The 1,084,188-nt window shown below is 44.4% G+C and overlaps 2 protein-coding genes and 1 long non-coding RNA gene across 3 annotated transcripts; 1 reads left to right on the top strand and 2 right to left on the bottom strand.

The window, feature by feature from the left end:
* Nucleotides 1-2,142: 2,142 nt before the first annotated feature.
* On the bottom strand, nucleotides 2,143-89,251 carry ADPGK (ADP dependent glucokinase). The gene is made up of 7 exons (XM_030190367.1): nucleotides 88,848-89,251; nucleotides 80,039-80,264; nucleotides 60,471-60,533; nucleotides 59,507-59,627; nucleotides 33,320-33,516; nucleotides 26,099-26,197; nucleotides 2,143-2,609 (listed from the first exon to the last, which is right to left on the bottom strand). The coding sequence occupies exons 1-7, from the start codon at nucleotides 89,057-89,059 to the stop codon at nucleotides 2,346-2,348; spliced, it is 1,182 nt and encodes a 393-aa protein (XP_030046227.1). The 5' UTR covers nucleotides 89,060-89,251; the 3' UTR covers nucleotides 2,143-2,345.
* Nucleotides 89,252-309,199: 219,948 nt separating this feature from the next.
* NEO1 (neogenin 1) lies at nucleotides 309,200-1,049,704 on the top strand. Its single transcript, XM_030191504.1, is given in 29 exon segments — nucleotides 309,200-309,802; nucleotides 521,990-522,307; nucleotides 584,114-584,389; nucleotides 614,854-615,007; nucleotides 644,833-644,969; nucleotides 784,519-784,673; nucleotides 796,593-796,713; nucleotides 897,792-897,948; nucleotides 901,611-901,765; nucleotides 916,939-917,087; nucleotides 933,022-933,160; nucleotides 935,199-935,248; nucleotides 944,624-944,768; nucleotides 952,653-952,763; nucleotides 953,451-953,645; nucleotides 957,684-957,779; nucleotides 958,731-958,954; nucleotides 964,740-964,878; nucleotides 976,659-976,766; nucleotides 993,156-993,341; nucleotides 1,023,796-1,023,888; nucleotides 1,026,400-1,026,459; nucleotides 1,028,077-1,028,224; nucleotides 1,029,185-1,029,417; nucleotides 1,030,463-1,030,555; nucleotides 1,037,113-1,037,271; nucleotides 1,038,552-1,038,809; nucleotides 1,043,076-1,043,212; nucleotides 1,048,241-1,049,704. Coding segments are annotated over 29 exon segments (4,395 nt in total). The 5' UTR covers nucleotides 309,200-309,687; the 3' UTR covers nucleotides 1,048,325-1,049,704.
* Nucleotides 653,038-665,604, bottom strand: LOC115457905. The gene is made up of 3 exons (XR_003940013.1): nucleotides 665,594-665,604; nucleotides 658,351-658,355; nucleotides 653,038-653,155 (listed from the first exon to the last, which is right to left on the bottom strand). It is a non-coding gene; the product is annotated as an uncharacterized LOC115457905 (long non-coding RNA).
* Nucleotides 1,049,705-1,084,188: the final 34,484 nt, after the last annotated feature.

Here is a 1,084,188-nt window from a genome sequence, read left to right as displayed (position 1 = left end):
TTTTCATAAGAAGAAAAGAGTAGCCATACTGGGTCAGACCAATGATCCATCAAGCCCAGTATCCTGTTTCCAACAGTGGCCAATCCAGGTAACAAGTACCTGGCAGAAACCCAAATCACAGCAACTTTCATGTTACCAATCTCAGGGCAAAAAGTTGCTTTCCCATGTCTGTCTCAATAACTGACTATGGAGAAAATGTGGCAGCGGCAGCAGTGATTCCCATAGGCTGCCTTGCCACCAATCCCGGCCACGTCTCTCTACTTGAATGTGGACGGCCTGCCTCTCGACAATTTCCTCTTTGCTTGGAGGCGGGCCACAGTAGAGAGACGTGGCCGGTATTGGTGGCAAGGCAGCCTATGGGAATTGCTGCTGCCGCCACCTTTTAAAAAACAAGAAAAGGTAAATTCGGGGAAGGGGGTTGGGAACAGAAGGAAAGGTGGGGGGGGGGGGGCGATGCTGCCTCAGTTGGCCTAAGGGTAGGGCCGCCACCGAATTCAAGTATTTGATATAACAGGAAGAGGTATTCAAATACAAAAACATTGATTTTTTTTTATTACCCTCTAAAAATTTCTCATCAACTACAAAATAAATACTAAATTCATAATATAAATACCTAAAGCCCTAGCTAGGAAGCCCCATTTTGCATAGGACAGCCAGATAAAGATGTTCAAAATTCCAAGAATTTTATAAAAGGCTCTGCCGAACCCAGAGCCTTCTATTAGGTACATTTTAATTCCGCATTAAAAGACCGACTCAACCTCGGTGGCTAAAGCAACAAGGCAAAGCTGAAACTAACCAGCACTTCATGGTCTACTAGTGCCTTTTCTGCATGAAACCTAACAGACTTACAGTTTTTTCTTATGACTGTAGCTACCCACGCTCCATCTCATTTTATTTTTAAGTATATCTTAAAGATATGCTCATATTTGACTAGCTTCTTGTAACAGGTTTATATATTGCTAATCATCTCTACAGCATCTGAATTAGCTGCAGTTCTGCTATAAAATGTAGCAGCTGCATGTACAAGATTTGCAAACTACGCCACCTTGTGATGTTCAAATTACATTAGCAGTTCCCCATGTCTTGGTGCAACCCTGATCAGAACAGCATCACCAAGTAATTCATATGGACAAGCAGCAGATAGAGTCCACTCATTTATGGGGTACGAGCCAACAGCATGTACAAGAGGTAAGGGGAGCCAGTTGTGGAAAGGCAGCTGCTCCAGGATGTGAAAGAAAAAGAAGGGAGGGAATGTATAAACTGGAAACTCTTCAGCACCACAATTTGCAATTAATGCTCAGTGAGTCTTATGCTTTCAAACCCTACACAGTATGCAGCAACTATTTTCCAGTCTGGGGTTAAGTGAAGGAATGATTACTTATTTAGCATTAAAGGCGTTAAGTGCTCTATTTCTGTGCAGTTTTTCATTTTAAGCTAAATTAATCAGTGCACTGAGTGGCAGGCAGGATGTATCAGGCATTAATGCAAATGCTTACAGCATCTAGCTGAAGGCATTTTTTTTTTAAAATAAAAGCAGAGAAATACGTTATTCATCCCAGTGACAGCAGCTCTTGATAAGGAGTAAGGAGGCTTCAGGATATCATAACATGAGGTATTCATGTGCACAGAGGTGATCTAATTAAACAGTAATTTGGGTTAAGGTGGGAACAGGCAGAGGTTTGATCAGTACTTCCTCCTCCTACTGGTCAGCTGCCACAGATGAAACTGGAGAGAAAAATCAGCAGAACATGATGCCTAAATGACCAGAGAAAGAATTCCAAAGTTCTTACCTGTGCCATTCTGCTTACTCGACTGTGTTAAATCTATCATATTATCTTTGGCCTATGTACTGAAAGATTCAATACCCTAGTTCCCTGCTTTCCAAAATCCTGCTAAGACCATTGAGTTTCCTCCAAGAAACTGCTACGCTCCATATTTATACTTTTTCCACTAAAAGACTGATCTGTTATATAAAAAGCTGCTACCCTCAGGTTTCCACTTCCACTGTGTGCACATGGCTGCTCCCAAGGGAAGAACAGCTGGTCTCCGCTTTCATGCCTTACTGTCCTGTCACCTCGGTATACAGAAGTGCTTGTGCAGAGATAGCATCACCAAGGCCCACCGTCCGGATCGGATCTTTACATATTAAGACAGGAGTGAAATGGAATGAAACATCTCCTCTGTGCCAGATGACCACTGGCTCAGAAGCAGTGAAAGAAATTTTTGAAGATTCCTCTTCTGAGAGTCACAAACTCTAAGGGTGCTTCAGAAAGACTTGGTCATGTTGATAATTTCGGTGGCACAGGCCTGAGTGCTTGCCACCTGAGCACCAGCAGCCAAGGCTGCTACTTGGTTTCCCCCAGAGCCATCCACAGTCGCCAATATATGGTAGGCCAGCGTGTGGAAGGAATGCGCGTGAGACCTGATCCTTTGCCCTCCTTGGTCATTCCATGCTCCTTCAGGATCCAGTAGATGATATCGCTGACCATGCCTACGTCTGGAACTCCATTCCACGAGGCCAGGTAAGAGTGTGGGCCAGAGGCCGACTGGGAGATAAACAGCAGCTCCTGCTCATTCAGCCCAATGGAGTTCAACAGCGGGAACACCTGCTGACAAAACAGAAGATGAAATAGCGCTACTCAGTGTAAAAAGATCACACAGGCCAAAGCAGCTCTATCTAATGTCCCTCTTCATTCACATAGAAACATCCTTATATTTAGTGCCGGATTCAGTAAATGGTGCTGGGAAAATTCTGCTTCGTTCTAAAAGGGAACTCAAGGCAGAGTGCTCTTTACAGAATTGCACTTAATGGGAATTCTCGTGCCCAAAACTTACACCATGTGAAATCCGATGTAAATCCTGGCACCCAAGTTGTGCGCAGACCCTTGGAATTCTCCAACACTGTGTGCATCTTTTGTGAATGTCCCGACCCGCCTGTGTCCCTCCCATGGCCACACACCCCTCCCCCTTCTGGGTTTGTGTGCGAGAGGATTTGAGCACAGATCTTTATAGAATCGCATGCAACCAGATCCGCACGCAAATCCAAATTAGTACCAACTGTCAGTTGATTATTAATGGCTCATTACCTAATTTATCTGCATGTGGATCTCAGGATCCGCCCAAATTTGGGCACCATTTATAGAATCCAGGGGTTAAAGTTCAAGTTACCTTGGGACTAGATAACAAGCTCAGTGTTTTGTATAGAGGAACTGGCAATCTACACTAGTAAATCAGAGATTCTGAGCACTTCAATTCAAGTATCTGGAGCAGAGGCTGGGGAAAAATATGTGACAAAATAAGGGGTCCTTTTACAAAGGCGCGCTGAAAAATGACTTGCGGTAGTGTAGGTGCAGGTTTTGGGTGCACGCCGATCCATTTTTTTTAGTACGCCTGTAAAAAAGGCCCTTTTTTGGCCTAAAATGGACGTGCAGCAAAATCAAAATTGCCACACATCCATTTTGGATCTGAGACCTTACCGCCAGCCACTGACCTAGCGGTAAAGAATCCGGGCAGTAATGACCTACGTGCGTCAAATGCCACTTGGCATGCATCCGTTACGCGTGCCCAAAAATAAAAAATATTTTTCAGATGCACGTATCGGACACCGCCAGAAATGAAAATACTAAAAGAGCCACGCTGTAGTCGGGCGGTAACTCCATTTTGGCACACACTGGGTGCACGTAGACGCTTACACGGCTTAGTAAAAGGGCCCGTAACTCAAGTGAAGATAGCGGGAGTGCTTCACCATCAAAAACTCAGGAAGCATTAGATATACACTGAAAATGTAAGAAAACATATGACACTGTTCAATCCAAATACTGCTGCAGATAATATACCCCTTTCCCAGTTATTGCTGTATGTAGAGTAATTGTACTTAAGACGTTCTACAGCAGGTAGTAGGGGAGTATCTCTACCTGAACTTTTATTCTATATTAATTGTTATAAATTAGAAATGTATGTGGGTCATGAATTTGATATGTCACCTTTCTGTGGTAAAGCCAGTGTGACTTACTGTATGTATTCGAATATAAACTGAGAATTTTTTTGCCAAAAGAAAGGTCAAAAATTGTCTCATTTTTTTTTTTTACTCAAGCCACCATGGTGTCCAGTCTTCCCGCGGCTGATGTTGTGAAAAGGAGGAGCAGAGTCCTCAGGTCAGCAATCCTCCTGGACCACCGAATCCAGGGTGGTAACTCTCTCGGCTGATGGTGCTGATAGCATCACGTCAGCCAGTGAGGGAGGGGGGGGGGCCCTTAAGCATTTCTGCGTGCTCAAGGCCTACCGGATTCCCACTGGAGGAAGGTAAGGGGAAAAATGCTGGACACCATGGAGGAAGAGGTGGGGGGGAGGGAGCAATGTGGCACACCATAGGAGAGGGGAGAAGAGGAAGGAGAGAAACACTTGAATATAAACCCCCAGTTTATATTCAAGTTAACAGTTTTCCTTTTTTTTTTGGGAGGGGGGAGTAAACTTCTCAGTTTATACTTGGATAGGTTTAAATTGGAGTATATATGGTACATATTACATACAATTACTTTCTCTGTTCCTAGAGGGCTCAAAATCTAAGGGTTTTTTTTGTACCTGGGGCAATGGGAGGTTAAGTGACTTGCCCAGGGTCATAAGGAGCTGCAGTGGGAACCGAACCTGGTTCTCAGCCCACTGCATTAACCATTAGGCTACTCCTCCACCTTATAGAATAGCAATTTAATTCATCTTGTAGAAAAACAGCAAGCAATGAGACCTACATGGCTGAATGAAGATACCAGAAGTTATATATAAGGGAGACTGGGAGAGAGAATGATTAGAACAGGGCTTCCCAAACCTAGCACATGTAAATTTATCTAATTCATAGTCAATATGGAAATCCTAAGAATCTGAGTGGCTGTGGAGCTCCCAAGATAGGTGTAAGAAGCCCCGAATTAGAGTAAAAGGCTGGGAACCAAGAGATCACAATTTCAATCACATTTCTGTCACTCACACTCACTGTGACCTTCCACAAATCACTGTGTGTCACTGTCTCGAGAACTCACTTAGATTTTCACCCCTCTCTGGGGTGCAAGTTTGTACTTCTATGTAATTTGTTGTATGCAAATACACAGACCCCCACCCATACACCATTATTTGGTGGCACATCACCTATGTGCAACCCTAGAAAACCTTACACCATGGGTCAATGTTTTTGGCAGCACCAAACAAACCCCACACATTCTCAAGAGATATAAGTACATAAGTACATAAGTAGTGCCATACTGGGAAAGACCAAAGGTCCATCTAGCCCAGCATGGCCAATCCAGGTCAAGGGCACCTGGCACGCTCCCCAAACGTAAAAACATTCCAGACAAGTTATACCTAAAAATGCGGAATTTTTCCAAGTCCATTTAATAGCGGTCTATGGACTTGTCCTTTAGGAATCTATCTAACCCCTTTTTAAACTCCGTCAAGCTAACCGCCCGTACCACGTTCTCCGGCAACGAATTCCAGAGTCTAATTACACGTTGGGTGAAGAAAAATTTTCTCCGATTCGTTTTAAATTTACCACACTGTAGCTTCAACTCATGCCCTCTAGTCCTAGTATTTTTGGATAGCGTGAACAGTCGCTTCACATCCACCCGTCCATTCCACTCATTATTTTATACACTTCTATCATATCTCCCCTCAGCCGTCTCTTCTCCAAGCTGAAAAGCCCTAGCCTTCTCAGCCTCTCTTCATAGGAAAGTCGTCCCATCCCCACTATCATTTTCGTCGCCCTTCGCTGTACCTTTTCCAATTCTACTATATCTTTTTTGAGATACGGAGACCAGTACTGAACACAATACTCCAGGTGCGGTCGCACCATGGAGCGATACAACGGCATTATAACATCCGCACACCTGGACTCCATACCCTTCCTAATAACACCCAACATTCTATTCGCTTTCCTAGCCGCAGCAGCACACTGAGCAGAAGGTTCAGCGTATCATCGACGACGACACCCAGATCCCTTTCTTGATCCGTAACTCCTAACGCGGAACCTTGCAAGACGTAGCTATAATTCGGGTTCCTCTTACCCACATGCATCACTTTGCACTTGTCAACATTGAACTTCATCTGCCACTTGCACGCCCATTCTCCCAGTCTCGCAAGGTCCTCCTGTAATCGTTCACATTCCTCCTGCGACTGACGACCCTGAATAATTTGTGTCATCGGCGAATTTAATTACCTCACTAGTTATTCCCATCTCTAGGTCATTTATAAATACATTAAAAAGCAACGGACCCAGCACAGACCCCTGCGGGACCCCACTAACTACCCTCCTCCACTGAGAATACTGGCCACGCAATCCTACTCTCTGCTTCCTATCTTTCAACCAGTTTCTTAATCCATAATAATACCCTACCTCCGATTCCATGACTCTGCAATTTCTTCAGGAGTCTTTCGTGCGGCACTTTGTCAAACGCCTTCTGAAAATCCAGATATACAATATCAACCGGCTCCCCATTGTCCACGTTTGCTTACCCCCTCAAAAAAATGCATTAGATTGGTGAGGCAAGACTTCCCTTCACTAAATCCGTGCTGACTTTGTCTCATCAGTCCATGTGTTTGTATATGCTCTGCAATTTTATTCTTAATAATAGCCTCCACCATCTTGCCCGGCACCGACGTCAGACTCACCGGTCTATAATTTCCCGGATCTCCTCTGGAACCCTTCTTAAAAATCGGAGTAACATTGGCTACCCTCCAGTCTTCCGGTACTACACTCGATTTTAGGGACAGATGTTCTTGTGCCTAGGGAAAGAACCTCCTCTAACAAGTCTGCCTCCAGCCGCTGCCCACTTAGCATAACTGACACCACTGTGAGCGTTTTCTAAATGAGTTAACACTGCAGCCCAGTCAGAGTGCCATGCTGGGAAAATACCAGATGCTGCCAACCTCTGGCCTACATGTTTATAATCTGAAGTCTGGAGTCATGCACAGCTTCTCCCGGAGCCTAATTATGACAGCTACTGATTATACATTTAGGTATATTAAAAGCAAGCAGCCGGCAAAAGAATCGGTTGGACCACTAGATGAACGAGGGGTAAAAGGAACTATCAGAGAAGACAAAGCCGTAGCGGAGAGATTAAATGAATTCTTTGCTTCGGTCTTCACCGAGGAAGATTTGGGAGTGATATTGGTGCCAGAAATGATATTCGACTCGGAGAAACTGAATGAAATCTCTATAAACCTTGAGGATGTAATGGGGCAATTTGACAAATTGAAGAGTACCAAATCTCCTGGGCTAGATGGTATTCATCCCAGAGTACTGATAGAACTGAAAAATGAACTGGCGGAACTATTGTTAGTAATACATAAATTATCTTTAAAAATCAAGCATGGTACCGGAAGATTGGAGGGTAGCCCATGTAATGCTGATATTTTAAAAAGGTTCCAGAGGGGATCCGGGAAATTATAGATCAGTGAGCCTGACGTCAGTGCCGGGCAAAATCGTAGAGACTATTATTAAGAACAAAATTACAGAGCATATTCAAAAGCATGGATTAATGAGACAAAGCCAGCATAGATTTAATGAAGGGAAATCTTGCCTCACCAATCTATTGGTGAGGCTAGAAATGTAAGAATGGCTAGAAATGTAAGAAGGGGAGACAAAAACTTCTTCAGGTATATTAGTGAAAAGAGAAAGACTAAAAACGGAATTGTGAGACTAAAAGATACAACAAAACGCTATGTAGAAAATGATGAAGAAAAAGCCAATTTGCTAAATAGATACTTTTGCTCTGTTTTCACAGAAGAAAATCCAGGAGAAGGACCGCTAGGGACTGGCAAAAGTACACCTGAGAATGGAGTGGATAGAGCACCGTTCACAGACGAGAGTGTGTATCAACAACTTGGAAAGCTAAAGGTGGACAAAGCCATGGGACCGGACGGGATCCACCCCAGGATATTGAGGGAGCTCAGAGAGGTTCTGGCGGGTCCTCTTAAAGATTTGTTTAATAAATCCTTGGAGACGGGAGAGGTTTCCGAGGGACTGGAGAACGGCGGAGGTGGTCCCTCTTCACAAAAGTGGTGATAGGGACGAGGCTGGAAACTACAGGCCGGTAAGCCTCACTTCGGTTATTGGTAAAGTAATGGAAGCGATGCTGAAGGAAAGGATAGTGAATTTCCTGGAAGCAAATAAGTTGCAAGATCCGAGACAACATGGTTTCACCAAAGGGAAATCGTGCCAAACGAATCTCATTGAATTCTTTGACTGGGTGACGGGAGAATTAAATTATGGACGTAATCTATTTAGATTTCAGCAAAGCTTTCGACACGGTTCCCCACAGGAGGCTCTTGAATAAACTAGATGGGCTGAAGATAGGACCCGAAGTGGTGAACTGGATTAGGAACTGGTTGACGGGCAGACGCCAGAGGGTGGTGGTGAATGGAGTTTGCTCGGAGGAGGGAAAGGTGAGTAGTGGAGTGCCTCCGGGATCGGTGCTGGGGCCGATTCTGTTCAATATATTTGTGAGTGACATTGCCGAAGGGTTACGAGGTAAAGTTTGCCTTTTTGCGGATGACACCAAGATTTGCAACAGAGTGGACACCCGGAGGAGTGGAAAACATGAAAAAAGATCTGAAGAAGCTAGAAGAATGGTCTAACGTTTGGCAATTAAAATTCAATGCGAAGAAATGCAAAGTGATGCACTTAGGGAGTAGAAATCCAAGGGAGACGTATGTGTTAGGCGGGGAGAGTCTGATTGGCACGGACGGGGAGAGGGATCTTGGGGTGATAGTATCCGAGGACCTGAAGGCGACAAAACAGTGTGACAAGGCGGTGGCCGTAGCTAGAAGATTGCTAGGCTGTATAGGGAGAGGTGTGACCAGCAGAAGAAGGGAGGTTTTAATGCCCCTGTATAAGACGTTGGTGAGGCCCCACCTGGAGTACTGTGTTCAGTTTTGGAGGCCGTACCTTGCGAAGGATGTCAAAAAAATGGAAGCGGTGCAAAGAAAAGCTACGAGGATGGTATGGGATTTGCGTTCCAAAACGTATGGAGAGAGACTTGCTGACCTGAACATGTATACCCTGGAGGAAAGGAGGAACAGGGGTGATATGATACAGACGTTCAAATATTTGAAAGGTATTAATCCGCAAACGAATCTTTTCCGGAGATGGGAAGGCGGTAGAACGAGAGGACATGAAATGAGATTGAAGGGGGGCAGACTCAGGAAAGATGTCAGGAAATATTTTTTCACGGAGAGGGTGGTGGATGCTTGGAATGCCCTCCCGCGGGAGGTGGTGGCGATGAAAACGGAATTCAAACATGCGTGGGATGTGCATAAAGGAATCCTGTGCAGAAGGAATGGATCCTCAGAAGCTTAGCTACAATTGGGTGGCAGAGCAGGTGGGGGGGAAGAGGGGTTGGTGGTTGGGAGGCGAGGATAGGGGAGGGCAGACTTATACGGTCTGTGCCAGAGCCGGTGAAGGAAGGCGGGACAGGTGGTTGGGAGGCAGGAAAAACTGCTGGGCAGACTTATACGGTCTGTGCCCTGAGAAAGACAGGTACAAATCAAGGTAAGGTATACACATGAGTTTATCTTGGGCAGACTGGATGGACCGTGCAGGTCTTTTTCTGCCGTCATCTACTATGTTACTATGTTACTATTACATTTCTTTGAAGGCGTGAACAAACATGTGAATAAAGGCGAGGTTGATATTGTGTATCTGGATTTTCAAAAGGCGTTTGACAAAGTACCTCATGAAAGACTACAGAGGAAATTGGAGAGTCATGGGATAGGAGGTAGTGTCCTATTGTGGATTAAAAACTGGTTAAAGAATAGAAAACAGAGAGTAGGGTTAAATGGTCAGTATTCTCAATGGAGAAGGGTAGATAGTGGGGTTCCTCAGGGGTCTGTGCTGGGATCGCTGCTTTTTAACATATTAATAAATAATTTAGAGAGGGGAGTAACTAGTGAGGTAATTAAATTTGCAGACGACACAGATGACGTTACAATCTATATTCCCTTCAAACATGACTTAACAGAAATAACCAATGAAATCAATGACGGCCTAAATATCATGGACTCCTGGGCAAACTCATTCCAACTGAAACTTAACACTGAAAAAACACACTGCATCATCCTCTAATCTCAACATAACAAGTACAAACCCACAACCATAAACACCCCAGGACACACCCTTCCTACCACAGACAGCCTAAAAATACTCGGAGTCACTATCGACCGCAACCTTACCCTTGAGAGCCAAGTAAACTCCGTAATAAAGAAAATGTTCTACTCAATATAGAAACTTAAACGATTAAAGCCTTACTTCCCGAGAGAAATTTTTCGAAACCTAATACAATCAATGGTCCTAAGTCATGCACATTACCGTAACGGAATCTACGCAGGATGCAAATATCAACTCACAAAAAAACTCCAGACCGCCCAAAACACAGCAGCCAGGCTGATATTTGGTAAAACACGTTTCGAAAGTGCCAAACCCCTCAGAGAAAAGCTGCACTGGCTCCCAATCAAAGAAAGGATCACCTTCAAAATCTGCACCCTGGTCCACAAAATTATCTACGGTGTAGTCCCAGGATACATGATAGACCTCATAGATCTATCAACCAGAAACAGAATCCGATCATCACAATCATACCTAAACCTACACTACCCTAATTGCAAAGGACTTAAATACAAAACAACTTACGCATCCTACTTCTCCTACATGTGCACAACTATGGAATGCACTCCCAAAAGCTGTGAAAACAATTCATCACCATTTAAACTTCAGGAAATCTCTAAAAGCCAACCTCTTCAAAAGGCTTACCCCACCGACCCACCGTAAATCCCCAAACCCAGCAAAACAGCATAACCAATGATCTTACTGGACAATATAATCTACATTCCCTTCGACCCTCCTGCTACCTGATACACACCTACCTCATCACACCACAATACAACCCGTATTTGTTATCAACCGAATTGGCGAATGCCATTACGGTACCATGTAAGCCACATTGAGCCTGCAAATAGGTGGGAAAATGTGGGGTACAAATGTGACAAATAAATAAATATTCAAAGTTGTTAAATCGCGAGAGAATTGTGAAAAATTAAAGAGGACCTTACAAGACTGGGCGTCTAAATGACAGATGACATTTAATGTGAGCAAGTGCAAAGTGATGCACGTGGGAAAGAGGAACCAGAACTACAATGCAAGGTTCCACATTAGGAGTCACTGACCAAGAAAGGGATCTCGGCGTCGTTGTTGATGATATGTTGAAATGCTCTGCTCAGGGTGCTGCAGCGGCTAAGAAAGCAAATAGAATGTTAGATATTATCAGGAAAGGAATGGAAAACAAAAATGAGGATGCTATAATGCCTTTGTATCAGTCCATGGTGCAACTGCACCTCAAATATTGTGTTCAATTCTGGTCGCCGCATTTCAAAAAAGATATAGTGGAATTAGAAAAGGTACAGAGAAGGGCAACGAAAATGATAAAGGGGATGGAATGACTTCCCTGTGAGGAAAGGCTGAAGCGTTTAGGGCTCTTCATTTTGGAGAAGAGATGGCTGAGGGGAGATAAAATAGAGGTCTATAAAATAATGAGTGGAGTGGAACGGGTAGACGTGAATTGTTTGTTTACTGTTTCCAAAAATACTAGGACTAGGGGGCATGCGATGAAGCTACAAAGTAGTAACTTTAATACGAATCGGAGAAACATTTTCTTCACTCAATGTGCAATTAAACTCTGGAATTCGTTGCCAGAGAATGTGGTAAAGGCAGTTAGCTTAGCGGGGTTTAAAAAAGGTCTGGACAGCTTCCTAAAAATAAAGTCCATAGACCATTATTAAATTAACTTGGGAAAATCCACTGCTTATTTCTGGGATAAGCATCAAAAATGTATTGAGCTTTTCTGGGATCCTGCCAGGTATTTGTGACCTGGATTGGCCACAGTTGGAAACAGGATACTGGGCTTGATGGACCTTTGGTCTGTCTCAGTGTGGCAATACTTATGTGCTTATACTGAGGGCAAAGAAAACCACCCCAAAGGGGTGGAGGTACACTGGTTCCTACGTAAAAGGTTGCAGAAGCAAGAAGTAGGAAAGGTAGGCTCTGCTAAAAACCGGAGGAGACGTCTATAAAGAAACAATTCTTTATTGCAAGCGAAGTGACGACGACTCAACACAGCTGTGTTTCGGTGCTAGCTCACGCCTTCTTCAGGAGTCTAAAACATAAGATTTATAAAAACACAAAAACAAATAATCAAAATATGCCTAATACCATAGATAGAAAAACATATCTTTGTAACAAAAATGTATAGGAATTAAAAACATATATATCAAAACATCAACAGAAATAATAATTTTTATATATAAACAAATCAATATTAATTTATCCACAAATGTATAAAATAACAGCATATGGACATATGATAAAAATATATTATATGCAACCGATATACATGAATAACTATAAAACTCAATTAAAAAAGTATATATATGTATATCTGTGTTACATAAATTGACTAATACAATTCATAGGATAAAAAATGATGTAAAATAAAAGTTGTGAATAAAATATTATTTGTATAACATACAATGGTGTTGTACAGAAGCATAAAAACACAAATTGGTCAGAAAAATGTAATAACTATATATTGCACAATAATAACTACATATGAACACATAAGAGGACCTAGCCAAATTAAAAGAAGAAAAAAAGGAAAAAGGGAGAAAAAAAAACACTATATATATATATGTTATATAACCAAAATAATAAACCATATTTAAAACAAATTGTCAAATAGATATTATACACAAAAAAGAAAAGAAAACAAAGGTTAAGAAATAATACAGTATGTTCCAATAAATCTACTAACCTTATGATGTATAGCTGATTATGTAAAGTCGATAGTTTGTTACAAAAAAACTTTCAAATAAGGTATAAACTTCCTACAAATCACTTCAGGCACAGGCAGCTCCTTGTCACTCTGGGCAAGTCACTTAACCCTCCATTGCCCCATGTAAGCCGCATTGAGCCTGCCGTGAGAGGGAAAGCGCGGGGTACAAATGTAACAAAACAAAAAAAATTTTAAAAAAAAAACACAAGGCTGACTTATTATAAAGAGTAAATTTCCTAAATAGCAAGAGCACCCCTTTCCTTCATTGAAGCTATTGCTACACTACAGTGCTCTTCTCTGTTCTGACAATGGTAAGCTTTTTCATTTATTTATTATTTATTTGTGGCATTTATACCCCGCTCTTTCCCGCTTGATAGCAGGTTCAGTGCGGCTTACAAAGTATGATACATAATACAGGTATGGAAACAATGTATCACAGAGATGACATAATTACATAGAGTGGGTTCAGTGCGGCTTACAAAGTATGGTACAAAGTATCACAGAGATGATACAAAGTATGGACCAAAGTGTCGCAAAGATGACATAATTACATAGACTGGAACAATAATAAGAGATGTAGGGAAGGGATTGGAGTGTGGGTAATACTAATGGTGTGGAATTATGAGTGGAATTATGTTTGAGAATTAGGATGGGTCATTTGGGTAGGCTTGTTTGAAGAGGTAAGTCTTCAGCAGTTTTCGGAAGGGTAGGTGTTCAGTGGTTTTTCGGATGTGTCGAGGTATGGCGTTCCACAGTTGGCTGCCTATGACAGAGAAGTTGGATGCGTAGTAGGTTCTGTATTTGAGGCCTTTGAGTTAGGAAGATGAAGATTGAGATATGTTCTAGATGTTCTGGTCCAGTTCCTGGCTGGAAGATCGATCAGGTTGGACATGTAGCTTGGAGATTCGCCATTGAGGATCTTGTGGATCATTGTGTGGGCTTTGAACTTTATACGTTCCTTGATTGGGAGCCAGTGAAGTTTTTCACGAAGTGGTGTTGCGCTTTCGAATCGTGATTTGCTAAAAATGAGTCTAGCTGCTGTGTTTTGGGCAGTTTGGAGTTTTTTCATGATTTGGGCTTGGCATCCAATGAAGATGCTGTTGCAGTAGTCGGCATGGGTGAGCACTGTGGATTGTACTAGATTTCGGAAAGTTTTCAGTGGAAGGTATGGCTTCACTCTTTTCAGTACCCACATCATGTTGAACATCTTCTTCGTCGTGGCTTTTGCATGAGTTTCTAAAGTTAGGTGTTTGTTCTGATGTTACTCCTAGGATTTTTAGATTGTCAGATATTGGGACTGTAACGTCGGGGGTGATCAGGGTGGTTGGGAGCTGAGTAGCGTGTTGTGATGAAAGGATTAGGCATTGAGTTTTTTTTCTTTATTCAGTTTCATCTTGAAAGCGTTGGCCCAGGATGCTAGGGTGTTCATGGCAGTGATTGTTTTCTCCGAGCTTTCTGTAAGAGTGGATTTGAAAGGGATGAATATTGTGACATCACCAGCATAGATGAAGGGATTTAGGCCAAATTTGGATAGGGATTTGTCCAGAGGAATCATCATGAGGTTGAAGAGGTTCGGGGATAGGGGTGAGCCTTGGGGGACTCCGCATTTTGATTATTCAAGAATCTTCTTAGGGGACTTTTTACTTCACTTTTTTATTTTACTTCACTTTTTTTACATATATATGATATATTTAGACCAGTTTTTTTTTTTTTTAGAACATGGTCCAATATAGGTGTCTATTTTTTGTCTCTTCTCTGGTTTTAGTTGATAACACAGCACAACAAAAAAACAATTTTTGTGTGCTACTGGACAAAAAACAGTTGTCCTAAACTAAATTCAGTGTGCGTATTCCAAATCCGAAGTCAGAATTCTTGTAACACGTCAGGAAATTTTGTTATGCATAAGTTTGTCCAAATGAATTAAGCACTTGGAAAGCATTGAATAATTTTTTACAGAATGAGTTTTACTCTAACAATTACCTGATCTACATCAAAGTTTTCGTAGTAAACAGTATATGAAAATGTAATGGAATAACAACATTTCAAAAAAGTCTCGTATTCCAGTTTAAAAGTCTTACTTCAGCAAGGTCCAGTACTGTTAAAAGTGCTTCAGGCATCTACTTTTGCGTTTGTGACCGGTCATATTTTCCCGTTGCAAAAACCAGCAGTAGTCCCCCATCATGCTGGGATTCCAGCGGCCTTGATATCTGTTCTCCATTGTAGAAATGTCTTTATGTAACCTCTCTCTATGTTTGTCACATACTTGTCCCAAATTGGGTGGGAAAAAGTCAAGATAGGAATGTAAGAAATGCATTTTCAATGACATTCGGCAGCCAAGTTGTTCATATGCTTTAAGCATGTTATCTACTAGTTCAGCATAGTTTTCAGCTCGTCTGTTCCCAAGGAAGTTCTGCACTACTAGCACAAATGCATCCCAAGCATTAATATTATAAGTGAATAGGCTTTGCATGTATAACTTAAAATCTAGACGTGTCAGGCAAATTCGGAGTTCATATTTGGAATCGGCGGGTTCAATTTAGTATAAATCACATGTTTTTCTCTCAGTAGCAAAATCATTGTTGCGTTGTGAATAGTTCTTATTTTTTTGCCTGTTCCTTCATTTCATATCTACAACTCCATTTTAAACATACGATAGATATAATTTTCTTTACACATTTACACTCTTTACCTTAACCTCTGTATTGAATACAAACTATATACATCTGTGGTTAGTACCTTTATAGTGATTCAATTTGACATTCACTCTATAGTAGAGACAACGTTTTCATGTATAAAAAAAATATATGGTGGGTACATATATATACACTAGTATATATATGGAGGATGGAGTGGCCTAGTGGTTAGGATGGTGGACTTTGGTCCTGGGGAACTGAGTTCAATTCCCACGTCAGACACAGACATCTCCTTGTGACTCTGGGCAAGTCACTTAACCCTCCATTGCCCCAGATACAAATAAGTACTTGTATACAATATGTAAGCCGCATTGAGCCTGCCATGAGTGGGAAAGCGCAGGGTACAAATGTAACAAAAAAAAAAGGCCCGTTTCTATTTTAAAGGAAACGGGTGCTAGCAAGGTTTTCCTCGGAGTGTGTATGTTTGAGAGTGTGTGTGTGAGAGTGACTGGTGAGAGAGAGTGAATGTGCGAGTGTGTGTGTGACAGAGAGTGAGAGAGACTGGGTGCGAGTGTGTGTGTGAGAATGAGATTATGTGCCAGGGTCCCCCCCCCTCCCTCCCAGTTGCAGGGGGTCCCCCCTCCCTCCCTTTTTCCCTGTTGCAGGTTGCCTCCTCCCTTTTTCCCAGTTTCAGGGTCCCCCCTTCCTCTCTCCCTCCCACCCCAGTTGCAGGGTCGGTCGCCCTCCCTCCCTCCCAGTTGCAGGGTCTGTCTGTCTCCCCCCTCCTTTTGTCCTCCACGTTTTAAGGCACAGTCTATCCAGTTGAAACAGCTTTAGACTTGTTTCAGATGGAACAACAATTTAAAAACGACAATGTGAAGCAGCAGCTCCTAGGTTTGATTGTTTTTGAGTGTATACCAATGACGGCTGCGTATGGGAGTGGAAACAGAGATTAACCAATGGGCTTCCCTGCTTACCATAGGCTTGCTTTGCTCACTTCCACTCCTGTCTATTAAAAGTCCTGCAGCATCTCATAGGTTTGCTTGCTTTGTGACTTCACCTGAGGCGCAGCCAATCAGTGGGATTCATGACGTCAGTTTGATCTACAGCACCTAGCAGACCACGGTTCCAGGCAGCCTCAGAATGTTGGAGGTGAGAATTATTATATAGGATACATTTTAGATACAGAGGACCTGTTGGATTGTATTTTATACATTTTTTATTTCACGTGCACTTGCTATTTAGGAAATTTACTCTTTATAATAAGTCAGCCTTGTGTTTTATTTGTAGGAAGTTTATACCTTATATGAAAGTTTTTTTTGTAACAAACTATCGACTTTACACAATCAGCTGTACATCATAAGGTTAGTAGATTTATTGGAACATTGTATTTCTTAACCTTTGTTTTCTTTTCTTTTTTGTGTATAATATCTATTTGACAATTTGTTTTAAATATGTTTTATTATTTTGGCTATATAGCACTATATATATATTGTTTTTTTCTCTCCCTTTTTTTCTTCTTTTAATTTGGATAGGTCCTCTTATGTGTTCATATGTAGTTATTATTGTGCAATATATAGTTACTACATTTTTCTGACCAATTTATGTTTTTTATGCTTGTATACACCACCATTGTATCTTATACAAATAATATTTTATTCACAACTTTTATTTTACATCATTTTTTATCCTATGAATTGTTGTGTCAATTTATGTAACACATATATACATATATATACTTTTTTAATTATGAGTTTTATAGTTATTCATGTATATCCGTTGCATATAATATATTTGTATTATCATATGTCCATATGCTATCATTTTATACATTTATTTGTGGATAAATTAATATTGATTTGTTTGTTTATATATAAAAAAAAATTATTATTTCGGTTGATGTTTTGATATATATGTTTTTAATTCCTATACATTTTTATTACAGAGATATGTTTCTCTATCTATGGTATTAGGCATACTTTATTTGTTTTTGTGTTTTTATAAATCTTATGTTTTAGACTCCTGAAGAAGGCGCGAGCTAGCACCGAAACACAGCTGTGTTGAGTCGTCGTCACTTTGCTTGCAATAAAGAATTGTTTCTTTATAGACGTCTCCTCCGGTTTTTAGAAAAGTTTACCTTTCCTACTTCTTGCTTATACTGAGGGCCCATTTCAGACTGAAGACTTTTCCCTATGTAAAAAAAAAAAAATGGACTGTTCAGCCTCTAAAACACCCAGCCATTCTAGTTTTCAGGATATCCACACTGAATATGCGTGAGATAAATTTGAATGGACTACCATACCTCTACTCTATGCAAATCTATCTCATGCATATTCATTGTGGATATCCTGAAAACCCAACTGGCTGGGTGTGTTCCAAGGACTGGGTTGAGAAACCCTTCATTAGAAAGAGAAATCATACAAATTTATATATTTGTACCTACCATACATGCACCTCATTCTACCACAATATCACTTTGTATTCATTCATACCATGTATTTGTTCAGACCGGAATTGGCTAACGCTGTTAACGGTTATATGTAAGCCACATTGAGCCTGCAAAAAGGTGGGAAAATGTGGGATACAAATGTAACAAATAATAAATAATAATTCTAGCTCTCTTATCTACCCCTAGGACTATAGAGTGTCTATATAACTCTATGTCAAGGGGACAAACTGAGCAGTCCTGTTTGTCTTACAGAAGAAAAGCATGGTTTCTCACCTGTGACAGAAGCTCTTCAGACAGCAGAACTGATCAGGCATGCAAGTGGGTGACATGATTGCACATCACTGGGATGGAACAGCTCTCGCAGAGCTCAGAATTTAGTATAACATTCTGAGCATGTGCAGTTCCATAGCTCCAGAAAAAATGCAACTCTTGGGAGGTGGGAGGGATTGTGTGCCTCATCAATCCTCTTGTCTATGGAAAACATCCATTACAGACGACATACAATGCTTTTTCTGCTGACAAGCAGGATTGTATCAAACAAAAAAATGGGTGGCTCTCAAGTTCAGGGCTGTGCTCAGTTTACCTATAATTTATCCATTGTCCAGGAGCAGACAGTTATAAAGAAGAATGTAAGAGCTGCCGATGTTACAAAAACAGGTCGGTCAGCACAGCTGAATCAATTGAAGGCACTGTCTGACTGTGGACTGGTCCAAGCAGTAATGTAAAGTGAAGATCTGAATCGAGGATCAAATTGCTGCATTAAATACGGTGTCCAGCAAAGCAGATTTCAAGAGAAATTTACAGGTTAGAAAAGTACTAATTGTTTTTTTTTTTTATAAACAGAATGGATGCAAGAAGTTAGCAACTTTCCTAAAGTTCATCATTTGCTTTTTGGATTTCTGCCAATCTTTTAGCCACACCATCTGTATTGTCTTATATTCCGCCAAAACCGATATACTCAAATCACCCCTCTCCTCAAATCACTTCATTGGCTTCCGATCAGATATCGCATACAATTCAAGCTCCTCCTCCTTACCTACAAATGCACTCAGTCTGCGGCTCCTAACTACCTCTCCACCCTCATCTCCCCCTATGTTCCCGCCCGCAACCTCCGCTCACAGGACAAAGCCCTTCTCTCAGTACCCTTCTCCACCACTGCCAACTCCAGGCTCCGCTCATTCTGCCTTGCCTCACCCTATGCCTGGAACAATCTTCCTTTACCCATACGCCATGCCCCCTCCCTACCCATCTTCAAATCTCTGCTTAAAACTCACCTCTTCAATGCTGCCTTCGGCGCCTAACCGCTCGAGAAATATAAAATGCCCCAATCTATCCACCCTATCAGATTAACTGTTCACTCGTCCTCTAGATTGTTCACTTGTCTTTAGATTGTAAGCTCTTTGAGCAGGGACTGTCCTTCTATGTTTAAATTGTATAGCGCTGCGTAACCCTAGTAGCGCTTTAGAAATGTTAGTAGTAGTAGTATTGCTTGTCTGAATCCACTCATCATGCAGCTTTCTTTTCTAAAGCTCCCCCTCTTAGGAGCTCCCTAGCAGGAATATCTAAAGGAATCTTTTTTTGAAAAATTCAAGGATGGGCGTTTCTAAAATTACCCCGGGCGTTATGCATGTACTTTTAAGCTACTCACATCTAGATGTACTTAGGGGAGGAATATGGGCAGCACACAATTGTTTTTGTAATTTATGTACATTGTTATTAAAACAGCAGGCATAAATGTCTACCGTTTCAATCTGGGCACAATTTATACTACTTTGTCCCTAGTGTTTTACAAAAGACATCTATGTATTTTAAAATAGGCCCAAACACACAATATTATCCTGTTAAAAGTCCAGAAAATGAAGAAACTTTTCACTTGGACTTTTTTTTAGTTTAGGAAGCAGTTTCCTTATCAACGTGAAAAGGTACGACTGTGAAGGGTAAGTCTTCACCTAGTAGTCAGTTTATTTCCTTTTTGTAAGTTTTTTTTTTGTCTCTTTTTTTCTTTACAGTACTGGGTCTCCCTTATATTTTGTACACTTCAATGGCACTTGTCATCTGATATTTCCCAAATAATATATTTCAGATTGGTTATGTTGTGCTGTTTCCTGTACAAGATTTTCCTGGATTTAGACTTGAATACAAATGTTTTTAAAAAGTGACTGCTTTTGGTTAGAACTTAGGATGACCTTATACTGTAGAACTATTCTGTAATAATGAAATTGAGTACGTGGTTCACAGGTGAGGAGTGAATCTCACTTATTTTACTACCTAAACTAGCCGCTAACAAGAAAAAAAAAATGACATGCTTGACTAAGGGGAGAGGAACAGGTTTAGAACCCTGAGATCTAATATGGAATGCAATCCCCTCTGTCATTTTGGTAATTGGGAAGTACCTCGATCCGAAGTCCCGATTCTCTTCCTGAACAGGATCTATTGCAGGATATGTGTGACTTCCTTCTGCTGAGCATGGGCATGAGACATCTGGACCCAAGTCAAAGGCCAATCTGATGGTGATGTGACAGCCTATTTTCATAACAGATCACCTCGGTTGTGGGTGTTTGATTTCTAGTGCTGAAGAATTGAACCTGACCACCTACAGACAGGGCCAGATAAAGTACGCTGGGTAGGGAGGTGGAGTACTGGCTGTGACTGAATGCTAGGCTTGTAATTACCAAATAAAGGGAACTGTAGGGGTATTTCCCTGTATCTCACCTTTGTTAGGCCTGAGGCCTGGTTAGGCCATGAACCATCTTTCCAAAAAACATGGATTCTTCATTTCTTCCTGGCACAGCTGTGCTTCCTGTCTTCATCAAGGACATGGTGTTTACTTGAATTTGCTCTCCGCTTTATCACCCCCAGGAAGCTGCTGAGGGGAGAGCTTTACAGGCACACAGGGCCTTCAGTATCTTGTATGGAGGAGCATTATGCACTGCAAGAAATGAATGAGGTAATGCTTGTTATTTACCTCAGTGGTGAGACTACTACTGATAAGGTGATTTTTCTGGAAGCCCAATGCCTCTCATTGTGACGACCATATGTAACCTGCTGGACAGAGGTATACGGTCCCCGACTGGTCCCCGGGGAGCCGGAGGACAGTGCCGATGCTGGACTGAGAGAGGAGTTGGCCTAGGAAAGCAGAAGAGAAGATGATCTGATGGTGTATCAATCTCTCAGAGGAGAGAGAGTGAATTGCCAGAACACCTGTGGACTGTATCTCTCTGTGCTGAGTTCAGCCCAAGGAAAGATACAAAAGCTGATTTACAGCTTCCCATAGACGGAGTATCCAGCTACTTTCCAAAGCAAGGACACATGAGACTATACCTGCTTGAGCCCTGAAGAGGAGTCAATTCACCACCCCCAACCGGACGCTGAAGCTACAGACTGCAAGGGTGAGAGAAGGGGATTTTCCTTTATGGTTCAGGGTTAATTAGTTTTTGGTCTTTGCTAGCAGATAGGTTATTGTTCAGGCACATGGTCATTAGCCTAATAAAGCTGCTGAGTTAGTCATTTCTTCCAGGATAGTATTATAGTGGTATAATCACATATACATTCATATATCTATTCTGTGTAATCATCAGTATTTTGGTGCTCAGTATATTTTTGTATCTTGCTTGCCATAATTGCTTTTTTATATATAAATTTCCACACTGGCATCATTCCTTCATTGGGGATAGCCTGGCTCGGGCCTAAGGGCCATTTAGGTGCTTTCATACCTTTAACCATATGAGTCCAGAGTAATTGCTATCTGACTGATCTGTTATACTAACAGTGCCTATAGAACAAAGCTTCTGCAGTAATAAAACCTTCTTTTGATATGCGCTTGTTCAACCAGAGGATAAAGTAGATGGTGGAAGCATAGATAAGAGATGCTTTAATGCAGAATAGTGGTCCTTTATGGTGTATACCAGGAGTAGGCAACGCCGGTCCTCGAGAGCCGCAGGCAGGTCAGGTTTTCAGGATATCCACAATGAATATGCATGAACTTGATTTGCATACACTGCCTCCATGGTATGCAAATCTATCTCCTGCATATTCATTGTGGATATCCTGAAAACCTGACCTGCCTGCGGCTCTCGAGGACTGGAGTTGCCTACCCCAGGTGTATACCATCTCTTCTATATTATCACTGAAATGGGAATTGACAGCATAGGAAGCATCTGCTAATCATGTGAAGATCTTCATATAGGCCAAACACACAGCCAAACAAGATATATGGCAGCAATAGCAGAAGTTGAGATCCTAGATGATGTACTGAATATATATCAGATGATTTATTTTATTTTTATTTATATTTTGCTCACACCTTTTTCAGTAGTAGCTCAAGGTGAGTTACATTCAGATACACTGGATATTTCTCTGTCCCAGGAGGGCTCACAATCTAAGTTTGTACCCGAGGCAATGGAGGGTTAAGTGACTTGCCCAATATCACAAGGAGCAGCAATGGGATTTGAACCGGCCACCTCTAGATTGCAAGACCAGTGTTCTAACCACTAGGCCACTCCTCCACTCTGAACATATATAATGGGTTTCACACATCTGCTTGGGCCAGGATAGCAACTAGCATAGACTGAGAAAATATGAGAAATTTTGCATCCAGTGCAAAATGGTATGAATATTGAAACAGGTTGATGGGCTGCAACTCAAACATATAACATTGTGCCCTAGAATAAGTGATCCAATAGCCTAGGATCTTCACCAGGTGGCACATTAGAAAATTTATTGCATTTTCTGTTTGTTTTTTTTTACCACTTAAAGAACAATAATGTTGGAATTCATTAAAACTAGGTGCTGGTTGAACTTTATACTAAATCCATCTTTACAGATGCAGGATGAAGGATAGTGGGGATTGTCATTTGTGAAGTTGCAGGAGTCCATGGATCAGGATGACCACAGTGGCTTTTTGGGTATTCATGAAATTTAAGAAGCCAAACATCTTCACAGGATTCTAATTTCTGCTGTAAGAGGAATCCATGATCTTGACATGCACTGAACAAGTCTCAGGCAAGAGATGTCCTCCTAGATTCATTACATGCAGGAGAAGGGTCAGAGGATCTGGGTAATCTTCCAAGGCACTATGTGAAAGCTACGAACAGCAACGTAGTGAATGGCCCCCTGTGGTTTGGAGCATGAGATAGCAAACAAATTATTGCATCTTCTGATGTAATGAGTGTCCCTCTGCAAAGGAATAAAGGTAGGGAATTGGAAAGGCATTAGGAAACACCTCCGATATTACATCTAAGACTGTTCCTTTCAGTAGCCTTTGACATATTCATTAAACATCTTTTGGAGGAAGGATTGAAGCAGCAAAGCAAACAAATAACTCACTGGCTACTGTAATCAAAACCAGGGTAGACACCATTAGAGGCTGGCCTATTGCTAGGATGGAGTCAGTCCAGAGGGCAGCAGGGACAAAGATTTCAATATGTATAATTTGGAAGAAAGGTGGGAGAGAAGAGATAGGATAAAGGCATTTAAATCCTCTATGGCATAAATGTACAGGAGGCAGGCCTCTTTCAACAAAGAAAATTCTGGAATGAGGGTACATCAGATGAAGGTGAGAAGGTGAAAAGGAATACTCAGGAGTAATCTAAGGAAATATGCCTTGACAAAAAAGGTGTTAGATGCTTGGAACGGGCTCCTGATGGAGAAGAAGACTGTATCTGAATTCAAGCAAGCATGGGACAAGCACGGAGGATCAAGAGACAGCGGACGGTACGAACGGGCAGACAGGATAGGCCATACAGTCTTTACCTGCTGTCATTTTCTATGTTTCTACTGCATTGGAGATATCCATGCACTAACAGGAAAGCAAGATGAAATGTATGCAGAGTCTGTGCTGTTGGTATGCAGACAGATACTTGCGCTAGAACAGCCTTTGCACAATCTGCACTGGTGTGAAGAACTGGCCTGTTTGTACTAAGAGGTAAATCAGATGTCTGTACTGATGGAGTGAGCAGAGGCGTATCTGAAGTTCGGCGGTAGGGGGGGGGCCAGAGCCAGAGTGCAGCGACGTCAGACTCCGAAACTGGATTCAGCAGCTTTGAACAGCACGGAGGACGATCGAAGATGAACTTAAATGACATCAGCTCAGCTGGCAGGGGTTGGGGTCCCCCGCCAGCCGAAGGAATATTTTTAAAGTCAGCGGCAGGAGGAAGCGGACCTCGGCTGGCAGGGTTTGGGGTCCCCCGCCAACAAAGGTAGCCCATGGCGACGGCGGGGGAGGGTTGACGGCGGTAGGGGGGTTCAGGGCAAAATCTGCGGGGGCCTAGGCCCCCGTGGCCCCACGCAGATACGCCCCTGGGAGTGAGGCAAAGTTGAGCACTGCTGTCTGGTCAGAGTCTGATGGTGCAGACACAGCAGAGGATGGCTGTACAGGTCTGTACTCTAGAGTAGCGCTTTGACCCTGAACAGTGCTTAGGTGCCTCTGCTTCTCTATCGCTTTTAATGGGACTTTCAAGGATGTTTCGACATCAAAATCTGTGCAAGTATGCAGAACACAGCGGCATTTAGAGTTGGAAGTTTCCAAGGATGGTTGTACCGATTCGGACGGGGTCTGGCCCTGCTACTTTACAGCTAGACTCTGAAAATCACTGCACAGGAAGTTAGAGGCAACAACCGCAGAGAAGGATCTACTAGAACGTGCAGAGTAAGCTGATCTCTGAGCAGATGGTATTTTATCCTTCCTTCTGGGCAAGCAGAAGCCTCTTATCTGCCTCCCAATGACTGCAAAGGTAGTTCAAGTAGCCCTTCTGGTATCATTCGGGACATTCTGGAGCAATGCTTGCAGTCTGCCCAATTATGACCTGAGCCCAGAGAAATCAAACATCAGTTCTGGATCAATCACTCTGAAGGCAGGGACTGATCCCAAACTTGTTTTTCTTTAAATGTTCCAGACAAACATAATGAAACAATAAAATAAGAGAAAATAAATATGACAACAACAACAAAAAACAAAAAGACACAGGAGAAGGCAAAAAAAAAAAAAAAAAACCTCCAATTCGTGAGAGCTTTGTTTTCAAGTACTTTTGACAGAGTGGAAAACACAAAACTGTGGAGCTTATAAAAGACTGCTGTGTGCAGGAAGGGCCACATATGCCCAGATCGTTACACTAAGGGGCCCTTTTACTAAGCCGCGTAAGCGTCTACGCGCGCCCGTGCACCAAAATGGAGCTACTGCCCAGCTACTGCATGGCTCTTGTGGTAATTTCATTTTTGGCGTGCGTCCGAAAAGTAATTTTTATTTTCGGACACACATATTGGACACGCGCCAAGTGTCATTTGATGAGCGTAGGTCATCACCGCCCGGGTTCCGCGTGAGACTTTACCACCAGGTCAATGGCTGGCGGTATGGTCTCAGACTCAAAATGCAAGCGTGGCAATTTTCATTTTGCCGCATGTCTATTTTCGGCAAAAGTTTTAAAAGGCATTTTTTACAAGTACACAGAAAAATGAGTCTGCAAGCGCCCAAAACACGCCTCTACACTACCACAGGCCATTATTTCAGGGCGCCTTTGTAAAAGGGCCCCTAAGTTCTGAAATCTAGGACAATTTTTCTGTCTCAGCACCTGATGACATCATCCACTTGTGTGCCTGACTCAAACCTGCTCATCAACAAAATCACAACTAACACTGGTTCAGACTACAACCCTTGACATAGCGGTATATCAAATAATGTTAACCTGAACCTGACACAATTATATGCACCCTATATCTGTTTAATATTTGATGATAAAAAAAAATAATGGGTTTGAATACTCACATGCATGCCAGTATCCAAAAATTAGGAGAAACTAATACACAAAACTCTAAAAGATATACTGGGACATTTCTACAGCCATTCAGAAAAAGAGAGCCTTGCCTCGGAAACAGGGAGACCCAAGTCGTACAGAATCATAACTGTCTAAAGCAGTTGTTCTCAACCCAGTCCTCTAGACACACCAAGCCAGTCAGGTTTTCAGGATATCCACAATGAATATGCACAAGAGAGATCTGCATGTAGTGGTTTCACTGCATGCAAATCTCTCATGCATATTCATTGTGGACATCCTGAAAACCTGACTGGCTTGGTGTGTCCTGAGAACTGGGTTGAGAACACCTGGTCTAAGGTGAAAGGAGAGAGAAAACAAGAGATACTGCAGAATGGTCATCATTACCTGATACATAATATTTCTCATGAGGTCGTGGTCTACCATACTGGCGAGTTCCAAGTGAACAGGGATGTCAATGGGAATATCAGAGAGAGAAATCACTGCCTAAAAGGATAAAAAAATATTAAGAAATGGCCAACAGCTGCAGAAAGATTTTCTGAAATACAGGCATGTCAGCTGTTTGCTTCCTCTTCACTTTACTCAGGCAGATATGTTGGTCTTCTGTGACTGATTTGAATTTTGCCTGACCACCTCTGGGAAAAAGCAACTCAAGCCACCAGAAACAAAAAATGAGGTTTTTAATTCTGTTAGAGCAATGTGTAATACAACAGTTGAAACCCCATCCCTCCCCCACTTTTATGTGAAAAAAATAAAGTTACAGAAGTTCAAACATGTAACTTTTGCAGATTGCTTATGGGCATCCATGACTTGAAAAATTGGCCAGTTCTGGATCCCCTACTTTAGTCACCTTTTCCCAAAGATGGTCGCATATCCCCTTGACATAGCATTCATGAAACATGGCTCACATCAGGGAGTTCACTTACTGGCAGGTCCTTCAATTATTGGATACAACGGTTATCTATTTTAATAACCTTTGGATTCCTGTTTTGGCATAAGTTTCTTATTATAAATAGCTGATATTTTTATATAGATCAGTAAATAATGTAACAGGAGTGCTATAATTTAATATGCACATTTTATAGATTTATATACATGTGAATTTTATGTATTTATTATTTATCCATTCTTTTATGATGTCCTAGATTGGTATCTCATTATTATTATTTTTTTATTTCAAATAATTTTTACTATAATGATCAGAACAAGAACAAAGCAGCAATTCAAAAACATATCAAGCAAATAACAGTGCAAATGTATACAAACATTATCTAAAAAGGCTGTAATATATAACGAGTAATTAGTTCTATATATAGGAACCAACCGTAAGAGACAAAGGGAAAGAACTAGGAACAAACAGAAGAAATATATTTTAGGTGTAGAAGAAGCATATTGTAGGTGGAGTAATCAGGACATCAGGAAGGGAAGCATAATCCACAAAACAGATTTAAATGCCACTTTTTTGGAAGACCCAGATTTTTCTTCACAAATAAAGACTGCCATTACTGAATTTTTCACTATTATCCCTTCAGACACTTATTGGTTCAACCTACAGGATACATTTAAGGCATATATTAGAGGGATAATTATACCGTATTCCTCATCCATTAATTAAAAAAAAATACATAGAGAAATTTCTGACTAGGAAACAAAAATTAAAGCATTGGAGACCTGTCATCAATCAGATCCATCAAATAAGCACGTTCTAACTGAACTAAATAAAGTTAGGTTCAATTATAATCAGTTACTTAGTAAAAGAGCTAACAACTCAATATTCTTACAGCAAGCTCAGTATCACTCTAAGAACAACAGGTGCCGCCATTTATTAGCCAACTATTTAAAACTGTGCGCTGAAAAGAAACAAATTACTACTATTAAGGATGCTTGCTCGCATGACAACTAACCCCATAGAACTAGCAGAATGCTTTAGAGCTTTCTATACTGATCTATATTCTTCAGAATGTATTACTCCAGTCATGGATAACTAAGATGGAGTTATCCATGACGAATCACCCCACCCTAGATGAACAACACAATAGCCACCTCACTCAAGACTATTTCAGCCCATGAAATTGGCCAAATCCTGAGAAGTATAGTTAAAAAGAAAGCTCCTGGCCCTGGCGTTTTGTCAGGTGAGTTCTAGCTGGCCTTTTAAGATGAATTAATCCCAATTCTTGAGTCTTTTTTCAATTTCATGATACATGAGAAACTTTTATTGAGGCCATCATTACAGTATTCTCTAAACCAGGTAAAGACCCACTACTAATACAGAACTACAGACCCCTTTTCCTAATAAATATTGATACTAAAATATATGCAGTAAAATAAAATTACAGTTTATACTACATAAAATTATACTACCTGACCAAACAGGCTTTATGCATAGGAAATATTCATATGACAATACGAGGCTATTCTCCAATATTCTTTTACACTCTCAATCAGCATCCCATCTCACCATGGCTATCGGACTGAAAAAGCATTTGATGGGGTGGAATGGCCTTACCTGTTTCAGGCTTTACAATGGTACGGTGTTGCCCCAGAATTTATAAATCTGGTTAAACTACTTTATACCATTCTTACCAATAGAATTCAAATTAACAATATCATATTGACCCTTTCCATCCAACAAGAGGTACCCAGGCAAGGTTGCCCTCCATCCCCATTACTCTTTAATTCAACTCTGGAACCTTGCCTTCATGCTATTAGATTCTCATACACTATAGAACATGTATTGTTGGGCCCAATCAAACCCAAACTATCTGCTTACACGGATGATATACTCCTACATACTTTGCCTTCTTCAATTTCAGCCATATTGGATTTAATTAACCAATATTCTGCCATTTCTGGTTTTAAGTTAAATGCTTCAAATTCAGATATACTACCAATACCGACACTGTTTTGCAATGGTTTCAGTCCTTTCTGCACAATCTGACCTTCATGGTAGTTACATCATCTTCCGAATCAGTTGTCAATTGCTTGCACTGTGGAGTTCCATAGGGCTCTATTCTTTCTCCTCTATTGTTTAATCTGTTTTTTAGTCCACTGGCGCTTCTCATTCAGGAATGTACTGTTTCTTTCCATATCAATGCAGATGACATTCTCCATCATACCAACCCAGTTAATCTAGACATTCAACCACTGCAAGATATTTATCTAAGATCATTCCATGGCTAGCTAGAAACCGGTTAGTGTTGAACCCAGACAAAACTGTAGCCTGCTTATTAACAGGAAATTTATCACATAACCTGCAACTTTAAGGTACAATGACAACTCGTTGATTCTTTTCTAGTGTCTCGGAATTCTTTTTGACTCTCAGTTCTCTTTCAGCTTGCAGGTCTCGGTTCTCTGTAGATCAGGGCTTTTTAACCCTAAATCAATTGCGTTCTGTACGCAATCTTTTTCAACACCACTCCTTTCATTCCCTTCTATTTGCTCTCTTTATGTCCAGACTTGACTATTGCAATATTGTTTATGCTGGTATTTTGTACTTTCTTCTAAAGAAATTACAAACTTTACAAAACTGTGCCATCCATCTTCTTTGCCATTCTGGTCATGTTGCACATGTGACACCTTTGCTTAAATTGGTTACTAGTTGAGTACAGGATCAAGATTAAGATTTAGCTTTTAACTTTCAAGGCCTGCTGTTTAGGGACCTCTCCCTATTTACATTCACTGACAATACCATATACTCCCCTATGTACACTTCAATCCATTAATGATCATCGCACGGTACTGCTCAGCCCTCATGCGGCTCATTACGAGTTCATGTAACACTGCTTTCTTTTTTATAGCTCCCATACTCTGGAATTCATTACCTCTGATAATCTGAGGGGAACTTTCCATTAAACATTTTAAAGTGGAAATCAAGATGTAGTTTGTACTAGGCTGCGCAATTTGGTTTGCTATTCGCTAAAACACTTATGAATTTTATCAAATATTACAGAAGAAAATTAAACAGGAATTAGAGAGAATTAAAAGTCTTTTTTAATTACTCACCCACCATCACAGAATCAGACATCAGTTTCAAGTTATAACAAACTTACAAAATCTAACATCAGTATCTCTGGTAATTATAAGTAATTAGACTAATTAGATAAAGAAGCGAGAAAGGAGGAAGAAAGTTTGTTCCTCATACAAAGGTCACAGAACAGAGAGAAAGCAGAGAATGAAAGAAAGATTCACAGTTATAGAGAATTAGTTTCTATCGGGGTGGGGGGGAAGAGTACCCCCCCCCCCTGGAAATAGGCTTTGGCAGGGATATGAAACTCTCCTGCCATCCGGACTATTTCAGAGTTTCTTTGTCTGCAGTGTGGTTTTATAGGCTGTGGTGAGCATCCATCTCTCCTCTACCCTGGACCAATCATAGGTGCTGCACATGGCCGGAGACTTGTAATTGGGAGTTTTATATGTGCTGGAAGCTTGCAATTGGTCCTTGCCATTCCTCTTCTCAGTGAATTAGTTTTGTAACAGGATATACCAGGTATCTGAGTTGCCTTAGCAACATGAGACCCCATCAGAGCATGAGACCAGCCAGAAATTCCTTCATGTGGCTGATAGGAAAAAGAGAGATGGGGGATGGGAAACAGTGCAGTATACCTGAAATAAAACTTTATAGGACAGGTTGCTTCAGTGGGCATATCCAGGCTGAGTTGGTTTGATGCTAGAGTGTGCTGTTCACCTGCTCCTACTGTGTGTTAAAGCTCTCTCTTTTGTGGAGACGTTATTATGATACCTTTCCTATTGACCACTGTAATTCTCTCTTGCTGACAAACAACTGTACACCGCTTTGTCCTGCTTTGCCAGTTAAAGGTGGTACAGTACATTTGAAATAAGTAAATAATTAGGTCAGCAACTAAACTTCTCGCCTTTTTCAAGAACTTCACAGGTCTAAAAGTTGGTCCTATTGCACTGGTTACCATTGCAAGCCAGAACTGAATTTTACCCGAGTTATTTACAAGATTTTGTAATGCTATATATTCCTTCTAGATGCCTCCGTTCAGAAAATATTACACTGGTGAAATGTACTAAGACACAATGTAGGTTGCGGACCACAGAACAAAGCTCATTAGTGGGTAAGGGGGTTGAACAATGGAATCATCTTCCAATTTTTATTAGAAATATTAAGAATTATATGTTATTCTGTCATAATTTGAAAACTTGGCTATTCAGGAAATATTTGATTGGAAATGCCTGATACTGCTGGTATCATTGTTTTTGCTTACAGTGAAGGAGCCAAGATACAGCCAACTATAATTACACTTTGGTGTATTTTCTAGCTTAAATCACAGCACCCTGTGAATTGCAATCCTGCATTTAACAGATAAAATTACTCAGTCCTTACATTTTGTTGATTTAGATGACATTTAAAAAATGTTTATTAGCCACAATTTATATAAAATTTGACCGAGGATTTTGGAGACTATAAGAAGTGTTCATATAATTAAGGAAATATATTTAGACCTGTGATGTTCTTGAACACGGCATAAAACGTAGTTGCCGACTATTATAAACCAAAGTCCTTTTTCCTCTCCCCCTATTATTTAGGCATGGGAAGTGAACCAAGCAATTTTGTAAAGGGTTCTCTGAGCGAAGCAGCTTTACAGAATACACTTAGCATGGATCAGAATGGTACCTAACGCTGGGCACCACTTAATGAATCTGGCCCTTAGTGTATTGTGAGTATGCTGAGCACTCTCCACGTTATTTCAAATAAATTTATATTAGGCTATGTACTGTGCTCTTGGGTTTTTTTGAGGGTCAAGCCCATTAATATATATATATATATATATATATATATATACACACACACACATTATATATGTGTGTGTATATATCTATATCTATTTCCACACCGTTTTTGACACAGAACTCGGTATAAATACTCTTGAAATTGCTTTTCTTGTCCTGCTATTCTAAATGTTCTGCCAGCTTTTGTGTTACTGAAGGATATGCAACACTAAATAGTCATGTCTTAAGTTGCATGAGTAAGGTGGGAGAGTTCACATACAGCCACACTAATCTTCAACATTGAAAAACATCTTTTACCCAATGGTCTGGATGCAGCTTCACTATATGCAGCTTGATCAGTCACCAGATGGGAAGGGATATGAGAAGAGCAGGCTTTGTAGTCAGCTATGACAGACCTGGATCAGTGATGCAGACGTTCAAGCCTCAAGTGCTACAAACAGGTCAGTTTTATAGGATATCCCTAGTGAATAACAAAATATGGGTAACAATTTCAATATAGTTGTAACATCAGATATATTAAAAATATTACCACAACTATAACCAGTTGCAAAACTTTTTATTCAAATTTATACAAAAGTATTTAAAAATTATCCAAACACTTAATAATATTGTGATAATGCTGTTGCCCTACTCATGTACACACATATACCTAAGCTGTTAAAAAAACCAAAATGGCCTCTATGACGTAACAATAATGGCCCACAGCCCCTCATACAGAAAACAATTGAAAGTCACAATAATAGATGGTATACTTATCTCAAAAGTCCTTCCAACAGTCAACAGGGTCCACACTATTCACCACTACAACAACCACAGTTTCATTATATATCCAAAGGATGAAAAACAGTCAACATTGCACCCAAGTGGTAAGACATTGGCAAAACCATGAAGAAATCGTAAAAGAATCCAAGTACTAAATAGAAAAGGGTGCCATGGCGTCCTAATAAGCTGTAACCAGGATAATATCCACTCCTAGAGGCAATGTTTCCATTTGACTGCTCTATTCCTTCAAAGTTCACCGAACCCAACACAATCTGTGTTTCGCTCTTCAAGCATCGACAGGGGTCAGGTATCTAAATACACATAACACAGTCACTACTGAATTCCCCTATCCTCATACAATACAAAAATCCCAAACCATAATATAACTAATCAAACCAAACCTTATAATAACTCACAGGCAAGCCGGCAGTTGGGAACTCATCATCAAGCTCAACGCTGTACTTGGATTCTTTTACAAATGGCTTTGCCAGTGTCTCACCAATTGGATGCAATGATGACTCATTGACTGTTTTTTATCCTTTGGATATATAATGACACTGTGGTTGTCGTAATGGTGAATAGTGTGGACCCAGTTGAAGAGACTATTGCAAGGACTTTTGAGATGTATACCATCTATTATCATGACTTTCAATTTTTTGCTGTATGGGGGGGTGTGGGCCATTATTGTTATGTCATAGAGGCCATTTTGTTTTTTAACAGCTTAGGTATATGTGTGTACATGAGTAGCGCAACAACATTATCGCAATATTATTAAGTGTTTGGATAATTTTTTAAATACTTATGTATAAATTTTAATAAAAAATTTTGCAATTGGTTATAACTGTGGTAATATTTTGAATATAATGAATATCCATGAGAGATCTGCATGGATACTATCTTCCACTGCATGCACATCTCTCTCATGCATACTCAATACGGTAGCACTTGAGGCCTGAACTTCTTCATCCTTGATCTAGATGATTGCTGATTAAATTCTGTCTGCAATAGGGTGGAAATCTTTCAGAAAATGTCTAGGTTGTTTCAATGAGAAGATAAATGTTGCCTCTTACATGTGCTATATGGAGCACTTACTTCTCTAAGCCGCTTCTCACGCATTTCCTGGCTCTGGCCCTCCATCATGTGCAGCCCAGAGAGGACCACAAGATCTGGCTGGAAGTTCTCCAGGCTGGACACGAACATTTCTAGCATGTTCATGACTCCATTGGACTTATCATGGGAGAAGATAAAGCGGTTTGCTGTATGAGCATGAACTGCTCCCCAGTTCTCACCTGGCAACAAGGAAAATATAAAAGGTAATGTAAACAGTAGCATAATGCAAAGAAATTACATGGAAATACTTTTAAAACAAATAGGAGGAAATATTTTTTCACACAAAGAATAGTTAAGCTCTGGAACTCATTGCCGGAGGATGTGGTAACAGTGGTTTGCATATCTGGGTTTTAAAAAGATCCTGGAGGAAAAGTCCATAGTCTGTTATTGAGATAGACGTGGGGGAAGCCACTGCTTACCCTGGGATTGGTAGCATTGAATGTTGCTACTATCTGGGTTTCTGCCGGGTATTGCAAGCTGGATTGGCCACTGTTGGAAGCAGGATACTGGGCTATATGGACCATTGGTCTGACCCAGTATAGCTATTCTTATGTTAAGAATGTACAAGCTACACACCAAATTATGGACACATCATTAAATATAAAGTAAAAGTCTGTCTGAAGGCTCAGCATTTTGAATGGTGCTACCCACTACTTTGAATCATTGATAGTCACAAGTGAATTCCCTGTCTTTCTAGAGAATAGACCAGAATATGTCCCCATTGCAAGTGATTGTGTATGTGCCGCTTTCATTCAGCATCCAAAGCAATGCCACTGAACAACCCTGCTGCATCAGGAACAGCAGAAAGGGACTGTAAAAAGGAAAACAGAAACATCAAAAGGTAGACCTCGAGGGCCAAAAACCAGTTGGGTTTTCAGGATTTCCCCAATGAATATGCATGAGATCTATTTGTATGCACTGTCTCCACTGTATGCAAATAGATCTCATGCATATTCACTGGGGAAATCCTGAAAACCCGACCTCGTGAGGGCCGAGGTTGGACACCCCTGAGGTAGACTGTGGATGATCAATTTAATGAATTGGCAATAATAAGACACCAGAATAAAGGCCAAAAACTCTCCAAACATCTGCATTTTTTAGCTGTATTTTATTCAAGTGATAGTGCCTCTGGGTACAACCTGTCTGTAGACATAGATCTGCACTTGTGCAAACAAATCTGTGTTTGGCAGCCTGGAGAACTTATGTATCACAAGGAATGGAGGAGTAGCTTAATGGTTAGTGCAGTGGGCTCAGAACCTGAGGAACTGCGTAAAGTTATGATGTATTTTCACCATAACCAGTGAATCATCCTTCCAACATTGTTTCTCAGGCCACATGTCCAAGTAGGTGAATGTGCCTTGCACAACACAGATTAAAAAAGAGCCTCAGCCTTCTATATGCATAGATTACTAAAGGGTTTTAGTCTGCTCCAACTTGATTTCATCTGGTGCCAACAGCCCAAGGACAAATTATTTATTTTCATCTCTTTTGCTCATACCAGGCAGGCTCGACTATGGAAAAGGCATATTCTGGTTCATCATGTCAGAACCATGGCATCACTGGTGATCCACCTGCAGGCCAGCCCCCATTGAAGAGATCTACAAGGATGTAACATGGACTTCTGTCCACATGTTCACATCCTAATACTGTTTGGAGAAAGATTCCCGACACAATGGTAAGTTTGCTTAATCTGTTCTGCAGAACCTCTTAAGGTTAAGAATCTAATTCCATTTGGATTATTTCCAAGTCAACTTTGTAAGAAAAAAAAAAGTTAGAAAAAACCAACCTATTGTGAACAAAAACATGGGTTTTGATGTCCACTAGCATTTTATTCCCCTTGTTTGATAAACCAAATCTATAGCTAGGTATCCCCATGTGAGAGCTGAATATTCTCTATGTCCCTGGAGACAGCAAAGTTGCTTACATGTAACTGATGTTCTCTAAAAACAGCCGCATACACACCCTCACAAAACCCTCCAACCTACTTTAGGATCTGATTTATCTTAGTAATAAATATATACAGAGTTGAAGGAAATATTAGTTCTGCCCTGATAATTTTCTTTCCTTTAGTCCCAAGAGATCAATCCAGAGACTAGCGGGTTATACCTATCCACCAGCAGGTGGAGATAGAGAACAAAGTACTCTGCCATAAGGATCCAGTGCAGCACCCTTCCCTTTCAGTATTCATGATAAGGAAGTACGGCAAATCAGAAGAGAGAGAAACATCCTGCCTCTAACAAGAGCCACTATGAAACAAAAACCTGGAACTGGAAGAAGCCAACAAGTGCACATACTCACTCCCACACACAACTGGAAAATGGTCCAATGGCAATAAAGCCAACACTAGCAACGAGCTGTTGCCTAGTCTTCTGAATTTTGTTTTGTTTTTCTTTTTTGTACATCAGCATCTGCAAACAACCAAAATCCCTGAGCCTATGCATGGCCCAGAAAACAGACACATAGACAGAAAAGCAAAGGGAAGGCCTTTGGATTGATCTCTTGGGACTAAACGAAAGAAAATTATTAGGCAAGACCTAATTTCTCCTTCCATTATGTCCCAGAGATCAATCCAGAGACTTGTGGGACGTAAAAAAGCAGTCGTCAAGTAGGGTGGGAAACAGCAATCCTTGCAGCTAGGACCAAAGCATGAAGGTTGTGTCGCCCCTGGCCAAGTCATCCAAATGATAATGTCTCAAACGTGTGCGGCAGAGACCAAATCACCAATCTACAGATCTCAATCGTAATGGCCTGCGATTCTGCAAATGAAGAAGCCTGCACCCTGGTGGAATACTCTTTGAAGCCCAAAGGTGGTGATCTCCCTGCCGAAAGATAAGTCGAAGAAATGGCCTCCTTAAGCAATGGTTGCGTTCACAGCTTCCTCCCTCTGCTTGCGACCAGCAAAAGGGACAAAAAGGTGGTCCGAATGCTTGATGTCACTGGTGACCTCCAGATATTTGATCAAAATCCTGAAGATATCCAAGCAGCAGAGACAGCAATACTCAGTTGGATAGTCTGCCCTGCTAAAAGCAGAAAGTGTAATCACCAACGCCACCTTGGGCAAAAAAATAAGGCATGGGTCAGATTGAAACCCCTGCCTCAGAAAAGCAGAGAAATGTATCATGGCATGACACTGCCTGTAACTCAGAGTCCCTCCTGGCTGAAGTAATGCCCACTAGAAAAACCGTCTTGATTGCAAGATCCTTCACAGTGAGATTGTCAAGAGGTTTGAAGGTGTTTTCTGTAATGCCTGGAATACCAGGTTGAGACTACAGGCCAGCAAACATTTAACTCCTCGCAGGAAATGGACAACAACCAGAAGTGCTGCCAGGGAGGACCCTGAGCGCCTTCAAAAACATGCCAAGGTCCCCACCTGAACCTTCAGTGAGCTCAAAAAAAAAAGGCCCATTTGAAGCCCCTCCTGCACAAAGGTAAGAATATGCAACAGAGAGGCCCCAAAATGGAGAGAGATTCGTGGGGAACACCATACTCAAAGATCCTTCAAATTCTAGCATAAGCCACTGAAGTTGATCTCTTCCTGGCCTGGAGCGTAGTGATCACATCATCTCAATAACCCCTCTCTCTCAATCATGATTGTTCAGGAACCATGCTGTAAGACCAAAGGGGGAGGGATCCTCCATTTGGACAGGACCCTGCACTAAGAGACCCCACTGAGATAGAAGGCGGATAGAGCCGTTGATCTGCAAACCACATCCTCCAGGGCCAATCCAGCGTCACCAGAATCACCGGACCCTGGTGATAAGCAATCCTCCTGAGGACCTGGCTGATCATCGGCCATGGAGGAAAGACAGTGGAACAACTCCGCCGGCCAAGGCTGAAGCAGGGCATTTAAGGCCTCGGAACTGAATTCCCTCTGTCTGCTAAAGAATCTGGGAGCTTTGGCATTGCTGCTTGTGGCTATCCAGGACAGGAGCTCCTTCATGCAGACATGATCAGCTGAAACACCTCTGTAGAGAGCTCCCATTCCCTGGATCCAAGAGATTCCTGCTGAGGTAATCTGCACATTCTGCATGTCCGTTATGCTTGCTGCCGAGAGCAAGGAAAGATGGATTTCTGCCCACTGACAGAGGAAATGCACTGCCTGGGCCAGAGTAACACTTTTCATGCCCCCCTACCGATTGACATAGGGTCATCGTAGTCACACAGTCGGACAGGATCCAAACAGTTTTTGCCCTCTAAGAGGGCTGAGAACAACTTTAACGCCATCCTGATGGCTCTCAACTCCAAGCGGTTTATTGACCAAGCTGCCGCCATCCAGGACCACAGCCCTTGTGCTGTCTGGCCCAGTGTGTTCCCCATCTGGAGAGACTGGTGTCCGTTGTCACCGCTACCCAGACTGGAGCTGCTAGAGAGGCTCCATCACCTCACTGGGGCAGTGCATGGCAGCCGTAGAAGATAGTTGGTGGACAATGAGGACCAACAGAATGAGCAGAGCCAACTGACATGGGTGCATGTGGAACTGTGCCCAAGGAAGAATGTCCAGAGTAAAAGAAATGGTGCTTATGATCTGCATGTAAACCCATGCCTGAGGGGGCAGAGAGCAGAAGCAGCCTGGACACTTGGGAAACAAAATCTTCACCTTTCTTCAGGAGAAACACACTCCCAGTCGGGGTGTCGAAAAAGATGTCAACATACTGCTAAACTTATTTTTCATATGAAAAAGTTTGATAGAGCAACTCTGGCCTTGATTTCTTTACACTAGCTTCCAGTGCAAGCTCAAAATTATTTCAAGCTTGCCTGTTTTGTGTTTTAAATGTTTAATGGTTTGTCCCCAGTTTGTCTGTTAAATTTGATTGCTTTACCTCTGATAAGATCTTCTAAATCCAGAGATCCTTTTCTCCTTTTATTTGTAGGTAGTAGACTTAAGAAAACTTTAGAGAATTCTTTTAGCTTTCAGGCTGTACAATTTTGGCTCATCTGTAGTGTTACGGGCAACCTGTTCTTATAGTTCTTTTAGAAATAAAACTAAAAATGTTCCTATTTAAGAAATTTTATGCTTAATTTTTCTGTAATGTTTTATTTATTTATTTATTTATTTGGATTTTGCTCACACCTTTTTGAGTAGTAGCTCAAGGTGAGTTACATTCAGATACACTGGGAAGTTTTAATATTAACCGCTTCGAACCACTATCTGGTGGGAGTTGGTGGTATACAAACAACATATCACTGGGCAGACTGGATGGACTCGTTCAGGTCTTTATCTACCGTCATTTACTATGTTATCATCATCAAGGTGTCAAACAGTTCTTGGAAAGGTTGATCACCCAACTGAGCGACTGAAGTAGAACAACCACCTTGGCTGTTCCATATCAGCCAATCGTCCAAATAGGGGTGGACCCAAATACTTTCCTGATGCAAAAGGCCACCGCCGCCACCATGGACTTGGAGAAGGTCCTCAGAGATGTTGCAAGCCGAAAAGGCACCATCCAAAATTGGTAACGCTGCCCGAGCATGGAGAAACGAAGAAAGCGCTGATGCGGTGGTCAAATTGAAATGTGGAAATATGCCTCCTTGAGGTCCAGAGAGGTCAGAAATTCTCCAGGCCACACAATCACGACGACAGACGCATGTGTAATTGTCGGACCCTGAGGACACTGTTTATGCGTTTAAGATCGAGCACTGAATGGAAGGCTCCGCCCTTTTTGGGGACAACGAAAGATCAAACAGCAACCATGGCCCCTTTCTGCAGGAGGAACAGGCTGCACTGCCCCAAATGAAGAAGGTCCCGTAATGTGCCTCTGACCACCCGAATCTTGGCAGGAGCCTTGCATGGGGAGGCCAAAAAAAAAAAATCTGTGAATAGACAAGAAAACTCCAGCTTGTACCAGTCTCAGACCACCTCTAAGATCCACTGGTCTGAAGTGACTCTGGCCTATTCCTCAAGGAACAAGGAAAGATCCTCCGATGAGGATCCCTGAAGTGGATGAAGAGGGGCATCTGTCACTTCGAAAGGGCTGCTGGTTCTGTTGGAAGCAAGACTTCTGATAGGAAAAGGACATCCCAGACCTGTAACAACACGCATCCCTGAATCTGGAATGAGACTGTGGATAAAGGAAAGGGGCCTTAGACTTATCCTCAGGCAGACACTGGCCCTCAGAGCCCCACAAATCCTTCACTATCTTCTCCAGATCCTCCCCAAAAATCAGCTTTCCCCTGAAAAGGGAGGCGAGCAAGCCTGGATTTAGAGGCTGTGTCCACAGCCCAATGATGGAGCCAAAGCCAATGCCTCGCCGTGACTGCCAAAGACATTTCCTTGGACAAGACCCTAAGCAAATCATACAATAAATTTTCCAGATAGACCAAACCAGCTTCTAGGGATGGCAGGGATTGAACCAGATCTCAGCCATCATTGTCTTCTGTACCAAACTCAGAAAGCGCTAGCAACATTTGATCAATACACTGTAGCCTACAAACATAATGCTACCACATCAAAGGAGAGCTTAAGACAGGACTCCAGCTTGCAATCCTGGATGTCTTTTATAGCCATGCCACCCTTGACCAGGAGAGTAGTCTTCTTGGTCACAAACTTGACCAAAGAGGCCACCTTAGGTAAACGCAAGGACTCCAACTCCTGCGCAGGGAGAGGCTACAACCAAGCCATGGCTCTAGCCACCCTCAAACCCGAGTCAAGGGAGTCCCACTGCATGGAGACAGGCACCCTCATCGCAGCATGGATATGAAAGGTCCTAGGTAGTTTCTTAGTGCCAGACATCACAGGGTGCAAAGTAGCTTTCCAGCTAAAGGGCTCAGAAGAAGAAATGTTAAGCACCTCCAATACCTGAGAAATGAGGGATGGCAATTCCTCCTTCCAGAACAGCAAAGCCACTATGGGGTCATCCCCCTCTTCAGGAGAATTTTGCCTTCCCCCAAGGGGTCAAACATCAAATGGCAGGAAGCCACCAAAATAGGGGTATCAGAGTCATGGTCCCAAGCTAAGGACACTTCATCAAGCGCCCTGTGTGTGTCCAAAACATGCCCTTTTTGGCTGCTAATCCGTTAACCACCCCCCCCCCCCCCCAAAGGGGCAGAAGGTGGCTAGGAGGACAAAGGCCACTTCATCAGAAATGTCTGATGCATCAACAGGATAAACTCTGGAAAAAACAGTGTCCAAAGAAACCTGTCCCAGATAACCGCCATCTGGCATAGCCAGGCAACCCAAGCTGCCCAGAGGGCAAGAAACTGCCAACTAAGAGGAGCTGTACCCGGAATCTCCTTAAGCACTGAGTGCCGATGCCTCAAAGATGGCTGCCATGGGCAGGTACTGTGGAGCCCACCAAAACTTCCTCTTGTAGCCCAGCCAAACTCTACGCTGCAATCACAGTTGACCTGTTCAGCAAAGGGCCACTGAAGGAGAATCCCATGGACGCTGCACATAGGTCCAACGCTGCTCACCAGCCCCCACACTGGGAGCAGTGCTTTACTACCTCAGATGGGGCTGTCATGGGGAATAGCAAAAGAAAAAATGCAGAGACTTGCACGAGGCTCCCAGGATGCTGTTGTCAGCAGAGGCAGAGCTGCAAGAGTACTGGTGCAAGAAGGGCTGCGTCTCTCAATTACTGGCACCTATCAGAATCCTTCAGTCCTTTTTATGGTTCTTGAAAGAGGCAGGAGTTTTTTTGTTTGTTTTTTTATTCCCAAAGAAGGAATGACAGACCTATAGAAAAAGGGACAACAGGCAGCAATGATGGGAGGGGAACAGAAAGGGCCCTGGCACCACCAGGTGTACCCCAGCCACACGTACGGGTAGCAGACAACACCCCCAGTTCAACTGGTCCTGCTGGACAGGCCAGGAGCAAGCACCAGACAGAGCTTCACAGGCTATGTCCATCCACCTGCTGAGATATCTATCTCCACCTGCTGGTAGATGGGTATAACCCACAAATCTCTGGACTGGGGTGTAATGGAAGAAGCCCTGCACATACATACTAGAAAGTTCTGGGACCTTTATGTACATTTTCTCCAGCCCAGGCTCTGTCCAGCATCACCCATGTGCAAGGGGCTGATATCCTGCTGCTCTCAGAGAACATCTGTTATAGATAAGCAATTTTGCTTTGCAGGGTGCTGGTCATCAATCCATTTCAATTACAAGTCAGACAGCAGTTTAAGTGCTGTTTTATATTTTTGAAAGGAGAACAGCAAGAGTTAATGATCAGCTCAAAGTAGGAAATTCTTTAAAATAGCTCAAACATAAAACAGAAGGTTCATACTTCTTCCAAAAAAAAAACTAAACTAAAGGAAATATAATAGAGGAGACCCAAGAATAAGACCACATGAAGGAGGAATAACAGCCAGTTTCCAATTTAAAGAATGCAGACAGTAAACACTCTTGCTTTCATGTCTCCCTCACCTCATGTGCTCAGTGACGTGACTCTAGTAGCTGTCTGGTTAAGGATGGGTCACTGTTTAGACTTGGGAATTGTGTTTTATAAGCAGGTCCAGTCACACCCAGACCAACAATTCAGCATGACAGCAGTGTTGTGCAGAAGCTTTGAAAGGCTAATAAAATATCTACTCAGCAATAAAATAAAGAGACAGAATAAAACAGAAGGATCTTAATTCAGTTACCAGTAAAACAAATACCTAAAAGACTTCTCGCTGATAAAGATGCTTTCTAGATCATTGTTAAGACAGCTCAGGCAGATACAAACATCCTGACTACACTGTTCTCATCCTGAAAACATATTACATAATAAAGCCTGTGCTGAATTTACAATGCCTTTGTACTTTTTCTGTACCACATCATAGTTTTTTGCCCAGGGGAGTGGCACCCAGCCAATTTCCCACACTGTGTTACAATACTGGAATAAAACAAAGAACAAACAATACAAAACCCGAGACTCACCCCCTACCCCCCTACTTGCTGTCAGCAAAATGATAGCATATAGCCTATATTATGTAACATGCAATTGCCACTATAAGAACCTCACCGCTTATGTTCTTTGGTAATGTAGCAAGGACAAATGACAATTCAGTTCAGATGCCAAATCCACCTGTCTGATCCTTAGAAAGTCACAATATCCCACTATTTAAATACACCAGGCCTGTCCATGTTCTGTCTGATGGCTGCAAACAGGCAATATTTTTTGGATATCCTTAATTAATATGCATGGGACCAGTGGCGTAGCCAGACTGCCAATTTTGGATGGGCCTGAACCTAAAGTGGGTGGGCACAAATTTTTCTCTCTACCCCCCTCCCCCAGCAACCTTTAGTCACACTAATCAGATGCATTTGTCACACAAGGGTAAAGTGCTGCTTTTCAGTGCATCAGGTTTCAGAAAATAAATTTAATAGCCTAACATCCTTTTCAATGAGCTTTCAGAGGCCAAAACCTCCTGCCTCAGGTCAGTATAATGCTGTTATGGTATCCTCTCCTGACCTAAGGAAGGAAGTATTGGTCTCTGAAACTTTATTAACACAGGTACCATATTACTGTATCCTAAATTTAAAATAAAGTTATTTTCTTTACCTTTGTTGTATGGCCATTTACTTTTTCTCATTGTGTTGCTCCCAGTCTCTAGATTCTGCTTTCCTTCATTTTCGCTTAACTCTTCTGCTGGGGTTTCCTGGCCACTTGTCATTTTTCTCTCCTTTTTCTTTGCTTTCTTCAATATTTTTCTGCCTCTCTCTCTCTCTCTGTTCAGATTTAATTCATTCTTACTATCCATTCTTTAATTTCCTTCTTTTTAATTCATATACCTATGGCTTTTCATCTTTTTCTCACCCTTGTTCTCCCCATGCCCTTTCCTCTTATTCTCCAGTCTTTCACTACTCCCCTTTTCCATCCAGCAGCTCCCCTCTTTCTCTCCCCTTCCATCCAGTGTCTCCTCTTTCTTTCTTTCTCCCTCCCTACCCTTCCATCCTGTGTCTTCCCATCCTTCCACCCATCTCCCTCTCTCCTGATCCTTCTATCTAATGTCTCTCTCCCCCCTCCTTCTATCCAGTGTCTCTCTAGCTCTCTATCCTTTTCTGTTCAGTGTCCCTTCTCGCTCCACATCCTTCCAGTCTCTTCCCTTTCTCTCTGCATCCTTTCATCCATCTCCCCTCTTTCTCTCCCCATCCTTCCATCCAATGTCTTTCTCTCCCTATCCTTCCATCTGTTTTCCCTCTTTCTCTCCCCATCCTTCAATCCGTCTACCCCCTCTCCCGATTCTTCTATTCAGTGTCTCTCTCTCTCTACCCTTTTACATTCATCATTTCCCCCCTTTTTCTCCCCATCCTTCAATGTGTCTTCTGTTTCTCTCCCTACCCTTCCTTCCAGCTTCTTCCCTCTTTCTGATCTCTGCCAGGATCACCCCCTTTCTCCCCATCCTTATGACCAGTAGCTTCTCTCTTTCTCCAGCCCTTCTCCATCTCCCCTCCTTCTCACCCCACTCTCTTTATCTCCTGCCTCCTGCTCCATCTCCCCTCCTTCTCTCCCGAGTCCCCACTCTCTCTCTCTTACTTCCTGCCTCCCGCTCCTCCCTCCAATCTTCGTTTCTTGGCCACTGCTGCAAGTAGCCGCTACAAAAAGAAAAAGAGCTAAACAAAGCAAAAACGTTTTTAAAAACTAAGAGGGCCGAGTGAGTGCGCATACTGGGAGTGAATGAGTAAATTATGTTTCAACTGTTTTTATTGATGATTCAACATTATAAACATTTTAACATTGCCAGTATATCTATCATTGGGCATTGTAAGTAATACAGCATATTAACTTGCATACATCAATAAATTCCATCATCAATATTGTTATGAATCTTCCCCCTGTCCCCGTACCTACCCTCCCAAATATGCTCATTAACAGCCAAATATTTAAGGGGGGTATTTGTTAAATATACATCACAGCCATCTTATACATGCCCCCCCTCCTTTCCCCCCTTCCTATCCTCCCCCCCACCCTCTCCCCTCCTATTGTTCATTAATAGCTACGTTGTACGTATGGGTTCATGTGTGCGTACCATTATTCTATGGGATTATCAAAGCGTATTGAGTATAAGACTCCGGCCTCTCTGCGATAATATATCCAACATAGGCCCCCAAACTTTAAGGAAACATTTTTTCCCACGACATGATCCTTTTGCCTCTCTTGCTTCCCATGTCATTAGAAGATGCACCTGGTTTCGCCAATGCCAGTATTCTGGGGGTTTATCCGAAGTCCAGCATTGCAAAATACACTTTTTTGCCACCAAACATAACTTACGATTTAACAATATTTCATCTGCCATAAGGCCACGGAATGCCCCTGGGCAATCCAATAGTAATTGCAGCGAGGTGCCCACTATAGTACGCGAAGAGATTGAATTCAGAAATGCCACTATCTTTTTCCAAAAAAATTTTATTTTTGTACACTCCCAGAATGCGTGATAGAACGAGTTTTCCTCCAGTGTGCATTTCATACAGGTTGGTGTGTTAATCCCTCCCACTCTATAAAACTGGCGTTGTGTGAAATATGCTCTGTGTGTTATTCTAAATGCACATTCTCTATAATTTGCACCATTAATCAGTTTAGGGATGTTCCGAATGTAAGCTGCTATGTCCCAACTAGTTAAATCTACTTTGGTATCTGCTTCCCACCTGCGGCGAAGCAGTGCCCAATCTCTATCGGGCCCCAAAGTCCACAGTTGTTTTTGAAGCTGCGAAATTGTGGGGGCTTCCTCTGATATTTCATCATAAAACTGTTTAATTTTTTCCCCCAATTGAAACTTAAGCCCTTCTGCATCAAGTGTTTGTATATAGTGTTTTATCTGACCATACCCAAATACATCCTCCCATTTTTCAACATCAGCGGGTATTAATTGACTTAAAGGCTTAATTTTCTCTTCTAAATCTATTATTGTTTTTAGACATGTGAGCCCTCTCCTTGCCCACCTCCGAAAAACCTGGTTTTCCAATCCTGGTATATTCGATTGTCCCCCCAGTTTTGCCCCCAGGTATTTCCATGCCTCTTGTAAAGGAGTCAGTAGTATACTACCCTTAAATTTCTTTGGCACCGAGGTATTATTGAGATGCAGCAAGGTCACTATATTATAGGGACTAAAGTATATTTTTTCTAATTCTAGTGGGGTGTGTGTGTTTGCAGAAAAAATCCAGTCTCTCACCAACCGCAGTAGACTTGCCAGATTATAGTATTGTAGATTAGGCAATCCCAATCCACTCTGCTGCCAAGTCCCCAGCAGCAACTGCAACTTCAGTTTAGCCTTTCTCTTTGCCCAACAGAACTGTCCTACCATTCTATAGAAACGCTTGATGTCTTTCTGTAATAATCTCAATGGCAGAACTTGTAATACGTATAGCCATCTGGGTAATATTACCATTCGTATGAGACAAACTCGGCCTATCAGTGGCTCCGGTAACATCCTCCAGACTGCCAGCTGCTGTTCTGTTTGACTGAACAATCTATTGACATTTAGGCTGTATATATCTTCTGTCTGAGAAGCAAGCAAAATTCCTAGGTACCTAAAAGAACCCTCTACCCATCTCAGCGGGAATTCTCCTCTCCAAAGAGATTTGGTATTAACTGGGATCGCCAGGGCTTCTGACTTATCCAAATTTAATTTGAATCCTGAATAATCTCCAAATTCCTTAATTATTTCTAAAAGGTCTGCAAGTGATGTCTTTGGGCTAGTAAGTGCTACCAGCAAATCATCCGCAAATGCTGCAATTTTAAATTTCATCAATCCAATCTCCACTCCTCTAATGGTTCTTATTGAAATTATGTCTCGTATCAAAGGGTCTAAATATAATGCAAACAGTAACGGGGAGAGTGGACATCCCTGGCGTGTCCCTCTCGTGATCTCAAAATTTGCCGATAGTATTCCATTTACCATGACCCTTGCTCTAGGTGTGTTATATAGTGCTTTAATTGCTTGTACAAACCATCCCGAAAACCCATATCTACCTAAAACTGAAAATAAAAAAGGCCATTCCACACGATCAAATGCCTTTTCGGCATCAAAACTGACCAATAAAGCACTTTCTGCGGTCCCTTTAAGATGTTCCAAAGATAGTAATATACTTCGCAAGTTCTTAGTGACAGAGCGACCCTGCACAAACCCCACCTGTGCTTCATGTATCAAGCTGGGTAGTACCGTCCCTAATCTCTTAGCTAATATTTTTGCAAGTAATTTGACTTCACAGTTCAGTAGAGAAATAGGTCTGTAAGAGGATACTTGCTGCACATCGCGTTTAGGCTTTGGCAGCACTATAATTTGAGCCAAATTAAGATTTTCCGGTAGTTTCCCCTTCACCACCCATTCATTAAATACCTCAGCTAATATGGGAACTATGTTGTCTCCCAGCAATTTATAAAATTCAGATTTTAATCCATCAGGTCCTGGTGCCTTTCCCAATTTACTTTGGGCAATTGCCCAAACAATTTCATCACAACTTATGGGTTCGTTCAATTGTTGTAGTTCTGTCTGTCTCAGCAAAGGGGTGTCAATATTTTGCAAATAAAGATCATTCTGTAAACCCTGACTCTCCCCAGCACTATATAGCTGTTGATAATAATCCTGAAAAATTTTATTGATTTCTTTATCCTTGTTTAATAGCTTTCCGTCCTTGCCTTTAATAGCACCTATATGTCTTGATGTTGATTGTGGTGCAATCAGTTTAGCCAGGAATTTACCACTTTTGTTCCCATGCTTGTAAAGTTGGAAACGATAATAATTTTGGGACTTTATTGCCCTCTCATGCAGCATTGCATTTATCTCTGTTTGGACTGAGATTATTTCTCTATGTACCCTTGGAGCCGGGTTATGTCCATATTGAGTATTCAAACGTAAAAGTTGTTTTTCCAATCTCAATAATTCTCTATCACGTTGTTTTTTGTAATTGCTAACATAGCTGATAATCTCCCCTCGGATGACTGCCTTTGCTGCCTCCCAATAAGTGGGCGCCTCTAGTACTGATCCTTCATTAAAGTGTTTGTACTCCTCCCATTTAGCTATTAAATATTCTCTAAATTTCCCGCTTTTATAAAGGTAACTAGGAAATGACCAATTTCCCCCTCCTTGGGAGTTGTTGTCCCCCAATTGCCAAGTCATCCAAACTGTGGCATGATCTGAAATCACACAAGGACCTATTTCCACTTCATTTATATTGGTAAAAATCTTGCGTGACACTAACAGGTAATCAATTCTAGAATGGGTTTGATGAGCCCTTGATTGGTGCGTATATTCTCTCTCTGTTGGATGTAACGTGCGCCACACATCTAAAAGGTCTAGTGTACTGCACATGTCAGGTAAACCTCTAGTGTTCCTTTCCCCTCGTGTCACTGATGGATGGGATTTATCAATTTGTGGATTCCATGGCATATTAAAGTCCCCACCCATTATCACCGGTAGGGCCTCCATGTTGGCAATGGTTGTAGTTACTTTTTTGTAGAATTTAAGGTCTAATGTATTTGGGGCGTACACACTACCTAATATTATTTGTTTTCTGGCAATAGTAACCTTACAAAACACAAAGCGACCCGTTGTATCTTTATGTTGATTATGAATTTGGGTCACCACCCCTTTCCTAATAAGGATGGCCACACCCCCCTTATTGCCCACCGCTGGGGAAGCAATGCAGTCTCCCACCCACCATTTAACCAACTTTGCATGTTCTTCATCAGATAAATGGGTTTCCTGCAGTATCGCTATGTCCACCCTTAGTCTTTGCAGATGCTGTAAGATTTTGGATCTTTTAATAGGGGAGTGTATACCACCTATATTCCAAGTGACAATTTTAATCATCTTGCATAGTATAAGTTCACATTATCCTTAATTGACAAATCTATACTTAAATTCATGAGAAGCCATCCCAGCCTATGGCTCCCCATCATTTCACACGTTAGCTGTTCTCTTGGCCTGATGTTAATGTATTTTATGGTACACCGTGTCTTTTCTTCCACTTCATTGACATGTTTAACCCTCCGCATCAATTCTCTCCGCTGCCAATTCCCCACCAATCCATCCCCCCCCTCCCAGATCCCTCCCTCTTCCTCCCCGTCTCCCTTTACCATATGCTTCCTTATATGAAGCCGTCACTTTTTAACGCTAACCCACCTTCTCCCCTTATTGCTGTAAGTTCTCAGTTCTTCTAGAACCTTCTTATTTCGTCTTTTACATTTTAACATTTCCCAACCTTTAAACTTCTAAGTATAATCCCCTTCTTAAACTCCTCCCCTTTATGTTGAGCATAACCATCATAACAGTATTATCATAGAGAATTAAATACCAACAAAACAATTAGCAGTTCTACCACCATCTGTTCCAGAGTCTCTCACTGGTGTCTTCCCCTTAAGAGTTCTCCTGCTTCAAGTTTGTTGATATAAAAAATCTCATCCAGAGCTAAATTTTGCCCAGCCTCACAGCTGCAGTTCTTTTTGGGCTCACGCAGGTTCTGTGTCCTCAGAAACAGCCTTGTCCGAGTGCTCTAGCTGCGCAACAAAATCTTTTGCCTCCCTTTCAGATGTGAATGAACGCAATTTGCCCTTATGTGTTATTTTCAATGTAGCCGGATATTGTAGGCTAAAACGAATCTTCAAATCAAATAATTTTGAACATATGGGAGAAAACGCTTTTCTCTTGGCTGCAATACCTGCTGAGTAGTCTTGAAAGCAGAGTATTTTTGCTTTTTCATAAGTCAGAGAGTTATTCGATCTTGCTGCCTGCAATATATATTGCTTGTGCATAAAGTTGAGAACTCTGCAGATAATTACTCGTGGCTTAACAGCGTTCAGTTGGCGAACTCCCAGCCGGTGTGCACGTTCAATTCTTAAGGGTCCAAGCTCTGCTGGAAATTCAATACTTTTGGTCAGCCATTGTTCTAGTATCCTCTCCAACTGTCTTCCCCCGAGCGCTTCAGGTAAGCCAACAAAGCGGATGTTATTCCGTCTGGAACGGTTTTCCAGGTCTTCAATTTTAAATTCCAGGTCAGATATCTTGTTCTGCAAATTTTTTTGAGAGTCTTCCACTCCCGTCAGTCTGTTTTCCACCTCACTGACTGTAGTTTGGAACGCTATGCATTCCTTGGTCAAATCCTCTATTTTCGTGTTCAGCTTTTCCAGCTTAGTATCCAACTTTTGGTCAAGTGGAATCAGCTGACGATCTAATAGATCTTCCATCACCCCCGTTAATTCGGAGGTGATCTCAGCCACCCACGCCGAAGACACCGATGGGTTTGTCTCGGGGAAGGCCGTCGCCATTTTGTCTTCGGCCGTCTTTCCCCTCTGTCTTTCTTTTTGGCCTGCTTTCGTCGCCATGTCTAATTTTTCTCTCGTTCTGTTTGGCCAGATTGTTGCCCTGGGTCCTTTTCTAGCGAGTATTGCAAGTTAGAAGGGTTTGATTCTCCTTCAGATACGGGGATTATCAGGCAGGCTCCGGAGAGAGATTCACCTGCAACCTCTCTTCACCATAGCTTCACGTGACTCGTGAATGAGTAAATTAATGGAGAGATGACAAGTGAGTCAGTAGACACTAGGGATTTGATTTACAGAGGGTGGCTGAGTAAGTGAATGGGGAATTATGAGTGGATGGGTGGGCTAAAAGTGGCAAGAAGACTGAGTGAATGGATGGGAATTCTAAGTGACAGAGAGATGAGTGAGTTAATGGATAGGATTGAATGACAGGGGATTGGGTGAGTATAGGAAAAGCTGAATGTACTGGACAGTGTGAGTGAATATGGGGAGAGTAGTGATTCAACATTGCTAGAGGGAGGGTTTGAGTGTTTGGTGAGATTTGTTATCCCCTCTTCCCTTTCTTCCTCTAGACAGCGCTCCCAGTCTCTCCTCTTGATCAACAGGCAGCCTATACTCCCCCATGGCCATATTGCTCACATCTTCTAGACTATTCTGGGCTCTCTTCTTGTTAATTCTGCAAGCATGGACCCAGCCTGTCCTCTCTCCTGGATGTTTTGCTGTTGCCGCCGAATCCTTATACGCTCAGCTACTGCTTGTCACAGTATTTTCCCAGGAGCCCAGCAATTCGATAAATCCACGGAGCTCACACTTTTGCTGTTGCCTGCAGTGCAGCTATTTTTTTCCCCCCAAGAGTCTCAGTCTGATGATGGCGACGAGCCGTTTGCTTCCCCCTCAGCTCGTCCAGCAGCGATTCCGGTCGCAGGCTCAGCTTTGGCTCACACACGCTGCTTGCCCGCTGCCGCTCAATCTCCTTGCAGCTCCAAAGCGGCAGCGCGAACCCGGAAGTCTCTGGCTTCGGGGTTCACGCTGCCGCTTAGGAGCTGCAAGGAGATTGTTGAGCGGCAGCGGGCAGGCAGCGTGTGCGAGCCGAAGCTGAGCCTGCGACCGGAATCGCTTCTCGGTGGGCCTGCAAGGAGGGTGAGGGAAGATGGGGTGAACCGTGAAAGCTGCTGCACGCCACGGGGAAGGGAGCCACCGGAATTGCTCTGCTGCTGGGCGGGCCTGACCCCAAATTGGGTGGGCCCAGGCCCACCCGGGCCCACCCGTGGCTACGCCCCTGCATGGGACAGATCTGCAGAACATGGAGGTAGTGAGCATGGAACTCTCATGCACATTCATTAGGGATATTCTGAAAATGTGGCCTGTTTGCAACCCCCCAGGACTGAAGTCAGACAAGCCTGGAATACAAGACTCTGCAAAAAAAAAAAAAAAAGTGCTTATAGTTAAGTTATTTCATCTATAGGGCAGTGGTTTCCAAACTAAAGTCCATGACCCCAAATGAGGATGCAAAATCATCTGGGGTCCTGAGCACATCAACAAATGGTGGAAACTAAAAACTAAGTATACATATAAATTAACACATACCAAGAGAATCAGCACCATCATCCAAAGGCCTACGTGCACCCAAACAAGTCTGCAGACTCAGCAGGCCGAGCCTAATACACAGATCTACAGAGGGTGGGTCTCTGGATTGTTCTCTTGGAACTAAAGGAAAGAAAAATATCAGGTAAGAATTACATACCAGAGATCAATCCAGAGACTTGCGGAACATTAAAAAAACAGTCCTCAAGTAGGGTGGGATATGGCAACCCCCGCCACCAGGACCAAAGCACTGAAGGCTGTGTCCCCCTGCCAAAGACAACTAGCTGGTAATGCCTCAGGAACATCTACGCTAAAGACCAAGTCACAGATCTACAGATGTTATGAATAGAAATAGCCTGGGTTTCTGCAAAGAAAGTAGCCTGCGCCCTTGTGGAATGGGCCTTCACACCCAGAGGTGGGATTTTCCCCCGTCAAAATGTAAGCTAAGGAAATGGCATCCTTAAGCTATCAAGCGATGGTCACCTTCTTATGACTAGCAAAGGACAAAAAGATGGTCCGAACGCCTGAAGTCATTGGTTACCTCCAGGTACTTAACCAAAATCCTAGAACATCCAGCAAAGAGAACTATACCCTGCTGAATAGTCTTTCCTGCAGAAGGCAGGAAGCAAAATCGGTGATTCAGATGGAAAGCAAACACCATCTTGGGCAGGAACGAAGGAAATGGCTGGATAGAAATGCCCACTTCTGAGAAGTGAATAAATGGGTCCCAACATGACAAGAGCCTGCAATTCTGAGACTCTCCTGGTCAAAGTAATGGCTACCAGGAAAACTGTCTTGAGAGTGAGATCCTTCAAGGTGATCTTATCGAGAGGCTCAAAAGGAGGCCTCTGGAAGGCCTGGAGGACTAAGCTGAGGTTCCAGGAAGGACAAACCGCCCGCCTGGGAGGCTGAAAATGGTTAACACCATGAAGGGCCACATCCGGATTAGCTGTCAGGGACGACCCCTGAATGTGGCCCCGAAAACACGATAGAGCTGCCACCTGGATGTACAGCGAGCTGCATGAGACCTTTCCTAAGGCCTTCCTGCAGAAAGGCGAGAATATGCTACAGGCATGCTTGAAACGGAGAAACATTTGCAAAGGAACACCAAGACTCGAAGGTCCTCCAAAATCTAACATAAGCCACTGAAGTCGACCTCTTCTTGGCCTGCAGCAGCGTAGTGACAACATTCTCCAGATAACATTTCTTCCTCAATCACAACCATTCAAGAGCCATGCCATAAGACCAAAGGGGGAGGAATCCTCCATTTGGATGAGACCCTGCGACAAAAGATGCCTCTGGGACAGAAGCTAGATAGGGCTGTCGATCTATAGCCGGGCTATGTCTGCATACCACAGCCTCCAGGGCCAAAATTGAAATGATAAACACATATCTACACATTTTATATGAATACCATTTTGTTGTTTATCTTTCATGATTTGTTGTTTATCTTTTATGATTCATTGTCTATCATTTCTTTTTTTTTTTTTTAATTTATAGAAGTCTTTATTAAATGTACTTTGATACAAGACAATGTATAAACATCGTGGAATACATCAAGAAGAAAAACAAAAATCTCAGTACAAAACTGAACAATGACCATACTGCGTATCAAGTCAACCGCAAATCCCCAGATAACTTCAACTTTTTCAGGTTTATTCACAAGCGACCCCCCCCCCCCAGCTAACCCCCACCCCACCCTACTACCCCCCCCCTCGACTCCTCCCTCCCCCCCTACCCTCCTCAATTACTCCCTCCTGTCGTTCGGTCCAGCACCACTCTCCCCCACACAACATTCAGGAATGGCATCCATATCCTCTCCCACCTAAGCAAGGTCCTGCATTTAACTGCTGTCAACCTCTCCATTTCACACATGTAACGGAGCTTGGTAAGCCAGCGTACCAGCGATGGTACTAGGGGTGACTTCCAACACTGCGCCAAGTTCACTCTGGCCGCCTGCAGGGCCCCCCTTACCAGCAGCCATTCATGCCCTTTAAGGCCCTCTGGTCGCTGCCCCAGTAGGAAGACTAAAGGATGCCACCGCACAGGTCTGTCCAGCCACGCCTGCACCGCCTTCCAGTAAGCTTTTGCCTTTGGACATGTCCACCATATGTGCCCCATAGTACCCACAACACCACATGTCCTCCAACAACCATCGGGAACCTGCACAAACATATGATGTAAACACGCCGGAGTGAGGTACCACCGGAAGAACACTTTAACTGCATTCTCTTTCACATACACTGACCTCGCAGAGCTTAAAATCCCCTTTTCCAGCTGCAGCCATTTTTCATCAGCTAAAGTGAAATCTAATTCCTGCTCCCACCGTCGCCTATGTGAAAGTGAAGGCTTTTGGTGAGCTACCAAGGACGCGTATAAAAAGGTGATCATACCCCGTGTACTATGAAGCTTCACACACACCTCCTCCATTGGATGTGTCATTTCTATTTTTTATTCATATATAACTTTAACATATTGTGATGTTTGTTTTTATGATAATTGTTTTTATTATATTTTTACTGAATGCATTTTTAAATGTTATTGTTATTCCAAGTGATTTTTAGACTCCTGAGGCAGGCACAGCAAGCGCCTTAACATGGCACTGTGTTGAGTCTATGAGTTTGAATAAATTCTGTGTATGATTACTTCAGCTCACTCGTGGCTTTGGAGGTGTCATTCTTCTGTACTATTCCTGTGACTGTTTCTTAGAAAGGCTGACCACCAAACTGAGGAAATGAAGCAGGCTGACCACTCTGGCTGTTGCCTGGACACTCCCCTATTTGGACGATGCTCTGATCAACCAATTGTCCAGAGAGGGATGAACCCGAATCCCTCGTGACATAGAAAGGCTGCAACTACCACCATGACCTTGGAGAAGGTCTGAGGAGCTGTTGCCAACCCAAACGGAATCACCTGCAACTGATAATGCTCCCACAACACAGAGAAAAGAAAAAAAGCACTGATGCGGAGGCCAAATTGGAATGTGGAAATATGCCTCCTTGAGATCTAGAAAGGTTAAACTCCCCAGGCTGAACCAACACAATAACAGACTGCAAGTTCTCTATATGAAAGCGCCTGACCTTCTGGGCTGTGTTTATGTGCTTGAGGTCGAGCACTGGATGGAAGGCCCCACCCTTCTTGGGAACCAAATAGATGGAATATCAGTTCAGACCCCTGTCTGCACTGCCCCCAAACGAAGGAGGTCTAGCAATAGTTTATTTTAAATTTGCTATACTGCTAAAGATAACTAGCAGGTCTCAGTGGTTTACAATAAGCAAAATATAAAAAGATTGAAAGAGAAAAGAACTACAATTTGGATAGGAAAGATAACACATCCTAGCAAAAGTCAAACTTACTACTTTATAGAACAGGAGGAAATAAAAAGCAAACAAAATCAACAAGCCAGAGCAATAACATACAGCCAGAGTCCATTCTCAAGGGAACATAGTTTCAAAGGCTTCTGCAAAAGCCAAGCCTTTAGCGCAGGCTTAAAAGCCTTAAAGGAAGATTCTACATGAATATGAAGGGGGAGCGAGTTCCAAAAAGAGAGAGCAGCAAAAAAGAAAGCATCTTGGTGGGAGCCTTACACGGGGAAGCCAAGAAAAATAATCTGCGAGTGGATGGGCTAATTCCAAATCCCGGACCACTTCTAAGACCCACTGTCTGAACAGATTCTGACCCATTCTTCAAGGAATAAGAAGAGAGGTCCTCTGATGAGGACCCCCGAGCAGCCGGGGCCACTCTAGCACTGGAAGGCAAGGGACGCCTGTCCCCACAAAAGGGCTGCTTCTTCTGCTGAAAGCCAGATCTTTGATAGGAACTAGACTTCCCAGGCCTGTAGCACCTTGCATCCCTAAATCTAGAATGAGACTGAGTGGAATTGAAAGGGACCTTACACCTATCCTCAGGCAGCCGCCGGCCCTTAGAGTCTCCCAGATTCTTAACAATCTTCTCCAAGTCCTCTCCAAATAGGAGCTTGCCATGAAAGGGGAGGTGCCAAGCCTAGATTTGGAGGTTGCGTCTGCTGCCCAGTGCCAGAGCCAAAGCCAACACCTTGCTGTTAACTGCCAAGCACACATCCTTGGCCAAGGCTCTCAGAAGATCATACAAGTCTGCCTGATAGACCAAACCGGCTTCCAGGGAAGGCAGGGACTGGATGAGATCCTCCACTGTGGATGCTTCCTGTACCCAACTCAAGCATGCGCAGGGCAACGTATAAACCACAAACTGTGGCCTGCAAACACAAGGCAGCCACCTCAAAGAAGAGTTTGAGATGATTCTAGTCTGCGATCTTGGACATCCTTGAGAACTATTGCCCCAGGTATAATAAATATAACTTAGATTGTGAGCCCATTAGGGACAGTGCCAAGTACCTGCAATAGTGTCAGGTTCTCAGGTTCAGAGCCCACGGGACTGGGCTCTGGAGCAAACGTGAGCCCCTGGACTGCTGACGAGGAGCGACAGCAGCAGGCAAAACCCACCAACCAACACTGGGTAAACACACCGGCAGGGACTGCAGGCACTGCCCAGCGAACCGGAACACATGGACTGGAATCCCCCGGACTGGAGGACACAGGACTGGAACACTGGACTGCAATCCCCCGGACTGGAACACACACCGGACCGGAACACACTGGACTGGAGCACACCAGACTGGAACACACACCGGACCGGAACACACTGGACTGGAGCACACTGGACTGGTCCCCCAGACTGGAGGACACAGGACTGGAGCACACTGGACTGGTCCACACAGCTTCACCTGCACTTAGCTACTAAGCCCCCCAGAAGTTGAGCTCCTGGGTTCGAGTAGCCGACAGGACTTACTGGATACCGGATGACATAGGGACCAGGACTGGAAACAGAAGTGCTCCTAACCCTAAACTGATCTACGTGCTCCCAAGCCCTAAACCAGCAGGAGTGTTCCTAACAGTAAACTGACAAAAGGACTTCCTAAGCCCTATACTAAACATGAGCTCCTAATCCCTGCTCAAGAAAGGGACTTCCTAAGCCCTAAACTAACAGAGCAGGGAACTAAACACAAAGCTAACACAGGTGCTACTAAGCACCAAGCTACAAGCAGAGTTTTACACTAATAAGCTAAACACAGAACTAACCAGCTACCTAAGCACTGCTCTAGCAAGCTAGATACAACTAACAAGGTGCTTCCTAAGCACTACTCTGGCAAGCAACCAGAAGAGCTCCTAGCACTAAAAGGGAAGACAGGGGAGCCATAAGGAAAAAGCAGTGAAGCTAACACATAAGCCAAAAGTGCTTCTAAAGCAGCAAACACCAACAGCAAAGACTGCAATGCTCCCAATAGCACAAACACCAGAAGTACTTCTAACAGCAAACTCTGCAGTGTTCCTAACACCAAACCCTGAAGTACTTCTATCAGCAACAGAGCTTCCAAAGCCCTACCCACAGCAATGCTTCCAAAACCCAAGAGGGAACAGCAGGGGAACCAAAAGGGAAAAGCAGGAAAGCTAAACACACAGTCACCAGTGCACACTGCACTAACACTAACCTGGCCCTTAGCAAAAGCAAGCAGGGAAACTAGACACAAGGTCAGAAGTGCACACTGCACCACCCTACCTAAAGCAAACACCACTGTTGCAAAGGCCCTGAAGGAAACAACACCACTTCCTTATCAAGGCCCTCCCTGATGATGTCACACTCCCTAGACCTAGGCAAAAGCACACTGACCCAGAGAGGCCCAACCCACACCAATGCAAAACCGTGAAATACTTGAAGCCAGTACACCCAAAGAGAGTTAGGGCAACTCAGGCAACACACAGCTGTAGTAAAGTAAAACAATTAACCCCATGCTGCTGGAAGCTGCCAGCACAGAGAGACAGAGCCAGCTCAGAAAGGACAGAGAAAAGAAACAGAAGCCAGCTAAGAAGCTGACCCCCAGGAAAGAGGTAAGTTTGAGAGGGGTTCAGACCCCAATCATAACAAATAGAAATTGTAAACCACATAGTCGCTTCAGGGATCACTTGCTGTATATCAAGTGCTGAAAATAAAATTAAAAAACAGTACTGTTCTCAACTGGAAGCGTAGTCTTCTTGGTCACAGCTGTGACCAAAGAGTCAGAGCCGCCGAGAGACTGGGCCGGGCCCGGGACAAGGCCGCCCCTGGGTCCCCAGCCCCCACTGCCGCCCCCCCCCCCCGAGGGGGCCCGGCGCCACAGTCCCACCCGCCTCTGCCACCGGGCCCCTTCCACCCGACCCCCCGCCAGCAGAAGTGCTGTCTTCTGAGACTCCAGCGTGCGCGGCCCACACAGACGCGCTCCTCTCAGCTGATCTTCGCTGTACTCTGCAGGGCTTCGGTGCGTCTGACGTCCTGCACGTGCAGGACGTCTGACACATCGAAGCCCTGCAGAGTACAGCGAAGATCAGCTGAGAGGAGCACGTCTGTGTGGACCGCGCACGCCGGAGTCAGAAGACAGCACTTCTGCTGGCGGGGGTTCGGGTGGAAAGGGCCCGGTGGCGGGTGGGACTGCGGCGCTGGGCCCCCCTTTGAGGCCCGGGACCCGGGAACTTTGTCCCCCCTGTCCCCCCCCTCTCGGCGGCCCTGCAAACAGTCCACCTTAAGGACTAACTCCTGTGCTGGGAGGGGACAAAGCCAAACCATAGCTCTAGCCCTAGCCAGGGGAGTCCCACTTCGCAGCGATAAGCACCAGCATTGCCATAAGAATTTGAAAGGTTTTAGGAGTCTTCTTAGTGCCCAACATCAGAGGATGAGAAGTAGGCTCTGAACCAATGGGTTCAGGAGATGAAATGTTAAGCTCCTTTAGCACTTCAGAAATGAGTGATGGCAGTTCGCCACTGGGGGTTTATCTCCCTCTTCAGGAGGCAGCTCACCTTCCTCCAGATAGAAGACATGAGCCCCCCCCCCCCCCCCCCCCCCAGAGCAGCATCAGAGTCATAGTCCAATGGTAAGGAGATCTCCTCAACCTCCCTATGAGCCTCCAAATGTGCCCTTTTTGGCTGCTGATCAGAACCACCCCCCCTGGGGGAGCAGGAAAGAGCTGGAAGGACAAAGGCCACTTCAACAAGAATGCTCGAGGAATCAACAGCACAAACTCAACTCTGGAGAAAATGGAGTCTCCAAAGAAGCCTGTCCCAAACCTCCCCCAACCTGCAAATCCAGCTCACCTAAGCTGAGACCCAGACACTGTCACCTGAGAGGATTCCTACACAGAGTCCCCCACAGCACCACGTTTGTGCTTCAAATATGGCCGCTGTGGATGTGCAGTCTGAGGTAAAGACTGCCAGAACATCCTCCCACAGCCCTGATGAGCTTGGGAGCAGCCTTTGCAGCTGAATCACCCAGCAGGGGACTGTTGGAGGAAGCGCAATTACATGTTGCTCAGAGGCCCAACGCTGCTCACCAGCTCCCACACCGGAAGCAGAACTTTACTGTTTCCGCCAGGGCTGCCATGCCGAAGAACCCACAAAAAGCAGTGACTTACAGTACAGAAGGTTAACACCATTGTCTGTAGATGCACTGCCTCAGAGGAGTTGGCACAAAGAAGTAGCTCCTCACCAGAGCCTTGCTGGTTTCCTTTTTCACTGGCCCAAGGCTTTTCTTTCCCCCCCCCCCCCCCCCCAAGAGGTAGGAGATCTTTCAGCCCAATATGAATGAATACCAGCCCAAATGACAAAAGAGGAATTAAATGGCAGCAATGGGGGGGAAGGAAAGGGATCTGGCACCACCAAATTTACTCAAGTGCTTCCACTTACAATGTACACATTGAGTTCCAGAAGGAGCTGCTCTGTGACCCCAAGTCAAGGACTATGGCTGCAATGGGAGGGAGAGAAGGTTTAAGATGTAACCTGCTCAGAAATGGAATAGATGGATGGGGGCATATAAATGTTTAAGAAAAAATAAATGGGGAGAAAACCTAGATAACTACAAATAAAGGCTTACAGTACCACAGACTAGCAGGAGGTTTCAGTTTGGCTAGAAGCCAAAGGAGCAGGAGAAAATCATTGGGCCAGAAACAAAAAAAAGTTGAAAAGTAACATTATAAAATGCAACAAATGGAGTGTTTCCCCCTCCTGTACACCCACATGATCCAGCAGCAAGGTGTGTGAACAGGCAGGAGAAAGATGTAGGAGACCTACTCTTTGACCTCCCCCCTCCCCCTCTCCCCATTCCCTCTTTTTTCTACCCCTCTCAGCTCTTCCTCTCCTATCCACCTCAAACCCCCACCTCCAGCTTATCTTCTGCCTTTGTACACTTTCGCTGGATCCTCTTCAAGTGCCAGGGCCTAGTTTCCCTACCACTCTTTCTCCACCATCGCATAAAAGGACAAGTTCCTTCTGGTTTGTCATTAAAAAACTGAGAGGATTCTACACTGCAGCTGGAAAGATATCCGGTGCAACCAAGCTGGTAGTACCTGCTTTAAATTCCAGGATAAGATGGAATTCATCTACTTCCTGCAGTGATGCTGGGGGGACAGCAATACGTTCATCAAGAAGCTCATGGAGTTTAGGACCAATTGGGCCACAAAGGAGAACCTGGCAACAAAGCATAGAAAGATCTTTAGACAAAGGCCACAAAATCCCATCACATACTAAATGACACAAGATTTCACCACTAGAGGTGTGTATGGGGATAGGGACAACAGGAAACCTGTGGGAATACATGATGTTGGTAATAAAACAGTTAATAATGTGGGAATGGGGACCAAATTATGTCCCTGTGCACACCCCAGTTTGGAAACTTAGATAGATAGATAGATAGATAGATAGATAGATAGATAGATAGATAGATAGATAGATAGATAGATAGATAGATAGATAGATTTTTAAATGGTGAAAGAGCGGTTAATGTTAATAATATGTTTTCTTGCATATTTAAAAAAGTAATGCCTATTATTTTGTGTTAAATTTTAACAAGTTATAGGACACGTTTTATGTTTCATTTAAATTTACAAGGTCTTTTAAGTGTGGGTTGGGTACAGGGATGGGAACGATAACTGGGGGGATGATGAGGGGACAGTAGCAGGGATGGAAAAGAATTGATTGGGGAGGGGTGGGAATGGGGACCAGATTACATCCATTTGCACACCTCTAGCTACCACTCACAGTACTAACTGCTGAATATGCAAAGCTCTCCACTGGTGGGGTGGCAAAGCTCTGGCTGTATTGGTACCAAGCCACTGCTCCATTCCTTCAAGCCTGCTCCAATACCCTGGTCAGTGGCTTGGCAGAGTGACACATGCCTGGCTGTGTCACCGAGTGTTAACAACTATCTATCCATCTAGGTATTCATTTAGATTTTGCTCACACCTTTTCAGTAGCAGCTCAAGGTGAGCTACATTCAGGTACATTTCAGAGTCAAGTATTTTTGATGCTTACTGTCAGATTGGGATTTGATGCCAGTTTCTGTCCTATCAGAGCAGCATTTCCTCCCACATAGTGCTGTAGAACAAAAAACACAGAAAAAAATATACATTACCCAACAAAGCAAGAAAAGAATAATAATACACTATATGAAGGTAAAGACTTTCTGTAGAGAACTGACAGTATAACTCCCAGTGGCATATGGGAACTGTGCCCTGCCCCAGTGAGTAGATAAAAGACTTGATCTCTGAACTCTATTAGCCTCTTCCTAACTTGGAGAAGAGACAGTTGAGGGGAAGATATGATAGACGGCAGAGTGGTGTAGAAGGATAAAAGTGAATCACTTTTTACTCTTTCAAAAAGTACAAAGACTAGAGGATATTCAATGAAGTTACATGGTAATACTTTTAAAACAAACAGGAGGAAATATTTTTTTCACCTAAGAAATAGATAAGCTCTGGAACTTGTTGCCAGAGAATGTGGTTACAGCCATTAGCATATCAGAGTTAAAAAAAAAAAAGATTAAAAAAAACATCCTTAGTAAAGGCAGGTAGTAGAACCAGTTTGAGTCAAAGGGCAAGTTTAACCCCTTTATCCCTGGCTGACACAAAAAGGAGAAACTCCCAGTTGACAGGAATTGTGGAACACTGTAAAAGACTGATAATACCATATATACTCGACTATAAGTTGAGATTTTTGCCCCCCCCCCCCCCCAAAAGAGCCCAAAAATTGGGGTCTCAACTTATAGTCAAATCACAAGACATTTTCTGTGCTTCCCCCTCCCCAGCAATGACCGACACTTCTCTCTCTCTCTTTCCTACCCCCTCTCTTCTCTGTGACTGTCACTTCTCTTACATGGTAAATGACGGCAGATAAAGACCTGTACGGTCCATCCAGTCTGCCCAACAAGATAAACTTATTTTACATGGTATGTGATACTTTATATGTATACCCAAGTTTGATTTGTCCTTGCCTTTCTCAGGGCACAGACCACAGAAATCTGCCCAGTACTGTTCTTGTACTAAGTTCTGAAGCTAACATTGAAGCCCCTTAAAATTTACACTCCAGCCCATCCCTATCTATTCAGTCACAATCAGGGCGTAGACTGTAGAAGTCTGCCCAGCTCCTGTTTTGTTTCCAATTACAAGCGTCGCCACCCAATCTCCGTTAAGATTCCACGGAGCCATTCCTTCTAAACAGGACTCCTTTATGTTTATCCCATGCATGTTTGAATTCCATTACCGCTTTCATCTCCACCCCCTCCCGCGGGAGGGCATTCCACATATCCACTACCCTCTCTGTGAAAAAATACTTCCTGACATTAGTCCTGAGTCTGCCCCCCTTCAACCTCAATTCATGACCTCTAGTTCTACCGCTTTCCCATCTCCGGAAAAAGTTCGTTTGCAGATTAATATCTTTCAAATATTTGAACTTCTGTATCATATCACCCCTGTTTCTACTTTCCTCCAAGGTATACATGTTCAGGTCAGTAAGTCTCTCCTTGTACGGTTTGCAATGCAAATCCCATACCATTTTCATAGCTTTTCTTTGCACTGCTTACAATCTGTTTACATCTTTAGCAAGATATGGCCTCCAAAACTGAACACAATACTCCAAGTGGGGCCTCACCAATGACTTTTAGAGGGGCATCAACACCTCCTTTCTTCTGCTGGTTATGCCCCTTTCTACACAGCCTAGCATCCTTCTGGCCACGGCCATCGTCTTCTCACATTGTTTCTTCACCTTCAGATCCTCCGACACCAACACCCCAAGGTCTCTCTCTTGAGTCGAGCTTACTAATCTCTCCCCTCCTATCCGGTATCTCTCTTTTGGGTTTCCGCACCCCAAGTGCATCACTCTACACTTCTTGGCATTGAAGTTTAACTTATCCAAAGTTATAAGAAACCATAAAAATAGAAGTAAAAGAGAAGAAATACAATTTTTTTTTTACATTTAAAAAACACAAACAAAAAATCTTATAGTTGAAATAATATATTGTGGAGCGAGGAAGTGACGTCAGCAGCGCGAATGGCTGCTTGAAAAGGGAGCTCCTCAGCAACTTGACGAGGCAACAGCAAACGAGCGGCACTAACGATCCGTTCCCCAGCGAAATTATAAAAAAACGAGGGGGGAATACGAGGTGAAAGCCCAGATGGCGTCGGGGACGGCCAAATCGGCTGACTTGCAAGCCTACGGCTTCAAACGCAGGGAGCCGAAATCGGGCCTCCTGCAAGATGGCGAGAGCACGCGCCTGACTGGAACGCAACAAGGGAGCCCAGAAGTAGCAGAAATAATGGGAGGCGACGTGGAGAACATACCTCAGCAGGAAGTTTGGGCAAAACTCTGCACGTGGTTCCAGGAGATACGAACGGACTTAAAAGATTTAAAAGAGGTGCGTCAAGATATAGCAGCCCTTGGGGCGGAACTTAGAGGAGAGATGGTGGAGCTGGGCAACCGAGTAGCGGAGGTGGAGTCGGGCCTAGAGGAAAACGTGGAGGCAGTCCAGGCGCTGGAACAGCGGGTGCGAGGTCAGAGTGAAGACACTCAATTTCTGCTGGACAAGGTAGAGGACCTCGAAAATAGAAGTAGGCGTTCCAATATCCGGATTCGCGGCGTCCCAGAGCTCCCGGAGTATATGAACTGTGAGCAGGTAGTTCAGCGTATAGCGGCTCAGCTGTTATCGAAGGTGGAGGATCCACGTGCCCCAACTGATATCATAATTGAGAGGGCACATAGAGCGCTGGGAGGACGGAATAAGAATGCACCTAAGGATATAGTGGCCTGCTTCAAGGACTATAAAACTAAAGAAGAAATAATGAAGAAGGCGAGAGAAGCAGAGCCTGTGGAATGGGACAGCTATCCCATAGAGCTGTATCACGATCTGTCGTCCACCACGCTCAAAAGACGGAGCGAACTGAGACCGCTGACTGCTCAACTTAGAGATGAAGGGATCCGATATAAATGGCAGCATCCTTTTGCCCTGTTGTTCTATAAGGACGGTAAGCAATGCAGAGTGGTGTCGTTGGAAGAGGCCCAAGCATATATGGCGCAAGAAGAACCAGTTGCAGAAAGCGAGCGTTCCCAGGTGGCTGAGCGCCCAAGGAAAGGCAGGCCGAAATGGCAGCGAGTTACACAAGGCAAGGGAAGACTGCGCAGGCAAATTTCGGAGAAGAAACTGACACAGTCTGCAGACAAGGGATGAAACTGGATTGAGCTGCCGTGAGAAGCGGATGCAATCGAGTGCTGAGTATACTTTGCATGTAGGACAAGAAGCTGTATGTCGTTAGGTTAAGACTGATAGCTAGTTGCTGAAGGATGGACGTGACTTCCTCTTTATGGACATGCCATGTATGGGGAACAGGGTATGTCATGATTGGATGAGGGGGAAGGTAGGGTGGGGGTTGGAGGGAGGGTTGGGGGGGGAAAGGGCACTGAGGGGGAAGTTGATTAGCGTGATAAAAATGGATAGCTATGACTGTATGCACATGTGTAACACTTAATGTGAGAGGTCTTAACACCCCCCCAGAAACGTAGGCAGGTTTTTAGGGAAGCCATACGTTTAAAAGCGGATGTGCTGTTTATTCAAGAAACTCACCTAAAGCGCAATCATGCACATTTGATGCGTCATAGACGATACCCCATAGTGCATGGAGCATCCAACTTAGATAATAAGAAAACAAAGGGGGTGCTTATAGCCCTTTCAGGTTCTCTTCCATGGGAGGTCCATAAAGTACTAAAGGATAAAGCGGGCAGATACGTGATAGTGGTGGTATCCCTGTACAACACGTATTACACTATGGTATGTGCATATGCACCCAACGAGGGACAGGGTTTATTCCTGGAGGAGCTAGAGGGGCTTTTACAAAGATCTGCCAAGGGCCATCTGCTTGTGGGAGGAGATTTAAATCTAACATTGGACCCCTTGGTGGATAACTCGGGGGGAACAGTAACATATGCAAAAAGGGAGCGAGAAGCGATGAAGGGATGGATGGCACGGTGGGGGCTGTTAGACCTCTGGAGAGAGACTCACGGGTCAGAAAGGAATTACACTTACTTCTCCCCCAAGTACAACACATACTCTAGGATAGATTATTGGCTGGGGGATGGTCTGATACGGGAAAAAATGTTGGAGGTGGTTATTGAGCCTAGAACCTGGTCTGACCATTCCCCGGTGGTGCTGACTATGAAGATAAGTGAAGGGGGTAAACAGCGGAGGCAATGGCGTCTGAATGAGGCGATTCTCTTAGACCCGCAGAATATTTCTGTAATTGAAAAACACATTGTGGAGTATCTCCAGTTTAATGATTCGGGAGAGGTGCATCCGGTGAGCCTATGGGAGGGATTTAAAGCAGTTTTACGGGGACAATTAATAGCTCTTAAGGCACATTTGGACAGGACGAGGACAGAGCGGGAATCATCCCTTAGGGCGGAGTTGGCTGAAATGGAGAGATCGCATAAAGCAGACCCGAATGATAGTGTGAAGGCAGGAGAACTACATAATCTTAGAGCCCAACTTAATGACATACAAATGGCAGAGATCGCGATGCAACTACAACAAACACAACAAGAACATTTTGAATTTGGGAATAGAGCCAGTAGGTTGCTCGCGTTAAAGCTTAAAAAGCAGGCCCAACGGAATGCCATCTCGAGCATAAAGAATGAGTCGGGGGAACAATATACCCAAACAGAGAAAATAAAGGAAGTGTTCTGGGAATTTTATACACGACTATATCAGTCGGAACGGGTGGTAGTGTCAGAGGAAGTAGCCCATTATCTGCAGGGGATGGACTTTCCAGGGGCGTCTAGGGGGGAGCTGGAGGAGCTATCGAACCCTGTGACCTTAGAGGATATTGAGAAGGCAATCGCTGACCTCCCAAATAATAAAGCCCCGGGTCCAGACGGATTCCCCACTCGGTTCTATAAACTATTCTCCAAGTGGATAGCGCCCCTATTGATGAGGGTAATTGCCTCCTTTGATGAAGCCCAGGAACTTCCGAGCTCCTGGAGAATGGCAGAGATAGTCGTGATATTAAAGCCGGGGAAAGATCCATTGCAGTGTGGGTCGTATCGACCGATATCACTATTAAATACAGATTATAAGATTTTCACCAAAATCTTGGCCAAGAGGCTGCAGGGGTTGATGCCCTTCTTGGTTCACGAGGATCAGGCGGGCTTTATCGCCGGACGTCAGACTTTCGACAACACTCGATGCCTATTACACATTATTCAACAAGTTAGGGACGAGGAAGTACCGGTACTTCTGCTCTCGGTCGACGCAGAGAAGGCGTTTGACCGAGTGGAATGGCCCTTTCTGTTCGCAGTATTAAGGAAGATAGGGATAGGAGGCAAGTTTCTACAGTGGCTCCGACTATTGTATACTAAGCCAATGGCAGCGATCAAGATTAATGGCTCACTTTCTAAACCTTTGGACCTGGGTAGGGGCACAAGGCAGGGATGTGCGATCTCTCCATTACTATTTGCACTCTCAATCGAACCATTGGCCAAGAGAATTCGTGAGCAAAGGGACATAAAAGGGGTGGTAAGGGGTAAACGAGAGCATAAAATTATGCTCTTTGCAGATGATATCTTGTTGACCTTAGCGCATCCTCGACAGTCTCTAAAGCGAGTAATAGAAGTTATGACACAGTATGGGCAATTGTCTGGATTCAAAATAAATATCAATAAATCAGAAATACTTAACCTTACAACACCAGTACAGGAGGCCCAGATATTACAGAGGATGTACCCCTTTAAGTGGGCTGAGAAATCTATTCAGTACCTAGGCATTCAGGTAACTGATAGGATAGAGACTATGTTCCAGGGGAATTACCCTAGAAAGCTGAAGGAGCTGTTTGAAGAATTAGACAGATGGGAAGGCATGACATTGTCATGGATGGGGAGAGTGCATGCCATAAAAATGATGCTATTGCCCAAGTTATTATATCTATTTTTGGCTCTCCCAATACCGATCCCGCGCTCCTTTTTTCAACAGCTGAATAGGAAAATGTTTGCATACATATGGCGTAAGAGGCCTCCGAGGGTGCGCAGGTCGATGATGTTTCAAACACCGTCTAGGGGAGGTATGGGAGTCCCAAATTTCCTCCTCTATTATCAAGCAGCACAGTTGCGGGTCTTGGCCAATTGGTACCCGGAAAATAACAAAAAGTGGTTTCACTGGGAGAGAGCATGGCTAGCCACGCGATATCTGGGAAATATACTCTGGTCCCCGGAGAGTGAGATAAGAGCGGTAATACGCAGAGTCCCGGTAGGCCTAAATCATTTACTGACAACCTGGCTCCAGATGAGAAGGAGGGTGTTCCCGGATAGAAAGTATTTCTTACAAATGGCTATCTGTAGAGCCCCAGGGTTCCCATTGGGAGAGTCTGAGAAAGCCTATCAGGACTGGGCACGCAAAGGGCTTTATAGGCTGGGGCAGGTGTGGGAACAGGGGTCGATAAAAGAGTTTGCTGAGCTGCAGGAAGAGTATGGCCTAGAGGAGCGCGACCTGGTGTTCTACCACTGTCTAAGGAACTTCCTACGCAGGCGTGCAGGGGAGGAATTGGATCTGGTGGAAACAGGATTAGAGAGAGCAATTAGAGAGGGAGGGGGGAAAGGAAGTGTAACTAGAATATACAGGGCCCTGCTCTTGCTTGTGACCCTGCAGGATTACTATGTTCATAGGTGGGAGCAGGAGCTGCATAGGACCTTCCCCTCAGGTGACTGGATGCATATTTTTAGATCTTTGTTGAAACCCTCAATCGCACAACCACTAATTGAAAATGGGTACAAAATTTTCTACTGGTGGTACTACACGCCGGTAAGGCTTAAACGGATATACCCGAGTATGTCAGCGGAATGTTGGCGAGAGTGTGGGTCACAAGGGTCATTTATGCATATATGGTGGGATTGTCCAAAGGTGAGAGAGTATTGGGCACGGGTGCTGCACATGGTTTATACGATCCTGAAGGTGCAATATCCAGGGCGAGTTGAATACTGCCTGTTACACCTTAGACCCCCGGGAGTGAAGGCCCACTTGCACAAATTGGCAGTGCAATACTTTGTAGCAGCAAAAATTGTAATAGCTCGGGCCTGGAAACAGAAAAACATACCATCATTACAGCTGATAACTCGAAAGGTGGATTTCATATATCAGATGTCAAAATTAACAGCTATGAGAAGGGGGCAGGTGGCATTGTTTACAAAAATCTGGCAACCATATGAGCTTATGAGGGAAGAGCTACTATCTTCCCCGTAGTGCCGGAGGGAGGGGGGAGGGTGGGTAGGGGATACATCTTTGAGCGACTAAAACAATGTTCAGTTAAGCTTTGGAAAGTTGTATGATGCGATATGGTTATGATTTGTTTTATATTTAAAATTTTCAATAAAAATATCGTTAAAAAAAAAAAAAAAGAAATAATATATTGTGCTCAGTTTTTTTGGTATAATACAACAAGACCCGAAGACTCGAGATATGTACTTTCACCATACCACCATCATTGCACACCCTACTTGCTTATACAAGTTTATAAAAAAACTAGCATGTCTTTTGAAAGCAATGTTTTAGTACAAGACTAGTAAAAAAAGCCCGTTTCCGAAACCAATGAAACGGGCGCTAGCATGTGGCTTTTTTTGTGTGTGTGTGTGTATGTGTCACAGAGTTATTGTGTGTGTGTGTGTGTGACAGTGTGTGAGGGTGCGGTGAGGGGGGTCTTTCTGTTGGTGAAATGTAAATGTGGTTGTAGGGGGGTCAGCCTTTGCTGAGTGTTTTTTTTTTTTCAGGTTTTTTTTTTTGTGTTGTGCTGAGGCAGCAGTGTTGTTTTAGATGGGCGGAAGGTTGAGGAGCACGTTCTTTGTCTGTTGGTATTTTTTGGCCGTTTCAGGGCTGCTGTAGGGGAATGCTGGAAGAGAAATGTGCTGTTGGAAGCAGCGCCATCTTTTTCCATTCGGCTGGGGTTCTGGGCATCCTGGAGGTAGGTGACGGCATGCCTGAGGACAGGGATGGTTGTTTTAAGTTGGTGAAAGGGAGAAGAGCACGGTCTCAGGCCGTCGGGGGGTGATCCGATATGTTTGGTCCATTTCAGGCCGGCTGCAGGGGAATGCTGGAACATTTATGCGCTGCAGGAATCAGCGCCGTCTTTTTCCGGGTGCTTGGGGAATCCCCGAGGTGGGAGACAGCTTGCCTGAGGCTGGGGATGGTTGGGCACGTCCTTGGCCGCTTCTGCAAAAGAGGAAGGGGGTGGGGAGTTACCTGCAGCCGCCTGAGAAACCATGTATTCTTTGTTTGTTTTTTTTTATTATTTTGCATTTCTGTTGAAGAAAGAGTGGATGCCTTTCGAATGATGGAGGTGGTGCGTCGGTGTGCGGTTGTTTCGTTAGTTTGGCAGCCAGTCTCCAGCGATTCCTAAGCAGGGAAGGAGTAGGGAAACACGCTCCGCGTGTTTCCCTACTCCTTCCCCTTCCTTGGTCACTGTTTGCTGCTGGCTGGGTCGCGGGTAATCCTTCCAGCTGGGCCGCAGCTTGTCCTGTTCGTCCACGTCCCAGATGGTGACGGGCACGTTGTTTTCCAGCTCCTCTGACTCCATGTCAAGCGATCCCAAATATAGTCTGTGCTATAGGCCCTCTGGCACTCTTCTGTACAGGCATTAGGCATTTAAAAATTTCTTCCCCCCCCCCCCCCCGGTCTATTTTTGCACATACCCACAGCAGGAATATTCTTCTCTCGTTCAGCGGTGGTTCTGTGCTCTCCGTGCTGCACAGATAATGAGCCATTCTGCTGGGGAATGCTCCTCCCTTATTGTCACATAGTTTCCTCTGATTGGTCCGTCTTACGTTGCCTAGTGTTGCCTGGGAACGGTGTTGTGATGGTCCTTTGTGTTTCAGAATGTTGAGGGTGTTTTTTCTGATTGGTCCGTCATGCGAGGGCGGAGCAGAGAGACATGGTCAGTGTTGTGGCTTCACCACCATGAATCCATGAACCCTTCAGGGAGTGACTTCAGAACGTTGTCTTCAGAACGTTGAGGGTGAGTTTTATTATAGTAGATAAGAAAAGCTGCTTATCTTACACAAGGAGGAGGACAAGATGGATTCCCAATCTTCTGGTGAACCAATGTCGGGGGTGGTGCGAGTCCAAATGCGGGTCAATGTAATACTTTTTTTTAATCTCAATCACCCCTTGCACCCGTGTTTCTTGATCTTCACGATATTGACCCTTCATCTCTATCCTCCCATGTTTCAAACCTCCTCTCTACTGTGGCACTATCCACGTCTCTCAACGAGGCTGTTTCTTCTTACAACAATACTCTATCCTCTGCCTTAGACACTCTTGCACCTTTGATGACCCACCCTGTAAGGCGTACAAAACCCCAACCTTGGCTGACTTCTAATATCCGCTACCTACGTTCCTGTACCCGCTCCGCCGAACGCCTCTGGCGGAAATCTCGAGCCCTTGCTGATTTCTTACACTTTAAGTTCATGCTGACCTCCTTCCAATCTGCTCTTTTACGTGCCAAACAGGATTATTATATCCAACTGACCTACTCTCTTGGCTCTAATCCTCGACTTCTCTTCACCACATTGAACTCTCTCCTCAAGGTGCCCCTCCCCCAACTCCCCCTTCATTATCTCCTCAGACCCTTGCTGAATTCTTTCACAACAAGGTTCAAAAGATAAACCTTGCTTTCTCTACCTCACCACCTCTCCCTCCACTAGTCCGTTCCCCTCTCTCTCCTTCCCCTCATTCCCTTTCCTCCTTTCCTGAAGTTACTATTGAGGAAACTACACTTCTCCTTTCTTCCTCAAAATGTACCACCTGTTCCTCTGATCCCATTCCCACCCACCTCCTTAATGCCATCTCTCCTGCTCTTATTCCTTTTATCTGTCACATTCTCAACCTCTCACTTTCCACTGCTACTGTCCCTGCTGCCTTTAAACATGCTGTGGTCACACCTCTCCTTAAGAAGCCTTCACTCGACCCTACTTGTCCCTCTAATTACCGACCCATCTCCCTCCTTCCTTTTCTCTCCAAATTACTTGAGCGTGCTGTTCACCGCCGCTGCCTTGATTTTCTCTCCTCACATGCTATTCTTGACCCACTACAATCTGGTTTTCGCCCTCTCCACTCAACCGAAACTGCGCTTACTAAAGTCTCCAATGACCTATTACTGGCTAAATCCAGAGGTCAATATTCCATCCTCATTCTTCTTGATCTTTCCGCTGCTTTTGACACTGTCGATCACAGCATACTTCTCGATACCCTGTCCTCACTTGGATTCCAGGGCTCTGTCCTTTCCTGGTTCTCTTCCTACCTCTCCCTCCGCACCTTTAGTGTTCACTCTGGTGGATCCTCTTCTACTTCTATCCCTCTGCCTGTCGGCGTACCTCAGGGTTCTGTTCTTGGTCCCCTCCTCTTTTCTATCTACACTTCTTCCCTTGGTTCATTAATCTCATCCCATGGCTTTTCCTACCATCTCTATGCTGATGACTCCCAAATCTACCTTTCTACCCCTGATATCTCACTTTGCATCCAAACCAAAGTTTCCGCGTGCTTGTCTGACATTGCTGTCTGGATGTCTCAACGCCACCTGAAATTAAATATGACCAAAACAGAGCTTCTCATTTTCCCCCCCCAAACACACCTCCCCGCTCCCCCCATTTTCTATTTCTGTTGATGGCTCTCTCATTCTCCCAGTCTCCTCAGCTCGAAACTTTGGGGTCATCTTTGACTCTTCTCTCTCCTTCTCTGCTCATATCCAGCAGATTGCCAAGACCTGTCGTTTCTTTCTTTACAGCATCCGTAAAATCCGCCCCTTTCTTTCCGAGCACTCTACCAAAACCCTCATCCACACCCTTGTCACCTCTCGTTTAGACTACTGCAATCTGCTTCTTGCTGGCCTCCCACTTAGTCACCTCTCCCCTCTCCAGTCGGTTCAAAACTCTGCTGCTCGTCTCATCTTCCGCCAGGGTCGCTTTACTCATACTACCCCTCTCCTCAAGACCCTTCACTGGCTCCCTATCCGTTTTCGCATCCTGTTCAAACTTCTTCTACTAACCTATAAATGTATTCACTCTGCTGCTCCCCAGTATCTCTCCACACTCGTCCTTCCCTACACCCCTTCCCGTGCACTCCGCTCCATGGATAAATCCTTCTTATCTGTTCCCTTCTCCACTATTGCCAACTCCAGACTTCGCGCCTTCTGTCTCGCTGCACCCTACGCCTGGAATAAACTTCCTGAGCCCCTACGTCTTGCCCCATCCTTGGCCACCTTTAAATCTAGACTGAAAGCCCACCTCTTTAACATTGCTTTTGACTCGTAACCACTTGTAACCACTCGCCTCCACCTACCCTCCTCTCTTCCTTCCCGTTCACATTAATTGATTTGATTTGCTTACTTTATTTATTTTTTGTCTATTAGATTGTAAGCTCTTTGAGCAGGGACTGTCTTTCTTCTATGTTTGTGCAGCGCTGCGTACGCCTTGTAGCGCTATAGAAATGCTAAATAGTAGTAATAGTAATCTACATACTGTTCCTAGTTCCCCCTACATGGGTCATATTTCACCAAAGCTGGCGTCCTCAGGGGAACTGAACTACAAAACAAAAAGTAAAAAACAAAAATTAAAATCTCACAAAAAAACTCATGCTCTCTGTTAATAATCTTATCATATGCAAAGAGAGCAAAAACCATCCCACATAATATCAAGAAATTTTTAAGCAAATTTGTTTTATGAATATAACTTACAGTTCGGTGACTCATAGGAAGGAGCTCCCTCCTACCAGGGTTAAAGCCTGTGAAAAAATGCCCACACATGCACAGTATTTTATAGGCCATCAGCTGACTTGCAGACACGGGAAAACTCAAAGAAGAGATTGCCATTCTGTTTCCCTATTCAGGCCACTAGTGGCCACTGTGTCCCATCTGAAGATCAGCTTGTGTTCCCTTTTCAGCAAGACACAGGATACATCACCACCTTGAGGCATAACAACTTGAATAAGCACTACGAATTTTACATCCTGGACAGTATGCTGGGCTTGTATCCAGTGGTCCACAAGGGGGGCCTCACGTTTGTTGTTCCTCAGATTACTCAAATGTTCACCAATCCTTTGTTTTACCCGTCTATTGGTCTGCCCAATGTACCATTTGGCACATGGGCATAAAATCCCATAAAGAACTTGGGAAGAATTACAGTCTGTAGAACTTATGAGGAAAAAAGGTTTACCTGTCTTAGGATTGGATACCTTTGTGGTATGCCACACATATTGACAGTATACACATTGACCACACCCCTTGTGACTCTTCTCTCCATGTGTAGGTATGTTACACGGAGTGTTTTTAGTAGATGAAAAAAATCTCCCCCAGGTTGCGATCCCTGCTGTAGGCAAATAAGGGTGCTCGGTCAAAACCATGAACTGATAGTATTGATAAATGTTTGTTGATGAATTTTCTGATCTTCCTAGTTTGACGGGAAAAAGGCAACATGCAAGTCAGTCTGTCTGTATTGTTTGAAGTGTTTGACGAAGGGTGCAGCAACCAGTGACGATCAGCATTCATAGCTCTTTTGTACGCTTTCTTAATGATCTTATTCGGATAGGCTCGAGACTTGAACCTATCACTTAAATCTATGGCTGACATTCTGAAACTTTCTTGAGATGCAGATAGTTTTTTTAGCCGTAGAAATTGTCTCACAGGAATCCCATTCTTGGCTGTCATAGGGTGAAAACTATGATAATGGAGTAGTGTATTAGAATCCGTGGGTTTTCAGAACACTTGCATATTAAATCTTCCAATCTCTAGAATAATAGAAATATTGTCACGTCTGTGGCCGTGACCACCCTCAGCCTTACCTTCTTTCTGGGGGTCAGCAATTCTGCTGGCTTCTGTCTGTCTTTGTGTTAGTCTTGTCTCTGGCTCTGTGTGCTGATTACTTCACTAGACCTCACCTGTGTGGGCTATGCCTCTCTAGGGAGCCAGCATCTAAGATGGCTGCCACCGGCTCTATGCCAGCTTCCAAGATGGCTCCTGCTTGTCTTTCCTGTGAGCTCACTTCCTATGTGTGTCAAGCCTCTCTTTGGGGTCAAGGTACTTCCTGCTTCTGTCCTGCTGCTGGTGACCTCATCAGTGAGAGCCTTCATAAGGAAGTGCTGTGCTGGCATTCTGGGCCTTTGCATTGATAAGTGTTATGCTCTTAGGCCAGGCCAGGTCAGGTTAGTAAGTGTCTGCTGCACTACTGCTTAGCCTCTCTCTGGGTTCCAGCCCAGTTTCTTTCTGTGTCTGGGTCTCTGTTGTCCTTCCGTGGGGGGTTTCCCTGCCACTGTCTGTCTGTGGACTGCGGGTCCTTCCTGGCTTACCCTGTGTTTGGGGTGAAGCCTCTGTTCCTGGCTTACCCTGTGTTGGGGTGAAGCCTCTGTCCCTGGCTTGCCCTGGGTTGCGGTGAAGCCTCTGTCCCTGGCTTTCTCTGTCTGTTCTCCTGTCTGCCCAAAGACCCTTGGCCTGTTATTCCTGGTTACTATGTTTGCTCTACTGCCAGCCCAAGACCCTTGGCCTGTTTTCCTGGTTTGCTCTCTTTACCCTGAACCCTGCCTTGCCTAGCCTGTGTGCCTTCCCTGCTTGTATATCCTGAGGGTATATCCTGAATCCTGTATCTGTCTGGCTAGTGTGTTTTCCTGGGTGATTTCCTGTATCCTGTCTCCACCTAGCTAGAGGGTGTACCCTGTGGGTATTCCCAGATCCCCATTCTGTCTAGTGTGTTGCTGCCCTAGTCCTTGCTCCTGCTAGCTTCTGTACGCCTTGTGTTCCTTGGTCTGTCTTCTGGGTCTTGCTAGTGGCTGTGCAGCAGCACACTGTCTGAGTCTAGTTCCGTGCCCTGTCGCCCTCGTGTATCCCAGACCCAGGGTGGGTCCTCTGGATCTTCAGTTCCTGCCTTATCCTGCAAGTCCTGCCGGCCACCTGCACTTCGGAGCTCAACTCCGGAAGAACGGTGGCTAGGTGCAGGTGAAGCTGTTTCTATCTCATCTGTTCTAGTTGCCTGCCTTGTACTACTCCAGTCCAGAGTTCCAGTACTGCTCTTCTGTGTTTCCAGTCCCGAGGTGGTCTTGCCTACCGCTGCCGCGCCTCGGCAGTGGCCCAAGGGCTCACGAACTCCAGTCCTGCCTCGAGGACCTGACAGAATGCCAAGGCCCTCGAGAACGCGACAAATATCCAGATAATGCTGGGATTGACCACCCATTAGAGATTCAAACCCAATGTGTTCACCAACAGAATCTAAATATTAAAAGAAATTGTTGAAGTAGATCATCACTTCCACGCCATATGAAAATCACATCATCAATGAAACGTAGCTAGACATGGAGAGAAGGGTCACAAGGGGTGTGGTCAATGCGTATACTGTCAATATGTGTGGCATACCACAAAGGTATCCAATCCTAAGATAGGTAAACCTTTTTTCCTCAGAAGTTCTACAGACTGTAATTCTTCCCAAGTTCTTTATGGGATTTTATACCCATGTGCCAAATGGTACATTGGGCAGACCAATAGACGGGTAAAACAAAGGATTGGTGAACATTTGAGTAATCTGAGGAACAACAAACGTGAGGCCCCCCTTGTGGACCACTGGATACAAGCCCAGCATACTGTCCAGGATGTAAAATTCGTAGTGGTTATTCAAGATGTTATGCCTCAAGGTGGTGACGTATCCTGTGTCTTGCTGAAAAGGGAACAAGAGCTGATCTTCAGATGAGACACAGTGGCCACTAGTGGCCTGAATAGGGAAACAGAATGGCAATCTCTTCTTTGAGTTTTCCCACGTCTGCAAGTCAGCTGATGGCCTATAAAATACTGTGCATGTGTGGGCATTTTTTTCACAGGCTTTAACCCTGGTAGGAGGGAGCTCCTTCCTATGAGTCACCGAATTGTAAGCTATATTCATAAAACAAATTTGCTTAAAAATTTCTTGATATTATGTGAGATGATTTTTGCTCTCACTGCATATGATAAGAATATTAGCAGAGTGAGCATGAGGTTTTTTGTGAGATTTTTAATTTTTATTTTTTACTTTTTGTTTTGTAGTTCAGTTCCCCTGAGGACGCCAGCTTTGACGAAACATGGCCCATGTAGGGAACAGTCTGTAGATCAAGAAACACGGGTGCAATGGGAGATTGAGATTTTAAAAAAAAAGTATTACATTGACCCGCATTTGGAATCGCACCACCCCCGACATTGATTCACCAGAAGATTGGGAATCCATCTTGTCCTCCTCCTTGTTTAAGATAAGCAGCTTTTCTTATCTTGTACTAAAACATTGCTTTCAAAAGACATGCTAGTTTTTTTTACATCTTGTATAAACAAGAATAGGGAGTGGAGGTAGGGTGTGCAATGATGGTGGTATGGTGAAAGTACATATTTCGAGTCTTCAGGTCTTGTTGTATTATACCAAAAAACTGAGTACAATATATTATTTAAACTATAAGATTTTTTGTGTTTTTTAAATGTTTAAAAAAAAAAATTTTCTTCTTTTTTACTTCTATTTTTATGGTTTCTGATAACTTTGGATAAATTCACTGATTGGGAAGCCGAGATTATAGTTGAAGCCCAGAATACTTAGTGAATTAAATTTTAACTGCCAGACTCTCGACCATTCTTCTAACGTTCAGAGATCCCTTCTCATCGTTTCTATTCCCTCCAGGGTATCCACTCTATTGGCTATTTTCGTGTCATCCGCAAAAAGGCACACCTTTCCTTTCAACCCTTCAGCAATATCTCCCACAAATATACTAAACAGAATAGGCCCCAGCACTGACCCCTGAGGAACTCCACTGCTCACCTTCCTTTCCTCGGAGCGGATGCCATTTACCACCACCCTCTGCCACCTGTCGGTCAACCAGTTTCTTATCCAGTTCACCACTTTCAGCTTATTCATGAGTCTTCTGTGAGGGACTGTATCAAAGGCTTTGCTGAAGTCCAAGTAGATTACATCTAGCACACGGCCTTCATCCAGTTCTTTCAAAGAAGTCAATAAGATTCGTTTGGCAGGATTTTCCTTTGGTAAAGCCATGTTGCCTCGGGTCCTGTAACCTGTCGGTTTCTAGAAAGTTAACTATCCTTTCTTTCAGCAGCAACTCCATTATTTTTCCTACCACCGACCTGAGACTTACCCGGTCTGTAGTTTCCCACTTCTTCCCTGTCTCCACTATTGTGAAGAGGGACCACATCCGCTCATCTCCAATCTCACGGAACCTCTCCCGTCTCTAAAGATCTATTAAATAAATCTTTAAGAGGTCCCGCCAGGACCTCTCTGAGCTCCTTCAGTATCCTGGGATGTATCCCATCCGGCCCCATAGCTTTGTTCACCTTCAGATTCTCCAGCTGTTTATAAACTCTTTCTTCCGTAAACAGCACAGTATCCACTCCATTCCCAGACGTTCCCTCGGCAGCCAACCGCGGTCCTTCTCCGGGATTTTCCTCCATGAACACAGAAGAGAAATAATTGTTTCGCATGTTCGCTTTATCTTCATCACTCTCCACATAGCCATTATCTTTCAGTCTCGCAATTCCATTTCTATCTCTTCTCCCTTCTCCACTATATCTGAAAAAGTCTTGTCACCTCTCTTTACATCTTTAGTCATTTTTTCTTCCGCTCGCGCTTTCGCTAGCCGTATTTCCCTCTTCACTTCTCTCTCTCTTCTTCCCCTCCACCCCAGAGTGACCAACACTTCTCTCTCACTTTATGTACCCCCTCCCTGACTGGCATTGTACTGCTCCTTCCTGGCTGCTGCTACTGCTGCCGCCACTGACATAAAAGAAAACGCAAGATAGGGTAGTGTGGGGCCTTAAGCACCTGTGTATGCTCAAGGCCTCCTGGTTCCCACCCTCTCAGATTTTTTCTTTGTGTCAGCAGTGCCAGTAGCAGCAGCCAGGATGGAGCAGTAAAACGCTGGTTACTGCAGCGGGCAGGAGGCAGAAAGCGAGAGAGAAGTGTCAGTCACCACAGGGAGGTAGGAGAGGGACAGAAACAGTACCTGCAGGCAGGTGGGTGTATTGGCGGAGAAAGCAAAAATGCTGCACACCAAGGGGGAAAGGGACAAATGCAGGACACTACAGGAGAGGAAAGATTACCAGCATACCATACTTGAATATAACCCCCCCCCCAACCCAGCTATACTCGAGTTACCAGTCCCCCCACCATTTTAGGGGGAACACTGAACTTGGCTTATGCTCAGATAGCCTTATATTCGAGTATATATAATAATACCTTATAACAAAGAAAACAATGAAAAACAAACTTGTGTGGTATCTTAGCAGTTGGCAAGGAAGAGGAAGTTCTAACTAGATGGCAAAATAAGTACAATGCATAGAAAAACCTGCACTTCAACATATGACTGAAAGCTCATGATGCCCTAAGCCAGAACTGATTCAGCTGAAAGCCACAACAGCAATGAGGAAATTGTTCATCCAAAAAAAAAATTAAATAAAAGGATAAAGCAGGGACTACAGATGTACGTTACTGTGCAAAGCAGCTGGGCTCCTTTTTCTCTAGCAAGCTGGGCCAAATAATAGAAGTTTCACCCTCATACTGATGTGACAGGTGAGTGCTATACAGAAGCGTGATTCCTAGCAGCAAGCAGCCACTAAATATTTCAACCCAACCAGAGGCTTCATTTCCAAGTCTTATCCAGCAATGCTGAGAGAAACAATTAAACTAGGAAAAATGTTTTCTCACTGTGAGGCACAAATGACAGTACACAAGTGTTTTTAGGGTACTCTGTTGGTGGGAGTGCTCTGCCATGTGAGATGGGCATTCTGTTCCCGAGTCTGGCTTCAGTTCATCGGGTCACCTCCAGTGGAAGCACTGCTCAAAAGCCCTAGTGACTGAGAGGGAGATGAGTCCCATGCCACCTACAACAGCAGAACCTAATGGCTTGACACAGGTTGCACAAAGAGATGCCAGGTGGGGGGGCCTGAACCCAGAGTGGGGGGAGGAGGACATTTTGCCCCACCTCCCCACACTGCAACCCCAAATACCTGGACTAGCGAAGGGTCCCCAATCCCCATCAGCAGAAGCCTTCCTCCAGCACCGTTTGCTGCCATACTCTGCCTGCCCTGCTTCCCCCATGCGCATGGGTGAGGTGGGGGGGGGGGGGGAAGCAGGGCAGGCAGCATGGCAGTGACCAGTGCTGGAAAAAGGCTTCTGCTGGCGGGGCTTGGGGACCCCCGTCAGCCAAACCAGTAGACGTTGAGGGGCCTGAATCTAGCCCCCCTCCCCCCATGGCTATGCCACAGGTCTGTGGGCTGTCGAAGCACTGCCACTGGGATGGAAAGGGTTAAAAACGGAACTGGCCACAGGGTGCTGTAATCTAACAGAGGCCAGTTCTGACTAAACCAGAAGAGCAAGGAAGAGGAAATGACAGGACCAAAATGTATTTTTTTTTAAATTTGAATAAAATCTTTCATTCCATCATGTGAATTACCGCCACCACAAATCCAGGAATTGCTTCAACATTTATGGAGGTAGCAAATGACATAGAGGATAAACGGCCTGCATATATTCTGCTGAAAAAGGTTCAGCTAGATGTATTCATACCTGCCTCACTCAGGCATTTCTTAGCTCTATTTCTGAACCCCAAAAAGTAGCGAGATCAACACAACACTCCCAAGACACCGTGGGTACGAGTAATAAAATGTTTAATTACATGAAAATTAAAAAAAGACTCGACACGGAGCCATGATTCGGCGAAAAACGCCTGCTTAAGGAGTCTGTTTGTTGTGTAAACCAATGAATGGAACACCATAAATTAGTCAAATCAAGCTTTTAAAAAGGATAATGACAGATGAATGAGGTGTCTTGGGAGTGTCAAGTTGATCTCGCTACTTTTTTTGCTGTTCTTTTATTTTTATCCATGTAGCAGATCCTGTTTCTCCACTCTTTGTTGGTTTTTGTTTTCTGTATCTGAACCCTTACGAGAAAAACTACACTGGCTCCCACTCAAAGAACGCATCACGTTTAAACTCTGTACTTTAGTCCATAAAATCATCCATGGTGACGCCCCAGCCTACATGTCAGACCTAATAGAACTTCCACCCAGGAACGCAAAAAAATCTTCTCGCACTTTCCTCAACCTTCACCCACCAAATTGCAAAGGCCTGAAATACAAATTAATGCACGCATCTACCTTCTCCTATATGAGCACGCAGCTCTGGAACACGTTGCCACGCAACTTGAGAACTGTCTACGAACTGACAAACTTCCGCAAACAACTGAAAACCTATCTCTTCGACAAGATATACAACAAAGAGCAACACATGTAACTATATAACCTCTGACTTATCCAGAAATGTTTTATACTATCTTTTGCTTTATTACTATCAGTTAATCCAAAACTCTCTGTTATAATAAATGTATGTTCCCCTCTATTTCCCATATCCACGATGAATTATAAGCCACATTGAGCCCGCAAAAAGGTGGGATACAAATGCAATAAATAAAATAAAATAAAACCCAACACAACCAGCCTGCAAGCAATAACAAACTCCTCAAACCCTTCTTGCTACCAGTACTGCCCATGGCACCAATGAGAATCGCTACCGTCATCTTACCTCAGCGCCTGGGTACTGTGAAGCTGCTTTTGCAATCTGCTGGAAGATGTGCTTCTCACTGAAAAAGCGTTCGGCAGCTGCCCCCCTCTCCATGAAGTGCACAAAGGTCTCCATCAGATCCTGTTCAGAATGGAGGACCTTATGATCCTTCCCCTGGGCAGGAGCAAGGCCCAGGGCCTGCAGCAGCTGTACACCAGAGACAACCACATCCACGCAGGCGTTCACTCTGAAAAAGAAAGGCAACCTGTGGAATTCCAAGGAATGTTCAAGCGAAAGTAAAAAAAAAAAAAAAAACTATACAAAGCTTGTTTTTTGCATATCAAGTATGAGCAATTTTAATAACCTTTGGGATACATCATCCCGAATAAGTTTGCAATAAAGCCTACGCTCAAACTGGCCACCTAACCTAAACAACACCACTTCATTGCCTGATTCTTCAACTGTCACGATGTTTTGCTCGGTGCAAACTGATTTGACCCTGCCGCTTCCTGACTGGTAATCAGTTGAGTTCATTTCTCACAATTTCTTCAAAACACATTCTATGCTTACTCTTTTGCAAGGGTTTCCAAAAAAAGAGGTGCATCAGTCTGAGACCCACAACCTTTCTCCAGATACATATTTTTAATAAGGATCAGATCCTCCTGACTGAAAACCATAGTAACTGTTTATGTTTAAAGAAAAATGACATCTGCATGTATCACGATGAATCGCTAGGTGGTGGAGACATTGTTTAGGTGAAGTAGCCGGCATGGGTACAGGCTTATTGTAAATTTATTCAGGATGATACATCCCCCAGACTTTTAAAAAAACTGGTTGGGGAGAATTCTCAAGGTCAACATCAAGAAGGGGATGGCATGAATCTCACATCTTTTCTGGAATCTTCACTAGAAATGATTACTCAGAGACTTTCCTTTCAACACTTAGACATGCAGTTCCTGGGATCTAAAGTTAGAATATTTCCTGATCTTTCCAGAGAAACGCAGAAAAGGTGTAAGACCTTTCTGAGTTTGCACCCAAGGACTTTGGCCCTGGGCGCTAATTTTGTACTTAAATTTCCTTGCACATGTTGTGTATTATTTCAATCTAAACAATTTCAATTCTTTAATCCGAAGCAACTGGAAGAATTTTTGTTAGCTAGAGAGGAGGTAAAAATCACTGCTTAAGCCACATGAGCGCACTGTAAGATAGGCTGGAGTGAGTCTGCTGGGTTGCTTTAATTTAGTTTTCTAATTTTTTGTTTTATTTCTTATCATCTTGGATCCAAATTACTTAAATAGTGGACGAAGTTAATATAATTTTCAAATTGTCAATGTTCTTAATGTTGACACATATTGTTACTTGCATGATTGTGATTTCTCTATTTCTGTATTATTTCTCTATTGAGTTGTAATAATATATAAATAAATATATAAAGGATGATATATCTCAAATTGTATTGAAATTGGTCAAATTTTGACAGAGTGTATAAAGCATACAGTAAGCCCTATAAATCTGAACCAGAAGCTTAATGCCATGTGCACACATGCTGCTTGATTTATCTTTCTGGAGGCCTTTATATTTGCTCCCTGTAATTTAGTCCATCGATACTTCAATTAGCTTAGGTGGTGACTGTACAGAGGCAGTACTATAGGTGCCTCATGCATTTCAGGTTAAGAACATAAGCTTTGCCATACTGGGACAGACCAAAGGTCCATCAAACCCAGTATCCTGTTTCCACAGTGGACGATCCAGGTCACAAGTACCTACCAACATCCCAGAACAGTAAAAACAGATTTCATGCTGTTCATCCTAGAAATAAACAGTGGATCTTCCCTAATCCATCTTAATAATAGCTTATGGACTTTTCTTTTAAAAAATTATCCAAACCTTTTTTAAACCCTGCTAAGCTAACTGCTTTTACCATTCTCTGGCAATGAATTCCAGAGTTTAATTACACTTTGAATAAAGAAATATTTTCTCTCATTTGTTTTAACATTTACTACTTAGTAGCTTCATTGCATGCCTCCCAGTCCTAGTATTTTTGGAAAGAGTAAACAAGCAATTCACATCTACCCATTCCACTCCACTCAGTATTTTATGGACCTCTATATCTCTCTTCCAAGCTGAACAGCCCTAGCAGCTTTAGCCTTTCCTCATAGGGAAATTGTCCCATCCCCTTTATCATTTTTGTCACCTTTCTCTATACCTTTTCTAATTCTGCTATATCTTGTTTGAGATGTGGCGATCAGAATTGCATACAGTATTCAAGGTGCGGTCGTACCATGAAGCAATACAAAGGCATTATAACATTCTCATTATCAGTGTACACTCTTTCAACTTAGGAGGAGGTATAACTGTATAGTCCGTTCTTGTTATTTGCACATTTGGAATTCACCATTATTTTATATTTACAGCAGCATTTATATCCCACATTTTCCAAACATGTTTGGGTCAATGTGGCTTGCAGTTTTAGTTAGTACAGGTAGAGAATTAGATTTTAAGGGGATGTAGAAATAAGAGAATTATATTTTAACAGAGTTTTAGTTTAAGCGAAATGCATTTTTAGAGACTAGATGGTGTGTAGAGGATCGAAAGAAAGTTCTTAGTTAGGGGACGAGGGGGCAAATGGTTTTCTTAGTGAGAGTTAGTACATAAGCATTGCCATACTGGGACAGACCGAAGGTCCATCAAGCCCAGCATCCTGTTTCCAACAGTGGCGAATCCAGGTCACAAGTACCTGGCAATAACCAAAAAAAGTACAAAACATTTTATGCTGCTTATCCTAGAAATAAGCAGTGGATTTTCCCCAAGTCCATTTTAATAATGGTCTATGGACTTTTCCTTTAGGAAGCCATCCAAATCTGGCTGGGTGTAACCACTGCCCTAGATGATAAATTTGGCTCACTGAGTGGAAGGAAAGTACCTTTTGGCAGAATCGGTGGAAGTCATGCATTTTTATGTTTTCTTCCCAGTAAGTGAAATGACACCTCATGTTTGACCATGCTGTTTCCATCCTTTTCATTCGTACAGAAATTAACACATAACTATCCCTGCTTTGCAGGTCAAAATAATGCCAAGGGTGAAGGAGGGAGAAGAGCTACTGGCTATTGTAGTGTGACTGGCGGGAATCCCCAGGGTCCCACAAGCCAGAAAAAAGGAGCAGGAGAGGATAGTGAAGAGATCAGCACAGGGAACTAGAGGTGGGAAGAAACAGTGGAAAAGGGTACAAAAGGAGTGCAAGAACATGAGGACAAGGGAAAGTGAATGGCTAAGGGAGAGAAGTGGGCAAAGGAGGGATGGAGAAGTGTTGATGAAGACCGCTCAAGGAAATTGTGCACTCCCTAAGTATTCCTTTCTAATTTTGTTTTGTTCATTTTCCTCTGGATTACAACAGAGCTTTTGAACAATAAGTAGGACTCTGCAGACCTCTGTTCCTCTTTCAACCTAACCATAACCAAGATTCCAGATTCCATAAGGAGTAGAGTGGTAGTAGATAATGAGGACAGTCTGCTTACCAGAGTGTGTTCATCTGCCCATAGGCACCAACATTTCAAAATGGATCTGGATGCCAAACAGAATACAAAATTACCCCTCCCTGAATACAAATGAAGAAGCGTGCTCAATACTGGGGTGCTCAGTATTTAATGACACACATGTGCGTCTCTCTACGTTTGGAGGGAGTGGCTTAACACCTTACAATTGAATATGAAATCAGAATTCAGTTTAACTTAAAAAAATGTTTCTTTAAATTTGCTTTGGGGGAACAAAATGAGTTCTAATGTCCCAGATATTCCAAAAGCATCACAAGCTGTGGATGTGTTTCTAATTTTCAACAGTTATAGGATAAATCAAGCAGAGTGCACAGGTTTAAAGTCAAGCACTGTGACCAAGAAAACAAGCAAAGATGCTTTCCAGGTCTCCTGTTCCTAAAGCCAGGATACTGAATAGCAGTTTTACATTATTTGATGAACTATTTTAAAATAATTGGAAAACATTTTCATGACATAGCAAGAAAATGCATTAACAGGGTATCAAAGAACAGTTTCAGCATCAAGTCCACATCTGAAGAGTGACTGGCTTACTGAATTCCCCACCTTGAGATAGTTTGCAGGTTTTGCCTTATACAGGCAACATTGATAGTAACATAGTAGATGACTGCAGAAAAAGACCTGCATGGTCCATCCAGTCTGCCCAACAAGATAAATTCATATGTGTATACCTTACCTTGATTTGTACCTGTCTTTTTCAGGGCACAGACCGTATAAATCTGCCCAACACTATCCCATCCTCCCAACCACCAGTCCCGCCTCCCATCACCGGCTCTGGCATAGACCGTATAAGTCTGCCCTCCACTATCCTCACCTCCCAACCACCAACCCCTCTTCCCCCCACCTGCTCCGCCACCCAATTTTGGCTAAGCTTCTGAGGATCCATTCCTTCTGCACAGGATTCCTTTATGTATATCCCACGCATGTTTGAATTCCATTACCGTTTTCATCTCCACCACCTCCTGAGGAAGGGCATTCCAAGCATCCACCACCTTCTCTATGAAAAAATACTTCCTGACATCTTTCCTGAGTCCGCCCCCCTTCAATCTCATTTCATGTCCTCTCGTTCTACTGCCTACCCATTTCCGGAAAAGATTTGTTTGCGGATTAATACCTTTCAAATATTTGAACGTCTGTATCATATCACCCCTGTTTCTCCTTTCCTCCAGAGTATACATGTTTAGTTCAGCAAGTCTTTCCTCATACGTCTTGTAACGCAAATCCCATACCATTCTCGTAGCTTTTCTTTGCACCGCTTCAATTCCTTTTACATCCTTAACAAGATACGGCCTCCAAATCTGAACACAATACTCCAGGTGGGGCCTCACCAACAACTTGTACAGGGGCATCAACACTTCCTTTCTTCTGCTGATCACACCTCTCTCTATACAGCCTAGCAACCTTCTCGCTACGGCCACCGCCTTATCACACTGTTTTGTCGCCTTCAGATCCTTGGATACTATCACCCCAAGATCCCTCTCCCCCTCAGTACCTATCAAAAATTCATCATCGTCAAAGAAAAACAGAAAATAACATTAGTGCAACAATAACCTGTCCTGCATTAACTAGAACAGAATTTGAAAAAGCTGTTTTGGTGTGTCCCGAGCGCCCAAAACATGTACATGGGAACCACACAGCTAGCCAGGGGCAGGAGGGAAGAGGACAAGAATAAATGCCATTGAAGGATGCCAAACCTGCTAACAGCTATTACCTCGGGTAACCTGAGTATCAGGTCTGGCCAGACCCATACACTCTTTTTTCTCTCCTTCCTCCAAACAGAATTCCACTACCGCCTCTCCTCCCTCCAAGTTTCTAGCCCTCCTAACCTCTGATGCAGTTACTATTGCCTTCAGGCTCTCTGCCTCTTTGTCAACTACCGGTTGTGGTAACTGATTTGTGTAACTGATTTCTGGCACATCCTCTATCCAACCCATGAAAGCTGAGGCTGCTTTCTCTTTCTGGCTGCAAAGACAACACTTCCTTCCTTCTTATATCCACAACCAACAGTGTTTTTGCTTTATAATCCAAAATCACCAATTCCCAAATGCACACTTGTACCCCTAACTAAAAGCCTGTTTCAACACTAGCGGGGAAGAGGGCATTAAGGCCTCCCTCCAATTATGTGCAGAATTATACAAGTGAATAGTTTTTTTTTTAAGTTTAATTATTTGCCTTTCCAACTGAAGCTCAAGGCAAGTTATACCTGAGGTAAAATAGACATTTACAGAGAGCTTACAGTTTGAGTCAGAGAATGATGTGTCATAAGTTGCAAGGAGAATTAGTGAAGGAGGATATGAACTCTGACCCCCCCCTCCTCCAGCCACACTGAACTTGAAATTGTACTGGAAAATGTGGGTTATAAATGTCATATATAAATAAATAAATAAAAACAAACTAGGCTATTCCTCCACACATGCATACTGAACTGCTTCACTTGAAAAGGAAAATGCAGGTACCTCAGAACCCCACACAAAATGTAATACAGTAATGGGCAAAGATCAAACACTGCAACAGTACTAGCCAACACTTAATAATTTAGTCCAGGTCAGGATCATTTCTATACGTCAGAGCACATCCAGTACAGGAACTAGCTAGGATTTAGAGGGTGGGTGTGTTTGTGATTTTCTTATTCATCTCTAAACACACCTGAGCTCTGTTTGCAAAGTCCTCAGAAAACAAGACCTAGCAGTGTACATAAAGAGGTAATCACCCAAGGAACACCGCTTCTCAAAGTCATCCACAATAAAGAAAACAATTATTCAGACATAATGAACCAAGAATCTACATAACGGACCCCCCCCCCCCCCCCCCCCCAACATTCAGAAATTGCATAACGTGCACTTCACTACAAACACAAAAAGTTAATAGCTATAAAATTACAAAAACAGTACCTTGTCAATATAATCTAACTAGCCGTAACTGGTAAAATATTTGCAGCAGCATGCATATCTCTTCTCCCTTCGCCTTCACATCTCAGGTCTCTCACCAGCCTTCCAACAATACCTGCCTTGTGGAGTGCATTAAATGGAGGCGCTGAATCCCCTGGTAGCCACATAAACTGAGAACAACCAAGACTAGAAGATGTTTTAGGTCTGCAAATTAAAAAAAGGAGTAGTAGCCTAACAGTGCAATGAGCAAATTGCTCATTGCACTATTAGGCTACTACTCCTTTTTTTAATTTGCAGACCTAAAACATCTTCTAGTCTTGGTGGTTCTCAGTATATGTGGATGTGAAGACGAAGGGAGAAGAGATATGCATGCTGCTGCAAATATTTTACCAGTTACGGCTAGTTAGATTATATTGACAAGGTACTGTTTTTGTAATTTTATAGCTATTAACTTTTTGTGTTTGTAGTGAAGTGCACGTTATGCAATTTCTGAATGTTAACACTCCACTTGCCCCAGGGACAAAAATTAGGGCCCTAATGGTTAGTGCAGCAGGCTTTGATGCTGGTGACCTGGGTTCGATTGCCACTGCAGCTTCTTGTGACTTTGGGCAAGTCACTTAACCCTCCATTGCCTCAGGTACAAAAACTTACGATTGTGAGCCCTCTAGGGACAGAGAAAGTACCTGCTTATAATGTGTACAGTGCTGTGTACATCTAGTAGTGCTACAGAAACTATTAGTAATATTACTAAGCCGTGCTATCCACGTAGATGCCCATAATTCTAGTAAACAGGGCCTTTAGACTGTGAGCACTATAAACACAGAGAAAGGACCTGTATGTAATATGTAAACCACTTTGGTTGTACCACAAGTATATCAAGAATCTAATTAAAAAAAAAAAATAGCCTAGTGTCCAGATACATAAACTGAAACTGCAAACCACTATGTACAAGAACAACCCGGAACATAGCAAAGTTCACTGGCATAGACAATGAGGTTGTCTCTTTTATCACTCTTTCTAAGCATGTACTACATTTGAACACACAGGACCAGTTCTGAGGGTACTAGTGGGTGCGGAGCACCCCTAATATTGAGCAAGCTCCTGTTTCCAGAGAGAGCTCATTTGTATTGCATTTGGCACCCCCCCCCCCCCCCAATTATTTTGAAATTTTGGCAACTATGGTGGAATGCATGACATCTAACAGAAACTATATCAGTTCTAAACTACTGAGTTATTCTTTGAGTTTTTAGGCAGAGTCCTGACTTGTGAACTTGTACCAAGCAGTGGCGTACCAAGGGGGGGGGGGGCGGTCCGCGCGCCGGTCAGCATCGTTCATTTCCATGCTCCCTCTGCCCCGGAACAGGAACCTGGGGGGAGGGGGTTCGCGCTGCACGGGGGGGGGGAGGGGGGGAGACGCTGCACCCGGGGGGGCGGGGCGCATCGGCGATCCGCCCCCCGGGTGTCAGCGCCCCTTGGAACGCCACTGGTACCAAGAGTTGATTAAAGACATGGTAACTGGCCCTTAATGCTAAATATAAAAGAAAGACTCCAAGAACAATTCAAACGGATGGCAACACATCCTAACTGTGCATCTCAACCATATTCACCAAACATAGTTAATTAGCAAATGTATTTTCACATAGTACCGAGTGTCCCTGCTTTACCTGTGGATATACAGGCTTCTCAAATCCACCCTCATTCACCATTATATAAGATCTCTCACATAAGCTCTTTAAATGTTAACTAACAAAGCAAAAATGTGTGCCGTGCTAGCAATAAAAGATGGAAAGTGAAATTATCCTGATTCCTTGTGCATGAGAAACTCGCAAAAAAAAAAAGGGTACAAGCCACCAGTCTCATGAGCTCACACTAGACCTAAATTAAGAAACACTGGAGCCCTTTTACTAAGGTGCACCGAAAAATGGCCTGCGCTGGTGCATGTTTTGGATGTATGCGGGTCCATTTTTCAATGCGAATGCAAAAAAGGATGTGCGGCAAAATTAAAATCTGCTGCTCACTGACTTAGCGGTAAGGTCTCACGAGTTAATTAGGTGGTAATCGTCAGCACGCATATATTGCCAATTACCACTACGTAAAAGCCATGCAGTAGAAAATTTCTACCACGTTTTGGACATGTGTCAAAAATGAAATTACCGCCTGGGGCACACAGTAGTCAGGCAGTCGTTCCAATTTGACGTAGGCGCCTACGCGCCTTAGTAAAAGGGCCCCACTATTCGAAATCTCGAACCGGCTTCTGCTGCTGTGGATCGGTTGCTTTCATGGTTTAACCCTCAGCACCCTAGCTTTAACGCTGTACTGTAAAACCTCCTCCAGCCAGGATAGCAGTCAATAACCACGTCTGAGAAATCATACCTTGTCCCTATGACTACTTACCCAACAGCAACTTTACGCCACTGTCTGGATGGGGCAACAATGACAGCATCCCATGTGGAAGCCAGGACCTGCTCGATGGAAGGCGCCCCCTGGAGGTGGTGCAGAGAGGCAGACAAGAACCCTAATGCTGATTCGGGTAACTCCGGGCCCTGGTAAACAAGAAACCCCACCGACAGTGCACAGAGAGCCACGCAGAGCGCCCTGTACCACATGACAGGGGTAGAAAGATTAGGGAGGAGATATTAATAAAATGCAAGAATACAACTTAAAATTTATAAAAAGAAAGCAAGCAAGCCTTGCTGTTTCTACTGCAAGATAATTTCTCGCTGCCTTTTCACATGAGTCAACAAAGTAGCCGAGCACAGAGTAACAATGAAGCGTTACGACAGAAAAATGCAGCAATCCTCTTCAGGCTTTCCACGGCACAGATAAAACGAAACCCGGCACGCAGCCCGCGCGTGACCACTCAAACACCATCCCACTTCCGACGTTTACGTAAGACGAGACCTACAACGCACAGTGAGTGACTTGAGAACCATCCGAGACCAAGGAGGTTAGATGAGAGATTGAGAACAGGAGCCGGCATGACGTCAAAAACCTAAAGCCAATTTGGGTTAATCTCGCTTTCCCATCCTCCACGCAGCCGTCATCCGCATTCACCCATAACAAAGCAAGCAAACCTGTGGGCTTTTCTATCCACGTTGCCGTTCTTTATTGTTGGTAGTATTTTTATTTGATCATCTCACTTATATTTTCAAACATGCCTTCTGCAGCATAGGCTGTACTACACAGAGGAAGTCTGTTAGAGCAGTAATTAGTTCTACATTGAAAATCATTGTGTCATTTGGAGGTGCTGGTTATAGGTACTTTCTATTCGAGCAGAAATGTTTCACCTAGTAAAGGGCCACCAAAACAGACATTATGTTATCACAATCAGGTGCTTAACAATAAGACTTGCTATTTATAAGTACAATTTAAAAAAGAACATTCATTAGGTTGAAACTTGGGAGCATTTAACATCTTTTTTTTTTCCTGTGCCTACAAAAGATGGCATGTGGAAAGTGCTTCTTTTGTTCTGTGGAACACAGCGGTATATTATAAAAATGCACTTGCCTTTTTTATTACTACTATTTCATAGCAGAGTTTAAAAAAGGTTTGGACGGCTTCCTAAAGGAAAAGTCCTTAGACCATTATTACATTGGACTTGGGGAAAATCCATTATTTCTGGGATAAGCAGTATAAATTTAGTACTTTTGGGGGATCTTGCCAGGTATTTGTGGCCTGGATTGGCCACTGTTGGAAACAGACCTAACGAGCCATGTGAACTTCATGCTACAAAACGGACTTTTCCCAAAAGAAAAAGGAAAAATCTTACTCACCCCAGTTCCTAAAGATACAAAGAAAAGCACGAGTGAAATAACCAACTACAGGCCAGTAGCATCCATACCACTAATAACCAAAATAACCGAAGGAATGGTAACCAAACAACTCACAAACTATCTAAACAAACACTCAATACTGTATGACGCCCAATCAGGATTCCGGTCAAATCATAGCACAGAAACAGTATTAGTCACCCTTATGACTAGATTTAAACAAATAATTGCAACTGGCAACAATATACTCCTCCTGCAATTTGACATGTCAAGTGCCTTCGATATGGTTGACCACGGAATCCTATTACACATACTCGAATACTTTGGCATTGGAGGAAATGTCCTGAATTGGTTCGAATGGTTCCTAACCCAACGTTCGTATCAAGTCACATCAAATTCGACCACGTCTAAGGCATGGACACCTGAATGTGGAGTACCACAAGGATCATCTCTCTCACCAACCATTTTCAACCTAATGATGATCCCTCTGGCAAAACTCCTATCAAACCATAACCTCAACCCATATATATACGCTGATGATGTGACAAATACATCCCCTTCAAACAAGACATTAACGAAATCTTCAATGAAATCAATCAAAGCCTACACATCATGAACACATGGGCAGATGCATTTCGTCTGAAATTAAACGCAGAAAAAACTCAATGCCTGATACTCACCTCCCAATACAACACAAAAGAATTCACAGCTATAAACACACCAAACCTGAACCTTCAAATCTCAGAAACGCTAAAAATCCTTGGAATCACTATTGACCGCCACCTAACGCTCGAAACTCACGCTAACATAGGGTTACCATATGGCTCCAGAAAAAGGAGGACGGATTGAGCCAGCCGGGTTTTACTTCCATTGCTTTCCATTGAAAGCAATGGAAGTAAAAACCCGGCTGGCTTAATTACTTCCATTGAAAGCAATGGAAGTAAAACCCGGCTGGCTCAATCCGTCCTCCTTTTTCTGGAGCCATATGGTAACCCTACGCTAACAACACAACTAAAAAGATGTTTTACAGCATGTGGAAACTGAAAAGGATAAGACCATACTTCCCAAGATCCGTCTTTCGCAGCCTAGTGCAATCCCTCGTGCTCAGCCATCTGGATTACTGCAACTCGCTATACGCAGATTGCAAAGAACAAACACTGAGGAAACGTCAAACAGCCCAGAACACGGCAGCCAGACTCATCTTTGGAAAGCCAAAATATGAAAGTGCAAAACCATTACAAGAGAAACTGCACTGGCTTCCACTCAAGGAACGCGTCACTTTTAAAGTATGTACATTAGTCCACAAAATCATTCACGGCGAAGCCCCAGCCTACATGTCTGAGTTAATAGACTTACCACCCAGAAACGCCAAAAGATCATCCCGAACCTTCCTTAACCTCCACTTCCCCAATTGCAAGGGCTTGAAATACAAAGCGCTACACGCGTCAACCTTTTCTCACATGAGCACGCAGTTTTGGAATACACTGCCGCGCAACTTAAGAACAATCAACGAGCAAGCTTCCTTCCGCAGACTATTGAAGACCCATCTTTTTGAAAAAATTTACAGAAAGAACCAAAACACATAAAGCCCACACTTGCTGTTCACTAATGCATCATACATTCACCTCTGAACTCTCATTCCCGTATTATCACATCATTCATACCTTTACTCACAGAAAGATATATACCATATGTCTTCATGCCTTTTTATCGCTCTCTAAGCTCCCATTGTTTCCTTCCAAAGTTTCAATGTTTGTGTTCCATTGTTACATTCCTTAACGACACCTCAATTGTTTCGCATAACTCTGCACAATGTAATCCATAACCAATCTGTAACAAATTGTATATCCAACATCTAACCCATATTGTAAGCCACACTGAACCCGCAAAAAGGTGGGAAAATGTGGGATACAAATGCAATAAAATAAATAAATAAAATAAATAAACAGGATGCTGGGCTTGATGGACCTTTGGTCTGTCCCAGTATGGTAATACTTTTGTACTTATGTACTTATGAATAATGAGGGAAGAGCTTCCTTCATGCAGAAGTTCTGTCCAGAGTGTCAGTCTAAAAGTGCCAACATTGTCCAGTTCAGCACACTATTAACCTTCAAGTTCATACAACATTAATTATGTTCAGTGGAAAATAAATCTGTTGGCTCAGGCTGCTTGCTATGTGAATATTCAATCACTGTTTCATTATTACATATTAAGGGCATTTGTTTTAATTAATTTATCTAATCCTTACATGATTTTGCTTTTTAAACCCAAAGGTTTCCTATGATAGCATTGTGCTTATTTGAATTAGTTTTTCTGTACAAGTTTTGCTTGATTTGTCTTTATTTGAAATAAAAAAATTTAAAACATATCTTGGCAACAAGGGGCAAGGCTAGGTGGTGGAAGGGGTGGGGCTAGATAGAGACTGGGGGCCCCACCGAACTGGTCTGCACAGGGCCCTGCTAAGGTGCTGTGGGCCCTAGACATATGGGTGTAATCCCTGTCTGTGTAGTGTAGTAATCTCCAGGGTTCCACCAAGTCTAAAGAAGTGCAAAGATAGTTGATGCCCTTTGTTGGTCCCCACACATGTTAAGGGGGAAGAACGATCCATCTGAGGATTTGCTACCTGGTTGAAATCACCAGCCATGTAAAGATGGATAGTCATATCTGTCAGGGCCATTTTAACCAATTTTTGAAAAAGACATCTTCATTAATAGTAGGAGCATAGACCACAAGGAGATGAAATGCACGCTCCTGAGTCATAATTTTTAGTAAAAGGAATCTACCATATGTGTCTTTTGTAACCAAGGAGGCCTGGCAATGCAAACCTTTATGGATCAACTCCACCATCCCACCACGCCTACGTTTGGTGGAAGAATAGAAGGTCTCTCCCACTCAACCCTTACTCAATTTCCAGAGTTCCTGGTCCATCAAGCAGGTCTCTTGGAGACAAGCAATACCCACCTTGCACAATTTCAAATGAGTTAGAATTTTAGTCTGCTTGACAGGAGAGGACACACCAGAAATATTCCATGATACAATCCTGGTGGAGCCTATATGCATAGAAAGATGTCACTGTGGAACAAGTATGCAAGACCAATAAAGTCTACTGTCAGTTCCAAGCACTCAGCTTCACCCAGAACATGGAGAGAATAATCCAGCCATACACCATATGTCTAGGCGCTTAAGAGAAACAGATCATTCCATACAGACAAGAGAGGGACCTTCAAAGCTTTTTTGACAGAGACATACCACCTTTCTCGTAAAACGAACAAATATTCCATCTCCCCAAACCTGCATAGACCAATTCTAAAAAAAGACCAAACAATGTTAGAATAACCTTCCACACCCACTCCCTCCTACCCTTCCCACATTTTGTAGGCCTTGCGTGACACCCTTCATGTTGTGGAGAGAGTCAAGCCATCATGCTAGCTGAGGTTCTCCCCCCCCCCCCCCCCCCCCCCCATACTGCAGATTAGATAAATGGATGCAGAATATACACTCCTAAAGGGACACAAATTCACATGGAAGGTTGTAATAAAATGTTATTACGTAAGCTTCATGTGATCCATCATAGTCTATGAAACCACCCTTAAAGACTCACATAGAGTTGTATTTTTCAAAGCATTTAGACTTACAAAGTTCCATAGGTTTCTGTGTAACTTTGTAAGTCTGAGTGCTTTGAAAATGAGTCTAGGCAATGTAATATCTTCAGTCTGTAGAAATTAAACACAGCTGAAGAGAAAAAAAAGAAAAAAATATGATAAAGCTCACACTGGATATGTGGCTACATCATCTGGAGAAGAATATGTCACCCACCAGCCATCTCTAAAGATTCTTGTATGGCCAGGTACTGAAGTGTAAAGTGATATTTATGTGCAAAGAGTTTTGAGCATACCGTGCCAAAGGTTTAACGCTTCTTTGTAAGATCCACAGAATAGTCTTGACTTGTGGCAGCCCTTGTATGCTCCGAGTAAATCCGCTTTTGGACTGTATGAGTGGAACTTAGCCACTATGATGCGCGGCCTGGTATCTCCCATACACGATGGGCCCGTTCCAATCTAATCGGTAAAGTAAGCCCACCTCAGGCAAGTTTCCAATGTCTCGTGGAGAGACTGGTTGGGGACAGTAGGAACCCACCAAATCCTATGTTGTCACTCTGCAACCTGTTTTTTTGTTGCTGAATTGCAAGAAGTTTTGCCGTGCGTTTCAACTCTCCTGCCTGTGTCTCCGTCATATCTTCAATATCGGACATGCAACATTTATGTTCTCCAGTTCGCCAAGATATATTAGGAGTTAAGAAAGATTGGTGATTTGCTCCAAAAGCTGTTGAAACCACAGGTCTAGTGCATGCACTACTGCCTCAGTAATTTCCATAATCATTGCTGTAGAGCAGGGGATAATTCCACCATCTTGCTGCTACTCTGTCGATGCAAGCCTCTCTCTTTGCACTGCTGCTTTTGTGCCATCAAGGAGCTGCATCAGGTTATCAGTGGCGTAGCCAAGGGTGGACCCAGGCCACCCACTTTGGGCTCAGGCCTACCCAGTAGCAGCACACCTATGATGTGGCTGGCAGGGATCCCCAAGCCCCACCAGCCAAAAACTCCCAACAACTGTGCCCCCTGCATACCTTATAAATACCAGATCTTCGCCTGCAGCGAGCAGCGACTGATACATACTGTTCGCACCGGCCCCACAGGCTTCACTCTGATATATTCCCGCTTATGCGGAAACAGGAAGTTGCATCAGAGGGAAGGCTGTGGGGGCCAACATGAGCAGTGTGTATTTGCTGCTGCTCGCTGCAAATTTGCTACTTAAAAGGTATGCGGGGGAGGGGGGATGTTTGAGAGACCATATGCATGCAGGCAAGAGAGGGAGAGACTTTCAATCACGTGTGGGACAGGGCAGAGTTCTGCCCATACATGTTGGGTCCAGGTCCACCTAAAATTGGGTGTCTGGCTACACCCCTGGGTTACATACTTGTCCAAAAGGTGCCAGAAGCTATTAGTGTCCAGGTAGTGTTAAATAGATGGTCCCGGGATGCAGATAAAAATGATTTATTGGGGGATCCCAGAGTAGCCTCCGCACACACACCCGGGAGCTGCTACAGCATCACGTGATCTCATTATTTTGACATACAACAATTTGTCCCTGAAACATGCCCAAAACAGAAAAATCCATTTGTGCATCTTAAATGTAAACTTTGACAAAACAGATGAAATGAAGATGTGATTCCATGTACCCCAATGAACGGAGAGTTTAATTTTACTTCCATTTAATTTCAATATATTCCATCTTTATAAAACCAGGCTTCCCAAGGCAGATTACAACAACAATTAAGATTAACCCATCAGGAAACAAGATATCCTGACTGAAATTTGGCCATGTGTTACTACTGTATTCTATAGAACAGTGTAGAAAAATGAGCACATAATACAGAAAGTTTATTACTGCTGTTTCTATCAGCTACAATAAGTTTTTGTGCTGTTTTGGTGATTTTCAAGTGTATTTCATGATATATATCTGCATATGGGAAGCTTACAAATAAAAAAGCTGACAAATTAAAAAGAAACCCACACATAGGTAGTCATAAGCGTTTACTATCTTTATTGTCATTGTAAGCAAAAATAAAGGCATACAGTGCTGCACTGAAATCAACAATACATTACAAATAACAGAGCAAGCTCTGGAGCACTGACAAACATGCCTTGAATATAACCCTCCCACCCTTCACAGACTCCTTGAAAACTCCCCCAACTCCCCTTACATCTCCCCCCCCCCCCCCCCCCCCCAATTTCCTCCTAACAAAAAGAATGCAAAACAAAACCTCCTTGTATGAACCGCACAAGTTTGCTATTGTTTTCAATAGTGTTAGTGAATGTTTTGGAAAAACCAATATGGCAGCAAGCTTCGCCCACTAGCTTCAGCCTGTATAATGAGCTAGATAGGCTCATGCCATCTCCTGTTAATCCAACCTCCTTGCCTGACACAGCTTAGCAAACAGAAGACTGGATCCATTGCAGATGCATGTGAGCCTTCACGTCATTTCTGTAGAGATTTCCAGCTACTGTATCATAAATACAAACGTCTGTAAAACGCTGCTAGAATTGAAAATGAATCAGCACAGCGAACAGGGGTGTAGGAATATATCATTTATCACATTTTGCTTTATTAGAATGATATTTGTTAAGCAATATGACATATAACCTTTATTTTGCTACCTCGCCTCACTATAATGTTGCCAGGCTATTCCACTGATCTCCTTAGAGAAAGTAGAACCCTCCAACCAAAAACAATCTTTGCTTTAAAAAAACCTTTAGCAGGCATCCAAAGAGAGAGGAAAGGGAAGGCAAAGCAGATGTCAAATTAGCTGTAAAGCGCATAGACAGCAAGGCTGGTAATTAATACTGTGTTAGGGTGCTACCACGGAGGAGATAGGACTACCTTGAAACAGGATCAAAAATATACACATTTAACAGCACTGAAATTCAAATAACAGAGATATAATATGATGTTAGCATAAAACTAATGAAATATCTAATAAGCACACAATTAGAACATTCAAATAGCATTGCTATGATTCAAATGCTTTTCTACAATACTGCTTACCATATAGCTGAGGGGCCAAATGCATGGTACAGAGTCAATTGGGATAAATAAGTGGGTGGCTAAATCAGGATATAAGGAACTGGTCTAAATTACAGTTGGGCTCATTTTCAAAAGAAAAAAAAACATCAAAAAAGTGCATTTGGACATTTTTCTCACAAAAACATCCAAATCAGCATTTTCAAAACCTATTTTTAGACGTTTTTCTCTGAAGTCCACCAGAAGTGTGTCCAAATATCAAGAGAGAGTGTCAGGGGCCAGTGGCGTAGCTAGGTGGGGCACAGGGGGAGCAGTCGCTCCCCCAAACAGATTTTTAGAAGAGATGGCGCCTAAGTGCCAAATGCCTGCAGTGCCAATGGCTTTCTCTGCCTCCTCCCCCCTACCGTGCGAGTCTTACACCTACTTCGAGTCCTGTCTCTTCTGCCCGCTCGTGTGGTCGCTCGTTATTAAAGCCCTGAGGCGTTCTCCCTCCGACACCGGCGATTCACATAGCCAGCCTTCCCTCAGATGCGTCCCACCTCTGCGGAAGACAGGAAGTTGCATTGAGGAGGTGGGACGTGCCTGAGGAGAGGCCCTGACACTGGCAGAAGGCTGGTTATGTGAATCGCTGGTGTTGGAGGGAGAACGCCTCAGGGCTTTAAAAATGAGCGACCACTTGGATGGGCGAGAGCAGGCGGAAGAGACAGGACTCGGATTAGGTGCAAGACTCGCACCGGAGGGCAGTGAAAATCAGCACAGACGTAACATGTAGAGGGGGGAGGGGGCGGCTGTAGAAGGGAGAAAGCTGCCTAAGAAGGTTTAATAGACAGGAGTGGGACTCAGCCTATCTAGTCTGTTGTAAGCAGGCCAGGGAAGCCAGTTTGGTTAATCTGTTTCTACTTCCCCGCGCAGTTGTCACTGCCGTTCACTCGAAACAAAGCAAGCAAACTTATGAGCTACTGCATCCAACTTGTCATTTTTTATTGTTGATCCATCTGTAACAAGTTTCAGTTGGGTAGGCAGTGCCTTAAAAACTGGAGGAGAAAAATAAATAACAATTGAATATCACTAAAACAGCTTTAAAAATTAGTATAGCCGGTAGAAACCGCAGTTATAAACTATAGGTTGAGCTCATTTTCTTCACTGTTCACTGATAGGGACACAACTAGAAAGGGGGGTAAGGAGAAAGGGACACAGAGAGGGCACTACTGGAATGGGGAAGAGGAGATATGGACACAATGAGGCACTACTGGAAGGGGGGAATGGGAATATGGGGAGAAAGAGGTAATGCTGGAAAAAGGGGGAAGATGGGGACACAGGGCAATGTGTCAGGGCTCTCACCCAGTCTCTGAAATTGTGAGCCCTTGGGCTACTGCCAAGGAGTGGCAGCGGCAGGCAAATCACCCAAGCAGAAAGCAGTGCTGAACATAATAGGCAGGAACCACAGAATATAACTAGAAGAGGCTTTAATAGTAGACAGTAACAATATCCAGTAGCACAGCAAAGTCAAAGAGCAGGCAGCAAACACGGGTAATCCATAAACTAACCAGAGTCTTTTAGGCAGGCAGAAAGCAAAATCAAAGTCCAGGTCCAGGCAAAGGGTCAAACACACAGGAAACTTGCAGAGCAGGAACTCCAACGAACCAACAGGAACTCAGGATGACCTTTGATACCAAGGCAAGCAAGGCTCACAGAAGCTAATAAGCCCCTCAGCAGCTGACCCACAGCTGCAGTAAATCACCAGCCAAGTAAGGGTGCTGTTCCAGAACAAACCAGCAGAGCAAGTCTGGCAACCTGGAAAATCTGGACCAGACTCACTGAAGTCTGGAACATGGAAGACAGCAGAAAACTGTCCATAGCAGCCACCAGTTCTGGCCACCAGAGGGCAAGGAGAGCACCCACATGGAAAACAGTCACAAACGTGACACAATGTTAGAAAAAGGGAGAGATGGAGAAACCAGGAGGGCAGATATTAGAAAGGGGGGAGATAAGGAGACCAGGTAGGCTTGTGCTGAAAAAGGGAGGAGATGGGGACACAGAAATGGCAGATGCTGAACTTGGGGGTAGGATAGGGACAAGGGACACAGAAGGGAGATACTAGACAGGACAAATAGTGGTGCAGAGGAAAGAAGGCTGGTGCACTTCACGACAGAAGAAATGTCAGATGGGCAAGAGACCCTGTAAAGGCAGAAGAAACGGAGAAAAACAGAAAAGAGACAGTGGGGCCAAAGCAAATGAGAAAATAAATTATTCAAACAGTAGAAAAAGGTATTTTATTTTGAATTTGATTTTAGGAATATGACAGTATTTAAAAATGCACATCTCTGATGTCTTCAAAATAGCCATCCTGCAGGGGTCCGAGTGCACAGCTTTTGATGGGTAGAATCAGGGACTGCAAATCCCACATGAATTTGGGATGTCAGTTCACACTAGGACTGGTTGAAAAATCTCCCTTCTGGAGTTCGATCACTTGGCAGCTCTATGCACAGCAATTTCATAGTGGGGACATAAAACGATGTAGAGAAGGGGACACTGCCAACAGATGTAGAGAAGGAAAGGAAGAAGACAAGAGGCGAGAGAAGAAATGGAAAGGCCAACCTGGAAAATAATTTGTATGGCTGACTCGTGGAACATGGAAAAAAAGACTAGGACCAGCCAAATTCCTAGACAACAAAGGTAGAAGAAAATTATTTTTATTTAATACTTTGTAAGGACTGAGATGTACCTGCTTTGTAAAAGGTACATTTTTTTCTATTTTTATTTTGCAAAGTACAGGAGAAATGCATTTCTGTTTCTTTTTTTACCAGTATTGCACTGTTTATAGAGTCTGGCTTCCTTGGGCAGAGAGGAGGGGGGTCTCTATTTCAATTTTTGTTGGTTTTTTTTGTTGTTGTTGCTCTCTATTCTGTATTAGATTGGTAGCATGGAATGTTGTCACAATTTGGGTTTCCTGCCAGGTGCTTGTGACCTGGGTTGGCCACTGTTGGAAACAGGATACTGGGCTAGATGGACCATTGGTCTGACCCAGTATGGCTACTCTTATGTTATATAGATGAGGGTCTGTCCATGTTCTGCATGTGTGACTGAGGTGAAGGATTCTGCTAGCATGTAGTGTCTGTGTAACAGTGCAGCTTGTTCCAACAGTGCTGCGTAACCCTAGTAGCGCTTTAGAAATGTTAAGTAGTAGTAGTAGTAGTTTCCCAATAGTAGGTATATTGGTGCTCCAGAGCCCAGTGTAATATATATGGTACTGTCTTTTCTTAGGTAGGTTAGGGCTGTTATGGTGTGGTGAGTTTTGTGTTCTAGGGCAGTGCTTCCCAAATTGGTTCTAGAATACCACCTTGCCAGTCAGGTTTTCAGGCTATCCACAATAAATATGCATGACATTGATTTGCATATACTGCCTCCATTACATGCAAATCTTTTTCATGCAGATTCATTGTGGATAGTCTGAAAACCTGAATGGCAAGAGGGTGCTCCAGGACCACCTAGGGAAACACTTCTCTTGGTCCCACTGTAATATTTATAGCACTGCCTTTTAATATGTAGGTTACGGCTGTTATGGTGTGGTAAGTTTTCAGTATAGGTTTTGGGTGTCTTTTTGCAGGGGTTTGTGTTATTTCACAAAGTGTCTTGCCCTATTTGAATGTAGGCTGTGGGGCAAGGGCCACCTTTGGTGCCCTTTGTCACCCAAAATAAAAATGCTCAAGACTAGTGTTCTTCACATCCTGTAGAGTCACCTCACAAACAAAAGCCCATTTGATTTAAACAAGGTGTCTAGCAGTGGAAGGAATGTGTGTGCTATTCCTGAGGTGATGGTCACGATTTGAATATTTTTACTTTGTAGTTAAGAAGACAGGTTGCCTGCTCTGGCCAGTCCAGGGACCTCTTCTGCATCCTGTCTCCTTATGTAACTTACTGTTTCCTTGTAGGCAGGATGAAACGGAGACAGCCTGCATAAATCTGTGCCTGCTACAGCCCCTGAACAACAACACAGACACTGTTGTCTAGCTGATACCAACTGGCGCCTATTTTATAAAAGTCTGCTCCCCCTGAGATCAAAACCTGGCTACGCCTCTGCCAGGGGCGTGTTTAGGGTGGAACTTGGGCGTTCCTAAGACTTAGACGTTTTTCAGCCATAATGGAACAAAACAAAACCGTCCAGGACTAAAACTTAGACGTTTTGAGCTAGACCTGTTTTTATAATGAATAAAGCACAAAAAGGTGCCCTAAATAACCAGATGACCACTGAAGGGAAACGTCTAAATCATGATTTTCGAAAAGGCAAAATTGGGACGTTTTTCACTGAGTTCATCCAAATAGCAAGGGGGTATGTTTTGGGCGGAACTTGAGCAAGCTTACAATCTGGACGTTTTTCTGCAATAATAGAGCAGGAAAAAAGGTCTACATCAGAAAAGATGTATGTTTTCGTCTAGACCTGTTTCAATCACAACTAAGTCAGAAAAAATGTGCCCTATCTGACCAGTAGGCCACTGGAGTGATGAAGGTATGATCCCCCAGTGGTCAGTGACCCCCCTTCCCACATCCCCAGAGTGACAGTAGATCAGTGGCGTAGCTAGGGGGGGGCGCAGGGGGGAGCAGTTGCTCCCCTAAATGGATTTCTAAAAAAAATGGCGCCTATGCGCATGCGTTGCAGTGCTGCCTTCCTGCTTGATGAGATGCGGACTGTGGTGCCACAACTAACAGGATGTGATGGATCTCATTCTTGTCGTCGCCTGCCAGACGCCCCTGCTTTAAACAGCACCAAGTCTGTCCATCCGAGACCAAGAACAGACTGCACCGCACAGCTACAGGAAGGGAGCTGGCTAAATAACTGGCCGCTGCAGCGCTGCTGTGTGCATGGACAACCCGCGCTCTCTCTTGACGACGTTCTCCTCATCTCCTCTCCGTGTCTCCAAGCAGGACTATGGGGGCGGAGCCAGGCCAAGAGGGTCCTCCTCAGCAGGGGCGTAGCCAGACAACAGATTTTGGGTGGGCCTAGGCAAGAATTGGGTGGGCACCAAGTGTTCTCCCCCCCACTCCCCCCACAAAAAAAAAAATCTCAGCTGGTGGGAAAACGCTTCTTTCCACCTTGACAGCAGGAATGCACTGAAAACTGAGCATGCGCAGGTGCCGGTGTCGTGGAGAGTAGCGTTTTTGTTACCATCAGGGGGCAATCTTCAGCTGGCGGAGTTTGGGATTCCCACCAATTACCACTAAACATGTGCTACTGTTGGGTGGGCCTGAGCCATAAATGGGCGGGCCCTGACCCACCCAAGCCCACCTGTGGCTACACCACTGCTCCTCAGGCATGGCCACGGCACCAGGCTGTGATGTGGTGGTGTAGGCTGCAGCCATCTGTTCAGCATTTTGACTTGGAGCTGTGGCTTCAGCTGTGTGAGCTGAGCTCTTCTCTGACTGCTGCTGGCTATGGTGGGGTAAGGGACTGCATGCGCTGTGCTGGTTGGCTGACTGTGTGTATGGGGCAGGGATGGAAATTGGAAGGGTTCCACCTCTGTAGCACTAGCTGTTTCGTCTAATATCTCAGTCCGGGGGGGGGGGGGGGGTTACATAAGGCAATCAATTTACAGTCTTAATCTTCTTTGCCTATGCGGCAGGAAAATGGGGAGTGGGGGAGGAGAGAGAGAGGCACACACATACTCATACGTACACCCTTCTTCTGCCTATAAAATAAAAAAGGGAAGGGGTGGACTGGAGAGAGAAACACACTCACAACCTTCTTTTTCTTCCCCAGCCCATTAAAAATAAATAAATAAATAAAGGGGAGAGGGGGTGAGGGAGGTACACACACAGCCTTTTTTTTTCAGCCCATCAAATACAAAAAAAAAAAGAAAGGGGAGGGGTGGTGAGGCACACACACACACACTTCTTCAGCCCATAAAATAAATTTAAAAAGGGGACATGCTGTAAATACAATACACTGTGGGGGGGGGGGGGGGGGGGGGGTGCAAAGCAAAACAAGAGGGGTCATCATGGGAAGAAAGAGGGAGATTTCAGAGGTGGGGAGGGAAGCTTGGGAGACCCAGAGAGGGGGGCAGGGAAGCAAGGGGAGATGTCCAAGGAGGTTAAAGAAAACAGGAGATGGGGTGTTCCTATCTAGTCCATTATACGGACTTTAGTTCACTCAAAACAATAGCAAATGCTAAAGCAATAGCAAAAGATTATTTAAAAAAATAAATGCATGGTCTAAAGCTGTTCCAGTTGGATAGGCAGTGCCTTAAAAGGTGCAGGACAAAAGATTTTTTTTTCTTTTTTACTTACATGATAGCTTTTTAATTTATTTAAAAGCTTCCCATATGTAGATATAAATATCATGAAATAAAAATTGAACATCACTAGAACAGCTTAAAAAGTATTATAGCTGGTACAAACTGCAGTTATAATCTCAGTATTTTGTGCTCATTTTTCTATACTGTTCTATACTATACAAATGGCAAAATTTCAGTGAGAACATCCTGTTTCTTGATCTTAACTGTTCATCTTAACTGTTGCTGTAATCTGCCTGTAGGAAGCCTCCAGCCCCAACTGATAATGTTGCAGGTTTGCTGTATAGTTTGAGTAGCATATTTGCAGGTTTTTGTGATGCTTCACACAGTACAGTATCTGGCAGTGGAGGGGTTTTGTGTTGCTGTTACTGAGGGAAAGGATATCCAAATTGTACCAAGGATAGTGAAAAGAAAACTAGGCAAAAGGGAAAATGGGAGGGGAGAGCAAGGCAATCGAAATACCAAGAGATGGGCATAGCTCTCAGTAAAGAGCATAAATCCTTTGAATATTGAGCTCATAATTGGTGCTTTATATGCTGGGTTTTCTGCATTTAGAATCAGAGCCTAGGTACATTCCCCTTGGAAGATGTGCTAATCCCAGTGAGACTCCAAAGCAGCCACCAGTGTCCCCTAGGCTTGGGGCGCATTAGCAGTGCCTTGTCTTTTCCAAGAATGTCTAGTTGCACCTTCTCTGCTGTGGGATGCTATAGCCGGCCTATCCTTCTGGCACCTATTTTACAAAAGTTTGCTCCCCCAGACGTCAAAAACCTAGCTACGCCTCTGCAGTAGATACCAGGCTGTATGACAGCTCCTGATATTATGACCATTCCTAAGAAAGCAGCAAGTGGATGACCATTGCAGTGGACAGTGAACAACGGGACCCAGGGTCAATTCCCACTTTAACTCTTTCATTTCAGTAAAAATATGTGAGCCCTCCTGGAACATAGAAATACCTCTTGTACCTAAATATATAAGTGACCTGCAAGCCTGAGGGCTATTATGGTGGTAGACCTTTAGGTACAATGGGTTTTCTCTGTTCATGGACAGCTCACAATATAATATGAAGGGGTTTAGGTGGGATTTGTACCTTGGACCCTTTATGTGAAGTCCACTGCACTGACCACTAGGCTGCCCTATCTGCACTACTGGGATGTCTGTGTGGCCACTTCATTAGGGATGCTGGAAGACATCCTTATGGCTTGTTTTTCTGTTTTTACGAGGGACATTTTTTTTTTTCAAAAATGATACTTATAGATGAACTTGTTGAGCATGAAAACATCTAGCTCAAAACCATAATCAAACCAGAAGTTTAGGCATTTTTCTGGTTTGATTTTTGGCTGTGTGCTAGATGTTGGATTGAGACAGTTTTGCTAAAACATCTCAATTCAGATTTAGACGTCATATCAAAAATGCCCCTCTTCGTGTGCAATGATTACATTATGATTTAAATTAATGGGATTTAGGCCATTAAAGAGGTGACACAGAAAATTCCTTTCAATAATTTGGAATAAAAATTTGGAACAAAATTTAGTATCAGATTAGGTCTATCAAATCTTGTTTATTATTCAGAAAACAGCTGAAAACTTTATTATTTTCAGAGATTAATATGGTTTAAGTTGTAAGTTCTAATTGAGATGCTTCTTGTCTTGTAATCCTCAGTGAGTCCATTTGGAGATATGGCAGAATATAAGTTATGAATAGAAGATCTGTTGATCTGTACTACTCCCTCCTTTTCTGTATGAGCACACTCTATAAATGTCATATTTATAAATATAAGTTGGGATAGTGGGTTTTGCATGTTTGTGTATTGCTTGGTTTTCCCCCTATCAATGTTTGTTTTCCTGTATGTATTTTTGGGGTACTCCACAATTTTATGCATGCATATTGACAGACAGTTTTATAAGTGCCTGTTTTTGTATGTAAAACACTGTTCTGTGTGCAAAAAAGGGTAATAAAATTACTCTCCTCACATCCTTTTATATTTCAGCTCAGCACCTCAGCTACTTGTCCGTTTCAGCTTTGGTTTGTTCACAAAAGGCTTGAAACAGAGGAACACAGTGTTTTTCTGTGTCTCATTTACTTTTCAGTGATACTGAACACTGCAGAGGGGCAAGTTTTTCTGATTTTGGAAGAAAATGAAAGATTAATCTTCTGTAAATCATGATTTTTTTAAAAATTGCTCCTAGGATATAAATCACTTTGGATTTCATGTTGGGAAGGGGGAGGAGGCAGCATATAAGCTTGGCTCTTCACTCATGCCTTAAATGGAAGAAGTAACTAATTTGCTAGACACACACACACAAGGTGTGATGCCGGCTGCACATATTGGAGCAGGACATGCTTATCCATTCCTACCCTAACTGAGATAATATTTAATCACCTCTCTGACTTCATGTGCAATTTTCTTTAAATTCTATCTTATCTATCTTTATGTTTCATCTTTGCTTACACCTTATGCTATTAAAATGTTTTATTGTGTATTGTGTTGACTATGAGGGGAATTTTCGAAAGGTTGTCCAAGTATGAATAAGGACGCCGTCACGAAGTCGGTCAAAATCAGGTAGGTATAATCGAAAAATAGTATGGACGTCCTTAGACATTCCATTATCGCAGTGCAAAACGCCCAAATCAGGGACACCCAAAGTATAGTAAAAAGGACACCCATCTTCCAGAACCGTGAAAGGACGTCCCTAAAACATTCACTGTACTTGCCAATTTGTCATATCAACATCCTTCACCGGTTCTACGAGAAAGACATCCTTATTACTATAATTTGGACTTCTCTGTTGTACCTGGTTGTTCCGCCTGTAAGAGGGACGTCCTTCTGCAGTTCTGTGAGAAACACATCCTTGTTACTGTACTTTACACTTATGAATGTTCCTTATATTTCCCGTACCTGGTTGTCCATGCGTCATGGTCGTCCATGTGCCGACCCATCATATATGGGGCAGGACGTCCACGTGCTGACTCGTCCATATATGGGATGGTCATCCATATATGGAACTGTGCATGTAAGGACGTCCATCACGCATGGGCGTCCATATAAGGCAATGCACATTTTCCAACGGTTATTCACTGAGAAACATGGCGCTTCGTAGAGAACCCAACTTTAGCTTGGCGGAGAGTCTGCTCCTGGTGCAGCTTTGCCTGAGGCACCGGCGCAGGCTCTTCATGCACCACCACCACCTGCCCCCTAGGACTGTGTCCATTAGAACATAGACACAGATACGAGAAAGGCTGGAAAGGTAAGTGCTTTTTTTCCACACACACCCCCCCCCCCCCCACCTACTGTTCCTGGGCTATCAGGTCCCCCTCCTGTAGCACCACATTTAAGAGCTCCCTCAGCAATATAAGCACTAACTGTAGTCTGCATTAAAGGGTAATCAGTGATATGTGCACATGCACATTCATTAATAGAATCTGTGTACTAGAAAGGAAAAATATTCCCACATCCCTACAATACTGCACACAAACGATACTCTCTGTCCTCATGTCCACCTCAATGATATCACCTGTACCAATGTAATGTCCCCCCCCCCCAAATCAGTGTTGTGTGTCTCTACAATTTGGCTGCCAAATTAATTTGTGTTGTGAAAGCAAGAAGGGCCATCCCCTGACTCCTGGTGTACAAACTTGTATCATGCAGACATTTTGGAATTCAGAGGGACCTGGAGTCCCTGAGACGCTGGTTCCAGCATATATGGCGGGACAGCCCCAATCTTGTTAGGAGCGTGCGACGGCACCTCAGGGCTCAAAGTAAGTATTGTAAACAGGGCATCTGTACTCATTTGTAAATGTATTTATTTAATAATGCAAATGTTGTGTAAAATATCAGTTTCCATGTGGCTAATAGACAACTAGTAAGTCATAACACCTCTGTCCCAGATCAAGGCCTGAGGTTGCAGCTACCCTCCCCATGAGTGTGGCTGTAACTTCCAACTAACCTCCTCTGAGATGAATGAGATGACATGCCTCACTTCTGTATCCCCCTTTCTGGGGTGGATACTGTTTCATGGTATTCTTGCCTGATGTCCTGCTCTTAGTGGATGTCATAGCATGATTTGAAAGTAACATAAAGAAATAGTGCTTCCACCCCCTCCTCCTCCCCCTCCCAAAAAAATGGTCATTCTACCATAGTCACAACTCAAAATGCTAACATGCTGCTGAGGAATGAGTGTTCCCTGCCAACACATCTTATAGTGTACTCCTTTTTCAAACCAACTTCCAGGGTTCCCTGTCATGTCATCTCATGCATCTCACACCCCATGTGTCTAGCCCAGGGCTCACCACTGACCCCATCTTTCCCCATTCCTGCCTCATGCCAGCCAGCCAGCTCCTGCACTATGCAATCCATGTTGAATGTGCTGATCTCAAGGACAATCCTTTTACATACACAGGGCACCAGCAGCAGGAGGAGGAGGCAGGATTGCCTTTCTCCAGTGGTGGAGGAGGAGCAGGAGGAGGAGGAGGCAGGCCTGCCTGCAGCAGTGGTGAAGGAGGAGCAGGAGGAGGCAGGACTACCTGCAGCGGTGGTGGACCAGGAGGAGGAGGACCCCTGGAATGACATGCCTCCCCTTGAGGAGGAGGGCCCAACAGCCTTCTCCACACCATCCCCATCACCAGCCCCAGCACTGCGCCTCCTGCAGCAACTGGTGAATAGCCAAAACCAGTTGCTGCAGGAGGTGTCAGCAATGAGGCTGGAGGTGTCGGCAATGCAGCAGGCTAACGAGCAGCACTTCAGGGCGCAGAGGATGCTCCTGGTGCTGCTCGTTAGCCTGCTGCACAACGCCATGCAGGGAGGGGGACGTGGCCTCTCTTAAAAGACTTTGTGGGGGGGGGGGGGGATTTGTAAATAATTATATTTTTTTCGTTTAGTTAAATACACAATTTAATATTTTTCATATAACAGGGTGTATGTCTCTACTTTGTACACTACATATTATCAAATGCTGGGGTTGAAGTGAGAGGAGTCAGTAATCTGGGTTGCATGACAGGTGAACTGTGACAGAGAAACTTTGGTACATATGTGTCATAAGTGTGGCCATACAGAAGGCCACCTGTTCCTTCCAAACTGCATGGCTGTATGGTAGGGGGGCGGGGGGGGGGGGGGGGGGGGGGGGAGGCTGGGTGGGCATTTCTGTTGAGGAACAGAAATGCCCATCCAGCCTCCCTCCCTCCTTATCATAGAGCCCCACAGCACAGATTTGTGTAAATAATAGGTATGTTGTCTAGCACTAGTGATCTGCCGAGTAGAAACTTGCAGATAACCATAGGTAGTGCATAGACGATGTTTGCTCTCTGATCACCAGACACCCTTACCCACAACCAAACCAAATTGGTGAGGGCGAGGAAGGAGCTACAAACAGCTGGTTCATCTTTTCACATTGAATGTATCAGCAATGGTATATAGTGCTGAGGAGAAAAGGGAAAACAACAGTAAAAGCATTAGATGGATGTTTACTTCATCACAATTGCAATATAATACATCAGATACAGAAGGGCACAGGCTAGGGGAATTATATAGGCACCGGGCTGTAGCCACCTGCAGGTAATTTAGAATAGGAACTGTAACCAGAACCCTTCTCCCTCGCCATGAATTAAGGGTTCAAGGCCGTGGTAGGCACGCACCTGTGGCCACCTTGAAAATGGTTTGCAGGATAGAATTTAGTAATGTTGTGTGAAAATGATGAGACTACTGTGATGATGATGAAGCTCCCACCTCAGGATCCCAGGTCCCTCTTTCACTCAGGGTGAGCTGGTTCTCAGTATGCAGATTTATGCAAATTAATCTACCACCCTTTTCTACTCAGGGTGACCTGCTTCTCAAAAAGCAAACATAGTCAGGTTTCACCCATCAGGCTATTTTCATACACAACTTTATTCCAGCCTCTGGGGCACACTTCTTTTAGCTTAAAACACTTGCACAAGCTACAAGCTTCAACAGTTCTTCCAGCTTAACCATTTCATTTCTTTATACTCAGTGCAATCATCCCTTTCAAACATTTCTTCTTGCACAGTTCAATATCCATAGATTTCTTCCCCCTCAGCCCTCTCACACAGGCCTTTGGGCTCAGTACTAACTCAGTCCCCGGACATACAGTCCCCGGACACACAGTCCCTCTTCACTGTTCTAGACACACAGGCTTTTCCTCTGGGACACACAGTACCTCTTCACTGTTCTAGACACACAGGCTTTTCAGCTGGGACACACAGTACCTCTTTGAACCCATAGTTCTTCTACCTGGCACTCTAGGACCTTCTTCCCCCAGCCAGCTTCCTTCTTGGGAACACCCAGTTCTACCACCAGTCCAAAGGGCACAGCCAGTACTTCTCATGGGGATTCCTCTTTGCTTTAGTCTCCAGCTCTCTTTTCCAGCTGCCAGCTCTCCTCCCTCCCTTCACCACTCAGGAGGAGTATAAGTAGTTAATAGCCAAACAGGCCCCAGCCCATAACCTGCTGCACCTGTTTCCATCCCCAGGACTCTCCCCGGTCCTAACGACCTCCAGCTATCCTCCAGGACTCGCCCCGGTCCTAGCGACCTCCAGCTATCCTCCAGGACTCGCCCCGGTCCTAGCGACCTCCAGCTATACCTCCCCTTTCTGGCTCCCTTCAGCTACTCACCCAGCCCTTTTCCCTGGACATTTTAGGGGAACTACGCCCCCTAGGGGCCTAACCAGGGTAGGACAGCCTCTTCCTTCTTACATACCCCCACCCTTAAGATAATTGCTGCTCAACCTCAGCAACTCTGTAAGCCTTTTCCACTGAGGAGCAGCAATTCTTCCATGAGGGCATACACTTTTCCAGGCTCATCCCTGTTCTATCCCTGGGTCTCACCAACCCCCATCTAGGCTCCTCATCCCCCTCTTAGCACATCCCATGGCCCCGGGCCCCTCCCATTCACCAGGCCCGAGGGGTTTCCGCTGCAGCGGGCCCTTCTTTACCCTCTTCTCCTGCAGCCCCCTCCCGCCTCTTGGCCCACCCGACGCTACCATGAGCCCTCCGAGGGAGGGGTCACCTAGCCCGCCTAGGTCCTTTATCTTTCTCTTAGCACCTCACATGGCTTGGCCCATCCCCCCCATTCCCGGGGACCTGAGGTGCCTAACCGCAGCAGGTCCTGTCTGACCCTCCAACTGCAGCCACCTTCTACCGCCTGGGGCTTCCGACCTCACCACGATCCCTCCGAGAAAGGGGTCACCTGACGACTCTTCTCTTAGCACCACACATGGCCCGGGCCCCTCCCTCTCACTAGAGTGCCCTCCGCTACCATGCTCCCCCAGGCTGGGCCCCTGCAGTAGGTCCCTTTTGACCCTCCCCTTGCAAGTCCCAAAACCTGGTTCTTAATGTTCCTCTTTAATAGATCCTCTCCAGCGGTAATTGGCTCCGGTGAGTGCTCTGGACTTCTCTTCTCTGGCTTGAACTTTTCTCCAGCTTCTCCGGCCTCCATCCTTCCTGGCCGTCCGATGGTGCAGCCTGCAATCACACAAAACAAAATCCAAGTGTGGCCTGTTTTCTCTCCTGGCCCCCTCACTTGTGCTGCACCTCCCTGTGTGTCTGCCTCCCCCTCCTGGGAAGGGGTTTGTGGCCTCCTCCATCCCCTACAGCCACTCCCAAGCCTCCAGTTCTCACTTACGTATCCACTTTCACCTCCCCCCTAAATACCCTTTACCTGGGGTAGGGGAGCAAAGCGCTTTTGCTAGTGTTGGCCCCCTCGACGGGCTTCTGGAACCACAGCCTCTGGAACCTCCAGGTACACCTCCATCTCACGCCGACCCCTCATCTGGTCTGATCGGGAATCCAACTGCTCCCACGTGGATGTTCAATACAGATCCCACTCCTGACACCAACTGTGAAAATGATGAGGCTACTGTGATGATGATGAAGCTCCCACCTCAGGATCCCAGGTCCCTCTTTCACTCAGGGTGAGCTGGTTCTCAGTATGCAGATTTATGCAAATTAATCTACCACCCTTTTCTGCTCAGGGTGACCTGCTTCTCAAAAAGCAAACATAGTCAGGTTTCACCCATCAGGCTATTTTCATACACAACTTTATTCCAGCCTCTGGGGCACACTTCTTTTAGCTTAAAACACTTGCACAAGCTACAAGCTTCAACAGTTCTTCCAGCTTAACCATTTCATTTCTTTATACTCAGTGCAATCTTCCCTTTCAAACATTTCTTCTTGCACAGTTCAATATCCATAGATTTCTTCCCCCTCAGCCCTCTCACACAGGCCTTTGGGCTCAGTACTAACTCAGTCCCCGGACACACAGTCCCTCTTCACTGTTCTAGACACACAGGCTTTTCCTCTGGGACACACAGTACCTCTTCACTGTTCTAGACACACAGGCTTTTCAGCTGGGACACACAGTACCTCTTTGAACCCATAGTTCTTCTACCTGGCACTCTAGGACCTTCTTCCCCCAGCCAGCTTCCTTCTTGGGAACACCCAGTTCTACCACCAGTCCAAAGGGCACAGCCAGTACTTCTCATGGGGATTCCTCTTTGCTTTAGTCTCCAGCTCTCTTTTCCAGCTGCCAGCTCTCCTCCCTCCCTTCACCACTCAGGAGGAGTATAAGTAGTTAATAGCCAAACAGGCCCCAGCCCATAACCTGCTGCACCTGTTTCCATCCCCAGGACTCTCCCCGGTCCTAACGACCTCCAGCTATCCTTCAGGACTCGCCCCGGTCCTAGCGACCTCCAGCTATCCTCCAGGACTCGCCCTAGTCCTAGCGACCTCCAGCTATACCTCCCCTTTCTGGCTCCCTTCAGCTACTCACCCAGCCCTTTTCCCTGGACATTTTAGGGGAACTACGCCCCTAGGGGCCTAACCAGGGTAGGACAGCCTCTTCCTTCTTACAGTTGTTGTTCCATAACGATGGAGGGTTGTAGGACTGTGTTGAATAATGTGGAAAAGACATTCAGTGCATATATGCTCCCCCCCTCCCCACCCCCAGCAACCATGAGAATGGGTGGGCACTTCATAAAGGGGACTGGGGTTCACCACATAAAGAAGGATGGAACCTAGCAGGGAGACACATGAGGTGCAAAGCGGGAGAAAAACTACCAGCTGTGGATACCCGTGAACCTGGTGAAAATAGAGGTAAGATTTGAATGCAGAGAACATACAGAGAATGGGGAGCCTTTGACCAAGAGGGATGCAGACATCCATTCTCAGGGCCTCTTCCCCTCCCCCACCCCACAGGCAGCCACAATTGAGTGTGTCCAATAGAGAACAAGACATCTCTACAATGAATTGGGTAGAAACAATCATGGCTCTTAGAGTCCAGTGTATTACAGTCCACTGCTGTCTCTTGCAATCCTCTTGACCAGCTGTCCTGCAAGACGCAAGAAGTGTTTCTTTAGCACCTACATAGCAGAAAGGGAAGAGGTGGCTGAGAGGTATGAGCTTACCTTGAACTTGTGATGCAAGAATCTGTTGGCTCCAAGGGACCAGAGACTGCCTGCTTCAACAAAGTAGAGAGAGAATGGGGGGGGGGGGGAGCACATCACACACAGCAAGGAGGTCCTGGAGGGTACAGAATGGACAGTTGGTCAGATGTAGAAAATGCAGAGTATATGCTAAGCTACCAGCTAACACCCAGTCTGAAACTTTTGGAAAGGAAAGGTACAAAGCCCACACACCAGTTATCTTTCAAGAATTGGCAAAAAAAATCCCCCCCCCCCCCCAAAAAAAAAAACAGGTGTACAAAAACATACAGTGGCAAAAACAAGGTTTACTATAACTGAAGCTAAAACGCTTTGAAATACCACACCATAATCTAAAGAAAAACCTTTAAAGTGCAAGCACAGAGAAAGCCGTTTTAAAGAGGCGCCAATAAAGGGAATGCAAACTTCCAAATGGGAAGAGCAGCTGGAGACGTTTATCATTATCACCCATAATCGAAATGAGGATGCCCAAATCGTCAGAGCAGCTGGGAACGTTTAGGGATTTTGTCAATAATCGAAATTAGGACGCCCATCTCAGGGACGCCCATCGCGTTCTTACATGGGCATCCCTGGGAGAGTATTTAAGCGCCCTTCTTTGTACTTTTGTTTCTTTGCATCGCATTGGTACAATGGCGCCAAAGCAACCACCCACTCACAAGGGTAATCTCTTTGCTCCCACGGGCCAGAGGCTGGCTGCTACAACGAAGTAGAGAGAATGGGAGGTAGTAAGGGACCAGGTCAACGCGGTCTTCCTCTGTGGCAGGGATGTGGAAGACTGCAAACAGAAGTGGTGCCGGCTGAGGCATGATGTCAGGAGGAAGACTGGTGCCAATCCCCCAGCAGATGACACCACTAACTTGACCCCCATTGAGCACATCATTCATGGGTTCTTGCCCCAGAAGGGGATCCACAGCATTTGGTCCCTTGACACATCAGCACAGCCTGAGGTCTCAGGTAGATTGACCATTAGGAAGCTGGGGTAACTGTTGTGCTGCACTACACTCTGTTTTATACAAGTGGGGGACAGTGTGGTGCTCCTCAGTAGGGGAAGGGGTGAGAACACCACATGCAATACAAATCACTATTCATTACAGACCATGACACAGGGAGTAGCAGGGGGGAGGGGGGAGGATTTCCAGCAATGTGTGTGTAGGTTACCACTGTTTCACAGCTTTGGGGGCCTTCCCCATCACCAAACTCTGCATATCTCCTTCCCACACCTCTGTGCTGTAGCCACTGTGTCCTCTGCACTCCTTCCACCGTTCTATGTCTACCCATCTGCCTGTGTGGCTCTCTTGCACATCAGTCTCTGTAGTACACTGCGCTCCTTGTCTCCAGCTCTGTACCATGTACAATGTGGCTTGCCTATCAATCCCATTCCTCACCATCTCTTTGCTGGGTCTTTGCCTGTGGGGCAATGTATATGAATGCTGAAAAACAAAAGTGGGTTATTTTGACCAACACACTTCCTCCCCTTTTGCTATGCAGGTGATGACAGCCAGTCAGAGGAAGAAGCTGGCCCTAATGGCCAACAGCCTCAGCACACAGAGCAGCAAACCAGTGGGCCTGCACAAGAAAGCACACAGGACCATGGGGTGGAACCACAGGACCCAGCAGCAGCGCTGGCTCTCTCTCCACCACCTGCAGACTTTGCCGATGGTGGCACTGAAGAAGAAGAAGAAGATGCAGAAGGGGGGGGGGGGCACCTCCTCAGCAGAGGCCATCCAGCTAGAGGAGGCAGCTACTGCGCCTCGCCACACAATTGCTGGGCCTGAATGTGCACATGGAAGAGTACCGGCGCCAGAAATTGGAGCTGCAACGGGAAGCGCTCCAGGTGCAATGGGAAGCAGTACAGGCCCAACGTGAAGTGGTATAGCAACTCCAACGGCTAGAGCACAGCATCGAGGGCCTACCCCTGAAAGCATCTAGTACAGCCCTGATGCAGCAACAAGTGGTGTCTACTTCCACCACTACAGAGCAACCACCCGCTAAGAAGAGGAGCTTGAGATCCTCAGTCTCCCTAGCCACTGGTCCAGCAGCCACCACACCAGCTCCCCTTCTGGGTCCTGTGCCCAGGTTGCAGGGCAAGCCACAGACGCAAGGTGGCCGGTCTTCCACAGGGCAGCCGAGGCAGCAGGATGCCTTGTGTACACAGAGGAGGACAGTGGAAGCTCATCAGAGGAGGACTCTCAACAGAGTTCCCCTGCAGCACCAGCTGCAAAGGAACACGGTGGGAGGGATAGGAGGAGACGGGGACGGGGCCTGGGGAGGGGGCGGGGAAAGTGATGGGACATGCTGGGGGGTGGGGGTGAGAGTTGGAGGGAGGGGAATATGCACAGAGCGGGTGATGGTGCTGGGAGGGGGGATGGTGGTGGTGGTGTGTAAATACTATGTCATAGAAATAAATGTCAACTTACTCTCACACAAAACTTGTCTCGATCAGTCTTTGCCTGGCTCTGACCCCCAGCTGGTGTGCACTCTGCTCTGCTCTGTGGGCGGGAGGTGGAAGGGGCTTCTCATCCTGACCTGTTCATCTGGGGCCTGCTGCTGTGGTGGCTGTGGCTTTTCTGGGAGGGCCTGTCCTCTGCGCATTGCCAAATTATGTAGCATGCAGCGGCCAGGAATATCTTTGCCACCTTTTGGGGGTTGTACAGGAGCTCCCCTCCAGAATGGTCCAGACATTGGAACCTGTTCTTATGTTGTCCGAAGGTGTGCTTGATGATGCCACGGGTGGTCCAATGTCTACTGTTGTAGTTCTCCTCTGACCCTGTTTGGGGGTGCACTATGGGGGTCATGAGCCAACTCCGCTGTTGGTAACCTCTGTCACCTTTGGGGAGAAGCAGGATGAGAAAGATGAGTGTGTATTGTTTGGAGTGGGTACCTTGTGGAGGTGGGGTGGGGGGGGGGGAATAGTGGGTTGTGGAATGAGCTGGAGGGAGACAGTGCTGAGGGTTGCCCGGTGGAGGAGGTATAGTTTGGGCAGATCCATGCTGCACTTACCTAGGAGCCATCCGCCGGTGATCTCCCCTCGGTCAAACCTACGGAAGATTCCTGAGTGCTGCAATATGTAGGCGTCATGGGTGGAACCTGGGTATCGGGCACACATGTCTAGAATCTCCCCCTGGGCATCACACACAACTTGCATATTGAGTGAGTGGAATGCTTTCCTGTTCCTATATGTGGCCTCTCGTGCCCGGGGGGGGGGGGGGGGGGCTGAGTGCGACATGTGTGCAGTCAATGGCACCTATGACCGAGGGGAAGCAAGCTACGGCGTAGAAGTCAGCCATGTTGTTCTGCAGGGCCTGGGGGGTGGTGGGGAAGGTGATGTACTCAGAGGTGTGGGTAAGGAAGGCATCAAGGAATGGGGTGAGGCAGTTAGAAATGGAAGGCTGGGTGAGACCCATGTTCACAGATAGGGCAGACTGGAAACTCCCAGTGGCCAGAAAAGATAGAGAGGCAGTGATCTTTAGGTGCACAGGGATGGGGTTGTTCCTACGGGTCCTGGGCTGCAGGAGGGGTTTGAGCTGGTCACAAAGGTGCTGAATGGCAGCCCTATCAAAGCGGTACCTAGTGAGACACTGCAGGTCAGTGAGGTCTAGGAAACTGCTACGGGTCCTGAAAACTCTGGGGTGTGAGTACCTCCTGCGGTGCCTCCCCTCTTCCTCCAACATGTAAGCCACCTGTGCTTTTAGTGCCTCCATTTCCCCACACTGCAGGTGTAATGCAGTGTCATCAGTGCTCACCTCTCCCTACCAACTTGGAGAAACACAGCAGCAACAAACAGAAGCTGACACTCAGGGCCGTGCCTAGGGTCTCTGGCGCCCCCCTGCAGACTATCAGTTGGCACCCCCCCCCCCTGCCACACTGACAGGAATTGTCAGCAATATTCTTAGAAACAAATTGCTATACATTGCAAAATAAGATAGCAGATGTAAATTCTCAAAGTGGACATATTCCAAACGCTAAAATGAAAATAAAATGATTTTTTTCTACCTTTGTTGTCTGGTGACTTTCTTTTTCCGATCATGCTGGCCCAGTATCTGAGTCTGCTGCTATCTGTCCTCTTAACTCCATTTCCAGGGCTTCCTTTCCATTTATTTCTTTACTTTCCTGCTTTCTTCTTCATTTCTTACTCTATATCCATTTCCAGCAATTTCTTCTCTCTCCCTGGGTCCTGTCCTCCCATGTGCCTTTTGTGTCGCTTTTTGGATTTTTTAAAATTATTTTATTAGTTTTAACAAGCCTTTCATCTTGTATTTAGAAACACAGAGTTAAGAAAACATTTGAACATAAGATTTCCAAAATCATTAACTTAATCGTAATTATCCTCTTCCTTAGACCTCAATAACTGGGGGGGGCGTTTCTTATAGATAAGGAGATCATTTAAGAAATATATTAAAAAATTTAAGACAAACTCAATTTCACAATCTTAATTGTTAATCAGTTGTTACATTATTCGCTGGAATTACACTGGAGAGCCTTTTTTGATCCAAGAAACTTTTAAGCTGGTCAGGCTCAAAAAAACATATTTCACATTTAAATATTTAACTATGCATTTACAAGGGTATGATAACAAAAAAGAAGCTCCAATTGCCCTGGTTTCCTCTCCAAGCACTAGAAATAACTTCCTCCTTTCTTGGGTCATCTTAGTTACATCCGGATAAATCCAGACCCTAGACCCACAAAAGTTTTTCATAGAATTTTTAAAGTATTGTTTCAGTATTGCATTGAGATCTTGTTCAAAAACTAATGATATTAATAAGGTTTGTCGCTGGGTTATCTCTGAGAAACACTGTTCCAAAAACGCCGAAATGTCTTGTAAATCCTGTTCGTTGCCTTGAGAAATGGTCTGAGCTCCGACATGTTTCGTTTCCCCCTCTTTATTTTTAGGCATAGGAATATAATAAATTTTATTGACTGGAGGTATAAGAGACGGGGAATACTGCAAATTCTCAGTCAGATACTTTCGAAAAGTTCCATCGGGCTCATGCCAGTTATTACAGGAAAACTTAATATCCTTAAATTCAAACGTTTATTAAAATTTTCCATTTGTTCAATCTTCCTCAGTATCATCATTTTATCTTTGATCAATGCTGTATTAACCGATTTCAATGTCACAACTTCTGATTGAATCAAGTCAATTCTAGTTGTAGTGTCAGTTTTTAAATTTTCCATAGTTTCAGTTAAGGCATTAACTTTACTTACAAGTGATGAGCCACCTTATAATTGAAAGAGAAAAACGCCTAGATTTCGACCCAAATCGGGAGATAGACTTTTATCTCACAAAAACGAATAAATCGGTATAATGGAAAGCCGATTTTGGACGTTTTCAACTGCACTCCATCACGGAAGCGTACAAAGTTGACGGGGGCTTGTCGGAGGCGTGGCAAAGGTGGAACTGGGGCGTGGTTATCGGCCGAGGAGAGATGGGTGCCTTTCGCCGATAATGGAAAAAAAGTATGCGTTTGTAGCTAGAATTTAGGGCACTTTTCCTGGACCCCGTTTTTTCACGAATAAGGCCCCAAAAAGTGCCCTAAATGACCAGATTACCACCAGAGGGAATCGGGGATGACCTCCCCTGACTCCCCCAGTGGTCACTAACCCCCTCCCACCACAAAACATGATGTATCACAACTTTTTATTTTCACCCTCAAATGTCATACCCACCTCCCTGGCAGCAGTATGCAGGTCCCTGGAGCAGTTGTTAGGGGGTGCAGTGGACTTCAGGCAGGTGGACCCAGGCCCACCCCCCCCCCCCCCACCTGTTACAATTGTGCTGCTTAATGCTTAGTCATCCAACCCCCCCAAACCCACTGTACCCACATGTAGGTGCCCCCCTTCACACCTTAGGGCTATAGTAATGGTGTAGACTTGTGGGCAGTGGGTTTTGAGGGGGATTTGGGGGGCTCAACACACAAGGGAAGGGTGCTATGCACCTGGGAGCTCTTTTACCTTTTTGTTTGTTTTTGTAAAAGTGCCCCCTAGGGTGCCCGGTTGGTGTCCTGGCATGTGAGGGGGACCAGTGCACTGCGAATCCTGGCCCCTCCCACGAACAAATGCCTTGGATTTATTCGTTTTTGAGCTGGGCGCTTTCATTTTCCATTATCGCTGAAAAACAAAAACACCCAGCTCACAAATTGTCGAATAAAACATGGACGTCTATTTTTTTCGAAAATACGGTTCGGTCCGCCCCTTCACAGACCCGTTCTCGGAGATAAACACCCATGGAGATAGACGTTTTCGTTCAATTATGCCCCTCGAGGTCTCCTGGGCTGTATGTGCATCCGTTTTAGTTAAGTCTTGAATGGCTCTCCAGATCAACTGCAGTATGACCACCTGGGGAGCTTGTAGCTCCAAGAATGATTCCTCTGCTCTCATCGGGGTGGGGAGCTGCCATGTACAGGTCCGTCACTCTCGTCTTCCGAGGTAATCGGATCTGAACCCCTCTCCCTAAGGCGAGCTGGACAAGGTGGGTAATTAACCTCCGGTGGCGATAAAGATGTTTCTATTTCCAAGTAGGCCGACGCTCCTTCGTCGGCTCTCACAGCGGTCTGCTGCACACCGGTTACTTGTGTGAAATTTGTTGTGAAACGGTCAAGCGTTGTCTGGATTGGCGAAGAGGTAGGAACCGATGTCTGTAGGTTCTCTACCGCTCCTTTTCTCTTAGTATGAGGCATTTTTAGGAAATAAGTAAGAAAGAAAAATCTTAAATCCAGCGGAGCTCGAGCGTTCACACACAAAGTAGAGTCGCCATCTTGGAAACGCCCTCTGTGTCGCTTTTTGGACGCCCTTCTCTTTCGAAAATGAGCCTGATTGTAATGTAGCATACTCTACCATACCTTCTATTGTTATTAGAATATTTTTATTTGCTGTAATTGTCTATTGCCTCTGTTTGACTTATCCTCGCTATACACCACTTTGAGTGAATTCCTTGAAAAAAGCAGTAAATAAATCCTAATAGTTTAAGGGCTCTGTTTACTAAGCCATGCTGTAAGTGTTCTAGAGTTTTTAGCACGTGTGCTAATTGTTAGCGTGCTGAGGGGCCCTTTTACTAAGCCGCTTAAATGCCTACGCACACCCAACGTGCATCAGTTCTGAGTTACCGCCCAGCTACCACGTGGTCCTTGCAGTAATTTCATTTTTGGTGCACGTCCACTATGCGCACCCAAAAAATATTTTGATTTTCTGGCACGCGTCAGCTACACGCATCAAGTGGCATTTGATGCATGTATGTCATTACCGCCCAGTTACTGTGTGAGACTTTACCGTTAGGTCAGTAGTTGGTGGTAAGGTCACAGACCCAAAATGGATATGCAGCAATTTTAATTTTGCCTCACGTCCATTTTCGGCAAAAATTTTAAAAAGGCATTTTTTACAGGTGTGCTAAAAAATGATTCTGCAGGCACCTAAAACAGGTGTCTACACTACCGCAGGCCATTTTTCAGTGCATCCTAGTAAAAGGACCCCTAAATAAATAAATAAATAAATAAGAACAAAAATAAAGAATACAAAACAAAATTACCAAAATCCATAAAAATAACCCTCGACATAGTGAATTTCCGTAAATTATTGAAAACCTATTTATTTAAGAACGCATACAATAATAACTCATCCTAAATGCCAATTAACAAAAAGTACCTATACAAAATGTATTCTTTATGTCTTAATTGTTTATGTTAAATTATCTTGATTTGTAGTTTAATATTCCTAATTGTTCAAGTGAATCTTTTACGAATGAAGTTTAACCTAATACCTCTCAGTTCTTATCTTAAGACGAACTTTCCTTCTGTAACCTAATCCACTCTGTCTCCTTTACCTCAACTATTGTATTTCTCTTCTCCGGAACTGGTAATCACCACTTACGGAACTATGTAAGCCACATTGAGCCTGCAAATAGGAGGGAAAATGTGGGATACAAATGTAATAAATAAATAAATAAAATATATGGTGCATTTTGTAGTACAGAAGGGCTACACTAGAGGGCACTGTGCACTCTTTGTGATTCAGCACAGGAAAAAAAAATGTGTTCGTTGACATTATACATGACATATGGCTTGGAAATTTTGTACTTTTTACATTTGTAACTCAAGAGAGCAGAACATATGGTGAAATTTTTTGTTTTAACTGCTGCAACCATTATAGCAGCACTCCCTGTTAGCAGATTTTTTTTTTAAAGCTAGCACAGACTCTTAGCGGGCTATCAATTAACACTGTGGGCTTGGTTCAGCACAATTTCTTGTTCTAGGATCTGGATGAGAAAAAAAAACCCTTAATGAACAAGCACTGCATTTCTTTTATTTTACATAAAGCGAATTTTCAACCTTGGAGCTATTCAGAAGAGAAAAACAGAACCCAGAGCTGTGCTTTGATCTCTTCCCTTGCTGATGGCTCTGTTGACATCAGAGGGAAAAGGCCTGCCACAAATCTGCCGTAGTTTACAGCAGGCAGCTTTTGATTGGTCATCTGTTCACTGTACACCAGGAATCAGAAATAGATGCTGCCTGCACTTTATAGCAAGCAGAATTCCTTTTGAAGCTCTTACTCAGAATAAAGTACTTAAAACCAGTGGACATTGGTGGGGATACAGAATACACAATGACTACAGTCTGTAAGCTGTTTTCTGACATGGTACAGCTGGAATTGGAGGTCATTGAGACAGACAAAAAAAAGTAACTTTTTTTTTTTTTTAAAGGAAGCTATTTTTGCCTCCACAGAGCATAACATATTGTGATGGTACTGGACTTCCACAGGGAAGCATTTCTGACTGTTGAATGACTACATGAAATGGCAAGCCAGTGATCATTTAGGCCTTGGCATGCCCCTCCAGCCCTTCATTGACCAGTTATGAGGGAGAGATATCCTGCTCCTAATGTTGAGTTTCACGGAAGGCCCTCTTTCTGCTGACATGAAACAAGAGGTATCTATAAACAGTACCTAGGTATTCATATATTATGTTCCTCTGTGTTCTTCTACAGGAGGAAAAAGTCTCAACAGACTCCTCAAACCTAGCTCTAAGGCTATTTAATTCATAGGAGTTCTATCTGTCATCACTGGCTTTAAAAACCTCCTTTCCTTTATTGTTTATATCAATATGTCAATCCGGAATCACTTATCTTTATTTGGACTCCTAGTTGCTCATTCCAACGCTCAGTCTTTTTTGCCAAGGCCGACTCTGCTCCAGGTTTCGGAACTTTTCCACTTCCTGCTTCAGGGTCCGATAGAACGGACAGAGTATGAGATAGTTGCTACAGCACGCCAGGACCGCGGACCCTGAAGCAGGAAGTGGAAAAGTTCCGAAACCTGGACCAGAGTCTGTTGAGGCTTTTTCCTCCTGTAGAAGAACACACAGGAACATAATATATGAATACCGAGGTACTGTTTATAGATACATGAAACAAGAGGTGTCAGGCCTGATTGTCTGATTGACTTCATTGCTTTAGGGTCCTATATTGTATAGGAGCTGTGCAGACATACCCCAATCCTGACAGAGCTCCCTTCTTGGGCTCTGGTTGCCCTCCAGTAGGTTCACTGCTGACTCTGGAAATCTACCAGAATAAGATATTCCTCAAAACCCACATCACTACATTATGATACAGCCCAACCAAACCTAGGATCTCCGGTTTGTGCCAAAACTGAATCTGAAACTGATATTGACCACTCAGTTTAGGCAGAAACTGCCCCCCACTCCATTCTCCCCCTGACTGGTGGCACCATCCCCTTGCGATCACTAACTTGCACCCCCCCCTTCTTGCCCAACCATTCTTAGGCCCTCCCCAGGCCTACCTTAGTAAAGCACTGGTGGTCTGGTGGTCTAGTGGCCTCTACAGTGGCAGGAACAAAACCTACTTGTCCCTGCCCTGTGCTGCTGCTCCCTTGAAGTGGCCTTGGTAATCTAGTGGCTTCTTTGGGGGCAGGAACAGACCTCACTTGTTCCTGCCCTATGTGCTGCTCCAATCCAAATGGCAGCTGAGACTATTCGAGCCAGTCTTGTGAGACTGCTGTGGGAAGTCCTGGCAGCCATTTTCTGATTGGAACCAGGACTGGCAGAGGACTCGCTCCTGTCCGTGTTGGTTGTAATCACAAAATGGCTGCCAGGACTTCCAGGGGAAGTCTCAGCAGCCATTTTGCAATTGGAACCAACAGAGGCAGGGGCGAGTCCTCTGCACATACTGGTTCCAGTCGGAAAATGGCTGCCGTGCCCTTACACGGGCAGTCTTACATGGCTGCCATGGGAGGTCTCGGGAGCCATTTGGATTGGAGAAGTACATGGGACAGGAATAAATGGGGTCCATTCATGCCCTTGAAATGGCCACTAGACCACCAGAGCCAATTCGAGGGAGCAGCGGTATGGGGCAGAAATGAGTAGTGTTCAGTCCTGCCTCTAAAGAGGCCACTAGATCACCAGGGCTTCACTAATTTAGGCCTGGAGAAGGCCTATGGGTAGTCAGGCAAGAAGGGATGAGGGGAGGTTTAGGTTGGTTTTGGTGCCAAAACCAAAACTGAACTTTGGTGAGTCTCTGGGGGTAATTTTATAATTGTCCACACTGGTGAAGAGTAGGAATATACTTTTCATTGCATAGACTTTATTTTTTTTATTACATTTGTACCCCATGCTTTCCCACTCATGGCAGGCTCAATGTGGCTTACGTGGAACAATGGAGGGTTAAGTGACTTGCCCAGAGTCACAAGGAGCTGCCTGTGCCTGAAGTGGGAATTGAACTCAGTTCTCCAGGACCAAAGTCCACCACCCTAACCACTAGGCCACTCCTCCACTCTAACATTTACATTTACAGATATTTCACAGTAAAAGTACAAAAATTATTCCAGGCAAAATACCTGTACACAGTTACACAGTAATACCTGCTAATTTGTGCAGATATCTTTTCTGGTAGAAATAGGCATATATGTTTGAAAATTCCAAAATAAGCATTTACAGGGCAGTTCTCTAACTCAAGAAAACTGGCTCTTAAGCACGTAATTGCACTATGCACTATTGAAGTGCCTTAGAATGTAACTGCAAGGGGGGGCATACACATGTGTAACTTACAGAATAATTTACACACTTTTATGCCTGTCATTGACTTGACATAAATGGTCAGCCCAAATATAGGCATTGCCTTTCTGTCAGTAATAACGGCATCTTGTCACACAGATGCTGGCACAGAATTGGTGTTCAGCGTGTGGCATCAGCACACCTAACAGCTGGCATCAAGTTATGGAAGTGCCTCCATAGTTCCAGAGCCTACCCCATCCCCACCTCTGCCTATGATGGGTCAAGTTCTATATGAAATAGCACAGGGATCAATTCTCTAAAGGGTGCCCAAATCTGGTGCTAAAATGGAAGGCATTGAGAGCAAATTCTATATCAGAATCTGGGTGTCCAGATTCTATTACAGAATAGAACGTAAGTTAGCATTTGTGTATTGAACATTTTGTCGTTAACACTTACACCATGTAAAGGGCAGGTGTCAACGTTAGCTCGTAAATGCTTCCTTTGAGCATTGTTATTATTATTATTAGCATTTGTATAGCGCTACCAGACGCACGCAGCGCTGAACACCTGACATAGAGAGACAGTCCCTACTCAAAAAAGCTTACAATCTAAATAATACAGACAGACAAGACAATTAAGGGCGAGGGAAGTACTGGGTGAGAAGGAACAAGGGGTGGGGGAGGCAAATGATTAGTGGCTAGGAGTCAAAAGCAGCAGTGAAAAGGTGGGTTTTCAGCATAGATTTGAAGACAGGTAGAGATGGAGCTAGACGTACAGGCTCAGGAAGTTTATTCCAGGCATAAGGTGCTGCGAGAGAAAAGGAATGAAGCCTGGAGGTAGCAGTGGAGGAGAAGGGGGACAACAAGAAAGATTTGTCCAGCGAGCAGAGGTCACAGGAAGGAATGTAGGGAGAGATGAGAGTGGAGAGGTAATGAAACTAAATAACATTCTATAAGTTATGTACACAAAGTGTGGGACCTGCCCATGCTTTGCTCCCTTGTGTGCCCCCTTGCGGTTGTGTGCTAAGGTTTTTAGAATACCACTTAGCGCCCAACCGCACTTTGCATGTGAATGTTAAATTTATAAGTACTAATATTCCATATTCTTAGTGCACAAATGGTGCTTATATTTAGGCATTTACTTAATTGGCAAGGAACGGCTCCTGGCTGGTTAAATAGTGTTTAAGCACCTAACTGCAGATATTCAGCGGGAGATAACCGGTTATCTCCTGCTAAATATCACAGTTAGTGGCTATATTGCACAACATAACCGGTTAGGCATGGATATTCAGTGCCAAACCAGCTATGTTGAGCAGTCAAGATAGGCTGCTTAAACAGAAGGCCTATCTGACGCAGCCATGGCTCTGACATTATGAGCCATGACATGGCCCTCCAGAGTCAGCCCAGCTTGGGCATAAGCGAAGGAAATGCAATCTGCTAGCCAATTGGAGATGGTGCGTTTACCGATGGCGACTCCCCTCCTATTGGGATCAAAAGCAACAAACAACTGGGTGGACTGTCTGAAGGGCTTCGTCTGCTCCATGTAAAAGGCCAGTGCTCTCTTGCAGTCCAAGGTGTGCAAGCTGCTTTTGCCAGGATGGGCGTTGAGGACGGAGAAAAAATGTTGGCAAGACAATCGACTGGTTCAGATGGAACTCCGATACCACCTTCGGCAAGAACTTAGGGTGCATGCGGAGGACTACTCTGTTGTGGTGGGGTATCCCTAGCATCCAGGCTCACTCAAAACAACAATTGTTGGTCAATTGGGCCTCGCAACGGCGAGGACATAAGACAGATTAACCTGAAACTATATACAAACTAGCTGAGAGTGCAGCCTGGAACAGAACAAAATGGGCCTGGGGGGTGGAGTTGGATTCTATACCCCAAACAGATTCTGCAACACCGGCTGCCCAAACTGATTGTGGCATCGGGTATCTTGCTCAAGGCAGTAATGAGATGTGAATGTTTGGACTGAAGACCACATCGTAGCTTTGCAAATCTCTTCAATAGAGGCTGATTTTAAGTGATCCATCGACGCAGCCATGGCTCTGACATTATGAGTCATAACATGGCCCTCCAGAGCAGTGGCATAGGAAGGGGGGGTGGGGGGGGCGGTCCGCCCCGGGTGCACGCCGCTGGGGGGTGTCAGCTCCACGCTGGTGCACTGCCCTCTCTGCCCCAGAACAGGTTACTTCCTGTTCCGGGACAGAGAGAGCAGTGAACAAGCGCAGAGCCGACACCCCCCAGCAACGTGCAGTCGGGGCGGATTGGCCCTCCCGCCCGCCCCTCGCCGCAGGTATGCACTCCGGGGGGGGGGGTGCGCTCCAGCGGGAGGAGTGTGCATTGTGCTGCACCCAGGGGGGTGTGCAGCGGCGACCCGCCCCGGGTGTCAGCTCCCCTCGCTACGGCTCTGCTCCAGAGTCAGCCCAGCTTGGGCATAAGCGAAGGAAATGCAATCTGCTAGCCAATTGGAGATGGTGTGTAGTGCTGAATATTGGCATAGCTGGTTAACTATTTAGCAACCAAAATAAATCCAGATATTCAATGCCAGTCTCCAGAAATGGCCCAGCATTGAATATCCGGGGTCAGCACCGATCACGCTGAATATCAACCCCTAAGATGATAATATGAATGGGTATGTGCGTATTGTTACCTGTATATAGGACATATATTGCGATTTTATAAAAGGCCTTTTCTGCAGATAAAGCACTGTTTTACCCTTGGAAGTGGCTTTGAAAGTTGTCCTCTTTGTGCAAGTTTACTTCCCACTTGCCCATGTAAATTCAGAATTTCAATTTTGTTTCCTCCTTCTGCTGTAGCAGTATGGATAACCTTTACACTGATGCAGATAGTGTTGGAAATTCTCTTTTCCTTCATACCTCAAATTTGTCTCCCTCTCCTGTCCTTTCTTCCCAAGGATCACAGGGGTGGTGCAATCTACTGTGGGGGCACACGGTCTGGATTTAGTCAAGCTATGCTGCTAAGGACAGTTCCAACTTTCAAGGAAGAGGATCTCAGATCATGCAATCATTCTTGGATTACTGTTTCTAAGAGTAGGGAATATCTTTGTAATATAATGTGCTGTTACTCAACCCATATACAAACTTGGTGAATGACACACAAATAAGCAATGTATTCATACCCACGCAGTCGCCAAGTTGCCAGATATGCTTAAGCAACATGCCATTTCACTTTATAAACATTAAAATAAATACATTTTACCCACAGTTGTCCCAAAAGGCCACTACCGCAGTGAGATTATTATACTAAAGTGAAATGGCATGTTTGGCAATGTCAGCCAAATACAATCATCGCAGATTGCATAAAGCAGGGTACAAACAAAGTCAGCAACAACCAGGTCTTAATAAGTTTCTCCAAAGCACAAAAAAATTACCTTCTCACTACTTCCTCTAAGCTGAGCGGGTGTGTGTGAGTCCTGCAGTGCTTGCCTGTCCCTCACTATTGAAAATGTAATAGTGAAACAGCACCCCCTCCTGGCAGGACTGTAGGTGAAGGACTCCCACTCAGCTTTTCAAGTTGCCTGCAAACACCTCCACTTTATCTTTTCCCACATGAGCAGCACTGACAGCTTTCTAGATGGACAGATTCACAGTTACAGTCAGAAATCCCCCCCCCCCCCCCACACACACAGTAAAACATTATACTAGTGCAGAACTATAGACCACAGACCTTCCAATATGGGGTTGTTCTCCAGAAATATCAAACATCTTCAGACAGCTGTATTATAGGAACATTTAGTATATAAAGTTGTCATTAGGCAGATACACAATCAGGCTCATTTTCGAAAGAGAAGGATGCCCATCTTTCAACACAAATCAGAAGATGGACGTCCTTCTCACAGGGTCGTCCAAATCGGTATAATCGAAAGCTGACTTTGGACGTCCCCAACTGCTTTCCGTCGCATTAGGCTACTTTGACATAGTGGATGAACTGGTCTCAGCTATTCAGGGCCAGATGCAAAGATTACAACTGCAGGAAAATTTATGGCAAGGCTAGGGGTAGAATCTCACTGAGCTGCCAGCTAGGAGTCCCACACTTCCAACAGAACCACACCTACCACTGCTCAAAACATTTGGGGCACAACAAGAAAAATTTGTGACCATTTGCACCACTTTCAGTTTATATGGATGGTATCTAAATTACAACCTCAAACATACCATCAGCTGCATCACACTAAAACAGTTCTTACTAGAAATAAAGTTATTTCTTCTTTGTGAGGAGGTAGTTAAACAGTTAGATTTTGAAGAAATAGATCCTACTGAAATATTCTCTAACTGGCAATCTTCAATTAGCAGTGTTCTGGAAGACATTGCTCTTTTGAAGGAAAAAAACTGTGAGTCTTAGAAAATCAGCCCCTTGGTATAAAACTTTACTAGATTTAAAGAGAGAATGTCGTTGTTTAGAGCAGGTTTGGCTCAAGTCTGGCAACTCTGAACTGAAATTATCTTGGAGAGCACAGTTTACTCTTTATAAGTCAGAGTTAGAAATGGAAAGAAATCCTACTATGCTACTCAGATTCTGACCTCTCCCTTATATTCAAAGACACTTTTTCAAACAGTTCCTAAGTTGTCATCTTCACCATCTGAGGGAAGGGAAATTATATTAAACTTGCCAACTGCTCAGACATTGGCAAATTTATTTTCATCTAAAATTGAGAAAATTAGGTCAAAACTGTTAGGTAATGAGATCATTGGCAACATTCCTGATAAAGACCTGACTGAGCCCCTAGATAATATTCCTGCTGTCAGACTCTGGTCCAGGTTTGATGATGTTTCTTTTTCATTGGTTCAATCACAAATATGTAAAAGTAGTGAAATCTTCTTCATCTCTCGACAGCTATCCTGCTGTTTTCTTGAAAGATATCCCCCTTTGATTATCCACTGGATCACTTTCAGGCTTATTTTCAAAAGAGAAGGGCGCCCATCTTTCGACACAAATCGGGAGATGGGTGTCCTTCTCTCAGGGTCTCCCAAATCGGCATAATCGAAAGCCGATTTTGGGCGTCCCCAACTGCTTTCTGTCACGGGGATGACCAAAATTCACGGGGGGGAGGGGGGTGTCGGCACTGTAGCAAAGGCGGGACTGGGGCGTGATGAAGAGATGGGTGTCCTCGGCCGATAATGGAAAAAAGAAGGGCGTCCCTGAAGAGCACTTGGCTGACTTTACTTGTTCCATTGTTTTTCACGATCAAGCCTCAAAAAAGTGCCCAAACTGACCAGATGACCACCGGAGGGAATCGGGGATGACCTCCCCTGATTCCCCCAGTCACTAACCCCTTCCCACCCTCAAAAAACAACTTTAAAAACTTTTTTTGCCAGCCTCAAATGTCATACTCAGGTCCATCGCAGCAGTATGCAGGTCCCTGAGGCAGCTTTAGTGGGTACAGTGCACCTCAGGCAGGTGGACCTAGGCCCATCCCCCCTACCTGTTATACTTGTGGTGGTAAATGATGAGCCCTCCAAAACCCACCACAAACCCACTGTACCCACATCTAGGTGCCCCCCTTCACCCATAAGGGCTATGGTAGTGGTGTACAGTTGTGGGGAGCTCAGCACACAGGGAGCTATGCACTTGGGACCAATTTGTGAAGACCACTGCAGTGCCCCCTAGGGTGCCCGGTTGGTGTCCTGGCATGTGAGGGGGACCAGTTCACTATGAATGCTGGCTCCTCCCATGACCAAATGACTTGGATTTGGTCGTTTTTGAGATGGGCATCCTTGGTTTCCATTATGGGTGAAAACCGGGGACGACCATCTCTAAGATCGCCCATCTCGACATTTAGGTCGACCATCTCTAAAGTTGACCTAAATGTTGAGATTTGGGCGTCCCCGACCTTATTATTGAAACGAAAGATGGACGCCCATCTTGTTTCTATAATACGGGTTTCCCCACCCCTTTGCGGCGCCGTCCTTACAGATGGGTGCCCTTAGAGATGGTCATCCCCGTTCGATTATGCCCTTCCACGTTGATTAATGCTTTTCTTCGTTTGGGAAGTTATCCAGTCGATATGGGTCAGATCCTACTAACTCGGCTCCCATTCTAAAGTCAAATGGGTTGGATCTGGTACTATCCTTTAGCTTTAGACCTATTACAAGTATTTCTTTTCTTTCTAACCTGATGGACTCATTGGTTGGACTGCAGCTTTCTCAATACATAGATAATCATCTCTGTTTACATTGCTCTCAGTTTGGTTTTAGGACCTTGCATAATGTGGAGGGGCATAATCGAACATCGCCGGCGAAATAGGTCGCCGGTGATCTATTTTGGCGGCGGCGCAACAGCTGGCTGGAACCGTATTTTCGAAAAAGATGGCCGGCCATCTTTTTTTCGATAATACGATTTAGGCCGGCCAAATGCCAGAGTTCACCGGGTTTGAGATCACTGGATTTGTTTTTCAGCGAGAATGGAAAAAAATGCCGGCCATCTCAAACCCGGCGAAATCCAAGGCATTTGGTCATGGGAGGAGCCAGCATTTGTAGTGCACTGGTCCCCCTAACATGCCAGGACACCAACCGGGTACCCTAGGGGGCACTTCTAAAAATTAAAAAAATATATACAAATAGCTCCCAGGTCCATAGCTCCCTTACCTTGGGTGCTGAGCCCCCCAAATCCCCCCAAAACCCACTCCCCACAACTCTGCACCATTACCATAGCCCTTATGGGTGAAGGGGGGGCACCTACATGTGGGTACAGTGGGTTTTGGGGGGGTTTGTAGGGCTCAACACTTAGCACCACAAGTGTAACAGGTGGGGGGGGGGGGGGATGGACCTGGGTCTGCCTGCCTGAAGTGCACTGCACCCATTAAAAACTGCTCCAGGGACCTGCATACTGCTGTCAGGGAGCTGGGTATGACATATGAGGCTGGCAAAAAAAGATTTTTATTTTTTTAGTGTGGGAGGGGGTTGGTGACCACTGGGGGAGTATGGGGAGGTCATCCCCCATTCCCTCCAGTGGTCAACTGGTCAATTGGGGCACCTTTTTGATGCTTGCTCGTGAAAATTAAAGGACCAAGTAAACCCGGCGAAATACTGCTTAATGCCGCTTTTTTTTCCATTATCCGCGAAAGCCGGCCATCTGGTAGCCACGCCCATGTCCTCCCATGTCCCGCCTTCACTTCGCCGCTGACACACCCCCTTGCACTTTCACTGGCGCGGCGATGGGAAAGCGGCAATGGTGTCAAAAACGCCGCTTTCGATTATACCGATTTCGCCGCTTTTGCGAAATCGCCGGCCATCTCCCGATTTATGTCGGAAGATGGCCAGCGATCACTTTCGAAAATAAGCCTGATAGAGTCATTGATTTTGGTTTTGGTAACCAAGATTCAGAAAGTTTTGAGTTTGGGTAAACAGATGGTGTTATTATAGTTTGACATATCCGGTGCCTTTGATTCAGTGGATCATGCTAAATTTCTTCTAAAACTAAGAGACATATTTTCAAAGCCTAAGTCTAAGTTACATGGAGAGGCATTTTCAATATGACATCTAAGTCGGAGTTTGGACGTTTTGAGCTAAACGTCCCAAATCTGAATAGCAAATGTAACCATTTTTTAAAAAAGAAAAATGTCTATCTTTTTTTTTTCAAAAATTCCATTTTGAACAAGGTTTTGTGCTTTGTGCATTTATCTTTTAAGCCATTTTCAGGAAAAAAATGCACAAGTTAAAAACGCACAAAATCAAGCCATTGGGATGTAGGAGAAGCTAGCACTTTTAGTTACCCAGACATCCCAGGAGAGCAATGGGACACCCTAGGGGGCACTACTTTGGACTTCATATAAATGCTCCATGGTACACATCTCACCACTGTTTCCTTATCTTGTTTGCTAAGCCCTCCAAAACCCACTATCCTCAACTGTACAGCACTCAACTGTACAGCACTACAATAGCCCTTATGGGTGAAGGGGGGCACTATATGTGGGTACAGTGGGATTTTAGTAAATTTTGGAGGGCTCACAGTTTCCATCAGAAGTGTAACAGGTAGGAGGAGATATTGACCTAGGTCCACCTGTCTACAGTACTTTATAAGTAAGTGCTTTGAAAATGAGCCCCTAAGTGAATTAGGTCTGGAGGGTTCAGTACTCAGTTAGTATAATGGATTCTTGGACCATTGTAGTTATAAGTGCTGAAAAATTATGTTTGTTCCAATATTTGGAAACCTGTATGTGGCATTCCACAGCGGTCACCTCTCTCTCCTATATTGTTTAATCTTTTTATGTTCAATTTAAGAACTATCTCTTTGTCTGTTGAGCAGAAGTAAGGAGGAGGTTGGAAATTGTAGACCTTTCAGTCTGACCTCAGTGATGAGCAAATTTATGGAAATGCTTCTAAAGCAGAGGATTGTGAGGTTTCTCAAATCAAATGGACTGCAGGACCCGAGGCAGCATGGCTTCACTAGCGGTAGATCATGTCAGACAAATCTGATTGATTTCTTTGACTGGGCGACCAAACAGTTGGACTCAGGGTGGGGGGTGGGGGGGCAAGCTAGATGTGGTGTACTTGGATTTTAGCAAAGCCTTTGGCACGGTTCTGCACAGGCGACTAATAAATAAACTGAGTGCCCTTGGTATGGAACCTAAAGTGACTGACTGGGTTAAAAACTGGTTAAATGGAAGGAGACAAAGGGTAGTGGTAAATGGAGCTTGCTCTGAGGAAAGGGATGTTATCAGTGGTGTACCGCAGGGGTTGGTCCTTGGGCTAGCTCTCTTTAACATCTTTGTGAATGACATTGTGGAAGGGCTGTATGGTAAGGTTTGTCTCTTTAAATTGCGAATGATATCAAACTCAATAATAGAGTGGACACTCTAGAGGATGTGGATAGCATTAGGAAGGATCTAGTGAAGCTTGAAGAATGGTCCGATAATTGGCAACTAAGATTTAATGCTAAGAAATGCAGCACTCAAGAAAAAGATCTAGGTGTCGTTTTAGATAATACGCTGAAATCTTCTGTTCAGTGTGCAGCAGCAGCCAAAAAAAGCAAACAGGATGCTAGGAATTATTAGGAAAGGGTATAATGCCTTTGTATCACTCCATGGTGCGTCCGCACCTTGAGTATTGCATTCAGTTCTGGTTGTCATATATCAAAAAAGATATAGTGGAATTAGAAAAGGTTCAAAGAAGAGTGCCCAAAATGATAAAGAGGATGGAACTCCTCTCGTATGAGGAAAGGCTAAAGAGGTTAGGGATCTTCAGCTTGGAAAAGAGAGATGGATGAGGTGAGATATGATTGAAGCTCTACAAAATCCTGAATGGTGTAGAACGAGTAGAAGTAAATCGATTTTTTACTCGTTCAAAAGTACAAAGACTAGGGGACACTAGAGGAAGTTACATGGAAATACTTTTAAAACAAATATGAGGAAATATTTTTTTTACTCAACGAATGGTTAAGTTCTGGAACTCTTTGCCGGAGGATGTGGTAACAGCGGTTAGCGTATCTAGGTTTAAAAAAGGTTTGGACAAATTCCTGGAGGAAAGGTCCATAGTCTGCTATTGAGACAGACATGGGAAGTAACTGCTTGCCCTGGGATTTGTAGAATGTTGCCATGGTTTGGGTTTCTGCCAGGTACTTGTGACCTGGCTTGGCTACTGTTTGGAAAACAGGATACTGGGCTAGATGGACCATTGGTCTGACCCAGTATGGTTACTCTTATGTTCCTATGTTCTAAAGTCCAAGGATTTAGAATGGGAAGACAGATGCCTTTGGAGGAGATGAAGAAGATACTGGGAGTAAAAGTAAACCTGCCTGTATATTGCAAAACTTTCCAACATCAATATAAGTTTTAACAAATGGAACCTCACGAGTCCAGGTGATTTATTGGACTCCTCATCATAGGTTCCCCACCTACCCCCGAAAACAACCTCAGTGTAAAAAACTCCAACGTGGAGAAAAAGCACTGTGGCAAAAAAACAGAGGATATTATATCGTGGAAAATTCATAGCTAAAGAATCTGCAACACAACTTGGAGAGGTTGATAAACATCAATTTTAGAAAATATGGGTGCACCACATGAATGAGGAGAAAAACTAAAAGTACTTAGCTTGACTCCTGGAACAACACCAATTAATCCATTTACTTGTGATCAACACTGGTGGTGTAAGAAAATTCCCTTTTCCCCCTGAAGCAGGATCAAACAGGGGATCCCCCTGTCGGGGTATTTAAGATGAATGGCCACTCATGAGGACTACAGCTGTGAAAGTCAAATGTACTTGAATTGGAGTAAATGGATTAACATGCTGCTCGCCTGCAGGACTCCCTCCTCTTCCAGCAGTGCTGCCTTGAAAAATGGCAGCACCCAGCCCTGGGATGCACGGGGCGGGGCTTCACACCATATAAGGATGCATTCGGTAGGGCTGGGCACTGCCATTTTTGAGGCACGCTGCTAGAAGAGGAGGGAGTCCACTTCCCCTACCAACAAAGGTAGGGGGTGGGGAAGAGTGCTGCTAGACCACCAGGTGGGCGGGGGTTGATTTATGGCCCACTGGGCCACCAGGGCTCTACTTGGGGGGATGCTAGGAGGGGTTTCTCCATTATATGGTGTGAAGCCCCACCCAGCGCATTTCAGGATGCACTGGACAGAGCTGGGCACTGCGATTTTCAAGGCAACGCTGTTGGAAGACGAGGGTGTCCACCTCCCTCCTCCATCAAAGGTTACATTCAGAGCCCGTGAGCGTGTTGTTTCACGTGCTTGGGGGCTCTGATCATGGGGCAGAAGCAAACATAGGTGCTAGTATGGCACTAATAGCCTCTAGCACAAGCGTTTGCTTCTGATCATCAGCCCATCAGTGCACATCATACCAGTACCTAAAGTTTGGTGACCTTTTGAGAATTTACCCCTATATATACTTATTTGGGATGAAATCACAGCAGTTACCTAGGGGTCCATAATAAATAATTATCCCAAGGTAGAGTCGGTAAGAGAAGTACCCTACAAATTGCACAAAAATCACTAGATGGGACATTTTAGAAAAAGGAAAACAAAATTAGTGAAAAGAGGCTTTTGGTAGTTGGAATGAGCAAGAGCATTAGGGAATGTGTGAAGTAGGATGAAACAGCAAGAGCTAAACCACAAAAGATATTAGGCCCAATGTAATGAAAATAGACCATGGAAAATAATTTATGTAGATTTCATTGCGGAGTTACTAACATTCCAGGAAAATCCACAGTTTTGATAAGTGGATGTCTTTACTGAACAGTCACTTCATTCTCCCTACAGGACTCCCTCAATCAACCACCACTCACTACCCAACTATTCATGTATGTAAAGCTGAGACTACACAGACCATCCACGAGATTATTTCAGATAAGGTATTTTAATCTGTATCAAAATTCTGGAAGGAGATAATATCTCAACTAAAGATCCAGATCCAGACAAATGGACAAACAAAGGATAAATCAGATCATAGAGCAGTATTTATATTGCTTTTGTAAATTAGATAATTTACCTGAACTTGTCCCTCCTTGGAATCTGTATACAACAATTCAATCATTATACCACATTTTTTTGTAAACTATGGGTTTCAGATAGAGAATTTCAGGTTCCTAGATCATGCATCTAAAAGAGATTCAAACACAAATTCAGCAAATCTTAACAGAAGCCGAAAGAAAACAGAAGTGTTGGGTGGATCTGAATGAAAGGTGTCACTAACAGAGTAGGTGACTAGCTTTGGAGTTCCGCACATCATTTGAAAACGTCAAGGTCTTCAGGATATTTTTTGTTCAGGAGACAAATAAATCATGTGATCTTGAAACTCAATCTACTATACCTTGGATATATTGAATACATTCAGTAGTCTACATGTCATTTTGAAGCCTTATGACCAAAAGTTATTCCTAGGTCAAAGAACTCCAGTGCAACTTCCAACAGAGATACAGAGTTCAAAAATAGTTTGAAGTTGTAATTTGAAGTCGGAAAGATATTGGAAACACTGTTTGAAAGGTAGATCTAATAAAGCAGTTCCACCAAGAATTCCCATAAAGACCAGGTTGACTTCAAGAATGAGTCTCAAGTAAAAAGGGGTGGGGGTGGGGGTGGGAGAAGTGCTCCAAAGGACTGTTAGAATGCCACCAAAGAACAAAGGGGCCGATATTCAGGCCACGGGAGTTAAACTGGCTAACTCCCATGATCTGCACTAAGCTTGGATATTCAATGCCAGGCCATTTCCAGTGATCGGTATTGAATATCCAAGTTATTTTGGCCAGTTTGAATAAAACTAGCTAAGTTGATATTCAGACTTAGCCAGTTATCCTCAAACTGGCCAAAGATATTCTGTTGTCAAATATGGCCGTTAAACCCACTTAAAAAATCGGCAGATAGCCAGTTATACCATGTGATATAACCAGCTATCCACTACCTGCTAACTAGGGATATACAGCTGGGGATAGCCACTTATCCCCCCCCCCCTGAATATCTGCAGATAGCCAGTTAAGCGCTATTTAACCAGTTATCAGTTATTCTGACCAGTTAAATAACGCTGAATATCAGGCAGAATGTCTCAAATTTTCCAGTCTAAATTATTGATTTGAGTTCTGGTTCATTGTTGCCATTTTCTTGTTTGTGTCAGGCTTGGAAGGTTCATGCATCCATTCATATATTCAAGTCTCCATGTATTGTTAAGCAGTACAAATGTCTCTAGTGAAACAGATGGCAAAATGTGCCTGGATCTGTGATGATGGCTGTCATTCCACGTGTAATGAGATATACACACAACTAAATTGGCTCTTGAGCCAATTAGAGCCAATAATTGGGTGCTAACAATCATATTATTGGTGTTAATTGGCAACAGTTTGGATTTGCACACGTCTTGCTATGTGCTATTTTGTAAAGATCCACCAACAAATCTTTTAGCACGCAATTCAAAAGGGGGAATGGACATGGGAGGGATATGGGCAGGTCAGGGGCATTCATGTGCACAGTACTACAGAATACTGGGGATCCTTGCCTAACTTATGTGCCAGGATTTACACCAGGTTTCAATTGGTTTGGCAGGGAACTCGGCTCCAAGCGCTATTCTATAAGCAGTGAGCAACTCAGAGTGTTTATAGAATTATTCTCCAAATTTTCTGAATCTAGTCCACAATCAGGTTTATTTTTGAAAGAGAAGGGCACCCATCTTCAGACACAAATCGGGAGATCGGCGTCCTTCTCTCAGGGTCGCCCAAATCGGCATAATCGAAAGACGATTTTGGGCACCCTGAACTGCTTTCCATCGTGGGGATGACCAAAGTTCACGGGGGCTTTGGCAGCATAGTGAAGGCGGGACTGGGGCATGCCTAATACATGGGCATCCTTGGCCGATAATGGAAAAAAGAAGGCCGTCCCTGATGAGCACTTGGCTGACTTTACTTGGTCCATTTTTATCTTGAGACCAAGCCTCAAAAAGGTGCCCGAATTGACCAGATGACCACCGGAGGGAATCAGGGATGACCTCCCCTTACTCCCCCAGTAGTCACCAATCCCCTCCCACCCTAAAAAAAACCTTAAAAGTTTTTTCCAGCCTCTATGCCAGCCTCAAATGTTATACCCAGCTCCATGACAGCAGTATGCAGGTCCATGAAGTAGTTTTAGTGGGTGCAGTGCACTTCAGGCAGGCAGACCCAGGTTCATCCCCCCCCCCTACCTGTTACACTTGTGGTGGTAAATGTGAGCCCTTCAAATCCCACCAGAAACCAACTATACCCACATGTAGGTGCCCCCTTTCACCCCTTAGGGCTATGGTAGTGGTGTACAGTTGTGGGGAGTGGGTTTTTTTGCGGGGGGAGGTTGGGGGGCTCAGCACCCAAGGTAAGGGAGCTATGCACCTGGGAGCAATTTGTGAAGTCCACTGCAGTGCCTCCTATGGTGCCCGGTTGGTGTCCTGGCATATGAGGGGGACCAGTGCACTACGAATGCTGGCTCCTCCCATGACCAAATGGCTTGGATTTGGTCGTTTCTGAGATGGGCGTCCTCGGTTTCCATTATTGCCGAAAATCGGGGACGACCATCTCTATGGTCAACCTAAATGTGGAGATTTGGGCGTCCCCAACCGTATTATTGAAACAAAAGATGGCTGCCCATCTTGTTTCTATAATATGGGTTTCCCCACCCCTTTGCAGGGACGTCCTGCGAGGACGGCCCCATGAAAACCTGGGTGCTCCGTTCGATTATGCCCCCAAATGTCTACATTAGTGCATTCTGTTAGTAAATGATAAGTAGTAGTCGTAGTAGTAAATGAACCCCCCGCCCCCCAGTTTTCTGACCGTCTCATAAACAGTTTGTCTTGAACAAGACTTTCCTGTGAAAAATCTTTGCAAAAAGTCCCCCATCCTCTTCCTGCTTTTAATATTCTGCTGATTGTCACCATGGCAGCCTTGAGGTTTCTTCTATCCAAAGAAAATGCTAACTGCTAACTTTTAGAACAAGCTCATACACACTCACATAATATACCTATTAATAACGCTACTTTCAAAAGAGAAAATGAACACCAGCATGAGGTGTCATGGAAACACCGATCATGGTGATTCTTTCTGCAATAACCTTCTTTTCACTGCTAGACTGCATTTGAAAGAAAAGTTTGTTGCTTAAGTTTTTTTGGGTCAAGATTCAAACACCAGCCACAGCATTTAAATCTATTTCATATATTCAGTGCTGCTGTCCATACAATGAATGGTGCTGAATATATGTCGACATTGGAGACTTTCACTGGCTCTATGGATGATGCTAATATTAAGTCTTCCATTTATACAAACCCATAAACATCAAGAAAAGGATGCCAAAAAGAAAAATTATTATACATAACACAAGTTAATAACATCCAAAACTCCACATCACAGAGAAAAGAGAAACCTATTAAAGGAAACCATTTCAAAAATAATAAAAAAGGAGAATAATGTCTCCAGCCACATCTCCAACTCATCATGCTGACTCCATTTTGACCCTTGATCAACTTTCTGATTCTTTATGAAAGAATCAAATTGTAAAGGATCAAAGAATACATATCTGTGATCACTATCTGCACCCTTACCAAAAGAAATTGTATGATGTGATACCCACCAGTGAGCCTTCTCAGGAGTAGCCCCGTGCTCTGGAATTTACTCCCAGAAGGGCTTTATGTAACTCAAGAATATCTCTACTTCAGGAAGCACACATAGGGTGACTGACTATACACTTATTCTGCAGCTGGACTAACTTGCTACACACACTGTAACTTAGATAAGTTCCTTATTTCTTGCTTAACTATACCACAAACTTGCCTTGAGTGTAGCTAGCCCAGTGGCGTACCAAAGGCGGGGCGGTGGGGGCGGTCCACCCCGGATGTAAGCATAAAGGGGGGGGGTGCTCCACTCCCACCCCATCCTGCTTTTTATTCATGCTGCTGGCGCCACAGTCCCTAGTCTCTACCTGCTTACCCTCAGCTCCCTCGACAGCCCCCTTCTCTCTGCCACCCGGCCCCCTGCAATGCATTTTAAAAACATCTGAATCAGCAGCGCAGTGCCAGCGTGCAGCATCTTGTGTCCACCTGTGAAAGAAGCAGATTGCCTCGGGCCTTCCCTCACTGTGTCTCACCTTCGTGGAAATAGGAAGTTACATCAGAGGAGGGAGGGACACAGTGAAGACCTGAGGTGATCTGCTTCTTTCACAGGTGGACGTGAAGCACTGCACACTGGCACTGAGCTGCCAATTCAGATGTTTTTAAAACGCTTTGCAGGGGGCCGGGTGGCAGAGATAAGGGGGCTGTCGAGGGAGCTGAGGGTAGACAAGTGGGGACTGGGTCGGGGGGGGGGGGGGCTCAGATGGGAGAAGGTGGCTGGAGCTGGATTTGGGGCCATGCCTGGGGCAGGGGCAAGAGGGAGAATGGGGCCATGCATGGGGCAGGGGCAGGTGGGAGAATGGGTCTGGGGCTGGAAAGGGGGGCAGATGAGAGAATGGGCTTAAAAGGGGGGCCATAATGCAAGGCAGGTGGATGAAGGGGAAGGGGACTGGAACTGGGGCTGAAAGGAGGGTAGGTGGGATAAGGGGGCTAGTTCTGGAACTTGGGGCTGAAAAGGGGCAGGGGCCAAAACTGTGGGGACTGGGGTCTGAAAAGGGGACGGAGAAAGTGGTTGGGCTGAAGCTCAGGGATTGGTGCAAAAAAAGGGCTGGGACTGAAACTAAGCTGAAGCTGGGGGCTGGTGGGATAATGGGGCTGGAACTGGGGGCTGAAAAGGGGGACAGGTGGGAGAAGTGGGCTGAGGCTGGAACGGGGGAGTGGTGGGATAATGGGGCTGGAACTGGGGTCTGAAGAGGGGGACAGGTGGGAGAAGTAGGCTGGGGCTGGAACTAGGGGCAGGTGGGATAATGGAGCTGGAACTGGGGGCTAAATAGAGTGGGCAGAGAGAGAGAAAGAGAGGACAGATCCTGGATGGAAGGGAGAGAGAGGAAAGGTAGACCCTGGATGGATGGGAGAGAGAGGGCAAATGGTGCATGGAAGGGGCAGAGAGAAAGGGCAGTCTGTGGATGGAAGGGCGAGAAAGGGTAGAACGTGGATGGAAGGGAGAGAGAGAGAGCAAACAGTGGTTGGAAGGGGGGGGGAGAGAGAGAGGGCATACAAGGGCAGATGGTGGATGGAAGGGGCAGAGATAGAGGGCAGACGCTAGATGGAAGGGAGAGGGAGGGCAGATAGTGGGCAGAAGGAGAGAGAGGGCAGACAGTGGATGGAGGGGACAAGAGAGAGAGGGCAGATACTGGATGGTAGGGGCAGGGAGAGAGGAGACAGACACTGGATGGCAGGAAGAGAGAGAAGGCAGATGCTGGATGGAAGGGAGTGAGTGAAGAGAAGATGAGGAAAGCAGAAACCAGAGACAACAAACTGTAAATAAATAAAAAAATTCTTTTTTTGCTTTAGGATAAAGTAGTATTGTAGCTGTGTTAATAAATGTTTATAAACAGAACATGGAAATAAGGTAATCTTTTTATTGGACTAATTTTAATACATTTTGACTAATTTTCGAAGAACAAAACCCCCACCTCAGGTCAGGATAGGATACTGTAACAACAGTATACTGTAATGACCTGAGGAAGGAGGTTTTGGCCTCTGAAAACTATCCTGCTTATAATCAAAAGAGAAAAACGCCTATATTGCGACCCAAATCGGGAGATGGGCGTCTTTCTCCCGTGGGCGCCCAAATCGGTATAATCAAAAGCTGATTTTGGGCATTTCCAACTGCAATCCGTTGTGGAAACGGGTAAAGTTGACGGGGGCATGTCAGAGGCGTGGTGAAGGCGGGACTGGGGTGTGGTTATCGGCCGAGGAGAGATGGGTGTCTTTAGCTGATAATCGAAAAAAAAGGCGTTTTTACCGTGATTTTGGGTCACTTTTTGTGGACCCTTTTTTTTCACGAACAAGTCCCAAAAAAGTGCCGCAACTGACCAGATGACCACTGGAGGGAATCAGGGATGACTTCCCCAGACTCCCCCAGTGGTCACTAACCCCCTCCCACCAAAAAAAACCCCACTTTAAAAACTTTTTTTCCAGCCTCTATGCCAGCCTCAAATGCCGTACCCACCTCCATGACAGCAGAATGTGTTCTATCCTGTGACAGCCTTTCCCTGGTTCTGATGTGGCTCTCAGGTGAGTGTGACACCTTTTCTGTTATGCGCACTGCAGAGTCACATCAGCAATGCATTGTGGTGTGTGTAGGGTATTGGGCTCCGTGATTCCACTAGCTTGTGGCAAATGCTCACGATGTTGGTAGTTGGTAGGCTCTACTCCCATGGTGCTTTTCCCCCTGCTTACTGGGTCAGAGTGTGCCCTGTTTTGTTTCCGGTAGTCCATGAGGTAGTGGCCATTTTTAGATCCCTTTCAGGTGTTAGCCACATTACAGAACTTAGTTCTTATCTTATGAAAGAGGGCATTGTACACCATTCGGCCAGCTCGGACCTACTGCTAATCTCAGTACCAGGGAGACTCGTTGCCAGTGGGGCACAACCTCTGATCTGCAGTTAACTGTGAGTAAGCGTGCTTATTCCAATAAAGGACGTTTTCGGAGAGATTAGTCTTCAGGTGTCAACTGGTATGCCAATGTTATATAGCAGCAACAAGTCCTAGAGGCCTGCGGTATACAGGTCCCTGGAACACTTTTAGTGGGTACCGCAGGGCACTTCAGCCAGGTGGACCCAGGCCCATCCCCCCTACCTGTAACACTTGTGCTGGTAAATGGGAGGTCTCCAAAACCCAATGTACCCACATGTAGGTGCCCCCTTCACCCCTAAGAGCTATGGTAGTGTTGTACATTTGTGGGTAGTGGGTTTTGGGGGAGGGGGTTGGGGGCTCAGCACCCGTGGTAAGGGAGCTATGCATGTGGGAGCGTTTTCTGAAGTCCACCACATTGACCTCTAGGGTGCCCAGTTGGTGTCCTGGTATGTCAGGGGGGCGAGTGTACTACGAATCCTGGTCACTCCCACGACCAAATGGCTCGGATTAGGACGTTTTTGAACTGGGCGTTTTTAGTTTCCATTATAGCTAAAAAAACCAAATGCCCAGCTCAAAAACGTCCATTTTTCTGAAAATACGGTCTGTCCTGCCTCTTCACGTATCCGTTTTCGGACATAGACGTCCATGGAGATAGGCGTTCGCGTTCGATTATGCCCCTCTATATGTATTAGTCCAATAAAGTGGTATTACTTTATTTTCTATATTTGTTTTATTTCTATTTGTTAATTTGTAAAGTGGTGAAATTTACATCTGCTATCTTTATATTTTCACAGTACTAGGGGACATTTTCTGTTTCTGTGTTGTTGCATTGTATGCAGAATTTGGCTTCTTGGGGGGTTCAGTTTAATTTTTGTCTAAACAAAAAGTTTATGATTACTCATTCTATAGTGGATTAGAGTGTATCTGTCTGTGAAAAAGACATGGCTTTCAGTTGGCATTGACTGTACAGGATCGACGATCTTCATTTTACAATAGGTGAATTGATGTTCTAGTGCTCACTGCAGTGTTGAAGATGCTTCCTTTTCCTAGGTACACCCTTATGTGACTCGTAGAAATTACTGCTTATGGTATAGTAAAATTGCTTTATAGGTCCTGAGTGTTTTGTATTCTTGGTATGCCTAGTACTGGATGTTGGAGGGGGGTGTTAAAAAATGACCGGCCCCGGGTATCAAATATCCTAGGTATGCCAATGAGCTAGTCATCAAATTATCCCAACTGACTCTACCACGCATCTTGTTCCCATCATATATCTGCTCTTGGTCCCTCATTATATTGTAAGCTGTACTGTAGAAAATCTTTAGCATCATATCTGTGTTAGTTGAATGTTCTAATGCATGTTTATTAGGTGTATCATTAGTATTATGCTAACATTGTATTATATCTCTGGTATTTGAATTCCAGTGCTGTTAAATGTGTATATTTTTATACTGTTTCACAGTAGTTCTATTATTAGGTTTCAATTTGTTTTCTTCATTTATTGTATTTATGTTACAGTAAATGAGGAAAACTGTAAATTGAAACCTAATAATAGAACTACTGTGAAACAGTATAAAAATATACACATTTAACAGCACTGGAATTCATGTTTATTCTTGGTTATTTTATGTTTATTCTTGGTTATTTTACTATTGTTATGCTGTTAACAAAATTGTTAAACTGTACCAGCTGTACACTGCTTTGGGTGAATCTCTTCATAAAGGTGGTTAATAAATCCCAATAAATAAATAAATAAATATCTCTTACCCTGAAACTCCACCAAGCATATAACTATGTGATTTAAGTTAGACCAGCCTTTTTGCTGACCTAAATTTATCCACATATGTATACAGACAGCAGCTGAATATTGCCAACTATCCATGGAGTTAGGTGGAACAGCCACCCTGCTGAAAATTGGCAGATAGGAAAACTTGTATGCATAATTCTATCCTTAGAATGTAACGTTGCACATGCAAGTTATAGAATAGTGCCAGTTACATACAGGTATGTAACACCATAATTAGATAATTAGGTACTAATTGGTATTAACAGCCCATTATTGGCTATAGTTGGTACTAATTGACACTAATTAGCAGTTATGAACTTAATTGCCCATAGTAGAGATTCTACAAATTGGGTGCACAAAATCCATAGGGGTGGATATTCAGCCAGTAGTAGTGAGCTTTTTTTTTACCGCTGCCAGTGTTATTCCCAGATATTCAATGCTGGGTCATGTCCAGGTACCAGAACTAAATATCCAGGTTTACAGGGTTGACTATCTCTTATGCGGTTAAGTATAACCTTAAACCTTGTTTATTTTGTTCAGCATTTACCAGGTGATCTGGGCTTCTATATAGGCATGATCTGCTTTCCAGTCAGGGTCTGTTGGCCCACAGCAGAATTATTATTATTATTATTTACATTATTGTTTTATATTGTTGCTTTTTAGTATTTTAGTATGGTCTGTACTTTCTATTTGTACTATTTTAGTATATGTAACTGCTTTGATGGTCTGTTTGTTTATATTATTGTTTTATGTTGTTGCTTTTTAGTATGGTCTGTACCTTTTCTATTTGTACTGTTTTAGTTTATGTAACCAATCTGATGGTCTGACCCTAAGTGGATAATCAAATAAATATATGAACCTTGAAGTGCGATATTAAGCACTTAATCGCTTAAGCAACCCAGCATAAAGATAGGACTGACTCTTATGCGGTTCCATTTAATCACTAAACTGAAGCAGTTAAGTGCTGAATATTGCAATTAACTGCATAAGTGCCGACTCCACCACTGGGCTGCCCACAAAACAACTAGCTTTGAGTTTAGCAGTCTGTTGTGATACTTAGTGATACTAACCAGTTAAGAGCTACTGAATATCAGCACATAGCAACACACAAGCGATTTAACTGGCCAGAAGTCATTTCTGTCCAGTTAAAGCACTTGGAATATTGACCCCAATGTGTGCAACTTCAATGGGGTGTGGTCCTGGGAGGGGCGTGGATGGGTCAGGGGCGTGCCTAGCACTTACATACACAGGTTCAAATCCTATCAGTTACTACCGAATTTACAGCAGTTAGGCACAAGCATTGTCGCCTTTTGAGAAGTACCCCCATAATGGCTGCTGCTCTACAGATAAGTGCTTTTAATATCGACCTGTTTTTAGTTATGAATCTCAGTACCTTGATCTGCAGTGTATACCTCTGACAATCAGAAAACACACTTTATGGGTACGATTCATTGTAAAAGGGTTGTCAAGGACGGCTTAAGGTCAATTACTCTCCTCTTTCATACAAATACCTGTCCTGCTCAGCTCTGTACTTGCAACCATAATTCAAACAGCAAACAAAGGAAACTGACAATTCTATAACATGACAGCTACACTATGGTCTCTCGCACTCTTTAAACTCTCCCTTACTGCTGCTCAAGTGACTAAGGAAGAATGGCAGCTTGAAAGAGGAACCCTACCTAATACTAGCAAGTCATAGCATCACTTTGGAGTCTGCAACAATGGCACATCCACACCTCCCCACCTTATGAGCTCCTGAAACACCATGACCTCTCCTCACCCTCAGTGGCTTCTACCCTCAAGGAGGACTCTGTTCTGAAGTCTTTAACAGCGCACGTTTAGGACTGATAAAGAGCGCTAAACCCAACTGACTTAAATTAGTTCCAAAAGCTATCACCATGAAGTGGCTCACATGGATTTGCTTAGCCCTTTTCAGCATGTCGGGCAGCAACCTACCAGATAATTTAGTGCCTAATCCTATCCCATAATCTATAATCCATCTAGAAAACACTGTACTAAGAAGCACCCTAACTGTAATGTCAAATACCTGATAGACAATGCCAATATATACCATCAGAACACTACTATGGTTTCAGACCAGAACCAATGGCTAACATTTGACAGCCTAAAAAACTCATTACCTTTTGAAATTACCCAAACAAATCTCCCCTTTGGAACACAAGTCTCAACTCACTCCTGTCCCTGCCATTTATATCAACACCGGGTCTGTGGGGAACAAGGCTCTCTTACTCAGGGATCTGCTAGAATCTTCAGATATGGGCTTTCTGTTTATCTCAGAAACATGGCTCACAGAAGCTGATAGTTTGATATTGCCACACATCTATCCACCCAGTTATGGTATTCTTCACTCTCCAAGACAGGGTAAAAAAGACAGCGGACTCGCTCTTATATTTAAGAGTTTTTTCCATATATATTTAGTTAGTTCTGGGGTTTTCTCTGACCTGGAATAGATGCTGTGCAAATTCTGCAATGATTCAAAAGAGACAAATCAAATCACCCTACTCCTCATTTACCATCCTCCGGGAGCTTGGTCCAAGGCAGAACCTCAACTTGTACTTACTCTGCCATGTCCCAATTTTCTAAGATTATCTTGCTGGGAGACTTAAACCTACTCTTGGAAAATGATGCATATACCAATGTCCACAACTTCAAATCATTCCTGAAGGATTGTGAACTAATTACATTCCCCGAGAGTGTAACTCATGAAAAAGTCCATACGTTAGACTTCATGACTTTCTGTCCTAATAGCTTGATCAGTTCATTCAAATGGAAACCAGTACCATGGTCTGACCACTTCCAACTGGATTTCACCATTGATATCTGTATGTCAAGTTTAACCAGACACAAGTCCTCCAAACTCATCTCCACCAGAGGTAAAATCAACCAGGTCACTTTTTGGTCTGAGCTAACAGATTCCCTCATTACCTCACCTCCTACACATTGTTAGATCAAATCTCACTGGGATACCAAGGTGAAAGCCATACTAGACAAAATTGCCCCATTTACCACTAAAAAAGTTATGATGTCCAGAAATTCACCTAAAAAGGGAATGTCGATGCCTTGAAAAGCAATGGAGAAAGAATAAAGATACTACTGATAAATCCAAATTGAAGTCAGACTTCTAACACTACAAAAAGAAGGTAGCTGATTCAAGACATCAGTACTTTTACAGCCTAATAGGTCAAGATGATATTGACAACAAAAAACATTTCTCCTTAGTTAAAAAACTAGCTTCCACTAATGATGATGAATATTCACAGAAAATATGTCCCACCACTCAAGACCTAGCTGATCATTTCACCAATATGATCCTCCAAATTAGGTATGAACTATCTAAAGCTACTCCAACAGAGGAAAATATTCCAACCTGTAGTTCAGCCTCAATCGCTGAAGATCCTACAATCCAAGGACTCAAAACTGACCAAAACTGGGAATCTTTTCAACCACTAACAGTTGAGAATATAAGATCACTGCTGTTGAAATGCTCCCGAGCCAACTGCTCCCTGGAACAATGCCCAAAATACCTACTCAAATCCATTCCTATGGAAGCAGTAAACTGGTTACTCGATGATCTCAATGAGCTGTTAAAACTGGCTGCGTTCCTCCTGATATGGGCAAAATTGTTCTCACTCCGCTGTTCAAGGGATATAGGCTAGATGTAGCATTGCCTGCAAACTACCATCCAGTGGCAAGCATACCCGTTTTTACTAAAGTATTAGAAACCTACATCAGTAAACAACTCTCTTTATATCTTGAAAATTTTCCATATTATACTGGTCACAATTTGGCTTCAGATCATCACATAGTACGGAATCATTGCTGCTAGATCTAACTTTATATGCAAAGGCGACCAAGTAATTCTTCTTCAATTCTATATATCGGCAGTGTTTGATGTGGTTGATCACACATTGCTACTCGAACACCTGAACCAAAAAGGAATAACAGGGACTGTGATCAAATGGTTCAGTTAATTCCTTTCAAATCGAAGCTATTCTGTCAAGCAAAACAACCAACTTTCCAACTACTGATCTCCTAACTGCGGGGTCCCACAGGGGTCTCCCCTCTCACCTCACCTGTTCAATCTCTTTATGTCATCCCTTGCCTCAATACACCTGGGTCTTAATAAACTACTATTATTGTATGCAGATGACATCCTGCTTCTCTTACCAGTGACAGCATCAAACAAAGGTACAACTCAGTCTGTAGTGAATAGCATGACTGCTGTTAGCACCTGGGCTCTGACCAATAAACTGAAATGGAATGTGCAAAGAACCAAGGTCCTGTGGTTCCAAAATCAGGGAGTTGAGGTCCCATCATCAATATCTTTGTCCAATGGTGAAAGCTTTACAGTGGAGCCTGAAACCAGAGTACTAGGGACCTTGCTTCATTCTTCAGTCAACTTCTCTTCCCATGTTAACCAGCTATGGAAGAAAATACTATTCAAAATGAGACCGCTACATCTAGTCAGATCATTCTTCGACCAAAATGTCTTTGCACTACTAGTCCAAATGTTAGTCTTACCTCACTTGGATTACTGTAACATTCTACTTCTTGGTATTGTGTCAAAAAAACTGCAAATCATACAGAATACAGCTTGTAGACTAATATACAGATTGAATAGCTATACTAGTGTTTCAACTCATCTTAACAAACTGCTCTGGCTTCCTATAGCAGAAAGAATCAGTTTCAAAGCTGCTTGTTTAGTTTTTCAAATCTTACCGGGTTTCACCTCTGAACTGCTGACTAAGACCAGTTCGCTACATTTGGTCCAGTCTAATAGAACAACTAATGCTAGTGCCACCATTTCAAAAGACAATTCGAAATCAGAAGGTTTTCAGCTATTCCCTGTACTTGGATTTAAAATATGGAACTCTCTACCTTTTGCCATCAGAACAGAAAACAGCTACCTTAGCTTCAGGAAGAGGCTAAATTCCTTTCTGTTCCCAAAGACTGCTTCATAACAATCCATTGACTTCTACCTGCTAGTATCATCCATTATCCTTTCCTATAATGTCTTTGGTCTCATGCATTACACCAATGGTCTCTAATTGTTCTCATAACTCACGCTAACATTATCGGCTTTTGTCTCAACTAGAATGTAAACCGCACTGAACCCTGGAAAGGGGATATTAGCAGTATACAAGAATTGATTTGATTTGACTTTAGCTGATATTTAGACATTTTGCTTGGATCTCATTCTGCCAGCCAGAGGTGTGAAGTGAACACAGTCTGTGGAGCCTCAGCTTTCTCTTTGTTTCTCCCACTGGTATGCTGATATGAATGTGTGGAGTGGAAGGAGGAGAAAGGCTTTCATAAACATCGTGTGTTTTGCAGCAGCAGGTATTCATTTGGAATTTGATTCACAGTACTTGAAATAAAAGCTCAGAAGCTCTTAAGCAGCTCCTTTGTGTACACAGATTTTATCCCTTATTCATATAAATAATGTCAATAATGGTAGATGTTCCACAATTGCTATCTTGTTTTCCTCTGTTTAGTGATTTCTTTTGTGCATAAGACCTACGTTCCTTTTCTTGTATTGAACCACCATAAAAACTTTCCAAAGATGCTATTATATGTGATCTCTTAAGACCACAGGAATTCGTTCTTCAAATGTCACATTCTACTACTATTACTACTACTACAACTACTACTACTACTTATTCCATAGTACATAACACCTCTGTTGAGAAACAGAGCGAGTGCTACCCACTTCTTTGAACATCGTGAAATAATCATGAGAAAGTTTTCAGTAAACTTTAAAAAAAAATTACAGATGAAAGTGGCTAAATTTTGCCCCTACTAATATATAGGGGTCCATATTCAGCCTGAGAGGCTTATTAGCAACTTCCATCTGCGGGCTGATTTCACTCAGATATTCAATGCTGGGGCATGCACATCTCCTGGCATTGAATATCCAGGTATATGTGCCGACCCAGAAGTTAGCTGTACACCAGACGATACTCAGACTGGTGCCCAGTTAACTCAGAGCATAAAGTTAAGACTGAATATCACCACTAACCCCCAGATTCTATATAGTGCAACTTAAGTTGCGTACACACAAATCTGGTCGTATTCTGCATTTGCGCTTGCAACTTAATTATCTTAACAAGCCAATCAGCGCTGATAATTGCACTTAACAAGCAATTATTGACACTAATTGGCATTAATTAGAATTTTAACTAAGTGTATTCTATACAGTGATCAGCGTAAATTCTAAGGTGTGGATCTGAAAAAGGGGTGTGGCCACAGGAGGGGCATGGGCGGGTCATGGGTGTTCCTTGAATTTACATGCAGTGTTACAGAATATGCCTGTTCTAATGTAGGTGTCGGCATTTACACCAGTTTTCATTGGCATAAATGGCCGCAACTAAATATAGTAGCAGAAAATGGGCACTGGGCATATTCTATAAACCGCAACTAACTTTAGGTATAGTTTATAGAATATGCCTAGGCGTATATAGGCATGATATATAGAATCTAGCCTAACTGGCTAAGTTGACAATCCATCCATGCTCTGCCCCAGCCCACCCTTAACTTAGCCAGTTAGGGGATGGGTGATTAATGGTGATATTCAACAGCACTACCCAGTTAAGTTCCACTGAATGTCAGTGACCAGCTAGTTAGCTCAGGGGGATTTAACCGGGCAGGAGCCTCAGTGCTCAACCTCAGAATATAATTCACCCTCTATTGTTAGTAAGTGTTTGTGCTTCACTGGCTCTGGTAGCAATGTGTGGCTTCAGCAGCAACCCAATCCTTGCTAGCAATGAATTCAAAGAGGGACTGGTCATTAAAAATGTGTTTCCCTTCTAGGAATACATGAGAGGAGATGTCGTGATTTGATAATATAATGTGAGAGGTACAACCTCTTAGTATTTGTCGGATTTTTTTCTTTTCCAGGAGAGATGAAGCCTGTACTCTGTGGCACTGGATCATGAAATACCAAAGAGATCCAGGGACAAAGGAAAAAGAGGCCTGTCTTTAGTTTCCCTTTTCTCCCATCCTGAGGAATGGCTGTGGCTCAAGGTCAGACATGTTGGCTCCCTGAACAGTAGTCCCTGGCCAGAAGGCCTGACTACTTCAGAAAACCTTCCATGGAAGGGTCAGGATTCAAGACTGGAGTCCCTGGATCCAAAGGAGAGCATTCTGAGGGCCAAGGTGGTGAAAAGATAGAAGAGGGAGGGAAACGTATATTTTGAGGAGATAGATTTTTGTGCTTTTGGAGTCTGTCTCCTACAGATCTCCAGAGGTTCGGTAAACCAGAAGAACAAAAGAGGAGGAAGCACTGAGTTAAAGGAGAAGCAGAGAATTACAGATGAAAAGAGTAATTGGATCCTTTGCACCAGCAGTCCAAAAAGCCTGAAATAAGATGTCTTCAGCATCTGTCTCAGCTGTAAATTTCATTGATTGTCTTCTACTCTACCTTTGAGAAGAGTCATGATTTTCATTCTCTACTGCTTCATCTGTCTTGTACTTTTACTTCCTTTTACCTTTTTTTAATGAGTCATACTCTGACTAGAAAGTGGAGTTCTTTGGATGTGACTTGAGAGATTCAGTTTGCTGAGTGACTGAGAACTGGACACATACCATGGCACAGTGTTCACTGATCAACAAGCCCAGAAGGTAAGAAGAGTCTTTCCCTTCTTCTACACAGTCCTCTGGACACAATTTAAAGAGAAGAATCAGGAAGGCCTCACATACATATCAAATTTTTATGGAGTTGGTATCAAGTGAATGTGGTACACTCATAACATGAAATGTGGAGGTGCATTTTTGATATGACATCTTAGTCAGACTTTGGACACTTTGCACTAATTGTCCAAAATCCAAATAGGAAATATGGCCATTTTTCAAAACTGCAAAACGTCTATCCTTTTTCCCCAATATACTGTTTGTAACAAGGTTTTGTGCTCTATGCATTTATCTTTCAAACTATTTTTGAACAAAAAAAAGTACAAGTGAAAAACATATAAAATTAAGCCATTAGGATGTAGGAGGAGCCAGCATTTTTAGCAGGCTGGTTCCCCAGACATCCCACAAGAGCAATGGAGCAGCATAGGTGGCACTGCGGTGGACTTAATATAAATGCTCCCAACTACACATCTCACTGTTGCTCCCTTATCTTGTCTGCTGAGCCCTCCAAAAACCCACTACTCCTAATTGTACACCACTACAATAGTCCTTATGGGTGAGGGGGGCACTTATATGTGGGTACAGTGGGGTTCTGGTGAGTGTTGGAGGGCTCACTGTTTCCACCACAAGTGTAACTAGTAGGAGGAGGTATGGGCCTGAGTCCACCTGTCTACAGTGGACTACACCCACCACTTCACTACTCCAGGGACTTGCATGCTGCTCTAATGGACCTAGCTATAACATCTGAGGCTGTCATAGAAGCTGGTAAGTATTATTTTTATTCACATTTTTTGGGGGGGTGGGAGAGGGTCAATGACTACTGGGGGAGTAAGGGGGGCCATCCCTTATTCCCTCCAGTAGTCATTTAGGGCACCTTTTTGTGCCTTATTCATTCTAAAAACAGGTCTAAATCAAAGCATTTAGATTTTCACCCTAGATATATACCTCAATCTTTAAAAACTTTTTGTTATTCCAAAAAGTGTCAGTTACTGTATGTTTTAAACCAGATGCCTCTACAAATAAATCATCTATGAAATTCAAATATGGATTTCTCAAAAACCTGTTTTTAAAAATTGTCTATGAAAAATGGTGATATGCTATTGTCCAATAAAGCTGTTAAACTTTTATTAATGCATGAACTGTAAAGAATCACTGATAGCTTTAACCACTGAAAAATTCTGTCTAGTCCATTTGTATTAATGCTGTCTGTTTGGCAATGTTTCAGAGTTTTGTTTGCCTCAGAGTTAATGTCATCAGGAATTTGTCCTACATCATATTTCACCCCATAACAGTTTGTTTTTCTTTCACATCTTCTTCAAGTCAAATGAATGAAATCTGCAGACTGTTCAAAATGAACTCTTCAAACCTCCATAGGCTCTTCCCCCACATATCCAAGATCCATTAGTACAAGAATGTAATTCATAATTCCTGCAATCAAAGTAGGCTGGCTTTTTAAGTTGAATTTCTGACTCCTCCCCTATATATTGATGGACCAGTGAGATTGGAGTTTACAATACACAGACTTTTCACATTGAATTTCTCATGTTCTACTATGCTCCTCCTTTACATGTTTTAGCTTACCAAGTGGTGTATTTTTGTATCCTAAATTAAATAATGCTTACCTCTAAATGTAAACCTCAAAGTGCTACTGTGCAGCGGTGGCCAAAAAAGCAAACAAGATGCTAGGAATTATTAGGAAAGGGATGGTAAATAAGACCAAGAATACTATAATGCCTCTGTATCGCTCCGTGATGTGACCTCACCTTGAGAATTGTGTTCAGTTCTGGTCACCGTATGTCAAAAAAGATATAGTGAAATTAGAAAAGGTTCAAAGAAGAGCAACCAAAATGATAAAGGGGTTGCAACTCTTCTCATATGAGGAAAGGCTAAAGAAGCTAGGGCTCTTCCGTTCAGCTTGGAAAAGAGACGGATGAGGGTAAATACTATTGAGGTCTACAAAATTCTGAGTGGTGTAGAATGAGTAGAAGTGATTCAATTTTTTACTCTTTCAAAACGTGCAAAGATTAAGGGACACCTCAAAATCCTTGCTAATTCCTTCAAACAAAAAGGCTACAACTCCAAAATAATCTCCAAGAACATTGCTTCTTCCATTGAAATACCTAGAGAAAACCTACTGCAGTGCAAAGAGAAGAAAGCCACAGACAGAATCCCTCTTGTAGTGACATACAATCCAGAGCTACAAATATTGAAAAGACACATAAAAGATCTGCAGCCACTATTCCAGGAGGATGAATTACTGAAAAAGACATTCTCAGTCAGCCCCATCAGTGCTGGCCTTCTGACAGCTACCTAATTTGAACCAGAAATTAGTGAAAAGCAAACTCCCAATACAAGCTCAAAAAGAAGAGAATGGCACACATCCCTGCAATATGCCTAGCTGCAAACTGTGCCAACACATCTCACAGAATCCTATAATCACTCACAGGGGAAAAATATTCCGCATAAAGGGATCATTTACATGCTTATCCTCAAATGTAAATACCATCTCCCAACTTTGGCTGTGGGAATCGTCTCTTAAGCATTACTCTATAAAGGATGCTCAACCTTTATTGAACAGCGCTTAACAATGATTTTTTCTGGCACTGATTTTTGAGGGTCATTTGTAGAATTTCATTTTGTGTTCAGGAATGCATGCTTTTTTTTAAATATCATTTTTATTAACAAACCATCACATACGTAACATTTTACAGTGCTTTGCTGTCTGTTCACGCTTTCCAAAAATACTAGGACTAGGGGGCATGCGATGAAACTACAGTGTAGTAAATTTAAAACAAATCGGAGAAAATTTTTCTTCACCCAACGTGTAATTAAACTCTGGAATTCGTTGCCGGAGAACGTGGTGAAGGCGGTTAGCTTAGCAGAGTTTAAAAAGGGGTTGGACGGATTCCTAAAGGACAAGTCCATAAACCGCTACTAAACGGACTTGGAAAAATCCAAAATTCCAGGAATAATATGTATAGAATGTTTGTACGTTTGGGAAGCTTGCCAGGTGCCCTTGGCCTGGATTGGCTGCTGTCGTGGACAGGATGCTGGGCTCGATGGACCCTTGGTCTTTTCCCAGTATGGCATTACTTATGTACTTATGTACTTATGTATGTAACATTTTACAGTGCTTTGCTTGTACACATTCTCATTCCAGGATTGTTACATTCTGATCATATAAACCAATAACTTTTATATTTTCTCCCCTCCTTCACACCCCCTCCCCCCTCCTCCCCCAGCTTCCCTTCCTCCCTCTCCCGTACCCCCCCTTCCCTCCCATCCCTCTCTACCTCTTCCCTTCAGGAATTCAGCACTCTACGTCTTGCCACTGATGTCCATGAGTCCCTATATGGGGACCATATTTTACAATATCTGTCCGCTTTTTCTGATGCTAAGTCCGCCACACTTTTCCGCTCCAATGAGCACATTTGAATCATTAGTGAGCGCCAGTGGCTGACTGTGGGGCATTCTGGCGACAACCACAACTGCAGAATTGCTTTTTCCCCATCATCTTGCTCTTTGCAGGAAGGCCTTTGCTCCCACAGGTGCCTGTCCCTGGATGGAGAATATATTGAACAGTTGTTTTGGGGAGTGGTGCCATTTAATTTGCCACATCGATGATACGTGTTCTGTTACTTTGCTCCAGAATCTGTGTATTTTAGGGCATGTCCAAAACATATGGCCCAAGTGTGCGTTTGCCATCTCACATTTTGGGCAGGAGTCTGTCTCTCTCAGCGTGGCTCGGTGGGCTTTGTGTGGTGATATGTAGAGGCGAAGAATAAATTTATATTGTGTTTCCCGCCAGCTTACATTCTCAGTTAATTTGTAAATCCTCTTAAGGCAAGTTTCCATCTGTTCTTGGGTGACGTGTATTCCCAATTCAGTGCTCCATTGTTGTGCCACTTTGGTATAGTCCTCCTGTTCGGAATAATCTCGTAGGTGGGCATGAAAGTATGCCAATGGTATTCGGGATTGTGCGTCCAATCCAAGCATGTCATTGTAAGTTTCCCATGTGTCCTGACTCAATACAGTTCTCGGCATCGAGTGTACGTAGTGCTTTAGTTGGAGATATGCAAAGGTGTCCCTTTTCTACAGTTTAAACTCAGTACATAGTTCTGGGCAGGACTTTATCATTCCCTGTTCATTTACAACATGGTACACATAGCACACCCCTCTCGCTGCCCACTCCCGGAATGTTCTGGATGTGCTTCCCGGTGGGAACTCTGGGTTACCCTGGATGGGCAGCAAGGGAAGATCAATTTGTTTAGGGCATAATATTTGCATAACCATCTCCATGACTGTCTCAGTGGCTGGAATATGGGGGACCCTGGGCCTAACCGCATCGCCCGCCCTGCAGGTGCGTGGAGCCAACTCGCAAAGTGCCCTCCCCTAAACCATTGTATTTCTGACGGAGTGTTGGAAAAATATTGGGTGGTTCTGAACTAATCAGAGAGAAGGCGCATATTGCTTGCTACCGAAAGCAGACGCAAATTTAGCAGCTAAGATGTGAGAGTGAGAGACGTAGCTACAGATAGCTCCGTATCTTTTGAGATTAGTAGTTTTATACGGAGACAGTTTGAAGTCGGTACCTGCAGAGTCTGTATTAAGACTCCGTTGCTCAAATAAAGTTCTGTTTTCCAGAACATTCTGTACAGTAAGGTTTAAAAAGACAAGAAAATACACATATGGTGTAAAGACTCCTGATGCAGGCCAGTTGGGCCGAAACACAGCTGTGTCGAGTCATATCACCTTTTAATAAAATTCAACGTTTTCCAAAAAATGTTTTTGTATTTGAAGTGTCGTCTTTTTTTTTTTTTTTGTCACCTTTGCTGTTGTTGTTTAACTGTTTGTTTTTTTTGCGAAGATCAGTTTCTTCTGTTTTGTTGGATGGCAAATTTAGCAGCCCCAGCCCCCCTTTGTCTCGGGGAAGCATTGCTCTTTTTATTGTCATGCGAGCTCGCTTTCCCTGCCATAAAAATTTGCTAAGTTGCTTTTGCAGCCATCTCTCGTCCCTGGCTCGTAGGTACAGTGTAGTAAATTTAAAACAAATCGGAGAAAATATTTCTTCACCCAACGTGTAATTAAACTCTGGAATTCATTGCCGGAAAATGTGGTGAAGGCGGTTAGCTTAGCAGAGTTTAAAAAGGGGTTGGACGGTTTCCTAAAGGACAAGTCCATAAACCGCTACTAAATGGACTTGGAAAAATCCAAAATCCCAGGAATAACATGTATAGAATGTTTGTACGTTTGGGAAGCTTGCCAGGTGCCCTTGGCCTGGATTGGCCGCTGTCGTGGACAAGATGCTGGGCTCGATGGACCCTTGGTCTTTTCCCAGTATGGCATTACTTATGTACTTATGTACTTATGGTATATGTAGACCCAGGCCGGGAACAGGATCATGTTATATAATGCCACCCTCCCCATCAACGATATGGGAAGGGCCTGCCAGTTACTTAATGTCGTTCCCATTTTATCTTTCAAATGTTTCATGTTAAGAGGGTACAGGGTATCTAGATCTATTGGGATTCTTACCCCTAAGTATGTCATTTCCTCCTGCGCCCATTGTAAGGGAAATGGTCCTTGCCACTCTGCCCGCATCTCCACCCTTGATGGGAGAGCCATCGACTTTCGGGAGTTCAGAGTGAATCCTGAGTGGAACCCAAACTTATCTATGACTTCTAGCAGTCTGGGTAGGGAATCTTGTGGCCGGGTCAGTGTCAAGAATAAGTCATCAGCAAAGGCCAAGGTCGTCACCGTTTGGGCTGGTAACTGCACCCCCACAATCTCCGGGTCCGCTTCAATTGTGCGTAGCAGCGGTTCTAGATATAGCAAGAATAGCAAGGGTGAGAGTGGGCAGCCTTGTCTCGTGCCCGATTTTACCTCCAACACCGGGGACTTCACGCCATTCACCAACAGCCTGGCGGTTGGCATTGTATAGAGGGCTTTAACTGCCTTTAAAAACCAATCTTCTATGCCCACATAGTCTAGCACTTGATATAGGTAGTCCCATCTCACATTATCAAATGCTTTTTCAGCATCCAGGCTGGTTAACAGTAGTAGTGTCTTTGTTAATTTGCACTGTGCTATGGCGAGTAGTACTTTACGCACATTTAACACTGACTGTCTGCCCCGTACAAACCCCACTTGGTGTTCTCCTATCAGGGTCTGCATATACGGTGCCAAACGGTCTGCCAGCACTCTGGCTAGTATTTTCAAATCTACATTGATAAGCGAGATTGGTCTGTAGGACTGTATCCTGTCTTCCGGTTTGCTCGGTTTGGGGATCAAAGTTATCCAGGCCTCATTTTCTCCTACTGTAAAGTGGGCTCTCTGGATCACTGCCTCGTAATATTCAATTAGTGGTGCACTAAACTGGATCGGTAGTAGTTTATAGTACTCAGCCAAAAACCCATCTGGGCCTGGTGCGGAGCCCAATGGAAGGGATTTGAGCACCTGCTGGATTTATCAGGCCTGCAGTGGTCTGGAAAGTGCCTCTCGGGCCACTGTGGGTAGCTTGGGGAGTCCTGCATCCTCTATATAATCTTTGGCTAGCGTCTTCTCTTATTCTCCTCCCCCTGCGTACATTTTTGTGAAGTACGAGTGGAATGCCTCTACTATCCCCTCGGGGCTGCTCACCCTGACCCCCGCTGGGGAGACTATTGATGTTATCAGTTTTCTCTGCGTTTGTGAGCGGGCCACCCGAGCCAGCAATTTCCCTGTCTTATTCCCAAAACGTCGAAAGTGCAGTCCTCGAGCTAACAATCGTTTTTGGGTTTGTTCATGAATCAGAGAATTTAATGCCACCGTGGTGGCTGTCATGGCTTCGCGGTGCTCTCTGGTTGGGTTTTGCAACAATTTACTTTTTGCCAGCTTCAGTGCCTTTTCTAGGTTTATGATTCCTTCTGAGATTCGTTTTTCCCTGGCACTCATGTATGTTATGATTCCCCCCCCCCCCCCACATTACCGCTTTCGAGGCTTCCCAAAGGACTGTGTAGGAGATTCACAAGAGACAGCGTTGGTATCCATGTAATACTCCCACTGTTCCTTGATATATTTACCAAACTACTCCTCTCTATATAGATATGACGGGAATTTCCAGGAATAACCCTGCTCGCCCCGTCCCTCCTATATCAAGTCTGTCCAGATCAGCGAGTGGTCTGATATCTCCAATGGGCCAACCTCTGCTCTCTCTACTCTGAAAAATATTGCCTGGTCTATCAGAATCTAGTCCAGGCGAAACCAGGTCTGGTGTACTTTTGACTGATGGGTATAATCTTTGGTGGTGGGGTGCAATAGGCGCCATGGGTCTACCAGGGTCTACCATGGGTCTACCATGGGTCTACCATGGGTCTACCATGGGTCTACCATGGGTCTACACAGTGATGGCAGGCTGCCACTGACCCCCTTTCAATGTCCCTCCCCCGTCCTATCCATCTGGGCGTCCATGATGTTATTAAAGTCCCCTGTCCACACCCAGGGTGCATCTGTGTGTTGCGTTCCCAGCGCTATCAACTTTTGAAAGAAGGAAGGTGTGGGGGAGTTGGGCCCATATACATTGCACAGATAGAGAGTTTGGCCATGGATAGTCAACTTGAGCAAGAGGACCCTCCCCTCTGCATCTTTATATATCAATTTTGCTGAACACGGGAGGCCTTTTTTGATCAAAATTGCTACCCCACTGTGTTTGGCTCCCGCGGATGCATAGTGGCACTCTCCCACCCATTGTTGTTTCAATTTTTCATGCTCCCCATCTGTCAGTATAGTTTCTTGGATACATGCTATATCAGCTTTGTGATGTTTAAGTTGCCCTAGTATCTTTGTCCTCTTTATTGGGGACGTTATACCTGATACATTCCAGGAGGTTATGCGAATAGTAGGCTTATGTGTTTAAGTTTCCATTTGTCACTAAACAATTATTTCCTTTCTTGTGAGACCCCGGGAGCCCAGCCCTTCTCCCCGAAGGTCTTTGACACTTTACTCGCCCTATGTCGGTCAAGTGTTTCCACCGTCTCTGTTACACTATCCTATCCTGACCTGAGGAAGGGGGTTTTGTTCTCTGAAAGTTAAGTCAAAATGTATTAAAATTAGTCCAATAAAAAGAGTACCTTATTTACCTGTTCTATTTATAAACATTAACACAGCTACAATACTATATCCTAAAGCAAAATAATAAAAATATATATTTACAGTTTGTTGTCTCTGGTTTCTGCTTTCCTCATCTTCTTTTCACTGTCTTCCTTTCATCCAGCATCTGTCTTCGCTCTCTCTCTCTGCCATCCAGTGTCTGCCCTCTCTCTCTGCCCCTTCCATCCACTGTCTGCCCTCTCTCTCCCTTCCATCCACATCTGCCCTCTATTTCTGCCCCTTCCATCCACCATCTGCCCCAGTCTGCCATTTTTCTCTCCCCCTTCCATCAACATCTGCCCTCTCTCTCTCTCTCTCTCTCTCTCTCTCTCTCTCCCTCCCTTTCATCCACATCCGCCCTCTATCTCTGCCCCTTCCATCCACCATTTGCCCCAGTCTGCCCTCTTTCTCTCTCCCCCTTCCACCCACCATCTGCCCTTTCTCTCTGCCCCTTCAATCCGTCTGCCCTCCCTCTCCCATTCATCTAGGGTCTGCCCTCCCTCACGCTCCCCCCTTCCATCTAGGGTCTGTCCCCACCCTCCCCAATCCCCTTCCCCCCTCTGGGCACCCATCTGGGCTCCCCCACCCTCCCCAATCCCCTTCTCCCCTCTGGGCACCCATCTGGGCTCCCCCACCCTCCCCAATCCCCTTCGGGCACCCATCTGGGCTCCCCAATCCCCTTTTCCCCTCTGGGCACCCAACTGGGCTCCCCCACCCTCCTCAATCCCCTTTGGGCACCCATCTGGGTCTCCCATCCTCCCCAATCCCCTTCGGGCACCCATCTGGGCTCCCCCACCCTCCCCAATCCCTTTCGCCCCTCTGGGCACCCATCTGGGCTCCCCCACCCTCCCCAATCCCCTTCGGGCACCCATCTGGGCTCCCCCACCCTCCCCAATCCCCTTCTTCCCTCTGGGCACCCATCTGGGCTCCCTCCCCCACCCTCCCCAATCCCCTTCTCCCCTTTGAGCACCCCTCTGAGTCCCCCCTCCCACCCGACCCAACACACCTACCAGCTCCGTTCTCCTGCTCCCACCCTGTCCTGCCTTAAAAAATTTTTTTTCGAAGCGCCGGAGTGGCAGGCAGCGCCTCGCTTCTGCCCTGCTAGTAAAAAGCTCCTCGACGTCGTCGTCGGGCCTTCCCACATTGAGTCCCGCCCGCCCTCGCGGTAATAGGAAATTACCTCAGAGGAGGGCGGGACTCAATGTGGGAAGGCCCGACGACGACGTCCAGGAGCTTTTTACTAGTAGGGCAGACGCGAGGCGCTGCCTGCCACTCCTGCGCTTCAAAAAAAAATGTTTAAGCCAGGACAGGGTGGGAGCAGCGGGAGCGGAGCACTCCCCCACCCGCTGAAACCCGGGGCGGACCGCCCCCACCGCCCCGCTCTTGCTACGCCACTGTGACTGGGCCAGTGTTTCCAGGTGCTCAAGTTTTTCATTTTGGGCTGGATCGTGTTCTCTGCCTCCGCGACTCTGATTTCCAGCTCTCCTGCACGGCAGTGTAATTCCGCCGTGCTCTGTGCGATGCCCGCTATTTGGTCCGATAGTTGCTGGAATCTAGGGTCCAGTGCGGTGACCACTGCCTCCGTTAGCTCCGTCATGAACTCCGCAGAAGTTGTTCGGGGCGGCGGGCTGGGCGCCATTTTGTCCTCGCTGGACTTGCTGCGATCCGCGCCCTTATGTGGCGTTTTCACCGACATTCTTGTCACGGGGCTGATAAGTACTTGTCCATTCAATTCCGCACTCTCTAAGCCCGTTTTCCACTGCAGAAAGTGTTAGATCAAGGTTTTAAGTGCACCAGAGCGGGTCGGGTTCCCGCAGCGAGCCAACTTGCGACCGCTCACGCTCACGGCATCACGTGACCAGGAAAGGAATGCATGCTTATAAGTTGTGCAGGGTATATATGCATAAAGTATACATTACTAACATATAGCATATACAGTGCAATCCACTTAAGTGCAAGAGTCTGGGACCAAAGAAATACATGCAGTTAACCGGAGCGTGCACTTAACCGTTGTGACCAAAGAAGCTTGACATCTGATAAACATATGTACAGTACTGTTTATTATTATATGTACAGTATACAGTCTCCGTTAACTGACGTTAGGCTTACTTGAAGTAATCAGTTATAGTCCTCTGTACACTATTGGGTCTGTGAGTTCCATAGACTACGTCTGCCAGACGGTAAAAACTGTCATAGCACTGACATCCAGTGGCCTCCAGATAGGCCCGCACGGTGTTGAGACTCTCCAGCATTCTTGCAAAAGTGACAGGAGGTTGATGAATTTCGTCAGTATGTGCCTCGCTGCTCATTTCATCATCTGTTTCATCATCAGCCGTTGTTGCCTGCGTATAGGCACATATCTCCACATCAGTGCTGTCGTCAGCTGTTTGTAGATCATAATCAACAGCTACGTAGCGATGAAACTCCTCTTCAGTAACACCGGCTGGGATGTCAATAACCTGTTCAACTGACGTGTTTGCAACAGCTGCATCTATTTCGTCCCTCTCCACATCCTTAACAAAGCTTGCCCCCTTGAAGCAGTTCACAGTGGTTGCCTGTGTAACATGATTCCAGGCTTCTTTCTGCATATGTAGGGAATCCAACAGTGATAGAGTACGAACCAGTTCAACAGCATCCATAACGCTCATCAGATGACGTAGCACAAGAGCCCGATAATGTTGTTTGAAATTGGTTATTATGCCCTGATCCATAGGTTGGCTCAGAGAGGTAATGTTTGGTGACAGGAAGACCACCTTGACGTTAGACAGCTTGACATCATCCCTGTGTGCAGCACAATTATCACAAAGCAGCAAAATCTGACGCTTTTGTGCCCGCATTCTAGTATCTAACTTCTTTAGCGACTGCTTCCAAATTTCCCCAGTCATCCATGAATTTGCGTTAGCCTCGTATGACACAGGAAGTCGCTTAACTTTCTTGAAGCAATGGAGCTGTTTGCTTTTTCCAATGACAAGGGGTTCCAACTTCTCACTCCCATCCATATTGCAGCAAAGGAGGATCGTCAGTTGGTCCTTCGACGTTTTACCTCCAGTAGTTTCTGCATGTTTGCATGCAAGTGTTCCATCAGGAATCGCTCGCCAGTAGAGACCGTTTTCGTCGGCATTGAAAATGTCACGAGATGCAAACTCGTTCAAGATGGTAGGAAGAACTGAAACAACCCAATTTTCAGCACCAAAGTCATCAGTGTCTTGTTTCTCACCATGCTGTTTCTTGAATTTTATGTTCCTCTCCTTCCATCTTTCCAACCATCCAACAGTGGCTTTGAATTCAATCAGTCCAAGACTTTCAGCTAGCTGGTTAGCTTTCTCCATAATCAGTGGACCACTGACAGGAAACTGTTTGCTCCTGACTCGAGAAAACCACCGAAGAAGAGCATCTTCTACCTCCTCAGCTTTTCACGCCCTTATACGTTTCCTGTGTGGATTTGTATTGTTTTGCCAGTCTTCCAGAAGCTGATCTTTCTGCTTCAAGACACGTGAAATTTTTACTGGGATTGACACCAAGGAAATGGAAGGCTGGGGGAAGGAGTGAGATGAGGAATGGGACAGCTAGTGGGTGAGAGAAGGAGATGGAAATTAATAGGTAGCTGAAAAGTAAAAAGGAGAAGAATGAGAAAGGGTGAAATTTGAGTGAACAGAGAGGCAATAAAGAAACAAAAGAGAGAGGAAAAAGCTAAAAAGGAAATATCAATATGTCAAAGGTAGGTGTAGTGAAGGAACGGAGTAAGACAGGAGAGAGGAGAAAAGACAAATGGACAGCAGCCGCTTGAAGGACAATTAGCAGAAGACAGACAGGAAAAGAGATACTGGAACCAACATAATGGAAAAGTAAAATGTCCAGACAACAAAAGTACAAAAAAGCATTTTATTTTGACTCTATTAAATGTAGTATGTTAGCTTTGGGAAATGTGCATAGTGCATATATGTTTTTTGTTTCTCCAGTGTTGCAGTACATGGCAAGTTTAAGTTCTTGGGGTTCCCAGTTCTATTTTTGTGAGCCCTTGTTTTGTATTTCGTGAGGATCCGTTGGTATGATAGTAATGGCAGGTGGGGAGATTAGAGGGCAGGCAGGGATCGGGAGGGCCCCCTCTTTTATTTTCTGACCTGGGCCCCAGCATGTCTAACTCCAGTTCTGATCCTTGCTATAGCTGGAGGGGATATCCAAACATGGCCAGCTGAGGACCTCCTTCAAAGGCAGTCAGAATTCCCTTCTACCAAGCTATAAAGAGTGCAGCACCATCCTTGAGTCATTGACAACTACGCATGCGTAGGGTGCCGACATCGGTGGCTCAGGAATGTTGCTGCTGCCTGCCAAACTTGGTAAAATGGAATTCTGGCCACCTTCAGAGGAAGTCTTCTGCCAGTAGAGCTTGGGGATCCTCATGAGCTAAAGTACTTATATTTTGAGTTGTGAGGTGCTGGGGGAGAGGTGAAATGTGGGGGTGACGTGGGAGTAGGGCAGGGGCAGAAAAAATGTTGTGCCCATCCAATTTGGGCTCAGGCCCACCCAAAATTGGCTGTCTGGCTACGCCACTGGCGTGCCCAGAAACGTTTTCCTCCAGATTCTGTATAGGTCGCCCAAAGTTAATCACTCTGGGGTCCTTTTACTAAGCTCAACTAATAGGGGGGCTGCGCTAGCATTAGCGTGTGATTTTTTGATGCATGCTGAGACCCCCTTTTACCACAGTGGGTAAAAGGACATCTTTTTTCTCCAAAAGAAATGGCCATTCAGTAAGTGAACCACTTGTTGCACGGCCATTATGGGGGGAGCACTTACTGCCACTCACTGAGGTGGCAGTAAGGGCTCCCAAGCTAACCCAGCAGTAACCGGGCAGTATGTGGCGCTGCCCTATTACTGCTGGGTAAGCACTGGTGCTACAAAATTGAAAATATTTGTGTAGTGTTGGAAATGATGTGTGCTGGGGGTGGGAACTACCACCGTGCTCCTGCAGTAGCCTGGTGGTAGTTCCGGATTGGCGGGTGGCTAGCTTGTTGCTGTGCGCCAACCCTTTAGTAAAAGGGCACGTCTATTTTGGGCACAATCCACATGCAAAGTAATTGGCTGTATTGGCATTAACAATGGATGTTAACAAGTATTGGCAGTAATTGGGAGTTACACACAGATCTGCCCTAACTCACTATTCTTTTTTATTTTAACTGTTTTTATTAACAGGAGAGGAGCATGACATAACATAAAGATGCATCAAAATAACCACATCTCTTTTCAACCCGTACAGATACAACGGTAGATCATGAAACCGTGAGATACTAAACGTCTATAGCATGTTCTAAACTGACTATCCAGCTTATTTTCGAAAGAGAAAGACGCCGGGTGTCTTTCGCCGGGGAGGGTCCTCGCTGCATCGGAGGGGCGCTGCACCCGGGGGGGCGGGGCGCCGCCCCGGGTGTCCGCCCCCCTAGGAACGCCACTGCCATCTGGTTTTCATAAGTAATCCGCACTCGCGCAGGGTATTGAAAAGCAAACTTAATACCCCTGGCAAATAGCTGGGAGCAGTAGAGAGCCAAGGCTTCTTGAAGAGCTCTGGCAGTTTGGCCATAATTGCATAATTGTCACGGTTGTGACTGTATCCCATACCTACACTCACCTCACCTCCTGGTGACCAGGCCCCTATGGCTGCTGTGGACTATCTTCTTCCTGTTTTCCAAACATGTTCCAGAGTTCATTCCAGTCCTATTCTGATGTTCCAGCATTCCAGACTTGCTTTGAGGTTCCTGCAGTCAAGCCTTACTTTGGTGCTCTTGCAACCAAGCCTCACCCTGGTGTTCCTGCTGCCAAGCCTCGCTGTGGTGTTCTTGCAGCCAAGCCATGCTGTGGTGTTTTTGCTGCCAAGCTTCACTCTTGCTAGTGACTGCATCTGTAATTGCCTTTATTAAACAAACCTGGGAACTTTCAGGCTTGCCTTTGCAACAGAGGTCTTCAGATGAGTTTTCGTCTGTGTGTGTTTGTTGCAGTTCCAGCCCTGCTGGTTCTTATCTTGCCAGTCTTCAACTTCTACTCCAACCCTACTTGTTCCAGCCCTGCAAGCCTTCAGCTTCAATTCTAATCCTGCTTGTGTCTGCCCTGTTTGTCTTCAGCTTCAGTTCCTCCACTGTTTGTTCCAACCCCTGTCTGCTTTCAGCTTCCATTCCAGCCAAGCCTGTTTGAGAATCCTGAATCCTGTTTGAGAATCCAGTTCCAGCCAAACCCTTTCCAGCATCCGGTTCCAGCCAAGCCAAGTCCATTCCAGAATCCGGTTCCAGCCAAGCCAAGCCCATTCCAGAATCCGGTTGTTCTAGTCCTGCTTATTCCAGCCCTACTCATCTACCGCTTCAGTTCCCATCCTTCTAGTTCCGGTCCTGCTTGTAGCAGCCTGTCTGTGTTCAGCCTCGCTTCCTGTTTGGGTGGTTCACCTGCTGCTGCTGGTCACTGGCAGTGGCCCAAGGGCTCACTACTCCGGACTCTATGACAGTGTGTGACAATAATTTAGATACTTGACAATAACTAGCCTCGATTTTCCAGAGTCCTCTTGCCTCACCCCCACATGGTGGACCCATTCCACAAGTACTGGACCAACCTCTGACTCGAGCCCCAAGGACCGTGGCAGCCATTTTTCGGTAAGATCTTTCAAGTCATTCTCTGCCACGCTTTCAGGGATTCCTATGATACGAATGTTGTTTCTGTGGCTTCAATTTTCTTGGTCTGTAAGTAGCTGGACTTGGGCCTCCAGGGCTCTGATACAGTTTTCCGCTGTGTTCACGAGGTCCTGTTGGGCGCAGATGTGCTCCTCAGCATGCTGAATACGTACCGCATGTCCCGCCACGCTGTCTTTGATTTCTTCCAGCCCCGCATACAGTTTGGCTAGCTTGTTGTCGAGCAATTGTGAGAGATTTTTCATGGAAACTTGCACATTATCCTCCATCAAGGTTTAGGGCACTGGCGCCAGTTGGTTAGGTGGGGATGGCGCCGCCATCTTTTTCTGAGCTATACTTCCTTTCTCCTGCCCGGGCTGCGGAGTTTTCACCATCATCCCACCTAGGCTTTCCAAGGTCCTCAATTGCCACCTCCGACCACAGTAGATTTTGGCCAACGCTGTGTGATCATTTTTCGAGGGATTCTTGCGGGGGAGACACCAGAAAAGCAGATGCAGGGGCGAAGGGGAGAGGAGCCGCACCATTAGATGTCCGCTCAGGCTGACACCATCACGTGACCCCCCCCCCCCCCCCCAACTCACTATTCTATAACTCATGTGCCTACATTTCATGGTGTGCAACTCCAAAGTGGGCATGGCAAAGGGAAAGGCCTGGGCGGGTCAGAGGCATTCCTAGAATTTAGGTGTGGTATTATAGAAACCTGCTTTTCCATGCCTAAATGTCATTAGTTGGCTATGATAAAAACTTAATGTGCAGGGACCTTAAAGCATATCAAAAATTATTCCCAGCATCCTACGCAACTCAACATATCTTTAACTGTTTTGCAAGCATATCATTTAAATAATATGGATCTTCAGATATAACAACACAGCTGCTGCAGAATCAACTTGTCTTAAGCAGCCGAGTGTGAATCGGCATTGATCCAAAATTGCAGTAACATTGCAGTAAAAATAAAGCTACTTAGCTCCAAGCTTCAAAAACAGTCAGAACCTCTGCCGACATGGCCAGGCTTTGTTTTTCTTTGTTAGGAAAGAGGTTCAATTTATTTCTTCTCACTCCACACTAAACATCAAAGATGTTCTTTGATGTTTAGTGTGGAGTGAGAAGAAATAAATTGAAAATAAAATCATTTTGGATCAATGACAATTCACACTCGGCTGCTTAAGATAAGTTGATTCTGCAGCACCTGTGTTGTTATATCTAAAGATCTGTATTATTTAAATGATACGTTTGCAAAGCAGTTAAAGATATGTTGAGTTGTGTAAGATGCTGGGATTAGTTGGATATGAGCACTTACATCAAACTTTGACAGGCACAAATGCTCACACCCAAAATCTGCGCTAAGCTAGTATTCTATAAAGGCTGTTCCACGCAGAACACCCTTCACAGAATACTAGCTTGGTACGGATCATCCCGGCACCTAATTTTGGGTGCATTTATTGAATCTACCCCTTTTTGAAAAGTGCTGAAAACAGGGCCACAAACATCAGTTCTTGGTCAGTCAGGATGCCTAGTTAAGTATGGACCGGTATGCACTGTCCCAGGAATCTATATAGGTCACGCAGGGAAGAGGTGTGTGCAAATGAGTCAATTAGGTGCTAACAATCAATTATTGAAGTTAATTGGCACCCATTTGGATTTGTGCGTGCATCTACCCTGGTCATTATTATATATCATGTGTACCTAAATTTCATGGGGCGTGGTAATGGGAGGGGCATGGGTGGGTCAAGAGCATTCCAAGAAATTAGGCGCAATGTTATAGAATTCTTGGGTTTCTACAACTAATTGCCATCAGTTGAGCACGGAGTGCGAGGATTTACACCAGGTTTCAGCAGGTGTAAGTCCTCACGCCTGAAGATGGGCACAGGAATCTATTTCCTGAATCTGACCCTGTGTGTACTTTTAGGCATGGCTTAATTTTATAATAACTCATTTACATATGAAAATGGTTTATAAAATTATCGTAAAAAGAACTTTAAAAACATTATTTGATGAATCTTCAGAATTACAGAATTTTCAGCGTGGCAGAGAATGACTTGAAAGATCTTACTGAAAAATGGCTGTTCATATAGAATTTGTAAAAGTGGGTAAAAAGATGTTTCTTATCTGTCTCACTGTAAACTGCCAGGGAAGAGTCATTCACACATTCACATGTCAGAAAAAAACAAGGAACCAGGGCAGGAAACGAGTGGAGGAGTGGCCTAGTAGTTAGGGTGGTGGACTTTGGTCCTGGGGAACTGTGGAACTGAGTTCGATTCCCACTTCAGGCACAGGCAGCTCCTTGTGACTCTGGGCAAGTCACTTAACCCTCCATTGCCCCATGTAAACTGCATTGAGCCTGCCATGAGTGGGAAAGCACAGGGTACAAATGTAACAAAACAAACATGGGCAAGCTCATATAAAGTGAGGGAGAGATAGGCAGGAGGGAGGAGTTAAGAGAGCAAGGTACAACAGTAATCAATCCTAGTGACTACAGTTTAGGATGGGACAAAGACCAGGGTTAAAAGCCAAGCCTTTAGTCCAGATTTAAAGTTCTTAAATGAAAGTTCAGCATGGAGTTTTAAAGGGAGAGAATTCAAAAAGATGGTGCAGCAAAAAAGCAGGGCTGGAATCTGGTTGATTCTAATTGAGCAAGTTTAGGGTGTAGTGGACCAGAGGTAAAATGCAGAAAGCCATGACTCTAGCCAGCTTCAAGAACAAAAAAATAAATTAATTGATTCTATTTATATAGTTGAATAAATAGATCTGATCTGTATTTTATGAGAAATGGTTGTGTTCTAATATACAATTAATCCATGTATTAAGTAGAGCTAGTCTGTGATTTTTTAAAAGGAATAATAAATATTATAGTCTTTAAGGATGAATTCTATATTTTAAAACAAATTAATACAAGCCAGCATCCAAGTATCAGTGTTTTCAACAGAGTATTTGTATTTGAACCAACCAAGCAATCACATAAAGAATTTATACAGTAAATAATAATTCCGTACAAGAGCATTGCTCTCACAGACCATTTCAGAAGGAAAATGAAACTTGCATTCTTTTTTTTTTCTGATGGGATCTTGTGGCATGCTTTATTTGGCATTAGTCTAAAAGAGCTCAATGTCTTAATCCACAAGTTCCCACACTTACATTGAATGAGAGCGCATTGTTCCATTTTTCTTAAAGGCACAATCACACTGCTGCTGCTTAGAGCCACTGAATATTCTTACAAACCTTCTTGGCACTATCTGATAGTGCTGAAATGGAGCGAGGGTGGAGTGTAAGCTTACCATCTGACTCTGGATATTCAGTGAAATGCTGCTGCTATCTATATAACTATGTGGATAAAGTTACAACAGGAAAATGGCTGTTCTAACTCAAACCATAGAGCAAGTATATTGCCACTATCCACAGAGCTATCAGTGGTCACCACTGAATACATATATTCAGCACGACTTGCTTTCCAGATAGTAATAATAATAATATCTAGACTTATATCCTGCCCACACCTCTCAGTTTTAGGTGGGTTACATTAGACAGAGCCAGAATAATCCTCTGGGAAAAGCAAAGGCTGATCTCCAAAAATTACAAATCATTCTGCAAAACAAACTTCTGAAATAAGTAATGTCTTAACTTTTCTTCTGAATGACAAATAGGACTGGGAAGGAAGAAAGATTCCTATAAAATCTTTCCAGTATCTAGCAGCCTAAAATGCCAAGGTCTTCTCAAATACCTTTAGTCTCTTCTTACCCTTAAAGGAGGGGAAGGTAAAAAGATTAGCATTATTATTAATATCAATATAATACTTATTAACCGCTAGTAACTAACTTGTTAGTCTCACTCACACACAAGGATTGACTCAGGCTGCACATACTGTAGTGGGACATGTTTATCCACTCCTACCCTAGCTGAGATAATATTTAACCATCTCTCTGACCTCATGTGCAACTTTCTTCAAATCAGTCACCTTACTTTCTAACTCTTCCTACTTTCTTACCCATCTATATGTTACAACTTTGCCTTACCCTTCACTACCAATTATAATGTTCTATTACGTATTGTGTTGACATTGCAAGTAGAATACCATGCCATACTTCGTATTGTTAGTTGAATATTTTTACTGCTGTAATTGCCTATTGCTCATGTTTGATCTATTCTTACTTACATAGTAACATAGTAACATAGTAGATGACGGCAGAAAAAGACCTGCACGGTCCATCCAGTCTGCCCAACAAGACAACTCATATGTGCTACTTTTTGTGTATACCCTACTTTGATTTGTACCTATGCTCTTCAGGGCACAGACTGTATAAGTCTGCCCAGCACTATCCCCGCCTCCCAACCACCGGCTCTGGCACAGACCGTATAAGTCTGCCCAGCACTATCCCTGCCTCCCAACCTCCAGTCCCGCCTCCCACCACCGGCTCTGGCACAGACCGTATAAGTCTGCCCAGCACTATCCCTGCCTCCCAACCTCCAGTCCCGCCTCCCACCACTGGCTCTGCAACAGACCGTATAAGTCTGCCCCGCACTATCTCCGCCTCCCAACCTCCAGCCCCGCCTCCCACTACCGGCTCTGCTATCCAATCTCGGTTAAGCTCCTGTACACCGCCTTGCATGAATTCCTTCAAAAAGGCGGTAAATAAATCCTAATAAATAAATTAAATAAATAAATAATGGGTTGCGGGGTCCTTTTGCTAAGCTGTGGGAAAAAGGACCCTGCAGTAGTGGCGGGGGCCATTTTTCTCACTTGCCAGGGCCCTTTTTACCACAATCGGTAAAATGCCCCAAAAAATGGCCACATGGTAAGATCATCCCTACAGCGTGGCCATGTGGCAGGGAGCACTTACCGCTACCAAGGGCTCCTGTGGTAAACCCGGTGGTAACCGGGTAGTGCGCGGTGATGCCTGCTTACCGCCGGCTTAGCGCCGTGCTACAGAAACAAATTTCCAGAGCACCAGAAATAGTGCACGCTCCAGCTGGATTTACCGCCGGTGGCCGTGTTGGGCCAGCGGTAGTTCCAGATTAGTGAGCGGTAAGTCTGCGTTGGGCTTACCACCGCTTTGTAAAAGACCCCCTCAATAAGATGTACAAAAGACTAGATATTATACAAAAGGAAATGCAAGAATACATTAAAATACATAATTAAAATACCTAAACCATTACATGTCATAAAGTACAAAAATAAAAATATTAAAAGCAAATCAAAAAGAGAAAAAAAACTATCATAAGTATTACTTATCAAATAGAAATTCTCCTAGCCCTAGAAGAAACTGCGCAATGAAAATGAGAGTAGAAATATTTTGGTGCAAAGCCATGTAGTACTTTTAGAGAAAACAGGCCAATTTAAAGAGGACCCTAGCTTCAATCGGTAACCAGTGATAGTGGCCCTGAATATACAGTATAGATTTACATTTCAATGTTCTATAATGCTGGTCTCTTATTAAATAATTAAAGGACATTTTCATGATCTTACCATAAGAATATAAGAGAAGCCATACTGGGTCAGACCAATGGTCCATCTTGCCCAGTATCATGTTTTCCAAACAGTGGCCAAGCCGGGTCACAAGTACCTTGCAGAAACCTAAATTGTGGCAACACTCCATACTACAAATCCCAGGGCAAGCAGTTGCTTCCCATGTCTGTCTCAATAGCAGACCATGGACTTTTCCTCCAGGAATCTGTCCAAACCTTTTTTAAACCTAGATACACTAACCACTGTTACCACATCCTCCAGCAAAGAGTTCCAGAGTTTAACTATTCGTTGAGTGAAAAAATATTTCCTCCTATTTGTTTTAAAAGTATTTCCATGTAACTTCCTTGAGTGTCCCCTAGTCTTTGTACTTTTGGAACGAGCAAACAATCGATTTACTTCTACTTGTTCTACACCACTCAAGATTTTGTAGACCTCAATCTTTGCTCTTAAAAACAACACCCTCTGGCTGCAAGTCTTCCACCTGAACTTTTCAAGGGTAATTTTAGAAGAGGGTGCCTAGGCTATGTAGGCACTTAGGCACACAGGAGGGAATTCTATATACAACACCAAAAGCTAGATGCCAAAAAGTTCAGCACTGAGCCCCTATTCTATAAAGGGCACCTGACCTTTACAGAATGCCAGCATAGCGTGTAAATTGCGCCTAACTTTGGGTGCCAGACTTACACCTGATAGAAATAGGTGCAAGTTCAGCATCCAAAGTTACATGCTGACCAGCATTATTTTATAACCTGGCATCTAACTTTTAAGAATGCCCATGGCCCACCTATGCCCCTCCCACAGGCATGTCCCCTTTTGGGTTGTGCACAGGAAAAGTTAGGCACCAAGTTGCCAGAGAAAGTGGTAAAGGCGGTTAGCTTAGCGGGGTTTAAAAAGGGTCTGGACAACTTCCTAAAGGAAAAGTCCATACACCATTATTATTTATTTTTGTTAAATTTGTGCCCTGCGCTTTCCCACTCATGGCAGGCTTAATGCAGCTTACATGGGGCAATGGACGGTTAAGTGACTTGCCCAGAGTCACAAGGAGCTGCCTGTGCTTGAAGTGGGAATTGAACTCAGTTCCTCAGGACCAAAGTCCACCACCCTTACCACTAGGCCACTCCTCCACTGCTTAGTTCTGGGATAAGCATCATAAAATGTATTGAACTTTTCTGGGATCTTGCCAGGTATTTGTGACCTGGATTGGCCACTGTTGGAAACAGGATACTGGACTTGATGGACCTTTGGTCTGTCCCAGTGTGGCAATACTTATGTACTTATGTAAGTTGCAGAATAGTGCACAGGGCAGATTACACTCTATTCTTGTATTCTGCTAATATCCAATGAGTTCAAAGCGGATCATAAATAAGAAAAACTAGATAAACACCCAGAACCATATAAAAACATTTTTACAACATCTGCAAATAGAATCCAGGGGCATTTTCAAAAGAAACATCTAAGTCAGAATTTGGACGTTTTACAAAGACGTCCAAATTCCAGAGCGGGAAGGAGGTCATTTTCGAAAAAGATGGACGTCCATCTTTTGTGTTCGAAAATACCATGGACATCCTGCGATTTGGACGTTTTGCGATTTGGACATCTTTGATTTTTGGCCATTTTCGGAAAAAAGACATCCAAGTCTAAAACGTCCAAAGGCAAGCCATTGGGATGTGGGAGAAGCCAGCATTTTTCATAGATTGGTCACCCTGACATGCCAGGACAGCAATCAGGCACCCTAGGGGGCACTGCAGTGGACTTCATAAAATGCTCCCAGGTACACAGCTCCCTTACCTTGTGTGCTGAGCCCCCCCAAAACCCACTACCCTCAACTGTACACCACTACCATAGCCCTTACGGATGAAGGGGGCAGCTATATGTGGGTACAGTGGGTTTCTGGTGGGTTTTGGAGGGCTCACAGTTTCCTGCACAAGTGTAACAGGTAGTGGGGGGATGGGCCTGGGTTCACCTGTCTGAAGTGTACTAAACTACTCCAGGGACCTGCATGCTGCTATCATGGACCTGAGTATGACATCCATCTGAGGCTGGCAAGTAATGTTCTTCAACACAGTTTTTTGGGGTGGGAGGGGGTTAGTGACCACTGGGGGAGTAAGGGGAAGTCATCCCTGATTCCCTCCAGTGATTTGGTCATTTGGGGCACCTTTTTGTGCCTTATTCGTAAGAAAAATAGGTCTAGCTCAAAACGTCCAAGTTTTAGTGCTGGACATTTTTGCTTTGTTCCATTATGGCTCAAAGATGTCCAAGTCTTAGGAATGCCCAAGTCCCATCTTGAACACGCCCCCGATACACCCCCTTGAGATTTGGACGTTCTTCCGACGGACTTCTGAAAAAGACGTCCAAAATGCGGTTTCGATTATACCGATTTGGATGTTTCTGTGAGATGGATGTCCAAATGCCAATTTATGTCACTTTTTGGACGTCCATCTCTTTTGAAAATGAGCTTGATAGTCACAAAAAAAGAGTAGTTTTTATCGTTTTCCTAAATACATAAAATTATACTCTGTTCTTAAATTCTCTGATAGTACATTCTAAGCAAAGAAAAGAGGGAATTACAAATTTCTTTGATCTTTTCCTTTAGGATCTGGAAAACATAGTTGGTTCAAAGATCATAAAGAATGTTTGCAGAAGACACATGAAAAATCAAGTAAATGAATCATAAAGATAGGAGCTATTCCTTGTCGAATCTTGAAAATCATGCAGTATAACTTAAACAATACTCTGGCCTCTACAGGCAACCAATGAAGCTGAACATACAAAGGAGTCATTCTGTCAGATTTCCTACTTGAGTAAATCAGTCTCACTGCAGCATTCTGCACAGTCTTAAGTTTTATTTAATAGGGCCTTTGTTTAATAAAAAGATATAAAAATAAACAGGGCCTTTGCATATATCCTGCATACATTATGTCGCAGTTATCTAATTTAGATAAAATCAGGGCCTTCAAAATCAATCTTGTCACAAACCTGGAGTGTTACGTGCGGAGCCAGACTCACACGCCCATGACGCTGTTGATTCTTTTCCTCCAGGGCGCCTACAACAGTCTGGGTGCGTATCGACCTTTATTCCTGATTGTTACCTGCCTAGACCTCTGTTTGAACCTGTGGTTCCTGCTTGGTGACCGCCTGGATCTTGGCTGAGACCTGACTCTATCTGTGGTGGCTGTCTGCCTCGCTCTCTTGCTGCCTAGTCTGGTCCCCTTCCTGGTAGTTCTGCTGCCCAGATCCTCCAGAAGTCATGCCGGCCACCTGCACTCAGAGGCTTAACCTCTGGGGAATGGCGGCTATCGCAGGTGAAGCACTGGACTTTCTGACTGCCTATGCTAGAACTGATCCCACGCCTTTGGGCCTGGAACTTCTGCTCTAGGATCAGCACAAGGGCTCACAACTGGTGGCTGTGCCTAGGTCGCTCACGACATCCCGTGACAGACCATGACAAATCTAAAGTGCTCTTGTGTCAAAAATTTTCTAATTTTCTAATTTATCTAAGTTTTCTCATTGTCCAGAAACAATTAAGTAGCCAATTGGTGCCCATTACCTCATTAAGTTGCGCATGGATCATGGGTTCATGAGCAAATTCCGGTGCCCAACTTTGGGCAAACCATATAGAATCTGGGGCAGGGGCGTAGCCACGGATGGACCTGGATGGGCCCAGGCCCAGCCACTTTCCCTCCAGGCCCGCCCATCCAACATCCTTAGCTTGCTGTCACTGCCTTTTCTTCCGCGGATCAAGGTATGGCCATCCGGGAGGCAGCGTTCAGCGTAGCCTATGTGCCTGCCCTGAAATAATTCTTCTCCCCAGGCTCCGCTGCATTCTCTTTTTTGCCCGATGTGCAGCGCTGCCATTCACACAGGTAACTCCGCTCCCCCCTACCGCAACCTTCTGGCCCTACGTAAACAGGAAGTGCATCAGAGAGGGCTGGATGGACGCGGCAAAGGGGAGCGGAGCTGACTGTGTGAATGGCAGCGCTGCGCGACAGGTGAAAAACAGAATGCAGGGACCGAGGCAGCAGAGCCTGGGGAGAAGAAGAATTTCAGGGCAGGTAGGCAGGCAACTCTGAATGCTGCCTCCCGGACGCCATACCCAGAGCCGCAGGAGAAAAGGCAGCGACAGCGAGCAAAGGATGTTGGATGGGCGGGCCTGGAGGGCAGAACTAAAGTAAATGCTTGACCTTTGGAGGTAGGACGGGGGGGGGGGGGCTGGAGGGAAGGGATAGTTTTGCCCGAGTCGGACTTGTGGGAGGAAGGGGATTGGAGGGAAGGGAGAGAGCTACTGGATGTGGGAGGAAGAGGAGGGAGCTGCTGGACATGGCAGGGAGAGGCGGAAGGGGCTGGAGGAAAGGGAGAGAGGTGCTGGACATGGGAGGAAGAGGAGGAAGGGGTTGGAGAGCTGCTGGACAAGGGAGGAAGAGGAAGAAGGGACTGGAGGGAAGGGAGAGAGCTGCTGGACATGGGAGGAAGAGGAGGAGGGGACTGGATGGAAGGGAGAGAGCTGCTGGATGTGGGAGGAGGAGGAGGGAGCTAGAGAGAAAGAGCTGCTGGATGTGGGAGGAAGAGGAGGAGGGCATCTGGATGGAAGGGAGAGAGCTGCTGGACGTGGGAGGAAGAGGGGGAGGAGAACTGGAGGGAAGGGAGAACTGCTGGTACAGCACAAGGAGGGAGGGAAGGGAAACACAGATACCAGACCAAGGAGATGAAGGAAAAGGGAACAAATACTAAACCTACAGCATGAGGGAGGAAGGGAGGGCGGGGTGGGTGGATAGGCAGGCAGACAGGGAATCAAGCAACCAAACCAGATGCTGGAAAGGGGAGGGAGTGAGAGGGAGAGATGGGGTAGGGTCAGAGAGGGTAGAGATATAATGGCACTGGGGACAAAGAGAGGGGAGAAGCTGGACAGAGAAATATAGGGACACAAAGAAAGGGAGATACTAAACATGGAGGAAGATAGAGGTACAGAGATGGAAGAAGATGGATAGTGGACATGGAGAGAGAGTAGAAATATCAAATGGACATGAGACCTTGGTGAGTGAGTTAAGAGAAGACAGAAGGATGTAGAAACCAGAGCCTGGGACCAACATGACGTGGAAAAACAAAAATGAGCAGACAATAAAAGGTAGAAAAAAGAATTTTATTTTTCTATTTTGTGACTAGAATATGTCAGATTTGAAATGTACATCCTGCCAGAACTGGTGTTAGAATATGGCTGGGGCCCAAGGCAGATATTTAGGAGGAGACCCCAAAGCTTACTAACAGGCTGCACCTTCTTCAGCTTCCAGCTGGCCTGGGGGGGTTCTCTCTGGCTAGGGGGCCAAATGCAGTTGCCCTAGTTGTACCTCCCCTAACACTGTCTCTTGCATGTGCTATCATATTTTGCACAGGATAGGAGAAAATGTATCTCTTTGTATTTCTCTGTACTGTGCTAAATGGAAAGTCTGGCCTCTTGGGATTTTGATTTAATTTGTTTATAGTTTGTGGTAACTTATTCTGTATTTGTTTTTTGTGTTCTGTGTGTGTGACCAAAGTATTCTGTTAGCATCAATTTTCTATGTAGTATTCTATAGTACTTTGGCTTGCTCAGTTTTCTTGATGTATTGATATTTTAGGGCCCCACTGTAATATTTAGGGCATATTTGGGGGAAGCATATGTGTGTTAGAGGACCGCAGCTCAGTGGAGGAAGAAGAGTGCACCCTCTTATATTTTCCCTACCTCTCAATGTGGCATGCAGCCACTGAGGCCAGCACTGCTACTCCCATTGAAGTTATTGGGAGTGGGGTAGGTGTGCGGTAGGAGTTGGGGCATGGGCAGGGCATATCAGGTGGCAGATGTTTCTCTAGTGCCCATCCATCCAACCTGTTGGCCCACCTAAAAATTGCCTTCTGGCTACGCCACTGATCTGGGGGATACAGTATGTTGTGTCTACTTTATGAAGGCAATGTGTGTACTTATGTGTCTTCATAAAATTACCCTAGCAGAAGGAAGCACATGAATTTGCATCTGCTCTGAGGCCCCCTATTTGTTCATATAATTCTGGACATAACAATGTCTATGTCCAAAATTATACATTAAAATACACAGCACTTACCTACTGGTTCCATAAACTTGCTCGCTCAAATTTCCCACTACTGCACATAAGGTCAGTTGCTCACATAACGTATTTATTTATTTAAAATATTTATAGCCCACCTATTAACTAGGCGGGTTACAAGAAAAACAAACACAGTAATATGACAAAATCACATACAAAAAACATAATCAGCATATAACTCTTTCATCTTCATAAAATACAGAAACACTGAGTTAAACCCCTAAATATGCTTGTGCAAACAAGAGTGCCTTAAGTTGTTTCTTAAAAATGTCAAACTTCTGTAGCAGAAGAAGACTGAACAGTAAATCATTCCACCCACTGGGACCAGCATAAGATAATGCTGTCTTAGCTACAACAGAGGAACGCAAGCACTTAAGGAACAATCATTTAAGTGCTTGTAAGTACAACCATTGTAATACCTTCCTAAAATATTCTGGAACTGAATCATGCAAAGTCTTTAAAACCAGTGATAACAACTTAAAACGAACTCTATATACAATTGGTAACCAGTGAAGAGCTTTTACTGCACCTGTAACAGACTCAAAACATCCTAAACCAAAAACCATGCTGAACCACCCGCAGTGCATGAATTCTGGCCCCTGTAATGCCCAATAAAAGGCTATTACAGTAATCTAACTTTGTAAGCACTAAACTCCGAAATGCAATCTGAAAATGCTACTTTGGCAATGATGGTTTTAACTTACTCAGGAAAAAAACATGCTTGTACCAGTTTCGAGATCTGACTGTTAATTGGAGCTAACAGCCAATTATTGGCTATAATTGACCTTAATTGGCACTAATTAGCAGTCACACACATAACTCCCCTTAGTCACTATTCTATAAGTTGCACGCTGAAATTCCACAGCGCTCAACTTCAAGAAGGGCATGGGCCTAGGAGAGGCATGGGCGGGTCGAGGCCACTGAGCTGGCGTAAGTGTTCGTACCTAAAGTTAGGTGTGTAAATGCAGACTGTCAGCCGCTCCTCTCGGCCGCGTAATTGTCTCTCTCCCTTATCCGTGCTGTCTGCTTCCGACTCCACACTCGTCCGTGCAGTTCGCTCTCACTGCCACACAGTTCCGCTAGCAAGGCGGGGCAACACAGTTCAGCTTGCCAGTCTTTTAAACAAAGTTCAGCTAGTCAGGCTTTAAACACAGCCCAGCTTAGCCAGGCTTTCTCTCCAAAGTTCAGCTAGCCCAGCTTTCAAACACAGTTCTGCTAGCCGGGCTTCAAACACAGTTCGACTAGCCAGGCTTTCCAACAAAGTTCAGCTAGTCAGGCTTTAAACACAGTTCTGCTAGCCGGGCTTCAAACACAGTTCGACTAGCCAGGCTTTCCAACAAAGTTCAGCTAGTCAGGCTTTAAACACAGTTCTGCTAGCCAGGCTTCCAACACAGTTTGGCTAGCCAGGCTTTCTCCCACTGCCCTCTTCAGCAAGGCCTCAAAACAGTTCAACTTAGCTAAGCTTTAAACACAGCCCAGCTTAGCCAGACTTTCTCTCCAAAGTTCAGCTAGCCCAGCTTTCAAACACCGCCCTCTTCAGCAAGGCCTCAAACAGTTCAGCTTAGCTAGGCTTTTTACACAGCACAGCTTAGCCAGGCTTTAAAGATCCACCACCCTCATTTGTCAACACTTTGAGGCAGATGCACTAAAGCTAAATGAGCCTTTAATGACCCTCCAACGAGGAAAATTTGATCCGTTGCATGCATCAAAGGGCTTTTACCGAGGAAGCCAGCAGCTAACGAAAACGGAATGGAGATGAGCAATTAGTGTGAAAACCCCATTGAAACGACATGCACTAACCTTTTCCGATTGCCTTTACGCAGGAAAAAGGCAGGAAATCTAACGAGAGGTCTGGACCTCTCGTTAGGACAGCTCTGTGCCAGGAAAAATCATTAAGTGAAAAAATAAACAAACTTTGAGCCAATCCTAGCGCATTAGCAGAGCTAAAAGCGCTGTGATTGGTCCAAAGGACGTCAGAAAACACATCAAATAAAAAAAATTAAAAAAGGATCGGGAGGGGGCAAGGGCGCTCATCAGGAGCGTCCTGTATGGACGGCCTTGCCCCTCCCCTGCTGCTCCCCACTTTCCGCCGCTCCCCCCCCCCCGAAAAAGCAAAATGCTAGCTGCCCCGGTCCCCCTCCCTTCCTGTTCCTGTGTGCTGCAGAGCTACCTCCGCCTCCCGTCATTCTTTCGCCCCGTGCCCCGCCCCCGCTGCCCCCCCTGAGGTCGACTACGCCGCTCCCCCCCTCCACCGAGACCCCCCTCCCTATTAACGACCCGAGCAGCGCCTCTCACCTCTTTCAGAAGCGCTACACGGGCAGGAAGATCTATTGTGTTGGTTGTAGAGCCTCCATGACGTCTCTTCTTCCCTGGCCTAGGCCCCGCCTCCTTCTGACGTAAGTAACCTACGTCAGAAGGAGGCGGGGCCTGGGCCAGGGAAGAAGAGACGTCATGGAGACTCTACAACCAACACAATAGATCTTCCTGCCCGTGCAGCGCTTCTGAAAGAGGTGAGAGGCGCTGCTCGGGTCGTTAATAGGGAGGGGGGTCTCGGTGGAGGGGGGGAGCGGTGTAGTCGACCTCAGGGGGGGCAGCGGGGGCAGGGCACGGTGCGAAAGAATGACGGGAGGCGGAGTTAGCTCTGCAGAACACAGGAACAGGAAGGGATGGGGACCGGGGCAGCCAGCTAGCATTTTGCTTTTTCGGGGGGGGGGGGGGGAGCGGCGGAAAGTGGGGAGCAGCGGGGGGGGGGGGCAAGGTCGTCCATACAGGACGCTCCTGATGAGCGCTCTTGCCCCCTCCCGATCCTTTGTTTTTGGATTTTGCTGACCGGGTAGCCACGTGTATGTGTTGTGGCTTTTTTTTTTGTTTGTTTTTACGTTTGCAGCATGCGCAGAGCAGCCAGCAAAACGCTTGGCTGCTCTGCGCATGATTTAGGGGCCGATTACCGATGTGTATTGTGATTCTTTGATACATTGTACGTTTGAATACCGATCTGAGCATGTGTGACTTTTTTTTTTTGGTGCATTCTTCGTTTTTTAAAAATCGTTAGGGACTTTAATGATTTAGATTTTTTTATGTTTGGTTGCTGCATCTGCCTCTTTACCTCTTGACATCCACCCGCACCTCAGCTGATTCCATCTCCCAATCAGCCCCCTCTCCTTTCCTCTCCTGCAGCTCAGGTACTCGTTTGTCCTCCTCTCTCCTATTCTTCCAGTCAGTCTGAAATCTGTGTTCTCTACGCTCCTGCCTCCTCCCCTCCCGCAATGCATTCTGGGATATGTAGTTTTTCCACTCTGGCTTTTCTCTCTTCCCCCCTGCATTCTGGGCTCTGTGGCTTCTCTGATTCTCACAAGACTTATTTTAGTTTTCTCTAACGGCAGTTAAGCACACAGCTGCCATTACAGAATTCACATTTAGAGAAAAAGTTCTATAAAATTAAGGGCAGGTAACAATTGGCGCTGAATGGTATTCTATAACGAGCGCTTTGGGATCAGTGTCCTTTATAGAACAGTCCCTCCCTACCCATCTTCAAATCCTTGCTCAAAGCCCACCTCTTCAATGTTGCTTTCGGCACCTAACCTTTATACCTTTCAGGAAATCTAGACTGCCCCTATTTGACTGACTGTACATTTGTCCTTTAGATTGTAAGCTCCTTTGAGCAGGGACTGTCCTTCTATGTTAAATTGTACAGCGCTGCGTAACCCTAGTAGCGCTTTAGAAATGTCAAGTAGTAGTAACAGTCAAAGCACTGTGATCCGTGCTCAACTTTGGACATGAGGCATTACACCAACTGAAACCAGATGTAATTCCTGGTGCACAAGTCGGCTGTGGATCTCTCAAATTCTATAACGCTGTATTCCTCTTAAGGGAATGCCCAGACTCACCCATGCCCCACCCATGGCCATACCCCCTTTGCAGATCCATGCAGAAACACTTAGGTGCTATTCTATAAATCGGCATGTGTGTTTTCACACAGATCTGTTGTTTCTGCTCTGTTTCGGCACCATGCTTCATCAGAATGCTTTTCTGCACCGAAAATTCAGCGGGGAAATAGCGCCTAACATTCTGCGCCATATCTAAAATTTCCCGTTAGTGTGCATTATCCTGGCACCTAAATTTCAGCGACCTTTTGAGAACTTACCCCTTAATATGTTCAGTGCTGGTTCAAAAAGCATAAGTGCCTTTCAGTATTGACCTGTGCATAAATCATATAATGAAACAGAATAAAATACAAAGCAAACATTATCAAAAAGAAAGCGAAAGAATGAAGATTCAGGCGAAGGGGCCTAACTACCTCTTATACAGAATAACAGTTAAGAGATAGACAGGATGAACCTACCCATCAGACTTCTGATCACTCAGGGGCCCTTTTATTAAAGGGTTGGTGCGTGGCAACAGGCTTGCGTGCACCGATCCAGAACTACCACCGGGCAAGTAGTTCCTACCCCCAGCATGCAACATTTTCAGCACTACAAAAGTATTCCTATTTTTGTAGCGCTGGTGCTTACCTGGTGATAATCAGGCAGCGCTGCCTGCTGCCCAGTTACCAACAAGTTAGCATAGGAGCCCTTACCGTCACCGCATTGGGTCATAGTAAGTGCTCTTCCCCAAAATGGCTGCACGGCAAGTGGTTCACTTAGTGCACGGCCATTTCTTTTCCCAAAGACAGCTTTTTACCTGCTGTGGTAAAAGGAGGCCTCGGCGTGCATCAAAAACACACGCTGATGCTAGCACAGGTCCCCTTTTACCACTTAGTGAAAGGACCCTTCAGTTTTCCAAAGTCTGTGAAGAAAAAACCACGTCTTAAGGCCCACATTCAATTTCAAATAAGAGAATTCAGTTCTTAGTCCAAATGGGAAAGTGTTTTATACATGTATATCACCAACAACCATATAAGCGCCTAGTTGAGCATCTGTGGAGAGTAATTTCATAACCAGGCACCTTGATTGCACAGGAATACAAAGATGTGAAACTGGGTCTTGTGCCTGACTTCCTTCATTCACAGTTTCTAATGCATAGGATGGTGTCATTGTTCCCCATCAAACTGGAGACCCTGGTGCACTGATCCATCTGTATCAGCCCAGCATGGGCTGGCTTCTGTAAATGGTGCTGCAAATTAGGCAACGGGAAAAATCTACCCTCAGCACTGTTCTATAAAGGACCCTCCGGGATGAGCACCCTTTATGAAATAACGCCTAGAGTGGATTTGCATGCTCAACTTTGGTCACAAAGACTTACTCCAGCTAAAACCTGTTTAAATCCTGGCATGCAGGTTTGGCACGGATCCCCGATATTCTATAACACTACTCCTAAATTTTGTGAACACCTCTGACCCGCCATGCCCCTTCCATGGCCACACCCCATTTTGAGTTGCTCATGAGCCAGTTTAGGCATGCAGTGTTACAGAATAGCACGCTGCTTGATCTGTGCACAAGTCATAATTAATGCCAGTTAAGTGCTTGCTAACTCCATTGATTAAATGATTACAGCTCATTAATTATTTTGTACGTGGATCTAGGATCCGTGGTGACCTATATAGAATGCAGAGGCCCATGTCCAGTACAGAGGAAATATTTTGAGATTCATAGCCATTCTCAGTTGTACTGAGCATTACGAGCAGAGAATGAGATGACCTTGAAACCAGACAGTACTGTCTGGTCTAAATGTACAGCATGGAAGCCATAGATATAGATGTAGCTTCCAGGGCAAAGTGACTTATCATTGCAGTGGCTTGTTATAGGTAGGGGCAATGGTTATAGGTAATGTCTCTAAATGGGTTAGTTCTGTGCATACAACCAAAGGGCAGCAGCAAAATAATTACAGCCACTCTCAAATTTGTTGCAAGGCTAGTCACAATGGGCGAGATAGTCCGACCATGGGAGTTACCCGGGTTCCCTCCCATGGTCAGTACTGAGCCCAGATATTCAATGCCGGGCCGTTTCCAATGACCAGCATTGAATATCTGGTTTATTTTTGGCCAGTTTAAGCATAATCGGCCAATTCGATATTTAGCACTGGCCAAATAAGTTTAAAACAGCCAAAGATATACCTGCTATTTTGGCGGCCTAATTTGTCCACCAAACTTAGCAGGTGATGCGCTGAATATTAGTGGATAGCTGATTATATCATGAGATATAATCGGTTTTCCATTAAGCACTAAGCAGCAATATTCAGCAGGAGACAACAGGCGCTCTCCCGCTGAATATTGCTGGGATAGCCGGTTAAGTGCATTCCTGGCCAGTTAAATGGTTTTAAATATCAGGCAGAATGTGTCATGCACTACCACTGCATAGACGAAAAAAAAAAAAGCCTCAGACTTAAGTGACAGCACATCGGAATAAAATTCTTAAAGTTGTCATAAGCACAATCATCAGCATTAAAAAACTCCAATCCTACACAAATAGTGTAGATAGAACAGCACACAAAAACATATTGGGCATGCGCTTAATGGTTGAAAAGAAACAGTCACTTATCTGCAAATGTCCACATATAATAAATTCCTCCAAAGATGCTTTCTACAACAGTTAACACCAACTGCATTACACATCCGCTTCTTCCCAACAAAAGATCTTTGTTTTGACGGCCATTCTGGCTGCTTCAGGGGAGCATGACATCAACCAGTGCACCCTTTTTTTTGTCTTTGCAGTGGTAGTAGTGAGCGGTATACATTTGTGACTAGTTTTGGCAACAAGTTTTAAAGTGGCTGTGCTATAATTAGTTCTGCGCATGCCATAACAGGAATGAACCTCCCACCTATGCCAGGCAATGCTGGAGATGTTTTCAGTCTCTCAGATTTACCAACACTAACATAAGAACCACAATGATGTAGCAAATATTTTGGACACAAAGTAAAGGTTTCCAAAATTTTCAGTTTTCTCTTTTCAGTTGTGTGTCCAGAACTGTAAAATGATCATTGCATTTTGTCCACAGAAATTAAATTATACACTTAGTGATCTTTTTTTGTATTCTACCCACAGTTTTGTGGGCTAATTCATAGTTAAATGGAATTATAATTATCCTTATTTAATAGAATTATAATTATGCAATTTAATGCACAATAACAAACATATTATACTCGACACACTTATTAATTCTGTGCTTTATTATTGAAGTAGACTCAGTTCCCACTGGTGGTTACTTTTGCTGGGTTCTAGTATTCATGTGAAAATGTATTTATTTATTTATATGTGTTTTAATTTATAGAATGACACCAGCTGGCAAACTATCTTGCATTGTTTTTGTGCCAAGCATTTCCGGAAACAGTGCTGATAAGCTGCAGATTCGTGCATCCTACAGGAAGAGGTTATCTTTCAGCTACCTGTGGATCAAATGTTACAGGTTTTCCCCTTCCCTGCCTCTTCATTTCCTTTTTCCATTTTCTAGTGACACAAAAATGTTGCTGTTCAGTAATTACACCCAGGTTGGCATACAATTAACTAACTACAAAACAGCGACAAAGACAGTGAGCCCCAGGTTGTCTGAATGGACTGAATCAAAGATATAGCTGATAACATTAAAAAACATAATGGCCAGTGACCTGTTCTGGTTATGTGATTCTGGGTTACAGAACACCTTTTAACTTGTTTGACTCCCTGGAGAGCAAAAAGCAAGTTAATGCGTCATGTAGGCTTGAGGAAATGTCTATATATTTAGATTTAGTTACACAAGACACAACCCTGGCGACTCTGTAGCTGTATTGTAATGATTGCTCTCCCTGGGTGTGTGACTTCAATTACAGAAAGTACTCTTAATAACATGCAACCCACTAAGCCTGGAGTGCTGTACTGAAAGTTTTAAACCAACAGAGAAAATGAAACAGAGATCTCTAGGACATTTCCAAATCTCATGTTATCAAATCTTTTGAAATTGTGATTTGACTGAAAAAATAACCCCCAAATAAAGGGACATATATTCAGTGGCATTTATCTAGGTAGGAGCAGCCACTACTCAAACAGGTGCTTGTTCACAATGGCAAGTCACTGATTTTCAGCAGCACTATCCAGATGACATTGGGATGGTTTGGAAATGGAGCTGGAACGTGCTCAGATACCAATACTGAATATTTGCCATACCCGGAGAAGAACTGGCGGGTGGCTAATACCTGGAGAAGTACTGGCAGGTGGCTTATACCCAGAGAAGTACTGGCGGGTGGCTTATACCCAGAGAAGTACTGGCGGGTGGCTTATACTCGGAGAAGTATTGGCGGGTGGCTTATACCCAGAGAAGTACTGGCAGGTGGCTTATACCTGGAGAAGTACTGGCGGGTGGCTTATACCCGGAGAAGTACTGGCAGATGGCTTATACCCAGATAAGTACTAGTAGGTGGATTATACCTGGAGAAGTACTGGCAGGTGGTTTATACCTGGAGAAGTACTGGTGGGTGGCTCATACCTAGAGAAGTACTGGTGGGTGGCTTATACTTAGAGAAGTACTGGGCCGGACTTGAGAGATGGCCAGCCATCTCCCAATTTGTGTCAGAAGATGGCCGCCCTTCTCTTTCGAAAATAAGCAGGACAGAATAATTTAATTCTGTGTTAGGGGCATTATCAATGCCTGCTTAAGTTTTGCAATGAGTAACAATATAAATGATTTCATGCATACATTTTTACAGTTTCAAACCATTGTCAGTGGTCCAATATGAAAGTCTAGTACAGGTACAGGAGGCGAGTCTCTTTCATTTGAAAAGAAGCTCTGGAATGAGAAGGTAGAAGATAAAGGTGAAAGGAAACACTTCTTCATGGAAAGAGTGGTGAATACATGGAACAGTGTTCCAGTGGAGATGGTGAAATCGAACACTGTATCTGAATTCAAGAGAGCTTGAGACAAGTACATAGGATCTCTAATGACCTGATAATCAGAAGCAAACGTGGGCACCAGAGGCCTCTAGCGTCGTACTATCTCCCGCATTTGCTTCCACCCAATCAGAGCCAGTGAGCACATGTAACAACACGCTTGCCAGCTCTGAATGCAATGAGCATGCAAATGCATTCTAAACAGGGCATTATCTATCCTCCCCAATGCTCAGCGAGCAGTGCACCAAACATTGGTGCTATTCCCACATCAAACCCTATGCCAGCTCAGACCTGGTGTTAGGGTTTGTGGAGCATTGGGGAGGAATGGGGAGCCCTTTCCAGCATGCATTTGCATGATTGCAGAGCCCCCAACACCCCCTCTCACAAGCATCACAAGTCCCCACATCCACCCTTGGGAACAGCGACACAGGGGCCTGGAGGTCCAACACCTCCTGACACAAGAACCAAGGGGACTGGAGATCCGGTAGATCTCCAGCCCCCTATACCCTCCAACACCCAAAATAGAAGCCCTGGTGGTCCAAGTGGGCTGCCACCTTAACCCCCATGCTCCCTGTTGGTCTAGCGGAACCCTCCCCCTTCCCCATACCTTTTGATTGGGAAGCCCTGCCCAGTGTATCCCAGGATGCACTGGGTAGGGCAGGGGCACCACCATTTTGAAGGCAGCGTTGCATGAGGAGGGAGTGTGCTACTCCCTCCTCCATCTAAAAGTACAGGGGGAGGGCTCCGCTAGACCACCAGGGAGCATGGGCGTGAGGTGGCAGCCCACTTGAGCCACCAGGGCTTCTATTTTGGGTGTTGGGGGTATAGGGGGCTGAAGATCTACTGGATCTCCAGTCCCCTGGGCCCTTGTATCGGGGGGGGGGGGTGGACCTCCAGCCCCCCGTGTCGCTGTTCCCAAGGGCGGGTGTGGAGACTTGCAGTGATTGTGGGGGGTGTTGGGGACTCTGCAATCATGCAAATGCATGCTGGACAGGGCTCCCCATTCCTCCCCAATGCTGCCACCTGGGGCGGATCGCTGCTGTGCCCCCCCCCCTGGTGCATCATCCCCTGTAATAAAAGTGAATTTTAAAGATTGTTTTTCAACTCTGTCTTGACCGACCAGTGCACTCAGGGTCTGTATTGTTGATTAGAAGTAATTCTGTTTAAAAATTATTGTTTAACTTTGATTGTGTGAAAATACGTTGGAATGCAGAAGATAAGACACAGCTCTAATTAATTTGGTATGTGAAGAGGAGGAAGGTGCTTGTTTTCAGAGTTCAGCCTGGCCACCTGGACTTGGAAAACATGTGACCACATTCCCACAGTACCTAAACAGAGAAGCATTCTGTAATTTCCCTTAGGTCTGAACATGAGTTCTAAGCTTAATAAAAAGGGGGCCTTGTTGCAGCAGAGCTTTGGGGCTCATCTGTGGGTAGACGTACCGCGCAGAGGACTTGTTCCTGGTCAAAGAAGCTCCTGGCTCTCGCTGTGAACCGGGCCCCCCCCCAGCTGATGTTAAGAGCCTGGATGATGTAAGGACCAGTGATGTTGTATGTATAGTGTATTATTGCTTCTTTTCCTGGTCTAAGAACTCTTAGCATTGCCTAGATGTAGAGACCAGTGATGTAATGATTGTTTATATAGCTAATCATTGTGTGTATTTAGCTAACCGTTGTATATATCTTAATCATTGTAGATTTTAGCACCTCTAATAAAGGTCTCATTTACCTAATACGAATCCAAAAGAATCCACAGTAATTATTGAGTAGTCTGTGTCAGTGAAGCAGGCTGTAAATCCATAGCAGTACATCCTCCCAGTGAATCACCGCCCTGTGAATCACAACATTCCCCGACACATCATCTCCACCCCCCCAAGCGTATCGTTCTTACCTCCTGGTGGTGCAGGGAGCAGTCACTTGGCTGTCGGCTCCGCTGGTTCCTTGCCCCGAAACAGGAAGTAACATAAGAGGGAGCAGGGAACCGGTGAAGCCGACAGCCATGCGGCTGCTCCCTGCACCTCCTTGCAGCATGCTCCCGGGGTGGACTGCCCCCACTGCCCTGCCCTTGGTAAGCCACTGATCCACACTGATTTCAGCGTGGATCTCTAGGTGCACTATATAGAATTTGGGGGTTAGCATCTAACTTTAGATGGAAGGATTTACACCAAGTAAACCCTGGTGTAAATCCCTGCATCTAAATTAGGCATGAATCTGCGCAACTAAAAATGCATGCGTACATTTCAATTGCAACCAATTAGTGCTGATAATTGATTTTTAGCACCCAGTTATCAACACTAATTGGCTCATTATTCAATTAAATTGCATACTCAATTTTAAGCACCATTTATAGAATTTCAGGGTCAGTGTGCACTTATCTTAATAAGGGTGCATTGTTTAAACATAACATGTCCCTGGCCCCTCACTAAGAAAAGTAGCACTATTAGCACACAGTGCGCACTTTTCTTAAAGATGGCGCATTATATTTGCACATAGTGCACACTTTCGTTAAAGAGAGCACATTATATTTGCACATTGTGTGCACTTTTCTTAAAGACAGCGAAGTATATTTGCACGTAGTGCACACTTTTCTTAAAAAGAGCACATTATTTTTGCACGTAGTGAGAACTTTCCTTAAAGAGAGAGCATTATATTTGCACATACTGCCAACTTTTCTTAGAGGGTGCGTTATATTTGCACATAGTGCACTTTTCTTAAAGAGGGTGCATTATATTTGCACGTAGCACGTACTTTTCTTAAAAGAGTGCATTATATTTGCAAGTAGTGAGCACTTTTCTTAAAGAGGGTACATTAAGAAAAGTGCACACTATCAGGCTTATTTTCGAAAGAGAAGGGCGCCCATATTCTGACACAAATCAGGAGATGGGCGTCCTTTTCCCAAAGTCGCCCAAATCGGCATTATCGAAAGTCGATTTTGGGCGTCCTCAACTGCTTTCTGTCGCAGGGACGACCAAAGTTCATGGGGGCGTGTCAGAAGCATAGAGAAGGCAGGACTGGGGCGTGTTTAACACATGGGCGTCCTCGGCCGATAATGGAAAAAAGAAGGGTGTCCCTGTCGAGCACTTGGCCGACTTTACTTGGTCCGTTTTTTCTTGCAACCAAACCTCAAAAAGGTGCCCAACAGGCTTATTTTTGAAAGTGATCATCGGGCATCTTCCGACATAAATCGGGAGATGGCTGGCGATCTCTCAAAAGCGGCGAAATCGGTATAATCAAAAGCTGCTTTTTTGACACCATCGCCACTTTCCTGTCGCCAAGCTGGCGAAAGTTCAAGGGGGCGTGTCAGCGGCGTAGTGAAGGCGGGACATGGGCGGGCATGGGCATGGCTACCAGATGGCCGTTTTTCACAGATAATGGAAAAACAAAGCGGCGTTAATCAGTATTTCGCCGGGTTTACTTGGTCCTTTTATTTTCACGACCAAGCCTCAAAAAGGTGCCCCAACTCACCAGATGACCACCGGAGGGAATGGGGGATGACCTCCCCATACTCCCCCAGTGGTCACCAACCCCCTCCCACACAAAAAAAATAAAAATCTTTTTTTGCCAGCCTGTATGCCAGCCTCAAATGTCATACCCAGCTCCCTGACAGCAGTATGCAAGTCCCTGGAGCAGTTTTTAATGGGGTGCAGTGCACTTCAGGCAGGCAGACCCAGGTCCATCCCTCCCCTACCTGTTACACTTGTGGTGCTAAGTGTTGACCCAGGTCAAACCCCCCCCCCCAAACTCACTGTACCCACATGTAGGTGCCTCCCTTCACCCATAAGGGCTATGGTAATGGTGTAAAGTTGTGGGGAGTGGGTTTGGGGAGGATTTGGGGGGGCTCAGCACCCAAGGTGAGGGAGCTATGCACCTGGGAGCTATTTGTGTATTTTTTTAAATTTTTTAGAAGTGCCTCCTAGGGTGCCTGGTTGGTGTCCTGGCATGTGAGGGGGACCAGTGCACTACAGATGCTGGCTCCTCCCATGACCAAATGCCTTGGATTTCGCCGGGTTTGAGATGGCTGGCATTTTTTTTCCATTATCGCTGAAAAACAAAACCGGCGATCTCAAACCCAGCGAACTCTGGCATTTGGCCGGGCCAAACCGTATTATCGAAAGAAAAGATGGCCGGCCATCTTTTTCGATAATACGGTTACGACCAGCTGTTGCGTCGCTGCCAAAATAGACCACTGGAGATCTATTTTGCCTGCGCCGTTCGATTATGCCCCTCCAAACTGACTAGATGACCACCGGAGGGAATCGGGGATGACCTCCCCTTACTCCCACAGTGGTCACTAACCCCACTCCCTCCCACCCTTAAAAAAAAAAATTTAAAAAATATTTTTTGCCAGCCTCAAATGTCATACCCAGCTCCCTGACAAGTACGCAGGTCCCTGGAGCAGTTTTACTGGGTGCAGTGCACTTCAGGCAGGCGGACCTAGGCCCATCCCCCCTCCTACTTGTTACACTTGTGGTGGTAAATGTGAGCCCTTCAAAATCCACCATAAACCCACTGTACCCACATGTAGGTGTCCCCCTTCACCCCTTAGGGAATTGGTAGTTGTGTACAGATGTGGATAGTGGGTTTTGGGGGGCTCAGCACCCAAGGTAAGGGAGCTATGCACCTGGGAGCAATTTATGAAGTCCACTGCAGTGCCCCCTAGGGTGCCCGGTTGGTGTCCTGGCATGTGAGGGGGACCAGTGCACTACAAATGCTGGCTCCTCCCATGACCAAATGGCTTGGGTTTGGTCGTTTCTGAGATGGGTGTCCTCAGTTTCCATTATCGCTGAAAACTGGGGATGACCATCTCTAAGGACAACCATCTCTAAGGTCAACCTAAATGTTAAGATTTGGGTGTCCCTGACCGTAGTAGTAGTAGTATCGAAACGAAAGATGGACACCCATCTTGTTTCGATAATACAGGTTACCCCGCCCCTTCCCGAGGACATCCTGCGAGGATACCCTCAGGAAAACTTGGGCGCCCCGTTCGATTATGCCCCTCCACGTACAAATATAATGCTCCCTCTTTAAGAAAAGTGCTCACTACTTGCAAATATATTGTGCTTTAAGAAATGTGCACACTATGTGCAAATATAAAGAGAAAGTATTATATAGTGAGCACTTTTCTTAAAAAGGATGCATTATATTTGCACGTAGTGTGCACATTTCTTAAGAAAGTGCATTATATTTTCACATAGTGCACACTTTTCTTAATGAGGGATGCATTATTTGTATATTGTGGACATTTCTTTTAAAGAGGGGCATTATTTGCATATAGTGCTCACTTTTCTTAATGAGGGTGCATTATTTGCACATAGTGTACACCTTTTTGCTGAGGGGCTTGCATGTGAGAACTAGTATGCATGTGTGAACCATCATGCATGCATACCTTCTCAGAAAAGATGCACACCATGTGCAAATAGAGTGCCCTCTAAGAAAATTGCACACTTTGTGTGCATGGTGTGCCCTCTTATTGGTGAATGATAGTCATTTGAAATGATTGCCCATCTCTGGTTGGTGCCTGATGTTCTCTCTCTGGCCTTGTTCAAATTCAGCATCTTTCATGTGCTTTAAAATTGTAATCCTTGGTTCTTCGGATCATAGCCTTGTTGGTTATATCCATTTTCTTAATAAATGCAAGCACAGGAGCTAACTTTTTCAAAATCACTGGAGGTGCTCAACCCAATGGAAATTAGCTCTCTCTGGACACACTCAAGGAGTTTGCTCAGTATTGGGAGTGGTCAAGCACCCACAGAGCTGGCTCCCATGAATGCAAGTTCTAAAGTCTTTTAGGGGGTCTTTTACTAAAGATGAGCCATTTTATTCCTATGGGCCCTGCTGCAGATAACTCAAGCTAATCCTTAGTAAAAGTCCCCCTTCATTAGTAGTAACATAGTAAATGATGGAAGATAAAAACCTGTGTGGTCCATCCAGTTTGCCCAGCAAGGTGGCCAGAGTTGTAGCTGCTACTCTATACAGGTTACAGTCCTCTATGCTCTGTTTAAAAGTGTGCAGATGGTTTAAATTTTGCTCCGATTCCATCCTCTTTCTATAAACTGTAGGGTTTCTCTGTGTTTATCCCAAGAGTTTTTGAATTCCATTACTGTTTTTGTCCCACCACCTCCATGGGAGGGTATTCAGGCATCCACTATCCCCTCAGAAGAAAAGTATTTCCTTTATTTGTCTTGTCTGTCTTGACTAGATTAATTCTTCATAGCAGGGACTGACTCATCTCTTATTTGTATCTGCACACCACTCACGTACATTTATTAGCACAGTAGAACTGAAATTAAGAGGAGTAGCTTTATCAAGTTAAAATCCTTCTACAGGAGGTGCACTCATACAGTCATGACAGAACCAGTGGTTCAGGACAGGATAAAAATGCATCAGTCAAAAAGATACTACATGAGTATATGTGTATGTGCTGACAAGATCACGCATCATGTACAGGCATTCCTGGGTCAGAGTTTGGGCAGAGCAGGAGTGGAGTTGCCACATTTATACATAGATGTCAGAATACAGGGAGCCACAGGTGCCATGGCATCCCCAAAAACAGCAAAATGCAGCCATCGCTCATGGCCAGAAGTTATATGTTTACAGCCATCTGCTGATTGCCATGTGTACTCTTCTGGCGCCCTTCTTTCTGTGAATACGGATCAAAGCACTGCCACCAGCTCCTCACCCCCCTTCTTCAAACTTACTGCTTACCTACGCAATCTGTTCTGTTGCACAGCCATACTGCTATCTACTGCAGTTTTTCACTGCCGAGACCCCCCACTTCTGCTGCAGCTGCTGCCCGAGGATATAGCCAGGAGAGAGCATTGGTGGAGATGGCTAGAAAAGGAGCATGGGGGAGTGGGGGGGGGGGGGGGGGGGAAGCCTGCAGAAGGAAGGAGAGAATATAAATGGCAGTTAATTAAAAGTTACTCTACCTACAGTGCGCTTTGTGTAACTTAATTTCATGATTAGTATTGTGTTGTTAATAAGTTAGATTGTATAGAATATAAGTGAAGAATGAATTAGTTGTACTATCTTCGGCACAGAACTGGGGCAGGGTCTGGGGTGGAGATGGGGTAGTGTTGGGAGCAAAGCTTAGGGCCTCCCGAACAAAAAGCTGTTCCACTACCTTTGTGTACACACATTTCATAAAATACATGGGTACATACATAAATCTTAGGAGTAGATGTAAATTTGTACATGAGCCTATTTTATAAAGGCATATAAGCATCTATTGTGCTTTTATGTTTGAAGCTGTTTTTATTTTGCAAAAGCAGTATAGCACAAAGAGAAATAATGTCAGCATCTGCCATCTGTACATAACCAAACAATAGTAACTCCTTCACCCCATCCTTCCCCCACCCAAAAAAAATCAATTTGAATGCCCAGGATTCATTCTAGAGTGTATTGGTAATTTAAAAGCCTACCCAGTGCTGAGTGAGTCAAGGTGAGTCATAAAAGGTTCCCACATTTCTTGAAATGATTGACCCTTCACAGTGGTCAGATCAGTGACTTGAAGACACTCCATGCATAATTGTCGATCATATAACTGCGCCATCTCTGTACAGAGGGTGAGTCTGCTTGCAACCAAAAATATAAAATAGTCTTGACTCCAAACAGTATTGAGCGAGAGTAAAATCTCTTGAAACCTCTCAGCACCAGACCACTAATTACATAGAGGTCCTTTTACTAAGGTGTGCTGAAAAATGGCCTGCGGTAGTGTAGGCGTGTGTTTTGGCTGTACGCAGGATCATTTTTCAGCACATCTGTAAAAAATGCCTTTTTGGGGGGGAGGGGTCAAAAATGTACGAGCGGCAAAATGAAAATTGGCACGCATCCATTTGGATCTGAGACCTTACTGCCAGCCATTGACTTAGTGGTAAAGTCTCACGCATTAACTGGGTTGTAACAGTCAATGCACATCAAAATGCCGATTACCACCCGTGCACCAGAAAATAAAACTATTTTCTGACACGTGTATTGGATGCACGTCAAAAAATGAAATTACCGCCAGGCCACGCAGTAGCAGAATTGACGCATGTTGGGCACACACAGGCACTTACACAGCTTAGTGAAAGGATCCCATGGTGTCCAAAAAAATGAGAGGATCCATCGTCAGTGTATATTTCCACGAGGTCAAAAGATATACATGGAGTGCCTTCCAAAAGAAGTGTACTTGGGCACACCTCCAAAACATATGGCCCAAGGTCGCATTGTGATGGGCACACTTTGGGCAATGTCCCCGATTCTGCAAACCAGCTTTACGAGCTCTATGAGGTGAGATAAACAATCATAATGCAAATTTATACAAAGTTTCTCTATGAAACATGTTCTCCACCATCTTATACAAGTGTTCCACAAAATTCTGTAGCACTTGTGAAGAAGGGGAATTACTAGGCCCCGTGTCCATGTAGCTGCCAAATTAGTATAATCCAGGGCTTTTTTTGAGGGGGTGCTTGGGGGTACTGAGTACCGGCACCTTTTCCATTGTCTGCTAAAATTGACCCATGGTCCCCAAGTTTTAATGAATGAGCTCAGGCTCTACACAACAATTCTGCCTTGTCATAGATTCTGTGACTGGTTGCAGAGGGGGGCCTGACTGTTGTGGGGTGGGTCCCTCAGTGATCACCCCACCCCTGAAAGGTGGCCTGGCATTTGAGTACCGGCACCTTTTTTGCTAGAAAAAACGCACTGGTATAATCTATGTCCGAGTCAGTACCTAACAGATATCTATGATGAAAAGTTAAAGGCACACTCTGTTGGGACCCCAGGGTAAGTGCCTCAGCCAAAGTCTCTTGCACATCCTCTGTAAGACCAGTCCAGAGTAATGTGGATACATAATCTATTGTGCCTTTATAGTATAGTCACAAAATAGGTCCCTTTTGTGACATTCTCTACAGGCACCTATTATAAAATCAAGCTCAATAGGAAAAATGTGGAGTTACAGTGGGGGGTAGGGAGGTGGGGGCAAAATGTGCCTCCCCACTTTGGGCTCCAGCCCTCCCCCCCCCCCCCCCCAATTTTTATAGTATGGCTGAGAGGCGGTCCGGGGAGGCGGCAGTGACAGTCTGGGGGACCTACCCCAGGACTGGCTCAGTCTCCCCAGATAGTCCCACACAAGCTATTTAAATGGTCAGAAGTCTCTCCTGGCCATTTAAATTATACTTTGAATATCAACCCCACCTGTCTTAACTTTATGTGGTGATTTAACTGGGTACCAGTTTGAATATCAGCTGGTGCCCAGTTAACTTCCAGGTCGTGGTAAGCCACACTGAGCCCGCAAATAGGTGGGAAAATGTGGGATACAAATGCAATAAATAAATAATAAATAATAATACCTGGATATTCAGTGCTGGGAGCCACACATGTCCTGGCATTTATTATCCAGGGTTAATTCAACTGCATCTGGAAGCGGCTTGCCAGTCGCTTATTTTATACATTATTTATTTACTGTACTTGATATACTGCAATAGGTCAAAAACAGACATCTATATATTTTTTTGCATATAATACATTAAAAATCAAAGAATCAAAGAAGAGAGAAAGAGATGAAAAAGACAAACGAAACCTGGGCGAGTGGGAGGTTTAAGTAGCGGGCTGAATATTGGGCCCATATATGTCATTTACAGATATCAAAAGGTATAACAAACTCTTGAAAGCTACGGAAGGGAACAGATTTACTACTACTACTACTTATCACTTCTATAGCGCTACAAGGCATATGCAGCGCTGTACACCATACATGAAAAAACGGTCCCTGCTCAAAGAGCTCACAATCTAAATAGGACAGGCAAACAGACAGAACAATTAGAGGTAAGGGAATTAAAGAAGAAGGGATAAAAGGGTACAGGGCAAGTGAGTAGTGGTTAGGAATCAAAAGCAGTGTTAAAGAGATGGGCTTTTAGCCTGGATTTGAAAACAGCCAAACGTTTTCAGACGGGGCCAGACGTACAGGCTCGGGAAGTCTATTCCAGGCATGAGGTGCAGTGAGATAAAAGGAATGGAGTCTGGGATTAGCAGTAGAGGAGAAGGGGACAGACAAGAGAGATTTATCCACAGAACGGAGTACCTGGGGGGGGGGGCGTAGGGAGAGACAAGAGTGGAGAGGTACTGGGGAGCGGTAGAGTGAATGCACTTATAGGTCAGTAAGAGAAGTTTGAATTGAATGCGGAAATGGATAGGGAGCCAGTGAAGTGACTTGAGGAGAGGGCTAAGGTGGAAAATGAGTTGCGCAGCAGAGTTTTGGACTGATTGAAGAGGAGAGAGCTGGCTAAGTGGGAGGCCGGTGTGAAGCAGGTTGCAATAATCTAGGCGAGAGGTGATAAGAGTGTGGATAAGGGTTCTGGCAGAGTGCTCAGAGAGGAAGAGACGGATTTTGTTGATGTTATACAGAAAGAAACGACAGGTTTTGGCAATCTGCTGAATGTGAGCAGAGAAGGAGAGAGAGGAGTCGAAGATGAACCCAAGGTTATGAGCTGATGAGACAGGGAGAATGAGTATGCCATCCACCGAAATAGAGAAAGGGGGGAGAGGAGAGGTAGGTTTAGGGGGAAAGATGAGAAGCTCGGTTTTGGCCATGTTAAGTTTCAGATGACGTTGAGACATCCAGGCAGCGATATCAGATAGGCAGGCTGATACATTGGTCTGGATGCTGGTTGAGATTTCGGGGGTAGAGAGGTAGATCTGGAAGTCATCAGCGTAGAGATGGTATTGAAAGCCATTGGCTGATATCAGAGAGCCAAGGGAAGAAGTGTAGATGGAGAACAGGAGAGGACCAAGAACAGAACCCTGAGGTACACCAATTGGTAGTGGGATAAAAGTGGAAGAGGATCCACCAGAGTGTACACTAAAGGTGCAAAGCGAGAGGTAGGAGGAGAACCAGGAAAGAACAGAGCCCTGGAATCCAAATGAAGACACCGTATCAAGGAGTAAGCTGTGATCAACAGTGTCAAAAGCGGCGGATAGATCAAGAAGGATGAGGATAGAATAGAGACCTTTGGATTTGGCCAGTAACAGATCGTTGGAAATCTTCGTAAGTGCAGTTTCAGTTGAATGAAGAGGTCGAAAGCCAGATTGGAGTGGGTCAAGAACAGCTTGAGATGAAAGAAAGTCAAGACAGCGGCGGTGAATGGCACATTCAAGTATCTTGGAGAGGAAGGGGAGGAGGGAGATGGGTCGATAGTTGGAAGGACAGGTAGGGTCAAGTGAAGGCTTCTTAAGGAGTGGTGTGACAACGGCATGTTTGAAGGCATCAGGAATGGTCGCAGTGGAAAGTGAAAGATTTGAGGATATGACAGATAAAAGGGGTGAGAGTATGAGAGATGGTGGTAAGAAGGTGGGTAGGAATGGGATCAGAGGAACAGGTAGTTCGTTTTGAGGAAAGAAGATGTGTTGTTTCCTCATCAGTGATTTCGGGAAAGAGGAAAAGGACGGAGGGGTTGGGGAGTTAGGGGAACGGACAAGGGGAGAGAAATGTGGGGGTGGCTTGATTGAGAATTTGAGGTTTATCTTCTGGAGAGATAGTGAGGGGGGAGTTGGAGATGACCTGCCCATGCCACACCCATGGCCCAAAAAGAACATCCCTTCCTGCCTTAGAAGTCATACTAAAAGGCATTAAGGACTAGATTCTATATATCATGCCTAAAAAATCGGTTCTGAAAATAATACGGCTAGGCATACTCTATAAAGTACGTCTTTTATAGAATATGCCTAAATTTTGGAATGGTTTATAGAATACGCTGAGTACCCGTCTGTGCAACTAAATTTAGTCGTGGGCAATTACACTAAGTATTCTATAACAATACGCACGGATTTTAGAAATGTCCATGACCTGCCCATGCCACCCCCATGGCCCATGCCCTGTTTTCAACTGTGTGACTTAAAATTTATGTACATCACGTTATAGAATACACTTAGACAGTTGTGTGTGTAAATTCGAATGCCAATTACTGTCAATAATTGCTTGTTAATTGGCAATTATCAGCGCTGATTGACTTGTTAACTAATTAAGTTACAAGCGTAAATCCAGAATATGACTAGATTTGCGCATGCAACTTAAGTCGTGCTATATAGAATCCAGGGGTAAGCCCTTAACACGGCATTAGCATGGAAAAAGAGGCTACAGCAAAATGTGTGAAAGTGTTTTGCAGTATGTTGCCTGTTTTCACGTGCTAAGCATGCATTAACTGTTTAACAATATTTTTGTAGAGGCATTCTGATTAGCGCACACTAACCAGATAATGCAGACTTAATGTGGGAACACTTAGCATCTTCTAAATAGAGAGAAGTGCTCCTGCATTCATTTTTTCCAGGTCTCACTTACTAATGGCAACATTACTATTTGAACTGTAAAAAAATTAATCCCCCCTTTTACAAAGCCACGCTAGCAGCTGCCACACGGTAATGCCCCTTTGTAAAAGGGTGTGTGTAAAAGCCCTAAAAAGTGCCACATTAAATCTGGGTTTAGCGCATTGAAAAGTCCCACATTAGAACATGTTAAACCCAGATTTCAGCACACTTGAGGAAAACAGTCCTTTACTTTGTAAGTTCTCTGGGGACACAGAAAGTGCCTAGTGTACCTGAATGTAACTCATCTTAAGCTACTACTGAAAAAATAATAGTAAAGCTGCACTAGTTATCTATAGGATATAAGCCCCAGTCTATTCTGTTGTATTTCTCAATCTGAGAGTCAGAACTTATTTCGGGTTCCAATAAAGTTTGTTTTGCACAGAGCCCAAATTGACGTCCCATGCTTTATTTGTGCTGCTCCACTCCCGCTCACTAGGGGTAGCCACTAATTTTCAGCTGCTTTAAACAGGTAACGCTGTTGAAAATCATTAGTAACCAAATAGTGTCAGATGATCCAGGGCAGAGCTAAGAAGTGGCATAGCCAGACCTACTATTTTGGGAGGGCCCAGAGTTAACTTGGTTGGTCCCTGCTGATGATACCCTCCCCCCATGGCTCAGAATCTCCCCTGCTCTTCCTAACCCCCCTAGATATATAAAGTACAAAGTTGTTTTTTTTTAACCTTCCTCTCCACCCCAGTATCCAACATCTCTTCCTCTCTTCCCACCCCCTCTGCCCCTAGTCCTCAACATACCTGTATTTCTCTCCTCCCCCGCCCACTGACCAGCAACTCTCTCTCTCTCTCTCTGAACCCCCCTCCTTTGTTCCTTTGAAGCATCATTTGCAGCAGCTGCAATTCATATTCACTGCCTGTGCTGACCCTGCAGGCTTTTTTTTGCCATGTCCCGCTCTCACTGATGTCACTTCCTGTTTCCTCACTGGCAGGATGCAGCAGAGGGAAGCCTGAAGTAGGGTTACCATATTTTGTCCTCTGAAAAAGAGGACACATGTTGCGCCCCCTGCCCCGCCCCTGCCCCACCCACACCCCGCCCCTTTCACATCCTGGCCCCACCCTTTCTCGCTCTCACCCCGCCCCGTCACATATTCCCCTCCCCCGGCGGCGGACCTATCCTAGCCTCCCCTCCCCTCCCCTTCCCTTACTTACTATCTACTGCCCTGGTGGTCTAGTGACCTCTTAGGGGCAGGAAAGAGCCCCCTCTTTCCTGCCTGGAGCGCTGCCCTTGCCCTGCATCTTGTTGCTGTGACGGTCTCGGTATTGAAAATGGCCGCCGAGAGTTGAAGTCTCGCGAGGCCGCTTCAACTCTCAGTGGCCATTTTGAATCCCGAGACCACCACACAGCAACAAGATGCAGGGCAAGGGCAGCGCTCCAGGCAGGAAAGAGGGGACTCTTTCCTGTCCCGAAAAGGTCACTAGACCACCAGGGCAGTAGATAGTAAGTAAGGGAAGGGGAGGGGAGGCTTGCCCCTATCGTATTGTCTACTCACTTGTCCTTTAGATTGTAAGCTCTTTGAGCAGGGCCTGTCCTTTTATGTTAAATTGTACAGCGCTGCGTAACCCTAGTAGCGCTTTAGAAATGTTAAGTAGTAGTAGTAGTAGTAGTAGGATAGGTCCGCCGCCCACCCACCCGTTTGTGCAGAAATCCGGACAAACGGGTGGACTGGCAAAACCCGCCCAGACGCCCAGACATGTCCTCAAAAAGAGGACTTGTCCGGGTAAATCCAGACGTATGGTAACCCTAGCCTGAAGGGCTGTCACAGGCAGTGAATACGAATCGCTGCTGCTGCCAGTAACACCTCAGAGGTACACAGTGGAGGGACAAGGGGGGGGGGGGGTTCAGAGAGAAGGGCAGATGCCGGGCAGCCAGAGAAGGAAAGGAAGAGAGGGGAGTAAGGCATTGATGCTGGATGGGCCTAGCCAAGAATGAGCAGGCCTGTGCCCACCCAGTCCCACCCGTAGCTTCTCCACTGGAGCCAGGCAGAACTGGAAGTCATCTGGGTATCACCAATATTCCTAACTTATCCAGGTGGATTTCCAGGTATCGGCACTAAATAATGGCGGTACACAGAACTTTCTTCAGGGACTTATACCCAGATATTCAGCATTAGTGTCTATGTACAGCCCAATGCTGAATATCTGTGTATAAATTTAAGGGTCAATATTCAAAGGATTTATGCTCCTAACTTTCAGAGTTATGCACATAAATTGGCCTCTTTGAAAATTTACCAGGTCTGAGTGCACAAATTTTTACTCAGAATTTCATTAAACTCTTAAATTTAGGAGCATAAAAAGTGGGTAGTATTAAGGACGGGGAAAAGAAGTTAGGAGCTTTGCACTGATTTTAAGCATTAGGCTCATAAGTCTAGGCAAATGAATGGCAGGACTAAATTTATGAGCATAACTTTTAAGCTCCTAAATTAAGATGAATTTTCAGCTGAAGTTACAGTCCTACATTTGGCTGGAAATAGACACAAATTTAGGATGATAACTTAGAAGCATAAATGTAGGAGCTCAGCATTTTATGAATATGGAACCCATTAATGCTGCAGTGTTTGAAGTCAGTGCTAACCATGACCCCCTTTTACTAAGGCGCACTCACATTTTTAGCGCGCACTAAAATTGGGCGCATGCTAAACGTTAGAGACACCAATGCATTCCTATGGGCGTCTCTAACGTTTAGCACGTGACAAAAACATAAGCGTGCCTTAGTAAAAGACCCCCCCATTTGTTTAAATATCTGATGGGAATGTTATTGAACAAGCCTTTGCAGAGTGCTTTAGATTACAATTTTTTATTATATGATTGTCTTTATTTTATTTATTAGGATTTATTTACTGCCGTTCTGAAATTCACACAAGGCTATGTACAGCAAGAAAAAGCAAGACATGGGCAATAGACAGTTACAGCAGTAAAAATATTCAAATGACCTTTTATAGATTCTACAAAGGGTGCCAAAAATATGGTCACCAAGTCCCAATTCTGTACTGGCAATTGTGCATGAAATTGCCATCATTTTATTTATTTATTGGATTTGGTTTGATGTGGAGGGGCATAATCGAATGGGGCGCCCAAGTTTTCATGAAGGTGTCCTCGCAGGATGGCCCCGTAAAGGGGTGGGGCAACCTGTATTATCGAAACAAGATGGACGTCCATATTTCATTTCGATAATACGGTCAGGGACGCCCAAATCATGAAATTTTGGTTGACCTTAGAGATGGTCGTCCTCAGGTCGTTTTTGAGATGGTTGTCCCCGTTTTTCAGCGATAATGGAAACCAAGGACGCCCATCTCAAAAACGACCAAATCCAAGCCATTTGGTCGTGGGAGGAGCCAGCATTCGTAGTGCACTGGTCCCCCTCACTTGACAGGACATCAACCAGGCATCCTAGGGGGCATTGCAGTGGACTTCAGAAAAAGGTCCCAGGTGCATAGCTCACTTACCTTGTGTGCTGAGCCCCCCAACCCCCCCCCAAAAAAAAACCACTCCCCATAACTGTACACCACTACCATAGCCCTTAGGGATGAAGGGGGGCACCTACATGTGGGTACAGTGGGTTTGTGGTGGGTTTTGGAGGCCTCACATTTACCACAACAAATGTGTAAGGTGGGGGGGGGGGGGTGGGCCTGGGTCCACCTGCCTGAAGTGCACTGCACCCACTAAAACTGCTCCAGGTACCTGCATACTGCTGCAATGGACCTGAGTATGACATTTGAGGCTGGCAAAAAAGTATTTTTAAAGATTTGTTTTGAGGGTGGGAGGGGGTTAGTGACCACTGGGGGAGTAAGGGGAGGTGATCCCCGATTCCCTCCAGTGGTCATCTGGTCAGTTCGGGCAACTTTTTGAGGCTTGGTCATGAAAAAAATGGACCAAGTAAAGTCAGCCAAGTGCTCATCAGGGACGCTCTTCTTTTTTCCATTATCGGTCGAGGACGCCCATCTCCTAAGCACGCCCCAGTCCCACCTTCGCTACACTGCTGACATGCCCTCGTGAACTTTGGTCATCCCCGTGATGGAAAGCAGTTGAGGGCGTCCAAAATCGGCTTTCGATTATGCCGATTTGGGCGACCTTGCGAGAAGGACGCCCATCTCCCGATTTGTGTAGAATAGGGTGTAGGTTGGCATATGTAATCCTAACTTTAGGTGCAAGCATGTAGGCCATGTCAAAGGCTGGTGTAAAAACTGCTACCTAAAGTTGCTAGTTGCTCATGTAAGTCATAGTATTCTGTAACTTAAGTGTGCAAGACATGCCTCTGACCCAGCCAAGGGCATGCCCCCTTTGTAGTTGCATGCTACAGCATTTAGGTGCTATGGGCCAGATTCTATATAAGGCACCTAAAAAATCCACACACTGAACATTTCAGGCAAAGCGTATTCTATAAGCACCACCTAGATTTAGACACGGTATATAGAATACACTTAGTTGATATCCCAGCGCTTAAAACTAGGCGCCTCTATTTACACCAACAAAAATGTGGCATAAATCCTTGCACGTAGATTTATACATACTGGACCATATTCTATAACTATGTGTGTAAATTTTGGAACGCCTACGAAATGCCCATTTCCCTGCCTATAACCTCACCCCTTTTTAACTATAAGCATTAAAGCTTAGGCACAGTTCATTACAGAATACGCTTAGTGAGTTGTGCGTGTAAATTCTAATTATTACCAATTAATACCCATTTTTGCTTGTTAGGTGCTATTATCAATGCTGATTAGCTTGTTAAGCCAATTAAGTTACACGTGTTGTTGTGCAATACGCTTACATTTCAACGCAGAATGCTAGATGCACTATATAGAATCTGGCAGTAAGGGGCCGATATTCAGACCACAGGAGTTAGATGGGCTGCCTCTCGTGGTCAATGCTGAGCCCAAATATTCAATGCCAGGCCATTTCTAATGATCAACACTGAATATCAGGTTTATTTGTCCGGTTTCAACTTAACCAGCCAAGTCAATATTGCATGATATAACCGGCTATCTGCCAATAGTGCATTGCTGCTATTTGACACTTCAATTTGGCCACCAAACTTAGCCAGCAATGCACTATTAGCAGATAGCCAGTTATATCATGCAATATAGCCGGTTCTCCACTAAGCGCTGGCTGCAAATATTCAGCGGGAGGTAACCAGCGATCTCCCACTGAATATTTGTAGATAATCAGTTACGTGCTATTTAACTGGCTAAGAGTCATTCCTGGACGGTTAAACAGTGTTGAATATCGGGCGGAATGTTTATAGCATAGCGCCTATGTGCAGTTATATGTGTAACTACAAATTAGTGCTAATTAGCACCAATTAATGCCACTTAAGGGCTATTATTGGTACTTAATTGTTAAATTAGACATCAAGTTAGTCACGCAACTGGCACTATTCTATAACTTACATGATCAAATTTGTACACTAGCCGGAAATTTGGCCACCCAACTTTAAAGAATCTGGGGACAATGTTAACACAATACTCATTAAAACATTGTAATGGACAGCATAGGATGGAAGCAGAGGTGGAACATATAGACAGATCGAGTAAATAAGTATCTTCCATGGAAAAGTTGCACGTGGCGTTGGAAAAGATGTAAGACAATAAGCTCGGGAAAGGATAAGCAAGTCCTGCTATAGTATATGCAATTGGTGTTAGTCCTTCTGAGAGTGACTAGCTAGTTAGTTGCATCTTCCATTAAAAGCTTGGAGAAGACCCAAGCTTTTGCTTGCTTCTGGAAGTAGAGATAGTCTTGCATTAAGCGAAGCCTTTCTGAGAGTGCATTCCAGAGTGTGGGGTGTACTCCAGAGAAAGTTCATTGATGAGTGTCACATAGCATGATTTCCTTTGGAGAGGATGCGCTTAAGAATAACCCTTTGGAGGACCTAAGGGACCTTGGAGGTGTGAAGAGGGAGATCCTGTTCTTCCCATTTCCTTTAAAGGCCTTGAAAATCAGGCATGGAGTTTTAAAATTAGCTTTATATTGTACTGTTTTTGTAGAAATGGTGTGATGTGGCCATGTCACTTATAACTTTCTATCTGTCTTGCTGCAGTATTCCGTAACCTCCGCTCTCAGGACAAATCACTCCTTTCTGTACCCTTCTCCACCACCGCTAACTCCAGACAACGCCCCTTCTGCCTCGCATCACCTTATGCCTGGAACAGACTTCCTGAGCCCATACGCCATGCGCCCTCCCTGCCCATTTTCAAGTCCTTACTCAAGGCCCATCTCTTCTCCCTTGCTTTTGGCGCCTAACCACCTTCCCATTCCTGATACCTACACTGACTACATAGTTTTTACCTTTAGATTGTAAGCTCTCTAGAGCAGGGACTGTCCTTCCCCATGTTTAAACTTGTACAGCGCTGCATAACCCTGGCAGCGCTATAGAAATGCTAAGTAGTAGTAGTAATAGTATTCTGAATCAATTGGTGTTGATGCAAACCCTTTGTAGTCACACTCATGTAGAGTACATTACAGTAATCCAGCCTTGATGTTATCATGGGATGAACCACTGTGACAAGAGTTGCCTTCTCAATGTATGGAAGGAAACAGTAAAGTTGCTGCAGAAGTAGAGGCAGCTCCTAAAGGTTGCTTGGATTTGGGGGATTATCGTACGTGTTGAGACTACCTATGCACCAAGGTTCCTGACTGGATTTAATGGGAAGTTGTAGCTCTCAAAGGAGATTTTGATGTCAGATGTTTTGTTGTTGTTGTTGGATTATATTTGATATACTGCTTTACGTTTTCAGAACAAAGCAGTTTACAATCTAACAAATTATATAAAACAAATGACTGCTTGTGTTAGAGACCCACAGGAGCTCAGTTTTACTTGAGTTCAGGCAAAGTTTGTTGTTTTTCGCCCATTCTTGAACTGCTGTTAAATAAATAGTACTTTATTCAGGGCTGTAGGTAAATCTGGTTCAACAGATATGAGTTATTGTGTATCATTTGCTTAGATGTAGAGCCGAGTATCCATCAACAAAATAAGCTCAGGTAGTGGCATGAGGTAGATATTTGTGGTGTTTTGTACTGTTAATGTATAACTTTGATAAGTTATGCTTTATGATATGTGGTATATAAGTGTTTAATAAATAAATAAATCACAGACTAAAACCAGACCTATTCCTCTATGGCACTCAGCCCACAGTCAATCTGGTTTTTCACTTGAATTCCTGCAGTGACGGTTTCAAACCCTCTCTCAGTGATGACTGTCAATAAATTACACAGAAATATTACCAAAGGGCAGTAGATATGAATACATTATTTTTCACAAGGGCTGATTTATTATTGGTTTTTCTGCGCCTATGGGCAAAACCTTTATACTTCAAGACCTATTGGAGCAGAGAAAAGGGAAAAGTAAACAGGAAAGAATTATGTAAAGCAGACCAAAGGCAAGATGTAACTGGATATAGAATGGATGGCTAGTATGGAATTTAGTATAAGGATGAGAAGTGACTGAATATGGGTACATTTTGTGCCTGTCTTTTTCTTTCTGTATGCAGTGTATATTTGGAGTATGATACTGTGAAGTAGCAGAGAGACACACACAGTTCACTCGGTATCTGTCAATTTCTATGACCTGCCAAAGAACAAGAGGTGTGGGGGGGGGGGGGGGGGGGGGAGGGGGATGTGAGCTGCCTCCTGCCTTCAACCTATAATTAATCTTTTCTTATTTCAGGCTGAAAGCAGGGCCAGGATTGATATGGAAATATAGCAGTGTCTCTCCTATTACCATCTGCAGGAGTGAATGTAAAGCAGGAGAGCGGGACACGGGAGGGCACAGATTAGAATGATGAGCATGCAGTCAGAGCTCTCACCACCACCATGGGGACCACAGGCTGCTTGATTAAATCTGTCTCCATGCTGCTTCTGTATGCTGTGGCCAGGCTGCTGCCTGCATGTAAGGGGAAACATTAGCAGCTAATCTGTTAAAGGAGGAGGGTTTAGCCAGCAGGATGCTGGTTAATGTACTGTGTGGTTCTCTCCAAAGGGTTTGGTTTGCTCGAATTTATAACTTTGCTGGAGGGATTTGTGATCTGTACCTCTTTGTCAGTGAGCTGTACCAGCAGCAGGGTTGGGGATCTGATATTTTTGCTTGCTACAACTAGATATCACTCCTAAAGTCGCTGGTGAGATTGAAAGAAAATCAGAGTTCCATTAAGGCATTAAGGTGGAACCTTTCTAAATTATCTGTCACCTATCTCTCTACAATAATCCAGGAGAAAGTGAAGGAAAATGCTGTGCATTCATAGCTATGAGAATGTGCATCCTAACCTCAAATATGCTTTCAGCAGTTTTCCCTAGTGTCTAATTACATCATCATGCCTACATATAGCATTTTCATTTGAAAGCCTGTCCAATTTGATGCTATTTAGTGTTGAAGCCATGACATCCTCACACTACACTTCAACCTTCAGGCCCTCTCCCCCCACCTTCACCTCTTGGTAAAGCAGACAGTGAAGCTCTGTCTTTTACAGAGTGCGCTTGCCCATGAGGTGGCATTGAAAGACACAGCAGCTGAAATTTAACTGCTGTAGCTGGGTTACCACATATAGGCTTTCACATAGAAAAAGAGTGTGTTCTATACATATAGCAGGGAAATATACATTTAGGAGACTACAGAAAAGTGATAAACAGGGAAGAATTCCTGTCAGACACAGAACTGAGCAGCGTAGGGTTAATTATCCTCCATCCTTCCAGTCACAATAGTCTACTTATATGTATATGCATAGCTCACATACACACTAATATCTAACACTGCAGAAACATTTGATAATTGAGAGAAGTGTGTTTTAATGCTCAGAGCCAGATTACCAATTTATTGAGCGTTAAGCCCCTCATTAAAGAACATAAGAACATAAGTATTACCGTACTGGGACAGACCGAAGGTCCATCAAGCCCAGCATCCTGTTTCCAACAGTGGCCAATCCAGGTTACAAGTACCTGGCAAGATCCACATTTTATGCTGCTTATCCTAGAAATAAGAAGTGAATTTATCCCAAGTCCATTTTAATAATGGCTTATGGACTTTTCATTTAGGAAGCTAGCCAAACCTTTTTTAAACCCCACTAAGCTAACAGCTTTTACCACATTCTCTGGCAACAAATTCCAGAGTTTAATTACACGTTGAGTGAAGAAATACATTTACTACTTTGTAGCTTCATTGCGTGTCCCCTAGTCCTAGTATTTTTGGAAAAAGTAAACAAGCAATTCACATCTACCCGTTCACAACTCCACTCATTATTTATAGACCTCTATCATACCTCCCCTCAGCCGTCTTTTCTCCAAGCTGAAGAGCCCTAGCCGCTTTAGCCTTTCCTCATAGGGAAGTCATCCCATCCCCTTTATCATTTTCATTGCCCTTCTCTGTACCTTTTCTAATTCACTATACCTTTTTTGAGATGCAGTGACCAGAATTGCACACAATATTCGAGGTGTGGTCGCACCATGGAGCAATACAAAGGCATTAGAACATCCTCATTTTTGTTTTCCATTCCTTTCCATATAATACCTAACATTCTACTTGCTTTCTTTGCCGTCGCTGCACACTGAGCAGAGGTTTTCAATGTATCATCAAAGATGATGCCTAGCTCCCTTTCTTGGTCGGTGACTTCTAATGTGGAACCTTGCATTACGTAGCTATAGTTCAGGTTCCTCTTTCCCACATGCATCACTTTGCACTTGCTCACATTAAACATCATCTGCCATTTGGATGCCCAATCTCCCAGTTTTGTAAGGTCCTCTTGTAATTTTTCACAATCCTCTTGTGATTTAACAACTTTGAATAACTTTGTGTCGTCAGCAAATTTAATTACCTCACTAGTTACTCCCATCTCTAGATCATTTATAAATATATTAAAAAGCAGCAGTCCCAGCACAGATCCCAGCAAAACCACACTATCTACCCTTCTCCATTGAGAATACTGACCATTTAACCCTACTCTCTGTTTTCTATCTTTTAACCAGTTTTTAATCCACAATAGTACAATACTTCCTATTCCATGACTCTCCAATTTCCTCTGGAGTCTTTTATGAGGTACTTTGTCAAACGCCTTCTGAAAATCCAGATACACAATATCAACCGATTCACCTTTATTCACGTTTGTTCACCCCTTCAAAGAAATGTAATAAATTGGTGAGGCAAGATTTCCCTTCACTAAATCCATGTTGGCTTTGTCTCATTAATCCATGCTTTTGAATGTACTCTGTAATTTTGTTCTTTAAAATAGTCTATACCGTTTTGCTCAGCACCGACGTCAGGCTCACCGGTTTATAATTATCTAGATCACCTCTGGAACCTTTTTTAAAAATCGGCGTTACATTGGCCACCCTCCAATCACTCGGCGTGATGTCCAATTTAGGCGTAGATATTTATGATTGTATTCTATAATAGGTGTTGTGCTTTCCGAACCTATTATAGAATACTCGCATAAATATCCACACCAAATGTTGGGCGTGTGCCAAATGTTTTCCACATCATATATAGAATTCACCCCTAAATGTCTAATTTGGACATTTCATCTTACTGTAAATATTCAGTGGTGTTTGAATGTATGATTTGAAACTATCTAAATTAGACATGTCAAATTCTCTGTTTTCTGTGTGGCTAAATACTGACCTCAGAATCTGTAGTATGTTTGTGATATTCCCATTTTCTTTCAGTTATCACATCTGGCGATTTTTCATTCCTTCTTTGAAGAATAATTTTACCCCCTAATGGATGGACAGAAACACACATACTCTTTTCATATACTTGCTTCCCAGTGCTGGAAAGCAAAACATGTAGATGACAGCAGAAAATAATCAATTCACTCCTCCAGTCCATCCAGTTATCCCTGTCAGCATTGCAAGAATGTATTCCAGTTGCCAGCCACAGACAACCACTTGCAAGATATTTCCCCTTATCCAGGATGATTTTTGTCTTCTTCTTCATTCCACACACAAGTTCCCTGACTTATTTTATATGCAGAATCCCTCTATTCCCATGTCTATTTATAAAGATGGTTAATAATCTAAATAGCTAGCAATACCAGCTCAGCCATTGCCCCAGCATCTTGGCAGGCTGCCAGACAGGCCCATTATGTGAACTCCTACATTACAAATAGGTCTTTTAGCTATTACTATGTTTAATCCAAAGAGAAGTTGAAATTTGAGGGTGATCAGAGCACATTCTGATATCATCATCAGGCATGTTTAAAGAAGTAATCATAACCATTAGAAGCAGCTTAGTGGTTAGAGCGCCAGGCTGACAATCAAGGAAGCCCAGATCAAATCCCACTGCTGCTCCTTGTGATGTTGGATAAGTCACTTAACCCTTCATTGCCTTGGGTACAAACTTAGGGGTTGCTATTTGGCATGTTTTAAGCAAGCAGGAGAGGTTCCTGCCTATTTAAACCAGGCAGAGCAGGCTGGTTGCCAATATTCAGCGGTACTTAACTGACTCTGATCATTGTGGCACTGCCCAGGTAGTGCAGGGGAAGTCTGATGATGGAGTCAGGGAGGAGCTAGCAGTTATACAGGCATTGGCTATACTCAAGCCCTGATGCTCAAAAGTAAACACAAATTTGAAACATTTTCCCAGCAACTGCATCCTAAATCATATCAAATTACGTGTCACCATTCTTCAAAATTATCATTTATAGAAGGATCTTCAGATTATCACAGCACAGATACTGCATTCCAACAATTTCTTGTGCAGTACTGTGTAATCCTTATTGATCCTGAATTTTTAATTTATTTTATATAAATATTTTGCAATCTCATATCAAAAAATCAAAAGCTTAGAAAAAACTGGAACCTCTCCCGGCATGGCCAAGTTTCGATTTCTTCTTCAGAGTAGAGGTCCAAAAATGTTCCATATGACCTCTCATTTAGCATAAGGGAAGTAGATGTGGGCATTAGAAGGCCATTAGCACCATGCTAGCGCCTGCATTTACTTGCGCAGAATATTTAGAGGGGTATAGTGCAGGAAACAATGAGTGCACCAGGCACTAGCGCAGATAGCATGCAAATATAATCAAGCTCATGTAAATGAGGTCCTTTTGTATTCTTTCCCAATGCTCAGAAAAGAGTGCCTGAAACAAAGCTGCCTTACCACTGCAAAAAATAACACCAGGTTGGAACAGGCATTAGAGTGTTGGAAGAGAGAATTTCCCATGATTCCCGTGCTTCTCTCGTGATTCTTTCTGCAAAATCTGCTGGTTTTGATTGCTTTTGGAAGCAGAAGGAAGCTGTGCAAGCCCTTAAGTGCTAGTTATGAGAAACAGCAGACCCAAGCAAATGCATACATTTAGGGTTACCATATGTCTGGATTTACCCGGACATGTCTTCTTTTTGAGGACATGTCCGGGCAACCGGGCGGGTTTTGCCAATCTGCCCATTTGTCCGGATTTCTGGACAAACGGGCATGCTGGCGGGCGGGCCGTATCCGGCGGGCAGGCAGATTGCTAGCCTCCCCTCCCCTTAGTTACTACTGCCCTGGTGGTCTAGTGACCTCTTCCGCCTTCGGGGCAAGAAAGAGCCCCCTCTTTCCTGCCCGGAGCGCTGCTCTGCATGCATCCTTCCTGTTGGTGATCTCGGCGCTGATTCAAAATGGCCGCCGAGAGTTGACGTGACCTCGCAAGACGTCAACTCTTGGCGGCCATTTTGAATCGGCGCCGAGATCACCAACAGGAAGGATGCATGCAGGGCAGCGCTCCGGCCAGGAAAGAGGGGGTTCTTTCCTGCCCCGAAGAGGTCACTAGACCACCAGGGCAGTAGTAAGGTAAGGGGAGGGGGGTGATGGGGTGTGTGACAGGGGGGAGGGGAAAATGTGACAGGGGGCAGAGCGAGGGCGTGAAAGGGGGCGGGTGGGGTGTGAAAGGGGCGGGGTGGGTGTGTGGTGGGGGAGGGGCATGTGTCCTCCTTTTTGGGGGACAAAATATGGTAACCCTACATACATTGACATCTGTTTCCTGTGTCTAATTATAAGCGTCCAAGCTAAAAATAAATTAAAAACACATATTTAGGCTGCAGAAAACAGACGCCAATATGTGTTCATGTTCAGGTTTTACCAGGTGCCGAACCTACCCCAGGAACTTTTCTGTGCATGCACCAGCACAATCCTCCCGCCGTACTTCCTAATGCTCAATGCTATGAGCCCGTCGATATTTATATCTCACTAGCATTGATCATTAGGGCATTGTTCTTCTGCATTGTTCTGGCAATATTTTAAGGCACTATTCAGAACAGTGTCAGAGTTTTGAGCATCGCGGCCTCAGTGCCTTTTGAGCAGTCCTATCTATATCCGCTTAGCTATGCAGGTGCTGGCACTGAATATTGGCTGGCACCTGCATAAATTATGGGCCACTGGCTGACCCTAGAAATTCAATGCCAGTGAAATTTGCTGTTACCGTGGCTTAATGTGAGACTTTACCACACAGTAGCAAATTTAATGTGGCAACTACTGGGGATGTTCCTAGCATTTTCCATTACAGGTATTCCAATAAATTTGAAGCTACCACATGGTACTTTGCTGTAGGCAGGGCCGTGCCAACACAGTAAGCGGGGTAAGCACCGCAGTAGGGTGCCGACCTCTGGAGGGTGCCGTCACGGTGCTTACCCTAGCCGCTTACCCCAGCTCCGCGCCGCCCTGGGGGCTTTAAATCTGTTATCTAAATTTATCTCCGATGTCGCAGCAGCTGAGCAGCATCAGTGAAAGCGCTGCTGACGTCTTCAGCCTTCCCTTCATGCTCGTTCGTTCCCTCAGTGTCCCTCCCTCGCAAGGAAATGATGTCAGAAGAAGGCGGGACACTGAGGGAACGAATGAGCGTGAAGGGAAGGCTGGAGGTAAATTTAAATGAAAGATGGACATGGATGAGAGGTCCCAGGGAGAGGAGAAATTGCTGGAAATGGAGGGGAGGGGAGAGAGGAGAATTGCTGGATATGGATAGAGGAGGGAAGGGCAGAGAGGGACAAGGATGGACATGGATGGGAGGTCAGGGCCCAGGGAGAGAAGAAATTGCTGGAAATGGAGGGGAGGGGAGCGAGGAGAATTGCTGGATATGGATGGAGGAGGGAAGGGCAGAGAGGGACAAGGATGGACATGAATGGGAGGGCAGGGCCCAGGGAGAGAGGAGAAATTGCTGGAAATGGAGGGGAGGGGGAGAGGAGAATTGCTGGATATGGATGAAGGGGAGAGAAGGGAAGACAGAGGAAGGAGATGCACATGGATGGAGGGGAAGGGAGAGAGAAGAAATGCTGGGCATGGATGGAGGGGAGGGAAGAGAGAGGAAGGAGATGAGATGAGGGAAAAGGAAGAGAGGAGAAAAACTGCACATGGATGGAGAAAATAGGCAGAAGCTGGATCCACTGGACAGTCAAGTCTGCGGAGGACCCAGCTTTTACTTATGGATATAAAGCAAGAAATGAAGAAAGGAGGAAAGTAAAGAAATAAATGGAAAGGAAGCCCTGGAAACGGAGTTAAGAGGACAGATAGCAGCAGAATCAGATACTGGGCCAGTATGATCAGAAAAAGAAAGTCACCAGACAACAAAGGTAGAAAAAATCATTTTATTTTCATTTTAGTGTTTGTAATATGTCCACTTTGAGAATTTACATCTGCTATCTTATTTTGCAATGTATAGCAATTTGTTTCTAAGAATATTGCTGACAATTCCTGTCAGTGTGGCAAGTGGTGAGCGATCATTTTCACAGTTAAAAATCATAAAAAATTACTACTACTACTACTACTATTTAACATTTCTAAAGCGCTACTAGGGTTATGCAGCGCTGTACAGTTTAACATAGAAGGACAGTCCCTGCTCAAAGAGCTTACAATCTAAAGGACAAGTGTACAGTCAATCAAGAAGGGGCAGTCAAATTGGGGCAGTCTAGATTTCCTGAAAGGTATAAAGGTTAGGTGCCGAAGGCAACATTGAAGAGGTGGGCTTTGAGCAAGGATTTGAAGATGGGTAGGGAGGGGGCTTGGCATAAGGGCTCAGGAAGTTTATTCCAGGCATAGGGTGAGGCGAGGCAGAATGGGCGGAGCCTGGAGTTGGCGGTGGTGGAGAAGGGTACTGAGAGGAGGAATTTGTCCTGTGAGCGGAGGTTTCGGGCGGGAACGTAAGGGGAGATGAGGGTAGAGAGGTAGTGAGGGGCTGCAGACTGAGTGCATTTGTAGGTGAGAAGGAGAAGCTTGAACTGTATGCGGTATCTGATCGGAAGCCAGTGAAGTGACCTGAGGAGAGGGGTGATATGAGCATATCGGTTCAGGTGGAATATAAGACGTGCAGCAGAGTTCTAAACTGATTGAAGGGGGGATAGATGGTTAAGTGGGAGGCCAGTGAGGAGTAGGTTGTAGTAGTCAAGGCGAGAGGTAATGAGAGCATGGGTGAGAGTACGGGTGGTGTGCTTAGAGAGGAAAGGGCGAATTTTGCTGATGTTAAAGAGGAAGAAGCAACAGGTCTCAGCTGTCTGTTGGATGTGCACAGAGAAGGAAAGGGAGGAGTCGAAGATGACTACGAGGTTGTGGGCGGATGAGACGGGGAGGATGAGAGTGTTATCAACTGAAATCGAGAGTGGTGGAAGAGGAGAAGTGGGTTTTGGTGGAAAGACGATAAGCTCGGTCTTGGCCATGTTCAGTTTTAGGTGGCGGTTGGACATCCATGCAACAATGTCGGATAAACAGGCCGATACTTTGGCCTGGGTCTCCGTGGTGATGTCTGGTGTGGAGAGATACAGCTGGGTGTCATCAGCATAAAGATGATACTGGAAACCATGAGATGAGATCAGAGAGCCAAGGGAAGAGGTGTAGATTGAAAAAAGAAGGGGTCCAAGGACAGATCCCTGGGGAACTCCAACAGAGAGCGGGATGGGGTGGAGGAAGATCCATGAGAGTGTACTCTGAAGGTGCGGTGGGAGAGATAGGAGGAGAGGACGAAGCCCTGGAACCCAAATGAGGACAGTGTGGCAAGAAGTAAATCATGATTGACAGTGTCAAAAGCGTCGGATAGATCGAGCAAGATGAGGATGGAGTAGTGGCCTCTGGATTTGGCAAGGAACAGGTCATTACAGACTTTAGAGAGTGCTGTTTCTGTCGAGTGTAGAGGGCGAAAACCAGATTGAAGCAGATCGAGGATGGTCTGAGAGGAGAGAAAATCAAGGCAGCGGCTGTGAATGTCGTGCTCAAGTATTTTGGAGAGGAAGGGTAGGAGGGAAATGGGGCGGTAGTTGGAGGGACAGGTAGGGTCAAGTGATGGTTTTTTGAGGAGAGATGTGACCACGGCGTGCTTGAAGGTGTTAGGGACGGTTGCAGTGGAGAGAGAGAGGTTGAGGATATGACAGATAGAGGGGGTGACAATATGAGAGATGGTGTTAAGTAAGTTGGTGGGGATGGGATCAGAGGAACAAGTGGTGCATTTCGAGGAGGAAAGAAGGCGGGCGGTTTCCTTCTCAGTGATATCAGGAAAGGAGGAGAGAGGCCAGGGTTGGTTGGTTGAGGGGGAGGGTTGAAGGGTGAAGAGGAGGAGGTGGCTTGGTAGTGAACTCAAGGTTGATCTTTTGCACTTTGTCGCTGAAGTAGTCAGACAATGATTGAGGAGAGAGTGAGGGGGGTGGGAGCGGAGGGTACTTTGAGGAGGGAGCTAAGGGTGGCGAAGAGACGACGAGGGTTGGAGCTGAGGGAGTTGGTCAATTGGGTGTAGTACTACTACTACTTAACATTTCTAGAGCAGTCCTGTTTGGCAAGGAATAGGGAGGACTGGAAGGAGGATAGCACGAATTTGTAATGAAGGAAATCTGAATAGGCGTGAGTTTTTCTCCAGAGGCGTTCAGCAGATCGGGCGCAGGAGCGAAGGTGATGGATGCAAGGGGTCAACCAGGGCTGGGGATTAGTACACCTTGAGGGACGGGGATGGATGGTGCAAGGGTGTCCAGAGCGGAGGAGAGAGTGGCATTGTAAGCGGAGACAGCCTTGTCGACAGACTCGGAGGACATGATGGAGGGGAGGAGACCAGAAATACTAGAGGATAAGCTGGGAGGGTCAATAGCCTGGAGATTTCTGGAAGTAGTGGTTAATGTTGGGCGGGGCTGAGGGGGGGTGAAGAAGTGTGAAGGTGATCAGGTGATGATCAGAGAGAAAAATTATTTGCAATCAAGTATTTCGCAAGAAAGGCTTGTAAGCCTTGCCATGATTGCTATTGAGAATGATATATGTGCCCAGTTAGATATCAAAGATTTAATTACTAATGTCGTGAACATGAAAGCACAAAAAGCTAAGTGGTTGTAAACCCTCTATTTGTTCAGCAATCCCACAAAGATGCACTCCATCTTTCAGTTCCTTTGCATCTTGTGCCACACGGGGGGGGGGGGGGGGGGGCACGCCAACTGCTAGTCTGCAGGGGGGCACCAGAGACCCTAGGCACGGCCCTGGCTGTAGGGTACTTTAGGACATAATAAGTGGTCCCTTACTAACTGGAAAGGTGCCAATTAGAGTATGGTATTTGCAGCACACTAACCAGAAAATGCCTTCAATGGCCATTCTCTGCTCAGGATACACCCCTAACACAAAAAGGACTTAGGTCCCCTTTTACAAAGGCATGCTAGTGTTTTTAGTGCACGCTAAAAATAAGCGTGCACTAAATGCTAGAGATGCCCACACTAATGATTAGCACAAACTAAAAATGCTAGCATGCCTTTGTAAAAGACCCCCTTAATACATGATTTACCATGCAGTAACTGCAAAATACTGCAAAACCCCCCAAACAAATTATTATACTACATCATCCTTATTTATTCTTATATATATATATATATATATTTTTTTTTTTTTTAAAGCCAGTATATGTGTAATAGCTGATGATCTTATGGATGACTGGAAAATAAAAAAATAAAGATTAAAAACGTGATTTTAATTTTCATATTCAATCCATCAAATGTTTTATCGCATATCAATGACTTTGATTTTATCAATAACTTAGAGGACCAGCTCTTGAAGCAGCATTTTGGTGAAACATTGCCCATGTTGGTGACGGATCCCTCAACTACAGCTAAGTTATTGATAAAATCAAAGTCATTGATATGCAATAAAACACTTGAAGGACTGAATATGGAATTAAAATCATGTTTTTTATATATATATATATATATATATATATATATAAGAATAAGGATGATGCAATATAATAATTTATATGGACCAGTGAAGATTGAGGTGATCACGAGGCTTCAGGAACTCAGTGAAATGAGTCCCCACTAAGATCCGATATAGAATAAATGATTATAATTGTGCTCTAAGAGAACAGTAAGTTGATAGAGCACTGGGATTATTTAATGGATTCAAATTAATGAGGATAAATAATGAGGATCTGAACAAAGCAAACTATCCAGATAAATGATAGAACCTGCACTGTGGCTGAATGATTTTTGATGCTGTATTCATATTATCGCTAGTGGACCAAGGATACAATTTCTGAGGCAGGCAATTTGCCAAAATATGGGCCATGTCAGGTACAGGTTCTCAAACTTCATCACCATATCTACTTGTGGCTGACTGCACTTCCTGTGTCTTATTACTATCAGGATAGCATCAATGCAGCCTGTAATAATGTTCTGTGGCATTATCCAGACAACAGCACTGAAAATTGCTGACTAGCTCTGGTCAGCTGCACTTACCAGCTGCTGCTATCTAGATAAGTTCAAATTTTCTAGATACACTACTTTTGAGTAGCATTTCTGGGCTGTGAACAAGGATCATACAAGTTAAATTGATAGGGAGAAAGAAAAAGAGATGCTATTTGATACAGTATAAGGGAGATAATGATGGACTTCTGGCGGGGCTCATGGCAAACTGAAGTAGCTCCGCAGAGCTTCCTCCTTCATCTTGCCCCCGGAAGCCCCCTGACTTCAGTGGAAAACATCCAGCACTTTAAAACTCACCTGAGAGCTAGGGCTGGAGATTCAGGGCTTTGGGACCCTACTCGTGGGTCAATGAGAGAGTGCTACAGGTAACTCAATGACTGCACCAGTGCCTGAGTTGAAAGAAGACTGTGTGGGGCACAGTGGTGAGTAGGGGTACAGGTGCAGCACAGGCAGCAGTGGAGCGGTCGGCCTGGATGAGGGCTAGGGACTGCAGGAGCTGAGTCCGGAGAGGAGCAGCTGGCGTGTTGCGATAAGAAGCGGCAGAAGCATATCTTAGGTGGTGCTGAGGAGGCTAGTTCCAGTCTGGACTGCATGGTGCCCTGGTGGGTGGAGCACTCGACCTCAGATTCTGCCACAGGACTGAATGCAGTTGGTGGCTGTGGAAAGCTGCACCAGATCAGATGCCTCTTGAGAGGGGCTTTGGGGCCCAATAAGCCAGGGGGCCCCTGGGACACAGCAGGGGTAGCACCCATTGGCTGGAGATCATGGCGGCTAGCCGATGAGTGGGTGGCTATCTTGGGCTCTGTGCTGAAGTAATATGTATGCAGCAAAAGCAGGATCCTCGAGAAAGGGCCCTAGTAGTCCAGGTAAGTCTCTGTCTCCTGCTTCCTTGATTGTGGGTCATAGAGGTGATAGTTCCAGTTCCAAGACACCAGAGGTGATAAGGGACCTGGTGCTCAAAGCCTACAGCCTGTCACTCTGTTGTGACCCGCTCCTGAACTTCTTCCTTCTGCTCTGCTCTGGCTGGTCTCTCTGGGCGCCCCTTTCCTGGCCTCTCAGTATAAGTCCTGTCAGCCGCCCGCACCTGGGGGCTCAACCCTCGGGGAAAGGCGATCACCACAGATGAACTTCAGGGTTGCTCGGCCGCCAAACAGAACCTGGGTTCGTGTCTTTTTCACACCCGGCAGCACACTGCTCGGCACAGGAACTCACCATATCTGACAGCTTCTGATTTTAATGAGTTAGTCTCTTCTTCAGGTGGTGTCTCATGTATTACATCTTTTTGCTGGGCCTATCATAACCTACAAAGAATGCAGTTTTGGTCAGGATCAATATAGCTATTAGACTATAAAGCAAGCCTTATCTGATTATGTTTACAAGAGAAACTGCAGTGTGTATGGATCCCTCTAGGAGGCAATATGGTACAGGGCAAAGGGTTTCTTCCTTCTGCTCAGGTAATCTGCATTTCCCACTGCTCCTGGACTGAAACCTTCTTCCCATTCTTCATGACACTTGTTTACTTCTGGCCCCTCACTCTTTCTTCCCAGTTGCAGCATCTTTGAAGACTCTTGACTGACTGAGAATATATAATTCAGACGAGCTTTGACAGAGCCGACTAGTCCCCTGGTGTAGCAGCGTGAGAGAACACGGCCAAGATGTGTTTCAGCCAGCTTAATTGTTAGCATCTTCGACCCCCATTCAACCCCACCCATCCCCTACCTTCACAAATGAAATGGTTTACTATCTGAGGGTTTGCCTAGCAGGAAAGTGCTGAATAAATAAATCAATATCTGAGGGAATCCATAGGGATGAAGAGAGACTTTGCAAGACTATGATAAAAACCATTCCATTAATGCTGCAGTTACTGCACTTCCCACTGCCTCTGATGGAGGACACAGAGGAGATTGCAACACCGGTTCAGGGTCTGTGCTGTGTATTTAAACTCTCTGATGGATTTACTGGAATTAATTGATTCCAGGTTATCTTAATTGCAAAAGATGTGTCAGTAGAAAAGAAAGCAATGAAATCAACAATCTTAGCAAATCACTTCTTACCAACACAGCAGGAAGTGAGACTAAACAAGAAACTAAACAGAAGATACAAATTCCACTGAAATGTAGATGGAAAGCGATGACCACAAATGCTCGCAGTCTAAGCAATAATGTTTATGACCTTCAAGCCATGATGTTGGAGGCAGGCTTAGATGTTGTTGCAATCACGGAGACATGGCTCAATGGTTCCCATGAATCAAAGGTGCCCCGTATCAGGGCTGCCGAGAGGGGGGAACAGGGAGAACAAAATTCCCGGCCCGGTGCCGCAGTCCCACCCGCCCGCATTCAGTGGGAGACTCCCGTTTTGGCGGGTCATCTCCTGCTGTATTCCACTGCCGCTGCTTCTGTTGAGCAGCAGCAGGAAAGTGCCGCGCTGAGCCAGAGCCGGAGCTGGAGCTGCTGCTTCTCTCCACAGCCGGCATAAAAACAAAAAGAAGCACAGGGCCGAAGCAGCCTTCAGGCATGTGCTGTCGGCTCTGCTGTCCTCTGCCCCCGCTGACGTCAATTTCCTGTTCCGGGGGCAGAGGACCGTGTTACGCTCTGCTACACTTCTCCAGGATGGGTTGGTTTCTGTTTCCTAACCTAGCAGCCGTCATCCGGGTTGGATCATGGACAGCAGCCATCTTGGCTAGCTCAGGAGGGGGCAGCCATCTTGGAGTAACGAGGTCAGGAAGGAAGCCCATATTTGGATGTAGGCACCTCTGCTGATGGGGGCAGCCATTTTGGAACAGCTGCTCATGGTTGAGCCTAATTCCTGCTATATTTAAAGCCCTGTTTCCAGTCCTTCCATGCTTTGGCTTCTATTCGCTTAGAGGTTGTGGTCTTCATCTGTTCCAGTGTTTTCCTGTGTTCCTGACCTTGGATTGTTTACTGACCACACGTTGTGTTGTTGCCTGCCCAGACTTTCGGATTGCTCTCTGTTTTGCTGCTTCACTGACTCTTTGCTCCTGGACTGTGTCTGCCTGCCTGCCAGCCTGGTCAGCGGTTGTGCAACCCCGCCGGTTCCAGAAGTCCTGGTGGCCGCCTGCACCTGGGGGCTCAACTCCCAGGGAACGGTGGTCGCTCCCCAGGTGAAGCTAGGGGTTGTCTGGCTGCCTGATCGAGTGCGGTGCCACTTCATCTTCGCCGTGCTCAGTCGGGGCACAAGGGCTCCCATTCACCAGCTGAAGCCATGAGCTCGCCAGACAGGTCTGAGCTGTCTCACCTGGCTCAGGTTCTCCACCAGCAGCAGGAGCAGCTAACCCGCCTGTCCAGTACCTTGCAGGAGGTCTGCAGTCAGCTACCAGGGCTCCAGCGGCAAGCAGCCGCGGTTCTTCCAGTCCCGAGAGCGGAGACTTCTGCCGCACGTCTGCGACTTCCAGAGCCACCTCGCTTTGACGGTACTCCCACAGCTTGCCGGGGGTTCCTGAACCAGTGTCAGATCCTGTTTGAGCTGCAACAGGAGGCTTTCCCATCTGACAAAATAAAGGTGACCTACATCATCTCCCTGCTTTCCGGTGCCGCGCTGGCTTGGGCGTCCCCGCTATGGGAACAGCGGAGTCCGGTTCTGGCAAACCTGGAGGAGTTCTTGCGGCAGTTCCGGATGGTATTCGACGTTCCTGGCCGACCTTCTTCTGCCTCTGGGGAGCTGCTGCGGATCCAGCAGGGCTCTGGGTCGGTCAGGGCATATGCTGTCTGGTTCCGTACCTTGGCTGCGGAACTCAGGTGGAACCAGGAGGCCTTAACGGCCATTTTTTGGCAGGGGCTGGACGGCCAGATAAAAGATGAATTGGCCGGCCGAGAGATTCCCGCTACTTTGGACGCCCTTATTGCACTCTGCACTAGAATCGATATCTGGTTCCAGGAGCGAGCCCAGCAGAGGGTCATGCAGCTGGCAGCGCAGGGATCCAGAGGCCTTCCCCATCGCCCCGAGACGCCCCGGTCCTTCGAAGAGGGTTCGGAAGGAACCAAGGAGGAACCCATGGTATTGGGGCGGCATCGCCTGTCCAAGAAGGAGAGGGCCCATCGTCTCCAGAACCGGTTATGCCTATACTGTGGGCAGGCCGGACACTTCACGGGCTCCTGTCCAAACAAGCCTGGGAGATCGGGAAACGCTCCGGCCCGAGCCCTATGAAGGGGGTGGCTCTGGGCCGGCTGTCTGCCCTTCCAGACAACTTGCTCTCTTGTTCCCATACTGCTCCAAGGAAAGGGTTTCCAGGCTCATACTAGGGCCCTGCTAGACTCCGGGGCCGGAGGGAACTTCATCGATGCCGAATTCCTGTCGCAGCTAGGTGGCTCCACGGTGCCCTGTCAACCGGAGCTCAGGGTCACCTCCATCCAGGGGGATAGTCTTCCTCGAACCATCACCCGGATCACCTCGCCCCTGGGTCTACAGGTGGGGGCGTTACATCAGGAGAAGATCCAGTTCCTGGTTCTTGCCCGAGTCATTCACCCGGTGATCCTTGGACTGCCTTGGCTCCGATTACACACTCCTGTTATCGACTGGGCCACCGGGGAGATCGGGAAATGGGGTTCCCGATGTGTCGAGCACTGTCTCCAGCAGGTCAAGCCACCTTTGCCGCTCTGCTCAGCTAAGCTGCAGACCCCACAGGAAGATTCGCCCATGCTGCCGGAGAACTACCAGGAATTCCGTGACATGTACAGTGCTCGGGCGGCTGACACGCTGCCTCCCCATCGGTCTTTCGACTGTGCCATAGACCTACTGCCCGGATCCAACCCACCTAGGGGGCGCCTTTACACCTTGTCCCGGGAGGAGTCCCGAGCCATGAGGGAGTATATCCAGGACAATCTTCGCAAGGGGTTCATCCGAGCCTCCACTTCCCCTGCAGGGGCCGGATTTTTCTTTGTCTCGAAGAAGGATGGGTATCTTCGTCCCTGCATTGATTATCGAGGATTGAATAAAATTACCATTAAAAACCGGTACCCGCTTCCACTCATCCCGGAGTTGTTTGACCGTCTTCAAGGGGCCAAGATCTTCACCAAGCTGGACCTGCGCGGGGCCTACATTCTTGTACGGATCCGGGAGGGAGATGAGTGGAAGACGGCTTTCAACACCCACGAAGGACACTTTGAATATCGGGTGATGCCGTTCGGTCTCTGCAATGCCCCTGCAGTATTTCAGAACTTTGTGAATTACATTTTCCAGGACTTGCTCTACTCCTCAGTGATCGTCCATCTGGACGACATCCTGATTTTTTCTGCTTCATTGTCACAACATGTTACTCACGTCCGCACCGTGCTCCAGCGCCTCCGGGAACATCGGCTGTATGCCAAGTTGGAGAAATGTTCATTCCACCAACAGAGTTTGCCTTTCCTGGGATATATCATTTCCTCCACCGGGTTATAGATGGATCCCGGTAAATTGACAGCGATCCGAGACTGGCCGGTGCCTCAGGGTCTGCGGGCTTTGCAGAGGTTCCTGGGGTTTGTGAACTACTACCGGCAGTTCATCCAGGATTACTCTCTCATCACGGCTCCTCTGATGGCCCTCACGAGGAAGGGGGCCGATGCAAAGAATTGGACGCCGGAGGCTTTCTCTGCATTCTCCACATTGAAGAAGGCCTTCCTCTCTGCCCCGGTACTCCGCAGTCCGGATCCTACTCAGCCTTTCCTGGTGGAAGTGGACGCCTCATCCCTTGGAGTAGGGGCAGTTCTCTCTCAGACATCGGCATCCGGGAAAAAACATCCCTGCTTCTTCTTCTCCCGGAAGTTCACCCCCGCGGAGCAAAACTACACGGTGGGGGATCGGGAGCTTCTGGCACTCAAACTAGCTTTTGAGGAATGGCGATACTTACTAGAGGGAGCAGCACATCCAGTAACTGTAATAACTGACCACAAGAACCTGCTCTATTTGCAAAATGCTACCAGACTGAATCCTCGCCAAGCCCGGTGGTCTCTGTTCTTTGCCCGGTTTGACTTCCGTCTGATCTTCAGACCGGGGGAAAAGAATGTCCAGGCGGATGCCCTGTCCCGCAGCTTCGAGGCTCCCGAGGACCAGGAGGAGCCCTACCCAATGTTGAATCTGGCATGCATTCCCTCCATGCCCGGGGCCAGTGCCCTGCCAGAAGGCCATTCCTGTGAGGCTTCGTAGGAAGGTGCTGCGCTGGGGGCACACTTCCGAATTTGCTGGACACTTCGGGTTCCACAAGACCCTACATCTGATCTCTCGATCATATTGGTGGCCCCGGATGGTGCAGGATGTTCTACAATACGTATCTACCTGTCCAGTGTGCGCCCGAACTAAATCTTCACATCAAAAGCAGTGGGGGCTAATGCAGCCCATGCCGGTACCACAGCAGCCATGGGAGGACCTGTCCATGGATTTTATCACCGACCTGCCACCCTCGCAGGGCAACACGGTCATTTGGGTGGTGATCGACCGGTTCTCCAAGATGGCCCACTTCATTCCTATGAAGGCTTTACCCACTGCCGCTACCCTGGCCGCAAACTTCATCACACACATCTTCCGGCTCCATGGACTGCCTCAGAGGATCATTAGTGACCGAGGCTCGCAGTTTACCTCGCGCTTCTGGAAAGCTTTGTGTTCAGCTTTTGGGGTTACCTCTTTATTCTCGTCTGCATATCACCCCCAGACCAATGGTATGGTGGAGCGGGTCAACCAGACGGTGAAGGCGTTCCTTCGGACAAACTCTAACCGGCGCCAGGATGACTGGTCTACACTGCTACCCTGGGCTGAGTTTGCCTATAATAACAGTCTGCATTTGGCCTCCCGGACGACACCTTTCAGCACCATCTATGGACGCCACCCGCGTCTACCTCCTCCAATTGCCCCTGCAGAAGTTCCACCTCAGGTGCAGTCCACCATCTGTTCCTTTCAGGAAGCTTGGAGGAAGGTCCAGGAACAGTTACGACGAGCCGCGGTCAAGGCCAAGGAGACCTATGACCGTAGAAGACAAGCGGCTCCCACATTCCTGCCGGGAGAAAAGGTTTGGTTGAGCACCCGATACCTGAAACTGCGGCTCCCATCTCTGAAGTTTGCTCCCCGGTTCATTGGACCTTTTGCCGTACAATCCAGGATAGGAGCAGTGACTTACCGACTACACTTACCCGGTCAACTCCGGGTGCACAATGCTTTTCATGTGTCCCTCCTGAAACCTTTCTGCAGGTCAAAGTGGCATCCTGAACCCAAGAAGGTGGTCGTGCCTGAGAGTGATCCAGATCCAGAGTATGAGGTGGATCGCATCCTGGATTCCAAGCGTCGTGGAAGGAGGTTGTACTATCTCCTCGCCTGGAAGCATTTTGGACCAGAGGATAACTCCTGGGAGCCGGCGGACAATGTGCATGCTCCAGATTTGATCCGGGAGTTCCATGCTCATCATCCTGCTAAGCCCAGACCGAACCGGTGAGGGGGAGATCTTTCCGGAGGGGGTACTGTTACGCTCTGCTACACTTCTCCAGGATGGGTTGGTTTCTGTTTCCTAACCTAGCAGCCGTCATCCGGGTTGGATCATGGACAGCAGCCATCTTGGCTAGCTCAGGAGGGGGCAGCCATCTTGGAGTAACGAGGTCAGGAAGGAAGCCCATATTTGGATGTAGGCACCTCTGCTGATGGGAGCAGCCATCTTGGAACAGCAGCTCATGGTTGAGCCTAATTCCTGCTCTATTTAAAGCCCTGTTTCCAGTCCTTCCATGCTTCGGCTTCTATTCGCTTAGAGGTTGTGGTCTTCATCTGTTCCAGTGTTTTCCTGTGTTCCTGACCTTGGATTGTTTACTGACCACACGTTGTGTTGTTGCCTGCCCAGACTTTCGGATTGCTCTCTGTTTTGCTGCTTCACTGACTCTTTGCTCCTGGACTGTGTCTGCCTGCCTGCCAGCCTGGTCAGCGGTTGTGCAACCCCGCCGGTTCCAGAAGTCCTGGTGGCCACCTGCACCTGGGGGCTCAACTCCCAGGGAACGGTGGTCGCTCCCCAGGTGAAGCTAGGGGTTGTCTGGCTGCCTGATCGAGTGCGGTGCCACTTCATCTTCGCCGTGCTCAGTCGGGGCACAAGGGCTCCCATTCACCAGGTCATAACAGACCGGTAGAGCCAACAGCGCATGCCTGAAGGCTGCTTCGGCCCCGTGCTTCATTTTGTTCTTGTGTCAGCGGATGGAGGGGGGCAGCGGCAGTGACCTCGGGGGGGGGGGGGGGGGGGTCGGTGGCGGCCTTGTCCCGGGCCCGGCCCAGTCTCTCGGTGGCCCTGCCCCGTATAAGAGGCTTGGGGAGGCGAAGCTTCCCCAGCCCAGCTGTGACCTTCCCCGCCTGCTTTCTCCTCCAATGTGGCCCCACCGGTACAGCCAAGAACAAATTGTATCTTCCGCCTTCGTCCCCCACCCCCGGCTGAGCCCGCCCTCAACTCCCCAACATGCCTTCCATTCCGTTCCCGCGTTAAGTCATTTTAACTCGCAGCAGCAGCTCGAGTCCCGCCTTCCGCTGATGAGGTATTTCCTGTTTCCGCGAGGGCAGGACATTGAGCGGGAAAGGAAAGGCTGGAGGCGAGCCCCCGCTGCAACTTAAAATAACAGGTTTTAAATGCAGGGCGGCTGCAGCAGGAATGGAATGGTGGGCTGTTGGGGAGCTGAGGACAGGCAGGTGGGGCTGGGTTACACCTCGAACTGGGGGGCTGGGACAAGTAACCGGACATGGATGGGAGGGCAGGACAGGGCACGGGCAAAGGAGAATCGTTGGACATGGATGAGAGGGGAGGGCAGAGGAGAATCACTGGACAGGGCCGTGCCAATGCAGTAAGTGGGGTAAGCAAGGCAGGGGGGCGCCTGCCTTCGAGGGGCGCTGCTGCCCTGCTGTCCCTGCCTTCCGCTCACTTGCAAAATCTTTTACCTGGAGTTCCAATTCTTCTATCTCCCCTGCCCAAACCCGGAAGTGAAAACAAAACAGCAGTATTCACTGAGGCAGGCAGGCTCTTCAAGTTATTTGAGAGAATACAACCAGATTGCTATATATGCATTGGTTTGGCGATAACTCCTCACTCAGGGTGAGCTTCAGAGCTTGAACAGCATTCAAATTAAAGAGAACCTGAAATTGTAAAAGTGCTAAAAATAAGTTTTAAAAGTATTTGCATTAAATCTAATTGCAGAATTCAGGTGCTGGGAGTCTGTACTTGGTTGTCATATGCTCAGATTTGATTAAATCATATGCAAATTTGTCCATTTTTGGGAGGTTCTCATTTGCATATTTATGGATAAAAATGATGGAATGTTTACAGCCTTAATGTTAGGTTATGGCTCTGATCAAAAGTGTGAAGTTTGGTCCAAAAACGAAGGGTTTATCTAGTGTTTTTGACTAAAAATTCCCAGTGGCTGTGTGTTAATCTGCATTCAAATAGAGCTCTCTGATTGGATAATCAGCTTCTGTTAGAAATCTGCAGGGAAGGGAATAGAGTGAGACAGCAACTGACCATCGGTTTGGCCAAGAGAGACATGCAGCTGTGAGTTCCTATGTGTGTTGACTGAAATTATAAAAGAGTGCCTGATTATGTGGTAAATGAGAAAATAAGAATGAAAAGAGGTTGGTGGAGATTGAAGTTTGAGTCTAGTGAGAAAAGGATCTGAATATTTCAGGATTACTTGAAGTTTATGAAGAATAGAAAAGGGTGAATTTCAGTTAAGAGTGTTTAAATCCTATAAGCTATATAAAGGCTAGGTAGATTTAAGTGACTGTAAGCAAGGAAACCTTAATATTTGATCTGAAATAAATATTTGATCTGAGATAGTTGATCAGAGATAAATGTTTGATCTGAATTATATCCTTTGGTGCAAAGGAGATTAGAAAAAGAATCTTTGGAAACTAAGAGGACTTTGCTCACATTTTGAATTAGCATTCCTATTTTGAGTTGGAAATCTTTGAAGTGTTATGAAAATACATTTTGCTTTAATGAAATTGCTAAACTTTAGAGTCAGAGACTTATCAATGAGGGATACATACAGTGCTATTTTTTCCTGAGGTCCGGCTTACTTGCCTGCTCCCTTCTGTTCCTGCTCTGCTAGACAGAGGGGGGGCGCCAGAGACCCTAGGCACGGCCCTGTCACTGGACATGGATGGGAGGGGAGGACAGGGGAGAGAGGAGAAATCACTGGACATGGAGGAAAGGACAGGGGCAGAGGAGAATCGCTGGACATGGATGGGAGGGGAGGACAGGGGTGAGAAGAGAAATCACTGGACATGGAGGGAAGGGCAGGGGAGAGAGGAGAATTGCTAGATATGGATGGATGAATGGAGGGGCCAGGGGAGAGAGGAGATTTGCTAGATATGGATGGAGGGCAGGGGAGAGAGGAGAGTTGCTGGACATGGATAGATGAATGGAGGGGAGGGCAGGGGAGAGAGGAGAGTTGCTGGGCATGGATGGATGGAGGGGAGGAAAGACAGGAAGGAGATGCACATGGAACATGGATGGAGGGGAGGGAAGAGAGGGGAAATCTGGACATGGATGGAGCGGAGGGCAGGGAAGAGAGGAGAAATGCTGGATGGAGGGGAGGGAAGACAGAGGAAGTAAATGCACATGAATGGAGGGGAGGGGAGTGAGGAGAAATGCTGATTATGGATGGAGGGGAAACTGCTGAATTTAAGGGCTGGATCGGAACGCTTTGAGGGCAGATGCTGCAACTGGAAGAAGGATAGAGACAGGGCTACAGATGGTAGACAGAACACATAAGGACACAGGAGGATGGTGGACATAGTGAGTGAAAAAATATCAAATGGAAAGAAGACACCATAAAACAGAAGACACTTGGACCAAAGCGAATAGAAAAACTAAATGGTCAGACAACAAATGTAGAAAAAAGTATTTTATTCAGAATTTATTAATTGGAATATGTCAGCTTTTGGAAATGTGCATCTGTGATATTTTGCACTTAAGTTTCAATTTCTCTAGTATTGCTGCATGCCGAGTCTGACTTCTTGAGGTAACTTTCCAGTTCAGTATTTTGCCTTCATATCTTTTGATTTCTAGTTCCTTGTGTCATATCTGTTGTCATGTGTTTTTCATGTGTGATCAAGGTGCAGTATTCTGCTAGCGTGTACTATTTGCAGCCCTTTTGGTTTTGTTTTTTTCACTAGGTAATGTATTGGTGTTTTAGAGCCTGGTGTAATTACAGTGCTGCCTTTCCACGCATAAGGTTGTAGCTCATCCTGTCCTTGGAATTAGTGCTGTTATGGTTTGGTAAGGTTCTGAGTGTGTTTTTGCACAACTTTATGTATAGTGTTTTGCAGTGGAGAGATTGCCCTCTTTCTAATCCAGTTGTCAGCAAGTGACATCAACACTTTAAATTAATTTTAGTTTCTTTGTTATAACATCAGACATGGAAGATCTGATGTTGAATTGTTAAAGGTATTAATTGTGACTAATTTTACTTTTATTTATTTATTTTTCTGTGTGTTGTCATACAATTATGGATGTAAACCCCACCCCTGGCACCACCCCTAACCTCGCCCTCTTTAGCCTCCCCAAACAGTTGGGCCACCGACCGCCTATGCCATGAATGGGATGCAAACATACCAGGGTATAATCTATTTAGGAAGGATAGAGATGGTCGTAAAGGTGGAGGAGTAGCTCTGTATGTGAGAAATGATATTGCAGCGACTGAAACGACAGGGGCCTGGGGAAAGGAAGAAGCGATATGAATCACCTTTAAAAGAGATGATAGAACCTTTGTCCATGTGGGTGTTGTCTACAGACCTCCAACACAATTGGAGGAACTAGATAAAGATCTGATCACAGATATTCAAAAGTTGGGAAAGAAGAGAGAGGTGCTGTTGCTGAGAGATTTCAATCTGCCGGATGTAGATTGGAAGGTTCCATCTGCGGAATCGGAAAGAAGTTGAGAGATCGTGGATGCTTTTCAAAGTGCTCTGCTCAGACAAATGGTGACAGAACCCACGAAGGAGGAAGTGACGCTGGATCTGGTGCTCACAAATGGGGATAGTGTGTCAAATGTCCGAGTGGGTGCCCACCTGGGCAGCAGTGACCATCAAACAGTTTGGTTTGATATGACAACTGAAGTGGAGGGCAGCCACTCAAAACTCAAAGTCCTGGATTTCAAGCGTGCTGACTTTAGTAAAATGGGGGAATACCTGAGGAAGGAGCTGATGGGCTGGGAGGACATATGAGATGTGGAAGGACAGTGGTCCAGGCTGAAAGAAGCTATAAATAGGGCCACAAACCTTTATGTAAGGAGAGTAAATAAAAGCAAGAGAAAAAGGAAACTGATATGGTCTCTCAAGCAAGTGGCTGAGAAAATAAAGGCTAAAGAGTTGGCGTTCATGAAATACAGAAAAACTCAAGAAGAGGAACCACGGAGAAGATACTGGATGAAACTGAAAGAAGCCAAGAGAGAGATGCATCTGGCGAAAGCGCAAGCGGAAGAACAAATGGCTAGAAATGTAAGAAGGGGTGACAAAAATTTCTTCAGGCATATTAGTGAAAGGAAAAAGACTAAAAAGGGAATTGTGAAACTGAAAGATGCTGCGAACCGCTATGTAGATAATGATGAAGAAAAAGCAAATTTGCTAAACAGATACTTTTGTTCTGTTTTCACAGAAGAAAATCCTGGAGAAGGACCACGATTGACTGGCAAAAGTACATATGAGAATGGAGTAGATATAGCACCGTTCATGGAAGAGAGTGTGTATGAACAACTTGAAAATCTAAAGGTGGACAAAGCCATGGGATCGGACGGGATCCACCCCAGGATATTGATGGAGCTCAGAGAGATTCTGGCAGGTTCTCTTAAAGATTTGTTTAATAAATCCTTGGAGACGGGAGAGGTTCCATGGGATTGGAGAACAGCGGATGTGGTCCCTCTTCACAAAAGTGGTGATAGGGAAGAAGCTGGAAACTACAGGCCGGTAAGCCTCACTTCGATTATTGGAAAAGTAATGGAAGCGATGCTGAAGGAAAGGATAGTGAATTTCCTGGAAGCTAATAAGTTGCAAGATCCGAGACAACATGGTTTTACCAAAGGTAAATCGTGCCAAACGAATCTCATTGAATTCTTTGACTGGGTGACCAGAGAATTGAATCATGGATGTGCTATAGACATAATCTACTTAGATTTCAGCAAAGCTTTTGACACGGTTCCCCACAGGAGGCTCTTGAATAAACTTGACAGGCTGAGATAGGACCCAACGTGGTGAACTGGATTAGGAACTGATTAACAGACAGACGCCAGAGGGTGGTGGTTAATGGAATTCGCTCGGATGAGGGAAAGGTGAGTAGTGGAGTGCCTCAGGGATCGGTGCTGGGGCCAATTCTGTTCAATATATTTGTGAGTGACATTGCTGAAGGGTTAGAAGGTAAAGTTTGCCTTTTTGCGGATCATACTAAGATTTGTAGCAGAGTGGACACCCAGGAGGGAGTAGAAAACATGAAAAAGGATCTGCAGAAGCTAGAAGAATGATCTAAGGTTTGGCAAATAAAATTCAATGGGAAGAAATGCAAAGTGATGCACTTAGGGACTAGAAATCCACGGGAGATATATGTGTTAGGCCGTGAGAATCTGATATGCACAGATGGGGAGAGGGATCTTGGGTTGATAGTATCTGAGGATCTGAAGGCGAAGAAACAGTGTGACAAGGTGGTGGCCATAGCCAGAAGGTTGCTAGGCTGTATAGAGAGAGGTGTGACGAGCAGAAAAAAGAAGGTGTTGATGCCCCTGTATAAGTCGTTGGTGAGGCCCCACCTGGAGTATTGTGTTCAGTTTTGGAGGCCGTATCTTGCTAAGGATGTAAAAAGAATTGAAGCAGTGCAAAGAAAAGCTACAAAAATGGTATGGGATTTGCGTTACAAGACGTATGAGGAGAGACTTGCTGACCTGAACATGTATACCTTGGAGGAAAGGAGAAACAGGGGTGATATGATACAGACGTTCAAATATTTGAAAGGTATTATTCCGCAAACGAACCTTTTCCACAGATGGGAAGGCGGTAGAACTAGAGGACATGAAATGAGATAGAAAGGGGGCAGACTCAAGAAAAATGTCAGGAAGTATTTTTTCACGGAGAGAGTGGTGGATACTTGGAATGCCCTCCCTGCGGAGGTGGTGGAGATGAAAACGGTAACAGAATTCAAAAATGCGTGGGATAAACATAAAGGAATCCTGTTCAGAAGGAATGGATCCTTAGAAGCTTAGATTGGGTGGCAGAACCGGTGGTAGGAGGCGGGGCTAGTGGTTGGGAGGAGGGGCTAGTGCTGGGCAGACTTCTACGGTCTGTGTCCTGAAAATAGCAGATACAAATCAAGGTCAGGTATACACATAAAGTAGCACATATGAGTTTATCTTGTTGGGCAGACTGGATGGACCGTACAGGTCTTTCTTTGCTGTCATCTACTATGTTACCACGTTACTATGTTCAGTCTGAAGTCTTTGATTTTTTTTTCTCTTCTGCACTGGATCTCTTTTGATGTTTCTGCTTGGTTCCATTTCCAACAACAATGCCTCTGTCATTATCAAGCTGTAGTCACATCTGCTCTGTGGGATACCTTGAATTGCACACCTTTCTAGTTTCATTACAAGTCCACTCTTTTACTCATGCAATACTACCACCATTATTATGGCCTCTGCCATTGCGAGAGCCTTTTCTGCATTAATAGGCATAATGGTCAAATTTATTGCATTGCCAACATTGTATATCTGGTCGACGTGAAGGGCTGGATTGGGTACTATAATCATGGGAATAACTGTCGTGGCTAGGAAAGCCTCTCTGTCTCTGCCTACCGCAGGGATATGGAGAATTCCAGTTCCTTCTGTCCTGGAAATTCCCTCGATAATCCCCCCTATTCTGTCCTCTACCATTACCATTCATATACATTGTATATGGGTACAGGGTATTGGGGTCAGAATCAATGCTTAAATCTGTGCTTACATTAGAACTAGAGGTAGAACTGCAAGTAGAAGTGGAGCTAGAGCTCCTACTGGAACTTGGAGTAGAGTCAGTGCTAGAATTATTTCATGTCTGGCTTTTAATTTGCTGTATTTGCAAAGACATCAGATGTGCTTGTAATTTCTGCATGTCTTTGGCCTTATTCAAGTTATTTTTCACAAAGGTCCTGCAATTGTGTAGAATATGTTCTTTCATTTCTGGCCAAGGTTTCTGGGACACCCCGACAGGGGAAGATCGTGGTCAATGTGTGAGACCGCAGTTTGTGCCTGATTAAAAACCTGGCCAGTCTGTTTCTGAGCGGCCAAAAGGTGCTCTTTGTCTGACGAATCACTAGTAAGTGATAGGGCTGGGACTACGGGGGTCTCAGACTTGTTTATGGAATCTGGGTTATCCAGGGATGTTTTGGTGAAGGCTCCAGAAGTGATTTTGTCAAGTGTAATTGTTCAATACAGGTCTCAGGGTCCGAACCTGAATTTGGCTCAAAAGGAGTAAGCGCCACATGATTAGTGGGAATCGGAGTAAGATTTACATTGCCCGAAACGTGGACATATGTGGGCTTTGCTGATATGATAGGTTTGTTCTCTAAGACGGGTGCAACAACCCATCAGAGGGTAAGGGTTCTACAGGGATCTCAGGATATAACTACGAATAACTCACGGCAGTGCCGCAGGTCATAACCGTAGTAGAACCTGGACAAGGGTTCTCATATGGTGGTGGAGTCTCCAGCGCCGTAGGTGCCAGCAGAGGAGGAGGGTAATGGGAGGTCATGATAATATCTATACCTTACCAGTTAAGTATACAAAACAAAAAATTATGTTACTTACCACCCGATGTACCAATTGATCTGAACCCAAGTGCAGAACGACTATCCGATACTCCTGCGAATGAGACTGGATGCAGTCTCCGAGTGGTCTTACCCAAGAGTCTCGCAGTCATAGGCGGTCGGTGGCCCAACTGTTTGGGGAGGCTAAAGGGGGCGGGGTTAGGGGTGGGGCCAGGGGTGGAGCTTAAATCCATAATTGTCTGATAACACGCAGAAAAAAAATAAATAAATAAAAATAAAAGTCACAATTAATACCTTTTATTAAATTCAGATATTAGATATGTATCATATGTCAAAGAATAAAGTGGTTGCTCAAAGCATATTCTAACCACAATCGCTCAACTGCAAAACACTATGCACAACTTTGTCCAAAAACACACTCAGAACCTTACTGTACCATAAATATTACACTGGGCAGAACCTAATACATCAATATACCACTCATACGGAAAATGCAGACCGTCTAACAATATGAAACAAGGGATCATATCATCACAATTCTCATGTAGAGCCACAAAATACCCTAATGCATGTTTAATATGGGATAAAATGGCATAAATAAGTAAATAAATATAAACTTTTAATGTTGAGCACCTGATTCTCAAAGTGGACATATTCCAAACACTATAACGAAAATAAAATGATCTTTTCTACCTTTGTTGTCTGGTGACTTTTTCTGATCATGCTGGCCTAGTATCCATTCTGCTGCTATCCTCAGTGCAGGTCAGGAAGACATCCTTGTTAAATATCTCCCTGGCAACCCAGGACACCTCCAGGCCCCCCCCCCCCCCCCCCCCCCCCCCGCTTTCCCAGCAGTAAGGTAAACAAACCATAAACCAATTTCTACAACTGCTAGAGGGCTTTCACTGCAGCTCCTGCTGTGAGGATGGAGGTAAATCAACAATTTAATCCCCTCAGTGCAGTTGGACTCCACAGTTGATCCGTTCTGCTGCAGCAGGGGGGAGGCTTAGCCTCTCCAAGCCTCTTATACTGGGCGCCTATGCTCGCAGTAGACCTTGGATGTTCTCCAAACACAAATAACCTTAAGAGGCAGTTTCATTGGCGTCCCAAACAAAACTTATGACCCATTAGCTTAACCACAAAACACTAAATTTTCTTGTTAACAGTGAAGTCAATTTCCTACCTGTTAACAGTACTTCACGTTTAGTCTCGCTAGAAAGCAGATATCACGTCCTTAGACGGATACTATAGTAAATAAAAATATTTTTAGTCTTGTCCGTAGACGGATACAATTATAAAGAAAGACATCAAAAATGTAGTCTTGCCAAAGGCGGATACCATGTCAATAGATGGGTACAAGTATAATTAAAGACACCTCAAAATTTAGTCTCGCCCGAAGGCGGATACACTTAATCTGTAGTAAGGTATAAGAATTAAGAAAAAAATTGAATGACAAATTAATTTAAAAAAATAAAAGTTGCTAACAATTTAGAAGAGGGACTCCCCACTTCTGTCAGCGTGCGGGGTAGGATAAAATCCTCTGCTACCAAAATGTTTATCTTTCTGCCCTCTCTCAGGTGTAAAGGTACTATTTACCTGCAAGCTGGAATGTCCAGCACTCCAGAGAATATGGTCCTAACACCACCAGGTGGAGAGACAGAAAGGCACAGAAGGCTATAGTAATAAAGTAAGGTCAGTAAGGTTATCCTACTTTGCAAAAACCATCTTCCCAGCAACTAAATTTGTGCCTTTTCCATTATCTGCTTTTCATGGTCAGCAGCGAATTTCCCCTTATATTACTTCATTTACAATATTATCTCGCTACACATATCTTTGTTATGACTCCATATCTGCCTGTCTCCTCAGCAGAAGGGCGAGCTGACATGAGATTCACATTTTGTGTATTTCTTATTATTTAGTTTCTCAATGACTGTTAACCTGTTCATAACCTGTTCATAGCCTGCTCACAGAGGCCTAGCTTTGCTCATAATTCTCAATTACTGTTGTAAAGTTATTTCATGGTTCATGACCTGCATGTCCCATATAAACATTTGTTATCAGACATTAGGAAGAAATCATTTATTATACCTCCTTCTGGACTCATACAAACCAGCAATGTGAAGTCTATTAATGATCTGATTGGCCTTGGGAACATGAAAAGCTACTCTTAAATCCCATGATGTTGTGGTTTTCAGCTTAAACATACATATTCATTGTAAGCTATAAGGCAAAATAAGTAAACTCACGGTAGTGCCGCAGGTCATAACCGTAGTAGAACCCGGACAAGGGTTCTCATATGGTGGTGGAGTCTCCGGCGCCGTAGGTGCCAGCGGAGGAAGAGGGTAATGGGAGGTTATGATAATATCTATACCTTACCAGTTAAGTATACAAAACAAAAATTATGTTACTTACCACCCGATATACCAATTGATCTGAACCCAAGTGCAGAACGGCTATCCAATACTCCTGCGAATGAGACTGGATGCAGTCTCCGAGTGGTCTTACCCAAGAGTCTCGCAGTCATAGGCGAAAATTTGGTCACTTGGTAAAATTTCAGTTGGCCTGTAAGATAACTGTTGTACCATCATTACTTGATAGTGCAACATATCTATAAGCATCTACACTGCTGACTGAAGACCATCTGGAAATGCCCAAGGTATTATACTGCCAGAAACCCAACTTGTCTCAGAGATACTACATCAACAGGATTATGACCTCATAACTGATGTTTTGTGACAGGTCATTGGTGACTCAGATATGGATAGCAGTTTAGTAGGTAGCAATCTAACTATTGAGTCTCTGAGTTTTCTGCTTCTATAATCTTACATAGTCCAGCTTCATGCACAACTTAGTCCTACTGGCTCCTGTGATACACAGGCAAAAATAAAAGTCTCAGCTTCCTTGCCTGTGTGTATTGAGGCCTCCTTAGCCTCAGGCCTGGCTTTAGCAGCAACCCTGAGCTACTTTTCTTCCCAGTTTGCACCATCCCAGCAGGTTATTTAGCTTCATGGCTGCAGTTCAAGCTCTAGCCTCCCATGCCCACAACTCTCTGCCAAATGGGATCCTTAGGCTTTCACTTGTGCTTTCATTTCCAAATGACATGTAAATATCATTCTCATTCTGCAGCTACTGTGAAAAGGACCCTCCAGAATGGAGAATTCAGCCAAGATTGCTGGCATTTACCTCCCTGGAGTTTAGTGATGCTCTTCAAGGGCATTGGTCTCTAATTGTGCCCTTGTCACAAATCACTAACAAGGTGTGTGGAAGAATTCACAAATTCATAGGAATCTGACAGGAGCTGCAGTAAGAATGTTATGAGTGCTTCTGGTTGGACACTGATTTAGGATGAATTGATGCTGGCAGCTGTGGAAGCACATTCAAGAGCCACTGCATTCATAGATTCCCTTAAACACAGAGTCTCGAACAGGGCTATGTCCTACAGGAGTATGTTCAGATCAGAGGCTAGCTAGAGCACTTTCCCCCTAATTCTAATGGTAATAAATAGAAATAAACAAAACATAGAAAATAAAATAAAATTAAATCTTTTTTTATTGGACTAAATACATTTTTTGATTAGCTTTCGAAAGTAACCCTTCTTCAGATCTGAAATAAGCAAATGTTGGCAAATATTAGTATATATAAGTGAAATTTCAGGAAGAGGGTGGGTGGGTTGTTTCTCCAATATAGCACCCTTCTTCACACTTTTTACATTGAATGATATTTACCACATTTGAAGATGAGCACATGGATTCCTTTATGTTGAATGTTTTTCCTTTGTGAATGACTGTGGGATCCTGTGAAATGTGTTGGCACAGTTTGCAGCTAGATATATTGCAAGGATTTGTGCCACGCTCTTCTTTTTGAGTTTCTATCGGGAGCTTGCTGTTAACTAGTTTGTGTTTTAAGTTGGGTGGCTGTCCCTAATTCTAGAAAGCTGTACACCCAAATTTGCAACTAGCAGGCAAATTTTGCGTGCACAAGTTCTAGAATAAGATCAGTTGCGTGTGTAACTTAATTTAATAATGAGCTGCTAATTGGTGTTAATGAGCAATAATAGGCTATAATTGGCCTTAATTGGTGCTACTTGGCACCAATTGCAGCTCAAACTCCAAAGTGTATAACTTTAAGGGGGGCATGGACCTGGTAGTGGCATCAGTGGGTCGGAGGCCTGTCAGGCAGTTATGCACATGGGTTATAAAATTCTAGCAGTTACACGCCTTACTGCCTAAAGTTACACGCAAGCATCTACGCCAGCTCTTGAGTTAGCATAAGTGCTCATGCCCAAAGTTAGGGGTATAAATGGAGACTTACATGCACAACTGCCATTATAGAATTTACACTTAGGGGGAGATTCTACATATGGCCCCTATAAAACTCGGCGCTGAAATCAGTGCTGACTACGCATATTCTATAATCGGTGGCTAGATTTAAGTGCCGATTATAGAATACGCTTAGTTGATATCTCAGCGCCTAAAACTACATGCATCCATTTAACACCAACAAAAATGTGGCGTAACTCCTGGCAAGTAGATTTATGTGCACTGGGCCACCTTCTATAGCTACCCATGTAAATTTCAGAATGCCTACGAAACTCCCATTTCCCCGCCCATAACCATGCCCCTTTGCCTGCGTGCGTTAGTAATTCAGAAATTCAGCACACTTCGTTACAGAATACGCTTAGCAAGTTGTGGGTGTAAATTTTAATCAGTGCCAATTAGTGCTCATTATTTCTTGTTAAGTGCTGCTATCAGCGCTCATTAGCTTGTTAAGTTGCACACTTTGTTATAGAATCCACTTGGATTTTGGCGCAGATCTCTAGGAATGCTATATAGAATCTGGGGGTTAATGTGCATCATCCTGGTGGTGAACTTCGGGTGCTGCTCCTTATGATCCTGGGCAAGTCACCTAACCCTCCATTGCCTCAGGTACAAACTTAGATTGTGAGCCCTCCTGGGACAGAGAAATATCCAGAGTACCTGAATGTAACTCACCTTGAGCTACTACTGAAAAAGGTGTGAGCAAAATCTAAATAAATAAATAAATATCACATTCATTGTTGGTTTATTCATGACTTGATAATGAGTGTGACTGTTGGGCAGACTGGATGGATCATTCAGGTCTTTATCTGCCATCATTTACTTTTACTATTATTCATATTCAGCTAAACAGTAAAATAAGCTATTGAGTACAGCTCTAGCTGGGTATAAATCTAATAAATAAATAAATAAGTGTCTCTAGGAACCCTAACAGAAGATTAAATATTGTCATATTTTAAAGATTTGTTTGGAACTTTTTACAGTATGATCTCTAGAGCTAAGAAACTGTTTTTAAAATATCCTGTTGTGTTTGGGATTTTCTCTGCCTCAGTTTGTGTTTGGTGACACAGCATGGTGTATCTTTTAAAATAAACCCAGAAAAGGTACAGAAGATGCAATAGCCTTGCTTGACCAGATACCTGTAGCTGGAAACCTTGTACTCTCCTTTCCATTCACGTTTCCCTTCTCCATTTCCTCTATCTTGTCTTTTTCCCTCATTTCCCATCCTCTTTCTCCTCTTACCCCTCCCTCACTTGCTTTATTCCCTTACTAATCATGAATCTTCCTCCTCCCCCCCTTTATATTGTTATCATTCTGTCCTCCCCCTCCCCTTTTCTTCTTTTGCTTTGTTTTATGAATGCCATAATTCCCATTTTTCTCTGTGGGAGAAATGGATGTCTATGCCTTTTGATGGATGTGCTGACTCTGGGTTCATCTAACACAGCACAGCAGGCAGCACTGTTCAGTCCTCTTCATGCTGTCTGTCCCAGCAACAGTCTCCTCCCTCATCATATGGCGATAAGGGGTAAGAGAAAGTTCAGTCGCAAGGTCCCTCCTGAGGAGTCTTCAGTTATGCAAATTCAGAATTGTATTTCTATGTGCCATATTGTACTTTATAATCAAACTCTTGAGTCCAAAAGTCCAGGATTAGCACCCCATGATCTCAGACTGATGGGCTTGGAACTGGATATTTACCCATTAATCCTGATTAAATCAGCATCATGATTCTCCATATGGCAACCTTTCTAGCATCTTTTCTTTAATTCAATTAATGTCTTATGTTGTTTTATTACTGGGTTTATAAAGTACTTTCTATAACATCCAGTTCTGCTGCTATGTCATCTTATCTCACTTACTACTTAACATTTCTAGAGCGCTACTAGGGTTACGCAGCACTGTACAGTTTAACAAAGAAGGACAGTCCCTGCTCAGAGGAGCTTACAATGTGTTACCTCACAACAGCACTAGCGGGTATTGGGGCTATACACTCTTTTCAGGCTGTTAAATGACAGCTTTTTCAGAGGTCCCATAATTTTACATGCTTTTCTTATTAGAGGGGAGCAATACCATCTCTATACAGGAAACAGACATACTTCGTGCAGTGATGAAACACAAAGTCCCATTATTTCATTATCACACCAGGTATGTCTGCTCCTCTCCCTCTTCACCTCTCCCACTCTGAATCTCTTCACTCATCTTTCCTCACTCACTTTCTCTCTTCCCTGCTCAGCCTTTTCTGCCTCTTACCCACCTTTTCTCCCTCAATTCTTCCTACTCACGTCTCTCTCCTGTTTCTACCTCAATCCCCCACTTATTCCTCTCTTTCTTCACCCTATTCACCCTTCATGCACTTTGCTCTCTCCTTCCTCAACCCCTGTTCTTAACTCTTCCACTACTCAGCTCCTATCTCCAGGGCCCAACCATTAGGCAAAACAAGTCAGCCAGCTCTGTTCTTTTAACTCCTGTTGTCAGCATACCCGCATACTTTCAGACCTGTCTTTAATTTTCTGCAGTGCTATGATCATCGTAGGACCCAAGACACCAATCTAAAGCTGGATCTGTAGAGAACTGACTTACAGAATGATAGGGCGAATGTTAGACAGATGTGCTACAGCATAGGGCAGAATTTTGAGAGTGGTCCTGACCCTGTATTCTTTCACCCCCTCTTTAGAGTCTTGTCCCACTATTGCCTCCTTCCTGGCCTCTTCTCTTCCTCTTACCTCCTCCTCCCATGGCGCTCTTACTGGGTCCTCTTTCTCTTACCTATGCCCCCACATCTATTCCTTCAGCCTCTCCTCTCGAAAAGGCTGAATCACTGTTCAAGCTGGGATCAAAGCAAAGTCCTATACAAGGAAAGAAATGCTTCTCTTAATCAACCCATCATTTTTCTTGCATCTCTGCATTCTGCCAACCTGACTTCTTAACTGCAACACATTGATTTACTGAGGACCAGTAGCTTTCCCTCACAGCATATTTCAGTAATGTCCTTACAGACAGATGCCATATGCTGAGGCACTGTGATAAAAAAAAATAAATAAATAAATATATATATATATATATATATACAAATTCTCCAAGCACATAGATTTCAGAACACAGGCTATAATGAAGTATTGCTTGAAACAACTTTAATGAAAACTCTGATGTGCAATTGGAAAGAACATCAGCAATCTAAAGTTCACCAACAGAAGTAGAAACAGAATTTGTTTTTATTGATTAGAAAAAGATTGCTATGGATCCTTGAAAAGACTGTTCCTTTCCAGCATTTCCTCTGAGTTGTTCTGATGCAGGGCCCAGAGCATTGAGGAGAAGGCCAAGTCCTGATAATAAAAAATAAAAATAAAAAAAAAATAACTAATAAAAACTATTAATAAGTCAGTTCTCAAGATTCTCCTGAAAAAAACAATTAAGCCATAAGTCGCAATCCAGGTGTAATTTAGGAGTTAAAACATTCCATGAAAGAGGGGCAATTTCTCAGAATTACTACTACTACTACTACTACTATTTAGCATTTCTATAGCGCTACAAGGCATACGCAGCGCTGCACAAACATAGAAGAAAAAAGACAGTCCCTGCTCAAAGAGCTTACAATCTAATAGACAAAAAATAAATAAAGTAAGCAAATCAAATCAATTAATGTGACCGGGAAGGAAGAGAGGAGGGTAGGTGGAGGCGAGTGGTTACGAGTCAAAAGCAATGTTAAAGAGGTGGGCTTTCAGTCTAGATTTAAAGGTGGCCAAGGATGGGGCAAGACATAAGGGCTCAGGAAGTTTATTCCAGGCGTAGGGTGCAGCGAGACAGAAGGCGCGAAGTCTGGAGTTGGCAGTAGTGGAGAAGGGAACAGATAAGAAGGATTTATCCATGGAGCGGAGTGCACGGGAAGGGGTGTAGGGAAGGACGAGTGTGGAGAGATACTGGGGAGAAGCAGAGTGAATACATTTATAGGTTAGTAGAAGAAGTTTGAACAGGATGCGAAAACGGATAGGGAGCCAGTGAAGGGTCTTGAGGAGAGGGGTAGTATGAGTAAAGCGACCCTGGCGGAAGATGAGATTGGCAGCAGAGATTTGAACCGACTGGAGAGGGGAGAGGTGACTAAGTGGGAGGCCAGCAAGAAGCAGATTGCAGTAGTCTAAACGAGAGGTGACAAGGGTGTGGATGAGGGTTTTGGTAGAGTGCTCGGAAAGAAAGGGGCGGATTTTACGGATGTTGTAAAGAAAGAAACGACAGGTCTTGGCGGTCTGCTGGATATGAGCAGAGAAGGAGAGAGAAGAGTCAAAGATGACCCCAAGGTTTCGAGCTGAGGAGACAGGGAGAATGAGAGAGCCATCAACAGAAATAGAAAACGGGGGGAGCAGGGAGGTGGGTTTGGGGGGGAAAATGAGAAGCTCGGTTTTGGTCATGTTTAATTTCAGGTGGCGTTGAGACATCCAGGCAGCAATGTCAGACAAGCACGCTGAAACTTTGGTTTGGATGCAAGGTGAGATATCAGGGGTAGAAAGGTAGATTTGGGAGTCATCAGCATAGAGATGGTAGGAAAAGCCATGGGATGAGATTAATGAACCAAGGGAAGAAGTGTAGATAGAAAAGAGGAGGGGACCAAGAACAGAACCCTGAGGTACGCCGACAGGCAAAGGGATAGAGGTAGAAGAGGATCCACCAGAGTGAACACTAAAGGTGCGGAGGGAGAGGTAGGAAGAGAACCAGGAAAGGACAGAGTCCTGGAATCCACGTGAGGACAGGGTATCGAGAAGTATGCTGTGATCGACAGTGTCAAAAGCAGCGGAAAGATCAAGAAGAATGAGGATGGAATATTGACCTCTGGATTTAGCCAGTAATAGGTCATTGGAGACTTTAGTAAGCGCAGTTTCGGTTGAGTGGAGAGGGCGAAACCCAGATTGTAGTGGGTCAAGAATAGCATGTGAGGAGAGAAAATCAAGGCAGCGGCGGTGAACAGCACGCTCAAGTAATTTGGAGAGAAAAGGAAGGAGGGAGATGGGTCGGTAATTAGAGGGACAAGTAGGGTCAAGTGAAGGCTTCTTAAGGAGAGGTGTGACCACAGCATGTTTAAAGGCAGCAGGGACAGTCGCAGTGGAAAGTGAGAGGTTGAGAATGTGACAGATAAAAGGAATAAGAGCAGGAGAGATGGCATTAAGAAGGTGGGTGGGAATGGGATCAGAGGAACAGGTGGTACATTTTGAGGAAGAAAGGAGAAGTGTAGTTTCCTCAATAGTAACTTCAGGAAAGGAGGAAAGGTAATGAGGGGAAGGAGAGAGAGGGGAATAGTTGTTTATTGGAGGATTTATAAAAAAATTTTACACTACGTGCAAGAGGTAAAAGAACCCGATTTTTAGAGTTTAAATGTGAGCTATAGTTACTAGACTGCAGTGCTAGCTGAGACAGGGGCATAGCCATGGCTGGGGAGAGGGGGTCTTGGGGTCCTGGGCTCCCCACCAGGTTCAAGCCCCCTTCAAAATTGCTGCATTGAACTGAGCATGCATGGAAGTGCCAGCATCAGAGGCTGGAGCACCCTGATGGCTTCCTTGCTGCTTCAGCAGAATGGGCAGGGGCTCCGGCAGAGAATCTCTTCAGCTGGCAGGACTTGAGAATATGAATATTCATTGTGGATATCTTGAAAATCTGACTGGCTGGGGTGCCTCCAGGACCAGGTTTGGGAACCACTGATCAAATCCATTTGGTCAGACATCAATGTTGATAAGGAATGTGTGGAGGCTTGGACGTCTGAGGTCTTTTCCTCCTGCTAAAAAAAAGTGAATATAGGATTGCTAAAAACATTAGAACGGTTTTTGGGAGTTACATTTAACTATTTTTTGGTTAGGCAATCCCCAGCTCTGGATTTGTGTACTTGCATTGTTATGTACAATATCAGTTTCCATGTGGCTTATAGGCAACTAGTAAGTCACAACACCTCTGTCTCAGATCAAGGCCTGAGGTTGCAGCTACCCTCCCATGAGTGTGGCTGCAACTTCCAACTAACCTCCTCTGAGATGAATGAGATCACATGCCTCACTTCTGTATCTCCTTTTCTGGGGTGGATACTGTTTCAGGGTATTCTTGCCTGATGTCCTGCTCTTAGTGGATGTCATAGCATGATTTGAAAGTAATGTAAAGAAATAGTGCTGCTACCCCCTCCCCACCCCCCAAAAAAGGTCATCCAACCATAATCACAATTCAAAATGCTAACATGCTGCTGAGAAATGAGTGCGTGCTGCCAGTACATCTTGTGTACTCCTTTTTCAGACCACCTTCCAGTGTTCCCTGTCATGTCATCTCATGCATTTCACACCCCATATGTATAGTCCAGGTCTCACCACTGACCCCCACCATTCCCCATTCCCTGCCTCATGCCAGCCAGCCGGCCAGCTCCTGCACTATGCAAGCCATGTTGAATGTGCTGATCTCAAGGACAATCCTTTTACATACACAGGGCGGCGGCAGCAGCAGCAGGAGAAGGAAGAGGAGGCTGAGGCACCACCGGTGGTGGAGGAGGAGGAGGCAGTGGTGGGATCACCGGGGGAAGAGAAGGAGGAGGCAGTGGTGGTGGAGCCAGGGCACTAGGATGTTGCCCATGTGGCTGACCCATGGCAGGATATGCCCCCCGTTGAGAGGGAGGAGGAGGCTGAAATACATGTGCCTACACCACCATCACTAGTACCATCACCACCAGCACAGCAGTATAATGCTGCTGTACTGCTCCTCCTGCATCAACTGGTTGATACCCAAAACCAGTTGCTGCAGGAGGTGGCAGTGATGTTGCAGGCTAACGAGCAGCACTTCAGGGCACAGAGGCAGCTCCTGGTGTTTTCGTTAGCCTGCTGCAAACGCCATGCAGCAGCAAAGCCCTCATTGAGGACAATTCATATATCTTTGTACATAGTTCTGTTTTTTTGTTTTGTTAAATACACGTTTCATATTTTTGATATAACAGGGTGTGTCTCTCTACTTTGTGCACTACATATTATCAAATGCTGGGGTTGCTGTGATAGGAGGCAGCAATCTGGGTTGCATGACAGGTGAACTGTGACAGAGAAACTTTGGTACATATGTGTCATAAATGTGGCCATACAGAAGGCCACCTGTTCCTTCCAAACTGCATGGCTGTATGGTAAGGGGGAGTGGGGGGAGGCTGGGTGGACATTTCTGCTGAGGAACAGAAATACCCATCCAGCCTCTCCTCCCTTACCATAGAGCCCCACAGCACAGAGTTGGGTAAATAATAGGTATGTTGTCTAGCACTAGTGATCTGCCAAGTACAAACTTGCAGATAACCATAGGTAGTGCCTAGACTATGTTTGCTCTCTGATCAGCAGACACCCTTACCCACAACCAAACCACATTGGTGAGGGCCAGGAAGGAGCTACAAACAGCTGGCTCATCTTTTCACATTCAATGTATCAGCAATGGTATATAGTGCTGAGGAGAAAAGGCAAAACAACAGTAAAAGCATTAGATGGATGTTTAGTTCATCACAATTGTAATATAATACATCAGGTACAGAAGGGCACAGGCTAGGGGAATTATATAGGCACCAGGCTGTAGCCACCTGCAGGTAATTTACAATAGGAACTGTAAAAACAACAACAAAGAGAGTCCAAAATCTCCCGCAAAAAAACAAGACAACAACAAAACAAGTGGAAGCTATCCAGAAGGACCAGACTGAAGCCACAAATGTTGGAAACCTACCGGGGAGCGATACATGCCCAACAGGAAGCGGTACAGCAGCTGCAACGGCTGGAGCACAGCATTGAGGGCTTACGGCGTGACCTGCAAGCACACAGTACAGCACTGATGCAGCAAGTGGCGTCTCCTTCCACCACTGCACAGCAACTACCAGCAAACCTGGTGAAAATAGAGGTAAGATTTGAATGCAGAGAACATACAGAGAATGGGGAGCCCTTGACCATGAGGGATGCACACATCCATTCTCAGGGCCTCTCCCCCCACCCCCACCCCCCCCCCACAGGCAGCCACAACTGAGTGTGTGCAATAGAGGTTTATCTTTTGAACCTTGTTGTGAAAGAATTCACAAGGGTCTGAGGAGATAATGAAGGGGGAGTTGGGGGAGGGGGCACCTTGAGGAGAGAGTTCAATGTGGTGAAGAGAAGTTGAGGATTAGAGCCAAGAGAGTTGGTCAGTTGGATATAATAATCCTGTTTGGCACGTAAAAGAGCAGATTGGAAGGAGGTCAGCATGAACTTAAAGTGTAAGAAATCAGCAAGGGCCCGAGATTTCCGCCAGAGGCGTTCGGCGGAGCGGGTACAGGAACGTAGGTAGCGGATATTAGAAGTCAGCCAAGGTTGGGGTTTTGTACGCCTTACAGGGCGGGTCATCAAAGGTGCAAGAGTGTCTAAGGCAGAGGATAGAGTATTGTTGTAAGAAGAAACAGCCTCGTTGACAGACGTGGATGGTGCCACAGTAGAAAGGAGGTTTGAAACATGGGAGGATAGAGATGAAGGGTCAATATCGTGAAGATTCCTAGATAAATTAGATAAGATAGGACGGGACTGGGAGGGAGGAGATTTAAGTGTGAAAGTTATAAGATGGTGATCAGAGGAGGGAAGATCAGAGGCAAGGAAACTAGAGGGTGAACAGTTGGAGGAGAAGATGAGATCAAGACAGTGACCATTTTGATGAGTGGGGGAGGTGGAGCATAGTTGGAGATTAAAGGAGGACGTTAAAGCGAGTAACTTGGAAATATAAGAGTTGGAAGGATCATTAGCAGGAATGTTAAGGTCACCAAGGATAAGAGAGGGGGAGGAAGGATCATGGAAGAAGGCAAGCCAGGCGTCAAAGTCACTGAGAAAGGATGAAAGGGACTTATCAGGGGGACAATAAATGACCGCTATTCGAAGAGGCAGAGGAGAGAAAAGGCGGATAGAGTGGACTTCAAAGGAGGAAAAACAGTGAGATTGAGGTAGAAGAAGGGGTTGAAATCTGGAGGAGGGAGAGAGAAGTAGTCCAACACCGCCCCCACGGCCAGCAGGGCGAGGAGTATGTGAAAATAGATAACCACCATGGCACAGGGCTGCGACTGAAGCAGAGTCATCAGGGCAGAGCCAGGTTTCTGTTATGGCGAGCAGATGGAGGTGACGCGAGATAAAGAGGTCCTGGATATAGGCGAGTTTGTTACAGATAGAGCGGGCATTCCATAGGGCGCAAGAGAAGGGCAGAGAAGAGGAGGGGAGTAGAGAAATAGAGATGAGGTTAGAGAGGTCGCGGTGAGATCTGTAGAGTTGGGATAATAGTTGATGAGGGGGGCCAGGATTGGGATTTATGTCACCGGCTGAGAGTAAGAGAAGGAGTAAAAGAGAGCGGAGAAGAGTAGGAGAGGTGTGGCCACGAAGGCGTCGAAGGCAAGAGGTATTTAGGTGGAATGGGGAAGGCAAAATGGACGGAAGAAAGAGGCGGAGATTAAAAGCCAAGAGGGAGGAAGAGGGTAGGAGAGAAGGTGAGGTGATGAAGTCGATGGATGGGCAGTGAGTTCCTGTAGCGGAGAGAGGTAGGGGGTGAGGGAAAAGATTAGGAAGGGACAGGGCTAGGAAGAGAATGTGAATAGGGGCCATAAATGACTGAGGTACTTTAGCAGCTGGGAAGAAGATTAGATGTAAAGAGAAAAATGACTAACGGCGCACGGCACCTAGAGCGGAGGCCCTGAGTGGATCAGAGTGGACCTGGGTGTCACCCCAGAGAAGGCTGTAAGGATATGCAGATGAGCTGCAAGTCCTCCACAGCACCTGAAAGGCAGCCGGTGGTAGAGCTGGGCACCTCTCAGCTGAGGAAAGGCTTACCAGGGGTTAGGCCAAAGCCAGCATTCCTCCCCCTGAGGGTCGCCTGATCCGTTATACGTTGGAGGTGCCCATCTCGTAACGACGCCCATAACACGCCTCTAACCTGCCCCCTGTAGGGACGTCCTTAGATGGGCGTCCTCTCGCTGAGGACATCTTTACGGCCCTGTTTTGATTATTGGATTTGGACGACCTTCTTTCACAGGGACGCCCATGTGCCTTTTGTGTCGCTTTTTTGGACGCACTTCTCTTTCGAAAATGAGCCCAATTGTGTGTAAGGCAGGAGAAGGGAAATATGGTAGACACATGTTTATATCTCTGTGACACAAATGCACAGGAGGTGAACCTCTTTCAATTCAATTAATAGGAAGGTCTGGAACAAGAGTGCATAGGATGAAGAAGAAAAGGGATAGACTCAGGAGTAATCTAAGGCAATATTTCTTTATAGAAAGGGCGATGGATCATGGAGTAGTCTCCCAGTGGAGAAAGTGGAGTCGAGGACTGCATGAATTCTAGAAAGTAAGGGACAAGCACAGAGGAGCTCTAACAGGCAGATGATCAAAAGCCCCGCACTGTTCCAAACAGCGCTCTAAAATAGTGCTGGAACAGCGCGGGGCGCTATTAGACCTATGATCAGAGATAATGCATGCAAATTTAAGCAGCGCAATTATCTCTGCTCATAGGGTAGAAGTGCGGGAGGATTGTGCCTGAGCATGAACTCAGCACAATCCTCCCGCACTTACTTGACAGGTCTGGGCTGGAGACCAATGAAAAGAGAAGGACGCCTATCTTTAAATCGGAAGATGGACATCCTCAACTGCCCTGTTGCAGGGACGGCCAAATTTCAAGGGGTGTCGGAGGTATAGTGATGGGGCAGTTGAGGACGTCCAAATTTTGGACGTTTCTGCAATGGGCAGTTAAGGGAGTCCAAAATTGGATGTTTCTATGAGAAAGACGTCTTTCTCATAGAAACATCCAATTTTGGACGTCTTCAACGGCCCGGCACAGAAACGTCCAAATTTTGGACGTCCTCAACTACCCTCGCTGGCAGGTTTGCTGTAGGGGGGAATGGGGGCCTGCCAGCATGCAAATGCATGCTGGACATGGCTCACCATTCTTCCCCAATGATCTGCAAACCCTAATGCCAGCTCCGTAGGGTCTGTCGCGGCCAGTGACCCAATCTTTGGCATGATGGACGCTGATCATTGGGGATGAATGCGTTAAGTGCTGATTAGCATGCATTTGCAAGCTACTTGCGTTAAGAGCCCTGTTTAGCATGCATTTGCATGCTACTTGCGCTAAGAGCCCTCGAGCGCGTTGTTTCACGTGCTCGAGGGCTCTGATCAGGGGGTGGTAGCAAATGCCGGCGCTAACAGCCTCTAGCGCTGGCGTTTGCTTTTGATCATCTGCCTGTAAGGGAGACAAAGAGACTTGTACAGCTTAGTAGCTAGTATGGATGGAAATACTTAATAGCAGATAAAGACCATATGATTCATCATTTTCTATGTTCTTCTCATTTAGTCACTGGAAGAAGGTGCAGGTTACCATACAGCATGTCACTATGCAGGAAGGCCCATGATAAAGTTACTTCTAGAAGAAGCACTGCTGCAGCTACAAGATGATCTTTGGCATATGGAAAAGGTAAGGGGAGGAACTCTGTGAGAAGGATCCAGACAAGTGCAATCAGGGGGATGACGAAGAGAACCTTCGTCACTTTAGAAGGTGGGGAACACTGTCCTTTTCTCTCCTTTTCTCCCTGTGCTGTGGGCACCCATCACTGAAATCTGGCCCTGTCCAGAAGAAAAAAGATCTCATTTTACCTTGTCTTACCCTTGGAGTTCAGTCATGTTTCTTGATAGTCACCATAGTATGATGTAAAACCATAAATTTTATGGTAACTTTCATTCTAAAATTGTACTGTGGCAAGCATTTGTCTGATTGTCTCATTTAATAAAACTACACATAGGCAACTGTTAGGGATTCTGAGCAATGTTAATATTCAAGAAAAAAAGGCTGTCTTAAAGGTTATCCCCTTAACCTTCGACTTTCTTTATCCGTTCTTGGCCTACACTATTCATTTTTACACACGTTAATTGGGTACCCCACTTTAATATAAATAAGAAAGAATTTGATTAGTATACAGACATTATAAGGATGGTGAAAACTTCTAGAGCAGTAGCCATGTTACAGGCTCTTTTACTAAGCTATGCTAGTAAATGGGCTTAGCAATTATCTTAACTTAGGATTTTCTCATGCGCTAAGGCCTTTTCTAACATAGCTCGTAAAACAGGCATTTTTCCATTTGTAGAATTTTTGGCCATGCGCTAATTTTAGCATTAGTGTGTGGCCATTAAAAAAAATTACCGCACAAGCACTCCTATTTAGGAGGCACTAAGGGCTCCCACGTTAAGTCTGAATTACTCTGTTAGCACATAGTAACATAGTAAATGATGGCAGATAAAGGCCTGAATGGTCCATCCAGTCTGCCCAACAAGATTATCTACTATAATAAAACTCACTCTCAACGTTCTGAAGACAACGTTCTGAAGTCACTCAGTCACTCACTGAAGGGTTCATGGATTCATGGTGGTGAAGCCAGAACACTGACCATGTCTCTCTGCCCTGCCCTCGCATGACGGACCAATCAGAAAAAACACCCTCAACATTCTGAAACACAAAGGACCATCACAACACCGTTCCCAGGCAACACTAGGCAACGTAAGACGGACCAATCAGAGGAAACTACGTGACAATAAGGGAGGAGCATTCCCCAGCAGAATGGCTCATTATCTGTGCAGCATGGAGAGCACAGAACCACCGCTGGAACGAGAGAAGAATATTCCTGCTGTGGGTATATGCAAAAATAGACCAGGGGAGAGGGGGGGGGAAATTTTTAAATGCCTAATGCCAGTACTGAAGAGTGCCAGAGGGCCTATAGCACAGACTATATTTGGGATCGCTTGACATGGAGTCAGAGGAGCCGGAAAACAACGTGCCCGTCACCATCTGGGACGTGGGCGAACAGGACAAGCTGCGGCCCAGCTGGAAGGATTACCCGTGACCCAGCCAGCAGCAAACAGCGACCAAGGAAGGGGGAGGAGTAGGGAAACACGCGGAGCGTGTTTCCCTACTCCTTCCCTGCCTAGGAATCGCTGGAGACTGGCTGCCAAACTAACGAAACAACCGCACACCGACGCACCACCTCCATCATTCGAAAGGCATCCACTCTTTCTTGAACAGAAATGCAAACTAATAATACAAAACAAACAAAGAATAAATGGTTTCTCAGGCGGCTGCAGGTAACTCCCCACCCCCTTCCTCTTCCCCTTTTGCCGAAGCGGCCAAGGACGTGCCCAACCATCCCCAGCCTCAGGCAAGCTGTCTCCCACCTCGGGGATTCCCCGAGCACCCGGAAAAAGACGGCGCTGATTCCTGCAGCGCATAAATGTTCCAGCATTCCCCTGCAGCCGGCCTGAAATGGACCAAACATACCAGATCACCCCCCGACGGCCCGAGACCGTGCTCTTCTCCCTTCCGCCAACTTAAAACAACCATCCCCGTCCTCAGGCAAGCCGTCACCCACCTCCAGGATGCCCAGAACCCCAGCCCAATGGAAAAAGATGGCGCTGCTTCCAACAGCACATTTCTCTTCCAGCATTCCCCTACAGCAGCCCTGAAATGGCCAAAAAATACCGACAAAGAACGTGCTCCTCAACCTTCCACCCATCTAAAACAACACTGCTGCCTCAGCACAACACAAAAAAAAAAATAAATGGAAAAAAAAACAACACTCAACAAAGGCTGACCCCCCCTACAACCACATTTACATTTCACCAACAGAAAGACCCCCCTCCACAAACCTCCTTGACAGACAAAACCACACACACACAATACAACAGAAACACACCCTCAAAGCCACACACCAATCCAACCCACTTTGCCAGCACAGCACAGCACATCCCCCAACCCCCAAGCAAAAAACAAAACAAAACAAAAAAAGACACACATCAACAACCTGCACACACACCGCACCCTCACACACACACACACACACAAAATAACTCTGTGACACATACACACACACACACACACACAAAATCCACATGCTAGCGCCCGTTTCATTGGTTTCGGAAACGGGCCTTTTTTACTAGTTACTTTATATGTATATCCGAGCTTGATTTGTCCCTGCCTTTCTCAGGGCACAGACCGTAGAAGTCCGCCCTGCACCGGTTTATTCTCCAAATACCGGCGTCGCCACCCAATGTCTGCTAAAATTCCATAGGTCCATTCCTTCTAAACAGGATTCCTTTGTGTTTATTTATTTATTATATTTGTATCCCGCACTTTCACACTAAAAGCAGGCTCAATGCGGCTTACATAGTAATAGGTAACACAGAATTTTGTTATGTAAAGTAGTTTATCCCACGCATGTTTGAATTCCATTACCGTTTTCATCTCCACCACCTCCTGCGGGAGGGCATTCCACATATCTACCACCCTCTGTGTGAAAAAATACTTCCTGACATTACTCCTGAGCCTGCCCCCCCCTTCAACCTCAATTCATGTCCTCTAGTTCTACCACCTTCCTGTCTCCGGAAAAGGTTCATATGCGGATTAATACCTTTCACATATTTAAACGTCTGTACCATGTCACCTCTGTTTCTCCTTTCCTCCAAGGTATACATTTTCAGGTCGGCAAGTCTCTTCTCGTACGGTTTGCAACGCAAATCCCATACCATTTTCGTAGCTTTTCTTTGCCAGACCCTCGACTATTCTTCTAACGTTCGTAGATCCCTTCTCATCATTTCTATTCCCTCCAGGGTATCCACTCTATTGGCTATTTTCGTGTCATCGGCAAAAAGGCACACCTTGCCTTCCAACCCTTCAGCAATATCTCCCACAAATATATTAAACAGAATAGGCCCCAGCACCGACCCCTGAGGAACTCCACTGCTCACCTTCCTTTCCTCCGAGCGGATTCCATTTACCACCACCCTCTGCCACCTGTCGGTCAACCAGTTTTCTATCCAGTTCACCACTTTCGGTCCTAAGTTCAGCTCTAGCATACATGATAATATCAGTATGCTATCTGAATAGTGCTTCTATGTCAATTCTCTGCCCATGACATACCCCCTCCAAAACAACAACAAAAAAGAATATCATGCACTTAGCATGTGCAAATGGAAAAATTAATGCAGAACACTTTATGTGGCTTGCGTTAGGCCATTTTTCCTGAATTAAGCATGTGCTAATGCTTGATGCAGCTTAGTAAAGGGGCCCCATAATCTCTAACAGCAGAAATCACACAGAGGCTGGTAGCAACTTACAAATAGCGACTGACACACCTGTCCTGGGGTATCCCCAGCCAGATGGATTTTTAGGAGCCTGCAATGAAAATGTAGGAGATAAATATGCATGCAATGGAGGGAGTTCATGCAAATCTATCTCATGGTATCTCATGAATACTGTCATAAAAAGGTCCATCTTAGGTTAGCTGTCACAAACAAATTGTTTCTATCACGATTTGCCTCTATTATATACATACTAGTAAAAAAGGCCCGTTTCTGACACAAATGAAACGGGCGCTAGCAAGGTTTTCCTCGGAGTGGGTATGTTTGAGAGAGTGTATGTGAGAGTGAGAGTGACTGTGTGTGTGAGAGAGAGAGTGAATGTGCGAGTGTGTGTGTGTGTGAGACAGAGAGAGAGAGAGTGAGTCTGGGTGCGAGTGTGTCTGTGAGAATGAGAGTGTGTGCACGTGCGTATGTGAGACACAGTGTGAGAGAGAGAGTGTGTTTGACATAGATACAGTGTGTGCGAGAGAGAGAGTGTGTGAGTGACTGTGTGACATATAGAGAGTGAATGTGATACAGTGTGAGACAGTGTGTGAGAGTGAGAGAAAGACATTGACTGTGAGAGAGTGTGTGTGAAAGAGAGAGTGTGTGTGTGACAGAGATACCTCCCCCCTCTCTGGTGTCAGGCCCCCCCCTCTCTCTCTGGTGTCTGAGCGTTACTGTGCAGGACGCTGAGCTCTGGCTGTGCTTCAAGGAACTGACCAATCCTATTTAATAGAATGCACCTCCAACATTCTGAAGCCGAGAAACCTCGTGTGGTTGGTCACTTCTGCTTGTGACGAACCCGGAAGTATGTGATGTCAATTCAGGAGATGGATACAGAGAGCAGGAATGCCTCAGCCATGCAGTCAGCTTCAGAATGTTGGAGGTGCGTTTTATTATATAGGATATTTATAGTTCTGAGTTCTTTAAGAAAACCCCAACTACATTTCCATGCATCAAATAGAGAAAATTCCAGCTTGGATCATCCTGATTAGGTTGACCTGCATGAGTTGTGTGTAAATTCCAATTAAAGAGAATTAGTGCTGCTAATTGGTTAAGTACCAATTATCGGCACTAATTGGCTTGTTAGTCAATTAAGTTGTGTGCGTAATTTAGCCACATGGCCAAATTACTGCATACAACTTAAGGCGCCGTATATAGAATTTGAGGGTATGTGTGTACTCTGCAACCCCCCCCCCCCCCCCGCTCATTCCTGGCAACACCTACATTTAAAAGTACACACATTCATGCCAGTGCACATGTTTTATGCTTGATCTAATATTATAAAATCCATTTCAGTTGTGTATATTGATACATACACACTACAATAACTTTATAAAATTATCCCCTTTCTCCCAGATTTTATAAAGGTCACCCAAATTTACGTGCTAAAGTTTGGCCATGATCCTGAGATGCGCACACAACTTAATTGGTTGACGAGCAAATTAACAGCAATAATTGGGCGCTAACCATCTATGATGTTAATTGGCACCAAATAGAATTTGCACATGCAACTGCCTATGCATGATTCTATAAAGCACTGTGCCTAAACTGCCTCTCACACAACCCAAAAGAGGGCGTAGCTACGGGGGGCATGGGCAGGTCATGGGCATTCCCAAAAGTTATGCACAGTGTTACAGAATTGGGAGGGACTGAGTGTCCAACTTGTGGACCAGGATTTACGCCTGGTTTCAACAGGCATAAGTCCTGGCATCTTATTTTAGTTGCAGGAATTGGCACTATGTGCTATTAGAGTGGTTCTCAAACCTGGCCCTGGAGGCATCCCAGCCAGTCAGGTTTTCAGGATATTCACAATGAATATTCATGAGAGAGATTTGAGGCAGTGCATGCAAATCTCTCTCATGAATATTCATAGTGGATATCCTGAAAACCTAACTGGCTGGGGTGCCTCCAGGAACAGGTTTGGGAACCACAGCACTATTATATAAATAACGCTAACCCCAGGGTAACCTTTATAGAATAGAACTGAGCATCAATTTTTACAGCAACCAAATCTGGGTGCCATTTACTGAATCTAGCTCTTTCTCCCGGATTCTATATAATGCGCCTAGAGATCTGTGCCGAAATCTAGGCATATCCTATAACAGGGGTAGGCAACTCTGAATATGCAGGAGATAGATTTGCAAGCACTGCCTCCATGGTATGCAAATCTATCGCCTGCATATTCATTGTGGATATCCAGAAAACCTGACCTGCCTGCGGCTCTCGAGGACCGGAGTTGCCTACCCCTGTCCTATAACAACACGTGTAACTTAATTGGCTTAACAAGCTAATTGGTATTGATAACTGCACTTAACAAGCAATAATGAGCACTAATTGACAATAATTAGGATATATATGCACACAGGGCCGGCCCATGGCAAGATGCCACCTGAGGTGGAGCTAAGATGCTGCTCCCCCAGGCTGAGATGCCGCCACCTCCCTGGGCCGAGATGCTGCCCTCCTTCCTACCTCCAGCCCGTTTGCGGTGTTTACCTATTTTGTCACGTTTGAAACCCGGCAGCGACAGCGATTCCCATATGCTGCCCTGCTGCCGGCACCCACCTCTTCCCTTTACTGTGGCTACTGAGCCTCTGACGAAACAGAAAAAGAGATGGGGAGGGATTGCAGCAGAGGATATAGAAGGGACAGAGAAGTATAATTATTATTTATTGCATTTGTATCCCACATTCCCCCACCTATTTGCAGGCTCAATGTGGCTTACATAGATTTGATAGCACTGTCATAGTTGGATATCAGATACAGTTAGTACTGTGTATCGCTTAAGGAAGGGAGAGGGAAGAAGGAAGATAGGTGATAAGGTAGTTTTAGAGGGTGTGCGTTCATAATTGGGTGGACTTAGTGAGGTTATAGGTTTTCATTGTAGGCTTTGTTGAAGAAGAATGTTTTCAGAGATTTTCGAAACATAGTTGTTTCTTTAATTGCTTTCAGGTCTGTAGGTAGTGCATTCCATATCTGCGTGCTCTTGTAAGAGAAGGTAGTGGCGTGCATCAACTTGTATTTAAGTCCTTTGCAGCTGGGGTAGTGCAGGTTGAGAAATTTGCGGGATGATCTTGTGGCGTTTCTGGGAGGTAGGTCCACGAAGTTGAGCATATAGATTGGGGCGTTTGCATGAATGATTTTGTGTTCAATCGTGCAGATCTTGAACGCAATGCGCTCCTTAAGTGGAAGCCAGTGAAGTTTCTCTCTTATGGGTTTTACGCTTTCATATTTGGGTTTTCCAAATATGAGTCTGGCGGCTGTATTCTGGGCAGTTTGGAGTTTTTTGATTGTCTGTTCTTTGCACCCGACATATAGTGCGTTGCAGTAGTCCAGATGGCTTATTACCATTGATTGTACCAGGGTACAGAAGATGTATCTCGGGAAGAAAGGTTTTACTCTCTTAAGTTTCCACATGGTGTAGAACATCTTTTTCGTCGTGTTTTTCACATGGGTGTCAAGAGTGAGGTTTCGGTCAATGGTGACTCCGAGAATTTTCAAGTTTTGTGAGACCGGAAGAGAACAGTGTGGTGTTATTATAGCGCCAAAGTTTTTTGTGTTATGTTGTGAGGTGAGTACAAGACATTGAGGGGCATAATCGAACGCGAACGCCCATTTGTAAAAACGTCCATCTCTGAGAACGGGTCCGTGAAGGGGCGGGCCGAATCGTATTTTCGAAAAAGATGGACGTTTATCTTTAGGTTCGAAAATACGGTTTGTGCCGGGCAAATGCATAAGATTTGGGCGGTTTTTGAGCTAGGCGTTTTCGTTTTTCAGCGATAATCAAAACCAAAGCGCCCCAGCTCAAAAATGAACAAATCTAAGGCATTTGGTCGTGGGAGGGGCCAGCATTGGTAGTGTACTGGTCCCCCTGAGATGCCTCTATGCCAGCCTCAAATATCATCCCAAGCTCCATGACAGCAGTATGCAGGTCCCCCGAGCAAATTTAGTTTAGTTGGTGCTGCCCGGACCCATGCAGAGAGCAAAAATCGGAAGAAAAAAAAAAACATGCAAGTGCAGTTGGGGACGTCCAAATTAAAAAATAGTAAAAGGGAGATTTGAACCAGCCACCTTCTGATTCCCAGGCCAGTGCTCTAAGCTGTTTAGCTGACATGATGTCAGCTAAAGGAGCTGTGATTTGCTGACAGAAACTTGGAGGGACTTAATAGAAAGGGAAGGACATCTAAACAACTGATTCATGTGGTGCAGTGCTTAGAGCACTGGCCTGGGAATCAGAAGGTGGCTGGTTCAAATCTCCCTTTTACTAATTTTTAATTTGGACATCCCCAACTGCACTTGCATGTTTTTTTTTTCTTCCGATTTTTGCTCTCTGCATGGGTCCGGGCAGCACCAACTAAACTAAATTTGCTCGGGGGACCTGCATACTGCTGTCATGGAGCTAGGGATGATATTTGAGGCTGGCATAGAGGCTGGAAAAAAAGTGTTTAAAGTTCAGGTTTTTTTGGTGGGAGGGGGTTAGTGACCACTGGGGGAGTCAGGGGAGTTCATCCCCGATTCCCTCCGTTGGTCATCTGGTCATTTAGGGCACTTTTTTGGGACCTGTTCATGAAAAAACAGGGTTCAGAAAAAGTGTCCTAAATTCTGGCTAAAAACGCCTTTATTTTTTCGATTATCAGCCGAGCGCGCCCATCTCTCCTCAGTCGATAACCACGCACCAGTCCCGCCTTCACCATGCCTCCAACACGCCCCCGTCAACTTTATGCATTCCCGCTACGGAGTGCAGTTGGAAACGCCCAAAATCGGCTTTCGATTATACCGATTTGGGCACCCACAAGAGAAAGACGTCCATCTCCCGATTTAGGTCGGAATTTGGGCGTTTTTCTCTTTCGAAAATAAGCTGGATTGTGTTTTTTCTGCGTTGAGTTTTAGTTGGAATGCATCTGCCCAGGTGTGCATTATTTGGAGGCTTTGGTTGATCTCGTTGGTGATTTCAGTTAGATCATGTTTGAATGGGATGTAGATTGTGACATCATCTGCATAAGGTTGAGGTTTTGATTGGCTAGTAGTTTGGCTAGAGGTATCATCATTAGGTTGAATAATGTTGGTGAGAGAGGGGATCCCTGGGGGACTCCACATTCCGGTGTCCATGGAGGTGACCTGTCCCCGTTCGTTTCTACTTGGTATGATCTTGTGGTCAAGAATCCTTTGAACCATTTGAGGACAGTGCCTCCTATTCCGAAGTATTCTAGTATATGTATTAGTATTTCATGGTTGACCATGTCAAAGGCACTGGACATGTCGAATTGCAGGAGGAGGATGTTGTTGCCAGTCGCAATTGCTTGTTTGAATGAGTTCATTGCAGATACTAGTACAGTTTCAGTGCTGTGGTTCGTTCGAAATCCTGATTGGGACTCATGCAGAATTGAGTGTTTATTTAAGTATCCAGTAAGTTGTTTCATCACTATGCCTTCCATGAGTTTGTTCATGAGTGGAATAGATGCTACTGGTCGGTAATTAGTTAGGTCCATTGTGCTTTTTTTATCATCTTTCGGTAGCGGGGTGAGGAGGATGTTTCCTTTATCCGTGGGAAAGAGTCCATTTTGAAGCCTGTAATTTATATGTTTTGTGAGGTCTGTTTTGAATTCTTTGGGTGCGGATCTTATTAGACTGGTAGGGCAGATGTCTAATTTGCATTGGGATTTGGCATATTTTCCTAGCCAGTGTGAAATTTCTTTTGGTGAGAGTGTGTCAAAGTCAGTCCATGATCGATCTGCTGGGCATTCTCTGGGTTTTGGGTCTAGACATTTGAGGATATTTGTATAGTCCATTGTAGTAGTGGGTATCATGAGTCGGAGCTTTATGATTTTTTCATTGAAGTAGTTCGCAAGGTTGGTTGCTGATGGTGTTTCTGAGTTGTTGGAGGTGACCTTGGTAGTATTTAGAAGATTGTTTACGAGTGAGAAGAGTTTGTGTGTATCCTTGTAGTTTGATCCTATTTTAGTTTTATAGTAGGTCCTTTTCATTTGTCTGATGTTGTATTTGTATTTTCTTTGTAGTTGCTTCCATTCTTTGTGTGTGTTTTCGTCTTTTTTCTTACTCCATGCTCTTTCCAGTCTTCTGACTTGTGTTCTTAGTTCTTTTAATTCTTCATTAAACCATGGTATTGAGTTTTTTCTATGTGAGGTTCTATGTGAGTAACAAAGACATTAGAGAGGGTGATTGGGAATAGAAGAAAGGAAAAAAGGCCCAGAGAAAGGGAAAATGAGAGTGGAAGAAAAGGAAGGAAAGGATAGAGAGTAATAAATAGAAATACAGATGTAGAAAAGATCAGGATGCAGTAACAGTATGAACTGTTGTTCTATGTACTCTCTATTTCATGATATTTATCTGTAATTAAATCCAACAATTTTGATCTCTCTCTCTCTATCTCTCTCTTTCCTTTGCATAGAAGATTGATATAAAAGTTGGTTAGACTTATACAGATATGTTAGGATTTTGCATTTTATATTTTTTAAATACATGGTTACCTGTGACTGAGTTGTATCTTGCCTTGAACACTTTTCTTAACAAGAATGTGAATAATAAAAGTTATAAATAAATAAAACAAGTTATCTCTATCCCATTACTTTTTGGGGTTTCTTTCAACTAAATTCATATTTTCTGGGGTAACTTAGAGGGGCATAATCGAATGCAAATGCCCATGTGTAAGAACGTCCATCTCCGAGAATGGGTCCGTGAAGGGGTGGACCGAATCGTATTTTCGAAGAAGATGGACGTTTATCTTTAGTTTCGCAAATACGGTTTGTGCCAGGCAAATGCGTTGGATGTGGGCGTTTTTGAGATGTGGGCGTTTGTTTGAGCTGGGCGTTTTCGTTTTTCAGCGATAATCGAAGCCGAAGCGTCCCAGCTCAAAAACAACCAAATCCAAGGCTTTGGGTTGTGGGAGGAGCCAGGATTCATAGTGCACTGGTCCCCCTCACATGCCAGGACACCAACCAGGCACCCTAGGGGGCACTTTTAAAAAATAAGAAAAAAACAATAAATTACCTCCCAGGTGCATAGCTCCTTTACCTTGGGTGCTGAGACCCCCAAATCCCCCTCAAAACCCACTCCCCACAACTCTACACCATTACCATAGCACTTAATGGTGAAGGGGGCACCTACATGTGGGTACAGTGGGTTTTGGGGGGGGGGGGGGTTAGAGGGCTCCCATTTACCACCACAAGTGGTACAAGTAGGGGGGGATGGGCCTGGGTCCACCTGCCTGAAGTGCACTGCATTACCCACTAAAAGTGCTCCAGGGACAGGACTTGTTGCTGCTGTATAACCTTGGCACAGCAGTTCACACCGTAAGACTAATCTCGCTGAAAACGTCCTTTATTTCAATAACCGCGTTTACTCACAGTTAACTGCAGATCAGAGGTTGTGCCCCACTGGCAACGAGTGTCCCTGGTACTAAGATTAGCAGTAGCTCAGAGCTGGCAGAATGGTGTACAATGCCCTCTTTCAGCAACATTCAAGGTAAGAACTAAGTTCTGTAACGTGGCTAACACACAAAAGGGATCTAAAACGGACTTACAAAAATGGCCACTACCTTGTGGACTACCGGAAACAAAACAGGGCACACTCTGACCCAGTAAGCAGAGGGAAAAGCACCATGGGAGAAGAGCCTACCAACTACCAACACAAGCTAGTGAAATCACGGAGCCCAATACCCTACACCCACCACAATGCAATGCTGATGTGACCTGCAGTGCACCCGAGAGCCACATCTGACCCAGGGAAAGGCTGTGAGAGGATCGAACACATTCTGCTGTCATGGAGGTGGGTAATGAATTTGAGGGTGGCATAGAGGCTGGGAAATAAGGTTTTTGCAAGTGGGATTTTTTTGGTGGGAGGGGGTTAGTGACCACCGGGGGAGTCAGGGGAGGTGATTCCCTATTCCCTCCGGTGGTCATCTGGTCATTTAGGGCACTTTTTTGGGACCTGTTCGTGAGAAAAAAGGGTCCAAAAAAAGTGTCCTAAATTCTCGCTAACAACGCCTTTTTTTTCCATTATCGGCCGAGCGCGCTCATCTCTGCTTGGCCGATAACCACGCCCCAGTCCCGCCTTCACCACGCCTCCGACACACCCCGTCAACTTTATTCGTTCCCGCGATGAAGTGCAGTTGAAGACGACCAAAATCGGCTTTCGATTATACCGATTTGGCCGCCCACGGGAAACGGACACCCATCTCCCGAACATGGGCGTTTTTCTCCTTTCGAAAATAAGCAGGAAAGTGCTCTGTTCTCTGTAGAGTCTGTAATATGAAGGCAAGAGAGACATTAAAATTAACTTCAGATGGTAATACATTCAACGGGATGAGTAGGATAACCATATGAATGCAGGGGAATAGCCAGACAGTCAATTTTGGGTGGGCCTGAGTCCAGGGTGGGTGGGCATGGAATTCATGCCCCCCCTCGTCCCTAGCCTCCCTCTGCTCTGCTTTGCTCTGCTTTCATCCCTTCCTCCACCTGCAAGCCCACAATATTAAATACAAGAGCAGAAGGGGATCTACAAACCTCGCCAGCTGAAGATTTCCTGCTGCTCAGGCAGTCAGCGCTCTTCCAAACATCAGCCAGCAACACTTTCCTCAAGCTGATGCAGGCTGTGCATGCATGAAAACTAAGCATGTGCACAGGGGCTGCTGTTGGTGTTAGCTCGAGGCAAGTGCTGGCAGCTGCCGTTTGAAAGAGCACCGGCTGCCTGAGGAGGAAATCTTCAGCTGGCGGGGTTTGAGGATCTTTGCCAGCCATAGCAAGAGTGCCACAATTTTGGGTGGGCCTGAGTCCAAATAGGGTGGGCCCTGGCCCACCTAGGCCCACCCATGGCTACGCCACTGTATGAATGAATGCAATACAGTAATTGGAAGTGATAGGTTTCAACTTCTGATGCCCCTAAACATTGTCAATGCTGTTGTACCCCCATCACCTCAAATCCAATCCTACAAACCCCAATACCCTCAACCCTGGCTGACTTCCAATTCCCTTGCAATTCTCCCCTCCATTCCATTCTTTCTCCTCACCCCATGCACCTCCAACTTCAGTTTCCCCCTTCCCTTTCCAGCATTTCTAATTCTAATATTCCCCCCCTGCCCCATCTCAGCACATTTCATGCTTCCCGTCCCTTCCACCATGTACCTCCAATTTTTCTCTCCTCTAGCATAAGTCCTTTCCATTTTCTGTCCTTTTCCCAAAATATCTCCAGTTTCATTCTCCTTCACTCTCTCTAACACCTGTCTTAAATCCTCTCCCTGCTGATGCTGCAAACATTAGGGCTCTGGATGCACTCTGAACAGCCCCAGGCTTGCAGGCATCAAAGCGGCTCCTTCACTCCAGGCTTTCATACAGGAGGTGGGAGCTATAGGTGCTGGTCAGATTGACTCAGCCTCTGTGCTCATGGCTATCTCCATGATGGGGTGTGGCAAGTATTATAAATTGGGGATCCATGGGTAGGTTGAAGCCAAGGGAGTGAGACTGAATGAAATCAGAGATCCACCCAGGGGCGTAGCCAGACACCTAAGTTTGGGTGGGCCTGGACCCAAGGTGGGTGGGCAGAACTCCGCCTTGTCCTACAAGTGAATTGGTTTCTCCCTCTCTCGCCTGCATGCCATATGGTCTTTCAAACATCCCCTCTCTCCCGTATACCTTTTAAATAACAGATTTTCACTGGCAGCAAACAAGTTGTTGGGAATTTTTGGCTGGTGGGGCTTGGGGTCCCTGCCAGCCACATTATAGGTGTGCTACAACTTGATGGGCCTGAATCTAAAGTGGGTGGGCCTGGGCCCACCCCAGCCCACCCTTGGCTACGCCACTGGATCCACCAAGGGATGAAAGAAATGGGATTGGAGATCCAGACGTGGATTGGAATGGAGGTCCGTGGGATGCACTGGTGGGCAAGATCTCTGTAGGCACATAATTTTTGCAATTTACTAGTCACAAGTTTACTAGACCTGTATATAAATCTAGGCCTGGTTACTGCATATGAACTTTAAGGGGAAAATCCCCTCTCTTGAGCTCTTTCTAAAACATTGTAGAATATCAATATACGTATTATTTAAATAGAATGCCTGAGTAATTCAGGTATGTTAGCTAATGTGGTTTGTTTTGTTTTCACTATGAAAAGCCTGGTTCTTAAACATACACACTTATTATCGACTTCCACACAATTCATTGACTGAAATAGATTTAAATGGTAATGAAACCCCTGAAATATTCAAGATGTGTCCACTCTGAAATCAGCTTCTGGAACAGCTTCTGACCTGCTGTAGGATTTGATAAAATATCCATTCACATTCTGCCTTTGCAATGTACTATACAATACTCAGAAACAGGTGGGGGTAAGAATATCCTCACAATTACTAGAAAACAGAACTCTCCTCACTGCCACATAGACACTTAACAGAACAATATTTGAGGCAAATAACAATTTTGTACTTGCTGTTTTGCCAAGTTAAATTGCTATAGGCCAGAATACAACTATATGTACTGCTATTCCTTATGTGGAACTGAGATAACTATTCTATCTATTTTCACAGAAGAAAATCCTGGAGAAGGACCACAATTGACTGGCAAAAGTATGTATGAGAATGGAGTGGATATAGCACCATTCACGGAAGAGAGTGTGTATGAACAACTTGAAAATCTAAAGGTGGACAAAGCCATGGGACTGGACGAGATCCACCCCAGGATGTTGAGGGAGCTCAGAGAGGTTCTGGCGGGTCCTCTTAAAGATTTGTTTAATAAATCCTTGGAGACGGGAGAGGTTCCGTGGGAGTGGAGAACAATGGATGTGGTCCCTCTTCACAAAGTGGTGATAGGGAAGAAGCTGGAAACTATAGGCCGGTAAGCCTCACTTCAGTTATTTAACATCAGCAAAATTCGCCCTTTCCTCTCTGAACACACCACCCAAACTCTCGTCCACGCTCTCATTACCTCTCGCCTGGACTACTGCAACTTACTCCTCACCGGCCTCCCACTTAGCCATCTATCCCCCCTTCAATCTGTTCAGAACTCTGCTGCACGTCTCATATTCCGCCAGAACCGATATACTCATATCACCCCTCTCCTCAGGTCACTTCACTGGCTTCCGATCAGATACCGCATTCAATTCAAGCTTCTCCTTCTTACCTACAAATGCACTCAGTCTGCTGCCCCTCACTATCTTTCTACCCTCATCTCCCCTTACGTTCCCGCCCGTAACCTCCGTTCACAGGATAAATCCCTCCTCTCAGTACCCTTCTCCACCACCGCCAACTCCAGGCTCTGCTCATTCTGCCTCGCCTCACCCTATGCTTGGAACAACCTTCCTGAGCCCTTTCGCCAAGCCCCCTCCCTGCCCGTCTTCAAGTCTTTGCTTAAAGCCCACCTCTTCAATCCTGCGTTCGGCACCTAACCCTTACCGTTCAGTGAATCCAGACTGCCCCAATTTGACTGCCCGTATTGGACCAACCGTTCACTTGTCTATTAGATTGTAAGCTCTTTGAGCAGGGACTGTCTCTCTTTGTTAAATTGTACAGCGCTGCGTAACCCTAGTAGTGCTCTAGAAATGTTAAGTAGTAGTAGTAGTAGTTATTAGGAAAGTAATGGAAGCAATGCTGAAGGAAAGGATAGTGAATTTCCTGGAAGCCAATAAGTTGCAAGATCCGAGACAACATGGTTTTACCAAGGGTAAATCGTGCCAAACGAATCTCATTGAATTCTTAGACTTGGTGACAGGAGAATTGAATCATGGACGTGCTATAGACGTAATCTACTTAGATTTCAGCAAAGCTTTTGACACGGTTCCCCACTAGGCTCTTGAATAAACTAGACAGGCTGAAGATAGGACCAGACGTGGTGAACTGGATTAGGAACTGGTTGTCAGACAGATGCCAGAGGGTGGTGGTTAATGGAATTCGATTGGATGAGGGAAAGGTGAGCAGTGGAGTGCCTCAGGGATCGGTGCTGGGGCCGATTCTGTTCAATATATTTGTGAGTGACATTGCCGAAGGGTTAGAAGGTACAGTTTGCCTTTTTGCAGACAATACTAAGATTTGCAACAGAGTCGACACCCAGGAGGGAGTGGAAAAGATGAGGAAGGATCTGCAGAAGCTAGAAGAATGGTCTAAGGTTTGGCAATTAGAATTCAATGTGAAGAAATGCAAAGTGATTCATATAGGGAGTAGAAATCCACGGGAGACGTATATGTTAGGCGGTGAGAGTCTGATATGTACAGACAGGGAGAGGGATCTTGGGGTGTTAGTATCTGAGGATCTGAAGGGGATGAAACAGTGTGACAAGGCAGTGGCCGTAGGTAGAAGGTTGCTAGGCTGTATAGAGAGAGGTGTGACCAGCCTGCTTGTTCCCAGCTGAGCCCAGCTGCTCCAGCTTTCCCAAGCCAGCTTCTCTCTGCCTGCTTGCTTACTCGCTCCAGACCGGGAGCTCCAGCTTCCCGCCTACTTGTTCCGGTTCATCTGCTCCAGCCTGCTTGTTCCAGTCCAGATGCCCCAGCGTGTTCCAGTCCAGATGCCCCAGCGTGTTCCAGTCCGCCTGATCCCAGCGTGTTCCGGTCCGCCTGATCTCAGCTTGTTCCAGTCCGCCTGATCCCAGTTTGTTCCAGCTTGTTCCCAGCTTGTTCCAGTCCGCCGATCCAGCTTCCCCCTTGCTCGTTCCAGTCCATCTGCGCCAGCCTGCTTGCTCTGGTCCAAATGCTCTAGTGTGTTCCAATCTGCCTGATCCACCTGCTCCAAGCTCGTTCCAGTCTGCATGATCCAGCTTCCCCTTGTTCCAGTCCATCTGCTCCACCCTGCTTGTTCCAGTCCAAATCCTCTAGTGTGTTCCAGTCCGCCTGATCCGCCTGCTCCAAGCTCGTCCCAGTCCGCCTGATCCCAGCTTGTTCCAGTCCACCGATCCAGCTTCCCATGCTTGCTCCAGTGTTCCAGTCCATCTGCTCCAGCCTACCTGCCCAGCCTACCTGCTCCAGTACATCTGCTCCAGTGTGCTCCAGTCCGCCTGATCCGCTGTGAGCCTCTCTGCCATTGTCTTACCTGCCTGCCTGCTGCTACCTTGTCAACCATTGACTTACCTGCCTGCCTTGCCTGTCTTGCCTCACCAATCTAATGCATTTTTTTGAGGGGGTAAGCAAACATGTGGACAATGGGGAGCCGGTTGATATTGTATATCTGGATTTTCAGAAGGCGTTTGACAAAGTGCCGCACGAAAGACTCCTGAAGAAATTGCAGAGTCATGGAATCGGAAGTAGGGTATTATTATGGATTAAGAACTGGTTGAAAGATAGGAAGCAGAGAGTAGGATTGCGTGGCCAGTATTCTCAGTGGAGGAGGGTAGTTAGTGGGGTCCCGCAGGGGTCTGTGCTGGGTCCGTTGCTTTTTAATGTATTTATAAATGACCTAGAGATGGGAATAACTAGTGAGGTAATTAAATTCGCCGATGACACAAAATTATTCAGGGTCGTCAAGTCGCAGGAGGAATGTGAACGATTACAGGAGGACCTTGCGAGACTGGGAGAATGGGCGTGCAAGTGGCAGATGAAGTTCAATGTTGACAAGTGCAAAGTGATGCATGTGGGTAAGAGGAACCCGAATTATAGCTACGTCTTGCAAGGTTCCGCGTTAGGAGTTACGGATCAAGAAAGGGATCTGGGTGTCGTCGTCGATGATACGCTGAAACCTTCTGCTCAGTGTGCTGCTGCGGCTAGGAAAGCGAATAGAATGTTGGGTGTTATTAGGAAGGGTATGGAGTCCAGGTGTGCGGATGTTATAATGCCGTTGTATCGCTCCATGGTGCGACCGCACCTGGAGTATTGTGTTCAGTACTGGTCTCCGTATCTCAAAAAAGATATAGTAGAATTGGAAAAGGTACAGCGAAGGGCGACGAAAATGATAGTGGGGATGGGACGACTTTCCTACGAAGAGAGGCTGAGAAGGCTAGGGCTTTTCAGCTTGGAGAAGAGACGGCTGAGGGGAGATATGATAGAAGTGTATAAAATAATGAGTGGAATGGATCGGGTGGATGTGAAGCGACTGTTCACGCTATCCAAAAATACTAGGACTAGAGGGCATGAGTTGAAGCTACAGTGTGGTAAATTTAAAACGAATCGGAGAAAATTTTTCTTCACCCAACATGTAATTAGACTCTGGAATTCGTTGCCGGAGAACGTGGTACGGGCGGTTAGCTTGACGGAGTTTAAAAAGGGGTTAGATAGATTCCTAAAGGACAAGTCCATAGACCGCTATTAAATGGACTTGGAAAAATTCTGCATTTTTAGGTATAACTTGTCTGGAATGTTTTTACGTTTGGGGAGCGTGCCAGGTGCCCTTGACCTGGATTGGCCACTGTTGGTGACAGGATGCTGGGCTAGATGGACCTTTGGTCTTTCCCAGTATGGCACTACTTATGTACTTATGTACCTTGTCAACCATTGACTTACCTGCTCGCCTGCCTGCCTGCGAGCCTCTCATCCATTGACTTACCTGCTCGCCTGCCTGCCTGCGAGCCTCTCATCCATTGACTTACCTGCCTGCCTGCTGCTAGCTTGTCAACTATTAACTTACCAGTCCATCAATTCCAAACCTCCAACCCAGCTCTCCATTCTATCTATCTGCTTAACACCTTAGTCACCACACAGTCACCTGCTACACCTCAGTCACTACGTATGGCTCCTATCCACATTCTCTTCCTTGCCCTGTCCCTTCCTAATCTCTTCTCCTCCCCACCCCCACTGTCCACCATTGGAACTCGTTGCCCTCCCGCCTGGCCCGCCACGGCAATACCCTTTTATCCCCCATCCCTCACCACCTCACCATCCCTCTTATCCCCCTCCTCCATCCTAGCTCTCAACCTTCAACACTTCCTTCCTGCTATTAACCCATCCCCATTCCTCCTAAGTGCACCCCGTCTTCGTCGCCCGTCCTCCCCCTCCCTCCTCCACTCTCTCTTGCTCCTCCTCCTACTATCCGCCGGAGACATTAACCCTAATCCAGGTCCCCCTCATCTGTCCCCGTCCTATCCACGCGGACGATCCCGGGACGTCTCCAATTTTGTCTCTATTCCCCTCCTCCCCCCTTCTTCCCTCCCCTTCTCCTGCGCCTTGTGGAATGCCCACTCAGTCTGCAACAAACTGCCCTTCACCCACGATCTCTTCATCTCCCACTCCCTTCAACTGCTCGCCCTAACCGAAACCTGGATCTCCCCGGACGACTCTGCCTCAGTCGCAGCCCTTTGCCATGGTGGTTACCTCTTCTCACACACTCCCCGCCCAGTTGGCCGCGGTGGAGGCGTTGGGTTATTACTCTCGCCCTCCTGTAGTTTCCAACCCCTCCTCCTACCGCAGTCTCACTGTTTCTCATCCTTTGAAGCCCACTCCATCTGGCTATTCAACCCACTACCACTCAGAGTGGCAGTCATCTACCGCCCCCCTGATAAATCCTTCTCTTCCTTCCTTACCGACTTCGATGCCTGGCTCTCTGTCTTTCTTGAACCCTCATCTCCATCCCTCATTCTCGGAGACTTCAATATACATGTTGATGACCCATCCGACCCTCATGCTTCTAAGTTCCTCACCCTAACTTCCTCCTTCAACCTCCAGCTGTGCTCTACCACCCCTACTCACCGAGACGGCCATTGTCTTGACCTTGTCCTTTCCTCATCCGGCTCACCCTCCAATTTCCAAGCTTCAGTTCTTCCTCTCTCCGATCACCACCTGATCACATTCACATTTCTTAACCCCCCCTGCCCCGCCCAACCTTAACCACCACCTCCAGGAATCTCCAGGCCATTGACCCCCTCACCTTATCCGCTAGTATCTCTAATCTCCTCCCATCCATCATGTCCTCCAAGACTGTCGCCAAAGCGGTCTCCGCTTACAATGCCGCTCTCTCCTCTGCTCTGGACACCCTCGCACCATCCACCTCCCGTCCCACAAAGCGTACTAATCCCCAGCCCTGGCTGACCCCTTGCATCCGTTACCTTCGCTCCTGCGCACGATCTGCTGAACGCCTCTGGAGGAAATCTCGTACTCATTCAGACTTCCTTCACTATAAATTCATGCTATCCTCCTTCCACTCCTCCCTATTCCTTGCAAAACAGGACTATTACACCCAATTGACCAATTCTCTCAGCTCCAACCCTCGTCGTCTCTTTGCCACCCTTAACTCTCTCCTCAAGATGCCCCCCGCTCCCACTCCCCCCTCACTCTCTCCTCAATCACTGGCTGATTACTTCCACGACAAAGTGCAAAAGATCAACCTTGAATTCACTACCAAGCCATCACCCCCCACCCCCCCTTTTCACCCATTAACCCTCTCCCTCAACCAACCAACCCAGGCCTCCTTCTCCTCCTTTCCTGAGATCACCGAGCATGAAACCTCCCGCCTTCTTTCCTCCTCGAAATGCACCACCTGTTCCACTGATCCCATCCCCACCAACCTACTTAACACCATCACTCATACTGTCAACCCCTCCATCTGTCTCATCCTTAACCTCTCTCTCTCCACTGCAACTGTCCCTGACACCTTCAAGCACGCCGTAGTCACACCTCTCCTCAAAAAACCATCACTCGACCCTACCTGCCCCTCCAACTATCGCCCCATCTCTCTCCTACCCTTCCTCTCCAAAATACTCGAGCGCGCCGTTCACAGCCGCTGTCTTGATTTTCTCTCCTCTCATGCCATCCCCGACCCACTCCAGTCCGGTTTCCGCCCTCTCCACTCGACAGAAACAGCACTCTCTAAAGTCTGCAATGACCTGCTCCTGGCCAAATCCAGAGGCCACTACTCCATCCTCATCCTCCTCGATCTTTCTGCCGCTTTTGACACTGTCAATCACGATTTACTTCTCGCTACACTGGCCTCATTTGGGTTCCAGGGCTCTGTCCTCTCCTGGTTCTCCTCCTATCTCTCCCACCACACATTCAGGGTGCACTCTCATGGATCTTCCTCCACTCCCATCCCGCTATCTGTTGGAGTTCCCCAGGGATCTGTTCTTAGACCCCTTCTCTTCTCTATCTACACCTCTTCCCTAGGCTCACTGATCTCATCTCATGGCTTCCAGTATCATCTTTATGCTGGTGACACCCAGCTCTATCTCTCCACACCAGACATCACTGCAGAGACCCAGGCCAAGGTATCGGCCTGCCTATCCGACATTGCTGCCTGGATGTCCAACCGCCACCTGAAGCTGAACATGTCCAAGACCGAGCTCCTCGTCTTTCCACCTAAGCCCACTTCTCCTCTTCCCCCACTCTCTATCTCAGTTGATGGCACCCTCATCCTCCCTGTCTCATCTGCCCGCAACCTCGGGGTCATCTTCGACTCCTCCCTCTCCTTCTCTGCACATATCCAGCAGACTGCCAAAACCTGTCGCTTCTTCCTTTTCAACATCAACAAATTCGCCCTTTCCTCTCTGAGCACACCACCCGAACTCTCGTCCACGCTCTCATCACCTCTCGTCTCGACTACTGCAACTTGCTCCTCACTGGCCTCCCACTCAGCCATCTATCCCCCCTTCAATCCATTCAGAACTCTGCCGCATGTCTCATATTCCACCAGAACCGATATACTGATATCACCCCTCTCCTCAAGTCGCTTCACTGGCTTCCGATCAGATACCGCATTCAATTCAAGCTTCTCCTCCTTACTTACAAATGCACTCACTCTGCTGCTCCACCCTACCTCTCTACCCTCATCTCCCCCTACGTTCCTGCCCGTAACCTCCGCTCACATGACAAATCCCTCCTCTCAGTACCCTTCTCCACCATTGCCAACTCTAAGCTCCGCTCATTTTGCCTTGCCTCACCCTATGCCTGGAACAGTCTTCCTGAATCCCTACGCCAAGCCCCATCCCTACCCATCTTCAAATCCTTGCTTAAAGCTCACCTCTTCAATGCTGCATTCGGAACCTAACCTTTCGAACATATAGGTTGCCCCAATCTGTCTGACCTATCTGATTAACTGTACATTTGTCTTTTTAGATTGTAAGCTCTTCGAGCAGAGACTGTCCTTCCTTGTTAAATTGTACAGCGCTGCATAACCCTAGTAGCGCTTTAGAAATGTTAAGTAGTAGTAGTAGTAGGTATTGATGCCCCTGTATAAGTCGTTGGTGATGCCCCACCTGGAGTATTGTGTTCAGTTTTGGAGGCTGTATCTTGCTAAGGATGTAAAAAGAATTGTGCAAAGAAAAGCTACAAGAATGGTATGGGATTTGCGTTACGAGACGTATGAGGAGAGACTTGCTGACCTGAACATGTATACCCTGGAGTAAAGGAGAAACAGGGGTGATATACATAGTAACATAGTAGATGACGGCAGAAAAAGACCTGCACGGTCCATCCAGTCTGCCCAACAAGACAACTCATGTGTGCTACTTTTGTGTATACCCTACTTTGATTTGTACCTGTGCTCTTCAGGGCACAGACCGTATAAGTCTGCCCAGCACTAGCCCCGCCTCCCAACCACCGGCTCTGGCATAGACCGTATAAGTCTGCCCAGCACTATCCCCGCCTCCCACCAGCGGCTCTGGCACAGACCGTATAAGTCTGCCCAGCGCTATCCCTGCCTCCCACCAGCGGCTCTGGCACAGACCGTATAAGTCTGCCCAGCGCTATCCCTGCCTCCCAACCTCCAGTCCTGCCTCCCACCACTGGCTCTGGCACAGACCGTATAAGTCTGCCCCGCACTATCCCCGCCTCCCAACCTCCAGCCCCGCCTCCCACTACCGGCTCTGTTATCCAATCTCGGTTAAGCTCCTGAGGATCCTTTCCTTCTGAACAGGATTCCTTTATGTTTATCCCACGCATGTTTGAATTCCGTTACCGTTTTCCTCTCCACCACCTCCCGCGGGAGGGCATTCCAAGCATCCACCACTCTCTCCGTGAAGAAATACTTCCTGACATTTTTCTTGAGTCTGCCCCCCTTCAATCTCATTTCATGTCCTCTCGTTCTACCGCCTTCGTATCTCCGGAAAAGGTTCGTTTGCGGATTAATACCTTTCAAATATTTGAACGTCTGTATCATATCACCCCTGTTTCTCCTTTCCTCCAGGGTATACATGTTCAGGTCAGCAAGTCTCTCCTCATACGTCTTGTTAGGCAAATCCCATACCATTCTCGTAGCTTTTCTTTGCACTGCTTCGATTCTTTTTACATCCTTAGCAAGATACGGCCTCCAAAATTGAACACAATACTCTAGATGGGGCCTCACCAACGACTTATACAGAGGTATCAACACCCCCTTTCTTCTGCTGGTCACACCTCTCTCTATACAGCCCAACAACCTTCTAGATACAGCCACCGCCTTGTCACACTGTTTCGTCACCTTCAAATCCTCAGATACTATCACCCCAAGGTCCCTCTCCCCTTCTGAACCTATCAGACTCTCGCCACCTAACACATACGTCTCCCGTGGATTTCTATTCCCTAAGTGCATCACTTTGCATTTCTTCGCATTGAATTGTAATTGCCAGACCTTAGACCATTGTTCTAGCTTCTTCAAATCCTTTTTCATGTTTTCCACTCCCTCCGGGGTGTCCACTCTGTTACAGATCTTAGTATCATCCGCAAATAGGCAAACTTTACCTTCTAACCCTTCGGCAAGGTCACTCACAAATATATTGAACAGAATCGGCCCCAGCACCGATCCTTGAGGCACTCCACTACTCACCTTTCCCTCCTCTGAGCTAACTCCATTCACCACCACCCTCTGGCGTCTGTCCGTCAACCAGTTCCTAATCCAGTTCACCACTTTAGGTCCTATCTTCAGCCCATCCAGTTTATTTAAAAGCCTCCTGTGGGGAACCGTGTCAAAAGCTTTGCTGAAATCTAAGTAGATTACGTCCATAGCTCGTCCCTGATTCAATTCTCCTGTCACCCAATCAAAATATGATACAGACGTTCAAATACTTGAAAGGTATTAATCCGCAAACAAACCTTTTCCGGAGATGGGAAGGCGGTAGAACTAGAGGACATGAAATGAGATTGAAGGGGGGCAGACTCAAGAAAAATATCAGGAAGTATTTTTTCATGGAGAGACTGGGGGATACTTGGAATGCCCTCCAGTTGGAGGTGGTGGAGATGAAAACGGTAACGGAATTCAAAAGTGTGTGGGATAAACATAAAGGAATCCTGTTCAGAAGTAATGGTTCCTCAGAAGCTTAGCGGAGATTGGGTGGCAGAGCTGGTGGTGGGAGGCGGGGCTAGTGCTGGTCAGACTTTTACAGACTGTGCCCTGAAATCAAATCAAAGTCAGGTAAATAAAGTAGCACATATATGAGTTTATCTTGTTGGGCAGACTGGATGGACCGTACAGGTCTTTCTCTGCCGTCATCTACTATGTTACTATGTTACTATCATCATCCATGACACTAAGCTGGAATTTAGAGGTTCAGATAACATGACAGAGCAGCAGGAGTTTACATTTGGAAAGGCAAGGCACAGGAGACAAAGTTACTACAATGGAGGCAGCGCATGCAAATAGATCTCATGCACAAGCTTATAAATTAGAGTCCAAATTTATATTATCAGAGCAGATTTAACTATACCCTTTCTAACAGACTTCAGCAGTGCAACTCGAGACTGCTAAAATAATAAGAATCAAGCACATAGTTCGTCATTGGTCTCTTTATATTATCAGTATTAAACTTGTCTGTTGTTATCTCCCATGTAATCTTTCTCAAACTTTAATCCAAACTTTTTAATCTTTAAATAAGAAATTTTAACTTTGTCGGCTCAGGGGCAAAACAGAAAAGATGATGTGTTTCACATAATGCTGTTTCAAGGACATATCTCCATTACAAATAAGCTCCTTCTCTTGCCCACCGGCAATGTTAAAAATGTTGCAGGCTCTCTTTGGTACAATGCAAGGGTTGAGAGATGATCACTAACAATCAATCCATGAGACTGGGATAATTTCAAACACATCTTGGTTTAAGAGTAACATTTATTTCTGTCATGGTAGTACAAAACTAACCAGTCTGGAGATATTAAGCTGTGGGATGCCCATAACGCTTTTCACCTGAGGGAATTTGTGCTTTACACCAGCACTTTCCAGCATAGGAGCCGACTCTGTGGGTGCTTGAGCACCCCCAATATTGAGAAAATTCCTTGAAAAGTTAGCCTCTATGCTTTCCAGTCTCACTTTTCATCTAGATCCCAGCAGTGCTTCCCTTACTTCTTTCTATATATGAGTCTGTGGCAGGGCTCCAATCTGTGTGTCCTGAGTGCTGGGCAGAGTGGGTAAGAGCTCCACAAGTTTCTAGTCTGTGTATATGGTGTCGGGATTGTTGTGCTTTCACAGTTGTAGAAAGAATTTTATTGTAATTCAATGGTTCTCAATATTTTTTCCATCAGGACACACCTGAAGGATAGTGCTTGCATATGTGACACACTGCATGCATGACCCTCAAGGACCTTTGTTCTGACACAGTATAGCAGTTCTTATCAGTTACATATAAATATATTATGCATCTATAAAAATAAATAAAAACTTCCTCCCTTCAACCACAGATGTAGAGTAGAACTGGGGCATTTTTCCATGGAACTCACTATACAACAAATATTCTGCTTATCACAGCATCTGAGTAATAGCAAAATCAATGTCTATATACTACTAGGCATACTGTGAAATAATGCAAAACCAGAAAAAAAATTCCAAGTTAACACACATGTAATAAACTTGCATTAATTTCAATGATTCAAACAAGAAGACTGCCTTTGAATAGGTAGCACTATAAATAGTACCTTGGGCCCTAGAACACTAATGCCTCTACTACTAGGAAAGCAAAACAAGTTGGTCTGCTACAGATCTCTACATAAACTCTACATGCCAATAAAATACCACACCTTGGTCACACACACAACACACAGAGAGGCCTTCAGCAAATACAGAACAAAGGATTACAAATTTGAAATAAAAATATGAAGACAACAGTTGAACTGGGAACCTCAAAAAGTCAAACTCAGCATGCACCACAACACTGGAGAAATAAAATTAGAAATGTATTTTCTCTTGTACAAAGAAATCCACAATGCACATTTTTCAAAGCTAACATATTACACTTAATAAATTCAAAATAAATAAATGCATTTTTCTCCTTTTGTTGTCCTGGCATTTCATTTTGCCAGTCGTATTAGTCTTTGTCTCTTTTTTTGCTTTTCTCTGTGTGTTTCCTAATTCTGGGCTTCTTTCACAAAGCCGTGCTAGCGATTTCCGCGCGGCAAATGCTAGGAAGCCCATAGGAATTGAATGGGCTTTCTTTCATTTGCCGCACTGAGAATCGGTAGCGCAGCTTTGTAAAAGAAGCCCTCTCTTTCCAGTGTCTGTCAATATGCCATTTCTCCACTGTCCTCTAGTTTTCTTCCATTACCTTCTTAAATCTGTCTCCGCCATATTGTTTTTGCATTTTTTTAAAATCTCTATCCTCTATTTCTTTCATTCTTTCTTTTTCTCTTTCTTTTTTTACCATTCTATCCACTCAAATTTTACTATCCTCCTTGCCCTACTGTCCTGAATCTCCTTTTTAAATTTCACCTACCTACCACCTCCTGCTCAGACCATCTTCCCTAACTCTCCAATTTTCCTTGTCCCTTTGGTCTTTTTTTTTAATTTATGGAAGAACTTTATTGAAGCAAAGTGTAAAATATATAACAATTCACACCTTGAACTATTTCTAGAGTGACATAATACTTCAGTACAATATGAGCAAAGCTGAATAAACATTTTTTTTCAATCCCTGTTTTAAACTCCCCCACCCCTTATCTACCCTCCCCTCCCTACCCCAGAGACCACACTACAAGTCTGTCTTCCCCTACAAAGAAAATTCCCAATTCAACCAATAAACTCATCTAGAGAATGCAGCTTATCAGCGGCCTCCAGATCTTGGCCCATTTTCAGACAGAGCCCTTTCACTATGCCAATAATTTATAAACATACCAAATCTTTTTTTAATGTAATAGACCACCTCAAATTTTTAAGGGCCAGCCAATGCCAATTTGGAAGCATCAATACAATGGCAAAGCAGCATATTCACTGATATTCTCAATTCTTGTATCACTCCATTAAAGAAAAAAATGTTTGAATCCCACAGAATCACCTATCCGGTCCAATTCTGAAGTATACATTGAATGGCTTTCCAGTATGTTTTAGCTTTAGGGCAGACGTACCCCGTAGTGCCTTTTTCTCCAGCCCCTTCGGTTTTTAACCCACTCTCCATTACCATATTTTTACCTTCTGTAGTCAACCCCCCCCCCATTGACCCTCCCACATGGTTCCACCATTTTCCCTCTCATGCCATCCTATAGCACAGCATTTCCCTCTTTCTTCCCCCCCCCACCCCATAGTCTAGCAGCTTCCACCCCCTTGAAGAACAAAATCTCCATATTCCCCCACCCCCTAGTCTAGCAGCTTCTCGCCCCCTTGAAGACCAGAATCTCCATATTCTCTCCTCACCTGTAATCCAGCATCTCCACTCTATGATATTTCCCTCTTGTAGCTAGCATCTCCAATCTCTCACATCCCCCTCTTATGGTGCAGAATCTCCATATTCTCTCTTATCTTCCTCCTTGAAGCCCAGCAGCTCCACAGTCTTTCTCTCTCACGCTCCAGAATTTGATAAACTGCTTTTCTGTTGTACAACTAAATAAATGCAGATACTTTCTCTGTCACAATATAAGTTTTTGCACCTGGTGCAATGGAGATTTAAGCAGCTTGCTCAGAGTCACAAGGAGCTACAGTTGAAATTGACCCAGTTCCCCAGCCCACTGCACTATCCATTAGGCTACTCCTCCATTCACCTTCTATTTCACCTCCTCCCTTGTAGCCCTGCATCTCCACATACTTTTTCACCTCCTCCTCTTGTAGCCCCTCAACTCCATATTCTCTCACCTTACCCTTGTAGCCCAGCATCTCCACATTCTATCTTCCCCCTTGTAACCCAGCATCTCCATATTCTATCTTCCCCCTTGTAACCCAGCATCTCCATATTCTCCCTGTAGCCCAGAATATCTGCATTCTCTCTTCCCCCTATTGTAGGCCAGCATCTCCACATTATCTCTCTCTCTTTCCCCTTGTAGCCCAGCATCTCCATTCTCTCTTTGTCCCCCTTTCAGACCAGAACCTCCACACTCTCTTACCTCCCCCTCTTGTAGCCTAAAATGTTCAGTATCTCATTACAAACTCTTCTCTCTACCTTCATAGGTTATACAGCAACTTCCTATCCATTTTCCCCTTCTTTCCCTTGCTCTTACATTTCCTCTAGCTTGATGCTGCTACTGCCACCCAAGTTTAAAAAGGGAAAAGCTGTGTGGAGCTTTGGAATCTTAAGTGGGTGCTGCAGTTCTGGTGTCCCTACCAACAAGAAGTTGTGCTGGAGAGGGCAGAGATGGATTGGACCTGCAGAGTGCAAATGAGCCCAAGGATCTGTGCTATTTTCTATTTTATGGGGACTTTTATCATTGGCATTGCTTCAGCTGAGTATAGGCAGGCGCTTCTGTTGCTGGTGTCGCCAGGATCTTGGCTGAAGTATAGGGTGCTGGTGTTGCTGGAGCCTATGCTGCATCAAAGTGAAGTGCCAGCTCCAGCTGCACCAGTACTTCATCCTATAGCAATGATTTTTGCAACAGCAGCTGTAGGAACGCTCCTGTTCTCAGCCGAGGTGCGAAGAACAAGGTGTGCTACAGCAACACACCTCCCTGTGCTTCGTGACAAACTAGTGTGTTGCAACACATGCTGTTGTAATTTCATGCTGGGATTTTATCATTGTAAACCGCTTTGGTATTGAATTGAAAGGTGATATATCAAGCACATCACATCACACTAAACAGTTGAACACCTTGCTGTCAGTTTTGGGGCTGTATGGCCTTTCATTTATTGGTAGTTGACTTGAAATTCTGAAGTATTAAGCATAGTACCCAAAGATCTTTTTTTTCAGGTGGCACCTTTTGCATTGCATACTCCCATTGCCTAGTCAGTCTCCAAATGTAAAATGTTGCTCAGAGATGCTTCCTGGAACTATTTGTGCAGAGACAATCAAGGGTGGGATTACTGTAAAGTATAGGATCCCAGGGCTCTCTCAATTTGAATCTTCCCCCTGAAGAATGACCCGCTTACCTTTTGGTTCCATTTAAGTTTGTATGGAGCAGTGGCAGCAGGGTGGGCTGTGGGATCTGTAAGAGACATACCATTTCCCTGACCCTGTGGCCTGCCTCCTTGCTCTATCTGGAGGTTTCTATTCAAAGAGGCTGGTGTAGTCTGCAGTGTAGGGACTGCTAAATGATATGTCTCTTCACAGAACCTATGGCCTGTGCTGCTGCTGCTGTTCCTATGACCTTGGGAGGAACATCAGAAAGGAATAAGGGATGGTTAAGAAGAAGAGAAAGGAGGACAAAGGGATAAGGGAGGGAAAGAAAGGAGATTAAGGGTTTAGGGATGTGGGAAAAGAAAAAGGCTGGAAGGAAAGCATGGTGACAAAATTATGGTAGAAAATAAGGAAGAAAGATGTGGAAAAGAGTACTGGCTGACATGATGGAGGAAAAGATGAAGAAATGAAGAAGGATGTATATATGAGAGAGTAGCAGTTGAGACTAGATGGGAGCAAGCTGTTTTTGTCAGAGAGCTGGAAAGGGATGAATGTGTTAGCAACAGAGAAGTGAGATACTGTGTATGTGTGAAGAAAAGGGATGTATATATGAAACAAGGGGAAAAGGGTAGTGTACAGAGACACAAAAGTTAAAAAAAAATTAAAATAAAACACAAGAAATGATAGAAAGGAAATAGGACCTGAGAATAGGAGCAGCAGGAAGAAAACATCTAAAAGAATATATTGGCGAGCAGAATGGATAAGAAAACAGAAATCACAGAGATGCCAAGTTACCCAGTTAAAGACTGAAGACTTTTTGGCCAGTCCTGGTTTTTAACTTATATCCTAAAAAGCAGTGTGCCTGATTCTACTCATTTAAATCAGTGCTGCAAGTCTCATAATGCACCAGGATGGGGTTGTGAGAAATCCAGGACTGTCCCAAAAGCTCTAGCCTGGAACTTGGTAACTTGGCATCTCTGAAATCAGAGGGGAGGGTAAATACAGCAAAACTGAACATGAATAAAGAGAAACAAAAGAAAATACAAAGTGTAAATAAAAGAATGAAGAAAATATGAAAAAAGATGAAGTAGGATCAGGAGAAAGAAACAAGAAAGGATGAAGGTACAATAAATTAAAGCAAGAAATATAAATACTTTACAATATTTTATTGTAAAATATTACATTACATAACAGGGTAAATAGGCTGACCAGGAGCATTAGGAAGTGGTGGCCTTAGGGTTGTTCTTGTCCGAGCAAGAGATTGATTTGAAGCCCATTAGAGGCTTGCTTTTGATGACCTATAATCAAGTCAGACATTTTCAATTTCACTTTGGGGCTCATTTGTGAAAGAGAAAAATGTCCAGAAAGTGTCATAAGGCACCATTTAGACAGATTTCTTTCCCAAAACGCCCAAATTGGTATTTTTGAAGACTGTTTTGAAGACATTTATCTATGCATTTCGTCTGCAGTACACCCAAACCACAAGAGGGCATGTCGGGGGCATTTCAAAGGTGGGAGTAGGGCAGGCCTAACACTTGAACGTTTTACAGCCATAATGGACATATATTTTTACTGTTGTAATTGTCTATTGCTTATGTTAGATTTATTCTTTCTATACACCGCCTTGAGTGAATTCCTTCAAAAAGGTGGTAAATAAATCCTAATAAATAAATGTTTGGGGTGAAAACTTAATCGTTTTGGTATAGACCTGTTTTCAGAACGAATAAGGCACAAAAAGGTGCCCTCCATGACCAGATGACTACTAGAGGGAATCAGGGAAGACCTCCCCTTACTCCCTCAGTGGTCACTGACCCCCTTCCACTCCCCAAAAATGTGAATAAAAATAGTACTTACCAGCCTCAGATGTTATAGCCATGTCTATTAGAGTAGCATGCAGGTCCCTGGAGTAGTGAAGTGGTGGGTGCAGTGCACTGCAGACAGGTGGACCCAGGCCCATACCTCCCCCTACCTGTTACACTTGTGGTGGAAACTGTGCGCCCTCCAAAACTCACCAGAAACCCACTGTACCCACATATAGGTGCCCCTTTCATCTATAAGGGTTATCGTAGTGGTGTATAGTTGGGGTAGTGGGTTTAGGGTAGGTTTTGAAGGGCTCAGCAGACAAGGGAGCAACAGTGAGATGTGCACCTGAGAGCGGAAGAGTAGACTAGTGGTAAGTGCAGTGGACTTTGATCCTGGGGAACTGAGTTCGATTCCCACTGCAGCTCCTTGTGACTCTGAGCAAGTCATTTAACCCTCCATTGCCCCTGGTACAAAATAAGTACCTAAATATATGTAAACTGCTTTGAATGTAGTTGCAAAAAACCTCAGAAAGGTGGTATATCAAGTCCCATTTCCTTTTCCCCTTATATGAAGTCCACAGAAGTACCCCACTGCTCTCCTAAGATGTCTGGGGGACCAGTCTGCTAAAAATGCTGGCCCCTCCTATCCCAACAGCTTGATTTTCTGTTTTTCACTTGTACGTTTCTTGTTTGAAAATGGCCTGAAAAGATAAATGCACAGAGCATAAAACCTTGTTACAAATGGTATTTAAAAAAAAAAGAAAAGATGTTTTGTGATTTTGGAACTGGCCATATTTTCTATTTTGATTTTGGATGTTTAGCTTCCAAAGTCTGATTGGATATCATATCGAAAATGCCCCTCCATGTCTAATACATGAAACTGCAATAAAGTTTGATTGTGAATCTTTTCAATATTATTTGGGGGAACTGGCTAAAGAGTTGAGTGTTAAAATGCAAATGTAAGATTGATGGAGGGATCTTTGCAAAAACTTCACCCAGTTATGAAATGCTGAAGTATCATAAGTTGTGAGGCCTTAGGTCTGGTTTGCCATTCCCTAAAGCCACTACTATTTCTATGGCTAGTAAGCACTAAACAGGAGGTGTTATGTCAGGGCCACAGAGCCCCATTGTTCTTTTCTCTGTGTAGGGAGGAGGTCTGTCATTGTGTTTCAGAGGAGAGAGGAGTCAGGAATAAAAATGTCCACACAATGTAGGAAAATAAATATTTTGGGGTCAATATCTAACCGGCGGCGATGAGCATGTTTTTAGCCGCAGAAAGTGCGTTATTCACAGATAACATAACCTTCCAGAAACACCTGAAAGCCCACTTCTTCCGAAAGGTTTTCCTCGATGAACCCACATAGCAGACTTTAACACCATCCAACACAACTCGATGCTCGACCTTTAACAGTTTCTAAACCAAGTTCGCCTCTATTCCAAACAGGATTGTAACTTGTCTATCCAAAGTAAACTGTAAACCACATTGAAACCAATAACTAAATTGGAAAATGTGGGATACAAATGCTGGATTAAATAAATAAACATATTGAATGCAGGGCCATTCCCAGGAACCAGCACTGAATATCCGGGTTTATGTACCTGGCTATCTCTTATGCAATCAAGTGTGATATTCAGCAATTAATGGTATAAAGATAGGGCTGATTTTTATGCAGTCCAATTTACATAGTAACATAGTAGATGACGGCTGAAAAAGACCTGCACAGTCCATCCAGTCTGCCCAACAAGATAACTCATATGTGCTACTTTTTGTGTATACCCTACTATGATTTGTACCTGTGCTCTTCAGGGCACAGACCGTATAAGTCTGCCCAGCACTATCCCCGCCTCCCAACCACTGGCTCTTGCACAGACCGTATAAGTCCAGCTCTATCCTTGCCTCCCAACCACCAGCCCTGTCTCCCAACCACCGGCTCTGGCACAGACCGTACAAGTCTGCCCAGCACTATCCCCGCCTCCCAACCACCAGTCCCGCTTCCCAACCACTGGCTCTGGCACAGACCGTATAAGTCTGCCCAGCTCTATCCTCGCCTCCCAACCACCAGCCCCGCCTCCCAACCACCGGCTCTGGCACAGACCATACAAGTCTGCCCAGCACTATCCCCGCCTCCCAACCACCAGTCCCGCTTCCCACCACCGGCTCTGGCACAGACCGTATAAGTCTTCCCAGCACTATCCCGCCTCCCTACCACCAGCCCCGCCTCCCGATCTTGACTAAGCTCCTGAGGATCCATTCCTTCGGCACAGGATTCCTTTATGCTTATCCCACGCATGTTTGAATTCCGTTACCGTTTTCATTTCCACCACCTCCCGCGGGAGGGCATTCCAAGCATCCACTACTCTCTCCATGAAAAAATACTTCCTGACATTTTTCTTGAGTCTGCCCCCCTTCAATCTCATTTCATGTCCTCTCGTTCTACCATCTTCCCATCTCCGGAAAAGGTTCGTTTGCGGATTAATACCTTTCAAATATTTGAACGTCTGTATCATATCACCCCTGTTTCTCCTTTCCTCCAGAGTATACATGTTTAGTTCAGCAAGTCTCTCCCCTTACGTCTTGTAACACAAATTTAACTGCTAAACTTAGGTGGTTACGTGGAGAATATTGGCATTTAACCACATAAGTGCCAACTCCACCACCTGCAAAACAGCCAGCTTTTGGGTCCTTTTACTAGGCTGTGGTATAAAGTGGCCTAATCATGCCCTTACATGGGTTTTTCCTGTGTCCTAAAGCAATTTTTACCGCAGCAGTAATATTGCTAATTTTCCTTGTTTTTTTTTCAATTCATGGCCATGTGCTAATGTTGGCATTAGTGCACAGGCATTAAAAAGAATTAGTATGTGACCACTTACCATCTATTTTGTACGTGGTATGGGCTCACGAGCTACTCCTTTGCTAATCAGTTAGCATTTGGTAATGTAGCTGCAATAGCTGATTAGCGCAGAAGCACCCACTCTCTGTCCCAGACACACTCCCTCCACAATAAAATAAATATTTTTTAATGCGTGATTTGTGTGCACAGATCATGAAAGTAGTACAGGATGCCTGATCGTGTTTTATGGTAAGAACACACTAGCACTTACCACAGCTTAGTAAGAGGATCCCTTTCAGTTTAGCGTTTTGTGGTGATATTCACCAACCCTCCAAATTCTATCGTGCCTTAATTTCCACACAGAAATTGAAGCGTATTCTATAATTTATTTATTTATTACATTTGTATCCCACATTTTCCTACCTATTTGCAGGCTCAATGTGGCTTACATAGTACCATAACGGCGTTTGCCAATTCCGGTAACTTAATTGGTTAACTAGCTAATCAATGCTGTCAATTGGATGCTAACAAGCAATTATCAGCACTAACTGGCATTATGATTTATGTTCTCAAGTCGCTAAGCATATTCTGTAACTTGGTGCACATAAATTCCAAGTCACACAGTTCAAAAGGGGGCGTGGTTATGGGCGTGGAATGGGCATTTCTAAAATTATTATAGAATACACCTGCTCTGCACCTAATATAGGTGCGGGATTTATGCCAAGTAAAACATGGCTTAAGTGGACGCAAAAAAAGTTGGTTGCGTGGAGAGGCGCTCTGCCTATTCTATATACCTCGTGGAAATTTAAGCCTATTCTATAAAATTTAGGCATACTTTAGAGAATACGCCTAGGCATATTTTTTTACCACACAGATTTTTCAGGCACCATATATAGAATCTACCCCTAACTGATTAATTACCGCTGAATATCAGAGTATAGCCCAAACAAGAGATTAACTGGCCAGAAACCATTTCTGGCTATTTAAATTGCTTTGAATATCAACCCCTTTGTGGGTAATTTTATGATAGGATGCCTTCTATAGGTGCTGGTTATGTGCCTATATTAAGAGTATTCTATAAAGGAAAGTCGGCACCTATTTTTAGAATACTAGTGCAAGTGGCCAGAAACGTGTACATTTAGGTTTGATCACTTACAGCAGCCCTATAGCTAGAGTAAATGTCTGCCCCTAGATGTTATAACTTATAAACACCCAGCACTATATAGAACTTCCATAGTAGCAGACATGATTTCAACTGTATATTAGGCCTCAGTGGTAGCTCTTTTCACACAGACCACTCAATCTGTGGTTCACCCACCTCCTCATTGGCCTCTCTTTATTAACTCCAAATTAATTTTTATATTAAGCCTCAACTATTAGATATAAGGGGCCCTTTTACTAAGCTGTAGTAAGCAGTAATGCGTGCCTACCACAGTTAAAAAATGTCTTACCGTGGGGTGCACTCAGGCATCCCATGGTAATTTTCGGATCTGGGGGCATAGAGTGAGTGTGTTCTGCACTAATCGGTTAGCACAGCTACATTGCCACATACTAACCGATTAATGTGTGATTAGTGTGTGAGTCCTTACTGCCTACAAAATAGGTGGCGGTAGGGGCTCACATGCTAACGGCCATGCACTAATGGGAACATTAGCACATGGCCATTAATAGGCAAAATAGTACACAATTGGCCACTTTACCCACATGGTAAAAGGGAAAATTAGGTTCTTACCTTGGTAATTTTCTTTCCTTTAGTCACAGCAGATGAATCCATTACGAATGGGTTGTGTCCACCTACCAGCAGGGGGAGATAGAGAACACTGAAAACCATAGTGACTCTAGGACGGCTAGCTCCATCTGCCTCTCAGTATTTTGAAGCTTCCAAAGCAGTGTTAAACCGCAAAGTAGCATAATATGAAATTTCCTCACAGTGAACGCCCCAGAACAGGAGCAATAACACAAAGGAGGGACGAACTCAACCTCCTGTAACAGAACAGTAAACAGAAATCCTGAAGACTGTTTTCCAACTTCTCCCAATGAGGGAACATGTCTGCAGGAAAAACAGAACACAAAACAGAGTCAATAAGGGAGGGATCATGGATTCATCTGCTGTGACTAAAGGAAAGAAAATTACCAAGGTAAGAACCTAATTTTCCCTTCCTTGTCATCAGCTGCAGATGAATCCATTACGAATGGGATGTATCAAAGCAATCCCTAGATAGGGCGGGAACAAGTCACACCACGCACAAACACTTGTGCTCCAAAAAGCATGTCCCTCCTGGCAGCCACATCTAGCCTGTAATGACGGGCAAAAGAGAGCTTAGAAGCCCAAGTAGCTGCACTACATATCTCTTGAAGAGAGAGTGCTCCCGTCTCAGCCCAAGAGGAAGAAATCGCTCTTGTGGAATGTGCCTTAAAAGCGTCAGGCGGAGGCCAGCCAGATAGCAGATATGCAGAAAAAATAGCTTCCTTAAGCCAACGAGCTTTAGAAGCTGGAGACCCTCTGTGAGGACCTGACAACAATACAAAAAGGTGATCAGAGGTCCTGAAAGCATTAGACATCTGCAGATACTGCAACAGAGCCCTGCGCACATCCAGAAGGTGCAACTGCCCAAAGGATTCCGGAAACTCCTCCCTAGTAAAGGAGGGCAGATAAATAGGCTGGTTTAGGCAAAATGCTGAAACCTCCTTAGGCAGGAAGGAAGGCACTGTACGTACCGTTACTCCGGACTCTGAGAATTGCAGAAATGGGTCTCGACAGGACAGCGCCTGGAGCTCAGACACCCGTCTCGCCGAAGTAATGGCCACCAAAAAGACTGTCTTTAGAGTCACATCCTTCTCCGAAGCTCGCCTCAGCGGCTCGAAGGGCAAACACTGAAGAGCCTTTAATACTATCCTCAGGTTCCAAGCCGGACAAGGAGCCCACACAGGAGGAGGAGCTGCAGCACCCCTCTAAGAAACCGTGCAATGTCCGGGTGCGCAGCCAGGGAGAGGCCAGCGACCTTCCCCCGAAAACATGCCAAGGCTGCCACTTGAACACGCAGGGAATTATAGGCCAAGCCTTTTTGTAAACCATCCTGCAAAAAGTCAAGAATCGGTGAGACAGAAGCCCGCATAGGCGTGATCACTTTAGAAACACACCAAGCCTCAAACTGGCGCCAGATCCGAGCATAGGCCATGGAAGTGGAACACTTGCGGGCCTCCAAAAGAGTGGAGATGACCTTGTTAGAATAGCCCTTGTCCTTCAATTGCGCCCTCTCAATAGCCATGCTGTAAGACCAAAGCAGCATGGATCCTCCATGGTCACCGAGCCCTGTGTCAACAGGTTCGGTACCAGAGGCAAGGGAAGGGGAGCCTCCACTAGCATCCACCGGAGGTCCGCATACCATGGCCGCCTGGGCCAATCCGGGGCAATGAGGATCACCACTCCTTGATGCAGCCGAATTTGCAGGAGGAATCGCCCTATTAAGGGCAAAGGAGGGAACACAAACAGAAGGCCCGGGGGCCAGGGTTAAGCCAAGGCATCCAACCCAGCCGAGCGCGGATCTCTCCATCTGCTGAACAAGGACGGGACTTTGGCATTTGTGCTTGAGGCCATAAGATCCACTACGGGCGTTCCCCATTTGGCACAGATCTGAAGGAATACTTTGTCTGCCAGTTCCCACTCCGCAGGGTCGATTTGATACCTGCTTAGAAAATTGGCTTGAACGTTGCTATGACCTGCTATGTGAGCTGCTGACAGAAGCTGCAGATGTAGCTCGGCCCAGTGGCATATCTGAGCGGCCTCTGCGGCCAGTGCCCGACACTGAGTGCCGCCTTGTCGATTTATGTAGGCCACTGCTGTCGTGTTGTCCGACAGAACTCTGACAGCCAGTCCCTCCAGAGTCTTGTGAAAGGCCAGAAGAGCCTGAAATATCGCTCTTAGTTCCAAGTGATTGATGGACCACCCCGTTTCCTCGGGTGTCCACAGACCCTGGGCATAGCTTCCCTGGCAATGTGCTCCTCAGCTCTTCAGGCTCGCATCCGTTACCACCAGGCACCAATCGGGAAGCGCTAGCGGCATTCCTCGCCGCAGCATGCTGTCTGAGAGCCACCACTCCATATTGAGCCGGGCCGCAGGGAGCCACGTGAGTCTGCGTTGATAATCCTGGGACATAGGAGACCATCGTTGAAGCAGGGCAATCCGCAGAGGTCAGACTCCGAAAGGAGCAGCTTTGAACAGCATGGACTCCGGAGGACGAAAAAGAACTTTAAAAGACCTCGGCTTGGCTGGTGGGGGGGGTTGGGATCCCCCGCCAGCCGAAGGAATATTTTTAAAGGCAGCGGCAGGAGGAAGCGGACCTCAGCTGGCAGGGGTTGGGGACCCCCGCCAGCAAAGGTAGGTGACGGTGGCAGGGGGGTCCAGGGCGAAATCTGCGGGGGCCCAGGCCCCCGTGGCCCCACGCAGATACGCCCCTGCAGTACCCACTGATCTGAGGTACTTGGTCCACTCCTTGAGAAAGAGGGAAAGGCGTCCTCCTACAGCTGTAAAGGAGGAGTGGACCGGTGTCCCATCATTGTGGAGGACGGCCCCGAACTCCTGGCCTTGAGCTTGCCGCTGCGGAGCGTTTGTCCGAGCGAAAGGAGTTCCTCTGCTGAAAGCGGGCACATTGAGTAAACCCAGCAGGGGGCCCGGGGCGATACCTTCTAGCTTCACAGAAGCGAGGTCTGGAGGAGGAGGGCACCACTTGACCCTTGGAAGAAGGCCGTGGCCTATCCTCAGGTAACCGCTGGGGTTTAGCATCCCCCAGGTCTTTAACAATCTGCTCCAACTCCTCTCCAAATAACAGAAGGCCCTAAAAGGGCAACGTCACCAGCCTTTGAGGGCAACTTCACCAGCCTTTGCTTAGAGGCCATGTCAGCCGCCCAATGCCTTAGCCATAGAAGGCGGTGGGCGGACACCGCCACAGACATCTGTTTAGCCAAAGCTCTGACCAGATCATAGAGGGCATCAGCTAAAAATGACAAGGCAGACTCCATACGCGGTGCAACCTCAGCGAGGGACTCTGCATCATCCACTGGCTGTTCCACTGCCTGTTGTAACCAAGAGAGGCAGGCTCGAGCAGCATAAGAACTGCAAACAGACGCCCTTAAGGCTAGGCCCGAAATCTCAAAGGACCGTTTTAGCGCTGATTCCTGTCGCCGGTCCTGAATATCCTTCAGGGCGACCCCTCCCTCTACTGGAAGGGTGGTCTTTTTTGTCAGAGCGACTAAGGCATCCACTTTAGGCATCCCAAAATGGGCCAAGTGCTCCTCACTCAGAGGGTAAAGATGCCCCATCGCTCTGGCAACTTTCAAGGGCCCCCTGGGGTCAGCCCATTGAGCAGAAATAAGCTCTTGGATGGAGTCATGCAAAGGAAAGGCACGAGCAGGCTTCTTAGTACTCGCCATCCTCGGATTACCAGAGGAGACCTCGCTTTGAACAGGGTCATCAATAGAGAGGGCCTGTAAGGCATCAGAGATAAGTGCTGGCAGTTCATCGCGGTGGAAAATCCGGACCGCAGTGGGATCATCCAGATCCAGTGGCAAACCGGCACCTTCCTCTGGCTCTTCAGACCACGAAGGCCTGCCAGATCCCTCAGAGTCCCCACAGCCCGACCACGGGGGGGGGGGGGGGGGGGGGGGGGGGGGAGGGGTGTGTGCCACTCTCCGACAGGGAATTTACCCGTCTATGCTTGGCATGCATCCAACGCTCAGGGGCATCCACTTCTGACATCCGCCCCGGGCCATCATCTGTCGGAGGGAGATCAGGTAGCAATGCAGTGTCAGACACCTGCAGCAGAGCTCTTTTCAGCATGAAGGCTTTATGTAAAATAAGTACAAACTTGAGGGAGAAAAACTCACCCTGACCTCCGTCTCCGAATTAGGAGCCACGGGGAACGGAGCTCCTCTGGTAGCCTTGGCCCGAGGCGCCCCTCTGCTCTCAGATTCCTCCGCAACCGCGGGGGTCGAGCCATGCGGCGCTTCCAAGATGGAGCCCGCTGCCAGCTCCATCGAGCGGGAAGAATCATCGCTCGACATGCTCATACTGGCTCTACCGTCTAAACAGCACGTTTTACAGAGCTCCGTTGCTGATCTGCGCTTGCCACAACGGGAACAGCATTTAACTCCCTCAGCAGCCATCGCCAAAAAAGGGCGGAATAAAATTCAAAATGGCGGCTTCACGCCCAAATCACCCTAATCGGGATGCTGCCTGCGGGCCCTCCCCGGAGAAGCTGAGTACCGCTCTTACCGCCAAGGACTGAGTCCACGAGCTCTGGTCATGCTGCACAGTCAGGAAAAGCCTCAGAAATAGCAGCTCTGAAGAGCACTTTTTTTTTTTTAACGCTGTGAGGAAAGTTGGAGGCAAACAGCTACAGAGGCACTCCGGAGGCAGAAGAGGGTGGGAAAGGCAGGGAAAGGGCAAAACTATATGCCTGCATCCACACAAGGGGGAGGGTAAGGCAGGGAAAGGGCGAATTCATGTGCCTTTAAAGTGGGCTCCACTTAGCCACAACACCCCTGGTACAACTGGCAAAAGCACACGAGCCACCCCAGGCAGAATCTTGAAGGAACTGAATAAGCTGCGTCCAACCCTGCTGGGAGATAGAGAAATACTGAGAGGCAGATGGAGCTAGCTGTCCTAGAGGTTTTCAGTGTTCTCTATCTCCCCCTGCTGGTACGTGGACACAACCCATTCGTAATGGATTCATCTGCTGCTGATGACAAGGAAAAGGCCTTTGAGCGTAGGAATGACCAGCGTAACGAAGTGCTAAGGCATGCATGAGATCTATTTGCATACATTGCCTCCATTGTAGGCAAATAGATCTCATGCATATTAATTGTTTTCTTACTTCTAATGCCAGTCAGAAAATCACAAATTTCATTCAACTTTTATAATATTTTCCTCTTTACTGAAATATTTTATGCAATAAACACTTTCTTGTGGAAATATTTCCTGTTTTTACTGCATAGACACAAATCAACCTACATATGTATGTTATAACATCATGCTTACTAAACACCAAGCATACCACCATACATACTTCAATGGAGCTAATTGCCAACACTCTTTTTTAATCAAAATACAAATGCAATACAAAAAACCATCCTACGCATAAACAAATGTCCTGAACCAATCTGTAACAAAGTTACACTTTTAAATTAGCAAGGAGTCTTCTGAAAAACAGTGCTGCATTTGTAATCCCAAAAAGTCTTATCTTTGAGCAGTGCAATATTGTAGGCTCCTTATTTTTCTATCGGCTTCATGGTTGGCTGAAGAACAGGGATAAGCCTCACAGTCCAAGCTCTGTGATGCTGTAACACAGCATTATCTCTTTAACATAAACCTCTTCAAGCCCAACGCGTTTCGCAGTAGGCGTCTTCAGGGGCTCCAATTCTATGCACAATAGCAAAACAGGAATATTTATTTATTTATTTTATTTATTTATTGCATTTGTATCCCACATTTTCCCACCTATTTGCGGGTGCAGTGTGGCTTACAATATGTTGTAAAGATGGAAGTACAATTGTAGCAGCTTGGTTATTGATTACATTGTGACGAGTTATGCAAAGACAAGTCAAGTATCATCGAGGGAAAAGAACAATTGAAAGAACAATGGAACAATGGAAAGAAACAGCAAGAAGATGATAGGACAGCAGAATAGTAATAGGAGAACATTCTATAAAAATATATATATATATTATGAGTAATGGTATACATGTGGTAAAATTATTAATAGTGTGCGTACATTTATTAACAGTGTGTGGACTTCATATGCTTTGATCTTTTCTATAAATTTTATCAAAGAGATGAGTCTTCAATAATTTGCGGAAGTTGGTTAGTTCGTAAGTCATTTTCAGGTTGCGTGGTAGTGTATTCCAGAATTGTGTGCTCATGTAAGAAAAGGTTGATGCATATAGTGTTTTGTATTTTATTCCTTTGCAATTAGGGAAGTGGAGGTTGAGGAAAGTACGGGATGATCTTTTAGCGTTTCTGGGTGGTAGGTCTATTAAGTCAGACATGTAGGCTGGGGCTTCACAGTGAATGATTTTGTGGACTAATGTGCATACTTTAAAAGTAATGCGTTCTTTGAGTGGGAGCCAGTGCAGTTTCTCTCGTAAGGGTTTAGCACTCTCGTATTTTGGTTTTCCGAAGATGAGTCTGGCTGCTGTATTCTGGGCTGTTTGAAGTTTTCTCAGTATTTGCTCTTTGCATCTTGCGTATAGTGAGTTGCAGTAGTCCAGATGACTGAGCACAAGGGATTGCACTAGGCTGCGAAAGACGGATCTTGGGAAGAGTGGTTTTATTCTTTTCAGTTTCCACATGCAGTAGAACATCTTTTTAGTTGTGTTGTTTGCATGAGTTTCGAGTGTTAGGTGGCGGTCAATAGTGACTCCAAGGATTTTTAAGGTTCCTGAGATCGGAAGGTTTAGGTTTGGTGTGTTTATAGCGGTAAATTCATTTGTGTTGTATTGGGAGGTGAGTATTAGGCATTGAGTTTTTTCTGCATTTAGTTTCAGTCGAAAGGCATCTGCCCAGGTGTTCATGATGTGTAGACTTTGGTTGATTTCATTGAAGATTTCTTTGATGTCATGTTTGAAAGGGATGTATATTGTTACATCATCAGCATATATGTATGGGTTAAGGTTATGGTTTGATAGGAGTTTTGCCAAGGGGATCATCATTAGGTTGAAAATTGTTGGTGAAAGAGGTGATCCTTGTGGTACTCCACATTCAGGTGTCCATGTGGCAGACGTAGTTGAATTTGATGTGACTTGATATGAGCGCAGAGTTAGGAACCCTTTGAACCAGTTTAGGACATTACCTCCAATTCCAAAATATTCAAGTACGTGTAATAGGATTCTTTGGTCGACCATGTCAAAGGCACTTGACGTCAAATTGTAGGAGGAGTATGTTATTACCGGTTGCAATCATTTGTTTGAATTTAGTCATTCGGGTAATTAATACTGTTTCTGTGCTGTGGTTTGACTGGAATCCTGATTGGGCATCATGTAGTATTGAGAACTTGTTTAGATAGTTTGTAAGTTGTTTTGTTACCATCCCTTCAGTTATTTTGGTTATTAGTGGTATAGATGCTACTGGTCTGTAATTAGTTATTTTGCTTGCGTTTTTCTTTGTGTCTTTAGGTATTGGGGTGAGTAGAATTTTTCCTTTTTCCTTTGGGAAGAGTCCGTTTTGTAACATGAAGTTTACGTGGTTCGTTAGGTCTATTATGAATTGTTGAGGAGCAGATTTCATGAGGTTGTTTGGGCTTATATCTAGTTTGCAATTGGGTTTGGCAAATCTTTTAAGTGTTTCAGAGATGAGGTCTTCTGATAGTAATTCAAATTCAGTCCAGGTTCTGTCTGCTGGGTATATTCCGTTTTCTGGATCTACACAGTCTAGGAGTGTGGCGTGTTCAATAGGGCTGGCGGGTATTTTCAGTCGTAATTGTATTATTTTCTCCTTGAAGTATTTCGCAAGGCTGTCAACATCTGGTATGTCTTTGCTGTTGTATGTAACTGGTGTGGTGTCTAGCAGTTTGTTCACGAGATGGAAGAGTTTGTGAGTATCTGTGTAGTTTGGTCCTATCATTGTTTTGTAATGTAATCTTTTAGTCTGTTTTATGGTATATTTGTATTTCCTCCATAGTAGTTTCCAGGCATTTAGTGTTTGTTCATCTTTCTTTTTGCTCCATGCGCGTTCAAGTTTCCTGACTTGTGTTTTAAGTTTTTTCAGCTCTTCGGTGAACCATGGGTTTGATTTTTTCCTATTTGATGTTCTGGTTTGGATTGGGGTGATTTTGTCTAGAGTTGATGTGCAAATATCGTCCCACTCTTGGAGGAATTGGATAGTGTCAGCATTTGTTGACCATTCGTTTTGGTAGATTTGTTGCCAGAATATTGTGGGTTCTATTTTTCCTCTCGTGGTGTATGTTGTTCTTTCAAGTTTCTTGTTTGCGTTTGTATTTGTTTTTTTCCAGTGGAGGGTTACATAAGCTTTGTGGTGGTCTGACCATAATGTAGGTGTCCATTTTGTATCGGTAAATAGGATGGTTGAGTCTGGGTCAAACTTGTGTGTAATGATGTCTAGTGTGTGTCACTTTTTGTGTGTTGGTTGAGTGTTAGGTGTGTGTAGATCCCACATGTCAACAATATACCACATTCAATATACTTAAAAGCTATATTCACCTCACTCTCTATAAGCTCTCATATCTCTGGGCAATTGCCAAGATGGCTCCCTCCATGGAATGCCGGAAGTGACATCAGCAAAGCGGTGTTACCGCAATACAGGTTATACTCTCTCCTACTCTATTGCTATCTTTTATAGATTCCCCCACTCCACTTCTTTGTTCAAACCCGTAGGTGTCACTGTTCTCCAACTCAATGTGAAAATTAAAAAGAGTAAAACCATTCTTCCCAAGGACCGTCTTCCGTAATTTGGTTCAATCATTGGTACTCAGTCATCTAGACTATTGTAATGCACTCTATGCTGGCTGCAAAGAGCAAATACTCAAAAAACTCCAGACAGCCCAGAACACTGCAGCTAGACTCATATTCGGAAAATCAAAATATGAAAGTGCTAAACCTCTACGAGACAAGCTACACTGGCTCCCACTCAAAGAACGCATCGCGTTCAAGGTGTGTACCCTAGCTCACAAAATCATCCATGGCGATGCCCCAGCCTACATGTCAGACCTGATAGACCTACCACCCAGAAATGCTAAAAAATCATCTCGCACATTCCTTAATCTTCATTTCCCCAACTGTAAAGGTCTAAAATACAAGCTAACGCATGCATCAACCTTTTCCGATATGAGCACACAATTCTGGAACGCACTGCCATGCAACCTAAAAACGATCTATGAACTAACCAGCGTCCGCAAACTACTGAAGACCCATCTCTTCAACAATACATATCACAAAGGTCAACACATGTGAAATCCCCCACATGCATCTAGAACTATCTTATAATAAGCGTGAGCGATACCTAATTTAAACAAGTTGATTGCTTTATCCCGAACTTCTGCTTGCTGCATGCTGAAAGTCTTTCTTCAAATGCCCTAATTGCTCCAAAAGCTTTAATCGAATAGCTGGTTGCTGAAATATTGTAGTAAGAACTTTCTAGAATCTAACTAACATAAATGTTTTAATTGCATTGTTACTCTTAAATGCATCTCTAGATCTTACAAGCCTTGCTTTTAGCTGCCTTACTTCTAAATGCTTCTAATTACCTTGTATTATAATTGACTGCTACATTTAATTATTTAAATGTTAGCATAAATGTTTTAATTGCCTTACTGCCTTCTAACACATGCTAATAGCCTCCCAAATCGCTTTGCTTCTAAACGCTCTTATATGTCCACCTTATAAATGTCTTATAAATGACTGCTAGACATCTAATAACACCATAAGAAGGCACGATCTGTTATCTGCTTTATACATTTAAATACATATCACAGATCTCAGAACAATAGCCAACATGAACACCAACAAACTGATCATGATAATCTACTTCCTCCCCCTAATATACTACGCATGGACTATTCCTAACTCAAACACCAATCTACCGACAATACACACACCCCACAGACAAATTATGCACAACCCACCAGAACAAAAGAACAACAATCAATTAAAAGGAAAAACAAATATATATGGAAATAACCAAAAGAAAGGGAAAAAAAGACACAACAAGACTAGACATCAAGAAAACAGGCAACTAATAAAAATTAAGACATCAACGTCCCAAACCGAACCTTACCATTCAATCCAAATGGGATACGTAAACGCCAGATTAGTAGTAAAAAAAACAGAAACCATAACAGACTGGATCACTGCAGACAACCTTGACTTCCTATTCATCACTGAAACCTGGGTCCACAACCTTCAAGACCCTATAATATTAGAATTATGCCCACCAGGATACAAAATTACACACTGGACAAGAAACGGAAAAAGAGGAGGAGGAATAGCCATAATATACAAATCGGAGTTCAACATCATAAACACAGCTGAATCCATACTGCCACAACTTGAAATCGCTTCCATAAGGATCAGCCACCCAAAATTGCAGGAACACCTTAACGCAGTTATATTTTACAGACCACCAGGCAACTGGCGAGACTGCCAAACACACTTCATGGACTTCATCTCGAACACCTGTATCTCTTCCTCTAACCTAATCATAATAGGAGATATTAATCTACACCTGGAAGATCTCTCCATAACAAGTACCCAAGACTGTAAAGAGTTCTTACAACTATGGGATCTACAAGAACAAAATACTCAACCAACACACAAAAAAGGTCACACATTAGACATCATAACACACAAATTTGACCACGACGCAACTTTTACACTAACAAAAACTAATTGGTCACTTACATTGTGGTCAGACCATTACAAAGCACATATCACCCTCCAATGGAGAATGAAAGACTTACCTAATATACAAACACAAAAAACCTACACGACAAGAGGAAAAATAGATCTGGTTAAATTCTGGCAACAATTCTACATCGAAGGATGGACAATAAAGACAGACACAATCCAATTCCTCTCAGAATGGGATAACAGATGTAAATTAATACTAGACTACATTGCCCCAATCCAAACCAGAACCTCGCACAGAAAGAACTCAATACCATGGTTCAATGAAGAACTGAAAAAACTCAAAACACAAGTCAGGAAACTAGAACGTGTGTGGAATAAAAAGAAAGATGATCCCACTCTCAACGCTTGGAAGCAACTCCGAAGGAAATATAAATATACCATAAGACAAACCAAAAGACAATACTACAAAACTGAAATTGGCCCAAATTACAGACACACACAAACTCTTCCAACTCGTAAATAAATTATTAGATACTACTCCAGTCACCAACAACAGCAAAGACACACCAGGAGCTGACGATCTGGCGAAGTACTTTAAGGAGAAAATCATACAACTACGACTTAAAATACCTGTCAGCCCCATTGACTACACTGCACTCCTAGAATGCCTAGACCCAGACCCTGGAGTTTACCCAGCAGACAGGATCTGGACTGAATTCACAATACTACCGGAAGACCTCATCTTACAAACGCTTAAAAGATTCGCCAAATCTCATTGCAAATTAGACATCTGCCCAAACAACCGCATGAAGTCAGCCCCTCAACAATTTATAACGGACCTAACAAACCACTAAACTTTATGCTACAAAACGGACTCTTCCCAATGGAGAAAGGTAACATTTTACTCACTCCCATACCCAAGGATGCAAAGAAAAATGCCAGCGAACTACAGACCAGTAGCATCCATTCCCTTAATTACCAAAATAACAAAAGGTATGGTGACCAAACAACTTACAGAATATCTAAACAAGTTCTCAATATTACACGATTCCCAGTCAGGATTCCGCGCCAATCACAGCACTGAAACCGTATTAGTCACACTCATGACAAAACTCAAACAACTGATTGCAAACGGGAATAACATACTACTGTTACAACTCGACATGTCAAGCGCATTTGATATGGTTGCCCATGGAATTTTATTACACATTCTTGAATACTTCGGCATCGGAGGCAACGTTCTCAACTGGTTTAAGGGGTTCCTAACTACACGCACTTATCAAGTGACATCAAATTCGGCTACATCACCTACATGGACACCTGAATGCGATGTTCCACAGGGATCCCCTCTCTCACCGACCATATTCAACCTAATGATGACACCCTTGGCCAGACTACTATCGAATCAGAACTTAAACCCACATATATATGCTGACGATGTAACGATTGACCTGTTTTGGTTGTTGGTGAGCCCTTAGGTTCTCTGAGGTCCTGCAAGGCCTCAGAGGACAGCCGCGCACCCCGAATCTTCACCCGCGGCGACCGCCGTTCACCGAGGGTTGAGCCCCCAGCTGCAGGCGGCCAGCGGGACTGCTGGAACCGCGGGGTGACGGCCGGCCTGGCTGGTAGTCAGCAACACAGTCTCTGAAGGGCAGTTAGCAAGGGCGGCTAGCTGGGAGAAAACACAGTCCCTGAGGTGGCTAGCAAGGACGGCTAGCAGGGAGAAGAACACAGTCTCTGAGGTGGCTAGCAAGGACGGCTAGCAGGAAGAAGAACACAGTCTTTGAGGTGGCTAGCAAGGACGGCTAGCAGGAAGAAGAACACAGTCTCTGAGGTGGCTAGCAAGGACGGCTAGCAGGAAGAAGAACCCAGTCTCTGAGGTGGCTAGCAAGGACGCTAGCAGGAAGAACACAGTCTCTGAGGTGGCTAGCAAGGACGGCTAGCAGGAAGAAGAACACAGTCTCTGAGGTGGCTAGCAAGGACGGCTAGCAGGAAGAAGAACACAGTCTCTGATGTGGCTAGCAAGGACGGCTAGCAGGAAGAAGAACACAGTCTCTGAGGTGGCTAGCAAGGACGGCTAGCAGGAAGAAGAACACAGTCTCTGAGGTGGCTAGCAAGGACGGCTAGCAGGAAGAAGAACACAGTCTCTGAGGTGGCTAGCAAGGACGGCTAGCAGGAAGAAGAACACAGTCTCTGAGGTGGCTAGCAAGGACGGCTAGCAGGAAGAAGAACACAGTCTCTGAGGTGGCTAGCAAGGACGGCTAGCAGGAAGAAGAACACAGTCTCTGAGGTGGCTCCGAAGTCCACTGTGTCGGCTTCTGACATCTGTAACGGAAGCACCGGACCCTTTCCGTCCCGGGGTTTAAATCTTCCGCCAGTCCATCCCTATTCCGCAGCAGGAACCAATCCCGCCGGCCTGGGCAGGCAAGGACCGCCTGGATTGGCCAGCCTGTCATGTGGGCGGAGACTCCACCTCAATGCCCCAATCCGGCGTGAGTAGGCGGAGCCTGCTCACTGGTCCGCTCCGGCATCGAGGAACGACGACACCGGCGCCGCCATCTTGGCCGGCGTATCCCCTTCTCCGAGGCCGGCGCTCGCTCCAGCGGATTGCCGGCCTTGGAGCGGCCCACGGCAGCGCCGGCCCCGTCGGCGGCTCGTTTTCGCCGCCCTGGATCCCGCGGCCTCCTTCGGGTTTCGCCCCCCGCAACGGAAGCCCAGGTAAGGGCCCGGAACGGGACAGTATCCTCCCCGGATGCCCCCTTTTCCCTGGGCACGGGTTTGGAAGGATACCGGGCGTGGAAGGCTTTGACCAATTCTGGAGCATGTACATTCGCCGCGGGCTCCCAGGAGTTGTCTTCAGGCCCAAAATTCTTCCAAGACAATAAGTAATAGAGCTTTCCCCGCTGTCTTTTTGCATCCAGGATCTCGTCCACTTCAAACTCTGGATCGGGATTGGCTTCTAGATCTTCGGTCTCCTGCCATTGAGGATGCCATCGAGACCCTCGAAAACTCTTTAATAAGGAAACATGGAAAGCGTTATGTACCCGCAGGGTACTAGGTAGCCGCAACCGATATGTCACAGCTCCAAGTCGAGATTGGACTGCAAAGGGTCCAATGTACCGAGGTCCCAATCTACGGGAGGGTACCCGAAGCCGGAGGTATCTCGTGCTTAACCATACCTTCTGCCCTGGTTGCAAGACGGGCGCGGTTCTCCGATGCCGATCTGCGAAGACCTTGTATTTGGTGGCTGCCTTCTGCAGTTGTTCTCGGGCCGTTTCCCAGACTTTTTGCAGATCTGTCAGTTTCATTAACCCTGGGGGTCGGAGATCCAGACGGAAAAGGTGCTGGAAGTCGGGGATGTCGTCCATACACCAAGAAGAATGGAGAGTCTCCCGAGGCCGAGTGGATACTGTGGTTATATGCAAACTCGGCCCAAGGGAGCAGGGAGACCCAGTTATCTTGGCGCTTGTTGACAAATGCTCGTAGGAACCCTTTTAACGTTTGATTCGTCCTCTCGACCATGCCATTGGTTTGGGGATGATATGCTGACGAGAAATGGGTTTTCACCCCCAATGCAGTACACAAGGCCCTCCAGAAACGCGAGGTGAATTGGGGCCCTCGGTCACTAATAATCCGAAGAGGCAGCCCATGAAGTCGAAAAATGTGTTGGATGAAGAGTTGAGCTAATGCGACCGCCGAAGGAAGTCCCGGCAAGGGAACGAAATGGGCCATTCGGGAAAAACGGTCAATTACCACCCAAACCACCGTATGCCCCCGGGAACTGGGGAGGTCGGTGATAAAATCCATGGAAAGCTCCGTCCAGGGCCCGGTCGGTACGGACAGTGGTTGTAGCTTCCCCAATGGGGGTCCCGATCACTGGTTTGGTCCGGGCGCACACCGGACAGGTGGTGACAAATTGAAGAATGTCCCGCCTCATCTGAGGCCATTGATACTGTCTGGTAATGAGACGCAGAGTCTTTTGATACCCAAAATGTCCCGCCCATCTGGACGAATGCCCCCATTGCATTACCTTCGCTCGTTCAGCGGCCGGCACTAGTTCTCTCGTAGGAGCCACTTCCCCCACGGCCGCGCTGAGGCATGCCGGATCCAACATGGAATGGGTTTCCTTAGTCTCCTCTGGTATCTCAAAAGCTCTGGAGAGGGAATCCGCCGGGGTATTTTGAGCAGCCGCCCGGAAAACTAATTGAAAATGGAATCTGGCGAAAAACAATGACCATCGGGCTTGTCGGGGATTGAGCCGTTGAGCCTCTTGTAGATACAGGAGATTCTTGTGGTCAGTGATCACTGTGAATCGATGTTCCACTCCCTCCAGCAGGTGTCTCCATTCCTGCAGGGCTAATTTCAATGCTAAGAGCTCTCTGTCCCCTACTGTATAATTACATTCAGCCGGGGAGAATCTACGAGAGAAGAAAGAGCAAGGCTGGCGCCGGCCCTTAGAATTCACTTGCGATAGGACCGCCCCGGCTCCCAACGCGGACGCATCCACCTCCACAATAAAGGGTTTGTCTGGATCCGGGGCTAACAAAATGGGCGCTGAGTTGAAGGCCTCCTTTACCTGGCGAAAAGCCACCTGCGCCTCGGGCGGCCAGTCCCGGACCTTCGCGTTTTTTCTCGTGAGCGCTGTCAACGGCGCCGTCAGTTGTGAATACTGGGGAATAAACTGGTGATAATAGTTCGCGAATCCCAAAAAACGTTGCAGTGCTTAAAATCTAATTAGGACAGACAAACAGGACAAACAAGAGATAAGGGAATATTAAAGTGAGGATGATAAAATAAGGGTTCTGAACAAGTGAATAAGGGTTAGGAGTTAAAAGCAGCATCAAAAGGTGGGCTTTTAGCTTAGATTTGAAGACGGCCAGAGATGGAGCAAGAGAGATGACTGAAAAGGAAGATGTTCTTGCAGAGTGTGAGCATACTTGCAGGTATGGAGGTACCACTAGGAGATGCTGTTGGGAGGAATGTAGGGTATGGGTCCAACCGTCACCTGAAACTAAACACGGCCAAGACGGAACTCATTGTGTTCCCACCCAAACCCACTTCTCCTCTCCCTTCACTCGCTATCTCAATTGATAACACCCTCATCATCCCCGTCTCATCTGCCCGCAACTTTGGTGTCATCTTCGACTCCTCCCTCTCCTTCTCTGCGCATATCCAGCAGATAGCCAAGACCTGTCGCTTCTTCCTCTATAACATTAGCAAAATTCGCCCCCTCCTGTCCGAGCACACCACTCGAACTGTCATCCACTCTCTCATTACCTCTCGCCTTGACTACTGCAACCTACTCCTCACCGGCCTCCCACTTAGCCATCTATCGCCCCTTCAGTCCATCCAGAACTCGGCCGCACGTCTTATCTTCCGCCTCAACCGATATACTCATATCACCCCTCTCCTCAAGTCGCTTCACTGGCTTCCGATCAGATACCGCATACAGTTCAAGCTTCTCCTACTCACCTACAAATGCACTCGATCTGCAGCCCCTCCTTACCTCTCTACTCTCATCTCCCCTTATGTCCCCACCCGTAACTTCCGCTCTCTAGACAAATCCCTCCTTTCAGTACCCTTCTCCACCACCGCCAACTCTAGGCTTCGCCCTTTCTGCCTCGCTTCACCCCATGCTTGGAACAAACTCCCTGAGCCCATACGCCGGGCCCCCTCCCTACCCATCTTCAAATCATTGCTCAAAGCCCACCTCTTCAATGTCGCCTTCGGCACCTAATCACTACACCTCTTCTCAGGAAATCTTAACTACCCCAACTTGACATTTCGTCCTTTAGATTGTAAGCTCTTCTGAGCAGGGACTGTCCTTATTTGTTAATTTGTACAGCGCTGCGTAACCCTAGTAGCGCTCTAGAAATGTTAAGTAGTAGTAGTAGTAGTAGTTTTTGCACCATCGTTTAGAGTATTTGGAGAATCAGATTTGGAGGCATAACTTGAGACTGTTCAATTTTTCTAGGTCTCCTTTAATTGCTCCCATGAATATGTTTAGCAAATATCTTGTGGAAGTCCTACGGATGGTGAATGATTCATTATCCCCTATGATGCAGGCTCCGTATATGCTGGGCTCAGGGAGATCTGTTGGTGAGACCCCTCGGGGGCCTAGAACGGGATAATGGAATTTGACATCCTTTCTTGAGTCCTCTCTGGAACTGATTACGCAGAAAACTACTTTGGTGGTCTCTTTTGCCTTGGAGTCAGACTGAAATGCAGTTCTGAAACTTTCTTTTAGACATTTAGATATGCTGTTTTTGGGCTCAAAAGTACAAATTTTTCCAAGAGAGACACAGATGAGACGAAAAGCTTTCCTAGCTCTTTGGCCTAGGGTGCAAGCTTTGGCTGCTAATTTTGTGCTTAAACTTCCTTGCTTATGCTTTATGATTTTTCAGGGTAAACAATTTCAATTTTTTGTTCCAAAGCAGTTGGCTAAACATGAGATAAATATTATTGTACAGTCTTGCATACACTGTGTAGGGGAAGGCAGGGGAGGATCTCTTGACTGCTCTAAAAGGTCTGGCCATAACATCTGAAGCTGTCATAGAGGCTGGTATGTACTGTTTCATTTATGTCTTTGCAGGGTGGAAGAGGGTCAGTGACCACTGAAGGAGTAAGGGGCTGTCATTCCTTTATTCCTGTAGTGGTCATCTCGTCATTTACAGCACTTTCTGTGGCTTATTTGTTGACAAAACAGGTGTAGACCAGAAGTTTTTGTTTTGTTCCATTATGGCAGAAAAACTTCCAAATGTTAGGAATGCCCAGATCTAGCCCTTAACAGGCCCCTGGCACACCCCCTTGTGAATTGAACACATTTCTGATGGACTTAATAGAAAAGCATCTGAAAATTGTTTTTAAAAATAACAATTTGGAAGTTTTTGTGAGAAATACATCCAAATTAAGATTTATGCCACTTTTTGGATATTTTTCTCTTTTGAAAATGAGCCCCATAATGGAATTAAAAAAGGTACAGAGATGGGCAACAAAAATGATAAAGGGGATGGGGTGACTTCCCTATAAGGAAAGGCTAAAGCAGCTAGGGCTCTTCAGCTTGGAGAAGAGATGGCGGAGGGGAGATATGAAAGAGGTCAATAAAATACTGAGTGGAGTGGAAATGGTAGGTGTGAATCGCTTGTTTACTCTTTCCAAAAATACAAGGATTAGGGGCACACAATGAAGCTACTAAGTAGTAAATTTAAAACAAACCAGAAGAATATTTATTCACTCAATGTGTAATTAAATTCTGGCAGTTGTTGCCAGAGAATGTAGTAAAAGCAGTTAGCTTAGCAGGGTTTAAAAAGGGTTTGGCTAATTTCCTAAAAGAAAAGTCCATAAGCCATTATTAAGATGGATTTGGGAAAATCCACTGCTTATTTATAGGATAAGCAGCATACAATCTGTTTTACTGTTTTGGGATCTCGCCAGGTACTTGTGACCTGGATTGGCCAATGTTAGAAACAAGATACTAGGCTTGATGGACCTTCGGTCTGTCCCAGTATGGCAATGCTTATGTTGTTATGTAACATGCATATTAATAAATTTCTAGAGTGTTTTTTGATAGTTTATTTTTTTCTTTTCTTATCTCTGGGATCTTTTCCCCTTCTTTCTTTTTTGTGGATGAAAATTTGAATTTATTTTTCATTGTAATGGCGAGGTATTTGTCTTTGCCTTATGTATTTTCTATACTTCTGTTCATCTCCAGTGTTGGGATCTATTATTATAAACTTTAATAAATATAAAATAAAAAAATAAATAACCAGAAGTGGGGAAGACCAGAGTGAAGAACTTGAAAGGAAATAATGAGAATCTTGAAAGTAATCCTGTATTGTATAGGTAGCCAGTGTTCAGCCTGGAGGAGAGGCGTGACACTATCGAATTCCCTCGCACCATATATTAATTTAATGGTGGTATTTTGAATAAGTTGTAATTGGCATAATAATATTGTGGTAAGCCATGGAAAAAAGAATTACAATTCAAAAAGATAAATTACAAGAGAATGGATGAGTAGGCACAGTGAATGTTTGTCGAAGACAGACCTTGCAAGGCATGTTTGGCAAAGTATAAAGAAGGAATTCTTGATGTTTACAGAGACATAAGTTTTAAAAATGATGCGGCTATTGATAAGGACACCAAGGATCTTTATCTCATCTTTTATTGGGATGGGTACACTAGAAATGGAAGGAATAAAGGAGAGACAGGAAAAGTCCTTTAATGGAGAAAATGGGGCACTGGTTTTAAAGGGATTTAATTTTAAACAATGTGAAGGGAAAGATGAAAATATGGAAATTGCTTTGAGACATTTGTCTTTGTAATTTGATTTTTCCTCATGTATACTGTATGTGTCCTAAAGGCTTGTTTTATAGATATTTGAAAAATTATACAATTGGAGATTGAGAGTTGCTGGCCCTCAAGTTGGCTCTTCAGGAATGGCGATACCTTCTGGAGGGGGCCTTGCATCCCATCACTGTGATCACGGACCACAAGAATCTTCTGTATCTCCAAGATGCGAAAAGACTAAATCCTCAGCAAGCACGCTGGACGCTCTTCTTTGCCTGTTTCAACTTCCACCTGGTTTTTCGGCCAGCAGAAAAAAAAATATATATTAGCTGATGCTCTCTCTAGAGCTTTCGACTCTCTCGAGGAACCCGAGGAGCCCTACCCTATGTTGAATCCTGCCTGCATTGCCTCTACTGCCTGGGTCTCCTCCACCCCTATGAAAACACCCATTCCACCTTGGTCCAGGAAGAAGGTTCTCCAATGGGGACACTCCTCTACGTTCGCTGGTCACCTCGGATTCCGTAAGACTCTCCACCTGATCTCTCAATTCTATAGGTAGCTGCGTATGGCCCAAGATGTTCTGCACTTTGTGACTACCTGCCCCACTTGCACCTGAAACAAGTCCTCTCCCGGTAAGCCTTGGGGGCTTCTACGCCCACTGCCAGTTCCGCAGTTTCCATGGCAGGAGGTGTCAATGGATTTTGTCACGGATCTACCTCCCTCCCAAGGCCACACTACCATTTGGGTGGTTGTTGACCGGTTTTCCCGAATGGCTCATTTTGTTCTGATGCTGTCTCTCCCCTCTGCTGCGGACCTTACTAAAGTCTGTATCCAACACATTTTCTGTCTACATGGGCTGCCTCTATGAATTATAAGTGACCGAGGCTCCCAATTTACCTCCAGGTTTTGGAGAGCTCTGTGTGCGGCTTTCAAGATTAGGACCCACTTCTCTTCTGCCTACCACCCAAAGACCAATGGACTAGTGGAATGGGTCAACCAAACCCTTAAAGCCTTCTTACAGATGTACACCAATAACCGCCAGGATGACTGGTCCACATTACTCCCCTGGGCCAAGTTTGCCTATAACAACAGTATTCATTCTGCCTCTGGTACTTCTCCATTTTTTACTGTGTTAGGGCGTCACCCCAGACTACCCCTTCCGATTTCTCAGGCTCCAGGCTCGCCGCTGCTCCAGCAGACCCTCACTAACATCTAGGACATATGGAACAAGGTTCAGCAGCATCTTCAGGGAGCCGCTGATCATTAAAAGCTTTTTGCTGACCATAAAAGGCAAGCCTCTCCTGTTTTCCGACCAGGACAGAAGGTATGGCTTAGTACCAAATATCTGAAGCTCCGTGTGCCCTCCTTCAAATTTGCTCCATGATATATTAGACCCTTTGCGATACAATCTTGGGTGGAAGCCGTTACCTATTGCCTAAAGCTACCTACTACTTTCAAGATCCACAACACTTTTCATGTTTCTCTGCTAAAACCATGTTTGACTTCTAAATGGCATCCTGAGCCTAAGAAAATTATCATCCCAGACACTGAACCTGACCCTGAATTTAAAGTAGACCAGATTCATGATTTCAAACTTCGGAAGGGACGGCTGTATTATCTGTTATCATGGAAACATTTTGTTCCTGAAGACAATTCCTGGGAGCCCGCTGCCAATGTCCATGCTCCTGAACTGATTCGAGAATTTCATGGCCACTATCCATTGAAACCCGGACCTGGGCAGAGAGGGGACCTTAAAGAGGGGGTACTGTCACGTCCCTACCTCAGGGGCGTCCTCGAGCGGTGCGGGGCTATGTTGCAGTGCTGCCTTGATCAGCGCAACGCACTGCCAATCTCCTCGGGTGGCGCTGTCTCTGCCTGCTGGGAGCCTCCACACTGCGATTCACCGCGCATCTGCTTGTATCACCCCGTCGCCCCACATGACCAATCAAGGTGCTCCTTTCCCTGGCCCATTTCCATTGGCTCCTGCTTGTTCCTGCCTCCAGTTTTCTTCCTATGGCTGCTCTCCCTTCCCCTGCTGGGCTCCTGCTGACGTCAGACACCAGCACTTTATCTGCTGATCCTTTCTTGGGTTCCTCGCTTAGGCTTCTACTCTGGTAGGTTTTTCTTTGTACTGTTGTGTATTTTCTCTACTGACCCTCGTTGCTGATTCCGGTCTGTCCTCTGACTACTCTCTGTGCCTTCTGCCTGTCCTGACCCAGCGTGTCCTCTGACTACTCTCTGTGCCTGCTACCTGCCTTGTCCCAGCGTGCCTTTTGACTACTCTCTGTGCCTGCTGCCTGCCTTGACCCAGCATGTGTCACGTTCATGAGCCTTTGTGCCCAGACGGAGCACAGCGACCAAGTGTTGAGCCTGTGCTCAGTTGGGCAGCCGAGCAACCCCGAGGCTTCACCTGAGAGAACCACCGTTCCCCGAGGGTTGAGACCCCAGGTGCAGGTGGCCAACAGGACTTCTGGATACGGACAGGGGTCAGACAGCCGCAGGCAAAGGCAGACTAGATCCAGACAATAGCTAGGGCTAGACCAGGTAGCAAGCAGGGGTCAGTTCAGGCAACAAGCGGAGAGTAATCAGGGACGAGCAGTGGCCCGGTCAGGCGGCAGGCGGAGAGTGATCAGGACCAAACCGTAGTCAGGCAGCGAGCAGAAGGTAAGCAGGTAACAAGTGGAGGTCAGGTCAGGCAGCCAGCAGAGAGTCAGGTTCCAGGCAGAAGTCAGGTCAGGCGGCAAGCAGAGAGTAGTCAGGTTCCAAGCAGAGGTCAGGTCAGGCAGTCAAAGGATTAGCAAACCAAGAATCCACCACCAGCAGCGAACCTACTGAAGTAGAAGCCGAAGCAAAGCCAGAGGAACAACCCTGCCCCTTAAATAGTCCCTCTCATCAGGGAAACGCAAGTTAGCTGGCAGGGGCAGGGAGGCGCTCAGACCCAGTGCCTGGAGTCAGCAGGCCAGGAAACCCGGATTGGCCAGCCGGCGGACGAAGGTGGAGTCTGGTCGCACATGGCCAATCCGGGGAGTCGGGGTGTGGCTAGCGTTCCCGGGCTCTGCACCCGGAAGCGATCCCTTTCAGGATGCCGGCGCTGCCGCCCCGGCCGGCGTTCCGGGACACGGGAGCGGTGCGCTGATGCCGCCAAGATGGCAGTAGGGCGACCAGGGTAAGGCGTGGGACATGGGAGCGTCGGCCTAGCAGCATGGCTGGTGCTCTCCGCTACTGAGACGGAGCTGGAGAGCGGATCGGCCACGAGGAGCGCACCGCAGGTGAGGGGCGCGACAGCATGTCCTCTGACTACTCTCTGTGCTTGCTGCCTGCCTTGACCCAGCGTGTCCTCTGACAACTCTCTGGGCCTGCTGCCTGCCTTGACCCAGCGTGACCTCTGACTACTCTCTGTGCCTGCTGCCTGTCTTTTGACCCAAACGTGTACCCTGACTACTCTCCGTGCCTTCTGCCTTATGTCCTGTTGGCCGCCTGCACCTAGGGGCTCAACCTCTGGGGAACGGCGGTCATCGCAGGTGAAGCCCCAGGGATGCCCGACCGCCGAGTCAGGATCTGGGTCCTCCTTTTCCTCAGGATATGTCGGTGTTCTACTTGGCACAAGGACTCACAAATCTGACGACTGCTTTACTACCTTTGAATAGAACTAATGGGCAATCCAGGAAGGAGGCCAGGTCTTGCCTCTGAGTCAACTTTAGTTGTTACCAAATTGTTAGAAGCTTCAGTGGACTTTGTCATTAGAAGATCTACACTCGTGCGTGGCATCCTTTCTATTTATGCAGGGCAAAGATTCTGTCATTTGTTACTATTTTTGTTATTAAAATGTAGAATTTCTTGGTTCTAAAGTTTGTATTTTGCTGATGTATGTAAAAAAAACCCAAGAAAGAAGAAAACAATTGCTGTCTGTGAGGCAGTATGTGCTTTCTTTGGATGTAACTTCTTCCACATTCTTCTTATACATGTAGCCTGGGTCTCATGTACAGCACTGCACAGGCCGGGGCTGGACAAGAATCTGGAAGGCTGTGGGATGTTAAGTCGGGGTTTTACTGAGTGCTCCTTCAACAGTCTGGGAGCAAAGTTATTCGCTCTTACTCCAAAGGAACACTCTCCACACTGAGGATTTCTAATTTTATGCAAAACCAAACTTTACTGTAACTCTGCAACATGCAGTTAAATCGAACTTCATATTTCTGGGAACAAACAGTTTTTGTAGCTTCAAACACAATTTATATTTAAGAGGTCGGTTTTTTCTCTCAGGGAGATCATGGGTGATTTCCCCCTCTGGTATACATGCATAGAATTAGTAGTCTCTCCATATGTACATAATTACAACTCCTCCTGTGCATTACCCATCCCTTTGGGCAATAATAATCTGAGGCTGTGCTTGTAGTGTTGGTTGTCACAAACAAACTCTTCCAGGATCAGACCTTCTTGTCTGTCCTCACTTCCTGGGATGCACTTCTCTGACTGCACCTTCTGGCCTTGAACAGGCTCTTCCCTGCTCTGGCTCCTGGGCTAGGTTCCCCTTTACCCACCCAGAGTACTCCACAGTTACTGCCTTTGGTTGACAATAACTCCCTCTTAGACTCAGCCTTAGGTTATGTGGCCTCTCCAGGTTACCCTCTCTCCAAAGTTGCCAACTGGGCAGGTTTCCCGCACAATTGGGCTAGATTCTGCAACCTGCTGCGTTTTTTCTTCATGGCTGCAGGAGTTTGGGTGGTTTTTTGCTGCGGCTGCTGTGGGTCCACCCGGCCACGGATTGGCTGTTTTTTCCCCGCGGAGGCAGGCTTCTATTGGTCCAATTGGACCAATAGAAGCATTAGAAGGCAGGGCTGCAGGGCAGGCTTCCTTTAAATGGCTGCAGCATGGTGTCAGCTCCTCTCTCCTCACTGGTCCTGGTGGGGGTGAAGGCAACCAAAGACCATGTGCTCAGTGCAACATCAATTAGGCCTTTTATGGCACCAGCACTGAATTCGATTAGAGGCAATGCAGCTTCCACTTTTGCCATGCATTACTCTAAGACCTCAGCATACAATTGAGAAGCTGCAAGTTTAGCATGCATTTACTCAGTCTCCTTTCTCATGTCATGAGATAATTCAATATGTGTGTAAAGAATGTCTTTAATAGATTTAAATTCAGATGTTACCATGCCTTTAGTGTTCCCGGAAGTTCTAGCTCTGTCACATTTGTTAGGAGAAAGTAAGATGGATTTGTGGCGTTTAAGATCGGAGGCCAAATTCAATTGATTTTTAGCTTTCATAGACTTCATTATAAAAAAAAATAATATTGAAAAAGAACACCAACTGGAATGACAAGGTACCACCCATTTTGTAGGCAGTAAGGGCTCATGTGATATTTGTGCGCTAACCAGATAATATGCGGTAATGTACATGCATTAAATGGTTAGGGTGGGAATGCCCACTCTCTGTCTGCCACACCCCTTAAAAAAATTTGTAGCACACGGTTAGCATGCACACATTTGGAAGTTACCACAGGATGCCTGAGAATGTCTCATGGTAAGACGTATATTAGCACCTAAGGCAATTTAGTAAAAAGGCCACTTAATTTGTAAAAAGATGGATCTTGTTCTTAGTGTTTGGGGTGTATTTGTAATTAGGTATTTGATTTAATACTTTTTATTATTTGATTTTGTTTTATAATGAAATACCACCTTGACCTTAAAATAGGATAAAGCATTTGAGTGCCATTATTAAATTAAATATGAAACTGAATTTAAAATAATGTTAAGGTCAGTACAACAAAAACATACCACTTTTATAGTTTGCGTAATACAGAATTAAGGATTCTTTAAATATACTGTATCATTTATGCTAATATACTTTTTATACTGTACCTATCCTATGTTTTTATTAGGGACATCTTTCACCAGGAAAAGACTGGCCAGAAGGGATGTAATGGGTTCGATCATATTTTTCAGGTTCCCACCTAGCTTCTGATTTGGTGCAAAAGTAAGCAGGAAAACACTAGGGTGGGATTCAGCGTTGTTTTTGGCATCAACATAAATTCCCATCTTTGACCCTCAGAACCTGTGACCTGAGGCCAAACACCGATTTCCTTCCCTCTCCTACATAAAAGGCCTGCTCGCTCTCGCAGAGGTGTCACAAAACGTTCCCTAACAGCTCCTTCACCTTCTAAATTTTGGGATTTCTATTTCTAATTTTTTGTTGCGAGAAATATTTAAAAAAAACCTATGAAACTATTTTTCGAAGTCAAAATTAATAGCCTCGTTAAAATAAAAAAAGAACGTTCTTTTTTTTTTTTTAGAAATGCAATTTATTATTTTGTAAAGGAAAGTTTAAACCTGAAATTAAGCTCTGGTACCGCAGCTTCTTTCTTGCACAAGGGCCGCTTTGCTCTTAGTACCTGGCTGGCTGCCTGTGGTCTCCTGGAGATTCCGCTCCAGGTTTTCCTTTACGTTGGCGGCTCCGGCCGAGGTTCCCGATCCCTACCTCTGCCCTTGGGAAGAATAAAGGAAGTAGGAACAAGGAAAGCAAACGTGAGAAAATCTGGCCCGTGTTTTCCTTTGCGCCGAGCGCGCGCTTCCCATTTTGCCCGTTGGGGGAAATCTCGAGCCCGCAAGGGACTCGGGAGCTGAGACCGACGGCCGATTACCCCCTTCCTCCCCCCTTTGCGGGCGCGCGCGTACGTAGCTCGCGAGATCGTCGTGGCCCGGGCTGGCTGGGGGAGGCTGGAGGTGGGCTCGCGCGCGCCCCGGAGCGGCTGAGTGCCGCGCGGTGTGCGAAGAGAACGTCTGCCCTGTCTTGCCTATGTCTCCGTGCGCTGGAGATTTTTAGATTTGTCTATTTTTTTTTTTTTAATTTGCTCTGTTTTAAACCTCAGGCACGGAGTGATTTCTACACTCCTCCCCCCCCTCTCCAGGGTTTTTCCTTGCGCGGTCTGTCTCTCAACTTGTCGCGACTCCCTGTTGCCTGCGGCTGGTGTCTCGGTGGCAGCTCCGAGTCCTTTCCCCCGTTATAGTCGGGGAGGGCAGCGGGGCTGTCGCTACCGCGCGCGAGAGTGGCCCGGGAGCGGATCCCTCGGCCTCCCCGGTTTGTTTCCCCCTAGCTCGGTCACTGTGTAGCCTCATCTTCCCCTCCCCGTTTCTTTTTTTTTTTGTGGCCCCGGCTTGGCCGAGTGATGGCGGACCGGGGGGCCCGGCGGCGGCTCCTCTCCTTCGGTCTCGCCTTCTTTTTTATCCTTCTAATTGGACAGGACCTGGTCGTGGCTGCCAGGGGCTCCCAGTCTGTCACAGGTAAGAGGCACTGGAGGGAACTGGAGCCATGGTTTGGAAGGGGGAGGGGAGATGGGACGGAGAGCCATGGTAGTAACAGCAACAACTTCCCTCTGCCTGCTGCTGCTTCTTCACATTCCCGTATTCACTACTTTCCTTTGCTTATCTGTCTGTCCCAGTAATATATTATGAAAAGAACTGGTGAGGGGGTCGGGGAGACGGAAATGAATGTGAGAGCTGTGATTACAAATCGCTGAGAAGGAAGGTTAGAGGAAAATAAGCCAAGGAGAGAGGGAGGGGGTGGAGGGGTACGACTGTAGGAATGTTTTTATTCATGGTCTGCAGGGACTGTGCTTTGCGGTTTTTCATTCTCTCTTTTCCTCGAATATATAGTATACTTGCAGTGTGATGGTGAGCTAACTGGAAGAAGAGAGGTAAAAAGGCTGAGGGGGAGGAGGTGCTTACTACTACTACTTCATATTGGAAGACACGTTTTCCTGGCGTGCTACTGAGGGGGACCCACTTGTAAGAAGAAGGAACGAGGGAATGGATGGATTATGTTGCGAGAGCAGATTTCTAGTTGAAAGGGGCAGATTTTTTTTTTTTTTTGGGGGGTAGGGGGATAGAGTAAGAATAGTGGGCAAGTAGATTAACGTTTCTTCCTATTTGGTTCAATCTGATTACTTTTTTTCAGGGGATGTCTTTTAAACGCATTGTGAGGGAATGGTAAAATAAAAGGTTAATTTATAGTTTTTTTGTTTTCAAATTAAAACTCAGAAAAAGTCCGTAATGCTTTGTTCTGCTGTTCAGTAAAACGTTCAACCTTGTATTCTGAGGTCTCCACTTCAGAGTTTCACTGTGATACTAGTCCTTTGTTCCTGATTTTTTTTGTGTCGTTCTGTGTTGATAGCTTATCTTGTGGCCCCTATACGTATTTGCTGTCAGCGCTATTCTCATGAATATGTATTGTGTATATATGTGTTAATAGTTCAGATGCCGTTTGTAAGCTCTGATAAAATATGCACGATAACACCTTTCTCGTGAGTAAACGTGGAACGTTTAGTCAGTTTTGTATCAAGAGCTTGTTGACTTCTGTAATGAGAGAAAAAGGGAGCTATACACAGAATATGAATTGCTATTCATCCCCCTGTATAAAGCGGCAATATATTTTGTAAAGTTAAGTTGCACAAAAAGAGAACTTTTAACTATAGATCTCATGGAATAATGTAAGTAGAAAGAAAGTATTTTTGGATTTTATATGTCAAGCCTTAGGAGAAAAATGAGTGAGTAGATGTGTAACACTGTTAAATAGAATCCAATTCAAAAGGCCTTAACAGTTTCTTCCGATAAGAAGTTGGATAAAACAATATAAAGCTTGAGGGCATTACCAGTCATTAACACACTAACCTAAACATTTTAAGTGTTTTATTTACTTATTGTTACATTAGTATGCGACTGTGGAGTGTAGGTGATTTAATATGACATGTACTGTCATAGTGACATCAGGAGTGCTTGTTTTTAGTAAAACATTTATATTTAATTTTAGGACGTGTAAGAAACCTAAATCAGCATCTTTAATGTCATGGAATCAATATATGGTAGTGCCTTTGATTTGATAGTATGAGATAGTACTAAGGTGTATTTTGGTGTAATTAGCTGAAAAGGAGGACGGAAACCCTATGGGACCCATTTGCTAAGCTGCATTAGACTTTAATATGTACCTAACGCAGCTTGGGACATGCCCAGAGGAGTCCCGTGGTAAGTTTGGCATTAGTGTGTGCAAAAAACTTTTACAACTTTTTCTGTGGAGGAGGCGTGTCTACTTTAATCGGTTAGCACATCTATATTACTGCACACTGATTAGCGCAGAATTAGCATATGAGCCCTTACTGCTTACAAAATGGATGGCAGTAAGGGTTATGCGCTAATTTGATAATGGCTATGTGCTAATGCCAACATTAGTGCATGGTAATTAGAAAAATAGAAAATTGGTCATTTTCCCCATTGGCCATTTTCCATCCATACATAGTAACATAGTAGATGACGGCAGAAAAAGACCTGCACGGTCCATCTAGTCTGCCCACGATAAACTCATATGTGTATACCTTACCTTGATTTGTACCTGTCTTTTTCAGGGCACAGACCGTATAAGTCTGTGCAGCAGTATTTCCCGCCTCCCAACCACCAGTCCCGCCTCCCATCACCGGCTCTGGCACAGACCCCGTATAAGTCTGCCCTCCCCCATCCTAGCCTCTCAACCACCAACCCCTCTTCCCCCCGCCACCCAATTTCAGCTAAGGAAAAATGGCCTTAGCATGTAGGAAAAACTGGTGTAAGGGTGCTTTAAGGCCAACTTTTCCTGCAGCTTGGTAAAGACACCTGCGTAAGTGTTAGGTAACATAGGACTAGTTAATTAATGAGAGTCAGTGCCCATCAATATTCCTGTTGGTCACCTGATAGCTGTACAGTATTTGCATAGAAAATCATTCTTCTAAATGAGAATTCTATGTAGTTAACTATATTCAAAATGCATAGATAATTAGGTGCAAAGCTTGCTTCGTTCTACATGTTTTAGTAAAATGTGTGATTTCTGAGACAGTGCTGGTGGGAAAATTTTGAAGATTTGCATTTTCACATGTGGCTATGATTATAAGGTAGAGAGGAGGGTGGTTTGCTTAGGAAGTTGCAGTTATAATCCTGTATCTTTTCGTTTGTGTAATGCACTGTTAAAGCAAGTCTACAGCAGTAAGTTAATTGAGATTTGCAATAATAGTGGAGTAAGTTGCTTTACCAACAGAAGCCATTGTTAACTCTCCCATCACTACCAATGCAATTCAGGATAGTCCTGGAGAGTGAAAACTAGTTGTTCATGAAATAAACTGTTCTTTTAGGCAAAATATCTGTCTCTACTTTTCAATATATTTTTTCTAGTTTTATTTTCTTTCTTTAATTTTAATACTACTAAAATGCTGCTGAACCCTCAGGGTTACCCCCAACCACTGCTGAAACAGGAGGTGGGAGTGGTCTTTAGTTGCTCTGTTCTGGCTGTTACCTGTATTTCAAATGTCCAAGGGGGTACAATACCAAAGAATCACTTCTTCCCCCATTTGGACAAAGGATTAAAATTTGGTGAACTAAAAGGGAAGCAGATGTAGCAGAAGCCCTAAGGCTGGGTGTTTTTTTTTTTTTTTTTAAGTTTAAGGCTTAGGTGGTATGCAGGTGGCTGATTGCTTTTAGTGTATGGTGTCAATAGAATTGCCACCAGTGAAACAAAAATCCATTCTTGCTGCTATTAATAATTTGTACAGTATGATCTCTCATCTGATCTTCGCTAATCCGACCATCCGGCATATCTGACAGACACCCCCCCCCCCCCCCCCCCGGTGACCATCGTGTTGCTGTTAAGAAGTGTGCAGGCTCTCTTCCGGTTTTTATGGCTTCACATACTGGTTGCTGGTTAGTGTTGTTAAAGGATATTTTAAATACAGATACCCCTATGCGTGTTCTTTGTGCATAAAGTATGTTTTCTGTGCATTTTTTTAAAGGGTTACTATTTTCCATATTATCTGACTTTTCACTTATCCGACAATGGTCCTCTTTACGTCAGATGATCGAGACTGTACTGTACTGTTCATTAATATGTTCCTCAGTGTTTTTCTGTTTCTGGACTGAACTGAAATAGGTAAGAATCTGTCAATGTCTGACATTTTTTTTTTTCCAGTATAAATGGAAGCTTGAAGAAAATGTTGCAGGACTTGCCAAGAGTAAGAGAGAAACATATATACCTGTATTACAGTACATGTTCAACAAATACTAAAAGTACATAAGGGCATAATCCCCTGGATTCTATATACGGCACTGAGTGTCAGACACTAGAATTGAGTTCTTTGTGCAACTTAAGGTAATCAATTGGCCACTTAGTGCTAATTGGTGCCTAATTAAAGGGGCAGGTGGATCTCCTGTGCATGCTGTTCTGTAACTTGGTGCCTAACCTTTCTTGCATACAAGAATTAGAAAGGAGCATGGCTGTTGGTGGGTCATGGGTGTTCCCAAAAGTTACACTCCGCGCTATATACAGAATCTGAGGATTATTCCCTTATGTATTTTTACTGTTTGAACATGTGCTATAATAAGATTGCATGTTTGATTCATCAGGCTGTGTTTTCAGACTCTGCTCCATGGTATTTGAAAGATGTTATTTATTTATTTATTTATTTGTTTGTTCCATTTGTATCCCACATTTTCCCACCGTTTTGCAGGCTCAATGTGGCTTACATAATGCTGTAATGGCGATTCTGTGTATTTGCCATCAAGGTCTTTGTGGTCTGAGAATGCGATGATGTTGGCGACAGATCTGTTTTCTGTGAAACATACTTGTACTTGGAGGACAGCTTTTTCCATTGCTGGTCCACAGGTTTACCTGACACTTTAAGGCTGTGTAGCAGTATGATGCATTCTGTAAACTGTTAAAGACACACCTCTTTGTGAAAGCATGGGGATGATGTATTTCTTGGTGTAGGAAGAGTTTTCTGTTTATGATTTTATTATGTATGTTTTATTGTGAGCTGCTTAGATGTAGGTGGCATAGAAATTTTTAAATAGACCTCCATAAAAATTGATATGAGACATACATACAAGAAATGTTAACCAATGTGTTAAAATCATTCACACAAAAATCCTCAAGTGCTCTCTAGATTGGAGTTCCCCAAATTGCAGGACCCAATCATTCATTAATTGTCAAAAGCTATCTGAAACAGGTGAGTTTACAGGGGAGCCCTAAAAAGTATATGATTTCTCTAATCTGAGATACTGGGTCAGGGTGTCCCATAGGGCAGAAGCCAGGAAATAAAAAGCACTAAATCAAGGGCTAGCGCTGGGTTCCTTGTGCGTTTCAGTGGCAGCCCTGGCTTGCTTTCAGGGCCATTGGCAGACCTCTTCTTTAGCGGCTCTTCTGGTTGTGGTTCGTTTTCAGAGAGGTATGGGTCGCTTATGCTGCCCTTTGCGTGCCTTTTCTGAATGGGATTTTATGCTGGTCCTTTGGGTGCTGCAGCATTCTCCATTTGTGCCCCATTGCTAGGTGATCCTGATAGTTCTCACGTAGAACTTGACATTATTGGGGTGCTTCCATTGGCCTTTTGCTTCTTGCAACTTCAGGCTCCTTCTTAGATCCTTTCTCCGTCTTTGTTTTGGTGACAGGGGTCTCGTTTCGGGCAGTACCATCCTTCTTGCTCGAGCGCTTGTTGGTTTCTTTTTATTTAGCCTGTATACCTCTTGCAGGCTTCTGGACTTTCACAGGGCTCTCCTGTGTTTTTTTTTTGAGGTTCCCGATGTCGTCCGCCTTTTGTATGGACCTTTTGTGCAGTTTGGTAAACAGCAGTTGGGTCTCATGGCATCCAAGGCTTCCTTTGCCCGGTGGGTGAAGGTGGCTGTGGTCTCGGCCTGGGAGGCTATTCTCAAGTTGGAAGGCACACTCTCCTGGGCGTGTGACTGTCTCGGGCAAAGGCTTCTCTGCTTTCCTTCAGTAGCATGATGGTATAGCGGGGGCCACGCAGGCAGTGGCTGCATTTGGGGTGTCAGTTCTGCTTGTGGCAGGTTCGGCTTCCCACCCTCGTAGAGATAGCTCTTGAATATCCCACTCGTCCTGGAATAGTGGGAATGAACGTAATGGAAGGAGAAATTAGGACTTACCTGATAATTTTCTTTCCATTACTTCTTCACACTATTCCAGGAGCCCTCCCGTGGTTTGACACCCTGATTGGTGGCTCTATGCACGGTCTTTGTATCCTGTTTTCCCAGGGACCTTGTCTTCGGATGGTTCTTGGGGCTGGATGTGTTGGTTGCTGACCATGCTCCTGATTGGGCGTTCTTTCTTCCTTGCTTGAGGACTAATATTGAGGAGCTGAGCTGCTAGCAGGGAGCTATGTAGTGGTGTTCAGTTCTGTATTTTCTATCTCCACCTGCTGGTCGATGGACATAACTACCCACTCGTCCTGGAATAGTGTGAAGAACAAATGGAAAGAAAATTATCAGGTAAGTCCTAATTTCTCCTTCTTCCTTGGTGGCATATCCGGATATGGTGCACTTCCTGAAAGGAGTTGGTTGGCTTCATCCCCCCTTTCAGGCCACCTGTCTGGATTGGAATCTTAACCTTGTTCTTTGAACTTTGCAGAACCTGTTGTTCGAGCCACTCCGTAAGACTTTGTTGAAAGATCTTACATTGAAGGTGGTGTTCCTGGTGATGATTGCATTGGCGAGGCGGGTGTTGGAACTGCAGACTCTATTGTACTGGTACTCGTTTCTACGTTTCACAGAGGCGGGGGTTTCTATCAGGACGGTGCCTTCATTCTTAGCGTAGGTGGTGTCTGCTTTCCATCTTAATTAGTCGGTGGAGCTGCCTTCTTTCTGGAAGGAGGGCGAGGTTGCTTCTGTTGGACATTCGCAGAGCTTTCATGTAGTATTTGGAGGTCACAAATGATTTCAGAAGGTCAGACGGATTGTTCTGTTCGGCAAGCAGAAATTGGGGATTATGGCATTTAAGGCCTCGGTAGTGCGTTTTCTTCTGGAGATGCTAGAAACAGCATATTTGCTGGCGGGTAAGCAACCTTCGCTGGTATCGCAGGCTCATTCAACATGCCGGACAGCGACCTTCTAGGTTGAGACTTTGTTGTGATGCTGTCTGACATTTGCAGGGTGGTGATGTGGGCTATGTTGCATACCTTCGCAAAGCACTATTGGGTGGATGTTGCTGCAGTTCTCTGGGCGGCAGGACCGGAGTCCCATCCTTATCCCACTCGTCCTGGAATAATGGGAAGATACGTAATGGAAGGAGAAATTAGGTCTTATCTGATAATTTTCTTTTTATTAGTCCGCCCTATTCAAGGAGCCCACCCCTGTTTCTGCGAGATGGCTGCGCTGCGATTCTGGTATGCCGTGAGGGTTTGTTGGTGAGCAGCTTTGTTCGCGACGTCCTTGTTTCTGGTCTGCCTTCCAGAGGGCAGTGTTTTCAGCATGCTTTCTTGGTTTTTTGCCTAATGTTTTCAGCTGCCTATGGAGAAGTAATAGGACGTTTCTGTTGTTCAATGGGCTCCATGTCTGGGGTTCTACTGCGTGTATAGTTATTACCGAGGGGGCTGAGCTAGGGGTCTGGGTATATAGGCTGCAGCTCAGTTCTGTATTCTCTTATCTCCACTTGCTGGTCAATGGACATGACTATCCCACTCGTTCTGGGATAGTGTGAAGAATTAATGGAAAGAAAATAATTAGGTAAGACCTAATTTATCCTTAATGTTTTCGATTCTTTTCCATTGTATTCCACATGTACAGTTTGTTGACTTCTAATTACAGTTCTAAGTACTGGGGAGATGTGTATTCTTGCTTGGCTTGTATAGATGAATATCGCTATAATTTCAGTTCAGTGGGAATTGTGGTGCCAGGTTTTAACAATTCAATAGTTAATAATTTTTCATTACATTAGTAAGTAGCTTACCACTTATTGTAACAGCAATTTATCTTTCTAACAGCAGTGGTAAATACGTTGTGTGACTGGCTCATTAAACTTGTATATTTAATGGTTCTCAGACATATCCTTAAACAAATCAAGATTTAATTTTTTGTAGTTTCTATTAAAGAGATGGAGTTGCTTTATTGCAACTAGGGAACTATAGTTTTTTCCTTAAAAAACATTCCTGGTTCATTTGCAAAGTATATGAAATATAGTGTTTCATGTACTTGGTGGAAATTCGATTAAAGTATAATTTTAAATTGAATTCAGTGGTTAGGAAAAAAAATCAGAGGATAAAGCCTTAGAATTTTTTTTTTTTTACAAAACCCAGAACAGTTATAAAGTGTGTGTATGCATATGTACAAGGGTTGAATGAAAAGTAATGCCTCCACTTCTGTAATTTTTTCTTTTTTTTTTTGTTAAAGACGTAATGAAAATACAAAATACAGTAAAGTCTCGATTATCCGACCTAGACGGGTGCAACCCATTGTCAGATAAATGGAAAGTTGGATAAAACGAAAAACAGTGGTAACCTCTCAAACAATGTAGAAACAAAGGCAGAAAAAGCAGGATCCTGGCTCACAGTGGTGGTAAAAGTAGGGCCTCGATTTCAGAAAATGGAAAGAGAAGCCATGTGATGTTGCTGGGGGTCTGTCAGATATGCCGGATGGTTGGATCAGCTAAGTTTGGATAATCAAGACTGTACTGTAGTGCTTGAAACTTGCTGTTGTATTTACTTTTCTACATAGTCACCGCTATTCTTCACACATTCCTGCCAACCATGGACAAGGTTTTGAAAGCTGTTGTGTAAGAACTGCACATTTTATCTCCAGCCAGTTGCTCACAGTTCTTGCCATCTCTTCATTTGAGTTGAACAGATACCCCCAAAGGTATGCCTTCAATTTTGGAAAAACATGGAAATCGTGTGGCACTGAGCCGGGGGTGGATGGGGTAGGACTGAAAGACCCATCTTTGCAATTGCCTCTGTGGTGTTTCGTTTTGTGTGAGACTTGGGGCTCCTTTTATCAAGCAGTGCTAGAAAGTGGCAGGTGCTGTGATTAGTATGGATTTACTGCGCACCCTGGCCACTTTCTAGTATGGCTGAAAAATTGCCACGCACTAATTTCCCTATTAGTGCGTGGCCCTTATCACCACCTATTTAGGAGGCAGTAAGGGCTCCTGCGGCGCTCCTGTGGTAAATGGGTAGTGTGTGGTAATGTACCCTTGCTACCCGATTAGTGCAGGCATGCCTACTCTATGCCTCCCCAGACATGTGTCCCATGGCAAAATATAATTTTTTTACCATGGAAATAGTATGTGCTGCCGGCCAAGCTACCATGGGATGCTTCAGTGTGTCCCACAGTAGTGCTGTTTTTACAGCTCAATAGGCCCGCATTAGGCCTACCGCGTCTTAGTAAGAGAGTCCCTTAGAGTTGTCATGTTGCAACAACATTTCTTTCTTGTGCTTCCCTTCTCACCTCAGAATTTCTTTCATTGTTTTCAGGGTTGCAGTGTAAAGCTTTGAATGATCCTCCAAATGACCTTTATGAACTTGTCAACTGTTCTCATGTGAAACTCATCCGTTGCTGTCACAGGCCATCCACTTGGTTTTTGATCACTCTAGTCAGCCCTTCTTGGCCCACAGTCTTTACATTTTGGCCCAGTGATGCACAGTACTCGCATTCACACAGTCATCACCATAAAAAACCTGCACGCAATGGTGAATTTCAATTGCAGGGACTCCTTCAATAGTCAGAAATTCTATCATGACATATTGCTTAAATCGCACCAACGAGTGCTCACTGCATGCTTCCATTTCACAAGCAATAAGAAAACAGCCTCTTTACACAGTCACTTCTTGCCAACTGAAGTGAAAGAAGAGATTTGAAAGAACAAGTAAACACATGTAACATATCAGTGCTGCCATCTGTTGAATTATGGAGGAAGCATTACTTTTCATTCAACCCTAGTATATTTTTATAGATTTACGCAGATTGGGAACCTCTGCTCTAGGATACCTAAACCTTACTTAAAGGGCTACACAAAATTGGTGTTATGTGAACACTTATTGACCCATATCCCTGTATGGAATCCCCTTTTCTTTTCCCCTTATTCCACTTTCACATAGTTGTTCCATCTTTCCATATTTTTTCCACCTTTTTTTCTCCCTACTGTTACCCCTGCTTTTCTTTCTTGTTTTTCCATCTTCCCTCACTCCCTCCCTCCCAGTGGTAAATGAGAGTATAGGAGGCTTTATGCATAGCTTAGTGTGACTTCTGCGTGCCCATTTTGTTTGCCATTGTGAGCGCCCTGTCCTCAAATGAGATTTGTGTATGATGAGTTTGTGCACAAGCTAACTTGTACAAAGACTCAGATTGATATCGGCACACAGCTCATTTCAATACCATGGTAATAAAGATAATAGTTATTAAACCCTGATGCAAAGAAGTGTGCAGAAGGCTGAGTTAGCTCGTTCTTCTGTGGCCAGCATTAGTGAGCATTTCATGCCTGGTTATTCTCTTTATTGAAAACTTGATGATCCACAACTTCTTTCTGCTTATTGGAAGGAGTGGGAGTGGGGGGGGGGGGGGGGGGCAGGGGATGAGTAGCTCAGGGGAAGGTGTTGCAGGTATGAATGGTAAAGAACTGGACTGCAGACAATAAAATATTTGTGCACAAAATAATTGAAGTATACAGAGTATTGTTTTAGCACATGTGCAAAATGTGTGACGTAAAGTGCTGAGGACATCAACGTTTTTTATGTATAAAGTATAAGCGGCTGCTTCTTGTGGTGTTTTCCTATGTTTATGCACATGTTTCTGTTCTCAACTTTGCATGTTATTAAGCTAAAAGTGGCTCTAATGCCCAGTTTTCACTATTTGACACTCCCTCTCCCATGTCCTCTTCTGTGTTTCTCCTCTTCCCAAGCATCATTCCAGAAGAAATAGGGAAAAAAAAAGGAAATGAAAGAGAACAGCTATTCAGAGGGTCACCTAAATGAACCCAAACCCTGATGCTTCCAAATAGGCTGCCAGGTTGTACTAGATGAAAAATTTCCTGGGTAACTTCCTTTGAGTGTATGGGATCATAAACATTTCTAAACATTTTTATGTTCCATCAAAACACCTTGGATGGAGTGAGAGGCTCGAGAAGCTGAAGCAGGTGAATTATCTGATAAAATATTGGATGTTTTAAGCTTTTTGAAGGATTCCAGTGGCAAGGCATATGGGAGAAAGGCTGCTTGCAATTTCTGCATTGGCGCACAGATCTGGATGTTGATACTTCCTTTTGAAGGTTAGGAATGAGTTGTTTTAGGGTCATAAACCTCAAAGGAAAGGCATAAAGCCTACTTATGGGGGAATTCTGTGCATGATATTTAAAAATTCTGCATTGTTTATTTGTAGTTCTTTTGCATAGAATTTCCCCATTATAAGGTGTGAAATTCCCTCCTGCCTTTTCCCGTCAGGCTACAGCCTCCCCTGTTCCATCTCTCACTCCAGCTGCAGTTCTCTCTCCCTCCAAGTCCCAACAAGACCCCTAATTCTGTACCCATAGTCTTCTACATGCAGTACTCCCATCTTTCATTCTCTTCCTCCCCCCCCAATCTCACATTCATTCTCTTCCTTTCTCCATCTGTCTCTCTCATCATCTCCATGGTACACCCTTAGCTTGTTCTGACCCTTGCTGCTTCCCCCCCCCCAAAAAAAAAAAAAAAATCCCCATGGCGCACACAGCTTTGATTGCCCACCCTGAAACCCCAGAGCAGACTCCCATTTTGGCTATCCCCCCCATGACATCTTGCTCTTAGCACCCCCTCCCCTTTAGAGATTTTGCAGCAGGAGGAAGAGGAAGTGAACCATGGCAGATTGGGTCACTTCTTTCTGTTTTGCTGGCCTAGACCCGACTATATATGTGAACACCTGCAGACATACTGGGTTCTGCTGGGTCAGCATAGTCCTATTAGGGAACTGCTTGCTTTATAACTGGTGTCTGTGTGAGTACAAATTTCCAGTCTTGATTTGGGGGGGAGGAGGGGAATTGAGTGTTTAGGCTGAGTGATATTCTCACTTCAGATTGAGATACCCATCCCTCGCTTTGCCAGCGCAGACAATTCCATCTTGAAGCAGTGAAACTTAAGGACCTGCAGAATGGATGATAAAAGATCATACCAGCTGCGGGATTGAGTCTCCCTTGTTCAGGGTCTTCCTCTTCCCTGCAGCTTCTACTGCAGGAGTTCAGATAGCTAATGAGTGGCTGTGCTGTATCAAGAACAAAAGAATAGCCAAATTGAGTCAGACTGATGGTCCCTGTATTCCAGTATCCTGTTTCCAATAGTGACCAATCCAGGTTATACAAGTACCTGGCAGAATGCCAAAATTGTAGCAAGATTCCATGCAACTGACCCTGAGGATAAGCAGTTGCTTTCCCCATCTCTCTCTTAATAGCAGGTTATGGATTACTTCCTCAGGAATTTGCCCGGACCTCTTTTTAAATCCAGATACACTAAAACTTGTCACCACATCCTCTGGTAATGAGTTCCAGAGCTTAACTATTAGGTGAAAAAACTATTTTCTTCCATTTGTTTTAAAAGTATTACCGTGTAACTTCTTGGAATGTCCCCTGATCTTTATGCTTTTTGAAAAAGTCTGTTTGCTTGTTTATTTCACGCAGTATTATGTAGACCTTGTCATATCCCCCTCAGCCTTCTCTGAGCTCCAACCTCTTAAGCCTTTCCCTGTATGAAAGACTTAAGAGGGTGTGGAGGAGTGGCCTAGTGGTTAGCGTGGTGGACTTTGGTCCTGGGGAACTGGGTTCGATTCCCACTGCAGACACAGGCAGCTCCTTGTGACTCTGGGCAAGTCACTTAACCCTCCATTGCCCCAGGTACAAATAAGTACCTGTATAAATAAAAACGTAGCACATATGAATTTATCTTCTTGGGCAGACTGGATGGACCGTGCAGGTCTTTTTCTGCCGTCATCTACTATGTTTACTATGTATATAATATGTAAGCCGCATTGAACCTGCTATGAGTGGGAAAGCACGGGGTACAAATGTAACAAAAAAAAAAAAAAAAGGCGCTCCAATTTTTAATCATTTTGGTCATCCTTCTTTGAACATTTTCTAATCCTGTTACACCTGTGGTCTCCAATAGATGCTTATTTAGTGTATGTATTTCAGTAATGCTGCCTTATTCCTATATGCAGGATTCTTATTTTGGCAGAAACCTGTTAGTGGGGGAGCACTGACAGCTAGAGATGAATTGTGGTATAGAACAAAAGCAAAATTCAGTAACACTTGCTGGTCTTACACTGAAATTAAAAGCCTTCATTAATATAAATATTTTCATAGGTCGGTAACGGGGGGAAAATTCCTATTTCTGGAAAGGCCTTTATGGTTTTGTTGGCAGCCATACAAATGACAGGGCTGATTTAGGCATGTTTAAAAGGCTGTTGTGTGGCTACAGATCGTGAGTTTATTTGTTGTGATGGGCTGAAGAGAAATCCCATGAAGTGGTAACTGTTGTGGGTTGATGGATACTGACGGTAGCTGACCTTTCTTTGGTTTCTGATTCAGTGATTGAATGCAGTTTTATATTTAGTTGTGTTTCAGGTTTTCAGCCCCATAAATGATCTGGGTTCAGTGCTACTACTAAAACCTCCTTAAGGGGTCTTTTCTGAAGCTTAGCTCAAGTTATCTGCAGCAGGGCCCATAGGAATAAAGTGGGCCCTGCTGCAGATAACTCAAGCTAAACTTTAGTAAAAGACCCCCCCCCCCTTAGTTTCTCCTGCTTACTGAACACTAATGTAGTTATCAATAGGAGATCAGTAATTGCAGTGAAAGATAATCAGATTTTAAAGATAAAATTAAAAATGGAAATGTGGATTAAGTATGAAATGCATGTTTAGTTTCATTCTGATTTTTTTTTTGTGTGTACTGTAGTAGAAGCTTTGATGGAAATGATACCTGGGTCCTCAGTTGCCTCAAACCAGACATAGTTTGCAGCAAATAAGTCTGATTAAGAGGTAGATGCACTAAACGTTTTTCATCGTTAAATGAGCCCTCAGGGAAGAATTTCCTATCCTTTCCATGCACTTAAGCCTATTTTCCGACGACAGTAGCAGCTAACGAAAACGGAATGGAGATGAGCAATTAGTGTGAAAACCCCATTGAAACGACATGCACTAACCTTTTCCGATTGCCTTTACGCAGGAAAAAGGCAGGAAAACTAACGAGAGGTCTGGACCTCTCGTTAGGACAGCTCCGTGGCAGGAAAAAGTGTTAAGTGAAAAAATAAACAAACTTTGAGCCAATCCCAGCGCATTAGCAGAGCTAAAAGCGCTGTGATTGGTCCAAAGGACCTCAGAAAACACATAAAAAATAAAAATAAAAAAAGGATCGGGAGGGGGCAAGGGCGCTCATCAGGAGCGTCCTGTACGGACGGCCTTGCCCCCCCCCCGCTGCTCCCCACTTTCCGCCGCTCCCCCCACCCCGAAAAAGCAAACTTCTAGAAGCCCCTGCCCCCCTCCCTTCCTCACTACTCTCTCACCTCAGCTCCGCCTCCCGACATCCTCCGTCCGTGCCCCGCCCCCTTTTGGGGTCGTCGCCGCCATTCCCCTCCTCCATCGGGCCCCCCTTCCTCTTACCGGGCCCGTGCAGCGCCTCTCTCCTCCGAAGGCGCTGCACGGGCAAGAAGAAAGCTGAATCAGCTGATGCCTGCCTTCGCGATGGCGCGTCTTTCTTCTGCTGCGCCCGCCCCTGTCTGACGTCAGTAACCTACGTAGGTTACTGACGTCAGACAGGGGGCGGGCCCAGGAGGAGAAAGACGCTCTATCGAAGCTAGGCGAAGGCAGGCATCAGCCGATTCAGCTTTCTTCTTGCCCGTGCAGCGCCTTCGGACAGAGGAGAGAGGCGCTGCACGGGCCCGGTAAGAGGAAGGGGGGCCCGATGGAGGAGGGGAATGGCGGCGACGACCCCAAAAGGGGGCGGGGCACGGACGGAGGATGTCGGGAGGCGGAGCTGAGGTGAGAGAGTAGTGAGGAAGGGAGGGGGGCAGGGGCTTCTAGAAGTTTGCTTTTTCGGGGTGGGGGGAGCGGCGGAAAGTGGGGAGGGGGGCAGGGGCTGCTAGAATTTTGCTTTTTCGGGGTGGGGGGAGCGGCGGAAAGTGGGGAGCAGCGGGGGGGGGGGGGGGGGGGGGGGGGGGGCAAGGCCGTCTGTACAGGACGCTCCTGATGAGCGCCCTTGCCCCCTCCCAACCCTTTTTTTTTTATTTTTGTTTTTATTTGGGAGCCATGTGCTTGCGATTTGACTGTGTTTTGACTGTTTGTGGCATGCGCAGAGCAGCTAACATAACGCTTGGCTGCTCTGCGCATGATTTGGGGGCCGATTAACGATGTGTATTGTGATTCTTTGATACATTGTACGTTTCACTACCGATCTCAGCATGTGTGACTTTTTTTTTGGTGCATTTTCGTTATTTTAAAATCGTTAGGGACTTTAACGATTTAGATTTTTTTACGTTTGGTTGCTGCATCTGCCTCTAAGTCATAAATTTTGCTTGTCCTGAGAAATTGTAATGGTGTGTAAAAAAAAAAAAAAAAGCAGTACACTCATAGAGTGGAGAATGTATAGTGATCTTTATCAGATGAAGTTCTACAAATGAAATCAAACAGGTTTGAATGTACTTCACAGCAGCAGTTCATTTGGTGCCTAATTGTTCAGGAAGAAAATGAAGGCATGGCAGTATCTAGAAGGCATTTGTTGTATAACTTTGATAATGGGCAGAAGCAATGGGATATTTACCCCCCCCCCCCGCCCCCCCTGTTTATAAAGCCACGTGGTACTGCCGACACAGCCCATTCATAGTGAATGGGCTGTATCCACATTACCACATCGGCAGCTGCTAGCGCAGCTTTATAAACAGGGGCCTTAGGGAATTAGGGTGGGGGCTGTGAATTTTTCTGTTTGTCTAATGCGGACTGATATAGTTTATGTTGCTTATTTTGTGTTTTGAGAGAGGCAAATTATCAAGTTGAATAAATGAAATAAAAGGAATTTTGGCCAGATTACACTTCTCTGATGTAGAAGGGCCGTTTCAAATGCTTTGTTTATGGCAGTCTATATTTGTAAAGCAAAAGAACAAGGAGGACGCACTCCGCAGTGTAGCGAGGCCAAACAGAAACAGCGATGTGGATGATGGATGGCAGAAGATTTCTTATTGAACATACAAATGACTTGACACATACTGTGTTTTGGCCCGAAGGCCTGTCTCAGGAGTCAAATGATATCTAAAAGCATAATCAAAAATTAAAAATTGTAACTCAATATGGAGTGAAAGACAAATGGTACAAATTAAAGCTTCCATTAAATATGAATAAGTAAATATGAAACATAAATACATTTTTAACATAAAATAATACATATCACTGATTGAGATAAAAATGTATTAATAAATACAAAATGTAATAAAAATAAAAACAGTAATAAAAAAAGAAAACGGATAACATACCATAAAAGTAAAAGTGACACAATCCATCAACATTGTGCAAAATAAAGGACCACACAACTGGATAATTAACAGTACAATATATCATTCAGATTGCATTTGTTACATAGCATCCTTGAGCATGTAAAAGTATCTACAAACAAATAAAACCGTTGGTAACAAAATAGATACATATGAAATAAAAAAAAAATGGGGGAGAACAAAAACAGTTACAAAACTGGAACAGTGTATATAAAATATACAATAAACTTACTAAAGTGTATGATTGTAAAGTGAAGAAAGACATGATCTATATGGTGAAAGCTATTTAATTCTTGACTTTCAAAATAAAGTGAACAATTATGCAGTGAGGGATAGAGGTGAATACCTGCATGTATTGATAAACTGTGCAGAGCAGCCAAAGTGAGTGTGAAAATAGTAACATGACTAGTAATAAGAGATGTGGGAGTGATATTAAATAGTCAATTTGTATCTCAATTGGTGGTATGCATTTTTATTTTATGTATGTAAATGTCATATTTTACATATTTATAAGTAAAATACAAGTACTTGTGACCTGGTTTGACCACTGTTGGAAACAGGATACAGGGCTAGATGGACTGTTGGTCTGACCAGTATGGCTACTCTTATTATGTTATTTAATGGAAGTTTTAATTTGTACCATTTGCCTTTAATTGTATATTGAGTTACGATTTTTTATTTTTATTGTTTTAGATATCATTTGACTCCTGAGGCAGGCCATCGGGCTGAAACACAGTCTGTTTTGAGTCATTTGTATGCTCAGCAAAGAATCTTCTGCCAGCCATCGTCCACATTGCTGTTTTTGTTTAGTTTATATTTGTAGCCTGATGCTAGTAAGTTTTCTGTTTTCACTACTGTGAAGAACTAGTTCCTTGGATTCCTTAAAAATGTTTTAATAAATATTTTGTGCAATTTACTTCGTCCTTGATATTGGTCCTTGAAGTACATTTTGTTAAGCTATGCTGGGCAACCTTCTTTTGTAACAGCAGCAGTTCTCACTGCCTTAGGGGTTCTTTTACTAAGCTGTGGTAAAAAGGGCCGGGGCTGTTTTTGTTGTGTGCTGAGGCCTTTTTTTTTTTTTTTTTATTTGCCAGAGCTGGTAAAAAAGGCCAAAAAATGACATGACCATGCGGTAAAATTGCTCTTATCACGTGGCCTTGCGGAAGGGGGAGCACTTAATGCCAACCATTGAGGTGGCGGTAAGCGCTCCTGCACTAACCTGGCGGTAACTGGTTAGCGTGTGGTGCTGCTCGATTATTGCCAGTAACCCCCTGTGGAATATTTTTTTAAATAGTAAACTATCGTCGGAAATGCCACGTGTGGGGGTGGAATTACTGCCAGTGCCCGCATTGGGCTGGTGGTAGCTCCAGATTGTTGTGTGGTTAGCTCACAGTGGGCTTACTGCCACTTAGTAAAAGGGCCCCATGGTGTCCTGGCTGCACCAGTCTGATTGTTGGGTTGTATTCCCTTCCTACCAGCAGATGGAGGTAGAGAACCTGATTTTTTTCCCAGTGATTTTTCCCAGTATAAGGGTTGGTGCTCTGTGGAAAACTCCAGTATTTTCTCCATCTCCAACAAAATGATAGTTTGTACAGGTTGGTGCATCTGGTCTAGCTCCCAGCCATGAAGGCTAAGGTTGCATTGCTTGGTCAAGCTTAATGGTCTTGCTCCCAGGTTCCCGTTCACTGATTGTACCTGGTGGAGCATAGCTCTACAGCCTCATGTCATTGCCCATGGGACCCTTCCACAGGGGGAGTGGGTCCTCATCCCCCTTTCTGCCTTCCTGCACCCTTTGTGGGTGCTCCCAGGCTCCCTTAAAAAACATTGGGTGGCTGTCTGGTTTAGCTTTATTCCCCTAATATTAGCTGAATTTTTCCAGGGCCATTAATCAGTAGGAATTCATCAACCTGACATGACACGCTCTGGTTGCTGGTTGGTATTTAAGACCATCACCTACCTCAGTCATTAGCTTATTTGGCTTGTAACTGAAAGGAAGGGAAGAGACTTAGATGTATTTGGAATTCGTTTGACAAATTTTTAAAATTTGTTGAAGAAGCTTCCCATGAAGTCAGCTGTATTTGAGCATTTCACATAAATCAAGGTGGAAAATATTTTGTGTCAGTGTATGACAGAAGACACAGGCAGCGATTTAAAAAAAAAAAAAAAAAAAGTTTCTAGAAGAGCTTCCAATCTCCAATATATGTGCTTTCATCTACATATAGTCAAGCTATGAGAGAAAGTGATAGCAAAAGCAAGAAACCAATGCCTATGGAACTTCCAGCCAGGCAAGAGAAAAGAAAACTTCAGACACAACATATGCTGTGTTGTGGCGCACTCTGCAGCTGGCAATAAGAGAGAATCTGAAGAGGGACGTGCTGCTGGTCCTGTTTGACAAGATTAGGAACGAGTTGTTGCTGCCAGAACACCTAATGTTGTTCCCCTTTTGAAGAGATGTGCCTTATAAAAGTGGCTATTATTGATGAAGTCAATATACAGTTATATACATATACAATAAGTACCTGTATATGTAAGCCGCATTGAGCCTGCCATGAGTGGGAAAGCGCGGGGTAACAAAGGTACAAAAAAAAATAAATAAATAAAAGTCATACACTAGGGCAGTATCTACTTAACATTAACTAAGGATGAATTTGATTTTGAAAGATATCTGGATCAGGAGTGTGCAAAGTGTCTCTGCATAGAAAAGGGTTCCGCTGAATTCACAGAGAACAAATTTCTGTCCTCCATGTGTATGTGTTCATGGTTGTCTCCCTGCAACTTCTCTCACCCTTTCTCGCCTCTTGTCTTTTCTCTCCATCATGAACCCCCCAACACACACACTCTCAACCGCTGTTTTCCCAGTCCCACCGACATACTTTCCATATCTTCCATCTTCTCTTCCCTCTTGAGCTTGTACTCCCTCTCTGCCTGCTCTTTTTTCTCCCTGCCAGTTCCCTTCCCCCATTTATAGCCCATGTTCCCTTTTCAAGTTTCTCAAAGTCTGTTTCTATTTCTCTCACACAGCTCCACTCTCCTGTCCCTATCACCCAGCCTCTCTTCCTCTTATAGATCCTTTCTACTGCTTTCAGCCCATCATAGCAGCATATTTTTCTCAGTGTTGCTCTGTTGTTTTCATCTGAATTGCTTAACATTTTACTTTTGGCAACACATGTAAAACTGTCATGTCAATAAAGTTATGTCTCTCTCCTTTCTACAGTGTCTATCTGCAGCGCTTCCTCTCCCCATTGGCAGTGCAGGCTGGAAGCGTTTCTATCGTAGGCTGCAGCAGCTTCCTCCTCTCCCTAAAGCCTATTGGTCACACAGCTAGTCAATAGGCTACAGGGGGAGGCAGGAGCAGTAGCTAGGATGCCTTGCAATATGGAATTTTGTTTGACAACATTTTTTAAATATAAATTCATAGTGTCAAGCTTCCCATGAAGTCAGCTGTATTTGAGCATTTCATAACTCAAGATGGAAAATATTTTGTGTGTCAGTGTATGATGCAGGACCTAGATGAAGACTAATACTGTGATGCCAAAATCAGCACATATGCAGGCAATAATAAAAATGCACTTACAAGAGCTTCCAATCTCAAAAGACATTTACAACACTTTCATCCAGAAGTATTCTGACTGAGGGGGGATATGATTAAGGTCTATAAAATCCTGAGTGGTGTGGAGTGGGTGGAAGTGAATTGATTTTTCACTCATTCAAAAAGTACAAAGACCAGAGGACACGCAATGAAATTGCATGGAAATACTCTTAAAACAAATAGGAGTAAATATGTTTTCACTCAAAGAATAGTTAAGCTCTGGAACTCGTTGCTCCTGCAACTGAGGAACAAGCTGAAGTTGCTATAGAACAACAAAATGATGATCTTTTAGATTATATTGTTGTAGCTGCTTAAAACTCTCCTGAATTCACCACGTGTGCTGTTGTGCACACACTGCAGCTGGCAATAAGTGAAAGCCTTCAAGAATGACATCATAGTATCATAGTAGATGACGGCAGAAAAAGACCTGCACGGTCCATCCAGTCTGCCCAACAACATAAACTCATCTGTGCTGCTTTTTGTGTATACTACTACTTATCATTTCTATAGCGCTACAAGGCATATGCAGCTCTGTACACCATACATAAAAGACAGTCCCTGCTCAAAGAGCTTACAATCTAGATAAGACAGGTAAACAGAACAATTAAGGGTAGGGAATAAAGAGGTGAGGATAAAGGACATGGCAAGTGAGTTAGGAGTCATGTGCAGTGGTAAAGAGGTGGGTTTTGAGTTTGGATTTGAAAATGGCCAAAGACGGAGCTAGACGTATAGACTCGGGAAGTCTATTCCCGGTGTGAGGTACAGCCAGATAAAAGGAACAGAGTCTTGAATTAGCAGTAGAGGAGAAAGGGACAGATAAGAGAGAGATCTACAGAACGGAGTACTCGAGAGGGGACGTAGGGGGAGACAAGAGTGGAGAGATACTGGGGAGCGGCAGAGTGAATGCACTTTTAGGTCAATAGGAGAAGTTTGAATTGAATACGGAAACGGATAGGGAGCCAGTGAAGTGACTTAAGGAGAGGGCTAATGTGGGCATAGCGGCTTTGGTGGAAAATGAGTCGCGCAGCAGAGTTTTGGATTGATTGAAGAGGAGGCCTAAGAGGGAGGCCGGTGAGAAGTAGGTTACAATAATGAAGACGAGAGGTGATAAGAGTGTGGATAAGGGTTCTGGTAGAGTGCTCAGAGATGATGGGACGGATTTTGTGGATGTTATAGAGAGAGAAACGACAGGTTTTGGCAATCTGCTGAATGTGAGCAGAGAAGGAGAGAGAGGAGTCAAAGATGACCCCAAGGTTACGAGCTGATAAGACAGGGAGCATGAGAGTGCCATCTACCGAAATAGAGACGGGGGAGAGGAGAGGTAGGTTTAGGGGGAAAGATGAGAAGCTCGGTTTTGGCCATGTTAAGTTTCAGATGTTGAGACATCCAGGCAGCGATATCAGATAGGCAGGCTGAGACAGCTGGATGCTGGTTGAGATTTCGGGGGTAGAGAGGTAGATTTGGGAGTCATCAGCATAGAGATGGTATTGAAAGCCATGGGATGATATTAGAGAGCCAAGGGAAGAAGTATAGATGGAGAACAGGAGAGGACCGAGAACAGAACCCTGAGGTACACAGATTGGTAGAGGGATAGAAGTGGAAGAGGATCCACCAGAGTGTACACTAAAGGTGCGAAGCGAGAGGTAGGAGGCGAATCAGGAAAGAACAGAACCCTGGAATCCAAATGAAGACAGTGTATCAAGGAGTAGGCTGTGATCAACAGTGTCAAAAGCGGCGGATAGATCGAGAAGGATGAGGATAGAATAGAGATCTTTGGATTTGGCCAGGAACGGGTCGTTGGAAACTTTAGTAAGTGCAGTTTCAGTTGAATGAAGAGGGCGAAAGCCAGATTGGAGTGGGTCAAGAACAGCATGAGATGAGAGAAAGTCAAGACAGAGGCGGTGAACGGGCGCGTTCAAGTAACTTGGAAAGGAAGAGGAGGAGGGAGATGGGTCGATAGTTGGAAGGACAGGTAGGGTCAAGTGAAGGCTTCTTCAGGAGCGGTGTGACCACAGCATGTTTTGAAGGCATCAGGAACGGACGCAGTGGAAAGAGAGAGATTGAGGATATGACAGATAAAAGGGGTGAGAGTAGGAGAGATGGTGTTAAGAAGATGGGTAGGAATGGGATCAGAGGAACAGGTAGTTCGTTTTGAGGAGGAGAGAAGATGTGATGTTTCTTCATCAGTGATCTTGGGAAAGGAGGAAAAGGATGGAGGGGTTGAAGAAACAGGGAAACAGACAAGGGGATGGACAAGGGGAGGGAGAGGTGGGGGTGGTTTGGTAGAGAATTCGAGGTTTATCTTCTGAACCTTGTCGTGGAAGAACTCAGCTAGGGTCTGGGGGGAGTTGGGGGTGGAGGCACCTTGAGGAGAGAGTTTAGTGTGGTGAAGAGAAGTCGAGGGTTTGAGCCGAGAGAGTTAGCTGGATGTAGTAGTCCTATTTGGCAAGTAAGAAAACAGATTGGAAGGAGGTCAACATGAATTTGAAGTGTAAGAAGTCAGCAAGGGCACGAGATTTCAGCCAGAGGTGTTCGGCGGAACGGATACAGGAACATAGCGGATTTTAGGGGTTAGCCAGGGCTGGGGTTTGGTACATCTTATAGCACAGGGCATGAGAGGTGCAAGAGTGTCTAAGGCAGAGGATAGAATAGTATTGTAGGACGAGATGGCATCATTGACAGATTTGGATGGTGTAGTGGTAGAGAAGAGGTTCGAGACATTGGAGGATAGGGTAGTAGGGTCAATGGCTTGGAGATTCCTAGAGAGATTGGACTGGATTGGGCGGGAGGAAGTTTGTGTGAAGGATATTAGATGATGGTCAGAAAGGGGAAGATTTGAGGTAGAGGAATTGGAGGGAGAGCAGTTATAGGAGAAGATAAGATCAAGACAGTGACCATTTTGGTGGGTATGGGAAGTGGAGCATAGTTGAAGATTGAAGGAGGATGTTAAGGTGAGGAACTGAGAGATGTAAGAGTTGGAGGGATCATTAAAGTTGCCAAGGATGAGGGAGGGGGAGGAAGGATCATGAAAGAAGGAAAGCCAAGCGTCAAAGTTGCTGAGAAAAGGATGAAAGGGATTTATCAGGGGGACGATAAATAATTGCTATTCTAAGAGGCAAAGGATTGAATAGGCGGACGGAGTGGACTTCAAAGGAAGAAAAATAGAGAGACTGAGGTGGCGGAAAAGATTGAAATTTCGAAGAGGGGGAGAGTAATAGACCAACACCACCACCACGGCCAATAGGGCGAGGAGTATGAGAGAAGAGGTAACCTCCATGGCAGAGAGCTGCGTCTGAAGCAGAGTCATCAGGGCAGAGCCAAGTTTGTTATCGCGAGCAGATGGAGGCTACGAGTGATAAAAGGTCATGGATATAGGGACGTTTGTTGCAGATGGAGATACCTTACCTTGATTCTGCTAATCTGATTGACAAAGGTGAGGAAAGTAGTCATTGCTGCCAGAACACCTAAAATTCATGTCATTTTGAAGAGATGAGCTGGAAAAGGGGCAGTTGTTCAAGTTACATTCTGAGGCAGTACCTACTTAATGATTCAGTGCTTGCTTGATTTGTAACCCTTTCTTGTGGACATGGCCAACTGTCACGTGATGCTAAGTGAAAGTCAGTGGACATAAGTGACAGAATTTTTCAAACCATGCAGAAATTGTAGGCAGGGCTGCTGAGAGGGTGGGGGGCAAGAATCCCCTGGGCCCGGCCTCCAGGGAGATCCCGGCGCCAGAGTCTGTCTCTCTCCTGCTTCTGACAGAACCTGGGTTTCGCATCCCAACAGGAGCAGGAGAGAGAGATCTCTGGCGCCGAGCCTTTCTTTAAAAGTTGCGGAAGAGCAGACAGGACTTTGGGGCCTCTGGTTTGGCTGGCGTGGATCCCCAAGTTCCACCAGCAGGAACCTTCCTCCAGCACTTTTCTCCGCCGCACTGCCTGCCCTGCGACTGCTTTTCCCCTTATGTCGCGCATAAGTAATGTAATGTATCATTTGTATTCCGTCAAAGTTGTTAAATCGCAAGAGGATTGTGAAAAATGACAAGAGGACCTTATGACACTGGGCATCCAAATGGCAGATGACGTTTAATGTGAGCAAGTGCAAACTGATGATTGATTGTGGGAAAGAGGATCCCGAATTATAGTTATATAGTACAAGGTTCTACATTAGGAGTCACCGACCGGGAAAGGGATCTAGGCGTCATTGTTGATGATACGTTGAAACACTCTGCTGAGTGTGCGGCGATGGGTAAGAAATTAAATAGAATGTTAGGTATTATTAGGAAAGGAATGGAAAACATGATAGAGGTCTATAAAATAATGAGTAGAGTGGAACGGGCAGATGTGAATCACTTGTTTACTCTTTCCAAAAATTGTAGCACTAGGGGGCACACAATGAAGCTAGAAAGTAGTAAATTTAAAACGAATTGGAGAAAATATTTCTTCACTCAACGTGTAATTAAACTCTGGAATTAATTGCCAGAGAAGGTAGTAAAAGCAGTTCGTTTAGTGGGGTTTAAAACAGGTTTGGATGGCGTCCATAGACCATTATTGAAATGGACTTGGGGAAAATCCACTGCTTATTTTTAGGATAAGCATCACAAAATGTATTGTACTGTTTTGGGATCTTGCCAGGTACTTGTAACCTGGATTGACCACGGTTGGAAACAGGATACTGGGCTTGATGGACCTTCGGTCTGTCCCAGTATGGCAATACTTATGTACTTATGTAATTGGAAAAATTCCTTTGTCACTCATTTACAGTGACTAAAATATTACAAGCTGAGGATTTAACTTAGGTATGTTATTGAAGGAGTAGAAGACCCTGATGATTCATCTGTCCCAAAAAGGAGAGTTAATTGCATATGACATTTCTGCTTCAATGAAATGAAAATGAGCATAATTTATTAAAAAAAAAAAGTGAGATTCTTTCTGCAGTTCATGCAGACTCAATGCACCGGATTGTTTTGGATGATGAACAGCTGACTAAAAGGGAAAGGTGCTCTGTGTGAGGTCGCAGTTAGTATGAATGGGTTGCACGAATGTCAGGAGGCTGAAGACTTTGCAGGACTAACATCAACTGAGGATGAATTTGATTTTGATAAATATGTGAATCAGGAAGAGCGTGGAGAGTGTCTCTGCATAGAAAAGGATTCCTCCAAACACATAGCAAATTGAGTAAATTTCAAATTAATTTCTCACTTGCACAAAAAGTTGAAAAGTTGATTATTCATAAAAACTAACAGTGCAAAAAGCCATTCCTTTATATCCTGAAATTATTAGAGATGTTGCTGTAGTGGTTACTGCTTTATCACCGACCCAAGTTAGTATTGAGAGGTTGTTCTTTGAGAATAATTAGATCAGATTTGAGGGCATCCATGAAGGAGGATCTGACTGAGGCAATTCTTTCTCTGAGGATATATTCTTCAAAGATTTATTAAAAAATTTCTCCTATGTGCTATTGGATTTCCTAATTTGTGGACTTGAACTGGATATATTACAATAATGTAAAAATTTTGAGAGCTGTTATGAAGGTTCAGGTTACATTGTAACTTATAAATGATTTTTTTTTCTTGAATACCAGCTTTTCTGTATACGTTTTTCATTTTGCTTATTTTGAATTATGAATAAAAAAATATAAAAAGTGTATTGCATATTTTTATTTGACAATATTTTTTTTGTTTAGGTTCTTTGTTCAAACTTTTAAATAAATATTTGTTGTGGTGTATTCTAATTTTGTACATGAAGAAATAAATATCCTAAGGTTCTGGAATTAATGACATTTCTTTCAGATCTAATAGGAGTTGAGTCTAACGGTAGAAAAATAGGGGACTCCAAGGTTTGGTTTACTGAATCTAGGCCTTGTTCGTAGGGTATCCATTTTGCATCTCATTTACACTCTACAGGGTCTTCATATAACTTTATCCAGAATGGCGGTGTTTTCACTGTACAGATATTCTTTCCCAGTTCCCTGTAGAATTGTTTTGGGTTTTCTCTAAATGTATTTTATATCTCTCCACTGATTTCTTTATATCCGCAATTTTTGTGCTTCAGCTGTTAGTTATTATTGGAGCATATGAATTTAAGATCTTCCTCCGTCAATGCAGCATGTTTCAATTTAATATTTTGGATCTTCCTCAGTATTTTTGGTGATTTGTGATTCTGTTAGGTATCCATCTATCAAGGACATCTCTGTTTGCAAAGATTTTATTTTTCCTCAATGTGAGTTTTCCAAGGAGTAGTTGATTTTCTCTCTTTTGACACACAATCCTCAATGGTAAAACCCTTTCTGTAATTATTTTGGCTGCACAATAGTGTATACGGTTAATTTCTATAATATCCAAAGACTGTTGTCTTAACACAAATTATAGCCTTATTCATCTTATTTATCAAATTCCTTACTCTAGGTGTTAGTTTCAACTTGGTCAACCTTTCTCTCTCCTTGAGCCCAGCAAATGTATCTATATCATTATAAGCCAGCAAGTTCAACTGCTATATCCTCCACCTCTGGGTCCTTCTTCAGTTCTTCTTCAGTTGACTTCTGTTCCTGTCCTTCATTTATCATGGTATCTTGCATTTCTTGAACTCCTCTATCTACACCTCAGCTATTGCAAAACCCTTCCCTGTTGCTGCCTCCAAATGTTGTGGCTGCTCTGGTACCTTTCCTCCTGCACCCCTTGTTACATCCCCTTTGTCCATTTCATTCTCTTTCTGCTGCATCACTTGGCTGTCATCCTGACTCGGGTTACCGTTCATTGTCCAATCAAGGATCTTAGGCATCAATTGTCTTTTTCCTCCAGTTTCTGACAAGCTCTCTTTGTGTACCCTCTGCAATCAAATACAGGGTTTATAGCATAACAATAGCAGTACATCTCTCTCTCTCTTTTTTTAATCTGCAGGAATCCACCTAACTGTTATTAATCCTCTTAATCTTTTTATTAGTTTCTGTGGTTTATCTCTTGGTCTATGACTGGGTCAGGGATGTTTTCTTCTCCTGAAGGTTTTGTACTTTCAGACTATTGCATAAGCCAGAGGTGGGCACCATTTTATCTTGGACAACTTGCAGCCAGTATGTATTCTTCTTTTTCTGTCCTACCATACTTATATAGTAGTATCTCCTAGTATAGATGTTATATACAACAGGGTCACCATGTGAAGGTACTCAGCAAGACTCGGGGAGAAAACTTGTCCCTTCCTCCCCCATAGAGAGACATAGCAATCCACTAGTTCTCTGTTTGACTGTATGCAAGTTTCTATACTGTAGACACTGGGAGTCCTTACATGGATTTGCATTGGACCATTTTTTTTAGAGGGGTGCTTATTTCTTTGGAAATCCTGTTCTGATTTTCAAACTATAAGCTCTGTTTACAAAGGCGCGCTAGCGTTTTTAACATTCGCTAACCGTGTAGATGCCCATAAATGGACTGAGGATAGAGGTGTATGTGGGGTGTGCTGTGTATGCTTAGAAGTTTACACTTTTGAGCTTTCAAAGAGCTGTTTTGTCCCTGCAGCATTGAATGATGACATTTGATCCTGTTGTCTATTAAAAAAGACAAGTTGAAGGTGAGCAACAGTGCTGTTGAGTGTATTTTCTGCTACCTGCAAGCCTTTTTTTTTTTTTTTACACTATGTATATTATGCAACTGGATGGATCAGCAGGAGGAAGTGAAAACAAACCTAATCTTTGAATTATCATTTGACACCTCCTGAGGAGAAGTAGATAAGCAATCTATTACCATGGATTTCTTTTTTTAGAGTCTTATTTTGCATGTTTAAAGACACCGGTCTGTCACCTTTGGTGCTGCTAGACAGGCTGTGTCTATATAATTGCAGTTTTAATTTAAATTTATTTTACTTCTAGTATCTGAAATTAATCCTTACGGTAGGAACATGACCTTAGTTAACTTTTCCTTCTATTGAATAGAGGTTTTTGTTTGTGTGTTTGATATATTTTAAAATGTTACACAGCAACTTGTGTTTGTGCACACAGTTATTGCCTTCATATATGTTTCTTGATAATTCTTTCCTTTAATAGTTTGTGGTCCTATAAACAGTTGCCATTATTAGTCTTTAGCAAAGCTGGAAATAGTTCATTTTTATAAGTATAAATATAGTACAATAGGATTTCATATTTTTACAGGTACACCAAATGCAATGGGAGGACTATTCAAATTTTTTTCTTAATGGTTGTTGATTACTTGCTGTTGTGCCGCAGACTACTTTTTTTTAGAAACAGTAATGTATATAATTATCTATTTAACATCATAGAATAATCTTCTGTTTTCTATATGTTCCTAATTAAAAATGGAAATGGAGCAGTGCGTAATTTTAGATATAAATGAGCATTCCTGGTGGTATTGATAGCCTGTCCTACATTTAAATTACAGATTTCAGAAAATTTATCAAGCAGCTCTGGTTTAAATTTTTAATTTTTTTTTCTCAGTATAGAACATGATTAAGTAGTGATTCAGAATATAAACCTTTGACAGATACTTCAGAATACTATTACACGTTCTTGATTTATTAATATTTGATATTCTACCTCTTCATGCAGATAATGAAAGTAGGTCACAATATAAATTTATAATATGCAAAATAACATTATGGAATTATAGTAAAATACTAGTACAGTAGTGCATGCAGCTGGAATACAATAAACAAATGTTATGTTATACTTATTTTTATAAACTGCCACTTTATGTACAGAACTCTGAGAGCTAGTGAGTGGATTTTTTTTCATGTTCATTGTCTTAAAGGGCTGCACTCGGTGAGTTGTGAGTCGGCGCCTAATATAGAAGATTGACTGGCTGAGTAGTGAAGTTTAGTACAATTTTCATGTGTTTCTAATATATTGTATATTACTCTATGATGGTTTACTGCTTTTATGATATTTTCAGGCTGAGCTTACCCTGCAGGGGAACAGATGCCCAAATGTCTGTCACATTTCATGGATAGAAATTAGTGCTCAATGAGAGAGATGCTAGAGGTCTAAGTGCTAGCAATTTAAATGAAATTTGTTAGTAGTAATTGTAACTTTATTTTGTAGTAATTTGAAGGGTACACTTATAAACTGACACTACAGGTTTATATTTTAAATTGCAACATGTTTTTATTTTATTTTTAAAAATTGGTGGGTTTGTTTACTGCAGTGGTTCCCAAACTTGGTCCTCGAGGCGCCTCCGCCAGTCAGGTTTGCAGGATATCCACAATGAATATGCATGAGAGAGATTTGTATGCAGTGAAGCCAGTGCATTCAAATCTCTCATGAATATTCATTGTGGATATCTTGAAAACCTGAAAGGCTGAGGTGCCTCCAGGACCAGGTTTGGAAACCACTGGTTTACTGTAGTGTGGAAAAGATTCTGAGACAATGGGTCTGAATAAGATGCTCTGCCCTGTTTGCCCTATTTTAAAGTAGCCTTCAAACGGAAGGAGATATTTTGCAGGCATCGGAGAAATTGGAAAATATCTGACTTAGCTAGTGTAGGGAGATGTGCTAGTGGAAAACTGAACAGCAGAGCTTCCCAAACTGTGGATGTTAACTCATGTTTGGGGTCGTGACTTAGGTAACTGTCCATACTTGCATCATTTATTCTTCACCTCTGGGGTGGGGGTCTCACAATTTTATTTGCCATGGTCATGGGGTCATGGCCACAAAAAGATTGATAAGCACTGCTCTACAGAAAATTATTCAGTGGCAGTTTGTGACAGTTGCATTTCTGTTAAAAATACTGTGTTGGATTTGTCAGAACGGCTTACTCAGTAGCTAACACATCTTCCCAGTTTGTATGCAGTCTGTAAAAGTTTATAACGAGTGAAAAAGGTTTGTAAAGCTGTAATATTTTGAAAGTATTTTTCTTAACGTGAAGTTTACATTCTGAAAAGTAAATGCAATTTCTGCATATTTTTGCCTTGGAGACTAAATCAAGTCATGCAAAAGCAATGTAAGATCAGCAGGAATTTTACTTTTGCACTTAATTTACTCCTAATTAAAAATGTGTGGTAGAGCTTAATTTAAAACTGATAATGAATGCTTATGATTTTAGCTTTAATCATTTTATACAATGTGCCATGAGTTTGCAGTCAAGTGGTATTTTAATGAGTCAGAGTGAATAATTTTTGTATTAGGCATTTATAAAGAGGCTAGGATCGGCTTAGAACTGTAGACTACAGATGTATTTAGATTGGAAATGTTAGTACAAGTTCTGAAAGCTTCTCTTCTAAATGTTTTTAAAATGCTGGTATGATCATTAGGGTCCTGTGCTGGGCATATCATGGTAAAACACTTTTTTCTATACTTAACCTATTTTTTTTTTTTTTTTTTTGGCAAAACCTAAAACAATGGAATCTTTAGTTTGTATGTACAGTATGAGCAGTCTCATCCCCTGAGTTAAAACTGTGGTACTCCTTCAGCTGGCACCATAAAACTCAGATCCATTAAAGAAAAAAAAATGTTGCCAGATGTTGAAATTCATACATGCAGTTCTTTTGTATGTAAACTGATCCCTCATTGGGTGCAGTAAGATAAATATCTGAAGCCCCTTCCTCTTTAGATGATAGAATTGCTCCCAGGCTAGAAAGATGATATCAAAAGAACAGTTACATGGTTAAAAGGAATTACAACATTCTAAAACTTATTAATGAAAGAATCCAAATTCTATAAGTAATTCTAGTGTACCCCCTCATCTCTTACAATTGGACTCCTTCCAGCCCATTTTTAGTATCTCTCTGGGGTATAATAGATCCTATGTATACAGTTAAAATGAATAAGCCTGAAATGTATTCTCATTCTTTGATCAAGTACTAAGGTGTTGTACTGAGCTGAGTAACTAATGTAATGGTATTGCAATGTTTAATAAAGACTTCTATAAATTAAAAAAAGAAATATACCACCACCTTAAGAGCCCTGTTTAAGAGCTATGAGTTTATCTTATGAGGCGTACTGGATGAGCCATCATCTTACTGTTTTACCGTGTAAATAAATTGCTTGCTTTCTGTTTAACTATTTTCAGTTAAAAAAAAGTTGAAATTCTACCTCTATAGGTGGGAAAAGTATGTGCATGCCAGGTTTATAAGCTCCATTTTATGTTCTGGCTAACCTTTATCCTGGAGACCTTTTTTTTAATTTATTTTTTTTTGTCAAAGCTTTTGACTTTAATCTCTAAGGAGTTGAATTTATTATTATTTTTTTACGTCCAGCAGCTCCCAGTCATATTGTATTTCCAAATTTGTATGTATTTATTTTTTTTAAATAGCATCAGCTGTTAGGCCATCTACATGTTGCTTATTATTTTTTTGGCACTGTTTTATAGCTTACAAATTTAAATCTCTTGAGCTTATTTAAAACAAAGAACAAACACTACCTGCTGGCCAAACAAGAGAAATGTACTGCATGAAAAGATTAAATACCATTCACAGGCTTGAAAACCCCCTGTTATGCCACAGTGATCATATGGAATAAAAACGATAGGCCACGCCTACCAAAGTAGAAGTTTTACATCAAGGTAAAATTTATGATGCTCCTTGGAAGATGCAACATGAGAACTCTGTTTTCAATAAATAACACTCTGAAATAGTTTTTGTTGTTGAGACATTTGCTTGGCAGTGTACGTACTTGAGAACAGAGTTTATTAAATATTCACATACTCATTGTTTTTTAGCTTGTTGACCTGCTTGAAAGTTTTTCACGTTCACATGCAATGTTTTTGTAATGTTTTACGATGATATAAATTGGGACGGGTATTAAGATCTGTGGCATCTACTCAACTTTGCCTACCTTCTCCAAAATCATATCATATTATGTAGAGACAAAGATGCGAGCCTTTTTGATTGCTGGTCCATCTGCATGCAGTGCTTTGCCTGGATATTTAAGATCATGTGACAATATTCAACGGTTTAAATGTTTTTTGAAGACATACTTTTTTGTAAAGGCCTTCTTGGAAGAATGTAGTAATTGTTTCTTCTCTGGGAAAATTTTATTATTTTTTTAAAATTGTTTTATGTTTTTATTGATTGTGTTGACTTTTTATTACCCGCTTTGGATGAAGGTGGGATACAAATAAAGTAAATAAAATAAGTTGATTCATTATTTATTGAAAACAGAGTTCTCATGTTGTATGAGAAAACTGTTTTAGGTCCTTTTTATGTGGTGGTGAGCTGCTTGATTCCTATTGCTTTGTAAGTACACGCTCATACTTACATTATGTACATTAAGTAAAGCATTAGCTGAAATATTCTATATATGTACTTATCCTCATGAGAAAAAGCGAATCGCTGAAAGTACTGAGTCAAATCCTTTTTCCTTAATTTTACCTTGATTACAACAGATGGGCATTCCACAGCTAGCAAAAATGAAATGATGAATGTTACTATAGCAACATGCATCCATCTGGTTTGTATGTGGACAGCACTGTGTAGAGGGGAAACCCTTTTTTTCAGTGCATGCTGAGAACTTGCATTCACGCCTGCTAATTAGTGTGCTGAAACAACTGAATTAAATAATTCATGTATTGTTAGTTGCTCAGGGTTGTGCATTGCGCCTATTTTTATTTTTGTTTGTATAAATTATAGTATTTAACCTTTATACACAAGCATGCAAACATCAAAAATATCCAGCTATGGAAAAGTGTCATACAGTTTATATGGTATTGTGTTACAATAAAATTTGATCAGTTTAGGATTATGTGTCCCCCCCACCCCCAATATTCTTTTTATATAGAGGTATCTATTTCATTTTCTTAAAAAAATTTTTTTTGGTGCTATAAATCCACCAATACTTGATTTAGATAATACCAAGATGATTGCAGTATTACATATTTATCAAACCTAGAACCATATATTCCAGTTTTGTAAAATATAAGGAGAAAGTTGTAAAACAGACCCTTGTGAAATGCTTAGGTTTAAAGTACAGTCTATCATTTATGGGCTTTGCAAAAGAAGAGAGAGGATTAATCATGCAACATCTTAAGCTGTATGTAAAGAAAATGAAATTGAGAGAAGTCAGTGCTGTATTAAGACTGAATTCATAAAACCTCATTTCTTCTTAGAGCTTAGAGACTGAGGAGGAGGGCAGAGAGCTCTGGGAAAGTAGAGGAGAGTATTCTGTGGTCAGGCTGGGAAAGTGAGGATAAGGGCATTTCAGACCTGGTTATGTAAATAGTCAATTTATCATTCCAGCCATCACTTTTTCAATTATTTCTCTACATGACAGCCAATAATCCTTATCCTTATATGGCCATGCTAGATCTGTCTGCATTTAGACAAGAAAGTCACCAATTCAAATTAAACTGTATATTTTATTTATCACTCTTCTGTCTAATTCTCCTCACCAATTAGTAACATGGGAAACTAGTAAAGCTAAACAAAACTAACAAAAACTGTTAAAAGACTTGTAAAAATATAGCAGAAAAGAACTTATTATGGTCTAAGCAAGCATGCCCTGGCAAAACTCGGAAGCCAATCTAAAACTTAGCAAGTAATTGCTAGCCTCTCTTTTTTCCAGCTCTGATTACATCAGAGGAGTTTTTCCTCAATAAGATTCTGTTTTTTGCTTCCCAAGTGACTGTCTTGGTTTTTTAAATTGTAAACTGTTAAGAACCTGAAGGTTATTGTAATGTAATGTAAAATGAAGCAGCATACTTCAACATCTGCCTGAAAGGATAAGGTTTTCAGAATGCCAGACCCGGAATAAAACCACTCCTTAATGTTGTTGCAGCAGTACTGTGCAAATGCTAAATTAAAACGTTCTTCAGTGGAACCAAACTTCCAGTTAATTAAGTTTCCTGCCTGGGGATAGTTTGCATTTATTTTAGTCCTGTTAGTGAGGGTCATCATCCACATTGATGATGACAGCTTACATTTTCTCTAAGTTTTCAAATTTATAAAAGATGATCTGAAAACTTTATTAAGTTGCATACTGCTTCCATCCTTACAGAGTTTAGATCTGGTGTCTTAGGCTTGCCCTTGTCTTGCACCAGTGCATTGCACTTTGGCTTTGGTTTGCTCTGCATGAGGTGGGCACTCACCAGCCTCCCCCCCTCTTTGCGGGGCTTTTTCTGGGATGACAAATTTCAGCAACGTTTCAAAACCTTGCCACAACAGATTAATTTAAATTTGAATTAGTACAGAGGCAGGCAGACTTCTGTGATCTGGGTCCCAGAAACAACAAAGAACGATCACGTTGATGTTTTAATCTAGAATTGAGAATGACTATGACTGTTGGGTAGACTGGATGGACCATTCAGGTCTTTATCTGCCGTCACTTACTATGTTAGGATTTCATTATTTTAAGCATTATTGGTATCTGTACCCCACTTGTAAAAGATGCTACATTTTTGTTTTTACACTTTGAAGTGTTCCATCTCCACCCCTACCCTCCACTAATATTGTGGTTTGGGTAGATCTATATTCACCATCGCCAAAGCTTCTATGTGTGGTTCGTAATCAGGAGTTTAAGGCAATGGGATTGATCTTCTTGCATAAACTTACATTTTGATGGTGGTAAATTGCTGAATTGCAAATGTGTTTGCTAACGATTTTATTCCCTGTGGATACCTGTCTAGAAAGCCAAACTGGCTTCCCAAGCTACTATTTGCTCATTTAAAAATTATGCATCTGGTATAACCAGACTGGGATCATGAGGATAAATGAAGCAAAATCCAGACACAGCCCATTGCCATAGCTAAACATTACAGCACCCTGGTCAAGTAAGCACACTTGCAAGCCCCATGCTCAATCCTGAGCTATCCTGTCCACCACCATTTCTCAATCCCCAGTCTATGCTTCCGTACCCTGGTGTACCTTTTAAAAGTTGTGTTTCCTTCCACAGGTCTCTGGCAGCCAGCAATGATTCACACACGCTGCTCGTGCCAACCTCACAGCCTTCTGTCTGTTTCCCGCCTGAGCAAAAACAGGACTTTGCATCAGATAGAAGGCTGTAGGGTCAACATGAGCAGCGTGAACAAATCGCTGATAGCTGCCAGAGACCTGTGGAAGGAAATACAACTTTTAAACGGTATATGGAGTGGAGGAGTAGCCTAGTGGTTAGTCCAGCGGACTTTGATCCCGGGGAATTGGGTTCGATTCCCACTCCAGCTCCTTGAAACTGTGGGCAAGTCACTTAACCCTCCATTGCCCCAGGTACAAAATAAATACCTGTATATATGTAAACCGCTTTGAATGTAGTTGCAAAATACCATAGAAAGGCGGTATATCAAGTCCCATTTCCCTTTCTCTATTTGGGGGGGGGGGGGGGGGAGGTTTAGAGGCAAAAAGAGATGCCGGATGGATTGCTAGCTGTGGGGCAGGGAGACAGGAGGAAATAGGTATGCAAAGTAATTGGTGGTAAATACTTTTGCTTTGTTTTGCCACAGGAAAAAGCTGTTTACCATTCCTGTGGGGTGAAAAACAGTTTTTCTTCTGTATTTGCAGGAATCCCTTCAAAATGTTTACAGTTACTGTGGGCTACTGCTTGTCCCCATCCCCACACCACATCCAAGAATACTTTATGGTAAAAGCCTTATGTTACGTGAAGAAGTAAAATATCCATCTTGTACACAACCCCAATGTGAATATTGTATAACTTCATCACTTGATGCATATTTGAAGGAGGTTTGATCAACTTATGCCAACCAAATCCTCTTTCATGTCCTGCCATGTTGTGCTAGTTACTGTAAGTAATTAGTTACTGGGATAATAAATAAGTAGTTAACTACTTCATTGATTACTGCAAGAAAATAATTAACTATAGTAACTAATTAGAGTACTAAATCACTTGGACCTGATGGCTTAAATCCAAGGGCACTTCAGCATGAAATTGCTGGTCTGCTGTTAGTAATATGTAACCTGTCGTTACAATCATCCATAGTACCTGAAGATTGGAGAGTGGCCAATGTGACGCCGATTTTTTAAAAGGGTTCCAGGGTTGATCCGGAAAAATATAGACGAGTAAGCCTGTCATCGGTGTCTGGCAAAATAGTGGAAACTATTAAAATAAAATTACAGCACACGCAGACAAACATGGTTTAATGGGACAGAGTCAGCATGGGTTCAGCTGAGGGAAGTCTTGCCTCACCAATCTGCTTCATTTGTTTGAAGGTGTGAGTAAACATGTAGTTAAAGGTGAGCCGGTTGATGTAGTGTATCTAGATTTTTGGAAAGCTTTTGATAAAGTTCCTTATGAGAGACTCCTGAGAAAATTAAAGAGTCATGGGATAGGAGGTAAGGTTCTGGTGTGGATTAGGAATTGGTTATTGGACAGAAAAGAGGTTTAGGGTTAAATGGTCAATTCTCATGTTGGAGGAGGGTGAACAGTGGAGTGCCACAGGGATCTGTTCTGGGAGTGGTGCTATTTAACATATTTATAAATGATATGGAAATCAGAACGATGAGTGAGGTGATCAAATTTGCAGGTGATACAAAACTATTAAAGGTTGTTAAAACATTTGCGGACTGTGCAATATTGCAAGAAGACCCTAGGAAATTGGAAGACCGTATTCTAGAAATAAGCAGTGAATTTCCCCCAAGTCCATTTTAATAATGGTCTATTGACTTTTCCTTTAGGAAGCCATCTAAACCTTTTTTAAACCCCGCTAAGCTAACCACTTTTACTGTATTCTCTGGCAACGAATCCCAGATTTAATTACATGTTGAGTGAAGAACTATTTTCTCCAATTCATTTTAAATTTACTAGGTACCTTCATTGCATGCCCCCTAGTCCTAGTATTTTTGGAAAGAGTAAACAAAGTGATTCATGTCTACATGTTCCACTCCACTAATCGCAGTAATAGAAATAGAAGGATAGGCCGAGGCCTTCTTCCAAGGGTTCTGTGTGGCCCTCCTCTTCCAGACCTCGCTTCCATGAAGCTCGCAGGTATCGCCCGGGGCGCTCTGCTGGGGTTTCTCAACGTGCCCGTTTTCAGTAGAGGAACTCCTTTTGCTCAGACAAGCATTCCGCAGCGGCCGGTTCAAGGGCGGCCCTCTCAGTGACGGGGCGCCGGTCCATTCCTCGATTCCTGCAGTAGGAGGACGCCTTTCCCTCTTTCTCGAGGAATGGACCAAGATTACCTCAGATCAGTGGGTCCTGGACCTGATCAGAGAAGGTTTCCGATTGGAATTCAGCGCCCTGGTGAGAGACGTGTTTGTGGAGTCCCGATGCGGTATTTGTTGGATTATTTGTAGTAAATAATTAGCAGATTTTAGTACACACAGCTTCAGCTTTAGAAATGTTAATTTCTTTCTTCATCTCTCTCTCATTCATCCCTGAATAATTCACTGCTGAGTCACTTTAAAGTTGAAGTAACAAAACATCTGTTTACTCACAGTTTGCAGTTAGATTATAATCAGACAAGCTTATATATACATATTACTATACATTTGTATTATCAGCTCCTTCCATGTGCTTAGATGGTAATGGATGCTCACACCACCATAGATCCTCTCAGGTTAGGAGAGATCATGAGCTCCATGTGCTCCATGTGCTGTGTCTGCTGTGTCTAACCCCCACAGGAAGTTGCATAGCTGTGTGTCCTCTCTAAGTAATTCACATCAGAGGTCACAGAGTAATCACAGAGAAATAATAGGTGACAGGCAATGCATGTAAAATACAATTACATTCCAACAAACCCCTTCTCATGCATAACTGTCATGCAATTATTTATTCATACAAAGTCCAAGCTTTATACGCAGATTCACAAAATGTTCTCTGGGTAACGGTTTGGTCATGATGTCAGCTGTCATCTCACTGGTGTGACAATAGTGTAGACTGATGACCCCTTCTTTTGCCAACTCTCGCACGTTGTGGTATTTCGTTGCGATGTGCTTGGTGCGTGACTGAACCTTGTCATTCTGTGACAGTCGGATGCAGCTCTGATTATCTTCCATTATCTGGATTGGTCTCTTTTCAGCTATTCCAAAATCCAGCATAAGTTTTTCAATCCACATCAGTTCTCTGCACGCTTCCGATACGGCCACGTATTCAGCTTCTGTAGAAGACAGACTCACAATACTTTGTTTATGACTGGCCCATGAAATTTGTACATTTCCATACATAAACACATATCCACTTGTGGATTTATAATCAGAATGATCCCCTGCCCAATCTGAATCACAGTAACATATTAGTTTTGGATTACTATTGGCTGAAACCTTTAATTTACAATCAATGGTACCCTTTAAATACCTTACCATCCTTTTAACTGCAGTCCAATCTGATTTGGTAGGTGAGCTGACCCTTCTGCTCAAAATTCCTACTGCATTTGCTATATCAGCCCTGTATGTGGTAGCTAAATATAAAAGCTTACCTATGGCTGATCTATATTGGATGTTATCTGGTAAAGGTTCTCTTACTGTTTCATCCTTCAGAAAATCAGTGATCATGGGAGTGCTTACAACTTGGGCATCTTGCATACCTAAACTTTCAATAAGCTCATTTATTTTCTGCTTCTGGCTTAGAAGATAAGAACCATCATTTTGTTTCTCAATTTCTATACCAAGATAGTATGACACATTACCCAGTTCTTTTATCTCAACATTGAGGTTTAAACATTTTACAATGTCCTTATACTCTTGCTCACTTTTGCTTGCAATGAGCAGATCATCAACAAAAGCTAAAATGTATGCATATTGTCCATTTGTGCACCTAGTGTACAAGCATTTATCTGCTTCACCTTGCTTAAATCCTAAATTTGTCAATATTTCATGCAATTTTTCATTCCAACATTTTGCACTTTGCTTTAATCCATAAAGACCTTTGTTTAATTTACACACTAGCTGTCTTTGTTTTGTATTTATGAAACCTGTTGGTTGTTCCATGTACAAGTCTTCAGTTATATCTTCATGAAGAAACGCTGTTTTCACATCAATGTGGTTGACTTGCATGCCTTTTGAGACTGCAATGCTCAGAAGTGTTCTGATTGTTGTGTGTTTCACTACAGGTGCAAACACTTCATCAAAATCTTCTCCATATTTTTGAAGATATCCCTTTGCCACTAATCTGGCTTTATACCTTTCCACTTTTCCTTGTGCATTCCTTTTTAACTTGAATACCCATTTGCATCCTATAGCTTTCTTGCCAGGAGGTAATTTTGTAAGAATCCAAGTATTATTTTTATCCAATGCATCAATTTCTTCTTGTGCAGCTTTATGCCATTCAGCAGCTTCTTCTGCTGGCATTTTCTCAATCTCATCCCATGTTAAGGGCTCTTGAGCTTCTGCTGACTTTGTTAAGTAAGACAGTCTTGGGGGTGGAACACCTTTGTTTTCCCTGGATGAGCGTCTGACAACAGGTTGGTCTGACCTTTCCGCATCCTCTAAATCTGAGAGTTCTTCTCCAATTGATTCCCCTTCTCCAACTGTACTGTCTTCTTCAATGATCCTTTCTGTGTCTGCTTCCTCTGCCTGTTCCTCGTTAGATACAGATGAGTTGCTTTCAGACATCTGCCTTGGTATGGCATTTATATACACTGGCATGTCTATTATGGTTCTAGTTTCATATTCTGGATGATAAGGCTCATCTGGGATAATCCAGCCTTTATCAACCCTTTTGTTTTCATCAAAATATGTAACATGTCTTATGCCAACAATGCCAGTTTTCAGATTCAAAATTCTATATCCTTTGTGTCCTGGAGCATAGCCAACTAAAATGCCCCTTTCTGTTGTGGAATCCAGCTTATGCCTTCTTTGCTTTGGTATATGAGCATATGCTGTACTTCCAAATGTTCTTATGTGTGACAGGTTTGGCTTCCTACCATGCCATGTCTCATGTGGTGTGCGCTCAGCGCCTTTAGTTGGCATTCTGTTTTGTAGGTACACTGCTGTGAGAATGGCTTCCCCCCATAGTCTTTTAGGGAGATTGCTATCTGACAGCATACATCTTGTCATTTCCACAAGTGACCTAAATTTTCTCTCTGCAACAGAATTTTGCTCTGGTGTATAAGCTACTGTTGTGATATGTTGAATGCCTTCTTGTTCTAGAAATGTGCGCATGCTTTGTGAAGTGAACTCACCACCATTGTCGGTCTGAAGAACCTTTGGTTTTCTTTCAAATTTATTGCTCACCATGGCTACGTATTTCTTCAGCATGTCTGTGACTTGACTTTTTTCTTTCAGCAAATAGGCCACACAATATCTAGAGAAATCATCCAAGAATATTAGCACAAATCTGTTATTTCCCAATGATGGGATATTAAACGGTCCACATAAGTCACTGTGTATTAAGTCCAGCACTTTATTACTCCTATTTCCTGTGTATGCAGGAAATGAGGGTCTCACACCTTTTTGAGTAACACAGTCTATGCATTTCTCCATTTTACCAGCATCTGCACTTATCTGAATGCCGGTGGCTAGTTGCTTACTGTAAAGATCCTGGATCACCTTAAAATCACGATGTCCCAGGCGGCGGTGCCAGATTTCCAGACTACATTTACCATCATTCTTCCTTACTTGCGCCATATGTGAGGCTTCACCTGAAATGTTCAGCTTATAAACATCATTATGCATAAAAGCTTCAGCATACACTTCATCATTTTTAGAGATTGTGCACTTACTGTTTTCAAAATGAATCACAAATCCCTTCTTATCTAATGTAGATACACTAAGCATATTGCAAACTGCTTGGGGAATATACAAGACATCACTTACAGGAATTTCTTTAACTTCATTAGACACTTTGCATTTTAAGAATCCAATACCTTTTGCTTGGATCTTAGCAGTCCCTGCGTTTGCAGTTTTAAGAATACCTTCCTCTGGACACATTTCCTGAAAGAAATCTTTACAATTGGTTAAATGGCATGTGCTCCCCGAATCTAAAATCCAAGTACTTTCATTTGAATTATTATTTACCATAGTCAAAGATTTTTCTGCCATTAGAAAGCCCTTGTGTTTATCTTTGTCCTTCATACATTTCCTGGTTTGAAAATTCTTTAGTTCCATTGGCTTAGGTGAGCTAGAGGGAGTGTTTTGTGTTTCCTTACACCATTTAGATACATGTCCCTCCTTTCCACATGAGTAGCAAATCAGCTTGCCCTTGGGTGGAGTTTTCCCATAGCTCCGCCTTCCTCTGTTCTTTGCCAAGAAATTTGTTTCATTTCTCTCTGACTTGCTTTGAGAACACATCTCCTCAGAATCATTTATTATGCATTCCTGCCTTAGTTTTGATGTTGCCTGTTCAAAAGATTGCCCTTCAATGGCCTCATTTACAGACCTAAAAACATCAAACTTCTTTGATAGTGAGGTAAAAAGAAATGCTCTTTTCAATGCATCACACATGGGAATTCCAGAAAGTTCTAACTTTTGAAATGAAGACATAAGATGCATAATGTGATCATTACATTTACTTTTATCCCTTAATTTGGTTTCATTCAACTCTGCCAACCAAATTGGTTGCTGCTTTGCATATGTAGTTGCATACATAGTTCTCAGTTTATATAAAATGTCCTTTGGTGTATCTTTTCCCTCCACTAATATGGCTTGTTTCTCTGAGAGAGCTTCCAAAAGCATGCACTTCACATAATAGTTTGCATTGTCCCATTCAGCCATATTTTCAGCTGTTCTGTCTTGGTCTAAGCATATATTTAATCCTTTTGCTCGAAGGAGACATATGAATCTTAGTTCCCACTGCTGATAATTAAACTCAGTTAATCTAGGCACCTTGAGAGAATAGAAAAATGGTGAATTTCTTCCCTCAGCCATTTTCTTAGCCTTCTGTCTGCTGTGTGGGGGGAGAGAGAGACAGACTGAATCTTTCCTTTAAAACTTAAGAGAAAAATGTGGCCTTTTTTTCTGCCTGGTAATATTTCTCTTCTTTTTCAATTCCTGGACTCTGGGCCCATAACCCTTTTGTTGGATTATTTGTAGTAAATAATTAGCAGATTTTAGTACACACAGCTTCAGCTTTAGAAATGTTAATTTCTTTCTTCATCTCTCTCTCATTCATCCCTGAATAATTCACTGCTGAGTCACTTTAAAGTTGAAGTAACAAAACATCTGTTTACTCACAGTTTGCAGTTAGATTATAATCAGACAAGCTTATATATACATATTACTATACATTTGTATTATCAGCTCCTTCCATGTGCTTAGATGGTAATGGATGCTCACACCACCATAGATCCTCTCAGGTTAGGAGAGATCATGAGCTCCATGTGCTCCATGTGCTGTGTCTGCTGTGTCTAACCCCCACAGGAAGTTGCATAGCTGTGTGTCCTCTCTAAGTAATTCACATCAGAGGTCACAGAGTAATCACAGAGAAATAATAGGTGACAGGCAATGCATGTAAAAATACAATTACATTCCAACAGTATTGCCATCAAACTGGCGGCGGTAGAGGAGACCTTACAAGTCTTGTTTCACCTCGGAGCGGTGATTCCTGTGCCTCCAGCTGAACACGGCTGCGGTTGCTACTCCATTTACTTTGTGGTGCCTCGAAAAGATGGGTCTTTCCGACCGATCCTCGACTTAAGGTCAGTCAACGAGACACTAAGAGTGCGGCATTTTCGCATGGAAACCCTGCGCTCTGTCATTGCGGCGGTACAGCCAGGAGAATATCTCACATCTCTGGACCTAAAAGAAGCTTACTTGCACATTCCTATTTGGCCCCCACATCAACGGTTTCTCCGGTTTGCGGTGTTGGGAAAACATTTCCAGTTTCGGGCCTTGCCTTTTGGCCTCGCCACAGCTCCCCACACCTTTTCCACGGTAATGGTGGTAGTAGCTGCTTTTCTCAGGCGAGAGGGTATCCGGGTTCACCCGTACCTCGACGACTGGCTCATCAGAGCGGATTCGGCAGACTAAAGACGTCTGGCCACAGCCAGAGTGGTCTCAGTACTGCAATCTCTGGGCTGGGTCGTCAATATACCCAAACGTCACCTGACCCCTCTCAGTCTCTTGAATATTTGGGGGTCCGGTTTGACACGGCCTCGGGGTTTGTCTTTCTACCCGACCAAAGGCAGTGCAAGCTTCAGAATCAGGTCCGTCTGTTCCTGTGGATGCCTCGCCCGCGAGCTTGGAACTTTGGCCAGCTGCTGGGGTCGATGATGGCCACTTTGGAGGTAGTGCCATGGGCGAGAGTACACTTGAGACCTCTGCAGATTGCCCTGCTTCAACGATGGTCTCCAGTGTCCCAGGATTATCAACGCAGACTAACGTGGCTCCCTGCGGCCTGGCTCAGTATGGAGTGGTGGCTCTCAGACAGCATGCTGCGGCGATGAATGCTGCTGGCGCTTCCCTCTTGGTGCCTGGTGATAACTGATGCCAGCCTGGTCGGCTGGGGAGCACATTGCAAGGGAAGCTATTCCCAGGGGCTGTGGACACCCGCGGAATCAGGGTGGTCCATCAATCGCTTGGAACTGAGAGCGATATTCCAGGCTCTTCTGGCCTTTCACAAGACTCTGGAGGGGCTAGCTGTCAGAGTTCTGTCAGACAACACAACAGCTGTGGCCTACATAAATTGACAGGGCGGCACTCAGTGCAGAGCACTGGCCGCAGAGGCCGCTCAGATTTGCCACTGGGTCGAGCTTCTTTCTGCAGTGCATATAGCAGGTCAGAGCAAAGTGCAAGCCGATTTTCTAAGCAGGCATCAAATCGACCCAGCGGAGTGGGAACTGGCAGACAAAGTGTTTTCTTCAGATCTGTGCCAAATGGGGAATGCCTGTAGCGGATCTAATGGCGTCAAGCTCAAGTGCCAAAGTCCCGTGCTTTTTCAGCAGACGGAGAGATCCTCGCTCGGCGGGGTTGGATGCTTTGGCTCAACCCTGGCCCCCGGGCCCTCCTGTATGTGTTCCCTCCTTGCCCCTTGATAGGGTGAGTCCTCCTGCGAATTCGGCTACATCAAGGAGTGGTGATTCTCATTGCCCCGGATTGGCCCAGGCGGCTGTGGTACGTGGACCTCCGGCGGAAGCTGGTGGAGGCCCCTCTTCCTTTGCCTCTGGTACTGAACCTGTTGATGCAGGGACCGGTGACCATGGAGGATCCCTGCCGCTTTGGTCTTACGGCATGGCTCTTCAGAGGGCGCAATTGAGAGACAAAGGCTATTCTAACAGTCATTTCCACTCTCTTGCAGGCCCGCAAGCGATCCACTTCCGTTGCTTATGCTCGGATCTGGCGCCAGTTTGAGGCATGGTGTGTTTCAAAGGCGATCACACCCACGTGGGCTACAGTCTCGTCGATACTGGACTTTCTGCAGGATGGCTTACAAAAAGACTTGGCCTACAATTCCCTGTGAGTGCAAGTGGCAGCATTGTCTTGCTTTAAAGGGAAGGTCTCTGGCCTTTCCCTGGCCGCTCATCCGGACGTTGCCAGATTTCTAAGAGGGGCATTCCGGCTCCGCCCGCCAGTGCGGCTGCCATGTCCGGCTTGGAACCTGGGGCTGATGTTGAAGGCTCTCCCGTGTTTGCCTTTCGAGCCGCTGAAGCGAGCTTTGGAGAAGGATGTGACTCTAAAGACAGTCTTTTTGGTGACCATGATCTCGGCGAGACGCATGTCTGAGCTCCAGGTTCTGTCCTGTCGAGACCCCTTTCTGCAGTTCTCAGAGTCCAGAGTAACGGTACGTACTGTGCCTTCCTTCCTGCCTAAGGTGGTTTCAGCGTTTCACCTAAACCAACCCATTTATCTGCCCTCCTTTTCTAGGGAGGAGTTTCCGGAATCTTTTGGGCAATTACATCTTCTGGATGTTTGCAGGGCTCTCTTGCAGTATCTGCAAATGTCAAATGACTTCAGGACCTCTGATCACCTTTTTGTCTTGTTGTCAGGTCCTCGAAGAGGGTCTCTGGCGTCTAAGGCCACTATATCCTGTTGGCTCAAAGAAGTCACTTTTTTCTGTGTATCTGCTATCAGGGCGGTCTGCGCCTGATGCGTTTAAAGCGCATTCCACGAGAGCGATTTCCTCTTTGTGGGCTGAAACAGGAGCACTCTCTCTTCATGTGATCTGTAGTGCGGCTACTTGGGCTTCTCAGCTCTCCTTTGTCCAGCATTACAGGCTGGATGTTGCAGCGAAGCGGGACGCGCAGTTTGGAGCGCACGTGCTTGCTCGGGGAGTGGCTTATTCCCGCCCTAACAGGGAGTGCTTTTGTACATCCCATCAGTTAATGGATTCATCTGCTGCTGATGACAAGGAAGGGAAAATTAGGTTCTTATCTTGGTAATTTTCTTTCCTTTAGTCACAGCAGATGAATCCATGATCTCTCCCTGTCTGACTCTGTTTTTCAGTTTTTTCCTGCAGATATGTTCCCTCATTGGGAGAAGTTGGAAAACAGTCTTCAGGATTTCTGTTCTGTTATAGGAGGTTGAGATCGTCCCTCCTTTGTGTGGTTATTGCTCCTGTTCTGAGGCATTCGTTTGCTGTGAGGAAAGTTCATGTTATTCTACTTTGAGGATATACTCTGCTTTGGAAGTTTCAAATACTGAAGGCAGATGGAGCTTAGCCGTCCATAGAGCACTATGGTTTTTCAGTGTTCTCTATCTCCACCTGCTGGTAGGCAGATACAACCCATCGGTTAATGGATTCATCTGCTGTGACTAAAGGAAAGAAAATTACCAAGGTAAGAACCTAATTTTTCCCTCTGTCACAAATAAAATTGAAATAATTTGAGACTGGATAGAAGATGCTCAATTTGGCATAACTGTTATTGTTGAAACCTGGCTTCAAATGATGGATTATCCAGCAACTCTAGACATTTGCCCACTGGGATATAAAATTATTCATCTCTGCAGAACTAAGAAAAGGGGAGGAGGCATAGCCATCATCTACATTCTTTGTTGTAAAATTTATACAAAAATTCCAAACTCCTCAACTAGAAATTGCAACCTTCTCTATAAAAAGATTTTCCCTTTTCAAAGCAGATTCAAATATTTTTAGTAAATCTACCCCCTTGAAGTTGGGGAGCAAGTAGAAGCAGTGTTCAGTGAGTTTATTGCAACTGCTTGTGTCTATAATGATGACATTTTGTTGATTGGAGATGTCAGCCTTCACCTTGACAATCCTAATAATACCAAGCAATTTCTTGACTTTCTTCAATTGTGGCAATTCTCAGTCTTCAGTGGCCAATCTTCTCATGTCAAATGCCATCAATTGGATATATTAGCAACCAAATTTGGAGACTCATTTAATTTTTCCCTCTTTAATCCACAATGGTTATCAATTCCTTGGTCAGATCATAGCTGCCTCACATTTACATTAAATTGGATGGAAGCTACATTTAATATTAAAGCAAGAAAATTCTCACATTTTTCAAACCAGAGGTAAAATTGACCCTTTAAACTTTTGGTTAAATGAACAATTTAGTCAACTATTTTCCTCTCCTCCTTCCATTGACATTATTAAAAACTGTAGTATAGTTCTAGACAAGATAGAACCAAATCCAGACCTAATCTGAGGCCATCTCCCAGGTACGTTGTCGATCTCTTAGACATGAAAAAGCAGACTATATGAAAGAATTTGGTCCAAAACTAAAACTAATGATGATTGGATAAATTGGAAACAGCTCCTAAAAGAATATAATAAACATATGATTTCCAAAGTTAAAATTACTTATTAATGTAAATTCATAGATGAAAGCAATTTACCCTAGAAAACTATATTCTTTAGTTCATTTCTGAATACTCAACATGAATGAATCTGTCCCTTCAGTGGACCAATTGGCCTATTATTTTGAACAGAAAATAACTAAAATAAAACAAGAATTGAAAAGCCCTTTCATCTTAGTAGAACTATTCCTTAATTTACAGAATCAATCACCTCATCTATGGAGTGGAGGAGTGGCCTAGTGGTTAGGGTGGTGGACTTTGGTCCTGGGGAACTGAGGAACTGAGTTCGATTCCTGGCACAGGCAGCTCCTTGTGACTCTGGGCAAGTCACTTAACCCTCCATTGCCCCATGTAAGCCGCATTGAGCCTGCCATGAGTGGGAAAGCGCGGGGTACAAATGTAACAAAAATAAAATAAATAGAATTTGGTTGTCATTTCAACCTATCACATTGGACCGGTATATTCCCTACTTGCAATGGTAGTATAATCTTAACTCTGATCCTGAAAAATAGTCAGATTAGTATTGTTTCCAACTACAGTCCAGTGGCCTCAATATCTCTGTTAGTCAAAGTTGTGGAATGGCTAATCACTCGTTAATGGAATATCTTCATCATCATCATTCAATTCTATATAAATATCAAGGAGTAGCCTAGTGGTTAGTGCAGTGGACTTTGATCCTGGGGAACTGAGTTCGATTCCCACTGCAGCTCCTTGTGACTCTGGGCAAGTCACTTAACCCTCCATAGCCCCTGGTACAAAATAAGTACCTGAATATATGTAAACCGCTTTTGAATGTAGTTGCAAGAACCTCAGAAAGGCAGTATATCAAGTCCCATTTCCCTTCCCCTTCCCTTCTTGCAATGGTAGCATAATCTTAACTTTGATCCCGAAAAATACAAATAAATATTGTTTCCAACTGTAGACCAGTGGCTTCAATATCTCTATTAGTCAAAGTTGTGGAGGGGCTGATCACTCATCAGTTAATGAAATATCTTCAGCATCATTCAATTCTACATAAATATCAGTCAGGTTTCAGGCTCTTATATAGTACACTAGTAAAAAAGCCCCGTTTCTGATGCAAATGAAACGGGGGCTAGCAATGTTTTCTTCTGTGTGCATGTGGGAGTGTGTGTGTCCCTGCCCTCTGGCCTCTCTCCCCTCCCCCCTCTGAGTCCTTCACTGTTACAGAGGCAGCAATTTGATTTCGTGCTCTGCTGTTTTCCTTCACTGACTGTGTTACAGAGAGGGCGGGGCAGACACTCATAGGGAAACCTGATATCTCGCCCCCTTCACACTTCCGGCTGGAGGCTTCATAGAACGTTGGTTTTGCCTTTTATATAGAGAGATTGGTAGCCAGTCTTAGACTTGTCTAGTGCATTTGATACAGTAGATCATGACATCCTTTTAAACATATTTGACTATTATGGAATCTGTGGAACTGCCTTGAAATGGTTCTCTGGATTTTTAAAATCCAGGTCTAACCAAGTTAAGCAACTGGGTGCTATCTCGTCATCATGGGTTTCTTGTAGTGGAGTGCCACAGGGTTCTCCTCTGTCACCTATTTTGGTTAACATTATGATGATCCCTTTAGGCTGTTTGCTAGAATCGAATGGATTTTCAACATTAATTTATGCTGATGTTACAATTTATATCCCATTCATCAAAGAATTACATGAGATTGCAAACAAAATCTAAGTAGGTATCGACTTAATGGAATCCTGGGCTCTTAATTTTAAATTGAAACTTAATACTGATAAAACAAAATTTATAATAGTAACTAGCCCTTATCACCCAATAACCATCTCAAATTATGTTACTTATTCTTTGGATTCAACAAGGTGTTAGTAATGGATCTGGATGAACTCCTCTTATCTATGGAATTTCAGGATAATGCTTTAATTAAAAAAAAAAAAAAAAAAAAAAGGGGTTTTTTTTTTGGAGGATGAAGCATCTTAGGAGGATCAGATAATTGTTTTCAGTTACACCAGTGTAAGATTTTGGGCCCTGTTTACTAAGGTGTGCTAGTGTTTTTAGTGCACGCTAATGCTAGAGATACCCATAGGAATACATGGGTGTCTCTAGCATTAGCATGCACTAAAAATGCTAGCTCACCTACAGCACAGCTTAGTAAACAGGGCCCTTTGAAGCTTACATTCTATCACAGCTTGATTACTGTAACAGCCAGTATACTGGCTATTTTCAGTTGTTTTCTGTTGAATTACAAACTCTCCAAAATGCTGCAGCCAGATTGTTTTATCAGGCAAACAAAGCTACCCCTTTACTCAGCTGGTTCACTGGCTGTCTATAGAGCGGAGGGTTGCATTTAAATTGAGCTGTTTAGGGTTTAAAATAATCCAAGGACAGGCCCCTCTGCCCGTTAGTAAACCTGTTTCTTTTCCTTCTTATGTAATGCAGTTGTCACAAGGTAAAAATGTGCTGCACTTTCCTGATATAAAGGGAGCTAGAAATAAGCAAATATTTTTTCAAACTTATGTCGCGTAGCTTTGATCTGGAATGTTCTTGTGGCCAAGCTTAGATCTCAGACTGATATTTTGCATGAAGTTAAAAACTTATCTTTTTCAGAAATGTTTCTCTTTTTAGTCAATTTTAGTATGTTACTTTTACTATGATTGACTAGAAAAATTGCTAAGAAATACAATCTTATTATAAATACATAAGACCATAATTGTTAACTTGTGGAATATATTTTATTTGTATAATAACTGCTGCCTCCTTTCTTTATTTTTTGCTCCCTCCTTTCCTTTTCCTCTGCAAGTTTTTTTTTCTCCCTCTCCTACTGAATTGTTATAATTTGACTGGTTTTGAAGCTTTCTGCCTGCTCTGCTTTTCTCTTTTTCATTGACCCAGCCTTTTCCTTGCCCTTCAAACTTCTTTCCTCCACCATGATCCTTTCTCTTCTCACAACCCCTTTTTTCTGCCTCCTTATCAGCAGCCTCCTCTTTGTCTCGTATAGAGCACTTCTCCTTGTAATCTTCACCTATTTCAGCTCCTCTTTATCTTTTAAATTATCTTTTCATAAATCCTCACTCAGTTCCCATATCTGAACCTATACCTCCCTTTTGCCTCTGCCTCTTTCCAGGTTTGTATCCCCGTCTTTCAGCTCTGGTTTCCTCCTCACAGCCCTTCTTTCCTTCTCTACTGGAACTCTCATCCTTTCTCCTACTCCCCTCATAAGTCCTCTTACCTTCTCTCAGCCCTCCTTCCCATGGCTCTTCGGTTGGCTACTGGCTCATTTCCCTGTCTGTCTTATACTGCTGCTACTCTGCTAACTTTGCAACCTATTGGTTAGGTGTTCCTTAGCCAGCCAATAGACTGTAGGGGGTTGATGACATCAGTAGCTGAAGAGACAAAAGCCCGCTGCAGTATTTCTTTCAGCTCTCAAACCAGGGGGAAAGCAGTAGATTGAAGGGGGGGGGGGGGGGGGGTGTGTGTGACTCAAGCACCTATGGAATACGTATTTAAAATCTTGCTATGTACAAAACCAAAAAAATATCATGGAAAAATTCTGATAGTCAGAAAAGACCCCTATAAGATGAGATCTACTCACATGTTTTTACATAACAAGTTAGGTGGTCTGTTATATAAAACAAAATGTGGCACAGACTGAATTTTTTTGTTTGTTATTGATATCTGTAAAGGGTGGCAATAATCATGGTCCATAGATAATTTTGGTAGACATCCATATTATTCTTAGCTTGAAATGCTGCCGATCCAGTCACATAAACTAAACTGGAGATTTGTTGTAATGTTTCAATGGACATAGAGCAGCAACTTTTTAAACCATGTAATAACAGAAGGCTGTCGTTTCTGGAAGAGAACTGGCATGGAGTGAAGATGCAAAACTGTGATTCACATGAAGAATCCAGTTTGGTTAGGACCAGCATATACAAAAAGGAAAAAGACGACAAATGAATACGCCAGCTGTATTAATGTAGTGTGAGTCACAATATTTGAAAACAAAATTGTGATTCCTTTTGTGATAGATTCCTTGCAAGACTGTGAAACTAGGGAAGCCTGGTTCAAATCCCACTGTGGCTTCTTGAGGCATGGAGGGTTTGCTGATTTTCCAAGATCACAAATACAAACTTACATTCAGGCACAGTAGGTATTTCTCTAACCCTGGAGGGCTTGCAGTCTAACTCGCCTTGAACTACACTGAAAGATGTGAGCTAAATCCCAAATCCCTGCCTTTCCCTTCTTCCCTTTCTCCCCTTTAAATAAGTGCTGCCTTCCTAAGAGGTAGGTTATTTTTCTTTGCATTTTAAAATTATACAAGCAAAGATAATGCTTTTGACAAGAAATTTAGAAATAGATATTAGGAAGCATGAGGTAGGTTTACAATAGTAAATGCAAGAATGGAGTGTTAATCTTCAGAAGTAACAGGCTGCAGGACAGAACTTCCCTGGGATTGAGCTCTACTGCAGGATTCCCATGCAGCAAATTAGTGGTGATCAACTTGTGTGTGAATGCTTACTCTTGCCAGCAGACGGTGGTATTCAAGTACTCCTTAACTAGTTTGGTTTTCATGATATCACAATGAATATACATGCAATGGATTTGCACTCTGTAGATGACTTGCATGTGTATTCATTGTGATGTGATATGAAAACCAAACAAGTTAAGTCGTACTTGAAAACTGAGTTGAGAATCTTGGATGCTATCAGTTCCCCAAACAGGTTCAAACCCCACTGCTTCTCCTTGTGACTTTGAACAAGTCATTTAGCCCCATATCTGGTACCTGAATGTAACACGCCTTGAAATATTATTGAAAAGATGTGATCCAAAATCCTTTTCCCTCTCGTCCCTTTAGTCAGAAATTACAAACATGGGTTATCTCTAGTTGTTGATAGGTAAATAGTACTTCCTTTTCATACTGCTAGACTGGTCCAGGGTTATGTCCCTCTAGCAGCACATGAAGGCAGAGACTTGAAGATTCCAATAAACATCAGTTTCACAAATGGTACAGCTAGGAATATTCCCATTATTTCTTTGCCTTCAGGAGATGTTGCAGTTTGACTGGTGTAGCAAGATTTATTCGGAACAGGCCCTTTCTCTCCAGGGTGCTGACCACAGCCTGCAGCCCTTGAGGCTGAACCTTGACCTAGGCATTACTCCCATGGACCTTCCTCTGGTTGAATGCAGAGGTGTCTTTTTCCTTCTTGGTCCCCAGAGGTCAATGATATAGTAATGAACTTTTATTTTGTTTGTCACTGTTCAATGTTTCTCACTGATACTGTGTATGTTTTTATTGTAACCTGCTTTGAGTTTAAAGTGGGATATATTTTTTTGAAAATAAATAAAAGCTCTAGCCCACAGGCTTTGCTTCTGAGGCCAGCTGATGATGGCCTTAAGAGGAGTTGTGTGGTGGGCCTGATCAGTATTTCCTCTTTCCTACCCTCCACTTTATCCCCTGGAGGTACCCCCCAGAGATTTAAAAAAAAAAAAAAGTTGAGGCTGGATGTACTTTTTTTTTTTTTTTCTCCTGTCAGCTTTTCTGCCTTTCAATTAAAAAAAAAAAAGTGCTGCTTGTTAATTGAATAGGCAGGCAGGGGGCTGACTGGAGTAGGCCTGTGTTGGGCTCCCGGGCTATTTTTAATTATTTTCTTCTCAGCTGGAGGTTCTTAGGCAGCTGAGGCAGCATCTGTGCCAGGAAGTAGACACTGAAGGGCATGTGGGAACAGGCGAGTTAATAGCGTGGCTGATACCTACTGCCCTAGATGAACTAGAACTGCTTGTGCTGGTGGGAGCTGATTTTGGAAGGAATGGTGGTCATTTTGTCACTGGATTATCAGAATTAGGCCCAATATGGGGGACTTGGGGGGCAATTTAGGCCCCCAGGACCCTGCAGATCCATTTGTTTATAGGCCTCAGTCAGTTGTTTTAGAAGGACTCTACAGGAGCTTTTTTATGCTTTAGGGTCTTCAGGAGAGGGCCAGGGTTCCCAGTGCTAATTGTCTGTCTTCTGTGAGTCCTGCTAGACCAGTCCAGGATTCACCCAGGATAACGGAGTCTTTAACTTCTGGCTGCCCTTTTCAGTTCATTCTGTGTAGTTTTCTTTAATGTTTTGGGGTCTGTAGAGCATTCGCCAATTGATAATGGACACACACACATGTTTCTTTAACATTGGCATACTGAGAATATTCTGGCTGTACCATCTTGTTATGCTGATGTCATCAGAATCTTCAAGTCTAATCCTCCATCTGCTGATGGGGGACATAACCCGTCAATCTGGACTGATTTTATAACAAGACTCGTGGAAAGGAAGTAATCAGGTATCAGGTGAGGGTAAATTTCTCCATTTTCTTATGAAAAAGTTTTGAGATGGAAGGATTTTTTTTAAACATTGCTGACCTCGATATCCAATAAAGCAAATAATGCATAACCAGATCTAGGTTATATTTGTTTTGACTTGTTATGCTGGACTGTGTTCACAGGTCTCTTTGTCATTGAAGTGGTATCAAATGAGAGAAACCAGCTGTTCTTGTAAGAAATTAATGAAGCTTTAAACTTTAACCTCTGACCCTACAGTGGTATGAAATATCTGGGAGGGAAAAAGAGCACTGAAATTGAAAAAAACACCAGCAGCTAGGGCAAGCACTCCATCTGAAGAGCACAGGGAGGTTGGACATCTAAATAAATTACAGTTAATAGAAATGTTAATTATCTTCCATTCAAGAGGGTTCAGGAGGATTCTGCAGAAAATGAAACTGGATATAATTTTGTCATCATTCCAGGAACTTAGCAGCAAGTCAAAAGGAGCAAAAACCAAGATTGCCGCCTTTTTGCATTTCTAGGCTTGAATAACATACAGGAACTGTTTGTAATTGATTGGGCTTCTTGGTGCTCTGTATGATATAATTAGATTTAGAATAAGAGAGAATTTTGTTTATAACATAAGGGTAAAGTTAAAATAAGGTTGCTAGATTTCACTTTGTCCTTGTGTGTAACTTTTGGTCTGGCTACCGTTTAAAGTGGGGAGCCTTGTTATGTGGAACCCTCTATTCTGTTTCCAGAAATAACTGCTTTGTGTGTGTTAACTTTTGAGAAACGTGCTTCTGTTATTTATGTGCTCATACAGTGGCTGGTGTGGGATTATTAGTTTTGGATTTGGAAAGACTGCTTCCTGTGAGGAAACAATACTATAAAAAAGTCCAGGAAATCATTCAGTAATATGAGCCTATGTTCCAGTTTCACAGAGCAGATAAGACGTACAGGCTTTTTGAACTGTAGTGGAAGGGATTTGTATAGCTTTTTATTCCTTTGGTGTGAAAGCTTTCCTTACATTACCTTTTTTTTTGTTTCGGGGGGGGGGGGGGGGGGGGGGAGCACTGTCTGTGGAGCATGGTGTCATGGGAAATAGGGACTAGCATTGAGGGCTAGGGCTGTTTAGCTTGGAGAAAAGAGGGCTGAGGGGAAGATACGATAGAGGTCTATAAAATACTGAGTGGAACAGTTAGATGTAAATTGCTTGTTTACTCTTTCCAAAAATGCTAGGACTAGGGGCACGCAATGAAGCTACCAAGTAGTAAATTTAAAATGAATCGGAGAAAATATTTCTTCACTTAACATGTAATTAAAATCTGGAATTTGTTGCCAGAGATGTAGTAAAAGCAGTTAGCTTAGCGGTGTTTAAAAATGGTTTGGATAGCTTCCTATAGGAAAAGTCTATAAGCCATTATTAAAATGGACTTGGGGAAAATTCACTGCTTATTTCTAGGTTAAGCAGCATAAAATGTATTGTACTGTTTTGGAATCTTGCCAGATACTTGTAACCTGGATTGGCCACTGTTGGTAACATGATGCTGGGCTTGATGGACCTTCGGTCTGTCCCAGTATGGCAATACTTATGTACTTATGAGGTGAAATGGACCTAACATATTTATAGGGCTATTCACTAAAGCTAGGTAACATACATTCTCCGAGAACAAGCAGGCTGCTTCTTGTTACATGTGGGTCGATGTCTGCGTTGGCCCAGGATTCGGCATTTTGCAAGCAAAATATAAAAAACGTTTTGACAGAGTTTTCTGGTGCATGTGCGTGTGGACCGATGTACCACCCGTCGCATGAGTGTGTTCCCTCATTTTTTTCTTTTTCCGCGTTGAGGTGCGGTTGGTTTTGATCTCCGCTCCTTTCAGGCCCAGGAAAAGAGTCTTTGAATTTTTTTTTGCTATTTGTTGCTAGCTATTTCTTTATTTTACTAACAATTGTCAGTTAAAAAAAAAAAGTTCTCGTAGTGTCTTTTAGATTTTTTCTCCTTTTCAAGTTTCCTTTGTTTTTCGACGTGGCCGGGTTATCTCCTTACTTTTTTGTGCCCTTTTTTCGGTTAACAGGCACAATCGCATCTTTTGATTTTGCCGAAGCCGTTTTTCCTTCCATGTACTACTACTTATCATTTCTATAACGCTACTAGATGTATGCAGCGCTGTACATTTGAACATGAAGAGACAGTCCCTGCTCGACAGAGCTTACAATCTAATTAGGACAGACAAACAGGACAAATAAGAGATAATTCTGGCATTTCTCTGTTACGCCAAGCCCCCTCCCTGCCCGTCTTCAAGTCTTTGCTTAAAGCCCACCTCTTCAATGCTGCGTTCGGCACCTAGCCCTTACCGTTCAGTGAATCCAGACTGCCCCAATTTGACTGCCCCTATCGGACTGACCGTTCACTTGTCTATTAGATTGTAAGCTCTTTGAGCAGGGACTGTCTCTCTTTGTTAAATTGTACAGCGCTGCATAACCCTAGTAGCACTCTAGAAATGTTAAGTAGTAGTAGTAGTTTGTTTACTTTTTTTTCCTCATTATGCTTCTGTCTATTCCTACTTTAGTGCACCTGATTCCAGTGCATTGGGGCCATCATCCTATGCCACTTGGCACTAGGGCTGAGCCCCCAGTTGGAAGACACCTAACTGTGAAGACACCCAGCGGCTTCAAACGTTGTACTCTGTGCAACCAGACCATCTCGGGTACCGATACCTACGCCTGGTGTATCCAGTGCCTTGGGCCCAACCGTAGCCCAGCTGCTTTGTAGTCTGTGTCTTAGTTTGAAGAAACTGACCCAAGCATCTCGAGAAACCCAACGAGAAAAGTTTTTTGGGGCTCGGTCCAATCCTTCGATGTCGACTTCGGTACTGCGTTTGGCGTCGGGAGCGAAGGTAATGGCTGCTGAAAGACCAATTCATGCTGGGAGGAGTGAGGTATCGAGTGGGTCTCCACCTGCCTCGAGACCTCCTGCTATGCAGGCCCCCCTGTGACCGACCTTCGTTGGACCCGGCCCAGATGAGGCATGAGGATTCCACATCCTCATCGGTACCGAGGAGTCTCGATGACAGGCGTCGAGCGAAGGTGAAGAAGCACCGCCATCGTTCTCCTTCGACACACGGCGTCCACCAGCATCGAGGACGTTGCTTCTCGGCGTCGAGGCAGGCTCAGTTTCGGACTGCTCTGAGGGATGGCTGATACTGAAGATGAGCGTTCGTGGGAGGAAGAGGAAGATCCCATGTACTTTTCTTCTGACGAGTCCTATGGGATTCCCTCTGAACCTTCCCCTCCACCAGAAAGGAGACTTTCTCCACTGGAGAGTCTATCCTTTACCTCCTTTGTCCGGGAAATGGCTGCGGCTATTCCCTTCCCTATGGAGGTTGAGGATGAGCCCAGGGCTGAGATGCTCGAGGTCCTGGATTATCCTTCTCCATCTAGAGAAGGCTGCAACAGCTCCTTTGCTTAATGTACTGAGGGAAGTCCTTATGCAAAATTGGTCGTTCCCTCTGTCTAATCCCGTGATCCCGAAAAAGACTGAATCCCAATATCGGAAACACGGTGAACCTGGTTTGATGAGGTCTCAGCTACCTCACAATTCCATGGTGGTGGACTCCACCCTCAAAAGAGCCAAGAGCACTAGGGACTATGCCTTGGCGCCCCAGGCATAGAATCTAGAACCCTGGACTCTTTTTGGGAGGAAGATTTATCAGGCCGCTATGCTCGCTGCCAAGATCCAGACTTACCAGCTGTTCACGAGTGTCCACTTGCGGATCTCGGTGAGGCAACTGTTGAGCTTGGTTGATGCACTCCCTCCAGAGCAGGCCGAGCCTTTTCGCCAGGTGGTCAGGCAGCAGAAGGCATGCCGAAAATTCCTGGCCAGGGGTACGCTCGACACGTTTGATGTAGCATCCAGGATCGCTGCCCAAGGTATAGTGATGTGCAGACTCTCATGGCTGCGTGTCCCTGACCTGGATCATTCGGTCCAGCAGCGGATGGCGGATGTTCCTTGCCATGGGGATAACCTTTTTGGTGAGAAAGTAGAGGATCTAGTTGATCAGATCAAGATGCACAATGATGCTATGGATTCTTTCTCCCGCCGAGCGTCTTCTGCTGCTGCCTCCTCGTCTGGGAGGTTTTTTGGAGGGAAGAGGAGTGCTCCCTATTCCTATGCTAGGCGTAGGTACACTCCTGCTTTTCAGCAGCCTGCCCAGGCTCAGTCCCAGCGCGCTCGTTCTCGTAAGCAGCGTGCGCCTAAGGCCTCTACGGCTCCCCAGCAAAAGCTAGGGACTGGCTTTTGACTGGCTCCAGTTCAGCATAGCCTCAGTAAACGTGTCCGTACCGGACGACTTGTCGATTGGGGGGGAGGTTAATGTTTTTTCACCAAAGGTGGCCTCTTATAACCTCCAACCGGTGGGTTCTTCAAATTGTTCGGTTAGGATACACCCTCAATCTGGAATCCAAGCCTCCAAATTGCCCACTGGGAGCTCAGTCCTACAGCTCCCAGCACAAGCAGATACTTGCAGAGGAACTCTCCGCCCTTCTACATGCCCAAGCGGTCGAACGCGTTCCACCAGGGGAAGAAGGGCTGGGATTGTGCAAATTGTCCCATCCTAGACTTAAGAGCCCTGAACAAATTTCTTATTTGAGAAAAGTTCAGGATGGTTTCCCTAGGCACCCTTCTTCCCATGATTCAGGAAAACGATTGGCTACACTCTTTGGACTTAAAGGATGCTTACACCCACATCTTGATACTTCCAGTTCACAGGAAGTATCTTCGATTTTGGCTTGGAACACAGCACTTTCAATACCGTGTACTGCCTTTTGGCCTGGCGTCTGCGCCCAGAGTGTTTACAAAATGCCTAGCTGTAGTCGCAGCATGTCTATGCAGAGTGGGAGTGCATGTGTTTCCTTATCTCGACGATTGGTTGGTGAAGAACACCTCGAAGGAAGGTGCTCTGGAGTCCACATGAATGACTATTCAGGTGCTGGAGCTGCTGGGGTTCGTCATACATTATCCCAAGTCCCATCTCACCCCAGTCCAAAAACTGGAATTCATTGGAGCTGTGATGAACACTCAGACAGCTCGAGCTTATCTCCCTGAGGCAAGGGCGGACAACCTTCTGTCCCTGGTGTCCATGGTTCGAGTGTCTCAGCAGGTCACAGCTCGGCAGATGTTGAGACTTCTGGGGCATATGGCCTCCACAGTTCATGTAACGCCCATGGCACATCTACATATGAGATCAGCTCAATGGACCCTAGTTCCCAGTGGTTTCAAGCTGCGGGGGATCTAGAGGATGTAATCCAGCTGTCCATCGATTTTCGGAATTCTCTTCAGTGGTGGACGATTCGATCCAATTTGACTTTGGGGCGACCATTCTAAGTTCCTCAGCCACGAAAAGCGCTGATGACGGATACATCTCTCCTTGGGTGGAGAGCTCATGTATATGGGCTCCACACTCAGGGAGCCTGATCCTTTCAGGAAAAAGGTCTGCAGGTCAACCTCCTGGAATTAAGAGCAATCTGTAATGCTCTAAAGGCTTTCAGGGATCGCTTGTCCAACCGAGTAATCTTTTCAGACAGACAATCAGGTTGCCATGTTTTATACCAACAAGCAAAGGGGCACTGGATCTCGTTCTCTGTGTCAGGAAGCCGTCCAGATGTGGCTTTGGGCTTGCAGTCACAGCATGTTTCTCCAAGCCACTTATCTGGCAGACGTAAACAATAGTCTGGCCGACAGGTTGAGCAGGATAATGTAACCTCACGAGTGGTAACTGAACATGCTCGTAGTCCGCAAGATCTTCCGAGCGTGGGGCACCCCCTCGGTGGATCTTTTTGCCACTCAGATCAATCACAAGGCTCCTCAGTTCTGTTCCAGGCTTCAGGCCCACAACAGACTAGCGTCAGATGCCTTTCTCCTACATCGGGGGACAAGCCTTCTGTATGCGTATCCTCCCATACCTCTAATAGGGAAGACTTTACTTAAACTCAAGCAAGACCGCGGAACCATGATCCTGATTGCACCCTTCTGGCTGCGTCAGATTTGGTTCCCTCTTCTTCTGGAGTTGTCCTCCGAAGAACCGTGGAGATTGGAGTGTTTTCCAACCCTCATCACTCAGAACGAGGTGTCGCTTCTACATACCAACCTCCAGTCTCTGACTCTCGCGGCCTGGATGTTGAGAGTTTAGACTTTGCCTCCTTGGGTCTTTCAGAGGGTGTCTCCTGAGTCTTGCTTGCTTCCAGGAAAGATTCCATGAAGAGGTGTTACTCTTTCAAATGGAGGAAGTTTGCAGTCTGGTGTGACAGCAAGGACCTAGATCCTCTTTCTTGTCCTACACAGACCCTGCTTGAATACCTTCTACACTTATCAGAGTCTGGTCTCAAGATCAGCTCCGTAAGAGTTCACCTTAATGCGATTAGTGCTTATCATTGCCATGTAGAGGGTAAGCCTATCTCTGGACAGTCTTTAGTTGTTTGCTTCATGAGAGGTTTGCTTTTGTCAAAGCTTTCAGTCAAACCTCCACCAGTGTCATGGGATCTCAACGTTCTCACCCAGCTGATGAAAGCTCGTTTTGAGGCACTGAATTCCTGCTATCTGAAGTACTTGACCTGGAAGGTAGTTTTTCTTGCTGGCTGTTACTTCAGCTCGTAGGGTCAGTGAGCTTCAGGCCTTGGTAGTACATGCGTCTTATATCAAATTTCATCACAACAGAGTAGTCCTCTGCACGCACCCTAAGTTCCTGCCAAAGGTGGTGTCGGAGTTCCATCTGAACCAGTCAATTGTCTTGCCAACATTTTTTCCCCGTCCTCATACCCGCCCTGGCGAAAGCAGTTTGCATCCCTTGTACTGCAAGAGAGCATTGGCCTTTTAGATGGACAAAGCCATTTAGACAGTCCGCCCAGTTGTTTGTTTGTTTCGATCCCAACAGGAGTGGAGTCGCCATCAGAAAACGCACAATCTCAAATTGGCTAGCAAATTGCATTTTCTTCACTTATACTCAAGCTGGGCTGACTCTGGAGGGCCATGTCACGTCTCATAATGTTAGAGCCATGGCTGCGTCAGTGGCTCATTTAGTCAACCTCCATGGAAGAGACAGTTGGTTTGGGCAGTCAATGCAGCAGAATCTGTTTGAGGTTTAGAATCCAACTCCACCCCCTAGATCTATTTTTGTTCTGTTCCATGCTGCACTCTCAGTTAGTTGTTTATGTTATGACCTCTCGGTTGCGAGGCCCAATTGACCAATGTTCATTGTTTTCAGTGTACCTGGGTGCTAGGGATACCCCACATGTGAGAACAAGCAGCCTGCTTGTCCTTGGAGTAAGCGAAGATACTTACCTGAGGCAGGTATTCTCTGAGGACAGCAGGCTGATTGTTCTCACAAACCCACCCACCTCCCCTTTGGAGGAGTTGTTGCTTCTTTTTATGCTTTTTGATTTAACTGAGGGAACGCGCTCACGTGACGGGCAGGAAATCGGTCCGCGCATGCGCGGTGCACGCTGCACGTGTACCAGAAGACTGGCAAAAGTTTTTAAATATTTTGCTTGCAAAATGCCGATTCCTGGGCCGATGCAGACGTCGACCCACATGTGAGAACAATCAGCCTGCTGTCCTTGGAGAATTCCTACTACAGGTAATTATTTTCGCTTTAACTTTTTTGCCATGAGTTAATGCAAATAGATGATTTAATTGGCCCTGTTAAATATAATAAAGCTGCAAAATTACAGTATGTAGTAACACAAGATAAGGTGAGCATAACTTGTGTTAATGTTGGTACAGATTACAATGGTTTAGTGTTTACCCACTCCTACCCTAGCTGTGATTGATGCACCCTTCAGACATAATGTGCAACTTTCTTTAACTTAGCCCCCTTATTTCCTAACTCCTGTTACTCTGTGTTCCACCTTTGCTTACATCCTATGCTGTCTATTAGTGTTTTATTGCATATTCTGTTGACAATTTAACTAGCATACTATGCCATTCTGTGTATTGTTTGAATATTTTTTCTGCTGTAATTATCTGTTACCTGTGTTCAGTTTATTCTTGTACACCACCTTGGGTGAATTATTTTTTCAAAAAGGCAGCAACTCCTCATAAATAAATAATACATAACCTTGTTATTTAAAATAAAGAACAATTTAGAGCAGTGGTTCCCAAATCTGTCAGTTTTCAGGATAGCCACAATGAATATGCATGAGATAATTTGCATGTAGTGGAGGCAGTGCATTCAAATCTCTCATTAATATCCATTGTGCATATCCTGACAAGTTACTGGCTGGTTTGGAAGACACTGATTTAGAGAAAAACAAGGCAACACTTCTAAGGGGGAACATTTTTCAGGATGAGACTATTATATCAGTGACCTTATGAGGATACTAATTTAATTTTGGCATGCGTTATATTCTGCATAATCTGCAACAGGTTAAGGCAAATATTGCATAAGCATCATAAATAATTACAACATATATTTTAGTGGCCTAGTGGTTAGGGTGGTGGACTCTGGTCCTGGGGAACTGAGGAACTGAGTTCAATTCCCACTTCAGGCCCAGGCAGCTCCTTGTGACTCTGGGCAAGTCACTTAACCCTCCATTGCCCCATGTAAGCCGCATTGAGCCTGCCATGAGTGGGAAAGCGCGGGGTACAAATGTAACAAAAATAAAAAAAAATAAATAACAAAAGATTACCAAAGGCAGCGTGGAGTAGAGGAGGAGCCTAATGGTTAGAGCTGGACTGAGAACCAGAGAGGCCAGGACTTAAATCCCATTACTGAGAAAGGTGTAAAATAAATCCAAATTAAAAAGTCTAAAGCAATCAGATTATACCCAGAAAATACATATTTCAGCTTCCCAAATAACATTTTGGGCTACTGACGAAAGGCTCCTTATTCAGTGAGTTCAACAATTGATTCCATAACACTGGGGCTGTTTCCCCAAAGAGTAAGCGCCTTCATAGATGACAAATGACAAAGATAAATCTAGAACAGTCCAGCAATATTTTAAGTTAAAATGATCAAAATTCTCAGAAATTAAAAGGACTTAACAATTCAGTTGACTTTTCTCTTAGCTAAGTATTAACTTTTGTGTTTTGTAACTTTAATAGTAATCACAAGTAGCTAAAGCATTAAATAGAATCCATTCATGATCTTGTATGAGGGCTGATGGCTGTATTCTTTCTGGTTCTCTTATACTGATTGTTGTTTCTAGAGTTGGATTCACATTGGTTTACAGAAAGGAAGAATTCGCCATATGAGGGAAGAATTACTGAAAGTCTAGAATCTCGGTACTAGCATGGGTTACCTTCGTTTAGGTGGGTCTTGAGCAGAGTGTATACGAAGGTTGTGTTTTCAGAAGCAGAAGTATTCCATTGGCTTGCTCCTTGGAAAGGGAATGATTTTTTGAGGATAGATATTAATGTAACATTTTTTCTGTGGAAGGGTGACTCAGAGTTGTAGGTAACAGAGGTTTTTTTGAGAACTCCAGCAAGCCTACCAGCTCTTCTGCATTGGACCCCAAAAAGGCCTTGAAAACAATACACAGCATTTTGAATTTAATATGCTGTGCAATTGGTAACCAGTATAGCTCCTTCAGGATGGGGGTGGCACTGTCAAATCAGCCTAAGCCAGAAATTAGTTTAGCTGCTCTGTTCTGGAGTAGTTGTAGTTCTGCAGATCTTGTAGTTAGACTGGGCATGTACTGGAAGTTATATATCTGTGCAGCAGTAAGTACTATTTATAATCTCTGTAAGCATTTTCTTTAATGCAGTTTTATTTCTCTATGCAGTGTCATATGCTTATACAGAAAACAGTATTTTTTATTTAAACAATGTGAGACAGCTTTTAACATGTTATATGTGGCAGAGCTATGATTGGTCTTGAAGCAGTGTCAAAAATAGTACGAAAGTTTCTCTTGTTCATGTGACCATATAATATTGAACTTAAACTTCATCTTGAACATATGGAAACCCCCTCCCCTAATGACTAAAACTATGGGCAGTTTTGAGCTGTGGTTAGGGAGCCTCTGCCAGTTAAAGGTGTCTAGCACTGTAAAGGACCGTTAGGTAGCTCTGGCCAGGGCAATAAATGAAGATGGTATTTCAGATCTTGGCTGGGATAGACGTATGCCTTAGTATGCACATTGCACAGTCACAAGTCAAATCTAATCTCTTACCCTCCCCCTTCTGACATCATTTTTTACACACATCGGATCCCAAGTAGAGTTGTTTTCTTGTGCTGCGCATTATAAAAATAGATCCGTGTCATCTTTAAACAAGAAGAGCTCCATGAAATGAGCTACAGCTTGTTTTATCCTCCAAGCGCTGCCCTCTGCCTCCTCTTTCTTCATTGACTGGGCATACACACAAAAGCTGTGCCTACCACGCAGCTCTTGTGGGCGTAACACTTCTCCCCCCTTTTAACATCCAGTGCTCAGCACTAATAGTGTTCATATAATTTGCATGCAGTTCGTGTTGAGCATCGGTCGGTAATTTAGATTCACTGTTCCATCTGGTGTTTTCTGGCTCTGTTCCCTACAGCGCTGGAGTTCTGTTCATCTCCCCCCAGATAGCAAAAGTTAGCTGCTCTGGTTTGTGCAAGGAAAAGAGTTGATTAGAATTGTTTTTGTGCACTAGCTGACTAGTTTTCAGAATGTTAATAGTAGGGAAAAAAATCAGACAAAAGATTGCAAATTAACACTGTCAACTACTGAGCAAGATGTAAATAGGAACAACAAACACAGTTTGAAATGTCTATATGCGAATGGCAGAAGCCTAAGAAATAAGATGGGAGAGTTAGAATATATTGCACACAATGAAAAATTAGATATAATAGGCATCTCTGAGACCTGGTGGAAGGAGGATAACCAGTGGGACACTATCATACTAGGGTACAAATTATATTGTAGTGATAGGGTGGATCGAATTGGTGGAGGGGGTAGCATTGTATGTTAAGGAGGGCCTTGAATCGAATAGATTGAAAATTCTGCAGGAAACAAAACACATCTTGGTGCGTGCACCCCCGATACCGTTTCACATCACTGCATGAGGCCATCTAGCAGCTCAGGAAGCAAGGCCCAGATGCAGTCATCGAGGGCCGACATCGGGGAAAAGCTGGGGCATCGGCTGAGGCACAGGTTGCAGAACAGCTGGGGCCGATATGGGAGCAGGATCTCGGCTGCCTGGAGACAGTCTCATCGGCACGTCCTAGATGGAGGGAGAGTGGTCCTTCCGGCCCCAATGCTTCTTGGTTGCTGTGTCCCTCATTTCCCCGGAACTCCCAGCACCATGTATTGAGGGTGACTGGTGACGATGCTTCTTAGCCTTCGCCTGAAGCACGTCAACAATGCTCCTCAGTGCCGACAAGGACGACGTCGAATCGTCACGTCTCTTCGGAGTCTGGCCCGACAATGGACAGTCCTAGTGGGCCTGCACAGCATGAGACCCACTCGATGCCTCACTGCTCCCAGTGTTCTGAGGTCTCCAAGCAGCCATGCCTACCGATACTCCCGATGCCAGTGTGACACTCAGTGTCGATTCTGATGTTGAGGAACCAGACCTGGCTCTAAAAATCTTTTTGCGTTGAGCCTCTCGGGGAAACCTGGGTTCTCTTCTTCATATGAAGGCAGAGAACACAGCAGGGCTATGGTCAGGCCCAAGACACTGCAGACACCAAGAATGGGTGTCTTTCCCTGAGATTGTCCAGTTGCACCAGGTGCAATACTTGAAGCCACTAGAAGTGTTCATGGACACGGACGGGAAGACCTCGTTGGCCAAATCAAATGGCTTTGTGGTGCCTGAAAAAGGGACAAAGGCACGAAAAAAGGAGTTCTGGACTGCAGTCAGGGCCTAAAGGCGGCCCACATCGAAAAATAAAGGAAACTTCCTTAGCGTCCCTCCGGACCGGCCCAGAACGTGACTGATGGGTTGTGCACGCCTTCCAGCAGATGGAGACTAAGAAAAAAAGTGTGATTATAGAGAGAGCCAATAAGAGTCCTTGGCAACAAGAGAAAGATCCAGTAATCTCAGTCTCCAGCAGGTGGAAGGTGGTGAGCCCTTCAGTCTCATTCTTTATATTATATTTACTAGCTGTTAAGCCTATAAAAACGGGTGAGATTTCCAGCTACCCTCCTCGCCGCCGCTCCTCCCCCCTCCGTGCCGAGCCCCTTGCACTGACTTGACAGTGCCTTGCACCTCCGTGTGAAAGCGCTGCAGGCAGCAGCAGATCGCTCTTCCACACGGAGGTGAGAGGTGCTGTCAGGTCAGTGCAGGGGGCCCGATGCGGAGGAGGGCGGGAGCGGCGGCGGGGAAGGTGGAGGTTGGTGCGCGCAATGTTCGTTTCCAGGCGGCAGCGTCCGACAGTGACTCCGACTCCATTTCCCTCTGTGTTCCACCCTCTGACGTCATCACATCTTGACGCGAGGGCGGGACGGAGAGGGAAGTCTCTACTGCGCATTTGCAGTTGAGTCGGTCACTTGCCGTTTATATGTTTGATGTTCTATTATATTCTTTATATTCTTTTTATTTCTTGCTATAATTCTTTTAGTTGGTTTTAATTTATTTATTCTGTGCATCTGTGTATATATGTGTGTGTGTATATATATATATCTACTATAATAAAACTCACCCTCAACGTTCTGAAGACAACATTCGGAGTCTGGCCCGACAATGGACAGTCCTCAGTCACTCCCTGAAGGGTTCATGGATTCATGGTGGTGAAGCCACAACACTGAAAAATAAAAAAGGTGGGAATATAAGCCAGGCTATCCAAAGAATGGAACCAAATTATCTTTAAAAAAACAAAATTTAATAATTTTCAAACAAATAATAACATAACAATCACACATTAAAAATGACTCGACACAACGTTGTGTTTCGGCCGGATAGGCCTACATCAGGAGTCTTATTAATCAAGGTGAAATTGAATATAACACATCAAAGGAATCTCAAAATGCAGATAAAAGATTCCAAGGATAAAAGATCTGCAGATAAGATCTTAAAAATGGTCTTTGTCCCCTAGCGCCCCCTGTCCTTCATTTCAGTCCAGATGGACCCTCTTCACTTTCCCCAGGCGGGCGATCAGACTCAGCCACTTTCATTTGAGTCCCTTTCCTCCTTTTCCTACCACTCTCGGGTGCCTTGTGCTAAAAGGGGGCTTCCAAAAGTCCAGGCTCCCTGCCACAGGCGCTGAGAGGAACAGAAGATCACTCCTGTCCTACCACAGCATACATGCTCTTGACAGTCAGTCACACACTCAGTGTGCAGATCTTTTATCCTTGGAATCTTTTATCTGCATTTTGAGATTCCTTTGATGTTGTGTCGAGTCATTTTAAATGTGTGATTGTTATATTATTATTTGTTTGAAAATTATTAAATTTTGTTTTTTTTAAAGATAATTTGGTTCCATTCTTTGGATAGCCTGGCTTATATTCCCACCTTTTTTATTTTTTATTTCACGCCTCGTGGGATCTATCGAGTTCTCCACTTTTCTTGTGGATTCTTTTTAGACTGAAGCCACAACACTGACCATGTCTCTCTGCCCCGCCCTCGCATGACGGACCAATCAGAAAAAACACCCTCAACATTCTGAAACACAAAGGACCATCACAACACCGTTCCCAGGCAACACTAGGCAACGTAAGACGGACCAATCAGAGGAAACTAAGTGACAATAAGGGAGGAGCATTCTCCAGCAGAATGGCTCATTATCTGTGCAGCAGAGAGAGCACAGAACCACCGCTGGAATGAGAGAAGAATATTCCTGCTGTGGGTATGTGCAAAAATAGACCGGTGGGGGGGGGGGGGGGAGAAATTTTTAAATGCCTAATGCCAGTACTGAAGAGTGCCAGAGGGCCTATAGCACAGACTATATTTGGGATCGCTTGACATGGAGTCAGAGGAGCCGGAAAACAATGTGCCCGTCACCACCTGGGACGTGGGCAAACAGGACAAGCTGCGGCCAAGCTGGAAGGATTACCCGCGACCCAGCCAGCAGCAAACAGCGACCAAGGACAGCACAGCACATCCCCCAACCCCCAAGCAAAAAACAAAACAAAAAAAGACACAAATCAACAACCTGCACACACACCGCACCCTCACACACACACACACACACACACACACACACACAAAATAACTCTGTGACACATACACACACACACAAAAAAAGCCACATGCTAGCGCCCGTTTCATTGGTTTCGGAAATGGGCCTTTTTTTACTAGTATATATATATATATATATATATAAAATGCACCTCCAACGTTCTAATGAAGCTGGAAGCCGGAAGTAGTGTGTAGTTGTGTAGATCGCTGTTTTCCCCATGAGTGTCTGCCCCACCCTCGCGTCACAACGTGATGACGTCGAGGGCGGAGCAATGACACTCACTGAATCGTATCGCTCACCCTACGCACGTCACACGCAACAGCTGACCAACCACAGGTGGGAAGGCAGGTGCACAGCGGCGAATCGATGGGGCAGGGAAGACAGGAGATTCGCCGGGTGCCTGGAAGGGGGTGCACAGCACAGGGAGAGAAGAGCATCGGTGGGGGCAAGAGAAACGGAGAATCGCTGGGTGGCCGCAGGAAAAACTAGAATCACTGGGTGTCTGGAGGGGGGGGCAGGGGAGAGAGGACAATTGGTGGGTGGCTGGGGGGGGCAGGGGAGAGAGGACAATCGGGTGGCTGGAGGGGGGAGCCGGGGAGAGAGGAGAATCACTGGGTGGCTGGAGGGGGAGCAGGGGACAGAGGAGACTCGCTGGGTGGCGGGGGGGTGGGGCAGGGGAGAGAAGAGTATCCCTGGGTGGATATGGGGGGGGGGGGGCAAGAAAAAAGGATAATCGCTGGGTGGCTGCAGGGGGGGCAGGGGACAGAGCAGACACACTCGCACCCAGCAGTCTCACTCTGTCACAAACACAGTCACTCTCAAACATACACACTCCGACAAAAACCTTGCTAGCGCCCATTTTATTTGTGTCAGAAACGGGCCTCATTTACTAGTATATATATATATATATATAAAAGGAAAAAAAAGCCTGTTATTTAGAGGCAGAGGCCCATGGGGGTCTCTTAGCGCCTCGGGGGTGTCAAACTTGGGTGGCTGGGTCCCTCCCCCCATGTCCTCCCTGGTATTCTTTTAAGCTGTGCTTGAGTTAAAAAAAAAAAGAGAAAATCTCAGCACAAAAAGACAGTGTCCTCAAGCTCTTCAGGGGAAGAGCTTTTGAGGCAGGGAGAGGCAGCCATGAAAAAACCAAAAAAACCAAAAAGACCAGCTTTGATTTGGGTTCTATGCCCTTACTTTCTCTTTAAACGAGCAAGACAGCTTCTGTTTTCTCTCTCTCTGACGGTTTGCTGCTGTTTTTTTCTGGCTCCTGTTTTGGTTCACAGTTGGCTTAGGCAGACGCGATGGCAGAGAAGCTCCACCGCTGTTCAGTCTGTCAGCAGCAGGGAGTCGGCTCGAGCTGTGCTTGTAAGTTTTGCACCACGGTAGATGCTTCATCAGAGCAGGGGCTGTAAAAATGTTGGTGCCATGGGGGGGGGGGGGGGGGGGGGGGGGGGGGGGTCCCCCGATTCGTCAGTTTTAAGTGCGATCGGGTCAGCCTCACTGGCAGCGCCAATTTCGGCGGGAAATGCCACCATTTTGTCTTCCCCTCTAAATGCTGCATCCCTGCCTGCTTTACTGTTCTCTCTACCGGCTCTGCCTCAGACTCCTGTTTCTTCAGCAGGTGAAGGTGGCTTCCCGCCTGACTTTGTGGTACAAATGTACTAAGCTTTTTTATTGCACAAAGCTGCTCCAGGAGAGGCTTCAGTGACGAGGTCTCAGGAGAGCCAAGCAGCGGCTGCTAAGCGGCCCAGGCAGTTTTGGGATTTAGAAGAGGGTTTTTCTTCTGATTTGGACCAGGAAATGCCATCCTTGGAGGAGACATAGGTGTTTCTGGAAGGTCATTTTCCTGAGGACCTCGGTCAGCTGGAAGATGGTGCGGAGCCTCTCCCTGCAGGGGAGGATCCCTCAGCGGTGAGAATTTTTCATAAAGATGACCTGCAGGAGCTTATTTCTCAGATTTCCACAACCTTGCGATTTGAGGAGCAGGAGACTCCAGTGGCGGAGTCCAGAAAGGTATTCATAGGCCAGGTAAGATTTTTCCAATGCATCAGGATATTAGGGACATCATTCAGGCACAGTAGGAGGTGCCAGATCTATGCTCAGGCTTTATGCTGTTCTGGTTTTAGATATGGCTCTTTTACGCCCTCTAGTTGTGGATGCCATAGTGTCTGCAGTCACTAAATGAAATATGGTTCCTGTGGATGGCGGGACGGCTTTGAGGGATGTCCAGGATCGCCATATAGAATCCTTGTTAAAGAATAGTTTTGATGTTTCTGCTCTGGCAATGCAGGCTGCTATCTGTGGTTCTTTAGTAGCGAGAGCCTGTTTTCGTTGGTCTGAAAAGGTCTTGGATCGTTCTTCTGATGATTTTTTCAGCGATAGATGCTGAAGTGGCGAAGTTGGAAATGGGTTTAGCCTTTTTGGCAGATGCTCTTTATAACTTGCTTCGTTCTTCTTTTAAGTGTATAGCTCTTTGTGTGGTGGCCCGCCGCTCTCTTTGGCTTCATGGCTGGTCTTTGGATGCGGGCTCTTAAGTCCAAGCTTAGTAAATTTCCTTTTAAGGGTTCTTTTCTCTTTGGCGATGAGTTGGATAAACTGCTGCGTAGCCTAGGTGAGGCTAAAGTTCCGAGGCTTCCTGAGGATTGTCCCAGGGGGCCTGGACGTGGTGTTTTTTTCCGGCCATGGTAGGAGCCGTGCTTTTCGGTATAGACCAGGCAGAGTAGTTCTGTTTCAACGATCCAAGTTTTTTTCAGAAGACTCTCTCCTTTTGGGTGGTCTTAGAAGCAGTTGGTGAAACAGGAAATGCTTTCTCGTCTTCATCCCGTCCTTAGCAATGAAGGTTTGTGGGCCCAGCCTCTGGTTCAGGTAGGAGCTCGGTTGGCGCAGTTTTATGGGCCCAAATTATTTCAGACCAGTTGGTTCTAGAGGTTATTTGCTATGGGGTTTCGCCTTAGAGTTTGCTCGTCCTTTGTCAGATGCTTTCGTTGAGTCTCCCTGCTGTTCTGTGCTCAAAACCAGGGCTGTCAGGAACATTCTACGCAGACTTCTCGACCTTCAGGCTATTTGTCCAGTTCCTTTGTCAGAGTAGCGTCTAGGACGTTACTCCATAAACTTTCTGGTTCCCAAGCAAGAGGGTTCCTTCAGGCCGATTTTTAGATCTCCAGGTGGTCAATTGAGGCCTCAGGGTGCCCTCGTTTCGTATGGAGACTTCGCGGTCGGTCATTGTGGCGGTGCAGACCGGGGAGTTTCTGACGTTGCTCGACCTCACAGAAACCTACTTGCATATCCCTTTGACTGGCACACCAACGTTTCCTTCAGTTTGTGGTGCTAGGCCAGCATTTTCATTTGTGGGCTCTTCCCTTCGGGCTTGTGACTGCTCCTCGGACGTTTACCAAAGTCATGGTCATAGTAGCCGCAGCACTCAGAATGGAATGCATTCTAGTCCATCCTTATTTAGACGATTGGTTGATCAGAGCAAAGTCTTACCAGGAGAGTGTTCAGGTGACAGCTCGAGTAGTAACATAGTAACATAGTAGATGACGGCAGAAAAAGACCTGCACGGTCCATCCAGTCTGCCCAACAAGATAAACTCATATATACTACTTTTTGTGTATACCCTACCTTGATTTGTACCTGTCCTCTTCAGGGCACAGACCGTATAAGTCTGCCCAGCACTATCCCCGCCTCCCACCACCGGCTCTGCCACCCAATCTCGGCTAAGCTCCTGAGGATCCATTCCTTCTGAACAGGATTCCTTTATGTTTATCCCACACATGTTTGAATTCCGTTACCGTTTTAATTTCCACCACCTCCCACGGGAGGGCATTCCAAGCATCCACCACTCTCCATGAAGAAATACTTCCTGACATTTTTCTTGAGTCTGCCCCCCTTCAATCTCATTTCATGTCCTCTAGTTCTGCCGCCTTCCCCTCTCTGGAAAGGTTCGTTTGTGGATTAATACCTTTCAAATATTTGAATGTCTGTATCATATCACCCCTGTTTCTCCTTTCCTCCAGGGTATACATGTTCAGGTCAACAAGTCTCTCCTCATACGTCTAGACTTCTTGAAGTCCCTAGGCTGGGTAGTCCGTGCACAAAAGATCCGTCTGCAGCCATCTCAGTCATTGGAGTACCTGGGAATCTGTTTTGACACGTTGCAGGGCCGTGTTTTTCTTCCGCTGCCTCGTGTCCTCAAACTGTAGTCTCAGATTCGTCACTTATTGCAGTCACCGAGGCCAACGGCCAAGGATTATCTTCAGGTCCTGGGTTCCATGGTGGCAGCGATTGAGCGCTTCAGAGGTCGCTTCTTTCTTGGTGGTCGTCACAGAAGGACTCTCTACATCAGAAATTGTCACTTCCTGCTCAGGTGAACAGCAGTCTACATTGGTGGCTGCGAGATGCCAGTATGACCAAGGGAATGCCTCTGGTTCAGCTCAACTGGAGGGTGGTTGCGACAGATGCCAGTCTCCAGGGATGGGGAGCTCACTGTCAGGGATAGTATGCTCAAGGCCTGTGGTCTCCTCAGGAGAGGTCTTCAATAAATCTGTTAGAGACCAGGGCAGTTAAACTAGCAATCCATACCTTTGTCCATCTGTTGAGGGGCGAGGCAGTCCGCGTGATGTCAGAAAATGCCACCGCGGTGGCTTAGATCAATTGGCAAGGAGGAACGAGGAGTTGGCAGTTGGAGCAAGAAGCGTCACAGCTGTTAAGTGGTCAGCGGTGCATCTGGTGGCGCTGTCAGCGGCTCGTGGCAGGAGTTCAAAATGTAAAGGCAGACTTTCTCAGTTGAAACATGCTAGATCCTGGGGAGTGGGCTCTAAGCGATGTGGTGAACCATTGGGGGGTTCCCCAAGATGGACCTGTTTGCTCCCTGGCTGACCGGTTTTCTTTATGCCTTTCCTCTCTGGCCATTGATAAGGGTGTCTACCTCAGAGAGTCGAGATGCACAGTGGCCGTCTGATCTTGGTGGCGCTGGATTGGCCTCGCAGACCGTGGTACGCCGATCTTCAGCAGCTTCAAGTAGAGGATCCATTCAAGCTCCCGGTCAGGCAGGGTCTTTTGGCTCAGCTTTGCGCTTGTCAGTGTTCTACCTCTTTGAATTATGTTTCGTACCGGGAGGATTTTTGAGGCCTGGTGTGAGGCGCTCGGGATAGTGGAGGAGTAGCCTTGTGGTTAGTGCAGCGGACTTTGATCCTGGGGAATTGGGTTCAATTCCCACTGCAGCTCCTTGTGACTCTGGGCAAGTCACGTAACCCTCCATTGCCCCTGGTACAAAATAAGTACCTTTATATACAGTGGGGGAAATAAGTATTTGATCCCTTGCTGATTTTGTAAGTTTGCCCACTGACAAAGACATGAGCAGCCCATAATTGAAGGGTAGGTTATTGGTAACAGTGAGAGATAGCACATCACAAATTAAATCCGGAAAATCACATTGTGGAAAGTATATGAATTTATTTGCATTCTGCAGAGGGAAATAAGTATTTGATCCCCCACCAACCAGTAAGAGATCTGGCCCCTACAGACCAGGTAGATGCTCCAAATCAACTCGTTACCTGCATGACAGACAGCTGTCGGCAATGGTCACCTGTATGAAAGACACCTGTCCACAGACTCAGTGAATCAGTCAGACTCTAACCTCTACAAAATGGCCAAGAGCAAGGAGCTGTCTAAGGATGTCAGGGACAAGATCATACACCTGCACAAGGCTGGAATGGGCTACAAAACCATCAGTAAGACGCTGGGCGAGAAGGAGACAACTGTTGGTGCCATAGTAAGAAAATGGAAGAAGTACAAAATGACTGTCAATCGACAAAGATCTGGGGCTCCACGCAAAATCTCACCTCGTGGGGTATCCTTGATCATGAGGAAGGATAGAAATCAGCCTACAACTACAAGGGGGGAACTTGTCAATGATCTCAAGGCAGCTGGGACCACTGTCACCACGAAAACCATTGGTAACACATTACGACATAACGGATTGCAATCCTGCAGTGCCCGCAAGGTCCCCCTGCTCCGGAAGGCACATGTGACGGCCCGTCTGAAGTTTGCCAGTGAACACCTGGATGATGCCGAGAGTGATTGGGAGAAGGTACTGTGGTCAGATGAGACAAAAATTGAGCTCTTTGGCATGAACTCAACTCGCCGTGTTTGGAGGAAGAGAAATGCTGCCTATGACCCAAAGAACACCGTCCCCACTGTCAAGCATGGAGGCGGAAATGTTATGTTTTGGGGGTGTTTCTCTGCTAAGGGCACAGGACTACTTCACCGCATCAATGGGAGAATGGATGGGGCCATGTACCGTACAATTCTGAGTGACAACCTCCTTCCCTCCGCCAGGGCCTTAAAAATGAGTCGTGGCTGGGTCTTCCAGCACGACAATGACCCAAAACATACAGCCAAGGCAACAAAGGAGTGGCTCAGGAAGAAGCACATTAGGGTCATGGAGTGGCCTAGCCAGTCACCAGACCTTAATCCCATTGAAAACTTATGGAGGGAGCTGAAGCTGCGAGTTGCCAAGCGACAGCCCAGAACTCTTAATGATTTAGAGATGATCTGCAAAGAGGAGTGGACCAAAATTCCTCCTGACATGTGTGCAAACCTCATCATCAACTACAGAAGACGTCTGACCGCTGTGCTTGCCAACAAGGGTTTTGCCACCAAGTATTAGGTCTTGTTTGCCAGAGGGATCAAATACTTATTTCCCTCTGCAGAATGCAAATAAATTCATATACTTTCCACAATGTGATTTTCCGGATTTAATTTGTGATGTGCTATCTCTCACTGTTACCAATAACCTACCCTTCAATTATGGGCTGCTCATGTCTTTGTCAGTGGGCAAACTTACAAAATCAGCAAGGGATCAAATACTTATTTCCCCCACTGTATGTAAACCGCTTTGAATGTATTTGCAAAGTACCACAGAAAGGTGGTATATCAAGTCCCATTTCCCTTTCCCCTTCCCTTTCCCTTTCTTTCACGCGTCCGTCTTGCAGATTTTGGATTTTCTGCAGTGTGGTTTTGACAAAGGCCTTATTTTGGCTTCTCCTAAAGTGCAGATTGCAGCTCTATCATGTTTTCGAGGTCGTGTTCAAGGAAGATCGCTGGCTAGCCACCTGGATGTGTTCCGTTTTTAAAGAGAGGTTAACTTCCTGCGTCCTCCGTCTCACTGTTCTTTTCCCCGCTGAGATCTTAATTTGGTATTCTCGGTTCTTACCAAGCCTCCCTTTTGTACCTTTATCTTCTTGTACTTTGAAGGACTTAACCCTGAAGGCATTGTTTTTAGTGGCTATTGCCTCAGCTAGGAGATTTTCGGAGTTGCAGGCTCTTTCGTGTAGGTCTCCGTTTTTGGAATTCTGCATGGATCGAGTGGTTTTAAGACCAGTTTCTCTTTTCTGCCCAAGGTATTGACTCATTTTCTTTCATCTCAACTGGTGGTGTTGCCTGTTCTCTTTCTCCATGTCAGAGGAGCAGCATCTCTTGAAGCGTTTGGATGTCAAGAGTTCTGAAGCATTATGTCAAGTCTACGGAGGAGATTTGTCGGTCCGATCGTTTGTTTTATTCTTATCGGAGGTTCACGCACAGGGTTTATGGCTTTAAGCCCACTATTTTTCATTGGCTTAAGGAAATTATTGCATCAGCTTACCTTCTTTCTGGGAAAGCTGTTCCAGAAGGAGTTGAGGCTCACTCTACCAGAGGTCAGGCTACTTCTTGGGCAGAGCGTTGTCTGGTGCCTCTGGAGTACATTTGTATGGCGGCGACTTGGTCTTCTTTGCATTCCTTTCAAAGCACTATCGATTGTACCTCCTGAGTCATCAGCAAGTTGATTTCGGGGCACACATTTTGACGGCGGGGCTGTTAGGGTCCCTCCCATAATTTTACTGCTTTGTTACTTTCCATCAGTCACATTCTGGGCCGATCCGGAGGGACGCTAAGGAAGGAGAAATTAGACCTTACCTGCTAATTTGCTTTCCTTTAGTTCCTCTGGACCGACCCAGATCCCTCACTTTAGGTATTCTGTGTCTTCAAGAGTTAAGTGATATTGTTTTCTTGGGACCAGTGTTGCTGGTTTCTGGTTTCATTGTTTAAAAAAAAAAACCAAAAACACCACAAATTCTATGGTTCAGTATCAGGCATATTTTCAAAGCACTTTGGGAGGCTAAGTTCCATAGGTTTCTATGGAACTTTGGGAGGCTAAGTGCTTTGAAAATATGCCTCTATGTAACCTTTTGTGCATGATATGCAGGGGCATGTCATTTGTCACATTATTGTTGGTGGCACACACCCTGTGTTGGCAATGTGCCGGTGGCTTCTCAGGCTTTCGTATTCACAGACCATTTACCTATTGTTTTACTTCCTTCTGCTTTGGTACTTTGTTACTGGATCTTTCTCTTGTTGCCAAGGGCTCTTATTGGCTGTCTCTAGAGTCAGTTTTTTTTCTCAGTCTCCACCTGCTGGAAGGTGTGCACAACCCATCAGTCACATTCTGGGCCTGTCCGGAGGGACTAAAGGAAAGCAAATGAGCAGGTAAGGTCTAATTTCTCCTTAGACGTGGGCAAAAAAAAACCCAAAGGGACTTTTTTTTTTGTGATTTGAAAAAGAAACAATACAAAGAGGGTACGATACAGAAAGGCCAAAGGCACTCAAAAGCTCGAAAAAACAGACAATTGAAGAGACTCTAAAAAAAATAAAAAATAAAAAAAACAAAAATGTAGCTTCACATGGAGAAAAAGAAACAGAGAGGACTGCATTATTGCAGCATGCGGGAAGATTCATGCGCAGTGGATCATGGCTCATGCTTCATAAAGCTCTGTTTTTTTTACTTGGGCATAAATGCTGCACTGGAGAACACGGATCGGCGTCTACCCACACGTGAGAATATGAGAGCCTTCTTGTCCTCGGAGAGTGTTACTTATTTCAGTTGCTAGTCTATGCAGTAAGGAACAGTGTGTTTATTATTGATGATGCCCAGCTCAGCCCAAAAGTCTCTCTTGTACTGTACATGTAATTTACCCTCCAGCAAAGTGCTGAGAACAGAAATTGGTTTGATTTCTTCTCGCTAGCAGTGTGAATGATCTATGCTTCAGTCGGGCAGCACTACTCTGGAAAAAATGTTATTTCAATTAAATAAACAAAGACACAGGTTGATTTACTTTTTTCCTTAAGGACACTAGATGTTTATAAAGCATCAGCTATATAAATTTTTTTTATTTAAATATAGTGACCATTTTATGTATTGCATTTGAATCATGTAACAGTTATAATAAAAAGGTTACATAGTAACGTAGTAGATGACGGCAGATAAAGACCTGTATGGTCCAACCAGTCTGCCCAACAAGATAAACTCATTACATATGGTATGTTGTATTTCATAAGTGTACCTGGTCTTGATTTGCCCTTTCCAATTTCAGGGCATGGACTGTAGATGTCTGCCCAGCACTGTCCTTGTTCTCCAGCTTCTAAAGTGGAATTTGTCCAGCCATATTCAGAGCACAGACCATAAAAGTTTGCCCAGTACTAGCTTTGCTTCCCAATTACTGTGTGTTGCTTCCTAATCTCTGCTAAGCTTCTTTGGATCCATTCCTTCTAAACAGGATTCCTTTGTGTTTATGCCACGCATTTTTGAATTCTGTTACTGTTTTTCATCTCTTACCACCTCCTGCAGGAGGGAGAATCTTACCTGCCCTGTGCTATTCAGAAGTGATCTCTGAAAGTGTGTGATTTATTAAATGTTTGTTTAAGCTTTTGTTAATCGTTTTATCAATGAATTGATGTGCTGTCTGAGAGAGACCCAAAAATGATCAGATCCATTAATTTGAAAAATGGGAACACTGCTGTACAAAATGTAAAGCCAAGGTATAAGTGGAAAACTATAAAGTACTTCTGAAATAGAGATGCATTTATTACACATGCTAATATAAAGCACTGTTGAAAAATGCATCACATTCAGAAGTAAATGGAATTTGCTAAGATTAACATAGTTAACCAACAGGGAAGAGAGAGAGATTTATATTTTTCCCTCTGAAATCCCTCACTAAAAAACAACTTTCTTCAAATCATAGGCAGACTGAAATAATCAGGTTTTTGACTGCAGATTGAATTTCATGAGGTAGCTTATTCCAAACAAAAGGCTCTGTGCAGGAAAGTTATGCTACGAATAGAAGCATGACTAGTAGACAGTTCTCATCTGATCATAGGGAATGAGTAGGGATATAAGGTTGCAGTGGTTCCTGCAAATAGGACTGGTGCTATTTATGGTCTTAAAGACTAGACAGAGAATCTTAAATTGGGCCAAGTTCTGGAGAACAAGCCAATATAAGTATCCGTAAAATGTTGAAAATTAGCTTCCATTAAGACCTGTAGCCAGGGCATGCATAACTCTCAATTTTCCCTATGGGCCATCAAGAAGAACAAGGAGAAACCCAACGCTTAAAACACATTGTATTGGATATAATGGCTACACCTTAGTTGATTTACAAGGAAACAACCACCAGGCATCTAGTCTCTTGACGCCCTCCCTTTTCCTGGTGGCAGGAGACAGCAAAGTCACTTAACAGGCATGCTTTTCCAGAAGGGATTGTTGGTGACAAATCCAGTTGCCTCTAATCCAACTGCTTGTGCAGTCTTCTGGACTGCCTTAGTTGCAAGACACCCCCCGAGGGGGGGGGGGAGGCATTATTTCAAGGCCTAGCTTGAACTACAAGGCTTTGATACTGTGATCTAAAGCACAGTTAAACTGCTAGGAGCTGCTACCATCTAGAACACGCTACCCCTTTCTCTCCATAGTGATCTCTTGCTTAATTGCTTTAGGTTAATTTGTAGACCTGGCTCTTTAGACAGGCTTTTGGAGAGTGATAGGTCATGTGGGTTTCCCTGGTGTGTGATGGTTGAGACCATTAAATGTGTCCCAGTTTTAACCTTCTCTCCTATTTCTCTAATTTTATCGGTGTGAATGTGCACCTTTCCTGTCATTAATGGAGTTCTTTCCCTTTCCTTGATTTTAGATTGTACACTGTTTGCTCTGCCATGGCAGCTAGAGTGGTATAGCAAGTTTTAATAAACCATAACCCTTGAACTGAATTTGAAAATGTATCAGCCAATGCAACTGTTTCAAAACTGGAGTAACTTGACTTGACCATGGAAGACCAGTAAGCAACCTTGCTGCAGCATTTTGAGCTAACTTTAAAACATGTAATGTTTTTTTTTCAGAAGGTCTAGTAGCAGTGCATTACAGTAATCAAAAAATTGGCAATACTCTAAACTCAAAGTCCTGGATTTCAAGCGTGCTGACTTAGTAAAATGGGGGAATACCTGAGGAAGGAGATGATGGGCTGGGAGGACGAACATGAAGTGGAAGGGCAGTGGTCCAGGCGGAAAGAAGTAATAAATAGGGCCACAGACCTTTATGTAAGGAGAGTAAATAAAAGCAAGAGAAAAAGGAAACCGATAAGTGGCTGAGAAAATAAAGGCTAAAGAGTTAGCGTTCCAGAAATATAGAAAATCAAGAAGAGGAACACGGGGAGGAATACCGGATGAAACTGAAAGAAGCCAAGAGAGAGGTACGTCTGGTGAAGGCGCAAGCGGAAGAACAAATGGCTAGAAATGTAAGGAGGGGCGACAAAAATTTCTTCAGGTATATTAGTGAAAGAAGAATGACTAAAAAGGGAATTGTGAGACTAAAAGATACAGCGAACCGCTATGTAGATGAAGATGAAGAATAATGATAATGATGAAGAAAAAGCCAATTTGTTAAATAGATACTTTTGTTCTATTTTCACTGAAGAAAATCCTGGAGAAGGGCCGCGAGGGACTTGCAAAAGTACACCTGAGAATGGAATGGAGCACCGTTCACGGAAGAGAGTGTGTATCAACAACTTGGAAAGCTAAAGATGGACAAAGCCATGGGACCGGACGGGATCCACCCCAGAATATTGAGGGAGCTCAGAGGTTCTGGCGGGTCCTCTTAAAGATTTGTTTAATAAATCCTTGGAGACGGGAGAGGTTCCGAGGGATTGGAGAACGGCGGAGGTGGTCCCTCTTCACAAAAGTGGTGATAGGGAAGAAGCTGGAAACTACAGGCCGGTAAGCCTCACTCGGTTATTGGAAAAGTAATGGAAACCATGCTGAAGGAAAGGATAGTGAATTTCCTAGAAGCCAATAAGTTGCAAGATCCGAGACAACATGGTTTTACCAGAGGGAAATAGTGCCAAACGAATCTCATTGAATTCTTTGATTGGGTAACTGGAGAATTGAATCATCGACGTGCTATAGACGTAATCTACTTAGATTTTAGCAAAGCTTTTGACACGGTTCCCCACAGGAGGCTCTTAAATAAACTAGATGGGCTGAAGATAGGTCCCGAAGTGGTGAACTGGATTAGGAACTGGTTGACGGACAAACAGAGGGTGGTAGTAAATGGAGTTCGCTCGGAGGAGGGAAAGGTGAGTAGTGGAGTGCCTCAGGGATTGGTGCTGGGGCCGATTCTGTTCAATATATTTGTGAGTGACATTGCCGAAGGGTTAGAAGGTAAAGTTTGCCTATTTGCGGATGATACTAAGATTTGCAACAGAGTGGACACCCAGGAGGGAGTGGAAAGCATGAAAAGGGATCTGAGGAAGCTAGAAGAATGGTCTAAGGTTTGGCAATTAAAATTCAATGCGAAGAAATGCAAAGTGATGCATTTAGGGAGTAGAAACCCACGAGAGACTTATGTGTTAGGCGGGGAGAGTCTGATAGGTACTGAGGGGGAGAGGGATCTTGGGGTGATAGTATCCGAGGATCTGAAGGCGACGAAACAGTGTGACAAGGCGGTGGCCGTAGCGAGAAGGTTGCTAGGCTGTATAGAGAGAGGTGTGATCTGCAGAAGAAAGGAAGTGTTGATGCCCCTGTACAAGTCATTGGTGAGGCCCCACCTAGAGTATTGTGTTCAGTTTTGGAGGCCGTACCTTGCGAAGGAATGTTAAAAAAATGGAAGCGGTGCAAAGAAAAGCTACGAGAATGGTATGGGATTTGCATTCCAAGACGTATGAGCAAAGACTTGCTGACCTGAACATGTATACCCTGGAGGAAAGGAGGAACAGGGGGTGATTTGATACAGACGTTCAAATAGTTGAAAGGTATTAATCCGCAAAAAAATCTTTTCCGGAGATGGGAAGGCGGTAGACGAGAGGACATGAAATAGATTGAAGGGGGGCAGACTCAAAAAGATGTCAGGAAGTATTTTTTCACGGAGAGGGTGGTGGATGCTTGGAATGCCTCCCGCGGGAGGTGGTGGAGTTGAAAACGTTAACGAAATTCAAACATGCGTGGGATATGCATCAAGGAATCCTGTGCAGTAGGAATGGATCCTCAGAAGCTTAGCCAAAATGGTTGGCGGAGCAGGTGGGGGAGGAGAGGTTGGTGGTTGGGAGGCGAGGATAGTGGAGGGCAGACTTGTACGGTCTGTGCCAGAGCCGGTGATGGGGGGGCGGGACTGGTTGGTTGGGGGCGGGAAATACTGCTGGGCAGACTTGTACGGTCTGTGCCCTGGGGAGGAGGGGGGGGGGGCAGGTGCAGATCAAGGTAAGGTATACACATGTGAGTTTGTCTTGTTGGGCAGACTGGATGGACCATGCAGGTCTTTTTCTGCCGTCATCTACTATGTTACTATGTAATACCAACCTTGTAATACTATTTGAAAGTTATTAGTAGATAAAAAGATCTTTTAAATTTCTAATTAGCTTCTGCTTGAAAAATATTTTGGAGTGATATTAGTAACATGAGGTTTAAAAAACCAATGAAGTGTCCTCAGTGACTTCAAGATATTGACATTTTGAAACAGTAGGAATGTCTATATCAACTTTATTTCCATCATGTTGGCACTGGGCCTGTCTTTATAAGATTCAACTGAAATCTATTTTGCTGCCTTCCAACTCTTGATTGTCTGGAGACTCATACTAAAAAAAATTTAAAGAAAATTTTACTGTATTTTCTTCAAAGGAAAATAAAATTAAACATCAGCATATATTTGAGATTGTACTCTTAAACAGGACAACACATGGCAGAGTTGAATAAGATATGTATTGAAGAGTACAACAGATAAAACAGAATAGAAAACCAGGCAGAAAAATCATTGCCATACTGTACCCGATTACAGCTACAGAATATAGGAGATAGTATTTGGAAAGGGGCTGAGGGATGTTGCTTCTGATAAAATACCCACTGGCCGTACCTGGTCCACCAGTTGACCGGTGGAATAGCTTTGTTGGCCAACTACAGACCCAGTTGTGACATGATCTGCATGTTAGCCAGAAGTAGCTGCATAGCTACCATGTGGGAAGGGTGGTGGGTGCCGTGGGGTGGTGGAGTGTAATGGAAGGTTTTAAAGGTTGGTTTTCAACTCTGCCTTGACCGACAGTGCACTTGGGATCTGTATTTTGATTAGAAGTAATTCTGTTTGTGTGAAATGATTTGGAATGTGGAAGAAGGTAAGACACAGCTCTATTAATTTGGTATGTGAAGGGAGAGGTGGAGCCTGTTTCGAGTTCAGACTGGCCACCTGGACTGAGAAACATGTGACCACATTCCCACATGTCTCAAGCATTCTGTAATTTTCCTTAGCTCCGAAGATGAGTTCTAAGCCTAATAAAAAAGATTTATCTATGTACTTTCTTTTTGTTAATTTTCCCTTCTTCGCTTCCTATATTTATATTGTGCCACTCTCACAGCAGCAAGCTATCCAGCTTATCAGTTAGTAACATATTCTAGCAATTAAGCATCTCATTTTGACAATGCAAGTCTGCACTTTTCCTATGCTGTTTATCCCAGCTCTAGCGGGTTTTCCAATACGCAATACTGTTCCTGCTCCCTTTCTATTTTAATATTTTTTGCATAGAAAGGCTCTGCTTCCTTTAAAACCCTCCTCGCATAACCTTGCACATTTTGACCACTCAGTGGTTATAATACCATATAGTACCCCATCCCAACCTGATATTTCAATACTCTCCTCTGCATTCCTCTTAAAAAGTGCCATTCCTTCTATGAAGCCCTCCCTCGTCGCCAAAATGTTCTGACCTGATTTTACAGCCTGCCTCACTTACACAGACTACTCAATAATCACTGTGGATTCTTTTTGACCCCCCCCCCCCCAGCTGATAAGTCTGGATGTAGAGATTAAGGTCCAGTGACATATGTAAATTATGATGTATTATTGCTTCTTTTCCTGGTCAAGAGACTCCTAGTATTGCTTGGATGTAGGGACCAGTGATGTAATTGTTTCTTTTTAACTATAGATAGGTATTGTTTCTTTTTAGGTATATAGCGTGATCATTGTGTATATAAGGCAATAATGAACCTCTAATAAAAGTCTCATTTACCTAATATGAATCAAAAAGAATCCACAGAATGCAGTGAGAAGGAGGAAGTGGTTAATACATATAGTTAAACGTTGTTTATATAGTTGTGAAAATTGAGAATTTGGGATGATGTCATGTATATACTAATTTATGGTCTGTGGCAACTAGATTAGCCACTTGGCTACCTACTTGGTACAACATAATTGGAAAATTATATCACGGATTTGTGGGGCAGAGAATTGTGGCAAGATATTTGGAATTATATATAAATACTAATGTTACTATTTTTATGTAGATGCCCATTGCAAGGGTGATACTTTAGAACGTCTCTACAGTGAAGTGGCTGATGAACAAAGTAAAATCACACCCCCTCGAGGTAGAAACTGTGGAATAGCCAGATAATTGCTCAGGTTTGGTGAAATGAGCGCCCCAAAAATGTGGACATCTGGGAAGAAAGGCCATTTACAGGTGGGCAACAGATTGTGGTATTAGTTTATTAGCATTGTTATTGTTGAATGTCTGGTCTGTTATACCAGATTAGGCGATCTGTTTCCCACATGTCTAAGGGGCAATTATAAAGGGGAAAATTACTGAACAAATTTAGTAGATGGATTATATAGGACCTTACCTAATTTGCAAGGAATGTCAATATGTGTGCACAGTACGTATTCTAGATATTTAATTGCATATCCTTGCAGACGAGCTGTTCAAGCTAGCACTGTTAAAACGTTAGAATTGATAATTGATAATGATTCCCATTTTAAAGGTTAATTAGTAAAACAAAGTCATAATACTGTCTTGATCCTCTGATCTGGACGAGAAGAATTGACTTATGTTCCAGCAAATATGTGTTATCTTAGAGAGTAACTGATCTGTTTATATGCTTTATTCATATATCCTTGTAAGAATCAGTATAATCCTCCCTCTTATGGTATCTTTGGGTATGGCTATTAGCCCCGGTGGACATTTACGACAACGCCGAGAGTCAGGGCAAGCTGATTGGGAGATGGAGGAATCATAGTGAAATCTGACAACAAGATAATTACACATGTTCAGCTTACTAGATGTGTCCTGTGGCAACTATCAAATATGGAAAGGAGTCCTGCCACATGAACGAGTTTAATATGAATGACTTGCACAAGTCAGAGATGGACAATACAGCAATGTTGACCCAAAAATGCGGACATTGTTGATATTTACACCACCAGTGTGTTAGCACATGTTTATATTCTTCTGTGAATGGTACATCTATGAAGACCATTGTAAATACTGTAGTACCCTTAATTGCCTTAATTATAGAGTAAAATGAGCTTGGTATGATACATTAAGAGCTTTTGGTACAAGTGTAGAGATAAATGCCATTAATGCTGACAAAGCAAAATGTATTGGAACTGAATTAATCAGCTTAATACTTTGCAATATGATAGTTTTTTTTTATTATACTCAGTTTAACATTTATTTACCTTATACAAAGGAATAAGGCTCAAGACGACTAACTCTGAACACTTGTGGAGGTGAATCATTCACCGGTGGATTCCTTCCACAACTTGGTTAATAATTTCAAATACTGCCTTGTGCACTGACCTCTTTTGTTCTGGGAAGGTTGTGTAGTTTAATGTAACTAAGCAGTGTGTATTATTTGTAACTAGCCGTTGAGCCCGTAAAAACGGGCTGGTATTGGGGTTTTCCTTCCCCCTCCCCGCGAGGTCGCCACCGCTACCGTTCCCCACCCCCGGAGTCGCTGCCATCCCTCCACCCGGCCCGGGCCTTCTCTCCACTACTAAACTTACAGTCAGTGAGGGCGGGACACAGGCAGGGAAGGAAGGCCGACGGCAGCTCAGCTGATGTGCGTGCTGGTTTCCGGCGAATGGATGTGTAAGTTTAGTAGCGGAGAGAGGGCCCCGGGCCGGGGGGGGGGGGAACGGTAGCGGCGACCTCGGGCGGGGGGGAGCGGTATCAACCTCGGCGGCGCAGTTTCCCTCTCTGTCCCGCCCTCGTCATCACGTATTGACGCGGGGGGCGGGACAGAGAGGGAAATCACTACTGCACATTTGCGAGTGAGTCGGTCACTCGCCGTTTATATGTTTGATACTGCTTATTGTTTGTGTTATTGAATTTTAGTTGCCATATTTTTAGTATTGGTGGGCAGCATTATTACCATTTTCCCTTGGACTATACTTCCTACTAATTTTAGTATGTTTGTTGAAACTAGTGCTCAGTATATTACCCATTTGTATAATCTGTCTTGTTCCTTTTTTGGTTGTTTTACCTGATATTGAGCAATAACTTATGTATGGATTGCCGTTTAGACAGAGTTGAAAATCGATCGAATGTAATGGAAGATTTTAAAGATTGTTTTTCAACTCTACCTTGACTGACAGTGCACTTGGGATCTGTATTTTTGATTAGAAGTAATTCTGTTTGTGTGAAATGATTTGAAATGTGGAAGAAGATAAGACACAGCTGTAATTTGGTATGTGAAGGGAGAGGTGGAGCCTGTTTCGAGTTCAGACTGGCCACCTGGACTGAGAAACGTGACCACATTCCCACATGCCTCAAGCATTCTGTAATTTTCCTTAGCCCTGAAGATGAGTTCTAAGCCTAATAAAAGGGGGAATTTTTGCCGTAGAAATTGGGAGCTCGTCTGTGAGTAACACATGTACTGTTCAGAGAACTATATTTCCTGGTCAAAGAAACTCCTGGCTTTTGCTGTGAATAGCCCCCCCCCCCCCCCCCAAGCTGATGATGAGCCTGGATGTAGAGATTAAGGACCAGTGATGTATGTATATAATGATGTGTAGTATTGCTTCTTTTCCTGGTCAAGAGACTCCTAGCATTGCTTGGATGTAGGGACCAGTGATGTAATGATTGTTTCTTTTTAACTATAGATAGGTATTTTCTTTTTAGGTATATAGCTTAATCGAGAATATATCTTAATCATTGTGTATCTTAGGCAATAATGAACCTCTAATAAAAGTTTAATTTATCTAATACGAATCCAAAGGAATCCACAGTAATTGAGTCGTCTGTGCCAGTGAGGCAGGCTGTAAAACCAGGTCAGAACATAGAGTAAGGTTGACACACAAGATTAGCAAGGGAAGGCTTTAGGGGTTAAAATTTGATAAAAGATTTTTAGTGGAAGTTTTCCTGGGGGGGGGGGGGGGGGTCTTAAAGGGGTTCTTGGCAGGGTTTAAAAATAAACCATCGACGGAGTAGGTATCTAAAGGGTTAATTAGATTTTTGATGGGTACTCTGATTTATTTTGGAATTTTTAATGGGGCTAAATTATAGAAAAATGTGGGGGATTCGCTTAAAGGGGTTAATTTTTAGAAAGTAAAAACATGATAATGTGGGCATTGTAAAGTATGACTGAACTAGTGAGTTTGGTGCGGTTTGGTGAAAGAATTGATCTAAATATCTAGTGAATACCATTTTTTCCATTATTTTCTGTGGCAAAATTAAAAGTAAAAATGGAGAATCAGTTAAGTTCAGACAGGGTTCTAAACATCCATTAAAAAAAAAAAAAAGGTTCTAAAGGAACTTTTCTATTGGTCAAGAGATGCCAAGTGTTCTAGCTGAGTCACTGTTGCCTAGGAAACAGTGGGCTTGTGAAAAAAGAAGGGCAGAAGCAGCTGAAGAGAGAGAGTGTGTTGTGAGAATGTCTAGAGGGAGAAAACAGGAGAAAGCAATTCAAAATATTTTAAGAGGGACTTCCAATGTTTGCCAGGGAACCTGAAATATAGTGATGAATGTGAATATTTTCATTAATAAAAGTCAGAAGTTCTGGGAAGAGAATAAGTGATTTTGGCTGATGTAAGTAGCAGAGTGAGTGAGGCGTAGTAGAGAAAATCCAAAGGAATATTTTTCCTTGAGGGGTGTGGATGGATGCAGTGTATAGTAAGCCTCTGTGTTGTTTTTCTCTGAATGGAAGTTAAAAAATTTTGGTTAAGCTAGGTGTAGGGAGATGTTCCACCAGGAAGGAAACCAGGGACTACACATCACTTCTTGGAAGGAAATCTTCGGGCCCCCATGCAAGAATGAGTCTCCTGCTTCCACCATCTTAAGAGAGGAAACTACAGCTAAGTAACTGGTTAAACAGGAGTACAAACTGACATACTTACCAGAGTATCACCTGGGTTCTTCCATGGTGAAACCTGTGAACATAAAGATTATTCACAAAGAATCAAATTCCAATTAAGGCCTAAGAATTCAAAAGGTTAAAAAAGAAGTGAGTTTATGCATTCTAAGGTTAAAGAATTTTTACTTATCTGATGCTTGTGCTGGTTCTGTAGTGCTTCGGATAATTCTGTAAGAGAGAAAAAGTTAGTATAAAAAGTTCTTTTGGGAAAATTTGTGTTCAAATGTTAAAAGCAAACGAATTATATTGAATTTCTAATATATAATAAAAAAACTTACCAAAGTTGGTTGAGAATATAAAATAAGGATATAAATAAAAAAACTGAATTTGTTTTATTTTTTTTCTGTATCTTAAATGTGGGGGATTAAGTAAGTTTAATGTACACCCGCCCTTTACTCTCAGCGGTGTGATCCTTGGCCCTCCGCACGATTACGCTGGAACTTATTGTTTGTAGAGAGCCTGAGGGGCGGGGGTGGTTACATTTGTGAGACAGGTGGGAAAGGTTCCTGTAGATGTTGAGCTCTGATTTAGAAAAATGAGTAAAATCCAAGTCCAAAATGTGTGACAGGGCTGCTAACTTAAAAGAAGTATGAGTATATTATTGACAATCTGATTATATGTTTCTCTGGGATTCCCTTGCCTAGCTCGTCCCCTTCTCAATATTTCAGATTACCATAAGAATGTCGTGTTCCCCCCCCCCCCCCTCCCTGTGCTATTGGTGATGTGAAATGTTCAGTGTGACCCTCCCCTTTATCAAATGTTTATCCAGTGTATAACCTTCTTCCCATTGCTAGATGTGATTATGTATTTTTAAAGTGCAAATTCAGGGCTTGATGCAGAAAGCCTGTGATAGAGCTACTGTGTTTTCCCGAAAATAGGACCTACCCTGAAAATAAGACCTACCGGGGTTTTCCTGCAAATTTAAAATATGACATCCCCCCAAAAGTAAGCCCTACCAAACTTTTTTTTTTAAGCAGGGCCGCCGAGAGCCACCCGAGGTCCCCCCCCTCCACCCGAGGCCGCGCGCCCCCCCCCCCCCCTGTCGCTCCCGGAACTAACCTGAAGCTCCTTTCACCTTCGCAAGTTCGGATTCAAAGCAGCAGCGCAGCAGGGCAGACCTCTCCTTTCGTGTCCCGCCCTCGCCTGACGTAACGTAACGTCAGCGCGAGGGCGGGACATGGAAGGAAGGAGAGGTCTGCCCTGCTGCGCTGCTGCTTGGAATCCGAATCCGAACTTGCGAAGGTGAAAGGAGCTTCAGGTTAGTTCCGGGAGCGACGGAGGGGGGCCCCCGCGACCTCGGGTGGGGGGGGGGCGACCGATGTTTCCCAGAAAATAAGACACCCCCCCCCCCCCCCCCGAAAATAAGACCTAGCGCGTTTTGGGGAGGAAAAATAAATATAAGACAGTGTCTTATTTTCAGGGAAACACGGTACATGCCAGTGGCTTCTATGGTGAGATTAGTGAGAGAGTATGCTGTGGTGATTCAGTAAGCTAATGAAATACAAACTCAAAGCATGCAGAACTTCTGCTCTAATCAAGGAAAGCCTGCTGGACACAAGCGCACAAAGGTTCTGTGGTAAGGATTGTTTTATGTCTGAAGAAAATGAAAGTGCCAGCATGTCTGCTTATGAGCTGGAATGTACTTCTGTGCAGAAATATTAGCCTTGCAAAAATTTCTTGCCCATAACATTTTTGTGAGGCTAATTATGCACAGAACATCATTCTGGTTCATGTTCAATCGTGTGTTGGTACTTTTGTTTTCTTCGGACATGAGCACAAAGTTGTTAACTTTGCCATACTGTTTTTTTTTTTTAAGTTGCAGATATTTGCTGTGGTTGTAGAAGTGAAATACAAAAATAAACTACTACTACTACTTAGCATTTCTATAGCGCTGCCAGGGTTACGCAGCGCTGTACAAGTTTAAACATGGGGAAGGGACAGTCCCTGCTCAAGAGAGCTTACAATCTAAAGGTAAAACTATGTAGTCAGTGTAGGTATCAGGAATGGGAAGGTGGTTAGGCACCAAAAGCAAGGGAGAAGAGATGGGTCTTGAGTAAGGACTTGAAAATGGGCAGGGAGGGCGCATGGCGTATAGGCTCAGGAAGTCTGTTCCAGGCATAAGGTGATGCGAGGAAGAAGGGGCGGAGTCTGGAGTTAGCGGTGGTGGAGAAGGGTACAGAAAGGAGTGATTTGTCCTGAGAGCGGAGGTTACGGGTGGGAACATGGGGAGAGGAGGGTAGAGAGGTAATGGGGGGCTGCAGATTGAGTGCACTTTTGAAGGTCAATAGGAGAAGCTTGAACTATATCGGTAGCGGATCGGGAGCCAGTGACGCGACTTGAGGAGAGGGGTGATATGAGAGTATCGGTTCACGCGGGTAGATAAGACGTGCGGCGGAATTTGGACAGATTGAAGGGGGGGATAGGTGGCTAAGCGGGAGGCCAGCGAGGAGAAGGTTGCAATAGTCAAGACGAGAGGTAACGAGTGAGTGGACGAGGGTTTGGGTGGTCTGTTCATAGAGGAATGGGCGAAGTTTGCTAATATTATAGAGGAAGAAGCGACAGGTCTTAGCTGTCTGCTGGATATGGGCAGAGAAGGAGAGGGAGGAGTCAAAAACGAGTCCGAGATTGCGGGCTGAAGAGACGGGGAGGATGAGGGCGTTGTCAACAGAGACAGAAAGTGGGGGAAGAGGAGAAGAGGGTTTGGGTGGAAAGACAAGGAGCTCAGTCTTTGCATGTTCAGTTTCAGATGCTGGTTGGACATCCAGGCAGCGATGTCTGAAAGGCAGGCCGAAACTTTGACCTGGGTTTCAACTGTGATGTCGGGAGTGGAGAGGTAAGGCTGGGTATCATCAGCATAGAGATGGTACTGGAAACCATGTGATGAGATCAACGAGCCCAGCAAAGAGGTGTATATCGAGAAAAGAAGCGGTCCAAGGACAGATCCTTGAGGGACCCCAACAGAGAGCGGGACGGGGGTGGAAGAAGAGCCATTAGAAAATACTCTGAAGGTACGTTGGGAAAGATACGAGGAGAGGACGGAGCCCTGGAACCCAAATGAGGACAGTGTGTCAAGAAGTAAATTATGATTGACGGTGTCAAAGGCGGCAGATAGGTCGAGGAGGATGAGGATGGAATAGTGACCTTTGGATTTGGCAAGGAACAGGTCATTGCAGACTTTAGAGAGTGCTGTTTCTGTGAGTGTAGTGGGCGAAAGCCGGATTGAAGCGGGTCGAGGACGGCCTGAGAGGAGAGGAAGTCAAGGCAGCGGCTGTGGACAGCACGTTCAAGTAATTTGGAGAGGAAGGGTAGAAGAGAGATGGGGCGGTAGTTGGAGGGACAGGTGGGGTCAAGTGATGGTTTTTTGAGAAGTGGTGTGACTACAGCGTGCTTGAAGGTGTCAGGGACAGTGGCAGTGGAGAGAGAGGTTGAGGATGTGACAGATTGAGGGGTTAACTGTAGGAGAGATGTTGGTAAGCAGATTGGTGGGAATGGGATCAGAGGGAACAGGTGGTGCACTTAGAGGAAGAAAGAAGGTGAGCAGTTTCCTCTTCGGTGATCTCAGGGAAGGAGGAGAAGGAGGCCAGGTTAGGTTGGTTGAGGGAGTGGGTTAAGAAGTCACAGGGAGGAGAAGGCTTGGAAGTGAATTCAAGGTTTATCTTCTGCACTTTATTGCGGAAGTAGTCAGCTAGTGTTTGAGGAGAGAGAGGGGGGGGGGGGGGGGGGGGCGGAGGGTACTTTAAGTAGGGAGTTGAGGGTGGCGAAGAGGCGACGAGGGTTGGAGCCAAGAGAATTGGTTAATTGAGAATAATATTCCTGTTTGGCAAGGAATAGGGAGGACTGGAAGGAGGATAGCATGAATTTGAAATGGGTGAAGTCTGACAGGGTGTGAGATTTCCTCCAGAGTCGTTCAGCAGAGCGGGTGCAGGAGCGAAGGTAAAGGATGCAAGGGGTTAACCAGGGCTGAGGATTAATGCGCTTAGTGGGGCGAGAGACAGATGGTGCTAGGGTATCCAGAGCAGTGGAGAGAATTTCATTGTAGGTAGAGACAGCCGTGTCGACAGATTCAGAAGACGAGATGGAAGGGAAGAGAGTGGAGATGTGAGAGGATAGGGTAGGGGGGTCGACAGCTTGGAGATTCCTGAAGGCAGTGGTTATAGTTGGGCGAGGTTGAGGGGGAGGGTGATTAAGAGTGAGGGTGATTAGGTGGTGATCTGAAATAGGAAGGACTGAGGTGCAGAAATTGGAAGGTGAGCAGGAAGAGAAGTAAATCCCCAAAAGTGGCATTTACATTTTCTCAACTAACTGTTCTGTGATACCTTGGACCGGGTTGTGAATTTCTTGTGTTGTGCACGCATTAAAATTCCCCTTTTACCTGTGTGCATTGTGGAGTAATACCTTAATTGCCTCATTAACATTCATTTAAAATTATTGTGCGTCAATGTGTTCTGTGCAAATTCACTTCTGCTCTGAACCCCCTTCTACATTATGTGCCCAGTAACATGCATGTACTCTTCATAGTAATCCTGTGCTAACATAGTAACATAGTAGATGACGGCAGAAAAAGACCTGCACGGTCCATCTAGTCTGCCCACGATAAACTCATATGTGTATACCTTACCTTGATTTGTACCTGTCTTTTTCAGGGCACAGACTGTATAATGCTGCATATGGTGGCTTTCTGCATCTGCTTCTTTGTTGATCAACTATAATTTACAAAAATTGTCACACGTTCTTCAAACTGATAAAGAATTGGCTGTGCTGGGGCTAGTAGTAGTAGTATTTGCAGAAAATCAAATGTAAAAACTTTACTGAACAAGGACAACATTTAACACCTACTTAACATCCTACTAGTTATCACTTGTTTCTGCTCTGTGCAACTTATAATAAATTAGTGACTTATTCTTCACAATTCTCTGAAACCGTTCCCATTAATTTTCTTTCTGGCCATTCAAGCGCCAGTGTAAACTGAGATATTACTAACTCCTTGCCCAAATAATAACTGAAGGCCCTGGGAAGGAAGGAGATAATTGAGGTGACTGGCTCTTGCAGCACATGAAGGAGAAACTGTGGTTGTAGACTCCTGGGGTACACAGCAGGAAAGGAGAGAATCTTTTTAAATAGGATCTTAGTAGTGGGAGTAGAGGAAAGAACAGCAGCAATTGGCTTCTATCCTGCACAGCAGGAAATTAGAGCATTGCAGCAGCCCATTATTGTGGCATATAGCTAGAGAAAAGGATAGTTGCTGTGGTTTTGGCATAGTGGTGAAGGGAATGGGGGTGGGGTGGGGGGGTTAGGGGGAGCAGAGAAAGAAATGCAATGGTGACTTGCATCTGTAAGCACTTGAAGAAGGGATACTAGAGAACTCTGACAGGCTACTGTGGTAATTGGTTTTCTCCCTTCCTGGCTGACTATCAAGAGTTCAATTTGAAAATAACTACCAAGAAGCTAGTTCTCTAAACAGCATTTCATAATCCCTGAAATCCACACTTTAGACGTTGGTCTATCTTCAAATGTGTGAGTTAAAGTTTAACCCCCCCCCCCCCCCCAAAAAAAAACAACCCTCAATATAGGTACCCCAAAACATTTAATGACTTTTTTTTGCAGATTTACTAATGAAAATAGTGAAAAGTAAGGATTCTTAATTATAGTAGCATGGAGAGTAGAATGTACATGTCCAAATTAAGGATATATGGAATTTCCAAATGCTCTGCCAGATGTGAAGTCTTCTGTAAAATAAGAGCAAAGCCATATGTCCCCCCCCCCCCCCAATATATAGACGGGTGAACATCTTTCTAAAATTGCTTCTCCTTGCTAAGGCCCCAGTGTCACTGTCTCACCCCCCCCCACCCGACTCTGGCATCCTCCAACCCACCTCAGAGGTCTCTCCCCCCTTCCCCCAAAAAGCAGAAGAGGCTTCCACACATGGGCACAAGCCTGACATATAATAGCCTCCTCCAGGATTCCTCTCCCTCTCCCTGCTCCCTGCCCAGAGTCCTCAAAAATAGCCTTCTGAGAAGTTCCGAGAGAAGAGGACATTTCTCTGATAAGTGAACGCTATTTTGCTTTGTGTTTTGGGAACTTAAAGATTGAGGTTTAAAGGAGGAATTGTAGGTTAGTGTTAGGCAAGATAAAAATATAAAAAGCAAAGTTTATCAACTAATCTCCATAGTCTTTTCCACTTAGTTTTAAAAACTTTGTACCACAGCATTAACAGATAGCCTCTAGCAGGCACTGCAGGATCTAGTTTAGTATTAAGGGGGGAATATAAAGAGAGAGAGAAAAGCAAGCATCATTAGCTAGTTGCCATAGAGCAGTGATGGCAAACCTTTCAGAGACCGAGTGCCCAAACAGCAACCCAAAATCAAATTATTTATCGCAAAGTGCCGGTACTCATTATGGGCGGGGTCACCACATATGACTCCACCCCTATGATAGCCACAGCCCTTACACCAGCCGTGGCGCATATAAACAGACATCATTGAAAATATTATACCCGTTAAGCCCGTAAAAACGGGTGAGTATTGCAGCCCTCCTCTCTCCCCTGGCCTCACCCCGTCCACCGATCCTCCCCCCCATATCCAGCGACCCTCCTCTTTCCCTTGGCCTCCCCCCTTCCCCCATGTCCAGCACCCCTCCTCTGTGCCCTGCTCTCACCCCAAGTCCAGCAACCATGGCCTCTCCCCCCCTGCCCTCCCCCCATGTCCAGCTACCCTCATCGCCGCCGCTTATCCCCCCCTCCGTGCCTGTCCCCCTGCACTGACCTGACAGCGCCTCTCACCTCCGTGTGAAAGCGCTGCAGGCAGCAGCAGATCGCTCTGCTGCTGCCTGCAGCGCTTCCACACGGAGGTGAGAGGCGCGGTCAGTGCAGGGGGCCCGATACGGAGCAGGGCGGGAGCAGCGGTGGGGAGGGTGGAGGTTGTTTCACGCAATGTTCCTTTCCAGGCGGCAGAGGCGGCGGCCGACAATTCGACTCCGTTTCCCTCTCTGTTCCGCCCTCTGACGTCATGATGTCTTGACGCGAGGGCGGGACAGAGAGGGAAGTCTGTACTGTGCATTTGCAAGTGAAGTACGGTCACTTGCCGTTTATATGTGTGATAGGAGAAAAAAATAACATGATTTTTTTTCATTATAAATCATTTCTGTAAGCTGTTACAGCTCCAGTATACCCAGTGCAAAATAAGACAGCAGATGTAAATTCTCAAATTGGACATATTCCAAACACTAAAATGAAAATAAAATGATTTTTTTCTACCTTTGTTGTCTGGTGATTTTGTTTTTTTATCCGTATTGGTCCTAGTCTCTGAAAATGCTGCTCTCTATCTGTTCTCTTAACTCCGTTTCCAGGGCTTCCTTTCCATTTATTTCTTTACTTTCCTCCTTTCTTCTTCATTTCTTGCCCTCCATCCATGTCCAGCAACCCTCCTCTCCCCTCCAGCCACAAATGTCCAGCCACCCTCCCCTCCCTTCCAGCCACCCATGTCCAGCCACCCTCCTCTCCTCCCTGCCCTCCCTCCCAGCACCAGGCAGGCCTCCCTCCCAGCACGCAGCAGCACCCAGCATCAGGCCTCCCTCCCTCCCTCCCACCCAGCACCAGGCCTCCCTCCCTCCCAGCACCAAGCCGCCCGCCCGCCATCCCAGCACCAGGCCGCCCGCCCTCCAACCAACCAAGCATCAGGCCGCCTGCCCTCCCTCCCAGCACCAGGGTCCCCCTCCTCCTCTGAAATTTAAAAGGCATACCTCGGGGTTAAGGCGGCGTCAGCGAAAAGCAGGTTCTTTGCTGGACGTGCCTTCTGCCTTCCCTTCTGTCTCTCAAGCTCGGACCAGAGCTTGAGAGACATAAGGGAAGACCGAAGGCGCGCCAAGCAAAGAACACGTTTTTCGCTGCCGCTGCTGACGCCACCTTAACCCCAAGGTACGCCTTTTAAATTTCGGAGGAGGGGGGACCCTGGTGCTGGGAGGGAGGGCGGGCGGCCTGGTGCTTGGTTGGTTGGAAGAGGGGAGGGAGAGCGGGCGGCCTGGTGCTTGGTGGGAGGGAGGGAGGCCGGCCTGGTGCTCGGAGGGAGGGAGAGTGGGCGGACCAGCGACGGCGCGTGTGCCAAGGAGAGGGCTGTGCGTGCCCTAGGTTCGCCATCACTGCCATAGTGTACAAACCCTTTCCCCATAGTTTTAAACAGAAATTTTCTCTAGAAATAGGCATTTTTCCCATAGTTTTAAACTGAAACCTTTTCTGGAGGTAGAAACTAAACAGCCAAAAACTCTTGTTCTAAAAGGCAGTTATTTTCTGTTCCTTGGTTGCTGGAGAGGCAGCTCATCCAGCGACCTCAATTAAGTGTTAATTATGGTGTAGGGAAGTAGAATACTTGCTTAGGCTGCTGAGTCAGCTTCAAAGAGCCTGTTTAAAAAAGGCCCCTTAGATTCAAAACTATATAAAGAGGAAAGGTCCCACTGAGCTTTCTTTCTGAGAAGTTCTGAGAGAAGAGGACATTTCTCTGGTAAGTGAACGCTATTTTGCTTTATGCTTTGGGGTTTAAAGGAGGAATTGTAGGTTAGTGATAGGGTGGATCGAATTGGAGGAGGGGTAGCATTGTATATTAAGGAGAGCCTTGAATCAAATAGATTGAAAATTCTGCAGGAAACAAAACACTTCTTGGAATCACTGTGGATTGAAATTAGGGACGCAAACAAACTGGGCAACACAATAATAATGGGTGATTTCAATTACCCTGATATTGACTGGGTAAATGTAACATCGGGGCACGCTAAGGAGGTAAAATTCTTTGATGAAATCAAGGACAGCTTTATGGAGCAGCTGGTAAAGGAGCCGACGAGTGAAGGAAAAATTCTAGACCTAGTCCTTAGTGGAGCGCATGATCTGGTGCGGGAGGTAATGGTGCTGGGGCCGTTTGATAACAGTGATCATAATATGATCGGATTTGATATTAGCTTTGAAGTATACATAGGAAATCAAATACGTTAGTGTTTAACTTTAAAAAAGGAGACTATGATAAAATGAGAAGGACGGTGAGAAAAAAAACTCAGAGGAGCGACTGCGAGGGTCAAAAATTTACATCAGGCGTGGATGTTGTTCAAAAGCCCAGGCCAAATATATTCTGCGTATTAAAAAAGGAGGACGGAAGACTAAACAGCCAGCGTGGTTAAAAAGTGAGGTGAAGGAAGCTATTAAAGCTAAAAGAAAATCCTTCAGAAAATGGAATAAGGAACCGACTGAAAATTAATAAGATGGCATAAGGAATGTCAAGTCAATTGCAAAGCACTGATAAGGCTAAGAGGGACTTCGAAAAAAAGATTGTGTTGGAGGCCAAAACACACAGTAAAAATTTTTTTTTAGGTATATTAAAAGCAGGAAGCCGGCAAAAGAATTGCGTGGACCGCTGGATGACCGAGGAGTAAAAGGGGAAATCAGGGAAGACAAAGCCGTAGCGGAGAGGTTAAATGAATTCTTTGCTTTGGTCTTCACCGAGGAAGATTTCGGTGGGATACCGGTGCCAGAAATGTTTTTCGAAGCTGACGAGTCGGAGAAACTTAATGAATTCTCTGTAAACTTGGAGGATGTAATGGGGCATTCTTCGAGGACAAGCAGGCTGCTTGTTCTCACATGTGGTCCACGGCAGCCCCAGGTCCGGAAAATCTTCCTAGCAACAAAGCTTGCTAGAGCCTTCGAGCGCGCGGGCATGGCTATCTTCCCACTTCAGCTTCTTTTTTCCGCGGTCAAGAGCGGCTGTTTTACGGCGGTTCTGTTGCCTCAGGAGAAGAAGCGTCTTCACTTCGCTGGCTTTTTCGCTGACTTTCTTTCTGTTTGCGTGTGCAGCTCGCGTTTGAGCTGCTTCGTTATAAAAAAAACCAAAACAAAAGTTTCCTTTATTTCTTAGTTTATCCCTAGTAAGTTTCCTTTCGTTTGCGTGTGCGGCCCTTTTGGCCGCCCGTACGGGTTTTCTCCCTTTTTGTGCCTTCTTTTGGCACCATTGCGAGTTTTGATTTCGCCGCCGCTATTTTTCCGTCGATGACATTGAGGCTCGCCAGCAGCTTCAAGAAGTGCACTCGGTGCAACCAGGCAATCTCAGGCACTGACCCTCATGCGTGGTGTATCCAGTGCCTTGGGACCGAACATTGAGTGGGTCTCCACCTGCCTCGAGGGCTCCTGCGGTGCAGGCCCATCGGGACCGACCCCTTTCAGACCCAACCCCGAGGAGGCATATGGATTCCACGTCCTCATTGGTACCGAGGGGTACCGGTGACGTGTCTCAAGCAAAGGCGACGAAGCACCGTCATCGGTTCCCTTCTCGTCACGGTACTGAGAGCTCCGGGGCGTTGAGGGAATCGGCACCCGTGAAGCGTCGACGCCGGGAGGATCGCTCACCCTCCATACAGTTCCCCTCTCAATGTACCAAAAAACCCTCAGGCAAAATTGTTTCTTCATTACTACAGGCATTAATTTGGAAACACAGTTCATGGGATCCTCATCTAGCAAGAACACAGATCAAATTATTAGTGAAATCAGAGAACAAAGGATTCCAAATGGATGTTTTTATTCATCTGGTAATAAATGACTTGGCTAAAAACAGCTTCTCTTAAGTGCAGAGAGATTTCCAAATTTTGGGAGGGAGGCTTAAACCCTGCTATCAATACTACAGCATTTTCAGACGTTCTACCTTTCCATGATAAGGGAGAACAGAGGTTGTATTGCACAACCAGCCTCCATACATGGCTGCCAACCTGGTGTAAGCAGCAAGGCTTTAGATATATAGCTTACTCCTGGATCAAGGAAGGGACAGAATATCTTCAGCAACAGACTGGCTAAAGTACTAAAGAGGGCTTTAAACTAAAATTGCTGGTTCATGCGATGGGAGAAGTGTGGCATCACTAAGGTGGAACACTTGCTTCGACAAGATGGGGGTCTCCAAACCTATGAAGAGCTGCAAGTGAAATTAGGGAGTACATGGGGAAGCTGATTCGCCTATGCTCAGGTCAAACATTATATTTTACATTTGGATCAACCTAGTCTACAACAGAAAATAGGTCATAAAATAGAGACCTTTTTCCAAACCTTGGAGCTGGTAGGAATGACCGTATCCTCCCTATACAAAGCCTTGGTGCCGCGTAGCCCCCCCAAAAATTTTAGCTGCATCAAACATAAATGGGGGAGGGCTCTAGATAGATGGGACATACAGGCCACCTTGAAATCATTACCAACAATTACTATAGATGAGAGACTCAGAGAATGTGGATATCGGGTGATCATGCGGGCGTATATGTCGGGACAGCAATGGGGCCATATTAACACCATACAGGAAGCGAAATGTGTTAAATGCGAATATACACCTCACACCTTATATCACGCCTTCTGGGACTGCCCAGGGGTACGAACCTTTTGGAACCAGGTTCAGGGATTTATGTCCAAGATTATAGGGGCACCAGTGAGTGGAACTTGGGACCACTTCGTGCTAGACACGCAGTCTGCATTTAAAAACAAGACTAAAAGTGCTAGGACGTGGTGTTGCAAGGTATGCTTGGTGGCCCGTAAGAGTGTGCTACAGCGGTGGATATCTCCAGAGCCACTGGAGTATTGGCAATGGCGGAACCAAATACATGAACTAGCTACCTGGGAAGCTAGGGAGGCAAAAGGGAATCTAAAAAAGAAAAAAACACTTCTTACTGATCTGGAATCCATATATACAGGGGTTAAGGCCACGAGGACGCAGCTTATTGTTAAATATGTTGTAGACCTGCATGGGGATCACTGGTTAAGTGATGATATATCTCCACAGAGTAGGTTGACAAGAGGGGGAGAGTAGGGACCCACCTGGGTTATCAGAACACAAACCCAGGGGGGATAGGGGCTCGAGGGGGGGAGGGGAGCAAGGGTGGATGACTTGCAAATATTGATGGGAAGGGAGTTTGAATTTGCTCTTGCAAGAAGCTTGGAAGATAATAACAAGAGGTGGGTTGGGGATAAAACCTAAAAGATTGGTGCCGGTAAATAATGACACATAATTGTGCAGTATACTTTAATATGGAAATTTTCTTGTGTATTCTCAGAATGTGGACTTTGTAATCTCAGTATGACACCAATAAAAAATGTTGAAACATAAACTAAAATTGCTGGGGTTGAGTAAAAAAGGCCCCAAAGCCATAAATAATCCCAAGGAAGGTAGGGCATTGAATGCTCCTATAGAAGAGGAAAAAAAGAGTAACATCTGGAGAGCCTTGTATACCAGTGCCCATAGTATGGGAAACAAACTTCCAGATCTAGAGGCTACAATAATAGAAGCAGACTTGGATTTAGTGTCGATCACGGAGATGTGGTTCGCGGAGAACCATGACTGGGATATAGCTATACCTGGCTATAATCTATTCAGGAAGTACAGGGTAGAAAAAAAAATGTGGAGTGGCATTATATGCCAAGAATGATATTGTTGATGGAACTGCTGGACATGTGGGGTACTGAAGAAGCACTGTGGGTTAAACTGAAAAGAGGGAAAGGAAAATGCATTTATATCGGAGTAATATACAGGTCATCTTCACAGTCAGAGGAAATGGACAGAGACTTAATTGAAGACATCCACTAGATAGCTAGGAAAGTGCTGCGTATGTATTGTAGCGCCATAGAAATGATAAGTAGTAGTAGTAGTAAGTACTATTGATAGGTGATTTTAATATGCTGGATGACGATTGGGGCATCCCTGCTGCGGGGTCATCTAGAAGCAAAGAGATAATTGGATTCTCTACAGGAAGAATTGTTTCAGCAGTGGGTAATATAACCAATGCAGGATGGAGCTATTCTGGACCTGGTGCTTGCAAATGGAGAGAATGTTTCTGATGTCAAGGTAGGGAGACTATTTGACATCTAGTGATCACCGAATGGTGTGGTTCAATATTAAGACAGGGGAGTGGGCTCATTCAAGACTGAAGGTCCTGGATTTCAAAAGAACTAACTTTGCTGAGATGGGGGAATTTCTCAAGGAAGAGTTAGTAAGATGGGAACAGCTGAAGGAAGTAGAACAGCAGTGGACAAGACTGAAAGGAGCTATATTAAAGGCAACTAATCTTTATGTTAGAAAATTGCATAAGAGGAAAAGAAGGCTGCTCTAGTTCTCGAATGTAGTAGCTGAAAAGATAAGGGAAAGGCGGTTAGCCTTCACACGTTATAAGACAACTCCAAAAGAAGAAGACAGACTAGAATACCTGGATAAGCTAAGAGAAGATGGAAAAGCTGTCAGGAAAGGGAAATGGAAAATGGAAGAAAAGATAGCTAATACGGTAAAATTGGAGAATAAGACATTTTTCAGATAAAGTGACGGGAGGGGAGGAATATGTGGAAGATAAGGATAAAGCTGAACTGCATAACAGTTATTTCTGCTCTGTGTTCATGGATGAAAGGCCAGGGGTAGGACTGCAGAAAGCAAATGCTAAAGGGGTTGGATGTATGATAGACCAAGACTTGTTTACAGAGGACTGTGTTCGTGAGGAGGTTGCCAAATTAAAAGTAGACAAAGCGATGGGGCCAGCTAGGATACATCCGAGAGTGCTCAAGGAACTCTGAGAAGTTCTGGCGACTCCGCTGACTGACCTCTTCAATGCTTCCTTAGAGACTGGATTGGTCCCAGAGGACTGGAGAAGAGTGGGTGTGGTCCCTTTGCACAGTGGCAGTAAGGAGTAGATTGGGAATTACAGACCTGTCAGTCTGTCCTCGGTGTTGAGTAAACTAATGGAAATGCTTCTAAAGCAGAGGATTGTGAGGTTTCTTGAATGGAATGTAGGACCAGAGGCAGGTTTTGTCAGACTAATCTGATTTCTTTCACTGGGTGACCAAATAGTTGGACATGGGAGGGGCACTAGATGTGGTATATTTAGATTTCAGCAAAGCCTTTGACACAGTTCTGCACAAGCAACTGATAAATTGAGTGCCCTCGGTAGGGACCTAGATTGGGTTAAAAATTGGTAGAATGGAAGGAGACAGAGGGTAGTGGTAAATGGAGCCTTGCTCTGATGAAAGGGATGTTATCAGTGGAGTAACGCAGGGAATGGTCCTCGGGCTGGCTCTTTTTTATCGTCTTTCTAAGCGATATTGCAGAAGGGCTGTCTGGTAAGGTTTGTCTCTTTGCGGATGACACGAAACTCTGTAATAGGATGGACACCCCGGAGGGTGTGAATGACATGAGGAAGGACCTAGCTAAGCTGGAGGAATGGTCTGATATTTGGCAACTAAGATTTAATGCTGAAAAATGCAGGGTAATGCACTTGGGTCACAAGAATCCGAGGGAAAAGTACAATATAGGGGTGAAGTGCTTCTGTGTACGAAGGAAGAGAGGGACTTGGGGGTGATTGTGTCTGATAATAATAATAAAACTTTATAACCCGCTATATCTTTAAAAGTCTAAGCAGGGAACAGGTAGAAAAAGCAACGGTCAAAGCCAGAAGGATGCTTGGGGGCATAAAGAGAGGGATGACTAGCAGAAAAAGAGGTGATAGAGCCCTTGTATAAGTCTCTGGTGAGGCCCCATTTAGAGCACTGTGTGCAGTTCTGGAGACTCCACCTGTGGAAAGATATAAACAGGATGGAGTCAGTCCAGAGTGCGGCTACAAAATTGGTAAGCAGTTTTGAACATAAAACATATAAGGACAGGTTTATGAACCTCAACATGTATATGCTGGAAGAGAGGAGGGAGGGAGGAGATATGATAGAGACATTTAAATATCTCGGGGGCATTAATGTACAGGAAGTGAACCTTTTTCAACTGAAGGAAAACTCTGGAATAAGGGAGCATATGATGAAGTTAACAGGGAATAGGCTTAGGAGGAATCTGAGAAAGTATTATTTCATTGAAAGGGTGGTGGAAGCATGGAATGGCCTCCTGGTGGAGGTTGTGGAGTCGAGGACTGCGTCAAAATGGGATAAGCACGTGGGATCCCTTTGGAAAAGTAAGAGTTACAGGGGTTACAGAGGATGGGCCATTTGGCCTTTATCTGCAGTCTTGTTTGTATGTTTCTATCTCCCCTCAGCTGTCTCTCTTTCCAGGCTGAAGAGCCCTAACCTCTAGCTTTTCCTCATATGAGAGGAGTTCCATCCCCTCTATCATTTTGATCGCTTTTCTTTGAACCTTTTCTAATTTCGCTGTATCTTTTTTCAGATATGGCTACCAAAATTGAACACAGTACTCAAGGTTGCCATACTTCTGTCTGCTGGCAGCCTTCTCAGACTTTTCCATCTACTTGCCATTGTGGGTGGAACAGAATGACCAAGCAGCAGAGCTCTGACACTTGCTCTGCAGGCACTGCAACGTCTGCCTCTCCACCATCACACTAGCTTCTCTTCACCCCAATATGCTCATGAGGCTGCAGGGCCTGATGCCATCTTGATGCCCGACTGCCTTCTGACTGTGCTTCTCCTACTTGTGGTTGTCTTCTTCCTCTAGTTCTCAGAGGCCTTGGCCACTCTGGGAAAGCACTGGTAGTCTTTAAGTAACTCGAAGAAGTGATTGAAGTGGGGATAAAGAAGAGAAGAAAAGAAAAGAAGGAAAAATAAGGGAAACATAGAAAGATGCTACCCCCTAACTTATCACCCATAAGCTAGAGGTGGGCTCCATGGGAGCCTCACTGGTGGCATTGCCACCAAAGGTATCCTATGCCAGAGCTGGTATACTACACCAGCTCCCCCCCTCTTCTGCACTCTGTGGAAGGCCTGTTAGCCAACCCTGGAAGCAGCTCACCAGCCACCCAACCTGAGGCTAGGACCATGGGCCAGACCTCAGGAAACTGTCCTGATCTTTCAAAATAGACGTGCTATTTACCTTCTGCTGGAGGCAGAGAATACTAGAGATTTCAGGTGTGCGCCAATACTTATAGTGTGGTATGGCAGTGACATCACTGAAAACTCAGTGTTCTCTTCTTCCATCTGCTGGTTGAGTAGCAAAATCCTGTGGTTTGGACTGGTCAAGCAGGTGGATAAAGAAATGAGGTTTAAAATTTGAAAAGTTATGTCATTCACATGTAGGTATCAGTATCCACTCAAAGTTTTATAGCTAACATCAAGCTGTCTCAATACATCCTTTTTTTTCAGCAAAATAATTTGAAGAATTTTATTGCAGTAGTGCTAGTTGTGGCAGTTTTACTCTGCTTTTGCTCTCTTAATTAGCTTGCCTCTGAGATAGTTATTAATTAAATTTAATTGCTTTTTAATGGGGAAGCAACCGTGCTCTCTGTTAGGATGACATTTCTGTCAAAACTTGAGTAGAAAAATGAAAACCTTATAGTCTTTAATGGAAAGGAAGAAATCTTGGAATTTTTATGAGGGAAAATTTCAAACTAGCAAATTATTTGGCTTCTATATATCTGACTTTAAATTGGAAAGCTACAAAACACATTCCATCTGTAGCATAAGTGCATTCCAGAGACAAACAGATTTATAGCTTCTTATCTAACTCTGTTAACTCCATTGTTGATGCTTATGCCAGATTGGCCAAGGGAAGTATACATTTGGACCCTTGTGGTAGTATGCTTGCAGTTGCCTCCACTATGCTAGTTTATGGCTACAAGTTTTGGATATTATCCTATGTCCACATCCCGAAGGTTGATCAACAATGTTGCTGCCTTGACAGAACTGCCATCATCATGTGGTAGGACTGAGTTCCTAAGGCTGAGATGCTTTTTCAGCATGACAGACATTGAAGCAGTGCTAATAGCTCAATTTCATGGGATGGCTAGGTGTGTAAGAACATTCATTTCCAAAACTGTCTTCCTAGAGCAGCTGCCAAATGGGCAATGACTGCAAGAGAAACAGTTATGTGGACTACACAAGATGACGACAGGATGTACACATATAGGTGCCCCATAAAAGAGGCTTGGGGAGACTATGCCTCCCCAGCCCCAACTACAACTTCTTTTCTCTTGCTCCCACTGCTGTTGGGCATACTGTTTTCCCAGTAGTAAGAACAGGATAACTTTGAAGGATCATTTCCCTGTGTGAGCCAAAGCTAGTTCTGCTGGTCCCAGTCCCTCTGATGTAAACTTCCTGCTTTGGAGAGAACTTAAGAGTAGCTAGCCATACTGGGCCAGTCCATCTTGCCCAGTATCCTGCTTTCGAGACAGTGGCCAAGCCAGGACAGAAATACCTGGCAGAAACCTAAATCATGGCAAAACTCCATACTACAAATCCCAGGGCAATCAGTTGCTTCCCATGTCTGTCTCAATAGCAGACTATGGACTTTCTTCCAGGAATTTGTCCAACCCTTTTTTTAAACCCAGATACAGAAACCGCCGTTACCACATCCTCTGTCAAAGAGTTCCAGAGCTTAACTATTCGTTGAGTGAAAAAAATATTTCCTCCTATTTGTTTTAAAAGTATTTCCTTGTAACTAGAAGACCTAGCAGCTCTATGTGTAGGGAAATTGTTCCATGAGTCTTCCTGCTGTTTTTACTGCTACCACTAGTGACCGAAGATGGCAACAAGAAGGTGCGTGGAGGTGAGGTGAAAAGAGACACGTCAAGGTGGGGAGAGGGGGAGGCAGGGAGAGAGAGAGACAGATGCTGTAGGGTGGGGGTGGGAGAGAGAGAGAGACTCTGTTGGTATGATGACCTTTTTGTGGAATGCTGTATTTACATACGCCAGATCGAATGGGAAAGTAACATAGTAGATGAAGGCAGAAAAAGACCTGCACGGTCCATCCAGTCTGCCCAACAAGATTGTAAGCTCCTTGAGCAGGGACTGTCCTTCCATGTTAAATCGTACAGCGCTGCGTAACCCTGGTAGCGCTTTAGAAATGTTAAGTTGTAGTAGTAGTAGTAATATAACTCATATTTGCTACTTTTTGTGTATACCATACTTTGATTTGTACCTGTGCTCTTCATGGCACAGACCGTATAAGTCTGCCCCGCCTCCCAACCACCGGCTCTGGCACAGACCGTACAAGTGGGACTTGATATACCGCCTTTCTATGGGTTTTGCAACTACATTCAAAGTGATTTACATAGTATATACAGCTGCTTATTTGTACCTGTGGCAAAGTGACTTGTCCAGAGTCACAAGGAGCTGCAGTGGAAATCAAACCCAGTTCCCCAGATCAAAGTCTGCGGCACTAACCACTAGGCTAGTCCTCCACTCCTACATAAGTACATAAGTAATGCCATACTGGGAAAAGACCAAAGGTCCATCGAGCCCAGCATCCTGTCCCCGACAGCGGCCAATCCAGATCAAGGGCACCTGGCAAGCTACCCAAACGTACAAACATTTTATACAAGTTATTCCCGAAATTGTGGATTTTTCCCAAGTCAATTTAGTAGCGGTCTATGGACTTGTCCTTTAGGAAACCATCCAACCCCTTTTTAAACTCTGCCAAGCTAACCGCCTTCACTACGTTCTCCGGCAACAAATTCCAGAGTTTAATTATGCGTTGGGTGAAGAAAGTTTTTCTCCTATTTGTTTTAAATTTACTACACTGTAGTTTCATCGCATGCTCCCTAGTCCTGGTCTTGTATTGTCTAAAGAGTTCCACTTTTGACTCGTCTGTCCATAGAAAATTATCCCAGAAGACTTGGGGATCATCCAAGTGTGTGTCTGCAAATGTGAAATGAGCACTGATGCTACTCTTGAATAACAGTATTTTGTGCCTTGCTATTCTCTCACGAATCTCATTTTTGCCCAGTCTCTTACTTACTATAGCATCATGAACGCTGATCTTAGCCTGTAATTCTTTGGATGTTCTGAGATGTTTTGTGACTTCCTGGATGAGTTGTTGATGTGCTTTTGGAGTAATTTTGGCAGGATGGGGACTATTCACCAGTGTTTCAAGTCTTCTCCATTTACAGATAATGGCTCTCACTGTGGTTTGGAAGAGGTCCAGAGCTTTAGAAATGGCTTTGTAACCTTTTCCAGACTGAGAGATTTCAATATATTTTTCTCATCTCTTTGTGGAATTTCTAGGATTGTGGCATAATGTTCTTGCATTTTGTGGTGATGACTTTGCTCTCATGGTTAGGTTTAGATTCAACAGGGTTGGCTGAAATCAAGCCTGGCTGTGTTCAATCAGCTGAATCTAAATATCAGTTAAATTTGGTCAATTAGTTGATCAACTAAGGGGACAGCTGCTTTTTCACATGGGTGATTTGGCTTTAGAATAACTTAAATGAAGTAAAAATTTAAAAGCTGTTGTGTAACTCAGGTTCCCTTTTGTCTAATATTACACTTTGTTTATAGATCATAAACCATCCAGTATGACACACAGGAAATAATTGGGGAAATCGTGAGGGGGGAGTAACTTTTACATCGCTGCAGTGGTGTGCTGGAAAGTTTTTAACAGGCTTTCTCTCTGGGTATAGCCAGCCATGCACTTTTTTTGTGGGTGGGGGGGGGGGGGGGAGCCTGGGGTGGACTGGGGAGGGGTAACACATTCCTCACTCCCCCTCCCTCCCCAATGTGGGCACGCTAGGCATACCTTTGCTGGCAGGGATGCCGAACATCTTTCTGTTTTGATCTAGGAATAGGAAAAAAAAAAGATTATAAATGCTCCCAGGTTTCAACCTAATTCATGTTCTCCGAGGACAAGCAGGCTGCTTGTTCTCACTGATGGGTGACGTCCGCGGCAGCCCCTCCAATCGGAATCTTCACTAGCAAAAGCCTTTGCTAGCCCTCGGGCGCCGATGCGCACCACGCATGCGCGGCCGTCTTCCTGCCCGAAACCGGCTTGGGCCGGCCAGTCTTCTTTTCTCCGCGCTCGGTACGGTTGTGTTTACCGTTCGTGCCCCGGAAAGTCGACCTCGCGCGTCGTTTTTCGACATTTTCTTTGAGAAAATCCAGAAATCCTTTGGATTAGCCACTTCGGTTTTTCCTTCCTCTACTTCGAGTTTTTTTTTTGCCCCGTTAAGTTTTCTTTCGTCGTCGGGGTAGGCCTTACTTAGGCCCCGGTCGAAGTTTCCCTTTTTTCTGTGCCAAACTTCGCCATTTCGTCTTTCGATTTCGCCGGCGTGATTTTTCCGCCCATGACATCGAAGCCTTCCAGCGGCTTCAAGAAGTGCACCCAGTGCGCCCGGGTAATCTCGCTCACTGACAGGCACGCGTCGTGTCTTCAGTGTCTGGGGGCTGGGCACCGCCCTCAGGCCTGTAGTCTGTGTTCCCTTTTGCAAAGGCGGACTCAGGTAGCGAGGTTAGCCCAGTGGAACGTTTTGTTCTCGGGCTCTTCATCGGCATCGGCACCGGGGGTATCGAGTGCATCGACGTCTTCAGCGTCCAGACCTTCAACCTCGGCGGCCAGTGCATCGAGTGCATCGAGGCATCGGCCCTCTGCATCGGCGCCGAGACATCGGATAGCTGCATCGACGTCGGTGGTACCGGGACCTCGTCTGCTGATGTCGTCGGACGGTGGTGCTTCGTCTGGAGTGCAGGTGAGGGCTGTCCATTCCCCTGCTGGTGGCGGTGAGCCTTCGGGTGGGTCTCCCCCTACCCTGAGGGCTCCTGCGGTACAGCCCCCCCGAGACCGACCCTCTTCGGTCTCGGCCCCGAGGAAGCGACGGCTGGATTCTACGTCCTCCTCGTCGGTACCGGGAAGCTCCGGTGACATGCTTCGTCCCAAGAAATCGAAGAAGCATCGTCATCGGTCCCCTTCCCGTGTCGGTACCGAGAGCTCTGGGTCGCCGAAGGAGTCGGCACCCAGCAGGCATCGACGCCGAGAGGACCGCTCACCCTCTGTTCAGGAGGTGTCGATGCGCTCCACTCTGGACAGCCCGGAACAGCCTCCACGCCCGGAACAGGTTCTGACGTCGACGCCTGCATCGACCTCCATGCCTTTCTCTGCAGCCGCTCTGAACGAGAGCCTCCGGGCCGTCCTCCCAGAGATTCTGGGAGAGCTGTTGCGCCCTACCCCTCCGGTACCGGCGGTGCTTGCGCCACCGGTACCGTCGAGCGTGGCGCCGGCTGGCCCATCGCCCGAGGTGAAGTCTCTCCGGCGTCGGTGCGCGAGTGCGGTACCGGCGTGCCGTCGCCTCCAGGTAGGGGCTCTCCCGACTAGGTCGGCGGAGGGAGCTTCGCCGATGCGGGCGAGGGAGTCTACCTCTCGACGCCCCCATCGTGGACGTGGCTCCACGGACTCGAGTCGGGCACGGGTTGCAGACACAGGTTCGTGAACTTGTGTCTGACACCGAGGGTAAGGCCTCGTGGGAAGAGGAGAAGACCCCAGATATTTCTCTGACGAGGAGTCTGAGGGTCTTCCTTCCGATCCCACTCCCTCCTCCTGAAAGGGCAGCTTTCTCTTCCTGAGAGTCTGTCTTCGCTTCCTTTGTCCGGGAGATGTCTACAGCCATCCCCTTCCCGGTGGTTGTGGAGACGAGCCCAGGGCTGAAATGTTTGAGGCTCCTGGACTATCCTTCTCCACCTAAGGAACGTCACTGTTCCCATTGCATCCATGTCCTCAAAACAGACATTGCTTGCGAACTGGACCAACCTTTAACTAATCCCCACATCCCCAAGAAGATCGAGTCCCAGGTACCGGATCCATGGGGACCCAGATCTGATGCGCACTCAGTTGCCTCATGATTCTGGAGTTGTGGATCTGGCCCTAAAGAAGGCTAAGAGTTCTAGGGAGCATGCTTCGGCGCCCCCGGGCAAGGACTCTAGAACCTTAGACTCCTTTGGGAGGAAGGCCTACCATTCTTCTATGCTCGTGGCCAAAATCCAGTCTTACCAGCTCTACACGAGCATACACATGCGGAACAATGTGCGGCAGTTGGCGGGCTTGGTTGATGTGCTCCCCCCTGAGCAAGCCAAGCCGTTTCAGGAGGTGGTCAGGCAGCTGAAGGCGTGCAGGAAATTCCTGGCCAGAGGGATGTATGACACCTTTGATGTTGCGTCCAGGGCCGCTGCTCAAGGTGTGGTGATGCGCAGGCTGTCATGGCTGTGTGCCTCCGACCTGGAGAATAGAATCCAGCAGCGGATTGCGGACTCGCCTTGCCGTGCGGATAACATTTTTGGAGAGAAAGTCGAACAGGTGGTAGAGCAGCTCCACCAGCGGGACACCGCATTCGACAAGTTCTCCCGCCGGCAGCCTTCAGCCTCTACCTCTACAGGTAGAAGATTTTTGGGGGGAAGGAAGACTGTTCCCTACTCTTCTGGCAAGCGTAGGTACAATCCTCCTTCTCGACAGCCTGTGGCCCAGGCTAAGCCCCAGCGCGCTCGCTCTCGTCAGCAGCGTGCGACCCAGCAAGGCCCCTCGGCTCCCCAGCAAAAGCAAGGGGCGAGCTTTTGACTGGCTCCAGCAGAGCATAGCCGACATCCAAGTGTCAGTGCCGGGCGACCTGCCAGTCGGAGGGAGGTTGAAAGCTTTTCACCAAAGGTGGCCTCTCATAACCTCCGATCAGTGGGTTCTCCAAATAGTCCGGCAAGGATACACCCTCAATTTGGCCTCAAAACCTCCAAATTGTCCACCGGGAGCTCAGTCTTACAGCTTCCAGCACAAGCAGGTACTTGCAGAGGAACTCTCCGCCCTTCTCAGCGCCAATGCGGTCGAGCCCGTGCCATCCGGGCAAGAAGGGCTGGGATTCTATTCCAGGTACTTCCTTGTGGAAAAGAAAACAGGGGGGATGCGTCCCATCCTAGACCTAAGGGCCCTGAACAAATATCTGGTCAAAGAAAAGTTCAGGATGCTTTCCCTGGGCACCCTACTTCCCATGATTCAGGAAAACGATTGGCTATGCTCTCTGGACTTGAAGGATGCCTACACACACATCCCGATACTGCCAGCTCACAGACAGTATCTGCGATTTCAGCTGGGCACACGTCACTTCCAGTACTGTGTGCTACCCTTTGGGCTCGCCTCTGCGCCCAGGGTGTTCACAAAGTGCTTGGCTGTAGTAGCAGTGGCACTTCGCAGGCTGGGGGTGCACATGTTCCCATATCTCGACGATTGGCTGGTGAAGAACACATCTGAGGCAGGAGCCCTGCAGTCCATGCAGATGACTATTCGCCTCCTGGAGCTACTGGGGTTTGTGATAAATTATCCAAAGTCCCATCTTCTCCCAGTGCAGAGACTCGAATTCATAGGAGCTCTGCTGGATTCTCGGACGGCTCGCGCCTATCTCCCAGAGACGAGGGCCAACAACTTGTTGTCCCTCGTCTCGCGGGTGCGAGCGTCCCAGCAGATCACAGCTCGGCAGATGTTGAGATTGCTAGGCCACATGGCCTCCACAGTCCATGTGACTCCCATGGCCCGCCTTCACATGAGATCTGCTCAATGGACCCTAGCTTCCCAGTGGTTTCAGGCTGCTGGGGATCTAGAAGACGTAATCCACCTGTCCACGAGTTTTCTCGAATCCCTGTATTGGTGGACGATTTGGTCCAATCTGACTCTGGGACGTCCTTTCCAAATTCCTCAGCCACAAAAGTGCTGACCACGGATGCGTCTCTCCTGGGATGGGGAGCTCATGTCGATGGGCTTCACACCCAAGGAAGCTGGTCCCTCCAGGAACGCGATCTACAGATCAATCTTCTGGAGTTACGAGCGATCTGGAACGCTCTGAAGGCTTTCAGAGATCGGCTGTCCCACCAAATTATCCAAATTCAGACAGACAACCAGGTTGCCATGTACTACGTCAACAAGCAGGGGGGGCACCGGATCTCGCCCCCTGTGTCAGGAGGCCGTCAGCATGTGGCTCTGGGCTCGCCGGCACGGCATGGTGCTCCAAGCCACATATCTTGTAGGCGTAAACAACAGTCTGGCCGACAGGTTGAGCAGGATTATGCAACCTCACGAGTGGTCGCTCAACTCCCGAGTGGTGCGCCAGATCTTCCAAGCGTGGGGCACCCCCTTGGTGGATCTTTTCGCATCTCGAGCCAACCACAAAGTCCCTCAGTTCTGTTCCAGGCTTCAGCCCACGGCAGACTGGCATCGGATGCCTTCCTCCGGATTGGGGGGAGGTCTGCTGTATGCTTATCCTCCCATACCTCTGGTGGGGAAGTCTTTGTTGAAACTCAAGCAAGACCGAGGCACCATGATTCTGATTGCTCCTTTTTGGCCGCGTCAGATCTGGTTCCCTCTTCTTCTGGAGTTGTCCTCCGAAGAACCGTGGAGATTGTAGTGTTTTCCGACCCTCATCACACAGGACGAAGGGGCGCTTCTGCATCCCAGCCTCGGTCCCTGGCTCTCACGGCCTGGATGTTGAGAGCGTAGACTTTTGCCTCTTTAGGTCTGTCAGAGGGTTTCTCCCGTGTTTTGCTTGCTTCCAGGAAAGATTCCACCAAGAGGAGTTACTTCTTTCTGTGGAGGAGGTTTGCCGTCTGGTGTGACAGCAAGGCCCTAGATCCTCGCTCTTGTCCTACACAGACCCTGCTTGAATACCTTCTGCACCTGTCTGAGTCTGGTCTCAAGACCAACTCTGTAAGGGTTCACCTTAGTGCAATCAGTGCATACCATTACCGTGTGGAAGGTAAGCCGATCTCAGGACAGCCTTTAGTTGTTCGCTTCATGAGAGGTTTGCTTTTGTCAAAGCCCCCCGTCAACCTCCTACAGTGTCATGGGATCTCAATGTCGTTCTCACCCAGCTGATGAAACCTCCTTTGAGCCACTGAACTCCTGCCATCTGAAGTACTTGACCTGGAAGGTCATTTTCTTGGTGGCAGTTACTTCAGCTCGTAGAGTCAGTGAGCTTCAGGCCCTGGTAGCCCAGGCCCCTTACACCAAATTTCATCATAACAGAGTAGTCCTCCGCACTCACCCTAAGTTCTTGCCAAAGGTCGTGTCGGAGTTCCATCTGAACCAGTCAATTGTCTTGCCAACATTCTTTCCCCGTCCTCATTCCTGCCCTGCTGAACGTCAGCTGCACACATTGGACTGCAAGAGAGCATTGGCCTTCTATCTGGAGCGGACACAGCCCAACAGACAGTCGCCCAATTGTTTGTTTCTTTTGATCCCAATAGGAGGGGAGTGGCTGTGGGGAAACGGCACCATAAACCAATTGGCTAGCAGATTGCATTTCCTTCACTTACGCCCAGGCGGGGCTGGCTCTTGAGGGTCATGTCACGGCTCATAATGTTAGAGCCATGGCAGCGTCGGTAGCCCACTTGAAGTCAGCCTCTATTGAAGAAATTTGCAAAGCTGCGACGTGGTCATCTGTCACACATTCACATCTCATTACTGCCTGCAGCAGGATACCCGACGCGACAGTCGGTTCGGGCAGTCAGTTCTTCAGAACCTGTTTGGGCTTTAGAATCCAACTCCACCCCCCGAGGGCCCTGTTTGTTCTGTTCCAGGCTCTACTCTCAGTTAGTTGGTAAATTTTTTTAGGTCAATCTCAGTTATGTCCTCGCCGTTGCGAGGCCCAATTGACCATGGGTTGTTGTTTTGGAGTGAGCCTGGGGGCTAGGGATACCCCATCAGTGAGAACAAGCAGCCTGCTTGTCCTCGGAGAAAGCGAATGCTACATACCTGTAGAAGGTATTCTCCGAGGACAGCAGGCTGATTGTTCTCACAAACCTGCCCGCCTCCCTTTGGAGTTGTGTCTTCCCTTGTCTTTTGTTTTGCTACACATGAGACTGGCCGGCCCAAGCCGGTTTCGGGCGGGAAGACGGCCGCGCATGCGCATCGGCGCGCGAGTGCTAGCAAAGGCTTTTGCTAGTGAAGATTCCGATTGGAGGGGCTGCCGCGGACGTCACCCATCAGTGAGAACAATCAGCCTGCTGTCCCTCGGAGAATACCTTCTACAGGTATGTAGCATTCGCTTTTAATGTGGAATGTAAATGTTATAAGAAAATAAATTGATGGAAACTCTGGATGTTGAGCAGCTGATTCTCATATCATGATGTCTGTTTTAGTGGCCCTTTACCAGGAGATAAAAATCATTGCAGAAATACAACACGTGCTAGAGTATCCTTATAACCAGCCCCTCGAAATGACACACTAATTAAAGTTTATAACAAATTACTACTCTACCTATGAAAACGTTATTCTATTATTATACTTCCTCTTTGTACATCCGTATGCTCAGTGCGTTTTTTCTAGTGAAAAAAGTGCCGGTACTCAAATGCCAGGCAACTCTTCAGGGGTGGGGTGATCATTGAGGGGACCCACCCCACAATAGCCTGGCCCCCTGCAATCAGTCACAGAATCTATGACAAGGCAGAATTGGTGTGTAGGGCCTGAGCTCTTTCATTAAAACTTGGAGACCATGGGCAGTGTTGCCAGGTGGGCGGTTTTACCGCCCAATTGGGCGGTTTTCCGCGACCCGCCGCAGGCAATTTTTGCCCGCGGCGGGTTGCGGTTTTTTTGGGCTTTTTTTTTTGATTTTGGGCGGTTTTCCGGCGGGTTTTTCGGCCGCGGGGGGCGGGGTTAGTTGACGTTTTGAGCGGGTTACTGACGTTCTGGGCGGGGCCGATGACGGGGGAGGCGGGGCCGATGATGACGGGGGCGGGGCCGATGACGAGAGAGGCGGGGTTGATGACGGCGGGGGCAGGGTGATGCGGGGGGTGGGGGTGGTCAGGGGCAGGTTTGAGTTTGGGCGGGTTTTTGGGCTGTTTTTAGGCTGGATTGGGTGGGAAAAAAATTTTCCATCTGGCAACCCTGACCATGGGTCATTTTAGCAGTCAATGGAAAGGTGCCGGTACTCAGTACCGCCCCTCAAAAAAAGCCCTGCGTATGTTGCACAAGCTTGCATGTTTGAAAAATATAAGTGAGATTAAATAAAATGCTACAAACATTAAGGAACTACAATGTGGATGCAGCAGCTCAAAGGACTGTTTGCTTTGTTTTGAATGTATGGGGATGACGGCTGCGTGGGGGAGGGGGAAGAGACAACTTTTGTGAATTCAACTTCATGTGTCTCCTGTTCTCATCTAATCTCCTTGGGCTGCAGCACCTACATGCGCTGCTGCTGGCTTCCTCCTCCCAGGCCGGTACTTGCAGCGGCCTGAAGGAATCACGAGCTGCGCTCACTCTCTTCTGTGACCCTCGGGCTTGTGGCGGGCAATAAAAAAAACAGCATGAAACTGTGCGCATGGCCGTAGTCCTGTGGTGTGCCATTGCCGGCCTTCCTTCCTTTTCCCTCCCCCTCAGGATGTAACTTCCTGTTGGAGAGGGAGGAGGAAGGGAGCTGGCAGCTGCTTGTGCAGGGCTACAGCCCCGCACATGGTTTTGTTTTGCCGCTGTGAGGGTCGGAGAGGGCAGCTGGACGTTGACCACTGCCAGGAGGAAACCTGAGTCACCCCAGCCCAAATTTTGGAAGCCAGTTAGTTTATCAATCGGCTTCCAAAATTCTTAAATAAAAAATGGCTCTGGCGCACCACTGCATCGCTGTATTCTACTGAACGGTGTTTGGTGAGGGGGGGGGGGTGAGAGCAGAGGTTCATGGGGGGAAAACATTTAGTGAGTCTAGGGTCCTCATGCTGTTGCTTAGGGGCCTTCTGCAGTTCAGTTGACTGAATCTAGTTTGTGTTGTAATTAGGGAGGAGAAAAACTTGTCATTTTCATTGTTTCATTCTACATCTTTTATATTGTTAATGTACTGGTCTTTTCTTGTAATCTTGTGCTTCTATGGAAATGGTGTTCAACACTGTACTGAAAACACGCAACAGTATTGCAAAGTAAAGGAGAGACCCATCTGAGAGAACATTTATTGATTTAAAGAAAAAAAAACTTGATGCATGCTTTTGAAAAAAAAAATTACCCAAGATGAGCTGTCATAGGGGAAAGGGGAAATGGGACTTGAAATGGGCCTTTCTGAGGTTTTTGCAACTACATTCAAAGCGGTTTACATATATTCAGGTACTTGTACCAGGGGCAGTGGAGGGTTAAGTGACTTGCCCAGTCACAAGGAGCTGCAGTGGGAATCGAACTCAGTTCTCCAGGATCAAATTCCACTGCACTAAGTCCATAGCTTACTTGAAAAGCATATGGCTAGATTCTGTTAATACCGTCATCCACCTAATTAGCAATTGTTTTATCCACCCCTCTCTAGACCTCCGTGGAACCCCTTTCCAAGGTGAGGTGAACAGGGGACCAAAGGACCGCCTTCGGACACGGAGGTGTAGAGGGGGTGACAGAAGACGCAGTTCAAATCTAACTCCCAGGACCTCGGCTTTCTGGTTTCTGGGATCTAGGTGAATATTCAGCCATCTATTCTCCCTCATGATGTACTGGAGTTTAAAGGATAATCTACTTATGTCAACACCACTTGTATATGAGTGTTAGAGGAAACAGAAAAGTAGACTAGAGAAGGTTGTGATAGAAATAGTCTTTATTCTCACCAATTGAAACTTCAAGCTGGTACACACATCAGTCAGATTCTGGGTTCAACCGACCGTAGCTTCGCCCTCAGACTGGCGTTGGGAAGGACTCCGATTTCAACTCAGATTTACATTTCTTATATAGTTTTTGCAGTCCATACAATTCAATGGAGAGAGACTTTTTTTTTCTTTTTTTTTTTCATCTGTGAATCATACTTAACCGCAGGTCAGGTGCCCACCTGCTCCCTCTTCCCCCCCCCCTGAAATTTCCTAATAACGACAGTTTCCTGTCTTGTAAACATCTCTCCTAATATGGAGAGATCAGTTTTATATCTTGTGATTCTGGGAGCCATCTTTACAAAGACAGACTCCATCTTATGAACCAAACTTTTTAGGATTTTAGCCATTAATTCCTTGATCTTGGCTTTTGCACTGCTTTTGAATGTCACACTAAATTCTATTAAGGCTTATCAAGCAGCCCTGCTACTTCAGGTGCTCAGCAACAAGGCCATCATCAGATTTTCGGGCCTAGTCAGTGCTTTTCAGCAGTTTAAGGTATGTAACTCGGCCCACCACTATTCCAGTGGATGGGTCTCAAGCTGGGACACATTAACAATTCTTATGGGTAAAAGCTTAATAATTTAATTTACAACCTCTTAGTCAAAAAACATGTAAAAAAAGTACAATAAAATTGAAAAGAAGAGCCTTAACGGTCTGTAATTTCTTTTGGCTGAGAAAGTAATTTAGGGTTCAATGAGAGACTCGCCCACCACTAAATCCTCGTTCGTTTGAGATGCTGTGCAGATCTTGCAAACACCAATGGTGATAAACCCTGCTGCTTACAAAACTGAGCACTGCTTCAAGTTTTCTGTCATGGCGACTGTGCTGCAAGCAGGCTCAGCACTACAGCCAGTGCTGCTGAGAAGCAGGGTCTGAAAGCAGTACTATTTCTTTTTTTTTGGTGAGTGGCTGTCCCCCATGGCTCTGAAGACTCCCTTCCCTTAAAGGAATTGGAGCCAAAGAAGGAGCAAAGTTGACCTGGGACTCAGAGGAACCCCAGGGAAGCTCAGGGACTGAAGGGGGAGGGGACTTGGCCACCTGAGTGTTTCACCTTTGATGCAAAAGAGAACCCTCGTTGGCCTCAGCCTCTGCCAGCTAAGAGAATTAACCAGTGCACAGATGCCAAATATATTGGGAAAATTTAGGGAAGAAAACAGGAAAAATACCCAACCAAACAAAAGAACTCGCAACTTGCTTTTTTTTTTTTGGAGACTGACCATAAGGATAAAAGAACAGAAGTATAGAAACCCTGAGACAGACGAGCTCAGCTCCCCTACCACGTGCTGGAGACTGAGAATACTGAGACTTGCAGGGGCTGAGCAAAGATCTTATTGGTTTGCTCAAAAATCGGTGTTCTGAGTCTCCATCTGCTGATAGGCGCGTACTACCCGTCAGTCATTTTGGGCTGGTCCGATAGATGCTAAGAAGACCATGTTATACCTGTGTTCTATGAATAGCACTGGCTTCTAGTTTTCTCTAGAATCCAAGTTAAGATTCTTCTCACACAGGGCTTTGTATGCAAGACTACCACATTATTTAGCCTGCTTGTTGATTCCTGCATGTATTAAAAATGTAAACCGCTTTGATTGTACCACAGAAAGCCGGTATATCAAATCCCATTCCCCTTCCCTTTCTCCATTCCTCACACCTCCATTTCTTCCTTTAGATCATCTTATCTTTCTTTGCATCCACCTTCTCCTATTGATATTGGGTTGGAAACAATATGCACTGTTTATTTATATCCTTGTTTAAGGAGCAAGTTATTTCCTGATATCAAAGGCAAATCGTAAAAACTTCAAAGTTGCCTTTAAGACCTGGTTATTTTACCAGGTTTCCTGTGAAAATTGGTGCAGAACTAGGCTGATACTGGGCTGTTTCCTTTCTATGTTAACCTCATATATCTGCATCGGTAGGGATTACATTTTATATTAGTTAACTTATAGAAACAGAGAAACATGACAGCATGTTGTACAACCTTTTTCAGTTTTCTTCGGAGTGCTGTTTGCCATTTTTTTTTTAAATGAGATTATATATTTACAGGGATATACCAAAAGGAAAATGAATTTATCATCATTTACATGAAATAAACCACATAGGTGTTAAGTGTCAGCTTTCCTCAGTGGCATGGGGTCGGGTTTGGTGGGAAATGCCACAATTTTAAATTCTCAGTCCATGTCGGTGAAGCAAGCCCCACAGATCATGTGGCACACTGCACTGTCTCCTTCATAGCCTAGTGATTTGCAGGGGAGCTTCCCAGGGGTGGAATTTCCCCTGGAGTTCATACTTGCATTGTATAAGGCCTTTATGCTTAAACAATCTAGGCCCCTGTCAGAAGTGGATCCAGGTCCTTCCTGGGGGGACTTCCTCGGGCTCTAAGCATCAGCGGATCACTTGCGATACAGACCAGGAAGAGACTCCTATGGATTTTGACTCAGACTCTCTTTTAAGTGGAGGAGTAGCCTAGTGGTTAGTGCAGCGGACTCTGATCCTGGGGAACTGGGTTCGATTCCCACTGCAGCTCCTTGTGACTCTGGGCAAGTCACTTAACCCTCCATTTTATTTTATTATTTTTTTTTTGTTACATTTGTACCCCGCGCTTTCCCACTCATGGCAGGCTCAATGCGGCTTACATGGGGCAATGGAGGGTTAAGTGACTTGCCCAGAGTCACAAGGAGCTGCCTGTGCCTGAAGTGGGAATTGAACTCAGTTCGCCAGGTCCAAAGTCCACTACCTTAACCACTAGGCCACTCCTCCACTCCATTGTCCCAGGTACAAATAAGTACCTGTATATAATATGTAAACCACATTGAATGTAGTTGGAAAAACCACAGAAAGGCGGTAGATAAGTCCCATTCCCTTTTAAGAGGGCTTGAGGATCAGCCCTTGGAAGACAGGGAGCTGGAGGGGGTTGAATAGCTTTTTTCCTTTCCCAGATGACTTACTTCCTGGTGAGGACCCCTCGGTGGTCAGGGTATTTCATAAGGAGGACTTGAAGGAGTTGATTTTGCTAATGTCCTCTACCCTTAATTTTGTTCAGGAGCAAGAGACACAATGGTATCGAGTAAGGTGGACCTTTTGGTGAAGGGGATTCACAAGCCTGGCAAGTTTTTTTCCCATGCATCAAGACATCGGGGATGTAGTTTAGGCTGAATGGGACATTCTGGATGCTCTATTCCGGTTGGCCAGATCCATGATAAGACTTTACCCGGTGTTGGATCAGGACAGGGAGTTGCCTAAGCCTCTGTTTGTGGATGCTGTGGTGTCTGCAGTTACCAAGAAGACTGTAGTTCCTGTAGATGGAGGCATGGCTCTCAGAGACCCTCAGGGCTGCTATATGGAGATGCTTTTGAAACATTGTTTTGATGTTTCAGCTGTAGCTGTGAAAGCGGCCATCTGCAGGGGTTTGGTGGCCAGGGCATGCTTTAGGAGGTCTGAGAGTGTGTTGGATAGTGCCTCGGATGACTTTTCCCTTGTGGATTGGGAAGTGGTTAAGATTGAAATGTGGTCTGCCTTCTTGTCAGATGTGCTTTATGATTTGCTTTGCGCATCTGTAAAGTCTATGGCCCTGGGAGTGGCGGTTTGTCGATGTCTCTGTCTTCATGGTTGGTCTGCAGATCTGGCCTCAGAGTCCAAGTTGATCAAGTTTCTCTTTTGGGGATTTTTAGCGACGAGTTGGATAAGTTGGTCAAGAGTTTAGGGGAGTCTAAGGTGCCTTGTCTTCCGGAGGATTGGCCAAGATCATTAGATCGCATGTTCTCGGCTGGTAGAGGTCGTGTGCATGATACAAGGTTTTATAGGGCAGGTAGAGGCGCTGGCTCTGAAGTCACTTTTCTTCCAGCATTCTCAGGCCTTTCGTGGTGGCAGGTGTGGAGACTGGGACGGTGTACGTCCGGTAGCGCTATAGTAGTAGTAGTAGTAATCTTCCAGGCCCAGAGCCGTGCTGCACAATGAAGGTGTTGGGGGCCCATTAATTCCGGTAGGAGCTCGGTTGTGAGATTTTTATTGGAGGTGGGCCCAGATTACATTGGACCAGTGGGTCCTTGAAATTATTCATGACGGTTATGCTCTCGAGTTCGCTCATACTCTGCTAGACGTCTTCCTAGAGTCTCCTGTTGCTCACGTTCAAAGGCCAGGATGATGAGTGACACCCTCGACTGGCTTATTTGTCTGTGGGTGGTATGCCTGGTTTTGGAGACTGAAAGGGGGATGGGTCGATTTCAGTCTATTTTGTGGTGCCAAAGAAGGAAGATGCTTTTTGTCCCATCCTGGACCTCAAAAGCATAAATTGGGCTCTTCAGGTGTCCTCGTTCCGCATGGAGACTTTTTGATCGGTCATAGTGGTGGTGTATTTGGGGTTATTTCTAATAGCGCCAGACTTGATGGAGGCCTGCCTTCACATCCCAGTTCGTCGGCTTCAGCGGTTCCTTCGCTTTGCTGTTTTGGGAGAATATTATGAATTTTGTGCAATTGCGTTTGGTCTTGCAACAGCTCTGCAGATGTTTACCAAGATTATGGTGGTAGTAGCGGCGGCCCTCTGCAAGGAGGGGATTCTAGTTTATCTGTACCTGGATGACTAGTTGATTTGTACAAAATTAGGAGAACCATCAGATAACTGCTCAAGTAGTTCATTTTTAAAAGATACTTAGGCTGGTTGACCAATCCCCTGAAGAGCTGCTTACTACCAACACAGTCCTCGGAGTATCTGGGTGTCACTTTCGACATGCTTTAGGGCCGAGTGTTTCTTCCATTGCCATGGATATACAAGCTCCAACGTCAGGATCTTGAGTCATTTTGGTGACCAGTTCGATATGCCAGGGGTATCTTCAGGTTTTGGGATCAATGGCAGCGGCCATAGAGGCAGTTCTATGGGCCAGAGTGCAGATGAGGCCTACAATGGTTTCTCCTCTTGCGGTGGTCACCTCAGTCAGACTCCTTGAGGGTCAAGTTGCCGTTGACAGCTGCGGCATGTCGGAGTCTCCGGTGGTGGCTGCTGATATCTTGCCTGTCAAAAGGGATACCGTTGGACCCTCCTCAATGGACGGAAGTGACTATGGATGCCAGTCTCTGGTTGGGGCGCCCAATGTATGGCTCAACTGGCGCAGGGGCTTTGATCCAAGATGGAGGCGTGTTTCTCCATCAGTCTGTTAAAGTGATTTGGCTGGCGCTGTGTAAATTTGTCTGCTCAAGGGCAGAGTGGTGTGCGTTTTATCAGACAATACAACAGCAGAGACATATGTTGATCACTAGCGCTGAACGAGGAGTCTCCTTCTGGCGGAAGAGACGGCTATTCTCATGAGTTGGGTGGAAAGTCACCTCAAGGATCTGTCTGCCTCTCGTGTGGCGGGGGCTAAGAATATTCATGTGGATTTCTTCAGCTTTCAGACCTTGAATCCGGGGGAGTGATCTCTGAGTTCCAAGGCATTCTCTGCCATAGTCCACAAGTGGGGCTTGCTGGTGATGGACATCATGGCAACTCAGGGGAATGCCAAGGTGGCTCAGTTCTTCAGTTGCAGAAACGAACGGGACTCGGAAGGCTTGGATTCTCTGATCCGCCCTTGGCCGGAGGGTCTCCTTTATATGTTTCCTCCCTGGCTGCTGTTAGGTTGGCTCATCTAGTGAACCAAGACACAGAGGTCTTGTGATCCTTGTGGCTCCAGATTGGCCATGGTGAACATGGTATGCAGATCAGAGGAGTCTGGTAGTAGGGTCTGGGCCGCAGCTCGAGATGCCACATCACAGGTGTCATAGATACCCCTGGACAGGAACTTTCTGCACGCCTTCAGCTGCCTGACCACCTCCTGAAAAGGCCTGGACTGCTCCGGAGGGAGCTTGTCGACCAGGTCCGCCAGTTGCCTCACATTGTGTCACCACTCAGGCTTTCTGAATCAGTAGGTCTTCTAACTCAGTCCCCATCACCATGCCATTCCAGCTCGATTTTGTCTTAAACGGTTTGGCTGAGAAAGCGAGGATATTCTGTTAAGGTGATTGTCATGATGCTGTGCTTGTGGCGCCACTGTACTTCTTTGGCTTGTATCAGGACTTGGAGAATTTTCGAAGGCTTGTGTGGAGATCATGGAGTCGTGTATTTGAATGCTTCAGTGCGGTAGATTCTTGATTTTTTTTTTTCAGGATGGTTTCAAGAAGGGGTTGGCCTTAGCTTCTCTTAAAGTTCAGGTGGTGGCCCTGGCTTGTTTTTGGGGGCGCGTTAAGGGCAAGTCCTTGGTATGTCATCTCGATATCATTGGGTTCCTGAGAGGTGTTGGTATCTTGCAGCCGCCGAGGATTTATCATTTCTTCCCTTGGATTTAAATCTTGTTCTTTCAGCTCTGGCTTGTCTTCCATTTGAGTCTCTGGCTTTTATTTCCCTCAAGGATCTTACTATGAAGTTGGTGTTCTTAGTGGCAATTTCCTTGGCGAGAAGAGTGGCTAAGTTGCAGGCCCTCTCTTTCAGAGCTTCTTTTTTGGAATTTGCTAAGGACAGAGTGATTTTTCAGCCAGTTCCTTCCTTTCTTCCAAAGATCTTGACATCCTTTTATGTTAACCAGTCTCTGGTCCTTCTGGCCCTGGCTCTTCCAAGGGGTCAGAAGAGCAGCTTGCTCTGTGTAAACTGGATGTGCAGAGAGTGTTGCCAGGATTATGTGCATAGGATGGAGGAGTTTAGGTGCTCGAACTATGTAAAGGCTGGCGCTGTCTAAGGCTACCATTGTGCTGTGGATTAAGGAGGCGATTGGATCCGTGCAGCTTCTTTTTGTGGGTAGGTCTGTTCCGAATGAAATTAAGGCACAAGGGGGCAGGCCGCTTCTTGGGACGAGCATTCTCTGGTGTCTCTGGTAGACATTTGTAAAGCGACAACTTGGTCATACTTGTATTCCTTTGTATGGCATGGGCGTCCAGGCTCATCAGGATGCGGTTTTCAGTCAGCATGTGCTGTGGGGCTTTTTGGGTCCCTCCCTTGAATTACTGTTCTGGTACTTCCTATTAGTCATTCTGGGTCAGTCCAGAGGGGCGCTAAGGAAGAAGAAATTAGGTCCCACCTGCTAATTTGCACATACACACAAGCCATTGAACTATTGCCAGCACTGTCCTTTTGGCTGTAGGAACCAGACGGTGCACAGGTGCCAGATTTCGTTCATTTTTTCCTTTTGCTTTAAGTGAATACTAAGACTTGCAGGGGCTGAGCCAGGGGTCTTATTTGCTTGCTCAAGAATCAGTGTTCTCTGTCTCCACCCGCTGGTAGGTATGAACAACCCATCAAGTCATTCTGGGATGGGCTGGAGGGACTAAAGGAAAGCAAATTAGCAGGTAAAACCCACACTGTACAATTAGTATTGTCTGGAGTCTTCTCATAGTAGATGTGTTGACTTCAGGCAAAAAAGAATTGCAATAATCTAGGCTACTGGTGATAGGGCATGTATTAAGCTCTGTAAATCTGCCCAAGTTAATTTAGATTTTACTACTTAAACATGTCTTAGATAAAAAAACAAAAAGGAGCAAACTAGAGTTGATACATATGCATCAAATGTGATATGTGAATCCAGTATAAAATCCCAGTACCCAAACTGATCTTTATAAGGAAACACATTTTATTGTTGGAACTGGCATAGGATGGAAGGTACCTCTTCCGTATCATATAGCTTTGGACTTCTCAGGATTAATTTTTTTTTTAAACAGTGGTCTCTAAGCCAACCAGCCACTGAGTCTAAACAGGCATTAAGGGGACATGTCTGAGCATGAATCAAACTGGATGTCATCTGCACAAGAGAAAGCACAACACCAAAACTCTGAATAAGAGTGAAGAGGAGACAAACATAATTGAATAAAGCATATGTGAGAATCACCTTGTGGAACTATACAAATGATCTCGAGGACAGAGGTTCTCAACCCAGTCCTTGGGGCACACTCCGAATTTCAGCATACCCACAATGAATATGTGTGAGATAAACTTGGAGGCACTATCTCCATTCTATGCAGATTTATCTTATGCATGTTCACTGTGGGTATCCTGAGCACCTAACTAGCTAATGTGGGTCCTGAGAACAAGGTTGAAAACCACTGCTCTAGGAAAAGATTTGTAAAAGTGTTTTTTCTACTGTTGCTAAATATGATGCATGTGTTTGAAATGGTAGTTAAATGACATAAGGGGGCCTTTTACTAAGCTGTGGCAAAATTTGGCCTTAGCACACTCTTAGTCAGGTCTTTCTTGTGTGCTAAGGCCATTTTTACTACATCCATAAAATGCCTTTGTTTTTTTTGTTATATTAATGGCCATATGCTAATGTTGCATCCTTGCTGTTTGCAAGTTCGAGCTGTCAAATAGATTTGACACTGCTGTCAAATCCATTTGACAGCTCTGATGCACTGGACCTCCACCTCTTTTTTTTTTTTTTTTTTACCCTGGTGGTCCAGTGGACCCTGACCCCCCAATCTTTTTTTAAACTTTCCATAATGGTCCAGTGGACCAAACCCCTTCCCCTTCCCAGGCACACCCCCCTCTCTCCCTTCTGCACCTAACCCACATCCCCGCCTCTCCCTGTACAACATGTTGGAAACAGGAGGGCAGGAGCAACAGCTCCTCCTTCCTGCCTCGAGCCTGCCTGGAACAAAATGGTGACGCCCAGGCCCTGCCCAGCGCATCCTGGGCAGGGCTAAATACCATGTAAGAAATTTTCCCCTTATATGGTGTTCAGCCCTGCCCAGTGCATCCCAGAATGCAACTGGGCAGGGCCTGGGCACTGACATTTTGTTCTGGGCAGGCCCGACGGAGGAGCCATTGCTCCTGTCCTCCTGCCTCCATCTTATTGTTCCGCAGGGGAAGGGGTTTGGTCCACTGGACCACCAGCAGAATTTTTTTCTGGAGTCATAGGGGGTGTGGTCCACTGTATCACCAGGCAAAGTTTAAAAAAGGATTGGGGGTGGGGGAGGTGTTTGGACCACCAGGGAAATTTTTAAAAAATTCAAGGGGGGGGGGGGGGTGCTGGGAGATAAGAGGTAGAAAGCACAAGCGTGCAGCCTTTATAGCTTCCTGCTTGTGCTTCTCTCCTCTCCAACAGCTCCAGAGCAGCTGTAAAATTTCCTTGTTAAACTAGAGCTGCTCTGGACCTTTGCATCCTGTGGAATACACATTAGATTACAAATGAGTTCATTAGAATACATTTGCATGGGGTTCTCGGTGGCTGCTAATGGCACACATTAGAGCCACAGAAAACCCCTTTGTGCATTCCTAGCTCCCTAAACATTTGCTTTAGACTGGCTAGAACTAAACATTAATAGCAGGGTAAGCTTTGTGCATCCGGCCTTAGGTTAGTGCACGCTAATTTGGTAGGTACCATGGGACACCTGAGCGCATCTTGTGGTATGTCATTTTAAGCTGCATAAGGCGTGTGTTAGAGTCTAACACAGCTTAGTAAAATGGCCCCTTAGTGTCCTCCTCTAAATTACCTCTCATGCTTATCAAACTGAAGTTTTAAACTAGACTTTCTAATTTCTAAACTGGATACTTCTTAAGATGATTTGGGGTTGATATACTAAACTGTGGTAGGCACTTGATACTGTTATTCGATGCATTTACGAAACATGCTCACAGCTCCGTTTGTATACACAGTAATGAGCATACTCATGAAAAATGAGTTATTCTTTTCAAAGCTATGGAGTCAGAAGAAGTCAGTTGGAAGCAATTTTAGGTGAAGTTGGATTTAGAAACATATCCACTCCAGCTTCAAAATAAAAGCCTAAAACAGTGTATTGCATACTTTTGACAGTGGTTAGAGCACTGGTCTTGACATCCAGAGTTGTCTGGTTCAAATCCCACTGCTGCTCCTTGTGATCTTAGGCAAGTCACTGTATCCTCCATTGCCTCAGGTACAAACTTAGATTGTGAGACTTCCGTGGACAGGAACATACCCAGTGTACCTGACTGTGATTCACTTAGAGCTACTACTGAAAAAGGTATGAGGAAAATCTTAAATAATTTTGTTAAGGTTCTCTGTAAACTTCAAAAATATATTGTGGTTGTGCATAAATAAATATCCTATGTTTTTGTAATTAAATTTCTCTTAGATTTACTGTACATAGTAGGAGTCGGAGTAGGGGTTGGACAGTAGAAAAATAGAGGCATCAGAGTCAGACTTGGTATACAGACTCCAAAGCCCTGATTTCTCTGGCCTGAAAAGTTGTGTGGTATTGTGGGAAGGTAGATGTAAGTGTGTATTGCAACTTATATAAAAGCATGACCTAAGAAGGCAACTTCTTTTACTAATAGTAACATAGTAAGTGATGGCAAATAAAGACCTGAATGGTCCATCCAGTCTGCCCAATAATCACACTCATTATCAATTCATGATTAAATCAATGAGTGTGATATTATATACTTTCTTTGATGTTTCTGGGGACATAGACCATAGAAGTCTATCCGGCCTTATCCTTATGTTCCAACTGCTGGAGTTGCTGTCAAAGCCTACGCCAATCTATGTGAGGTTTCTGATTATTCTAGTTGCAGCAGCAGCCTGGATAGAAGTAAAGGAACCCAGAAACAGAAAAAGAGAGAGAGAGCATTTAGGAAGTACCGTTGCAAAGCCACATTCTATGTCCTGGACCAATGTACCTTCATTGAATCTTTTCTCCACGGTATACATTAGAATGGAGCATTCTAATTGTGTTTGAATAAGCAAGTATTTTATATACTTTGTGTAAGAGTAATTTACAGTCCATGTAGTTCTTGCAGTGTGCAGATACACCTCTGACAGCCATGGCTGTTCTCTTCTACAATGTGTTGTTTCATTACTGTGTCTGGACTCTTTCCCACTGTAGGAATTTAAGGTAGCTTGTTGGGTATACAAAATAATCTCTGGATGTTTCCCACTATCCCTTATTGAGCTACTATCTTTTCCTTCTAGGTTGACACATTGCTCTAGCACCATATCTAAGTTGGGTTTTCCATTGGTAAAAAATATTCAGTTAAAGTGTTTTCATAATGGCTGTTTTTATTATTTATCTAGTAAGATTTGGTCTTCTACTTTCTCAGATTCAGCTTTTACCCAATTATCTTCAATTTTTTGTAAAGTTCGGAAAACTTTTCTTTTTAGCAAATATAATTATAATTTGTAATGTGTTGACTTTTGTATTTTGGTTACTGCTTGAGCTATAAGCTAATGCTTTTAGGAAGTTAGTCAATTTGTAACCCGCTTTAATTCCAGAGCTGATATAAGCGGGATATAAATACCAGAATAGTATATTATCTGAAGGGGGGAGGGGGACAAAGTATGTGCTGGGGAGGTAGAAGATGAGAGACGGAGGAGAGGAGGGGAGGTTGAGAAGAGTGAAATAAGAGAGAAGGTGGAGAGAAGAGATGACGGACAAGTCAAGAGGATGAGGAAGGAGGGAAAGATAGGAGAGGAAGAATTGCTGAGGGAATGGACAGAAGGAAGGAGGGTGATATGGAGGGAAGTAGAGAGGGGAGGGTGGAGAAAGAGGTGAAGGATGATGGAATTAAGAGCTGGGAGGAATAATGTGTATGGAAATGTAAGGAGCCAGGGGTGTGAGTAAGAGGAAGAGAATGGAAGATTAGAAGTGGGATGAAGGGAAACATAAGGAAAAGGTGAAAGCAAAATGAATGAAAAGGAGGGAGAAAGCTAATCAATGCCCATCTGAAGGGAGGGGGAAAATTCTTCCTTTTTCCGCTAACCTGAACTCCCTATCCCATGCCCCCCACCCCAAATGAAGTAGGCATAGTATGCGCAAGTTTCTCCTTTCTCACTACTGCTTTCCTCTTCCTCCTTTTTCTACAAGTAGCTTTCTGGATTTTTCTAGCCAGTGTGTTTCTTCTAGCAAAAAAGGTGCCGGTACTCAAATGTCAGGCCACCCTTCAGGGATGAGGTGATCACTGAGGGACTCACCCCACAATAGCCAGGACCCCTGCAACCAGTCACAGAATCTATGACAAGGCAGAATTGGTGAGTAGAGCCTGAGCTCTTTGATTAAAACTTGGGGACCATGGGCCAATTTCAGCACACAATGGAAAAGGTGCTGGTACTCAGTACCCCCAAGTACCCCCTCAAAAAAAGCCCTGCTTCTAGCAGTTCTACAGGTGACTTTGATTGCCAAGCTTTTGTGTTTGTAGTGAGGGACTTGTGCTTCTCAAATTATGTGAGCTAACGTAACGGACAGTTTCCATTTTTTTAACCTTATGATACTTTTTCACCTGATAAATATCACATTGCATTTATTTTGCATATCTTTACCTTAATACAGTGGTTCTGTCTTCTTTTACACATTTGACAGACCATGTTCATGTGTGTGATACACTGAACAGTAAAATATGCAGCTGAACAAACAAGAGCCCAAATATCATTTTTATTGTAGTTACATAATTCAAGGGAATCAAAATGATTTAATCATTTTTCTCATAAATATTTTAATCTTTTATTTCATTAGTAAGAAATCAGGGGCTGATGTGCTGCATAGTTTTGAAAAATATTCAAGTTCAGCTTGCTTGTGATTTGAAATAGGAATGATCCTTTTTTAGGGCTAGTATCTGAATTCATGAACCTTCATTCGCAACTGCCTAAGGATTTTTCCCCCTTATTTTATATGCCCCCTCCCCACTCCCAGCATCTCTCTCTTCTGGTCATTGGGATGTATACCAGGACTCCTTAACTGAATCTGGCCACAAGGTGTCACTTAACAGTATGTTAATGTCTTAAAGACTGATTGCAGTAGTTGTAATCCTAACTAACCTGGGGTGTGGAAGACCCAACCTGAATTGAACCACTGAGCTGTCCTGTGTGTTCCACTGTTTGATTTACTTTCAGTTAGCAGGAAAAATATCTGGATTATGCTGTGAATGAGTTTTGATAAAGCTGTCTTCATTAGAGAATGCCATTAGGCTTCTCTGTGTTCTGCTATACACTATCAGCTTGTGCTCAGGTTGTATCATTTTGACAGCCTTTCTTAGGATTAATGGAGTTGAATAGTTAGCTACATTCGCAGTCTGATTTCTGAACACCCAACAATGTGTTTTGACTGCATGTGCCACCAAATTGCTTCATTATACATGATGATAAAAAAAAATGCTTACTCTTCCTGAGAAGAAGAAAATTTGCTTCTCCTAGGGTTTTTTTTCACCCTTCCTTCAGGTCTTCACAACAAAATCAACTTGTAGTTCCCAGTTATCGTGTTTTATACACAAACAAATTAGACACTTTATTTTCTGTGTCCAAGCTCCCCTTCTTTGGAATGACCTTCCACCTTCACTAAGATTGGAAACTTCATTAATAAAATTCAAGACAGATGTTAAAACACATCTATTTAAATATGCATATAGTTAACTTTTGCTGGTTTTCTTCTTTTTCTGAGGATCTCTGGATTGTTTAAGCCTCCCTTCTGTTCTGATCTGTTCCTCCTGCTGCATTATCACAAATGGATTTCTCTCTGTTTCCTTTTTGGTGCAGCCATGTCCATTGCCTCTGGAAAAGGTCTGGTCTCTGCTTTCTATTTATGTTATTTAGATTGTAAACTGCCCTGAAGGCGCCCAAAGGACGGGGTAGTAAATAAAAATAAAACTTGGATTAGCAAGGCAGTGGACTCTTGTTTTCTTAAAGCTAGCATTTTTTGTTTGAGCATGTAAACTGTGTCAAGTTGGTGCATTATGTAATGATTGCTCCTCACTATTTTTGTTGGACAGTAGCAGTAGGTCCTGTGTATGTATGTAGATTATTTTTTTGTTACATTTGTACCCCGCGCTTTCCCACTCATGGCAGGCTCAATGCGGCTTACATATTATATACAGGTACTTATTTGTACCTGGGGCAATGGAGGGTTAAGTGACTTGCCCAGAGTCACAAGGAGCTGCCTCTGCCTGAAGTGGGAATCGAACTCAGTTCCTCAATTCCCCAGGACCAAAGTCCACGACTTAAGTGAAGCAAGGGGATCCTTATTGAAGATGATGCATTTATTTTCTTAATATTGTTTTCACTAGTGGGAATGTGTGTCGAAAAGAAAGGGTAGGATGCAGATAAGATTTCTTTGGAATGTTTTGGGGAGTTTGATAGTGACAATTTAAGGCGGAGGCTACCAACAGTCACTCTTAAGGTGTGTGTACATGTTCTGGTAAAATACTAGTTTGATTATATACTCCTTGAGCATGACATTTGCATCAGGTGAAATGTAATTTAAAAGGTTTTTATTGGAAGGAAATTATGCTTTCTCAATGACAAGGTGTTTAAGCTTGGATCTAGTATCTACAAACTTTTTTTCTTTGTTATAGGGCAATGCATAACTGGTTCAACTGTTTGGGTGGTGGGGAAGGAATATAAAGAGCCTTCTAAATGGAGAGCATCACCCTGGTGAAGTTGGAAATAATCAGTGGTGTGCTGGGGCAGGGTTGCACCGGCTTGCAAGAGCCGGTTGTTAAATTTTTAAAGCTCTTGCGAGCCGGTTGTTGTGGCAGGTGAGCCAGCTCCCAGGGGCGGCGCAACCCGGCGGTAAGCGAGGTAAGCATGGCAGGAGGGCGCCACAAGCCATGCTTACCTCATCTCCCGCCGCTCCGGGGGGGGTTTAAATTGTTGTTTTACCTCAGCAGATGCAGTCAAACCCCGTCTCTAGTCTTCACTTCATTCCTGTCAGTGTCCCGCCTTCTTCTGACATCATTTCCTCTTTCCGCAAGGGCAGGACACTGACAGGAAACGAAGCGAAGGCTAGAGATGGATTTTCCACTGCGGCTGCTGCGACAGAGGCAGGGGAGCAAGGAGAATTGTTGGGTGGGTATGGATGGCTGGAGAGGGGGGCAGGGGAGCGAAGAGAATCGCTGGGTGGGTATGGATGGCTGGAGGGGGGCAGGGGAGCGAGGAGAATCGCTGGGTGGGTATGGATGGCTGGAGAGGGGGGCAGGGGAGCGAGGAGAATCGCTGGGTGGGTATGGATGGCTGGAGGGGGGCAGGGGAGAGGAGAGAATCGCTGGGTGGGTATGGATGGCTGGAGGGGGACAGGAGAGAGGAGAGAATCGCTGGGTGGGTATGGATGGCTGGAGGGGGGACGGGAGAGGAGAGAATCGCTGGGTGTGTATGGATGGCTAGATGGGGGGAGATGAGAGAATCGCTGGGTGGGTATGGATGGCTGGATGGGGGGAGATGAGAGAATCGCTGGGTGGGTATGGATGGCTGGAGAGGGGCAGGGGAGAGGAGAGAATCGCTGGGTGGGTATGGATGGCTGGAGGGGGGGCGGGGAGAGGAGAGTTGCTGGACATGGATGGAGGAGAGGGAAGGGAGAGAGAAAAAATGCTGGACATGGATGGAGGGGAGGGAAGAGTGAGGAAGGAGATGCGGGAAAAGGAAGAGAGGAGAAAAACTGCACATGGATGAAGAAAATAGGCATAAGCTGGATCCTCTGGACAGTCAAGTCTGTGGAGGACCAGAAATGAAGAAGAAAGGAGGAAAGGAAAGAAATAAATGGAAAGGAAGCCCTGGAAACCGGAGTTAAGAGGACAGGTAGCAGCAGAATCGGATACTGGGCCAGTATGATCAGAAAAACAAAGTCACCAGACAACAAAGGTAGAAAAAATAATTTTATTTTCATTATAGTGTTTGGAATATGTCCACTTTGAGAATCAGGTGCTCAACATTAAAAGTTTATATTTATTTACTTATTTATGGCATTTTATCCCACATTAAACATGAATTAGATTGGAACCTGGGATCATAAAATATTTATTTTCCTGGAGTAAAGGATTTCTCCCCCCCCCCCCCCCCCAGGCTCTTTCTACGGCTATAGCCAGCTCTGCAATTTGGGGGGGGGGCGCAGAGGTGGACCGGGGAGAGAGCCTGTTGTTAAACATTTACCAGCACACCACTGGAAATAATCTTGTAGTCAGCACCAGTCCACCAGGGGGTGCAATATCCTCTCGTACCGAGGATGTGTCTCCAGGAGCTTCTGCCTAGGAGGGAAGAGTTAGGACTTCTGTTGTAGTTGGTGATTCGATTATTAGGCGTGTAAATAGCTGGGTGGCTGGTGGACGTGAGGATCGCCTGATGACTTGCCTGCCTGATGCGAAGGTGGTGGACCTCACGCTTCACCTAGATAGGATTTTAGATAGTTCTGGGGAAGAGCCAGCTGACTTGGTACATGTGGGTACCAGTGATTTAGGAAAATGTGGGAGGGAGGTTCTGGAAGCCAAATTTAGGCTCCTAGGTAGAAAGCTGAAATTCAGATCCCAAAGGGTAGCATTTTTAGAAATGTTCCGTGCTCCACATGCAAGGCTCAAGAGATAGGCAGAGCTCCAGAGTCTCAATGCGTGGATGAAATGGTGCAGGGAGGAGACTTTTAGATTTGTTAGGAGCTGGGCAACATTCTGGGGAAGGGGGAGCCTATTCCGAAAGGATGGACTCCACCTTAACCAGGGTTGAACCAGGCTGGCATCGGCATTTAAAAAGGAGATAGAGCAGTTTTTAATCTAGAAACTGGGGGAAGGCCGACAGTTGCTCAGAAGCGCATTGTTCAGAATAAGATATCTTTCAAAGATATCACCAAAACAGGGAAGATAGGGCATCCTGATAGTGAGGTTGCAATAGAGAGCATAGTAGAACAGGAGTCTTTAAATGAAAAGCAGACAGATTGTCAAGATTGCACATCATCACTGTCAACTGCTGAACAAGATGTAAATAGGAACAACAAACATAGTCTGAAATATCTATATGCGAATGCAAGAAGCCTAAGAAATAAAATGGGAGAGTTAGAATATATTGAAATAAAAATAAAATAGATATAATAGGCATTTCTGATACCTGGTGGAAGGAGGATAACCAGTGGGACACTGTCATACCAGAATACAAATATAGCAGTGATGGGGTTGATTGAATTGGTAGAGGGGTACCATTGAGGGCCTTGAATTAAATAGACTAAAAATTCTACAGGACACAAAACACATCTTGGAATCCCTATGGATAGAAATTCTATGTGTAAAGGGAAAAATGATAGTGATGGTGTACTACTGTCCACCTGGCCAGGATGAAGAGACAGATGTAGAAATGTTATCAGAAATTAAGGAGGTTAACAAAACTGGGGAATACGATAATAGTGGGTGAATTCAATTACCCCGATATTGACTGAATATCAACAACGAAATCAAGCTCGGTTTGAATACCATGGACTCATGGGCAAATGCTTTTCAATTGAAACTGAATACTGAAAAAACACATTGTCTCATCCTCTCATCTCAACATAATACTTACAAACCCTCAACCGTAATCACCCCAGAACACACCCTGCCTATCTTAGACAGCCTGAAAATACTGTGCGTTACAATTGACCGCAACCTCACATTCGAGAGCCAGGTGAATCCCACAATAAAGAAAATGTTCCACTCAATGTGGAAACTTAAGCGTGTAAAACCTTTCTTCCCGAGGGAAATATTTCGCAACCTAATACAATCAATGATACTAAGTCACAGAGATTACTGCAATGGAATCTATGCTGGATGCAAAGAACAACTCACCAAGAAACTCCAGACTGCTCAAAACACAGCAGCCAGGCTCATATTTGGCAAATTGCGGTTTGACAGTGCCAAACCCCTCTGAGAAAAATTGCACTGGCTCCCAATCAAAGAAAGTATTACTTTCAAAATCTGTACCCTGGTCCACAAAATCATCTATGGCCAAGTCCCAAGATACATGACAGGCCTTATAGACCTCCCACCCAGAAACGCAACCGGACCTCCACTACCCAAAATGCAAAGGACTTAAATACAAAGCAACCTATGCGTCCAGCCTCTCCTACATAAGCACACAACTATGGAATGCACTACCAAAAGTTGTGAAAACAACCTACGACCATCTAAACTTCAGGAAATCACTAAAAACCTACCTGTTCAAAAAGGCATATGCCACCGATCCAACATAAATACCCACACTCTGCAACACAGAAAAATCAAAGCTTGTAATGGACTCTTTATAACCTTCCCTTTCCTCGACCCCCTCTGTATCTGAAACACAATATCTTACTCGACCACAATATCAACTTGTATTTGTTTCTTTACTGGACTGGTGCATGCCTTCACGGTATTATGTAAGCCACATTGAGCCTGCAAATAGGTGGGAAAATGTGGGATACAAATGTAACAAATAAATAAATGTAACATCAGTGCATGCTAGAGAGGTGAAATTCCTTGATGGAATCAAGGACTGCTTTATGGAGCAGTTCGCTCAGCAGCCAACAAGAGGAGGAACAATTCTAGACCTAGTCCTTGGTGGAGCAAATGATCTGGTGCAGGAGGTAATGGTGGTGGGGCCTGTTGATAACAGTGATCATAACATGATCAGATTTGCTATAAGCTCTGGAGTAAGTACACACAGGAAAGCCAATACGTTAGCTTTTAACTTTCAAAAAGGAGACTATGATAAAATGAGAAGAACGGTGAAAAAATAAAGAGGTAAAAAATTTACATCAGACATGGTGCTATTCAAAACTACCATCCTGGAAGCCCAGACCAAACGACAGCCAACATGGTTAAATAGTGAGGTGAAGGAAGCTATTAGTGCTAAAAGAAAATCCTTCAGAAAATGGAAGAAGGATCTGACTGAATATACTAGGAAACTACATAAAGAATGGCAAATCAAATGCAAAGCGCTGTAAAGGAAGGCAAAGAGCGACTTTGAAAAGAAGATTGCGTTGGAGGCAAAAACGCGTAGTAAAAACATTTTTTAAGGTATATTAAAAGCAAGAAGCCAGCAAAAGAATCGGGTGGACCCCTAGATGACTGAGGGGTAAAATGGGCACTCAGGGAAGATAAGGCCATAGCGGAGTGATTAAGTGAATTTTTTGCTTCAGTCTTTACCGTGGAAAATGTGGGAGAGATACTGGTGCTAGATTTGGTATTGAATGTTGACGAGTCAGAGAAACTGAATCAAATCTCTTTAAGCCTGGAAGATGTAATGGGGCAATTTGACAAATTGAAGAGTAGCAAGTTGCCAGGACCAGATGGTATACATCCCAGAGTATTGATAGAATTGAAAAATGAACTTGCAGAACTGTTAGTAATATGTAATTTATCTTTAAAATCAAGTGTGGTACCGGAAGATTGGAGGGTGGCCAATGTAATGCCGATTTAAAAAAAAAAAAAAAAAAGGTTCCAGGGGAGATCTGGGAAATTATAGACCAGTGAGTCTGTTGGTGCAAAATGGTAGAGACTATTATAAAGAACAAAATTACAGAGCATATTCAAAAGCATGGAGTAATGAGACAAAGCCAGCAGATTTAGTGAAGGGAAATCGTGACTCACCAATTTACTACATTTCTTTGAAGGGGTGAACAGATACGTGGATAAAGGTGAGCCAGTCGATATTGTGTATCTGGATTTTCAAAAGGCATTTGACAAAGTACCTGAAGAAAGACTCCAGAGGAAATTGGAAAGTCATAGGATAGGAGGTAGTGTTCTATTGTGGATTAAAAACTGTTTAAAGGATAGAAAACAGAGTGGGGTTAAATGGTTAGTATTCTTAATGAAGAAGGGTAGATAGTGGGTTCCTCAGGGGTCTGTGTTGGGACCGCTGCTTTTTAACATATTTATACATGATGTAGATATGGGAATAACTAGTGAGGTAATTAACTTTGCTGACAACACAAGCTTTTTCAAAGTTGTTAAATTGCAAGAGGTTTGTGAAAAATTACAAGATAACCTTACGAGACTGGGAGACTGGGCATCCAAATGGAAGATGATGTTTAAGTGCAAAGTGATGCATGTGGGAAAGAGGAATCCGAATTATAGCTATGTGATGAAAGGTTCCACATTAGAAGTCAGTGTGCTGCGCCGGCTAAGAAAGCAAATAGAATGTTAGGTATTATTAGGAAATCAATGGAAAACAAAATTGAGGACATTATAATGCCTTTGTATTGCTCCATGGTGTGACCGCACCTCAAATACTGTGTTCAATTCTGGTCACCATATCTCAAAAAAGATATAGTGGAATTAGAAAAGGTGCAGAGAAGGGCGACGAAAATGATAAAGGGGATGGGACAACTTCCCTATGAGGAAAGGCTGAATTGGCCTGGGCTCTTCAGCTTGGAGAAAAGACGGCAGAGGGGAGATATGATAGAGGTCTATAAAATACTGAGTGGAGTGGAACAGGTAGACATGAATCGCTTGTTTACTTTTTCCAAAAATACTAGGACTAGGAGGCACGCAATGCAGCTACAAAGTAGTAAATTTAAAATGAATCCGAGAAAATATTTCTTCATTCAACGTGTAATTAAACTCTGGAATTCGTTGTCAGTTAATATGGTAACATCAGTTAGCTTAGCGGGGTTTGAAAAAGGTTTGGGTAGCTTCCTAAAAGAAAAGTCCATAAGCTGTTATTAAAATGGACTTGGGGAAAATCCACTCCTTATTTCTGGGATAAGCAGCATAAAATGTACTGTTGGGATCTTGCCAGGTACTTGTGAGCTGGATTGGCCACTGTTGGAAACAGGATGCTGGGCTTGATGGACCTTCAGTCTGTCCTAGTATGGCAACACTTATGAAGTTATATATGTACTTATGTAAATAGAGGGTTAAAATCAGAAATAAGGGCACTTCAGGGAGTGGTGTTCTAATGCAATGCTAAAAACAAAATCTTTTACACAGTGGAAATTATGGTGTTAAAAAAGTAGAAAAGTGCATGGAGAGAAACAGTGACAGCAGTAGCATTTCAACCAGATCAATAACAGCTTTTTCATTATGGTTAAGAAGAAAAGCAAATTGAGAATTCAACCCTCAAAATCTGGCAAGGTATGCCTGTTTTGAGAAGTTCTCAGTGGCTAATGAATCAGGATGCCAATATCGGGGAGTCCCAGGCTGTTGAGGCCAGGACAAAGTAGCTTAGGTTTGTGTTTCAGCTTTGATGTATCTTTTACCCCTAGGCTACTGAATTGTGATTTCCTTCTTCCTGACTGCCAGTAATGAGCCCATCAGACACCATTGCTCGGTCAGTGGAGGTCCCTTGAGGTATGAGGGACAACTGTAATAAATTCCCCAAAACAACCACAGAATTTTGGCATGCCTGAAGACTTGGGAGCCAAGATGGCTGGGGCAGCAGAGTCAACTGCTAAAGTGAAGGAGGCTGAAGTAGTGAATATCAGAGCAGATGGCCTTTTATGTCCTGTATTGAATGTTTTTAATGTGACCCAGAACTACAATGTTGGAATCCATTTGGGAGGCTGTTTTAGATTGGGCAAAGCTTTAACTCTTCAAATGGCTGTTTAAAATTCCACAGTCCGTGTAAGTGCATCTAAAATGTTGAGAAATTGGCAGTGGATTATACATTTTAATGATTCTGAAACTCTCATGTTCATTTACTGAACCTTATTTTATTTATTTATGCATTCTTGTATTCCACTATTATCCAAAAACAAGTTTTGATTCAAAGTGGTTTACAATTTACATTTTGGTGGAGTTACAATAGTGTTGTGCAATGTGGAGAGGGCATTTATAGTTCGTGTGGTTATTCATAGAGTTGTTGAAGAGGTTTGAAGTGAAAAAGGTAGTGGTAGCTTTTGTGTTCAATTGTGCAGTTTTGGTGATATTTATTCATATAGTTTTTGAAGAGATAGATTTGAAAGGAAGGTGACTATCATTGTGATTAGCTGTAGAATTTTTTTGAAGAAGTAGGTATTCATTTCTTTTCTGAATTGAAGGAGATTTATGATGCTTCTTATGGTGTTTGGTATTGAGTTCCACCATTTGGAGTCCTGGTAGCTAAATCCTGCTGTGTAGATAGTTTTGTAGATGGTGTTTTTGCAGTTGGGTAGATGTAGGAGTAGGTAGTTTCTGTTTTCTGGGCTGGCATTTCTTGAGGATAGTTCAATCATGATAAGCATATATTCGGGTATCATTCCGAATAGTATCTTGCAAATTAGGGTGCTCGCTTTCAAAAATATTCTTGCCTTGACTGGTAGCTAATGTAGTGTTTCATGCAGTGGGGTTGCTCTTTCATATTTTGATTTCTTGAAAATCAGACTTGCAGCCGTATATTGGGCTGTTTGCAGCGATTTTAGTGTGTTTTCTTTGCACCCTACATATGCTGCATTGCAGTAGACTAGTTGCAATAGTATTATTGATTTGATCAGTATCCCGAAAGATTTTCTAGTTTCCATACTGTTCTAGGGAAATATTCTTCTCAGTTTCCATAGTGTTCTGAAGCATTTTGATGTTACTGCTGATATTTGATTGTCCAGTGTTTAAATGTTTGTCAAGAATGATTCCTAGTATTTTAAGTTTGTGTTTCGATGTGGTATGTTTGTTGGTTGATTGTGAATTTTTGGTAGGATGTGGGATTGTGTGGGCTGGATAGTACTAGGAATTTGGTTTTGTCTCTGTTAGTTTGAGTTTGAAAGTTGTTGCCCATTCTTCCATGAGGTCCAGTCCTTTTTTTATTTTGTCCTTATGTTTGTGATATTGTTTTGGAAAGGTATGAAGATGGTGGTTTCATAAATGAGTAGTGGAACTGGGGTTTTGTTAAGGACAATTCTGTTTTGAGGATGAAAATGGAAAATCTGTGGAATCCTGACAGGAATTATTTGCATGTAATTATTCTTTTGGTTTCTCTTAAAGGCATGTTTAAATGCTGTATGTGTGAAGTTTTGAAAGTTATGGATGAGTCTATACCGCCATTTTCTGAGGTGTATTATTTGTCTATGTTTAGAAAAAACCTTAATGAGAATAAGTGGGACCAGATCAGGATATGGATATTTTGGATGTTTCTATCTTGTTGGAAGATTCATTGCTTCTGCAATGTACTTTGACTCTTAGTGCTATTAGGGACTGGCTTCTTTGTATAGTTTATTAAGTGATGTGCCTTTCCTCTGTTCCATTGTTATAATTTCTTGATTTATCTAAGGAAATGCAAAGGATAAGGAGAGACTTTGTTGATCGACCGGGTGTTCTCCAATTAGGAGCTCTTTTTCTTGAAACATCCTTGTAAATAGGTTGTGGAATATAGGTCAGTGAAATAGGTTTTCTTTGACTTTCCTCAACTTTCTGCATTTATTCATAATAGGAAAGTGTTGGATGTTCCCATGCTTGATCCTCACCAATATCTTATGAATGGGCAGAATCACTATTGTGAGTTTTGGTTCTAATGTTGTGTATGATCAGTGTGTATTATTGTACTTCTTGGTTCCTCCAATTTGTGTACTGGCAGGCGGCCTTCTCCCCCCCCCCCCCCTTTTTTTTTTTTTTAAATTCTTGATTTTTGTAATCTTCTGGACTTCTGTACGAGTGTATGGTGCTTGGATTTGATATTAAAACTGTATATAGAAATAAAAAAGAATGTGGACTGATAAAATAATTTTTCCTTCTCAGTGCACGAACGGGGGGGGGGGGGGGGGGGGGTGGATTAGTGATGCCCTTGAACAAAGAGCTTCCGTGCTGTTGGACCAGTAGTACTTAACTAGTCTTGGTAGGCATTGAGTAGTGCCCTTTTTACTCCATTTTGGAAAATGGCAATGCTCAACTCCTAGCAGTGCTTTTAGGATACACTACTAGGGGATCAGTCTGCCAATCCTTTTGTTTTATTTATTTTGTCTCAATCTTGTATAAGCATGTGCACAATTATAGTGACCTAGAGGCTAAAGTCAGCAGCTGAGAACGAGGGAATCTGGGAAATGAATTTTCATTCTCTGTTGCCTATAGTTCAAACCAGGGAAACCAGGGATGGATCACCCCAAAGAGAGAAGGATTTAAAGGTCATATTTATTAGATAAAAATCTAAAAAAAAATGCAAGTATTGGAAGGTTTCACAAATGGAAAAAAAACAGAAAATTATATTTATATTTCAGTGGTGACTATGAAAGAATATAGACAGTGTAGAGGCAGTGATGAAATTGTTTTTTTTAAGGATTTCCCTGGTAAGCATAATTCTGGTGATATGCTGGTTTATGTGCTTACCCATGAGTGCCCCTTCATCATAAGCTCTGCCTATCATTATGAGATGTTCTTGCAGCAGCTTTCCGCATATTTCTCAAGATTCCTCTCCATTCCTACCACTTTCTCAGCAACTTTGTCTAAGACAGACACTGGCTCTCTCGAAGGTCAGCAAGTAGATCAGAGGGAATCACCAACACAAATAATGGTAAAGCAGGAAAAGTGTAGAGGGCTACAGATGGAACAACAGAGGAGGCCAAATTTGGAGGAAGCAACTTTTATTGATTTCGTCCAGTGATATCACTAGTACAAGGGCTGGTGCTGTTTGGAAAGCTCCAGTCTTTTCTCCAGTAGTAGTAGAGTAGTTGGTCCTCAGGCTAGTTCCCAACCATTCAGGCTAAGTCCACACACCCAGGACTTCAGTCAAAGGACCTACCTTGGTAGAACACAGAGCTTGGTTCCTCAGTACATAAGTACATAAGTGTTGTCATACTGGGAGAGACCGAAGGTTCATCAAGCCCAGCATTCTGTTTCCAGCAGTGGCCAATCCAGGTACAAGTACTTGCCAAGATCCCAAAATGGTACAATACATTTTATGCTGCGTATCCTAGAAATAAGCAGTGGATTTTCCCCCAAGTCCATCTTTAATAATGGCTTATGAACTTTTCTTTTAGGAAGCTATCCAAACCTTTTTTTTTAAACCCCGCTAAGCTAACTGCTTTTACCACATTCTCTGGCAACGAATTCCAGACTTTACACGAATGAACAAATATTTTCTCCAATTTGTTTTAAATGTACTATTTTGTAGCTGTGTTGCTTGCCCCCTAGTCCTAGTATTTTTGGAAAGAGTAAACAAGCGATTTACGTGTACCCGTTCCACTCCACTCGTTATTTTATAGACCGCTATCATATCTCCCCTCAGCCGTCTGTTCTCCAAGCTGAAGAGCCCTAGCCACTTCAGCCTTTCTTCATGAGGAAGTTGTCCCATCCCCTTTATCATTTTTGCTGCCCTTCTCTGAACTTTCTAATTTCACTATATCTTTTTTGAGATGCGGGTACCAGAGTTGCACACAGTATTTGAGGTGCGGTCGCACCGTGGAGCAATACAAATCATTATAATGACCTCCTTTTTGTTTTCCATTCCTTTCTTAATTATACCTAACATTCTATTTGCTTTCTTAGCCGCTGCTGCACACTGAGCAGAGGGTTTCATTGTATCATCAATGATGACACTTAGATCCCTTTCCTGGTCGGTGACACCTAATGTGGAACCTTGCATCACGTAACTATAGTTTAGGTTCCTCTTTCCCACATGCATCACTTTGCAGTTGCTCATATTAAACGTCATCTGCCATTTGGATGCCCAGTCTCGTAAGGTCCTCTTGTAATTTTTCACAATCCTCTTGCAATTTAACAATTTTGAATAACTTTGTGTCGTCGGCAAATTTAATTATCTCACTAGTTACTCCCATCTCTAGATCATTTATAAATATGTTATAAAGCAGCAGTCCCAGCTAGAAGCGCAGCCAGGTTGATGGTGCGGGGGGAGCGAAAGCAGCGCAAGAGCGGACTTGCACCGACGCACATTTTCAATGCAATACGTTGAGAAAAAAATAGATGCCAACGCCAGCAGAACTTGGTTTGGGGGAGCGGCTGCTCCCCTGGCGCCCCCCCCCTAGCTACGCCACTGGTCCCAGTACAGACCTCTATCTACTCTTCTCCACTGAGAATATTGACCATTTAACCCTACTCTCTGTATTCTATCTTTTAACTAGTTCTTAATCCATAATAGAGCACTATCTCCTATTTCACGAGTCTCCATTTTCCTCTGGAGTCTTTCATGAAGTACTTTGTCAAATGCCTGTTGAAAATCCAGATACACAATATCAGCCGGCTCACCTTTATCTACACGTTTGTTCACCCCTTCAAAGAAATGTAGTAGATTGGTGAGGCAAGATTTTCCTTCACTAAATCCATTAATTTCATTAATCCATGCTTTTGAATATTCTCTATAATTTTGTTCTTTATAATAGTCTCTATCATTTTGCCTGGCACCTACATCAGGCCCAAGTCTATCTCCCATGGGTGTTAACTTGGTGAGGGGCTTGGTTCATTCCCTGCAGGGCTCTTAAAAAAACAGTTTGGCTGGGGTCAGTGCTGGCGCAACCTGGTAAGCGCAATAAGCATGGCAGGAGGGCGCCACATGCCATGCTTAACGCGACCACTGGGAGACTCACTTTTCCCGCAGGCAGCTCACAGTCCTCACTTGCCTGCCCTCAGCTTCCCACAACAGCCCTCCCTTCCTTCCTGCTGCCCTGCATTTAAAACTTTTATTTTACCTCAAGTTGCAGTGGCAGTGCCAGCAATGAAAGCAGCAGGCTCGCCTCTAGTCTTGCCTTCCCTCTGTGTCCCGCCCTCGCGGAAACAGGAAATTACATCAGAGGAGGGCGGGATACAGAGGGAAGAGAAGACTGGAAGTGAGCCTGCTGCTTTCACTGCTGTTGCTGCTGCTGCAACTTGAGGTAAAATAAAAGTTTTAAACGCAGGGCAGCAGGAAGGAAAGGAGGACTGTTGTGGGAGAAGAGGGTGGGCAGGTGAGGGCTGGGGTTGGAACTGGAACTCTGGGGCTGAAAAGGGGGGGCAGGTGGGGGCTGGGGTGAGTCACTGGGCATGTAGAGGAGGGCAGGGGAGAGAGGAGAAATTGCTAGACATGGATGGGAGGGGAGGGCAGGGGAGAGAGGAGAAATAGCTAGACATGGATGGGAGGGGAGGCCAGAGGAGAATCGCTGGACATGGATAGGGGAGGGTAGAGGAGAGAGGAGAAATCACTGGACATCTAGGGGAGGGCAGGGGAGAGAGGAGAAATCACTGAATATGGATAGAGGAGAAGACAGGGAAGAGAGGAGAGTTGCTGGACATGGATGGATGGAGGGGAGGGCAGGGGAGAGGGGTGAGTTACTGAACATGGATGGATGGAGTGGAGGGCAGGAGAAATGCTGGGCATGGAGGAGAAAGAAGACAGGAAGGAGATGCACATGGATGGAGGGGAAGAGAGAGAGGAGAAATGGTGGACATGGAGGGGGGGAAAGAAAGAGGAAGTAGATGCACATGGATAGAGGGGAAGGGAAAGTGGAGAAATGCTGGACATGGAGGGGAGGGAAGACAGAGGAGGAGATGCACATGGATGCACATGGATGGAGGGCAGGAGAAATGCTGGACATGGATGGAGGGGGAGAGGAAAAATGCTGGACATGGATGGGGGAGAGGAAAGAAAGAGGAAGAAGATCCATACTGAACGGAGATGAGGGAAAGGGAAAGGAGGAAAAAAAAAACTACACATGGATGGATAAAATAGGCAAATGCTGGGTCCACTCTATACCTCTTCCAGTTAAGTCCGTGGAGGATTATGGATGTAGGGCAAAAAATGAAGATGAAAGGAGGAAAGTAAAGAAATAAATGGAAAGGAAGCCCTGGAAACAGAGTTAAGAGAACAGATAGAGAGCAGCAGAATCAGAGACTGGGACCAACATGATCAGAAAAACAAAGTCACCAGACAATAAAAGTAGAAAAAAATCATTTTATTTTAATTTTAGTGTTTGGAATATGTCCAATTTGAGAATTTACATGTGCTGTCTTATGTTGCAATATATAGCAGTGTGTTTCTTTCTGTTTTTCTGGTATTGTGCTGAATGCAGAGTCTAGCTTCTTAGGATTTCAGGTTAAAATTTGAAGAGGGGCTATATCTGTTCTGCATGTGTGACTCAAGGCCAAGTGTCTGAATAGGGATCTGTTAGGTTCTGAGATTTTGATAACATATTGTTTCAGGTTTGGCAAGACTGTTCTGCTAATTCCTTGTCTGTATGCTAATTTAGTTTGTCATTTTGGGTGTACTGGAGCTGTAACAGCTTACAGAAATTATTTATAATGCAAAAAAAACAAGTTGATTTTTTTTCTCCTATACTGGTGTAATATTTTCAATGATGCCTGTTTATATGCGCCATGGCAGCTAAAAGGGGTGTGGCTATTGTAGGGGCGGAGCCATAATGACCCTGTCCCTGGATGGGTAAGGAGTGCCGACTAATAGGCTGCAGGAGGGCGTCAGAAACTCTAGCACCGGGCCCTGGCTGGGGTGCCAGGTTTAGTCTTATTTCCCTGTTGTCAGGGAAGTAAAGCTAGATGAGTAGCGCAGGAGCCCATTGAGTCCTAGGCCAGGGTCTGCTTCAGGCATGAGAAGCAGGCAGGTCCATGCCAGGCATGCCAGCAGGCTGGCACTGCCTGCAGGAGTTGGTGACTGAGCACAGCTGCTTGGCTCCCTTTGTTTGCAGTGTGATGGGGTGACTCCAATATTGGAAATGTTCATGGAGGGAGGCTTCACCCAGGGGCGCCTGAGGCTGCTTCTTTCTCAGCATTTGGACCCATGGCCCCAACGCCTTTTATGTAACCACCTGGAAGTTCAAAATGATGCACCTATATAGAGGCCACCCAAATCATGACCCCAAACATGGGTTGTGTGACCCCATTTGGGGTCCTGACCAACAATTTGGGGAAACTCTGCATTAAAGCTAGCTAACACATAACTAGCGTTTGTGTAAAAATCTTGCATTATTTGATGATCATGCAGACTGTGATATTTCATGTTTGCTAGAGTGAGAGACAGTATCTGCTTCATAAACCTTTTTTCCTCTCATTACATGCAAATGTGATAGTACTAATGCTACATATGTTGTAAATTATTTGTACGGTTCTCTCAGCATACTAGTTGAAATAAGGGAAGAAAAGATGAGGAGCAAATTTTAAATATACTGCATGAAAAATTAGTACATGGTTATTTGCAACAAGGCATAAAGCTTTTAGTACTCTGTAATACATGGAAAATGCATGCTGCCATCATAAAAGATATGATTTACAGAGAAAGAATCAAAAAGCCCAGTCCACCAAAGCTTACAATGAGAGTAAAAAGCCTTTCTAATATGTGGTGGGAATTCAGATCTCAGGGTCAGGATTGCTTTAGATCTTTTAACTTCAAAATCTGAATGTTTCATCATTGTGTATGAGACCATTTGCTTTCTGCACAATGAAGACCAGTGACCAGCCCCTCCCACTGTACTGTTGGCTTCGTTTTCTTCTGGTCCTGATGTTAGTGAGTTCTGCCCATCTTTAACTTCTCAGCATCTCCCTAGGGACTTCATAAATATCACATCTTGCAGCAAAGCTGCTGACATGAAGCAAAAACGTTCTATAAATTATTCATTTGCTGTTCATTTTCTCTGTATAGGAATTAATGTATCTGCACTCCAGTTCTGTTCCACAGCTGAAGCTGAGTATTATCATTCAGCCTAGCATGTTGAGTGAAAAACAGAATACTTTCTCTGAAGCACTGGTAATGTAGAAATATGGTACAGCCAAGAAGGGTGGAAGGCCAAACCTTAGAGCTCAGTGTTTTATTGCATGAAATCATATACATGCAAACAGTTCTTTGTTTTTTAAGTGATTACTTTTGTAGTATTATTTTTAAATGGAGAAAATAAGTCTGGGGTGTGAGAAATATTTTTTTGCATGTAATCATAACCAGTTATTTGTATTAGATCATCAATTTTTCAAAATGTTTGTTGGTTATATGTTTAACAAATTTATGTTCATATTTTGTACCCCAAAACTATAAAACTTTTTTTTTAATTGGGTTATTTTTCTCTCATCATTAGGCCAGAGTCATTGTATTCAGTGTGAGCCACATACACACATGCAGATGTGTTGGGTGTATAACAGACACAATAAGGGCAATAATGAGGTGTTCAAGAGTATATTGCAGGCACAAAGAATTTGTGTGTGTAAGTGCTGTTCTTGCATAAATGGCATAGCATGCAAATGCAAGGTGGCATGCACATGGTTTGAACACTGGTGTGCCACTCAGTTGTGTATGCTTTTACTGAAGAAATATTTTCTCCAATTCATTTTAAATTTACTACTTTGTAGCTTCATTTCGTGCCCCTTAGTCCTAGTATTTTTGGAAAGAGTAAACAGATGCTTCAAGTCTAGTGCCAGTGGAGCAACGTATTCCTTATGCTTACCTTTAAAGCCTTCAAAACCTTCAGAACTGGTCTCCCGTGCTACCTGTCATCCCTCACTATTCCTTACTCCTGCCTGCTCTCCCTGTTCCCAAAATGATCACCGACTTGTTCTTCCTAGCTCAGATGTTGTCCTGCTCTCCTTTTGTTCGATTGTTTGGTTACTCTGTTCTTTCCTGTCATTTATTGTGGCTCCATTTCTATCTGCTTTAGGTTTACTTGTTTTGTTTTTCCCATTGTACACCACTTTGAATTGCTGGTTAGCAAAAGTAATATAGCAAGTTCAAATAAATGTCCCTAAACTGAAGGTAAAATATTACCTAGTCTTTGCTGGTTCTTAAGCAAGAACCAAACTTATTTTCTTTGTTGATGAAACTCACATACATTGTGTGCCTCTGCTGATTGGTCATTGAGTTCAACTTGTTTCCAGCATTGCAAAATAATGCAGGACATACTGACTTAACTGACAGCTTATAATACATTCCAGATTAATGCAGAACATACTGACCTTACTGACACCTTGTACTACAGTTGGCCCATTCATTCTGCTGAATTGTTCTCTCTAAGTTTCTACCTCTTTGGATAGCTAAGCATATAAATCACCATATTTAAACTAGTACCAGTTCCTGTCAAGTTATGTCTTTTGCTTGATGTTTCTATTGTGTGTTTTGCACTGCTCTCTGTATCTTTGTCAAGCATGCTTAAAATTTGTTTTCAGTTTAAGAGTGCATGGAACAGATACAGAATTTGGTGGTTTGCTGCAGCAGCATGGAATGAATGCTTATGCTGAGGGTGATTTTCAGGTAAACCAGTCAGCGTGCTATAGAAAATATAAAATTATTAGAAACATCTGCTTTCAGTACCATCCTGGCTGTTATCCTCACCTACCCAGCAGATGCAGATAGAGAAACTGATCTTTTCCATTGATATTACCAGTACAAAAGGGTTGTGCTCAGTGGAAATCCAGTATTTTTCTACCTCCAGCAGATAGGTTGTTCAAAGTGGTGCTCCTGGTCCCCTGGCCTAGCTCCCTGCAGGTGTTGCACAGCTTGGTTGAGCCTAATGGCCCAGGTTCCTGAATCCACTGACTGACCTAGTTGAACGTGGAGCGTGGTTCCACTGCCCATAGGCGATCACATGGTGAGGCATATGGCTCGGCCTCTGGGGCCCTGCCACAGAGAGTGTTTTGCCAGGTTTAGCTTTATTCCTTTTGAAAGGGCATAAAGGTACTTTAAAAAAAAAAAAAAAGGCTTTGCCTTAATCGGCATTACAAACAAAAATAAACCAGAGCTCACTTTGTGGAGCCAGATGGAGGAGGCAAGATCTCTGGTGTCCCAGGCCACAGTTAGCCCAGAAGTCTTGCAGACCTCTGTACACTAATCATGTGGCCAGGCATGCCAGAAGGCTGATGCTAACATGGCCCACAAGCATGATAGAGCCTGCACAGTTATAGCTCTCTGAGTTATTTCAGCAGGTGATGTCACATGCATACCAGAGCTCCTTTCTCCTCCCCACTTCAGCTCGGGAAAGTAATAATGGGAACAGCGTGAAGAGCCAGCTCCCTGATCTGTTACACAGTGAAGCTTCTTAGAATACCTTTAAGGTTGGATTAGGCTTGTAATGCATGAGGGGGAAAAAAGAGGGGGGGGGGGACCCTAAAGGTGGTGTCCTGCATGATGCTGTTGGAGTGGGAGATCCCTGATGGGGGATCTCCCACTCCAACAGGGGGGCGGGGGGGTCAAGGTTTGGGACAGGTCGTATCCTTTTGTGCCAGAGGAGATGGATAGGTACTGGAAGTACCCTAAAGTGGATGCCCATATTAAGTCCACTGTGCCTGTGTAGAGGGGCTCAGCTCTTAAGGAGATGCATGAGGAGAAGGTGAAGCAGCAGTTCTAAATGAGGTTTTCCTCAGGTGCTGCAGATGTATAGTCCACCATTTGTGGCGGTTATGTGGTGAGAGCTAGGTTGCACTGGTTGCAGGAGTCTCCAGAGGTGACCCGTGTGGAGTCCAGGGTGCTTTTTCTGGCTGGCTGATGTGTGATCTGGTGCACATCTCCTTTCAATCAATGGCCTCCATCATGGTAGGCTGGAAATGGCTCTGCTGCTCTGTTGGGCTGTGGATGTGGCCTCAGAAGCTTCTCAGTCAGCTGCCCTTTAGGGAGCACTTGTTCTTGGGAAAGGAGAAGCTAGTTAAGGATATGGGAAGCCTGTCCTCTTTGGTTTCCTGAACTGCACCAGAAGGGCTCCCTGGGGGCCCTTGAAATTAAGGGCCGCTTGAGGGGTGGAGGGTAGTTCTGGTTGGACAAGCATCAGTTTGGCTTGACGCTGGGACCTAGCAGGTCATTTAAGCCAAGGTTCTTTTGTAGCTCCAAAAGATTGGACCCTCTGGCTTGGCTGGAGGTTCCAGATATTCTTAATGTAAGTGAGCTGAGCCCCCTAGCGGCTCAGAAAAGGACAGATTGTCCCTCTTTGATCATGAGTGGGCCTGCATCACTTCAGACCAGAGGGTCATCAAGATGGATGGTTGAGCTGGGCTGTGCCCTGGAGTTGGTGTGTCCCTTACCTGTGCATTCATGATATTGTCCTAAAGCTTGGTGATAAAGCAGGATGCTGTCGTACTCGCACTTCACACCTTTTAGACTTGCTTTTATACTTGGGCATCACCTTCAATTTTGATCCCTTCCCTTTGTTTTGTTTGACTGTCCCTCACACCTTCTTCAAGGTAATGGTGGTAGTGGCGGATCACATACACCGCCAGGACATTCGGGTTCATCCATACCTGGATGATTGGCTGATCTGATCCGACTTGACAGAAGATTCCGTGTGGGCTCTCTCTCATCCTGCTCTTGGAGCGACTAGGTTGGGTGGTGAACAAGGCAGAGAGTCTCCTATCTCCCTCCCAGACCTTGGATTACATGAGAGTGTACAAGCTGAAGGTCCACAAACCCAATCTGTGTATCCCAAGCATGGGGGGCTTCCAGGCTGTCTCCAGCTTTTGGACTCTGTAATGGCCACCCTGGAACTGGTGTTCTGGGCTCATATGCACCTCCGTCAGCCTCTTATCTTGAGGGGTGCTGGTCTGCTAGGATTCGGCCACCATTTATCATTCTCCACAGTGTGTCAGTTTGGACTATGAGACACTCCCAGAAATCTGCTGCAGTGAGTTCCGCTGGATTCACCCAACTGGGTGGTTGTGGTTACTAATGTGAGTCTCCTTGGTTGATCAGCTCATTTCTTGGGCACAATGGTGAAAAGAGTGTTGATCCTCATCGGAGGCCTCTTGGTCTGTCAACTGCCTGGATACCCTCCCCTGATAGAGGGAAGAGTGGTCCTCTCATGGCAGACATTGCAATGACTGTGGCCTATATCAACAAACAGGGAGGGACCAGAAGTCAGGTAGTGGCCCTGGAAGCTGTAGCCCTTGGTCACTGGACCGAAGCAAATCTGCCGGCTTTGTCAGTAGTCCACATAGCTAGCTAGGATGACATCTGGGCAGACTCCCTTAGTCGATCTCTGCTGGATCTGGGGGAGGGGGAACTTGGGCCAGCAGCCTTTCAGCTCCACCTTGACTGGTGAGGACATCCAGTCTTTGATTTCATTGATAGATGGGGTACTGCACAGGATAGTGTATTTTTTTTCCTTTTATGATCCTTCTTGTGGCCCCGGATTGGCCATGGAGACTGTGGCACACATACTTGTTTCATCTGTTGGTGGACTATCTGCTTCCCCTTTCCAGAGGTTGTGGTTTGCTCAAGGAGGATTCAGTGGAAATGGAGAATCTGGATTCCTTACAGTTTGATCCTTGAGGGGCAGCAATTTAGCAAGGAAAGGTGTTTTTCTTGCAGTGGACTTCCACCTTATTCAAGGCTCTCAAATCTTCCATTTCAGTGGCTTACCTCTGGGTTTGGAAGAACTTTGATAGCTGGTGCAATCAGCATTTCTTGTCTCCTTGGAAAGCACAGATTCCAATGTCCTTGGGTTTCTGAAGCAAGGGTTCAGTCAGGGGTTGGTGCTGAACTTGCTTAAGGTTCTGCTGGCAGTCCCCTCCTGTATCTGGGGTTAAAAATCTTGGGACTCTCCTTAGCTACTTATGGGAACATTTGCTAGGTTTTTGAAGGGGGTCTTTCACTTGCATTTTCCTGTCCATCCCTTTTTCCTCTTGAAATCAGAATTTAGTGCAGAATATACTAAACTTGTTCATTTTTTATTTTTGTTGTGCTGCCTAGAGATAATCAGATATGATCTTCCCACGATCTCCACCACCAACGTTCTATGAAGCCTCCAGCCGGAAGTGTGAAGGGGGAGAGATATCCGGTTTCCCCATGAGTGTCTGCCCCGCCCTCGCTCTCTCTGTAACACAAACAGTGAAGGAAAAAACACAGCAAAGCACGAAATCAAATCGCTCTCTCTGTAACAGTGAAGTACTCAGAGGAGGGAGGGGAGAGAGGGCAGAGGGCAGGGATACACACACTCCCACATGCACACAGAAGAAAACCTTGCTAGCCCCCGTTTCATTTGCATCAGAAACGGGGCTTTTTTACTAGTAATATACTATTTTCTTGGAATTCTATGTTATGAATACAGGGCAGTATATGCCTTTTTCTATTACCTCTTGTTACCACATGCACCAGACCGTTTCCTGAGCTTCCTTAGTTTTATTATTCTATATTAGGTCCACCCTGTTCCAGAAAGTAGCTTGCTTCTCCAGTGACAGGTTTAGACTTCTGTTATTCCCAAGATATTGTCTGTATTGGTAAGTCTGACATATACCCCTTCTGCCCACTGGTGGACTTGGACTTAGAATATTTTCTTTGCACATCTTTCATTGCTGACATTGGAGAATTTACTCATCTTCTCCATCACTTCTCTCCCATCCAGAGGGACACCTTGAAGCATATTGCCAATCTCATGACTCCAGCTTCAGACTCCAGCTTCAGCAGCAGTATCCATGCAAGTAGCATAAGCTGACCTTAGCTGCTCCAGTTGCCCATAAAGAAGGCCACGGGCATGGGAACTTTGGCTGACCTGGCCCTTTTGCTTGTTTAGTTTGTTCTTGATGCCACCATTTGATTCATGGGATCACTGGGAAAAGCGTGATGAGAAGGATGTGATTCGAAACCCTGGGGTGAGGGAAAGCTTTGAAGTCTGGAGGGGGCAGAGAGTAAATTTTGCTGCCGTAGGAACAGACGTAGTAAACCAATTTATAAATACAGGTCTTTATCTCTCACATACATCGTTGCTTGCAGATTATTCCTTTGTGTCTAACTTGAAGCAGGGTGTTTGATATATATAGTTATATAGAAAATCAGTCATTCTTGGTCCTTAAGGGGGTGTTTACAGAAAAGGTTTCTTATGAAAAAAGGTTGCATGTCAGTTAATTAGATGCTCTGAATGTTGATTGTCCATATTTGGTCAGGTTTCACATCTCCTGGCAAAAAAAAAAAGTAAACCACATTATTTTGCACTTGAATGTTTTTTAATACTGTATATATTCATGTATAAATTTGCAAAGGTTTTGACCATTAAGGTCAAAATTGGAGGTGGGGTGTGTGACCTCGTGACCTTGTGCCTATCAACCTTCTGCGCTGTATAGTTGCACGCTGCTGTCTTAGGGCCTCTAGCAGGAAATGTATCACAGGAGCTCCCATCGTAATCCAGTTAATATGAACTTTTAAGTCTAATATGTGTCAATATTGCATTGAAAATGTGGATAAAGATCATATGGCCTATCCAATTTGCCCATGTACACCAGTTAGTAAGTTCCTTCTTCTCACTACAGAGATTTTCTCTATACTTGAATTCAGATACAGTCCTTCTCATCACAACCTCTAGTGGGAGGATGTTCCATGCATCTATCATATTTTCCATAAAGAAACATTTTCTTAGATTACTCCTGAGTCTACCACCCTTTACCTTCATCCTGTGACTCCTTGTTTCAGAGCTTCCTTTCAGTTGAAAGAAGCCTGTTTCCTGTGCATTTATATGATAGAAGTATTTAATTGTCATATCTTTCCTCACTCACCTTTCTTCCAATGTCTGTTTCCATATGTTTTTTTTTTGAAGGTGTGGTCTCCACAACTGTACACAATATTCCAAATGAGGTTTCACCTGACTTGATACAGAAGCACCATCGCTTTTTCCTGCTGCCCGTTCTCCCCGTGCACCCAAGAATCTGCTACCTTTTCTACCTGTTTGGCCATTTTAATATTATCTGATATGATCACTCCAAGATCCCAGTCTTCTGTTGTGCACCAAAAGTACTTTACCCCCTATACTGTATAATTTTTTTTTGGTAGCCCAAATGCATGACCCTGAATTTTTTACCATTAAATCTTAGCAGCCAAATTCTAGACCATTCTTTACTAGATTTTGCCCCCCTCCCCCAGGGTGTCTGTCATCTCAGAGGTTTTGTTTCATTTGCAAAGAAACAACCATTTCCTGTCATCCTTCTTACAATATCGGTTACAAAAATGTTGAACTGGATCAAGAGCCAATCCCTGCAAAACATCACTAGTAATGATCCTTTCCACAGAGTAAAAACTCTATTACTCTATTTATTATTACCCTTTGTCGCTTCCCAGTCAATCATTTTAAGGTCCATACCAAGGGCATTCAGTACCATGTCAAAGGCTTTGCTGAAATCTAAGTACGCTATAGCTCAATCCCAAACCAACTCTGTTGTCTAGTCAAAGAAAAACTAATCAGTTCATCTAGCAAGATCTACCCCTAGTAAAGCCTTGCTACCTCATATCCTGTAATCTGGGTGTTACTCTTGACAGCCAACTTTAAATTTCATAAGCATATTTCTAATATTTTTACAAAAATACTTATACTAGGGCAATTACATGCCTTACATCTGTTATTAAATTGCTCTGCTGTCTTTTGATTTATTCATCTGGTTCACCCAGCTTTTTATTCTGGTTCTATTTAACTTTGATGTCTTATAAACCATCCCTTCCATATCATCATGCTGATCAATCCATAGACTGGTGGGTTGTGTCCACCTACCAGCAGGTGGAGATAGAGAGCAATCCTTTTGCCTCCCTATATGTGGTCATGTGCTGCCGGAAACTCCTCAGTATGTTCTCTATCTCAGCAGGTGGTGGTCACACACAGCAGCAGCTCTGGCTAGGTCTCCAAGCCTAATTTTTAGGTTTTGTTGAGTACCTGGGGTTGAGGGCTCTTCTTGAGCAAGTGCAAACCTGGTGGCGCCAGGTCCCTCCTTTTCTCCCCCCTCCCGCTGGCTCCGTTAAAAAAAAAAAAAATAAATAAAATTTTGGGACGTCCTTAAGGGCGTTTATTTCGACGTTTATTTAAACGTTTATTGCAGCTACTCACTGGGACACCAGTTCGTTACAGCTCGGAGCGAGAAGCAGGTAATTTTTACCTTTTTATAGCGGGCAGGGGGTTCCCCGATCGATCTCCACGTGGCCTGTGGCGTCGGAGGGCGAGGGCGCGAAGAATCGCTCCCCGGACCGCGTGTGCGCTTCTAGCGGGGATGTGGGGGTCTTAAAGTCTGATTCGCCCTTGTTGGGTGTCAGTTTGGAGGCCGGTCAGTGTCCCGGGTCTTCCTCCGGTGCGGCGGTTTTTCCCGCCATAAACGCCCATCCCCCACTGCTCACCTCCGCCATCTTGGCCGGCCACTCTGCTCGGACGGCTTCTTCTTGGGCCGCCCTTGAGCTGAGAGACGTTAATGCCATGGCCGCCCTTGATTTGGGCGACGGCAAAAAAGCGGCTAAAGTTAAGCGCCGTTCTTCCCGCGCGGCTCCTTCGCGGAGTGTCGCGCCGGATGCCATCTTGGATGCGCAGCATGTTTCTCCCCCGCTCTTGCGAGCGCCGGTTGAGGGTGCGTCTAGGGCTGTGGCCCAGGCTGCTGAAGTGCACAGTCTGGGGGATTTCTCCCCCGAGTTTATTTTGCTGCTGCATCAGGCCTTCCTTATGCAAAACGCTGCCCCTGCTCCCTTGGCCGATAAAGGGGTTGTGGCCCCCGGAAGTAAACGCCCTTGGGTGGATTCCCAGGCCTTAGAGGACTCTGTCTCCTCTGATGTAGATGAGGGCAGCGTATCTGAGTTCTCCCAACGGTCCTTTGGGGATTCCTTGGAGGAGATGGATTCCCGCTCGGATGGAGCGGATGACCCCTCTGCAGCGCGGATCTTTCGCTCAGAGGATTTGCCCAACCTGTTAGTGCAGGCCATGAGCATTTTGAGGATTTCCTCTCCAGAGGACGTCTCTCCCTCAGCCCCTGTTGGCTCCGCCATTATGCTGGGGATGAAGCGCCCGCCTAGAACCTTCCACGTGCATGATGCCATGCACACCTTAATTTCGGCTCAATGGGATGTCCCGGAAGCGAGTCTCAAAGTGGCTAGGGCTATGTCCCGCCTCTATCCTTTGCCTGAAAGTGAACGGGAGGCCTTTCTTTGGCCTACCGTGGATTCTTTAATCACTGCGGTGACTAAGAAAACGGCATTGCCGGTGGAAGGTGGCACGGCCCTAAAGGACGCCCAAAACAGAACATTGGAGGCGGCCTTAAGGTCGTCCTTCGAGGCGGCTGCCTTAAGTTTGCAGGCCTCAGTTTGTGGCTCCTATGTGGCCAGGGCGTGCCTGACGATTGTGCAGCGGGCTTCCCCCTCGGATCCTTCCTTGAGGGCTGATTGGCCGGCCCTGGAATCGGGCTTGGCTTATTTGGCAGACTTACTGTATGATGTCTTGAGAGCCTCGGCTAAAGGTATGGCTCAGACAGTCTCTGCGCGGCGGTGGCTTTGGCTGAAACATTGGTCTGCTGACCACGCCTCTAAGTCCCGCCTGGCTAAGTTGCCTTTTAAAGGCAAGCTGCTCTTTGGGATCGAGCTGGACAAAATTGTGACCGATCTCGGCACGTCTAAGGGCAAGAGGTTACCAGAGGTCAGGGCTCGGGCCAGTGGTGCTCGCCCAGGTATCTCCAGAGGACGGTTTCAGGAAGCCCGTCGGTATCGCCCGGGCAAGTCGAGCTCCTCTGCCCCCTCTTCCTTCAAGAGGAACTTCTCCCCCAAGCAGCATTCCTTTCGCAGAGACCGCCGTCCCGGAGGTGCGCCCTCCGGTCCTCCCCCAGGGTCTCGTACCCAATGACGGGGTCCTGGTCCATGGCCCAGTGCAGATTGGAGGACGCCTGTCCTCGTTTCTGGGCGAGTGGACCAGGGTAACTTCAGACGCTTGGGTGCTGGAAGTCATCAGAGACGGCTACAAGCTAGAGTTCTGCCGACCCTTAAGAGACGGGTTTGTACTCTCTCCCTGCAAGTCTCTGGTCAAAGCTGTGGCAGTGCAGCAGACCTTGGACAATCTGATCCGCCTGGGTGCGGTCGTTCCGGTGCCAGAAAATCAGCTTGGCAAGGGACGTTACTCCATTTACTTTGTGGTACCAAAGAAAGGAGTTCTGTACGGCCTATCCTCGACCTCAAAGGGGTCAATCGGGCCTTGAAAGTTCGGCACTTTCGCATGGAGACTCTCCGCTCTGTTATAGCGGCAGTGAAGGCAGGGGAGTTCCTGGCATCCTTGGACATCAAGGAAGCGTACTTGCATATTCCCATCTGGCCTCCTCATCAACGCTTTCTGCGTTTTGCAGTCCTGGGCCGACACTTCCAGTTCAGAGCCCTCCTGTTCGGGTTGGCTACTGCTCCGCGGACCTTCTCCAAAGTAATGGTGGTTATCGCGGCCTTCCTGCGAAAGGAAGGAGTACAAGTCCATCCTTATCTGGACGACTGGTTGATCCGAGCCCCCTCTTATGCAGAGTGCGGCAAAGCTGTGGACCGGGTGATTGCTCTTTTGAGCTCCCTGGGGTGGATCATCAACTGGGAGAAAAGCCAGCTGCGCCCGACTCAGTCCCTGGAGTATCTGGGAGTTCAATTCGACACCCAAGTGGGCAGAGTGTTCCTGCCGGACAATCGGATTGTCAAACTTCAGGCTCAGTTGGACCAGTTCCTAGTAGCCTCTCCGCTTCGGGCTTGGGACTATGTGCAGCTGTTGGGCTCTATGACGGCCACGATGGAAGTAGTGCCCTGGGCCAGGGCTCATATGAGACCACTACAACACTCTCTGCTGCAGCGCTGGACTCCGGTGTCGGAGGATTATGCTGTGCGCCTTCCCTTGGACCCAGCAGTGCGCAAGGCGCTGAGCTGGTGGCTGAAGACAGACAAGTTGTCTGCAGGGATGCCTCTTGTGACCCCGGAGTGGATTGTCGTCACGACGGATGCCTCTTTGACGGGCTGGGGAGCCCACTGCTTGGGAAGGACAGCGCAGGGGCTCTGGTCTCCTGCAGAGGCAAAGTGGTCTATCAACCTCCTGGAACTCAGAGCCATTCGGTTGGCGCTTTTGGAGTTCCTCCCGGTACTGGCGTTGAAGCCAGTACGGGTCCTGTCGGACAATGCCACGGCTGTGGCCTATGTCAACCGCCAGGGAGGTACCAAGAGCGCCCCTCTAGCCAAGGAAGCCATGAATCTATGCCAGTGGGCGGAAGCGAACCTGAAACAGCTGTCAGCGGCCCACATTGCCGGAGTCATGAATGTCAAGGCGGACTTTCTCAGTCGCCATACCTTGGATCCCGGAGAGTGGCAGTTATCGGCTTAGGCGTTCTTGGACATCACGAAGCGCTGGGCCAGCCAAGCCTAGATCTGATGGCGTCATCGGCCAATTGCCAAGTGCCGCGCTTTTTCAGCAGAGGACGGGACCCTCGATCTCTGGGAGTAGATGCTCTTCTCCAACAGTGGCCGACACAGGAGCTTCTCTATGTGTTCCCGCCCTGGTCCATGTTGGGCAGGGTACTAGACCGGGTGGCAAAGCATCCGGGCCAAATAATCCTGGTGGGTCCGGACTGGCCCAGACGTCCCTGGTATGCGGACTTGATCAGGCTCTCAGTGGACGACCCTCTGCGGCTGCCAGTGGAGCAGGGCCTGTTGCATCAGGGTCCCGTGGTGATGGAGGATCCCTCCCCCTTTGGTCTTACAGCCTGGCTATTGAGCGGCAGCGTCTGAGGAAGAAGGGCTTCTCAGACAAGGTCATCGCCACTATGCTGAGAGCGAGGAAGCGCTCTACTTCTACTGCTTACGCCAGGGTTTGGCGTACCTTTGCAGCGTGGTGTGAAGCAGGCTCACTTTCTCCCTTCACTGCTCCGATTTCTTCAGTGCTGGCGTTCCTGCAAGAAGGTCTGGAGAAAGGCCTGTCGCTCAGTTCCCTTAAAGTCCAGGTAGCGGCTCTGGCTTGCTTCAGGGGCCGCCTGAAGTGTGCTTCCCTGGCTTCGCAGCCAGATGTGGTACGTTTTCTCAAGGGAGTTAATCACCTGCGCCCTCCTCTGCACTCAGTGGTGCCTGCGTGGAATCTCAACCTGGTGCTAAGAGCCTTGCGGAAGCCGCCTTTTGAACCCTTGTCGAGGGCATCTCTGAAAGACCTGACGTTGAAAGCAGTCTTTTTGGTGGCTATCACTTCAGCCAGAAGAGTTTCCGAGCTCCAGGCACTCTCATGTTGAGAGCCTTTTCTGCAGTTCACTGAGGCAGGAGTGACTATTCGCACAGTGCCTTCCTTCCTGCCCAAGATTGTTTCTCGCTTCCATGTGAATCAGCAGCTCTGTCTCCCTTCCTTTCGTAGGGAGGACTACCCAGAGGAATACTCTGCTCTCAAATATCTGGATGTGAGACGAGTCATCATCAGATACTTGGAAGTGACCAATGATTTCCGGAAATCGGATCATCTGTTTGTCCTGTTTGCAGGTCCTCGTAAGGGTCTGCAGGCTGCTAAGCCTACAGTGGCAAGATGGGTCAAGGAAGCCATTGCAGCGGCTTATGTGGCCGCGGGGAGGGTGCCGCCTATTCAGCTGAAGGCTCACTCCACTAGAGCTCAGGCGGCCTCGATGGCAGAGGCCGGGTCCGTCTCCTTGGAAGAGATATGCAAGGCGGCAACTTGGGCATCGGCCCATACCTTCTCCAGGCATTACCGCTTGACTGTGGCTGCTCGGGCGGAGGCCCGGTTTGGAGCTTCAGTGTTGCGGTCAGGGATTTCAATGTCCCGCCCTGGGTGAGTACTGCTTCGGTACATCCCACCAGTCTATGGATTGATCAGCATGATGATATGGAAGGTAAAATTATGTATCATACCTGATAATTTTCTTTCCATTAATCATAGCTGATCAATCCATAGCCCCTCCCAGATATCTGTACTGTTTATATTCTGGTTGCATTTCAGGTTTAAGTTTAGTCTTCAGTTCCTGTTCAGGAGGACTTCGTGTTCAAGTTTTTTCAATTGGATTCTTCAAGAGTTGAGACGAGTTTGTGTTACAGTGAGCTGCTGCATTCCTCTCCCCTCCGTTTTACGGGGCTGGATTGAGACATAAATTCTGCCGGCGCTCCCTCCCGCTTCGTGCGGCTGTAGGGCAGCTTTGTACCCCTCCTGCTTCGGCGGTGTTAGGGTCAGTCAGCTCCTCCCGCGGTTGCGGTTGCAGGATAAGCCAGATCCCCCCGCATCGGCGGGGTGGTGTCCCTCCCCCGCTCCGCGGGGATGAGCTGGACGGATTCCCCTCTCCCACTTGTGTGGGGATGAGCTGGGTTAATTCCCCTCCCCCGTTTCGGCGGTGGTGAGCTGGGCAGAGTGTCCCTTTGTGGGTGTAATTCTCTAAGTGCTGAGTCCTGCGGATGGAGCTTGGATATCGACATACTGAGGAGTTTCCGGCAGCACATGACCACATATAGGGAGGCAAAAGCTTTGCTCTCTATCTCCACCTGCTGGTAGATGGACACAACCCACCAGTCTATGGATTGATCAGCTATGATTAATGGAAAGAAAATTATCAGGTATGATACATAATTTTACCATACTCTTTGTTCAGCTCAACAAAACCACCTTGTCATTCCTTCACTAGATCAGGTCAGGTGAAGCTCAGCTTAGCTACTTTAGCATAGTGGCTCCTAGTTTGTGGAATCGTCTTTTAGCCTACATTCAGAAAGAGCATTCTTATGGCAAGTTTAAAAAATGCTCTAAAGACACATTTTTTGTGGGCTTTCCACAAGAGTAAAGTACTGTATTAGTCTTAATTATCCTACATTGTTTCTTAACCCAGCCCATATATTTCTCTTCCTTCTCTTGCTATGTTTGCTAGGATCCTGGCAGTAGCACTCACCTTTAGACCCTATTTTGTGTCTTGTCATTCAAATCCCTCCCCTCTCCTCCTATTGTGTATTTATATAAAATAGGTATATTCTAGTTATGATTTTAATTATTTCATGCTATTTACTCTTGTAACCTAGGCCTTGTTTGCCTCTTATCTTTGATTAAAACTGTTCCCTGCCGTGGTAACCCTACTTAATAGGCAGTATATCACTCACTCTCTCTCTCTCTCTCTCTCCTGTGTGTGTGTGTATATGTATATATATGTGTGTGTATGTGTATATATATATATATATATATATATATATATATATAAAAAGGACTGCACGCTGATTAAAAATTTTAATTGCATGATCCAAAGGTAAAAATGGTGATATAAATTTAGCATTTACACATAGTTGTTTACATTTTTTTTTATTGTTGTTAAACATTCAACAACTAACTTTGATTCTGGTTTCCTTAAAAACAAAACAAGAAAACCATACACAATTCTTTCAGGCATGTGAAAGGCAATTTTATAAGCTTGAGTATAGCAGATGTGTGCCAATTAAGTGGCAATAAGTGACTTGTATGAATATATTTTTTTGATTTATCTGGCATCTTTCTCAGTAGTAGCTGTAGGTGAACTACATTCAGGCACACTAAGTATTTCCCTGTCCTCAGGGAATTAGACTCGAATTTTGACCTTGAGGCAATGGAGGGTTGAGTGACTTTACCCAAAATTACAGGGTCAACAGCAAGATTTGAACCTGGTTTTGCTGGTTGTCAGCCTGGTACTCTAACCACTAGATTCCTCCTCCAGAAAGCTGCAGTTACTTGCATAAGTGCACTAGGTGCTGTCTATAAGGTAGTGCCTAAGTCAAGACTCAACAGATTGTCACTGAATCTAGGAGCCAGCCCCAAAACTTAGGAGCTAGCAGTTGAAACTTCTTTCATTTCCTCTCCACCCCACACCCAACATTGTCCACAGTGAAATTTGAGTGTGTATGGGGAGGGGGAGGAGGGAACCCCTTCCGTGATCAGCAACAGTTCCTTTACAAACTCATTTACTAAGGCTCTTTCCCATTCTGTGTCTGAAAGTTGAGTAAATCAGTCCCTTATGGTACCACTGCACATCATTAGTTTCCCTTCTGGAAGCATGTCAGCTGTGTGACATCAACTACCTGATGGAGTGGCACATGGCACACAATTGCCTTGCACAGCCCCCCCATCCCCATGACACACAATCGCCTTGCACAGCCCCCCCCCATCCCCATGGCACAAATTGCCTTGCCTTGCACAGCACCCCCCCAAATCCTAATGGCACACAAATGCCTTGCCTTGCATAGCACCCCCCCCTAAATCCCAATGGCACACAGCTTGCCTTGCGGAGCCCCTGCTATCCACAGCTACAGGCAGCAGCTGTGCTGTTCACACTGTCTCTCTCCCCAGCTGAAATCGTGCTACAAGAGGAGGAGAGAGTAAGTGGCTGCATATTGGGTGTCTTCCTGGAGCTGACTGCTCATGTGATCCGCCAGGGCCTCTCTACATTTGCTCTCTTCTCTTGCAGTACGATTTTAGAGAGGGGGAGAGAGTGAGCAGCGCAGATGCTTGTCTGATTTTTCAACTCTTACCATCGGCTCTCAGGGTGTCTCTGCAGTAATACCTGCTTTCCCAGTGACACCAGCATTTCTCGGGGGGGGGGGGGGGGGGGGGGGGGGGGGGGGGGGGAGGGGGGGTATAGCGACACCAGCAGTCTGGAAGAGGGTTCAGAGGCAGCAGCAGCAGCTCTGAAGGGTGCCGGCAACACAGGTGGCTCTGAGGGGGGATCGGCAGCTCTACCTTGGCAGGAGATGCTCGTTCCAACATCCTCAGTAAGCCAGAGTAAGGCTTGGAGCACCAGAGTGAGGCTAGGAATACACAGGGCAGCAGATGGAAGGAGCTAAGGTGAGCCCCTGGCGTTAAATACATTCTCCGAGGACAAGCAGGCTGCTTGTTCTCACTGATGGGTGACGTCCACGGCAGCCCCTCAATCGAAAACTTTACTAGCAAAGGCCTTTGCTAGTCCTCGCGCGCCCATGCGCACCGCGCATGTGTGGCAGTCTTCCCGCCCGAACCGGCTCGTGTTCGTCAGTCTTCTTTTGTCCGCGCTCGGTACGGTCGTGTTTGCGCCGTTCGCGCCCCTTAAGTTGACCCTCGTGCGTCTTTTGACTTTTTCGCTCTTAAAAAAAAAAAAGGAATTTCGGAGAAGGACCTTTCGGTCTTTTTCCCTTCCCCCTATTTCTAGTTTTTGGCCCCGATAAGTTTTCTTTCGTTTCGGGGTAGGCCCCTTTGAGGCCTTGGGTCGAGTTTTTTTCTCCCCCTCTTTTTGGTGCCTTACCGCAATTACGAGTTTTGATTTCGCCGGCGTGATTTTTCCGCCCATGTCATCGAAGTCTCCCAGCGGCTTCAAGAAGTTCACCCAGTGCGCCCGGGTAATCTCGCTCACTGATAGGCACGTGTCGTGTCTTCAGTGTCTGGGGGCCTGGCACTGCCCGCAGGGCCTGTAGGTCTTTGCGCCCTTTTACAGAAAAGGACCTCAGCGAGATTGGCCCAGTGGAACGTTTTGTTCTCAGGCTCTTCGTCGGCATCGGTACCGGGAGTATCGAGTGCGTCAACGTTGACAGCGTCAAGACCTCCGCCCTCGGCCGCGACTGTATCCATTGCATCGAGGCATCGACCCTCTGCATCGTCGGGGCCGAGACATCGGAAGGCGACGTCGGTGGTACCGGGTTCTCCACTAGTGCTGATGTCGTCGGACGGTGGTGCTTCGTCTGGAGTGCAGGTGAGGGCTGTCCATTCCCCTACTGGTGGCGGTGAGCCTTCGGGTGGGTCTCCCCTACCCTGAGGGCTCCTGCGGTACAGCCCCCCCGAGACCGACCTTCGGCCTCGGCCCCGAGGAAGCGATGGCTGGATTCTACGTCCTCTTCGGTACCGGGAAGCTCCGGTGACATGCTTTATTTGAAAAAGTCAAAGAAGCATCGACACCGGTCTCCTTCCCGCGTCGGTACCGAGAGCTCTGGGTCGCCGAGGGAGTCGGCACCCAGCAGGCATCGGCACCGGGAGGACCGCTCACCCTCTGTTCAGGAGGTGTCGATGCGCTCCACCTTGGACAGCCCGGAACAGCCTCCACGCCCGGAACAGACTCTGACTTCGACTCCTGCATCGGCTTCCATGTCTTTCTCCACAGCCGCCCTGCACGAGAGTCTCTGGGCCGTTTTCCCAGAGATCCTGGGAGAGCTGTTGCGCCCTTCCCCTCCGGTACCGGGGGTGCTTGCACCTCCGGTACCGTTGAGTGAGGCGCCGGCTGGCCCCTTGCCCGGGGTGAGGTCTCCGACATCGGTGCCGCTTGCGGTACTGACTGCGGTCGCTTCCAGGAAGGTTCCCCGACGACGTCGGCGGAGGGAGCTTCGCCGGTGCGGGCGAGGTAGTCTACCTCTCGACACTCACACCGTGGCCGTGGTTCCACGGAGTCGAGCTGGGGCACGGCTTCAGACACAGGTTCGTGAACTTGTGTCTGATACCAATGGTGAGGCCTCGTGGGAGGAGGAGGGGGACATCAGATATTTCTCTGACGAGGAGTCTGATGGCCTTCCTTCTGATCCCACTCCCTCCCCTGAAAGGCAGCTTTCTCCTTCCGAGAGTCTGTCTTTTGCGGCCTTTGTCCGGGAGATGTCTACGGCCATCCCCTTCCCGGTGGTTGTGGAGGACGAGCCCAGGGCTGAAATGTTTGAGCTCCTGGACTATCCTTCTCCACCTAAGGAAGCGTCCACAGTACCCATGCATCATGTCCTAAAAAAGACATTGCTGGCGAACTGGACCAAGCCTTTAAGTAATCCCCACATTCCCAAGAAGATCGAGTCCCAGTACCGGATCCATGGGGACCCAGTGCTGATGCGCACTCAGTTGCCTCACTACTCTGGAGTTTTGGATCTGGCCCTAAAGAAGGCTAAGAGTTCTAGGGAGCATGCTTCGGCGCCCCCGGGCAAGGACTCTAGAACCTTAGACTCCTTTGGGAGGAAGGCCTACCATTCTTCTATGCTCGTGGCCAAAATCCAGTCTTACCAGCTCTACACGAGCATACACATGTGGAATAATGTGCGGCAGTTGGCGGGCTTGGTGGACAAGCTCCCTCCTGAGCAAGCCAAGCCATTTCAGGAGGTGGTCAGGCAGCTGAAGGCGTGCAGAAAATTCCTGGCCAGAGGGGGGTGTATGACACCTTTGATGTTGCGTCCAGGGCCGCTGCTCAAGCTGTGGTGATGCGCAGACTCTCATGGCTGCGTGCCTCCGACCTGGAGAATAGGATCCAGCAGCGGATTGCGGACTCGACTTGCCGTGCGGACAATATTTTTGGAGAGAAGGTCGAACAGGTGGTAGAGCAGCTCCACCAGCGGGATGCCGGCAGCCTTCAGCTTCTACCTCTACAGGTAGACGTTTTTATGGGGGAAGGAAGACTGTTCCCTACTCTTCTGGTAAGCGTAGGTACAATCCTCCTTCTCGACAGCCTGCGGCCCAGGCTAAGCCCCAGCGCGCTCGCTCTCGTCAGCAGTGTGCGCCTCAGCAAGGCCCCTCGGCTCCCCAGAAAAAGCAAGGGACGAGCTTTTGACTGGCTCCAGCAGAGCATAGCCGACATCCAAGTGTCAGTGCCGGGCGATCTGCCGGTCGGAGGGAGTTTGAAAGTTTTTCACCAAAGGTGGCCTCTCATAACCTCCGATCAGTGGGTTCTTCAAATAGTCCGGCAAGGATACACCCTCAATTTGGCCTCCAAACCTCCAAATTGTCCACCGGGAGCTCAATCCTACAGCTTCCAGCACAAGCAGGTACTTGCAGAGGAACTCTCCGCCCTTCTCAGCGCCAATGCGGTCGAGCCCGTGCCATCCGGGCAAGAAGGGCTGGGATTCTATTCCAGGTACTTCCTTGTGGAAAAGAAAACAGGGGGGATGCGTCCCATCCTAGACCTAAGGGCCCTGAACAAATATCTGGTCAAGGAAAAGTTCAGGATGCTTTCCCTGGGCACCCTTCTCCCCATGATTCAGGAAAACGACTGGCTATGCTCTCTGGACTTGAAGGACGCCTACACGCACATCCCGATACTGCCAGCTCACAGACAGTATCTGCGATTTCAGCTGGGCACACGTCACTTGCAGTACTGTGTGCTACCCTTTGGGCTCGCCTCTGCGCCCAGAGTGTTCACGAAGTGCTTGGCTGTAGTAGCAGCGGCACTTCGCAGGCTGGGGGTACACATGTTCCCATATCTCGACAATTGGCTGGTGAAGAACACATCTGAGGCAGGAGCTCTACAGTCCATGCAGATGACTATTCGCCTCCTGGAGCTACTGGGGTTTGTGATAAATTATCCAAAGTCCCATCTTCTTCCAGTTCAGAGACTCGAATTCATAGGAGCTCTGCTGGATTCGCGGACGGCTCGTGCCTATCTCCCAGAGACGAGAGCCAACAACTTGTTGTCCCTCGTCTCGCGGGTGCGAGCGTCCCAGCAGATCATAGCTCGGCAGATGTTGAGATTGCTGGGCCACATGGCCTCCACAGTTCATGTGACTCCCATGGCCCGCCTTCACATGAGATCTGCTCAATGGACCCTAGCTTCCCAGTGGTTTCAGGCTGCTGGGGATCTAGAAGACGTGAGCCACCTGTCCACTGAGTTTTCTCAAATCCCTGTATTGGTGGACGATTTGGTCCAATTTGACTCTGGGTACGTCCTTTCCAAATTCCTCAGCCGCAAAAAGTGCTGACTACGGATGCGTCTCTCCTGGAGTGGGGAGCTCAGTCGTGGACTTCACACCCAGGGAAGCTGGTCCCTCCAGAACGCGATCTGCAGATCAATCTTCTGGAGTTGCGAGCGGTCTGGAACGCTCTGAAGGCTTTCAGAGATCGGCTGTCCCATCAAATTATCCAAATTCAGACAGACAACCAGGTTGCCATGTATTACATCAACAAGCAGGGGGGCACCGGATCTCGCCCCCTGTGTCAGGAGGCCGTCAGCATGTGGCTCTGGGCTCGCCGTCACGGCATGGTGCTCCAAGCCACATATCTGGCAGGCGTAAACAGTCTGACCGACAGACTGAGCAGGATTATGCAACCTCACGAGTGGTCGCTCAATTCCCGTGTAGTGCGACAGATCTTCCAGGTGTGGGGCACCCCCTTGGTAGATCTCTTTGCATCTCGAGCCAACCACAAAGTCCCTCAGTTCTGTTCCAGGCTTCAGGCCCACGGCAGACTGGCATCGGATGCCTTCCTCCTGGACTGGGGGGAGGGTCTGCTGTATGCTTATCCTCCCATACCTCTGGTGGGGAAGACTGTTGAAACTCAAGCAAGACCGAGGCACCATGATTCTGATTGCTACATTTTGGCCGCGTCAGATCTGGTTCCCTCTTCTTCTGGAGTTGTCCTCCGAAGAACCGTGGAGATTGGAGTTTTTTCCGACCCTCATCACACAGGACGAAGGGGCGCTTCTGCATCCCAACCTCCAGTCTCTGGCTCTCACGGCCTGGATGGTGAGAGCGTAGACTTTGCCTCTTTAGGTCTGTCAGAGGGTGTCTCCCGCATCTTGCTTGCTTCCAGGAAAGACTCCACTAAGAGGAGTTACTTCTTTCTATGGAGGAGGTTTGCCGTCTGGTGTGACAGCAGGCCCTAGATCCTCGCTCTTGTCCTACACAGACCCTGCTGAATACCTTCTGCACTTGTCTGAGTCTGGTCTCAAGACCACTCTGTAAGGGTTCACCTTAGTGCAATCAGTGCATACCATTACCGTGTGGAAGGTAAGCCGATCTCAAGACAGCCTTTAGTTGTTCGCTTCATGAGAGGTTTGCTTTTGTCAAAGCCCCCTGTCAAACCTCTTACAGTGTCATGGGATCTCAATGTCGTTCTCACCCAGCTGATGAAACCTCCTTTTGAACCACTGAACTCCTGCCATCTGAAGTACTTTGTGGCAGTTACTTCAGCTCGTAGAGTCAGTGAGCTTCAGGGCCCTGGTAACCCAGGGCTCCTTACACACCAAATTTCATCATAACAGAGTAGTCCTCCGCACTCACCCTAAGTTCTTGCCAAAGGTCGTGTCGGAGTTCCATCTGAACCAGTCAATTGTCTGGCCAACATTCTTTCCCCGTCCTCATGTCCTGCCTGCTGACGTCAGCTGCACACATTGGACTGCAAGAGAGCATTGGCCTTCTATCTGGAGCGGACACAGCCCAACAGACAGTCCGCCCAATTGTTTGTTTCTTTTGATCCCAACAGGAGGGGAGTGGCTGTGGGGAAACGCACCATATCCAATTGGCTAGCAGATTGCATTTCCTTCACTTACGCCCAGGCTGGGCTGGCTCTGGAGGGTCATGTCACGGCTCATAATGTTAGAGCCATGGCAGCGTCGGTAGCCCACTTGAAGTCAGCCACTTTTGAAGAGATTTGCAAAGCTGCGACGTGGTCATCTGTCCACACATTCACATCTCATTACTGCCTGCAACAGGAGATCCAACGCGACAGTCGGTTCGGGCAGTCCATGGCTTCAGAATCTGTTCGGGGTTTAGAATCCAACTCCACCCCCCTAGGCCCATGTTTATTCTGTTCCAGGCTACACTCTCAGTTAGTTGGATAAATTGTTAGGTCAATCTCAGTTATGTCCTCGCCGTTGCGAGGCCCAATTGACCATGGTTGTTGTTTTGAGTGAGCCTGGGGGCTAGGGATACCCCATCAGTGAGAACAAGCAGCCTGCTTGTCCTCGGAGAAAGCGAATGCTACATACCTGTAGAAGGTATTCTCCGAGGACAGCAGGCTGATTGTTCTCACAAACCCGCCCGCCTCCCCTTTGGAGTTGTCTTTGTCTTGCTACATATGAGACTGACGAACACGAGCCGGTTTGGGCGGGAAGACGGCCGCGCATGCGCGGTGCGCATGGGCGCGCGAGGACTAGCAAAGGCCTTTGCTAGTAAAGTTTCCGATTGGAGGGGCTGCCTTGGACGTCACCCATCAGTGAGAACAATCAGCCTGCTGTCCTCGGAGAATACCTTCTACAGGTATGTAGCATTCGCTTTAATTTTTAACTCTAGTTAAACAAGGTATTGTTAACTAATCCCTGTGAATTAGTTGTTCAGTTGTAACTTTGTTGGTTCTTGAGAATTAGGCTCTTTGCTTTTTGATAAGTCTAAATTCAGCCTGTCCACTTATTTTGGTCAGTTAACTGCTCTATAATTGACTCCTGTGTCCATTTTAATCAAACTTTGTGAAATATGCTGCTAAGTTGGGTTTTTTTTTTGCAAGTTTTTAAATCTAAAATGATTTATCCAGTAAATGGAATTTCTGTTCTTTGAAGACAAGGTAAATAACCAGTCACACAAATAGGTGGTGGTGTCATTCAGCACTGATCACACTTTAGAAGCATTAGAAAACACTTCTGGACATGCATAGTAATTCCCTCACTGCTGTGGCCATACAACATGCCTCATTACCTTTCTCTCCTCTAATAGAATGATTTTCTAAGAACTGAGCCCCTGCTGATCTTGGCCCCTTTTTTTCAGTGGTCCCCCCCCCCCCCCCCCCCAGCTTGCAGTTTTCCTCAGAGTATATTTCATTCTGACTTTCCCTAGTCAGGTATTAAGGCAATTTTGAATCTGTTAGCTTTTCAATGATTCTTTTTCAGTCTCCTTTTTAGGTTGGGGTGCTCTAGTGGCCATTCAGCCATATTTTTTATCCTCAACTTTCATTCAGTTTAAAAACGTCTTTTTATTTTCCATCAACTATTTTTCATACCATTTTATAAAAGATTAACAGCTTCAGGTTTTGCCCTGTGTGCAAATATGATGACTATCATTATAATGGATTATTATTAGCACTACCAGTGGTGGTTGGGAAAGAACCACAACTCAACCCTATGAGGCTTCTACTCTCGTGAGATTTAAGGTCAAGACTGCATCTGCCAATTTAGTAACATAGTAGATGATGGCAGAGAAAGACCTGCACAGTCCATCCAGTCTGCCCAACAAGATAAACTCATATGTGCTACTTTTTGTGCATACCTGACCTTGATTTGTATCTAGCAAACCAATTCAAACTGCGTAGAGCAATATAATATCAGAAACTTAAATTCTATCTAATTGCTCCAAATCTACAGGGTTTAAATGAGTCAATGAACTGCTATATTATCATTTAATTATATGTAGCCTCATACGCCCAGGGTACCTTTATTTACATTAGGACACCACTGACTGACATTCATCATCGGCTACCACCACCTACCAACACTGCAGTGAAAAACTCTCCTATTTACATCTAATCATGAGAGAAAAATCTGCAATGTTTAGGCATATGGAGAAAACCAATTTTATAAATCCCCAGTTCAAATACTCATCAAATCCTAAATTTGACCCATAAAACTTTATAAAGGGTCTAAAAAAGAAGAAAAAATGTAATCAACATTGAAAAATACAAAAACAACAGCCAGGTTAAACAGTTCTGTATGTACACTTAGCTTTGCATTGTTCAAAAAGCTCAATCGCTGTTTAATTCTCTTTAAATATATCCATGGCTGTGACTTCTTAAAGTCCACGTTTTACTCCCACTCTTTCTTATTCCTCGACAGAATTAGGACTCCCACTGTTTCGCTCACTTCGTCAGGAGAAAAAATAAGAATGCACAATACATTTCTCTTCATATCCTAAACATTGCAGATTTTTCTCTCATGATTAGATGTAAATAGGAGAGTTTTTCTCTGCAGTGTTTGGTAGGTGGTGGTAGCCGATGATGAATGTCAGTCAGTGGTGTCCTAATGTAAATAAAGGTACCCTGGGCGTATGAGGCTACATATAATTAAATGATAATATAGCAGTTCATTGACTCATTTAAACCCTGTAGATTTGGAGCAATTAGATAGAATTTAAGTTCTTGATTTGTATCTGCCATTTTCAGGTCACAGACCATAGAAGTCTAGCCCCACCTCCCAACCACTTGCCCTGCCTCCCACCATCGGCTCTGCCACCTAATCTCCGCTAGCTTTTGAGGATCCGTTCCTTCTGAACACGATTCCTTTGTTTATTCCACGCATTTTTTAATTCTGTTACCGTTTTCATTTCCACCACCTCCCGTGGGAGGGCATTCCAAGTATCTACCATTCTCCGAGGACAAGCAGGCTGCTTGTTCTCACGACTGGGTGACGTCCACGGCAGCCCCCCCCCCGAACGGAAATCTTCCTAGCAACAAAGCTTGCTAGAGCCACTCTCTCTGTGAAAAAATACTTCCTGACATTCTTCTTGAGTCTGCCCCCCTTCAATCTCATTTCATGTCCTCTAGTTCTACCACCTTCCCATCTACAGAAAAGGTTTGTTTGCAGATTAAAACCTTTCAAATATTTGAACATCTGTATCATATCACCCCTGTTTCTCCTTCCCTCCGGGGTATACATGTTCAGGTCAGCAAGTCTCTCATATGTCTTGTAATGCAAATCCCGTGCCATTCTTATACTTTTCTTTGCACCGCTTCAATTCTTTTTACATCCTTAGCAAGATACGGCCTCCAAAACTGAACACAATATTCCAGGTGGGGCCTCACCAATGACTTATACTTGGGCATTAAAACCTCTTTTCTTCTGCTGGTCACACCTCTCTCTATACAGCCTAGCAACCTTCTAGCTACGGCCACTGCCTTGTCACACTGTTTCATCGCCTTCAGATCCTCAGGTACTATCACCCCAAGATACCTCTCACCGTCCGTACATATCAGACTCTCACCGCCTAACACATACGTCTCCCGTGGATTTCTACTCCCTAAGTGCATCACTTTGCATTTCTTTGCATTGAATTTTAATTGCCAAACCTTAGACCATTTTTCTAGTTCTGCAGATCCTTTTTCATGTTTTCCACTCCCTCCCGGGTGTCCACTCGGTTACAAATCTTAGTATCATCCGCAAAAAGGCAAACTTTACCTTCTAACCCTTCGGTAATGTCACTCACAAATATATTGAACAGAATCGGCCCCAGCAGCGATCCCTGAGGCACTCCATCTGAGCGAATTCCATTCACCACCCTCTGGCGTCTGTCTGTCAACCAGTTCCTAATCCAGTTCTCCACATCGGGTCCTATCTTCAGCCTGTCCAGTTTATTCAAGAGCCTCCTGTGGTGAACCGTGTCAAAAGCTTTGCTGAAATTTAAGTAGATTACGTCTATTGCACGTCCATGATTCAATTCTCTGGTCACCCAGTCAAAGAATTCAATGAGATTCGTTTGGCACGATTTACCTTTGATAAAACCACGTTGTCTCTGATCTTGCAACTTATTGGCTTCCAGGAAATTCACTATTCTTTCCTTCAGCATTGCTTCCATTACTTTTCCAATAACTGAAGTGAGGCTTACCGGCCAGTAGTTTCCAGCTTCTTCCCTATCACCACTTTTGTGAAGAGGGACCACATCCGCCATTCTCCAGTCTCCAAGGATTTATTAAACAAATCTTTAAGAGTACCCGCCAGAACCTCTCTGAGCTCCCTCAATATCCTGGGGTGGATCCTGTCCGGTCCCATGGCTTTGTCCACCTTTAGATTTTCAAGTTGTTCATACACACTCTCTTCAGTGAATGGTGCTATATCCACTCCATCCACTCCATTCTCATTAGTACTTTTGCCAGTCAATCGTGGTCCTTCTCCAGGACTTTCTTCTGTGAAAACAGAACAAAAGTATCTATTTAGCAAATTAGCTTTTTCTTCATCATTACCTACATAGCGGTAGATAAGTGATAGACAAAGGACCAAGAGCTGTGTTAGGTTTGCTGCTGGAGCAGAAGGGCTGAAGAAAACATCCTTTCATTCAGTTGCAAACCGACGAAAGGCTCAAGAATGAAAAAAAATATTACTATCCCAGTTTGCACTCTTGAGTGCTCAAGTATGGTGTTGAGGCCATCAAAAGTGCAGAAACGTCTGAAGCTTTTGGGCTCTTCAAGAATCTGGATGCTTCTTAAGAACTGGTACCAAGTATAAAATCCCAGGGGAGAGACAATAAAAATGACTGCAAAAAATAGTCAATCTACTACTACTACTATTAAACATTTCTATAGCGCTACTAGACTTACGCAGCGCTGTACAAATCAACATGAAAAAGACAGTCCCTGCTCAACAGAGCTTACAATCTAAATTGGACAGACGAACAGACAGCTAGGGGTGGGGAAATTGCAGTGGTAGGGGTGATAAGTGAGGGTGTTGAGTAAGAGAGTCATGGTTAGGAGTCGAAAGCAGTAGCAAAGAGGTGGGCTTTAAGCCTAGACTTGAAGACAGCCAGAGACTGAGCCTGATGTACCGGCTCAGGGAGTCTATTCCAGGCATAGGGAGCAGCGAGATAGAAGGAACGGAGCCGGGAGTTAGCAGTGGGGGAGAAGGGGGACGACAGGAGACATTTACCCAGTGAACGGAGTTCAGATGTTTAGGGAAATCCAGAAAGGAATCACACACTTTTGAATCCACCAATAAGAAATTTTAATTAAGAAAAGGGGAAACTAGAGACTTCAGTATAGGCGCTGTTACTAGAGAATGACACGGGGACAAAGTTTGTCCCCGCCCTGTCCCCATGGGTTCTGTCTCTATCCCCGCAGGTTCTGTTTCTGTCCCCGCCCCCACTCCATCTTCATGGGCTCTGTCCTCATCTGCAGAAGCCACAAATAATTATAATTTTATATTTAAATCTTTTTATTAAAGTATAAAAAGGAACAATATGCTGTGCAACTATTATGTATAAATTACAAATAGAAAACAATAATAACAGTGAGCAGCTATAATAACACTCCTCACCACCACCCTTTACCCTTCCAGCTCCAATAATAGCTGATTTCTACTACCCCAAGGAATCCTAATCCACCCTGTTAAAATGTCCAGGAGTACAAAATACAATCCGTTCTGTATGCCCTAGGGGGGAGAAATATGCCCTATGTAACACTGTTATGAGTTTTTAATCTGTGGATGAATAAGAAGTCATCAACAATCTCAGGATTCAATCTAGCTCTTCTGTCTTCCACAGTCCTTCCTGCAATAGAAGATGTCTTCTTAGAAGATGTGCTGGTAGCAGGATGTACAGGATCCCCCATACAGATTTTTCTAGTTGTGGCCATCATGTTTGATTGTTTTTCCAAAAAAATCAAAATATGGTTGTCTGCATCACTCAAACATAAATAAGAGTCCAGTTCATTAACAGGCTTCAAAGTAGAAAACAACACAGGGACAAAGTTTGTCCCTGTCCTTGTGGGCTCTGTCCCCGTGGTTACTGCGTGTCCCCGTGTCATTCTCTAGCTGTAACAGTGACTCACTATCTAGCTCTATACATCATCAAGACTCCTCTTTGCATGACCCTTTCTATATTTGTGTTAGTATTCTACTTTGTGATAAATTTAAAAATTGAATGTGGAAAAAAAGCTTTAGTGAAAATCCCTATACATCTGAATGTTGTCAAAATTTACAAGTCAATACACTCATAGGGAACCACAAGAAAAACAAATATGTGTATTCAGACATTCTGACAATCAGCTGTCATTGCTCAAAGTATTCACAAACATTGGCACATTCTTCAACTTCAGCCTATACTGAAGTCTCCTCTAGTTTCCCCTTTTCTTAATTACAATTTTATTTATGGATTCAAAAGTGTGTGATTTCTTTCTAGAATTTCCTATACATCTAATTTATAGGGCTTGACTATTTTTTGCAGTCTAAAAAACTGGTGGCAGTGCCCACTAATACTCTAAACAGCTTTTAAAAGTGACTGTTTTGCATCTGAACATCTGCCCTCTTGGGAATGTACAGGAAAAGCTTTTATGTGTGTCAGATACTGGAGGGAATCTCTTTTATGATAATGTCAGATAGGCATTGGATCAGCTGATTGACTGCCCCACCACACTTTAGAAGTTTTCTACTACCACTACTGAACTTTTACACTGTGGTGTTAAGGAGTCAAGAGTTTGCTGTGCTTTTGTATAGAAATAAGATTTTTGCACAAAAGTGATTTTTGAAATAAATCTGTATGATAATACAATCGTATGATTAATGTAAGAACTTTTCTATAAGATTATTGGAAAGAAGTAATTGAGTCAAACAAAATAAATATTCTACATGAAACAGCAGCATGGAATCCTTGTGGGTAGAAATTTCATGTGTGAAGGGAAAGCATATACTGATAGCGGCTGTACTACTGTCCACCAGGACACAATGAACAGATGGATGAACAAATATTTACAGAAATCAGGAAAGCTGGCAAATTGGGCAACATTATAATAGTGGTTGTAATTACCTCAATATTGACTGGATAAATGCTACATCACGAAGCACTAGGGAGGTAACTTCCTTAGATGTAATAAAGGATTGCTTCTTGGAGCAATTGGTCCAAGAACTGACAAGAAGGGGAGCAATTTTAGATCTAGTCCTTAGTGGAATGCAGGGAATGGTACGAGAGGTAACAGTGTTGGATCTTCTGGGAAACAGTGATCATAACATGATCAAATTATAGCTGATATCTGGAGTGAAGTCACTAAGAAATCTACTGTAGCAGCATTTAATTTTTGAAAGGGTGAATGACAAAATGAGGAAAATGGTTAAAAAGAAGCTGACAGGGTCGGCTGCAAAGGTTAGGACTTTAAATCAGGTGTGGACCTTGTTTAAAAATACCATCGTGAAAGCCCAGATAAAATGGATTCTACGTATTAACAAAGGTGGAGAGAAGAGTAAATGACAGCCAGCATCGTTAAAAGGTTAAGTGAAAGAGGTTATTAGAGCCAAGAGAGCATCCTTCAAAGAATGGAAAAAGGATCTGAATGCAGAAACATAAACAGTGTCAAGTTAGATGCAAAGCGCTGATAAAGAAGACTAAAATTAAATATGAAGAACAACTTGCCATGGGGACAAAAACATACTAACACCTTTTTCAGGTACATCAGAAGCAGAAAGTCTGTGAGGGAATCTGAGGGACCGTTAGATCTATTAGATTGTAAGCTCTTTGAGCAGGGACTGTCTGTCTTCTATGTTTGTGCAGCGCTGCGTACGCCTTGTAGCGCTATAGAAATGCTAAATAGTAGTAGTAGTAGTAAAGAGCAAAAGAGGCACTTGGAGGACAAGACCATAGCGGAGAGATTGAATGAATTCTTTGCTTTGGTCTTTATGAAAAAGATGTAAGAGATCTGCCTGTACCAGAAATGGTTTTCAAGGGTGATGATATGGAGGAACTGAAAGAAATCTTTGTGAGCCTGGAAGACTTACTGAGCCAAATTGACAAGTTAAAGAGTGATAAATCACCTGGACCGGATGGCATACATTCAAAGGTACTGAAAGAACTCAAACATGAAATTGCTGATCTGTTCTTAGTAATCTGTATCCTGTCATTAAAATCGTCCGTAGTACCTCAAGATTTGGAGGGTGGCCAGTGTAACGCCAACTTTTAAAAAGGGTTCCAGGGTGTTCCGGAAATTACAGGCCAAGAGAGGTTTTGCCTCACCAATTTGCTTCATTTCTTTGCCAGTTTAAATAAATATGTGGATAAAGGTGAGCTGGGTGATGTAGTATATCTAGATATTCAGAAAGCTTTTGACAAAGTTCCTCATGAGACTCCTAAGAAAATGAAAACGTCATGGGATAGTGGTTCCCAAATCTGGTCAGGGAGGAACCTACCAGTCAGGTTTTTGGGATATCCACAATGAATATTAATGAGAGATTTACATGCAATGGAGGCAGTGCATGCAAATCTCTCTCATGAATATTCATTGTGGATATCATGAAAACCTGACTGGCTGGGGTGCCTCCATGACCAGGTTTGGAAACCACTGGGATAGGAGATAATGTCCTTCTGTGGAGATTAAATTTGCAGATGATAGAAAACTATTCAAGGTTGTCAAAACATATTCGGATTGTGAAAAATTGCAGGAAGACCTTAAGAAACTGGAAGACTGGGCATCCAAATGGCAGGTTAAATTTAATGTGAACAAATGCAAAGTGATGCACATTGGGAAGAATAATCCGAATCATAGTTACCTGACACTAGGGTCTACCTTTAGGAGTCAGCACTCAAGAAATAGATCTAGGTGTCATTGTAGACAATACACTGAAATCATTCTTCAGTGTGTGGCGGCAGCCAAAAAGCAAACAGGATGCTAGGAATTATTAGGAAAGGGATGCAAAATAAGACCAAGACCAAGAATAATATAATGCCTCTATCGTCCATGATGTGACCTCACCTTAAGCATTGCGTTCTATTCTGGTCGCCGTATCTCAAAAATGATATAGCGGAATTAGAAAAGGTTCAAAGAAGAGCAACCAAAATGATAAAGGAGATGAAACTCCTCCCGTATGAGGAAAGGCTAAAGAGGTTAGGGCTGTTCTGCTTGGAAAAGGGATGGCTGAGAGGAGGATGTGATTGAGGTCTATAAAATCCTGACTATTGTAGAATGGGTAGAAGTGAATTGATTTTTCACTCTTTTTGAAAAGTAGAAAGATCAGGGGACACACACGATGAAATTACATGGAAATACTTGTAAAACAAAGAGGAGGAAATAGCTATTTGAGTGGAAAAATAAGCTCTAGACCTCGCTGCTGGAGGATGTGGTATCGGCGGCTAGCATATCTGGTTTTAAAAAAAGGTTTGAACAAGTTCCAGGAGGAAAAGTCCATATTCTGTTATTGAGATGGGCATGGGGGGAAGCCTTGGGATTGGTAGCATGGAATGTTATGACTAAACCTGGACTGGCCACTGTTGGAAGGAGGATACTGGGATAGATAGCTATGACCCAGTATGGCTATTCTTATTGTACTTATGGCTACTTGTGTTTACATGTCATCTGTAAGGAGACATTGCTTGAAATTTGGACTGAGAGGTTGCGGAGCAAAGACAAGCCACTGTTGACAGATGACTAGAGAAAGAGGCAAATGGCATTGGCAAAGAAATACTCCAGAAGGAGCAAGAAAGAATGGGAGAAAGTGTTTAGTGATGAAAGCACTTTTGTATACTTGGAAATCATGGAAAAGATTTGTGAGAAGGTTCCCAGGAGAAGAATATAAACTGGAGTGCCGGAATCTCTTAAGCATCCAACAAAAATAATGATCTGAAGATGCATGGCAGTCAGCAGAGTTGGCAGATTTTACATTGTTGATGGAATGGTCAATTTTTGCAAATACATTGAAATCCTCATCAAATTCAGGCTATCATCAGCTCAGCTGCTGTTTCGCGGAGTTGTCATCCTGAAAGAAGTAATGCTTCATACTGTCGAGCCTTACTGTATTTACTCGTCAAATTTCTGTCATGTTTTATCGTTATCATGTTACTCAAGATCCTTCTGTTATATTAATTGTATATTTTCTTATATATTTCCACTTTTCATGATGTATTGTAAGCCACATTGAGCCTGCAAAGAGGTGGGAAAATGTGGGATACAAATGCAATAAATAAATAAATAAAACTGTGGCAGAATGGAAGGAAAAGAACTGGGTGAAGGCAGTTGAATGGCCAGCACAGTCTCTAGATCTCAGTCCAATTGAGAATTTATTTTTACGGATAAGAGAGCCAGTGAACAAAAGGAACATATTGAGTCTCTTATTGCTGCCTGGAACTGTCATCACTCAGGAACAACTCCTGAAGCTGGTGCAATCCATGCTAGAAAGATGCCAACAGATAATTGGCCAGCATTTGCTCTTTTAAGTATTAAAAGCCAAAATTGTTCGAAGGGCCATTTTCAGGGCCACTACAACAAATAACCTCTTGTAAATTAGTTTTTAACATCAATATGCTTGATAGTAGTCGTATTTAACTGCTGTTCCGATACAGCACAGCAGTCAAGACAAGTCCCTCCAGAGCAAATAACATCTCAGTTGACATTATAGTTAGAATGCACAACTGAATTTTGATAGCAAGCATGTGCATTGTTTTGGAATTGTGTACAAGAATTTCCATACTAGCACACTATCCTAGAAAATTTGTTTTATGACAAGGTGATTGAAAACTTTTTGCAGCACTGTAGTTGGCATCCATGCTTCAGAGTACATGTAAATGCTGAAATACAGGTTTTTATGAAGTAGACATGTATTTCCTTTGTAAAAATGTAAATATGCATGCTTTTCAGATTTTCCTAGATCACGTCGCTTTGAAAACTGTGCTCACTGTGAACATACATGTATAAGTAGTAGCTTTTGTAAAATTGCTACTTAGATGATTTGGGCCATTTAAATGTGTGGAGGAGTGGCCTAGTGGTTAGGGTGGTGGACTTTGGTCCTGGGGAACTGAGGAACTGAGTTCGATTCCCACTTCAGGCACAGGCAGCTCCTTGTGACTCTGGGCACAAGTCACTTAACCCTCCATTGCCCCATGTAAGCCGCATTGAGGCTGCCATGAGTGGGAAAGCGCGGGGTACAAATGTAACCAAAAAAAAACACCACTATTTACATATGTCATATGTAATGCAAACATTCTAAAATTCATAGTCCAGATGCTGAAACCTAAAGTCTGAAAGGGCATTGGGCCTTATCTTATGTTGCACATAAGTTAATTGATTTTTTTTTCTTGAAACCTCTGAGCACCTCCATCTATGCTAAATGATGGAAACAAAATAGCATGATGATATTCATATATATTTCTGAATCTCCTTGCAAAATTATTGCTTTCCAGGTCTGAAAAAAGCATATATATTTATCAAACCTCTTATATGTGTCTTCCTTCTGTATTTTTGAAGTTGGCAGTGGCATACTGCTTGATTACAAGTTTCAGCTGGTACTCAGCAACTCGTTACAGACTTATATACCATAAGAACTTATGCTAGATTTTAGGTTATTTTTGCATGCAGTGTTAAGTAGTAAAAGAGCTATTGTAAAAAGATTTGTAAGCTATACTTGGGCTAAATGTATACATTAGGTTTTAATTGTTAAATTTCATCAGAATTCCTGCCAGCTAGCATTTCAGTATGGCATTTTATCTCTCATTAACCAAACGTTTTAATTAAAATAACCCCCTTTCTGAAAAAAAAAAACATTCCATGTGATTACTGGAGTAAAAGCCCTAATATCCAGACTGCTTAGATAACCTGCCTATCTCCCTGACAGAATTTACAGCAGAGAGGAATGACAACAGAGGAGCTTTGTCCAGTCCAGTGTCATCCTCCACCCTCTTACCTAGAGGGGGGGGGGGGGACAGGAAAGGTGAGGGAAGATGACAGCAAATGGAGGGGGCAGGATTAAGGAGCATAGTATAGTGTCTCTTCTCTGCTTTGTTGTGTTCTGTCTGTGTTTACAACCCTCCTGCTCTGCAGCTTGAGCAGGAATCAGAGGACTCTCAAATAATGGACATATTTGATTAACTGGCACTGCATGCTGGATAGCAAGAACTTCTACTGTTTATCTTCTGTTTCAGTACAGCATATTTTGAACTTCTGCTCCCATATGTTTCTTTCTTGTTTCTGCTGCTGATTTTTTTTTAACCTTTTTACATCGTGACCTTTGCCTTGTGAGCTCTGAATAATATATCCCGAGGGGGGTGAGCAAACTGTCAGAATTCATCATTTTTGTCCATTCTTTTCTGGGACTTGTATATAATTTCCAAACTACAGCTGTTAAATTTGGAAGCAGTTAGGGAACCATTGGATTATTAATTAGGAAAAACCTTCTGTTTTCATTTTTCAATTGGAATTGTTGTCACAAAAACTTATACTAAAATGAAATTTCCTGATTAGGAATTGGCTTGCATGGCTAATGTGCTTCTTTGTAGTGCTGGCAACATTTGAATAAGCTTCTATTACAGAACTATGTATCAGAAACAACTTTGGACTAGTGAAAATTATGGGTTCTCAACCCAGTCCTTGGGTACACCCAGCTTGTCAGACTTTCAGGATATCCATAATAAACATACATGAGATGATTTGCATACAATGGAGGTAGCGTGTTTAAATCATCTCTAATAATTTCTCAACGAGCACAATACAAGAACAGGTTCCACAAGTTACTAATATGCACAATCCTAACTATAAGAACATCATAGCGCTCAATAAACAATGTTCTTAAATACCTTCCCCCCTCCTCTTCCCACAGACCTGGAGAAAAAGGAGGTCTCTAGGTTGAGGAAAAATCTTTAGATGTTCAAAATCCTGCTGAGGGCTCTCAGCTTCAACGAAGCCCAGAAGGGATTTCAAGGCTTCTGTAATTGCTTTGCTATCTTTGTATCCTTGTCAGGGCTGCCCAGCTTCTCATAATGTAACAACATGATCATCAATGTCCTCCACTGTGACAGCGACGGTGGTTCACTGGACAACCATACATTTAAGATGCTCTTTTTTGCCATTGGGCTCTTCTTTTCAAGAAGGGATGCAATCCCCGCAGCACCCCTTTCAGTTTATCAAAATGGATTCACCAGAAGTCTGTGGTGGTAAAACTGACACCCAGATGCACTAAACCTAACAAGCCAGCAACTGGTTTTTATACCATTTCTAGCCGATTTAGCGAGCAAGGAGTAAAACGAGACATGCACAAAAGGGTTTTCCAAGCTCTTTTCCTTTCACGGTAGCAGCTAACGAAAACAGAATGCAGAGCTATTATAATGAGCTAGCTAATATATAAATGTGCATGCAAGTCAATGCACAGCCGTTTTTCAACCTGATGCACAGAAGCAGTCCCTACCTTTACCATGGAAAATCTAAGGGGAGGTCTGGAGCTCTCGGTAATGCCTGGCTGGGGCTGTTGTGAACTACAGACCATCTGTTGCTGGTGCAAGGAAGCTGATCTGCTTTGCTTCTCTCTCCCCTCTTCTCTGTTTTCTCTCTGGTGCAGTAACTGCCCATCCCATCCCGCCCTGCAGGACTGACTACTTCATAGTTTACCATTCAACTCTCCTTCCTCTCACTGAAGTTGATTACATCCCCAGAAGAGAAATAATCCACAGCTTCCTCTCTTTTGCACGTCTGCGCTGTACACCTGCCCCCTTTTAGCAGGATGCTGGAGTCCGAGCTCCTCTGGCCGGCAATCGCCCACTGCAGCTTCAGAAAGTAACTGCCTGACGTTATTCTGAGCTACTGAGAACATGGTTTAGAGATTATTATAAGTGAATATGATATTGCCTAACCAGAAGGCTGTGAAAAGTTTCACCACTAATTTACCTGCCCGAGCGGATCGCACTGTCCGGAAGAGGAGAGACAGGACCCTTCACCTTCCCCAGACACACCCACTTGCTACTCATTCTGCTGCCGGTCTCTGCCGAAGCTGTGCCGGGCTAAAGGCCAGAAGCTGTATGATCTCTCTCCCCCCCCCCCCCCAAAAAAAAAAAGACTGCCTCTGCTATTGTACATGCAGCTGGTCTGTGTGCATGACAGCCGTCTGTAGCATGCACAGAGCAGCCACGCACTGCGATGGGTTGCTCTGTGCATGCTCAGCTGGTCGGCCAGCTTCCCCCATATCGCATGCCTCTGTGCCTCTGGGCCTGAGACACATCCTCGCATAGCTGAGCCCAAAAATCCTTTATCTGAGGGCAGTGCCAAAACATGTCACTCAGGTTAGCCACACCCTGTGTGCATTTAGGACACATGTCATCTATACATAAACCAGCCCTAAATGCCCCATAGGGGTGAAGTAAACAGTCTCAAGATCTTGTATTTGTAGTTCCCAGTGAAGGACAATAGGTGGTGTATGCTTTACTGCTCATAATTCAATTTTTAAACAATCTGACGGACTATCCAGATGTAATTCCGTAAACCAAGTTTGAGCCAAGAGATTATAGTTTAACTCCTATTTCTTGCTTTGCAGATTTGTGATGGTATCTCAATGGAACTTTCAATTGAATGTCCAGAGTCAGAGCCGTGGATGTCAGGATGCAGGGAGGGTAGTGACAGTGAGAATAATGTTTCACTATTCACTTGGGCATAAGAAAAATACATTTCCCAATGACATGTTGAATTCTGTGTTCAAATCTGCAAGTGTCTTAAGCTTACCATCCTCATCCATATACTGATGAAAATGGTGGATGCCTTTGTCCACCCAACTTTTTAGCATCCTGGTATGAGTACTTGCTGGAAAATCTTTGTTGTCTTGTAGAGGGAGAAAAGATGTCAGGGTAGATAGATGTCCATGTTGTTCACAGAGCCACTGCCACACCCTCTTTGGTGGCTTACAGATCGTATACTGCCTGCACTCTAGTAACAGTTCGGCCATGGGCACATGTATCGTAGCTTGAATGTTCATTTGGAAGCAGCTTGGTTTCCAAAGCTGTAAAAGAAAAGTCCAAAGTACCTCTAAACTATTATTATTATTATTAACATTTGTATAGCGCTACCAGACGCACACAGCACTGAACACCTGACATAGAGAGACAGTCCCTGCTCAATAGAGCTTACAATCTAAAAATATAATACAGACAAGACAAATTAAACGCGAGGGAAAGTACTGGGTGAGAAGGAACAAGGGGAGGCAATTGAGTAGTGGCTAGGAGCCAAAAGCAGTGGTGAAAAGGTGGGTTTTCAGCATAGATTTGAAAACAGGTAGAGATGGAGGTAGGCGTACATGCTCAGGAAGTCTATTCCAGGCATAAGGTGCCTTGAGGGAAAAGGAACGAAGCCTGGAGTTAGCAGTGGAGGAGAAGGGGGGCGACGAGAGATTTGTCCAATGTACGGAGAGATGAGAGTGGAGAGGTAATGGGGGGCTGCAGAGTGGATGCATTTAAAGGTCAGTACGAGAAGTTTAAACTGAATGCGGAAGCGGACAGGGAGCCAGTGAAGTGGCTTGAGGTGTGGGCTAGTGCGGGTATAACGATTTTGGCGGAAAATAAGTCGTGCTGCAGAATTTTGGATAGACTGGAGAGGAGAGAGATGGCTGAGAGGAAGACCAGTGAGAAGTAAATTGCAATAATCCAAACGAGAGGTGACAAGGGTTTGGATTAGGGTTCTGGTAGCGTATTCAGAAAGGAAGGGGCAGATTTTGCTAATGTTGTAGATAAAGAAACGACAGGTTTTGGCGATCTATTGGATATGCGCAGAGAAGAAGAGAGAGGAATCAAAGATGACTCCAAGATTGCGAGCCAAGGAGACAGGGAGGATGTGAGAGCCATTAACAGAGATAGAGAATGGGGGAAGAGGGGAGGTGGATTTAGGGGGAAAAATGAGAAGTTCAGTTTTAGTCATGTTTAGCTTCAGATAGTGTTGAGACATCCAAGCAGCAATGTCAGACAAGCAGGATGAAATTTTGTCCAGGATTACGGTTGAGATTTCAGGGGTGGAGATGTAGATCTGAGAGTCATCTGCATAAAGATGGTATTGAAAGCCAAGAGATGAAATCAGGGTACCAAGGGAAGAGGTATAGATGGAGAAAAGGAGGGGTCCAAGGACAGAACCCTGGGGGACACCAACTGAAAGCGGGATGGAAGTTGAAGAGGAACTGCCAGAGTGAAGTATGAAGTGAGAGGTAAGAGGAGAACCAGGAAAGAACAGGGCCCTGGAATCCAGTCGAGGATAGCGTATCAAGGAGTATGGTGTGGTCAACAGTGTTGAAAGCAGTAGATAGGTCAAGAAGGATAAGGATAGAATAGAGACCTCTAGATTTAGCCAGCAGCAGGTCATTAGAGACTTTGGTAAGTGCAGTTTCAGTAGAGTGAAGAGGACGGAAACCAGATTGGAGAGGGTCAAGAATAGGTTGAGAAGAAAGGAAGTCAAGACAGCGGCGGTGAACAGCCTGTTCAAGTAATTTGGAGAGGAAAGGAAGAAGGGAGATGGAGCGATAGTTGGAGGGACAGGTAGGGTCAAGTGAGGGTTTTTTAAGGAGTGCAGTGACAACAGCATGTTTGAAGGCCATAGGAACAGTTGCAGTGGAGAGTGAGAGATTAAGGATGTGATAGATGACAGGGATGATAGTAGGAGAGATAGTGTTAAGTAGATGAGTGGGGATGGGATCAGATGAACAGGTAGTACATTTAGAGGAGGAAAGAAGACGGGCAGTTTCCTCAGTAGAAACTTCACAGAAGGAGGAAAAAGAAGGAGAGGAAGGAGAGTAGGGGGTGCGGATTAAGGGAGAGAGAGGTGGGGAGGGTTTGGATGTAAATTCAAGGTTAATCTTACGGATTTTATCGTGGAAGTGCTCAGCTAGGGTCTGAGGAGAAAGAGAAGGGGGAATTGGGGACGGAGGCACTTTGAGAAGAGAGTTCAGTGTGGCGAACAGAAGTCGAGGGTTAGAGCCAAGGGAATTTGTCGGTTGGGTGAAGTAATCCTGTTTGGCCTGCGAAAGGGCAGACTGGAAGGAGTTAACCATGAAGTTGAAATGAATGAAGCCAGCAAGGGTGCAGGATTTAAGCCAAGAATGTTCAGCAGAGCAGGCACAGGAACGAAAGTAGCGGATTTTTGAGGTTAGCCAAGGCTGGGGTTTGGTACACCTAGTAGGACGGGGGATGAGAGGGGCAAGAGTGTCCAGAATGGCTTTATTGACAGATTTAGATAGAGTGGTGGAAGAGAAAAGGTTAGAGACACAAGAGGACAGAGTAAGGGGGTCAATAGCTTGAAGATTCCTAGATGTGGGGGTTGAGATTGGGTGGGACTGGGGAGGAGGGTGCTTAAGTGTGAAGGTTAATAGGTGATGGTCAGAAAGGGGGGAGAGCTGAGGAACAGAAGTTGGAGGAGAGGATAAGATCGAGACAGTGACCATTTTGGTGGGTAGGTGCAGAGGAGCATAGCTGAAGATTGAATGAGGACTTAAGGCAAGGAATTGGGAAGCATAAGAGTTAGAGGAATCATCAGCGTGGATGTTAAAGTCACCTAGGATGATGGAGGGGGATGCAGGTTCAAGAAAGAAGGAAAGCCAGGCGTCAAAGTCAGTGAGAAAGGATGAAAGAGCCTTATCAGGGGGTCGATAAATGACTGCCAATCGGAGAGGCAGAGTAGTGAAAAGGCGGATGGAGTGGACTTCAAAGGACAAAAAGCAGTGAGACTGGGGTGGAAGAAGAGGTTGGAATTTGCAGGAGAGAGAGAGTAGCAATCCAACGCCACCGCTTTGGCCAGCAGGGCGAGGGGTATGAGAAAAAAGATAACCACCATGGCAAAGGGCTGCAACAGAAGTAGAGTCACCAGGGGAGAGCCAAGTTTCGGTTAAGGCAAGTAGATGGAGGGAACGAGAAATGAAGAGGTCGTGAATGTAGGGAAGTTTATTCAGATGGAGCGGGCATTCCATAGGGAGCAAGAGAAGGGTAAGGAGTGAGGGGAAAGAAGAGGAATAGAGATGAGATTAGAGACATCACGATGTGGCCTGCATAAGTAGGAAGAAGGCAGAAGAGGAGGATTGGGATTGATGTCACCAGCTGAGAGTAAGAGAAGGAGTAAAAGAGAACGGAGCAATTTTTGTCAATGAATTTTGTTTTTTCTTTTGTTGCTGCCATTACTTTGTATTAAGCCTTACATCTTTGTTACATTCTTGTTGATGTCTGTACATCTTTGTTCAGACATCAACAAGAATTCTCTTTGGCCTGTTAAATTGTAATAAATCTGATAATTTTCTGCACCAAAACCAATTACTGCAATAAGACATTGTTAATACATTTATAAATGTAAAAGAATGAAGTTTCTCAACTTGGCATTCGTGTGTTTATATTGGAAACACATGGCATTTTTGATATCACATCTAAATCTGACTTTGGATGCTTTGTGGAAAACATCCAAAAATCGAGTAGCGAATGTGGCCGTAAAAACTGCTTCCCCCCCCCCCCCCCCGAAAATGGCTATTTGCCAGACATTGTGCTCAGTGTGTCTATCTTTTTTGACCATTTTCCAAAAAAAAAAAAAAAAAATCCAAGTGAAAAACGCACAAAATCAAGTCAGCATTCTTAGGAGATTGGCCACACAGACATCCCAGCAAAGCAGTGAGGCGCCCTAGTAGACACTGCAGTGGACTTTACATAAGGTCCCAGTTATACATCTCACTGTTACCCCCTTATATTGTATGGTGAGGCCTCCAAAACCCACCAAAAACCTACTGTACCTGACTGTACAGCACAATAGTCCTTATGCCTGCAGGTGTCACCTTTATGTGGGTATAGTAGGTTTTTTTTGTGGGTTTTGGAGGACTCACACTTTCCACCATGTGTAACAGAGTGGGTTATGGGCCTGGGTCCCCTTCCCTGTAGTGCACTGCATCAACCACAACGCTATTCCAGGGACCTCCTTGCTGCTCTAATAGCCTGGCCATAACATCTGAAGCTGTCCTAGAGCCTGGTGTGTACTGTTTCTTTTATATCTTTAATGGGGTGGGAGGAGATTAGTGACTACTGGGGGAGTAAGGGGGGGGGGGGGGGTCATGCCTTAATCTCTCCAGAGGTCATTTGCGGCAACTTTTTGTGACATAGTCGTTATTAAAACAGGTCTAGCCCAAAGCTACTAGGTTTTAGCCTTAGACATTTTTACTTTGTTCCATTATGGCAGAAAAACGTTCAAGTGTTAGGAATGCCCAAATCCCGTTGTTTAAATTCTTCTATTGTGGAGCATATTCCACGCAAGTGTAGAAATTGACTGATGGGCAAGCTTGTTTTTAATCTATTAGGATGACAGCTGTGAAATTTCAGAAAGTTGTTTCAATCAATTTTCTTCCTATAAAGGGTTATGAAAAAATTCTTTAATATTATTTTTATATGTTGATCCAAAAAGTTAATAGTAGAACATGAATAGTGTAGTTCAAATGACAAATTCTGATCAAGTTGATTTAACCAATAATGGAATATCAGGAGTTGTTCCTCAGACCCTATCCATAAGAAAAAAAATGTCATCCAAATATCGCTTCCATAGTTTCACTTGCTCAAAGTAAGTTTTTCCATATAAGCAATTCTCTTCAAATTCAGCCATATATAATGTCGCTACTGTTGGGGCTACAGTTGCACCCATTGCTACTCCGTGTGTTTGTTCATAATAGGCTCCTTCAAAAGAAAAATAGTTCTTTTTTATTACAAAAGCAGCCATTTCCATCAATAAGGCTGTAGGAAGGCGTGAAGACGTACGTTTGTTAAGTAGTCTCTCAATGAGATGCAAAATCGCATCCTGCGGAATATTAGTTTAGAGTGCAGATACATCTAGGGTGGCCATAATAACTCTATCTTCAGGTAATCGGAAGTCCTGCAAAATATTTATCATCTGAGTAGAGTCTTGTACATATGATTTGATAGTCTTAACAAATGGTTGCAGCTCCATAATATTGCCATGTAAAAGTTCCTTAGCTCAGTTCAGTCTCATCTTTGGCATCAGTAACCCAGACCTACTTTTGATTTAGATGGAAGCTGAAAAAGCAGAAGGAAACTGCCAAGTCAAAAATTAAAAGTATCACCTGTAGCTTTATTTCTATATATAAATGTCAGCCATTCTGGCCTATAACACTTACCCCCTGTTTACTAAGCTGTGTGGTTGACACAGCCCATTCATTTAAATTGTACATCATTCTTGCAGCACCTCAGAGGAAGCAAATTGCTTTGTATTGTAACAAGGCCGCAAAGGTCCCTCTGGTAATGGTGGCAGGCTTCAGGCCTCTTCCCTCCTTTCCAATTGCTGCTAACAACTGTTTCACCACTTCAGCTTCTCCATCCGACAGTCAACCCACAGAGTCTCTCAAGACAGCACAGCTTTTAGTACCAAAACTGTTTATTCCTTTTTCTTTTCCCCTTCTCTCTCCCCAAATGTCCATTCCCTGAATATCCCAGGTTCAAAAATCAGTCCCAAACAGGCAATAGTCCCATTCACTGCAAAAAGAAAAATCAAACCCCCAAAACCTCCTTTCTTATCAAACCCTCCCTCAAGAAGTCCATGCCTCGAGTTAAGATGGCGGTTCGTGCTTGAGGCTCTGCAGATGCTGAAGCTGTGCCTTCTTTAATATTACCTCTCTCTTTTTCTAAAAATGCCGTATACAAAGAGGAAAGGTGCAGTGAAGGGTACCTTGTCGTCGGCCCAATCACTGCCCCCGGGTCAGCGAACGCTCCTGCAGTTTGCTACGGGCACTCCCGTGGATACTGGCGTAAAGGATCCTGCTGTTGGTTTCGCCGAAGGAGCGGCGTTTCCACTTGGGACGGAAACATCATTATCCCCGCCAGAGCTTAATCCGCCGCTTTGCCCTGCAGCCCTTCGGATGAGTGATGAGGACTCGATGGGACCGGAAGTTGGTAACCAGAGGGCCTCAGATGGCAGAACCCTTCCCCAGGACGCAGATGGTGCGAGCATAGAACCTAAGGTTCCCCAAGCGGTGACTCTACATTCTATTTGGTTAGCAATTCAACAATTAACATCAGTGGTCACGAAAACTTCCCAGGATACTGCGTTGCTGGTAAACAAATTAGATTCCTTAACTTTGGCCTTGGAAACTGTTAAGACAGAACAATCTAATCAAAAAGCTGAAATGATATCGTTAAAAGCTCTTACAGATACTTTGATGAAGGATAAAATAAAAACCTCCTTAAAATTAGAAAGCTTAGAGAATTATAATAGAAGATTAAATTTGAGATTATTGAATTTCCCCTTTTCAGTTGGAATTTCTTCTATGGACTTCTTAAAAAAATATTTAATGGAAGTTTTGCTTTATCCTCAATCTGCAATACCACCTATCAATAAAGCCTATTATTTGCCTGATAAATCCTCTAAGACGAACCCAAATGATGATAATCAAGGTCCAGAAGCAAATTTGCAGGACTTGTCCGCGTTCTTGGAAGAATCCATTTCGGAAATAACTACTCGGAGGACATTACTGATATCTTTTGTTTTCGAGCAAGATCTAAAGGCATTATTGTTTACTTTAAAAACGCTTTCAAATTGTTTCATGGACAAAAAATCTGGATCGTAGGAGAGCATTTCTGGTTTACAGAGAAGAGGTCAAAACTATGGGTGCTACTTTTTTACTTGCTTACCCTTGTAAATGCTGTATCAAATATCTAGGGAACAAATGCATCTTTTTTGAACCTGACCAGTTGAAAATGTTTATAGATGCTAAAAAAAACTGACCAAGTAAGATGTAGAAAGTATTAAGGTTGTTGAAATAACAAGGGTAAGAGAACCAGGCCATTTACTTGTTAAACTGAATTCTACTAGTTTATCTCCTTTTATTGATTTATTCTCCTCCCCCCCCCCCCCCCTTTTCTAATATTTGTGGTCTAAGAAAGTAGATAATGTTTCAAAAATTAAGTTTATCAGAGGTTTTGCTAAATAACATATTTTTCTTTAGATATAATGTTGACTGTTTTGCGATATAGCAACCTATATATAACGTGTTACTGCTGTATTTCCATTTATAAGTTTATCTTGTAAATTTTGAAAAATGTAATAAAGAAATAATTTTTAAAAAAGTCCATGCCTCCTGGCTTTCTGTTTTAAAGCCTCTCTTATTAGGTGGTTGCAGGTTGGTAGTTCACCTCCTGCTACACAGCAACTAGACTCCTGTGACCACCCCCTGCCTTCAATCCGCTGCAACCTTGCACTAGTGTATAATTACAGTCCATCTGTTCCTCCAAACCTGGTGTGCTGGAACACCCTGATTCTCCTTCCTCCAAGCACTCCATTAACTCTGCTTCTCTGGCAGTTGGTTGGTTTGATCTCTCTCCTTCCTCCCAGGTGGGAGGAATCTTGTACTGATTTTTAACCCAAAGAAATTGAGCTTTTTCATCACTGCTCCCTCTTCTGGCCCTTGTCTGCCATAGCAGCTGCTCTTTCCAGTCTTTACCTCCCTCCCTTCCATGTTGAGTCTCTAACAGGTTTTTGATCCTACCACCCTGATTCCTTCTCTCAGGCTCTTGTGGGGGATGTAGTCCTGCCCCATACCTTGTCCTAACCTGCTTAGACTCCCCAGCCTCCTTACAGTATGCTTAGAATCCATATTTATTTGTTGGACAATGGTAAAAGGATGAGCAGGACTACACTGATGGTGCCATGGTAGTTCTGTAGTGCATGTCGCCATTCAGAGACCCGAGTTAGATTCCTAAGCTCACCTTCTTTACCTCCAACCTGTTGGAGTTTATTTGTTTAGAGTTGCAGAGACAGTATTCCCAGCATGGGAGGTGGGTTGGGAATGGTGGTACATCCATTGTGCAGTGGTGACAGTATGTACCTTGTTCCAAAGAGAGCTATGGCTTGTGGTCTCTTACCAAAAGATTGACAACAGTGGGTGAAGGGGGAGAAAATTTTAATAAAAGGCGTGAAAATAGGAATTGACCGAGGAGTCAGTCCCTTTGGTATCTTTCTGCATTTTGAGACCCAAAGAGGGGAAATCTACGCTCTCAACATCCAGGTCGCAAGAGCCAAGGATTGGAGGTTGGGATGTAGAATTGCCCCCTAGTTCTGCGTAATGAGAGTTGGAAAACATTCCAATCTCCAGGGTTCTTCGGAGGACAACTCCAGAAGAAGAGGGAACCATATCTGACACGGCCAGAAGGGAGCGATCAGAATCATGGCTCCACGATCTTGCTTGAGTTTCAGCAAAGTCTTTCCCACCAGAGGTATGGGAGGATACGCATGCAGAAGGCCTGTCCCCCAATGAAAGAGAAAGGCATCCGATGCTAGCCTGCTGTGGGCCTGCAGTCTGGAACAGAACTGAGGGACTTTGTGATTGGACTGAGTGGCAAAAAGATCCCCCGAGGGGGTGCCCCACTCTCAAAAAATCTTTCTGACAATAGTCATGTTCAATGACCACTCATGCGGCTGCATTATCCTGCTCAGCCTGTCGGCCAGACTATTGTTTACGCCGGCTAGATAAATGGCTTGGAGAAACATGCCGTGTTGGCGAGCCCACAGCAACATCTGCACGGCCTCATGACACAGAGGGCGAGGTCCAGTACCCCCTTGCTTGTTGAGGTCGTACATCGCAACCTGATTGTCTGATTGAATTAAAATAATTTGACTGGATAGCCGATCTCTGAAAGCCTTTAGAGCGTTCCAGATCGCTCGCAACTCCAGGAGATTGATCTGAAGACGCTATTCCCGAAGGGACCAAGCTCCTTGAGTATGGAGCCTATCTACATGCGCTCCCCACCCCAGGAGGGATGTATCCGTCAGCACTTTTTGTGGCTGAGGAATTTGGAATGGACTCTCCAGAACCAAATTGGATCGAATTGTCCACCACTGAAGGGAATTCCGAAAACTGGCGGACAGTTGGATCACATCCTCTAGATTCCCTACAGCTTGATACCACTGAGAAGCTAGGGTCCACTGAGCGGAACTCATGTGTAAGCGCGCCATGGGAATTACATGAACTGTGGAGGCCATGTGCCCCAGAAGTCTCAACATCTGCCGAGCTGTGATCTGTTGAGACGCTTGAATCCTGGAGGCCAGAAAGAGAAGGTTGTCCGCTCTGGTCTCGGGAAGATAGGCACAAGCTGTCTTTGTGCACAACAGAGCTCCTATAAATTCCAATTTCTGGACTGGAATGAGATGGGACATTGGGTAGTTGACTACGAACCCTAGAAGCTCTAGCACCTGAAAAGTCATCCGCACGGTCTGTAATGCTCCTTCCTGGGAGGTGCTCCCCACTGGTCGGAGGGTACAAGAGGCCACCTTTAGTGAAAAAAGTTCAACCTCCCCCCGACCTACAGATCGTCCGGTACAGACACAGATATGGTGGCTATGCTCGACTGGAGCCAGTCAAATACCCGTTCCTGGTGTTTGCTGTGGAGCTGTAAGGGCCTGCTTAGGCGCACACTGTTGACGAGAACGAGCGTGCTGTGGCAGAGCCTGAACCGGCTGTTGAGAAGCAGGAGTGTATCTACGACCCCTTGAGGCTTAAGGAACACTTCTCTTCCCTTTAAAAAACTTCCTAGATGAGGAAGTGGATGCAGAAGGCGCCCGGCGGGAGAGAGAGAATCCATAGCGTTATCACGCGGATAGAGATGATCAATGAAGTCCTCGACCTTCTCTCCAAAAAGATGATCCCCCCCGGCACGGGATATCTGCAATTTTCTGCTGAGTTCTCTAATCCAGGTTAGAGGCACGCAGCCACGAGAGTCTGCGCAGCACTATACCCAAAGCAGAAAAACTAGATGTCACATCGGAAGTGTCGTAAATGCCCCTAGACAGGAACTTGCAACACGCCTTCTGCTGTCTGACCACTTGGCGAAAAAACTCAGCCTGCTCAGATGGGAGTGTATCAAGTAAACTCTCAAGCTGCTGCACTGAGTTGTGCAAATGAATTCTCGTGAAGAGCTGGAAGGATTGTATATCGGATGCGAGCATGCCAGCCTGATACACCTTTCTCCCAAAGAGTCAAAGGTTCCATGCTCTCGCCCCGGGGGCGCCGAAGCAAAGTTTATAGAACTGTTAGCTCTTCTGAGAGCGGAATCCACCACCGCAGAGTCATGAGGCAACTGAGGCCGGATGAAACTGGGTTCCCCGTGGATTCGATACTGGGACTCAGCCGTTTTAGGGATAGTGGGACATGAAAGAGGCTTCTCCCAGTTGTTTAACAGCACCTCCTTGAGTGTATCATGAAAAGGAGCTGTGGTAGAAGACTTAGGTGGAGATTCTAATCCAGGCCTTAGAGCATCTTTACTGTGGGCCCATTCACAATCTACACAGGGAAGGGAATGGCCTTAGACATTACCTGCACAAAAGATGAAAAAGACAAACTCTCCGGAGGGAAGAGCTGCTTTTGAGGTGAGGGAGTCGAGTCAGATGGAAGACCTAGAGAATCCTCAGCAGAGAAAACTGCATAACCCTCATCTTCATCGGATGAGCCATCATCGGATGGAGCTAATAACTCAGAAAGAGCAGCTCAGATCCGAGGCTGTCTCGATTTGGAGGTACGGTGACCTCGATGATGGTGTGGAGAAGTCGACTCCCCAGGTGACTCCGGTGAAGCTTCCTCCACCGATCCGGGAGACTGCCGACACCGATACTGGAGGCAGTACTGGTGAAGGGGACCTCACCGCAGGTGAAAAGCTAGATGCCGCAGAAGCCTCCGGCACCGATGATACCGATCTGCGGTGCCAGGGTACCTCCATAACAGAGGGAGAACGAACCTCTCGGCACCGATGGTACTGACGTCCGGTGCCGGGATACCTCCATAACAGAGGGAGAGCGAAGCTCTTGGCACCGATGGTACCGACGTCCGGTGCCTGGATACCTCCATAACAGAGGGAGCGAAGCTCTCGGCACAGATGATATCGACGTCCCGTGCCAGGATACCTTTATAACAGAGGGAGAGCGAAGCTCTCGGCACCGATGGCACTGATGTCCGGATACAGGTCGGTGCCGGGGGGCCTGCAAAGCAGGAGGCGCCGAGGCAAATGAAGACCCGCTCGATGCATCACTGTTCCCTGCATGCATCGCTCCTTTGGCAGCCTGTCCCCGGTCTCCCAATGTCAACGCTGCCCCCGACGTCGACGGTATCGACAATGCCGAGGTACCGGACTCAAAAGGGTATTTCTCTTGAAGAAGGTCAGGCCCGAGGCACTGAAGGCACCCGAAGTGCGGATCAGTGACTGAGATGGTCCGATGGCAGCAGGCGCATGGCATGAAGCCGCTCGGCGTCTTCGATGAGATTGCGGGGAAAAAACGCCTCCGCAAAACCAAAGGACACGATTGTGTCAGAAAAAAGAGACACTCAAAAAAAAAAAAAGAGGGGAAAAAGAATACCCGACCGAGCGACCCAAGAACGGTCGCACGAAAAAGAAAGGAAATACTACAGAAGTAATTTTATTTTTATTATTTATTTATTTATTTTTAAAACAACACCTGAAAGGGTAAAATGAAGAGTACTTAACTCCGAAGGCCTGAAGAAAACGCGAAGCGCTACCGAACTCCGTGTCTCCTCAGACGCGGAAAAATAGAACTGAGGGGCGTGTCCGCACGGCGAGCAGGAAGACGTGCGCGCGCATGCGCAGTGTGTTCGCTCGCGCGACGGAACACTGTTCGAAGAGACTTCTAGATTTTGCTAAAAAAAATCCTACGGGCCGACGTGACATCACCCACTTGTGAGAATATCAGCCTGCTTGTCTTCGGAGAACGATAGATTGTCACATCAAGGCCAGGAACTGGTCTCCAGGTGCTCCAGCAGGCAGAACAGCGAAGGCGGGGGTAAGGCAGTACAGGAGGCGGTCACAAGGCAGGAGAGGCTGAGAAGCTTGTCAGGAGGAAAGAGCTCAACAGCTGATAGGCCGCTCCGGTGTAGAGGAGGCAGTGCTGGACAAGGGCAAAATGAAGAGGGCTCAAACCAAATCGGGAAGTAGAGGCGATCAGAAGACAGGCAGCCCCCGACAACTAACAATCCAGAGTACATAACATGAACATTATAAACACAGTAAGGAATTATGTACACATACATTTTATTTTGAAACAAAAGTCCCTCTTCTCTTGTAAATTTGATTTCTCCAAGTTCTGTAAAAGCAGAAAAGAAATATTTTATTTTGACTTTCCAGTTTACCACCAAAAAAACATTAAAGTATGTTCTGTACTTTTGCACTTTCAAATAAGGAAAGCAGAGCATGGTAACTCTTCTTTTTCCTATTTAGTTTTCAATTAATATGGTAAAATTTAAGACATAATTGAAAAAGAAAAAGAAATAATATATAGATATTGAGCCCTTGAGAGCAAATATAATACAGCTATTGATTATTTTTTATTTCCGAGACTGCATGAAACACTTCTTTATATGCTGTCAGATATTGATGTTTAATTTTGGGATGAATGTATTAATGTTACTTTTGTTTGTTTTTTATTGTCCACTTGTTTTGTGCAAATTTTTATTATGAATGTAAGCTGCCGAGAACAATTTGGATTGTGTGGGTTATAAGTATTTTAAATAAATTTAAATTTCTTGGAATGGAATGTATGCCAAATATTACAAATTATTCTAAAAGGGGAATTGTTTTTCAAAAGACATAATTTTTATCCATATCATTAAGATTCTGAATGAACAGATATATTTTCTTTTGTTTATGAAGCTCATTGTTTGGAATATAAAAAATAGCTTGATACCAGCTTTTGAATAGCCAGTATATTTTCATTATCTGGTAAAAAAAAATAAAATAAAAAAAAATACTTTTGCTTTTGAGAGAACATGTCTGGAATTAACCTTTTACGCCCTGGGAAGATGTAGGGGCAAGATAAATATATTAACAACCACATTTATACCTTCACTAATGTATAATAAAAATTTCTCATGTGTATATAAGTGCCCACATCCTCCCTCAGTTAGTACTTAATTTCACAGGCTGATAGCTGAGTATGTGCACATTAAATAAAAAGAAAAAAGTTTAAAAAAATAGTAATTTTTTTTAAAGCAATGTGGATGTTCTGCTGAGGTACCTATTATAGTAGTTTAATGCTGTTATTCAGAACGACCGCAAAGTAGAACAGCAAAATGCTGCTTGACAGTGAGAAGTAGACTTATTTAAAATAAACCCTGGTATGTCTGTGTTGGCACTTGGCCTTTGCTTTCCTGTGGATTCGGCCTATTAGTAGCTCTTCATTCTCATGTCAACACCAACCCTCGAAAATGACCATGAAAAATCAGTCTGGTTATTGTAAAATGTTACTTGCGGTCCAGGGTAACCATAGAAACCAGTGAAATGAGAATCCCAGAGAGCCCCCTCCCCCTCTTTGTATTATACAAATGTCTGAGGATTGATCTTTGTGATTAGTGGCATGTAGCTGTTAGTATGCGAGCATTGGTACAGGGCATTACACTGTTGTAATTGTGTACAGGGGTTTGGATTGTTGGAACTGAAATGCACCTTTGATTGATAGGACTCTGCTAAGCTGCAGCTATTGCTTTGGGCTTTCAGATATGGTTGGAAAGTAAAGCAGCAATACAATATATTACACAAAATAAACCATTCACATGCAGAGTGCTATATATTTCCTAAAGCTCTTTAGTTTTTGTGACCCTTTCAGCTCATGATGCTAGTGGGATTAGGATCCTGCTCTCAAAATAGCATAGTCACTTCAGGATGAGAAAGAACAGTTGATTTAAAAGTAAAGAATTTAAGCAGGGCTGGGGAGTCAATACACCAAACCTTCGACGCCAACTCCTCTATTTTTCTACTGTTCGACTGAAGACTGATCTTAGGCTACGGCCCTGCAACTATTAGCATGAAAATGAGCTGTAGAGGTTGCTTCTTCCATCTGCATTTAAAACATGGAATTTCTCAGTCATTCCTTATTTTAAATTTTATTTTAAAATGTCTTAAGTAATGCCAACTAACAATCCAGAGTACATAACATGAAACATTATATTAAACACAGTACTTAAAATAGTGTATTATCTATCAGTAATTGACTTCATTTTCACTCCCTTCATATGTTTGTTACTATATCCTTTGAGAACTTTATCAATCAAAAATAATTATGCTTTTAGCTGTTTCCTTAATTTCATATATTTGAGTTACCAGTTTGGCAGCTTTATTTTGTATTAGTTCTAATTGCTAAGTCTAAATCTTGACAAAACTTAGTACAGAATACTACACAAGTAACCTTGTCAAATTAGTGAAGAGAAATAATCAGTGTTACCAAGGTTACCAGTATCACAAAAATCATGTAACACAGATAAACATAAAATCACATACAGCAACGCTCTAGTTAATGAGGAAGGAAAAAGCCTCAGAGCCACATCCCTGCCGTTAAACTGTGCATAGGGGGTTTAAAGGTAGACATCTCATTGGCATAAAAAAACCTTAGTTCTTATCAAAAGTACGATGCTATGTGCAAAATAACTGAGCCAAAATTGTTGAAGAGACTTATCTGCATGTATAATGTTGGACTGCACTTTTTGATAAGAGACTTATGAATGTCTAAGCCCACTACAGTTTGGTTTTAGAGGGGCACACACAACTAGTCAGGGATATCCTGAAAACCTTGATTGACTGGGTGCTCCATGGACTGGGTTGAAAACCTCTGATCTAAATAACCCATGTAGACTACTGCAATAGTATTTATGTAGGCTGCAAAGATCAAATCATAAGAAAACTACAGACAGCACAAAACATGGCTGCCAGACTCATCTTCGGAAAAACACGCTTCGAAAACACGAAACCCCTCCTAAGAAGCTTACATTGGCTTTCTATTAACGCTCGCATAACATTCAAAATATGCACAATAGTCCACAGAATCATCTATGGACTCGCACCAGATTACATGACGGAACTTATCGATCTACCAATAAGAAACGTGACAAGAATAGCAAGAACCTACCTAATAACCCTTCACCATCCCAACTGCAAAGGTATAAAATACAAATCTTCACATGCCGCCAGCCTCTCGATAATAGGCACACAACTCTGAAACTCACAGAAAACTACCTACAATTCAGAAAAAACCTGAAAACACATCTTTTCAAGAAGTCTTTCCCTCCTGGATCTGCCTAATCCCACACCATCTTACATCACGAAAAGTTCAGAAACGGAAAAGAATAATATTAACCTCTCTCTCAATATGCTAATATATCAACCTAAGCGTTTATTGTACTTCTGTATTATGTACTAGAACCACCTTTTTAGCAATATGTAAGCCACATTGAACCTGCCATATGGTTGGAAAATGTGGGATACAAATGCAATAAATAAATATTTCCAGAAGAACATAATCTGAGAAGATTTCACTAATATGGAAAGGAGCTCAGTGTTCTTGTGAAGATTTTAGATACTCTATCCTTTGTGTTTGTGATAGCACAGGAAATAGAGATTGGGATTCAGGGACTTGTGATGGGTATTGGAGAGAATTCATAAATCAGTGATGAGTTCAAGGCTGCACTTAGGGCTCCGTTTACAAAGCGGTGTGTGAGAAGGTATGGGGCTGTCCTATACGGTGTAGGCCACTAGAGGGCGCTAGAAGAAGGTGGAGGTCGCTAGGACCAGGGAAAGCCCGGGGAGGTCCACAGGTGCAGGTGGTTATGGGCTGGGTCCTGGGTGGCTAATTAACCACTTTATACCCCACCTGAGTTGTGAATGGAGGGAAGTAAGCTAGCAGCAGAAGAAGAGAGAGCCCCTGAAAGATACTGGCTAACCTGATGGACTTGGGGGTGGACTGGGTGTCCAAAGGAGATCAGCAGGCTGAAAGTCCTGGGGTAAGAAGTCCCTAAAGCATTAGAGTTTGACTGTGTGTCTAGAACTGTGTGTTCAAAGAGGGACTGTGTGTCTAGAACTGTGTGTTCAAAGAGGGACTGTGTGTCCGAAGTACTAAGAGAAGCAGGCTGCAAAGCCTGGGGTTGAGAGTCCCCAAAGTATTGGTGTAGTACTGAGCCCATGTATCGGTGTGGGGAGGCGCAATGTGAAGATCTAGGAAAGCATAAAGTGTTAGGCTAGAAGAAGTGTGCCCAGGGGCTGGAATAAAGAGTTGCCTGAGATATATGCAGTTGGTGAGACCTGCTTAATGTGCTGAGTGGAAACCAGGTCACCCTGAGTGAGAAGGGGTAGCACACTAATCTGCATATGATTTGCATATTGAGAACCAGGTCACTCTGAGTGAGAAGGTGGATATCACAGGTGCTACTGATTAGCGTGCACTGAATACGAGGAAGCCCATAGGAATGATTCTCTCTGACGGTTCAAAGTTCTTCATTGTAGTAAAGCTATGTTTTAACCTGGTTTAGAGCATGTTTTATGCTAGTCAGAAAACTGAAGTTTACGCATATTAGCTTACTGTAACTTGGCTTGATTCATTATAGTGAATTAATGTAAGCTACATTGAACTGAAACTTGTTTTTGGATAATAGCGAGATATAGGAATGAATGAATAAATTAAATAGTAGAGAAGTTCAGATATGACACTAGTATGATGGTTACATTTTGGGAAGGGAAAAGTGTATAATTGAATTAAAACAAGTTTTTATGTTCTGTCGTACACCCCTGACCAGGATTTAAAGCATATTGTATCATATAAAATAATCCCATAATCTATATTATAATACCATATTCATTCCAATAAACCATCTCAGGTGAATATTCTTTTTATAGCTGTGAATATGAAATGTTTGTGATTTTTCATTAGTTGTGAAATAAGCAATATGTATATCTGATCATCCAACTTAGGTGGTAGTTAGGATAAGACTTGAGGAGAGATGTGCGCACAGATTCTGTGGTGCCCCCCAAGCACTTGTAGGGGAGTGGGTTAGCTGTGCCAGGATCTGAGCACACACCTGCCAAGAGGCCCTACATTAATATCTTTGTATTGCTCCTGTGGACTGGGTGTAATAGAAGAGACCAGGAGAAAGACAAAGAGGATTATTGGAAGGTATATCTGTAGATAGAACTGGTATATAGGGGCTTTGTGAAAAGCTTTCTGAAAGAGATTCCAAGATGGCACTGTGAGCGGACGCACCTGTGTTTGCTTCTGAGGCTGCTCTGGTTTTCAGCTTCTTCGGTGCCTCTGTCGCCTCGTTTTTTTTGATGGGGAAGCGGAGGGGAAAGGTTAAAAACATCCCTCGGTTCCTGAGACCCTTTCAATGTTGAGGCAGATGACCTTGCAATTTCCGAAGCAGCAACCGGGTCCTCGGGGAACTTCGACCCCCACTGCAACTCTTGACGCATCGGCATCGATCGAGAGTGCTAACGGGGCTTCCTTGAGCCCCGTGGAACTTATTGCTCCGCCTCAGCCTGGGAGAGAGTTGTTAGCAGCCCGAACAGCGACGGAAACCGAAGTGGTTCAACCGAACCTGGTTGAGGGAAGGTCTGCAGCAACTGAGAATGGATCTCAATCACGAGAACAATTAATTCAATCAGCTTTACAGGTATTGCCTCCAGATATTGTTTCTAGATTGTCTCGTGCTGAGGCTCAACCTCAATCTCTCCCAGTTGCTAGTGGCGTGGTTAGACCAGCAATTGTGACACTTGAGTCACTGTGGGATATGGTTTATGGCATCCAGGTCTCTATGCAGAATCCATTGAAAGAAAATACTGGTGATATAAAAATTCTTTCTGAAGCTGCGCTGCTCCAAGTGCAAGTGACTGCACAGCAATCCTTGAAACTGGAGAAAGTGAATACTGAGCTTCAAGAAATGGGGACTTTAGAAACTGCACTGGTTAAAGATAATAATTTCCTGCATAAACGAATGGAATACCTGGAGAACCAGGCTAGGAGACTTAACCTTAGGTTTCTTAACTTCCCCAAATCTCCTTTAATTTCACTTTTGGAAATGGTGAAAAAATATATGGTAAACGTTCTTGGAATGGATAAGGACTCACTACCTCCCATTACACGGGCCTATTACATCTGGAACCCGAAGTGGACTGATGGAAACCCCCCAGTAGTGGGGGATGGAATGAATTTTACTTCCTTCTTGGAAAGTTCACTGGAAATAATTACTCAGAGGTTAACTATGCTGGTCACTTTTGTGCTGGAGCCTGATCGCAATGCTGTTTTAAGACTTTGCTTAAGACACTTAAAAAACTTGTTTTTGGGCTCAAAGGTTCGAATTTTCTCCGATCTCTCAAAGCCTACACAAGTGAGGCGCAGGGCTTTTTTGGAGCAGTGCCCTAGAGCGTTGGTACTGGGAGTAAACTTTGTATTACGATTTCCTTGTATTTGTAATGTATTGCTTGAGGGTAAACATTTTCAGTTTGTAGACCCAAAACAGTTAAAAGAATTTCTTGATGCTAGAGCTGATGTGAATGTTGTATGCCTTCCCTAAATAGCAGGCTAGGGTCGGTAACCCGAGGTAGCAACCGCTAGATTATTTTCTTTCTTTTTAGACTTTTGAATTCTTGGAATCTAATTTCTTTACTTGTGGACGAATAGGCTGTTAAGAATTTTTCTTTATTTTAATTGTATCTTAAATTTCCTCTGTATAATAATGCCGATTGCATATTCACATTGTGTAGTGAAATATTGAAATTTATTAATAAAGGAAAAAAAAAGGAAGGTATATCTGTAGAAGGGGAGAACCTGGGCTGGAGCATCCTGGTGGACCCTCATCTTCCTTGCTTTCAAGTGCCTAGGACTTGCACGCTCTGCCCTCTGCCAAGAGTGCCTATGAACAATTAATTCCTAAATTCATCCCTGGTCCTAGTGTTAAAAACAAAACAAAAACTGAACGAACAAAAAACCTCCAAACGAGTTCCTTTTTGGCAATTGAAAGTAAACAGATCCTCCCCCCCTCTTAACAAAGCCGCGCTAGTGGCTGCCGGTGCAGTAATGGGCTGTGTCTGCATTACTGCGCTGCTTTGTAAAAGGGGGGATTAGATTTTCTCTTTTTTTCTTTTCTTGGCCTTTTTAAAACTCAGAAATGCTGATAAACCCAGCAAATTGTAGCAGTTTTATAACTGTCACCTAACAGCCAAAACAAGGCTGAATACTTGAAAGGAATAATATACACATCTTAAAAAAAAAAATTAAAAAAAAAGACAAATTATATGTTGGAGGGATAGCATTAGATGGAATTTTCAATATCTCAACACAGTACTGTGTCTGCATTTCTAAAGGTCATTAATGAATGAGCCTTGACAAAAAGACCCGACACGGGCCGTGTTTCGGTGACTAGCACCTGCGTCAGGGGTCACAGTGATGACGTGGAAAACTTGAGGAATAACTCGAATATATTCCTCTACAATATATTATTCCTTACCCCACGTCTCATGTAGTAAAAGCTACAAAGCACCAAGGCACTTTCACTTTCTGTATCAAAATGGATGGTGCTTTGTAGCTTTTACTACATGAGACGTGGGGTAAGGAATAATATATTGTAGAGGAATATATTCGAGTTATTCCCCAAGTTTTCCACGTCATCACTGTGACCCCTGACGCAGGTGCTAGTCACCGAAACACGGCCCGTGTCGGGTCTTTTTGTCAAGGCTCATTCATTAAAGAACTGTGTTCCATTTTTAAAGGCCCGTGGTGCTGTTTTTTTGTTTGGACTTTAGTTTGTACTTTGTTCCCTCTCTTTTGTTACATGCATTTCTAAAGGTGACATTTTGGAAACAGGAGAATTAAGAAATCTGAGATTTGAATGCCATTGATAGTTCACGAAGGCTTCCACGTGAGAAAAAAATCCCCAGAAGTCATTTACATTCACTCATGCCACTTTATACGCCTCTTCATGCTTAGCCAGTGCCTCCAACTGAATGGTATAAGACTAAAATAAACCTAATATTCCTGGACCTTATTGAGACCATTAAGCTTTTTGGCTGCTGCTCTTTCAGGAGTGGTTAATATGTGTCCAAATTGATTTTAAAGTCATCACCTCCTGTGTTGTAGCAAGCCAGTACTAACCTTTAGGGTTCTTTGTATGTAAAGTCCTTCCTCTGATTTTCCGACTGCAAGCCCTTCAGCACAACTTGGGGCCAGTCTCTTTTCTCTTGCCGTCTCCTGCCTAGCAGTATCTCCAGTGGGCCTTCACAGGCTTCCGGTGCAAGCTGGGCTCTGCTCTGAAACTACTTTCAGGCTTGCTGTTCCATTTGCACCCCCTCTCTTCTGTGTCTTCTCCCTCTGGCCTGGAAAGGAGCCGTGAAGCTAATGAAGAAGAGCCTGATGTCAGTGGTGGCTGGCCAGCATGGAACTTGGGGCTCAGAATAGTATTGAGGTCATGCCAGGAAGTTGCTCCAGCATCTTCAGCTATGATGGAACTTCCAGACATAGACAAAGACTAAAGGGCTGAAATGGGACTTGAGTTGCTGGAGGAACAGCTCTCATCCTCTTGACCATTGTGCCAGAAGGAAAAGTAAGTTAAAAAAAGGGGGGGGGGGGGCAGGGGAAATATACAGCACACAAATGTGATCTGGAAAACTACTATCATGCAGCTGCTATCTTGGCTACTCCCAGAATCAAACTTGTATGTTTTGCATTGTAGTGCACAGCATTGTTACTAGATCAGTGGGCTGGCCTGCTGCTGACATGTCTTTGAAATGTGTGATATTGTCAGTTTTACTGGCTGCCTAACTTTTACGTGGACATGCATTTCATGGTTGCCATTTTGTAGACAGTCAGACTTTCATGAACTGAACTATCAAAAGTGAAAATATTTTGTAGTGGTACATCCCATGTAGGTGATTGTGTACTACATGAGTGCCGAAATGGAGGTCTAGATCTTTTTCAGTATAATGCCAGACCTATTCTTTGGAAACAACTGAAGGGGATGGGATGGGACGACTTCCCTATGAGGAAAGGCTAAAGCGGCTAGGGCTCTTCAGCTTGGAGAAAAGGCGGCTGAGGGGAGATATGATAGAGGTCTATAAAATAATGAGTGGGGTTGAACGGGTAGATGTGAAGCGTCTGTTCATGCTTTCCAAAAATACTAGGACTAGGGGGCATGCGATGAAGCTACAATGTAGTAAATTTAAAACGAATCGGAGAAAATGTTTCTTCACTCAACGTGTAATTAAACTCTGGAATTCGTTACCAGAGAATGTGGTAAAGGCGGTTAGCTTAGTGGAATTTTAAAAAGGTTTGGACGGCTTCCTGAAGGAAAAGTCCATAGACCGTTATTAAATGGACTTGCGGAAAATCCACTATTTCTGGGATAAGCAGTATATAAAATGTTTTGTACTTTTTGGGATGTTGCCAGGTATTTGTGATCTGGATTGGCCACTGTTGGAAACAGGATGCTGGGCTTGATGGACCTTTGGCTTTTCCCAGTATGGCAATATTTAAGCACTTATGTACCGGTACCTGTTTTACTTCTGATGGTGGATTGAGGACAGTACATAGTGTCGAATGCCCTTGTTCAGGTAGTTATAGGATTGTGCTTAACAGGGCCAGGTATTGTACAAAAATGAGTGAGTGGCGCATCCGGGTTATGATTGTGCTAGGAAATTTTATGCTGGTGGATATATTTTAATTTTTTTGTGTTGTAAATTGCTATGAATTACATTTTAATCAAAGTGGTGATATATACAAATGAAATCAATCAATCATAATGCACTTTCCTAGAATGGAGCCCACATCATTGCATACAGTCCCTGACATAAACCTATTTGTTGTTGTTTGCTAAACTGTCACTAAATAAATGACAGTTGGCAACCTTGCACATTGCTTAGACCATACTTCTGTGTTCTGCATGCTGCAGAAGTGGATTAGTCTGAGACCAGTATGGTTAGATGTACTGCAGGGCAACATGATTGATGTGGAGGAGGGGAAGGAGATAACTGTGGTACAGTGATGGCCCCTCATGTCTATAGAGGCCTTAGGGGCTGGCTAGAGTTTTCTTTGTCATCTGAGGTACTTTATAATGGGAGGGGAGGGGAAGGGATGTGTGATCAACTTTTTTTTTCTTCTTTTAAAGCCCTCCTGTTTTGGGGCATTCTGAATGGCGTTCTGAGTTTTGTTTTCCTAATACACTTTTATGGTGAAATAACTGCATAAATTATAGTTGTAAAGGGCCTTTAATGATTAGTACTAGAAAATAATGCAAACTGACAAATAATAACCCACTTCCCCTGTCTTTATGTAATAATTTATAAAGGGGAAAAGACTTTTTGCCAGTTAAGGAAGGTCCCAGAAGACAGATAGGCAAGTAGTCTGCTGGTCCTAAAAGGATAGTAGATGTTGAAGCAGACATGATGAAGATACTAAACATCTTTATTATAGAATCATAAATAAGTGTCCCTCAATGTTTGTCATTACCAGCTTTTTAAATGTGTTTATAAGTGGGTTTGTGTTAACCCGGTGGCTGCCATTTACTTCCTCTTGATAATGGATAAATCAACATTGCTTGAAAAACAAAATCAATGATATTTAATTTTCAAATGACAGACATTGAAGGGCACTCTTTTATTTATGATTCTGTAATAAAGATTTTGAATATCTTTATCGTGTCTGTTTCAACTTCTACTGTAATTTCTAAATGCTGCATTTTGCTGCTTAATATCATTGAATGTAAGGTTACACTGTGTCATATTACAAATATGCTAATTTAATCCCCTTATTCTCAGTTGACTTGGAAGCCTCACACAGTTTATGAAGGTAAATTATAGTTGGATTGTGCTTCAGCTCAACAGTTCAAAAATAACGTGTTCTTATCCTGGCTTTTGTGTTCCATTTCTTTGCAGCTGCAGTAAACCTGACATTGATGCAAATTGCACACAGTAAGGCCATAAACTTGATCTGCTTTCTGCAGTACCCCTCCATCTCTCCATGTAATACATAGAATGCTTGCTTTACACAGATTATTATTACACTAAAGACTGCAGTGCCTTTTATTTAAAACCAAAACAAAAAAGCTAGATGTCAGTCTGGCCAGTATACAAGGTATGATTTTTCAAATTAACTAATAGGATCTGTTTATAACACTGTTGCTAGATGAATCTCAGGGGGAGAATGCCTCTTTTTTTTATTTTTTATTTTATTTTTTTTATTTTTTTATTTATAAGTTTCAAAATATACATTCATAAAAATAAATGTCAGAAAATCAGGAAATACAAAAAGAAAACCCAATACCTTGGCTATTATATACATAGTCAAGAGTAAATAGCAATGTCATTGTTACTTAGACCACAATCTTAGATCAAGATATAAGGTAATTAATTACAGAAGTAAAGCATAAATAAAAAAAAATTGCAATAAGAGGATAAGAGCTAGATCTTTACCTGCGGTTTTAGCTAACTTCGGTTGCTCTCAAGGCCGATTCGTCTACACTTTCTTTTGGAGAATGCCTCTTTATACCCCAGTGGAGGGCGAATGAAAAAGTAAGCTGTTAGAAAACAGTAATACATTATTTCATATGGTACACATAAAATAAGTTTTATCCATCAATAAGCAGGATTGAGTCAGGCACACATGGGTAAAGACATTTGACAGTGCAGGGATGAAACTGCTCTTCTACAGCTCAGAACTTCAATTAAGAGTTCTGAGTATATTTGACTCTTGCTAGATGCATCAGGTCTCCTCAAATCCTCAGTTTAGTTTCTTCCACTCCAGTGGATGGACATAAGTCAGAACCCTCCCTCTTTACAAGAAGTATTGCCATCTTAATGGTGGTTGTGCTGCCTTTTTATTTCCCCTTTAACAAGACTCATGTGTTACATTAATTTATCCCCCCCCTCCCTTACAAAAAAAAAAAAGAAAAAATAGTCACCAAAGTTGGGATTTCATCTTTGCCCGAAATGCAGTAGCAAGATCCAGAACTTTGATATTCATTCTGTGTCTGCTCTGTCAGGGTTCAGACCACGCTCATCAGGACTGCAAATGTTGCACTAGAATATCTCCTAGAACAAAGTGATCATCTGAATTGATGCTTCTCCACCTCCAAATGGTCACAATCGGAAGAGTTAGCCCTGTGCAGTTTGTGGTAACACCTGCGCATACAAGTCAGGAATCTACCATATCCAGATATTAAAGGCCACTCATGGAACTCTCCACACTCCAGTTGTCTTGTCTTGTTGGGAAGACCGGATGGACCATGCAGGTCTTTTTCTGCCATCATCTTCTGTGTTACTATGTTTGTCAAGGGGGATCACTGACTGAAGAGAGAAAAGCTGACACCGAAGTCCTCCAGGACTTTAGCACAGCCACCAAAAGAGTGTCTACCAAAGCTAGAAAGGAATGTGATTGCATCTGCGTGCTCATTGTGCTTAGAACATAAGTGCATTAGCAGAGTCTCAATTCTGTCCCAGAAAACAGCACTTGGATTCCACTGAAAACCTACATTCTCAGAGTAGGTTTCTCTTTTCACCTGCAGAGGATCCAGTGGCTACAGGACAGTTCCATTTGTGCGTATGCATACCTCTGCACACAGATTCTTCTACTCCAGTGCTGGTCATAGTTGCTGGTGAATCTTCATGTGTATCCATGCCCTTTCTGGAGCAACTGCAGTCGTTCCTACAAGAGTTCATTAAGAAATTGGATCAGTTCGGTCAGTGCATTTAGGTGACCCCTAAATAAGAACATTATTTCTTCAGTATCTGTTGTTTAGGCCTTCTAGGTTGCGTTCTAAATTTTGTTTATTTTTATTTATTTGTTGCATTTGTATCCCACATTTTCCCACCTATTTGCAAGCTCAATGTGGCTTGCATAGTGCCGTAGCGGTGGTTGCCGATTCCGGTCTGAACAAATACATAGTGTGCTCAAGTACAAGTTGTGTTTGTGGTAGGATATGGTTCACATTCGGTAAATGCATTTTGGACATGCATGTTTAGAAGTTGCTGTTTCATAGTAATTATTACCTCTTTAATATCACTGAGTGAATCTTGATCTTTGATAAGGTCCTTGACAAAGTTCTTTTACAAGTGTGCTCAGTGAGGTGTCTTCTGAGTTAAGCTGGGGAGTTTTGCATGGAGATGGCAGTGTGTGCTTTCAACGTTTGACTCCTTATGGCAAAGTCATGTTCAGTTCTGATTCTGATAATTTAAATTAACCATCCTTGAGCAGGATGGTATGCAGTAGATATATTGGATTAAATTGTTGTTTTACTTCCTAATGTGTTTGATAAAGGCTGAGAGAGCTATGGCATTAAGCCACCATCTTGTTCAGAGCTCACTTGCTGTCCTTCCCCCCCCCCCCCCCCCCCCCACCCAAGCAGACATTTATAGTCTCTTAAAATATAGAGAGACACCAAATTTTTGCTGTCCAAATTCATGGCTTGCTCCAGGACTAGCAGTTTCAAATGCAGTAAAATCTATGTGCCTTTCAATCTATAAGAAAAAATAATTGGACATGAAATGGATAGTCCAACCTGCTCCTGGATTTAACAAAGTCCAATTATCCCTCGAGTCTGTGGTGGTTAAGGCAGCTATGAGGAAAACTCTCACCAACATTCCACTTTTCCCCACTGAAAACTTTCCCGCCAGTGTTGACAGCACACACAGCAACACACCAACTCTATATGGTTCAATACATCCATGCAGTAAGTCAAACTGAGCGTGTCTCTGCAGTTGCAGGCACAGTTAGCTGCCATACTAGCAGAGGCAGTAGAGTGGTAGTCATCCAATGTACATTGCTTGGGATGTTTTTGAAACCTCCTCCAGAATTTCTGCTTTTGCCATTGCGGCTAGGCGCCTGGCATGGCAACATACCTTTTGGTTTGCATAAGGATGTTCAATCTATGTTAGTGGATGCACCCTTTACGAGAGACTCCCTGTTTGGAGAAAAGTCAGAGATCCTTTCAGTACTGTAAAAGATCATTTATCCACTCTGCAGTATCTCTCCATTGTTCCACTCTTTTTTTTTCTTCTGGTTCATTTAGAAGATGTTTATTTTTTAATCAATACTGCAAAGGGTTCTATCAGAGCAAGATTTTACATTGTCAAAAACAGTAATCTCAAAACCAACATCCTGTTTTCCACAGACTTTATTGCTTAGGCAGAGCTCTTTCTCTTTAATAGACTCCTGCTCCTCCAAAGCAGCAGCCATCTTTTTTGACTACCTTCTGTCTCACAACCCCTCCAAACTTCATATTCTGTCCTTCCTGTAGGGGATTGGGTTCATTATTTCTTTCAGGTTTGACAGACTATTACCACAAATTCCTGGGTGCCACATATAATGCAAAAGGGTTGCCACCTAAGGCTTCTCAGAAATACTCCAGACCAACCTTTGCATTAGACCTGTCTCTCCAGCTCTCATGTCAGCCTCTTTCAAGAGGAAGTTGCTCTTTTGTTCCAGGCCAATGCCATAGAACATGTCCTTCTATAGGAGAGAAATTGGGGTTTCTATTCCAGATATTTTTTGATCCTCAAGAAATCAGAAGGCACATGTTCCATTCTGTATCTGAGATATCAACCTTTACATATGAAAAACGAAACCTCCATTCTACTGTTTCTGAAATAAGGGGATTGTCTCTGCAATCTGTATCTCAAGGGTGTCTATATACACATCCCTATTCATTCTAGGTGCCTCCAGAATAAATACCTCCAGTACGGAGTCATTCCTTTTGGCTGTCCTTGGTACCCAGGGTTTTCATGAAATGCCTGGTGGTGGTAGTGGCCTACTTTCACATCCAGGGCCATCTCATGTTTCCATAGCAGAACAAATGGCTCCCAGTGTCCTCTACAACTTCTTAGATCCCTGGGGTTTCTGATCAACTTTCAGGGGTTTTCTTTATAGCTAATGAAAACCATTTTCTCCATAGGTGTGATTTTGGACACTAATCAAATAAAGGTTTTTCTACTGGAGGAGAGAATACAAACCTTCATTTATCATGTCCCTGCTGTGCAATCTGCTCCAAAAGTTACAGCCCACAGCTTATCTTGGCTTCTTTCAGTTTCATCCGGTATTCCTCTCCGTGTTCCTCTTCTTGAGTTTTTCTGTATTTCATGAACACCAACTCTTTGGCCTTTATTTTCTTATCCACTCGCTTGGAGAACCATATCGGTTTCCTTTTTCTCTTCCTTTTATTTACTCTCCTTACATATAGGTTTTTGGCCCTATTTATAGCTTCTTTCAGCTTGTACCACTGTCCTTCCACTTCTCGTTCGTCCTCCCAGCCCATCAGCTCCTTCCTAAGGTATTCCCCCATTTTACTAAACTCAGCATGCTTGAAATCCAGGACTTTGAGTTTTGAGTGGCCGCCCTCCACTTCAGCCGTCATATCAAACCAAACAGTTTGATGGTCACTGCTGCCCAGGTGGGCACCCACTTGGACATTTGACACTATCCCCATTTATGAGCACCTGATCCAGCGTCGCTCCCTCCCTCGATTATTTCTGTCAGTAATGCACGGTTGTGAGCTTGACCTTGGTTTTACTGTTCAAATTTCAGTTCTTTTCTGAGACATGGCAGGCCTTAAGGCTCTGGGGGCACCTTAAGTTGTCTGTTCCTGCTCCAGGTGTTCCTCTCTTTGTTAATATATTTCGCCCTATGACTACTGTCTTTGCTGCCACATTTCTATGGGATATGCTAGCTGGTGGTATTTAACTCTGCCATAACTCTTAAAGGCACATTCTAATCCACAGTTTCTAGGGCATTTCTCATAGACCCTTGAAGTATTTTTCTCTTTCAATTATATTTTCTTGTCTGTTGTGCTACTCTCTTGGTTCGCTTGCAGGTGGCCTTCATTTTTCTCATTGAGCTGCATCTGGCTATAGGTAGCATGGGGAGGCTCCATCTCTCTTGACCATATAGCTGTTGGGCTGATGGGATTTATTTCTGCAGTTGTACCTACATGCCTGTTGGTATCTTTCTATCTCAATATCTTGATTAGGTAGTCTGTCTACCTTGCTATTAGTTCTGAAAGGCTGTGTGCAATTGTTAGTGGGGCACATTTTTTTTTCAACAGCTATGCCTACGGGCTACACTCGCTGTTTACGGGTCAGCAGCATTGCGGCCGTCACTTAGGAATGCCTTTTGAAGCTGCATTTTCTGACATCTATATTTTTGCTTAATTTGACTGCAGTTTGTTATGTAAATTTTGGTAGTTGATTTGCTTCTAGCATGCTGTTTTTTTCTAGTCCTGTTACCTGTCTGCAGAGTCTTCTGCTCTCCTGGACCCCTGCTGGCTAAGTGGCTTTACACACAGCATGCCCTGTAGGCATGACCTTATTCATTTTTCTTCACTTGTTAACTAGTCTGCTTGTTTTTCCATGGCAGCTGATCTGTGTTTGTTAGGTGTAATTACCTATTTTGTAGATATCTGGCTAGCTCTGTGACTGATCTTCTATTCTTGTGGGACAATGCAGTTACATTTTCACTGCTTAGCACTATTCCAGCACAGCAGTCTATAGATGGCAAGCTTGGATCTACCTGAGTGGGTGGGCACCACTGCAGCTCTAGCTGGTGAACTTGGTCCCATCTAGGTAGGTGGCCTGATACTGTTTGTTCATCTTTTGGACTGAATTTTTCTATGGGGTGGCTGCCCATCTCTACCTGTAGTGCTCAGTCCCATCTTTCAGGGTTGGGAACAGCTGGAGCCATGGTGGCTGTATCTGGAAGGTTGCCTCTTGTCTTGAGTGTTGTGTTTCAAGGCTGACTTGAGTTCCATTTTGCATGTTTAGCTGGCTTACTCTGTTGTAGTGCAGGTCCTTCTCTGAAGGTGCAGCACAGCTCCATCTCTTACTGTAGAGAGCAGCTTCATCTCCTGATATAGTGCAATAATCTAGCTCTGGAAGTAGACAAACCAGACCAGACCAGACTAATGGGATGCAGCAAAGCAGTGCCCATTAAGGGTGGGACTCCAGAGAGACCTATATAAGGTGGTCAGACCTTGATAGCACAAAGTCTTAGCCCAGGAAAACTGAGACACTAAATGCAGAGATGGAACAGTGATGAACTATGCATAGAGATTAGGTAGTGCCCTCCAGATAGAAAACAGAGTTGCAATTCAAAGACAGATTAAGCTGCTCTCCACAGTCAAAGGCAGACCTGTGCTTAACAACTAACACAGAGAGCCATGCTCTACAGAAAGAATCAGAAGTCCATGCCAAAACAAGGCCAAATTTGGCAGTCTGAAAAGAAGCAGTGCTCTCAACCTTCAAAGATGGAGTACTCTCCATAGATAGAAACGGAGCTGGTCTCAAGAGCCAGAATTAAACTGTATTCCCTATCCAGGGATACATCTGTGCAGCACAACCAAAGATCGAGCTGTGTTCTACCTCTAGAGAAACAGATCATACCCACTTCCACTGTCTATGGAGCTTATCTAATTCTATGTGCACCTTTGGTCTGCCTATGCCTTAAGTGATTTGTATCTAAATGCCTGTCAGTGGAGTTCAGGTTAGTCTCTACACATTCTGTACTACTTTGTCTTGGGTTGGGCCGCTGTGGGCTCCCGCCCCTTTTTTTGTTTTTTGGATGAAGGGCACTTCTGCCTCAGTTGGATGGACACAGTTCCATCTCTGCATTTAGTGTCTCAGTTTTCCTGGGCTAAGACTTTGTGCTATCAAGGTTTGACCACCTTATATAGGTCTCTCTGGAGTCCCACCCTTAATGGGCACTGCTTTGCTGCATCCCATTAGTCTGGTCTGGTCTGGTTTGTCAACAAGGAAGGAAAGTCTTATCTGATGATTTTCTTTCCTTTAGTTCTACCAGACCAGTCCGGACTCTCACCTGACTCTCTTCTTTAGTTTTTCTTTGACATGCAATTTCTTTCTCATTGTCTATTGCGGGAGCTTTCCATTTTCTTTTCATGTATTTGTATTCCGATGGAGTATATGCCTCCTTTCTTTATGGTTGTTTTGATGAGACAAATAATCTTGAGTTCTCAATCATGACTGGCAGTATGGTCGGACGCACCACTGCTTGGCTTATTGAAATACTGATCATTCTGGGCTGCACAATACTCTTAATGGGTGAATCACAATAACTATTTTTTGTCAGTCTCCTTCCGCTGGTTGATAAACATAACCCTTAGTCTGAACTGGTCTGGGTAGGACTGAAGGAAAGAAAATTATCAGGCAAGACACAACTTGAGCAGAAGAGGGAAGACAGAGAAGGGGGCAATGATCATATTCTCCCAGTTAATCGAAACCGCATTGTGTTAAAAAAAAAAAAAAAAAGAATTAAGCAAGTAGAAGATCTAGCATTCTAAGTAGACCCCTGTTGTATTTACTCCCTCATTTATATAGTGAAGTTGCTCCTGAGGCTTATTTCTGTGCAGAATTCAGTGTGCTGTACCTAGATTTTTTGGCCACACATACCAATCATTGCACAGCCTCAGAAACTGCAAACATCTATTTATTTATTTATTAGGATTTATTTACCGCCTTTTTGAAGGAATTCACTCAAGGCGGTGTACAGTAAGACTAGATCAAGCATGAGCAATAGGCAATTACAGCAGTCAAAATATTCAAATAATACAAAGTATGGTGTAGTATACTACTTATAATGTCAACACAATATGTAATAGAACATAATTGATAATAAAGGGTAAAGCAAAGATGGAACATATAGATAGATAAGAGAGTAAGAAGAGTTAGAAAGTAAGTGAATGATTTAGAGAAAGTTGCACATGAGGTCAGAGAGATGATTAAATATTATCTCAGCTAGCGTAGGAGTGGATAAACATGTCCTGCTGTAGTATGTGTAGCCCAAGTCACTCCTTGGGCTACACATACTACACTTTAGTTGCTTCTTCCATTAAAGGCCTAGTTGAACAGCCAAGCTTTCACCTGCAGCCAAGCTTTCACCTGCTTCCTGATCATCTAATCTTCCAAGGGTCTACAACTCCCCAAAGCTTGAAAATTGCATCCTAGTTGTTCCTAATATTTTTCTTTTTTTTTTTTTTTTGGGGGGGGGGGGGGGGGGGAGGGACAGAGAAATAAAACACCAAACCTTAAAATGAAGTATCTTTTGTGTTAATCCTAGTGAAAAAACATAATTGAGAAGCTATGATTTGCTGCCTTGCATATAAACTACTTTCCTCTGTATCTGATAGGGCAGAAATATTGCTACTTTTTTTTAAAGCTGCTTGTTGAAGTCTCTTGAAAAATGTAGTGTTAGCTAGCTTTATTAAAATGTATTAGTGTGTAACTGGGTGTTACCAGCACTGGCAGCGAGAGAGAGTTGACATGATACAGGAAGCTATAGCTGTTGCTATGACTGAAAGCCTCAAGAGGCTGTTTAGCAGCTCTTACACTTAGTTTAGCTATACTGTTGAGCAGCACCTGCTGCCACAATAATTACTTCTATAAATGGTATGATCTACACTCTTTTTTACAAAAGGGGATGGATGTATGTATGTAAGCATAAAATTTCTTTTGAAACATATTTTTGTTATATGAACTTTACCTTTTGGAATTTCTCGGATTATTTTAGGCCTCACTATAGGGTTGGAAGTGCAACCCCCCCCCCCCCCCCCCCCTCCTCCAAAAGGCTCACCACACCTTTGTTCCTGCAGATTATATCAGGCAAGGCCTGGATGACTTTTGTCTAGACTGATATTATAAAGTAGGAGTTGCCCTACTGGGTCAGACCCTAGTATTTGTTTTTCTAACAGTGACCAATCCAGGCCATAAGTACCTGGCAGGATACCAAAATGTGTCAAGATTCCATACTACTTGTTCTCATGGGTAAGCAGTGGATTTTCTCAAGTCTTTCTTAGTTTTATGGATTTTTCTTCCCCTTTCCCTCACCACTGTCCCCACTCCCGGACCAGCATCTCTTTTCCCCACTATACACCCCCTTGCAGGGTTCAGCATTCCCCTTCCCCTCTCTGCCGCCCCTCCCCGGACCAGCATATTCCTTTCCCCTCTGTAACTCTCTAGCCCCCATGGGTGCAGCATTTCATCTCCCCATCCCACTTCAGATCAAGCATCCCATCTCCTGTCCAGTATCTCTCCCCTGCCTCTTTCCTTTGCTCTACCTGGCTGCTCCAAAGGTACTTGGCACCACCACGGAACCTTTCAGTGCTGATGTGTCCTGTCCTCCCCTGACAGGAAATACATCAGGGAGGGTAATGCGCAGTGCCTCTACCTAAAAGTCCTATGCTGGCACTGAGTACCATGGGAGCGGCTGGGAAGGGGTAGGCCGATAGCAGATAGGGGAAAAAAGATGATATCTCTCTACCACCGTAGTAGTGATAGGGCCCAAATGTTGCCTCTCTAGTGGCAGGGCTGGCACTGCAGGAGCGGGGCTTGAACTTTAACTAGTTGAAAACTATAAGTTAGGCACGTATCTCCAGCATTGAGATGAGAGCGTTTACACCAGCTCTATGGCAGGTGTAAGTGCTCACACCTAATCTCATACTTGTGTATAAACCTGGTTTTGCTAGTATTCTATAAAGCACTGTTTCCCAAGTCTGGTCCTGGAGTACCCCTTGCCAGTCAGTTTTTTAGGATATCCATAATGAATATGCATGAAAGTGATTTGCATATAATGGAAGCATTGTATGCAAATCAAGTTCATGCATATTCATTGTGGATATCCTGAAAACCTCTAGGACCAGACTTGGGAAACACTGCTATAAAGGAAAGCTCCATAGAAATTGCCCTAAATATGCAGAAATGTCGGTTTGGTTTGCCCCCATCTTTGTTCACCCCAGATACTTCTGTCTAGAGAGGCTACTGACTGGTACCTTGAATAAAGATTTCAAAATGCCACAATTCATGTTAATATTGTTTTATATTTTTATAAATGTATTTATTGTACCATTCTTTTTGGTTTTGTTTTATTTTTTTGACAGGGTCCAGTGGGAGAACATTCACTCCATTTTATTTCTTGATGGAACCCACTGACACACTTTCAGTTCGAGGATCCTCTGTTACTTTGAACTGTTCAGCATATTCAGAACATATTCCAAAAATTGAGTGGAAGAAAGATGGAACTTTTCTTAACTTAGTATCCGATGACCGTCGTCAACTGTTACCAGATGGATCTTTATTGATAAATAGTGTGGTGCATTCCAAACACAATAAACCTGATGAAGGATGTTATCAATGTGTAGCAACTGTAGAGAGCCTAGGAACCATAGTGAGCAGAACGGCAAAGCTCACAGTAGCAGGTGAGTCCTTTAAAGTCTTTTATGCAAATTTGTCATGGAATCATATGGAATCACATTTTGAAAATGTTTTCCCCACACTTTCTGAAGTAGATAAAACAAGTTCTCTTAAAATATTTTTTGTTGCTCTTCCATTCTTTAGCTAAATCTGACAACTAGAATTTTCTAGTTAGCAAACAGTGTGGCCAGAATTCATGTACACACATAGTCTGATCCTTTTATGTGGAGAAAATTGGGGTTAGATAGGGTGTTCTGATTCTGGTAATATCCAGTGAAACTGGCCTATTTTAAAACTGCTAGACATGAAAACATGAATAATCAAAGCTCCAGATCAAATTAATGGCACATTGGATATGAAAGTACAACTTATACAGAAGAGGGTGAGAGTAGAGGAAGCAGAATACATGGCAGAAGGGTGTTAAAATGTCACCTTTTTGTTAGGTTCCATTTGTTGTTATTACGTGAATCTATTTTTTCTAAGAATAAATATAGTGTTCTGCAAACGGTTCATGTGCATACATAATTATATGCTTTGTGCATGCAGGAACAGTAAGTAAAAATTCTAAATAAACCAAAACAAGTTAAAGAAAAAAAAAGGCTTTTAAATATATATATTTTTATTTCTCTAATGATCTGATGCCAGCCTTTCTGACCTTTTTTTCTTTCACTAATAAATAGCTCTGGGGTAGTGAATTCATCCCAGGTAGTACAACTGCCATTTCCCCTTGCCGCTGTTGGTTGCAAATACTATTCAGATGTTGTATCTATTAAATAATGGTGTGACAGAGCAGAAACCTAGAAAAACAAGCGGTTATTTCTTTTATTTGTCTAGGTACTGCAAATTCCTAAAGATATTAAAAAAAAAAAAAAAAAAAAAGAAACCAATTGGGTGATGGAAGTTATTTTTATGAAACAGCAGTACTATTGTGAGAAATTTTTCAAATTACATTTTCTAAAAAATGTTAAATGCCACTTATTTATATAGTGAAATGTATTTTATTGTCATCAACAAATAAGACAGTTATCCAAAAGCAATACAACTGTATAACAGATAACAACTGTAAGTATTCACCACAACGATGACAAGAATTTATAACATAAGCCACCCCCACACCTCTCCCAGAAAACCTTTAAATGCCACTTATTTTTATTTTAAGGGTCGACAAATACTTTTTAATCATTTTATATTAATAACCTGCCATTTCTTAAAAATTTCAGGAAGTGCAAGGAAATATTGTAAGCTGACTTTTAGTGTATAGTATATGCCTGGGGGAATTTGTGCAACTTTATATTGCAGAATTACCTCTGGGTGCAGAATTTACCTTGTCCTATACAGAGTTTGCTTTGAGGTGGGCCTATGCCCCCCCTAACGTTTCTTCTTCTGTCCAGCCTAAGCCCCATATTTTTCCCCCCAAATCCAGCATCTGTTTCCTCTCTGTCCCCGCTCCCCCCCCCCCCCCCCACACTCATGCCAACCACTGCTGCTTTGCTAAGTGAGCAGTAGCAGTGGCAAAGCAAGCTGCAGCCACGTAGGACCGGACTCTCCATACATGCGGCTACTGGCTGTGCCCCAGAACAGGAAGTGCAGGATTGTCAGCTGCATGTATGAAGAGATACCAGCACCACTGAGTTAGGGGTTGTATGGGGGTGGGAATAACAAGAGGGTAAGAGGATGGGTGAGAGTGAAGATGAACTGGTGGAGATAGGGGTAGGGGGATATATTTATGTGCGAGGGGGAGGAAGAACTTGGGACAACATAGGCAAGGGAATGTATGTGGAAGGGGAGATGAGAGAGAGGAGACAGGGTGGAAGACAGGTATATGTGTGTGTGGGGAGGGGGATGGGGACAATCTTTGGCTAACCAAAAGGCTCTCTGCATTCACATTGCTTAATCTTACCAAAGATTTATAGCCAGTGAGGAGAGAGCATTAACAGTACAAGGCACTTCTCTCCAGCCTCTTGTCAGCTCTGATGGTGTTCACAAATATTTTGGTCACGATTTGTTTTCTGAGCACATCACATTCACATTATAATTTTTTAAGGAGCTTTCTAGTTATTTGTAAAGTAAAAAATAGATGTCACAGAACTAGAAAATATAAAAAGAAGAGTGACACAAAATGATAAAGGGGATTGAATGGCGGCCTTATGTAGAAAAGCTTAACAATTAGGGTTCTGTTTAGAGAAGAAACCATTAAGCAAATGGAATGTTATAAATTATTAAGAAAGAATGGAAAACAAAATTGACAATGCTATAATGCCCTTGTATTGCTCCAAGTTGCTCTGGTCACAATATCTAAAAAAAAAGGATATAGTGGAATTAAAACTAAAAGGTATAGAAAAGGGCGACAAAAATCATAAAGGGGGTGAGATGACTTCCCTGTGAGAAAAGGCTAAAGCAGCTATGACTCTTCATCTTGGAGAAAAGATGGCTGAAGGGGGATATGATAGAGGTCTAAAATACTGAATGGAGTTGAATGGGTATGTGAATCTCTTGTTTACCCTTTCCCAAAATACTCGGACTAGGGGGCATGCAATGAAGCTGCTAAGTAATAAATTTAAAACAAACTGGAGAAAATGTCTTCAATCAACATGTAATTAAACGCTGGAATTTGTTGCCAGTGAATGTGGTATAAGCAGTTAGGTTAGCAGTGTTTAAAAAAGGGTTGGATAATTTTCTAAAATAGAAGTCCATAAGCAATTGTTTAGATGGACTTTGGAAAATCCACTGCTTATTTCTGGGATAGTAGGGTTGTACCAAATTTTCGTATTTGAATTGATTCGGCCTCAAATAGCGCCCCAAATACATTATTTGTATTCAGCTGAATAGTGATTTAAATTTGAATACAAATAATCCTGTGCTCTACTGTGCTAATTTGTAGTGAAATAAACACTTTATCTCTGATTTCATGTTAGTTCTGTTATTATTTTTTCCTTGTCATCAAGCAGATGAATCCATTACGAGTGGGTTGTGTCCATCAACCAATAGGGGGAGATAGAGAGCACTGAAAAACCATAGTGCCTCATGGCCAGCAAGCTCCATCTGCCTCTTCAGTATTCTCTATCTCCCCAGCAGGGTGGTTGCAGCTTGTTCAAGCTCCTTCAGAAAATCTGCCTGGGGTGGCTCCTGTGCTTTTGCCAGTTGTAGCAGGGGTGTTGTGGCTGATGGTGCCCACTTTAAAGGCAAATAGGTTAGCCCTTTCCCTGCCTTACCCGGCCCCCGATGTGGAAGTAGACAAATAGGCAAGCCCTGTCCCTGTCTTTGCCCACACTGTAGATGCAGGCACATAGGTTCACCCTTTCCCTGCCTTTCCCACGCTACTGATCCTCTGGAGTTGGAAATTTGCCTCTTTCGCTGTTGCCTCAAACTTTCCTCATAGCGTAAAAAACAAAAAAAAGTTGTGTTGCGCTTTGGCGCTGCGATCCCAGAAAAGAGGTTTTCTTCTGATTGTGCAGCGTGACCAGAGCTCGGAGACTCGGTCTGGTGAGGTAAGAGCATTTTGTAGGTCCGCCGGGGAGGGCCCACGTTCGGGACGATTTTGGCGCAAATCCACCATTTTGAATTTCCGCCGTTTTCGGCGATGGCAGCTGAGAAAGTAAAGCGTTGTTCCGTTTGTGGCAAGCACAAATCTGCAGTGGGGCTCTGTAAGGCATGCTTTTCAGACGGTAGAGCCGGCCCGAGCATGGCGAGCGATGTTCCTTCCCACTCCGTGGAGCTGGCAGCGGGCGCCATATTGGAACAGCATGGCGCGACCCCCGCTGAGGCGGAGGGGTTTGAATTTGGAGGGGTGCCTCGTGTAGAGGCTAATAAAAGAGCTGTTTCCCCCGGACTGGAACCAGGAGGCCAGGGTGAGCCATTTTCCCCTGAATTTGTTTTATTGCTGCATAATGCATACATGTTAAAAAAAAAGCTCTTCCGCAGGGGTCATATACGGCCCTGCTTTCTGTATCCCCTCCAGTGGAGTCTGGCCTTGGATTACCGTCAGGCGCGTTTTCCCCTGACAGATGGCTGCAAGTCAAGCGCAGAAGGGTGGATTCCCCTTAGAGAGTGGTGCACCCCCTTCTCCCCCCCCCCCCCCCCCCCCCCGTGGTCGGGATGTGAGGATTCTGAGGGGTCTGGCAGGCCTTCGTGGTCTGGAGAGCCAGAAGAAGGTGCAGGATTGCCACCGGATCCAGATGATCCTTCCGCTGTGAGGATTTTCCACCTCGATGAGCTGCCAGCGCTTATTACTGATGCCTTGCAGGTCCTCTCTATAGAAGACCCTGGGAGTACTGAGACCTCCTCCGGTAATCCGAGGATGGCAAGTACTAAGAAGCCTGCTCGAGCCTTTCCTTTGCATGACTCCATCCAAGAGCTTATCACGGCTCAATGGGCTGACCCCGAGGGGCCTTTGAAAGTCGCCAGGGCTATGGGGCAATTATACCCTCTAAGTGAGGAGCATTTGACGCACCTAGCAGTGCCTAAAGTGGATGCCCTAGGCACGGCTGTGACAAAGAAAACTACCCTCCCAGTGGAAGGAGGAGTTGCCCTGAAGGACATGCAGGACCGTCGCCTGGAGGCAGCTATGAAACGGTCCTTTGAAATTTCAGGCCTATCCTTACGGGCGTCTGCATGCAGCTGCTACTCTGCCCGAGCCTGCCTCGCTTGGTTACAGCCCGGAGATGGAGCGGAGCCCCTTACGGAGGTGGCACCGCGGATGGAGTCGGCCTTGTCGTTTTTGGCTGACACCCTTTATGATCTGGTCAGAGCTTCGGCTAAACAGATGGCTGTAGCGGTGGCGGCTCGCCGTCTTCTGTGGCTACGGCATTGGGCAGCTGACATGGCCTCTAAGCAAAGGTTGGTGAAGTTGCCCTTTTAAGGCCTTCTCCTGTTTGGTGAGGAGTTGGAGAAAATTGTGAAAGGCCTGGGGGATACCAAACCTCAGCGCTTACCCGAGGATAGGCCGCAGCCTTCTTCCAAGGGTCAGGCGGTTTCCTCCTCTTACAGACCTTGCTTCCGTGAAGCTCGAATGTACCGCCCGGGGTGTTCTGCTGGGTTCACTTCGCGTGCCCGTTTTCAGCAGAGGAGCTCCTTTCGCTCGGACAAACGTTCCACAGCAGCAGGCTCAAGACCTGGAGTTCAAGGGCGACTCTCTCAATGATGGTGCACCGGCCCCCTCCTCGATTCCTGTGATAGGAGGACGACTTTCCCTCTTTCTCGAGGAGTGGGCCAAGATTACCTCAGATCAGTGGGTCTTGGACCTGATCAGAGAAGGCTACAGAATAGAATTCAATGCCCCGATAAGAGACGTGTTTGTAGAGTCCCAATGCGCTTCTGCCGCCAAATGGGCGGCGGTAGAGGAGACCTTGAAAGGCTTGATTCACATTGAGGCGGTTTCCCCCGTGCCTCCCGCCGAATGCGGCTCTGGCCGTTACTCCATTTACTTCTTGGTGCCGCGAAAAGGAGGGTCTTTTAGGCCTATCCTGGACTTAAAACAAGTCAACAAGTCTCTGAACGTGCGGCATTTTCACATGGAAACCCTGCGTTCCGTCACAGCGGCAGTACAGCCAGGAGAGTTTCTTACGTCTCTGGACCTGAAAGAAGCTTACTTGCACATACCAATTTGGCCCACGCACCAGAGGTTTCTGCGTTTTGTAGTGATAGGAAAATATTTCCAGTTTCGGGCCTTGCCTTTTGGCCTCGCCACAGCTCCCCGAACCTTTTCCAAGGTAATGGTGGTAGTAGCTGCTTTTCTCAGGCGAGAGGGTATCCGGGTTCACCTGTACCTAGACGACTGGCTCATCAGAGCAGACTCTGCAGAAGAGAGTCATCAGGTTACAGCCAGAGTGGTCTCAGTACTGCAATCTCTGGGCTGGGTCGTCAATATAGCCAATGGTCACCTGACCCCCTCTCAATCTCTAGAATATTTGGGGATCCTGTTCGACACAGCCTCTGGGATGGTCTTCCTTCCCGAGCAAAGGCGGTGCAAGCTTCAGAACCAGGTCCGTCTGCTCCTGAGGATTCCGCGCCCGCGAGCTTGGGACATAGTCCAGCTGTTGGGGTCGATGACGGCCACTTTGGAAGTGTTAACTTGGGCGAGTGCGCACCTGAGACCTTTGCAGTGCTCCCTGCTTCAACGGTGGTCTCCAGTATCTCAGGATTATCAATGCAGACTCACGTGGCTCCCTGCGGCCCGGCTCAGTATGGAGTGGCGAGGAATGCCACTAGTGCTCCCCGATTGGTGCCTGGTGGTGACAGATACCAGCCTGAAGGGCTGGGGTGCATATTGCCGGAGAAGTCATGCCCGTCTTTGGACACCCCCTCGATTTTCCAAGCGCTTCTGGCCTTTCAATTGACCCTGGAAGGATTGGCTGTCAGAGTTCTGTCGGACAACACGACAGCAGTGGCCTACATAAATCGCCAAGGAGGCACTCAGTGCATAGCACTAGCAGCACAGGCCGCGCAGATTTGCCACTGGGCCGAGCTTCATCTGCAGTTTCTGTCAGCAGCTCATATTGCAGGTCAGAGCAACGTGCAAGCCGATTATCTGAGCAGGAATCAAATCGACCCAGCAGAATGGGAACTTGCAGATGAAGTATTCCTGCAGATATGTACCAAATGGGGAAAGCCCACAATGGATCTTATGGCATCAAGCACAAATGCCAAAGTCCCGTGCTTCTACAGCAGACGGAGAGATCCTCGCTCGGCAGGGTTGGATGCCTTGGTTCAACCCTGGCCTCAGGGCCTCCTGTATGTGTTCCCTCCGTGGCCCTTGTTAGGGTGAGTACTCCTGCGGATTCGGCTCCATCAAGGAGAGGTGGTTCTCATTGCCCCGGATTGGCCCAGGAGGCCATGGTATGCGGACCTCCGGCGGATGCTGGTAGAGGATCCCCTGCTGTTACCTCTGGTACAGAACCTGTTACCACAGGGCCCGGTGACCATGGAGGACACCTGCCGCTTTGGTCTTACGGCATGGCTATTGAGAGGGTGCAATTGAGAGACCAGGGCTATTCCACTAAAATCATTTCCACTCTCCTACAGGCCCGCAAGCGTTCCACTTCCATGGCTTATGCCAGGATTTGGCCCCAATTTGAGGCTTGGTGTGCTTCTAAAGCGATCACACCCATGCGGGCTTCTGTCTCGCCGATACTTGACTTTTTGCAGGATGGTTTACAAAAAGGCTTGGCCTATAATTCCCTGCATGTTCAAGTGGCAGCCTTAGCATGTTTTCGAGGGAAGGTCGCTGGCCTCTCTCTGGCTGCTTGCCCGGATGTGACACGGTTTCTTAGAGGGGTGCTTCGGCTCCGTCCTCCCGTGCGGGCTCCGTGTCCAGCTTGGAACCTGGGGTTAGTTTTAAAGGCCCTTCAGTGTTCGTCCTTGGAGCCGCTTAGGCGAGCTTCGGAGAAGGATGTGACCTTGAAGACGGTCTTTTTAGTGGCAGTGACATCGGCGAGACGGGTATCTGAGCTCCTGGCGCTGTCCTGTCGAGACCCATTTCTGCAATTCTCAGAGTCCGGAGTAATGGTACGTACGGTGCCTTCCTTCATGCCTAAGGTGGTTTCAGCGTTTCACCTAAACCAGCCTATTTTCCTGCCCTCCTCTTCTAAAGAGGAGTTTCCAGAAGCCTATGGGCAGTTTCACCTTCTGGATGTGCGAAGGGCTCTGTTGCAATATCTGCGCATGCCAAATGCCTTCAGGACCTCTGACCATCTTTTTGTTCTTTTGTCGGGTCCGCGCAGAGGGTGTCCAGCGTCTAAGGCCACTATAGCTCGTTGGCTCAAAGAAGCTATTTTTTCAGCATTTCTGCTATCTGGCCGGCCTCCGGCTGAATCCTTTAAGGCACATTCCACAAGAGCGATTTCCTCTTCTTGGGCTGAAACTGGAGCACTCTCTCTTCAAGAGATATGTAGTGCAGCTACTTGGGCTTCTAAGCTCTCGTTTGCCCGACATTACAGGCTGGATGTGGCTGCTAGGAGGGATGCGCATTTTGGAGCACAAGTGCTGGCGTGTGGTGTGGCTTGTTCCCACCCTATCTAGGGATTGCTTTGATACATTCCACTCGTAATGGATTCATCTGCTTGATGACAAGGAAGGGAAAATTAGGTTCTTACCTTCGTAATTTTCTTTCCTTTAGTCATAGCAGATGAATCCATGAGCCCTCCCTCAGGGGTTCATTATGCGATTCATGTTACTTGTATGTTCAGTTTTTCCTGTAGATATGTTCCCTCATTGGGAGGAGTTGGAAAACAGTCTTCAGGATTACTGTTCAGTTACAGGAGGATGAGTCCATTCCCTCCTTTGACTTGTAGCTCCAGTTTTGGGGCGTTCATCCGCTGTGAGGAAAGTTCATGTTATTATGCTTTGCGGTGTAACACTGCTTTGGAAGCTTCAAATACTGAAGAGGCAGATGGAGCTAGTTGGCCATGAGGCACTATGGTTTTTCAGTGCTCTCTGTCTCCCCCTGCTGGTTGATGGACACAACCCACTCGTAATGGATTCATCTGCTATGACTAAAGGAAAGAAAATTACCAAGGTAAGAACCTAATTTTCCCTTATGCTAAAACTGAACGCCCATTATTTGTATTCAGCCGAATAGTAGAATATGCAGCTTCTAATAAGCAGCATAAAATCTGAACCTTGCAGGTACTTGTGACCTGGATTGACCACTATTGGAAATGGGATACTGGACTTGATGGACCTTAGGTCTATCCCAGTATGGCAATGCGTTTGCTTCAGGTTGATTAAAACTTAATATAGTGCCCTGGAGTTATACTTTCAGATCGGTTTACATGATAAAATGTAAAGTCAAGGATAGGAAATTTGGGAAATTAAGAAATATGAAAGTGAAAAAAATAAGGAACTCCGATAGTTTAGGAGAAGTTTTTAAAAAATGTTAAAATGCTAAATATGCTGTAATAAACAGGATATCTAATCTAATGTTGACACTTTTTTATTCTACTTTATCGAGGTGGCTCATAGCAGATCATGATCAAGATACAGACAAAAGAGAGAATTCCCCTGGTAACAATATATTTCCATTATGGTTATCACAATTCATACTGAGTCTAGATACCTGTCAAAGAAAGCCTTTAACTATTCTCTTAAAAGTATGGTAAAAAATGATATTGCGGATATTACTACAATTCATTCCTCAAAGCTGGGCCTCAAAATTCTCGGGTAGTCAATTTCCAATAATTTGATATTGCTGGAATACATAATTTAACTTCCTAAGAAGAGTGCAACACCCTAGAAAGGGAATAAAACACAAATTATATCTTGAAGAGATTCATGAGCTAAACCATATAGAATATTAAAGATGAGCGTCATTAATTTAAAATGTTTGCCAGCCTTCACTGGTAACCAATGTAATTCGATGAGCAGTGGGGTAGCCAAGGCCCCCAGTACATCCAAAATATATAATAACTAAGAACAATAGGTGTGTTTGAATAAATGTTTTTGAAGAGTGGAACAAAATTCATGGAAGAAGGTAATTAGACAAAGTTGAGGAGGTACAGAATTCCAAAGGTTTGGGCCAATGACATTGAAAATTTGGAATGAGTGAAATTGATGCATATTTGACATAAAGCCCTGCAGGCTTTCCAAATAAAAGAACTCAATATCCCCTTATAAAAAGTTTCCTCTTTCATAGATATCTAAAGGGGCAACATCTATAATGGGTATAACACTTTGGAGAATATCACTATCTTAACCTGAGCCACCTGCCCTAAAAAAGGAAGCAGCAGGTCCTGGCATCGACAATAAAGAACTTTTATAGCCTCCATTATATCCTGGATATTTTTGCGATAGACTACTAATAGTACACAAAATTCACTTTGGGCTCGTTTTACGAGGCGTACAGAGACGGGCTTTGGTCCTCAGGGTGACGGTGCCAGGATCCCACCCACTCTAAGGATTGCTTTTATACATCCCACAGGTTCTGGAATAATGTGAAGCTGCAAATAGAAGAAGAAATTAGGTCTTAGCTGATCATTTTCTTTCCATTATTTCTTCCCACTATTCCAGAGGCCCACCCAAGGTTTCTGAGATGTTTAGTCGGTACGAAATAGTGGTCCAAATAATGACTGTCACCTTGCGTGGTGCGTCATGCATATCTCTTGTTCTCTGCAAGTTGTTCAGAGGTGAGAGGTCCAAGCATGTTTGATCATGTGGTTAGTATTAGGTTAGCGAGTTGTTTAAGGTTGTCGTGTTTATTCTGAGTAATATCCTTACTGGTTGTTTATTGTTTATTAACATTTGCTATACCGCTATTAGCTAACTTGCAGATCATAGTGGTTAACAATCTAAAAATCAAACAAAAAGGATAAACTGAAAACAACTACAATTCATGGAAGGAAAGAGGATGACACATTCAGAGTTCTTCAAATAACAGGAAACTGAGCAGTAGGAGCAACTGTGGCAAAGGCGAAGAGTTTTCTTAAGCAGAGTCAAAAGCTTGGTAAAACAGCCAGGTCTTATATAGCAGATTTAAATTTCTTAAAGTTCAGCCTGGATAGAAAGAGGTAGAGAATTCCAGATGGAGTGGGCTGCAAAAAAGAAGGCACGGTGTCTAATGGATTCTAATTGGGCTGACCTGATACTAAGGAGGCACAATGATCATTCACAGAATGGAGCAGTCTAACTGGGGAATATGGGATGGTGAGGTTGGATAGATAGATAGGAAGGCCAATTCTGAGGGCCTTAAAAGCAAGCACGAGAGTTTTAAAAATTATTCATTTCTCAACAGGCAACCATTGTAAATACTATGTAAATACTGAGGAGCTGGACTGGATTCCAAGAGAGATGTCTCAGCTCAATTTTCAGTTTTCTATCTCCACCTGCTGGTTGATGGACACAACTATCTCACAGTTTCTGGAATACTGAGAATGAGTAATTGAATGAAAATTATCAGTTAAGACCTAATTTTTCCTTATGGGTGGCGGATGTTTGGAACAGCCTTCCAGTAGAGACAGACACTATCTGAATTCAAGAAAGCATGGGACAATCACAAAGGATCTCTGAGGGAGAGAACGAGCTTGTAGACCTTAGTAGTTGATGTGGATGGGCAGATTGGATAGGCTGTATAGTCTTTATCTGCCTTCATTTTCTAAATTTCTGTGTATCTTTGAGTAAGAGAAACATCAGATATATTTTATCATATGGTTATATTTTGTGGTGGATATATTCATGATTCTTTTTCCTGTTCTTTAATACCACTGTGCATTCTGTGCATTAGAACTCTGTGCTAAAGCGTAGCACAGGGTTTTCTAACATGTGTTAAAAAAATTGTACCCAATGCAATAACCAAATAATATGCTCTCACCTGTTGGCACACATTTTTGCTTGTCGGATGCATGAGCATTTGCATCTGCACTAACACTTTGTGCACTGCTATGGCTGTGCACAAAGAATTTTATTGCTAGCATTGCATGTGCTGGAATACTATTCTGTGCGATTTTTGCAGTACCAATATTTATGCACAGAACTTAAGTACATAGGATCTCTAAAGGAGAGGAAGGGATAGTAGATGGTATGCGTAGATGGACTGGATAGCCATATGGTCTTTTTGTGCCTTTATCTTCTGTGCTTTTATATAGAGTAGCTCTCTAGAAGAGGCACAGATGTATTCTCATGTATCTTCAAGTGCCAATACAATTTTTGCAGTATACCAGTAGTCCTGCCCTTTACTGTTTGTTCTAGGACACCATCCTCTCATGATCTCATTCTTGTCTTTTTTTTTTTTTTTTTACACTTCTTCAAGGAAGGCAGAAAAAAAAAGTTACAGATCCCATATGCTGATAGTAAAGAGAAGAAAGTCATGAAATCCACATTAACTCTGACCACAGAAGCATGACCTAATTCTTCCTCAGGGCTAGAAAACTGTTTGCTTGGCTTCAGGTCTTCTGCACACTTCTCTGCATCTTCCTTGAATAGCTAATTAATATCTTGATTACTGTAAGACTTAAAGGAGCTATATGCTGATGTCTACCAGAGTGTGTGCACAGTTAGCTCTTACACAAAACTTGTTTTAATATAGGACACCTATGGTAGCACACACAGTTGTGAAATTAGCTCACATGAAAACCAAGAGGGTATTACAGACATTTTTAATTTTTTTATTCATCATCAATTTTGATATTAGTATCACAGTGACATCATTGCAATAATCAGAAATTCCGTATAACAGTATCACATTGCAAGCAGAAAATAAATCTACTTAATATTCAACCACAGTAGAAAGATTCAAAATTACATACAAATTATGATGAAGCTAAGAGGAAATAGGCTTAGGAGGAATCTAAGAAAGTATTCATTCACGGAAAGGATGGAAGTGTGGAATGGTCTCCAGGTGGAGGTCGTGGAGACGAGGACTGTGTCAGAATTTAAGAAAGCCCTTGATTTAATTCTTTGGTTATGCATTTAATAGAGTGGTTGAATTTGTTTGATATGATCCCTTTCTGTTACTGACACACTACAGTAATTGTTTTCCCTTGGAGGAGTATTCTAGTGGTTAGTGCAGCGGACTTTGATTCTGGGGAACTGGGTTCGATTCCCACTGCAGCTGCTTGTGACTGTGGGCAAGTCACTTAACCTTCCATTGCCCCAGGTACAAAATAAGTACCTGTATATACGTAAACCGCTTTGAATGTAGTTGCAAAATACCACAGAAAGACGGTATATCAAGTCCCATTTCCCTTGCCTTCATAGCTTGACACAGAGCTAAATCTAAACCCAGAATTGGACTATGGCATTGCCTTGCTTGCATACCTCTGTGTCTGATTTGCTAATTTGACAATTCTATTCATTTTATACTACAAGAACCACCTACTGTCTCCCTCTAGTAGTTATTACCTCACAGTTTAGCAATCAGAATACCAAATTAGTGCAAAGTAAACTGACATTTCAGGACAGCTGGCTATAATTGGCTATTAAATTTAGAAGATAATTACAAGATTACTAAAATTTTGTATTACTAGCCAGTTATTTAACTGAAGCTTTTGGGGGGAGTTCACTAGTATTGGCAAATGCCAGTATTTAACAAGCAGCACACCAGTTGTCAACAGAAGAATTAACTTAAAAGTTGTCAAGGCATAAGTGTGTGAAACATATGCCCCATTTATCACCTGTTTGTGCAGATACAGATAAGCTTAAACTTAGTGTCAAAAGCCAGTGTGGTAAAGTGCTGATTGGCTCTTTTGTGTGCATTATGTCCTTTGTATGTTCTCTGTTGCATAAGAGGAAGAGGGTTGACACAAACTGCCATGGCTTTATCCATTTATAAGTATGCCCAAGGGCAGTGCCTGACATATAAAGGTCTTGTGTTATTGATCTCTGGAGCTTGACTCTACTCTGTGTTTCAGGACTATTAGCTGTATACAGGCCACTGATTCTCAGTAGCTGACTTGTAAGAGGGGAGGCATGCTGGTCTGCAGGTTTATATACCCTTTGTGTAGACTGTAGAACAAGAATAGTAGGCATTATAACTCATTATGCTGTACAGATGACAAAATACTGTAGCATGTTGTAACTAATGGGCAGATGATCAGAAGTAAACGCGGGTGCTAGAGGCTTTTAGCACCATACTAGCACCCAAGTTTGCTACCACCCCATGATCAGAGCTCCCGAGCACATGATCGTGCTCACAGACTCGGACCGCAAATAGCATGGAAATTTATGCTAAACAGTCAATGATCAGTGGGCAGCGCACCAAACATTGGTGCACTGTCCCCAGCAAACCCTATGCCAGCTCGGAGCTGACGTTAGGGTTTGCAGACCATTGGGGAGGAATGGTGAGCCGTGTCCAGCATGCATTTGCATGTTAGCAGGCCACCCATTCCCCCCAAAGGAACCTCCCTACAGGAACCCCAATCCCTCCACCTTAAGCCATTGACACGGGGACTGGAGGTCCCCTCGACCCCCCTGATACAATTTCACGGGGAGCTAGAGATCCGGTGGAACTCAGCCCCCTAACACCCTTTGCACCGTAATATAAAAGCCCTGGTGGCCCAGTGGGCCGCAAACACAAATCCCCCAACCTGGTGGTCTTAGCGGCCCCCTTCCTTGCCCCTCCTGTACCTGAAGTGACCAGAGGAGGGAGTAGTACACTCCTTCCTCTTCCAGCGCCATCTTGAAAATGGCAGTTTCCGGCCCTGCCCAGTGCATCCTGGGATGTGCTGGGTGGTGCTTCATAGAGAACTTGTATCGGGGGGGGGGGGGGGGTTGGGGGCAGTGGTGGTCCGCCAGACCTTCAGCCCCTTTATTGCTGGTGGGGGTTTGGGGGGGGGGCACTAGGCCTCCATGTCCTTGCTTTGCATGGGTCTGGGGGTCCCACAGACATCCAGCCCCTATGTTTGACAGGTCTGGAGACAGCCTTAACCTGTCAAACAAGTGTTGGAGGATTGAGCATGAGCGCGTGCTCAGGCACAATCCTCCCACATATTTACCCTATGATCAGAGATAATTAGTGTGCTTAAATTTGCATGCTATTATCTCTGATGATAGGGGCAGTAGAGCCTTGTGCTGTTCCAGCGCTATTTTTTAGAGTGCTGTTTGGAACAGCTTGGGGCTTTTGATCATCTGCACATAATTTCTCTTATACAGTGAAGAACTGTTTCTGTGGCATTGTACATTTCAAAAATTTTTTAAATCCATTGTGTGGTTTATATGTATGCAATAGTAGCAAGTAATTATTGCATTTAACTGGCCAAAAACACTCCATTGCTAAGAGCTATTCCATCAAGAGTGATTTCAAATCTTTTGGGGGTAGGATTGCATCTACCAAGAAGTCTATGCTGTCTGAAGGATTTGCACTAGGGTGTTCACAGGAATAGGAATTTCCATTACATTACTTCCCACTATTCTAGGACATGTGGGTAATTATGTCCATCGACCAGCAGGTGGAGATAGAAAACTCAGAACTGAGCTGTCCCATATATATACTCAGTCTGCTAACCCAGTTCTCCAGTATTTTCTATCTCCAGCAGGTGATAGACATTCTTCTCTGGTTCTGAGGCCCTGCTCTTCGCGCAGTTGGTCAACTGGTCTCCCAGTCGAGCTTAGCAGGGAATGGCCTAGTGGGAGTCTTATCTGGTGGTACCAAATCCCTCTCTCTGGTCCCTGTGGAACCCTGCACTCTCTGCCATCCCCTTTGTTCTCTGATGCTGCTTGACAACCTTTAAGGCTGGAAAAAAAAGAAACAAGAGGGCCGCCAGATAGCACTTAGAACAGGCTATTGTCATCACAGCAGCTCCCTGAGACACTGTGCAGGCTATGCAGGACTGTGCTCATGTGCAGCTCCAGGACAGCCCATTGGTCGGCAAGGTGAGAGGTGTCTCAGCAGTGAGAGTGGGCTGGGAGGGGGCCCTGTCAAGCCTCTTATGACTTGGTTAACTGCAAAGTCTCAATATTTTGAAGTATAACCTTGGCACACCAGAGCACAACTGAAGTCTCTTTATTTTCTGAAGTTTCCTTTATTGAATAAAACACAGATAATTTACTCAGTCAAATGTTCAGAAGTGTGGCCCCCAGGGCACAGAGACTCCGTAATTCTGAGAGCTGTATCAGTGGTTAGAGGTAAAAATCTGAAGAGAGGCAGCTTTATTGCAGAGGTGAGAAATAGTTGAAGAGATAGAAGTATCTCAGAGCTGGGTGACTGGAGAGTGCAATATCTCATTAGGAAGATATATTCAAGGTAAAAAACCAAGTTTGTTCCAGGGAATTTTAGCAGGACAAGTGCTCTCTGAAGCAAGGTGGAGAATGCTTCAATGGCGAGGGAGAGGGAGAGGCTAAGAAGGGCTCACACAGACCCAGGGAGGAGGGGGTAAATAGACCAATGGGGACAGAGCCTTTCATGGGGTTGCAAGGGGTGGTCCTAGAGGACAGCCTTCGATTGGAGAGAAAGGTCGTACCTGGCTGGCCTCTCAGGACAGAGATAGTAAGAATGACCAGGAAATGATAGCAGGTAGACAAAGGAGCCAAGCTTGGCTGAGAAAGAGAGGAGGTCTGGGCAGCCGCACAACCAGTGGTAACAGTTCTTATACAGACAAGTGTGGCTGCATTGCCTGTGAACTACATTACACACAATGCATTGCTCACGTATCTTTGCAGTGAGAACTGCAGCAATGAAAATCCTTAGAAGTGAGAATAACAGTAAAAGCATTAAACATATTTTAGGATCACATTATAAACTAAACCAAGGCTGTCAGAGGACAGAACAGGCCCTGCCTTAGAACTGTGGTTGAGGAGCATTCATGGCTGGGTTTCCATGTGTATGGTTAAACAAAAAAAGGTGCATGGTTGACATTTCTGGTGGTCATTGCAAAGGTCAGCAGTTTCCGCTTGCGTGGTGCTTGGTACAATGGTGATGTCCTTCCTGGTCTCCCCTTCGATGTTGGATTGCTGGTTTCTGTTTGCTACAAACAAAAATGCTGCATAAGCGCTTTTGGCATCGGCGGGGGAGTTCTCTGACAGACGAGCACCATGGAGGTAGGGTGCGGCCTCCTTCTGGTGCTCCTCAGTTTGCTCCTGGCCTGGCGGATTTTGGAGTGCCAGTTGAGCGGCCACTCCTTCCTATGATGGCGGTTCCCCTGCCTTTGGCAGTGCACAGTTGCACTGGGGTCTGTCCAGGTGGTGCTGAGTCCCTGCCCTATTTCCTGCCTTCCTCTTGTCTGAACTGGGTGGGTGCACCTTGGGAGAGGGGGGGGGGCGATGTGCTGCTAGTTTTCTTCTAGCAAATTAAAACAAAAATACCCACAGGATAGCTGGGCGGGCTGCATCACTTGGCTCTTTCAGGCTCTCTTTCTGGGTTCATTGGGGTCTGGCGGCATTCTTAGAGTTGCGGGCTGCAGGACCCTCTGGCCCCTAGGTAGGCAGCATGCCTTCCTCCTCGGGCCACTGCAGGCGCCTCCTTAGGTTTCGGGCTGCGGTTGTAGTCCTAGGGCTCTGGCCTTTTGTGGCTTTGTCCCTGTTGCATCTTCTCCTTAGGCATGGCACGTTTCGGTACGTGAAGCTTCAGGGATCCTTTTTTTTTCTTTGTTGCAAGGGTCCCGGTCCGTTAGGCTCTTTTCTTCAGGGCTACGTTTGTACCCTTGGGGCAGTTTGCTCTTGAGGGTCTTAGTTCTCCAACTGTCTTCTCTCTCATGTATTGCAGACACCTACTGGACATCTCTGGCATGGCAGTCTCTTTTTCGGAGTGGCAGGCACCGTCTAGGTTTCACGGCTATGGCGGCCTCCTCTCTTTAGGGTTGTGAGTGCTTTTTGGGCTTTGCGGCCTCGGCAGACTCCTCTCTGCAGAGTTGCAGTTGCCTCTGTGGCTTCACTGCTACTGCAGTCACCTCGCTTCTGGGGGACAAATATCTCCTGGACCCCTCAGCCTCGTCAGTCTCCTCTTTGTGGAGTTACAGATGCCTACAGGGTTTCATAGCTGTGACAGTCTCCTCTTCGGAGATGCAAACATCTTGTGGGCTTCACAGTGGCAGAAGTCTTCTCTGTGGAGTTGCAGATGCCTCATGGGCTTCCAGGCTGTGGCAGTCTCCTCTTTGGAGCTGCAGATGCCTCCCTGGGCTCCACAGCTATGGCAGTCTCCCCTTTGGAGTGGCAGATACCTCCTGGGCTTCACAGTTATGGTGATCTTCTCCTTGGAGTTGTAGACGCTTCCTGGACTTCCTTTCTGTGACAATCTCCTTCTTTTGGTGTTGGCTGATACCTCCAGTGCTTCACAACTATGGCTGTCTCCTCTTCAGAGTTGTGGATGCCTCCTGGGTTTCCCAGTTACGGCGATCTCCTCCAGAGTTGTAAACGTTTCCTGGGCTTCAAGGCTATAGCAGTCTTCTTTTCAGAGTGGCAGATGCCTCCAGGGTATCATGGCTGTGGTAGTCTCCTCTTTGGAGTTGCACGCTTCCTGGGCTCCATAGCTGTGGCAGTCTTCTCTTTGGAGTTGCAGATGCCTCCTGGGCTTCAGTGCTACTGCAGTGTCCTCTCTTTCTAGTAGCAGTCACCTTCTGATCTTGACAGCTGTAGCAGTCTCCCCTCTTCAGGGTTGCTGAGGCCTCTGGCCTTCACAGTCCAGGCAGTCTCCTCTCTTCGGGGTTGCAGATGCCTCCTGGGCTTCCAGCCACGGTAGTCTGTTCTCTTCAGAGCAGTAGTCACCTCCTGGGTCTCTCAGCTATGGTGGATGTTCCCATTGGGGTTGCAGGTTGCTCTGGTTTTCCTGGGCCTCGGCAGTCTCTGTTCCTGGAGTCCAGTGGTTCACTTCTCCAGAGGTTGCCTCTTGAGGGCTGTCTCAGCTGTGGGGTCCTTGCTTTTTGTAGTCTTGTCTCTTGAGTGGTGGTTTTCTCATGTGGGTCTCCGCTCCCGTGGTCTGTTGTGGATGACTCCCTAGTTGCTGTGTTTCAGTGGTCTCCTGTCTTGAGGGTTTAGGGATTGATTTTTGTGGTATCTGCTCTTCTGCATTGATGCTGTTGGTGGTTTGTACTTCAGCGACAGTAGTTTGCAGCTGTTGCAGCAGTCTGCTCTCTCTGGAGGGGCAGACGTCTGGTGGCTGGAGTTTCGGTCAGCTTCTGCTATCTTTGGACTTGGGACCCTTTCAGGTGAAGCTGGCTCATGCCGCTGCAGTGGCCAGAGTGTTGGCCTTCTGTCGGCACATGGGGTGTGAGGTTCCTCTCAGTTGTGCGGCGCTTGTTGAATTTGGACCTGTATGAAACTCGGCGGTCTCCGTCCTAGGTTCTGGGCCTGTGGGCAGGTCCTGGGGTCCAGGTCTGTGGCCATGGAGGTGGTTCCCTGGGAGAGGGCGTATCCACGTCTATGATGGTTCTCCTTTCTTTGTTGGGGTTTCCCAAACTTTCTGATTTTTAGCTGGCGGTGCCCTTTTAGTTGGTCTGCCGGTTAGGACGTGTACTGGAGTTTGTTCCCGCAGACACTGTCCCATAGGGTTCCATCTCCCTTTAAACTTGCCTTGTTGCTATAGGGTCCCCCGATGCAGGTGTTCTCCGCCAGGGTGGCAGTGGTGACCCCCAGCTGCATGCAGGGCGTGTGTGTGTTGCACTCCGCTGATGTTAGGGGCCAGGCTGCTTCTGTCCTGGGCAGTGGAGCCCCTCTATTTGTCGGAGGCACACTTTGAGGGGGCCTTATACGAGGTGGTGGACTTCCTTGGCGATCCATCCTTTGGTCAGGCATGGGGAGTTGTCTGCCGCGGTCCTTCAGCTCCTGGTGGGTCACTAGGGGGTTCCCAAGCTCCTTCTCTTGGCACTCAGGGTGCATGCCAAGGTTCCACAATTTTTTCCGTTGCTGGCAGGAGCAGGGGCTCTAGGTCTGGCTGTGCCTTTTCAGCAGGGGCTGGATGTTGGACTCCTGTTTATCTTTCCTTTTTCCTGTTATAGGCCATCCATAGTGGCTCATCACGGATGGATGTGTGGTCTGATCTCCACAATCTGACCTCACCAGCTTTGGTATGCAGATGGTCCGTTTGTTTGGTGGTGGTCCACCTTGTCTTCTGCTGGTTCGGGGCTTGCTTTGGTAGGGCCTGCTCATCTTGGCAGATTCATTTCCTGAGTCTTGTGGACTGGCCCTTGGTAGGGCTTGGTTGGATATGAGGGGTATAGAGCCCTGACCTTGGGGTCAGGTTGCATTCCTTTGGACTGTATGTTGTGTGTTCAACTCCCACATTTAGGAGCTCCAAGTCCATTTCGGCCCTTCTGCTGCAGGCCGTGGGCACTCACCTTCCTCTGTATTTGCCCATGTGTTGCATAAGTCTGGGGGCTGGAGCACGGTGCAAGATTTGGTTCCATGTTTCTCCTCTTCCTTGGTTTCCATTCAGAGGTAGTCCCTTCTTGAAGGGGGTGGGTCATCGTCAGCCCCTTTCGGGCTTCGTGTTCAATGTGGTCTTTTACCCTGTACTGTGGACTCTGCCACTCCCATCCTTTGGACATCTCCGGAAGGCTAGCGTGGGGGTTTGCTGTTTGCAGACAGTGTTTTTGGGGTGTCTTGCCTTTGTGCACTGGAGTATGGAGTTCTAGGCACTGCAGTGCCAATGCCTCTTCCTCATTTGTCAGGGTCTGGGGTATCAGTTCAGTTTGGACTATACCTCTCTTTCAGCCCGGGTTGGCTCCAGTGTATCCCCTGATGTTTTGCCGGGGGGTGGGGGGAACGGACAGACGGACTGCGTTTTGCCTTTCTGAGGCTTCTGGGCATCAGTCAGTCATTTTTCTTTCTTTCCTTCTAATGTTTGGTTTGTTCATTGAACCCTTTTTTGGGGCGACAGAGATTGGTTCTTATGGCGTCCTTGGTTCATTGCTATTTGGTTGGTAGCATCGCTCTGTTTGGCTTTCTTTGTGTCGGATGGCATCCTCCTGGGCGGCTGTGCCTCATTGACCTAGCGTCTATTTGCAGGGCAGTGACAGGGTTGTTGCATACGTTTGCTGGGCTTCTCAGGTGGATATTGGGGACCTTCAGAGGGGGCTTTCAGGATGTCTGTTGTTCGGGCGGCAGAGTCTGGGTTTCACCCTGTTTAGGGATTACTTTTGTATATCCCACATATCCTGGAGTAGTGGGAAGTAACGTTAATAGAAGGAGAAATTAGGACTTACCTGATAATTTTCTTTCCACTAGTTCTTCACACTGTTCCAGTAACCCACCCAGGGACTTCTTTCTGACTTGTGCACAGGTTGTTAATCTCTTGTCTCTCTCTTGGAGAACTCTGGAAACCTTCTAGAAGTCTGGTTGTTTGGTCCTTTAAAGTTGTTGTAGAGGTTTTTTGGTGGTATTCTGTCTTTATGTTTAGGTAAATGTTGGAGAACTGGGTCTGGCTGACCGAATTAATGTGGGACAGCTCAGTTCTGAGTTTTCTGTCTCCACTTTCTAGTCGATTGACTTAACTATCCACACGTCCTGGAATAGTGTGAATAACTAATAGAAAATTATCAGGTAAGTCCTAATTTCTCCATGGACTTGAACTATAATACTGCTAAACTATAATACTAAGTGTTCTATGAAATTTTTTTCTCAACTTTTTGGCTATAGGTTTAGCTACCTGATATATCTAGTCTCTAGACTTTATTGCTTAATTTTGAATCTGTATTGTGGTGTACTTCTCTGTCTTCTAACCCAGACCCCCCAAAAAGAGAATATCTATCTATCTATCTATCTATCTATCTATCTATCTATCTATCTATCTATCTATCTATCTATCTATCTATCTATCTATCTATCTATCTATCTATCTATCTATCTATCTATCTATCTATCTATCTATCTATCTATCTATCTATCTATCTATCTATCTATCTATGCCTTTCTGCCTTGCTCTGATTAGTAGAGAGTATAGGCTTTTCAAACTGTGTCTTGTCCTTCACCGTGCTAACTGTTGGTGTAGTATTCTTGGCTACTATACTATGGGATTAGCTCTGCCAGGTTTATTTTCCATTGTCAGTCCTAGGTAAAATAGCTTTAGTCTTACAGTTGGTTCATTTACCTTGATGAAACTGCTATAACTCTTGGGAATATTTAGATTTAAAGGAGAAAAATGATTTTCTAGCTGAATTTGATTGTTGTATCAAACTGAATTAGATTGTTTAATGAAACTGTGTCATTACTTGCCTCTCCTAGAGAACTTTTTGATAGAGGATTTGGCTGACTCACTAGGAGGTAATCACCAGCACAGCAGAAGGAGGGGAGCTAGTGTCTGCATATGGAAACACAGACTGCTTGAAGCATTCTATGTGCTGGACCTGAACCATAATACTGTTATGTGTTTTATGATATTTTATTCTTAATTTCTCAACTTTGTTGCTACAGGCTCTGCAAGGTTTATTTTCCATTGCCAAGCGTAGATAAAGAGAGTCGTTTTAATCTTCAACTGGTCTAATTTGTCATTAAAGATTACAGTAAAGAAGCTGCAATATTTATTGGGATCCTGTAGTTTTAATTTTATTTATTTATTTATTGCATTTGTATCCCACATTTTTCCACCTCTTGGCAGGCTCAATGTGGCTTACAATACATCATGAATGGTGGAAATATGTTATAAAATAGACATTTAGTGTTACAAAAGAATCTTGGGTAACATGATAATGAAAAAAAAGAAGAAAAACATGATAGTAATAAAACAAGCAGATATTATAAGACCGTTCTGAATGTATGTGGAGGAGTGATGTAAGTTCACATTTGTTGATCTATGTGGTACACCTTATTAAAGAGATGGGTCTTCAGTAGTTTGCGGAAGTTGGTTAGATCGTGAATCGTCCTTAAGTTGCGCGGCAGTGCGTTCCATAATTGTGTGCTCAAGTAGGTAAAGTTTGACGCATGCATTAGTTTGTATTTTAGACCTTTGCAGTTGGGGAAGTGTAGATTAAGGAATGTGCGGGATGTTCTTTTAGCATTCCTGGGTGGTAGGTCTATCAGGTCTGACATGTAGGCTGGTGCCTCTCCGTGAATGATTTTTTGAACTAGGGATCATATTTTGAACGTGATGCGCTCTTTAAGTGGGAGCCAGTGTAGCTTTTCTCGTAAGGGTTTAGCACTTTTGTATTTTGTTTTGCCGAATATGAGTCTAGCTGCAGTGTTCTGGGCTGTCTGAAGTTTTTTGATTATTTGCTCTTTACAGCCGGTGTAAAGTGCGTTGCAGTAGTCTAGATAACTGAGCACCATTGATTGTACCAGGTTGCGGAAAACAGTCCTTAGGAAGAAGGGTCTTTTTCAAATTTCCACATTGAGTGGAACATCTTGGTTGTGTTTTTCGCGTGGCTCTCAAGTGTTAGGTGTCTATCGATGGTAACTCCAAGAATTTTTAGGGTATCCGAAATTGGAAGTTTCAGGTTTGGTGTGTTAATGGTGGTGAATTTGTTCGTGTTAAGTTGAGAGGTAATTATTAGGCAGTGGGTTTTTTCTGCATTAAGTTTCAACTGAAATGCATCCGCCCATGAATGCATGATATGGAGACTTTGGTTGATGTCATTGGAAATTTCCTTTAGATCTTGTTTAAATGGGATGTAGATCGTTACATCGTCTGCGTATATGTATGGGTTGAGGTTTTGGTTTGATAATAGTTTGGCCAAGGGTATCATCATTAAGTTGAATAGAGTCGGCGAGAGGGGGGATCCCTGTGGGACTCCGCATTCAGGTGTCCATGTGGCTGAAGTAGTGGAGTTAGATGTCACTTGGTATGATCGTGTGGTTAGGAATCCCTTGAACCAATTGAGAATGTTACCTCCAATTCCGAAGTACTCAAGGATATGTAGTAGTATTCCATGATCAACCATGTCGAAAGCGCTTGACTTGTCAAATTGTAGAAGTAGTATGTTCTTTCCAGTTGCAATCATTTGTTTGAATTTGGTCATGAGTGTAACTAGTACTGTTTCAGTACTGTGGTTAGATTGAAATCCTGATTGGGAGTCATGGAGTATTGAGAATTTATTTAAATAGTTTGTGAGTTGTTTGGTCACCATTCCTTCTGTTAGTTTGGTTATTAAGGGAATGGATGCTACTGGCCTGTAGTTGGTTAGTTCGCTGGCACTTTTCTTTGCGTCTTTGGGTATGGGGGGTGAGTAGAATGTTTCCTTTCTCCTTCGGGAATCTTCAACTGGTCTAATTTGTAATTAGAGATTACATTAAAGAAATTGCAATATTTATTGGGTTTAAAGAAACTTCAATATGTATTGGGATTATTTGGTTTAAAGGAGAAAAATTAGATTTCTAGCAAAACCTGGACTTTGTTTCACATTGTCTCATTGCTTGCCCTTCCCAGGGAACATTTTTTAATTGTGGTATTTGGCTGAATCACTGTAGGATTTATAGTGGAGGAGTAGCTCTGTATGCCAGGAAAATTATTAAAGCGACTGAAATGCAGGGGATCTGGGGAAAGGAACAAGCAATATGGATTGCTTTGAAAAGAAAAGACAGAACCTTTATCCACATGGGTGTTGTCTACAGACCTCTGACACAAACTGAGCAGCTTGATAAAGATTTGGTTTCAGATGTCCAAAAGTTGGGAAGGAAAGGGGAAGTGCTGTTACTAGGTGATTTCAACTTGCCAGATGTAGACTGGAAAGTTTCATCTGCAGAATCTGAAAGAAGTAGGGAGATACTGGATGCCTTTCAAATTGCTCTGCTCAGACAAATGGTGATGGATCCCATGAGGGAATGAGCATTGCTGGATCTGGTGCTCACAATCAGGGAAACTGTGCCTAATGTCAGAGTAGGTTTGGTTTGATATAACGGCTAGAGCAGAGGGCAACCACTCAAAACTTAGTCCTAGATTTCAAATAAACTGACTTTAACAAAATGGGACCGTGCCTGAAGAAAGAGCTGAGGGGGTGGGAAGACATACGAGAAGTGGAAAGACAGTGGTCAAGGCTGAAAGGAGCTATTAAAATGGCTACTGACCTTTACTTGAGGAGAGTAAATACAAGCAAGAAGAAAAGGAAACCGATAAAGGTAAAAGAGGTAATATTCATGAAATACAGGAAGACTCAAGGAGAGGAACAGAGGAAAGTATACCAGGAAAAGCTGAAAGAAGCCAAGAGGGAGATATGTCTAGTGAAAGCAGAGGCGGAAGAGCAAATTGCTAGGAATTCAAGGAAGGGAGACAAAATTTTTTTTCAGGTATATTAGTGAAAGAAGGAAGGCTAGAAATGGAATTGTGAGACAGAAAGATGCTGTAGATGGTTATGTGGAGAGTGATGATGAAAAAACGAACGTGCTAATCAAATACTTCTGTTCGGTGTTCACAGAAGAAAATCCAGGAGAAGTGCCATGATCAACTGGTAAAGGTATATAAGAATGGAGTAGATATCACACCGTTCACAGACGAATGTGTTTATGAACAGCTTGAAAAATTGAAGGTAGACAAAGCCATGTGACCGGATGGGATCCATCCCAGGATATTGAGGGAGTTTAGAGATATTCTGGCGGGTCCTCCTAAAGATTTGTTTAATAAATACTTGGAGACGGGAGAAGTTCCGAGGGATTGGAGAATGTGGTTCCGAGGGATTGGAGATGTGGTGTCTCTTCACAAAAAGTGGCAACAGAAGTGGGAAACTACAGACCGGTAAGCCTCACTTCGGTTATTGGAAAAGTAATGGAAGCGTTGCTGAAGGAAAGGATAGTGAATTTCTTGGAATCCAATGAGTTACAAGATCCAAGGCAACATGGTTTTACCAAAGGTAAATTGTGCCAAACGGATTTGGTTGAATTCTTTGACTGGGCAACCATAGAACTGGATTAAGATCTATTTGGATTTTAGCAAAGCATTTGACACGGTCCCTCATAGAGTGCTCTTAAATGACCTGTTCCTTGCCAAATCCAAAGGTCACTACTCCAATCACAACCTACTTCTCGCCACACTGTCCTCATTTGGGTTCCAGGGCTCTGTCCTCTCCTGGTTCTCCTCTTCTCTCTCCCACCGTACCTTCAGAGTACATTCTCATGGTTCCTCCTCCACCCCCATCCCGCTCTCTGTTGGAGTTCCTCAGGGATCTGTCCTTGGACCCCTTCTTTATTCAATCTACACCTCTTCCCTGGGCTCCCTAATCTCCTCTCATGGTTTCCAATATCATCTTTATGCTGATGACACCCAGCTTTATCTCTCCACACCAGACATCACTGCAGAAATCCAGACCAAAGTATCGGCCTGCTTATCCGACATTGCTACCTGGATGTCCAACCACCACTTGAAACTGAACATGGCCAAGACCGAGCTTATTGTCTTCCCTCCCAAACCCACATCTCCTCTCCCTCCACTCTCTATCTCAGTTGATAACACCCTCATCGTTCCAGTCTCATCTGCCCGCAACCTCTGAGTCATCTTCGACTCCTCCCTCTCCTTCTCTGCGCATATCCAGCAGATTGCCAAGACCTGTCGCTTCTTCCTCTATAACATTAGCAAAATTCGCCCTTTCCTCTCTGAGCACACCACCCAAACTCTCATCCACTCTCTCATTACCTCTCGCCTTGACTACTGCAACCTACTCCTCACTGGCCTCCCACTTTGCCATCTATCCTCCCTTCAGTCCGTTCAGAGCTCTGCTGCACGTCTTATCTTCCGCCTGGACTGATATACTCATATCACCCCTCTCCTCAGGTCACTTCACTGGCTTCCGATCAAGTACCGCATACAGTTCAAGCTTCTCCTATTAACCTACAAATGCACTCGATCTGCAGCCCCTCCTTACCTCTCTACCCTCATCTCCCCTTACGTTCCTACCCGTAACCTCCACTCTCAAGACAAATCCCTCCTCTCAGTACCCTTCTCCACCACCGCCAACTCCAGGCTCTGCCCTTTCTGCCTCGCCTCACCCCATGCCTGGAATAAACTCCTTGAGCCCATACACCAGGCCCCCTCCCTGCCCATCTTCAAAGCCTTGCTCAAAGCCCACCTCTTCAATGTCGCCTTCGGCACCTAACCACCATACCTCTATTCAGGAAATCTAGACTGCCCCCACTTGACACTTGACATTTCGCCCTTTAGATTGTAAGCTTCTTTTGAGCAGGGACTGTCCTTTTTGTTAAACTGTACAGCGCTGCGTAACCCTAGTAGCGCTCTAGAAATGTGTAGTAGTAGTAGTAGTGCTGTTAAATAAACTTGAAAAGGCTGAAGTTAGGACCCAAAGTGGTGAACTGGAATTCAGTCGAAGGAAGGAAAGGTGAGTAGCAGAGTGCTTCCAGGATTGGTGCTGGGGCCAATTCTGTTCGATATATTTGTGAGTGACATTGCCGAAGGATTAAAAGGAGAGACTTGTCTTTTTGCGGATGATACCAAGATTTGTAACAGAGTGGACGCCCTGGAGGGAGTGGAAAACATGAAATGGAATCTGCAAAAGAGAAGAATGCCAAACGTTAGACCAATTAAAATTTAATGTAAAGAAGTGCAAAGTGATGCATTTAGGGAGTGGAAACCCAAGGGAGCTGTATGTCCTAGGAGGTGAGAGGCCGATATGCACAGACGGGGAGAGGGACCTTGGGATGATGGTGTCCGGAGATCTTAAAGCGAAAAAAACAGTGTGACAAAGCGAAGGCTGTAGCCAAGAAGGATGCTAGGTTGCATCGAGAGAGGAGTAACCAGCAGAAGAAAGGAGATGTTGATTCCCCTGTACGAGTCATTAGTGAGGCCCCACCTGGAGTATTATGTTCAGTTTTGGAGGCCATATCTTGCTAAGGGTATAAAGACTAATAAAGTGGTCCAGAGGAAGGCAGCAAAAATGATATGGGGCCTGCGCCATAAGACATATTTATTTTTTATTTTATTTATTTGTTACGTTTGTATCCCACATTTTCCCACCTATTTGCAGGCTCAATGTGGCTTACATAATTCTGTAACGGCGTTAGCCAGTTCCAGTATGAACAAATACAAGGTGATATTGTGGTAGACTAAGGTTCATATATGGTGAAGGAGTGGCCTAGTGGTTAGAGTGGTGGACTTTGGTCCTGGGGAACTGGGTTCGATTCCCACTGCAGGCACAGGCAGCTCCTTGTGATTCTGGGCAAGTCACTTAACCCTCCATTGCCCCAGGTACAAATAAGTACCTGTATATAATATGTAAGCCGCATTGAGCCTGCCATGAGTGGGAAAGCGCGGGGTACAAATGTACTAAAAATAAATTAGAGGAACTTAGAGAGAAAGAGGAAGAGTTAGGGTATGTCCATTACGGTCTTTGGTTACGTTGTGTCGCAGGTAACCAGGATTTTTTATGTTGGGTCGTTGGGGTAAGCCTTTCTGAACAGGTTTGTTTTTAGTGCTTTTTGGAAATTTAGGTGGTCGAGCGTAGCTTTTACTTCTTTTGGCAGTGCGTTCCATTGTTGGGCAGACTGGATGGACCATGCGGGTCTTTCTCTGCCGTCATCTACTATGTTACTATATTTGAGTCCTTTGGTGCTTGGGTAGTGGAGGTTTAGGTATGATCGTGCTGATTTTGTAGTGTTTCTGGTTGGCAGGTCTATGAGGTCTAAGGTCTGTCATATCCCGGGGCTTCGCCGTAGATAATTTTATGAACTATCGTGCAGATTTTGAAAGCAATCCGTTCTTTGATTGGGAGCCAGTGCAGTTTTTTTCGGAGGGGTTTGGCGCTGTCAAAACGTGTTTTTTCAAATATAAGCCTAGCTGCTGTGTTTTGGGCGGTCTGGAGTTTCTTTATATAAAAAGAGACCTGAATATGTATAGCCTAGAGGAAAGAAGGGACAGGGGAGATATGATCCAGACGCTTGAAAGGTATTAATATAGAAACAAATCTCTTCCATACAAGGGGAGATGGTAAAACTAGAGGACATAAGTTGAGGTTGCAGGGTGGTAGACTGAGAAGTAATGTCAGGAAATTCTTTTTCACGGAGAGGGTGGTTGATCCCTGGAATGCCCTCCCGAGGGAAGTGATAGAGACAAAAACAGTGACAAAATTCAAGACAACGTAAGATGAACACATAGGAACCCTATTTAGAAAATAGATGGTAGAAAACAAATAAATAAATTAATAAAACCCATAAATGGCTGCAGGGAGTGGATTTGTGAGTGACACTTGGATGGCTATTCCAGCTGTGAAGACTGAAGGCCTGTGCCAGACAGATTTTGTAGGTCTGTGTCTGTATATGGTAATCCAGTTAGGATAGGCTGGAAAGGGCTTCAGCGGCAACTTCAGTAGCTGGAACCGAGGACAGTGCTGGGTAGACTTTTACAGTCTGTAGCTTGAAAATGACAAGGTGAATTTGGATAGGCTTGAGTGAGCTTTGATTTCAACTCCAGTAGGTGGAACATAAGGACAGAGCTGGGTGGACTATTGCGGTCTTTGTCCCAGAAACACCAAAGAGATACTCGTGATAAAGTATATAATAACACATTCATTGTTGATTTAATCATGAATTGATAATGGGAGTGTGACTGTTAGGCAGTGGCGTAGCCAGACAGCCAGTTTTGGGTGGGCCTGAGCCCAAAGTGGGTGGGCACAAAATGTTCTCTGCTCCGCCCTCCCTCCACCACTATACCCACCATTTCTCCCTCCTCTCCACCCCTATGCCTACTATTTCTCCCCCTCCCCACCTATCCCCTCTGTGTACAGCATGTGTCCCTCCCCTCCACCTCATACACAGCCAAGACGTCTCCCTTCCTCACCCCTCCACCCCTTTGCTGCATCTCCCTCACCCACCAACCAAGCCTCATCTTTCCATCTTCCCTCCCCCCTGTGCAGCATCTTTCTTTCCATCTTCCCTTCCCCCTGTGCAGCTGCTGTGTCTTCCCGTCTTCCCTCACCATGCGACATCTCCCCCCCCCCCCCCCGTGCAGCTGCAGCATCTCACCCTCCTTGCAGGCCCGCCCAGCAGCAAAGCTCCTGACGGCGATTCCAGTCGCAGCGATTCCCACACGCTGCCTGCTGGCTGCCGCTCAACAATCTCCTCGCGCTACTAAGCGCTAACCCGGAAGTCTCTCCTGCAGAGGAGAGACTTCCGGGTTAGCGCTTAGTAGCGCAAGGAGATTGAGCGGCAGCCGGCATTGGCAGGAAGCGTGTGGGAATCGCTGCGACTGGAATTGCCGTCAGGAACTTTGCTGCTGGGCGGGCTTGACCCGAAATTGGGTGGGCCCAGGCCCACCCGGGCCTGCCCGTGGCTACGCCCCTGCTGTTAGGTAGGTCTTTATCTGCCGTCATTTTCTATGTTACTATATTTGTATCTTGGTGTAGACTTTGGACTGCATCTGAGTACACTGAGGAGTTCATCTGAAAAACTGCATCGAATAAACATGATTTCCCGTTGGACTTTAATTGAGGTTCTTCAGAGCAGAAAAATTATAAAGGTTTAATGCATTGAGACCACTGTACTCTAGCCATTATTGAACATACTTGTAGAGTCATCTTATGAACCCTTGGATTCAATTTCTTTTTGATCATTAGTATGATATTTTTGGGTTCAGGTTTTTCAGCCAGAACTAAGCAAATTGAAGGCTTTATCTTCCATGTAACATTTTCTGTATTTACTGCTAGACGAGGTTTTATGAAGCAGCGTTTTGATTCTTGTTTTAGTTCTTAGTTCTGTTTTGTTTCTGCTAATTTGTATCAGGTGTAGGGTACAAGTTCCATCTGCTGTTTTGCTTAACATTGTTTAATATATATGTCTGACACATATACCCATGGAGTGGAGGAGTAGCCTAGTGGTTAGTGCAGTGGACTTTGATCCTGGGGAACTGAGTTTGATTCCCACTGCAGCTCCTTGTGACTATGGGCAAGTCACCTAACCCTCCATTGCCCCTGGTACAAAATAAGTACCTGAATATATGTAAACCGCTTTGAATGTAGTTGCAAAAACTTCAGAAAGGCGGTATATTAAGTCCCATTTCCCCTTTCCCTCTTCTGACAAGGTCGACACCAGCTGCCCTGTAGGCTAAATTGCATGGGGGCCTATAGCTCCTGCAGTCTTTGGACCCCTGCAAGACACCTGGAGCATGCCTGGCAGATGAAAAGATATTGGTGGTTGCCAGTGCTTCTGAGATGAAACATTGGTCTTGCTTCAGGCCTCTGCTTTACATTTGGCTGAACTGGTGGTTTCTGTGGTACAGCTGAAACTTGCCTGCATTTGTTTGAGAAAGTGGTTTGCAGTCTTGGGCTATCAGCTGCTTTCTTCCTTAAGTATACGTATTTAAATGTACTGTTCTATTCATTGCTTAGTTGTGTTGATCATTTCAACTTTCTTAGTGATGTCAATAAAAGGAAATCAGCTCATGAATGCAGGACCAGATCTGAAGATTGGAGGGCTGTAAGTTAAATTTGAGTCATTCCGGGCTACCCTCCTTTGGAAAAGACCATCCTTGGAGTAAAAAGAAGCATGCATCCTGCTAAGTTGGCCTATAGCAATTGTAGGGGAAAGTAGCAGCCAGCATTTAATATGCTCCCTCATGGAGAAGAAATAAGGGAAGAAAAAATTTAGGAACCATCTCTGCCCAAACTGTATGTAATGGATGTATCCCATTCATATCAATTCAGGATGTCTGGAATGTGAAGAGGCAGATTAAGAGTAAGGGGGAGAACTTGATGTCAGAAGACAGAAAAGGCAGACAGAAGTACGTATGTTCCCACCTGGGTCAGGTATGGAAAACAAATCTTAGACACCTGTACTGTGCAATGGATCAATTTCAAGACAGCTTAGCGTTAGATGTCCTGATGTTTGAATCTGCTGAAAAACCTGAGAATTGTTCTGGTGGCAGAGATGCTAAAGTGCACCAACCCAAAGCCATTAGAATACCCTTGTCTCGGCTAGACTAGTCTAAACCAACAGGTTGTGTCCCTCCCCAACCAGCAGATGGTGCAGTCTAGAAACTCTTTTTTCCCTCCAGCATATGGTTTAGCTTGGTTTAGGCTGGTGTAGCAGGTCTGAAGCCTAGCTCTCTTGGATGCAGCCTAAAGCCTGTGACCCTCGAGATTAAGCCTGCAGATCTTAGGTCTTGGGGTTTGGACCTTGGCCCTTACTCCAGTAGAGCCAGGAGATGTGTAGCCCTCATTCACCTCTTGCCTTACCCCTTGGGCCTTCGCTTATGGAGGTGTCTGGTATCAGTCCCCGTGGGGCCATTGCCAGTGGGAAAGGGGAATGCATGGTTCCTATCCCCCCATCTCTGAGGCTCCTCCGCAGCATTAAAAAAAAAGACAATTTGATTTTAATTGGCCTTCTTTTATTCCCTTGCATTTGTCAGAGCTATAAGAGAAGACTGCTGCAAGCAAAGACTACACACTGGAGCCTTGGGTAGGTGACTTTGGCCTAGGGGAGATTCAGCAGTGGTCCCCATAATGTGGGTTAGCAGGAGGTGGTGCAAGCCTGAGCTAACCTGCAATATGAGCATGCAGAGTGGCAGGCTCTGTGTGGTCTCTGGGAGTTGGTAGCTGAGTACTACAACCAGCCCCCTTTGCCTGATCTGTGATGGTTCAGATCATAAATTGGGTCTGCTGGGCCTGTAAGCATATTGGAAGGTGAGTGCAAATTTCCCTCTCCCCACTTGCATACGAGGCTGACAACTCCCAACTTGGTGGAAATGGTGGTAATTTTGCTGCCAGCTCTCCCATCATTGGGGTAGCCTTTGGGGACAGAATTGACTGAGTGCAGTGGGGCAATGGAGTCCACCACCCACCCAACTAGGAACTGGGGGAGGGTCATCAGGGGCCTGAGGGCCAATTGGATGGCAACTTTGGTCCAGTATGTCCATCAGGCTCTAGCAGGGGATCAGTCTGCCACATTGAGCACCTTGGCCCCACTGTTGCATTCCCCAGGTGGAGAGAGGCCCTGAGGGACCTTAGCCTCTCTTCATCATGCCTCCAAGAGGCGAATGGTCTCCATTGAGGGGCTTGACATCCAGTGGTGCCTGGTTCAAATCTCACTGTTGCTCCTTGTGATTTTGAGAAAGTCACTTAACCTTCCATTGCCTCAGGTACAAAATTAAATTGTGAGCCCTCCAGGTACAGGGAAATGCTTAGTGTTCCTAAATGTAATTCACCTTGAACTACTGAAAAAGGTAGAACCAAAATCCAAATAAATACAAAATGTAGGCCCCTGTCTCTTAGCCCACATCAGGCAAATGGTGCCCAGTGAGAATTTGCTTGGCCCCTCAGTGGGTGCCAGTGGGAGGTAGTCTCTTATTTCCACCACAAGCCACTGGGTTATGTAGATGGTATGTCTAGGGTGTTCCCTAGAAATCACAGAACCTGTTTTTGATGATTTTATAGGGTCTCCCTGCTAAACCTCAGTGGTGGAGCTTGTCCCTCTTCAGGAGAAAGGCTAGGGATGATATTTTGTGGTCTCCAAGAAGGCCCATTCTATATCTTGAAATGTTGATGCCTCACTTCAGGTTCCACACATCCAGGTGGAAACCCTGCGGTCAGCGACTTCCTTACTCAAAATGGAAGAGTTTCTCCGCTCCCTGGATCTCATGAAGTTTACCTCTTGCTATCTGGGAGTAGTACAAATGCTTCTTTCACTTTTATATCCTTGGGCAGTGCTTTCAGTTCAAGGTGTTGCTCTTTGGCCTGACCATGGCCCCATTGACCACCTCCAAGGTAGCAGCCTACCTTCACAGGAAGAGGATCTGAGTTCACCCAAACTTAGGCAGCTGGCTCATCTGGACAGATTCAGAGGAGTCTTCCAAATCAGCCACAGCTCAAGTGATTCAGCTTTTCCTGCACTTAGGCTTGGTGGTCAGTTATTCCATGAGCTAGCTAGTTACTTCCCTCTCAACAGTTGGAATACCCAGGGGATCTGCTTTTGACACTGCCTTGGGGGTAGTCTTTCTACCAGAGGAATGCATGTTTAAGCTGCAGGCCCAAAAGCTATGGTTTTATGCACAGAAGGTTCCTTGAGCCTGGGATTATTTCTAGCTGCTTGGCTGTCTGTAGTCCCTGGAACAGACTCTAGGTTGGTGGGGCAACCATCACCACCTTCTCAGTGGGATTCCTTTCAGTCTTCCTGGGTGGATTGTGGTGATCACTGATGCAAGTCTCCAGGGCTAGGGTGCCTACTGTTTGAACTACACCACACAAGGGTGGTGGTCTAGCTTGGAAGTAGAGTGGTCTGTCAGTCCTCTGGAGACTCATGCTGGCATTGTTGGAATTTCTCATCCTCATATACAGAAAGGTGGTTTGTATAATGTCAGATAATGCCACAATATATTGGCAAGCGGGGGGCACTTTCAGTATGGCAATAGCTCTGTAAGCCATCTGAATCTACAGGTGGGCATAGGGTGTTCAAATGATATGTCTGAGGTTGAATGTCCTGGATCCCTGGGGTGTAGGAGTGGAGTCCCTCTGCCTTTCAGCTTCCGATGAAGCACTGGGGTCTTCTTGCATTGACTTAATGGTAACACAGCACAACGCCAAGCATCCATAGTATTTCAGCTGTAGGAAGGAAGTCAGGTTGACTGGGATCGATGCCCTGGTGCAGTCTTGGCTGAAGCAGAGCCTGTCTCTGTTTCCTCCCTGTCTGCCAATTGGCAAGGTTCTACAGAAGGTGGCAGCTCATCCACTTCTTGTGGTTCTAGTAATGTTTGATTGGCCCCATCACCTGTGGTTCAAAGATCTCATGTCCCTTCAGGTGGGAGATCCTTTTCCATTGCTGAGGGGCCAAGGTTGTCTATGTCAGGACCTGGAGGTCATGGAGGATGCAGATCTCTTTTGTCTTATGACAGTGCCCTTGAGAGGCGATGCCTAGATTAGTCTATTCTGGGACAGTTAATTCCATCTTACACAAAGCTTGCCCGCATTTGACTTATCTTGCATATGCCAGGGTCTGGAGATTTTGAGCACTGGTTTGCAGAGTGATGGCTTTCTCACTTAAGTGTTAGTTACGGGGGCCTTCAACTTCTTATAGCATGTATTGCAGAAGGGATTAGCTTTCAGCTTATTGAAGGTCCAGTTAGCAACCCTATCGTGTTTTGAGGGAAAGGTATGTGAAACCTTCCTAGCATCACAGTCAGATAGTGTCCAGTTCCTGTGTGGGGTCAAGCTGCTTAGGCCCAAGCTATGCTCCATTGTTCTGCAATGGGACTTACAGTCTGGTGTTTAGCATCCTATTCTGTCCTCTGTTTGAGCCGCTCAGGGAGGCCTTGCTGAAGGGCCCCATTCTCAAGATGGTTTTGCTGGTGACCATCTTTTCAGCCAGAAGAATTTCAGAGTTACCAGTGCTTTCATTTGTCTTTTTTTAGACGAAACAGTCTCTATTCAAACTGTTCCTTTTTTTTCTGCCAAAGGTGATTTTACTTTTCACTTGAAACCTGGTAGTGGTTCTTTGGCATTCACAGAGAAGAGGCATTAGTAGTCCTCTTGGAAGCTTCACAAGCTATATGGTCATGTTGCAGGAATTGAGATAGGAATTTGTGATGCTTCAGGAGTCAGACAGCACACACCAGTATGAGAGAGAAATCTTCTTTATTTGCCAGCAAACAAAGCAAGACATCAGTTCTAACTCTCTTCTCTTTCTCTCAGCTCTCTGGGTCTTTCTCTCAGCTCTCTGTGTCTTTGTCTCAGCTGCCTCTCTTCTTATGCTGTCTTCTCCTTCTTCTGTCTGTTCCTTCTGTCCTTCTCTTTCTTCTGAGCTCCTTCTGACGTAAACTGCTTCTGCTCCCACTTAAATAGGGTCCTAAGCCCTCCTCCTAGCCTAGCCCCCTTTACTCCCAATTGGTTAAGAAACTGATTGGCTACCTTGCCTCAACCAATCATTACTTTTGAAATATCAGTTACATAGGTTCCAGACATCCTAAACTGACCTGTGACCTGGGGCCCCTCATGCCAGACATTTGGTCTCCAGTCTCTTACATTTCTCATTATGATTGATGTCTCATCTATAGCTTAAACTGGATTCCCTTAGAGACTAAGAGGCCCCATCTAACATTGGTTATTCTCATATTCCTAATCAGCTTCATACTACCTACTAACTAAACTCTGGCATTCATTAAAGAGGTCAAAAGTCAGTCTTACTTAATAGCATACATATCAGGCTATTACTTTCAAGATCATTTCTACATTTTACCTATAATTAATCAAGGAGAAGAGAGCTGACTAGTCCTGACCTTTTTCACCTATCAGCTCCCTTCATATGATTTCTTATATATATATAATTATTCTTTGCTCATGGCTGCCTCATTCCCCCCTTTGAGACTAAAATCAGCTTATGCAGAGATAAGTCTCACAACTCAAACTCTGGAGATTATAGTGATCCTAACTAGGAATAGACTTGTGAATCACCATTACCCTACTTGTTAAGGTCCGACGGCATACTGCCGAAGCACATGAGGCCAGGAAACAAAACAACAACCCTGCTAAAACTAAGACTATTAGGGAAATGAACAAGGGACGTATCCAGGAGGTCAATGACCACCACCAGGAGGTAAGGTCTAATCCTCCTCGGTAATCCTCCACATTAAGGCTGGCCAACTGTAGGACTTTATCCATGGCATGCCTAACTACATGCGTCCTATTTATGACAATAGTACAGCACTCTGAAGAATTTAACACTGTGCAGAGACCACCCTGGGCTGCAAAGAGATAGTCAAGGCCCATACGGTTATATCTAGAAACTATACTTAATTCATTAATTTGATCCTGCAATGCATTGACTACCACGTTCAGCTCATGAACTAAAACATGGAGTAGGGATTGAAGTCTCCGGGTAGCCATACCTAGTTCAGTAATACCCGCTACCGGGCCTCCAATTGGAATCCAGGCCGTGGCAGAAAGGGCTACAAGTCTCTTTTTAGTCAGAGGATAAGTAGAATTAATATACTGGAGGGCTAATTCAATCGCCTCATCCTCTGTGGCAACGGAGGAGGGTAAGGACAAAGCCTCTCGCTTAGAGCGGTGCGGGGATAGTGGCTTAAGAGGAATAACTTTAGGAAAATAATTCAAGGTTACCAATACACAAAAATCATATGTGGAGGGAAGAATCATGTGGAGGACATTATCACAGAGCCAGTAATGACCAAGGAGAGGGCGACGAAAGTTCCCAATAAATGTAGGCACAGGATGGAGATTAGGATGCCCATAATGCGAGCCCCTATCCCAGGGGGAACGAAGAAGAAATGGAGACTTTGTACACCATAGGTGCCAATCCCCAATTGTAACAGACCGCTCATATGATGCAACCCCTTCATCCCCCGGGGACTTATGAAAGTAGAAAATAGGATGGGACACTATAGTCTTCTCAGTAGTATAGTTAGGAGCCAGATAATCACCTTGGTCATAATCTACAGGTATGGTAGTAGGGCACATAGGAGTACCTGGAGAAACTACCCACACAGGTTCCTCCTTCTCTGGGAGAACATTAGTATAGTTACAGGGAATGGGAAGAACAGTTGAGATGCTTCTTGTTAAACAAAACACTCCAGAAGCTGGATAGGGAGACGTAAAAACTGGCCTTAGAGAAGAGTCAGAGGGGGAAGTAGCATTATAAAAGGACCACCAAGTATAATCCTGGCTCCAAGGGCCTGAACTCGAAAAGTAGGGAGGTATAAGAGCTGGGAGTTGCACAGGGACAGGAACAGCTGGGACATCTGTAGTATAAGGAGAAAATCGGGAACACACAATACAAGGGGAAGTAATCTTTGCCTGGCTAATTAGTTCCTGGACTGAGTGTAACCAAAGGTTGGAGCGAGTTGGGGTATTAGGAACAAGGAGGCAAGGAGTAGAAAACAACAAAAGCATCCAAACTACTAACATTTTCTTTCTTCCTAATCTAAAACAAATACAGCAAACTAATTAAGCAATAATATTTCAACAGTCTGTGCTAATCACAGATTACTCTAATATAGTGTTCTCAGTCTTTGAGTTCTTATACCAGTTGGGATAGACCCTCAACTGACAAGGATCAAGCTCTCAAATTCCAGGAAAGCCAGAATCCGGCAAGAAAGAGTCTCAGTATGAAGCCGAAGTTCAGCCGCTCCTGCAGTATGCAGTTGACCCTTCTTTTCAGCTAGTAGATTCTTTGGTTCGGGTCAGGCGCAACTTCAATGGCTCCGCTGGATCTCTTTCTGCTCTCCACTGTCTAGGCTCCGTCTGATCCGTGCTGGGCTCAGTCTGGTCAGCAGACTTAATTCGAGACCAATGGACCCATGGAGTTATCCCTGCGACCTTCACAGCTGCAGGGGTAGAAAGCAAAACAGTAAAAGGTCCTTTCCATCGGGGCCCCAAAGGCTGGAGCTTCCAGTCTTTCACCCAAACTCTATCCCCTGGCAGGAAGGAATGTACCTGAGCCTGGAAGGGGACAGGGTTTATTTCTCTCACATAAGACTGAAGCTCAGAAATTATCTTCCCCAAAAGGGCTACCTGCTCCTGCACCTGGGCAGACCCTAAAATCCCTATGTCTCCCTTAATTCCCTGTAAAATGGCTGGGGGCTTCCCATACACAATTTCAAAGGGAGAGAGGGCTGTTCCTTTAGTTGGGGTGCATCGGAGGCGGAAGAGGGCTAGTGGCAATGCCTGTGGCCATTTCAATTGGGTTTCCTGACAAATCTTTGCTAGGCTATTTTTCAAGGTTCTATTTGCTCGCTCAACCTGCCCTGAACTCTGGGGACGATAGGCACAATGCAATTTCCAGGTAATGCGCAATGCGCGGGACAGGGCCTGAAGTGTAGCTTCAACAAAGGCGGGACCATTATCTGAACCTATGGCAAGGGGCAGTCCATACCTGGGGATGACATCCCTAAGGAGAGCTCGAGCTACTTCTGTGGCTTTCTCAGTGACTGTAGGATATGCTTCCACCCACCCAGAAAAGGTACAGACCATGACTAAGAGGTATCGGAACCTACCACTCCTGGGCATTTCTGTGAAGTCTATAACTAGGGACTCAAAGGGTGTTAGTCCTCTAGACTGAACTCCTGGTGGAATACGGGGTCCCTGACGGGCATTATTCTGGGCACAGAGTACATCGGGCAGAGGCAGTGGCAACCAGACTATCCAATCCTTCCAGCACCACTACTCGACTGAGTAGGCGGGCTAGTGCTGTTTTCCCTAAGTGTGATAGGTCATGAGCTTGAGACACTACAGGCCAAGCTAGGTGGCGTGGCACCAGAACTCTGGTATCAGGGAGATGTAACCAGCCATCAGGTCTCCTTACTGCACCTTCTTCTTGAGCCCATTTCTCTTCCACTTGGGTATATATAGGTGTCCATTCTTGCAGTCGAATTTGGAACAGGGGGGTCACAGTACTTGCTGGGGGTCCTCGAGCAGCTTCCTTGGCCACCCGATCAGCATGGCGGTTCCCTCGGGCCACTGGAGTATCTATTCTTTGGTGTCCCCTGCAATGAATAACAGCTACCTTCTTAGGGGCCCACACAGCCTCTAGCAGCTGAAGTATTTCAGGTCCATACTTAACAGGTTGGCCTGCAGCATTTATGAGTCCCTTTTCCTTATACAAAGCTCCATGAGCATGTAGGGTTGTGAAAGCATACTTAGAATCAGTATAAATGTTGGTCACCAGTCCTGCTGCTAGCTCCAGAGCTCGTATGAGGGCCACAAGTTCTGCTTTCTGGGCTGAAGTTCCTTGGGGCAGGGCTCTTGCTTCTATCACCTTGTCCTCTGTCACCACAGCATAGCCTGCCAATCGCTTGGAGTTCTCCACATAACTGCTTCCATCTGTGAAATAAATTACATCTGGGTCCCTCCACGGAACATCTTTAAGATCTGGTCGACTGGAGTACACTTCATCCATAGTTTGGATACAGTCATGATCTGGTGGTCCCTCAGATGCTGGCAAAAGAGTGGCGGGATTAAATGTAGCCACTGTTTCCAGATGTATCCGTGGATTCTCACACAAGCTAGCTTGGTACTTAACCATACGGTTATTTGTAAACCAGTGGTTGCCCTTATACTCCATGAGGGTGAGAACTGCGTGGGGGACTTTAACAACCAGTTCTTGCCCCAAGGTCAACTTATCAGCTTCCTGGACCAGTAAGGCTGTTGCTGCAATGGCCCTCATGCAGGCTGGCCATCCTTTAGCCACTCCATCCAGCTGTTTAGACAGGTATGCAACAGGCCTCTGCCAGGATCCCATCATCTGGGTCAGCACACCCAGAGCAACCCCCTGTCGCTCGTGGACATACAATGAGAAAGGTTTCTCCACATCAGGAAGGCCTAACGCAGGGGCTTGGAGTAGGGCTTTCTTTATGGCAATGAAGGATTGTTGAGCAGTAGGTCCCCATTCAAATGGTTCCTTTTCACCCCCCTTTGTGGCTTGGTAAAGGGGTTTCGCCATCAATGCAAAATTTGGAATCCAAATTCTGCAGAATCCAGCTGCTCCCAGAAATTCCCTAACTTCTCTTCTGGACTTGGGTTGGGGAATTGCAGCTACCGCTTGCTTCCTACTAGCATCCAGTCTCCGACTTCCCTGGGAAATGCAAAAACCCAGATACTTCACTTCTGACTGACAGAGTTGGGCCTTTGAGCGTGAGACCTTATAGCCTGCATCCAAGAGTAGCTCCAGCAATTCTCTAGTAGCCTCAAAACACTCTTCCTGGGTCACTGCTGCAATCAGGAGGTCATCTACATACTGGAGTAAAACTCGCCTGGAAGGCTCAGATTTAAAAGTCTTAAGGTCTTGCCCTAGGGCTGTCCCAAAAATAGTGGGGGAGTTCTTGAACCCCTGTGGCAGGCGGGTCCATGTATACTGAAGCTTCCTTCCTGTTACTGGGTTTTCCCATTGAAAGGCAAAAAGCAATTGACTGGCTGGGGCCACCCGAATACAAAAGAAGGCATCTTTTAGGTCTAGTGTCGTGAAATGGGTAGCTCCAGAAGGTATCAATCCTAGCAGGACATATGGATTAGGCACTACAGGGTGTAATGAGATAGTGGATTTGTTGACCACTCGTAAGTCTTGGACTGGCCGGTAGTCCTCAGTCCCTGGCTTCTGAACTGGCAATAGTGGCGTATTCCATGGAGACTGGCAAGGTCGAATAATTCCATGGGATAACAGACGATTCAAATGTGCTTGAATCCCTTCCAGAGCCTTTCTGGGAATTGGGTATTGGCGAAGATGGATTGGCCGGGCACTTGGAAGTAAGTCTACATGTACAGGAGGAATATTTCGGGCCAACCCTGGGGGATTATCTTCTGCCCATACCCCACTGACCTGAAAGCTGTCTGCCAGGGGTAGGTCAACTTGGCCATGCGACTGATGCAGCCGCCATTCTTCTTCAAGAGGGCAGCAGAAACTCAATATACCCTTAGGGCTGGATGTCGGGGGCCGAAAGGAGACTGAAGTCTGGCCATCAGAGTCAAAAGAAATTTGGGCCCTAAGCTTGGACAGCAGGTCTCGACCTAACAAAGGGATTGGACAGTCTGGCATATACAGGAATTCATGAGTGACTATGTGTGAGCCTAATTGGCATCTACGGGTTGTCAGGAAGGGCCTCCGGTTCTGCACCCCCGTGGCTCCCACCACTCGGACAGTTTTTCCAGACACAGGCGCTAATCGCTCCGTCACAACAGAATGTTCAGCTCCTGTATCAATCATGAATGGAATTGAGCGGCTCCCTATAGTTAGCTTGACCATAGGTTCCTGGGAGCCCAGTTTATAGGAACCCGGTCTGTCCTATTCGTCCCATTCTGCCATCTCGGCTATCCCGATGATGTCAGATTCAGGAGGCTCATATCTTCCCTCTCGAACTCGGCCTCGGCTTCCTCGATCTCCTGGTCCCCTTCTCAGTCCCTGGCGCCTCTGGGGGCATTCATCTTTCCAGTGCCCTCTTTCCTTACAATAGGCACACTGATCCCTCTCCAATCTTGGTCTGGGATTCTCCCCCCTTGGCCGGGATTGATTGAAGGAATCTCGGGCCCTGGCTGGTGGTCCGGGGTCCCACTTTGGCTTCCCATTAGCTAGAAGTCGACCTCGGTTAAGGGTGGAATTAGTAATGGCTGCCGCTAAAAGGTCGGCCTTCTTCTGCATCTTCCGGTCAGCCTCTCGGCGCACCTCCTGATCTCTATTAATGAAAACCTTGGTTGCGATCTCAATTAGCTGGGTGGTATTCATCCCTGCGAATCCCTCCTGACGCTGCAACTTCTTCCGGATATCTGGCATACTCTGGGCCACCAATGCGCTATTCACCATTCTCTGGTTTTCTTGGGCTTCAGGGTCAAATGGGGTGTATGTTCTGTAGGCTTCAATTAGTCGCTCTAGAAAGGCCCCAGGGGATTCAGTTGCCCCTTGGAGAATTTCAGAGACCTTTGCCAGATTAATGGGCCTCTTTATGCCTTTCCTCATACCTTCCAGTAAATCCCGGCAATAGCCAGACAACAGTTCATAGTGCTGCCCATCATTTGGATCCCAATCTGGAGCTGCGCGAGGAAACCGAGCTCTAACCCATCCCTCTGGGTCCTGTGTCCTCTCGGGAACACGCTCTCGCGTGATGGCCTCAGCATTTTGCAAAATCTTCCGCCTCTCCTCAGTTGTGAAGAGGGTCAGGAGAAGTTGTTGACAATCAGTCCAGGTTGGGTTATGGGTGGCCATAATGCTAGTCACTAGGTCCACCACTGCCTGAGGCTTTTCAGTATAAGAGGGGTAATGCGTCTTCCAATTCAGGAGATCGGTGGTTGTGAAGGGTACATACTGGTAGGCCTGTGCCTGTATAACCTGACCCTGATTATTAGGATCCGGTCGAGTGGTAGTTACCTGACGAAGTGGCAGAACTCTCGAGGAAGTGGGAATGGAACCTGAGGTAGAGCTAGGAGCTACCCTCCTATCACGCTCAAAGGTGATTGCAGCAGGTCTAACCCATTCAGTGGAGGTGTGTTGAACCCCTGAGGGATGGGGAGGGGTACTCATAGACTGAGAGATGGTCACAGGTGAGTCAGTCCATTGAAAGGGATGCCGGGCCCCTAATGAGTGGGTAGGGGTACTAGAGGGAGAGGCTGGACTGTCAGGAGTTGAGGAGTCAGGGAGTGGAGCCCAAAGTGGGTCTTCGGAGGTTAACAGGGGAGGATGTGGCACAGAAGGGTAGAGGCCAGGTGAAAAGTCCAACCTAGGGTGTGGCAGGTTTGGCACAGGAGGGGAAGAACTATCCGGAGAAGCCTGTGCTGGAGAGGCTTGGGCTGGGCGGCGTGGATCTCTAGGGGTAGCACGGAACCCCAACAATGGGCCATAAGGTGGTGGCTCAAGATCTGAGGGATCATCAGAGAGTATGGGTTTCTCAGACAGGGTAGGGGCGGAAGCCACCGATTGGGTGGTAAGCTTCCTGGGGCTCTTTCCCTCTTCTAGTTTAGATTTTCTAATCTTTCTTTGAACACGGCCTAACATGAATTTTACTGGGGATCCCATATAAGTTTTCAACCAGGAGGGAGGGTCAGTCACAAGGCTGTCCCAGGAATCTATATAAGGGAGTTGTTCAGAATATTCTGATTCTCCTACTACTATGCTGTAGACCTTCCGGATTACTTCAATATCTAAGCTGCCACTAGGGGGCCACCCCACTCCCATAGATGGCCACTCAACTTCACACAAGGTTCTTAAAGTACCTGAGCTTAAAGTCTGTCCATAGTCATTAATTAAAAAGCCTTTTTTGAAATTTCTAAGCATACAATCTAGGGGGGTAACAATTTGTCTAGATGATGTCCCACCCATAATGCTTACAATTACAACACACAAAAGGGAGGGAGTTTTTGAGAGTGCAGTAAGGGGTCCGCACTCTCGAGACACTAGGTAGACAGACAACAATCGCTTCCTTCCGTTGCTGACCAATTGAACTCGCGTTAATTGGAAATGCAGCTATAAGAAGTCCGCACTCAGTTAGCATTCACGCATCACACATTCCATACAGAAAATCCCACCCAACAATTTCAGATTTCTCAAATACAGATAAGCTCAAGCGTTTTCGCTTCTAGTCCCCGCGACTAGAAGGTACTAGGGCCTTTGCTGAGAATTGATCAGATTCTCCTTCCTCAATTTTCTTGAGGGGCTGGTTTACAATTTCCTAGCTAGGATTACAATACAAAATACAGAATACATACCCGGCGAATGTTCTCCAGTCAGTTGGGTGCTGGGATTAATGCAGGATTCATCCCACCGCTGCCACCAAGAATTGTTGCAGGAATTGAGATAGGAATTTGTGATGCTTCAGGAGTCAGACAGCACACACCAGTATGAGAGAGAAATCTTCTTTATTTGCCAGCAAACAAAGCAAGACATCAGTTCTAACTCTCTTCTCTTTCTCTCAGCTCTCTGGGTCTTTCTCTCAGCTCTCTGTGTCTTTGTCTCAGCTGCCTCTCTTCTTATGCTGTCTTCTCCTTCTTCTGTCTGTTCCTTCTGTCCTTCTCTTTCTTCTGAGCTCCTTCTGACGTAAACTGCTTCTGCTCCCACTTAAATAGGGTCCTAAGCCCTCCTCCTAGCCTAGCCCCCTTTACTCCCAATTGGTTAAGAAACTGATTGGCTACCTTGCCTCAACCAATCATTACTTTTGAAATATCAGTTACATAGGTTCCAGACATCCTAAACTGACCTGTGACCTGGGGCCCCTCATGCCAGACATTTGGTCTCCAGTCTCTTACATTTCTCATTATGATTGATGTCTCATCTATAGCTTAAACTGGATTCCCTTAGAGACTAAGAGGCCCCATCTAACATTGGTTATTCTCATATTCCTAATCAGCTTCATACTACCTACTAACTAAACTCTGGCATTCATTAAAGAGGTCAAAAGTCAGTCTTACTTAATAGCATACATATCAGGCTATTACTTTCAAGATCATTTCTACATTTTACCTATAATTAATCAAGGAGAAGAGAGCTGACTAGTCCTGACCTTTTTCACCTATCAGCTCCCTTCATATGATTTCTTATATATATATAATTATTCTTTGCTCATGGCTGCCTCAGTCACAGTAGTCTGCTTCCGTACTTGGAGGTGTTCAAGCCCTCCCAGTTGTCAGGTTGTGCTGTACCATGGTCCACGGAAGGGCCATGCAGCTACCAAGGCATCAAATCTGCGGTTTAGGCAGGTTACATCATTTGAAAGAAAACAGTTCTAGTGGGCCTTTTCTGTTAGACCAGTCCAAGGCCTGCTTTGAAAAACTGCAGCAAATGGGATCTCCTTTGGGCGTGGTTTAATTTTTCCTGGTTTAGGATTGATACTGCAGTAGTTTAAATCAGGGCTGTGGAGTCGGCAGCAATTTTGGGTACATTGAGTCGGAGTTGGAATCGGCAAAAATGTACCGACTCCGACTCCTCATACATTTGAATAAAGTACTTCTCTGCTGTGAATAAAGCTTAGTACCTAGTTGTTTCACTAGTGTGAAGTCCAGCTGAACTATTTTGTTGGAGAGCTTCCCTCTGCTCAGTCTCCCTTTGCATTTACTGACCTGCTGTAGATCACCTCCTCTCTGACCCCACAGTGAACTTAAGCTCCAAGAGAAGATCATTCAGCACACACAGATAAGGCAGCAGAGAGACTCCACCCAACTTCCTCTCTCTCTGCAAGAAGAGCTTTATATTTTAGTGGAAGTGGCACACCATTCACAATGGCAAAAAGAATGTCAGGAAACATGACAGTCTGCTGTTTATGAACACTTTACAGTATCAACAGATGGGAAACATTATGTATGTCAATGTATTATAGAAGATAATGATGGTGAAAAAGCATGTGATGCAAAAATTAGCAGTTTCAGTGGTGATGCAAAAATTAGCAGTTTCAGTGGTTATGAAAAAAATGCACCTACAAGAACATCAAATTTAAAAAGACACTTGCAGCGTTTCCATCCAAAAGTGTTAGAAGCTGTGAATGAGAAAGATAGCAATGAAAACATTCCATCTACTTCAGGGTCAATAAAAGATCAGAAATCTACTGGAGGCCAGACACAACTATCAAGATTTTTTACAGCTGACAAAGTTACTATAACAATGACACCAGAAAAATTCAAAAACCACATCATTGAAATGGCAGTAAAGAATAGTATACCACTATCTTTTTTTTCACAACCAGCCTTTTTAGACTTAAATGGAGAAATGGCTAAAAAGCTTGGAGTTTCTCTGGAACGAGAAAGTATAAGGAAATTTATACCTGAAGAGGCCAAATGTAAGAAGGAAGAACTAAGAAAAAGTCTGAAGGGACGTTTTGTCTTTATTAAAATGGATGCATGCACACGTCACAGAGACAATTATTTTGCAATTAATGTTAGATTTGCTGATGAAAACAAAAAAACAATAACCCGGACATTAGGAGTAAAGGACACTCAGGCACATCATACCAGTGAGTATCTGCAGAAGTTAGTGGAAGGTGTTTTAGAAGATTTTGAAATTAAAAAGGAACACATTCTATGTATTGTAACTGATAATGCTTCAAATATGTTAAGCACAATTGAAAAAATGAAGGAAGTTGATGAAGAAAGCAGCATACAAATATCAGAAGATGACTTCTGCAATTCAAGAAAGCTGTGAAAGTTTAGATGATATTGCTGAAGAAGCATCTAAGCTTATTACCATTCAACATATGCGTTGTGCTGTTCATACTCTGCAACTAGCAATAAGAGATGGATTGAAGGATTGTCATGCGGCTACACTAATTAGCAAGTTGAGGCAAGTAGCTGTTGCAGCCAGGATCCCTAAAACAGATGCTATTCTGAAGAGACGTGCTGGAAAAGGAGCCATTTTGGATCAAGCAACGCGCTGGGGAAGCACTTACTTGATGATAAAGCATTTGCTTGAACTAAAAGACTTTCTTGAAGAACTGGACAATGTAAATGTTTCATTAAAAGAAAACCAGTGGGCTCAAGTTACAGAATTAGAAAGGCTACTTTCTTACCCTTTTGCTGTTACCAAGAAGCTGCAATATGAAGATTTAACACCAGGTAAATTCTTCTTGGAATGGAAGGGCTTGATATATAACCTTAACAAAAGTGGGGGGTTAATTGCTGATGGCATTGTATCTTCAATGAGGAAAAGAGAGGAGCTCTTGCTGGATAATCAAATTCTCTTAGCTGCTATTTATGTTGATCCAATGAGCCGAATTTTGTTGAGCAGTGACCAAATTGCTACAGGAAAACAGGCACTCTATGACATAGCAGTTCGCATGAAAGGGTTGCTACCTGAAACTCATAAACCACTGGATGAAGCTAAAGCTATAAATACTGGTGGTAATAGTAACTCAGGTTCATCCTCTTCAAATGAAGAAGAGAATTTTCAAGCCTATTTGGACAAAATGGAAGCTTCAAAAGCAAAGCAATGTCTGTTAAGCATGGAAAAGCAACCTGTAAATGTCCATATAAAGAAATTCATGCAAGAGTTTTTTAAAGGATTAAAAGAAGTGGAAAAGTTTGACCGCTCATCAAAACTGACTATAGAAGAAGCCATCATTGTTTATCCAGAGATTGTCAGTGATGCAGCTAGAACCGTAACAGCAATGCCACCCACCCAAGTCAGTGTTGAAAGACTGTTTTCAGCACTGAAAATAATCAAATCAGATTTAAGGGCTTCTATGAAGGAGGATCTGGCAGAAGCAATTCTGTTTCTAAGAACAATATATTAGTTAATTTTGGATTATGTTTAACAGCTATTCTACAGCTATATATGCCAAGTTTAAATAATATATAAGTTGTTTTAGGTTTTCCAAATGTTTTTGGTTTATGTAGGTTAACTTTGATTTTGTTCTAATTTCCAAAGGATGTTGTTCTAGAATTTCCAAAGGATGTGGTTGTTCCAGATTTTTATACTTGCTAATGCTATGATGACTTTATACTTGATAAAAAAACAATAAACATAACCTTGTTTTTTTATGTGTTTTTTTGTTTAAACTTTAGGATTAATGAATATTTATAGTTTCTTTAATAAATAAAATAAAAAGTCACAATGACATAGATTTTAAACCCAAACATTAACATGCAGCCTTGCATGCTGCACTCTTTCAGTCAACATGCAAAAAAAATACATATTAAAAACTGAGGAGTCGGAGTCGGAGGTACCATAAACTGAGGAGTCAGAGTCGGAGTCGAAGGATTTTTGTACCGACTCCACAGCCCTGGTTTAAATGGGCTTGGTGTTTGGTGTGTGGCAGTTTAAGACCTACTGCTTTGGTAGTGGTATTCTAGGCTGCACCAGCCCTTATACTGATGATGTTACTGAAAAAGTTCAATATTTTTACCTCGATTTGCTAGTTAGGAAGGGATACAACCCATTCGTGTGGACTGGTCTATCAAGGCTCAAGGAAAGAAAATAAACAGGTATGAATAAATTTCACTTCACATCAAATTCACCAAAAAGGCTGTAGTTTCAGAACCTTTTGGAAACAGTGGTAGTGTCTTTCAGGCTTCTGAATGCAATCAGATAAAAGCTGTTTTTTCAACCCATCCCTGAATTAGTCTGTCAAAAGGCTTTTCCTAAAGAAAAAGGAAAGTCAAGAAAAAGAGTTTCACAAACAAAGATGCTTATATTTTGAGAGAGACTGCTTTCTCCTTCCTGCTATTAATGCCTGTGAAATCATTTTGGAGTTTTGTTCAGTGGTCTTGATATATGGATATATAGGACAGCATTTTGTGTGCTCAATTAGGGTCTTAAAAATTGCCTCAAGTATATTCATGAACAAGTAGGTGCTGGGAGTGTATAGGGGGCAATTCTAGACATGGGAGCCAATGTTTAGTACCAAAAATGAAAGGATAGTGTGCCTGTTCTATAAAGACAATAATACGAATGCAATTTGTTTTAGAATACTATCCTAAATTAAGAGAAACACATCTATATTTGGGCATGCCCCGCTTACGTGCCTGGTCTATCTGTGGCTTTCGTAAATGTTCAAACCTAATTGTGACTCTTTAGTGTGGAACTTACAGAATTCTGTAAATTATGTTCATAAATGTTGGCTCTGCCCATCCTCCTTCCCAGTGCACACTCTCCCCTTGCATTTACACATAAGTACATAAGTATTGCCATACTGGGAAAGACTAAAGGTCCATCGAGCCCAGCATCCTGTTTCAACAGTGGCCAATCCAGGTCACAAATACCCAGCAAAATCCCCAAAATGTACAAAACATTTTATACTGCTTATCCCAGAAATAGTGGATTTTCCCCAAGTCCATTTAATAACATTGTATGGACTTTTCCTTTAGGAAGCCATCCAAACCTTTTTAAAACTCCGCTAAGCTAACCGCCTGTATCACATTCTCTGGCAACGAATTCCAGAGTTTAATTACATAAGTACATAAGTATTGCTGTACTGGGAAAGACCAAAGGTCCATCGAGCCCAGCATCCTGTTTCAACAGTGGCCAATCCAGGTCACAAATACCTGGCAAGATCTCAAAAATACAAAACATTTTACACTGCTTATCCCAGAAATAGTGGATTTTCCCCAAGTCCATTTAATAATTGTCTATGGACTTTTCCTTTAGGAAGCCGTCCAAACCCTTTTTAAACTCCACTAAGCTAACCGCCTTTACCACATTCTCTGGCAATGAATTCCAGAGTTTAATCACATGTTGAGTGAAGAAAGTTTTTCTCCGATTCGTTTTAAATTTACTACATTGTAACTTCATCGCATGCCCCCTAGTCCTAGTATTTTTGGAAAGCGTGAACAGATGCTTCACATCTACCCGTTCAACTCCACTCATTATTTTATAGACCTCTATCATATCTCCCCTCAGCCGCCTTTTCTCCAAGCTGAAGAGCCCTAGCCGCTTTAGCCTTTCCTCATAGGGAAGTTGTCCCATCCCCTTTATCATTCTCGTCGCCCTTCTCTGCACCTTTTCTAATTCCACTATATCTTTTTTGAGACGCGTCGACCAGAATTGAAAACAATATTCGAGGTGCGGTCGCACCATGGAGCGATACAAAGGCATTATAACATCCTCATTTTTGTTTTCCATTCCTTTCCTAATAATATCTAACATTCTATTTGCTTTCTTAGCCGCAGCAGCACACTGTGCAGAAGGTTTCAACATATCATCAATGATGACACCTAGATCCTTTTCTTGGTCCGTGACTCCTAACGTGGAACCTTGCATGACGTAGCTATAATTCGGGTTCTTCTTTCCCACATGCATCACTTTGCACTTGCTCACATTAAACGCCATCTACCATTTAGATGCCTAATCTCTCAGTCTCGTAAGGTCCTCTTGTAATTTTTCACAATCCTCCCGCAATTTAATGACTTTGAATAACTTTGTGTCATCAGCAAATTTAATTACCTCACTAGTTACTCCCATCTCTAGGTCATTTGTAAATATGTTAAAAAGCAGTGGTCCCAGCACAGACCCATGAGGAACCCCACTAAGTACACTCCTCCATTGAGAACACTGAAGATTTAACCCTACTCTCTGTTTTCTATCTTTTAACCAGTTTTTAATCCATAATAGAACACTACCTCCTATCCCATGACTCTCCAATTTCCTCTGGAGTCTGTCATGGGGTACTTTGTCAAATGCCTTCTGAAAATCCACATACAAAATATCAACCGGCTCACCGTTATCCACATGTTTGTTCACCTCTTCAAAGAAATGTAATAGATTGGTGAGGCAAGATTTTCCTTCACTAAATCCTTGTTGACTTTGTCTCATTAATCCATGTTTTTGAATATGCTTTGTAATTTTGTTCTTCATAATAGTCTCTACCATTTTGCCTGGCACCGACGTCAGACTCACCGGTCTATAATTTCATGGATCTCCTCTGGAACCTTTTTAAAAATCGGCGTTACATTGGTCACCCTCCACTCTTCCGGTACCATGCTCGATTTTAAGGATAAATTGCATATTACTAACAATAGCTCCACAAGTTCATTGTTCAGTTCTATCAGTACTCTGGGATGAATACCATCTGGTCCAGGAGATTTGCTACTCTTCAATTTGTAGAACTGCCCCATTATATCCTCCAGGTTTATAGAGAGTTCATTCAGTTTCTCCAACTTATCAGCTTCGAATACCATTTCTGGCGCCGGTATTTCTCTCAAATATTCCTTGATGAAGAGCGAAGCAAATAATTCAGTTAATATCTCAGCTATGGCTTTGCCTTCCCTGATCGCCCCTTTACCCTTCCGTCATCTAGCGGTCCAACTGATTCTTTTGCCGGCTTCCTTTTAATATACCTGAAAAATTTTTTACTTTGTGTTTTTGCCTCCAATACAATCTTTTTTTCGAAGTCCTCCTTAACCTTCATTATCAACGCTTTGCATTTGACTTGACATTCCTTATGCTGTTTCTTATTATTTTCAGTTGGTTCCTTCCATTTTCTGAAGGATTTTCTTTTAGCTCTAATAGCTTCCTTTACCTCACTTTTTAACCATGCCGGCTGTCATTTGGTCTTCCGTCTTGCTTTTTTAATATGCGGAATATATTTGGCCTGGGCTTCCAGGATAGTATTTATGAATAGCATCCATGCCTGATGTAAATTTTTGACTCTTGCTGCCGTTCCTCTAAGTTTTTTTTCACTGTTCTTCTCATTTTATCATAGTCTCCGTTTTTTTAAAGTTAAACGCTAATGTATTGGATTTCCTGTGTATACTTACTTCAAAGCTAATGGCCAGGTGGACAGTAGTACACTCCTATCACTATCTTTTTCCTCTTTACACATGGAATTTCAATTCATAGGAATTCCAAGATGTGTTTTGTTTCCTGCAGAAGTTTTAGTCTATTTGATTCAAGGCTCTCCTTAACATACAGTGCTACCCCTCCACCAATTCGATCCACCCTGTCACTACGATATAATTTGTACCCCGGTATGACAGTGTCCCACTGGTTATCCTCCTTCCACCAGGTCTCAGAGATGCCTATTATATCTAATTTTTCATTTAGTGCAATATATTCTAACTCTCCCATCTTCATGAAAACATCTTGTTTCTTCTCTTGTTTGTTAATGGACAATCCCTGGTATTCTTTTTAGTCTGGTCTGCTATTACTGTCTCCCATTTCTCACAAAAGCATCTTATTTCTGGTTAGGAGTTTAAGGTCTGGGCTGCTGTTTCTCAAGTTGCTGTTGGTAGCATAATCTGAAATCTATGTGTTTTGCTTGTGGATCTCGTTCATGCTGTGTTTGTGAATGTGTGATTTTTCACTCTTGAGGAAAAACAGTATCTTTAGGTTTTGAGGCTTGTTTCTTACTCACATGAAGTGCTACTTCACCTTTGTCTTCACAGTATTTCAGAGACTTCAGACCCATATTGAAACTCCCTGGGGGTTTTGCACATGGGTCTTAAGCAGTTGTAGATTGAGTTTATACCCTATTTTAATTCATGTGGCTATGATTTACTGAAAAAAATCCCTTGATCACTGTATAATAATTTTTGTTAATTTAGTTCCATGTTCTCTAATACATGAATAATTTAATTATGGCTCCCATCTCATTAATAACTCTGAGGATATGGCTCTCAAAGGTGGCATGGCTATGTGAGTTCATGTGTGTCATTTTCACATTTCTCTAGATTGATTGAATTGTGCTCCCTACTGCTTTTTACGAAAGATGTATTTATACCGACTTCAATTACTGTGTGTATGTGAACCCAGTTTTATAGTAAATCAAATAACTTTGGTTATGGTGGCAGCATTTCTTGTTTCGTTCAAGCTTTTTTCAGTTCTGGCATATTATATAGAAATGTACTGTATGTGGTTTTACTTTTTCCTGTGTAAGCTTAATTTAATTTCTCCGAGGACAAGCAGGCTGATTGTTCTCACTGATGGGTGACGTCCACGGCACCCCTCCAATTGGAATCTTCACTAGCAAAGACGTTTGCTAGCTCTCACGCGCACCGCGCATGCACGGCCGTCTTCCCGCTCGAACCGGCTCGTGTTCGTCAGTCTTCTTTTATTCGCGCTCGGGATGGTCGTGTTTTGCCGCCGTTTCGTGCCCCTCAGAAGACCTTGCGCGTCTTTTGTGTTTCTTTAAAAAGAAAAAAAAAAGAACCTTTTTCCCCGTATTTCTAGTTTTTTTTCCCAGCGTAAGTTTCCTTTCGCTTTCGGCAGCGGCCTTGTTGGTTGCCCGCACGGGTTTTTCTTACTTTTTTTCTCGATGCCTCTTGTCATCATCGTGAATTTTGATTTCGCCGGCGCGATTTTTCCACCCATGACATCGAAGCCTTTCAGCGGCTTCAAGAAGTGCACCCAGTGGGCCCGGGTAATCTCGCTCACTGATAGGCACGCCTCGGGTCTTCAATGTCTGGAGGCTGGGCACCGCCCGCAGGCCTGTAGTCTTTGTGCTCTTTTGCAAAAGAGGACTTGGGTAGCGAGATTAGCCCAGTGGAACGTTCTGTTCTCCGGCGCTTCGACGGCAGCAGCATCTCGAGATTCGTCGGGTGCATCGGTGTCAGCAGCACCGAAGTCTTCGGAGATCGCATCGACGTCGACTGCATCGAGACGTCTTCCTCCTGCATCGTCAGTACCGAGACTTCGGAAGAGTGCGTCGGCGTCGATGGTACTGGGACCCTCTCTGATGCTGATGTCGTCGGATGGTGGTGCTTCGTCTGGAGTGCAGGTGAGGGCTGTCCATTCCCCTGCTGGTGGCGGTGAGCTTTCGGGTAGGTCTCCTCCTGTCCTGAGGGCTCCTGCGGTACAGCCCCCCCGGGATCGACCATCTTCGGCCCCAGCCCCGAGGAAGCGACGTCTGGATTCAACGTCCTCCTCATCGGTACTGGGGAGCTCCGGTGACATGCTTCGCTCAAAGAAGTCGAAGAAGCATCGTCACCGGTCACCTTCCCGACTTGGTACCGGGAGCTCTGGGTCACCGAGGGAGTCGGCAACCAGCAGGCATCGACATCGGGAGGACCGCTCACCCTCCATCCAGGAGGTGTCGGTGCGCTCTACCCCGGAGAGTCCGGTACCGCCTCCATGCCCGGAACAGATTCTGACCTCGACGCCTGCACCGGCTTCTCAGTCTTTCTCCACAGCCGCTCTGCACGAGAGTCTCCGGGCCATTCTTCCTGGCATTCTGGAAGATCTGTTGCGCCCTTCTCCTCCTGTACCGGGGGTGCTTGCGCCACCGGTGCCGTCGAGTGAGGCGACAGCTGGCCCTTTGCCCGGGGTGAGGTCCCCGGTACCGGTTTCGGCTGCCTCCCAGGTGGACTCCCCAATGACGTCGGGGGAGGGAGCTTCGCCGCTGCCGGCCAGGGAGTCCACCTCTCGACGCTCCCACCGTGGCCATGGTTCCACGGAGTCGAGACGGACACGGCTTCAGACACAGGTCCGTGAACTTGTGTCTGATACCGATGATGAGGCCTCGTGGGAGGCAGAGGAGGACATCAGATATTTCTCTGATGAGGAGTCTGATGGCCTTCCTTCTGACCCCACTCCCTCCCCTGAAAGACAGCTTTCTCCTCCCGAGAGTCTGTCTTTCTCGGCCTTTGTCCGGGAGATGTCTACGGCCATCCCCTTCCCGGTGGTTGTGGAGGATGAGCCAAGGGCTGAGATGTTTCAGCTCTTGGACTATCCTTCTCCACCTAAGGAAGCGTCCACAGTACCCATGCATCATGTCCTAAAAAAGACATTGCTGGCGAACTGGACCAAGCCAGTAACTAATCCCCACATTCCCAAAAAGATAGAATCCCAATATCGGATCCATGGGGACCCAGAGCTGATGCTCACTCAGTTGCCTCACGACTCTGGTGTGGTGGATCTGGCCCTGAAGAAGGCTAAGAGTTCTAGGGAGCATGCTTTGGCGCCCCCGGGCAAAGACCCCAGAACCTTAGACTCCTTTGGGAGGAAGGCCTACTACCATTCTTACATGCTCGTGGCCAAGATTCAATCTTACCAGCTCTACACGAGCATCCATATGCGGAGCAATGTGCGTAAGCTGGCGGACTTGGTGGACCAGCTCCCTTCTGAGCAAGCCAAGCCGTTTCAGGAGGTGGTCAGGCAGCTGAAGGCATGTAGAAAATTCCTGGCCAGAGGGGTATTTGATACCTTTGATGTTGCATCCAGGGCCGCTGCTCAAGGTGTGGTGATGCGCAGACTCTCATGGCTGCGTGCCTCCGACCTGGAAAATAGGATCCAGCAGCGGATTGCGGACTCCCCTTGCCATGCGGATAACATTTTTGGGGAAAAAGTCGAACAGGTGGTAGAACAGCTCCACCAGCGGGATAACGCTTTCGACAAATTTTCCCGCCGGCAGCCTTCAGCATCTACCTCATCAGGTAGACATTTTTATGGGGGAAGGAGGACTGTTCCCTACTCTTCTGGTAAGCGTAGGTACAATCCTCCCTCTCGACAGCCTGCGGGCCAGGCTAAGCCCCAGCGCGCTCGCTCTCGTCAGCAGCATGCGCCTCAGCAAGGCCCCTCAGCTCCCCAGCAAAAGCAGGGGGCGAGCTTTTGACTGGCTCCAGCAGAGCATAGCCGATATCAAAGTGTCCGTGCCGGACGATCTACCGGTCGGGGGGAGGCTGAAAGTTTTTCGCCAAAGGTGGTCTCTTATAACCTTCGACCAGTGGGTTCTTCAAATAGTCCGGCAAGGATACACCCTCAATTTGGCCTCCATACCTCCAAATTGCCCACCGGGAGCTCAGTCTTTCAGCTTCCAGCACAAGCAGGTACTTGCAGAGGAACTCTCCGCCCTTCTCAGCGCCAATGCGGTCGAGCCCGTGCCACCGGGGCAAGAAGGGCTGGTATTCTATTCCAGGTACTTCCTTGTGGAAAAGAAAACAGGGGGGATGCGTCCCATCCTAGACCTAAGGGCCCTGAACAAATATCTGGTCAAGGAAAAGTTCAGGATGCTTTCCCTGGGCACTCTTCTTCCCATGATTCAGGAACAAGATTGGCTATGCTCTCTGGACTTAAAGGATGCTTACATGCATATTCCGATACTGCCAGCTCACAGACAGTATCTCCGATTCCGTCTGGGAACCCGTCACTTCCAGTACTGTGTGCTACCCTTTGGGCTCGCCTCCGCGCCCAGGGTGTTCACGAAGTGCCTGGCTGTGGTAGCAGCAGCGCTCCGCAGGCTTGGAGTGCACGTGTTCCCTTATCTTGACGATTGGCTGGTGAAGAACACATCCGAGGCAGGAGCTCTACAGTCCATGCAGATGACTATTCGCCTCCTGGAGCTACTGGGGTTTGTGATAAATTATCCAAAGTCCCACCTTCTCCCAGTACAGAGACTCGAATTCATAGGAGCTCTGCTGGATTCTCGGATGGCTCGTGCCTATCTTCCGGAGACAAGGGCCAACAATCTGCTGTCCCTCGCCTCCCGGGTGCGAGCTTCCCAGCAGATCACAGCTCGGCAGATGTTGAGATTGCTCGGCCACATGGCCTCCACAGTTCATGTGACTCCCATGGCTCGTCTTCGCATGCGATCTGCTCAATGGACCCTAGCTTCCCAGCGGTTTCAGGCTGCTGGGGATCTAGAGGACGTGATCCACCTGTCCACGAGTTTTCTCGAATCCCTGCACTGGTGGACGATTTGGTGCAATTTGACTCTGGGATGCCCTTTCCAAATTCTTCAGCCGCAAAAAGTGCTGACTACGGATGCGTCTCTCCTGGGGTGGGGAGCTCATGTCGATGGGCTTCACACCCAGGGAAGCTGGTCCCTCCAGGAACAAGGTCTACAGATCAATCTCCTGGAGTTACGAGCGGTCTGGAACGCTCTGAAGGCTTTCAGAGATCAGCTGTCCCACCAAATTATCCAAATTCAGACAGACAACCAGGTTGCCATGTATTACATATACAAGCAGGGGGGCACCGGATCTCGCCCCATTGTCAGGAAGCCGTCAGCATGTGGCTGTGGGCTCGCCGTCACGGCATGTTTCTCCAAGCCACATATCTGGCAGGCGTAAACAACAGTCTGGCCGACAGGTTGAGCAGGATTATGCAACCTCACGAGTGGTCGCTCAATTCCAGAGTAGTGCGCCAGATCTTCCAAGTGTGGGGCACCCCCTTGGTAGATTTCTTCGCATTTCAAGCCAACCACAAGGTCCCTCAGTTCTGTTCCAGACTTCAGGCCCACGGCCGGCTGGCATCGGATGCCTTTCTCCTGGATTGGGGGGAAGGCCTGCTGTATGCTTATCCTCCCATACCTCTGGTGGGGAAGACTTTGCTGAAACTCAAGCAGGACCGAGGCACCATGATTCTGATTGCTCCTTTTTGGCCGCGTCAGATCTGGTTCCCTCCTCTTCTGGAGTTGTCCTCCGAAGAACCCTGGAGATTGGAGTGTTTTCCGACCCTCATCACCCAGAACGAAGGGGCGCTTCTGCATCCCAGCCTCCGGTCTCTGGCTCTCACGGCCTGGATGTTGAGAGCGTAGACTTTGCCTCTTTGGGTCTGTCGGAGGGTGTCTCCCGTGTCTTGCTTGCTTCCAGGAAAGATTCCACTAAGAGGAGTTACTTCTTTTTATGGGGGAGGTTTGCCGTCTGGTGTGACAGCAAGGCCCTAGATCCTCGCTCTTGTCCTACACAGACCCTGCTTGACTACCTTCTGCACTTGTCTGAGTCTGGTCTCAAGACCAACTCTGTAAGGGTTCACCTTAGCGCAATCAGTGCATACCATTACCGTGTGGAAGGTAAGCCGATCTCGGGACAGCCTTTAGTTGTTCGCTTTATGAGAGTTTTGCTTTTCTCAAAGCCCCCCATCAAACCTCCTACAGTGTCATGGGATCTCAATGTCGTCCTCACCCAGCTGATGAAACCTCCTTTTGAGCCACTGAATTCATGCCATCTGAAGTACTTGACCTGGAAGGTGATTTTCTTGGTGGCAGTAACTTCAGCTCGTAGAGTCAGTGAGCTTCAGGCCCTGGTAGCCCATGCTTCTTACACCAAATTTCATCATAATAGAGTAGTCCTCCACACTCACCCTAAGTTCTTGCCAAAGGTGGTGTCAGAGTTCCATCTGAACCAGTCAATTGTCTTGCCAACATTCTTTCCTCGTCCGCATTCCTGCCCTGCTGAACGTCAGCTGCACACATTGGACTGCAAAAGAGCATTGGCCTTCTATCTGGAGCGGACACAGCCCAACAGACAGTCTGCCCAAATGTTTGTTTCTTTTGATCCCAACAGGAGGGGAGTGGCTGTGGGGAAACGCACCTTATCAAATTGGCTAGCAGACTGCATTTCCTTCACTTACGCCCAGGCTGGGCTGGCTCTTGAGGGTCATGTCACGGCTCACAATGTTAGAGCCATGGCTGCGTCAGTGGCCCACTTGAAGTCAGCCACTATTGAAGAGATCTGCAAGGCTGCGACGTGGTCATCTGTCCACACATTCACATCTCATTACTGCCTGCAGCAGGATACCCGACGCGACAGTCGGTTCGGGCAGTCGGTGCTTCAGAATCTGTTTGGGGTTTAGAATCCAACTCCACCCCCCTAGGCCCATTTTTTATTCTGTTCCAGGCTACACTTTCAGTTAGTTGGATAAGTTTGTTAGGTCAATCTCAGTTATGTCCTCGCCGTTGCGGGGCCCAATTGACCATGTTTGGTGTTTTGAGTGAGCCTGGGGGCTAGGCATACCCCATCAGTGAGAACAAGCAGCCTGCTTGTCCTCGGAGAAAGCGAATGCTACATACCTGTAGAAGGTATTCTCCGAGGACAGCAGGCTGATTGTTCTCACAAACCCGCCCGCCTCCCCTTTGGAGTTGGGTCTTCCCTTGTCTTTGTCTTGCTACATACGGGACTGACGAACACGAGCCGGTTCGGGCGGGAAGATGGCCGCGCATGCGCGGTGCGCGTGGGCGCGCGAGGACTAGCAAACGTCTTTGCTAGTGAAGATTCCGATTGGAGGGGTGCCGTGGACGTCACCCATCAGTGAGAACAATCAGCCTGCTGTCCTCGGAGAATACCTTCTACAGGTATGTAGCATTCGCTTTTCATTACTTTCAGTTCTAATTACAAGTTTAATTGTAATATGATGCTTACTATTTGGTGAAAAACATGAAATATTCTTTGTTTCATCTGTTTATATTATTTGATATGTTGTGTCACATTTTATATACTTTAAACTTTTAGACTCCTGATGCAGGCCATCTTGCCAAAACATGGCCCATGTTGAGGCAAGTGAAGATTATTATTAAAGGATATTTTAGCACTATTTGGCTTAGCATTTATTTGTTGTTTTTTTGCCTTATCATTGTTCTTCTGTTTTCCTTTGCTTACCACTGCATATTTCAACAATCATATTAATATACCTGGTTTTTAGGAGAAGATTTCTACTTACTGTGCCTGGAGCAGTGTTTCATAGAGAAAGTTCTTAATTGAAAACTGAAAATGTATGTGTGTGTATGCACTTGTTGAAGGGTTATTGTTACCAGCATTACCAGTATTCAAGCTGAAGAAGAAGGGTTATTATTATCACCAGTATCTAAACTGAAGACGGATTGTTGTTGCTTCCCCTTTTGTGCAGTAGCGGTTTACAGCGGGGCAGCCTCGGACTTTTCCATCACTAGCAGCTAAGTACTGACCAGTTTTTTAGATGGTTCGGGGGTTCAAATTAAGGGCTGTATTCTTTGCATTAGGGGTTATTTGTCTAGTTAGTGATATTTAATCGGGCTGGGTTCAGTTTGTATATAGTTTGGTGGTTGGTGTCTCTCAATAGGTAATAGTTAAGGAGGAAAATAGTTTTTTCAATTCACTCATTTTTCTCATCTACTATGAGTTTTTACATTTGATGTTTTTTTTTTCTTTTTTCCTCCTTGCTGGAAACAGTGATAGGAATGGACTCCTGAGTTGGAAGGTATTTGTTTAATACTTGTGTATTTTCCCTTCGAGGAGCTTTGAGGTTCCAATTTATATAAGTGGCTATTCCTGATTTCCAGGTTGGAAACTTTACCATATAATTGGGAGACACCCAGAACCTTAATCTTATAGTTCAAACTTCTAATTGGGGTAGAATATTAATTTATTGTTTGAATTTCCCTGTTTTGAGATAGAGGGTTTCATATATAACACTGAGCCATTAACGCCACTTCAAGAGGTTTAGCTAACTTCATTGTGTGTTGTGCTGTGCAGTTAACGCATTGTAAAAAAAAAATTGTGCTTTAACTGAATAGAAAATTATAGTGACTCCATTTAAATCAGAGGTTTTATAATTACTGCTCGATAACTGGAAAACTTTCTAGCACTTTAGTAGCTAGGCTCCAAATATCTGCCACACCTGATTGTAACTTGGCTTGAGTTAAATCCAACGTTATGATTACTTCTTCCATTTGGGCTATTGGTTCTCAAAAATGGTGAAACACAGTTATGCAAAATGTAGGCTATAAGGCCTGGCTGTGCTGTCCCCTGAGATTTTCCAGTATTGATGGGGAAGGAAGCTTCATTTGAATTTTTTTGTTTTGTTTTTTGTTTTGTTACATTTGTACCCCGCGCTTTCCCACTCATGGCAGGCTCAATGCGGCTTACATGGGGCAATGGAGGGTTAAGTGACTTGCCCAGAGTCACAAGGAGCTGCCCGTTGGGATTGGATAGTCAAATTCTCTAGAGCATATATTTAGCTGGTAGGAGGAAGAGGAATAGCTAAAGCAGAACACCTGAGTAATCTTGTACGGTGGGGGGGGGGGGGGGGGGGCTTTGAGGCCTTGGCCCCCCAAATTGGATTTGGACCTCCCAAGCTCTGCTGGTTTGGCTGGCCTGGGGGTCCCCAAGCCCCACGAGCAGAAGGTTTCCTCCAGCGCTGTTTGTCACCATGCTGCCTGTCCTGCTCCCTCCTTCCTCCCACAGTGCGCATGCTCAGTCGTGGAGGGGGGGGGGGGGGGGGGGAAGAAGGCAGCAAACAGCACTGGAGGAATGCAACTGCTGGCAGGGCAGGGGTTGTGGCGGGGGAACGAAGAGCAGTGGGGAGGTGGGGCAAAATGCGTCCCCCCCATTTTGACCTCACACTGCCTCCAAATTGAGGTCTGGCTAGGTTCCTGCTTTAAATGCTCTTTGATATGTAGAAAAACCATGCTGTGTAACTGAAGGCATCCATTGGTTAGCCTTATCCTCCTGTCCAGTGCTGCCCTTGCCCTGTCTGGTATCTGTCTCCAAGACAAGCGTAACCTTTAGATGAACTAAATGATGGCTTAGGGTGGGACCTTCATGTGTGTGGGGGAGGCAGAGGAGGCAAGGGGGAGGAGGTGTGGCAAAGAACATCTGCAGCAGTCAAAGCAAAATGCAAAGTCCTGATAGACACAGAAACTTAAAGAACCATCAGCATGTATTTTAATCCATAAGGAGGGTGGGTCAGTTTCAGATAGCCATTTCCCCTGGTTAAATGGCTTTGGAAATTGCCCTCATATCCTATATAATAAAATGCACCTCCAACATTCTGAAGCTGACTGCATGGCTGAGGCATTCCTGCTCTCTGTGTCCATCTCCTGAATTGACATCACATACTTCCGGGTTCGTCACAAGCAGAAGTGACCAACCACACGAGGTTTCTCGGCTTCAGAATGTTGGAGGTGCATTCTATTAAATAGGATTGGTCAGTTCCTTGAAGCACAGCCAGAGCTCAGCGTCCTGCACAGTAACGCTCAGACACCAGAGGGAGAGAGGGGGGGGGGGGGGGCTGACACCAGAGAGAGGGAGGGAGAGGGGCCTGACACCAGAGGGGGGGTATCTCTGTCACTCACACACACACTCTCTCTCTCTCACACAGTCAATGTCTTTCTCTCACTCTCACACACTGTCTCTCACACACTCTATGCCTCACACTGTATCACATTCACTCTATGTGTCACACAGTCACTCACACACTCTCTTGGTCTCATACACTCAGTCTCACAGAGAGTTTGTGTGTCACATACTCTCTCTCTCGCACACACTGTATCTGTGTGAAACACACTCTGTCTCTCACACTGTCTCACATACGCACTTGCACACACTTTCATTCTCGCACACACTTTCATTCTCACACACTCTCTCTCTCACAGACACACTCGCACCCAGACTCACTCTCTCTCTCACACACACACACTCGCACATTCACTCTCTCATTCACACACAGTCACTCTCACATACACTCTCTCAAACATACACACTTCGAGGAAAACCTTTCTAGCGCCCGTCTCATTTGTGTCAGAAACGGGGGCCTTTTTTTACTAGTAAATATATAAAAAGCAAAGGTTGTTATTTGAAAGTATGATGTCCTCATTTGTACAGGATTTTTCCTGAGGGGATGGTATAGGAGTTATCATGTTTGTCGAGTTTCAGTATTGCAAGGTTAGGTGCATGGGAGCCAGAATGCTAATTGAGGGGAACACAAGGCTGAAGGTTTGCCAAGGGCACCTAGCCCTGTCTGTTTCTGGTTCACTGTGCAGGATCTTCAAAAAAAAAAAAAACAGGTTGAAAATTTAAGGCTTTTTAAAAATGTTTCCTACATTTTAAAAACGGATAAAACAAAATTTCTTTAGTAAGTAAAGTTAATATTTATCAATAGAAAGCATGTTTGATAACTATATATATATATATATATATATATGTATATGTATATTTTATACGTGTGTGTATGTATGTTTTCTTACAATGTGTAACTTTTTTTTTTCTATTCACTCCAAGGTCTTCCAAGGTTTGCCAACCAGCCTGAACCCATATCTGTTTATGAAGGTGACAATGCAGTTCTGAACTGTGAAATCAGTGCTGATCTGGTGTCATTTCTGAGGTGGGAGCAGGATCGGGAACCCCTTATTCTGGATGAACGGATGGTCAAACTGCCTAGTGGAGCTCTGGTTATCAGTAATGCTACAGAGAGTGATAGAGGAATGTATCGGTGCGTGGTCGAAAATAGTGGTGCCCCAAAGTACAGCGATGAAGCGGAACTTAAAGTCCTTCCAGGTAGAAAATTTTTTGTAGGGCTGAACATTGATTAAAAAATTTTAATTGCTTAATTAATTGCATAAACCAGCCAACAGATGGTTTTATTTTCTGTTACTTCTATAATAATCCTAATGGTGTGAGAGGTTAACTCTCCCCCTGTTAAGTCTCCTCTTTGTCCCTCTCTTCTCCCGCCATCCAGCATCACTCCTTTCTCTCTTTCTCCTATTAGCCAGCCCCATCTCTCCCTTCCCACTTCACCATTTTGTATCACCTGTGCAGAAGGAAGGGATCCTCAGGAGCTTAGCCTAGAATGGGTGGCAGAGCTGGTGGTTGGGAGGCGGGGCTAGTGCTGGGCAGACTTATACGGTCTGTGCCGGGGCTGGTGGTTGGGAGGCGAGACTAGTGCTGGGCAGACTTATACGGTCTGTGCCGGGGCTGGTGTTTGGGCGGCGGGGATAGTGCTGGGCAGACTTATACGGTCAGTGCCAGAGCTGGTGGTGGGAGGCGGGGTTGGTGGTTGGGAGGCGTGGGTAGGGCTGGCCAGACTTATACGGTCTGTGCCCTGAAGAGGATAGTACAAATAAAAAAGTAGCACATATGAATTTATCTTCTTGGGCAGACTGGATGGACCATGCAGGTCTTTTTCTGCCGTCATCTACTATGTTACTATGTATTGTCTCTTGCCCCCACAATCCAGTATCACCCCATCTCTCCCACCCACTCACCCCCCCCCACCATCCAGTATCTCCCTTTCTCCCCTTAACCATCCAGTATTTCTTTCTCTCCCCCTTTCCCCACCACCACTATCCAGCATTGCCATATCCTCTATTTCCCCCCCTTTCCCAACCATCCAACATCATCCTATTCCCCCCCCCCACCCAAATCCTGCATTGCCCATCTGTGTCCCTTTTCTATGATGTAACTTTCTGTTTGAGACTGGCAAAAGCCAGCGATGATTCACATAAGGCAATATCCCTGCACTTGCCTCCTGTTTGCTTTTGCCTCCACCGCTATGCAGACAGAGCAAATAGACAAAATTATAAGCAGAGGAGTGTCTTTATTAGGCTCAATTCAAGTCACAAGATGTGATTCAGGAGCCTCAAACTTACTCTTCTTCATACGTTTTATATTAGATGGCATGAATCAATGTTTTTGAGTAAATCGCCTACTTCAGAAGTCACGAACTATATACAAAACAAGAATGATATTTCAATACACATATAATTAAAAAATAACACCAGTACTATAAATACATAAACAATTAGCAATTAAAGATCAATGATGGAGACACGTATGAAAAGGTATATAAAATATATGAATATATATTGGTAAAAACACATAAAAACATAAATAATTATCTAAAAGTGAAACCCCAAAACACTAATTACACAATTGAATCAAAGCACAGTGCATATTTAGAAGAAGAAGCCAGTATAAAGGCTGACCTTACTCTGTGCACATTTTATAATTGATATCCTAAAAGTGCAATCATCCAGTGAGGAATTTTCCCAAGGGGCACTTTAAAAAAGAACTATGAAAAAAACATTAAATGCTTTGACAAAATGAGTGCAGCAGCCAAACAATATAAATAAATAAATAAATAAATACATGAACATATTAAATGAAAGTAAATAAAGAAAAACATAAACAAAGTAACCCAAAAGGCAGTACTGTAATAAATGTATAAAGAATTTATATAATATATGGTTCCATGTAAAATGAAAAAATGAAGCGTGCACACTCTCTCTCTCTATTAAAAAAATATGTGTATATATATATATATATATATATATATATATATATACACACACTAGCCGTTCAGCCCGTAAAAACTGGCTAGTATAGGAATGGGGGGGGGGGGGGGGGGGGTTGAAGGCCCCCACCCCCGCCGCCGAGTTCGCCGCTGCCGCTCTCCCTCCGAGTTGGCCCCCCCCCGGAGCCGTGGCCACCCACCTTCCACCCAGTCAGGCTCTCGCTCCGCTATTGAAACAGCGAGGGCACGCAGCACACAGCTCTACTGCAGAGCTGCCGTGGCCTTCCTTCTTCTTCTCTGCCTGTGTCCCGCTCTCGTGTGACGGAACGTCGTCGAGGGCCGGACACAGGCAGAGAAGAAGAAGGAAGGCCAACGGCAGCTCAGCAGAGCTGTATGCTGCGTGCCCTCGCTGTTTCAATAGCGGAGTGAGGGCCCGACCGGGTGGAAGGTGGGTGGCGGCGGCGACTCCGGGTGGGGGGAGCGTTAGCGACGGCGGTGTCCCTCGCAAATGCGCAGTAGAGACCCTCTCTGTTCCGCCCCGTCATCATGTATTGACGCGGGGGCGGGGCAGAGAGGGTCTCTGCTGCGCATTTGCGAGTGAGTACGACACTCGCCATTTATATATATTGATATGATATATGATATATATATATATATATATATATATATTTTTTTTTTTTTTTTTTTTTTTTTTTTAAAGTAAAACGGGAACAGCAATAAGATTGACATAAGTGCATACTCTTATAATATACCTCCACCCCTATAAAGCACGAATACTGCATATTTAAAACAAACCAGACTCATTCTGAAAAGCTGGGCACCCATCTGCAGGGAAAACCGCTAAGGCATGGCCATGCAGGCAAAAAGAAAAATAACAGGGAAGGGATTTAAATGTATGCTATCTTTGCTTCAGACCAGCAGAGAGTCGGCGTCCTTGTAAATCAGTGCGGGATTAGATAACAGCCTCGTTTTGAAGAGGCATGATGTAAAAACAAAAAAACAAAAACAACCCCCTGAAAAGCCAACAAACTGTGGGTCAACGTTAAAACCTACTAAATGTGGCCACATGGATCCAGAGATTGAGCAAGCACACATGCTGCCAGTAGTGGTATAAGTATGTTATGAAAGATCATAATGTATATAAAAACAAAATAACTAAATGTACAATTAAAAAAATGGAGGGGGAAGGGGAAAAGAGAAAAAAGATAAGAGGAAAGGAAGATAGGTAAGTGGGTGATAGCGTATAGTGTGACGGAAAGGGGAGAGAGCAAAGAATATAGGGAGAAAAAAAGGAAGGAAAAAAGGGGGCAGGGGAAGGGAGAAAAAGGGGTAGGGGAATGAAAAAACTAAAAAATGGTATGAACTCATACAAGACTATAAACCAGTTAATTATGAAAATATCATATTAAAAGTTAAAATAGAGAAAAAGTCTAAAATCTATTTCTTTATTTAAACCATGTGGCGTCACTGAGTTCAGTTGAAAAATAAGTCTTTGTTCTTCCCTTAGCATCAAAATATCTGTCACCGCCTCTCCCTTTGGTTTAAATACTTTAAATACCAAAAATTTGAGGTCACTGATAGAATGGCCTACTCCATTCCAATATTTGACTAAAGATGTAGTGGTTAATGCAACTGCGGTGCTCTATGTTGCGTGTTTTAATCATTTTCTCTCTCTCTCTCTTTATATATATATAAACAAGGAAACTGAATGATATAAACCACTTGTGATGTATTATAGTCAGAATTATGTCTCAATTGGTAAATTTTTTTGTGTGGATGGATTTGTAAAAGATGACATCATAATAGAATGCTGACATATACTCCATTTATCACACTGTATGTGTTCTTTATATACTGTTGGTGTGTAACAGTTTCTTGAAATGCTGGATATGTCGATGGCACCAAGTTTTCTCTTCAGTTCTAAAACTTACCATATTGTCTTACCAAATTCTTCTCTGTAGACTATGTGATCACTAACCTCTTATCTCCAAAACAGTGATGACCTTCTAAAATGTTCCAATGCTTACGAATAACTTGCTGAATGTATTTTGCGAGATGAAAAAAAATCGCAGGGTATATACAATATCTGGAACACTCGCTCTATATGAGCTTTAGGGAGTTCCTCTCAGGGTTTAGATCTGGCTCTTAAGAAGCCTTTCTCAATATTCTGGAGTATCCCCTATTATAAAATATGCCGGCCATAGTGATTGATTGGTGGTCAAACTCATCAAGGTCTGTGCAAAGACATTTTATTCTGAGGATTTGATAGTATGGTAAGTTTGAAATATCTTTCTTGTTTTGTATGTAGTTTATGACTCCTGAAGCAGGCGGTTTATGCCGAAACATGAGTCCGTGTTGCGTCTGTGACTTGAATTGAACCTAAGAAACTTTTCTCTGGTTCTTTTGGATCCCCTCTGGTGACTTTTTTTCAGGAGGCCCATTGCACAACCCTACTTTGTTTTGCTGCTTGTAGTTCTTACATAGGATGTTCTGCTGCTTCTTTTGTGTGTTTCAAAGCAAAATTATAAGCAGGGCCAGATTAAGGCCAACTGATGCCCTAAGCACAGCCCAACAATAGTCCCCTCTGCCCTTCCATTATTTATTTATTTATTATTTCATTTGTATCCCACTATTTGCAGGCTCAATGTGGCTTACATGGTACCGTAGACGGCGTTCGCCAGTTGCGTTGTGAACAAATACAGGTGTTATTGATGGTAGGAAGGATCGTGTTTGGTAGATACATAGGGGAAGTTAGGGAGAGGGGATGAGGGTTAAGGTGTGTCCATTACAGTCCTTTGGTTTTGCAGTGTCGCAGGAACTTGGGGTTTTTATGTTGGGTTGGTGGGTATGCCTTTTGAACAGGTTGTTTTTAGTTCTTTCGGGAAACTTAGGTGGTCGTACAGTGTTTTTTACTATTTGTGGCAGTGCATTCCATAGTTTGTGCGCTTAAGTAAGAAAAGCTGGATGCATAAGTTGATTTGTATTTGAGTCCCTTTAGTACTTGGGTAGTGGAGATTTAGGTAAGTTCGTGCTGATCGTGTGTTTCTGATTGGCAGTCTATGAGGTCCTATCATTTATCTCGGGACTTCTCCGTAGATAATTTTACTTAATTGACAAGACATTAAAAGACTCAATAAGTGCTGAAAAATATCATTATTGTATAAAGCAAAAGATATATATTTATAGTGATTGGAAAAACACTGGATGTGGCAGATAGCAGAGAAAGTTAAGGGGCATAACCCTAAGCACATTTTATTTTGCTTAATGTTAATCCAGGGCTGATTATAAGCAATTTTTAATTTTGTTAAACCTGCTTAAAAGAAAGACTGTGTATTAGAACTCAGCAATCAAAAAGTAGCAGCTGACTGTGGGTCTACCATTTTGTATTCCCCTACATATATGGTTTTACAACATTGTATGATTTCACATGTGAGTAATAGTAATACTATGACAGTAATTTAACACTACTACTACTGCTATTATTTAGCATTTCTGTAGCGCTACAAGGCATACGCAGCGCTGCACAAACATAGAAGAAAGACAGTCCCTGCTCAAAGAGCTTACAATCTAATAGACAAAAAATAAATAAAGTAATCAAATCAATTAATGTGATCGGGAAGGAAGAGAGGAGGGTAGGTGGAGGCGAGTGGTTACAAGTGGTTTACGAGTCAAAAGCAATGTTAAAGAGGTGGGCTTTCAGTCTAGATTTAAAGGTGGCCAAGGATGGGGCAAGACGTAGGGGCTCAGGAAGTTTATTCCAGGCGTAGGGTGCAGCAAGACAGAAGGTGCGAAGTCTGGAGTTGGCAGTAGTGGAGAAGGGAACAGATAAGAAAGATTTATCCATGGAGCGGAGTGCACGGGAAGGGGTGTAGGGAAGGACGAGTGTGGAGAGATACTGGGGAGCAGCAGAGTGAATACATTTATAGGCTAGTAGAAGAAATTTGAACAGGATGCGAAAACGGATAGGGAGCCAGTGAAGGGTCTTGAGGAGAGGGGTAGTATGAGTAAAGCGACCCTGGCGGAAGATGAGACGGGCAGCAGAGTTTTGAACCGACTGGAGAGGGGAGAGGTGACTAAGTGGGAGGCCACTAATAGTGAATTTGTTTGCCAAGCTAAATGCATCAAAGACACAATGAGAGACTTAGAGCTGTTTTTCTTTTAATTTCAGCTAATGTTAAGTGTAATTATGAAAGAGAAATATGATCCTTGAATCACTTGAGTTCTTCTCTGTGTCTGAATGTACATTTAACTGTGATATATACACTCCTTTGTTCGCTTCTGAATTTGGTGTATTATAGAACCTCTACCATGAGAGAGCTAGTATTGTATGAATAGTTTTTAAAGCAGTTATCAGAACTTCAGCAATTTATCTGTCATTTGCTTATTTTAGGTTTCTTCTACTTCAGCATTATTTATCTTATACAGTTACAGTAAGTAAATTCCAGTGTGTCGAGGGGTTTATCTGGAGTCATTTTTCAGTAGCTCTTAAGTGTCATCTTTTTGAGCTAAAGAAGATATTAATAATCGTAAATCATGACAGATTGAAGATAGCACAGGGTATCTTAAGAAAAATGTAGACACAAAATCCAGTTAAATACTAGAATTGGGCCAAGAAACAGCATTATAGAATGTAATAACCTTGGAAGATGTAGTCCGATGATAAACAAAGAAAAACATTTCAAAATCTAGTTATGTTTTCTTGTGATGGAACACATGAACTTTGATTCATCCAAATTCTAACTAAAGGAGTCTACATACCTCTGAGGGGAAGGCAAGACAGCATCACAAACAACTAGAATGGAACAATGTAGTGAACAAGGCTGCAGGAAGAGAAGACACTTCCTACTACAGCTACAAAATAAATAAAGAAAAAAAGAAAATGGACCATTAGGTTGGAGCTAAGGAGAATGGTCAGCACTGCATTTAGGTTGGCAACCCCGTCCAGAGGTATAGAAAAAGAAGCAAGCTAGTCGAGAAGGAAAAGAAGAGGAGGCTGTAAAAGGACAGCAGAAGGTAGCCATTGAAAAGTATTGGAAAAACTGGGAAAGGATGGACCTAATACAATCTGAAAAGAGAGGGACCCTTCCTTGGCTGATGGATGCTCTGCTCCAGGTGAGTTTGGGCTAGAGGATGCAACCCCATTCAAGAGTGAGAGGAAGACCCATGAAGTGGCAGCCTGACTCCTTCTGTTAGCACACTGTCTTTCCAGTAATAGAAGATCTGAGCACCTATGCACTGATTATTTGTGAGAAGAACCATACTTTTTTCTGGATTACTGTAGACTGCTTTCTTTGTTTTATTTTTACACCAGTCTTTAGTGAGCATTGTAAACACACGATAGCATTGTTATGCTTTTTTGACTAACATTTGGACTGGGTAAAGAAAACAGAATTATTATGCAGTAACTGATATGTGAACTGTAAAGGCAAAATCCCCAAAATGCTTGTCTGCATTGCTTCTTATATTCCATAGAAGCCATATTAAAAAAGGCATCTGGTCAAGTCCACCTGCTTAAATTGTAATCGATTAAAGATAACTGGATAAATTTATCTAGTTATATTAGGTCTTCTGACTTAACTGCATAAAGTTAACTGGATAGTGTGGAATACTGAGTCTATCCAGTTACCCCCCCAGCATGCCTCTCTGCTCTCCCACATAAAACAAGTAAAATTTTGTCTGAACATCAACTTGCTTGGCCATAATGTAACTGGTCTCTTAAGAGAGTTTTGTAAAGCAGGTGTATAAACGCCTTTCAGTATTAACTCCCTGTTGTTATGAGTTGAATTGGTGCGAGTTCTCGGATATTAATGGGGAGTGTAAGACTACAGCCTGACCAACCTTTTGTGTGCCTATGTAATGCCGATTCTGCTGCAAAGCACTCTGGACTTCTGACAATACAGGTCTGCAAACTACCTGAGCATGAGTTATGAAAGAGCTATAGTTCTTTGTTTTCCTGATGTGTACATGTAGTGAAGCAGGTGTCTAAGGCCCTTTCTGCCTTGAGACTAGCTATGATGACCTTGAAGAAGCAGCAGTGTTGCCGCAGTCTTCATCCAATCTTGGTACCCTTGCATTCCTCATATCCATTCTCTTTCGTCACTGAAGATGTGGTATATCTGACTTGCACGTGACAGCAAATGTCTGATGTGCCCTGCTAACATTGTCGAGCTTAAGACAGTTTCCAGTGTTTAGAGACTTGCATACAGCACTGATAACAAAAACAGAAACTACTAATTACTGGTAAAGACAGACTTAAATTTTGGCAACAGGCTTTCTGCCATCTTTTCTTTTTATAGGTTTTGCTTTAAATATTGTGGGGCATTCAGTGTCGTTGCTCAATCCAAGGCAGCACTTAAGACTCTCAGACTCTTTGGGACATTTGACTTGCTCATCTATCCCTCTGTATGCTTTTGTGGCCTTATCTTCAGAGTCCTACACGGCTGCTGTCCTGAGAACTGGGTTGATTGCAGCCAGTGTAAGAGAAATAATTCCTGCCTCACAGTAGAGCAGCTGCCTTCCTGGGACCAGACCCATAGTCGGTGTCATGGCTGCCACAAAAGGTTGTATGGCTGTTAATTTTCCTTTTGGCTAGAAGTCAAATGAATTTTCTTTTGACCTTGGAAGTGTGAGTTAGGCCTTTCTGATACTTTGGTTAGGTCCCATTAGGGAAATGTATTAGTTATAAGATTTTTGTAAAAACAGAAACAAAAAAACTACTGCTATTTTTGCTAGGTCACAATAAATCATTATGACCCTTATTTTAGAAGCGTCCTTGCATTTAAATTGCAGCATTTCAATGGCTGGAGAAGCCCCGATGTTTTTTGTTTGAGGACTTTTAGTTTTGCTAGAGCAAAGTGGTTTTCAGACAAATACAGGTAGAAAGGAATGGCAACATCAGTGTAGTATAGCAGACAGAGAATAGTGATACATGTCATTTCTGAACAGGGACAATTCAGAAGTGCAGGAGCTGAGTACATCTGGATAGCGAGGGGGAGTGAGGAAGGAGAGGAGCTGGAGTAATCTGTATAGGACAATAATATATATACCTATTGCCTATGTCACATAGGGAATCTGCATTGGAAAACCAAGATATTTGAATTTACATATGCTCCACGGCACAACTGAGTTCTGTAGGGGCGGCTGTAAATCCCAGTGTTCTGAGTCTTTGTTATATGAGTGCGACCCCTCTTCTGCCAGTGGAGACATGCTTTTACATCACCTAACCGTTCCCTCTGACAAAAGACACCATCCCCCTGAGCCACCCTGGCAAAAACCTGAAACATGGTAGCCTCCCTCAGACTTACTGTCCCGTCCCAAGGCTTGAAGAATGGCTCTTGGGCCACAGGTTTACCCATCCCCGAACTGGTCCCTGGTGTCTAGTGGGGTGGGAGTGATTCCCATTTGCTCCTGTCTCGGGTCTTCACAATGGCTACTGAGACCTTTAGAGGTTATATTGCAGAATTACCAGTAGGATTTTGGTTTCCATAAGAACATAAGAATAGCCATACTGGGCTAGACCAGTGGTCCATCTAGCCCAGTGTCCTGTTTCCAACAGTGGGCAATCTAGGTCACAAGTACCCGTGAAACCCAAATAGTAGCAACATTCCATGCTACCAATCCCAGGGCAAGCAGTTGCTGCCCACATGTCTATTTCAATAACAAACCATGAACACCTTTTTTTATACACAGACTAGTAAAAAAGGCCCGTTTCTGACACACATGAAACAGGCGCTAGCAAGATTTTCCTCAGAGTGTGTATGTTTGAGAGAGTGTATGTGACAGTGACTGTATGTAAGAACGACAGTGAATGTGCGAGTATGTGTGTGTGTGAGAGAGAGAGAGTGAGTCTGGGTGCGAGTGTGTGTGTGTGAGAATGAGAGTGTGTGCAAGTGCGTATGTGAGACAGTGAGAGAGAGACAGAGTGTGTTTCACACAGATACAGTGTGTGTGTGAGACATAGACTCTCTGTGAGACTGAGTGTATGCGACCAAGAGAATGTGTGAGTAACTGTGTGACACATAGAGAGTGAATGTGATTCAGTGTGAGACATAGTGTGTGTGAGAGTGAGAGAGAGAAAGACATTGACTGTGAGAGAGAGAGTGTGTGTGTGACAGAGATACCTCCCCCCCTCTCTGGTGTCAGCCCCCCCTCCCCCCCTCTCTCTGGTGTCAGCCCCCCCCCCCCCCCCCCCCTCTCTGGTGTCTGAGCGTTACTATGCAGGACACTGAGCTCTGGCTGTGCTTCAAGGAACTGACCAATCCTATTTAATAGAATCCACCTCCAACATTCTGAAGCCGAGAAACCTCGTGTGGTTGGTCACTTCTGCTTGTGACGAACCCGGAAGTACGTGATGACAATTCAGGAGATGGATACAGAGAGCAGGAATGCCTCAGCCATGCAGTCAGCTTCAGAATGTTGGAGGTGCGTTTTATTATATAGGATATGTTAACCACTGTTACCATATCCTCTGGGAACAAGTTCTAGAGCTTAACTATTTATTGAGTGAAAAAAAAAATTCCTGTTTTGTTTTAAAAGTAAAAAATTGATTCACTTTTAATCTGTTCTCTGCCACTTGCGATTTTGTAGACCTTGATCATATCTCCCCATATATGGGGAAAAAATGATCTTTGGTGCCAGGGGAAGGAGATTTGGGGAAGCTGGTCTTAGGGTGGGGGCATCTGATTCTGGGATTGGGGCCCTTTGCAGGGGAGCAGTTATTTTAGAAAACAGCTCCTACATCTGGGTAGGGGGGGAGGAGTATGTTTTTTTTTTTCTCCCTTCACACCCAGTTCTGAATGTGGAAGGGCTTGAACATGCAGAACCTGCTAGAGGAGCCTCTTGTAAATTAGTATGGGGTTTCCACACATCCTTTGTCTCTAATTGTGAGCCTTTTCCAACAAATTATGAGGAACTCTCCTTAGAAGATCAAATTCTTATATGGAATTTTAAAACGAATTGGTCACTAGATAAAGTTGTTCCACTATTAGGCTTATTTTCGAAAGAGAAGGGCGCCCATCTTTCGACAGAAATCGGGACATGGGTGTTCTTCTCCCAGGGTCGCCCAAATCGGCATAATCAAAAGCCGATTTTGGGCGTCCTCAACTGCTTTCCGTCATAGGGACGACCAAAGTTCACAGGGGCGTGTGTGAAGCGTAGCGAAGGCGGGACTGGGGCATGCCTAACACATGGGCGTCCTCAACTGATAATGGAAAAAAGAAGGGCGTCCCTGATGAGCACTTGGGCGACTTTACTTGGTCCATTTTTTGTTACGACCAAGCCTCAAAAAGGTGCCAGAACTGACCAGATGACCACCAGAGGGAATCGGGGATGACCTCCCCTTACTCCCCAAGTGGTCACTAACCCCCTCTCACCCTAAAAAAAAACTTTAAAAATATTTTTTGCCAGCCTCAAATGTCATACCCAGCTCCATGACAGCAGAATGCAGGTCCCTGGAGCAGGTTTAGTGGGTGCAGTGCACTTCAGGCAGGCGGACCTAGGCCCATCCCCCCCTTACCTGTTACACTTGTGGTGGTAAATGTGAGCCCTTCAAAACCCACTAGAAACCCACTGTACCCACATGTAGGTGCCCCCTTCACCCCTTAGGGCTATGGTAGTGGTGTACAGTTGTGGGTAGTGGGTTTTGGGGGGGAGTTTGATGGGGCTCAGGGCACAAGGTAAGGGAGCTATGCACCTGGGAGCAATTTTTGAAGTCCACTGCAGTGCCCCCTAGGGTGCCTGGTTGGTGTCTTGGCATGTCAGGGGAACCAGTGCACTACGAATGCTGGCTCCTTCCACGACCAAAGTGCTTGCATTTGATCGTTTCTGAGATGGGCGTCCTCGGTTTCCATTATCGCCGAAAATCGGGGACGACCATCTCTAAGGTCAACCTAAATTTCGCGATTTGGGCGTCCCCGACCGTATTATCGAAACGAAAGATGGACGCCCATCTTTTTTTGATAATACAGGTTTCCCTGCCCCTTCGTGGGGATGTCCTGCGAGGACATACTCAAGAAAACTTGGGCGCCTCTTTCGATTATGCCCCTTCACGTGTACTGTCCAGGTTCATCAATGACATTTACATTCATGGTTACACTAGGGTCTAAGGTTACAGAAACAACATCTTAGGCATTTAGAATAGCAAAAAACTGCTCTTTTTTATTTTTGGTACTCCTGTAGCCAGGACCTGCCCACCAGGGGATGTACTATCCTCTCGCACCGAGGATATGTCTCCAAGTGCTGCCTGGGAGGGAAAGGTTAGGACAGCCGTTGTAGTTGGTGATTCGATCATTAGGCATATAGATAGCTGGGTGGCTGGTGAACGTGAGGATCGCCTGGTGACTTGCCTGCCTGGTGTGAAGGTGGCGGACCTCACACGTCACTTAGATAGGATTTTAGATAGTGCTGGGGAGGAGTCGGCTGTCTTGGTACATGTGGGTACCAATGATGTAGGAAAATGTGGGAGAGAGGTTCTGGATGCCAAATTTAGGCTCTTAGGTAGAAAGCTCAAATCCAGATCCTCTAGGGTAACATTTTCTGAAATGCTACCTGTTCCATGCGCGGGGCCAAAGAGACAGGCAGAGCTCCGGAGTCTCAATGCGTGGATGAAATGATGGTGCAGGGAGGAGGGTTTTAGATTTGTTAGGAACTGGGCAACATTCTGGGGAAGGGGGGGGGGCCTATTCCAAAAGGATGGGCTCCACCTTAACCAGGGTGGGACCAGGCTGCTGGCGTCGGCATTTAAAAAGGAGATAGAGCAGCTTTTAAACTAGAAATGGGGGGAAGGCCGACAGTCGCTCAAAAGGGCATGGTTTGGGATAAGGTATCTTGCAAGGATACCTCACAAACAGGGAAGCTAGGGTTTCTGGATAGTGAGGTTGCACAACAGACCGTGGTAGGCCAGGTGCCCTTAAATACAACCAAAGATCAGACAAAAGATGGCAAATCATTAGTGTCAAGTACTAAGCATCATGCAAATAGGAACAACAAACATACTCTGAAATGTCTATATGCAAATGCTAGGAGTCTAAGAAATAAGATAGGAGAGTTGGAATATATTGCACTAAATGAAAAATTAGATATAATAGGCATTACTGAGACCTGGTGGAAGGAGGATAACCAGTGGGACACTGTCATACGGGGGTACAAAGTATATCATAGTGATAGGGTGGACCGGACTTGTGGAGGGGTAGCATTGTATATTAACGAGAGCCTTGACTCAGATAGATTACAAATTCAGCAGGACACAAATCGCACCTTTGAATCATTGTGGGTTGAAATTCCATGTGTAAAAGGGAAAAGGACGGTGATAGGAGTGTACCGTCCGCTTCGCCAGGATCAGCAGGTAGACGCAGAAATGATAAAAGAAATCAGAGACACAAACAAAATGGGCAATGCGATAATAATGGGTGACTTCAATTATCCAAATATAGATTGGATAAATGTAACATCGGGACACGCTAGAGAGGTACAATTCCTTGATGAAATCAAGGACAGCTTTATGGTGCAGCTGGTGCAGGAGCTGACGAGAGAAGGAAAAATTCTAGACTTGGCCCTTAGTGGAGCACATGATCTGATGAGGGACGTTATGGTACTGGGGCCGCTTGATAGTGATTATAATATGATCAGTTTTGATATCAACCTTAAAGTAACTATACACAGGAAGTCAAATACGTTAGCGTTTAACTTTAAAAAAGGAGACTATGATAAAATGAGAAGAACGGTTAAAAAAAAACCTTAGGGGGGCAACTGAGAGGGTAAAAACTGTACAACAGGCATGGACGCTGTTCAAAAATACCATCCTGGAGGCCCAGTCCAAACATATTCCGCGAATTAGAAAAGAAAGACGGAAGTCCAAAAGACAGTCGGCGTGGTTGAAAAATAAGGTGAAGGAAGCTATTAGGGCTAAAAGAAACGCCTTCAGAAAATGGAAGAAGGAACTGTCTGAAAATAACAAGAAGCAGCATAAGGAGTGTCAAAGCAAATGCAAGGCGCAAATAAAGAAGGCAAAGGGGGATTATGAAAAAAAGATAGCATTAGAGGCAAAAAAACATAGCAAAACTTTTTTCGGTATATTAAAAGCAGGAAGCCGGCAAAAGAATCGTTTGGGCCGCTGGATGACTGAGGGGTAAAAGGGGGCGATCAAGGAAGATAAAGACGTAGCGGAGAGATTGAATGAATTCTTGGCTTTGGTCTTCACTGAGGAAGATTTGGATGGGATACCGGTGTCCGAAATGGTATTTCAAGCGGACGAGTTGGACAGACTTACTGGCTTCACGGTAAACCTGGAGGACGTAATGGGGCAGTTCAGCAAACTGAAGAGCAGCAAATCTCCTGGACCGGATGGTATTCATCCTAGAGTACTGATAGAACTGAAAAATGAGCTTGCGGAGCTACTGCTAGTGATATGCAATTTATCCTTAAAATTGAGCGTGGTACCGGAAGATTGGAGGGTGGCCAATGTAATGCCGATTTTTAAAAAAGGTTCCAGGGGAGATCCGGGAAATTATAGACCGGTGAGTCTGACGTCGGTGCTGGGGAAAATGGTAGAGGCTATTATCAAAAACAAAATTACAGAGCACATCCGAGGACATGGATTACTGAGACTAAATCAGCACGGCTTTTGTGTGGGGAAATCTTGCCTGACCAATTTACTTCAATTCTTTGAAGGAGTAAACAAACATGTGGACAAAGGGGAGCCAGTTGATATCATGTATCTGGATTTTCAAAAGGCGTTTGACAAGGTACCTCATGAAAGGCTACAGAGGAAATTGGAGGGTCATGGAATAGGAAGAAATGTCCTATTGTGGATTAAAAACTGGTTGAAGGATAGGAAACAGAGTGGGGTTAAATGGGCAGTATTCACAATGGAGAAGGATAGTTAGTGGGGTTCCTCAGGGGTCTGTGCTAGGACTGCTGCTTTTTAATATATTTATAAATGATTTAGAGATGGGAGTAACTAGCGAGGTAATTAAATTTGTTGATGACACAAAGTTATTCAAAGTCGTTAACTCGCGACAGGATTGTGAAAAATTACAGAAGGACCTTACGAGACTGTGAAACTGGGCGGCTAAATGGCAGATGACGTTTAATGTGGGCAAGTGCAAGGTGATGCATGTGGGAAAAAAGAACCCGAATTATAGCTACGTCATGCAAGGTTCCACGTTAGGAGTTACGGACCAAGAAAGGGATCTGGGTGTCGTCGTCGATAATACACTGAAACCTTCTGCTCAGTGTGCTGCTGCGGCTAGGAAAGCGAATAGAATGTTGGGTATTATTAGGAAAGGTATGGAAAACAGGTGTGAGGATGTTATAATGCCGTTGTATCGCTCCATGGTGCGACCGCACCTTGAGTATTGTGTTCAATTCTGGTCGCCGCATCTCAAGAAAGATATAGTAGAATTGGAAAAGGTGCAGCGAAGGGCGACTAAAATGTTATTGGGGATGGGACGACTTCCCTATGAAGAAAGACTAAGGAGGCTAGGGCTTTTCAGCTTGCAGAAGAGACGGCTGAGGGGAGACATGATAGAGGTATGTAAAATAATGAGTGGAGTGCAACAGGTGGATGTGAAGCGTCTGTTCACGCTTTCCAAAAATACTAGGACTAGGGGGCAAGCGATGAAACTGCAGTGTAGTAAATTTAAAACAAATCGGAGAAAATGTTACTTCACCCAATGCGTAATTAAACTCTGGAATTTGTTGCCAGAGAATGTGGTGAAGGCGGTTAGCTTAGCAGAGTTTAAAAAGGGGTTAGACGGTTTCCTAAAGAACAAGTCCATAAACCACTACTAAATGGACTTGAGAAAAATCCACAGTTCTAGGAATAACATGTATAGAATGTTTGTACGTTTGGGAAGCTTGCCAGGTGCCCTTGTCCTGGATTGGCCGCCTGTCATGGACAGGATGCTGGGCTCGATGGACCCTTGGTCTTTTCCCAGTGTGGCATTACTTATGTTCTTATGTACTTTATTAGGCCAAGATCAGGAACACAATAAAAGCAGAGAATATATCCCATAATACAACAGAGCAATTGTCACGAAGAAAAATAAATGGATTTTTTTCTTCTCTTCTTCAGAAAGACCCAAATCCTTCTTGGTTATTTAAACTTCTCATTTAACTAATTCTCCACAATTAGAACATAAGAGTAGCCGGACTGAGTCAGACCAATGGTCCATCTAGCCCATTATCCTGTTCCCAACAGTGGTCAAGCCAGATTACAAGTACCTGGCAGAAACTCAAATCATGGCAACATTCCATGCTACATATCCCAGGGCAAGCAGTTGGTTCCCCTTGTTTGTCTCAATAGCAGACTATGGACGTTTCCTCCAGGAACATGTTCAAACCTGTTTTTAAACCCAGATGTGCTAACTGCTGTTAACACATCCTCTGGCAACAAGTTCCAGAGGTTAACTATTCATTGAGTGAAAAAAATATTTTCTCTGTTTTGTTTTAAAAGTATTTCCATGTAACTGGGAGGAAATATTTTTTAGTTATGCTCTGGAACTCTTTCTGGAGGATGTGGGAATGGCGGTTAGCGTATCTTGGTTGGGTCCTCCTACAATCAATCTTGAAGCAAATGATTTTGACAAGCTTTTCTGAAAAAGTTTTCAGACATTTGTTCCTCCTTATTATTGTCTTTACAAGTAACCCCAGTGCTTTCTGTAGATGAACTCACCAGTGGCTCATCTGTCCTCTTCAATTGCTGACCCAAGATGAGGTGACTAAAGTTATTATGTCTAGTTCTTCTAGAGCCCCTTCTGATCCACTCCCCACATATTTTTTTAAAACAGATCCATTTTTCCTTTATGCTCTACATACATATTGTGACTAGATGTAGATGTAGTGGAGGAGTGGCCTAGTGGTTAGGGTGGTGGACTTTGGTCCTGGGGAACTGAGGAACTGAGTTCGATTCCCGGCACAGGCAGCTCCTTGTGACTCTGGGCAAGTCACTTAACCCTCCATTGCCCGCCGCATTGAGCCTGCCATGAGTAGGAAAGTGCGGGGTACAAATGTAACAATAAATAAATAAATATTGTGACTACATTGGCATCTGAAAAACTAGCGACTGTCGTTTCTTATCCGAAGAATTCTACTGCATCCACTTCAGAGCCATAGAATTATAGGCCAGTTTTCCAATTACCTTTTCTTTCAAAAGTGGTCAAAAATTGTGACTCATTAGCTAACTTCTTACTTTGATAAAATAAATGCTACTTATTCAAATCAAATTGGTTTTTGTGAATGTTTTTGCACTGAGCACTCTTTGTTCTCAGAAACTTTATCCAACTTGCTCAAGATCAAAGAAAAAATGTACTTATCTTCCTAAGTTTAACCGCAGCTTTTGATTTAATCATTGCATTCTCTTAAGGCATCTGATGGATTTAGGAATTAGCAGAAATGTTTTAAATTGGTTTTCATCATATCTAAGCAACAGGACTTCTCAAGTATATTGGTCAGGTCTCTTTTCTAAGATCTGCAATATTTTCTATGGAATATTTTGAGCGTCAGCACATGGCCCAATTTTGTTTAGTATTTATCTTTCACCATTAGCTTTACTCCTTCAAACCTTAAGTATACATTTTTACATATATGCAGATGATATCCAGCCTGTTTTTACTCTGGCTTTAGTGATGCATACCACTATTTATGAAATCACTGATAAGCTTGAAACAATCTCCAAATGGTTGGTATCAAATGAATTAAAAAGTTGAATTCATCCAAATGCTACCTTGCATTTCTCTACTTATCATCGTCCTTGCAGTATCTCCCATCAGTACATAGCACCCCCCGTTTCTTTACAATCAATTAAAATTCTTGGTATGATACTTGATAACCAATTGACTTTTAGGGCTCATATTTAATCTGTAATTCAGAAGTCTTTTTATGTTCTATGGTAAGTCAGGTAGCCAGATCTTTTCTGCATTTGTTTGATTCATTCCTTGGTTATAAGTTGGCTTGATTGTTGTAATTTATTCCTACATGGTCTTCCCAAAATGAACTTAAAAGGCTTCAACTAATACAAAACACTGCAGTCAAACTGATTCACGGTGCAAAAAGGTATTGCTAGTGTTACTCCCATACTAATTAAAGGATTCAGTTCAATACTGATACTGGGCTATTCTTACTATATAGTTTACCATTATTTTATCGATCCCTTATTCCTTACCTAACCAGCTTTTGTGGTCTTCCCAACAGTCTTTTAATAGCTCCTAGCCATCCTAAGGCTTGATCTTATAAGGCAAGAGCTTCATGTTTCAGTGTTTTAGCACCTTCATTCTGGAACTCTGTCGCATCTGAGCTTTGTTTAAGACACATTCTCTCTTCAAACCTTCCAGTTGCTACAGCCTTACTTTTACAAGCTAGAGATGCAAAGGGTATCTCTCTCATGGCCAAATGCTCAAAACTCCAGCGCTGTTCTGAACAGCGCCGGAGAAATGCTGCCTGATCAGTGTGTCTGAACAGCTCTCTCATGCTCAATGGTAATGACATGCAAATTTAAGCATAGCCATAGCGTTGAACATGAGGGAGTTTTCAGAGCTTTAAGAGGAGGATTGCAACTTATATGGTAGTCAAGCCCTGCCTAGTGCATCCCAGGCTGCCCCAGGCAGGGCACCGCCATTTTGAGGCACCCAGTAGGAGAAAGGAGTCCTAGTCCCTCCTTCTCCAAAGTAACATAGTAACATAGTAGATGACGGCAGAAAAAGACCTGCACGGTCCATCCAGTCTGCCCAACAAGACAACTCATATGTGCTACTTTTTGTGTATACCCTACTTTGATTTGTACCTGTGCTCTTCAGGACACAGACCGTATAAGTCTGCCCAGCACTATCCCCGCCTCCCAAACACCAGCTCTGCCTCCCAACCACCGGCTCTGGCACAGACCATATAAGTCTGCCCAGCACTATCCCCGCCTCCCAACCACCAGCCCTGCCTCCCACCACCGGCTCTGGCACAGACCGTATAAGTCTGTCCAGCACTATCCCTGCCTCCCAACCACCAGTCTCGCCTCCCACCACCGGCTCTGGCACAGACAGTATAAGTCTGCCCAGCACTATCCCCGCCTCCCGATCTTGACTAAGCTCCTGAGGATCCATTCCTTCTGCACAGGATTCCTTTATGCTTATCCCACGCAAGTTTGAATTCCGTTACCGTTTTCATTTCCACCACCTCCCACGGGAGGGCATTCCAAGCATCCACTACTCTCTCCATGAAAAAATGCTTCCTGACATTTTTCTTGAGTCTGCCCCCCCTTCAATCTCATTTCATGTCCTCTCGTTCTACCGCCTTCGCATCTCCTGAAAAGGTTCGTTTGCAGATTAATACCTTTCAAATATTTGAACGTCTGTATCATATCACCCCTGTTTCTCCTTTCCTCCAGAGTATGAATATTTAGTTCAGCAAGTCTCTCCTCATACGTCTTGTAACGCAAATCCCATACCATTCTCATAGCTTTTCTTTGCACCGCTTCAATTCTTTTTACATCCTTAGCAAGATACGGCCTCCAAAACTGAACACAGTACTCCAGGTGGGGGCCTCACCAACGACTTATACAGTAGGAGGAGGTTGGGGGGGGGGGGCCACCATTAGACCACCATGGCTAGCCCTTGGTGGGGGGGATTTCAGGATCCTGGACAGAGATCCCACTGGACCACCAGGGTGGTTTTTTTTTTGGAGGGGGGGATTGGGATCTACTGGACCACCAAGCCCTCACGTCTTTGGGGGGCCTGGAGTCTACCAGACCACCAGGCCCTCATGTCCTTGGAGGTGGGTGGGGGGCCTGGGTGCACCAGACCACAAGGGCTTTCATATGATAGGTCATCTCTTCACCATGGCTCGGCAAACCTTAACACCAGGGTTTGCTATAGGAGGGGCGCCCATGTTTGGCGTGCTGCCTTCTGATCATTGGGGAGGAATAGGAGATGATTTCTTTTGCATGCATTTGCATGCTCATTATGCTCAGTCAGAGCCAGCAAGCTTGTTTCACGCACTCGTTGGCTCTGAGCATTCGGCACAAGTAAATGTGGGTGCTAATCCGGCACTAATGGCCTCTAGCGTCCACATTTGCTTTTGAGCATCGGGGTCTCAGAGAGATTGATTTATGGGTGAAGTGTCTGAGGTATAAATTTAGAAAGTTTTAAACGTGAAAAAGGCTTCACAAATGGAAGAAGCAAAATATTTAGCTTTCTTTGGTGCACTGAAATTATATAGACAGTGAAGGATATAGACAGTACATAAGTAATGCCACACTGGGAAAAGACCAAGGGTCCATCGAGCCCAGCATCCTGTCCAGTGGAGGAGTGGCTAGTGGTTAGGGTGGTGGACTTTGGTCCTGAGGAACTGAGTTCGATTCCCACTTCAGGCACAGGTAGCTCCTTGTGACTGGGCAAGTCACTTAACCCTCCATTGCCCCATGTAAGCCGCATTGAGCCTGCCATGAGTGGGAAAGCACGGGGTACAAATGTAACAACAACAAAAAAATATTAGGGCAGTCTTTCAAAGGAATTTGCTCAACTAAATAAATAGCTGGGTAAATTCCACAGAATTAAACTTCCTTTCACTTAGTATGCAGACAAGTACATTTTGTATCAGTGGACTTCTACACTCCAGCCCAGATTTTCAAAGAGAAACTATATGAAGCTGTTTTCTCTCTTTCTCTCTCTCTGGTAGGGACAGCCTTTTACTTCAGATGCAGATACACACATGCATGCATTCTTGCTTTTCAGGTAAGCACATGCAGACCCATCTCTGGTACAGTCCTTATACCTGCTGCTTATAGTCTTCTTGTCAGTGCGTGCCCCTTCTCCCAGCTTGCTATATCCACCATCTTGTAAAGTACTTGCATTTGTTGATAGCTCTTTTCCTCAGCCCACAGCAGTCTCCATCAGACTTTCCCTTTCCTATTTCTTGGAATATTTTCCCCCACAAGGACACTTATCCCTCCATTTCCCCAGGTACAAAATAAGTACTTGTATGTAATATGTAAACTGCTTTGATTGCAACCACAGAAAGGTCAAGTCCCAATCCCTTTCCCTTAATCAGTGGCTCCACTTAACACACTCCAGTATAAACCCAGTGTTTCACTTGCACAGCAGAGGAATTTCCCCTGTCTCACTGCCTCCCTTCCTGTGGCTAGAGCTGCTTTTCCATTGATTATATTTTACCCACAGCCTCTGCCCAAGTGACATTGGCAGCAAGCAGGAAAGACTCACCTAAGGGTACATTGCAGAGCTATAAATAGAGCTTTTAAACTGAAAAATATCCAGACATGTTAGCCATTCTTGTAGCTAAATTCCTGATAAAAGCCAATCAGTTGGCAATCCTAAATTCTTTAATCCTGAGCACATCTCACATGACCCCCCCCCCCCAAAAGCATTTGGGCCCTAGGCATGTGCCTAGTTTGCCTATGCCTTAATCTGCCCATGATCATTGGTCAAATAAGTCTTGTTGCAACCAAGATGTTACATTTCCATCAGTTGCTCTTTGTAACTTTTCCATCGGCATGCTTCCTCTTTCTTGCTGTTGATGAGCTTCCTTTGTGTATCCTATCTTTAGAAATGTAGGGTTTGTAGCATCATAATAGTAGTACATTATCTCCTTTCTATCTTCAGAAGTCCACTTAAACCTGGTTAATTCTCTGTTGTTGTTTTTTTTTTTTCATTAGTTTCTGTGGATTGTCTCCTGTTGCAGTGGTGGGCCTATTGCTGTAGCTGATGTAATACCTTTGCCTGAACTGTCTTCGTTATTGCTACCATCATCTTTAGCACTGGTGCTTAAACTTGGCATCTTTTATGCTGAGCAATTATTTGCAGTAGTTTCCTTGCTAAAGTTGGGTTACTATGCAGTGGGGGGCACCATGTGAAGGCTTTCATCAAGATTCTGACTGAGAACTTTACTCTCCCTACTTAGAGAAGGGTTTCTCAACCTTAAAAGCAGCAAGAAGCTCTGAACTTCTTAAAATGTGCAGAAGTACCCCCAGTAGGAAGATCACTTATGCTGCAGAATGCATGACATGCCAAGTTTTTTTTTAAACCATATTTTTAAAAGAGGAAGGGGTGAGTGTCACAGAGGAAGAAGTCAAAAGACGGAAGGTTAGGGAGGGTAAGAGAGAGACAGGGAAGGAAGGTCTGAAGGCAAGTTGAATCCTCTGATTTTTCTTCTTCTTCATCATCATCATCATCACACCTCTCTACTGCTAAAACCACAAGCTCAAAGCAGTTTACAAAATCATGAGACCAAGGTATAATCCTTAGGAATTACGATGCTGGGCCCCTAAGACATAACCATCAACCATTCCTATTGCCATCTCTCAAGAGAGTAAAGAGATTTAGTCTCTTTGAAAAACTGTTGGATTTTCAAGCCCCTAAAGTATAGAAAAATATATTGATAGCCATGGATATGATGACTGATATTTTAGGAAAAGTCTTAAGACAGTACTTTTTAGAAGGTTTGTTTAATTTTATTAAGGTTTGTTGATTTTGTTATGGTATCTTGTGAGTTTTTGTAATTTTTGAAAATTATACCTTGGTTTCTTGATTTTGTAAACTGTTTTGAGTTTGGAGAGAGAGCAAATCATGTTCATATAAGAACAGCAAAAGAAAAAAGGCAAAATTGACTTTATGCAATGATTAAACACAAATGATTTGACATTCCACTTAGAAAACATAAAGCTAGCATGAGCAAATATGAGAAAACATACCAGTTGGGGTGATTATGGGTAACAATGTTCACAATTCTATGTAAATCAAGTGTATAGTGTACCAGCCACTTAAAAGAAAGCCATGAATTGATGTTGATGTAATGGGATGTACTACTACTACTACTTAACATTTCTAAAGCGCTACTAGGGTTACGCAGCACTGTACAATTTAACATAGAGGGACAGTCCCTGCTCAAGGAGCTTACAATCTAAAAGACAAGTGAACAGACAGTCCGAAAGGGGCAGTCAAATTGGGGCAGTCTGGATTACTGAACAGTAAGAGTTAGGTGCCGAATTCAGCATTGAAGAGGTGGGCTTTAAGCAAAGACTTGAAGATGGGCAGGGAGGGGGCTTGGCGTAAGGGCTCAGGAAGGTTGTTCCAAGCATAGGGTGAGGCGAGGCAGAATGAGCGGTGGATGTACAGGTCAATATGTGATTACACGTGTATACATATATACATAATCTCGTACACTATCACCCCTTCCTCATACTATAGGATGTGAACAGAAAACTGAAAATATGCAGAGTAAATAAATGGCAAATAGAATTCTCAAAGAAATGAAATTGGATGTAATTCCAGTGAACGAATGACAATATAAAATTCTCAACAAAATAAAACAGAATATAATGCGATCGTGACATGTTTGTTTATTTATACTTGCTGAATCACCTTTTTAACAAATAAGTCAAACCTGTTAGTACTGAAAAGAACAAGTGATAAGTGTGTTAAATATAGCTTAAAAGAAAATGTGAATCGGGGTAGGCTTCTGGACATGAGATATGAAAAACATGGCATACCAGTGTTCTGGATAGAATCAATATTGGCAGAAAAGGATATAAACTGTAACTGAAAAAAACGATGAATGAAATCAGTATTGTAGAGTCAATTAAATATGTTTTTTAAAAAAGATAATATATTGTAGCCTCCATTTTTTCAGAATTCCTTGTCATCAAGCAGATGAAGCCATTACGTATGGGTTATGTCCATCAACCAGCAGGGGAGATAGAGAGCACTCAAACTTTCACAGTGCCCGGCCAGCTAGCTCCACTGCCTCTTCAGTATTCTCTGTCTCCCCTAGCAGGGTGGCTGCAGCTTGTTCGAGCTCCAGAAAAATCTGCCGGGAGGTGGTTCCTGGCTTGCCAGTTGTTAACCGGGGTGTTGGAGGCTATAGCAGCTTCACTTTAAAGGCACATAGGTTAGCCCATTCTCTGCCTTACCCATACCTCTGTGGATGTGGACATATTGCCTTGCTTTCCCTGTCCTTTCCCACCAACAGTGGATGCAGGCATATAGGTTCGCCCTTTCCCTGCCTTTCCCACTCATCTGAGCCTCCGGAGTCTTCAATACCTCTGCTTTCCTCACAGCTTAAAAAAAAAAAAAAAAAAAAAAAGAACAGAGGTTTTTGACCTGATTTTCAGCAGGATCGTAGTTGTACACTAGATCCTTTGAGGTAAGAGTGTTTTCCAACTCCTCCGGGGTGGGCCCGCGATCGGGGCGATTGTGGCGCGAAACCGCCATTTTGGATTTTACCGCCGTTTTTCGGCGATGGCTGCGGACAATGTAAAGCGCTGTTCCACTTGTGGCAAGCACAAATCAGCAGCAGGGCTCTGTAAATCGTGCTGTACTGGCGTAGGAGCCGGCCCGAGCATGGCGAGCGATGTTTCTTCCTGCTCTGAGCTGGCAGCGGGCGCCATTTTGCTTACACCGCATGGCGCGGCCTCCGTGGACACGGAGAGACCTGAGCCGGGTGGGGCACCTCGAGATGAGGTTATTTCAGGGGTGGCTGGCACCGGACAGGATTTGGGTGCCCAGGGTGAGATTTTCTCCCCGGATTTTGTGCTTTTGCTGCATAAAGCATACATGATGAAAAGAGCCCTTCCTCAGGGGTCGCCTGAGGCTCCTCTGATTGACCCCCCGATGGATTCTGGCCTGGGACTGCCCAGTGAGGCTTTTTTCCCGGATGCTTGGCCTAAAGATAAGCGCAGAAGGGTTAATTCCCCTTCAGATAGTGGTGCACCTTTTTTCCCCCCGTGGTCGGGGTGTGAGGATTCGGAGAACTCTGACAGACGTTCTTGGTCTGAGGAACCAGAGTCAGGTGCGGATTTACCACAGGATCTGGATGATCCCTCCGCGGTGAGGATTTTCCACCGTGATGAGCTGCCAGCGCTTATTTCAGATACCCTGCAGGCCCTCTCGATTGAAGATCCTGACAGTGGCATGGCCTCCTCGGGTAATCCCAGGATGGCTAGTACCAAGAAAGCTGCTCGGGCCTTCCCTTTGCATGACTCCATCCTAGAGCTTGTTTCGGCTCAGTGGGCTGACCCCGAGGGACCTTTGAGAGTTTCCAGGGCTATGGGGCAGTTATACCCTCTGCGTGAGGGGCATTTGGCTCGTTTTCAAATGCCTTCAGAGGATGCCCTAGTCACTGCGGTGACAAAGAGAACTACCCTCCCTGTTGAAGGAGGTGTTGCCCTGAAGGATGTTCAAGACCGTAGGCTGGAAACAGCATTGAAACGGTCCTTTGAAATTGCAGGTCTCACTGTTCGGGCGTCTGCATGCAGCTGTTATGCTGTTAGAGCCTGCCTAGCTTGGCTGCAACAGGCAGTGGCTCAGCCCGGAGATGGAGCGGAGCCCTTCTTGGATGTGGCTCCGCGGATGGAGGTGGCCTTGTCCTTTCTGGCTGATGCCCTTTATGACCTTGTCAGAGCTTCGGCTAAACAAATGGCAGTAGCAGTGGCGGCTCGCCGTCGTCTGTGGCTACGACACTGGGCAGCGGACATGGCCTCTAAGCAAAGGTTGGTGAAGTTGCCTTTTCAAGGACTTCTCCTATTTGGTGAGGAGTTGGAGAAAATTGTGAAAGGCCTGGGTGATCCTAAACCCCAGCGCTTGCCCGAAGATAGGCAGAGGCCTTCCTCTTAGGGCCAGGCGGTCCACTCCTCGTATAGACCTCGCTTCCGTGAAGCTAGAAGGTACCGCCCGGGGCGTTCTGCTGGGTTCACTTCACGTGCCCGTGGTCAGCAGAGGAACTCCTTTCGCTCGGACAAGCGTTCTGCAGCCGGTGGCTCAAGACCAGGAGTTCACGGGCGACCCTCTCAATGATGGTGCGCCGGCCCTCTCCTCGATGCCTGTCATCGGAGGACGGCTTTCCCTCTTTGCCGAGGAGTGGGCCAAGATTTCCTCAGATCAGTGGGTTCTGGACCTGATCAGAGATGGATACAGAATAGAATTCAACGCCCCAGTAAGAGACGTGTTTGTGGAGTCCCGATGCCGTTCTGCCGTCAAACGGGCGGCGGAGGAAGAGACTTTGCAAGGTCTGATTCTGTTAGGGGCTGTGACCCCGGTGCCTCCCGCCGAGCAAGGCTGCGGCCGATACTCCATCTACTTTGTGGTGCTGTGAAAAGGTGGGTCCTTTCGCCCTATTCTGGACTTAAAAGAAGTGAACAAGTCCTTGAGAGTGCGGCATTTCCACATGGAATCCCTGCGCTCCGTCATTGCGGCGGTACAGCCAGGAGAGTTTCTCACGTCTCTAGACCTGAAAGAAGCTTTCTTGCACATACCGATTTGGCCCCCGCACCAGAAGTTTCTGAGGTTTGCGGTGTTGGGAAAACATTTCCAGTTCAGGGCCTTGCCTTTTGGCCTCGCCACAGCTCCCTGAACCTTTTCGAAGGTAATGGTGGTAGTAGCTGCTTTTCTCAGGCGAGAAGGTATCAGGGTTCACCCGTACCTAGACGACTGGCTCATCAGAGCAGACTCTGCAACAGAGAGCTTACAAGCTACAGCCAGAGTGGTCTCAGTACTGCAATCTCTAGGCTGGGTCGTCAATATGGCCAAAAGTCACCTGACCCCTTCTCAATCTCTAGAATTTTTGGGGGCCAGGTTCGACACAGTCTCGGGCTATGTGTTCCTACCCGAGCTAAGGCGGTGCAAGCTTCAGAATCAGGTCCGTCTGCTCCTGAGGATGCCCCGCCCGCGAGCTTGGGACATTGTCCAGCTGCTGGGATCGATGACAGCCACGATGGAAGTGGTACCCTGGGCGAGAGCGCACCTGAGACCTCTACAGTATTCCCTACTCCGGAGATGGTCTCCTATTTCTCAGGATTACCAATGCAGACTTACTTGGCTCCCTGCGGCCCGACTCAGCATGGAGTGGTGGCTCTCGGACAGCATGCTGCGGCGAGGAATGCCGCTGACGCTCCCCGTTTGGTGCCTAGTGGTAACAGATGCCAGCCTGAAGGGCTGGGGCACACATTGCAAGGGGAAGCATGCCCAGGGTCTATGGACACCCGAGGAGTCGGAGTGGTCCATCAACCGCCTAGAGTTGAAAGCGGTGTTTCAGGCGCTTCTGGCCTTTCAAGTGACCCTGGAAGGATTGGCTGTCAGAGTGATGTCGGACAACACGACAACGGTGGCCTATATAAATCGAGAAGGCGGAACACGGTGCAGAGCACTAGCCGCGCAGGCCGAACTGATTTGCCACTGGGCCGAGCTGCATCTTCAGTGTCTGTCGGCAGCTCATATTGCAGGTCAGAGCAATGTGCAGGCCGATTATCTGAGCAGGCATCAGATCGATCCAGCAGAATGGAATCTGGCAGACGAAGTATTCCTGCAGATCTGTGCCAAATGGGGCAAGCCCGTGATGGATCTAATGGAAACAAGTGCCAATACCAAAGTCTCGTGCTTCTTCAGCAGACGGAGAGATCCTCGCTCGGCGGGGTTGGATGCCTTGGCTCAACCCTGGCCTCCGGGTCTTCTTTATGTGTTTCCCCCATGGCCCTTGATAGGGCGCCTGCTCTTGCGGATTCGGCTGCACCCAGGAGAAGTGGTCCTCATCGCCCCGGATTGGCCAAGGAGACCTTGGTATGCAGACCTCCGACAGATGCTCCTGGAGGCTCCTCTGGCGTTACCTCTGGTACCGAACCTGTTGACTCAGGGACCGGTAGCCATGGAGGACGCCGGCCGCTTTGGTCTTACGGCATGGCTATTGAGAGGGCGCAATTGAGGGATAAAGGTTATTCCAATAAAGTTATTTCCACTCTCCTGCAAGCCCGCAAGCGGTCCACTTCCGTGGCTTATGCCAGGATTTGGTGGCTGTTTGAGTCTTGGTGTGCTTCCAGAGCCATTGCTCCAATGCGGGCTCCTGTCTCGCCGATTCTGGACTTTTTGCAGGAAGGTGTACAAAAAGGCTTGGCCTATAATTCCCTGCGGGTGCAGGTGGCAGCGTTGGCCTCCCTTCGTGGTAAGGTGGAAGGCGTGTCTTTGGCTGCTCACCCAGATGTGGCACGGTTTCTTAGAGGGGTGCTTCGGCTCCGACCTCCAGTGCGAGCACCCTGTCCAGCTTGGAACCTGGGGCTAGTTTTGAAAACCCTGCAGGCATCTCCTTTTGAGCCGCTTCGGCGAGTATCGGAGAAAGATTTGGCACTGAAGGCCGTTTTTCTGGTGGCCATTACCTCGGCGAGACGGGTGTCAGAGCTCCAGGCGCTGTCCTGTAGAGACCCATTTCTGCAATTTTCAGAGTCCGGAGTCACAGTTCGGACCGTGCCTTCCTTTATGCCTAAGGTGGTTTCAGCCTTTCACCTAAACCAGCCCATTTTCTTGCCCTCTTTTTCAGAGGAAGAGTTTCCAGAATCTTTTGGGCAGCTGCACCTTTTGGATGTGCGCAGGACTCTGCTGCAGTATCTGCGAGTTACTAACTCTTTCAGGACTTCTGATCATCTGTTTGTTTTGCTATCCGGTTCTCGCAGAGGGTCTCCAGCGTCTAAAGCCACTATTGCCCGCTGGCTCAAAGAAACTATCTTTTCAGCTTATCTGCTGGCCGGCAGGGTTCCGCCTGTAGCCTTTAAGGCGCATTCTACTAGAGCGATTTCTTCCTCTTGGGCTGAAACTGGAGCACTCTCTCTTCAAGAGATATGCAGTGCAGCAACATGGGCTTCTAAGCTCTCCTTTGCCCGACATTACAGGCTGTATGTGGCTGCCAGGAGGGATGCGCGTTTTGGTGCACAAGTGCTAGCGCGTGGTGTGGCTTGTTCCCACCCTATCTAGGAATTGCTTTGTTACATCCCATACGTAATGGCTTCATCTGCTTGATGACAAGGAAGGGAAAATTAGGTTCTTACCTTGGTAATTTTCTTTCCTTTAGTCATAGCAGATGAAGCCATGAGCCCTCCCTGTATGATTGTATGCTGTGAATCTGTTTTTCAGGTTCTGTTCTAATTTCCTGAAGTTCCTTCCTTGGGAGAAAGTTGGAAAACAATCTTCAGGATTCATGTTCAGTTTAAATTTAGGAGGATGTGTTCATTCCCTTCAGCATGTTTTTTTTTGAGAATGTGTTGATTCTCTCCAGGAGGCGCGTGTGTTCCCCTCCAGTTCTATAAATAGGAGGATGAGTTCATTCCCTCCAGGAGGATGTGCATTCCCTCCTTTATGAGTTCATGCCCTTGTGATGGGCCATCGTTCGCTGTGAGGAAAGCTCTTGTGATTCCCATTGCGGTTTGCCATACTGCTTTGGAAGCTTCAAATACTGAAGAGGCAGTGGAGCTAGCTGGCCAAGAGGGCACTGTGAAAGTTTGAGTGCTCTCTATCTCCCCTGCTGGTTGATGGACATAACCCATACGTAATGGCTTCATCTGCTATGACTAAAGGAAAGAAAATTACCAAGGTAAGAACCTAATTTTCCCATTTTTATTTGCTATAACATATTGTATCTCTTCTGTTGTTTAACATTTCATTGGTTTCGTAATACTGATTTTATTCATCTCTTATTCAGTTACAGTTTATATCCTTTTTTGCTGATACTGATCCTATCCAGCTGGTTTGCCGTGTTTTTCATTCCTCATGTTCAGGAGCGTATCCCCTAATTAATTTTTTTCTTTAAAGCTGTGTTTATCACTTTTATCACACTTATCACTTGTTCTTTTCAGTATTGTCTCTCAGGTTTTATAATTATTTTTTTCACATTCTGTCTCACTGTTTTTACAGTATTTTTATTCAATACTCGTATCACGAATATATTCAGTTTTATTTTGTTGAAAATTGTATATTGTTATTCATTCACACTGCATTACATTCTGTTTCATTTCTTTGAGAATTCTATTCGCCATTTACTCACTTTGGATATATTACAAGGTTTCTGTTCACTTTGTGTAGGATGTATATGAGATTATGTATATGTGCATACACAAATAATCAAATATTAACCTCAATTCATGACTTTCTTTTTAGTGGCTTGTGCACTTTGCACTTGGTTTACATGGAATTGTGAACATTGTTACCTATAATCACCCAAACTGGTATGTCTTTTTGTACTTGTTGGTATTAGCTTTGTTTTCTAAGTGGAATGTCAAATCATTTGTTTATTCATTGCATTTATGCAGTTAATTCTACACACATATACATACAGTATATGTAGGGTTTATACTTTTTTTTTTCTGTCTTTATTTATGGTTGCAGATTTGTCGACTCCTGAGGCAGGCACTTCTATGCCACAAAGCAGATCTGCATCTAGTCTGTCCAATAAATTCATTTATTTTTAGAGTCTGTTTAATAAACTCATTTTTACCCTTGTGTTGGAATTGGATTGTTTTTCTCCCCTCTTTCTCTTTTCTTCTTTTTTGCTGATTTTTGTGTTGGGGGAATTACCACCACCTCTTCTGTGTTTTTGTTGTTGTGCTTATAAATACCCAACATGGAAGCAAACATTTGTTTAACAAGTGATTCCCCTAGGGTTTAAATAAAAGCACATAACCATTTGGCAACACAAACATATTGGCAAAATATATTAGTACATTTGCATTTGGAAAGTATCTAGAGTGTCACGTAATATCTCTGTAAATGTGCTTAACAACTGCAAAGGAAGTTCTTGGGTTAACGATAGCAACAACGGACTTGTCTTCTATTGTCATAAGTGGCCATTTACTGAAGAAAAGAACAGCCAATAGATGGATGATTTCCCAGAAAGGTATCTGCCTTCTCATTATCTGACACAGAAATAGCAATTTGAGGGGAACATTTTAATTATCTTTTTCTTTTGCTATTCTGTGCAGAGCCAGGAGAGGAGAGACATTTGGTCTTCCTGTATCGGCCATTGCCACTTATCAGAGTTGCTGGACAGAGTGCGATTCTCCCATGTGTTGCTTCAGGACTTCCATATCCAATCATTCGTTGGACCAGAAAAGAGGAGGAAATTATCTTGGAAAGGTGAGTGGATAAAATTAAGCTTTCATCTATTGTAGATGGTGATTATAGATAAAGAAGTAAAGCTTCACTTATTCATTTTAAAATGTTAAGTAGCAGTTTGCTTACCCTTAGTGGATTATTTTATTACTTGTATCTTGTTTTCGGAAATCGCTACTGGGGCTGGAATTTAATTTAGAATGCAGGTTTGCAGTGTGAACAGTTGTCCTAGTTGTACTTTCAGCATTCAGGTCTGTACCTCAGTTATGATTTGTTCCTACTGCGATTTCCTAAATGTCATGCAGTTAAAAGTGAATTGGCAGAACAAAAATTTAGAATAATGATTTAGTCTTGAGTTTAATTGCTTTGCCATCTGATATCTGAATCTGCATATATATTGGTCAGCAACAAAAATCCATTGTCTCCCCACAGGCTGTATCTAATGACATGCTTACAAATACTCTAGGGATGTGTTTTACTCAACATTTATAAGTATAAAGCTGTCACAAATGTGTCCTGTACTATGTATGTCCCTACTAATACTGAGGTGATAAAGGTCAGATAGGATGAGTGCATTGTACTGCAGGCACTCCCCAGTGGACGTGTCTTCAGAGAAATATATTTTCATAAAACTCATGAGCCCACTTAGTTGCTGTTCTTGACTCTTGGCTGCTTGCTTCCTCGGTCAGGGCCTATGGTCACAGATGGAAGCATCCTAGACCATTAACTCTCTGGAAATGGGAGCCATTCATTTGGAGCTGCAACACTTCTACCCCTCTTGAATAACAAAGCAGTCTGGCGATGTCTAACAATGCTACAGCAGTGGCTTACATCAACAGGCAAGGAGTAACCCGGAAAGGGGCAGTGGTGCTGGAGGCTGGCTGGTTGTGAAGTTGGACGGAGCAGCGTATTGTGGTGTTCTCAATGTACATTGTGGGCACAGAGAATGTACATGCAGACTTTCTCAGCCAGATCATTTTGGATCCAGGGAGTGGGAGCCAAGTATCTTGGCATTCCAAACTCTGGTGGATCACTGGGGGCCTTTGTGCTCTGATCTGATGGTGGCATGGCAGAATGCAAAATGTCTCTTCAGCTGCAGAAAGGAATTTCCTTAGCTGTCATCAGTGCCTTGGCTGCAACTGGGGTCTCTCTACTTACATAGTAGTAACATAGTAAGTGATGGCAGAAAATGACCTGTACAGTCCATCCAGTCTGCCCAACAAGATAAACTCATATGTGCTATGTTATATGTATACCTGACCTTGATTTGTATCTGCCATTTTCAGGGCACAGACCGTAGAAGTCTGCCCAGAGCTAACCCCGCCTCCCAACCACTAGCCCCATCTCTTAACCACCGTGCTGCCACCCAATCTCTGCTAAGCTTCTGAGGATCCATTTCTTCTGAACAGGATTCCTTTATGTTTATCCCACACTTTTTTGAATTCTGTTATCGTTTTCATCTCCACTACCTCCCTCGGGAGGGCATTGCAAGTATCCACCACTCGCTCCTTGAAAAAATACTTCCTGACATTTTTCTTGAGTCTGCCTCCCTTCAACCTCATTTCATGTCCTCTAGTTCTACCACCTTCCCGTCTCCGGAAAAGGTTCATTTGCGGATTACTACCTTTCAAATATTTGATCGTCTGTATCATATCACCCCTGTTTCTCCTTTCCTCCAGTGTATACATATTCAGGTCAGCAAGTCTCTGCTCATATGTCTTGTAATGCAAATCCCATACCATTTTTGTAGCTTTTCTTTGCACCGCTTCAATTCTTTTTACATCTTTAGCAAGATACAGCCTCCAAAACTGAACACAATACTCCAGATGGGGCCTCACCAACGACTTGTACAGAGGCATCAACACCTCCTTTCTTCTGCTGGTCACACCTTTCTCTATACAGCCTTGTAACTTTCTGGCTACAGCCTCTGCCTTGTCACACTGTTTCATTGCCTTCAGATCCTCAGATACTATCACCCCAAGATCCCTCTCCCTGCCTGTACATATCAGACTGTCATCGCCTAACACATACGTCTCCCGTGGATTTCTACTCCCTAGTGGTTAGAGCACTGGTCTTGCAATCCAGAGGTGGCTGGTTCAAAACCCACTGCTGCTCCTTGTGATCTTGGGCAAACCACTTAACCCTCCATTGCCTCAGCTACAAACTTAGATTGTGAGCCCTCCTGGGATAGAGAAATATCCAGAGTACCTGAATGTAACTCATCTTGAGCTACTACTGAAAAAGGTGTGAGCAAAATTTAAATAAAATAAAAATAAGTGCATCACTTTGCATTTCTTTGCATTGAATTTTAATTGCCAAACATTAGACCATTCTTCTAGCTTCTGCAGATCCTTTTTAATGTTTTCCACTCCTCCGGGATGTCCACTCTGTTACAAATCTTGGTATCATCCGCAAAAAGGCAAACTTTACCTTCTAACCCTTCGGAAATGTCACTCACAAATATATTGAACAGAATCGGCCCCAGCATCGATCCCTGAGGCACTCCATTACTCACCTTTCTCTCATCCGAGTTAAAACATGGAAAAGAAAATAAGATGATATCTTTTTTATTGGACATAACTTAATACATTTCTTGATTAGCTTTCGAAGGTTGCCCTTCTTCATCAGATCAGAAATAAGCAAATGTGTTAGCTGACAGTGTATATATCAGTCCCTCATAGATCATATATACACTGTCAGCTAACACATTTGCTTATTTCTGATCTGATGAAGAAGGGCAACCTTCGAAAGCTAATCAAGAAATGTATTAAGTTATGTCCAATAAAAAAAGGTATCATCTTATTTTCTTTTCCATGTTTTAATTTTGTTTGATTTCTATTGATTACCTTTAAGAGTGGACTAACACGGCTAACACACCTCTTTACCTCCTCTGAGTGAATTCCATTAACCACCACCCTCTGGTGTCTGTCCGTCAACCAGTTCTTAATCCAGTTCACCACGTCAGGTCCTATCAGCCTTTCAAGTTTTTTCAAGAGCCTCCTGTGGGGAACCGAGTTGAAAGCTTTGCTGAAGTCTAAGTAGATTACATCCATAGCACGTCTTTGATTCAATTTTCCCGGTCACCCAGTCAAAGAATTCAATGAGATTCGTTTGGCACGATTTACCTTTGGTAAAACCATGTTGTCTCGGATCTTGCAACTTATTGGCTTCCAGGAAATTCACTATCCTTTCCTTCAGCATCGCTTCCATTACTTTTCCAATATCCGAAGTGAGGCTTACCGGCCTGTAGTTTCCAGCTTCTTCCCTATCATAACTTTTGTGAAGAGGGACCACATCTGCTGTTCTCCAATCTCATGGAACCTCTCCCGTCTCCAAGGATTTATTAAACAAATCTTTAAGAGGACCCACCAGAACCTCTCTGAGCTCCCTCAGTATTCTGGGGTGGATCCTATCCTGTCCCACGGCTTTGTCCACCTTTAGATTTTCAAGTTGTTCATATACACTCTCTTCTGTGAACGGTGCTATATCCACTCCATTCTCATATGTACTTTTGCCAGTCAATCGTGGTCCTTCTCCAGGATTTTCTTCAGTGAAAACAGATCAAAAGTATTAGTTTAGCAAATTTGCTTTTTCTTCATCATTATCCACATAGCGGTTTGCAGCATCTTTCAGTCTCACGATTCCATTTTTAGTCTTCCTCCTTTCACTAATATACCTGAAGACATTTTTGTCACCCCTCTTTACATTTCTAGCCATTTGTTCTTCTGCTTTCGCCAGATGTATCTCTCTCTTGGTTTCTTTCAGTTTCATCTGGTATTCCTCTCAGTGTTCCTCTTCTTGAGTTTTTCTGTATTTCTGGAACGCCAACTCTTTAGCCTTTATTTTCTCAGCCACTTGCTTGGAGAACCATATTGGTTTCCTTTTTTCTCTTGCTTTTATTTACTCTCCTTACATAAAGGTTTGTGGCCCTATTTATAGCTTCTTTCAGCCTGGACCACTGCCCTTCCACTTCTCGTATGTCCTCCCAGCCCATCAGCTCCTTCCTCAGGTATTCCCCCATTTTATTAAAGTCAGCATGCTTGAAATCCAGGACTTTGAGTTTTGAGTGGCCGCCCTCCACATCAGCTGTTATATCAAACCAAAGTGTTTGATGGTCACACACTTTCCCCATTTGTGTGCACCAGATCCAGTGTCGCTTCCTCCCTTGCAGGTTCCCTCATCATTTGTGTGAGCAGAGCACTTTGAAGAGCATCCAGGATCTCTCTACTTCTTTCCGATTCCGCAGATGGAACCTTCCAATCTACATCCGGCAGATTGAAATCACCCAGCAACAGCACCTCTCTTTTCTTTGCCAACTTTTCGATATCTCTGATCAGATCTTTATCTAGTTCCTCCGATTGTGTCGGAGGTCTGTAGACAACACCCATGTGGACAGAGGTTCTATCATCACTTTTTAAGGTGATCCTTTCCCCAGGCCCCTGTCATTTCAGTCACTGCAATATCACTTCTCACATACAGAGCTAATCCTCCACCTTTACAACCATCTCTATCCTTCCTAAATAGATTATAGCCTGGTACGTTTGCATCCCATTCATGGGAATCATTGAGCCATGTGTCCGTGATTGCAACAACGTCTAAGTCTGCCTCCAACATCAGGTCTTGCAGGTCATGAACTTTATTGCTTAAGACTGTGAACATTTGTGGTCATCGCTTTCCATCTACATTTCAGTGGAATTTTTATCTTCAGTTTAGTATTTTGTTTAGACTCACTTCCTGCTTTGTCGGTAAGAAGTGATTTGCTAAGATTGTTATTTTCATTGCTTTCTTTTCTACTGTCATATCTTGTCTTTAGCTTTAGCTGGGGGTGAGCACTTGAAGTGACCTGCCTCCATATGCCACCTCCGCCTTCTAGTTTAAATGTCTAGAAATATATTGTCTAAATTTCTCCCCCAAAATTTTTTTTCCTGCCACAGCCCATCGTTACAATATAGTCTTTTGTTTTTCCATATATTGCCCCATCCTCCTATTTACCTAAATCCTTCTTGGTGACACCAGGCTTTTGAAATTTTCAGTACTTCGTAATCTTTTCTCTCCCTTTCCAAAGGTAGGTAGTACTTCAGAAAAAACTATTGTTTGTACCAAAGGTTTTAACCCCTCCCCCAGCTCCTGAAAAGTGGGGTATTACTGGACAAGTCATTTGTTCCCAGGTGGATAACAGCATCAGTGTTTGAGTCCTTATTTTCTTCACTGATTATAGAGATTGTTTGCTTGGTATTCCTGGTAGCTGAGGAGCCTAGAAGGTATTTCACTTTGCATGGCCCCTTGAACTGTGTTTCAAAGTTAATGCCTCTGATAATGGAATACCCTAGTAGCAACAGTTTTGTGGTATGAGTTTCAATATTAGTGCTTTGGGAGTGTCTTTTCTCTTGGGGCACCTTCATATCTTTTTGTTCCACCTCAGTTCTATTTTCAGGGACATCACAGTGCTGTAATGGAGCAAAAGAATTCTGTAGAGGCAACACTTGAAGGGCGGATGCTTCTGTGCCACGTAATGTAGTCTGCCTGAGCCTACCGTGAACCATCTACTCTTAGGTGGTTTTATCCTTTGAGGCAGTGGTGAGAAGTTGGTATGATTCTGTGCAGTCATTGAAGCTGCTTTAAGTGCATCCAATTCCTGCTTTAGTTTTACTGAGCTCCTGTTTTAAACTAGCAAGCTGGAGACAGATAGGACAAGCCTTAAGTCTCCAGATGATTTGCCTTAAAACTAAAGCACCACAGTTATTTCAGAGAATAAAAGTCGTCCTGATTGGTTGAAATGGGTATGAACAGGCGTACTATGATAGGATTAACAGTCTACAAAGATGTTCTGTGTATGACTGAGGAGTAAAGTTAATGAGTTGTGACTTGTCTGTAAACGAGTAGAAGACCCTGGTGTAGGTGTGCTGTGGGGAGGGTGGGTGGAACTATAAGTCACAGCAAGTCAACCAAGTGCTGTATCAAAAAAAAAAGTTCTCTAGGTGTGACCCGAAATGATACAGTCTGATTAAACAATTTCTGTTGATTCAACGCTCAATTTCTACTAGAATATAGCTTTCCTTTAGTAAATCTAAATATTCTTAATAATTATAGCAGTTTCATCAATGTAAAATGCAATTCCTTGTCATCAAGCAGATGAAGCCATTACGTATGGGTTGTGTCCATCAACCAGCAGGGGGAGATAGAGAGCACTCAATTTTTCACAGTGCCTCATGACCAGCTAGCTCCACTGCCTCTTCAGTATTCTCTATCTCCCCAAGCACGGTGGCTGCAGCTTCTTCGAGCTCCATCAAAAATTTGCCTGGGGTGGCTCCTGGCTTGCCAGTTGTTAGCCGAGGTGTTAGAGGCTATAGCAGCTTCACTTTGAAGGCACATAGGTCAGCCCTTTCCCTGCCTTACCCATGCCCCCATGGATGTGGACATACTAGCTTGCTTTTCCCTGTCCTTTCCCACTCAGTGGATGCAGGCACATTGGTTCGCCTTTCCCTGCCTTTCCCACTTATCTGAGCCTCCGGAGTGTTTTTATTTACCTCTTTTGCCTCTGCTTTCCTCACAGCATTAAAAATAGATAAATAAATAAATAAATAAAGTCGCGCTTTAGCGCAGCGATCTTGGAAAAGAGGTTTTTTTCTTGAGATTCTTCTGCAGGACCGGAGCTGTGATACTTGGTCTAGTGAGGTAAGAGTGTTTTCTGACTCCTCCGGGGTGGGCCCGCGATCGGGACGTTTTTGGTGCGACCCGCCATTTTTGAATTTTACCGCCGTTTTCGGGGATGGCTGCGGAAACTGTAAAGCGCTGTTCTAAATGTGGCAAGCGCAAATCAGCAGCGGGGCTCTGTAATTCGTGCTGTACAGACGGTAGAGCCGTCCCGGGCATGGCGAGCGGCGATCTTTTGCGCTCTGAGCTGGCAGCGGACGCCATTTTGGATTTTCCACATGGCGCGGCCTCCGTTGCGACGGAGAGCCCTGAATCCGGGGGGAGGGGGGGGTCCTCTGAGTGAGGCTAATAATAGAGCTGATAGCCCTGGGCAGGATCTGGGCGGTCAGGGAGCGGTTTTCTCCCCTGATTTTGTTTTAATGTTGCATAGGGCGTACATGCTTAAAAGAGCTCTTCCACAGGGTTCTTCGGACCCCCGGTGGATCCTGGCCTTTTGGAGTTGGCTTTGCATGTTTCTTATCCTCCTGATAAACGCAGAAGGGCTAATTCCCCTTCTGAGTGTGGCGCACCCCCCTTTCCCCCCCCCCCCCCCCCCCCCCCCCCCCCCGTGGTCGGGCTATGAGGATTCTGAGTGGTCTGGCAGAACTTCTTGGGCTGAGGAGCCAGAGTTGGGTGCAGAATTGCCACAGGAGCTTGATGATTCGTCTGCGGTGAGGATTTTCCACCGCGTGGAGCTGCCAGCGCTTATTTCAGATGCCTTACAAGCCCTCGCAATTGAAGATCCTGGGAGTGGCACAGCCTCCTCTGTTAATCCAAGGATGGCTAGTACCAGAAAGCCTGCTCGAGCCTTTCCTTTGCATGACTCCATCCTAGAGCTTATTTCGGCTCAATGGGCTGACCCCGAGGGACCTTTGAAGGTTGCCAGGGCTATGGGGCAATTATACCCTCTGAGTGAGGAATATTTGGCTCGCTTTGCAATGCCTAAAGTGGATGCCCTGGTCACAGCTGTGACAAAGAGAACTACCCTCCCTGTTGAAGGAGGTGTTGCCCTGAAGGATATTCAAGACCGCAGGCTTGATTCAGCTCTGAAGCGGTCCTTTGATTTGGCAGGTCTCACTGTTCGGGCGTCTGCATGCAGTTGTTATGCTGCTAGAGCCTGCCTGGCTTGGTTACAGCAGGCAGTGGAACAGCCCGGTGATGGAGCGGAGACCTTATCTGAAGTGGCTCCGCGGATGGAGTCGGCCTTGTCCTTTTTGGCTGACGCCCTTTATGATATGATTAGAGCTTCGGCTAAACAAATGGCTGTAGCAGTGGCGGCTCGCCGCACTCTTTGGCTACGACATTGGGCGGCGGACATGGCCTCTAAGCAAAGGTTGGTGAAGTTGCCCTTTCAAGGCCTTCTCCTGTTTGGTGAGGACCTGGAAAACATTGTTAAAGGCCTGGGGGATTCCAAACCTCAGCGCTTGCCCGAAGATAGGCCGAAGCCTTCCTCTAAGGGTCAGGCGGTCCACTCCTCTTACAGACCTCGCTTCCGTGAAGCTAGAAGGTACCGCTCGGGGCGTGCTGCTGGGTTCACTTCGCATGCCCGCTTTCAGCAGAGAAACTCCTTTCGCTCGGACAAACGTTCTGCAGCTGCCGGTTCAAGGCCTGGAGTTCAGGGGCGACCCTCTCAGTGATGGTGTGCCGGCCCCCTCCTCATTTCCTGTCATCGGAGGAAGACTTTCCCTCTTTTTCGAAGAGTGGGCCAAAATCTCCGCAGTTCAGTGGGTCTTGGACCTGATCAGAGACGGATACCGAATAGAATATGATGCCCCGGTGAGAGACGTGTTTGTGGTGTCCCGATGCGGTTCTGCCGCCAAACGGGCGGTGGTAGCGGAGACTTTGCACGGTCTGTGCTGGATAGGGGCTGTGACCCCGGTGCCTCCCGCCGAACAAGGTCTAGGCCGCTACTCCATTTACTTTGTGGTGCCACGAAAAGGCGGGTCTTTCCCCCCGATCCTGGTCTTAAAAGAGCTAAACAAGTCCTTAAGAGAGCGGCATTTTCACATGGAAACCCTGCGCTCCGTCATTGTGGCGGTACAGCCAGGAGATTTCTCACGTCTCTGGACCTGAAAGAAGCTTACTTGCACATACCAATTTGGCCCCCGCCCCAGAAGTTTCTGCGGTTTGCGGTGTTGGGAAAACATTTTCAGTTTCGGGCCTTACCTTTTGGCCTCACCACAGCTCCCCGAACCTTCTCCAAGGGTAATGGTGGTAGTAGCTGCCTTTCTCAGGCGAGAGGGTATCCGGGTTCACCCGTACCTAGACGACTGGCTCATCAGAGCAGACTCAGAAAAAGAGTCATCTAGCTACAGCCAGAGTGGTTTCAGTCCTTCAATCTCTGGGTTGGGTCATCAATATGGCCAAAAGTTACCTGACCCCCTTGCAATCTCTAGAATATTTGGGGGCCAGGTTCGACACAGCCTCGGGCTATGTGTTTCTTCCCGAGCAAAGGTGGTACAAGCTTCAGAATCAGGTCCGTCTGCTCCTGAGGATGCCCCGCCCGCAAGCTTGGGACATTGTCCAGCTGTTGGGATCGATGTCGGCCACCTTGGAAGTTGTGCCCTGGGCGAAGAGCGCAGCTGAGACCTCTACAGTATTCTCTACTTCAACGATGGTCTCCAGTATCTCAGGATTATCAGTGCAGACTTTCTTGGCTCCCTGCGGCCCGCCTCAGTATGGAGTGGTGGCTCTCGGACAGCATGTTGCAGCGGAGAATGCTTCTGGCGCTCCCCGATTGGTGCCTAGTGGTGACAGATGCCAGCCTGAAGGGCTGGGGTGCACATTGCCAGGGGAAGCATGCCCCCAGGGTCTGTGGACGCCCGACGAGTCAGAGTGGTCTATCAATCGCCTGGAGTTGAAAGCGGTGTTTCTGCCTCTTCTGGCCTTTCAAATGACCCTGGAAGGATTGGCTGTCAGAGTGATGTCGGACAACACGACAGCAGTGGCCTACATAAATTGACAAGGCGGCACTCAGTGCAGAGCTCTAGCCGCGCAGGCCGAGTAAATTTGCCACTGGGCCGAGCTGCATCTACAGTTCCTGTCAGCAGCTCACATTGCAGGTCAGAGCAACGTGCAAGCCGACTATCTAAGCAGGCATCAGATCGATCCAGCGGAGTGGGAACTAGCAGACAATGTATTCCTGCAGATATGTGCCAAATGGGGCAAGCCAGTGATGGATCTTATGGCGACCAGTTCCAATGCCAAAGTCCCGTGCTTCTTCAGCAGACGGAGGGATCCTCGCTCTGCCGGGTTTGATGCCTTGGCTCAACCCTGGCCCCTGGGCTTGCTGTATGTCTTCCCTCCGTGGCCCTTGATAGGGTGAGTGCTCCTGCGGATTCGGCTGCATCCAGGAGAAGTGGTGCTCATCACCCCGGATTGGCCCAGGAGGCCTTGGTATGCGGACCTCCATCAGATGCTGTTGGAGGCTTCCTTTTCGTTACCTCTGGTTCTGCACCTGTTGTCACAGGGTCCGGTGGCCATGGAGGACGCCTGCCGCTTTGGTCTTATGACATGGCGATTGAGAGGGCGCAATTGAGAGATAAAGGCTACTCAAGGTAATTTCCACTCTCCTGCAGGCCCGTAAGCGCTCCACTTCCACGGCTTATGCCAGGATTTGGCGCCAGTTTGAAGTCTGGTGTGTTTCAAGAGCGCTTTCTCCGTTGCGGGCTTCTGTCTCGCTGATTCTGGACTTTTTGCAAGATGGTGTACACAAAAGCTTGGCCTATAATTCCCTGCGGGTGCAAGTGGCAGCATTGGCCTCCCTGCGTGATAATTTTGAAGGCGTGTCCTTAGCTGCTCATCCAGATGTGGCACGGTTTCTTAGAGGGGTGCTTCGGCTCCGTCGTCCCGTGCGGGCACCTTGTCCAGCTTGGAACCTGGGGTTAATATTGAAGGCCCTTCAGGGGGCTCCCTTTGAACCGCTTCGGCGTGCTTCAGAGAAGATTTGACATTGAAGGTCGTCTTTTTAGTGGCTATTACCTTGGCGAGACGGGTGTCAGAGCTCTAGGCGCTGTCCTGTAGAGACCCTTTTCTGCAATTCTCAGAGTCCGGGGTCACGGTTCGGACCGTGCCTTCCTTCATGCCTAAGGTGGTTTCAGTGTTTCACCTAAACCAGCCTGTTTTTCTTCCCTCCTTTGTTGAGGAGGAGTTTCCAGAATCATTTGGGCAGTTGCACCTTTTGGATGTGCGCAGGACTCTGTTGCAGTATCTGCGAATTACAAGTTCTTTCAGGACCTCTGATCATCTTTTTGTGCAGTTTGCAGGTCCTCGCAGAGGGTCTTCAGCGTCTAAAGCCACTATTGCTCGTTGGATGAAAGAAGCTATCTTTTCAGCATATCTGCTGACTGGCCGGGCTCCGCCTGAAGTCTTTAAGGCACATTCCACAAGAGCGATTTCCTCTTCCTGGGCGGAAACTGGAGCACTATCTCTTCATGAGATTTGCAGTGCTGCAACATGAGCTTCTAAGCTCTCTTTCACCCGACATTACAGGCTGGATGTGGCTGCCAGGAGGGAAGCGCGTTTTGGAGCACAGGTGCTAGCGCGTGGTGTGGCTTGTTCCCACCCTATTTAGGGATTGCTTTGTTACATCCCATACGTAATGGCTTCATCTGCTTGATGACAAGGAAGGGAAAATTAGGTTCTTACCATGATAATTTTCTTTCCTTTAGTCATAGCAGATGAAGCCATGAGCCCTCCCTGTATGATTGTCTGTATTGCAGTGATTCTGATTTTAGGTGCTGTTCTTGTTTCCTGAAGTTATATTTCTTCCTTGGGGAGTCGGAAAACAGTCTTCAGGATTCTTGTTACAGTTCTAGGAGGATGAGTTCATTCCCTCCAGTTCATGTTTTGGGAGGACGAGTTTATTCCCTCCAGGAGGATGGAAGTATTCCGTCCGTTTACACAAAGTGGAGGACGAGTTTATTCCCTCCAGGAGGATGAGTTCATTCCCTCCTTTTTTGGAGTTTATGCCCTTGTTAAGGTAGCATCGTTCGCTATGAGGAAAGTTCATGTTATTCCCATTGCGGTTTGCCATACTGCTTTGGAAGCCTCAAATACTGAAGAGGCAGTGGAGCTAGCTGGCCATGAGGCACTGTGAAAAATTGAGTGCTCTCTATCTCCCCCTGCTGGTTGATGGACACAACCCATACGTAATGGCTTCATCTGCTATGACTAAAGGAAAGAAAATTATCATGGCAAGAACCTAATTTTCCCATTTATAACCTGTTGGAAGACTTTTTGTTTTGTTTTTTGCCTAGGACTGGCAGAACCTGTCCACAAAGTTAGAATGCTACAGGACAAGAAGCGGTTAGAAAAGCCTATCCTCTCTACTATCAGAGCTTGGCAGGAAAGGAAAGAGGTTTTTTTTTTTGTTTTGTTGTTTTTGTCTTTTTGGGAGGGGGGCAGGGTTAGAAGACAGAGAAGCGCACCACAATACAGATTCGCAGGACAAATTAATTAAGCAATAAGCAATGCATTCAAGAGAATAGATATATCACGTAGCTAAACCTATAGCCAAAATGTTGAGAAATTAGAATAAAATAATCAGAAATCACTTAGCAGTATTTTGGTTCAGGTCCAGCACATGGAAAAACACTTGTTTCCAAACTGACCTCTTATTATTAGAATGCTCTGGAAAGTGTCTGTTTCTCTTGATCCTAGTAGCTCTCAACTGGCCGCCTTGTCCCTGGTGCATAGACCTGGTTCACTTTCTGGTGGGCTCCACTGTGGAAGCGTAAGTAGCCTAATGGTTAATGCAGTGGCCTGAGAACTAGGGTTCAATTCCCACTGCAGTTCCTTGTGCAAGTTACTTAACCCTCCATTGCCCCAGATACAAAATACATACCTGTATATGATATGTAAACCGCTTTTATTGTAACTATAGAAAGGCGGTATATCAAATCCCATCCCCTTTTCCTCTTCTGTAGTCAGTTGTCAAGGAGAACACTGATCCCTTCAGACTTAAGTCTTGGCACATGAAAGGTGGCACCTGAGAAATAAGGGTTACATAGCCTCAGTTTTTGTCACGATGCTGAAGGCTCAGAAGCAGTCCACATCTCTGGCATATTGTCCAGATATGGGAAGTCTTTGAGATTGGTGTATCGAGCATGTGCACACTAATATCATTTGATTTTGTTTTTCCACTTTAAATTTTTATTGTAATAATTCTGTAACAGTCAATTTCACAAAGAGCACATCCTGCTCACATTTGCCCATGCTGGGGCCATCATTTCCTGGACTATAACATCTTGAACTAGCTTATCAACTATATACACTTCTCCACAACATGTTATCAAAATAGTCCCATAAACAGTATCCACTCCCCAAACAGACTGTGTGCCCATAATATACACCATCACCTCTCTCGTCCCACCAACCACATCCAGCCCCTGCTCAACTTGAGAATGCCCCCTAATTCTTTGGGACATGCTGTCTCTCCCCCTCTCATCCCCGAAAAAATGTATATATCATTGATATAGGTCTGGGCACCCTCCGCAATAAAAGCCACAGGTTTTCCAGACTTTCCATCTCTTGAGGGTTCTCCCCCCTCCAACTTAATGTGCCCACAAAATGTTGTATCTGCAAATAAGAAAACATATCCCCCCCCCAGGCAGGCCATACCTGGAGCACAGCGTCTCAAAACTCTCCACTCTACCCCCCTGCAGCACAGCTCGGAAACTCAACCTTCCCCCCCCCTGTTCCCACCACACAAATATGGCGTTTTCTTTCCCTGCCCCAAATTTTGGTTCCCATCGCAAGGGCGCAAGTGTAGATACCCTATCCGTCTGTCCCCATTTCCTTCGCACTTCTCCCCATAATTCCACCAAATGTCTCATGAACGGATTTTGTATCCCAGCTAAAAGCACTCCCGTGCCTTCAGTAGTCCACAAATAGGAGCTCAGTGGCCTATGAGGGCTATATGACGGCTGTACCTGGCTAGTTGGCTTTATTTTCCCCCTCTCCCAATCCATAATCATCCGCAGTGCAGCATAATAATACCACTCAATATTGGGCACCGCCCTGCCTCTTCTCTCAGGAGTCCTCCACAACACACGTCCCGCCAAACGGGGATGTCTGCCCTCCCAAATAAACTGTGACAAAAAACCCTGCAGTTGTTTACATGTCCGTCTTGGAACCGCCACTGGCAGTGCCTGAAACAAAAATAACAACCTAGGCAGCACATTCATCTTCATTACTGCCATGCGCCCCCACCAAGAAAGCCACAATCCTTTCCATCAGGATAGCTCCACCTGAATTTGGTCTATGATCTTCCCATAATTGAGACTATACACCCTTCCCAGGTCCTTGGGAATCTGAATCCCCAAATACCAAATATGATGCTTTGCCCATTTGAAAGCATACAGTGCTCTCAGTCTAGTCTCCTCCATGTGGGTTAAAGAAATCCCCAACAGCTCACTTTTATCCATATTAACCTTCTTTCAAACTCCCTAAGGATCTCCAACACCGTAGGTAGCATCTGCTCAGGATCCACCACATAAAGTACCACATCATCAGCAAACAAAGCAATACGATGTTCCATCCCCCTAGCCCTAATACCCCGACTATCTGGGTGCTGACATATCGTTTCCGCCAAAGGCTCTATGTACAAGGCGAATAAGAGGGGCGACAAAGGACATTCCTGTCTAGTCCCTCTACCAATTGGGAAAAAAGAGTATATCCCCCATTAATATTAATGCATGCCTTTGGAGCAGCTTAGAGGGCCTCCAGCCAAGCACCAAAATTCTCTTCAAGGCCCATCCGATTCAGGACTTCTCGTAAAACCCCCCAACTGACCCTATCAAAGGCCTTTTCTGCGTCTATAACCAACATAGCTATGCTAGACTGGGATCTCTGCGCCTCCCATGCTAAATGGAGAGTGCGCCTTATGTTATCACCGACTTGTCACTTGGGGATAAACCCAGATTGATCTATATGAATCAGTTTCGACAGTACCCTTGCCAACCTGTTAGCCAGGATCTTGGCCACTATCTTTGCATCCACATTCATGAGTGAAATAGGCCTATAGGAACCACAAACAGTGGGGTCTTTCCCCAGCTTCGGCAGGACTGTTACCCCCGCTTCAGACATGGATGCCGGGAGCCATTACCCTCCAAAACTCCATTACCCACTCGCACCAATAACTCTCCAAGCTCTTCCACAAAGCACTTATAAAATTTCGCTGTGTACCCATCTAACCCCGGTGCCTTTCCATTAGGGAGCCGTTTTATCACTCCTTGTACCTCCCCTATTCTAATAGGATCCCCAATTTGAGCTCTTTCAGACTCATCCAATTGGTGTAATGGAACCTGGTTCAAATAGCAAGCTATATCTGCAGCCGATGTACCCGCAGAAGCACTATATAAATCTTGGTAATGTTTCACAAAACATTTTCTAATATCTAAATCACTATAGTGCCAACCTCCCCTATCATCTTTCATCTTTTAGATAAAGGAGCATCCTCTCCTTGCCCGTAAATAACGGGCCAACATTGCACTAGATTTATTGGTGAACTCAAAACACTGCTGTTTTAATTTAGTTCTCATAAAATCCACGTCCGCCATCTGCAATTGTGCTATTTCCCCTCTCACTTGCTTAAGGTCTTCCCATATCTGCAGCGTAGGGTGTCTTTTATGCAACTTTTCTAAGCGCACTAACCTCATATGCAAAGTCAGTGAGTATTGCCCTCTTTCCTTTTTCTTGCGCCCCCCCCCCCCCATTTAATCAAGGCACCCCTCACCACCACCTTCAACGCATCCCACAGCACCCCATCAGTTACTTCCCCATTATCATTAAAGTGACGGACTTCTTGAATATTAAGCTTAATATCTTCCCGCACTTTCTCATCTCCCAGCAGTGACTCAGTAAGTCTCCAGACTCCCTGCCGCCTGCATTGGACCAGCCCCATTAATTTAATCCACATTGGTGCATGATCCGCAACACAAATGGTCTGTATATCAGCCACCTCCACCATATGCCATCCATTGCGGTGCACCCATAACCCATCTATGCGGGAATAGTGTAGAAATATACTGTCACTTGCTCTCAGTGAAATACAGGCCAATGGCTCAGGCTAAGAGCTAGGCCTCTTAAAATCAAAAATCATCTTTGATACAAATTACATTTCACTGTAGCAAGTGCTGAAATGAGGTAATTGAGAGGTGACAGGGGTGGGGGAATCTGCTCTGTAAACAAATAAGCAAGACTGGCACCTACAAGACGTCATGAGCAAAGATGTTTTGGCTTCATGAAGATAGTACTGGGTCAGTTGCACCCCGGATGAGATCATCCAGGGGGGGAGCTGAGGAGAGCAGAATGACCTGTGAAGTCATTTCTTCACAGATGTTGTCCTGAACATATTTTGTTTATACTTAGAGCTTGGGAACATGTGAAGTCATTCTTATCAACTGATAAGGGCCAAAGAGCTCTAGTGAGAAAGTTAGGGTCCATTGGGATGAATAGGGTCAGAATGGTATAAAAAGGGCAGCCTAAAGGGTATTAGATCAGAAGGCTACTGAGGCCATCAGAAGGCTGCAGAAGGCTACAGGAGACTCCAGAAGGCAGAGGGGTGTGGAAGGCTGGGGAGAGAGATCAGACTGCACCTGCTGTGTGAAGTGGTGTTCCATCATGTACCAGAGATGAATGCCTAATTTGCCTGTATTGCCTTTGGTAAGATTGTAATAAACTATCTTCTTATATCCCAGTGAGTCCTTCTGATTATGGAGTTTAATTCCTGGACTGTGTAGGAGCAGTCTGGGGGAATATGAGGTCGAGATAATTGGTGGGAACATGCAAATTATTTTACAATAGGTCTGCGCTGCATGTGAGTAGAATGTATAATTCTGTTGCACCCCATGTAACAACCTCCAACAATCCACCACTTCCAGCCCCTTCATAAATTGCAGCATTGCCTTCCACCTAGGACTACTCTGCTGCCCTCCTCCTGCTGAATGGTCCAATCTTGTATCAGGGGCAATATTAAAATCCGCCCCCCTACCACCACTTGCCCTCCAACAAATTCCAAAAGCTCTTCCTTTAATGTGTGATAGAAGTTCTTCTGCCCCACTGATCAGTGTCAGCTCCTTACCCTGCCAACCACCTTCTAAGGGCCACACACCTCCCACTAGTATCCTGAAACACCTTTTGAATTGCAAACCCACAAGTTTGTCGTATCAAAATGGCCACTCCCCCTATCCTCTTTGGCCCTTTTCCCTGATGAACCGCTACTTCCTGAAAAGGCCTACGACGCAACATATGAGTATCTCTCGGTCTTAAATGTGTTTCCTGCAAGAACATCATATCCCACTTTAACTTACTCAACTCCTTAAATATTCTGTGCGTCCCCGGATTATTGAGCCCGTTTACATTCCATGTACCCCACCAATAAGTACTCTCCCCTACCATCCCCGCCCCCCTCCTCCCCATGCTGCCTTTCCCTCCCCACAGCCATCCCCTCCCCCTTCCCCTGCTCCAAACCCAATCCCCTCTGCTTCAACATATCCCCACCCCTCCCCATCCTCCCCTTTGCCAATCTCTCTCTCCCAGAAGATCAGCCATCCCACGAGGAACAAACGCACGCATCCGGGGCTTAGACCTCTCAAAAGCTAACCCCTTGCCTGCCCCCCACACTGCACTCCCCCACATCTGTTACTCTCATTCAGCCTTTGCACTCCTACCAAACCTCCCTCTACCCCACTAACCCCAGATCCACATAATTGCATTCCCAACACCCCTCTCAGTCGTCCAGCAAACTCACATAATCCCCACTCTCACCAGGGTGCCATTTCCTTCCTCCCCTCTCCCCTCCAACCCCCTACATATAGCACCCCAGAAATTGGTTGCTTATCTTCAAAAAGTCCTCAATGAATCAAGCAGTCATGCACTGTTCTGCTTTCCTTCAGGAAGCCTGCTTGTCAGATTTCTTTCCTTGATCCACCACCGTCTGCCACGCTGAATCTGATCTGGGTTCCTTGACTGTCTCCAGTAACTCCTGCTGACCTGGAACACCTCTACACCCCAATGACCACAATGTAGACCACGCTTCATCCGGGGTCTTCACTCTGCGAGACTTCTCATCCACCGTTAGCCACATTGCAAATGGAAAAAGCCACCTATAGTGAATCCCCTTTGACCGCATGAATATCATGACTTCTCGGAAGGAGCGACGCTTCTGTAAAGTAGTCCATGCCAGATCTTGAAATACTCCAACCTTATAGTTTTTCCAAAGAATCTCTTTTTGCTGCCTCGCTTTAGTCAGGAACTTCTCCTGCATGGGAAAATCCGCAAAGCACACTACAATGTCGCTCTTTGGATGCTGAGGTCTGGTAGTTGCCCACTGTCCTCTTGATTCAGTATGTACCCACATAACTCCTGAATCACTGCTTCACAGTTGGTAAATATGTCCAAGTCTGGGATCCTCAGGGGAGGTATCTTCTGACAAAATTGTGGTTGCAAGGCCGAGAGCTCTGTTTACTGTCTGTGTATGCTCCTACCCCTTACGACCCGAGGTTTTTCCCGGAGCTGCTGAAGAAACTCATTCCCTATCGGGGCAAGCTGCTGATTGTTGCGGGGAATATGAATACTTTAATGGACCCTGCGGTTGATTGCACGGGGACTTGGGGTTGTGGAACTTCAGGCAGGGCGGATAAGGGCATGTTACAATCCTTCTCCACCTCCCTTTCAGTGGTAGACGTGTGGAGATTATTGCACCCTGGGGAGAGGGATTTTTCTCATAGATCACAAGCCCATGGGACGTGGGTGAGACTGGACTACATATTAGTGTCTACTCCCCTCTTCCTGTGGGTCACTGAGGCTCGAATGGAGCAGGAGGTGATTTCTGATCACACTGCTGTCTGGTTTGAGCTGGAAGCTCCAGTGCAATCTGCCCCGAGTTGGAGATTCCCGAGCTACTTGGCCAAGAACAGGGACTTTCAGGGTTGCTTACAGTCACGTTGGGAGAGCTATCTCACTCATAATAAACAACATAGATCAAACCCTCAGTTATTTTGGTGTGCGGTGAAGGCAGTACTGTGCGGGGAGATTATCTCCTATGTAGCAGCGAGACGCAGGAAGGTTGCCACTAGCATTCTTAATTTAGACAGCTGCGCAAGGCCAAACGTGTACCTAAATTTCCCATCACAAGTTAATAGAGACAACTAAATGGCCCTGCAGGTGACACTCAATTCCTTATTACACGAGCAGACACAACGTCTTACATTATATAAAAAATATCGCTTCCACAGGTTTGGCAACAGATAAGGGGGCCTTCTTGCGAGGGTGGTTAAGTCGTGGGGGAGAAAACCGTACTATCTCAGCCTTGAGAGATGATACGGGAACAACGGTGAATCATCCCGACTTGGTGATGCAGCTTTTGCAAGAGCATTTTCAGCAGCTTTATAGGAGAGAAGGCATCGCCAGAGAGGGATAAAGTGAGTGAATTTTTGGCTAGGGCAGGGATGCCCAAGCTGGCAGCAGAGGCGGTGGAGCTTTTGGAGACCCCTTACAGCCTAAAGAACTCCAGTGCACAATCAAGGGGGCTAAAAGCCTTTTCCAGGGCCGGGATGGCTGGGTTCTCTGGGGAATTCTATAAGATTCTACAACTCTCTCTGGTAGGACCTTTATTTGATTATCATCAGTCTGTTATCCAAGGGAGGGGGCATTTCCCAAATATGAAAATACGGCGTTAATCTCTCTCCTTCTTAAGCCGGGTAAACCTCCCGAAGCCCATGAATCGTACCGCCCAATTTCTTTGTTACATGTAGATATTAAACTATTAGCAAAGGTCCTGGCATGTAGGTTGGTGACTCACCTCCCAGACTTGATCAGCCCTGCCCAAGTAGGGTTTATACCTAAGCGCCACTCGGTATTGCATGTTCGAAGATTTCTTTTATCCATGGCACATTGCAGGCATAATAACACCCCCGCTATGCTGGTTAGTCTGGACGCTGCTAAAGCATTTGATCATGTAGGTTGGGGATATTTGTTCCAGATGCTTGGATGGGTAGGCCTACCTGAATGGTTTTTACAAGCACTGAGATTACTCTATGAAGGCCTAGAGGCGCAGATAGTGGCTAATGGAGGTAGGTCGGCAAGTTTTGAGGTACAGCGTTGAACAAGGCAGGGTTGTCCCTTGTCTCCCCTTTTATTTGACATCTCACTAGAGTCTTTAATTCATTTATTGAATAATACCACTGAGATCCGAAGTGTGCGCTTAGGACTGCAGGAAGTTAAGACATTAGCATATGCGGATGATGTATTACTCCTCCTGTCTGACCCCAGGATCTCCCTTCCATGTGCACTGGAACTCCTGCGGCAGTATGGTGCCCTGTCAGGGCTCTCTCTTAACTTACATAAATCTTGTGCGTTGGCGCTAGATGAAAGGTTGAGACGATCCTGGGAGGAGAAGTTTCCGCTTAGATGGGAGGACATGCCTTTGAAATACCTGGGGATAATAATTCCAGTTAATATTAATCCACTTCTTGAGATGACTAGGCGTAAATTGGCTCTTTGGCAGTCCCTGCCTCTGTCAATATGGGGACTGATCGCCCTATTCAATATGATATTAGCCCCCAAGTGGCTATATTTGTTTCAGCAGCTACCCGTATTCTTAAAAAGGAGGGAGGAGAGGATGTTGGGAAGACTCCTGCAGGGTTACTTGTGGCAAGGGAAGAAGCCTAGACTCCCGATGGCGATGATTTCTACCCCCAGGGAATATGGGGGGGGGGGGGGGATGGGCCTCTTGAGTATCAGATACCTAACAATTGCGTGCGTGATGCGACACATAAATGATTGATTCCGGGGCACTAAGGAATTTTCATTAATGCTGGTGGAGGCTACCTTATTTCCAGATATTCATTTCAGCCAACTGTTGCACACTGGGGGTAGATTGCCAGCACACGCCTTTCAGCGGCACCCACTATTGCACTCTCTCAGAGTTATCTGGCGCTGGCTGTGTAGGAGACATCACATTTCTGCCGAGATCACCCCACTGCTCTCAATATGTAATAATCCTGCATTTCCCCCCAGGGCAAGGGAGCAGTATATTCAGACAATGGGCAAAGAAGGGGATTATCTTTTTAGCTCAGGTTGTAGATGAGGAGGGTCATATTAGACCTTATTCTTATCTGCAGCTTAAACATGGTATTTCATCAGGACACCAATTCGCATATTTCCAATTGCAGCACTACATCTTATCCCTGAAATGGACAGACCTGTCTGAGGATGTACTGGATATACTCTCGGAAATATATTCCCTAGGGGCTCAACAGTCGGTGTCTTTAAAATTTCACCACCAACAGTTGAAAGACACAACCACAGAATTAGATTATGCATGCTTGGTCTCCTGCTGGTCACAGGATCTTAGTGGTGAGGTGACACCTGATTTGTGCAAAAATTATATAAAACACTTGTACTCACAACGTTAATCGATCCTACAGAGAGAAAAGTTATATAAATTTATATTAAGAATGTATGTATCCCCTCAGTGGGTATTTAGAGCGAGGATATCTAAGAGTGGCTCCTGTAAAAAGTGCGGAGGAGGGCTGACTACTCTAGGGCACATGTTTTGGTCTTGCCCTAAGGTTCAAAGTTTTTGGAAAGGATTGCTAGGGGCGGTGGATGAATTATGGAGTTGTACATTAGTGTGTGATCCCTTGCTTCTCTTTAGTAGCTACACATACACTTCTGTTCCCCCTTTGGGTTTCAAGGGCTGTATATGGATGGCTATATTTTTTGGGATCAGTGTCATCCTGGGTTCTTGGCTGTCTGACATGGGACCTTCCCTAACGGTGTGGAGATCGCAGTTAATACACCAGATGAGACTGGATAGATGTGGTGTGGAAAATTTAGACGGTGTACTGGGTTCCCGATTTCGGGAAATGTGGGAGCCGCTATAGCTCACCTTACCTTCCAGAGGGAGAAGCTATATCCTGAACTTCTAATTATATCAGAGCATGTCAGGGTGGGATGGGAGGGGGGAGGTAAGTCAGGGTGTTAAGAAAAAGTTCTTCATGATATTTAGTTTTGCTTAGACTCTAACTGTTATGACTTGATGGTCCTACCTGTATAACTGTATAATTGTGAAATCACTGGAGTCCAATTCTGCTATTCAATAAACATTATTTAAACATAATATTTATTTATTTATTTATTTATTTATTGCATTTGTATTCCACATTATCCCACCTATTTGCAGGCTCAATGTGGCTACATAGTTTTGTTAACATTGTCATTACAGGGTGACAGATGCATTTAATATTGTGCAGAGGTTAAATAAGGGTAGAAAGAGGAAGGAAAGGAATGATTAAGGTAGTTATAGTAGTTGGATCTCCAGAATGAGTCATATCGCCAGTGTTTAAAGTGGTTACAAAAGAGTGAGAAATAAAGTATAAACTATAGATGACACAGTTAGTACCACTACTCTAACTGCTCTATTAATCCATCATTGATATCACCCTAATGATATAACAGAATAAAAATGTGGAAATGGGGGAGACTGACCAAGATGGCGTCGGAAGCGGTCGCGTCCTTCGAGCTCTGAGAGGGAAAACCTTTTTCTAAGTTCTTACTAAGCAGTAATTACCTTCTCTATGCCTAAAAGGAAGGGGAAAACCAGGGGAGGTTTTTCCTCAACCACTGGTTCTCCTCCTTTGAGACAGGCACAGATCACAACTTTCGCGACCCCGATTAACACCAGGGACGTTCCATTAGCCAGAGCTGAGAGGCGCCCCGGCCTGGAGAGTGAAATCTCACTCAGTCCGCGAAGTCCAACTAGGAGGGAGGAGGCGGCAGGAAGTCAATTGGGAGAGCAGCGCGATAAACCGTCGGAAGCAATGGCGGATAATCGCGTAGAGGAGAATCTTTCCAGATCTTTGACGCTGCCCCAACCGGAGGTATCAGCCCAGATTACCGACCCTCTTAGTACCACCGGGGAAGTAGGAGAGAGAGAGAGCTTACCTCAGAGAAGAAATCTGTCGTGATGCAGCAGGAGGAAACGCGACTTATACCTGAGACAGCCCTACTTCCCTTGGAAAAACCACCAACGGTAGCTTTAGACTCTCTGTGGTCTGCTGTGGAGTCGTTGCACAAGGTATGCCTTGCTTTTGTTACCAAAATGAATTTAAATACTGCAAGGATAGACTCTCTTCAATCTCAAGTTAGCCTTCAGGAATCTAATATACAAAAATCTGAGATGTCCTTAACTCAAGTAAAGGAGACTAAATTGCTTTCAAATGCTGAGATTACACATCAGAAACTGGAGAATTTAGAAAATGGGGCAAGAGTTTTAAACTTGAGAATATTGAATTTTCCATCTGTTAAATATTCCCCAATTAAAGAAATATTTCAAAGATTTTTAAAAGAAACTCTCCATTATTCTGAAGATACATTTCCTCCATTACAAAAGATTTATTATCTGCCCAATCGAGAAAGCAGAGCTTCTGTTAGATTACCTTTAAATGTTTCCTCTGAAAGTTTGGATGTTTATGCTATTCTTGAAAGTTCACAAGAAATAGTAGACTTTCGGTCTACTTTACTGGTTTCATTCGTTTTTCTTCAGGACAAGGAGGCAGTTCTAAGACTTTTCTTAAAACAAAAAATCCCAGTAACGTTTATGGGAGAAAGGATCCAGATATTTCCCGACATGTCAAGGGTGATACAGGAAAGAAGGAAGAAATTTCTGTCTATGAGACAAGAGACTGTATCCTTAGGAATTAAGTTTCAATTAAGATTCCCATGTAAATGTGTTATATGACTAGACAATACGATGTATCATTTTTTTGAACCATCTCAGTTATGTACATTTTTAGGCTCCCCAAATGATAGCAGAGATGTTAGTCTAAAAAGTTGGAATAATAATGTGTAATCTAACTTTCAATGTCATTTTTTTAATTACAGTTTATTTCTTCTTAATTGAACCTTATCCTCTACTAAGGTATTATATATCAGTCTTCTCCCTCTTTTGTGGATTACTGCAAGGTTAATTTTATTTGGTCGGGGTATTATTCCCCTAAATACAATGTTTCCTGAGTACTAGTAGCATGTTACTTGACAAAGTACGCTTTGGAAATGTATTTGAAAATTGAATAAATAAAGAATTTAAAAAAAAATGTGGAAATGAAATGTGTCCATAAAATATCTGTGTGCACCACAGTGTTTTCCAAAATGTATGTTGGTGATTATTACACTGTGAAAATGTTTATATTGAACTTTTATCACTGTGACATACATTTTGGAAGACACTGTGGTACACGCAAATATTTTGTGGATATATTGATTTGCACATTTTTATTCTGTTATCATTTGGGTAGTGTCACTGATGGATTGATAGAGCAATGTAGAGTGGTGGTACCAATGGTGGCATCTATACTTTATATTGTATTTCTTGCTCTTTTGTAACTGCTTTAAACATTGGCAGTTCGACTAATTCTGAAGATGTACCTAATATTATAAGGTACCACATAGATTTCACATGGTGAGTTTTTTTCTATTGCTTTGTCCATAAAAACTCCCCCTCATTGTTTAGACTATTTTTGTTTGCCATATAAAAAGGCAGCATTGAAAATATTACACGAGTCCCTAAAACACGAGTGCATCTCTTATTGGGAAAACAGAACAAACAGGATTTTCTGCACAGAAACCACATATCATCAAAATACTTCATCTTGGTCAGGTACGGTGGTGTTCTGGTAAATGTTTAACAACAGGCTCTCTCCCTGGTCCACCTCTGCGCCCCCCCCCCCAAAAAAAAAAAATTGCAGAGCTGGCTATAGCCGGGGAGAGAGCCTGGGTGGGGGGCAATCTAATTCATGTTTAATGTGGGATAAAATGCCATAAATAAGTAAATAAAAATAAACTTTTAATGTTGAGCACCTGATTCTCAAAGTAGACATATTCCAAACACTATAATGAAAATAAAATGATTTTTTTCTACCTTTGTTGTCTGGTGACTTTGTTTTTCTGATCATGCCGGCCCAGTATCCGATTCTGCTGCTATCTGTCCTCTTAACTCCATTTCCAGGGCTTCCTTTCCATTTATTTCTTTACTTTCCGCCTTTCTTCTTCATTTCTTGCCCTACATCTGTAAGTAAAAGCTGGGTCCTCCGCAGACTTGACTGTCCAGTGGATCCATCTTCTGCCTATTTTCTCCATCAGTGTGCAGTTATTCTCCTCTCTTCCTTTTCCTTCTTCTCATCTCCTTCCTCACTCTTTCCTCCCCTCCATCCATGTCCAGCATTTCTTCTCTCTCCCTTCCCTCTCCTCCATCCATGTCCAGCAACCCTCCTCTCCCCCCTGCCCTCCATCCACCAATGTCCAGCAGCAACCCTCCTCTCCATGCACCCATGTCCAGCAACCCTTCTCTCCCCTCCATCCACCAATGTCCAGCGACCCTGCCCTCCATCCACCCATGTCCAGCAACCCTCCTCTCCCCCTGCCATCCACCAATGTCCAGCGACCATCCTCTCCCGCCCTGCCCTCCATCCACCCATGTCCAGCAACCCTCCTCTCCCCCTGCCATCCACCAATGTCCAGCGACCATCCTCTCCCGCCCTGCCCTCCATCCACCCATGTCCAGCAACCCTCCTCTCCCCCTGCCATCCACCAATGTCCAGCGACCATCCTCTCCCGCCCTGCCCTCCATCCACCCATGTCCAGCAACCCTCCTCTCCCCCTGCCATCCACCAATGTCCAGCGACCATCCTCTCCCGCCCTGCCCTCCATCCACCCATGTCCAGCAACCCTCCTCTCCCCCTGCCATCCACCCATGTCCAGCAACCCTCCCTTCTCCTGCCCTCCATCCACCCACCCATGTCCAGCAACCCTCCTCTCCCCTGCCCTCCATCCACCCACCCATGTCCAGCAACCTTCCTCTCCCCCTGCCATCCCCTCCATCCACCCATGTCCAGGAATCCTCGTCTCCCCCCTGCCCTGCTCCTCCCCTCCATCTGCCTTCTTCCATCCCTCCCCGCTCCCCCGGTCGTCCATCATCCGTCTGCCCTCTGCAGCTCTGCTCCCCGATAGCCCTGGTTTCCTTCCTGCGCCGCCGCTCTGCCTATAAAAATTTTATTTTCCCTCGAGGCGCGATGGCAGCAGGCTCAGCTCGGTTCCAGCCTTCGTTCCGTTCCTTCGCATCATGGCTCCGCCCTCGCGCAAACAGGAAATACGTCAGGCGAGGGTGGAGCCATGATGCGAAGGAACGGAATGAAGGCTGGAACCGAGCTGAGCCTGCTGCCTTTGCTTCAACACCAGCGCGCCTCGAGGGAAAATAAAATTTTTAAAGGCAGGGCTGCGGCGCAAGAAGGAAACCAGGGCTATCGGGGACTCGAAGAGCTGCAGACGGAAGATGGACAAGCAGGGGAGCAGAGGTGAGCCGGCTCGCACGGGCCAACAACCGACTCGCAAGATGCCAATAAATTTAACAACCGGCTCTTGCGAGCCGGTGCAAGCCGGCGGCAGCACACTACTGTCAGGTATATACAGAACATGGATATTACATGACCTAAAGACAACAATATATACTTGAAGTGCTAGTTTTACCCATATTGCATTCAGTGGGAGTAAAAGCAGGACTGGTTCAGATTCTCCCTGATGACCTAGAGTTGTCTGGTAGCTCAAAGCTTTTTAGATTCATAGTGTAGGATCAGCTATAGCTGAAAGCAAGCAAATTGTTAAGGGCAACAAGTCACCCAGTCCAAACACGACTTACAAAAATTCCAGAGGTACATCTGCAGTCTATCAAGCAGAGACTGCTAAATGGCATCTTAAAGAACATTTTCTATACCTTTAAAGGAAGGGTAGTAATATCTGTATGCAGCCAGTATGAACTAAAGTAAAGAAAGCCGAGAGGCTATCAGTAAACTGTGAAGTCTAAGTAGGTGGTCCTGGCATTTCTTCTTCAAGGCAGGTCATTGCCTTATAGGATCATTGCAGTATTTCACTAAAAGAATAAAAGTGACATGGATAAGTGAACCCTTTCTCCCCTCCAGGGGACACTGAATCCAGAATAGAATGAGCCTCCCCCACCCCCCCCCCCCCCACCCCCCTGGGCATAAAGTAGGGTTGTGTAGAGATAATCCATGATCATCTTCTCTTAGTCCTACTACTACTACTACTACTACTATTTAGCATTTCTATAGCGCTACAAGGCATACGCAGCGCTGCACAAACATAGAAGAAAGACAGTCCCTGCTCAAAGAGCTTACAATCTAGTCCTAGGTAAGGCTGCCTAGGGCTAAGAGAAGATGATTTAATTTGCACATTGTGAAATATAATTCTGTTCTGCCCAAACTACTGGTTAAGACTTCAGGATGTTTTTTTTTTTAACTGGCTGAAGGATAGTAGCACAACTTTTGTATCCTTTCAAAACGGTAATATGTATTATGTATAGGGTCCTACTGTTTACAGGGTTAGTCGTGTATGAAGAGGTAGAATAGCTTTACTGGGAAAGTGGATGTCACAGGTTCAAGGCTGGAAAAAGACATGCTAAGTGACTTTGATTGAGCTCTGTAATTGAATGGTAGGACACTTTTGGAAGGCTGAAAAAAAGGTGCTGGTTCTTTGCACTGGTGCATACAGGCTGAAAAAAGCCCTGCCCATTATTTATCTGATGGTGGTGGCCTTCAGTTGTTTCAGAGACAGCTGGGCAGTAGTTGCAGATTATCTTGCCCAGCTCTGAGAAAAGTCACTTCTGTGAGTCTTGCTGCCTTGTGTACTAGCAAAGAAGGCATTGGGACTGAAAGATCAAATGATGACAGAGCCTTTCAGATTACTAGAAATTTCAGAAGTGAAATAATTTTTAGTACCTGAAACGATGCCTAGACTGGCAATCTGGCAACTCTGACAATACCAGAAGGGTTGATCCAGGTACAAGCAATTTAAAGCCTGGATTTCAGCAATGTGTTGTAAACGTCAGGGCCGATTTTATTTTTTTTAGTTAATTTATTTTCTTTTTAAAACATCTTAGTCTGTCAGTGCCTGAAATTGAAAAGAAAGCATCAGGAAAAACATTGACTAACAAAAACAGCTATAGTCACTCTCCAATCAAATATAAGGTACAAATCTTACCTTCCTTTGAACACCTTCCGTAACTTGGTTCAGTCCACTGTACTGACACATGTTGATTACTGTAACAGCATTTTCATTGGTTCCAAGGCCCAAATCCTGAAAAAACTTCAGACCGCCCAATATACGGCTGCCAGACTTATTTTTGGTAAGTCAAGATTTGAGAGCGCAACTCCTCTACATGAAAGGCTCCATTGGCTTCCTATTACTGAACGAATACACTTCAAAGTCCACACGTTGATTCACAAGATTATCTACGGAGATGCCCCAGGTTACATGTATAATCTGATAGACATACCAGCCGGAAACGGTTTAAAATCTTCTTGAACATATCTCAATTTGCATCTTCCTAATTGCAAAGGACTTAAGTACAAGACATATATGCAACCAACTTCTCTGTAATAGGCAGTCAAGGTGAAGGATGCTGGAGCCCAGTCTGTAGCCTGCAACATTGGACGGAAGGTACGGGACACTCTCGTTTTTACCTGTGGGGTTTATTTTTGTTGGTCATTCTTTTTTCTTTTTTTTTCCTCAAAGGTTGCCTAATTTGAAGGCATTTTTGAAGAAGCCCAGATGTGTGTGTTTTCCCTGCTGGCAAGTAGTTGTAGCAACAAAGTAGGCTACGTGGGTGGTGGCAGGTGGGTTGGCCAAAGTGCATGTTGCTGGCACTGCTCCACAGGAGAGATTTGGGGAGGTTGCCCCCTTGAGCTGTGTGTCTGTTTCCTTTTAAATGTTCTGGATGTTTGTGGGCCCTTGCCTTAATTGGCAGCATATAGACTTTTATGTTTCCAAAGCAGCACACACAGATGTCTATGTCGGCAAATAAATATCTAGGTTATGAAATACTAACATACCACATGTATGTGCCCACAAGTAGATGTGTAGCTGTGGTTCTTCCATTGGTGTATAATCTGTGTTCATCATTGTAAAATGAATGTTCTTGCTGCCTGCCACTGGTGCATTCATGCTTATTTCTGCATGTATTTTAGAAAAGACTCTACATTCTCAGATACTGTCATAAAATTAATTCTGGAATTGTACATGTCCTGATGTGAATGTCTCAATTCTTATTTCAATGTTCTTTCTAAAATGGGGTTTTATATGACATAATAGCATTTTAACATTTCCAAACACCACATGATTTATTTACTGCCTTTTTGATGAAGTCCACCAAAATATTTTGCTAAGCCATTCTGCAACCACCATGAGTGAAAGCAACACTTTATAACTGTGACGGCGGTCTGCAATTCCATGGCAGTGGGAAGGGATTCAATCTTTCCATTCCCATGGAATTTTCTGAAGTCTGCACGGTTACCATGAGAGACCAGTGGCCAAACTTGGTTGTTGAGGTAGTGAACTGTCCCATGGTGTGTGGTAACTCAATCTCTTCCCCTCCCCAAACTGATTCCCTTCCATTCATATTGATCTGGTGACAAGAAGATGACAAATTGGGAGCACATCCAGTCGTATCCTCTGTCTCCCAGAACAAATTACTGCTTCTGTGAAAAGTATGGTTTAAGACTGTACTGGGTTCTAGGTAGCAGAGGATAATGATGCAGACGTGTATATTGCTGCTTCTTTCTCCCTCTGCTTTTGACCAGGGAGGAGGATGTGAAGGAGAAAATTGGGAGGGGCTGAAGCAGAGTTGTTTAAATGGAAGGATGGAGGGAAATGGATCAGCTTGGGTGATATAGAGGGACTAGGAGTGGATGGGGTTGTTTGAAAGGAGAGGAAGGGGGGTCTGTGTGGGCAACTGGAATGCATAAAATTCACTAAGAATATAAATTGGACACTCAAGCTTGGAAAATCAATGTGTTTTTATAGTGTAAAATGAGTTTGCATTGTTTTTAATATACAGTGGCATTTGAATTTATGCAAATATAGTGCATAATTTCCATGTGGCTTCAGAAACATTTTTGCAAAATTTCTTTTACCACAGGATCTACTGCTGACCTGCTGCAGGAAGTTGGGGTTTGTGATTGTATTCCTGGGCAAAGTATTCTTACAGCTAACATTTTGGTTTCACAGCATCTGGAACTTGTGTCACACTTGCACGCTGTCTCACTAAATAATTTAAAACAATTTTGTGTTTGTCTTCATAGTTCTGAAAAGTTCAATTTGCTGACTGGAGGAAGTCTACAGATTAATGAAATCAAAGATGATGATTCTGGGACATATAGATGTATCGCAGAGAATGGGAATGAGACCATTGAGGTTCAAACTGATCTTACAGTACAAGGTATGTTTTAGAATTATTAGATTCTAATATCACTAGAAAAAAATGAGAATATTAATTGTATAGGGTGTTTGTTATACAACCGTCAATCGTCAGTGATGGTGGAGGCAGAATAAAGAAACCAGTAGATGGCAGACGGGATTTGGTGAACTATTCCTTAAGGCGTACCATGATGTGGTAGAGATGTAGCAGAAGAGGGCACCAGATATTTATTTATTTTATTTGTTACATTTGTACCCCACATTTTCTCACCTATTTGCAGGCTCAATGTGGCTTACATAGTACCGTGAAGTGTTAGCCAACACCGGTGATGAAACAAATATATAGATATAGATTGAAAGCTTATAAATTGTTTGTCATGAGAACTATGTCTTTAAAATTTTACTTGATGCTATGGAAGCAAACTACATTTATTTAAATTAGAAGGCCAAAAACATATATGGGTGTTTTTCTTGGCAAGCCATACTCAGAATTTAGATTGCATACAGGGCATGCATATACGTATTTGAGAGTGCCTAAGACAATAATGGAATGTTGGAAATAGGTAAATGCATGGTATCTTAATCATCTCTTGAAATGCAGTACGTGGAAGTCAGTATTTTTTTTTTTTTTTTAGTGGTAATGCAGTTATTTGGTTTAATATGGGGTCCTCCTAGTAACAAAGGAGGATTGGAATCACCTGTTCCATGTGAAAAGCCTTGTACTTGAAGACGTTCAATGCACATTTGAATTAACATTAAAGTACGCCAACTTTGTTCCATTGGGTCAGTGGAGAACAACCAGTCTGACAAGATTGTCTTAAGGGCCAACCCCCCCCCCCCCCCCAAAAAAAAAACACCCTACAATGTTAGAGGGAATTGCGTCAAACAAAATAAACATTCAACACGAAACAGATAGCAATGTGGAATCCTTATGGATAGGCATTCCATATGTGAAGGGAAGGAGTATACTGGTAGGGTATAATATTGTCCGCCAGGACAGGATGAACAGACAGATGAAGAAATGATTATAGAAATTAGGAAAGTTAATTGGACAATAGTATATTAATGGGTAATTTCAATTACCAATAGCCAACAAAAAACGGGAGATAGAAATCAATACAAGAAAAATTTCTTATTATACACTAGTAAAAAAGGCCCGTTTCCAAAACCAATGAAACGGGCGCTAGCATGTGGTTTTTTTTGTGTGTGTGTGTATGTGTCACAGAGTTATTTTGTGTGTGTGTGTGTGTGAGGGTGCGGTGTGTGTGCAGGTTGTTGATGTGTTTCTTTTTTTGTTTTGTTTTGTTTTTTGCTTGGGGGTTGGGGGATGTGCTCTGCTGTGCTGGCAAAGTGGGTTGGATTGGTGTGTGGCTTTGAGGGTGTGTTTCTGTTGTATTGTGTGTGTGTGGTTTTTGTCTGTCAAGGAGGTTTGTGGAGGGGGGTCTTTCTGTTGGTGAAATGTAAATGTAAAGTTTTGCACATACCCACAGCAGGAATATTCTTCTCTCGTTCCAGCGGTGGTTCTGTGCTCTCCGTGCTGCACAGATAATGAGCCATTCTGCTGGGGAATGCTCCTCCCTTATTGTCACGTAGTTTCCTCTGATTGGTCCGTCTTACATTGCCTAGTGTTGCCTGGGAACGGTGTTGTGATGGTCCTTTGTGTTTCAGAATGTTGAGGGTGTTTTTTCTGATTGGTCCGTCATGTGAGGGCGGGGCAGTGAGACATGGTCAGTGTTGAGGCTTCACCACCATGAATCCATGAACGCTTCAGTGACTGACTGAGTGACTTCAGAATGTTGTCTTCAGAACGTTGAGGGTGAGTTTTATTATAGTAGATAAGTCTGACTATAATTGAAGAAACATCAACACAAAAATGAATGAAAAAAAAAAGACCTCAGCATGCCGGACACCCATCTACAACGACAAGGTCACCAGCTAACCATCACAGGTCTCAAAAAATTTCCACTTCAAAAAACAATGTTCAATCTTCCATCCAGGTGTACAAGACTTATGAACAGTGCAAAAACATTTGTCTAGCTAAGAACGCCCAACTGCCCATGACCATCCAAGGCAGTAGTGACAGATGGCACAATTCTTTGCAGTCCCTCTCACACTCTCACAACCTTTCTTGAATCTGCTTAGCAACATATTTGAAATTCTCAACAGGGAACCCTGTTTCACCTTATGCTGGGACCGATTCAGTTCAATATATTTGTGAGTGACATTGCCGAAGGGTTAGAAGGTAAAGTTTGCCTATTTGCGGATGATACTAAGATCTGCAACAGAGTGGACACCCGGGAGGGAGTGGAAAACATGAAAAAGGATCTGAGGAAGCTAGAAGAATGGTCTAAGGTTTGGCAATTAAAATTCAATGCGAAGAAATGCAAAGTGATGCACTTAGGGAATAGAAACCCTCGGGAGATGTATGTGTTAGGTGGGGAGAATCTGATAGGTACGGACGGGGAGAGGGATCTTGGGGTGATAGTATCTGAGGATCTGAAGGCGACGAAACAGTGTGACAAGGCGGTGGCCGTAGCTACAAGGTTGTTAGGCTGTATAGAGAGAGGTGTGACCAGCAGAAGAAAGGAGGTGTTGATGCCCCTGTATAAGTCGTTGGTGAGGCCCCACCTAGAGTATTGTGTTCAGTTTTGGAGGCTGTACCTTGCGAAGGATGTAAAAAGAATTGAAGCGGTGCAAAGAAAAGCTACGAGAATGGTAAGGGATTTGTGTTACAAGACGTATGAGGAAAGACTTGATTACCTGAACATGTATACTCTGGAAGAAAGGAGAAACAGGGGTGATATGATACAGACGTTCAAATATTTGAAAAGTATTAATCCGCAAACAAACCTTTTCCGGAGGTGCGAAGGCAGTAGAACGAGAGGACATGAAATGAGATTGAAGGGGGGCAGACTCAAGAAAAATGTCAGGAAGTATTTTTTCACGGAGAGAGTAGTGGATGCTTGGAATGCCCTCCCGCGGGAGGTGGTGGAAATGAAAACGGTAGCAGAATTCAAACACGCGTGGGATAAACATAAAGGAATCCTATTCAGAAGGAATGAATCCTAAGGAGCTTAGCCGAGATTGGGTGGCAGAGCCAGCCGGTGGTGGGAGGCGAGGATAGTGCTGGGCAGACTTATACGCTCTGTGCTAGAGCCAGCGGTGGTGGGAGGCGGGGATAGTGCTGGACAGACTTATACGGTCTGTGCCCTGAAGAGGACCAGGTACAAATCAAAATAGGGTATACACAAAAAGCAGCATATATGAGTTTGTCTTGTTGGGCAGACTGGATGGACCATGCAGGTCTTTTTCTGCCGTCATTTACTATGTTACTATGTTACCAGGAGAAATCTGCTGCTCCACTTGCACAGCTGCTTTCAAGATAGCTCTCTTGTGGTAGTGTTTCTTCCATTGTACTCAGACTTATGTGTGATTGTAAGAAATCTTTTTTTTTTTTTAATTTTCTGATTTCAATTATCCTTGTATTGACTGGATAAATGTTACATCAGGGAGCACTAGGGAAGTAAAATTCCTAGATGTAATAAATGTTTGCTTCTTAGAGCAACTGGGCCAAGAACTGACATTAGGGGGGAGCTGTTTTAGATCTAGTCCTTAGTTGAATGCAGGGTATAGTATGAGAGGTAACGGTGTTGGGTCTGCTGGGAAACATAACATGATCAAATTTAAACTGATATCTGGAGTGAAGTCACTAAGGAAATCTACTGTAGCAGCATTTAATTTTTGAAAGGGTGACTATGATAAAATGAGGAAAATGGTTAAAAAGAAGCTAAAAGGATCGGCCACAAAGGTTAGGATTTTAAATCGGGCATGGGCATTGTTTAAGAATACCATAATGGAAGCCCAGACCAGATGTATTCCACATATAAAGAAAGGTGGAAAGAAGAGCAAATGACAACCAGCATGGTTAAAAGGTGAGATGAAAGAGGCTATTAAAGCCAAAACAAAATCCATCAAAGAATGGAAGAAGGATCTGAATGAAGAAAATAATATGCAACATAAACACTTTCAAGCTAGAAGCAAAGCATTGGTAAAGAAGGCTAAAAGAGGATATGAAGAAAAACTTGCCGCAGAGACAAAAACTCATAGTAACACCTTTTTCAGGTACATCGGAAGTAGAAAGCCTGTGAGGGAATCCGTGGGACTGTTAGATCATGAAGGAGCAAAAGGGGCACTCAGGGAGTACAAGGCCATAGCAGAGAGATTGAATCTACCTGCACCAGAAATGGTTTTCAAGGGTGACCCTTGCATGCTAAAATGGTATGAACTATAATGCCTTTGAGACACAGAGTCTGTTTTATGTGGTATATTTGACCTGGTTGCTTAAGTGGCAAACTGCTGCAGTGTATCACAGCAGGGACTTCTCCCAAACACACTCCCTAGATTGTTCTCCACATTAACATTACATAGTCTTTAAAGAAATTATTTTGAAAGAATGATTGCCCCCATCCCCCCTCCCCCCCCCCCCCAAAAAAAAAAACTGAGCATGATCTTTGTAGAATTATAGAGCTTCCTAAGGAGAGTACGGAATTAGATGAGTCACTTCAAGGCAGCATGGAGAGAAACATGGAAACTGCCAAAGACAACTGGTAGACTAATAGCAGCTGTAGTACAATGTTAAATTAATGAATGCAATCAAAGCAATGATTAAAACATATAATTCCTATACAAGCTACAAAGGACAACATTATCTATTGTGTTTCTAGGGATGCTTGTAAGTGATTTGACTGATAAAAGCATAATTTCCAATCCATTGGTACTCTTATTGAAAACACTAGTATGGTATATCACACTTAGGAAGACCTTTTGTTGGTAGACTTCCTTTCTGTAGGATGGAATAAATTAGCAGTTTATAATGTTTTGAAGCAGGGATGGACAAACCTGATCATTGGGGTTTGCAACCATGTCACATTTTCAGGATTTCCACAATGAATATTTGTGAAATCTATTTGCCTACAGTGGTTGCAGTGAATGTAGATGCAATTAATGCGTATGTGTTGTGGAAATCTTGCTCTCAAGGGCCAAGTTTGCTCATCCATATTTTTACAGCATGTGAGAGAGAGAAAAGGAGAATTGTGTTTCCAACTGTTTGTTTTAGACGTGATTTTATTCCAATTATATTCTGTTGTCGACTGGATCTGTCCTTGCGTGACTGTTTTCTCTGGATATCGTAGTTCCTTTTGTTTTTTTTTTAACATTAGATTATACACCGTCCAGTTCTGTGTGTCATTATGGGCAGTATAGAAAGTCAGAATAAACTGTAAACTTGACTTGCATGTGTTAGTGTTCTGTGGTCTTTAGGGTGCACTCCACTGAAAATGCAGAGCTACTGTTAGATGATTTGTATCCTGTGAACCAGATGAGGGCAGAAACTAATAGAAAACTAATTGGCAAGCATAACAATATTCTTGCTCCTGTGTTAGACTATACAAAATATGTACGATCAGAAACGTATAAATCTTGTACACTTGTAAATAGTGATTTTAAAAAGCCCCTATTTACATGTGGAGGTCCTACCATGCAGAGATTTCAAGGGAGCGTTGTGGTGGGGTAAAAATCTACACGTTTATTCCCTTTGTGAAATGGGGAACACATCTGTACAGAAAAATATTCCTATCAGATTTTATACCATCTTAGAACCACATACAGATGTTAAAAACATGTTAGTTTCGGCCAGGACTTTATACAAGGGATTAAGGGAGTCATTCTCCTTAATCTCCCATTTATTTCCATTTCCAAAATGAAACCAGATTAAAATTGCAGCCTCACTATTTAATGGATGGCACTTAAAAATGTGGGTGTGTAAAATAGAGCAGCTATTTATGGAAGCTATTCCACATATACGATAGTAGTGAAATTGCCATTTTCACCTGATAGCTGCCTGGTTAGTGCTGTTCATTTTATCCATGTGTATTTTTCTGAAATGATGGTCCTGCTGTGTGCTGGCAAATACATTTGCTTTCCTGCAGGTGTTTTAGAAAAGGTTCTGCACTGAAAATGTCCTGACCTGAACTTCTCAATTGTGATCTCTGTGTTCTTTGTAAAATGAGCCTTTTTGCCATCCAGAAGTATGTCTGGTTATCTCTCTTCCAGCATTTTAGAGAGACAACTTTATGCTGTTGTCTGTTTGTGAATGTTATAAGCCACAGGACGGGGTAAGCTACCAATATTTTGTCCAGCACAGCAGTAGCAATTAGAGAGCTTGAGAGTAGGGGCAGAGATTGATTATGATTGCCTCCTCCCTCCACTTACTACTACTACTACTACTACTACTTATCACTTCTATAGCGCTGCCTCCCCTCCTGCCCCCCCCCCCCCCAAAAACAACAAAAAAACAAAAAGCTGTACCACTGTGCCTGGTGAATGTATTTTATCTTGTTATGCCTGTGATGTATCTGGAGTACAGAAACTTCTCAGATGCAAATTTATCACTTAAGCTTAACATCTTTCCTTTTCTTTTACACATAATTGGGTTCCTTTAAAATTTGTGGCTTTTAAATTTTATCATTTGATTCTATAAGTGGAAATATGATTCCTTAAATTTGACCCTGCTTGATTATTAATATGTATGGGCGTTTCCAGTGAGCGGTGCTGTGAAAAGAAATAATTGCTAAGTCAGGTATTTATAAAACAAATAAAAATTATTCAGGCAGGGGCGTAAAATGTGTGCGCTTGTAAAATAATTTTATAACTTGTGTACTTGCTGATTTTGTTGGGGGAGGGGAGAGATATAGAGAGTAATGAATGCTTCCCCTCGCCCCCAAGAAAAATCTAATAGACTATTTACTTTACCAGTTATGGTTGCGTTCTTCACTTGTCCTTCTGCTTGCCTTTGGCTTCTAAGGGTCATTATGAAAAGTAGTTCATTTTCAATATGATTGTTTCTTAGAGAAGACCTGTTCATTAAGAATAGCTGTAATTTGATCAATTTTATTTTCTTCTAGGGAATGCTCAGTGTTTCACATTCTCATACAATTTGACCCACTTAGTCATATACCGTTAGTTCTCTTGCAGAGTTATTCTAATTAGAGATGCATACAGCAAGTCTTTTATACACAGAAAAGTCCAAGACACAGAGTCCATCCTTAATTTGCCTGGTGCACTGTCCAGTTTTCACAGTACATGTAATACCATTGAGCATAAGTGGCAAACTCGTGTATACGGGTTTGTGTAGTACAGATAATGCATTCATTTCAAAAAGTAAAGCATGATGATGGAGGAGATTTTTAATTCAAGGTCCTTCAAACAAACCAAATGACCGTGGGACCAGAATGAGCCAAAAATCATAATAAATAATGTCGTCATTTTCAACACTGTTATACTCTGGTGCCAGGTAAAGAGCTTGTTGTCTTAGCCACCACAGTAGAACCACCTTGTGGAGGGAGAGCAAAGAAACAGGAGTCATTTGGCCCATCATATTAAAACTTTTTGTTGAGCAGCCAGACAAGCCTTATCCCAGCTTTACTACCTCTAGATCCCATGGCTGCTGATGATGGTTCTTTCTGTTTTCAGTTTCCTGTTGCCATTTCTGTTCATTTCTTTACTGGTTTTCAGAGGGATAGGATGGCTTGTTAGCTGCAAGCTAAGAGAGTAAAGAAAGAGGTGAAAGGGGTGGAGCAATAGCCTAATGGTCAGTGCAATGGTCTGAGAACCAGTGGGCTTATGCTCAAAATGTAACGCCACCGCTAGAGGCGATTAGTGCCATACTAGTGCCAGTGTTAGTGAGTGCAGAATGTGCACGCCAAAGATTAGTTCAAACTACATGCAGATATAGTCAAGTGGATGTTGAGGTAATTTTCTACTCTCTCCCAATACTCAGACAAGAGCGCACAAAACAAAACCGCCATTACCATTGAAAACCTAACACCAGCTTGGAGCAGGTGGTGGTATGTTTGAAGAGAGTATTGTGGAAGAAAACCCTGTAAACGCTGGTACTAAGAAATATGCCATTTGGCGGTGGGAGGCATATCAAATGTAATAAAAATAAATAAATGTGCGCAAGTCCAAACAAATCCGAACGTGAAAGCACATATTGGTACCTACTTTCTGCACTTAAATATAAGCCTCCAAGTAAAAAAAAAAAATTGAAAAGCTTATATTTAAAGGCACAGAAAAGAGGTGCTAATGTGTGCTTCACTTTTGGGTTTTATCCTGGCGCATGCACACAAGAGTTGAACTTACCGTGAAACTCTTTCACGCATTCGCCAAGCATGTTTCCCCTTTTGCTTTTATACCGTGCTTATAATTTGAATACCATTTCCTTTGAGCATTGGTGAGCTAGTTTTCTGTGCTGTTCCGATGGTATGGTTCTGTGCTGTTGGCTTTACCGCGGGAGTTCTGAGCATCAGCCTGCAAGGGAACTGAGTTCAATTCCCACTGCAGCTCCTTATGACCCTGGGCAAGTCACTTAACCCTTATTTCCCCAGGTACAAAAATTTGATGTGAGCCCTCTAAAGTACCTGTATATAAAGTACCTTTGATTGTACTACAGAAAGGCTGTATATCAAGTGTATGGCCTTTACCCATACCCATCGGTTGTAGACAGAAATAAAGCAAAGTAGCATACACAGAGTACAGGTAGAGAGGGGCTGGGCCATTTCAGTTTGATTTTGAAAGAGCAAAGGACTGGCAGAAAGTGGGCAACACACTGATCGTGGGAGAGTCACTGTGCTAAAGTCTGGCATGTTGTATGGTGCACAGAAATCAGTGTTGAGGACCTTCCTAGACAGAGCAAAGGGGCACACGTTGATTTTTGTTTGTGGGTCTGAGAGTCATTCCACTAGTGAAGACTAGTATGCCATGTGTCAGCTCCATATTAAAAGAAAAAAAAAAGGAGGAAAGAAAAAACACCTCTGCTGATCTTTTCTTGTCCCTCCGGACTGGCCCAGCTGAACTGATGGGTTGTGCACAGAGGAGATTGAGAACAGTGTTTCTTGACAGCCAATAAGAGCCCAGCTCAGCTCCCTGAAGTCTCGGTATTCTCAGTCTCTAGCAGGTGAAAGATGTGGTGAGCTCTTCAGTTTCATTTCTTTATCTTTGTCTGAATTATAAAATCTTTCTTTCTGTCTTGTGTTCTCTCTGTGCACTGCTGTAGTTGATTGCTGACTGAGGCTGAGACCAGAGGTGGTTTCTTTTGCTTCAAGAGTGCAAACTCAGGTGGCCAGGTCCCTCCTCCCTTCTCTCATCCTGAGCCTTTTTTTGTACGCTCTGGCACAGTTAATGTTTTAAAGGCTGGCCTACACTCCTTCCAGGGAAGAGTGCCATGAGGGACAGCCATGCTGTAGTTACATTTCAAAGAAATCAAGAGCATTCCTTAAAGGGATAGTTTAAAATTACAGAGTACTACAGCAGTTTAAAAACAAACGTCATAATAACCTGACCAGCGCACAGCCGTTTGTCTTCTCTCCCTAATCTCTGTCTGGGTGGCTGTTTCCCCGGGAAGTTGGAGCACCAGCCGCGTGGCAGCCATGTCTCAAATGTTGTGTCGATATGCTGTTTGTCAGAGCCGGGGGGGGGGGGGGGGGGGGGGGGGTCTCGGCAGATGGAGTGTGTAAAATTTGCGCAGCTGCAGAGCTTCCGGTGGCATCCTCAGCAGTGAGTGTGAGCAGCTCTTCTTTTCTCTCAGGTTTGGCGGTTTCATCCATGGTGGGGCCATCCATTTTTGGCGGGAACGTCCACCATTTTGGATTCTCAGTTGGTCGTGAAGCAACCTGCTGCGTGTGGTGTGAAGCGGGCTTAACTGACAGCTGAGCAGGCGGTCGCATAGGGAGAACCTCCAGAGGGAGGTTTCCCTCCTGATTTTGTTTTAGCAATGTATAACACATACTTAGGCAGGCCGCTCCTTAGCCCGTTTTACCTGCTGAACATAGCCAGGGGCCTTTCCCTGGTTCTGAAAGACCTCGGGTCTCATGGGAAAACCAGGAGGTAGCGGTAGGTGTAGATTTGGAATCCTTCGGTGAGGGGGATGATGGCATATTAGACTCTGAGGTCTATGATGGGGAGGGGGACTCGAAGCCGCAGACTTACTGTCAGGGGAAGATCTGTCAGTGGCTCAAGTTTTCCACAAAGAGGATCTGCAGAAGTTAATTGCTCTGGTGGCCACTACTTGAAATTTTGAGAAAGAGCAGGAACTTTCTGTTTGCCATAAAGTAGATCCTTCGGTGAAAGGGGTCCATATGTCCTGGAGGTCTTTCCTTATGCATCAGGACATAAGGGATATCATTCAAGCACAGTGGGATATCCCGGACACTTCCTTTAGGCTGGCGCATTCAATGGTTCGCCTTTATCTGGTGCCAGAACAGGACAAGGATTGGCTTAAACCGCCTGCTGTGGATGCTGTAATGTTGGCAGTGACCAAGAAGAACACGGGTCCGGTGGATGGAGGCAGAGCTCTTAAGGATCCACAGGACCATTGTCTAGAGACGCTCTTGAAGCATGCTTTTGATGTTTCAGCCTTGGCAGTTCAGGTGGCTATCTCTGGAGCACTGGTCGCACAGGTGTGCCTCAGGTGGTCAGAGCGGGTGCTGAATAGAGAGGCAGATGATTTTGCTCTTATTGATCAGGACGTAGCTAAGATTGAGATGGGCTCAGCCGTTTTGACCGATGCCCAATATGTTTAGCTTTGGCTATCTGCTAAATCTAGGACCTTAGGAGTATCAGCTCATGGAACACTTTCGCTTAAAGGTTGGTCAGCGGATGCAGCCTCTAAGTCATAGCTCAGTAAGTTTCCGGAATTCTCTACTATTTGGAGAGGATTTGGATAAGTTGATTAAGAGTTTAGGAGATACCAAGGTGCCTTGGTTTCCAGAGGATCGACCACGGTCGGTTGGTAGAGGTTGTTTTTCGGCCATGGGCTGAGGGCATGAGGCTAGGTGTTACCACTTGGGCAGGGGTCTCCCTGGACATCTCCTTATTTTTAGTATACCCAACCATTTTGTGGGGGTTGAAGGGGAGGTAAGGATGGTGCCTTTTCCTCCCAGTCTTCCGGTCGTTCTGCCCAATGAAGATGTTTGGGTGCAGTCTCCAGTAGCGGTCAGTGGTCGTTTGAGACAGTTTTACCGGAAATGGACCCAGATTACTTCCGATCAATGGGTTCTCAAAATTATTCGGGATGGTTATGCTCTGGAATTCGCACACACGCTGCTAGATGTTTTTCTGGAATCCCCTTGTTGGTACTGAGTCAAGGCTCAGGCAGTACAGGACTCTGGCAAGATTGGTCGCTTTGCAAGTAGTATGTCCAGTGCCAGTTTGGGAACAGGCAGATATTCCATCTATTTCATGCTACCGAAGAAGGGAAGGTTCCTTTCATCCTATTCTGGATCTCAAACATGTCAACCATTCTCTACGGATGCTTCCGTTATGTATGGAAACACTAAAGTCCGTTATTGTGGCTTTTCGCTCAGGAGACTATTTAATGGGACTAGATCTCACAGAAGCCTATCTCCATGTTCTTATTTGCCGTGTGCATCGATTTCTCTGTTTCGCAGTATTAGGCTGGCATTTTCAGTTCTTTGCTATGTCGTTCGGTCTTACGACCACTTCTCGGACATCTACCAAGATTGTGGTGGTAGTAGCGGCAGCTCTTCTCCAGGAAGGTGTTCTGGTGCATCCATACCTCGATGATTGGCTAATTTGGGCAAAGAGTTGGGTCACGGCACAAGTGGTCCAGTTCTTGGAATCTCTCGAATGGGTCATCAATCCGCTCAAGAGTCGTTTGGTGCCGTCTCAGACCTTAGACTATTTGGGAGTCATTTTCGATACGTTTCAGGGATGAGTGTTTCTTCCACAGATGCGCATTCTCAAGATTCAGCAGCAGATAAGGGAGCTTTGAGGGCTGCCATTTTCGTCAGCTCGACTTTATCTCCAAGTGCTGGGATCTTATGGCGGTGACCATAAAGGCAGTACAGTGAGCCAGAGCCCATATGAGAAGTCTTCAGAATTTGCTGCTTTCCAGGTGGTTGCCTCAGAGAGATTCTTTGGAGGTCAGGTTATGCTTACCATTGACTGTGCTTTTAGATCTCCTTTGGTGACTTCTCTCCTCAGTGGATGGAAGTGATCATGGATGCAAGCCTCAAAGTTTGGGGAACCCTATGCTTGGGTCACTTGGTACAGGGCCAGTGGTCTGCGGAGGAGCCATCTTGTTTGATCAGTCGGTTAGAGACCAGAGCAATTTGTCTAGCTCTAATCCACTTTCAAAGCCTCCTCAGGAATGGGGCAGTGAGAGTATTGTCAGACAATGCGACGGCAATAGCATACATCAACCAGCAGGGAGGTACAAGGAGTCACGAATTGGCAAAGGAGAACCAGGCATTCATACAGTGGACGGAGAAGCATCTACTGGATCTGTCGGCCTCGCATGTGGCGGGAGTCCTCAATGTGCAGGCAGATTTCCTCGGTCTTCATCCCCTAGATCCAGGAGAGTGGGCCCTCAGCGCAGAGGCATTCGCAGTGATAGTCCAGATCCCAGTGATGGAGTTGATGGCAACTCCACAGAATGCCAAATTCCAGTGTTTCTCCTCCTCTAGTCCTATCTGCTTCTGCTGCCTGTCTCGCTGTTTGCCTAGCCTGCTCTTATGTTTTGTTGCAAGTGCCACTTTAGTTGCTTCTGCTTGGCCTCATACACACTTGCTTACATTGGGGTGTTTTGTCCACAAGAAGAATAAAGCTAAACAAAAGAGAATAAAATGAAAAAAGGTTTCCTTTTGTGATATAGTGGGATAGTCTGTCCTTGTTGGGTGCTAGAGGGAGATCAGAGAACATAGTAGAGTTCAGGAAGAATAAAAGTGAGCTCATGAAATTTCTGAGAGTTGCAGTCCTTAGTCCCTTCAATAGCCTTCAGGTTTGTAGGTTTCTTAATATTTTTAGGTACAGTAGGTATTTTTCGGACTCTGGAGGGCTCCCAAAAAAATAAAAAATGAAAGAGCTGGAGTGGGATTTGAACCTGGATCCCCATATAACCATTAGGCCAGTGGTTCCCAACCCTGCTCCTGGAGGCATCCCAGCCAGTCAGGTTTTCAGGATATCCACAATGACTATTCATAAGAGATTTGCATGTACTACCTCCACTGCATACGGAGCTCTCGAATATTCGTTGTGGATATCCTGAAAACCTGACTGGCTGGGATGCTTCCAGGACTAGTTTTGGGAATCACTGCATTAAGCTACTCCTCAGCACTGCATGGAGATCTATTAAGAAGTTAATTTTAAAAAGACTTTTACCATAAATGTCTATAGTTTTTGAAGGTGTCATAGCACCCAGTATCCCTTGCTAGTTTCACATTCAGGGAAGGAGGGGAGCAGCAACCACTGGGGGATTAAGAAAGTGTCTTGCCTTCATCCCTCCAGTGGATAGCAGCTTAATTAGCACCTTTCTGTAGTCTAACAACCTTCTCTTTTTGGACATAGATGTCGCTTCTCCTTCTGAAATCGGAGTACAATGTCTATATTTTGGCCCCTCCCAGTCCCTCCTGAAACATGCCAGGCCATGCCTCCTTGCCATATGGACCTACTGCAGTTCTAGACGTCCATATACTGGCTTAATAAAATCGGGATTTGGATGTCCGTGCAATATGGTTGTCTAAATGCCAGTTTTCAGATATCCAAAACACAAATAGAGCTTCTAAAATAAGGATCTTAATCTATTACTGCCACTATGGCTGCTGTTGTCGGGCCTGAGTAGCTGCCCTACCACCCACTCATCACTGGGCTGCTGTGTCCCCTAAAGAAAAAAAAAGTTAAAAAAAACACGCACAGAATGAAAGTGTTTCATTTAATTGTTTTACAATTTCAGTATGGGAGGGGGTGCTTTAAGGTGGTAATTATTGCTTCATTATAATTCTTAGTTGGAACAGTAGGGGCCTGTAAATTAAAGGGAGAGAGGAAGTGACGTCACGCGGCTGAATGGCTGCTTAATCCCTGAGCTCCGTGCCTCCTTACCCTCTCAAAGGTGCCATCCGAATTAGAAAACCTCTCCAAACACGCAGACGGGGCTACAAGTGAGTGACGAACGTCCTAGGCAAACCACCATGAGCAAGAAAAGTGGAGCGCAGCAGCGCGACCATGACCATCCAGCCACGAGGCAAGCGGAACGGGGCCTTGCGCGACCTCCATCCCCCAAAGCGCGCTGCCCGTCGGAGTCAGGATCAGCTTCCTCTCGGGAGGATGGCTCCGGATGCATGGACTCGGCCCCTATGCAAGCTCTCCCCGCGGACCTGACGCGCTGCCTGGAGACCATTTGAGCTGAAATTAGAACATCTAAAGAAGAGATCCTAGAGCACGTGGACGCTTTGAGTGTGGATCTGCGGGAGCTAGGAGGCCGAGTAGAAGCCTTGGAAGAGCGGGCAGACGAGCAGGGGGTAAAAAAACGAGGAGGTCGATAAACACATTGCCAAGTTAACTGAACAGTCGGAGGAACTCCAATACAAATTAGATGACTTAGAGAACTGAGGGCGCAGACACAACCTTAGATTCAGAGGAGTCCCAGAAAATGGCGACCGAGAAGCAGTCCCGGAGGTGGTGCGCGCTATATGTGCCCAGTTGATGGGAGAAGACTTTGATTCAGCAGCAATGGGCATCGACAGGGCTCATAGAGCGCTGGGGAAAGCGCGAGACAGCAACCCCGGGACATAGTGGTGCATTTCTCCTCGTACAACTGCAAAGACCAGATATGGCAGAAAGCTAGAAAGACTCCCGACGTGGAATTCAACGGGGAGCGAATTGCAATATACCAGGATCTCTCGTTATTCACTTTGAACTCGCACAGGGCTATGAGGCCGGTAATAGAGATTTTGATGAGAGAGAAGATCCTCTACAGGTGGGCATTCCCGTTTGCACTTTGTTTCGAGATTAAGGGTGAACAGCACAGATGTCGAGGAGTGGGAGCGGTGTGGAAAGTTTTGTATGATGCTGGATTTGCTCCTACAGCTACCCTACCAGTGGAAATGGCATCCTCTACAAAAGCACGACTTCAGAAGTGGAAGAGGGTAGAGAAAGCACCCAGGAAGCCCAAGACTTGAGCAACAGAGGTGAGATCAAGGAGCTTGCATGCGGAATCTGAAGCCGATGGCCCTCGAGAGGAGGTGATGAAGAGAGACAATTGGGGGAGAGGTGAAAAACAAAAAAAAGAGACATTTGCAGTTGGATGGTACAAGTTAAATACTGATATGTTTGTGAACATATGAGGGAGGGGGAGGGGGGATCGAAGGGAGTGTTTATTTGTAGGTGTTAAACTCCTGTTTAATAGTGAGTTCGTTTGGTCAGGGGTGTCACTTCCTTGCAACTCCCAAGTGGTGCCACATGGTACCAGTTGGTGGATATTGGATTGTGGGTCAGGGAGGGTATGGGAGTGGGGTGGGGGGGATTTGGGGGGGTGGGGGGAGAGGCTTGGGACTGAGAAGAACCAGAGGGTCTAGGAAGCTAGTGGGTTGGAAGAGGAGGGGTTTAAGGCAGAATAGGCATCCTCCATCTGAAGTGGGGTGCACTTACAGAGTATTCAATGGTGGGTTTTAAATTGGTTACTTATAACATTAAGGGGCTGAACTCCCCTTACAAGAGGCATGCGCTGTTTCGTGAATTGCAGTTGATGAAACCTCAAATGGTCTTTTTGCAAGAAACCCACTTAATGCAAAAACATGAAGGTCTGTTGTCCTCCAAGCAGTACCCGCTGGTGGTGTGTGCCTCAGATGTAAAGGGGGCTAAAAAACGGGGGGTGGCTATACTATTTCATAAAGATGTGCAGGTGCAGATTGTACGTTCTAGAAAGGACAGGGAAGGAAGATTTCTTTTACTGCAAGTCATGCTGGAACAGGAGGAGTATACCTTGGCAAGTGTATATGCACCAAATGAGAGGCAGGGGGAATTTTTCCTCCGTCTCCGAAAAGAGATGCAGGGCTTTGCCAAGGGTAAAGTAATAATGGCAGGAGACTTTAACGCCACCATGCAGCCAGGATTAGATCGCTCTACTCCTCCTGCCCCGTTGGACTGTAAAATTTCACAGGCCTTAAAAGATTGTGTGGATGAGTTGGGCCTGTATGATGCTTGGAGACTGGCACACCCTAGGGGGAGAGATTACACATTTTATTCTCCGGTCCATCTGTCCTACTCTAGGCTTGACTATATCTTTTTGGACAAGGCACTGTCTGGTGGGGGAGGAGAGTCCTCTATAGGTCACATTAGCATATCTGATCATGCCCCGACCTGGTCTACTCTGCTGTCCCTAAGAGAGGAACCGAGAGAAAAAAATGGACGCTTAATAACACATTGCTATAGGACCCGGACTTGGTAGCTGGGTTCCGTCCATTTTTGAAAGAATATTTTGATATGAACTTGGACTCGGGACCCTCTCTGGGAACGGTGTGGGACGCCTTTAAGGCAGTCTCGAGAGGCTACTTTATACAGGGAGTAGGTCGGAGGGCGAGGGCACACAAAGCTCGATTAATCCAATGTATGGACAAACTTGGGGCATTAGAGGCTAAATATAAGGCCACGGGTTCTCTGTCAGACCTGCGTAGACTGCAGGCGGTTAGACTGGAGATCAGCTCGCTGCATGACGACAGCTTGAAATTTGCACATGCAAGGATGAATCAGGTTTACTATGAACACACTAACAAACCCGGTAGGCTGCTTGCAGTCAAACTAAGGCAATTGAGATCCTCTCGTCACATTTTGAGAGCCCGAGATGGCAAGGGGCAGGTGGTGCACAGTTCAGCGCAGATCAGACAGTGCTTTGCCCAATACTATGAGAACCTATACAGGGAGGATGCCACTGTGCAGACTGAGAAAATTGACGCCTATTTGGAGGCCAGGGGGCTGGCGGTTTTGACCGAATCACAGAGGGTGGAGCTTGAATGTCCGGTGCGGGTGGATGAGGTCATTGGGGCTATTAAAACTTTACCCACAGGGAAGGTGCCTGGCTTAGATGGATTCACCAACAAATTTTTCAAGGTATACGCAGTAGACCTAGCCCCCTATCTGACAATGATTGTTAACTCAGTGAGGGAGGGTGTGCCCCTTCCTAAGACTATGATGGAGGCGTGGGTGGCTGTAATCCCTAAGCCAAGTAAAGATGTTACGTTGTGTGCCTCATATCGACCCATCTCCATACTAAATGCGGATGTGAAAATTTTGGCCAAGGTCTTGGTGAATCGATTGGGCAGTGTGCTTCCTAGTCTGGTCCACCCGGATCAAGTAGGGTTTGTGGCCAAAAGACAGGCAGCGGATAATATAAGGAGAACAGTGGACCTTATCTATGCAGCCCAGAGGAAGGCTAGACCAGTAGTACTGCTCGGATTAGACGCAGAAAAGGCATTTGATAGGGTCCACTGGGGGTATTTGGCAAGGTTCTACACAGAGTAGGGATAGGACAGTTTTATAGAACTTGGATTCGGGCCTTGTATTCGGCACCACAAGCCTGTGTGCGCATCAATGGAGGGAATTCCGAATCATTCCGGCTGGGTCGAGGAACCAGGCAGGGTTGCCCACTATCCCCCCTCTTGTTTGCTCTGGCAATGGAACCATTGGCGGATGCCATTCGAGATAACGAAAACATTGCTGGGGTAAAGGTGGGAGGGCGGGAGTATAAAATCGCCTTCTTCGCAGATGATGTCCTCTTGACCTTAACCAATCCATTAATTTCTTTGCCTAATTTAATGCAGGTGATAGAGGAATATGCGACAATATCTGGGTATAAGCTAAACGCTAACAAGTCCACAGGACTGGCGGTGGGAGTTCCTCCTAGAGTGATGGACACCTTGAAGGCGTCTTTTGTCTTTAAGTGGGAGGCTAGAGCGTTAGGATACTTAGGAGTTCAGTTGCCTGGCAACCTGTCTGAGCTGTTTACCAGTAATTATCCGCCACTTAAGCGAGCTGTACAGACGGACCTGGACAGATGGATGTCTATGGCACTGTCCTGGTTCGGGAGGATTGCTGCAGTAAAAATGAACATTTTGCCCAGGCTTCTATATCTGTTCCAGGTCCTTCCCATGCAATTGTCCAGATAATTTTTATCAGGTCTGCAGGAGGCGATTATTCGCTTCATCTGGAATCAGAAGAGGCCACGCTTGCCCAGGGCCCTGCTTTATAAGTGTAAGCGGTTGGGAGGGCTGGGGGTACCCAACTTGTTCTGGTACTATGGGGCAGCTCAGGCCAGGGCGGCGGTAGCCTGGTTTAAAAGTGAGGATCACCACTTATGGGTTGATATCGAGCAAGCGTTGATGGGTTCTCGGAGACTGGGACAGTTAATGTGGGTTGCAGGTAGGTATAGAGGGCAAGTTGATAGATTCCCGCCCACAGTGCAGGCTACTTTCCACTATTGGGACCTTATGTTTTCAGACAAGCAGCCATTTGTTTCGGGCTTGGCTCCGATAGTGGATAACCCCTTGTTTGAACCTGGGATAGGGAGTGTCACTTTTCGCAGATGGGCGGAGTCCGGACTAGACACATTGGGGCAGTTGCATGTGGGAGAGACTATTGTGCCCTTTGAGACACTGATGGATGACTATGGGCTTAGGCAGGGGGATCGATATGCTTACTTGCAGCTGGTGCACTTTTTGAAGAGCTCTGCTTATGTAGAATGCTTGAGGCGAGAAGTTCATCAGGTGGAGGAGATGTGTGTTGAGTCCAAGGACACGCAGGGTATGATATCTAGATTGTATGCGTACCAAGGGACCAGAGCTAAACCGTCCCTCTTACATAGGCAGAGATGGGAACAGGAGTTGCAGTTTACATTGCCTGATTCCGGTTGGGTGGCCCTGGAAAAGCAGATTTTGAGGTCATCACTGGCAGTAGCCACGCAGGAAAACGCCATAAAGGTCTTCGGTGGTATCTGACACCGGTCCGATTAAATCACATGTTTGCTCAGGTATCAAAATTTTGTTGGAGGAAATGTGGGGGGTTGGGGACCGCCGGTCATGTCTGGTGGCTATGTCCCAAGGCACAGGCCTACTGGAGGGAAGTACACTCACGACTTCAGAGGTGGCTGGGTCGGTCTGTGCAGTGGCATCCCTTAGTTTTCCTGCTTGGATCCAGGCCGGCAGGTCTAACGTCTGACCAGTGGCTACTGACAAGGTGTGCTCTACATGCGGCCCAAATAAACAGCGCAAAGTTGGAAATCCCCGCTGGTGCCCCCAATGGGAAGATGGATTACCAAAGTAAGATATATGTGCGAGATAGAAAGACTGACTGACATGAAATGGAAAACCATGCCTAAATGGAAAAGAGTTTGGGAACCCTTCTTACAAAGGTGCTCTGGTTGAGAGATGTGTTGGGTGATGGACGGGTGGTTGTAGGGAATAGATGGGGGGGGGGAAGGGGGGAGGGAGTGAAGGGGGGAAGGAGTGAAAGGGGGAAGGGGGGGGTTCAAAATCACAAAAATTGGATAAAAATTGAAGTATAATAAGTTTCTGTCCTAGCATTGATATTATGTTGGTACCTTTTGGGTGCTAGAGTTATGTACATTGTTTGTACCAGACTATAGGGTTCTGCATTGTGTTACATATGTATTGTATTATTTATCGATGCCTAATAAAGACTTCTTTAAATTAAAAAAAAAAAAAAAAAAGGGAATACAAAGCTGAAGGTTTACCTAGGGAAGCTAAAACGCTTTCTTAGGTCATACTTAAATGGTTAATGAAAACAATTCTGTTATTGTAAGAAAATAGTGTGCTCATATAAGTATCATGGACTGACGAGTTTTAGATGTGCAGTGGCACACAGCTTTAGAGCACCTGCATCCGATACCCACAAATGCAAACAGAATGCTTAGTTTACTTATGCAAGCTATTAAATATGTTTTGATAGTACTGGGTTTTTTTTTTTTGTTTTCAATTGGGTTTAAGCTAAAATTCTTTTGTTGGCATGTTCTGTCATTTCTCAAGATTATAGTGGTCGAGTCCTGTCAAACTATATTTGAATCCTGAAAAGTTAAACACTTTCAATTTTATTTTTTTGTTTTGTAATCCTTCTGGATCTTTATTTAGTTGATATTGGCTTTTTCCATATCATCATGCTGATCAATCCATAGACTGGTGGGTTGTGTCCATCTACCAGCAGGTGGAGATAGAGAGCAATCCTTTTGCCTCCCTATATGTGGTCATGTGCTGCCGGAAACTCCTCAGTATGTTCTCTATCTCAGCAGGTGGTGGTCACACACAGCAGCAGCTCTGGCTAGGCCTCCAAGCCTAATTTTTAGGTTTTGTTGAGTGCCTGGGGTTGAGGGCTCTTCTTGAGCAAGTGCAAACCTGGTGGCGCCAGGTCCCTCCTTTTCTCCCCCCTCCCGCTGGCTCCGTTAAAAAAAAAAAAAAAAAAATTTGGACGTCCTTAAGGGCGTTTATTTCGACGTTTATTTGAACGTTTATTGCAGCTACTCACTGGGACACCAGGTCGTTACAGCTCGGAGCGAGAAGCAGGTAATTTTTACCTTTTTATAGCGGGCAGGGGGTTCCCCGATTGATCTCCACGTGGCCTATGGCGTCGGAGGGCGAGGGCGCGAAGAATCGCTCCCCGGACCGTGTGTGCGCTTCTAGCGGGGATGCGGGGGTTTTAAAGTCTGATTCGCCCTTGTTGGGTGTCAGTTTGGAGGCCGGTCAGTGTCCCGGGTCTTCCTCCGGCGCGGCAGTTTTTCCCGCCATAAACGCCCATCCCCCGCTGCTCGCCTCCGCCATCTTGGCCGGCCACTCTGCTCAGACGGCTTCTTCTTGGGCCGCCCTTGAGCTGAGAGACGTTCATGCCATGGCCGCCCTTGATTTGGGCGACGGCAAAAAAGCGGCTAAAGTTAAGCGCCGTTCTTCCCGCGCGGCTCCTTCGCGGAGTGTCGTGCCGGACGCCATCTTGGATGCGCAGCATGTTGCTCCCCCGCTCTTGCGAGCGCCGGTTGAGGGTGCGTCTAGGGCTGTGGCCCAGGCTGCTAAAATTCACAGTCTGGGGGGTTTCTCCCCCGAGTTTATTTTGCTGCTGCATCAGGCCTTCCTTATGCAAAACGCTGCCCCTTCTCCCTTGTCCAATAACGGGGTTGAGGCCCCCGGAAGTAAACGCCCTCGGGTGGATTCCCAGGCCTTAGAGGACGCTGTTTCCTCTGATGTAGATGAGGGCAGCGTATCTGAGTTCTCCCAACGGTCCTTTGGGGATTCCTTGGAGGAGACGGATTCCCGCTCGGATGGAGCGGATGACCCCTCTGCAGCGTGGATCTTTCGCTCAGAGGATTTGCCCAACCTGTTACTGCAGACCATGAGCATTTTGAAGATTTCCTCGCCAGAGGACGTCTCTCCCTCAGCCCCTGTTGGCTCTGCCATTATGCTGGGGACGAAGCGCCCGCCTAGAACCTTCCACGTGCATGATGCCATGCACACCTTAATTTCGGCTCAATGGGATGTCCCGGAAGCGAGCCTCAAAGTGGCTAGGGCTATGTCCCGCCTCTATCCTTTGCCTGAAAGTGAGCGTGAGGCCTTTATTTGGCCTACCGTGGATTCTTTAATCACTGCGGTGACTAAGAAAACGGCGTTGCCGGTGGAAGGTGGCACGGCACTAAAGGACGCCCAAGACAGAAGATTGGAAGCGGCTTTAAGGTCGTCCTTCGAGGCGGCTGTCTTAAGTTTGCAGGCCTCAGTTTGTGGCTCCTATGTGGCCAGGGTGTGCCTGACGATGGTGCAGCGGGCTTCCCCCTCGGATCCTTCCTTGAGGGCTGACTGGCCGGCCCTGGAATCGGGCTTGGCTTATTTGGCAGACTTACTGTATGATGTCTTGAGAGCCTCGGCTAAAGGCATGGCTCAGACAGTCTCTGCGCGGCGCTGGCTTTGGCTGAAACATTGGTCTGCTGACCATGCCTCTAAGTCCCGCCTGGCTAAGTTGCCTTTTAAAGGCAAGCTGCTCTTTGGGGTTGAGCTGGACAAAATCGTGACCGATCTCGGCACGTCTAAAGGCAAGAGGTTACCAGAGGTCAGGGCTCGGGCCAGTACTCGCCCCGGTATCTCCAGAGGACGGTTTCAGGAAGCCCGTCGGTACCGCCCGGGCAAGTCGGGCTCCTCTGCCCCCTCTTCCTTCAAAAGGAACTTCTCCCCCAAGCAGCATTCCTTTCGCAGAGACCGCCGTCCCGGTGGTACGCCCTCCGGTCCTCCCCCAGGGTCTCGTACCCAATGACGGGGTCCTGGTCCATGGCCCAGTGCAGATTGGAGGACGCCTGTCCTCGTTTCTGGGCGAGTGGGTGCTGGAAGTCATCAGAGACGGCTACAAGTTAGAGTTCTGCCGACGGGTTTGTGTACTCTCCCTGCAAGTCTCCGGTCAAAGCTGTGGCAGTGCAGCAGACCTTGGACAACCTGATACGCCTGGGTGCGGTCGTCCCGGTGCCAGAAAATCAGATTGGCAAGGGACGTTACTCCATTTACTTTGTGGTACCAAAGAAAGGAGGTTCTGTCCGGCCTATCCTCGACCTCAAAGGGGTCAATCGGGCCTTGAAAGTGCGGCACTTTTGCATGGAGACTCTCCGTTCTGTTATAGCGGCAGTGAAGGCAGGAGAGTTCTTGGCTTCCTTGGACATCAAGGGAAGCGTACCTGCATATTCCCATCTGGCCTCCTCATCAACGCTTTCTGCGTTTTGCAGTCCTGGGCCGACACTTCCAGTTCAGAGCCCTCCCTTTCGGGTTGGCTACTGCTCTGCGGACCTTCTCCAAAGTAATGGTGGTCATCGCGGCCTTCCTGCGAAAGGAAGGAGTACAAGTCCATCCTTATCTGGACGACTGGTTGATCCGAGCCCCCTCTTATGCAGAGTGCGGCAAAGCTGTGGACCGGGTGGTTGCTCTTTTGAGCTCCCTGGGGTGGATCATCAACTGGGAGAAGATCCAGCTGCGCCCGACTCAGTCCCTGGAGTATCTGGGAGTTCGATTCGACACCCAAGTGGGCAGAGTGTTCCTGCCAGACAATCGGATTGTCAAACTTCAGGCTCAGGTGGACCAGTTCCTAGTAGCCTCTCCTCTTCGGGCTTGGGACTATGTGCAGCTGTTGGGCTCTATGACGGCCACGATGGAAGTAGTGCCCTGGGCCAGGGCTCATATGAGACCACTACAACTCTCTCTGCTGCAGCGCTGGACTCCGATGTCGGAGGATTATGCTGTGCGCCTTCCCTTGGTCCCGGCAGTGCGCAAGGCGCTGAGCTGGTGGATGCAGACAGACAAGTTGTCTGCAGGAATGCCTCTGGTGACCCCGGAGTAGATTGTCGTCACGACGGACGCTTCTTTGTCGGGCTGGGGAGCCCACTGCTTGGGAAGGACAGTGCAGGGGCTCTGGTCTCCTGCAGAGGCAAAGTGGTCTATCAACCTCCTGGAACTCAGAGCCATTCGGTTGGCGCTTTTGGAGTTCATCCCGGTACTGGCGTTGAAGCCAGTACGGGTCCTGTCGGACAATGCCACGGCTGTGGCCTATGTCAACCGCCAGGGAGGTACCAAGAGCGCCCCTCTAGCCAAGGAGGCCATGAATCTATGCCAGTGGGCGGAAGCGAACCTGGAACAGCTGTCAGCGGCCCACATTGCCGGAGTCATGAATGTCAAGGCGGACTTTCTCAGTCGCCATACCTTGGAGCCCGGAGAGTGGCAGCTATCTGCTCAGGCATTCTTGGACATCACGAAGCGCTGGGGCCAGCCGAGCCTAGATCTGATGGCGTCATCGGCCAATTGCCAAGTGCCGCGCTTTTTCAGCAGAGGACGGGACCCTCGATCCCTGGGAGTAGATGCTCTCCTCCAACAGTGGCCGACACAGGAGCTTCTCTATGTGTTCCCGCCCTGGCCCATGTTGGGCAGGGTGCTAGACCGGGTGGCAAAGCATCCGGGCCGGATAATCCTGGTGGGTCCGGACTGGCCCAGACGTCCCTGGTATGCGGACTTGATCAGGCTCTCAGTGGACGATCCTCTGCGGCTGCCAGTGGAGCAGGGCCTGTTGCATCAGGGTCCCATGGTGATGGAGGATCCCTCCCCCTTTGGTCTTACGGCCTGGCTATTGAGCGGCAGCGTCTGAGAAAGAAGGGCTTCTCAGACAAGGTCATCGCCACTATGCTGAGAGCGAGGAAGCGCTCTACTTCTACTGCTTACGCCAGGGTTTGGCGTACCTTTGCAGCGTGGTGTGAAGCAGGCTCACTTTCTCCCTTCACTGCTCCAATTTCTTCAGTGTTGGCGTTCCTGCAAGAAGGTCTGGAGAAAGGCCTGTCGCTCAGTTCCCTTAAAGTCCAGGTAGCGGCTCTGGCTTGCTTCAGGGGCCGCCTGAAGGGTGCTTCCCTGGCTTCGCAGCCAGATGTGGTGCGCTTTCTCAAGGGAGTTAATCACCTGCGCCCTCCTCTGCACTCAGTGGTGCCTGCGTGGAATCTCAACCTGGTGCTAAGAGCCTTGCAGAAGCCGCCTTTTGAACCCTTGTCAAGGGCATCTCTGAAAGACCTGACGTTGAAAGCAGTCTTTTTGGTGGCTATCACTTCAGCCAGAAGAGTTTCCGAGCTCCAGGCACTCTCATGTCGAGAGCCCTTTCTGCAGTTCACGGAGGCAGGAGTGTCTATTCGCACAGTGCCTTCCTTCCTGCCCAAGATTGTTTCTCGCTTCAATGTGAATCAGCAGCTCTGTCTCCCTTCCTTTCATAGGGAGGACTACCCAGAGGAATACTCTGCTCTCAAATATCTGAATGTGAGACGAGTCATCATCAGATACTTGGAAGTGACCAATGATTTCCGGAAGTCGGATCATCTGTTTGTCCTGTTTGCAGGTCCTCGTAAGGGTCTGCAGGCTGCTAAGCCTACAGTGGCAAGATGGGTCAAGGAAGCCATTGCAGCGGCTTATGTGGCCGCGGGGAAGGTGCCGCCTATCCAGCTGAAGGCTCACTCCACTAGAGCTCAGGCGGCCTCGATGGCAGAGGCCGGGTTTGTCTCCTTGGAAGAGATTTGCAAGGCGGCAACTTGGGCATCGGCCCATACCTTCTCCAGGCATTACCGCTTGACTGTGGCTGCTCGGGCGGAGGCCCGGTTTGGAGCTTCAGTGTTGCGGTCAGGGATTTCAATGTCCCACCCTAGGTGAGTACTGCTTCGATACATCCCACCAGTCTATGGATTGATCAGCATGATGATATGGAAGGTAAAATTATGTATCATACCTGATAATTTTCTTTCCATTAATCATAGCTGATGAATCCATAGTCCCTCCCAGATATCTGTATTGTTTATATTCTGGTTGCATTTCAGGTTCAAGTTTAATCTTCAGTTCCTGTTCAGGAGGACTTCGTGTTCAAGTTTTTTCAATGGATTCTTCAAGAGTTGAGACGAATTTGTGTTACAGTGAGCTGCTGCATTCCTCTCCCCTCCGTTTTGCGGGGCTGAATTGAGACATAAATTCTGCCGGCGCTCCCTCCCGCTTCGTGCGGCTGTAGGGCAGCTTTGTACCTCTCCCGGTTCGGCGGTGTTAGGGTCAGTCAGCTCCTCCCGCGGTTGCGGTTGCAGGATAAGCCAGATCCCCCCGCATCGGCGGGGTGGTGTCCCTCCCCCGCTCCGAGGGGATGAGCTGGACGGATTCCCCTCTCCCACTTGTGTGGGGATGAGCTGGGTTAATTCCCCTCCCCCGTTTCGGCGGTGGTGAGCTGGGCAGAGTGTCCCTTTGTGGGTGTAATTCTCTAAGTGCTGAGTCCTGCGGATGGAGCTTGGATATCGACATACTGAGGAGTTTCCGGCAGCACATGACCACATATAGGGAGGCAAAAGGATTGCTCTCTATCTCCACCTGCTGATAGATGGACACAACCCACCAGTCTATGGATTGATCAGCTATGATTAATGGAAAGAAAATTATCAGGTATGATACATAATTTTACCTTATTACTAGTGACTTACGGAATAATAATCAAGCAGGTCATAGGAATTTTGATATTGTAAACCATGGAAATGAATAATTGGTCTTGCTTTGATTATTATTGCTGAAAAAGATGATAGTAAAGAGAGAAATAATTTTGATTTTCAGTGAGGATACACTTCGCCCTACTTATGTAAAAATCGTAACTTTTTTCTGTTGTAAAGAACTAAATTTTATAATCAGAGACAAAGCAGGCACCCCCTACCCCCACCCTCCTCCGCAATCTTGGTCCTAATTAAATTGCAGTTGTTGTAACTGGCAAATAAGCAGTATTGGTATCTAGAAAATGAAAGAGAATCAATTTATTCTAAATCCAAGAACTGTTCCTCCAAGTTTTAGACAATGTTATTGGCATTACTGTGAATGCGTTGCCAAAATAATACATATGCTACACTGGTTAAGAACTTAAGAACAGCCATACTGGGTCAGACCAGTGGTCCATGTAACCCAGTATCCTGCTTCTAACAGTGGCCAATCCAGATCACAAGTACCTGATAGACTCCCAAAGAGTAGCAAGATTCCATTCTACTGACCTCAGTGATAAGTATTGGCTTCCCCCATGTCTGTCTTAATAGCATACTATGGACTCTAGGAACTTGTCAAAATCTGTTTTTAAACCCAGATATGCTAACTGCTGTTACCACATCCTTTGGCAATGAGTTCCAGAGCTTAACTATTTGTTGAGTGAAAAAGTATTTCTTGTATTTTTTTTTAAGGTATTACCATTTAACTTCATGGAATGTCTCCTCATCTTATTACATTTTGTTTAAAGATCAAAATTTACAATCTGACAAATGGAACCTAAGTAACCTAAACATAGAATAAATAAATAATTACTTTAAGCAAGCATCAAAGTTATCCAACATCCATATCACTCGTGTGCAAATTAAATGCCCCTTAAACAATATAATTGCACCAACTTAAGCAGCAATAATTGCAACTAAATGCTTTCTGTAATTTGATATCTTTCACATTTTACTTTTAAGGAATCTTAGCCTGCTCCTTTTTGCAGGACTGCTTTAATTCAGACATATTTGTAGGTTTTTGTGTATGAACTGCTTGGTTTAGTCCTATCATAGCATCTGTATTGGGTTAAAGTCAGGACTTTGACTAGGCAAATCCTAAATCTGAATGACTGAAGAGAAACAGACTTACTTTTGTATTCTGGATCATTGTCTTGCTGCATAACCCAGTGATGCTTCAGCACGTGAACAGATGACTGAGCCTTTTCCTTAAGAATTTTCTGTGACAGTCCAGATTTCAAGGTTAGCATAAGAACATAAGAATAGCCATACTTTGTAAGACCAATGGTCCATCTAGCCCATTATCCTGCTTCCAACAGTGGCCAGTCCAGGTTGCAAGTACCTGGCAGAATCCCAAATAATAGCAAGATTCCATACTACTGATCCCTAGACAAGCAATGGGTTCCCCCATGTCTATCTCAATAGCAGAATATGAACTTTTCCTCCAGGAACATTTTTCAACCTAAATATTTTTTGAACCCAAATCCTTTAATAGTGGCACGTTTTCCAGGTTCTGAAGCAGGAAAGCATCCTGACAGTATCATATTACCTCCACCATATTTTACTAATGGTGTGATGATACTGTGGAATGCTGTGTTTGTTTTATGCCAGACATAATGGGACCTATGTTGTCCAAAGAGTTCCACTTTTGATTCATCTGTCCATAGAACATTATTCCAAAGTGCTTTGGGATCATCTAGATGTGTTTTTGCAAATGTGAGACAAACATTGATGTTACTTTTGGATAGATTTCTGCCTTGCTGCTCTTCCATGAATCTCATTTTGCCCAAGCTCTTATTGTGGAGTCATGAACACCGATCTTAGCTGAGGCTAGAGAAATATACAGTTCTTTGGATGTTTTTTCTGGGATGTTTTGTGACGTTCTAGATGAGTTGTTGTTGCACTTTTGGAGTAATTTTGGCAGGCAGATGGCCTCCCAGAATCACCACTATTCCAGGTTTCCTGCATTTGGAGATAGTGGGCCTCACTATAGTTCAGTGGAATCCCAGAGCTTTAGAAATGGCGTTGTAACCCTTTCCAGACTGAGATATATCAACAACTTGTTTTTCTCATCTCTCTTAGAATTGTCTTGGATCATTGCATAGTGTTCTTGTAGAAACTGTGTGATGACTAGGTCATTCTCACGGCAGGTTGAATATATAATGAAATTTAGATTCAACAGGGCTGTCTGCAAACTTTGATTTTGTCTACCAAATATTTCTGACACAGCCATGTTTTCAGCAGTTGTCAAAATGTCATGCAACTATTAGCCATTTTAGTTTATCTGGTAATCTATTCCATAGGTGTAGTACCCTATAACTAACAATCTTCTCTAAAGTCCTCACATGCTGCAGCTCTTTAGGTGAAGGAAAATATAATCCATTTCTTCCCAATAGTGCATTTTTTGGGTTAGATATTTTCATAATGATTAGTTTCTTTTCTGGGGTAAATGGCTACATACTGGAGAGACAGTAGATAAATGGTTACATTTCAGCCCTGTTTTCCATGGCTGTTGGAAGAGTAAGTAGAATGCTAGGAATTATTTGAAAAGCAATGGCAAACAAAACTGAAAATAATATCATGCCACTATATAGGTCCTTGGTACATATTAGAGGCAGTTTTTTTAAATGGGCACTGTCACGAATCGCATAGCCATCCACCTGGGGTTACCCCGTGGCCACTAAGAGGGTCTAACCCCAGCACAGCTGAGGTCTGCCTGCACCTGCCGCTTGGGTGCTACACTAGTACCCTCCTCCTACCAACTGGGTCACAACCACCTCTGGGCGAGTCTCCCACTCTCAAATGATCACCAGTGATTTCTAGGTTACTAGAGCCACACTCCCAGTGGTCCCACAGTTCCCGGAAAGCACTCACAGACACAACATTCAAACCACCAGGATTCTTTATCAGTCCAGACAAACAGGGCGAACAAACAATTATGTTTGTTCTCTTAAAAAATATTGAACAGTGGAACAAAATAGTGCAATTGGCAAACAATAACAGGTAACTGAAATAAGGATCAATCATAACACTAACTAAACATTTGCATATTTCCTAGAAAGTACCTGGGGAGATCAGGGCATATATCTGTTCACAGAGCTTCAGCAAAAGAGATCTCTCTCTCTCTCTCCTTCTCCCAGGCTGAAACTGAAGTAACAGCCAACATCTGCTGGGTAATTTCAAAACTTCAGGCCAATCAGAAACCAGAACAATCAAGTTTCAAATAAAAACTGGTTACATCACTACAGGAACGTCCTATTGTCTGTGTGCCAACTAAAAGAAAGCGGTCAGTCCTCTGTAACAGCTTTAAGCATAAACATGCACCATCTGCTAGCCAAACAGGAGAAATACACTTCAGACATATTTAAGACAGGAAAATATCCAATACATTTTACAGGCTTAAAACACACTGGGGGGTCTTTTACTAAAGCTTAGCTCGAGTTATCTGCAGCAGGGCCCATGTTATTCCTATGGGTCCTGCTGCAGGTAACTTGAGCTAAGCTTTAGTAAAAGACCCCCACAGTGTCTTCACAGGCACCTCCATTTAGATACTCCAATTCTGTGTGGTGAGAGTCTATTCTATGATTATGTTTGGGCACCTGGATTCCATTATAGAATACAATTGTTACTGGGCATCATCGTGCCTAATATTTACCTTCTCATAATTCCACCAGCCATACATCTGGTGTAACTGCGGTTGCATAAATAAGGCAAGGATACATGTAACTTGTACTGTTCTTAAGAAGAATGTGTAGGTGGGAGCCCTGCCCATGTATAGACCACCTTTATACTTAACTCTGAGGAAAGTGGCATTCCTTGGTCAAGGGAGCGAGTACTTTGCACATATGTCATCTTATATTTTGTTAGCCCTTAAACTGGTATATGTATATATTTCGAAATCATCTGTATTAAATAAGGCTCAGAAGCTGTGTCTGGTGTTAGGGGAATATATTGCACCCAGTGTCTGTCAGGCATAGTTTGTCTAGAAGACAATCTGTGCTTCATTGTCTTTCTATTGCTCTTTGTAGAGGGAGAAATGGTGCATACATTAAATTATTGATAGATGAAGAAACCATTACCATCTCATCTCAATACATATTCGGGTAACAAAGCATTGTAAATTCTAATATTTCCATTAGTCTTTATATTAATACCATTTATCTGGTACAACATTTTTCTCCCATCATTCATGATTTTTACCATCTTCTAAATATTATTTGCCCTTTAAATATTTATAGCCATATCACTCCTTCAACTTTTAATGCAGACTGATTTTCATTTGTCAGCTGCTCTATTCCTGTCCTGCTGAGAAGTCAGTTTCTGAAACCTCTTCTCTTCATGAAATTCCTTCATGCAGGAGTGCCAAAGCTGCTTGTTTTTGAACCTTTCATATTTTTGCTAGCTATAGGCTACCCTAAAAAAAAGGTGGCAAAAAAGTTTATGCCAACCAGTATTTTATTTTATATTTTTCATTTTTCAGTTCTGTACATTTTTATTAAGCAGATTAAAATTAAGACCCACTTCCTTAGCATTCCTCTGGAACGACCCAGGCTGTGACTGATGGGTTGTGCACGCCTTGCAGCAGGTGGAGACTGAGAATTCTGATTGAACAGAGTGAGCCAATAAGAGCCCTCTGTAGGACTAGATAGATCCAGTAATCTCAGTCTCCAGCAGGTGGAAGGTTGTGAGCCATTCAGTCTCCCTGAATTTTCTTTTTTTTTCTTTCTGTGGTGAGCCATTTTATTTTTTTCTTACTTCTGTGCGCCTGGGATGTATAGGATAACCTATACACAGGCTGGAGTGTCAATAGCCTGTTCATCTGACGCGTTTGCAACAGCTGCATCTATTTCGTCCCTCTCCACATCCCTAACAAAGCTTGCCCGCTTGTAGCAGTTCACAATGGTTGCCTGTGTAACACGATTCCAGGCTTCTATACCCTACCGACCCAACATAAATGCCTAAACTCTGCAACACAGCAAAACCAAAGCTCATAATGGATACTACATAACCTTTTCTCTCTTCGATCCCCATTGTGCCTGAATCACATGAATCTTATTCGACCACAACATCACTTTATATTTGTTTCTTTACTGGACTGGGCGAACGCCTTTATGGTACTATGTAAGCCACATTGAGCCTGCAAATAGGTGGGAAAATGTGGGATACAAATGTAATAAATAAATAAATAAATAAATAAATAAATAACCTGTTCTCTGGAGGCTGAGGTCTGCGGGGGGCTTATTCCAGCCTCGGGGATGTTACACATGGGTGGCTGGATCCCTCCACACCAGTCCTCCCTTTCACAGTCTTCAGTGCTGTGCTGGTTGAGCCTTAACCTCTTCAGGGAAAGATTGTCTAGGCGGGGAGAGGCAGCCATTTTCTCTTGGTTTACAAGAGGACTTAAGTGTCAACAAAGATTATAAAAAAAAATAATAATAATAAAATAACTTGTAGCTTTGGGGCATTGTCCTTTAAGTATTCACGGGCATACTGGCTCGCCTGGGCTTGTTTTTCGGCTTCTCTCTCCTCGTCAGAGTTGCTAGTTAAAAAAAAAAAAAAAAAAAGCGCACCGCTGCTTCATTATGGCTGAGAAGCTCCGGTGATGTTTAGTTTGTCAGCGCCATGGTTTGGTTTATAGTGGCATTTGTACATACTGCACTGCTGTCGAGGGAACCCCGGAGTTGGGTCCTGCGCAAATGCTCTTGGCAACTGTCAATGAGGCAGTGAAAGAAAAGTTGGCGGTCCTGTTTTAGGCGGGTACTGCTGCCATGACTCCTGCCGGTCAGGCACAACAGCCTGTTTCTGTGCAGGTTCTGGCTCCCCAAGTTATTTCGGAGGTTAATTCTCGCGTTTCTGCAGGGTTAGAGGCTTGTTTTCACCCAGAATTTGTTCTGCAAATGTACAAAGCCTTTATGCTACAGCAGGCTTCCCCTTCTCCTGGGATTTCAGAAAAGAGACCCTCAGAGGGTCAGTTGGTAGCCGCTAAACAGGCCAGAGGCACAGGGGCTCTGAAGGACGACCTAGGGTCCGACCCAGGCTTAGATATGCAAGCTTTAGAGGACCAGAATTTCTTTCAGGCAGACAATCTGAATGAGGATCCTGGTCCAGGGGATTCAGAATCCGATCCTTTTATTCCTAGCAAGGATCCTTCTGTTCCTAGGATCTTTCACAAAGAGGACTTGCAGGAGTTAACTTCTTTGGTTTCCTCCACCTTGTGTTTTGACGATGAAGACGCTCTTTCTTCAGATCCAAGCAGGATGGACCTATTAATCAAAGGGGTCCGTAAGCCAGGCAGAACTTTTCCTATGCATCAGGACATCAGAGATGTCATTCAGGCACAGTGGGATGTTCCTGATACGACCTTTAGACCGGCTATATCCATGGTACGTCTCTATCTGGTTCCCGAGGCGGAAAAATGTCTTTTAAAACTGCCCGTAGTGGATGCAATGGTGTCTGCGGTCACCAAGTGGAATACTGTGCCCATTGATGGGGGTACGGTACTTAAGAACGTGTAGGACCGCCGTATGGAAACGTTGCCGAATAACCTCGATGTGTCGGCCTTAGCTGTGCAGCCAGCCATCTGTGGTTCCCTAGTGGCCAGAGCGTGCTTTCTGTGGTCAGAAAGGATCCTTGATAGGTCCTCGGATTATTTATCAGCCATTGATGTTGAGGTGGCTAAACTCGAAATTGGCTCAGATTTCCTTGCCGATGCTTTATATGATCTCTTGTGGACTTCAGCCAAGTCAATGGCTTTAGGAGTAGCTGCGAGGAGGTCTGTTTGGCTGCGAGGCTGGGCGGCGGATGCAGCCTCGAAGTCTAAGCTCAGTAAGTTTCCCTTTTGGGGTTCCTTACTACTCGGGGAAGTTCTTGATAAGTTGGTTTGTAGTTTGAGGGAAACTAAGGTTCAGAGACTTTTCAAAGATAGGCCTAAGCCCTCTGGGCGCAGCTTGTTGTCGGGTTGGGGTCGTGATTTTTGTCATTTCTGGGCGAATAAACAGACTTCGACTCAGAGGTCCCAGTCCTTTTGGGGAGCTTGCAGAGGGGCAGAGACTAGAGTTCTTTCCAATCCCCTGCTCGGCCATCCCAATGAAGGTGTCTGGGCCCAGCCTCTAGTGCCTGTAAGGGGTGCATGTGGTGCAGAACCAATGGGTTCTGGAGGTTATTCGAGAAGAGTATGCCTTAGAGTTTGCGTGGCCTCTCTGATGCATTTCTGGAGTCCCTTATCAGTCTCGTCTCAAAGCGGGTGTCGTCTGGGGAACTCTGGAAAGGCTTCTCAACCTCCAGGCTATTTGTCCAGTTCCCCTGTTGGAGCTCAGGCAGGGACACTATTCCATTTATTTCGTCGTCCTCAAAAAGGAAGTCTCTTTCAGACCTATTTTAGATCTCAAGGTAGTCAATCAGGCACTAAAGGTCTCCTCCTTTTGTATGGAAACTCAATGGTCAGTCATAGTGGTATGGTCCGGAGAGTTTTTGACGGCCTTAGATTTCACTGAAGCATATCTCCACATTCCAATCTGCCCCTTTCACCAGCAGTTCCTGTGCTTTGCAATTCTTGGCGAGCATTTTCAGTTTCAGGCGTTGCCCTTTGGCTGGTGACAGCTCCACACACTTTTAGCAAAGTAATGGTAATGGTTGCAGCAGCCCTAGAAGGGACGGGATTCTGGTCCATCCTTATCTGGACAGTTGGCTGATCAGAGCGAAGTCGCACAGCAAGAGTCTTCAGGTCACGGAGAGAGTGGTCAATTTCCTCCAGTCCCTTGGATGGGTAGTCAATGCGCAGAAGAGTTGGCTACAGCCATCTCAGTCCTTGGATTATCTGGGAGTGTGTTTCGACACTCAGAGAAGTCGAGTATTTCTCACCCAAGACAGGATTCTCAAGTTGTAGATGTTGATTAGTTGGTTTCTGCAATCTGTGCTCCCATGTGTATGGGATTATCTGCAGGTTTTGGGCTCCATGGCGGAGACAATAGAAACTGTGCCGGGGCAGGGCACACATGAGACCTCTTTAATGATCTCTTCTCTCCGGTGGTCACTGCAGAGGGACTCCCTCTTGCGAAAGTTATCACTACCAGCACAGGAGAAGAGGCAGTCTTCTCTGGTGGATCCGGCCCCCAATTTGTCCAGAGGGATGCCTCTGGAGACCCCGCAGTGGATTGTGGTAACGACAGACGCCAGTCTTTTGGGCTGGGGAGCTCATTGTCAGGGACAGTATGCTCAGGGGCTATGGTTGTAGGAGGTGGCATGTTTCTCGATCAATCTCTTGGAGACCAGAGCAATACGTTTGGCCCTACAAGCGTTCTGTCCTCTACTGAAAGGTGCATCAGTCCGCATCATGGCAGACAACGCCACAGCCGTGGACTATGTCAGTCGTCAAGGAGGAACTCGAAGTCCGTGTCTAGAGCAGGAAACGGCTCAGCTCATGAGCTGCGCGGAGTGGCATCTGGAGGCCTTTCCGGCGGCTCATGTAGCGGGTGTGAAGAATGTTCAGGTGGACTTCCTCAGTTGCACCACTCTGGATCCCAGGAAATGGGCTGTCAGTGACAAGGCGTTTCGGATAATGGTGGATCACTGGGGTCTTCCGGTCTTGGATCTCTTTGCCTTGGCGTCCAGTGTGAAAGTCCTGCAGGTCTTCAGCTGCCAAAAGGGCCCAAGGGCGCAGGGAGTCGATGCGCCTCTACAGCCGTGGCCGTCGGATCTTCTGTATACTTTTCCTCTGTGGCCCCTGATAGTTCGTGTGCTTCATCGGCTGGAGGTCGCGTGATCCTGGTAGCGCCAGATTGGCCCCGCAGGCCCTGGTATGCAGTTCTCCAGCATCTGCTTATCGAGCCTCCTCTCAAGCTTCCCGAGGATCCCGACCTGTTGGTTCAGGGTCTGGTGGTTCATCCAGACCCAGCTCGATTTTGTCTTACGACTTGGCTCTTGATCAGGCACGACTAACTAAGAGAAGTTTTTCAGCGAGTGTCATCTCCACTATGCTTCATTTGAGATGTTGGTCCACTTCTCTTAACTAAATCAGGAATGGAGACTCTGAGGCGTGGTGTGCCAACTTGAAGTTCTCTCCCTTTCGGGCCACGGTGGCTCAGATCCTAGAGTTTTTGCAGCGGGGTTTGGAAAAAGGTTTGTGCTCTCTTCGCTTAAGGGCCTGGTGGCGATCTTATCCTGTTTTAGAGGGTGTGTTCAGGGTAAGTCCCTAGCATCTCTTCCAGATGTGTCCATTCTTTAAGGGGCAAGTCTGGTTCGTCCCCCCTCACAGGTGATTTTTCGTTTGTTGGAGCTTAACCTTGTTCAGCTTTGTCTAGCACTCCTTTTGAGCCTTTTACATCCTGTACCTTGAAGGATTTGACTCTTAAAGTAGTTTTTCTGGTGGCCATAGCCTCGGCGAGGAGGGTGTCGGAGTTGTAAGCCCTTTCTTGCCGCCAGCTGTTTTTGGAGTTTGCTAAAGATCGAGTGATCTTATGGCTGGTCCCTTCCTTTCTCCCCAAAGTTGTGTCATGGTTTCATGTCTCTTAGTCCGTGGTTTTGCTGGTGCTGGGGTCTTGTTCCGTCTTGGAGGAGCAGTGGTGTCTGAAGTGTCTGGATATCAAGAGAGTTCTCAAGCATTATTTGAAGATTACATGTGAGTTCCGTCAGACGGATTGTCTGTTTGTATTGATGGGCGGAGTTCGAAGGGGGTTAGTGTCTTCTAAACCTACTCTATATAGGTGCCTTAAGAAGATGATTGCTTCCGCTTACCTCCTGGTGGGTAGGTCGGTATTTGATGGTGTAAAAGCTCACTCTACTAGAGGACAGGCAGCTTCTTGGGCCGAATGTTGTCTGGTTCCGCCATAGAGATCTGCAGGGCAGCAAACCTGGTCCTCGTTGCATTCCTTCTCTTAGCATTACCGGTTGGATGTGCAAAGTTGTCAGGATGCAGTTTTTGGAGTGCAAGTTCTCACAGCAGGTTTGCTGGAGTCCCGCCCATGAATTCTTACTGCTTTGTTACTTCCCATCAGTCACAGTCTGGGCCGGTGTGGAGGGACGCTAAGGAAGGAGAAATTATGCCTTACCTGCTAATTAGCTTTCCTTTAGTCCCTCAGGACTGGCCCAGAACCCTCCCATTCCTGTTTGCTGTTGTTGGTGTAGTTCGACAAATTTTGGGCTATCTTGCTAAGGAGAGTCGTGTTGTCTGTCTCCTGTTCTTAGATATTATTAAAAAAAAAAGTCAAAATGAGCACAGCTTTGCATACTTTAACAAGTTCCTGCAGTGCTGTTAGTGCCTTTCTGTCAACGGGCACACTCAGTATATGGCACAGGGTCGGTGGTAATCTGTTGCTGGTGGCTGCTCAGGTTCCCAGTCGCACAGAACGTGTCTCTGGTTTTCTCCTGCTTTGGTATGATATACTGAATCTTTCTAGTCCTACCGTGGGCTCTCATTGGCTCACTCTGTTCAATCAGAATTCTTAGTCTGCACCTGCTGGAAGGCGTGCACAACCCATCAGTCACAGTCTGGGCCGGTCCGGAGCGACTAAAGGAAAGCAAATTAGCAGATAAGGCCTAATATCTCCTTTATAAAACTGATAGACTCTCTTTTTGTGCAAGCCTTTTGGTAAGATTCACAGGATATGAGTGAGGAATATAGGGTAGAGGCAGACTATGAGTAGTATTGATGATGTGGGATGTTGGTTGGCCGAATCATTTAATTGATGTGATTTTTTTAATGCGATTGTATATGGTTGTTTTATTATGTATGTATTTATGTAAGCCACTTAGGTTTAAGCAGGTTTGAATTTTTTTTTTACTTCATCTTTATTGGATGTATTACCAATACAGAAATAAACACTGTTCATAACAAAAACACATAGACAAAAACTACACCGATCTTCGTGCTTGTCGTATCACAGCAACATTATTATGTAACCGTTGACATGACCCGATAAGTAAACAATAGAGCATGAAACATCCATACCATTTTTCATGAGTGCCCCATCCTACTCCCCATCCTGTTCCCCACCCCTTCCCCCCCCCCCCCCCCCAACCTGGACAAGAAAATCAAATTAGACTTTGTAGGGAGCAGATATTTCAGATCCTATACAATAATTGTGCGAGATACTATACTGAGCCCAGGAAAAGCACAATACAGGCCTGTCACTCATTACTTATATGCCTCCAGCAACATACAAGCTATGCATTCAGTAGCAGACTGTGCTCCTTGTGTGTAAGCATAGAACAATAGGGTTCCCAGACATCCTGAAAAAGTTTCCACTGAGAATCAGGTCTGTTACTCACTAGCTTGCGTTCAAAGAGAGCCATTTCAAACAGAAGGGTACACCACAATGATAACTGGGGAACTCTGCGCATTCGCCACTTGGTGAGAATGACCTTCCTAGCCAAGAGTAATGCCTTTGCCAAGAAGATACACTGCTCAGATGACTCCGCCTGCAAATGTGCCTCATTCCAGAACAAAAAGCCCACAGGATGGAGCAGGATCTGCCTCTCCAAACAGCGAGTCAAGAAACTGCTCACCCCCTCCCACAGAACCTGAGTCTTCCCACAAGTCCAAAACATATGACCCAAGGTAGCCCTATCCTGACCACATTTAGGACAGCTGCCTGTCTCAGCAAACCGAGCTTTAAAAGCCCTCCAAGGGGAAATATGGGTGCATAGCAAACATTTGTACTCCTCTCTATGAAGCATATTTATTGATGTTTTTGCAATGCTACTAAGAAAGGCCTGGAGCACCTCTACTGAGACCCATAATTCAAATCCCCCGACCAAGCTTCTGCCACATTCTGTAAGAGAGATCAGGTCGAGCAGCGGAGAGGGATGCCACATAGTGACAAAGCCGAGGGTGCACTCAGTCTTCCAACTTCAGACAGAAAGCAACCTGCTAAGAGAAGGAGGACCCGAGGCGAGCCATAGGCAAAGAGGAGACTTAATGCCTCATCTGAAGAAATATATAGATATCAAAATCCACCAACTCATGCCTCTCTCGCAAAACAGAAAAGGGGAGGATCTTGCCCCTCTGCATCCAACAGGTCTCCTATCCATCTGATATCTCTCCCCCTTCCATCCCCAAAGAGACCACCACTCCCCATGCCAGGAAGAAAATCAGGTTTCCCCTTCAAAGCCAAAAAGGGTGAGATATGTCTGTAACCCCGGAAATAGACGCACAAGGCCCTCCAAGCACTTCTCATATACCTCCAAATCACATGATTCCCAAGTGACTCCCCCAGCCTTGCTCCCCTTGCATGTTGCACATATGATGCCAACATGGGATGCAGGAACGAAGCCTCCACCTCCCCAGGCGTGAAACCAGATGAGCCCAACAGCCAATTCCGTACATGTCTCGTTCCACAGCTCAAATTGTACTGTTGCAAATCCAAGAGCCCCATACCGCCCCTCACTCTAGGGATCTTGAGAATAGAGAAGGAAATCCTAGCCCTCTTACCTTTCCACAAAAATAATCGTAGCACCTTATACAATTTCCTTAAGTCTGCCTCTGTTAACCACAAGGAGAGAGTCTGCAGCTGATACATCCATCTTGGCACTATTAGCATATTATACAGGATTATTCTACCTGAAAGAGCCAAGGGCAACCCCGACCACAACCATAAGCAATCCACCGATTTCTGCAAAAGTGGAGACACATTTAACTCGTATAGCCTGTTCATATCATCTGGTATATGCGTTCCCAAATATTTAATGGAGCCATCTGCTTCCTTCAACGGGATATCAGCCCCAAGGCATCAAACCCGTAAGTTAATCGGTAAAGCCTCCAATTTCGAAACATTGAGCTTAAGACTGGATAGCTGACCAAAATCCGTAAACATCTGTAACACCATCAGTACTGGCCGCCCCCGCTCCGTTACAAGTAGCATTATATCATCTGCAAAAGCCATACAGTTTAGTGGGGCACACGTCCTTGACACCTCAACCCCCGTTATAAGCATACTACTACGAAGCTGCACCAACAAGGGTTCTAAGAATAAAATATACAATAATGGCGCGAGCAGACGGCCCTGTCTGGTACCTCGCCCAAAGAAAATACCTCAGATGTTATCCCATTCACTAACTCGGCTGCAGTGGGGTTTGTATATAGCGTTTGCATTGCCTGAAAAAAGAAAACATCTATACCATAAGTGCCCAACAAAGAGAACAGGAAAGACCACTCTACTCTATCAAAAGCTTTTTCAGAGTCAAAGCTAATAGCCAGAGCAGGAATGGACAACTGAGCACACCGCTCCACACCCAAAATCAGGCACCTTACATTTAACCCAGCATGCCGCCCCGTCACAAAACCTACTTGATCATCTCCTACAAGCTTAGGTATCAATACAGCTAGTCTGTCTGCTAAATATTTTGCTAACAGTTTGAGGTGAACATTAATGAGAAATAGGTCTATAGGACTCTGGCTGCAGCGGGTCCTTCCCTGGCTTAGGTAAGACCATAATCAACGCTTGGTTAGACCATTGGGGAAAAACCCCCTCTGTATAGCTGCGTCAAAGTAAGCACCCATGAGGCCCACCACACCATTATTCAAGATTTTGTAAAATTCTCCATGAACCCGTCAGGCCCAGGCAATTTATGCAGCTTCAAACTCTTTATCGCTTTTTGGAGTCCAGTTTTTTCCTCATCTGATAAGAGAGGGACTCCACAAGAATTTAGAAAGGAGTCCAATTGCTCCTTCTTTCCACTACCCTCCGCCCCATATAGGGAGCTGTAAAATTGAGTGAAAAGTAACTCCGGCTGCTTATGCTCAGTCACAACCTGACCCCATGAGTCTCTTAAGTGCGGATATTGCAGTTGGACTGGTCCAACTCTTTGTGAGATTTGCCAAAAGTTTGCCAGGTTTATTACCAAATCTAAAAAGGTGGTATTTGTAATAAAAAATATTATTTTGAGCCTGCTCCTGAAAGAGACTGTTTAAGGCAGCCTGTGTCTGCTCAAGAGAGTGCCTGCAGGCAGCAGTGGGGTGTGTTCACAAACGTCTCTTTAACATTCGGATTCTCCTTTCTAAATCTACCATACGACTTGCTTGCTGTTTTTTCCTCTTGATGACAAAGGCTATAATATCCCCCCTGATCACTGCCTTTCCTGCATCCCAAATCAAAATCGGACTTGAGGCATGTTCTTTATTAGTATGAAGGAATTCCTCCCCTTTTTGAATAAGATATTCCCTGAAAATTTGGTCAGTATAAAGATGGGCCTGAAACCGCCACCTGCCTCTATTCCCCTCCTGAGAGCCACCCAATTCTGCAACTATGTGGATAGGTGAATGGTCTGAGATCACTAAAGGTCCAATTTCTTCCCCTGTTATTGTATGGAACAGGTCTTTAGTAACAAAGATATAATCTATTTGGGACTGTGTTGCATGGGCCTCAGAGACATGTGAAGTCTTTCTCCTGTGGATACAAAGTTCTCCAGGGATTCACCGTCTTAACTAAACACCCCCAGGCCATCTGTAGATCTAGGCCTAGACCTCTGCAACCCAGCATTAGTATCCAATTGAAAATCCAAGATAGCATTAAAATCTCCCTTAAGAATTTTAGGGCCGTCAATAATAGACAATTTAGCTATAATGCTTCTAAAAAAGACCTTTCCCAGCATTAGGTACATATATGGAATCAAGAGTGATATTAATGTTATCTTCCCTTCCACTATGGTATACCGCCCTTCTGGATCTTTAGTAATCCTATGCTAGGTGAAGGGTACCGATTTGTGAATCAGGAGAAGCTACCCCCGCTTTATTTTTAGGAGCATATGCATAATAGCACTGAGCTACCCATGATTTCCTTAGTTTTTGGTGCTCAATATCATTAAGTTTAGTTTCCTGCAAACCCACAATATCCGCCCTTTTTCGACCCAAATATTGCAGAATCTTAGATCTTTATTTTATTTATTTATAAGAATTCAAATTTACAGGCAATAAAATAACTTGACAGAAATACAGAGAAAGTAATACACAAGAATTATTTCAATCAGGTAATTCTATATTCTTCCTTAGACCACAAAATAGGGAGAGTGAAACAAGACAAGGGGATCAATTAAACAACAGTAAACAGAAAAAACGTGGTATTAACCTGATTATCCCCAGTTATTATTTATCAGAATCATTATTCCACATTGATCGTCTAGTTGGCTTCTTCAAACCCAAAATGTTGTATATTCAATTTATTTTGTTGGAAACATACTAATTGTCCAATATTAATAAAAATAATACACCTGATTTCATTTTTTTCACTTTTAAAACCAGAAATTATTTAACAATGTGAACACTTGAGTCTCTAATCCAATTCCCACTGATTAAGGTACTCCCTGTTTCACAGGCTTCACTCCTTTTGAATTAATATTACTAACTAATAATTTATATTACTAAGAGGAATCATTACAAAGGAGAAATGCTAAATAGTAGTAAATAGTAAAATAGAAAAATTTTTAGGAAATATTTCTGAGGAAATCTTTAGGAGTCATACCCGGAACTCTGGGAAAACAACAATCTCAATATTAATCATCTGTAATAATATTCATTTTGTTCAAATTTCTGCTCTATTATCATTTTCAAAATCACCGTTTCCTACTCCTGTAGAACTTCATTTGCTGTATCAATTTTTCTTTCTCAAAGGGTTTGATTAGGTTATCTATGTAGCTCACTAATAAGATTATATCTGAAGCAAAGTTATTTACTACCACCGTTAGGTCCTGGAGCACTTTCCAGATGATATTCAATGTAACCTCCACAGGAGCCGAAAACTCCAAGCTGATAGCTCTTATGGGTTTAGGAGTGGCACCGCCGACTTGGGTTCAGCTGCAAACGACTTCCGTTTCAGCATGGACTCCTAACTCACTCCTCCGCTCCTTTGGACATGGTGGTTAAATGATTCGGGAGCGATGAAGTTGTTTCCTGGTCGAAGAGCGTCAACGCTCCTTCGCCGGCGCTAATCAAAGGACTCATCAACCCAGTCATCTGTGGGCAGCTCGTCGCGCAGCGGTCCCACACTTGCTGCACAGGGGACAAAACTCTGGCCATTGGCGGCTGACCCCCGATTGTCCCCTTCCTCTCAGTTAAGGTAACTGCAGTTGCAGAGAGGAAATTTCAAGTAAACAAAGACAGAACTTCAGAGGACAGCTGGGCCGTTGAGCGTACGAGCTTCAGGTCGCCATCTTTCCACTCTCCCTAGTTTGGGACACTCTTTGTCTGGTTTCTCCTCAGAGGCCTGTCTGATATGGGTAGCCCTTCAGCATCGCCCTCTGAGTCATTGAAACACAGAAGCCCCTCCACCACTGCAAGGTGGTGTCCCTCAGAGGGGATCTTAGATCTTTTTATTAGCGAATTTACACCCGACACATTCCACGAGAATAATTTCAAACCCTTGGACCCCATCACAGGCTCTCATAACAATAAAGATAAATACAAAATAAATCCTTTACATAACCAACCACGCACACATTCCATCATTAATAGCAGTCATACTCCCCACTACGTGTGACCCCCCCTTCTCCCTCCCTTCTTCCCCTTCCCACCTTCCCATCCCCAAGCAAAACAGCCACATACACTTAGAGATCAACGTTTTGATACACCCGATTCCGTCCCCCCTCTCCCACAATCACACGGCCTCACCTTATTTGACTAGCTAAAATGTTATAAGGCACAATGTGAACCATAATACATTGCAACAAGAAAGAAAAAGAAACAAACAGCTTCCAACCATAGTTCATGGAAAAGAAAAGTCCCACCGCTGTTTTTGTTACCCCCGACACTGGGCTGGAAAATAATCTTGACAAGTGCAAAGTGATGCATGTGGGTAAGAGGAACCCGAATTATAGCTACGTCTTGCAAGGTTCCGCGTTAGGAGTTACGGATCAAGAAAGGGATCTGGGTGTCATCGTCGATGATACGCTGAAACCTTCTGCTCAGTGTGCTGCTGCGGCTAGGAAAGCGAATAGAATGTTGGGTGTTATTAGGAAGGGTATGGAGTCCAGGTGTGCGGATGTTATAATGCCGTTGTATCGCTCCATGGTGCGACCGCACCTGGAGTATTGTGTTCAGTACTGGTCTCCGTATCTCAAAAAAGATATAGTAGAATTGGAAAAGGTACAGCGAAGGGCGACGAAAATGATAGTGGGGATGGGACGACTTTCCTATGAAGAGAGGCTGAGAAGGCTAGGGCTTTTTAGCTTGGAGAAGAGACGGCTGAGGGGAGATATGATAGAAGTGTATAAAATAATGAGTGGAATGGATCGGGTGGATGTGAAGCGACTGTTCACGCTATCCAAAAATACTAGGACTAGAGGGCATGAGTTGAAGCTACAGTGTGGTAAATTTAAAACGAATCGGAGAAAATTTTTCTTCACCCAACGTGTAATTAGACTCTGGAATTCGTTGCCGGAGAACGTGGTACGGGCGGTTAGCTTGACGGAGTTTAAAAAGAGGTTAGATAGATTCCTAAAGGACAAGTCCATAGACCGCTATTAAATGGACTTGGAAAAATTCCGCATTTTTAGGTATAACTTGTCTGGAATGTTTTTACGTTTGGGGAGCGTGCCAGGTGCCCTTGACCTGGATTGGCCACTGTCGGTGACAGGATGCTGGGCTAGATGGACCTTTGGTCTTTCCCAGTATGGCACTACTTATGTACTTATGTAATTCACGCCCAAGTCAGTTCCGGAACCATTGTTGCACTTGCAGCTTCGCCGCTTCATTGGATTAAAAAATGTGTATTTTGCTCTCCACGACGCAAAATCTAGCAGGAAACTGCAAAGTGAATCTTTGTTTCTCTACCAATATTTTGCAGATCTCCGAATACTCTTTGCGGAGCTGCGCCACCGCGGTCGAATAGTCCTGGGACAGCACTTTAGTATTCTGGAACTGCAGGCCTGCGCTGATCTATAGTTTTGTAGGATCTGTTCTTTGTGTGCAAAATTCAGGATTCGTGCCACCACAACACGCTTTCCTGGTCGCACCTTCCACTAGTCTTCCTATTCGATGTGCACGCTCTATCTGAATAGGGCCCAAAGATGAATCAGTGAACAGCGACTGCGTGAACCATTTTACTAGTAACTGCTTAATGTCTCTTTCCTGTCTCCGGGAGACCCACCACTTGGATGTTATTGCGGCGCGCCCTGTTTTCCAGATCATCCTCTTGCTAGCATTGCCTGCCACTTCTTTCTTGAGTCTCGCAAGTTCCAAAACTCCATTGACCCCATCCTCCATGATGCAAATTCTGGATTCTAATTCAGTCACTCTGACATTGAAATCCGCCACTGCTTGGTATATAGCCCTTGCACACTGGATTTAATCCCATCTAGCCGTGTGCCCAGCGCTGATACCACTGCCGCAGTAAGTTTTTCTATTAGTGCATCATTAATCGCGGGGGCCTTCTGCTGATTTGTCCGCCATCTTGTTTTCACCCACTGCCACAGAGCATGCCTTAGCACTGTTTTTTAGCACTTTTAGAAGTAATTTGAAAAGATATTTGTCCGTAAATATTGGGACACTCTATCCTCTGCCACAAAGAGGGAAAAAATCCAAAGATCATATCACAAAGGCGCTCGAGAGAAGAGGGGACTGAGGAGCTCGAAGAGAACACAACCTCCTAGCTCATCTGCATCACGGGACCCCAGGCTTGAACTTTTAAAAGTAAGTAAAATTCCAAATTAAGGAGCAAGAAATGTGAATTGAAATACAATTGTGCTATTTTGATTTTGCTTATAGGGGTTAGATCTACTAACCTGCATTAATAAATTATAGCGCTTCAGGGCATATTATTGATATTAAACATGCATCAGTAATAGACACAATTGGAAAAAATGGGAACTATTGCAAGAATGTGCATTAAAGTGCATTAACGCAGGATAGTAAATCTAGTCCATAGTTTTTGAATGGGAGCAATGAATAATCAGTGCAGGTCATTGACAGCTGCTTTCTTTACACAGTCTTTCAATTTTCCAAATAGAGGGCTTATGGGATTACTATGTATGGATGTGTGCCACACATATCGGGGGAGACATGAGGACTCTAGCAAGATGTGTGTTTTATACAATGCTATGTACGTTTTTAGAATAGATGAGGTAGAAGTTTGCTTTTTTTAAAATTTAGTAAGTATTTTTTTTTATTTAAGCAGTTCAGTTATTTTTAAATGTGAAACTCAATAGTTATTTGGCAAAACGCCTCAGAATATATAATTATTTGCCTAGTCTACATGACATGACATTTTCAGGTACTGCTCTTCTAATGGTCTACTTGATACATTGTTGACCTCTGTTAGAGAGATTTGCATAATTGCTCATTTTCAGCATACGTTTGCATTGTGGGTGCTTTTCTCCAAGAAGAATTAATGCCTTGGATGAAAAAAATCCTTTTCTACTTAAAAGCATGAAAGATGGCATCTCTCTTCCTCTTTTCATCCTAGAAAATTGTTTTAATCCTCAGAAGGCAGGTTTTAGCTTTGTGCTAAATAGCCAAACTGGAAAACTGTTCAGATCTTATTCTGGAGTATTAACAAGGCAGCTCACTTTGGCTATTAACAATGTCCAGCTTATAAAGTGTGTGTATGAATATACAGACAATGTGTTATATAAATTTTGATATTCAGAAAGTGATTTGGTAGTTCTTTAATGCCATTGAGGTTAGGAGTTCATTCTTCATCTGGGAATTATTCAGTAATTTATGACTCTCTTGTGTGCTTTTGGAACTCTGGCATGTATGCCGATATTTGGTAGGCTACTATATTTGTGCTTCTTGCCTTTGTGAATGAGTTTTCAGGGACTTCCATCCATTTGTTTTAGTGACAGATTTACAGCATTTTATTGTTGCAAACCAGAAAGATGAAGTTCTTTGATAGCAGAGTATATCATTTTATTGTCTAAATGGGAGGTGACTTCTTTGTTTTGGATTCTCTTAATAGTGTATATTCCTGTAGATTTTTCTTCATAGTGAACTAGTAGACAGCTATATTGATGATATAATAAACTAAAAATTGTGTGGCCTAAAACCATCTAGAGTATCTTTTTATTACTTTTAAAGAAAATCTGAGCTTTCTTTTTGTCCCACTGGACCAGTCCAGATGCTTGGGTTTGTACCAACCTACCAGTAGGTGGAGACAGAGAAACTGATGAGTTGTGTTGTCATAACCATGTGCATCAGCTTGGCCAGCCAGTACTTCCCAGGTCTGGCAATTCTGTGCATTCTGCAGCAGTCTGGTAGGAATATTTGTCTTTTCTTGGAAACAAGTTTTTGGTCTTCGAAGCAGTGAGATTTAAAAAAAAAAAATGTTGGCTTAAACTGAGAGAGAAAAAAAAATACTGATTTTTTTTTCTGTAGTTTGGGGTGTTATCTGGAGGTTCCAGGTTCCTCCATCCCCCTTCTCTCCAGTCTCCTCTTTCTTTTGAGGGGTAGGTAATTTGTGCTTCAGAGTTCCTTATTCCAGGACTTTTTGAGCTAATTACAGTTCAATAGACAGTTTTTCTTTGTTAAGCGGGGTGCTTTTTGGCATTGGCTACAGCTAGCTACAGTTAGCCTTGTGTGGAAGTACTGTTACTGCCTGTGAATTTTGTGATCTACTGAAGTTTTGTTGTTAGCCTTAATGGTGGCGCCTCATGAAAAAGGAAAGAAGTCCTGTGTGTGTGGAATGCACAAGGCAAACCTTTCATGATGAAATATGCTCTTTGTGGCTAATGCTATGCCTTCAGTTTCAAGGAAGGAACCAGCATCCGTGCAGTGTGGCTCTCCCTCTCTCACTATGCTGGTTGTAGCTGGTTTGCCTGGGGTAGATGAGCCTTTTTTCGGCAGTGCCTTTTTCAAGCTTTCTGCAGTCAGTCCCAGAGTATTGAGTATGTCATCTCTTGTTGGAAAAAGCTTTCTGTATGGGGAAAAGGGATGCCTTCCCCTACTGTGGGATTTAATAAAGCTCCAGAACATTCTGTAATGGTCCATGTAAAATGGTTAAATTTAGACCAAGCTTTGGAGAACTTTGGATCAGTACTCTCTGGTGAGGAAGAAGTTCAGGATATGTTTGCAGAGGAGCAGTTAGAAGGTCTAGAAGGATTTCTTTGTCCATTTCCATTTGCTCTGTTTAACACACTTCAAAGTTGTAAGCCATAAGCCATGTCCTGTGGATAACCTTTCTTAGTTTTTCCACTGACAAATTAACGATTTGACGGGTACCATCCTTTAGGAAGAAATTTGTTTCTACTTTTCATTTGAACCAGTCCATCTCAGGCCAGCTAAGCAGTTTACAATAACAACAATAACAAATTAAAAAGATAAATAAACAAAGCAAAGGGGAGGGGAAGGGGGGATTTCACAATGTAGGTAAATATATAAAAAATGGAGGATCAAAAAGGACATCTGCTGCATGTTTGTTTCCCACTCCAGGCCCAGGTCATCCTACATCTAATGGCAGCATATTTTTGCATAAAAATTGGTATTCAAATGTCTTGAATTTCACAAATGAAGGTTCTGGATGCAAATATAGTGATAAAGTGTTCCACAGGGAGGCAGTGACCATACTAAAAAAGGAGTCATGTCTATGCTCATAGCATACTTGTCGGTAGGATGGGATAGTCAATAAATGCCGATTCGCAGAGCATAAGGCCCTGTTAGATACATAAGGGATCAAATAGCGGATGAGATGAGGTAAGGAAAACAAGGTTGGTTGTTTTGTTTGAAGGAGCCCATAAGGCAGAACCAGCATCTAAAACCACTGTAGCTCACTGGATTAAGGAAACAACTTTATCTTACATTCTCTGTGGGCAATCCAGTACCTTCAGTTTTAAAAGCTCAATCTACTAGAGGTCAGTCCACTTCTTCAGTGAAACATTCTTTAAATGATTAGTAGTAGTATCCAGCTCATGAAATTTGTAAAGTGGCAATGTGGTCCCTGCATTCCTTTGTCTATCATTGCAGGCAATAGGTGATACTTCTTTTGGGGTCAAGTTTTTGAAGGCAGGGATTGCAAGCTTTCACCTTATATAATTTACTGCTTTGTTATGTCCCAAGCATATGGGGACTGGTCTGTGGTTAATGTTTATTAGTGTATATTTTCTCTCTCTCTCTTTTTTTTTTTTTTTTTTTACAGAAGTAAAAAGTTTTTTTTTTTTATTGTATTTGTTTGCTGAATCCTGCATATAGTCTGATATTTTTATAAAGTTCAAGATTCATGCTTGTCTTCCCTTTTTTAGTTCTTTTTTTGGGGGGAGGGGAAGGAATCTTTTGCCTTTTATATACTTGTCCTTCTTTGTTCAAATACTGGCTGGCCAAGCTGATGCACAGGGTTCAATATAACATTTTCTATGAAATAGAAAATGAGGAAGAAAGTACATTACAAAGAATTATTCAATCTGGAATACACTTCAAATCAAATCATACTGCCTACAAGCCTACATCAAGGGGAAGCAGCTACCAATATAGTTGATTCAGAATGCAGCAGCAAGACTCATAGAAGGTTGCAAGCGACTTGACCACATCACACCATTTTTGCAAAAACTTCATTGGCTACCAGTACAATACAGGGCTAAATTTAAAACTCTCTGTCTGATCTTCAAGGCCCTGAAAGGAAATAGCTCAGAGTATCTGAAGTAGGACGATCCTCTACACACCGCCAAGGACACTAAGGTCCTCCCAAGGGCTTTCACTAACTACACCCTCTCCAAAAGACATTACACGATGTGATACCTGCAAGCAAGCCTTCTCCGGAGTAGCCCCCACACTCTGGAATGCATTGCCTGAAAGGCTCCGCTTAACACAAGACTATCTGTACTTCAGGAAGCAGGTGAAAGCTTGGCTCTTCAACCAAGCCTTTAATGGAAGAAGTAATTAACTTGTTTGTTCACTCACACACACAATTTAAAGACCAAATATCCTTCAAAGTAATCTCCTTAGGAGTCTCCATTAGTGGGGCTTCCACCTGAGAAACTGGTACACTAATAAATGCAGGAATTTTCATATAAGTAAGAGTTTGAACTCCAGTAACCTCCTGGGAATCCACTGCTAATGGAGGAACAGACGGAAGGGGAGGAATTCTATCAGGGGGACGAAGTGAGACCTTTATAGAAGAAAGTGCCTGTGCTCCACTAGTATCCTTCATCCCAGCCAGGACATATGTTTGTTCATTGGGCCACTCGCCATAGGTGTGGAGACTTTGAGCTTAACAGCCCCTTTATGCTTCCCCTTAACTTCAAAGTTTGAAAGAAAAATATCATCAAAACATGTTCCTCAGAGCTTCAAGGGGCAGAGTGTGCCCCTTTGGGCACATCCCTTCAGCCAAGCACTGCTGCAAAGGTGCCAGCTTCTTCAAGGGTTGAGAAGTCCCAGATGATGTCGGGGTCATATTTCACTGTGCCTGATGGCAAAACAGCACCTGGACTCCAACAGAAGTTGCCACTTTTATCCCGCACTCTGCTGAGCAGGAGGGCAATCCCTGATCGCAGATGCCAAAAAGGTAACTTCTTTCATCTAAAGATTTTCACTTATGAACAGTGCATGTAGAAGTACTACATATATGAATTGGGTTATTGGAAATCCATTTATTTCCACCTGAAAAATACATGATAAATATTTAACTTCTAAAAAATGCACAGTGTTGCCAAACTTATTTGATCCTCATGTGTCTTAAAAATATGTAATTTGAAATAATTTTGTTGTGATCTGGAAAAAGAAAACTTTAGAGCCTGTATTACATTTACTCTCTCAGAGACAGCTGCCACTGATTCCAACTGTAATTATGTAGATTGTGGAAATTAATATCCGCATAGAAAGTTTAGCTTGATTAAGAATTTACGCTTCTTTTGGTAATTATATTTTTAATAGAAGTGTCATTAATGATCTATATTCTCATCTCTTTTTAAATCTCTAGAAATAGTATTTTGTTGTCATTCTTACTAATGTTGCTTTCTTTGAACTGTAAATTACTACTACTACTACTACTACTATTTAGCATTTCTATAGCGCTACAAAGCATACGCAGTGCTGCACAAACATAGAAGAAAGACAGTCCTTGCTCAAAGAGTTTATAATCTAGTAGACAAAAAATAAAGCAAACAAACATCTTAAAGGCAAGTAGAATAATAATTACAAATCCACTGCAAGAGAGTTTTTTTTTGTCAAGACACATACCATGGTAAATGAAATAGCTCTCCATATGGTTTAGCTAGATTAGTGCTGCATATACTCCTGAAATTAGTTTTACTTCAATTTGTATAGCTATATTACATTCTATAATAAATACAATTATAGTATGTATTTGTAACAGTTCTCTTAAACTATGAAAGCATTAATTTTATCAGTGGGCAGTTTGGTCTAACAAGTATACATGTTTTAATCTTTTAAAATGGCCAGATCTGAGGAGTTAACTAATCTTACCCCACTTGTAGATATTTTAACACATAGTACTGTATTTCTCAAATCAACTCTCTTAGAATTAGCCTGTATACCATGGAGTAGCCTAGTGGTTAGTGCAGTGGACTTTGATCCTGGGGAACTGAGTTTGATTTCCACTGCAGCTCCTTGTGACTCTGGGCAAGTCACTTAACCCTCCATTGCCCCTGGTACAAAATAAGTACCTGAATATATGTAAACCGCTTTGAATGTAGTTGCAAAAACCTCAGGCAGTTTATCAAGTCCCATTTCCCTTTCTTCCTTTCCCCCTTTCTGTGAAGGTGAGTAAATGACCAATCAGTGTTCTCACCAGAAATTTTGTCAACTGGGTGGCATGAATGAGTACCAGGTGGGGGCAGGGGAGTACTTCTCAGTGTTATAAAATTTTCTGTTAGCCAGCTTGTCGCAAAAATCAGCTGGATGGTGCTTGAAAGAGTAGGTAAGTAACATGAACTGCCTTCTGTTCCATAGAAAGATCTGAACCTTTGTTACATATACAAACAAATGTGTGTGTGTGAGAGAGAGAGAGTGTTTTAAACCACCTGATCAGTAGAATAACTCAGAACATCAGACTGCTTAAAGTGCCAAGGTGGCTAACCCCTGCAATCCCATGACAGAAGAAAAAGGAGGAACTCGTTGAGAATGACAAACCATTATAATGCTTACTGTCTCTCCCCCCCCCCCCCAATCATTCTTCTGATATTGAGAGTTACAATATGAAGCACTATTGGGGGGGGGGGGGGTTATGGATAACTAGTATGTTTCTCTACTACGGGGTGGGGGGCAGAGTTGGGTTGGAGGGATAAAGACAGGGTGATTGGGGTGGCTTTGAAGGGATGGGGTTGGGCCTGATTTCTTTTTGTATGTGGTCAGACCTATTGTGAATTGCACCTGTCAGAATTCTCATCTGGACATATTGCATTTTCCTCACAGTTATTCTTGTCACTGCTGGCACTTCTGATTTTGTAGGGGTGAGTGGTATAATGTATGCTAGCTTTGAGATTGTTGATTCATGAGTGCATTGAATTTTATAACTTGGAATATTGGGAGCTCAAATGTAAAAAAAAAAAATATTAACTCCATTGCAGCATCAGCAAGTGGAGGTTGCTCCCCCCCCCTTCAACCTCAATTCATGTCCTCTAGTTCTACCGCGTTCCCGACATGAATTAAGGTTGAAGGGGGGCAGACTCAGGAGTAATGTCAGGAAGTATTCTTTCACAGAGAGGGTAGTGGACATGTGTAATGCCCTCCTGCGGGAGGTGGTCAGATGGAAACGGTAATGGAGTTCAAACGTGCATGGGATAAACACAGAGGAATCTTGTTTAGAAGGAATGGATCCACGGAATCTTAGCGGAGATTAGGTGGTGACGCTGGTAATTGGAAAGCGAAACTGGTGCTGGACAGACTTCTATGGTCTACGCCCTGATCGTGACTGAATAGATATGGATGGGCTGGAGTGTAAATTTTAAGGGGTTTCAACATTAGCTTCAGAACTTAGTACAAGAACAGTGCTGGGCAGACTTCTACGATCTGTGCCCTGAGAATGGCAAGGATAAATCAAACTCGGGTATAAAGTATCACATACCATTTAAAATGAGTTTATCTTGTTGGGCAGACTGGATGGACCATACAGGACTTTATCTGCCATCATTTACTATGTATTAACACCTTTCAAATATTTGAATGTCTGTATCATGTCACCCCTGTTTCTCTTTTCCTCCAAGGTATACATGTTCAGGTCAGCAAGTCTCTCGTACGGTTTGCAACGCAAATCCCATACAATTTTTATAGCTTTTCTTTGCACCGCTTCCAGACTTTTTACATCTTTAGCAAGATACGGCCTCCAAAACTGAACACAGTACTCCAAGTGGGGCCTCACCAACGACTTGTAGAGGGGCATCAACACCTCCTTTCTTCTGCTGGTTATGCCCTTCTCTAGACAGCCTAGCATCCTTCTGGCCACGGCCGTCGTATTGGTCACCTTTAGATCCTCAGACACCAACACCCCAAGGTCTCTCTCTTGAGTCGAGCTTACTATTCTCTCCCCTCCTATTCGGTATTTCTCTACACTTCTTGGTATTAAATTTTAACTGCCAGACCCTCAGCCATTCTTCTAACATTCGGAGATCCCTTCTCATTGTTTCTACTCCCTCCAGGGTGTCCACTCTATTGGCTATTTTCGTGTCATCCACAAAAAGGCAAACTTTTCCTTCCAACTCTTCAGCAATATCTCCCACAAATATGTTAAACAGAATAGGCCCCAGCCACCGACCCCTGAGGAACTCTACTGCTCATCTTTCTTACCTCTGAGCGGATTCCATTTACTACCACCTTCTGCCATCTGTCGGTCAACCAGTTTCCTATCCAGGTCACCACTTTCGGTCCTAAGTTCAACCCTTTTAGCTTATTCATGAGTCTTATGTGGGGGACTGTATCAAAGGCTTTGCTGAAATCTAAGTAGATTATATCTAGTGCACGTCCTTCATCCAGTTCTATGGTCACCCAGTCAGAGAAGTCAATAAGATTCGTTTGGCAGGATTTTCCTTTGGTAAAGCCATGTTGCTTTGGGTCCTGTAATCCATTGGCTTCTAGAAAGTTAACTAACCTTTCTCTCAGCAGCGACTCCATTATTTTTCCTACCACTGAAGTGAGACATACCGGTCTGTAGATTCCCACTTCTTCCCTGTCTCCACTTTTGTGGAGAGGGACCACATCTTCTCATCTCCAATCTTGCGGCACCTCTCCCGTTTCTAAAGATCTATTAAATAAATCTTTAAGAGGTCCCGCCAGGACCTCTCTGAGCTCCCTCTGTATCCTGGGATGTATCCTATCCGGCCCCATAGCTTTGTTCACATTCAGATTCTCGAGCTGTTTATAAACTCTTTATTCTGTAAACGGTGCAGTATTCACTCTATTCCCAGATGTTCCCTTGGCAGCCAACCGCGGTCCTTCTCCAGGATTTTCCTCAGTGAACACCGAAGAGGAATAATTGTTTGCACGTTCGCTTTATTTTCATCACTCTCCAACTAGCCATTCTCATTATCTTTCAGTCTCGCAATTCCATGCCTATCTTTTCTCCTTTCTCCAGTATATCTGAAAAAGGTCTTGTCACCTCTCTATATCTTTAGCCATTTTTTCTTCTGCTCGTGCTTTCGCACTACTGTATATATGCAGCACTGTACAGTTGTGGTAATTTATTTAAAATAATCTCTGTTCTATCTACCATTCTAGTGGATAACAAAACAAGAATTCAGGAATAAAAAGTTCCTGCTGAAAAGAGCATGCCAGTGGGAGACACTGACTTGCCCAAGATCACGTGGAGCGGCATTTTCGATATGATGTCTAAGTCTGAATTTGGACATTTTACAAAAAACGTCCAAATTCAGAACTGAAAAGTAGGTCATTTTCAACAAAAAAAGTCTCTCTTTTCCTTTTGAAAATACTGTTTGGAAAAATGTTTTATGATTTGGACGTTTTATTTTTTGGTCCATTTTGGGGTTGCCAGCAGCTATTAGATTAGATCTTCCTCTGGCCATCCAGAGACTTTCCCTCTGCCATAGTAATTCCCATGCAGTAAAAGCAAGTTGCCTCAGAAGGAAGGACCCAGGGTCCTTTCCTATGAGTGCAACATTTCGCTCATTTTCCTCTGTAGTGCTGTCGCTCCTCCTCCCCACCCCCATACCCTCCTGTAGGTCCAATATCTTTTCCTACCTCCCGTTCCCATCCCTTAAGCGCTTCTCTTCTCTCTGCTGTGATTCTACAAACTTTGGGGTTGCCAGCAGCTATTAGATTAGATCTTCCTCTGGCCATCCAGAGACTTTCCCTCCGCCATAGTAATTCCCACACAGTAAAAGCAAGTTGCATCAGAAGGAAGGACCCAGGGTCTGGCCAGAGGAAGACAACTGCAAAGTTTGTAGCATTCACCAAAGAGGAGGTAGACCTGAGGAGTGGGAGAATGAAGACAAGTGATGCCTATGACATGTAGGTGATCCTCGCGGAATCCGCAATACACCTGGGGAGCAGCTGTGGTACGCTGGTTGAAAAACAGCGATCTAACATAAAATGAGTGTAAGAATAGTAGTATTAAAATGCATATACATGCAGTTGAAAGGGAAATGGGACTTGATATACCGCCTTTCTGAGGTTTTTGCAATGACATTCAAAGCGGTTTACATATATTCAGGTACTTATTTTGTACCGGGGCAATGGAGGGTTATGTGACTTGCCCAGAGTCGCAAGGAGCTACAGTGGGAATCGAACTCAGTTCCCCAGGATCAAGGTCCACTGCACTAACCACTAGGCAAAGGACAAAACAGTCTCAAAATCTATTGAAAACAATAAAATATAAACCCCCAACATATGGGCTATATATTAAATAATTAGGTAGTTCAAAAAAGTGTCTATAAAATGAAATCAAATGTTTAATTTCCTTTCTTGGTTATGTCAGCACAAAGCATGGGAATAAATGCGATAGTAAACATGAACCAAATATATTGACATTGTTATATACTGTTTTCCAGCATTAAAGAACAAAAAAGTGGATGCTAAACCATTTTTATTACTAAAATGCTCCTATCTTTAACAAAAACAACAACAAAAAAGAAACAAAATAAAAAACAAACTATCAGGCTTATGTTCGAAAGAGAAGGGTGCCCATCTTTTGACACAGATCGGGAGATGGGCGTCCTTCTCTCAGTGTCGCCCAAATCATAATCAAAAGCCGATTTTGGGCGTCCCCAACTGCTTCCCGTCGTGGGGACAACCAAAGTTCCCGGGGATATGTCGGAGGCATAGCGAAGGCAGGACTGGGGCATGCCTAACAGATGGGTGTCCTTGAGCGATAATGGAAAAAAGAAGGGCGTCCCTGATGAGCACTTGGCCGACTTTACTTGGTCCATTTTTTCTTACGACCAAGCCTCAAAGAGATGCCCACAGGGACGGCCAAATTTCAAGGGAGTGGAGTGGAGGAGTGGCCTAGTGGTTAGAGCACTGGTCTTGCAATCCAGAGGTTGCCGGTTCAAATCCCACTGCTGCTACTTGTGATCCAAAATCCAAATAAATAAATAAAGGGGTTGTCAGAGGCATAGCAGGCATGGACGTCCTTCTCACAGAAACATCCACATTTTGGATGTCCTCAACTGCCATCGCAGGGATGGAGGCATAGCGAAGGACGTCCTCAACTGCCGTTGCGGGACGGAGGCATAGCGAAGGACGTCCTCAACTGCCATTGCAGGGATGGAGGCATAGCGAAGGATGTCCTTCACCCATACTATAAAGAAAAAAGAAAGATGTCTCTGACAAGCACTTGGATGTTTTCACCTGGACTTGTATTTTTCTAAGGTTGTAGATGGCAATTTATTTAAGGTTGTAGACTGCTATTATACACGCAGCTTGTCTGCATGTATGAAGCCGTCTTTGGCATGCGCAGAGCAGCCACACATAATGCTTGGCTGCTCTGCTGGCTTCCCCTCCTTTGGAAGGAAATTGTGTGCAAATGAGCTATTCCTTGTCATCAAGCAGATGAATCCATTACGAGTGGGTTGTGTCCATCAACCAGCAGGGGGAGATAGAGCACTGAAAAACCATAGTGCCTCATGGCCAGCTAGCTCTACCTGCCTCTTCAGTATTCTCTATCTCCCCAGCAGGGTGGTTGCAGCTTGTTCAAGCTCCTTCAGAAAATGTGCCTGGGATGGCTCCTGTGCTTTTGCCAGTTGTAGCAGGGGTGTTGTGGCTGATGGTGCCCACTTTAAAGGCAAATAGGTTAGCCCTTTCCCTGCTTTACCGGGCCCCCGATGTGGAAGTAGACAAATAGGCAAGCCCTGTCCCTGTCTTTGCCCACGCTGTGGATGCAGGCACATAGGTTCACCCTTTCCCTGCCTTTCCCATGCTACTGATCCTCCGGAGTTGGAAATTTGCCTCTTTCGCTGTTGCCTCAAACTTTCCTCACAGCATTAAAAAAAAAAGTTGTCGCGCTTTGGCGCTGTGATCCCAGAAAAGAGGTTTTCTTCTGATTGTGCAGCATGACCGGAGCTCGGAGACTCGGTCTGGTGAGGTAAGAGCATTTTGTAGCTCCTCCGGGGAGGGCCCACGTTTGGGACGATTTTGGTGCGAATCCGCCATTTTGAATTTCCGCCGCTTTCGGCGATGGCTGCTGAGAAAGTAAAGCGCTGTTCCATTTATGGCAAGTGCAAATCTGCAGCGGGGCAGTGTAATGCGTGCTTTTCAGACGGTAGAGCCGGCCCGAACATGGCGAGCGATGTTCCTTCCCGCTCCGTGGAGCTGGCAGCGGGCGCCGTTTTGGATCAGCATGGCACAACCTCCGCTGAGGCGGAGGGGTTTGAACCTGGAGAGGTGCCTCATGTAGAGGCTAATAAAAGAGCTGTTTCCCCCGGACTGGAACCGGGAGGCCAGGGTGAGCCATTTTCCCCTGAATTTGTTTTATTGCTGCATAATGCATACCTGTTAAAAAAAAGCTCTTCCGCAGGGGTCCTCTGCGGCCCTGCTTTCTGTATCCCCTCCAGTGGAGTCTGGCCTTGGATTACCGTCAGGCGCGTTTTCCCCTGACAGATGGCTGCAAGTCAAGCGCAGAAGGGTGGATTCCCCTTCAGAGAGTGGCGCGCACCCCCCCCCCCCCCCCCCCCCCCCCCCCCGGTGGTCGGGATGTGAGGACTCTGAGGGGTCTGGCAGGCCTTCGTGGTCTGGAGAGCCAGAAGAAGGTGCAGGATTGCCACCGGATCCAGATGATCCTTCCGCGGTGAGGATTTTCCACCGCAATGAGCTGCCAGCGCTTATTACTGATGCCTTGCAGGTCCTCTCTATAGAAGACCCTGGGAGTACTGAGACCTCCTCCGGTAATCCGAGGATGGCAAGTACTAAGAAGCCTGCTCGAGCCTTTCCTTTGCATGACTCCATCCAAGAGCTTATCACGGCTCAATGGGCTGACCCCGAGGGGCCTTTGAAAGTCGCCAGGGCTATGGGGCAATTATACCCTCTAAGTGAGGAGCATTTGGCGCGCCTAGCAGTGCCTAAAGTGGATGCCCTAGTCACGGCTGTGACAAAGAAAACTACCCTCCCAGTGGAAGGAGGAGTTGCCCTGAAGGACATGCAGGACCGTCGCCTGGAGGCAGCTATGAAACAGTCCTTTGAAATTTCAGGCCTATCCTTACGGGCGTCTGCATGCAGCTGCTACGCTGCCCGAGCCTGCCTCGCTTGGTTACAACAGGCAGTGGAACAGCCCGGAGATGGAGCAGAGCCCCTTTCGGAGGTGGCTTCACGGATGGAGTCGGCCTTGTCATTTTTGGCTGACGCCCTTTATGATCTGGTCAGAGCTTCGGCTAAACAGATGGCTGTAACGGTGGCAGCTTGCCGTCTTCTGTGGCTATGGCCTCTAAGCAAAGGTTGGTGAAGTTGCCCTTTCAAGGCCTTCTCCTATTTGGTGAGGAGTTGGAGAAAATTATGAAAGGCCTAGGGGATGCCTAACCCCATCGTTTACCCGAGGATAGGCCGCGGCCTTCTTCCAAGGGTCAGGTGGTTCCCTCCTCTTCCAGACCTCGCTTCCGTGAAGCTAGAAGGTACCGCCCGGGGCGTTCTGCTGGGTTCACTTCGCGTGCCCGTTTTCAGCAGAGGAACTCCTTTCACTCGGACAAACATTCTGTAGCAGCAGGCTCAAGACCTGGAGTTCAAGGGCGACCCTCTCAATGATGGTGTGCCAGCCCCCTCCTCGATTCCTGTGATAGGAGGACGACTTTCCCTCTTTCTCGAGGAGTGGGCCAAGATTACCTCAGATCAGTGGGTCTGGGACCTGATCAGAGAAGGCTACAGAATAGAATTCAATGCCCCGATAAGAGATGTGTTTGTGGAGTCCTGATGCGGTTCTGCCGCAAAACGGGCGGTGGTAGAGGAGACCTTGTAAGGCTTGATTCACATTGGGGCGGTTTCCCCTGTGCCTCCCGCCGAATGCGGCTCTGGCCGTTACTCCATTTACTTCTTGGTGCCGCGAAAAGGAGGGTCTTTTCGGCCTATCCTAGACTTAAAACAAGTCAACAAGTCTCTGAACGTGCGGCATTTTCACATGGAAACCCTGCGCTCCGTCATAGTGGCGGTACAGCCAGGAGAGTTTCTCACGTCTCTGGACCTGAAAGAAGCTTACTTGCACATACCAATTTGGCCCCCGCACCAGAGGTTTCTTCGTTTTGCGGTGATAGGAAAACATTTCCAGTTTCGGGCCTTGCCTTTTGGCCTCTCCACAGTTCCCCGAACCTTTTCCATGGTAATGGTGGTAGCAGCTGCTTTTCTCAGGCGAGAGGGTATCCGGGTTCACCCGTAGCTAGACGACTGGCTCATCAGAGCAGACTCTGCAGAAGAGAGTCATCAGGTTACAGCCAGAGTGGTCTCAGTACTGCAATCTCTGGGCTGGGTCGTCAATATAGCCAATGGTCACCTGACCCCCTCTCAATCTCTAGAATATTTGGGGGTCCGGTTCGACACAGCCTCGGTAATGGTCTTCCTACCCAAGCAAAGGCGGTGCAAGTTTCAGAACCAGGTCCATCTCCTCCTGAGGATGCCTCGCCCGTGAGCTTGGGACATTGTCCAGCTGTTGGGGTGTATGACGGCCACTTTGGAAGTGGTGCCATGGGCGAGAACGCACCTGAGACCTCTGCAGTGTTCCCTGCTTCAACGGTGGGCTCCAATATCTCAGGATTATCAATGCAGACTCACATGGCTCCCTGCGGCCCGGCTCAATATGGAGTGGTGGCTCTCAGACAGCATGCTACGACGAGGAATGCCGCTAGCGCTTCCCGATTGGTGCCTGGTGGTAACAGATGCCAGCCTGAAGGGCTGGGGTGCACATTGCCGGGGAAGGCATGCCCAGGGTCTTTGGACACCCAAGGAATCGGAGTGGTCCATCAATCGCTTGGAGTTGAAAGCGATTTTCCAGGCGCTTCTGGCCTTTCAATTGACCCTGGAAGGATTGGCTGTCAGAGTTCTGTCGGACAACACGACAGCAGTGGCCTACATAAATTGCCAAGGAAGCACTCAGTGTATAGCACTAGCAGCACAGGCCGCGCAGATTGGCCACTGGGCCGAGCTTCATCTGCAGTTTCTGTCAGCAGCTCATATTGCAGGTCAGAGCAACGTGCAAGCCGATTATCTGAGCAGGAATCAGACCGACCCAGCGGAGTGGGAACTTGCAGACAAAGTATTCCTGCAGATATGTGCCAAATGGGGAAAGCCCCTTAATGGATCTTATGGCGTCAAGCACAAATGCCAAAGTCCCGTGCTTCTACAGCAGACGGAGAGATCCTCGCTCGGCAGGGTTGGATGCCTTGGCTGAACCCTGGCCTCAGGGCCTCCTTTATGTGTTCCCTCCGTGGCCCTTGATAGGGCGAGTACTCCTGCGGATTCGGCTCCACCAAGGAGAGGTGGTTCTCATTGCCCAGGATTGGCCCAGGCGGCCGTGGTATGCGGACCTCTGACGGATGCTGGTAGAGGATCCCCTGGCGTTACCTCTGGTACCGAACCTGTTGTCACAGGGCCCGGTGACCATGGAGGACGCCTGCCGCTTTGGTCTTACGGCATGTCTATTGAGAGGGCGCAATTGAGAGACAAGGGATATTCCAGTAAAGTCATTTCCACTCTCCTACAGGCCCGCAAGCGTTCCACTTCCATGGCTTATGCCAGGATTTGGCGCCAGTTTGAGGCTTGGTGTGCTTCTAATGCGATTACACCTATGCGGGCTTCGGTCTCACCGATACTTGACTTTTTGCAGGATGGTTTACAAAAAGGCTTGGCCTATAATTCCCTGCGTGTTCAAGTGGCAGCCTTAGCATGTTTTCGAGGGAAGGTCGCTGGCCTCTCTCTGGCTGCTTGCCCGGATGTGACACGGTTTCTTAGATGGGTGCTTTGGCTCCGTCCTGGGGTTAGTTTTAAAGGCCCTTCAGTGTTCGCCCTTTGAGTTGCTTAGGCGAGCTTCGGAGAAGGATGTGACCTTAAAGACGGTCTTTTTGGTGGCCGTGACATCGGCGAGACGGGTATCTGAGCTCCAGGCGCTGTCCTGTCAAGACCCATTTCTGCAATTCTCAGAGTCCGGAGTAATGGTACATACAGTGCCTTCCTTCATGCCTAAGGTGGTTTCAGCGTTTCACCTAAACCAGCCTATTTTCCTGCCCTCCTCTTCTAAAGAGGAGTTTCCAGAAGCCTATGGGCAGTTTCACCTTCTGGATGTGCGAAGGGCTCTGTTGCAATATCTGCGCATGTCAAATGCCTTCAGGACCTCTGACCATCTTTTTGTTCTTTTGTCAGGTCCACGCAGAGGGTCTCCAGCGTCTAAGGCCATTATAGCCCGTTGGCTCAAAGAAGCTATCTTTTCAGCATTTCTGCTATCTGGCCGGCCTCCGGCTGAATCCTTTAAGGCACATTCCACAAGAGCGATTTCCTCTTCTTGGGCTGAAACTGGAGCACTCTCTCTTCAAGAGATATGTAGTGCAGCTACTTGGGCTTTTAAGCTCTCGTTTGCCCGACATTACAGGCTGGATGTGGCTGCCAGGAGAGACGCGCATTTTGGAGCACAAGTGCTGGCGCGTGGTGTGGCTTGTTCCCACCCTATCTAGGGATTGCTTTGATACATCCCACTCGTAATGGATTCATCTGCTTGATGACAAGGAAGGGAAAATTAGGTTCTTACCTTGGTAATTTTCTTTCCTTTAGTCATAGCAGATGAATCCATGAGCCCTCCCTCAGTGGTTCATTATGTGATTTATGTTCCTTTTATGTTCAGTTTTTCCTGTAGATATGATATGTTCCCTCATTGGGAGAAGTTGGAAAACAGTCTTTAGGATTTCTGTTCAGTCACAGGAGGATGAGTTCATTCCCTCCAGGAGGATGAGTTCATTCTCTCCTTTGAATTATAGGTCCAGTTTTGGGGCGTTCATCCGCTGTGAGGAAAGTTCATGTTGTTATGCTTTGTGGTGTAACACTGCTTTGGAAGCTTCAGATACTGAAGAGGCAGATGGAGCTAGCTGGCCATGAGGCACTATGGTTTTTCAGTGCTCTCTATCTCCCCCTGCTGGTTGATGGACACAACCCACTCATAATGGATTCATCTGCTATGACTAAAGGAAAGAAAATTACCAAGATAAGAACCTAATTTTCCCACAATGAGCAGCTGATTTGCATGCGATTTCCTTCATGCATGCCCGTTCCTTTCCGAATCGCTAAGGGATCGGTAAGGGAAGGGCTTTTTCCGTTCAGTTAGTGCATCGGTTAGTCCACTGCAGTGTCCTCTAGGGTGCCTGGTTGGTGTCCTGGCATGTCAGGGGAACCAGTGCACTACGAGTGCTGGCTCCTCCCACAACCAAATGAGTTGGATTTGGTCGATTTTGAGATGGGCGTCCTCGGTTTCCATTATCGCCGAAAACCGGGGACGACCATCTCTAAGGTTGACCTAAATGTTGAGATTTGGGCAACCCCGACCATATTTTCAAAACGAAAGATGGACGCCCATCTTGTTTCGATAATACGGGTTTTCCAGCCCCTTCACGTGGACGTCCTGTAAGGATGCCGTCAAGAAAACTTGGGCGCCTTGTTCGATTATGCCCCTCCACATGATCACCATCAACCACAGCAAGGGTGTGCTTATTTTAGGTGGGTCTGAGCCCAAAATGGGTGGGCCCCTGCGCACATAGACCCAACCTGTAGCTACACCACGGGATCCAACTGTTAGCATCACAAATATTAAATCAAATATTTTAGAGATCAAATGTTCTGTTTTCAAAACAATTTGTTTAGGTGGCGGTAATAAGGAGCCTGCCAAATAATCTTGACGTACGTAAATATAAAAAGAATTTATAATGAAGCCAAGTATGTTTGCTTTCATAAGACATATGGTATCAGAGATCAAAAAGAATTAAGTTAGCACAAGTTAAAAACTTATAAGCAGTTCTGAAGATGAGAAAATGTGACTAAATTGGCAAGACCTCGTCTTGAGTACTGTGTTCAGTTTTGGAGGCTGTATCTCAAAAAGGATAAAGAGAAATTAAAGACCTTCCAGAGAAAGGCAACCAAAACTTTGTGGAATCTACATTAGAAGTAAAATGAGATGAGTTGATGATCTAAGTATTTGTATCCAGAGAAGAGGAGAGTTGGGGAGGATAGAATAGAGACATTTAAGTACTTGAGAGATACAGTATAAATAATGCTCAAGAAGCAAACCTTTTTTTTCTTATGTAAAGGAAGCTCTAGAACTAGGGTTTGCAGTATGCAGCATCAAGGGGATAGACTCAGGAGCAATGTCAGAAAAAATATATATATTTTTTTATGAAGAATGTGGTGAGTGCCTGGAATGCCTTTCTAGAGGAAGTAGTAGAATTAAACACAGAGGATCCTTGGTGGCAAGAAGATGGAAGTGAAGCACTAGAGTAACCTGTAGAACCTAAAACATTCTGATAGCATTGGGGGGTAACCTGCACAGAGCAGCACCTGGAGGCCTTTGGGGATCTTTTTACTAAGCTACAGTAAAAAGTGGCATGCTGTAGTGTGAGTTCGTCTTTTGGGCACACGCTGAGCCACTGTTTACCTTGTCTAGGAAAAATGGCCTTTTTTTAAAGGGGCCAGAAAATGAACGTGCGCTAAAATTGAAACCAGCAGTCATCCATTTTCGACCTGAGACCTTACCAACTCCCATTGACCTAGCAGTAAGGTCTCGCGTGCTACCCACGTGGTAACTCTGCAGTACGTGCCAACTGCTGTTTACCACCAGGCCACGGTAGAAAAATAAAACATTTTCTACTGCAGGATTTGGCGCTTGCCAAATTCGGAATTACTGCCCGGCTCGCACGCTAGCCAGGCTGTAGTGTCGATTTGGCGTGTGCTGTACACATGTAGGCCCTTATGCAGCTTAGTAAAAGGGCCCCTTGGTGTTGTTTCATTTAGGGATTTGTGTGTGCATTTGCCCAAAATGGACATATTGTTGCTGAGCAGCCTAAATGGGCCATTTTGATTTTTTTTATATGCATAATTTACTATGGGCTCTTTTTACAAAGCCATGCTAATGATTCCTAGCACAGCAAATGCAACAAAGCCCGTTCAATTCCTATGGGCTGTTGCATTGGCCACATGGGGATCACTACCGTGGCTTTGTAAAAGGAGCCCTATGTTTCCTACTTTATACTTGATCACAATAGAGCAAATATTTAGTATTGTAGGTAGATGGCAATTCTTAAGTTATTAAACATCCTCCGTTGTCTCAGGTACAAACTTAAAGTTAGATTCACTGAATAGCACTATTGCTTTAGTGTGCAGTGTTAATGGGCATTATTCGTAAATAAATCCCTTTGCATGAATTGGGATCTCTGGTAAGTAATGTGTCAATGAACATAGTGTAGTAAATCTAGCCCTTTTGAATCAAGGATATACCTATTTTATCTCAATATTAACTTTCCTTGAGTTACCAAGAAAAAGGCATGTAGTAAATGTCATCCTAGTGCAGCATCCTACTTTGTATACTGCAATCCACAATTTTTAGCAGAGATAAAAAGTAAGCTTTCAAAATTTTCAAACCTTTATTTCACTGCAAAATGTAAATAACCAGAGAGAAAAGAGATGATTCATGTTTTTGTTCATCTGTAGAATTTATTAAAACATTTTTTATTGCACTGCCACTTTAAAATTTACAATTTTAATGGCATGTCCCTGGCTGACACTTTTTGAAGAATTACTGAAATCAAATTAAGTGAAGAGCAGTGAAGACAGGTTATCAAGATAATGTAGCTATAATTATAGAGTAAGTGTCTTACGGAGGATAGATAATAGAATAATGTGGAAGAAAGGGAATTTGATTCCTGTAATCTGGAAGAGCAGCTGCAGAAGATAAGGGTTTTCTGCATAGTATTTTTATTCTTTGCTAGAGAAAACTTTGTATCCTGTCCACTTCCTCAAGTGGTGATGCTTAATATTAAAAAATAACAGTAATGAATAGATGAAAGTCCATTTTCATGTCCCTGGTTGTCACTATAGACTTCAGAAAGTAAAAATACACAGTATGGCTTGTACTTTTAATTGGATTACTACTTAGGTTTCAGTCCATTGTGAGGATGAAGTTTAAGCTGAATGGCCTCAGTTGTCAGTATTTTTAAATGGCTCTTTTAAGCTCAGGTCTTTCATGTCACATCACTATAGTTATTATAAAAAGGGATATAGTAGAAAGAAAAATAAAGTGGGGATAGCTAAAAGATGGAGCTTTTTATAGAAGTTAAATATTAGTGCGATTATGCCAGTTTGACAGCCCGATGTGTTTGAATTAGCTGTCTCAGTGTAATTTTACATTCTACAGGATTTTATTGCTTCTCAGGTATATAAAATAGAGTTAGGTTTTGTTAATAAGCTGCTGTTGCATGTGAGCCTGCTCTTTTGGTTATAAAATAAATAAATTACCCAGTGGTCTATTGGGTCCCCCACTTGTCTGATCCAGTCTCCCATCCCCAACATCTATACAAAAGTCCCTGGTCATCTGGTACCCACTCCTTCCCCCCTGACCAGATCCCCTGGCCTCAATTTTTAAAAGAAAAAATCCCTGGTGTCTAGTGGAGCCCCCTAGACTAGGGTTGCCATACATCCGGATTTCCATGGACATGTCCTTTTCAGGGGAGTGTCAGGAATCTGGGCAGTTTTTCCAGCCCACCCGTTTGTCTGGGTTTCTGGGCTGGCTGGCTGGCTGGCTTTCTCCCCACCCCTAAACCTACCGTAATGCACCCTGGTGGTCTAGTTTAGTGGCGTAACTACGCAGGGCCATGGGGGGCCTGGGCCCCCCCAAGATTTCCTCTGGGCCCCTGGTTTTGCTGGCGGGGGTCCCCAACCCCCGCCAGCTGAAGCATTGTCCAGCACCAGTCTCTGGCACCGCAGCATTGCCTGCCCTGCTCTGTCTTCCCCTCATGCCCTGCATGCTCCTTTTAGTGAAACTGAGCATGCTCAATTTCACTAAAAGTGTGCAGGACATAAGAGGAAGACAGAGCAGGGCAGGCAACACGGCGGCGCTGGCCAAAGCTTCAGCTGGTAGGGGTTGGGGACCCCCGCCAGCCAAGGTATTTGCTGCAGCAGTGGGTGGGGAGGCAGGAGGGGCAGTGGCGAGGTGGCAGAACAAAATGTGGCCCCCATCTCGGGCTCTGGCCCCCTCCTACTGCAAAGTCTGGCTGCGCCCCCTGGTCTAGTGGCCTCTTTGGGGCAGGAAAGAATCCCACTCTTTTCTGCCCGCTGCTGCTTCTTGAAAATGGCTGCTAAGAAGAGGCGGCCTCGTGAGACATCGGAAGTCTTGCAAGGCCACTGCTTGAAGTCTTGGCAGCCATTTTCAAGAAGCAGCAGGCAAGGCAGCGGGCAGGAAAGAGGGGGAGGGGATTCTTTCCACTCCCGAAGAGGCCACTAGACTACAAGGGTGCATTATGGTAAGTTTGGGGAGGGTGGATGGAGAGAGAGAAGGGGCTGTTAAAAAAAAAAAAAAGGTGGATGGAGTGGGGGCTGGAAAAAAGATTGGTGATGGGGGACATACATTTGGGGGGGGGGGGAAGGGAAAAGTGGAAAGTACAACACATGATAGAAGGGGATGGAGAGGAGAGGGGGACATTCTACTCATGGATGGGATGGAAAGGAAAAGGAGACATGCTGCTCATGATGCTTTTTTGGAAACGTACATATTTTCTAATTTTTGTATTTAGTATAGCATGGAAGAAAATGCTTTTCCGTTACTTTTACCAGTATTTTCACTGCTTATAGAATCTGGCTTTCTTGAGGTGCTCAAGGGGACTGTGCGGCAGGGTGTGTTGGGGCTGGGGAGGCCAGGCGGCACTTTATTTTTTTGTGTCCTCTTTTTTTATCTGTGCAAAAATAGCAACCCCAGATCTGACCTCAAACGAGGCAGAAATTATACCCATTAGCTTCTGCCTCTGGCACCACCACCTTCAAAATGGTAGCACCGGACTGGACCTGTTTAACATATAAGGACATTTTTCTCTTATATAGAAGATTGACCCACTTAGTGCATCCCAGGAGCTGAGCCAAGCCTAATCTAACAACCAATTTGATGATAAGAGGAATGACTCTTTTACTGGAATCTCCTCTTTGAATTTTAGGACTAATGCTGGATACTACACTGTCTTTTGATGCACATGTGAATTTGTCTAAAAAAAAATTTCTTGTCCCTGAAGAAACTCACAGGTTCAAAAATATCTTGAATTTGATCAATTCAAAGTACTGATGCAGGGAATGATAATATCCAAGCTGGATTATTGTAATCTGCTGTATGAAGGCTACTCATCCAATATACGGAAAAAATTAGAAATTACAAACAGCAGCAAGATTACTGTGTTCACCACACGAGTTCTGTAAGGGCACACCATTATTTGTTAAATTTCACTGTCTCCCAATAGAAGCACATGTAATGTTTAATTATGTACAACAGCCTGTAATATATTGTATGGTAACCCCCTCCCCCCCCCCAACATATGTGCTAATTAATGACTCAGCTTTTAACCAATAGAGAGCGGTCCTTTACAGTTTAACTTTGAGTTTCCTAATCTGAAAAAGGTGAGATTTTAAACAATACTTGTTTTAACGTTTGGGTATCAGGTTGCACAGGCTTGAAATGGTTTACCAATTGGCATCAGATTGTTAACAAATTATGGGGTCCTTTTACTAAGCCGCACTAAAGTGGCCGGTGATAGTTTTAGCACATGGGTTTCCCACGTGCTCTAGCCACTTTGTAGCATGGCTCTAAAATGGATGAATTTCATTTTTTTCCCATTAATGTCCACGCACTAATTTCCAGAACTAATGCAGGGCGCCTGGGCACACCCGGCGATAGTACTGTTTTGCCCTGTGCTACCCATGTAGTAACCCTACCACACCTTGGTAAAAGGGCTCTTAATATATGTAAGTTTTTTCAGAAGTCCTTGAAAACATTCCTGTATGTGATTTCTAAAGATTGAGGTTTTCAAAATTTAACTGTTTTATAGTTTGTTTCTAGGAATGCCTAGTTTTTAAAATGTATCCCACACTGAACTATTCAATACAAGGAATGTAATCTAATGGCTCTATAATTGCAGCAAATACTGCTTTGAGAACTCTAAGAGGTTCTGTTTATTGTGCAGGAGAAAACTTTCCAAACTGCAGTTTGAAGTGAGGGAAACAAAAGTGCTATCTCTTTGCTTTTGAAATTTGGAGCCTGTGAGCTGGCAACAGTTCTAATTTGTGTGGAACTCAGGTACCAATATGAAGGGTCCAGGGAGCCCAACATAGGGAGGACAAGAAGCATTGACCATAGTGAGTAAGAGGAGAGAAGAAAATGTAGTCCTTTATTCCATTGTAGCACTCTATTTCCAAATTGTCTGTAGTACTGTACTGCATTTGAATAAGAGACTGCTTTTGTTGGATTGATTTTCTGTAGTAAGATATGTTTTGGAATGCCACTATACCTTTTTTTTTAAATTATTAGGTTGTAAACTGCCTTGGTGGACCCAACTGAGCTTGGGAGGTGATTTAGTAAATTGTATTAATGTATTGTGTGATCTTGGAGTTGAGTAATCTATTGTGTCAGAGAATCCATGGCAGGTATTCCTAACTTCTGGAATCAGTAAGCCTTCTAAGTAATGCATATGGAACAGAGGGGCTACAGAGGAAGAGGGCAGGCTTTATTCATGTCTTTATTGTTTAAAAAAATAGCAAAATCAAACACAGGTGATGTCAGCCTCTCAGGTTGTATGACTGTTGAAATAATGATGGGGTTTTCCAGACAACAGAAGGCTGTCCACTGCAACTTAAACATGTTTGGTAGATGGATAACTGAAGGATGCTCCAGTGAGGCTTATAACATACATTGAGAAAGCAAAAGACTTGCAATGTGTGTTAAGCTGAATATTTAAAGTGGAGAAGGCCCAAGGAAGGAAATGCATGCTGAGCAGTATAAAAATGTAATGTGGATATTAGAGGTCTAGATCTTGACGCAAGTTTTATTCTAAACAAAACAAAAAAAAGGCGGAAGTCAAACCAAAACAGACCAAAAACAAGGGAGTTAGAGCGCCAGAAAAGTTTAATAGGACCCTACGTGTTTCGGCCAGCAGGCCTTACTCAGGGGTCTAAAATAAAACAAAACAAATAAATTAACATATGTACAAGTTAAATATAAAGTACAATTGTTCCAAAATTGGAAATTAAAAACATAAAAAATGAAAGTTTAAAACAATTTAACAATAAGTCCAAAGATGTCAAGGAAATACCAAAACGCATAGACACACATCACAGACAATGTAATTAGGTAGCAACATTTAGAATATTACAAAATAACATAACCAGCAAACACAGACAGTTGGTAGCATATTCTAAATGTTGCTACCTAATTACATTGTAGATTTTTGTTAACACATATTAGCATCGCTGTTACTCTCCTTAGTATATAATCTATATTTTATGTGGTATAATTTTCCTACTATAAGGTCCTGATATTTTAACGTTGTCTGTGATGTGTGTCTATGTGTTTTGGTATTTCCTTGACATCTTTGGACTTATTGTTAAATTGTTTTTAACTTTCATTTTTTATGTTTTTAATTTCCAATTTTGGAACAATTGTACTTTATATTTAACTTGTACATATGTTAATTTATTTGTTTTGTTTTATTTTAGACCCCTGAGGAAGGCCTGCTGGCCGAAACACGGACCGTGTAGGGTCCTATTAAACTTTTCTGGCGCTCTAACTCCCTTGTTTTTGGTCTGTTTTGGTTTGTCTTCCGCCTTTTGTTTTGTTTTGTTTTGTCTTCACGGGAGATTTGGACTTCTTTTTTGTATGCTCGGCAAGTTTTATTCTAAAACAGGAGAGGGTTTGACATTTTGTAGTATTTATGATTTGAATTTCATATTGGTAGTATATTTTTATTGTTTATAAATATGGTAGATTTCAACCCATGGTGAGTGCTGGATGTTTGGAATCTTGGAAACGGAAAAGGGATGGGATTTCATATACTGCCTTTCTGTGCTTACAGTCAAAGTGGTTTACATATCATATACAGGTACTTTTTTTTTTTTCTACCTGGGGTAATGGAGGTTTTCCTGTGGGTCCTGCTACAGATAACGCGAGCTAATCTTCAGTAAAAGACCCCCTAAGTGACTTTGTCCAGAGTCACAAGGAGCTGTAGTGGGAATCGCACCCAGTTCCCCAGGTTGTCGGACCACTGCACTAGCCATGAGACCACTCCTCTATAAGATCTCTGTACATGAGTTCCTAGAATGCCAAGTTCTGTCTGAGCTTGCTTACTTAATTTATTAAAAAAAAATCTTATAACCTGCATAACACCTAAGTGGCTTCCATAAAAACAACAACAACAAATAAGATCTATTATACCAATAAAAGGTAGAAATTATCTATCTGGTGTATTGGTAGAAAAATACAGGACTATATCAAAAATAAGGAGAAATAAGACCTCATAATGACCGTTGTTGACGATACTGAGGCTCAAGTTTAAACATAGCCACTCAACATTGTACTCGGTCAGAACATAATCATAGGTCTAAAAACCTCCAAAATTTGTTTGATAGCTTCAAAAATATTTAAACTTTAATTTTCATCTATAAAGACTACCAAACATATTATATATCAAAAAGTGAAAATCACACTTAACTTTGGACGCTGACTTTACAGTGTATGAGGCTAACACCACCATCCATTCAATCTTCAAACGATAATGTCGGTTGTGCTAACTATGTTCATTATGTGGTACTCCATTTCTTTCCCAAGTATTGGCTAAGGTTCCGATGGGGATCCGTTTTGTAGGTATGTTCTTCTGGAGACCTTTCCAAAATTTAACCTGTTAAACAAAGCATCTTTAAAAACCAACCTATTATTAAAAAAACAAACTAAAACAAAACAAAAAAAGTTATAATTTGAAGGCTCTGTTGACCTACTAGTGCTGTCAACCAGTTTGATTCATGGTGTCAAAAACAAAATGGTTTAAATGCCATACTTCAGTAGACAGCGTTTTATGGCATTTAATTACTAATGTGATGTCATTTATGACTCTATCATCTGATTGGTTCTCTGTGATGTTCTATTTAAGTAATGGGTGCCATTTTGTTTTTGTTTTGCACTTTTTAATGATGCACACTGCCTTGCCTTAGCCTTTTATGTGTTGAAGTTGGTCTTTGGCGTTAAGTAAAGCAAATAGGATTGAGCCAAAAATGTCATCATACTCCTAGCAGGAGTTTTTTTTTTTTTTTAGTTGTGCCAGCTTTTAATTGTTCAGCAAAAAAGTTGTATACAATCTTTCATAACCACATCGGTCCCTTTTCTCAGTGGTATAACCCAGTTTGCCTCATGTGATTTGGCATATTATGGTATTAAAATCAACTTTGTCTCTAAGCTCTCCCACAATGTGACATGCTTCTCTTTGTAGTCTACATTTGGCAAAGCTTTTTTTTTTTGTTTTTGTTCACCCCCCCCCCCCCCCCCCCCCCACCACCACCACCACCAAGCCAGGCTGTAACTTGATTAATGGTTAACTTTGATAAACTACAGTATATGAAAATCTGAACATAGAGAGTGTGAAATTGTAGAAAAAGCCTTTATTGCTGCCACCAGCATTTGAAGTTCCTGAGTGGTATATATGTATTAATCTCCTCTTGAAGTGTATTAAAGTAAGTAGTTCTTGAAGAGGGATCAAGTGTGGAAAAGTTTCTGGCTAGCTAAAGAGGGAGGCATCTTACTAAAGAGGAATGAGTTTAGAGCAACCAAAGCTTTATCAAAGCCTGTCTGAACACAGCAGAAACAAATAGAAAAAAAAATTAATTGTAACATAGATGTCACATTACTTGTTTACCCGCATCGTGGTTTGTTGAGTGGCTTAATAAAGCCTGAAGCATGTGGGATCCTAAAATTAACCACTTTTTTTTCTTTTATCTATTGAACAATATTTGCAATTAAAGAAAGGGAAAGTTTACAATTTTAATCTAGTATTATATTTGAAAGCTACTTTTCATAATATATGCATGTGCTGGACTATTTGCCATATTCTATTACTGAATTCTTAAAAAATCTTAATGACTTGCAGAATTATCAAATGACCCCATGTCTTTGGAAACCTGTTGAATTTCTTAAATTTTCTGTATAATATACTTGCTTAAATTTGACCATATCCATTTTTTAAATAAAATGATATAAATATTCCCACTTCTTGCTTGACCACTACTTTTGAGTTGTGTATCTAACTTTTAGTGTTGCCAAAATTGGCGAGAGTCTCTTGTGTAATAGCAAAAGTATGGTTTTATTATCTTATACAAAATATACTAGAATTTGAGGTTGTTGGGTAGCAAGTTTGGAGGGTAAAGTTAAGTCTGTAAATTGTATATATTTACATTTGATGAATTTCCCATTTGCAAAATTGAGATATGTATAAGCAGGTTTATACTGTGCAAAAGCAAATATCCCCACAGCTTCCTGCATATCTTCTATATTAATAAATCCCACCTTGAACGTTCTGAAGCTCACTCCAAGGCACAGAAGCTCACTCCAAGGCAGAGAAACACAAAAATCCTGTAGGCTTCATAGGCTAGGACCAGTCACCCTCACTCATAGACCCGCCCTCAGCCACGCCCCATCTGTACATAAAACGCTACCTCAACATTCTGAAGACAACCTGCTGAAGCCATCTGCAAAATCCCTAAACAGTTCGTAAGTTCATGGTGGTGAAGCCATCCAACTCACCATCTCTCTCTGCCCCGCCCTCGAGGGCGGAACACAGAGAGTAAAGGGATCCATAAAGGCACCCCTACCAACTGGCAACCCCCTCCAACAAACAACGACCCAGGCAGGGGGCGTGTTTCCGTACTCCTCCCCCTGCCTAGGAATCGCTACAGACTGCTGGCAAACTCCCCAACCACACGACCACAAAAGCCACCCGCAACCCCCCCCCCCCACACAAACACACACACACACACAAACACATACACACAAACACATATACACATATACACACACACAAACACACACATAAACACACACACACAAACGCAAACACACACACACAAACGCAAACACACACACATAAACACACACACATAAACACACACACAAACGCAAACACACACATAAACACACACACGCAAACACAAACACATAAACACAAAACAAACGCAAACACACACACAAACGCAAACACACACATAAACACACACACGCAAACACAAACACATAAACACAAAACAAACGCAAACACACACATAAACACACACACGCAAACACAAACACATAAACACACACAAACACATACACACATAAACACACACAAACACACAAACACATAAACACACACAAACACATACACACATAAACACACACAAACACATACACACATAAACACACACAAACACACACACACATAAACACACACACACACAAACACATAAACACACACACACAAACACATACACACATAAACACACACAAACACATACACACATAAACACATACACACAAACACACACATAAACACACACACACAAACACAAACACACATAAACACACACACACAAACACACACATAAACACACACACACATAAACACACACACACAAACACAAAACACACATAAACATACACACACATACAAACACACACATACAAACACACACACATAAACACAAAACAAACGCAAACACACACGCAAACACACACAAACGCATACACACACAAACGCAAACGCAAGCAAACGCACACACGCAATCACACACGCAAACACACACACGCAAACACACACACGCAAACACACACACGCAAACACACACACACGCAAACACACACACACGCAAACACACGCAAACGCATACACACGCAAACACACACGCAAACACACACGCAAACACACACGCAAACACACACATAAACACAAACACACACGCAAACACACACACAAACACAAACACACACACGCAAACACACACACATAAACACAAACACACACAAGCACACACACACACAAACACACAAACACACACACAACACACACATAAACACACACACACAAACACATACACACGCAAACACATACACACGCAAACACATACACACGCAAACACATAAACACACACAAACACAAAACACACACACACATAAACACACACAAACACAAACACACACACATAAACACACACAAACACAAACACACACACACACACACACACAGAAACACAAACACACTAATACAAACTCTGTCCGGCGGCTGCTGCTGCTGCTTCTGTTCAGCAGCAGCAGCCCGTACATAAAGAAAACAAACAAACAAAATAACAACCTCCTAAAATGCACCTCCGTGGAGAACCATCTCACATTGGCTGACGTCTCTGCAGCCACTCCTCCTCTCCCCTCAACGTCAGTGCCCCTACCGGAAGACCCCGGAGAAACGCCGAGACGGCAGAGGGGAGAGGAGGAGCACATGCTGAGACTTCAGCCAATGTGAGATGCTTCTCAACGGAGGTGCGTTTTAGGAGGATTTTTTTTTTCTTTATGTACGGGATGCTGCTGCTGAATAGCAGAAGCAGCAGCCGCTGGACACAGTTGTATTAGCGGTTGCGGGTGGCGAGGGGGTTGATGGGGGAGGGGCTTGGTGATGTGCCACGGTGAGGGGGTCGGGTGATGCGCGAAGGGGGGGACAAGGGGCTTTCTTTGGGTGCTGCGCCGGCTGGGGGGGGGAAGGGGGGGTCTCGCTGGACATGGGTGGCTGGAAGGAAGCAAGCAGGGGGAGGGGAGGGTCGCACAAGGGTGGCTGCAGGGGGGGGCAGGGAACAGGGAGATAGGGATGGGGCTCCACACACCACATGGGTGCCTGCAAGGGGGACAGGGGATACAGGACGGACACTGCAGGGCGGGCAGGGGGACAGTAGGCTTGCTGGTCATCAGGTGGGTCGATGGACATGGCTGGCCACAGGGGACGAACAGGGAAAAAGGAGAGGAATGTCCTCAGACATGGGTGGCTGCACAGGAGAGGAGGGTCGCTGGACATGGGTAGCTGCAGAGGGGGCAGGGGGACAGAAGGGTCGCTGGACATGGCTGGCTGCAGGGGGGACAGGGGAGAGAGGAGGGATGCTGCACATGCGTGCCTGCAGGGGGACAGGAGGGATGCTGAGGGGGGGGGGGGCCTGAGACCACATGGCTGGCTGCAGGGGGAGCAGGGGAGACAGGAAGGACACAGCAGGGGGAGAGGAGGGTTGATGGGAATGGGTGGCTGCAGGGAGATGCTGGACATGGGTGGCTGCAGGGGGAACACGGGGAGAGGAGGGTCGCTGCACATGCCTGGCTGCAAGGGGGCAGGAGAGAGGGAGGGGGTGAGGGGGTTCCTCACACCACACACGCAGTCACTCATTCTCTGTCTGCCACATACACTCTCACTCACACACTCACTGTCTTTGTCCCTGTCTCTCACACAGAAACACAAACACTGTCTCTCACACACTCACTATCTCGCACAAACACATACTCTGTCTCTCTCTCTCACATTCTCTCTCTGACACACACGCTCCATCTCTCACACATGCTCTTTCTGAAACATACACTCCAAGGAAAACCTTGCTAGCGCCCGTTTCATTTCTAACAGAAACGGGCCTTTTTTACTAGTAGTTTTTATAATGTCAAAGAAAATATCGGCCAAATATCTGGATATTTGACTGTTGCCAAGTTATAGGAATTTTGCCAAATACAGTCTTTAATCAGTATGTGACTTGGCAGCTTTTTCAAGAACAAAATGAATGTGATATTGATTCCAGGGGTAGCCACCCTTTTACCTACCAAGAATTACAAAATCAGAATGCACATTAGCAAAGCACCTCATCTTTGAGGGTTGGAGTCTTTCCCTCTCATAAATAGCCTACCCTCTCAACCTTCTTCTTGTTCCCTCTAGTCTGTCACATTCAACTCCTTTCCCTTGTCCCACAATGTGTCTTTCTCACATCCCTCTCCTACACTAGTCATACCAGTCTCTCTCTCCTTCCTATCCCCTGTCTCCCAAAGAGCCCCCTTCTACCCTACCCTATCGCTGAGTCCTTGTTCAATCCCCTAGTACCAACTCTTTCTTCCACCTAATCCCTGAGTCACCATTCTGTACTTTCCCAACCCAGTTTCCATGTTTCTTACTCTCTTCCCATCTTTTGAGTATTTGTTCTTCCTACTACCTAAAACACACATTTCTTCACCTTCTACAGACCTTCTTTTCTCTTCTCTTCTCTCTCCTCTTTCTGAGCCTGGCCAGCAGGAGAGCAAGGCTGCTTGTCTGGCACGTCTAACCTACTTCTGCTGGCTCCACTCCCTCCTGTGTAGTTCAGATCATCTGTTTGACGTATGTGGGAAGCATAAATAGTGCTGAGCACCCTCAGTATTGAGCAAGCTCCTTTATTATGTACAGAGAGGGGTAATTACATGCACTAAACACGCGCCTACACCCGATACCGCAGAAGACCTCCCACCGCAGCCGCCAGCAACTCGACCACGTGAAGGAAAGGCGCCGCGCTGGGCAACACTACCCAAGAAGAGAGGCAGATCTCAAACTTCCCCCTGCGCAAATCGGAACCCGAACCAACCCAGAAACGCCGCCGCCACCATTGTGCTGCACTGCTGAGAAAGCTAAGGACGTGATCCAAGAACGTTCCAGCTAAGGACCGACCAAACTTAACTTTAGAGGGCAAAAATTGCTACACAAACGAACTCTTTTGTTTTGCTGCATGCTGACTGACTGCTTAAAATAACTTTCTAACTCAATATTTTCTGTTGTAGTTTAGCTAGGGTACATTCACTGAACCACTGTATCTCTAGTTTATGTAGGGTATGATCATTGATCCACTGTATCACTGCAATGTTTGTCGACTCTAAACCGCTAAATGCTTTTTAAATGCTTCTTATGTACCTTATAGCATTATACTGTACTGTAGAATTGTAAGCAGCTAAAACTGACCCTAACCACTTCATCTGTTCCATCCTACAACACACTGAATTGTGCTACGGACTGAAATACGTACACTGCACTGCACAACTGACAGTAAATTTCAATCAATCACTACTGTCTTGCACAGCGGAACACCAACTCACACCCGCCCCAGGTACACTATACCAATTAATGCCAACATGAACACTAACAAATTACTCCTAATCATCTACTTTCTTTCCCTCATCCATCACACACTGACAACCCCTCTCACAGACAATAACTTACCCACAGTACATAAACCATCCACACAACTCAAAAATAATACACCTACCCAAAAGATAAAAAAATGGAATGGAAAACCTACCGCCTTCAGACACAACCAACAGAAAGGAAAGAAAGGAAACAACAAACTCAAATACCAAGAGGACAGACAACTAATAAAAATCATCACAACCTCGACCCCAAATGAACCCCACCAACTAATACAAATGGGCTATTTAAATGCCAGATCTGCAGTTAACAAAACCACGACAATAACTGATTGGATCACAACAGAAGATCTTGATTTCCTACTTATTAGCGAAACCTGGATCCATGACCTTAAAGATCCCATAATTTTAGAGCTATGCCCTGCAGGGTACAAAATCACCCACTGGACAAGGAATGGAAAAAAAGGAGGAGGCATAGCTATAATCTATAAATCCCAATTCACAGTCACAACAACAGCCAAATCCATACTTCCTCAACTTGAAATAGCTTCAGTTAAAATCAACCACCCAACCTTACATGACCACCTAAACCTTATCCTGTTTTATAGGCCACCAGGCAACTGGCAAGACTGCCAAACACATCTTATGGATTTCATATCGAATACATGTGTTTCCACCCAAAACCTTCTTATAGCAGGAGACATCAACCTTCACCTGGAGGATACTAACCTAACAAGCGTATGTGACTGCAAAGGCTTCCTCCAATTATGGGACCTTCACTGGACAAATATGCAACCCACCCACATTAAAGGCCACACACTAGACATCATCACATACAAATTCTCCTCAGAACTTAATCTCGCACTAACAGATACAAAATTGACAGCCATACCATGGTCCAATCACTTCAAAGCAAACCTCTCCCTTCACTGGCGAACAAAGGATTCACAACATAAACAAGAACAACGAACCTACACCACGAGAGGTAAAATAGACCCGCTAACATTTTGGCAACAATTCTACAACAACGAATGGACAACACCAACAGACTCACCCCAATTTCTCCTTGAATGGGACAATAGATGTAGAATCATATTAGACAACATAGCACCACTTCAAACCAGAACCTCACACAGAAAGAACTTAATACTATGGTTTAATGATGAACTGAAAGAATTAAAAACATAAGTCAGAAGATTAGAACAAGCATGGAATAAGAAAAAAAACGATTCCGCACTCAACGACTGGAAACAACTACAAAGAAAATACAAATACACCATTAGACAAACTAAAAGATCATACTATAAAACTAAAATTGAACCGTACTACAAGGATACACATAAACTCTTCCAGCTCGTAAACAAACTACTAAATACCACGCCAGTTACTTCTAACAACAGAGACACCCCATCAGCAAACAATCTTGCGAACTACTTCAGGGAGAAAATTATGAAGCTACGACTCTTGCAACCTATCAACACAATTGACTATGTAAACCTCCTTGAGTGTTTAGATTCAATACCTGGGGAACACCCAGCAGACCGATCATGGGCCAACTTTGACGCACTCTCGATCGACAACATCTCCCAATTGCTTAGAAGTTACGCCAAGTCGCAATGCAAATTAGACATCTGCCCTAGTAGCCTTATAAGATCCGCCCCTCAACAACTCAAAACAGACCTCACGAACCACCTGAATTACATGCTACAAAATGGCCTCTTCCCTAAGGATAAAGGAAATATCTTACTCACTCCCCTACCTAAAGACGCAAAGAAAAGTACAAATGACTTAACCAACTACCGTCCAGTAGCATCTATCCCGCTGATAACCAAACTTATGGAGGGCGTAGTGATGAAACAGTTCACTAACTACCTAAATAAATACTCATTTTTTCACGAATCTCAATCAGGATTTCGGTCGAACCACAGCACTGAAACAGTACTAGTGACCTTAATGGATAAATTTAAACAAGCAATTGCAACTGGCAACAACATACTTCTTTTACAATTCGACATGTCCAGTGCCTTCGATATGGTCAACCATGGAATACTACTACATATCCTAGAATACTTTGGAATAGGAGGTAACGTTCTTAACTGGTTTAGAGGATTCCTGACCTCAGGATCATAACAAGTAACAACTAACGAGGCTATATCAGCCCCATGGACACCTGAATGTGGAGTTCCCCAAGGATCCCCCCTCTCGCCAACCCTCTTCAACCTAATGATGATACCCTTAGCCAAGCTACTGGCCAACCAAAACCTCAACCCATACATATATGCATATGATGTCACGATATACATCCCGTTTAAACATGATCCAAAGGAAATCTCCAACGAAATCAACCAAAGCTTCCAAATAATGCACTCCTGGGCGGATGCATTTCAGTTAAAACTTAACGCAGAAAAAACACAATGCCTTATACTCACCTCACAACATAACATAAATAAATTCACTACCATAACCTCACCAAACATTTCCCTTCCCGTCTCAAATACACTGAAAATTCTTGGAATCACCATTGATCGAAATCTCACACTCGATAACCACGTGAAGAATACAACTAAGAAGATGTTCCACTCCATGTGGAAACTTAAAAGAGTAAAACCTTTCTTCCCAAGATCCATCTTTCGCAACCTGGTACAGTCAATGGTATTAAGCCACCTAGACTACTGCAACGCACTCTTCGCAAGCTGTAAAGAACAGAACGTCAAGAAACTTCAAACAGCCCAGAATACCGCACCCAGACTCATATTTGGAAAAACAAAATATGAACGTGCAAAACCCTTAAGAGAGAAACTACACTGGCTCCCACTTAAAGAACAGACCACATTCAAGATCTGCACAATTGTTAATAAAATCATCTACGGAGATGCCCCGACTTACATGCTAGACCTCGTTGACCTACCTCCCAGAAATTCTAAAAGATCTGCCCGCACATTTCTTAATTTACACTTCCCCAGCTGCAAAGTACTAAAATAACACATGCTACCAGCTTTTCCTACATGACCACGCAGCTGTGGAATGCACTACCAATATATTTGAAAAAAATTAACGAAATCACCAACTTTCGCAAATCTCTGAAAACCTATCTCTTCAACAAGCCTACCACGAGAATCCATAGCTCAACTAAAATACTTCACCACTCCTCCCTTACTCTGAATGACACCTTTCTATAACTGTCTGCTTAGTTCTTCTCTGTCATCCTTGATCTCTTGTAATACCAACTGTATCTTTTACCTGGAATGGCGATGCCATAACAGGTCTTTGTAAGCCACATTGAACCTGCAAATAGGTGGGAAAATGTGGGATACAAGTGCAATAAAATAATAATAATAATTTATATTGTTAGACATCCCCAATCATTTTGAAATAGCACTTATGGGAGGCAGAGAGCCAGCGTCTTAAGGAACCCAGTCACTGCTGTCTTCTTGCCATCATGGCCTGCTCTTTGTGATCTTGTGCAAGTCACTTAACCCTGCATTGCTTCTGTTACAAATTTAGGGGCCCTTTTACTAAACTGCAGTAAGAAGTGGCCTTAGTATATCTTTATGCGGGTCATTTGTACTGCCTGGGTAAAATGGCCATTTTTTCTATTTCTTTTGAATTAATGGCCACACACTTATTTTCCCATTAGCGTGTGAGCCCCTACTGGCACTTATTTCATAGGCACTAAGGGCTCATGTGCTAATTGGTTAGCTTGCATTATTAGTATGGAACATGTCTACTCTTTGTACCCTGATCTACCCTCAGCACTAAGAAATAAAATCTGTTTTTTAGCGTATGGGATGCGTGTACCAATCACAACCGGGGGACACCTGAGCATGCCCCACAGTAAAGCCTTTTTTGTTGCAGTAAGCACATACTAGTGCACAGTTGACCCGAAGGCCCGAAAGATCCCCAAAAGACTGCACTATGCTTAGTGCCTCAGGCAGGTGCATAGGAGCATGGGAAAGATATAGCAATACTGTATATCATCTGCAAAGTAGTTGATACACACTTTCCTGTTCCCCACAACCACACCCCGTATTCGGTCACTACCCTGGATTTTAATAGATAAGGGTTCAATAGCTAACAAGAAAAGAAATGGGGACAGGGGGCATCCCTGACGTGTTCGCCTTTGCAAGGAGACGATGTCTGTGAGATTACCATAAATCACCAACTATGCTTTGGGTGAGGTATAGAGAGCTGAGACCCAATCAACAAATGTCCCTCTTAAACCAAAGCGCCTCAAAACCCCAAAAAGATATTGCCATGATATACTATCAAAAGCTTTCTCCATATCCAGCCCCACTATAGCTCCCAGACCTCCCTGTCCTCGGTATTCATGAAGGGCCAACATAGCTCGTATAAGATTCATGGAGGCATAACGGCTGGGCACAAAACCCACCTGGTTCCCATGTAGAAGGGAGAGAATCACTTTATTAATCGGCAGGCAAGTATAGCCGCCAATAGTTTGACATCCTGATTCAAAAGTGAGATAGGTCGGTGTGAGCCCACTTGAGCAGCATCTTTACCCGGTTTCGGTGGTAATACTATGTGTGCCAAATTGTGATATAGACCCACTCCCTCCCCTGCACCAACCCATTAAACATGGCTCCTAAAGGGAACAGGATCAGATCTGATAGAATGCGATAGTACTCTGGGCCAAAACCATCAGGTCCAGGGGCCTTTGTTAGTTTCAATGATCAAATGCCGGATCTAATTTCTTGTTCTGAGATAGGAGAGTTTAGGACATCCTTCTTATCATCCGTAAGAGTCGGCACTGTTATATTTTGAAAAAAGGCTTCACAATCTAAGTTAAAGTCCTGCGCTTGATATATGGAGGTATTTTCAAAGCACTTAGGCTTACAAAGTTCCATAGGTTACTATGGAACTTTGTAAGTCTAAGTGCTTTGAAAATGAGCCCCATTGTGAACCATAACATTTTACAAATTGGTCCATGATTTGAGATTCTACTGTGTACACCCGCCCACTGCCATCTTTTATGCCGGTGACAACCTGCTTCTTACGCGGCGGTCTCGCTAGGTTAGCTAAAAGTTTTCCTGCCTTGCTACCCCATTTAAACAATTCGAAACGTTGGAAGTAGATATCCCTTTCCACTCTCTGATTTAATAGTGTGTCAATCTGTCTTCTAAGCTGCAGCATGTGCTGCTTAATTACATTGCTCACTCTCAGCACATGCTGCCTACGAATCTGCTGGTACTCCTGCGAGAGTCGCAAGAGTTCTGCCTCCCTTCTGGTATAATGTGTATACTATTATGTGGCCTCTCAAAACCGCTTTCGATGCTTCCCAGTAAGTAACAGGGCCTACATCTGACATGTGGTTGTAAGTCTGGGTCCTTGATATTGATATGAATATTCTGAATAAACTGTTTTTTGAGATTATCTCCCTATTGGTTTGCGCATTTGTCAGCCTCTACTTTTGCTGTTTTGTGTAAGTCTGGTAATCCATCCACTTCTTCCTCAGATAACTGTGGAAAGCCCTGTCATTGTATAGGGATGGGGAAAACTTCCACACCCTGTCCTTTGGTTCCATAGTAAAAGAGATAGTGACTGTGACTGCAGAATGATCAGAGAAAGTGACATCAGTGATGTTAGCGACCTTAGCCTGTGAGAATAAAGATTGGGCCAGTAACAAGTAGTCCAGCCTCGTGTACACATTGTGGGGGTGGGAGAAAAACGTAAACTCCCTATCATGAGGATTAAGAATCCTCCAAATGTCTATCACTTCCAGCCGAGAGATCAAGAAATTAACTCCCCGAATATCTGTATTCCCAGCACGGGGTTTAGGGGGCTTACAATCCACCAAGGGGTCCACGAGCATATTAAAGTCCCCCCCCCCCCCCCAATAACAAGCTGGTAATTGGAGTAAGGTGCCACTTTAGCCACCGATTTAGAAAAAAATTTGTGTGAGTAGGTATTTGGTCCATAGATATTGCATAAGAGGAGGAGTCGACCCCAAAGTTCCCTGAGTATGAATCTGCCTTCTCTATCTTGTATAATTTTGTGAATGTGAAATGGCAGCTGCTTGTGTAGCAGTGTAGTCACTTCCTCTGCCTGGTGTTATAAGAGGAGTACACCAGCTTCCCCACCCAGGCCCTTTTCAGTTTCTGATGTTCCAAGTGTGACTGGTGTGTTTCCTGTAAGTACACTATAGAGGCATATTTTCAAAGCACTTAGCCTTCCAAAGTTCCATAGAAACCTATGGAGCTTTGGAAGGCTAAGTGCTTTGAAAATGAGCCCCTAGTATGTCAGCTCCCTCCTTCTTTAGCCAAGATAGAATCTTGGTCTTTTTAATAGGTGAGTGTATACCATCAACATTTAGAGACAATATGTTTAAATTAACCATATTTGCCAATATGGACATAAAGACCAACAGATATAGGTTTGAACAAGGCCTCGTGGGTCTCCCAGCACAACCCGCTTAGGCCCCACACTCCCACGAAAAGCAAAAGTACAAACATATAATTTTTCAGATAGCGTGTCAATTTCATCATTTTCCACACACTCCAGAACACGCCACAAGCCCAGTTATCTTCTGTAGATTCAGTAACCTCCCCCCTGAACACCCTGCTCACCCACCACATACACGCCTACATCCTCAGACACTGCACAACTACACACTCCATCTACCTCGTACCCCTCCCTATCTTCTTTCCCCACCCCCTCCCTCCCTCCCTCCCTCCCTCACAGAACATTCCACATCCTTCTCCTACCTAAGATCAACCGAGAGGCCACCCCCCCAATCCCACCACCCTAACCTTAAAACTTTTATCAAGATTCCTGGTCCCTTTTCCAAAAGATATGGGAATCCTCAATATCTTCAGTAAGCACTCATGAAGGAAATAAAGAGAAAAAAAGTCTAGGTGTGTCTCTAACAAACATCCCATACTGCGATTTGTATCAGCCACAAAACTTCCTCTGACCGTGATAAGATCGTGTGTTCACAATGTCCCTGTCCAGAAGATGTACTAGGCATAAATTCTAGCACAGTGAGCCCAGTTCTCAAGCGTCGCCACTGCGAAGGCATGAGCATGGCAGCAAACAATTCTCAGCTCATGGCTCATCGCTCAGCCTATCCTCATGTTCATTATTTAACTTCAGCAGAAAAGCTTTGGCTTCCGCAGCATCATGAACAAACACCGGTTTTCCCCCATGCGAAATGTGTAATTTTGCAGGGTATAGTAGGGCGAATCTCACTCCCTTCTTATGAAGTGCCGTACACTTAGGCGCTATGGCCTTACACTGCAAAGCGACCCTCGCTGAATAGTCATTGAAGAGAAGCAAACGATGACCCTCATATTCCAACGCGTCTTTAGCACGAAACACCTTCAGAATTTGTTCTTTCACCATACAGTTAGTGAAATGATCAGTAACCATTCTAGGCTTGGTGTTGGGTTCCCCTTTAGTTCCGATGCAATGAGCTAGATCACAACAGAAAACGCTCCTGCCCCCCTCGAGGCCTAGATGTTCCGGCAACCAGGAATCAAAGAACTGATATAGGTGTTTGTCCATTATTGATTCTGGTAAGCCAAACACTCTTAAATTATTTCTTCTGCTGCGTTTTTCTTGTTCTTCAATGCGATCGCGTAGTTCTCCTGCTTCCTTTTGCAACGCAGTAATCTGAGACACCATAGCTTGTGCTTCGTCCTCTCTAGCCGAGATCCACTGCTCTACATCTGTAAGTCTCCGCGAATGCGAGTCAAATTTCTCATTAATCTCATCCACAGCGGATTGAAATTTAATAAGGTGATCCTCCAACGCTGCAGAGACTGATTGGGATGTTTCTTGTGCCCAGTCAGTTGGTTGTAAAGTGTCGGGTTCTGATTCTGAGTCGACTGAGGCACCGCCATTTTGTGTAGGCCTGTCTTTTGTGGGGTCTTCAATCTTCTTTTTGCCCCTGTGGGCATACCGCGGCCACCAGACCACTGCAGCTTTAACGGAAGGGTCCTGAATGACAGATGAGGGTTAAGCCTGTAAACCAGGAGTCTTAAATCCCAGTGAATCTTGGTTTTTTGAAGCAGATTTTGGCAGGGCCGCTCTCTCTTGCTGCTGCTCAGGTAGCAGGCATCACGTAATCCCCACCACTTTGGTTGTACCGCTGAAAGGTGGTATATCAAATTCATGACACTTGACCGTTTTGCTAGGCTACATGGACATAAAAGTGGATGCTAAGAAAGCATAAAGCTTAATTTGATGCAACATAGGCATAGCCATTTCTATGATAGGGAATGGGCAGAGTGGGAGAATTTCTATTGCACTTTGGGGGTCTTTTACTAAGCTGCGGTAAACGCCGAGACGCCCATAGGAATATAATGGGCGTCTCGGCTTTTACCACGAGTTAAAAACACTATCACATCTTAGTAAAAGACCTACTCTATGTTCAAAGTTACTCTTGCCTGGGAGCAGGAGCTTTGGGTAGGCTGTTTAAATAAAAGTGAGCATATGCTTAAGTGTCTTCACAGCTTAGGCTCCCTGTTATAAATTTATCATCTTAATATGATTTGCCCTGTGAAAAACTACATAATATTTTAATCTGTAGCACAATTGCCTTCAAGTTCTCTTATTTAGCAAACCCTAGTCCTAGTGCTATTTCCAGCCATGTACCATGGATTTAGTTCATACCTATTTTCATTAGTAGCTCAAGATGAGTTAAATTCAGGTACACTAGGTATTTCCCTGTCCCTATTATCTAAGGGGGTCTTTTTACTAAGGGGTGCTACTGTTTTTAGCTGGTGCCATATGGACATCTCAGCGTTTAGCGCCAGCTGATTTTTAGCGCAACTATGTAAAAGACCCTTACGTTTGTACCTGAGAAAATAGAAGGTAAGTGACTTGCCCAAGACTACAAGCAGCGCACGATTTGATGCGGGTTTCCCTGGTTGTCAGCCCAGTGCTTTAACCACTAGGCTACTACTCCATCTTTGTCTCCTGCTGTGTCTTAATTTCTTTTATATCATTTTTTTTAAATAGCTTAACTAATCAACAGATTATAACTGGTCCCTAGTGGAAAACAAATATGAAGGGATTAATGACTTTCTTAAGCAATTCACCATGTTAGCAGCCTAGTAATTCAGGGAATTAGTTACCATTAAAAAAATGTATGGAAGGTGGAGAACCACGAGTAGTCAGAATGCACGAGGAGAAGGGGCATGGTGGCAGTCCAGTGAAAGTGCCGCCAACTGCGAGCCTTGGGAGGAACTCTTCTTCTGATGGGACTTGGGGATCCTCTCTAATCATAGTGACAGTGCTGCAATTTTGGGCCTGATCTCAAAGTGTGTGTATGTGTGTGTGTATGGGGGGGGGGGGGGGGGGGGGGGGGGTCCTCCCTGTGATTACACAACTGCTCTACATTAAATTTTACCTGGAGAAATCCATGTTCAACCATGCCCTTCTGTTACCCCCTCTCCCCCAATATCCCTCCCAGCATGCGCAGATTAAAAATCAGAATAATAAAGACAGCAGCAAGGGCAGCATGGAAGGCAGAAAGGAAGTTTTGCATGTTTCCCTTGGCTGCACTGCTTTACTGATTGCCTCTCTGTGGTGCACATTTTTGTCTGAAACTAGAGAAGCCCACTGCAGGGAAGAGAGAAGCAGCAGTTGCTGCTGCAGGGTTAGCGCACACAGCTCTGTTTGTTTTCACTCTGTCCACAATGTTTGAAAGCTAAAGAAGTTTGTCAGGAGCTAGGGCGCGAGGGTGCTAGGATGCTGGGGGCTGCAGAGTGCTAGAATGACCCACAGGAAAGAACCAAACAGTGGAGGAGTTGTCACTGGGTGCTAGGAGTGAACAAAAAAACCAGGGCAAGAATGCTAGGACAAAAAGAGCTGTGATTCTGGTAAAGAGATTGATTTGAATGAGACAGAAATCCATAAAAGAACAGCTCAAAGGCCTGAAGGGGTCAATGAGATGAGAGATGGGGAAGTCTCTGAGTGAAAGATGAAGAAGGGTAACCAGATGGAAATGAAACATGGGCGAAGATGAGTCAGGAAAGAAAGAGATGTGAAGAAAAGAGAAGCAGACACCTGAGATGAGAAAAGGAAAGCAGGAAGCAAGAGATGGAGACAAAGCTGAGACCTGTAAAAGAAAACGTAAATGGAAAAAAGAGAAATGGAAGAGTTAAGGGAAGATAAGTAAGACACAGCAGAGGAGGCTTAGAATAGCATGGTAGAAAAAAGCTGTCAAAACTATAAGAAACTTATTTTGGGTACTGCATTAACCAAATAAAATACGTACAAGTATTTTTTTATACCATGAAAATATCTATTTTCAATACTCTACAAAAACATATAATTAGCTGGAAAATAAACATCTAAATTTACAATTTCAGATCAGAAGCCCTAGTCATGAAATATGTTGGTTTTGACCTCTGTAGTTTTTGCATGAAAGTATATGACCGAATTTCATCCAAAGTGTATTTTTAAAAAATAAAACTGTGTTTAGACATAGTATGTACCATTTGTTATTACTGAGCAAATGATGGACTTGCATTTTTTTTGTTCATAACAGGTTCTCTCATATTTTTAGTTTTGGGGTTTTTTTTTTCTAATTTTCCAAGTACACTGTTGACTTCCTTATGTACCAATTCTCCCATTATAAGAACAGGTTAATAGACTACTGCACTTTTGTTTTTAAAGGCATGTCTTGCAGTTCATACTTTTTTTGTGTAAGAGCAGTGGTATTAAGTTCTGAAATTAAAGCTTGTTTTATTCTCTCTTCTGGCTAAGGCAGCACTACAGATCCCCTTTGTTTGGGAACTGGAATATAAACAGAGTGAAATATGCTTGGGGTTTTTTGAGTGCTGTATTGAAGGAGGTTGAAAGGGAAAGAGACAAAAGCATTCTAAACAAACCAATCTCCAGGATTCTAACATGCCTAGAGCTACAAAACCCGCCTTCTCTTTGCAGCTCTGTGTATTTATTAGAGGTGGCAAGATAGTAAATTAAAGCAGAGGCTTGGGAGGTTTCCATTAGCAAGATCAACTAAGCTACAAATCTGGAAGCAAGGACCTGGGGCGATGGCCTTCCTCCATTTTGTGCAAAGGCTATCAATATTGCTGCTGTTTCCTCCTCACCATGTGTTTTTCATTTAGAAAATTAGAGCTCTGGAATCCAATAAACATTTCATAGCTTTTGGCACTGCTGGAAGAATGTTATATATTCTAATGAACGATGATCTGTTTCAGATTGTTTTCTGAGGGTAGAATCAGGCTTCAGGCCTATATATATATTTTTTTTTTTAATTTTTTTTTTTTTTTTTCTTGCAAAGAAAGTTTGGAAGAGGCAATGTTGAATCTTAATGCTAACAAAAGCAAAATAATGTTTTTACAATTGTTTTGCAGGCTGCGAGCATTGAATTGGTAATGCACATAGTTCTTTTTCTTTTCAAATCACAAGTTCATACTTAGAAAAATACAAAAATAAAGACCAACTGTCTTGTTAATTTCAGGCGTACATAACCCCTTAACTCTGCGCATGTATCTGTTGAAGAAGTAAATAATTAAAAGCCCTATCATGTGTCTCAGTTCCGATTTCCCTTGCCCTATGCAGAAGATGAGCCAGAACTTTTAGTGGCTATTAGCATAGGTTCACATCAGAGATTATGTTTTTCACAGAATCAAATGCTCTTAAAACTGTTCTCAACTGAACATTGCTGGAGTTATGATGAAAGTACATCACAGAATAGTTACACATGAACAGCACTAATTCTGTTTATAATAGCTTTTATAGCAAAATGTTATAATCGCAATGTAATAGTGTTATAAAATAGCTCAAGAGAATTGAGCATTGAAATTCCCGATGGTGTCATATGACCATGCATCAAATTTCTTTTAAACACAATTTCTCGTGGAGCATAAGGGCATCATTGTAAATGGTTTGATAGTGCTACAGCGTGTGCTGGCCTTTCTCAATTTCATCAAATAAAACAGGCATTCTCTATTAGTCTGCAAACAATAACATTTGTTTCAAGAAAAAAAGTAGTTACTTATTTTTATCAGGTGAATATTGAGGTAGTAAATTTTATAAAGGCATTCCCGCATATAGGTGGACACATATATTTATTAATATAATACCAAAGCTATCAAAATATGTGCTTTGGCATGATGGCATGCATTTTGCTGGTGTGCTTACACAGGGGTGGAGTTTGGGTTGAACATGGGCGGAGTTCTCTTGTACCTTTGTAGATTTATAAAATACTTTAATCTCTGTGCATAAAGTACACACTTTTATTTATATCGTCTCTTGAGCAGATGTAAGTGATCATGCCTATATTCAAGATGCACTCTGTGCAACATACAATAGAATTTTATAATGACAGGTAGGCACATACTAGTCTATATGCATCTCTGTTCACTTATCCATTGGTATCCTGTTATGAAATTACCCTCAATAAGTGCAAATTACCAAGGCCATGTTAAAAATTTCAACTGAAAAACCCAGGAGAAGGTCAAGACCCCACGAGTATACAACAGCAAACCAAGGAAAGTGAGGCAGCTCAAAAAGAGGATTCCACGGATGTAGTTCTAAAACCTTTAATGCAGTCTAATTACTTCGTATGTATCGGACTCGACACGACCTGCGTTGGGAGTCACGATACCCATCACATCCAGTGATGCATAAGTGTTCTGAGTATGCGTGAAACTATGGAAAGTGAGGCGACACAAAAATAGGATTCCCAAGGATGTAGTTTTAAAACCTTTAAAGCAGTAAAAATTCTCCAATCGCCTAGCATGCATCAAGACTCATCACGGCCATGTTTCGTTCGGCATAGGTGTCTGCGTCGGGAGTCTTGATACCTGTCACAACCTGTGATGCATAAGTGTTCTGAGAATATGTCAAGGATTACTGTACAACATCCGGCGCTGAGCAGTGACAGTGTTAAAGATCCAGCAGCATATCGCCTGCAGTGAGAATCTGTCAGTTCACTGCAGGCGATATGCTGCTGGGTCTTTAACATTGTCACTGCTCATTGCCGGATGTTGTACAGTAATCCTTGACATATTCTCAGAACACTTATGCATCACAGGTTGTGACAGGTATCAAGACTCCCGACGCAGACACCTATGCCGAACGAAACATGGCCGTGATGAGTCTTGATGCATGCTAGGCGATTGGAGAATTTTTACTGCTTTAAAGGTTTTAAAACTACATCCTTGGGAATCCTATTTTTGTGTCGCCTCACTTTCCATAGTTTACAAATTTCAACGGAGACATCTGAATGAAGGATAAAGAAATAGATTAACAGGCGACTCCCTTTTAAATTGATTGTTAAATCCAATGAATGAAGTATATTGTAATAGATGACATCCTTAGCAAGGTCCTGTGTGATGAGAGCAAGACAAGCTTGTGTCTAAATGCCTTGTTGCACTCTTTCCAAAAGGTAATTTTCATTATCTTGATTATATTTAATGAAAAGATTTGCCAAACTGTCAAATGATATAATATTTTAAACTTGCATGCTGTGCATTTTTTAATTACAATTTTTTTTTATAATTTACCTAGAAAATTTTCCACTCTTCCAAACATGAACACTTAATCGTGTGGCTTTAGGGTTTGCATTTCTAAGGGACCTAAAATTTGGAACGCTTTATTGCTAAACAGCTGCAAGCTTGCCTTTACTCTGTTTGCATATTTTCAAATATGGAAGCTGTTGTCCTTTTATAAGTTTTATAATGGATACAAGTATGAAACAAAATATATTTGATTTTATCATTTATAAATGTTTGTACATGGTTGAATGTTTGTATAGATCTATTTATAAAAAACATGTACTGTGAAAATGCAATTCGGTCAATCTAAATGATCAACTTGAACTTAATCAAATGAAGCTCCAGTCTATATCCTAATATAATGGTTTCATTGGATACCTTGAGTGAATATCATATTACAGGGACAGATGTTGACCTTCTAGGAGATGGAATTGAAGCTTCCAGTTAACTTGAGAGAGGTTATTAGCAACAAGTGAAAGTAGATAACGCCATTATTAGTAGTACACATGGCATGCTGTTTGTTAAAGTGTTTATAATTTAATATTTTGCTATGCTAGCTCATTTTTAATAATACTTGGTGGAGGGGGGGGGGCATTTTTAAGATAATTTTGAGTTCTCTTTATAAATTACACACCACAGTTTTATTGATTAAAACACAGTGCCAGAACTTTACTGTAGGTTTGTGAAAGTATGTGCTGCTTAATTTCCCCCATACTGTCATTGCTGGCACCCAGTTTGAACTCATGGGTTTCTGGCAACAAGACAACAGTGCTACTAGCCAAGGCAGATGGGCATTAAATATGAGTGTGTGTTTACAAAACCTGAAACTGGTGCTTTGTTTTCAGTAGTAAAAAGTGACTTTAGATTTTGAACAGCATTACATTTAAAGTCTAGGTCAAAAATAGGAACAGTGTAATGCAGCTTTTTATATTATAGGTGTTTCTTCCATCCAGATCTTAGCTGTGCATGTTGTACCATTTAACTGTATGATTTAATAAGACAGTAGACTATTAATGTGACAGCATATCAATAGAAATCAAACAAAATAAAACATGGAAAAGAAAATAAGATGATACCTTTTTTATTGGACATAACTTAATACATTTCTTGATTAGCTTTCAAAGGTTGCCCTTCTTCGTCAGATCGGAAATAAGCAAATGTGTTAGCAGGTAACAGATGTGACAGCATATAAAGTAAAAATTTCAGCAATACTGTAGTAGTGCTTCTTGGGTAATTTCAATACTTTGCACATGTTTGTAAGAGAAAATTGATTGGATCGTCAAATAACTTAAAAGCATTGCTGAAACTACACATCCTACTATATAGGCATGTAAGAAGTGTATCAAGAATGAAAAGCTTGCATAATATATGCAAATGTGAATTAATTTTATAAAAAGTTTTAATTGGCGTGGAAGAGTAGCCCAATGGTTAGTGCAGTGAGCTGAGATACCGGGAAACTGGATTTGATTCCCACTGCAGCTCCTTGTGGCCCCAGGTACAAGAACACCTTAGATTGTGAGCCCACTAGGGACAGAGAAAGTACCTGCATATAATGGGTACAGGGATGAGTACGTCTAGTAGAGCTATAGAAATGATTAGTAGTATATGGTACATAGAAGTCCATAAAAGAAAGTGGAGCATGTACATAATACATTTTAGCGATATGCACTGCACTTCAAACAGATGCATGTGGTCATACCATCTTGAGTAGCTGCAAGGTAAAAAAAACAAAAACAATTCCTTGAATGAGGCCTTCAAGGAGCAGAGTGCCGGACAAGTATACTTTTTCTTTTGAGCAACTACTGAACCATTTTTAAAGCCTGATATTAAGACCTTTTGTGCTTCAAGAGTTGTCCAAGTTGATTTTATTTCTTGTTGTGCCACCTTGTGGAACATAGTATAAAAACAGTTTACAATGCAGTTAATATGTAATACAGTACAAAGAAATTAAACAAAAGCATATAAGTTCAATAGTTTTATAATAGTTTACTTCTTCTCCTGGTCTCCATTGCTTTTACTCAGGGTATGCTTAAGACATAGGTAAATAGGCACTTCCTAGGACTCAAATGTTTGTTTAGGAGGGGCCCTCTTAGATGTGCTTATTTGCTTCCCAGGCAGACTTTTGCCCTGATAAGTAACTAATGGCAGAGAGAATAGCATGGGGTGGGGGCAAAAACATTGCTGCCTGGGGGGGGGGGGGGGGGGGGGGGGGGGGGGAGGAGGAGGGGGGGTGACTATTCTCGCCATCCCCTGTGCATTCTCCTCTAACAGTTGGAGGAGATGGCAAACAGGGTTTCCTACCTGGTGTGTTCTCCTCTGCCTGCTTTCCTTTGAGTCAGAACTATGTAAGATCTCATTTATTGGAGTGTTATAATGTATTTCTGCTATAATGGGGACCCAACTCACTTATTTGTTTGGGGTCTAACAAATGTTTAATCCTTCCCTGCATTTATCAAATGATTTACTTCAGATTTAACTTTCCTTAGATTCTCCGCATTATGTGCTCGTTAACATTCTAAAACAATTAAGAACTATCAGCTTACAATTCACAGTGCTGCACAAATAATCAAGTTGTCAAGTAAAAAGAAGATAATTGTTAGTTTCTTGTGGCATGCTAGACCAAATTGCTGGACCTGCATAACAGAATGTACTCTTACACATTTTAATAACTGAACCATAGTTAAAGAAGGTAGACAATTGCAGCAAACGTTTTAGAAAACAATGCAATGATCTGTCAGAAGTGTCAGCATGAGATTCTTTTAAAAACTTTAAGGCCAAGGTAAAGAAGCTTCAGTTTCAGGCAAGCAGAAATTTAGAAGCCAGTGTAAATTGAAAAGTATGGGTATGATATGGTCACAGTTAAAGGGGCAAGTTATCAAGCTGTATTAAGGATCTAAGTCAAGTTATTTGCCCCTTAACGCGACCTAAAGGGCTCTAATGCATGTTTTGCATCTCATTACTATATAGATACCCTAACATGACTTGCAGTGATGCACTGAAAGTTGTGTTAGGGCCAAAAAATCATGGTAAAAGAACCCCAGCTTTTTGCTGGGGTTATTTCATCACCCGGTAGTGTTGGCTGCAAAGCCGTGACCTGATGTTCCCGGGCTGGCATAGCAGGACCCCTCCTCCCATCGGTTTATGGCCCCTTCTCCCAGCTCAAGCACTGCCTTCTCCCAGATAACCCTAACCTCCTCAAAGGGCTACCTTTTCAGCATTTGGGGGGGGGGGGGGGGGAGCTAATGCTGTCTTCAGGCAGGAGTGATACCAGTCACAAAATGGCGTCCCTAGACATAGTCACACCGTTTTGCAGCTGGTGCCAGGTTGGGCAGGATCGACGATATAGTTTCTACCCGAAGAGCCCCTCATTGACCACCAATGTGGATGGGGAGGGGGGGTGCTTGAGGTCATTACTGGGAGCATTGGGCCACAGCTTAGCAGCCTGATGCTCTGGGCCCTAGAATAGCGCTGCTTGCAGGTTGGTTTCCAAAAAGCATTATTCACTTACCATGATAGCAACCTGCGGAGCTGTTGTAATGCAGATTACTGATTACTGTGGTAAAAGGCAATCTTTTACCACATCTTGATAACTCCCCCCCCCTAGTCTGAACATCTGGTTCTGTTATGAACATTGAGGACTGTTCACAATATCTGTAGTAGTGGGGTTGATAAATCTGTTATGACTTTATTCCTTATTGAGTTGTACACTGTTGCCTGCCAAGTTTTCTTTTAAGAGCATGATTTTGTGAGAAACTGTGGCCTAGTCAGTGTCTTAAATTCTTCCCATGCAGCCCCTATAATATGGAAGAGAGACGTGTATAGCCATTCCCGCAGCTTATGAGGTATCTACCCACCTCTCGAGGCCCTTAATTAGAACTTACACCATTAGTCATATTCTGTGATGACTAAGTATCTTGGGATGAACTTTTACCACACTTGCAGGAATATTCTATCTTATTAGTTTCACATAAATGTAATTAGGTGAATGCCTATTACATGTTGTGATTAGTAATTTATGTACTAAAATTTCAAGTTTATTACAAATCTTGATATACCACTTAAAAGAAAAACACTGTCAAAGTGGTACATTTACCAGAGGCGTAGCCAGACTCAGTATTTTGGATGGGCCTCAGAGGTAACTTGAATGGACCCTTCCACACCCCAAAAAATATCTTCCCAGAGATATTGTTAAAACTACAGATTTCTTTTTCACCTACCCTGCATTTCCCCTTCTCTTCTCCGTGGCATCCTGGCATCTGTGTTTCTGTCTCTGAACCCTGTCCTTCCCTGGTGTACCATACAGGCATCCTCAGCGCCTGCAGTGATTCATTCTCGCTGCTTGCGCTGGCTCTGCAGGCTTTCCATCTCCTGTGTGCCCATGTCCCGCCCTCACTGACATCATTGCCTGTTTCCTGTCTGACGGAACATGGCAGATAGAAACCTGCAGGGCTGGCGCAAGCAGCTAGAATTAATTGCTGCAGGCACTGAAGATGCTTGTATGATACACCAGGGAAAGATGGGTTCAGAGACAGAAATGCAGATGCCGGGATGCCGTGAAGGAAAGAGGGGAGAGAGCAGTGTGGTGCTGCTGATGGGTGGGCCTGAGCCACAAATGGATGGGCCTGTGCCAATCCAGGCCCACCTGTAGTTACGCCACTATATTTTACATATCCTGCTTTCTCAGCGAGACAATTTGAAGATAAGGCTTTTGTTGCATGTAGAAATTTTCTCTAAGAAAAACAAGACTTCAGGTCCCTGCATGCAGTAGGGTAAACTCAGGACTGGATGAGTCTGGATCCAATTTGCAACCCTAGTAATATGGCTTTTGGCTCAGATTTTAAAGGATTCTACTCTACGTACTGCATTCTTACATTTCAGTGTTAAACAATACAGTATATTGCAAATTCAAATAACATATATTCAATGCACTGGTACTGTAGGTTATTCTTTTCCATCATCAAAAGGTAAAAAGAGATTGCATTTCTTTGAATTAGGGTTGGCATTTCAAGCAGCAAGATTATGGACTATGATTTCACCTATATTTAAAACTTCTCAGTCCTATATTCTTTTTAGGAAAAATTTGAAAACCCTTTTGTTTCAGAAATAAGTATCCCACTCTAACTACTGATTTACTATTTTTTCTTAATTACTAAATTTATTATTATGCCCTTTCTTTCCAGTTAAATGAAACTGGCTTCTTAAAAAGTTATAACCCGCTTAGAACTGCGAGGTAATAGCGGGATAGAAAACCAATTTACCATTACCATAAAATAACACACAAAGATATAAAAGCAATAGTATTCACTGTAATCCCTCAAGGAATGAAAGGAAAAATGTGTTTTCACTTTTATTTTGAGCATTAAATTATTTTGCTCCTGTTTTTGCCTTCATAGGTAACTTATTTCACATCAGGGCTACCATCAGAGATTTGCATACCAAGAAGGCAGTGCATGCAAATCTATCTCATGTATATTCATTGTAACAAATCTAGTGACTAATTCATTTATCTAACAATTGTTATCTTGCTTTCGCTCACTAACTCCCACTTTTTAAAAACATACCAACTTTATTTCACAATATAATCTAAAACAAGTAACATTTCAAAACTGCACCCACTCCCCACAGTAATTATGTCCATATAAAATGTCCGTATATTGATATAATTCTTCTTCACATTGTACTCCTCCGCTGCCGGAAAGATTCTCATTCAAAAATCAAAGCTCTCCAAATTCCCAAAGTTCAACAAGCTGTCAATATATAACTGCCATCAAATTCAAAAACTGATACTTAAACTTGAAAATTGCAGAACCTCACTGCTTGGAGATCATCAAGTATCGCACAAAATCTTCATCCTCAGCAGGATACCATAACACACCTTTAAATTTCTTGAGAAGACCAAAAGAGAGTTAAGAGACCTCAAGAAATTTAAAGTTGTGTTATGGTATTCTGGTGCGGATGAAGATTTTGTGTGGCACTCAATCTTCACGCAGTGTGAGGTTTTCCTAAGCTGTGTACCGGACTGCAGTTTTCAAGTTTTAGTATCAACTTTTGAATGTGATGGCAGTTATGTATTGATAGCTTATTGAACTTTGGGAATTTGGAGAGCTTTGATTTTTGAATAGTCTTTGAGAATCTTTCTGGCAGCGGAGGAGTACAAGGTGAAGAAGAATTATATCAATATATGGACATTTTATATGAGCATGATTACTGCGGGGAGAGGGTACAGTTTTGAAATGTTATTTGTAACACTGGAGGAATACAGAGACTATGCGGGCTTTAAATTGAATCTACTCAAATCGGAGGCTCTGGCCTCCTCTGAAGAAGTAGTACAAGGATGAGGCCAGGGGTTCCCTCTGAGTTGGGCGGCGGGCTCTTTTAAATACTTAGGGGTTAGACTGTCCATGGACACCACAAAATTATATAGTCTTAATATAAATGCTCTTCTAGCAGACTGTTATGTTTCTGCTAGCAGGCTGGGGAGGAGTGGGAATGTCTCTGCTAGAATAGCTGGGAGGGACTTACCTGCCATTGGTCAGCTCGAGGTGTAGCTGACGTTTGCAGTGCTGACGTCAGTATCCAGGGTCTATTTGTTACCTGCTAGCCCAGGGTACGGTGCTTTGGCGGTTGAGCTGTGTGCTTGCCTATAGCCTGTTAGATATCTGTGTTTGTGAGCTTGTGCTGTGGAGGAGGGGTATTCTGTGTTGCCCTTTCTCTCTCTGTTGTGTTCCCTTGCTGTGTGTCTGTGCTGGGTTTAGTTCCTCTTCATATCCCTTCTCTGGTTGTTTTCCCTGGGAGGGAGCAGCTGAGTGTAGTTTTGGGTTTCAGAGCAGGTTTGTCTTCCTGGGTTTTTTCTCTTGCTTCCCTGCTGTGGCCCTCCCCTTTCCTGTAGCTGGTGTGTGTTAACCCTTTGATCTCTGGTTCTGAGTGTGTTTGTGTGCTGTAGCCAGTAGCTTGCCTCTGGCTTGTTTTTTTTTTTGGTTTAGTTCTGGGTTCTGCCTGCCCAGATCTGATTTTCAGTGGGGTTCAGCTTCTCCTAGTGCTGCTGCGGGTTCAGGAGTCCCTAAGCTCTGCCGGCTGACGGCAGGTAAGGGCTCAACCCTTACTGAATGTTAGCTAAGTGCAGGTGAAGACGGTTAGCTGCCCCAGTTTCTGTGCCTGCTGTTCGTAGGGAGTTCCGGTTGCCGCCGGCTGGTTCCTGTGTCCTCCACCTGTGAGGAAGCCTGTTCCTCTCCTCGAAGCTGGTGCCCTTGTTGAGTACACTGAAGGCGGGCTCTTGCTACTGTGGTTCAGTCTACCCTGGGCTCCCCTTGACTTCCTTACTGTTGGGAGAGGGGACGGGGGTCTGGGCTCAAGGGCTCACGAGCGGGGTAGGAGTACAGCGGACAGATAACACAGACACGAAGAAATGCCTAGCCAATTGGACAGGGCTACCTTTATCATTGAGAGGCAGGATCAATTTAGTCCGCATGATAATATTTCCCAAATGGCTTTATGTCATGCAAACATTACCCCTCCGTTTGCTGCAGAAAGATTTGAAGAGAGTAAATAGAGCGTTTAGCCAATTTTGTTGGGCAAAGAAAAAAACCTAGATTGCAGTTGGGTCTCTTGGTGGGGGGATGGCAGAAAGGTGGTCTTGGTTTACCTGACCTCCGAACTTATAATCAGGCCTGTTTACTCAGACATATAGGGGACTGGATAGGCCAATCGAGCGAATATACCCCATTAGAGCTTGAACAAGCATATTTTTCACCTCATGACCTCTTAACGTTGCTCCACCAGGAACAGAGACACCTTCTGCTAGGTCTCAAACACTGTGTGTTACTGCAGCCATTGAGGGAGGCTTGGAGAGGACTGGTGAAACTTCTAGGGGGACAGCCCACAGTCTCAGGATTATTATCTATATGAGGTAACCTGAACTTTGATCCGGGCCGAGAAAATGTGTCCTTCCTCAGGTGGGAGATCTGTGGCATCTCAAGATTGAAACGTATGCTTGATTGGGGAGGGACAATTGGTGGAATATGAGGCGCTTCAAAACAAGCTGGGCATACACTGGGGAGATAGGTTTGCATATACCCAGATTAAACACTATATTTTAATCTTGAATCAGGCAGCCCTTCAATTAAAAATAGAAGAGAAAGTATGAGGCCTATTTCAAAAGCTGGAGGCCACAGGGATGACAGTATCGGCCCTACATAGAGAATTAGTACAACTATCTGCACCCAGGAGTTTTCAGACTATTAAACAGCAGTGGGAAAAGGAATCGGGGGGAAGTTAGGGAATTGGGATGTAGTAACTACTTTGAAGAGCATCCCAGCCCTTACGGTGGATGAGAGGTTGCAAGAATGTGGTTACCGAGGAGTCATGAGAGCCTACTTCACCAGACAACAACTCACACACATAGACCCTAGTACTATTGACAGATGTGTCAAATGCAACAAGTCACCACACACACTTTTATCATGCATTTTGGGGATGCCCAAAGGTTAGAGCCTTTTGGGGACGAATTCAGAGATATATGTCCACTACACGGAGGGACAATAGGAGGATCCTGGGACCAGTATATTTTAGACACATCAACAGCTTTTCGTGTTAAGGATAACAGGGGCAAGGACCTGGTGTCGAAAAATCTGCCTAGTGGCAAAGAAAACTATCTTACAGTATTGGGTCTCCTCGGACCCCCCCCCCCCCCCCCCCCGGCCTATTGGCACTGGAGGAACCAAGTTCATTTGCTAGCTACATGGGAGGCCAGGGAGGCGCGGGGATCTCCAAAGAAGGAAAAGAATTTCATGCAAATCTGGAACGGGTACATACATAAGTTGAGCCCACGAGGCCGCAGTATGCTTCTGAACCTGACTAGCTAGATATAGGTTATGACCGGAAACTTAACTGCCCCCTGATGATGAGATATGGATTGGCGCCTTGAGAGGAAAAGGGGGGGAAGAGAGGAGGGAGTAACACTGATGTCAAGTAGCTTTGGTGGGATAATATCGGTTATAGTGTTATCATGATGCTGTACATGGGGGGGAGGGAGGGGAGGGGGAGGAACGGGAGGGAGGGAAGGTTGATGACTAAAAGAAGCAAATAGATTTCAATGTTTAATTGTTTTGCATCGAGTTTGTTTATTGAAAAGGTGTTATGTTACTAGTTCTCCGAGGACAAGCAGGCTGCTTATTCTCACGACTGGGTGACATCCGCGGCAGCCCCCACCAACCGGAAGAAGCTTCGCGGGCGGTCCGCACACAGGGCACGCCCACCGCGCATGCGCGGCCGTCCTCCCGCCCATGCGCGACCGTTCCCGCCAGTCTTTTCTTTTCCGCGCTGGAGAGAGTCGTGCGTCGCCGCTCTCTCTTAGTCAGCCCCGGAAAACCGTCGCGTTGTTCACGAATTTGTTAATTTTTTTTTTTCTGGTTGCCGCGCGTTCCAGACCTTTCTTTTCTTTAAAAAAATATTTTTGGCGAGAAGGTCGAGCAGCTGGTGGACCAACTGCATCAGCGGGAAACCGCCCTCGACAAGCTCTCCCACCGGGCGCCTTCAGCATCCACCTCAGCAGGTGGACGTTTTTCCCGGGCCCGGCAGGCTGCGCCCTATGCTTTTGCCAAGCGTAGGTACACCCAGCCGGCCCGAAGGCCTCGACAGGCACAGGGACAGCCCCAGCGCGCTCGTTCTCGTCAACAGCGTGCGCCTAAGCAGCCCCCTGCGCCTCCACAGCAAAAGCCGGGGACGGGCTTTTGACTGGATCCACGGGAACATAGCCGCCCTCAAAGTGTCCGTGCCGGACGATCTGCCGGTCGGAAGGAGGTTAAAATTTTTTCACCAAAGGTGGCCTCTCATAACCTCCGACCAGTGGGTTCTCCAAATAGTGCGGTGCGGATACGCCCTAAATTTGGCCTCCCTTCCACCAAATTGTCCTCCGGGAGCTCAATCCTTCAGCTCCCATCACAAGCAGGTACTTGCAGAGGAACTCTCCGCCCTTCTCAGCGCCAATGCGGTCGAGCCCGTACCACCCGGGCAGGAAGGGCAGGGAATCTATTCCAGGTACTTCCTTGTGGAAAAGAAAACAGGGGGGATGCGCCCCATCCTAGACCTGAGAGGCCTGAACAAATTCCTGGTCAAAGAAAAGTTCAGGATGCTTTACTTGGGCACCCTTCTGCCAATGATTCAGAAAAACGATTGGCTATGTTCCCTGGATTTAAAGGACGCATACACTCACATCCCGATACTGCCAGCTCACAGACAGTATCTCAGATTCCGCCTGGGCGCACGGCACTTTCAGTATTATGTGCTGCCCTTTGGGCTCGCCTCTGCCCCACGGGTGTTTACAAAGTGCCTCGTGGTGGTGGTGGCGTATCTACGCAAGCTGGGAGTGCACGTGTTCCCATATCTCGACGATTGGCTGGTCAAGAACACCTCGGAGGCAGGAGCCCTCCGGTCCATGCAGTGCACTATTCAACTCCTGGAGCTGCTGGGGTTTGTGATAAATTACCCAAAGTCCCATCTCCAGCCAACCCTGTCTCTGGAATTCATAGGAGCTCTGCTGAATACCCAGATGGCTCAGGCCTTCCTTCCTGAAGCGAGGGCCAACAACCTCCTGTCCCTGGCTTCGCGGACCAGAACGTCTCAGCAGGTCACAGCTCGGCAGATGTTGAGACTTCTGGGTCATATGGCCTCCACAGTCCATGTGACTCCCATGGCTCCTCTTCACATGAGATCTGCTCAATGGACCCTAGCTTCCCAGTGGTTCCAAGCCACCGGGAATCTAGAGGATGTCATCCGCCTCTCCACCAGTTGCCGCACTTCACTGCTCTGGTGGACCATTCGGACCAATTTGACCCTGGGACGCCCATTCCAAATTCCACAGCCCACGAAAGTGCTGACGACGGATGCATCTCGCCTGGGGTGGGGAGCTCATGTCGATGGGCTCAACACCCAGGGTCTGTGGTCTCTCCAGGAAAAGGATCTGCAGATCAACCTCCTGGAGCTCCGAGCGATCTGGAACACACAGAGATCGGCTGTCCTGCCAAATTATCCAAATTCGGACAGACAATCAGGTTGCAATGTATTACACCAACAAGCAGGGGGGTACCGGATCTCGCCCCTTGTGTCAGGAAGCCGTCGGGATGTGGCGTTGGGCTTGCCAGTTCGGCATGTTCCTCCAAGCCACATACCTGGCAGGTGTAAACAACAGTCTGGCCGACAGTCTGAGCAGAGTCATGCAACCGCACGAGTGGTCGCTTCATTCCAGAGTGGTACGCAAGATCTTCCGAGAGTGGGGCACCCCCTCGGTGGACCTTTTCGCCTCTCAGACCAACCACAAGCTGCCTCTGTTCTGTTCCAGACTTCAGGCACACGGCAGGCTAGCGTCGGACGCCTTTCTCCTTCATTGGGGACCGGCCTCCTGTATGCTTATCCTCCCATACCTTTGGTGGGGAAGACCTTACTGAAGCTCAAGCAAGACCACGGCACCATGATTCTGATAGCGCCCTTTTGGCCCCGTCAGATCTGGTTCCCTCTTCTTCTGGAGTTGTCCTCCGAAGAACCGTGGAGATTGGAGTGTTTTCCGACTCTCATTTCGCAGAATGACGGAGCGTTGCTGCACCCCAACCTTCAGTCCCTGGCTCTCACGGCCTGGATGTTGAGGGCGTAGACTTCACTGCGTTGGGTCTGTCTGAGGGTGTCTCCCGTGTCTTGCTTGCCTCTAGGAAGGATTCCACTAAAAAGAGTTACTTTTTCAAGTGGAGGAGGTTTGTCGTTTGGTGTGAGAGCAAGGCCCTAGAACCTTGTTCTTGCCCTGCACAGAACCTGCTTGAATACCTTCTGCACTTATCAGAGTCTGGCCTCAAGACCAACTCAGTAAGGAATCACCTTAGTGCAATTAGTGCTTACCATTATCGTGTGGAAGGTAAAGCCATCTCTGGAGAGCCTTTAGTAGTTTGATTCATGCGAGGCTTGCTTTTGTCAAAGCCCCCTATCAAGCCTCCTACAGTGTCATGGGATCTCAACGTCGTCCTCACCCAGCTAATGAAACCTCCTTTTGAGCCACTGAATACCTGCCATCTGAAGTACTTGACCTGGAAGGTCATTTTCTTGGTGGCAGTTACTTCAGCTCGTAGGGTCAGTGAGCTTCAAGCCCTGGTAGCTCATGCTCCATATACCAAATTTCATCACAACAGAGTAGTGCTCCGCACCCACCCAAAGTTCCTGCCGAAGGTGGTGTCGGAGTTCCATCTTAACCAGTCAATTGTCTTGCCAACATTCTTTCCCATACCGCATACCCGCCCTGCTGAACGTCAGTTGCACACATTGGACTGCAAGAGAGCATTGGCCTTCTACTTGGAGCGGACACAGCCCCACAGACAGTCCGCCCAATTGTTTGTTTCTTTCGACCCTAACAGGCTAGGGGTCGCTGTCGGGAAACGCACCATCTCCAATTGGCTAGCAGATTGCATTTCCTTCACTTACGCCCAGGCTGGGCTGGCTCTTGAGGGTCATGTTACGGCTCATAGTGTTAGAGCCATGGCAGCGTCAGTGGCCCACTTGAAGTCAGCCACTATTGAAGAGATTTGCAAGGCTGCGACGTGGTCATCTGTCCACACATTCACATCACATTACTGCCTCCAGCAGGATACCCGACGCGACAGTCGGTTCGGGCAGTCGGTGCTGCAGAATCTGTTTGGGGTGTAAATCCAACTCCACCCTCCAGGACCCGCATTTATTCTGATCAGGCTGCACTCTCAGTTAGTTGTTCTTCGTAGGTCAATTTTCTGTTGTATCCTCGCCGTTGCGAGGTTCAATTGACCTGGGTTCTTGTTTTGAGTGAGCCTGAGAGCTAGGGATACCCCAGTCGTGAGAACAAGCAGCCTGCTTGTCCTCGGAGAAAGTGAATGATACATACCTGTAGCAGGTGTTCTCCGAGGACAGCAGGCTGATTGTTCTCACCTACCCTCCCTCCTCCCCTTTGGAGTTGCGTTTTCCTCATTTTTGCTTGTCATTCAACTGGCGGGAACGGTCGCGCACGGGCGGGAGGACGGCCGCGCATGCGCGGTGGGCGTGCCCTGCGTGCGGACCGCCCGCGAAGCTTCTTCCGGTTGGTGGGGGCTGCCGCGGACGTCACCCAGTCGTGAGAACAATCAGCCTGCTGTCCTCGGAGAACACCTGCTACAGGTATGTATCATTCACTGTCTTGAAATGCCATCAATAAAAACCGTTGAAATATGAAATGTTATTTGTTTTAGGCTATATTGTGAAATAAAGGTGGTATGTTTTTAAACAATGGGAGTTAGAGTGAATGCAAGATTATATGTTAAATGAATGTCGTCATATTTTTTATATTGTATGATTTTTTGACTAATATTGAACATATAGCCTTGTGTGTATTGTGTATATTTATTCATATTCATTGTAGATATCCTGAAAACCCGACTGGCCAGGTGGTCCCTGAGAACTGGTTTGAAAACTATCATATTAGAACACTTCAGAGCTTTAAATAGAAAAGATTCTCCATATGGTAAATGCTTGATTCTTACCGCTTATCACAAAATCTGCTTCACTATTTATTCTATTTGTCATCATCTGGTCAATAAACCTGTTCAGCAAAGATGCTTCTGAGTGCAGTAACGTACCATTCTCAGTTAAGAATAAACCATATCTATTTGTCCATTAGTGACCCAGCTCATTAAGGAGTTGTGGCACATCCAACCCTCAATTACGAAACCATGGGTTTCATGAGACCTTGTTCTAGCTTAACTCATAAAACCTTTAATTTTAGTCTTGCTGATTACATATGCTCAAACAGGTAACTTTAGCCCAAAAAATAAGTATGTTCCAAGCACTGCACCTCAAGGTGAATGGACCTCTACATACTATACTGCAAAATGGCACTAGCATATTACTTGAAAAGAGTATAGCCACAGCATCAGTCTAGTCAATTTTTCATAATGTTTGATCCTAACAAACTAGGAACTTTTATGAAGCTGGTTATTGAAATGCATTACCTGCTATTGTAGCCTAATAAGATTGCAACTAAATGATACAGTGAAAGTATATCAAGTCAACAGTTATGGGAATATCAGTTTCCCATTTTTCTCTCGTCTTTCTTGTAAGAAGTATCTAGAGCTGCCATAGAGTCATCCACACTTTTTATTGCTGTCTAGATAATGTCTACTAGATATAACTTAGTTCTACAAGACTTTTTCAGTTTATAGTCAAGCCCATCTTCCCCCAAATATATGAATCTGTCCAGATTGCTCTCAAAAACCTGAACAAGTGAAATTAGGGGCCTTATCCTGTTTTCGGGGCTGCGTTCAGGGGAAGTCTCTGGCTAGCCATCCTGACATGGTATAGTTTTTGTGAGGGGAGAACCTAATTCGTCCGCCCTCTCGGTTCGTCTTTCCTCATTGGGATCTTAATTTAGTACTCTCGGTTCTTACAAAGCCTCCCTTCGAGCCTTTATCTACCTGTACTGTAAAAGATTTGACGATCAAGACGGTGTTTTTGGTACTATCGCTTTGACTAGGTGAGTCTCAGAGTTGCAGGCTCTGTCTTGTAGGTTGCCATTTTTGGAATTCTGTAAGGATCGGGTGGTGTTATTTCCACTTCCGTCCTTTCTGCCCAAGGTCTTGACTCAGTACCACTTGTCTCAGCCAGTGGTTTTACTGGTGCTCAGTTCCTCTTCAGGAATAGAGGAGCAGCGTCGCTTGAAGTGTCTTGATGCAAAAGTGTTCTAAAATATTATTTGAAGTCTACGGAGGAATTTTATCGGACAGATCGTTTGTTTCTTTTGATCTGCAGTTTGCGCAAAGTGCTCATGTGTCCAAGCCTACTATTTCCCTTTGGCTTAAAGAAATGATAGCCTTGGCTTATCTTCTTTCTGATAAGCCTATACCAGAGGAAGTCAAAGTCCACTCTACGAGAGGTCAGGCAACTTCTTGGGCAGAACGTTGTTTGGTGCCTCCTTTGGACATTTGGAAGTCATCGACTTGGCTTTCTTTGCATTCGTTTTCTAAGCATTATAGGTTAGATGTTCAGAGTCGTCAGGAGGCCGTTTTCAGTACAAATGTTCTCACAGTGGGGTTGCTCGGATCCCTCCCATGATTATACTGCTTTGTTACTTCCCATCAGTTGCATTCTGGACCGGTCCGGAGGGACACTAAGGAAGGAGAAATTAGACCTTACCTGCTAATTTGCTTTCCTTTAGATTCCTCCCTCAGTGTGTTCTGTTTTTTCTATTGTTCGGCAGTTCAGGATCCCTGGGAGCTGTGTTGTACGTTTGCTGTTACATTGTTAAAAAAAAAAAAAAAGTTAAGAATAATAGTGATAATAATGAAGACTTCAGTGTCTAGTATGCAAGAGCATGTCTTTTGGGCACTTTCATTATGTGGCACGGGCTCTGTGTTAGCGAAGTACCGGTGGCTGCTCATGCTTACGGATGCACAGATGGTTTTTTATTTTTACTGCTCTCTTCCTCCTCCTGCGTCTGAATGTAAAATTTTGAAATACGGTCTCTAGAAATACTTACTGTAAAATTTGTGTCTTAATTGTCTAAATAAGGGTGTGCACAAGCAAACCTTTTCAGTTCTCAGAAAATGTGGCTTTTCTCTTTGATTATTTTTTAATATTATTTTAACACATTAATTATGTAAAAAAATAAAAACCTTGTGTGTAAACTTAATGCATGCAAATTGATATACAGAGATATTCACATTCATTTGTGGGTTAACACGTTAAGGTGGTTATTTTAGAAAGACTATCCACATTCCTATGAAGAAAGGCTATATATAGAGGCTAGGGCTCTTTGACTTGAAGAAGAAACAGCTGAGGGGAGATATGAGGTCTATAAAATACTGAGTGGAGTGGAATGGGTAGACATGAATCGCTTGTTTTATTCTTTCCAAAAATACAAGAACTAGGGGGCATGCAATGAAGCTACTAAGTAGTAAATTTAAAACAAATCAGAGAAAATATTTCATCACTCATTGTATAATTGTTTTATGTTTTATTAAAACTTGATTTACTATTAACTTATACAGCACAGAGCACTTTACAATAAAACTCTGGAGTTCATTGCTAGAGAATGTGATAAAAGCAGTTAGCTTGGTATGGTTTACAAAAGGTAATAAGCATTAAAAAAGGTTTGGACAAGTTAAACTGTTGTTAATATGGACTTGGGAAAATACTCTGCTTATTTCTGGATAAGCAACATAAAATCTGTTTTACTGTTTTAGGATCTTGCTAGGTATTTGTGACCTAGATTGACCAATTTTGGAAACAGGATACTGGGCTTGATGGACTTTTGGTCTGTCCCAGTATGGCGATGTGTATTTGAGACATGCATAAACTGGCACTTAAATGCTTATCTAGCATAAATGTCTAAGTTTCCATTTTATAAAGTTGGGATATGCATGTCTCAAATCCTAGTGCATGCAAATGGCAAGGGGGCATGGTTTGGGTGTGTTTTGGATGAGACTAGGCTGTGACCAGAAGATACATGTTTGTTCCCCATTGTCCTTCAGGAGAGTAAAATCTGTCGGCCCTTACACCTTGATGTCTGGTTTTACACTTGTGGGCTCATTTTCAAAGCACTTAGCCTTCCAAAGTTCCATATGTTTCTATGGAACTTTGGAAGGCTAAGTGCTTTGAAAATATGCCTCTTGGTCTAACCCATGAGCAAGTTATTGCAAGGTATAATCTGGGCAGGAGGCTGTACTTGTGCCCAAACTGGTACTATTATTATTTATTGCATTTGTATCCCACATTTTCCCACCTATTTGCAGGCTCAGTGTGGCTTACAGAGTGTGGTTATGACATAATCATTTCATGATAACAGGTACAGTGCTTAATGTTTAAAGATTAGGTAAGGGAAGATCTACAGAATCATTTCATGATAACAGGTACAATTATTGATGTTTGAAGGTTAGGTAAGGGAAGATAGACGGAAGGTGTTAGGTAGGATAGAGGTGAACTGTAATAACTGTGTGGATTGTTGAGGTAGTTTTGTAGGCTATGAGGCATATTTTCAAAGCACTTAGCCTTCCAAAGTTCCATAGGTTTCTATGGAACTTTGGAAGGCTAAGTGCTTTGAAAATATGCCTCTATGTGTTTTCTTTGTAGGCCTTTTGGAAGAGATGTGTCTTCAGAGATTTGCGGAAGTTAGTACCCTGCTAGAACATGTTCGTTAGGCCATATGCCCCCTCCCCCCGTACTAGAGACCTACCCCTCTGATTAGCATATGCCCCTGATGCTCTGCCCCCCTCCCTCTCTTTCAGGCATCAGGGACTGCCTTTGGAGCTGCTCCTTCCTCTCCACACCAGATAGAATCCATCCACCACCCACTCCTGGGGCTTATTGGAGAGTATCCTGGTGGTCTAGGCTGTGGAGATGAGTGATACCTAACTAGAGTTCATGGAACTATTTCTTAAGCCGGTGCCGCTCCCATCTCCACCCCTAGATCATCAGGATACCCTCTGGGTGAGCCTTGGGGGGGGGGGGGGAAATCCTATCAGCTGGTCTGTTGTGTGGGTAGGGGGAAGCTCCAAAGGAGACCACTAATGTTGGAAAAGGGGCTGGGGAGACGGAACATCGGGGACACATGCTAATCGGGGGGGGGGGGGGGAGGGGGGAGAGATTGGGAGATACATGTATAGATTTGCTAAATTAGAGCTGTACACTTGTTTGTGCTGCCACTTGGCTGCTGTTTTGTAACCTACATGTGAGTGGCAGCACACACAAGTGTTCAAGCAGAGGTGCTGTCTTCATCTATTTTTTAAACATTTATGTTAGTTTATTACATGTATATCCCACATATCCAAACATCTAGGTGAGGTACATTAAAACATTCATTTAAAAAAATCACAACCGATACAGCAATCTTACAAATCACAAACTCTAAAAACTCAGAACCCCCATCAGCCAAATGCCCTAGACAATAGCCAGGTTTTTATCAACTTCTTGAACTGGGGAGCAAATACCAACTGGCACATAACCAATGGTAACAAATTCCACAAACGGAGACCAGCAATAAAAAAAAAACCCTCAACTACGAATTTCCTTCAAACGTACCAGATGAAAAGATGGAACAACCAATGAATTCTGGTTTTGAGACTAACGCCTGAGAAAAACAAGACGACTGCAAACTGCGCAGTAAGGCCTCAGGAGCAACACCCTGCCGTACTTGAAACACTAATAACAAAAGTTTAAATTCAATATGCTGTGCCACGGGCAACCAATGCAACAACCTCAACTGAGGTGTAATGTGCCTCCTGACCCAAACTCAAAAGAATCCATGCAGCAGAGTTCTGTGCAACCTGCAAGGCCTGCAAAGTTGTACGCGACAAACTGCACAACAAAGCATTACAATAATCAAAAGAAGGTGACACATAACTGCAGCACAGTACGAAAATTTTCCAATGGAAAAAAATGTCCAAAGTCTAGATATCAGTGCAGTTTAAAGAAAATAACCTTAACCATAGCAGCCACCTGTGGTCTAAAAGACAGCCTCGTGTCCAAAATCACCCCTAAACTACGAAGCAAGAAAACCACTGGCACAAAAATAGAATCTAACTCAACTCGAGAAACAGAACTTGGTTCTCCTAAATGGGACAACCACAAAACCACGTTCAATGAAAGACCATTTGCATGTATCCAAAGTTGCACTCTCTGAAAGGAAGTCCTCGCCAACGTAATAACATCATCTTTCTTAGAAGGAACTGGAAAAAAAATTGAAGACCGTCCACATAAAGACGATAAACCCCCAGATCAACCAGCACCTGACACACAGGACACATATACAAATTAAACAAAATTGCTGATAAACAGGAGTCTTGTGGAACTTCAGAAACCACAGGTACACACCGTGAAACAAGTACGCTGAGCCACCTGAAAAAAAACGGCCTGTCAAAAAGAACCGAATCCAGTCCAGAACCTACCTGCCATCCCAAAAGAACAAAGACGTTCTAACTGCAAAACAGCTGCAATATCCAATGATATACTGCTGCCCCTGCTCAAAACCAAGTCTAATTTCATCAGTCATTGTAAGAAGTAACATTTCCGTATTATTCTTAGATCGAAAGTCAAACTGCCATGAATCCAACAAAGACTTGCTCTACCAAATCATTGAGCTGAAATAACACAATCTTCTTAAGTACTTTTGCAAGGAAACTTAAGGGGTCTTTTCCCAAAGCTTAGCGTGAATTATCTGCAGCGGGGCCCATTTTATTCCTGTGGGACCTGCTGCAGATAACTCAAGCTAAGCTTTAGTAAAAAACCCCCTCAAATTAGAAATAGGGTGAAAGCTATCAACCCGATCCACACACAATGATGGCTTCTTCAATAAAGGGCGCACAACTGCTTTCTTCAAAGTCTCAGGAACAGTAGCCTCAGCCAACATCTGATTAATAACCAGAATCATAAAGTCTGCAATATCTGATCTGAAAGCCTTAAATATCACAGTAGAGCATGAATCCAGTGCACAGAATTGAGTGCCTGAATAATCCTGATTACTTTCTGCGATTCCACAGATGGAACTCGGTCCAAAGCCCCCCTCTATATTAGAACTAGAATCTGTCACATTAGATGGAACAATTGCACACATTCTTGTCTGAAAAAAGTCAGCCAAAACCTGACTCGAAGGAAAACAGTCCTCATTAACACGCGGAACTACTAATGACTGAACCAAGGAAAAAAGCTCTTTCGGTTGAGAAAGTGCCAGCTCAATCCAACTGTCAAAAAAGAGCGCTTAGCCAAGACAACTGCTCGCTTTTATTACTCCAAATAACCAAGATACTCTACCTGTGTGAAAGCATCAGGACAGCTTCTCCAAACACGTTCTTTCCTACGCAAAACACACTTTCGTTCATGCAATTCCCACATTACTGAGCATGGCACACCCTGCACCTGATTTCACGAGCCCTGCAACATGATTCAAAGCACTCTCCAAAGTACCATGTTATGCAGCTAACATCTCATCAACAGAAAGTTCCGCTCGAGATTCAAACTCACACAAAGCAGGAAGTAAATTCGTGCAAAATTCCTGCAACTCAAATGGTAATCACTTGCATACTACAGCCATAGTCAAAATAGGTGCTTCTACATCCTGCAGTAACAATGTAAATGCTAGCAACTTATGATCAGACCACTGTACCGCAGACACCTCAATACCACCTTTCAATCTATACCTACTCTTCTCAAAACACAAATCCAATATATGCCCACCAACATGTGTAGGCACTGACACTACCTGACGCCAACCCAGACATGCCATCAAACAAAATCTTGGACAACCAACATGCAAATTAAAATCCCCTAAAATAACAGTAGGCTCTGTCATAAATCTGAACTACTGAGTGCCTCAATTAAAAAAAAAAAAAAAGAGAGAAATCTTGATATAACAAATGGGGGGGGGGGGGGGGGATAAATCAAAAGAAAATTAACAGAAGCAGATTTCAAAAACAAAAATTCCACTAATAAAATAGTTCCTCTCTCTGTACAAGAATGGCACCTTAGCCTATCTGTGTCCCACCTCACCTACATGTTCTTTCCCAGAGGCAAGCATATTCCATTTAGATGGGGAGCTACCAGTGCAGTTCTGCACTTGTAAAATGTTATTTTCTGTACATTTTCATTTCCATGTCAATATTCATCCATAGGTGAACTATCTAAAATAACACTGTTAGGTGTAAGTCAGTTTTGTGTGCACGTAGGGGCCCTTTTACAAAGGCACATAAGGGCCTACGTGCGTCCAGCGTGCACCAAATCGGCATTACTGCCTGGCTACCTTGTGGCCCAGGGAGTGATTCTGAATTTGGCACATGCCGAAAACACGCGGTAGAAAGTATTTTCTACCGAGTGGCGCTTATCCAGCGGTAAACAGCAGTAGGCGCACGCTGCATGCCTACTGCTCAGGTAGCGTGTGAGACCTTACAAGCTAAGTCAGTGGCAGTAAGGTCTCAGGCTGAAAATGGATACGCGCTGGTTTTTATTTTTCTGCGTGTCCGTATTTCAGCCCCTTAAAAAGGCCCTTTTTCCAGGACACGGTAAAAACTGGCCTGGCGCGCACCCAAAAGATGCGCTTGCACAGCCGCAGGCCACTTTTTGCTGCGGCTTAGTAAAAGGGCCCCTCAATTTATGACATGCTAGTAATGATTTTAGAGAAAAGTAAGGAGAAAGTCAATCTGCTATGCCTGGCTGAAAGTTTAATTGTCTATTGGTAGGGAAACATAATTTTCCATTACAGATTTTATTTTGTAGGGTAATTGCCTCATTTGCTCTCTGTATATCAATTTTTCTCCCAAGCTAACAACTGCAATTGTGGTGTACTTAATTGCTACAAATGCTAAACCCTAGTGTAGTAAAAAGCTGTAATGAAGAATACTCTTCGTGCTTTATTTCTTAATACATTAAAAGGCCATTTATATAGAACATTGAAATCGGAATTGAGACATCTGCGTTGGGACATACTTAGTTCCAGCTGCATTTTAGAAAAGGCTCTGACCAAAGCCACAAAAAAACCCCCCTCAAAATGCTTATAATAGAAGCCCATTGTTTTAAGGCAATGGGCAGGTAACCTTGACGGAGTGGCATCCAGGAAGTGAGTAAGGGGGGGAGGGGAAGTTGGTTAGTCATGTTAATAAATGGGAGAGGGTGTTAGTTGTTTGGTTAGCGTTGGGATAGGTAGAGAAGGTTGTTGGTAGGCAGGAGAGAGGGAAGGAGGAGTTGTGGACAAGAACAGGATTGGTGGTGAGGTTTGAGGGAGTCTGGAGTAAGGTAGGGTTAGTGCGGTTTTGGTGGGCAGTAGATTGTTGGGTAGTAGGTGTGGGGTGTGTGGTGTGAGGAGAATTTATTCCCCCCTGACCATCCTGGTGGCAGGGGTTTGGTGCCATGTGAGGTGCTGTGTGGGGTATTTTGGTTGTGTTTTGTCTAGTTGGTGCTTTTGTATACAGTGGGGAAGAGGGTAGGCTTTGGGTATTTGGGGGGGGCGTCATAGCTGTGGGGTAGTGGTACAGTTGACCAGGTGGCCAATAGAAAAGGGAGAGTAATGCAAATGAGATATAGTCTTGGGGAAGATGACAGGCTTGGGTGCGACACCGCCTTGTGCCAAGGTGTGTACTTGGCATCACTGCATGTCTCGTTCTCAATATTTTCTGATAAATACATTGGTTTATGTGGCTAATAGGTCAATACCATATAGCCTTAAGACTGGGAGGATAGGGGTTGTTGTCAGCTCTGGTGGAGGTAAGTGAAGAAATGATATATTAATGTTGAAATTGTTGGATTGGTTATTATATAGTATTTTTAAAGCTGCATCCAGTTTCTGCCATACAATTTGGTGGTTTGTGATGATTTATTGTATTAAAGGTGAGAGTGACTGGATACTGTATCCCAAACAAAAATGCCCACACTGGGGCAAGTACATCATGATACTTCATGTAGTTTGTAATATGCTAAGCTGTAAAAGGTTGCAAAATAAAAATTGAATATAATTTTAAAAAACCTACAGCTTTCATAAGATCATATAGATACTTTGCATTGTTTGTTTTTGACTTTAATTATCAGCACAAAGTTCACATAAAAGAATTGTATTAATTATACAGAAAATTGTGCAATCCATACCTAAAAGGCAAGTACATATTTTAAATTTAAAAACTTGCATAAAAATGGGAGTAACTTTTTTTTTGGTTTTTTTCAACATAAGAATGAAGCTTTTTATGGTCAAAAAATTTCCATTTTCCCTGATGTGTCCAGGGCAACACAGGTCTGTAGGAGACAGTTTTTGACTCCGAACCCTAAAGTATTGTAACTGGGTGCAACTTTTTTTTCTGAGGGCCCAGTTTACAAAACATACTATAGGCGTATTAACATTTTTAGCGCGTGCTAAAAATTTGCATGTGCTAAAGCTAGACACCCCCATAGGAATATATGGGTTTCTCTGGCATTTAGTGTGTGCTGGTTTTAGCATGCGCTAAAAACGCTAGTGCACACTGGGCAGTACAATTGTTAAGTTCAGTTCCAGCTAATTAATACATGTAAAATACACAAAAATTCTGAAGTTAACTATGGTTGTTACAACGTAAATGTAGTGTGCTGGGTAGGTGTTTTTCTTTTTTTTTCTACTATTTACAGCAGAAGTACATTGTACCCAACAAATATGAAGCTGTATTGTATTGATATTCTGTTTAATAAAGACTTCTTGCAAACAAAAAAAAAAAACGCTAGTGCACCTTAGTAAACAGGGTTCTTAGTTTCTTTGAAAGTGTGTTATTAGGGGAATAGCTATACAGTTTTTGAGCCATTGCAATTGGAATCTGTTTTAATGGGGCAATTAAGTTTTACAGGTAGTCGGTTATGATTTAATTTTCCTGTACTTTTCTTGGGGTTTAATTTAATTGGGGTTTAAATATAGATTGAAGCCTAAATATTGTTTTTGAGAGAATTTTCTTTTGCTTTCTTTACTCCTTGATGTGCACTATAGTAACTATTATTTTTTTTATTGCTTTTAATATTGCATACTTGTCTTAAGTGTACTTTGACAATTGAATAATAAAGTGGAAACAATGGGAATAAAATCAAACCTTAAAAACATGACATAGTATAAGCATTATCTTCAAAATACAGGAAACAGAAAGTGAACAAATTACTAATCAGAAAAAGGTTTAACAGCAAACCGTATAATCTTGCTAAAGATGTAAAAGGACTGGAAGCGGTGCAAAGAAAAGCTACAAAAATGGTATGGGATTTGCGTTGCAAACCATACTAGAAGAGACTTGATGACCTGAACATGTATACCCTAGAGGAAAGGAGAATCGGGTGACATGATACAGACGTTCAAATATTTGAAAGGTATTAATCCGCAAATGAACCTTTTTTGGATACTGGAAGGCGGTAGAACTAGAGGACATGAATTGAGGTTGAAGGGGGGCAGACTCAGGACTAATGTCAGGAAGTATGTTTTCACAGAGAAGGTGGTGGATATGTGGAATGCCCTCCCTCGGGAGGTGGTGGAGATGAAAACGGTGATGGAATTCAAACATGCGTGGGATAAACACAAAGGAATCCTGTTTAGAAGGAATGGTTCAGTGGAATCTTAGCGGAGATTGGGAAACAAAACGGGAGCTGGGCAGACTTCTACAGTCTATGCCCTGATCGTGACTGAATAGATAGGGATGGGCTTGAGTGTAAATTTAAAGGGGCTTCGATGTTAGCTTCAGAACTTAGTACAAGAACAGTGCTGGGCAGACTTCTATGATCTGTGCCCTGAGAAAGGCAAGGACAAATCAAACTCGGCTATACATATAGAGTATCACATACCATGTAAATGAGTTTATCCTGTTGGGCAGACTGGATGGACCGTGCAGGTGTTTATCTGCCGTCATTTACTATGTTACTATTTAATCGTTTTCCTGGTTAAGATCAGAAGGACTAAGAGTGTTAACATTAGGAATAAACTGTTATTCTAACTTCTCTCTCTTCCACACCAAGAGAGACAGGGCGCTGCCAGTATCACAAGCCCATAGTCATTAAAAGCATGACCCTTCTCTATGAAGTGCTCTATTAATGGCTTGTCAAGGAGGCCTCTCTTAATGCAACTACAGTGCTCAATCAGTCTGGTCTTAAGTTTTCTTATGGTTTTACCAATATACATCAGTTTACATGGACAAATTTCTGAGGGGTCCTTGTTACCAAGGTGCGTTAATGATTAGCACGTGCTAAATGACAAGACACCCATAGGAATATAATGGGCATCTTAGCGCACACTAAATCCATTAGTGCACCAGATATAAAAGGACCCCTAAATCACTTTTTCATCGTTGCATTTAGAGAAATACCTCAAGTGATAATTAACAGCTCCCACAGTCTGGATGGGTTATTTCACAAGAGCTTGGATAATACTAACAGCTTCCTTTTCTGTCTGAAAATTCTTGCTTTGGTAACTTTCTTTAGGATCCTCTTTATTAGAAGCAATGGATATTAATAATTGTATTTTTATAATCTGTTAACGCTGGGATTTTTTAATATTATCTTTTATTATTTCAGGTAAAAGTCAGTATATATACACAGTTTACAAGAGTTGCCAGTATAAATTGATCTAAGAATGGATGCCAGAGGCAGTCTTTTTGTTTCTTACTTTATTACATGTTCTCCAGAAGCGCCATTAACTAAGTGAAATCTATTTTCATACATAACATCTTTAAGCCTAGATTGATTTTTGGTAGTCTGTGAAATGTTTTTGCTGCAGTTCTCTGCTAGATTTCACAGCCTGCTCCTACTCTTTTCTGCTGATGCCACTGGAGGAATACTCTTCTTCAGGATGCTTTGATCTGGAAGTACCTACTAAGTACTGAAGCTGAATGTAATTTGCCATGAGCTTTAAAAAAAAAAAAATCCTGCTCTGTGCTAGTAATCCACTGTGGACTTCCTAGAAAAGTACTCTAGTTCAACTTAGTAAACAATAGATTAAGCATTTATAATGTCATGATCGCAATAACTCTAAAGTACTGTAAGTATGAGCTCAGATCTATTATATGACTCTCAAAAGGTAAAAATACAGGGACCAGGAAAATTAAATCTTCTAATAGATGTGCTTCCATTTTATTTTATGGGTATTGTTTGTTCTCCGAGGACAAGCAGGCTGCTTGTTCTCACGACTGGGTGACGTCCGCGGCAGCCCCCACCAACCGGAAAGAAGCTTCGCGGGACGGTCGGCACGCAGGGCACGCCCACCGCGCATGCGCGGCCGTCTTCCCGCCCGTGCGCGACCGCTCCCGCCAGTTCCTTTTTTTCTCCGAGGACAAGCAGGCTGATTGTTCTCACGACTGGGTGACGTCCGCGGCAGCCCCCACCAACCGGAAAGAAGCTTCGCGGGACGGTCGGCACGCAGGGCACGCCCACCGCGCATGCGCGGCCGTCTTCCCGCCCGTGCGCGACCGCTCCCGCCAGTTCCTTTTTTTCCGCGACTGGAGAGAGTTGTGCTTCTGCCACTCTCTTTGTTTCAGCCGCCGGATTTTTCGACCGCGTTTACGCGGATCGTCGCTTCGCTTCGGATTACCGTTCGGTTTTCCCTTTTCTTGTTTGTTAAAAAAAAAAAAAAAAATATCTCTGCGCGTGTGGAGCACGCGCTCCCCTTTTCCCTCGCTTCCAGCGGGGACGCCACGTTGCGGCCTAGTGGTCGCTCGGTCGTTTATTTTTTCGTGGTGTGATTTTAGCCACCATTGACGACTTTGACTTCGCCGACGCGATTTTTCCGTCGATGTCCTCGAAGGTCCCGAGTGGATTTAAAAAGTGTGGTCGCTGCAGCCGGCCGATCTCGCAGACCGACACCCACGCTTGGTGCCTCCAGTGCCTCGGGCCGGAGCACAATCTCAAGTCGTGTGCTTTGTGTCTCGGTCTCCGGAAACGGACTCAGGTTGCGAGGCAAGTTCTGCGGGACCGTCTTTTTGGAACTTGCGCCGGCCCCTCGACGTCGACCTCGACGGCATCGGTATCGAAGGCCGGTTCTTCGGTACCGGTATCGATGCCCGAGACATCGGCACCGATGGCAGCGACCCCAGGAGAACAGGTCCCGTCGGCCCGCCGGTCCGCCGGTGAGAGTGGGGTTGAGAGGCCGCGTGGGCAGTCGGCCCCGGTCACTCCCTCAGCTCGTGAGCCACGGGACCGAACCCTGTCTGACCCGGTGCCTCGAGACCGAGGGGGATCGACCTCCTCCTCCTCCATGCCCTCCGGCGCCGGTGACGTGCATCGAAAAAAGGACAAGAAGCGTCGTCACCGGACGCCCTCGGTGCATCCCGAAGAGGAGTCGACGCCGAAGCGTCATCGTCGAGAGGAGAGGTCTCCGTCGGTTGTGGAGGTACCGGCGCGTCGGGGTTCCGGCACCTCGATGCCGTCTCCTGGCTCCCAGCAGCTTCCGGCACCGACACCCTTGCCGGCCCCACCGCCTTTCCCGGCAGCGGGCCTGGACGAGTGCCTCAGAGCCATCCTTCCGGGGATCCTGGAAGGGCTGATGTGCCAGGCTGTGCCGGCGCCGGGGGTGCTTGCGCCCTCGGCGCCGATGACTGTGGCGCCGGCGAGCTCTAGCCCGGCGCCGGGGCTGTCGACACCGCCGCCGCTTGCGGTGCCGGTCTCGACTGCCACGCAGGTGGAGTCCCCGTCGACGTCGATGGAGGGAGCTCCGTCCCCGCCGGCGCGGGAGGCCACCGCTCGACGACACCGAGACCTCGGTGCCTCGACGTCGAGCCGGGCCCGGTACAGGACTCAGCTACATGAGCTAATGTCCGATACCGAGGATGAGGACTCGTGGGGGGAAGAGGAGGACCCTAGATATTTCTCCTCAGAGGAGTCTACGGGCCTTCCCTCGGACCCCACGCCTTCACCGGAGAGGAAGCTCTCACCTCCTGAGAGTCTCTCCTTTGCCTCTTTTGTGCGGGATATGTCTATCAGCATTCCCTTCCCCGTGGTCTCTGTGGAAGAGCCGAGGGCCGAGATGCTCGAGGTCCTCGACTATCCATCACCACCTAGAGAGTCCTCCACGGTGCCGCTGCACAATGTCCTGAAGGAGACACTGCTTCGGAACTGGGTGCGACCATTAACTAACCCCACCATTCCCAAGAAAGCAGAGTCCCAGTACAGGATCCACTCCGACCCAGAGCTCATGCGGCCCCAATTGCCCCATGACTCAGCGGTCGTGAATTCTGCTCTCAAGAGGGCACGGAGTTCGAGGGATACCGCCTCGGCGCCCCCGGGGCAGGAGTCTCGCACTCTGGACTCGTTTGGGAGGAAGGCCTACCAATCCTCCATGCTCGTGACCCGTATCCAGTCATACCTGCTCTATATGAGCATCCACATGCGGACCAATGTGCAACAGCTGGCGGACCTGGTCGAGAAGCTCCCGCCGGAGCAGTCCAGGCCTTATCAGGAGGTGGTCAGGCAGCTGAAGGCATGCAGAAAGTTCCTGTCCAGGGGTATTTTTGACACCTGTGATGTGGCATCTCGTGCTGCGGCCCAAGGTATAGTGATGCGCAGGCTCTCATGGCTGCGCGCCTCTGACCTGGACAACCGCACCCAGCAGAGACTGGCCGACGTCCCTTGCCGGGGGGATAACATTTTCGGTGAGAAGGTCGAGCAGATGGTGGACCAACTGCATCAGCGGGAAACCGCTCTCGACAAGCTCTCCCACCGGGCGCCTTCAGCATCCGCCCCCACTGGTGGGCGTTTTTCCCGGGCACGGCAGGCTGCACCCTATTCTTTTGAAAAGCGTAGGTACAACCAGCCGGCCCGAAGGCCTCGTCAGGCACAGGGACAGCCCCAGCGCGCTCGTTCTCGTCAACAGCGTGCGCCTAAGCAGCCCCCTGCGCCTCCACAGCAAAAGCCGGGGACGGGCTTTTGACTGGATCCACGGGAACATAGCCGCCCTACAAGTGTCCGTACCGGACGATCTGCCGGTCGGAGGGAGGTTAAAATTTTTTCACCAAAGGTGGCCTCTCATAACCTCCGACCAGTGGGTTCTCCAAATAGTGCGGTGCGGATACGCCCTGAATTTGGCCTCCCTGCCTCCAAATTGTCCTCCGGGAGCTCAGTCTTTCAGCTCCCATCACAAGCAGGTACTTGCAGAGGAACTCTCCGCCCTTCTCAGCGCCAATGCGGTCGAGCCCGTACCACCCGGGCAGGAAGGGCAGGGATTCTATTCCAGGTACTTCCTTGTGGAAAAGAAAACGGGGGGGATGCGTCCCATCCTAGACCTGAGAGGCCTGAACAAATTCCTGGTCAAAGAAAAGTTCAGGATGCTTTCCTTGGGCACCCTTCTGCCAATGATTCAGAAAAACGATTGGCTATGTTCCCTGGATTTAAAGGACGCATATACTCACATACCGATACTGCCAGCTCACAGACAGTATCTCAGATTCCGCCTGGGCGCACGCCACTTTCAGTATTGTGTGCTGCCATTTGGGCTCGCCTCTGCCCCACGAGTGTTTACCAAATGCCTCGTGGTGGTAGCGGCCTACCTACGCAAGCTGGGAGTGCACGTGTTCCCATATCTCGACGATTGGCTGGTCAAGAACACCTCGGAGGCAGGAGCCCTCCGGTCCATGCAGTGCACTATTCAGCTTCTGGAGCTGCTGGGGTTTGTGATAAATTACCCAAAGTCCCATCTCCAGCCAACTCAGTCTCTGGAATTCATAGGAGCGCTGCTGAATTCCCAGACGGCTCAGGCCTACCTTCCCGAAGCGAGGGCCACCAATCTCTTGGCCCTGGCTTCGCAGACCAGAGCGTCTCAGCAGATCACAGCTCGGCAGATGTTGAGACTTCTGGGTCATATGGCCTCCACAGTTCATGTGACTCCCATGGCTCGTCTTCACATGAGATCTGCTCAATGGACCCTAGCTTCCCAGTGGTTCCAAGCCACCGGGAATCTAGAAGATGTCATCCGCCTCTCCACCAGTTGCCGCACTTCACTGCTCTGGTGGACCATACGGACCAATTTGACCCTGGGACGTCCATTCCAAATTCCGCAGCCCACGAAAGTGCTGACGACGGATGCATCTCGCCTGGGGTGGGGAGCCCATGTCGATGGGCTTCACACCCAGGGTCTGTGGTCCCTCCAGGAAAAGGATCTGCAGATCAACCTCCTGGAGCTCCGAGCGATCTGGAACGCACTGAAGGCTTTCAGAGATCGGCTGTCCTGCCAAATTATCCAAATTCGGACAGACAATCAGGTTGCAATGTATTACGTCAACAAGCAGGGGGGCACCGGATCTCGCCCCCTGTGCCAGGAGGCCGTCGGGATGTGGCGTTGGGCGTGTCGGTTCGGCATGCTCCTCCAAGCCACGTACCTGGCAGGCGTAAACAACAGTCTGGCCGACAGACTGAGCAGAGTCATGCAACCGCACGAGTGGTCGCTCCATGCCAGAGTGGTACGCAAGATCTTCCGAGTGTGGGGCACCCCCTCGGTGGACCTTTTCGCCTCTCGGACCAACCACAAGCTGCCTCTGTTCTGTTCCAGACTTCAGGCACACGGCAGGCTAGCGTCGGATGCCTTTCTCCTCCATTGGGGGACCGGCCTCCTGTATGCTTATCCTCCCATACCTTTGGTGGGGAAGACCTTACTGAAGCTCAAGCAAGACCGCGGCACCATGATTCTGATCGCGCCTTTTTGGCCCCGTCAGATCTGGTTCCCTCTTCTTCTGGAGTTGTCCTCCAAAGAACCGTGGAGATTGGAGTGTTTTCCGACTCTCATTTCGCAGAACGACGGAGCGTTGCTGCACCCCAACCTTCAGTCTCTGGCTCTCACGGCCTGGATGTTGAGGGCGTAGACTTCACTGCGTTGGGTCTGTCTGAGGGTGTCTCCCGGGTCTTACTTGCCTCTAGGAAGGATTCCACTAAAAAGAGTTACTTTTTCAAGTGGAGGAGGTTTGTCGTGTGGTGTGAGAGCAAGGCCCTAGAACCTCGTTCTTGCCCTGCACAGAACCTGCTTGAATACCTTCTGCACCTATCAGAGTCTGGCCTCAAGACCAACTCAGTAAGGACTCACCTTAGTGCGATTAGTGCTTACCATTATCGTGTGGAAGGTAAAGCCATCTCTGGAGAGCCTTTAGTTGTTCGATTCATGAGAGGCTTGCTTTTGTCTAAGCCCCCTATCAAGCCTCCTACAGTGTCATGGGATCTCAACGTCGTCCTCACCCAGCTGATGAAACCTCCTTTTGAGCCACTGAATACCTGCCATCTGAAGTACTTGACCTGGAAGGTCATTTTCTTGGTGGCAGTTACTTCAGCTCGTAGGGTCAGTGAGCTTCAAGCCCTGGTAGCTCATGCTCCATATACCAAATTTCATCACAACAGAGTAGTGCTCCGCACCCACCCTAAGTTCCTGCCGAAGGTGGTGTCGGAGTTCCATCTTAACCAGTCAATTGTCTTGCCAACATTCTTCCCCAGGCCGCATACCCGCCCTGCTGAACGTCAGTTGCACACATTGGACTGTAAGAGAGCATTGGCCTTCTACTTGGAGCGGACACAGCCCAACAGACAGTCCGCCCAATTGTTTATTTCTTTCGACCCTAACAGGCTAGGGGTCGCTGTCGGGAAACGCACCATCTCTAATTGGCTAGCAGATTGCATTTCCTTCACTTACGCCCAGGCTGGGCTGACTCTTGAGGGTCATGTCACGGCTCATAGTGTTAGAGCCATGGCAGCGTCAGTGGCCCACTTGAAGTCGGCCACTATTGAAGAGATTTGCAAGGCTGCGACGTGGTCATCTGTCCACACATTCACATCACATTACTGCCTCCAGCAGGATACCCGACGCGACAGTCGGTTCGGGCAGTCGGTGCTGCAGAATCTGTTTGGGGTGTAAATCCAACTCCACCCTCCAGGACCCGAATTTATTCTGGTCAGGCTGCACTCTCAGTTAGTTGTTCTTCGTAGGTCAATTTCTGTTGTTTCCTCGCCGTTGCGAGGTTCCATTGACCTGGGTTCTTGTTTTGAGTGAGCCTGAGAGCTAGGGATACCCCAGTCGTGAGAACAAGCAGCCTGCTTGTCCTCGGAGAAAGGGTATGATACATACCTGTAGCAGTTGTTCTCCGAGGACAGCAGGCTGATTGTTCTCACCTACCCTCCCTCCTCCCCTTTGGAGTTGTGTGTTTCATCTTTTGCTAGTCATTCAACTGGCGGGAGCGGTCGCGCACGGGCGGGAAGACGGCCGCGCATGCGCGGTGGGCGTGCCCTGCGTGCCGACCGTCCCGCGAAGCTTCTTTCCGGTTGGTGGGGGCTGCCGCGGACGTCACCCAGTCGTGAGAACAATCAGCCTGCTGTCCTCGGAGAACAACTGCTACAGGTATGTATCATACCCTATGTCTCTCCATCGTACGTCTTTCAGTGTTAAGTGCCTATTTTGTCACCAAAGAACTAGAAAACATACTAAGAGGGGGTGTAGATAAACAATAAACCGTTACATTTGAATAGGATAGAGCATGGGTTATAGTAGTTTACCAAATGCAGATCTGATAGAAAGAACTCAACTACAAGAGTATATGAAAGAGATCCCTAAATTTGTTGATTTTGTGTAAAAGGATTATTTATGTACTTTGACCTCTTAATTTGGTGTGGAAAATAGTAGATAAGTCAAATTGGTGGGTATGGGCCCAGGATATGTATAAATTTTCTCTCTTCCCCACCCATGAGGAACTTGCCAAATGCTTTCTGAAATTAAGCAGCTCACCCCTTATCCATTCACACTGACATGGATTTGTGTATGTGTGTGGAGGGGGAAGGGGGTGATGTACAGTCTTCTCCTCCCCCCTCCCACCCCTACTTTCTTATACACACATGCACTTACACCCTCCTGCCAACCAAAAAAAAAACAACCCCAGAACTTCCCCCACTTTCTCCTTGCTATCAAAGCATTCTCCCTTTCCCCTGCCACTTCAGCACTCTCCCTCTTCTCGGCCTTCCAGCTAGTTCAAGAACATCTGCCTCCTTCCAGCCAACTCAGGTTTATGCTGGCTCAGGGTGAGGGGGCACTGCACCCCAAACTCAAGGTTGTGTATATCTCTTTGGGACAGACTAATATGATTAAATGGAAAGGCAAATACTAATTCATAGGAAAAGAAACTATTTGAATTTGCAAGAAAAATAAACAAGCTGCCCTCCTGCTCCAGGCTATCAAAACAGAAATGTCTTTCATAAAGGAGAACATTCATAGTGTGCTGTTGCTACAGACACAAACCTTTTTTTTTTCTGGCTTCATGCTATTCATTTGCAAGCTTGAAACCCTATTTTGTTTCTAAGGCAATAAATAAACTTTTGGTTTCCAACTTTAATTCAGTATTATAATTAATAATAAATAGTATTTATTAGTACTCTATGATTTGTGTGTATGTGTGTTTTTAAAATAGATTGTGTATGGACAATTTCCATATAATGGTTGTCCAGCTTTATTCTAGTAAAATATATTACAAAATAAGCTTCAATAGGTTTTCATAGAGGGGTGGGGGTGAGTTTTAAAGTATGGTCAAAATGTGTTTTACATGTGGAAAGTGGCTCTTATAAAACTGCATGGCTGTATACAAATATGCGTGCTGACAAAAGCACGTGTACTTTTTCATGGACTGTGTTCCCAGGGAAATAATTTGGGTAGAGAAGGCACTTTATAAAATATATATTCACTTGCATAGAGTATATGCTCACCTAATCTCAAGAACAATTTAACAATTTCTGGAAGACCGTTATTGAAAGGGATATAGATTGTGACATTATCCACATAAATGAAAGTGTAGAACCCCACTGCCTCCAGTCTTTCACTTAACAGAGCCATCATAATATTGAACAGGATTACAGATAACGATGAGCTCTATGGCACCCCGCAGTCAGGAAACCAGAATGGTGAGAGAGAACCTGACAACTTCACCTGATACGATCTATATTTTAGGAAGCCATGGAACCATTGGTGGACCAGTTCGGACTGTGTGGGAAGGTTCAACAGGCCTAAAAGCAACTTATGATCAATGAGGTCAAAGGCACTTGACATATCAAATTGCATCACTATAAACTTAGGGGCCCTTTTACTAAGCCATGGTAAAAAGTGGCCTGCGACAGTGTAGGCGTGTGTATTAGGTGCGCGCTGGGCCAGTTTTTACCGCGTCTGCAAAAAAGTTTTTTTTTTTTAAATGTGAAGGGAAAAGGGCATTCGGTAAAACTGAAGCCAGCATGTGTCTAAAACCAGCATGAGCCCTTAACGCCACTCATTGATCTATCGATAAGGGCTCATGCGCTACATGCGTGGTGACTGGTTGGCATGCGCCAACTGCAAATTACTGCTGGAAATGGCGCTTGTGGGAGGAAATAATTCATCCAGGCAATATGGGCGCATGCCAAATCTGAACTTACCGCCAGGGAGGCGTGCTGGCCTGGCGGTATTCTCATTTGGGCGTGCGCTGCACGCATATAGAGCCTACTGCACCTTAGTAAAAGAGCCCCTTTTAAAACCTAGATCAATTGCTGTCCTAAAATCAGATATTAAGGTGGTCAAGACTGTCTCTGTACTATAACAAGGCCTAAAGCCTGACTGGAATTTATGCAAGAGGGAGAAAGAGGAAAGGTAATTCATAAGCAGAGTACCAACTATTCTCTCCATTACCATAGTCAACAGTGGGATAGAAGCGACAGGCTTGTAATTAGTAATCCAAATGAAACCGAGGTGCTCTTAGGGATCGGAGTATATTATGGAACCTTTCTGCTGAGGAAAAGCACCCTGAGTCAGCATAAAATGAGGTATGAACTTGAAGGTCAATGAATCCTGTCAGTGCAGTTTTGAATAAATAACTCAGACAAGCACCCTGTGTCAGCATAAATGAAATATGAGCTTGAAGAAGGTCAATGAATCCTATCAGTGCAGTTTTAAATAAATAACTCAGACAAGCATCCAGAAGGCAATGCCAAGAAGGATACTTTGTGAGAGAGGATTTGACCGTTTCATGAGTGGGTAGCAGAAAGGAGGACCACAGTCGGTCTGCTGCAGTACCAGCATCCGGACTAGGCTGCTTGATTCAAGTGGCCTTAAGTTGCAGTACAGCCCCTCCCCTAATTTTAGTTTTTATTCGAAGTACATGACTAATTGATTAGCAGATGGTGTGGCTACAGTTACTGATGCTAAGTTTTTGGTGGACATAAGCCTATTAAGAAGGCTAAAGAGCTTATAGGTATTTAAGTGGTTGCGACCAATTTGCTCTTTATAGTAGAGGGTTTTAGCTTCTACAATCTTTTTCTTATAATCCCTGATAGCCTTCCTCCAAAGCATTTTGTTCTCATCAGATTTATGTTTGGACCACTAATTTTCTACACTGCCTTTTCAGGAGGAGAATATCATGATTCTACCAGGGTGACAACCTATAGGTGAATTTGGGCAAAACTTTGATGAGAGCCATACTTTGATTTAAGTAGGAATGATTGTCTATACCTTCAATTTAAGAGCATGTGTAAATGATGGCATGTCCTGTATAAAATGTGCACATAAATTGCAACTTTGCCCACACTCCTCCCTAAATGCTTTCCCTGAGCTTGCCTACTATAAACGTACATGCCAGCTTTGAGTATTTGGCAAGTTAAAGATATAGCTTACCTTTCTAAAGCCTCTATTCCTACATTTAAGGATTTCCTTTAAAAATAGGTATGCAGTTTTTTAATATATAAAGGGATGGAGTATTGTAATTCTCCTATTGTATAGGATTTACATTGATGTGATCCGCTTAGAATCCATTTGGAATACAGCATAATACAAGAATTGTATAACATATGTATACTTTTAGCATGACCTAATTTTCAAAGAGCCCATTTATGCACCTAAAACAGCACTTTGGGGGACAGTGCTAAGCCACGCTATAGGCACGCTAGCGTTTTTAGTGCGTGCTAACACAAGAGAGGCCCATAGGAATATATGGGCATCCCTAGCGTTTAGCACAAGCTAAAAATGCTAGCACACCTTAGTAAACAGGGCCCTTGGTGTGAACATGAATTATAAAAAAAAAATTACTCTCATGCTCTAAGTGATGCTACTCTTTTTTTTTGGTATGGTTATTCTGTACCAAAACACACAGGCAAGCAGTCTGTTTTATTTATTTATTTGCTGCACTTGTATCCCACATTTTCCCACCTATTTGCAGGCTCAATTGGCTTACAAAATGTTATAGCAACATGTACACATTATGGGATAAGAATTTCAGAATATAATGTTAGATCCAGAACAGCAGAAAAGAAGAGCAGACTAGAGTAATAGAATAAAACAATATTTATTCAGCATAGATGAGTACGAGTAAAAACTATGACTCCTCTAATCGCCCTACATGGCCATGTTTCGCCCTGTCAAGGACTGTGGCAGGGGCTTAACATAAACCAGCAGTAGCAATTCAATTTTATCCTTGTCTGGTTGATACAAGGCAGCAAACAAATAAAGGCTCAAAAGCAGCAGACTGCTTCTCTCACAGCAGTTACAGCCTGTTTTATTCTATTATGCTGGTCTGCTCTTTTTTTTTCTGACTGCTCTGTACTATATTCCTCAAAATGCTTATTCTTTCCATGGCCTTGTTTGTATTTGTAAAAGGGTCTATGCTCAGCAATTCTTTTGCAAAATTTTGAACATCCTGATTTAGATATGTCTCTTCTGACCTGGGTGTCCTACAAAAAAAATTAGGCTGCACAAGTGCTAATATAAAAGAGATAAGTAATTGCTTTCTGACTTGTTCAGAATATTCATTGATTGTGTATACATCATGTCGCATTCTGTCAGTAGTATAATTGTGGAAATAGACACTTTTGAATGTGCAATGTGAATTTCTCTCTGTCTGACTTACGAATGTTATAGTAACACTAGAAATGATTTTTGGTGGGCTTCTGATCTAGCAGAGTATCTTAGAAATGTTCCCAGCTGAAATAAATGGCAGCAGGAAAAGACCAAATTGACCTGTTTTCTCTGCCCAGTTAAGATTATTCCTGTTGGGTAGATGAGTGTTTCTTATATGCAACCCAACACCAATTTCCCCACCTATCTTGTCTTTTACCTGACCCGTCTACCCGTTTCACACCACTGCCCTCAATATCCAGAATCTGTTAAATATTGGCCATTTTCTCTCTTCCCCCCCCCCCCCCCCCCCCCCCCCCCCGCACTGGAAATCTACTTCAGGTGTTCTCATCTTATCTGATTGTTACAAGATCAACACTAAATCCAGCACTCGGGTCCCAACATGTAGCTTCCAAATAATCCTCGCAGCCACAAAAACCAGTGAAGCCAGTGTACTTATAGAATTCTGGGTTGCAACCATGGTCATTTTGTGCAGGTTATATTAGTGCTTTCTTGGAAGCCCGTTACAGCCATACTACACTTAGGTTCTTGTGCAGTTTACCACTATGTCTGTGGTGCTATTAAGTCATGCTTCCGCTACATGGGACAAGCATGTGGGATCCCTTAGGAAAAGGAAGAGTTAAGGGTTATGGAAGATGGGCAGACTGGATGGGCCATTTGGCCTTTATCTGTCATCATATTTCTATGTTTACTTTTTACAAATCAGGTTCTTCTTTGTTTATCCTGTAGTAAGTCACAGTGAATAAATAAATAAGAGGAACAGAAAACCACAAGAACAGTAATTACTCTGGACATGTCTGCTAGGGGTATAAGGTATAATTGCACTCTTAGGACTGTTATGGTTCAGCACTGGCTGTTACCCAGTGAAGAAATATCTGGAAATATATATTATTATTTAATCATAATAATAAATGATAATTAGCAAACTTGGCACACAAGCATACAAAAATAAATACTACAATAAGATTATACCAAATAAATGGCTAAGTATTACACAAGAAGGGATATCTGCATGTATTCTGTTACAGTACTAAGCTTGTATGATTGTTGTTTTAGGTCTTTCCTGTCTGATATTTGAAGTTCCTTTCTTATACATGATCTATATTTTTATTTTTAATCTAATTGTTAACCACCATGATCTGTTTAAGTTTTGCAGTGTGTAAAATTGTGTAATAAACATAAACATAATAATTATTCCTGAGAAAGGGCTACAAAAGCAGCAAATATTAGGCTAAAAACCAGGCTCCAGGGATCTATCACTGTCTTTTAAAAGCAATAAGTCAGACTAAATCTCGACCATAGACATGCCTCATTTGTTCTCACCTTAAGACAGTCTGCTCCCTTAGAGCGTTTTCCATAGTAACATAGTAGAAGACGGCAGAAAAAGACCTGCACGGTCCATCCAGTCTGCCCAACAAGACAAACTCATATGTGTATACCTTACCTTGATTTGTATCTGCCTTATTCAGGGCACAGACCGTACAAGTCTGCCCAGCAGTACTTCCCGCCTTCCAACCACCAGTCCCGCCTCCCAACACCGGCTATGGACAGACCGTATAAGTCTGCCCTCCGCTATCCTCACCTCCCAACCACCAACCCCTCTTTCACCCACCTGCTCCGCCACCCAATTTCGGCTACGCTTCTGAGGATCCATTCCTTCTGCACAGGATTCCTTTATGCATATCCCACGCATGTTTGAATTCCGTTACCGTTTTCATCTCCACCACCTCCCGCGGGAGGGCATTCCAAGCATCCACCACCCTCTCTGTGAAAAAATACTTCCTGACATCTTTCCTCTCGTTCTACCGCCTTCCCATCTCTGGAAAAGATTTGTTTGCAGATTAACACCTTTCAAATATTTGAACGTCTGTATCATATCACCCCTGTTCCTCCTTTCCTCCAGGGTATACATGTTCAGGTCAGCAAGTCTCTCTTCATACGTCTTGGAACGCAAATCCCGTACCATTCTCATAGCTTTTCTTTGCACCGCTTCCATTTTTTTAACATCCTTCGCAAGATACGGCCTCCAAAACTGAACACAATACTCCAGGTGGGGCCTCACCAATGACTTATACAGGGGCATCAACACTTTCTTTCTTCTGCTAGTCACACCTCTCTCTATACAGCCTAGCAACCTTCTCGCTACGGCCACCGCCTTGTCACACTGTTTCGTCGCCTTCAGATCCTCAGATACTATCACCCCAAGATCCCTCTCCCCCTCAGTACCTATCAGACTCTCCCCGCCTAACACATAAGTCTCTCTTGGGTTTCTACTCCCTAAGTGCATCACTTTGCATTTCTTCGCATTGAATTTTAATTGCCAAACCGTAGACCATTCTTCTAGCTTCCTCAGATTCTTTTTCATGCTTTACACTCCCTCCCGGGTGTCCACTCTGTTGCAAATCTTAGTATCATCCGCAAAAGGCAAACTTTACCTTCTAACCCTTCGGCAATGTCACTCACAAATATATTGAACAGAATTGGCCCCAGCACCGATCCCTGAGGCACTCCACTATTCACCTTTCCCTCCTCCGAGCAAACTCCATTTACCACCACCCTCTGGCGTCTGTCCGTCAACCAGTTCCTAATCCAGTTCACCACTTCGGGACCTATCTTCAGCTCATCAAATTTATTTAAGAGCCTCCTGTGGGGAACCGTGTCAAAAGCTTTGCTAAAATCTAAGTAGATTATGTCTATAGCACGTCGATGATTCAATTCTCCAGTTACGCAATCAAAGAATTCAATGAGATTCGTTTGGCACGATTTCCCTCTGGTAAAACCGTGTTGTCTCGGATCTTGCAACTTATTGGCTTCCAGGAAATTCCATGTGGTTAGAGATGTGGTTAGAGATGGGATTCCTCCTCCTTGGCTTGAGCCAGGTTACCAGCAACAGCTGTAGGATGTGAGAAGCTTTTCTAAAAGTTCCTGCGTGCCACAGGTTACTGGCTTCTCCCAAATTTGATAAGCCATATACAATAGCCAAGGCTTCTCTGTAATACAGAGAGGTTCAGTCTTTGGGAGGTACTGGCAAGAGTTGTCAGATTTTTCCTTTGCAAACCTGGACAAAAGGGCAGGCTGGCAAAACTCGCCTGGATGCCCTGCAGTGTCCTCAAAAAGAGGACATGTCCAGGTAAAACTGGACATATGGTAACCCAATGCTTGAGCAACTAGGCACGTGATAGGACATTGCAGATGGTAGGAATCCGATCAAAGGCTGTTGCCACATCAAAGGCTGACAAGACGCAAACAATGTCATTTAACAGTGCTTCATTTAAATCCAAAAGCAGCTTCTTCAGTTTATCATTGAATTCTGTTGCCAGTTGTCTAAGATGTTAAGTTTTTTTATATTGATACTAACATTTTATAGATGCTGTTCAATCTAGTTGGAACAGCCTGTTTAAGGCTGGTCTCAAGCTTTTAGATAATGACAAAGGGACAGACTTTGGCCTTGTTCCCGTCTCCGCACTTAACCACGTTTCCTCATCCCTATTTCATTCTGTAGTCTGCACGCATGGGTAGGCCCTGTCTACTGAATACATGATTCATTAGCAAGGTAGCCATAGTTTCTGCTGTGCAGTTGGGTGTAGGCAAATACTCAACCCACTTGGTAAACAGGCAAAGTGACAGTAAGCTTGTATTTATTACCACCAGTGGATCGAATCACAGGTCTGATACAGTCAATCTGGATGTCAGACTAGGGCATCACAATGCCCTTATTCCTCGGTGGTACTTGATGAGATGGTAAAGATGGTTGGAAACAGCAACATGTTAAACAACATCTGCTGTACAACTTCACATCCTGCCGCATATGGGGCCAGTAGGCCACTTGCTTTAGGGTCTCATAGGTAACTCCTTCGTCTTGGTGTCCTGCACAGGGTTTATCATGAGCATGCTGCAACATGATGCCCCGATTTGCACAAAGTATGACCCGTTGCACAGTCCCATGCTTACTCATATGAGTGAGCAGGTCCTTGTGGATCTTAAATTGGTCAGACCAACACTTCTCTTCTGACAAAGGATGTTGCTGAGGACTCAGGATGAGGCTGTAAAACCTTCCAATTAGGGCTGTCCAAAAGATAAAATCGCACGGCTAATCGCTATTAAAATGTTTAACCTATGGGTACCATCTCCCTTCTTTGATTCTTCCATCTCCTATTTCTAGCATCTGTTTCCCCCATCCCTCCCCACCCCCCGAGGTCTCCATCTTTCTTTCTCTTCTTCTTTTTTTTTTTCTTCTGGCACCTCTTCTTACTTTTCTGGCACATCATTGTCTCTCTCTCTAGCAACCCCTTACCCTGCATCTCTCACTCATCTCTTCTGCCGTGACCCCTCTCCTTCCTCGCATCTCTGGCTCTACTCCTGTTTCTCCCACCACCACTGCAGCTGCCACTCTTCTCCTCTTTCTCTCGCCGTCGCCCCCTCCTTATCCAAATCCCTTGCACTTTTCTTCCTGCTGCCGCTGCAACTGCCCCTCCATCTCGCATCTCTGACTCTTCTCTTTTTCCCACTGCCACCACTCCCCGCATCACTCACTCTTCACCTCTTTCTCCTGCCGTTGCCCCTCTCCTCTCCACATATCTGGCTCTTCTCTTTCTGCTGCCACTGCCGCCACCCACCTACACCCCCCCCCCCCCCCCCCCCCCCCCGGAGCACAGTGCATATCTTTCTCCCTTTTTTTCTGCTGGCAGTGTGAACTCCTCTTACCTCTCCGGCAGCCTCCTCTCCTTTGCAACTCCTCCCTGCTCCTCACAGCCGCTGTAGTGAAAGCAAACTGCTGTGTCACTGGTGCCGATGCCTCAATGTAATAGGAAGTTCTGTCAGAGAAGGCAGAACTTCCTGTTTCAAATAGTTTCTTGGAGCCAGGTGACATGCAGCATGCTTAGAGTGATTTACATGCACACTGCCATGTAAAGAACTGGATTCAAAACCCAATTTAGGCCTTTTGCTCTGCATGTCGATAGGGATTTGGGGATACTGCAGAGGCATTTCTAGACCTTGGAGGGAAGGAATTGGTCAGTTGCACAATGTAACATAGTAACATAGTAGATGACGACAGAGAAAGACCTGTACGGTTCATCCAGTCTGCCCAACAAGATAAACTCATATGTGCTACTTTATGTGTATACCTGACTTTGATTTGTATCTGCCATTTTCAGGGCCCAGCACTAGCCCCGCCTCCCAACCACTAGCCCCGCCCAACCACTAGCCCCGCCTCCCACCCCCGGCTCTGCCACCCAATCTCCTTTAAGCTTCTGAGGATCCATTCCTTCTGAACAGGATTCCTTTATGTTTATCCCACGCATTTTTGAATTCCATTACCGTTTCCATCTCCACCACCTCCCACAGGAGAGCATTCCAAGTATCCACTACTCTCTTCGTGAAAAAATACTTCCTGACATTTTTCTTGTCTGCCCCCCTTCAATCTCATTTCCTGTCCTCTAGTTCTACCGCTTTCCCATCTATGGAAAAGGTTCGTGTGCAGATTAATACCTTTCAAATATTTGAACATCTGTGTCATATCACCCCTGTTTCTCCTTTCCTTCAGGGTATACATGTTCAGGTCAGCAAGTCTCTCCTCATACATCTTGTAACGCAAATCCCATACCATTTTTGTAGCTTTTCTTTTCACCGCTTCAATTCTTTTTACATCCTTAGCAAGATACGGCCTCCAAAACTGAACACAATACTCCAGGTGGGGCCTCACCAACGACTTATACAGGGGCATCAACGCCTCCTTTCTTCTGCTGGTCACACCTCTCTCTGTACAGCCTAGCAACCTTCTAGCTATGGCCACCGCCTTGTCACACTGTTTCGTTGCCTTCAGATCCTCAGATACTATCACTCCAAGATCCCTCTCCCTGTCTGTACATATCAGACTCTCACCGCCTAACACATACTTCTCCCATGGATTTCGATTCCCTAAGTGCATCACTTTGCATTTCTTTGCATTGAATTTTATTTGCCAAACCTTAGACCATTCTTCTAGCTTCTGAAGATCCTTTTTCATGTTTTCCACTCCCTCCTGGGTGTCCACTCTGTTACAAATCTTAGTATCGTGTGCAAAAAGTCAAACTTTACCTTCTAACCCTTCGGCAATGTCACTCACAAATATATTGAACAGAATCGGCCCCAGCACCGATCCCTGAGGCACTCCCTCATCCGAGTGAATTCCATTAACCACCACTCTCTGGCGTCTGTCCGTCAACCAGTTCCTAATCCAGTTCACCACGTCGGGTCCTATCTTCAGCCTGTCAAGTTTATTCAAGAGTCTCCTGTGGGGAACCGTGTCAAAAGCATTGCTGAAATCTAATTAGATTACGTCTATGGCACGTCCATGATTCAATTCTCCAGTCACCCAGTCAAAGAATTCAATGAGATTCGTTTGGCACGATTTCCCTTTGGTAAAACCATGTTGTCTTGGATCTTGCAACTTATTGGCTTCCAGGAAATTCACTATCCTTCAGCATCGCTTCCATTACTTTTCCAATAACCGAAGTGAGGCTTACCGGCCTGTAGTTTCCAGCTTCTTCCCTATCACCACTTTTGTGAAGAGGGACCATCTCCGCTGTTCTCCAATCCCATGGAACCTCTCCCGTCTCCAAGGATTTATTAAACAAATCTTTAAGAGGACCCGCCAGAACCTCTCTGAGCTCCTTCAATATCCCGTCCGGTCCCATGGCTTTGTCCATCTTTAGATTTTCAAGTTGTTCATACACACTCTCCTCCGTAAACGGTGCTATATCTACTCCATTCTCATATGTACTTTTGCCAGTCAATCGTGGTCCTTCTCCAGGATTTTCTTCTGTGAAAACAGAACAAAAGTATCTATTTAGCAAATTTGCTTTTTCTTCATTATCTACATAGCGTTTTGCAGCATCTTTCAGTCTCACAATTCCCTTTTTAGTCATTCTCCTTTCACTAATATACATGAAGAAATTTTTGTCACCCCTCCTTACCTTTCTAGCTATTGGTAGCATGTCATGACTGCATTTAGGCATAACGATTACAGGGTTCTAGAAGACTCATGGCCCCCGGCTGAGAACTGTTTCTGCATTGATTGGACTAAGTAAGGAATATGAAAAGTGAAAAACTACAAATAGTCACTTAACCCTCCAATGCCCCAGGTACAAAACTTAACAGTGAGCCTACTATGGACAGAAAAGGTACCTGCATTTAATATATGTAAACCTCTTTGGTTGTACCCACAGAAAGGTAGTGTATCAAATCTAAATCCATAATTGCAAATGAAGGTTTATGGTGCCTTACCATGGCCCTGATTGATTGAGCTGGAGTACTGTTCAATAAAGGTCTCTGACATTAAGAAAAAAAAGAGCAAGAGGAAATTTGGTTTTAGTTGTTTGTTCCTTCACATCAAATAATCAGATTGGATCATACAAGGGCCTGTTAAACATAGTAAACATAGTAGATGACGGCAGAAAAAGACCTGCACGGTCCATCCAGTCTGCCCAAGAAGATAAATTCATATGTGCTACTTTTTTATTTGTACTGTCCTCTTTAGTGCACAGACCGTATAAGTCTGGCCAGCCCTATCCCCACCTCCCAACCACCAGCTGTGGCACAGACCGTATAAGTCTGCCCAGCACTATCCCTGCCGCCCAACCACCAGCCCCGGCACAGACCGTATAAGTCTGCCCAGCACTAGTCCCGCCTCCCAACCACCAGCCCCAGCACAGACCGTATAAGTCTGCCCAGCACTAGCCCCGCCTCCCAACTACCAGCTCTGCCACCCATTCTAGGCTAAGCTTTAAAATGCTTGCCCCAGCCCTTTGGAATAGTTCGTCTCTGAACATTAGACTGGCATCTTCTCAAGAAATTTAAAGCCACTCTGAAAACCTTTATTTTTGTTACCTTTCCCTCGATGGGATCTAGCCATATTCCCTGAAATTTCTTTGTTCATACAACTACTTTCCTTTATTGAATTTTTCTTCTCTGTTGGATACAGGTATGATCTACCTCTTTCTTTTTTCCCTAACCTATTGCACGGCTCTGCTGATCATGTATTTTTTAATGCTTTGTAGTAAATTCCCCAATGTTTTGACTCAGTGTTATCGATATGTCACTCAATTCCCTATCTTCCCTATTTCTTGTCTTATTTTAATCATATTTCACCAGTGTACTGTATTTAGTGTAAACTGCTTTGATGTACTTGACCTATATGGCGTATCAGATGTGAGCTATGAAATATGTAAACAAAAAAGTAGTACTAACATGAACTGACAAAAATGGACAAACATATGTGGCACTTAATGTGGCATCTTCCTTAGCTTACCATTATAAACAAAGAAGGAGATAATATAATTTTGTAATCATTGTTTAAAGGCCTTGGCATAATAACTGGCAACTTGGGAGGTTGAAGGCCTGAATGAGAGAGAAATGGAAGTACTATTCTACTGTGTATCCTAACTCTTTATTTTGTCTTGTTTTGGTGTTCTCAGATGAGAACAGTCAAGAGGATTATTCTTATGTACTACTAAGACTGATTTTTAAGTAATCTAAAGTGTCATCATTTTTGAAAGCTTTTTTCCTGAACAGATCTTGAAGATTGTTCTATTTAACATTGCCATGAAGGAATACTTGCATTGATTTCATGTGAATAGGATCCCAAGAAATTATATCACTTGATCCTCTCATCTGCAACTTCTATGACTGACCAAGAACCTTTTATTGTTTATCATTTATTTATTTACTATACCATTTCTTATTGCATTCGCAAAACAGAACGGTTTACATCTTAAAGAAAATTTATATTAAAAACATACAGGAAATCCATTAATTTGATAGAAAAGCACAGCAAAACAAAAAAAAATCCATATTAAAATGTATGTAGACAATAGACAACCATCCATGCCAAAAATATAATTTACATATTATTAGTTAATACGTATTCTGTCTGTTTTTCCCTTTCATCCCAGATTATTGTCGAGCGTGTTCTGAAACAAATATGTTTTCAGGAATTTATGGAAGTGAATATAGGAAACTTCTAATAGTTTTTGGAAGGCAGTTCCAAAGTGAAGGGGCTAGAAAAAATAAAGCTGAGGTTCTGGTAGACTCCCATCTGGCCTTTTGGGGTGATGGAATTACTAATCTATTATCTGTAAATGATCGAAGTGTTCGTATGGGAGAGTATGGTATAATGAGATTGGCTAAATATGATGGAGTCAAATGTAAGGCTTTATGTGTCAGAGTGAGAATCTTAAATTTTATTCTGGCTTCAACTTGGGAGCCAGTGAAGATGGTGTAGGAGAGGTGTAATCCTATCATATTTTGAAGCCCTACAAATAATACGGGCTGCTTTATTTTCTCAATGAATGTCTGTCCCTCAAACTTTATGGCTCTTTCTAGATCCCTTTCTGGGCAAGGAGGTGGAGTGGCTGCTATATTTTGAATAGCATTTCCTATTACTGAACTTTCAACTAATCATCTTTGGTGTTCTGAATTATTTCTGTTCCATCTAGACTATAGTCCTATTCATTTTCTTGTTCTTTATTACCCTCCAGCAGCTAATGCTTCCATTTGGGATTCTATTGCTGCTACATTAGTTGAGGCAGTGGTCTTATTTTCTAACCTAATAGTCCTTGATAACTTCCCTTCCATAGGATGTTTTTTAAAATTATTTCTGATCTTGGCCTTCTGCAATTCATTTGCTTGCTACACACTCTTCAGGTCACATATTGAACCTTGTGCTCACTAACATGGACTACGCAGTCGATCTTCATTCTTTCTCTTCTTTATCAGTTTCCTGGAGTCTTTCACAATTACTAGGCAGTCTGCTTCATCTTTCTCTGAGGCACCACCTCTTCTAGCCCCCATGGTTTGGGTGACATTGATCCTGCAGTGCTTGACACGTCTTGGTTCTTAAGCCAGCCTCTTCTCGCTCCTCCCATTTTCAGCCATGGTATCGCTGGACCTGAGGCTTCTGAAATATCAAGTCAAACAGGCCGAGAGATGCTGGCATCATCACAAGTCTGAGTTCAGTCTTGTTTGCTGTAAGTTCGCTCCTCATAAAAAAGTGAAAGAGGTCTGGAAATCTTACTCTAACCAAATGAATCATGTCCATGAATCACCTAAGGAAACCTTTTCTATAAGAGCTAATCTTGTCACAGGAAATTCTCATGGTGCTAACAGCCTCTAGTGCCTGCGCTTGCTTCTGATCATCGGCCCATCAGTTCCGGATACTCTTAGTACATATTCTTTCACGCACTTCTTTGGTACCAAGATCTATAATTTGCATAGCTCATTGATTTCTTCTCTTACTCCTCTTCTGCCTTATCAGCTCTAATTACTTCTCCTCCCTCAGATGGGTCCAGAGCTGTTATTCAACAATGACCATCTTTTAATCCCCTCAGTAATTTGGCTCTTACTATGTTTTCATCCTGTGTTAGACCCACATATTGTCCTCTTGACCCATTTCCTTAGTCTTGGCTCCATGCTCCTTCACTAGATAAAGGGTAGTGTCGCTTTGGTGATCTCTTGATCTTACTTCTGTTGTTGACCTAGTGGATCACACTTTACTAGAAAGGCTGATGGGATTAGATTTAACCAGTACTGTTCTCTACTGCTTCTCTTCTTTTACTATTTATTTTCTGTTACACTCCTTACTGACACTTCTGCAACTTTATTTTTTCCTTGCAGTTTCTCAGGACTCTGTATTAGTCCCCCGCATGTTAGTATTTTTCTTAGTTCTCTTGTAACTGTTCTGGAATCTCAGGGTATTTTCAGTTTATTTTTATGCAGGTGATATTCGTGTGGCAACCAAACATCTTGCTGCTCCAGATTTTTTCTAAATCAATCAATTCTTGTATACTGTTTCCAGGGTTCAGTGCAGTTTACTTTTTAGGTGAGACAAAAGTTGATAATGTTAGCGTGAGGTATGAGAACAATTAGAGACCATTGTTGTAATGCATGAGACCAAAAACATTATAGGAAAGGATAATGGATGATACTTTGAGGTAGATTGAAACTAGTCTCAGCATTTCTGCCTCATGGATATCTGCAAATTGACTGCTTTAAACCCTTCTAAATCCCTTGCCTGTTGGATCACTGGGTTACAGCTTCAGCCTTCTGTTACCTCATCTGGGTTGTCACCCAATTCTGTTAGTAGATTCTTTCTGGTACTTGGCAATTTTCATAGATTGGTGTCTTTTTTTTTTTTTTTTTGGAAGAACAGATATCACATTGTTCAATGCTCCTTTTGAGCACTTTGCCAGTTGAGATCAATATGATGCTTCTTAAATATGCACACACAGCTAACACCTCTTTATGCTACTGTTACTCAGACTACAACATCATAATCTATGTGGACCTTCCTCCTTACTTGGCTAGATAACTGCAATCAGTGCAGAATACAGCAATGTGACTTCTATTCTGGGCTGCCTGGTTGACCATGTGACTCCACTGTTGATCAAACACACTGACTCACAATTTCACATCAGATTCAGTACAAGATTCTGACTCTGATTCATTCAGTTCTATATACAAGTTGTGCTTCTTATCTTGCATCCCTCCTTATTTATACATCTCTACGTTTTCTTTATTCCATGTGTGGCTATAGATTGTTTTTGGGGTTTTTTTGGTTGCCTCTGCTCAGCTGGATTTCATGAGACATGGTGCCTTTTTCTTTCTGGGGTCAAACTTTGAAATTCACTTCCACCATTGTTGCAATTGGAGTCATCTTTCCTTAAATTTCAAGGGGCATTGTAATCTTTTTCCCTTGGTGCATGGCAGTCTGGACTAGAGTGAGATTTGACAGCTTCACACTGGTTGGTTCCGTTTCCCATTTTGCCTTATCCCACTCTCCTGTTTTCACTTTCTGAAAATTCTCTTGTTTGGTAAACTGCTGTGTTTTCCTGGAAAAAAAAGGTGGTTATTAAAACATAAACATAATATGAACTTTGCTTGCTTGCTTCTTTGGCTCCGCAAAAGGAAATGTTTTTATTTGGTGAGCTATTATAAATATTTGTTAATCTTAAGACATGTTTAAAAGACATGTTTGTTATTCTTGAATTTGTTTCTGGTAACAAAACAAGGGAATATTCTTTCAGGGAACACAGACTATAATGTTTTAAAAACTTAGAACAAAATTCATGAATTTCATGACTAAAGTGTTTTTAGTTATAGAGCTTTAGATTTGTTTCAGAATAGGAAGAAATTATTTTATGCAAATAAACTATAGTTATGCCTCCAAGGCACTTTACATTTTTTTCTTTTATATCTTCTGAAATCATTTGAGGCAGTTAAGATCAAGCTTGTAGTTATTGACATTTGTTCAAGGAAAAACAAATGGGAGTGGAAGGAGTGTGAAAACCTGCTAATGCAAGAATATAGAGTAATAATATAACAACAGTGGTTCCCAAACGTTATCTGTTCACTAGGCCAGTGGTTCCCAAGTCCATTCCTGGAGTACCCCTTACCAGTCAGATTTTCAGGATATCCACAATGAATATGCATGAAAAAAAATTGAATATAATGGAGGCAGTGCATGCAAATCAAGTTCATGCATATTCATTGTGGATATCCTGAAAATCTGACTAGCAAGAGGTACTCCAGGTCCGGACTCAGGAAACACTGCCCTAGGCTACACTTTTCCTCTCAGGTCTCCCACTACCCCCATGGTATTGAGTCTTACCTTTGCTGTCGGGGTTGTCCAAGCCTCATCAGCCGAAAAAATCCAAGGCCCAAGCTCCATACTACTTGAGCAAATTGGTGGCATGCTTCAACCACCGACGCCAGCACTCCTGCACATGCTTCACGTGGACCTCTTCAGCTGACAGGCCTTGGGCATCCCTGTCAGCCAGCCACAATTTTGCAGGGGTTCTATGCCACAGCTTCCATGTGAGTTTGCTGCAGTGCACTGGAGCACCACGGCACACAGTTCGGAACCGCTAATATAACAGATAATTTAGGCTGTCCTGGCACATAGGCATATATGTTTCACCTATTTTATAAAGGAAACATGCACCTATGTGCTATCATAAACTGGTTCCAGGGAAGGAAATGCAATGTGGGTATAATTGTATACATGTTTATGCTGGTAAGAATAGACAAATATGCATGTATTTTATTTGATTAAGTGTCAAACCTGCTCTACCTATTCTTTCCCAAGAAGGCTGTGTATATATCATATAAAAGTAGTGTGTTTTGCTCCTCCTTTTTATGCATGTATAGCCCTGGGCAGTGTATAAGAGCCTACTTGAGCATTTGAAACACTTTTATATGCTCAAGTCCCTTATAAAATTAGCCTCTACATTGTTGAAGCTTAGAATGTACAGCATCAAAAACTTGTAATGTTAGCTAACGTGTTGTTGTTTTTTTTCTTTTTTTGTTTTTAACGAAAGCTCCTCCTATGTTCCTGAGAAGTCCTGCTAATATTTATGCTCATGAGTCCATGGACATTGTGTTTGAATGTGAAGTAACTGGAAAACCAACTCCAACAGTGAAGTGGGTTAAAAACGGAGACATGGTGATCCCAAGTGATTACTTCAAGATAGTAGTAAGCAAACTTTAATTTTATCAGTAGATACTGTTTTATGCAATGTTCATTACTGACACATGGGAAAGATAGAAGAAGCTATGTGATTGACTACCAACAGAATCATTTTTGAGCCAGAATCATTTTTGAGCCAGTTATTTATTTCAAATTTCTATTCCACACAATCCCGTGTTCTAGGTGGATTACAAAGTTACATACACAGTAATAAAATACATCACAAACCTCAGATCAAAAACAAAACAAATAACAAAAATTGTTTCCATAGCCATGTACTTGCCCCTCCACCTCACAAACCCATAAAACCTCCCACCTCCTCAAACGCTGTTGAAAATAAAAAATGTTTTTAACTGCTTTCTGAAGCAGTTAGTTTTGAATATGGGATCAAGGAGAATGAACAAGATTTTGTAAGTCTAGCTGAGAGGTCACTAAGTTGAGGTTGATTAGGGTCCAGAAGGGCTGAAGGAGGGCTGACTAAGATCTTTGCACGTGGTGCCACAATACCAACCAAAGTGTGCTGGCATCCATTCCCACCAGAACACCTGGAATTGATCCTGCATGCAGAACACAAATAACCCCTCTTTAAATACAGTTTACGTGACCAGATACTAAAAGTATTAATGTAGACAAAAATTAAACTGAAATCCTAAGATGCCAAATTCTGTATTCAGAGAAATGGAAAGAGATACATTTCCTCCTGTACCGCAGATGTAAATTCTAAAAACAGACATATTTCAGTCACTAAACTGAAAATAAAACCATTTTTCCTACCTTTGTGGTCTAGTGATTTTTCTAATCCTTTAGTTCCCAGTCTTTCTTCTGTTTCTGTCCCAAACTCTGTTACAGTGGATTTCTGTCCATTTTCTGCTATTTTCTCTCTTCCTTTCTTCCTCGCTTCCTGCCTTATATCATCTTTGACACTGATCTTTCACGTTCAGTTTTCTTCCACTTTTCTGCCTCCTTATCGAGTATCTAGTTTTTCATCTTTTCTCTACCTCTCCATCCATGCTCAGCATCTGCTCCCTCCTCTTCCCTTCCTCTCTGTCCATTTGCAGTGTTTGTTCCCTCCTCTTTTCTTTTCTTTTCCTTTCACTTCCCTTCCCTTCTATCCATGTGCTGCATCTCCTCTTTCCCCTCCATCCATGCACAACATTCCTCTCATCGCTTTTCTTGTATCCTCGCCTCCATCCATGTACAGCATTTCCCTCTTTCCAGCATCTCTTCCTCTTTCTCTCCCCCTTTCTGGCCTTCTCTGCTCCACTCCAGACTTGTGTATCTTAAACCAGGCTGCCTCTGGCTAGCCCTGGAACCTTCCCTTTGCTGCTTCCCACCCACACAGTTGTTTCCTTATTTCTCATAAAAAACCCAAACACAGAGACACTTCTATATTTAGCGCCACTAAAGAAGTACAACAGGAATTGCCATTACAGAAAAAAACTGTGTTCAAAATAGTGCATTATTACTAGGAAGTTTACACACACAGTAATCCTGGGGGAATTCTGAGCAAATGCACATTGTAGAATTTTCACATAATTTCCCTTGTCCCTTGGTAGAATTTCCTTAAGGTAGGAAGGTGGAGCCCAGGTTGAAACCAAACTGGTGTTGTGGCCTTCCTGCACTTCATGGTTCTCCCACTGTACACTCAGCATGGTACTGAAGTACTGTACTGTTCTCACAAACGTTTGAGAATAGCACAGGGTTTCAAGGACCATGTTCATCCCACATTGGAAGAACCGTGCAGTGCAGGAAGGCCATAGTTGTGTTAGAACCAAGGAGACCCTATTGTCCAACAACAATAGTGTTGGGAGAGACATTTTGGGGAGAGAAGCTAGGGAAGGCACTTTCTGGGGGAGCAAGGAGCCAAGGAAATATGGGAGACTAAGCAGTGGATAGGCAGAACATTTGTGAAAAGAGATCAGAAATGTATGTGTGTGGTGGGGAAAGAGACCCAACAAGCAGGAGAGTAAGAGGACATGGAAAAGGAGATGAGGGGTAGCAAACGAGTGTGTATAGATGAGGAAGAGGGCATGTGTAGAGGGGTAAAAATAGAGTATGTATGGGAAGGGAGGGAGAAGAGCTGGGAACAACAGAGGGTGAGAGGACCTGTGGAAGTGGAGATGAGTTAGTGAGGGGGGTAAGAGAATATGTGGAAGAGAAAATAAGCAGGGGAGATGGGATAACAGAATGAGTAGTAGGGAGATCAGCTGAGAGAGAGAATGTTGAAAGCGGATGAGTAGGGGTAGGAGAGAGTGTTGGGGGTCATCTGAGAGGGGAGATACAGCATTGAAAGAGGGATCCAGTATATGTATATATTTGTGTATGTAGAGGGAAAGTGATCTACAGTCTTATGGTTTGGGCTTCTGGATTTCACATGTTTTCATTTGGCAAGAGAAACTGCAGGTGGCACAGATTTGTTTTTCTTCAGTTGCTTTCATTTGTAACAACAATAATCACAACTGTGTTGCTGCAAGAAGTCAGCACTTGCCTGAAGCTTGGAACTCCCCTAGGACTCTGGTTTGCTGAAATAAAAATTGCTGAAAGCAAGAAGCCCTAGTTATGATGCACTATTTCTGTACTCCTGGGTAAAATTTTCACCAACATCTTTCAAATTTTGCATCTTTGAGGAAGAACATATTAGAAAATTGATTACTATTTGATACAGTGGTTATACTGTGTTGTTTTGGTATGGTATACAGAATTATGTAACTTATTAAAATAGTGTGTGCAGTTGTTTTTGTGCAGAATTCCTCCAGGTGTAACAAAAGTAGTGCCAAATGCTAGCGGTGGTTTTTGTCATATTTATTTTGCCGAAAAAGAAGAAAAAAATTATTTTTTTCTCATAAATAGTACACTTCCAAAAGAGTTTTCACTATTGAGAGGTAAAAGGGAGAACTTGATCTTAAATAAGGAGGTAAGACATAAGAAAGGAGACTGGAGATTGAGTGACAGGGAAGGATCTGGGTTGGTAACGAGGATGAATACTTCATTTTGGAAATGGGAGAATATTAAGTGGGTAAAAGACAAGGAAATAGGAAGTTAGGGAATGAATAAGACAAAGGTGGGAATCGGAGGACTCGGGAGGTAAGTGCAGGAAGGAGAAAGCAGGTAAGAAGATCAAAAAGGGAGATTGAGGATTATGGGGGGGGGGGGGGGGAGAGAATGAATGAAATCTAGCAACAGGTACATAAGAAAACAGATGAAAAAAATGGAGAAAAAAATTCAACAGAATTTGGGAAGAAGACAGGACAGTGAAGGAACAGAAAATAGAAATGAGATCCTGGAAAGGACTTGGGAGGGGTGTGGGTGGAACGAGAGGAATTAGAGAAACAGACCTTTTCCAATATAATTGGAAAAAAATGGTTGCACAACAAATAAATAGAAAATGTATTTTTAATACTTGGAGAATGAGATGTCAGCTTTTAAAATGTAGATTTCTTGTATTTTGGGAATGTCCCATATGAATGATTATTAAATGATTTACATGAGATTTACTAAATGGGAACTGTGAGAGGAGTTGGGGTGGAGCTCTCCCCCCCCCCCCCCCCCCAAAAAAAAAAAGTATTTTCCTTCCCCTTATTTGAAGGGTTCTGGTGACATGCTAAGCAGTATAGAAGGAATCAAAACATATGACACACACCTACTGGTGGTGAGATAGAATTTAGTTTATGATTACTTCTTGAGTTAATACAGGGAAAAACCATGAAATCTGTGTTTCAGCGTGGCTGCCTGCATCAGGATTACATAGATTAAAAACTAAAAAAATAAATAATGCCATGACCAAAACCATAAAATATATAAAGGATAAAAATAATAACAGAGAAAAATTTATACAGCAATATGAGACTGCAACAAACTAACCCCCCTGTTTACTAAGCTGCATTAGCTCACCACAGCCGCTAGTGCAGCTTAGTAAACAGAGGAGTAAAAATATCATCAAATATGGAGTAATAACCAATATGCACATCATTAGATATACAGTTCAATCCGCTTAAGTGCAAGGGTCTGGGACCAAAGAAATACATGCAGTTAACCGGAGCGTGCACTTAACCGTTGTGACCCAAAGAAGCTTGACATCTGATAAACATATGTACAGTACTGTTTATTATACGTACAGTATACAGTCTCTGTTAATTGACGTTAGGCTTACTTGAAGTAATCAGTCATAGTCCTCTGTACACTCCTGTGTCTGTGAGTTCCATAGACTGTCTGCCAGACGGTAAAAACTGTCATAGCACTGACATCCAGTGGCCTCCAGATAGGCCCGCACGGTGTTGAGACTCTCCAGCGCTCTTGCAAAAGTGACAGGAGGTTGTTGAATTTCGTCAGCATGTGCCTCACTGCTCATTTCATCATCTGTTTCATCATCAGCCATTGCCTGCGTGTAGGCGCATATCTGGACATCAGTGCTGTCATCAGCTGTTTGTAGATTGTAATCAACAGCTACGTAGTGATGAAACTCCTCTTCAGTGGCACAGGCTGGGATGCCAATATCCTGTTCATCTGAGGTGTTTGCAACAGCTGCATCTGTTTCATCCCTCTCCACATCCCTAACAAAGTTTGCCTGCTTGTAGCAGTTCACAGTGGTTGCCTTTGTAACATGATTCCAGGCTTCTTTCTGCATATGTAGGGAATCCAACAGTGATAGATTACGAGCCAGTTCAACAGCACGCTTATCCTTGCCAGCCTGGTCCATCATAATGCTCATCAGACGACGTAGCACAAGAGCCCGATAATGTTGTTTGAAATTGGCTATTATGCCCTGATCCATAGGTTGGATCAGAGAGGTAGTGTTTGGTGGTAGGAAGACCACCGTGACGTTAGACAGCTTGACATCATCACTGTGTGCAGCACAATTATCACAAAGCGACAAAATCTGACACTTTTGTGCCTGCATTCTAGTGTCTAACTTCTTTAGCCACTGCTTCCAAATTTCCCCAGTCATCCTTAAGGTAATCAATAGAAATCAAACAAAATTAAAACATGGAAAATAAAATAAAATGATACCTTTTTTATTGGACATAACTTAGTACATTTCTTGATTAGCTTTCGAAGGTTGCCCTTCTTCGTCAGATCAGAAATAAGCAAATGTGGTAGCTGACAGTGTATATAACAGTCTCTCATAGACAGTCTAGCAGGGTGGGTAGGAGATGTGTATGGGGACTTCAAAGCATTCCATAGATAGTCTAGCAGGATGTTTGTGGGGAGGGGAGGGTGATAAGCAGAGAAATACAACTTTATGGTTTATAATGGGCTAGAAAACCCAGATCCTTGTTAAGTCCTGTCTGTTGGGTGTCGAAATATTCAATCATTCTGACTTCAAAGGTTTTGTGTTCCTGTATTGTTTTAAAGTTACCTTTCAGTATTCTCACTGTGAAATCACTGGTACAGTGTCCTGGTTCTGTGAAGTGCTGTCCCACCGGGGTGGGGGCCCTACTGGCTGTATTGTTCATGTGATGTCTATGTAAATTGAATCTTGTCTTAAGCATCTGGCCAGTTTCTCCAATATAGCATCCTTCGCTACATTTTTTTCACTGAATGATATATACCACATTGGAAGATAAGCATGTGAAAGATTCCTTTATGTTGAATATCTTTCCTTTGTGAATGACTGTGAGGTCCTGTGAAATGTTTTGGCATAGTTTGCAGCTAGATATATTACAAGGAAGTGTGCCTTTCTGTTCCTTTTCGGTCTGTGTTGGGAGTTTACTTCTGATAAGCTTGTGTTTTAAGTTGGGTGGCTGTCAGAAGGCCAGTACTAGTGGGGATGGGAATATCTCCTTCAGTAATTCATCCTCCTGGAGCAAAGGTTGTAGATCTCTTATGATTTTCCTCAGTTTTTCCAGCTCTGGATTGTATGTCACTACAAGGGGGATTCTGTCTGTGGTTTTTTCCTCTTTGTACTGTAGCAGATTTTCCCTGGGTGTTCTGAGGGAGGAGGCAATATTTTTGGAGATTATTTTGGGGTTGTATCCTTTCTGTTTGAAGGATGCAGTCAGGCTTTTAAGGTGTCTGTCTCTGTCCCCTGGGTCAGAGCAGATACGGTAGTATCCATGAATTTGCGTTAGCCTTGTATGACACAGGAAGTCACTTAACATTCTTGAAGCAACGGGGCAGTTTGCTGTTTCCAGTGACGAGTGGTTCCAACTTCTCACTCCCATCCATATTGCAGCAAAGGAGGATCGTCAGTTGGTCCTTCGACGTTTTACCTCCTGTAGTTTCGACTTGTTTGAATGCAAGTGTTCCATCAGGAATCGCTCACCAGTAGAGACCGTTTTCGTCAGCATTGAAAATGTCACGAGGTGCAAACTCGTTCAAGATGGTAGGAAGAACTGAAACAACCTAATTTTCAGCACCAAAGTCATCAGCGTCTTGTTTTTCACCATGCTGTTTCTTGAATTTTATGTTGTTCCTCTCCTTCCTTCCATCTTTCCAGCCATTCAACAGTGGCTTTGAAATCAGTTAGTCCAAGACTTTCAGCTAGCTGATTAGCTTTCCCCATAAGCAGTGGACCACTAACAGGAAACTGTCTGCTCCTGACTTGAAAAAACCACCGAAAAAGAGCATCTTCTACCTCCTCAGCTTTTCCCACCCATTTTTGTTTCTGGTGTGGATTTGTATTGTTTTGCCAGTCTTCCAGAAGCTGGTCTTTCTGCTTCAAGATATGTGAAATTTGACTGGGATTGACACCATATTCTTTAGCAATAGATGCTTGAGTTTGTTTTCTAATTTTTTAAGAACTTCTATTCATTCAGCCAGTGTTAAAGTCTTACAGTTGCGCGATAACGACTCCTCCAGTGTAAATTCTAACAACGTTCTTTCGCTTATTCTGCCTGTGGCAGTTAAAAGGGCCGTAAATTTGAAATCTCGTTGGTTGTCACGTTCCAATCGGCTTTCATATCCCGTGCGAGCGCTTACGCGGAGTCTTTCCTGCAGAGGAGCGGCCTTAAACCATGCATATAAGCGAATCTTGCACTTATCAGTGGTGCGCTAAACTGAAGTTTGTACCCATAGAAATTGATGGTGCCAAAAACTGGACCGAAGTACGGCATGCAGTTAAACAGAGCATGCGCTTATCCGACGTGCACTTAAATGGAGTGCACTGTAGTTATGCTTAAACAAAATCTTAAAATCAACAAAAATGAAAAAAGTAAGTTAATTCCCTATCAACAAGAAAATATAATATATAGGAAAAAACTTAATTGTTACAAATCTTTTGTTAAACATACTTCAGTCACAGAGTGCTAGATGTGGAATAAAACACAAAATGTTCCTAAAATCCTAAGACCACAAAACAAAATTTAAATTATATTTACCCCCTTGTTTACTAAGCTGTGCAGCAATGCCGACATAGCCCATTGAAAGTGAATGGGCTGTGTCGGCATTAGTGCACGGCAGCCATTAATGCGACTTAGTAAATGGGGAAGTTAGTGGTTCCAAAGGGACCTTATCAAGTTCAAGGTTGTGTTTATTTGATTAATTGCCATCAAAGCGATTTTACATACAATAAAATCTCAAACATACAATGGTGTACAATATATATAGCAGAAATACAATATAGATGGAGGAGTGGCCTAGTGGTTAGCGTGGTGGACTTTGGTCCTAAGGAACTGAGTTCAATTCCCACTGCAGGCACAGGCAGCTCCTTGTGACTCTGGGCAAGTCACTTAACCCTCCATTGCCCCAGGTACAAATAAGTACCTGTATATAATATGTAAGCCGCATTGAACCTGCCATGAGTGGGAAAGCGCGGGGTACAAATGTAACAAAAATAAAAATAAATGAGCAGAGACACTGAAACAATAGAAGCAATTCCACTGAATCTCACAGGATCATAAGGCTAAATCAGAACATCTCCTTATAAATTATGGAATTCTAAAATATATGAACTGGTCCAGGCACCTACAGGTGAAATGCGTGTAAAAATGGTAATTATATCAAATCACCTTACAGTGTGTACGGATAAGGTAATATCATATTCTACTTTGTCAAATATTTACAATAATGAGCATAAAAAAAACAAAAAATGTAAATGATTGCATGGAGGCAAGGAAAAACCTAAAATAATTTTCTCTCTTTCGGGCTTGGGTCGGGGTGGTAGAATGATCACTTTTTGGGTATTTCATACTTGGAAAATTATATAAAAACTGGAAGTGTTCCATTTTGGTGATTTTTATTGAGAGCTGTCTGATCTTGTTTTTATAACTAGTTCTCTTGAGTTGTAAGATTTTTTTTTTAATAGCAGAGTATTATGCCTTTTTGAATGTACACTTTCAGGCTTATTTTCGAAAGAGAAGGACGCCCATCTTCCGACACAAATCAGGAGATGGGCGTCCTTTTAGGATTGCCCAAATCGGCATAATCGAAAGCCGATTTTGGCCGTCCTCAACTGCTTCCCGTCGCGGGGATGACCAAAGTTCACGGGGGCGTGTCGGCACCGTAGCGAAGGCGGGACTGGGGCGTGAATAGGAGATGGGCATCCTCAGCCGATAATGGAAAAAAGAAGGGCATCCCTGACGAGCACGTGGCCGACTTTACTTGGTCCATTTTTTTCTTGCGACCAAGCCGTGAAAAGGTGCCCGAACTGACCAAATGACCACCAGAGAGAATCGGGGATGACCTCCCCTTACTCCCCCAGTGGTCACCAACCCCCTCCCACCCTAAAAAAAATTAAAAAATATTTTTTTGCCAGCATGAAATGTCATACCCAGCTCCATGACAGCAGGTCCCTGGAGCAGTTTTAGTGGGTGCAGTGCACTTCAGCCAGGCGGACCCAGGTCCATCCCCCCCCTACCTGTTACCCTTGTGTTGGTAAATGTGAGTCCTCCAAAACCCACCCGAAACCCACTGTACCCATATGTAGGTGCCCCCCTTCACCCCTTAGGGCTATGGTAGTGGTGTACAGTTGTGGGGAGTGAGTTTTGGGGGGCTTAGCACCCAAGGTAAGGGAGCTATGCACCTGGCAGCAATTTGTGAAGTCCACTGCAGTGCCCCCTAGGCAGTGGCGTACCAAGGTGAGGGCGGTCCGCCCCGGGTGCACGCCGCTGGGGGGTGCCGTGGCGCGCGCCTGCTCCTCCGAGTTCGCTAAACTTCGTTCGTTCGCTGCAGTTCCCTCTGCCCCAGAACAGGTTACTTCCTGTTCCGGGGCAGAGGGAGCTGCAGCGAACAAACGAAGTTTAGCGAACTCGGAGGAGCAGGCGCGCACCGCGGCACCCCACCCCCCCCCCCCGCAGCGGCTTGCACCCGGGGGGGGGGTGTCATTTCGCCTGAGGGGGGAGGTGTCATCTAGCGGGGGGTGCGCTGCACCCGGGGGGGGGCATCGGCGCTCCGCCCCGGGTGCCATCCAGGCCAGCAACGCCACTGCCCCTAGGGTGCCCAGTTGGTGTCCTGGCATGTCAGGGGGACCAGTGCACTATGAATTCTGGCTCCTCCCACAACCAAAGGGCTTGCATTTGGTCGTTTTTGAGATGGGTGTCCTCGGTTTCCATTATGGCCGATAACCGGGGTCAACCATCTCAACATCTCTAAGGTCGACCTAAATGTTGAGATTTGGGCGTCCTCGATCATATTATTGAAACGAAAGATGGACGCCCATCTTGTTTCAATAATATGGGTTTCCCCGCCCCTTCGCGGGTCCATCCTGCGAGGACGCCCTCATGAAAACTTGGGCACCCCGTTCGATTATGCCCCTCTTTGTCTATCAACTGCTCTCATTATTCAATAAACTCTTCTAAAAAAATAATTTAAAAAAATTAAGTTATGTAAACTGTACTGTGTGGCAATAAAATAAAAATTCTCTTTACAATGTGCTAAGCTGCAGTGGATCACTAAATTGAAATAATTAAGGTGCTTATTTTCAAAGCACAAAGAGTTACAAAGTTAATAGGACTTCTTTTACAAAGTCACGCTACCGATTCTTGGTACAGCAAATAAGAGGAAGCCCATTCAGTTCCTATGGGCTTCCTCTCATTTGCCGCGCAGGAATTGCTAGCACAGCTTTGTAAAAGAAGCCCATAATAACCTGTGTAACTTTGTAAGTCTATGAGCTTTGAAAATGATCCTCTTAATGTAACTATGCTTTAATAGCAGAACGGAAGTGGGAAAGCAAAGGTCTAAAAAGAGAAGACTTGCTACTGCAAGGTAAGAGACAAATTGGGTATATCATGATTTGATGAGAAAATAATGATTCCATGATAAAGTTGCTGCTGAGGCAGAGTGCTTAAGGACAGGTGTAAATCCTGTTGAAATGCAAACTAGAGCAAAAGTTTTGTTCTGATCCTGTCAAAGAAACTGGGCTCATTTTCAAAGCTTTGAAAATGAGCACCTATATATTTAAGTTTTCTGCAGGATATACTCTATATCATTCCAGAAAATCACTGCAGAGTGTATAAAAATGTGATCTCATGTAGCTAAAAATATATTTAAAAAAAGATAGCTTACAAATAAGATGATTTGCTGACCATGAATGTCTTACTTGTCCAGTTGAAAAAAAAAAGCATGCAATCGTGGATCCTACTAATAATGGGTGCACAAAAAGGGTCTATTGTCTATGGTCTATTGTCGGAAGCATAGAAACTAACTGCAAAACTTATATACCAGCTCTAAATTCCAAGGAGGAGGAGAACATGTGAAAAAAAATATAGTGATAGATGAAGCCATTAGGACAAAATAATAGTATAAGAACACAAAAATGAAATTTGTTGGGTTTTTTTTTAAGCTTTATTTTTATTGATAACAATAAGGTAACAAAGAATAAAGTATAACAGCAAAGATACTGGTTGACAATCATAAACTATTCATCTTAGTTGAATCGAGCTGAAGAGGTAGTCATCTAAAGATTTCTATTTACATTGTCTAGCTGGTATGCCTGATGAATGAAAGATTGACTGTTCATATTTCTTGAATACTAAGATCCAATTCAACGACATGTAAATATTTATGTTTGAATTTTCTTTTCCAGTGTTGATTATTAACTTTAATTCCACTGTGATTAAAAAGTCAAATAGGGATTTTTTCATTGGTGCTTTTTTTTAATGCTCACTATTACACAGGTTTGACAAGGTAGAATCAAAATATGATGTTACCTTTTCCGTACACTCTGTATGATCACTCTTTTCTTCACACTCTTAACACTGTAAGGCAATTTGATATAATTACTACATTTCACGCACAGTTCACATGTAGGTTCCTGGACAGTTCTTATACTTTATAATTCCATAATTTATATGGCAATGTGCTTATAAACTCCCTTTGAAACCACTAAATGTAATTTAATTTTATGTTTTATATTTTTTGTTTTGTAGCTTTAGGATTTTAGGAATGTTTTGTGTTCTATTCTACATCTTTCACTCTGTGATTAAGGTATGGTCTACTATTTGTTAGCATTTAATATGACTATTTAACAAAAGATTTATAACATTTACGTTTTTCTATATCTCATTTTCTTGATATGTCATTTATTTAGTTTTTCATTTTTTTGTACTTTTTTTTATTTTTATATCTGTTAATTTTAAGATTTTGTTTAAGTTGAAGTATATCTATTGATAATACATATTGGTTATTACTCCATATTTGATTACATTTTAGTTCTTTGTAATCTCATCTTGATGGGTATATTTTTATCTCTTATTGTTCTTATCCTTTATATGTTTTATGTTTTTGGCCATGGTTTTATTTATTATATTTTATAACAGTCTATGTACTCCTGATGCAGGCATTCATGCTGAAACACGGCCTCTGTCGAGTCCTTCAGAAGTTGACATGTTGAAATTCTTGCTCAGTAAAAGCCATCTCTACTGGACTTGTTTTTGTTTTGTTTTACTCTATCTGGTAAGTCAGCTCTGTCTTGCTGTTGGACATTGCTTTTACATAATACAGTTAAGTATTGTGTCACACATCTTCATATTGCAATGTTTCTCCCTTCAGAGAGAACATAACCTACAGGTTCTGGGACTGGTGAAATCAGATGAGGGATTTTATCAGTGCATTGCTGAAAATGATGTTGGGAACGCTCAGGCTGGAGCACAGCTGATAATCCTAGAGCATGGTAAGGGTAAAATGGCTGTTAATTGGTAGGACATGCTACAGCAATAATACAAAATAATTGTATAGCTAAAGTTCTTGTAAGCAATCTTCTAAAGCACACAGTATGTACTTGCTCTATTTTGCTTGAAATTCTTTCTATTTTATGGCAATAGCAAAAGCCCACCATGAATATAGACCTCAAAATAGTCACCCTCAAGTAGAAATTATTTTCATATTACAATGCTGACAAAAACTTAAGATTTCTTTTCAGTTGCCTAGTTCACCTTTATAATTTATCTCCACGTTTATGATTTATAATAGTATTCTTTTTTTATTTAAAATTAATAGCTCTTCCACAAAATACGTCTTTTTTGTTTAATATGGAGTAAAATGATCATCCATCCCCCCTCCTATTGTGCTGTCCTACCCCTCTTTCCTATCATGAATATTGTAGTTCTCCCCTTCCTCCCCTTCAATCAGTGTTGTCTCTGTTGTTTCACTTGTTTCCACCTCTCTTTATTAGCCTGTAAGCCGCTTAGTTGGTATGCCCGATAGGCGAGATAGCAAGTTAGTAATAAACTTGAAACTTACCATGAGAAATCAGTGATTCTTTTAAAGTAATATATTCTATTGCTGACTGTCAGAAATGGAATCAAACCTTCCTAGAACAATAAAGAGTGTGTAAATCTTTTGGAAGGTTACATTTCATTTCCTTGAGCCCCCTTACCAACAGAGATACATCACCTGTATAAAGGTATGAATTGCCAAAGCAGAAATAGGTCTACCTTGTTACACACCATGATAACACCACAAAAAAACACTGCAGGAGGAGTGGCCTAGTGGTTAGGGTGGTGGACTTTGGTCCTGAGGAACTGAGTTCGATTCCTGGCACAGGGAGCTCTTTGTGACTTTGGGCAAGTCACTTAACCCTCCATTGCCTGCCACATTCAGCCTGCCATGAGTAGGAAAGCGCGGGGTACAAATGTAACAAAAAAAAAAATTATAAGAACACATCCTGAATTACCTGACACAGGGAGAGAGCAGGCAAAGCATGAGGGAAATTCTGTATGCCGTAATTTTCCAGGGTGTGTCCTAGACTGTTCTAGTAGAACTCAAGGAAAGGAAATTAACAGATATGACTGAATTTCACCTTCCTTTTTTGTCTCTGCTATACCAGTCCAGACAAAAGGGATGTACCTAAGCAATATCCTGTTGGGTAGGTGAAGGCAAGACCCTCAGAATCACTACTCTCCCAAAGGCAGACTTGCCTCTAAGGAGAACGTCAAGTTTGTAGGTCCTTGAAAGGAATGAAGGGATGACCAAATAGCTACCCTGAAAATGTATTCATAAGAACATAAGAATAGCCATATTTGGTCAGACCAGTGGTCCATCTAGCCTAGTATCCTGTTTCCAACAGTGGCCAAGCCACATCACAAGTACCTCGCAGAAACCCAAATAGTGTCAACATTCCATGCTACCAATCTCAGGGCAAGCGTGGCTTCCCCATGTCTGTTTCAATAGCAGATTATGGACTTTTCCTCCAGAACCTTGTCCAATCCTTTTTTAAACCCAGATACACTAACCACTGATACTACATCTTCTGGCAAAGAGTTCCAGAAAGTCACCTGATCTTGAGTGGAGTGGGCCTTTAGGTCCCTCGATACCTCCTTCCTCTGAATAATATAAACCACTGTGATGGCAGCCTTGACCCAGCGTGCTATAGAGGATTTGGAATCCACATGACCTCTGCACAGACCCTAAAACAGAACAAACAGATGATTCAAGAGATGAACAGAGTTGCTTACCTCCAAATAGTGGAGAAGGACTCTGGACATCTAGCTTTTGAAGCTTTCTAGTCAAATCCAGCTAACACTGGGAATGGAAAAACTATTTTTGAAGGAATGGTCCAAAGTGAGACACATCCTTGGAAAAGGCCAAGTATGAATCCCTGTATGGTAAGACTTAAAGCTCTGAAACATGCCTTGCTGAAGAAATATCATCTTCAGAGTAAGATCCTTTAGTGTGGCCTATCTCAGAGGTTTTAACAGGAGCCCCGTCAAAGCATGAAGGACCAATTTGAGGTTCTACTGTGGGAGAGCTGGTCAAAGAGGAGGACAAAGTTGCTTTTCCCTGTATAAAAAAACCCCAAACAATCCATCCAAGTGCACCACTAAGGAACCCCTGAGGATTTTGCCTCAAATCAGGAGAGGGCTGCTACCTGAACTTTCAGGGAGCTGGAGTCCAGACCTTGCTCCAAACTGCTGTTCAAGAATTCCAAAATATTAGGTATCAGAACCAGCTTAGGTATAGATCCCACTCTGTACACCAGCTGAAAGACTCACCAGACTCTGACATATGCAGAGATATAGAACTTCTCTAGGCTCTGAGCAGGGTAGAAATGACCATATAGGAATAGCCTTCATTTTAGGTGATGCCTCTCAAGGGCCAGGTTGTAAGCCAGAAGGGATTGGGGTCGTCTCTTTTCACTGGGGCCTGCCAGGACTCAGGAACCCATGAGCAGGTGAACTATATTTGCCTACCAAGGACAGTGGGGTGCTGAAGAACTCTGCCCATTAAACAGCTATGGGAAAGATGTTCAGAAGCTTCCTCTGAGGTCAAGGCTGCACCAGTGGCCCAGGCCTGCGAAATCACACTCTTTCTGAGGCTGAAAGACTGGACCCGTGGCATTTTGTCAAGCTGCCAACAGATCAAAGCATGGCCATCCCCAATAATCCAACAGGAGCTGAATGACTGAGGACCCCAATTACCATTTCCCCAGGTCTAGTGCCTTCCAATTGAGGAAGTCCACTTGTACGCTCTCTGCCCCAGTGACATGAGTAGCTGAGAAGAGCATAAAGGTACACTTCATCTCCAGAACATATTCAAGCCATTTCCATAGCCATGGTTACATGTCTTGCTTATTGATGATATATGCCATCACTGTGGCATTGTCGGACATCAAACAGACTGTTTGTCCACAAAGTAGGGGAAGAAATGCAATACCAGCCAAATGGTTCTTGTCTCCAGGTAATTGATGGGCCTTGTCGCCTCTGCTTGTGAACATTGGCCTTGCGTTACTTGCCCAGGGACTTGCATTGATGGTTACAACTAGATATACCGGGGGGGGGGGGGGGGGGAAGAGGGGCTTAGGTACTCCTTTAGCAGATGGCGAGAATTGTCCTACGAAGCGAAATTACAGTGTAAGGCCTTTGACAGGGGCGTTTGATTGAGGTACCCAGCAGGACAGAAGGGCTCTCTGGAGTGGCCATATGTGTGCCCTTCACAAGGAACCACTTCCAAGGTGAATGCCATGGAGCTGAGTAGTGCCCCTGGTGCTCCCTGTGCACAGAGCAGCCTTTTCTAGGCCTGCAGCTTCTGCTTGGAGTCCTCTGGGAGATATACTGCACCCTGTTTGGTGTTGAGGTGCACCTCGAGGTACTCCAACTCCTGAGAAGGAGACAACTAATTCTTGGGGTAGTTCAGCACCCAGCCCAGGCACTTGAGGAGGAAGACCACCTCCCACATGGTAGCCTTTGTGTTTGAGTCGACTCTGATTACCCAATTGTCCAGGTTCAAATGCAACCTGATGCCTAGCTTGTGGAGATGTGGTGCGACCACCATCACCATGGAGAAGATTTGCAGGGCACTGAAGTTGAGGACCCTGAACTCAGAAGCACAGAGGACATAATATGAAGGCGTGATTCCTCTGTCAGGTTCAGAAAGATGAGAAATTCACTTGGCCAAACTAAAGCAGTCACTGACCGCAGAGTATCCATGTGACAGTATAGAACTCAAAGGGAAACATTTACTGTTTTGAGAACAAAGATCGGCCTTTAGGATGCCGCTTTCATGGGGATCATGAAGTAGATAGAGAAGCACCCCTGACAACCTTCATGCTGGAAGACCAATTTCACAATCCCCAAGCTGCAAGAGTCACTGGAGGGCACTTCCTACCACCTGTTTTGGCAGCAGAGCAGCAAGGGAATGCCATAGAGGTGTTTGAAACTGGTTCTGTGAATTCCAGGCCCATACCCCTGTCATACCATTTCCAGCACTCATTATTCAGAGGTGATATGGGCTCACTCGTAGCAGAACAAGGAAAGCCTGCCTTTGACCTGTAGCAGTGAGAGAACAAGCTGAAGTTCACTGTGGTCCCTTAGCAGGGCTGGAGAGAGAGGTGGGTCCCTGATTCCCGCTGCCTCCACGCACACTGCTTCTGAGCCTTAGTTCCCTTTGGGATCCCCTCCCAGAATGTTTGATGGAATAAACCAGCTGCATAAAGAGAGCAGATCCAAATAAAAAAAAAAAAAGCCTTTATTTAGAAATACCCAACTTGATCCACGTTTCGCTCATGCATCATTTTATATATTGGATTTGAATATACTATTTTGCATCTGCTCCATTGTGGATTTATGTGGCCTCCAAGTGAAGCATCCTCCATCTTTAGATCTAATCCTGTTCTCTGAGGGACATGCCATCTGGCTTGAACAATCATCTGGGAGTTGCTGTGACCTGGTCTCCCTCAGATCCTCCCCAGATAGCAAACGTTCCCTAAATGGGAGTTTTAGATGTGATTTACATGTGAGCCACCCAGTGGTGCAGCTGCAGCCACTGTTGGGCTACCACCAAGAGGTCACTGGCCATGAGGAGAATAGGACCAGGTTATAAAGAATATCTGCGAGGAAGGCCACCACCAATTTCAGATGTCATCTTGGAGGAGCCTGGGAGCTGTTGCAGTCAGTGCAATATAGCGCCCATAGAGCCCTGCCTGGACACTAAGTGCTCTAGAGGTGAAAGCCTGTTTTAGCAGCTGTTCTACCTTCTTATCATAGATGTCTTTCAATGTCGTTCCCCCTTTTACTGCCATCATCACTGCCACAGCCAAGCTATTCACCACTGGCTGCTGGAACAACCTCTCTCCAACTCCCCTTGAGGGAGTGGGTAGAGCCTTCCAAGAAACCTGGACCCCTGGAGGGACTGGGGAGTTTTCCTCATTCAGGGACAGGCTCTGCAGGTCCTGAGATTTCCTAGCTGATAAGGGACAGTCCCTTGTCCCCTCTGCTGACTCCCAAGGGACGTTTGGAGAGGTTAGCTGTAGTTGAAAGGCCTGAGCCAACTCTGACTTCCCAATAGAGTGCCATATGGTTGGCTGCTGGCACTAGGCCCCTGAAAGGACTCTGGGACTGGACTGCATGGTGCCCACTTTTCACAGAGAACTGATCCACCCTTAGGGCCATCTGCAATCATGCTAAAGATGCCTGCATCCATTCAGTCTCTTAAGGGCCCCTTTCCACAGGTCAGGTCAAGCTCACCATCTCTCCCTTCTTAGGCATAGCACCAGCCTCAAAATACCCAGCTATTTGGGGGATGGTACTAAAATGACCGCCACTCCTACCAAAGTCAGGAGCCCCAGGGACTGTGTGGCTCAGTTGGGACCACCATGACCATTCCCTCCAGGAGCTCCTTGCAGGCCTCTGAGGCTGAAATCAGGAGCATCATGTCACATTGTTGGCATCGGGCCTCCTGTGACTCGGTAAGACTACTCTATCTCAGTTTTCAGGTCCTTCCCCACCCCACTCCACCCCCAAGATCTGCCTGTTGCCTTCTGTGAAGTTGTGCTTTTGTGTATGGACTTTGTGTCTTTTTAAAAGAAACTTTATTCTCCTCACAAACAGTTTAAACCCAGTCAGCCAAATCAAGATTTTTTTTTAAAATCTAGTTTACTGCTGTTGCAAGTGAGTTTGGGGAGAGGGGTATGGGGACCCACACGCCTTCTACTGGTAGGGATCCCATGGAGGTCGCTAGCACATGCCTCACCAAGCTAAAGTGCTTGGGTTATAACTTGAGGCAGCAGAGCAATAACCAGCTCTGCACTCAATTGGAGATGAGGATCATGGTCTGAAACCCAGCCAGACTATAATATAAGTGATAACAGTTACAGAGGTGATAAACTGACAGACAATTGTGTACTACCGTATGTTAATTTATTTCTCTGTTTCCATACATGGAATCACTTGTTCTTTAAATCTGTCTTACATTTATGAGAATAACTTTTATTATTTTTGTTTGTCTGGTTGTCCGGTTCTCGTTGTTACATTTTATTTGTTTCGTGAGTTTTAATATTACCTTATTGTACCACTACATCTTTATAAGAGACTGAGAACCACTGGTAGAATTTCTGCAGATGAATGGAACTCAAGTGAGCTGAAAAGAAGTCTGAAGGACTTAAAATTTTTTTCCTTGAAGATAGCAAGGTAATTTGAATGATGTTGAATTGAATGGATGGAGGCATCAGTTTTTTTTTTGTGTGTGTGTTTGTGTGGTGGTAGTACTGCGGAAAGAACTGCTGTGTAGGGGAACAGTTTGACAAACATTGTCCTGTTCAGTTGATGCAATGACCAGTGTCTGCCTCAGCAGCAGATGGGGAAATAGGTTTTCCATCTGCCTTTCCACCCTCACTCTTGTTTCTTCACATATGGGTGCTGGCCTCCTTTTCTCTATATGTTTTCAGACATCCCTCCCGTATTTGACCTCTCCTCATATATAAAACCAGTTATTGAAGCACCATTTCTGCTGTGAGGTCTCGGGCACTGGCAGCAGTAACAGTATGGCCCTAATTGTGGGAATTGTGGCTTACAGGCCCTACAGTGGGAGGGCAGACAGACAGGGTTCAACAGAATATCCTTGAAGGTTTTATGCCCTTGTCTCTAGGTTTGTTTGTTATGACATTCCTTAAGGATTTGTACTGTCCCCCTTTTTAAAATATTTCTCTGCAGGCCTTGACAGTTTTGAAGCAGAGTGTGATTTTATTACATTTCATATATGCAGATACCTTTTGGGGGAAATAGAAATGCATTGATTGGAAGATTGTTTGCAAAGAAAAATTAAAGATTGGTTGTCAACTGACATGCTTTTTACGAAGAATACCAAGTCAGAGGTTTTATTTGTTGGGAAAAGGCCATAAGAAGAGAGACTCTCTCAGATAATTTTAGATCGCAGTGGATTGTGCCTCTCAGGATTCCTACATTATGTGGGAATGGTTAATGGATAGAAACTGAAATTTGGAATCTCACATTTCTAAGGTGGCCTCAGTAGCCTGTTCTTAACAGAGTAGATACATGTTCCTTTGCCAAGGAGGCACACAAGTGAGTGATGTTACCAGATGAAGCAGCTCATTTATTTACTAAAAACTTCTTTTTACTGAAATATATTTTTTAATCGCACTACCAATGTATTGGGGTTGAGCATTTAGAGAAGAATTGATTTTTTCATCCTTTTTCCTGATTTAGATTTTCTTGTTGGATGAATGGTGCTATTTGGTTTGATTTTTCATATTTTATGGGTAATTTCATGCACCATTTTTGTGCATTAATTGGCTTGCATAAAATTAGGTCACGCCTAAAAGTACATGTGGTATAAGCTAGTGTATACTTGTTTAGTAGGCTTGCTTAGGCATGGAGCATGGGAGAAGTCACAATTTACATGCAAGTACAATGTCTGCGCCTTCAGTCTTCGTGCAATTTCTACAGGATTTATGTTAGCATTGTATAAAGACACATAAGCGCATTCCTGCCCTATTAACCTAGATGTCCTGTTATAAAATAGACCTCTTATGTTTAAATCATAATTTCAACTCTTTAAGGGAGTTATTGCATATTCACGCTCCAATTTCCATTTTGCAGTGTGAGGGAAAAACCTGTTAGTGCCACCTTTAGTTAAAGGGACACACCTAACTTCTACAAGGGATTGTGCATTTTCTTGTGCCATTCTAGCTATTTGGACTTCCTGGCCTGTTACAATTGGGGTTACCCAGCATTTTGTACAGTTTTGCCTATTGAAAAGGTGGCTGTCACTCAGGCTATTCCAGTCTACTAGAATATCTTTCTGAGGCTTGTATGAGCTGATTTAAATGTAATAATCTTACTGAGTTCTTATTTTTTACATTGATATTAGAAATAAAACATTTAGTATGCAGGTTTGATTGATGTACTACAGATTGAACTCTTGGAAGGAATGGACACACACATAATTGTTTATATAAGTTTCCTGTTTCAGCATGTAGGTCACACAGTAAGAAGTGGATGGACTGCTGTAAGAACTGTCAGTATGTTCCAACTCCTAATTACAATCAGAAACTGTCTTCAGGGTCCTGCAATAAAGACGCCATTTTGATAAAGGATAGATTTGAAGGCATGTTGGGTAGAAGGAATAGGAGAAAATGGAAACCTACTGTTGTGGGATCTATATATTTCATGCTGAATCTGCTCGTTACAGATAAACCATGGGCATCATTTATTAATGTATGATAAACATGCATTAATGCAATTTAGCACCCAAGCCCTATTATTGTCAGTGGGATCTATTTACTGACTAAATGCTAGTTCTTGTTATTATGTGTTAATGTGCAATAATGTGTGGTACTAATTGAGACCCAATATCGGTACCAATACAGGTTTACTATTATCTAACCATGAAGTTCACATTTAGATATGTGAGGCAACAGACAGAAAAAATAAATGACAAATCCAAAACATTCAAGAAACTTAACTGATATTCAAAGGATTTATGCCTTTCGAGCATTATGCTCATAAATTGGCCTCTTTGAAAATTTACTAGGACAGAGTGCATACATTTTTACTCAGCATTTCACTGAACTCTTAAATTGAGGAACATAAAAAGTGGGTGGTGGTAGGTGGATTTAGGGTGGGGGAAAGAAGTTAGGAGCTTAGCACTGATTTTCAGTTCTTAGGCTTGTGAATCTAGGCAATGAATGATAGGCTAAAATTTAAGAGCATAACTTATACACTCCTTTTCAGATGAAAATTTAGACTCCTAAGTTTGGCTGAAAATAGGGCACAAATTTAGGAGCTCAGCTTTTTTGAATGTCAGGCCCTCACTAGAAAATGAAGAAATGTCTGCTGTGAAATGCATGCTTTAAGGAATAAGTAATGGATTAAGAGGCCCTTTTGCAAAGTCGCTGGAGGGCTAATGCCAGGGTAGTGCATGCTCCCGGTGGTAATTCTGAATTTGGCATGCGCTGAATCCCGTGGAAAAAAAATAATTTTCTGTTTTGTACATGGGGACGTAACCGGCAGTGCACCCACATTGGCACGGGCTGCATGGGTAGCGCGTGAGCCCTTACTGCTAGGTCAATGGGTGGCAGTAAGGACTCAGGCTGTAAATAGGCAAGCGCTTGTTTTAATATTAGCGTAGGCCCATTAAAAATAGCCTTTTTCCCAGCTGCAGTAAAAAATGGCCCATTGTGTGCCTAAAAGACATGTTCACACTACCGCAGGCCATTTTTTACTGCGGCTTTGTAAAAGGACTCCTAAATGCGGCATTTCTCTGTCATTGATTACATGGAATGGTGTAGTCATTTATCTCACTCCTTGTCAATCTAAATCTTTTCCTGTGGATATCCTATGCTGTACAGTTTAAATAATTGCTAGATAAACAAAGTGAAAAAGACATGCCCTACATCAAGAATGGCAGCCTAGTCTTTAGAGCACAGTACTCAGAAGGTTCAAATCCTGTTTCTCCCACTTGACGCTGTGTGAGGTTGAGTAAGTTACTTAATTGTCCATTGCCTCCAGTACAAACCTTAGGGCTGTATTTACTTAACCCACTTTATTGGAAATTAACACAAGTTGTTGCTTTAACAAAAGTAATTTGCCAATAATGCAACTTAATGCAGATTTTTTAAAATTGCAATAAATGCTAATGAGTTATGACGCAAAACAGCTCATTGTTACTGATTATGAATAATACGGCTTGTGGTAAATTTCACAAGCTGTGTTATTCAGTGAAAATTAGCAACACCTTAAGAAGTGATGGTAACTTTTTCCCAGGAGCATCTGTTTGCTAATGTGCTAATCAGTGCTCCTCAGGTAGTCAGCTAACAGGGGTCAGCATAGTGAGAAAACGTCTTCCCCCCCCCCCCCCCCCCCCCCCCCCCAAAATCTTCCATCTACAGCCCCTGGAGCATACCTGTGATTTAAAAAAGCAATTGAGGATGGAAGGTATAGGTGGCATCCCATTATTATTATTATTATTATTTTCAGGAATAGAGGAGTTGTGTGCCTGGAGGGGCAGCAGCATCTTTTGAAAAGGAATCTGGAGGTGGGAAGTTGCTAGGAGTGTTGTCCTTACCTTTTCTTCAAAATATCTAGGGGATGGGGGGGGGGGGGGGGAAAGCAAGCTTTTACATGATGGACCTGTTATTTTAGCGTTGCTGTAGCTAGGAATGCACTAGATTCCTGGCAGTAACACAGAAAACAAACTTGCCATGATATTCATAACCTTGAGATATGGAGGTTAGTAAATCCCACAGAACAACGATATTCCAATTTATGCAAGTTTAGGAAATAGAAGCCTTAGAATGTAAGCTCTTTTTGTTAGAGAAGTACCTCTGTGTAACTTCCTTGAGCTTGGATTTAGAAAAGTAATCAAATCTAAAATCCAAGCCAAAATAAATGCAGTACAAAGAACCAATCAAATAAACCTTCTAAATTAGTTTCTAATGCATCATTATTGCACTCTGAAAAGTTGCAAGAACTGTTATTGTATTAGGCTATGATATTAAAAACATTTTATACCCAGTGGCAAGACAACTACCCAACTTTAGGTGCATGCCCACATTCATGGTATCCAGTTAACATACACCAGGAAATACTTCCCTATCATGTTTTTAGTATTTTCTTTTGTATCACATTCTAGCTGTCACTTTTCATATGCTGCAATATCTCTTCTGATTCCTCATAAAGCAAGCAGTGAAAAATAAAAGCTGCTAGATTTCTAGACATTTCTTACTAATGTTTGAGGCTCAGTAGGAGAGATGCTACTTGTAAGGAAGACTCAAATTTGGGAAAATACTGTTGATGTTTTTCTGATGTTGCCACCTACTCTTATCTAGCTTGAGGGAGGGAGGAGGAAGCTATTTGTCACAGTTTGAAAAGAATCCAGATAAGTAAGGACCTGTTGTAAAAAATGTAATTAAATGCCTGTTTTCTGCATTTTCCTTTTTTTTTTTTACCTGCTTTTGTACCAACCCTGCATTACACTGTATACTACATTGCTGCCTCTTCCTTATTTGGGTTCTACATTAAACTAGTCCACGAAGCCCTTAGCCATTTGTTTTCAATAAACGGAAAACAACAATGCAAACAATCCATGATATCCAAGATGGAAAACAAAAGAGAAGCAGACCTTTTTGGAAAAATAGTCTTTATTAATTCTTTAAAACTCTCAGAAATCAAGCAACGTTGTCCAATATGGCCATGTTTTGCCAGACGGCTGCTTCAGGGGCAAGAAATAGCAGCTGGTGTAAAGTTTTAGGTTCTACCAAAGCTGATACAAACAGTTCCTCAGCCTGGGTTCGTTTGGAAAAGTCAGGACAACGCTGTTTGATACCTGGGAATTTTAAAGAGTTAATAAAGACTGCTTTTCCAAAAAAGGTCTGCTTCTAATGTGTTTTCAAGAGACAAATCCAAAATTTCCACAGCTTAGAGTATTGATATTTCTAGTCATAAGGATGGATCACACTAGAAGTGCATAAGACATTACGATCCCGTGTAGATTGTGCATGCTGTTTTGCTTGGACTTAAGTTTAGCTCTATTTGGATTCAGCTTTAAGCGGGCGTGCTTATTGTAGATTATTTTAATCAATTGACCCCTGACGTAGGCGCTTCGCCCTGAAACACAGCCCATGTCAGGTTAACAGTGCAAGTTTTATGTACAGGACACGTGTAAATGAAAGGTTTTGTCCTGCTTGTGAAGGCCTTCCTTTGTTGTTTGGACTCTGTTTTGTGCTTTGAATACCCTCTCTCTGTTGTTGTCTAGTCATGAAGATGGTCATTGGTTAATAATTCATCATTTATAGTGCCATTGATACTTTGGTCAAATTTAAAGAATTTTCAGATGTAGCAGTTTGTTTATAATCTCATTTATTGATGAACAAACAAGGGCTGTGGAGTCAGAACACCAAACCTTCAACTCAGATGCATCTTTTTCTATTGTCCATCCCTGACCCCAACTCTGACTCACTCCTGCTACTTATAGTAAATCTAAGTATACAATGATAAATTTACCATATATTATAACGTTGTACATTTTTATTTTGAAGCTATTCTCAGTACATTTTTACAGACTCCAACTCCACCCAAAATTGACTCCAACTCTGCAGCCCTGGAACAAAACTCTTGAAAAAACATACAAACTACTTTTATAATAATACCAATTTATTGTACATCAACCAGTGACATATCCATTGACCAAACATTGCAGTTTAGTGATTTAATTAAAAATTGGATAATAACTTCTTTCTTTTTGCTGTTGTGTCATAATACCAAAATATCTTTAAAAGAATGTCTCCTAAAAGAATTCAGCAGCATAACAAATAGATAATCCTTCAAGTTCATCTCTTGAACAGTTTTCCTTGTATATTTTCCCTTGGTACAATAAATGTGTATTGATATTTGAATATAATGCAGAGTTTAATTTACAGTTAAGTTGTTTTAGCAAGCCAAAAATCAACAACGAAAGAAAAGAAAATCAGCCTTGTTTATATTGGTGCTTCTGACTCATCAGAACTCTCCCACAGATGAGGTATTAAATATTCTGATTTCCTTTCACTTGATATTAGAGACCAGAGATTTTCTAATCACATGTTTAAAGAAACCGATACATTGTAAGTGTATATGCATACTCAAAATTTTGTTTCATTCTGTGTTGCATGAAATTTGTTGACTGCATGTCAGTCTTTATTTAGAGACTGAACATTTAAGAATAGGAAATTTGTCATTGCCTTTGAAACTATTTGAAAAGTCAACAAATGAATTAGTCTTTTTATTCAATTTCAAAACCTAATCATCTTATTTTTGTCAGATTCAATACAGCTGATATTAAAAATGCATGAGGTAAATATTCAGGGGAATGTAATATAGTGTCCTGGGAGTGAGGGTGAAACAGCTTTTCTTATTTGCATTGTAATGCCTTGGGGAAAAAGCACAGTCCTCATTAGCTTTGTTGAGTATGTTTGCATGTATATAAATAGCGCTGGTGGGATTTATCCATTGTTGCGATTCTGATATTTGTCTCCTTAATAACATTTGCATTGCCATATATACAGACTACTTTGGAGTTTATTCTTTCAGCAGATCTTGGCAGGGAATGATAGATCATGTTGTTCTTTATTCAGTAGCACGTTCAGGAGTTTATGAACATTTTCTGATTTCTTAGCTGAAAAGCATAAAGTTCTTTGGTTCATACTGTGGTTATGTTCCTGTTAACAGCTTTGAAGAGAAATCAAATATACAAATTAATGTTTTAACATAGATAAAACAAACAAGTCCTCAGTACTTTTCTTTTTCTTATTCTTCCTCTCTTCTCTTGCGTTTCTTTAGTTTCCCCCTTTTATTATTTATTCCCTTTCTCATGTTTTCTGTATTTTCTATTCACCTTCCATTTCTTATCTTTGTACATCCACTTTATCACTCTTGGTCCACTAATCACACCAGCTCACCCATGGTTCTTCCTTTAGTGGAAAAATTGAGAATATTGTATTGAGGTCTAGAATTCTGCTTGCAGTGGAGTCTAATCTGTGAAAGTGAATAGTTCATTGTACTCAGCCACGTGGGTGACAACATCCAACTGTGCCAACATAAAATGTTTCCAAAGTGTTCTAGATAAACCTTCGAATTTCCTCTGGCTGTATTGCAGGGAAGAAAAGCAGACCCACGTGGTAAAATAAAACAGTTCTCCGAGGACAAGCAGGCTGCTTGTTCTCACAAGTGGGTCGACGTCCGCGTCAGCCCAGGAAGCGACAAACGTTTTCCAGCAAAAATATAAAAGTTTGCCAGAGTCTTCTGGCGCGTGGACGACTTTCCACTAGTGGTTAGTGCAGTGGTCTTTGATCCTGGGGAACTGAGTTCGACTCCCACTGCAGCTCCTTGTGACTCCTGGCAAGTCACTTAACCCTCCATTGCCCCTGGTACAAAATAAGTACCTGAATATATGTAAACCGCTTTGAATGTAGTTGCAAAAACCTCAGAAAGGTGGTATATCAAGTCCCATTTCCCTTTCCTCATCTGAGCCCCCCACCCAGTCACAGTCCCCGTCCCCTTCTCCCATCTGAGCCTCCCCCCCAGACCCAGTCCCCATCTCCCATCTGAGCGACCCCCAGAACCAGTCCCCTTTTCCCATCTGAGCCCCCCCCAGACCTAGTCCCTGTCCCTTTCTCCCATCTGAGCACCCCCCCAGACCTAGTCCCCTTCTCCCATCTGAGCCCCCCCCCAGTCCCCGTCCCCTTCTCCCATCTGAGCCCCCCTCCCCGACCCGGTCCCCACCTGCCTACCAGCTCCATCGATGGACAGACAACCCTCTTCTCCTGCCACCCGGCACCCACCTTTAAAAAAAATCTATGAAGCACCTCGCGTCTGCTCTGCTGTAAAGGAAGCAAATCGCCTCATTTCGTCGGCCCTCCCCTCACTGTGTCCCGCCCTCTGATGTAACTTCCTATTTCCACGAGGGCAGGACACAGTGAGGGAAGGGCCGATGCGACGAGGCGATTCACTTTCTTTACAGCAGAGCAGACGTGAGGCGCTTCATAGTTTTTTTTTTTTTTTTTTAAAGGCTGGGTGCCGGATGGCAGGAGAAGAGGGTCAGCTGTCCGTCGACGGAGCTGATAGGCAGGTGGGGACTGCGGCACCAGCGGAGCACCCCCCCCCCCCCCCCCACCTGCGGACTCCCGGGGTTGACTGCCCCCACCGCCATGCCCAGGGCCGGTATTAGCAAGTGCGGGGCCCTATGCAGACCAATTTGGTGGGGCCCCATCCTAGCCCCGCCACACCGTAGCCCCGCCCCTACCCTAGCTCCACCCCATTGATAAGATTATTCCATTTTTAGAACATTTTTTATTTATAAAATTTCAAATAAAGACAAATGAAGCTAAACTTGTACAAAAAAAACTGATTGAAATAATAAGCACAATGCTATCATGAAACCTCCCCTCCCCAGAAATTATTCAGTTCAAGTCCACTACAATTAGTAGTTCCAATTCTCATAGCAAAGGAGAATAAAGGAAAAATATTAAGAAAAGATTCAGTACTTTCAAATTTCCCTATTACTCTGTAACCCATATATGCAATAAAATAAAAATGAAATGAAAAGATATACAATAAAGTGATATGTGAAATATAATGTACAATATTAAAACATATAGACCACCAAGGTATTAATTGTTTTAAAATATATACCACAGCTTTCTGACTCAAGAAGACTCCGACTCTGTCATCCATAATTGTCTGACAACACACAGAAAAAAAATAAGTAAAAACAAATTGTCACAATTAATACCTTATACACTAATATACCAGCCATACGGAAAATGCAGACCGTCAACAATATGAAGCTAGCAAGGGATCATAATATCACAATTCTCATGTAGAGCCACAAAACACCCTTTTAGAGGTAGTGTGTCATGATTTAGGCTGTACACCCTTTCTGATGTTTCGTGCAACCTTAGTAAGGCCAACACACAATCTCTCCACTGCAAAACACTATACACAAACTTGTGCAAAAACACACTCATAACCTTAACAAACCATAAACAGCACTGATTCCAAGGACAGAACGAGCTACAACCTTATGCGTGGCGTGGAAAGGCAACTGTAATTACACCTGGCTCTAAAACACCAGTGCACAACCTAGTGAAAAAAAACAAACAAAAAGGGATTCAAACTATACGCTAGCAGAATACTGCACCTTCCTTGATCACACCTGAAAAACACATGAAGGCAAAATACTGAACTGGAAAGTTACCTCAAGAAGTCAGACTCAGCATGCAGCAATACTACAAAAATTGAAACGTACATGAAAAATATCACAGATGCACATTTCCAAAAACTGACACATTCCAATTAATAAATCCTGAATAAAATAGTTTTTTCTACCTTTGTTGTCTGGTGACTTTGCTTTTCTGATCGTACTGGCTCAGTATCCGATTGTGCTGCTATCTGTCCTCTTAACTCCGTTTCCAGGGCTTCCTTTCCATTTATTTCTTTACTTTCTGCCTTTCTTCTTCATTTCTTGCCCTACATCCGTAAGTAAAAGCTGGGTCCTCCGCAGACTTGACTGTCCAGTGGATCCAGCTTCTGCCTATTTTCTATATCCATGTGCACTTTTTCTCCTCTATTCCTTTTCCCTCACCTCATCTCCTTCCTCACTCTTCCCTCGCCTCCATCCATGTCCAGCATTTCTTCTCTCTCCTCCATCCACCTATGTCCAGCGACCCTCCTCTCCCCCCTGCCATCCACCTATGTCCAGAAACCCCCTCCCATGCCATCTACCCATGTCCAGAAACCCCATCCCATCCACCCATGTCCAGAAACCCCCTCCCCTGTCCATCCACCCAAGTCCAGCGACCCTCCTGTGCCCACTGCCCTCCCCTGCCATCCACCCATGTCCAGAAACCCCCTCCCCTGCCATCCACCCATGTCCAGCGACCCTCCTGTGCTCCCTGCCCTCCCCTGCCATCCACCTATTTCCAGAAAGCCCCCTCCCCTGCTATCCCCCCATGTCCAGTGACCCTCCTGTGCCCCCTGCCCTCCCCTGCCATCCACCTATGTCCAGAAGCCCCCCTCCCCTGCCATCCACCCATGTCCAGCGACCCTCCTGTGCCCCTGCCCTCAACCTATGTCCAGAAACCCCCCTCCCCTGCCATTCACCCATGTCAGCGACCCTCCTGTGCCCCCTGCCTTCAACATATGTCCAGAAACCCCCTCCCCTGCCATCCACCCATGTCCAGCGACCCTCCTGTGCTCCCTGCCATCCACCTATTTCCAGAAACCTCCCTCCCCTGCTATCCCCCCATGTCCAGCGACCCTCCTGTGCCCCCTGCCCTCCCCTGCCATCCACTTATGTCCAGAAGCCCCCCTCCCCTGCCATCCACCCATGTCCAGCGATCCTCCTGTGCCCCCTGCCCTCCCCTGCCATCCACCTATGTCCAGAAACCCCCTCCCCTGCCATTCACCCATGTCAGCGACCCTCCTGTGCCCCCTGCCCTCAACCTATGTCCAGAAACCCCCTCCCCTGCCATCCACCCATGTCCAGCGACCCTCCTGTGCCCCCTGCCCTCCCCTGCCATCCACCTATTTCCAGAAACCCCCCTCCCCTGCTATCCCCCCATGTCCAGCGACCCTTCTGTGCCCCCTGCCCTCCACCTATTTCCAGACCCTGTGCCCCCTGCCCTCCACCTATTTCCAGACCCCCCTCCCCTGCTATCCACCCATGTCCAGTGACCCTCCTGTGCCCCCTGCCTTCCCCTGCCATCCACCTATGTCCAGAAGCCCCCCTCCCCTGCCATCCACGCATGTCTAGCGACCCTCCTGTGCCCCCTGCCCTCAACCTATGTCCAGAAACCCCCTCCCCTGCCATCCACCCATGTCCAGCGACCCTCCTGTGCTCCCTGCCCTGCACCTATTTTCAGAAACCCCCTCCCCTGCTATCCCCCCATGTCCAGCGACCCTCCTGTGCCCCCTGCCCTCCCCCCATGTCCAGCGACGTGACTCTCGTTCCCCTGCTCCCCCTCCCTCCAGCCACCTGAGCCCCCCCCCCCCCCACCCCGACCCGCCAAACGACCCTCTTCTACCACCCGACCTGCCGGCACCTCACCTGACCCAGCATTTTTTAAAAATCTACAAGCGGCAGTGCCTCGCGTCTGTAAAAGAAGAAAAATCGCTTCATCCATTGGCCGGCCTTCCCTCATGTCCCGCCCTTGCGGAAGTTACATCAGAGGGCGGGACATGAGGGAAGGCTGGCCAATGGACGAAGCGATTTTTCTTCTTTTACAGACGCGAGGCACACCGCCGCTTGTAGATTTTTAAAAAATGCTGGGTCAGGTGAGGTGCCGGCAGGTCGGGTGGTAGAAGAGGGTCGTTTTGCGGGTCGGGCAAGGGGGGCTCAAACGGCTGGAGGGAGGTGGAGCAGGGGAACGTCGAGGACTGGAGAGTCGCGTCGCTGGACATGGAGGGCAGGCGAGCAGTGGCGGTGGTCGGAGAGGCGAGGCAGACTTGAGGCGCGCCGCCCTATGCAGCCGCCTCGGTCGCCTCTGCCTAAGACCGGCCCTGGCCATGCCCTTGGTACGTCACTAGATCAAAGGATGTTGGCTGGGCAGGCCTGGAAGGAAAGTGGCTGGACCTGTGCCTGGGCCCACCCGTGGCTACACCCCTGATCCAACTCACCCCCTTAGACCCATTTTTGTTTTGTTACAGGCTACACTCTGTTAGTTTATGCTTTCATGTCAACCTATGTTATGTCCTCGCCGTTGCGAGGCCCAATTGACCAATGTTCATTGTTTTGAGTGAGCCTGGATGCTAGGGATACCCCACTTGTGAGAACAAGCAGCCTGATTGTCCTTGGAGAAAGCGAAGATACTAACCTGTAGCTGGTATTCTCCGAGGATAGCAGGCTGATTGTTCTTACTATCCCGCCCACCTCCCCTTTGGAGTTGTTTTCTTGTTTATATGCTTTTTGATTTAACTGAGGAGGCACGCTTATGACGAGCAGGAAGTCATCTGCGAATGCGCAGTGCGCACTGCTCACGCACCAGGAGACTCTGGCAAAGTTTTATATTTTTGCTGGAAAATTTTTGCCGCTTCCTGGGCTGACACAGACGTCGACCCACTTGTGAGAAAAATCAGCCTGCTGTCCTCTGAGAATACCAGCTACAGGTTAGTATCTTCGCTTTATTCAATGCAGATACATAAAATCAGTGTGTAATTTCTCTCTAACCGCCCAACATGGCCATGTTATGCCCTCTCAAGGGCTGGGTCAGGGGCTTAACAGGAAACCAGCAGGAACAGTCCAATGTTTTCCCTGTCTGGTTAGTGCAGTGTAGTACAAAGAATATGGCTCACAAGCAGTGAGCTGTCTTTCCCAAGCAGCTGCATCCCAAATTATGAATGGAAAGTGGACATGGACTGCATGGTATTAAAAAATGTCTGTGCTGTAACTGCATGGGAACATGCTGGACACTCCTCCAACAGCCTTTAAACTTACCGCAATTTAATTTATCAATCTGATATGGGGTAAGTGCAAAATCTATCTGCTCTTTTGTAAACGTGCCCCTTACTCCTTCCTCTTAAGTTGGTGTTTTTAAATTTTTGTGTCCCCTGTCAATATGCCTTTTTTTCCTCTGCAACTTCTAACAGGCCCTCTAATCAAAGTCGTCACCCCCCCCCCCCCCCCCCACCCCCCAGATCTTTTTTTACTAAGGGAAATAATTTTTTGATTTTGCATCAGTTATTCTGATGGCAGAAGTGAATGTCAGCAGCTCCAAAAAATGGTCACACTAGGCAACGGATGTCCATAAATGACCTTGAGTCCTGTTTGAAGTGTCTGGAAAAGGAACCTGATCTTGTTCCACTACTCTTGATTGTTCCCAAGAGCCATCAAAATCCACAAGAGAAGGCTGTTCTCCGCATGTTAAGAAATGAAGATAAGTTGAACACAGCTGAACCAAAGAAGGCATCAAAGCATAAGGACAGTGGAACTGTGCCAACCGCTGGAGGCAAGGAGTTACAGAAGGAAACATTAATTCTCTGAGGACAAGCAGGCTTCCAATTCTCACAAGTGGGTAGACGATCTGCGTTGCCCGAGGTTCGTCACGTTAGCCAGCATAGAAAAAAATTTGAGAGCCTTCTGGGGCGTGAGCCACATCCCACCACGCATGCGCGGAGCACCTTCCCACCCGCAGCATATTCGCGTCACTTCAGTTTATTTCTTTCTGCGGGAGGAAGCAGCTGCGCTCTTTGTTGCTCCTCACACGCCTGGGATGAGCCTTAACCAAATTTTCAGCGATTTTTTTTCTTGCTTTTTCTTTTCTCTTCATTATTGTAAAAAAAAAAACCCTCTTATTTTCTTTGTTTTTATGGCCTGCGTCGCGGGCTCCTATTTAGACCTGCTTGGACGGGTCTTTTCTTTTTTTTTTTTGTGCCTTTTTCCATTTTTCAGGCACAATCGCGACTTTTGATTTTGCTGGTGTCATTTTCCCTTCCATGTAATGGAAGGCTCCCAGTGACTTCAAGCGTTGCTCCTGGTGCAACTGGACCATCACGGGTACTGATGCACATTCTTGGGGTATTCAGTTCCTTGGGCCTGACTATAGCCTGGCAAATTGTGTCCTTTGCCTTCATATGAAGAAAAGGATGCAAATTTCCAGAGAGGCTCAACGAGGAAAAACCTTTGGAGCTCAGTCTGGTTCTTTGCTTTCGGCATCGACATCAAAGCAAGCATCGGGAGTTGAGGTACAGATGGCTGCTGAGAGACCCCGAGACACTTGGAGCAGTTAGGCATCGAGTGGGTCTCCACCTGCCTCGAGGCCTTCTGCTATGCAGGTCCCCGGGACCGATCATCGTTGCACCCGACACCGAGGCAATGTGAGGATTCGACGCCATCCTCATTGGCACTGAGGAGTTTGGATGAAGTGCATCGGGCGAAGGCTAAGAAGCACCAACACCGATCTCCTTTGATGCACAGTGCCAGGAGCTCCAGGGCGCTGAGAGATTCAGCACCCAAGAAGCGTCACACCGGGATAACCACTCCCCCTCTATTCAAGATGTTCTGATGCATCATTCTCCCAGCAGCTGAGATCCTGTCCCGCATCCCAGACAGTTCATCAACCTGACCCCACACCGACCCCTCAGCCTTTACCTATGGCTCTCGAGCATATCTGGGCCTTGCTCCCAGAGCTCTTGGGAGATTGATGCAGCAGTGTGCATCGGGAGTGCACTGCGCAGACTCACCTGGCTACGTGTTTCTGACCTGGACCATTCGGTCCAGCAGAGAATGGCAGATGCCCCTTGCTGGGGGGATAATCTTTTTGAAGAGAAGGTCGAAGAGGTCACTGACCCGATCAAAAAGCACACTGAGGCTATGTCTTCTCTTTCCTGCTGGACGTCTTCTGCAGCCTCCTCCTCATCCAGGAGGTATTTTGGTGGGTCGCAGAGCACTCCCTATTCCTACTCTAGACGTAAATACACTCCTGCAGCTCGCCAGCCTGTTCAGGTTCAGCCCCAGCCTACTTGTTCTTGTCAACAACGTTCACCCAAGGTCCCTGCTGTTCCCCAGCAAAAGCAAGGGGCAAGCTTTTGACTGGCTCCAGCAGAGCATAGCCGCAGTCAAAGTGTCCATCCTGGACAACTTGCCGGTTGGAGGGAGGTTAAACCTCTTATAACCTCCGACCAGTGGGCTCTTCAAATAGTCTAGTTAGGCTACACTGTCAGTTTGTTATCCAAACCTCCAAATTGCCCACCGAGAGCCCATTCATTCAGCTCTCAGCACAAGCAGGTACTTGCAGAGTAACTCTCCACCCTTCTAAAGACCCAAGTGGTCGAACCCATTCCACCAGGGGAAGAATGGCAGGGATTCTATTCCAGGTACTTCCTTGTAGAGAAAAAGACAGGGGGAATGCGTCCCATCCTGGCCCTGAACACATTCCTAGTCCGAGAAAAGTTCAGGATGATTTCCCTAAGTACCCTTCATCCTATGATTCAGAAAAATGATTGACTATGCTCTCTGGACTTAAAAGATGCATACACTCACTTCCTGTGAGCTGGAAGTATCGGGATATATCTTTGATTTCAGCTGGGAACACATCATTTTCAGTGCCCTTTTTGGACTGTTGTATTTTTTTAAAACACATTTCTGAAATTAATCATCAAGTCCAAGAAGAAAATGTAGCTGCTGTTCTTAAATGATACATCCTTATTTTGATTCTAGTGATACAACCCAATAAGTGTTAGGTGTTCCAATGATCATATAATAAACATATATATGTTATAAGTACATAAGTAATGCCACACTGGGAAAAGACCAAGGGTCCATCGAGCCCAGCATCCTGTCCACGCAGAGGCCAATCCAGGCCAAGGGCACCTGGCAAGCTTCCCAAACATACAAACATTCTATACATGTTATTCCTGGAATTGTGGATTTTTCCCAAGTCCATTTAGTAGTGGTTTATGGACTTGTCCTTTAGGAAACTGTCTAACCCCTTTTTAAACTCTGCCAAGCTAACCGCCTTCACCTCATTCTCCGGCAACAAATTCCAGAGTTTAATTATGCATTGGGTGAAGAAAGATTTTCTCCGATTTGTTTTAAATTTACTATACTGTAGTTTCATCGCATGCCCCCTAGTCCTAGTATTTTTGGAAAGCGTGAACAGACGCTTCGCATCCACCTGTTCCACTCCACTCATTATTTTATGTGCCTCTATCATGTCTCCCCTCAGCCGTCTCTTCTCCAAACTGAAAAGCCCTAGCCTCCTTAGTCTTTCTTCATAGGGAAGTCGTCCCATCCCCGCTATCATTTTAGTTGCCCTTCGCTGCACCTTTTCCAATTTTACTATATCTTTCTTGAGATGCGGCGACCAGAATTGAACACAATACTCAAGGTGCAGTTGCACCATGGAGCGATACAACGGCATTATAACATCCTCGCACCTGTTTTCCATACCTTTCCTAATAATACCCAACATTCTATTCGCTTTCCTAGCCGCAGCAGCACACTGAGCAGAAGGTTTCAGTGTATTATCGACGACGACACCAGATCCCTTTCTTGGTCCGTAACTCCTAATGTGGAACCTTGCATGACGTAGCTATAATTCGGGTTCTTTTTTCCCCACATGCATCACCTTGCACTTGCTCACATTAAACGTCATCTGCCATTTAGCCGCCCAGTCTCCCAGTCTCGTAAGGTCCTTCTGTAATTTTTCACAGTCCTGTCATGAGTTAACGACTTTGAATAACTTTGTGCCATCAGCAAATTAAATTACCTCGCTAGTTACTCCCATCTCTAAATCATTTATAAATATATTAAAAAGCAGCAGTCCTAGCACAGACCCCTGTGGAACCCCACTAGCTACCCTTCTCCAGTGTGAATACTGCGCATTTAATCCCACTCTCTGTTTCCTATCCTTCAGCCAGTTTTTAATCTACAATAGGACATTTCCTCCTATCCCATGACCCTCCAATTTCCTCTGTAGCCTTTCATGAGGTACGTTGTCAAACGCCTTTTGAAAATCCAGATACACAATATCAACCGGCCCCCCTTTGTCCACATGTTTGTTTACTCCTTCAAAGAGTTGAAGTAAATTGGTCAGGCAAGATTTCCCCACACAAAAGCCGTGCTGACTTGGTCTCAGTAATCCATGTCCTTGGATGTGCTCTGTAATTTTGTTTTAAATAATAGCCTCTACCATTTTCCCAGGCACCAACGTCAGACTCACCGGTCTATAATTTCCCGGATCTCCCCTGTAACCTTTTATATTTCAATGATTTTTTTATTGATGAAGTACCAATGAAAACAACGGGTAATCAACACTCTCGACACATTCCACTATTGAACAAAGGCCAAGGTGAGTGTAAGAGAAATAACAAATTCTTCATCTCCATTTTAACATTCCCTCCCCTCCCCTCTATAGCATCTATTATGTTACACTTCAAACAAACTTACTGTATTATAGAACAATCAAATTTAGTAATTGCAGTAAATACAACTGCCAGACTTAAACCTGGAGTGCTTGGAGTCTTATAGCTCTCCACCAGTCTCGGCTTATCATTCTGCTATAAACAAACCCCTCCCCTCCCCCCCCCCCCTCCCCAGTTCTTTCCAAGAAAATGTGGTTGATACAGACTACCTCTTAGCTTAGTCCATAGAGGGTACAGCTTTGTTCTTTTTCCAGCCTTTCAACTTATGAAGAATTTGACGCTTGGACGTAGAACGGAGTGTGTTCCAATATTTCCCCCAGATCTTTGTGAAAGTACCTGAGTCCTTCTCCTGGTCAGTTAGGGGAACCGTGCCACAAAGCTCCAGATGCAATAATTCGGTCATCTTAGACCTCCACATGTCTCTGGTTGGAGCCTGCTCGTCTCTCTATTTGAGCAGGATCACTTTTTTCCCCACTAGGGTCGCTCTCTGCAGAAATCCAATAAGTCCCGATGGCACAGGTTGCCCCACATTAAAAATGTCAAACAATACCAGAGCGTTAGTCATTATTCTCCGTCTCCAGTATTGTCCAGATTCTGCCATTATTTGTATCCAAAACTGTTGAACCTCTGGGCACAGCCAGAACATGTGGCCCAAGTCACTTGCGCTTCTCCACACTTGGGGCATACCCCTGTGCCAAATCCGGCTCTCAGTGCTCTAACCGGCGCTATATAGGCTCTCAGGAGGAACTTGTATTGTTGCTCCCACTGTTGTATGAAGGTGGATTTACGCAGGATAGCCAGTAAAAAGTTCTGAATCATTTCCACAGTAATTTCAGTCTCAAGGTCCCGCGACCAGCTTTCCGCTATTTTGGTGTAGTCAATGTCCTCTGTAGTGTCCAGGAGGTTTCTATGATGAAAACGCAAAGGCACTATATTTTGGGATCCCAATGTTAGTGCTGTAGCCAGTATGTCCTGTACGTCTTCACTTAAATTAAACGCTCCCAATGAATGAGCATAGTGTTGTACTTGTGCATGCGCATAAAAGTCATTGGCTGAAATATCATATTCTCTCGTCAGCTCCTCCAAAGTTTTGAGCTGTCCCTCTTCATCCAATATCTGGTACAAATAATGAATTCCTTTTTGCCTCCAACGCACAAAGGCCTTTTCTGTGGTCCCCGCCGGGAAGTCTGGATTCCATTTCAAGGAAACAAAAGGCGTTGCTGCCGCGGAGAAGTCATGTCTCTTGCACAGCCATCTCCACATCGCTCTCGCTGAGCGCACAAACCAGTTCATAGGGGACCGGCCCTGTCTTCTTCTTAGTGGTGTGCAATAGGTAACTCAGATGCGTTCTAGGTTCTAATAAGGCCTCTAATAATGTGTTTGTGAAATGTTGACTACCTGCCAGCCAGTCCCTGACATGTCTCATTGTACAGGAAATAGTGAGGTATCTTATGTTGAGCAGTCCCATTCCTCCATGTGTTTTGGGCTTATACAATACTTCTAAAGGGAGTCTGGGTCGTTTGTTGTTCCACAGAAACTGTCTTAGTGTCACTTTCAGCTCCTTCTCCTCCCTCCCCCGCAAATGCAACGGTAACACTTGGAATTTATATAGCCACTTAGGGACTATCAACATGTTGTAAAGAGCTATACGCCCTGTCAGAGTAAGAGGGCAGGATCCCCAGATTCCCAGTAGACGCCTCGTTTCTGCTAACAAGGGTCTCACATTTATCTTATAACGTGTAGATAGTTGTGCTGGCACTTCCACCCCCAGATACTGCAACCGACCCGCAGCCCATCGAAAAGGAAAGGGACCTATCCATTCCTGTTCAGCCTCCTCTGTCATCGCCAGTGCCAGAGACTTAGCCAGATTTAATTGAAACCCCGAAAGGCCTCCATAATGTTCTATCTCCTGTAATAGGCACCATACCGATGTCTGCGGATCATTGACCATCAATAACAGGTCATCCGCATACGCCAAAAGTTTAAGCACTGTCTCTCCCACCGTTATGCCTTTAATTTCGGGGTTGCGTCTAATGTGGCACAAAAGTGGCTCCAGGACGAGCAAAAAAAAGCAGGGGGGACAGCGGGCAACCCTGTCTCGTCCCTCTCCCTATCACAATTTCACCCGTTCGGACCCCATTTACCCGCAATCTGGCTCTCGGGTCTGTGTAAAGCGCCCCCAGTGCTCCCGCGAACCAGCCCCTCACTCCAATCCAGCGTAGAGTCTCATGCATAAAAGGCCACGCAACCCTGTCAAAGGCACGTTCTGCATCTAAGCTAATCACTAAACCTTTAGGTGCCCTCTCGGGGGCCACGGTCATCACGGCGATCAACTTCCTCACGTTCATGACAGAGTGCCTGCCCCTCACAAAGCCCACTTGCTCCTCTCCAATTATGGAGGGCATTACTTGTGCCAGACGTTCCGCCATGACCCGCGAGAGGATCTTTATGTCGACGTTTATTAAAGAAATGGGTCTATACGCAGCCGGATCTTCCAAGTTTCGCCCGGGTTTCGGTATTAAGCTTATCAACGCTTCATTAGCATATTTTGGAAACTGCTCTGCCTCCGTTACTTCTTCATATAAGCTCACTAGGGGCCCCACTACCTGAGTCCGAAGCATTTTATAAAATTCGCCCGAGAAGCTATCTGGGCCTGGGGCTGAATGTAGCTTTAGTGCCTGTATAGCCTTTAGCACCTCCTTTGCTCCCAAAGGGGAGTCCAAGACGCCTCTTTGTTCCTCTGTCAACTGAGGCAGGGTTGATTGCTGCAAGTATGCCCTAATTGTATCCCGATGTCCTTGCCCTTCACCCTCTCCTGTGTAGAGCCTGGTGAAATGCTTGTGGAAGGTGTCTGCTATCTGTTCTGGATTTGACGTGAGGACGCCTGAGAGGGTCCGTATCTGTGTAATAACATGCGGTCTGCGGGAGCCTTTTATCAGCCGCACCAACATACCACCCGATCTGTCTCCATAGTGGCTAAGATTATACTTGCGTGTAATCATTGCCTTGTTATATCTGTCTTGTAGCAAACAATTCAGCTCCAACGTATGGCGATCAAGGAGTTCAAAAGGGCCCTAATAGGGTTTCAATGTATTTCTTCCTAGCTACCTTAACCTTTCGTTCTAGTTCCACTATTTTTTGCGCTATTGTTCGATTTCTCTGGAGACATAGGCTATCACCTCTCCACGCAGCACTGCTTTGGCGGTGGACCAGAAAGGCCCGGGGTTCTAATATGTTGTTCATTATGTTTCGCGTATTCCTCCCATTTTTTTGCTAAAAATTCTGCAAACTCTGGGGAAGTATACAAATATGCAGGGAATCGCCAACCACCCAACCCACGATAGTACGGCTGGGATTCAATGTCCACCCAAATCATGGCGTGGTCTGAAAGCTCCTCCGGGCCCACCTCCGCCCCCATGATTCGAGCAAACACCCCAGACGCCACCAAGATGTAATCAATTTTAGACTGTGTTCCATGCACTCTTGAGGTATGCGTATAATCACGCTCCTCTTCATGTATTAATCTCCAAGGGTCTACCAGGCCCAGCCCACCACAGAAAGTTTCGAGCACCCCCAACCCGGAACTCCCCCCCTGCGTATGTCCCGTTCTGCTAGCTCCGGGTCCAGTACCTGGTTCATATCACCTGCCACTATTATGGGATCCGATCCTTGCCCCTGGCACCGCGCAAACAGGTCCGCAAAAAAATTTTTCCCTCCCGTCAGTGGGGCGTACACTGCTACCAAAAGATATGCTTGTCCCTGTAGGTTCAACCGAATCCCCACGTATCGTCCCTCGTCATCTGCAAAAAGGAATTTGGCCTCTGCCACCACTGACTTATGTATCAATATTGCTACCCCCCCCCCCGCGTCTGCCCACTGCTGGAGAGCCAAAAACCTCGCCCACCCAATTTCTCTGCAATTTCTTGAGTTCTACTGCAGACAACCTAGTCTCCTGAATGCAAGCTATTCTCGCTTTGTGCCTTTTAAGCGCACTTAAAATCTTTGCTCTCTTAACCGGGGACGTTATCCCACACACATTCCACGATATTACCCGTGTAATTCCACCTGGTTGTTTAACCGTTATCCACTGTCTCCATTAAGTAGATCAGCGTGTTCTTTATCTCTACCCCCAAGGGAGGCCCAGCCTCCCCCCAGGGATCCATGTTGCTCTCATTAAGTCCAGCCCCTGTTTTCTCCCCTTCTCCTGCTGTTCAGTTCCCTTTTTACCCTCCATAATGTCTTTTAGTCTCCATATCCAACTACTCTTTATATACCTCACGTTCCTTTTACTCCCTTCCCCCTCCCCACCCTCTACCCTCCCACCTATCCATCCCCCCCCCCTTCCCTCCCAATTCCCTATATCCCATACTATCTTGTGGGATGCTGGGGTTCCCCACGTCCCCCGCTCTCCCCTTCTCCTTAAAATGTCAATTTAATCTAACACTGGTTAATTCTGTGCCTGCTCCCTGTATGTGGTCTCATTAAATGTCCTTAGTGATTGTACCTCCTGTAGGCCTTTCTATCAGCTGTTGTCATTTATCTGCTGCCTGTTCGGCGGTCTTTCTCAATTGCACCAGTTCCTGCACATGCTTTTGTGCTTCCTTAATGTCTGCAAATTGTCTCCAACGTCCTTCTGTCTTCACCTTCAATATTGCAGGATAAATCAGCATAAACGGCACTTGTGCCTCGTGCAACTGCTGGCATAGCGGCGTGAACCGCCGGCGTTTCTCTTGTAGGGCCATCGAATAGTCCTGGAAAATTCGTAGTTGATGCCCATCGTATCGCAGTTCATTCCTTTTAAGTCGGGATCCACGGAGTATTTCATCCTTGTGTACATAATTGTGTACCTTTACGATCACTGTTCGCGGAGCCTGTTTCCCTTCTTGTTTCCTGCCAACACGATGTGCACGCTCTAAACATAGTTTCCCCGCATGGTCAGAGAGTGCAAATTCCTCTGCCAGCCATTTCTCCAGGACTGTCGGGAGTACATTATCTGGCACTGTTTCGGGAAGCCCCACTATCCGCAAATTTCCGCAGCGTGACCTATTTTCCAGGTCATCCACTTTTGCCTGTAAAGTTTCTAATGCGGCAGCCATATTGTGTGCTTTCTGTGCTACTGGACCCGCTGCGTCTTCCGCCTCCGACACCCAGCGCTCGAGCTCCCCCAGTCTCTGCTCCGCGTCTGCTGCTTGCGCTTCCAAGTTAGATACCTGGGAGTAAAGTTTGTCCAATTTCTGGTCCAGCGCGATACTCACTGCCTCCGTTAGCTGCCGCAGTTGCTCGTCCGTGAACGGGCCACTACTGTTTGCCTTCTGGCCTTCCTCAGCGCCGCTTGACGCCTTCGATTTTTCTTTATCTTTCTTCGTGGTTCTGCTCGCCATGGTGGGTTGTGGCGAGCTCAGATATCTGTCCATAGGGCTTCCCACTGCTATTGAACAAGGTTTGTCGATTAATTTCGCTCTGTTTCCAGTGTTTAAATGCGATTATTGAAGTCGGGGCCTAGGAGGACGCGGGACCACGTCTTCCTCTCTTTAGAGCATCACGTGACCCCCCCTGTAACCTTTTTAAAAAATTGGCGTTACATTGGCCACCCTCCAATCTTCTGTACCATGCTTGATTTTAAGGATAAATTGCATATCACTAACAGTAGCTCCGCAAGCTCATTTTTCAGTTATACATGTATAGGGGATCATATGATATGGCCAAAATGTCAGAAAATCAGGGTCCAGTAGCCAAGATGGTGTACAACAAATGAATAATAGAATATATGAAACTGCGTAGACACACTGCCATTGATGAAATTTGTGGGCTTATTTTGAGTAATTTCCTTACACAGTTTTTTTAGCAGCTAATATTAACTGTTTACTGAAAGGGTGACTATTTTAAAAGAATATTCCTGTATGTGTGGTTGTAGCCTGGGGTTCATGATAACCTGTGTGGATGCTGACACTATAAGTGTCACAAGATAATCACAACAATTGTAGTGCTAGGAAAAAACAACTTGCTGTCTGCTGTCTTCCTCTTTTCCACCTGACTTGTGAAGCCAAAAGGAGCCTGGAGTAAAAAGGGCTGTCTGCTTTTCCTTCCTTACCCAGTGAAAGGAAGGGAAGCTGGTGATGAGTGGGTCTATTTTTCCCTACACATCCCCCAGAAGCTTTGAAGAGTTAGGAATGAGTAGGGCTATCTGCCTCCTCTTGTGACTACTGGAAAGTCATGGACAAAGCAAAGAGGAGCCACAGCTGAACAAGCCTGATGGATAAGAGTCATCTGCTTTTAAAATTACTGCAGGAGAGGAGCTGGAATTAAAAAAGTTACCTGCCTTGCTGCTGCTTAAATGAGAGAAGAGCCATAAAGGCGCTGAAGAAGCTTTCTGTCTTTTATATGTTATGTTTCATTTATTTGGCAAGCTTGTTGAAAAAGCTAAATTAATACATTTGCACAACAGATCAAGTGGGTGGCTTTGGAGCTCCTTTGGCAATACTAAAGAGGGATACTGAAGCTAAATATCATAAAGACTGAGTGCAATTGCTGTAAAATGAAGAGTCTAGTCACTTCCCATATGTGCTTATGTTTTATAAAACAGCTTGATTTTTTTTTTAACGTATTGCACTACAATTACTCAAACTGGACTTCTGTCACTGGTTCATTGCTGCAGTAACATCAGCACAGCTCCTCCTGTGAAAGAACATAGCTGCAGTGCCATTGGTAGCAATTCCCATTTCTGCAGTACCACATGAACACACAAAAATTAAAATTAGGTTTTCAAATATCTGCTGTTTCAAAATTTAGTCTCCTTTGCCAATTTATTGCTTTTTATTTACTATAATAATCTTTAATGGAAACAAGGTTCCCTTCAAAGGACAAAATATCTTCGTTGAAAAAAAGATGGTAAGGTCACCTGCAGCTGTTAAAACCTGTATTAATATATTTTAAGGACAATTTAGCTTTAGGGAACATAAAGGATGAGCCAAGTGTTATAAATAGGAAGCATTGGGCACATTTCTGTTTGAATTTAATGAACAGAGTTAATGGATGAGCAAAAAGTTTATAGCATTTAAAAGCAGCCTCGAGCAAGGAACCGTTAGTCATCAATGACATCTTTTGAACTGGAAATAAGAGATTTGCAGGACATTACATAGGCCATGGTTGCATCTTCAAATTTTATTACCTAAAGTACTAAAATAGTATAGGAATAAAGTTAATTTTAAAAATGTTTTTCTTTAATTTTTATTTCAGGCACAAAAAACAATAAGATGGTCATAGCATGCCAATCATGAAAAACCCAGAGCTATTCATCTTATCAAATAACAAACTTTCCCCCCCTCCCTATAAGAACAAGTGCCACACTCCCTCCCTATGCCAAAAACTCACTAGTCCAATACCAATTCCCATTATTTTCTTCTCTTCCCCTCTCCTTTACAAAACTTCATCCCCCCACTCTTCTTCCTTTTCTACCCCCTCTATTCTCCCCTTCCCCCCAGCCACCCAATCCCCTCTACCCACATCTCCCAACTGTATCCCAGATGACCTTGCAGCCTGCATGTATCACAGATAAAAATCACCCAGTATTACTATGTTCCATATATTCAATGTATGGGGATGCCAGACCTTTTTCAAATCTGGCCTTCCTCCTTTTGATCAGTGCTATGAGCCTGTCATATTCTCCAACCACATTTCCAAACACTCACCCAGTTGAGTTCCCTTTTCTAGCTCCTAGCTATTACCACTTTAGCTTCTAACAGCATTGGTGCCCAGTAGCTCCCATTTCCATCCCTTTCCTAATCCTTATCTCTTCCCCACATCTGACTAAAGATCACCAGTAGAAAGTGAGCTGGGTCCAGGAGAATATCTCCCCAATATAACCGTAACCCTACATTAAGGATGTTCTTGAACACGTTGTATTGCTCAGACATTTGACATTTGAATGCTTTGGCATCTGGAGTCACTGGGAGATTAAACGGTTAAGTTATTCTTATATATATTTTTTGAAACCTAACATTCAATAATAGGGGAAGATTTTTTTCAAAGCCGATAATGGAGCAATAGGATCATGTAGATCGCTAAACAATCAGTTTGATCTCTAGAAGCTCTGTAGACTAATTAGTCTTGAGCTCCGTGAGGGCTTTTTCTTCCCACAATTGGAGTGTGTTTTGTATTTTCCACCACGCACATTGGTTATTAAGTGGGTCACTGATATGGTTTTGAAATATGTGTGACTTGATTGATCCACATCCATTTTGTTAATTTTTGTAGTGGGCCCTAAATGATTTGCCATAACTTTGCCTATATTTTAACATGAGAGAGAGCTTTTCAGTTTACAATTTATTTTGGAATTTGATATACCCGGTGTTAAGAGTTACCAACCCAGCAGATTACAAGATATGCAATAATTAAAATAGATACAGACGGAAAAAATTATACAGTTAATCCATGTAAGAGTGATTGATCCCAAGCTGTAACTCGGTGTGGCCTACTGTCCACCAAAGCAAAACAGCAAAGTAGAGGCTGACAAATGCGCAAACCAATAGGGAGATAATCTCAAAAAACCGTTTATTCAGAATATTCATATCAATATCCAGGACCCGACATGGTCGTGTTCGGCGCCAAAGCGCCTGCCTCAGGGTCACAATCAACTTTCTCTGAGAAGAAGGTGATAGGCTTGAATTCCTTATGTCACATGGTGTTTGCTGATCAGTTGGCTGTTCCTTTGTTCTCTTTGTGGATTAACTTGCATTACATAAAGGAATTCAAGCCTATCACCTTCTTCTCAGAGAAAGTGATTGTGACCCCTGAGGCAGGCGCTTTGGCGCCGAAACACGGACCGTGTTGGGTCCTTGATATTGATATGAATATTCTGAATAAACTGTTTTTTGAGATTATCTCCCTATTGGTTTGCGCATTTTCAGCCTCTACTTTGCTGTTTTGCTTTGACTTTCCGTGGAGGCTCCTCCTGCCTACTGTCCACCACCATATAAGTTTAAAGCTTCCTGAAATAGGAAGTAATCAGGTAGCTAGTTCCATAATGTTGTGCTGGAAACACTAAATATATGGAACTCTAGCTGCCGCATTGGTATTCCAGCTTCCCTCTTTATGGACGCTATTACCATAGCAAATGTTTTTGTTTAGGGGTATTTATTCCTCCCAATATGGCAGTTCTCCTACAAGAAACTAAACAAAAATGCTCTAATTGGCTATATGAGTTATCTGTGTTAATGTCACGAGATATATCTTAATGATTTTTAACAAAGAGGCCTCAATAGCCAAGGGTACCCAACACAGGGACCACACTGATAAGGCTTCTATCATGGGCTGACAACCACCTCCAAAAAACTACAAAGTGAAATTGCTCAACAATCTGTAGTAAAAAAAACAGAGGGCGGTTGTAGTAGTAAATCAGTAAGCAAATAGACTATAAACACAGTTAACATCAATACAGCTCATTGATGTAATAATATATGTCGGTAAGAGTACAGAAAATTTTTTTTGAGGAAAAAAGCAGGACTAATGTAAATATTAAAATCCACAATAACAGGAGTACTTAGCTTCAAACCCGGGAAAGAAAAAGTCCCACATTCCAGGAGGCACCTCTGGTGGAATGATTTTACAACAGTCAAATCCTTAGTCTCTTTCATCTCTCTCTTGACAGCCATAGAATTCTGTTTTGTTACTTCTTCAGGAGAGGATTGCAGATGAGCGCCAACATCTTCCGCACTGCATATATTAAATCAAAATGGCAACTGCTTTTAAAGGCAAAGACGGGTAAAGATTCATTTAGGATGACGTCACTTCCTGAAAATGCCATTAATAGGGATGTATCCATTCAAACTAAGTTGTTAAATCAGAAGCAGATAAAATTTATTTGCAGAAAAACAATATGATGCTGAAAGGATGTATCATAGTAACATAGTAGATGACGGCAGAAAAAGACCTGCACGGTCCATCTAGTCTGCCCAACAAGATCAACCTCATATGTGCTACTTCTTGTGTATACCTTACCTTGATTTGTATCTGCCATTTTCAGGACACAGACCGTAGAAGTCTTGCCCAGAACTAGCCCCATTTTCAGGACACAGACCGTAGAAGTCTTGCCCAGAACTAGCCCCGCCTCCCAATCTCGGCTAAGCTTCTGAGGATCCATTCCTTCTGCACAGGATTCCTTTGTTATCCCATGCATGCTTGAATTCCGTTACCGTTTTTATCTCCACCACCTCCCGCAGGAGGACCTTCCAAGTATCTACCACTCTCTCAGTGAAAAAAATACTTCCTGACATTTTTCTTGAGTCTGCCCCCCTTCACTCTCATATCATGTCCTCTCATCTACCGCCCTCCCATCTCCGGAAAAGGTTAGTTTCTCCGAGGACAAGCAGGCTGCTTGTTCTCACTGATGGGTGACGTCCACGGCAGCCCCTCCAATCGGAATCTTCACTAGCAAAAGCCCTTGCGCGCCGATGCACACCGCGCATGCGCGGCCATCTTCCTGCCCGAAACCGGCTTGTGCCGGCCAAGTCGTCTTTTGTCCGCGCTCGGTACGGTCGTGTTTGCGCCGTTTCGCGCCCCGAAAGTCGACCTCGCGCGTCTTTTTTTGGACTTCGCTACGGAAAAAAAAAAAAACACTTCGGAAGGAGACCTTTTCGGTCTGTTCCCCATTCCTATATTTCTAGTTTTGCCCCGTTAAGTTTTCTTTTGTCGTCGGGTAGGCCCCTTGGAGGCCTCGGTTCGAAGTTTTTCCTTCCCCTCTTTTGTGGTGCCATCTTCGCCATTACGAGTTTTGATCTCGCCGGCCGCGGATTTTTCCGCCCATGACATCGAAGTCTCCCAGCGGCTTCAAGAAGTGCACCCAGTGCGCCCGGGTAATCTCGCTCACTGATAGACACGCAATCGTGTCTTCAGTGTTGGGGGCTGGGCACCGCCGCAGGCCTGTAGTCTGTGCTCTCTTTTACAAAAGCGAACTCAGGTAGCGAGATTGGCCCAGTGGAACGTTTTTGTTCTCGGGCTCTTATCGGCACCGGCTACCGGGGAGTATCGAGTGCATTGACGTAGCCAGCGTCCCAGACCTTCATCCTCGGCTGCGATTGCATCGAGTGCATCGGGCTGAGACATCGGAAGGCTGCGTCAGGCGTCGGTGTGGTACTGGGACCTCCTCGTCTGCTGATGTCGTCGGACGGTGGTGCTTCGTCTGGAGTGCAGGTGAGGGCTGTCCATTCCCCTGCTGATGGCCGGTGAGCCTTCGGGGGGTCTCCCCCTACCCTGAGGGCTCCTGCGATACCAGCCCCCCCGAGGAAGGCGACGGTTGGATTCTATGTCCTCCTCGTCGGTGCCGGGAAGCTCCGGTGACATGCTTCGTCCCAAGAAGTCGAAGAAGCATCGACACCGGTCCCCTTCCCGTGTCGGCACCGAGAGCTCTGGGTCGCCGAGGGAGTCGGCACCCAGTAGGCATCGGCACCGAGAGGACCGCTCACCCTCTGTTCAAGAGGTGTCGATGCGCTCCACTATGGACAGCCCGGAACAGACTCTGATATCGACACCTGCATCGGCTTCCATGTCTTTCTCCACAGCCGCTCTGCACGAGAGTCTCCGGGCCGTTCTCCCAGAGATCTGGGAGAGCTGTTGCGCACTTCCCCCTCCTGGTACCGGGGGGTGCTTGCGCCAACTGTACTGTCGAGGTGAGGCGCTGGCTGGCCCCCTTGCCCGGGGTGAGGTCTCCGACATCGGTGCCGCTTGCTTGGTACCGACTGCGGTAGCCTCCCAGGAAGGCTCACCGACGACGTCGGCGGAGGGAGCTTCGCGTGCGGGTGAGGGAGTCGTACCTCTCGACATCACACCTTGGCCGTGGTTCCACGGAGTCGAGCCGGGCCACGGCTTCAGACACAGGTCCGCGAACTTGTGTCTGATACCGACGGTGAGGCCTCGTGGGAGGAGGAGGAGGACATCAGATTATTTCTCTGACGAGGCGTCTGATGGCCTCTCTTCTGATCCCCACTCCCTCTCCTGAAAGGCAGCTTTCATCCTCCGAGAGTGTCTTTCGCTTTCTTTGTCCGGGAGATGTCTACCGGCCCATACCCTTCCCGGTGGTTGTGGAGGACGAGCCCAGGCTCTGAAATGTTTGAGCTCCCTGGTCTATCCTTCTCCACCTAAGGAAGCGTCCACAGTACCCATGCATCATGTCCTCAAAAAGACATTGCTGTCGAACTGGACCAAGCCACTAAGCAATCCCCACATTCCAAGAAGATCGAAGTCCCAGTACTGGATCCATGGGGACCCAGAGCTGATGCGCACTCAGTTGCCTCACGACTCTGGAGTTGTGGATTTGGCCCTAAAGAAGGCTAAGAGTTCTAGGGAGCATGCTTCGGTGCCCCCGGGCAAGGACTCTAGAACCTTAGACTCCTTTGGGAGGAAGGCCTACCATTCTTCTATGATCGTGGCCAAAATTCAGTCTTCCAGCTCTTACACGAGCATACACATGCGGAACAATGTGCGGCAGTTGGCGGGCTTGGTGGACAAGCTCCCCCCTGAGCAAGCCAAGCCATTTCAGGAGGTGGTCAGGCAGCTGAAGGCGTGCAGAAAATTCCTGGCCAGAGGGGTGTATGACACCTTTGATGTTGCGTCCAGGGCCGCCTGCTCAAGGTGTGGTTGATGCGCAGACTCTCATGGCTGCGTGCCTCCGACCTGGAGAATAGGCTCCAGCAGCGGATTGCGGACTCGCCTTGCCCGTGCGGATAACATTTTTGGAGGAAAAAGTCGAGCAGGTGGTAGAGCAGCTCCACCAGCGGGATACCGCTTTCGACAAGTTCTCCCGCCGGCAGCCTTCAGCTTCTACCTCTACAGGTAGACGATTTTTTGGGGGAAGGAGGACTGTTCCCTACTCTTCTGGTAAGCGTAGGTACAATCCTCCTTCTCGACAGCCTGCGGCCCAGGCTAAGCCCCAGCGCACTCGCTTTCGTTAGCAGCGTGCGCCTCAGCAAGGCCCCTCGGCTCCCCAGCAAAGCAAGGGACGAGCTTTGACTGGCTCCAGCAGAGCATAGCCGACATCCAAGTGTCAGTGCCGGGCGACCTGCAGTCGGAGGGAGGTTGAAAGTTTTTCACCAAAGGTGGCCTCTCATAACCTCCGATCAGTGGGTTCTCCAAATAGTCCGGCAAGGATACACCCTCAATTTGGCCTCAAAACCTCCAATTGTCCACCGGGAGCTCAGTCTTACAGCTTCCAGCACAAGCAGGTACTTGCAGAGGAACCTCTCCGCCCTTCTCAGCGCCCAATGCGGGTCGAGCCCGTGCCATCCGGGCAGGAAGGGCTGGGATTCTATTCCAGGTACTTCCTTGTGGAAAAGAAACAGGGGGGATGCGTCCCATCCTAGACCTAAGGGCCCTGAACAAATATCTGGTCAAAGAAAAGTTCAGGATGCTTTCCCTGGGCACCCTTCTTCCCATGATTCAGGAAAACGATTGGCTATGCTCTCTGGACTTGAAGGACGCCTACACGCACATCCCGATACTGTCAGCTCAGACAGTATCTGCGATTTCAGCTGGGCACATGTCACTTCCAGTACTGTGTGCTACCCTTTGGGCTCGCCTCTGCGCCCAGAGTGTTCACGAAGTGCTTGGCTGTAGTAGCAGCGGCACTTCGCAGGCTGGGGGTGCACATGTTCCCATATCTCGACGATTGGCTGGTGAAGAACACATCCGAGGCAGGAGCTCTACAGTCCATGCAGATGACTATTCGACTCCTGGAACTACTGGGGTTTGTGATAAATTATCCAAAGTCCCATCTTCTCCCAGTGCAGAGACTAGAATTCATAGGAGCTCTGCTGGATTCTCGGACAGCTCGTGCCTATCTCCCGGAGGCGAGAGCCAACAACTTGTTGTCCTTCGTCTCGCGGGTGCGAGCGTCCCAGCAGATCACAGCTCGGCAGATGTTGAGATTGCTGGGCCATATGGCCTCCACAGTTCATGTGACTCCCATGGCCCGCCTTTGCATGAGATCTGCTCAATGGACCCTAGCTTCCCAGTGGTTTTAGGCTGCTGGGATCTAGAAGACGTGATCCACCTGTCCACGAGTTTTCTCAAATCCCTGTATTGGTGGACGATTTGGTCCAATTTGACTCTGGGACGTCCTTTCCAAATTCCTCAGCCACAAAAAAGTGCTGACTACGGATGCGTCTCTCCTGGGGTGGGAGGTCATGTCGATGGGCTTCACACCCAAGGAAGCTGGTCCCTCCAGGAAACGCGATCTGCAGATCAATCTCCTGGAGTTACGAGCGGTCTGGAACGCTCTGAAGGCTTTCAGAGATCGGCTGTCCCACCAAATTATCCAAATTCAGACAGACCAACCAGGTTGCCATGTATTACATCAACAAGCAGGGGGGCACCGGATCTCGCCCCCTGTGTCAGGAAGCCGTCAGCATTTGGCTCTGGGCTCGCCGTCACGCATGGTGCTCCAAGCCACATACCTGGCAGGCCGTAAACAACAGTCTGGCCGACAGGTTGAGCAGGATTATGCAACCTCACGAGTGGTCGCTCAACTCCCGAGTGGTGCGCAGATCTTCCAGGTGTGGGGCACCCCCTTGGTAGATCTCTTTGCATCTCGAGCCAACCACAAGGTCCCTCAGTTCTGTTCCAGGCTTCAGGCCCACGGCAGATTGGCATCGGATGCCTTCCTTCTGGACTGGGGGGGAAGTCTACTGTATGCTTATCCTCTCATACCTCTGGTCGGGAAGACTTTGCTGAAACTCAAGCAAGACAAAGGCACCATGATTCTGATTGCTCCATTTTGGCCGCGTCAAGATCTGGTTCCCTCTTCTTCTGGAGTTATCCTCCGAAGAACCGTGGAGATTGGAGTGTTTTTCCGACCCTCATCACCCAGAACAAAGGGGCGCTTCTGCATCCCAGCCTCCGGTCCCTGGCTCTCACGGCTGGATGTTGAGAGCGTAGACTTTGCCTCTTTGGGTCTGTCAGAGGGGTGTCTCCCGTGTCCTTGCTTGCCTCCAGAAAGATTCCACTGTATGGAGGAGTGCTTGCCGTCTGGTTGTGGACAGCAAGGCCCTAGATCCTCGCTCTTGTCCTACACAGACCCTGCTTGAATACCTTCTGCACTTGTCTGAGTCTGGTCTCAAGACTAACTCTGTAAGGGTCACCTTAGCGCAATCAGTGCATACCCATTACCATGTGGAAGGTAAGCCGATCTCAGGACAGCCTTTAGTTTGTTCGCGTCATGAGAGGTTTGCTTTTGTCAAAGCCCCCTGTCAAACCTCCTACAGTGTCATGGGATCTCAATGTCGTTCTCACCAGCTGATGAAACCTCCTTTTGAGCCACTGAACTCCTGCCATCTGAAGTACTTGACCTGGAAGGTCATTTTCTTGGTGGCAGTTACTTCAGCTCGTAGAGTCAGTGAGCTTCAGGCCCTGGTAGCCCAGGCCCCTTACACCAAATTTCATCATAACAGAGTAGTCCTCCGCACTCACCCTAAGTTCTTGCCACTGTTGTGTCGGAGTTCCATCTGAACCAGTCAATTGTCTTGCCAATATTCTTTCCCCGTCCTCATTCCTGCCCTACTGAACGTCAGCTGCACACATTTGGACTGCAAGAGAGCATTGGCCTTCTATCTGGAGCTGACACAGCCCAACAGACCGTCCGCCAATTGTTTGTTTCTTTTGATCCCAACAGGAGGGGAGTGGCTGTGGGGAAACGCACCATATCCAATTGGATAGCAGATTGCATTTCCTTCACTTACGCCCAAGCTGGGCTGGCTCTTGAGGGTCATGTCACGGCTCATAATGTTAGAGCCATGGCAGCGTCGGTAGCCCACTTGAAGTCATCCACATTGAAGAGATTTGCAAAGCTGCGACGTGGTCATCTGTCCACACATTCACATCTCATTACTGCCTGCAGCAGGATACCCGACGCGACAGTCCGGTTCGGGCAGTTAGTGCTTCAGAATCTGTTCGGAGTTTAGAATTCAACTCCACCCCCCTAGGCCCATGTTTATTCTGTTCAAGGCTACACTCTCAGTTAGTTGGATAAATTGTTAGGTCAATCTCAGTTCTGTCCTCCGCCGTTGCGAGGCCTAATTGCCATGGTTGTTGTTTTGAGTGAGCCTGGGTGCTAGGGATACCCCATCAGTGTGAACAAGCAGCCTGCTTGTCCTCGGAGAAAGCGAATGCTACATACCTGTAGAAGGTATTCTCTGAGGGACAGCAGGCTGATTGTTCTCACAAACCCGCCAGCTCCCCTTTTGGAGTTGTGTCTTCCCTTCTTCTTTGTCTTGCTACATATGAGACTGGGCGGCACGAGCCGGTTTCGGGCGGGGAAGACGGCCGCGCATGCGCGGTGCGCATCGGCGCGCGAGGGCTAGCAAAGGCTTTTGCTAGGAAGTTTCCGATGGAGGGGCTGCCGTGGACGTCACCCATCAGTGAGAACAATCAGCCTGCTGTCCTCGGAGAATACCTTCTACAGGTATGTAGCATTCGCTTTGCGGATTAATACCTTTCAAATATTTGAACGTCTGTATCATATCACCCTGTTTCTCCTTTCCTCCAGGGTATACATGTTCAGGTCCGCAAGTCTCTCCTCATACATCTTGTAACACAAATCCCATACCATTCTCGTAGCTTTCTTTGCACCGCTTCCATTTTTTTTTACATCCTTTGCAAGGTACTGCCTCAGATTTTGAACACAATACTGCGATGGGACTCCACCAACGACTTATAAGGGGCATCAACACCTCTTTTCTTACTGCTGGTCACACCTCTCTCTATACACGTCTAGCAACTTCTGGCTACGGCCACCGCCCTTGTCACACTGTTTCGTCGCCTTCAGATCCTAGATATTATCACCCCAAAGATCCTCTCCCCGTCCGTAACTATCAGACTCTCCCGCCCTAACACCTACTTCTCCCGTGGATTTCTACTCCCTAAGTGTATCACTTTGCATTTCTTCGCATTGAATTTTAATTGCCAACCCATAGACCATTCTTCTAGTTTCGCAGATCCTTTTTTCATGTTTTCCACTCCCTCTCCGGTGTCCACTCTGTTACAAATCTAGTATCGTCCGCAAAAAGGCAAACTTTACCTTCTAACCCTTCGGCAATGTCACTCACAATATATTGAAACAGAATCGGATCCCAGCACCGATCCCCTGAGGCACTCCCACTACTCACCTTTCCCCTCCTCCGAGCGAATTCAATCAACACCACCCTCTGGTTTTCTGTCCGTTAACCAGTCCCTAATCCAGTTCACCACTTCAGGTCCTATCTCAGCCTGTCCAGGTCATTCAAGGCCTCCTGTGGGGAACCGGTGTCAAAAGCTTTGCCGAAATCTAAGTAGATTACGTCCATAGCATGTCCATGATTCAATTCTCCAGTCCAGTCAAATAATTCAATGAGATTCGTTTGGCACGATTTCCCTTTGGTAAAACCATGTTGTATCGGATCTTGCAACTTATTGGATTCCAGGAAATTCACTATCCTGTCCTTTAGCATCGCTTCCATTACTTTTCCAATAACCAAGTGAGGCTTACCGGCCTGTAGTTTCCAGCTTCTTCCCTATCACCACTTTTGTGAAGAGGGACCACCTCTGCCGTTCTCCAATCGCATGGAAACTCTCCCGTCTCCAAGGATTTATTAAACAATCTTTAAGAGGACCAACCTGAACCTCTCTGAGCTCCCTCAATATCCTGGGGTGGATCCGTTCCGGTCCCATGGCTTTTTCCACCTTGTTGTTGTTCATACACACTCTCTTCCATGAATGGTGCTAAATCCACTCCACTCTCACATGTACTTTTGTCAGTCCATCTCGGTCCTTCTCCAGGATTTTCTTATGTGAAAACAGAACAAAAGTATCTATTTAGCAAATTTGCCTTTTCTTCATCATTTTCTACATAGCAGTTCGCAACATCTTTCAGTCTCACAATTCCCTTTTTAGTCATTTTCCTTTCACTAATATACCTGAAGAAATTTTTGTCACCCCTCCTTACCTTTTGTAGCCATTTGTTCTTCCGCTCGTGCTTTCGCCAGACGTATCTCTCTCTTGACTTCCTTCAGTTTCATCCGGTATTCCTCTCCGTGTTCCTCTTTTTGAGTTTTTCTGTATTTCTGGAACGCCAACTCTTAGCCTTTATTTTCTCAGCCACTTGCTTGGAGAACCATATCGGTTTCCTTTTTCTCTTGCTTTTATTTACTCTCCTTACATAAAGGGTTGTGACCCTATTTATAGTTTCTTTCAGCCTTGACCACTGCCCTTCCACTTTCTCATACGTCCTCCCAGCCTATCAGCTCCTTCCTCAGGTATCCCCCATTTACTAAAGTCAGCACGCTTGAAATCCAGGACTTTCAGTTTTGAGTGGCCACCCTCCTCTTCAGCCGTCATATCAAACCAAACCATTTGATGGTCACCGGCTGCCCAGGTGGGCACCCACTCGGTCATTGATACACTATCCCCATTTGTGAGTACCAGATCTAGCATCACTCCCTCCCTTGTGGGTTCCGTCACCATTTGTTTGAGCAAAGCAGTTTGAAAAGCATCCACGATCCTCTCTACTTTCTTTCCGATTCCGCCAGATGGAACCTTCAATCTACATCCGGCAGATTGAAATCTCCCAACAGCAGCACCTCTCTTTTCTTCCCAACTTTTGAATATCAGCGATCAGATCTTTATCTAGTTCCTCCAATTGTGTTGGGGGTCTGTAGACAACACCCACGTGGACAGAGGTTCTATCCTCTCTTTTTAAGGTGATCCATATCGCTTCTTCCTTTCCCCAGTTCCCTCTCATTTCAGTCGCTCATTTCTCACATACAGAGCTACTCCTCCCCCTTTACGCCCCTCTCTATCCTTCCTAAAAAGATTATAGCCTGGTATGTTTGCATCCCATTCATGGGAACCATTGAGCCATGTCTCTGTGACTGCAACTATGTCCAAGTCTGCCTCCAACATCAGGGCTTGAAGGTCATGACTTTATTGCTTAGACTGCGAGCATTTGTAGTCATCGCTTTCCATCTACATTTCGTAGTATCAATAAAAAGCTTCCCATTCCATTAAGGTCATGGGGATCACCGTGTGTAAATGGTATATGCATTTCTGTTCTTTTTGATGTAGGGATCTTGAAATATCACCATGTCTACCATTGTCTTTTATTTGTTCAATTACGGTGCACCGTAATTGATTCGAACGTGTTTTTCCTTGAACACAGTGTTTATTTTATTTTATTTATTGCATTGTATCCCACATTTTCCCCCTTTTTGCAGGCTCAATGTGGCTCAATGACGGCATATGTAATTTTCATTTAAAATGCATGATTTGTGCTCAGTGAGCCGTGTTTTTAACATGCGTTTGGTCTGACCTATATATCTTAACCCGCATGGCACGTAATCAGGTAACAACCCTTTAGAGGTGCAATCAGTAGTACTTTTCAGTTGAATATATCTATTATTGATATTGTCCCAAATCTGATTGGTCTCATACATGATGTTACACATAATACATTTCCCACATTTCTTATGTCCCGGAATATCAGAGTTTTTTCTTGTCCATACATCAGAGTGGCAATAACAATACATAGGAATAGAACAAATCACCCAATGGCTGCGATTGAGAAAGCAATTAGATACTTTATTTCTTAACCACCAAGTATAATTACAATTAGCCATTGCTCAGTAAGTGCAGTTTACAGAACACCATTGTGATGAGAAGTACAACTCAATTTTATTTACCAGGTACAAGTCAAATCAGCAGTTCTCATCGGGAGGACAGCAAGCCAATACAACCATTGGTATTATCAGAATCTGACTCTCCAACATAATGATCTATTTCAATCACTTATATACAAGTTTATGGACTTCCTGAGCATAGGCCTGCCTTTTTTTATCTTCCTCAAAACACTTTCTGTGACACCTGGTCATCTTCCTGTGGAATTATCCAGTTCTGGCTTTCTGAACATCTGTTACCACCATATTGCCACATTCATGCAACTCTGCAAGTTAGACCCCCGCCCTTGCGGGTTTCTGCTTGCTCTGCAGTGTCCCAATAGCTCATGAGCCTTTGAGCAACACTGGAGTTCAAGTCAGAGTCACAGGCCTGTAAGTTTTTCTCACATTTTGGATCCTGAACCAAAGTCAGGCCTGGGACCAAATAATAATAATATTCACATTGTACATTGTATCCAGTAGTGCTCCTACTTGAAGCGCTTTTAATCCTAATAAAGTTTTTGGGCATACTCCTTGGTTTTTTCCTCACTGTTTTTTCTACACCTACTTGAAGTGCTTCATTAAATACCCTCTGCAAAAAAAGGGCTACCCGTTTGTGGAACTTTCTATAGTGTTCTATCTTCCATTGTCGCATTCTCCATCTGCCAGTTGCTTTGTTGCAGGAATTGAGATAGGAATTTGTGATACTTCAGGAGTCAGACAGCACACACCAGTATGAGAGAGTAATCTTCTTTATTTGCCAGCAAACAAAGCAGGACATCAGTTCTAGCTCTCTTCTCTTTCTCTCAGCTCTTTTGTGTCATGTGGCTTCTGTCTCAGCTGCTTCTCTTCTGCTGTCTCTCCTGTTGTCTACCAGCTTTCTTCCTTTCTTCTGACGTAAACTGCTTCTGCTCTTACTTAAATACAGTTTCTATCCCCCTCCTAGCCTAGCCCCCCCTTACTCTCCAATTGGTTAAGGAATAGATTGGTCACTTTGCCTCAACCAATCATTACTTTTGAAATATCAGTTACATAGGTTTGGTATTCCTCAAACTGACCTCTAACCTGGGGCCCCTCAAGCAGGACAATATGGCACTAGAACTCTTATATTCTCATCATGATTGATTTCTCAGCTATAGCTTAAATTGCTTACTGGACTCTGGCATTCATTAAAGAGGTCAAAAGTCAGTCTTACTTAATAGCATACAGATATACTTTCAGGACTATTCCTACAGTTACCTATAATTAATCAAGACTTTTCCTGACCTTTTTCACCTATCAGCTCCATACACAGAACTTGCTAGGGACCACAGAAAACTCAAAACACATGTTGGCCTCTTCACTGCAGTCTTTGCTTAGAAAATACAGCAGAGAGTAACATTAGATTTAAAAAGGTATTCTACATTTAACTACACAGAGTAAACATATTCTAAAATGAGCATCCTTATAAGACATATTCTAAATATCAAAAACTTGTAAATACTAATCTATTGCCTCTCTCTCTAAATAGTATTTTCTATCTTGTAAACTACAATATATCTGGCTCATGCCAGAGCTTACAAAGGCTGCTCAGCATGCCTCATAATATACAGATGTTGAGCTAGCTTTCATCATTCACCAGGGGTGAAAGAAATTCCTGTCTCTGACCTTTCTAACCCAGCCCGGCAAACTAGACTTCTAGTAATCTGAACCAGCCTGCATTCCTTTACCTGCAGGACTGAAGAGAATTCAAACTTCAAGCTTTTTAATATCATTTCTTAAGTATATATAATTATGCCCATGGCTGCCTCATTCCCCCCTTTGAGACTAAAATCAGCTTATGCAGAGATAAGTCTCACATCTCAAACTCTGGAGATTATAGTGATCCTAACTGGGAATAGACATGTGAATCACCATTACCTTACTTGTTAAGGTCCGACGGCATACTGCCGAAGCACATGAGGCCAAGAAACAAAACAACAACCCTGCTAAAACTAAGACTATTAGGGAAATGAACAAGGGACGTATCCAGGAGGTCAATGACCACCACCAGGAGGTAAGGTCTAATCCTCCTCGGTAATCCTCCACATTAAGGCTAGCCAACTGTAGGACTTTATCCATGGCATGCCTAACTACATGCGTCCTATTTATGACAATAGTACAGCACTCTGAAGAATTTAGCACTGTGCAGAGACCACCCTGGGCTGCAAAGAGATAGTCGAGACCCATACGGTTATACCGAGAAACTATACTTAATTCATTAATTTGATCCTGCAATGCATTGACTACCACGTTCAGCTCATGAACTAAAACATGAAGTAGGGACTGAAGTCTCCGGGTAGCCATACCTAGTTCAGTAATACCCGCTACCGGGCCCCCAATTGGAATCCAGGCCGTGGCAGAAAGGGCTACAAGTCTCTTTTTAGTCAGAGGATAAGTAGAATTAATATACTGGAGGGCTAATTCAATCGCCTCATCCTCTGTGGCAACGGAGGAGGGTAAGGACAAAGCCTCTCGCTTATAGCGGTGCGGGGATAGTGGCTTAAGAGGAATAACTTTAGGAAAATAATTCAAGGTTACCAATACACAAAAATCATATGTAGGGGGAAGAATCATGTGGAGGACATTATCCCAGAGCCAGTAATGACCAAGGAGAGGGTGAGGAAAGTTCCCAATAAATGTTGGCTCAGGCTGGACAAGGTACTTAGGGTGCCCATAATGCGAGCCCCTATCCCAGGGGGAACGAAGACGAAATGGAGACTTTGCACACCATAGGTGCCAATCCCCAATTGTGACAGGCTGCTCATTTGTTAGTAACTCTTCATACCCCGGGGACTTATGAAAGTAGAAAATAAGCTTGGACGCTATAGTCCTCTCAGTGGTACGCTTAGGAGCCAGATAATCACCTGGGTCATAATCTGCAGGTACGGTAGTAGGGCACATAGGAGTACCTGGAGAAACTACCCACACAGATTCTCCTTTTTCTGGGAGAACATTAGTATAGTACAGGGAATGGGAAGAACAGTTGAGATGTTTCTTGTTAAACAAACACTCCAGAAGCTGGATAGGGAGACGTAAAAACTGGCCTTAGAGAAGATTCAGAGGGGGAGGTAGCATTATAAAAGGACCACCAAGTATAATCCTGGCTCCAAGGGCCTGAACTCGAAAAATAGGGAGGTATAAGAGCTGGGAGCTGCACAGGGACAGGTACAGCTGGGACATCTGTAGTATAAGGAGAAAATCGGGAACACACAATACAAGGGGAAGTAATCTTTGCCTGGCTAATTAGTTCCTGGACAGAGTGTAACCAAAGGTTGGAGCGAGTTGGGGTATTAGGAACAAGGAGGCAAGGAGTAGAAACAACAAAAGCATCCAAACTACTAACATTTTCTTTCTTCCTAATCTAAAACAAATACAGCAAACTAATTAAGCAATAATATTTCAACAGTCTGTGCTAATCACAGATTACTCTAATATAATGTTCTCAGTCTTTGAGTTCTTATACCAGTTGGGATAGACCCTCAACTGATAAGGATCAAGCTCTCAAATTCCAAGAAAGCCAGAATCTGGGCAAGAAAGAGTCTCAGTATGAAGCCGAAGTTCAGCCGCTCCTGCAGTATGCAGTTGACCCTTCTTTTCAGCTAGTAGATTCTTTGGTTCGGGTCAAGCGCAACTTCAATGGCTCCGCTGGATCACTTCTGCTCTCCACTGTCTAGGCTCCGTCTGATCCGTGCTGGGCTCAGTCTGGTCAGCAGACTTAATTCGAGACCAATGGACCCATGGAGTTATCCCCTGCGACCTTCATAGCTGTAGGGGTAGAAAGCAAAACAGTAAAAGGTCCTTTCCACCGGGGCCCCAAAGGCTGGAGCCTCCAGTCTTTCACCCAAACTCTATCCCCTGGCAGGAAGGAATGTACCTGAGCCTGGAAGGGGACAGGGTTTATTTCTCTCACATAAGACTGAAGCTCAGAAATTATCTTACCCAGGAGGGCTACCTGCTCCTGCACCTGGGCAGACCCTAAAGTCCCTATGTCTCCCTTAATTCCCTGTAAAATGGCTGGGGGCTTCCCATACACAATTTCAAAGGGAGAGAGGGCTGTTCCTCTAGTTGGGGTGCATCGGAGGCGAAAGAGGGCTAGTGGCAATGCCTGTGGCCATTTCAATTGGGTTTCCTGACAAATCTTTGCTAGGCTATTTTTCAAGGTTCTGTTTGCCCGCTCAACCTGCCCTGAACTCTGGGGACGATAGGCACAATGCAATTTCCAGGTAATGCGCGGGACAGGGCCTGAAGTGTAGCTTCAACAAAGGCGGGACCATTATCTGAACCTATGGCAAGGGGCAGTCCATACCTGGGGATGACATCCCTAAGGAGAGCTCGAGCTACTTCTGTGGCTTTCTCAGTGACTGTAGGATATGCTTCCACCACACCCAGAAAAGGTACAACCATAACTAAGAGGTATCGGAGCCTACCGCTCCTGGGCATTTCTGTGAAGTCTATAACTAGGGACTCAAAGGGTGTTAGTCCTCTAGACTGAACTCCTGGTGGAATACGGGGTCCCTGACGAGCATTATTCTGGGCACAGAGAGTACATCGGGCAGAGGCAGTGGCAACCAGACTATCCAATCCTTCCAGCACCACTACTCGATTGAGTAGGCGGGCTAGTGCTGTTTTCCCTAAGTGTGATAGGTCATGAGCTTGAGACACTACAGGCCAAGCTAGATGGCGTGGCACCAGAACTCTGGTATCAGGGAGATGTAACCAGCCATCAGGTCTCCTTACTGCACCTTCTTCTTGAGCCCATTTCTCTTCCATTTGGGTATACATAGGTGTCCATTCTTGCAGTCGGATTTGGAACAGGGGAGTCACAGTACTTGCTGGGGGTCCTCGAGCAGCTTCTTTGGCCACCCGATCAGCATGGCGGTTCCCTCGGGCCACTGGAGTATCTATTCTTTGGTGTCCTCTACAGTGAATGACAGCTACCTTCTTGGGGGCCCAAACAGCCTCTAGCAGCTGAAGTATTTCGGGTCCATACTTAACAGGTTGGCCTGCAGCATTTATGAGTCCCTTTTCCTTATACAAAGCTCCATGAGCATGTAGGGTTGTGAAGGCATACTTAGAATCAGTATAAATATTGGTTACCAGTCCTGCTGCTAGCTCCAGAGCTCGTATGAGGGCCACAAGTTCTGCTTTCTGGGCTGAAGTTCCTTGGGGCAGGGCTCTCGCTTCTATCACCTTGTCCTCTGTCACCACAGCATAGCCTGCCAATCGCTTGGAGTTCTCCACATAACTGCTTCCATCTGTAAAATAAATTACATCTGGGTCCCTCCACGGAACATCTTTAAGATCTGGTCGACTGGAGTACACTTCATCCATAGTTTGGATACAGTCATGATCCGGTGGTCCCTCAGATGCTGGCAAAAGAGTGGCAGGATTAAATGTAGCCACTGTTTCCAGGTGTATCCGTGGATTCTCACACAAGCTAGCTTGGTACTTAACCATGCGGTTATTTGTAAACCAGTGGTTGCCCTTATACTCCATGAGGGTGAGAACTGCATGGGGGACTCCTTAACAACCAGTTCTTGCCCCAAGGTCAACTTATCAGCTTCCTGGACCAGTAAGGCTGTTGCTGCAATGGCCCTCATACAGGCTGGCCATCCTTTAGCCACTCCATCCAGCTGTTTAGACAGGTATGCAACAGGCCTCTGCCAGGATCCCATCATCTGGGTCAGCACACCCAGAGCAACCCCCTGTCGCTCATGGACATACAATGAGAAAGGTTTCTCCACATCAGGAAGGCCCAACGCAGGGGCTTGGAGTAGGGCTTTCTTTATGGCAATGAAGGATTGTTGAGCAGTAGGTCCCCATTCAAATGGTTCCTTTTCACCCCCCTTTGTGGCTTGGTAAAGGGGTTTCGCCATCAATGCAAAATTTGGAATCCAAATTCTGCAGAATCCAGCTGCTCCCAGGAATTCCCTAACTTCCCTTCTGGACTTGGGTTGGGGAATTGCAGCTACCGCTTGCTTCCTACTAGCATCCAGTCTCCGACTTCCCTGGGAAATGCAAAAGCCCAAATACTTCACTTCTGACTGACAGAGTTGGGCCTTTGAGCGTGAGACCTTATAGCCTGCATCCAAGAGTAGCTCCAGCAATTCTCTAGTAGCCTCAAAACACTCTTCCTGGGTCACTGCTGCAATCAGGAGGTCATCTACATACTGGAGTAAAACTCGCCTGGAAGGCTCAGATTTAAAAGTCTTAAGGTCTTGCCCTAGGGCAGTCCCAAAAATGGTGGGGGAGTTCTTGAACCCCTGTGGCAGGCGAGTCCATGTATACTGAAGCTTCCTTCCTGTTACTGGGTTTTCCCATTGAAAGGCAAAAAGCAATTGACTGGCGGGGGCCACCCGAATACAAAGAAGGCATCTTTTAGGTCTAGTGTCGTGAAATGGGTAGCTCCAGAAGGTATCAATCCTAGCAGGACATATGGATTAGGCACTACAGGGTGTAATGAAATAGTGGATTTGTTAACCACTCGTAAGTCTTGGACTGGCCGGTAGTCCTCAGTCCCTGGCTTCTGAACTGGCAACAATGGCGTATTCCATGGAGACTGGCAAGGTCGAATAATTCCATGGGATAACAGACGATTCAGATGTGCTTGAATCCCTTCCAGAGCCTTTCTGGGAATTGGGTATTGACGAAGATGGATTGGCCGGGCACTTGGAAGTAAATCTACATGTACAGGAGGAATATTTCGGGCCAACCCTGGGGGATTATCTTCTGCCCATACCCCACTAACCTGAAAGCTGTCTGCCAGGAGTAGGTCAACTTGGCCCTGCGACTGATGCAGCCGCCATTCTTCCTCAAGGGGGCAGCAGAAACTCAATATACCCTTAGGGCTGGATGCTGGGGGCCGAAAGGAGACTGAAGTCTGGCCATCAGAGTCAAAGGAAATTTGGGCCCTAAGCTTGGACAGCAGGTCTCGACCTAACAAAGGGATTGGACAGTCTGGCATATACAGGAATTCATGAGTGACTATGTGTGAGCCCAATTGGCATCTACGGGTTGTCAGGAAGGGCCTCCGGTTCTGCACCCCCGTGGCACCCACCACTCGGACAGTTTTTCCAGACACAGGCGCTAATCGCTCCGTCACAACAGAATGTTCAGCTCCTGTATCAATCATGAATGGAATTGAGCGGCTCCCTATAGTTAACTTGACCATAGGTTCCTGGGAGCCCAGTTTGTAGGAACCCGGTCTGTCCTATTCATCCCATTCTGCCATCTCGGCTATCCCGATGATGTCAGATTCAGGAGGCTCATATCTTCCCTCTCGAACTCGGCCTCGGCTTCCTCGATCTCCTGGTCCCCTTCTCAGTCCCTGGCGCCTCTGGGGGCATTCATCTTTCCAGTGCCCTCTTTCCTTACAATAGGCACACTGATCCCTCTCCAATCTTGGTCTGGGATTCTCCCCCCTTGGCCGGGATTGATTGAAGGAATCTCGGGGCCTGGCTGGTGGTCCGGGGTCCCACTTTGGCTTCCCATTAGCTAGAGGTCGACCTCGGTTAAGGGTAGAATTAGTAATGGCTGCCGCTAAAAGGTCGGCCTTCTTCTGCATCTTCCGGTCAGCCTCTCGGCGCACCTCCTGATCTCTATTAATGAAAACCTTGGTTGCGATCTCAATTAGCTGGGTGGTATTCATCCCTGCGAATCCCTCCTGACGCTGCAACTTCTTCCGGATATCTGGCATACTCTGGGCCACCAATGCACTATTCACCATTCTCTGGTTTTCTTGGGCTTCAGGGTCAAATGGGGTGTATGTTCTGTAGGCTTCAATTAGTCGCTCTAGAAAGGCCCCAGGGGATTCAGTTGCCCCTTGGAGAATTTCAGAGACCTTTGCCAGATTAATGGGCCTCTTTATGCCTTTCCTCATACCTTCCAGTAAGTCCCGGCGATAGCCAGACAACAGTTCATAGTGCTGCCCATCATTTGGATCCCAAACTGGAGCTGCGCGAGGAAACCGAGCTCTAACCCACCCCTCTGGGTCCTGTGTCCCCCCGGGGACACGCTCTCGCGTGATGGCCTCAGCATTTTGCAAAATCTTCCGCCTCTCCTCAGTTGTGAAGAGGGTCAGGAGAAGTTGTTGACAATCAGTCCAGGTTGGGTTATGGGTGGCCATAATGCTAGTCACTAGGTCCACCACTGCCTGAGGCTTTTCAGTATAAGAGGGGTAATGCGTCTTCCAATTCAGGAGATCGGTGGTTGTGAAGGGTACATACTGGTAGGCCTGTGCCTGTATAACCTGACCCTGATTATTAGGATCCGGTCGAGTGGTAGTTACCTGACGAAGTGGCAGAACTCTCGAGGAGGTGGGAATGGAACCTGAGGTAGAGCTAGGAGCTACCCTCCTATCATGCTCAAAAGTAATTGCAGCGGGTCTAACCCATTCAGTGGAGGTAGGTTGAAATCCTGAGGGATGGGGAGGGGTACTCATAGACTGAGAGGTGGTCACAGGTGAGTCAGTCCATTGAAAGGGATGCCGGGCCCCTGATGAGTGGGTAGGGGTACTAGAGGGAGAGGCTGGGCTGTCAGGAGTTGAGGAGTCAGAGAGTGGAGCCCAAAGTGGGTCTTCGGAGGTTAACAGGAGAGGATGTGGCAGAGGAGGGTAGAGACTGGGTGAAAAGTCCAACCTAGGGTGTGGCAGGTTTTGCACAGGAGGGGAAGAACTATCCGGAGAAGCCTGTGCTGGAGAGGCTTGGGCTGGGCGGCGTGGATCTCTAGGGGTGGCACGGAACCCCAACAATGGGCCATAAGGTGGTGGCTCAAGGTCTGAGGGGTCATCAGAGAGTATGGGTTTCTCGGACAGGGTAGGGGCGGAAGCCACCGATTGGGTGGTAGGCTTCCTGGGGCTCTTTCCCTCTTCTAGTTTAGATTTTCTAATCTTTCTTTGAACTTGGCCTAACATGAATTTTACTGGGGATCCCATATAAGTTTTCAACCACGAGGGAGGGTCAGTCACAAGGCTGTCCCAGGAATCTATATAAGGGAGTTGTTCAGAATATTCTGGTTCTCCTACAACTATGCTGTAGACCTTCCGGATTACTTCAATATCTAAGCTGCCACTAGGGGGCCACCCCACTCCCATAGATGGCCACTCAACTTCACACAAGGTTCTTAGAGTACTTGAGCTTAAAGTCTGTCCATAGTCATTAATTAAAAATCCTTTTTTAAAATTCTTAAGCATACAATCTAGGGGGGTAGCAATTTGTCTAGATGATGTCCCACCCATAATGCTTACAGTTACAACACACAAAAGGGAGGGAGTTTTTGGATTTGCGGTAAGGGGTCCGCAGATCCGGAAACAAAAGGGTAGAACAAACAACAATCGCTTCCTTCTGTCGCTGGCCAATTGAACTCGCGTTAATTGAAAACGCAGCTATAAGAAGTCCGCACTCAGTTAATCATTCACGCATCACACATTCCATACAGAAAATCCCACCCAACAATTTCAAATTTCTCAGATACAGATAAGCTCAAGCGTTTTCGCTTCTAATCTCCTCTAGATTAGAAGGTACTAGGGCCTTCGCTGAGATTTGATCAGGCTCTCCTTCCCTCAATTTTTGAGGGGGCTGGTTTACAACTTTCTAGCTAGAATTATAATACAGAATACAAAATACATACCCGGCGAATGTTCTCCAGTCAGTTGGGTGCTGGGATTAATGCAGGATTCATCCCACCGCTGCCACCAAGAATTGTTGCAGGAATTGAGATAGGAATTTGTGATACTTCAGGAGTCAGACAGCACACACCAGTATGAGAGAGTAATCTTCTTTATTTGCCAGCAAACAAAGCAGGACATCAGTTCTAGCTCTCTTCTCTTTCTCTCAGCTCTTTTGTGTCATGTGGCTTCTGTCTCAGCTGCTTCTCTTCTGCTGTCTCTCCTGTTGTCTTCCAGCTTTCTTCCTTTCTTCTGATGTAAACTGCTTCTGCTCATACTTAAATACAGTTTCTATCCCCCTCCTAGCCTAGCCCCCCCTTACTCTCCAATTGGTTAAGGAATAGATTGGTCACTTTGCCTCAACCAATCATTACTTTTGAAATATCAGTTACATAGGTTTGGTATTCCTCAAACTGACCTCTAACCTGGGGCCCCTCAAGCCAGACAATATGGCACTAGAACTCTTATATTCTCATCATGATTGATTTCTCAGCTATAGCTTAAATTGCTTACTGGACTCTGGCATTCATTAAAGAGGTCAAAAGTCAGTCTTACTTAATAGCATACAGATATACTTTCAGGACTATTCCTACAGTTACCTATAATTAATCAAGACTTTTCCTGACCTTTTTCACCTATCAGCTCCATACACAGAACTTGCTAGGACCACAGAAAACTCAAAACACATGTTGGCCTCTTCACTGCAGTCTTTGCTTAGAAAATACAGCAGAGAGTAACATTAGATTTAAAAAGGTATTCTACATTTAACTACACAGAGTAAACATATTCTAAAATGAGCATCCTTATAAGACATATTCTAAATATCAAAAACTTGTAAATACTAATCTATTGCCTCTCTCTCTAAATAGTATTTTCTATCTTGTAAACTACAATATATCTGGCTCATGCCAGAGCTTACAAAGGCTGCTCAGCATGCCTAATAATATACAGATGTTGAGCTAGCTTTCATCATTCACCAGGGTGAAAGAAATTCCTGTCTCTGACCTTTCTAACCCAGCCCGGCAAACTAGACTTCTAGTAATCTGAACCAGCCTGCATTCCTTTACCTGCAGGACTGAAGAGAATTCAAACTTCAAGCTTTTAATATCATTTCTTATGTATATTTAATTATGCCCATGGCTGCCTCAGCTTAATAGCCTCCACCACTTCCAACCAAGTTATAGGCCTTTTCAGAAATTGGGGCTCTGCCTCCTCCATCTTTATACCTGGCCCTTCTCTGAGTATTCCTTAATGTCTTTCTGCACATAACCTCTGAGATGTACAAGTTCTGATAGGAAAGTTTGAAAGCCTTACATATCTTCCTATTACTCTACACTCTAGGCCAACCTGCCCCATCTCCACCTCTCCCACCAGATGTTCTTCCTTTTTTTGCCTCACCTGCCAGGCTAACACCTGTCTTGCCCTATCTCTATGTTCAATATAATCCTGTTTAGCCAACATAAGAATTCTGCAGTCTCAACCTCAATAGAAGTGATTTTATTTTTAATTATTAACAGACTCCTATATACTTTGTCCCCTCCCCTCATGATCTTTCTGCAGTATCTCTAACTGTTCATTCAGTGCCTTCGTTTCTTATTTCCTTTGCTGCTTAATTTGGGAGGCCAGTTGGATCAGTTTCCCCCTCATTACTGCCTTCCCTAACTCCTATAGCAATCCTGCCTTTGTTACACCATCATTAAATGCTAAGAAATCCTCCCAATGCAGCAGCCCTACATTTTATTTTTCACCGCCTACTGCTCTCTCTGTTGCCCTACCCATGTTCACCATAGTGATACAAAATGTGAGATCCCAGTTGGGTCAGTTTTACAGCTCCAGATCAATCTCTCCTGATCCATTTTCATTGAAAAAAAACTCAATCTAGATTAATTCTGATGCCTCGCAGAAAAGGTGTAATCCCACTCCTTCAGGTGATTAGCTCTCCAGATATCAACCCACCTGTACATATCCATTTAAGTGGAGGAGTGGCCTAGTGGTTAGAGTGGTGGACTTTGGCCCTGGGGAACTGAGGAACTGAGTTTGATTCCCACTTCAGGCACAGGCAGCTCCTTGTGACTCTGGGCAAGTCACTTAACCCTCCATTGCCCCATGTAAGCCGCATTGAGCCTGCCAAGAGTGGGAAAGCGCGGGGTACAAATATAACAAAAAAAAAAACACCCTTCCTTCTTGATCTTTTGAATACTTACCCCCTCCCATTCTATCCCCAGCCCCCAACACACAGTTCATGGTTAATGTCCTCCCCTACAATAGCCAGACCTTACTCCACATCTCAAAATCCAACAGTTGATTGTAAGAAAATGTTCCACTTGTCCCCAGTGTTTATAAATTCAAAATGGAGATCTCGTACTTATCAGTTCTCCCAGCTACCCTGTGGTCATCTTTGCCTTACTCACACTGAACAAAAGGAGTTTGTTGATGCATCAGAATTGCCTCCCCCCCCCCCCCCCCTTTTTCTTTGAGTTATAGGCTGAGAAGAAAACTTTCCCACACCAATTCCTCTGTAATTTAACCTTTTCCAGGGGTATCAGGTTCACCTTTTGCTTTTTCAGGTGCGTTAAAATCCTCATATGCTTGATTGAGCTGTTTAGGCCCCCCACATTCAGTGTTATAAAATACGGTGTCATATCTGAATGTATATGGAATCCTCATCACCCAGTTGCATCTATTTACTCCAAACCTACCCAACTCCCCTCCCCCACACCTTTGGTCTCTATTTTTATTTATCAGATTTATATCTCCCACCATACAAAGTTCTGGGTGAGTTACAAAAAACATACACACTAATTAAACAATACAAAAATTACAAAATAAATCATTTCCATTTTCCCACACACAGATATAAATCCAGGGATATCCTAAAAAACCTGGCCTGTTTGCGACCCTTGAGGACTGAACTTGGACAAGCCTGATGTAAAGTTAGCTTTGTACCTGGAAATTGCTTTATAGTGTTATCTCCATTCTGCTTAAATTCCTGAATGCTAAGCAGGGTGCAATAAAAGCACTTCCAGAAAGATACCCAGTTGACCTGCTTCTAAAAATGCAATATTGAAGAATACATGTACAAGAGAACATCTTAAAGCATACTGTTTTAGAATGGTTTAAGTAATTAAGGGCTTCTTTTACAAAGAATTGAATGGGCTTCCTCTCATTTGCCGCACTGGGAATCACTAGTGCGGCTTTGTAAAAGAAGCCCTAACAGACTGAACTCTAATTAGAGCATTACTTGAGATTTGTTATCAGTACCTAAACTGCTACTTTGGTGGTACTCAAGGTTCTGTCCTACTGCCCATCTTTGTAAATTGTATTTAACCCCATTTTCAGCTTTTATATAAAGTTTAGGTATCAACTGCATTTTTATGTGAGTGACATCTGGTTGGTGGTGTATTTTGATTCAGCTCAAACTGTTAGTACATTTTGTTAAATGGCTACCTAAAGGCAGTTTCATCCTGGGTTTCTGACTATAAATGTAAACAATCCTAAAACAAGTGGGGAAGCATACAGAGCATGTACATAAGTACATCCATACTGGGAAAGACCAAAGGTCCATGAAGCCCAGCATCCTGTTTCCAACAGTGGCCAATCCAGGTCACAAATACCTGGCAAGGTCCCAAAAAAGTACAAAACATTCTATACTGCTTATCCCAGAAATAGTGGATTTTCCCAGTCTATTTAATAATGGTCTATGGACTTTTTCTTTAGGAAGCCGTCCAAACCTTTACCACATTCTCTGGCAACAAATTCCACAGTTTAATTACATGACTCATGTAGTTTTTCCAGGCCCTGTGTTGTATGCATTATGCGCACACGCATGTGTGTATGCTGAGACATTTGTAGAGCCCATTTAAGGCTTAAGTGTTGCTCCTTTTGTGCAGTTCTGCTTTAGACATGTACTCACCTGTTGCTTAAAGACTGTTTCCATATCATAAAGCAGATCAATCCACAGACTGGTGGGTTGTGTCCATCTACCAGCAGGTGGAGATAGAGAGCAATCTTTTGCCTCCCTATATGTGGTCATGTGCTGCCGGAAACTCCCCAGTATGTTCTCTATCTCAGCAGATGTGTGGTCACACAGCAGCAGCTCTGGCTGGGACTCCAAGCCTAATTGTTTAGGTTTTTGTTGGGTACCAGGGATTGAGGGCTGTTCTTGAGCAAGTGCAAACCTAGTGGTGCCAGGTCCCTCCTTTTCTCCCCCCCCCCCCCCCCCCCCCCCCCGCTGGCTCCGTTAAAAAAAAAAAAAAAAGAAGAAACCAAAACGAAAGCGCTTTGAATCTACAGCTTTCCTTGCAGCTGCTCACTGAGACACCAATTCGTTGCAGCTCGGAGCGAGAAGCAGGTAATTTTACCTTTGTTAGCGGGCAGGGGGTTCCCCGAACGGTCTCCACGTGGCTAATGGTGTCGGATGGCAAGGGCGCGAAAAGACGCTCCCTGGAACGCGTGCGCGCGTCTAGCAGGGATGCGGGGGGTTTGAAGGCAGAGACGCCTTTTTTGGGCACCTTTTCGGAGTTGGGCGAGTTCCCCGGTTTTTCCTCCGGTACGGCGGGTTTTCCCGCCTTAGGCGCCCATCCCCCGTTGGCCACCCTTCCGGTTGTGGCTGGCCACGCTGCTTGGACAGCTTCTTCTTGGGCTGCCCACGAGGTGGGAGACGTTAATAGTAGGGCCGCTCTTGACTCGGGCAGCGGTAAAAAGTTGGCGAATTTGAAGCACCATTCTTTCCGTGTGGCTCCCTCACGGAGCGACGTGACGGACACCATTTTGGATGCGCAGCTTGTCTCTCCCCCGCTGTTTGGAGCGCAGGTTGAGAGTGCCTCTAGGGCCGTGGCCCAGGCTGCAGAAGTGCACAGACTGGGGTTTTTTTCCCCTGAGTTTATTTTGCTGCTGCATCAGGCTTTTCTTATGCAAAACGCTGCTCCTGCTCCCCTGTCTGACAAGGGTGATGAGGCTGCTATGATCAAACGCCCTCGGGTGGATCTCCAGGCCCTAGGGGACTCTGTCTCCTCTGATGTGGATGAGGGCAGCGTATCTGAGTTCTCCCAAAGGTCCTTAGGGGATTCTTTGGAGGAGGCTGATCCTCACTCGGATGGAGCGGATGACCCCTCTGCAGCACGGCTTTTTCGTTCAGAGGATTTGCCCAACCTGTTAGTGCAGGCCATGAGCATTTTAAACATTTCCTTTCTGGAGGAATGCCCTCTCTCAGCCTCGGCAGGCTCAGCTATTATGCTGGGGACTAAGCGCCCGCCTAGAACCTTCCACGTACATGAAGCCATGCAGACTTTAATTTCGGCTCAATGGGATACCCCTGAAGCGAGCCTTAAGATAGCCAGGGCTATGTCCCGTCTGTATCCTCTGCCTGAGGGTGAACGGGAGGCCTTTCTCTGGCCTACAGTGGACTCTTTAATCACTGCGGTGACTAAAAAGACAGCTCTGCCGGTGGAAGGTGGCACTGCCCTGAAGGACGCTCAGGACAGGAGATTGGAGGTGGCCTTAAAGTTGGCCTTTGAGGCGGCCGCCCTGAGTTTGCAAGCCTCGGTTTGCGGCTCCTATGTGGCCAGGGCTTGCCTGACCGTTTTGCAGCGGGCTTCCCCCTTGGATCCTTCCTTGAGGGCGGACTGGCCGGCCCTGGAGTCGGGCTTGGCCTACTTGGCAGACTTGCTGTATGATGTCTTGAGAGCCTCGGCTAAAGGTATGGCTCAGACAGTCTCTGCCCGTCGGTGGCTATGGCTTAAGCACTGGTCGGCTGACCATGCCTCTAAATCTCGCCTAGCCAAGTTGCCTTTTAAAGGCAAGCTGCTCTTTGGGGACGAGCTGGACAAGATTGTGACGGAGCTTGGCACGTCTAAAGGCAAAAGGTTGCCGGAGGTCAGGGCACGGGCCGGCAGTGCTCGCCCTGGTTCCTCCAAGGGCCGTTTTCAGGAAGCCCGTCGGTATCGCCAGGGCAAGTTGGGCTCCTCTTTCTCCTCCTCCTTCAAGTGGAACTTCCCCCCAAGCAGCATTCCTTTCGCAGAGACCGCCGTCCCGGAGGTTCGTCCTCCGGCCCTCCCCCAGGGTCTCGTACCCAATGACGGGGCCCTGGTCCATGGCCCAGAGCACATAGGAGGACGGCTGTCCTCATTTCTAGAAGAGTGGACCAAGGTAACTTCAGACGCTTGGGTTTTGGAAGTCATCAGAGACAGCTACAAGTTGGAGTTCTGCCAGCCCTTGAAAGACAGGTTCGTGAACTGTCCCTGCAAGTGTCCAGTCAAAGCAGCGGCAGTGCAGCAGACTTTGGACAACCTGATCCGCCTTGACGCGGTGGTTCCAGTGCCAGTAGATCAACTTGGCAGGGGACATTACTCCATTTACTTTGTGGTGCCGAAGAAGGGAGGTTCTACTCGGCCTATTCTCAACCTCAAGGGAGTCAATCGGGCCTTGAGAATACGGCACTTCCGGATGGAGACTCTCCGCTCCGTAATAGCTGCGGTAAAAAAGGGAGAATTGCTGGCATCCTTGGACATCAAGGAAGCTTACTTACATACTCCAATCTGGCCGCCTCATCAGCGCTTCCTGCGCTTTGCAGTACCCTCCCGTTCGGATTGGCTACTGCTCCGCGGACCTTCTCCAAAGTAATGGTGGTCATCGTGGCTTACCTCCGCAAGGAAGGAGTGCAAGTCCATCCCTATCTGGACGACTGGCTGATCCGAGCCCCCTCTTATGCAGAGTGTGGGAGAGCTACAGACAGGGTTATTGCTCTTCTGAGCTCCCTGGGATGGATCGTCAACTGGGAGAAAAGCCAGCTGCGCCCGACTCAGTCCCTGGAGTATCTGGGAGTTCGATTTGATACCCAAGTGGGCAGAGTGTTCCTGCCAGACAACCGGAGTCTCAAGCTTCGGGCCCAGGTAGACCAGTTCCTAGCCTCCTCTACTTTTCGGGCTTGGGACTATGTGCAGCTGTTGGGCTCCATGACGGCCACGATGGAAGTAGTGCCCTGGGCCAGGGCCCATATGAGACCACTACAGCACTCCCTGCTGCGGCGTTGGACTCCGGTTTCGGAGGATTACGCTATATGCCTTCCCTTGGATCCAACGGTGCGCAAGGCGCTGGGTTGGTGGCTGAGGCCAGACAAGCTGTCCGCAGGAATGCCTCTTACGACCCCGGAGTGGGTTGTCGTCATGACGGACACCTGCTTGACGGGCTGGGGAGCCCACTGCCTGGGAAGGACGGCGCAGGGGCTGTGGTCCCCTGTGGAGGCGAAGTGGTCCATCAACCTCCTGGAACTCCGAGCCATTCGGTTGGCGCTTCTAGAGTTTCTCCCGGTACTGGTGCTGAGGCCAGTACGGGTCCTGTCGGACAATTCCACGGCTGTGGCCTATGTCAATCGCCAGGGAGGTACCAGGAGCACCCCTCTAGCCAAGGAAGCCAGGAAGCTATGCCTGTGGGCGGAAGCGAATCTGGAACAGCTGTCGGCAGCTCACAATGCGGGAGTCATGAATGTCCAGGCGGACTTTCTCAGTCGCCATACCTTGGATCCCGGAGAGTGGCAGCTGTCTGCTCGGGCGTTCTTGGACATCACGAAGCGCTGGGGCCAGCCGAGCTTGGACCTGACAGCGTCCTTGGCCAATTGCCAAGTGCCGAGGTTTTTCAGCAGAGGACGGGACCCTCAATCGCTGGGAGTCGATGCTCTTCTCCAGTAGTGGCCGGTACAGGAACTTCTCTACGTGTTCCCGCCTTGGCCTATGATGGGCAGAGTTCTAGGCTGGGTGGCAAAGCACCCAGGCAGGGTGGTCCTGGTGGGTCCAGATTGGCCCAGACGTTCTTGGTATGTGGACTTAATCAGGCTTTCAGTGGACAGTCCTCTACGGTTGCCAGCAGAGCGGGGCCTCTTGCATCAGGGTCCTGTGGTGATGGAGGATCCCTCCCCCTTTGGTCTTACGGCCTGGCTATTGAGCGGAAGCGACTGAGGAAGAAGGGCTTCTCAGATAAGGTCATCACCACTTTGCTGAGAGCAAGGAAGCGTTCTACTTCTACTACTTACGCCAGGGTTTGGCGTACCTTTGCATCATGGTGCGAGGCAGGCTCTCTATTGCCCTTCACTGCTCCAGTTTCTTCAATGTTGGCGTTCCTGCAAGAAGGTCTGGAAAAAGGCCTTTCGCTCAGTTCGCTTAAATTCCAGGTGGCGGCTCTAGCTTGCTTCAGGAGTCATCTGAAGGGTGCTTCCCTGGCTTCGCAGCCAGATGTAGTGCACTTTCTAAAAGGGGGTTAATCACCTGCGCCCCCCTCTGTACTCGATAGTGCCTACCTGGAATCTCAATCTGGTGCTACGGGCCTTGCAGAAGCCGCCTTTTGAGCCCTTGTCGAGGGCATCTTTGAAGAACCTGACGTTGAAAGCAGTCTTTTTGGTGGCTATCACTTCAGCCAGAAGAATTTCAGAGCTCCAGGCGCTCTTGTGCAGAGAGCGGTTCCTGCGGTTCACTGAGACAGGAGTGTTGATTCGCCCAGTGCCTTCCTTCTTGCCCAAGATTGTTTCTCGCTTCCATGTGAATCAGCAGCTTTGTCTACCCTCCTTTCAGAGGGAGGATTACCCAGAGGAGTACCCTGCTCTCAAATGTCTGGATGTTAGACGAGTCATTATCAGATACTTGGAAGTGACCAATGATTTCCGGAAATCGGGTCACCTGTTCGTGCTGTTCGCAGGCCCTCGTAGGGGTGTGCAGGCATCTAAGCCTACTGTGGCACGTTGGGTCAAGGAGACAATTGCGGCAGCTTATGTGGTTGCAGGGAAGGTCCCGCCTATTCAGCTGAAGGCTCACTCTACTAGAGCACAGGCGGCCTCGATGGCAGAGTCCAGATCCGTCTCCTTGGAAGAGATTTGTAGAGCAGCAACTTGGGCGTCGGCTCATACCTTCTCACGACATTACCGCTTGGATGTGGCGGCTCGGGCTGAGGCCCAGTTTGGAGCTTCAGTGTTGCATTCAGGGATTTCCATGTCCCGCCCTGGGTGAGTACTGCTTCGGTACATCCCACCAGTCTATGGATTGATCTGCTTGATGATATGGAAGGTAAAATTATGTATCATACCTGATAATTTTCTTTCCATTAATCATAGCAGATCAATCCATAGCCCCTCCCAGATATCTGTTTTGTTTGTGTTATTTCAGGTTCAAGTTTAATCTTCAGTTCCTGTTCAGGAGGACTTCGTGTTCAAGTTCTTCAATTGCATTTTCCTTGAGTTGAGACGATTTTGTGTTACAGTGAGCTGCTGCTTCCTCTCCCCCCGTTTCGACGGTGGCTGGATTGATAAGTAAATTATGCCGGCGCTCCCTCCCGCTTTGTGCGGCAGTAGAGTAGCTTTGTATCCCTCCCGCGGTTGCGGTAGCAGGATAAGCCAGTCCCCCCGCGTCGGCAGGCGTGGGTTCCCCTCCCCCGTTTCGGTGGTGGTGAGCTGGGTTGATTCCCCTCCCCCGCTTCGGCAGTGGTGAGCTGGGCAGAGTGTCCCTTTGTGGGTGTAATTCTCTAAGTGCTGAGTCCTGCGGGTGGAGCTTTGATATGGACATACTGAGGAGTTTCCGGCAGCATATGACCACTTATAGGGAGGCAAAAGATTGCTCTCTATCTCCACCTGCTGGTAGATGGACACAACCCACCAGTCTACGGATTGATCTGCTATGATTAATGGAAAGAAAATTATCAGGTTTGATACATAATTTTACCTTAAGATTCTTTAAAGACTCTTTTTAATTTCATATATGGAATATGAAGCACAGTTTATATTGCTAAAACTATTCGGCAAATGATTGAGAAGAATTTGAAGGGCTGGAAATGCTAAGGAAGATAATCCCTAGAAAATGTCTTTTGACAAGTTCTAAGCACATGACTCTCTAATGCCCTAAAAATTGAAATTGCAAAATATTAGAATTGATTGTAGTGCTTACACAAAGCCTGTTTCTGTAATTGTCCTGCTGTTATGATTTTTTCCCATTTTTTGGAGTATATTTTTGCACTAATGTTTTTTTTATTTTTTTTGTTACATTTGTACCTCGTGCTTTCCCACTCATTGCATGCTCAATGTGGCTTACATAGGGCAATGGAGGGTTAAGTGACTTGCCCAGAGTCACAAGGAACTGCCTGTGCCTGAAGTGGGAATCAAACTCATTTCCTCAGTTCCCCAGGACCAAAGTCCACCACCCTAACCACTAGGCCATTCCTCCACTCCATGTTGGCATTAGCATGTGATCATTAAAATAAAATTTAGCATGAGCACTTACTGGAGCCTATTTTGTAGGCAGTAAAGGCTCATGTGCTAAACCTGAACTAATCAGTGCAGAAATGCCCCATTCTCTTCCCCAGACACGCCCCCTCTGCAATAAAATCGAAAATATTTTTTAGCATGCAGTTTGTGTGCACAGATCATAAAATTTAGCTAAACTAAGCACGTGCTAGCAGTTATCGCAGCTTAGTAAAGGGATCCCTAAGTGCATTGGACAGGCAGTGATAACTGCACGTATGAACCTGTAATAAACAATGGGTGCAAACTGAAATGTTTGGTAAAGGAAGGAAAGGCTTCAGTCATAAGAGTGACCAACCAAAAGTGTTTACTTCTGACAGGTAGTTCAGGTGTGGGAAAAATAGAAAAAAATGAGAAGATCTAACAAGTGCTTAATATTGACCATTTGACACAGATTATTGAGAAACTCAAGCCTGCTAAATACTAGATAAAGGGAAGATGGGCTGTGAACTAAAGACTGAATTCAAACAGGAAAAGTTAGAGAGAATGCATTTGACATGAATGGACCACAGTGTTCTGTGGCTATACTTGGTATTTCATTGGCGCTGATGATATCAAGGAGCTATTATGTTGGAGTTAGGCTTTGAAGAATTGATAATAGATGAAGTGGCTGTCCAAGTGTGCAGATTGATTTCAGATGAATCCTTTTCTTGCTTTTTATGGCTTTACAGTTCATATTTATTCACATATTGTAACTCCTCTCTTTTGATTGCAAGCCCACTGGTGTATGTTGATATTAACAATTGACTCCAATTTGAATTAAGTTAAAAAATTTAATTAGCACAGGCAGGATTATATAGTTTGTATATGTTTGAAAAAATATATATATTGAACCTGCCATGAGTGGGAAAGCGTGGGGTACAAATGTAACAAAATAAATAAATCTATACACATAAAATTAGCAAGCATTAACTTATCCATTTATGCCAAACTTTCATTGAGACTGACTAATAAGGTGACCCGTGTCAGTGCAAAAATCCTATTAGTGTGTATATGGTAGTCTGTTGCAAACCATAAATTAAAAAGTTTGCTATCTAATTATGATAATTGTACAAGTGGTTGGCACTGGGTTTCAATTCCTGGCCATTGGGACCAATTAGGCATGGACACCTGATGGAGGTGACATGGTTGGGAACAGGATAAAAGGGAAAGAAGATGGGATTTGATATACTGCCTTTTCTGTGGTTACAATCAAAGCAGTTGATACATTATATACAGGTACTTATTTTGTTCCTGGGGCAATGGAGGGTTAAGAGACTTGCCCAGAGTCACAAGGAGCTGCATGGGAATCGAACCTGGTTTTCCGGGTTCTCAGGTCACTGTATTAACCATTAGGCTACCTCCACCTATGTTCCAGAACCCGGCCTGCCAAGTGCTGCTATCCAACCTGCACCTGACTAACTTCAGCTGCATCCAAATCCCACACCTCTGGCTTCCCCACTGTGACTCTGGTTCTCTTCAAGCTTGAGCCATGCAGTTCAGAAAGTGCAGAAAGTATGGGAGCTCTCACCGTTTCAACTCTTGCGAGATTTGGGACCACTTGACCAACTCGTGCTTCCTGTACCGCGTGGCTCAAACTTGCAGAGTATCAGTTGTGGGGAAGCCAGAGTTCTGCAATTTTGATGCAGCTGAAGTCTGACTGAGTGAAGCTGGGAAGGGAGTACATGAAAAAGAGAGAGACTGGGTGAAGGCTGGGAGTGTATATGAGAGAGAGGCTGGGGGTGGGGGGTCCATGACAGGAGAAGAAGAGAGACTGGGTGAAGGTTGAGGGGGGGAGATACTTGAGAGAGAGAGAGAGAGAGAGAGAGAGACAGATATTTAAATGACAGTACACATGACAGCATAATATACTACTTACAATGTTAACACAATATACATTAAAACATCTTAATAGAAAGTAAAGGGAACAAGAGGAGGTGGAAAATATGGGCAAATAGAATAGAGAAACATGAGTTTAGACAGGTTAAGGTGAATAATGAGGAAAAGTTGTACATGCAGTCAGAAAAGATGTGTGCAACTGATCTTGGCTAGAGCATGTGTGATAAGCAAGTCCTGCTGCAATACGTGCAATTGACGTTAGCCCTTGTGTGACTTAAGTAGTTAGTTGCCTCTTCCATTAAAGATCTGGAAGAAGAGTCAGGCTCTCGCCTGCTTCCTGAAGTAGAGATAGTCTTTGTCTAATGTAAGACTTTCTGGGAGTGTGTTCCAGAATGTGGGGTGAGAAGGCTCGCTGGCAGTTGTCACATTGTGTGATTTCCTTTGGAGAAGGCACTGTTAGGGATGCACCTTGGGAAGTGCAAAAATTTTTTCGGTATATTAAAAGCAGGAAGCCGGCAAAAGAATCAGTTCGGCCACTGGATGACCGAGGGGTAAAAGGGGCGATCAAGGAAGATAAAGATGTAGCGGAGAGATTGAATGAATTTTTTGCTTCGGTCTTCACTGAGGAAGATTTAGGTGGGATACCGGTGTTGGAAATGGTATTTCAAGCGGACGAGTTGGAGGAACTTACTGACTTCACGGTAAACCTGGAGGACGTAATGGGGCAGTTCAGCAAACTGAAGAGTAGCAAATCTCCTGGACCGGATGGTATTCATCCTAGAGTACTGATAGAACTAGTGATATGTAATTTATCCTTAAAATCGAGCGTGGTACCGGAAGATTGGAGGGTGGCCAATGTAACGTCGATTTGTAAAAAAGGTTTCAGGGGAAATCCGGGAAATTATAGACCGGTGAGTCTGACGTCGGTGCCGGGGAAAATGGTAAAGACTATTATCAAAAACAAAATTACAGAGCACACCCAAGGACATGGATTACTGAGACCAAGTCAGCACGGCTTTTGTGTGGGGAAATCTTGCCTGACCAATTTACTTCAGTTCTTTGAAGGAATAAACAAACATGTGGACAAAGGGGAGCCGGTTGATATTGTGTATCTGGATTTTCAAAAGGCGTTTGACAAGGTACCTCATGAAAGGCTACAGAGGAAATTGGAGGGTCATGGGATAGGAGGAAATGTCCTATTGTGGATTAAAAACTGGTTGAAGGATAGGAAGCAGAGAGTGGGATTAAATGGGCAGTATTCACAATGGAGAAGGGTAGTTAGTGGGGTTCCTCAGGGGTCTGTGCTAGGACCGCTGCTTTTTAACATATTTATAAATGATGTAGAGATGGGAGTAACTAGCAAGGTAATTAAATTTGCTAATGACACAAAGTTATTCGAAGTCGTTAACTCATGACAGGATTGTGAAAAATTACAGAAGGACCTTACGAGACTGGGAGAGTGGGCGGCTAAATGGCAGATGACGTTTAATGTGAGCAAGTGCAAGGTGATGCATGTGGGAAAAAAGAACCCGAATTATAGCTACGTCATGCAAGGTTCCACGTTAGGAGTTACGGACCAAGAAAGGGATCTGGGTGTCGTCGTTGATAATACACAGAAACCTTCTGCTCAGTGTGCTGCTGCAGCTAGGAAAGCGAATAGAATGTTAGGTATCATTAGGATAGGTGTGGAAAACAAGTGTGAGCATGTTATAATGCCGTTATATCGCTCCATGGTGCGACCGCACCTTGAGTACTGTGTTCAATTCTGGTAGAATTGGAAAAGGTGCAGCGAAGGGCGACTAAAATGATAGCGGGGATGGGACGACTTCCCTATGAAGAAAGACTAAGGAGGCTAGGGCTTTTCAGCTTGGAGAAGAGATGGCTGAGGGGAGACATGATAGAGGTATATAAAATAATGAGTGGAGTGGAACAGGTGGATGCGAAGCGTCTGTTCATACTTTCCAAAAATACTAGGACTAGGGGGCATGTGATGAAACTACAGTGTAGTAAATTTAAAACAAATCGGAGAAAATGTTTCTTCACCCAACGCATAATTAAACTCTGGAATTCGTTACCGGAGAACGTGGTGAAGGTGGTTAGCTTAGCAGAGTTTAAAAAGGGTTGGACGGTTTCCTAAAGGACAAGTCCATAAACCACTACTAATTGGACGTGGGAAAAATCCACAATTCCAGGAATAACATGTATAGAATGTTTGTACGTTTGGGAAGCTGCCAGCTGCCCTTGGCCTGGATTGGCCGCTATCGTGGACAGGATGCTGGGCTCGATGGGCCTTTGGTCTTTTCCCAGTGTGGCATTACTTATGTACTTACTTATGTACTTATATGACCCTAGAGACTTTGTAGGTAAACAGAGGGAGATCCTGTCCTTCGAGTACTCTGGTCCATTTCCTTTTAAGGGCCTTGAAGACCAAAGAGACAATTAAAAGTTAGTTCTGTATTGTATAATGAAGTTTTTGCAGAAGGTGACGTGATCATGTTTACAACTTTCTATCAGTCATCCTGCGGCATTCTGAATCAGTTGGAGCTTGTAGGCACATTTGGGATCAAGAATCACTCAGATCTGTAATTACACTTTAGTCATTAGCTAGAAGTATGATATGCACCAATATTTGACCCTAAAATTTCAAGTAGCACCTGTACACAAGAAGGAATATGCAAGGTAGAAATATATTATTTATTATAGTATAATAATTAGCAAATTTAGCAAACAAGCATACAAGATACTAAGAATTGCACAAAACAGAGGTCTGAAAATAATATATATTCTGTTACAAAACAACTAATGATTTACTGTGGAAAAAATTACAAAACAGCAAATATATATTGGACCCATAGACCATGCACCTAAGAACCTAACATATCCTCTGCAGGCTAGGAACAGAAAGCTAACTATCCCCAGACCATAGAAGTAAACTGTTTCTCTCTCCCTAGATGCTGGCAGCGGAGTCACTTGGGTAACGGATAGGATTTTTCCTTCAGGCTCAAGCTCTTTCCTCAGTGAGCCTAGCTGGTGGTATCAGAGATTTGTTACACACTTTCCTGCGTACACAAGTTGCTGGATTCTCAGTCTGTTAAAAGATGAAAATAATTAGGTACTAAGTCTTCCCTGTTCTGGACTAGTGTGTGTACAGAGAAGTACAGTTCATAGGAGTTACTTACAATTCAGAGCTTCTCAGAGCTTGTGCACCATCTGCTCATCTCTTCTCTTGGATCCAAAATTCTTCACAAAGCCCAATATTGATTCTATCTCAGGTAGAGTACTCAGGTGACTTTTCTGAACCAATCAGGTGCCATATTCACCTTTCCTGCAAATGATACACAGTCTCGGATAATAAGGCCCATGGCCTTGCACCTGGTACTCCTTATCAGAGCTGATACAGGACGGCCTTCTAATGAAATGACTAATGATTACTTCATTATTGTGTATTCTGTGACTCTCGCTCCGCCAAGCTTCATGTGAAAAGTTAGTGCAGATGTTCAGCATGTCCTTGGAAGATGTCAGTCAGAACAGTGCTCTCATGGATGCTACAAGATTTCTTGTAGTATTGCTCAGAAAAGATGATTTGTGACCTAGTCAGGCATTAGGCCTGCAAAAGGTGAGACACGGAATACTGCTACAAACTCATGCAAACCTTTGTATTCACAGCAATGAAGAGTGCATTACAGTAATCCAGTCTTGATGATGATATAGTGTGTATCACGGTGACAAGTCTTGCCTTTCCAAATCAAGGAGAAAGGCAGATGACAGAGGCAGCTCCTGAAGGTTACTTAGATTTGGTGGGGATCAGAATAAGTGTTGAGTCCAGCTGTACCCCAGGGTTCCTGACGTGTTTTAAGGGGCAGTATGTAGCTCCCAAAAGGGATTTTGATGTTGAGTCTGTGAAGCAAATAGAAGGTTACGAGTTGAGAAAGGAATGGAGAGCAAAGCTGAGAATTTATTTATTATTTTTATTTTGGATTTTTTTGCTCACACCTTTATCTGTAGTATGTCAAGGTGAGTTACGTTCAGGTACACTGGATATTTCTCTTTCCCAGGTAGGCTCACAATCTAAGCTTCTCCCTGAGGCAATGGAGGGTTAAGCAACTTGCCCAAGATCACAAGGAGCAGCAGTGGGATTTGAACCAGCCACCTCTGGATTTCAAGAATATTATAATGCCTTTCTAATGCTCCATGAATCAAGTGCACCTCAAATATTGTGTGCAGTTTTGGTCACTGCATTTCAAACAAGATAAAGCAGAATTAGAAAAGGTACAGAAAAAGGTGGTGTAATAATAGAGGGGGTGGGATGACATTCCTATGAGGAAAGGCTAAAGAGGCTAGTACTCTTCAGCTTGGAAAACAGACAGCTGAGGGGAGAGATGATAGAGGTCTATAGAATACTAAGTGGAGTAGAATGGGTAGACGTGAATCGTTTGTTTGCTCCTTCCAAAAATACAAAGACTATGGAGGACACAATAAAGCTACTAAGTAGTAAATTTAAAACAAATTGGAAAAATATCTCTTAATTTATATTTCAACGGTTTTTATTGATGAATTATCAATAATACAAATAAATAAGGTACATCATCGAATAATACACTGATACGTACACTTTCTTAACCGCTTATGTGGGAACCAGAAACAAACTAACACTCAGCAATATTCTCTTTACTCAATTTATAATTAAATTCTGGAATTTGTAGAGAATGTGATAAAAGCAGTTAGCATAGCAGGGTTTGAAAAAGGTTAGGACACACTCCTAAAAGAAAAGTCCTTAAGCCATTATTAAGATGGACTTGGGAAAATCCACTTCTTATTCCTGGGATAAATAGCATAAAATATGTTTTACTCTTTTGGGATCTTGCCAGGTACTTATGACGTGGATTGGCCACTGTGGGAAACAGGATACTGGGCTTGATGGACCTTCATTCTTTCCCAGTATGGCTTATGTCTTATGTTTGTGTTAGAAACCCACAGGAGCTTTGTTTTACTTGGGTTCAGGCAAATGTGGTTGTTTTTAGTCCTGTCAGTCCTGTCTTGATTTTTTGTTAAACAGGGATTTTATTTAGGGCTGTAGGTAAGTCTGGTTCAATGGATATGAGTAGCTGCACATAATCATTAGCTGAGTATCCATTATCTCAGCTAATGATATGAGGTAGATAATAAAATAGGCAACATTATAAACCCATGTGGTACCCCTGCAGGTCAGCGCCCAAGGTGGTGATGAGGTGTTGCTAAACAGTATAGACTGTTACGTGGTTCAGATCCTATCAGAGGTTCAAGTATTGAGCCATTGATTTCTCCAGTCATGTTAGCATGGTATTGTGGTCCACAGTGGCAGAAGCTGCTGAGAAATCCAGCAATACTAACATCAAGGCAGATAGCCTGCCAGTTTCCATCTAGCAAGGATTCAAAGACTGTTTCCATTCCATTTCAGATAGACATGGATGCAGTCAGTTTCTCTCTCCTAGCCAGTTGTCTCGTTCAATTCAGACTGTTCTATATGTATTCTTAGAAATGGGATGCTAGATACTGACTTGACTTTCCAGTTTGTCCTAGTCAAGGTGGTTCTGTTTATTTTTAGCAGAGGGCTTTCCAGTTGCCCCTTTTAATGCTGTTGGTAGTAGCCCATTAGAGACATTCATAATTTTTGTGGCACCTTCTATGAGTCCCTTGCTTGCCAGGTGCACTATCTTTGATGAGCAGGGATTGAGGGAGCAGGTGGAAGTTGAAGACCTCTTACGATTTTGTTAAGAGTCCAAATGTCTGTTTAAGGAGAGGGCAAGTTTGTGCTCGACTAGGTAAGAGTGCATGTAGATCCTGGCAGAGACTTTTATTTATGTTAGCAAAATATGCAGCAAAATGGTTTCAGTTCAGTTTCTACTGGGCAGACTGGTTCTGTGGTGAGGATTGCAGTAGCCCATTTACAATGCTGAATATATGCATTGTTGAACTGGCAGCCAGTTCAACGCACTGAGAGAATATTCTCTTTGGCTACTGTTAAGGCTCAACGGCTCTTTGCCACGTGTTTCCTACAATTTAGCCTATGAGACTTACTCCACCTTGGGTCCAAATTTCTGGAGATCCAAAGTGAGAATTTGTAATGGGACATGAGATTTAATGGTACGGTTTTTTTCTAGAGCCTTGGCTAAGTGTACAGTATATTCCAAATATCAACCTGCTCTGGCCCAAACTTGTCCTCTCAGGCATCTAGGAAATTCTCAGCAGCCATATTTTTCTTGTCTCTGATGTCCCTCCAAATTCTGGAAGGTGCCATCTACTTTAGGTGGTCACTTAAAGAAAATTTGATTAGAAAATTATCTGCCCATGAAAGATATCTCAACACCACAATCCCCTTGCAGAACACCAAAAGTCTTGTGAGACTGCCGCCGAAAGCCTTGGCAGCCATTTTTAAAATACAGTGCTGCCATCCGCGGCACAGAAGAGGAAAGTGGAGAGAACTGGAGACAGAATAGTGGCAGTGGGCAGGAAAGAGTGGGATACATGACAGACTTGATCGACCTACCAACTAGAAACACATCCGAATCAACATGGACGTACTTAAATCTGCACTACCCAAGCTGCAAAGGGCTCAAATACAAATCAACTTACGCATCCAGCTTCTCCTACATAAGCACACAATTGTGGACACATTACTAAAAGCCTTGAAAACTACGTACGACCACCTAAACTTCCAGAAAAAACTAAAAACTAACCTGTTTAAAAAGGCATACCCTATCAACCCAACATAAATGCCTGATCTCTGCAATACAACAAAACTAAAGTACGTAATGGACATAACACTACTCTTCCGTTGTATGATTCCCTAATGTGGCTGTACCACATGAACTTTATCTTACCACAACATCACTTTGTATTTGTTTACACTGGAGTCTGCAAACGCCTCTCCGGTACTATGTAAGCCATATTGAGCCTACAAATAGGTGGGAAAATGTGGGATGCAAATGTAACAAATAAATAAAATTCTTTCCTGCTCCCGCAGCCGCAAAGACCACTACACCACCAGGGATGGTGGCATTGCTGTGGTGGTGGGGGGGTAAGCATGGCAGTCTCTGGCGCCCCCCCCCCCCCCCCCCCCCCCCCCCCACCGTGCATACCCTGCTTACCGTGTTCCGCCGGCCCTGACTGCCTGTGGGAAAAGGCAACTATTCAAAATGTTAAGAGTGGCTAATTTTTCATGTCATGGGTCCATAAGCAGTGTGGAAAAAATTACATGTTTGAACTTTTGCAACTCTTTTTTTTCACATAAAATGATGGGGTTTGGACTGTTGTATTAAAAATTGCTTGCTCTATCAGAATTCATTAAAAACTCATTTTTTGTTTCTGGAGCCTTTAGTAACCTTTTCCCAGAGATGACCTCATTTGTGTTAAATGTGCTGCTATGTAACTTCATGAAGTGCCCCTAGTCTTTCTAGTAAACATGTGATTTGTGTTTACCTGTCCCACTTCATTCAGGGTTTTATAGACTTCTGTTATATCTCCTCTTAACCATATTCTCCAAGCTGAAAAGCCCTAACCTCTTGAGCCTTTCCTCATTTGAGTCATTCTAGGCTACAAAATCCAATGTTATAGAAATATAATACAAGATACAAAGTTAGTTAATCACTAATAGACAAACAATAGGGAGAGGAAAAGGAACGGAACAATACCAAGACAGACAAACATAAGGGGTCATCTTTGACTCTTCTCTCTCCTTCTCTGCTCATATCCAGCAGATTGCCAAGATCTGTCGTTTCTTTCTTTACAACATCCGTAAAATCCGCCCCTTTCTTTCCGAGCACTCTACCAAAACCCTTATCCACACCCTTGTCATCTCTCATTTAGACTACTGCAATCTGCTTCTTGCTGGCCTCCCACTTAGTCACCTCTCCCCCCTCCAGTCGGTTCAAAACTCTGCTGCCTGTCTCGTCTTCCGCCAGGGTCGCTTTACTCCTACTACCCCTCTCCTCGACCCTTCACTGGCTCCCTCTCCGTTTTCGCATCCTGTTCAAACTTCTTCTACTAACCTATAAATGTACTCACTCTGCTGCTCCCCAGTATCTACTACTATTACTACTAACTAACATTTCTAAAGCACTACTAGGGTTACGCAGTGCTGTACAATTTAAACATAGAAGGACAGTCCCTGCTCAAAGAGCTTACAATCTAAAAGACAAGAGAACAATCTAAAGACAAGTGTACAATCTAGAGGACGAGTGAACAGTTAATCTGATAGGGTGGATAGATTGGGGCATTCTATATTTCTCAAGCGGTTAGGCGCCGAAGGCAGCATTGAAGAGGTGAGTTTTAAGCAGAGATTTGAAGATGGGTAGGGAGGGGGCATGGCGTATGGGTAAAGGAAGATTGTTCCAGGCATAGGGTGAGGCAAGGCAGAATGAGCGGAGCCTGGAGTTGGCAGTGGTGGAGAAGGGTACTGAGAGAAGGGCTTTGTCCTGTGAGCGGAGGTTACAGGCGGGAACATAGGGGGAGATGAGGGTGGAGAGGTAGTGAGGAGCCGCAGACTGAGTGCATTTGTAGGTAAGGAGGAGAAGCTTGAATTGTATGCGATATCTGATCGGAAGCCAATGAAGTGATTTGAGGAGAGGGGTGATATGAGTATATCGGTTCTGGCGGAATATAAGACATGCGGCAGCGTTCTGAACGGATTGAAGGGGGGATAGATGGCTGAGTGGGAGGCCGGTGAAGAGTAAGTTGCAGTAATCAAGGCGAGAGGTAATGAGAGCGTGGACGAGAGTTCTGGTGGTGTGCTCAGAAAGGAAAGGGCGAATTTTGCTGATGTTGAAGAGGAAGAAGCGACAGGTCTTGGCAGTCTGTTGGATATGTGCAGAGAAGGAGAGGGAGGAGTCGAAGATGACTCCGAGGTTGCGGGCAGATGGGACGGGGAGGATGAGGGTGTTATCAACTGAGATAGAGAGTGGAGGAAGAGGAGAAGTGGGTTTAGGAGGAAAGACGAGGAGCTCGGTCTTGGACATGTTCAGCTTCAGGTGGCGGTTGGACATCCATGCCGCAGTGTCGGATAAACAGGCCGATACCTTGGCCTGGGTCTCCGCGGTGATGTCAGGTGTGGAGAGGTATAGCTGGGTGTCATCAGCATAAAGATGATACTGAAAACCATGAGACGAGATCAGCGAGCCCAGGGAAGAGGTGTAGATTGAGAAAAGAAGGGGTCCAAGGACAGATCCCTGGGGAACTCCAGCAGATAGTGGGATGGGAGTGGAGGAAGATCCATGGGAGTGTACCCTGAAGGTGCGGTGGGAGAGATAAGAGGAGAACCAGGAGAGGACAGGGCCTTGGAACCCAAAAGAGGACAGCGTGGCAAGAAGTAAATCATGATTGACAGTGTCAAACGCGGCGGAAAGATCGAGGAGGATGAGGATGGAATAGTGACCTCTGGATTTGGCCAGGAGCAGGTCATTGCAAACTTTAGAGAGTGCCGTTTCAGTCGAGTGCAGAGGGCGAAAACCGGATTGAAGTGGATCGAGGATGGCATGAGAGGAGAGAAAATCAAGGCAGCGGCTGTGAACGGCGCGCTGAAGTATTTTGGAGAGGAAGGGTAAAAGAGAGATGGGGGCGGTAGTTGGAGGGGCAGGTAGGGTCAAGTGAAGGTTTTTTGAGGAGAGGTGTGACAACGGCGTGCTTGAAGGTGTCAGGGACAGTTGCAGTGGAGAGAGAGAGGTTGAGGATGCGACAGATGGAGGGGGTGACAGTATGGGAGATGGTGTTGAGTAGGTTGGTGGGGATGGGATCAGAGGAACAGGTGGTGCATTTCGAGGAGGAAAGAAGGCGGGAAGTTTCATCCTCGGTGATCTAAGGAAAGGAGGAGAAAGAGGCCTGGGTAGGTTGGTTGAGGGAGAGGGTTAAAGGGTGAAGAGGAGGTGGTGGCTTGGTTGTGAACTCAAGGTTGATCTTTTGCACTTTGTCGCGGAAATAGTCGGCCAGTGATTGAGGAGAGAGAGAAGGGGGAGTAGGAGCAGGGGGCACTTTTAGGAGGGAGTTAAGGGTGGTGAAGAGACGACGAGGGTTGGAGCTGAGAGAATTGGTCAATTGGGTGTAATAGTCCTGTTTTGCACGGAATAGGGAGGAGTGGAGGGAGGATAGCATGAATTTGTAGTGGAGGAAGTCTGAAAGGGTACAAGATTTCCTCCAGAGGCGCTCAGCGGATCGGGTGCAGGAGCGAAGGTAACGGATGCAAGGAGTCAGCCAGGGCTGGGGATTGGTGCGCTTTGTGGGACGGGAGATGGATGGTGCGAGGGTGTCCAAAGCAGAGGAGACAGTGGTATTGTAAGCAGAGACCGCTTTGTCGACAGTTTCGGAGGACGTGATGGAGGGGAGGAGATTAGAGATAGTAGATGATAAGGTGGAGGGATCAATAGCCTGGAGGTTCCTGGAGGTGGTGGTTAAAGTTGGACGGGGTGGAGGGGGGGTGAAGAAGTGTGAATGTGATCAGGTGATGATCGGAGAGAGGAAGAGCTGAGACGTGGAAATTGGAAGGTGAGCCGGAGGAGGAGAGGATGAGATCAAGACAATGGCCATCACGGTGAGTAGGGGTGGTGGAGCACAGCTGGAGGTTGAAGGAGGATGTTAGGGTGAGGAACTTAGAAGCATGGGGGTCGGATAGGTCATCAACGTGTACGTTAAAGTCTCCGAGAATGAGGGATGGAGATGAAGGGTCAAGAAAGACGGAGAGCCAAGCATCAAAGTCAGTGAGGAAGGAAGGGAAGGATTTATCAGGGGGGGCTGTAAATGACTGCCACTCTGAGTGGTAGCGGGTAGAATAGCCGGATGGAATGGGCTTCAAAGGATGAGAAGCAGTGAGACTGCGGTAGGTGGAGGGGTTGGAAACTACAGGAGGGTGAGAGTAGTAGCCCAACACCTCCGCCGCGGCCAACTGGACGGGGCGTGTGGGAGAAGAGAGAGCCTCCATGGCAGAGGGCTGCAACTGAGGCAGTCTTCCAGGGAGATCCAGGTTTCGGTTAGGGTGAGCAGTTGAAGGGAGCGAGAGATAAAGAGATCGTGGATGAGAGACAGTTTGTTGCAGACTGAGTGGGCATTCCACAAGGCACATGAGGAGGGGGGGAAGGAGGGGAATAGCGACGAGATTGGAGACATCCCGGAATCGTTCGCAAGGATAGGACGGGGATAGGTGAGGGGGACCTGGATTAGGGTTAATGTCTCCCGCGGATAGCAGGAGGAAGAGCAAGAGGGTGTGGAGGAGGGTGTGGGAGGTCGGGCGACGAAGGCGACGAAGACGGGGTGTACTTAGGAGGAATGGGGATGGGTTAATTGCAGGAAGGAAGTGCTGAAGGTTGAGAGCCAGGAAGGAAGAGGGGGACAAGAGGGATGGTGAGGGATGGAGGTGAATAGGGTATTGCGGTGGCAGGCAGGGTGGGAGGGCAGCGGGTTCTAATGGTAGACAGTGGGAGTGGGGGGGAAAGAAGATTAGGAAGGGACAGGGCAAGGAAGAGAACATGGACAGGGGCCATAGGTGGTGACTGAGGTGTAACAGGTGACTATGTAGTGACTGAGGTGTTAAGCAGATAGATAGGGCTTGAAGCTAGGTTTTGGGTTGGCGATTAGGTAAGTCAATGGCTGATAAGCTAGCAGGCAGGTAGGTAAGTCAATGGCTGAGAGGCTCGCAAGCAGGCAGGCAGGTTACTCGATGTGTTAACAGGCAGATGGATTGGAGCAATTCGGAACAAGCTGAAACAAGCTTGAACAAGCCGGAACAGGCAGGAACAGATGGACAAGCTGGAACAAGCAGGAACAGACGAACTGTGTCAGGATGAGCAGACGGACAAGCTGGGATCAGGAAGACTGGAACGAGCTGGAACACGCTGGAGCAGATGAACTGGAGTAAGCAAGGAGAGGCTGGGTCAGGCAGGCTGGAACACACTGGAGCCGATGGACAGCAGGGGGAAGGCTGGATCGGCGGACTGGAACTAGCTGGACACACTGGATCCAGTGGACTGGGGCAAGCAGGAAGAAGCTGAATCAGGCGGACTGGAACACACTGGAGCCGATAGACTGGAACAGGATCAGGCGGGCTGGAACAAGCTAGGCTCAGGAGAACTGGAACGAGCTGGAACACGCTGGCTGGTACAGGCGGGCTGGAGCCGATGGACTGGAACAAGCGGGCTGGAACATGCTGGAGCCGATGGACTGGAACAAGCGGGGGAAGCTGGGTCAGGCGAACTGGAACAAACTGGGATCAGGAGGACTGGAACAAGCTTGATCACGCTGGAGCGGATTGACTGGAGCAAGCAGGGAGAAGCTGGATCAGGCGGACCGGGACACACTGGAGCCGATGGACTGGAACAGGCAGGGGGAAGGCTGGATCGGCGGACTGGAACAAGCTGGATCAGGAGGACTGGAACGAGCTGGAGCATGCTGGAGCCAGTGGACTGGAGCAAACACGGAGAAGCTGGATCAGGCAGACTGGAACGAGCTGGAACATGCTGGAGCCAGTGAACTGGAGCAAACAGGGAGAAGCTGGATCAGGCGGACTGGAACACAGTGGAGCCAATAGACTGGAACAAGCAGGGGGAAAACTGGATCAGGCGGACTGGAACACGCTGGAGCCGATGGACTGGAGCAAGCAGGGAGAAGCTGGATCAGCGGACTGGAGCAAGCAGGGAGAAGCTGGATCAGCGGACTGCTTGGCTGGGATCAGGCTGGGATCAGGAGGACTGGAACACACAGGAGCCGATAGACTGGAACAAGCAGGTGGGAAGCTGGATAAGGCGGACTGGAACAAGTAGGGATCAGGAGAGCTGGAACGAGCTTAACAGGCTGGAGCGGGCAAGCAGGGAGAGGCTGGAGCGGGCAAGCAGGGAGAAGCTGGAGCAGGCAAGCAGGGGGAAGTTGGAGCGAGGGAGAAGCTGGAGCGAGTGGACCGTGCAAGCTGGAATAGTTGGGCAGCTTACACACACTGCCTTCAGAGCAGCAAAAGCACCGTGAAAGCACCGCAAAAGTCTGCCCCGCTGGGATCCGCAATGCCCCACTACGACTGCCCTGATCCCGAGGACTCAGCCATACGATGGGGGGCAGGCCGCGGCAGGACGAGCAGCGTGGGCGCCACGATCCGTGGCCAGCGAGGCCGTGCCTGGGCCGTTCCGGCCTGGGAATGCGGCGGCAGTGCTGGACACGCTGGAGGTCTGCCCGCCCGGCCCTTCTCGTATCGGGGTCGCTAGGAGGGCTCGGGCCGCGGCAGAGAGGCAGTCGGGACGGGCCGTGACCACGAGGCAGGCCACCACGAGGTAGGCAGTTGGCTCGGGCCGCGGGGCAATAGCCAATAGCTTTCTCTGCCTCCTCCCGCGCGAGTCTTGCACTCCGAGTCCTGTCTCTTCCGCCCACTCTCGCCCATCCGCTTGGTCGCTCGTTTTTAAAGCCCTGCCCGTTCTCCTCCCTCCGACAGCGGCGATTCACATAGCCAGCCCTCTGCCAGCGTCTCTCCACACTCGTCCTTCCCTACACCCCTTCCCGTGCACTCCGCTCCATGGATAAATCCTTCTTATCTGTTCCCTTCTCCACTACTGCCAACTCCAGACTTCGCGCCTTCTGTCTCGCTGCACCCTACGCCTGGAATAAACTTCCTGAGCCCCTACGTCTTGCCCCATCCTTGGCCACCTTTAAATCTAGACTGAAAGCCCACCTCTTTAACATTGCTTTTGACTCGTAACCACTTGTAACCACTCGCCTCCACCTACCCTCCTCTCTTCCTTCCCGTTCACATTAATTGATTTGATTTGCTTACTTTATTTTTTTTTTTTGTCTATTAGATTGTAAGCTCCTTGAGCAGGGACTGTCTTTCTTCTATGTTTGTGCAGTGCTGCGTACGCCTTGTAGCGCTATAGAAATGCTAAATAGTAGTAGTAGTAAGGAAACCGGATGACAGGCTACGATGAATGCAGAACACTTCCCCAAGACAGTAGCCTGAGGGAAGTGCTTGGGCAAAATAAGTCTTCAAGGCAGCCTTGAATTTCTCACAGCCTACTTAAAGATGAATATGGGGTGGGTAAGTGATTCCAGAGAGTGGGTGCTGGAACACTAAGACAAAATTGGCTAGTATGGTCAAGTTTGATAACAGTAGTGGGATGGGATAACTAGGACTATGTTGGGAGGAACAGAGGAGCCAACAAAGAAAAAGAGGGAGTATAAAGGAATAGAGAGATTTATTTATTTATTTGCTACATTTGTACCCCACATTTTCCCAACCATTTGCAGGCTCAATGTGGCTTACATTATTTTGCAAAAGGTATAATTATGAACAGAGTAATAGGTTTTTAAATTTAAAAAAATGAGATGTAGTCAAAAGATGGAATACCAGAATACCTAATGGTTAGTGCAGTGGACTTTGATCCTGGGGAACTGAGTTCAATTTCCACTGCAGTTCCTTGTGACTCTGGGCAAGTCACTTAACCCTCCATTGCCCCTGGTACAAAATAAGTACCTGAATATATGTAAACCGCTTTGAATGTAGTTGCAAAAATCTCAGAAAGGCGGTATATCAAGTCCCATTTCCCTTTCCCTTTTATGCTGTGTTTGTGATTTCAATAAAGATGATTTAAAGATAAATAGATGTGTTAGGAGATAGGGAGCCAATTTTCAGCATATAAAAGGGGAGTACCCTTACCACAGCATTTAGCACAACGTAAGATCTGGTCAGAAGCGTTCTATATGACCTGCAGTCTACAAATTTGAGAGACAGGAAACCTTGCTAGAGAGAATTACAATAATCCAATTGGGCTAAGATAAGGGAGTGTAAGACCAAGCAATTTGGGGTAAAAGAGAACGAGTAGCACATAGTTGTCACAATGTGAAAAGGGATTTTTTTTTTCATGATATTAGATATTTGTTTGTTAAACTTAGAGATTCTGATTCAGTTAGATGGGGTGGGGGGGGGGGGGGGGGGGGGGTTGGCAACTGTTCAGTTTAAGTAATTCCTGGATCAGGACTGCTATCCTTCCCATCCCATCTGCCTGGTCTTGGTTGATGTTGGATCTTGTTGGGCATAGTTCAGATAGTGGTAATCCCTCGTTTTCATATAGCCTGGTTTTAGTTATTCCTTAAATGTCTAGATGCTATTCACAGATGATGATATAGATCAGTAGAGATTTCTTAGTAGCTTATATGACATTAACCAGGCCTGTGATTCTAAAGGGCATTCTGGTAGTGCTGAGGTTGTTTTGGTATAGCAGGAAGGCAATCAGGTGGATACTATTAAGTGATAATGGGGATAGTTTGGGTATGGCAGGAAGGCAATTATTTGGGTACTGTTCAGTGTTTGACTTCTTGCACTTTTATCCTCTCAGTGGTTGGTGAGGATCATAGTTTACTTTTCTGCATACCACTGAGTTCCCCAAGGTCTCTTGGCCTACTGAGCCCAAGCACATACTTGATGTTTCAGGTGCTAATAGATAGTTCAGTAGGACTAAAATCTCTGTAGGTCAGCACTCTTTCAATAGTGTTTAGTGTTATTAAGCAAATTTCACCAGATGGCACCACAGGGCTAATTCTCTGATCAACAGAACAAAGATCTTTCTGTGATGTAAATCAAACAGGTCTGAGAAATCAAAGGCTTTCTGTACTGTAAATCAAATGACTATATCTTATATTCCTCTGTGAAAATTGCCCCTGAAGTTTAATACAGCAAGAGTCAAGGAATCTTAGTTTCAGCAGTATTTCAGAATCTTAGCCCTCCCTTGCTAAGTAGTTAAAGGTATAGATTTCAACTCACAGATGGAAGTTACTGTTTTCATTTTGCAGTTTATGGTTCTGATGTCCCTGGATGGTTCAGTTGATGATGCAGGTCACTGGAGGCTTTTTCTTTTGTTGTTTAGTAGGAGAGCTAGACTGAGAGGCTACTTGTATGCAAGGAAGGCAAAGCCTCCTTTCTCCAAAACAAAACAATACAAATGAAATAAATAAACTAAAGAAGAGAAACTTGAAATAAAATTGAGAGCAGAAGTATGTAAAAATTAGAACCATAAATGAACAAAGTATATTTTTTAATCTAAGTTGTAGGAGCTTGAGGTGAATGCAACCACTCCAGTCCCCTCACTGCATGAAATGCATGAACCCCAAGTTCTGATTTCGGCAAGAAACTCAAGCATACAAAGTCAGGCAAGCAGAGACAAAAACATTAATAACTATGTTCTGAAAAACAAATACAATTAGTAATCCTAAATAAATTCATGTACTCAAAATGATATAATCAAAGAAATTATATCAAATGGGTCGTTTTTTAATTGTTTTGCAATAAAGAACTTGTTTCAGAAGACACCACTTGAGAGAGGACTTTTTTGTATCCACTGTTTGCTTTGCTTCGTTCTGGTGATGTTGAGCCAACTGGGTTTCAGGATGCCCACAATGAATATGCATAAGATATATTTGCATATACTAGGTGTCTAGTGTGTAAACAATTTTAGTTCATGTTCATTCATTATCGGTACCCTGAAACTCAATTAGCTGTGAGGTCACCAGGACCAGTTCATGAATCTTGGTTAGAAAGGAAGCAAGAGTAGCAAAACTTGAACTTGAAAAATCATCCAAATCTAAAATGAATAAAATTCTCAAGTGCCGCTTTTGTGGTACATTGCTGCTGCCCTTTAAGAGTTACAGGTTTGAAGCTTTGCCTATAAGTACATAAGTACTGCCACACTGGGACAGACCAAAGGTCCATCAAGCCCAGCATCCTGTTTCCAACACTGGCCAATCCAGGTCACAGATACCTGGTAAGTTCAATATATTTTACGCTGCTTATCCCAGAAATAAGCAGTGGGTTTTCCCCAAGTCAATTTAATAATGGTCTATGGACTTTTCCTTTAGGAAGCTGTCCAGACCTTTTTTAAACCCCGCTAAGCTAACCACCTTTACCAAATTCTCTGGCAGCATATTCCAGACTTTAATTACACGTTGAATGGAGAAAAAGTTTTGGAAAGAGTAAACAAATGATTCACGTCTATCTGTTCCACTCCACTCATTATTTTATAGACCTCTATAATATCTCCCCTTAGCCGTCTTTTCTCTAAGCTGAAGAGCCCTAGCTGCTTCAGCTTTTCCTCATAGGGAAGTCATCCCATCATCCCCTTTATCATTTTTGTCCCTCTTCTCTGTACCCTTTCTAATTCCATTATATCTTTTTTGAGATGTGGTGACCAGAAGTGAACACAATATTCGAGGTGCGTTCGCACCATGGACCGATATAAAAGCATTATAATGTCCTCACTTTTATTGTCCATTCCTTTCCTAATAATACCTAATATTCTGTTTGCTTTCTTAGCCACCACAGCACACTGAGCAGAGGGTTTCAACGTATCATCAACAACGACGCTGAGATTTCTTTCTTGGTCGGTGACTCCTAACGTGGAACCTGGCATTAAATAGCTATAGTTCGGGTTCCTCTTTCCCACATGCATCACTTTACACTTCTCACATTAAACTTCATCTGCCATTTAGACGGCCAGTCTCCCAGTCTCGTAAGGTACTCTTGTAATTTTTCACAATCCTCTTACGATTTAACAACTTTGAATAACTTTGTGTCATCAACAAATTTAATTACCTCACTAGTTACTCCCATCTCTAGGTCATTTATAAATATGTTAAAAGGCAGCGGTCCCAGCACAGACCCCTGAGGAATCCCACTATCTACCCTTCTCCATTGAAAATACAGACCATTTAACCCTACTGTCTGTTTTCTATCTTTTAACCAGTTTTTATATAAGTACATAAGTAATGCCACACTGGGAAAAGTCCAAGGGTCCATCGAACCCAGCATCCTGTCCACGACAGCGGCCAATCCATAATAGGACATTACCTCCTAGCCCATGACTCTCCAATATCTTCTGGAGTCTTTCATGAGGTACTTTGTCAAACGCCTTTTGAAAATCTAGATACACAATATCAACCGGCTCACCTTTATCCACATGTTTTACTCATTCATGCATTTTGGAACTCAGCCAAGATTGATGCAAGTTGCATGACTTTTTTGATAAGCATACTTGTAACCTTCTTCAGTCTAATCTTTTATCTGTTTGAGTATGAACCTGTGGCCCGTGTGAACACATTTGTTGTATTTCTTTCGTTTGTACAACACCCATCTGTTTTTCATGATTGCTTGGCCCTCTCCTCTTCCTCCTTCCTTTCTGTTGGAATGTGTGGGTCAGAATTATCTGAATGATGCATATCTGGCTGGAAATTAAAGGTTAGGCTTCCTTTTCTTTCACTGGACTATGTGCAATACGACATGAAAGTAGTTAATCATTGTTTTATGTGTCAGGAAAGGATATCAATGGCTTCCTTTCAGCTGTTATCACCATATTATGCCATGAGTTTGGAAGTAGGAAAGGTTTATATTTTGTAAATTTATTTTTATATCCTCATAGTTTATTATATTACACTTTACACACATTTGATTGCTGTATATTTGGAATATCCATTTCCTTATAAAAGTCCTTATCCTTGTAAATGTTTTTCATTCTTTCTAAAAAAAAATACAATTCCGAATCTATTAAAGTAGGAAGTTATTGCACTGATCTACACAACATATGCTACATTTTCAAAAGGCAATTATAGAAATATTTTTAAAAATATAATTCAAAATAAGGCACCAGAAAGTCTTGATTTGCATTTCACACTTTGTCATAGCAATCTCAAATTAGCTCCATTTCTAAAAGTTACATACATACCAAAACCCTCATCCACACCCTTGTCACCTCTCGTTTAGACTACTGCAATCTGCTTCTTGCTGGCCTCCCACTTAGTACTACTACTACTATTTAGCATTTCTATAGCGCTACAAGGCATACGCAGCGCTGCACAAACATAGAAGAAAGACAATCCCTGCTCAGTCACCTCTCCCCTCTCCAGTCGGTTCAAAACTCTGCTGCCCGTCTCATCTTCCGCCAGGGTCGCTTTACTCATACCCCTCTCCTCAAGACCCTTCACTGGCTCCCTATCCGTTTTCGCATCCTGTTCAAACTTCTTCTACTAACCTATAAATGTACTCACTCTGCTGCTCCCCAGTATCTCTCCACACTCGTCCTTCCCTACACCCCTTCCCGTGCACTCCGCTCCATGGATAAATACTTCTTATCTGTTCCCTTCTCCACTACTGCCAACTCCAGACTTCGCGCCTTCTGTCTCGCTGCACCCTACGCCTGGAATAAACTTCCTGAGCCCCTACGTCTTGCCCCATCCTTGGCCACCTTTAAATCTAGACTGAAAGCCCACCTCTTTAACATTGCTTTTGACTCGTAACCACTTGTAACCACTCGCCTCCACCTACCCTCCTCTCTTCCTGCCCGTTCACATTAATTGATTTGATTTGCTTACTTTATTTATTTTTTGTCTATTAGATTGTAAGCTCTTTGAGCAGGGACTGTCTTTCTTCTATGTTTGTGCAGCGCTGCGTATGCCTTGTAGCACTACAGAAATGCTAAATAGTAGTAGTAGTAGTAGTAGTAATATTTGGGGAAGGTGATAAGAATTTCTATGCATTTGACTATCCCTTGGAGCACTGTCAGGTCCATCAGTGTAAGGTAGAAACAGTATAGCTCCACTGTGATGCTGCCTCAGGCCATTCCACCAAAATCAGTAGCCCTAGGATAGGGAAGTTTCTAGGCAAGGTCACTCTCATGCAGTCATGCATAGGATTACGTTAAAAAATGCAGAGGTTTGTAGCTGAAACTAGGAAAATATTGACTGTTGAACAATTTGAAGATTACTCTGTAAACATGACCTGTATGGGAGGGTGGCAAGAAGGAAACCATTGCTGAAGAAAAGCTATATGATGTGCCAGATATCATTTGTGAAGACACACTTAGATGATACAAGCATGTAGGAGAAGGATTTATAGTCTCATGAGACTAAAGTGGAATTTTTGGTCTCTGCCAAGTGATGTGTGGCAGAAAACACACACAGTACATTACCCTATTAACTTCATCTCTGCATTAAAGTATACTGGGGTGCTTTGCAGCAGGAGGGACACAGAGGGCTCTGAAGAAGGAAAAGATGGTACAAAAGACCCTGGGGAAAAAAACCTGTTCCCAGTCTTTCTTAGGTCAAGCTTTGTTTATTTATTTGTTGCATTTGTATCCCATATTTTCCCACTTAGTTGCATACTCAGTGTGGCTTACATAGTACCGTGATGGCGATCGCCAATTCCGTTATAAGAAATTCAGAGTGGTATTGTGATAAATTTCATGAGTGACAAAGTAAATTAGGAAGTCGAGAAAGAGTTAAGTTTTGTCCAGTTCTGGTATAAGTTTCGTTGTGTTGCATGGGTCAGGTGTTTAGGTTGGATCGTTATGGTATGCCTTTTTGAACAAGTTGGCGTTTAATGATTTCTGGAAGTTTGTTAGGTCGTGCATTGTTTTCATGATGTTTGGTAGTTCATTCCATAGTTGCGTGCTTATGTAGGAGAAGCTGGATGCATATGTTGATTTATATTTTAGTCCTTTGCAGCTAGGGTAGTGGACATTTAGGTATGTGCGTGCTGACCTTTTTGTGTTTCTGGTTGGTAAGTCTATGAGGTCTGCCATGTAGTCCGGGGCCTTGCCGTGAATTATTTTATGAACCAGGGTGCAAATTTTGAACGCAATTTTTTCTTTGATTGGAAGCCAATGTAGTTTTTCTCGTAAGGGTTTGGCGCTTTCATATCTCGTTCTTCCAAATATGAGTCTGGCTGCAGTGTTTTGAGCAGTTTGGAGTTTCTTAATGATTTGTTCTTTGCATCCAGCATAGATTGCATTACAGTAGTCTAGGTGACTAGACATCCATCCATGTGCAGTTTTTTTTCCTCTTTTCCCTCATCTCCGTTCAGTATGGATCTTCTTCCTCTTTCTTTCCTCTCCCCCTTCCATGTCCAGCATTTTTCCTCTCCCCCCCTCCATCCATGTGCATCTACTTCCTCTGTCTTTCCCCCCTCCATGTCCAGCATTTCTCCTCTCTCTCTTCCCCTCCATCCATGTGCATCTACTTCCTCTGTCTTTGCCCCCTCCATGTTCAGCATTTCTCCTCTCTCTTCCCCTTCATCCATGTGCATCTCCTTCTTGTCTTCTCCCTCCTCCATCCATGTCCAGCATTTCTCCTGCCCTCCACTCCATCCATCCATGTTCAGTAACTCTCCCCTGCCCTCTCCTCCATCCATCCATGTCCAGCAGCTCACCTCTCTTCCCTGTCTTCTCCTCTATCCATATTCAGTGATTTCTCCTCTCTCCCCTGCCCTCCCCTCCATGTCCAGTGATTTCTGCTCTCTCCCCTACCCTCCCCTATCCATGTCCAGCGATTCTCCTCTGGCCTCCCCTCCCATCCATGTATAGCTATTTCTCCTCTCCCCTGCCCTCCCATCCATGTCTAGCTATTTCTCCTCTCCCCTGCCCTCCCCTCCCATCCATGTCTAGCGATTTCTCCTCTCTCCCCAGCCCCCACCTGCCCCCATTTTCAGCCCCAGAGTTCCAGTTCCAACCCCAGCCCTCACCTGCCCACCCTCTTCTCCCACAACAGTCCTCCCCTGCCTCCTGCCGCCCTGCGTCCAAAACCCCCATTTTACCTCAAGTTGCAGCGGCAGCAACAGCAGCGAAAGCAGCAGGCTCACCTCCAGTTCTCTCCTCCCTCCCTCCCAGTGTCCCGCCCTCCTCTGATGTAATTTCCTGTTTCTGCAAGAGCGGGGACACTGAGAGGGAAGACAAGACTGGAGGCGAGCCTGCTGCCACCACAACCCGAGGCAAAACAAAAGTCTCAAGCGCAGGGTGGCAAGAAGGAAAGGAGGGCTGCCGTGGGAAGCTGAGGGCAGGCAAGTGAGGACCATGAGCTGCCTGCAGGAAATGTGAGTCTCCCGGTGGTGGCGGTAAGCATGGCATGTGGCGTCCTCCTGCCACGCTTACTGTGCTTACCGGGGTGCGCCAGCACTGACCCCAGCGAAACTGTTTTATTTAAGAGTCCTGCAGGGAATGTACCGAGCCCCTCACCAATTAACGCCCATGGGAGATAGACTTGGGCCTGATGTAAGTGTCTGGCAAAATGATAGAGACTATTATAAAGATCAAAATTATATTCAAAAGCATGGATTAATGAGCCACAGTCTACATGGATTTAGTGAAGGAAAATCTTGCCTCACCAATCTACTACATTTCTTTGAAGGGGTGAACAAACATGTAGATAAAGGTGAGCTGGCTGATATTAGTATCTGGATTTTCAACAGGCATTTGACAAAGTACTTCATGAAAGACTCCAGAGGAAATTGGAGACTCATGAAATAGGAGATAGTGTTCTATTATGGATTAAGAACTAGTTAAAAGATAGAATACAGAGAGCAGGGTTAAATGGTCAATATTCTCAGTGGACAAGAGTAGATAGAGGTCTGTACTGGGACCAGTTGCGTAGCTAGGGGGGCGCCAGGGGAGCAGCCGCTCCCCCAAACCAAGTTCTGCTGGCATCGGCACCTATTTTTTCGCAACGTATTGCATTGAAAATGTGCGCCGGTGCAAGTCCGCTCTCGCACTGCTTTCGCTCTCCCCATGCCATCAACCTGGCTCCGCTTCTGGCTGGGACTGCTGCTTTTTAACATATTTATAAATCTAGAGATGGGAGCAGCTAGTGAGATAATTAAATGTGCTGACGACACAAAGTTATTCAAAATTGTTAAATTGCAAGAGGATTATGAATAATTACAAGAGGACCTTACGAGACTGGGCATCCAAATGGCAGATGACGTTTAATGTGAGCAAATGCAAAGTGATGCATGTGGGAAAGAGGAACCTGAACTATAGTTAAGTGATGCAAGGTTCCACATTAGGTGTCACCGACCAGGAAAGGGATCTAGGTGTCATCATTGATGATACAATGAAACCCTCTGCTCAGTGTGCAGCAGTGGCTAAGAAAGCAAATAGAATGTTAGGTATAATTAAGAAAGAAATGGAAAACAAAAAGGAGGTAATTATAATGATTTGTATTGCTCCATGGTGCGACCGCACCTCAAATACTGTGTGCAACTCTGGTCACCGCATCTCAAAAAAGATATAGTGAAATTAGAAAGTTCAGAGAAGGGCGGCAAAAATGATAAAGGGGATGGGACAACTTCCCCATGAGGAAAGGCTAACATATGTTTTTTTTTAATAAATAGAAATGATCAGCCACACAAGTGGGTGACGACTTGCAGATTGCTGAGATGGAATAGATCTCCCAGAACACAAAGCATTAAGTTCTGCGCATGCTTAGTCCTTCAGGTGCACAGTGGTCTCTTATCTCCTCAATAACAGCCTAGCTCAAAGAGGAAAGGAGGGATTGTGTGCCTGATCAGTTCTGCTGTCTATGGAAATCACCTATTTAAAGTATGCAACAGTGCTTTTGTCATGAATAAACAGGACTAAGTCAGACACAGAAGTGAGTGAATTCCAAGCATAGGGCTGCAAATCCCTTACATGTTGTCATTTTTCAGGAGCAGTCTGCATATAAAAACCAGTGTAAGAGTTGTAATATCTTGCAGACAGATTGGCCAGTACCAAATGCACGGTTTATGATTGTGCATTGGTGCAAGCAGTAGGTATGGAGTGAGGACCAGCTCACTGCTTTACAAATAGTATCCAGTGAAGCAGATTTCAGGAAAGCCATGGTAGCTGCAGTGGTTTTGAACTGATGAGATTTTACCTTTAGTATTTAATTAATTATTATTTATTGCATTTGTATCCCACATTCCCCCACCTATTTGCAGGCTCAATGTGGCTTACATAGATTTTATAGCATTGTCATAGTTGGATATCAGATACAGTTAGTACTGTGTATCGCTTAAGGAAGGGAGAGGGGAGAAGGAGGTTAGGTGATAAGGTAGTTTTAGAGGGTGTGCGTTCATAATTGGGTGGACTTAGTGAGGTTATAGGTTTTCATTGTAGGCTTTGTTGAAGAAGAATGTTTTCAGAGATTTTCGAAACATAGTTGTTTCTTTGATTGCTTTCAGGTCTGTAGGTAGTGCATTCCATATCTACGTGCTCTTGTAAGAGAAGGTAGTGGCGTGCATCAGCTTGTATTTAAGTCCTTTGCAGCTGGGATAGTGCAGGTTGAGAAATTTGCGGGATGATCTTATGGCGTTTCTGGGAGGTAAGTCCATGAGGTTGAGCATATAGATTGGGGCGTCTGCATGAATGATTTTGTGTACAATCGTGCAGATCTGGAACGCAATGCGCTCCTTAAGTGGAAGCCAGTGAAGTTTCTCTCCTATGGGTTTTGCGCTTTCATATTTGGGTTTTCCAAATATGAGTCTGGCGGCTGTATTCTGGGCAGGATGCTTGCCAGTTTACTGGAGTTCTTTTGCAGCTGGAATGCCAATTCTTTTGGGGTCAAAGGAGATACTGAGCTGTGCACACGTTCTGATGGATTGAGTTCTGAAGAGCAAACGTGACCCGGTTTGCAGTGTAAAGTGATGAGACTTTTCTCTCGTGGATTCTTATGAGGCTTTGGAAAAAACACTGGTAGCTCTACTTTCTTTTCTATATGGACAGATGTTATCTCTTTGGGTAAAAGGTGGATGACCTTTTTATGAATGTATGTTATATGTTGGTAAGGCTTAAAGTTCACATTCTTCTTGCCTAGGTAACTTCTACTAGAGAAGCAGCCTCAATTAACTCATACTGTGGTTTCAAAAGTGGTATGATTGACATTGAGGTCCCATGGCACAGGATATTTCTGCAGTAGTGGTATGACAGGGAGAAACACTTTTCATAAGCTGAGAAGATAATAGGACATTTAGAGGCAGATGCAGCAACCAAACGTAAAAAAATCTAAATCGTTAAAGTCCCTAACGATTTTAAAATAACGAAAAATGCACCAAAAAAAAAAGTCACACATGCTGGAATCGGTATTGAAACGTACAATGTATCAAAGAATCACAATACACATCGTTAATCGGCCCCCAAATCATGCGCAGAGCAGCCAAGCGTTATGTTAGCTGCTCTGCGCATGCCACAAACAGTCAAATCACAAGCACATGGCAAATTGAATTGACACATAAAAAAATAAAACTAAAAAAAGGATCGGGAGGGGGCAAGGGCGCTCATCAGGAGCGTCCTGTACGGACGGCCTTGCCCCCCCCCCCTGCTCCCCACTTTCCGCCGCTCCCCCCACCCCGAAAAAGCAAAATTGTAGCAGCCCCTGCCCCCCTCCCTTCCTCACTACTCTCAGCTCCGCCTCCCGACATCCTCCGTCTGTGCCCCGCCCCCTTTGGGGGTCGTCGCCGCCATTCCCCTTCTCCATCGGGCCCCCCTCCCTCTTACCGGGCCCGTGCAGCGCCTCTCTCCTCTGTCCGAAGGCGCTGCACGGGCAAGAAGAAAGCTGAATCAGCTGATGCCGGCCTTCGCGATGGCGCGTCTTTCTCCTGCTGCGCCCGCCCCTGTCTGACGTCAGTAACCTACGTAGGTTACCGACGTCAGAAAGGGGCGGGCCCAGGAGGAGAAAGACGCTCTATCGCGAAGGCAGGCATCAGCTGATTCAGCGTTCTTCTTGCCCGTGCAGCGCCTTCGGACAGAGGAGAGAGGCGCTGCACGGGCCCGGTAAGAGGGAGGGGGGCCCGATGGAGAAGGGGAATGGCGGCGACGACCCCCAAAGGGGGCGGGGCACAGACGGAGGATGTCGGGAGGCGGAGCTGAGAGTAGTGAGGAAGGGAGGGGGGCAGGGGCTGCTACAATTTTGCTTTTTCGGGGTGGGGGGAGCGGCGGAAAGTGGGGAGCAGCGGCGGGGGGGGGGGGGGGGCAAGGCCGTCCGTACAGGACGCTCCTGATGAGCGCCCTTGCCCCCTCCCGATCCTTTTTTTAGTTTTATTTTTTTATGTGTTTTCTGAGGTCCTTTGGACCAATCACAGCGCTTTTAGCTCTGCTAATGCGCTGGGATTGGCTCAAAGTTTGTTTATTTTTTCACTTAACACTTTTTCCTGGCACAGAGCTGTCCTAACGAGAGGTCCAGACCTCTCGTTAGTTTTCCTGCCTTTTTCCTGCGTAAAGGCAATCGGAAAAGGTTAGTGCATGTCGTTTCAATGGGGTTTTCACACTAATTGCTCATCTCCATTCCGTTTTCGTTAGCTGCTACTGTCGTCGGAAAATAGGCTTAAGTGCATGGAAAGGATCGGAAATTCTTCCCCGAGGGCTCATTTAACGATGAAAAACGTTTAGTGCATCTGCCTCTAAGAAAGCAGAAGTATTATCAGTTGGAGCATGATAGGCTGAGAATGTACTGAGGTGTTACTTTGATGGAGGATGTCTGGAGTCCTAGACCATGAGGTTATATAAATACTGCACGATGGTGATAGACAGACATTTAATGTGGTTGTGAGCAGCTGAGAGAAGCAGGAAGAGACAGCAATCCTGGGCCCAGACCTGTGAGAGGGAAGATTAGGGGTAGTTAGGGTGGGCCTCGGGCAAAAGTAGGTGGGTCTGGGCCCACCTGTGGCTACGCCCTTAACCTGTGATCCTCTTTGCAGATCTAAGAACACAGTATGCTTTGAAAATCACAGGAAGAGATAATGTTTGCAAATCTAACTCCTGAATATTCATTGTAGGTATCCTGAAAACCTGAAGGCAGTGAGGAAAAAAGAGAGGGGGGAGATTGCTGAACTGTTGGGGGTAGAGAAGGAGCGGTAAGATGGTGGGCTATTGGAGGGTAGATGGGAAAGGGGAGGAGTACAAGATTGAAGACTTGGTTAGATCACCTAATACTTAACTGGCCCATGGCACCTGTTTGCATTCAGTGTGCCGCTAATGGGGAGTGCAACTTTGTAAAAGGAGCCCCAAATATTTAATTTCCAATAAATTAAAAGCCCATAATCTGTATAAAAGGGGAGGGCAATCCATCTGCCTTCTGAACCTGGGATGATAGTTTCTGTATATTGAGTGAGTGTTTAATGCTTAATTCGATACATGCTTTTTAATAGCAACAAAAAAAAACTTTTCTTTAAAAATCCAAGCAGAAGTAAATAAAAATCCCTGATGACTGGATTTGCACTCTGTTAAACAGCTGGCCATACACCACTGTTTCTTTTCAAATTGGTCAAATGTTTTATTTATAGTTTGATGCTGAAATTCTTTTTCAAGATTCTTGCTATTATGTAAGTGTGCTTTTGGAAGTAAGGGCCCTGTTTACTAAGCAGCGCTACAGGTGCATTAACATTTTTAACATGCGTTAACCATGTACATGTCTGCAATATCCCTGTAGGCACCTACATGGTTAGCAGGCGCGCTAAAAACACTAACACACTGTAGTAAACTGGGCCCTATGTAATTTAAAAAACTGCATTAGAGCAAGGCTTCTTAATCCAGTGAGAACCCCTGTAGTAGAGGAACGGCACTGTTAGAAAAAACAAAATGGTCTGTTAAACAAAAAAAAAAAAAAAAGACCTGGTTAAAAATCATGCTTAGATTTAATCTAATAAAATTGCTCCCTTGTTGGCATTAAAGTTAATTATACTGTAATTACTAATTAAAGGGGTCTTTTACTAAGCCACGGTAACATTTTTAGCTCACGGTAGAAATCACCTGGCGGTAAAAGCCAAGACACCCATAAGAATATAATAGGCATCTTGGCGTTTACCGCCAGCTGATTTCTACCGCGAGCTAAAAACGCTACCGCAGCTTAGTAAAAGACCCCCTAAGGCAGCTCTCTGCTGCTTAGCATGAGCATGTAACCCATGTACCTATATACAAATCAGTTTCCAATCATGGTTTTTATTAAAGCAGAGAGAATTGCAAAATAATTTTAGGAATCTAAGCCATAGCATTATGATAATTAGTCCAAGTAGGAGTAGTCTAATTACTATTTTTTTTTTAAGAGAGAATAGGACATGCTTTGGGGGCCAGTAGAAGACATGTTTTTCAGCAAAGTTGGTTAAAGGGTCAGCTGAGGTGAAATGTTCCTCTGTCAGATGACCCTTTAACCCTTCTGCTAGAATCTTTACTACATCTCAAGGGCAACACCAAGAGGGGAAGACTGTAGTAAAAACATAAGCTCATCAGTTAGCATAGAAGCTTTAACATGGGGCTCATTTGTATAACATTAACTTATTGCATACCGTTCTAATGCTCTTATTACATTGGCCTCATTTTCATTATTTTCTTGGGTTTGTAATACTCTTATTTCATTGGTCCCATTGTGGGCCAAAAGGAAGTATGTCGTCTTTTGACTTTGTTGCTTGTTGTACCAGGGTGAACTGCTGGTTTTAAAAAATTGAACTCTTTATACAAAAGGTCTTAAAACTTTTGTGCTGTGTTCAGTTGTGTGTGTCTGTCGGTGATACCCCAAAGCAGTAAGCTAGCTAATCTCTACTATAATAAAAAGCACCTCCAACACTCTGAAGCTGACTCCGTGGCTTCACTGAAATGAAGGGTTCGTAATGTTCGTCAGATTCGTCAGTCTGTCACCATCTCTCTCGGCCCCGCCCTCGCGCCTCTGATAGGTCCGCCGCCGCCGCCATTATCACGTTTTGACGTCCGCAACGTCATCACGTTTTGACGTCGAGAGCGGCGAACCTATCAGAGGCGCGAGGGCAGGGCCAAGAGAGATGGTGACAGACTGACGAATCTGACGAACCTTACGAACCCTTCACTTCAATGAAGCCACGGAGTCAGCTTCACAACGTTGCAGGTGCGTTTTGTTACAATACACAGCTCCCTAATTATTCACTTAAACATCGCAGGGTGGCTTTTGGGGGGGGTGGAAGAGGGGGGGCAACTACCCTGGAACTGGGAGAGAGGGGAAGCAACGACCTTGGAACTGGGTGGGTGGGAGGGAGGTCCCTGGAACTTGGAGGGGAGCCAGGCGGACCCTGAAACTGGGAGGGAGGGAGGGGGACCCTGAAACTGGGAGGGAGGGGGAGAGGGGGGCAACAACCCTGGAACTGGGTGGGTGGGAGGGGCGGCGGACCCTGGAACTTGGAGGGAGGGAGGGGGAGTGACCCTAAAACTGGGAGGGAGGGGGAGAGGGGGGCAACGACCCTGGAACTGGGTGGGTGGGAGGGCGGATCCTGGAACTGGGAGGGAGGGGGCCCATGGCACACAATTTCATTCTCACACACACACTCACACATTCACTCTCTCTCTCTCTCACACACTCACACATTCACTCTCTCTCTATCACACACTCACTCTGTAAAACACACACACTCCGAGGAAAACCTTGCTAGCGCCCGTTTCATTTGTGTCAGAAATGGGCCTTTTTGCCTAGTAGATATATAAATGTAAACAGCAAAAGAAAACACAGGTAATTTTATCAGATTCTCCAAAATATATTTTGTTGAACAGGAGCTAAGTAAGAATAAGTTTAGATTACAGTGCCTTTTCAAAGGGCAGAACAGCAAGAGGAACATTATTAGGCTAGGGAACTCAATCGATCTTTATAGAAATCAGGTTCTCTGTTAAAACAACAAAATATATATAAATATGTGCTGCAGATGTGAGCTTTTATAGTTAAAGATGAATGTTGCATATTAGTTTAATAGTTTGGTAAGCTAAAAAGGCTGGTAAGTGCAGCACTGCCCAGACTTTTCCTGCAGATTTCTGCATCATGTGAGCAATGACCGACTTTTTATTTTGTAAGTAGAGAATTGTGGAGTTGGCCTAAAGCTTTAGGGCCCAGTATTCAAAAGGTCTTGTGCAGTTAATGACAAAGCTGGACACGCATGTCCAGTTTTTAAAAATATTGCCAGCACTTGTATGTTTAACGTGAATATAAAGGGGGTCACTTACTAAAGGTTACTGTTCGCTATCACAATACCCTTAGCTTTTATGTGTTTAGGGAGTCATTTATTATGTGTGTATGAGGAAAAGGACGGACTAGAGGCATGCCCAGGGCTAGGCCAGAAGTTATATACAGAGCAGCTAAATTCAGCTGCTTTGCATATAACTTGTATGTATAAGTTATGCCTTTGAAATAGCAGTCGTATTCGTATGAGTGGGGAGAGAGTTGCTGCTGATATGTATATTAAGCAGCCAGTGGTACTGAATGAGCTTTCAAAGTTAAGCACTAGTGTTGGCACTTCATGCATTTTGCAGGCTGGCTCAATATCAGGCCCTCCCTTTCTAGGATCTGAGCCTTGTTATAGGTCTGGCTACCTGTGGTGCAGTCTTATGAGTTTTACGTTTTTCACTAACGTGACTTTTGATGGTGGTGAATTTTAAAGTGAAAAGGAGTACGTTTAAACTTACCAGTTTCAGGGGGTGGTTTTTTGTTTTCATTAAAATGTGAAATCATATACCTTCCTTGTCACTTACAGCAGATGAATCCAGGAATTAGTGGGTTAAGTCCGCCTATCAGCAGGTGGAGATAAAGATAAACAAACTAAAGGCAGTGATGCCAGACGGCCAGCTCCTTCCTCAGTTAGTATGTCTATATCTCAGCAGGTGGTGGACGGCTTTTTCTCCAGCTTCTGGGCCCAAGGCCTCTGAGGGTGCTCCTGGGCCGGTGGCCAGTTTGAGCCGGGGTGGCAGACTGGTGGTGTCCCCTTTGGCAGCATACGCAGTTGCTGGGTCCCTGCTGCACCTCAAATTCCCTCTGAACAGGCTTTTGCTGTTCCTTTCCTTCCCTGTTTGTTTCTGCTTCCTCACTAAAAAAAAAAAAAAAAAAAAGAGAGAAGGGAAGTGTGTTTTTGCTGAGAGTATGTTTGTGTTACTGCTGGGTTCCTGTTCGGGGGCGGGCGATGGCAGCAGAGGCGGTAAAACGCTGTTCCTGATGCGGGAAACGGCATTCCACAGTGGGCCTTTGCAGAGCAGGGTGTTTTGATTTGGTGGGACTCAACGGAGCGGTGCCCCCCCCCCCCCCCCGAGAGCGTGCTTTTCCGCCTGGAGCCTGGCGATTCTCGTGCCATTTTGTGATCAGTCGCAGAGCCGGCTCCGGTAGCGGTTTTGGGCAAAGCTTCTTCTCCGCTGGTAGGGGAGTCGGGGGGGGCCGTCAGGTACTGTGGGTGCAGGTGCCATGGCTGCGAACTCCTCCGTTGCGGGGGAGGGGTTTTTGCCAGAGTTTATTTTGCTACTCCATCAGGCGTTTTTGTTGCCTTGCCCCCTCCCCTTCACGTGGCTGCAACAGCTTCGGCCTTTGATTTTCTTAGGGGGTCTGAGGGTAACCAAGAGATTTTGGGTTTTTCCCCAGAGGATTTCTCCTCCCTTAAAAAGCCTAGGCTTTCTTTGGGGTGTGAAGAGGGGTCCTGCATACGGTCGCCTGCAGCTTCCTCCGTAGTGGCTCTCTCGGAGCAGACGGGGGTAGAGGATGTGGAGGACGGTGTCCTCACTGACCAACTGGAGGACTCTTCCGCCGTGAGGATTTTCCATAAGGAGGAGTTGTCCTCCTTTATCTCTCAGGCGCTGGAAGCCCTGAATATAGAGGACCCTGAGCTTGCGGCTTCTCATGCGGTCAACCCCAAGATGGCTAGTACCAGATGACCTTCTAAGGTCTTTCCGGTACATGCAGCTATTGAAGAGTTGATTTCGGCCCAGTGGGCGGATCCGGATAGAGGGCTGAAAGTGGCCAGGGCTATTTCCCGGCTTTATCCAGTTTCAGTGGACCGTTTAGAGCAGTTTGCTCTGCCTAGGGTGGATGCCCTGGTGACGGCGGTCACTAAGAAGACTACTCTTCCAGTGGAAGGTGGTGTGGCATTTAAGGATATGCAAGACAGATGGCTAGAGGCCTCTTTAAAACGTGCCTTTAAGGTGGCCGCTTTGACAGTTCAAGCTTCTGTTTGTAGTTCTTATGCGGCTAGAGCTTGTCTCAGTTGGCTACATTCTGTCATGGATTTGATTTCGGAGTCTGATGTGCCGGGAACTCCTCAGATGTCGCTGATGAATATTGGGCTGGCGTATTTGGCAGATGCCTTGTATGATTTGGTCCGTGCTTTGGCCAAACTCATGGCCTTGACCGTTTCCTCTCGGCGTTTTTTTTTGTGGCTCCGTCATTGGGCCGCAGATATGGCCTCTAAACAACGGCTCATTAAATTGCCTTTTCGAGGGAAATTGCTTTTTGGGGAAGACCTAGAAAAGATTGTTAAAGATTTGGGGGATTCCAAATCTCGGCGTCTTCCGGAGGATAGACCCAAGTCTACTTAAGTACATAAGTACATAAGTACATAAGTAGTGCCATACTGGGAAAGACCAAAGGTCCATCTAGCCCAGCATCCTGTCACCGACAGTGGCCAATCCAGGTCAAGGGCACCTGGCACGCTCCCCAAACGTAAAAACATTCCAGACAAGTTATACCTAAAAATGAGGAATTTTTCCAGTCCATTTAATAGCGGTCTATGGACTTGTCCTTTAGGAATCTATCTAACCCCTTTTTAAACTCCGTCAAGCTAACCGCCCGTACCACGTTCTCCGGCAATGAATTCCAGAGTCTAATTACACGTTGGGTGAAGAAAAATTTTCTCCGATTCGTTTTAAATTTACCACACTGTAGCTTCAACTCATGCCCTCTAGTCCTAGTATTTTTGGATAGCGTGAACAGTCGCTTCACATCCACCCGATCCATTCCACTCATTATTTTATACACTTCTATCATATCTCCCCTCAGCCGTCTCTTCTCCAAGCTGAAAAGCCCTAGCCTTCTCAGCCTCTCTTCATAGGAAAGTCGTCCCATCCCCACTATCATTTTCGTCGCCCTTCGCTGTACCTTTTCCAATTCTACTATATCTTTTTTGAGATACGGAGACCAGTACTGAACACAATACTCCAGGTGCGGTCGCACCATGGAGCGATACAACGGCATTATAACATCCGCACACCTGGACTCCATACCCTTCTTAATAACACCCAACATTCTATTCGCTTTCCTAGCCGCAGCAGCACACTGAGCAGAAGGTTTCAGCGTATCATCGACGACGACACCCAGATCCCTTTCTTGATCCGTAACTCCTAACGCGGAACCTTGCAAGACGTAGCTATAATTCGGGTTCCTCTTACCCACATGCATCACTTTGCACTTGTCAACATTGAACTTCATCTGCCACTTGCACGCCCATTCTCCCAGTCTCGCAAGGTCCTCCTGTAATCGTTCACATTCCTCCTGCGACTTGACGACCCTGAATAATTTTGTGTCATCGGCGAATTTAATTACCTCACTAGTTATTCCCATCTCTAGGTCATTTATAAATACATTAAAAAGCAACGGACCCAGCACAGACCCCTGCGGGACCCCACTAACTACCCTCCTCCACTGAGAATACTGGCCACGCAATCCTACTCTCTGCTTCCTATCTTTCAACCAGTTCTTAATCCATAATAATACCCTACCTCCGATTCCATGACTCTGCAATTTCTTCAGGAGTCTTTCGTGCGGCACTTTGTCAAACGCCTTCTGAAAATCCAGATATACAATATCAACCGGCTCCCCATTGTCCACATGTTTGCTTACCCCCTCAAAAAAATGCATTAGATTGGTGAGGCAAGACTTCCCTTCACTAAATCCGTGCTGACTTTGTCTCATCAGTCCATGTTTTTGTATATGCTCTGCAATTTTATTCTTAATAATAGCCTCCACCATCTTGCCCGGCACCGACGTCAGACTCACCGGTCTATAATTTCCCGGCAGGGAAGTCTATACTTCCAGGCAGGGAGCTTCGAGGTCACGTTTCAGAGAGACGCGACAGTATTGCCCCGGACAGTCCAACATAGCCTTTCAGCGTCCTCGTTTTGGGCAGCGTTCTTCCTTTCGCAATGAAAAGCGTCTGGTTGGTCCCCCCCCCTCTCGTCAGGGGCTCCTTCTCGGCCCTCCCAATGATGGGGCGCAGGTCCACTCAGGAGGAGAGCAGATCAGTGGTCGGCTTTCTCTGTTTCTTTCAGAGTGGGCCAGAATTACTTCAGGCCAGTGGGTCCTTGATGTGGTGCGAGAAGGTTACAAGCTAGAATTCTTCTCTCCCATCACAGACGTTTTTCTGGAGTCCCGGTGTGTATCGCGGGCCAAGAGGACAGCGGTTCTGCAGTGTTTGCCAGACCTGTTCCTTCTCTCAAAAGGTGCATAGGTCGGTACTCCATTTTTTATTTTTATTTTTTGTTACATTTGTACCCCGCGCTTTCCCACTCATGGCAGGCTCAATGCGGCGGGAAATGGAGGGTTAAGTGGCTTGCCCAGAGTCACAAGGAGCTGCCTGTGCCGGGAATCGAACTCAGTTCCTCAGTTCCCCAGGACCAAAGTCCACCACCCTAACCACTAGGCCACTCCTCCATCTTCTTTGTGGTTTCAAAGAAGGGAGGGGCTTTTCGGCCTATTCTCGATCTCAGAAAAGTAAACCAGTTTTTGTGGGTTCGTCACTTCCGCATGGAGACATTAAGGGCAGTTATTTCTGCTGTTCAACCAGGCAAGTTTTTGACTGTTCTCGATTTGAGGGAAGCTTACCTGCACATTCCCATTTGGCAGCCCCATCAGAGATTTCTCAGATTTGCAGTGCTGGGTCAGCACTTCCAATTTCAGGCCCTTCCTTTCAGAATGGCCACTGCTCCACGCACTTTTTCCAAGGTCATGGTGGTGGTGGCGGCATTCCTGCGGAAGGAGGGGATTCGACTGCATCCATATCTCGACAACTGGCTGATTCGGGCGATGAGAGGAGAGTCAAGTTACCGACCGAGTGATTGCGGTGTTGCAATCCTTAGGTTGGGTGGTCAATATGGACAAGAATCATCTGGTTCCTACTCAGAGTCTAGAGTATCTTGGAGTGCAATTCGATACGAAGTGGGGGAAGGTGTTTCTTAATTGGTTCTCTGTTTTTCACAGTGAGGATGGTTTCTGGTTGATATTGGTTTCATATTTTTGGCCTTGGCAAATGCTTACAAATGACATACTAACTGAGGAAGGAGCTTGGCCGTCTGGCATCACTGCCTTTAGTTTGTTTATCTCTATCTCCACCTGCTGGTAGGTGGACTTAACCCACTGGTTCCTGGATTCACCTGCTACGTTAAAGGAAATAAAATGATCAGGTAAGACATAATTTTACCATTTTTGCATTTCTTTCCATATTTCTTATTATGATTATTTGTATAAAACATAACTAGTATGCATTACATGATTCTTTTTATCTCATAACACCATGAAATAACAAAATTTATCTTATGAAGCAATAATTTGGAAACAGTGAAGAGTTAAGAGTAAGATTTATCACCCAGTCTCCTTTTATTTTATATTCTTATAATGCATACCGGAGCCCAACACAGCTGTGTTTCGGCAAACATCTTGATCAGGGGCAACTTATACACTATTTCATACTGTCTTTGTTGGATGGACCTCATCTCTCAGGCTTCTGCTCTTGATGGCATTTGAGTATAAGCTAAGCCTGAGAGACGATTAGTCTCTCATTTTTTTAAATTTCTGTTTTAGCTTATTCATAAATGATGTCCATTCAGCATGGCCTTGTTGGGCCCCAGTGTGTGTTTATGAAATAAAGGAGATAGATTTGGTGACAGTTATCACTCTTCTTTGTTTCCGCTCTTTGGTGTGAAATTTGACCTCTCTCTTTCTGGGCAGGAATCTGGAAAGCCATTTCATGCCTCTTTTTTCCACATCAGATTCAAAACTGACATCCAGCTCTGTTCTCATGTTAAGTTCAATAACTGAAAATAACTTTTTACACAAACCACATGAAAAGACTTGGTGGCCCGAAATGTCTGTCTACTGATCCTTACAATGTTGCTTGATAAATATGTTGATGTGTGTGTTGCATATTATGAGTATACTTACGTAATTGCACACTGTTTCTAAAACAAAAAAAGTAAAAGGTGGTTAAGTGTAGAATATGCTAAAGGACACCTCTGTGTCCTGTTTTGTTTTTGAGCTAGTATTTCAATATTTATATCACCCTACCCTTTTCCTACCTCATTTTCACCACATTGTAATGGAAATTAGCTATGCTTGCCTTCAAGTGATGTGTCTTAAATATCCCTCATTATTAGTTTTTAGTAGATTCCCTTTTCCTGCATGTTAGCCTTCAGTTTAATGGCCTGCCTTGTGTTTACATATGTTTTTATTTCCCATCGTGGTTTTGTTTATTTCTTTTTTTTGTTTTGTTTTTTCTTGGTGGTTTTTTTTTCTTTAAACCGTCGTGATGTTTGCCCTTCATATATCCCAATGTTTGCACATACCAAGATGTTGCCATCCCAACATTAGCTCCCACTTCACTGACCAGTGCCACTACTGACCATCTAGCACCAGCAACAGTTGGACCACTGCCTTCAGCCCCAAGGGACGTTGTGGCCTCTCTTGTCTCAACTCGTTTTATCAAACTGACGTGGAGGACACCGGTGGATCCCCATGGAGATAACCTTACTTACTCTGTATTCTACAGTAAAGATGGTGATGGAAGGTAAGCACTCTAACTTTTACTCTTGTGTCTTTGGAGTTTCACTTATTTCTACTGTGCTTTAGTTGCTTCATCTAGCATATTGTTTAATAATCCTACCTCTGTCTTTAAAACGGTTTTAAGCTCCCACAGAGCAAATCTTACTGTGAGTTTAATGAATGAAAAAGAGTCACATGCACATATCTGTTAAATTAAGTTCTTTTTAATGATATTGAGACAGATGACTACTACTACTACTTAGCATTTCTATAGCGCTGCCAGGGTTACGCAGCGCTGTACAAGTTTAATCATGGGGAAGGACAGTCCCTGCTCAAGAGAGCTTACAATCTAAATCTACGTTAAGCAGTGTCTCTAATGTTTTGGACCCTTTCTATTTGGACCCTTTGAACTTTACCGTATGTTAAACTAGTGATAGTTAACCATGTCAAGTTAGAGATATACTGAGTAAGCAGCACTGTAGAGTCTATTTGCTTCCCTGTATAAAGCAATTGATAGAAGTGTTGTAGAAGAATTTAGCAGGAAGGTAACAGCCATAGAGACAGCAACATCATCAGTAGTCAGTGCAGGGTCTATGAATCAGTTACCCACTCATAGACCCAAGTATTCTACATGGGTTTCCACTCTTAACCAGAAGCTTGTCCAGGAGGGGTTTGGGACTGGTGATTGTTCACTGGTTAACAGACCACAAGCTGATTGCCACTACTGAGCATTGGTCACTGTGGAAATCCAGAAGGAGGGGGAGCATCCCTGTTTCCATGACCCTATTTGGGGTCCTGACCCACAGTTTAGGAATCACTGGTCTAGTGTTTGAATGTTCATGTTGTAGTCATGTTTTAAGCATGCCTGGACACAACATATTGGGTATCGAATACATCTGAACTGTAATTTATTTGGAACTATAATTGTGGATGTGACAAAACAGGAGGACCTTTTGGAAATTTGACATATTGGCTGCCCTAGAATCAAATAAAAATCCAAGTGAAAATGAAGATTCTTAATTCTTTAGGCTATAATCTACTGAATTATCCCACTTGGGTCATTTACTATCAGTTAACATGCACTAATGCAGCTTGACATATTTTCTTTAAAAATTTTAGTCATGCCAAATACTTAGAAGCCTGCTCTCATGCCTTAATTTTTACCGCTGGGTGAAAACTAGGGTTCTCAGCTTTAAGGCCTCCCTCCCCCAACAGCTAGGTTAGCTCAGGTGTCCACCAACTGTGACAATCTGCATATCACTATTGAATTTGCCCAATGGAACAAACCTGGTCTTCCCATACCTGCCTGCCAAATATGTGGTTGAGAAAGCGGCCTCTGAGGACCAGGAGCCAAGCCCAAACCTTGGAGGCACAGCTTAAACTCTCAAAGCCCTTTTCCTTAGGCCTGCAATCTTTCAACCAGAAAGGAGAAATCCTGGCACCCACAGGATTTTAAAGGTTGTGAAAAGGGTCCACTGCTTCCCAGCGAAGTGGAGCCATCCACCCACTGAACTTCCAGATCTCACCACAATTGCAGACAGTGGCTAGGTCAAACGATTTTTTTTATCAGGCCAATAACCACTGTCTCAAACTTCAGTACATAGGTTATCCCCAAACAAACAGGTTCCAACCAATTAGGTTTCCAACCCTGCAGAGTGTTTCTCAGAACAATGCCGGTTTTCAAAGTCAGGCTGTCTATAAGCAATTAAATAAAGCAGGCTTCCAAAGAAATCAGGCCTCCAATAAAGCAGGTAAGTAAAGCAGGTTTTCAAACAAATCAGGTTATTCTCACCTCTTAACCCCATTTCCAAACCCTCAGGAGCTGGCCATCCCTACCTTGGAACTCTCCCACTCCATAGAGGCTTTCCCCCCCCCCCCCCCCACCTGGGTTTCATCCCCGCTCTGATCTACCGCCCCCCCCCCCCCCCTTCCATGTAATTCATCCAATCATCTTCTTCCCTCTCCCTGGGCCCCTCTCTATCCCAGCGGGGCCGCATGGTATATTGATTGAATATCCAGGGGAACTGAGCTTCTTCCCTCTGCCTCCCCCTAGTGGGTGACGAAATTATAGGCTTAGTCTGGCTATCCCCCTGGCTCCCTCTGCTGGAGCTGGGAATCCATTCCTTTCTCTCCAGCTACTCTCTGCCTCCCTCCTTGCAATGGCTTCTGGTACTTGTATTTCTGGGTCTAACTGCTTCATCTTGGCTGCCCTGGCAGTAGCCTTGTCACAAGGTAAACTCTCCTATCCTATCCTGAATGCTATCCTACCATGCAAAGACCTCCTTCCACAATTTGCTTACTCACCCCTTACCTGCTTTTTTGTCTCCTTTCTCTGATTCTGGCTAACCTTTCTAATGGCTGTGCCTCTCCTGAAACAATCCCCATAGGTACATAAGAGGCAGAGGCACCCCCTGTTAATGGGATGCTCGTTTATTTCCTTCCCCTCTCCCCCCCCCCCCCCCCCAATCAGCCAATCTGGCCCTCTTTCATTCATCTCATTCCCAGCAGTCTCAACACACTGAATTACATGTTGCGCCCACCCACCTAAACCATCCCCTTCTCTCTCCTTAACTTCACTGTTTTAGTTCTTCTAATGCTACGTGGTTGCCTCTGTTGCAAAAACAGCCTTTCTTTTCATCTGCACTGTGCTACTGCCAAGCTATGAGTGAATTTGAGCAATAGGGTGCAGAAAGAGCTTGTTGATCTCACAATTTTCAAAACTCATCAAACCTGAGACAGTGAGACCGCCAATTTCTTCCTGTACCACATAGTACAAATTCACTGAGTTCAGCAATGGCATGGTGCAGATGTAAGAAAAGCCCATTTTTGCGGCCAAGGCAGCTAGAGATGTAAACACAGTTTTGGAGGATACAAAATTCCAGACACCATCATGATTTGGTGCCTCTTATTGAGCCCAGGAATTACAGTTAACTTGTGTTAAACTATTAGTAAATGACCCCCTTTGTTAGTACTGGTGGCTTCTCATTGTACAAGTATCTATATATGCACCTATGGTATGGGAACAGTAGAAAAAGGAGGAAAGTAGCTCTAGCAAATACCAAGTAACACTCACATAGTTAAGGACTGCCAAGTGCCAATTATATATTATAACACATCTTATGAATTACACATTTGTATATGAACTTGGATCAGTTTTAAATTTTCACTTTTGAAAAAGTGCTGTAAAAAGTTCTCCATGACCTGTAACAGAGCAAATTCAGTTGCTGTTTCTTAGTATGTAGTCATTATGTTTCTAATCAAGCACGAAACTGCAAGAGCAAGATATTATTGGTTCAGTGGAGAGAGGTTTACACTGTTTTGCAAATATGGTATCTGGACTGGCTAAAAGCTGAACTGTTGTTTTCAATGCTGTTAGTCTAGCATCTTTCACAAATATTAAACAATATTGTGTTCAAAATAAATGCAGCATAAGGAGCTCATATTCTGCAAGTTAACAGAATAGCTATATGATGGCTCATTAAACATTTTGATAATTTGTCATGTGTGCAAACATTTACGCTAAATATAGTATTAGACCCACAGCGTTGAAAGGCTGTTTTGCATATGCATGTTGTATTGAATGTCATTAAAAAATACAAAATATTTTTTAAAGCCAAATTTCCCTGTTTAAAAGAACAAACTTATTAAAGTATGAATTCTGTCCCACCCAAATCCTTTTTCATTAAGAGAACGTGTTGAAAATACAAGTTACCCTGGAGAAATGCAGGTGACCATCCAGAACCTCATGCCTGAAACCATCTACCTCTTCCGAGTTGTAGCACGCAACAAACATGGACCTGGAGAAAGCTCTGTGTCTCTCAAAGTAGAGACTCAGCCTGAAGGTGAGTTAATAGTGTGTCAATAGACAGCCCCACCACATGGTAGAGATTGATATGTACTAAGCTGTTGTGTACAACATGCTTATTTATGTTGAATACCACATATAGTCCTATTCTTGCAATATCTGCTTTCACTTAAGAGGATGTGTTCAATTGTTTGGTATACCCTGCTACCACAGAGAAAAATAAATGTACACAAATTAAGAAATTAAATTCTGTGAAGGCATTCAGTTCATCATTATCACCTACAGTACAGATGACAGTAGAGGTGTAATTTTCAGAGCTTTGTTGTAAATTCTTGCCAGTCTCTGTGCACAGTTCCTGTACTTCCATAGTCACTTTTGCTCCGATGCTCAAAATAGCACCAGAACAGCACCCCAGAACAACTCCCTAATGCTCAACGGTAATGAGATGCAAATAATAGGTACACTCATAGCGTTAATTATTGTGGAGTTCTGCGAGAGGACAGTGTCTGGGCACCAGGGTTTTATTTTTGGGGAGAAAGGGATCTGGTGTCCATCAGACCTCCAGGGTTTTAGGTCTTTGGTGGGGGCGGGGGTGAGGGGCTAGGGGTCCACTGGGGCCAGGTCGGACCTTTTTTTTTTTTCATGGAATAGGTTATCAAGCTTTGAGCTGGCACAGGGTTTGCAACAGTACGGGCGCCCTTCTTCCCTGGCCATTTACATCTTCCTGTATACATTAGCATGCCATTGCATTTACCTTTCCCCCACTCGTTATTTTACATGGTAAGGACCTGCAAACGTGCTGCGCAAGTAAACATGGGCGCTGCTCCAGCGCTAATGGCCTCTAGCGCCCTGTTTACTTCTGAGTATCGGGGCCTTGGTGTGTCTCTTTATTTTCTGTGATAGGTACGACTTGTGTAACTGAAAAGATTTATATTTCTATGTTCTAAACAACCTCACTTAAAACAAAAATGGACATCCCCATTGTTTTAATCTGCTTTGTTTTATGAGCATGCTAGGTTGTTCCATGCAATGTAGTAATGTTGCAAGTTGTCATACACTTAAAAAATAACAATGAACGGCACAAATGGAAAATACAAGAAAATAAAACTAAATGAAAATAAAATAAAATTTCTGCCAACACACTCTTAATACATAGAACACAAATCAAAGATAAAAAGTGTTTTTGATATGACAGTATTACTTTTTCTCTGCATTTGGGCTCCAATGTGAATTCTTTCTCCTTTCCCTATGTGGTGTTTCCTCGTATTTATTATGCCTGGGTCCCCTCCCTTCCCACATCTTTTAGCTAGGATTTTTCAGTGTTCTAAGTATGTGTTTTGTGTGCATGGTTTTTTTTTCCATAATTTTTGTTAAAATCATCACTCCCATCAATGGCTCAGATTCCACCCTCCCGCATGACTTTTGACTGCCTTCCTGGAAGACCACCTTTTTTGCCTCATTCCTCTCAGTCTATTGTTTAGGTTCTTCTTGATGGTTAAGCAGGGAACTGATTTTTAGGCATGTTTCCATAATGCATATTAACGCCTTTTGTTAAGGCTTAATCAAATTGTTGTTTGTTCTGTCTGTCGATCTGTGCACATAGCTTTGATCAGGAAAGCAGAAACTGGTAGTTCAAGTCAAAGAGCTCCCCTACCTTTACTGAGCATTAGGACTGGACCCACACCAACCATGCGCTTTCTCACTGAAGCATGCTTAAAACTTTCACTTTTCAGTTTATTTAAGGTTGTCTTTTTTTTTTTTTTTTTTAATGGCAGTTCTAATCCACCAATTTGTTGTCCTGATGGGGAATAGTGGTATTTATGTCATTATTGGTGTTTTGCAGTTTTTGGTGAAGCGTTTACAGACTTTGCAGAATGCGGGAATCCAGTGGTTGGCTGGGCTGCATAGGTATGATCATGTAACTCCGATGATTTTAAAGTTTCCCTGGTTTCCAGTGGCCTATAGGATAAAGTTCAAGGTTTTTTCCCTTGCCAATAAGGCTTTTCATGAGGGGGTTTCTGCATACTTGACTATGATTCAAGCATATGTCCCAGGGCAGGTTCTTTGCTCACCTGTCTCATCTGCGTTGTCGGTTCTGTGTTCCTCTAGGGCTTGCTTAACCTCTAACAGAACTGGTCTGTGAACTGTTTGTAGAAAAAACTTTTAAGAAGTTTAAGGCCAGGTTGAAAACCCCTTTAGGGATGCTTTTGGGTCCTTTCTCAGTTCTCCTACCCCCCTATACTATCATCTGAGAGATTTTGAAGAGACTTTGTAGTTTGGGTTTTTTTTTTTACACATTTGCATGTTTGTTTGTTTGTTTGTTTTTTGCTGTGCGTTAGTTATTGTATATTGGAGTTTCTTGCTGATTTGTTTTTAATACTGTAAGCTGCCTGGATCTTCAGTAGGGCAGGGTATCAAGTTAGGTTAACTATAACTATAGTTCCCCCTTTTTTTGGTTGAAAACAGCTTTTTATTAGAGAGTCTAGATTTTTTTTTTCCTCAGATAAAACAAAATTAATAAACAATTTGAAAATTACCTGAAATAGGTGTTCTCTGTAGGCAGTTCATTAGTCAGTTATCCTTTGCTGGAGTTTAGTTCATTAAGTTAATTGCAGAACAGAAACATTCCGAATGACCCAGGGAGTGTGGTAATGACAGCTGTAAAAAATGATTTCCACATCAGCCCTCACTTTGTGCATATTGCACTGTTTTGTATTTATAATCCAGTTATATTATGAACTACTAATTTTACTTTCTACTAATTACAACTGTAAGTTCATTGGTTCCCCCCCCCCCCCCAAATACATGTTACCCCTGCTCACTCAGTTCAATTGTAAAGCGCTGCGTACGACTGGTGGCGCTATAGAAGTGATTTATAGTAGTAGCTTGCCTTGTTTACCTTTTTCCATTATCATACGGTATTCTGTTATTGGCCTTGGTCTCTGCCTCATTACCTGCTGAGGTTACTTCCTCCTCCCATTGACTGCATGGAAAGATCATCTCTGTTTTATGCTTTAGCCTAGCAAGGATCAGCTCCTTGCCCTTTCCAGACCAGCTAAACCTGCATTACCTTTTCACTAGGCAGATAGTCACAGACAGTCAACAAACACGTCAACAATCATAAATTCATCAGTATTTCTGCAGCTGAGTAGCTGAACAGACAGATTCTCCTGCTTAGGTAGTACTCCTGGTTCAACTACTTTTTTAAATTTGTAAGTGCCTGTTTCATTTCTTTCCATTAAAGGAGAGTTGGAACTAAGAGTTTGAGTCTCCTAATGGGGAATTCTAAGTTACTGGTTTAGCTCTAGGCCCAGTATAAGAGGCTTGGGGAGAGCCCAACCGCTGCCCCGCGAGCTGCAGACTTCCCCATCTGCCCTCAGCTGCCATTTCCTGCCTTCTTCCAGCCCCACCGATCCCCCGACCTCCGCTCCCCACGTCGCCATCGTCAATCATCTGACATCAGTCCGATGGACCTCGTTCCCGTCCTGCCCTCGCCATACCTTAAAATAGTGTAATCCTCCTCGAGCGGGCGCCGCCGGCATTGCAAGCAGCAGCAGGCTCCAGCGTTCCCTCGCATGGTTCCGCCCTTGCGGAAACATGTCAGAAGAGGGCGGAGCCATGCGAGGGAACGCTGGAGCCAGCTGCTGCTTGCAATGCCGGCGCCGCCTGCTCGAGGAGAATTACACTATTTTAAGGTAGGGCGAGGGCAGGACGGGAACGAGGGCCATCGGGCAGACATCAGATGATTGACGACGATGGGAGGATCGGTGGGGAGGGAGCTGGAAGAAGGCAGGAAATGGCTGGCAGAAGGGAGATGGGCTGCTGGATGGAGGGGAGGGCAGGAGGGAGAGGAGGGTTGCTGGACATGGGAGGATGGCGGGGAGGGCAGGGGAGAGGAGGGTTAGACATGGGTGGATGGAGGGGAGAGGAGGGTTGCTGGTGCTCGACATGGGTGAATGGAGGGGAGGGGAGAGGAGGGTTGATGGACATGGGTGGATGGAGGGGAGAGGAGGGTTGCTGGTGCTGGACATGGGGGAGGGGAGAGGAGGGTTGCTGGACATGGGAAGATGGAGGGGAGTGCAGGGGAGAGGAGAGTTGCTGGACATGGGTGGATGGAGTGGAGAGGAGGGTTGCTGGACATGGGTGGATGGAGGGGAGGGAAGAGTGAGGAAGGAGATGAGACGAGGGAAAAGGAAGAGAGAAAAACTGCACATGGAGGAAGAAAATAGGCAGAAGCTGAGGACCAGAAATGAAGAAGAAAGGAGGAAAGGAAAGAAATAAATGGAAAGGAAGCCCTGGAAACGGAGTTAAGAGGACAGATAGCAGCAGAATCAGATACTGGGCCAGCATGATCAGAAAAAACAAAGTCACCAGACAACAAAGGTAGAAAAGATAATTTTATTTTCATTATAGTGTTTGGAATACGTCCACTTTGAGAATCAGTTGCTTAACATTAAATGTTTATATTTATTTATTTACTTATGTATGGCATTTTATCCCACATTAAACATGAATTAGGATGTTTTGTGGCTCTACATGAGAATTTTGATATTATGATCCTTGTTTCATATTGTTGACAGTCTGCATTTTCCGTATGTGTGGTATATTGATGTATTAGGTTCTGCCCAGTGTAATATGTATGGTACAGTAAGGTTCTGAGTGTGTTTTTGCACAAAGTTGTGCATAGTGTTTTGTAGTTACGATTGTGGTTAGTATATGCTTTGAGCAACCACTTTATTCTTTGTCATATGATACATATCTAATATCGAAATTTAATAAAAGGTATTAATTGTGACTTTTTATTTATTTTTTTTTTCTGTGTGTTATCAGACGATTATGGATTTAAGCCCCACCCCTGACCCCGCCCCCCTTTAGCCTCCCCAAACAGTTGGGCCACCAACCGCCTATGGCTCTAGGCCAATCATTGTACTAGTCACTTCTCTGAGGCCAGAAGAATTCAAAATGCAACACTCAGGGAGGTTCAGAAAGCACGTAAAGCTTACAGTTGCTATCAAGAAGTCTAAGAAAGGCACATTTGCCTTAAGGAAGCACTTAGTTCTATGAACTCTCTTGAAAATTTGTCAAAATAAAACTGGGTAAGAAAATTAGTAAAGTGTGCATAGCAATTCATAGAACAGAGCTAGCTCTACGGCCAGTTGAAGGTATAACAAAATTGATACTTCAGCTCCTGTCAGATTTTGAAAAGTTTGCAGACACATTGGCACAAAATCAACTGCTCTCAGCTAGTGAAATGTACACAGTTAATTACCTAAGGTGTGCGTGCCAATTTTTTGCAAAAGTCAAGTTTGTGTATTTGCAAACTCTCACTTAAAGTTTTTTCTGCTCTAATTGGCGCAAGGCCAGGTCCCAACCTTTGCAAGTCTATAAACAGCTCTGGCACAGAGCTATTTTCTGCACACCCAGCCATCTATAGGGTGTTCATAGAAAAAGCTCCTGTTTTCTGCTTATGTGATTTGTAATGGGCCATAGCAAAATCTAAGGCAAAGGGAAGTGGGTTAATTGATCAGAATTCGCATGTTGAGCTATGTGAAATACTGAACACAATGTGCGAAAGCCCTGAGAACGAGAGAGGGCATTGTAAAAGTAGAAGGATCTGTAAGCTAACTGGGAAAGCATGGCAAAAAAATTGTACAGAAAGGAATATACTGGATCTAAACAATCTTTGGCATAAACTTGAACAGGTGATAGCCATGGTCTCAAACTCCTGCAAACATTGATTACCACACAAAGCAACTGCAATTTAGCAACAATGGTGACTCAGCAAAAAACGTATCTCAGTTTCTTATAAAGACAGATACTGAAGAAATTCTAAAGGAGCAGAGCCTTCAGGAAAGTCTAAACCAGATACACCAGTGTATAGTAGCACACTATTTAAAAGGCAGAACTTGGTTGTGGGCTGACACAGAATTAGCTACAGCACTTGTTCTTGTGCTGTTCTTTATAGCCAACAAGAAGTAGCCTTAAAGCTGGAGAAGATCAGAACAGAAGAAGAGGAACAGAGGTCTGTTGCCAGTACTGCTGCAGAAGCTGCTGCTGTGACTAAACACAGAGAAGCTGAATTGGTTGTTGGTATGGAAGTGTTTCAGCAAGAAGGAGGAGTGGCTGCTGTTGAGATCCAGTTCAAGAACATTGAAGCAGCTAGAAGGCATGATGGTGGGGAGAGCCAGATTTGCCACATTGCCTCCTAAGACCCTGCTTAGTGTAGAAAAAAATGTTTTGATTAATATCTCGGAGCATGCTAGCACACAAGCTCAATGTGAGCCAGGAGTTCTCAGATACCAAGGGAATATGTCCTCTATCAGTAGCTGCCTCACCAGAAAGAAATACCTAATGCACATTATGCCATAGATGCCAACTGCCACTGCAGTGTTCCATGCACTTGCATGTATATAGATGCACTACAACTGGCTCACAATCTAGGTATGTGCACCAGAGAAAATGTTTCACTTGAACTGCACATCCCAGTGTTCTATGGAGATTTAGTGCATGACAGATCTGGGCAAGGGCATCAGCCAACACCCTTTACTCAAATCAGAGGACATCTGAACAACTGCACCCCATGCCATTGTTCAAGAACAGCAAAGCAGATAATGAGCTATGGGGCAGGTCATACTACAGCTGCCCACAAATGCCTTTTCCATTCAGATGGAGGCATCAACAGATCAGAGCCGGTAAAGTACATGATTTGCAGATAACTTATAATCACAGGCCTTAACAAGTTCAGTGGCCTCCTGAGCACTATAGGACATGGAAAGCTGACATTCAAGGATGACAAATCACATCTGAACCTCATTCCAAAGGAAAAGATGAATCTGATGTTGAGATGGCTGAGGTGTGAGTCAACAGAACATGTGAAGGGATTAAAATGTTCCCATCTGAATAACCCTTCTGAAGGGCTAGCCAAGATATAGAAAAGGCTAGGGCATTACTGTGGCAGTCCAAAAGTGATTGAGAATGTGTCAATCACAGAAATGGAGAACCTTCTAAAAAATATTTAGCAGAGAGAGTCACAAATTGTAAGATCTAGGGGATCTGCTTCAAGAGTTGGAGGCAGCCAAAGCCGATCCATGCCTCATAGGGCTTGTCTTGGGGCATAAGGCCCATTTTAGAGAAGCTTCTGTATGACTTGAGGGAAAAATGTTCATCATATGATTCAAAGTACAGAGAAGATCATCAAGAGAAATTCCCTCATTTTGCATCTTTGCAAGGTTCATCAGAGATTTGACAAAGAGGAGAAATGATCCTACCTTCTCATTCTATGTGTCTGAAGCAAACAAGACTAGTCATTTCCCAAGTGAGCAGCTAACCAATTCAGAAATACAAGGAAACTCATATTTGTGCATGACAGATGTTATTCACAACATCCTACACCTTCTGAATTCCCCCTACTACAGACAAAACAGAATATCCCACTGAAGAAGCCATTGACTTATTAAAAATAATGCAGGCAATGTTAGCAGAGGCCAATCTGAGACTCCACAAAATAGCCTTCATCAATGCTAAAATAGAGCATTCAGAAAATCATGCTAAGAACTTAACTTGGATTTGAGTTTGGAAACACTTTCAGACTGAGTTGGAACCTAAAAAGAATGTCTTCAGCTTCCAAGTCTCAATTCAAAAGAAACCATATACTCATTGAATTGTTTTGTCCACAGTCAACACACTGTACAACTGCAGTCACCATTCCAGGAAAATCCCTGTTAGGAGAACTTTCACTGAGCACCAGTGACCTCTATACCCCCACTACCTCAAGAAAAGATACAAGAGTGGGAAGTATTCCTAACAAATCCTTGAACAGTTTCACATTCCACATACATACAGTGGTGGAAATAAGTATTTGATCCCTTGCTGATTTTGTAAGTTTGCCCACTGACAAAGACATGAGCAGCCCATAATTGAAGGGTAGGTTATTGGTAACAGTGAGAGATAGCACATCACAAATTAAATCCGGAAAATCACATTGTGGAAAGTATATGAATTTATTTGCATTCTGCAGAGGGAAATAAGTATTTGATCCCCCACCAACCAGTAAGAGATCTGGCCCCTACAGACCAGGTAGATGCTCCAAATCAACTCGTTACCTGCATGACAGACAGCTGTCGGCAATGGTCACCTGTATGAAAGACACCTGTCCACAGACTCAGTGAATCAGTCAGACTCTAACCTCTACAAAATGGCCAAGAGCAAGGAGCTGTCTAAGGATGTCAGGGACAAGATCATACACCTGCACAAGGCTGGAATGGGCTACAAAACCATCAGTAAGACGCTGGGCGAGAAGGAGACAACTGTTGGTGCCATAGTAAGAAAATGGAAGAAGTACAAAATGACTGTCAATCGACAAAGATCTGGGGCTCAACGCAAAATCTCACCTCGTGGGGTATCCTTGATCATGAGGAAGGTTAGAAATCAGCCTACAACTACAAGGGGGGAACTTGTCAATGATCTCAAGGCAGCTGGGACCACTGTCACCACGAAAACCATTGGTAACACATTACGACATAACGGATTGCAATCCTGCAGTGCCCGCAAGGTCCCCCTGCTCCGGAAGGCACATGTGACGGCCCATCTGAAGTTTGCCAGTGAACACCTGGATGATGCCGAGAGTGATTGGGAGAAGGTGCTGTGGTCAGAAGAGACAAAAATTGAGCTCTTTGGCATGAACTCAACTCGCCGTGTTTGGAGGAAGAGAAATGCTGCCTATGACCCAAAGAACACCGTCCCCACTGTCAAGCATGGAGGTGGAAATGTTATGTTTTGGGGGTGTTTCTCTGCTAAGGGCACAGGACTACTTCACCGCATCAATGGGAGAATGGATGGGGCCATGTACCGTACAATTCTGAGTGACAACCTCCTTCCCTCCGCCAGGGCCTTAAAAATGGGTCGTGGCTGGGTCTTCCAGCACGACAATGACCCAAAACATACAGCCAAGGCAACAAAGGAGTGGCTCAGGAAGAAGCACATTAGGGTCATGGAGTGGCCTAGCCAGTCACCAGACCTTAATCCCATTGAAAACTTATGGAGGGAGCTGAAGCTGCGAGTTGCCAAGCGACAGCCCAGAACTCTTAATGTTTTAGAGATGATCTGCAAAGAGGAGTGGACCAAAATTCCTCCTGACATGTGTGCAAACCTCATCATCAACTACAGAAGACGTCTGACCGCTGTGCTTGCCAACAAGGGTTTTGCCACCAAGTATTAGGTCTTGTTTGCCAGAGGGATTAAATACTTATTTCCCTCTGCAGAATGCAAATAAATTCATATACTTTCCACAATGTGATTTTCCGGATTTAATTTGTGATGTGCTATCTCTCACTGTTACCAATAACCTACCCTTCAATTATGGGCTGCTCATGTCTTTGTCAGTGGGCAAACTTACAAAATCAGCAAGGGATCAAATACTTATTTCCACCACTGTATACTGTTATGCCACTCAGTACTACCTGCTGTGGAAAGTTGTATTTTCGCAGACACATCTAGGAAGGCAATAGCCGCAGTGGCCTACTTGATAGTAACAGATACAGAAGGCACCCCTTATCTGAGTTTCATTTTTGGCAAAGCTAAGTTAGCTCCACAGCCTAATCACACCAGTCCACATCTGGAATGTATATAGCAGAATTAGCAGTAGAGATTGCAGAGCTGATATTAAATGAAAATTCTGTTATACATAGCCAAATTGTATACCTCCAGCCAGGTAGTGCTGGGATACATATGCAATCAAATCCCCAGTAGGTTCTGTGTATATATAAGCAACATGGGCCATGCATATACGAAAGCCAACATGACCAGAGCAATAGTATTGTGTGCCCATCAACCAAAACCCAGCAGTGTCCCATCTAATGAGTACAACGTGGTTGACAGGGTCAGATTTTCTTTTAAAACTTGATCATACACCTTCAGCTTCAGAGAACTCTTGAGCTTTGTAGACTCTCAATCTGATTCTGGAGTTGGTTCAGAAATAACTGCTTTTGCTACTAGCATTATTTCTGGATATAATCTGTGAGTTTGATTCTTAAATTGGGCAAAGCTCAGAAGACCCATAGTACACCTTATCCATATTGTGCTTTCATTTTATCAACCATTTGACAGAACACCAGAAACCTTCCTTCACTGGCACCTTTGCACAAAGCCTCGCTATCAATTAACTTTCCTGAACAGAGAATGTTGTTCTATGCTGCATACAACAAAAAAATATATACTCAGGAATTGAAAAGGATCAGTTGAGATGAAGAGTCCTCTGCAGAAGTTGAACCCTTTCGTCAACAACAATTGCTTTCTGAGAATTGGTGGCCAACTCACCCTTGCTGAACTAGACAAAAGTGAGAGGAACCCTTGTATTGTTCCAGGTCAACACCATATTTCTGCTTCAAGGCCGACAAAAACTGCTTTTTTAAGTTTCAGCTGAAGCTGAAATTGCCACTGAAACTGCAGCCAAAACTCATCACCTGGTTTCAGCCAAAGCCAAAACTGAAAACTCAAATTTGGTTTTGTGAATGTGAACCAGTGAGAGTTGTTGTGGAGTCAGAGCTTGCAGTCTGCTATCCAAGCCAGAATATGATGATTTAAATAATGAAAGACCATATTTTACTTCCAAGTAAAATTGCCTCCACAGTAGCTGATTTTGTGCACTCTGGGTTACAGCTGATGTCATAACTCCACAGAAAGGCTAATTCCTAAGGAGCTTATCCCAAATTTATAGATTAAATTCCAGTTAAAATTTTGTTTCAAAAACATTTATTTGGAGCACTCTATTTACCATGTAAACTAATATGTAAGATCATGACTCCATTGCAATTATAGTATAGAAAAAAGAAAAATACATAGTAGCCTCCTCCCCCTTCAGGACTACCTTACAATCCCCTGGTGGTCTAATGGTGTAGTCAGGGGCAGGAGTGATGCCCCAGTCGTGTCAGACATTTTGAGAGCAGAGCCAAAATGGGCATGAGTAACTGGGGATCACGCCTGCCCCAACTACACCGCTAGACCACCAGGTACTGTAAGATAGGCCTGGGGAACCTATGGATAGGGAGGGGGAGGCACTTGGGGCGGGGGTCCAGGAGGGGGAGGGAGACAAATAGGACAAAGCACACATTTTTGGCTTCCATGGGTCTTTTTTGGTCGAAACAAAAAGCATGACTGAAAATTGAAATAACCTTTTGACCAAAACAGAAATTGGGCAGGAAAAGGTTTTTGTGCTGGCTTCGGCACTGTAACCAAAACTGAAATGTGGTTTGCCTCTGTCTACTCTTCTTGTGCGTCACTACCATGGGCATTACAAAGTGAGGAGGGTTATGAGAAAACATGGCATGGCAGGTGTACTAGTAGTGGCATAGGGGAGTCTACTGTTTAAAATTACATTTATAATAGAGGATTAATGGAATTACAGTATTTTGGGGGGTTTGCATGTTTGGGTGTATTTTATGTTACATACTTTAGAGTGTAAGGAAAGGCATGAAAAGTTATTAAAAACAATGAAAGTGGAAAAGGAGACTACTCATGGTACAGCTAGTATTTGTTGTTTATATTTACTTAAAAATGTCCTTGCTGAAGCAAGAGACTCAAATTGGCTGGCCCTGACTATTGGACTTTTCCCTCAACCTTTTATCCATGTCATATCTTCCCTTCTTCCCTCCCTGGAAAGGGCAGTTGGAGTCAGAGTATGGGGACCTGTGAACTCTCAAGATCTTCAGTGGTTCCCTTTCCTCCCCAAGCACAGGCTTCCTATTCAATAAGGAAGGCAGAGCCACTGTGGAAGCTTTGATGATCACATGCTGCCTCATAGACCCTATGCTCTGTGACTGCCACTGATGATTACCTGTTACCATGGATGAGGCAGCAGAGAAGTCTTTTGTATAGACCTTGGGGACAGCATACTTGGGCAAAAAAGGACAAGTAGGGTTTCACTTGGATACATTTCTTCACCATAATACCCCAGTTATCATTAGGACTATTATTAACATAGTTCAATAACTGATCCCATAATGTTAGGTAAAGAATAATAAATAGATCCCTCTTTCTTGGCTATTCTTTTCAAGCAGTGATTCTTTCAACTTTTTCAAGTACAAGGCACATCTGCATTTTCTAAAATGTGTGTCAAACCAACCTCTGCAGATAGGGCAATGTGAACATGGAAGAGGACTCGTATAGTTGAAAGAAAAGCTAGAAAGGCAGTGAAAGCCCCACCAAAGGATGGAAAAACTCCAAAGGAGGCAACTTAGGAGGGAGAAAACGAGGTAGTGCTATAACCAATGTGTGTGCTGCACAAAACAAGGCCTGATTATCCATATTCTACATGTTACATCTTAATTCCCACCTTATAAAGATCGTGCTGTATGCAGAAAGGAGACAGGCATGTGTGTCTACACGTTTGGTACGAGATTCTTGATATATCTGTGTTACAACCAAAGTGGTTTACATATTACATACAAATACTGTAGGAGCCCCAACATGTTTAGCAGCCATTTTGCTGTCTCCTAAAGAACGGCATTATGAGAAATGTCAGGCAACTAATGCTTAAGGTCCACAACCTGATGAAGCAGTTGGCTTAATGCCAAGTGAAACATGGTCCGTGTTGGCAGCGGATCTGGGACTGAGAACTGATGATAAAAAGGTGGTTCATTTTTATCTTAATTTTGTTTCCAGTATTTATATAAGGGATAAAAAATAAAAAGATATATAATTTAAAAGTTATTGTAAAATGAATACAATTTCTTTAAGACTGATGAGGAGGCAAGGTGAACCGTGAGCAGAGTGGCTCATGGAAAAAAGTTACCACTGAGATCAGTTAACACAAGAAATAACAAAAAGTGCTGAGCGTGCAAATAGAAGTATGGTTATATTGCTAGTGTGGACATTTATACTTCCCTCTCCATAGCTATATAAAATATGCTAATCTACACATTACTTGAAATTAATCTATACGTGTGTGGTCTGCCCAAACTCCACCCCTATACAAGCCTATTAACAAAATGCACACCATCAGGTCATCGTACATTCTTTTACAACAGTTGGAATATAGGAGGCCACCTATACATGTATGTCACCACATATGCACAAAAATTGCTTTATACGATTTCCCCCTGAACATCTGTTTAGGGATGTGTAGCATTCTGCGATTGTTCAGTATTCCTAATAGGTGAACTAATGTTCTAGTACGCATTGCAATATTTATGGTGCTGCTATTTCCTAGGTGGGCCCTTGTATGACTCCTGAAAGTTGTGCAGTTTTGGTATGGTAGATTTGCTTCATAGAGCCTGAATGACTTCTGTAGGATTTTTAGATGGTCTATGGTGGTGTTACTGAGATGACACTCAAATCAGAAATGTTTATATATGATAAACATAATGAAGACCACTTAATTTTCACAGGTTTCACAAATAATTCAACGATGGTTAGTTAATAAATGGTGGAAAATTAAAAGCTATAAACTTTTTGCTAACATTAAGTTATTCCACATCTTCAAAATGCTTAACTCATAGTATATATTTGCATACAACCAGTGCCATCCCTTTACAAACCCACTGATGCAGTCTGCATACTAAGTAAGTGCATTAGTGAATTGTTGTTTGTTTCTGCATTTTGCATGTCCCTGCATATTAGAAGCACCTATGGAATGGATATAGAATGAAGCAGTACATTATTTACAACATTAAAATATGAGTACAATACATTCGGTGTTATTAGGAAACCCTTCTCTGATTCTAACCTCTGTTACCATCTAATAAAAGGAGCCCATTATTTAGTAGCTAAGGGAGACAACCCCCTGAAATAAAGCAAGCTTAAAATCATCAATTTCTGATCTAAATAGTGCTACTAACATTTTAATTAGCCCTGTTCATTCATGGGGAAAGAGCTAAACTGAGTTCATGCTAACACTTGTTTCTTTATTTGGTCATGAATCATTTTTTCAATTAGCTTTTAAGAGTTTAACTTGTACCATATCCATCAGTACAAAAGCAGTTTTACGCTGCAAGCATCTGCTTCAGGAAAAAAAAAAACCCTGAAACTGGGTACATAATACTGTTGAATAGCATGGCATACCTGCAAGAGGTGAAAATAATGTTCAGGGTTTTTTTTTTTTCTTCTCTACAGTCTGTGACTAAAGCAAGGGTCTCAACATGGCCCTTGGGACATGCCAAGCCAGTCTGGTTTTGAAGATATCCTTAATAAATATACAAATGAGAAATTTGCATGCACTAGCTCCATTGTATGCACCATTGTATTCAAATCTATCTCATGCATGTTCCATCATGGGTATCCTGACAATTTGAGTGGCTGGGTGTGTGCTGAGAACTAGGTTGAGAGCCCCAGGACTAGAGAGCATAAGGTTTTCATTGTAACTGGTCTTTGATCCTACTGAAGATCTGTAGTATAGCAGCAGCTTCCTGTTTGACTAAGAAATGGATTTAGCTATATCCTAGCTGTCAGCAATAGCACATTGTTATCAATACCAAGAAGGAAGTCAAAGTGGCACCATTTTTCCAAGGTAACAGCTTAAGCATTGAGTGCCACAGTAACCACTTAATAAATTGTGCATTAGCATCTCTGTCATTCTCTTAGCTGTCAGGACTTCAGAGACTATTTTTACCCCCAAACATCATGACAATACATGTTGTATTGTGGCATATACATAAACAGCTTCTAGACTGACTGTTCAAGTTCTGTTTGAGCAGGTTACATTCATTTTTTAAATGAAATATTGAGATAAGTTTGTCAGCATAAAACTTGTACATTATTTGCTCAGTTTATATTTGATTTCTCAAAATTTGAATTGTAGCTTATACTACTTCCTTTTCTATGAGCTTTATTTTTGATGGCACCAAAACCTGTTATGTATATGAAAGCAAACCCACCCAGGATGCTAAAGATTGCCATTGATCAAAAGCCACTCTGAGGCAACCTGCCATTGATCAAAAGCCACTCTGAGGCAACCTGCCATTGATCAAAAGCCACTCTTTGAGGCAATCTACCATTGATCAAAAACCACTCTTTGAGGCAATCTACCATTCATCAAAAGCCACTCTTTGAGGCAGCCTGCTATTGAAAACATACAATGTATGGGATCAGAATAAGCTGTATGATTTTTATTATGTTGTAAATGTGCAGATCTTCCATGTTTTCACTTATGTTTTGCTGTCAGAGTTGATGGTTGAAAAATTAAACTTACACAAGTTTGGGGTGGTATTTGTATTCCAGTTCAAGTCCCAGGTCCAGCTCCCAATCTCCAAGCTTTTGCTAGTCAGCCCACCTCAATCACTGTCAGCTGGGACAAACCACTGTCTGGGAATGGAGAGATTCAGAACTACAAACTGTACTACATGGAGAAGGGGATGGATGATGAACAGGTATGAGTCTGCCCAACTTTACAACAAATGCCTTTGTTGAAAGCTACTTGCCAGGCTAGTTGATTCAGGTGAAATGCTTCTAATGGATTGATAGCAATGCAATACAGTACATTAAAATTTCTTTTAAAAATGCATGTTCATACATTTTTCTTGAAGAGTACATATTTTTAATGAAGTTACTTTCACTGTTGGTGTATTGCACTTGCCAAAGAACCACCAATTCTCTTTATGATGATGCATCCATCACACACTGAAACTGTTGAAGCACTATCAGAGTAGATCTCAAGTGAGTATAGAGGAGGTTGAAGAGCATACCACCTAGTGGGATGATACCTCTGCTAAAGAGGGACATGGATTCCTGTGTTTCTAATGTTATATCCCCACAGGGAGCATGGCAAAGTAGCTAGCTTTTGGAACAGGTTGGTGTGCTTCTACAGAAGATCAATGATGGAACATGTGATTTCAAAATACAGTCCTTAATCCTAACCTTAATTCTTGGGTTTTCCTCCAGACTAGGTTTATTGGTTCCTTAAAATGAGGGAATAGTCATGACATGATTTTGCTGTTCTTCCCTATTTCAAAGATTGTCAACAGGTTTTATAATTGTTCAATAATTAATGCCCACCTCCATTCTCCTGTTTATAGAAAAATATCAAGAGTGTTGGATGAAGAAGTATTTCAACAGTTCAGTATATTATATTCTCTGTCTAGAATATGTAAACTTATTTTAAGAATCAAATTTGTTCTGTAGTGATGATGGCTGATACCATGTATCTTCTCTGTGTAACATTACTAAACTGGTTCCAAGTAATTTAGAATATACTAGAATTGTTTCTACAACTCTTTTAATTTTCATTCTAGTGCATTGTGGTGCTCATTGTCTTGTCTTTCCTAAGTGAAAACTCTAACCACAATATGCTTCTCATTCTTTCAAATGAAGTATAGTTTATTAGGAACTTTCTATACTGACTTTTCAGCAAGGTCAAGAGGGTTTACAGTCTAAAAACATGTAATAGAAAAGAACACCATTAAATGATGGAAGGAAGACACAGACAAAGAATCATTCATATCAAAACAGGACTAGGAAGGGGAGAGAGAGAAACTTTTTTTTTTAAATCCACATATCATGGAGGGGGATTAGCTGCTATTCCTCACAGTTCGCTTTCCCTATTGAAATCAGCACTGGGTAAGGGAGAAGGCCTTCTCAAAATAAAATGCCTTCAAAGCCTTTTTAAATGATTTGAAACTAAGTGAACTACGTACTGGATAAGGTATGGACTTTCAAAGACTAGGGGCCAAGAAGAAAAATGCTGAATGTCTGGTAGATTCATAGTGGGCGATGCAGGGCAAGGGAAGCATCAGGCGATGGGTGTCCAGGGAACTGAGCTGCTAATAGTAGGAGTATAGGGAGAAATCAGATTGGAAAGATAGGATAGGATTCCCAAATGGAGTGCCTTAAAGGTTAAGCACAGATTCTTAAACTGAAAATGCTGGTGAATAGGAAGCCAGTGAAGCGATTGAAGCAGGGGTGAACCTATTGTGTCTGCTAAGCATATGCTAACTTCTGAGATAATCATTTACATATTTGTCCACTTGTACTATGGAATGTACATCACCACCTGCTGGCTTGACAGACCAATGGCAGTTTAGGAAGAATTCTTATGATGCCTCATTCCTCCCAAAATTCCTTCCCGCTTGCATTTGTGTACTTGCATAAAGAAACAGGATGGTCATATAGCAGACATTTGTTCAGTACATGGTGCGTGGGTGGGCCAATGTTTACTGGGGACGGATAAGATTGGTTGAAGAGCAGTAGTGTTTACTAATCTTTTCCGGAGATGGGAAGGCGGTAGAACGAGAGGACATGAAATGAGATTGAAGGGGGGCAGACTCAGGAAAGATGTCAGGAAGTATTTTTTCACGGAGAGGGTGGTGGATGCTTGGAATGCCCTCCCGCGGGAGGTGGTAGCGATGAAAACGGTAGCGGAATTCAAACATGCGTGGGATGTGCATAAAGGAATCCTGTGCAGAAGGAATAGATCCTCAGAAGCTTAGCTACAATTGGGTGGCAGAGCAGGTGGGGGGAAGAGGGGTTGGTGGTTGGGAGGCGAGGATAGGGGAGGGCAGACTTATACGGTCTGTGCCAGAGCCGGTGATGGAAGGCGGGACAGGTGGTTGGGAGGCAGGAAAAACTGCTGGGCAGACTTATACGGTCTGTGCCCTGAGAAAGACAGGTACAAATCAAGGTAAGGTATACACATGAGTTTATCTTGGCAGACTAGATGGACCGTGCAGGTCTTTTTCTGCCGTCATCTACTATGTTACTATGTTACATGGAATGTCTGACTAGAGGGTGTGCATTTAAGCTTGAAAGGAATTTAGACTCTTCAAAAAGATTTTGCAACTCTGGAAATTCTTTATTCCCTCTTCGGAGTTCTTATAACCTTGGATTCTGTCTAGAGTGGAGTTCTTCTTAGAGAAGTTGGCTACTTATTCTAAAGAGAAGGAGGGTATCCAAAAACATTGATTATTCACAGAATCAGTCATAAGACTATTAATGAAATGGGTGGTGGTGGACCGTTTTTGGAGACAAACCAGAAAAGGGCATGATGGAAGTCTATCTCTTTCTCTCTCTTTCTTTTTTTGTTTTTTTTTTTTGTTTTTTTTTGTTTAATTTAAGAGACTTTCCATATCCAGTGTATCTTACTATTCTTCTTACAGTATGGGGAATATGGAAAAGGAAAGGGTTCAGTAAAGCTATAAAGGACCCCTTTGCAAAGTTTTTTTTTATTTTTAATGTTGATAGTTATCAAAGGCAAGAATGGACCAGTGGAACTCAGCTGCCCCTGCTCTTGGCTAAATAGTACTTTAATGGTTTTTTAAAGTATAAACCTATTCTTTTACAAGGAGCAGCATTCTTGAATGGTAGTTTGAGCAGGCACATGGAAAAAATTGTTGAAAAGATTTTTAAGCTTAATAGGTCCATTTTCCAGGCTCCAATGTCCTCAAAATACATGTTCATTGGATAATAGATTTAATTACTTGAAAAAGTACAAATGAGAATGAAGTGGATAGAGCACCGTTCACGGAAGAGAGTGTGTATCAACAACTTGAAAAGCTAAAGGTGGACAAAGCCATGGGACCGGACGGGATCCACCCCAGGATATTGAGGGAGCTGAGAGAGGTTTTGGCAGGTCCTCTTAAAGATTTGTTTAATATATCCTTGCAGACGGGAGAGGTTCCGAGGGATGGGAGAACAGCGGATGTGGTCCCTCTTCACAAAAGTGGTGATAGGGAAGAAGCTGGAAACTACAAGCCGGTAAGCCTCACTTCGGTTACTGGAAAAGTAATGGAAGCAATGCTGAAGGAAAGGATAGTGAATTTCCTGGAAGCCAATAAGTTGCAAGATCCGAGACAACATGGTTTTACCAAAGGGAAATCGTGCCAAACGAATCTCATTGAGTTCTTTGATTGGGTGACAGGAGAATTGAATCAGGGATGAGCTATGGACGTAATCTACTTAGATTTCAGCAAAGCTTTTGACACGGTTCTCCCACAGGAGGCTCTTAAATAAACTGGATGGGCTGAAGATAGGACCCGAAGTGGTGAACTGGATTAGGAACTGGTTGACGGACAGACGCCAGAGGGTGGTGGTGAATGGAATTCGCTCGGAGGAGGGAAAGGTGAGTAGTGGAGTGCCTCAGGGATCGGTGCTGGGGCCGATTCTGTTCAATATATTTGTGAGTGACATTGCTGAAGAGTTAGAAGGTAAAATTTGCCTATTTGCGGATGATACTAAGATCTGTAACAGAGTGGACACCTGGGAGGGAGTGGAAAACATGAAAAAGGATCTGAGGAAGCTAGAAGAATGGTCTAAGGTTTGGCAATTAAAAGTCAATGCGAAGAAATGCAAAGTGATGCACTTAGGGAATAGAAATCCACGGGAGATGTATGTGTTAGGCGGGGAGAGTCTGATAGGTACGGACGGGGAGAGGGATCTTGGGGTGATAGTATCTGAGGATTTGAAGACGACGAAACAGTGTGACAAGGCGGTGGCCGTAGCTAGAAGGTTGTTAGGCTATATAGAGAGAGGTGTGACCAGCAGAAGAAAGGGGGTGGTGATGCCCCTGTATAAGTCGTTGGTGAGGCCCCACCTGGAGTATTGTGTTCAGTTTTGGAGGCCGTATCTTGCTAAGGAGGTAAAAAGAATTGAAGCGGTGCAAAGAAAAGCTACGAGAATGGTATGGGATTTGCGGTACAAGACATATGAGGAGAGACTTGCTGAACTAAACATGTATACTCTGGAGGAAAGGAGAAACAGGGGTGATATGATACAGGCATTCAAATATTTGAAAGGTATTAATCCGCAAACGAACCTTTTCCGGAGATGTGAAGGAGGTAGAACGAGAGGACATGAAATGAGATTGAAGGGGGGCAGACTCAAGAAAATGTCAGGAAGTATTTTTTCACGGAGAGAGTAGTGGATGCTTGGAATGTCCTCCCGCGGGAGGTGGTGGAGATAAAAACGGTAATGGAATTCAAACATGCGTGGGATAAGCATAAAGGAATCCTGTTCAGAAGGAATGGATTCTCAGGAGCTTAGTCGAGATCGGGAGGCGGGGCTGGTGGTTGGGAGGTGGGGATAGTGCTGGGCAGACTTATACGGTCTGTGCCAGAGCTGGTGGTGGGAGGCAGGAATAGTGCTGGGCAGACTTATACGGTCTGTGCCCTGAAGAGCACAGGTACAAATCAAAGTAGGGTATACACAAAAAGTAGCACATATGAGTTGTCTTGTTTGGCAGACTGGATGGACCATACAGATCTTTTTCTGCCGTCATCTACTATGTTACTATGTAAGCTTAAAGTGAGTTACAGGCTGATCCAAGATGGCGACGGTTTGAACTTGCGCTACGGACGTGTTTCTAGAGGCGCTAGAGTAGAGCTGGAGGGAGTTACCTTTCCCGCTGTTGTGATGGGCAAGCGACGAGGGAAAGTCAGGGATTTCCCCTCAGACCCTGGCGCAAAGCCCCCGCTCTCCCAGCCGACACTAGAGCGCTTTGGAATAACGCCCGGAACTCCATCGACTTCAACCCCTGTTGCTGGTGCTAGCGTTTCGGCGCTAACCGACAGTGTCGACGGGGCTTCTCTAAGCCCCGTCTTTCGTGCAGCGCCACCTCAACCAGGAAGTGAGCGCTTCCAGCCGAGTCCTGCAGCCTCAGCCCAAGGTGGTGAAGGGAACGAGCAGGGAGGGAACTCGACGGCAGCACAAAGATCATCTCCTGGACAACTGGTGATTCCAGAGCAGAAAGCAGCGACTGTTGTGGACCCTGCAACAGTGAGTATCCTGGAACAAGTAGTTCAAGCGGCTCCCCTGGTGTTTAATGCAGGTCAGTTTGAAAAACCGGCTGTAGTGACCTTAGAGTCACTTTGGGAACTGAACTCCACAACCCTCTTTACATTACAATCGGTTATTTCAAAGAATAATGAAACTATTAAAGTTTTGGCACAGTCTGCTCTCAAACAATTTCAAATTAATGAGTCTCATGCAACTGAAGTAAAAGTTCTTTCTCAAAAAGTTGAAAAAATGCAACTTGTGGATCAAACATTAATAAAAGAAAGGAACTTTGCTTCTAGACGCATGGAATATCTGGAAAATCAATCCAAAAGACTTAACCTACGTATGATTAACTTTCCAAAATCGCCCATTCTTTCTCCTGTACAGATGGTTAAGAAATATCTTGTTGATATTCTGGGAATGACCGAAAATTCACTGCCACCAATCACAAGGGCATATTATATTCAAATTGCTGGGCAAGTCCCAGGAAATTTAAACCCTCAAAATGCAATGAATTTAACGGACTTTCTGGAATCTTCTTTGGAGGTGGTCACTCAAAGGACTACTTTGTTAGTGACTTTTGCACTAGAGTTGGATCGAGATGCAGTACTTAGGTTATCCTTAAGACACTTGAATTCTTTATTTTTAGGTTCAAAAATAAGAGTTTTCCCGGATTTATCAAGGGAAACTCAAAAACGTCGTAAATTATTTCTTGCTTTGCGCCCAAGGGCAATAGCCCTGGGGGTTAATTTTCTTTTGAAATTTCCTTGTGTTTGTAGGATTTTATACCATACTAAACAATACCAATTTTTTGAACCTAATCAGTTGGATATTTTTTTGAAAAGTAAAGAGAGTATAATTGTGAAAGTTTAGACCCAAATGAACACTGTATAGCACTTAGGAGTGAATCTATGGGGCCTAGCGCAGCTCTTGCTTTAATTTGAATTGTTTTTTGAGCTTGATTTCCTATGAATCTTGGATCATTTCTTAATTATTGTGGACGATGGGTATATAGTCAATTTTCCTTATTTGTAATTACTATTGAAAGAAAGTTTGCAAATTTGTAATATTATTCTGTTTTGAATATTATGTATCTCAAAAGGTTTATAAATAAATAATTAAAAAAAAAAGTGAGTTACAAATTCAGGAACACTTTGGTATCTTCCCAAAAGGCCTTGCAATCCAAATTTTGTACCTGAAGCAATGGAGGGTGAAATGATTTGCTCAAGATCACAAGGAGCATGAGAGGGAGAAGCAGAACTGAAATCTTGGCTTCCCTGTGTCTTAGCTTTCTGCTCTAATGATTAGGCTACTCATCTTCCTTTTGAAATGGACTCAATAGCTGAAAAGGAAGGGGCATGATGGGCAGAGAAGGCAGGAATAGGTTAATGTCTTCCATGGTTCTGATAATGCTGGTGGCCACACTCCTAATTGGCACAACTTATGACTCTATGTAACAATGTCCACTATAACAGTAGTATATGGGGTCCCCCTCCAGTAGGTGTGGCAGGGTAAAACAGTGGTTGATTGAATTTTCTTTTTAAAGTACACTTTTTGTAACTTTTAAGTTCAAGCTATCAAGTATCAATTATAAGCATACAATTGTATTGGTTTCAAATACCCCAGATAATGTGAACATTTTGTTATATAAGATCACTCCACAACAATTCCCACCCCTCTATCTTTCCCTCCATCTCTGAATATCATTAAACAATATACCCAATCCAGTCTTCTCTGTTCCCACAAGTCTCATCCACTGAATGTTTCCATACTGGAACCCACCATTTCTGTATTTTCTCTTCTTTCACATTCACCTTGGTAGAAAGAAGTTCACTTTCATCAAACCACCTCCTCTCTACACTTAAGGAATGGGTTTTTCCAGTTGGCAAGAATAACTCCTTCCCAGTATCCTTAATTTTTTGCCAGGTGAGCTGCTGTCTATCCGCCTCCCCTCCCCCCAATTTTTCAGGTAGCATATACCAAAACAGCCTTACCGTCAGCTCAGCAGGAACATCCAGCTGTGCAAATGCTTTAATTTCTTTCTGAATATACTCCCAGAATCCTTGAATTAATTGAGCATGACCCCAAAGTATGAGATAAGATCCCCTTCTGCTCACAATCTCATAAGAAGAAGGGTCATTCCATGCCAAGTGGTCTAAAATTAAAAAAAAGTTCCCACCATCATGTTCTCCAGTTTTGTTCAAATTTTATCTGTTGCGCGAGTCAGGTGTTAAACGAAGTTTCCCAAAATTTGAGGTCTCTAAATGCAATAGTTGCAGATCTAGACCCCCTTTTCTGAAAGGTTGTCAGTCCATGAGCGCGTGACAAAGAATGGCTACAAAATTCAAATCCTGTACAGTTTTTGATTCTAATTCAGATGAAATACATTTTAACATTATGGATGCAAAATCCAGTCAAACAAGTTGACTCAAAGTGTGCATCAAAATTGGTTGCGACTCATCGGAACATATTTGGACCAATATTCAGACCGCAACAACTTCCATGCAAACAAAGATACGGACTTGAAATTTTGAACAAGCATTATGCTTTTGCTGGACATAATACTGCCAGATTTGCAACTAACCAGCATCTATAACCGCCCTGCAGGATCTCTTCAAAGTTGGCATTGTCAGCGCAAATGGTAAAATGTACCAAAGTTCAAATCCAATTATTAAAAAAGAGTCTGCCTGAATCAGCTTGTGAACAGTATCTTCTGAAAGAGAAATTTGTGCTCTACAACACTGATATGTTTTTGTTTTGCAATACCACCATTAAGTAGCCATTTACTCAGGTCAAAGTATGTTATATTTTGTGTGCGCGATGTATTGCGTTGGTCCATGATGGCTGAGCCATTACTGGTTATCACATTGAAACCAGCATCCCCATCACCATAGGGGCCACGCCTGATAGCCATGCAGTAACAGCCACGGGTGGGTATCTTTACTGCAGGCACCCAAGCCTGATTGTGGGTTTCTTTACTGCAGGTTCCCAAGCCTGCCGCCTTCAGTTACTTCACTGCAGGTTCCCAAGCCTGCCTTCTTCAGTTACTTCACTGCAGTTACTTCATCATTCTGAAAGCATCATTGATCTGCAAGAGAACGGTTTCAGGGAAACTATATTGCCGACCAGATGATGTCACTGATGGAGCTGGAATAACAGCAATGATAAGTTGTTCTGGGATCCAGCAAGTATCGCGTCTTACTGGCCAATAAAATGAAGTAGCGGGACCGTGAGGCTGCATAAAGCTTATGAAAGCATCTTTCTGTTCAACTGACGTTTCACAAACGTTTCCAATCCACCATAACAGCGCACAATAAACAATTGGACAATCAACGAATAAAATACGAATGAATAAATGATTATATCAATACTTTTAAGCGACTATTAAGACTCAATTTCCTAGAAATGAAGATTATCAATAGAAGTGGACTAACACGGCTACCACACTCCTCTACTAGAAATGAAGAAAAATTAGCGCATCAAGCGTACTAAATATAACATACTTTGAAAATGGCTACTTAATGGTGGCATTGCAAAACAAAAACATATCAGTGTTGTAGAGCACAATTTTCTCTTTCAGATGATACTGTTCACAAGCTGATTCAGGCAGACTCTTTTTTAATAATTGGATTTGAACTTTGGTACATTTTACCATTTGCCCTGACAATGTCAACTTTGAAGAGATCCTGCAGGGCGGTTATAGATGCTGGTTAGTTGCAAATCTGGCAGTATTATGTCCAGCACAAGCATAATGCTTGTTCAAAATTTCATGTCCGTATCTTTGTTTGCATGGAAGTTGTTGCGGTCTGAATATTGGTCCAAATATGTTCCGATGAGTCGCGACCAATTTTGATGCACACTTTGAGTCAACTTGTTTGACTGGATTTTGCATCCATAATGTTAAAATGTATTTCATCGGAATTAGCATCAAAAACTGTACAGGATTTGAATTTTTTAGCCATTCTTATAAATGTGTTTGGATTTTATTAGACCCCAAAAATGGCATTTTGGTAAATGTCATGCGCTCATGGACTGACAACCTTTCAGAAAAGGGGGTCTAGATCTGCAACTATTGCATTTAGAGACCTCAAATTTTGGGAAACTTCGTTTAACACCTGACTCGCGCAACAGATAAAATTTGAACAAAATTGGAGACATGATGGTGGGAAGGTTTAGACCACTTGGCATAGAATGACCCAGAAATCATTCCCACCACACCCCATTACCTGAAGTCTGGCTGGTGTCAAGTACCCCCCTAATGAAGCTTTTATATGGTTGGCCTACAATATCAACCAACAACCAAACAGCAGCAGTGATCTAAGGAAGGACAAACACAGCAAGAGTTTATTCAAATGTCAACTATAAAGGAAACAGGGCCTAACCTGGCTAAGTTTTTGTTTTTGTTACATTTGTACCCCGCGCTTTCCCACTCATGGCAGGCTCAATGCGGCTTACATGGGGCAATGGAGGGTTAAGTGACTTGCCCAGAGTCGCGTCTTTGTCGGGAATCACATAGGTTTTTACAATTCATTCACAGATTCAATACATGTACTGCAATACCTGCATAGAAAAAGCTCTGGTACAATTCCAAAAGTCAGTAGCTAACAAGTAAGACTTTTGGATAAGTACATAAGTATTGCTATACTGGGACAGACCGAAGGTCCATCAAGCCCAGCATCCTGCGTGCAACAGTGGCCAGTCCAGGTCACAAGTATCTGGCAAGAGCCCAAAATTCTTGCTGTGTTTGTCCTTCCTTGGATCGCTTCTGCTGTTTGGTTGTCTGTTCTGCTTCTGCAGTAGACTGTCTCCTGTTTGTTTCTGCTACAATATTAACCAACAGGGAGCACTTCCACACCTCATGCAAAACCATCTTCACTAATATCCTCCCACAATTCCCTGCTCCAAGCCCCAAAGCTCCTATTGGCTCTCCAGTGAGGCTCCCCCTTAAAGCCCAGTATTTCCTACCCGTAATTTGAATTTTCAAGAATACTTCCCTCTCTAACTCAGTCAGAGCTCTTGAGAACCCTTTCTTATTTTGCTTTGCTAAGCAAACTTCCGTAACTGAAAGAAAGCATATAATGGGAAATCCTTTAAATGAAAATTTTCTTTTAATATCTTATACTGAAATAATTGGAAGAAAGTACATAAGGGAGAACCACCTGAGCCTGCAATTGCTTAAGCCATAAGCTTTCTATGCAGTATTCATTCACCATTTCAGTGCCAACCTCCTTTGATGCAAATATTGAGAGGCAGAGAAAAAGGGCTAGAGAGGGAGGTAAGAGAAGAGGGATTAAAGGGTTAATGAGGTGGTAACATGGGAGTCATAGAAGTCTGAGAAAAGGAGATAACTATGGGAGGAAGGAGAGAAACAGAGAAGTATCTTGGGTTTGAGAGAGAATGAGAGGTATAACAATGGAGATGAGGGTTGGTAGGTGGATGAGAGAGAGGGCGACAGTGATGCACTAGAAAAGTGGATACTAGAAAAGAGGCTGAGAAGAAAAGAGAAATAGTTAAAATTTGAGTCTAGAGAGAGTACAAAAGATGGAGAAAATTGACTGGGAAATAAGTACCTGTTTACCTCAGGGAAGCATCCTTGTCCACTACCCTGTTTAATGTCTTTTAGTGTCACTGGCAAAATTGATACAAAATTGTGATCTGGCAGACAGTGTATAACTGGTGTTTTCATATGATCCCTAGGAACTACCTGCTTGTCAGAATCTCAGCTTCTGTCTTGATTCTTTTTCCTACTGGCTTTTCTCCCATGAACTAAAATTAAATCCACAAAAAAACAGAAGCCATTTGGCCCTCTAGCAGGAAATCTTCTATCCCATTGACATCAGTAATGACTAATCAAGGTCACAACGAAGGAGGCCATCGCTACTGTTGGCTTCATTCTTGATAGCTACATAAGTAATGCCATACTGGGAAAAGACCAAAGGTCAATCGAGCCCAGCATCCTGTCCCCGACAGCGGCCAATCCAGGTCAAGAGCACCTGGCAAGCTACCCAAATGAACAAACATTTTATACAAGTTATTCCTAAAATTGTGGATTTTTCCCAAGTCCATTTAGTAGCGGTCTATGGACTTGTCCTTTAGGAAACCGTCCAAACCCTTTTTAAAGTCTGCCAAGCTAACCGCCTTCACTACGTTCTCCGGCAATGAATTCCAGAGTTTAATTATGCGTTGGGTGAAGAAAATTTTTCTCAGATTTGTTTTAAATTTACTACACTGTAGTTTCATCGCATGCCCCCTAGTCCTAGTATTTTTGGAAAGCGTGAACAGACGCTTCACATCCACCTGTTCCACTCCACTCATTATTTTATATACCTCTATCATGTCTCCCCTCAGCCGTCTCTTCTCCAAGCTGAAAAGCCCTAGCCTCCTTAGTCTTTCTTCATAGGGAAGTCATCCCATCCCCGCTATCATTTTTGTCGCCCTTCGCTAGCTAGCTTGCTCTTGGCCATCAGATTCTTTCTCTAGCCTAAAAGACTCTACTCTTAGAGAATGATTCGCTCCTTGAGAATGGTTATTGATCATAATTCTCTCTGCATTGTTCTCTTGCCTTTGTTATAAATCATTTTGTTTGTCACAGCTCTCTTTATGCTGGCATAAGTCTTTCAAATACCAAATGACTTATTTCATGCGGAATACTGTAATGAAGCTTCTGTAGGATGTGAAAACAATCACCACATCTGAAAGAGCAGCACTTCAGGAATTGCATTCAGATTCCTTATATTAGCATATTGTGCTCATGATACTGGTTTTTCTCTCTCTTGTGGCCATATAAGTCATCAAGAACTCTTAGATCTGGTGAGTGAGAATTTCTGGTATTCTGCAAGGCTGCTGACATCAAGCCCAGATCCTTGAATCATCTTCAGGCTCTACTTTGACCACCTCAGTTTGATTTGAGCCTGGGGGCTTTGTTCCCTTTAATATCCAGTGACACCGCAACGCACAGCTACTCGGCATGGTCAAAGGGGCACACTATGCCCCTGGGGAGCCCCTTAGGAGCACAGTGAGAGCATTATATTGGATTTGAGTGATAGATAATTTTCAAGATTTTGTATGGGGAAACGGAAGAGCAAGAATAAAATTACTTTTCCCTCATCGGTGATTGTGGACCCTATGGATAAGCATGTGGTTCCAAGTGGGATTCCATCTACTCCCTCCTATGGAGTTGTCTCAACAGAGGAGGTATCACTCAGTCCATCCACTAGAACCCCGCCTCCCCATCCAAGTGCTTTTTTTATCTGTTTCCTCTATTTTCCCTGCAGCCGCCTTTTCTCCATTGGATGTTGCAGGGCTAGACAAGTCCGTTGGTTCAGGACTGTTGATGTTTACTCCGTCATTAAGAGCAATATCTCTTTGTGAGAATGAAATGACAATCTTGGATGCAGGGAAACAGAGTGTATCCATTACAAGGTTTGTGGCAAGCTGTGTGTGTTTTGGAGGGAACTTTCCGTGGTATTACTACTCAAGTATGGTCATTTTCTCTGGATACTGTGTCAGTTATCTAATGTTGGTTCACATTTAAGATTGCTTCAGAATCAAATTACCACTTTAGAGCAGTTTTTTTCTTCAGCTGTTAGATTCTTGTATAATATATTTAAAGCTTGAAAAGCTGAAGAATGCTGTCAGGAGTAAACATTATTTGAATGCCCTTGTTCACACTTATTATCTGCAGAGATTCTTCTAAATATTTCAAGGAGGTTCTCCTCCCATCTACAGCTGATTCTGTGATTATTTCTAATCAAGAGGCAGCTGATATTTGAGATCAGCAGAGCATAGATTTAACATAATTTCTTGAGGATTTTTCTGATGATATACCAACTAGAGCTACCCTCATGGTGACATTCTCTACAGATAAAAATAAACGTTTGATTATGAGAACATACTTTTATGTTTCAGCGTTTTATTGATGACTAATCAGTGTACACAGCACCTTCATATCAGGTTACCAGCAACAAATCATAACATTACAGAACATTACATATCGTCATCGGATTTTATATTATAACAACCTCCTCTCCCAAACACTGCATACATTCCTTCCCACTCTCTCCCCCCAATCCTCCCCCCCCTCCTACCTTTATTCCCCCCTCCCCCCTACCTTACAACCTGGACTTGTACTCTGATAGTCCAAGTGAGCCTCCCCCCCCCCTTCTCCCTTATTCCCTACAACCAAACAGAGAGTAACATATGGTCTCATCGTGAGTCTAATGGAAAGTCATATATATCATATTGTGTCAGGTTAAGAAGCATATTGCGCCCCTTGGGCTCATTTTCTGAACATAAGTGTTCCAAATCTGTGTGAACCGTTGTAAATGTTTCCTTGACCCCTTCACTTCCATAGCTTCCCATGTTGCCAACAGATGCACCTGGTTCCTCCAGTGCCAATAAGGGATTCTGAGGATATCCAATATTGCAAAATACACTTAGGGGCTAAAAGACACATCCTGCGGCATAACGATTGGGCTCCCTTAGTTTGTGTGCCAAAAGCTTGTTGTGTATCTAACACATAATGTGCCTAAGTCCCAGTCACTGGGGTCCCTAAAGGTTGACACATGTACCTCCTAATGGGTTCCCAGAAAGCATGCACCCCTGGGCAGTCCCAAAAAGCATGAAAAAGAGTATGAGGGGACTGTCCACATTTAACACACCTGGCCTCCTGTGTATTCCCCATATGGGCCAGTTGTTGTCTAGCCATGTATGCCCGCATGACCACTCTATAGCCACATTCTCGTAATCTCTCATCCAAAGCTGGGATATCCCTCAACATGGCTCCCACATCTCAACCTGCTATTGGCCCTCCCTAGTCGTGTTCCCATTTATTTTTAATTTCGGAGAATTTTTTGGTATTGTTCCTGTTTTCACCAGTGCCCGATGCAATGACGACACTGACAAACCCCTTACCTCCATTTCTTCAAAAAATGTCCTTACTTTATGTCCTACTCTCGTATTCAACAAGTCCTGGTTTAGCACTAGTATGTAATGTTTAACTTGGAAATAGGCAAATCGGTTTCCCCAATTATCTCCAATCTTCGCTTGCAGCACTTCATAATTTCTCCCATTAAATGTTCCACTCTCTTGATTCCCAATTTTTCCCATCTGAGAAATGTTAGGTTATCTTGCCCAGGCCTGAAATCCAAGTTACCTCTCAAAGCTAGTTGATCTGATATCGAAGGATCCCCCCCCCCCCCCCCTCAATCTCTTAACTAGGCGCTTCCACACCTCTCTTAACGGTTGCAGTAACGAACAGCATTTTAGGTGAGGTGGAAGCTGAGCCCTTTTATGGTGTAGCAGTGTAATGAGATCAAAGGGGGCAAAATACTCCCCCTCTAGCTCTATCGGGGTAAACACACTGGTATGACCCATCCAGTCTCCTAAATGTCTCAGTAGGCATGCTTGATTGTTCAAGTGCAAGTCCGGTATCCCAAGCCCTCCTTGCCGCCACCCCCTAACATACTAGAAAACTGCAGTTTAGGTTTCTTCTTGGCCCAGCAAAATGAGAACATACTTTTAAAAGAAAGATATATTTACTTTTGTGGTGCTAAAATACAGGTGTTTCCTGATGTCTCTCAAGTGACACAGGCTCATAGGAAAGCTTTTCTCTTATTGAAATCTAGGGTTCTGGCTTTAAATGCTACTTTTTTCTTAAATTTCCCTGTAATTGTTTAATTACCTTTCAGGATTCTCAGTATGTTTTTGTGGACCCTATTCAATTAGTGTATACAAAGTAGTAATTACCATGAGTTCAGATTAGGGGTCTTTGATAGAGCACTTTATAGAGAAGAGGAAATTTACTTTTCTTGATTGTATATCATCTGAAAGAGAAAATTGTGCTCTACAACACTGATATGTTTTTGTTTTGCAATGCCACCATTAAGTAGCCGTTTTCAAAGTATGTTATATTTAGTACGTTTGATGCGCTAATTTTTCTTCATTTCTAGGAAATTGAGTCTTAATAGTCGCTTAAAAGTATTGATATAATCATTTATTCATTCGTATTTTATTCGTTGATTGTCCAATTGTTTGTTGTGCGCTGTTATGGTGGATTGGCCCTCTTAGATCTACATAGGATATTTTTCTACTTACCTCTGCTATTAAGAATAAGGCTCAAGGTAACAAAACAGTTTGTCTTTTTTGCCCAACTCCTGTGCTTTCCAAGTCTGTAACACACAAGCTTAAGGCTGGAAAACTAGGGTCAAATCCTGACTCTTTTGCCTTGCATTTATTGGGGAGTGAAGTTCTGGACCACATATGTTCTGGATGTCCCTTTCAGCCCTTCTGTTCACCCTCTTCATAAATGGAGTGTTAACTTCTTTCTCTTGTCTCTCTGATTACTGATTGTTATGTAAACTGTGCTGCATACAATCATTGTACACATGATGTTTAAAAATAAAGTAACACGTGACAGTAAGTAAATAAAAATAATGGTGTATACTTTGAGTATACAAAATCTTCTTTCTGTGGTCGGATGATGGAAGAAAGATTGACTCTAGAGAGTGAAATAATTTTATCATATTCTGTTTAGTCACCTTTTGCAGCATTCGTGTTTGTCTGAAATGAAAATTAATATTCCTTTCTCTTCATGTAAAGGATGTCGATGTTGGAGGTCACTCTTACACCATTAATGGTTTGAAGAAGTATACAGAATACACATTTCGGGTTGTGGCCTACAACAAGCATGGGCCTGGAGTTTCCACACAGGATGTTGTTGCTCGAACACTGTCTGATGGTGAGTTGTAAACTTTAAGCAATCAGAGGTCAGACATTTAACTCACCGAGCAGCAGTCTCTCTTTTGCAACATATTTTGAAGGAAGACAGCTTTTACTGTATAGATGGTAGAGAACCACCAGTGTTTTGGAAGGAAGTGTTAAAAGAAAAAAATATTTCTTCTGAAATTATAGTAACTTGGCACTGAGAATATAGTAAGTAGTCTTTTAGTCCTTCCTATATTAAGTAGGTTTTAGTCTTTCCTTTTCATGCTCTTGACTGCCCAATGAGTACAACTATAATTCAGTTCATGCATATGAAAGTAGCTTTTTATGTTATAATTGTTACATAACCAGGTTCCTAGACCATGAAAGCACATAATTGTGGATGTGGGACCTAATGTATAAAGATTATGTATAATATATTTGTAGCAAAACTTACAAACTAGGGGAAATACTAGACCACCAGGGTCATATCATAAATGTACATATTAAGGCTCCAGGATTATATCACAAATACAACTTTTATTGCATCTATGTGTCTTTACAACCCAAATGACACATCTACAAAACACATACAAATACACCACCATTCATTCACCATTCACACTTCACCAGCGGTAACAACTAGTGCAAAGTAAATATAATTAAACATCATAAATGTAATTCATGTAAATTCCTGGAATGGCCTCCTGGTGGAGACGAAGACTGTATCTGAATTCAGACAAGCTTTGGACAACTACATAGAATCTCTGAGGGAGAGGAAGGGGTAGTAGATGGCATGGATCAGGCCATATGGTCTTTATCTGCCTTCATTTTCTATGTTTCTCTCTGCTTATACTTTACAGAATTTCATTAAAATACTGCAAAAATAAATACTTCTGAATATAAATCTGTAAGAGCTACGATATATAGAGGTGGTATCTGCTTTTCCCTTGTAGTAGAAATATCTCTGCATTGCCACCTCCTACCATCAAATGCTAATGCCTAGTGTGATGTCTCATTATGTTATAATATGTACACGTAAATCACGGCTCTGCCCACTCTCCACCCAACTTGACCCTCTAGCATACCAAGGGGGAGATATGCAGAGCAGGCGTGTAGCTATTGGCCAGGTGTCTGCTTCATGCACTCCCTTGCTCGGAGGAGGGGATGCTCTGGCCAGGGTGGCATCTGAGGTAGGTACGCCAGTGGTGTTCCTAGAGGCGCTGACACCCGGGGCGGATCGCCGATGCGCCCCGCCCCCCCGGGAGCAGGCCCCCCCCCCCCAGCGAAAGACACCCCCCCCCCCCCCCCCCCAGTGCACGCCGCTGGGTGGGGGGTGCCACGCGCCTGTCGGCTCTTCATTCCCATGCTCCCTCTGCCCCAGAACAGGAAGTAACCTGTTCCGGGGCAGAGGGAGCATGAAAACGAAGAGCCGACAGGCGCGCGGCACCCCCCCAGCGGCGTCCACCCGGGGCGGACCGCCCCCCCCTCCGCCCTCCCCCCTTGGTACGCCACTGAGGTACGCTGCTGACTTTCTCAGAGCATGCTTACTCTAAAGTCTTGTAGAAACATGCACATAATTACATAACACATACTATGCATTAGTGTAAACTAATTCTGTAAGAGGCCTTTTACTTGTGTAAATCAGTGTTTTATGCACTTAAAAGGTTTTATGAATTTACTTCCTATATGCTGGTTGTCAGCAACTTTGAGCATGTAAGTGCTGTCTTGTCTGAGGGCTTTTCTTTAGATAAAATTATAGTCATCGAGTTGATGTTGAAATGTGGAAAAAAACTGGTGGAATATTATTCATAATATTCATTTGGAGAGTTCTACCCACCTCTATTGCTGTTTTCTTTTAGCATAACCAACTTAGGCAAAAAATCACAAAATTATTTCTACTAAATTACGAACAGAATGAGAGAATTTTAATGAAAGTGAGTCCACATACAGTTATGTTTTTTTGACAGAAATCTTGTAGGATTGAATCCTTAGAATGGCTGGCAAACTTAATGAAAGTTTTTTCATTTAGGATTTCCAGGAATAAGCACTATTTTTTTGTTTGTTTGTTTTAGTTCCTAGTTCTGCACCGCAGAATCTGACTCTGGAAGTCCAGAATTCAAAGGTAAAAACTAGTTATTAATAATGCATAACTCTCAACATACTCAAATTGTGCATGCAATCTGATCACTTGCAGGAATTTTTTGTTTGGTTTTAGATATAGTCTTTGAGTATATCTGTTGGCCGGGGAGAAGGGAATCCACCTCTTTCCTGCCTTATGCCTACAGAACTTGCTGCACATTCCTTCAGTGCTAGCTGATATGGAATGTTTACCTCACTCCTCCCCAGCAAACAAAAATTCTGTATATTTTCCTGTCGTGAGAAATGGGAATCTTTCTAATGCCTTGCTTATAGCTCAAGAATAACCCAGACTTATTTTGTTGCCCTCAGAGGCAGGAAGGTATCTGTCTTTTTACTGCCATCTCCTTTGAAGAACAATCCCAAGGTGTACCACTGTAATTTTACACTTCATACGTAGAACTATTACTACAAATTCAAAGTCTTACCATCTTCCCTGGCTGCCTCAAAGAATTACTCAGCATTTCATTACTGCTATAGAATCTTTATTTTCTCTGCCACTATCAAATCAGAACTGTACTATTTAGTTCTGCTGAAGAGGGTGAATCTTTCTCTTTCCTTGTTCACAGGAAGTTCTGTTTCTGTTGCTGCAGTGAGAAACATCTATTACTGCATAGAGGTGTGCAGTCTCGAAGTGTCCTTTGTTTTGGGCATCCCCCCACCTCCCATTTATTAAAAGAGGTTGAGCATGCTAAAAGAATTTAGTGCACATGATGTGTGCTAAGTCAGGAAAAAAAAGAAACCCCACAGTATCAGGAGAATTCATTTGAAAAATCAAATGGAACAGAGACATAGGTGGCCTTGTGCAGGACTGTTAGTGAGACTGTCTGTACAGAGTGTCAGTAGTGTGAAGGGTCTTCCCAAGGTCTGTCACCCTGTTTTGATGGGGAATGAAGCAGTTTTGTTGAAAAGGTTTTTGTATTTTAAAGCAATCTAAGAAGGGAATGGATTCAGTTTATTGGAATGTGAGGTTGAATCATACAAGAGTTCTCCTGCAAACACTCCTTGTGACTTTGGGCAAATCAGTTCCCTCTCCATTGCCTTAAGTACGGTCCATTCTCTCTACTTGCTGGGGTTAAGTTCCTAGAAAACCCCGCGAATACCAAAAATTCAAATATGGAACCGTTGATGCTATGGGGAAAAAGGGGGGGTTAGGTTCCTGTGCGACCCTGTTAGGTAGCAAAAGTATACAATGAACACCATAAACCGTAAAGAACAGCCTACTACTTATATTGTGCATTTTATACACAATTTTTTTGTAAAAGTACAGAATATACAGGTTTTTTTGTGTAACAATGCACACAGCTCTATGAATATAGAGAACACACTTTGCACTTGCACTACACTGTGCATGGATGCGAATAAACGAAATGTGATTAGCAAAAAGAGGTTACTTTATTTTCCATGAATAAGTGAATCCATGAATACAGAATGCACTGTACAACTTAGATTGTAAGCTTTGTAGGCAGGGGAAAAAATTTGTGCACTTGAACTATATTTTGCTAGATTGGAAAAGACAAGTAATTACATCTAAATTAAATATATTTATTTGAATTTAACTCATGCCTTTTTTAGTTGTAGCCCAAGGTGAGTTGCATTCAGGTACAGTAAGTATTTCCTTATTCTTGGAGGGCTCACAATCTAAGACAATGAAGAGTTAAGCAACTTAGCCAAGGTCACAAGGACCTTCAGTGGAATTTCAAACAGGCTTCCTTGCTTCTCAACCTCTGCGCTAACCGCTGGGGCTATTCATGCATTCCAGTATAATAAATTCTGACCATTATGTCTAGGTATTTTATAATTGACTTACAATTGGCTAGCAAAGTTTCAGTGTCATTTCTTTAACCCTAAACAAAATTGTTCTCAAGTTGCAATCCCAGATTCGGGCCTTGTTGATCAAACCCACTCCCTATGCTCAAGATTATCCTCAGGTCCTGAGTTCCATGACGGCGTCAGTAAAAGTGGTGCCTTGGGCCAGAGCCCATATGAGAGCTCTTCAGTCTTCTGTTTTGGCCAGGTGGTCTCTTCTGGTGGCTGAGGTCGAGCCAACCTAACCAAGGGAATGCCGCTGGATTCTCCACAGTGGATAGTGGTGACGGACGTCAGTCTCGGTGGCTGGGGAGCCCACTGCATGGGACAGTTTGCTCAGGGACTTTGGTCGTCACAGGAAGCCTCCTTATCGATCAATCTGTTGGAAACCAGGGCGATTCGATTGGCGCTGGAAGCCTTTGGTCAGGTAGTGAAAGGAGCAACTGTGCACATTCTCTCAGACAACGCGACTGCGGTGGCTCATGTCAGTCGGCAAGGGGGGACCAGAAGTCACCTGTTGCAGCAGGAGTCGGCGAAACTAATGGCTTGGGCAGAATGCCATCTATCTGTCCTCTCCGCCTCGCATGTAGCAGGAGTGGAGAATGTCCAGGCGGACTTTCTCAGTCGTCACACCCTCGATCCAGGAGAGTGGTCCTTCAGTCAGCAAGCCTTTCGATTGATAATGGAGTGCTGGGGTACTCCTGTTTTGGATCTGTTCGTTACGAGTCTCAAAGCAAAGGTGTCTCGCTTCTTCATTCGCAAAAAGGACACCAAGGTGAAAGGACTAGATGCTCATCTTCAGTACTGCCTTGGGATCTTCTTTTTGCGTTCCCTCTGTGGCCTGTCCTAGGATGACTAATTCAAAGGATCGAAATGCACGGGGGTCCGGTGATTCTGGTGGCGCCTGACTTGCCTCGCAGGCTGTAGTAAGCAGATCTGATGCGTCTTTGCTCGGCTCCTCCGCTCCGTCTTCCAGATCAGGTAGGCCTTTTGGCCCAAGGCACAATTCTTCATCCAGACCCGGTTCAATTTTGCCTCACGGCCTGGTGCTTGAACGAGCACGGTTGCTCAAGAGGGTACTCTTCACAGGTTATTTCCACTATGCTCTGGTCGCATCAGTCGACATCTCTAAATTATGTTAGGACTTGGCGAGATTTTGAGGACTGGTGTTCAGAGCAGAGTCTTGCTTTCGTAACGCACATCTTGGACTTTTTACAGCAGGGTTTTGAGAAAGGTTTGGACCTGTCTTCCCTGAAGGTGTAGGTAGCGGCTTTATCATGCTGTCGGGGTAAACTACAAGGTAAGTCTCTGGCTAGTCATCCGGATGTCTCCCATTTTTTAAAGGGAGTCAGTCTCCGCCCTCCGGTCAGGGAAATCTTTCTTGCCTGGGATTTGAACTTGGTGCTTTCCATCCTTATAGGTCCTCCTGTCGAGCATTTGTCATCTTGTTCCCTAAAGGATTTAACTCTCAAAGCAGTTTTTGTTGTGGCCATTGCGTCGGCTAGACAGGTGTAAGAATTGCAGGCCCTTTCCTGTAGGTTCCCTTTTCTAGAGTTTTCGAAGGAGTGCATAGTTTTGCATCTGGTTCCCTCATTTCTTCCTAAAGTGGTGTCGCATTTTCATCTTTCCCAGTTGGTGATATTGCTGGTTTTGGGCTCCTCCAGGTCGGAGGATCAACGCAAGTTAAGGAGGCTGGATGTTCGTTGAATTCTCAAGCATTATCTTCAGTCACAGAGGAGTTCAGGTGGTCGGACTGTCTGTTTTTACACTTTGGCGGTTCTCGCAAGGGGTTGTCATCTTCCAAACCCACTCTTTCGAGATAGTTTAAAGAATGCATTGTGTCCGCTTACCTCTTGGTAGGTAAACAGGTCCAGGAAAGACTTAAATCCCATTCTACAAGAGGGCAGACATCTTCCTGGGTGGAGAGGTTTCTGATACCTCCTGTAGACATTTGTAAAGCTGCATCGTGGGCTTCCTTGCATTCCTTTTCTGAGCATAACAAGCTAGATGTCCAATGTCGTCAGGAAGCGGTTTGAGGAGCCAGGGTCCTTACAGCAGGGTTGCTCGGGTCCCTCCCTTAAGGGCACTGCTTTGTTACTTCCCATCAGTCCAATCCTGGGCCAGTCCGGAAGGACGCTAAGGAAGGTGAAATTAGACCTTATCTGCTAATTTGCTTTCCTTTAGTCCCTCCGGACCAGCCCAGGTCCCTCCCATGATTTTCATTCTTTTTGTTTTGATGGTTATGAAGAGTAGTTCATTGGTAGTCTTTCATTCCGGAGAGTTCCAGGTCAGGGCTGCTTGGTGCGATCGTTTTCTCTGTTTAAAAAAAAAAAAAAAAAACAACAACCTAAGGTGCACTGACATAAGAATCTTTACTTCTGGTTCTCAAACATCTTCCCCGGGGCGGGTTGTGTTTGCCTGTACGAGACGCATGACTTTGGCATCTGTTGGCTCACTTTATTCTCAGTGCTTACGTGGCTGCTCAGATTCTCGGTGCCACAGAACCTTGTCTCTTTCTCTTTCCTGCTTTGTTATTCAATTACTGAGTCTGGGGTCACATGGTCAGAACTCCTTTTGGCTCCTAGAGAACTTCTCAGTCTCCACCTGCTGGAAGGAGTGCACAACCCATCAGTCCAATCCTGGACCGGTCCGGTGGGACTAAAGGAAAGCAAATTAGCAGGTAAGGTCTAATTTCACCATAGTTGGTCCTGCTGTTATTGTGGAGGAGTAGATGACCGCTAGATGACCGATGGGTAAAAGGGAAGAGCGAAGAGATTAAATTAATTCTTTGCTTCGGTCTTCACTGAGGAAGATTTGGAAGAGATACCAGTGCCAGAAATGCTATTCAAAGCTGATGAGTCAGAGAAACTGAATGAAATCTCTATAAACCTGGAAGATGTAATGGCGCAATTTGACAAACTGAAGAGTAGCAAATCATCTGGACCGGATAGTTTTCATCCCAGAGTACTGATAGAATTGAAAAATTAACTTGCTAAACTATTGTTAGCAATATGTAATTTATCTTTAAAATCAAGCATGGTACCAGAAGATTGGAGATGGCCAATGTAACATCGATTTTTTAAAAAGGTTTCAGAGATGAGCCGGGAAATTATAGACCAGTGAGCCTGAAGTCGGTGCTGGTCAAAATGGTGGAGACTATTATAAAGAACAAAGTTACAGAGCATATTCAAAAGCATGGATTAATGAGACAAAGCCAACATGGATTTAGTGAAGGGAAATCTTGCCTCACCAATCTATTACATTTCTTTGAAGGGGTGAACAAACATGTAGATACAGGTGAGCTGGTTGATATTGTGTATCTGGATTTTCAAAAGGCATTTGACAAAGTACCTCATGAAAGACTCCAGAGGAAATTGGAGAGTCATGGGATAGGAGGTAGTGTAATATTGTGGATTAAAAACTGGTTAAAAGATAGAAAACAGAGAGAGTAGGTTTTAAATTGTCAGTATTCTCAATGGAGAAGGGTAGGGGTCTGTGCTGGGACCGCTGCTTTTTAACATATTTATAAGTGATCTAGAGATGGGAGTAACTAGTGACGTAATTAAATTTGCTGACGACACAGGGTTATTCAAAGTTGTTAATCGCAAAAGGATTGTGAAAAATTATGGGGACCTTACGAGACTGGGTATCTAAATGGCAGATGACATTTAGTGTGAACAAGTGCAAAGTGATGCATGTGGGAAAGGGGAACCCGAATTACAGCTGTGTAATGCAGGATTCTACATTAGGAGTCACCGACCAGGAAAGGGATGTAGGTGTCATCGTTGATGATATGTTGAAATCCTCTGCTCAGTGTGCGGCAGTGGCTAAGAAAGCAAATAGAATGTTAGGTATTATTAGGAAAGGAATGGAAAACAAAAATTAGGACATTATAATGCCTTTGCGTCACTCCATGGTGCGACCGTACCTCAAATATTGTGTTCAGTTCTGGTCACTGCATCTGAAAAAAGATATAGTGGAATTAGAAAAGGTGCAGAGAAGGATGACGAAAATGATAAAGGGGATGGGACAACTTCCCAATGAGAAAAGGCTAAAACGGCTAGGGCTCTTCAGCTTGGAGAAGAGATGGCTGAGGGGGGAGATATGATAGAGGTCTATAAAATAATGAATGGAGTGGAACGGGTACACGTGAATCGCTTGTTTACTTCAAAAATAATAGGACTAGGGGGCAAGCCATGAAGCTACAAAGTAGTAAATTTATAACGAATCGGTGAAAAAATGTCTTCACTCAATGTGTAGTTAAACTCTGGAATTCTTTGCCAGAGAATTTAGTAAAAGCAGCTAGCTTAGCAGGGTTTTAGAAACGGTTTGGATAGCTTCCTAAAAGAAAAGTCGTAAGCCATTATTAAAATGGACTTGGGGAAAATCCACTGCTTATTTCTAGGATATGCAGCATAAAATGTATTGTACTGTTTTGGAATCTTGCCAGGTACTTGTAACCTGGATTGGCCACTGTTGGAAACAGGATGCTGAGCTTGATGGACCTTCGGTCTGTCCCAGCATGGCAATACTTCGTGGTTAGTGCAGTGGATTTTGATCCTGGGGAACTGGGTTCAATTCCCACTGTAGCTCCTTGTGGTCAAGTCACTTAACTCTCCATTTCCCCAGGGCTCTCTTGCTCTCAATGGAGGGGGGACGGGACTGGGTAGGGGGGGGAGCTCAGAGGGGAGAAGGGGATTGGAGAGGGGTGGGGGGGTTCAGAGGAGGGGTGCTCAGAGGGGAGAATGGGGATTGGGGAGGGGTGGGGGAGCTCAGAAGGGTACTCAGAGGTGAGAAGGGGATTGGGGAGGGGTGGGGGAGCTCAGAAGGGTACTCAGAGGGGAGAAGGGGATTGGGGAGGGGTGCTCAGAGGTGAGAAGGGGATTGGGGAGGGGTGGGGGTGCTCAGAGGGGATTGGGAAGGGTGGGGGAGCTCAGAAGGGTACTCAGAGATGAGAAGGGGATTGGGGAGGGGTGGGGGAGTTCAGAGGAGGGATGCTCAGAGGTGCAGAGTCTGGCATCGGGGGTTCAGTGTAATTTTTGTCTAAATAGAAAGTTTATGATTACTTATTCTATAGTGGATTAGGGTGTATCTGTGTTTGTGAAAAAGACATGGCTTTCGGTTGGCATTGACTGTGCAGGATCGACGATTTGTACTAATCTGTCTGTTTTCGTTTTACAATAGGTGAATTGATGTTCTAGTGCTCACTGTAGCGTTTAAGATGCTTGTGTGACTTGTAGAAATGACTGCTTATGGTATGGTAGAATTGCGCTATAGGTCCTGAGTGTTTTGTATTCTCGGTATGCCTAGTACTGGATTTGGGGGGTGGTGTTAAAAAATTACCGGCCCCGGGTGTCAACTACCCTAGCTAAGCCACTGCTTTTCATGCAACCATAATAAGAGTAGAGCAGAGATCACCGCTACCACCATTTTGCACCTCTCCCCCTTTTGTTTTGAAAATTTGTGTTAATTAACAACAGGGTTGTGATTATGTCATGCTATCTACTGACATCTGTCAGGTTTTTCTAGTGGTATATAAACCACCTGTCGCTCCCAAAAGGCAAGGATATAACTGAATTAGTTTCTGACCTGGTTTTATGTTTAATATCTGGTAGTGATAGTTGGTGGTGTTATTATTATTATTATTTATTACATTTGTACCCCGCTTTTTCCCCACACATAGCAGGTTACCATATATACTTGAATGTAAGTTGATCCCATGCATAAGTCAAGGCAGTTTTAGACCTAAAAAGATTTTTAAAAATCTTGTCACCTATGCATAAGTTGTCTCCCCTCCTGCCCTCACCTGAGCCAGCACCTCTTGCTTCCTACCCTCTCTTCCCTTCTCCAGCTTGTGGGTTCAGCGTGTCAGTCCCCACTGCCCAGCCCTCACCTGAGCCAGCACCTCTCTCTTTCTCCCCTCCCTTTCCTCCACCAGCTTGTGGGTTCAGCATGTCAATCCCCACTGCCCTCGCTCTCTAGAGGCTACCTTTAAAAGTGGCCTCTATAGAGCCTCAGCAGTGCAGCTATCCTCCTAGGCTGCTTGCAGCCTGCCCCGAAGACTCTGATTCATCCTGCCAAACAGGAAGTTGAGTCAGAGGGAGTGAGATGCATCAGAGTACTCCTGGGCAAGCCACAAGTAGCTTAGGAGCATCGCTGCAGTGCCATGGCACTATAGAAGCAACTTTTAAAGGTACGCAATGAGGATGGTGGGGATTGACACGCTGAAATCGCTGACTGTCACAGGGGAGAGATGGAGCAATTTTGGAGGCCAGAGGTGGAGGGGAGGGAGAAAAAGATGCTGGCCCAGGATCATTCTGCTGACGGGATTGGAGGTGCTAAATTTTGTCAGCATCTTAGATAGGCTGACCCTGTTTTGTGGTGTTGGTTTTTTTTAAGGATTTTTTAGTCAACATTTTTTGATTTATATTTGAGTATATGTGATACCTAGTAATTTGAAGACCACCTCATGCAGCAACTTTTAACTTTCTTGCAATTTTTAGCCTCAGATGTCATTCAGTAAAATTTTTCTCACACACAGTACAGAGCATACCATCCACCTCCATGCTGTTTCTAATTATTTGAAGGAAAAAGGTTGATTCAGATACAGTAGGTTCAAAGGTTCAAATGTATTAGATATACCGCCTAATCTATTATAACATCTAAACAGTTTGCAGAAAAAATATTTAGTTAAAAACATTTTTAGAGGGAAGCGAAAAAAAAAACCACACACGGGTATTTTACTGTCCCTGTATGGGACTATGAAATGATTCTGAGACTTCCCCCCCACCCTCATATAATATATGTAATCCACCTTGAAGTAGTTCATTACAAAAAGCAGAATGTAAATGTATGAAATATTTTTGTTTTCTAATGAATGGAAATCTCTGTTGCTTTCACCACCAATGCATGGAGAAGATAAAAGCATAGAATGGAAGAGGAGAGCCAGAAGGGAAAACATTTTTTTTTTTTAAATTTCTGTTCTTATTTTGAAGTTGTTTTAGGTAGATGCACTCTCAGTTGATAAGACTTTGGGGCTCATTTTCAAAGCACTTAGACTTACAAAGTTCCATAGGTTGCTATGGAACTTTGTAAGTCTAAGTGCTTTGAAAATACACCTCTTTGTCACTCATGCAGCAAAATATAGAATGCAATGCCTGAAGATGCAAAATACTTAACAAATATTAGAAATCTGGAGGCTAAGAAAGAAAGAGAGAGAGTCATGAGAACGTAGAATACTATAGAAGACATATAAAGAAGTGAGAAATGGGGTGAGAGATAATTGAAACCAGAGCTACAAAAGTAATCCATAGATGAGTCACTTCTGGTGCTGCTGTTTCCCTAAAAACAGACAAAAAAAAGAGTTTAATTTTTAATCACTACACTTGCTTAGTTACCTTTTTCATAAAAACTAACAAGAGTTTGAAAGATACTCAATGAAACATAGGTAAAGGAGTACAGTTCTCTTGTAAAGAAAATAGAGCCATCTAGCTACTAAAGAGTGTGCAGTGATGTGGGTTTTTTTTTTTTTTGCTTTCATTTTCTTTCACAGAGCATCATGGTACACTGGCAGCCCCCTCCTCCAGGAACTCATAATGGTCAAATCACAGGGTACAAGGTTCGTTACCGTAAAGTATCCCGCAAGAGTGATGTCACGGAAAACATTGGTGGGACACAGCTTTTTCAGCTAATTGATGGTGAGCAATGTATACATTATGGAGGTAATTTTATAAAATTAATATATGTTTGACATGTGGGAAATTACTCATATAAGATTACATGGCAGATTATGCACACACAAGTACATGCACTGAAAAAATTGCATGTATTTATATGTGTACAGCATGTAAGTATTCCCCAGGTATGATTTAAGTAGAGGAGGGGTTGAGTAGCAATGTGTGCTCATCCGGAGTCTGTTCTATAAAGTAAAGTAGACACCTCCATTTCTTTAAAGGTGTGCTTTTTGCACCTCAAAGTAGAATTGGCCCCAATGTGTCCAAAGCAGGATAGAAATGTAGAAATGTGAGGGAACTCTTAACTTACAAAGAAGTGTGTGTGTGTTTAATGTTTTCATCCTCTAGGGGAAAGGACAGAGGAGTAGGTTTAAGTATTGCCTATTAAAGCAAATAGGTTGAAAGCCAAGGGGCTTGTTAAAGCATAGAAAAGACTATAGGGTTAGTATTTAGTAGTGGTAGCAACTTCCACATTAGTTTAAATGCTGGCATTAGCAGGCTTAAACTTAAATGTATAACTTATCTGAATAGCAGCTGAATATTGCCAGTATTCAGATAATTTCATGGCTCCTTTCTTGCTCTAACCAATCAAATCTAGTGACCCCCTACTAGTAATGCGGTGTCTGATGTAAAGTTTTTTTTGTATAGAGGAAAAGCCTCAAACCCAGGCAAATGCTCCTCGTGTTGAATCCAACTATAGGGAGCACTGCCTGATCAACATAGGCTAAAAAACCTCTTCTCTGTTACTGTAACCCTCACGGGCCGTGGACGGGGTTAAGAAGACTGTGATTGTGCATTAGTCTGCTCAGTGGTTAAACAGCAGCAAGATAAGTAACCCCCGTATTCTTTCACTGAAATGTATGAATGGTACGTGAGGGTTACAGTAACAGAGAAGAGGTTTTTTAGCCTATGTTGATCAGGCAGTGCTCCCTATAGTTGGATTCAACACGAGGAGCATTTGCCTGGGTTTGAGGCTTTTCCTCTATACAAAAAAAACTTTACATCAGACACCGCATTACTAGTAGGGGACACTAGATTTGATTGGTTAGAGCAAGAAAGGAGCCATGAAATTATCTGAATACTGGCAATATTCAGCTGCTATTCAGATAAGTTATACATTTAAGTTTAAGCCTGCTAATGCCAGCATTTAAACTAATGTGGAAGTTGCTACCACTACTAAATACTAACCCTATAGTCTTTTCTACGCTTTAACAAGCCCCTTGGCTTTCAACCTGTTTGCTTTAATAGGCAATACTTAAACCTACTCCTCTGTCCTTTCCCCTAGAGGATGAAAACATTAAACACACACACACTTCTTTGTAAGTTAAGAGCAATGCAATGCAGATTACAGAAAAAAAAACTGAACAAAAGTAAGTCCAGGAACTGCTTATTTCAAAACAGCAGAAAACAATTAATTAGACCAAAAATGCTTTTCAAATAACCAAGTTTTAAAGTTTATGGGAATGTCAGATTGCTAGGATTTGATCGGATTCCCAAAGGAGAGAATTCCACTGGACCACAGACTGACAATAAAGAGAAGAATTAAACATAGACCTAAATTTTAGTTGTCTAATAGACGTAAAATGTAAGAACATCAAATTGTGAGTGTTATAAGGAGAATTAATATGAAGTACACTAGCCCAGTCACAAAGATAGAGAGGCACTTGGCCATTTAAGATTTTATGAATAAAAATACAAGGCTTAAACTGGACTCTGGCCTTTATAAGGAGCCAGTACAATTTGATCAGAAGTGGGACAGCTGTCACTGTCTATACTATGTATGACTTGTATGTTTACGCCCCGGTGCTGTTCAAAAACTACTATGTTGCTTAACATAACTTTTTTTGTTTTCTTACCATCCTAGTTTCACGTGTAGTTTTTTGTCTTCTTATAACAATTCTACCTCTTTTAGCTTTACAGCTGTCATAAGTGCCTTGAGACTTACGGCAAAACACAATTTATTACCCTCGTTATTTAGATCTACTGTCATGTGGTTTTTTTTCTCGTTGATACGGCTATCGAGCGCCTCTGTTTCTGATGACCATAACGATGGGACACATGTTCTCATTGATGTGTATTTCTCTGTAGCTCTGTAGAAAATTACTGACCTGTTCTAAGAAATACCCTGCCTCAAATCCCACCAGTCTGTGACTTCTAGAATACAAGAAATTATATAAACCAGGCACAAATCTTATTTGTATGTAATCCTCTAGTGATGCTGTACTATTTACGTTATCTAAAGATTGTTGGATACCCTGTCGTATGGCATTTTGAACATCACTGAATGATCTTGGTTTTATATTAATGAAATGAAATTCATTGCCATAGATAATGCCATTAAACCTTTAGGTTTGAGTCCACTTGTTCACAAACTATATATATGTCACCTGTTCAGGGTCAGCTGTTATATTTTCAGATATAGAATCACTCATGTTACCGGTTTGAGTTGCTACTGGTAGTGTCCATTCCTGAAGATCTGCTCTCTGAATAGATGTTTCGATGTATCCTCTTTCTTCCTCCCTTTTTTTGGGGGTGACTCGGACGTTTCCCTCTTTGCTTGGTAGGATGCCCTGGATGCTTGGATTGGTCTCTAGGTTTCTTGTAAGGATGGGTCTGCATCACACATCCTAACCATGGCAGTTTCACTATCAGGTTCTTTTTCCTCACCTGTAGATAAAAAGGTACAAAATCATAAAACTCAAGAACATACACTTGCTTCAGGCTGTCAAGGTGGCTGCCAACAAAACCTAGTGCATTACCGTACAGATGCCATGTGGCTGAATCTATATACGCCATTTTCTAAGACTATCAAGCACGGAGAGAGACTTTCTGTAACCGCAGGTAGGTAGCCACGAATTCGAAACAGGTTGCAAAAAGAGTTTTCAAAACATAAAGGCTTGCTTTTTTGTCATATGCATGGGGCATTTCTTTGATCAGTAGGGGTGATGGCAGCTGGTGATTGGTTTGACGTGAATAGTATAACTTAAATACCATTTGCCAAACTAATTGATTTTGACAGGTGCCACACCCACTTCAGGGGTCTCCGCCAATCAGAATAGAGGATCCACCTAAGCCACGCCCACTCCCATATCACGATTTTGACGCCACAGCTTCTGTTGGTATTTAGCTGTGGCTTCACTTATTTGTACCTCTGTTCACCTTAGAGCTGTCTGTTCAAGGCACTGTGCAATATATTCATAAGGTTTTAAATATGATTGTATTTGATCCCCGAGTCAGGTGGGTTTTCCTGCTGAAACACGGACCTGTGTCAGGTCTGTTTCTGGTGCCTAATAAAGAGCACCTTTGACTACACTCCCTGTTGGAAATTCTTGTGTCATCCTCTACTTGTGTTTTCGTTGGACTTTTGTAGAGGATACTTTCCTGTTTTCCAGTATACAGTGTATGGCTATTCATGAGAGCGAATTGAAGATGTTTTTCTGGTAATGAGAGAGGATTTTCTGTTGTTTAATAAGACTGATACTGCCCCACCCATTTTTGGTGTCTGCAGTGTCTTGGGCCCGACCATAGCCCTGCTGTGTTTTCTGTCTTATGAAGAAGAGTTGCTAGCCTACTCAGGCTCAACCCCAGCATGCTTGTTCACGTCAACAGCGTATGCCTAAGGCCCCTGCTGCATCCCAGGCAAAGCAAAGGACAAGCTTTTGACTGGCTCCAGCAGAGCATAGTCACAGTTAAAGTATCCATCCTGTTATCAATCTACAGGGAGTCTAGTAGATTGCATCCGAGTGTTCCCGGAGTTTGTACGTTCCTTTCAGTGGTGGACCATTTCATCCAGTTTGACTCTGGGATTTCCATTCCAAATTCCTGAGCCTCAAAAAGTGCGATGATGGATGTATCTTTCTTGGGATGCGGAGCTTATATAGGTGGGCTTCACATTCAAGGAGCTTGATCCTCCAAGGAAACAAATCTTCAGATCAATCTCCTGGAGCTTCGGGCTTTCAGAGATCATCTATCTCACAAAATTGCTCTTATTCAAACAGACAACCAGGTTGCAATGTATTACAGCAATAAGCGAGGGGGGGGGGTACTGGATCACGCCCTCTATGTCAGGAAGCCATACGGATGTGGCATTGGGCTCGTGTACATGGCATGTTCCTTCAAACCACTTATTTGGCTGTCAAAAACAATACCGTGGCCGACAGACTGAGCAGGATAATGCAATCTCATGAATAGTTTCTCAATATGGGCATAGCCCGCAAGGTCTTCCGAGCGTGGGGCACTCTCTCGGTGGATCTTTTTGTCACTCAGATCAACCACAAGGTCCCTCACTTCTGTTCCAGGCTTCACCATGACAGGTGAGCGTCAGATGCCTTTCTCTTCAATTGGTGGACAGGTCTTCTGTATGCGTATCCTCCCATACCTCTAGTGGGAAAGACTTTGTTGAAACTTAAGCAAGACCGTGGAACCATGATTCTGATTGTGCCATACTGGCCACGGCAGATTTGGTTCCCTCCTCTTCTGGAATTATCCTCCGAAGAACTGTGAAGATCGGAGTGTTTTATGACCCTCATCACACAGAACATCCCATCCTCCATCTCTGGCTCTCATAGTTTGGATGTTGAGAGTCTAGAATTTGCTTCCTTGGGTCTCTCGAAGGGTGTCTTTCTGGTCTTGCTGGCTTCCAGGAAAGATTCCACTAAGAGGTGCTACTCTTTTAAATGGAGGAAGTTTATCGTCTGGTATGTGAGCAAGGCCCTAGATTCCCTTACTTGCCTTACACGGACCCTGCTTGAATACCTTCTACGCTTATCAGAGTCTGATCTCAAGACCAACTCCGTAAGAGTTCACCTTAGTGCAATTAGTGCTTATCATCAATGTGTACTACTACTACTTATTTCTATAGCGCTACTAGATGTACGCAGCGCTGTACATTTGAACAAGAGGATAAGCCCAACTCTGGACAGCCTCTAGTTTGCTTCATGAGAAGTTTGCTTTTGTCAAAGCCCCCTGTCAAACCTCCACCAATGTCATGAGATCTCAACATCGTTCTATCCCAGCTGATGAATTCTCCTTTTGATCCACTGAATTTCTGCCATCTGAATTACTTGATCTGGAAGGTCATTTTTTTTGTGGCTGTTACTTCAGCTCGTAGGGTCAGTGAGCTTCAGACCTTAGTAGTGGATGCACCTTATACGAAGTTTCATCACAACAGAGTAGTCTTCCACACTCACTCTATTTTCCTGCCGAAAGTGGTGATGGAGTTCTATCTGAACCAGTTGATTGTCTTGCCAACATTCTTTCCTTGACCTCATGCCCATCCTGGCGAAAGTAGCTTGCTCATCTTAGATTGCCCTACTACATGGAGCGGACAAGGCCTCACAGACAGTCCACCCAGTTTTTTGTTTCTTTTGATCCCAACAGGATGGGGGTCACCATCGAGAAACGCACCATTTCAATTTGACTGGCAGATTGCATTTCCTTCACTTATGCCCAGCCTGAGCTGGCCTTGGAGGATCATGTCACAGCTTTTAATCTCAGAGCCATGGCCTGCTTCGGTAGCCCACTTGAGGTCAGCCTCCAATGAAGAAATTTGCAAGGTTGCAACGTGGTCTTCAGTCCACTCATTCACATCACATTACTACCTCAAGCAGGATTTCTGACGCAATAGTCGGTTTGGGCAGACAGTGTTGCAGAATCTGTGGTCTAGAATCCAACTCATCCTTCCTATACTCATTTTATTGTGTTCCAGGCAGCACTCATTCAGATTGTATATAGTTTCAGGTTAATCTGTGTTGTGTCCTCACCGTTGCAAGGACCTATTGACCAATGTTTGTTGTTTTTTTGATGAGCGTGGATTGTTTTTGGGTGAGCCTGGATGCTAGGGATTCCCCACTTGTGAGAATTATAAGCCTGCTTGTCCTTGGAGAAAGTGAATATACTTACATGTCGCAGGTATTCTTCGAGGACAGCAGTCTTTATATTCTCACAATCCCTCCCACATCCCCTTAGAGTTGTCTCCTTTGTTATTATTACTTTATTTTTTTGCTATAATATTAAACTGGGCGGGAAGGCACTCAAGCATGTGTGGTGGAGCGTGGCTCGTGCTTCACAAAGCTCTCTTTTTAGCTATGACAAAATGCTGGACCAGGCAACGTTCATTAGCATCACCCACGTTTGAGAATATAAAGGCTACTGTCCTCGGAGAATACCTGCTACAGGTAAGAATCTTTGCTTTATGTAGGTTTTAAAACTACAAATTGTGCAGAACACAGCAGTCTGACTGATTTATTCAGTTCGTAAGTATAATTCTGAGACTCCATTTTTTTTTTTTAAGTACACTGGCTTTGTTTTGAAGCCAGAATACGCTCCTCTATATATGATTGAGCTGGTATCTCTGTTTCATAGAAGCGACTTGTATAATATGCATGGTCAGTTTTTATTGCATTTTCTGTCTATAAAGAAGATAGCATCGAAATTCTTCATTTTCAGTTTTGTTCTGGAATTTACTGCTGTTATCCATAAGAGTACTTAAAAGTTATCAGATGTTTCAAAAAGCTCTCAAGACCAAGAGTGTAGCCAGAACATTTTTTGCAGGGGTGCATCTCCCTCCCCCTTCTGCCGTGCCACCCCCCCCCCCCCCCCCCAAACCTTAAAATCATCTCTGCAGTCTTCACCTGGGCAGTGGCAGCAGCAGTGGCACTCATGGGCTGCCTGTGGCCTGCACCAGGACTTCCTCCCTTAGGGGCGGGACAGTTCAGGGAGGAAGTCATGGTGCAGGCAGCTCATGAGTGCCGCTACTGCTGCCCGGGTGAAGACTGCGGAGAGGAATTTAAGGTGAAGTTGGTGGTGGGTGTCCAGTCCTGACAGGGTGCATACACCACCAACTCACCTGATTTAAATATACTCTTGCGCAAGACATTTTTGTTTTGCAAATATATGTTATAAGCTTAATTTTGTTTTTTGTGATTGGAATTATAATTATTATTGGAAGTGTAGTTATGTAACGCCTGGTAATTTGTTATCCAGTTATTCTTATTTTTGTAATCTGTTCTGAACCTTCATGGTAGTCGTAGAATATAAACTTGAAGTAACATAGTGCCCCCCCCCCCCCCCCCAAAAAAAAGGTTGATATTTATTTGCAAGCACTTAGGTGGTCCATAGTGGCTGTTGGTATGGATAACTTGAATGCTTAATTAGCTCAACAGCTAAAGCTAATCTGTTTTAGATAGTGACCTGGCTAAAGGCATTCTAGGGCTGGCAAAGCAAATGATTGTTTAAGCAGTTACGTGCAGCCAATACACCAGATAACTTATTATTATGAGCACCATTTTGCTAACTTCTGTAACAAATATTTATTTCTATCTGTATCTCTCTCAACTCTCCTATCAAGAAATCTGGCTGAAGAACCAAAATAAGAGTAAAATAAGAATTTTTACACATCATCTGGTGATTTATTAATTTTTATTGTTTGAAACAGAACATAACTTGTAACATTAAGCAATCAAGACTTGAATTACTAGACAATAGTAACAGGTTGGACCGTCAGGACATTAATGGAATGGCATAGTGTTAGTGCTTTCTGTCAATATTGAGTAGGCAAGGGCTTCATGGTATAGGCAATAGCTATCCGTTCTTTCAGCACTACTAGTTCCTATTCTAGTTTTGAGATATTCATACATCCCAGTGATCCTGGGATGAAAGTTCAATGCATAATGTTCGCCACGTTAGATTAGTTTTATTCTTGCCCCAGATTTTATATTAGTTTGTTTTGCTATACTATAGAGTTAATCACCAGACCATTAATGCATTCAGCTTTTATCATACCATTGGATTGCAAGAGTTCCTTTATTTTTCATTTGGCATCTTAAATATGTTTTCTTTTGATGACAGGTCTGGAGCGAGGTACAGAATACAGCTTTCGAGTAGCTGCCATAACTGTCAATGGAACTGGACCAGCTACAGACTGGGTGACAGGAGAAACATTTGAGAGTGATTTAGATGGTAAATACAGTATGGGAGCAGTGACACACCTTATTGATTGCCCCCCCCCCCCCCCCCCCCCACAGGCTTTCTAGTTGCTGATGCAATCTGGAACTAAATGTTGGTTGGGCCTGGGACCCTGTGCTCCACCCCATTCTACTGCCTGCACAGAGCATTGAGTGGATACACGTGCAATCTTTTGTGAAGTTGAATAATCTATATAGAGCATATATGATTGTGGGATAGGACAGGTCTGTGAACTAGGTCACATTTTGCATAAAAATGTTGCAACAAGATTGTCACAAAGATTTGAAAACTGTTCTCTGTAATTGAGCAAAAGCTTTGCCTATTGTGCTTATCTTCCAGTATGCACAACAGCCTAATAGGAAGAGTTGTCAAAAACTGTCAGTCTCTTAATAGTGGATCAAATCACTGAATTCAGGAAATGATATAGCTGGCCAGAAGGTCAGGTATTTTAAATTGCATTTTGTTTTATTTGGAGCTAATTTTAAAAGGATATTCCTGGAATTTCCTCCTCCTCTAGTGCGTCTTTGACCCATAGTGTATTTACTTGTTCAAGGTTAAAGGAAAAAAATGCATGTATGTTGACCATTCAGGAAGAAAACAAAGTATATTCTTAACCAGCATAAAAATTAATTATTTTACAGTTTTCAACAAGAATTTTGAATGTGTGGTTCTTGTTTGTAGAAACGCGTGTTCCCGATATTCCAAGTTCCCTCCATGTGCGTCCCCTTGTTACCAGCATTGTGGTGAGCTGGACTCCGCCTGAGAATCAGAATATTGTGGTGAGAGGGTATGCTATTGGATATGGCCTTGGCAGTCCTCATGCACAGACCATAAAGGTGGACTACAAGCAGCGCTACTACACCATTGAGAACTTAAGTAAGAAAAGGCCAGGAATTTTTTTTTAATGTTTGGAAAATTTTCCCTACTTTTAACATGTGCTATACATTGATGCCAGTTTCTGCCCTTTTTCAGCTTACATGGGTAAATCATCCATTGCCAGAAAAATTCCATAGCATTAGAAAACGTAGTCTTGTATGGCAGCTACACTGAATGCAGCAAGATTGTATCCATTCCTATATCAATGTGTTTTTCATATGCAATGAAACTTACGCACGTAAATTGCCCAGAACAGTTGAAAATGCACACAGATGGAAACTGCACATTATATATACCATTTCTGAAACACATACTACCTTCTTGTCTTCATGTATATGAATCAACACATCCAAACAGAGAGATTAAGAGAGTTAATAGCGCATTTAATTCAAACAAATTCAAGTTGTGTTTAAGATATACACCCAGTCTCAATTTGTCTCTCACACAGATACTCAAATCCTTACTCAGACACAAAAAAACACCTACAACTTGTGCCTCTGTGACACACACATACATACAATCAGACTTTTTTTTCCCTCTCATCCATATATAACAAGGTGGTACTGACACATGTGTAGTCTTTCCACATCTGTCGGTGAAAAACCATGTAAATTAATACTCATGATAAAGAATATGTTGATAAATTTTGTTTTCACTTTTCCAATCTTGTATCCCTTCCTCTGTAGTTTAGTCGTAGACCTTAACAGATACCACATTGCTGCTTAGTCCTCCTTTTTTTTCCATATATCATGTCTGACTACTTATCAGAAAAGTGGAATGTGCTTGTGCAAATTAATAGAAGTGGAAAGGTATGCCTGTGGAGTCTCTGACCTTTGCAAAGGCTTCATTGCATCTCCAGCGTATGATAGAACTTACTTACAAGAGTCCGTGAACCCAGGTGTAGAGATTGTGTCAGGTATTTTTTTCATTCACAAAAAGGATACAGTCAGGTACACAAATTGGTGATAGGTGGCACCAAGACAGAATAGATCTTCCAAATGTGTGCACACCAAGTCTATGTAATTATTAGTGGTGGTGTATGATAATTGGGATTCGCTACCTGGGGAGCTATGGTTGCTGCCTCCACAACACTGCCAGTCCTGAGAGACATGTCAGGTTCTGGATTTGAACCCAAGTTTTCAAGAGTCCAGCTTGTTATTACAATAGGAACTCTTGGCAAGTGTCAGTAAGAGCTGCCATAGTTTTAACTTGAAAGTTCCTATATGGTGGTCAAGGTTTCTGGACTCCTACATACTTATTGAGAAAGGTGTTGGTGAAACAAATTTTTTACTTTTGAGATCATTCTCCTATTTTAGTTTCATTTATTGGGCAATACTGCTACCCAGTGGAGACCTTGCTATAAGACCTTGAATTGTATATATAGTTGAATACCTCAGAAGTACCTATTGTATTATGTGTTGCTTTCTAGGGCACACTACATTGCATAAGATTATTTTCATTTCATTTAATATTTATGTTCTGCCTACTGTAAGACTGCTGAGTAGGTTCCAAAATGTCATTCATAACAATATGACATACTGAGTCAATGCAAAGGTTCATCCTGTCTCTGACAGTGGACAGTCAGGTCACTAGGATGTACCTGGCAGATCCCAAAGAATAGATACATAGTTCCATCACAAAAATGAATAGTAGCATTCTGAGGTATACTTGGTTTGTAATTGTCTTTCGATGTTTCCTCTAGGAGTTTGTCTATACATGTTTTAAAATCTACCAATTCCTTGAACCACATCCTCTGACAACAGATTCCATACATATATTTAAACATTCATAAAGTGACTTCTTATATATGACAATCAATTCATAACTCACGGGACCTTAATGTCATCCTTTCATCTCTCAGGAAACTGCCGTTTGAGCCCAAAGATGCATGCGCGCTGAAAATTCTTGCCTGGAAGGTTCTCCTTCTAGTAGCAGTTACTTCAGCTTAGAATTATCAATAGAAATCAAACAAAATAAAACATGGAAAAGAAAATAAGATGATACCTTTTTTATTGGACATAACTTAATACATTTCTTGATTAGCTTTCGAAGGTTGCCGTTCTTCGTCAGATCGGAAATAAGCAAATGTGCTAGCTGACAGTGTATATACGTGAAAACCACGGCTGCCACACTCCTCTACTTCAGCTTAGAAGAATCAGGAGCCGGCTCTGTGGGTACCAGTGGGTACTGAACAGTCCCAGTATTGAGCAAGCGCTCTCATTGTGTCTGGGGAGGAGCAATTTGTATTGGGTTTAGCACCCTCAGTCATTTTGAAATGTTGGTGCCTATGCCCTCCAAGCTTTTGTCACCTTTGAATTTTTATACCCACTTTCATCATAATAAAATACTACTCCACATCCTCCTAAATTCTGGCTAAAGTTGGTTACATACTTTCATTACAATGAAGTGATGATGCTACTACATTTTGTCCTAAATCACACAGGCTTCCACAAGAAAAGTCCTTATACGTACTGGACTGTAAATGAGTTCTTGTTTGCAATCTGAAAAGAGCAGAATCCATCAGAAAATCTATATGGCTGTTTGTCTCCTTTGATACCAATCAACTTAGCATACTAGTGGCAAAGCAAACCCTAGCTAACTGCCTAGCTACTACTACTACTACTATTTAGCATTTCTATAGCACTGCAAGGCGTACGCAGCGCTGCACAAACATAGAAGAAAGACAGTCCCTGCTCAAAGAGCTTACAATCTATGCATATATCATTTTCTGCTGTAAGCAAACTGGACTTCCTCTATCCAGTCCAGTAAAGCTTCATCAAATTGGAGTCATTGTGACTACTGTAGTTCCTTAGATATTTCACTGTAGAGGATCTAGTCTTTGCTTCATACTTACACTTTACATTACTGTCTGAACCAGTCAACAGTCAGAAACTGTGCTTTTGGTCAAGGAGTAGTAGGAACCTGTCTTTCTGAACTGTGCAACCCTTGCGTTATGATTGGGCTGCTCCCCACAATGGAAAGAGAATTATAATGCAGAGCGGTCCTAAGCTTTGAGAGTCTACTGACATGTATGCCTGCTTGTTAGTGGAAAAATGTAAGTTTCAAGTTTTCGCCTGTATTAAACCTTATTCAAAGGTACTGGCAGTGTTGCACACATGACTTGATGGCAGCATATGAACTGCAAAAAAAGCTGAAATGATGAATATAAGCATCACTGCTTACACTGTTGAATAGCAGTGTACAGATTGTGAAAGCCAAACCGATGGAACCCGTTTCGCCGACAATCAAGGCTTCATCTAGGTGTAGTTAACAAATCTAAAACAAAACAAACAGCTGTTAGTAACAAAACATAAAATAAAAATGCTCCAAACCGTGAATACTTACTTAGTGAACCTGTGTATGCAATCAAGATGAGTTGAAGTCTAAATCATGGTGCGTCTGACATCAGACGCCTCTATTGGCACTTTAAAAATTCAGTGCTCAAACATCACTGGATACAGTAGGCTATCAACTTAATACTAATACAGACATTACAAAAAATCACATCAAATTAGCACAGACCTAATCACATATAAAAATTGTTACTACTGCTAAAAGTAGCAAAAATACAAAAAATCATGAACAAGTACCATTTACCTGAACACAGTGTTACCAATAGGTAATAACAAGTCAAAGAAAAATAGCCCAGTCCACTTCCTGGTTCAAACCATCCATTTGTAATGTTTTAAAAGTGTAAATCCATTTTACTTCTTTTCTCTGTATTCTTTGATGACAATCTCCTCCTCTCAGCCAAAAAGGTTCTTGATCGATTACAAAATACCTCAAATTATGAAACTGGTGTGAATATTGGATGCAATGTTCAACTAGAGTTGCATTAATCCTCTTCATCTTGATATTGGATTTATATTCCAGTAGTCTGATTTTCAAACACCGGATGGTCATGCCTACATAGTTTGTTGCACAGACAAATTATAACACATATCACATGATCACTCCTACAATTGGTGAAATGTCTCAAACCATAAACTTTCCCATCACTGGGATCAATGAACTCTCTAATTTGCATCATTCTTTTAGATCCAAGCTCCCACTATGTGATAACACTAAAGGCCTTCAACAACGTTGGTGAAGGAATTCCTGTATATGAGAGTGCAGTGACCCGATCCCATACAGGTAAAAGTGAAACTTGTCTGGTAAATTCTCTAGTATATCTTGTCCTTGTTATGAGTAGATAACCAATGGAACAAAAATGGAATGCAGCTGAAGATATTCTGTATGTAATTATCAGAACTAATCAACATTAATTGCAATCATCAAAATATGTGATAACAAAGTTCATTTTCACAAATAGATGCATGTTGAGCATTATGATATAAGACAAATATATATGACTGTTGTTATCATTATCTAAAAAATCTAATATTTGTTATTATTACTGTTTTTCAGTGCAGACTGTTAAAACAGCTGCAAATTCTTAAGCGCAGCATACAGATAGCCAGCCTTAGGCAACTCAATTTTTTCATATTGATTCCTACATGCAGCTTCAGCTTTTAAGTGACTTACAGTGTGAGCTAAATATACAATTTGTTCTTTATATTGATGTTTTGACTATAAGGTAGCAAAATGCATTTTGCCACTTCATTTTTGTCGGATGAAGTTTTTATAAAGAAGCGCTTCTTACTTTCACAGAGCCTTTTTGTGGTAGAGAGAGGATGTGACTATCAATTGGATGATTTTTTTCTGTTGGAGTGGATGGATGAGAGAAGGAAGGAGAGATAATATGTGAAAATTGTTCCATAAGCTAGATGGCTGCCATAAAATTGTTCCATAAGTAACCAGATGGCTGCCATAAACCAGAAACAACTTAGATTTATCTACTTAGGATATTGGTTTCCATATTAATATAATATGCCTATGAAAGAAATACAATTAGGATTTTTATTTAGGGTTTGTAAATGTTGCTTATTAACTCTGGGTTCCCTCTCTTTTTCTTCTCTTCACATCTTTCATTCCATTGTAATAACCTTGCATTTCCCTTTTTGTTTTCATTTTACTTTAAATTACCATGTCTCCTTTTTGTTTAATTTAAAATGTTGATTTTTACCATCAAACCCTCCTCCCCAGACACTTCTGAAGTTGATTTATTTGTTGTTAATGCTCCATACACTCCAGTGCCAGATCCCACTCCTATGATGCCACCAGTGGGAGTTCAGGCTTCCATATTAAACCATGACACCATAAGGATCACCTGGGCGGACAACTCTCTGCCAAAGAATCAGAAGATTACTGATGCTCGCTACTACACAGTCCGCTGGAAAACCAACATCCCAGCAAACACTAAGTATAAGGTAAAGGAAACAGATCATCCACCAGCTCTTAAGTGACAGTGACATGTATCTGAAGACACATGTCTGAATCAAACTGAAAAAGGATGTAGAAAGAAAGAGCTAGAAGTACTTCTAGCTCTTTTTTCTACACCCTTTTCAGTATTTAATGTGACCTCATTTTTAGCCAACAGATCACATGGATTGGTAGAGTCAAGCATTCTTGTGTTTTTCTTTTCTTTTTTTTTCTTATGTATCATATTGAGTTACTATACTAATGCTTGATGTTAATGGCATGCAGTCTCCAAGTTTATTAGCCGCCTAGTTAATAGGTGGGTTATAAATGAATAAATAAATAAAGGGGTAATTTTATAGTGAGATGCCTATGTGAGAAGTCCCTAAAAGGCGCCCATATGTCTTCCTAAAATAGGGCCTCAGATTTAAATATGTTTAAATTCTGATGCACAAATTTACACCTGCTCCAAAGAAGATATAAACTTGTACCTGTACTTTTCATATGTACATGTGTATTATTTAAAATATGTGCATACATCATAACTCAGGTTCTGCTCTAACTATGTCACCAGGAACACCTATGCTCACATTGTGTAAAAGTAGGCATACACTTTCTCTGTGTTTAATTTTACCTGCATGTGCAGTCCGAACAATTTTATAAAAGTCCTTTTCTGCATGCACAACAAGCTTTACATGAGGAAAAAGCTTTCTAAAACATCCCCTATCAGGATAATTCTGTAACAATGTGCCTATATATATAAATGTTTATTCTATAAAGTAAAGTAGGCATCTACTTTCCTTTATATAATGCTAGTATAACAGGTGAAATATATGCCTAAAACTAAGGAATGGTTGCTTACGCCAACCATGGAGTTGTGTAAGTGTTTGCACCTAAATGCCGGATATACTAAAGTTACTGAAGTATTTTAGGTAAACTTCCAACGAAAGTTGGTGATCACAATTATAGAACATCAAAAAGCTTATTGTAGTAACAGTTAGATTACTCTTTCCGTCAACTTAAACAGATAAAATGCCATTTGTAGTACTTATTGGTAAAATAGTAACAGTGTCCTTTAGGTTGTAGTACATCTTCCCAGTGAGGCCTCATGGTACAGTCAGTAGGTCACTTGCCTATTGTAAGTTGGAATCCCTCAGTGGTATTTCTGTCTGATAATCCACCCTCTGGCCAGCTCAGCAATTCATCAGTTTACAGACAGTAAAGTTGCAGAAGGCAATGGCAAAACAACCTACTGCCAAGAAAGCGTCATACAAGTGGAACCCCAATAAGTTATTTGCAACTTGGTACTTGCATAAAGGGGGCTACATTTACCCTTTACATCTTCCCAGTACACAATAGCTGTTTTGATTCCACAATGAATTTGACTTCATTCTGATTAAAGTGGTAGGTTTATAATAGAGCAAATCCATACAGATTCAACCACACAATTAGTTGACTGCAACTTAAGTGTAATAAAATATACTGAAAATATTTAAACATTTTTCATAGAAACATAAAAAATGATGGAAGGTAAAGAGCATTTGACCTATCCAGTGTACCCATCCAAATCATAATAAATGAAATGAAAATGATGACAGCAATGAGACCGGAACGGCCTGTCCAACTGTCACTTATTATCAAGTCATGATTAAACCAGCAATGAATGTGATATAAAATACTTGAATCATGGTCTCTCTTTGTCATTTCTGGGATATAGACTGTAGACGTCCGCCTGGCCCTGTCCTTAGGTTCCAACTACTGAAGTTGCCATTAAAGCTCTCTTCAGCCTTTCGAAATCCGTCTTGTCTTTTGCGGGACACAGACTGTAAAAGTCTGCCCGGCACTATCCTCATGTTCCAAATTACTAGAGTTTCCGGCGAAACCCTCGTCAGTCCATCCTAAACCAGATTTCCATATACGAGACCCACACTGTACAATCTTGCCTAGCACTGGCCTTAGTTGTTCATAACCAGAGTCGCCATCTAAGCGCCACTCAACACGCAACCATTTAAGTTTTGTTCTTTATACCATTCATTTTCTAATTAGAGATCCTCTGTGTTCATTCCACGCCTCTTTGAATTCATCACCGTTTTTTTTCTCCATCACCTCACTTGGGAGGACATTCCAGGCATTAACCACCCTCTCCATGAAAGAGAATTTCTTGACTTCTAAGTCTCCCACCCCGCAACCTCTATTCATGTCCTCTTGTTTTACCATTTTTCCCTTCTCTGGAAAATATTTGTTTCTGTATTAATTTAGAATATCTGTATCATATGTCCCCTGTCCCTCCTCTGGGATGTAAATATTCAGGTCTTCCAGTCTCTTCTCATACATCTTTTGGCGCCAGCCCCACACCATTTTTGTCGCCTTCTTCTGGACCACTTCATCTTTTTACATCCTTGGCAAGATATTGTACTGCTATGGATTTACAGCCTGCTTCACTGACACAGACTACTCAGTAATTACTGTGGATTATTTTGGATTCGTATTAGGTAAATGAGACCTTTATCAGAGGTGCCAAAATCTACAATGATTAAGATATATACAATGATTAACTATATGCACACAATGATTAGCTATATAAACAATCATTACATCACTGGTCTCTACATCTAAGCAATGCTTAGAGTTCTTAGACCAGGAAAAGAAGCAATAATACACTATGCATACAATCATCACTGGTCCTTACATCATTCAGGCTCTTATCAGCTGGGGGGGCTCATCTGTGGGTAGACGTACCGCGCAGAGGACTTGTTTCTGGTCAAAGAAGCGCCTGGCTTTCGCTGCAGTGCCCCCCCCCCCCCATTTGTGTATTTTTTAAACATTTTTAGAAGTGCCCCCTAGGGTGCCCGGTTGGTGTCCTGGCATGACAGGGGGTCCAGTGCACTACAAATGCTGGCTCCTCCCATGACCAAATGCCTTGGATTTTGCCGGGTTTGAGATGGCCGGCATTTTTTTCCATTATCTCTGAAAAACAAAACCGACGATCTCAAACCCAGTGAACTCTGGCATTTGGCCGGGCTAAACCGTATTATCGAAAAAAAGATGGCCGGCCATCTTTTTCGAAAATACGGTTCCGGCCAGCTGTTGCGCCGCCGCCAAAATAGATCACCAGCGACCTATTTTGCCGGCGACGTTCGATTATGCCCCTCCACGTTGACTTAGTAAAACAGTTTTTTAGAGCAGTCTATAGGCAACCTGTTTATAAAAGGTTAAAGGGCGACCAATACTGAATATGTGGCTGAAAATTGCCGCTCAGTTTTGACAAACTGAAACTGGCCCACGCCCTCCCCTCTCTCCCTCACTCCCACCTTCACAAAGTTGCAGCCTCTACTCCCTCCCCTTCTCTCTCTCCCATCAAACAGGGTAAAGCTCAACCCCTGCCTCCCCGGACCCACCCTTAAGAGTCTCCCCCAGGCCTATCTTAGACTCCCTGGTGGTCTAGTGACTTCTGAGACTGCTGCTTGAGGCTGTGGCAGCCATTTTGAGATTGGAGCTGGTACGGCAGGAGCAATTTCCAGTTGTCCTACCCATGCTGGCTCAGTCTCAATATGGTTGCTGCAACCTTGAGTGGCATTCTTGAAGTTACGGCATCCATTTTAAGATTGAAGAAGGCATGGGCAGAAGTGACTGGGGATTGCTCCTGCCCCAACCACACCACTAGACCAGTAGGGATTCCAAAGGAAGGCCTACAGGTGGGTCTGGGGAGGAAGGAATTGAGCCTTACCCTGTTCATGGGAAGGACAGAGAGGGATGGGTGAGTAGAGCCTGCCCCCTGTTTGGGGGGTGGGGGGAGCACTATGAGGACAGAGCACCAAGTTTCAGCTTCAGCTAAAAATGAACTGGCATTTTCGACTGAAACAGGCTGAATACTGAAATTTGCTTGTCCTCTATCCTCAGTGCCTTCTACCTCCTGATTGCTCATCTTTACTTGGTTATATAGTATTGTTTGAATGTACTAGTGATCTAAAATAAAAACAAAATTATTCCATGAAAATATTTTAAACCCAGTGCTCTCACTAGTAGATCTGTTTACATTTCATTATTTGGCTCAGACCTTTTACAATTGTAGCACAAGGTGAGTTACGTTCAGGTACAATAGGTACTTCCCTGTCCCTGGAGGGCTCACAATTTTGGTTTGTACCTAAGTAAATGGTGGGTTAAGCGATTTACCCAAGATCAGAAGAATCTGTAGTAGGATTTGAATAGGGCTTCACAAGGTCTTATCCCACTACTCTATCCATTAGTCCACTCCTCCACAAGAAAACTAGTGTCAGTGCAAGGAAGCTTTTGAATTGATTTGTAATTGTGGATGGGTGAAAGGAAGCTGCATAACAGCTAAACATTGCTTGATGTCTTTCTTTTTCCTTATAAGAGAAATGATCCATTAACTTGAACCCAGTCTTTTTGTAGTATGTTCCGTGATATGTTACAGAGAGAGTTTAATCAACTGCAAGATAATTTTCGATGGGAGGGTGTAACCAGGGTATTGCAAAAAGTTGTGTTTTTATAATTTATAGTAAGACACTACCATAATGTGATAGTTTACCTCATAAATCTCATTGCTAACTTTTCCTGAAGTGAATTACTCACTGAGAATTGTACCTACCAATTTACAATCTTTTTTTTTTTTTTTAATTTAAGTACAACTTTTATAGCATGTAGTTTCCAGTGTTAATGTGCTATAAATAAGTATATCGCAATGCTTTTAAAGATTTTTTTTAGTGGACCTCAGGATAGGGATCAGGTGATAATATATCTTTTTAATCACTCTGAACTACCCAAATTCATCACTAGTCTATTATAAAAAAATTTTTGTGCTTCCTTAAGAATTTTCTATACAACTTTCTATGGAAAAACTGCTTTCTTCAATATTACTGAACTTGAATTCAAACAACATAAACTGCTACTTAGTTTGCTTTATCGGCTGTAGAGGGTTATTAATGCCAGACATGAATCATGTTTTGTTGACTTGCGGCTTTATCAAAGATCAACCCCCCCACATAAGAAAACGTATTGTCAGAATTAAAGGTGCAATATTCAAAACCAAAAATTGTCTTAAATGACGGATTCAACAATACCTTTTCCTAATGGCAAGCCATTGTATGCTGAGATGTTCTTATCATCAAACATGGCGGCTTTTTATAAAGGGGATAGTAAAACAAATCCGCTGCCATGTTTGACGATAAGAACATCTCAGCATACAATGGCTTGCCATTAGGAAAAGGTATTGTTGAATCCGTCATTTAAGACAATTTTTGGTTTTGAATATTGCACCTTTAATTCTGACAATACGTTTTCTTATGTGGGGGGGTTGATCTTTGATAAAGCCGCAAGTCAACGAAACATGATTCATGTCTGGCATTAATAACCCTCTACAGCCGATAAAGCAAACTAAGTAGCAGTTTATGTTGTTTGAATTCAAGTTCAGTAATATTGAAGAAAGCAGTTTTTCCATAGAAAGTTGTATAGAAAATTCTTAAGGAAGCACAAAAATTTTTTATAATGGATCAGTTACGATTTTGGGAAGTTCAGAGTGATTAATAAGATATATTATCACCTGATCCCCATACTGAGGTCCATTAAAAAAAAATCTTTAAAAGCATTAAGATATACAAGCTTATTTCTACAACGGTGAGTTATTTGCATTTAAAGCTTGTGAATTAAACATTAGTACTGCCTATTTGAATGAATAAGTTAGAGCATGGTTGCATACTGGTAAAGCAGTCATAAGCCAAATGTGTCATAGATTAGTCACTATAAAGCACCTTCCATTACAAGTCCTTTCTCTTTCAGATGGCAAACACCACAACTCTAAGTTATTTAGTAACTGGATTGAAACCAAATACACTATATGAATTTTCTGTGATGGTGACCAAAGGTCGGAGGTCAAGTACATGGAGTATGACTGCTCATGGAACCACCTTTGAAACAGGTACTTTGTCATAGTCTTTGCCAGTTAAGTCACATTTGTGGTTCAGTGTGTTCTCTGTAGCAGTAGATTGTGAAGATGTTTATCAGTTAAAAACCATCTTAAATGCTAAAAGCCTACCTTTTATGCATGCTACTGCCGGAAGGATTTCAGTTCACAAATAAATCTCAAGTAGCTTTCTGAGTCCATGGTACTTGGGCGAAAGTTCCCAATTCCAGGTTCAGGAGGGAATCTCATTGCATAAGCACAGTTCATAGCTGAGAGAAAGGTGTTTCTAGAAAATACAAAAATTTAAGAAAATTAAATCTCAAGTCTCACTGGGTCATGGCACTCATTTGATCCCCTATCTTTCACATCATTTCAGAAAATTATATCAAGTCTCCCCATCACGTATTGCTCTCTAGACCCTATACCTTCAGATTGGCTCAAAATTCCTTCCTTGGTTCTGTCAGCCCACTTACACTCAATGATAGTAAAAAGTCTTGTAGAAGGAGTTGTTCCAAAAGTTCTCAAAGAAACTTTGGTTAAACCCAGTCTAAAGAAACCCTCACTCGACCCTCTCTCTCCAAGTAACTATAGCCCAGTTTCCAGTCTTCCATTTTTGGCAAAGTTATTGGAAACCATTGTGTTCTCGCAGCTTCAATTGTATTCAGAACCTATAAATGCATTACATCCTAGACAGGTTTCAGGCAAGGTTATAACACAGAGACAGTATTAACAGCTCTTCTGAGTGAACTACGTTGAAGACTTGAACAAGGTCATATTGCTCTGATTATCTCACTTAAACCTATCTGCGGCATTTGATCTGATTGACCATAGCTTATTACTCAGACATTTGTGGCCACTTGGTATCTCTGGCACCTTCTATAAATGGTTTTCCTCTTTTCTTAGCAGTCGTTCTTTTAAAGTAGTACAAAACTCATGTATTTCAAAATCTTACTCCATTTCTTGTGGGGTTCCACAAGGATTAGTTTTATCACCACTATTGTTTAATCTATTTGTCAGTCTATTGGGGTTGCTTATTCAATCCTTGGGTATTAGCTCATACTCCTATGCAGATGATTTCCTTTTGATTTATTATGTAAATCCATCAAACATAGATTTAAAGCCAGTGCAGGACTGTCTCAGTGAGGTTGCCAGTTGGCTCCCAAACATCATCTGATATTAAACTCCGATAAGACAATAGCTTCCTGGGTAACGGGTCATAGTCCTGTGCCATCCTTAATTCCTTCATTGTTTGACAGGCAGATTGTTCTGGAGCAGTCTTTTAAATATCTAGGTATGATCATAGATTCTGCTCGCTCAGTGATCAGATATTCAATATAGTAAAAAAAATCTATCACCTGCAGCAATTACACTGTATCAGAAACTCTATAGATAAAAACTCCTTACGTATCTTAGCCTATGCCTACATTACAATACGTTTTGATTACTGTAATATTATTTATGCAGGCATGCTAAGCTTAACTTACAATGTTTACAAACTATTCAAAACACGGCTGCCCATATTATCTGTCGAGCCTCAAAATACGATAGGGCCACACCTCTTTTACGTAGTCTTCACTGGATCCCAATAGACTTAAGAGTAAAATTTAAGGTTCTAATTTTGATATATATAGCACTTCATTCAGCTACCCCATCTTACCTTGTGACCTTAACTATTCCATAAACACCGTCACAAACGCTCCATTTACTCATAGACGATAGAGTAGTGATCCCACCACCCTTAAGATCTAGATGGGAATCCACCCATGCTTCAGCCTTTTTCTTTTTGTCTCCAGCATTGTGGAACTCCCTTCCACAATCAGTTAGAACAATAGTACTCTCTTTTCCGTAAAGCTCTGAAAACTTACTTTTATCAAAAAGCTTTTGAAATATAACATTTTGAGTAGGAAGACCACACAGGTATGAAAAATGCTTTACGCTATACAAGGAGACATAAATCATTAGAAACTAGTAAAAAAGGCCCGTTTCTGACACAAATGAAACGGGCGCTAGCAAGGTTTTCCTCATTTTGCTGTTGCCTGTGAGGTGCGATGCCCCCCTCCCGGCGCCATCCCACCCACGGCGATGCAGCCGGCCGCAGCCATTTGACCCACCGTGCCCATCACACCCACCTTTGCGTTGGTTTGGCTGTGTGCTGACTACGGCGTCATCTTTGGCGTTGGTAGCTGTGCAGGGCGGAGTTCTGTGCGTCTGACGTCTTGCACGTGCAGGACGTCAGACGCACAGCAGCCCTGCCTCCACAGGCTAGGAATGCCGAAGATGACGCCATAGTGAGCAGACAGGGCTTGTGCTGGCGGGGTTTCGGGTCCCCCGCCGGCAAAGCAACGCGAAGGTGGGTGTCTCAGGAGGAGGTTGTTGCGGGGGGGGGGGGTGTTGGAGGTCCTTGTTTTCAGATGCAGCTTTGGGGGGGGGTGTACGAATCTGTGGGCGGGGCTTGTATTTTTTGAGGTTTGGTGCGCGGGGGGGGGGGGGGGTGTTGGATGTGGGAACAGTGGTCTCCGGAGTCATTTGCACTCCGGAGCTTTGGAGGTGCGTCCCCTTTGCGTGGGTGCGAACCATTTGTTTAGTTGAGTTTTTTTTTCCTGCTCTCAACGTCATGACGTTAGACGCGAGGGCGGGGCACGGGTCTGTGGGGTGGCTTCACCACCATGAATCCACGAACCGTTCTGGGAGACTGACTGACTTCAGTGACGTCAGTGTCCTCAGAACGTTGAGGTTGCGTTTTATTATAGTAGATTGTGAATGACTGATGTAATGATTGTCTATGATGTTATCTTCAGTATGGAAGTTCTGTCTGTGCTTTCCTATCATGTAATGGATTTCCTAGCTTAAACTACATGTTATTGTACATTTTTGATGTGTAAACCGTTTTGGCTTGCTGTGCAATAAGTGACGGTATAGTAAACAAATAAACGATAAATGCATAACACTCTGGGTAGAAGGTGTTTGCTGGCCAGACAAAAACACATATTCTAGTCATACCAGATACTAGGTGGCCTTTCCATATCATTTGCTTTCATAGAATGTGTCCTATGTCTGGTAACATTTCCTTTTTATGTAGGTTATAATCATTAGGCACTTACTCCTGGAGGTTTCTTGCACTGGTCTGAAATGATTTTCCTACAGAATGTTGGCAGCTATTCTCAGGAGAACCTACTAAAAAAAATGAATGAGTGAAATAGAAGATGTGATATTCTCAAGTCACAGACTCTTTCCCTTTTACACTGTGTTCATCTATTGTGTTTAAATCACTTTTTCTTTTTGCTTATAATTTGAACATTATGTATTCTGAAAACTGTGAGATGAAATTTAGCAGTTCAAGAAATAAAAAGACAGACTTGTTATACGAGCTTTCTCATAAGCAGGTCTGTAAAATCCTCACATATGAAGTGATGTCACCAATGGAATCTGGCATGGGAAGCAGTACTGCAGCAACTTTTTCTGGAAGCTTTAGGGTAGGCTCCACATGCATTCATGCCTGTTCCACCTGCTACTGTCTGCAGGACCTTCTCAGTCTTAAACCTTTATGCAGAGATGATCAAACCCATTTTCTTAGTTTCCTCTGTGCCTAATTTTTCATATTTTCAACTTTTTCATCTTTTAAATCCTGTGGCTGTCATGCAGTTCTCTTTTGCGAGTTCCCTGGTAGTACCTTAATCAGGTTTTCAGTTGACTTTTCAAGAGCTCTTTTTTCCTTTGGCATTAGCTCTATTCATGGTGCCTATAAACCTTGAACCTTTGGCCAGGAAATGTTTGTCACCATTGAGGCATTTGTTTTTTTTTTTATAACTATTTTTCTGAACAAGATGTCCCAAGAGAAGACCCCCAGTGGTTTTTTTTTTTTTGTTACATTTGTAGCCCGCGCTTTCCCACTCATGGCAGGCTCAATGCGGCGGGCAATGGAGGGTTAAGTGACTTGCCCAGAGTCACAAGGAGCTGCCTGTGCCGGGAATCGAACTCAGTTCCCCACGACCAAAGTCCACCACCCTAACCACTAGGCCACTCCTTTCAAAAGGTGTTCCCTGTGCACCAAGACCATATCCATTATGGACACCCATTCCTTGTGTCTTCAGTGTTTGGGAACCCACCATTATCCGTCTCATTCCATTCACATATGTCAAAGAGAGGGTTGTGTTAGAGAAAAAAGCTTTTTGGTGATGAGACCAGTAGTACATCAACATTAGCTTCAGATACATACATTGGTCTCTATGGGTCCAGAAGCTGCATTAGACATTGGGGATGCATCGACATCAACAATATCTCAATCACCCTTGACATCAAGCATTGGTTAGAGCCAGCTGGGAGTGCTCATCATGTCATCATCTAATTCACATCTGAAAAAGAGAGATTCGACCTCTGTGCCAAGGGAGCATAATGCAGGGCTGTGAGCAGAGGCTGAGGTTTTTCAACATCACTCCCCATGGAAGCATGACAACAAGAGCATCAAGGTTATCAGTGTCCTTGAAATGCCCTCAGCATGAGGCCCACGGATCCAAGATCCTGGTTCCAATACACTGAGTAGCTCAGTAAGATGTGACTACTACTACTGTAATGACCACACCTTTGTCAATGGCAGCCATGCAGAAATTAGAGGAGTGAGTGGAGCATTTCTTCACAAGACATGATGCTGCAGCTTCGACATCATCAATATCAAATTCTGATGCAGTCCAGCCAATATTTGAGACCAATTGCCTGTCTGAAAGAGATGCCCTGACACTGAATTCCAGAGGGGGCTTGAAGATAATGACAGCTGCACCGTTGCCTGTTTCTAGTGCTTTGAGGGAGAAAGCTTAATCAAGGCACCAGGAATGCTCAGTATGTCAGTTTGTTAGAAGGCCTGACTTAGTCTGCAGTCAGTGGTGCAAGTCTGAGTTCTTTTATGAGCCTGAGTCAAAGTGCTATGGGATTCTGATTAGAAACTAGGGATCACCTCAGAGGAGAGGTTCACTGGTCCCCCTTCAGATCCCTCTCCACCACATGAAAGGTGCAAATCCCCACCATAGTCTTTGTGTGGGAGATGACTTAGACCATACCATTTTAGTCAGAGACAGAGGAGAAGCCAAGGCAGATAGATATCCACCAATTCCTCGCTCCCTCCCTCCCTCCCCCAAGGAGACACTGATAGTGCCTGTTCACAGAATCCAAAGGATGTACAGATGAGAATGTAGGAACCCGCCCTCCCCCCCCTTTTTTACTCCTAGTATTTTCTATTAATAAGAAAGGTGACTTGAGTCCAGAAGGCTCTGGGTTTCAAGAAGCAGCAGCTTCCTCATCATTCTATAGTGATCAAGTCCACTCTCAAAAGAAGCAAGATATCCAAGTCTCACTCCTCAGTGCCCCCTGGGAAAGTGGCTCAGACATTGGAGTCTTTGGGGAAAAGACTGTTTCAGAATGCTATGCTCTGGTTTTGCATAGCATGTATATGCAGACACTATGCACAGAGTTGTGGAGTTCATGGACACTTTTCTAGAGTCAAAGCCAAAGAATTGCACTTGCTAGTAACCAAAAAGGAGTAGTATGGAAAATCCATAGTCTATGTGACATGATGTTTTCTTCTTCATGGGGATTGGTGCCTGCAGACTTGTTACAAGCCTCAAACCTAAAACAGGATGTGCAGGAAAAGCTTGTTGATGTGCTATGCCATGCCGTAGAGAGAATCTCTTTGGAGATAAAATTAAGGAGGCTTCTAATTGTAAGCAGCCTGTACCATAAATATTACACTGGGCAGAACTTAATACACCAATATACCACCCATACGGAAAATGCAGACCGTCAACAATATGAAACAAGGGATCATAATATCATGATACATGTAGAGCCACAAAACACCCTAATTCATGTTTAATGTGGGATAAAATGCCATAAATAAGTAAATAAATATAAACTTTTAATGTTGAGCACCTGATTCTCAAAGTGGACATATTCCAAACACTATAATGAAAATAAAATGATCTTTTCTACCTTTGTTGTCTGGTGACTTTGTTTTTCTGATCATGCTGGCCCAGTATCTGATTCTGCTGCTATCTGTCCTCTTAACTCTGTTTCCAGGGCTTCCTTTCCATTTATTTCTTTACTTTCCGCCTTTGTTCTTCATTTCTTGTCCTACATCTGTAAGTAAAAGCTGGGTCCTCCACAGACTTGACTGTCCAGTGGATCCAGCTTCTGCCTATTTTCTTCATCCATGTGCAGTTTTTCTCTCCTCCTTTTCCCTCATCTCATCTCCTTCCTCACTCTTCCCTCCCCTCCATCCATGTCCAGCAACCCTCCTCTCTCCTAAGCATTAATTAATAAAAGTGTTTTGTTTAAAAGGTTAATAGTACATTGTCTGTTTTCATTTTTGCAACGGTTCAGCGCTCGGATCCACTATTAGCGTTTTTAACCCTCTTCCTGGGGTGCACGGTTTACTCTGCCCCCGTGAAGTTTGACCCAGGTTTCCAACCATAGTCCCCCAACTAGGCAGAAAATGAAAAATTTTAAAATCGTTAAACCTTTTTTAAAAAAGCTCTGATTCCCCCGATGAAAAGAAAACTAAACGCCCCCCTATTAGTGACAAACACTTTGATGGACACTAGATATTACATTTAAATCAGCATTGCAAAGCATTTATTTTTGTGAGTTAACAAAAAGAAAGCAAAACTTCGACTGGGATTTTACCCCTTATACAAGAATTGCTAGTGTAATGAAGTACTATATTGCTGTATTGGTCTTAATATCAAGCCCCAGAGATTCAGATTTAAAAATAATCCTGCAGCCCTTGGTGCACAAACCGATGGCCAAAGTGCCAACAAGGAAACACAGTTTGTACTGTTACAACTATCTAATTAATACCAGAAGACAGAGGCTTCTTCCAGTTGCTGTCTCTGGGGACAAGTGTGTTGCCTCTGGACCAAAATAACACCGTGATTAATCCCAGCAGAATCAGTTTTTGGCTTGTGAAAGCAAATACATTTCACTGAAACCCAAGCTGCTGCTTTTTTTTTTCAGTAAAAAGTCTTCCCGGGTGAAAGGACAACTCACTGCCTGTTATCGTCACGGCTCACCTCCGCTCCAGCCTTTCTCTTCTCGCTTCTTGCTCAGTATCCCGCCCTCGCGGAAACAGGAAATAACTCATCAGAGGAAGGCGGGACACAGCGAGAAGGGAAAGGCTGGAGCGGAGGTGAGCTGTCGCTGCAACTTAAAAAGGTTTAAACGCCGGGCGGCCACTGCAGGAAGGTCGGGGAGCTGAGGGAGGGTTCAGCGGGGGGTGGGCGGCGGCGGAAAAGGCGAGGAAAGGTCACAGCTTGGCTGGGGAGGCTTAGCCTCTCCAAGCCTCTTATACGGGGTGCCTATGATTGCGTTCTGCCGTTTGGAGCACTAGACATTACTCAAGCAAATAGCTTTCTTCTGCAGCAAAAAGTAACCACCTTGATTTCTATTTTGGAGAAAATTCAGGAGCTGGGGCAAGAAATATGTAGATCACAAGGGTGCTGTTAAGCAACATTACTGAAACTGTGCTTGCTGCTATTTTGAGTATCAGTGCCTGATGTTTATAGAGGAGACTTGTTTCATTATTCCCTCTATTGTTTAGAACCCTTGCCACAGCCTCTAGTTGGGCATAATGTGGCTATGTTAGGCATATTTTCATAAAATCCTTTCAATACAAAGAGTATCCATCCTTGTGGTGTACTTATTTCTTGCACCTTCTGCCGCTTGTGGATCCAAGCAGCCTCTCCGGTACTGACAAGAAAAATCAGGAGAGTCAGCAAGAATCAGTTGATCAAATGTAAAGGATGTTGGAGCATCTGACCTGAATGGTTTACGTCACTATGATGGCATGCCTCCATTTGGGGCAAGGTCAATGAATCTTGTCTTGGGGGAATCTCCAGGCCATCATCTCTGTCATCAGTCCTGTACAGGTCTCAATGGCCTAGTGGATGAAGCAATCCAATCTGGCAAAAGGAATCCCCTTTCAAATTCAAGCAACTCTGACAGATGCATCCAAACTGGACTGGGAAGCTCATCTAGACAGACATCATACCCAAGGCACATGGGCTGCTCAGGAAAGTCTTCATCAGATAAACTCCCTAGAGCTAAGAGCAGTAAGGAATGCTCTAAGGCTTTTGGAGATTGGTTGTCCAAAAAAGTTAACTAGTTCAAGCAGACAACCAGGTAGCCATATATTACAAAAGTAGGAGGAAACAAGGTCATATCTCCTTTGTTGGGAGACTGTCAGAATGTGGAAGGGGACTGTTTCTCATGTCTCCGAGCCACATATGTGGCAGGCAAGGACAATATTCTAGCAAATAAATTGTCGAGTCCTGTGACCCCCACAAATGAACACTGGATTGCAGTTGTCCTTGAGATCTTTCAGGACTTGGACACCACCTAAATAGATCTCTTTGCCCCTCCATTAAGTTTTGCTCCAGGTTAGGGACACATGGCAAACTAGCCTTTGAAGTCTTCATTCTGCACTTGAAGGGAGGTTCTTCTGTATGTGTACCCTTTAATACCCCTCGTAGTAAAAAGAATTCTGAAACTCAGATGGGATTTAGAAACCATGATTCTGATATTCCTTTACTGGCTGTTGCAAGTATGGTTTCTACTTCTGGGCCTTTCCATCAGAACTCCTGGAGTGTTTTGCCGTGCTGATCATGCAAGAGCAGGTCACTGTTACATCCCTACATAGAGGCCCTAGTCCTCCCAGCTTGGATGTTGAGAAGTTGACATTGGCTTCACTGGAGTTGCCTGCCAATGTCTCACAGGCTGCCAGAAGGGATTCCACTAAGAAAGCATATGGGTTTAAATGAAAGCAGTTTGCCATCTGGTGTGAGGGCAAGCCCATAGATAAATGATTTTCAACCTTTTTCATCTTGTGGCACACTGACAAGGCGCAAAAATTGTCAAGGCACCCCATCAGTTTTTTAAAGATATATTTTTTTAATTAAAAATCTATCCATGTCTAAGAAGGCCCCCCCACCCCCAAAAAAATTAACCATAATCTAGAACTAAATTCAGACCCTCACCAAATACAGGTTGCAAAAGAGATAGAAATAGGAAAACAAATATTGAACTGATAACCCCAAGAAGCAGCAACTTTGCATATTGCACAACAATGAAGAATTAGAAATTATGCACATACTTGATAAATATGGGTGCAAGTACAAGCACTTACATCAGATCTAGAGCCAGTGTAAATATTAATGCCTGACACATATACTAGTATTAAAAATAAAGACATTATCAGTGTGATAACACATGCTAGTTGCAGTGCTTCTGTATGTGAGTTTCTGTCTATGGTGGCCTGCAGAGCTAGAGATACAGGAGACGGCAAAACACCATCCTGAGGCTGTTTCACAAGTCATTTTTGCAGTATTAGGGGACAAATGAGAATGCACAGAACTGCAGAGCAGAACAAGGGTTCAGGCTCTCATCCAACATCCAGGCAACTCAGAAATACTATTCTGCCATGAAGAACAGAAGCTAGAGCAGCAAGAACATTTCAAGCCCTTGAATATAATAATGTCAGCATCAGAACAGAATTTAGTGAAATACTCCAGCTCTCAGGTAATATTTTTCATAATGAGAAATAGAAATGCAGAGTGCTCTAGGAATTATTTCAGTAATAGCACAGGGGTTCTCAACACAGCCAGTCATGTTTTCAGGATACCAACAATGAATGCATGAGATATTTACATACAATGGAGATAGTCCATACAAATTCATTGTGGATATCCTGTAATAACCTTTAAATCTACCATTGAACGAGGAGCTATTCTACCTCCATAATTATTTTTGAGTTGGAAAAATTACTTTTGAGCACAAATGCATAGCTTTAATGAAGTAGAAATTGTTCAGGAAGTTTGTTTCAGTGGTCTTTTGTTTATACAATAGTGCTATATGTTACAACAGTAAGTCTGTATAATTATTGCCATAAAACAGAATATGTGCACGGTGTGAGGCACATGCAAGCAACACATTTATTTTGTAGGTCGGCGGCAGCAGGCAGCTATACAGACAGCATGCTCGCATCAAGCTAAGCCCCCCCCCCCCCCCCCCCCCCCTCTCTGATGCTTCTAACTTATTCAGAAGTGGTAAGTTATTTCAGAGAGAAGACTCGGGGACTGGTGCTAACAGACTCTCAGAATCGCTGCCCACTGTTGCCAACTTCTACAGAGGAAATCTTATGGGTCACTGGCTGGGGACAGGACCGCGGTACGTTGTTTGAAAAATGTTGCCATAGATCCTTTTACTTTTGCCCCACACAAAAGTTGTTTGGATACCTTTTACATTTATTAGAGGCAAGTCTCAAAACCACCTTTGTTAGGGTACACCTGAGCACATTTGAAACTTATCTTCATCTGGTAAAAGGAAAACACATCTCTGTACAATCCTTAGTTGTTGGCCAGCAAACTGGAGGAGTGGCCTAGTGGCTAGGGTGGTGGACTTTGGTTCTGAGGAACTGAGTTCGATTCCCGGCAGCTCCTTGTGACTCTGGGCAAGTCACTTAACCCTCCATTGCCCGCCGCATAGAGCCTGCCATGAGTGGGAAAAAGCGCGGGGTACAAATGTAACAAAAAAAAAACTGCATTTCCTTCACTTATGCCCAGACTGGGCTGACTCTAAGAGGGTCATGTCACAGCTCATAATGTCAGAGCCATGACTAAATTGATATCACTTGAGATCAGCCACCATAGATGAGATTTGCAGAGTGCAACATGGACATCCATCCATACTTTCATAGCCAGCTAATGCTTGAAACACGGGACTCTTGACACAATAGTACATTTGGCCAAACAGTCCTCTAGAATCCTTTTGGGGTTTAAAATCAAACTCCATCTCCCATAGGACCTTCTCTTTCATTGCCAGGGCTTTTGACATTAAAAATATTAGTGACTGCCTGTTGGAGCATCATATGTGTGTTATCCCCCCTCCCCCCTTTTTTTTCTTTTGACGGCAGACTATAGCTAGGAAGCCTTATATGTGAGGATTTTATAATCCTGCTTATTCTCAGAGAAAACAGTTAGTTACTTGTAGCAGGTATTCTCCGAGAAGAGCAGGACTTAAATTCTCACAATTTCCTACCTCCCTAAGGAGTTATATTCCTCTAGCTTGTAAAAAACTGAGAAGGTCCCACATTACATTGCAGACAGGAACAGGCATGCATGTGTGGTGAGCCTATCAAAAAGCTTCTAGAAAAAGTTGCTTCCTACACCAAGCTCCATCAGTGATGCTACCTCATATGTGAGGATTTAAGTTGTGCTTTCCTTGGAAAACACTGGCAACAGGTAAGTATCTATAAATGATGAACATGGTATACATTCCAATATTTCTGTTGCCTAAGCACCAAAAATGGCTTTGCAATAGGCATTGTTCTAAGAAAAAAGTCTCACAGACGGTTAAGTGGGGTATTTATTGGCTTCATACTATAGTTGTAACTTGAAGCGGAAAACAGACTGACTTTACTATTCTAAAATAGGAAGAATAGATTTATTTAAAAATAAAAGGTTGTATAATCCTGTAATGATGTAGACATGCTTTAAAATCAGCAGTTCTCAATCCTTTCCTAGTTGCTTACCTAACAATATGGTTTTAAGGATATTTATAATGAATATGGATGAGTTTTAAATGCACATAATAAAATTTTAAGTATGTTTCCAAGATATTTGAGAACTGTTGCTTTAAACAAGTGATAAACACATTGTAGGTTTAAAGAATATGCAGATTCAGTTTGTTTCCATACAAAAACAAAAAATGAAAATACACAGATTTATATTGGAAATGTTGTTCTCTATATACAGTTCCTACTTCTCCCCCGAAAGATGTAACTGTGGTGAGCAAAGAAGGAAAACCACGTACCATAATTGTAAATTGGCAACCTCCATCTGAAGCTAATGGCAAAATTACAGGTGAGTGTTTTTATGTGCTAGTTGGGCAGTTGGTGTTGAACCTTTCACCCAAGGTAGCTTTGTTTTCCAGGAAAGCTAGGAGTTGATACAGCACCCAAAAGATATCACGTTTTTGAGAGGTGTTCAGATTCTTGTCACAATTTAAAAAATGAAGACTGCCTTCAAGGAGACAATTCTAAAAGCTTGTTTTCCCTACCTCACATTGCCGGAAACACAAAAAGTAACACCTGAACTCTGCAATGAAGAAAAGTATTCAACGTATTCAACATGTGAAAATAAGAATGCCAGTACTGTATTATCAGAAGAGTAGTGTGGCTAGAGCTTTACTCCAATTATATTTTTAAAAATTGGATCAACTCCTGACCACCTTGTTTGCTGTCCTTTCCTACCACTTATTGATTTTCCACATGGCCCTTAGCCACTTGGAGGCAGTAGCTATTAACTAACGGTGGCATTCCCTCATCCAAGGAGCACAGTACTTTGCATGGATACCATCTAAATAACACCCTTGCTGGTATAAGTGGAGATTTGAAGAAGTTAGATGCAGGTTTCTCCTACAGGGTATGTCTCAGTCTCTCAGTCTTAGCAGACAGAACAATAATAATGCATATCAAAGAAAATTTGTAGGCTTTTGGAAGCTTTCTTTTTTTAATAGGGTGCCTGTGTGACATGTCCAGAAGAGCTGCAAAAAAGAGAGGGTCCAATAGTACACAAAATACAGCAAACAAAAGAAGCTTTTATTTGGCAGTTTTTCAGATCCTCACTGCGCTTTACAGAAGTGTCCAGCACAATTTACCTAAGATACCAAAACGGTTTTTTGGAACCTCATTACAGATTTTGGAAGCATTAGGTACAATCAGACTGAAACTGCATTTTTTAAGGAATATTTATCTCGACCCCTGAGGCAGGCGTGATTGAGTTCCAAAACATGGCCTGTGCTGGATTAATTTCAATAAAGCTTGTACTATTGTTCCAGTTCTGGAGACCCTTTTGTGCTTCTTTATGTCCAGAAGAGCACCTGTGTTATAAAGGTATGTGCCATCTCCATGTCACACAAATTTCCACCTGCGCTAAAGGCTTAAATGTTTGTATGTACTTTGGTGGCAGTTCTATAACAGGGCACACAGGCATCTATTCTATAAAGGAATGTAGGTATTTATGTGCCTAATATTTAGGTGTGATCACTTGTGACAGCCATAGAGCTGGTGTAAGTAAAAGCACCTAAGTGCTTATGTCCTGCCTCTGTGTATGCCCCCATGCAAATGTGCACTATGCAAATTAAGCAGGTATTTGCAGAATAGCACTCAGGCAGCATGCTAGCATTGTGAACGCATACATGCATGCATAAATGCTAGTATACTAAACATTTACAGGTGTAATGCACACATAAATGTACATACCTAGATTATAGAATTCCCCGTTTGTGCATACACTTCTGTTTCATAAAATGTGTTCTCTGTGCACATAGGTAAATGTATTATAAAATACTTGCGTACCCAGACTATGCACAGGAACGCCTGCAAAACAGATCATGCAAAAAGTACGTGTTATCTTACAGTGCATCTACTTTTTACATGGGTTATCCTTATGTGACAATTGTATAAGCTTGTTTCTCAATATAAAACAAGGATAAGCTTTATAAAATTATCTCCTAAATGACGCTTCGTGTCTTCAGTGTCTGGGGGCTGGGCACCGCCCGCAGGCCTGCAGTCTTTGTGCTCTTTTGAAAAAGAGGACTCAGGTAGTGAGATTGGCCCAGTGGAACGCGTTGTTCTCGGGCTCTTCGACGTCAACAGCACGGGATTCATCGAGTGCATCGACGTCGACAGCATCGAAGTCTTCGACCTCTGCATCGGCATCGACTGCATCGAGGCTTCTACCTCCTGCATCGTCGGTACCGAGACATCGAAAGGCTGCGTCGACGTCGGTGGTACCGGGACCTCCGCTATTGCTGATGTCGTCGGACGGTGGTGCTTCGTCTGGAGTGCAGGTGAGGGCTGTCCATTCCCCTGCTGGTGGCGGTGAGCCTTCGGGTGGGTCTCCTCCTGCCCTGAGGGCTCCTGCGGTACAGCCCCCCGAGATCGACCTTCTTCGGCCTTGGCCCCGAGGAAGCGACGGTTGGATTCTACGTCCTCCGCGTCGGTACCGGGAAGCTCCGGTGACATGCTTCGCTTGAAAAAGTCTAAGAAGCATCGACACCGGTCTCCTTCCCGTCTCGGTACTGAGAGCTCTGGGTCACCGAGGGAGTCGGCACCCAGTAGGCATTGGCACCGGGAGGACCGCTCACCCTCTGTTCAGGAGGTGTCAATGCGCTCCCCCCTTGGACAGCCCGGAACCGCCTCCACGCCCGGAACAAACTCTGACCTCTGCCTGCATCGGCTTCTCAGTCTTTCTCCACAGCCGCTCTGCACGAGAGTTTCCGGGCCGTTCTTCCAAAGATTCTTGGAGAGCTGTTGCGCCCTTCTCCTCTGGTACCGGGGGTGCTTGCGCCACCGGTACCATTGGGTGAGGCGACGGCTGGCCCTTTGCCCGAAGTGAGGTCTCCGGAGCGGTACCGGCTAAGGCCGCCTCCCAGGCAGACTCCCCGACGACGTCAGCGGAGGGAGCTTCGCCGGTGCTGGCGAGGGAGTCCACCTCTCGACGCTCCTACCGTGGCCGTGTTCCCACAGAGTCGAGTCGGGCCCGGCTTCAAACGCAGGTCCGTGAACTTGTGTCTGATACCGATGGTGAGGCCTCGTGGGAGGAGGAGGAGGACATCAGATATTTCTCTGACGAGGAGTCTGATGGCCTTCCTTCTGACCCCACTCCCTCCCCTGTAAGGCAGCTTTCTCCTCCCGAGAGTCTGTCTTTCACGGCCTTTGTCCGGGAGATGTCTACGGCCATCCCCTTCCCGGTGGTCGTGGAGGATGAGCCCAGGGCTGAGATGTTTGAGCTCTTGGACTATCCTTCTCCACCTAAGGAAGCGTCCACAGTACCCATGCATCATGTCCTAAAAAAGACATTGCTGGCGAACTGGACCAAGCCATTAACTAATCCCCACATTCCCAAGAAGATCGAATTCCAGTATCGGATCCGTGGGGACCCAGAGCTGATGCGCACTCAGTTGCCTCACGACTCTAGTGTGGTGGATCTGGCCCTAAAGAAGGCTAAGAGTTCTAGAGAGCATGCTTCGGCGCCCCCGGGCAGAGACTCCAGAACCTTAGACTCCTTTGGGAGGAAGGCCTATCATTCCTCTATGCTCGTGGCCAAGATTCAGTCCTACCAGCTCTACACGAGCATCCATATGCGGAACAATGTGCGGCAGTTGGCGGGCTTGGTGGACAAGCTCCCTTCTGAGCAAGCCAAGCCGTTTCAGGAGGTGGTCAGGCAGCTGAAGGCGTGCAGAAAATTCCTGGCCAGAGGGGTATACGATACCTTTGATGTTGCATCCAGGGCCGCTGCTCAAGGTGTGGTGATGCGCAGACTCTTATGGCTGCATGCCTCCGACCTGGAGAATAGGATCCAGCAGCGGATTGCGGACTCCCCTTGCAGAGCGGACAACATTTTTAGAGAAAAGGTCGAACAGGTGATAGAACAGCTCCACCAGCGGGATAACGCTTTCGACAAATTCTCCTGCCGGCAGCCTTCAGCATCTACCTCATCAGGTAGACGTTTTTATGGGGGACGGAGGGCTGCTCCCTACTCTTCTGGTAAGTTTAGGTACAATCCTCCTCGCCAGCCTGCGGCCCAGGCTAAGCCCCAGCGCGCTCGCTCTCGTCAGCAGCGTGCGCCTCAGCAAGGCCCCACGGCTCCCCAGCAAAAGCAGGGGACGAGCTTTTGACTGGCTCCAGCAGAGCATAGCCGGGCGATCTGCCGGTCGGGGGGAGGTTAAAAGTTTTTCACCAAAGGTGGCCTCTTATAACCTCCGATCGTTGGGTTCTTCAAATAGTCCGGCAAGGTTACACCCTCAATTTGGCCTCGAAGCCTCCAAATTGCCCACCGGGAGCTCAGTCCTACAGGTTCCAGTACAAGCAGGTACTTGCAGAGGAACTCTCCACCCTTCTCAGCGCCAATGCGGTCGAGCCCTTGCCATCCGGGCAAGAAGGGCTGGGATTCTATTCCAGGTACTTCCTTGTGGAAAAGAAAACAGGGGGGATGCGTCCCATCCTAGACCTAAGGGCCCTGAACAAATATCTGGTCAAGGAAAAGTTCAGGATGCATTCCCTGATTCAGGAAAACGATTGGCTATGCTCTCTGGACTTGAAGGACGCCTATACGCACATCCCGATATTGCCAGCTCACAGGCAGTATCTGCGATTTCGGCTGGACACACGTCACTTCCAGTACTGTGTGCTACCCTTTGGGCTCGCCTCTGCGCCCAGAGTGTTCACGAAGTGCCTGGCTGTAGTAGCAGCAGCGCTTCGCAGGCTGGGAGTGCACATGTTCCCTTATCTCGACAATTGGCTGGTGAAGAACAATTCCGAGGCAGGAGCTCTACAGTCCATGCAGATGACTATTCGACTCCTGGAGCTACTGGGGTTTGTGATAAATTACCCAAAGTCCCATCTTCTCCCAGTACAGAGACTCGAATTCATAGGAGCTCTGCTGGATTCTCGGACGGCTCGTGCCTATCTTCCGGAGACAAGGGCCAACAATCTGCTGTCCCTCGTCTCCCGGATATGTGACCTGATTCTCTGTTAGAGGGGCAGCCTTCTATACCAGTTTTTCTTGAGAAATCCACCTTTTTTACAGATTAACTGGCTGTGCTGCAGCTCTGTCTGTACATTTTAGACTTAGATCCCTCCCACCCACCCCTAGGGTGATAGTTCTTATATACCCTCCCAAGCAACCTAATCTTCCTGCAGATAACTGCTCTGTCTCTGTGTTCAGGCTCTTCACCTCCTTTCCTCCCACATTTTTCAAACATAGTGGGTGTGACTTGTTCTTACTGGGCAGTGCCTACCTGCCTGCTGCCTACCATTCCAGTTTTAAGCCTCTAATCCAGCTCTGCCGTTCTATCTATCGCTTAACACCTCAGTCACTACATATATACCCGTAACACCTCAGTTACTACTTATGGCCCCTTTACACATTCTCTTCCTTGCCCTGTCCCTTCCTAATCTTTTTCCCCTCCCCCTACCGCTGTCTACCACTGGAACTCACTGCCCACCCATGTCCTCTCCCATCTTGCTCACTACTGCAATACCCTACTCACCCCCGTCCCTCACCACCTCACCATCTCTCCTGTCCCCCTCCTCCTTCCTAGCTCTCAACCTTCAACACTTCCTTCCTGCCATTAACTCATCCCCATTCCTCCTAAGCGCATCCCGTCTTCGTCGCCTTCGTCGCCCTACCTCCCCCACCCTCCTCCGCACTCTCTTGCTCCTCCTCCTGCTATCCGCAGGAGACATCAATCCCAATCCAGGTCCCCCACACCTGTCCTCGTCCTATCCATGCAAACGTTTCCGGGATGTCTCCAATCTCATATCTATTCCCCTCCTCCCCCCCTCTTCCCTCCCCTTCTCATGTGCACTGTGGAATGCCCACTCGGTCTGCAACAAACTTCCCTTCACCCACGATCTCTTCATCTCTCATTCCCTTCACCTGCTTGCCCTAACTGAAACCTGGCTCTCCCCTGACGACTCTGCCTCAGTTGCGGCTCTATGCCATGGAGGCTATCTCTTCTCCCATACTCCCCGCCTAGTTGGCCGTGGAGGAGGCGTCGGGTTACTACTCTCGCCCTCCTGTAGCTTCCAACCCCTCCTCCTACCACAGTCTCACTGCTTCTCATCCTTTGAAGTCCACTCCATCCGTCTATTCTACCCGTTGCCACTCAGAGTGGCAGTCATTTACCGCCCCCCTGATAAATCCCTCCCTCCTTCCTCACCGACTTCGATGCCTGGCTTTCTGTTTTTCTTGAACCCTCATCTCCATCCCTCATTCTCGGAGACTTCAACATACACGTTGATGACCTGTCCAACTCTCACGCTTCTCAGTTCCTCACTCTAACATCCTCCTTCAACCTCCAGCTATGTTCCACCACCCCTACTCACCGTGATGGCCATTGCCTTGACCTCGTCCTCTCCTCTTCCGGCTCACCCTCCAATTTCCACACCTCAGCTCTTCCTGTCTCTGATCATCACCTGATCACCTTCACACTTCTTCACCCTCCCCCTCAGCCCCGCCCAACATTAACCACTATTTCCAGGAATCTCCAGATTATTGACCCTCCCACCTTATCATCTAGTATTTCTAATCTCCTCCCCTCCATCATGTCCTCCGAGTCTGTTGACGAGGCTGTCTCCGCTTACAATGCCACTCTCTCCTCTGCTCTGGACACCCTTGCACCATCCACCTCCCGTCCCACAAGGCGTACTAATCCCCAGCCCTGGCTGACCCCTTGCATCCGTTACCTTCGCTCCTGCGCCCGATCTGCTGAACGCCTCTGGAGGAAATCTCGCACCCATTCAGATTTCCTTCACTACAAATTCATGCTATCCTCCTTCCAGTCCTCACTATTCCTTGCCAAACAGGACTATTACACCCAATTGACTAATTCTCTCAGCTCTAACCCTCGTCGTCTCTTCGCCACCCTTAACTCCCTCCTCAAAGTGCCCTCCGCTCCCACCCCCCCGTCACTCTCTCCTCAATCACTGGCTGACTACTTCCGCGACAAGGTGCAAAAGGATCAACCTTGAGTTCACTACCAAGCCACCTCCTCCTCTTCACCCTTCAACCCTCTCCCTCAACCAACCAACCCAGACCTCCTTCTCCTCCTTTCCTGATATCTCCGAGGAGGAAACCGCCCGCCTTCTTTCCTCCTCAAAATGCACCACTTGTTCCTCTGATCCCATCCCCACCAACTTACTTAACACCATCTCTCCTACTATCACCCCTCCATCTGTCATATCCTCAACCTCTCTCTCTCCACTGCAACTGTCCCCGACACCTTCAAGCATGCTGTAGTCACGCCACTCCTCAAAAAAACCATCACTAGACCCTACCTGTCCCTCCAACTACCGCCCCATCTCCCTCCTACCCTTCCTCTCCAAGACACTTGAGCGCGCAGTCCACAGCCGCTGCCTTGATTTTCTCTCCTCTCATGCCATCCTTGATCCGCTTCAATCCGGTTTTCGCCCTCTTCACTCGACAGAAACAGCACTTTCTAAAGTCTGTAATGACCTGTTCCTTGCCAAATCCAGAGGCCACTACTCCATCCTCATCCTCCTGGATCTATCCGCCGCTTTTGACACTGTCAATCATGACTTACTTCTTGCCACACTGTCCTCATTTGGGTTCCAGGGCTCTGTCCTCTCCTGGTTCTCCTCCTATCTCTCCCACCGCACCTTCAAAGTTCACTCTCGTGGATCTTCCTCCACCCCCATCCCCTTATCTGTTGGTGTTCCCCAGGGATCGGTCCTTGGACCCCTTCTCTTCTCAATCTACACCTCTTCCCTGGGCTCCCTGATCTCATCTCATGGTTTCCAGTATCATCTCTATGCTGATGACACCCAACTGTATCTCTCCACACCAGACATCACCGCGGAGACCCAGGCAAAGGTATCGGCCTGCTTATCCGACATTGCTGCCTGGATGTCCAACCGCCACCTGAAACTGAACATGTCCAAGACCGAGCTTATCGTCTTTCCACCAAAACCCACTTCTCCTCTTCCTCCACTTTCTATCTCAGTTGATAACACCCTCATCCTCCCCGTCTCATCTGCCCGCAACCTCGGAGTCATCTTTGACTCCTCTCTCTCCTTCTCTGCGCATATCCAGCAGATAGCCAAGACCTGTCGCTTCTTCCTCTTTAACATCAGCAAAATTCGCCCTTTCCTCTCTGAACACACCACCCGAACTCTCGTCCACGCTCTCATTACCTCTCGCCTGGACTACTGCAACTTACTCCTCACCGGCCTCCACTTAGCCATCTATCCCCCCTTCAGTCTGTTCAGAACTCTGCTGCACGTCTCATATTCCGCCAGAACCGATATACTCATATCACCCCTCTCCTCAGGTCACTTCACTGGCTTCCGATCAGATACCGCATTCAATTCAAGCTTCTCCTTCTTACCTACAAATGCACTCAGTCTGCTGCCCCTCACTACCTCTCTACCCTCATCTCCCCTTACGTTCCCGCCCGTAACCTCCGTTCACAGGATAAATCCCTCCTCTCAGTACCCTTCTCCACCACCGCCAACTCCAGGCTCCGCTCATTCTGCCTCGCCTCACCCTATGCTTGGAACAACCTTCCTGAACCCTTACGCCAAGCCCCCTCCCTGCCCGTCTTCAAGTCTTTGCTTAAAGCCCACCTCTTCAATGCTGTGTTCGGCACCTAACCCTTACCATTCAGTGAATCCAGACTGCCCCAATTTGACTGCCCCTATCGGACCGACCGTTCACTTGTCTATTAGATTGTAAGCTCTTTGAGCAGGGACTGTCTCTCTTTGTTAAATTGTACAGCGCTGCGTAACCCTAGTAGCGCTCTATAAATGTTAAGTAGTAGTAGTAGTAGTAGTAGGATATGAGCGTCCCAGCAGATCACAGCTCGGCAGATGTTGAGATTGCTTGGCCACATGGCCTCCACAGTCCATGTGACTCCCATGGCTCGTCTTCACATGCGATCTGCTCAATGGACCCTCGCTTCCCAGTGGTTTCAGGCCGCTGGGGATCTAGAAGACGTGATCCACCTGTCCACGAGTTTTCTCAAATCCCTGTATTGGTGGACGATTTGGTCCAATTTGACTCTGGGACGCCCTTTCCAAATTCCTCAGCCACAAAAGGTGCTGACTACGGATGCGTCTCTCCTGGGGTGGGGAGCTCATGTCGATGGGCTTCACACCCAGGGAAGCTGGTCCCTCCAGGAATGCGATCTGCAGCTCAATCTCCTGGAGTTACGAGCGGTCTGGAACGCTCTGAAGGCTTTCAGAGATCGGCTGACCTACCAAATTATCCAAATTCAGACAGACAACCAGGTTGCCATGTTTTAGATCAACAAGCAGGGGGGCACCGGATCTCGCCCCCTGTGTCAGGAAGCCGTCAGCATGTGGCTGTGGGCTCGCCGTCACGGCATGTTTCTCCAAGCCACATATCTGGCAGGCGTAAACAACAGTCTGGCCGACAGGTTGAGCAGGATTATGCAACCTCACGAGTGGTCGCTCAACTCCAGAGTAGTGCGCCAGATCTTCCAGGTGTGGGGCACCCCCTTGGTAGATCTCTTTGCATCTCGAGCCAACCACAAGGTCCCTCAGTTCTGTTCCAGACTTCAGGCCCACGGCCGACTGGCATCGGATGCCTTCCTCCTGGATTGGGGGGAAGGCCTGCTGTATGCTTATCCTCCCATACCTCTGGTGGGGAAGACTTTGTTGAAACTCAAGCAAGACCGAGGCACCATGATTCTGATTGCTCCTTTTTGGCCGCGTCAGATCTGGTTCCCTCTTCTTCTGGAGTTGTCCTCCGAAGAACCGTGGAGATTGGAGTGTTTTCCGACCCTCATCACCCAGAACGAAGGGGCGCTTCTGCATCCCAACCTCCAGTCTCTGGCTCTCACGGCCTGGATGTTGAGAGCGTAGACTTTGCCTCTTTGGGTCTGTCGGAGGGTGTCTCCCGTGTCTTGCTTGCTTCCAGAAAAGATTCCACTAATAGGAGTTACTTCTTTTTATGGAGGAGGTTTGCCTTCTGGTGTGACAGCAAGGCCTTAGATCCTCGCTCCTGTCCTACACAGACCCTGCTTGAATACCTTCTGCACCTGTCTGAGTCTGGTCTCAAGACCAACTCTGTAAGGGTTCACCTTAGCGCAATCAGTGCATACCATTACCGTGTGGAAGGTAAGCCGATCTCAGGACAGCCTTTAGTTGATCGCTTCATGAGAGGTTTGCTTTTGTCAAAGCCCCCCGTCAAACCTCCTACAGTGTCATGGGATCTCAATGTCGTTCTCACCCAGCTGATGAAACCTCCTTTTGAGCCACTGAACTCCTGCCATCTGAAGTACTTGACCTGGAAGGTCATTTTCTTGGTGGCAGTTACTTCAGCTCGTAGAGTCAGTGAGCTTCAGGCCCTGGTAGCCCAGGCCCCTTAAACCAGATTTCATCATAATAGAGTAGTCCTCCGCACTCACCCTAAGTTCTTGCCGAAGGTAGTGTTGGAGTTCCATCTGAACCAGTCAATTGTCTTGCCAACATTCTTTCCCCGTCCGCATTCCTGCCCTGCTGAACGTCAGCTGCACACATTGGACTGCAAAAGAGCATTGGCCTTCTATCTGGAGCGGACACAGCCCAACAGACAGTCCGCCCAATTGTTTGTTTCTTTTGATCCCAATAGGAGGGGAGTGGCTGTGGGGAAACGCACCATTTCAAATTGGCTAGCAGATTGCATTTCCTTCATTTACCGCCCAGGCTGGGCTGGCTCTTGAGGGTCATGTCACGGCTCATAGTGTTAGAGCCATGGCAGCGTCAGTGGCCCACTTGAAGTCAGCCACTATTGAAGAGATTTGCAAGGCTGCGACGTGGTCATCTTTCCACACATTCACATCTCATTACTGCCAGCAGCAGGATACCCGACGCGACAGTCGGTTCGGGCAGTCAGTGCTTCAGAATCTGTTCGGGGTTTAGAATCCAACTCCACCCCCCTAGGCCCATGTTTATTCTGTTCCAGGCTACACTCTCAGTTAGTTGGATAAGTTGTTAGGTCAATCTCAATTATGTCCTCGCAGTTGCGAGGCCCAATTGACCATGTTTCTTGTTTTGAGTGAGCCTGGGGGCTAGGGATACCCCATCAGTGAGAACAAGCAGCCTGCTTGTCCTCGGAGAAAGCGAATGCTACATACCTGTAGAAGGTATTCTCCGAGGACAGCAGGCTGATTGTTCTCACATACCCGCCCGCCTCCCTTTTGGAGTTGTGTCTTCCCTTGTCTTTGTCCTGCTATATACGGGACTGACGAACACGAGCCGGTTCGGGCGGGAAGACGGTTGCGCATGCGCGGTGCGCATGGGCGCGCGAGGGCTAGTAAAAGCCTTTGCTAGTGAAGATTCCATCTCTTATTGGTAACCAATGTAGCTCATATAAAAGTTTTCCCTTGTATTGTGGTAAAGCCCCATCCAGCGCATCCCAGACTTCTAAAAACATATTTCTTCAGTCTGGCCTTTCTGAATACAAAGAACTCTATTTGAAATTTACCCACACCTTTTTCTTAATATTGTTTCCCTATAGTCCTGCCTAATTATGCTCTCACCTATCCACCCTTAATTATTTGTTTGTCCCTGGTTACTTACTGCACACATATTAATTTGCTTCTTGATGTTATTGTAATTTGTGTAATTTGTTTTATTCACTTTATTGTTTGTAAGCCGCATTGAACTTCAGTCTGTTTCGGGCTAATGAGGGGTATAAGTGTCATAAATAAATAAATAAATTTTGCTATGTTAGAAAATTGGCAAGATTGGTTTTTTTATTTAGGGAGTTAGAACCAGGATAGTAGGTACACACCCTACATGTCTCATCGGGAGCTGACTAATGAGAGTTCATTGACAAAAGAAAAATCGTGGTACCCACTACAAAAAAGGATACCATGGAGGCTGATAAATAGCCATTTTCTTTCCTAAATTGATATTGTATAAACTGCGCAGACCCGGACCAGTGTTAGTTGTAAAGTAGATTTGCTGAAAGTTGAATTAACTAAACTTATGGTACTTAATGAAAGAAAAAGGAGATAAAAACCGAAAATTAAAAGGTTGAGTTTTACAAAGAAATCATTGATGAGATAGTTAATCCTGATAAAACCTGAGATAAAAACCGAAAATTAAAAGGTTGAGTTTTACAAAGAAATCATTGATGAGATAGTTAATCCTGTAAATTAGAAACTGTGTAGAATAGTACTTATTTGACGTTGAAGGACTGTTAGTTTTGTAAGCCAATACTTTCACAAATGTAGTTTCCTAGAAGAAAATTGTACAGGGGTTTTATTAATGTGGTGAACTTTATGTATTTTTATTTACAGTAGAAATAATTTGTATATTTGGCAATCAAATAGGAAGTGAAGTTCTTAACATTATAGGTTTGAATGTACAACAAAGTTCAAAATGCTATGTTTGAAAGGATTTGTATTTGACCACAATACTGAGAAAAAAGTGTTGGGTCCTTTTTATGCATGAAGGTTTAGAAAACACTAATTATTTTCTAGAGGGTGGCCCATTACAATATAATTTTTTTTCTTACATTTGTACCCCGCACTTTCCCACTCATAGCAGGTTCAATGCGGCTTACATATTATATACAGGTACTTATTTGTACCTGGGGCAATGGAGGGTTAAGTGACTTGCCCAGAGTCACAAGGAGCTGCCTGTGCCTGCAGTGGGAATCGAACCCAGTTCCCCAGGACCAAAGTCCACCACTCTAACCACTAGGCCACTCCCCCACAGCGTATGAGGACCACTTGGCAGTCTAGTTGTTCTGGTCTAGACTGTTGAGGATATGTCCTAGCTGCCAATCATGAAAGTTTGATCTCCTGGAGGATATAACTTATTGTCTGCTCTTGTTTTCCTATCTAGTTCTTCCCTACTGCAAGTAGATGGGCATACAAGTTTCCATACTTAATTTTACAACTAGCATCTGGATAATACCCAAGCATCATCAATTTGGTTAGCTTCTTGAGAGTTGTAGCCTGCAGTACCTGCAAAACAACAAGAAAGGAGTGAGATAGATTCAAAGAGGAAGTCAAAAAGAAAATCAAAATTGTAAGAGTGTTTATTTTTGTTACATTTGTACCCGCGCTTTCCCCCTCATGGCAGGCTCAATGCGGCTTACATGGGGCAATGGAGGGTTAAGTGACTTGCCCAGAGTCACAAGGAGCTGCCTGTGCCTGAAGTGGGAATCGAACTCAGTTTCACAGTTCCCCAGGACCAAAGTCCACCACCCTAACCACTAGGCACTCCTCCACTTTATTATAAGAAGGCATAAAAAAACCACCACCCTAACCACTAGGCCACTCCTCCACTTTATTATAAGAAGCATAAAAAAGACCCTTAAGATATAGGGTCTATCTGATAATAAAAAAGCATAAAACCGACCTAACACAGCTGTGTTTCGGCACAAAGGCCTGCCCAGGGGTCAAACCAATCGTTTGTATGGTGGTGACAAAACTTGACTTGGAGAAGATATCAGAATCCTATCTGCTAAAATGCCATGTGGTCCCAAATGAGGGAAACGCTCTGAAAAGCCAGCAGTGCCTCACTGCAAAGTTGATGATGTAATCAATGCAGTTTGCTGGTTTTTACCATCCCTGCTAGTGGGTTCTTCCAAACTTCTACCATCCATTTAGAGAAATGTTTTCTCGTTACATCTGAAACCAGTGGCGTAGGCAGAAGGCAATTTTTGGGTGGGCCAACAGGTTGGATGGATGGGCACTAGAGAAACACCAGCCACCTGATATGCCCTGCCCCCACGCCCCTACTCCTACCGCACACCTACCCCACTCCCAATAACTTCAATGGGAGTAGCAGTGCTGGCCTCAGTGGCTGCAGGCCACATTGAGAGCTATGGGAAATATAAGAGGGTGCACTCTTCATCCTCCATTGAGCCAGGGTCCGCCAACACACATATGCTTTCCCCCAAATGTGCCCTAAATAGTTACAGTGGGGGCCCTGAAATATCAATACTCTATGAAGAAAACTGAACAAGCCAAAGTACTATAGAAACACTACATAGAAAATTGATGCTAATAGAATACTTTGGGTCACACACACAGAACTCAAATGCCAAATACAGAATAAGTGACCACAAACCTAAACAAATTAAATCAAAATCCCAAGAGGCCAGGACCTTGCATTTAGCACAACACAGAGAAATACAAAGAGATGCATTTTCTCCTATACTGTGCAAAATATGATAGCACATGCAAGAGACAGTGTTAGGGGAGGTACAACTAGGGCAAACTGCGTTTGGCCCCCTAGCCAGAGAGAACCCCAGGCCAGCTGGAAGCTGAAGAAGGCAGCTGTTAGTAAGCTTTGGGGTCCCCTCCTAAATATCTGCCTTGGGCCCCAGCCATATTCTAACACCCAGGTCTGGCAGGATGTACATTTCAAATCTGACACATTCTAATCACAAAATAGAAAATAAATTCTTTTTTTCTATCTTTTGTTGTCTGCTCATTTATTTTCCAAGTCATGTTGGGCCCAGCTCTGGTTTCTACATCCTTCTGTCTTCTCTTAACTCACTCACCAAGGTCTCATGTCCATTTGATATTTCTACTCTCTCTCCATGTCCACTATCCATCTTCTTCCATCTCTGTACCTCTATCTTCCTCCATGTTTAGTATCTCCCTTACTCTGTGTCCCTATATTTCTCTGTCCGGCTTCTCCCCTCTCTTTGTCCCCAGTGCCATTATATCTCTACCCTCTCTGACCCTATCCCATCCAGCTTCTCTCCCTCTCACTCCCTCCCCTTTCCAGCATCTAGTTTGGTTGCTTGATTCCCTGCCAGCCCGCCCTCTCTTCCTTCCTCCCTCATGCTGTAGGTTTAGTATTTGTTCCCTTTTCCTTCATCTCCTTAGTCTGGTATCTGTGTTTTCCTTACCCTCCTCTTTGTGCTGTACCAGTAGTTCTCTCCCTTCCCTCCATTTCTCCTCCCCCTCTTTTCTTCCACATCCAGCAGCCTCTCTTCCTTCCATCCAGATCCCTTCCTCCTCTTCCTCCCACATCCAGCAGCTCTCTTCCTTCCATCCAGTCTCCCTCCTCCTCTTCCTCCCTTATCCAGCAGCTCTCCAGTCCCTTCTTCTTCTCCCTTCCATGTCCAGCAGCTCTCTCCCTTTCCTCCAGTCCCTTCTTCCTCCCTTGTCCAGCAGCTCTCCAGCCCCTTCCTCCTCTCCCTCCCATGTCCAGCAGCTCTCCCCCTTCCATCCGGTCCCCTCCTCCTCTTCCTCCCTTATCCAGCAGCTCTCCAGTCCCTTCTTCCTCTCCCTTCCATGTCTAGCAGCTCTGTCCCTTCCCTCCAGTCCCTTCTTTCTCTTCCTCCCTTGTCAAGCAGATCTCCAGCCCCTTCCTACTCTCCCTCCCATGTCCAGATCTCCAGCCCCTTTCTTCTCCCCCTCCCATCATGTCCAGCAGCTCTCAGCCACTTTCCCTCCAGGCCCACGCACCCAACATCCTTCACTGCTGTGACGCTGCCTTTTCTCCCGTGGTTCCGGGTACGGCCGTCCGGGAAGCAGCGTTCAGTGTTGCCTACCTTCCCTGAAATAATTCTTCTCCCCAGGCTCCGCTGCATCGGGTCCCTGCCTGCATTCTCTTTTTTGCCCATCGCACAGCGCTTCCATTCACACAGGCAGTTCCGCTCCTCCTGCTGCGTCCATCCAGCCCTCTCTATGCACTTCCTGTTTACGTAGGGCCAAGTGGACGTGGCAGGGGGGGAGCGGAGCTGCCTGTGAGAATGGCAGCGCTGCGCGATGGGTGAAAAAGAGAATGCAGGCAGGGACCGATGCAGTGGAGCCTGGGGAGAAAAATTATTTCAGAGCAGGTAGGCAACGCTGAACGCTGCCTCCAGACGGCCGTACCCGGAGCCGCGGGAGAAAAGGCAGTGACAGCAGCGAAGGATGTTGGGTGGGCGGGCCTGGAGGGAAAGTGGCTGGGCCCGGGCCCGCCCCGTGGCTACTCCCCTGTCTGAAACTTCCTCCTTCCAACTTCAGTTCTTGAAACATATTAGTGATCAGTATTTATGTAGAACTGTAGCTAATATAGTATTGTTCTTAAATTCTATACGTTTAGGATGTTGTGATTGGTAACGGTTGTTATGGTATCATTACTTGATTTTATTGCAGCATTGATTACATATTTAAAAAAACAAGAAATAGAGAAGTATTATTTAAAAGGCTACAGTAGCCAATCTGAATTTGAACTCTGGTGCTGTAAAATAATAGACACTTGGAATTACTAGATTTGATGGGTCCTAAACGTCATTCAGACTTCAGTTTCCCTTAAATGTTGGTGATTCAGTCAAAAATGCCACATTAGCTCCAAGCTATAACTCTATCATTACATAGAAGAGTCTATATTTGCAGGATTTCTGTTTTTGTTTGTTTACAGATCTGCATTTACAGGAGTGGAGGAGTGGCCTAGTGGTGAGGGTGGTGACTTTGGTCTTGGGGAACTGAGGAACTGAGTTCAATTCCCACTTCAGGCACAGGCAGCGCCTTGTGACTCTGGGCAAATCACTTAACCCATTGCCCCATGTAAGCCGCATTGAGCCTGCCATGAGTGGGAAAGCGCAGGGTACAAATGTAAAATATATAAAACTACTCAAACAAGGGGACTCTGACTTTTAGTGAACCTTGGTCCCAAATCTCTGGGCTTCCACTACCATCACCCACTCTAGTTACCATGAAATGTGATTACTGTCTTTCTAACATTTTTATCTTGTGGACAGGTTACATCATTTACTACAGCACTGATGTGAATGCTGAACTTCATGACTGGGTGATTGAACCTGTGGTGGGAAACCGATTGACACACCAAATTCAAGAACTAACCATTGACACACCATACTTCTTCAAGATTCAGGCTCGCAATTCTAAGGGCATGGGGCCTATGTCGAAGCAGTGCAGTTCCGGACCCTAAGGTAGATGGTACTTAACACCTAACAAAAATACATATTTCTGCTGTGGAATAATTAGAGACCACATTTTTGAAAATTAGAGACAGTCTCTAAGAGGTTAGGAATAAAAATCCTGGTGTCAGGACGACAGGGAGTAAATCAAAACCATTTTCCTGTGAAGTCATGGCTAGTTGAAAAGTGCAATAATAACAAACTGTTATCTTTTAGTCTGTCACTTTCTCCCTTTATAGGATGATATTAATTTCAGTACACGTCCACCTTTTCCTCTTCCCAAGAACAGACTAAAACCAGTATTCCCAATCATCTCTTGCTTGCTGCTGTGTATATTAGGATTAAGATATTATTAAGCGAGAGGAAGTGATGTCACGGACCGGAATCGGAGCTCCGTCGGGGCATTGTTTAGAAGCGAGCAAACATCCCACAGACTAGAGCAGCATCTCGAAGAGTGCATCGAAGGGGAAAGGTCCCTGAGGTATGCCGCCGAAGAAGAGACTGGAGCAATTCCGTTTTTCGATGGATCAAAGTAAGAAAACGCCAGCGGCTTCGGGCGGGACCAGAGCAGAGTGAAGCAAAGATGGCGGCGAATTCGGCTGCGGCCAGGGAGGAGCACGCTGAGAGGGACTCTAGGCTGGCAAGATTGCAAAATCAGAAGTAGTGGCTTGGTTTCAAGAATTGAAGGCCATCTGGCGGGGGTCCGAAAGGATATACAAACTGCCCTGAGAGAAATTAGGGCTGAAATTCGCGACTTGGGAATTGCATGTCGGTGAGGTGGAGGGAGGGGATGGAGACTCTTCAGCAGGACATGGGGAAACTGCATAAAGTGGTGAATGCTGACACGCGGGAATTACAACAACTCAGTGAGCAGGTGGAAGACTGGAAAATAGCTCACGCCGAAACAATTTGCGATTCAAAGGAATCCCTGACTTGGATATATTTAGCACTGTGAAGCAGTGATTCGAGAGTTGTGTGGGTTCATTTTGAATTCTGAGGAAGGTGGTCAACTACCAGACCTCCGCATCCAGAGAGCGGCACAGAGTGGCTGGCCCGCAGTGAGAATCTAACCTGAGGGGCATTGTAGTGTGTTTTGCTGACTTCCCCATGAAGGAGAAGGGATTGTCTAAAGCGAGGCAACAAAAAAAGATTCTTTGGGAAAAACTGTAAGATTGGAGTGTTTCAAGAATTCTGGCATGGACTACTTTGCAAAAGCATCTAGCCTTTCAAGAAGCCACGATATTTATGAGGTCAAACGGGATCCAGTACAGGTGACTATTCCCATTTGGGATGTGGGCTAACGGTGGACAGTAAATCGAGAATATTGAGAATATTATGCAGATAAGCAGTTATTTAGGGGGTGCTATGTATAGGGGGTCTGTAGGGAAGAGGGGAGGGAGGGCAGAGTACCCTGGGGAGTATGGGGAGCATGGAAATATGTTGGAAGCTGGTGAGGTGTGAGATGGAACTGGAGGGATTTTGGGTGAGGGAATTAAAATTATGCAAGTTTTGGGGGTGGAGGGGATGGAGGGAGGTTGGGTAGAAGGGTATGGGATGAATGAATGCAGTGGATGTGGGTGAATGCAGGGTGATGGGAGGGGTACGGATTAGCTTTTGAGAGGTTAAGTCCCGGGAGAGTGCGTGATTCCTCGTGGGATTGCGACCCTCAAGGGAGGAATACTGGCTTCAGCCTAACCCCTGGTAAGCCTTTCCTCGGCTGAGAGGTGCCCAGCTCTACCACCGGCTGCCTTTCAGGTGCTGTGGAGGACTTGCAGCTCATCTGCATATCCTTTACAGCCTCTCCGGGGTGACTCCCAGGTCCACTCTGATCCACTCAGGGCCTCCGCTCTAGGTGCCGCACGCCGGGACATTTTTCTCTTTACATTTCTTTTCTCCCAGGTACTACTTATGGCTCCAGTACACTTTTTCTTCTTAGTACTGTCCCTTCCTAATCTGTTCTTCTCCATCTGAAACCACTGTACACTGCAGGAACACATTGCCCACCCTCTGTATTCATCATCTCACCATCTCTTTTTTCCCCTCTTCCTTTTTCTCAGCTCTCAACCTTCAACATTTCCTTCCTTCCATTCATCCATCTCCTTTCTATCTGAGTACATCTTGCCTTTGTCGCTGTCGTCATACCTCTCCTACTCGTCTCCATACTCTCTTGCTCCTTCTCCTGCTCTCCGCTGGGGACATTAATCCCAATCCTGGTCCTCCACATCAGCTCTCATCCTATTTGTGCAGGTTACACCGTGATATCTCCAATCTAATTTCTGTTCCTCTCCTCCTTCCCTTCTTCCCTGCCTTTCTCTTGCGCTCTGTGGAATGCCCGCTCTGTCTGTAACAAATTTTTCTACATCCATGACCTCTTTATCTCTCATAATCTCAATCTGCTTGCCCTGAAACTTGGCTTTACCCTGAAGACTCTGCTTCAGTCGCAGCCATGGAGGTTATCTTTCTCCCATACTCCTCGCCTGGTTGGATGCAGAGGTGGTGTCGGGCTACTACTTTCAACCCGCTTGTAGATTTCAAACCTCTTCTTCCACCTCAGTCTCACTGTTTTTCTTCCTTCGAAGTCCACTGCATCCCTCTATTTGCTCCTTTGCCTCTCCGAGTAGCAGTCATTTATCGACCCCCTGATAAGTCCCCTTCTTCCTTTCTCACTGACTTTGATGCCTGGCTTTCCTTCTTCTTGAGCCTTCATCTCCTTCCTTCATTCTTGGGGATTTTAACATTCGTGCTGATATATCCTCTGACTCTTATGCTTCTCAGTTTCTTGCTTTAATATCCTCTTTCAGTCTTCAACTGTGCTCCACTGCCCCCACTCACCACAATGGCCACTGTCTTGATCTTATCCTCTTCTCAAACTGCTCACTCTCCAGTTTCTGTGCCTCAACTCTTCCCCTCTCTGACCATCATCTGATAACTTTCACACTTAAACATCCTCCTCCCCAGTCCGTCCAATCTTAACCAATACATTTAGGAATCTTCAGGCTATTGACCCTTCTACTCTGTCCTCCAGTGTCTCAAATCTCTTCTCTACCACTTTGTTATCCAAGTCTGTCAATGAGGCTTTCTCTTCCTATAATACTATTCTCTCCTCTGCTCTGGATACTCTCGCTCTCCCATTCCCCGTTCTGTAAAACGTACCAAAACCCCCAGCCTTGGCTGACCTCTAGAATCTGCTACCTACGATCCTGTGCCCGCTCTGCCAAACGCCTTTGGCTGAAACCCCGTGCCCATGCTGAGTTCATACGTTTCAAATTCTTGCTGACCTCCTTCCAGTCTGCTCTTTTACTTGCCAAACAGGACTATTACATCCAGTTTGACAAATCTCTTAACTCAAACCTTCGCCGTCTCTTTGCCACACTGAACTCTCTCCTCAAAGTGCCTTCACCTCCAACCTCCCCTTCACTTTCCCCCCAGACTCTGGCTGAGTACTTTCATGATAAGGTTCACAAGATTAAACTTGAATTCTCAACCAGGTCACCTCCACATGCCGTAGTCACACCACTCCTTAAAAAAAACCTTCACTGGACCCTACCTGTCCTTCCAACTATTGCCCATCTCCCTCCTCCCTTTCCTATCCAAGATACTTGAACGTGCTGTTCACCGCCGTTGCCTTGACTTTCTTTCATCTCAAGCTATTCTTGATCCACTTCAATCGGGCTTTCACCCCCTTCATTCAACTGAAACAGCACTTGCTAAAGTCTCCAGTGATCTGTTCCTGGCCAGATCCAAAGGTCTCTATTCTATCCTCATCCTTCTCGATCTATCTGCTGCTTTTGACACTGTTGATCACAGCCTACTGCTTGATACACTGTTCTCACTTGGATTTCAGGGCTCTGTTCTTTCCTGGTTTTCTTCTTATCTCTCCCAGCGTACCTTTAATGTATACTCTAGTGGATCCTCCTCTACTTCTATCCCACTGTCAGTTGGTGTACCTCAGGGATCTGTCCTGGGGCCTCTTCTTTCTCCATCTATACTTCTTCCCTTGGTACTCTGATCTCATCCCATGGTTTTCAGTATCATCTTTACGCTGATGACTCCCAGATCTACCTCTCCATACCAGAAACCTCAGCCGAAATCCAGGCCAAAGTATCAGCCTTCCTGTCTGACATTACTGCCTGGATGTCTCAACGCCATCTGAAACTAAACATGGCCAAGACTGAGCTTCTTATCTTTCCCCCTAAACCAACATCTTCTCCTCCCCAATTCTCTATTTCTATGGATAACACTCTCATCCTTCCTGTCTCATCAGCTTGTAACCTTGGGGTCATCTTCGACTCCTCCCTCTCCTTCTCTGCACATATTCAGCAGACTGCTAAAACCTGTCGTTTCTTTGTCTATAATATCAGCAAAATTCGCCCTTTCCTTTCTGAGCACACTACCAGAACCCTCATCCACACTCTTATCACCGCTCGCTTAGACTATTGCAACTTGCTTCTCACAGGTCTCCCACTTAGCCATCTCTCTCCTCTTCAATCTGTTCAAAATTCTGCTGCACGACTAATATTCCGCCAGTGTCGTTATGCTCATATTAGCCCTCTCCTCAAGTCACTTCACTGGCTTCCTATCCGTTTCCCGCATACAGTTCAAACTCCTCTTATTGACCTATAGTGCATTCCACTCTTCAGCTCCTCAGTACCTCTCCACTCTCATCTCTCCCTACATTCCTCCCCGGGAACTCCATTCACTGGATAAATCTCTCTTATCTGCACCCTTCTCCACTGCTAACTCCAGACTCCGTTCCTTTTATCTTGCTGCACCATATGCCTGGAATAGACTTCCTGAGCCGGTATGTCAAGCTCCATCCCTGGCCGTCTTCAAATCTAAGCTAAAAGCCCACCTTTTTGATGCTGCTTTTAACTCCTAATCCTTATTCACGTGTCAGAACCCTTATTTTATCATCCTCACTTTAATATTCCCTTATCTCTTGTTTGCCCTGTTTGTCCTAATTAGATTGTAAGCTCTGTCGAGCAGGGACTGTCTCTTCATGTTTAAGTGTATAGCGCTGCGTAAGTCTAGTAGCGCTATAGAAATGATAAGTAGTAGTAGTGATTTACTGATAGAGTGATCAGCTAAAGGGAAGGGAGGATGGGGGAGGGGTGTTGATATGTTGGAGCCGAGGAGAGAGGGTTTGGAGCAGGGGGAGGGCAGAGAGTGCCTGTGGGGAAGGGGAGGGGACAAGGGAGGAGGGAGGGGTGGGGTGGGGAGGAGAGCCTTATTAGTGGTACATGGAATGTAAACGGGCTAAATAATCAGGGGAAGGTGCAACTAGGATTATTTAAGGAGTTGGGCAGGCTGAGTGGGACATAACGTTTTGCAAGAACACACTTAAGACCGAGAGGTACTCTACATGCTGCGTCATAGGCCTTTTCGGGAAGTGATGGTACATCAATGGAAGATGGACCAAAAAGGATGGGGGGAGTGGCAATTTTGATAAGACAAACTTGTGGGTTTGTGATTAAAAGGTGTTTTCGAGATACCAGTGGTGTTGTGTGGCACTCAGAGGGTGGTTGCGGCCAAGTAGTGACATTGATTAACATTTATGCTCCGAATGTGGGGCAGAGGGAATTCTTTCAAACATTAAAAGAAGAAATTTTGGGATTTGTAGGAGGGCAGGTCGTGGTAGGGGGATTTTAATATTGCCTTGGATGCAAGACTAGATCACTCGACAGGAGGAGGGCAGCAGAGTGGCCCTGGGCGGAAAGCATTGTTACAATTTTTGAAGGGTTGGAAGTGGTGGATTGTTGGAGGTTGTTACATAGGGTGCAGGGGAATTGCACCTTTTACTCACATGCAGCGCAGACTTATTCCCGGATAGATGGGTTATAGGTGCATCGCAATGGATGGCATATGGTGGGGGCTGCCGAGATAGAGACCATTTGTGTTTCTGATCATGCGCCAATGTGGATTAAATTAACTGGGTTGGGTCAATGCAGGCGACAAGGAGTCTGGAGACTTAATGAGTCACTGCTTGGAGATGAGAAAAAGTGCAGGAAGATGTTAAGCTTACTATTCAAGAGTTTTGTCGCTTTAATGACAATGGGAAAGTAACTGATGGGGTGTTATGGATGCGATGAAGATAGTGGTGAGGGGTGCCTTGATTAAGTGGGGGTCACGCAAGAAAAGGGAAAAAGGGCAGCACTCACTGACTTTGCAGATGCGGTTATTGCACTTAGAAAAGCTGCATAAAAGAAACCCTACACCGCAGGTATGGGAAGACCTTAAACAAGTGAGAGGGGAAATAGCACAATTGCAGATGGCAGATGTGGATTTTATGAGAACCAAGCTAAAGCAGCAATATTTTGAGTTTGCCAATAAATCAAGTGCAATGTTGGACTGTTATTTTCGGGCGAAGAGAGGGCGCTTCCTTATTCAAAAGATGAAAGATGATAGGGGAGATTGGCACTATGCTGATTCAGACATTGGAAATTGTTTTGTGAAATACTATCAAGATTTATATAGTGCTTCTGAGGATACACCAGCTGCAGATATAGCTCGGTATTTGGATCCGGTTCCATTACAACTATTAGAAGAGTCTGAAAGAGCTCAGCTTAGGGAACCCATTACACTAGGAGAGGTACAGGGCATGATAAAACGGCTCCCTAATGGTAAGGCACCAGGTTTAGATGGATACTCGGCGAGGTTTTATAAATGTTTTGTGGAGGACCTTGGAGACTTATTGGTGTGGGTGGGAAATGGAATTTTGGAGGGCAGTGGGCTCCCAGTATCCATGTCTGAGGCTGGGATAACGGTTCTGCCTAAACTTGGGAGGTTTGTGGTGCCTATAGGCCTATTTCACTTCTGAATGTGGATGCAAAGGTCCTGGCTAACAGGTTGACTAGGATGTTGCCTAAATTGATCCATATAGATCAATCTGGGTTTACCCCAAAGAGGGCAGGTAGGGGATACCATAAGGTGTACTCTCTCCATTTAATATGGGAGGTACAAAGATCCTGGTCTAGTACAGCTTTGTTGGCTATAGACGCAGAGAAGGCCTTTGACCGGGTAAGCTGGGGGGTTTTGTGAGAAGTGATGAATCGCATGGCCCTGGGAGATCATTTTTTTGGGCTTGGCTGGCAGCCTTGTATACAGATCCGAAGGCATGCCTTAATATTAATGGGGGGTATACACCCTTTTTCCCAATAGATAGAGGGACTAGGCAGGGATGTCCCTTGTCGCCCCTCCTCTTTGCACTGTACATAGAGCCGTTGGCAGTAATGATACGTCAGCATCCAGATTTTCGGGGTATTAGTGTTGGGGGAATGGAACATCGTATTTGTTTGTGGATGATGTGCTACTTTATGTGGTGGATCCTGAGCAGACACTACCTGCGGTGTTGGAGATTCTTAGGGAATTTGAATGATATGCTGGCCTAAGGGTTAACATGGATAAAAGTGAGCTATTGGGGATTTCCTTGACCCATGGGGAGAAAAATAGATTGAGAGCATTGTTTGCGTTTAAGTGAGCCAAGCACCATATTCGGTATTTGGGGATTCAGATTCCTAGGGACTTGGGAATGGTGTATAGTCTTAATATGGGAAGATAATAGACCAAATTCGGGTGGAGTTGTCTCGGTGGAAGGGATTGTGGATTTCGTGGTGGGGGCTTATGGCAGTGGTGAAGATAAACTTACTGCCTAGATTGTTATTTTTAAAGCTGAACACTGCAAAAACACACTGCCTCATCCTATCCTCCCAACACAAGTACAAACCCACAACCATAAATACCCCAAGACACACCCTCCCTACCTCAGACAGCTTGAAAATACTCGGCGTCACACTCGACCGCAACCTTACTCTCGAGAGCCAGGTAAATTTTGTAATAAAGAAAATGTTCTATTCAATGTGGAAGCTCAAACGACTAAAACCTTTCTTCCCAAGAGAAACCTTTCAAAACCTAATACAATCAATGGTCCTAAGTAATGCAGACTATTGCAACGGAATCTATGCAGGATGCAAAAAACAACTCACAAAAAAAACTCCAGACCACCCAAAATACAGCAGCCAGATTGATATTCAGCAAAACACGATTCAAAAGTGCAAAACCCCTTCGAGAAAAGCTGCACTGGCTCCCAATCAAAGAACGGATCATCTTCAAAAGCTGCACTTTAGTCCATAAAATTATGTACAGCGTAGTCCCAGGATATATGATAGACCTTATAGATCTACCAATAAGAAACAGAGCCGGATCGTCAAGATCATACCTAAACTTACACTACCCAAATTGCAAAGGACTGAAATACAAAACAACACACACATCCGGTTTCTCCCACATAAGCGCACAACTATGGAATGGCCTCCCAAAAGCGGTGAAAACAATCCATGACCACCTGAACTTCAGGAAATCACTAAAAAACCAACCTCTTCAAAAAGGCCTATCCCAATGACCCCATGTAAACCTCTTTACCCAGGAACATAACATGACTAATGATCGCACCGGACATCACGCAATCTTCATCCCTTCCGATCCTCCACATATACCTCATTCGATCTCTATACAACCTGTATTTGTTATCAACTGACTGGGCAAACGCCTTTGACGGTATTATGTAAGCCACATTGAGCCTGCAAATAGGTGGGAAAATGTGGGGTACAAATGCAATAAATAAATTTCTGTTTCAGGCGCTGCCAGTGGCGGTTCTGAGACGGTCATTTAAACAATTACAGGGTTTTTTGTCACAGTTTATATGGGAGGGTAGGCATCCCCATTTGGCTGGACGAGTATTGTGAGGGGGGGGGGGGCTCCTGAGAGGGGGGGGGTAGACCAGTGCCCAATATTGAGTGGCATTATTTTGCTGCCCAACTGAGGATGATCATGGACTGGGAGAGGGGGATAACCAAGCCCACTAGTCTGTTGGAGCAGTCATATAGCCCGCATATGCCGATGAGTTCTTACTTGTGGACTACTGAAGGAGTGGGAGTGATCTTGGCTGGGATACAAAATCCATATGTGAGGCATTTGGTGGAATTGTGGGGAGAAGTGCGGAGGACATGGGCACAGACTGATAGGGTATCGACACTGGCGCATTTGTGATGGGAGCCAAAATTTGGGGCAGGGAGAGAAAATGCCATATTTACACGGTGGAAACAAGTGGGTATCTTGAATTTCCGAGCTGTGCTGCAGGGTGGGGGGAGGGTGAAGAGTTTTAATACGCTGTGCTCCATGTATGGCCTGCCCAGGGGGGGACATTTTTTCCTATATACAGATTCAACATTTTGTGGGGACATTGGGTGGGAGGGGGGAGAACCCTCAGGAGACGGAAAGTCTGGAAAATCTGTGGCTTTTGTTGAGGAGGGTGCCCAGACCAATATCAGTGATACATAAATTTTTTAGGGGATGTGATCCCAGACCATTTGGTTTTCAGGGGGCCTGGGAGGGAGATTTAAATTGCTGTTTTTCTGATCAGGAGTGGGAAGTTATTTGTGGGGAGGTTCAGAAAGCTTTCGTTATGTGTTTTGGTGCAGGAAAATGCATATAACGTCCTATCCAGATGGTATTACACACCTGAGAGATTGAAGCGGTTGTACCCTGGTACATCAGGCATATGCTGGAGGTGTAAATCACAGCTGGGTTCTTTTCTACATATATGGTGGACCTGCCCAAGAGTTGTTCCCTTCTGGCAGGCTGTTATGAAAGCGTTAGTAATATTGACTGAATCATTATTGGTGTGTAGTCCTGTGGTATTCCCCTTCTCTTTCTGTGTTTCTTCTCCCTTATCTAGCCTTTCCCCTTCTTTTTCTGTGTTTCTTCTCCCTTATCTAGCCTTTCCCTTTCTCTTTTTCTGTATTTATTCTTCCTTATTCTTCATTACCCCCATTTCTTTCTCTTTGTCTCTGGCTATGCTTCTCTGCCCCTCTCCCCAAGCCAGCCTTGCTCGTGAATTTCTCTCTGCCTCCTCATTCCTCTCCCACCCACCCTCTGCAGATTTTCCCGATTGGGCAGCAGGCCAGAACAGTCAGCTAATGTTAAGACCAGTTTCCTGTGTGTGTCATCACTAGCTCTGCCAGTCATACCCCTCCCATGCAGAAAATTTGCATCAGAGCAGGTGTTACTGTCAGAACTAGTGGCGGTGAGTGCAGAAAACTGGTCCCGCGATATCCACTTTGCTTAGTGCTGCAGCCTGCTGCTGACCTCGGAGATCGGCAGGAAAATATGCCGCGATACCCCTGAGAATTTGTTGCGGAACACAGTTTGGGAACTCTGTCTTAGAGTCATGATACCAGAGTTTTTCCAGTACAGTGATGTAGTAGTGTTTACAAAGTTTCCAATGAATGAGACATGCTACCTTGTTGTGCCTTCCTTTATAGGGATTTTCTGCCTTCAGAACTTCACAGGAATGAAGGAGTAGAGGCTAACCAAAGGACAATCCACTGCAGGAGGTGCTGCTTTAAAAGATGCATATTCACTGCTTGGGCACAAAGGACCCTACACGATCTGTGTTTTGGCGTTAGAGAACACCTGCCTTAAGGGTCACAATAGCGTTCAGAAAAGGACACATGTGAACTCCCCCAAGCAGAGCTGTTTGGTCAGCATTTTTTCTGAACTGATTACCTTGTGATTTTGTTTTCTCAGTGTCCTTTTCTGAACACTATTGTGACCCCTGAGGCAGGCGTTCTCTAACGCCGAAACACAGACTGTGTTGGGTCCTTTGTGTCCAAGCAGCGAATAACGCATCTTTTTAAAGCACCACCTGCTGCGTTGGATTGGCCAGCCTCTACTCCTTCGTTCCTGTACTGTATACTTAGAGGTTCTTCCTGTTTGCTGTGCCTATCAGAACTTCACAGCCAGCTACAGAGATGAATGACCGTATACATTTGCTACTTCTTATTTCTCACCTGCTGATCTAATTCCTTTAAGTTTTTCTCTCCTTTGCAAATTCTATTCCTTCCCTTTTGGTACTGGTAGATTCTCACTCATTTCTTCTGTTTGTTGGAGCGCCTGTCCAAGTTTAATGATGGAAATGGATTCTGGAAGGTTTCTTTCATATTTCTTCAAACTACTATAAGAACACTCCACAAAAAGCAATAAGTGAATTACTCCAAATCTCAAAAATCTAGGTGCGAACAAAAAATACAAATTATGGAGGGAAAAGTACTCAATGGTCTTTTGGCACTCAAAGTCCAAAATGTCTTCATGAAGCTGGTGCCAAAGGCTTGATGCATACTCATCAAAAGCTAGTGTTGAGGCCAAGATGCATAGAGACTCATCAAAAGCTAGTGTTGAGGCCATGCTAAAGAGTTACAGACTTTCTACCAAATCTTTTTTGTTTGAAGAGGTTAGTAACTAGCACAAGAGTTACTTCTGCTCAAGCTGAGAAAAGAACTTTGGACACTAATGTGAACCAAAGAGAGCCAATATCAGCTATCAAATGTAAATATGAAAGTGTTGATTCTGACTGAATTTAACACTTCACAGCAGGATGATCATTTAAAGTTCCTTTATTTCAGAATAATTAGTCGGTTGTCCTTCATGAACTTCTTGTCTTCCAGAGTGAACATGCAGTTTATATAGGCAATCTTTATACAAACAACTTGCATCAGAAGGTCTGCTAATAATCAGTCTTATACACAAGGTTCAATAGGTCAGCAAGAATACATAGGAATAAAATACCAAATTAAAAGGTGAGATAGAGATGGTCTGTTTCAGGACTGTGAAATATTGTATTTTCTTAACTATAAACAATTCAAATTGAAACTTAGGAGTCAAAAAGAAGCATTGTTCATTAGGCATGGTTTTAGAAATGTGTCCTGGCACCTGAGGTCTTTCAAACCCCCAAGGGCAATCAGTCTACATAGCTTGGGTCCTTTCTGGGGTTAGGGAAAAGTCAAGAGAAATCAGTCTCAGCATTTTCTACTATCAAACAAGGGTTAGTTTTCCTTTAATTTCTTTAAGCTCAAATTAACCATTCCTTTACCACATTCTACAAAATCATCAACATGTTTCTTTGGTATATACTCTGAGAGCATGGAGATGCAGGAGACTCTGCACCATGCAAATCAGCCATATTTGGAACTGAGGTCTAGTTTTTGTAACCATTGGAACCATCCTATAAAAGAATGACAGAGGATGTCACTTCTGCTGTTAGGACAGAAGAATCAAGAAGGCATTTGCTCAGTGCACCAAGGTTTCAATGTCAGGAACATGAATGCCTTTTAGCAGTTTAATTTACCCACCCCTTGACAGCTTCCTTTTGGTGTTAAGTGTGTTGATGCTATTGCAGCTTGGTGCTGGATTCTGCTTTGGAATCATCCACACCATTTTGGAATAGAGGGAATTTAGAGTAAGAGGTCTGTCCTTTCCTTGGATCATTTCACCTCAGTTTGTTGAGGCATAAGCTTTCAAGGACCAGATACATCTGATGAAGTGGATTCTGTTTCTTGAAAGTTCATGCCTCAATAGTTGGTTAGTCTATGAGGTGCCACTTATCTCTGTCTTCTTCAAAACTACAGTATTCAGAAAAGATCAGGTCTGGCATTGGGCCAACCAAGGGTGATGAAATATGGAGAGTTGTGGGGCTATGTGCTTAATCATGGGTCTTATTTGCATATCAGGAGGGGATGAAAATAGGGCAGCAAAGCAGTAGCATATGAAAAAAGTCATTAAGTAGTAGAGCAAGCCCTGGAGATAACCAGCATCTTCAGTTCCCCTCCCATTTTCTGGGTGGTTGTAGTAATGTGGTATTATGTGACTGCTGAGCTGCTGTCTTCAAAGAACACCTATTACAGGTAGGCAGCTTTGCTTTTTGTTTTCATTTCATTGCTTCTGCATGAAGTGGGCTCTTTTATTCTCATCCAGATGATCTCCAACTTTTAGTGATGTTTCTTTTTCTCTTTGTTCTGCCTTCCTGGTAGCTGCATCTTCAGATAAAATGCCCAACGATCAAGGTAAATAAGCCAATAAGCTTTTGCTTTTCTTTTGTGTCTTCCCTTTTTCTTTCCCATATATAATATTGGCAGTAAAATAGCATATATATATATATATATATATATATATATATATAACTAAATCTTTCCATTCAGAGTTAAACTGTACTATGATCCTGTTTTAGTGTTGAGACTATAACTCTTGAGTTGACAGTGTCACGGAGTGTGCCCCATTTGAACCTTTACTGCATTACTGAATTAAAATCTGTTTAACAGGTATAGCATATGAACTGCCCACAAGAATATAAGGGTGCACAGACATGCTAATGTTTTCTGAAGAAAATTGAATAGAGAACAGTGATCCTAGGTGTCATTCAGGCTTATTTTCGAAAGTGATCGCCGGCGATCTTCCGACATAAATCAGGAGATGGCCGGCGATCTCGCAAAAGCGGCGAAATCGGTATAATCGAAAGCTGCTTTTTTTACACCATTGCCGCTTTCCCTCGTCGCCGAGCCGGCAAAGTTCAAGGGGCGTGTCGGCGGCAAAGGGAAGGTGGGACATGGGCGTGGCTACCAGATGGCCGGCTTTTGCAGATAATGGAAAAAAAAGCGGTGTTAAGCAGTATTTCGCCACTTTTACTTGGTCCTTTTATTTTCATGACCAAGCCTCAAAAAGGTGCCCGAACTAACCAGATGACCACCGGAGGGAATGGGGAATGACCTCCCCATTCTCCCCCAGTGGTCACCAACCCCCTCCCACACTAAAACAATAAAAATAAAAACTTTTTTTGCCAGCCTGTATGCCACCCTCAAATGTCAAACCCAGCTTCCTGACAGCAGTATGCAGGTCCCTGGAACAGTTAATGTTGGTTGCAGTGGACTTCAGGCAGGTGGACCCAGGCCCATCCCCCCCCCCCTACCTGTTACACTTGTGGTGCTAAGTGTTGAGCCCTCCAACCTCCCCCCCCCCCAAACCCCATTCTACCCACATCTAGGTGCCCCCCTTCACCCATAAGGACTATGGTAGTGGTGTAGAGTTGTGGGGAGTGGGTTTTGGGGGGCTCAGCACCCAAGGTAAGGGAGCTATGCACCTGGGACGTGTTGTATATATATTTTTTTAATTTTTAGAAGTGCCCCCTAGGGTGCCCGGTTGGTGTCCTGGCATGTCAGGAGGACCAGTGCACTACAAATGCTGGCTCCTCCCATGACCAAATGCCTTGGATGTCGCCGGGTTGGAGATCGCCGGCATTTTTTTTCCATTATCGCTGAAAAAACAAAAACGGCCATCTCAAACCTGGCGAACTCTGGCATTTGGCCGGGCTAAACCGTATTATCGAAAAAAAAAGATGGCCAGCCATCTTTTTCAATAATACGGTTCCAGCCAGCTGTAGCGCCGCCGCCAAAATAGATCGCCGGCGACGTTCAATTATGTCTCTCATTGTGGACAGTACACTGAAGTCTTCTGCCAAGTGTGCAGCGACAGCCAAAAAAGCAAACAGGGTGCTAGGAATTATTAGGAAATGGATGGAAAATAAGACAAAGAATATTATAATGCCTCTCTCTCGCTCCATGGTACTACATTGAGTATTTTGTTCTGTTCTGGTTGCCATATCTTAAAAAGGATGTAGTGGAATTAGAAAAGGTTCAAAGAAGGATGACCAAAATGATAAAGGGGGTGGAACTTCTCTCATATGAGGAAAGACTAAAGAGTTTAGGACTCTTCAGCTTGCAAAAGAGAAGGCTGAGGGGGATATGATAGAGGTCTACAAAATCCTGAGTGGTGTAGAATGGGTAAAAGTGAATTAATTTTTTTACTCTTTCAAAAAGTACAAAGACCAGGGGATAGTCAATGAAATTACATAGTAATACTTTTAAATTACTAGGCAGAAATATGTTTGCTCAACAAATAGTTAAGCTCTGGAACTTGTTGCTGGAGGGTGTAGCTACAGCAGTTAGCATATCTGGGTTTTAAAAAATTTTGAATAAGTTCCTGGAGGAAAAGTATTGATGTCAAGCTGTGGTGGGAACATGATTTTGGGGGTCATATTGGTAATGAAAAGTGGAGGACTTTTTGAGGATGTCTGCAAGCCAACTTCGTCTGCTTCCTTGACTCAGTCTCTATGTGGCGCATAGGGCGCTATGGACGCCTTATAAGGTTTCGAGACTGGCGGGAGGTCTAATATGTGTTGGTCTTGCAGAATGGGTGTGGACAGTTTTTTACCACATGTTGTATGGGTGAGGTATACAATGGGTTTTTGGTGTGCGGTGTGGTTAAGGATCCAGGATATACTCCACCTCCCGGACTAGTTTACTTATAGGGTAGTTATTTTGAAGTCGGCAGCTTTACAATGGTTGTTGCCAAGGGATAGAGCCTGGCTGTTTAGTGTGCTAATGGGATTAACCATACAGCGTATTCTGTCTGAGTTGAAGGACAGCTCTGTTTTGTCCATGAATGCCTGGTAGACTGGATCTGTCTTGTAACATAGTAAATGATGGCAGATAAAGACCTGTACGGTCTATCCAGTCTGCCCAACAAGATAAACTCATTTACATGGTACATGATACTTTATTTGTATACCCGAGTTTGATTTGTCCTTGCCTTTCTCAGGGCACAGACTGTAGAAGTCTGCCCAGCACTGTTCTTGTACTAAGTTCTGAAGCTAACGTCGAAGCCTCTTAAAATTTACACTCCAGCCCATCCCTATCTATTTAGTCACGATCAGGGCATAGACCGTGGAAGTCTGCCCAGCTCCCCTTTTGGTTCCCAATTACCGGCATTGCCACCCCCATCTCCGTTAAGATTCCATGGAACCATTCCTTCTAAACAGGATTCCTTTGTGTTTATCCCATGCCATGTTGAATTCCATTTACTTGTTTTCATCTCCACCACCTCCCACGGGAGGGCATTCCACATATCCACCACCCTCTCCGTGAAAAAATACTTCCTGACATTAGTTCTGAGTCTGCCCCCCTTCAACCTCAATTCATGTCCTCTAGTTCTACCGCCTTCCCGTCTCAAAAAAAAGGTTCATTTGCAGATTAATACCTTTCAAATATTTGAACGTCTGTATCATGTCACCCCTGTTTCTCCTTTCCTCTAAGGTATACATGTTCAGGTCAGCAAGTCTCTTCTTGTACGGTTCGCAAATCCCATACCATTTTTGTAGCTTTTCTTTGCACTGCTTCCAGTCTTTTCACGAGTGTCTTGTGCACAAATACGAAGAAGTTGCAGCTTTCAAGTGAGGCTGCATTCCGGAAGGTGTGTAGCCTGTGTTAGAAATTCATTATGCTCTGTGACGTGGAGTAGAAGGGAGCGAGTTCTTTGGGTTGTCCCTTTTATCGCTGCATCTACTCAAAATGTGATGGGGCGGGGGAGATGGGGGGTATGCTTGATTAGGCTGTAGAGCATTGTTTGTTCACACTCCATGGTGTTGTGAGCTCTTGTATTTTCAGTTTTTTACAATAAAGGTATTTGTAAAGGGGGGAAAAAAAGGAAAGACAGATATGGAGAAGCCGTTGCTGTCCCAGGGGTCGAAAGCATGGAATTATGCTATTTGTTTGAAGCAGAATACTGGGCTAGTTGAACCACTGGTCTGACCCAGTATGGCTGTTCTTATGTTTATTTCTAATGTATAAACACATGTTCATTACAAAAAATTAATCAGTGTTAAATTATTCTTAGCCAGATCTGATCTCTATTTTTCTGACCCTATTTTCATTTACTACTTGTCATCCTACTGTGTAACAAAAAGGGCCTTCATAGGAAGAAAATAAATCTCCCTTCATCACTTTACAGCATATAAGTTGCCTTTATAATTAAAATTATAGACAGCACTTGTCTTTCCTGCTGTCATTGGAGGAAGCATGGCTAGAAGTAGGGCAAGAGCTATATAGGCTGTGTTGCATACAGCTGGACTAGCTGCATTCTGTTCCCTTTACCACAGGGTGGTGCTGTGGTGCTGAGAGAGAAAATTGGTTAGTATAGTTGGATATTAACCTGGAGAGTGCCAGCACAATAAAGGGAGGGGGGCATGGGGCAACTGGAGTTTGGTGTGTTGGAGAGAGGCCCTGTTGCAAAGCATGGCTGCCTCCACCCGGCTTAAAAGGAAAAGACCCTGTGCCAAAGAGATCTGCTTTCTCTTCCCCCAGATACTACTTGGATCCACATAAGACAGGACTTTCCATTTTAGAAGATAACTACAGGATTCATCTAAACATAAACAGTGGAAAGAAATGCAGTGGGGAATTCTGCTGTGCAGTTCAGAAGAGCCGAAATAAGCAATTTTATATTGTCCATGTTGTGTTGAAGGTTCTTTAGTGTTCAATAATCAAATGAAATAACTTTTTTTCCTATTTAAACTATTCCCCATGCAAAATTAGAAGTGATGTGGCTTTTAACATTAAAAGAACCATCCTGAGATTCAGAGAAAATGCGGCTCTGCTTACCTTAACTATTCTCATGGATGCTGAGCTCCATGTGAAGGGCAGCTTCATATAGAGAGGAAGAGGGAGGCTGTTAAACTAACTGCTTCTTTGCAAACTTTTAAAACACAACCACTGAAATGTCCTTCTCTCGGGGAATTATTCTAAACCATAGTGGAGCCAGGAAAAGGATATTTATAACTCCTTAAGCTAATCACTTATAGAAATCCTTTACATTTATGACAGCGACCGTGGAAGAGTAATAGCTGTGCCACTGCAAAGATAAGTTCCCGGTTATTAAGAACCATTAAAAAACAGAATCTTTGTCATTCATATTAAAGAGATTTCAAGAACTTTTGGAGGTTTTTATGCCCTATGATGAGAATGAGTGCTACCGTAAAATTGAGAAGGTTTGAGCTGTGAAGTTCAGATACTTGAGGCTTTTCCTCCAGGCCTTTAAACTGTAAGTTATAACATCACGCGGTCATAAAGTAAAGGATTTCTATAAGTGATTAGCTTTCTCTTTGGGACACAGAAACTAGGACCACACTCAGTTGTTGTACAGTGTAATCAGTAAATTTGGTAGAATTCTATTTTTTCATGGTTATTACACATTGCCTGCCAGCTCTTTTTCCTCCATCACTCATCTAAGTGCAGAGGATGCTGGGGCTGAATGGAGTTGTCTATCTCTGCTGCTCCCCTTCCTCTGTCCCACAGCCTGTCAGTTGGGAAGGACATTTAGATTTGGCTATGCTTTTGTGAACTGTTTGGAAACCCACAGGCTTCTTATAACTTGTTGAATGTTTGGGAATCTGGTCTTGGATAGCACGTTACATTTCATCTTTGGCGGTCATCATCTTGGAAAACAGATAAATGGACTGTTTAAATAAGTGGACTTATTGCTGATAGAGAATAAAGGTGAAGTGAAAATATATTTGGAGTGTGTTGGACATTTTCCATAGTTTTTATGATTAGCTACAGTTACCAGCACCATTAGGTTTTATTTCAGATTGGGATTATTTGATCAGATATTGATTTTGGCAAATAGATCGTATGATGTACGACGATGGTTTCAAGTCCACCCACATTATAAGTGATTACACTGGTGAACTGAGCACATATCACAATTTTTATAACATTTTGTATGTTAGTATAATTTCATATAGTTAATTGAGAAGTTTATTTAATTTGATGGAATTTGATGGTATTGTATATATGAAATATTGATTTCTACGAGGACAAGCACATGTGGGTAGATGCTGATCTGCGTTGTCCGGGTCCCGGCATTTATGCCAAAGTAAAAAACAGAGCTTTGTGAAGCAACGAACCATGCTCCACTGCATATGCGCAGTGCCTTCTCGCCCGCTGTGAGAATGCATTTCCCTTAGTTTCGTTTTTCTCCGCATGAAGAGAAGCTGCACTTTGGGGGTGTCTTCACACGTTCAATTTTTGAGCATTTTGAGTGCCTTCAGCCTTTTTCTTTCCTCTTTATTTTTATTAGTTTCTTTTGCCCACGTTTAAGTTTTCTTTTATTTTCGCAATTCGCTGCCTTTAGGCCCTGACTCCGGTTGGGAACTCCATTTTTCGTGCCTTTGCCCCTTTTTCAGGCACCATCAAGCCATTTGATTTGGCCAGCAAGGTCTTCCTGGTCCATGTCCACGAAGACTCCCAGTGTTTCAAGCATTGTACCCAGTTCAACTGGACCATTTCGAGAAAAGACACCCATTTTTGGTGTCTGCAGTGTCTTGGGCCCGACCATAGCCTCGCTATAACTGTGTTCTCTGTCTTTGTATGAAAAAAAAGGACCCAGGTTTCCCGGAGGTTCAGTGCCAGGGCCCTGGCATCGGCATCGAGGTTGGAGGCGTTTGAATAGATGTTGAGTGTTGCACCAGGAGTATTGGTAAGCATGGCTGCTTCGAGACCTGAAACACTAGGAGCAGTGAGGCATCAAGTGGGTCTCCACCTGTCTGGAGGCCTCCTGCTGTACAGGGCCCACCGTGAGGATTCGTTATCCTCCTCGGCACTGAGGAGCATGGGTGACGTGCTCCAGGCGAAGGCCAAGAAGCACAATCATCAATCTCCCTCGATACACAGTTCTGGGAGCTCCGGGGTGCCGAGGGATACAGCACCCGAAAAGCGTTGGCGCTGGGAGGACCACTCTCCCTCCATTCAAGAGGTGCCGAATTGTGATTGTCCTCCAGACAGCCAAGATCCTGCTCCCATATTGGCCCAAGCAGTTTTGCAACCTGCGCCCCAACGGGCACCTCAGCTTTCCCGAGGTCGGCCCTTGATGAGCTCATCAGGGCTTTGTTTTCCTGAGCTGCTGGAAAGGCCTTAGGCAGCAATGCGAATCGGTATCGGGGGTGCTTGCACCTACCATACCTCCTGCACTCAGCCTGCAATGTGCTTCGGTGTCCGACTGCCACCCAGGCCGGTACCCCCTCGACGTCGGTGGAGGAAGCTTTACCGGAGTCTCTGCAGGAGCCAGTCTCTCAGTGCTGTCTCGAGGACATGGTTCCTTAGCATTGAGGCAGGCTCGACCTCAGTCATCTCGTAGGGAGATTTTATCCAACACCGAGGAGGAGCACTCATGGGAATCAGAGGAGGATCCCAGATACTTTCTCTCTGACAAGTCTTATGGGATCCCTTCTGAGCCTCCTCACCACCTCAGAGGAGACGGTCTCTACCCGAGAGCCTCTTCTTTTCCATCTTTTGCGAGGGAAATGGCTGATGCTATTCCATTCCCTGTAGGAGGATGAGTCCAGGGCCAAGATGCTCGAGGTCCTGGACTATACCTCCCCTCCCAAGGAGACTGTGATGGCTTCTCTCCATGAGGTACTCAAGGCAGTCCTCATTAGGGAACTGGACGTCCCCTCTGTCGGTCCTTGTTGGTCCCCAAGAAGATTGACTCCCAGTACCGGATCCACAGGGAGACTGGATTTGTACCGGCTTCAGTTGCCTCACAACTCCATGGTTGTTGAATCCCTCTCAAAAGAGACAGGAGTACTAGGGACTATGCCTTGGTCCCCCAGGTAGAGAAGCTAGAACCCCGGATTTCTTTTGGAGAGAAAGATGTACCAGGCCTCTATGCTGATCTCCCGTATTCAGTCATACCAGGTATTCATGAGCATTTACTTGTGAACTCGGTGAGACAGCTGTCTAACTTGCTTGATACGCTCCCTCTAGAGCAAGCCAGTTGATCAAGAAGTAGAAGGTGTGTTGAAAGTTCTTGGCCAGGGGTACTTACGACACTTTTGATGTGGCATCCAGGATCTCTGCCAAAGTATAGCAATGCGCACACTCTCATGGCTGCGTGTTTCTGACTTGGAACATTCTTGCCAGGGGGATATATTTTTGGAGAGAAGTTAATCAAGAAACACACTGATACTATCTCTTCTCTCTTCCGCCGGGCGCCTTCTGCATCCATCTCCTCATCTAGGAGGTATTTTGGCAAGTCAAGGAGGTGCCCCCTACTACTTCTCTAGGCGTAGGTACACTCCGGCTCGTCAACCTACTCAGGCTCAGCCCTGGTTCACTTGTTCTCTTCAACAGCGTGCACCTAAGGCCCCTGCAGCTCCCGAGTCAAAGCAAGGGATGTTCCGGACGACTTGCCGGTCGGGGGGGGGGGGGGATATTTTTTCAACCAAAGGTGGCCTCTCATAACCTCCAACCGGTGGGTTCTTCAACTAGTCTGTCTTGGATACACCATCAATTGGCATTCCAAACCTCCAAATTGCCCACCGAGAGCTTATTCCGTTCAGCTCTTAGCATAGGCAGGTACTTGCAGAGGAACTCTCCACCCTTCTCAAGGCCCATGCAGTTGAACCCATTCCAGGGGAGGAAAGACAGGGATTCTATTCCAGATACTTCCTTATGCAAAAGAAAACAAGGGGGATGCATCCCATCCTAGACCTAAGGGCCCTGAACAAATTCCTAGTCCGAGAAAATTTCAGGGTGGGTTCCCCTGGGCACCTTCTCCTAATGATTCAGAAAAATGATTGACTATGTTCTCTGGACTTAACGATGCATATACTCATAGGCCCGATGCGCTTCCTGCCCACCAGAAGTATCTTCGATTTTGGCTGGGAAACACATCACTTTCAGTACCCGCGTGTTACCTTTTGGCCTTCCGTCAGCTCCCAGGGTCTTCACCAAGTGTCTAGCGGTAGTTGCAGCATCGCTATACAGACTGGGGGTCCATGTGTTCATGTATCTTGACAATTGAGAGTCCATGTATCCATGTCCTACATCAGTGTGTGTGTGTGTGTGACACAGACAGTGTGACAGGGTTGATGCTTCTTTACGGGGAAGGGGTGGGGGGGCTTGAAGGGGGGGTCAGCGTCGCTGTTGTGGATGTGGTGTCAGTGATTGAGTGTGTGATACGGGAGAGGGGGGTGGGTGAGGAGGGGTGAACGGGGTTCCTGCATCAGTGTGCTCTGGGAAACACTTGAGCATGTTTTAGAATAGAAATTGGGATACCACTCCCCAGATTTGCTTGCTGGATGATTTGTCGCTGGTGATAGAGGGCACTCAGGTTTCTCACTGTTGGGCAGACTAGATGGACCGTGCAGGTCTTTTTCTGCCGTCATCTACTAGTTTATGTAATTGGCTGGTGATGAGCACCCCAGAGGACAGTGCTCAGGAGTCCATACAGATGACTATTCAGGTGTTCGAGCTACTGGGGTTCGTTTTTAACTATCCCAAGTCTCATCTTCACCCTGTCCAGAGATTGGGAATTCATAGGAGCCCTGCTTGACACGCAGAAAGGCTCGAGCCTTCCTCCCAGAGCAAACAATCTTGTCTTTGCTGGCCTCCATGTTTTAATCCTCTCGGCAGGTCAAAGCTTGGGCAGATGGTTGAGATTGCTGGGCCACTTGGCTTCCACAGTGTATGTTACACCCATGACGCGTCTTCTCACATGAGATCAGCTCAATGGCCTCTGGCTTCTCAGTGGTATCAAGCCATGAGGAGTCTAGAAGATGTCATCCAAGTGTTCCCCAGAGCTTGTTCGCTCTCTTCAGTGGTGGACAGTTCGATCCAGTTTGATGCTGGGACTTCCATTCCAAATTCCTCAGCCACAAAAAGTGTTGACAACAGATGCATCTTCTCCTGGGATGGGGAGCTCATATAGATGGTCTCCACACTCAAGGAACTTGGGTCCTTCCAGGAAACAAATCTTCAGATCAACCTCAAGGAGCTTCAAGCATTCTGGAACACTCTAAAGGCTTTCAGAGAATTGGCTGGCTCATCAAATTATTCTCATTCCAAACTGACAGGTTGCTATGTATTACATCAGCAGCAGGGGCACTGGATCACACCCTCTGTGTCAGGAAGCTGTCCTGATGTGGCATTGGGCTCGCCTGCACCACATGTTCCTCGAGCTTCTTACTTGGTGGGCGCAAACAACACCCTGGCCGACAAGACTGAACAGGATATGCAACCACACAAATGGTCTCGTCAAATGGGCAATAGCCCAAAAGATCTTCCGAACGTGGGGCACCCCCTCGGAGGACCTTTTTGTCACTCAGACCAATCACAATGTCCCCTCAGTTTCTGTTCCAGGCTTCAGGGCCCATGGCAGACTAGCATCGGACACCTTCCTCAGTGGGGGGACAGGTCCTCCTGTATGCTTATCCTCCGAGACTTCTAGTAGGAAAGACTCGAGCAAGATCGCGGAACCATGATTCTGATCGGTGCCTTACAATTTTGGTCGCTGTATCTCAAAAAAGATACAGTGGAATTAGAAAAGGTTCAAAGAAGAATGATGAAAATGAGAAAGGGGGTGGAACTCCTCTTACATGAGGAAAGGCTAAAGAGGTTAGGGCTCTTCGGCTTGGAAAAGAGATGGCTGAGGGGGATATGATTACTACATAAGTACATAAGTAATGCCACACTGGGAAAAGACCAAGGGTCCATCGAGTCCAGCATCCTGTCCACGATAGCAGCCAATCCAGGCCAAGGGCACCTGGCAAGCTTCCCAAACGTGCAAGCATTCTATACATGTTATTCCTGGAATTGTGGATTTTTCCCAAGTCCATTTAGTAGCGATTTATGGACTTGTCCTTTAGGAAACCGTCTAACCCCTTTTTAAACTCTGCCAAGCTAACCGCCTTCACCACGTTCTCCGGCAACGAATTCCAGAGTTTAATTACATGTTGAGTGAAGAAAGTTTTTCTCTGATTCGTTTTAAATTTACTACACTGTAGTTTCATCGCATGCCCCCTAGTCCTAGTATTTTTGGAAAGCGTGAACAGATGCTTCACATCCACCTGTTCCACTCCACTCCACATTATTTTATATACCTCTATCATGTCTCCCCTCAGCCGTCTCTTCTCCAAGCTGAAAAGCCCTAGCCTCCTTAGTCTTTCTTCATAGGGAAGTCGTCCATCCCCGCTATCATTTTAGTCGCCCTTTGCTGCACCTTTTCCAATTCTACTATATCTTTCTTGAGATGCGGCGACCAGAATTGAACACAATACTCAAGGTGCGGTCACACCATGGAGCGATATAACGGCATTATAACATCCTCACACCTCTTTTCCATACCTTTCCTAATAATACCCAACATTCTATTCGCTTTCCGTGCCACAGCAGCACACTGAGCAGAAGGTTTCAGTGTATTATTGACTACGACACCAGATCCCTTTCTGGTCCGTAACTCCTAACGTGGAACCTTACATGACGTAGCTATAATTCGGGTTCTTTTTTCCCACATGCATCACCTTGACTTGCTCACATTAAACATCATCTGCCATCTAGCCGCCCAGTCTCCCAGTCTTCGTAAGGTCCTTCTGTAATTTTTCATAATCTTGTCGCGAGTTAACGACTTTGAATAACTTTGTGTCATCAGCAAATTTAATTACCTCGCTAGTTACTCCCATCGCTAAATCATTTATAAATATATTAAAAAGCAGCGGTCCTAGCACAGACCCATGTGGAACCCCACTAACTACCCTTCTCCATTGTGAATACTGTCCATTTAACCCTACTCTCTGTTTTCTATGTTTTAACCAGTTTTTAATCCACAATAGAACCCATACCTCCTATCCATGACCCTCCAATTTCCTCTGGAGTCTTCCATGAGGTACTTGTCAAACGCCTTCTGAAAATCCAGATACACAATATCAACTGGCTCACCTTTATCCACATGTTTGTTCATCCCTTCAAAGAAATGTAGTAGATGGTGAGGCAAGATTTCTTTTCACTAAATCCGTATTGACTTTTGGGCTCATTTTCGAAAGAGAAGGGCACCCATCTTTCAACACAAATCGAGAGATGGGTGTCCTTCTCCCAGGGTCCGCCCAAATCGGCATAATCGAAAGCCAATTTTGGGCGCCCTCAACTGCTTTCCCGTCGCGGGTGAGGGGATGACCAAAGTTCCCGGGGCCTGTCGGAAGCATAGCGAAGGCAGGACTGGGGCGTGCTTAACACATGGGTGTCCTCGGCCGATAATGGAAAAAAAGAAGGGCGTCCCTGACGAGTAACTTGGCCGACTTTACTTGGTCCATTTTTTCTTTGCGACCAAGCCTCAAAAAGGTGCCCAAACTGGACCAGATGACCCACCGGAGTTAATCGGGGATAACCTCCCCTTACTCCCCCAGTGGTCACTAACCCCCTCCCACCCTAATAAAAACCTTTAAAATATTTTTTTGCCAGCCTCAATGTCTATTCAGCTCCCTGACAGCAGTATGCAGGTCCCTGGAGCGTTTTAGTGGGTACTGCAGTGCACTTAGGGCAGGCGGACCCAGGCCCCCCCCCCCCCCCCACATGTTACACTTGTGCTAGTAAATGTGAGCCCTTCAAAACCCACCACAAACCCCACTGTACCCACATTTAGGTGCCCCCTTCACCCCTTAGGGCTATGGTAGTGTTGTACAGTAGTGGGTTGGGGGGGGGTTAGGGGCCTCAGCACACAAGGTAAGGGAGCTATGCACCTGGGAGCAATTTATGAAGTCCACTGCAGTGCCCCCTAGGGTGCCCGGTTGGTGTCCTGGCATGTCAGGGGGACTAGTACACTATGAATGCTGGCTCCTCCCACGACCAAAGGGCTTGGATTTGGTCGTTTCTGAGATGGGCGTCCTCGGTTTCCATTATCGCCGAAAACCAGGGACGACCATATCTAAGGGCGACCGTCTCTAAGGTCGACCTAAATGTGGAGATTTGGGCGTCCCCAACCGTATTATTGAAACGAAAGATGGATGCCCATATTGTTTTGATAATACGGGTTTCCCCACCCCTTCGCCGGGACGTCCTGCAAGGACGTCCTCAGGAAAACTTGGGCGCCCTGTTCGATTATGCCCCTCCTCGTCTCATTAATTCATGCTTTTGAATATGCTCTGTAATTTTGTTCTTAATAATAGTCTCTACCATTTTGCCCGGCACCGACGTCAGACTCACCGGTCTATAATTTCCCGGATTTCCTCTGGAACCTTTTTTACAAATCGGTGTTACATTGGCCACCCTCCAGTCTTCCGGTACCACGCTCAATTTTAAGGATAAATTACATATTACTAACAATAGCTCTGCAAGCTCATTTTTCAGTTCTATCAGTACTCTGGGTTGAATACCATCCGGCCCAGGAGATTTGCTACTCTTCAGTTTGTAGAACTGCCCCATTACATCCTCCAGGTTTACAGAGAATTCATTGAGTTTCTCCGACTCGTCAGCTTCGAATACCATTTCTGGCACCGGTATCCCACCCAAATCTTCCTCAGTGAAGACAAGCAAAGAATTCATTTAATCTCTCCGCTACAGCTTTGTCTTCCCCGATCGCCCCTTTTACTCCTCTGTCATCTAGCGGTCCAACCGATTCATTTGCCGGCTTCCTGCTTTTAATATACCTAAAAAAGTTTTTTCTGTGTGTTTTTGCCTCCAACACAGTCTTTTTTTTGAAGTCCCCCTTAGCCTACCTTGATATGCTATCCGCTGTTATCCTCTGACGAGTTCTAGAGCGTAACTGTTCTTTGAGTGAAAAAATATTTCTTTCTATTTGTTTTTTTTTAATTATTTGCATGTAATTTCATTGCATGTCCCCTGGTCTTTCTACTTTTTGAAAGAGTAAAAATGGATTCACGTCTACTCATTCTACACCACTCAGTAATTTTGTAGACCTCAACAGGCATGGACGCTGTTCAAAAATACCATCCTGGAGGTCCAGGCCAAACATATTCCACTAATTTGAAAAGAAAGACGGAACTCCAAAAGACAGCCGGCCTGGTTGAAAAGTGAGGTGAAGGAAGCTTTTAGGGCTAAAAGAAATGCCTTCAGAAAATGGAAGAAGGAACCGTCTGAAAATAACAAGAAGCAGCACAAGGAGTGTCAAAGCAAATGTAAGGCGCAGATAAAGAAGGCCAAGAGGGAGTACGAAGAAAAGATAGCATTAGAGGCAAAAAAACATAGTAAAATTTTTTTTCAGTATATTAAAAGCAGGAAGCCGGCAAAAGAATCGGTTGGGCTGCTGGATGACCGAGGGGTAAAAGGGGCGATCAAGGAAGACAAAGTCATAGCGGAGAGATTGAATGAATTCTTTGTTTCGGTCTTTACCGAGGAAATTTTGGGTGGGATACCGGTGTCGGAAATGCTATTTCAAGCGGATGAGTCATAGAAACTTACTGACTTCACGGTAAACCTGGAGGACGTAATGGGGCAGTTCAGCAAACTGAAGAGTAGCAAATCTCCTGGACCGGATGGTATTCATCCTAGAGTACTGATGGAACTGAAAAATGAGCTTGCGGAGCTAATGCTAGTGATATGCAATTTATCCTTAAAATCGAGCGTGGTACCAGAAGATTGGAGGGTGGCCAATGTAACGCCCATTTTTAAAAAAAGGTTCCAGGGGAGATCCAGGAAATTATAGACCGGTGAGTCTGACGTCGGTGCCGGGGAAAATGGTAGAGGCTATTATTAAAAACAAAATTACAGAGCACATCCGAGGATATGGATTACTGAAACCGAGTCAGCGCGGCCTTTGTGTGAGGAAATCTTGCCCAGCTGGGGCCTACAAAAAAAACAGTTATCCAGGCATTGACTGAATATCGTCTGGGATCTGCATAAATTTTAAAATATTTCCCAGCCCCTCCAATTCCCTCCTAAACCCCATCCCAACCAGAATGTGCCACTCCACCTGCTCCACAACAGCAATACCCCTCATTCACCACCACCCCCCCTTGTCCTCCCAGGCCTACCTAACATCCCTGGTGGTCCAGTGAGGTTGTGGACAGGAGGAAACCCCACTTATCCCTGCCCTTGAGGCTACCTCTAGAGGTCACGGCAGCCATTTTGATGAGGTTTAATAATCAAAAGGCTGTCAGGTCTATATAAATAAAAGTTGAATTTATCCACATCTTTTCATGCCCATTATTCAGTGGGACTATGCATTTAAGAAATGCTGGATATTTGGTCCTAAAATTAAATGGATAATCATCTGTTAAAAGTTAGGACTGCTTTTATTATACAGTGCTCCCCCCCCCCCCCCCCAAATTGGATAAATATATCCAGATTGTGGCTAAATATCTATAGTATATGAATAAATTTAAGCGCCACCTCCAAAATGCGCCAGCCTCTCTCGCTACTAAACAGATATATTTTGCACTGCTTTTATTATACAGTGCTCCCCCCCCCCCCCCAAATTGGATAAATATATCCAGATTGTGGCTAAATATCTATAGTATATGAATAAATTTAAGCGCCACCTCCAAAATGCGCCAGCCTCTCTCGCTACTAAACAGATATATTTTGCAAGGATATCATCTATCCAAAAGTTATGCATGGGGAGGACAGTTCTGTAAAGGGATTCTCATTTGGGAGCTTATTGTGAAAAGAAGTGGACACTTTGCTTTATAGAATACTAGCATAATCAGGTATAAACATGCATATGTGTTTAGATATGAACATTTATGCCAACTATTAAACTAGTGTAAATGCTTGCTCCTAGATTGAGGATCTCTGTGGATAACTTAGCACATCTTGCTCTCCGCCCATGCAAATGCCTACCTGCAAAATAGCCTAATGGTTAGTACAGTGGACTTGGGGAAACAAGTTCGATTCCCACTGCAGCTCCTTGTGATCCTGGGCAAGTCACTTAACCCTCCATTGCCTCAGATACAAAACTTAGATTATGAGTCCATTAGGCACAGAGAAAGTACCAGTATATATGTAAATCACCTTCTTTGTACCACAAAAAGGCAGTATATCAAATCCATGACCCTTTACGTGCATCGTTCATATTTAACAGAATAACATGTAGCTAGATCATCTTTTATATGCTTATATGATCATATATCCATGTAGAATACCGGCATTTGCCTGCACACTTGATGTCTAAATCTGGGCAACTCCTTATAGAATTAACTCCCTTGGTGGCTTGGCATTTAAAATAAAAGGAGGCACTTGTATGGTCAGCTGATGCTGACTGCTTATTGACTTCTGCATATCAACCCTGTAATGTTTTGGATTTCAAGTAGAATTTATTAAACATCAAATTGACAGCTTTTTAAAACCCTTTTATCTGATTAAAATTTATCATGACTGAAAAAGACAACATCAGAATGTTTCAGGATTTTTTTTTTTCATTTTACTTGCCAAGAGGTTCTTAACCTTTCGTTATGATTTAGTTATGATTAAAAAAAGTGAAATATTTTATTCTCTTCTTCTGAATATATGGAGAAGGTTTGCTATGCTATAATGATGTCTGGTATTTTATGTGAAGGAAGTGATTATTAATTCATTTTAGCCTGGGTTTGTTAGAAAGAAGGGCCTTTTTGTGTCTCTAGACACCTCTTCCCCATTGTGGCATTTGTTCTATTCTTATGTTAGCATCAGTGACAATATTCATAATACATTCTCTTTCACCATTGCATTATGGAGTTGCATTCTAATTCACACAATATTACAGATACTGATCTAATCTATTTTCTAACTGCCTTGTGTCCTGGAGTAGGTTGGATAATGTGAAAAGTTAGATATCTGTAATTAATTTTATAGGTGCATAATAGATAGCTACTAGAAGGGCCTTTGTACTCCCAATATGCTCAAGGCAGAATCAAGATGGGAGCAGGCTGTAGGTGCTAATTGGTTAAAAGGCAGGTATGCAGGTAAGAGGATATGTAAAAGAGAGGGTTCAGGTGAGGACAGTGATCACTAAGCTCCAGACAAGACAAATAGCACAAAATGTTAGCTGGGCTTATCCAAGCTCAGGACAGTTGTTTAACTGGGCAAATCAGATAGTTGGTGGTTACTGTATTTGTGTTCCATGGATGTGCAGCATCTTTTGATTTGTTACTGAACTGCATATATGATACTAATCCTGAGCTTGGTACATAAAAAAGGTATAGTAACATCTTTTGGAAAATACAGAACACTAGGGAAAGCTGATCAGAGAAGTAAGCAAAGGATTGTCAAAAAAAAAAACCATTAGTTGTTTAGAACAGTGGGACAGTTAGAAACTAGTCAGTATGACTTCATAGAAGGAAAGAAGCATGGGATAAAATTTTTGAATAAACTTCAAAGTTACAGGAGTGTAGGAAAGCTATAGATATCTTTCTAATCTACTACAAAAAAAGTGCAAAACAGGGCCAACCCCATTGCTCAAGCCTTTATACTATGGTGTGTCTTGGGGTTTAGAGATCTGGATCCAGATCATCTATCCTTGGGGTCCAGCTTAATCTGTAAATTATGGTAACATCTTACTAACCCCAGTGCCCAAAGATACCAAGAAAAAGAGTAGTGATCTGTCCAACTACCGACCAATAGCTTCCATTCCCCTTTTCGTGAAACTCATGGAGAGCTTGGTGAATAAACAACTTAGTGAGCACTTGGATAAGTTCAATATTCTGCATACCTCGCAATCGGGTTTCCTACCGCTCCACAGTACTGAGACTGTGCTTGTCACTCTTCTGTCCAACTTCAAGAGGGAAATAGCTGTAGGGAAGAGAATTTTGCTCTTACAGTTTGACATGTCTAGTGCCTTCGAAATGGTGCACCATGGCATTCTGCTGCGGCTCCTAGATTATTTTGGTGCCTGTGGAAACGTACTGGCCTGGCTGAGAGGCTTTCTTACATCAAGAACTCTACCTTATCACCTCATTGGAAAGCAGACTGTGGAGTGCCACAGGGTTCCCCACTATCGCCAACCCTCTTCAACATGATGTTGATTCCCTTGGCAGCGGCTCTTTCCAAACTGGGACTAAACCCATTTATCTATGTTGCTGATATCACTATCTTCATCCCTTTCGAGAAAGACCTAAATGAAATAACTGGTAAGATCCGACAAGGCTTTAACACCTTGCTTGACTGGGCCAACTCATTTCGATTCAAAATCAATGCCGAGAAAACACATTGTTTAATCCTCTCCTCTCGCTTCAACAAACTCAGACCTCCTACACTAATCACTCCTGAGCTCGTCCTGCCAATTTCGGAGTCCCTAAAAATCTTGGGAGTCATAATTGATAGATCTTTGACATTGGAGCAGCATGTGAGCTCTGTAGTCAAGCAAATGTTCTTCACTCTTTGGAAGCTTAAGCGTATCCAGCCTTATTTCCCTAGAGAGGTATTCCGCAACCTAGTCCAGTCCCTAGTTATAAGTCGTCTCGATTACTGCAACAATATCTAAGGGGGATGCACATCCACGCTACTAAAAAAAATTGCAAACTGCTCAGAACACAGCAGCTTGACTCATCTTCTGTAAATCGAGATTTGAAAGTTCGAGCCCACTACGTGAGAGGTTGCACTGGCTTCCTGTGAAGAACCATATCGTTTTCAAGATCTGCGCATTCGTGCACAAAATCATCTATGGTGACGCTCCTGCTTACATGGACACTTTCATTAACTTGCCGCCCAGGAACTCCCGCAAGTCAGCTCACTCGTATCTCAATCGCCACTATCCAGCTTTTAGTGGCCTAAAATATAAGACTGTCTATGCTTCCTCTTTTTCTTATCTTAGCTCTCAATTCTGGAACGGGCTGCCCCAAGTGGTCAAATTCACCCCAGATCACCCGACCTTTAAGAAGCGGCTCAAGACCTTCCTTTTCGGTAGAGCATATGCCGTGAGCCCTCCTGGTGTCGCATCCTTCTGAACCATGTTTGCCATAGCGACTAATTGTCACCTTTTCCTCTCTCCCTCCTGTTGTTCCTCTTTCCCTCCTACAACCCTAATTACTGTATTTTGTATTAGTGCTGCTTAATAGACTATTGTACGCCACATTGAGCCTGTCCGTGGGTGGGAATAATGTGGGATATAAATGCCATAAATAAATCTATATGTGCCATAAAATGGTGTGCTCAGGATTGGCTTGGGAAGAGAGAGATCAGGGATAAACACTTCAAAACGAACTTAAGTACACATTTTTCTCCTTGATAATTAGCATTTGAAATAAACCATTTGCCAATTACTATAACTACTATAAATCATTTCTATAGCGCTACCAATCATACCCAACACTTCACAATTGAACATGAAGAAAAGACAGTCTCTGTTCAAAAGAGCTTACAGTCTAAATCAGGACAAATGTGGTCAGCTAAATACCGGTATTCTGCCTTACTTTATGCCAGTAAGTAGAATCATGGGTATTTTTTTTTGTTACATTTATACCCCGCGCTTTCCCACTCATGGCAGGCTCAATTCGTATTGATTCATTACTATGTATCGAGGCCATCACTAAATCTCCTTACATCTAAAATTGACTTTTATCATCCCTTTAGTAGCTATGAAGTGCTTGATGTGAATCTTATGGAAATTACTAACACCGGGGTTTTGTATTTGTGACCACAAAAATAGTTTAGCTTAGAGCAGTGGTTCCCAAACCTGGTCCTGGATGCACCCCAGCCTGTTAGTTTTTCAGAATATCCACAATGAATATTCATGAGAGAGATTTGCATGCACTGCCTCCACAGCATGCAAATCTATCTCATGAATATTCATTGTGGATATCCTGAAAACCTGACTGGCTGGGATGTCTCCAGGATCAGGTTTGGGAACCACTGGCTTAGAGGAAATTCACACAGGGTTTTTCATAAAGGTTTTCAGATTGACACATTAAATCAGCCATATTTTATATTAGAAAATGTGAGAGAATTTATTGATATTTATTTTAATTTTAGTCCATCTATTGCCATATATTCAACAATCTCTCAAACACAGAATTAGTGTGTTGGATATATTTCTTTATATTTACAGTATTAATGACCCCCCAGCTGTGGTGTACTCTGTGCCTATAGTGTGTTCATGGTTCATTTGTCTCTTATGCAGCCAAATAATTTTTTTCAATCTAGATTATATAGAAATCAATAGATAAGTTTGTAGTTAGTTACGTTTCTATAGATATAATATGTGTTTGCCCAGCTTTTGAGTGTTATTCTAACTTCGAGTCAAAACTTCACTGAAGCTAATCACGGATATCTTTTAAGTTAGCCCAATAAAATGTTATCCCATGCAACTTGCTGGGCTTTATTCCTGAATATCAAAGTAGAATGATGGCAGCTACACTGCTTATTTGTACTCCATAGGAAACCTGTACGTGGCTTTCAAGGTGCTGGCTGGAAGTATCACTCTGAAAAGGAAACAACTTAGCATCTTGCTTTCCCAGCGTTATACTGTTGTATCCAGAAGTACCACTGTAGGAATGGCAAAGGCAGAGTTCAGCTAGTTGACAGTTTGACCACATCCATAAACTACTCAGTTGTTCTTTATCATCAATTATATAATGATCTTTTGTGCAGTAAATGACAGCTTACTGTATTAAACTCAGTTACACTTGCCATTTCTCTTTCAGCCCCAGTACCGGGGAAAGGAATTCGTCCTCCGGATATGGGATCTGGAGCATCAGCGGGTGGTAATTATCCCTTTAAAGTTTATTGCTGTTGGAATAGACTGGTAGATGAAGAGTTTTCTTGTCATCTCTTTTATAATATGTATAATGTGCTTTGATATGTGAGATGGAGTATTAATAAAATCAAAGTTGGATAGTCCTCAGATACATCTGCAATGATACTATATTGTGTGTATAGCTTTTTTTCTGTTATCAACATATACCACAGCTGGTGTCACTACACTAATCATAGTAACTCACGCAATTGCTGCTTCTCTAGGGGGCTCATTTTCAAAGCACTTAGACTTACAAAGTCCATAGTTCTTTGAAAATACGCCTCTAGGTCTCATACTAGTTTAGTTTACCAATTAGTTGGAGTACAATAAAGCTTTTGGTTGGATTTTGCTTAAGAGTTTACAAGGATAATCTCTACCAACCAAAACAACAAAAATCAACTGTGGAGCACTTTTGAAAAACTTGCCAACCATTGAATTTTGTAAATTTCTTGTTATCCTTCCTTACAGCTGGTCTTCCTCCTGATTTTAATTGCATGTTTATGTGAAGGAGGAGAGACAGCTAGAACCTGCAATGAAAAGTAATCACATTTGAAAATTCCAGAGGAAAAAAATTAAGAGCATGTGTAAACATATAAAAAAAATTGTATAATAAATCAGATTCCACCCAGTATTCTCTAGTGGCCCTATCAGTTTCATGATTTTATCTTGGGTAAAGTGGTGTGGTATCCGTGTTAGTCCACTTTTAAATAGAAATAAAACAAAACCTAGAAAAGAAAATAAGATGATACCTTTTTTATTGGACTAACTTAATACATTTTTTTTATTAGCTTTCAAAGGTAACCCCTCGGATCAGACATTTATCTAATATTTATCTAAAATTAGGAAAATTAAAAAATTTTAAAAAGATAATGATGAAGGCAGTTAGAATGATTTATTGAGGGGTCCTCTTACCAAACTGTCGTAAAAAGTGGTCTTAGCGTGCCCTTCTGCAGGTGTTTCCCATGCGCTAAAGCCATTATACTGCAGCCATAAAAATGCCTTTTTCTGGGGTTTTTTCCATTAATATCTGTGCACTAATGTTACCATTAGTGCATGGCCATTTTTTAAAATTACTGCATGGACACTTTTGTAGGTGGTAGGGGCTCCTGCGTTATCCATGTGCTAACAAGTTAGTGTTCTGTAATGGAGATGCGCTCACTGGTTATTGTAGGAATGTCCAGTCTCTGCCCCTGACATGCCCCCTAAAAACATTTTTTAGTATGCACAGGTTTCAAAGTTACCATAGGATGCCTGAGCGCGGCCTGCATTACTCCTTTTTTTTTTTTGCTGTGTAAGGCACACGTTAGCACCTAATGAAGCTTAGCAAAAATGCCTCTTAAGCAGTTTTGTGCAATTCTAGTCCAGAATTTAGTTCTTCCATTTGCTGCTGTACAACTGTAGTCTTCATGGTAACTAAAGTGTATGGTTTTTGGGGATTTTTTTTTTCCTTTCTGTAAATAAGTTAGCCTGGAGAGATAGTATGGCAAATTTTTACCTTTATTTTTCTACCACTTATATTAGGATATGAAATATCCGCTGAGGTATGTGTATTAAGTGCATATTCTGTATTTTCTCTCTCTTTCAGGTAGTAATAGCCCTCATGGGAGCCCCACATCTACCTTGGATAACAGCATACTCCTGATCATCATCGTTTCTGTTGGGGTGGTCACCATAGTGGTGGTGCTGATTGTTGCCATCTTGTGCACCCGCCGCACTACCTCTCATCAGAAAAAGTATACAAACTCAAAATTTGTGTTCTAGGAATTTGTTGTGGCAGGGATAATGGAACACATTTTTGTAAACAAAGGAGCAGATGAAAGCATAATAGTCAAACTTATGAACTAACCCATTTCACAGCCTATATCCCTATATAATATTTCTGGTCTCTGACAGCTCTAGAAGAATTCATCTTCTTCAAGCAATTAGATTTACAAAATACATGTATTTTTTTTCTTATTGCATGCACTTAGGCCTCTTAGCACAAAAATGCAGAAAATATATGGTCTTTATCTGCTTACAGCCTATCCAGTCTTCCCACCCACATCCACTGTTCAGTTCTACAGTCCTTTCCTCCTCCTCAGAGATCTTCTGTGCTTACCCCGTGATTTGTTGAATTCAGATATTGGCCTTTTCTCCATCACCTCCACTAGGAGGCTGTCCCACACATCCACAACCCAGAGTCTATTGCTTTTGAAGGTGTGGTGTCGAGGTCTCACCAAAGACTTATAAAGACACTATCACCTTTTTACCTACTGGACCTTCCTCTTTCTGTGCTCCCAAGAATCCTTTCTAGCGTTTACTGTTGCCTCATTTTACCTGTTTTCTTATTTTAGGATTATCAGTACACAGAGGAATTTCACCCCCTATATGCTTTTGCAGCCCGCGTGCATGACTCTGCATTTTTTTAGCATTAAATCTTAGCTTCCAAATGTACAAGGGGCACCTGAACTTTTGCACACAACTATCAATGCTTGAAACTAGTCTGCCCCATATCACAGCCTGTTCATCATTTTACAAGTCACTTTAATCCACAATATGGCCCATTTTAGCATAATCTTATACATTTTTCGACATAGTGTAGATTTGTTTGAAAGAAAAATGTATGTGATGGGGAACATATGTCTGTAGGCATAGCAATTTAAGGTGTTTTTGTTTAGTTGGTTTTTTGGTTTTTTTTCTTTTTGTTGTTGCAGGAAACGAGCTGCCTGTAAATCAGTAAATGGATCCCATAAATACAAGGGGACCTCTAAGGATGTCAAACCCTGATTTGTGATCCACCATGAGAGATGGAATTAAACCATTGATAAATCACCAGACCCCAACCCCATCATGACAGATACACCAATTCCACGCAACTCTCAGGATGTTACACCAGTTGACAATTCCAGTGATGGGACAATCCATCAACGGCGTAACTCTTATAGAGGCAAGTTCTTCAGCCAAGTATTTTATGAGATTAAAGCTCATTGCTGCTAACACTACTGATTGCACCAGTCAAGTACAGTTTAAAGAAAACAGGGACTGTTTACCCAACTTGACCCTAGTGGCAGTACTATGAGACTACTGCTAGGGGTTAAAGCTGCTGTTTCTTTCTGAGTGCTGAGGAGGGCAGGAGTGTCTGAGACTCACCCCCACAATAAGCTAGCAGGGTTACCCTCGGTAATGCCAGCTGGAAATCAAAGAGTGCAGGGAATGCAGTGCCGATAGGGAAGTGAAGAAGATTGATAGATATTTGATTGTAGGGTGGAAGAGTTTCTGGATGCTAATTAGAGAGAATCGTGGGTTGGATTTTTTGGTTACATCAGAGGGCTTCAGTAATGGTGGTGATAGTACAGATGCATGTACTGTGCTATTTGCCCATGCATTTAACATGTGGTAAATGTCTGCCTTGTGCAGCAACTGCCAAACACATCTTCAACAGTTAATGCACCGCTTTGCACTTAAATGCATTGTTTTGCAACCTCACACCTGGGAGTGCAAAACTTGACTGCACTTGAGTAAACAGGCCCCAAAGTTTTACTTTGTAAGTATATTGTAAAAGCAACAAGCAACTAAGTATAGAATAGGCCCAAGTAATTTTTCTAAAGCTATATACATTTTTAAACCGTTTTTCGTTATTTGTATTGTCCTCCTAAAAACTTGTCCCATTACAAAATATGTACTGTGCTCTGTTTTCCACATACCTGGTGGAGAAAGGTCTAGAAGAAAACATACCACCTACAACTGAGTGTTGACCATTATTTCTACATATGCAAATAGACCAGTCATGGACAATCATAAAACTTTCACAGCTTAAATGCCATGTTATTTAGATAGTACAGGATCACAGTTGGGAGCCTTTACAAGTTGATTTGTGTTTGGTAAAATAAAAGTACACAATTTTGTTCACTTGTAAAGTCATGTTTTTCAGTATTGAAGCAACATACAAAAGCCTTGTTTGAAAGAACACTTTAATTTTTGTTTTTTTTTAGGTCATGAATCTGAGGATAGCATGTCCACATTGGCAGGAAGACGGGGAATGAGACCAAAAATGATGGTGCCATTTGATTCTCAGCCACCACAACGTAAGTCTTTCTAGCACAGAGTCTAAAGTCAGTAGATGTACAAGGTCATTGTGAGCAAGCCTAAACAAGCTAATATAAAAATCACCATTTCCATTATTCCATCTCTGTTACCATATTCTTGCTTTTATATAGACATTATGATGGTTATTTTAGAAGCTGTAGTCAAAATTTGCATGTGTAAATACCAGCTGGGATCTTAAATGTGATTCTGTTGAACTGCTGCACGGAAATAAAAGCAAGAACCTAGAATAAGTAGGGAAGGATATAAACTCAAGAAAGGAGATTTAAAAGAACAGGTCATGTGACCAGTAAGCTTTTATGGCTAGATAGAAGACCGCTTTAAAAACATTAAACCAGTTCTTTTCTGGAATTAAAATTTTAGGTAAAAAACAAAACATAAGTTCACAATGAACAAGCAAAATAACTATCATTAAAAATAATATTGCTTGAAAATGGATCATGTGGTTTATTTTTATTTGATTAAGTTGGATGTCATGAATAAGTTTTTATATGTCCCTGTGATTAGAGAGGAGAAAGGATAGTCTTTCATGAATTGCATGGAAATTTGTGGGAAAGGTGATGAGTAGATCCTCCAAATATGGTCTGTTCACCCAATATTGTTAATTTTAACTGGTGATTTATTCTGTGTTTATTGTCCAGTAAACACACACTTTCTTCCAGAACTTATATCCCCATTACTGTATATCACTTGTGCAAAGAAGAGCTGTTTATGTCTATGTGATATATTTTGACATTTAGGTTTAATTGGAGCCCTTATAAATTGAAATAATCTGTTAGGCATCACAAATAAAACCAAAGACTTATTCTTTCTTTGTGGTGCTATTAGACAATTAACTGTATATGGCTTTACTAATGAGACAGTAGCTTAAATTTCTTCCATAATAATAAATCATTGCATGTAGGTAGATTTACAAAAAAATATATACTTTTTATTTTTCAATGTTCAAACTTTTACAAAAAATGAAACAATACAAAAAATCTCCCCCAAAAAAGAAATCTTTGGTGAAACATTCTGCAGCTTTCCATGAAGCATTCAAACATTGCCGTTGCAGTTAGCAGCACCTCCAAGTTACCCTTCCCCCTTGTTAAAACTCCCATCATTTATTCATATAATGCATCAGCATCGACCATTCACTGTCAAAATTTTCATATCTATTATTGTTAATTTCTCCATTAGCAATACTAGGCCCAGTCTCACCTCCATTGTTCTAAGCTGGAAGGGGCTTTGCTTTGCCTTTTGTGAGCAATTTGCATCTGCCGTCAAGAACCATTCCAATGCTGGTTTGCGGTGCTTATGGCTGCCCCCTCCTGTCATCACTCTAATAAATAAGTTTTTTAATTCAGAATGCATAAAAATTTGGTATTCAAATGATAAATATTGTCAGATAAGTTGCTTATGCTCTTCTCATACATAGAAACCCAAAATGCTTTAATTAAATACTGTGTGCATATTAATTACAACCTTTAGAATAAACAATAAGGGTAAGCCAAATAGTAGAAACACATTAAACTGAGCATGCTTGATGTTTTCTTCTTGTCTCCTTCTGCTGGCTTCAAAAGGGTGTTGCTCGTCAGTGGTAAGGGGAAAAAATGGGAGACCCACTGTATTCCAAGTGAGGATGTCACAGGAGAATAGTGATTCAGGAGAGCAGAAAAATTACATGTGTGTGTTTAGTACAATCTATCTTATATATGAAAGAATTTTCAACTGGCAATGTCAGAGAGTGTGGCTGGGAACAGAAGGGTGCATGCAAGTGGGTGACCCCAGGGAGCTAACTAGCTACCATGGCTCAGAAGGGCACCACGGTCTGACTGGTCCCTCCTCTACAACCTCCCTGTAGTGTAGGCACTATAAAGGCTGCACCACACAGTTGGTTGCTTTTCTCCCAAGTTCACAGAAATAAGCTTAGCAAACAGATGAAAGGTAGTCAGCTCAAAAATTTTTGAGGTGCAGTCTAGAGTTCAGCCTCAAGCTGATGAATGCTAGCAGTGGTGTTTGACAGTGATAATGGTGCCAATGACAGCAATGAGCTTTGTCCTCTGGTAAAATATTGCATGGCAATACGTTTGCCTTTTATAATGAAAGATGGATTTATTTTTAAAGTGCATATTGATGTCTCTTCTGTTGCCACCTTCTCTTCAGCATTCGTTTCCTCTCCTCTCCTCTGTTTTCCCCATCTTGTTGCTGCCATGTGAACACTTTCTTTTTACATTAGAGGGAAGGGTAAGGAGGGACTGGGGAAGGATTTCTGGTTAGTGGCTTTTTGTGGGGGGAGGAGGTCATCAGTATTTTCTCCATCTCCAAGCGGATGGTAGCGGATCATGAAGCACCAGTGCAGTTACTTCTCTGGCAGCTCCTGACCCAATTCATCCAGGTGTCAGTTTAGCAGAGGTAAACTGCCTTGGTCTGTGTGTCACTTTTCCAAACCTATTCCTGCTGGCAAGTATGGTTTACCACTTTTTCCAGGCATATTTCCTGAGGTAAGTGTTATTTTCTACTATTTTGTCATGGTTTCAATGGTTTACTAAGCTACTAGTCACCATTGTGTGGCTAGAGTTCTGCCTGCATCCCTAGTCCACACTATAACAGCCATTAGTGGTACAACATAGCTCCGTCTCTGAATCTAACTCTTGTTTCCATCTGTGAATATGGAGCATAGCACCTTCTCTGCAAGGACAGCGTGGCTCCATTGCTGAATAGAGCATAGCTCTGTGTCTGACAGTGCAGCAGGGCTCCATTCTCTGCATTGTAGGGCTTCCTCCATCTAGAGATATGGGTCACAGCTTTATCCCAAAATAAGCAGCACAGCTTCTTTGGGTGTGAAGCACAGCTAGATCTTCCTCTAAGGTATTGCATCAAAATTACATCTTAGGAGGCTCTCTAAGGCTTTGTCTCTGGATGTGCATTTCAGTTCCATTTCTGGTTGTGGAATGCTGCTCCCTCTCTGGCACTAGAGCGTGATGCTGTCTCTGGATTTGGGGGCATGGCTCTATCTCTGGATGTGAACAGTTGCCAATATATTTAGAGAATAGGCGCTGTCCATTTCAGGCTCTTCTCCTCAGCTTGTTCTTAGCATCTGTGACTTCCCCAGTTGTCAGTATGTGGTTCTGGCTGTGGAGTGAGCTTATGTGAGTCTATAAAGCGTTTCTAGCTGGTATTGTGGAGAGTGATGCTAGCTGGTATCGTGTGGCAGTTAGTCCTGTGTCTACAGGGATCTGATTGACTCTATAGAATGCGTTTTTTTTCTTCTGTTAGCCACAGTTCTACACCAGGGTTCTGTTCCATTCTTAAGTTTGAAGCACACTTTTGTCTCTGAGGTTCGTTTGACTCCCTATAGTTTTATGCTGAGTGGCTCTGTCTCTGCATGATGTGCTGGACTCCAGTTCTGCATTCAGCACGTTTCCTTCTCTGATTAAGGGATTATATAAGACCTGCTGGTTTTTAGAGAACTCCATTGTTTATAGTCCCTCATTTGGGATTAGACTAGGATTTCCCTGTCCATGTGCCCTCTCAGTTCTTGGATGTTGCTATCTCTGGTTGTGAGTTGCACCATTCTTTCTGGCATTTTAACTTTCATGTCTCTAAAAGATATAAATTGGTAGCATCCCCATTTGCAATACACATGCTTGGGCCTTTGTCTTAATCTGGTCATATACTCCATTTTTCGCTCTTATTCGTGGTGTCTTCTCAGCTCCCCTGTGTTTGCCTTGCCTTGTAAGCCGTCCTTTTTTGTTTTAGATCTCTCAGCTATTCCTGTATGCTTTCTATGCTTTCAAGTTTTCCTTTTCCAGGAGAGAGATTATCATTGCGTTAGACTATGCTATGCTTTTATCCTTCCCTATCGAGAACACTGCTTTGCTACATCCCATTGTTCTGGACTGGTCTCTTATGAATTTGAAGGAAGAAAAGTTCTTACCTGATAATTTTCTTTCCTTTAGTCCTACCAGATCATTCCAGAATCCTTTCCTGTCTGATTTATCCTTGGGTGCTCTATATCTCCACGGAGCTACTTTCTTTCATTCCTATATCTGTCTCTACCATGTCACCCATCTCCTGACTCAATGCGATAGCTAGCTCATGTCAGTGAGTATGCGCCATGTTATAAGTTGGATCTAACACTAGTGCGACTTTGGCTTTTCCGTGGTCCATGTTCTTTACTATGTATGGTGAGAGCACCATTGTTTGGCTAATTGATATACTGAACATTCCAGGCTGCATGATACACTTAAGGGGCAAATTACTTGGAACTTTTTTTTTTTTTTTTTTTTTTTTTTTTTGATGTCTCCATCCCACTGGTAGATAGATACAAACCCATGGTTTTGGACTGGTTTGGTAGGACTAAAGGAAAGAAAAATTATCAGGTAAGACATAATTTTTCCTTAGGCCTTGTGGGTAGAGATTCTATTGTTTTCTTGTTCATGGCCTTCATTTTCAGGCCCTCTGTTTCCAGGTAGATGAACTTTGCTAAGACAATGCTTATGTTAGCACGACCGTGCTATTTATTTATTTATTTGGATTTGGATTTTGCTCACACTTCTTTTCAGTAGTAGCTCGAGGTGAGTTACATTCAGGTACAGTGGGTATTATTACCCTTGGTAAGTAACATGCTTAGGTTGCTAGATGAACACCAAGTGTCAGCAAGTAGTAAATAACATTCAGTTAACAAGCACTCAGCAAATAAAGTATTTACTAGACACTCATTAAACCCTCATTTAAATATGGTGTTTCTTAATTTGCTTTAGTACCCATGCAACCTTTGATGTACACATGCCAGTCTTTTGTAAGACCTGTTTTAAACTGTGCAGTAAAGCCCAGGTCATTAATCTAGCATGTGTAATAGAGCCTTGATGTGAACACTAAAGTTTATTGTATAGGTCCCTTAATGTTTAAACAAATAGAATATATATAGTACAGTCAGGTTTTGAGAGCACATACAGTTCAAAAACTAATTTTTACAAACTGATGCTGCTTAAACCTCTTTCTTCCAGCAACATTCAGTACATTCAGTACATCTCTGTGCTCAGCAGATCTATATGAAAACTGTGTGTGTACTTTGTATGTGGTATCCATATCAATTGTGTATAGTCTTTGAACATTTATTAGAGCTCCTAGTACAATGCATTTCTATTAGTTTTTAAACTGTAAAGCATTAGAACCATTTTATAAATTTAGGGGTGAATTAAGCCAGCAGCTGTCAGCAGTGTTTTTTTTATTTTACTGCTGCCAGTTTTAAGCCTAGATATTTAATGCCAGGCCATGTCTAGGCAGTAGCATTGAATATCAGGTATGTGGTTAAGGGCCGATATTCATCCTTTAATAAATTCAACCAGAGAAAGATAGAACTGTGAGCTTTGTGGTCCAGTTTATCCAGTTAACTTATCCATTTAAATGCTGAATATCAGCACTTAACTGGGTAAGTGACAACTCCACTCCTGGACCACCCACAGTATAGTCAGTTTCGACAGATGGTTAGAGGAGAGAATCATCAGCACTGTCCAGATAAGTGCTGCTGAATATTCCCAGGATAGCCCAGCAGAGGTGATTTAACTGGGCAGGAGCCTCTCCTGCCCAGCTAATTCACTTGAATATCGAACCCTTAATTTCTTTTAAAACAAACTTGTAGTTTATACACAGTGCATTGGTTCATTCTTTCCCCAAAGGGAAGTTCTGAAAAGTAACTCAAGATTTTGCATGTGAGTTGTGGAAATTCCTCCTTTTGCTTACAATCAGAATTAAACCTTTAACCAACAGGCATCTAATTATATTAGTTCTCATCTTTCATAATCTCACATATTGATGGGAAAATGATACAACTAAGCACCTTTTAAATTCTCAAAAATGTATTTATTTTATGCCTCTATGCCTTTATGAGATAGGCTTGTAGAATAACCCCCATTAGCATACAAACTCTCGTACATAAATTTACACTTGCTGAGAGACAGGTGTGTATGTGTCCGTATACTCTGTATGTACATGTGTATTTTATAAAGTATGCCAAGTATATCACTGTTCTGCCCAGACTGTCCTGAAAACATCTTCGCATATACCACATAAAAGTAACCACATTCTTATTGCTGTGCATACTTCTATGTTTATATACACCCATGCAGTTTTGTAGTAATAATTTTCCATGTGTGATGTATGCTTTAGGTGCAGAAAATGCTTTAAAAAGGTACCCACTGAATGTGTATGTTAAGTTTGGGAGCTGTGTTTTTAGTGGACCACATTAGCATGGCCCGTTGAAGTGGGTAACATTTTTTTTTGTGCAGTAGTAGTTAAACATTTAAAGCTTGGAGGTTTCCACATGAGGTTCAGTCATTTTTGAAGGTGATGCTTTTGCAACTAGGAATTTTTTGTTTGTATGTTACTTTACTTATAGCAGGAGGAATCCATAGTATATTTTTTTTAAACTTGATTCATGTTTTTTTGTTGTTGCACACTGTTTTCAATGTGTGTAATATATTTTTTATATCTGTACGTGGCTGCATGTTTGTTTATATGTTAAGCACTTTTTCTGTCTTGTATTCATCCACAGCTGTGATTAGTGCCCATCCCATCCATTCCCTCGATAACCCCCACCATCATTTCCACTCCGGCAACCTCGCTTCTCCAACTCGCAGCTATCTCCACCATCTGGTCAACCCACAGCCACTGGGCTTTTCCATCTCCCATTCAGACAGGGCCAGTTCCACAGGTGAGAGGAATAAGGAATAAAGCAAGCATGAGCCAAGGGCTCCCTCAAGAGATGGTGCTTATTTTTGTAACCAAAGGCTCAAGTATTGTTTATGGTGCCCTCTTTCAACTTGACTATCACAGTCCATTTTTGGAGAGGAGTAAAATGGGACTATTATGGGTTCTAGTCCAGTAGCTGCTGTAACTAAATATGTGTAGTTTGGGTCACATCTCATGTCATATTATAGTAACCTGAACGACGATGCCATTGAATTCAGTGAAACTGATATTTTATAAATATATATTGTGATAACTTATTGATTCACCATTTTAAATCTCTCTCTCTCTCTCTCTCTCTCTCTCACTTGGCAAATATAGGTTGCCCTTTTTTTTCTGTCCTGGCAGTTCCTTTGTACTTTCAGGGCCCTGTTTACTAAGATGCGCTAGAGTTTTTAGAGTGCACTGTGTAGACGCCCATAGGAATATTGTGGGCATCTACACGATTAACGTGCTCTAAAAATGCTAGCTTGCCTCTAGCACAACTTAGTAAACAGGGCCCTTAGTTTCTTTTCTGGCCATTCATTCATAAGTACCCAGTGTTTCTTTCCATTTTTAACTGTCCTCCCACCCCCTCACACCCACTGTCTTTTCTCAGACTCACAACAACAGCCTTTAGAGAGGGGCAGCAGACTGTAGCATATTGTGGAGTACGAAGCATGTGTGCATTAAAATGGCCAGTAGGTTATGCAGTGGTAAAGTGTTTTACCTAGGGCTGTAAACACTGCCTCTGCAGCAGCACCAGCCTTGATCATCGCAGGGAGCAGAAAGTGGGTGTAGGAAGTGAACCCTGGTATTTTGGCTAGGAGTAGTTCATAACGTGACCTCTGCACCATTGTGTCAGGTTGTTTTTTCAGAATTTGTATTATTTAATGCAAGTTAGTGATATTGACAGTTACACTACTAAAGGTGATGTTAGGGTGGGAAAATAAACTTCAGACAGCAGGAGAAAAGATTAGCAAGTAAAAAAAAAAAAAACAATCCTTTATACATTGCAGATTTGTTGCTGTCTGCCTTCAGTATGTTGGATAGAGGGCAGCAAATCATAGTGTTTGAAGTTACCTGTACATTGATCATTTCTCTTAGTTTGAGGTGATATTCTGCAGCCAAAATGTCAAGTCAGTGCACTAGTCCAGAGGCCATCCTGAAAAGTACAGTAACCTGGAAAATGCTTCTGTAAAATAATTATATATATATATATAGAGAGAGAGATATTATATGTATTTGTTATAATTCCTCTTACAGAATCAATTCGAAAAACACCCAGCACTGAAAATGTATCTGGGTCCTTATCTCAGACCTATGGTGGAGATCATCAAGAGCCAGAAGTCGCTACTGGCTCTTATCTAGCTAATCCCCAGGAGGAAGATTCAAGCCAAAACCTCCCTACTGCCCATGTCCGACCCTCTCATCCTCTGAAAAGTTTTGCAGTGCCAGCAGTTCCATCTGCAAGTTTAACATATGACTCTGCTCTTCCAAGCACACCATTATTGTCCCAGCAAGGTGAGTGCACATACAGATGTACATGTAAATACCATTATTCCACTAAGGAGAGTACAGGAGATAGGGATTACTGAGTCAGACCAGGGTCCATCAAGCCCAGCATCATGTCTTTGACAGCAGCCGGTCTGGATTGCAAGTACCCAGCAAATCCCCAAAATTAAATTTCTCATATTACATTTCCAGGGATAAGCAGTGGCCTGATCAAGTCTACCCAACTAATAATTTTTCATGTCTTACTCCAGGAACTTGTCCAAACCTGTTTTGAATCCTCTTGTATTAATCACTTCAGCTGCATCCTCTGGCAACAGTTTCTACAGTTTAATTATGCACTGCATTAAAAAAAAAATTGACATTTTGTGTTCAGTCTACCGGTCATTAATTTCATGGAGTGTCCTCTTGTTTTAGTATTGTTTGAAAGGTTAAACAACCATTCCTTATTTAACCATTTCACCTTACTCATAATTTTACAAACGGCCATCGTATCTCCTCCGTCATCTTTGCTCCAAGCTAAAAAGCCCTAATCTGTTCAGCCTTTCTTCATAAGGGATAGTTTTAGCCCCCTTTTTTTGTCACCCTTCTTTGAACAATTTCTAGTCCTGCTGTCTCCTTTTTTAGATGAGGTGACCAGACCTTCACACGGTACTCGGTGTGCGATTGCACCAAAGACCTATAGAGAGGCATAAGATACTCTGTTTTGTTCTTCTTCCCTTTTTGAATAATCCCTGTTTGGGCAGCCTTACCAATTTCAGGGCCCTGTGGGCAGCAGTTTTGTTTGTTTGTATTTTTTTGGTGGAGGGGGGCAGTGGTTCATTATGTCCCCCATCTCTAAAACCTCCCCCCACCCCACCTTAAAACCTGTGTTTCTCCATAGAGGGCTCAGGGCAGCAGCAGCAATTCATGTAGGCCATCTTCTTTCTGATTTAATTTCCTATTTCACAAGGATGGAATACAGCAGAGAGCAGGGTCAGCAGCATATGGTCTACGTGAGTAGCTGTCACTCTCTGAGCCCTCTACAGAGAAACACATTTTGCAAGGTAAGGTGGGATGGGGGGGTTCAGCACTCTTTGTGGTTGCCATTTAGATGCCTAGTCTCCAAAATTCACAAGATTCGTCACCGCACATCCTTCAAGTCTTCTGTTTTTAATGGCTTTGAATAATTTTATGTAATCTGCAAATCACCACACATCTATCTCCATATCACTTATGAATACGTTAAACCACACAGGTTCTAGTTAAGACTGCAGCATTCCTCTACTATTGACCCTTTTCTATGTTCATAACTAACCATTTAGTCTTCCTCTGTTTCCTGTTTTTTTAGTCACTTGTAATCCACCGATAATTATTGCCTAGTGTCCCCACTACCATTACCCCGTGCACTGGGTCCCATTTATCAGTAAGGACTAGATCTGAAGTACTTTCCCCTCTGGTTGGTTTCTGGACTAGCTGTTTCATGAAGCAGTCATTTATGGCATCTAGAAACTTTACTTCCCTGGGATATCCCAATGAGACATTTTACCTAATCAATATTGTGGTACTTGAAATCTAAAGACACCAAAGCCTCTCCTTTTCTCATGCACTTAGTATAAAGCACCACCAAAATATACTATAAGAGAATACAAGGATCTCAGCGTTAAGTCTCCAACAAGAATGTATTCCAACCTAACGGCTACAGCTAGATCCAACTGTTTTACCATGCAGAAAAAAAAATATATATAGCAGAAAAAACTCCATTTCTATAATATGTGACCATCTCTGGGAAAAGGTGACTAAAGTAGCAGATCTAAAATGTTGAGACTGGCCAATTTTTCAAGTCATGGGTCCATGTAAACTGCACTGGACCCATGTTTGGGGATTTATAGGTATATAAGAGCTATATTGGTATAAGCAGTCTGCAAAAGTTACATGTTTGAACTTTTGTAACTTTAATTTGCACATAAAATGGTGGGGTTTGGATGGTTGTATTACAAATTATTTGCTCTAACAGAATTAATTAAAACCTCATTTCTTGTTTCTTTCCCCAAGAGATGGTCACGTATGCCTGCAACCTGGAGAAAAAAAGCTATATAACAAAAAAAAAACTTTACAAAAGTTTATAATGTTATCTACTCTGTACTGAGTGCATGGATGATAAAAAGTTGTTATGGGCTTCCAAAAAATATACTTGGTTCATATATCTTATCAAACCCTTCTTCATATCAAGTTGATATACAAAAACAGTTCCACTTACCTGTAGGAACTACACATCCGCTGGAAAAATGCATCCAGTCTGTCCAGTTCAACTTGACAAGGGCTTCTTGTTTCACCAGAGCTGTGTCAAGAGTCTAGAGGGTACAAATAAGTGCCTCTTTCCACTGAGAAGCAAAAGTGTATTCTCTCAGACTAGTGCATACAAAGTGGTGCATGTGGGGGAGAAAGATGTTTAAGGGTAGAGGTAGATATAGGATGCATAGAAGAAGTAGAGGAGTTCGTCGATAGTACTGTTTTCTTCATCTTGAGGCCAGAGGGAAGACTAAATTGAGTAAATTTACTGCAAGTAGTCAGGGGTCTTGAAGGAGAAGTGAGAATCTGTAATCCTATGTCAGTTAAGGAACCACTTATTGTGCCTGGTTTATTATGTCTCTATTTGAAATGGCATTTTGGAACTGTGCCGGCTGATTTTGTCGTTCTGAATGCTGTCAATATGTAGTTGCAAATGTGGTATGTATATTTTTATGTATGTTTTATTGTGCTCCACCCTGGATAAGGATGGATTATAAATAATCTAAAACTAACAGGGCGAGAATTGTACAAGTTTGATTTTCAAAAATTCACTTTTATCAGCTCTGAGGGTTGAGGTAGAAGATATCTCTGGTAGAGTATTAGTAAGTTGACGGATAATTTTATAGAGCTTACTGGTTGTAGGATCTTGAGCCGTACTTGAGGGAGAGTATTTTTTAGCTTCTGTGAAAGAGGATGTGAAAGAGTGCTGCAGATCCTTTACACAGTTTATGTAGATATGGAGCGATGTTTTGACATTCATGAAGGTGTAGTTGTCTTTTGACTAGACATAGACCAGAATGGTAGCAAACTTAAGACGAATTATGGTAGGTAGGACAAAGTGTGTGTAGAGGAGCAATTTTTTCTGAGACAGGCCCCAGTATTGAATCCGAGTGATGGATTTGAGCAGATAATGGGAGAGAGACAGTCACCTGGAAAAGCTGACAATAAATCAGAAAAGTGTCTGGATTAAAGTTCCTAAGGTTCTTGGACCTTTGAGGAAGGTGAAGGGTGTGCCCGTTTAGGCGGGGCTAAGTGGACCCATGCGAACTTAAAAATTATCACATACCCATTCTCCACCCATGCCCCACCTACTCATGACCCCAACACAAAACACCCTTAATGCACTAATTGTAAAATTAACACAAAACCAGTTATAATGTTTGTGCGGTAGCAGTTAATGTGTGCCATTTTGCATGTTAAGGCGGGAATTCTACAGATTGCTAAAAGTTAGGGGTGAAGAATGCCATGTCACAAAAAAAAATAGCAGAATTAGAAAAGGTTCAAAGAAGAGCTCCCAAAATGATTGAGGATGGAACTCTTCCCATATGAGGAAGAGGTTAGGGTTCTTCAGCTTGGAAAAGACAGCTGAGGGGGGGATATGATTCAGGCCTAAAAAATCCAGAGTAGTGTAGAACCGATAAAAGTGAATCGATTTTTTTTTAACTCTTTCAAAACGTACAAAGACTAGACACTCAATAAAGTTATATTGTGGTAATTTTAAAATGAATAAGCGGAAATATTGTTTCACTCAGCTTAAGCCCTGCAACTCATTACTGGAGGATGCAGTAACAGCAGTTAGCATATCTGGTTTTAAAAAAAGGTTTGGACAAGTTCCTGGAGAAAAGGTTCGTACTCTACTATTAAGATAGACATATGGAAAGCCACAACTTATCCCTGAGGTCAGTAGGATGGAATCTTGCTACTATTTAGGATTCTGCCAGGTACTTGGGATCTGGATTGGCCACTGTTGGAAGCAGGATACTGGTCTAGGTGGACCATCAATGTGACCCAGTATGGCTGTTCTTGTGTACATTGAATTAAATGGAATTTTACTTCTACTTCTTTTAGTACAGAAGGTATGCTGAGGCATAAAACCTGTGATAATCACAACATTGGGCTTTATTTTTTTGGAATCCAGTTAAAGCAGGTTGCTTTACTTAAACAACCCCATCCTCCTATGCCCTGCCCTACAGCCTGGTGATAGAAGTATTTCTCTTTCATTCTAAGGTCCTAACCAGCAAGTTCAGTCGGTGAAGACTGCCTCCATTGGGACACTGGGGAGACCCCGTCCTCCCATGCCTGTAGTTGTTCCTAGTGCCCCTGAGATGCAAGAGACCACCAGGATGCTTGAAGACTGTGAAAGTGTAAGTCCACAATATGGAATTTTCTTCCTCAACCCTTCATAGCATGCAAGTAACCACTAGATTCTTTATTTGTATATTATCTGGACTATACTGCCCTTCACATCAATTGCTTGGCTTCTGACATTTGGGTCCCTTTATATGCATGTAAATGCCTCTTATAAAAGTATGTATAGTGACAAGAACACCCATATTTTTATGCAGCTTGGGTGTAGGCACATTCTGGACAGGTTTTCGGTAGATTTATTTTTGTTAAATTTGTACCCCGCGCTTTCCCACTCATGGCAGGCTCAATGCGGCTTACATGGGGCAATGAAGGGTTAAGTGACTTGCCCAGAGTCACAAGGAGCTGCCTGTGCCTGAAGTGGGAATTGAACTCAGTTCCCCAGGACCAAAGTCCACCACCCTAACCACTAGGCCACTCCTCCACTCCAGATCATAGGCAACGTTGTGATTTATGCACAGTCATCAAAAATATGGCATGATCTACCTCTAGTCAGATCGTGCTGCCTCAGTACCTGTAGGCCATTGAATTCCAGAAAGTGCACAAACCTCTCTTGTAGTAGTGTGTGAACTAATTTGCTCCCCACCAAGGGTAGACTAATTCATAGAATCTTCCTTAGTACTTTTTTAGAGAGGAACCACATTTGCCTGTCTCCAGTCCTCTGGGACCACTTCATACTCTTAAAGAAGCATTGAAAATGTCATACAACAGAGCCACTAGAACTTCTCTAAGTTCTTCAGTACTCTTGGATGTATTCCATCCAGCCCCATCATTTTGTCTACTTAATGTTCGTGAAGAACTAGCTAAACTTTCTTCTGAAAATCATTCAAGGTCTCCTCACTCCATTCCTATATGTTTTTGTTTTCTGAAGACCTATCCATCCCTTCACCTACGAACACAGAACAGAAATATTTGTTGAGCAGTTCTGCTTTAACCTCCTTGGCCTCTTCATAGTCTTCCCTTTGTCACATAGCCACTTTTGCACTTCTCCTGTCACTAGTATATCTTCAAAGCCGGGCAGTTCTGTTGCCTTAATAATATTTTATATATATAATCACCATTCTTCTTCCTTTTCTTCCTGGTACAGCTATATTCCAGTCATGGTTTTCTGTGTACCAAGTCTTCGTGGCCATTGTTAATTCAATTCAGCATCTTCCATTACAGTCTCTAGATTAAGGGCTTTATTTCTCTAAGAACAAGCAGAATAGGAAAAGAGCGAAGATGACATTCTCTTAAATGATATCCCCTCTATTGAAGGAAAACTTAAACATAATGACTCAGTAGACCACAAGATTATATTTACAAAAAGCCAAACTATTAAGGATAGCAAATATCTAGGTGCCATGCCTGTTAAAATGTGCAAATTTAAAATACATAATTTAAATTGAATATCAGCTTTTATTGACAAGCAGTGGAATTCTTTCAATAGTGATACATTGTAAATCAATGAAGCCACAGTATTCTTCAACATCTACAGGCATTGCAATAATTTCTCAGAGCATCCTAGATTAAACAGGTTACAGATGTCAAAATATGTAATTACAGATTGAACAATAATTCTATAATGAAATAATACGTAAAAAGTATATACGCAGAAAGCATGTGCCTACTTTCACTTGTTATGTGTGTACGCATTCCTAGGGGAGTAGTTTGTGTGGAGCAGAGGCAGAGTTGATGTACATACATATCATTTTATAAACAGGTGTGGATCCAACATAGACAACAGGGTGTGTAAAGGACTTTATCTTTTAGATGCAAAATTCCCAATGTGGTCATGTTTCAAAGATTCTTCATCATGGGCATAACCATCTGAATTTATATATAGAATCTAGGTATCCATATTTAAACAGGCATGCTAAGTCAGTTTCAGTCAGATGTGATAGCTGATCTCAACGTACCAGCATAAATATTCAGCCTGTTGAAAAGAGCATTTGTTCTCAAGAGACACTTCCACACTGTATGAAATAGCTAACTTTGTATCAAGGCTACAGCAAAATTTCATCCTTTACGCATTCTGTTGTCTACATTGGATCCTCTTTTTTGGTGGTGTTACTTGTAAAGTACATGTGTATGCACTCAGAATACCTAAATACGTTTATATTAACTTAAGAGCAACTATAAATGTGTATGTTGACATTTGTGCTATACAGGGCTGGTTCTTGGTGCCTATTTTATAAAAACGGTATACACACACAGGTGTCTATGTTGCTTTTATAAAATCATACCCTAAATGTGATAGTATCTTAAACATGAATAAAGGACCAGATTCAATATATGGAGCCTAAAAATCGGCACCAGAAAAAACTTGCTTAGTGCTGTTCTATAAACCTTGCCTAAAGTTAGGCGCAGTTTATACAATACATGTAGCAGCTGTCCCCGTGACTAACATTTAGGTGTGACCATTTACGCCAGCTAAAGCCTGGTGTAAATGTTCTTGCCTAACTTAGGTATGAATCGGGCATATTCTGTAACAGTGCATGTAATTTTTAGGAATGCTCAGGACCCACCCATGCCCTTCCTGTGGTCACCCCCCTTTTGAGATCTGTGTATTAGAATTTACATGTACCACTTTACAGAATACGATTAGAAAATTGCCCATGTAAATTCTAATTAGTGCGGATAATTGCTTGTTAGTGGCCAGTTAGCAGCACTGATTGGCTTATTTAAACAATTAAGTTGTGTGTGCAACTTTAGTCGCCATGGATAGAATCAAGGGAAAAGTGTATCTCTTAATCTCATGTCCTGCACTGTTGTAGACAGATTTATTTTATTTTATTCTGTTTTTTTGTGGCTGATAGGAGAACATCAGAACTGGGATATGATATAAATCCAGATTCGGGTGACTATAGAGTGCATGTGATCAAATGCACAACAGCACTCTAATATGACACCTCACTTGCTTATGCTCTAACCAGCTTCCTTTTCTGAAGTTCATGCTTGTGAAATATGAATGGGAAAGATGAGATTTTATTATACTTGATGAATGGGAAAGATTAGACTTATTATACTTGATGTCAAATATTTTTCTTTAATTCTTTTTTTGTCTCTGTTTTTAATTTACTGTTATCTTCCTTCACCTTGCTTAACATATCATGCCTTTGCAGTTCTATCTTTCTGCTTTGTTCTTTGCATGCTGGGCTTACCACTGCTTACTCATTCATATCCTCCCTATATCTGACTCTTGTTCTCGTAAGTTGAAGAGAACATTTGGAATCCATGCAATATCTAGCCTCTGGTTTAATTTCTGCCATGTGAAATATTTATTATATTAAAATGCGGGGCTGCTTGATATGTGGTTATATATATGTGTGTCTAAGAATTTGCACATTATGTCTATACTAGTAAAAAAAAGGCCCTTTTCTTACACAAATGAAACGGGCGCTAGCAAGGTTATCATGTAATGGTGATTGTGTTTTTAAGGGAACCGTTAGGAGAAATGTTCTGTCATGATAAGTAATAATTGGGAAGGGTGTATAATGAGTAATATTCTCCAGGGGTATGAGATATGGATTGTTTTATCTATGGTTTTTTTTTTTGTTTTAATCTTTTTTTGTGATTTATATTTATAGTATTTTTAAAAGATAAAGAGTACACAGACTCCATCCATATCCAGCATTTTTCCTCTCTTCCCTCCCTTCCATCCATGTGCATCTCCTTCCTGACTTCCCTCCCCTCCATCCATCCATGTCCAGCCAACTCTCCATTCTCCCCTGCCCTCTCCTCCATCCACCCATATCCAGCAAATTTCCTCTCTCCCCTGCCCCCATTCATTCATCCATGTCCAGCAAATTTCCTCTCTCCCCTGCCCTCCCCTCCATCCATCCATGTCCAGCAATTCTCCTCTCTCTTCTGCCCTCCCCTCCATCCATCCATGTCCAGCAACTCTCCATTCTCCCCTGCCCTCTCTTCCATCCATCCATGTCCAGCAACTCTCCATTCTCCCCTGCCCTCTCTTCCATCCATCCATCCATGTCCAGCAACTCTCCATTCTCCCCTGCCCTTTCCTCCATCTATCCATATGCAGCAAATTTGCTCTCTCCCCTGCCCCCTCCATCCATCCATGTCCATCAATTCTCCTCTCTCCCCTGCCCTCCCTCCTGTCCTGTCCAGCGATCTGTTCTCTCCCCCTGCCCTCCCCTCCTCTCCTGTCCAGCCATCTCTTCTCTCCCCCTGCCCTCCCATCCATGTCCAGCGATTCTCTCTGCCCTCCCTCAGCTCCCTGACAACCCTCTTCTCCGTTCCTTTCCCTCTCCCCCATGCGTTTAACCCTTTTACTTTCAGGCACAGCGACAGCAATGAAGAGGACAACACAGCTTCTCCCTTCCCTCATACAGTGTCCCGCCCTCGAGGAAACAGGAAATGCATCATTGCAAAAGGCGGGACACTATGTAAGGGAAGGGAGAAGCTGGAGGCGAGCCTGCTGTGTTGTCTTCACTGCCGTCGCTGCGCCTGAAAGTAAAAAGGTTAAACACACGTAAGGGGGGAGGAACAGAGAGGGGAGCTGAGGGTGGGAAGGAGTGGATGGACTGTCCGAGAGTTGCCTGGCTGCAGCACTGCTGCACCAGGCAGCCCTGCATTTGGGGGGGGGGGCAGCAGCCAGGGGAGGGTCACGGTTGGGCTGGGGAGGCTTAGCATCTCCAAGCCTCTTATACGGGGCGCCTATGGCTGTCCTACCATCCCATCTATGTTCATCAATTCTCCTCTGCCCTGCCCTACCCTCCCCTTCCCTTCCTCCCTCCCTCCACTCGATGTCCCGCGATTCTATCCTCCTGACATCATCTTGCCTCCAGCGTTCCTTTACCCTCATTGTTCCGCCCTCTGACGTCATTACGTTTTGATGCAAGAGCGCGGCAATGAGTGTGAATGGATGTTACGAACCCAGGCATCCAGACATAGAATGTTGGAGGTTCAAATTATTATATAGGATGATTTTGTTTCATTTCACACCAGGCTCCTTGATGTACTGTTACTGAGCTTTGCATTAACTTCCCTTCTCTTCTTCAGTAACCTTGTTAAATCTCATGCAGAATTACGAACCGGATGAGCTAACCAAAGAGATGGCCCACCTGGAAGGACTTATGAAGGACCTCAATGCCATTACCACAGCATGACCACCTTTGCCAGGACAGAATTTTGGTTCAGCATTCCCAACTTCACAAGCTTTGGGATTAAGCCTTGGATTGCAAGGAATTGTACAGAGAAAGGAAGCATGAGATGCACAGCAGTACAAATGAATATAAAAATCAGAGACAAATGTGCATTCATATTAATGCTGGGTAAATACCTTTCTGCTGATTTGAAAAATGAAGGAATTTTCAAGCTGAATTCCATTGCCTGCTGAGACTGTGCTGATGGCATAAAGTGCTAAGATCCACTTTTCCAAACAGGAAGACTGGCTTCAGTTTTATTTTTATCTGGTCTTGGTTTTATCCGTGCTGTGGTCCACAACCTGCCTTTTCAGTGTTGGACAGTTTTGCATATGTACAATTTTGTGTGTTTTCATTTATTTTTATTTTATTATTATTTTTTATATAAAATAAATAACATTTTGTGTAATCTAGGGAAAAATATTTGTGCTTTAACTCCCAGTTTCCAAATATGACATTTGGCTGCTTGTACCTCTAATGGTTCTATGAAAATGCTTTGATTAAACACAAACTTTTTCTGTATACATTACATGCTCTGTCTGCAAGATGTACATGGCTTTTTGGAATGCAGTATTACCCTCCGATTTCAAAGTAGCATTTCCACAAAGTGGGGATTTGGTTTGATTTTTCCATGTCTTGCTCTTCTAACCATTGCTGTGTTTAATTGAACTGATTATAATGGGCCCACATTCATCAAAAGCTGAGCTCCTAAGTCAGGTGCTGAAATTTGCCCCATATTTTCAGCTGAAAATTATTCCAAATTAAGGAACTTAAAAGTTATGCTCCTAATTTAGGCCTACCATTGATTTGCCTAGATTTAGGGTCCTAAAGTATGTTGTGCCTACTGTAGTGCAGAAAACATGCGCTAAGCTCTTCATTCTTTTCCCCCACCCTAAATCTGCCTCTGTTGTCACCTGTTTTTGTAGGCTGCTAAATTTAGGAGTTTAGTGAAATTTCTGCCCTAAGAAATTTTCAGAGAGGCCAGTTTAGGAGCCTAACTTTCATTTGATGGTAGGAATTCACTGGCATGTGTAAAGAGCAGATTAGCTTTCAGTGCAGCAGAGACTTTTGCTGTATTGTTTAGCTTGGTGAATTCTCAATATAAAACTGTAATATTAATTTTAAAGAATAATCTTTATAAGAGAACTCATGGAGAGAATGAGAGGGTGCTTTTGTGGTTATGCTTCTTAAACCTGCCTGACATATGCCCTTCTCACTGAAAAGTTTTGCATCTAGCTGAAATGGTACATATTGAAAGAAAAGTCTTTGATACATTTTCTTGTATACGTTCAGTATTTTGTTGAATCAGCCAGAGGAGTGATTCAGTCCTTCTTTCCTTCCCCCCCCCCCCCCCCCCCCCCCCCCCCCCCCCCCCCCCCGGGTAGGTATTTCTTCAGCATTCTAAAGGGTTAAAGAGGAAAATTATTCCCTTTCTTTCTCCTAACATGAAAAGATTTGGCTTTTACTGGTTTGCAACTGGAGTTTCATTTAGCAAAAAATAGAACTGAACAAAAACTCTTCAATTTCTCTGCTCAACCTTTTCTGTGAAATAGGTCATGCAGGTTGTCATATCTTGCAATGAGATGGGATTTTTGTTTTTAGATTTTTGATTTAAATCTAATTATATAGGTACTGAGATGTTTTAAAAGCCTGCTTACCATTTCATTCAAATGTAATACTGAGCTAGACAAGATGTGACCTTGTCTAGCTCAGTATTAAATTAGAATAATAATAATAAAAAAAATAATAATAAAAAAAAACTTTGAACATTTCAAAATAAGAATTGGAAAATGTTTTCTTTAATTATAGACCTGTTCAATTTTCTATGATTTTTTTTGAGGGGAGGGGGGGGGCTCCTTATGATTTTTGAGAATGAATTTGCCATAAAATTCTGAATTAAAGGTTCTTCAGGTCCAACTCAACCCTGCCTCTCTATGATTTTAGGATAAAGCGCTAGGCAGCTGCAAAAAGCAAATAATTGGAAAAAATTAATAGAAAGATTAAGAGCAGATAAGGATCAGAAGGCTCATCTAGGCTGCACATTCTTGGTGTAATATTACAGAGCTTACCCAATCTCAGGATCTTCTGTGCTGTTTGCATATTTTCTAGAATTATGCTACTGTTTTGCTCTCCGGGAGATTTTTCTGTGCACTTACCATCTGTATTAAGAAAGTATACTTTGTTACTCTTGATTCTACTCCTTTTAACCAATAATATGCATATGTGCCAGTTTTGTGGATGCTTGAGCATCCAAATGATGAAGAAATTCTTTCAGGCTGTCAGGAATAGGTAATTTTCCTTGAGCTGAGCACCTCCAATCATTTTGAAAACTTGGCTCTTATGATATGGCCTTTTATTCTAGCACTTGCTTTCTACTGAAAAACGCTTGCAGCTCATATTGCCATCTGTTTTGCATTTCTATCAACCTTCAAGATCTTGAGGCTCTGATGGAGTAAGACAATTATCCTTACCTGCCTTGACAACATTTCCATATGAAGTGACAGGAAAGTGTTCCTTCTCACAAGCAGGACCAAAAGAATGAAACACTCTCACTCTAAAGGATCCAAGAAACTATTGAAAAGGGCATTTCTTTGTGATGGCATTTGGTATGTGATGAGACAGGTAATGACAGTTTGTTCTAATGGACTCTGAAGTATGGAAGTAAATGTGAATTGTATGTATGGGATGTTGTGTATTATTCATATTGAGGTATTTGAATGTCTCATATATCCTCCCTCCTTACTGTGTTCTTAGAGTGTGTGTGTAGATATATAGTTTCTTTAGCTATATATGTATATAGAGAGATATTTTTAAGTCCTTGGTTTCATTTCTTAGGGCTTATGCCTTTACTCTGCTTGTCATTTTGTAGATATAGCATCAAAAGGGTATGCAGTAGTCTATATAAGGTCTCATCAATGATCTGTACAGAACTATTTTCTACTGATTCATCTCTGTCTCCTTTGTCTCTTGTTACTAGATTCTCTCCTTATAGGTTCAAATTAGCACCTACTGTTCATATAGTGGAGGAGTAGCCTAATGATTAGTGCAGTGGCCTCAGAACTAGAGGAACTGGGTTCAGTTCTCACTGTATCTGCTTGTTACTTTGGGCAAATTACTTAACCCTCTATTGCCCCAGGTATAAAATAAGTACCTGTATGTAATATGTAAACCCCTTTGATTGTAACCACAGAAAGGTGGTATATCGAGTCCCATTCCCTTTCATATGCATGTCTGCCTCTCATTTTCATGAGACTGTTTTTGGCAAACTTCTGACCACTTCTCATTTTCTTAGATCAACCTTCATATTTCCTACTCCATTTATAGTATACATGATGTTGCAGATCCGTGTGCCATCTGCCCCAAAAAAACAAACATTCTTTTCTAGCCCGTCTGCAGTGTCACTTGTGAAAATATTGAAACAGACTCTTCTCTAAGCACTCAACAGAGAACCTTCCTCTTGTCTTTACACTGGAGCAGGATGGTACAGTAATGAAACCAGGCTTTTCATGTAGACTAAAATGGCCTCAACAGAGACTACTGGCAATTTGAGTTCACATCAAAAGTGAGGTTAGCAGTTGATTATTCAGTGAAATATATCTGCATTTCTTTACTGCATTCCCTCTATCCCATTTCTCTTGTCTCGTTAGTCTCTGCCCCCCATCTCAATCCTCTTTTTTCCCCACTCGTAATTAGGAGATGAGTGCAGCAGGACGTTCTCCTTCACTAGTTTGTAAATGCCTACAGGAAAGGCAGAAGAAGAGGACCAGGCTTCTACTGTTTCTCAAATCAGCTGGTGGGCCCAGTTCTACCACAGCTCTTACTATTCCTCTCTGGCCTGGAGAAGTTAGATTTGCTTCTTTTCCTCCTTTGGGCTGTCCTTAGGTTAGTACTTTAGAGCCAGCTGTTCGTTACCTGAAGAAGGCCTTGCTGTCTCTTGCCTGTCAATCAATTGGCAGATTAGTTTGCAGTAAGAGAAGGCACCAACCAGTAAAGGCCCTTTCAGTCTCTGCCCTTCTACTTTCAGCATTTGTTGTATAATACCCATAAACAGCACAGCCTTGAGCAATATTGTAATGCTGGGTTCAGGTCTTTGATATCCATAGCACATTGTGGAAAGTACATGAAACTCCTATGCAAATCTGAGTAAGAATCATATCTAATAGCCTAAATGAAGACTTTTTATAAAAAAAAATAACTTATGTAGAAAATTTAAAAAAAAAATCTATTCTGCAGTCTCAATAGGTTTTTGTAACTGTTGTAAATCATAATAGTGTAGCTTGAGTAGTATTGACAAGTCTTTTTTTTTTAAGTTTTTGTGCTAAGCCAGGTGAAGATGGTAAGACCATCAATATTCACATGTGAGTGATATTAACACGTTTCTTCCCCCCCCCCCCCCCCCCCATTTATTAAGTCGCACGGCAATGCCAACACGGCCCATTCAAAGTGAATGAGCTGTGTCTGCATGAGCGCATAGCAGCTGCTAGCATGGCTTAATAAACTGGGGGGGGAGGAGGGTTGATTTTTATATGGCTAACTACTTTTTTTCAACTGATTTTATTAATTTTTTTCATCAGTGGTAATATCACATCCATTTAGTATACATGTTATATGCTGATAGATTTGATTGAAAACTTGATAAATAACAGTTGACTAGGTGGAGAGGATGACAAATCTTTATTACAGCTTTAATAATGTGATTCAGGCATACCTAGTATGTATACAGTAGGGCAGTTTTCAAACAGGTCACATAATTATAAACTACACAGGCCATGGTAATGCACAATTTTGTTTGTCTTTGAAAATTTGCAAATGAAAGGTCTGTGCGTTAAAAGCATCTGTGTACTTTGCATCTGCTATTTGTGTGTGTGACAGGGGCTACAAAGAAAGCAAAAATAGCATGTGTGCATTTGGAAACTGGATGGATGCCCAAAGCACACCTATATAGAAACATTCTTTTTCCCTGCAGCTACAAGTATGCATACTATAGCAGCAGTTTTATTTGGGGAGATACCTTTTGAAAATTGCCCTTTTAATAAGGAAGGAACACACTTAATACTTTTCTTGTATGGGGTGTGGTGTGGAAGCGTGTGATCCTTGGCAAGAATTTTAACTAGAAATAGACATTGGCTTATGCTATGCAGTTCTTCACATAGTAGATACCCCTTCACATTGCTCTCATTATTTAAATCAGTATTTCACAACCCCGTACTAGAGGCACACCTAACTATCCTGGTGTTCAAGATATCCATAATGCTTACACCAGAGAGGGATTTGCCTACATGGCAGAGCCAGCATATGCAAATCTGCCTCATTCCTATTCATGCAGCCAGTTCTGAAAATTCAACTGGCTAGACCGTGCCTCCAAGACAGGGTTGTGAAACACTGATGTTAATGACACTGTGGTGCATTGATGTGGCACAGCTGCCTTAAAACCAAGAGAATGTGTTGTACTCTGCTTGGTTATGGTAGTGTTCAACTGCCACTTTGGTGCAATAATTATGCATCGTATCTGTTTGGAATAATAGTAACATGTTATATTTTGGCACAGAAATGACACGCTGCTCCCACCTTAGTGCAGTGATCATATGTTAAATGTGCTATCTCTGTGATTGTTATATCTGCATTAGAACAGTGATGATGGATTACAGTTTCACAGTTTCATTGGCACAGTGATGTTCTTTGCCTTAGAGCAGCAATAATGGAAAACAGAAACGCTGATGCGTTTGAGAATGGATTACACAAGCCTTTGTACACTGATAGATTAAACTACCTTCAGCGTAACGAAGCTTGTGTGCTTTCATTCTTTATTACATTTCTCCTTTTTTATGAACATGCCATGCATCTAGTTTTTGGAAGGCTAAGCTAGTCTTATTCATTATTACTGCTGGTGGTAGCAGGTGCATTATTTAAATGGGTTGGGTTGCCGCCAGATGAACAGGACAGTTGTACACCACCTGCTGACATGCAGTGCAGCAGAATTAGAAGCGCCATTGACAACTTAAGTGTTCTTTTTCATGTTTCTTACCATACACCCAAAGAAATACCATCCTTTGTACTCATTGTTCCTATTTGGTGGCTCTTTGTGAATATTCTTATTATGTACAACTTTATGAAATGTTAATATTGCCATAAACTCTGGGGATGGGAAGGAGGGAGGAGGGAGGGCTTGGGAATATTTTTAATAATAAACAACTGTTCAAAGTTGATTTTTAAGTTGAAACTAAACTAAAAAAGGAAAGAAGAAAAACATTTCTTGAAAGTTAGTGTACAATCTGTATTGCACTTTCATATTTTAATGATTACATTTTCTTACATATCCTGTGATTTTTCAATTTAGAACATTTATGTGTAGCTCGTAGTGTCCTGTAGAAGCTGTTTAAAACGACAGCTGTTATTCTGGTTGATTGAAAGGAATATAAATGCTGTTTTCTGACAGAAGGATTCGAAGACTGCTGTAGCCTTTATGTACAAAAAGTTCCTTTTTCTTTTGATTTCATTTTTTTTCTTTTTCTGTAGTGTTATATTGTAAACGCTGTAACTTTTTAAAAATCAGTTCATGTTTTATTATTTAGTATTGGGCGTCCAATACATTTTTTTTATCCAATCACTGTTCAGTTAGTCTCTGGTTTCTTTACTCATGTTTTTTTAATGACAAAGAGTTAAAAAGAAGGGTATTTAGAGGATTCTCTCTTGAAGTATATTGCACTCTGTGGGGTAAATTGTACAAAGGGTGCCAGAAATATAGGGACTAAGCACCAATTTTGTAATAGCAATTGCACGTGAAAATTGCCGTTATAGAATACGGCAAAAGTCGGCATGTGCAACTTTAGACACTAACACTTAGACCATTTAAAAGCTGTTGCCTAAAGTTGCCAGTTGCTCATGTAAGTGATAGTATTCTGTAACTTATGTGTGCAGCAGCAAGACACGCCCATGGGCATACCCCTATTCTATTCTTGGCATTTATATCAACAAATAACCTAAGCAGGTTACAATAAAATGAGAAAAAAATACAGAAATCAAGAGATACAATTGCTAAATCATATATTTAAATACTTATCAAAAAATATGTTTTCAATATTTTCTAAAACAGAAAATACCTAAAAAGAGTGTAAATTTGCTCTGGAATAGAATTCCTTATCTTGCTGGATTGAGGATTGATATACATCTAAATCACTTTTGTAATGTACCTTCTTACTTGTCAGAAATCCAAGTAACAAAGTAGAGTGAAAGTGAGAATTTTTCAAAAAAAATGGATAGATTATTAATCAAGTATGTAAAAACAGAACTAACTGTGAAGAACTTTATGTACGACACAAGCAACCTTAAATTCTACGCACACAGGAAGTGGCAACCAATGTAAATTTCTCAACAAAGGTGTCAGATGAGCAAATTTTGAACAGCCAAATATCAATTTGGCTGCAGTATTCTGTAAAAGCTGAAGCTGATCAACAAATTTTGAATGCAAACCAACAAACAGAGCATTGCAGTAGTCTAATTGGGATAAAATAGTAGCCTGAACCAGCGGAAGTGATCAGGAAAAAAAGCTGATCTAATCATTTGTAACTGACACAGTTTGAAAAATATCTTCTTACTCAAATGATTTATCTGGAGTTTGAATGTTAATTGGGTGTCCAAAATAACTCCCCGAACTCTAGATGATTTTTCAGTTTGTAATCGCACAACTGAATGTATTATAGCATTAGATGGAACTACTAACAATACTAAAGTACAAAAGCTTTGTCTTAGATATGTAAAGCTTTAACAAGTTGCGCACTACAGCATATAGGCGCTATGTTTATAGAATAGCGCCTAAGTGCAGTTGTGTATGTAACTACAAATTAGAGCTAAGTAGCACCAATTATTGCCACTTAAGGGGCTATTACTTGTACATAAAGCTAGTTGGCACCTAATTTAACAATTAACCCCCTATTTACACTGCAATGCTGACAGCCCATTCAAAGTGAATGGGCTGTTTCGGCATTAGCACACCGTAGCCGCTAGTGTGGCTTAGTAAACAGGGGGTAATTAGGTGTGCAACTGGCACTATTGTATAATTACATGCCCAGATTTGCATGCTAGTAGGAAATTTGGACACCCAACTTTTTAGAATCAAGGGGTGTACTCCTATAACAGAGATGGAACGTTTCTTTTCAGTGTACATGAGAATAAAAATGCTGTTAGGGTACAGAATAAAGATTATTCTAGCATTATTTTAGTCAGTATGAAACGAATAAGTCATGCCTGTCCCCCTGTGCTCCCCTCCCCCCCGCCCACCCCCCCCCCCCCCCCCCCCCCACACACACACATACATTCTCAGTTGCATCGTAAAATGTGGTGTAGTTTGCTTAGAGCAGAATTCCACTGTGTGTTTTATTCCCGATAAATAAGGAAAATGTTTGCTTTCCCTACTGTATTGTGATTTCTGTTTCGGTGAAATAATTTTCACAATTAATAAATGTTCAGTAGAAGAGGTCTTTACTGTATACTTTAACCCAAATCCATTTTTGGCCCACCATTTTCACCTGCTCCATTTGGGCTTCTAGCTCAGTTTCTCCTGACACCCCATCCAGCCCGGTCATCACAAAAGTTGATTATCTAATTTTAAAGTATAGCCTGTAGTTCCCCCCTTAATGTCAGTAGGTGTCGCTGGTATATGATGACAGGCAATTTCCCTCTCCTTAGGGCATTTGAGACCCAGCAAGTCTGAGGAGCAGAAGGCTGGATCTGGGAATCAAACTTAGGTCTCCTGTCATTGTTGAGATTTCCTGTGATTTTTTTTAGTTTTCTTGTGATTTAAAACAAATTATTATTTTTAAAGTGAACAAATTCCTATATTTTCATTGTTCTACCTTGCTTTGTTGTCTGGTACATTGTGCCCTTAAAAATGAGATTTTATTCAAATAGCTCTTACTATACTAATTGGATCTGAAAATCCTTTCAGTGACTAGCAGTTCCACTTCAGTGCTGAAAATCATAAGAACATACAGTGTGTGCTGTAGTATCACCCAGCCAAAAGAAAACATTGAAGCAAGAATGATTTTTAGTATTGACCATATGCAAACTTTTTTTTAAATTAAAAATGAAATGCCCCATATTTTAAGGGCAACATTTTTTTGTTGGTGCCAAGAGTGCAACTCCTACGACTGAGAATGTTTGAAGCAAACACATCCTGGATCTGTATATTCAAAAATCTTCAGTCACACACTGTGCTGAGTAAAATACATTGGATTTCTCTGCTGCATAATTCTAATGCTGTAATCCTAAAATGCTAACATTGAAGGAATAAAGCCACTAGAGGGCAACATATCCCACAGTTTGCTGTTTCTGTGGACAGCAAGTTATAAAGACATATAATTTGCAAGCTAAATACAGTCTAACCTGGTATACTTTTTTCTCCATGAACAATGAGGCTAATGCAGCCACACTTGGTTTTAGTCTCTGCAAGCTGCTTGTGCAGAACAGCCTTCTCTAGATTGGTTGTTAAGTTAATGAATAACAAAGTCCCATTCTTCCTGTCTCACTGATATCAGCAGCCTCCTCTGACTGTCTTTTATTTTCAGCACCGCTGGACGGATGTATTGGCCCTCTCTTTGGAAGAAAAAATTGTTATTAAAATGGCATGTATGATAAACCAATTTGTGCTGATCCAAAGGTAATCAGGTACTGGCAGGAACTTTGCCTGTCGGCACTCAAAGCACTTCTCTCCCTATGGGGCTCACTATGAGTACCAACAGGACTCAGCACTGACTTGAGCACATTTTCTGGCTCTCCTAAAGGAGTCAAGACCACTAAGCAAATGTCTAAGAGTACTTGAAAAAATTTTAAACCATCAAAACATACCATGGAAATCTCTCAGTCAGAACCGTGGAACAACCCACCCAAATTCTCACCTCTCATTGTTTACAAAATTAACACTAATCCTTCCTCGCACACCTCAAGGGACAGGGTTAAGATTTTTATGTGTTCTATTGCTGCAGAAGAGAGTAGCATCTCAAAGCAACACCACTCCTTCTCCAAATTGATCTCAGACATTTTGCCATTGCAACCTCCCACTAAGAAGAAGAAAAAAATCATCAAGGTCAAAAATGCCTCAGTTAGAAACAACATATGAAAGTTCACCTTAGGTTACATAAGTACATATAAGTACGTAAGTATTGCCACACTGGGACAGACCAAAAGTCCATCAAGCCCAGTATCCTGTTTCCAACAGTGGCCAATCCATGTCACAAATACCTGGCAAGATCCCAGAAAAGCCCAATACATTTTATGATGCTTATCCCAGAAATAAGCAGTGGATTTTCCTATGTCAATTTAATAATGGTCTATGGACTTTTCCTTTAGGAAGTCGTCCAGACCCTTTTTAAACCCTGCTAAGCTTGACTGCCTTTACCACATTCTCTGGCAACGAATTCCAGAGTTTAATTAAACGTTGAGTGAAGAAAAAGTTTCTCCGATTCATATTAAATTTACTACTTTGTAGCTTCATCGCATGCCCCCTAGTCCTAGTATTTTTGGAAAGAGTAAACAAACGATTCACATCTACCCTTTCCACTCCACTCATTATTTTATAGACCTCTATCATATCTCCCCTCAGCCGCCTTTTCTCCAAGCTGAAGAGCCCTAGCCAATTTAGCCTTTCCTCATAGGGAAGTTGTCCCATCCCCTTTATCATTTTCATCGCCCTTCTCTGTACCTTTTCTAATTTCACTACATCTTTTTTGAGATGCGGTGACCAGAATTGAGCACAATGTTCGAGGTGTGGTTGCACCATGGACGAATGCAAAGGCATAACGTCCTCACTTTTGTTTTCCATTCCTTTCCTAATAATACCTAACATTCTATTTGCTTTCTTAGCCGCCACAGCACACTGAGCAGAGCATTTCAACGTATCAACAACAACGACGCAGAGATCCCTTTCTTGCTCGGTGACTCCTAACGTGGAACTTTGCATTACGTAGCTATAGTTCAAGTTCCACTTTCCCACATGCATCACTTTGCGTTTGCTCACATTAAACATCATCTGCCATTTAGATGCCCAGTCTCGTAAGGTCCTCTTGTAATTTTTCACAATCCTCTCATGATTTAACAACTTTGAATAACTTTGTGTTGTCAGCAAATTTAATTTCCTCACTAGTTACTCCCATCACTAGGTCATTTATAAATATGTTAAAAAGTCTCTTCTTACCTCCCCATATAGAATCCCCTCACGTGCAAGACCCCCTTACTTCTGCCAAAATCACTTTACTGTAGCCGTACTGTCCTTCTACAGCTCCATCCCTGGTATCTGCAACTCATCAATCGATCCATTCTCACTGGTGAGAAATATCATCACACTATTAATTAATTCTCTTCTGATGAGGCAGTTACACCTGTATCTCCTAATCCTGTAGAAACTTCCACACAAAAAACCTAAAGAGTCAGGCTATAGCACATCAGAATAAACAACTATCAGATGCCACTTATGCTAAATTCATTCAAAAGATTCTTAAAGATCTTGCCTTGGGATAAGAAGATTCATTTCTTGACAAGAAAGATTTTGAAGCCATTATGATGAAATGTTTTGTTCTTTGAGGACAAGCAGGCTACTTATTCTCACGTGTGGGTCGATGTCCGCGTCGGCCCGGGAACTGGCATTTTGCATAGCAAAGACAAAAAAAATTTTGCTAGAGTCTTCTGGTGTGCTTGCGCAGACTGACTTCCCACCTGCCGCGTGAGTGTGTACCTCAGTTTTCTTTTTTTTTTTCCCAATGAGGTGCGGCAGGTTCCTCCTGTGCTCCTCGTTTAGGCCCAGGAAAAGAGTCTTTCTGTATTTTTCATTAGTTTTTTCACGTCTGCTGTTTTGTTTAAAAAAAAAAAAAAAAAAGATAGGATTCCTTCAGTTTCTCCCTTAGTTCTTTTTTCCTACCTTTAAGTTTTCTTTGTTTTTTCGATGCGGACGGGTTTCTCCTCCTTTTTGTGCCCCTTTATTTTTGGCACAATCGAGTCTTTTGATTTTGCCGGAGCCGTTTTTTCTTTCCATGTCATCGAGGACACCAGCGGCTTCAAATGTACTCTGTGTAACCAGACTATCTCAGGTACCGATACCCATTCCTGGTGTATCCAGTGCCTTGGGCCCGACCACAGCCCAGCTGCTTGTAATCTGTGTCTTCGCATGAAGAAGCGGACCCAAGTAGCTCTAGAAGCCCAACGTGAAAATCCTTTTGGGGCTCGGTCCAGTCCTTCGGCATCGACATCGGTACCAAGGTCTGTGGTGTCAGCATCGAAGGAAGCATCGACATCAGGAGTAGAGGTAATGGCTGCTGAGAGGCCAAGACACGCTGGGAGCAGTGATGCATCGAGTGGGTCTCCACCTGTCTCGAGGAATCCTGCTATGCAGGCCCCCCGGGACCAACCATCGTTGGACCCAACCCCAAGGAGACGTGAGGATTCCGTGTCCTCATCGGCACCGAGGAGTCTTGGTGATGGGCATCAAGCGAAGGTGAAGAAGCACCGTCACCGACCCAAGAAGTGTTGGCGCCTAGAGAATCGCTCCCCCTCCATACAGGAGGTGCCGATACATCAACCTCTCAGCAGTCTGGTACCTGCACCTGAGCCTCAGCAGATTCTGCCACCGGCTGATCCATGACCCTGCAGCCTTCTCCAATTGTGACTCTCAACGAGCGCATCCAAGCCCTGCTTCCAGAACTTCTGGAAGGACTGTTGCACCAGTTGTCTTCGGTGTCGGGGGTGGTTGCATCTTCCATGCCGTCTGCTGTAGCGACATCTGGCCCTTCACCTGCAGTGAGGTCCCTGTCTTTGGTGCCACTTTCAGCGCTGGTGTCGGCTGCCACCCAGGTAGACTCCCCTTCGACCTCAGTGGAGGAAGCTTCGCCGCAGTCCATGCAGGCGTCTGCCTCTCGACATCGCCATCGAGGACATTGATCCTCGGCGTCGAGGCAGGTTCAGTCTCGAAGTTCCATTAGGGAGGTACTTTCCGATACTGAAGAGGAGCGTTCGTGGGAGTCAGAGGGGGATCCCAGGTACTTTTCTTCCGATCAGTCCTATGGGATTCCTTCTGAACCTTCCCCTCCGCCTGAAAGGAGACTGTCTCCTCAAGAGAGTCTTTCCTTTACATCTTTTATTCAGGAAATGGCTACGGCTATTCCTTTCTCTATGGAGGTGGAGGATGAGCCCAGGGCTGAGATGCTCAAGGTCCTGGATTATCCCTCTCCACCTAAGAAGCCTGTGATGGCTCCTCTGCATAAGGTACTGAAAGAAGCCCTTATGCGGAACTGGTCATTCCCTTTGTCTGGCCCCTTGATCTCAAAGAAAGCTGATTCCCAGTATTGGATCCATGGTGAAACTGGGTTGATGAGGTCTCAGTTACCCCACAATTCCATGGTGGTGGACTCTGACCTCAAAAGAGCCAAGAGTACTAGAGACTACACCTCAGTGACCCCAGGCAGAGAAGCTAGGACCTTGGATTCTTTTGGGAGGAAGACATATCAGGCCACTATGTCGCTGCCCGCATCCAGTCCTACCAGCTCTTCACAAGCGTACACTTGCAGAACTCGGTGAGGCAGCTGTCTAGCTTAGTCGATGCCCTCCCTCTGGAGCAGGCCGAGCCTTTTCGCGAGGTGGTCAAGCAGCAGAAGGCGTGTCATAAATTCCTGGCCATGGGCGCTTACGATTCTTTGATGTGGCATCCAGAATCATTGCTTAGGGTATAGTGATGCACAGACTCTCATGGCTGCATGTCTCTGACCTGGATCATTCGGTCCAGAAGCGGATGGCAGATGTATCTTGCCGGGGGGACAATTTTTTGATGAAAAAGCAGAGGATCTTGTTGATCAGATCAAGAAGCATAATGATGCTATGGATTCTCTCTCCCACTGGGCGCCTTCTGATACATCCTCCTCAACTAGGAGGTTTTTTGGTGGGAAGAGGAGTGCTCCCTATTCCTATGCAAGGCGTAGGTACACTCCGGCTTCTTAACAGCCTAATAAGGCTCAGCCCCAGCGCACTCATTCTTGTCAACAGTGTGCACCTAAGGCCCCTGCTGCTCCCCAGCAAAAGCAAGGGATGAGCTTTTGTCTGGCTCCAGTTAAGCATAGCCGCAGTAAAAGTGTCCGTACCGGACAACTTTCCGGTTGGGGGGAAGTTAATGTTTTTTCACCAAAGGTGGCCTCTCATAACCTCCGACCGGTGGGTTCTTCAAATAGTCCGGTTAGGATACACCCTCAGTCTGGAATCCAAACTTCCAAATTGCCCACCGGGAGCTCATTCTTACAGCTCCCAGCAGAAGCAGGTACTTGCAGAGGAGCTCTCTGCCCTTCTAAAGGCCCATGCGGTTGAACCCGTTCCACCAGGGGAAGAAGGGCTGGGATTCTATCCCAGGTACTTCGTTATGCAGAAGAAAACAGGGGGGATGTGTCCCATCCTAGGCCTAAGGGCCCTGAACAAATACCTAGTCTGAGAAAAGTTCAGGATGGTTTCCCTAGGCACCCTTCTTCCCATGATTCAGGAAAGCGATTGGCTATGCTCTCTGGACTTGAAGGATGCTTACACACACATCTCGATACTCCCAGCTCACAGGAAGTATCTTTGAGTTTGTCTGGGAACGCAGCACTTTCAGTACCGTGTACTGCCCTTTGGCCTGTCATCTGCGCCCAGAGTGTTTACAAAGTGTCTAGCGGTAGTCACAGTGTCACTACGCAGACTGGGAGTGCATGTGTTTCCTTATCTCGATGATTGGCTGGTAAAGAGCACCTCGGAGGAGGGTGCTCGGGACTCCATGCGAATGACTATTCAGGTGCTAGAGCTACTAGGGTTCGTAATAAATTACTCCAAGTCCCATCTCATGTTCAAAAATTGGAGTTCATTGGAGCACTGCTGGACACGAAGACAGCTCGGGCTTATCTTCCCGAGACAAGGGCAGACAACCTTCTGTCCCTGGTGTCCACAGTTCGAGCATCTCAGCAGATCACAGCTCAGCAGATGTTGAGACTCTTGGGGCACATGGCCTCTACAGTACATGTAACACCCATGGCATGTCTACATATGAGATTTGATCAATGGACCCTAGCTTCCAAGTGGTATCAAGCTACAGGGAATCTGGAGGATGTCATCCAACTGTCCGCCGATTTTCTAAATTCTCTTCAGTGGTGGGCAATCCGGTCCAATTTGACCATGGGATTACCATTCCAAATTTCTCAGCCACAAAAAGTGCTGACGGGTGCATCCCTCCTGGGGTGGGGAGCTCATGTAGATGAGCCTCACACTCCAGGAGCCTGGTCCTTCCGGGGAACAGGTCTTCAGATCAACCTCCTGGAACTACAAGTGATCTGGAACGCTCTGAAAGTTTTCAGAGATCGGCTGTCCAACCAAATCATCTTGATTCAAACAGGTTGCAATGTATTACACCAACAAGCAGGGGGGCACCAGATCTCGCCCTATATGTCAGGAAGCTGTTCAGGTGTGGCTTTGGGCACGCCATCAGGGTATGTTTCTCCAAGCCACTTATCTGGCAGGTGTAAACAACAGTCTGGCCGACAGGCTGAGCAGGATAATGTAACCTCACGAGTGGTCACTGAATATGGGCATAGCCCGCAAGATCTTCCGAGCATGGGGCACCCCCTCAGTGGATCTTTTTGCCACTCGGATCAATCACAAGGTCCCTCAGTTCTGTTCCAGGCTTCAGGCCCATGACAGACTAATGTCAGATGCCTTTCTCCTACATTGGGGAACAGATCTTCTGTATTTGTATTCTCCCATACCTCTAATGGGGAAGATTTCGCTGAAAAGCAAAACTGCGGAACCATGATCCTGATTGCATCCTTGTGGCCGCGTCAGATATGGTTCCTTCTTCTTCTGGAGTTGTCCTCCGAGGAGCCGTGGAAATTGGAGTGTTTTCCAACCCTCATTATTCAGAATGAGGGGTTGCTTCTACATCCCATCCTCCAGTCTCTGGCGCTCACGGCCTGGATGTTGAGACCTTAGAATTCGCCTCCTTGGGTCTTTCAGAGGGTGTCTCCTGAGTCTTGTTTACTTCTAGGATAGATTCCACGAAAAGGTGTTACTGTTTCAAATGGAGGAGGTTTGCCATCTGGTGTGACAGCAAGACTCTAGAGCCTTTCTCTTGTCCTACACAGACCCTGCTTGAATACCTTCTACACTTTTCAGAGTCTGGTCTCGAGACCAACTCCGTAAGGGTTCACCTCAGTGCAATAAGTGCTTATCGGCATGTAGAGAGTAAGCCTATCTCTGGACATCCTTTAGTTGTTTGCTTCATGAGAGGTTTGCTTTTCGCAAAGCCCCCTGTCATACCTCCTCTAGTGTCATGGGATCTCAACGTCGTTCTCACCCAGCTGATGAAGCTCCTTTTGTGCCATTGAATTCCTGCCATCTGAAGTACTTGACCTGGAAGGTCATATTCTTGGTGGCTGTTACTTCAGCTCGTAGGGTCAGTGAGTTTCAGGCCTTAGTAGTGGATGCACCTTATACTAAGTTTCATCACCACAGAGTAGTCCTCTGCATGCACTCTTAAGTTCCTGCCAAAGGTGGTGTCGGAGTTCCATCTGAACCAGTCGATTGTCTTGCCAACATTTTTTCCCCATCCTCATGCCCACCCTGGCGAAAGCAGCTTGCACACCTTGGACTGTAAGAGAGTATTGGCGTTTACATGGAGTGGACAAAGGCCTTCAGACAGTCTGCCCAGTTGTTTGTTTCTTTCGATCCCAACAGGAGGGGAGTCGCCATCGGAAAATGCACAATCTCCAGTTGACTAGTAGATTGCATTTCCTTCACTTATGCCCAAGCTGGGCTGACTCTGGAGGGCCATATCACGGCTCATAATGTTAGAGCCATGGCTGCGTCGGTGGCTCACTTAATGTCAGCCTCCATTGAAGAGATTTGTAAAGCGACGTGGTCTTCAGTCCACACATTCACATCTCACTTGTCCATTCAGCAGGATAACCGACGCAACAGTCGGTTTGGGCAGTCAGTGCTGCAGAATCTGTTTGGGGTTTAGAATCCAAAACCACCCCCCTAGGCCCATTTTATTCTGTTCCAGGCTGCACTCTCAGCTGGCTGTATGTAGTTTCAGGTTAACCTATGTTAAGGCCTCGCCGTTGCAAGACCTAATTGACCAATGTTTGTTTTGAGTGAGCCTTGATGCTAGGGATACCCTAGCAGGTATTCTCCGAGGACAGCAGGTTGATTATTCTCACAATCCCTCCCACCTCCCCTTTGGAGTTGTTATTGTTATTTGTTATGCTTTTTGATTTAACTGAGGTACGCATGGCGAGCAGGAAGTCAGTCCGAGTATGCGCGCTGCACGCCCGCCAGAAGACTAGCAAAGTTTTTTTGTCTTTGCTATGCAAAATGCCGGTTCCTGGGCCAACGCAGATGTTGACCCACATGTGAGAATAATCAGCCTGCTGTCCTCGGAGAATACCTGCTACAGGTAAGTATCTTCGCTATACCCCTTATGGGTCCTATAGCTGTACCAATTCACTCTGTTTTCCAAGGGCTTCAAAATAAATTTGGCAAATCCCTTATTCTGTCCAGGCCGTTTCCGGGAGGTTTGATGCAAAATACAAGGTCTAGCCAGTTCCAGGGCATGATACCATGCCATTCTGTAGTTTTGGAATATCTCCTGAATAAAACAAAGTACAACAAATCTACTTTAAATACTCTACAGACAGAGAGTCAAAGATTGTGGACACAATTGGAGGAAAGTTCCATCTTGGAGCCATATTAGTAACATAGTAACCTACATAGTAGATGACGGCAGAGAAAAACCTGTATGGTCCACCCAGTCTGTCCAACAGGATAAGCACATATGTGCTACTTTATGTGTATACCTGACCTTGATTTGTATCTGCCATTTTCAGGGCACAGACCGTAGAAATCTGCCAAATGCTAGCCTCGCCTCCCACCACTGGTGCTGTCACCTAATCTCTGCTAAGCTTCTGAGGATCCATTCCTTCTGAACAGAATTCCCTTATGCTTACCCCACGCATTTTTTAATTCTGTTACTGTTTTCATCTCCACCACCTCCCGTGGGAGGGCATTCCAAGTATCCACCACTCTCTCTGTGAAAAAATACTTCCTGACATTTTTCTTGAGTCTGCCCCCTTCAATCTCATTTCATGTCCTCTAGTTCTACCGCCTTCCTATCTCCGGAAAGGGTTCATTTGTGGATTAATACCTTTCAAATATTTGAACGTCTGTATCATATCACCCCTGTTTCTCCTTTCCTCCAGGGTATACATGTTCAGGTCAGCAAGTCTCTCCTCATACATTTTGTAACACAAATCCCATACCATTTTTGTAGCATTTCTTTGCACCGCTTCAATTCTTTTTACATCCTTAGCAAGATATGGCCTCCAAAACTGAACACAATACTCCAGGTGGGGCCTCACCAACGACTTGTACAGGGGGCATCAACACCTCCTTTCTTCTGCTGGTCACACCTCTCTCTATACAGCCTAGCAGTCTTCTGGCTACGGTCACCACCTTGTCACACTGTTTCATCACCTTCAGAGCCTCAGATACTATCACCCCAAGATCCCTCTCCCCGTCTGTACATATCAGACTCTCACCATCTAACACATATGTCTCCTGTGGATTTCTACTCCCTAAGTGCATCACTTTGCATTTCTTTGCATTGAATTTTAATTGTCAAATCTTAGACAATTCTTCTAGCTTCTGCAGATCCTTTTTCATGTTTTCCACTCCCTCTGGGTTGTCCACTCTGTTACAAATCTTGGGATCATCCGCAAAAAGGCAAACTTTACCTTCTAACCCTTCGACAATGTCACTCACAAATATATTGAACAGAATCGGCCCCAGCACCGATCCCTGAGGCACTCCACAGCTCACCTTTCCCTCATCTGAGCGAATTCCATTAGCTACCACCCTCTGGTGTCTGTCCGTCAACCAGTTCCTAATCCAGTTCACCACGTCGGGTCCTATCTTCAGCCTGTCAAGTTTATTCAAGAGCCTCCTGTGGGGAACCGTGTCAAATCTAAGTAGATTACATCTATAGCATGTCCATGATTCAATTCTCTGGTCACCCAGTCAAAGAATTCAATGAGATTCATTTGGCACGATTTACCTTTGGTAAAACCACGTTGTCTCGGATCTTGCAACTTATTGGCTTCCAGGAAATTCACTATCCTTTCCTTCAGCTTCCATTACTTTTCCAATAACTGAAGTGAGGCTTACCGGCCTGTAGTTTCCAGCTTCTTCCCTATCACCACTTTTGTGAAGAGGGACCACATCCGCTCTTCTCCAATCCCACAGAACCTCTCCCGTCTCTAAGGATTTGTTAAACAAATCTTTAAGAGGAAACGCCAGAACCTCTCTGAGCTCCCTCAATATCCTGGGGTGGATCCTGTCTGGTCCCATGGCTTTGTCCACCTTTAGATGTTCAAGTTGTTCATACACACTCTCTTCCGTGAACGGTGCTATATCCACTCCATTCTCATATGTACTTTTGCCAGTCAATCATGGTCCTTCTCCAGGATTTTCTTCTGTGAAAACAGAACAAAAGTATGTTTAGCAAATTTGCTTTTTCTTCATCATTATCTACATAGCGGTTCGCAGCATCTTTCAGTCTCATAATTCCCTTTATAGTCTTCCTCCTTTCACTAATATACCTGAAGAAAGTTTTGTTGCCCGTCCTTACAATTCTAGCCATTTGCGCTTTCGCCAGACATATATCTCTCTTGGCTTCTTTCAGTTTCATCCGGTATTCCTCTCCGTGTTCCTCTTCTTGAGTTTTTTTGTATTTCATAAGCGCCAACTCTTTAGCCTTTATTTTCCCAGCCACTTGCTTGAAGAACCATATCGGTTTTCCTTTCCTCTTGCTTTTATTTACTCTCCTTACATAAAGGTTTATGGCCATATTTATAGCTTCTTTCAGCCTGGACCACTGCCCTTCCACTTCTCGTATGTCCTCCCAGCCCATCAGCTCCTTCCTCAGGTATTCCCCCATTTTACTAAAGTCAGCATGCTTGAAATCCAGGGCTTTGAGTTTTGAGTGGCCGCCCTCCGTTTCAGCTGTTATATCAAACCAAATTGTTTGATGGTCACTGCTGCCCAGGTAGCACCCACTCGGACATTTGACACACTATCCCCATTTGTGAGCACCAGATCCAGCGTCGTTCCTTCCCTCGAGGGTTCCCTCACCATTTGTCTGAGCATAGTACTTTGAAAAGCATCCACAAACTCTCTACTTTCCGATTTTGAAGATGGAACCTTCCAATCTACATCCAGCAAATTGAAATCTCCCAGCAACAGCACCTCTCTCTTCTTTCCCAACTTTTGAATATCTGTGAACAGATCTTTATCTAGTTCCTCCGATTGTGTCGGAGGTCTGTAGACAACACCCACATGGACAGAGGTTCTATCATCTCTTTTTAAGGTGATCTATATCACTACTTCCTTTCCCCAGGCCCCTGTCATTTCAGTCACTGAATATCATTTCTCACATACAGAGCTACTCCTTCACCTTTACAACCATCTCTATCCTTCCTAAATAGATTATAGCCTGGTACGTTTGCATCCCATTCATGGGAATCATTGAGCCATGCCTCCATGATTGCAACAACGTCTAAGTCTGCCACTAACATCAGGGCTTGCAGGTCATGAACTTTATTGCTTAGACTGCGAGCATTTGTGGTCATCGCTTTCCATCTACATTTCAGTGGAATTTTTATCTTCTGTTTAGTTTTTTGTTTGGCCTCACTTCCTACTGTGTTGGTAAGAAGTGATTTGCTAAGATTGTTGGTTTCATTGCTTTCTTTTCTACTGTCGCATCTTGTCTTTATCTTTAGCTGGGGGTGAACACTTGAAGTGAACTGCCTCCATATGCCACCCCCGCCTTCTAGTTTAAATGCCTAGAAATATATTGTCTGAATTTCTCCCCAAGGAATTTTTTTCCTGCCACAGTGAGATGCAGCCCATCATTACAACATAGTCTTTTGTTTTTCCATGTATTGCACCATCCTCCTATGTACCTAAATCCTTCTTGGTGACACCAGTCTTTGAGCCAGCTATTGAAATTTTCAGTACTTTGCAATCTTTTCTTTCCCTTTCCAAAGGTAGGTAGTACTTCAGAGAAAGCTTTTGTTTGTATCAAAGGTTTTAACCCCTCTCCCAGCTCCTGAAAAGCTCTCTGCATGGCAAGTGGGGTATTACTGGACAAGTCATTTGTTCCCAGGTGGATAACATCAGTGTTTGACTCCTTAGTTTCTTCTCTGTTAGGATCAAGAATAACAACCCACTGACTTCAAACCTTACATTATCAACATTCACAACTTAATAAGGCTTTGGACACTATTCAGTCTCAAACTATGGAATTTTTCATCACCTATCTCACTAATGTTGAAGAATGTACTTGTCAACTCATCAAAAATGTCTGACATCTATGATACCATTTCCAGAATTACAGTAGTTTTTATTGCTTCAAGGCATGTTGCTTGGTTATGGGCATCTGGTTTATGAGATGAGATACATGATCGTCTTGCAGATGCCAAGGGTACATTTTATTTGTTAATAAAGTGAAGGATGTTGTAAAAGATGACCATTCAACTCTCAAGAGAGTTTTCCGGTCCTGGTATGGAAGCCTCCAACTCGTCCAGAAGATATTCTACTAATTATTCTTCACAGTATTATTCTCAGACAAGATATCAGCCATATATTCATCAAGCTCAGTCTTGACAATCCACACAATTTAATTTTCAACATCAAAGACCTTGTGAGAGGAGATCTCAATCATCCCCTTCTACTACCGTGACCAAGAATAATCCCAATTTTTAACAATTATTCACTAGGAGGATGCTCTTGCTTTTCAAGAAATGGAAAAAAAAGGGTAATATCTGGAGGGCTTTGTATATCAACACCTGTAGTATAGGAAACAAGTCTCTAGTTCTAGAGGCTCTAATGGTAGAAGCCAACTTAAATTTAATGGCTGTCATGGAGATGTGGTTCACAAAGAACCATGAATGGGTTATAGTTATACCTGGCTATAATGTATTCAGAAATAACGGAGTAGGAAAAATGGGTGGAGGAAGTGACATTATATATTAAGAATAATATTAGAAAGACAGAATTGCAGGATATATGGAATAAGGAAGAATCACTGTGGGTTAATCTGGAAAGAAGGAATAGAAAATGTATTTAACATTGGTGTGATATTCAAGCCTCCTTCACAGTCAGAAGAAATGGAGAGAGATTTAATTGAAGACATTCATAAGATAGCTATGAAAGGAGAAGTACTACTGATAGGTGATTTAAATATGCCAGATGTTAATTGGGGCATCCCTGCTGCAGAGTTGTCTTAGAAGCAAGGGATCTTGGATTTGCTACAGGAAGAACTGTTCCAACAGTTGGTAATAGAACCCACTTGGGATGGATCTATTCTAGACTTGGTGCTTGCAAACAGGGAGAGTGCTTCTGATGTTACGATGGGTGATTATTTGACATCTAGTGATCACTGAATGGTGTGGTTCAATATTACAACATGGGGGGAAAGGGTTTATTCAAGATTAAAGTTTCTAGACTTCAAAAGAACTAACTTTGTCAATATGGGAGAATACGTCAAGTAGGAATTAGTTGGATGGGAACAGCTGAAAGAAGTAGAACAGCAGTGGGCAATACTGAAAGGCACTGTTTTAAAGGCACCAAACCTTTATGTTAGAAAAGTTTATAAAAGAAAGAGAAAAAGAAGGCCACTTTGGTTCTCAAATATAGTAACTGACAAGGTAAGAGAATAAAAGGTTAGCCTTCATAAAGTATAAGACATCGCAGAAAGAGGAAGACAGACAAAAATATCTGGAAAAGCTAAGAGAAACTGGAAAAACTTGGGAAAGCAAAGATGCAAATGGAAGAAAAGATAGCCAATATGGTCAAATTGGGGGACAAGACATTTTTAGATACATAAGTGATGGGAAGAAGTGCCGAAATAGCATTGTGAGGCTCAAGGGTGAAATGGAGGACTATGTAGAAGCTCATAAGGTAAAAGCTGAACTGTTTAACGATTACTTTTCTGTTTTCATGGATGAAGGGCCGAGGTAGGACTGCCAAAAATAAATGCTAATGGGAATGGATGTGTGGTAGACCAGGACTGATTGTCAGAAGACTGTGTTAATGAGGAGTTAGCTAAACTAAAAATAGGCAAAGCAATGAGGCCCGAGGGTACTCAAGTAACTCTTAGAAGCTGGTGGCTCTGTTGTATGACCTTTTCACTGCTTTTTTAGAGTCTGGAGTGGTCCCAGAGGACTGGAGAAGGGCAGATGTGGTCCCTCTGCACAAGACTGGCAGTAAGGAAGAGGTTGGGCATTATAGGCCTGTTAGTCGGATCTCAGTGGTGAGTAAACTAATGGAAACTCTTCTAAAGCAGAGGATTGTGGGGTTTCTAGAATCGAATGGACTGCAGGATTCGAGGCAGCATGATTTCACTAGAGGCAGCTTTTGTTACACAAATCTGATTTCTTTGACTGGGTAACCAAACAGTTGGATATAGGAGGGACGCTAACTTTAGCAAAGCGTTTGACATGGTTCTGCATAGACTGATAAGAAGTGGACAAATATTTAATTGAAGACATTCAAAATATAGTTGTGAGAGGGGAAGTACTGCTAATAGGTGATTTTAATGTGCCAGATGCTGGATTCTCTGCAGGGAGAACTATTCTATCAGTTGGTAATGGAATCCACGTGGGATGGAGCCATACTGGACTTAGTGCTTACTGATGGAAAAGTGTTTCTGATGTTATAGTAGGTGATCATCTGGCATCCAGTGATCACGAGATGGTGTGGCTGTAATAATAAGATAGGTGTTGAGAGGGTTCATTCAAAAGTGAAGATTCTAGACTTCAAAAAGAAAATCTAACTTTATTCAGATGGGGGATTACCTCAAGGAATTGCTGTCTGGAGGGGAACATCTGGAAGAAGTTGGAAAGCAGTGGGCAAAACTGATAGGCACTATTGTAAGGGCAACAAAACTTTTTGTATGGAAAGTAAATAAAAGGAAAAGGAGGCCACTTTGGTTCTCAAAAGTAGTAGCTAAAAAGGTAAGGAGAAAGAGGTTTGCCTTTATAAACTACAAGAGATTGCAGAAAGAGAAAGACAGGCAACAATGTCTGGGAAAGCTAAGAGAAACTGGAAAAACTGTTGGGAAAGCAAAGATGCAAATGGAAGAAAAGATAACCAATATGGTAAACTGGAGGGGACAAGATATTTTTTAGATATGAAAGAAGGCAGTACAAAAGTGGCACTGTGAGACCCAAAGGTGATGGTGAGGAATATGTAGAAGCTGCGATAGTCATGGGATAGGAGGTAGTGTCCTATTGTGGATTAAAAACTGCTTAAAAGATAGAAAACAGAGAGTAAGGTTAAATGGTCAGTATTCTCAATGGAGAAGAGTAGATAGTGGAGTTCCCCAGGGGTCTGTGCTGGGACAGCTGCTTTTTAACATATTTATAAATCATCTAGAGATGGGAGTAACTAGTGAGGTAATTAAATTTGCTGATGACACAAAGTTATTCAAAGTTTTTAAATCACAAGAGGATTGTGAAAAATTACAAGAGGACCTTACGAGACTGGGAGACTGGGCATCTAAATGGCAGATGATATTTAATGTGAGCAAGTGGGAAAGAGGAACCCAAATTATAGCTACGTAATGCATGGTTCCATGTTAGAAGTCACCAACCAGGAAAGGGATCTAGGCATCATCCGTTGATATGTTGAAACCCTCTGCTCAGTGTGCTGCTGCGGTTAAGAAAGCAAATAGAATGTTAGGTATTATTAGGACAGGAATGGAAAACAAAAATGAGGGCATTATAATGCCTTTAAATCGCTCCATGGTGCAACCGCATCTCGAATATTGTGTTCAGTTCTGGTCACCGCATCTCAAAAAAGATATAGTGGAATTAGAAAAGGTACAGAGAAGGGCGATGAAAATGATAAAGGGGATGGCTCGACTTCCCTATGAGGAAAGGCTAAAGTGGCTAGGGCTCTTTAGCTTGGAGAAAAGACGGCTGATGGGAGATAGAATAGAGGTCTATAAAATAATTAGTGGAGTGGAACGAGTAGACCAGAATCGCTTGTTTACTCTTTCCAAAAATACTAGGACTAGGGGGCATGAAGTGAAGCTACAAAATAGTAAATTTAAAATGAATTGGAGAAAATATTTCTTCACTCAATGTGTAATTAAACTCTGGAATTTGTTGCCAGCGAATGTGGTAAAAATCAGTTAGCTTAGCATGATTTTAAAAAGATTTGGATGACTTCCTAAAAGAAAAGTCCATAGACCATTATTAAAATGTAGTTGGGGAAAATCCACTGCTTATTTCTAACATAAGCAGCATAAAATTTACTTTTTGGGGATCTTTCCAGGTAGTTGTGACAGCTGAAGGGCCGGGAGCAGGACCACAGAAGTCAAACGCAAATAGGAATGGAGGGATGATAGTCCCTAAACTAAAGGTGGACAAAGCAATGGGGCCAGATGACATATATCTGAGGGCATTGAAGGAACTTAGAAAAGTTCTAGCAGCTCTACTGGCTGACCTTGTCAATACTTTTCGAGTTGGGAGTGGTCCCGGGGGACTGGAAAATAGCAGATGTGGTCCCTCTCCACAAAAGCGGAAGTAAGGAAGATTTTGGGAACTACAGGCTGGTAAGTCTGACTTCTGTGGTAAATAGATTAATGGAAACACTTTTAAAACAGAATAGTAATGTTTTTGGAATCCAGTGGCTTACAGCACCAAGGCAACATGTTATTCAGTAGAGGATCGAGGGGGAACGCTAGATGTGATGTATTTAGATTTTAGCAAAGCCTTTTGACACAGTTCCACATAGATGACTAATAGAGTGCCTTAGGTATGGACCCTAAAGTGACTGAATGGGTTAGGAACTTGTTGAGTGGAAGGCAACAGAGAGTAGTGGTAAATGGAACTCATTTTGTGGAAAAGGATGTTACCAGTGGTGTGCCGCAAGGTTCGGTTTTTGGGCTGGCTTTTTAAAACATTTTTGTAAGAGAGATTGTTGAAGGACTGTCTGGTAAGGTATGCCTCTTTGTGGATGATACCAGATCCTGCAGTAGGATAGATATCCCCCTGATGGTGTGGATAACATGAGGAAGGACTTAGTGAAGATAAAAGAATGGTCTGGAATTTGGCAGCTTAGATTTTGTCACAACTGTCAGGAATGGTGAGCCCTTGGACCAAAGCCAGAGCTTTGGCAGACAAATCACCGGGGCTGGCACAGGCAGGAATCAGAACATACTGGGGTAGGATAAACAGACTCAACAAGGCAGGACAGAGGTAACTAAACACAATGAACAACTGGATCCAGATGAGGCAAGGAAAAGAAGGCAAAGGGCCAGAACTGGGACCCAGAGATGCAAGACAAGGCAAAACATGGAAGTAGATTAAAACTGGGTCCAGATAAGGGCAAGACAAGGCAAGGGCTGGATCCGGACTGGACTAGACTGAAAGAGACAAGACATAGCACACCTAGACAGGCAAGACAGGGCAGGAGCTAGGCAACAAAATAACAGAAGCAAGACAATAAGTACATAAGTAATGCCATACTGGGAAAAGACCAAGGGTCCATCGAGCCCAGCATCTTGTCCAAGACAGCGGCCAATCCAGGCCAAGGGCACCTGGCAAGCTTCCCAAACGTACAAACATTCTATACATGTTATTCCTGGAATTGTGGATTTTTCCCAAGTCCATTTAGTAGCGGTTTATGGACTTGTCCTTTAGGAAACCGTCCAACCCCTTTTTAAACTCTGCTAAGCTAACCGCCTTCACCACATTTTCCGGCAATGAATTCCAGAGTTTAATTACACGTTGGGTGAAGAAAAATTTTCTCCGATTTGTTTTAAATTTGCTACACTGTAGTTTAATCGCATGCCCCCTAGTCCTAGTATTTTTGGAAAACGTGAACAGACGCTTCACATCCACCTGTTCCACTCCACTCATTATTTTATATACCTCTTATCATGTCTCCCCTCAGCCGTCTCTTCTCTTAGCTGAATAGCCCTAGCCTCCTTAGTCTTTCTTCATATGGAAGTCGTTCCATCCCCGCTATCATTTTAGACGCCCTTCGCTGCACCTTTTCCAATTCTACTATATCTTTCTTGAGATGCGGCGACCAGAATTGAACACAATACTCAAGGTGCGGTCACACCATGGAGCGATACAACGGCATTATAACATCCTCACACCTGTTTTCCATACCTTTCCTAATAATACCCAACATTCTATTCGCTTTCCTAGCCGCAGCAGCACACTGAGCAGAAGGTTTCAGTGTGTTATCGACGACGACACCCAGATCCCTTTCTTGGTCCGTAACTCCTAACGTGGAACCTTGCATGACGTAGCTATAATTCGGGTTCTTTTTTCCCACATGCATCACCTTGCACTTGCTCACATTAAACGTCATCTGCCATTTAGCCGCCCAGTCTCCCAGTCTCGTAAGGTCCTCTTGTAATTTTTCACAATCCTGTCGCGAGTTAACGACTTTGAATAACTTTGTGTCATCAGCAAATTTAATTACCTCGCTAGTTACTCCCATCTCTAGATCATTTATAAATATATTAAAAAGCAGCGTTCCTAGCACAGACCCCTGAGGAACCCCACTAACTACCCTTCTCCATTGTGAATACTGCCCATTTAACCCCACTCTCTGTTTCCTATCCTTTAACCAGTTTTTAATCCACAATAGGACATTTCCTCCTATCCCATGACCCTCCAATTTCCTCTGTAGCCTTTCATGAGGTACCTTGTCAAACGCCTTTTGAAAACCCAGATACACAATATCAACCGGCTCCCCTTTGTCCACATGTTTGTTTACTCCTTCAAAGAATTGAAGTAAATTGGTCAGGCAAGATTTCCCCACACAAAAGCCATGCTGACTCGGTCTCAGTAATCCATGTCCTCGGATATGCTCTGTAATTTTGTTTTTAATAATAGCCTCTACCATTTTCCCCGGCACAGACGTCAGACTCACCGGTCTATAATTTCCCGGATCTCCCCTGGAGCCTTTTTTAAAAATGGGCGTTACATTGGCCACCCTCCAATCTTCCAGTACCACGCTCGAGTTTAAGGATAAGTTGCATATCACTAGCAGTAGCTCCGCAAGCTCATTTTTCAGTTCTATCAGTACTCTAGGGTGAATACCATCCGGTTCAGGAGATTTGCTACTCTTCAGTTTGCCGAACTGCCCCATTACGTCCTCCAGGTTTACCGTGAAGTCAGTAAGTTTCTCCGACTCGTCCGCTTGAAATACCATTTCCGACACCGGTATCCCACCCAAATCTTCCTCGGTGAAGACCGAAGCAAAGAATTCATTCAGTCTCTCTGCTACGTCTTTGTCTTCCTTGATCGCCCCTTCTACCCCTCGGTCATCCAGCGGCCCAACCGACTCTTTTGCCGGCTTCCTGCTTTTAATATACCGAAAAAAAATTTTACTATGTTTTTTTCGTAATCCCTCTTGGCCTTCTTTATCTGCGCCTTGCATTTGTTTTGACACTCCTTATGCTGCTTCTTGTTATTTTCAGACGGTTACTTCTTCCATTTTCTGAAGGCGTTTCTTTTAGCCCTAATAGCTTCCTTCACCTCACTTTTCAACCAGGCCGGCTGTCTTTTGGAGTTCCGTCTTTCTTTTCTAATTCGCGGAATATGTATGGCAGGAACAGGATTCAGGATACTCGAACAGGATTCTCAAACAGGCTTGGCTGGAACAAGATTCAGGATTCTCAGACAGGATTGGCTGGAACAGGATTCAGGATTCTCAAACAGGATTCAGGATTCTCAAACAGGCTTTAAGCAGAAGCAGGGAGACCAAAGCGAGGCATGGCTTACAGGAAGAGCAACAATAGGGAAAAAGGCAGACTGGAGAGGTCACAGAGCTAGATACCGAGAAACAGTAGGTCTGAACATAAGAGCACGGCCACAACAATGACAGATTTAATGCTAAAAAGTGCAGGGTCATGCATTTTGACTGGAAAAATCTGAGGGATCAGTACAGTTTAGGGGGTGAAGAACTTTGTGCATTAAAGAGCGAGACATTTCTGAAATGCTACCTGTTCCACGCGCAGGGCCCAAGCGACAGGCAGAGATCCGGAGTCTCAACGTGTGGTTGAGACAATGGTATGGGGAGGAGGGTTTTGGATTTGTCAGGAACTGGTCAGCATTCTGGGGAAGGGAGAGCCTATTCCGATCTGATGGGCTTCACCTTAACCAGGATGGGACCAGGCTGCTGGTTTCAACTTTTAAAAAGGAAATAGAGTACCTTTTAAACTAGAAACGGGGGGGGGGGGGGGGGGGGGGGGGGGGAAGGCCGACAGTCGCTCAAAAGTGCATGGTTCGGAAGAAGGTATCTTCTGAGGATATCACCCAGATAGAGAAAAAAGGGTTGCTTGTGAGTAAGGATGATAAAGAAATCATAGAGGATCAGATAGCCTTAAATAAAATTAATAATGACCAGACAGAAGACAACATATTAATAATGCCATGTATTAAACATAATAAAAAATGGAACAACAAGCATACATTGAAATGTCTATACGCAAATGCCAGGAGCCTGAGGCATAAGATGGGAGAGCTGGAGTACATTGCACACAATGAAAAACTGGATATTATAGGCATCTCTGAGACCTGGTGGAAGGAAGATAACCAATGGGACACAGTCATACAGGGCTACAAATTATATTGTAGTGATAGGGTGGATAGGATTGGAGGAGGGGTACCACTGTATGTAAATGAGAACCTAGACTCAGATAGGCTGCAAATATTGCAGGAGACAAAACCCCTATTGGAATCCTTGTGGATTGAAATTCCACATGAAAAGGGGAAAAGGACGGTGATAGAAGTGTACTACCGTCCGCCTGGCCAAGACGAGCAGATGGACGCAGCAATGACAAGGGAAATTAGGGAAGCAAGTAAAAACGGCGATGTAATATTAATGGGTGACTTCAATTATCCGGATATAGACTGGGTTAATGAAACATCGGTACACGCAAGGGAGGTGAAAAATTTCTTGATGAAATCAAGGACGACTTCATGGAACAGCTGGTTCAGGAGCCGACAAGAGAAGAAAAAATACTAGATTTAATCATTAGTGGTGCTCATGATCTGGTGCAGGGGGTAACGGTGCAAGGGCCACTTGATAACAGTGATCATAATATGATCAGTTTTGATATTGGCTACGAAGTAAGTGAACTCAGGAAATCAAATACACTAGCGTTTAACTTTAGAAAAGGAGATTACAATAAAATGAGAAGAACGGTGAAAAAAAGACTGAAGGGAGCAGCTGAAAGGGTAAAAAACTTGAATCAGGCGTGGATGCTGTCAAAAACACCATCCTAGAAATGAAGCACAAATATATTCCGCGTATTAGAAAAAGAGGAAAAAAGACCAAACGTCTGCCGGCATGGCTAAATGGTAAGGTAAAGGAAGCTATTAGAGCCAAAAAAACAATCCTTCAAAAAATGGAGAAGGGAACCGACTGAAGGCAATAAGATAAAACATAAGGAATGTCAAGCCAAATGCAAAAAGGAGATAAGGAGGGCTAAGAAGGATGAAAAAAGTTAGCGTTAGAAGCAAAAACACATAGCAAAATTTTTTTTTAGGTATATTAAAAGCAGGAAGCCGGCTAAAGAATCGGTAGGGCTGCTGGACGACTGTGGTGTTAAAGGGGCGATCAGGGAAGACAAAGCCGTAGCGGAGAAATTGAATGAATTCTTTGCTTCGGTCTTCACCGAGGAGGATTTGGGAGGGATACTGGTGCCGGAAAAGGTATTTTAAGCAGACGAGTCAGAAAGACTAAATGATTTCTCTGTAAACTTGTAGGATGTAATGGGGCAGTTCTGCAAACTGAAAAGTAGTAAATCACCGGGACTGGATGCTATTCATCCCAGAGTATTAATAGAGCTGAAAAATGAACTTGTGAAGCTACTGGTAGTAATATGCAATTTATCCCTAAAAACAGGTGTGGTACCGGAAGATTGGAGGTTGACCAATATAACGCCGATTTTTAAAAAGGGTTCCAGAGGAGATCCGGGAAATTATAGACCGGTGAGTCTGACGTCGGTGCCAGGAAAAATGGTGGAAGCTATTATTAAGATAAAAATTACAGAGCACATACAAAAGCATGGGCTACTGAGACAAAGTCAGCATGGATTTAGTGAAGGAAAGTCTTGCCTCACAAATCTACTGCATTTTTTTCGAGGGAGTGAAAAACATGTGGACAGAGGGGAGCCAGTGGATGTTGTGTGTCTAGATTTTCATAAGGCGTTTGACAAAGTGCCTCATGAAAGACTCCAAAGGAAACTGGAGAGTCATGTTATCGGAGGCAGTGTATTATTATGGATTAATTACTGGTTAAAAGATAGGAAGCAGAGAGTAGGGTTGAATGGTCGTCATTCTCGATGGAGAAGGGTAGTTAGTGGGGTCCCTCAGGGGTCTGTGCTGGGACCGCTGCTTTTTAACATATTTATAAATAAATGACCTTGAGATGGGAGTAACTAGTGAGGTAATTAAATTCGCAGATGACACAAAGTTATCCAGGGTTGTCTCGTCGCAGGAGGAGTGTGAAAGATTACAAGAAGACTTCTTGAGACTGGGGGATTGGGCGTCCAAATGGCAGATGAAGTTCAACGTTGACAAGTGCAAAGTGATGCATGTGGGAAGAAGGAACCCGAATTACAGCTATGTTATGCAAGGTTCCGCTTTAGGAGTTACAGACCAAGAAAGGGATCTGGGAATCATTGTGGATAGGACGTTGAAATCTTCAGCTTAATGTGCTGCGGCAGCTAAGAAGGCAAACAGAATGTTGAGTATTATTAGAAAAGGGATGGAAAACAAACATGAGGATGTTATAATGCTGTTATATCGCTCCATGATGCGACCGCACCTGGAGTATTGTGTTCAGTTCTGGTTGCCTCATCTCAAAAAAGATATAAATGAATTGGAGAAGGTGCAGAGAAGGGCGACAAAAATGATAAAAGGGATGGGACGACTACCCTGTGAGGAGAGGTTAAGACAGCTAGGACTCTTTAGCCTGGAGAAAAGGCGGCTGAGGGGTGATATGATAGAGGTTTACAAGATAATGAGTGGGGTAGAGCGGACAGATGTGAAGCGTTTGTTTACACTTTCTAACAATAATAGAACCAGGGGACACAAGATGAAATTAGAATGTGGTAGGTTTAAAACGAATCGGAGAAAGTTTTTCTTTACTCGGCGTGTAGACAGACTCTGGAACTCATTGCCGGAGAAGGTAGTGACGGCAGCTGGCCTTGCTGAGTTTAAAAGGGGTCTGGATAGATTCCTGAAGGAAAAGTCCATTTTGGGTTTTTGCCAGGTTCTTGGGGTCTGGATTGGCCGCTGTCAGAGACGGAGTGCTGGCCTTGATGGACCTTGGGTGTTTTCCCAACATGGCGGTGCTTATGACATGGGTGTGGTCATATATGAGATTCTGGGATAGATGGACCACTGGTCTGACTATGGCTACTCTTATGTTCTCATTCTATATCACTCAAGATTTTATAGACCTCAGTCATCTCTGCCATCTCTTTTCCAAACTGAAGAGTCCAAACCTTTTTAGCCTTTTTTCATATGAGAGTAATTCCATCCCCTTTATCATTTTGGTTGCTCTTCTTTGAACCTTTTCTAATGCCACTATTTCTTTTTTTTTTTAAATATGATGACCAGACCTGAATGCAATACTCTAGGTGAGGTTGCACCATGGAGCGATACACGGGCATTATAGTATTCTCATTCTTACCATCCCTTTCCTAATAATTCCTTGCATCCTGTTTGCATTTTTGTCCGCCACCATATGCTGGGCAGAAGATTTCAGTGTATCATCTACACCGAACCTAAATCTTTTTCTTGGGTGTTGACTCCCCCCCTAGTGATTTTCATTGTTCTTCCCAATATGCATCGCTTTGCTTTTGTCCACATTAAATTTCATCTGTCATTTGGATGCCCAGTCTTCCAATTGCCTAAGGTGTGACTGCATCTCAAATACTGTGTGCAATTCTAGTCACCGCATCTCAAAAAAGATATAGTGGAATTAGAAAAGGTACAGAGTAGGGTGACAAAAATGATAAAGAGGATGGGGCGATTTCCCTGAGAGGAAAGGCTAAAGCGGTTAGGGCTCTTCAGCTTGGAGAAAAGACGGCTGAGGGGAGATATGATAGAGGTCTATAAAATAATGAGTGGAGTGGAACTGGTAAATGTGAATCACTTTTTTACTGTTTCCAAAAATACTAGGACTAGGGGGCATGCAATGAAGCTACAATGTAGTAAATTTAAAACAAACCAGAGAAAATATTTTTTCACTCAACATGTAATTAAACTCTGGAATTCATTGCCAGATAATGTGGTAAAAGCAGTTAGCTGAGTTTTAAAAGGTTTGGATATCTAATTATAGTTACAATATTTTCTAAGAGAAATCCAAAAAAGTACAACTTTTATAGGAAAGGGAAACAAACCTGATAGACTTGCTGTTATAGATCCTGGGTACTCCAGTACCTCTATTCTTGAGAGGTGACCCATAGTCAGAAGCCTAGGAATTAAAGACTTGAAGCAAAAAAAATGTGTTTGAGACCATTCTTAAACTTCTTTTTTTAAAAAAGCTGCTAATCTCAATTATAATGGAAGATTATTTCAGAGAGTGGGATCAGAAACACTGAAAATGGAGTGATAAGTTAAATCCAATCTAATATGCCAAAAGATGGGGATAACTAACAGGTTCTGCTGATTGAAGGGGGGCAGACTCAAGAAAAATGTCAGGAAGTTTTTCTTCATGGAGAGAGTGGTGGATGCTTGGAATGCCCTCCTGCGGGAGGTGGTGGAAATGAAAACGGTAACGGAATTCAAACATGCGTGGGATAAACATAAAGGAATCCTGGATCCTCAGGAGCTTAGCCGAGATTGGGTGGTTGGGAGGCGGGGATAGTGCTGGGCAGACTTATACGGCCTGTGCCCTGAAGAGGACAGGTACCAATCAAAGTAGGGTATACACAAAAAGTAGCACATGTGAGTTTATCTTGTTGAGCACTCTCTACAGAATACTCGTTGTTGCACTTCTCGTGTCTAAAGGTCTTTTTCTGCCGTCATCTACTATGTTACTATGAGTACTCGAGAGGAGGAATAGGATAGCAAAAGCCATGACAAGAAGAGTGGCATTCCTGTCTAATTGATTTTATTAGCTAACTAGTAAAAAAGGCCCGTTTCTGACACAAATGAAATGGGCGCTAGCAAGGTGTGCCTCTGAGTGTGTATGTTTGAGAGACTGTATGTGAGAGTGACTGTGTGAGAGAGCGAGAGACAGAGTGAATGTGCGAGTGTATGTGTGAGACTGTCTGAGAATGAGAGTGTGTGTTTGAGAAAGACTGAGAGTGTGTCCCCCCTCCCAGCTTCAGGGTGGTTGGCTGCCCTACCTCCAGCTGTCATGGTTATGACCCCCCTTCCTTCCTCCCTCCCTGCCACCCACGTTCAGGGTCGTTCCCACCGTCTCTCCCTCCCTCCCACTGCCACAGTCAGGCAGGCTCCTGTCCCACCATCATTCATGCTGGCTCCCACATTCAGGCTGGCTTGCTGGCTACCTGTCTCCCTCCCTCCCACTCTCTGACGTTCAGGCTATCTGCCTGCCTGCCTCCCTCTCTCCCTCCCTCCTTCCCTCGCACGTTGTTCCAGGTTCGCTCTCAGTGAATCGCTGTTACCCTGTGTCTTATTTAGTTTGCAATGGTTTTTTTGTGTCGGGACGCTCTGTTTATGTTTGTTGGTCCGCCTCCGCGCTTGTGCCTTGTGTGTTTCGGCACTCGAGAGGCTGCTGCCTCCCTCCTTACCTCGCACGTTGTGGCTGGCTTTGTGCATGAAACGGTGATACCGTATATTTTGGGGGTTTTTCGCGATGCTGGTTTTTTCAGGACGCTGGTTTTTATTTTTGTTGCTCCACCTCCGCGCCTGTGCCTTGTCCGTTTCACCCCTCGAGTGTCAGTGCTCCGCCCTCGACGTCATCATGTTGTGACGCGAGGGTGGGGCGGGCAAACCGGATATCTATGCCACCTCAAGTTTCCGGCTGAGGCTTCATTAGAACGTTGGAGGTGTGTTTTATATATAGAGATGTTAATATTTTTAAAAGAGTCCTAGATGAAATAGGCAGCTAGTACTGAACTTCCAGGCGTGATCAAACGTGGTGCATGTGAAGTTTGACTGTGGCATTTTTGTATCAAGTCTTGTGTCTAAAATTTATCATGCAAAAACCATAGAATAAGGTTACAATAGTCTAGATTATTTATTACAAGTGCATGCATTAGGATCTGCAGGGCTTTTTTTTTTTAATCAAAAAAGCTTTGAATTGAACAGATAATTTATGAACATGAATCTTTTATGCGTAGTCCATTAAAAAGCCAATGCCCAATAGGCCAAAGATTGAAGAAGCAATAAGGTAAGTATGGTGCCATTCTTATTCCAAGATATGTGTAGGATGACTATAAAGGTGTACAGTATAAAATTAATCTGTTGCTTTCTAGTTCTGGAGCAACGGCTATCTGAGCTAAGAATATAGTAATAAAATACACAGGTTCACTGACACATATAATGACCACCACTAAACATACAAGTCTGTGGATTTTCAGTGGTATTATGCAGATAATAGAGGGCCAGGGTGGAATGGCTAGCTATACATATAGCAGTGGTATTTGGCTACGATGCTTAGAGCTAAGTGGTTTAATTTAGTCCTAAATTAAATCACATAACTATACATATACACCCATATTCTGTGTAGGGCACCCAAATTTGGCATGGATCCCAGATCCACCT

This window comes from Microcaecilia unicolor, chromosome 1 (assembly GCF_901765095.1).
Source record: "Microcaecilia unicolor chromosome 1, aMicUni1.1, whole genome shotgun sequence".
Taxonomy (NCBI): Eukaryota; Metazoa; Chordata; class Amphibia; order Gymnophiona; family Siphonopidae; genus Microcaecilia; species Microcaecilia unicolor.
This window is presented reverse-complemented; position numbering and strand designations above follow the sequence as displayed.

Bases quoted from the DNA above. Each gene is read 5' to 3' on its own strand.
- ADPGK (XM_030190367.1), bottom strand. From the start codon at position 89,059: ATGTGGTACAGGGCGCTCTGCGTGGCTCTCTGTGCACTGTCGGTGGGG. The intron at 33,517-59,506 runs GTACTACCAGCT...CCTTGTTGCCAG, and splicing joins TATCCTGGAATTTAAAGCAG to GTGAGAACTGGGGAGCAGTT. The intron at 26,198-33,319 runs GTAAGTGCTCCA...TTATCCTTTTAG, and splicing joins GTGAGAAGCGGCTTAGAGAA to GCAGTGATTTCTCTCTCTGA.